The sequence below is a fragment of the Madurella fahalii genome (genome assembly GCF_045866475.1).
Source record: "Madurella fahalii IFM 68171 DNA, scaffold_6, whole genome shotgun sequence".
NCBI classification, from domain to species: domain Eukaryota; kingdom Fungi; phylum Ascomycota; class Sordariomycetes; order Sordariales; genus Madurella; species Madurella fahalii.
The window spans coordinates 1,258,157-2,306,133 of record NW_027263976.1 but is presented as its reverse complement, the minus strand read 5'-3'; the positions used below and the strand labels follow the sequence as shown (position 1 = coordinate 2,306,133).

Below are 1,047,977 nucleotides of genomic sequence, written 5' to 3'. Positions count from 1 at the left end.
ACGGCCATAATTCGTGCTTCCGCAGCCAAGAAGGCTGGAAAATGGAGCGGCATGTCGTCGATCCAGTGTCACACAGCACCGTCCACAGTGGCTGCGACACGGCCAAGGTTCGGAGAAACTAGTATGTAATGTACTCCAATGTCGACGTCGGTTTAGCGGCGCCATGGTCCAAAGTGGAATCGAAACGGGTAATGGGGGGAGGGGGGATATGCTTGGCTTGGTGGCCGGTCTTCCTCGTTTCGGAATGTCACGCTCTCGTTCCGGGTTCTGTCTCGGCTTGATCTCTGCAATATCTCATCTCTTGTCTCATCTCGCTCTGGGTGATGAGATGCGGATCCCCCAGCCCGGGACCGGGGAGATTGTGATGGGTGCCCCGTGACGGGCGTGCGTGTGATCGATGGTCGGTTACATACATACATACATCTGGAGGGGTGCAAGGACCCCGTACAGTACTTGCAACCGCCCCGTGGGGCTAGCGCGCGCTCACTGGGCTGGCCGGTTTTGTCGCCGTCAAATGTCCGAAACAGGCACGGCCAAGTCGAAAACGGGCAGGCAGTGAACTTGGGGTCCGCGATACGATGTAACCCTTTCTCGGTATTTGAAGGACGGCTCTCCACCATCAGCACAAGGAATGTAACACGAGCTCGTCCGGGTGCTACCCAACGAGGAATACCGAGACCTGCCATCGCGGCGGTGAGACCTTGGAAGACCCGAGTCAGACCATGACAAATTGCTCAAAAGATGTCCGAGTACAGGGGGCAGGTGTAGATGACAGCGTGACATCTGAGTCGGGACGGAATGTCACAGATGGCTTCTAGGAAGCTCGGCCGAAATGGTGATCCCAGCTACAGTGACGGCCAGCAGACGCGGGCCGCTCAACACAGAAGACTCAAATTGGGACTGAAGAGGCAGTGGGGCCCAAGGAATCGGCAGCTACACGTTAATATGCTGGCCGACCGAAGTGGACAGATCGGTGGGTGACTGGTGGTGTTGACGCCCCATCTGTGCGCGCCGTTGAATTGGATCTGAGGCACATGAGGTTAGTTGTTTTGCCACTCTGCAATGACGTTACATTATCCGAACCCTCGGGTTTGCCCTGCGTGGGTCAAACGGCCCTCCACAGCCTTACCGAGGCAGCAATTTTTGTCGGTTTGAGTGCTGACAGGTTGCATGAGCTGCATGACCGCATTGCGCAACCCCACGGGATGCTGAAGGGAGGAAATCAATACTGGGGAAAAGCAGAAGAGAAAATAAAACCAGGGCAATTCCAGCGTGGTATGTACGCATGTCGGGGTTGGGCGATGCCTGAATGCAGAGACGGGGGATTGTCATCTTGGGCGTGGGATTGCTAGCGCCCGCCGGGAGAGAGGCAGAGCCTGAGCGTTAACACCCAGGGCGACTTTGATTAGTGACAATGAGGGACGGTTTGCCTTGAAATCCGATATCGTTCAGAAAGACAAAAAGCAGGTGCCGGGCAGGTGCCATGACGGTCAGCCAGGTGAGGGGCAGCAGGGCTGCCCCACTACTGTGTACGTACACAAGCTGATCAAAGTGGGTCCACTGAGACGCCACATCCACGGGCAGGGATAGGCAGCCACGGGCTGAGCCGCCCCGCGTCACTTCCAACATTTCTCGACATCATGAAGATGGAAATGGAGTCGCCTCGCTCACCGAAACGGCGGCGCATCCTCGCCTCGATAAATCCGCCAGAGATAGAGTCTGGCGGTGATGAAGACGCCTCCAGAACACACAAACGCGCCAGCAAGATGTCCCCTGACACATCTGGCCCTCGCAACGAGGAGGATCCTCGAACAACAGAAGGCAACATCCCAACCCAGCCCGAACAACGGGAACAGGCGGACACCGAAACCACAGCTCCCAGGCCAACCAAATTCCGCTTTAAGTCCAAATCGTCCAGGTCGTCATCCCGACGGCACCGCGAAGGCGACGATGACGAAGACGACCATGACCACCGCCGCCACCGCCGCCATCGCCATCACCGGCGCGAAAGATCCCGGGACACAGAGAGAGACGGAGACACCAATGCGCGCAGCGACGCATCAAAACGACGGCGCCGCCACCGCCACCGGTCCCCCTCCCCTTCCCCAACCAACAATACCGCCGGCGGCGGCAACGACCCCTTCTCGGACCCGCCTCTGGACCCGGAAACCGCCTTCCGCGAATCCCTCTTCGACGCCCTCGCCGACGACGAGGGCGCCGCCTACTGGGAATCCGTCTACGGCCAGCCCATCCACGTCTACCCGGCCCCTTCCTCCTCGGGCGGCCCCGGCGGTCCCGGCGGCCATCTGGAGCGCATGAGCGACGAGGAGTACGCCGCGTACGTGCGCCAGAAGATGTGGGAGAAGACGCACGCAGGCCTGCTCGAGGCGCGGGCGCGGCGGGAGGAGGAGCGCGAGGAAGCGCGCAGGCGGCGGGAGGAAGGCGAGAGGATCGCGCGCGAGATGGAGAGGAGTCTGAGGAGGGGCGAGGAGAGGCGGCGGAGGAAGGGGTGGCGGGAGAGGTGGGCGCGCTACGTCGGGCTCTGGGCCGAGTGGGATGCCGCTGCGAAGGTCGGGGCGGCGGCGACGGTCGAGGGCATCCCCTGGCCTGGAGAGGACCGTACGCCCGAGGGAATCAGGGCCTTTTTCGTGCACGGACTGGGGCTGGAGGAGGTGGGCGAGAAGGAGTTTGCGGCGAGGCTGAAGGAAGAGAGGTTCAGGTGGCATCCGGATAAGTTGCAGCAGCGGTTGGGGGGGAAGGTGGATGAGGAGGTTATGAAGCAGGTGACGGGGATTTTTCAGGTGGTGGATGCGTTGTGGAATGATACCCGGAAGAATGGCGGATAAGGGCCTTCTTCCATTTTGGTTTGTTGTGCGCCTGCTGATATGCGATGATGATGCTAGAGTGTTTTTGCCTTCCAAGCGAAGAGACAGGAAAAATAATAACACAGAGGCTCGGGACTCCGCCCGTCTAATAGAAACCCCGTCAAGTAAACGCGGCAACCGAACCTACCCCAGCATGTCAATAGATTCACATGCGTCTCTTGCCTAGTGTGTCTCGGCTCTCAATCCGATTCAGGTCCCTCTCCTCGACCACTTTCGCACCCGAAGCTTGCAGCTACCCGATACCGCAAACTTAGGAGAGAGACCGGACTGAGCATCTGAGGCAGCTCAACAGGTCAACTAGGCAGTCTAAGCCGCAAAGGAAAGTATGTCAAGTTAGGAGAAGCCAAAATAAAAAATAAAAATAACGTCAGCCCATAGCCGCGAAGATGAAGCTAGGGGTTGACCAGCCTAGAGACGAACACACTCCTCCCAACCACCCGTCTGCCAGTTACCCTTGGTAACCACAGATTGACCACTCCCCTGAATCTACCGCGCGGCGGCGCCAGCGGGCTTGATTCCGCTGCTACTTGCGAGACTTGATGATGCCTTCCTCGGCGAATCCGACAGCCCCGTCAATCCGCCGCACTATCTCTGGTTGCCGCCCAGTCCAACTCTCCTCCCTGGCTTTCGGGCCAAGGTCAGACAAAATTTTCTTCATCCTTTCATACTTGCAATCGATGCGTTTGGTCGCTATCCCACCTCACCCTGCTAGCACTCAATTACCTAGTCACTGACTGTATTTGACTGCTCCTCCGACCCAGACATCGTCGGTAACTTCCCAAGCACAAAATACAGTCTCGCTAAAGGGCCAACGAGTGAAACATATCGCGACCCGCTGTTCTTGTCTGTAGGTTCCCCACTTTCACTCTCGTCCCGTTTGTTTTGCACCTCGAGGCTTGATGGGGTATGTCACGCCCAGGGGATCGCTAGGAATTCCGGCCAGGGAATGTCCATGTTATTCCAAGGAACCCCGGGGATGCCGGCTCCATTTCATCCGAGATTTTCCAGGCACGACGGGAGGAGACTGCGGGGCTAATAAGTACAGACGCAGTAGATCTCAGCCATCGGTGGAGCGTCGCTCGTATAAGTGGAAGTGGACCGCCTGGTGGAGCGATGCGATCGTTGACGCCATCACATTCCGGAACCCGTGACGGTGAGAAGCGGAGCGAAGTAGGTAATCTATGGACATATGCCAGGCGGGGGTAGTAAATATGCATTCGTTTCGTTTAGCAAAGAGAAACGTAAGAGAGAAGGACAGAAGCATGCATAAGCACATTTGTGAGCTTCCCAGATGGTCGATGGTGTCGTCATTTGTGTTGATGATAGGAAACTCGGGGCGTCCGTAAAGTGTCACAGTGAGTGGGGAACGAAAGAAAGGCGAAAACGTGTACGAGATGAGGGAACTCAATCCCGTGTCCCATCAATTCGTGTCCTAGTAGGCGACAAATATGGCAGTTACGAGGCCATCCCTTTCGCTTCATTTTTTTTTTCTTTGGAAAGAAAAGTTCAAGTCAACCCAGGCAGCCTTTGCCGTGTGTAATTGTAAAGGAGATCCGTTACACCGCCAGCAGCTTCCAATGCCCACACGAGAGCCATAGGGGTAGTATGAAACCCAACCACACCTCCCTGTGAAGCCCCCTTGCCGTAACACGTCACCCACACCCCACCCCAAACCCCCCTCAAAATGAAGAAAATGCGAAAACCAAATTTACAGAACAAACATCGCCACACCGCCCGCAACCAATGCCGCCATCGCCATCAGCCCCTGTCCAACCCCCAAGGAACCAACCCCACTGTCGCCTCCTCCCTCACCGCCCGCGGCGTCGCTCGCCGCGGACCCGGCACTTTCGGTGGCCGAGCTGACCCCAGACTCGGCCGAGGTCGAGATGGACTCGATGGCGGAGCTGATCGAGGCCGCGTCGGAGCCCGTGGCCGTGCTGAGCGCCGAGCTGAGGCTCTGCACCTGCGAGCCGGCGTCGGACGTGATCGAGGCGATGCTGGACGACGCGGCCGAGTTGATTGACGAGAGGACTGATGATAACGAGGACGAGATGGACGCCGCGGCTGACGTGTCGGTTGTGACTCCTGTTGCTGTGGTCGTGTCCTGGGCCTAATAGGGTGGGGTGTTAGTACTAGGTAGGTAAGGCATGGGGGTCGGGAAAAGAACGTACCGAGACCACGGCGGCGAGGGCGGTGATGATGATCGGGGTGAAACGCATTTTCTGATAGCTTTTCGAATCCGAGGGGGATAGATTACACTTTGGTATCGTTTTGGAAGGGTGTGATAAGAGATGTGTACAGAGGCGGGTGACGAGCGAGCTGTTGCAAAGTGGAAAGGGAAAGGCGAGGTCTCGGTAGTCCGATGAACGCCGGGCAGCCACGAGGTAACCTACTTATAAGTGTCCGGATCGCAGGCATGCGATTATGATGCGTAACACGCATCTAGAACCATCTAAGCCACAGCATAACGAAGCATTTGCTACCATGGTTCCTGCCATAGGGTTTGGCCGGCGGCGGGAGGACACATCAGCCACGACGTGGAATGCGCGCAACCCCGGGAACCGCAGGCGAAGGGGGTGATCCAAGTGAACACTGTCTTGACGCCCGTGTGCTTTACAGGTATGCAAGGGCCACAGCCTGGATTCAAGCCGGTTGGAACTCTCCCAGGTTAGCTTGCTCGTCCCCGCTGTGCGACAAAACTTGTTGAATGCATCAAGGGGTTGGTCCATCTCGCGGCAATGGCATCATCGTGTGGAGTTGTTCGCCCCACAGACCGTCAACCGTACCAGGCGGAACATTTTAGCCTCCGTAGTTCCCGGGCGCGACGTGGCGAGTAATTGCTGCCATCACATCAGAAGTCCAACGGTAAGCAGGCTGGACAGCCCATTTAGGCCTTTCGTGGAGTGACGTTGCCAACTTTTCATCATCCATTTTCTCCACGACCAAGGGTCCGGCCTAGAATCCGCTGGGGAAGCAAACGCGAGAAGCACGGATCTCGGATTGCTTTGCTTCCACTAGCCCACTGCTACTGCAAGGAAGCGTTTGGATATTTAGCCGCTCTATTCCCATCAATCCCCCCTTGCAACATCTGCTGCAGCCACGCTGCTCGGCGGACAGGGATTGCCAACTTTATTTCGACGAACCGAGTTGACCCGAGGTCGGTTTGCTAGTATTCGTCATCCAATGGGGCTTGAGGGCCGCCCAGATGCTGTGGATCTGGTCTCCCTTACATGAAGTCGCCACCAACTCAGTCAACGCATGCCGTGGGCCCGCACTTTGTCGCATGTGTAGAGGTATCCGTCTCAATCGGAAACCGAGCTGCTAGGATTTAACCCGAGGGGACGCGCATCCAAACGTCGTTGTCTCAAATGCCGCCTCCCGTCCGCTCTCGGCCGCGGGGGCTGACGAGTGCCTTTTCGTATTGCTCGGCTCGTGATTGCTGCAGGGCCTTCAGACGTCCCGATAGGGGGAGATACGATTCTTGAGCTCCTCGACTATCTCAGCTGCATATTCCTGGCTGCTCGTCACAAAGTCGTATCTCTTGCTCTCGGTCGATTTGTACACAACAAGCTGGTTTTTGACCATTAGCAAAGTAATTTTGGCTCAAGGATCGGGTAATCTCGCCAACGACGTACCTTGAAATTGGTGGGATGCTTTCGAGACACCTTGCATCCTACTACATTGCTAAAGTGGACTGTAGTCAACTTGCCGTCTCCGTCGGCCATCTTGCCGCCAGACGCAGGCATTATATGGATGTAATCCCCGTCAATGGCGAATAATTTCTCCGACAACAATCGCATTGGTTGCTTCCGCCAGACCGTGTACTTCTTGTAATTGGACCCGACGCCGAGCTCGTCCTGCTTCAGCACTTCTTTGGCCAGCGGGTGAGTCCCCAGGAGCTTTGACCTCTTGGTCTTGGTCCAGCTTGCGTTATCGCTAAAGAGAAGCGGCCTGGGTGATGAGCTGCTGGGCGATCCCGTCATGATGAGGGGACCGTCTGTGGCGAAGCGGCGCCGGTAGAGGTCCAAGTCGGTGATGCTACCGAGTGAAGCAACCGTACGGTCGAGCATTACTACTGTCCCCGAATGTGGCAGCTTCAAGACGTGGTTAGCTTTGTCGAGCTGACGCTTCCGACACGCAATGTCCAAAACCTCGGCCAGCCACGTTTCGGTGCTAACATCAAGCGTGAGCATCTGCCCAGGAGCGATATCGGAGGAATGGATGTGAATGCGCAGCAGCCTCTTCTCTCCGCGCGCGGTAGGTGCGTTTGTCGGCTGAGACTGGGGCATGTCGGCGAACATGGTTGTATTTGCGCGGTATGCCGTGTTCAGCAGCGGATTCTCTCGGGGCTGGGCGGGAACGTGCAGGACAGCTTCTGGGCGTGGGGTGCTCCGGGGCGTCGGATCCTTGTCATCCTCCTCGGCATTTCCTTCTTGTTCAAATTCTGGCGTGGTGCGTTGGTTCTCCTCAAACTCATCTTGCGAAGCCGGCGCCAGGGCAAATATGTCGTAGACCTTAGAATTGGAGCGGGAGCGTCCGGCCTTGTTGTTGGCCGTGGTAAATGAAACCAGTGGCTTCTTGCGTTCGAGAGGTGGAAAATCGTCGTCAAGCTCGCCGTCTTCTTCAACCATGCGCAGCACCCACCAGTTTACATTCAGCTTGTCGTTGGGAAGCGGCGGTTCCAACTTCTCCTCGTTGTAGCGCCATAGGCTGAGGCCAATCAGATCGGCAACTGTCACGACCCTGTCCCCGCCCTCGCCTTGATGAACCGTCCGCCTGATAAGGACCTCGAAGGGCTTCGAGGGGGTTCTGGAAAACGGGGCATAGATCCGCAGCGTGATGGGATTAGGATCGCCCTGTCCGGAGAGCGAAGCGAAGCCGTCGAATGGGAGGGCCGGCTTTGTCTTCTTCGCTTTCAAGGCGGCCGAGAGCAAGCTCTTGGGCTGCATCATGCTCAGTGGCCGGATGGTGCTCATGGGCCGTGGAGGTGGCAGCTCTCCAACAGACATCTGTAGCGGCGGAGGGACGGCCGACCTGCGTATGGTAGATCTCCGTGCGAAATCTCGGGGAGGAGCGCCAGGGGATGCATTCAGAGGATTCTTGACAGCATCTAGGATTGACGCAGAATCGATGCTCTCGATAAAAGCCGAGGACATATCCGAAGCGTCAGAGTCATCTTCCTCCTCCTCCAGAAGCTCGCTCCCCTGGCGCTTGACCCCCTCGATAGGCTCTGTGTTTAGTTTGACGGACAGCTTGGTGGCGCGAGCGGCAGCTGCCCGTGCCGCCTCCCGGTGCTTATGGAAGCCCGACGCATCAAATTCGTTTTCCGACGATACTTCGCTGCTGGTCACGGTGTCGCGTCGTGCTCTCTCCTTTACCGTCTCCAGCGCGGACTGCGATCCCCTTCTGGTCGCCGGACGGGGCGAAGACAGGGTGGTCGTCTGGCGAAGATTGGACGACTGAAGCGGCGAAGACCCCGAGCGGTTCCGCACCGGCATCTTGGCGAATTTGATCTGCTGCGCAGCACGCTGGTCTGGCTCGTCGTCGCTCTCGTCGCTCAAATCACTGCTGTCGTCCTCCTCCATCTGTTCGCGCCGCCGCCGCCGTTTCGTCGCCAAACTGGGACCCACGGCTTCGGGGGCATCTTCTGGGAACAAGTTACCTTCCTCGCCTTCATCTTCGAGGGTAAGCCCGGCGAGCCTGGGCGCCTGAAAATACTCGGAGGCGACGGCGGTGGGAATGGGTGGCGAGTGGGTTCTCTTGATGAGAGCGGGGTCCGGACGCCACCCCGCAGCCTTGAAGGGCGCCGAATTGAGGAGGCTCTCATTCAAAGTGAAGAGACGCTCTCCCACGCCGTCGGCAATGTCGTTGAGATAGCTGGTCCGCAACTGGTACAGGACCAAACTGGAGATGGTCAGCAGTCTGGCATCCACTGGGATCATAGGAGCTCGTACTCTTCAACTTGAATCACCGACATGGTCGCACATACCGCGCATGTATTGCGACGTGTTGCTGTTGAGTATCCGTATCGTGGGCACTTCTACAGCTGGTGGAGAATGTCAAGTTGGTATCCGAATTCGACGCACTCAGAGAATAGAATGAGCGCCTTAGACTGGAAGGGACAAAGGAAGCTGCAGTCGGGTGTCTCGTCCGATGACTGAAGGACGAGGTTACTTAAACGGAAAAGGAATGACAGGAAGTGAGGAGAAAGTAAAGCTAGTGATATCGGGCGATGTTAGCCACGGTGATAAGTTGGGGACCGTTGGAGCCGGGGAAGGGGACCCGTTGAATGGAGTGGGGATGGGACTCGGCCCAGTGAAACGCCAATCCCAAGTCCCGTCGCGGTAACAAAGGACTCAAAGTGGGGACGATTCAAGTACCTATCACACCGAACACAGGACCGCAACCGAAAAGAACGGGGACAGAGAAAATAAATATGTCGGATCCTTAAGACATGCGTTGATGCCGAGCGCGTTAGGAATACGCATAAAGTCAAAACAACGCCACCGACTGGTTTTCTGGCGGCGATTCGAGGGTCGATTGAACAGTCCCTTGGCTCGATCGTGGAGTACATTACAGTTACAGTACGCCATGCTTGGTAACCATATCTTATCAATAAGCGTGCGCCCTGGTTGACCCAGCTGCAGCAGCTCGATTTTCTGGGGCGAATGCGACGGCGGCCGAGCCAAACTCTCCGCCTGCATCCAAGACCTCACGACATCGTCACCAGCCAAATCGCCCACGCAGAACCGCAACAATGGGTTTGGTCGATTATTCTGACTCGGAATCCGAATCCGAAGCCGTCCAGCAGAAGCCGACAGCGCCCGTGACGTCGACCTCAGCGGCGCCAAAGAAGCCTTTCCAGAAGCTGCTCGATCGTGGCAAGATCGTGGTCAACCTTCCTACCGCCAGCGCGGGCTCCGAAACCACTGTCGAAGCTGAACAGCCGCCGGCGAAGCGCGTCAAGACGGCGGGCAGCAGCAGGTTTAGCAACCTCGGCTCGTTTCTGCCGCCACCCAAGAAAAACGCCGCATCAGCCGCAACTGGGGCCGTAAAGAAATCAGGCAGTGCTCCTGCTCCCGGGATACATCTGAGGACGGCTGCCGAGCCGGCATTTATCAGGGGCGGTAACAATGTTGATACCAGTGAGGATGGCGATGGCGACACAAACACCGCGGACGCTTCAGGGCTGGATCTGAACCCGCCAAACTCTAGAGGCCCGTCCATACCTGATGGCCAGAAGCCAGAAGAAGAGGTGAAGCTTGTGGGCAAACCGCTCATGTTTAAGCCCCTTTCCGTTGCGAGGAAAAAGGCGCCGGTGAAGAGCAAGAAAGGCGCCCCCGCCGCAGCAGCCAGCACGACCCCTAGTGCGACGACCGTCCAAAACGGCCCAACGGCAGCGGCTACAGCAGCGGTGCCGCCAAGCATAGAACAAGAACCTCCGAAACGGAAGAAGATCTCTCTCTTTTCTATGGGAGACGACGATGCCTCCCCGTCGGCCGCTCCCACAGCCGCCGCCACAGGGACCTACGAACCTCTATTCACCAACGATCAAACCGGCACTTCCACCGCCGCCGAGTATGAAGAAGACGCCGTTACCTCGGCCTACCCGACTTACCAGCACCCACCCGCGCAACAGCTCCCGCAACAGTCTCCGCAACACCCCCCGCAACAGCATACCCTGACATCCCTAGCCGACTCCCTCGACCTTACCCCGGCCGCGCGCCGCGAGCTCTTTGGCCGCCCCAACGCCCGGGACAATGCGTCAGCGATCATGCCGCCCAACGCAAAGGTCATCAACTTTGACATGGAGCAGGAGTACGCGCGCAACGAGGCGCTGCGGGCGTCGGGCGAGCAGGTGTACAACCCGGTGCGGTCGATCGCGTCGGGCAAGCACAGCCTGCGGCAGGTGGTGAACATGGCGCAGAGCAACCAGAGCGCGCTCGAGGACAGCTTCGCGAGGGCGAAAGGGAGCAAGCGGGACGCCGCTGGGCGGTATGGATGGAAGTGAGCCCACTTTGTTGCTGGGGTGGGAAGGTTGGGTTGCGGGGCGGGGCGGGGCGGTTTTATTTGCCGTTGGAGGGGAGGTGAAGCGGAGGATAGGATGATACCCCGTTACCAGAAAATAATGTACCCGGAACAGCATACTGATTCGGGGACGGTATGGTATGGTACCCTTTGCCTCCGCCTGCGTGGGAGCAAGCAATTATATACAGCGCAGTCGATGGGATATGCAATCCGCAAGTCACTCATTTCCCTCCCGATAAACCAGCCGTCACGCCAGCCTGTCAACCCAGCTCACCCCCTCCCCCCCAATCCCGACTCTCATGGCCCGCTGCCTATGGGTAACTCAGCACATCTCAACCTTGGCAACCCGCCCGATCAACCCGCCAGGCCCGCCCATCAAAAAACCCCACTCGCCTCTCGTAATCGGCGAGATGTCGTCATATCCGTGCGGCGTCATCGGCCCGACCCTTTCCTCCGCCCTCTCCTCTTCTGCTTCTAATGGCTGTCCACCATCACCACCACCGGGAAGCAGTAACCTCCCATCGATGGAGATGCTGTTGTGGCCATTGGGTGACCAGTGGAGGTTGGCAAAGGACTGCGTCTTGATTGCGCTGTTGGGACGCGCTGTTAAGTCCTCTTCTTCTTCCTCCTCCTCCTTCTCCTCTTCAGGACTTTGGGTCGGTTGTTCTTGGGACTGTTGAGGTTGTCGGGGCTTGGTGGTGGTGGTTGTGGTGGTTTTGTCAAAGGTTGTTTGGAGTTTGAGAGCGAGGGTGCGGCCTGGCGGTGGGGCGCGTAGTTTCTGGGCTGTCTGCCCGGCCTCAGCCTGCTGCTGCTGCTGCTGCTGCTGGAAACGGATAGGGGATTTTGGCGGCGGCGGTGGCGGCGGAGGTGATGGTGAGGGAGAAGGGGGGAGGATGACAGTGGTAACTGCGGCTGGGTGGCAGCGCAGAGGGTTGATCGCGCTCATGGAGACGTGGCGGTACCAGGCTTCAATGGCTGCGAGGTCGTCGGATTGCTCTTGCTCATCCGCGTCGAAGTCGGTGGTGGAGAGGAGGATCTCCTTGTCGGTCCACGGGCTGTCGTGGATGGGAGTTTCGGAGCGCGGTTGTGGCGGTTCATGGTATTGTTGCTGCCGGCTGTCTAGAATGGCCATGGCCATCCTCTTTGCAGGTTGCCCAGACCCCAGGTTGCTGCCATCGGGAAGCGGCCAGGTGGGAACAGGGTCAATGTCATTCTCTACGCCGCTTTCGCGCTCGATCCCTCCGTATGCGCGTTCATACATGCGGCAGACGTCAGCCAAGGCGGCCTCGCTAACGGGGTCGAGCCAGCGGTACGCGGTGAGGAGGGTGCTCTTCCGTAGTGTGCGCCGGCAGTTGGCGAGGAATAAGCGGCGTAGTTCGTCGACAGCATCTTCAAGACTGCCGAGGGCCTGGCTGCGCGAGTAGGCTTGTAGAGCTGTGCGGAAAGTGTATAGGTGGTCGAGTGAGAGGAGGGTGAGATGATCTGATGAGAAGAGCGCTTCGTTCTGCGTTGTCGACTTCCACACCAGATCGACAGGCAGGCCGAGAGTAGACGGAGATACGGGTTGGGGGAGCCAGACAGGGCTGTTGCCAGGGGTTAGCATTCGTACACTGAATGTGCCGGCAATCACGGGAGCTTACTCCAGCTTGAACTTCTTCACTGCCTTGTCGAGTGTTTGGGAGAGCGTCTTCTCCTCGCGCGGGCTCAACGGGTGGGCGTAGACGAGCTTGATGCCAAACTGGCTGGCCCCTGATGCTGCGCTGGCGCTGTCTGCTCCTGACATCGAGGACATGACGGAAAATGGCGTGGCTGGCGTTATCGGAGCACTCCCGTATGTTGCCGGGCTGCCTGGCCACCGTCGATGGCTGAAGGTCGAGTCGGAAGTCGATACTGAAGAGGCGGTGGAGGGAGTCGAGACCTCGCTGAAAGCGGGGGATGCAGTGCCACTGCGGTAGTGGTCGAGGTGGACGTGGAGTATCCTTTCTAGTATTTGGCCTTCCCCTGAATTGCTCGGCCGGATGAGTTGTTTTAGAGCGTCTATCCTGGAGGCGACTGAGATGGGTGGTGATGCGGCACTGGATGTGGGAGAAAGGGTGGGCAAGGCAGGCAGCTGGTACGCCTGGCGGACAACGAGCAGAGTGATATGAGCCGCTCTCTTTCCCAACTTTTTAGACGCGTACTCGAGAGCCTCGCTAACTCTGCTGGGAAGGAGGTGGCCGTCGGCAACAGAAGGGCCGGCCTCAAGCGGCGAAGAGATGCGTCGCCTAAGACACGGAGCGGAAGCCATGCTGACGGCTTCGATGGATGGTATCGCCCTGGGGCAGAGAGAAAAAAAAAAAAAAAAAAAGGAATTACTGGTCCCCCCAAGTGATAATAAACCACAGTGATTATCTCAACAACTCGATGCCCCCTTACAACCAACAGGTGTGGCGGAGAAGATGGGACAATCTCGGTTGGCGGCCTTGTGGCTGAAGAACCTAGAACCCCAAACACGATCCTTCAAGAGTGGAAACGAGGGCCAACATGCCGAATTTAAGAGATCTCCTGCACAGCATCTGGCAGTTCGCATCTGAATGGACGTTTCAAGACCCGATCTGGAAAGGCAGCGTGGAATCCAAACAAAGAAACGAAACAGCGGGGATAGAGACGGTAATGAAAAAAGGGTGGGTGGTTGATGCTGCTAGGCCAGAACGGGGTCGAATAAAAAAAGATTGGGCGGCTACGAGCCGTGATGACCAGCAGCAAGAATAAGAGTTTGGGAGATGAAGAGGTGAAACAAACACGACTGATGGGACGAATCTCAGTTGAACCGCGTTTCATGTCGTTGCACACGGCATTGCCCGCTGGGACGGGTCACTCGAATGATTAAATATATTCTGCTTCATCTCTTGTTGGCGTGTACCCGGTGTGAGCAGATGCAGCTCATGCATGTCGGACATGGGGGGGGGTGTTATTGAATGCTGGCCGAAGCGCTCTGCAGCTGCTGTGTGATGTGGTGATGGGCCCGGAAGACGTGTCTGCCGCGCTAGCGAGAGCAACCTGACCTCATCAATGGACGAGGCCAAGACTGCCGGCGCAGCCTTCCATTCCATCCTGGACTCGCTGTACCTCGACATAAGCTGGGGATTTTGCTACGATTACCGTATCAATGTGCCCCAATCGGTAACGAAAGAAAAATAGAGAAGAGTTGAAAGGAATCCATTGATTGAGTTTGATACAATCATGTCTCTCCAAATCCGCCTCGCCAGCAGATCCCGTTGCCGACCTATACGTACCCACCCAACCAAACCATCGGGCTTGGGGCCCCCAAAACGAAACGAGAAAGAAGAAGAAGAATAAGAAACAACAACCTCGGCAAAAGCACGAGCACGCGCACGCACAACTAACGAACGCCCCATCCCGCTCCCTCATACGCCCAGTGGCCGCCGCGTGGTGATGCGGACAAGTGCGAAGGAGCACTACAAGCCAGGGATCTCGGCGGCTAACACGCACCTTTGTGCCGTTTAGGTTAATTACCCCGCAGTTCGCGCAGGCCCCACCGGGGTCCGGCTGGAGGGTCCCATCCCGAAAATAGCGCCAAAGCCAAGCTTTGCCCTGGGCGTCTTGCTTCAACCGGTGCGGATGTCCCGCATCGCCAATCCAACCAATCGCCGGTCCGGGCGTCTAAACTGTCGCTGGCGAGAGGCCAACCACAACGCCAAACAGCCCCGTCGAGATGGATGCCTGTGGTTGACCTATTTTTACCATTGTGGTATCCTGGATCCAGTCCCCATGGAACCCCGGCATTCCATAGCTCATGATTGGCGGTCGAGTGGCAGCGTTTAGTTTGAGACTCAGATTCTCCATTCTCTGGAGTGACACATCAGATATCAGAAAAACACGACACAAAGACTGTGTTTGTAATTACGGTGTGGTTCGTTGCAGGCCAACCCATCACCACCTACGGGATACGTTGCTGCCCACAGATTAGCAACTACCATTCCATTGCTATTTTGCTACCTAGGCTGCCTTGCTAGACTTCAGAGTCCCAAGTGCTGTAGACTCCATACCCGTGGAAAGGAGGAGAAGAAAGGAAATGGCCCATAAGAGAATGAAAAACAAACCAAAGCCAAGAGCAAAAATAAAGCCCGGTCAATCCGACCAGCCGTCCTCGTCACCGCCAGCAGCTGGCCGTCTATGGAGGTCCCCCATGATGCAAATTACTCAATCTAACGACACAGTGACCGATCCGACCCCCCAACCTCCCCAACCCCCCCACCACCCAAAAAGACCCATTCCTCTATCCGTCCAGAACTTCACCCCCGTGTGCAGAGGAGAAGCCTTGCTCCCAGGTGGGAAAGGAAAAAAAAAAAAATGACCAATGACCAATGACCCATGCCTAGTGTCGACCCCATGCCGATCCATGTTTTTTCCCCGAGACGCCGCCCGCTCCCAGGACAATGCTGAATTTGTTGTTTGTGCTATTATTGGTGGCATGCACCTCGAAAAAAACCCTCCACCCAATGACCGGCTCCTTTTTGGCGGTAGTCGTGGTCTCATGGCCTCGTGATGCCCAACGGGCGGAATGGAAAGGTGGTCGTAAGAAGCCGGAACCGTGAGCGATCCGACGCGGTGAACTCGTAATAGTACCCCTTCCGCTTCACTACATGTCTCCCTGCTGTTCGCCCGTCGCAAGCTCTCCAAAGTTGTCCAACTGGCCAGAGCACACCGACGAGTTCTCCCAGTCTGCAAAGCCGTGGTCTGGTATCAGCCAGCCGTGTTGCTGGACGCGATGCTCTCAGAGTCGCTGTAATACATACCAGAGCCGTCCTCCTCCAGCTCGTCAACGACCATGAGTCGGGTCAGTGACTCGAAGACGCCTGTCTCACTGTTAGCCTCACCTTCTCCTAGAGTTTTTGCAAGGCAAAGCGAAAGGCTCACCCTGGCTCAGCTGAACAAAACTCTGTCCCTCGTCATCGTCGTCAAAATACTTGCTGCACTGCTTGATCACCCGCTGCAAGCCGCTGACGAGGCGCTCCGTCACCTCGACGTTCCGGACCACATAATTATCGCGCAAGTACCAGAGACATCTCGTTCCCAGTGCCCTGGCCGTGCTCTTAATCTTCTCAGCCAGTTCCGCTACTTGTTCCGAGTCTTCGCCACCCGGCAGCCGGAAAGCGCGGTGCTGGAAAATCTTTTTTTGCAAGAACACCTCGGCCTCCTCGCATACTGCTGGGTCAAAATATCCCAAAATGCTGGGCGCCCAGTCGGGCACATGGTCGAGCGAGCTCATAACAATCGCATGCGCTGTCTCGCCCGACCGCTCTCGGGGCCCATCGAACGTCTCCCGCAAGAAGTCTAGGAATGCCTTGCCCTCCGAATTCTGGAGCGATACGCACTGCTGCGATACATGCCTAATTAGGTCGTTGATTAGTTGTGCCTGGCTTGCCACGCGGCAGAAGACGGCACCAGCCACGCGGAGGTAGGGCGTGACGTTGTACTGAGTTATTTGCCCGCTAATCCCGTGCCGGAGAGTACGGTAGACCCCGTCCTCGAGTTGCTGACTCTGCGTTATCAGATTTCCGATGACCGAATACGTCGCCGCTGGGTTCTGACCGATGGATATCAGTCGGTCGAAGAAAATGTTCACGGGAGCTGTGCGGCAGAACATGTGGAGGATCTCGGCCTCACTTCTCGTAATCTCAAAAGGCTGGTCCAGGTCAGTTTGGAGCTTCACGCGCTCCCTAGCGTTGGCGGCTCCTTTAATACTTCCCGCCTCGGTGTAGGTCAACCGAATGTTTCCAAGCAAGAAATCCAAGAGCGCAATGATGGTTTCGTACGAAGGAGGCCGGGCTGCCGGCCTTCTCGAGACCATCGCCAGCATCTTCGCAAACTGCGGAGTCAGCATTGGCTCCGAGTTCGCGTCCGCCCACACGATCGAGAGCAGCCATTTGAGGAAGAACGGCTGTGAAAGGAACGCCGCAAGCTCATGGCGTCCCAGTTTGACGAACGACAGCATGAGGTCGAAGACTTCAGGCCACGACCGCAGATTGATTTGGAAATGCTGCCAGAACTGATCAAATAGGCGGATGACGCCTGCAATGACGCATGCCTGGGGGTCGAATTCGTCCACTTCCTCTTCTTCGTCTCCATCCTGAGGTGGCACACCGTACTGCACCGGGACTTGCGCTTTGATGACCTGGAGAAGCCGGATCAGAAGGCTGGCTACCCCTTGGCGAACGTCCGCGTCCGTGTTCCTCTGCACCATCATCCTGAAAGTTTCGGGGTATTGTGTGAAGTAGCCGTACACGGCGAAGCTGCAGCGAACGCATGCCTGACACATGGTTCGGATTCGGTTGAGGAGGTTGCAAAAGTCTGGGACATCTTTCGTCCTCGACGCAACTTGGTCAAGGTGACTCAAGGCCATACTGAGTGCTTGTGTCTCCATGGCGTGGTTGCGAGAGCATCCGTTGGGGTTGAAGCTCTTCAGCTGGAAAAGCGCCAAGCACACGAGCTGAATCTGGGAGGGATCATAGAGGCAATGCCTCCGAAGAATCCAGGTATTTTCCGCCTGGATGTACTCTTGCATCCCAGCAGGTATTTCCACCCGAAGCGGAATCGAGCAACCGGATTTCTGGCTCAGTGCCTGGTTCTTGACAAGAGACGATGACCTCTCGTAGAATAACATGTAAGCGCTGTACTGCTTGTCATATACGGGATTGCTTGGCTGGAAATGGGGCTGGTAATCTGGACCCCCGAAGCACGAGCTTGCCATCAGAGCAGGGTCCCAGGAGTTGACAATATCGTCGTTGAACTCGACCCATGTTTGTGTCTCGTTGGCTGTCGGCCGCTCGCGGACGTAAGAATAGTAGTGCCCCGAGTCCGCCGTTCCAGAATGAACAAGGATGCCAACAAGCTCAAAGATATCTTCTGACTTGTCTTTGGCGGGATTGCTCAAGTGATCAATGGTATAAGGACGCATATCGATCTTGGTAGGGAACGCGAAGTAGTCATTGATCTTGCTCCGGTGTAGGGTCCGCAGGTTGAAGTCGAAGCGCTTCAAGTGAAAGATGAGGTTGTCCGGTATGTCCTTAAGACAAGCCCTGTTCCTGTAGTCAATGGCAAGCACTTGGCATGGAAGCATTGTCAAAACGAACCTCTTGACGGCGTCGACATGCCGGTCACAAGTCGAGCATTTGTACTTGTTATCTGCATTCTGTATTAGGTGACCGAGGCACATGCTCCACTCGGGAACGCAGGCACGCACCTCCTTCCATGATTTCACCGTCGACATAGGCCTGCAGACTCTCTTGCAGCGAGCTCTTCCCCTTGATGTCGCACTGGATAGCTGAGAAAGGCTCGAGCCTCTCAGAAATGTGCTCGCATTCCTGCGAGCGGACTTGTTGGACCAGTTGGCCGCCGTAAAAGGAACGGAACCGATTTTTCTCATCGCTCGTCAAGAATTGCCCTTCCCATCGGTCGAAGAGGAGGTTATAAAACTCGTCTACGTCCATCTGGAGGGCTATATCAATCTGCGTGTCATCGTAGGTCTTGATGCTAGCCACGCACTCTTCGGGGTTGGCGAAACGTCGGATGCTATTCTGCATAAATGCGAACAGCTTCTGGGTCTGGAACAACAAGCCTTGGGCGTGGTCGGGATCCTGGACCGTAGCAGTCAACATGAACTGGCGGAAGTCGACATTCATGAATAGCTGAGCAAAGAGCGAGTTGAAATAGCAAGTATTGGATAGGTTCCGGAGGCCTAGGTAGCCGCAAGGCGCTCTAATTGCCTTCGCTCTCTCGAACTGCTGAGGAAGCTCGTAATCGTAGAAGTCGCCTAGAATTTATCTAGTAAGCAGTGGGGCATGCATCACACATCTCGCGCGGTGGCGCTCACCTTCTGAATTTGGATACACCGGCACCAACCTGTCCAAGTCCTCGAGGAGCCACATGAATTGAGTCGGGTCGTCTTCGACCAAGGAGAAGATGATCTCCAAGAGCAGACCGCGCGTCTCGGGAAACACAATCGGCTCACTGGGCTCAAGTTCCCGCGCCTTGTCATCTGGGTCCGGGAAGAGGTGCTTCCAAAATAACTTTCGAGCAACGCCACTGCACAAGTCAGGCGCTACACACCCTAGCACATATGGAGCAGCCACGAACCTAGGCGGAAGGATTTCCCGGCGTACTGTCCGACTGCTTCCGCATATCAGGGAATGCAAAAGCCGAATCAGGCTACTCGCGACAAAATCGACATTGTCAGGCTTCGTCGGATCCTAGAAAGGCACAGTTAGTTAGAGCCTCTGGCAGTAACACCCGGGATCCCAAACCTACTTCAGAGGTGGTATGGCCAAGAAGCAACTCGAGCCAGTCGTTGGCGAGATCTCGAAGATTGAGGATTCCAGGCTGATCATCTCGCAATGTTTGGAACATCACCAAGCACAAGCTGAGAACTTCTGCCGAGTTGCTCGGGCTAGCGATTGCTGGCCCGACGAGACGAGAAATCAGCGGCCAAAGGAACTCTCGGAATTTGGAGGTTGTCGGGCAAGAATCCGAGCGGCTGTTAGGAAAAGAGTTAGAGAAGAACAATATGAACGGTTAACATCGGCAGGGGGCTGTACCTCTCGCCGTCTTTGACCGGACAGCACTTTTGTTCGATGAGCAGTGCAATACTCTGTCTCACTGCGACTCGCGGCTCCTTGAGCAGAAGATCCCCGAGCAAGCCCGGAACCTCCGGATGGGTGCAAAATGCCGACATGAAGACATCGCTCATGGAGCAGGACTCAAAGATGCTTTGGAGACAGAGCGGTACATGCTTGGTCGCGCTCTCCACTGTGTCCGCGGACAGGGCCACTGACAGGATAGCCAGGAGACGGTCCAACAAGGGCGCATCGAGGAGCTGCGCCGTTGAGGCGGGAAGCTCGGGATCTAAGGGTTCCAGTGTGAGTGAAAATGGAGTGATGTCCAATGACTTGAATAGGATGGCGGTACCTTTGAGCAGAGAAACTAATAACTCCACTAGAGCGGAAGCCAGCTCGATTTGCAACTCGTGGCTTGGGCATTGAGCCGCGACCTGGGGATCCGACACTGCGGGGACGACGAGGGACATGGCTCGAACCAAAGAGGCTGCGCGCTGACTAGGCCACCAGTCCGCCTCATCATCTTGCTTATCGACCACGGAAATAGTCGATGTCCGACGCTGGGAATCGAGATACTCGTGAAGCGCATGCACTGCGTAGAGTGACTTGAACGGCTGGCCCAGTGGGAAAGTTTCCAGGTAGGACAACGATGGGCTGTCAATCGATTCGAGGACACCCTCATCGGCAGGCAGTTTTACCAAAAAGCTGTAAATCTGTGAATGTCAGACAGTCAGCTACACCGATTCCACACCGTGATTAATGGGTCGCTTCCTTACCTCACGAGCCAGTTTCTCCTCCATGGAGAGAAATTCCCACAGCTCTTGAAAACGGCTGAGGATTTCAATCTCCACTGGGGACGCTCCTAGTCGGACCCTTGGAGAGATTGGCGCTTGAGGCTCCCGTTTGACAAGGATGATGCCGTTGTGGATTTTGAGATCCTCCAGAGACCTGCATATCTCTCGTTCGCGTGGGACAAAGGGCCGTCCGCGGTAGTATATCTGATAACTCTCAAAACCGGTGACTTCCCGCAGACTTGCAAGGAGCGATGCTGCCGTGTTGCGCTTCCCGATGTTCAGCGGCATAACCGTTGTCTGCGTGTCGCCGTCGAACGATTGATACTTGAGCTCAGCGGACTCTCCCTCAACGCCCTTTGGAGACTCTAGGATGAGAGATCTCATGTCGGGCGCAGAGAACTCCGGCTTGGCTTGATGCAGCTTGTGGAACTCACTCAAGACTGCCAGGGAGCGGATGAACAAGAGTTCCTGCTCCTGAACTTGTTGATCCGTAGCGACTATCACCATAGAGTCGTCATCGCCGCTGGTGGTGCCGTCAGCAAAGGCCTTTAGCTTTGCCGCCGCCGAAGAGAGCTGCCGGAGGCATCGGCTCACAAGGGCAAGATGTACCTTCCGTGCCCGGTAATGAGGAAACGACTGGATAGATCGGCTCTCAATATAGATGTCCCTAACCAGAGTCTGGATTGCCCGCTGCTCGATAGAACCGTTTGGTGCGGTCAGGATCATCCGCCAGAGCAGCTCGATTCCGGGATGATTTGCGCTATCATCATCGTCGAGGACAATACTTGTCGGATCGTTGACGACGGGCAAAACTCCTTCGCGGACAAAATCAAGAGCGCCCTGACAGAAGAGCTCAGGGTTCAAAGCCGGAAGATACTCAGAAAAGCATGTGGATGTGAAGGAATTTCCGCCCTGGCTCCGCTTCATGATCGTGTTCAGGAGCTGCCACGCAACGTCCCTGTCCTCTTGACACGCCGCTTTCGGGCCCACGAGGAGATCCCAGAGCTTCAAACCAAGAGATTTGGTGATGGATGACGATTCTTGGAATATCAGCGACAAGAGGAGATCCTTGCGTGGCGCGTTTTGGGGCCCGCTGATGACGGCCGGGAACCCGGCTGCCCTCGCCGCTGGGATTGCAGCTTCGAGTTCTCCAACCAGGAGCCTCACCAGGCCATGCTCGGAGGCTAAACCATGCAAATCTCGAGAATTGTAGCGGGTTACCACTTTAAGCACCCAGAGACTCCCTATTGTGGACGGAGATCGCTGCGCGATATCGCTGAGGCAGACTGAATAAATCTTCCACCGGCCCTCCTCGTCAAGCCCGTGGCTCAGGATGCTGTCGAGCTTTTGTATCGCGAACTGCTGAACATCAGGATACGCGACCGGGAACTCCGAGCCAAAGCTCGAGGACTGGCGGATGAGGCGTATGCAAAGGTCAAACGGTGCGGAGTCGGTGAGAAGGCTGTCGCCGTTTTTGGCGAGGAGTTGCTTGAATACCTGGTCGCAGAATTCTCGCATGGTCAACCCAAATACCTCGACAGGCACTGTGTTGAGTTTCTCGCAGAAATACATCAAGGCCTCTTTGGGGAAGAGATTCGTAATGCGGCTAACCATTCGAATCAGTGCGTCCGACACGCGGGGATCCTGGGTCGAGGTGACGGTCTGCCACATAGCGTCTGTGTGCTCTTTAGAGTAAGTGCCCGAGACCACCAGAAACCCGACAATGTTACCACTCTCAAGCGTGATCTCTGGGTGGCACGTCGGACCAAGGATGTAGTTGACCAGTCCTGCTTCAAGGAGGAAGTCCGCAAGGTAGCTCAAGAAGGCGATCGTTGGCTCTTCACCGAGAGACTCGTTGCACTTGCGGTAGACGTTGACGAGATCGGCGCACATGGTCGTCACGGCCATGACTCGGAGTTGCATCTGTCCGGACCTGATGAGCTTGGCAAACTTGGTGAATTTCCAGTGGTAGGCCATAGCCTCGGGCACATGGTGCGGAGCAATGGGCGGGTGCGCTCGGCGATGGTCTTCGATGATATCCGAAGGGACGACGCCGTTGGTGGCCAGACACGTTTGATATATCTCGGTCAGCGAGGAAAGGAGGTTCGTGGCGCTGTCCAGGGAGAGGTGGTTGAGATTCCTATCGACAATGTCCGACACCGTTGCGGACATGGGCTTAAACAAGGCATACCCGCGGATAATGTTTTGCCTGGCAACCTCGGCAATGTGTTGGCTATGACTGTGTGCCCTGCGGAAGCTCTGCTGCACAATGTTTGACGCGAGTACGCATAGGCTCCCAAGATGATCCGTGAGCCTCGGGAATTGGGGTATGAGCTCGCGCTCAATCAAGGCAAGCTGCTTGATGCATGCGAGGGAGCCTCCCTGGACAGTTGTGCAGTTCTGGAAAATCTCTAGAATCTCTGCCACTTCGGCGGCATAGCTCCAATCGTCGTCCCCGTTGTTCGGTTGCGACGAGTGCCAATTCACCTCGTCTCGGCGGACGAGTGCACCGAGTGCCTGAGCATAGGGCGGTGATGCAAGATTTGGGAGATGGCCTTGCTCAGGCAAGGCTGCGTTCCGTAGGGCCCTGAGGTCAAGCTCGACAAAGAATGCAGTCAGCTTGGCAAAGGACCTGTAAAATGTAAAAATCTCTTGCCGGAGATCCCGCAGCCGGGGATAAGGGATCCTGGCGCCAAATAAAGTCAGCCTCTTCACCAGTCTAGGCCGCGCTGCTGGACTCACCTTCGATTGACCATGGAGAGAACCAATTCGGGAACGTGCTGCCATATTTCCCGGTGTGTATAATACGACTCGGCTGCTGCACGAGGCGGAACGGATTTGAGGTAGACTAGATAGTTCTCTATCCAATCGGCAAAGTGACGGGAGACTTGGTCGTCTACGGCATGTCAGCGTGTGAGCTCCCCGACTGAGCATTTGAAGGAAAGGGGGGAGGGGGGGGGGGGGGGAGGAGGGAGCGGCTTACGGGTCGTGAAGTACTGTGTTAACCTAATAACAGTATCCAGATATGTCTCGGTAGCATCGTGAAAAGGGACGGCGGCCGACGGGTCACGGACCCGGGTCCGTCCAGGCCCGTCTAATATGGTGAAAGGGGCATCGACGTCAGCCTCGTCATCGGTAACGACCTCGAGGGGTGGACTGCCGCTATCCGGCGTCGATGACAGGGGCGTGTCCATTGCCACATTTTTCAGCGACATGGCGGCCTCTGATTCCTCCACACTGATCCTGACAGCCTCGGTCGGGGATGAGGCGGGCGGCGTGACACTCTTGACCGAGGGAGACGGAGGCGACGAGACGATGGCCTCGAGGGTTCGCGATGGGGTCCGCAATGGGGTCCGCACATTTATCGTGACGCGGCTGGAGCGCGGTCCTGACGCCGGCTCGGGCTCGATATGCTGTCGTTCAGGCGTGGTGGGGATGGCAGGCTCCGGGTCGATCTTCATGGCGGAGTCGCTCCTCGGCTCCGGGGCTGACTTGGCCGCGACGGGCGAGCTCGGGGAAGAATTGAGCGTCTCGACCGACCGGCTCCGGGAAGCGCTGGCCAGAGACGTGCGACGACGCTTCCTGGCCAAGACGTCGTCGTCGTCGAAAGGATTAGGGCGGGTTGAGCAAGGCTCAGAGGAGACAGCACGTTCTCTCGACGGGTCGGCTATTGAAGCTTGAGCCATCTGGCTTGCGCAAACGGGAAACCTGGGAAGGCTGCGGCTGTAGCTCCGCAGACCGGTGAGCTCCACACGGGGAAGCTCGGCGACAGCTTCTTGATCCCGCAGGCGTTAGCATGTGTTGCCGTGGTTTGCGATGAGCTCGCTGAGGCAAGAGGTGGTGGGAGGTGGGGTGTTTGAGGGTTTGCTTGATTGTGCTGGGGGGGTTTAAGCCACAGGCAACGAAGGGGCCAAAGCTTCGGTGCTGCTTTGCTTGTAGCTGTGGTGGGACGCGCCCACAAAAAGATAACAGATAACGCTGAATGAGTGATGGTGCAACTGGCAAGGAGGGTACACGAAAGAAGCAGTAGCCCGAATTGTAAAACCGGGTTCACAGCGATAACCCTCTGCTCCTCTTCTTCGCGTTTCCTCTTTGCGTTTTTCTTTTCTCTCCGTTGCCCTCTCCGAGTGCCGGGGTATGTGGGGGGGGATGTTTGCAGCTTGGTTGGGGGAAGCACTGATGTAAGTGGGAGAGAGCCTGGTGGTTTGCGGCAGGCTGCGAGCTCCAAAGAGGAAAGGCGTCGGACAGGCAGACAAGCAGACCAGAAGGCGGAGCCCGGAAAACTCCCAGGCGCAAACCAGCGAGGGAAGAATGGTGAGAGCAACGCCATACGTACCTTTGTGAAAAGCCAGAGAGGGGTGGACCAGGAAGGAAATACGGACAACAAAGAATGCCGTTGTATCGGCTCTTAGAAGGTTGCTGTGATGTTCCGCGGCTCTGGAGATCTTCTAGGGCTGAGATCAGTGTCCGAGCTCGCGGGTCCCGTTGTGGCCTTGTGGATAGGAAGGTGACGGCACTGGCGGGAGGACGGGAGAGAAGGTGGAATCGGTCGGAGGGGTGCGGAGGCGAAGAAGGCGGGGCAGGGTGTGGATCTAGAGATTGGGGTTCGGAGAACGGGACACGCCTCTATGGAACCTACTGAACGACGGTCCGAGCCGATCTGCTGCACTGATCAACTAAAAGAGGAGTTGAGGGCGGAGTGTAGGCACTGGCCAAGCATATCACTTGAGACTATCTCGTGACGGTGGCCGTCCCAAGCCGTCCGTTGTTTTAACTAAAAGCCGTCGTGCAATGTGCGCCTCTAACTGAGCTTGAAGTTTTGGGACTAGAGTCCTAGACTGTTTACATGTGCCCATGGTCGAGCATCAAGATCAGCAAAACCCAGAAAGAACTATTGCACATCCGAGGTAGGTATGCTTGCCAGGTGAGATGATACTTAGCCATGGTTGAGGCTACTCTCTGATGGACGTCATGGCTTGGCGCTTCCACGCTAAATTGCCATACAGGATAGATTATTCCCCTTATTCTCGGTGTGTTTGCGGTTCTCTTGATACCTAATGTTGCACATCTGCCTGCTTCAAGACTCGCCAATTGACAAACGAACAAAGAGAGCTTCGGAAATAATTGCACGCTGGGGTGTGGCTATAGTTTGTTTGCTGAATCACGCATAGACTGGGCTTCGGGTAGCAGCCGAACGGCGCGGCCTGGCGTTTGATCCCTGTCAATGCTAACTGCTTTTTTTTTTTTTTTTTTTTTTTTTTTTTTCCCTTTTCATTCTTCAAGACTCAATTCTTCAATATCAAAAACCAGAATACGAGAGAAGAAGCTGCTAAAGAAAGCCAAAAGGTCAGCACGAGAGTTACAAAACAAAGTGATACTGTATCGCCGATAACTTCGCCTTGATGCGCATGCCAGGGCACTTGAGTTACAAACAGACACGGGCTATCAAGTCACTCTAGCTCGGCCCAACACGCTGGAATTTAGAATTGCATATCACGTTGCTCGTTGGGGACAGACCCTGAAAGAATCGGGTGCCAGTTTCCATCGAGTCACAAAACGTGGTAGTTGGCTCTCCGCAGGGAGTTGCTTGGTGCAATGGAGCGCAAGAAGATTGTGCACGTTTTAGACACCCCGTATACCGCAGTGGAATGGTTAGCGCCCTGCGGCATCCCTCTTTGTATTGTGCAGGTTTGGTCAGATGCTGACTTATCGGGGAAAGGCCTCAAGTCAGCCAGGAGGACCAAGATGTCATCCTAGAACTCCTCTGCCGGTATGTAGAAATTGCGTCGACGAGCATCTGTGTACAGCTCCATCTGACGATAACTCTGCTCTGTCACAGGCTTCTAGCTCCTCTTGGAACACATCGACGATCTTTCATCACACCATCCAAGGGGAAGCGGCGAAGGACTCGAAAAAAGGAGAACGCTCCTAGTTCAGAACCACCTGCAGAAGCAACTCCAGCGCCTCCTGCTCCAGAGCTGGCCGCCCATGTCGATGTCGGCCTGTCCAAGATCTCCCGCACCTTACAGCTCATGTCGGCTAAAAAAGACGGAGTTAGCTCGACGCCAGGAGAAGTCGCTACGCAGTACAGCGTCGTTTTTGTCGCCCGCTCTGGCCAGTCTTCAGCCTTTCATTGCCACTTTCCGCAGATGGTAGCCCTTGCTGCACAGTCCCAGTCACCAGAGAAGGCTGTCAGGCTCGTTGGCTTCTCGAAGTCTTGCGAAGAGCGGCTGAGTGCCGCGCTCGGCATCCCCCGGGCTTCCAGCATAGGTCTGCGGGACGATGAGCCGCAGGCCAAGGGACTCATCGATTTTGTACGTGAGCACGTAGCCCCAGTCCAAGTCTCTTGGCTCGAGGAGGCTTGTTCCGCCAGGTTCCTCGAGACGAACATCGATGCCGTACCGACCAAGGTTGGGAGTAAGAAGCCAAGGCTGTCGTGAGCCTGCATCTGGCAGTAGCTATGATAATAATGGCAGAATAGTCGAATAGATTGGCCGATGAATAGTAGGGTAGGTCGCGCAGATGGCTGCACCTGTCTACGCTTTTCTCGACCGAATGTTGTTCATCGTCCACCAAACACACCAAAACGCTGTTCCCTCTGACAATCGGCGACCTCTAAAAGCATCCAGGTTCGTCTGGATGGCGCAGAACATCCCAGCCCCTACTTCAGATGACAGATCAGATCCAATACCGCGCGAATTGCAAACCAGAGTGGAAATTCTATTACGGTCTATATAACTAAACCAGAACCCTCTAAAAGTTTAAAAGGATAATGGGGTATACGATCTATGTATGGATCTGGCCATCATGTTCCCAAACTCCACCTAAACGGCATGTAGGTTCCCCGTCACAACCGTAGCCCACCGTTCCCCACTCTTAAAACCGACTGATCCCCCTCCCAAAGAGCCAAGAAACCATCCAATAGATGGGCACCAGCAGCTTATTCCTCACCGACATGGACTTGGTGAGGTACGCACCCCGCCAAATCACCCACGCCACCCAGCCCCTGAGCGCGTCGGCCTGGCTCTGGTGGATCGCCTTCCAACTGCCCAGATATGTCAGCGTGCCCCAGTTTCGGAACTTGAACTTCTTCTCCGCCACCGCCTTAGCCCCGCCCCTGTTCAGCATCTTGGCGAGGTGTGCCGCCTGCTGGCTGGCCACCTGCGCCGTCTTAGGCAGCGCCGGCTCGTTCTCCATGACGGCGCAGTCCCCGATCACGTAAACGTCTTCCAGGACGCCGGGCTGCTCGTCATCGCGGTTCTGGGTGCGCGCGCGGAGGTGGGCGTCGGTGATGAGCCCGCCCGTGCGGGGGTCGCGGACTAGGTGGCGGGGGGCCACGCCCGACGGGGGATTGGCGCCCGGGGAGGAGAGCTGTTTGGCGGTGAGCTTCGCGGTGAGCGGGTTAGCCATGAGCCCCGTGCTCCAGACGACCATGCCGGCGCCGACTTCCTCGTCGCCATGCTCTTGGATCTTGATCTTGAGCGCGCCGTGCCGCCGGCCAAATTCGCCGTCCGCGAGGCGGAGTCGCTGAAGATGATGCTGAGTCTTGACCGAGATGTTTTGGCGGGCAAAAGTGTCCATGGCGTACTGGGCGAGGGCCTGATCGAACATAGGGAGGACCTTGGGGGCGACGTCGTACACGGTGATGCTGACCAGGGGGATCAGGTCGGGGTACAGTGGGGCCAGGTCCTCGTGGATGAGGTCGTGCAGCTCGGCGGCGAATTCTATGCCGGTGGGCCCGCCGCCGACGATGGCGAAGTGGAGGAGGGAGCGCTTGTCGTCGTCGCTGAGGTGGTCGGACCCGCGCGGGTAGGAGCACTGCTCGAAGAGGGAGAGCACGCGTAGCCGGATGCGCCGCGCGTCGCCGATGTCACGGAGGAAATGGGCGTGCTCGCGCACGCCCTCGATGCCAAAGGTTTGGCTGTAGGCGCCGCAGGCGATAACCAGCTTGTCGTAGTGAATATCAATCAGGTCGCCCTTGGCTCTTTTTGTTACGGTTTGTCCAGTCTGTGACGGCGGAAGGGGAGACGGAGGGACGACGGTCTTGCTTGCTGCCTCCTCGGCCGCGTTCGTCTCGACGCGGATCACCTTGTGGTCAAAGTCAATGTCGTCGGCCCATCCCTGGTAGAAGTCGATGTTCTTCCCCAGACGGCGGATGGGCTCCAGAATGGTTCGGAATTCGAGGGTTCCGACCGAGGTTGACGCCAGCAAGGGGGTGAAGACAAAGTAGGAGCGCGGCGAGATGACAACGCGCTCGTACTTGGCCGGGTCGAGCGTTCTGGCGAAGCCGTAGCCTGCCCAGCCCGAGCCAAGAATCACAACCCGTTCCTTGTGGATTTCATGACCTGACGATGGGGTTAATTACCACGCTTACTGGTCTTGAGAGAGAACGCCCTACTTTTGGCGAGACTAAAGCTGCGACTTGGCACATGCGGTAGGGCGAGTGACTTCGGATTGAGGGAACAACGGGCAAGCAAGTCAAGAGGAATTCTCGGCCGACGTGATAATGAAGCCATGTTACCAAGGGTTGGACCGAAATGGACTTCTTGTCATACTTTTTTCAACAACAAATAACAACTGCCCTCGGAGTCTCTAAAGGCTACAACTACTTGAGCTGAAATTTATCCATAGCAAGCTTGTGCACCTGGCATTCTTCGGTGCATGTGTCATACACAAAACTGATGCTCGGGGTAACCCGGCTGTGTGGTTGATGTCATGGTTGTTCTCACGCCAATGATCCGGAATCGCAAGGGGCGAACTCCCCTAGCAGTTCGACAGCTTAATTCCCGGGAATTCCCGCTGCCATAGTAGGTGATCAGCCCATATGTCCGCTCACAGCTTCCACTGATGGGTACGAAGTTTGTGCACAAAACCTGACCGATGCGGATAAGGCTGATGATGCGTGCAGCCACCCCTTGGCCCACCAAGAGAAATGTCACAGGGCCTCGGGAGCCAAGAACTACAGCCGTGGTTTAGCGCGGGAATGCCGCCGCCAGTTCCCGCCCTTTCAGCAGGCTGACGAAAAGGGCAATCCCTGCCTTCAATTCTGGGGCGATTGGAAGGGTGAATCATTTTCTTCATCACTGATAACTCGAATCTCCGTCGTTGCAGCCTCAGGGCGGGTTACAAAATCTACTCCTGCAGACTGGAACATTACGCCTAGCTCCCTCAGCTCCGTCAGCTCCGTCAGCTCCGTCAGCTCCCCCGCTACGCCCCAGTGATGGTTGTCGATCTCAATCCTTTTGAGATCCGCGAACTGCCCATTCGTGACGGCTCCCAGCAGAGCCTGCAAAGCCGGAACAATGTTGCAATAGATGGACCTCATGACCCTAAGTTCGCGCAGGAAGACGGGCAGTGTCGAGGTAAGTGCGTCCTCTTGACGTCTGAAGTACCCGGGAAAATCGAAGGAGCACTCTTGGACCTGCAGAATCTGCAACACCCGAAAATCGCGCAGGCGGCCGGCGAGATGGAGGCCATGCGGGGGGTCTTGACGTGGTTCCACTATGCCGTCGATGGAAAATGTGAACTCCCTCAATGTCTGGCTCCATGGACGCAACGCGTAGACAGCTTCGCCGAATTCGAGATTATGCCTGCTGCCCCAGCCGCTCGGCGGGGGCAGGCCACTCCGTCGGATGCTGACCTTTGACAATCCCGGTCCCACCGCACCTAGGAGGTGAATCAAGGAGTGGACTGTCAACAGGGTGTCAGTGAGCCTCAATTCGACGAGGTTCTGCAGCGGAGGCGGTTGGGTCAAGGCCGCGCTGGACGACGGGAGACGTTCTTCCCGCGTTTTGCGGCCCAGATCGCCGACGAAATACTGAGAAACCCAAAGGCACCCGTAGCAATGGAGGATCTCGAGATTGGGCGCCAGCCTCAGTGTAGATATGGCTCGATCAAGCACGTATCCGCCTTTCTTGAAACCGCTCAAGGCCACGTTTTTGAGTGACACCAATGAAGAGAGCGAAGGATCCGGCCGAGTGGGAAACGGGCCACCGAACTGGCGGAAGTGGAACCTCTCTAAGTTCGGCATCAGCTGCAGCAGCTGAGAGAATAAGACGTCGTGTTCGACCCCCTCTCTCGCCTCAGCAGGGTCTTCAGGTTTAAGGCCTGCTCGACGCACGCCGCCCTCGATCACGTCGGGGCGTCGTACCGTCGTGGGCACCCCACCGGCGTGACCAACTTCGACTTCGGACACTATTGCCGCGAGATCAGGCCGTTCCGACACGGTTCGGAAAAAGAAATATAGGTCGTGGTTCTGGAAAGTATAAAAGTAATGATATAGGAAGGGCTCTGCCGCCATGTGCAGCACTCTGCACGTCCGGCTGAGGCTAGCCAGGCCAGTTTGCTCGTCACGCTTCCACATTGGCGGCTCGAGTTCGCCGTTGTTCGATTCCAGCTCGAAAGGGCGTATCGAAGTCGCATGCCCGCCCCGGCAGTGCCAGCAGAGATAGCCGCATATTTCGTTCAGGAGCTCCCCGGGGAGAGCGTCCAAGCCAGATCGTGCCATCTCTGAGTATCCAGACACGGACAGTCTTGTGTTCGTGGATGCCTTCTTATCAAAGCTTTCAGCTTCCGGGGTACCGGCCCACAGGTATTTATCGGGTTGATTCAATGATGCATATGACTGTCCGAGTTGCTACCCAAATGACGAACGGCCACTCAGAGCACGGCAACCACCATTCCTTCGCGCCTCACCCGCCGTGTCCCGGTCCACAAAGGGCAGACGCGCCGGAGCCAACAATGAATACGACCGCTCCCAAACGAACCTCGCGAAAGAAGTTCAAATTCGAAGCCGTCAACCAAGCTTTCAGAGCGTCAGCCGTTCCGGTCTTTGACAATGGTGAACCCGGCGAACTGTGTTTGGCTTCGGGACCCAGGATGCTGGGCTACACGTAGTCTCTGACACACAATCCTCATTCCTCTGGCTGGGGTTGGGGAGCCGTGGCCGGTGCAGTGCGTTGTGGCCCGAACGTTGTGGAGTGTTTATGTGTACGTGTAGTTCTGCCCATGCGAATTGATCGGCTGATCGAAGTGGGCTATAAAAAGTGGGCCAATACGTTACCCAGCCGGTCTTGGAGCACATGAGACTACCTTAATCAGATACCACTTGCATCTTCATCGCCAAACATAACTAATAAACCCAACGCACCCAACGCAGCCTCTCGTGCATCCAAGACCTTCCGCTCATAGATGTCACAGTACAGGTACTGCATGTCGTATCCAGGCCTCTAAATTCTCTCTGGCCACGTTTAATAACAGCTCGTTCCGCCTGCCCAAATGACTGATTACAGCCGCGATCCCTACCCTCTTCACAAGAGACTGCAGTTAACATTCAGAGCACTCTTGGGTGGCATTCCGACTGCAACGAAGATGACCCTTCCACCGGAATGGCCCAAGCAGCTTATGCAGCTTGGCCTGACGGCAGACGAGTGGCTGACCGAGATATTTGAAGACCCAGCGAATGGACGACTCGCCCAACAGTTCCGGGTATCTCAAGTGACGCACTACAAGAACACCAAGGCGAAGTCGAAGTGGAAGCACGAGTTTGTCGTAGCGACCCTGCGTAACAACTCGCAGGACAATCGCTCTAACGATGCATGTCTTTACCTCCGTTATGAGCGTTGTTGGGACGACGAGGATCAGGAAAGTGACGATAAGCTACCGTCGAAGCTCGGTAATTCGAGTGCGCTCTCGTCAATCCTCATCAATCAGCCGAAAAATAGGGTTGACAAACTCACCCCCCTGTCTCAGGTTGCCCTTAAGCGGCTAGAGAAGTCTGTCAAGGCTGGGGAGACACTCCGTCTGAGGTCTATGCGTTTTTATCCATCACTATAATTGGCGGCACCCAAACTCTAAACTGATACCCTACATCAGGCAGATGACGTTTGAGGCTATCACCCCAACTGCCTTTGACCTCGCGGCCGTTCTCAAAGCCCATTCACAGCTCTCTACAACATACCGTCTGCACACGACAATGTGCTACTGGTTCGCCGGGTCAACGTACGAAGTACTTGAGCGTCTCTACGGCGGACAAAACGAGAACTTGCAGCACGCGAAGAAGGCCGGCAAACTCGGCCCTATCACAGGATATCCCGGGTACCGCCTGATGCAGGCGAAGGAAGAGGCTGGAGACATGCGCGGTCTGGTCAACTTGGTCAGGAGCTTCGAGCAGGGCGGCGAGGGCAAGAAGCAAAATGAAGTCCCCGATGCCGCGTTGAGGGAGGTGGAGGAGGAGCTGCGACAGATACCCAGGTTCGACCGTCTCTGTCAGTTGAGCAGGGAGTGTAGAGACCAGGTCGTGGCAATTATCGAACAGGTGCGTGTTAATTGTGTGACAATAAGGCATATTACTTAGTCTTTGTGTTAACATCGGTGCAGCGCGAGCGAGAGGAGAGGGACAGGCAGGAAGAGGCGGCAAGGGACAGAGCTGGACGGGTCGCTGCCGAACAACAGCTGGTCACTACCGAACAACGGCTGCTCGCTGCCGAACAACAGCTGGCCAAGGAAAAGGCTGAACGGGTTGATATGTCAAAAAAGCACGCTGAACAGATGGCGGCCAGAGATAGAGAGCTGGATAAGTTAAGAGAGCAGTTGGGGGCACAATTGCCAACGGTGAGCAGCAGTAAGTGAGCGGGGCTATATCTGAACCTACTTACCAAGATGGTTCGGTTGTATTCCTTTAATGCCAAAGCTCTTCCTCTTAGGACCACACCGATTAAAACGTTCACAGCAGCATACAGGCAAGGTCAGTTAACAGGGTCTCGGGTGCCTAGGCACCTAGCTATCTATGATCTTTGGTCAGTTAAGGGAACGACTCAACGAGATGCTTGTGAAGGATGGCACGGCAAATAAATCTAACTCTATTCATAGAGCATCCGGTACCTGTATAATTCAGTCTGTTCTCCTAGAATCAGTCCGTCCACCCCTATACCCAAACAAAGGAAAACAAACTGGTCCATAGGCCATCCTTATATTAGGTCAAGGCACGTCAAAACTTCCTGGGAGATATCATTCGCGGAGTCATCGTTATTAATTAGAGAGATGTCGTTGGAGATGTGGTTGGTAGCCAGGGCGGCGTCGTTGGAATTGTGAGACAAGCCCTGTCTGATCCGGACAGTCGGGGCTCGTGCGGCACAGACCACACCATCTTTCATTACCCACGACGGGATGACTTATGCCACAAAGTTGGTAGTTTCCGATATTCGCAGCTCGTAGGATATTGCTCCGAGGGACAAGAATCGAACAGGTAGGTACCTGCCGCCGGCTTGGATCGTGATTTGCGCGAGTAATAGATCGGCAGGTTCCGAGGACGCTCGTCAACGCCCCCTTTTCCCGGAACTACACTAACTCTCGTTGGTTTGTTTTGCGGAGAGCTGGAGAGCTGAATCACAGTGGAGCGGTGGCTGATTTGGCCGTTGCGATGATTCGTCAGACCGGGGTACCATGGCTTCTTTGGAGCGCGTGAATTGGGAGGCCAGTCCAGATTTCGGAATGAGTCCATATTTTGGCGCGCAATATTTCCCCACAACACACGCTGGTTTTCTCAGCCGTTCATTCTTCCATGTTGCTGAAGGCGGCCTACATACACATACAAATACCAGTCATGGCCATGGCTCTTGCGTCAAGCAAGGCACTCCCCAGGTTTCCTCAGACTTGCTCGTGACAATGAAGGCCACTACCCCAACTCTCCTCCTTGCCGGCAGCGGCCTTACGCTCGCGGCCCCGGGACAATCTTTATACCAGCGGGCCCCGGCCCCGTCCAAGAGATGGGATTATGATGTCTGCCAAAGTGATTGCGCGCTTGCTGGCATCCCGATCCCGGACAAGGACAACTTCCAGCTCCCGCTGGAGCACCTGTGGTCCGAGCAATGCCCTCCCACCTACATCCCAGGCTCGGACGCTACGTCCAGGGTTTGTCTCGAATTCGTCGGCCCCTATGTGTACTTTAAGTTCTCACCCTTCCCCGGCTACACCTACGAGAACGCAGCCGTCGGCTGGACGCTGATGGGCGACATGCGCACGCCCAACTTGTGGAACCCACCTCCCCCGCCGTCGACTGGTACCGTTTTATGCGAGGCCGACGGCGAGGGCCTCGTCTGCAAGCTACCCTTTAGCGATATCCTCAACGTCTCTTCGACGACGGGCATCAAGGACCTGCTGTCCGGCATGTGCCCCAACAGTGATTCTGAGGGCCTGGGTCTCTACCTCCAATTCTCGGGCAACGTCAAGTCTGCGGCGGGGACACTCCTGCCCTTCCGCCAGCAGTACCCGTGTGCATCGCGCGACTCGAACCGCCAGTGCACGGCCTGGAACAACAACTACGACTACATTGAGATCAGCTACCGTTGCACCAAGTGCAACGTCTTGCCGTGCACCACCGCCACCAGTACCAGCTCCCCCACGACAAGTGCCACGGCTTCCCCAGCGCCCTGCGATTTTGGCACGGCATTTGGATACCAGTCGGCCCAAAAGTCATACACGCTCGATACCCAATCCGGCCAGGGCTGCAACCGCTGGGGCTGGTACGAGACCCCGACGCTCGCCGAGCTGCAAGGCGGAATCAGCGGGCCCCTCTACGTCGGCGCCGGAGGCAACGATATCTCCAAGGCGACCAACGTGGGCATCTGGACCGCAAAGGCAAGCACAGCGGGCCAGGTCACCGTCACGTACCTCACCACCCCGCTCTATAGCCTCGCAGAGGTCCACGTCGACCTGGCCTGCCTGCCCATCGACAAGTGCGCGCCGGGATCGTACACCTTTGGCCGGGACGGCCTCGGTGGTGTCTCGACGTTCACGACCCCACAGCTTCAGTACCCGTCCTGTTCGGGCGGCTCCAGAGCAGCCCTCATCATCCATGCCGCCATCAGCCAGACGGGCATTTGCCTCGCGCTGAATGCATAGCTGAGCCCATCGCCGCTCGCAATCTCATGTACTGTACCCTGATGGCGTTTTGAGGAAGGGCGGATGAAGGAGAGACGGTAGACAGAATTGCTGGTAATACTTAATGCGAAACACTTTGATAATGGCGATTGTGGCACCTGGCGCACTTAGACAGTACGTACAGTACACAACAAACGGATGCTGCATACGGTATTGTGGTAGTGTAGTCAGGGCTCCAGGGAATAGTGCATGGGGGACTTCTTCGCAGTGCTTCCACTCTGCTCTAGGGGTTGGTTTTGAAACGGAGCTGGGTGGGGAGCTGACGTCCTGATTGGCTGCTGTCCGGGGCAAGAGCAGGGCGGCTCAGCGGCAGACAAGGGAGGGGCCCGGGCGGGGATCCGGGCGGGGTCTGACGGAGCAGGGCGTGAAGCGGGCAGGGACGGGTCGCTGCAGCGGGGTTACCTTAGCAACCGAGCCAGACCTGCGGGCGAGGGGCCGTTGGCTTGTTTACTTTGCGCAGCCAATCAGGACGGCCGCTGCGCCGTCGCACCGCACCGAAACCACCTGTGAGGGCTCCCTTAAACATCACAAACAAAGATTCCACGGCGCTGCAGCAACAGTTACCGGTCTGTCCTCCTCACCATCACCTCCCATATCGGTGGCTGGCTATAGGTCGCTGCGGTTTCGTGGTCAGCGTTCATTTGATACCCCTCGATTTCATCACAAATCTCACTTGGACTTAGTTGCACGATCCTTTGCGACAAGCCGCCCGTGGGTTTTTTACTCTTTTTGTTTTTTTTTTCTTTTTTGCCTTCTCTGGCGACTGCGTGCACCTGCCATCCCGTTGCCGTCAGTACATTCACTGGTGTGCGCCGCAGCCCAAGTTTCCGCAGTGAGCGGGCATGAAGTCGCTGCAGTCAACACCAGCAATCTGAGAAAAGAAGAAAAAGAAGAAGAGCGACTGAGCATGTCATCGGAGAACCCGGTATGTTGCCGTCGCTCGCAAACCACGCCGCTCTCCCCTTCCCCCCTCTAACTTTGCGCCACAAGGTACAGCCGCTGCGTCTCTCAAAGAGCAACACAATGCCTTCGCCCACAAAGGCGGCGAGCGCAATCCCGCGACCGCTCTCGGAGATCTCTCCTACCGAGAAGCGCCGGAATTCGCCAAGCTGGAATCAAACCACCAAGGTAAGACATGCACATGCTCATTGTTTGTGCCATTATCCCTTGGGCGCCACATGCTGATCGAGACGCAGAAAATGGCGCTTACGGACTCGTCTCCGTTCCAGTCGTCGCCCCTAGAGACGGCCACTTCGCCGCGCCTCTTCTGGCAGAACCGGAGCTTCAACTCGGAGAACAGCTTCAGCGGTCGCTCTGGCTCGCCTTCTCCAACCCGTCGCTCTTCCATTGAGCGCTTGCAAAAGGCGTCTCGCGTCAAGAACAGCAACATCTTGGCTCTGGAGCAGAAGCAGGAATACGACCCCACCCGGATACCGCACATCGAGCGCCCGCTGGCTAAAGTCCAGGGCAACGCGTTCGGCGGTGCCAGCGTGGCTAGCCTCCGCTCCGAGAACCGCGGATTTGGCCACCAGAGGAGCGAAAGCAAGACCAGCATCCCCATCCTGAGCCCTTCCACTTCCAAGACGGCGCTCCCCGCGCCAATGAGTCCGCCGGTGCGGCCCATGACGCCCAGCAAGGACCAAGCCTCACCTTCCAAGTCCTCGCTTTCGTCAAGTCGCTTCAAGAGCAGCTTCGATCCAGAGACCGGAACCTGGTCCGAGACGTCAGGCTCTGAACGCAACCTCCCCGAGGGCAAATCGCTCCACCGACACGCAAAGAGTGTCACCTTTGACGCGGCGCCCCCCCAGGTTAACGAGTACGAGATGGCCACCCCAGACCTCTCGTCCATCGGCAGCAACTCCAGGGAAGGCAGTTACGATTCCGAAGAGGACGAAGATGACGACGACCACTACATGATTCACGACGGCGTCGACATGGACGACAGCTTTGATGCGTCGCTCGAGGACACAGACAAGACGCCCGTGGTTGGCCCGGATGACTGGAGGCACGACGGCCATGAAGAGGACCCGTTTGAGAAGAGCCCGATGCCCGAGGACCTTCCCCCCATTGCGAAGCAACCACATCATCGCAGCGACTCCTCCAACTCGAATGGCGAGAGCAGGCCCCTGCCGCCTCTCCCGGGCGCGGGCCAGCTTGCCAGGAGCAATTCCACCGCCTCCAACGGTCTGTCTGCAACGGCCGAGCGCATGCTGGGAGCGCAGAGAACCCTGCCCTCTCCGCCCCCTGCCTCTTGTACCAAGTCGGAGATCCAGAACATCGGCACCGGCAAGATGTCCCTCGAGGAGCGTCTTAGGCTTATGATGCTTTCTGACGATGGAAAATCTGCCGCTGAGCAGCAGCGTGAGCGCCGCATGAGACGTGCCGGTGCTCGTGAGCGCGGCGACAGCCAGACACCAGAGCGCGAGACTCGCAGCCCAAGCGCTCGGTCTCCCTCCGGATACGAGGAGGAGGACACCGTTGGAGAACTGTCAGGTTTGGAAGAGTATCAGCTTCCCCCTCGCATCTCGCGGGAATCCATACTGCGGCGCGTGAACGGCAACAAGTTGTTTGGCCGCGAGTCTGACTATCACTTCTCGTCGCCTCCCCCCGTCTCGTCTCCCGAGCACGCCTTTCCCTATGATCCCGATGTGCCAATTCCCAGCACCGAGGACTCCATGCTAGACGAGTCTGATGAGGAGGGCAGCGTCATCATCAAGCGTGACGCTGAGGACAAGGACTTTGATGTCTATTCCATCCCCGACATGTACCAGAACTCTGAGACTCTGGATCATGAGGAGTTCGATGACGAGAAGCGCCCATCGGACGATGATTGCGAGAGCCAGTACTCCAACGACAACGACAACGGTGCTAGGAACAACAAGCAGGGTCAAGAGTCGGAGGAGGACCAAATCCCTACCCCACGAGCAACCACCCCCGCCAATGAGCCTCCGCCGGCGGTTCAGGAGTCTATCTCTAGCGCTACACTTGAGCTTTCGGCCGCGAACGAGGAGAGCGAGTTCTCTAAGAGCTTCGATTCGTGCATGCTGGCTAAGCCCGAGGAACCAGAGGTTCCCCCCGAGCCCGAGAAGCCTACCATTGCCGATACGCCGGCTTCGCTCCAGCGACCGCTTACACCCGAGGAGCAGCTCACGAGATCCCTCACAAAGCCCGAGTATGACGGGTCGGGATGGGGCGAGGACGAGTACGACGAGCCAGGGACACCCGAATCTGTCATTCACCGTCCGATGCCGGACAGTGACGACGAGGAAGCCCGGCACTCGCCTGCAATTCCGGAGCAGGTGGCCACCGTCAAGTCTTCATCGGGCTCCAAGCTCAAGACCCGCCCTTCGGCGACCCCCTCAGATCTCGCGGCCATGCGGGAAGCTCGTCGGCACGTCAGCCGTGAGGTTCCGCCCATCCCCGAGCGGCACCACAGCAGGATCTCGCGCGACATGGGCGCCGAGATCAGCCGGGCCAACGGCGAAGACTTCCTCGAGCGCCACCCAAGCTTCAAGAAGCGCAGCCTCACGCTGGATCTGGACCTTGGCCTCAGCCTCGACAAGGACTTTGACCGCGTCATTGAAGCTCAAAAGGTTGAGTTTTACAAGCTTTCTTACAACAACCCACCCTCCAAAACTACCCCCAGCGTCTGCCACAGTAGTGCGGCACCGGCGCGTCAAGAGATGCCCCCTTCAAGCACTACAGGCAACGTTAGTACTGACATGTCTTTACACAAACAGCGCGGCTACCTCATGCGGCAGAACACGAAGCTCGTCGCGGCCAGCGACAAGGACACTGACGACCTCCGCGGCTGCCGGTCGGCGGGCAACTCGCCGGTGAAGGCGACACGTCCGCAGTCGTGGACCGTCGAGCCGTGGAACGGCCAGCCCCGGAAGCGGAGCATCCGCAAGAGGACCCCCGCGGCCGGTCCGGTTCCGCCGCTCCCCGGCCAGGAGAGCAACGCCGCAGCACTGACACAGCTCAGCGAGGAGGACCTCGCGGCCGAGATGGCGACCGAGGAGAGCGGCGAGCGAGGCCGGCTCTTTGTCAAAGTAATGGGAGTCAAGGATCTTGATCTACCGCTCCCGAAGAGTAAGCCTTTCCTTCCCCCCCCGGGGTTCTACCGCCAGAAACCCCAAAAACAGCTTCAGCCACTAACAGATCCTTTCTCTCTCGGCACAGACGAGCGAACCTGGTTCAGCCTCACCCTCGACAACGGCGTGCACTGCGTGACGACGGCGTGGCTCGAGCTCGCGCGCAACGCGCCGATCGGGCAGGAATTCGAGCTGGTGGTGCCCAACGACCTCGAGTTCCAGCTGACGCTCAACGTCAAGCTCGAGAAGCCGGCGGCGCCGGTGCAGACGCCGGCGGCACTGAAGAAGGCGCTCCCGTCGCCGACCAAGGCCAGCAAGCCCAAGACGTCGACCTTCTCGCGCGTCTTCGCCTCGCCCAAGAAGCGCCGCGAGATGGAGCTCCGCCAGAAGCAGCAGCAGGAGGAGGAGGAGCGGCTCGCCGCCGCCCAGCGCGAGGCCCAGGCCCGGCTGCAGATGAAGGCGGCGCAGCCGACGGCGTGGGATCTCCTCTCGCCGCTCGCCGCCGAGGACGGGAGCTTCGCGCGCGCCTACGTCTGCCTCAAGGAGCACGAGGCGCGGTGCTTCGGCCGGCCGTACCAGGTCGAGGTGGCGGCCTTCAACGAGTGGGCGACCGAAGAGGCCGGGTTCGCGTCCAGCGTCAAGAGCAAGAGGGGTGGCGCCGTGCCCGGCGGCGTGGTCCGGAGGGCACCCTACAAGGTGGGCAAGCTGGAGCTGCAGCTGCTCTTTGTGCCGAGGCCCAAGGGCGCTACCGACGAGGACATGCCCAAGAGCATGAACGGGTGTGTGCGGGAGATGAAGGCGGCCGAGGAGAGGCTTGCACGCATGTGGGAAGGCCATTTGAGTCAGCAAGGCGGGGATTGTCCTGTGAGTAGATTTCCTTTTTTTTTTTTTTTTTTTTTTTTTTTTTTTTCACCTACCTCTCTGGCCGGAAAGGAGAAAATGCTAACGTGGAACGAAAATCACTGCAGTACTGGCGTCGCCGCTACTTCAAGCTTGTCGGTACCAAGCTGACGGCCTACCACGAAGCCACGCGCCAGCCGCGCGCCACCATCAACCTCGCCAACGCCAAGCGTCTCATTGACGACCGCCGCGCTCTGATGGAGAAGGAGACGACGGGCAAGAACGGCAAGCGGCGCCGGTCCGCGTTTGCCGAGGACGAGGAGGGCTACATGTTTGTCGAGGAGGGCTTCCGCATCCGGTTCAACAACGGCGAGCTGATTGACTTCTACGCCGACTCCACGGCGGACAAGGAAGGCTGGATGAAGGTGCTCGGCGAGGTCATTGGGCGCGATAGCCTGGGGAGCGAGGGCGTCACGGACGATCTGGTCGGCGTCGGCTCCTCTTCCAGGGGTAAAGGCAAGTGGTGTGAGCTGGTCCTGAAGCGCGAGGAGGCGATCAGGAAGCGCGCCGAGGGGAGGCGGGTGCATTCTAGGACCAAGAGCTCGTACGTGTGAGTGAGTGATCTTGGAGACTCGCTTGCATGATGGCGCTCTTCGGTCGGATGGTTTGGCTTTTTTGTTTGTTGATACGAACGGGATGATGTCAAGATGTCAGGACGTCCGGGACGGGCAAGGTATGGAACTGTCGGAGTTACTGTTGGGCATGGATGATGATGGGAGACGAACGAGGTGATGAGGAGTTGGTGGGGGGTTGGTGATGGATGATGGATGGAAACAGATGGATGGACAGGAATGGGTTGTATGAAAGAAACACGGGTCGGTCGGTCTTGCTCACCTAACTGACCCTTCTTACCCCTTCCGCTTACTTTTTTTTTTTTTTTTTTCTTTCTTCTTAGTTTCTCTTTCTCCCTCGCTCTCTGTCTCTCTGCTAGAGACTCTGGGGCCGGTTGGCTTGGTCCCGCCCCGTTCTTCTTCTCATTTCTCATCTACCTGTCTAGCGCTGCGCACTTTGCTTTGTTTTTAATCTTTATTGTTTTACTGTTCGGGTCCTTGTCTAGTACGGAGTTGACTTGTAAATCGGAATCTTTTTTTTTTCTCTTGGTTCGGCATTTCTTTTCTTGCTGTTCTTTCCATTTCCGCGCCATCATCTCTTATTTATGAGGTGAGTGAGGGGTATGGGAGACAAAACCTCGAGCTGGCTTGATTAATGTGTTGGGTTGGGGTTTGTTTAGACCCGGGGGACGATTCGGACAGCCTTTTTTTTTTTTTCCTGTGGTATCAATTCTTGTAGGGCTTTGGAGTGTATGGAAATGCGCCGACAGCTGCATCTTTGATCGTATTATACGCGTTGACCGGTCTGAGTGAGCGAGTGAGTGACGAATTGTGTAGAATTTGCATTGTGCTCTACCTATATTCAGAGCCACGGATTAAGGAGTACCATCATCGTCATCAACCAACAACTAGCACACAAGATGGCCAGGGGGTGGTCAATGACTTTTGCTACTACCCTTTTGCCACTACCTATACCTCCTGCTGCCGATTCCATTCGACACACTCGGCCAGCTTAACACCACTCCCCCCAAAACAGTCGAGTGCGCTGCCGATGGTCAAATCCACCTTGCCGCCGCTCAACTGCTTCACCTTCTCGAGGTCGTCCAGATTACGCCCCCCGCCCGCGTATGTCACGGGGATGCTGCACCACTGAGCCAGGCGCTCAACAAGCTTCTCGTCGATACCTCCCTGCAGACCCTCGTTGTCGGCGGCGTGGATGAGAAACTCAGAGCAGTAGGGTTCTAATCGTTTAATGGATTCTGTAAGGGTAAAGAGAACGGGGGTTAGGTGGTGCGGGAAGATATGATGAGGGAGCGCATATGAGGGCAGCTGGTTACCTTCGCACACTTCCATGTCGGTTATCGTCTGCCACTTGTCCATAGCCACGAACCACCTACCCTGCTCCCCGCCACTAACACGCCGGCAGCTGATATCAATCACCAACTTGGACTTGTCACCGTCCAGGGCTTGGAGCACGGCGTCGAGACGGGGCTGTGAGAAGGTTCCCGAGGGGAAGAGGAAGGAGGTGATGATGACCTTTTAGGGGAAGGCTGATTAATTCGTGACATGATGCCGGGAGAGTGTGGGCAAGTAGACATGCCTTCTCAGCACCGGCGTCTAGCCACTCTTTTGCATTGGTGTCATTGATTCCACCACCGACTTGCAGCCCGCCGGGCCAAGCAGCCAGCGCCTCCCTTGCCGCCTCCCGGTTCCCGGGGCCGAGCATGATGACATGGGCGCCGGTAAGGGAGTTGTCCTTGTATAGACGGGCGAAATACGCTGGCGGATGCGGAGAGACAAAGTTTGTTTGGAGGGAGGTAGTTTTGCTGTCTAAAGTCCCGCCCACGATCTGCTTGACTTGGCCTGCGTGCAGGTCGATACACGGCCGGAAGCGGGTCATCTTGTGTCTGTACGACTCGCAGTCTTCTGGATGAGGCTTCAATTAAGATGGGTTGACGGGGCACAACTGGGACTGGTCATGAGCAGCTTCGTATCAGCAATAGCAAGCTCCGTATCCAGCTTCAATCGCTTTAACAGTAGAGGATGCTGTGATGTGCGCTTGGCGGGGTAAAGCTACTGTCAAAAAGTAGAGTCACACCTTTTTCCCCACTTTGTATAGGAATTTGTATGAGAAGCATTTAAGGTCAACTTAGAACCAATGCAGCCAGCTTCCACAAGCGGCAAAATAGAAAATGACCCACTAGGCAGAAGATTTAGCTTAAAACACCTCTAAAACTATTTTTCTTTTATAATTGAGAAATGTTGGCTGTTCATTAATGGGGAGTGATGGGGCTGAGTTTTGGCCGTTTTGGGTGTGATTTTGGGAGTGTGACTCTACTTTTTGACAGGGACTGTATTTACTGGCCGCCATCGGTCGCATGGCGGGGCCAAGCTAGGCACAGATAAGATAAGGCGCGACACAATGCCCATTGAGCTCTGGAAATTTTTACCGAAGCTCCCACTACCAACCCAACCTCGTACACAGCAGTCTCATGCCATGCCCAGCCTACTTGGGAAGCGCAAATCGCGGTCCGCCGACGGCGATTCCGGAGCCCTCACCGATGCTCAAGAGCTCCTAAAACGGCACTTTGAGGCGCGGTTCAAGCCGCTCGCCGTCGCCCCCTGTGCCGCTCCGCCGAAGCCCGTCGCTGGTCGTGACGGTCGCGGCAGCGGCGCCAGCGGTGGCAGCCAGCGCGACGACGACAGCGAGCCCGGTACGGACCAATCCGAATCGGAATGGGATGGTGTTTCAGACGGCGGGGACGACGAGGATGGTGATGGTATGGCACAGAAGATTCCATGCTTACTCTGCTCTAGAACTAGGCTGACTTAGTGTAGGCTCGGGAACCCACTCCGTCGAGGTAGTCGACCACTCATCAACTGGGAAAGCGGCCGCCACTTCGACAATGAACAAACGAGAGCTAAAAGCTTACCTCGTGCGTCACTAAATCAACCCTCGGCTACTGTTTTTATCCCCCGAGCCTGCTGACAGAAGGCCCAGTCATCCCGCCCGCCTAGCCATAGCCATACGTCAGCCTCGGCGGCACAGATGGTAATCAACGCCAAAAAGATGCCCTCGAGCGAGGACCAGCCCGAAGACAGCGCCGCTTTTCTAGCCAATGACCTCGCCCTGCAACGACTGATCGCCGAGTCCCACATCCTCTCAGCAGCGGGCGGCAACGCCTCGCACTGGCAATCGCAGCACGCCGCCAGCACCGCCTCCAACACGCGTGCCTTCTCGGCCGGCCGCACGGCGCACAAGACCACCGACATGCGCGTACAAGCATTGGGAGCCAAGGAGAGTATCCTCACTCAGGCAAAGATGCCCATGACGATGCGAAAGGGCATCGTGACCACTGCAGCGTCAAAGGAGGAGAAGAGGAGGAGGGAGGCGAGGGAGAATGGCATCATTCTTGAGCGAGAAGTGAAGAAAGTGAAAACGAAAAAGAAGGGGAGAGGCGACAGGCCGGTTGATTTGCCGGCTGTTGGGAGGATGAGAGGTGCCGAGTTGAGGGTCAGTGCGAGAGAGGCGAGGGCGATTGCTGCCTCTGGGAGAGGAGCGGGTGGAAAGGGGAAGATGAAGAGGAGGAGATGATTGCCCTTCGGACAACCCGGCACAACTTGCAAGCGAGCAAACGGACAGTAGCAGGTGTCAACACTCTACCTTCCATGCCCACTCTTTGGGGAAGTCCATCTTTCCAGACAATGGTGCCGAGAAAGACCATAACCACCCTCCTTTTAAGGGGGGAAAAGACGGGGTGACCGACTCGGTTTCAGCAACGGCGCGGGGGTAGCCCCGTCTCGACCCCAAAGAGCCATATTGCTTCCCAAAAACCGGCAACACAAACTCGGTATCCTGTCCTACCTTCGGGTTCACAAACAAGACCACCTAGGACAGGGATCCTGAAACACAAACAACCCATCCAATGCTGCCCTACTCCACGAGAAAGACATCATCGGGCTGCCAGCTAGTCGACCCGCCCAGCCTGCTGGGTTGGGTCAAGCTCGCTGGGCCTGGGCAAGGCCAAGTGCGACCAGGGGTTACACAACACCCCTTTCGCTCCATTCCCCTTTTTAGGGCTGGATCGAGCGAGGACGGTGGAGGCGTGCATCTTCGTCCTACCATCTGTCCTCACGGGGTGTCTCCAGCTAGTTAGCTAACTCCAGACTGGACACGCAGTTCAAGAAAGTAGCTAGTGCGGCTGATTTTGGAGAGTTACCTGCCGGCCACGCTATACAAACTTCATCTATGCTACAACACCAGGCCACAGGGCGTACATGTATCTCCTGTTCCTATACTTCCATGTGTGCGTGTTTGTCCCTCTGCACGTGTCAACTAGTACTGTATTACCATAGGGTAGGGTCAAAGTGCTGGAGCTTGGTTCGGCCGGCCGGCCAGCCAGGCCCCGCGAGCGGGCCGATCGACCGATCGACCCCCTAATCAACCCAGCAACTTTGGCAACCGCATAGCAACAGTGCCGCGGCCATACGGGATGCTGCTGGATCTTCGGGAGCTAAGTAAATCTTCCGTGTGCAGATCCTGATCAGCCAAGGGCCGCTGGTCAATCAGAGGGCATCGACTCGTCATTTCAACTTCTTCTGGAAGTATACAGCGGCCCCTGAATGCTGTTTGTAGCCCTGTACGTACAGTACACAGACTATTGAGCACTTTTCTGACTGGAGAATCAACTCAGCCAGCTGGCCTCCACGGTGACGGTCTCCAGTGCGTGTACCGGTTAGCCAGATTCTGATGTGTATTCCGTTTGACTGCGCGTTGCCTTGCCACCAACACGTCGGTGGGTTGACGGCCAATGTGCTGGCATGCGAGATAAGTTCTATCTAATGAAATGGTTGTTGCGACCTGGGCATTGAACAAATGTACACGTTGCCGCCCGGAGCAGCGCTTCGTGTGAGGAGCGACATCTTCTCATTGCTGTTAATTTGAAATTCGTACGTAGCAAAACTATCATGCATGCTGAGAGTCTCCGACATGTCGAGTTCTTGTATCCAACTCGGGAAACTTGAAGCCCACCATCTCACCATACATCAAAATGACAAAAAAGCAGATCAACAGAAAAAGAAGGGATATATATACACATCAGGCGTCGCGTTTATGTCTTTCTCCCATCCCGCGTCCTTTACCGCTTTCCACAATCCCCTCGGCGCAGAGACCATAGAACCCGGGAAAAAAAACCTCACTAGAAAAATGCAAAGACAATCCCCGAGCACAGAGCAAAGAAAAGCCTTGGCTTCTTCTTGCGCCCGTCTATACCGTGATGCGTCTTTTAGAAGCGCTGCCTGCCTGCTTGCTTGCTAACTCGCCTGCCAACCTGCCTGCCAAGCAGAAAGGGGCAATTGCAAATGTTGTCGTTCAACAACACAAACCGAGACAGATCCTTACATAAGAACCAAAACAAAACTAAATGAAAATAGAATGCTTCCCCGGCCACGACGCTGTCCAAACAAAACACCCTTTTTGGGGATCGAGGGATAAAAAAGAAAAGAAAAAAGATATAAAATACGAAGCCCCCATCGTCCGAAGTGGATGAGAAAGAAGAGAAAGTAAAACCCAAAGACCACCTGACCTTCCCAAGGTAAATAAACCACAGGTTTGCCCTTACGTAGCTATACACATGATACATTCCGCTGGGTTTCGGTTCCCCCCCGCCAGTCATCAAAAAACAAAGCGACACCTGATGTCCTTTAATGCATACCACCCGCGTTGAGGGCCTGCGGTTGGCTGATCGTCATTGGCATGCTGAGAGTCTGGAGGCTATTGAACGTTTGCGTCGGCGTCATGCCCGCCCCGCTCGTTGACGGCATGCCGTGAATCGTCGAAGTACCACCGTTAACAGCTGAATCGAGTGACCCAGCAATATAACCGTTTTCAGACGTCGGGGACGCGTCCTCCAGCGAGTCCATCTGGTCCTCGCCAGAGTACTGCTCCTCCTCCTCGCCAGAAAGGTTAAAGCTGCCCTCGGCACCATCACCGCGGTCATGGGTACGCTTGTGTCTGCAGGGAGACAACATGTTAGTCTCAATCTCGCACATAGAGCTGGTATATGGTCGGCTTGGACGCATGTGCAGTGCTGCTGTTGTGTTGTGGCTCTTGGCGATCTCTGGAGGCTTGGATGTTTTGTTCGCTTTTTGGGCGATTGACAAAGGAAATGATACATCAAGGAAATGTTGGGGGCATACTGTGCTAGGTTGTCTGATCTGGAGAATGCCTTGCTACAATAAGGGCAGATATAGGGTCTTTCCTGTGTGTGTGTTCTCACGTGTCTGGGACTTTCGGTTAGATATCCGGCAGGAGGATTCCATGTTTGACAAATGAAATGAACTCCAGCCTTACCGCTTCAAGTGCTCGAGTCTCTTGAAGAGACGGCCGCACGTGGGAATGGGGCAGGAGTGAGACTTTTGGGGATACGGGCCAAGCTCCATCACGGTGGCAGAGCGGGCTCTCCGTACCACATGAGGACCGCCCTGCATCAGGGGTCGTTGTTCGCTGAGGGGCCCCAGCTCATCGCCGGTGACTGGTGAAAAGTCCTGTTGCTGGAGAGCCATGGGGTTGAGGGCAGGGCTGCCTTCGACTGTCGAGAGCGGAGTGCCGTGGCGCGACAGCTCGATAATCTCCTTGTGCTGCTGACCGGTGAGCGGCATGCTGGAGTTGCTGTATGTCAACCCTGGTGGCGAGTTGTCCGCCGATTCATCGCCCTCAGCAACGGGGCCTACAGACGCAGATACCGACCTCCGGAGGTCCGAGGGCCGATGAGCTGCCGTCGTCGCCGGCCCCATCGTCACCGTGGTGGCCGACAAAGACGGAGGGATGGATGAGCGCCGCCTTCTCTGCTTATACGTAGGCGATCCTTCGATCACAGCGTAAACCGGGTTGGAGCCGTACGGGCGGGGGTACGATTGGGCGGCCAGGTTGGATGGTGGGAGTTGCATCATGCCGTTAATGCCACCGGCGGGATTGAGATGGTCCGGGATGGCGCTGAAGAGACCCGTCTCTTCGTTGGCGATGTAGGCGGGTTCGCCGGGAATGCCCAGCGCCTGCTGGGGTGGTGTTAACGGCTCAAACGAAATACCCCTCTGGCTATAATCCTCATAATGCGACGAGCTAAATGAGGGCGCAGGTGAGTACTCCAGGCCGTATGCTGGCATCGACGCGTGCCGCTGGTGCGTCTGGGTGAGCGGGACGCCGTTCTGGTTGTACTGCACTCGCGCGTAATCAGGCTCCCGCTTGACTACCGGCTGGGGCATCGCCGAAATCGTGGGCGGCATCGTCGGAGGCATTGCTGGGGCCATTGCCATCGTCCCGTAAGGGACCATGGCGTCCATCCCATCCGATAAAGGGGCCATCGACTGAGGAATCATCTGAGGGGGGGGCATCGAGTCCATTGCCCGCATCACCGGAGAAGTGGCTTGTGGCTGAGAAAAAGTGACCTGCTGCGCGTTGAAGGACGAAGAATTGGCCTGCTGGGCCTTGGTGAGCTGCTCGTAGAGCGACTGCGACGAGTCGTATTCGAACGAGAGAGCGGGCTCGCTGACGGCAACCGTGGTGGCATCCTGACCCATCTTCTCCCTCTTCAGATCCCTCTCGAGAGCGTCTAGAAAGAGCCTATCGTGAGGGACGCTGTACCAGTAGAAGACCTTTTGCTTCTTCTGTGTCCGGATGCAGTTGTTCTTGTAGAGGAAGTCGAGAAAGGGGCTCTTGGGCTCCTCAAGCGACGCGTCCGTCCCCGACTTCAGATTCCTCAGATCCGAAAAGATGCCTTCCTCAAACTTCTTTGAGTTCTTGACCGGGCGGCCAAAAGCCTGGAAACGGAACGAGAGACATCGTACGATGTCGGTGCCGGAAATGTGGAAGAGATTGTTCCATAGGACGCACGAAACGTACTCGCCGGTCGGGAGAAGGAACCGTCGAATATACTGGTCCGGTTGCCAGTCAACTGGCGCCGAAATGAGAAAGTATTTCACTGGAGCCTCGGGGTTAGCCAACCGAATTGTCGCGGCCCGGTCTCTCAGCGCGCCACACTCACAATTATCAACCTGCTGCAGGGCTACCTGGGCATCATGGGGGAGAGCTTGCTGAGCCTCGGTGCTCAGCATGAAAGTCTCTGGTTTCTGTTGCGCCATGGATGTACCTTGGGAGTACATAATGCGCGAAAGCCGCAATTGGCGGTCGAGGCCCGAAGACGCTTCGTCTTCTTGCGGCGCTGGGTCGAGCCTCGAACGGAGAAGATGGCAACCACCGACTATTGCTGATGAGCCGGATCGGACGTGGCGAGGCGAAGTGGAAAGAGGCCGGGTACTGGTCGGCGATGCAACCCAGTTGATGCGACCGTTGGACCAGGGAAATAGGGGAGGAACACAGTAGAAGAAAATTGAGTGTTAGGCGCTGCCTGCTGCGCGAAAAGGTCGTTTTGTTTTAAAGCTTAAGTGTTAATTCCCGAGGCCAGCCCGTGACATAGGAAATCTGCACACTCAATTCAACCTGCTTGCGGTAGTTGGCCCGTCCGTGCGGTTGAGCTGTCGGCGTGCGGGAGCGCCGATGGCGGTTGGTCGTTGGTTGCCGTGGGCTGCCGGGCCTAAGCGGAGGACAACGGCCGAGAAACAATGGGTGAATGGGATTAAAGCTTTTGTTCGAACGAAACGAAACCGATCAAAGGATCCCCAGGTATCGATGTCTATCAAACAGGCACGACGAGCTGGTCGACAGGGTCGCGCGGTGATGGACGGAGGCTGCGACGCGGAATGTCTGAGACGGCTGGCGGGAGCACTGCGGTCGGGTGCTGCAGCGCGACGATTACCTCTTGGGGGGGGTTTGGTTGATGGGATAAGAAGATGAGCGACGCGCCGTTGACAGAGACCTGGCAAACAGATCCAGGGAAGATGAAAGCTGTGAAATGGATCCCTCCTGCGACACTATCCAGAGAGAAGAGGAAAAGAAAATGGGGGAGACGAAAGAAGAGCCTTGGAAGAAGGATCGCAAAGAGGAGTGATCGATGCGAGGGGGGGGGGGGAGAAGAGCGGCGACCATGGGGGTTTAATGACTTTGGCCTGGTCGGGGTCCTGGGAATCGCCCAGCCTGCCCACCCCACCTGGCAAGGAACGGCCCAAAGGGCCAATAACGCTGGCAGCAGCGGCCTCGGTGGGTCTCGCTCAAATTCTCAATGGCACTCCAGAACGGCCAGCACGCAACCCACGCAAGGGCCTCCACACAGCATGGCCTCCTCATCCCATTCGCTGGCAAGGGCACGGTCGGGAGTGGCAGTACTGTGCTGGGACAGCGTAGCACTGGCCTGTTTGTTAGCGCGAGCCTAGTGCCAGGGTCCGGCGCACAACGGAGGTAATCCCAGCTCGAGCGTAAATTCCGCGGTTCAAAAGCATGAGCAGAGGATCGGGGAAATAGTCGACCAAGCAGGCCCTGAAAGTTTGTCCTTCATTGCACGCACTACACCAACTGCCGCTCATCCGTGCAGCCTCACATGGGGTCTAGCGACGACCCTGATGTTCTTTGAAGCCTGGCGCTAGCGATCAACGCAGAGGTGAGTTGTACAGCTATTGTACCGTTTTGGAGTGCTGCTCTGCGGGGGGGATCTCAGCAGCAGGCCAAGCAATGCCCCGACTCGAAAACTCTTCTCGGTTATAGGCTGCCCCTGCTGGAGAACCTGGATCCAATGGCCGACAAAATCGGCAGGGGCAGCGTGATTCTCTAACCGCAGAGCTGCCGCCATTGACCTGTGCATTGCTTGCTTGTTGCTCTCCACGTATCTCTCCCTATTTTCGCACTTGTCTGAACTACCTGATCACGAAATCTGCACTTCAGCACTGAGCCACACGTGGTGTCGGATGGAGGAATGATGCTGGTGGCGTGAGCGCAGCAAATCGCCTTCGAGAGAATATTACATACATAAATGGGCACTGCGGCGGATGGATCCGGGCATCAACCTGGGAGGTTCGGGATGACGAGGAAGCGGCACACAGCTCGTACTGGCTTTCGGGTTCGCAGGTGGCGATGCGGCTCACGACATTCAAACGGCGTATTTTGGGGCGGATTATCTCGGCAAGCAAGTCATGTCTTCGGGGCCGGTGAGCGAAGTCGTCAGTTACTTTTGAAAGACCACTTGGCATCCGCCCGACCCTGAAGGTGTTGTCCTGTGATCACACACATTTGCTCACATTCCGTCGCCCGCCCGGCGGCTCAAATCAACCGTTTATGACGCGTCCTCATGGTCCGGTAGGTGTATGCGCCGGCCGCTTCCTTGGCGGCGATTGGGCATTGGTTCGTCTGTGGCGCTTGCTCTCGTCTTCCCCAAGCCAATTGCTTCTTTGGGTTGAGTTACTGGGTCTCCTCAAAGCCAGATGAGCTTCAGCGCGGGCTGCTGGCATGAAAAGCAATGGCTACTAGCGCTGCGCGATGCTGAAGCGCAAAGTTAAAGAGCCGAGTCGGTCCCTCTGCGGGTCTGAGTCGCTCTCACGGACCCACGAAATTTGCTATTCATAAGCAAGTATTTAGTGTCCCGCTACGATGCTACCAAGAGGGGTTCGTCCATGGCACAGCAATCATTACGCATCCACATTCGCCGGACCAGGTACTGCCGATGTAGCGCTGTATCTGCATGGTGGCCGGCGGTGAGATGGCAAAGGCGGCGAGGGAAATACACCACCTTGCTCGTGTGACCTCAAATCATTTTCGTATTTATGCTGTGGGCATGGCCGATTTAACGTAGTAACAGGTGCCCATCGACTGTAAAATTCAGTGCAATACTGAAGTTCATATGGATCATTTAAGCTGGCAGCCCCGTGGTATCCATTGAATTTTCCCTTGTGAAGCTGCGTGTTGGCCTTATCCGTCAACTCCTCAGTGTTCAACCCCTTCCGTGCTTTGAGGATCACGACAGCGCGATGGCGTGCTTCTCAGCAGCCAAAATCTACATCTCATCTTTTATCTCACGCCCAACAACTCTCCGAGTATGTCTTAGCTCTCGGGTCGATCGCAAACTGGCTTAGGCATGACGAGATCGCTTCGGAGCTAGCATAGAGCGTCAAGAGCCATCGCTGCTTTAGTGTAGTTCAGCAACCAGCGAAGACACGGACAAGCCACACTCACCCGCTCGTATCCTACCTATCATCAGCTGGTTGTCCATGGCCACGTCTGTGCCGCGAACTCACACATCCTCCCACCCCCTTAGTCACTGCAGCGGGGCGGTGCCCAGCCACGGCCTTTTGAATCCCACCTGGTCAATTCTGAAACATGCTTCAGAAATAGCCCCAGCCGGCAGGGCACGGGGGCGAGGGGTTGTTCTCTTCTGTTTTAGCGCTAACGCTAACTCCTTCCGGTCGTTGTCTCCACTTTCCGGTTGCCAAGAGAGGGCTAGGCTCGCAGCTGGGCGATAGAGGACCCCGCTTTTTCGCCAGGTGCGCACCCGGATAATGCTCCGCTTTGCCAGATCCCGTCTTTGGGAGAGCAGCCATCGGATGCTTTGCACCGATGCGCTGCCGTGCCCACGCACAGTCAGCCGCAGCCGCCCAACCGTTCAGCAATGCGCCAACGAGTCCAAATGATCAATGCAGGGTGAGGCGCCAAAGAGGGCAGAGATTTAACGAACCGCGCTGCGTTACGTGGACCGCGGCAGGTTGAGGGTGCCGTAGTTCAGAAAGATCCCAAAGAAGTCGCTTCGGAAGAAACGGTACCTGCTTATCGCGCAATGATCTCAGCGATCGACAATCCTCCCCAGATACCCGTCCCCACAGAATGCGGCGATGCTCCCTTCCTGACCAGGCATCATGTTTGCTGTTGCATCATCTTCCTCCATGCTTTTCGGCGGCACTGACCAAGTCAGGACCAAGGTAGGCAATAGTGTAAGGCAGCAAGGCACCTTCCCTTACCCGGGGGGACCTTGGTATACACGCCATCCCTCCTTTCTCACGGACAACTTGGGACCACGGGTGTATGTTAGGCCGTCGCACATACGCCACCCAGCATATGATCCTCACTAACGCCATCTCCCATGTGAGCCACTCCGGAGAAGGCTGTTGGTTCGCCCTGCAGGTGCTCGTGTACGGGTTACTCGTATACTACTTCGAGTGGATGATGGACCTAGTATCCATGAAAGGCCCGGAATTATCCGCAGACTCGCTGCCGCCGAATGTACGGGTGCGGCGCGCTGTGTAAAAAGTGGGGGGTGTTGGGTAGGTTGGGTAGGTCACAATCACCAACATATTCTGAAACGAGCGGGCGAGCTGTGTCAAAAGCTTCTCTCCCCCATGGCGCAGCTGCCCTGACCGCTTTGGGCAAAAGAGCTCTGGACTGGGGATGAGTCCATATGTGAGGTTGTATTGTGCTGCCCCTGGGAAGCTAACTGGCTGTTGGTGCATTCGGGCATGGAGAGCAACGTGACGGCAAGGGCGGTAGTTAATGGATCATCCAGTTACTCTGGTGTTCTTTTGTTGTCACATATCCCAAGCATTCCCCTTCCCCCCCACCTATATTGGGGGTAGGCATTGCAGGAACTACATGGAGCTCCGCGCAGTACCAAACGGCTTCAATGTTGTTCCATCCCACTGCATGCAAGGCCAGAGGGGCACATCGAGCCCACCAAGACCAGCGAGTTGCAGACCCCTTTCCAATCTCGACAGGTTAGGCATGCGGGTCAGCATGTGCCTTGTCAAGAGCTTGGGTTCTGGTCGACGGGGTGGGAGAAGACGTCTCCAGCCGAGTTACTTCAACTTGTGTTTGCACAATGCGCAGCCGCCGACGCGGTCAGCTACAGCAAAAACAGGCAATGCTATCCCCAACCAGTCCCGCCAATCACCGATAGCCACCTGTGTCTCCTGTTCTGGAACCCAACCTCGTTAAAGTCCCATCACGCAACGCCCGACAAAGAACCGCAAGAAACACTCAGAGTCAGGACAGCGGGTGTTCGGGCCCTGTGCGGAAAGCATATTGACTGGGATAACAAGACCCAGAAGCTGAGCCCAGTTGATTGTGTCGGTCCGAATCATGTCCGTCCTACGTGATGGGGGGCGGCGCTGGCCCGCTGGCTGACATGAACGTTTGTATGTTTTTGTACTGCGCCACGAGCAGAAAGTGAGGTGCGGACCTCTGCGGCCCTCCACCAGTGGGGCCCGGATGGCCGAGCCCAGTGCGATCTTGCTGGCTTCATAGATGAAAAAGAGTGATTTCACATCTTTGGGCGATCTCGAAGCCAAGCTTTTTAGCCCCCGCGCCTTTCCGTTGCGCGGTGCATCCCGTGGTGTCCGCCAGCGCTACGCATATGTACTGTACGGATTGAGATCAGATCTGCTGGCTGGAAATGCTGCGGGTGGGTGATGTCTCTCTCCCCCGCGAATGGGCCGTTCAGAACTCTTCAGGGCTCTGATTGGCGCCCTCGGACGTTTGTGATTGGTGCCTCGCCCAAAGAGCGGGCGTGGGATGACGGTTCGCAGCCAAGAATAGTAGCGAACGGTCGAAGAAAACGGCCGCGGCGAGAGAGCTTACAGAACAACAAATGGCCTGCCCTATCATGTCCACTCAGATCCCGCCGCTGTGCAATCCGAGCAGGATTATCTGGCTGCCAGCGAGCGCTCGGCTCGATATCCGCTGGGGCAGGGCGGCAAGATGCGAACGGGGTCAACATCCCGTCCCAATGCAGGTACGGACTAGAGATCTGCCTCATGCAGGGAGAGATCTGTGTGCGCCAGTGCGATCATGCTGAAAAATCCTGCTCAGGTGATAGGTGCCCTGACGAGAGTTATTCCTCGGCTGCGGAGCAATGTCTAGTTCCGTAGTGTGGGCGGCCACGCTTAGGTGAGGTGGTTGGGAAGGAAAGGCTGGGCCTCTTATCACCTATTGTTAGCAACAAACGGTTACTTTGCGGTCAGCCCATGGAGCACAATCCCGAGCCATGAGCGGCAACAAGCCTCTTACCTTTGCACGCGCATATGTAAAAAGCGTAATCGACGGTGCTTCTAAGATGCGAAAACCGCCTGTCGGCATATTTCCTACCCCCAAAGGCCGTCATCGAGGTCTCATCGCACTGCTGGGCAGCAAAGTGCCAAGGGAGATCCGAAACACAACGTAAGGAGCTTTGGTACGGTCGAATATCGAAACAAATTGAGCGATTGCGCTGTGGGCGCAGACGGTCACGTCGAGGGTGACAACCTCTCCCCGTTCTGGACATGCTGAGCCTGCAGCTTCGATTGGTGTCCCTGGCAGGATGCATATGCCAGGGTGCTCGTCCGTTCAACCCTAACAGAGCAACGGATGGGAAATGTAGCTTGCAATGTAACCGTCTGCAGGAACATCCAGGTTTGTCTTCGCAAAGCACGGGCGATGCTCGGTCACATAAGCCGGCTGGTTCCTCGGGGTTGCCGCAAGTGGGAACGGTTGATTTCCGATTCTGCCGAGATTGTGTCGGCGCAGACTCCGAAACAGGCGCCGCTGTGCTTGATGATGGGGCCTCAGGGGTTAGCGAACCACATGAAACTTGACAAGAATGTTACAGGTTCTTCCAGAAGAATTGCGTAGCGGGAGATAAGTGCCATTTTCCGAACAGCATGCAGCTCAACACGGGGGAAGCACTCGAATTGGGATGACATGATATGCCAGTCGAGCCGACGAGCTAGGGACGGCACCGGTTCCAGGGTCTGAACAGAGCAGAGCAGCCCGGTAAACTCGCGATCGGTTTGGGATAGATTGACGAGCCATCGGCTCACCACACAGCGCAGTAGGCATGCCTCTCGCAGTTTCGTTCCCAAGCTCTACACTGCACAGAGCGGCTCATTCCGACAAGGCATGGACCACGGCTCGGCTGCTAAAGTCAGGCACAAGGAAAGACGCAACTGTGATAACCTCGTGAATGGGAGTTTTGAATTGCCCCACTCATCACTGAGGTGCCTTGCAAGTTCCTGTCGTTGTTTCACAGGGCTGACCTCGTCCAATGGGCCTCCAGGCCCTTGCAGGTTGGTGCCTTGCTGGGGGCGGTCGGATCAACTGGGCGAGCCCAATAACAGCCAGCTGCATTTTCGTCACGCATTCCCTCGCAAGAAGCCTCTTTCAACGTCCCTGCATCACAGACCGGCATCGTTCGCTTTCGGTCCTGCCATGCCACTCCTCATGTCAGCCACCGTGCTCAGCTCGCTTCCCCCCCACTTCCCTCGAGGTCCCGAGGCCCGCGCGCATTGTCTGCGCGGGCCCAAATCATCGGGACCCCGCAGTGGCCTTCGGGCGCGCTCGCCTGAAGCCCGTGCAGACCTTGCCCAATGCTCGCACCGAGAACCACAACACACACCGGGTTGGCTCCTGGTCTCGATTTTGCCTTTGAGTACTGCCTAGCACAGGGGTTCATTCTTCGTGTCCTAGTAGTACAGGACGCACCGACTCAACATGCCCGTCATTGAAAACGGGGTGGCGCAACAATCCGCCCTTGGGTCCGGGATCCTGGCTAATAAGCATGGCAAACGCTCTTTGTGTTCGCCCCTCTCCCCGACTCGGATCAACCTTCAGCCAGGTGTTGTTCTCCCGCGCCTGCCTCGTCGTACATGTTTACCCGACCCCCAGGAGCCGCACCCTTTTCAGCAGCCGCTGGATAAGCGGAGATCGACTATCTGAAACCAGATGGAGCTGGGAGTCATGACGACTCTGCTGCTGCAATGTGGGTGATTAGCACCATCCCTGCTCGCGCTGCATGACCCAGGGGCACGAAGCTCGACCTCGGACGCTCGGACGGAGGAATGACCAGCAGCGTCGATACCAACAACGCCAAGGTCAAGGGTCAGTGGCCTTAGATGACCGTGCGGTCTAGTGTAGCCTCGCCCCATGCTCGACCCCTGAGCGATGCCATGTCCCTAGCTGTCGCCTTCCGACCGGGCCACTCCGGTTCTCGGCAAGGAAGGCATGAATCCCTTGCATCGTCCATGTCTACGACCATGACCATTACGGTGCATTGCACGACTTCGTCAAGCGCGGGCGGTGGCCGGAAGCAAGATTTTTGAGACCGCCCTAGACTTTCACAGATCCGGTGTCGTCGATGTCGTAGGCCATGCCCATAGTGCCCGAAGAAAGGCCACCCGAATGAGATCTGCCTTGCCCTTGTCGTTTGTCCGGCCACGCAGTGTAGTTCGCGGTTCACGGCCGACCTCCAGTCCGTTTTCCATCCTACCGCCCTCTCCACTACTCCCCTATTCTACGTGTGACTTGCGTACTACTAGGCGTGCTACGCATTAGGCTTCTTCAAACAACCAAACACGAGGTGAGAAGCTTGTCGGTACAAAACAGGAAGAGAGAGGAATGGGCTGCCGGCTGAAAGCCATCTCCTCTGGGACCAACCGCCGTGTTTTGGTTACCCCTGAAAGCCTGGGCCCTTGTCAACGTTGTACTCGGCAACCTCTTCGAGAAAGAAAGAATAAGAAAAATTTGAAAAATTGGCAGCATCTATCCATGGCAATCAAAACAGTTGTCGAGGACCTGGCCATTACAGGCCGTTGTATGACAAGGAACGCACCGTGCTCCGACCTGTCGGAAATGTTTCCGCCATGGTGCTGCTGTGCGAAAAGGAGATCACGAACCCGTGGGGTCGATTTGGGGAGGATGGATAGGAACGGAGGTACAGGTGGGAGAAGAAGGTAGATGCCAATGACTGAGAGGTGTCAGGAAGCGAAGAAACGGGTCGCACTGCTGCGCACTACATAGCCCCACGTAGTGTTCCCGCTTGGTAGCTTCTGCCTTTCTGAATCGTGTTATTCGTTCGATTAGAGAGTATCAACCCCGACCAACTTGGAGCGGGAGCGGAGTTTCACAGCAAGATCCCGCACCGCATCACAAATTCTTGTCTGATCATTCCACCACAGCGCCCAAAAGAAGACACACAAAAAAATGCCTAGATCCCCCTGAGCTCCTTCTCCATCAGCTTCAATTCCTCTCTCACTTTGGGACAGTAGTGCTTCCTAAGGATCTCGCCCTCCCAAATCGTAGTTGTAAACGGGTTGCTCCCCTCGACCGTCTCGCTGAGCGGCTTGAACGTCCCGTCACCTTTCCTCTCTTCAGTGTTCCACAGCGCGCTCACCTTTCTCCCGTGCGTGTGCACCACGTCGTACAGCAACCCGAGCACCGCCTGGCAAGATTTCTCGGGCATCTGCAGTGCCACCGACATGAGCTGCTTGGTAAAGGCCGCGAGACGTAACGGGGGCACCGAGCGGATGTTCCAGGGCGGGAGGAGCACGCCGCTGAGGCAACGCATGAGGAGGACGGTGGTCGTCTGGAGATTGATCTTGTTGTTTCTCCGGTTTTCCAGGAAAGAGGTGGGGTCGTTTGGGTCGACGAGATGTAGGGATTTCGCGCCCAGTTCGAGGTCTGGGTTGATGGAGAGACTGAGGAGGCTGCGGTAAAGGTTGGTGATGAAGAAGGAGAGGTCGAGGTGCAAGTCGCTGCGGGCGTTGTGCGCGTCCTGGCCTTCGAGGAGCGCGAACGCCGTGACAGTGCAGAGGAGGGCTTCTCTAGTGGTGTCGCGGACGACCGAGAGGCCGTCCTCGTCTTGGTTGTCGCCGTTTGCATCGTCTACGGCCGCATCTTCGGCACTGTAGCTGTCGCAGATGAGGTCTTTGAGGGCTTCGAGTAGGTCGCCGAAGAAATCCTGGTTGATGAGGTGTGCGTACTTGGCGAGGCCTTCGAGGACGGCTCCCATGAGGTGCGGCGTGCGCTGCTTCAGTATCCGGAAGTAGGTGGCAAACACCATCTTCAGGGTTTCTGACTGCATTCGCTCCCTTTCCTCGTGGCTGACGGTTGCGTCGGCCTGGGCCATTACCTTCTCGGCTGCTTTTTGCTCCTTGAGGAGCTTCCGTTCCCGTTTGGTGCGGAACTCTCTTTTTGCTTTAGGCTTCTTGCCGGACGGCTCATCGCCGGGGCGGTTTACCTTGTCCTGCGAAGCTTTGCCAGAAAATTCGGACAGCAGCCGCAAGTGCAAGAACATGTTCAGAACGCTCTCGTCAATCCGGTACTCGCGCGCCTTCATCATCTTTGTGAGCAAGGAGACTGCTTCCATAGAGGCGTTCCCCTCCTCATCCTCCCTAAACAGCGTCTCCAGAGCTTGCCGGCACTTTGCAAAGTCCGCATCCAGTTTGCGGGTGCTCAGCTTCCTAACCAAGATCCTCAGGAGGTCGCCGCGGAAATTGAAATGCGGCACCGCGTTCACTAGGGTACAAGCGCATGTGAGGGCAATGCTGCAGATTGGCTGCCCGCCTTTGCGAGTCTCTGTAGGCGGTGACGTGGCATGTTTCGCGAGGCTCTTGATGTAGCCGTGATAGCCAGAAACCAGGGCCTGCTCATATGTCCGCAACCGCCTGACTTCCTTCGAGAGCTTCTCCCCAGCAGCCTCTTCCGACGCGGGTCGTATCCGGTAGCCGGGAATAACATCTTTGTAAACTGTCATCTGGGTGACGAGGCAGAGCTTCTGGATGGAGAGAATCGGCGACTCGCCGAGCCGTGCCAACGCCTTGAATGCACCAGGGTGCTCCTCAGGGTCTTCGTTCAGTTGTGTTGCGATCTTGGCCAGCTCTTCCTGAGCCCTCCGAATTTGCTCACGCTCGGGGATCTTTGGCGCCTCTGGCGCAGTGACTTCGGGCTCCTCGTCGAGACGCCCTTCGTCTCCCTCACTCTCAAGCCAATCGGCGTCGCTCGCCACCGATGCGGTATCATCTTGGGCTACCCATGCTCCTCCGGCCGTCTTTATGGGGAGCCTGCCGCCTTCGTTGTTCTTCTTTTTAGCATCCTTCTTCTTGCCTTTCCTGGTTCTCGATTCGTAGTCCTGTTCGAGGTTCCATGTGGCGGCGCTTTTGAAGAAGGCCTTTTGGATCTTGGTGTCATGACCGGCCGATTCGTGCCCATCCTCGCGAGGCGGCGTCACTCTCCGTCGTTTAGAAGGACGGGAAGCCATTGAGGCGTATCTGCAGCAGTCCGGTGGAGTGGTGTGCTTTGGGCTGCTGTCCCTCTCGATCTTGGAATTTTTTTTGGGGAGAGCAGCAGCCCACCAAATGCAGGCTTATCGGACGTCGCTGATTGGTTTAAGCTTCCTTATCGGTCTCCGCCAGCCCAAAAATTTCTGGAGCTGAGAGGGACGTCGGTGGGACAGCCGCCGAGATATGCTGCAGTTTTCCGATTAGAAAGAAAAAAGAAGAAAAAAAAAAAAATTCGTATTTACTTGCGACACACGACTGCCCCTCAACCACCCTGTAGGTTGGTCGGTTTGTGGCCGAACGCACTGGCGCTACATCTTTGGCAGTCTACCTTCGCTGAGATTGTCGTGGACACTATTGCCTGCCACCTGGATCCCGGAAAAGGGCCTGTTAATTTGAATTACGAGGGCCGCATACTCTCCATGTTGACCCGGTGATCTCTGTCGCAAACGAAGCCCACTAAGGCTGTCCGGGGATAACATCCTCCTAGGATGGCGACGTCTCTCTCTGCGCAGTTGGCGCAGATCGCGGCCAACTCTCGGACCAGCTTGAACTCAAAGGCACTCAAGGCCACCCACTCAAAGTCCCTAATCTGGGAGCCTCGAGAAGCCGCCGGCCAAACCTTTCCCGAGATCTACGCGGTATGCTACGAGGGCTTCGAGGAACTCAGCCGTCTCGACCCGCGCTTCGCCCAGTTCGGGACGACGCTCTTCAGCGAGCAGAGTCAGGATGCCGACCGAACGCAATTGACAGCCGACGAGAATGCGGCTCTGGACAAGCGCGTCAACTCGTTCCTCCACCTGGCCGGGAGTCGACTGCGGCTCATGCCTGCTATTAAGACAATAGAATGGCTGATACGGAGATTCCGGTAGGTAATGCGCCTTGGATCCTTGTAACAGCACTGACAAAGTCAAAGGATCCATGAATTCAACACGGCGAGCCTCATCACCACCTTCCTTCCATACCACACCACCCCAGCTTTCGTCACGCTGCTTTCCATCTTGCCCGCAAAGATTCCCCAACAGTACAGGTTCCTAGACCCCTATATCCGGTCTTTGACAGCCCCGCCGCGGGCTGCCATTGTGCAGCAAGCAACAAACCGACCCGAACTGCTCTCGGCCATTTCCCAGTACACACTCGAATCCTGCCGGGCTAAGCAAGAATATCCAGGTCTGGTATCGTTCTGGGGTGGCGTTATGGCTGAGGCGGTCAATGGCATGCTCGACAAGATGCGGTCCGGCAGGAAGAGTATTCAGCTGGAGAACGACCATATCCTCCTTCAGCAGATTGGACCGGTTCTAAGCGAGGCAATGGTCATGAAAGAGGTACCCGGAATTCAGATCGCAAGCTACATGATTGTTGCAATTCTGGCTGCGAAGGGTAGTCTGAACGACGTTGCGCTCTCTGCGTTTATGGAGCAGCTGGTCCACGGCTGGACGGTCGATACCTACCGTCCGGGTCTTGTCTGCCTTAGTATCCTCTCTCAGCATCGGTCTGCGAAACAGGTTTCCGCACGGGTGGCCAAAGCACTCATCAAAGTCCAGAATCTTGTCCCGACTCTGTTGGAGATCAGCCGGGAGCATCGGGTCGATAAGTTGGCAAACGGGCTTGCACTTGCCTTCATGGACAGGCTTTCCAAGAAGGGAGATGTCCGGAGCCTGTCCGCCATCAACGCTCTCCTCTTAGCGAACATTCTGCAGGAGAAACAGGTTAAGGTTGTTTACAAGGCGATGCTTCTAGCAGCACACAAGATCAGCGACGAGATCGACGAAGACGGCCGTATCCGTAAAGAAATTGGCTCGTCCCTCGTCACTTTATCACGGGCCGGGGGAGATGCCGGGGATGCCATCAGAACTGCCATCGAGGAGGTGGACTTTAACATCGAAGAGCTGGAGCTCAAGCTGGGTGCTGCAATCCGTCCAAAATTGGCAATCGAACAAAGTCCGGAGCATGCAGATGAAGAAAAGGCTCCGGAAATTATTGATGGGCGGCCAGACTTGGACTCGTCGTTACAAGAACTGTCCAAACTGGAGCCGTCGTCGTCGTCTTGTCTGTCGCAGGAACCAGGGGCCTTGTTCAACAATCTCTGTACGGTGTTCTTGTCCGCAGCCGCCGGCGAGAGCGATCTGGAGAGATTCGATGCCACCCCGGTCCTAAGCCGTCCTCAAGCATCAAGCAGCTCGTTCTACTTCAGCTTCTATCTACGGATATGGTGCGGGCCATTTCCTACGCTGGCTAAAGTGGCCGCATTGGAACGTGTCAAGTCTCGACTGAAGGAAACCGATTGCGCCGGCAAGGATTTCCAGGCGATCATTCCTTACTGCGCTGTTGCTCTGGGTGACCCGGCAAAGAAAGTCCGCCGTGCCGCAGCAGATCTTGTGGCCGTCTTGGGCTCCCTCCTCAACGTCCCTTCACAACAGCCGCGGCAGCTTTGGGGTTCCAAGGATCTTTATGGCAAGACCGGCGTCGTCAGCCCGCTGGATCGAGACGCCGTCAAATCGTTTGTCCACTCTGTTCTCATCCCTTGTTTGGAGGAGTCTGTCCTTCATGAGGATTACATCGTGGCAGTTCTCGTGAGTGCACTTGAGAGTTCCAAGGGCGCCGCTGGGAAGAATGCGGAAAAGCGGCACCTTTCCCATTCGACAAGACTCTCGATTCTGAAGTTCATCTGCGGTCATGTCACGGAAACGCCGTTGCTGGCCGTCAAGTTACGCTTACTGCGGTCACTCAACCAAATCCGGAGCATCTCAGGCACTTCCAGGACCGATCTTCTGCTACCGCTGCTCCGTTGGTGGGCTAGCCATGGCAGCGCAGAAGCTGCTGAACTTGCTGCACGAGAGTCGCTTGAGGAGAGGCTCGTCGACGAAGCACTCACAGATGTTGTCATCGCAAACAATGCCCCAGGCCTCGAAACGTTCTTTCAGCTAATCAACGATCCGAAGACCGCTCTTAGGCCAACACTCGTGCAGTCCATCTTTAGCCGCATTACCAAGATGTGGCCATTGATGAAGTCGGATACAAAGTTCGCTACAGCCCAGACAATGTTCACCATCACACAGTCTCAACCCTTGCCAGGCCAGAGCTCCGTCATTGTGGAGGCTGTGGACTTCCTGCACAAAGTAGAATTAACGACGGACATCCTGTTGGAGATGATTAACTCACTGCAACACGAGATCAGTCTCGCGACCGAGCCCACAAACAAGCGGAAACGAGCGAGCACGGTAGACCAGGGCCGGATCGTGAATTCGCAGAGCAGCCCGGAGCTGAAGGCGGCGCTAAATAAGACAACATTCGTCTTAGAGCTCGTCCAAGAGTCCAATCCAGCCAACCATCCTGGATTACTCCCAAGCTTGTTTCAAACCCTGTCAGACCTCCACCATCTTAGCATGCTTGTTGGATCTGAGCTGGGCTACCTTCAGAATCTAGTTCTCAGCAGCCTGCTGGCCATGATCCCTGCGTATAAGGACAATAAGGACTTGGTGATCGATGCGTCAGTCGGCCATGGCGACATCTTGTCGGGCTGCATTCAGAAGTCTTCCAGCCCTGCCGTCATCAATTCGGCACTACTCCTCGTGGCCAGCCTGGCTCGGACGGCCCCCGATGTGGTTTTACAAAGCGTTATGCCGATATTCACGTTCATGGGTAGCTCGGTGCTGAAGCAGGCTGATGACTATTCCGCACATGTTGTCAACCAAACTGTCCGAGAGGTCATCCCTCCGCTGATTGACACCTTCCGGAAAAGGGGCCGGAACGTGGTGGCAAGCACAAAAGATCTAATCGCCAGTTTCGTAACCGCCTACGAGCATATACCTTCCAACCGGAAGCTCGATCTCTTCATCTTGTTGGTGGAAAATCTTGGGCCGGAGGATTTCCTGTTTGCGGTGCTTGCCATGTTTGTCGACAGATATGCCGCGACCGACAACATGATCTCGTTCACGACTCAAATGATGAGCTCCTTCTCGGTCGAGGTTCAACTCCAGACTCTCATCAAACTTCTGGATCTGATCAGCGATATCTTCAAGCCCAAGCCGGCTCTTGCGAGCACTCTCCTCGGCAAAGACGTGATTGGGGAGCAAGATGCTCAAAAGACCGCAACAAAACAGCTCAATCTTCTCCCGCACCTGCTTGCGAATAGGCGCCTGAAGCGCGAGATCACCCAGTTGGCCGAGAGGGACGACATGGAGTCCGGCAAGATCCGCGATCTCTACGCTACGCTTCTTGAAAACATCTTGACACTGGCTAGCACGGTTAAGAACAAGAAGCCATTGTACAATCGCTGTGGAGATGTCTTGTCCAATCATCTCAATCTGCTCTCGATTGCCGAGTTCATCAAGAGCGTGGAGGCGCTGCTTGACCGGCCGAACGTCGGACTGCGGCAGAAGGTGTTGCGAGCCCTCGAGCTTCGGGTAGACAGCGAAAGCACCACGGACCCCAAGTCGAGGGAAGCATTGCTTGCTTTCTTGCCCCAGCTGACTGCTGTCATCCGGGAATCGGACGATATGAACTACAAGCTCACCGCGGTAACCTGCGTCGACAAGATCTCAGAGAAGTATGGTAAAAAGGACCTCGATGCCGTCGCCGCGGCAGCCGTCACGATTGCGGGCGATCACTGCCTCGGCCAGTCATCGCAGAGCCTCCGTGTTATGGCTCTGCTCTGCCTAGCCTCGCTTGTGGACGTCCTACAGGACGGCATCGTCCCTGTCCTCCCTGTCGCAATTCCCAAAGCACTAGGCTATCTGGAAGAGAGTCTGGCAGGCGATGTCCAGGACACGGAACTTCACAATGCTGCATATGCTTTTATGGCAGCTTTGGCTCAGCATATCCCTTACATGATCTCGGGCGCTTATCTCAACCGGCTCCTAACTTGCTCAAATGCATCCGCCGCTGCGAAGCTAGACGACGAATCGAGCAGCAACCGGTCTCACTGTCTCCAGTTCCTGGCAAAGCTTGTTGATCCCAAGGCTCTCTACGGTGCTCTGGAACAGAACTGGGCCGTTGCTGCCAAATCTGGTTTCTCCGTGAGTGCTTCTTCGTATCCATGGTTACAATCATGTGCTAACACTGTAGCAGGCTATTACGGAATATCTCCAGGTATTGGGAATGGCTCTCGACAAGCATTCCAAGTCGGTCGTCGCCAAGAATGTGTCTTCGCTCTCGGCAATCTTCCTCAAGGCTATGGACGTGAGGAGGATGGTCGCCTCAGGAGATGCCAGCTCACTTGCTTCTTCTGAAGTGGCCAAGATTGAGGACAAGATCAGTGAAGACGCGCTTAAGATGATCTACAAGCTGAACGACGCGGCCTTCCGCCCTATTTTTTCCAAGCTTATGGAATGGTCATGGAGCGGACTGCCCAAGAACGACACCGCTGGGCGGACTCTGCGGCTTCTCGCCGTGTACGGCTTCCTCGACGTCTTCTTCGACAATCTCAAGTCAATCGTCACGAGCTACGCCTCGTATGTGATCGAGAGCGCGGTCAAGGTGTTGTCGACGACAGACCTGAGTGAGCCCAACAAGAAGCAGCTCTGGAAACGGGTCCTGCGCACCCTCGCCAAGTGCTTCGAGCACGACCAAGATGGCTTCTGGCAGGCACCGGCGCACTTTGGTGCCGCCGCGCCGGTGCTAATTGAGCAATTCGGCCGTGCAGCCACGGCCGTTGACGCAACCGAGGATCTGATTCCTGCCGTGGTGGAGCTGGCCGCCGCGGCTGACTCGCAGGAACATCACAAGGAGCTTAATGGAGCGCTGCTGAAACACCTGCGTTCTGGGCAGGCGGCGGTGCGGTTGGCGGGGGTCAAGTGCCAGCAGGCACTGACGGCGCGGCTGGGAGAGGAGTGGCTGCAGGCGTTGCCCGAAATGCTGCCGTATATCAGTGAGTTGCAGGATGATGACGATGAGATTGTCGAGAGGGAAAATAGGAGGTGGATCGTGGAGATTGAGGAGAAGCTCGGCGAAAGTTTGGACTCGATGTTGCAGTGAGAAACCCTTTATAGGGGCACATGTTTTGTGGTGAGGTGCTGATAGAGGAGAGTGCGGTATACTGCGTGTGTGGGCAAAGATATTTTTATTGTTGTACTATCTAACCTGCACATGACGATTCGCTTGGTCAGAAGCATCCTACCGTTACAGCAAGATTATCGTTATTCCCAGAGACCCACGTTTCAAGCACATGAAGCCTTCTCCAGACTGTAAATGTACAATATTGACTACTTCCCTGGTGGTGAGGGGCGTTGGAATCACGGGTCTAAGCTCCTCTGAGTTCCCCTGGTCTTGATCCGCAACCGCTGGGCTACCATTTGGCGTCGTTGGCGCCTCAGGTCTTCCAGTTCTTGTATCAGGCTGCGGGTGAGTAGAGTAGGGTTCTGGCCGTCATTGGGCCCCCCTGGTGATAATGATATGTATGGTTTAATAAGCAAAGACGTAACGTTGATCTTCGTAACCGGGTACTAACGATTTCCCATAAAGATTTGTATGGGTTCAGGATTTTGACCGTTATAATCAAGGAATCGGTAGATCAGGAAACGGTATGTGCAGATCAGAAGAGCGCGGTGCCTGGGATCATGCAGATATCCAGGGCCTGGGGCAGAAGCTTGCGCCATCATGCGATTTACGCTCCACCTCACTAATTTACAGTGCCATATCGAATCTTACAGCTGGCACCACCGGGCCTAGAATACGGGTTATCAGGTTGTTTGCGAGTCGTGATTTAAGGGTAACCATGGATCTGGTATGGAGAGGGAAAGGATGGGTTAAGAGATTTGATCTTCCATGAATATCATAAATTTTGTCACCCTACGTAAGCATTTACAAGACGCCAGAATATAAGACTCTGCACTAGGTCGTTCAGAACTTGGGTTAGTATGATACTACTTCCATGCTGACTTTTGTTGCGGGAATAAACCTTAACCCTGGTTGTAATCTTTGCATCCGAGTCAATTGTTGTTGCCGTTGCTGGGAGACCAGGGTTGTAGGCTCAGATGCTCGCTAGTGCTACTTTGACTCTCAAAATCAGTGACGGTGTCTACAACGCGCTTTGATTAGATTTATGCACAGTGTTAAATATCGCATCATCCAGAGGATGCACGTGTTCAGAGCCGGCATCGCCGTTTACTCGACTCACGATGCGCAGGATACTGCATTACATGAGTTCTTGGCGGGGTTTCCCCCAGCGAGGAGGTTGTCCACTAACGTGAGCCGCCCCACCAATGACCGCCGTCGGCAGGTCCCGGCCAAGGCTCACCCACCGACTTGCCGAGGCTCTTCAGCAATTTGCGCCTTGGGGAGGTCACCAGCACATGTCGTCTCCGCTTGGAATTGGGACGACCACGCGTGTTGTCCGACGATAAACCTTATCGCAACACCTTTCCCTGGGCGTGATCTTTCCCTTTGGCGTCACAATGGCCGTGCACTAGAATTCGGAGTCACCATAGTTTGATCCCGGTTTCCTGCTTGACGGTCAATACCGTGGATCTGAACGTGAACACTTGAGCCAGCCCGGCAAACACACGCGCTCGGCCTGTCAACCCCACAATGGCATCGAACCGCAATTCGTACCTGGCATCCGATGGCCTCGCACAGTCCCGCGTCTTGACAGCTTCGATCTCGTCGCTGTCATCCTCGATCGCTTCACCGCGCAATTCTTCGTCCTCGCACATATCGAAAACATACCGCCAGGCCTCGACATTGTTCCTCACGCGTCGTTTGCCCGAGGCGCTCTCGACCATCTTCCCTCTAGTTTCACCGGCGTCGTCTGACGATTCGAAAGCCCCCTTCGAGCCCGCACCCGTAGCCAGAGCGTCCCGGTCGTCACGGATCAAGGTCTGGAGTCTCTACCTGACCATCCTGAATGCCATTCTCGAACTCGAACCGGACGAGGGCAAGGATGCGTTTGGGACGCAGGAGTGGCGAGCTCTCTGCCAGAAGGTCCGTGAGGGCGAGGTCTGGGAGGAGGTAGTCCGCAATGGTTACCATGGCGTCGAGGGCGACGTAGATGCAGACGTAGTCATCAACCTGTACGGGCACCGGGCTTCCCTTTGCTTTCTTCTAGACCGTCCAACCCCACTAACCTCTCTGAACCGACAAATAGAGCCACTCTCCTCCTCGCGCACGCCAAAACCCAAACCCTCAACCAGAAACGCCTCGAAAACTACCTCGCCGCCGCCCGCACTCCTAATCTAGACCTGTCAGACCGGTTCCCCACGGACCCCGACGCAACCCCCAAGCGCTACCGCTCCCCGTCCGCCGCCAGCCACCGCCGCGGCGGCGGGGCCGACACGCCGCGCGACCTTAACGCGCGCGTCAAGCTCCTCGAGCTCTACACGCTCCACGTGCTGCCGCGCAACAGCGAGTGGGAGTACGCGCGCGAGTTCGTCAGCGTGAGCCCGGTGCTGGACGACGAGCGGCGCGAGGCGTTTCTGCAGGCGCTGCACGGCCTGCAGGAGGAGCAGCTCGAGGCGGAGCGCCGGGAGGAAGAGGAGCGCCGCCGCCGGGAGGAGGCGATCCGGCGCGACGTTGAGGAGGCGAGGCGGCTGCGGGCCGAGAACGAGGCGAGGGAGAGGAGGAGGTTGGAGGAGGAGAGAGTGAAGAGGGAGGAGGAGGCGGCGGCGGCGGCGGCGGCGGCAGAGAGCGCGAAGAGGGAGAAGGCGAAAGAGAAGGGGGGGAAGGCGGTGGTGACAGAGGGGGATTTTGGGATCGAGGGCGGCCCCACCCCCCCGGTGGGTGGGAAGCCGGGGAAGAGTAAACCGCCCGGAGGTGGCCAGGCTGGTGGTGCCACGGGAGGGAGGCTGCAGGGCACGGGAAGAAGGGGTATGGTTGCTGGCTCTGGTTCCGGCGGTAATGGGAATGCGGTTGCTGCGCCTACACTCATGACCAGAGCGTCGATGGTGTTGGGGAACTTGAGGGCGCTGATGGATGAGATTGCCAGGGCGCTTCAGACGAACCCATACGTGCTGTATCGGACACTAGCATTTATTATTGGATTGCTCCTGCTGCTGGGGCGCGGGCGCAAGAGTGTTCGTGAGAGGGTTGCGAGGGTCCTGGGGCTCAGCTGGGGCAAGGTGAAGGCCACGGCTGGCATGGGCACCAAGGTCAGCTACATATAATTAACAAAATGGAGGATTGAGGTTTAATGTGTTATGGAGAATGACAGGCTCCTTTGTACGATTATACCTGCATTGCGAGCTGGGGGGGGGGGGGGGGGGGAGGTTATTTCTTTTGTTTGATGATTGATGGACGGTCTCCTAGTTGTACTCATATCCCACCACACACAGATAGTTTGAGAAATTACAGTGGTAGATAAACCGCGTGGTAGCTGAGTCTTGATATCCCACTCTAAAAAAACCGACTTTAACTCCCCAACGCCATCGAAACCCATGCTGCCGCCCACGTCCTGGGTATGTAGGTATGCATATCCCCCCAACACCTCCCACCGGTATAACCGATCCGCGACGCTGCCCAAACCCGGGCCACCCCGTCACTAAAACGCCGTCCCCCGATTTGTCTTTTTCTGATAGAATAACTATAGCACACAAAATATGTCAGCCCTGTTCTCTCGAACCTAATATGCCATAAGATAAGGGATACTCACATCCGTCCTCGAACTGCCCAGGTTGATAATCTTGGGACACCCGTCCCGGTCTTTCTCGAGCCTCGTGCACTCGAAGCAGTAGAAGGCGTCCGAGATGCCCTCGCCGCCGCACACCACGCACTTGTTCTGGTAGTTGCCGAAGCTGCACTCGTCGCAGATGCGCACCAGCGTTGTCGGCCGCACGTATGAGTCGCACACGGGGCACTTGCCGTCGCACTTGTCGCAGAGCCGGCCAATGGCAATGCCGGATTGCTTGCGGCACATTACTAGGTCGCTGGGGTTTTGTGTCAGTGAGGGTTGGGGAAGAAAAGGGACGGCGAGATGAGCCCGGGGGGGGGGGGGGGGGGGGGGGGGGGACGTACGGATGGTGGCGGGACATGGTGATGGTTTCTTCTGCTGTTTCCTGCTCTGTTGAGGGGGCTGGTTTCGGGGAAAACGGGATTGGACGGAGAAGAGGGGACGAAGGGAGAACCGCGCTCTTTATGTAAAAAGGCTGGTCTGGCGCGACTATGTTGAGGTGGCGCTTGCTTGCCGTGTTAAATTTGTTGTCGCGAGGTTGAAGATGGAAGATGCGAGAGGCGGATTACACGCGACTGAAAATGCTGGGTACGTCAGCGGAAATCTGGTTTCCCAGCCTCGGCATGTGTGGCGTATTCTGTGTAATTTAGGTATAGATTACGGTAAGTTTCGTTTGCGCAAGTGATAATGCTACGTTCGCGGGACCCACTCCATTCCTGGAGCCTCGAGAACAGCTCCGGATAAGCACTCCATTCAAGATGTTAAGGGCTTTATCCCGTAAGTTATCTTGATAAAAACAAAAGTCGCCTACTCGGGACCTTCCTGGACCCGCTTCAGCTTTTCCATATTACAGGGCCGAAGTTAGCTGCTACACATCATTAAGCACGCTGCGATCCCCACCCCCCGCGCACTAAAAGCACCGAAGCACACCCATCCCCAAATTCACTCCGCGTTCATCGCCCTGCAATCGCGCAATCGCGCCGCAACGGCAACGAGATGGCTGAAGCAGAAGATATCATCACGAACAAGCGGAAGGCCTCGACCGAGCCACCAGAGGACGCAACGTTTATCAAACGCACTAAGGTCGAGGACGGCGACGAGAACAGCGGCGTTGGCAGTGAGCTGAGAGAACCGCACAACGGAATCACGCCAATCAAGGAGCCAGGTGGATCACGCACCGAGAAACCGCCTGCAAGCGCACAAGAAACAGGACCTGAGCCCGACGCTCGGCAATCACCAGAGGCACGGCGTCCGTCCGTCGCGGGCGGCTTTCCCGTCCGCAAAAGCGTCAGTCAGGAGGAGAGGAAGCGAGGACAGCGCTTGTTTGGTGGCTTGCTCACGGCCCTGAGTCGGCCCGCGTCAAGCTCCCAGCAACAAAAGAGGCTCGAGATCGAGCGGCGACAGCAGGAAAAGGCACAGCAACGACGGGCCGAGGACGACAAGCGCAGAGCCGAGAAGCTAGAGAAGGTCAGGAGGGCGCGCCAGATTGAGCAAATCAAGCTGGACGAACAAGCGGTATGTGGTCCAGGCCATCTCCCCGTCGAGCATGTGGCTGACCCAGTGCTGCGCAGATGCAATCCCGACATTCTAGTATGCTGGCAAGGGCGCATAGCCTAGAGACAAGAAGCAAGCCCAGTTTGGTAGGCAGATGTCCACCCTTTCAACCCGAAGCCACAACTGACAGATCCACTAGCGCTACCTCCCCTGGGAACTCACCAAAAACCAAGAGGAAACCATCAAAGACCAAATTTATGCCACCCAGGAAACCATCGAGAGGGAAAGGCGCGAATTTAAAGCGCGGAAGGCGCAGCGGCTGAAGGAGTTGGGTATTACTCCGCCGTCACGATCCCCATCCCCTCCACGACAACAGCGGCGGCCGCCAGAGCCAGAACCGGAACCAGAGCAAGGGCAAGAACAAGAGCCAGATGCACAAGCAGAAGAAGCCCCGGTTGGTGAGCCCAAGCATACGCAGCAAGATACTAACCCCGGTGACGAGGCACGGCCGCCGTCAAAGACACGGAATTACCATGACAAGGACCATGATGAGAATGGGGATGAAATGGTACAGGATGAGGAGGACACAGTGATTTACTAACCTTAACCTGCCTCTTCTGCGGCCACGGTGTTCGTTCCGAGTTGATTGCTTAGGTTGTAAGTATAGAAAGTCTTGTACGCGCCCAGGCTGTGTTCTCAAGTGTATTTAGTGACTCATCGTCCCGGCACTCGGAGGATTTATGTGCGGTGAGAGGTATCCCTGGCCTTGAGGTAAGCCAGCAACATGAAGGGGGTTCGGTACCGGCCGTCTCCAGATCAGGGATGGACGTCAGGTGCGTAAAACGTCCGTCGGGTAAGCGTCCGTCGGGATTGCGCGGCGCGTGCTGCCACCTACTGCAGAGTCGGCGGCGCCGAAGATGCCGAAACGCGCGCAGCAGGTCGCCGTAACCAGAAGGTAGCAGCGATTTCGAGAGACACGGCTATGTTCTGGAGAAGGTAGTTCCACGTGTTATCGTACGGTGGCTGGAGCCGGTCGTCTGCACACGGCGACAGAGAGCTATGCGTGCGCGGTAGAGCGCTTAATAATATAGAGAGAAAGAAAAAGGTTGTTTTCCAAAGCGATACCTTGCGTTGACATGACGCTACGACGCTCCATCGCATCCGACAACAGATGCTCGGATTTGCCCCACCTGGCCGCTCGTACTACTGACTCGACATAGAGAATTATACATCCGAAGCAGTTGGTGTGTCTCTGTCTGGCTCGCATTATTTCCACGGCCTCTGATCAGTAATCGAGACTCTCTTGCCATACCCTCGCAACCGGCAGTTGCGCATACCCCTGCTCTGCCATAGATGTCAAGCTCTGCCTCGGTTGACTTGCAGTTGGAGTAGATGCGGGGCCCATGACGTACAGGGGGGTTGTAGGTACCTCCTAAAGCTCCGGCGGGGAGGGGGGGCGGGGAGCTCGCTTTCTTGGTGTTGCCTATCTCAGGCTTCTCCGCCGTATAAAATCCCTTGAGGCCAACTGCAAATTTGCAGGATTCGGTGGGAGATGTTATCGTGTTTCACCCTTTCCATACCTTCCCCGAGCTACTCACCCGCTCCTCACCTTGCTACTCCAGCCTCTTGTAAGTTAAGACTCGACCCCACGCTCCACCCACTCAACCACTCCCAAACCGCCCACCACCCCGTTATTCCAAAACACACCTCCTAACAAGCCATCCCTCAGGACGAAGTTGCCCACCATGGCCGACAAACTCACTCCCACCGACCCGCGCGTCCAGCACCGGACCTTCACCGTTCCCAACACATCCAAAACCTACCACTACCTCCTCGCCGAGCCCCCCTCGGGCACCGCCCCGGTAGCCACGTGCCTCCTCATCCACGGCTTCCCGGACCTCTCGTTCGGGTGGCGGTGCCAGATCCCGCACCTCGCTGGGGCGCTCTCCCTGCGGGTCATCGCGCCGGACCTGCCCGGCTACGGGGGCAGCTCGGCGCCGGCGGAGCTGTCGGCGTACTCGTTCAAGAGCGTCGTCGACGACCTCGCGAGCCTGGTCCGGCACGTCCTCGGACCGGACGCGGAGGGGGAGGGCGAGAAGATCGTCCTGGGCGGCCACGACTGGGGCGGCGCCGTGGCGTGGCGCTTCGCCCTCTGGCGCCCCGACCTGCTCCGCTGCGTGTTCAGCGTCTGCACCCCCTACTGGCCTCCGAGCCCCGTCTACCTCCCCAAGGAGGAGGTGGTCAAGCGGTTGCCCAACTTTGGGTATCAGTTGCAGTGGGAAGGCCACGAAGTCGAGAGGGCGGCCGCAGGGAAGGAGGGGATTAGGGGTTTTTTGAATATCTGTTATGGGGCGAGGGGAAAGAACGGGGAGGCGCCGCTGTTTGATCCCACGAAAGGGGTGAGGTTGGACTTGGTGGAGCGAGGGATGGTTGGAGAGAGTCCGTTGATGAGCAAGGAGGAGATGGATTTCTATGTGGAGGAGTATGCGAGAAAGGGGATGAAGTGGCCGCTGAACTGGTACAGGACGGACAAGGTCAATTTCGAGGAGGAGGTGGAGTTGGTGAAGGCGGAGAGGTTCAGGATCAAGACGCCCGCGCTGATGGTCACTGCGTCGGCGGATCAAGCGCTGCCCCCCACAATGGCGGCAGCGATGGATGAGTACTGTGATGATTTGGTTACGAGGGAGGTGAATGCCAGCCACTGGGTGCTGTGGGAGAAGCCGGCGGAGGTGAATGCGCATATCTCGGAATTCTTGGAGAGGTTTCTGAAGGAGGGGCCACTCAAGGCTTCGATTTGAGGATAGATACAGAGATTGAGGTGTCATAGGAGGGGGTCGGAGTTCGGACTCGTCTTTGGGTATCATACAATGCCGGGAGTGCTAGAAGCCGTCTTCCACTAGTCCCACCAGCGGTTCTCCCGGAAAATCGGTGCCGGCCCCCGTGTACCAACACATAGTAGTACATGTATCTGTAACACTGTTCCACAATGCTCCATCTTGCATGCTAGACCGTCTCAACCCTAGCTTTCTCAAAACCCCGAAACTTAGTAAATCGACCCGTAGATGCGCCGGGAACAATAACACACCTCCGGCTAACTTCACTTGTCGTTCGCGATGAAGGCGTGATCCACGGGAAGTGTGGTCGTCGCGGTATGATGAAGAGAGACTCATCATCATCTAGCATCACCCTGTCGCCAATAACGGCCACTAGCCTGCTCATATGCTTCATTTACGATCGCCCGTCTAAGTTAGGATTTGGCGACTTGAATGCACCCCTCACTTCAGAGAGCGCTTCTGGCCGTCGACGGTAGGCACGGCGGTTTTTGCCTTGTTTGACTTGCCACATATGGCGCATGCTATTTTCTGTGTCAGCGGCAGGCCAAACGCAGACCACAGGGCTCAAGACGCACCGTCTGATCGATAAGCGCACTGGTTACAATACGTGTGCCCCTGGGAGACCTTGACTTTGCACCGCGTACACGAACTCGCATACTGCGCATAAGGGTTCTTTGCCGCCTTGGAGAGCAGCTTGCTCTGCGGAGATGGTCAGTCGATAAGATATACACGGATGATTATGGGCTATTTATGTCGATACACACCTTTGAGACGCCGGTCTGGCCGATTGTGGCTGACTTCTTCCCGAGCGATGACGATGACGACGCTGGGGAGCCGTAATACATTTCGCTCTTCTTCTTGACGCCGGGGGTGGCGAGCGTCGTCTTGTTGAGCTTCTGGCACTTTGCGCAAACCATGGTCTCTCTCTCTCTCTCTTTCCAGCCGAAAATCACCAAGCCGGTTGCGTATCGCAGTGGCGCACAGGCAGGGCCCAAGTCGATATAATGATGATTGTCGTCGATGAGATGAGAGGCGAGGCGAAGCCTTGTAAGAGGCCACGCCAAGGGGCAAGGTTGCTTATGTCATCCCCGAACCAAGCCTCCCGGCTAACCAGGCAAGATTTCGGCAGCGCTGCTGATTGGCCCAGAAGTCGTCCGAAACAGCACCTGCACCTCTTTCACGCAGCAGCCGACGGGCCTGGGTGACGTCCCCAAACGAGTGCGCTAGTGTCCCAAAATCTATTCCTACAGCGGACCCCTTACTTTTGATTGTCTGCGCCGTTCCATACCCTTAAGCTGAACTCGTCGAACGAGTCTCTGCCGACACGCGCATCACTGCAGACACCATCTCGCGATTTGAGAGAAACGTGCCAGGCCCGACGGCTTGTTGACACGTCCCGACTGGCCCTGACAGCCGAGTCTCGCCCTGCACGGCTAGGGCTGACGACGCCAGAAAAGGAGGCTGTGCTTTGCAGCTAACACGACATCCCAACCCCGTCGGCATTTTCGCCCATCTCGATCCCGCCGATTGCTCGAGAATCTCGCCGTGCTTCGCTCGTTTCCGCACGCCTCGCCGTCGATCAATGCTTTGACGCCCGTCTCCGACCACCGCTCGACCCGATTGCCCTGAGCGGCGCCGCCCTCTGGCATGGCTGGCCGTCCACCTCCCGGAGCCTCCTCGAGCTCCCGGAATGACCTGCTGCTCGATCTAGATAATGAACAACCCGTATACCACTCAGGGCAGCGGTCTGTCCTGACCGACGACGATCTCCTCAACTCGTACGCTTACGACCAAGATGGTGCGCCGTCCCGACCCTCCGTATCATACGACGACTTTGTCGGTTCCGCGCAGCCAAGGCAACCCCCCGGAAGGCCACCTCCGGCCGGCCCTTCGAGCTCCGTGGCGCGGCCCGTGGGTCCCTACGGGTCGGAAATAGATAGGCAGTATAGCCAAACATCAGACCTGGGGAACTTTCAGAGGTATGCTGACGACTTTGACGACTACCCGGACGATGGTGGATCCTACTATCACCAGGACGGCGCCATCGCCGGGGGCGGCCCGTCGTCGGAAGCGCGGGGGAACGCGAGGAAACGAAACAGCGTCCTGAGCCTGGGCGGCGGCTTTTTCGGGAAAGTAAAAAACAGACTGGGAATGGGCCAGGGCTACTCGGAGATGGACCTGCCCCTGACCGAGTCGGGCGCCGGGGGCCGAACAGGCACTGGGGTTGGGGCGCCGCCTCCAAAAGAGAAGAAGTTCGACATGGGAAACTTCAAGTTTGGTTTTGGGCGAGCGAAGCCAGACCCATCGACACTCGGACCCCGCATCATACACCTCAATAACCCCCCCGCAAACAGCGCCAACAAGTACGTGGACAACCATGTGTCCACGGCCAAGTACAACATCGCGACATTCCTTCCCAAGTTCCTCTTCGAACAGTTCTCGAAATTCGCCAACATCTTCTTCTTGTTTACCGCCGGTCTACAGCAGATCCCGGGCCTTTCGCCTACTAACCGATACACCACCATCGGCCCCCTTATCATCGTGCTCATGGTCTCGGCAGGCAAGGAATTGGTCGAGGACTACCGGCGGAAACAGGCCGACAAGGCCCTCAACATGTCCAAGGCCCGAGTATTGCGAGGCTCCTCTTTTACCGAGACCAAATGGATCAACGTCGCTGTGGGGGATATCGTCCGTGTCGAGTCCGAGGAACCGTTCCCCGCTGACCTGGTCCTGTTGGCGAGTTCGGAGCCCGAGGGTCTGTGCTATATTGAGACGGCCAATCTTGACGGAGAGACCAATCTCAAAATCAAGCAGGCGCTGCCGGAAACTTCGTCCATGGTGAGCTCGAGCGAGCTAAGCCGACTGGGGGGTAGACTCCGCTCTGAACAGCCCAACAGCAGCTTGTACACATACGAGGCCACGTTGACCATGCAGGCCGGCGGGGGGGAGAAGGAGCTCCCCCTAAACCCTGAGCAATTGCTGCTCCGGGGCGCCACTCTGCGCAACACCCCCTGGATCCACGGCGTTGTTGTCTTTACTGGCCACGAGACCAAACTGATGCGAAACGCGACTGCGGCGCCCATCAAGCGGACAAGAGTCGAGAAGCAGTTGAACATGCTGGTCTTGGTGCTCGTGGGGATGCTGCTGGTACTGAGCGTCATCTCCACAGTTGGCGACCTGATCATGCGGAGTGTGTCGGGCGATGGCCTCGCGTATCTCAAACTCGAGAGACTCGATGGTGCTTCGGCTGTCGCTCGCATCTTCGTCAAGGACATGGTCACATACTGGGTGCTTTTCTCGTCGCTCGTCCCCATCTCGCTCTTCGTCACGCTCGAGATAGTCAAGTACTGGCACGGAATCCTCATCAACGACGACATGGATATTTATTACGATGTCACCGACACGCCCGCGAACTGCCGGACCTCGAGTTTGGTGGAGGAGTTGGGCATGGTCGAGTACGTCTTCTCGGACAAGACGGGCACCCTGACGTGCAACCAGATGGAGTTCAAGGCATGCTCGATTGCCGGCATCATGTACGCCGAGACAGTCCCCGAAGACCGCGTTCCGACCATCGAGGATGGCATCGAAGTTGGCATCCACGAGTTCAAGCAGCTGCGGGAAAACATCAAGGGCCATGCCACCGCCCAAGCCATAGACCACTTCCTTACTTTGCTTGCGACCTGCCACACAGTGATTCCGGAGCAGGACGAGGACGGACGGATCAAGTACCAGGCCGCTTCCCCTGACGAGGGGGCCCTCGTCGAAGGCGCCGTACAGCTGGGCTACAAGTTTGTGGCGCGCAAGCCGCGCGCCGTCATCATCGAGGCGAATGGGCAGCAGCTCGAGTACGAGCTGTTGGCCGTCTGCGAGTTCAATTCGACCCGGAAGAGGATGTCGACCATTTACCGCTGCCCCGACGGCAAGGTTCGATGCTACTGCAAGGGCGCTGACACGGTTATCCTGGAGCGCCTCAACGAGAGCAACCCGCACGTTGATGTCACCCTCCGTCATCTTGAGGAGTATGCGTCGGAGGGGCTGCGGACACTCTGCTTGGCCATGCGCGAGATTCCGGAGCACGAGTTCCAAGAGTGGTTCCAGGTCTACGAGAAGGCGCAGACGACGGTTGGCGGCACCCGCGCCGAGGAGCTAGACAAGGCTGCCGAGATCATCGAACATGACTTTTACCTTCTCGGAGCCACCGCCATTGAGGACCGGCTGCAGGACGGCGTGCCCGAGACTATCCACACGCTTCAGGAAGCCGGCATCAAGGTCTGGGTCTTGACTGGCGACAGACAAGAGACCGCCATCAATATCGGCATGAGTTGCAAACTTCTCAGCGAGGACATGATGCTCCTGATCGTCAACGAGGAGAGCGCAGCCGCGACGAGGGACAACATCCAGAAGAAACTGGACGCCATCCGGATGCAGGGCGACGCCACTATCGAGACGGAAACGCTAGCGCTTGTCATTGACGGAAAGTCGTTGACTTACGCTCTGGAGAAAGACCTAGAGAAGCTCTTCCTCGATCTCGCCGTCATGTGCAAGGCAGTCATTTGCTGCCGTGTCTCGCCCCTGCAAAAGGCAATGGTGGTCAAGCTGGTCAAGAAGTATCAGAAGGAGTCGATCCTGCTCGCTATCGGTGACGGAGCCAACGACGTCTCGATGATCCAGGCCGCTCACATTGGTATTGGCATCAGTGGTGTGGAGGGTCTCCAGGCTGCACGCAGCGCAGACGTGTCGGTCGCCCAGTTCCGCTTCCTCCGCAAACTGCTGCTCGTCCACGGCGCTTGGAGCTACCACCGGATTGCCAAGACGATTCTATTCTCGTTTTACAAGAACATTACGCTTTATCTCACGCAGTTTTGGGTAGGCATCCCTCACCCCGTCTTGTCATGGTTGTTTGCCCAAGTACTAACCTGCGATAGTACGTCTTCCAAAACGTCTTCTCCGGTGAAGTTATCTACGAGTCCTGGACCCTGTCCTTTTACAACGTCTTTTACACGGTTCTTCCCCCGCTGGTGCTCGGTATCCTCGATCAGTTCGTCTCGGCGCGCCTGCTCGACCGTTACCCGCAGCTCTACAACCTCGGCCAGAAAAACACCTTTTTCAAGATCCGCGTGTTTGCCGCTTGGATCCTCACGGCCGTCTACCACTCCATCATCCTCTACGTAGGCGCCTCCCTCTTCTGGATCCACGACGGCGTGCAGAACAACAGCATCCCCGGCGGGAAATGGCTGTGGGGAACGGCCATGTACGGCGCCGTGCTGTTGACCGTCCTCGGCAAAGCCTCGCTCGTGACCAACAACTGGACAAAGTACCACGTCATCGCCATCCCGGGCTCCATGGCCATCTGGATCGTATTCGTCGCCGTCTACGGCACCGTGGCGCCCAAGCTAGGCTTCTCGACCGAGTACCATGGTTTGATCCCCCGCCTGTTCACGAGTCCCCTGTTCTGGCTGCAGATGCCGACGCTGGCGATCCTGTGCCTGGCGAGGGACTTTGCGTGGAAGTTTAGCAAGCGGCTGTGGAGGCCCGAGGCGTACCACCATGTGCAGGAGATTCAGAAATATAATATTCAAGATTATAGGCCACGGTATGTTTTTCTCTTTTCTATTTCTTCTTTTTTATAGCCTTCTTCCCCCGAGAATCTGTTTTTGCTTGGGAGTCCCTAGGAGCTAATCTTGAGATTAAAAAACAGAATGGAACAATTCCAGAAGGCGATCCGAAAGGTCAGGCAGGTACAGCGCATGCGCAAGCAGCGCGGGTATGCCTTCTCGCAGGCCGATGAGTCACAGACGAGGGTGCTGCAGGCGTATGATACGACGCAGCATCGCGGGAGGTACGGCGAAATGGCGAGTTCGAGGCCGCACTAGTTTTTACTCCGTTCTTTTTGGGCTGTATCATTTTTTGTACTGCGTTTTCTAATGAGTGATTGATTGGTTGGTTGATTTGGGGGGTGTGGTGCGATGGAATGGCATGGGATGGGATGGAAGGGAAGGGAAGGGAATGGGCTGTGCGTGGAGTAGAAGGGAAAGGGGGGTGTTGTGTTGGTCTCTGTTTGGTGGTTGTTGCTACGCGGGCTATCGTTGTCGTATGTTGTTGTGATGTTGCAGAAGTACTTTGGGGCGGTTGGGTAATCCCATCCTCGTTCTTTGACCATGAGCCGTGAGGTGTTCTGGACGTGTTTGGTCTTCGATGGGTAGCAGTGTTTCTGTGGTTTTTGTTGCTGCTGATGTTGTTCTCATTGCTGATACTTGAGTGTTTCGGCTCAGGGGGATTCTTGCTCCGCACATTCAAGGCGTAACATGCCGGCTGACGAGAAAAGATGACGAAGATCTGTCACGAAGCATGAGGCATAGCTACGGCTCTCTTAATTAGATCGCTGTTCTGGCTGTATTTGTATGGAGATGCAACGTGATGGGATGACCTCTGCTTTCTCTATTTCACCGGAAGTCCTGGGTTTGGTCGCCTCAACATTAAAGTGGGACACGCTATGGGGAGTTGTGGCCGCCGTGTATTGACTCTCTGCGATGGCTGAGAAGTTGGTTCAACATGGTTAAAGAGCGGTGTACCCCTTTTTGGTCCTCATGAACTCGGAAATCACACATGGGTTGTCATCATGTGCCCTCGGCAAGCCGGCAAAATATCATTCCCTTGATTCATGGAGTTTCGGCATACACACCGCTCTTCACGTCACATCCGTCCATAGCTTCCCTTTCTGGTTCCCTGTGATACGCCTCCAATACTCCTTTGGGAGTGTATTTGAAGAACGACTTTCAGGGCTATAGTTCGGGGAAAGAACCCTAACCCAGGACGAGGATGATGACGACTTCGGCAGCAACAACGACAACTGGCTGCCGCCACGGGCACGATGCTCAATATAGACCGACACATACAGTCCTGCAAAGCAAGTTCTCTACAGTCCGAGGCAGCCTCTCTCATTTGTTGTCCTACACTGCCGTCCCCCCTTCTGCCGGCCTCCGCCCGCCGATCAATCGCCGATCGGCAGGCGGGTACAGCCGAAGACCGTTTCTAGGATCCCCGTCCTATTCTTCCCAGTTCCTGGACTTTACTTAACCCCCGGCCCGGTCTCCATTCGGATCTTAGTTCACCGATTGACTCCCCTGGTTCCGGCCCCGTATCGGTGAAGAAAGGGAAAAAGAAAGAAAAAAAATAAAATAAAATAAAATAAAATAAAATAAAATAAAATAATAAACACTCTCGGCGAAAACCTGGACCCACCCTTGTCTTTATAGATATTCAATGTGATGAACCAGCTTGGGTTGCATAAAGTAGAAAACTGAAAACATGAATTGCATTTGACGCAATGCATGCAGGCTGCTTCCTTTTCTGCACACCGCACTGTGTCCTACGTGGAAGGTGGACTGTGGAAAGATGGAGATATTGAATGCTCAGAGGTCCCATGGTTGAGCAAACTCTGGATGGTATACCCCTGGTAAAGCATATCCTTTCCTAGTGCATGTCTGGTGCGGTATGTTTACTCGGTTCCAGCGCAAAAGCTTAAGATTTTTGTTGGACCACACTCACGCATGACCACTGCGTCTTTCTAGGCAGCCAGTGATTCCACATCTTTCTAGTACTGTCTCTCGCCCGGAATATCTACAGAGGATTGTAGCCTTTGCCGAGGCCATTCCTTCCGATTTCGACCAGGTTGTTGAGGTGGTTCTCAGGGGCTCAGGGGGTACCCAGCTCCAGCACTAGGATTAGTTACTTGACGGAAAGTTTTGAACAAAATGCCCTGCATACGCATACAAACATGCACAGATACACGGTGCAGCACTCCCCGAGTAAGGGATGACTTTGACTCCCTTTCACCAACTCGACTCGGCCCTCGAATTTTTTCGAACTGCTGCCAATCTCTTTCCACCACCTTCGCCAACCCCCCCCCCCCCCCCCCCCCCAAAAAAAAAAAAAAAAAAAAAAAAAAAAAAACTATCTACCCCTTTCTCCTCCCTGTCACCAAAATACCCCCATACTTCCCAGTCCGGCGAAAGACGCCATTTCCCCATCGTAATAGACTCAGTTCAGCCCCATAGCCTACCCCATATGCCGCCGCATTCCGAATCACTGACTGCCCCGCATGGTGGACCGTAGGCAAGGTCGGTACTTGTTCCGGGGGCCCGTCAGGCCCCGCATCCGGACCAAGTGGTCACTTGAATAATGCCAAGGCTGTTTATGACAACAAAAAAGGCTTAACAGGGAGCGCAGACACATCCACCGTGTCAACAAAATAGGTGATGCACGGACGGATTCGTATCAGGCTCGTGAGCACAGAATCTCAGAGAGGTTTTGCTCACTGAATTGATGTTTTGCAATACTAGGTACACGGAGAAACCCCACTGCCTAAACACCAAATATAATGATCCATGAAAATGGTATCGAAGACGCCGGATTGGCCAATCCCCAGGCTGGTAAATGCTCCAGACGAACCAAATCGATATATACCCCAAAAATAATCCCATGGGCGCCCTTCCGACCCGCCGTAAATGATGTCGAGGGCAAATTCCGTCGTGACCCAAGTAGCCGTCCAGGCGACGCCAAGAAAGACACTAACACTAACCAATGCAGTTTGCTTTTTCCCATCTAATGTCGACAACATGCCATGCCCGCTGCTCTCTTTTTCTTTTCGCGACGAGTAAATGATTAAGACAAAGATTATAGAGAGAGAGAGAGAGAGAGAGAGAGAGAGAGAGAGAGAGAGAAAGAGAGAGAGAGAGAGAAAATAAAAGGCAGGAAATTGATAACAAACGAAAAAGGAAGTGAGGAGAGATGGCGGTGATGCTGCGGTGGAAGGGGGAAACCGGATGTACGGCACACGCACACCTCGGTCGAGTGACCGTCGGGACCCCACCTAGGGCAATGCAAGTGCCCCAAGACGCTTGTTGGTCCGACCTGGGAGAACCCTGGGCCCGATCAGGAAAACCCGAACGAAGGATGGGGTCCTCCCCACGATCTTGGCCGTTGTGTGGGGTAGCACCGACGAGTGCATGGCCTGTCAGCCGGTGCCGATGGTAGCAATAGCTCTGAAGCTATCGCTGTCGCGACCAGTCGCACCAGCAGACACCCCGCGCGAAAGGTTGCATTCGTCTTCTGGGCAGAACCCCCCACATTGAGATAAAGGAGATAGAAGAGTAGTCCCCATAGGATCAAGGGACGCCCGTGCCAGACCCAGCATTCCTCTTGGTCAGCATGGCTGCGGCGCCCATGCGAGTGTCGGGCGCTCCCACGTGTAGGGCACAGACGCTAGCCGCGCCGGACCACTCACATGACATGGTCCCGAAAGGATGGGTGCAGGTTGCGCTCCGTGGCTCCGCCTGTCAGATTACCGTCCCAGCATGGGCGTGACAAGCTCGATGCTCTTGGGTCTCGAGTACGTGGCCGGTCTGCGCGAGGGGAGCGGCCTATCAGAGCTTGTCCCGTAACTGTCGGCGCCGCCGGTGCCGTAATATGCCCCATCATACGTAGACGAAAAGATCGTGGTCGGCCTTGAGTACGAGTTGCCGGGGCTCGTCGCACTCCGTGCAAATGGCCAGATGCTTGAATGGTACGTCCCGACGGGCGACGTGGGACTAGGCGGTCGGATCGACAGCGACTTGAGCGCGGAAACGGCAGATTGCGTGGCTGGAGTAATGGGCGGCGAGATGTGCGTCGAGCTAGGGCGCGAAGGTGACGCGCGGGGAATGATATCTCTGGGTTCGGGCGGGCCCGAGAAGAAGGGATACTGGGTAGCCGAATGGCTGCTGCCATAGCAGCTCGGTGCTGCTGATGCGCCCGCGCTGTTCTGGTCATGCATGCGGCATCTAATTGATACCGTCAGCAAGCAGCTCGCCAAATATCCACAAAGGCCGTCCTGTCTCGTCCAACTCACGTTTCAGAGCAGTACAGGAATTGGTCGTCGGTAGGAACAAATTGCTTCTCACAAATCATGCTATGATCGAAACCAGTCAGTGCCGGGCTTCTCCAAAGTCGCGCAAAGACAAGACATATGCAGGAACGGCAGCTCTGGTACTTCCAAGAGATCGAACAACCCCCTCCTTTCCCCCCTCCCCACCGCGCAACCCAACACTTACAATTCCCTCAGACTCACTTGGGCGCGCAGGGGCCGGGCTGAGCTGGGGTGGCACAAATACGTTTGCATGTCAGGTGACAATGCGGGCTGATGGAAATGGAAGTCTTCTGAGGGGAAAGGACCCCAAAAGACGCAATTGCGAAACGTAAAGACACTAAGAGAAGAGAAAAACAAGGCAACTGAGGAAAACAGTGCTCTGATGACATACCAATACTGTGGGAAGCTCTCCCTTTCCTCATCCCACCAGTGGTCCTCGTCCCATTCCTTCTCCCGATCCCGCGACGTCTTGCCCAGCTTCGGGGCGGTTTGGGGGGTGATCCTTCTCGTCATGGCAGCAGAACGGGATGAGTGTTTCCTGTATGAGAGATCTGAGGCGGTAACGGCCTTGCGCACGTCTGTCAGGGACGTGTTGCCAGACGCATAGCCCGACTTTCGACGGTGGTGCATTGGTGCGGCCAGCCTATGATTGGCCCGACGAGGCCAGGAGACTAGGGGGTGCTGGGATGGGCTGGGATGTGCTGGGGCGCTGCTGGTTGGCTGCTAGCCAAGAGTGGTCCCTTGGGGTTCAGCGTGGGGAGCGACGAAACGCGGGGAACCGAGTTTTAGAACAGCAGAAGAAATTCGAGATGGAGCTTGGGGACCTCGAGACCCGGGACCCAGGAAAGAAGGGGGGCCCCTATTTGAGCTCGCTGGTCGTGCTGTCGTCTAAGAGAAAAGAGGGAGGGAAAAAAAAATTGCAGGCTGACAAGTGCACCAAATCTGCAATGTTGTAGTGCGGTGGCAAATATGTATGCTGCAAGAAGAGATTTTCGTGCCCTATCGGTTGCTGGTGGATTGGTGGTATGCTGGCGCAGTCGATAGTTGGTCTCCCGCCCCAACGTCAGGAGTCCGGGGCACTGGAATGTACGGCTGGATTGGCCTGTGATGGCTGAACCTTCCGGGAAGGTGTCCAGCTAGAGTTTAGTCCGGTTGCCGCAGGGGGTTTTGTTTAGGCCAACGGGCCGATCAGGCGGCTTATGTCTGTGTCTGTCTGTTTCGCGGGGGCCGAGCTGTTGCGACAGCTGGGTAACCCGAGGTGAATCGGGCAATTGACAGCCAGTCCGCTAGTTTCTGGTTTAATTCTTGGGTGACGGTGCACAACCAATGCCTAGGCAGTTTCTCAAAATGCCAATTGGTTTGTGGAAACGAAAGGTGACGATAGATGAGACAAACTGGAGCGTCGATGGCTGTCACCGGCAGGAAGCTGTGTCTCTTTGCGTGATGGAGGGGTTGTGGGGAACTTGAGAGCTCTGGCTGAGACGGAAGAGTGGTCGGCTTGTCGAGCTTCAAGAATGAGATGCCAGTGGGTGCGTTGCCGTTGTTATAAAAGTGTAGCTTGAAAAGAAAAAAAAAAAAAGAAAAGAAAAGAAAAATTCGAGATTCCTAGAGCGAGCTGATAAACCCCCTTCCGCTACCTTAACCAGGACAGGATGACTCCTTTGCAACGTGTAGGCGCTTCGAGCAGGTACCTTGGAGCTGCCGAGAACCGGAGATCGACGGCGATGTGGACTGGCCAATCGTCTTTCACGGAGGGCGGCGGTGGTGGTGAGCACCCACAATTTGCGGTCGCCGGGGTACCCTACCAGAGTTGGCACCCTGGTGCGAGCGACGGCGTGGAAGGCGTGACAAGGGCAATCAAAGACGCCCAGCTACGCTTATCCACCAGCCCGAGCTCTGGTGAAAGGGAAGCAGGGTTGGACCTTGACCTCCCCCGTGCTAGATTGGACATACGGAGAAGCACTGGATAAACTGTAAATAATGATAAAGAAAAAAGTAGAGGAAAAAAAAAAAGAAGAGGGAGGGGGAGGTCAGAGAAATGCGAGCAGAGGGCTTGCAGTTGCTCTTGTAGGTCACGTCGTCCACGTCCAGGTCGATTAGCTAACAGGCCCAGGGTTTCGCAGCATCCCTGGCATCCTGAGAGGGGCGGAGAGGAGAGGGGTCTCAGTGGGATCATCGCCTCGCCGTGTGGGGTGGGCGTCCATGGACCCTGCACAGTGTCGCAGCCCTCAGACGCAGAAGTGCAGGGGTTGTTGGAGGAGAAAGATGGGCGTGATCATGTAAGCCCCGCTGGAGAGCCCGGGCTGACTTCATCTGGGTTAATCCGCTGCGTTGACTGCATCGATTATTTTCCGCCATGAGACGTCCGGTGACAAATTCTGTAGGGAGCATGATGGCATCTGCCGGCGCCCGAGTTAGGCAAAGCAGCAATGTTGTGAGAATGTTGTGATATTTCCCATTTTTCTCTACCACCCCCATTCGTCCCCACAGCCTTCTCTATCCATCCGTGTGCGTGACAATATAAGGTACCTATGCCTACTATGCTGTGTATTGTACAGCACAGCACGCCTGCGAACGACTCCTGGGCTCGGCTCCTTCCTTCCCCATCGGCTTGGAGGGTTCACTGACATGCCTATAGTAGGTAATCGTATCCGCAGAGGTGTCAATATCCGTCACTTGGCAGAAGCAGTACACTGAAAATGCTCGTGTCGATGTTCTGAAATGGAACGCGTAAGGGTTCCCGGCGCACCACAGAGGTGCCCGGGCTTGGGCCAATCAGAAGACCGGGACGAAATTCCTGATTGACATTCTGGGAAGACGTCAAGAGCGGTCCAGCGTCCAGCAAGGTGCTCCCCACCTCCCCAAAAACCAGCCCAGGCACGCACACGCACACACACACACACACAGAAGCTTGGATGTTGGTCATGGGCTCAACGGCGCCACCTTGTCGTTCATCACACCGCGCACGTCCCTGACCAGTAGCAATCGCCCATCCCTCCCCAGGAAACGGTTTGCCAGCACCCAGCCCCCAAGGTTCCGGATGTCGGGCGTCACGCTATGAGGCGCCGGTCACCGCGTGCGCCGGCAATGGGGCCCGAAAGGCGAGCGAGATTTGCAACGACTGCCATCTTTGGTTCCACAAGTTGCGTAGCCTACAGTAGATGAGGCTCCCTGCATAGAAGGCCAGACTGTCATATCAGGAGTTCGTTTCTGAGCGATTCGGCCAGGAACAACCTCTGATTCGACAGGCGTCAAAAAAGGCATCTGCCATCGACGCCGGCAACCACCCTCCCCCTAACCCCCCAATCCTACAAGACCGTTGTGCACGTTGGATGGAACAGTAGAGCATGCGTTCCTCGGCGTGCCCTGCCGGTTACAATTGCGGTTTTACACTACAAAGGACGAAATGCGACCTGTCGTTCAGGGCAAGGAAGTGACAGCGGCGCAGCGGGTCTTGGGCTGTCCTTCGCACGGTGGGGCAGCTTCCAGAGTTGCGGGCCCAATTACTATCAATAACTATCAGTGCTCGCGCCAATCTCATCGCGCTGTTCCTTCACGTTGAGCCGTTCCGTTGCAGAAAAGACCCGACGTCGACCTCAAGCCGGATCCACGATAAGCCCAGCGCACCCGTCTCCGCGTCACGCCGAGCGCGCCGCTGGCAGAGGGATGGCGTTGAGGATTGGGCCGTGGGCGCTAGCCCGCTGCGATCCTTCCCACTGGAAAGTCCCCTGGGTGCGTCATCCGGTCCGCGGCCCAGCAAGGTTGCGATCGTGCATGGCCGGCCTGCCCATGTCGGAAATCGACCTACCTACTTCATGAGGTGGGCATGCAATCTCAGGCCGTCCGAGCCGTTTGGCAAGATCACGCCTGGATTCCAGTCTCCCGTCTGGCGTGGGGGTAGGTAGCTAAGTCAGCAGCCACCAACGGTTCCCCACACTCGGCGCTGACAACGACCCGCCGCCCTACCGAACCATACAACTCTAAAACCTACCTCGCACAGTCCTATCTATGTAGTGTGTATTCCTACCCGTCCTGAAGTGCGATTTTATTTTAAATCTTTTCTTTTATTTGTTTATTATTATTATTATTATTATTATTATTATTTTTGGCAACAGCCTGACTGACTGGCCCCGACTGACCCGAGTCGCTGCGCCGGAAGACGGCATCGTTTGTGCTCGTTTTCTGCGCTTCTCAAAAGCTGCATAGGCGGCAATGCCGGTCCTGCATCCCCCACTCTCGTCGGAGCAGGAAATATGTGCCTGGGTATGCCCCTCTTGCAGTCCGGCAGCTTCTTGCATCTCGGGTGACGATAGGCACATCCGACTCGCGTAAAGCATCTGCAATCTGCCTGCACCTCGAGACAGCCGGGGTGCCGGCGGCAGAAAGCCAAGGAGCGTAGCTCTGCAGGACCACGGCGACCTGCTGCTGCCGCCATCACGCCATTCCCAGGTTGACTGACAGCCCGCCCGCACCTGCGTCACCTTGGGAACACGGGGTACGGTGTACGTTCCTGGGATGTTGCTCCTTCCTCCGGGGGCTGGTCTTTCGGATCGTGGCCTGCGGCAGTGTGGGGGGAGGAGATCGCGCTGCTCGGCCTCCCATCGCTGCAGTTCCTTATCGATCTTGAGATTTGAAGGGTTGCATCTAGGAGCGGATAACAGCGGGTTTTCTAGGAATTTGCAAGGGACTATTGCAGACTCGGTAGGCACGCGCGACTCGGCAACCTTTGGGGGTTGCCAGCAGACCCCCGACTAAGAATCTCGCGCAGCCCCTATACCGGCCTCGACAGCGGGTCTTAAAGCCTATCTCAAATCGGACCGCGGCGCTGCAGGAACATGTACTAGCCTCGGCCTAGGCCCCCATCTGGAAGCTCTTATCAGTGATCGGATATCCGACGAGACGGCTGGGCGGTGGTGAAGTGGTGATGCCACTCGCACAAGCGACAAGCCAGGGCCCCGGTGCTTCGTCGTCTTGAGAGCTTCCTAAGTTTCCCTCGCGGCCCTTCGACGCTTGGCATCGGGACGATAAGTTCCAAGTTTAGCGGCACTCCCAGGTCTGAGATGTTGGGTGGGTAATTACGGGATGCCGGAGACCAGTCAAACTCCGGACCCGCACTTCTCCCCACATCCACCGGCTCCGGGCCGCTCCTCGGCCGATCAACAAACAAATTTGCTGCCTGAGCAAGACAAAGACGGCCAATAAGAGATTCCTTAGCAGAGATAAAGCCTGGCCATCCGCTGCAAGTTCCACATTACGGCCGGTGCCCGTTCCGACGACTTCCTAAGGAGTGTGACCATCTGGAGCCCTCCGGTTTCGCACCATTATTGCTTTGAAGAGCCCTGCTTATCTTGAGATTTGGCACCTGCGGACAGAAAGAGAATTGATCGGTTGGGAAAGCGATTAGGTAGATAAGAGCAGGTTGTCATACGGATGGGAAATCAGGCGCAAACATGCCGACAGACAACGAACCAGTAAACAAGCATATGGCATCGCGGTGAGAAAAATGTGAAAACCACAGAAACAGAACATGCGGCTCCGACAGTTTGGTCCGCCTCGCGCCGATGTGTACACAGATTTGCAAGCCGGACATCCATGTCTCTGGTTCTTCGCCCCGGCCCGATGCGTCTGCTTTGTCTGTGCAGTGCAGTACTGTACGGAATACATACATCGAAGAGATCAGAGGAACGACGAACGCCTCGGAAACCCGATCGGATTTCCGATTCGGCTCGATCTGATCTCATGCGCGAGTGATCTGATGTGGCGCGATCCTTCGCCTCCTCCTTTGCGCGCATGTGTTGCTTATTCTCTCCTGGGGGGTTGCCACCACACCGACAGTCCGGAACTGTAGGCTGTGTTTTGCTTGCCATTCAAATCTCAATCCGGATCAGCGGGCGCGGGAACGCCTAGGTCACGGAGCACGCGGAATCTCGCGAGACACTTGGTTTCAGATGGTGCGATTCACCACCAAACCGACTCCCCGTTTGCTTACTGTGCAATCCGCTTATTAATCGCCAAAAATCAACACAGGAGGCTCGATCAAACTCGGATCCCTTGGGGCTGTAGCATATACAACCCACTCCGAAGACCGGAGATGGAGGCGTACAGCACCCAAAGATAGTTGAAATGTGATCAAAAAATGTGGGTGATTGCTCCTCGACGGGAGGAACTTCGAATGGGGTGGTCAGGTTCAAGCTCAGGTGACCGACACGACATGCAGCTGGGCCTCATCCATCACCCACAATAGGGCTCGACAGCCTTGGGGGCTAACAAATCAGTCCCCCAGGGCTTACCATACAGCTGATGTATCATATTTTTATTCCCACGTCCAGATGACGAGGCAGTCAGTCGTCCAACGCCTACTCACACGACCACCTCCACACACGGTAGGATCGCCACCACTCGCGTTAGATTACAATGGATACGGGACACCGAATCCTGTGTACGACAGGCGAGTAAAATAGAACACTAGTAGTAGAACTAGTGAGCCGTGCTCTAAATCACGCCATACCCCACTGAAAAAAGATGTCTTTGACTGTCCACCAAATCAAGCCATCACACCCTCTCTCTTCCCCAAGAACCAGATTCTATCTTTTTCCGAGTTTCTCCCGCCAAGTCCATGCCCAAGCTCAACCAGAAGCAACAGGTACAATCTAGTGATATATCGAGTTCCCCATGTATCAAATGCCGCAGAACACAAACTGAGTACCATACCGTTCCGTTCCGTCCCGTTCCGTTACGTTGCGCCATACCTCTTTCCACCCCCAACCGAACCAGACCAACCAGACCACACACGTATACGCCAGCAGAAGTTTACCGCAGTCAAGCAAAACATGGGAGAATGACACACCCCCGGAAGACGCCCTCGCTCGATAAAAAGATAAAGATGAAAGAAAAAATAAATAAATAAATAAATAAGAAAGCCCTCACGGGTGATAAAAGGTATTATGCCTCGGCCGCCCATGCGCCGCGTCCCAACCCATCCCCTCCCGCAGCGCGTGATCCGCCCTGCCTCCATCCCTGGGCGGCTCCGTGCTCAGCTCCTGGGGTGGTCCGTCCGCAGCCACGACCACCACCCTCTGCGGCGCTGACTCGATGCCCAGGCCGGGAGAGTACATCATGTCCGGCCCATGCTGCTGCTGGGTAGTAGGAGGAGGAGGAGGAGGAGGAGGAGGAGGAGGAGGAGGAGGAGGAGGAGGAGGAGGAGGAGGAGGAGGAGAAGAATGGTAATACATCCGGCCGTGGCTTTGGCCGAGAAGGCCATGCCCGACGGGGCTCCCGGCAGGGCTCCGGACCGGCGACGGCGAGACCTGCACCCACAGCCTTCCCTCGGCGTCCATCTTGGTCGGCGGTTCGTTGCCGCTACTGCTAGCGGTGGTGGTGGCGCCCGTACCGCCGCCGCCGCCGCCGCCTCCGCCTCCGCTCTCTGTGGTCGGCGTCCCGCTCCCATTCAGCACCGTCGTGCTCCCCCCCGCGTTGGTGGTCGGCGTCGTCACCAGCTCGTACATCACCCCGTCCGGCCCCAGCCAGGATCGTACCCCCGCCGGCGGATGCGGAGGCGGCGCCGGGTCCACGGGGAGTTCCACGGGCCGCCGCGGATGGCGGTAGTAACCGTTTCCGGACGGATGCAAGAAGGGGCTGTGAGGGTGGGGGCTGTCGGGGGAGTACGTCATGGGGCTGTGGGGGTTCCATGAGGCTGCGGTCGGGCTGGTGCCGTCGGGATGAGGCGGGTCTGGTTTCCGGCCACGACGGCGCCGGCGGATGAACCAGACGGTGCCAATTATGCCGGCCATACCTGCGACTGCGCCCCCTACCGCGATGCCGGCGATGGCTCCGGCGCTGACCACGGTTGCTTCCTCTGAGCTGCCTGTTGACGTGGGGATCGATCTCGTAGGGGTGCGCTCGTCGATCCGGGCCTTGCGGGTCATCAAGACGCGAAGGTCGGGGCTGTCAAACCCTTCGTCCGGCGCGGTCTTAGTTGCACCTCCGCCGGCCGACCCGCCGACGACGTCGACTACGGCGTCTGGGAGGGCGTATGTGGTGAGGTTCGTGACAAAGATTTGCCAGGGCGCTTTCTCTGGGTTTTGCTGGCCCAAGTCGAGGTTGTGGACACCGAACTGCTCGGGCACGTCGCACTCGTCGCTGGTGGGGAACGTGCCGCCGATAATAAGCATCTGGGCATTGTCGATCACATTGCAGCTCAAAGAGTGGTGCGGGCGCTCGCCGGTCGTATTGCCTTCGGTTGGAAATATCTTGATGTACTGGAACGATGGTATCGTAAGGATGTACACGTCGTCGAAGCCTGATGTGTCTGGGGGCATGCCCGCGCCGCCGTAGAGGTAACTGTGCCTCGTCAGTACCAGACACTCACACTTCGGCGGTACTTCCCCTCCTCATCCTCGAGCCCGCTTACATGTTGTAGCTCGACTGGTCAGGGGCCCACGTAGCCCCGGCACAAAACCGCCTCCGCATTTGAGGAACCGTCCCTGTGGCGTTCTGGGTGTACCATTTCGAGCTGATAACATCGAACAAGAAGATAGTCTCCATTGGCTGCCCGACCACGGTGCCATTGGAATGAGAATCTTGCACGCCGCCAAAGTATACCAGCATCCCGGCGTCGCCTACCGGAAGAAACACCATGGCTCCTTCTGCCCTGCCAATTGAGTCGGGGCCAGTGTGATTTGCGAAGGAATTCGAGTCCATGCTGTACCGAACCAGCCCGGAGGTCGCAACTGGCGGTCCTGTCCACCCAGGCACCGTGTTGTTCGATTTCCACCCTCCATAGTAGTAACCTTCACCCCTCTCGGATACCGAGACTCCTGCTCCGTATGAAGCGGAGCCAATGCTCTGCGCCGGCGAACCGAAAGACTCCCAGTTCTCGTAGATGGTATCGAAAGACCAGAGAGTGAACTGCGGAGGGGGCGGCTGCTGGTAATACTCGCCGCCGAACAGGTAGAACCGCTTGTTTACGTTATCCGCCCACAACGCTCCTCCGTGAACGCTGGGGATCGTGGCGTTCTTGCTGAGGTTGGCGTAGAGTTGTGGCATGAGGCCAGTAGGATTCGGGACGTCAAGCTCATGGTAGTGAAGGCCGAAGTCTTTAACCGATACACAATTAGTACTTCTGGTATAGGGAGGGCGGATACGGCAACCCCTTCGAGATAGCCAACTCACTGGTATAATTAGTCGGGTATTGTGATAGCGGGTTATAGTTCATGAAGCCGCCGTCGATATACAGTCTCCGGTCAATGACAGCCGTCTGGTGGCCCCACCGCCTGCAAAAGTTCCGGACTGGATCGAGCGAAGCTCGCGATCCTGCGGCGAAGACCAAAAGCATTATCCACAATGATATGCGCAGTGGTAGGAGATGGTTGAGCCGAGAAGAATGTGGCATGCGGCAGAGCCGGCGGGGGTAGACCGACCCACCAGCCGTGCCGGCCCAGGGCGCCGCCGGCGCCGCGTCCAGAGCGGAGAGCGTCATGTTGGCAACCAAACAACGCCAGCCATACTTTTGAGCGTCGGGGAGCGATAGGGCTTCCGGGATCTGGAGTGGACCGGTAGGTTGACGAGACTCTCAAGTTCACAAGGGCGAGAGAAAGAAGTCACCCGGCGGCGTGGGTCAGAAATGTCGACAGCACGACCTGGTCACCGAGTGGGAGCCAGGACTCATGCTGTCATCCAATGAGGTTACACATGGTCCGGCGATCGAGTCGCGGCCTTGAGAGGTTTCCCAGACCCTAGCGAGAAGTGAGTGGCTCAGCAACCATGCAGTTTGCCGATCTGCTCCCGCATCCCCCGTATTTGCGCAAGCTAATTTTTTGAACTCAACCTCGTGGCGGTATCCCTGTGGCGGTGAGTTGGGCATCACTGCGAAGGAAGCCGCCGGTACTGACGTGACAATGACAGCCGTCATGATTGGTCACCAGTAGGCAGACGTGAATTCGGCGCACACGACAATTGCGCTGTAGCGAGAGCTGGATTTCATTGGGTTCCAGCCATATCAACGGTCCGAGATGCTCGGGCGAAGCCAGTGGCCGATAACCATGCTGTGCTCCCCATCATTCGGGCGCGGTCCAATTGACACCAAGGACACCATCTCAGCTCCAACGCAAATCTGCAAGGTTGCGTACCCCTGCAGCCTTCCAGGCGGAGCAGGACAAGATGACCAGAAGCCTGCCTTATTACGACAGAGCCAAGTAGGCTGGGATGAGCGCCGGCATTGTTTTCCGACATGAAAGACAACACAGCGCTGAGAAAGGCCAAGCGACGGCATCCTTATCTACATCTCTGATTGTGTGACAGGTTGAAAGAGCAAAGGCACGCGATGACGATGTGCCGGACATCCAAGCTCCCTTGTTGGCATTGAGCACCTGCCATTTAATTCCATCCATGAGCTGATACTGGCATCCGAAGTCGCCTGGAAGACCCCGACATCAAAGTGATTTTTTAGTAAGTAAAAGTCAGACTACGTGCGAGTTCCATACCGGAGCCGTCCGCCACCGGCACTGGCGACACACCTTGGAGAACAATGTGGGTTTATTTTATGCAAGACCATCACTGCCCCGTCTTCGTCCCAAAAGTGGCGCGCAATTGCGAGAGGCAGACGGTTGAAAGTAGGTTGAGATCGGATGGCGCGGCCGGATGGCGCGTAGGATTCGTCAGCAAACTGATGTCTGGAAAGTGTTGCTACTCGGATTGGCGCCATATCCGGTGCCGAAACCAAGAACCCCCCCCGCTCCCATGTTCAAGCCAAGGCTCATGTAACGATAGAAATGGCCGGTGCGGTAGCGAGAGACACACCGAAAGATGACACTGCGAGGAGATATCCGTTACGCAATCCGCTCCCAATCGAGCTGCTCTAGTTTGACGTTCCATCTCCGCCCTGACAAGCCTACGTCCTCCGCGACCAACATGCATTGGAATCGTGCATTCGAGAGCGTCGTTCCGCCCGGTCCTGGTTTCCTACTCAAGCCTTACCCCAAGGCTGTAGGCTCTAAGGCCTGCCGTTGAGCCGTTTGTTTCCTCTCGAGTTTGTACCGGGTTCATGAGGGCCCGGTTGCGTCTTCAATGCATCGGGTTGCTGGCGGTTAGAGGGGGAGCGTCCGAGGGATGGGAAGTAGAGCCCACGGAGAAGGGACAGATGGTTTCGAGATGTAATATGATATGAATCGGGTGTTGAGCCGTATTGACAAAGCAGTCAAGGTGAGAAGAATGGAAGCTGCTAGGGGGACGGGGATGGATGAGTCGGAGTGGAAGGAAGAACTGCTGCGATTGATGGGGAGAATCCGCCCTTTTTGATCTCTCTGGGCAATGGCTTGCAGGTAAGATAAGCAAGGCAGTATGGCCGATTACTAGATGCTGCTATTGTTATTTTTAAACTTCCTTTTTCTTTTGTTTATCCTGCTCTTCCGTCTTTCCATCCCACTTCTTTTCCCTAATTTTTCCTGTTATGCTCTCGACTAGTGCTGCGTTCTATATAGCAGAGCAACCAGGATTCTTGAGAATAAACGCTGTCTACGACACGAAACAGTCCACGGTTCAGTGCGTAGGGTGGTCAGACAATCTGATGTACAACAGCCACGGCAGCTTGGCAGCCAAGCCGTCAGAAGGATGTCTCCACTATCAGGGCTGAGTGCTCGGCTTAGCACGTGGGGTCCTCGCCTTGTAGCAAAACGGCGATGGGGCGGCACGGAAATGCCACCTTCTGGCGCTGCAGTGCCGGTCCGGCATGGCGACGCCTTAGGTTCAACGCAAATCTAGGCGCTGGCAGGAAGCCGGACTGAGTGCGCGGTTGTTGGAGTGCGCGCACTTTATCGCTTCAGGGTTTTCCGTTCTCCTCTCACGGGCGGGAGATAGGGTTCATCTTTAAAAACCATGAACTAGATCTAGGTCCTCGGAGGTGAGACATGTCCAAACCATGTGTCCCCCGATCGCCACCCGATCTACCTATGTGCAGAGTTACTTCTTGGCGCTCCCGGTCCGATTTTTCTGGATCTGGGCCGGCTTCACATCTCCGAATTGGTAACCCTGAATCCACGCCACTATCAGGTCTTGTGAATCTATCCAGATCGTACTTTTCTTATTATTTATCTCTTGTGTTCTTCTTCTATTTTTGTCTCTGAGTCACGTCCGGCAGGGAACCCGATAGATACGGCTGCTGGTTTAAGCCGTGGGGACAATTTCGGTCTGATCATGCTGCGTTTATGGGCGACTTCAGCACGAGTCTTACGCTCAATTACTCAGGCTGATGGGTATGATGTTGCGATGGGATGACCCATGCCCCGTTGAAGATGGACGCCTCACGGCCAATATGCTCAATTTGGACATATCTCGCCTTTGCTGTGCTCGCTACGACTGGCGGCATACTTCTGAAAGAAGACGCCGTGTGGGCCATGGAGCGTTCCTTACTGTTGGTAGACTCCGCTATACGCCATACGCTATACGCCAGTGTAGTTCCCGAGGTGGAATTAGGTAGTCGGACATGTGGCAGGCACTTGGAGCGGTTGATGCAACCGTTGATTTCTGAGGTGAGGTGATGGCGAAGGAACATGTGGGGATGGAAAGGATTTTCTTGCCTTTGTTTTACGTTACGGCTATCCGCATCGCCCTCCCTCGCCGTTGCTTCTGAAAGTCCGTTCTTCAGCATGGCTGTAGTGCACATGCCAGCCAACGGGCGGGATTAGGGCAATAGTGCCGCCAATCCCGCCGACGGTGGATATAATGTCGGTGTTGGCGGTCGCTTAGCGCCGCCGGCCCCACTTGCTCGGCTGGTTCGGTGGGAATTGTGACGGGCGAACCCGAGGGCCTTCGAACTCCTCGGTTCTTCTAAGGAGGCTCGTAAGGAGTCGAGACAACATCGAAATGCAACGTCAGCGCACAACTAGCCACACGTTTTGGAGAATCTCGAAAGTAGAAGAAACAAAACCTATCACGCGTCATCAATCGCAGACGGCGGGGTTCGTACCTCGGCCTATGACATGAACATCGCTACCTTGCAGGCCGCTAGAGAATCAGGAATGCTCCACCATCCGCATCCTCGATACAGAGCATACAGAGGCTCTTCCGCGCCGTCTCATCTTGTGTTGCCCTTGGTGGAGCCCACGTCTGTCTCAGAACACACGAGGCCGACAGGAACCGTAGTCTGTACGTGGACAACTAACCAACAAGGCGCGGCCGGGAAGCGGCGGGATGATGTCGAATCGACTGCTGAGGTGATCATCCTGAAGCTCGATCGTTTCCGAGCATCTATTCCGGTGTGGTACAGAGCCGCAACCTCCGACCTAGCGGTGTAGTGGCAGTGACCTGGCATGGCATGGCGAACCTCGTCCGGGATGGGATCGATCCAAGATGGAGCAACGGCTGATTACCGTGGGTTCGGTGGAGTCTCGCTCTTGTCATCGGGAAACGGGGCCCGAGGGTTGGTTATTTTTAAATGACGTTGTCAGTCAGGTTTGGGGAGGCATCTGACTTGGTCATATAAACCACTGCCAAACCCCCTTCCTAGTTGTTACCATTTATCAACCATCTACGTGTACCCGAGTTCTCGATAAATCCGTCCCTTCTCTTCACCACGTCATACGTTGTTGTATGGTAGATCTCGTCGTGGAACAGGGTGACGCGGTTACCACCACCCCTTGACCATGGCGAACCCGCAGTCTTCGGCATCCTCCTTCACAGTCAACGAAGCACCCGCCGAACTAGAGTCTCAGCGGCCTCGGAACAAGGTCCCACACTGGTTCCTGGTGCTGAACCCGGCTGGCGTCACCGACGAGGTGCTTAACCACAAGTACGCCGGCCACGGCACATCTGAGTCCCCCTATGTCGTCGACTTCCTCCCGTACGACGCAAGCAACCCGCAGCAGTATCCTCAGTACAAGAAATGGACCATCACGATCCTCCAGGCCATTGCCACCTTGGCCGTGGCCTTTGTGAGCACAGAATACTCCGGCGGCATCTTTGAAATAATCCGTTACTTTCAAGTATCGACGACGGTGGCCACCCTAGGCATCTCGCTCTTCGTTCTTGGGTTCGCCATTGGGCCTCTACTTTGGGCGCCTCTTAGCGGTATGTTTTCCTTTGGATGAGAAGGGGTAGGGGAGGATGACGGCAGGGTTGACATGGTGTGATGTGGTGTGATAGAGTTCTATGGAAGGCAAATTGTCTTCTTCATCACCTACATGGCCCTGACCGCCTTCAACGCCGGTGCTGCCGGTGCCCAGAACATCGAGACCCTCATCATCCTGCGCTTCTTTGCCGGCGCATTCGGAGCCTCGCCGCTGACCAATTCGGGCGGTGTCATTGCCGATATGTTCAATGCGAAGGGTACGCCCCCTCGGTTCGCCTTTGGTGTCTCGCACGGAAATAATACTAAACCTGACTCTTCTCCAGAGCGAGGTATCGCATCCGGCGTTTTCGCCATGGCGCCCTTTCTCGGCCCCTCCATCGGCCCCATCGCAGGTGGCTTTCTCGTATGTCGTCACCCCTACTAGGCAACCCCAACCCCAACCCCGATTCCCAAACCCACAACCACTAACACCCGCTTCCCAGGGCGAAGCCGAAGGCTGGCGCTGGATCGAGGGCCTCATGGCCATCTTCACGGGCGTCATCTGGCTCGCCTGCGCGGTGTATGTCCCGGAGACGTACGCGCCCTTCCTCCTCCTCCGGCGGCGGGCCGCCAAGCTCTCCGAGATGACGGGCAAGGTCTACGTCTCCAAGATGGACGTCGCCACGACCGCGCCGCGGTCCGAGCAGGTCAAGACGACGCTCGTCCGCCCGTGGGCCCTCCTCTTCCGCGAGCCCATCGTGCTCCTCACGTCCATCTACCTCGCCATCGTCTACGGCACGCTCTATCTCCTCTTCGCCGCCTTCCCCATCGTTTTCCAGCTCAACCGCGGGTGGAGCCCCGGCATCGGCGGGCTGGCGTTCGTCGGCGTGGCCGTCGGCATGCTCGCCGCCGTGGGCTACGCCATGTTCGACAACCGCCGCTACACCCGCGTCGCCGAGGCGCACGGCGGCGCCGCGCCGCCCGAGGCCCGCCTGCCGCCCGCCATCATCGGATCCGTCCTCCTCCCCGTCGGGCTGTTCTGGTTCGCGTGGACCAACGGGCCCGAGGTCCACTGGATCGTGCCCATCATCGCGTCGGCCTTCTTCGCGGCCGGCCTTGTCGGCGTGTTCCTGTCGCTGCTGACGTACCTGATCGACAGCTACACCGTGTTCGCGGCGTCGGTGCTGGCCGCCAACTCGGTGCTACGCTCGCTGTTCGGCGCGGCCTTCCCCCTCTTCACCACCTACATGTATCGGGACTTGGGCATCCACTGGGCCAGCTCAGTCCCGGCGTTCCTTGCGCTGGCGTGCACGCCGTTTCCGTTGCTGTTCTACCGGTACGGTGCACCCATCCGGAAGAAGTGCAAGTATGCGGCCGAGGCCGCCGAGGTGTTTGAGCGGATGCATGCGCAGCATCAGGAGAAGGAGGGGAGTGCGCTGCTGCCGGCTGGTGGCGAGAGTCGGGCGGTGTTGAGCGAAGGCGAGGAGACGGTGGTAGGGAATGAAGGGGGGAGGGGGCAGAGGGAAGCGGGAAAGGGGGCGGGATGGGCCTAGTCTGTTATAATCCAGCGTCTAGGGTTTCTTTTTGGGGCATTTTCGGGTAGCGTCAGGTAGATTAGCTGGTTTGGGACTGGTTATTAGATGGATAGACTTGGGGCTAGATACCCTTCTCTTGATCGGATCGGGAGGTAGAGGTGACTCTTTAAATAGAATAGAGGCAAGGTTCAAGGGCAGCTATTGCCTACCCCAGCGCCTAGGCCCTCCGAGAATGCCTAGAAGTTTATCATATGGATGCCTCTATGGGAATACTCTTACCCGCGAGCATATTTTCCCCGGGCAATTCCGGTAAAGGGAACATGTGGAAAGCAGGTACAATCACTGCAGTGTGATACTCGTGATGGCCGCTGAATAAGCAACCCCCCCTGAGATACCAATCGACACCTACCGCACAACAATGCCAAGCCCGCCTGCAGCCTCGCATTCCGCTTTTGGTCATGCGAGAACTGTCGCTTGTCACGGAACTAAGTACATACTGTCAAGACAAGGCGCCGAGCAGTGGCCTCATCGTCCCTTCGCGGCAACGCCGATGTCCGGTAGCACCACGGACAGGACGCGCCCGAGGCGCCGATAACTCCTCCGCCTTTTTCGTCTTTGGGGATTCCTGGATTGTCGCGGCGCTTCTCGTAGTCTGAAAAAATCGGGTGGGACCCATGGGTTTGTCCGCGTCGTTTTCCTGGCCACTTTTGTCTTGGTCTTGTCCAGTGACTCAACTCACTGATACCTTTTTAAGGGATTGGATCTGTCCATTTCAAGGTCGACGGAGCTGTGTGTCAACGTATTTTCCAAAGTTGGAATACCGCACCTCGTCACCGTATTATCTCCATCTTTCGGGCCTGTTGACCAACTGGCCCGTTTCTGTTGGTCAATCTCCTGCTTGGGGTGTAACCGCACCGCAGCTATGGTGGCGCCGCGGCGAGTTACCGCCTTTACAAACACGTTCCTTGTGCACAGTATTGGAGGAGGTGGACCGGTGCTAGAGGTGGTGGGACCTGAAGACGTTCGAAAGAAGCGGCCGCATCGGGTATGTTCATCCTAGGGTGGGATGCCGCAACGGGTTGGCGGGTTCTTGGGCTGGACGATTGGTGCTAACCAGATGGGGTGCTAGAAATCGCGACTGGGATGTATCAGATGTAAGAGACGCAAGGTTAAGGTGAGATGCCCCGGCATGTTCTGCTGTTGTGTAATGTGCGGGTATAGTACAGTACCCTTGAATAGGGGCCAAGGAGGGTACTAACAGCAGCTCCTATAGTGCGACGAAGGCGAGCCGTGTGGGAACTGCGTCAAGCGAAACGAGACATGCATTCGCCGCCAACCACCACGATCCAAACAAGCAGAGGGCAATTCCCAGCCGTCGACACCGTCCCCGCCGAGAGACGTCGCCTGGTGCCCCCTGTCCGAGCCCGAGTGCGGTCCTATCAATCTGCTGCACATGGAACTCTTGCACCACTTTGAGAGATTCACCATTGACACCCTGTCATTCCAGGAGGTGTGGCCCCGCATGCTGCAGCTTGCCTTTCAGGTACGGTCATCGTCGTCCTTGTGCTCCTGTCGAAAGTAGAGCAAGTACATCCAATTGATCCCCACGACTAAAAAACAATGCCCGTCATAGTCCCGGCAGCACACATATCTCATCAATGCTATGCTCTCGCTTGCCGCGGCGCATCTAGACTATCTCGTCCCTGGCAACCCCCGGTACCACCGAGCCAAGGATGCCCTCTTGAGCAAGGCACTCCATGACTACCGTGAGACACTGTCCCATCCCATCACGGCAGACAACTGTGACGCCTTACTTGGCACCGCTACCCTAATCCACTTCCTCATGTGGTGCGACCTCAGCTTCATGGAGGGCCAGGCTTGCGGCCAACACCGACCCCTGGACTTGTCAGGCGACCGCCTCTATTGGCTCTCGACGGGGGTCCGCCAGATCTTCTTCATGGCTTGGCCGCTCTTCCAGACCTCCCAGAGCGTCTTCATGCACGTGCCCTTGCTCCAGCCATGCATGGCGCTAGAAGAGCTGGTGGATGCCCGTGGGCTCAACTGGCAGCGCTTTGCGCGGGGTTTCATGGACCTGTACGACAACCCGCGTTATCGGGGCGCAAGGAACGCCTTTCCCGCTTCCGAGCCGCCCAGTGACACCACGACGGAGGTGTCGCCGAGCCCATGCCCATCATTCCCGTCCACACCGGGAGGGAGCTCGAATAGCATCAGCGGCGGCGGCAGCAGCAGCAGCAGTGAATTCCTGGAGGGCATAATTCCCAGCCTTCCGTCCTCTAGTGCCCTTCCCTTCAAGGTCATGACTCTGTGGCAGAGCTTCAAGGAAGGCGAGGCGTACGTCAAGAGCGCTGGGGCTTGTGACGAGGCGCTCATGCGTGTCGCGTATAAGCGCCTCGCTGCACGCCTTGCTGTTGCGATGGCTTATGTCTCGGACCGCGGTGCCAATAGTTGCCCAGCTTCTAGGGCTGCAAGGGACAAGGCCACAAATTACCGCGAGCCCCCGCTCACGCAGAGCGATATTGTGCGGTATGTGTCGACGTTCCCCATGATGTGTTTTGGGCCGCTGCTGGCGCTTATTTCTAGCGGAGACTCGCGAATTCTGGTTGTGCTATTCCACATCTATCGTGTGGTACGTGTCCTGTTGCCGGGCGAGCAGTATTGGTGGTGTAGGAGGCGCGTTGAGGTCATGGAGGAGGCGATTGGGCGTGAATTGAGTAGTAGAGGTTTGGAGGTGTGCCTAAAAAGGCGAGACGAGGTTGCATAACTGTAGAATATGATAGACATACACCATCAAAGCTCGTCATGGCCTGCAATCTTGATCTTTACTCCCGGAATGCTCGGTATCGAGACCTTACGGGCCGCTGCTCGGGTGGGGCCAAGATCCTCGTACGTGGTGGTGACGCCCGGCGGTGTCCACGGCTTGATGCGGCCCTGGTAGACGTCCATACCCCACTGCTGGACTGCATTGGCGCTGAAAGGCCGTCCTTTTGGATAAGGGTAGATCCGGTCTTTGAAAAGTTGATGCACAGCCCCGGCGGGGAAGACGCCTGGCTCGAGGCCCAACTTGGCCATCAACTCTGGAAACTGAAACGGGTCTACCACGACCGAAGTCAGCGAGTCGTAGTAGTTCCGGGCAAATTTGTATAGCGTCTTTCGAAGCCTCTGTCGGTGGCTTTCGGTCTCGGCGAATAGGTAGACCATTGGGAACCCACGCTGCAACAATTTAGCAAGGATATCGACGGACGTTGGAGAGACTCACGTCAAGGAGCCGCTTCTGATTCAGCACAGTAAGTTCCCCAAGGACTGGTCTCGATGCCTCCATTATCCTGTGTCGTTTGTTAGTCCTGTTTTTTGTCCTTGTATAAACGGAACACCGGCCGAAATGAAACTTACCAAGCATCCAGCTCATGAGCGCCCTTGATCTCCTTCAGCACGGCCGTATCCCCATCAACCAGCTTATAACACACAACCGCCGGCGGTTCCATACCCTGGGTCTCGATCACGCCTGAGTCGATCACTGTCCCAAACGTAAACTCATCACTGTATGCCCGCGCAGCATCAGCGAACATCTCGGCAGCGGCTCGGTCTTCGCCAACGTATGCAATGAAAACCGTCTCATCTGCTGTCTTGAACCTGGCAAGCGCCTCCGCATCTAGTCCCTCCGATACGATTGGGCGGGCCTTCCTCGCGACGAAATGCAGCATCCTACAGAGCAATTATCAGACACGTCAGCACCCCCTCATGGAGCCGTGGGCACATACGCTGCGGCTCTCCTTGGGCCCCGGTACTCTAGAGCAGGTTTGTCCAGCTGCAGGAGGAAGATTGAGGGGAAAGACATGACTTGTTGAACGTCACAGTCGGCCCCAGGCGAGGAGCAGTCGATGCTCAGGAGCTGCTCGTTACTCCCCGGAGCCTCGGCTTCGGCGGCTGCCGATAGCCATTCCGGCTCGAGAGCTGCGCTGGCTGGTCTGGGCGCTGGATGTCAACCGCTGAACTACCCGGGGGTTGGGGAATGGAGTTTACTCACTCATCCGGCTACAAATGCACGGAAACATTATTAGCTGCCATCAACATACAGTATTCGGTTCGAGAGGCTGCTGTTTTACCTTGACGACTGAACGACGATCAGCCTCATTCAATCCACTGTCTTGGGCTAGGTACCTTGGGTAGGCATCTAGGACTCACAAGCCACCAAAACCGGCTCCCCAATCTCCACAACCCGTCTCAATTCATCTCCAGAAACATGATCCCATGCCAAAGCTGCCCGAACACCAAGCAATAGCAGGGCGGTAGTCCGAATCCACGCCATGTCCGCGCAGTCTGACCGGTTTTGGCGTCGATTCAATCGGATATTTCAGCGAATCTTCCGACGCGAGGTCAATCCCAAAATCATCAATCTAATCCCAATGGAAACGGACTCACAAGATGCCGGTCGCGGCGCTCATGTATAAAAAGGTAGGAAGTTTTGCGAGTGGAAACAGGGCGACGTCAAAGATGCTCCGCCAATGGCACCTGTAAACCGACCCGTGTCTTTGGTTGGCTCGCAAAGCTAGCGTCCCGTTTCAGCCCACGATTTCCTTGGAAGTGAAATGCGGTAGCTAGGAGAAAAGACCTTATAATAGCCCGTATATAGTTTGTACCTCGCGAACTACCGCAGTACTGTACACGACTTCTATTCGCGGCCCCTCTAATATGCAGTCCTAAAGCTGTCCCACGCCAGCCAGACTTTGTGATTAGCAACATATTCTCTTCGTCATCCGCTTCCCCTCTTGTCCCCTTAATAGATATGTAATGTAGTGTATGTCTAGCAGCCGAGAGAGTGCTACGTAACAATAGTGCCCGCCTAACTCCATGCCCTTATTCTTTGTAATCCCCAAGCGTATGTACGTACAGCAGGGAGGAACACTCCAAAGCCGCTCCAAATTTTGTGAGGAAAACCAACAACGAGTCCGCCTTTACAAATGCATAGCGTTAAAACGACATGCTGACCCCCAACAGCCTAGAGCAGAGAGAACCCTCCCCCCCCCCATATGCATTGTACCCCGGCCAAACGCCGTAAAAACTATGGTGCGTTGCAGCAAGCCTGTGTTCCCCTCTTTCTTTTTTCTCTTTCCCTCCCAAAACATCAGTAGGAAAACAAAAAGAGAACAGAAACAAACCTGTCACCTCCCGGTACTCTGACGGCTTTTCTTTCCCCTGGTAACCACCATCTCTGGCTCCCCCGCCACCATCGCCGCCTCCTTCTTTTTGGTCATCTTCCTTGACCTCACCGGGGGCGGTTCCATGCTATGCAAATGCCCAATCTCCTCCAGCGCCATCGTGTTCCTCCAATTCATGCATCGATACACCGGCTGCTCTCGTTGTTCCGCCTCGGCCGCCGCCGCCGCGTTTCTGCCCCGGGTACTCATTCGTTTGGTACCTCCTGTGGTGGCAGCAGCGGCAGCCACGACTTCCTGTTCCTCCTCTTCCTTCTCCTCCCCTTCCTTCTCCTTCTCCTTGCCATCCGCCAACCCCAGATACGCCTTCCGATTCTCCATATTCCTCACAATCTTATCCCGATAATTCACCAGCTCCTTCCTCAACTTCAACTCATTCACTCCCCTCGGGTCCAGCCAATCCAACAGCCGATCAACATCCTCCGGCTCTGAGAAATATCCCCACTGACACGCATTGAACACGCTGGTCGCGCCCTCCTCCATCTTCTTCCTCTCGGGCACCGTCATGTCAAACTTGGCCTTGTACTCGTCCTGATACTCGGGCGGCATATCAATGTAGCCTTCCCGTTCCAGCTCGTCGGGCCCTTGCACCCAGATGCACCCGTTGGCGTACCCCGCCGAGGCGGTCGAACTGTCGGGCAGCCCGCCGTAGGGCATGCCGTTGCGCTCGAACCAGTAGTACCTGTTCCAGAAGCGGTCCTTGCCCAGCACGCGCGTGCGCGGGCAGTCGGCCTCGCGGAGGTCGTTGTCGATGACTGCGATTTCGCGCTCGCACTCGGCGATCTCATCCTCCTTCTTTTGGATGTCCTTGAGGACCCGCTGAAACTGTTTGGACTGCTTCGGCACCTTGGCCGCCGCCTCGGCCTTTTCCTTTCTTTCCTGCTCCTTCTCGGCCTTGCGCTTGCGTTCGGCCGCGCGGTCGTTGCCGCGCCGTAGCTTTCTCGCCGGAAGTTCGTCGTCTGTGTCCGGAACCTCGTCCGACGTGTTGGCAGGCAGGTCTTCCACGTCCGACATTTTTACGTCGCCGTTGGTTTTGACCGGCTCCAGAGGCGGGCTCGGGGGTAGGTTGTCGGGCAAGAGGATCTTGCGCTGGTCATTGAGGCCTTTGAGCTCCTCGATTCTATACATACGATGGTTAGCACGGTGCGACGAGGCCAGACGAGATTCCTCATCACCCACAATTGTTTCCTCTTCCTCTGCCACTCAATCTTCTCTTTCCGGTAAGCTGTCATCTGCTCGCTGCAGTCCTCCATGTAGCCGCGGATCGCCTTCGTCTCGGCCGTGAGCATGCAAATAATTTGCAGCGCCTGGACGCGATGATTGATGTCGAGAGCGGCGTATCTCTGGCGCACCGTTTCTTGACTGGGCTCGATGTCGGTTGGAACTAGCTGCTGCAGGAGTTCCTCGCAGCTGGCCTGCAGCCGCTCGTTCTTGGATAGTTGGTGCAGGAGACCAACCATGATCAACTCCCAGCCGCCGTCCTTGAAATCGCGTTTCATAAGATGCTCGATCCAGTCGTAGCCCCGGAGTACTTCCTCGGCGCGGTGTTTCGGGACGTCTTCGGCCTCTTGCATCTCCTTCTCGGCTGCCGCGACCTCTGCCGCGATTCTCTCAGCCTCCAGCTTCGCCATGCTACTCCTGGTGGCGCGCCCCGAGGGTTGCGGCTCCGGTTCGGGCGTGGGCGCAGTGCTTTCTTCCTCTTCCTCCTCCTCGTCGTCTTCGTCGTCCTCGAGTTCCGGTAGCTGAATCTGAACTTTACCACCCTCTGATTCCGAGCTAACTAGGATCTTGAGAACTGCGCAATGTATCTCGTCAAAGAGCTGGACGGGGGTCTCTTGGGAGGCCACCTGCATCGCTTCTACATAGTCGTCGAAAGTGAACGAATCTAGCTTGAAAATCTCACAGTAGACATTTAACGTGTCCCACGTCTCGAGTAGCGGCCCTATTGACTTCATTTGGATCTGGTCGCTCAAAGGAGACTTGGCTTCGGGTGCGACATCTTCGACCGGGGGATCGTTGCACATGTACCTGAGCTGCGGCCGAACTTTCCGCCGCGGCTCCACCTGTAAATCTTCAATGGGATATTTCGGCGGCGGCGGTGGCGGCGGCGGTGGTGGGGAAGGATCGGGCTGCGACAGGATCGGTGGGGGAATCTGGCCGCGGAAGGACATGGGAAACTGGAAGGGGTTTCCGGGGAGCGGCAGATGAACGAATTGACCGGGCTCGTGCCCTCCAAAGGTGCTGTGCTTGCCCTTGACCGAGGCATGCTGCTGAGCCTGCAGCGCCTGTTGCGCCTTGGACTTGTGGCTTTTGGGCGCGGGCTTCAGTTCGGGCAGCCGGACGGGTCCGGTAGGGCTGAAGGGTCCCGTGGCCAGGGCGGCATCGGGCTGCGACAACCTCTTCTGGGCCTGGATCTGCTTCCGCTCGAGGAGCTTATTGTCATAGCGGAGATGAGGGGGTACGCGTGTGTCGATGTGGTACTGTTCGGCAACGTCGTGCTTAACCAGCCACGGGGCTCCATTCCAGGCTTCCCTCGTCACCGTCTTCTTGATGAATGACCGTAGGACCGACTTGGTGAAGACCTTGCGGTCGCGGAAGATGTGCGCGTCGTCCACCACGGCCTCCTCGTCCGGGCGCTCGTCCAAGCTGACAAAGTAGCGGGAGAAGGGTGGTGTGACGGTCCCGTCGGGAAGCACCTTGCTGCCGAAGCGCGTCTTGTCCCGGACCACGCCGTGCAATCTTTCACCGCCCAGAATGTGAACGGTGACGGCTTCGCCGGGGTAGTAGTCGTTTTTGAATTCGTCGTAGATCTGGTCGACGAGGTTGTCGATGCGGGACACGGTCTGGAACTGGACGCGCCGGAGAATGGGCCCCTTGAGCGCTTCGGGGAATGCCTGGTCTACCTCGGCGGCGCCGGCGAGCTGTGGGCAGTGGGTGACCGTCAGCAGCCTGACCACAAGTGGGGAGAGGGCGGTAGGGAAGAAAACAGAAGTCAGGAACGGGCAGCCTCACCTCGCTCTCGAGCGCATCGAAGAAAGTCAGGCCCGAGTGGCCACTGATGGTGCAAATGAAGCGTTTCTAGATCCGCGGTAAGCCGTTGTGACCGAATCACCCGACTTACACAGGGCCGAGCATACCTGCTTGTAAAAGTCCAATCTGCATCCACGCGTCAGTTCCCGTGTCCTCGCCGTTCGGCACAAGCACGGACAGGAGGGGGCAAGGGGAAAAAGGACGAACCTGCTCAAGTAATCCTCGTATGTCACAAACACTTCGCCTGTCTGGGGGATATGCCAGACCTGGGACATGGAGCGTCAGTTGCAGTCAATTGGTGGCCGACTGGCGGGTTAGTCCCTTCTATGAGAGCGCGCACCTCTTGTTGTTCATCTTCAATGTCAGGCACGGGCAGGAACTGCACCGGCTTGCGCTTGAAGAGGACCTGGGGTGTTGGCGTCAATATTGTTGCAGGTAGCTGTGAGGCGTTGGGGGGGAAGCTACGGCGTACCATGCCGGTGGTGGGTTGGAGAGGAGGCGGCCAAGTCTTGAGGAGGAAACCCCCCAAAAAGAGCTGCAAGGCTGATATCGCAGCCTTGTAGCCGGGAATTAAGTCAACAAGCCGAGGGGCCCGGTGCTGCTGTTTAAACGCGATCGTGCGGGCGATTGGGACGCGTTGTGGTGGGTGCCCAGAGACCGAGTGTTGTGGCCGCGGGTCGCGCGGTCTCTGTCTGTGGCAGGTTGGGTGGAGAGAGGAGTAGGAGAGCAATGGCCGGCGTGGTCATGCAAGGCTGATACGCGCGGGATTGGTCCGGCTGGGACCGAGCGGGTGCAAAAGACGGTGCAGAGGGCGTCTCGTCTGTCCGGGGCCTTCGAGGGCGGGTGTCGGGGCGGGCTGCACGCGCAGATGCGAGGTTGAGGAAATGTGAGAGAGTGGTGCAGAAGTGCGAGGAGGAGGAAAAAGTTCAACAAGGGGAGAGGAGGAACGGCAAATGGGGAGGGAGCACGGGCTGATGGCAGGTCCAGCGTGCTGGCGTCCGCCGGACCCGCCAGACAGGGACGGGATCGCTCCAGCTCCGACCCAAAAAGGGCTCCTCCTCGTCCGCACCCCGACCACCCTGGGGAACCTTTGCTGCAGCCAACCCGCCTCTCGATGCACACCTCGCCAACGTTCTTGTACTCGTCGTGCTCGCCTCGACGAGGGCTATCCGCAGACGCCAGAAGCACCGAGATTGGGCCATTTTTCAATTGTTTATGCCCAAGAGAGTGCGGGTCAAATTTATTTTCCAAGGGGTAGGGGTCCGCAGCGCCCCCCCAGACGGGAGGACCCCTTCGAGAATCATGATAGACGGCTACCGGCGCCACGGCCGTTGGGCGTTGCCGATGCGCTGGCCATGGCCCGTAACAGCTCGTGTCTGTTTTCACGAGTTCTCTCCAAAAAACTTCCCATTTGCCGGCAGGAGGCAGCAGCACCCTCATTCCCCACGTTTTGGCCGATGTTGACGTTGGGCATGCACCCCTCGGCGCGTCGCTCAGTCCGGCAAACCACGAACTGCATACAAGTACTGCACTAGCAAATGGGGATCTCACTCGAGTCCATCAACACGCCGAGCTTGGGCAAAGCCCGCCGGCGGATTCGACCCGCATATTCAGTAACGTCTTTCTGCAGCTACATTCTTTGTCACCCGGCAAGATGAAATAGGCTTGTGTAATTGACCGTACAGAATTCCATCTGTGGCACGTCGTCGGAAGAATCCGTGTAAGTCGCGGCTCAAGGGCGGCTGCCAAAGTGCACACTACTGCAGAAGTGTGCACCTTGGTCTTTTCATGGCGGTCTGATGACGTGCGCGGATCCAGCGAGTCAATTGACGCCCTGTGGGACTCGTTTTCTGCAAGTGATTTGCAGTCAGACCGGTTCGTTGACTTGACAAGTTCAAGGAGACCGTTGGCTTCGTTTGTTAGAAACGCCACCTCGCGCAAAAGTGGGTCTCTCAGGTACGAGGCTGAGACGCAACCCGCAGCCTTGCAGATGGATTTCATCCGCGTACTGTACCGTACCGTTGAGACGAAATCCTGATCGGTACTCTCAACTTTCTAGGCCCCTAGGTAGGCTGCATCATGGTCGTGCTCTAGAGGCGTTGACAGAGACTTCCTTTGAGTCCCGCTGACGCTGGAGCCTTTGCCGAGGGTCCTTGAGTCCTGCGACAGCCAACGGATGTTCTCTTACTGACCGGTATTTCTCCGCCCGCCCAACTCTCATGGTTGCTTGTGGACCCACGTTAACGTTATTGGCGAATATAACCAATCAGGTCGCTGCGTCAGGCAAAATCAAGGTACGAGCTGCTGACTCAGCCATTGCTTGCATAGGGCCAGGACCGCATTTTGTTCGCCGCTGCCGTCTTACTCCGGGATTGCGCAATGCCAGACTTTGCCAGAGATTGAAACATTTTGATTGATGGTATAAAAGAAAACAATAAAGCAAAACGCTTTTTCTAAACAGTCCCTCGTCGCTTCCCTAAGATGTAAAATACACAACCATAAAGCCCACCCAACTGCCGACAACCCCTATTGCCGAGTACGAGCTGGTGAACATCAGCGGCAAAAACTCGTAGCTCTTTCCGAACACGATCCCGTGCACCAGCGAACAGTACACAATCAGCGGTATGCTGACGGTAATGTAGAGCGTGCTGAAGCGGTCGAACAGGAAGAATCGCGGCCGGCTTGACGCGGGCGCCAGGCGGTCAAAGACCATGAGGAAGAGGATGAGCCAGAGCACCGTGTAGACAGTCTTGATGGGGAACTCGGCCGGAGTGAACAGCAACGGGAATAGCGACACGTGGCCTGCTATTGCCAGGGGTCGGAATGCGCCCAGATACCGCCGGTCTTTGAGAGCGATGAGGCTGAAGGGGATGATGACTAGGAGGATCGCCTTCTCGTGGACATGCCAGCCAAATAGGAAGGAGGCGTATCCACAGAGCGTCACAGCCCCAACAAAGTTATCCCACCTCGGTTGGCCGTTATCCCACGTCGGCTGGGCGAAGAGCTTCAACAACGGGATTGCCTGGAAGACGAGCGTCAAGGCGAAACATATCCGCGGCGTAATGTCCGGGAGAACCGCGAAAGCCGTGTCGCCGACTAAGCCACGAGTCACGCTCTGTAAGGCTTCCGCTTTTACCGGCAGGCCGATCCGCGGCGCGAGCAGGATCAAGACGCGGTCCACAAATGAGTACATAGCCCAAGCATTTGGTGCCCAGTATGCATGGCAAAGGCCGCGTGAGAAGGGGAAAAGCCGGCTCAAAATCTGAGGTATCTGGCCCCTCAGCGCAAAGGGCCCGAATGCCGTTCCAAGAATCGCGGCAATGCCACCACCCAACTTCATGCAGTTGAGGAACTGGATCCGGAAAATCGACTTCGGAGAAAGGCAATAGGCCCTCAGGAGAAAGACGAAGTAGGCAGGCGCGAGGTAGAGGTATATGTGCTTCATGCACAAAAGGGCGGCAAACACAAGGCCGCTCAGCAATAGCGTTGACTTTTGCCGCGCTAGGACTAGGGACGCGATGAGGATGCCGTACATGCAGCCGTTGTATTGGAAGTGGATGTGGTCAATGATGAGGAGACCCGGGGAGAGCAGGATGGAGATGGCAGCCGCCTGCGCTGCGCGCTTGGTTGTCTCGTGCGACGAATCCACGAACCTATGCCGGTTAGCTGTGTTATGTTCCCTTGGGCCGAGTTGAGACGGGGTCCGCGTACATTTGCAGCGCGTAGACCAACATGAGCTCAGTGACGATGACGGTAAACCTCTGAAAGTATATTGTCTGCCAGCTATCGTACTCGAGATTGTACACTCTGAGCATGGCCGGGTCGACCAGCTTCGCGACCTGCGACATGATCCACTCGAAGTAGGCGAAGAACGGCGGGTAGTCGAGCGTCCATTCCGACGTCTTCTCGTAGTACCACTCCCACAGCGGCAGGCTATGGGTTATCGCTAGCCAGTTGCGATGGACTTCGAAATCGGTTGATTTGCTATCAGGGCGAATGTTAGCACGGGTGGTCAGGCATTGGGCGTGTGCCACAGCCAGGGAGCTCACTAGGCCGGGAAGAGCAGAATCTTCAGCGCAGCGGCCACAATCGCGCATTGCGCGAGCGAAGGGTATACCTCAGCCATGGCGGGATATCAGGGCAGCCATGGGCTGGAGATTGGCCGTTGTTCCCCCAGCGTCACATGGAGAATGTGCGTTTCTCCAATTGACCAAGTGACAGGAAAGCTGTGGGACCTTGAAGCGTAGTGGAGCAAATACGACACCGAATCCAGCCACAGTCGCGGAAGACCCTTACGCCACAGTCATCAAAGCCACATGTCCCCCGCAGCAGTGCGGAGAGACATGCCCCTGTCGCTCCAAGTCCCCTGCTCCAGCTGGAGCAAGAGCTTCCGCCAACCAACAAGCTTCTGACAAGGGGGTCTTACTCGTGTTTGAGGATAGCTGGTCTCTTGGAGGGTGTACCCAAGTATCGAAGATCTTAACGACCGTGTTTCACCTCTTGTGGTCACAGCTCTTCGTGTATACCAGCTTGCAAGCCCGGGACCGCGAACAGCTTTGCGGGCTTTGCCGTTTCTTATTTTATTACTGTCTTATATTTGCTTCTTGGCCCTTTTCCAGGAAAATTAAGCCTTCTGGTGCTTCCAGCGACTTGCTCCACACTCGGCCAACCATACATCTCCGCGCCGGCTGCAAAGTGTCCTCAACGGCACGCGCAGCGAAACTTGGGTTCCAATCTGCCGGAAACTAGAACCGGAACTCCGTCTCTCTCTGGCTACTAATATCTTGCCTCAGTGTGCAAATTTTTGCAGACGGCGTCTTGCCAATTGTCCTTTGGTCTGGCGAGTTGGCAGCAACCTACCCGCCCAAGATGCGCGTGCCGTCGAGCTTCGCTGTGCTCGTTGCTGGCTTGGCCCAGACACAGGCCCAGTATCTCGTCAACGAGCTCAGTTTCGGTTATGGGGATAGGTATGTGTTCATGCCCCGTGCCCGGATCGGACGATGCAGACGCTAATGTGCGCTCAATGTACAGGATAAGTCCCGTGGGGTCGCAGTCAATCCCTAATTTCTCGCTCCAAGGCCGACCCAACATCCCCGAGCTGCTCTCCAACAAGGTCATCCTCACGCCCGTAGCCCCGGGGAACCAGCGCGGCGCTGTGTGGGCCGACAAGCCGCTTCAGCAGCAGTCGTGGATCGCAGATGTCGAGTTCCGCGCCAACGGGCCCGAACGGGCGGGTGGCAACCTGAACATCTGGCTAGTGAGGGATGGCGCCCATGTCATCGGGTCTAACAGCATCTACACGGCTGGGCGGTTTGAAGGCCTTGCGCTGGTGATCGATCAGTTCAGCGGGTCCGGGGGCATGCTCCGCGGCTTCCTCAATGACGGCACCACCGATTTCCAGTCGCACCACAACGTTGACAACCTGGCGTTTGGCCACTGCAGGTTCTCATACCGCAACCTGGGCCGTCCCACCCAGATCAAGCTGCGCCACAACGAGAACAGTTTCCGCGTCGAGGTCGCCGGCCGTCCCTGCTTCCAGAGCGACAAGATCCGCATCCCCAGCGGCTACAACTTCGGCCTGAGCGCCGCCTCTGCCGAAAATCCGGACTCGTTTGAGGTGTTCAAGCTGGTCGTGCTCACTGGGGAGACCAGCCAAGAGTACGCCAACGCGCAGGAGAGCTACGGTGGGCAGCAACAGGATGCTGCGGGTAGCAACAGCAACAGCAACAGCAACAGCAACAGCAACAACAATAACAACAACAATCAGCCGCGGATGTCGTTCGGCCGGTCAGGCCAAGCCACGGTAGACGACCCGTACGACAACGCCATCCCCGACGAAGAAGCCGAGAAGATCACCAGCTCCAAGGCGCAGTTCGCCGACCTGCACAACCGCCTCCAGAGCGTCAACCACCACATGTCGGCCATCTTCCGGTCGATGGCGCAGAACGCGGGCATCGGGGAGCAGCGGCACGCCGAGTCGTCGGCCATGCTGGGCGACATCAAGGCGACGCTGACGCGGCTCGACAAGCTCGACAAGCTCGACAGGCTCGACAGGCTCGACAAGCTCGACGTGATCGAGCGCCGCCTGGGCGACATTGAACGCGAGATGCGCTCGCTGCGCAACGAGCTGTCGGGCAAGCTGCGCGAGTCCGAGAACGCCATCAAGCACCACGTCAGCGACCGGCACGAGACGCTCACCGACCACGTCAAGATACACACCAAAAAGAGCCACACCAAGCTCATCATAGTCATGGTCTGCAGCAATCTGGTGCTGGTGGGCGGCTACATGTATTACAAGCGGAAGAAGACGTCGCCAAAGAAGTATCTGTAGTGTTGCTGACTGAACGGAGTCTGGGTAATTGTCCTGTGTCATTTTACCTTTCTTTTTTTTTTTTTTTTTTCTCTCTTTGGGTTCATGACGGAATGTCGTATAAAGCGGGGGACTTGGCGTTCTTGTATCTGCATGGTTTCGGTTCATAGGTAGTTGAATGGTACAGGAGTAAGCGCAGCCGCGTGGATATTCACTGGTGGATGTGCATTGTTTGCCGGGGCCGGGGACGTAACGGCAACAGGACAAGAATGTTCCATGGCTGGCAGGGCGGCAGTGGACAAAACGTCCAGAGTTACAACCTTTTCTCCCTTTACAGCGCTTCTGCCCGATTGCCCATATCACTCAGAGGGGATTCATTCTGCGTTCCCTACAAATACCCCATCGAATGTAAATCAATTTATATTGCTTCGACCTACTTAGCAGGCACGCATCAACTTAACTACTCGACTCGCGCATTGATAATCTTGAGCATCTCCTCCCCTTTAGGTGCCGTCGTGAGGTTCTCATACCCGCTTTCGGTGACCAAAATGCTGTCCAATACGGTCAGTCATAGGGATTCTCAAGAGGGATTTGGGAGCAAAGGCCTGTCCGTATCGGATGGGATCTCTCTGCCCAGTAGTCCCGGAGGTAGCCACAAAAGAGGAGGATAGGAAACAATCTTGATTTCACGTACTCGTCTTCGATCCGCACGCCGCCCACGTCCCAGTACCTTTCCAGCACCTCCGCATTGATGTACTTGGAGTGCTCTGGGTTCCTGAGGAAGCATGACTCGATGTACGGACGGCAAAAATATCTGTCGGCGAGAGTCAGCACCATCGGCCAAAGGTGACGAGAAAAGAAGAAAAAGAAAAAGAAAAAGAACACGCACATCCCGGGCTCGATAGTGACCACCATCCCCTTCTCCAATCTCTGCCTCTCACTCGCCTCATTCTCCCCCCCAGCTACACAAGCACACGCATAAGCACCGGTACCCACCGCCACTTTCGACAACGTCGCCTCCACCATTGCCTCCTTATACCACGTCGTCACCGTCTGCGGACCGACCCACTCCCTCTTGGCCCGCACGCCTCTTCCTCCAAACCCACCCCCCCACCCCAAACCAAGCGGCAGGCCATTCGCGCACGGCACATCCCCATACGCCGTCAGCAGCCTCGCCCGCCCGCTCACATCGTGCACCTCCAGCCCGACATGATGCCCGAGCCCGTGGGGGAAGAAAGCCGCCACCGTGCCCTGGCGGAAGATCTCGCTGGGCGTTCCGCCACGCAAGATGCCCAGCTTCATCAGCCCGCCGACAGCCAGGATGCAGGCATGCAGGTGCAGCGCATAGAAGGGCACGCCGGGGCGGACACGCGCGATGCACTCGCGCTGCATGCGGTCGACCACGGCGTAGACGGCGGCCGCCTCGGGGGAGAAGCGGCCGGTGATGGGGAACGTGCGCGTGATGTCCGAGGCGTAGCAGTTCCACTCGGTCCCGGCGTCGAGGACGACGAGCTGGCGGCCCGCCAGCGGCTGGTCGTTACCGATGTAGTGCAAGGTGCTGGCCGCGCGGCCCGAGGCGGCAATGACCGGGTACGCCTGGTGCTTGGACCCTTGGGCGAGGCAGAATCCCCGGAAGATGGCGTCAATGTCGCGCTCGTTGGAGAGCTTGTGCAGCCGCATGAGAATAAGTTTGTGCGCGGCGCTCTGTTTGTCAAAGGACAGGGGAAGGGTCAGTAAAGGAAGTGACAGGAGCGTGTGGTGGGGGGGAGGGTAGTTGGACGTACGGAAACGGCGTTTGCCCGCCGGATCATGGCGATTTCGTAGTCCGTCTTGATGACGCGCGCATTCTCGATGGCGGGCCGGAGGCGGGTGCTGTCGATACGATAGACGATAGGGCCCACATAGGATTGAAATTTAGGGGCCTGCTCCGGGTGCAGGACGTAGACCGTGCTGCGTTGTTCGATGGTGACGCTGAGGTACCGCCAGAGGTGGGTGCTATAGCACACGTTATCGACGTCCGTGACGGCTTTCAATTCCTCAATGGTCGGCGTCGAGCCGTACCAGAGGATCGATCTGGCATCGGTGACTGGGATCCACAGGATTAGGCGGTTATGCTTGAGGTCGTAGGTGACTGCACAGCCGGGGACATCGCAGCCGGTCATGTAGAAGAAGCTGCGAGGGTGTGAGATACGTCTTGTTTCCCCAGAGATGGCGTCTCCCCCTGAACATACTGTCTTCGCTGGCGAAACTCGGGCCCCATGTCCGAGTCTTCGTACCGTTTCTCAACCTGGCCAGGTAGGTAGATCAGCCCGGATTGCACCCCCAATTCCTTGGCAACCTTTTTTGCGTGTGTTTTTGCTGTGGCCAAAGTCAGCCGCCGAGCGGACCGAGTGACGATGGGGACGAGATGGATACCTGGATACTTGCCCAGCTTCTCGTGCAGCCAGCCATGAGTGAACTGTTGCTGCTGGACCCTAAGCTTCTCCTCGTCTGCTGCCAGCTGCGAGGGGGCTGCTGGCGGCGCGGGAGCAGGACCAGGACCTTTGGGTTCGATGGCGCTGTACGAGTCAGCCGCGATGAGGAGAGACGCATAAGCAAAGACTGAACCTACAGCGCATCGAACTCGTCGATTTCTATCACGTCGTAGTCCATTGCTCTACCAACCACCCAATGGCGGTGTGCGTGTGACGGGTGACGAACAAGGGGGAAAAGAAGAAGGTGACGACCTTTAATTGACCGGGACTTGCAATGGGACGACTGACTTTTGTTGCAGCCGGGACTGTGTTGTTGTTCAAACCAACCCCGCCCCGTTACGTCGTCTCGGTCAGCGGCGGGATGCTTTATCACAGGCCACCAAGAGCGGCAACTTCGGTCGACGAACAGTGCATTGGGGTTTCGCTAACTAGCGAAGGGCGCATGCACTACTGCAGATTCCACCCGGACCCGGCTCTTTGGCGCAGCTCGGTCGGCGTCGCTTTGTTTGCACCGGGCACCGTTGGAAGGCGAAGCCAATCCAAGAGGGTCAAGGACTCCCCACGATGCTGTTTTAGGAAGGTGGGCACCTTGTAGCGGGAGGCATCACGACTCTCTTAGCTTCTGCACTCGGGTCACTTTTTCGCGCCCTTTGGATTATTAATAATTCCGCCTGCTTCATCAAGGGCGCACGTGGGTTTTGTCTGTAGCTTCACGGCCATGTAGCTGATGATGGATTAATCTGAGAGAGCGAGTCGTTGAGAGCAACATTTCATTGCGTTGTCACTTCGTCCTGCAGACCACACTGCCTGGCCTTTTCTTCTTCTTCTTCTTCTTCTTTTTTTTTTTTTTTTCTTTTTCATTTTTATTATTTCTTCTTCTTTTTCCTGGTGCACAGACATCGGGGGGCTGCTAGCCCCGGCGGTTGGGCATCGCTACTCCCGACACTAACAACAACAGTAACAACAAAGCCGCAGCAAAGTTTGCAAAACCACCCGACTCTTCCGACATTCTGAAGAAGAGACAGGGCACCCTCGGCCCCACCCGGTTCTCGGAGCGCAGTTGCGACGTGGATACGGGGCAAGAGCCGAAGTACGATTCCAATTGCAAGAGTTGTTAATCGACCAAGGAGACGGGAGGCAACGGTTCGTTGAGGTGAGGCACATGGGCAGCCGTCCTTCCTGCGCCGCGCTTCGTCCTCCCGACAAACAGTACACTACACTACGACAGAAGGAAATACAACAGTATGTCAGTGCAGGTTAGTGGTATGTAGCCGCTGGGAAGCTATGCCGGCGTGGTACTTCTTGCTTGATGGCGGAGCTACGAGACATGATCGGCACTACGAAGGAGACCTAGTACAGCAACAAGAAGCTGGAAGCTAGGGTTGCGCTTGGTGGCAGGTGGGCCATGGGAGTTGTGTTGGACCGAGACGAGGGCAATGGAATTGCAATCCCGGCTCGCAACCGGGCTGCAGGACCAAGGCAGCTGTTGCCCGCTGCGGGGGACTTGTAAGGCTTTACGGAGCCTCGGCCTGACTAGTATGATAATGGGATGAAGCCCGCGAGCGGATTGTACCGGGTATGGGTGCCTCAGCTATAGAGCATATATATGGTGTCGTCCCTGCAAGGAGACTATTGTTCCAAGGAGCAGCGTAACAAGCTGGGGAGGATGGACGCCCGTGTCGGTTTTCTAAGAGGGAGGAAGCTATCGAGGAGCCAAGGACCCGGCTCGCACCCGGGCCCGGTCGTAGCGCACCTCGTGGTGTGGTGCTCAGGACTGCCGAAGCCTCCAAACCTGCCCACGAGCTAAAACCGGTACCCACCGGGACCTTAGCTTCGGTCTACAGGCCGAGGATCCCGGAACAAATGGCTGTTAAGGAACGTTTTGGCCTGGCTGATAGATTCGGGTCGCTTGGCGGGATACTACCTAGCTAGACGGCTAGAGCTAGGAGCTAAGGAGGCCCGAAGAAGGGGAACGGGCGGCTAAAGCCAAAGTTGAAGACCAGCAGTTTCCAAGGCCCTACATAATGCCTCCCTTTCCGTTGCAACTAACTGGGCGTTTACTATTGTTGTTTCCTATTACTTGTTGATATAAGTTTCCCCTATGTGTTTAGCGGTAGAGTAACCGGCGCATTCTTTTAGGGTAAAGTGGTGTATGAAGGATAATAATGATAATATTTTTGGTTCTTTCTTAGGGAGCTTTGTGTACTGCGCTCCCTCACATCTAAGCCGACCTCTTTTCCATCCGTCCCCGGACTCCCGTGTTCTATGCCAATATTCGATTGAGCGAGTGTATATTTACATGACATAAGGGTATTGTAAGGTCTCTGTGTGCATGGTCTTCCTTGGGTATCAAAAGCGGCAATTCACTCACTGAATCAATCGCAAATAGCATCCCGTGATCCATGTCTGCTCCTGTCCCCTCCCGTCCTCTCCCTGCGCGCTGTGCTCTCTGAGCCGTCCATCACCAACCCGATCGCCGGCTAAACGAAAGTAACCTCCGGGCTCTGCATCGTAATGAACCATAACCAACCTCCGAGTCCGCGGATCGTACCGAGGCCGGCTGAAATACGGGATTCCCACCCAGGGACATGCCTATCTAACTAAACCCCCTTCCACTGTTCTCCAATTCCGTCTCCCACCCGGGCACGAGGAATCATGCGCAAATGGTAGGCGTGTTTGGTTTCGTTTTTCCGCCAAGCGAACCCAACCATCTCGCGCAGCAGTGTAGCTTCACCGATAGCCCGTGTTGCTCAAAATATCGTCCCAGTCGCTTCCTTGAAAGCTCGCGTCGGCCATCATTCCCTCCATTGTTTCACCCTGTTGGGGGTGCTGGTGCTGGTGTTGGTGTTGGGCCATATGCTGATGATGGTGTTGGTGCCCGTGGTTGCCACGGTGCTCTGGTTGCATGGCGAGCATGTTGGGCGTGTTGTACATCTGCCCTGTCGGATCCAGCCCGTGGTGTTGACCTTGGCCCTGCCCCGGGCCCTGTTGCATCAGATATGACGGGATGGGCTCCAACAGCTGGCCCTCGATACCGTCATACATGTTCGGCATGTAGAACTGCATATCCGGGGACTGGCTCGCTGCCGCCTGCGACGTCTGCCTGCTCGTGTGGTGACTGTCCACCAGCGGCTGATTAGGGTAGGCAAAGGGATCTTCCGAGGGGAACATCATGGCGTCGAGTTTGTACAGGGAGTTAACTGGCCCGCCTGTCGGCTGTCCCTGCTGGTAACCCTGAGCGTGCCCTCCCTGAGTGCTACTAGACTCTGGACTTGTTCCGGCTAGGGACATGTCCATCGGGAGAATATCCTGCAGGTTTGTAAAGGTTTGCCCGGCAAGGCTGCCATGCTGGAACCCAACCGTGTCGAAAGACGAAGTTCTCTGAGGTGGTCCACGTGCTTCTCGCCGGATGAGCCCAGGGCGGACCATTTCGTCCGATCTGCGTTGCGGTACGTTGTCCTGCAAGTTTGGACGGCCGGGTAAAGTTATAGTACCTGCCTTGGCTACCTGGCTTGGGACTGGCGCTGATCGCTTCTTTGTCGGTGTTGGCCGAGCCGTGGTTTTCTTCAAACGCTCCGGCAGCTGGTCGAATAGAGGCTGAACGCCGTTAGCACCCCTGCGAGCAACTCAGCCATGCAGAAGAAACTTGCCTTGAGCGCGGTCGTAATACGGTCGGCCGCCAGGCTCCGTTGGGCAAGATGTGCGATGACCTCCCTACCCGCCTTGGCATCTGCCAGAATCTCAGCAGCTCCTGGCTTATCGGGATTCTCAAGAACGAAGAAAAGGAGCGAGAGGATGGCGAAGAACTCGGTGTACAGGATAAACCAATAGGGTCCGATCAGAACTGCCTGCTTCTGGATCTCAACCCCTATGTGAACAATGTTGCGAGAAACGCTAATTCCTGCGGCCGCGCAATTGTAGTAACGGTCGTCTATTTTCTTGCCAGCCGTTAGCCGCGGCGATATGTAGTGAAGGAACGGCCTGTAGAGCATCATCTGGACGTGTGCGTATCCAAACCTCAGGAGTGTCCGGACGCTGGGAGAGGCGGGTTCATGTTAGTGAGCGGGATAGACGGGCAGACTTGGGGATCAGCGCGTACCGGATGATTTCGATGGGGCCGTCGGGGCTCGGTCGCCAGTGGATTGGAAGCTGCTCATACCACTCCTGGAGCTCTCTCTCGATTTCCTGAATTCGGGAATAGCTAATCATAAATGTCGCATTCTGCTCGTCTGCGTTGATGGGCTCTCCCATCCTCTTGAGTGGATATATGTCTTTTACAACCCTCGCGAGTATCCTCATGAGCTTGTTATGTGCATTGAACGCCTGGAAGAATGATGGCGTTCCCGGGGGCGGCGCACGAATTTCGTCTTTTGTAATATATTCGTCGTCAACCTCGGTCGGCAAGGGCTGGTCGATGTCCTCGTCGTGAAGCAGAAGCGGAAATCCCATGATGGCTGACACGTAGAAATCCATTTGGCGGATGGCATGAAATGTCCGCCGCCTGGTCTCATCCTCAATCGGTGTCATTTTGGCGTGAGATATGTGCCGATGCAAGCCCATACGCAGGCAGGACCGAAGAGCAACCCCGAGGAACGCGTAGCAGCCGCTCATGTCGGACGTCGCCTGCAGAAACAGTATCAGGTATAGAAGGCCTTGCAAGGAGACCATGTCCCGGCATTCCGCAACATCCTGGAGGATCACTCGCGCAGCTGTATAGTATTTGATCCTAGAATAACCGTGAGCGAAGGGGGGACCAGCAGGGATACCCGGTGGGTAGGAGGGCTCACCCTTCGTCCAACGCCGACTTGTAAGTCAGGGGCGGGTCGGATGCATCTTGGGAGACATTGTATACGCAGCCGAGCGCCATGACCGAGTACAGCAGACCCAGAAACCTATGTTCTTCGTTTCCCCATGATTCTTGCGGCGTCGTGTAAAGTTTGTCAACTTTCTCGTAGAAAGAGGGTTGGTGCACGACGCGCATAAGGCATGTAGCACAGTCCAATGAGTAGTAGCATAGCGTCCGGACTTTATCCAAGGGCGGGAGGTCGTAGATATTCGGGACGGCCGAGGCGTCCCACGGCGAGGCGGTATTTGATCTTGGCGAATCGAGGCTGGACAGGCCGGAGGGTAGAGCGGGCCGGGGCAGGAATGGGATGCCGTATTCATTGCCCAGAAGGCCTTTGAAATGCTCCTTCATCCGCTTGATGAACACGGCACCCGATGAGACGCCGTGAAAGTCCCATTCGCCGCCCTCCTTGAGTTCCAGCTGGCCAATGCCCTCAATCATGGACACGATTTGGGCGTCCTGTCCGCCTTGCTGCTCCTTGGTTGCTTCCGTCTTGAGCTCCATTGCCCGCGCCCTCGCCTGCTCCCTGGTGCGGAACTCCTGCTGGACAGCCGGGTCCAGATTGGGGTCGGCAAGGTCCACATCCGGCATAAATTTACGGAGGAGGGTCTCTGCTCGCTGTAGCCTCGCCTCCAGTGCTTCGATGTACTGCGGCGCTGGGTTTCTTCGCCTATTGGACGGCTTGTCGTACGTGCACTCTGCGTACTGGTCAGCGGGACCCTGCTAAGGAGGGGAGGAGAGCGGGTTGGGGTTGGGGTTCAAACGAGGGAGGGGATAGGCTATAGTACCATAGCTGTATACGGAGCAGTGCGTGCATGGTTGCTTCCCATCACACTTAATCTTCTTCCGGCGGCACTCGTCGCAAGCTCTCGTCACTCTACGGCGTTTCTGCTGGGGCATGCTCGGGGCATCGGCCGCATCGTCTTGGGCGCCAGAAGCGTCATCCGACTCGACCTTGCCGGCAGCCTGCGCCGACGATTTGACGCTTTCGGACGGCGAGGCATGGTCCTCGAGGGACAGGTCTGCCGACTCGTCGTCGGACATGTTGAGGGTATTTCCGGAACCAGTGGCCTTCGGGGCAACGGCGGTCGTCCTGGATTGTGGTGGCCGAGAAGGAGGCCGGGCTGGGCGAGTAGGCTTGCCCTCGGCGGCCGGGTCGGTCATATCTAATGGGCCTCCCCGCTTGTGTTGCGCAGGGATTTGGGCGAAGGATAGCGTACCCTCGGTGTGGATCACTTGCCCCGTACTCGATGAAGGTCACGATCGCGTAGGCATGTCTGTAGCGAGGGAGCGGCGCGTTGATGAAGCCCCCCTTTACACACGCCACGTCCCGCGGCAAAGGACCAGCAGTTGTCGGGCAGTGGGAGTAGGTTGGAGTACCACCGGAGCGATCCGGTGAGGGTTCAAAACCCGCGCGGGTGATTCACACATGCCTTCCCAACAAGGGGGAGGGGTGGCCCTAGGGGAGCGAGACTACCTTTCCCCTTGGAGTAGACAGGTTGTCCTGAGCGGCTCCGAAAGCGAGTCGCTCGCGGGACCGGCTCCGCTTCTGGGCGCGCTGGGGGACGCGAGTGGATGAAAGTGGGTATGGAGGCGTCGCAGGGGGGGACACCGCGGGCAACCACTGATGAGCTGCAGATGCAGCGTGTTGACGTTAATAGAAACCTATACACTGGGTGTTGTGTTAGGGGCAGAGGTGTTAGGATCCGGCGCAGACTGTGGACCCCGCTGTCCAGTCCCAAGGGGGAGGAGGGAGGGTGGGGGGGGTTGTTTCCCGGCTTGGAAGACAAGGAAGAGGGAAAGAGAGCCGGAGCCGACTCGGTGCTAGTGTAACACGGACGCAAGAGACGGAGCGGCGCTCTCGAGCCCCGATGGCGTGGAGATGATGATTTTAGCAACAATGTGAACCAGAAGGGGGAAATTCAAAACAAATGAGGTTTTCAGTTCAAGGCCCTCGAGTTACGGATACAGTGCAACTAGGTCAAGCCACGCAGCTTTCCAGTTTGTTCGGCGCAGCTCGAAGCAGGCCGGCAATCACCGCCCTCGTGGTTTGAAAAGGGGGGTTGGAACCTTTGTGGAGCACCGCCTGGGCCTATGTATACCGAACGAAGCTCCCAGAGCAGAGAGCCTTGCGATGGAATCTACACCTCCTCGGAGGTCGCCCCAAGCTCCGCGCCTGTGGGATCCAACCCCACCACTCGGCTACGTGACGCTGGTTTGTGCCAGACCACGGGGGCGGATGGGCTACCTAGTGTAGGTACCAGTACTGTGCGTACATACATACTTTGGGTCCTTGCCCTGGGGACCCCAGCCCGCGGGCCGTTGGTGCGCCTCCATGTCATCAGGGGTGCATACTATTTTTGATGCAATGAGGGTTCGTCGTCAAGAGATGATGGGCGCGTTGCCGATGGAAGCTCCCACAGGGCAAGACGGGATGGCGGGAGAATTCCGTCGGGATCGAAGCGACGCGCTGCAGATGCGGGCATTCTTGAGTGTTGCCTCTACCGCGCACTTTAGTGTACACCACAATACTGTACCATACCTTACACCACACACTACCGCATCCCGGGTCCCTTGGCTCGGGGAGCTTTTTCAGGGACCGACAAACCTACACTGTGCGAGCGCACAGTCCGGCGTCCAGCGTGGCAGAAGGCCAAGGACCCTGTCGGGCGGCGTTCTTCCCGTCTCGGGGTTGGGATGCGAGGAACGGGAATGGCTCGTTCAGCATTCAGTTAAGTAATGACAAGCCCTGGGGACCCGAATCGGGCGGTTGTGGAGGCGGCAGGAGGCCCCCCTGGATACTGTGGAATCCACTGTGCGGTTTATCCCACTAGGCAGAGGAACTTGCCTTTTTCAACAACGGCCCCCTCTCTGCTGCCGAAAGTGCTTTGTTGTGCTTTTTTGCTGGGAAGGAATGGACGGGGGGTGGGAAACAATGGAGGGCACCTACTTCTACCGCGCATCGATGAGCGCGCCCAGCTGCAGGATAGATGAATCATTGGGATATTAGTGGAGCTGCAGTGGCATCCGCCGCCGGCTGTGCGCCCAGGCGATTTGTCCAAGCATTGCATCCGAATGCACACTCCAAGCGCACAGCAGCATGGGAAAAATGGGCATTGGAGATCTTGAAATGGAGAAAGCCACCTGCGCCAGCGACGGCACGCTAGAGGACTTGGCTGACGTCGTCTTGCGCCTCTTGGCATGCGCGACCCCAGCCCCAGCATGGTAAGGGCCCAAAATCAGCTCATGTTTACAGACAGTGTCCGAGAGCAGACTTTTTCGCGGTCTTGGCGAGTGGTATTTTCGAGCTCGGCATTTTGCAGCAGCGGGGTCCTCTCCGTCTGTACGACGTGCCTGGATTCGAACACTGCTTATCCGATTCGCCCTTCCGCGCTGGGGGTTCTAGGGAACGTTGCCTCCCAAGAGCAGCCTGAATATTGGCAGCGCATTGGCAACGGCCTTGGCAAACGCCCGGGTGACCCTAGGCGCCCCCAAGTGAACCCCCGAGACCGATCCGAGCGGGTGGATATGTCGCCGACTGTGTGCTTAGCCAGGGGCTGCTTGTCAGCCTTACCCAGTGTTCGCTGTTCAGAACCGCGGTCAAGAAGCCTTCCCGACATATCCGGTAGTGACCTTCCATGTATCCAATAATACAATGAGCACAGACAATGGAACATCTCAAGCAGGGAACGGGTACCTTGGCTCTGCTCACGTGTCTCGCTGAGCATCGTCATCTTTACGAGAAACACGCTGGGTTGGCGTTGTTTGCTATGCGTGACCAGCGAACCCATTACCTCACAAATTACAGCCCTGTAACTGATCAGAATTCCAGGGTCCAATCCGGTGTTGGGGCAAGAGGGGGAGGGTGGTGACTTACGCCCGTAACAGTAAATGTACATAGGTACTGTACCAAGTAGCATTAGGTAGCCCCACTATTACCCCACCTCGAAGCTTCGCTGCCCGCCTTCGTTCTCGCCATCAGAGCATCTCAGCCTTACCAGAGCTTCGCCAGCAGCAGCAGCCTCGCCAGACTCGCGTCACATACCGGCCGCCGAACCTCCAAAGTCGGAAATATGGCGAACTCCCTATTGTCATTCTTTACTCTGATGGACAACCAAGGAGGAGTGGTCGTCAAGGGTAGGTGGCTGCTGATCCTGTCCACTCCGCCGCAACGTCCAAGCTGTGCACGATGCCTGCAAGGCCCGCGCGAGTCCAGGGCAAGCGACTAATTCGGGACTCGACGTGGTAGATTCGCCTAAATTTGACCTCGACCTTTATATTCAGAACTACAAAGGTGAGCCCCCGGTGGTTGCCCGTCCAGCTTCCGCTCGCATCTGACATCCCGCAGGCCGCACCCGGTTCGACCGCCTATTCCTCATAGGCCGGAGCTCGGTGCCCTTGTGTGTCGATGCTCTCAAAGCGGCTGTCGCCGAAGCCAAGCGGGGACGCGACACCCAGAGGTACAGAGAAGCTGTTGAGTGCTTGAGCATTGCGGCGCCCTCGGAGCCAGAGGCTACCTTCGACCAAGCATGGCTTGAGAACCAAGAGAGCGTCAACCAGATCGAGACAAATCGCTTGTTGACGGAGCTAAAGGGTTACAAGAACAACTTGATCAAGGAGAGCATCCGGGTGAGTTTTTCTTAGGAACTCGGAGTATTGGTCCAGGTCGCTGACCACATGCATACGCTGCAGATGGGCAACGAGGATCTTGGCAAGCACCTCGAGAGCATTGGCGATTTAAACGCGGCCGCCGAGACATACTCAAAGATGAGGCCGGATGCGAGCACAGTCAAGCAATTCATCGATGTAGGGAAACACCTAGTCCGGGTATCTGTCCAACGCCGCGAATGGGGGATGGTCAGTGCCCATCTGAGCAAGATGGGAGGCGCCCAAAGTAGCGAGGACGAAAAAGCAATCCAACCATACATCAAGATCGCGCAGGGCATTGCGCTCCTCGGCCAGGAGAAGTACCTGGATGCGGCGCTCAGCTTCCTGGCGGCCGAGCCTACGGCCCCCAGCTCGACTTACAGCGACCTTGCAAGTTCGAACGATGTTGCCATCTATGGTGGCCTTTTAGCTCTGGCATCCATGGACCGCAAGGAGCTCCAGAGCCAGGTGCTTGACAACTCGAAATTTCGCACGTTCCTGGAACTTGAACCGCATATCAGGCGCGCTGTTGCACAGTTCGTAAGCGGTAGATACTCCGCCTGCATTGCCATCCTCGAGTCCTATCGGCCGGATTACCTGCTTGACATCTACCTCCAGAAGCACATACCGAACATTTACGCCCAGATCCGGAGCAAATGCATCGTCCAGTACCTGATCCCGTTCTCGTGTGTCAGCTTGGACTCCATGAATAAAGCCTTCGGGAGCCCAGAACAACCCATCGAGGACGAGCTGGCCGTGATGATCCAGTCAGGTGCCCTTCAGGCTCGCATCAACACCATTGACAAGGTAAATCTGCCACCACCGACATAAATAACTCAGGCTTGGGTCTTGCACTGCTGCGTCTAGCCGCCGTCGTGTGGCGGCCGTGGCAAATAATTGGCCTATCTTATTTCCATGCACCCTCCTGGAGGTCTCTGTCCGCTTGCTAACCCCGTCTTCAGCATGTCACTACGATAGCTACCGAACCGAGAGCGCAGATGCAACAGTCTGCTCTCAAAACGGCTGAGAATTATGAGAAGCAGGCGCTCGATCGGCTTCGACGGATGGGCCTCGCCGCAGCCGACCTCGAGCTCAGGGGACAGAAAAAGATGGGCGGCCATGGCTTTGCTAGCCAGCCCGAATTCATGGCGGAGGAGACGCTGGGATGAGTTGACGGATGGCACGTTATATGATATTGGTGAACATGGTCTGATTGTCTGCTTATTACTGCATTGCACAAGGTCAAAGGAAAGAGCGGTTAGGAGTACGGGTAAATCAGGCGCTTGCGTCGCTTACAAAAGATTTCATGATAGGAAGGTGATCCTGGTGTCAATCCTCGCTAATGTTCGAAGCCGATTCTATTGAGCGGAGTTCATGTCAACTCGTCAACTCGTCTTTTTATCTGGGTATCGCTAGGTTCGTCTCAAGAGACTGGCTGGTCCCCTCAACCTGCCAATTAAAATCAGCCCATCAACTGCCGGATATCCTCCGGCGGCCAACGGACCTGGGCAAAGGTCAGGCACCTCTTGATGCTTTGCAGGTACTTGCGCGTGACCTCGCTGCCCATGATGTGGCCCCTCTCGCCATCATGAAGCTTCTCCCGCGCGCTGCGCTCGTGGATGCCCACCATAGTGACACCAATCGGCCACGCCGCCTTGCCAATGCTCAGACGTAGATACCCATCGTTGGCATCGACGTACCGCCGCTCCTGGGCGGCCTTGACGATCTCAACAATCGCCTCGAGGATGCTCTCGTCCAGGTCGCCCTGCTCAAACTTGCGGAATAGTGGTCTCATCGTCTCCTTGCTCGACACCATGGCATTGCGGGCTGCCTGGCCCGCAAACGTCCCAGCGTTGTCTTCCCGCGCGAGCGCCGCCTCCCACTCCCGCAGCAGCATGTTGAAGTAGGACGCGAGTTGCCGGTAGAGGTAGCGACGTGCTTTCTTGTCCGAGGCGGGCGGAGGCGTGGCGGGGACTTTCATGTCCTTTTCCTCCACGGGCGCGAGTGTCGTGGCGATTGGCCCGGCGGCCGCGACCGCACCGCCCCGGGCAACCTTCCGGTACCGTCTCAGGCGCGCCGCGTGCTCCTCGCCGAATAGCACCGCCGGTTCCCCGAGGCTTCTCAGTTTCGCCAGCAGCTCCTCCTCGGGAATGTCGTCGGCCCCTTGTACATCCGGCGCTTCCTCGTCCTCGTCCTCCTCGTCTTCGCCCTTGCGCCTGCCTTCCTTGTCTTCCTCCCCGGAAACGAGTTCCGGCAAACCCAGCCTCTTTCTCCGCGCCCGTTCCTCCTCGGCTTCTTTGGCCTCCCGCCGCCGACGGCTCTCTTCCGCTAAGCGCTGACGCTTCTCTTCGCGTAGACGGGCTTCTTGCGCGGCTTCCTCTTCGCGCTTGCGCTTGGCCGCGGCTTTGGCGGCGCGCTGCTCTTCGAGCGCTTTTTGCTCGGCTATGTAAGCCCTTTGGCGGGCTTCTTCGGCTTCGCGGCGGCTGATATACTTTGGTTGGTCCTTAGATGCAGATGGGTCAGGTGTGGTGGTGGTGCCTTTCGCTTTTGCGATTTCCTTGGACATCAGCGACGCGAAGTCCATTTTGTTCTCCAAGCGTCTGCTTCGCTTGCGAGGGATACTGAAACGATCTGTTGGGATTGACCGGTTTGGGCTAGTGCGGATACCTCTGTGATTCGTTATGGTAAGTTGGGTTAGAGGAAAGTTGGATTCGAGGTTGGATGCAACTCCGCTGAAAAAGACCGGGAGGCAGAGCCGCAGGGCGGTGTTGCGGGGGTCGCCTGCGCCCCGACATGCCCCAACACGCCCCCATGAGCCCCCACTACCTAAGCCGCCGATCCTCGTGCGTTCTGGGTATGTATGCTATCTACTTCGAACAACAACAAACCCATTCCATATAAGATACCACAATAATTTAAATTGGCCGTTCTGGCAATACAGAAGGAGAGCCGATTCTTATCCCGACGAGGCCGTGACCCGCTGTGTCAACAACACATCAAGACCATTATCGACGAGTCAACCGGTATCCATCACGATGAGCTTGTCGGAGGTGAGGCGAGACCAGACGGCGCCGTTCCTGGTAAAGCTGTTCTACCGAACCGGTGCATTCCACAGGCTCGTTGCTAGATATCCCCTAGTAACGTACTTGGACTAACGATTCCCTGCAGAGCACATGAGTTTATCAACCCTTCATTTCTACCTCCACACATTGATATATACACCTGGAAGGACACCACGCTCACCGAGCTCTCTCACTACATGCTCGGCCTCTCGCCCCCGATCCTCCCGGAGCCCGCAATTGGCACCCGTCTCTGCTTTCGCCTCATCTACGCCGACGCACACGCCAGCCTCGATCAGCCACGTCAATACGTCGCCAAGGATGTCGGCAGTCTAGTGCTCGGCGCGGGAGGGCCAGGCGCTGGTCCAGATGAGGGCGTCCCCGAGGACAGTGTGGATGATGGTGCTAAGACGCTGGCCGATGCTAGGTTCATGACGGGCGACTACATCAGCTGTGCGATCCTTCCGCCGGACGAACTCACAGGCGATGTGGTGCCGGCGAGTAGTGCGAGGGTCGGTCGCGGTGCTGGCGTCGGCGAGGCTAGGGGGTCTATGGGATCTGCACCGCCGCCGCCGCTGTCGCAACGAAATCGGGATTATGGTGGGCAGTCCAGTGGGTTCCGCGGGCGTGGTTCTAGAGGGGGGAGCCACCGGGGCTATGGCCGGGGGCAATATTATGATCGGGATCAGGCTTTCGAGCGGGGAGATGGCGGTATACCGGATGGAGAATGGCGGAGAGGGGATAGGTTACCAGATCCGCCTCAAGAACCTGGCCGGCGGGGGAGGTAGGTTTCTCAAACCCTCCCGAGCTCTCGGTATTCTCCAAGCTCAAGCGAGAGGCGATATTTCTCTTCCAGTGCCGTAGCCGCTGGAGGAATCACCAAGCCGGGGGCTGTGATATTGGGAGGAATCTCTTCTATACCCGTGACTACGGCTGCGGACGCAATCGTTATCCGGACCTAGACTCAGACATCAGGGCGAGGAGACAGCGGTATACTGGGAGGGGAGTTGTGCGGTAGGAATAACCTGGTGGCTTATGGCAAACTTAGTATAATCTGTTGACTCTGCAGAGGCCACTCCCCCAGTTGTTCCCTTGCATTTGAACATTGTGCCATGCCGAGTCATATGTACAGTCCTCTCCCGGCACAATCCGCACAACCACGTTTCTCAATCTCGTCCCTCAACATTCAACGCTCAGAGATGAGATCGCCCCTCCGCTTCGCCCGGAAATCCCACAGACCCTAAATTTAAGGTGAACCCCAAGTCAGCACCCCACCCAATCATTCCTCACCTTTCCCCCTCCCCCTCCCCTTCCCATACTATGGGAAAAAGAAAGAACTCACGTCTGTCTTGTACCCCAAGTATGCGATAATGCTCGGGATCACAGCCACATACATGAATGTGACTCCCGCCGTCCGCTTGGTCCACCTGAAGTACCTGTACCGGTTGCTGATCATGTCTGGCCGCGCGAGAACGTTAGGAGACTGACGGCATCGGTTGGAGGAGTAGGGATAGCCAAGAGGTAGGACGTACTCCCCAGGCGAATCAAGGCCGGGTCCATGGCCACCTCTGTGTGTTGCGTCGAGACCCAGTTAGCGATTAGGTACATGGCGAGTCAATTCGGACCGGGCCGGGGGTAGGGAGCGCACTGTTATGCGGTAGTCCTGCCATCTTGAATTTTTGAGGGCCGTCGTCGTGTTGGGACTGGTTTTCTCCGGTGGGGGTTGGGGGTCGAGGCTTCGAGATTCCAGGTTCGCCTGTGAGGTGTTGAGCTTCAATTGAGAGGTTGCTGTCGAGCGATTGGTCTTGGCGCCGAGAGGAGTTATGGTGTGGGACGTGCTCGAATCACGTGCAATGAGGAACTAGCTGCCGGTTTGTGAGGTTCGGATGTGGAATCTGGTTGTTCTTTATTTTTATTTCCCATATTTTTTATACCTCGATAGGTACTCAGAAGCTGCAAATTCCATCATTCCCGAGTGCTTAGTACCTTATCTATATCATCTTATGTTTGCTAGCTCTTCTACCAAATTATTTTAGCGACGCTCCGTGTTTAGTCTTGAATAAGAATTCACCATTGAATTGAGCTCGGTCGGTTTTAGCGAATTAAGTTAGGTCCTCTGGAGGGCCAAATCGTAACACTAGACCTCCAAGTGGAGGTGACAGCCGAGGCACATTGCGTCAGCGTTTCCCGTCACCGAGTGTTAGATACTATCTGACCCAGCGAGGTTGAACACTTGAACACATCTTTTATTCCTACACTAACGGTCGATTCGCCTACACTGGCCATGGCAGAGGAAGCAACGGTCAAGCTCCATTGGTGCGGCCTTGGCGTGTCCTGCAATGGTTGAAAACTGCTCACACCATGCTAGGCTCAATGGGTCTCGAGCTCAAAGCATCCTATGGCTGCTCGAGGAGTTCGAGATTCCTTATGAACTCGATATTTACCACCGCCAGAAAACCATGCTAGCCCCGCCAGAGTTCAAGAAACTACACCCTCTCGGGAAGTCGCCTTTGGTCTCGATTACGCCACCTGGTGCGTCGGGACCAATTGTCCTTGCGGAGAGCGGATTCATCGTGCAGTACCTGTGCGACCACTTTCCCAAGGGCAAGGCGCTAGTTCCACAGCGCTGGAAGGACGGCCAGGAGGGCAAGCTGGGTGGCGAGACGGAGGAGTGGATGCGCTATCAATACCTACTGCACTACATTGAGGGCAGTTTCATGTTTACCATGGTGCTGAACTTCATTCTCAGCGGTATGCGGGTCCCCGCAAACACAGTCGTGTGCTGCACACTGATAGGCTGCGGGCAGGCCTCAAAGGACCCAGCGTGCCGTTTTTCGTCCGGCCCATCACCACGCTCATCACAAACCAACTCATTGCCATGGTCGTCTTCCCGAGCATGAAGCGGCATTTTGGGATGATGGAGGACTACCTTGCAACATCGCCCAACGGAGGGAATTACATGTGCGGCCCGAACCTCACGGGCGCCGATATCATGCTGGGATACCCGCTCATTGCGGGCAAAGACGGAGCCTTTGACGCCATGGGCACGTGGGCAAAGGGGTCGTTCAAAGAGACATTCCCAAAGCTTCATGCCTACATCGGGCGGCTGTCGGAAGAAGCCGGGTGGAAGCGATCTGTGATGAAGATTGAGGAGGTGGAAGGCAGCTTCTCGATCCTGCCCACCACCAAGCTCTAGCAAGCACTAGATGCGGCTGGGCAGCCGTTGGCCAAGCACGTTTTCTTGGTTGCAGGATGGAGCCGCATTTTGGTTGACACATGATACCCAACTTGGGCTGATGTATTGGAGGGGCGGGTCTGATACCGAGCAACCGGAGGCGCAGGAGGCCGGGGCGGCCGGGCGAAGCGTGTGGAACCATGAAATCTTGCCGATGCATCGTTTCTGCCCTGCACCTGCTACCAATTGAGCTTGTCAGGTGCCAAGCATCTAGAACGGCTCAATTGCCTCTAGCGCCGTGACGTCAAAACATACATAGCAAATCGAGAGGGAACAGCGCGGAGGCAGCGCCAAAAGGACCAGCACTAATAATGTTAGGCATCAAAAAATGGGAGATGCAGTCAGATAGAGGCCGGGACCCTTCCTCATTGGGGTTGCACCGCCGCAGACGAGCCCGCTTCCATGTCCGGAGCGTCCTGCATACCAACAGGGACCACAAAAGGGAGCCTTGCAGGGCGTCCAATCCTCCGAACATCCCGGTCTCTTACCGAGCTGCTGTCTCCAGCCTCTCAGCTGACTGCGTCGTCCTACGCAGTAAATACCTCCCCATGGGCCCGTCTCATTTCTCACGGAAACCTTCAGCCTCCAGTCTGGGGAACAATTTGGAGGCCGGGCCCTGCTGCGGAAGAGTGAGCAGCAAGGCTAGCATAGGCATCCAAATTTCGAAGCCGCCGACCCTGAACATCCTCGACCCCTGCATGGAACCCTCTAGTTTGTTGTATTAAGGCTTGAATCCTTCGACGTTATGATATATGGTTCAAGGACACTCGGATTGCACCAGTAATTCCTCATGATCGCTTCTTCAGCAACACACTGTTACAACATGGAGGCAACAACCGCCGGTCCCTCCTGCGTCAGCACCTTACCTCCGCTAAGTGTAGCACGAGATGCATCCCTCCCTGCAGAAGCGCGTTCTTCACCTCCCCAGTCGGAGGGATCGGACGATGGCTACGACGTCGATCAAGATGACGCCCAATCATTCATGCAGCCGGCAATAAGCGCATTGGCAACGCTGCTCACATCACCGAGGACCCCGGCTGCTGATAAGGCTGCAGTTCTGGACCGCCAAACCGGGGACGAACTCTTTGAGAGGTTGGAGAACGGCCCGCCTAGCCACGCCTTACCCAATGATGGTGTCATACGTCAAAGACGTCAGACTGAGTCGGCTGCTCCGGAGGCAGCCGCAGCGGGGCATCAGCCTCCCGTGACGCGGTTCCCGACGCCGTGGCAGGCCGGGCCGAAGCAATTTTTGATCACGGAACCGGAGCGGCTCAAGCCAACTGAGGCCGCGGTACCCGAGAGCCGGTCGAGGCACCAGCGCTCTCTTTCGGTCGGTGAGAGTGCTCTAAGGAGGTTGTCAAAGGCCTTGCCGTCTATCTCGATCCCGACCGGCTTCATCCCGAATATTCCTACGCCAAATTTCTTTTCTTCCAGCTCTAACTCGCCTCCGAAAAGCGGGCGGCCGTCCCCGCCTCGGACGCCAGTGACTCCTTCAATCACTAAAACTTCTGCCGGAGAGTCTTTTCCAGACTTCGTGTCTCCACCACATCGAACCCTGAGGCAAACGACTTCAGACGATTCGCTCCTCTACCACACACTCTCCCGCGTTTCTTCTCTAGGGGACGACGAGCGTTTTGCCCATGTCCGAGAGCAAGTGAATGTGCGGATCAAGGCCATCAAGGATAGCTTCGATGGGCCCTCGTTCAAGTTGCCCCAGATGCCGAGTAGGCTTCCCAACAGGCACTCGTTCCCATGGCTCCGTGGACTAACAATGCCAGGTATACTCAACCAGCCTCTGAAGAGACCGGCAGCCGAGCCGAGGTCAGACGCTCATCGGTCGGGTTTGGTGTCGAATGGCCTGCGCGCCCAAGACCCGCTAGACGCGATTCTAGAGTCACTAACCGGAGACATTGTGATCATGGGGGGGTATCGGGGCTCAATCTTGCGATCAGCAAAGGCGCCTCACAGGCGATTATGGGTCCCTGTCAAAGTTCAGTTGGGGGTCCGCAAGGTCAATCTGGAAGTTGGACTGGATCCTGAGGATGAGGAGGACATGGAGAACCACATCATCGCCGACGGAATGCTGAAGAACATCGGCCCGGTCGACGTCTCCAAACGGCTTTTCAAGAAGTTGAGGGAGTGCGAGAACGCTCGAACAGGCAAGCTTAGAGTCCACGACTACGGCTACGACTGGCGGCTGAGCCCCCACCGTCTGTCCCGCAAATTGGTCGAGTTCCTCGAGAAGTTACCGTCGAACCAGCCGGACACGCCCAAGGAGCAGCGCGGCGCCCTGGTCATTGCCCATAGCCTAGGCGGCCTCATCACCCGGCACGCGGTGAACCAGCGCCCCGATCTCTTCTCAGGTGTCTTGTACGCCGGCGTCCCACAGCGGTGCGTCAATGTTCTTGGACCGCTTCGAAACGGCGACGCCGTACTCCTGAACGAAAAGCTCCTCACCGCGCAAGTAAACTTTTCTCTTCGGACGACGTTCGTCTTCCTCCCCGAAGACGGCTTCTGCTTCGTTGACAAGGTCACCAAGGAAGAGTACAAGGTTGATTTCTACAACGTCGACGACTGGATCAAGTACCGCTTCTGCCCGTGCGTCTCGGGGCCGGCTCTCCCCGCCCTCTCGCGCAGCAGCACATTCGGCTCCCTCCTCAGCCTGTCCGACTCGCTCCCGAGCCTGCCCCTCCGCAGCCGGAGCAACGGCCAAACCCACAAGAAGGGCGTCATCGCCGAAGCCACGCATTCCATCACCAAAGACAGAACCCTCGCCCCACAGATGGGCAGCAGCGGCTCCTCATCCGACCCTTCATCGTCCAGGGCAGGCGGCAACAGCTGCGGCACCCCCGACGCCGTCCGCGCCCGCAACATCGCCTACCTCGCGCGCACCCTCGCCGAGACGAAGCGCTTCCGCGCCGAGCTCGCACACAGGCCCAGCCACCAGGAAGCGAACGCCTACCCGCCGCTGGCGGTCATCTATGCCAAGGACATCCCGACCACGTACGCCGCGAGCGTGGCGGGCCGGGAGGGGATCGCGTGTGCGGACGCGTACGACGACCTGCTCTTCCGCAGCGGAGATGGCGTGGTGCTTGCGCGCGAGGCTATGTTGCCTCCCGGGTACGAGCTGGTGAGGGACGGGAGGATCTGCACGGACCGCGGGCATATCACGATGTTGGGGGATTTGAGCGCTGTCGGGAGGGCGCTGGCGGCGCTGGTGAGGGGGAGAGGGAAGGGGATTGGGTTGGGGGTGGATGCTGGTGTGGTTGCTAAAAGGGGCTAGGATGCTGTCAACACGGAGATGGAGGTTGGTGGTTGGGGAGGGGGATTGGGGAAGATGGGCACGGGCTGATGGCTGGGATGGATGTCTGATTGTGTTGCTTTGATACCCTGATGCATGATGAAGCGAAAGAAAAAAAAGAGAGAGAGAAGAAAAAAGAGGTGTAGAATAGACTTTGATTCATTGGTCGAATAATTACCCTCGTATAACTCTTACTATGAGAGCGTTTCTCTCGTAATAATTAGTGCAGTTAAGGGCTGGGACAGTTGGGCTGCCCCCAGCTTCGAGCGGACACTAAGGAACTCTTATTTCATAGTGTTTATGTTATCTAACTCAACCATTTTACTGTCTTCTTTTTCTCGCCTTTTCCCTCCATGTTCTGTGCTTCGTTCCTGATAGACAGTTTCCCTCGTCCGAGAAAAGCTCTCCCAATTCCATCACCTACTTTCTGGAACGGGGAGAAACCACTTCCGAATTATTGTCTACTGATTTCCTCTCCCATGCACATCCAAGTCGCCTATGCAGCGAGGGCGTCTCGAGCGATAGCTATCCCCAAATAGCATCGCGCATCTCCCGTCATTTCGATCGGATCGAAGCGTCAAGCGCGCTCGGCAAACGATTCGCTGGTTTTGACCCCACAGCGGCCTGGATTTTGATTGGCTTTTCATCAGTATCTAAGCGCCCGGCGGGGAGTTACATCGGCGGGGATGCAAAGTGATGGGCGATTTTTAGTGGCCGCTGTCTTCGAGAAACATCACGCTTCTCTCCCGCGTTTTTGGCGCCGCGAATCTGCAATGGCGGACCAATCTGCTTGCTATTTCGGGGTTGCTGGGCAAGAAAATTGAATGCTGGGTGGGTAGTAGAGGCGCGATCTTATGCATACGCACATCTCTTGGTTATTCTGTTCCGCTCCTCGGCGTACGGGATGGACATGGCTTAACCGCCCGGTCCCTTAGCTTAATTGTCACCATCCACGGCATCCCCAACTCGCTGGTGGCAAGAGTGTGTGAGTGGACGAGGTATTAGTATGGCTAGATGTCTCCCTTAAGACATCTTGTTTCAACCTACCGTCTACTCCGGCCAGTGGCTTTCACTGTTGTTTCTCCCACTGCAGGTTTCCCCTCTTCTTTGGGTCCGTTTCTCTTCGGTGTTTTCAAGGCTTGTGGGTTGCACTGCTTCCTCTGTTGATACCCCGTCGCTCTCTCTCTTGTATCCGGTCTTCCCTTGAGCAGTGCTCTTTCATACTACTCCAGTCGTCCACCCACAGAGAAACATAAAGATGCAGAAGAGCGCCCAGTCCCACGGTTCGGCATCCGACTTCGAGGTCGACTCTCAAGACCTCCACCTCCAGTCCAAGATAAGGACGCTCCGCATGGTCGACAGCGCCCGCGTGGGCGCCACGGGATTGGCGCTACTGCTAGGCCTGACCGTCCTTGGCGTCTCAGCCAACACGCTCCGCGTGTACAATGACACCCATGTCGCGTCAGACTTTATGCTGCCCCTCTGGCCGGACGAGTTCAACATCCGCCCGACGGTTGCGCTCGTCGTGGGGAGTTCTATCGTCCTAATCGCGAACATTGTCGCCCTGTGCTTTGACCAGGTGCGGTCTGTAAGTCCCTACCTTGGCCAGCTTCCCGCAGAGACATACAAAGCTAATATACTTCCTACAGCTTCGCACCAAGGCAGCAGCTCATACCTCCACGACGTTCCTCTGCCCCCTTGTCGGCCTGGCTGGTGCACTCATCGCCGTCATCTTCTTCTATGCCGTCAACGCCTCTGACACGGTCGAGACGTTCCTCTCGTGGACATGCCGTTGGAAAGTGATTCCCATGGCGCAGCAGCCGCACTGGGACACACTCTGCGAGCAGAGCCATGCGGGACTGGGTATGGCCATTGCACTGATCCCGGTTGAGGTGATCGCCGTGTGCCTAGCCGCGTTCCAGTTGAAAACGGAGAAGTACATGGATCGGTACTTGGGGGCGAAGAAGAGCCCTGCGCTGTCTTGAGCTGGCATTAGGGCGATGGCTGCTGAAAGGAAAAGCTTAGTTAATATGGGCGGTGCCTGTGGCATCGGCTTGGAAGGCATTATTAGTCTTTTGGTTTGGGTTTGAGCATTTTCGGATGCGCTCCCGGGTTTTCACTTCTAAGGTGCATGATGAACGATGCCGAATAAGGCAGGCTGGTCAACTGTATTATTTTATTGCATGTCATTACCGGATGGTTAAATTCGCGTCCCTTTTGACCCGGTAACCCTAGTCGTCTTTTTACAAAATACCAGGCAGGAACGAGCTTTCTCGCTACACAACATGCATATCCCCGAATACACGAGCCGAAGTTGTCCATATATGTCGTCAACTCCCGAAGCAACCCAACCCCTCCTCTATCGCGCGGCTTCCTGCAACAACGGCCTACCCTAATTTGCACCTCTGAAGGCTAGGTTTCAATACCTTCCACTAGACACCGAGATAATGCCCCTCCATTTTTCTTCTTACCCTTACCCCCTCGAGCAGCTGCTTATCAGGAGTTGCTTACCGGGCACTGTGGCGGTCCCGCGATACCGAGGCGGCTTCTACCCGTATCGCCTACCCTCACGTTGAGATACCACCAAACAACAGCACGCATCTATAACAACTGCAACCTTATCGCGTCAAACCCGTGTCTAATACGAACTGCACCGGCAGTTCAGTTGCGGGTTGCGACAGGTTCCGGCTTGCCAGACAATCGCCGGCAACCGACCATACTGGCGGCCAGCGAGAGTGGGAAACCTCGGGTAGGGAGAATCAGCAATGGCTAGTTCTTTCCCTCCTTTCCAGCTGCCTCTAGGCTACTTACCGTGTGAGGCAATCTGCAGCAATCTGCCGCGTAGGACAGGAATTGAGTTGATAGCTGTGGCGACCCGTCTGTGCATCTCGACTGTCTGACAACTCATCCGGATCCCGTTGACCAACGTGGGTACATTGCGGTCAATGGCTGCAGATAGCTGCGCAAATGGCCTACATCTAATCATCGATGAGGGACTTCAACTGGTTACAGATTTTGAAGAGCACACATGATCTCCAGCAAACCAGATATCTTGATACGGGCGTTCCTTCTTAGCGCCTTTCCTTTTCCATTCCCGGATGCGGCACCTGCTTTGGGTATTCTATTGAGGCACATACAAGGGGAAATTGCTATATTGAAGACAGGATATTACGGACGTCGTTGATGCAGTACCTCCCCGCTCCTGCCGGTTTAGCTTTGTTTGCGAGCGTATTCCGTGATGTCTCTCACTGACTTTGTCTGGCCCAGTCAGGTCACATCATACATCGCTATCCCGTGAAGTGAAACACATGAACCAGATTGTTTGCATATAGTTCGCCTTCCTCACCTCAGTCTGTTTCGCGGGTAGGTCGTCCAACCGGTACACTACATCTCAGTTTATATACGGGATAGCAACGTCGGCATTTTGCTACGCCCGGCCAAAGTCCAAGGGTTTTACACATATTCGGACTTTCCAAAGAATCCAACCCGCAATCAGCCAGTTTCAGCAACCCACCCGGCCCCCCCCCCCCCAGTACACGCGCAGGAGAGGTATTGCCGATTCAAATATGCACTGCCAATCTTCTCGCCGCTGTTGATATATCCTTAGCAGATCAGGCCCTAGTACCCCCTAGCGATTCTCTTGACCGGACAACCGAACCCTGATGGGTCGATTACCCCTTTCGGGCGTGGCCAGTCAGCCGGCAGCGTCAGGTGCAAGCCCCAGCGGGGCTGCCGAGACGAGGGTCTCCTTTGCCGAGCGAAGGGCGCATAGAGGAGGCCGCAAAACGCCATCACGGCTAGTCGAGGGGAACCACCTCATACAGGATATCGACCGGCCGCCTCCCGGCGACGTCATCCACAAGGGAGTCGACAGCACACCGTCCAGATCCAACCTGGCGAGGAAGCGTAGCAACCTTGATTTCTTCGAGAATGCCTTCTCCGTAGACCAGAGTAGCAGCAGCTGGGCGAGGGAGAGGATACAGGGAGACGCGATTGTCACGGCAGAGGTCAAGACCAACGTCATCGTAGGTTCTTAGCCTGGTCTTACACATCTTCTGCTGTCACGCAGCGCAAGGTGGCTAACGTTCGCTTGGGCAATTCCACTCAGATCGGCGACGAATACACCTTCATTACCGAACTCTCGTACCACCTTTCGACGCGGTACCAGCGCCCCGTCTCGTCCATTGTGGTGACGCTGCAGCACGGCGCCTGCATGTTCTTTGCGGGCTCCTTCGAGGCGGCCTACGTCATGTCGGTGTTCGCGCTGCCCTCGCAGCTGCTGCCGACTACGAACAAGAGGAACGCCGCGCTGATTCAGAAGCACATGCAAGAGGCGACTGGTGTGAAGCCGGCGCGGGGCCTCTTGAGGTTCGTGCCTACCAAGGAGGAGCATCTGGCGTGCAACGGAAGGACGATGGCAGGCGAGATTGACGAGTTGGAGAAGAGTTTCTATCGGGAAGATGCTAGTTTTACGGGTGGAGGGGAGGCAGGGAAGGCAGATGATGGGACTGCAATGATGCTGAGGAGCATGAGGTCTATGAAGAAGCCAGGCGTCAAGGTACCGGGTGCTGGCATACTTATGCCTGAGCTGACCCGGAACGGAAGCGCCGACGAAGGCCTACCACCTGTGCCGGGGTCGCCTGTCTTGTCTCCCGAGACAGCAACCACGTCTACCCAGGATGAAGACGTGGCGGAGTCCTCGCCTCAACGGCTGACTGCCCGAAGGAAGAAGAGCTTTGTGGCCAACATTTTCAGCCGGTCCGGCGGGAAGTCGCTGGCGTATCGCTCATCGTTACCGGCGATTTCTGACGAGCGATGAGAGGTGGTCCTGCTTGTTTGTTGACGGTTCGCTCGCTTACCATGAAATGGTGCAGTATAGCTTGCAGTAGTTTTCTCTTCCCATCCTGAACCAGATAGATTATTATTATGATAGTGTGTCTAAGGAGTAAATCTCTCGAGCAGTCCGAACGCAACTGTCGGGAATCCCCACGGAGATATATGGGCGAACGCGGCTCAGGGGTTTTTCAATGCCAAGGCTTGGCCCCTAGCTGCAGTGGGCAACTGTACTTATGTAATCAGCATGCACCCGAGCACCCCGCTTCGGTGAGGCTCACCTGAATTCCCCAGCGTCCATTCCACTGAGGTTCCATGTCTCAGAGACAACATCAAGCACGCTAGCGACCCTTTCTCTCCCCCAACCACCGATGATAACTAGCGACTGGCGGTGATATCCGGCTCCTTGGCCCGCTCCCTCATTCTTCGAGAAGAGACTGGCGCGTTATCGGCTCTCTACTATGGTTTTCAGTCTGGCTCGGACGGGGAGCTCTTTCATCTGCGGGGGTGCACAGGCCCGGCCCTGAACCGACTCGGTACCGGCCTTTATTATTATTGTCTTTCCACAACTCCCGTCGCGCCCGGCAACGGCGAAAGAAAAGAATCAAACCATCGGCCGACATATGGGCTGATAGTTTTATCGCCTGACTTTTCGCGGTGAAGCGAGCTTCTTGGCGTTGGCGGGAGAACGCTGCTGCACATAGCGCGTAAGTTGATCAGTCACCGATCTCGCCCATTTCCCCATCTCATCCTGTTCTAGCCAAAGGCCCTTTCCCGGTGCTGAGGATTTGGTTCCCATTCGCCTGATTCCTCACCGAGTGATCTCAAGCCCCTGTCCTAGTCTTCCAACAGGCTCAAGGGGTTGTCTGACGCCAGCATTTAGGCTTCTCCTGCCTGAGAGAGTCGCTTTCCGGCCGTTAGAGCTGGTGATTGGGGGCGGAGAGAGCCACTGCTGTTTCACAACGATGGAGGTAAGCCTGTTCTTTGCCTTTGGTCGTTTCTATTTACTTTTTATTTTATTTTTAATTTTTCCTCTTTCCTTTTTCTACTTCTTTTTTATTTATTATTTATTTATTTCTTCTTCTTTCTTTTTTCCCCTCTTGCAATCACGTATCATAAGTCTTGGTACCGTAACCCCCCCTTGCAAGCTCGGGTTTTGAGTCTCGCGATATCACGGCGCTGCGGTTGCATCCTAGGGCTACGGTGCACGCCGATCCAGCCCGTTTCCTGGAAGTGCCGCTGCTCGGGTGCGCTATCCAGGCTCTGATGCCTTCCTTGTTCCTGATCCTCTTCCGCTCCCTGTCTGCTCCTGGCGGGAAACGTCGCAGATTGCTTTGGGCACTGTACAGTACCATCGGTGCCAGCCAAGTGTCACGCGAGCCAGCCGCGTACTAGGCAGCGGCGCCCTTTTATTTGCGACACACAAACGGATCGAAAGGAAACGGAATCCCGAAACCGCCTTTTTTTTTTTTTTTTTTTGTGGGCGCGCTTGATCTGATTGAGTCACCCTAGCCTTGCTTGCTTGGTCAGGGCATGCTGAGCCACTTGCAATTCGCTGTACCACCATAAGATCTAGTCTCGCCGTGCCGGTTCCTGTTTTTTATTACATGTGCTTCTCTTTACCGCAACTCCCGTTCCCGACAGCTCCCGGTTTCATTTTTGCCTTTGCGATTAGTCGAGGGAGATAAAACAGGGAACTGCCGGAGGAGGATCACGGACATGGCAACCGCTGAAGTTGGCCGGCCCTCCTGGTGGCGGGCGTGATCAAGCGTTCACGCTTCTCCTCGACGAGCGCCGTTTACACTGCGAGCTCCTCCCTCCAACCTTTTCTCTTGCGCAATTTGCCTTCTATCCAGGCGACCAATGCCCACGAATCATTCCGAGGCTGCAAACGAAGGGCCGCGTCACCCAAGGCTCGCCGCTTCCAGCCCAAGTCCGCCAAAGCGGTCAGAAAGCTGAAGCTGACACCTGGGGCGTGTTGTTACTAAGTTTGGCCGAGGAGCGCTCTTTACAGCACGTTATCTCATCATGGCTTCTGCTTCAACCGAGGACGGCGACACCACTGCTGATACACCCAGCGTGTCTTCACGTCCTCGCCCGATTAGATATATCAGTCCAGCAGCGCTAAATCTTCACCGTGTCTACGAGCAGAACCGACAACGCCTTCAAAAGAAGGATGGCGCCAAGGTGCCCGACCCGATGGCGCCCCAAACCAAGGGGAAGCCGAGGCTCCTGCTGATGGGCCAGAGGAGGTGAGACAGTCTCTGGCGATCCTCGTACCCTGCGAGTATGTTGGCTTACAGACATGGCAGGAGCGGGAAGTCGTCCATATCTAGTGTGGTATTCCACAAACTTCCCCCAAGCGAGACGCTGTTTCTCGAGTCGACAGCACGAATCCAAAAGGACAGTCTCAAGTATGTCTCGACGTGGCTGAGGGAAGGGGGTTGCGTCGTGCTATCTACTGACGCGCGCTCAGCTCCTTCATGGAGTTCCAGGTCTGGGACTTTCCGGGACAGATCGACATCTTTGATAACCCAAACTTTACCTTCGACATGGACGCTATATTTGGCGAGATTGGCGCCCTCATATGGGTCATCGACGCGCAGGACGACTACTTGGAAGCCGTCTGCCGCCTCAACTCGACCATCCTCCACCTCCAACGCAGCTACCCGCACATCAACATCGAAGTCTTCATCCACAAGGTCGACGGGCTGAGCGACGACTACAGGCTAGACATACAGCGGGATGTGACTATACGCATCCAAGACGAGCTCTCGGACCAGGGCATCGAGAACGCGCCCGTCAACTTCCACCTGACCAGCATTTACAACCACAGCATCTTCGAGGCCTTTAGTAAAGTCATCCAGAAGCTGATCCCGCGGCTCGGCCAGCTTGAGGCCATGCTCACCAACTTGTGCCGCACGTGCCGCTTCGAGAAGGCCTACCTGTTCGACGTCAACACCAAGATCTATATTGCTACCGACAGCACCCCGGAGGACATGGCGAGCTACGAGATCTGCTCCGACTACGTCGACGTGATCATCGACTTTACCGAGGTGTACGGCAGCTGGCCGCGGACGCAGCAGTGGCGGGACAGGCTGGAGGGGGAGCCGTGGGCGCAGCCGCTCGAGGACCAGGTGGCGTGCGAGTGGGCCGAGAGCGGCATGGTCCTGGCCGACGCCCGCCGCCCCATCATGCTGCGCGAGGTGGATCGGTTCCTGGCGCTCGTAGCCATCATGAAGGAGGGCAGCTATGAGAAGATGCCGCAGATCAATATGAATGTGGACGTCGTGGTCAAGGGGCTTACGGAGTTCTTTGAGATTACGAAGCCCAAGGAGGTGGTGGGCGGGCGGCTGGGGACATCTGCCGCTGTGGGTGACGGTGGGGTGGTGAGTCCGGGGTTGGTCCGGGGGTAAGCTTTGTGGGGAGGAGGAGGAGGGGGGGGGGGGTGTTGTCTCTGCTTGATTGGGGAGGTAGATAGTAAGGGATGGGTTCGGAAAGGTATGACTAACCAAAGATTACAAAAGTTGGAAGTAGAAGTACTGTCCCTCCAGGGTAGCTATAAGGGCGGCTGCGTGATGGTACGTAGATACTAGATAGTATATGGTGGTATTCTGTCGTGTTGTGGCTGCCATGAAGTAGACCGGTCAAACGTTCAGTCTGGGCAGCGGGTAATCAATCCGTCCTTGATAACCTGTTGCGTGTAACCCTGATGACCTGAGTATTGCGGTATATCTTTGGGGTTTGGAATCGCCATGCAGTAGTTGTTATTCGCATCTTTGTTTGTTGCTGGTAGGGGTGTCAACAGGCATTCAGATAGTATCACCATGGACCGAGGATATTATTTCCGTTCGGCCTTCTCCTGCTGCGTACCGATTGAAAGCTCTGTTCTCAAAACCGGATTGTGGACTACCCAGCCGGCGGGCGGAAAGTTGGTTCTCTGTCACCGTATTACCATCCCCTGACATTTGACGCCCGGCGCTACTGTCACAGTGATACCACGCTGGATTGGGGCCCACCGTGCTGCCCGACCCGGTACTAACATAGCAACATTACATATTCCGGTGGGCTACATGTAGTGCTACCCCCAGCTAGGTTCCATCGTTTCACTAATGCCAGCCAACTGGGTAGTAAAGGTCCAAGCAACGAGAGATAAACAGCCCCCCGTCCTCCTGTTACGTGGTTCCATGTCGGCGGTTCGGGCCTTTCGCCCTTCTTGTTTTCCCGCGCCTGTCTTCTTTTTACGTCAGGATAAAAAGAGCTTTCTGTGTATTGGTGGGATATATCGCCGAGAGGGTATCAGCGGATATAACCACGGGCGCGGAAGGGAAACGCTTTACGGTTGCGCCCTTTCTGACCGCCAAACTGTTCTAGCGCGTGGTATACTATCCGTTCTTTTGTCGCCGAACTGTATCGCGTATCTCGCTGGGTTCAGCATCACTTCGAGATTAGGTACGCTCTAGGTATCTAGCAGAATGGGTGAGCTTTATGACTGCGCCTCGGTGCCTCCCCCCGTGTGCAAAAGCGCATTCTTTGCTCTCTCTGGAGTGGCTTCTTTCCTTTGCTTATACTATTGTACAGTAGACCTCAAGCACAGACTTTCGGTTTACTAATTACTAAACTGCTAACAAGCTCCCTTGTTGCTTCCAACAGATAACGGGGAGGCTTGGGATCACGCAGCGGCTGCATCGTAAGACGGAGCGTGTGTAGACAGGGTGGCGGAAGTTCAGAGCGGGAGTACGCGGACTTTGATTGCCGCCTCGCTCTTATATTTTTTCATAGTGCGATCGGATGCACTTAGCTTAGTGCAAGGATAGATGGGTTGTATCTCTCCGGTCGCGGACTGCATAGCCGTATCGGAATAACCCGAATAAGGACCGGGGTGGATCAACTTCGCTGGGCAGCTGCTAAAATGTCGAGAGTAGTAATGGGTGAGCCGATGCCGGAAATAGCTGGGCCCAGTGTCGACATTCTCACCCATGCTCCCTACGCCGAACCACAGCATCGGAGATTATCCCCTTGCTGGCGACACGATTGTGCGAGGCTGCCACACTGGCTAGACCGAGGACGCGGAACGCCATTTTAAGGGGGACAGCGGGGGGGATATGATGTAGGCGAGCGGCGTTGCGGTTGTGGTTCACAGGGCTGAGAAAAAGCGCCAGCCCGCCCTTCCTTTATCCCTGCAGCAAGAGGGAACCGCAAACGATCGCCATTGTACTACTATTTGTGTGTGTTGGTCGGTACGCAACGGAGGTGCCCGCTCCCTGCGCCCTCCCTACGAAACTCTTCGGGAAAGCCAACGTGCATATATGTGACAAAAAGGACGGGGTAACCAGATGAAGGGGTGTTGGCAGGGGTTCGGCAGGCTATTGATGACAACCTCGTACCAGAACCCATCCCATCCATCGCCGGCACTGCGGGCAATTACCGATCGGCCCTATGCCCCGGCACGGCGCAGCGAACGTAGCGCGCAACTTGACTCCCAAACCAGTCCACTCTCCGGGCTTCCTGCACCCGGTGCCTCGCAGCGGCATGGTGGCCCGTCCGACAGCGCCCCGCAAGAAATTTTCGCCACGCCTCCTTTTCCGGGGAGCTGTGGGCGCCGCCCAACTGCAGATTTACAAGTTGATGATGGTCGACCGCTGCGGGCTGGTCGCTCCCCGGTCCCGCCAGGCGCGTGTCCTCTCCGCCAGGCCTCCGAAGGAGATTGTGGGGGGGGGAAGCACATGACGTGCATATGGTATGGGATGTGTGGCGGGGCGTCTGGCTTTAAGTGGTTTTGGTTGCCCACCGTAGATTGAAGGGGGGGAGGGGATGGATTGTTTCCAGAAACCGGTGGTTGTTGGAAAGTTCCGTTGATGAATGCTGCAGTAAGATGTGGATCAGGGTTAGGGTCCTTTGTCTGCCTTGCCCAACGCTTCACCCGGCAACAGCCGCAGGTTCTACAACAGCACCCCAGCCTCCGGCAACTGTCATCTTCCCGCACAGCCGTAATCCAGCCAATGCCCGAAACCTTCTCTCCCACCAGCCTGCGGGCGCGAGGCTCAGGGAAGAGCAGCCGCAGCCGGGCGTCGGTGTCCAAGGCCTTTTCCCCGGAGTGTCTTCCACGTTCAAGGTAATACAAGAAACGCCTCGGGCAATTCCGAGTTCAAACAGGCAGCGTTCTGGATCCAGCCGCTGTCTAAACACCCCCCCACCCCCCAAAAAACAAAGAACAAACACAGGGTGGAAAAGAATCCGTCCACCATCAGCCCCTACCCACCCCAGCATGCCCGGCCGCTCGGCCGCGCCCTTCCCGTCCCGACGCCCTGGACTGGGATCGGAAGAGCACCCCTAGAATGCCTGAACTGAGGGTTACTTTGACCTGCCGTGCCGCAGAGAAAACACCAGCATCCGAGGAGCGGCACCGTGCTCAACGTGTGCAGCCTTGCTCATAACCTATTGCACCCCCCACACCCCCCCCCCCCCTTTCTCTTTGCACCCTCCCTTTCATTTACCACTCCCTGACTCCCCAGTGTAACCGACCTCGCAAGGATTTGCATGTGAAAGTGATGCAACGGTTTTGCAAATCTGTTGTTTTACAGACGTCCCCAGAAGGGCACCCCAGCCCCAGCACTCCGTCGAGCGTCGTAGACCCTCTCCATCATCCATCACCTTGTAAGCAGGGCAGGGTTGCACCCAAGAAACGTTACATAGAAAGTTCTCAACACCAAAAGGAAATGGAATGTGCTTTTTACCTTGCTTGCCTAGCGGCTAAATCGCCATTGCAACATCGCAAAACAATGCTCATCACATGCGACACAGCACTGCGCTCGTTAAATTTTTTTTTTCTTTCTTGCATTAATTACTAGTGTGTTGTGTGTGTGTGTGTTCCAAGAGTAGAGGGAAAAGCGCTACTGTACCAAAGACTATACTCGACAAACTAACGAAAAAACACCTGCCTGTGTGTTTTGTGTGTTGTAGTTTCCAGCCGCCATCCAGGGCGGAAATCCTTCCTTCCTTCCATCCTTCCATCCTTCCTCCCCCCCTCCCCCCTTCTGATCCCCAGTTCCAGTCCAGCATCCCATGCCAATCAGCCCCAGCGGACACAACTCATCCTTCTAGACACACAAGGAAACAAGAGCGCAGCTCAATTTACCTCCCGGAATAGTAAGAATAAGCCGTGACCTCCAGATCCAACCAGCTTCGTCTTGCCCTGCAGCCGCATCCCTATGTTGTGAGATGCAAACCCGAGAGCAAGCATGCGGTGAGATGAGCCGCGCATCCTCCACCCACACTCAAGCCGACCTGGCCCGTTCCGAACATCCCGAGCTTATTGCCCGGTGTGGAAAACTTGGAAAACCTTGACCTGACTTACGAAAGCAAGCAGCCCCGCGCTTCGAAGCCACAACATATCCCTCGATCCTCAGTCCTGTCTAGCAGGTCGTGTCGAGCCGAGTCGGTATGCAATGTATCGAAGCCGGTGTGCTTATCGTAGCAGTAATCCCGTTCCAAATTTCCGTTCCGAGGTGTAAGTGTACGGACGCCGTACTCCAAGTCCAGGCCTGGCCTGAATGTGAGCGACAGGGAGAGAGAAGTGTAACAACCAGTTGTCTCCGCCTTCTCTCCCCTGGTCGGCCCAGTTTCGCCCTGCCGCGATCCTAACTCCAGAACTTCCCTTTGCTGCGTTGAGCAGTCACCTTGCTCTTGTCGACAACCAGTGTCTGCCTCGGATAAGCAATACCATAGTCCCAGCTATGCTTTGCGGCCCCAAGTGAGGCTAGATGCATGTATCTGAACCGGCCTTTACGTCACCGCAACATGATCAAACATTCCAGGCATCCCGCATCCAACGAGGACCCAGTCCCGGCGATGGAGGCGTGTCGTGTCATGTATCTCTTGATCCCGAATCCACTCAAAATATGCGAGCCGTGTCTATTTCCTTTCCCTTGCCGCCGTCGAGCGGTAGTTCGTCGTCGCCCAACATCAAGCCGAGCAGATGGTGCAAACTCCGCTTCGTCGTCAGAAGGGAAAATAAAGGATGTTGTCGCAAACCCGGAGGGATAGGGGATTAAATCCGTCGTCGTAAAGGCCGTGAACATCATCCATGAGACAAGAGGTATTAGAATAAAGGTGGAAGGGCAAGAAGTGAAGGGGACACGCGTGCTCAAGAGAGACACTCGCTTGGGGGTATATGTTTAAAGCCAACCAGCCTCCTGAGCCTTTTTCCGTCCCACAGGGATCCAGATGAGGTAAAGGGGAAAATAAAATAATCCAAAAAAAAAAAAAAAAAAAAAAAAAATCCAAAACGAGTTCTCTGCTCGGTCTCTGCCGAGGTTTGGGGGGGTTTGCATTGCTGCGTCTCCTCTTAAGCCAAAAAAACAAAAGCCACCTTGTATCCGCCCTCCATGCTGTAAATGCAAATCAATATCTCCGCCCCAGGATCCGGCCATTAGGTGTCGAAATAGAGGGGAAAAAAGAAAGGAAAAACAGAAAAAGGTTGTGACCGAGCTCGCGGCTATAGTAGTGGTATCCCGAAAAAGAAACTCAAATCAAACGCAAACCCAGAAAATTGACGCTCGCTCGCTTAAAAAAAAAAAATAAGTCCCTGAATAAGGAAACCAACCCAGATATATGCATCGAAATGGAGGGTATGCGGATGGTCCGAGAGTCGCTCCAAACCCATGCAGAGTTTAACGGAAACGTTCGAGATGTCTTCCGGGGTGGTATGGGTGGTCGTATAACGTGGATATCCCTACCGCCGTACTTTCGTAAACGACTCCGCGAACTCACAAACTGCCCAGGCTGTGTTGACCAACAGCGCTTCTTAGGATCCCGCGCGCTTTCATAGAGAGGTCGTCACGACTGGGTGAGCTGTTGTTGTCGTTGTTGTCGGTGTTGTTGGTGTTGTTCCGGAGCCTGGTGGTGATTGTCACATCGTCGTCGTATATTCTTGGTACCGGTTGTCCCAGCCGAACGAGTTGTATCCCACACTGACACCGCACTGGGGTGCGAGCACGCTCGGCAGTGGAAGATGTGGGATGGGTGCCGTCACGACCGGCGAGCTGTAGAATAGCCCGGCCGACGAGTAGGGCTGGCTGAATGCGGGCGGCGGAGAGGGCATCTGGACCTCGCTCATGCCGATCGTGGCCCAGATCGACGGGCCCGAATCGGCAGAAGTCGAGGCCACGCCAGGGCTCGACGGCAAGATCTTCCACGACTCGACGGGGGCGGGCATCGAGGACGGTGTGGGTGATTGGGACCACAGCGCAGCGCCGGCCGGCGAGCTGGGCAGGAGCGGCGGTTGGCGGACCACGTCGACAATCCTCGGCGGCGGCGGCAGCAAGGGCTTGAGCAGGCCCATGATGCTGTTCTTGACCTCTTCGCTCTTCCCTCCGAGCAGCTCCCCGGCACCATCCTCCTCGAGTCCCTCGAGCGCCGACACGTGTGTCCGGAAGACAAACTTGTTGATGGCCTGCACAAAATCCTGGTGCAGCTTCTTACACTGCTGCTCCTTCTCGGACCAGTCGTACGTGTTGGCCTTGGCGTTGACGCAGTGGATGTCCTTGTGATACTCGATCAGCGTCTCGATCGTCTCGGGCATCAGCTTGTAGGCGACCTCGTTCCTGAGCACCATGTCGACGTGGACGATGTAGGCCTCGAGGTGGATGAGCTGGTAGTTGAAGATGGCCTCGATCAGCGGGTTCGAGTCTTTCCTCAGCTCCGACTCGGGCGCCTTGGGCAGCATCAGCGTCGCCAGGGTCCAGATGGCGTGGGGAGACGACAGCGTCTCGGTCAGACATCTCTGATGCTGGGGCACGCTGTTGAGCGGGCGCTTGATCTTGTTGATGCGCTTGAGCGTCTGTGTCAGCCAGGGCTCGACCTTGGAGCCCAGCACGACGTTGACCGAGGATGCGCGGGGCGCAAAGGCGGCGGCCGAGGCCGGTAATAGCTGGGGCGGCATTATGGTGGGACTGGCTTGGGGTGGGAGGAAGCGGGTGTGAGCGCTTGGGGACGAAGTGTCGAGGAGCCGGAAGACGAATAGTAAATAAGAAACAAGGTGAGCAAAGGTGATAAAGGTGACTAAAAGGTGACGGAAGCCGGGCGGTCCCACGACAAGGGAATTTTAGCTTGCACACCAGCAACCGCAAATGGGACGAAGAGAAGGGGGGTTGGACGAGGACCGTGAGGAAGAAAGAGGAGGGTGAGAAAGCTCGTATTATCGAGGTGCGGTGGGGTGTTATAGTTGGGACGGCTCGTTGTTCCCGGGCTCGGTACCTCGCTTGGGAGCCAACTTCTTCTGGCATTTGGCCCCGGGAAAGTGCTTATCATTTTTTAGTGGGCATATCCGGCCGGAGACCTACACTAGGAGCAGCCGTCGAGGCAGGAGACAGAGAGGCAGAGGGGGCCTGGGGAGGGGCGTGTGCATGGGACGGAGTGGCCACACGGACGGGAATGGGACCCGCATGCAGTGCCTCAAAAGTGCCTGCACTACTCTATCCTCTGCCCTTCTTGGCCGCGTCCTCGCATTCAGTGGTGCATAGGGTGGCAGATTACCTCGCCTTGCAGCAGCAGCAGTAGCAGCAGCAGCAGCAGGACAAGCACCAGCGCTAGCACCAGCTTCTTCTTGATGACAGAGAGGGTGCTTCGGGTTTCCGCGGCCTGGCGTCGGCGTCCGCGCCTGCGCCTGCGTCTGCATCCGCATCTGTCTGTGTGCGCCTGCCGCTCGTCGGAAGATTTCCTGGGTCAGCCAGACAGTCACTTCACCCTTTTCCCCGGGACAGCCGCCAATCGAAGCCGCGGTACTGTACTTGGTGTTTCGTTTCCGTTCCCCCCCCGCCCTGGTTTTGGCGATCCGCGCTTGGGGGTACGAAAGTACATACGCACTTTCGGCGTAAACCATGTTTCGACACCCCCTCGGCAGCGAAACAACGACGGGAGCCAAGCTCGAGACCGACAAGGAACAGGAAAAAGCGACGGGCAAGGCCAACCCCCCTGGCGCTAGCACGGCAAGTCGTCGCCGACTCCGAGGCAGGCAAAGCCGGTGGGGAGGAGGTTAGCTGGACCTCCGTGGTGGGCTGTGCAGCAATATGCGTCTGCGCAATGCTGGATGACAAAATTCCCCGACCGACATCAGGCGAATGGGCTGGTCGGCTTTGGTCGGCCGCATGCAACCGGAGCTGAAAGCTGCATGTGGTCAGTGCTGCCCGCGCCACAGGGCACCCGTCTCGGAACCATGCGGTACACTACTACTAGTAGTACGTAGTTGTACCCCCTCTGCCAAGACAGGCAGCCAACCCCGCCCTGGAGCACCTGGATTCGCCCCGCCACGCCCTGATCTCTTTATTCTCTAGCACCTCGAGCCTGTCAGGACGGCTGCTGTCGCCGACGAGACGCTTCCGCAACGAATCGCGGCAGCACGCCTTTTCGTGTTCGCTTCCGGCCCGACACAGTCTTATGACGCGTCTGGCGGATGGCAGAGGAAGCGCGTATCACAGCACGGCGCGAAGCGAAGGGCCCGCGCAGCAGCAGCTTGCATGAGCCGTGTGCCGTGAAGTGAGGAGTCATCCTTTGAACCTCCCCACGCAAGAAAAAAACCGCCACCGCCCAGCGTGTTTTATTACTGGTTTATCCAAGGGCCGCAGAGCTCACGAGCAACTCGCTCAAGTCTCGGCTAATCGAGCACGCCCAGTTGAATCATACTGCAGAGTAGAGATACCGTCTTGTTGCTTGAGCGTATTTGAGCAAGTACCTCATACCTTACCCTACCTAAGTACAATACATAACACAGCATGCAGCCCGCACTTTTCCCGTGTCTCTGGGACTTCTGGTCTATTTTCTACTTATTTTCTTTTTCTCTTTTGTGAGTTGTGATAGGGATAGATTGACCCTCACCGCACCCACCTGCGTCGACGTAACCTATTACGTTCTCCGATGGTCCTCCGTGATGCAGCCGGCGCGCGTGCCATGAGCGTGCCCAGAGCAGAGAGCCATGGGGCGCCACAGTCGATATTCCTGACCCCCAACATCATGCAACTTTCTCCAAATTAACTTGCCGCTTGATGGCACGCTCCGCCGGCCCCTTCCTGCAAGAGGCTCTCGCCTCGGACCCAGACACAATCTATCTTGCAGTGGCCCTCAACCATCCCGAGCCATCCATTACTGGACAGAGCCGTTTGAGCACCTGCAAGCTGCCATAAGCGTTCGAGAACACTCGTCCGTCTGTTGGCGCAGGCCAGAGAGAAGGCGTCATTCGCTCTCGAGAGATTGTGTCAAGCCATGAGTTATGACGGCAAGATTACGCCCGTGTCGCAGTTCGCCAGTGGCATCCCCGCAATCCATTAGCTGACTGGATAGTTTGAGCATGAATGCCCCGATGGTCAGAATAGAGATTGACAGCCGCTTCCAGAAACGCGTAGCTGCATGTCGTAAAATTGGGTCGGCCGAGTCCAGTCGCTAAGCTCTATCTGTCTGGCTGCGTCTAAGAGACGCCGGTCGAGAGTACCAACATGAAACAGAACAAGCGCGCTGCCGGGGCGACCCTACTTTCCGTTGGGCCCCCTCGCCCATCCGGGAGACTGACTGGCTGCTCACCTGGTAACCTGACCTCGCTCAGCGCCTGGGTCTTCACAACGGACGTCCCGATCCGGTAAGCCGTGGGGTAAGTGCTCTCGGGGTCAAGAGGCTGGATCTGCAATCGCCGGCTGGTCTCGAAGTGTTTGTCTGGCTCGGGGCCTGCTTCCAGAAAGGAAGGACACCAGGGGGCCACTTTGAACATCCCCAACGGCGCAAAAAAGGAGGGGGAAAAAGAGTCGGCAGCCAACGCCAGCCTCTCATCGATCCCGTGTCATGGATGGGCTATCCGGCCATCCCATGCTAGTGCAGAAGGTGAGCAGAAAGGTGTGTGAATTCGGATCCCTGCTTTCGCGCATCATTGGCTGTCCATCTGACGCCCTCTCGGCCGCCCTCTTGGAGAAAGACCGAGGCCGTGCTTGCTGATTGGTTAGAAAAGCTTGAAACCTGGATAATGTGCGATGCCGCTTCTGGACAGAAATGTCGAGGCCTAGAACGGGCATGTGCCCATTTATTGCCTCTGGATGAGCAAGTCGCTTTTGTGGCTTGCCCTAATACCGGCGATGGTTCCTGTCTAGGTTGTTCAAATATGAACTCCTGTCGGCCTAGCAAAGATACCTTAATGCAGCTGGGGGTATCTGTATAGCTGTGGATCAGAACTCTGATCACGATCTGGAGAAAGGATGACTAGGGGGGAGGATGAAATGCCGGAAATCCTTGCGCTTGCGCCAGCTTTGGTCGAACTTGGCGACAAGCTGGACCCTGACCCCCCCAAGGACCGACAGGATCGGGCCGGATACCGGGCGTGTATGATTTGCCCTTGGATCGACAAGCGTATCACCAGGCTGTGCGGTGTATTCCAGTGTACCTCTACACGGTGCACATTCTGAACCAACCTCATCGGAGATTTCCCCAGACTGCCCCTCTATTGTGCTGAATCTTCGTTTCTTTTGCAGGGCAAGGTGGGCTGTGGCTTGCGCGGCTACCCGTCCGAGAGAAGGCCACCTCCCCCGCCAGAAGCCGTTGCCGGGGCTAGGTCGAAGACCCTGGTCGCTACCGCGGTTCAGGCGAGCCGTCGCCTCACCCGTCAGTTGCCGCTCAGCTCGGGGAAATGTCGATCCCATGACAACCGCCCCCCCGGTCACTTGACCGTCGGGCATCCTACCAGCCAGGGAAGTATTCCCATGTCCCGTGATGCTGAGTCCAATTGCAAGCACCGGAGTGTCAAAAAGCAGGACTGCGACCTCTCTGTTCGACCTCGCTGCTCATTCGAGGATCCGACGCCTCTTTCACAACGCGTTCCCCCGGCTTCCCCGCGCGTGCCGTGTCATCTCCGGTTTGAAACTGCTTGTTCGGGGACTTTGGGCATGGTCCAAGAAGATGCAGCCAGTCAAGTGATCCGCCGGGAGCGTCTTGCCATCATCTCGAAATTGGAGAAGGCCCGTTTTGCGACTCGGCAGCGCTGACTCGGAAGATCCAGCAGACCCCTTTCCCTCTTCCTGCCTCGCAGACACCATTGGGCCACTTTTCCGCTCAGCATTCGGGCACATGAACGTCTTTCTAGCTTCCCACTGCAGGGACTTTGTGGGCGCGCCGCATCATCGATCCGCTCGACGACTGCTTCCTCGTCCAGCTAGACAGGGGAGAAGACGGGGGACCAGTCTTGATGCGGGATCCCTCTCTGCGACGATGCGATGTCGGCTGTCCGGCATCGGGGAAAGGGCAAAAGGCAAGAGTTAGCATTTGGCGAGTCCGCCTTGGCTTGCATTTCCTCCAAAGAGCGGTAACGAGGAAATCGAATCGCGGTGGAACCGAAAATGCAGGTTTTTTTTGCCTCATGATAGACCGAAGACGCGTCGCCACAAAAAGATGATGACTCGATCGTGTCGAGCATTGCAAAGTCGGAAGTGGTCCATGTCTCGGGCGCTACCAATGGAACGGGTCGATTGTTCGGAGCGCATCGCCCCTAGCCTCGACAGGTTGACGTCACAGCCAGGGCTGCACAGCAGGGGAGCGCAACCTGTCATGCGCACACCAGGACCGACACTCGAAGCTGAAACCTGCAGTCTGGCGTACAAGGGGGGGGACAAGACCAAGAGAGACAAGGCACTTGACTTCCTCGATTTCCAACGTCTTTCCGCCTGTCTAGCCGCCTTGTTTTCGGAATGCAACAGAAGATCGAGGGGACTGAGCTGCAAGCCGAGGCGAGGCGGGAGTTGGGGCGGAGGGCGAGCGGGGCGATGATCTCCACTACGGCGGGCGGCCAGCGGATCGGCTGGAGGCAGCCGACTGCCGAGTCAACCCCGGCCCGCCTGGACGTGGCTGCCACGTAGTTGCCGAACGCCACATCAGTTTTGGTGTGGAAGAAAATCAAGACTGGCCTCAAATGTCCAAGAATACCTTACCCAGGGCCCTGGTCTCTGAATTCGAATTTCACTAAATACAATGAGGTGTGTATTGCAACATGCCGGTCTTGCCTCGGTGTCGCCCTCTTCTCTGTTGGGTTTCGGTGAGGCTGGAACCGCGCAAGCCAACAGAGCCCAACAGACTGCACAGACTGTGCATGAATAGGTCTGTGCTTGCCAGCGCCTCTATAGTTAGTTCAACAGATGGGCCCCGGAAGGTGCACCGGCCGGCTGCAGAGACCAAGACCCGCCGATACGGCCCAACGCTCGGGAATTCCGGAGGCACACTTGGGCTCGGCACTCGAGTTCCAGGGGGTGTCAGCATTCAATTGCCCCCCTGGCTAAAAGGGGTTCGAGCCAACACATGATTTTCAGGGGTGACGTCGCTTAAACCGAGGACGGAAATCTGGCCATCTCCAGCAACGAACCATGAATCCGGGCCCTCTCCCCCAACGCCACAAACTCGTTCAGCAGTCCTGTAATCGCCGGGACCCCGGTTTCCGCAACCGCCGCGGCACAAAGCAGGATGCGAGCACACGCCGCAAACACATGCTGGTCCGACGTCCAGCCAAGCGGACCATCCTCCTTCTGCGCAGCAAGCTCAACAAGGTACCTCAGACCCGTCTCGGCCCATTGTCTCAGACGACGAAATGACGGTGCATCACCCCCTGAGTGCTGTAGAGTCTCGTAAGCCCGCCGCCATCTCGTAGTCTCCCTGACCTCGTCGATAAAAAGGTTCTGCTCCTCGGCAGCAAATAGGGAATTGTCGAAGTCCATGGCTCTGCGGATCTGTTCATCGGCAGGGGTCGGGAGGAGAAACGTTTGTGAGTAACGGTATGGCTGCCCTGCCATCCTGCAGACCGCGCGGGACCTGAATTCTTCAGCATCTCCGAAATGGTCTCGTAACCATGCGACGAGGTCGTCAGCTGTAGTTGGAGCGACCGTGTATGTGCCAATGACGCCGGACGCGGCGCTGGCAGCTACCTCTCTGATTTCGTCATCATCATCGATCAGGCTGTCGTAGAGCGCTGAAAGGGCGGGAAGATACTTGGTGTCCCATTTGTGGTTTCTGTGGCCAGTGAAGAAGGACTTGAGCGCTATTACTGCCGAGTACCTGGCGTCGAACGGCTTGTGGGCATACTTAGCGAATACATCTTAGTATAAAACAGTGATTTATTGCTCGACTTACATTATCCACGTCCAAGCATTCACCAAGCATGTCTCCCCAGCTCCTCAACCTCTGTTCCGGATTTGAGATGCTGCCTGAATCGCAGGACACGACCGCGGCCAGGATTGTTCCGCTCGTCTCAACGATCGCGTTTGACAGAGCGGGATTAATATCTCCATTTTGGAGTTCAGTCCATAACCGATGTAGATGTTCCAGGCTTGGCAATTCTGCAACATCACCGTGGTTGAGGACGTCGTCCATTAGAGACCTGAAGTTCAGCAGAGCCTGGGTTCGAATTTCGGGTGCCACTGAAGCGTCGCAAACCTGGAGATACAGGTCGAAGAGTCCTGATCTGGAGCCGGCGTTGTTGGACTGGACCCAAGCTCTAGGAATCGCTTCGAGCATCCTGCTTGCGGTATTAACGTTCACATTTATCGTTCTCAACAAGCGGGCTCGCAGTTCGTTCAGATCCCCGGATGCCGCCGTATCATATACCGACTTCAGAGCAACCTGCGTTTCGAGTAAAGCCGAAGATATAACTCCCTGTCCCACTATGGCCCCGGGCATGCCTGCTTTTTGGACTTGTTCGTGGCAGCCAAGGCTGGTGATTAGATTGAGGATCTCAAGATATGCTGCCTGGAGTTCTGCGCAACGCTCGAAAATCGCTAGTTTCTGAGCAAGCTGCGCCAGGAGCAACTTGACAGATTCCAAATCTTCCGTCGCCCGGTCAGTGATCGCTTGCGGTATAAACTCTCAGATGGTGTTGCTAACACTTACCGGATTTGAGATCAATGCCCAAGTCAGCCTTGCGTTCGATGACGAACCTTGAGGTTAGGAGGGTCCCATGAAGCCGATTCGTGCTGTTGTTGGCTTCAACGAGGAGCCTTCCAATCTCTGTGGCCCAATCCTCCTGTAGCAAGAACGAGCATAGCGTTCTCGCAGCTATCTCTCGGACATGCCAGATGCGGCTGCCAAGGTATCCCTCAATATGCTTCCGCAACTCGTCTCGGTGTTCTTCGGGGGGCCCCGCACGTCGGATGATGTCCAGTGCAGGAAACACTGCCTCTGCTGCGGCAGAATGTGCCATGTTGTCCAAGGTTGCGTCTGCCGACCGCAACAAACCGAGGATGACGCCCGGCAATGTGGGATACTTGTTGTACGAGATACGGACTGAATGACCGTCCCACCCGGATTCGATCGAAGATTTGCTCTCACCCGTACCGAGCAGGGAATCTATCAGGCTTCTCAGGAGAAGAAGGCCACAGTTCCGTATTGCCCACCTAGGATCAATTAGCGATGATTACCATTGCAACTGAGCAGTAGCTGACTAACACTTCGGATTTCAGATTCGTTGCTGCCAAGTGGAGCGTTCTGGCCAAGTACCCTTCAGCCTTTTTGCTCAAGAGCGAGCTCCTGAAAATCTCCCGTAGGGAATTGAGAGCATGAACTTGAGGGAGGTTTGATCCGTCTGTCTCTGCTATGCGGACAGGCTTCCTGCCAATCCCCTCGAGGGTGCCGTATACCTCGTCGAAGGACGGCGAGTTCGCATTTGCCGATAGAACCGCTGCGATAAGAGATGGAATTCCCGCCGATCGACGGGTCGTTGATGCCTGCGTCATGATACAAGCGATGGCTCCCTAGGAATTGTCAATACTGGTGCACTGCGAGTCTACGATCAGCAATCATACCTGATACCATTCACGAAGTAGGTTTTCTGACTTGGCGATGTCTGGAAAGATCGCTCGTAAATTCTGGGTAAGTTGACAGCAGTTTGTGAATGTATATGACACTGTCGAGAATGCGCCACGGTGCCGCAAGTTAGAGAGCTGTTCAAACGTAAGGTAGCCTGTATCCCTGAAGACGTCGAGTGGTGGGAAAGGTACGCCTGGTGCTTTTTTCAACCGCAACGTGCATATTATGAGACGTAAAAGGTTACTTAGGATAGTCAGCAAATGTCTCGACGCTCCCGATCGACTGCCATACCTCGATTCATGCACCGCTCGGAAACTGTAGCTTAGCAAATCTTTGGTGTCCAGTCCCTCAATATCCTCAAGTTCTTCTGGCAGATGGCCTTCCGGTGAGTCATCGCAGAGAACATGTTTAACCGTCAGCCATATTCGCCTGGAACAGACCAAGATTTGGCGCTGTAGCTGCCGGAGAACATCCTGTTGATGTTCAGTGTATGTCTGTTTGGTCAAAACCTGCCAAACATGACTATGAAGTCCCTGTCAGCCTCGGATGTGGAAAGGAACCAAAACACCATGTCCCTCCTCAGCTCGGAACGAACCCACCTAATCGCTGCAAAGTCCGCATGTACAGGGTTTTCGATGGCTGCGTGACCCAAGTCCCGCTCCGCTCTCGAAATCTTGGATTCCAACCGTTTGAGGATCTCTGATAGAAGGAAAATCTGCGGGTCTTGGCCGTTTAGCCAACTGCATAGGAGGCCTTGTGACCGGGCAGCTCCATCACCATGATCGGCTCTCCCGGTTCTATCTGCCAGCTTTGCGGCCCTGGTACAGAATTCTTCAATGTCTGTGAGGAGAGCTGTAGGAGTTGGATTGGAAACTGAGTCGGCCTCCACAGCTTTTAGAGGAAGAATAGTCAGAAGTGCCGATGCAGTGTCCCTGACGTCGTCGAACGGATCCAATAATAGATCGAGGAGAAGCCGAACCCAAGTAGAGTCAGTGTATATTACCTGTGCAATGTCCCCATCGACAGTATCATCTGTGGCGCCCGCATGCTTCCCGACTTTGAGGACCAGGAGTGCGGCCTTCAGTGCGGTGATGTGTCGCTGATACGACGCAGTAGGCAGAAGTTCGCTCTTCAAGAAGTCTGTGTACCATTTCAGAAACGCCTCGTGACGGTCAAGGACGTCCTTTGCCTCAAAATCATCCTTCAACCCAGCTTCCGGGCCCAACTTCTTTTTCCCGGGCAACTGAACCCCATCTCCGCGAGGCTGCTGACTCTGCCGGTTGACGGACGCAGAAACACTCCGTTGGGCAACGGTGATGACATTCTTGGCGCGCCTGATCAAGTTCTTGGTATGCCCCAGTACCTCATTACGGACCTTAGCGTCGTAATCCGAATGAAAAGCCGCGAGGTGTTTCTTCAAGAGACAGAAAGACACCTCAGAGAACGGTTTCGTTGTCGCTTGGGATGATATCAGCAACGAAAAAGCGCTGGACCTGACGGATATCGAAGGGTGCGCAAGTAGCCCGTCCAAAACGGCTTCTTGCAGGGTAACAGTAGTCATTAACTGCTGGGAGATGTCGCCTCCACTGCCTATCAATGTATTCTATTAGTATCCTGTCAGCTCGGAGGTCCGCATGACTTACTAGGTTCCTCCACCAGCCCAAACTTCTTCCCGAGCTCGAGGGTAGCCAACTGCAGCAAAAGGCCCTGGTCGGTCAATTCATGGTCGATGGCTGTCAAAGGCTGGCTTCTGTTGAAAATTTCCAGAAGCCCCAACGATGCATTCCTGTCTTTCTTGAAGATAGGCGCAAGCACATAATTCTTGATGTCTTCTAGGATCTCCGGGTTCATCACCAGCGCTTCTTGAAGCCATTCTCGCCAATGTTCGAAAGTGAAGCCTGCAGAATCCGATTTGCGTAGCCCCAGGAATATGTGAACAAGGCACTTTCCAGCCAAGGGGCAGACATAAGTAAGCTCCATCCATGAGAACAGATGGAATGCGAACGATCTCCATAACGAGAGGCTGGGCAGGTCGGCCACGGACGGTTGCACGTCCCTGTATTTCAAGGAGATATCAGTAAGGTCGATTACCCGCTTGTTTAAGAAGTGGTCAAGACACTGCAAGCCTGACTTCGTTAGTTGCCTTGAGGATTGCCGGGAAACTATAGAGACAAGCGTCTCCAAGATGCTCCCCTTCACTGACCTCCCGCTTTCAGGGCAGGGGTTTGAGGTCGAGGACATCACCAGCACATCCAGAACCAACCGCAAGGCTCGATGGGGATCGTGCTCATACCACTCCAGGTAGAACTGGAACAGCTCCGTCGACAGGGACTCAGTGAAAGCCCATCGTCTCAAGGCGCCGTCGCTCGACTTGGCACATTGTTGGACAAAGCTGCAGAGCTTGACGCAGGCGTGGCCGTTTCCATGATATTGACGCGATTGGGAGGCTTCCAGAATCAGCTTTTGAAAGATTTCTTGGGCTACCCTAATGCGTGTTAGTCGATTTTGAGGTTTGTTGGGAGGTTGAGGGGACTCACAGAGGTCGAGATTCTGCCGATTGACTCATCAACCATCTCGTGATTGTGTTCGCATTCTCGAAAACGTCTGCACCAGCCCTAGACAATAGAGCACCAGTGCTGTCTTGGTCGTCTTGTGTAGCGTCCATGATTGGCAAACACCCAGCCTAATGGAGGGGTAATGTCAGGAGAGGTGTCGAGGGGTTCTGTTTTCCACAGAGGCGAAGGAAGAAGAGATATTGCAATATAAGATTCTAGTCAAAGCAAAATCATCGAAACCGAAGCTCGCTTATCTCTCTGCATGGGATGCGCTGTGCGGAACCGACACTCACTGAGTAACGACGAGGGAGAAATTTTGGGCATGTATGGGGTACGTACTGTACCTCAACGTGCTTCACCTTGAATGAAGGAGATGCACACCTCGGCACACCTTGGGCCAAGTTCGGCTAGCTCGATTTGGGAGTTAATAGTAGTATTCGGACAGAGTGATGGAAAAAAGGAACCCCAAAAGTTAGTCTTAGAGCATCTACATAGCTCCTGCCCCTACGTAGACCTTATAGAAATACTTGAACATTTCATACTAAATGCATCTTGGAAAAGCTCTTGGTAATATTCCTCCTTCTTCCTCTGTTTTAAGATGTCCATGCCAAGCAACCTGAAGCGCCTCCGTCAGTGCGGTTATCGCGCTGCGCACTGACCATCGCCGTTGCCCGTAAATTTTTTTTGACGTCTTATCGATCGCGGACTTGAGCCTGGCCAAGGTCCTCCCGCCAGCGTCGAACAGCATCCGCGAACGAACCGTCGCCGACCCCTCGCACGGCATCCACTTCATTCAGCTCCATCCTTGGTTGAACTACTTATTGGTTTAATTGGTCTTATTTCCTTCAAAATGTCTATCTGGGATGCTTTGACCGGACGCAAATCGTCGTCACCGACCTCGTCGTCCAGCCCGCCTTCTGCGCCGTCCGCCCCTTCGCCAACACCATCACACTACGAGCCGACCCCCTTCGACCCCTCTTCCGCCCAGGGCGTCGATTCCTTCCTCGGCAGCTCTTCCTTCGCCGATCCGACACAACTACATCCCCTCGCCGGTCTGAACAAGGACACGCTAGACTACCTTTCCCTGGAAGACTCGGCACTTTCTGAGCTGCCTGGTTCGCAATCAGTGCTACCCTCTCGCGGTTTCACCGACGATCTCTGCTATGGTACCGGTACTACGTACTTGTTGGGTCTGTCGATAGGCGGCGCATGGGGTTTGCAGGAAGGCTTGAGGAAGTCGGCCGATCAACCTCCGAAGCTGCGGCTGAACTCGGTGCTTAACTCGGTCACGCGGAGAGGCCCGTTCCTTGGGAACTCGGCCGGCGTGGTTGCTATCTGCTACAACTGCATCAATTCGTACATTGGCTATCTCAGGGGGAAGAACGATGCCGCCAACTCAATCGCGGCTGGCGCTCTGAGCGGTATGCTGTTTAAGAGCACAAGGGGCCTTCGGCCGATGATGATTTCTGGGGGCATCGTGGCATCCATCGCCGGAGCCTGGGCGGTAAGCCAGTTCGAACATCTCCGTTTCCAGCACGACGCTTGCTGACATCCACGTAGATTGCTAGGAGGACTTTCTTCCCTATCCCGGAGCCTCATGCCGAAGCTCACGCGACGCTGTGAAACAATAGCTTGCACTGACTATAGTCGCATTGCGATACGACTCATGGCTTCCTCCTGTCATCATACTTTCTCATTTAATCGATAGAGAACAGCACTCTTTTACAAAGCTGTTGTGTGAATGGTCCCTCGAGGACTAACATGTACGAAAACTTGGCTGGGGGTTTGTGGGGCGGGCATGCATAGCGCGCGGTATCTCTCCTCCCATGGAAATTGTATAATAGTAGCTCATGGTCATAGAGCGCCTCGGTTGAGCGCACAAGGCATCCGGAAGGCTTCAATCACCCTGATGGTGCAGCTGTCAAGGTTGCTTGACTGCTCTGGGCTGTGCTGTCTGAAGTGTTGGTGGAAGGAAAGTCAAAGACTGAATTATGATTCCAGCCGCAACATGAGGGGCTCTTGGAGTTACATTCATCGCTTGGGTTGACGCTGGAATAACGGTCACCTACTTGCACACAGCTAAGACACCTCAGCAACCTGATGTCACTTCCTTCCTTTGTATGGCTATTTTATGGTTCCTGTTTTTTGGGTGGTCTTTCGGAACCAGAAAGCCCTTTGCAGTTCATCCTAGGCCCGCACGCGCCTTTACACCTACGCCTTGACATGGCAGTAGCTGCCGCCCTCTACACAAATTCACCTGCTCCCACAGCGCCGCCCCCCAATCCACCTATCTCACACTGCAACCTTTGCACAAATCTCATGCCGAGAATCGACAGATATCGAGCTGAGCCAAAATACCTTCGATGAACCTCCACCGTCAACGATGTTTCTCCGAGTCGTTTAAGGCTGAATGCTGGCTATTTCCCATCCCCGGCACCCTTGTCTCACCTGCCCTTCTCTCGGACGGCCCTTCAAGCGCACAGGTCATGGCAAACTCAGCCCCGGCCCCAATACCAACGTCGAAGAGCGATCCTCGGAAAGGATCACAACTTACCGTCGGGCAAATCAAAGAGGAGTTCGCCTTACAGCGAGTGAAGCGATGGAAGGCGAAGCTGGGACGACTATCCCGCAGCGAGCTGCCAGCAATGATGGGTTCAATGTGCTACAGCTGGGAGACCCGTCGAGGTGGACAGCTCGGATGCATTCTACCCGATCGGGAGGGCGGGCATGCCTTCATCCCCTATGATGACGACAAGAAGGGCCTTCCTGGCGATCTATTGAAGCTCACCTGGAAGCTTGAGTCCTGGGCTGCCAATTCGCTCTCCCGTCCGTTTATGCTCCAAGTTGACAAGTTGCTGGAGGATGAAGTTAGGGATAAGTGTTTGCCCTACCTTAAAAATGCGGACCCCTCGAGGCTCGATTTTCTCGAGAAGGTAGATTTCGTTTTCCTTTCTCTTGAAATAATAATTACTCTAGATACAAGAAGTGGTATGGAAGACTGATCATACATACCCAGGTTCGGATACTTGCCAAATACCGTCTCATGCAAGAGAGTTTTGACGCGCTCCGCTCGAATGATCCACGCAAACTAGCTTTCAGGTTCATTATCTCGGAGGTTACCGAATACGGCCATGTCAACATGAAATGGGACTACATGGATTGGAAGTGCAATGAAGAAGCCATCGCCGGGAGGCTAAACGGCTCCTCGCCTCCTCAACACGACACTGAAGCTCTCCTACCCAGACAGATCCGAGAGCTGAAGCGTATCAACGACCCCGAGGACGGGAAGAGCGAAGCTCGGGCTATGATAAAAGAGTTGGAGTCTCCGAAGGCCGTCGAGAACGAGGCTCTGTGGTCTTACTTTATCTATGACGGCAAGAAGGGCAGTCGACGGATGGAGGACCAGCATTGGACACCGCTGTCACGGGCTAGTGACTTCAGCAAGATGAAGCGCCTAGCCAGAGAGCGAGGCCAATTTCCGGTCTTCATGCGGGTAAGTCCTGCTGATCCTTACCCTAAGATGCCTTCGCACTTTCAATTGCCGTACCATCTCTCGTAGACTGACCGGCGCTCTAGACATGGCATTTACGCTTTTACAATGTCTGCTCCCGGATCCGTCAGTTACAGGAGCGCCAGCTTCAGTACCACAATCAGCTTTACAAGGCCGCCATCAAAGCAGATCCCATCGCCAAGGCGTACTTCGATGAAGTTTGCGATAGTTCTATGCGCTGCTCAGAGCGCAGCTGAGGAGACCGACAGTTGTACATCCAATTGGTCCACAGATCTGATAAGTGTTAATACCAGTACACGCCACCTCTCTTGGTTTTGCATGTTTGGTTTTCTATGCCCCTCTTGATATTGGCAGGGTAACGCTTCGAATTGATTCGCTGCCTACTCCTGAATCATGATAGTATTTGACCAAGCCGGATATACGGCCGTTCTCGTAAACTTGTACATGGGCGACTGATCCTGTCAAAATACGAATACAGAGCGATCTACAAACGGTACATACGTCAATGGAAGAATCGTGTGAATTTCTGCATGAATTTAGGCTCTGCAGTCTTGCTGGGCAGTCATAGACTGGCAGGAAATTGGCTACTTCGCAGCATTCACCAACACAGTTTCAGCGGCGTGTGCACTTGCCTGCCGAACTTCTCTTCGCAACAGGTCAAGGAAATCCACGCTGGGTTATCCAAAACCCGCCAGGCCCTCCTGATCTTCCGTGCCGTTCAACTGGTTAAAGCAGCCGGCTGCCTGTTCTAGCTGCTTCGCTGACAATTTGTTTCCCACCGCAACAACACAACACAACACCAAGCAACTAATACCCGTAGAGCACTCGCCAAGATGTGCCTTCCTTGTTTCGCTTTCTCAAAGGCTCAGTACGAACGCGGCAACCGACAGCGTTTTCGCCAGTACCAATATGTTTGGAACGGCCACGAATGGATTCTCCGCGACACGGTAAGCCGATCTTCTCGATCTTCTCCCAGCTTCTACAATATCCCTAGGATTGGGCCACGATTGGCCTGCAAGTGCGGCCGAGTCTGTGGCTGCCAGACCTTTGATGAGGGACAGCAACTGCATGAAGGAATGCTACGAGCCCAGCTGGTCGGTCAACGTGATTATCAGCTTTGATCAGGTTGGCTATCTCTGGCGTCATGACCCAGTGCATACTGTCCTTGAACCAGAGTGCTCCTTCCTCCCTTTACCGAACAAGGTTTCGTGCCTTTCCTTTTAGTCTTGAATACTTTTGGGCGGTTCCGTTACATCATAACACCCACCATCACTCGCCGTTTGGTTCGCATGCCCGGCAAGAAACAGAAAAGCCCGCTTCCAAAGCCCTACCTTTTCCCACAACAAGGTGCTCGCGTTTACTCATGTTTGAGCGCCTACACTTCGCACATGAAGAGTCAAAGTATGACTCATATTTACATTTGGAATCACCTGCTTCGAAGAAACAGGAACTTGGTCCCAATTACAAGCGCGTAGTTTTCTCAGACGAGACAGCGTGGTGAATAATCCACCCTCGCATCTGGAATCATCCGCCGCAGAGAAACCCGACTCCAATCCCCCAAGGCGCTTCGGGCGACCCTTCCATCGACTTTCCCCCTACCTATTTCTTTTTCCGGGTTTTTATCATCCCCTTCTTACACCTCCCACATCCGTTACCGATTTCCCCCGAGGCACCTCACAGCGACCATAACTCCCCACGATTATACTATCGACTTCAAATCCGTACATCATGGGAGTGGCGCCGAATCCTCCTCGTCCGGCCAAGAAGCCGGTTTCGCCGCCGCCACCTCCTCCACCACCGCCTCCTCCTGCCATTCTACCGGTGGTGAACCCCAATGGCGTTCATTTTCAGCCCCCGGTCCCGCCCACCGATCTGGGCCCGATGATCCACCACTACGTGCCGCGGTTTGACGCTGGAATTGGGGTCCCTCCTACCGGAGTGTGCTACACTATCCAGCAGCCGGCCTCTGTCATGGTTAGTCCTAACCAAACGCTGGGGTTGATGCGACCGAGTGGTCTTGATCTTTATATCCTTTTGCCAGTTTAACATCGGCCGGCTTTTATTGATATGCAGTATTGTGATCGTAAGCTAACTGATTTTCCCAGGCGACCGGAGTACCCGTAGCGATGCCTATGCAGCCCATGCAGCCCATGCAACCTATGCAGCCTATGCAGCCCATGGCGTCTGTTGGCGTGGCTCCAATGACGGCGCCAGTGAATCCTATTGTGGTGCAGCAGCCGGCCGGACAGCCAATGGTCATCCCGGGTGCTGCTGTGCCCCATGGTATTCCAACCACCGGCCCACCACTCATGCTTCAGACTCCTGTTCAAACAGGTAACCTTCCTCCAATGGCTTCGTTGCCCGCCCAGCCGCCGGTGCACGTTGAGCCTGCCATGGGCGTCGGCTTGACGGCCAGCGAGACCATGGCTCAAAACATTCGGATTGCTCAGAATAACCGATGCTATGAGCCACAGGATTTTACGCCCGCTGACCTCGACCCTCACCGGCTGTACTGGTTCCGAGAGCTCAACGGGCACTGGGCAGTCTTTCCTCGTCGCGTGATTGACCGTCTTAAGGCGCGGTGGTATCGCACCAACGAGGGAGTCTTCTATGCTGTCCGCCTTTCCGAGTAAAGCTCTAATCGGACCAAGACACAAATTTCGGTGGGTTCCGAGCCCTTCTCTTGTCGTCTAGTGCACACCGATTGATCAAAGACCTCTAGCAATGATATCGACGACTTCCCGCCGGTTTTATTCACGTTTTCTTCTTTTTGGGCTGCTGCGCCATGGACCTTCTTACCTCTACGTCGTCTTTTCGGGTTATCCAAAGCATATATACCCGGCGTTCACCGAGATTGGGATTGCATCACAAAGCGAAACATCTGACTGGGTCCTTCATAGAGTTAGTTTCGAGGAAGTTGGAGGTTTCTCCGGGCCTTGGTTCGGTTTAGTGATTTGCACAAGGCTCTGCCATGAGATTGATGACGAGGCGACATGGGCAGTAGATAGCAGGGCAGCTTTCAGATATGGGAATTGTTTCTCAATGAGCGGTTGCTGGCGCCCGTTACACACTGGGGATCTCGGAAAAATTGCTGGTGTAAACAAATGCGAACAAATGCATCATCTACACAAAGCAGCAGCTAACAATGGACGTCCCAAACAGACGGATGAGGCTGAGAACAGGGGAGCTTCTGTCACATGCAGACTGACACACCGCTGTCCGGGAAATCGCTTGGCATCCAGGGTGTTGCTTGCCAATTGGACGGCGATGACGAGCATGCCAAGACCACTGAAGCTCGGCAAAGTCGATCTTCATTACCCCACCATCGTCCGGTACTGTACACCTGTCGACTCGAACATCTCTCGAGATGAACCCATGTACACTGCAATCCACCCCGGACCTCTTTAACACGAAGACACCTTCAAATCCACGCCATTCATAAAAATAGCTGGTAGAAATGCTCCTCATCGGCCTGACGGGCTCCATCGCCACGGGCAAATCGACAGTCTCCTCCCTCCTCTCCCAACCCCCTTACTCCCTCCCCGTCATCGACGCCGACCTGCTCGCCCGCAAGGTCGTCGAGCCCGGCACGCCCGGCTACAAGGCCATCGTCTCGTACTTTGGCCCCTCCACCCCGGACCTGCTGGTGGCCCCCGGCCCGGACATGCCCGAGGCCGGGCCGGGCGGGAAGGGCCGCCCGCTGAACCGCCCCGCGCTGGGGCGGCGGGTGTTCGGGAACGACGAGCAGCGGCGAAAGGACCGCGCCGTGCTGAACGGCATCGTGCACCCCGCCGTGCGGAGGGAGATGTTCAAGGCGGTGGTGCGGGGCTACCTGGGCGGCCACAGGGCCGTGGTGCTGGACGTGCCGTTGCTGTTCGAGAGCGGGCTGGACCGCTACTGCGGCGCCGTCATGGTCGTGGCCGTCAGCGACCCCGAGGTGCAGATGGAGCGGCTGCGGAGGCGCGACGAGCATCTGACCAGGGAGGACGCCGAGAATCGCGTCAAGAGCCAGGGCGATGTGAGGGACAAGGCGAGGAGGTGCGAGGCGAGGGGCCTGGGGAGGGGGGTGGTGGTGTGGAATGATCTCGGGATGGAGGAGCTAAGGGGGGAGGTAAGGAAGGCGATGAACGAGCTGGAGAGGTGCAGTCCGAGGTGGTGGAGTTGGTTGCTCTGGGTGTGTCCCCCCGCGGCGGTGGTGTTGGGAGTCTGGAATTACTGGCGAAATTTGAGGATCAATAAGGCTTGGGCGGAACAGGAGTTGAACAGGAGGGCGAAGCTGTGAGGTCCAGTCCGAGTCTGGACGGTGCGAGGTTTCTGGATGTTGCTGGAGCGGTATTTTCTTGATTCTTAATGTGCTGTTGATGGGCCGAGGCGGTTGCCCCTCCTTCTGCCATTTCAGGAGCCCCAAAGCGGCTGGTCGTGTTTTAAATGCCCACAACGGCAAAACAGTCCTCATTTGTTTGGGGCGATTTTGGGCGATTATTCGTTTTTTATCATCCGTTTCTTTTCCCTAGCCGTCGGTGCCGATTTGCCAGTCACGATCTATTCCCGTCACCTAGCGGAAGACATTACGGCGATCCTTTCGGTGTCGAATAGCACAATACCTACCTTATCCAGCAACTCTCGACCCGTTTGATGCTCTCTTGCACACGGAATTGTAAGCATCACGGCCATTGAGTCTTTCTCGTCCAGATTGCTTCTTCATCTCATCAGGTAAGAACACAATGAATACTGCCAGGCCAATTATTGTACGTTAACATCTCAAGTCTCGATGTCCTCCAAAAAAGCCTTCACCATGCCTCCGCATTCTGTGTTTGAATGGGTTATCGGGCAGAACATCCCCAAAAATCGGAAGAATCCATCTACACGGCGCGAATCGATCCGGATCGAGCTTTCTACCGACGATGAGGAAGATACCGACATCGTTACTGTGACATACCCGCGCAGGGTTAAGTCCAAAAAGAAGAAGCCCAAGAGCACGAATGCTAAACCGGAAAGCATTCCGGACAACAAGCGGGTTAGCTTTGAGGAGAAACCTTTGAAATCTGCTATGAAGAAGCCACGAGAGCCTTCCTCGGAGGAGTCGGAGTCTGAGTCGAGCAGTGGCGGGTCTGAGACGGAGAGTGGTGCTGATGCGAGCAGCGAAGATTCTGAAGCCCAGAAAACCAAGAAGAATACAAAGCCAAACAATGGCAGAAAGTCAAAGAACGCGAGCAACAAGACAAGCGGCAATGGTGGTTCCTCTGCCGATAAAAATTCACATCAGAACTGCGCCTGTGTTTGTTGTGTTGCGGGACGGGAGCTATTGGCAAAGGCCGTTGAGGCGATAGCCAAGAACAGCAAGAGCGAGGAAGCTTCATCAGGCGAAGAGGATAAAGAGGGCCAGAAAAAGAAAGACACGGAGGATGACACCGAGAAAGCCGCTGTAAGCGACTCGTCTGCAGTCGATACAGACAAGGAATCTGAGCCAGAGCCATCCAAAAAGAACCAGCAGCAAGGCAAGAACAAGGATAACGGGACGGGCACGGGCAACAACGGCTCTGAGGCGAAGAAGAACGGGGACAAACCTAAGAATGACAACAAGACCAAAGACGGCGATTCTCGACCTAAGAAGCACAGAGAGAAGTCCAAGGACGGGGCCAAAGGAGAAGATGAGAATTCAAAAGAGGGCAAAGCAAAGGTCAATGAGGCGTCGTCTGAGAAGAAGGCTTCTTCCGGTCACCGCCATCCGCATATGATTATGTCGCCCCGCGAACGGCTTCTCCAGATGGAGCACGTGGTTGAGGATCCTAGACAGGACCCTCCTCCCAACTCCTACTTCGACAACGACCGAGGTGTCTGCCGGGTCTATCATGGTCCTTACTGGGGAGCCCCTTATGGCCCCGCTAATTTTCCGGCCAGGCCACAGTATCCAGCTCACAGCTGGGGGCCGACGCATGGCAGCCAGTCAGGTGGACTGCCTCCTCCGCTCTCTCAGCCGTATCCAGCGCCCACCTTTATACCGCCTTATCAGACAGCTCACCTGCAACATCAACCATCCCAGAGGGAGGCAGGCCAGCAAATGACTGGCTACCCACCGTATCCGCCTTGGGCGGGCTTCCCTTCACAATACGCCTCCTACCAGGCACCACACAACCGCCCGCCGGCCCCACTGCTTTCTGGAAGTCTAGCGCCCGCACCGACTTTTGGAATCTCCGGTATGCCGCCCGACTCGAAGGACACGAACCCATTGGCAGGCTTCTCCCTGAGCCCACTCAAAGGCACCGGGAAAGCCCCGACACAGACTGACCCAAAGGGGAAGGAAAAGAACTCTGAAAGTAATCTCTGGGTTGGCTTTCAATCGGCCAAGGGGTCCGGCCGCAAGTGGAACAGCCCGGAACCGAGCGGCTGGGTGAGGCAGGACAGCACCAAGAGCAAGAACAACACCGATCAGAACGGCAGCAACAAGAGTAACAACAGTTGCAGCGATGGTAACGGCCAGGGCGGTAACTCTAACTGTAAAAATGACGGTGGCAATGACTGGAGCAGTGGCCCCAACAACAACGACAACGACAACGACAACGACAACGGCAATAACCCTTCATCCTTCTCCCCAGTCCACTTCGGCCACGTCAAGCCCAGCTCCAGCTCCCGGTCCAGATCCAAGTCGAAAAAGTCCAAGCACGCAACCGTCACTGACGCTTTTGAGCCCGATAAAGACGCCGGAGAAGGGGGGGGCGACCCCGCCCAGCAAAGCCCTTCCCGGCCCGATCCCACGCAGAGCATGCCTGGCAGCTGGCTAGAGGGAGGTGACAACAACAATAACAAAAACGGCGGAAATGGAACTTGGGACAACAACAGCAACAACACAACCAGCAACTGGGGAGACGGAAATAATGGCAATAATAATGACAACGACGGGGCCGGAGAGAACACATGCAATACCAGCAACGGCAACAATGACTGGGGTGATCCCTCTGCTGCTCAGATAACAGCAGAGTGGTAGGCACGCTCTTTGGGACGAGCAGCTGGGCGTGGATGGCGGCGTTTTTTCGGATGAGTTAACTGCCGTCTTTCCTCTTCTTCCATCTTTCTTTCCAGCCTCATCCTTTCTGAAGGGCTTGTCATCTGTTCATGATACCCTAGGGTCAAACGGCCTGCAGGTGTTGGTGGAGGGTTTCTGCTTTTGCTTGGTATTCTTCGGGTAGTGGATGGTTGGGTTTCGCTTATTTGTTTGGGTTTAGGGAAGGGAAGGCGGCGGCGAGTTTTCTTTTTTCTACCCATGTTTTATTCTTTTCTTTCTATTTTGGGGCTCAATAGAGAAGGGATGGCTGAGTTTGTTCTGTTACGAGCAAGAGGGCGGCAGGAAGTGGGGATATATAGCCCGACCTGGGGCGCCTTGTGCTTTCCTTAGTTATTGTAAGATATATTCTCAACAGCATCTCAAGCGGTCATCGAGTGTGCAGGAATGCTCATGATACGCAGCCTAGATTATCTCTCCGTTAGTGAAGCGGTACCTACCGATCTCTTGTCCACGTCACCCCAGGAGATACGTGCAGCAGTGCCGGGATGGGGACAACATTAGTGGATGAACCTAGCTCTCCTCATCAAGCAGAAGATGCCTGATCAATCAAGCCGCCATCACACTCGCTGGTGTAGCTCATAACATCCAAGACAGCACGACAAGTACTCTACGCCTCATACCCATCCCGTTTCACCGGCCCTCTCACAGGGAGACACGGCTCTATCCTAAAGAGACACCCGGTCACTCGCTGGTGTGTCCGGACCCTATGTTAGCACCGGAACAAACCGCAAGCTCGTGACGTTTATACAATGGACTGAGTTGAGTGGCATGTGATTAACTGTAGCAAAAACTAGATCCTCCGATTAACACCAAAAGCTATACTAGCATACACCCAAGCAAGCAACAAGTCCTTTTCTGTAGACCATCCATGCTAGGGGTAAAACAGAGAGTTCGCGAGTGAAGCAGGCCGTGAGAGAAGCGAAGGTTGTCCTGTTTGCCCTCCATAAAAATGCAAAGAGGAGATTGGATCCGGAAGAATAACAACTTTAAAAACCCTGCTGGCAACCAGCCTAACCCTTGCTAGCGATTGACGCTGGAACGCAGTCCCAAGCTTTACTCTTCGTCAGAGTCGTCCTCCTCCTCAGCCTCGGCGAGCCAAGTGAGGAAAGGCTCGGCAGACTTGCGGACCCTCTTGGAGGTCGGCAGATCGACGTACTTCTTGGAAGCCTTGGAGCCCCACTTAGTGACGACCTCCTCGGAGACGAGATCGTGGTGGTAGTAGAGCTGGAGGATCTTGACGATCTTGTCGTACATCTCAGGCTGGTCCTTGCCAAGGTGGCCGATCAGACGCTCAGTGCCGCCGAGAAGAGCCTTCTCGTGACGCTCAGAGGAGACCATCTAGAAGAGGACGAGTCAGCGGTGCGTGTCAATGCCACAAGCGAGAAATTCAAGACGTACCCTCTTCAGCATGCCGGCGCGCTTGCCGATCTGGGCGCAAATGTTCTCGTCAAAAACGGTCTGGACGAGAACCAGAAGTGTGCGGTGCTTGGACTCGATGCCCAGCTCCTTAGCCTTGACGTAGATATCGACGTCGTCAACGTTATCGATGCCACCCTTCTCCTCGGCCTGCTCCTGGATCCAGGTGCCTAGCTGATCGTAGACGGTGTTTCCACCGCCCTCGCCGTCCTCGTCCTCGTCGTCTCCGTTCAGGACCAGCTTCTGCTTGAACTCGTCAGGAAGCTGCTGCTGGCGGGCCTTGACAGCCTCGGCACTCATGTCCACAGCCCACTCGTCGTCCTTGACCTCAACCTTCTTGGTCTCGAGACCCTGAGCCTCAGTCTTGATCTTGCGGGTCAGGGCGTCGTCGTCGCTCTCAATGCCCTTGTCATCGCCATTGGGGGAGGCCTGGTCCGAGATGTCGTCGCCCCCGGAGCCGTTCTCCTTGTCGGCCTTGCCGTTCTGCTTGGCCTTGCGGGCAGCCTTGCGTTCGGCCTTGTCTTTCTTTGTCTTCTTGGGCACATTCTTGAGGATGAAACCGCTCAGCTTGAGGCGCAGGTCGACGTCGGTACGCTGACCGCAAGCTTTGCAGTCGAGCGTAATGTGACCGTCCTTGATGTGGACATCGGTCTCCGGGTTCTTGCACTTCTTGCAGAGAACAAACTTGCCGATGAAGCCGTCCAGGAGATCCTGGAGCTTGCCGGCCTCGTGGGCACCGTTGATGATCCAGCGATCATCCGGAGGATCGATGTTGGTCTGGGCACCAAGCTCGAAGCCAAAGTATTTGATAAGGTAGGAACCGGGACGGGCCAGGGACTGGGCAACGCTGCTCAGGTTGACAACAACGGTCTTGATACCGTTGCCTTTACCCTCAATCTTGGTCTGGAGGCGCTCCATCTTGTAGCGGTAGAAGGGGTCGCTGACATCGCGACGGACGTTGATGTGAGCAGCCATTTTTGCGGTATTGACGGTTGAGAAGTTGAGCGTTGGTTGAGATGGGTGGACGAGAGATGTTGGTTCTTAGCCGAGAAAATCTAGCAGAGCAGACTTTCCGCGCGGAGCACGAGCGGGCTTGTTGCGAAGGACTCTTGGAAGGGCGAGACGAGCCGTGGCGTCAGTAGGAAGCGGGAGGCGGAGTTGACATAGGGTAGACCTGATGGCAGTCGGAGGCATGCATTAACGCTGAAAGACGACGACTCGGAGGTCCTTCAACCGTCAGAACTGATGTTGGGACAACAAGGTTTCCGCGCTATGCGGAACGGATGCAACTCGAGCGGAGAGTGTCGGAAAACGGAGTCCTTGTCGTGCTGATACATAAACAACGCTTTGCTGCGTATCGACCTTGGGTGGCGTATTTTTGCTGTTGGTGAAGACGGGAGTGTTGACGGCTAGAAGGCGGGCTGCAACCACGGCCGACCAGAAGGTGCGGATATTTTTTTGTTCTCTTTTTCTTCTCTTCTTTTTATTTCTCTTGTTCGAGTCTTGCGGAGAGCCTGAGTTGGGTGGTTGAACTGGCGGACGACGGGCTGTCCAGTTGTGGACAAAGCAGTGAAGGGGTGCAGAGATGCGAACGCAGCTGTCAGTGCTGGATAACGCTTTAAAATTCCCAAAAAGGAAGAGATTTGGGGATGGGGGTTTGTTTTTAAGAGTGAGAGATGTGTGGGTGATGGAGAAAGTTTTCTGATGCAGAAAGGAAAAAGGTTTGAGAAATCCGGAGTGAGGCAGTTTTTGGTGGAGAAAGTCGGGGGTCAGGCACAGATCCGCGGGGGGTTAGGCCTGAGGCAACCGCGGTAAACGTGTGGTTCTCGTTGCCTCATCCCTCGCTAAGCCCGGGCGCAAAGCCGGCCTGTTTCCATTACCGGAGTCGGGGGAAGTTTTGCCTCCCTTAGAAGCCCCACGCGCTTTCTGACTCGCCCGCTTGCGCCGTCCTCTTGGCCATTTGTTCCGTTGCTTCCGCCGGTTGCGTGCGGCAAAGCAACCCCAAGGCTTTCTTGGACCTCTCGGTTTGCCTCTCCTTTTGATTTTTGACAAAATGGCTTATATTGCGGGCGGGGTGCAGTCCCAAAACGATGCTACCGCACCACCGTGCCACGTACTAAAAAAGCGAAAAAAGTATTTTCGCGGGCGGATCCTCTCGTCCCAACCGGCGCGTCGAGACCTTTGCAGCCATGTGCCACTGTGGAACGCCCCAACTTGGACCCGAAACACAATGGGCGAACCCCGCCCCGCGCCCGGTTGGATGAGGACGGCTGATGAGGATCGGGCCTGGACCTGTCATCCAGAGCCGGGCAACATGCCCCCCCTGAGGGCTGAGGTGGCTGATGCTTCTTCTCTCTTACCGGGTCATCCCGCTCTGTCTCGGGGCTCCTACTGCCACTACTTGGCCTGCCATTCCGGCTCAGAGTATTTTTGGTTGTATTCGAGAGGTGATTTCTGTCTAGCACAATCTGCTCTTTCAAACAAGGTTTGACTCGGGTTGTTATGCGGCCGGGAAGCGACAGCCGAGTTGTGACACCGGGACATTGCGCCCGCGCCCGCGCCCGCGCCCGCTTGACAGTGGGATGAATGACAAATCGCTTGGGCTGTTTGGATGCAAAACCCGATGCGCCGACCGGCGTAGGGCAGCCGCAGTCTGATGAATAAGATGCCTTCTATTCCCCATTTGCCAAATCGATTGGAACGAAGCGAAGCTTGCATTGCTGGGCCTGCGGGCGCGACGAGATCAGTTGATCCGACATTTGCATGCCGTTGGGCGCCATGGTAGCACCTGGAAACGTGGTAAACTTGGAGTATACGGCCTGGAGCAGCATCTTCATTTCGGCGAGTGCCAGGCTGGCCGCATGTTAGCGAGATTTTCGGGATGTGGACACGGTAACGTACTGCTTGCCAACACAACCTCTGCCACCCGTCGCAAAGGCGAAGAAAAGTCTCTTCCTCTCTGCATCCCCTTTTGGCTCCAGCCATCGACCAGGACGGAATGTATCCGGGTCTGGAAACACGTTCCGGTCAATCCGCCCCGTCGAATAGGCCTGGCAGCTAACTGTGGTCCCTTCAGGAAGAAAGAAGCCGTCGATGGTACGGCCGCCAGAAGGCACATAGCGGGGAAGAGACATCGGTATCGCTGGGAAACACCTGAGGCCTTCCATGACCACGGCATCGAGGTACGGGAGCTTGTCAAAGCTGGCTCGTGGGTTGGCACGGAGCTCCTCCTGCAGCTTCCTCTGGTAGTGGATCGAGGATGGCTGAGAAAGTTCCCACATCAAGAAACAGAGAGCATCGCCAGTCGTATCAATGCCAGCCGCCATGTGATCGAGGCACTCGGCTGCAATGTCCAACTCGTCCAGCTGAAAGTTCGGTCCTCGGAGGCGGGTAAGGAGCGTAAAGGGCGCTGTGTCCGTTTTGGAACTTGTGTCGAGGACAAAGTGGTCGGCCAAGGGTGTTTCCCGTGGCTTGGCAAAGAGGTATAGGATCTTGCCAAACACTTTGTGCATAGTCGGCCAGTAGTATGCCACCAACCGGTCTAGGACGTTATCAGGGCGTCAGTCAAGCGCCACGTGGATGGGTTTCGCTTTGGACTCACTCTGCAGGCTGTCGTCAAACGTCACCTCTCGCATGACCTCCTCATCCTTGCTGCTCAGGAGGGAGTTGGTTCCGTGTGGATGGAATAGATGATGTGTGACGCAGTCAAAGGCGTACGAGTGGAGGCCTGGCTTGCAAGGTTAGTGCAGATGTGGACGCGAGCAGCTGCGCGCCACTCACATATCTGCGGCATCTGGTTAGCGCATCTCAACCGAGTGGCCGAGACGGACTTACATAGAGGTCAAGGCTTCCTCCCACGGACTCGAAACACCTCTTGACAAAATTGGCTGCCCGCCCGGCGATGCCGTCAAGCGACTGCGGCCGGACGATGTTGGTATTCGCGTAGCGGTCTGCGAGGATGCGTTTCCTCTTGGCGTGCTAGCGTCTGATCAGATCGAAGAGCGAAAAAGACTTTACTTCCGATGAGGATCTTACGTCGTCCTTATTCAGAGTGGTAAACATAGTCCTTCTCCCATAAACTCTAAACAGGTCGTAGAAATCAGTCTTATCGTAGCCACTCCCCCCGGAGCAATAAATCTCCTTGACCGCTCCAGCTGAGGCAAAGGCGACCTCGTCTGGCGCGACGCGCACTGCCGGTCCATACTCCAAGTGCAAGCGGTGAATGTATCGGGTTCTCTCTGCTCGGAACTCGTGCCACTTGAGAATTAGTGTTGTGAACTTGGCATACCACGGCCCTGGAATCTCGTTGAGGGGCGAGGAGAGCGATTGCCGCAGGGTGTGGGCGACAATGAGGGCGAGTAAGAGGCTGATGAGTAGCGGAGCGAACATGGTGCCGGCGTGGGGTTGTCTATCTCGCCTTGGTGAGGTTTGGTTGTGAGATGATCTGGCGGTGTCATCGGAGCCACAAAGAGGCTAGAGACGGATTAGAGCGGAGGGGTCCGGGATGCACGGGCCGGCATCCTCTGTGTCATCGGATGACCCCCGGGGCCCACCGACACTTGTATTGTCCGCGGGTGCCGTCCTGTTGACAGAAGAGATGTTCTGATTGACACACTAGCTTCAAGATTGATATCTGTCTCACTGAACGAGTTTACACAATAAGACTGAGGCCCAATTGAACGCCCACCACCCTTGAACAGCCTGCGCACTACTTCTCGGCCTTGTTCCCGCCCACCAATCCCTTCAACCACGACGGCACCCCGAGTTGCAGCTTTGCCTGGGGCGGATATGACTTGCCGTCGACCTCGACCTTTGGCTCGCAGGTACACCACTGGTCCTCGGGAACGTTGGCGAAGACGGAGGGGACATGGCTGCCGCAGCCGCGCCACGTCTTCTTGGCTGTTAAAGTATTAGACGTCCTTCGTTCTCCGGCGGAAAAGGGGCTTGGGGACTTGCAGCAAGTCGGGCAGGTTGTACCGAAGCACATGGTTGACTTTGATTCGAGTGCCTATGCAATGCTGCTGCGGGGAGATAAGGCCGATAAGAAACGGCGACTCTTGGCTTCCGAGCTGGGGAGCTGGGGGGCTGGAGCTGATGCTAGGTGTCGAGCTAACCGGACTAGAAGCGAGACCAGGGGGGAATTAAATAGACAGCTTCAGCTTCATACAGCTAGTAGTTCCTATGCTCATCCCTTGCAATCACGTACTGTAGCACGTAAAGGTCGCCGAGGTGTCGGGAAAGGAGGAACACCCCCACCTTCACAATCGCCGATTGTGGCGCGGCGGGGCGTGGTGGGGCAGACGCTCACCCTTGCTCAGCGGGGACCACCTTCCCGGGCTGTAATTCAGAATCCCGGTAACAGCTTGTAATTACCTACATCAAATCGGTGTTCCCCGAAATCCCAGACAACGAACCATCTCCTGCTCGCGGTCCTCGACCATACCGCGGGGAACCATATCATTCCGCGGTCATCGGGGATAACCCAAGTCATTCCCTCTCAATCTCGGCCAGGAACCCGGCCACCCTTTCTGCAAGCCACTCCTGCGCCGCGGCGTCCTCAACGCGGTGATTCGCCCCGGGGATCAGCCCGCTGAGCCCGCTCACAATCCCGGGCTTGCAGAAGCTCTTCCATCTTTTGACGAGCCCGACGACATCAATCTTCTTCGGCACCCACTCGTCCTTCTCCGACGGCAGGATCAGCACAGGCTGCTCTAGCTTGCCCCAGATGTCGGCCACTTTCTCATCCGGCAGGTCCGAGGAGAAGTAGTCATCATCACCCCTAGCAGTCGCATTTCATTAGCCCCACCCCCTCCTACTATGAAAAGCAAGAAAGAAACACCCAAGAAACAAAATCAAAAAGAAACTCACCCAACCCCAGCCAGAGAACACCACCGATATGCCGTAACCGGACTCCCCCTCCAGCCCGCGGGCATCTCCTCGCGCCTCATCACCTCGGCCCCCTTTCCCTCTTTGACCATCCCCTCCGCGACCGCCAAACACGCCCTGACAGCGCCTTCATCCTCCGCCATCGCGATCGCCTCCCGATCGGACACCGGGCCCTGCAGCACCAGCCCGTCCACCCTGACGACCTCTTCCCCCTCCCCCTCACCCCGCAGATCCGACGCCCCCAGCTTCAGGAACTTGCTCCCGTACTCCAGGCAATCCTGACACCCGGTCGAGTGGCCCATCAGCACCACCCTCCTCCTCCCCAGGCCCTGGCGGAGGTACCGCACCAAGCCGGCGATCTCGCGCGCGTCCTGCGCGAGCGAGGCGTAGCCGAAGGCCGAGAAGGCGCTCGACAGGCGCGCCTCGAAGACCGAGTACGAGCTGGTGCTGGAGGAGAGGTGCTGGGCGAGGGCCCGCACGTAAGGGATCGTGTGCGGACCGTCGCCTAGGCCGCCTATGAAGACGAGGGCGTTTTGAGGAGGGGAGGTCTGTTGGGATGAGGAGGTGGATGGGGAGGTGAATGGGTAAGCGGGGAGGTGTTCGTAGACTTGGACGGCGCTGGCCGGCGGTTGGTGGATGGCTGTGGAGGGGATGGGGAGGTAGGAGTGCACTTGGACGGGGTAAGGGGTGGGGGGGAGCATGGTTTGTTTTGTTTTGTTTTGTTTTGTTTTGTTTTGGCGAAGGAGGGGAGTAATGGCGTAGTAGACAGGATTGGTAGGAGTTTGATACGGTAGGTATGTTATGTGTTGGTCTGGTCTTGGGGGCCTGTGGCAGATGAGAACGATAAACGGACTTGAAGACGAACTAGGTCGTGATTAAGAATGAAGAAGACTTCTTAGGTAATGGTGGGACTGCGGGGTAAGTCGATGTAGTCATTATCGAGGTACTTTACCCACCGGTTTGGCCGTAACTTGCCTCCTGGCGGCAGTACCATGGTATTTTAGTAATATGCGATGTTGGAAGTCGACAAACACGGTTGATGAGTGCAACCCCTGGAACAGGAGTTGGTTTCTTCCCACCTTGGTCAAAGAGTTTCCCAGCGCAAGCACTAGGCGAGGTAACCAAATCCCAAACCAAATTCTAGAGGTAATTTCGCAAGCTGTAATCTTCGGATCGTCTTGAGGAGATTGTGGGACACCTCGGAGTCCGAATCCAACCGTGCGTGCAATGGCGATGCAGTCAATCAGCGTTTCCAAGGGCACAGCTGCTAAACAGCACCTCAGGCTGGGCCCTCTTAATGTCCAGCGCCAGCTGCCACTTGTGAGAGACCCAAGGAGTGTTGGTTGATAGCCATGCCACTGCAATTGCTTCCAGGATACCGTAAAAGTGCGGTATCACGTAGATGCTACGCTCAACGCCTACCTCACATACACTCCCCCCGCTAAGACTCAAGAAAAATAAAAAATACAACCCAACCTCGCCCTCATTTCTATGCTATGCTTCTGTATGTATAAGTAATAATAAAGTAAAAGTAATATATCAAACCGGGCACGCAGCGAGCCTCAATAACCCCCAGGATCCTTCACCGCCACGCACGTCTAAACATCTCCCCACCACATTACATCTATCCCGTAAGTTAGTTATTTATTCATGTACCCAAACCCCTTTTTTTTATCACCCCTTCATCTCCTTCCCTCACCCATCGCCTGCTCCTCAGCCTCAGCCGCCAAGTCCCTCTCAACCATCTCAATCGCCCCCAAACTAGGGTACCTCTTCTGGAAGTCCCTGATATAATCATCCTTCTCCGCCGCCGTCATCTTCAGCAGCGCCGACCCGCCTTGTCCGGGCAAGTCCACCGCCAGTAGAGCCTCTTCTGTCCTACCATCATCGCCGCCGCCGCCCCTGACTTTGGGCAACGAAATCCCCAGACCAGCAGAACCGGCCCCAGTCATATTGTTACTGGGCATGAGCGGCAACGTCTGGGTTTTGGGCGGCGAGCCTGCTCGTCCGCCCTGAGGAAACGAGGGGTTTCCGCCGCTCGTGAGGTTCTTGTTCAAGTGCGTCGGTTTCGGCGGTGCCATGGGCCGCACCGCAGACGACGCAGCGGTCCGCCCCGTGACCGACGGTTCCATGGACGACGCATGTCCCGTCGGCAGGGCCCGCTGCCCGCCACTGCCACCGCCAGTAACCTGCGTAACCCCGGGTTTCTTGGGAACCACCCGCGGCGGCCGGTTGCCGTCACTATTCTGCTGCTGCTGTTGCTGCTGCTTCACCGAATCCGTATAATGCCCATATCCCTGCGCGGTACGCACCACATTCCCCCCCGACGACGACCGACTACTCTCGTCGATCAGGCTCTGTACCTTATTCTGAATCGACACGGCACGCGAGACGCCTCCGATGCTCTTTGGCAGGGCTGTTGTCGCCTGACCCCCGCCACCACCGGTTGCAGAACCCCCACCGGCAAGACGCTGCTTATACTCCGCCTGCGCGGCCGCAACCCTCGCCTCCTCCTGCGCCAGCATGCGTGCCTCTTGCTCGCGGCGCATCTCAGGCGTCATGTTGTCTTCGTCATCTAGCAAGTCACGCACCTGTCCGTCGTCACTCCGCCCATCCATCGCCTCGGAGCCCGCGATGGGCGTGAGCTCGCGCCTTTCGAGATCTTTCAGGGGAGACGGGGTCCGAGGTGCAGGCGGTCCGCTCGAGTTGCTCTCGAAGCGCTTAAACGCGTCGCCGAACTTGCCGGTGAGGATGCCCTTGGCGCCGGCACCGAGGGAGGAAAGGCTGCCGCGCTTCATGTGCTTTGAGCTTCTGTCCTTCTTCTTTGGGTCGGAATCTTCCATGGACCGGAGGAACTCGACGTTGGACTCAATGTTTCGCTCGTCGTCGCTGATCGGAGATGGGGGGCGGCTCCTGTCGAGAGAGTGTCTCGGAGATGGCAAAGCTGGAGAGATGAGCGGCTTCGAGTTCGATTCCTTCTCCTTCTCCCGCAGGAAATCCAGGTTGGATTCCAGGTGCGTGCTGATGGGCCTCGGCTTCGAAGAGACGCGCGATATCGGCCTGGACGCCTCCAGCTGTTCTGGATTCGGCCGTCCGCCTTCTAGAGACGGCCTGGAAGAAGAAGGATAGCGCACGTGTGCTGATGGAGGGAGGCCTTGGAACGAGGGCGTCCTGGACGCGGCCGCTGCCTCGCCAGGCATCAAGGGCGTAGGACCTGTTACGGGCGATCTGGGTACACTAGCTGCCCTGTGGCGCTCCGTAGGCGGGAAACGATAGATTGGATATTGCGGAGGCTGTTCCAGAATCGGGGATGTCATCGTTCCGGTTGACACCATGACGGGCTTGGGAGTCGGCTGGTATGGCAGCTGCGTTGCTTGGGATGAAATGGCTCGTAGCTCGGGGCTGTTCGAGATGATCGCAGATGCACGGCTTATCTCGGGCTGTTTAGGAGGGGCGGATGCAGACTTGAGAGGCGGAGAAACGACAGATGGGTCCGAGGTTGTCGTGGGATACGCATTTGTCCTCTTCAACTCGACGGACTGTCTATGACTCGTTTGAGCCGGAACAGGAGTTGTAGAAGGCTTCACCTGGAAGGCCTCGTCGGCCAACCTTTCGGTAACTCTCTGGGATAGGTCCTTTGGTTGCTGAGAGGAAGTAGATAAGCCGGAATCAAAGTCGAACTTTTGCCCCTTATCGTGCAGGATCGAGAATTGATCGAGTGTCGGAAACCTAGACGACAGCTCATCTCCGCCCTGAGCGGAGGGTTTTGCATCAAGTGCAGCAAAGGGGTCACCGTTGGTCACCTTGCCAGGCGAGGGGCTGGGGCGACCCGGTTGGGGCGATGGCTGGGTGGCGGGCAATCTCCCTCGTCTCATGCGCTCGACATCGGGGATTGCCTGCTGTTGCTGGGCCGTTTGTGGGGAGAAGACGGCGCCAACCGTTGGCGGCGATCTGGCGTCCTGCGGAGGCTGCTCACGCCGAGGGTCTGTTTGCGACTTCCCGGAGTAAATCTATCAATGCATAAGTCATCGGCTGAGGGCAAGCAAGACATCTCTGGCCACTCACATCTTTAACGGGCGGCTCCCGGCCTTGCATTGCGCAGGCCTCCCGGAGCACCTGGTAAATGTTGGGCCTCATCTGAGGGCTTTCGCGCAGCATCCAGCCTGAAGGGTCATCAGCACTCCCAAGGCAACGGCGTAAGAGCGCAGGGGCTTACTTATGAGCCCCTTTAGCCTGTCAGAAAATACAGGGTGACTGGGGAACCTGTAGCTGGCATTCAAGATGGCGAGCTGACCCTGGTCTTCAAAAGGGGTGGTGTAGTAGCATAACTTGTAGAGCAAGACACCGAGGGCCCATATATCGGATTTCTCGTCGATAGGCTGCTTCCTGTACACGTCGATCATCTCGGGGCTCCTGTACTGCATGGTCGTGTGTTTCTGGACATCCTCGTCCATCAGGCGGCACTCGACGACGGTGGTGGGTGCGGGGCGCGGCGGCGCTGCCGAGCCGAAATCGCAGAGCTTGAACTTCCTGGTGGACCCGACCACGGTGATGAGTACGTTCTCAACCTTCAAGTCGCGGTGTAGTAGAGGCGGTCGAAGGTAGTGCATGCAGGCGACGCCCTCGGCAACATCAGCAAAAATGTTGAGGATCTCGGGCTCGGTGAGACGGTGCTGCAGGCGCGTGTTCATGAAATCGATGAGCCCACCGCCGTTGCAGTATTCCATGAGCAGGAAGACCTCGTATCCTCCACCCCGCAGCTCCGAGGCATGCGAGTCAATGTATGTGACGATGGCCTTGTGGCCCTTGAGCCGCTTCATGGTCTCGACTTCGGTGCGCATCCCCCGCAGCGACTCCTTGTCCGGCACTGCCACCCGCTTCAGCACGGCCTGGTCCGTCCCGTTGACCGGCGCCGGCAGTTTGACGAGATAGACGTGTGCGAAGCCACCCTCGGAAAGGTACTTTTGGATCACCACGCGGTGGTTTCCCACCTGAATCTTGGTTCCCGGCGAGAAGGTGCCGGCGGGCGCAACAGGGGCACCCACTGCCGCGGGCGCAGCGTAGGCCGCCCCGTAGTTTGCGGGCCGGGGCGCCGCTGCGTGCGTCGCCTGCCCGTACGAAGCCATCGGCGGTGCTGTCGGGAAAATCTAGGGGCAGCGGCGTTCGGAGCGCGGGTCGATGGGAGCAACGTAGCGACAACTACGGGACGGGGCGATGTCGGTAGGGATGTGGGTAAGGTACTTGGGCGGAGCGGAGACGGAACTTGGTCTCGGGGCTCAGGGCATCGAGGGGAACGTGGTTGTGTGTGAAACTCGTCTATGATAAGTAGCGCATGGCCGTAGTCCTCGCCGCACCGAGCCACAGAGAGCAATTCTGGTTCCGGGAGTCTCGCAGGACGATGACAACCAAGTCAAGGCCAAGAGGCTGAGTTTCGAGGTTGCATGTCCATCTCAGGTACCGAGCAATGCACATGGCCGCACACCCTGCGGGCGTCAGGTGGAACCAGCTGGCACTAGTTGCGTTGCGACTTAGCGTAGGCCTATCGATAAGCCACACGAACGGAAGCCCGGCTAACGCCGACTTTCAGGCACCGAAATGGATTGTGGCTGCCTGCCTGATCAATCCTGTTGACCTGATCGGTTTGGTGCCGCGCCATTTCGATCCACACGTGGTGTATTTTGGAGCATCCGTGTGACACCGAGTCCCAAGGTGATCAAAGAGGGGGGGGGGGGGGGGAGGAAAGGAAAAGAAACGAAAAAGGAAGAAAAAAGAAAAAAAGAAAATTGCGCGTCACGACCTGGGGTTCCGAAGCAGCTTTCGGCTGTGAACATCAGAGATTACAGTAATGTCTAACTGGTATTGTATCCTCATCTACTCCTGTAAGATAGCAAGTAAATGTTGTTATCCTGTCCATGCCATTCTCATCCCGCATGTTATACGGCATCTAAAACAGGGCTCGTCCGATTCGCTTCGGCCAGTCCTTCCACGACTTCTCGAGCACTGCCTTCTCGTCCTCCTCTCCCGGTAAAAGCATCCGCACACCTGTCTTGAGGTCGACTTCATGCGCGGGGACCCACATCCGCCAGTCTCTGGTATAGATCTTCCAGCCCAGATACAAGGCAATGACGATAGGGGCAGCAAGGTACTGCTCAAAGAATACTTCGGCGTCAGGCGTCGCATCACCACTCGGCTGTGGAACGGGTCAGCATCTCCTTTGCTCTTTGGTCAGAATCGAGGCTTACATAGAGGCCACTGTAGAAGGTTGCCAAGAGGCAAAGCACGTTAAGCGCAAAACCAATCCAGCTTCCATAAACACCAAGCACGGGCTTATAGGGTATCTGATCGAGCGAGTACCCCTGCGACTGCCAAACGTACCGGAAGCGAATATGCGTCAGGCAGATGGAACCCCACACAAAGAAGTATGAGAGGCCAGAGATGGCGAGGAGCCAGGTGAAGACCCTGTTGCCGCCAGATGCCAGGCCAATGTAGGCCAGCAGGCCAAACGCCAGCTGGAGCAACACACAGTACAGGGGTCGGCCCTTCTTGTCGATATAAGATAGAAACCTAGGCGCCATCCCCTGCTGTGCGAGAGCCTGCAAGGTACGTGTCGAGCCAAATGTGCACGAATTGGCGACGCTGATGACCGCAATGGTAATGACAGCGTTCATGATGGATGGGAGCACCTGGATCCCAGCATCCTCAATAGCGATGACGAAAGGCGAGGCTTTGGTGTTGGCTCCGGCCGAGTTCAGCAGCCGGTTGTCAGTAGAGGGGAGGATCAAGCCAAGGATGAAGAGGTTGATAATGTAAAAGAAGGCAATACGCCAAAACACCTGCTTCGACGCCGTGGGAATGGCCTTGCGGGGGTTCGCCGACTCGGCGGCCGCGAGACCGACAAGCTCTGTGCCGCCGAAGGAGAAGGCGGCGATGACGAAGACGCCGGCGAATCCGTTGAATCCATTTCGGAAGGCGCCGGGGTCGTGCCAGAATCGAGCGCCAAGGTAGCCCCGGTCACCGACACCACCAGTGTTGATAACAATGCCGAGAATAATGAAGCCCATGCACGCCGCAATCTTGATCATGCTGAGCAGAAATTCGACTGGGGCGCTGTCAGACCAACACGAGTAGAATCCCAGCAACGATGCTTCTCACCTTCACCGTACCCACGGACGCCAAAGATCTGGATGACACACAGAACAACCAGAAACACCGTCACCCACACACCCATGCTGATGTCGGTCCGCCAGTACTCGATGGTGATGGACGCCGCGATGAGTTCGAACGGGAGGATCGTCAGCCATGACAGCGCATAGTCCCAACCCATGGCAAACCCCCTGTTTCTCGCGCGATTAGCAAAGATCATCGCACCCAAAGTGCTGGCGGGACAGAGCTTGCCATGAGGGGTCCAAGAAACGGACGACGTAAGTGTAAAAGGCGCCATTGACGGGGTACAGCACAGCTAGCTCGGCAAGAGCCTGGCAAGTGAATAGCAACATGATGCCGACCACGGTATAGCAGATGATCTGCCGGGGTTAGCCTAGTCGCGACTGGTGTGCTGTCGAGTTATCTGCAACTTACTAGCGATGCTGGCCCGCCTCTTGACAAGGCACCACCGGAACCGACGAATAGACCAGCCCCTATCGCGCCGCCTGTTTCGCCGGAATCTGTCAACCAAATATCCAGCTCGAGAGTGGGATCAAGCATACCGATGGCAATCATTTGCATGTGCCGGTTCCTTAGCTCCTTTTTGAGCCCACCGTTGTTCTCGGAACCATCTTCGATAACCACCACCTCGTCCTGGCCAGCCGAGTTGGAGCCTGACTCGGCATCGGCCTCAGACTTGCCGGCGATTGCGGCCATGGTTGTGTCTTCCTTCTGTAGCGAAAGCCGATGATCGGCTATCGTGCGCTGAGATGGATCTGGACGAGGGCCGAAGAGCAGCACGATGAAAGCGCTGAGAGGGAGAGGTAACAAACAGGGAAAGGATGGCAGGCGACCAGAGCGCCTGGTCAGGAAAGGGCAGCCCCTAATAACAGCCCCACGTTAAGGAGAGAGCCTGCGCATTTTGTGATTTGGTGCGTCAGATGACTGATGTGGTAGGTCAAAGGAACATAGGCCGGTGGTCTCATCTAGGCAAACCCAACCCCATAGGCCATGGGGTAAGTATTGGTCAAGGATAGAGTTCCTTCGGACTGGCCATGAGAAAACAGCAGGGGCTAGAGGGGCCAAGGGCTGACTGCATGGAACCGTGAAACCCTTTGACGTGGTGTCCTCTTCACAGCTGCCCTCTCCGGAAGGAATCGAACAGACTACGCTGCTCTTACTCGCCTAGTGGAACTGCGAGGCGTGGTCCCAAGCCTCGGCAATGCACTGAGGGCTAGGGTATTAGGGACCATCACGAATACCCGACCCCGAAGCTGGAGTTTGACTGTTGACATCCGAGTTGTCAGTTGATTGGGATTGTTTTCCGCCGCATCGGCCTCTGGAGGTCTAGAACGCAGGCACTCGAGCCAAGGCAGTCCGGGCCATGACCGGGAAGCCCGCAGGTGGCGCGGCGCTATCGTTACCGGTGCTTCCCGTAGTCTTGTATTCGGCCCTGCCCGAATCTGCCAAGCTACGTAACCCCGGCTGGATTACACAAAATCCCCGCCGGCGAGGTTCCGAGGTTAGTAAGATGGGGACGGATTAGGAAGGTTGCACAGCGTAAGTCCGAGTATCGCAGATGTCGACGGCGCTGACTGACTGGTCACAGGCACAGGCCGCTGTGGGACCCGGCGAAGTGCCCAAGTAAGATATCTTGTCATATCGACAAATGCGTTGATATGACACTACGCTAGGAACGATACGGGAATTTCATGCGCGCAGGCTTTACGCGCGAATGCCATGTCGATACCAAGAGACGGTTAGGGAGATTGTCCAGATAAGGTTGTGCCAAGATCGGCAGGCGCGTGACGCTAACTGGCAGCCAAGGCACTAAAACGCCTCAAATAGGGGTGGTTCCAGGCCTCGGCAACGACGTGCGCGAAAGGCCCCAGCATCAGCTACTGTCTGAGAGTGCATACAGTACCGTACAAAACGCAGCACCATCTCTAGTAGCTTGACTTCCTAGTTGGTCGGGCCAGAAGAACGAAATAAATACCTTGTATTGTATGCGACCTCAATCTGCCACCTGTCGACTTGTCTGTTGGTGCTCCAAAGCAGCCACTGAGGTCCACGTAAGTTAACCAATCAAGCTATCATCCAAGCGGGGGCCCATGTTCTCTCCTTCTAGAAGGACTCTGCCGATGCAAGGTACCGCTGCGCTGCAACCACTCGATCAGGCCGGCTCGTGGTGCAGAGGACCAAATCAATGCGTCGACACCTCATATCGTTTCCAGGCTTAGGCCAGGCCTAACTAACCTGTGGATCGTGGGACGCAGAGCTAGGAGTGGTGGCAAGGGGGGCGGGTAAGCACATGCGCCAGCTGTGACGGGCATACGCTAATGGCGCCGAAGTCATCCTATCCTACCGTTCTTGCAGGCCCCGCAGCGCTCGAGCCCGTATGCAGCTGCGACCCCTCTGTGACGCATATTTAGGCCTCTCCCCTTCACTTCCCTTTACGACACGTCGCTAACGCAAGAAGCCGAGAAATCTGAGATGATATCCCCTAGACTGCTGGGTTCTCGATCAAGCCTGTTTACGCTCTGGTTTTTGTGTAAGAAACTTGGGCGCATAAGTGCATGTTCTGCTGTCGTGGTTCGCTACCTTCAATCCTAGCCGAGCTACGCGCCAGGCTGGAAATGCTCGGCTACCTAACACCATGCACTCCGCCTTCCTGTTGCCCTTCCAGGTCGCAGGCGTGCAGCATGGTAACATACCGAGACTGTAACAACGGGACTGTCTTTCCTGGTTAGGATACCTCCGCTTCCCCTAGGATCACCAACCCTCCGAGCATACCTTCGCTACGTAGTATTCACACCCCAACCCTGACCCTCCCCATCCCACCCATCCTTGCGAACTCAAACCCCAAGCCTTCCGCCACCGGAACCTCCCTCGCCTCAACTTCAATCATCCCACGCTCATACAAGGCCAACCAAACCGCATCTCCGTTGACCGTCTCCAACGCCTCCCTCAATTCCCCATGCCGCGGCAGCGCATCCGCTACCAACCCTAAGATATCATCAAACATATCATCATCCACCCTCACATACGCCACCACCGCCGTCAGCAACCCCAGCACCGCCTCCCAGACCTGCGACGCCTGGGCAAACCGACCCAACGCAGCCGGCCCTCCCGAAGAAGACGAAAACGGAGCAGAAGAGCTCCGAATAACCATAACCTCTTCATCCCCGTCCCCGCCCCCGACCCCCCCGCCAACACCACCCACCAGCCCGATCCGCGACCGAACAGGGATGAGAATCCCCTTCGCATCCCCACCCCCAGCTCCACCGATCGAAGTACCAACCCCCATCCCCATCCCAATCCTCCGCGGCGCCCTCTTCCCCTTCCCAACAACCTCCTCCGCCTCCCTCTTCACCTTCCCCACCCATCCCCTCATCCCCCCTCCCCCCGGTCCCCCGCCAGCCCACCACTCGGTCTTGAACCTCGCGCCCAGGAAATCCCCCGCGGCCGCGCACAGCCCCGCCAGCGCCCTGCACGCCGCGATCGAGACGTACGGCTCCGGGTCGCGCAGGCGGGCCAGCACGACGGGCCAGACGGCGTGCACGAGCGGGAGGAAGGCGTCCTCGTCCGGCGCGAGGGCCGGGCTGACGGTGGCCACTAGATCCAGGAGGGACTTGCGTAGGGTCGGCGTCGGGGAGGTGAGGTGGTGCTGGGTGAGCGAGAGGATGCGGGTGAGGAGGTGGTAAGTAGGCGTCGGTGGAATGGTCTTCTCGATCTGAGAGGGCTGTTCGTCGGCTGACGGATCGGTGGGGTCGGTGCCGGGGCTCTGGAGGGTGTCGAGGAGGGAGGCGGCTTCGGAGTTTTCTTTAGCGCTGTCCTTGTCTAGAGCCCAGGGTCTCTTGGGGTGGGATGGGTGGGCAGTGGTGGCGAGGGTGTCTTCGTCTTCTCTTGAGCGCTTGGCTCGGTTGAGGTGCTTCTCGAGCGTTTGGAGGATGCCCGGGATCCCCTTGGACTCGGGCTTCCTCTTCCGGTGATCTACCGGTTTGGACTTGCCGTCCTCTAGCAGGAGCATGTCTGACTTGACACCCTGCGTGACGACCTCCGATAGGACCGAGAACAGACTCTCGACAAAGGCGGGATAGCCGTGGTAGGCGTCGAGCGCGGAGAATATGCTTGCGATGGTATCGTCCAGGTAAGGGATCAGCTTTGGTCCGGTTAGACGGATCACCATGGTGAGGACCTTCGTTGATGTGGGGGAGATTTCCGATGTGTCCAGCTGCAACGATATTGAGTTAACCATGTAGTCTGCGTTGTCGACGATCAGCTCTGAGACGCTTTCGTAGCCGCAAGACGCCGCAAGAATGTTCAACGTAGTGATGGCGTGCCTGCGGAGTTGTGGGACTTGCGAGCCGAGGAACGTTGTGACGGGGTAGAGCACGTCAATGAGTTCTGGCCGGAAATCGAGCTTCAGCCGTGAGGCTGCAAAGGCTGCCACCTCGAGTGCGATAGCCTCCAACTGCCAGTCGTTCTCCATGGAGTCAGCGTGGGCGGCGAGTACTGATGCGGAAAAGTCGTAGAGTTCCTGGAATGCCTGATCCTGTGACTTGGATTCCCCAAGCGACGAGAGATCAAACAAGTCGTCCAGGTCCGAGGACTGTGCGTAGGATGATTTCAGAAGTTCGAATGCGAGCCAAAATGAAGCAATCCGGTCCACACCTTCCGAGTCCCGGATATGGCCTAGCATCAGGTTCGCGAGCTCTACCTGCTGAGCTGATGTGCCTATACGGGATATTAAAGTCTTGACTTCGTTCCTCGTCATTTTCTGGCCTTCTGAATCGAGAAGAACAGGATAATAAGTTGCCAGTTCCATTCCCGGCTTGGCCAGGCTACTGCCCATCGACATGTCTTCACCTATGAGCTCCCCCGTGATCTTGGGCGGTTTGGAGGCTTTGATGAGCGTAATGATGCTGTCTCGAAGTGAACTTCCTAGAGCGTTATCGAAATTTGACTGGTTCATGTGTAAAGCTGCGGCTAACTTGCTTCCCCTCAGGATACTTCTAATCGCCAACTGCCTGATCCGTTCATCGTTTGATTGCATGACTCGTGGAAGACTGGTGATCCAGTTGTGCAATCCTGTCTTGATGCTCTCCTTGATTTCTGGATAGATGTCCGCAAGGTCATGCAGACCGGTCTGGAGATGTGAGCTGGTGACATCTCCGTCTTCTAGCATCATCGCGCTTTCGACTAGAATTGGTTGGCAATTGGCAAGCGACGCATGACATTCATCGAGCAGGCCGATGCAGAGCCGGTGAATAGCAGACTGGATGTCTTCAGATTCGTGGGCACGCAACTTAAGGACTGCTGACAGGGCGATCTTAATCTGAGCGGCGGTCGCTTTCAACCAGGCGGGCGTCAGCTCTCTCGGAGCGTCGGAATCGCTTGATTCGCTTGCCGGTTCTCCTCTGGATCCGCTCGAGTCCTCCAATTTCTTCAGAATTCCCCTGACTTTGAGGTCCCCGAGCACGGTTATAAGAACCAGCCTCAGGACTTCTAAGCAGCCCAAAAGCACTCTTCTCTGGGTTTGGTTGGCGAGAGGCGGGGACAGCACCTTCGTGAGCGCTGATACCGTGCCAGGCAAGAACTGAGCAAGCACGGTGTTGTCCTTGACGGTGGTAAACACTGCCTGTAAACATTGCACAGCCTCGATCTGAATAGAAGAGACCACATTCTCGGTAACTCCATCCAGCATGACGGTGATGCTGTGACCGAGGGCTGGTATTGCCGACGCTGCAAGGTGGGAAGGCTGGGCTATGCGAATTAGAGCGGCAAGTGTGCGGAAGCCTTCAATCACCGTCTCTTCGGGCAGGTCTTGTCTATTTGGCTGACCAGGGACGCCGCCGATGGTAAAAGAGAGAAAGACCAAGAGTTGTTGGAAGAGCTGCGGCGAGGCTTTTGCCTTCCAGCCATGCTGGATTAGCTCTCTCAGCAAGCGGACGACGGCCTCGATCACCCGCACGGAATACCGATCCCGATCGCGAAGGAGATGCGATAGGGGGAAGAAGACATAGTCGGCCAGCTTGTCATCCAAGATGGAGCCATCATTGTTTGCTTGGGTGGTCCAGAGACTAATGAGAGAGTCCAAGAGCCTGAGAACTTGTTTTGCGTCGACTTGTTGGTCTTTCGTACGGAGAGCGAGCTGACTGAGAGGGACGCAGACCTGTTTCAGCTACATCCATAGATTGCTGAGTTAGTGATGGTGAATGGAGAAAGTAGCTGGGGCGGCGACCAACCTGCTGAAAGAACTCAGTCCGCTGCGCTGAAGGAACAACGGTGGTCATGGTGCCAATGAAAGCATCATAAGTTGTGAATGTTATGAAGTTAAAGACGCTGAATCTCGATGACTTTCGCCTCAACGTTAAAAATCATCGAGATTTCGTTTGTTGCTGAATCCAAGGCTGGCTGGTAACCTACCCGGGGAGAGTTGAGGCCTCAGCGAGGCCTGAGTTTAGCGGCCTATATGTTGCCCTATCCGGTTAGCGTATGCTGTTGCGGAATTCTACGTCTAGTTATAAGGCGCCAGCTGAGAAAGTTCTTGCAGTGATGAGAGGAAAAGGCCGTCCCATTTATATGTGCGGATAATCAGGAAAATAGCTCTTTAAGCGGTATCACCAGCGCCAAGATCATTTATCGAGCCGGTGTGTGATGATGTTGCCCAGGGTCCATAGCTATTCGTCCTACTAAATTGACAAAGTTTTAAGCGTTTTAGGTAAGCGGCTACAGCCATGGATTTTAGTGCCCCCTTGCGCTGCCAGGCAAGTTCAACTTCGCATCATCAACCCCGACCGATATCAAACACTCTCCTACTCGTCACATCGCAATACAAAATGCCGCCCGCAAAAAAGAGAAAGACTGTGCCATCCAAGGAGGCGCAGGAGAAGCAACTCGACAAGGAGACGCCAGACTCAGCCGAGCTCGAGCAGCCAGCCGCCGAAAAGACCACAGCCGACGACACCAATGAAGCATCACCGCCACCAGTTACATCCGAAGCATCGTCGTCTTCTGCCACGCCCGCAGCGCAAAATTCCGCAGCGTCCTCTGCCGCTGCCGCGGCTCAAGAACGCCTAGCTCGCTTTCGCGCCCTCCAAGCCCGCGCCAAAACCTCGTCCGACCAGAACCTCAAAGAGGCCACCAAGGAATCTCAGCGTCTCGCAACCGACCCGAGCCAGCTCACCGCGCTCAACCGCAAACACGCGATAGCCTCGCACAAGCTTCTCAAAGCCGACATTGAGGACGCGGGCGGCGACTTTGAACGCAAGCGGGCGTGGGACTGGACGGTGGAGGAAAGCGAGCGGTGGGACAAGCGGATGCGCAAGAAGGAGGCGCACCGCGACGACACGGCCTTTAAGGACTACGCGCGAGAGAGCGAAAAGGCGTACAAGCGCCAGCTGCGCAACATGGGCGGCCCCGACCTGGAGCGGTACACGCGCGAGAAGATGGCCGCCATCGAGAAGGCGGCTGCGGCGGGGACGCTCGACATTGTCGAGACCGAAGACGGCGAGATGATCGCGGTGGACAAGGATGGTACCTTCTTCAGCACCGCCGACTCGACCGCTTTTGCGCAGCACAAGCCGGACAAGGCCGCTGTGGACAGGTTGGTCGCCGACCTGCGCAAGTCCGAGGAGGCTTCGCTCAAGAGGAGGAGGGAGCGGATGGCACGGAACGGCGACGACGGAGGGGACGTCACGTATATCAACGAGAAGAACAAGCAGTTCAACCAGAAGCTGGCGCGGTTCTACAACAAGTATACCGCTGAGATCCGGGAGAGCTTCGAGCGGGGCACCATGATTTAAGCGGGACGGGTGCTATGACCCCATCTTCATCATCATAGTCATCAGCGGGCGGAGTCTCGGTTGGGTATTTGCTATTGCACATTCTACTGTTAAAATACAGGGGGGTGGCGCTGTCAGTAATACATTGGTACATCACACACACATACGCACACATCAGAGCATGGTCTTCCTCCAACCCCTGTTGGCCAGCTCCTCCAACTGCGGCACCTCCACGGGGCCCTTCACCCTCTCATCGGCCAGCGCTTCCACCACGGCGTCAGCCACTTGATCCGCCTTCAGAGGTTTCGCAGCCGCCGAGCCAAGGAAATCTTTGAACACTCCTCCCGTCAGCCCGTTGAAGACCGACCCCGCCGTAGCCATCGCAGCCATTGGAATGGTAAGCGTCCTCGAGCTGTCGTACATGAACGGCGCGCGGAAGAAGACGCCCCTCATCGCGGGGAACTCCCTCGCGACGACTGCCTCGGCCTCGCGCTTGGTGGTGATGTACCGGCTCGGCAGCACCGGCGCCCCGCCGGCCGCCGAGATGTACCCAAATGCCTTGACCTTCTCGTTCGCCGCCTCCGTGGCGAGCAGGATGGCGCTGTCCCGGTTCATCATTTCGTAGGTGAGCTGGCTGCTCGACTTGGGCGGCTCGATGGGCTCCTTCTCACTGCCCTCGCGGGTGCGCTCCAGCGGGTTGGGCGAGTGGGCGCCCTTGGCCGGGTTGAAGGCCTTGGCGAGGCCCGAGAAGGGCGATTCCCGGCCCGAGATGACGCCCTTGTAGTCGGCCTCGAGGAGGATGCCCAAGCTGTGCACGACGCAATCTGCACCTTTGAGGAGGGAGACCCATTGGGCTGGGCGGAAGATATCGCCGCGCTCCCAGGCGACTTTGTGAGACCATGACGGTGGGGACGCGGACGAGGTCACGCTGGACCAGTGCGGTTCGCCGGAGCGGCTGTTTTGGGAGTGGGGGAGTGGAGGTTAGCCGTTGCATAAGGAGAATGAGAACATGAGGTCAGATCATACCTCACCGATGTGACGTCCCAATTCCTGGCCACCGCGGCCCTGCATATCCTGGACCCCAAGAAGCCATTCCCTCCGAACACAATGATCCTCTTGGTTGCCGACATTGTGAGAATTTATGGCCTCACTAGAGCATCGGAGCCGATGTGCTGAGCTTGATATGTTAAGACTGCTCAAGCAGTGGATAATTTGGAGGGATTCTTAATGGAATGACCAATTCGCTAAAAGATTTCGTCCAGAGATGGCGAGTGCATGGCCCCGTATGATATCACTGTCTTGACCCCGAAACCCCCGAAGCTGGTAGCTTCAAGTAGAAATCGACTGTTGCATCTGATTCTTCCCGGGCTGCAATCACAGGCATCGGGCCATTACAGGGATTGCACAGACCTGCTTAGCGGATTCCCCGACGCCACGGCGAGCCTGCCGGCCGAAAAACTTGCCCCGCAATCAAGGCTGAATCTGCCAGTGAACCTCGCTAGCTACCTTAAACTTTTCTGACCGCGAACGCGACCATCGAATCCGCGTCGTCTCTTAGCCCGGCCCGGCCCGACCTTCTGTCCAGCAGCACCCCTCACAACCTCTCATCATGGCGCCGCCAACCGGCAAGCGCGTCAAAGGCGTGCAAATATTCCGCCCTTTCGTCTACGGCACCACGGCCCGTCCGTTCGACGAAAAGACCAACCCCAAACCGCCAGGCGTCCCCGACGACCACACCCACTCCTGGACAGTCTTCGTCAAGGGCATCGACGACGTCGACATCACCTACTGGCTACGGCGCGTACAGTTTAAACTCCACGAATCCATCCCGAATCACGTACGGAGTACGTTGTAGCAGCTCTCTTTCCCACCCTCCATCTCTCAACAAAAAAAAAAAAAAAAAAAAAAAAAAAAATTCCACTAACCACAGCCATGGCATAGTGATCGAAGGCGAAAAAGGCAAACCCTTCCTCCTGCACGAGACGGGATGGGGCGAGTTCGAAATCGCCATCAAGCTGTACTACGTGCCCGAGTCGTCGGAGAAGCCGCAAACGTTGTACCACCACCTGCGCCTGCACCCCTACGGCCGCACCGAGGAGGAAAAGGAAACCATGCGCCTCAACGGCGGGCAGGTGATATCGTGGGCGTACGAGGAGCAGATCTTCAACGAGCCGTACGAGCCCTTCTACGAGATCCTCACCTCGGGCGCCATGCCCGCCTCCTCCCAGCCCGCCAGGGCGGCATCGTCCTCGGCCGGGTCCAAATCCGCGGCCGGGGGAGGCGGCGGCGGCAAGGCCAAGGAAAAGGACCAGAACAAGATGGCCGCGCGGTCCGAGGGCGGCGTGCTGGAGCGCAGCGCCATGATCCCGCTCGCGAACCGTCCCGGTCAGCCCTTCAGCAAGGAGACGGAGCAGGTTGAGATCAAGAAGTTGAAGGAGGCGCTGGTGAAGGTGGAGGAGCTGACCAAGAAGACGAGGGAAGATATGGAGAGGAAGGAGGCGCGGTTGAAGGAGTTGAAAGCGGATGGGGCGAAGGGGTGAATTTTTAATTTTTTTAAGGGGGGGGAAGGGGTATGGTTGCGGGTTGGTGGGCGTCATGGAGTTTTGAATGGTGATAAATGGCGGCGTATATATGTATTTGGCGATACCAGTGCGGCCGGTATGAGAAGAGGGCGTTAAGGAGTCATGGGGCGAACAATTGGGTGGAAAGAAAATCAGTTCGGCGGCATCGGTGCTCAGGGTCGATTTGCATTACATCATAGGCTGGGCGTTTCTGTCCTGGATACTGTTTACAATGCGATCCACGCCGAGATTGGACGGAAGGAGGCAATACATTAGTGATAAAACGCTCACTAACCAAGCCTCTCTGCATATATGAAATAGACGTAGCAGACTGCGAGAACAGAGAGTTTTCACTTTGTCAATAAGGGTACTGACATGAGAGGTGACTATCGCTACGGGAATGAGCACCGCTAGCCTCGGATAGTGCACTTGGTATGCCTTCCGACCAGTGCCAGTGCAACTCTAACGGTCTCTTACGACCCCTGGCGGCAGGAACACAAGCACAGCAAGGATGGGAGTTCTACTGTCTTGATTGATTTCTAGAGATGGGAGTTTTCTCCTAGAAGTTCCCGTCCATAGACCCGCTAATCCAGCAGGGACTTCCGTCGCCTAAATACCTTCCTCAACAGTGTCGCACACTTATCCCACAATTGCCGTACGCTCGATCGAGAGACAAAGGGAATTATACAGCTTGTAAAAGTTGTCAAAACAACAGACGGGTATCCTCCGACCATACAATATCCCACTCTCCAAGCGGGAACCTAACCTAACCTTCCTCCCGTCTAGAACCGGATATCTCGACCGCTGCGCACCTTTAACCATTATTCCCTTTTTTTTTGAGCGCCCAAACTCCACACACCCCGAGCAACCATTTAGACATTAAGATCTGTCAAGGTCTTGCTCGAACGCCCAAAAAAACAAAGGGCAAAGCAATGCCATCCCGTATAAAATCAGACTGAAAATATGACAAAAGAAATATCACGTCACCGAGCCAAACTTCAGCATTATCTCGGCTCGTACGCCGGAGGAGGCGTATCGTCCCGGTCGTCCCAGAAAGACGGGTTCCGGTTCTTCTCGTCGTACACGCGCCGAGCAATCTCACCCGCCATCTTCATTATCCAGGCCTGCTCCAGAATGACAGACGACGTATCTGACATTGGTCTCGACCCCTTCCACTCGGTCTTGGTGTCCGCCGGCATGGGTTCTCGCGGGACTGACGGTCCGGCGACTTGGGCCTGCTTCTCCGACAATTGTTGGGAGGCAACAGCTGCATCGCTGACCTGGATCGAGGGGAGCTGTGCGTCGGGTGTCTCCGAAGCCTCGTGCCGGAAGGAAGGCCTCCGGGGCTGCTGGGGCAGCTCTGACGGCCGGCCGAACCGCACCTTTCCTTGGTTCGAGGCCGATGGCATGCCCGGTTCCTCCTCTGGCATCTCAAGGATCGGGTGCGGCATGACCGGCTCTGACATGGGGGCGGCGATCGAGGCCGTCTCCGAGGTCTCGTCTGCTGGCTCGCTGTCCACTTCGGTTCCTGCCTTGCGACGCAAGTTGACCACACGCGTCTTTTTCTTCCGCCCGGCTTTGCTGTGTCGGCCCGAGCCTAGTGAAAGACCGGCGGTGGCGGAATTGAGGCTAACCATCGATGGTCTTGACGGAAGCGAGCCATGGACCTGGCTGCCACTATCGGAGAAAGTGTAGGTGTGGGCGCTTCCCATGTAGGACGATGACCGGGCAAGGTTCGGCGTTGTTAACGGAGGAGTATTTGCCCCGTCCATCTTGTCAGACGGCCCGGCCCACGCCCTGAACATGACGTCCCGGACGGCTGGAGTAAATAATGATGATGTGACCTGGGAGCTGGTCAGGCTGGACAGTCGAAGTAAGTTCTTCTGCGAGAACAGCGATTGCGTTTCTAGCCCGCCATCAAGGGATAATTCCGAGATGGCGGCAGGATCAAGAAGACGCCCGTTGGCATCGACAGCATCCAGGGGCGGCGTTGCCAACGGGTTCACGGCGTGTTCGTCGACCTCTTTGGACTTGTCGTCCTCCTTTGCGACCTGATCCGGGCACCAGAGTTGGAGGGATAGCCGATGGATGATAGAGGGCAGTTCATCCATCATCAGGTCACGCAACTTGCCCTCAATCGTCCGCTGAAGGTAGTCACGCACAAACTGGATCGAGTCAAAGGTCGAAGAGACCTTGAGAGACTCGAGGGGATCATCCCGGAATACTATGGTGAGCCCCTTTTGCTTTGAGAAGACCACAATAATGAAGGCTTTGAGCTTGATCTCAGCTAACGTGATCTGAAGGGGGATTGTGAGGCCCGAGGCTGCCGCCAAGGGCTGCGGAGATGTGAAGCTTGGCTTGGCAGAGAGGTATGTGTTCAGGGGATTTGCCTGTGGTGTTGATATATTAGCCATGTTATAACATTCAAATCGAGGCTAGCGCGGGTAGCAACGCGGGAGCGAACGCGCACCCCTGCACAATAATTCGCGATAATTTGCGAATCCATGCGCCAAGAGTCCGGTCGGCTTTCCAGGTTTTCTTTGTTTCCAGAAAAAGCGGTATGGGGGAAGGGAAATCAGCTGAGGCGTTGAGCACGCCGTGCGCGATGCTGAAGACTTTCAGAATGCACCGAGAGAAGCTTTGCCAGCTATGCTGGGCCCATACCGATAGGGAATAGCAGCAAGGTAGGTTTCGAACCCCATATGCACGGCACTTGCCATGGTCTAGCTCCCCCATAGATATCCTAGCTTGAGGGAGCAGAACGACAGTAACAAAAAAAAAAAAAAAAAAAAAAAAAAAAAGTGCCCATGACAAACGCAGCACAAGGGCATATCAGATGCGCTCCACCTGGTGGGCTCCCTGGTTCGTCTGCTCTCCGGAGTGGCGTCGATAGAACTGGAGCTTAAGAAAACCATGGCATACCTGTACTCTCGTTTTGAGCGTCAAGAACGCATCCCCAGAATAGCACATCTTGAAGATGCCGCGGAAGCGGTCCTCAGCTAGGTCGCCGATCTCCAGAATCTCCAAGTCCGGCGGCACAGAGCCGAGGTTGAACTCCGTGACAAAGATGTCATCGACAATGATGGGCGGTTTCGGTGACTTGTTCAGAGCCGTCGTCAGGAGATCTCGCGCGCGCTCGTAGAAGCCGGCGTCAGCCGTAAGCGGCGACCAGTTGAAGTTGAAGGCCATGTTGAATTGGCGCGCTGGTTAGAGATTCATCGCAGTCAGAGGGGGTGGACCGGTAAAGCCCGACTCGCGAGGGGGGGCGGTATTTTTAGGTGCAGCGGTGACGATCGAGGGAATATGCGGCGGTGAGGGTCGATGTAGCGTGCAGCGGTGAAGACTTCGAGAGGTAATATGCGTCTGTCGCAAACTCGGGCGGCGCGGATGCGATGTGTGGCAATCGATGGTGCGAGAACCTCGTCGCGATGGGAATTGGAAAGCAAGGTCGGTACTTTTCCGTGGAGGCGCGGAAGAGATGACGCTATCTGATGAGGTTTGCTGGGGAATGGTAAATCTTTCTTTCCGGGCAGGTGAATGGAAATTTTTGGCCCTAGCACCGGGCGGGCTTGTGGCTTGCGGGCCCTTCTGACGCTTGACATCCGCTAGCTGTTCCCGGCAATGGGCCGACCAGGGAATCGCGTGCCTCTCCGTTCGACCCAAACATTGGAACTGTTACCGTTATCCCTGCGCTTTCCCTGTCCGAGTAGGATCGCCGCCACAAACGCATGAAATTCATTTTCCCCCATGGCAAACACCCGTTCGAACCGCGAATGACCAGGGCAGAAAGTGAAGGGTCCGCGTAGTGTAACCAAGCGAGTTCACGCGCGACAGGCGACACCACACACCCACTACCCCCGGCTTTTGGGGGGGGGGGGGGGGGGGGGGAACCAGGGCAAGGCACTCTTTGCCGTCCCCTCGGTCCCAGCAGGAGGAGTGTGGGGTCGAGGTGACGAACTACCCGAGACCCGCGTTCCCGAGGCCCACCCGAGAAACCGTCACACGACCCGAACTGGACGACTGGAGGCCCGGAACGAATCCACACGGCCGGCATATCCAGGCCTCGGCCTTGCATGTGCTTGTACGTCGAGCCCGACCCCTTTGTCCGGGCTGTGGAAGAAATAATAAATTTTATCATTCTTACGACGTCCTACAGAGAATGGCACTGATGCATGAGCTTCACTGTTCGATTCTGACGATCCAAATAGGCATCGAGAGTGACCCATACTGCTCAACGGTGAGTCCGATGCCAATCAAAACTTCCACGGACCCCGAAGCGACGCCAACATGAAGGCGGACAGACCCACAATCACGAATTCAACACAAGTACTCAATCGCTGGGCATGCACCCCGCCAGAAATGACAAGCATCACACACGCAGCGATAAGTGCCCAATCAAGGAACGGACCAATCCGGTGTACATGGCATTCGATACTCGCTTCTAGCTCACTCGCGAGTCACGGATACGGTACCTTTTTTATCACCGATAATTTTGACGACCGGAAAAGATGCCTACCGCCTCATTGCCAAGAATCTCGGAGCTCTCCCTATCAGGGACCAACAACTATGAGTTCAAGTTCGTAGGCGAAGGCGCGGCGAACGTTGTCTTTAAGGTTATCGAACAATCCGATGGTGGAAACCGGAACAGAAACTTTCAAGGCGCGTTATATGCCCTCCTTTTTCCGCCAGCCATTCTTGTAAACAACGGTCTAACACACTCTACAGGAAACCTCCTCCGCGTGCCCAAAGCAGGCACCAAGGCACACGGCTATGTCGAACTCCAAGAGTATTGGGAGACGGTCGTGGCGCCCCTGTTCAGTCCAGAAGACCTGGTGCAGCAGATACTTGTCAAGCTTGGAGATGAAGCTATCATATCACGGCTGAACGAGGCTCTCGGAAAGGAAGAAGACAACCGCAGGCCTGACTTCAGGGGCAGCAGGATAGCGCTGGCCGAGCATGCCATGCTAGTAGAGGATATGCGTCCGAGTATGCCACCATCTCTGCATATCGACAGTACTCTATTCACTCACATCTCATCACCGCCAGACCATCCCGACGACCTCTGTCTCGAATTCAAGCCCAAATGGCTCGCCCAATCCCCCAACGCGCCCGCTTCGGCAACCCGCTGCCGGAACTGCGCGCGCAAAGCCCACCAGCGCCACACCAAGCACGGGAAAGCGGACAAGCTCACCATCCTCTGCCCGCTAAGCTTCCTCACCAGCACTGCCCGCCCCTCTTCGCTGCCAGCCATCCTCGACCATCTCTCCGCCCCCAACCCCCCTCTCACGCCACGAGCCCCAACCCCTGAGCAACGAGCCCGCCTCGCACACTGGGTACAGACCAACACCCTCCTCCCGCGCATCCGCGCGGTCCAGCTCGCCAACGACCGTGGCGGCCCACTTGCTGCCAACGCGCACGACCTACAGTTCCAGCTGGCCATGACGCTGCGCGATTGCACCTGCTTTGTACGGATCCCGGCCGACCCTTCGGCGCCGGTCGAGGCCAAGCTGGCGGACCTGGACAAGAAGAACTGGGAGGCCAAGCTGGGGTACTGGCAAACGATTGAGCGGTGCTTGATCGAAGATGGATATTACGAGGAGAGGGAGCAGCCGCGGCAGGAGACTGACTGTCAGCTCGGGGCGCTCAAGGATGGGATTAGAATAGGAGATGGGGTAGAATGACGGAAGGGATGAAAGGATAGCCACGGTATAGATATCTTAAGCATGCTCTGTCTCTCTCTATATATAAATATATGCCGTTGATTCGATGCGATGTAACCTTCAGAGAAGCCAACATCTACGCTGTATCGTGCAAGGAAATGCAACAGGACCCTTAACGCCGTACCCAATAGACCCCAAAAGGCGATATCCAACAGTATCCAGCGTCCTTCAAATCCCGGCTGCCGTAAAGCTCAACACACTCCCCACCGCCAACCCAGCAACAAGGCACAGCCCCATAAACCCACCCGCCGCCTCCCTCTCACCATCCGCGACCCACTCCCCAGCCGCCATCATGGCACTCGACCCAAGCCACCCATTCGTCAGCCCGAACGGGAACTGCACCACCAGCAAATAAAACACGTCACTCGGCACTACGGCGCCGTCCCCATGGAGATTACACAGCAAGTACATGGGCAGGAACAGCAGCCGGGCGACGCTGATCGCGAACAGCGCCTTGGGCCGATGGCGCAGCGAGAACGGCAGCATGGTCGAGACGCGCCCGGCCAGATCCCCGAGGTTCCAGAAGAAGAAGCCCAGCGGGATGAAGGCGCCGGGGGCGAACAGGCGGCCGGACTCGCGCTCGTCATGCACCGAGAGGATCTTGGCCGTGAAGACGGGGAAGAACATGGCGATGACGAAGCAGAGGAACACCGAGGCCGACACCCAGCGCAGCTTGCGGAACAGCGCCGGCATGCTGACGAACCGCCGCCCGGAGCGCTCCGTCCCGTCGCCCCCGAGCGACGTGACGGATCGGGACAGGTCCGCTCCCGGACCCGACGAGGACGACGATAGCAGGCGGTGGCGGTGGTGGTTGTGCCGCCTCACCAGGGGGACGAAGCCCGCGACGGTGATAGCCGAGATTAGCACTGCCGTGAGGAAATAGACAAAGGCGGCGGTGCTGGTTTCGGTTGTTGGCGGCTCGTCTCCTGTTGGTGTTGTTGCCGATGCGTCCTCGCTTGGCTGGTCAGGGCCATTCGGGGAGGAGGAAGAGAAGGCGAGAAAGGAGACCATCTGCGTCAGTGGCGGCAGGATGCCGGCAACCCCCTGCCCGGCCATGATGGCCTGCGTGTATTCGGTGCGGCCGAACGAGGCGGCATAGGCGAGCGCGCCGTTCTGAATCATCCCGGATGCCCAGGCTGTCAGGCCGACCATGAGGAGGAGGAACGCGAGGTACGTGGCCGCCGAGATATCAAGGAAGTGGGAAGTCGAGATTGTTAGCAGCGCGAAGGTGGCTGCATTAACGAGAAGGCCTGTGTAGATGCGGAAGGGGTAGTTCGCCGAGGATTGCATGTTGGTTAGGGTCAGCATCGTGAGCAGGTTTGCGATTGTTGATACAGCGAGGATGGCGGATTGCGAGTTAGCGAGCAGAAAGGGGTCGGATTGGACGCGGGTCTGGAAGTAAGGTGCCGCGGCGAGAAACATGTTCCTGTGGTAGACAGATTTAGCTTGGGAAAGGACTCAGGGAGAACGCCAGGAAAGACTTACCATGCCCACAACATCGCGACGCCGATCAAGGCAAAGATGGAGTATTCTATCCATGAGAACGGCGCTCCGTCTTCGTATATCGATCCCTCGAGAGTCCCCGAGTCGTCGTCCGTCAGCGGCTCATACTCGTCCGAGCTAGCCTTGACCGGCGCAAAGAGCGATTTGATGCGTTCCATCGTGGCCAAATCCGCCCGCTTTTTAGCGTCGATATGACTCGAGAGGTGACGAGGGATTTGATCCCGCCGGGTTATCGGATTGGCGTCTTGTCGTTCTGGAGGCCGTCGTTGCCGGGAGGGCAGAGGTCTGCGACCTCAGGATGGGATGGGCGATGGGCACACCGCCGAGACTGTCAAGAAGTAACAACTATATCGACGATCTTCGCGGCATTGCCTGGCGGATCTAGCAGTGCAAGGGAACCCGAGCTAAAGTCGGAGACTCATCATGTGGGAGGGAAAGACGTGGAGTTGTGCTGCTGAAGTGGTCACACGGCAAGCGAGTTGCCGACGCGGCTGCAGGCTGATGAAAGTGATAAGCGAACCGATAACGGTGAGCCAACGATAAGCAACCGCCAAGGGTCCTCGACAGCGTCATGGAGGTCTTGGCGCAGCAGCCCGCACGCGCACAGACCAGTTGGCGTTCAGATGACAGCCTTCGCCGCGTTTGCCTTCCGCCCCTGGGTCTCAAGCAATGAAACACTATCTTTAAGAGAAGCTCTCACAGTAATTGTGCAGCCCGATTTATTCCATGCCAAGTATGTGCTCTTCGATCAAGTGGGAGCTTACACCCCATCTCAATCTTCCCCGATCATCTGGCACGTCTCTTCTAGACAACATAATGTTAAATTATCGAAGTCAGACAAACAAACACCATAAAATGCCCTTCATTACTTTCATCTGTATCTCCACCATCTACCCCTCCACAGCTCATCGGCATAAGGGGAGCAATGCCAACCCGGCCCATCATGCGGCCATCCACGTGATGTCCGCCTCCTGCGATGCAACTATGTCGTGCAGTGTTTATAAAGCGAGGAGATGAAACAAAAAATAATCTTCTCTGGGATTGGGAAACAAAATGAATGCCAGTGAAGGCCACACAAGAAGCTTAACTACAAGACAAAGCCAGTAGGTAGGTATATCCCGAGTGCGCCCTGCTATCTATCCGGCGACCAACCCACTTCCTCCCCAAGTCAGTCATCGACGTCGTTGTTGCCTCAATTATCATTAACATAATACCTGCCCCAATCTATGTTCCCCCAAAACCAACTTACTCGTTCTGCTCCTCCTGCTCGTCCAGTGGGAAGCGATCGGTAAACTGCGCATCAAACCCATTAGCATCACCCTCAGAATCCTAAAGCAGCAACCCAAAACTCACCCTAAACTGGGCCAACCCCTTCTCAAACTCGGCCACAAACTCCTCCACCCCCTTATTCTGCGCATAAACACCGGCCCTGCTCTCCGGCACACCAGCCGCCTTGAGCGCCGCATCCCCCTTCCCGAGCGCCCCGACCGGCTTACCCCACCGATACCCATCAAGGAGCACCTGTCCCGGCCTGCCCGTAGGGAACAGCGACGAAGCGGCCGCCGCCGCGGCCAGTTTGCCATCAAACAGCCCCTCAGCGCCCTCGGCCACCACAATCCCATCAAACGCCGTCGCGTCCGCAGCCGAGTACGTCTGGTCGACGCCCTCCCCAAGCGTCTCCCCCACAACCGTCACCACAAGCCCATCCCTCGCCAACCTCTCCTTCAGCTCCTTCGCCTGCGCAATCGACGTCTCGCTCTTGACGCTTGCCAACACGCCCACCCGCAGCGTCTTGATCGTGGGGAGCGGAGTGCCAAAGACAGACACCCCTGTCGTGATATTATCGTGGTAGTACGCATCGTCCGGCTGCGGCGCCTCCATCCCAAGGGCGGCAGCCACACGCCTGGCGACATCATGGCTGACGCGGTTGAGCTGCACGAGCACGTTCTGCTTGACCTCGGCCGACTTGACGTTGCTGGTCTCGAAGCGGATCGCGTTGATGACGAACTGCTGCTCCTCCGGGGTGAGTGAGTTGTAAAAGAGCCGCGGCTGGGACCAGTGATCGTCGAACGTGGGCGACATGGCCCGGACGAGGTTGCCGTTGGCGATGCGGCCGGGGGCGGTGAAGAAGCCGCGGCCCGAGGTCTGGTTGGCTTGCAAGGGAAAGCCCTTATTGAGGGTGTTGGGGGAGTCTTTGCGGGGCTTGTTAGTGGGGATTGGTGTTGCTTTACAGAGCGAGAGCGCATAGGGTATGGGGGACTTACAATGATACTTGTTGGTGTGGATAAAGTTCTGGCCGGCGCCGTCCCGGTTGTTGTTGTGGATCGGGATCCTCGGCATGTTGATGGGGAGCTGCTCAAAGTTGGGGCCGCCGTGGCGGTTAAGCTGCGTGTCGAGGTACGAGAAGAGCCGACCCTGCAACAGAGGGTCTTCGCTGAAGTCGATACCACGCACGACGTGACCGGGCTGGAACATGGCCTGCTCCGTCTCAGCAAAGTAGTTGGTCGGGTTGCGGTCAAGCTTCAGCACGCCCAGCTTCGTGAGAGGAACGAACTCCTCAGGAATGAACTTGGTGGGATCGAGCAAATCGAAGCCAAATGCCAACGCCTTGTCCTCGTCGACGACCTGGACAGCGAGCTCCCATTCGGGTCCGTTGCCGGATTCGATAGCATCCCACAGATCCTGGCGGTGGAAGTCGGGGTTCTTGCCAGCGAGCACCTGCGCCTCCTCCCAAACCAAGCTGGCCTTGCCTTGTAGCGACCTGAAGTGCCACTTGATGAGCTTGGACGAGCCGTCCTCCTTAACGAACCGGAAGGTATTGACACCAAAGCCGTCCTGGCCATAGTCAGCAAAATTTCTGCGTCTGGGGGGAGCACGGCATGCTACTCACCATATGGCGGAAACTGCGAGGGATGCCGTGGCCAGCCATGGCCCAGAAAAGGGTGTTCATGGTGCTCGGCTGTGAACTGAAAAAGTCCCACGCGGAGTCATGGGCAGAGGCTGCTTGAGGGATCTCATTGTCCGGCCTCGGCTTCACAGCGTGGATGAGGTCAGGGAAGTGGATGGCATCCTGGATAAAGAAGACAGGGATGTTGTTGCCAACGATGTCTATCTGGGTTAGTCCTCCTGAGTAATAACGGATCGTAAGTCAATATGCATACCGAAGTTGCCCTCATCAGTGTAGCTGAGCGATTGTTAGCGTGATACGGCACGGCACAAGAGCAGACTAAAAGACTTACAACCGAGTGGCAAAGCCGTGGACATCTCGGACGGTGTCCGCGCTACCCCTGGATCCAGCAACAGTAGAAAAGCGCAGAAAAATCGGAGTCTTCTTCCCCTCAGCAGCCAGGAAGGACGCCGCCGTCAGGTTGCTCCAATCGGCGTAGCTGGTGAAGGTGCCATGGGCTCCGGCACCTCGAGCATGGACAGCCCTTTCGGGGACCTTTAGAAGAATACTATGTCAACCTGGAGGCTACTGCAATGTCCTGGACAAGACGACGACTTACCCGTTCATGGTCGAAATGCTGGATCTTCTGGCGGAAGATAAAGTCCTCGAGCAGCGTCGAGCCCCTGAGGCCGGCCTTCAAGCTGACCTGATCCCCGATTGGGCCGCCGACATCCGACGTCATGTATCCGGTGCTGTCGTCGACCTTGTGCTTATCGAGGAAATGCTCCGACTGCTGGCTATCATCGCGCTTGTAGAGCGCAGCAGGGTCGGCATAGGGACATGCGGCCTGGGCCAAGCCAAACAGGCTGCCGCATGCGAGCAGGGCTGTTGTGATGCTGAGCATCGTTGCTTGTGTCTTGGTGCTACCCCAAACAAATCTACAACGTCTAAGAGACGAAAACAGCTAGGGTCACACAGCAGGCGAGGCTGCGACTTGAGTATACTGAGATAGACTCGCCGTAAGCCTGTAGATTTCCGAGGCCATGGGAACGCCGGCCGGGGGCGTTCTTATAGACGGCAGACGCGGCCCCTTCGAGCATGTGGCGATCGACACGTTTCCTCCACCAGTTGCGAAGCTTCCACGGCAGTGCAACCGTGACTCGGGAAGCTTCTATGGGCAGACCTAAGGGGATATCCGTTGCAGGAATGCCACACTCGAGCTACAACCCACCAACCCAGCGCCACCACATGACGAACTACCGTTCGATGGTTCCTTCTGAATGGGTCCGCGGCCGTGGCCCCTGCCAGTGCTAGGGTCAAGTCTGTGCCTCCTCGCCAGCATTCGCGACCGCGTCTTGATGACCACCGAGGCGGATATCAAATCTCTCGGACCCACAGAAAGTGCGTGCGCGACGGCCCGGATACGCCACGCGAACGTTGGAGATGGAACCAGTTGGACCACTAAGGTATTCATCCATGGCTCGCCTGCGTGGGAGCGATCACATCATTGCATACGGCAGGGGTAAACCTACTACAGTACTGTACGTGCAAGTGTACTAAGAGCAAAGTTCTGCAAAAGCGTGCTGGCTCCACCGATGCAATCCCGGTCGTCCGGACGCCCATTCCTCAATGGCCAAGATCAGCAATGAAGTCTGTAGACTCATTCATCGGCGTTCCCTCGGCTCTGTATCATTATGGTTGCCCCATCTGCGAACCCGCGCCGCGCATCGGCCGACGCCGCGCAGCTGCGGTGTGATTCCATATCGCCCCCATTATCCACGACGCCGGGGAGCCGCCGCCTTCTTGGTCGCACAGCAGGCGACAACAACTTAGCTATTCAGGGATCCCCTTGGCTCACCCTCCCCCCAATTACCAATACTCAGCCCGTGTCCTGGGGTCTGGGCTCGGAGTCCCTCGGGGAGCCTTATGTGGACCGGAGAAGACGATTGGAACTTGGGCAGCTCTTGCGAAGAAGAGCGAGCATCAACCAGGGACATCTGCTTGAGGCGGGGCCAGTCGGGCCGCACTAAGGCAGATTTGAAGGTACGTCAGTGTCTCCATCCGGAGCTCCAGGGCCGGCCGTTTGCAGTGGGGGATGGAGCACGGCAGTCGAGTGATTGCGGCGCCAGAAAATAGACTAAGCGGAGCCCGCACGAAGGCCAATCATCATCGACTACATGTGGCCGTGCGGCCCAAGTTCGTGAATAGATACGGCGAGTCTTTTGTTTGAGGTGAAATGGAGTCGCATTCGGGAAACGGCTTGGGATAGCATTGTGCGGGGGTTGCGTATAGATGCAACGTCTTTCTTGCGCCCCTTAATTAACTTGATAGCGCGGGTCTCCGTCCCGGGTGTCGATGCCGGGGGTGTTGACTGCCGCCGGCGGCCTAGCAAGGTTGCACCGCATCGAAGTTGGAGGTTCAAAAGCCGACATGGAACCAGGTACGAGGTGCAAAGGCTGCAGCAGATCCCTTGGCTGGTCTTGGGGAAGATCCAACAACTGGAGGGGTTGCTCATTTTTTGCGGACCACGTCGGGCTCCGGTCTGGTGGACTTAAAGAGGCTGTTGGTATTGGCTCGGCGCGGCTTCTCTGGAAGTTCGATGTCAACAAGCTCTGCTCAGGAAGGTGACCAGTCTCCGCCAGTCTCCGAGGTGCCATCTACGTATATAGCGGAAGGTACCTTCAAAACCGGAAGCTTCGAATCAGATGTCGGATATGACTAACAACTTCGGTTCGAAGAGGAAATGATCACCTAGCTACTGGGAGATGTACCTTTCCTCCGCGTTGGCGCTTTGACGGTTTGATGCAATGCGGGATCGGCCGGCCCTTAGTGTTACAATCGAAGGGCGAGGATTCCAAAGCTGCCGTCGTCACGGGAGCCCATCCCAAATCCCACCTCTGAGAAGTTGATCCTTCCTATAGGAAGATGTCAGGCGGTTCCCACAGCTTTGTGGGATGTAAGTTGCACATACTACTAAAGGCTGCTCGGCTGTTTGGGGGAGCTCGACTCCCCCGTTATTCCCGCCGCTGTTCTACACCATGTAGTCCGATGGCATCGCCGAAACCACCGAGATGCAGCAAACGTAGCAGATCAAAGTTGACCAACGGGAGCTCAGCTAAGAGGTCTGGATTCTTGGACTGGAATCAACATCGGATAAGTTGGAGAAATTGCCAAGTCGCCGTGAGACTGATGTTTCTAGATATTTTCGTCTCACCATTCGTAATAGAGCAATAGAAGTCGTTTGGACGTGAGCTTACGAGTGCGCCTGCTACCATTGGAACAACAGCCTGTCTTGGCAATGCAAGATTAACAACAAATTGCGCATTCCCAGCCGTGTGGTCGGACAAGAGTCCGGACAAGTCTTGGTGGTTGTTGTGGCGGCAGTACGGCAAGGATTGAAGTTGATTCCACTGCACGGGCGATCACGATCTCGTCCAGCGGTTGTGCTGCACAGGCTAAGCTGCTTTCCGGCAAGACGCCCGGCTTGGCTTCCCCATACGCCGAGGCGGCACGTCCGATTCCGAAAAAAAAAAAAAAATGTTTGCCGTCTGCCCCAGCTCATTCCTACCGGCGACCGACACCGAGCTGCCGAGCTTGTTGCCGACTTAGCTCCGACGTCCGATGCCTCTGGAAGATTTGGGAAGACTTTGATATGGATATATATATATTCCCTACAACGCGCCTCTTGCGATGGCTTCTCAGACAGTGTGAGTGGGGATAGGCCTCAAAAATTACAGTGACAGAAAAGACTATAACGGCGTATTGGGCTGACCTTATCCACGCCTACTCACTGACAGCCTACCGTTGTCTCAATGATAATCTAACAGTATCGCATTCAGTGCACCTATGCAGCATGCACATGCGTCGTGGTAGTATCTAGACAATACCGGCACCTTCGCCTTCGGAGGGGTTCCGAGCCAATAAGACGGCGCTGTGTGTGACAAGAGACGGTCGCACTGCTTTCGCGCCGGCGTGACAATGAATCAGAGACTGGCCAAACCGAATTAGCAACTCGCCCATATCCTCCTTCCTATCCAGTGTTGATCGTTCTATAATTATGTCTGTAGTGTATATTTCACAGATGCGGGTATCTTATGCTGCATGCTCCGGAAATTCGCACGCCACCCGAACCAAAGGAAACAACATCCCATGCTCGCGGCTCAACCCCCCAATCTCAGCCCTCAAACCGCCGACATGCTCGATCTCACCTGATCTGACCTGACCCCAGCTCAGCTCATCTTCCCCGGTCTCCGCACCATCCTCCTGCTCCTCCTCCGCGGCGACCTTCTCAGACGCGAACCCTCCTCTTCTCCCGCTACCCCGAGATCGGCATCCTCATCCTGCCCCCTATCCACGCCGCCCTTCTCCGGCTCCCCGGCCTCCTCGCCACTCGCACCACTCCCATGCCCTCCCTCCCCCTCTCGCTCCAACCCCCCCAACCGACTTCCCCCCTCCATCCAACTGCTCCCGTCCATATCCACCAGCTGCCCTTCCCCAACCCACCCCGCCTCGACCGCGAACCTCACCACTTCCCCGGCGCAGGGGAACGACAACACCCGCCTCGGCGCCGCCGGATCCAGGTGCATCCTCAGCTCCGCAGTCTCCTTCTTAAATCGCGCCAGCTCCTTCGCGTCCCCTCGGAAATGGCGCACGAGGTAGTTGTACAGGTAGGCTAGCCACAGGACGTTGGTGTAGGGGTGGTGCTCCCGCCAGGAGATGGGCGTCCCTGAGGAAGAGGAGGATTGGCAAGGCGGGTACGGGACGGTGTGGTGTTTGGGGTCGAGGAGCAAGGGGACGCGGTCGGCGTTGATGAGGAAGGAGCGCATGGCGCGGTAGGTGTTGGTTTGGAGGGGCGCGTGGGTCGATGTGAAGAGGCTGAGGTCCTTTTCGAGGTCGTAAGCTACTATTGCCGGCGGCGCGTTGCTGGTTTGCGAGGCGGGGTCCGTGGCGCGGGAGAGGCCGTAGTCGAGGATGGTGATGTCGAGCCCGGAGAAGCCGAACCGGAGGGGGCTGGGTGAAGGTGAGGATGGCTTGGTAGTTGGGGGCCGGACACGGCGGATGCAGAGGTTGCCTTCGTGGAGGTCGCGGTGCTGGGTTTAGCAGTTAGTAAAATAGGAGTTGGGTTTCGCGGCCGGGAGGGGGGCTCACCTCGAATTCTATCAAATCTTCCGCCCGCGCCAAAGCAAGGGCAGTGTGCAGGAAAATATCCCACACCTGGCTGATTGAGGTTAACTCGAAATCCTCCAGCGCGGTGCCGGCGTCGCCCAGCTCAACGACCAAGAAGCGCGTCTCGTCGAGGTACCGGCTCGGCGAGGGATAGAACTGAAGCCGACCCGGGTCCTTGCGCTTCATCCGGCGGTGGAATGCCTGGTGCGTCTCGAGCAGCGCCTTCGGCGCCTTGCCCTTGACTACGTACCGCTCCTTATAGACGACAAAACCAGGGATGTCGGCGAGCCACTCTGAGATGCGTAGTTCGCCTAACATGTCCTCTTCTGAGTGCGGCTCCTCGTCTACCAACCCCGACCGCTCCTGCGCTTTGGTTTGTGGCTTGATGGGCGATTCGAGGCGGACAGTCTTGATGATAGAGGTGCCGTGCTCGTTGGTGATGCGGTAAACTTCGGCGTAGGATGCTTCAGCGATTTTTTCTATGCGGTCGCCAGGGAGACACACGTCGGCCCAGGTGAGGGTTCGGAGGCCATCAAAGGAGGTGTCTTCATCTTGAAAAGATTGCTCGTCTTGACGATCTCGTTCCCCCTGCTGATCTTTCAACTGCTCGTGGAGAGTGATCTCACTCTCGTTTGTCACCGGTCCTACAACGGGAGACGGCGAGCTTTCTGTTATTTGGATCTCGACTTCCTCGACTATGGTAGCTGTGTCTTTGAGTGCGACCGATGCCAGCTGTCCGACTATCTCGGTCACCTCATCGACTAACACTGCCGCCGACTCCTGGTCCGGGTTGGGGTCTGGCCCGCAGTCTCTTTTGATGGGACTTCTGGGCAACTCTGCAAAGAGCAATTCGGCCCTCGTTTTCCGGGCGGGTTTGCCATATTTGCGAACCGTAGTCATTCGTGGCATTTCGCATTCGAATTATTTGAAACCCAGCTTATAATGGAAACAACACAATCCCAACGTGAGCCGCTTGGTTCACTGCTCGGAGTTCAATGTGAGGCTTGCCTTCTAATTCGTCCAGCCGTGCTCGGTCGGTTGTCAGGGGCAACCGTGTAAAGGTCGAACTTTCCAAGGGTTAGTGGCATAGCCCGTTCCACATCACTAAGTTCATCGACATCCTCAGGAAAATATCGGAAATAATGAGTTCTTTGTATGTCAAATGATATTGCTGACATACAACCTCCGCAGCATTGTTGACCTGTGTCTGCAGGTGTTTCAGCCACCCATCGCCGCTATGTTGAAATGATGATAAATCAGCTATGTACTGGGCAGTACATATATTACCTCAGCCTTTATTTCTACGTGCTTTGATCTTTTTTATATCCCCCTCCCATTTTCATGTATTACTGAAATTTGGACCTTTACTTTGGTCGTTCATTTACAATGGGTTTGTTAAGATGAGAATCGATAAAAGCTTTTGGTTTCTATTGGGTAATATCTAGACGGCCCCGATGCGACTCGAATGGTGGGCCCCCTGCAAGAAGCACGGACACGGTGCACCGCAATAAAATTGACCTGGTCTTCGGCAACCCCAGACACGGAGCACGAACAGCTCGCAGGTCACACGACGACAACATGGCAAACGTCCTCAACAATCTCTTTGGGGGGAGCAAGTCGGAGAGTCCGGATCCCGTTCAGGGGGACTCTGGTAAGCGCCTTCACGATTTCTAATGCCACTATCCAAGACACCATGGCTGCTTGCTGGCTCTAGAAGCTGTCGAGCTACTCTCAACCTGATCGCCATTGCGAGATGCGCCATCTGTGGCGTCTGCCCATTGGCATCGCGGACTCTCTCGAGATATGCCTAGCCATTCCAGCGACTGACTTCCGACCGTCACAGACTTTGCCGACTTCTCACAGAGCGCCGACCCGTCTCCGATCCCCATCCCGCCGGAATCCAACACGCTCGGGGGCGCGCAGCCCGAGCAAACGATTCGTCCCTATACAAAGTGGTACCGCGTACACGAGCGCCACACCTTGTCTGAATTCAAGGCCGAGGGAATCATTCTGTCCGTCATTGCCGTCGCCTTGATCTTCCACCTCGTCGGCGCCCGGTTGAATCGTTCCAAGGCCAAAAAGTGGATCCGCGCTCACACCGCGCCGCTGGCCTCGGAATTCGCTGTTGTTGGCTTCGCCGGCGTGCCCGCCGCGGTTGCCGACAAGAAAGGCGACGAGCTCGTGCAGGCCCTGGCCGATTCAAATGCTCGGCAGGGCGATAGCCTCCTCAAGGAGAAGAGCTTGTTCGAGTTCGCCACCTACGCGACGGGCCGAGCCAATGTTGCTTTCCTCGACGTGAAGCTTACGCTTCTGAAGCGCTTCAACCCGCTAACCGCCCTCTTCGAGTCTGCCTTCGGCTTCTTCTTCGAGAGCTTTCCCGCGCCCCAGGATGTCGTCGAGGCCACGCTGTACCCCTTTGACGGCAAGGAGGCACTCACGGTTCCCGGTCTGCCTGGCGCCGCCGAGTTGCGCAACAAGGACAGCAAGAGCGCCTTCGACAGTTTCGTATGGGCCATTGTCCACAAGGAGCGCATGAAGCAAGTCCGCGACGACCGCTACGATGTCTCGCTTACTTTCACCAAGGACCACGCCAAGCTCCCCAGCTGGTTGACCGTTATGAGCGAGAACGCCGAGATTACCGATGCTCTGCTCACTCCCGAGTTGGCCAAGGCTGCCGAGGCGGCCGGGGATCTTTTCGAATACCTCATCATCTCCGACCAGCCTATTGAAAAGCCCAAGACGTAAGCCTAATTTAGACGGGTCATTCAGATAAATCTCGGATGCTAACAAAGCAAACAAAACAGCATTGACGAGACCACCCCGCGCAAGCGCATCTTCCTCAAGTACCGCATCCCGTCCAACAACGATTACACGTCTCTGCTGCCCATCTTCAAGTACTTCCTGCGCATTACGGACCACCTCACGCAGGTGGGCCACTTCCGCCAGGCCGTGGTTCGCAAGGTGAAGACAACGCGCGAGGAAATCGTCAAGCAGCTCCAAAAGGCCGACGAGACGAGCAAGGCCGAGGAACGCGCGCTGGAACGCGAGCGGGCAAAGAAGGCCAAGCGCGACCAGGAGCTGAATGCGCTAGACGCCAAGGGCCAGAAGAAGTATCTCGAGAAGGAGAGGGAGAAGGAGATGAGGAAGAACGTCAAGAAACAGACTGCCAGGGGGTAGGGCGATATAAAGCTTTGGATTGGAGGATGCGACTGCCTGATTAGGTTTGGGAGGCTCGGTTGACGGGTGGTAATTTGTATACTACACTGTGGCGTGTAATGGAAAAGCGTTATGAGGCAACCTTTTTTATTTAAACCCTTTTTTTTTTTTTTTTTCGCAGGTAACTGGCAGCCCTTTTTTCCTTGTCATCAAGTCTGGTTTTGTCCAAATGAGCGCAACGGCAACGCCGATGACGAGAGGTTGGCAGTGAGAATCCTACGGGAGTAATAATGAAAATACCAACGACGGCAAGAATGACTATAGAGTTATAGTCCTACAAGCCAGTTGTCCAAAGACGGAATATGGAAGCTTTTGATAAACCCATCACTGTCCGAGGTAGGTGGCTGGGCATATGATCTTACAAAAACCTCGGTCAAAAACGGCCAGAACCACTACTGCCCCTGCTCGTCCTTGGCCAGGATATCCTCGACCCGCTTGATCTTCTGTTGTGCTGTTTGCGCCTTGTCGGTCCTATTCGAGGTTGTTGTGTCAGCCTGCCCTTCCTCCCCGCCTCGTTGATCCGACGTCTGATTGACCAAGGGAGGCCAATCCGACAGGAAACTCACCGACTACCAACGCGCATCGACGTCTGGATTCTGACGGCGCCTGTCCGGTGGACCATCGAGTGGGCCTGTCCGACGACTTTCATAACCTCGTCCCAGCTGCCTTCTATATTGGGGGGAGTTAGTGAGAAGCCAACTCAGACCGACAGCCAGAAGTCCCGGGGGGGGAGGTACTGACCAACTGTTGTCCCAGCCGAATGCAGGGTAAAGGGCAGCCCGCTGGCCTTGAGCACCTTCTGTACCTCAGCGACCTCCTTTGCAACTGAGACATTGCCGGTTCCGATCTAGCAGTGGACGGTGTAAGTCAGAAATGCACAAGAAGAAGGTTTACAGAGTCAAATTGTAAGGATGTGATGCTGGCCGTGCGAGCTATACACCCTCCACGGAAAGAGACATCGATGTGTCCAGATCCAGGTAGCTAGGCGCTTCAAGGGAGCAAACTTACAGGAACGAGGCAGAAGTCGACATAACACTGAGCCGGTGTTTCAATGCTGGAATAGTCGACAGAGCTCATTTTGTCACGATGTGCGGTAAATGACAGATATCTGCCTGCTGAGGAATTGGGGAATGTATGACGGGCCTTGCGTGCAAACGTCGGGGTGGAATAATAGAATCGGTGGAGAGACCGTTTTTGGGATGATAGTTGGAAGAGGGTTCTTGGAGGAGACATTTTCTCGGTAAGTGTCGTCGAGAAAACGGAGGGGTAATCTTGCAAGTTCCTACGTAAGGCTTCGTATAAGTGACGTCCCACTTACGGCGTTGCTAGCCAGCACTCAGTGAGAGGAACAGCGTATAAATACTCTTACAGATCTCCCACCTATTTTTTCCTGGGTAATTTCACTATAGCAGTACGTAAGTATTACGAGAGAACAATTGCCCTAGACGAGGCGTTAACAACTGCATAATAACGTGGCTCGAGCATTGAGACGTCCTCTTGGCGGAGAGCGCTCACCGTCTCTGTTAGTGGCAATAGCATGTCCTCGAAGACGAGACGTATTTTATCGGGAAGCGCAAGCGCAAAGTCATTCGTCTCGAAACCAAATCATACCCGGGACGCAAATGGCACCGCACCGAAAGGCCAGACAAGCAGGCCGTCTTGGCATCTCTCGTAGCATTGACACGCTCGCCAGAGAAAGGCAAAAGATACATCCCAAACTTCCAAGGAACACCAAGAGAAGACGGAAATAAATCCCAATCTTCGGCTTGAGAAGTCATATTCCATATCCCACTCTTGCGCCATCCCCCCTCCAGAGTCGTGAAACGCTAAATGCAGCAGAACCTCCGTCCATCTTCACCGCGAGACGCACTCAGCACCAAACACAGCCGCACTCCCAACGCCCAGCCCTCCTAGAGCCGTCAAACCCCAGACGAGCGCAGCCGATTCCCAGTCAAAGTCATCATCCGGAACGACATCGCCCAGCTCCGCTTCTGCCTTCACTTCCCGCGTCGGTTCGTACGTCTCATCCTCGATAACCTCCTCCTTCTCCAGTTCCGGCTCCGGCTCCGGCTCCGGCTCCGGCTTGACCTTGCGCGGACGACCTCGGCGCCTCGGTGGCGGCTGCGCATTCTCAATAGGCCCATCAGAGCTACTAATGCTTGACACGCTCATCTTTTTAGGCCGGCCGCGACGCCGCAGGGTCATCCCGAGCGGGGGTACCGACTTCGGTGATTCCTCGCGGACAGAGGGCTCGGGCTCGGATTTCATAGTCGCTTCGCCCGGGCCTTTAACAAACGACACCGTATCTGGCGCGGCGCGGCGAATCGGCAATGCCGATTGGAGCATCTTGCTCACGTCGACCGCACGGATAGCAGCCCACAAGCCCAAGCTTAGGGCGCACAAGAGAACGTCCTTGCCGGCGGCGGCAACTACGGGATGGTCGGCCATGGAGCCTAGGACTCTCTCGACCGCTGTTGCGCTCCGCTCCCATTGTGACCTCTTCTCCGTGTCAAAAGGTATCTTGATGCTGTGCCGGTGCTTGTAAGACCCAGGGAGGTTGTAAAACAAGCCTGATGTAGTGGTCTTGAGGTGGAGCAGAACGCTTGCGACGGAGATCACGTTGAAGAGCTTGGTGATGCCGCGGTAAGCATTGTGCGGGTCGGAATGGACTGTGCCCCAGGAATTTGGGGCAACGGCCGGTAGTATCAACGGTGCAAGTGTTAGCACCTTGTTTACGGCAACCGCCGTTGGAAACCACGCTGTCCCTGCCGTAAAGGGGAGCCAGGCGATAGCCACGTAATTCAGGACTAATGGGGTGAGGAGCAGGGAAAGTTTCGGAAACCAGTTATTCGGCTTACGTGGGATCAACAAATCCAGAAATTGGGGCGAGCTGCCGATTTCAGTGCGTGGCCTCTAGGGGATTGGGACGGGGCGGCATACCTTGGCTTAGCAACCAGATTTGGCGATGGTGTTAAGAGCAGGGCAACATAAAATAGGTTCTGGGCAAAAGAAAGGCTGGTGAGATGGGGAAGGAGAGCGTATGCCCAGAGGTGCGGGATCCTCCGTCGACGTCCCTCAATGGCCAGTAGCGTGGTCCATGATGCCGTTGCAAGATCCAACTGCTGGCCCCACCACAGCCTCCGAGACTTCTCAGCGATTATCTCCAGGGCATCAAGATAGATTGGCGTGTCACTCAGCCAGCGCCTAATGTGTAAATCAGACGCATTCGTGCCGTTCGCACTCGTGGCGTGGCTCTCGGATAGCCTGGTCTCGCATTAGGGATATCCCAATCACATCAAGGCGCGAAGGATGGGGACGTACCAGTCTGGGACTTCGATGCCTCTCTCAGAAGCCCATACCTTATACGAGAGAGTGAGATGGGCCCAGGCTGATGTGATAGCAAACACCAGGCCAAGCGCTGCGAGACTGCCGAAGGTGGTCGTGAGCTTTGACCGCTGCGCGATACGGTGCCGGGTATCATGAGCCGGGCCTAGGGCTTTCTGTGATCGGTAAAGGCTCACTCCGACGGTGTAAGAGAGGTAAGCCGCTGCAGTGCCGTGTGATGCTGCCAAGAGCAGAGGAAGATACCTGAAGGATCGCGTGGTCAGTTCCCACCTCCTTGGGGCCTCTGCGAATCAACAGACGTGCTGCATACCCTGGTTCTTTTTCAACTGCGACAGGCGCCATATTGTTTGGTCATGCGAATAGTTTCATACAGGAAAATTTCTGACAGATTCAGGTAGCCATGTGAAAAGCTCAAATAACTCGGAGTCCCGGATGCTATGGAGGGAGTCGCGTCCTGATTCCCGTGGAATAATATGCCCCTGCTATGACGACAACAGTAAGTGCTCTTATCTTATCCGGACACTGGGCTGCCCCACCTGCCCACTACAGGGCTGAGCACGACAAGGGGTGCGTCACCCCAGAACGGATTACGTTACGCAATACAATGGGTACCTCTGTTTATGTCTGTAACTGAGGGGAACCCACATTGAATTCTCTCCGGCCAAATGTTATGTTCTTCCAAATCCAATCGACTCCGGCCCCTAACGTGGGATCATCCAGGAGAGATTCTTAAACTTTGCCGCTGAAACGCATCTTTCATTGTTACAACCCCGATTCCATGCAGTTGTCTATATGAGGTGGCACTGGAATCAAGGATCTGACGACGTTGCGCTGCTACAATTTCGTGTGCTCACGTATCCACTCATCCTCAACCAGCTCCCTTGCTGAGCTGCGCTTCTCCGGCTCCCACTGCAACATCTTGCGCATTAGGCGCAGAAAGCGCTCTTTTTGCTCCCCCTCTAAGCTTGTCTCTCTTTCCTCCAAGGGAATCTGGGCCGGCAGGGGAATTCCTCCGGAAAACGTTCCTGAATAGTTGTGCTGTAAGCGGTGATGCTGGGTGTCAAACAATCCCGCTTTGAACTCACCGCCATCCGAAAAGAACTTGTGGCTGAGATTGCCCCGAGCAAGAAGATCTTGTGGCGGCGGACCAAGCAGTGCTATCATCTCGGCCAGGTGCGCCCTGCTCCGGTAGGCCTGATGTTCTGGATCCTGGCCGGTAAATAGGTGCCCGCCCTCGAGAACGTCCCAAATCTTTGATTTGAGTTAGTGTGCAACTTGTGTGGAAGTTTAACGAACGCTGCTTACCATGCAACCTGCGTTCCAAATGTCAATCGCGTGCGTCCACGGGACTTCTAGAATGACCTCGGGTGCCCGGTAGATGTTGGGTTGAACATCTTCGGTGTGCTCCCTATCTCCGAGAACGGCAGAGCCAAGGTCGCAGAGAACAGGGGCACCCCATTCCTTAGGCATTCGGACCTCGCGGGACATATAGATTGTTCTCCCGTCTACCTCCTTTCGGGGACAGGGATTTCGTAGCTCCTGCTGTTCAAAATCGCTAAATACTGTGTCATCGTGAATGCCAAACATGATGTTGTCAGCCTTGATATCTAATGTGCCCGTCAGTAGTGAGCAAACGACCCATATAGCTCGTATAATCACCAGTATGTATAATGTTGCACTCCGTGTGCAAGAAGTCTAAAGCTAAGAAGAGGCGCTTGAGAATAAAAGCCAGGACTGGGACTGGCAATCTCCTCACCGGATTCCGGTGGAGAAATGTCAGCACGCTTTCCCACAAGGGCCGATGGACAAGGCACCGATGGCTCCCAATAGGGCCATCAACATCAAAAGAATCGAGCAGCGATCTGACCGCATTGCAGCCGGGGTGGTTCTTGTAACCCTTGTGGATGAGTTTGTAGGTGTTGATCTCATCGTCCAGCTGTTCGCCCATAGATTCTGCGTTGATAAAGAGCTTGAGGGCCACATGACGACGGTGATTATATTGATCGAGATTTAGTAGAGCTTGATAAGCGGCCCGAGGTATTGATAGGCAACATCGTACTAGAGGCCATGAGGATCTCACCTTAAGTCACGCGCAAGCTAAACGGTCGAGCTGGCGCCAAATCCAAGCTTGCCGACGATCTGGTAGCGGTCGTGAAGAATCTCCCCTATGCGAGCAGGATAATACCGTGATGCAACATAGTCCGGAAAAGTCTCTTCCTCGAGCTTTTGGTTCGGGGGTATCTTTGGGAAGTTTGGATTGGAGAAATCGAGTGGCTTCCACACGCATCCAAGTCTGGACAGCCGGCGAAATAGCGATGGCATCGTCTAGTCTGGCCCATGATAGCCTAACCGCAAACAAAGGTTCAAGGATTAGGGCGCAAATACACCAAGGACGCTGGAATCGGTCCGCGGCTGATGCGGTGTACTCTCAAGCTGCTGAGGACCGTTTGAACGGGCGCGCCGGGTCTCGTGCACTCTCTGGGCGGGCCCACATACACCCAGCCAATCAGAGGATAGATGCTAGCCGAAACAAATCAAGCACTAATTGGATGCCAGTTACAAAATCACTACCTACCTATCGACTGCACAAGTTTGAAGTCACATATTGCCGTAGCGGGGCAGACAGCATCTTAGACCCTAATGTCGAGTTGGATGCATTGGTGTCCACCTAGCAGCGCTTGAAGTCCGTTGTGGATTAATTTTTGGTGTGGGTGGTGAGGCAACCGAGCAACCGCGGCCTGCTTCGCCTCCATTTCCGTTCGCAGCCACCACAGTCCAATGAGTGAAACATCCAGTCTGGAACAACTGCCGTAGCTGCAGGCCTCAGTGCCTCAAACTGTATCTTCGTCACGATGGGGCACCTATCGGTTCATAATAAATACCTGATATTGCTTGCCGCTGCAACCGCGCTCATTGAACGAGTTACAACGGGTGTAACTCGTAGAATTATATATTGTGCGATGAGTCCATGTTGTAGATAGTCACTGTGCACAACACCTCGAATATTCACTCGCTTATTTCATCCGATGGTTACTGGAACTATCTTGCAGTATACTATCGGATAATACCTTCCGCGCCCCATTTTCTGAGTAATGAACAGCGGCATTTCTAAACTCGGAAGGCAGCAACTCTTTGTTATACCCGAGCCATTTTGTTAACCGTCGACTGGCTGTGCTGAAAGCTCTAGACATAGTTCATCTGCTAACAACGGACTAGAAAGTCGGTGAGATTGAATCCATCGAGATTTTGTAAGCCACTGAATCTCTCGTTGTTGTGTTTCGCATGCTCACGTGTCCGCATCCAGGCACCGCAACGATGGCTCCAGCCCTGTCCATCAATCTTGCTTCAACCCCGATGACAAGGAGCTCGTCATTAGCGCCCGGATTACACCAGCTGATGGGAGCAAGCCAAAAACGCACCACATTTATGTCAATGGCACCGGTACAATCAAGAAAGGTGACAAACGAGAGTACTCTACCTCAGCGCGGTCATTGCCGGGGAATGTGTGGGGCCTCGGTGGTCCTAGCGTGGACCTGGATAACGATCACGGCACTTCGGTGGTGAAATAACACGCGAAAGATGGTGGAAACCCTATATACCTATTCTTCCTAGAAAAAAAATTGGGTTGATAAAAAGTTAGTCAAATCAAATGAAACACTTAGGCAATCATTTCGACCCCGGTTTGTTGCGACAACATAAGATCAAGGAAATTTCCGTGATATTACTACTGAAGTGTCTTTCAATGACATGGGAAGCAAGCTATGTGATTACATAATATTGTGCAGTATGGTTACTCGTTATGTACAAGGATTAGCTTTGAAACCAACCCTAGGCAGCGCTAAATTAGCGGCGGCCCGCCGTCGCGGAGCCCGGACGGAACTTTCGATCATCGCCAGACGGGCACAACCCGGATCCGGTCTTTGCGCTCGGCAGCAGCCCGCCAACAGCCGACGACTTGCATATTGCAAATCCCAGGATTTACTCAAGGTACAGACAACATGTACCACCTTGCCAAGGGCCTCTACCGGCTGGCGACGAGCAAGGAAGGTAAGCGCATCAACCTTCCCCCCCTCCACCTACCAATTGATTGTCCTAATAAGAACAACAACCATAACAGAGTACTCCGTCCTCCTGCTCGGCCTCGACAACGCCGGCAAGACCACATTCCACGAACAAGTAAAATCCATCTTCCTCCCAGACAATCCCTCCCCGAAGCTCAAAACAGTCCCCACCGTCGGACAGAACGTCTCCACCATCGTCCTGCCCGACATGTACCTCAAGATCTGGGACGTCGGCGGCCAGCTGTCGCTCCGCAAGCTCTGGCAGAGCTACTACGCCTCGTGCCACGCCATCGTCTTCATCATCGACAGCACCGACATCGGCGACGGCAGCCTCGAGCACGACAGCACCGGCCGCCTGGAGGAGTGCCGCCTCGTGCTGGAGGACGTGCTGCAGAACTCCGAGGCCGAAGGGGTGCCGCTGCTGATCCTGGCCAACAAGCAGGACCGGGAGGACTGCGTCGAGGTGGTGCGCATCAAGGAGGGGCTGGTGAAGCGGGTCTTTGAGGGGGAGAAGTCGGGCGGGATCAGGGATTCGCGGGTGCTGCCTGTCTCGGCGCTGACGGGGACCGGCGTGCAGGAGGCGGTGGATTGGGTCCGGTCGAGGGTCAAATGGAATAAGGAGAGCCGGCCGCCCGTCATGAGGTGAAGCGGGCCGAGGATTAGGCCGTGGTTCCTGCCTGGGAGTGACGACAGGTTTGATTCAACATGGGCGGGGGTCGGATCCGAGAGGACAGACGGCTGGGGAGGTCACCTCCAGGGCCCCTGTGTCCGGGCCTGAAGCTGCGAGGTCGAGCCGGTGGCAATACGGCCTCTGCCCATTGGTTTTGATACGTACATCGTGAGAGTGGACGTGAGTAGGGGTCAGATTTGGATTATCATGACCCGAGAGTCGACGGCTGGAAAGATTACCGGGGCCAGGCAGACTGTCCTCGGAAAGATTGCGCGGTCCGGGATTCAGCTTGAGAGGCCAACTCTCTCAGCCTCCTACACGGTTGGATGACGGTCGCGGCGCTCATGGCAAGGCGTGTTAGATTGGGGTATATGGTGGACCAGGATACCCAGAGGATACCGCATCCCCAAGGTTGATCCTGTGAAAAGGCCTCTTGATGCGCCATGCCACTTGTCTACTGAAACGCAAAGCATAGAATAGATACCCATCCTTATTTTGCCCCATCAACTGTCATGGTAGCATCTTACATGGCTCTCGCAGACGCCCAATCCAAAAGGGCCCTATCTTCATCCAATCCGGCCTGCTCTCTCTGCACTCACACCTATTTCAGCCTCTAGTCTATGGGGGCTGCGAATAATTGTTCATCCAAGTCCAGTGTAATCTCATCAGGCGTTCATACCTTGGGCTGCACTCCCACTGCATGCTCTACGGTATCCTTCCGGGGACAAGCTCCCCTGACTTCTGAGGCCCGTAGATAGGTTGCCCGTGAACGCCGCTCCAGCTCCCAAACCAAATCTTTGTCAACGGCTCAGCCGGCCGTGGGTATCTCGTATTGACACTGATCCTAGCCCGCGCCTTGTTTTGTTCAAACCCTCATCTATCATTCTCGGCCTTCAACTCGGCCATCAACCCCCCTTTATCCCTCCGCTTGAAATCCTCCGACAATTTCCTATCCACCAACGCCGAAAACTCCTTGGCCTTTGTCAGCGCCACACTGGTGCACTGCAGTAGCGCGACCGCCTCGACCGGCGTACCCCCCAACTTCGCAATCTGACAGATCTCCCCATGCCGATTCAAACTGACCGTACAGCTGCCCACCCGCACCTGCTCCTCAATCCAGGTAGCATCCAGCAGCGCGATCTCCCCTTCCTCCCCGAAGAAGCTCCACGTCACGCAGAACGGCGAGTGCAGCCAGCTGAGCGGCACGGGCTCCCGCTCCGCGGGCGTGTACACGGTCAGCACGCCGCCCTCCATGCTCGTGTCCGGCTTGCGGAAGTGGCGCAGGCTCGCGACGACGGCGAGGCACGACGCGTCGATCAGGTTGCCGTCGTGCGAGAGCACGTGCACGTCGACACGGACGGACCAGCATTTCTGCCCGGCCACGAGGCAGAGCGATTCCGTGTCGAGGGCGCCCGAGCGGCGGACCGTCTTCTCAAGCAGGCGCGACAGGAGGACTTCGGTCTCGGTGGGCCGGTTGACTTCGAAGGCGGGCGAGGTCATGGGGCTGAGCTCGGTCGCGATGGTGAAGATGCCGTCGAGGGGCCGGTCCGCGTAGGGGACGGTTACTTCGGCGGAGGCTTTGGCGAGGACTCTGAGAGGCGCGTTAGTAAGGGGTTGATTCGGGCTGAGCAAACAATTCTTTGAAGGGTGTACCTCGTCTTGCCTAGCGTCACATTGGCGACTCCATATTGGTCCCCGAAGGAGAGCTCTATGGGCCGGTATTGATCAAACTGGCGGCCGTCGAGCCGGAGATCTTCTTGTAATGCTTGTAAGACAAATTGCTTCTCATTGAGAGAAGGCTCAGCTTCTCGCGGCATCTTGGGTTAGTATTTGTGCTTTGACAACAGGGAGGTTGCTTGGAATTGAAGATGGTCTATTTGTCTAGAGCTGTAGAGGGGCAGCTTTCTGCCACCCTAGACCGCCAAATTTTAGTGGATTCTGCCGCTTGTATCATGGGCGGTCAGGGCGTAACGTAACTAAACCGACAACCTGCCATTGCTCGTGCACCCTTGCGACTCGTTCCACCAAACCGGTGACGCCTCTCACATTTGACCTGCTTACACCCTTTATTTGAGCGAAGCAGTAAACCGAATTGATCCCGCAAGATGACTACAGCCCACAGGCCTACATTCGACCCGGTAAGCACGGCGCGACTGCGGTACAGAATGCTCTTCTTCACCTCGCTAACACCACTCCCAGGCTCGCGGGAAAGAAGCACTTCGCGGACCAGCCTACCATCAGCGCCTCCTCCCAGCGTACACACAGCTCAAGTTCAGGTATGCGGCGGCGCCATCATTAACCTCTTATGAGTTACTAACCTCCGCAGACAACCCGGCCAAGGCGGCGAAGCCGATCGCTCAACCCGCGATCTGCGTGCTGAGCTCGAAGCCGCCGAGGCGGCGCACTACGCCAAGCTCAAGGGCGCGCCCGTCCCCGGCGCCTCCTCTTCGGATAACAACAATGGCGCGGAATCGTCAGCCGCGCCTAAGCGACCGCTAGCGCTAGCATCCCGCTCTGACGATGACGATGGGGGACAGGGAGGGGAAGAGGAGGATCCGGAAGCCAAACGAAGACGAATCCTAGAAGAATCGCGAGACATAGACGCCGACGACAGCGATGAGGCAGAAGACGACGACAATGATAGTAGCGACGACGACAGCGACGACGAGGAGGCCGAACTGCAGCGGGAGCTGGAGCGGGTTAGGCGCGAGCGGGCCGAGAAGAGGGAGCGGGAGGAACGCGAAAAGCAGGCGGCCGAGCAGGAGGCGCGCGAGCGCGACATTGCGCTCGGCAACCCGCTGCTAAATAAACCTGATTTTACTATGAAGCGGCGGTGGGATGATGACGTGGTGTTCAAGAACCAGGCCAGGGGGACTGAGGAGAAGGGGAAGAGGAAAGAGTTTATCAATGTGGGTAATTTCCATCCAAGGGCTTTGACCATGACGCTAATTATGATGTAGGATCTACTTCGTTCCGATTTCCACAAGAGGTTCATGAACAAGTATGTCCGTTGAAAGGTGCAGCGAGCGGCAAAGATACCCTGGAGCATTTTGGTTTGCGGCTGGCATGTATTACTGTATACGGATCACAAGCGACAGAGCTTAGACCGGACATATCTGCACCGGCAATTACTTAGACGCTTTAGCCACCAGAGTTCCTGTGCCAGGCTGAGAAGTGCGAACAGCCAACTTCCATACCCTGACCGGTTATGCCCTGTTTAGTAGTTCCTATCGGGTCGAAACTATCATAACATGTGAAGAGAAAGAAACGCAAAAAATGGGGAAAAAAGAAGAAAGCGTTGGAGCACCTCTCTGTATGGCACAGACTAGCCACCACCGACTTGTTTAAGCGTTGTAGCAATTCCTAGTACCCCATGTACCGATTTCTCACACCTAGATAGAGATCGCTATGTCGAATGGGTACCGCCGCATGGAGCAGCTGTCCCCATTAAACCTGGAACATCGATCCCCCCTTAACTAGCTCACACACCAGGCCACCTAACCCCTTTCCACCATCCACCCTCATTACCAACTTCACCCCCAAACATCAGACCTCATCTCCCCTTCTTCCCCTCGTCCAACCCCCCAGCAGCAGCTGCTGCTGCCGCAAATGCCCCCTGGATTGCCCTTGCGCTCTGATAAAGCAGCACTATCCTAATGTCAGCCCCGCCATACGCATAGCCTTTCAAAACCCCGAGACAGCTGGAACAAGAAAAAGAGGACTCACCCCCAGGCACAACCGCCCACGGCGCGTTCATGCCCGCATAGTACCCCCAATAATACTGCCACTCGGGCCGGCTGTACGACAGGCCGCGCATGTGCTCCGCGAAGCCGCACGTCCCGTAGTAGAGGGCAACGCCGTACAGGTGGCCGACGCAGACGACGGTCTGGAGGAGGTGGCGGGCGCCATGCTGGCTGCTGCGGCGGCGGCTGTGGTGTTCTGATGCGGATGTGGCGATGAGCAGGGCGGTGAGGAAGGAGAGGGGGCCCCAGATTAACTTTATTTGTGGAGGTGGTTAGTTAATGATTCTGCTTGGAGGAGGGGGCAAGGGGGGCAGGTACGGTTGTAAGCATCTCGATGCAGAGCATGAATGGGTCCGAGGTGAGATAGCGCGAGTCAGAGAGGGAGTATTCCTTCCACGCTTGGGAGAAGATGGATTGGGATGCGGGGATGGAGGCGTGATGGAGGACGAAGTAGCCTGGTGTTTTTTGTCTGTTAGGGAGGAAATTGGATCCGAGTAAAGGAGGCAGCTATATGATGTACCTTCAAAGAAGCAGTGAAGGAACCCGCCTGGTAATGAGTTAGCGTGCCGTATTAGCTGCCGCGATGAAGCGGGATGGGAGAGGGAGAAATAGAGGAGCAACTTACATAGCGTGAACCAGCCAATAGTCAGCTGCTCTGCCCTCTTCAGACCCGGGCTATACCATTTTGCCAGCGAGACACAGGCGAGAGTGAAGACACCGACGATACCGCCAAACGCTCCGATGATGACCGGGATAGGGGTGCTGTTGGGTGCATATCCCGGGATGACGGAGTCCTGGGGGTAGTAAGGGTGGCCCTGTGTGTAGGTCATGGTGTTTCCGGCCATGGTAGTCTTGTCCTGGACGAGGGAGGCTTATGGCCACTTACGGACGTGGAAGATGGCAATGTCGACAAATATTGCTGATGGGGAAGGGAAGTGTGCTTGATGGGGAACAATGCAGGGAAACGAGATAAATTAGCTTGGTGCACAGGTCATAACGCCAGTAATGTCGTTGCCATATCAGTTAATCCGCCGGGGGTCACAAAGGTCCGATTGTGCACTCGGTTGACCTGCCGCATGAGTGGTGTTGTGGCACTCAAAATCCTAGTGGAGTTGGTGATCTTCGTGTCGCGTCCAATCCCTGCCACCCCTGGACGCTAAACGGGTACGGTTCCCGGAACCGGACGATCAGATGGATGTAATTATGCTTAAACCGCAAGTTTATGCGGCCCCTCACGTTTCGGTCAAGGGATGCTTGATTGGACGACAGAAGCCATGTGTTTACAGGGGACGAAAACACCTGATTCCGCCTCCAGATATATACTCCAACATAAATCAATCGTCAAACCCTCCCCATTCATCCTCCTCTCCCCCATTTCCATCGTCCACCGCTTCCCTCTCCCTGCGCCGCTTCAACCTAGGCATCCCATCGCCATCCCTAATAATCCTCCCCTCCTCATCCCTCTCAAACGGCCCATCTCCGTCGTCATCACCATCCTCCCCGTCCCCAAACCTCAACTCCACAACATCCCCGCCTTCACTCTCATCACTTCCCCCCTCCATCAGAGCCCTTAAATCCACCGCTTTCCTCCCGGTACTCTTCAAAATCGGGATGCCGTCCTCATCCCTAATAATCCTCCCCGTAACCTCGTCCCTGACAAACGGGCCTCCATCATCCTCCTCCTCTCCTTCCCCTCGATCCCGAACAAAACACGCCACGAAGAACCCCATCACCCCCCTCCCATCGCCCATCTGCGCCCGGATACACCCTTCCGCGACCTCATCCCCACCCCCAGCAGCAGCAGCAGTAGCAGTAGCAGCAGCGTCCCCGCGGACGGGCCACTCGCGCATGCCGCGGACCTGCTCGGCGCGCCGCAGCACGCGCCACCCGCGCTGCCGCGCCACGTCCGAGGCGAGCGCGGCGAGGACGACGTGTTCGTTCTCGACGCTGTGCACGGAGCAGGTGGAGTAGGTGACTTTCTTGGCGGCGGGGAAGGCGAGGGCGTGGAGGAGGATGGAGAGCTGGAACGTGGCGAGGGCGGAGAGGCGGGCTTGGAGGGCTACTTCATCTTCTTCTTCATCTGCTCTTTCTTCTTCCTCGTCTTCTTCTTTTTTTCCTTTGGTGGTAGGGTTGGTTTGGGTGGCGGGGCCGGGGCCGGGACGTTTTCGTTTGCGGGATTTGCTGGTGGTGCTGCTGGCGTTGGTAGCGGTACCAGCAGCAACAGCAGCAGTGGTGGTGTTATGAGGATGGTCGGGAATGTGGAACTCGGGCGTGTCGTCCCGCCCGACGATGCCGCTGCCCGAACAGCTCGGGTCGAGGAGCAGGGCGCCGACGTTGCGGAACTCGGGGGCGTGCGGGTCGGTTTTGAGAAAGTCGTAGCCCGGGTAGAGGACCGTGACGCTGTCGGACCCGGCCGTCCTGACCATCTTGTCAAGCGTCTTTGCGCGCTGCTTATCCTTCTCAAAGGCGAAGATCTTCTGGCCTCGCGCAAACCCCCGCTCGTGCAGGATCGCGGCTAGGTGAGTTGTCTTGTTCCCCGGTGCGCTGCACGCATCAATGATGTCGCCGTCTTCCGGCCGCGGGTCTAGAAGGTAGGCTGGGAAACAGGAAGCCTTGTCCTGGAGGATGATGGCGCCGGACTTGTAAGCGTCGGTCTTGGAAAAGTCGATCCCCGGGGGAGCGGCGATGAGATTGGGGACGTGCCCGTCGAGGCAGATCGCTCTTTTCCCCGTCGAGGCGGAAGCCATGACATCTGCGACGGTTGGGACAACCTCAAAGCCTTTAAAAGTTGTGTCAAGCTGCTCGTCGATGGTGCTCTTGATGGCGTTTACCCTGATCCAGCGCGGATGAGCAGGGCCCAGCTGGGCGTCCACCATGGCCTTGAGCGCGTCGAGAGTAGGACATTTTCTTCGCAGTCTGGCCCTGGTGAATTCGGATTGGAGTCTTGCTTTGTGCTTCTCGACCGAGGCACGCAGGCCGTGAGAAGCGGGCAGCGCTATGCCGCCCTTGGCGAGCAGCAGGTCGTGTGTGAGCAGGAGTGAGAGGGCAGGCGTGAGCTGGTCATGTCAGTCCCGTACGAGTGAAATTACAGAAGAGAAGTACATCCGGATACCTTTCGCTCGTTCTGCAGCAACTGGGCGTTCTCAACCACCTCTTTCAGCACGGCGCTCCACTTGCTCGCTTCAAACGCCAGGGCATAGACTTGCGCCGGGGGCGATTTAAGATCCTTGCTGCCAAATATTCTAGACTTGAGGCTGCCGCCGTGGGTTGATGGGCCCGTGACTATGGCTGCTGCTTCATGGTAAAGGGACATTTCGATAAGTCGCGGGGGAACAAGGCGTGAGGGTTGAAGATTGCTTGTGAAATGGAACCACTTCCGTCAAACGCCTGGTCAAGTCTTAACTTTCCTTCAGTACATTACGCTTTGCAGACAGATCCAGCTATCGCACTCGCTCCATGGAACAACTTCCACCCAAATTCGCTGACGAGAATGACTTGTCCAAGTCAAATTCGGAGGCGTGAGCAGCCGGCTGTTGTCTTGGGGAAAATTTGGTCAACATGAGACAGGGTTAGGGTCAACTCGCTTAACACATCAATACAGCACTTTGACTCTTGATGGTCCAGAAAGCAAATGGTATCCGGCTATATCCAAAGCAACGCATTTCAGGCTCCCAAATCACTCCGCCGCCTAAACCAGGCTGCGAAGCTCCAGGGGGTAGCAGCTGTCCGCCGCCCCAAGAATCGAAATAAGGATATATACATGTATGAATCGAAGATGGACAATTGCTCTGAATCCGGTGCTTTTTGCCCGCCAACTTATGACGCGCAAATTAACCAGATTCCGTCCAAATTTTGTTTCTTGAAGTTTCGTGTCGTCATAACTCCCAGGCCTTCCCGGCAACGAATGAATCCAGCGCCTCCCTTTTTCCCCCCTTGTCCTGCTGTGGGTATGATGGATGTTATGGACGAAAGGGTCCCATGAATGCCCTAGACCAAACCCCTCTAAACGTGTTGCCCCCGGGTTACCCCCAAATTGTTGCAAATACAGAAGCTCCAACTGCTACGAGCTGGAGCGAGAATGTGTACCAAAGAAAAAGAAATGCCGCTAGAGCGGCCAGGCCTGCGGAGCTTCTATCTCCGATGATGGCGCGAAGGCATCCGCGCGTGGTGCAGGTAATGGTGGTGCGCGTGTCGCTTGGTAGCGCCGGGCACGGCGCCGCCCTTCGTATAGAGTGTGAGGGCCCAGTCGCCGCCGCACGTCTCGCTGGCCTCGCCCTTGCAGGCCATGCTGCACTTGGACTCGTCCAGTTCCTCTGCCGCCGAGAGGTTGTTGCCGCAGAAGCACTCGCCACCGTACTCGGTGCCGGCAATGCTAAAACCCTCCGAGGCGCAGTAGTTGACGCAGGCCGTGTTGCTGACGGCGCCGATCTTGGGCAGGATCTTGCCGCTGAGAACGCGGTTGCTCGAGTCCTTGTAGCATCCGACATACTTGAAGTCGGAAATGTCTGCAGCCGTGTTGCTCGCTTGCCCGGTAGGCGCAGCGCAGTTCGAACATGCGTACACCGTCGCCGTTGCCCACACGGTAACTGTCTCGTAGACCGTCTTCGTCTTGCCGGGGCGGTGGGTGGACTGTGGAGGATTGGGCGGTCTAGTCGTAGCCTCTGCAACAGAGGATGAAGAGGACGAGCTAGAGCTTGGAACAGGCACAGTAACAAGTGTTGTCGGCGGGGGCGGGGGCGGGGGAGGTGGAGGAGCCGCAGAGGACGATGACTCCTTGATAGCGGGAGGCTGGGTCGACGAGGGTGCCGGGTTTTCGTTCCCGGTCTGCGACACAGGTGGGGGCGGAGGGGGAGGAGGGGGAGGAGGAGCAACATTTCCACCGCCATGACCCCAACCGGCAAGACGGTTATTTCCAGGCAAGTCCTTCAACTTGCCATCGATCTGCTCGTTGATGGGGCATTCGATTTTGCAAGACTCGCTTTCATCAGTGACTCCGAGCTTCAGACCAGGGCAGCTGTGAATGCCGGCGTGGCCGGCGTCGCACGTGTCGATGATATGCTGGAGCTCATCCTCGTCCCAGCCCGAGATGAAGTCGGCGTGGGCCGAGAAGCCGGTGGTGTCACCGTTCGAGAAGACAAACGGGCTTGCCTTCCCGATCAGCTTCTCGAAGCGCGGCCGCAGCGAGTGCGTGTCCCAGTAGGTCTCGAAGAACATGTGCGGCACATGGATCCAGCCAGGGGGGCAGTTGAGCTTGCCACCAGCAGCGGGAGTGGGAAACCGCATGTTATTCTGGTAGTTGGTCAGGCCGGCCGAAGGGTCATAGCACGACGGCATGTGGACATCGACGCGCATGGGCGAGGCGTAGGCATCACAGTCCTGGAAAGGGAAACCAATCCCAGAGCCCTCGTTGTGTGGGTCCGGAATGCCCGCCATGGAGCCATCCGAGCCCAGTGGCCAGCTCTTGATTCCGAACTCGGTACGGGGGCACGTAATCTGGACGGGCTGCACAGGTCCCTTGGAGGGGTCCAACTGCAGGGCGCCCGAGGTCGCCGGGGCCGTCCTCAGCTGGGCATTTCCGCTCACAATCTGCAGACCAACAGGGAAGGCCTTGATCTCGTCATCCGTGGCATCGAAGCTGGGTATTGTCAGCTGATCTTGTTCACCAACGGCGGAGGCGACACGGGACTCACAAGTAGTAGACGTTCGAGTAGTAAAACTTGACCGGCTCCAGGAGGCCCGTGTCGGGATCCTGGAAATAGAGAGCCGGGAACCAGTAGGAGCTTAGGTCAGCCCTGAGCTTGGCCGTAGTGCAGCGAGATTGCCGTAGCGACTCGCCGGTGGCGTTGAAGCCGAAGTTGCTTGCTCCCATGACGGTATGGACGTGGCCAGACGGGCCGCCGGGCGAGACGATGGGATCGGCACGGCAAGTCGTCAAAGGGCCCCCCCCATTGTGCTGCAACACGGCGAAAGTACGCCTGTCTTTCGCGGCAGCGACCGAGGCGACCAAGGTCGCCAGGACGACGGCGGGGAGCATTGTTTCGGTTGTCCTCGGTTGTTTCGATTCAGGTAATCGTACGTGCTCGAGTATCGCGTGGGTACAGAAGCGGGTAAGTATATATGTCGGGGTCGCGGTCCTCAAGAGACCCTGGCGTCGAGAAAATGTCGCTGGGACTGTAGAAGAGATATCTGGGGTGCCAAAACACCAGTTGCCACCAGAAGAACGGGGATAAATGTTGCTCGCAACAGTTGGTTGGCTGCTTGGTCTGCTTGCTTTTCCGGAGACGGAAGTGAAGTTGAGGCTACACAGCTCGTGTGAATGGAAAGGAAGGTGGTGCGAAGCAGGCTCAGCAGCTTGAATGGGAAAAGGAATGTGAAGCAAAAGCCCAAAAGCGCAAGCGCGCAAGCAGAAAAGGAGGGACTGGCAGGAGGTGCCGCGAAAGAAAACAACGAGACCCAACGAAGCTGAGGAGAGGGCGTGAGAAGGCGGAGACGGAATGGGAGGGGAGGCCGGATGGAAGGTGACCTGGTTTATACATAGCGAACGTGGAGCCTACCCTAACACCTAGACCACGGTTTATCGTACTATACTACTGTACAAGGGTGACAGCTCCGCTCATCTGCATGGACAGGTTGGTAGGGCTTGGCAGGCACAACTGCCTGGCCGGGAGTGATGAGGTGGGAATTTGTGGATGTGGTCGGGCTCTTCACACGGCCCAGACCTTTGGGCACTTCGCACCACCCACCACGCAACCCCGGTGTGCCGAGCAAAGGTGGTCATTTTCTGGGCTCCCCGATAAGAAGTTGTCCATACGTGTTCGGCAATTTGCAGCTGGTAATTGCTGGCACTACCTAATAAATGGTGGCCGTAAGGAACGAGAGGGAAGAGTGCCGGGAGATTCGGAAGCAGAGAGAGAGAGACAAGAATGGATGTACGTGGTGAGGGGGGGTCGAGAAACTTACTGGCAGCCTACCGGCAGCTGGCAGAAAACAAGAATTCTCGGCAGGGGAAAAAGTAATCCTTTACGCTGTGTACCTGCATCTTGCAGATGCTTGCGACGGATCTATTGGACGACTAGCTCGTTCTGGGTCGGTACTGCGCAGGCCTGCGTTGGCACGGGATGACAAGGGGAAAAAACGCTCATTGTCGCCACACCCCTTTTGGCTATTTTCTCGTTACCGCGTCTCTATGCCATCCAATAGGATCCCGCCGAAAGTGACTGTGGTTTTGTTAAAATAAAGGGTCTGTTTTGCGAAACAGAAACGGCCGCCGACTGACAACGGACGAACACCGTTCGCACAACCAGGCCCATCCGTTTGCCGCAGCAGCGGGACTGGAATGCCTTACCGAAACGGCATCCGCACTCAATACTACACTACGTAGTGTTCTTGAATCATGACCGATGGGTGTTTCCACTCATGTTCTCGTTCGGAAAGGCCTCGATCATTGATCTTCGATCCCATGTCTGTCTTTGGAGGATCTGCATCCTTGTTGCACCCGCCCAACGGCCCGAGGAGGTGGCTCGACTTCTGAATCCTCTGGAAATTTTCTGTGGGGCTGCCCGAGGGCAAGTCCCAGATCAGAACACGGCAACATCTATTCGTACTTGGCAGACTCAACTCTCGCAGAACCCTTGCGGCGCTTGCACTGAAGCTAGATCTGTTTACGTAGCTAGGTAACCACATGAACAGGCCTAGTTTCTTACATCGTACACTCCGCATGTTCCATTGAGAGAGGCTGGAATGTCCCGTGCGAAGACACACGATCGGGGGATCTGAACGCCAAGCCGGTCCGCGGTTCAGCTCATTGGCGAATCGGGTTCGGCGGACGAGAGAAGACCACCAGCAGAAGGCTTTCTGGTGAAACGTGCCAAGTGAGTTCAAATGAGCGCCCCCGGGAAGGATCAAGCCACGCCTGAATTTTCACCTGAGGGCCGAGCGGACATCCAGGAATGGAATCGCATGCGAAAGCATGTTGCTTGCCGAGACAAGGCGATCCGGGATTTGGGTGCATGTTTGTTTGGTTTCATCACTCTGATTTTCGGTTCGTTGCCGCCCTCGCATGGTCGGGTTTGATTGCCATTCATCTGGGCCCATGTGCTTTCCCTGAACGCTGGGTCGTCACATTCCCAACACGCGCGCGGCACTGCTCAGCAGGAGACCGGCAGCTGAGATGGATGCAGCCGTCCCTCACTAGACTTCGCCAGGTGGGGGATACCTGTGCGACCAGATCCCCAGCCTTGAGCACATTCCGTAAGGCACAGCCGCCACCAATCGTCGAAATCTGCTGTGGGGAGCAAAATAACACTAAAAACCCGCTGCCTCCTTTGGCCCCATCCGCGCCGTCGTCGAAGAAGCTCTATTAGAGGCACAGACCAAACGCAAACGGTGATAACTTGCCACGTTACGGCGCCGCGCTGGTATGGCGTGTTACCTCACAATTTCGCGGTTTCGAGAATCACAAAAAGAGGCACGGGCGGCGTCTCGTTCCTATCAAGGGACCCTCATCTCACCTCAGTGGGCATTCAGTTGGAACCAAATAAGAAGAAACATCGCAGTCAGCGGCCGGCAGTGATGGCCTCTTTCCTGATGCAACCACTATTAGTTAGGTAGGCTTGCTGCGGTGTATGTGGGCTCAATAGTGCAGCTGACGTGGCCTCGCTCCATGGGCCCCCGGGGCTGTTGCTGTTGTCAGCCCGCCCATAGTTCCTACGCTTGCCCATCGGAAATTCCGTTCCATCGTTCCAATAGAAACCCCAAGCTGCCCCCGTGCCTCTGCATCGCTAAGTGGTTTGATCGTGAGCACAACATGGTCTTGCAGGACGGCCAGAGGAGGATGAACTACGCCCGAGGACCCAGCTCAAAACCAACCAAACAACGAACGCATTCGGGGTCTCTCTGACTCGACTGACCTCCGTGAGATTCCTATCATCCTCAACCATTCAAGAGACATTGTATTCCATTCCAGGAGACTCAGCTCCGACGCCATCACGTGCGCTATCCGAGGAGGGAGAGCTGCGCGCTTGAGGCTGAAGGAAAAAGGTCAGATAAGAATGCGATGCAATCAAGGGACCACTTCTGGAGAATCACTTGATGAAGTAACATCCGTCTCGAGCCTCTTCTCCCCGTCATATTGCCGTATGTTGGCCGCGGGCTCGTAATCACCCCAACCCCATAGTTGATCAGGGCAAATTAATCTCCCTTGCCTTGAACACAAAGTCAGTCAGGTAGGTAAGTTCCTGAACGCCATGGAATGCGACCTCCGCTGGCCCAACCAACCAAAACCAAAACCCAAAAAAAAAAAAAAAAAAAAAAAAACCGGCTGACTTACACCCGTACCATGCATGGCCTAACTCCTTTGTACACTCTCCAAGAACCCACCCCACCACTTCACTCCAAAACCAACCATCTCCCCGCCACCGCCCTCGCCCCCTCCACGTCCCCCAACAAGTAACACATACTCCTGATGTTATACGCCGCCTCCACCGTCAGGTCCTCGTCCCCCATAACACCCCCCTTCAAGCCGTCGCTACCAGTCCCCTCCGCCTCGTCCAGGACCTTCTTGTAATACTCCACCGCCAGGTTCCCCAGCCCGATCAGCGAGTACGCCCGGGCGACGTTGAAGTGCGCCTCCTGCCTCTGGGCGGGGCTGTCGGGCGACGCGGCCAGGCGGTCGCGGTAGTAGCGGAACAGGAACGCGAACCCCTGCGTCAGGAGGTACTGCCGGTTGGTGGCCTGGCGCTTGAGCGCGTAGTGGATGTAGGCGAGCGCCGTGCTGAGATTGATGAGGCAGTTGGACGGGTCGAGCGAGGCGGCGCGGGCAAAGTACGACAGGGCGTAGGTGTAGCTGGTCGTGGTGAAGAGGATGTGGCCGTAGATGGTGAGGAGGCAGACGTCGAGGGCTATGGCGTCGTCGTCCTCCTCCTCGGCGGCGGCGGCGGCGGCGGCCCCTTTTGCGTTCTGATTTGTACTGCCGCCTCCGCCTTCGGCTTTCTTCATGACAATATTGTCCATCGTCTTGATCTGCCGGAGGATGAACTTCTGGGCGGGCCCAGAGGTGTACCACGACACGGGCGTCTGACAGACGCGACACATGGCCGAGAACATGCGGTACGAGTCTGTTCCCGGCATGTAGTCGCGCATGAAGTAGCGCGCGATGGCCACGCACGTCTCTTCGTCGCCTGCGTAGACGGCACACGAGGCCCACGCGACGTGGATGAGGAAGGTTGCTTCGGTCGACGTCCACACGACCGAGTCTCGGGCGGCATGACAGACGATGTAGGCTTCCCGGTGCTGGCCCGAACGGACAAGGGCGAAGGCGTAGTTGAGGAAGATGTCGAGCCACGTGTCAAATGGGATGCCGCGATGTTCGGAGGGGAATTTGATGGGGAGCCGTAGGGTTTGTTCCTGGCCCTCGACTGGTGCGAGGTCTGGCCTAGTTGTTAGCATGTGGGTTTCCATGTCAGTAAGAGAGACAAGGAGAGAGGACATACTCTGCCGCAACCGCTCTTCCATTGCCGCAAGCTTCATATTCCGCGCTGGCACAGCGGCCTGACCTCCTTGCACATTGGCAGCATACCCCAGAAATTTTATATACTTCTCCCACGGGTAGAACTGTTTGTAAGATCGGAAGTCGTCCACGAGGTCCTTTGCCGCCCTCATCCAGCTCGTTTTGGCCTGTTCGTCTCCGTCCACGGCGCGTCCCTCGAGTTCCTTCATCAGCTGGAAGTTCTTAGCCGCCTCGGCCGTCATCTCCAGATCCTGTTGTCTTCTCTTCTCCGCATTGATCAGCCGGCGGGGCACATATTTCGACTTCTTATTGGGGTCCCTGGGTTTGCGGGGTTTCTTCTCCCTCGGTTTCCGAGGCCCGTACGGACCGCGCCGTCTTCGAGTCCCAGGCGCCGTTCCGTCACCTCGTCTCGCCTCCAGATTCATGGCTTCCCGTACGAGAAGGAAGGCTTCCTCTCGCCCTTCCTGTTCCGCTTCACCCTCGTACATGTTCGCCAGCTGCACACGAGCCTCGATGTGGTCTTCATCCTCCTCGATTGCGGCAATAAAACACTCCTCGGCGGCCGCTTTCTCGCCAAACGCCATATGATAGCGGCCTTGGCAGACGAGAAAATCGGCATCCAACACGACATCTCCGGTCGTGGTTGCAATGTGTCTGTAGAGCTCTAGATAACGGATCGCCTCGTCAGCCCTATCGCGATCCAAGAGCGCGACGGCGATGTCCTTGAGACAATCCGGAAAATCCATAAAGCCCTCGGCTCTCGCTGGGTCCAGCAGCTGCAAATGTAGATTCGCCTCATACTCGAGGCCGACCTTGCTTCGGTAAACGTAAAGCTTCGCTCGCAGATCGACCGGGAGGCCCTGGCCGTAGCTGTCTTGAGGGAACCGTGCCGGTTCAAAATCAGGCACAGCGACTCGTCTGTCGTCGTGTATGTCCCACTCCCTGTCATCATCCGTCCATTGATCCCAATAGGACTCGGCTCTCCGGCCAAGCAGCCAGCGTGATATCTCCTTGAGCTGCTGCGCGCCCTCTTGCCACTTCTCCTGTATAGTAAAAAACTCTAGATAAATGCGAAGATCCGACCACTCAAACCTGCCCTCCTCGGCATCGAACGTCCCATTCGCCTGCAAGTAATCAACAAGCCGCCGGTACGCGCCCCTGGCCACGTCTGCGCTCTTCCGCGGGTCCTTGACGTCGAGCGCGACATCCGCAATGTTCCGCACCGTCCGGATGTTCCACGGCCGGTAGTTCAGCGCCTTCTGGTACTCGGCCAGCGCCTTGCTCGCGTTGCCCTGCAGCATGATCACGTCGGCCCTGCCGGTGCGCGCCACGATGTTGGACCTGTCCGTCTCGAGCGCCTGCGTGTAGCATGCGTAGGCGCGCCGCAGCACCTCGTCCTTCTCCGGCCCGTCCTCCAGGTCCTCGAGACACTCGAGCGCGTACTCGGCCGTGCTGATCCACTGCTGCACGTCCCTGGGTGTCAGGTGGGCGGCCGAGATGCGGCACCAGATGGCCTGCTCCCGGTTGCCGAGCGTTTCGTGCACCGTCGACAGCAGCGTCCAGGCGTGAAAGACCTCGCTGTTGATGCGGATGATCTCGCTGAGCTGGGCGATGGTCCGGTCGTAGTCGTTCTGCTGGAAGGCTTCGTTGGCCAGCGACATGCGGAACTGTATGTCGGGCGGGAGCTTTGCCGCTTTTCGCGGGCCCATAACCCTCCTTGGCTTCTTCCGGCCACCTAGGCCTGCTTTGCCCGCTAGCTTGCGAGGCGGCGGAGGTTGATAGGGTATGCCGGATGCTTCGGCTCGCTGCCGGGCCACGAAGGCTTCTTGTAGCAGGTCGAACCGTTCGACCTCTGCCCGCAGCTCGAGGGCGTCCGAGTCGGCTGAGATGTCGCTTACAACATCGTCCTCCTGGTCGTCATCCATCTGAGTATCCTGCTGCTCCAGAGTCGGCTGCTGGTATAGGTTCGGATCCACCATCGCCATAGGGAAGTTGTCCGCCGTGTACGCCGCAGGCGCGGCTGGCTGATCGATATTCATCCTGTCTATCTTGTGATGCTCTCGTGGTGGGTATAGCTCAAAAGTTACAGTGGATCAATGATCTAGAAACCGTTGACTGAATGCATGGGGTCCAACCACTCTCAATCTTTTAACTCGAACCTGTGCCGGTCTTGAAAGCTAATAATGAAAGTTTGACACCGTCTAAACGTTCCGGCCGGCTTTCACTGCCGCCCAAACCCAGACTTCTGTCGCCCAGTTTTATCAATCATGAGTGGAATACCGAGGCCATCCGTCAATCGCTTTGAGCCGGGAAGTTTGATAAGAAGAAGTGGTCGTGACGTCTTGGAGGTGACGCTGCAATGGGGTTGAACTGTGAAATCGGGTGCTGAATTCTAAGTTGTAAAGGGATAAAGTGTAACCAGACTGTGCCCACGGCCGACCCTCCCCTGGTGGTCCGTGCTAATCCACATTGCGCGCACGTTGTCGGCTTGGGAATGAGTTTGCTGTAAATAGAAAGCGTTGGATAGCGTGCTGTCCATTGTTTACTATTGTATGATCATTGTTGTACGATGGAGACCGTAGACCCCTTCCGATGGTGGTGCTTGGTTGTTTCTGCTCTTGGTCATTGTTTGTCCTTTCATTTGCTTGCATAGCCGAGTTACATGGCTTTGGGCGAACAATCTCCGCAAGCGACGAACTCCTCGAGATCCTCAGCGCAGCGGAACATCCGAGATGGTAGGTACGCTGACACTCGTCGGAGAGGAACTTGGTCATGAAGTATTTCATTGCCGGTAGCGGTACTAACCACGCTTAACCAACGCCTCCCCTCCAGCACCCCCCCCCATTCGTGGACCATCGTCCAAACTTAAACCATTGTACACATACACAAACGAATCGAACTTGCGGAACAGGAAACTCGGGCTAAACGCTCGCTCAAAAGGTTTGCTGAAGAGAGATCACCATTATCCACATGCCTTCCCCAAATCCCCAGCTCGGCTAACGTAAGGATGATGGATTAGCCACCCAGTCCTAAATATGCCCCCTATGGGCCCTCTAAAATATTGCTTCCCGCTCTTCACCATTTTTTCCCTGCTTCCGCTAAAGTTGGGCAGCGAGCTACTAGCCCAGCTTTCCCTCGTTACGGGCCTCTGTCGCGATGCGTCAGTCGTCAATCTCTCCGATGGTGAGCTCAGAAAAACTTACCCTTGACCTGCTCGAAGACCTTGAGCATCTTGCGTCTAGCACCCAGCGCGTTGACGCCACGCTCCTCGAGCTGCTTGTCGTCCAGCTCGATGAGTTCTGTCCACTTCATATCCTTGAGGTTGTCCGTGTACTTGTGCAGGCGCAGGCTCCGCAGCCAGCTCGGGATGTCCTGCAGCAGAGACGGGTCCGTCGGATCCTCAGGCGGCTTTGAGGTGCCTCTCCGTCCACGCGGAGACCGGCCACGGACCATGTCTGAGTGGTCCGAATGGTAGCCCTCCTGGCCTACCAAACTGAATTGAGCCAAATTTACTGGAGCCAGTCCATTGTTCATAAGTGAAGGTGCCCCATCGTAGGCGCTCAGGAAGCCGTTATTCTGCGGAGACGTGAAGGCAAGGGCGGGGCCGTAGTTCTGCACCGCGATGCCCGGTGAGTTGGGACGCGACCGATGGGCCGCAAAGCTCAAGTTCTGCGGCTGCTGGAGAGACATCATCTGCTCGCGGGTGAGCGAGACGCCGTGCTCGCTGACCATGATCGCCCCAGGGATATTTGGCATACCCGGAGTCAACGGGTTCTGGCCCTGGCCGCCGGGCGCGTCGTTGGAGCGGGCACGGCGGTACTTGCGAACATCGTCCAGCGCAAACCGGTTGTTGACGGTGGAGAGAGCCGCCAGCTTCATCGCCGTGGCATTGGCCACCATGTCGGCATTGTTCCCTTGCGTCTGGTTGAAAGTTGGCACCATCGGCGTGTTGACCATCGAGGCCCAGTTGCCGCTCGCCGCGTAGGGTGACAGGAGAGGGAGGTCGTTTAGTTGTTGTTCCCCGGCCGTCAGTGTCGTAGATTGGATATTCGAGTTGCTCGAGATCTGGGGCCGGGGGGACCGCAAAGCTCCGGTTGACGGAGGCGGCTGCACGAACTGGCCCATGGGCGTCTGGCCAGAAGAAGACTTGGGCCGCGAGGCATCGTTGGGTCCCCAGGGCGAGGCCGGATTCTGTCCGTTGGGGTCATCCTTGGGAGCAGAAATCGTCGGGGCCACCAGAGAGTTCCGGTTATCCACCAAGCTATTTCGAGTCGAGGTGGGGGGGTTGCCCGTCTGTTGCGTAAACTTGGCCTTCTCGGTCGCAATGGCCGCGGCGGCGTCGGGGAACATGGCGTTGATTGTCGAGGAGTCCAGGCCGGACTGGCGCTTCACGTTCGGACTCGGGCGGGCCAGCGAGTTCCGGGCTGAATCCACATTCAGTTTGTTCATGGCGTCGCTCAGGCGATTCGACATGGGGTCTGCATCACGTTCGTGTTAGACAACGCAAGGATACCCTGCGAGGAGGGGAAAACGAACCCTTATCGAAGTTTGCAGGCGACAGCACGCCCGACATGGGGTGATTCTTCCCCATCTGCTGCAGAACCTGGATAAAGAAACGGATCTGGACCTGCGTGGTCTGCTGGAGCAGAGCGTAGAGAGCTGCGGTCCGCTCGGCCTCACTCAGGACCCGGAACCACTGCTCAATAGCGCTGAGCTCGTCCTTGAAGTCCTGGTCGAGGGTAGCAGCAGCCATTTCCTCCAGGGTCGTTTCGTACTGGTCAATGTCGGCGATCCACTGCTGGGCAAGCTTGTCCTGAGGGTCCATGTCGGCGTTGCCCTGGCCCTGGCTCGCCTGCACCTGACCGTAGAAGTCGGAGGACGGCCGGATCCGGCTCGCGGCCGCCTGTCCAGTCAAGGCGGCCATGTCTGCCGAGGCGCGCAGACCGTGCGTGGTTGCGCCGACGGCGCGCGACGACGGAGGCCGCAAAGACGAGATGTTGGTGGCCTCGGGCGTGCTGTTGCGATTGCTCATGATGTTGGACATGTTGAGCATGCCCGTCACAGAACCGAGATTCGAAATGTCGAGCCGTTCGAGTGGCTCAAGCCGGACCTATAAAATGGAGGGGTGGGAAAAGAATCAAAGCGCTGTCTCTAAAAATTGCTCGGTACCCAGTGCCAGGGAAAGATGAAACAGGGCTCGCGGCTGTTTGGCTGTTAGCTGGCGTCGGAATAGTGGGTGGCCCACAGCAGAGAGTTTTGTGATCTTCAGGATCCCGATTCATGCCATAGCGAGATATGCGTTCCAAGACGTACCAAAGGCAGATATCGCATGCGTGTGCGGATATTACTTGAGGATATTAGACTGGCTCTCGGGGGACTTTCGAAGTCGCTGCGGAAGAGGATACGAAAAGGTGCGAATGACTTTCGAAGACTCCTGCAGTAACCCGCTGGCCTCAAAGGAGGATCGAAAATTTCGCGAGAAAGAAGAGTCGCTATAGGGCACGAGGTTCTGTCGCAGGAGCATCCCGGTTAGCAAGGGCGAAGGAACCACGGTTGAACATATGTGGAGGCGGCTCGCGAAGCGACCTTCGATGCAAGTAGATGAGCAAAGATGCTGAAAGAAATAAATGCTCCAGATACAGTCGCGGGGAGAAGCCCTCGAAGATCGGATCAAAGAGGAACACAAAGACGGTTGGTTTCGCGATCACCCTTCTCCAGATCCAGTCGTGGCCCCTTTACCAGTCGCGACGGGGAAATATCAGTCGGTCACGAGGGGAGGGGAGGGGGGGCGGTTGTAAGTCGACATACCCATTAAAGCAGCGCCAGACTATCCAGAAATCCAAGCGAGACGAAGAGCAAATGCTGGCTCCGGCCTGAACCAGCGGAGTCGACGGTTCGCGGTGAAAGGGACAAAAAAAAAAAAAGGAGGGAGAGTCGAAGGACTCGAGGGACCTGAATGCGTCCAACGGAAGGAACGGAAGGCGGAAGCGAAAGCGGGACCGGATCTGAGCGCCCAGCTGAGGCTGGAGCCTGGACAATCATCGACCGGCTTAGCACTCAGGAGTGCCCCCACCCATGGATGTTTCGCTTTTCCTTCTACAGCCGCCGGCCCCGCCTCGGCGTAACCACACAATGGAAGCCGCAAAGACCGCAAGACCCATACTATTGATTGCTTTGGCAGGCCTGAGCTTGTGTGGGTGTAACGGAAGTCATAATTCAAAGCCGGTTTTCGAGCTGCCAGAGCATCTACGATCACCGGTGTCTTCCCTTATTTGCTGCGCTTCATTGGAGGCTCGTCCGCGGATCCAAAGAGCCTGGACCGTCAGCCCTGCCAGTGTAGGCGCTTAGCGTTAGCAAACCCCCTGACTGTTGGGGGAATAGGGACTGTCGAGCTCCCCAAATCCCCCGCCCAACTGCGGCGGGGCAGCACACACCTGTCAGCACTACACAATAGGCCACCCAATTATACGTGATGCTCCCAGCACTACTTGAGCCTCACAGCAGTCAAATATAAGATGGATGGCACATAAAACAAACAAGATAAGACCGATGTGATATGTAGATTACCGTAACTACCAAGCATATAGCGGACCGAGAGTTCTGCCAAGCTGACGCAGAAGCTCACCGAGGGCCGTTCACTCACCGCGGCACGGAAAGGGCCCAAACCAGTCTGACATCAAGGCATCCCATCAGATTGGATAGCGAATGATTGGGCCACGGGCAAGCAGCGCTGGAGCGCGCTGCTGACCACGAACGCTGGAAACGGGTACTCAGCCCCGTTAGGTGGACCAACACTGTAGATCGCAAAGTTGGCGGATGATCAGATTAAGTATGTTGCCTTGCTTTCATGCACCAAAGTCCTTCGGAGACAAAGAGCAGAGGTGTTTGGTAATAGCGAGGCTACTCCTTCTTGGCACGAAATAATCCTTCAGCAAAAGAGCACGGGAAGAGAAGCTCAAAGCTGTACACACTAATGCCGTTTGTGGTTCGATGCTGTCGCTCCGGGAACGACAGCCGAGTCCGAGGGGAAGGGGGACAAGGAGGGAATCCAAAGTCGTCGGTCGCTCGCAACACGTCTTTTTCGGCACAAAACACACACGCACATACACACCTTAGGTTGTTCCTGGGTCAACGCCGCGCTCGAGAGGGAGGGGATACAGCTCGGCAGTTCCGCCTCGCGCACGAGGCCAATGCATTCCGCTGGTTGATGAATGACGCCCTAGATAACACCTCGAAAAGCCGGCCCAGAAGCGGTGCGTATACCGTCACCGCAGAAACCCTTCGTAAAGGTCATGTCCGAAGATGGTCCTCTCCGTAACCGCACGCACGCGTAAATAGGAAAAATGTTCAAGCAGTCTCCCTCTTGCCCTCCCGGAACTCCTTCTGTGAAGCTGGGTTAGCAAAATCGATCGCGGCCGAGATCGAGCGGGCTGTTGAGGCGTACCAGAGCCTTGGCGGTGCCGTGGAGCGCATGCCTGTGGTTTCTCCGGAACTTGGGGTCGGTACCCTTCAGCGACGGGTACCTCTGGGTCTTGGGCTTCTTGATGCTGTAGTAGTCCCCGCGTTAGTTGTCCCATGTCGTTGCAGTTTTCATTGTCGATTATTCGCCGTACCCGTTCCGGTGCGCCTTGCGCGACTGGTTGTGCTGAGACGAGTTCTTAGACTCTGCAGAAATTGTCAGTATTTTGGCAGGAGAAAATTTCGGGTGAGCGACAATCACATACTGGCCATTGTTGTTGATTTCGACTCCGAATGAAGACGATTGCTGAGTCTGAGAAGCTGGGGTGCAAGGTTTCAAGAATGTAGCTCACGCACAAAAAGGTGGGAAAGAAAATTGACTGCCCTAATTTGGTGGATGTGGCTAGTGTGTGGCTGACGGGGCTTGGTAAAGGTTCAGATACGACGTAATCATAGTAAATTACAGTTATAGTATAAGTACACGAACAATTTCTCCAGGTCAAATAAGAGGTGCTGAGAACTCTCTTTTTCTCTCTCTCCCTTTACCGGTGCAGTCGTACAATGATTTCATTACAAGTATCTGCAAAATGAGACTCTATATGCGCTATCCATTACAAAATATCGCCCAAGAACCTGTCACCGATGCAGACCGAAGACCATGGTTACCCTTATACAGCGAGGTGTATTCCGAGTCTATCAAGCGATACAGCATGGATGTTAGGCCTTATTTCATAGTCGCCGGCACTGCCAGCTTTGCAGCAGCAGCCAGGCCGGCAGTCCTCCTGAGCTGCCGCGACCGCATGGCCTGGATATATCGGACGAAGAGGACAAAGAGGAGTTCGACGCTGCGATAACCGAGTCAGTTCCAATCCTCGATCGATATTCTGCTCTCGTTGGCAAGACGCACCGCTCCTTGGTCATCATCAGGATACCCTGGACCAGTAGGCCCTTCAGAATCTGCGGGCCGATGCCCTTGAACAAACTCAGGGCGCCTTCATTCTCAATGATAAACTGCATGACCTCGACAAAGGTCTTGAACGGCTTCCCTTGGCGTGCCGGTGGCGGCTTGGACTGCAGGCCGACCTTGGCAACGATCAAGGGTTGTGTGACGATGGTGGCTAGCACCTTGGACATGGCGCCGAGGGCTAACGAACGATGTTAACCTCCTGTGGCAGTAACCGCGTACGGACAAGCTTACCAAATGCCTCCCAGGGCGAGAGGTTCTTCTTCCCGGGGAAGAAAACGTCCTTCAACCGCTCATACGCGCCATACGTGATGGACGGGTTGATAACCAGGACCAGGCTCGCCTTCAATCCTCTCCAGAGCCCAGAGATCCCATCTTCGCCCTCGATAACCTCGCGGGCAGTGTCAATGATACCCTTCCTGTCCTCCTTGCTCTGCGTTTGTTGCCTGGTTGTGATGACGGCGACCGGGATTGTGAAGAGCTGTGCGAGAGCACCGGCGACAGCACCGAGAGACAGCTCGACAACAGTGGACGGCTGGGCCGCCGACTTGCCGTACTTGAGGTAAAGGGTGCGGACAACCGAGTACCAGTAGAAATAGGCAAAGTTTGTCGAGGCGACACCAATCAAGGAGCCGCTCATGCCGGCATACAGTCCGGCAATGCCCTCAGCAGAAGCAATCTTGCTAATGGCGTCCCATGTCGACTTGTAGTGAACCTCGTCTGGAGAGCCGTCCGTCTCCTTGGCGTCGCTCTGCTTTACTTGAACTTGAAGCTTTGTCTTGACGCTGGGCGGAGACACAGGGTCAGCAGGCGGACGCGACAGGGCTAAATGAGCATCACGTACAGATCCAGAGGGTACACAAGCGCATTGGCGAAGACTGCGCCCGCGGCGCCGGCCGACGCTCGACCCCACGGCCCAATTGGGGCTGGCTTTGACTGCGCGGCCATCGCTATCTCCTCTGCTCCTCGGTGCCCGCGGCTCTTGCGGAGCGCTCGAAGATCTATCGTTGTGGTCGGCGATCGGAAGCAAGGTGTTGGAGACCGGAAATCGGAGCCAAGAGCCGGCTAAAAACCCCCACTGAGGACGGCAGTTGCTTCGCCGACGTCGTAAGACTATGGGCGGCCACAGGGAGGAACTCTACCGTAAAAACTGGAAGGCTTCACACAAATACATAGGATCGAAGAAGAACAATGGCGATAGCGACGGCGGCGCCGGAGGACCCATCTCTGTAATAAGAACGCCGAGGCGCTGCCGGCAGTTCTGTGGGTCGCAAACCGTTCCAGCGTGTTGCGCCCGTGATATCGATAACCGGATAACCTCGGCTGCGGCGCTCACGGTGCTCGGAGAGCGCTTGGGGCATTGCTGGGGGCTTCCATTGCCCCGCATCGCAGCCCGCTGCGATTCAGGTCACGTCACTGAATGAATCGATTCTGCGAGACATCAACGAGCCAAAGACTCCACGCCAAATACTCGGAACAAGCCGGTCCCTGAACCGTGGACCCCGGTGCAAGCGGCCAAGACGCTCGTTCTCGGTCACTTATTGGTGTCGGGAAGTGGACTCGAGAACGGAGGCCGAATAAATCGACTGTGTCCTCGGATACTGTTGACCCTAAAGAGAATAGAGAATAGAGAAAAAAGAGACATAGGAAGAGAAAGAGATCAAAAAAAAAAAAAAAAAAAAAAAAAAAAAAAAGACTTATTAGATCTAATAGGAAAGTAGCAAAGATCCGTAGAGCGAAGTTTAATATTAGGCATTCAAATACGATTACACTATCAGTAGACACGGTTGATATATCTGGATTGTGAGATCATGTTGGCGTTGGGGATCCGGCTGGGGTCGCATTCGAGATGTATCTTTGAAATATGTAACTCGCGCCTAGCTGCATTCTGGTAATGCTCCTCCCATCGAATCCATCCCAGCTTCGTCTGTTACAGCCACCTCTACCCCACTGCCTAGGCACAACTTCCGGACGAGGAAGAATTGGGTATGAGTGATAATTGACGAGTCTTGGCGATCGTTCGTTTATCTCTCCAGTGATCGCGTCTCACAACGCTCAGTTATCGTCTATTCAGGTTACACCACTTCAGCACGCGTTTCTCTCTCTCTCTCTCTCTTTTTCTTTGTTTCTTTCCGTTTTTTTTTCTTTCCCTTCTCGTGTTTTTGCTTGGCTGCGTCTGCAGAGCCCGCTTGCAGTGCAAGCTTGAGGACAGAGCTCCCATCCGACGGGGAGAGGCTCCCGCTCCCACCGTCGATGGAAGCCCAAGGCCTTGTGAGCCATGACCGCGTCCATGACTCGCTCCCGGCTCGGCCAATGACGTCTGACTGCATCGCCAGGAATATGAGCGCCGTCTGGAGAAGGCCCAGGGAGACGAAGCGCTAAAGTATGCTATCTCGGCCGCCGAACTGTACATGAAGGCAGCCGCGAAAGCCAAGACTCCCGCAGAGCGCTCTCGCCTCAACCGCAAGTTCACCGAGCTCATCGGCCTCGGGGAGCGTCTCAAGGCGAACGCCAAAGCTGCTGCTGCCGCCTCCCGACCACCCGTTCCCGAATCGACCCGCATCCTCACTACATCCGAGAAGACCATTCTCCTCAAGGCTTCTCGTCTGCACGGCAATGTCTTCCCACCCTGGGACTCTGCCCCAGGCCCAGACCACTTTTCGGATACTGCTGTGACTGGAGACTCTTACATGTGCGTGTAGGTCATTGTGCGGACAACTCCCATTGCGTGTTGCTAACACCATGTCCCATTCCCAAGCGACCCCTCGCCCTTCTCCCTCTCCGCCGAGCAGCAGGCCATCTTCGCCGGTTGGAAACGGCCGAGCGAGTTGGTCCCAAGGGCCAAGGACGGAGATGCCGAACGAGGTCGGGAGCAGTTCATGGCCGCCACGGCGGAGCCAGACTTAGCTCAAGACCTGGCAACCGATTGCTCTGTCGTAGCCAGTCTATGCGCTGCATCTCGCCACCTTGGTCCCACAAAAGGCTCGGTGAGCAGGTCGTGTCAACCCCATCGCCCCAGGATAATGTGTTGATAGATGTGTCGTGGTAGCTCCTTGCGTCGCTCATGTACCCCTTTGACCACGACGCCATGATACCCAAGGTTTCCAAGAACGGCAAGTATGTCTTTCGCATGTATTTCAACGGCAGTTGGCGCAAAGTCACCATCGATGACCGTCTGCCCGCGTCCTCGACCGACCGCACGCTTTATGTTGTTGACCGGCGCAACCCCAAGCTCATCTGGCCAGCCCTGGTCGAGAAAGCCTACTTGAAAATACGCGGCGGCTACGATTTCCCCGGAAGCAACTCGGGTACGGACCTGCACGCTTTGACCGGTTGGATACCTGAGCAGATTTTTCTTCAAAGGTGAGCGGAAGCCCAGACTTTCGTGGATGGTACGCTGACCGTGGCCTTCCAGCGATGATATCGAGCTAGATGAGATTTGGAGCAGGATCAACAAAGCTTATGACGAAGGCAACGCGATACTCACCTTGGGAACGGGCAATATGTTGCCCGAGGAGGAAAGGGCGCTAGGCTTGGTCAAGGAGCATGACTACGCCGTACTTGATCTGAAAAGGGACGAGAGCTACCGGTTACTCCTGATCAAGAACCCCTGGATTGACAGTCTGGTGTGGACCGGTGTCGGGTCTTCTGCGACGCTCAAAGCGCACACGGTAGGATCGACATCGGACAATGCCTCAAACCAGTTTTGGATGGCCTTTGAGGACGTCATCCAGCACTTCGACTCTCTGTACGTCAACTGGAACCCTGCGCTCTTCACCCATCGCCAAGACCACCACTTCAAGTGGGAGATGCCGGACAAGACCGAAGAGCTTGTCTACACGCACAACCCGCAATACAGTGTCTTATCTCCATCCAGCGGCCCCATTTGGGTTTTGCTCAGTCGCCACTGGCAAGACGGCGAGCTCGACATCCTCCGCGAACGCAAAGCCGAAAAGGACCGCGGCGACGCGTCCCTCGCCAACGTCTCCAAACAACTCGGCTTCATGGCCCTTGCCCTCTTCGCGACCTCCCCGCCGGGCACTCGCGTCCCGCTCCCCGACGACCACCGCCGCCTGCACCAAGGTCCCTACGTCGACAGCCCCAACACCGTTCTCCGCTACAACCCCACCCCGAATGTCCCGCAAACGCTCGTCGTCGCCCAAGGCGAACTCCCCTTCCAGTCGTACTCCTTCACCCTCTCCTTCTTCTCCTCATCCCCCCTCACCATCTCCCCCGCCCCCGAACCGCTCCCGTACAACACCACTCTCTCCGGCTCCTGGACCCGCCGCTCTGCAGGCGGCAGCGCCGCCCACCCCACCTACCTCGCCAACCCGCAGTGGTCGCTCACAGCCGCCTCGCCGACCCCGCTCTCCCTCGTCCTCAGCACCGACGCCCGCGACCTCCCCATCCACATCGCCCTCCTCTTCTCCCCTGGCGGCTGCCGCATCACCTCGGTGCAAGGGAGGGACATAGTGGCATCGAGCGCCGAGTACCAGCGCGGCTGCACCGCCGTCTCGGTCGCTTCCCTCGACGGTGGCGGCGGCGGCGGCACGTACACTATCGTAGCGAGCACCTTCGAGCCCAACCAGCTGGGCAACTTTGCCCTGCGCGTCTCCTCCGCCGTGCCCGTCACCGTCCGGCCCGTGGCCCCCGACGCCGCCGGCCGGCTGCGCACCCCCGTGCCCGGCCCACCCGCCGTGTTTGCCGCGGGGCAGGCGCGCCTGCGCGCCCGCGTCACCCTCGCCCGCCTCACCAGGCTCGGCGCCTTGACTAGCGCTACGAGCCCGACGGGGTTGGCGGTGCGGGTGGCGCTGGAGCTGGGCACGGGCCCGCACCGGAGCGTGCTGGCTCTGTCGCGTGACGGCGAGTTCGCCGACGCGTCGATGGGGCTGCGGACCGACGAGGTGGATGTCGAGCCTGAGGTGGCCAGGAGCCGGGGGGGACTGTGGCTTGTGCTGGAGCAGATCTCAGGGGTGGTTGGCGGGAGTATGGGCGGGCGGAGAGGCGATGGGAGTTCTTCTGGTGTGCAGGTCGAGGTGCTGAGCGATGCTGAGGTGCATGTGGGGGGCTGGGAGGGGGCCGACGAGGACTAAGGTTGCTGGGATTGATCTCTACGCTAACGCCCGGCTGGGAGAGTGAAAGATGCAAAGTGTGAGATACGGTTCGTCGACGGGTATATATACTTTATATATAGTTTATACGTGATGCCTTAAAATCTGCAAGGTCAAGTGGGGAGAGCAGAAGATCCACGAGCAGTGTCGCAGTCCATGCCGCCGAGGTCGCTAATACCGTTCACACGGAGTTGCGGTTCGGTGTGGCAAGGCAGCTGAGGCAAAACAGTATAGCAAAGATGCCGCCCTTTACGGCCCGTAGGCTTTACAGCCCGTAGGCCTCATGCACACCCAACTCGGCCTTGACTACGCAAGCAAGACGGTCCCGGTCCGGCACAGCGCAAGGTACAGCAACACGAACAAAGCTCGCCGTAACAGAAGGGTCATTATACGGAGATATCAGCCAGTGGCGAGGAAAAAAAAAAAAAAAAAAAAAAAAAAAACTAATGTATTCCCCGAACCCCAGACACTGGCGCCGCAAATGGGAATTCTATCGGTTCCTCAGTGATAAAGCTTAGCTCGTTCCACTGCCAGGCCATTTGAGTGCTCAGATATCAGGCCAGCAACGGCCCAATGAACCCTCAGCTAACAGCCATCTTTCCAAACTGATGGCCTCTCACTTTTTTTTTTTTTTTTTTTTTTTTTTCCTTGTCTGTTTTTCTTTTCGGACCGCTCGTCGGTCGAGCTATGGATATGATATTCCTTTCAGCGTCCGAGACAGATGATTGCTGTCATATCCCACGCCGATAGCATGATCGTCACGTAGAATGTCATCTCCCACTTTTCCTAGCTTCGCATCTCGTAATCAACGAGGCTGAGGCTCGGAGATGATAAAATGATACGTTGGTGCCGTTGACCCCAGATGCCTCCCTTTCAATCCTAGTTCCGATGAAATCCGTTCTTGATCCTCTTTCCTTCCCATTGTCTTACCTCCTCAAAGCAACGAAAATAGACAAACAAAAGGTGGTATATCGACCGCGCGAAGAAATGTAAAACGCCTTGGACGCCGCCGGAAGCCGCGCACTGTGCCAACACATCAACACGGGCCAGTGGTAACACGCACAGCATAAAAAGAGGCCTAAGCAGGAGACATATCCCCCACGTTGAACCTTTGGACCCTTCCAATCCCGTCCCGAAGCCGTAAGTAGCTCCGACTCCCTAATAAACGCCTCGAGAAAACATCAAGGAAACGGGGAATAAACCTAGCGCGCCAAGAGAAATAAGACTGATGGCCGTCACTCGGACCAGCAAAATGGGGTGGGTGCTGAAGCCATTATGGCTCGGGTTCCGATGTGGGATCTCTGCCTACGTACAGTCCGTCAAGCGGGGAGAAAGGGCCAACGTAGCAAGCGGCCGTCATGGTGAATATGACGGCTAGTTGTATCAAAGTATGTGCAAAGAAGGTGGGAAAAAATAAAAAGAGAATGGCACAGGGTCAAGGGTAGCTGCCGATCAGCTTGGCCCACCCCTCCGCCTCCGACCGCGATTAGGTCCGTCGGGCCTTTGCGCTAGGACGCCGCGCAATAGGGGGTCGTCCTTGTCCTTGTCCATGTGGTGCACTCGGACGTGCCTGGCGTATGGTTAGCCCGGGTTGGTTCGGCCACAGCAATAGATGATACCTGAATTTACCTTTGGAGGTTGTCTGGTCGGGGATACTTGTGCTCCCTATCGGGGCAGAACGGGCAGACATATCCCGGAGAATCGTGGACGAGACCGTGCCGGATCATTTCGTTCTTTCGCTTGAAACCTTTGCCGCCCTCGCTTCGGGGGCATCCTGGGACTGGGCAGTAGTGCGGCCGCGCGGAGGAGTGGACATTCGCGTGCGAGTTGAGGAGGTACTGTGTCTGGAAGGGCGGGGCATTGCAGCCAGGGACCTTGCACGTATACGCCCCAGTGTGAGTAATCCCTTCGATGCTCATCCGCTCAGTGATCGAAGCCGCCGAAGCGGGAATCGATTGATCGGAGCCTGACAGCTCTGTAGGGCTCCTGACGTAGTCGGGCGGCCTATGCATGCCATTTGGCGTGGTGTAAAAGACCAACCCGGGACTTGCTAGCGGGAGACTTGGAGAATGAGGGTCCCGATACCCCTCAGCCGGGAGCATAGGAGGCGAAGCGTGATGGCCATGCAAGGACGATAGGCGAGGCACGGCAGCGGGTGAAGAGCCGGCGAAGCTGGGGTGTCGTAATCTCTCGTTTTCTGCAGCGTGATTATTGCCAAGTTGAGATATATCTCCAAGCTGGGCTCTGATGGATGGGAGCGTTTGCCCGTTGGTGTCGAATTTGAGCGAGTGCAGCTGGATCGGCGGCAAGCCCTCGCCATGGCTACTCGGGGGCACGTTGGCAGTGGGCGATTTGGTGTCCATGTTGAGGGAGAGCGGGGCAGCGCCGGGCTCACGCGGCGAGTAGATGCTGCCGGGGCTATATGGGGAGGGCATCGCAACTGCAACCATTCGTTCTTCTTTTGCGGGTTCCGGCCGTCTTGTCGTTAGCACCATAGAAGGCGCCGGGGGGCCCGCATGCGTTTTCCCTCCCACCACGTCATTGTCGGTGACGGGCGGAGTCGGTCCCGCATCCGGCTGGTCTGTGACCGCTGCCAATGCACCAGCCGCCAGAGACTTCAAGTCGAATGCGCCCATGTCTTCCCGATCCGCTGAGCCCCGGGACATCCTCCGGGATCCTGGCGCGTCTTTGCCGGTCCCGCTCGGTCCGTCGCGGTCCGTTCCCTCGTCAAGAAAATGCTTGGCGTCAGTTCTAGGGTCGTCGTCGTCAAGGCCGTCGTTTTGCTCAGGGTCGCTGCTCTCATACAAGGGCTCGATATCGGCGTAGGCCGCAGTGTCGCGCCTGTGTCCGTCCAGGTGTCCGATCAGGATGGCATCGCCCTGGCTGTGCTTCGCCTTGCGCCGACGATTAGAGCTCTTGTTACCGGGACTAGGAGGAGGACTGACTGGTGAGAGCGAGGGCGCCGGGCTGGGCGATGGCCGCAGGATTGGACGACGTGGCTCCAGAAGCGGGCTATTCTTGGGTAGCGCCTCATCAGGATCGTACAGGTCGCTAGCCGGGACTTGGTCGAGGTTCAGAGCAGCTGCCGTACTCATAATTTCGAGGTCTGCTCAGTGCTCTTGACTCATGTGCCGTCGTGCATCAGCTCGCCATTGATGGCCGGATCGCCCAGGGAAACTCCGAAGCCAATCCCGCACTTTCGCTCCCTTCGTTCTGGGCTCGCGTCCCTGCTTGCGTGGAAGCCCTGGGTGACGATGCGTCGCTTGACCTCCCCTCTCCGTTATTGTTTCCCCTGTTCCTTCCTTTCTCCTCCTCCGCGATCCTTCGCGGGGTGCCCGTCCTCAGTTTGCTGGCGGGTCAGGACAAAGGGCGTCGGTGCGCAGCTGCTCCCATCCGCAGGCTGATAGAAGGGAGCGGAAGGCGGGGAGTAGGCGTATAAGAGCCGCAAACGCAGCCAAGGATGGGAGGGAAACCCAGCGGGGAGCAGCCCGGCAGGGAAAGCTGCTCAAAGGGCTTGGTAAAAGAGTGTGTTGCGCAGGCGCTGGAAGAAAGAAGACGCGGAAACGACCCCGTGACCGATTGATTGAGCGGGGGGACTGTAAATTGCAAACTTGTCGGGATAGTGAGGGGGGTGGCTGGGTTCCCTGTCGCAAGAATGCGGCTCAAGGCCGCAACGGCTGTACGGGCTCGGCAACCAGGCAATAGGAAAAGCGGCCGGGATGTTCGTCCCTCGAGCAGGTCAGGGAACGTCGCGAGATCCAATGCCCCAACCGGGTCGGCGAGCGAGGCAGAAACACCGACGTTGCTCGACTCGGATCGTCGGGCAAATTGTTCTGACAGTTGAGGAGCTGCGGCTCATGGAAGCTTGCCGCGGCCGGGGGGCGGTTAGGCTTGGAGGGTCGTTTTAAGCCGCAGGGGTGGGCAGAGAGCCACCAGAGCGCGTGCAAGCAGCGCAAGGGCCGGGGAAAGGTGAAAGAGTGCGTCTGCGCGGGACGCCTGACGGCTAAGAGTGGAGGAGCGGGGGGCCCGGCCGAGCTGAGGAGTCGGTGGCTGCGACAGTAGCAAACGAGCCCGATTTCCCGACCAAGCACTGAAATATAAGGCAAAACGTAGAAAAGGACCAGCCCAAGGATCCAGATTCCAGGCCCCAAGACGAAGGTCGGTGTTGGCGTGAGACAAAGTATAAAAAAATTAAAAATAAAAAAAAAAAGATTCTGTTTGGTTTCCCTAATGCCTCTATGGCTTGTGCGGGACCCGAGCCTAAGACTGGCCGGTGTGTTACCTTAGGAATGAGGCGTCCAAATGCGACGAAGATTTTGTTGTGATCTGCCCGAGCGAACGGGTGCGGCTCTTTTTGCAGCAGCCGGCGACTGTCCGGGCAGGCACCGTCACGCAGATCTGTGGATTCCTGGTTTCGACTTCGCAAAACAGACTACGGATTCGTCTCTGCCCGAAGGGGTGCAGTAACGCCGATTCAGAAAGGTGGTTTTGCAACGCTACTGTGTCGAAATGTCCGCGGCCCACGATATGCATCAGGAGGAGTCAGGACGGACCAGAAGCGAAAAGGCATGAGAATGGCGGGACCTGAGAAGGGGAATGCGCAGGTGCTGTGGGTGGGCCGTGCGATCCAGGAGTCGGAGCTTGCGCTCTGGAGCTCTGTGGGAGTGTGGGAACCCCTTGCTGCTTGGGGTTGCCGTCATCGGGAAAAGAGTGGTTTGCGGATAACTTATGCGTTTCCCCCATTGCCTTCCCTGCCCGCAACCAGCAAAAATCCCTTCCTTCAGACGGAACCTGCCTGCTACCTAGTTTGGCCTCACGCAGCCTGGAAGTTACCAGAACATTGTCCCCCGGAAGTTGGAGTGGTTGCGGCTGATTCCACGATCCAGCGCTGCCATCTCTCAGTGTCGTCATCCGCGGTGCAGAGATTGGGCTGGCAGGCAGGGTGTTTTCGAGAGTCCAGCAAGGGGGGGTCGAGGTAATGACCGGTGAGGCGACAGGCCCGCCAGGTTCCAGAGGCTCGGGGGTGGCCCCTTGGTCACCCACAAGCGGGGACCCCATCCGAGCGAAGAGCGGAGAACAGATTGCGGTGCGTGAGTGGGTGGGGATCCAGGCCAAGCTTATCCAAGGCACCCCTGGGCTTCCGCCAATTTTTCTCAAATCCCTCTTGTGCCCAACTGGATGTGCAGCTCACCGGCTCACGTTGTTGAGCACTCGAGCATCCGACATCTGATGGAACCCGGAAGTATCAACTGCCCAATACCTATCTACCAAGTGCATCCTTCTGCATAGTGCGTGCCGTCAGGACCGGCTTCGCCATTCTACACTAGGCCATGCCAGCCGATCCCGTCATCTCATGCCCTGCCCAACCGCTCCTGGACGGGCCAAGACCACCTGCTCACAGCCCAACACTCCCCCATCGACGCATCAGGGTCGGGCTGTTGATGCCCCCCTCCCTTCTTCCCTGGGCATGATTATCGGGAGGAGCCATGCCGGCGTTTTTTCGTCGGTATCAGCCGTCGCTGATCTGGAGAAAAATCCAAGAAGAGACGTTCCATTCCGTCTGGCGGTGCCGGCGTGACTTGTATCCCCGCATGAGGTTTTGCTGGTAGAGGTCGGGGGAACGCGGAGCTTGGGACAATTCAGGAACGCTGAGAAGCACGGCAGATAGCCGAGCCGATGAGCATCCTCAAATCCGTACGTCTTTCACTGTCGTTGAGAAGTCAATACCCGATTCCTACACTAGCGTACATTCGTTTTCACAGTCCTAGCCCGGCCTGGCAGGAACCTAGTTCCGGTGGGGCTGTCTTACTGAAGACTCTGATACTGTTCGCTGATTGGGACACGGCAGAGACTCAGCCTCATCGCTGTGCGCCAATAGTGCTACGGGTCAGCCCGTAATCCCGCAGCGGCCTCCCTGTTACGGGGGAGGATTCCTTCTGAAATTCTGGAAACGTCGTATCGATCTTGCTATCCCACCAGGGACACTTCATCTCTCCAAGTCTCTCTGCCTTTTTCAAGATGTAGCAGCGAAGACGAGACGGTCGTGGCGTGAAGTCGGCTCATGCAGGTCACACCGTCAACCAAAGCTAATCCTCCCGCCTGCAGGGGCGGCACGTAGGGGTTTTGCGGAGATCAATCAAGAGCATGGATGCATTGCGATTAGCGACGAGCCCAGGCGAAAACCGGCTAGCCAGAAGTCCCCTGTCCAGGCCAGAGGCCTCTCGCAGCTTGGTAGAGTGCAGTACAGCGTATTTTTGTCCCGCTCGACTGACTTTGTCCTCCACCAAAAAGTTCAGATGCGAGATGGGTGCCAAACCGACCGCCACTGTCCCTCCGCCCCTCGTTACTACATAGCAAAATCGCGGATGGGGGAATCGATGTCATCGGCATCGATGGGTGACGCCTGAGCGCGCGGCGGTGAGATTCACCCGCCCGCTCCTGCATCGAGCCATGCCCACAGAACCCCGCCAAAAGCAAGGTGTGTCACCTGCTATACTCGACGAGGACGGCAATCGTTGGTTGGGCCACGGGCCAGCACGTGTACTCTCCCCAGAGGGCGTCATGCACCAAATCGAACAAATCGATTTCGAGTTTAGCCGGTTCCCGACACCAAGTTCCTCAACCGCCAGATGAGAAAGTTGCGTGTGAATGCGACCTTGGGTGAGCCTCACCCGAGCACGGTGGGGATCTTCGAGGGCAACATCGCCCGTCCCCAGCGACGCAAACTCTTGGCACTCACTCTCAATTTTGGAGCCGTCCATCGACGTCACTCATCGCCGCGGAGGGAAACAGGGATGAAAGAAAAGACGACTCGACCGTGGTGATTCCAGATGCAACCGCATACTTCGTTGTTGCGCTGTTTCCTCTTCGCCTGCGCAGGGTGCAGTAGGAGCACAACCAGTCCCTCTGAGAGCCCCGCAGTTACCTGTGCTCGGCGTTTCCTAGTTTGGATCGCTTTGCTTCGAGGCACCGAACATGAACAGAAGGAGAAGGAGCATTCTCCTTGAGGTGCATTCGAAGCGCGACGGGAGCGCAGGTCGGTTGTGCTCTGAACTACCGGTGATTCACTTCTTCCATCGTTTGGTGATCTCCGCTACAAGAGGGGCACCAGGTGACACCATTCAAGTCGCACCGCTCCCGGGACCTGCCCATTGTGAATGCCGTGGAAGCTGCTTAGTACCGGGGATACCGTTTTCGGGTTCATTATCTCCATGGAGCTTCTCCGTGGAGCTTTCCCGTGGTCGCCGTTTCGTCGCCCCGGAGATCGGCATCATCCACTTAGTTCCAGAGTTCAGATCTGGTAGCCAAATATTCCTATGACCAGTACCTTGACGCCGGTGAGTGTCAGAGCATCGTCCGGACAACTAAAACAACGACAACCACAACAACGGGTATAATTCTTGACACTCATCACGGTTTCATTCCCTCTGCGGCCTATTTGATGCAAGGTTTGGCTTCCAACAAAGTGTGCCTTCGGTGCACGTGTCGTACTGCTATCGAGGACTTCCTTGGGCTCGAGTGCCCGACGCCGTGGACAGTTAAGCTCACTGCTGTGGCGATAGATAATGTGTCTGGTGTTTTGGGCCGGAAGACTAGGAATTTGCATGGATACAGCAGGTGGTGTTGTTGGCATAATGACAGTTACCCCTGGATTGAGAGCGCTTGACACTCTATCTGCCTCAGCTTACACCTTACTACCAGCTGTCTATCTGCCGACCATCGCTAAAGGAAGCGTAGCAGTAAAGATCCTATCCTCTTTTGACACGTAAAGAGTGCTGTATAATGGAGAATATTACTGCTGGGTATTCTCTCTCGATTGCAAATAGCTCATGAACTTGTCTGTTATTGCCCCAAAGCCAACCCCGCAGGCTCCTCCTCTTGCTGATTCCCCATATTTCTGCCGTCCAACCCCCACAAGAAACGAAGGAACTAAGCTTCATGACAGCCGAGGCGGGCGGAACTCGTAGGAGAGGAGAAAGGAGAAGCAAATCAAGAGGGGACTAGCGTCGGGATGGCAAACCTTCGGATCTCGGTATACCGCGGCGTGGCCTTCCCAGCTCCATTCGGCTCGGCAGCTCGGTCGGGGACCGGCGCAGCGTCGCGTGGCGGGGGCGGGGTGCGCGTCTTAGTGTATCTACATTACGGAGCTCTCGCTCGGCTCAAAAAGCAAATCGCTACTAGAGTCGCCCCGAGCTAGATGTGATGAGTGAGATCACGCCACGAGCATCCACCTGCTTAATCACCCTTGAACATCTCCAAAACACATTCAGTCCAGGTACAACATCGGCCTTGAGTACAGACCAACCTATTCCGTTCAAACAAAATGTCCGACCTACCAGCAACAATGAAAGCCGTTGTCTTCCACGGGCCCAAGAAGGTCTCGGTCGAGGACCGGCCAGTCCCAAAATGCAAGTACTTCTCTACCAACAATTTACCTACTTTACCGAAAATCTGCCATGAAAATGTTTTACTCACCAGGTAGATGAGAATTACAGTGCAGCATCCCAAGGACATCATCGTCAAGGTCCAGGCCACAGCGCTATGCGGCTCGTATGTGTTACATACTCACAACAGGCAACGAAGTGCTAGATATTAAACTGAACATGTTGACGCCAGGGAACTTCACGTCTTCCGCGGCCACCAGCCCTCCGGCACAGGCTTCATCATGGGCCACGAGTTCGTCGGCACGGTTGTCGAGGCCGGCAGTGAAGTCAAGAATATCAAGCCGGGCGACAAGGTCGTAGCACCTTTTACCGTCTCATGGTGAGTTCCCCAGAGAACAAGCTTTAACCCGTGTCATGATTCCCTCTCCACCTTGATCCCTTTCTTAGTACCTATTCTAAACCCTGCTCTTCTTGCTACCTCTCCAGCTTGGAATGCTTCTACTGTACGCACGGCAACTCCGCTCGCTGTGCGCACTGCCTGCTTTTCGGCTGCACCGCCCTTGACGGCGGCCAGGCCGAGTACGTGCGCGTCCCCCACGCCGACGGCACCGTCGTGAGGGCGCCCGCAAAGATCAGCGACAGTGCCCTGATCCTCATGGCCGACATCTTTCCGACAGGCTTCTTTGGCGCTAAGAACGCGTTTAGCCTGTTGCAGCCGCAGCAGCCGTCTGAGGCGACCGTAGTTGTGGTTGGCTGTGGGCCCGTCGGACTTTGCGCCATCGTTTCGGCATTGGAATACCAGCCGAGGCATCTCTTCGCTGTGGACAGCGTGCCGTCCAGGCTGGAGTTGGCGAGACAGTTGGGCGCGGAGCCGTTGAATTTCTTGGACGGAAAGGAGGCCATGTTGAAGAGGGTGAAGGAGGTGACTGAGGGGAGGGGGGCAGACGCGGTTATCGAAGTGGTGGGTTTGAGCCCGGCGCTGAGGACGGCCTTTGACCTCTTGCGGCCGTTTGGGGTTATCAGCAGTATTGGCGTGCACAATACCGAAGTACCACTTCCATGGAAACATCCTCGCCGCGATCCAGGCTAACAGGTCTCCAGATCCCCTGGAATGGAGCCGAGGCATACGGGTAAATTTCCCCTCCTGTAACGCATACTCAGCCACTCGCTAACTGGGAACAGAAAGAACCTGAGGATTCAGATGGGCCGCTGCCCTGTTCGGTCCATCTTCAACGAGGCTTTGCCGGTGTTGGCGAAAAATCAGGACAAGTTCAGGTAGGTTTGCCGGTTGGAGCCGATGGGCAAGTGTCAATACTGACTGGTGGTAGCTTCATGTTCGACAAGATCATGCCGCTCTCGGATGCGGTTGAGGGCTACGATCTGTTTGACAACATGAAGGTGCAGAAGGTCATTTTCAAGCCGTGAAGGTCCATTTGAGCACAGCCCAAAATTGGAGCCTAGAAGACACCCATCGTCCTTGGTGACGGCTAGCTGAGAAGTGTCTCTGAGCGAGTTTGGACTGGCAGTAATGAATAAGCACGGCTCAGTTCTGCCTGGGCTTCACAAGCCCGTCATGCATCCAGTAATAAGTGACAGTCGAGTCGTCCTGTACTGCTGCAAGAAGGATCCGCTTTCCCCGCTTAGGACCTCGCCATAGCTTCCATTGGGAGTCCGTGTCGTCCGCTTCCAATGAGTCCTGGTCCGCAGCGCCTGGCGGGATGGCCTCGATGGCGTCAAACACAGCAGCGAATTGTTTAGGAGACCACTTTTCGGAAAGATGCAGCGGTAACACCCACTCGACCTCGGGCTCCTGCGGGATGCGCTTCTTGAGTTCCTTCTCAGCCTTGATGATCTCAATCTGCTCGTCTGGATGCACGTAGAGGCGCTTCGGTGGGAGCCCGGAGAGGAGCTGCCTGGGGAGGTTCGACTGAGTGTGCTCCTGGACTCTTGTCCAGTCGTGCTGATTTTTCAGGTTGTTCAGCACGATCTTGGTGAGGGATGCGAGGTGCGGATCCGAAGCCATTTTGGTTGAATTGTTGATTCAAGTCGGTCTGTCACTGGCACTTTCCGCGTGTTTTGTGGTTGAGAAAAGTGCACATGGCTGCTCGCTTATGTAACACAGATGACAGGATCGGCCGCTAGGTAGTTAGGAGCGGAACGGAGAGCGGAGCCGGAGTGACGAGAAGTAGAGCGGACCATTCCACCGTGGCTACCACTGGAAAGCCTCCACTACGTAGACGTTAGGACAGCAACATTCAGCATGAGCCATGACCTCAGAGCCGGGCGGCGTAACTCGTCGGAACTTCCTTTGTAGTGGAATCTATGAATTCCAATTTCAGCAAAAACTTCAAATGCGTTGTGACATCACGAGCTCTCAATTTGCACGGCCTTGGAAGGAGCAGATCCCGTTTTGTTTCCAGCACGCCCCGTTGCCAAGCGTCCAATGGCTGAGCAGTTCTGCCACGCAAGCGGCGTCCAGGGGCCTAGGCCCGACTGTCAAGACCCCAGTGGAGAGGCGCTTGAGGGCCGCTCCTTTCCCCAGCAACGCTTGGTGCCTGCAACTCACCCACGCAACAGAACACAACGACGAAGAGGGTCTGGGGTTTACATAAGAGCAGGACAAGGAGTGGAAGTTTGGGCTGGATTGGCTATAATATACAGACTAAACGTGAATTTTGAATGGAATGTTGCTTTGTTAAAAATTCGGTGACGTCTTGGAGGTATGTTTTAGATACTAATGAGCTAGCGGGAAGGCGATAGGCTAGCAGCTTTACAGGGGTTCGCATACGCGTATCTCTTCTTCGGCATAGTCCGAGCTTAGACAAATGTGACGACACACCCGCGCCTCTTGGTCGTGGCCAAGGACCTGTTGGGCCCTGCACTTCAAGATATATTTGGCTTCTGTTTCAGTTCCTTGACCCGCCGTCATTGTTCTTCCTTACCTTATCAAAGCTCAAGTGCTCTACTGATTATTCTTCATAATACGGAATTCCGAGTGCACGTGACGCAATCATTGCTCCGCGCCACTGCAGCCAGCATCACCACCGAACGAGTCGAGTTTTGAACCACCACTTACGCTGATATGATTGACGACACTTCCAACGACCATATTCCGCACCATGGGCGAAATCGAGGCGGTTCGAATGTCTCGTCGACGGTACGGAAGCTGTCACAAGAATTCGAGGACTCGCGGCCGCCAGAAGGGTTCATGGCTGTGACCGGCGAGATCGCTTCGACAATAACCGCCGAGTGTGCAGGGAAAGGATTGGCGCCTGAGACAGAAACAGATGAAGACCGGACGCAGACAGCAGAGCCTACGCGAGAGCGAGCGTCGAGCTTCGAAAAGGCACGGCAATCAGATATGGGGGCCACGCCTGTGACATCCTCTGACGACGCTGCTCTTACCGTACAAGCCTTCAATGATCGCCGAGGACCGGAGGACACCGAGCCGTTCGAGAACGGCTACCACTTTCCCCCAAAATACCCCTGGCAGGAGGCGACACGGCATGGACTCCTCGCCTTCTGGAAGTTCTTCATAACGCCAATGGGGTTCTTTTGGACCATCTACGGTCTGAATGTCGTCGCCTGGGGCGGCATGATCTTCTTACTCCTTTGTAACGCGGCGCCGGCCATGTGCGCTCCGACTTGCGACCACATCGACTCCCCGCGCCTGCTATGGATCGAGTGGGACGCTCAGATCTTGACGGGTCTCTTCTGCGTCACTGCCTTCGGCTTCGTGCCCTGGAGGTTCCGGGATCTGTACCTCCTCCTCAAGTACCGAGTTCTGAAGAACCACGATGGTCTCCGGCGGCTGGCTGGAATCCATAGTAGCTGGTTCCGGCTACCAGGCTCGCAGGAGCTAGCCTTGGACGTTGGGCCGGGCAACATCCCGGACGATATCCCCAAGGCCTTTGTACCCATTCCGGAGAAGAACATAGCCAACCCCCCTTTGACCGGTAGGCGAGCGCCGGCGACGGCGGTGTGGAAGATGGACTTTATGATCTGGTGCATGGTCTGGAACACCCTTGCTCAGGTCGGCCTCTGCGGCATCATGTGGGGGATGAACAGATATAACCGGCCGAGTTGGGCAACAGGCTTGCTGGTAGCCGTCGCCTGCATCATCGCGGTGGTCGGCGGATTGGTAATATTCCTGGAGGGCAGGAAAGTCAAGAGCATCGAAGGCGTACCGCTCACTGAGCGGGATCTCGAGAGGCTGGCACGCGATAAGGAGTTGGGCATCCCACACTACAACAACTTTGGGGATAAGAAACCGAAAAAGAAGGACCGGGATCCCGAGCGCGGGGAAAAGTAGAGGATAATAAGGTCTATGGTGCGAGCAGCCAATGGATGATTGTGCAAAGAAATAATCGGAATAAGGTCTTTTGGTGTCACGGCTGGTTTTATAGATTCCGAGTACACGATACCCATTCTGATGGCGTTGGAAGCAAAGAAGAGGGTTAGGGTTAATTAAGAAATATTCGTAATGCGCCTTCACAAAGCCATCGATCTTGTGCCAATCCCAGTTAGGCATTCACAACTCATATTGCCCTTTGTTCCCGATGCCGAGGTGCAATCTGTCCGATGCTGTAGCCGTGCTGTAGTTATTGGCTGCAAATGTTGCAAGGCACGATGCAGCAGCCAGCAACGCTGCAGCGAAAGATCCACTTGGGCCATGGCCTTTGTTGGTCACAGGGCACCGGCTGGCTGCCAGGCCTGTGCTACGGCGTGTTCCGAGAAGCCACAGCCTATCAGTAGGCAGGGCTTCAGGTCAAGTGGGCCTAGGGCCCTGGGTTTGGTGATCGTCTCAGCGTCACTGTTGGGGTCCCGCGTTACCCGGCCCGCCAGCCTTCCACAAAGGCAGCCAGACAACAAGGTGCTTCTCCCTCTCGGCATTTATTAAGGGACCGCAGTCCGCCTGGGCCGCTCCCACCGCGAGATATCTACATTCAAGAGTTTTGAGCCCGTCTGCCCATCAGCGAGCTCTGGTTTCAATCCCGCGATCCGGTGCCTTTATCCAGGCGCCTTCCCCTCCCTCTTCCCTTTTGAGCCGCTCCCGCCCATCTACCTCCGAACGCCGGGCTCGCATCGTCGCAATGGCGTCGCCAATCATCCCCGTGCGGGCCATCATCCCGTTCCTGGTGGCCATGATGCTCTTCACGGGCGTCTGCAACACGCTCTTGACAAAGTATCAGGTACTCAATCTAACCCCCCAGCCTCACGAGCTCCTCCCGGCGTCCCATCAGCTAACCTCCCTTTTGTCCCACGGATAGGACAACCAATGTGTCCGGAACTGTTCGGACCCCGACCCAAAGGAACGCAAGCATTTCACCCAGCCCGTCATCCAGACGCTCCAAATGTTCGTCGGTGAGATGGGCTGCTGGCTAGTCGTCGGGCTCATGGCGCTCTACAAGCGCTTCTTCGGTTCGCGATCGACCTCTTACCAGCCGGTCCGCACCGCCGCCCCCGACGACGACGACGACGACGTCAACAACCCGCGCGGGGCGGCGGACAACGCCTCGATCCGCTCCACCACGCCCCTCTCGCCCAGCAGCACCCCGCCGCCCTGCCTCAACAAGGACCACGACCACCCCTCGGTCCTGGCCGGGTGGCGCGTGTGCCTGCTCGCCCTGCCCGCCATCTGCGACATCCTGGGCACGACGCTGATGAACGCGGGCCTGCTGCTCGTGGCGGCGTCCATCTACCAGATGACGCGCGGCGCCCTGGTGCTCTTTGTCGGGCTGTTCAGCGTCATCTTTCTGCGGCGGCACCTGTACCTCTTCCAGTGGCTCTCGCTGGTCGGGGTGGTGGTGGGCGTGGGCATCGTGGGCCTGGCCGGGGCGATCTCGCCCGACAAGAAACCCGGCGCCGGCGGCGAGGGGGAAGATGACGGCAAGATTGCCGCGGACGCGGTCAGCGTGATCATCGGCGTCTTGATGATTGCCGGCGCGCAGGTCTTCACGGCGACGCAGTTTGTGCTGGAGGAGTGGATCCTGGAGAGGTCGGCTATCGAGCCGATCCGCGTTGTCGGGTGGGAGGGCATCTTTGGGTTCAGCGTGACGTTGCTGGGGATGATCGTGCTGCATCTCGCGATTGGGACCACGGATGCTGGGAGATACGGGCCGTTTGATATGGTGGAGGGGTGGCGGCAATTTTGGGAGCACCAGGCGGTGTTCGTGTCGAGCATCTTGATCATGATCAGTATTGGGTAAGTTTACCGTCTGCGATCCTGGGAGAGGGGGGTGAGAATACGTGCTAACGCAAAGCTTTCCAGCGGCTTCAACTTCTTTGGCCTGTCGGTCACGCGCAGCGTCAGCGCCACGTCGCGCTCCACGATCGATACCTGCCGTACCCTCTTCATCTGGATCGTCTCGCTCGGCCTGGGCTGGGAGACGTTCAAGTGGCTGCAGGTGCTCGGCTTTGCCCTGCTCGTTTACTTCACCTTCCTGTTCAACGGCATCGTCCAGCCGCCGCTCAAGTTCCTCCGCGTCAAGGAAGTCCAGGAATTGCTCCCCGAGGAGCCGATCGAGCATAACTAGGCACCCTCGGGGCATTCTGTACATACCTTTACCGTATGCTCGGTGGTGGATGGTCGTGGAGTTGATAACTTGTCATGTTCTATCATCAGACTGACGGCGTTCTTTTGGGTCAGGAGCATGGACTTTGGGGGTTATGTCGGAGTTAAGTCTATCAGAAGGTCATTTGCAAATTTCTCACCGAACTAGAGAGCATAAACATGTGTGGACTCACGGCGTAGATGGCGCAGGGTTCAAATCAATACGGTGTCCGATTTGTGTAGTTGTTGGTGAAGTGATTCATGCCTATCTGTCTTGGGTGTCGGGTTCTGGGGGCCCCTATCCTCCTATCTCATCTTATCCTATCCCCATCCGTACAAGAATGCCAAACCCTCCTGTCCCATCCCATCCCTTATCAATATCGGGAAAGAAAAATCAACCGTCACGCCCAAAAAACACCAGACTCCGAGCCGCTCTTCACAGTGCTAATCCCCATCCCCCGCATCCATGTTCCCTTGCTCCCGCCCCATGCATGTATGTTTAAAAAAGAAAAACGAGAGAGAGAAAATCAACGACCCCAAAGTTCTTGTTGTGCGTGCGTCCCTCCAAACCCCTACCCCACTCTCTCTCTCCTTCCTCTATCCAGAGTGAACACCCTCCCAACTCCAACCGAACCCCATTTCAACTCAACTCAAAGCCCCCAAACCACAAGCTAACTGACGGTGCAAAGCAGCTCGGCCTCGAGGATGAACTTGCCCTCCTTGTACTTCTCGCTCGTCTCGTACGCCTTGTCGTACTTCCAGCCCACCACGTCGTGGCACATGCGGCAGGTGATGTCGCGGACGACGTGGCGGCCCGTCGTCATGTTGCGCTCCGAGGCATCGCCCGTCTCGATGTTGACGACGCTGTTGAAGAGGTAGGCTTTGCCGTGCTGGCCGCGGAAGTTCTGCGCGTGGCGGCGGGGAAGAAGGGGTTTCCCCGTAAGTTAGGACGCTGAAAGAGAGAGATAGGTAGGTTTTGGGGGGGAAGAGGGGGAGGGGGGGAGGTTACTCGGCTGATGATGTCCTCGTGGTTGGCGAGGTGGGTTTTGCACTTTTTGCAACCGTAGATGCGGTTGCTGTTGAGGTAGGTGTTGTAGGCGAGGCCCATTGTGGATTGTGGTTGTTGTTACCGGTTTCGGATGGGACGGAGGGGGGGTTGCTACGTTGACAAAGTTCCCCGCGAGTTTTGGCGTCGTCTTGAGGATCTGAAAAGGTTTCGTGCCTGGTTTCCCGGGGCCGGGTGAGGGGATCAGAATATATCAGTGCCCACGGACAGTTGCTGTTTGTGTTGCGGGTGTTGTCTGTTTGTCTGAACTGCTGTGAGTCTTTGTGTCCTGCAGACACTGTGCGGGTGGATTGACAGTCGGATGTTGGAGGCTGTCCGGCGGGGCACGGTTGAGGCGACGGAGCTCTATATACTTTCGGTTTAACGCCGAAAGCCAGGTGGGACGGTCTGGGCAGGACAGCTTAGCAGCCAGGTGCGAAGGTCCCCGGCGTGGCAGGCCGCAGCAAGAGGAACAATGGACAGTCAGAGAAGGCGGACGCAGAAGAGGAGACACAAGGGACGCAGGCTGTGCCGCAAAGGGTGGCTGCCGGCACCTTATCAGCGCAGCTTGGCAACACTAGATGTCGTGTTACTGACACACTAGGAGGGAAGGATGCGATTGAATCCAGAACAAGAGACAGCTGGGCAATCTGTTGTAGAGCAGAGCGAGATGGCAGGTGGAGAGTTGAGGTTGTGAATCGATACCAGCTGGGACAACGTCAGGCCGATGGAAGGCGGGCCTGACCTTAAGTGGCCGTGGACCCCTGTACGATAGCGGGGGTTTCCTGAGGTGCTCCGCATGCTCACCACCACCGATTTGAGTTCTCACAGGCAAACCTCCGATGGCTGCGAAGTAGGAGAAGTATGTCTCCTCGGTCGCAGGTGTCGGCACATAAGTCAGTAGCAGCCTCCGAGGTGCGGCGGGTTTGACGCTACCCGCAGGTAGCCTTTGAGTTATGGGGCCTGCACTGCATCGCAATGACAAGAGAACCTTGCGGAACATTGACGCGCTCTGCAGGGGTGCAGAGTGGGGTGCATCACCCGTCCATCACATAACATCATTCAGCGCTGTTAGCGAAGTAGAGCCTTTGGAACAGCATCGGCAAGCCTGTGTGCACGAAGACAACCTACAGGTACTTTGACAGGTGTTGATGCTGCAAGAATATATTTACCGATCCACGCTCGCTAGATACGCGGGAAAGCAACCATGTACAATGAAGAATATTTGTCCCTCTAGAAGCCCTGCCTGACTCAACTGCCGCCGTCGACAATCGTCCCACAGATAGGAAACATGCATGTGTCTTGGGGAAAGATCCGCCCTCTCTCAAACCAACCGCTTGATGATGAACCCACAACGCCGGCCCCATTTTTGATCTACCATGAGAATGCCTCCTCGACGAAGTCGACAGCCCCCTGGTACTGCCTGTTCCGCACCGCCCTCCGCACCTCGTCGCTGAGCGCGCCGGGCCCGCACACCGAGACGGCCAGAGTCCCAACCTGGTTCTCCATCTCCATGCCCAGCAGCGTGTCGATGTTGGGCCGGCCGGGGAACATCTGCACCGTGGAGCTGGGGCTGTGGATCTCCTTGGTCGAGCGAGGCCGGCTGACAAAGAGCATGATGCGCAGCACCTCGCGCCGCTTCTCCATGGCCAGGATCTCGGACATCCAGGGCCGGATCCACTCCAAGTGCTCCGGGGTCTGGATGATCCACACCATGATGACTTTGCGCGTGGCCACCGTGCCGTTGCTATATCCCGCCACCAGGTCCCGCACGTGCGGTACCGCCTGGGTGACGCCCACGCCTCCCGCGAAGAGCATGACGGTTCCGTACGAGTGCAGCCTGATGGATCCCCTGTACGGGCCCTCGACCAGGCATCTCGTTACCATCTTGCCGTCCGGTTGGGCCGCCGCTCTGCTATACAGGGCGTTGGTGAAGCCCGTCCGGCCGCGGACGATGAAAGATACCGTGGTCTTCTTCATGCCGAGAACGTCGTGGCGGTCCATCGGGAGCTTATCTTTCTCGGGCTGGTCCGACTCATCGCTCCACGCAACCGTGAAAGGGTGTGATTGCCAGAAGCCGATAGTCGGCATGTAGAGATACGCGTGCTGGCCTGCCTTGAATTTCCACGGCCGTGCCATCGTCACCGTCACGCGGCAGGCGCCTCCGGGCAGGGCCTCGACCAGCGTCTTTGTGCCGCCGGCGCCCAGGTTGCGGTAGCCGAGCCGGAGGAGCCGGGCGCCGCGGTCGAACACCCATAGGGCGACAACCACATAGACGTACTTGAGCTGCGGGAGTTTCTTGAGGTCGAGGTGGTACCAGAGACCTAGGATGGACACAACCGCCAGGGCAATGTGGGCGAGTTTAAAGGTCTCGTAGTAGGCGTGCCTGAACAAGCTCGCCGCTTGGATGCCAATGGCTACCATGGCCGCAGTCGACTGCAGTCGGTTTAGTCGGGTCAGTCACTCAGAGTAGTAAACGGGGGGAAGACATACGATAAACCCCCACATCATGTATTGCACTCGGAAGACGGTGCTGAAAGCTCCGTCCCAGCCCTTTGTCGAAGCGTTGCTGACGAGGAAGGCCAAGGTGTGGGCAAGGCTCTCCAGGATAACGATACGGCCCAGCCAACGGTGAAGGAGGTTAAAAGTGTCAAACGACATTCCAAGTAGGTGGATGAGAGGGTTGTTCCTGCCTGCCATCAGAAACAGAGGTATCATGTTGACGACGGCAAGGTAGCCCGTCCGGTTCCGAACGAGCCCGGCAACGTCACGCAGCGGTCCGGAGAAGTCGATGGTCATGACGCAGAAGGCAACATTGGTTGCCAAGTAGCCGAGGAGGAAGACGAGCTGCAGCCGCGTAGGCAGTGTACCGACGTTGACGGCCGAGCTGAGCTGGAACTCGCGGTTGTGCCGCTTGCTGAGGATGGGGGCGTAGATGATGTTCCTCTTAAACCACGAGTAGTTCTCAGACGGCTTGGCGAAGTACCGCTGCGTGTCGTTTTGTAGGCACGTCACAGTCCGGACATACCTGACCAGGAGTGTCGTGAACCTCCAAGCGGCCAGAGCAATCGAGAGGGCGCCCAGAACGATGAGCAGATAGTGTGAAAGCATCTCGTTCACAACCGCCGGGTCCACGCTGGCAGTAGCACCTCCCCGCCCCTGACCACCGTCATTCCCATTCCCTTGCCCGCCCGCCGCTGCTGCGGCCGTAGTTGACGACGCCGGTCCAGCCATAATGTCTCCCGAGTCGTTCAAATCGCGATTCCTAACAATACCTTCGCGCCGCCGAGGGTTACCCTTCCCTGGCGAGTGTCGAGGTCGTTCGTTCTTTTTAGTATTGATTGGTTGTCAGAGCCCAGTTGCCACGTTTTTTATGCCGTGACCGCTATCGAAGGGTCAAATCGTCGCTGTTCAGTCCAAATGAGAGAGTCGCAACGGCTCCCAATGCTCGCCGAATCCTGCAGCGGAAGCTGGGACACCGTTGTGTGATGTGTGAGTCGCAGCGGAGTTGGTGATGGGTGTTTGTTTTGGTTTGTTTTTTGAAAACTTCCGTGTAAATGAAGGAAGGAATGGTGGTGTTGTGCTTTCGCGCTGCTACCTTCTTCACCTGGCCATGTCGCTCTCCCCGATTTTTGTAAAAGAATGTTGTCGGTCGGTCGGTTGGTCCTTGGGTTAAGGAGGCCTACAAGAAGAGAAGATGTAGGAAAGCGAACCAAAGCGACCAGCGGTAGAGAAAGTCGATGCGTGGCCGAGCGAAGAACTGGTCGGCTGCAAAATGAGAGAGCGACACTCTCAATAGAAAGGAAGGGAGCGTGCAAGAATCTGGGCAACACCCCATTCAAGAGAACAAGCCGGCCTGCCGTGGTTCGGTGGACACGGAGGAAGATCTGACCCAGGATCAGGGCCAGTGGCACGTTGTACAGATGAAGGACCAATTCGGCCGACCCCTCTTACCCCCCCCCCCCCCTTTGGAACTCTCACATGGAGAGTGCCCAGCCCGCGGTAATTTCGTTACGAGCGGGGTTCTGAGCCGTACCGTCAGCCTTGGATCCCAGCCATTTTCCGGTCCCATTCCTGTATTGCTCGGCGCAAGCGAGAAATTCGCGTTACTACAGTACGTACACTGCCTGACAGATCCCTGTTTCTGTCACTGCAACCCTCCTTCTCTTTTTGCTCTCGAAGCCAGACGCGTATGTTGGATGTGTCTTATTACTGCCAACCATTCTTACGCATGGTGAACACTCGATCTTGTGGGTGGCTAGGAGAATCCCGCCGCTGTTTTCTAGCATCTGCCATCTGGCATGCCGAGTACGTATGCTGTTCCAGAAATGGGATGGGCATCGCGGCCGTCATGCGATGCCCAGGCCGTGCCGAAATTCCAGGCGAGGAGCCCCCTTGTCTGTTGTGGCAGTGGATCGTCCTCGATCGTTGGCGGATTGCGCACATCGCTCAACACCATCAACATGCCCAAAACCCCGGTGCGATGTCCCCGGCGTGCCAATCGGACGGCGCCGTGTCGTTCCTGCATTGGCCCGTCTCCACATGGCCACGGCGAATGGCGTGTCCCCAACGGCCCTGTCGTGGACCGTGGGGCACGAGAATAGCGAGAACCCATTGGGTGACGAATGAAACAATGCATGGCCCCATTGGGCCGAACTTCATTGGGATTCAGGGGCCTCTTTCACGTTGAGATCCGTGCACCTTCATCCTTGCATGGACTCCCGCCTCCTCTCCGCCACCCAAACCCTCTCAATGCAGCCATTCCAGCAGATTGATCAGGAATTTTGCTCGGTTGGCCGTCGGAGGTGCTCCCCAACCAAGGCAGGTCGCCCCGATGCCACCCCCCGTGACACCTGAGTGGCCTGTTCTCAAGTTCTCGAGAGCAGCGCCACGCCACGTCGCGCCACTGCTCACGGTTGCCGGCTCTGAGCATTAGTGATAGCGTCTGCTTCCGCACATGGAATCCCGCGGGAATGCTTTGGGAGCGGTATCGCCTGAGAGGACGCCTGACGGTATGGTTTACATCCTGAAAATAAATACGTTTGGCGATGCCCCTTTCACGCATTGCCGCCATTGAAAAGCCTCCAAATCTAGCATAATTCACATCCTCCTCTGTCATCCGACTTGCAGCCACCCGCCGCGCCGCAGTTCCAGGCCGCCGTAACTCCTTTAGGACTCTGTGTGAGGTGGCCGGTAGAGCGGGCCCGGTAAAGGTTGCCGCGTTTTCCACCACACAATCATTGCCGCACGGCAGGGTCAATGCCACCTCCACACTACCTGGGCGGCGCCGGGCCGAGGGGCGGCTGCCGCTAAAGTGTGACTCTAGAAACCTGTATTGCTCGATAGGTGTTTCTGCGTCAAGACTGAGGCGCAGAAGAGCCAAAAGACCTCCGGCGGCAGCTAGGACATCATGGGAAACCCCCTTCACTCTCCACTATTGGACTTCGGCATAGCGGAACCAAGCCGAGATCGACGACAGCACTCGATTGCCGGGTTTTCGTCGAAAGGCGTTTGGTGTTTCAGCGATCACAGATGACGAATAAAACCGGGAGAACAAGGGGAAGATGATGGAGAAAGAAAGAAAGCGTGACGGGTGACGACAGTGGCCTATTTTGAAACAGCAGCCACGGGGCAAGTGATTTCACGCTCACCTATCGAAAACGCCGTCTCCGAATCCACAGGGCGGAGATTCGAATGCACGTCTCAGGGCTTCGTCACCGCTTTCCTGTCCCGTCGACGGATGAAGGCTGGAAATAGTTGCATCCATCTGGAGCGTCGGACGACTGTCAGAAGAAAGAGGGAAAGGGGAAAAAAGAAAGAAAGAACCTCTGTATCATGCCGGATAGGATGCAATACGGACGGGACCGACCGACCGAATACCCACCGAAAGGAGCTCAAACCCAGACACACCACATGGTCAAACAGAAACGAGATTTGCATCCCGCGCCGTGAGAAACACCAACAGCATAATTACAGGCCCATTTTGGAGCATTGAAGGATCCGGGGAACAAGTGCCTGTCCTGTACAAACCCGGCGCTGCGGTCCGTCGCCAGTTCCAAACGTCCCGCAATCTTGGCTCAGAGCACGCATAGATCGCCAACGTGGCCACCCGTGTAGCACATCACTGAGCGCAATTCTCGAGTGATGACCAAAGCAAGTCGAGCCGAGATACGCCTAAATCAGATAAGGCAGGCAGACCTAGCATGTTTCAGATTCCGTTGCATCATGCCCTACGCGATTAAGTGGTATCGGCAAAAGCCCCACGACATCGCCATCACAGATAAATCAAATCGGGACCATTCTGCTGCGAAGGCGTATTGTATCACATCCTTTCAACGCTCGGTTATCTCTTCGTCCCACATAGTATCCATCCCACACAACCAACTTGTCCATATCATTGGTATCCCTGCACATTACCCATACAACAAAACACAGCAATCGTACCCAATCCATCCAAACTCCTAGAGAATGCTCAGCTCGTCATCACTTCCCTTCCCATCCGTGTGAAACTTCGCTCCGGCGGTCTTCTCACTCTGAAGAGGCTGGAGATACACCAACGACGCCCTAGCCAACCTCTTCTTGGAACTCGTAGCCGCAACAGGACGGAAGCGTGCCGGCTTTTTGCGGCAGAGCCAGGTTTCTTTATCTACTTCCTTGTCATTACTCTTGCTGTCGTCGTTGCCGTTGTGGTAGTCAAAAGCAAGCTCGTCGCCTGTGCGGGTTATCGTGATCGGCCGTGACAGGCGGCGCGGTTTGAGTGTTAAGAAGCCGCCCCGGAGTGGGAGTCTGTCGCCGCTGCTGCTGTCCCGCCGTTGCCTCTTTTCAATAGTCGTGTTTTGCTGTTGGTCCTGTGATATGGGGTCTGTGTCTGACTCTGACTCTGGCTCTGACTCTGGCTCTGACTCTGGCTCTGACTCTGGCTCCGGGGAAGACACTACGGTATTGGGGGATGATGGTACGCTGTTGATAGAGCAAGACAGCGTGGTGTCATGTGTTTCAGAAACAAGACTGGTACTGTCCGCGTCTTCGCTTGCGTCATCCGCACCCGTTAAAGATTCATGATCGGCCTCAGTTGTTTCTGTTCCTGGAGCTGGAGATGGAGATGGTGATGCGCCTGGGTCGGTGTCCTCATCCTCAGTGGCCGTGTCGCTGTCGTCGTCCGGAGGATATGCCGTCCTTTTTGCCTCCCTCAACCGTCGCGGCGGGAGGTCGGTCGCAGGGGTGGCTGCGACCCACTCGCTGATTCCGTCATCCCAGCGGATGCCGGAGAACGTCGAAGGCTTCTTCATGCTGCCGCCGCCCGACTTTTCAGGCGTCCTGCACATTGTGACTTGTCTGGCCTGGAGGGTTTCGGCAAAGGCGAGGTCTCGCAGATCGCCGGTGTGCTCTGCCAGACGGAACGCTCCGTCCACGCGCATGTTGCTTAGGGCGCCGCCTGGAAGGCGCAGCGTCTCCAGCTTGTCACAGAACTGTGACAGGTAGATGTTGGGTGCCAGGCCTGTCCCGCGACTGCAGTAGTGCGCAATCGCACTCATGAGGGCTGTCGTGGCGTCGTACTGGAGCATCAGGTTGTGATCGTCCCTGCAGTTCTGGACGCCCTTCCACGAGGCTTCGATGACTGCCGCGGCGGAATCGGTGCCGAGAGACATGAAGGAGCAGAGAGCTAAGAGGTAGGTGCCGAGCTTTCGGCCTCCTTTCTTTCTGCCCTTCAGCTTCAAGGAACAGGTTTTGACCACATACTCGATCCTTCTCCTGAGGCACGCTGCTCTGTTTGCTGATGAGTCCCCTGCGCCATGGCTTGACCCCTCCTCGCTGAGGAGAACCACGGACCCGAGGGCCGCGACGGCTCCGACTAGGGTATTCTGCGGTGTTCCCCGGAGCCGGGTTTGGGGGACACCTCGGGGCCGTCTGGGTGTTGCAAGGTCGCAAAGATGCTCAAGTGTTGTGACGACGAAGTCGGCGGTATCCTGGCAAGGCTTCATCTCGGTGAGCAGGCGGACCTTTGACGGCCACAGGGCGATGAAACTCTTGGTCAAGATCCAATCGGCAGGCAGCAATCCCTCGGCAAGTAAGTCGGCGAGTATCCCCGGTAGCAAGGAGCTCCCAGTTGCGTCGCAGCTCCTGAGTGTCCGGAGCGGTCGAAGTGCAGGGGTTGTGAAGAGGTCGTCATCAGCTGACTGAGGTTTTGGGTACTGCCGGACCACGAAGGCATTGATAAGGCCCATGAATTCTGTAGGCGGCATGTATTCGAGGCATAACCTTATCAGCAAACCTGTAATTGGGTCTTCTAACAATCCCTCCGCAGCGGCATCTTGAATAATTTGCACAGCATGAGCGCGCAGCACCAAGCAGAGATGTCGCCATCCATCCACGGCCCCTAGAGACTCCAGCTCGGAGTATACCTCGAACGATACACCAGCGCCTTGGGCGGTGGACTTTGCTCCGTTTTCCTGAGCATCTTTCTTCTCCCACTCCTCAAGCGCAGCTATGTAGGCTGGAATCTTGCGGAGACACATGGCAAGCAGTGACTTGGAGCCGGCCGCGTGGTTCTTCCGCGGAGAGGCAACTCTTAGCAGAGAATCGAACGCTTTGACGACAGATTCATAGAGGCTGTATCTCTCGGCATCTATCGTGGGCCGGAGACCAGCCAGCTCTGCTTCAAACGCGCACCGAGAAGACTTGCAGCAGCTCACCGGGTGCTGACACCGGCCGTTGAACTGACTCGCATCTTCTCGGTACGACGCATCCGGAGCCTGGCTTGGAGATGAAGGCTGGTGGTTCCTAACGCGGCGAAGGAGGGGGGTGGGCAGCGCGAGATCCTGAGGGGGCTTGTTGTCTGGCTGGCGGCGCTGCCTCTGCGCATTCCGTTGGGGAGTAGAGAAATTCTCGGTCAATGATACCCTACGAGATGCTTTCCGAGAATACTTGCGGCATGGCTTCTTGTCGTCGTAGTCCGAGTCATCAGCGGGATAGCTTCGCTTGCCCAATACGGTCCTTCGCGGCCTCGCAGCCTGGCCGGGCGTTGTTGAACTGGCAGGGTTGTGGACCAAGGCTCTCCGCTCCTTGTCTTTCCTAAGGGCGGCAATGTGCGCGAGTAGCGGCCGGAGGAGCCGGTGACATCGTGTCGCCGTCCACGGTTGCGTCGATTCTGAAGATGCGGCGCTTAGTTTCTGATGATTGCGATGTTTTGGCGATGCAAAAGAATGGGTATCCATCAGCTGTCCAATACAGAAGCAAAAAGATGCACAACGGGCTAAGCAGATCTATGTGGCGCGCTGATATTCGGCGTCGACGATGATGCGATGCATGCTGTATGTGTATTTGTGTATTTTGCGTGCATTCCAGCGTCGCTGCGTGTTTTGATTCGTCGTCGGGCGAGGTGTGTTTACTCGATTCCCACCTTGGGCACTAGCGCCTCTTGTGGGATCCCAGTTCCCTGGGTCTTGCCTCAGTGCCACCGAATCCCGACTCGTGCCGAGCCTCGCGTGGGGTCTTGACTCAGGCCCGGGTTCTTTCCGCCCGTTAGACCGGCTTCGAACCTGCACCTGCATCATAGGTCGGTTCCCGGTAATAAAAAAAAAAAAAAAAAAAAAAAAATGCTGGACGAGTTGTAGCGCGAAAAAATTCATGACCCAAATGTCCTGAACAACACATCGTCCTGCCACTCTGCCCACTGTCGTTTCCTTCAATCAGGTGTTTCGGCAGCATATTGGATCTTCGTATACCCAATTGGGCCCTTTTTACTCTCTGTTTCTCTAGATTTGACTCTCTCTTCTCTACAGCATCCTTTTTGCTTCGAGTGCAATCTCTGCCGAATTCGTTGGCTTTCGACCTTGTAGTACTTGTTTAATCTACACTACCGCCTAGACCTACCTTCAGAATGGCTGATGTACCGTCGAACAACGCCGCCACACCGACCAGTACGTCCCACGTTCTCTTGGCTTAAACACGCGCAGCCGCCCGGTGTTCTCGGCTAACTTAGCTCTTCTTGCTAGACGACCCGGCACCCGAAACTCCTGTCGCCCAGGATACGCCTACCGAGAACCCGGCGGCGACACAGCAGTCAGAAGACGATGCTGAGCAGCTCGAAGGTGTGTGCGTTGGGACAATGCCCATGTCGCCTGCACAGCTTGTGGACCGTTCCTGACCGCTACCCAGATGCACCCTTCGCCGTGACCATCGTTCTCCCCAACGACTCCAAGACGCTGGAACTTCCGGTACGTTTTGCGAGGTAGACACGTGGAAGGCGAGTTCTAAGGCAAAACAGGTGTCGCCGTTGGAGCAGATCCACGAAATCCGACAGTCAATCATTGAGCACCCCATTGCAGTACAGTACTCGTGCTTTCACCTCGAACACAACGGTCAACGCATCAATGACTTCGTCCAAGTCTCGGACGTTGAGGGCCTCGCAGCCGGCTCCAAGCTGCATGTTGTGGAAGACCCCTACACGGAAAAGGAGGCCAGGATCCACTTCATTCGGATCCGGGAGCTGATCGGGGCTGCGGGAGATCGCACCGACACCACCCAGGGCATCCTCGCCGGTGTTTCTGTCCACGACGATGTCGTGGCCGCAGCCGCTGAGGAGGCCGAGAAGGAGGTCCAGCCTTATGATTTCAGTGCGCCGGCGGATCTGTCCGTCCTACTCCCCAAAGACACTGCCCCAGCGCCGAAGACGGTGAAGCTGATCACACTTTCGCCCTGGAACCCTCCCCCGGCTTCCTGGAGGCAAAAAGGCCACCTACTCTACTTGGCCGTCACGACCAATGAGGGCGAGCAGTACAACGTCACGGCGCATGTCGGAGGCTTCTTCGTCAACCAGTCCAGCAAAGACAAGTTCAACCCCTCTCCCCGGACCGATGCCAAGGGCGTCTCGGCTCATTCCCTGTTCACCCTTCTGGAGAAGATCTCGCCATCATTTGCCAAAAGCTTCGCCGACTTCCAGCAGTTTGCCAGCACCAAGGACCCTCTGGCGACGTTCCAGATCGGAAATACCGTCCCCTCGGCTCCTTGGCTGGTGCCATCGTCTTCATCGCCCCAGGTTGCCCACATCTCTGACGCGACAAGGTCCCAGGAGACGTTCTTGCTGGGTGGTGCTGAGAACACGGATTCGCTAAGAGACTGGAACGAAGAGTTCCAGTCGGCGAAGGAGCTCCCCAAGGACACCATCCAAGACCGTGTTTTTCGGGAACGGTTACTTGCCAAGCTCTACGCTGACTACAACGATGCCGCCGCACGCGGTGCGGTGCTAGTTGCCCGCGGTGAGGTTGCGCCGCTCAACCCCACCGAGGGCAGGGATGCTCAGATTTTTGTGTACAACAACGTCTTCTTCTCGTTTGGCGCTGACGGTGTCGGTACCTTCACGAGTGAGGGCGGCGACGAAGCTGCCCGTGTTGCCACAGGCAAGGACGTTTATGGCGTTAAGCTTGTGAACCAGCTTGACATTGATGGTCTGTACACTCCAGGCACGGTTGTCGTCGACTACCTTGGCAAGCGTATCGTTGGCCAGAGTATCGTTCCTGGCATCTTTAAGCAGCCCGAGCCTGGTGAGAACCAGATCCACTACGGTGCTGTGGATGGCAAGGACGTAGTTGCCGCCGACCAGAGTTTCGCTCCCGTGTTTGAGAAGCTGGCCCAGGCTCTCAGGGTCAAAAAGCACGCCGTATGGGACAAGGAGAACAAACGATTTGACCTCGAAGCAAGTGTCGAAATGAAGGGGCTCCTTGGGACCGACGGGCGCAAGTATGTGCTGGATCTGTACCGCATCACCCCCTTGGATATCGCCTGGATGGAGGAGAGCGGCCCTGAAGGGTTTGAGTACCCACACCGTATGACGGTGCTGCGTCCTGAACTCGTCGAGGCTCTGCAGAAACAGAAGGCTCGTGATTATGTCAGCGCAGAGTTGCTCAAGCGCAATGCCTTGAAGAAGCAGGTTGATGCGGGTGAGGAGAACAAGGAAGAGAAGCCCGAGGGGGGGAAATCCGAGGAGAAGACGGAGCAGGAGAAGAGCGAGGAAGACAAGACGGAGACCGCCGAGCAGGCCGAGGCTGCCGAGGAGAAGGAAAAGGAGAAGACAGGCAAGGACGATCGGATCGACATGTCCGACTTCAAGTTCGCGCTGAACCCCGATGTCTTCAGCGGCCAGACTCCCCAGACGGACGAGGAGAAGGAGGAGATGGCCAAGGACGAGCAAGAGGTTCGGGATGCCTGCACCTACCTTCGGGAGACCGTCATTCCTCTCCTCCTGCGGGATCTTAATGAGTCGGACATCAGCTTTCCCATGGATGGGCGGTCTCTTACCGCTCTATTGCACCGCCGTGGTATCAACCTACGGTACCTTGGAAAGCTAGCCTCCTTGAGCGATAACACCCGCCTGGAGTGCTTCCGTGAGGTCTGCGTCCGCGAGATGATTGCGAGATCGTTCAAGCACGTCGCCGCCAAATACCTGAAGACGCTGCCTCTGCCCCTGACGTCCTCGTGTCTTTCCCACCTTTTCAACTGCCTTCTAGGCACCGGACTGAACCCCAAACCAGTGGCTGAGGTCGATGAATCCTACAGGAAACTCTTCAGCGATGCGGACCTCGCCTTTGAGCAAGTCACGCCAGAGAGTCTGAGGGAAGAGGTTGAGGGCGAAGCTGCTCGCAGGTTCAGGTTCACCCTGCAAGATGGCTGGTGGGAGCAGGCCAGGCACCTGCAGCTGCTCCGCGAGATCGCCTTGAAGCTGGGTCTCCAGATCCAGTCCAAGAACTTCCTCTTCGCTCAGCCGTCGGAGTCCGAGTCTGCCCAGACCAACGGGCAGACCGTGGCGCCCGCGCCCGCGCCGGCTGAGTCTGCTAGCAAGAAGAAGAACAAGAAGAAGTCTCGTGATGGATCGCCAGCTAGCATCCCGTCGCCTGTCACGGCGCCGCATACATTCAGTCCTGACGACTTTGTCAATGTCGTGCCGCTCATCAAAGACTCTTGCCCGCGCAGCGCGCTGGCCGAGGAAGCGCTCGAAGCTGGGCGTCTCTCCATCTATCAGAACCAGCGGAAGCTCGGTGAGGATCTCCTTCTCGAGTCACTGTCACTGCATGAGCAGATCTACGGCCTTGTTCATCCTGAGGTCGCCCAAATGTACCACACACTATCGCAGCTGTACTTCCAGCTGGATCAGAAGGACGCTGCCGTGGAGCTCGCTAGGAAGGCTGCGATTGTTGCCGAGCGCACAGTGGGTCTCGACTCGGCAGAGACGGTGTTGAACTACCTCAACCTCAGTCTCTTCCTCCACCAGCGCGGCGACAGCAAGCACGCGCTGGGCTACGCCAAGCATGCCCTGAATGTGTGGAAGGTCATCTACGGGCCTGACCACCCGGACACCATCACCACCATCAACAACTATGCGGTGATGCTGCAGAGCATCAAGGCGTACCACGAGTCACGCCGCTGGTTCGAGGAGTCCCTGCGCGTCTGCGAGAAGGTGTTTGGAAGGCAGTCGATCAACTCTGCCACATTGCTCTTCCAGCTAGCGCAGGCTCTCGCCCTTGATCAGGACTCCAAGGCAGCCGTTGACCGCATGCGCGAGAGTTACAACATCTTCCGCACCGCCCTGGGCCCCGACGACAAGAACACCAAGGAGGCGGAGCACTGGCTCGAGCAGCTGACACACAATGCCGTGTCAATCGCCAAGCAGGCCAAGGAGGTCCAGGCACGCCGGGCGCGCGCCGGGTACCGCTTCGCCTCGCGCAACATTAGCGTCGGCGCGTCGGCGACTAGCTCGGCGTCGACGGAGCTACCGGGCAAGCCGGCGCCGCCGCCCTCGATGGATAGCCGCAGCATTGATGAGCTGATTCGGTATATCGAGGGCACTGACAAGAAGAAGCCGGGCAGTAGCAGCAACAAGAAGCGCGCTGGTCGCGGCAATCCGAAGAGGCGGGGCGGGGCGGCTGTGACGAGTGCATGATTGGTTCGCGGCCAGTGAGCCTGAACCTGCACATGATGTTGTATGAATGCAGGAGATACTTGAAACGCTACTCATTGACTGGCTTGGTTTTGCGGGTATTTCTGGTGGTCTCTTCTCTTAGACATGATGACGATCTTGAGAAAAGGGGGGAGGGAAAATGTTCAGGTGGTTGCATGATGTACAACATTATTCCTACACGTGTGCCTACTACTACTACTACTACTACTACAACCGGTACGGCTACCACTCCCTAACTGTCGTATTGTAGATATAAGTAAGGGTTGGGGGTTGGACATAAAAAAACCACTGGAGAGCAGGAAGCACTGGAATGGATGAGGGCGGGGGGTTAGGGGAGAAGGTATATCCATCTTGGTCTTGCTTGTTGGCGCGGCTTGTATCATCGTTATTTGCGGGTGGAAAAACGGGGAGAGCATGCCTTTGGGAGTGACAGGGTACGCTTTACGGTTTAATGAAAACAAATCTTCACTCTTCTGCAAGAGAAAGTTGGTATTCGTGTGCTGCTTCTTTTTGCAGCTGGCTGGTCTCAGTGGTGAGGGTGGCCTGCCTCGGGATGACATTCGGGGGTGAGTAAACAAGCTGGATTTGGGCGATGAGGAATTTGTTCGGGAGCGGAGAAACAGTATCAAGCTGGTGTTACACCGTCGTTGGTTTCTGCTAGCACGGGTTGATCGGGCTGTTGGTTGTATTGCGGTGGTTGGTGATTTAGCAAACCCCTGTACATGGCGGTGTTGCAATGGCATGCGAACACACTACCCTTAGGGCGCCTGGGACGGGGGCTACTGTTCTTTCCTGTACTGCATAGAACATTCTAGTGCTGCGAATTCAGGCATATAGTTCCAAAACTACAGGCTACATCAGGCAGATGACTCGCATGTCTGAAACAAAAATACGGTGGTTGTCAGATGTCATTGTTGATTCGGGGGGTGGCGGAGGGCTGGCTTGGTGTTGGCCACTTCGAGGGGTAATTCGAGGCTGGGGAAGCAAACGGGATGCTTTCGAATTGGGTCGGTGGTAGAAACCGTCCAAACCGAAAACCAAACAAAGCAAGGATGAGCTGGTGGTTGCCAGAACTGAGCGAGCTAAGGTACTCGGCTAAAAAAGAAAAAGAGGAAAAAGGAGAGGAAGAAAAGGGAAAAAAATTCTGGGCTCTGCGTGGGGATCTCTTGGAGGTGGCTGGTTGCTTCTCAAGTTCAGTTGTCTCGGTGCGTTTGATGACGAACAAAGTGCACACACGGTGCACGTGCAGCCCCACATTTCCCCACCAAATCTGGGCAGGAGGGCATCTGATTGGGTGTTACTCCCTGTGCCTGCCTCGCGCGCCTTTGAGTCCCGAACGCGAAAAACCTGGGAGCGTTCGTGTGGTCAATTAAACAAATCACTGCTCCCACGTCTCCAAATCGCACCGATTGTCTCGCCCTCGCTTCGGACTCGGCCAAGTAAGGGATCCCCATTGTCATTGCAGCACCGCCCCGATCGAGCCTCATCATCATCAACAACCCACACCATTGCGTAGTCTGGCAGTTGCGCACGCGGTAATCAACCTTGTCGCATCTAAGTGGCAGCTTAGCTGCGGCACCTGCATTCCGACCGGGCAAGCCAACGTCGGCCTCGGCCGCCAAACGCTGCTCAACCCGTCCGCTACCCCTCCTCCCGATCGTTCACCTGATGATCTAGCAGCGCATCCCACGACACCCCGAGATGCCTACGCCGCAAAAGCGCGCGCAACGCGCTCGTCGAGAGCTGCGCAGCGATGCCATTGCTGAATCCTCGTCCCCCTCGCGCCCGTCAAAGCGCAGAAAGAAGGTAAGGGCTCGCGCCCTGCACCCCTCAGTCGCGCAAACCCTTCCCCTCCCCAAGCCTGCGATAAAGTCCTAGCAGCCTCTTATCCCGGAACCGTGCACTTTGCGGCCGACGCACAAAAAGTCTTGGTGTCGCTGACAGCATTTTGTTCGGATAGAATGGCGATGCGACCGCCGAGGCAGTCGACACCTCGGAGCCCATTGACGAGGGCGATTCGTCGCACGTGGCCGACCAGTCCGTGGTGGACGACGACGACCTTGTCACGCGCGTGACGCAGCACCTGCTCGCGCCGTCAATACCGGTGCAGGCCAGCAGGGACCATGCGAACAGCATCCACGAGTACAACAAGGAGGGGGTCAAGGCCTACGCAAAGATCGCCGCCCTCGATTGGACCTACTTCATCACCAAGCTCAGTGTCAATATTGGCCGGTCATCCGAGCCCGCTCAATCCCGAGGCAGCCAGCCTCCGGACGACGATGCCGTGCACATTGACCTGGGCCCTAGCAAGCTCATCTCACGCCTGCACGCCGTCATCTACTTCAATCGCGACCAAGAGAAGTGGTGGTTGCTCGTCAAGGGACGAAACTCGCTCAAGGTAGACGGTACCTTGTGGAAAGCTGGCCAGGCCGGTCCCCTGCGGAGTGGCGAAGTCATAGAAATCGGAGGCGTCGAGATGATGTTTGCCCTCCCTACCGAGCTTAGCCCACTCCAGATTGCCCAGCCGTACCTTGAGCGGGCCGGCATCAAGTCGGAGTCATCCTCGGCCCCCTCGCGGCCGACGCGCCATCCGCTTCCATCGGGAGATGGTGCGCTTTCAAGCTCTCCAAGTAAATCCTCGCGCAACCAAGGCGCGCAGAAGCCCTTGGCCCCGGCTCCGCCCGACTACAAACGCCCGGGCACCCCGCCGTCAGTTCGCGGCCGGGCCAGTACCGTCACTAAAACGCCGCTTATTGAGCAGGCTGCAGGTCCCTTGTTGATGAGCAACAGCGATGTGGATCTGAGTCTGGACGAGAACCGCCACATCAAGCCCCAGTTTAGCTATGCCCAGATGATCACGCAGGCGATCCTGAACACACCGGAACAAAAGCTCAACCTATCCGGCATCTATCATTATATCCAGGCACGGTATGCGTACTATAGGCACCAACCCGTTACCGGTTGGCAGGTAGGCTTTTTCTCTTTCTTTTCTTTACCTCCCCTCCCCCACCCTCCCCCCCCCTTTTTTTTTTCTTTTTCCTCTCTTTCTTTCCGATGTAGTCCTTTTTGTTACACAATACTAACCCCTTTCAGAACTCTATCCGGCACAACCTATCCCTGAACAAAGCGTTTGAGAAGATTGCGCGTTCCACGGATGAGCCCGGAAAGGGCATGAAATGGCAGCTCGTCCCTGAATCCCGCGAGGAGATGATTCGCTCGGCCTGGCGAGGGGGTCGCGGAGGTCACCGTGGCTCCTCCAACCCGTCTTCGCCAAACCAGCTGAGCTACATCACGTCGGGACCAAAGGATATGGCTGCAAGAGACCCCTTATCGGCACGCAAGCGGAAGGTGTCGCCCTCTGGTTCGCCCCAACCCCGTTCGACACTCCGAGACTCGCACTTGACGCCCGTACGAGCAACGCGCAAGCCCCTCCCTGACGAAGCCGGAACGGGCGCGGACGGCAGCCCCCTCCCTCGCCTGCGGAAGCCTAACGCGTCGAGCACGCTGGGACTCGTGGAGGCCGCACCCCCTTCACCGACTCTGACGTCGTCGTACCTGCAAGACGATGGTGCCTCGTTTGTCACGCCGGCACCGCACCGGGTGCATCCCAAGCTTGCGCCCCCGAGCACGGCCCAGCGACCTAGCCAGCACATGCCGACCAGCTCACCGGCGCCGTTCTGGAAGTACGCCGACTATGGCAGCACGCCGCTGAAGCCTGCTCACGCCTCGTTCGACCTCAGCCCGTCTAAGGCAATGGGCGGTCTCCCGGCTCCGAGCAGCAGTCCACCGCCAGCCCCGCGGAGGAGCAAGTCACCGGTTCAGAGCCCCACGCGGGCCAGCAGCCGTCCCCCGGTGGATGACCCTCCCAGCCCGGCGGTGGTTGAGGAAGATGGCGGGTTTGATCTGACCAAGTACGTATCATCCTCGCTTTTCTCAGTCGTGACTTGAGGAGGTGCAGCCAACTAATACTCTGGGCAATAGGGGTTTCCAGAGCATCGGCAGTTATCACGCGCCCGTCGGGCATGGCAAGCAGGTACAGCCTGCGGCTAACGGAGACCTGGCCGCCAGTGGCAGCGCCTAGGATGCGCTGCTGGATGCGGTGCACTTTGAGCTACCTGACTGGCTGACTGGCCCTTGGACGCCGACGGCTTAGTGACGCAGTACGTAGTGTATATACTTTTCGGAGCGTCTCTCTCATTTGGCGGCGGAATGATCCGTGTGCCTTTCCTGTGACGCATCGCTTCTCTCATCATCAGTCATGATTCGTCTTTTCACTGTATTTGGCGTTTTCTCTCCCCCTTTCCCTTCTGGTCTGTTTGTCCGGAAACGGGCAACGGGCCGTTTGGTCGGCCGGTTGGTTTGTCAACACCGAGCTGGGTGGGTTGGGGAGGTCAGGGGGTCAGGTGGTCAGTCGGTCTATCATCAGTCATCTTCGCTCTCTGTTGGCAGGACCATCGAGGTTTGCTTTTCTCGTTGGTGGTGGTGATGGTGGTGGGGTGTGGGGGTGCAGTGTGCTTTACAAGGGTCATGACGGACGAACGAGTTTAATGTGATCATGGGAGACATTATATGAGTATACGTATCACTATTCCTGGTTCATTACCACCCATGGCCGCCGGCGGATGGTTTTGCCTCCTGCCTAATAGGTTGGTTGTGTGTGTCTCCTTTTTTTGGCGAAGTTATGTGTCTCCTGTTACCTAGTGGAGGGGTAGCATTTCTCATAGTACCATATTCGTGTCCGTATGAGGCAGTGGTGTTGGGTTACATGCGTGGTACCGAGCAGATTTAAATTGACAGAAAGGCTTTTTTCACTCGGGTTGGAATGTTGTCTCTTGTTGGTGGTTTCCTGCAGTGCTCATACGACTGCCTCGGAAGCCCCACATGGTGAGACGGTGAGATATGGTGGATCCCACCAACTGAAGGGAACAGAGGACAAGGAAGGAAAGGAAGCGGACTGAGAAATCATGATTAGAATAGCAATATTGGCAGTCTATACCTAGACAAAATCCATCTAGGTGCCGCACCGTTGGTGGAGACATAGAGAGAGCGGTTCGACGTGGGCCATGGGTATGGCAAAGACGCTCCCTACGGCCCGAAGCGATGCGCCCCCCTTTGCCATCATGCAAGACAGAGGTTCCATTGTGACTCTCTCGTCGCAACCCCCCCCCCCCCCCCCCCCCCGCTGATGCGCGTCCATTGTGTCTGGTGTGGTTAAACAAGATCCTCTTTGGGGTGTTATTTCGTTTGGAGGTGGCCAACAACCCCCACGCCCACGCTCGGTAAGACGTCATGAGCAAACAGCGGCCATCGTTACCTCGTGCGGCCGGGTTGTATCTGCGGGTTGTATCTGCGGCGAATTATGGTGTGGTGGGAGGGGAGGGCGGCGTGTATTCCCTTTTTGTTCTTTCGTTCTTCGCTTTCCACCTTTGGGTTATGCAACAGAATCCTTTTCGGGCTGACGTGAGCGGGTTCTAGTTCTCTTCAATTGTGTCTCGGGCCGAAAGAGGGCGGTCGTCGTCTCGGGCCATTGGCTGCCGTAGCAAAACGCACGCAATTCACCGAATGACACGTCTGCATCCTTACTCTCCTCGTGCCAAATTCACCAACGCTGGGGCCGTAGAGTTGTAAACAGATCTGTTTCTTTCCTCTATCCGTTGCGAACTACCACACACACCCGTGCCGGAAAAGGCCCTGGCAGACGGGATACTCGAGAAGGCACTTTTTCCATTTTTAGCTAGAATCTCTGGCATTGGAGTGTTTGTTGGCATGACGGTGTGGCCCGTAACCATCGGTTCTGTCACAGCGGATGCCGCGGGAATACCATAGCGAGCTCCTCTGCGGTTGAGCTCTCTACTCGACTGTGCGGGGCCGACGAGGGCGATCTTTGGGCTGACCGTGCCGATATGTTTCAGACCAGCTAAGGAGGTCGCCAGTTCGCCGTGCTTGTTCCCCGAGTAGAAGACGCAGTTGAAGACCCAACCGCAGATCCTAGGGTTTCCTTATGGGTGGGTGAATGCATGCCTAGCTGAGAGACTTCCTTCGAAGGCAGGTGCTGACCTTTCTGTTTCTAACTCGCCATCGTCTTTCATCCTCCGTTCAGTCGCCCATGCATTGGACCAATCTGCTGTCTGTTCAACGAGATCCGGGCCGTTTCCTTGTGGAACAACTAGTTTAGTTTATCGGAATTTTGGAATTTTTTTGGGGGGGGTTTTATTTTTTTATTTTTTTTTTAAAAAAAAAAAAAAAAAAAGAAAGAAAGAAAAAGAAAGAAAGAGAAAAAAAAGAAGGAAAAGAAAGAAAAGAAAAGAAAAAGAAGGAAAAAAGAAGGAAAAAGGAAAGAAATGAACAGATAAGAACAGATAAGGATTTTTTATTTATTTTTATTTTTCTTACTCTTCATCCTCGCTATCGACGTTTGCCGACCGTTTGACCCGGGCCAGGAACATGCTCTCAACCCTCGTCAAGGACGGGACCCGGCGCTCTGGGTCGGCTCGGGCATGCACTCATCCGGGTAATATCAACGACAACTACAACCACAACTACAACAATACTACTACTACTACGACGACGACAACGCCATCTTAGGGGTCAATATATGGCGGGAACTCAGGGAATTTTGGAGGGTTAAATATGGCCTCTGCGAGTCGCGATGGCCTGCATCCGACGGGCCGCCACTCGCTGGCTTTAACGGCCAAAAGGCCTCTAAGCTTCACCACTCATACATCGGTCGGCAGGAATCGCCGAGGTCTGGGGCTCAATGCGGATGGGCGTGTGACTGGACCTTATTGGGTGCCATCTCGCCGCCAGTCTGAGCGGCTCTAACCGGTCTCGTTTGGCCCGCCAGTCGGTGAAGCGGAACGAGGACGCTGGCAATGGGATTGTTTGGTCTCCCTTGGCATGCCCAATTCGCAAAGAGCGGGATGATCAAACTTGACCCTGACGTTGCGGCGTTGCCGTCCGTTGTCCACACCCGGTAAAAGTATTCAACAAGGCAAGCCCACTCCGTCCACCCGGCATGCAGTATCTAACGACGCGCAGCCGGTTGCCACCGACCCAGGCCTTGTACTGTACCCACTCTCTTTCCTCGACCACCAACATCAAGAGCCCGCGTGAAGATGCAACTGGCCCTGTAGGAGTGGAGTCGTCCGGGAACTGTTCGTGGCACCACAGCATCTCGCCGGCTTGGGGTCAATTCACGAGCTCTGCTCTGCCGTGCCGCACACATCCGTCCCTGTACAACCTGAAGATGGGCAAGGATGCCTTGACATATGCATCACGTAGCTTGGGTGCTTGACATCTGCAGCAGACATCTCCCACACCGATTGTAGCTAGTCAATGGCCTGCTCCGTGCTCACTTCACACCGGGTTGCGAGTGCATTTGCGGGATAGCTGCGGATCGGGGGGGGGGGGGGGGGTTGGGTTGAAAACGCTAGCCGGCCAGCGCAAGTCCTACCCGCTCGACGCGGCTTCCGGGTACGGGGGTTGTCATCTGGTTAACATCGGCACGCCGTTGCACCCTTTGTTTGGAAGGAAGGAACTGGACGGCTTCCTAGTATAAAGAGAGCTCCTCAGATAAGACCGCTTACACCTACTGAATCGTGCAAGCGAGCCCTTCACCGATGATGCCCCCGTAACATCTCAGCTCCTCAAAGATGAAACAGTTTCTCTCAACTTCCAAGTCCGCCTACCGGAGCCGTGCCAACAAGACCGAGATCGACATCTCGGGCACGAGTTTGGACCTGACCCACCCACAAACTCCCCTGGACGACCTCCCAGTCTTGGCCAGAGCCAAAGGTCACTACTGGTACCCTGCAGATGGCCCCAGGATTCTCGATGCCTGTGGCGGCGCCGGTGTGGCCTGTCTCGGGCATGGCCGCCGGGACATTATCAAAGCGGCGACTGCCCAGATGAAGGATTATTCGTACGCCTCTTACGCACACTTCAAGACAGCCCCGGTCCAGGAACTCTCCGACTGGCTCATCAGGAGCACGAGAGGAAAGATGCAGAAAGTCTACATTATGTGCTCAGGTGAGAAGGGAGAGCAAGAGAGCCAGCCAGCCCACAGCCCACCTCCTTCCTTCCTCCACTGATCACACAAAACCCGCCCCCCCCCCCCTGCCACTCCACACACACACATGCCTGTCTGCCTGCCTGCCTGCCTGCCTGCCTGCCTGCCTAACCCACCCCAAACCAGGTTCCGAAGCAATCGAGGCCGCCATCAAGCTCACCATCGAGTACTTCCTCTGGCTAGGCCAGCCGGGCCGTACAAACTTTATCGCGCGGCACGAGTCGTACCACGGCACGACGCTGGGCTCGCTGTCGGCGTCGGGCCACGCGGCGCGGCGCGGACCCTTCGGGCCGATCCTGGCGACGGCGCACTTCCACCACGTGCCCGCGTGCAACCCGTACCGGCAGCGGCTCGCGGCCGGCGAAGGCGAAGGCGACGGCGAAGGCGAGTCGGACGCGGCCTTTGTTGCACGCAAGGCGGCCGAGCTCGAGGCCGAGTTCCAGCGCCTCGGCCCCGCGACGGTGGCCGCTGTCGTCCTCGAGCCCGTCGTCGGTGCTGCCCTCGGCTGCGCCCCCGCAGTCCCCGGCTACCTCGCCGCGGTCCAGGCCGTCTGCGCGCGCCACGGGGCCCTGCTGGTCTTGGACGAGATCATGTGCGGCATGGGCCGGACGGGGACGCTTCACGCGTGGCAAGGGGAAACGGCGGCGGAGGAGGAAGATTCTGGCGATGGCATGGTTGTTGTTCCGGACCTCCAGACAGTCGCCAAGGGGTTCGCGGGCGGCTACCAGCCCGCTTCGGCGCTGCTGGTGGGCGGGAAGGTGGCGGGTCTGATGGAGCGCGAGGGCAAGACGTTTACGCACGGCCATACGTACCAGAACCATCCCGTCGTGGCGGCGACAGCGCTGAAGGTGCAGAGGGTCATAGAAAAGGAGGGGCTGTTGGGCAACGTGAGGGTCCAGGGACGGTTGTTGGAGAGGCTGTTGAGGGAGCGACTTGGGGGGCATCCCAATGTGGGAGATATCAGGGGGAAGGGGCTGTTCTGGGGGGTCGAGTTTGTCAAGGATATAGAGACGAAGGAGCCGTTTGAGCCAAACCTGCAGGTTGCCCAGCGAGTGCAGAGGACGGCGATGAGGGATTTCCGGGTACTGGTGTATCATGGTCAGGGGTGTGCTGGCGGCGGGCGAGGGGATCATATCATGATTATGCCGGCGTACAACATCACAGGCAAGCTGGTCGCCAAAATTGTGGAGAGAGTTGCGTGTGCTGTAGAGGAGGTATTTCGAGAACTCCAATAGCGGGCGATGAAAAGCTCGGCGAGGATAGCCTCCTTTTTTTAAGGTGGACTGGGGACCAGTGGAAGTAGGACTTATACGACAATGTGGGAGTGACAGAGACAGCCATTCATACCCCATAGGACATGGAGAAAGATGAAGCACGGATACAATAAAGGTTAGCCAAAGAACGATCTCTTTCATCCAAACTAGTGCAATCAGTGCCTTTCCCATCCCGCGAACGCCTTGCGCCTGGGAGACCAAAGGAAAAAAAGGTCAAATCAAACACAATAACTCAAACACTACGGCAACCCACTCCACTCAGCCAAAGCCTTTAGGCCCTCTTTAAAATCCGGCACCTCGTCGGCACTAGCAGCAGGCTTCGCCCACCTGACGAAGCCATTGGCGTCGACAGCAAAGGCGCCGCCAATTTGCCACCGGCTGCCGCTCTCTTCTTCCCGCGACCTAACAATTGGGGATTTCATCAGTCCATCATCCTTTTTTTCTCGAAGCGCTAGAGGACGGCGGGAAATGAAAGAGGGGACTTGCCATATTCCCTCGTCCCTCGCCAGCCGAAAGGCAGACCACACGGTCCACGGATTCACGGCGTACCATGTCGAACTGGTCCCTAACCCCCACGCGGCGAAGAGGTCGCGCTCGGGGTCGACGAGCACGTGCACTTCCCACTCGCCGCCTACCTGGACAACCCTGGACGACGATTGGGGCCATGTCAGCTGGTCTCATCCCATAGTCGGTCTTTGTCATACTAGTTACTCGGCGTGAGGGTAGTTTCGGGGGGGGGGGGGGGGGATCTTTCAGACGGCGAACGACAAGAGGGCTCTCTTGGGCCGCTGTATACCGGGATGGCTGTCACTAAGGGGAATCGATTGATCGATTTACGTACCACTTGTCTGTGTCGGGCCGAGAGGACTGGGACACGGCAATGCAGTCGATTTCAGGGTGGCGTGTGGAGAGGGAGGTGAGGATCTTGAACGTCTTTTCTGCGACTGTGGTGCGAGGATATTCGCATGGTTTTGTAAGTGAGTGGATCTAATGCGCCAAGCTGGGAGGACGAGAGACGACGGGCTCACAAGGACAACCGCAGTGCCGGAGAAACACGACCAGCGCTGGTTTGGCCCGAGGAAACTGTATATCATCCCCTAACGGCGGTGCGCGGTCGCCGGGTTGCGGGATTGGCGCCACTTGCTTCGCTGGGGGTGGTGGCGCCTGCAACTGGGAGGAGGCCATTGGCTGGGAGCCTGGTTGGATATGGACGTCAACTGAGAGAAGATATTCGGATTCGCTGACGTGAACTTGCCGGTTGGATCAGGCAGAAAAGCAAATATCAGTATTCCGGATTTCTATTGCAGTCAGGATGGGTTGTAAGCAAAGCTCTAGTGTAGGCTGAAGGCGACCGTCAGGTGCTCGCTATAGGTTGGCGCTTGATGTCATGCCTCCTTGAGCCTGGGCGCTCCTCCCCTCGCGTAATTGATAAGGCGTGTAAGTGGCCCGCCTGCCGCTTTGAGCCCTACTGAATACACAAGATCAAGCTTGAAACCGGGGAGCGTTCACCTTTTCGCAGTTCTGTAATCACATTGCAAGTCTGAAAGTCGCCCAAGCGCTTCGACGCAAACGTCGTATCAATAAACATTGGAGTATTCGGTTTTGGACGATTGCTCTCCCGTAGCACCAGTCAACCGGGTATCTATCTTGTTATGTCACCTAGCCCTATATATCCCAGATAAATCGCCACCCGAACCCCTTCAGAAAGACAGTAAAGCCCTATGTACTCAATGTACCCAATATACCTAATTTACCTAATTTACAGCCCCATTACCCATGTATTCATGAAACAGCAACATATTCAAGCGACACATCCCAGTCGGCATCCAATCCTCCCAACTTCCTAAACATCATTACCCAACTCGGCCCATCGTCCTTATCCGGCCCAATGATCGACTCGTGCACGCGGAACCGCTCAGGCACGTCAAATGGCGCATCGCTGCTGCGCGAGACGGTCGCCGTCGGGCTCATCTGGCCGAAGATGTTCAGCCCCAGGCCTAGCCCGCGAGCTAGTCCCCCAAGGTCCACGCCACCCTGTTGCTGCTGGTGATAATGGTGGAGGTTGCCCAACGTCTCTATCCCCATGTCCATCTCCATCTCAAGGCCGCCCATTCCCAATGCATCATGAAGAGGTGGTGATCCCCCGTCCGACCTTACAGACGGCGAGCCTAGCGATGCTTGTCGCGAATGAGCTCGCGAGTGTGGCTGGGAATGCGGATGAGATGGCGGGAGAGGCAACGACATGTTAAACGGGGAACCATCCATGGGCGTCGGTGGCTCAAGCGCGATGCCTGGTGGCGGTTGAGACGAGGAGACGCGGCCCCACAGCTGGGGCGGCTGCTGCTCTGCAGAGGTCACGGCCACGGTAATGGTCCCGCCAACATAAGGGCCCGTCGACGACGCAGGAGCACCGAGGTCGTCTAATGAGGATGCCGTCGATGGTGCCACGCTGAACGAGTGCGCTGTGGATGACACCTCGACCGAATCGAAGAAGAGGGTCGGGTCGATGGGCATGTGGCTGGAGAGGGCGCCGCCCAGATTGTCAGTACTTGCGGCGTCCACGCTGCCCGTGGTAACCGAGGAAGCGGAACAGGAAGATGTCACCGGCGGATATTGGCTGCCATCGAAGCTCCTACCTAATGAGTGCCGGTCGTTCACAGCTATTGCTGGCTGTCCCGGGTCGGCTCGGAGGAAGCTATTTGGGAAAGGAAGATCCGAGAGACCCGAACCCCAAGCATCCCCAGAGCCGAGAGAGTAAGGGAATGGCTCTGGTAGCTCGGGTGGCGAGGCAGACCGTGATTGAGGCCGGCTCTCCGTGGGTGGAGGACGCAGGTGCTTCTCTTCAACCCGCATCGTCCTTTCCGCGATGGCAGCCATGACGTTGGCCCGCCACAGGTTCTCCCGTCGCGCCGGGTTGCGCCGTAGGAGGTTCAATGCTGCTCGTCGGATCACCGGGTGCCTGCACTTGGCGGCGACGAAGTAGAGCGGGGCGATAATGTGCATCTCGAAGCTAAACATGGCCGAGAGGCGCCTAGTGTCGGCTGATAGCGCAGAGCCTCCTGGTTTGCCGGGATTGAGCTGTTCCCGACTCGCTGGAGCGGCCGCGAGTGTGTCCATGAACTCGGTGGCGAGTGGGATGATGGCGGAGAAGGTGTCAACATAATCGTCAAAGACGGTCTCGTGCTGGTTGAGCGCGGTTGAGACCCAGATGAAGGTTGTGTGCACGTGAATCTGTATCAGGGCGATGGAGCCTGGTGGCGACTCGCGGGCCTTTGCCGATCGGTAGAGGGAGAAGGCGACGTTGAACTTGGCGAGTTTCCTCAGCAGGTAGTCTTGCTCGTTCTCAAACACCCGCAAGTCGTCGGGAGGGATCTCGCCGATCTTGGCTGTGTGCGACTTCTTGGCGAACCGGAGGCACTCGTCCATAAAGTCGTAGAGCGCGTAGCGGACCTCATCGATCGTCTCGAACAGCATGGGCACCTCGGTCAGGGTCTTGAGCGGCGCCGGGATTGCCACGGGGTCGGCGCCAAACATCAACGAAGTCAAGCTCAGCCGCGTGTACATGGGGACGAGGTGTTGCTTGATGAGATCAATCTCGGGGTTCCGTGCCGACGCCTTGCGGCCCAGCTGGCTGAGGATCTGCCGGCCTTGGTCAAGGTGAATGAGAGAATCCCTGTCCTTGCTCTGCATGAGCTCGATGCACACGAAGAGCACACACGTCAGAAGGGGGACCAAGGGCCTGGCGTCGACGGTGCGCATCTGATTTAGGAGACATGCGATGGCTTGGTTGTACTGGTAGAGGGCGAACGAGCTCCGGCCTTCGATATCCACGTAGGTTGTCATCATGGCGGCCTGCACCATGGCTTCGTGGAGGCTGCTGACAGCGAGCACGGCGTGCCGTACGGCCGGCTCCGACTGGCATATCTGGAGCACCAGCACACGCCAGAAGGCGCCGTCGAGGTCTCCAGACAGGCAGGGTGCCGTGACGTGCTGGAAGAAGTGGAAGGCCCGCCTTTCGTCCGATGACGCCCACTCGTAGAGCAGTGTCAAGGGCGCTTGAGGCGCTCCTGCACCGTGGCCGACAGGCGCTCCGGACCGGCGCCGTCGTTGTGCCATGGTCTTAGCGTCCAGGTATCCATCACAACTGCGGCCCGTCTTGGTGCAGCGCATACAGAACGGTTTTGCTTCATCGCACTTGACCTTGCGGATCCTGTCCGACACCCCAAGAGAGTCCGAGGTTAGCGGCGGGGTCAAGGTGACGTTTGCTACCGAGCCTCCAACCAGCACAGCCCGCGGCGGTTCAGAGCCGTTCGCGGGGAGAGCCGCTGCCGGAGAGAGGTAGCGGAAGAAATGCCAATTGGCAACAAAGAGAGCCGGTACTTACTTGCATGTTATGCAGCCTGTCCTGACCTTCTTTGACCCTTTCCTCCCAGAGTGGGGGGGTCGACTAGTTGATATGGGCGAGACCGAGCCGGGCCCCATATTTGCGGTGTTTCTTTTCCGGGCCTGCTGCTGTGTTGTGTTGCTCCGCTCCGCTTCCACACCCTCGGTCGGATCCTCTTTTTTCTTCTCTCTCTCTCGCTCTTCCCTTTTTTTTTTTCGCTTTCGTCTCTTCCGAGCGGGTCCGGAGTGAGGGGTCTGTCGCAGGGCTACGTTCAAATCCGAGGAAGGGAGTTCGCGTGGGACGGCGAGGTGCGGTCAGCTTTTCCTATATATGATATAAGCATTGCCCTAGGCCCCCTTTCAGACGACCACTGCCCTGAAATTGAGTCGTGGCACTGGGCGCGAATCATTCGTTAGAATGGGATCAAGGATCTCACCATGCTCACCCGCTCCGCCAGCCCTGGGTCCTTCCCCAGGGAAGCGTCTACGCCCCGGGAAACGCGGGACTGCCAAGCAGTTGCCTAACAGGTACCTTTACAGCGGGAAGGCGCCGCACAGGGACATAGGATCCATGCCGTGGCAAGCTCGGTCCCACGGAGGCAAGGGTTGGATGCTTTAACGCCGCGACCCACCCGGGAGTAAACAATTCTGTGCCGCCCTGGGTAGTACAAGCGCAACTCCTAAGCTTATCTGCAGTTTTTCCTAGTCTCTTCTGGCCCCATCACAAGTTGCGTGCCGACCCCGCAACAGCGGTCGTGAGAACGCTTACTGGTCCCGCCCCTCGCATCTCCCACGTGAAGGGCAGGGGGCTCGCGGGAGAGACGAGATGACGGAACGACCGATACGGCTTGGACACGGCTTGGACAACGTTTGGTCTTGATCAAATTGGTTGGTTCTAAATGCAGCCAAATAGGACCCGTAGTTTGGCCACATTTCGGCGATCGGAGCTACGACTGCCCAAAAGCAGTTGTTGCTGCTCCCGATCCTTCCCGCCAAGATGTTTCTTGTTTGTGTTCTGCGTCACCCTCTTTCCACTCACCCCCCGGCATGAGAACTTTCTCAGTCCTTCTCAGCCCTGTGAACGGGAGAACTGCACCTGCCTGTGGGGCATGAACCCACTAGAGGTCTGGGGAAGGCGGGACAGGGGGTCTGCCGTTGCAAAGAGGATTGGCAATCAAAACACCGGAAGTAGTGTACAGGCTTCACCCCATTCTAGGCACCTGCTTAAACACGCCATTGAAACTGCAGGGGATTCGGATGTGCGGTGAAGAGGAAAACGGTAACGGAGGTCTGCGCCCTGTTTCCGTGCATGGCTTGCAAAATACCTTATCCTGCAAAGCCGATCTCATCGCTGTATCGACTGCGGCTTCTACATACACACTGGGCCATGTTGGGTGCCAGGTACATGTACTGTCTAGAACCTGGACTCTTGGATCTAGACCTTCTTCGTTCAGGCCGGAAGCTTAGATCCTTTGCCGGGGTCACTCGGTCCCGACAGTCCCGCCCCCAAGTCGAGTAGCCCTGAGCTGGCTCATTGGGCACCCTACGACAATAAAAACCCAGGGAACCGGGACACAACCGTGAATCGTCGGCACCCATTCACCTTCACGCGGGCGTCACAACTTAGAACATTAGTGTCTCTCTGGCCTCGAGAGGACTTGCTGATGCCTAAGCCCCTGGACGGCCATGCCTGCTCCTGCACACCCATAAGTCGTCGTCAGCCACATTTGCGCAGTTCGTGCAGGCTGCATGGCAGCCAAGAACGAAGCTCGTAACCAATCACGATAGAGACTGCCGCGGCGCTTGACCCACAGGTTTCCTGGCACACTCCGCCGCCCTTCCGTTCAAGACACGGAATCACGGGGGATTTGTAATCGGGGATAGCAAACGTCTCATGTCCGATACCTTGATCAGGGACCAAGTCAACGTGGCCTTGCATTGACTAACTTATCAGTCAGCAGCTGTCCCACGACCTGTCGGTTTGTTGACTTTATCGATGCTGCAACCACGCCTTGCCCTGAATCACCCCACAGAATCCGCGGACTCGACAAGCTTTTGAACTCGAGAAATGTCCCTCGCCTCCAACAGAGATTCTTTGGAGAAGCATACTTGTTGAGTCAACCTAGGGCAGGGTTTGGGCTTAGATGCCATGTTCCTAAGCACTAATACGCACATTCCCACTGAATTGGCAGTGTGCCACTCTGCGGTAGAGCATTGCCCGATTCAACGTTGCGTTGAGAGGGGGTTAACTCAATGTGATTGGCCAGCTCGGACTCAGCAATCGGCCTCGAATTGAGTTCCCAGGAAACTGACCACCCACAACAATTTTAGTCTAGAAGCCCCACCCGTGTTAATATGCTCTTTCTCTCGCGTGGCATTACCTCACCAAAGAATTCAAGACGTTGTCCTCCCTTGCGCTTTGGTGACGCTGTCCGCCGGGCAAGCCGAGAGAAGCGCCGCTGGTGTAACGTGGACGGGAAAGACAATGGCTGATCAGCAAATGTAGCCGGCGCCCTGTGCTGCACATACCAGGTACGAAATGCCGTTCCATAACCAGATCTTTGCTAACTGACATCATCCAGACCGTACCGGGGTCTGTCGCTCTCTCGCCAATGGGCCGGGAGCGGGAAGTTGTCTTGGAGAGTCTGTTAACCCCTTAGCAGTACCAAAGGGGTTATTCGTTCTGTATCAAATAAACAGGCGCTCTATTTCCAGAGATCACCATGGAGTTGCGTCGCACTAAGTATAGAGCCTAGCAACCCAGGAGGTCAGCAAGCGCCCCTAGTTCTGCAAGCCGTCCAAGGATGGCTGGGTGACTGGGCGTCATTTCTGGGCGAGATGATGATGGCCAATCCTCCTGCGCAATGATGGGTTCTCTCTGTCCTCGGGCCCCTTTTTTCTGACCGTCCCTGCAGCTATTCCCATCCCAAGGTGTCCGTTTAAAGCTCGTTAGCCCAGCCTTGCGGAGAAGAAAGCATGGAAATAACCGGAATTAAGTTGCCAGGCTTTTTGCGCCGGACTAGACCCTACCTAAAAGGTTTCAGTGGGAGTCGTGCAGCCGCTATCCTGTTGGGAGCCTAGCCTTGGTGCAGAATCAACCAGTGAGGGATGTTTAGTAGTGCCGTTCTTTCCGTCTGCCAGGTACGTTCCAAGTCCAGGGCCGTGGAACCAGGCACAATGGGTGTTACGCCGACCCAGAGGACCGGAGGCAAGAGTTATAGTGTATCTTGGGACCGCAAGTGGGTGTGGCTAGCCCCGAAAGATGTGTTGCCTACGGCTCAAAATATATCGGAGGTACATGCGGAGCATCCTTCCCTTCATAAGGCAACCAACAGTGAGCCCGATGTGCTACAGGGTCCGAGGCTGGTCTCCCGGACCCGTGGCTTGGCGGGGGCGAGAGATTTCTGCCATGCACATATAACAATGAGGCTCACTTCGGGCCACAGACGACCTCCCAGCTGATTGGGCCCAGCCGAGGCGACACGCCAAAGCTGACTGTAGACCGTGCCCCGAACCATCATGTTGTATCCAGAAACGCCGGACGACGACGGCCTCGAGCCCGGATCTCCTGCTAATATCCCCAACAAATTATGTACCTCGCTGTCATAGTCGGCTTGTGCAGCAACCTGCAAGCTGTTAAGTCGCCAGGCCCACCGCATCCACACCTTGTGTGTTGTAGCCAGTGTTGACAAGAGAGTTTGTTCGGAGGGGATATGCCACTGCTTCCAGCGCTCGACTCTGAAACTCGAGAAGAGATGTTTTGTTCAGATACTCGGTCATTGAGGTAGGCTACTTGCTCTGAAGCTTCTTTATATAACGCCCTGGCACCAATCTCCCAGTTGTCAAAGGCTTAGACCGGCCTATACATTGACCAAGAAGCCAAGGCAAAGAGCCAATGATTGCGTGGGAAGCTGGCATGATGGAAATCATCCTTAGCCAACCGTGGCCCGCGTTAGGCGTATAGACTTGCTGATGGTGCGTGGATAGAGTCTTGTCTACGATTCAGTCAACCTCACCTCCTAGATCCGGATCCGTTGTGTCTTGCGAGAATCTACGGGTTCAAATTTCTAGACCAGAACTTGGTACGGGAATGGTCAAAAACCGCTCTGACACCACGATTGATGAGAACTCGGCGTCGCCAAGTCCGCCTTGGTTAAGGCAAAGCAACTGGCGCTAGAACAGCTTCTGACCGCCAGCTTTCAACTCTGTCGTGTTCGAAACACACCCCACTGAGCGATGAGTGGCTACAGCAACTACGGCGCCACAACCAACGGGCAAGAAGTGGCAAGAACCGAGCAATCATAAGCCTGGAAGCCACTCCTCGATTATCGTTTCCAATGCTGCCGAATCGAGATACAGTTTTTCCAACTCTGATTGTTTGCATTCCCGCTTGTGTCAGCACTTTCCAAGTTGGTGGAATGCGTTGGAAGGTTCCACTGGCAATCGGGAAGAGTCAACAGCTTTGGGCCGATCTAGCGTGCCTGAGCGTGCACGGACTTTGCCGCCCAAGCTCCGCAGTCGTCATCCGAGTGGCCGCCTGGAGTCTTAGTTCGCCGCCTGGAGCCCTGCCAAAGACCAACAAGCCATCAAGAAAGGCTGCCACGCTCAAGGCTTTCTTTCCTGCATCACAAAACCCTCCCCCGAATTCAATCTCCCTTCATCAAACTCCTTTGCATCGTCTCGTTCGAGGGTATCGTTTCATCGACACCGCAACTCTCGTCGGCGCTGCGCAACCGTCCTCGACATCACCCCGCAATTTCCGCAGCTTTCTCCCACCAGACAGACAACATGGCGCCCGAGCCGAATCCCGATCACCATGACCACAAGAAGAAGGTTAACTTGATGTACGGTGCCATATTCGATGCCTCCCTAAGTCTTAGAACCGCGGCGGCAAGCTAACTGCGAGCACAGGGATGCGTCCGGAGCAGAGCGCAAGGACGAAGACGACACGGCAACTGCCATCCTCAAGAAGAAGAAAAAGCCTAACCAGTTGATGTACGTGAGGCCTGCCGTCATGGTCCTTGGCCGACCCGCTGACAAGATGCAGGGTCACTGATGCAGTCAATGATGACAACTCGATTATCGCCCTCTCGAACAACACGATGGAGGCGCTCCAGCTCTTCCGTGGCGACACGGTACTGGTTCGCGGCAAGAAGAGGAAGGACACCGTGCTGATCGTCCTTGCCGACGACGACCTGGATGACGGCAGCGCCCGCATCAACCGGGTCGTCCGTCACAACCTGCGTGTCAAGCACGGCGACATCATCACCATCCACCCTTGCCCCGATATCAAATATGTGAGTACCGAGCCGTTGCCGCGGCTTTGGACCAGAGCGCTGACAGTATACTAGGCCAAGCGGATCGCCGTTCTGCCGATCGCGGACACAGTTGAGGGCCTGACCGGGTCGCTTTTCGATGTCTTTCTCGCTCCCTACTTCCGGGAGGCGTATCGGCCCGTCAGGCAGGGCGATCTCTTCATAGTGCGTGGGGGTATGAGGCAAGTTGAGTTCAAGGTCGTCGAGGTCGACCCCCCCGAATACGGCATCGTCGCTCAGGATACGGTTATCCATTGCGAGGGGGAGCCTATTCAGCGCGACGAGGAGGAAAACAACCTGAATGAGGTTGGCTACGACGATATTGGCGGCTGCCGTAAGCAGATGGCTCAGATCCGGGAGATGGTTGAGCTGCCGCTCCGGCACCCCCAGCTTTTCAAGTCGATCGGTATCAAGCCTCCTCGTGGCGTTCTTCTCTACGGACCTCCCGGCACCGGCAAGACGCTCATGGCCCGCGCCGTGGCCAACGAGACGGGCGCTTTCTTCTTCCTCATCAACGGGCCCGAGATCATGTCCAAGATGGCCGGCGAGTCCGAATCCAACTTGAGAAAAGCTTTTGAGGAAGCCGAGAAGAACTCCCCCGCTATTATCTTCATCGACGAAATCGACTCGATCGCTCCGAAGCGTGAGAAGACAAACGGCGAGGTCGAGCGCCGTGTCGTGTCTCAGCTGCTGACCTTGATGGACGGCATGAAGGCGCGGTCCAATGTTGTCGTCATGGCAGCAACTAACCGGCCCAACTCGATCGACCCTGCTCTGCGCCGCTTCGGCCGCTTCGATCGCGAGGTTGACATTGGTATCCCCGACCCTACCGGCCGCCTGGAGATCTTGCAGATCCACACCAAGAACATGAAGCTGGCAGATGACGTCGACCTTGAGCAGATCGCCGCCGAGACCCATGGCTATGTCGGCTCTGATGTTGCTGCCCTTTGCTCCGAGGCCGCCATGCAGCAGATCCGTGAGAAGATGGATCTCATCGACTTGGACGAGGATACTATTGACGCCGAGGTTCTCGATTCGCTTGGCGTGACAATGGAGAACTTCCGCTTCGCCCTTGGTGTGTCTAACCCTTCGGCTCTCCGCGAGGTCGCTGTTGTCGAAGTTCCCAACGTCCGCTGGGAGGACATTGGCGGTCTGGAGAATGTCAAGCAGGAGCTCAAGGAGAGCGTCCAATACCCTGTCGACCACCCCGAGAAGTTCCTCAAGTTCGGTCTGTCGCCGTCCCGTGGTGTCCTGTTCTATGGCCCACCTGGTACGGGTAAGACGATGTTGGCCAAGGCTGTTGCCAACGAGTGCGCTGCCAATTTCATCTCGGTGAAGGGCCCCGAACTACTTTCTATGTGGTTCGGTGAGTCAGAGAGCAACATCCGTGACATCTTCGACAAGGCACGTGCCGCTGCTCCCTGCGTCGTTTTCCTTGATGAGCTAGATTCCATTGCCAAGGCTCGTGGCGGTTCAGTCGGCGATGCAGGCGGTGCCTCCGACCGTGTCGTCAACCAGCTCCTGACTGGTAAGCGTATAATGAAGAACATGCCGCTGTCACGCATATACTGACAAATACTGCGCAGAAATGGACGGTATGACTTCGAAGAAGAATGTCTTCGTCATCGGCGCTACCAACCGACCGGAGCAGCTTGATCCTGCTCTGTGCCGCCCGGGCCGTCTTGACTCGCTCATCTATGTGCCTCTGCCCGACGAGCCTGGCCGTCTAAGCATTCTCAAGGCTCAACTGCGGAAGACGCCGGTTGCCGATGATGTTGACCTTCAGTACATCGCGTCGAAGACCCACGGCTTCTCTGGTGCCGATCTTGGCTTCATCACCCAGCGTGCTGTCAAGCTGGCTATCAAGGAGTCGATTGCGGCTGAGATCCAGCGGACTAAGGACCGTGAGGCCGCTGGCGAGGACGTCGAGATGGAGGATGATGAGGACCCCGTGCCTGAGCTTACCAAGCGCCACTTTGAGGAGGCAATGCAGATGGCTCGGCGCTCAGTTACCGACGTCGAGATTCGCCGCTACGAGGCGTTTGCCCAGCAAATGAAGAATGCCGGTCCTGGCGCCTACTTCAAGTTCCCCGAGGGCGGTGTTGATAGCGGCGGCAACTCTGGCGGTGCTGGCAACTCGTTTGGCGATGCCGGCAACGACGATGGCCTCTACGATTAAGTGGCGGGATTCCTGGTTCCTGGGCAGACATAGCCATGAGTCTCCGGGTCTCGTGTATTCTAGTTTTCCTTAATCATGATCTCTCTCGTCGTCTGCACGCCCGGCGGATAGTCCGGTGGAGAACAAAAAGCTGGTGGCAACTTGCTCAGCCAATGACTACTTTCAATTCTCTCATTTGGTAGATTGACTGCTGGATCGGGGAGGCGGAGTCGGGTAGAGGCTGGCATTGGAAACAATGCCGAATGGGTTCAGGTCGTTGGTGGCCTGCCAGCGAGAGAACCAATACATAGACTAAGCAGACGTTTTGCTTACCATGTTCTCGGCGATGTGACTCGACAAATGATGCGGTGGCCCCTTCGAGGGACTGACTCGGCTTGATCCGTACCACGGCGGCAACTGTAGAGCAAAATTGGAGCCGCAAGGCCTATCGTAGGGCCCGCAATACTAGGACCGAGGCAGAGTCAAGAGCCAGCACAGTTTCTACCCATTTGGTCGGAAGAAGAGTATGTAGTATTATCGCACGTGGCCCCCGTGACGCGCTAGAAGAAAAATCTATCTTGTACATGCAAGTGAATAGAAGGCGTATTTTTCATTATTGAGCAGTCATCGTCATACGTCGTCGTCGTCGGCAACCCGTTTTCCCCCCCACCATCCTTCTCGACGCAAAATCGCAGGCGGGCCATCGGCAGCGGCATCGGCGGGCAAGAGACAACCTGTTCGTTGCCTGTCTAGGCAGCCCAATTTTATTTTTTATTTTCTTCTTTTTGTTTTCCCCTTTCGTTCCGCCAGCTGCTAGTCGTATTGCCTCCCTGTATCGGTGAATGATATGTCGTGTGTCAAGTGCATGTGCCATGCCCATGCCACATTTTCCTGCTCGGTTGCCACGCCCTCTCCCTTTCCTTCCAATGCCGAGTTCGGGTAGCCACAGCGGCCGTTGTATATAAATATGCGTGTGTGTATATATATTTATGTGTGTGTGTGTGTGTGTGTGTGCGTGTTTGATGTGTGTCATTTGTGCAAGATGAACGCAGGCTCAGCCAATTGACCAGTCCCGCCAACCAGCGAGCCGGCAGTTAGGGGCTACCAGCAGCTAACACCCCTTGTGTCCCTTTCCCCATGCCATGTCCGCTGCTCATGTCGTCCCGCTGTCGTCGAGTTCGCACACTGTATCCAGACATTCCCTTGTCACTTTGAGCGCTTCGTCGACTACAGACTCTGGGACGGCCAGGCTTGGTCTGCCGGTGGCGGCGGGGGCGGCGGAGGTGCCATTGTTGGTTGTTCCGTTCGTCCCCTCTGCCTTCTTGCCGTTTACTCCTCCGCCGCCTTCCTCTGCAGAGCCGGTGCCGTTTACAGCCTTGGCCGTACTTGGTGATAGCGCAGTGTCTTGTCGCACGTCTTCGATCACGCGGCGGAGGAGGGCCGGGAAGGTGGTTACTTCGCCTGAGCGGAGGAGGGAAAGCGCATGGGTCTGGATGGTTGTAGGCCAGTTGGAGGGGTCGGAGTGGAGGGAGTGGAGGAGGTGGTCTTGGATTCTGTGCAGGAGGGGGAAGGAGGCAAGGTCAGCTCAGTTTGCGCTTGATGCACCGCGTTGCTGGTGCAAGAATTACGGAAGGCTTACTTCGTAACGTGGCCGTCCTTTATTAAGAGTGTGTTGATTTGTGATCTGAGGTCTGGATCGAGTGTGGCGGCCGTGTAGTTGGCGGCCGACGAGGGCACCTTGACAGGTGTTGATGGGTTCTGGCTCGCCATGACGGGTGCTGGGTAGGAAACCCGGAGGACGATGTAGCGGACAGGTCGATGGCCTCTCTCGGACTCGTCGCTTTTGCCGCCAATACTTTTGCAACCACTTGCTTCGGGATGCGCGACGCGCGGAATCAATTCAATGGCAGCGGAGCAAGCTGAGCTTCGGTACTCTGCGATTGCTCGGCTAGGCGCTGTGCGGCGCGGAGGCAGGCGATGCTGAGCTTTTCGAGGTTGCACCTGCTGAACAAGCGCACGAAGACTGGAGCCGTCGGAGATACCAGACCCGGTCAGAATGCAATGCGTTTTGCCGAAAGGAGCGAAGGTGATCGAGCCGGCGTTGGGATGCTGCGCAAGGCTGAAGGTTGTTGGAGCAAGGCTGATGGAATTGGTGAAGCCCAAGGATTAACACCATAACGTTATGTGGTCTAAGCGCTGTATTACTTGGCCGCACGTGAGACCAGGGGTCAATAGGAACCCCCGTCCAGCGACGTCGCCAAGACATTATCTCTGGCGGTCGTTGCTCTTAGCGACCGCCGTTGCTTCCGTTCTATTTGTCGCCCCTTATTCTTCCCCCTATTCTTGGGTGAAATCCAACAGATCAGTAGGAAATCCACACACAGTGAAACCCAACCTGGAACGGCGCTGCCTCGGTTTCCCAGCCCAGACAAGTACACCATGCCTGGATTTCCCGTCTCTGGTGTCGCTCTGACTATCTTGTGTTGTGCAGATGTGAAAATGACCAGATTTAAGTCTCTATCACGCAACCATCAAAGTTTAGTCAGTAAGCCGGTTCACATGAACGCCGAACATCCATCGGCACAGACGAGTATAGCACCGCGCAAGCTCATACCTGCATCAGCGGCACTTGGCTTGTTAGCCCACCGGAGCACAGATGGCATCAACCTACTGTTTCTGGGACTAAGCTCTCAACTAGGCGGGCTAGGCTCCTATTTAAATGCGATCCGCAGCGATGGCGACATTGAAAACCCACCGTGCTACTTCTGGCTCGAGAAAATCGGTTTCTAGCTCACGGCGCGTTAGCACGCAGGCCCGTGTGTTCTAGGGGTATAAAACAAGCTACTTGCCCCGTCCTAGCCTCCCCCTTTTTTCCTTTCGATTGTCCCTAATTCATCCCTGCAGATCGTCTCTCTGGATCAGACAAACCAGACACACACTCTTTTCATCGGCCACGTCTATTTGCCATAAGAAAAAGATCGATCTCTCCTCTCTTACTCCTGCAAAATCATCTGGACCAGAGCCCGAGACACATTCCGTCTCTTTCATCGACAACACGCTCGTCTTCAAACACTTCAAAGAGCGTCTCCTCCCTTCCCCAGACAGCTGTTGCGGACGGGAGGGAAAAGATGCATTTCAACCATTTTGTTGTCAGCCTCGCGGCTCTGACCGCACCTTTCGGCGTCGCGGCCGCTCCTCCATTCACACTCCCCAAAAACGGCACGGATGTCAAGATCGCCCTCCCCGATGGGGACCACAAAATCTCTGTCGACCTCGGCCCCGGCCCAGCCATCCTCAAGAACACCACCGGGTTCGGCGAAGGCACGGACAACCTTGATCCAGTTGTCAGCATTACTCCTGGCGAGCCCCATGGCCGTATCCTCGGCAGAGACGGTGACCAGGATCGCAACGAGACCAAGGGGGACGATAACAAAAGTATCTTGGTGGCGTTTGCAGGCGGTGTCGCCGGCGGTGCGGCAGATGGCGCAGGTGGCGGTGTGGCCGGTGCTGGTGCTGGCATTCTCTTTGGCCTCGCCAAACCTAAGATGAGGGAAGGCAAGGGGAGCAAGGTCGGCAAAGGCGGTAGAGGCGGAAAGGGCAGAAAGGGCGGCAAAGCAAAGAAGGCATCTTAGCAATCATGAACTTGGCGGCATATTGTGTTGATGAGCCGGTGATGTGATGATAACGGTCCTTCCTATCTCGAGCCGTGTGAGAATCTCGAGAAGGCCGAAGAGGGAGGACACAGGCACGCGCGCATACAGACACACAGACACACACGCGCGCGCGCGCACACGCACTGACTTGCACACGGGAACACGGACAAGGCAAGCACATACACATGTATACACACCCATGTCCTCACACATGTTTTCACATGTGCACACACGACGAAAGTGGAGAAGAAGGGAGGGAAGGCGGGGGGGCGGGGTTGTCACAATGATAGGCCTAATCAGCAAGAAAGGAAAAGGGTGGATAGACGGCGTTGATAGAAAGGGGGTTTGGGGTACTGTACTTTACACTGGGCATGGCTGACTTGGATGCGTCAGGCAGTAATTGGAGTGTTGTTCGGGCCAGACTGACTGCAACTGCCTTGGTGTTGAATGCTTCGTGAAGTGATCTCGCCCGTTCAATTACCGTGTGTATTACCGGTGACTGAACTTCGAATCACTTACTTACGCATCTACTCTGCCTTTGTAGCATAATCGTGTTTACTTGGTACTATTTCAATCAGCCGCATGAGCCTTCCTGTCGACGCATCTGTTTGTGACATCGGAGTTGGAACAGTACATCGATGTCGCATGTACCTAGGATTACGCATGGAAGAGGTGGCGAGATTATCGTGGGTTTAGGCAGCTTTTGAAGGCGGACGGTTACAAAATCACGTACGTGTCTGCTTGTAACTGTTGGTGAGAAAGAAATTGAGCGCGGCAAGCTAGCTCCCCGGTGTATGTTGGCTGTTGGGCCTTCGGCCATCAAAGCATCAGCGCCCATTATCTGGGGGCGGGAGGGGTCAAACGCCACCGCCAACGGGCAACGGTGCGAGCCACGTTGGGTTCGGACAGCAGACGAGAGAAGCCGGAGAAGGCGCGGATAAACACTCCATAGTTACGAATTTTGCCCAGGTTACCGCGACTTCCTTCGGCGTTGTGCCGGTTCCCCTTCCAGAGATTGAGGTGAGCATGGAATGGCACCCAAACACAAAACACAAAACCTTCGCCACCGAAAGAAAGTTGGGGAAGCATTCCGACCCAATCCCGGGTTAGCGAACACGTGAAAACGTGGGTGAACAGCCATCACGACAAGCGGAAGCACGACATGGGGCATGGGACACGGCTAGACAAGGTCTAGCCACGACGGCCGCAAGGTCAGATCTTCGAGAGCCCTGGAAGACGCAAGATCCGGCAGCTGAGAAAAAAAATCGGTCTGCCTAGCCCCGTCCCCCTTCCCTCCATTCAGAGACCCAAGACCCGTTGCCGTGATCCCGATGTGTGGTCCCACATCTGCAAGATCCAACACAGCAGGCCTAGCGCAGGCGCCACCGTGCCGGTAGGGGGGGAACGGGTTTGTCACTCAGCCTCAATGGTTGGATGGCAGTATACTGCAGCAGAGGAGGGGGTGAGTCTAGACAGGTAGGTTTTCTCGTACCGGTGTTTCAGGAGGGCCCGTACCGGTCGATCTTGGTGGTGTACTCGTACTGTAGCTGTGCCCAATACATCAGCATGCATGTCCAAAATACGTGCATACGCATGCCTTCAGCCCAGATCAGACGAGGGGCCGCACCTCTCGTCTCCCCTCCCCCTCCCCCTCCCCTCCCTGTCCTGGTCCCTTTCCCCATCCCCTTCCCCCCTCCTGTATGTGACGCAACAGCGAGCTACCCTAGCCAGGGCGCTTGCTGCAGGTGTGCCTTCGGATCATAAGCGATCGGACATGCGGGACGATGTGCGGGTACAGACCGCGATTAGCGACGGGGAGTGGGACACCCAGGCTTGTGGGATGGGTCGAGATTGACTCCCATGCCAAGCTAAGGTAGACATGCCTATACATTTGGCTGGCTGACAGACGTTGCAAACAAGGCCTCCCGTCCAAAAAGGGCCTGGGCCCACGGTTGTTCTGTCCCGAGCCAGCCTTGGGGGATGGGCTCCCAAGCGCCTGGGATTCGTCATCTCTGCGTAGGCCATCTAAAGCAATGTGACAGTGCCGAACAATGGAAAACGAGAGACGAGAGACGAGATGCGAGCGAGGCGCCATCGGGCGCACCTCCTGCAGTTCTGTATAGTGCCGTCGTGCAGTGGCCGCCAGTGGCAGCAGCATGCACCTGCCGTCAAGCTCTGGCTGCATCTGCAGCGGGCCCGATTCGGAAGTTGAAGAGCCCCAATGCGGAATGATTCCTCCTCGTATCTTGGAAACAAGGTCTCGCTATTCGAACAACTTGGACCCGTCCGGACACCTGCTGCACGCCATCTTCCATCCAAAGTCGGGCGCTTGGGATGGACGGCACGCATGCCATCCAGAAAAAGGGGGGAGGGGAAGAAGGACCCGCCGGTCACCTTGATGCCAAGACTGTTACGCAGTAGGAATGAGGCTCTGCCGATCTTATGCTGCTCGGCCTGTTTTCTTACCCGAATCCATCTGCTGTGTGACCCATCAGAAGTGTAGCAATGTCGTTCTTGGGGTTTTGGCGGCTGTGTTGAGAGGCTGCCCAAAACACAAAAAGATACTTGTTGCCTGTCGACCAGAGGGAAATTGGCTTGTTTCTGCAGATGGTTCAGCATTGAGAGCATCACAGGGAGAAGAAGAGTTGCATCATACCGCTAAAATTGCTTCTGGACGGCACTGACCAGTCCATTAAACACGTCAAGAATACCATATGCGAACGGCCAATCCTTTGCGTACGCTCACCGCTGTCCTGCTTCGTGGTTCCTCGCTCACGACAACGACCACCTCAACGCCGAAGATAACTGCCTAGAAGAGCCTGCAGCGGATATGGATCATGTAGCATTCCTTGCGAGGGTTTGATGGCAAATTTAACCTTGGATCTTGGTAGGGCGGGTCTACAGCAGTTAAGATGGCGTTAACCACAGCTGGGGCCGGGCTCACTGTCGGCTTCTCATAGTTTTGCCGGGTCCCGTGGTCCAATTTCTTTCATCAGCTCCTCAACCATGGTGTGAGAGCAAGGGGCGCCCATAATTACTCATTCATCCATATGCTCCGTTAAGGGCTCCTTTGAAGTCACTCCCTGATGGCTGAGTGAACCAGGGGTTATTATAGCACGCCTGATAGCCGCCATGGAGGGCATTGTGCTCGTAACTACTGCTATTGTTCCCGGTAACAGAGTATTCACAGTCGTCAACCGGCGAGGTTCTCTATTCGTGCTTCTAAGACGAGGGGAACAATGGCGCAGTAGAGCTGAATAGAGCCGGCATTGTCCGGATTAGACCCCACCTTCACCGGCATTCCGGTGTGGGTCTCGGGCCACCCGGCCGGGGCCGTGATCGCACCCGTAGTCACTCGGGGGAAGACATATCATCGGCGCCGGACCTTCTCGGAGCCAGACCTACCTTCCCGAAAATTCACATTTCTTCTCCGGAGGTACCCGGAAAACAACGTTTTTCTTTACGAGTTTGTGCATCACCGCTACCAGCAGCAACGATAACAACAACGCCGCGAGCACCACCACCTCGTCATCACCTTCTTTTTGTTTATGCCAAACTTCAACCAACTATGCCTCACTCTGTGAGAAGTGAAGACGAGGACGACATCGTCCACACGTCGCGTCTTACGTCGCCGGCCGCTCCGGCTTCGGCTCCAACTCAGGCCGCATCAACCAACGGCGTAGGCACTACCACCGCTAGCAACAACAACAATTACCCCGCCTCCGCCCCCTCTGTTGCAGCTGCGCCCGCCCAGTCGCCGCCGACAACGATAACGTTCGCCCGGGTCGCCATCCCGGCAGGCGGGAGAAACGGAGGCGGCGTGAGCCTCCTCAGCGCCCTCTTGGCGACGCCTATCGCCCCGGCCCCCCAGCATAGCGTCAATGGCCGGCCTGGTACCCCGGTTGACCTTGTCCCTTTCTCGGCGCCCTCTCCAGCCCCCGCCGCTGAAGGTAAAGTACCAACCCACCGTGTGCTCGGCTCGATCAGGCCGAGAGACATGTAGTTAGCTAACCACCCCCTTCCTCTACCCTTTTCCAGACCAACGCCGCGTCAGCCCGTCAGCGTTGTCGGCTCCCGTCGCCATCCCCAACGCCTGGCGCCGCGACTTCTTGCGCGGCGTGCCGAGACCTGTCGTAAGTACTTCCTTACCCACCTCTGGTTTCCCGTTTGTAGTGGCCCGTGATGCTAACACAACGGCCAATTTACAAGGGCGTCCCCCCTCGCGACGCCGAGGAGAGGCAGCGACAGCGTGACCAATCAGTCGCCTTCACCGCGGTACGGGCATGCCCGAGTTTTTTGCTTCGCATCTCCGGCTTTGGTTGGTTGTACTTGCTAACCGATGATTGGGGAGAGGGAAAAAACAGGAGGAAATCGCCGCTGAATTTGAGGCACTCCATCGTGCCCACCAAGATCGTCTCTCGCATGAGAGAGAGTAGAGAGAAAGGAACAGCAAAGGGACAGAGGGTTGGGGTTGGGGTTGGGGGTGAAGTGGTCATGATTCCCCTTTGAAATTTTTTTTTTTCTCTTTTTGTCTTTTTGCTTAATTTTCTTAGGCGGACGTAGAGGATGGGTAAAACAGGGCCTTATGATTGAATGCTTGGCTGGGAAGGGGGGTTGCTTCGCTTTTATTAGAATATGGCATAGAGACTGGGAGGATGGCTCCGAGGAGGGCAGCCAGGAAAGGAACTTTGTGTACTTCCCCTTTTTGACGGGGCGGCAGACGGCGCCCAATGAGACGGTTCAGGGACCGAGGGTGCGCTTTGAAAATTGAAATGCCCTTGTCCCCCAGTGATATTCGGCGTGTACCCTCCGAGATTGGTTTCGCGACTCGAAACCAGCTCGGCACATTAGAGGAAACCGGTAGTGGACGAGATTGAAGACCGACGGGGATTCTCGAAGACAAAGCAATTCCAAGAAAATCTGGGCGGGTACGGGACGCGGTACTGACGAGTAGCGCGCGCTCGTAAGGACTGGAACCATGCCCGCACAATGCGGGGGATCGTCGAGGTCGGCTTCGAGGGCGGGTTTCTACCCCAGGTATCGTGGAGAAATGCTCATGCGGCGGCATGACATGCGTGCTGCGCATGCTGTGGCGGCACCCCAGGCCTGCCTCGAAGTCTCAGCCGAGCCGAGTAAAACCAATAGCGTGATGTGAATTATCGCGCGCAACATGGCCGTTCCTTGTCTATTGTTTGGCCGACTTGGTCTGTCTTTCTCACCGGCCGTCGGTCTCTCGTCTCTCACCCTCGTTTTTCCCATCGAGCACCGTCACCCGCCACGCCGACACTTTTCGGATCCCCAAGATGAAGGGGGTCAAACCCCCCAAAATTTGGTCAGGGGTGTCTTTTGCAGCCATGGACATGATGCAATGCGGGCTCGCTGACGGCTGACGGCACATGCCCGTTTGGTGCCGACGGCGAACTACGGGACGCCGTCGTCGGGTGCGGCACAGTTCTGATCTGGGCACGGCTCGTCGGCGCAAATGACCGGGGGAACGTAACCGTGCCCAAGGCCTGGGCTTGGGTAGCGAATCGGGAAAGGCGGCAGAAGCCGGGGAAAGGACATCTCGGCGTCCTTGTGTCTGCGACTTTGCGACTTTTGCGACTCGGCGACTCTGCTGTTCTGCTCCCATGACTCCAACACGGGGACGGACGGGACGTGCTCAGGATGCTGTGCAGCAGTGGCGCACGTTGTCGGGTTGGACATGTACGACAAGGCTGCTCGACCACAACCATTGGACTTAAGATGGCGGCGGCACATGGGATCGTGCAACAGCTGCCGAAGAGGACATCGCGGCCTCTCCCCTCCCCCATGGTGTCCCCAACAGCCGGGCCTGGCCCGCATATTTCCACTTCGATCGGCGACGGCACTAGAGACCGAGGAGGGCTGCTCGGGGGGATACCCTGTGACTCCACTCCTTTGACCGGTCAACTTGGCTCTGCATTATCGTGCATTATCGTCGTGTCGGTGAGGCTCCGAGTCTGGGGCACCGGCGATGAGTTGTCGTGGCATTGCATCCCGACACCCGGGCTTTGGAGTTCGCCTAAGGAAAAAAAAAAAAAAAAAGGAACAGCAAGGGAGAGCCAGAGAGGTGGGGCACGGTTTGCCGATGACGCGAAAAAGTTCGCAGAGGGCAGCGCAAAGCTCCGAAGTCCCGCCAAGCAGAGATCGGCTCCCCGGGGTCGACGGATGAGGCACGACGCTGGCCGCAAAGAGGAAGAAATTCGGACGAGTCCATCCTATCCCTGCCCGGCTGCCGAATCTGGCTGCATGACGACCATGGAATCTTCGACTGCTACACTCCGGTTTATCCATCTCCGGCGCCGGAGACGTACCATGCAATCAGGACATGTTGAAGATTAAATTGCTCAGGGACCGCTACTACAAAGGGTTTTGCAATGCAATTGTCCCTATCCGACGCTGGGCTGCTACAGGACCTCGATTACGCACTCCCTTGGCTTGGGCACAGAGAGTGTGTGAAGCCCTCCGTCCCCAAGCCATCTCCCAACCGACGCGAGGAAACCCAATTCTGCTCCCGACAAAAGAGACGGGCTCCGATGCCCGAGGACAGTTGTCAGACGTCTCTTCGAGCGTCACATCTCATTTTGCGCCCCGCGCGCAGATAATAATTACCAATGCCGGAGGGGTTCCGGGCGCTTCTCTCGGACAGCTGCTCGCGGCTCACAGTCTCACACCCTGACCACGGTGCATTGTGCAGCGTGCACGCCCCCGTCCATCCACTTCGCTGCGCGTCGTCGTCGTCCTGCAGCTTGCGCATGGTCGACGCCTACCAGTGCGGGTAATCTTTCCGCTCCACTCACAGAGCTGCTAGGCCAGCCCTGCTTTCGACTCCGTGTTTTGATGCTGGCCATCCGTTAAGTTACGGTCTGCTGCGCCATCCGGCGCCCTGCGTTGGTCATGGTGGAGATGGAACCCGAAAACTTCGGCGGGACCTCTCCCTCCCTCTCTCTATCCAAGGCAACTGTCGGTAGGCGCTGGCGTAGCAAATCGCATCCGGCTATTGCCAGCTGCCAGCTACCGTGGACCGCACCTAGCCTGACTATCTGACATTACACTAGCGCAGCAAAAGCCCCCCCTCCCCGGCCACTTCCGCAACTCCATCCAATGTCCATAGCCGGGAAGCCTCGAGACCCCGGACCGGCGAGGCACCAAAGAAATGTTGTGGATCATTGTATGCGTGCGCCATGCATGCAGCCAGCTGCAATCACTCCTCGACGGCGCAAGGCGGTGAGGAGACACAGGCCCAAAGGAATGGCCCGGGGCTTGTTAGTGTAGCGGAGCCCGTTTTAGTATCTGGTGCTGTCTGTGTCAAGGGCCTGCAGAACCATGTCGACTCGACCGACATCCGATTCATCAAGCATCTGCACTTTCCATGGAACTGCTGCGTCTGTTGCCCACTTTCCAGCCTGGCGAGCCGCAGCCCGTCATGCCGGGTACTCCGTACGTGCCCGCAGACGATCTTACAGATGAGCATGCGGCCGGGTCAGGAGGCAGAGAAAGGCCTTCTCGAACCCCATCCCCATCCGACCGGATCGCCTTTCCCGCTGCCGGTTTCCCTTTGGGAAATTCCAGGCCGCAAATCCGCCCGTGCGAGCCCAACATCAGACGGGTAGCACTCTCTGTCAGTCTACGTCTCACGACCCTCGCCCGGGTTCCAGCCCGTCTTCGGTACCTCGCCCGCCACAAGGCATCAGGCGGTGATCCACAGGTTCCCGCGTCCTAGCGGTCCCAGCGCTGCCGGGGCCTCCCATGGTTGGGGCAAGGCCTGTTCGGTCTCAAGAATTCTCCGCAGTTGGATGTGTGTAGCGGCCCAAAAGGTATGATGCCGCAGCGGCAAGGAGATGGGAGGGGGAGGAGGGGAAAATGAAGACGAAAAAGGGACTAGGCCAATCTACGCGGCATATGCATCTACCGTCTCTGAAAATGTCATTCCAGAAACAGAGTACGGCTGGGTCGCGGGCTTGTGCGACATCAAGCCAAGCCGCCTGTGACTTGACTTTAAAAAGGGAAAGTGGGCAGCCGCGGGCCTGGGCCAACAATCCCAGAAAGAGGCCCGCGACTGGCCGTTGCATTGGCTGGCTGGGAACCTTGCTTCAGTGCTGGGGGGGGGGGGGATGGGGAGGGGGGGGGGGGCCCTGCCGGCCCCACCCCCCCACCAATGCTAGCGCCCGGGGGCTGCTCTAGCGAAGGGCTGCCATACTAGTAACACTAAACCAATCCTACCTTGCCTTACCGACCTCACCTTTCCCGCGTCCCATGGGGAGGGACAGGACGACTTAATGTACAGACGTCTTTTCAACTAATACCTCGGACGCCCCGCTGTTGACCGACTGGAGCTTGACCTTCCCCAGAAATCAACAAGCTTTGTCCCACACGCTCGTTATACTTTTCAGTTGTCCTCGGCGGCTCGAGGTTCGAGGTTCGAGGTCTGGTTGTCGTGCCTCTACTTTCCGCTTGTTCGATCGGTTTGGATCGGCCCTCTTCGGTGAAGGCAGGTCACACCTCCAGCCGAAGCCCTGGAAAGTGGCAGCGACAGCAACAACGACAGCAACAACCGGGAAGCGGGCGACCTTGTAGATCTTGGAAGCTTGCAAGGTCAGTTTCTCGAAAGTCATTCCGCCGTCTTGGGCCATCCCGACCCGCTCTGGAGTGGCAAAAAAGCCACACCAACCTCGTCAGCTGCCGCATCCATCCTCCCCACCATCGCCTACTCCAGCCCCGTTGACCGAGCCCATTCGCCATTGACATTCGACATGCTGACTTGCCAGAACCATTTTGCCAGCGCCTTCCATTTGCCGCCACAGTCCGTAAAGGCCATGAGCTGCCGGCATTGCGTCGTCGTCCCATTGTAACAAGCCCCGTATGTCCCACAATTGCTCTACTATACCCGCTTATCATTACTGTTACCACTATCGCTACCGCTACCACTACTGTCACCACCACCATTGCTAGCACCTCAACCATCACCGCGCCTCGGGAGGCAACCAGCATGCAGGGCCGCCTGCAGCAGTCGTTCACCGTTTCCTCCTCCTCCTCCTCTTCCTCGCCGTTCTCATACTCCTCGCTAGCATCTTCCCGCCTCTAACACACCGCTCTAACCTCGCCAGGCCCCAGCATGGATACGCCACTCGAAGACGGCCCGGCGCCCCCGCTTGCGCGGTCGGTTCTGCGAACCGCGCAGCTCCTCTACCCGGTCGTGCTGCTCCTGGCCTTCATCGTGTCGGCTGGTGTCCATAGCATCGTTTCGTCGAGGACCGAGGAAGAGCTGGTCGTCCCCACAGTCAAGGGCCCCGGCGGCAAGCCGCTGCCTATTACCAAGAGGAAACGAGAGCAGGGAGCGGCACAGACGGAGGACGCCGGCGGCGCCGGTTACGCAAAGAAGGCCTTTCAGTGCGTGACAGCCGCCGTCATACTGTCGTTCGTTGCCAATGGCGCCGCAATCGCGGCTCGTATCCTGCAATCTGTCAGGATGTCCGGGCTCGAACACGCATGGTGGTGTGGTGAGGAGCGAGTTGTGAGTGTTGCCCCGCTGCGGCCGGCCCGGCGCTTGCCGATTTTCGCTAGGAGCGTCCTACTGATGAACGCCCTAAGGTCTACGTTGCCGGTTCCGTGTTCTTCTACATCTACGTCCTCATTACGCTCTACGAAGAGTCTCAGATCCCGACCGTTGTCCACCAGATCGTCTGGATTCTCGGCCTGGTGGGCGAAGTCATCATTCTTGTCGCCTTCTTCGGCACCATAGCTGGGGGGACCGACATCGCAGATGGCGGGACGGTGGTGGCTGCGAAGCCGGCGAACAGCTTCGACTCTTGGAACGCCCTCGATCTCGGCATTGCAAGCACCCGTGTCTGCCTCTTCGCATTGCTCGTGTGCCTATATGCGCTCGTCGCTCTCGGGAGGAGCCGGGAAGAGCGGCGGCTCAGGGATGAGGAGGCTCAGCGGTCGGACGCGGACGAGTCGAGCCCGTTGCTCAACGGTAACGGGGAATATCACAGCCACGCCAACGGCCATGCGAGGCGAGGCACACACTACGGTGGTACACACGGGAGCGCGGCCGGCCCCGGGGCCCCGGGCTGTCAGCAGCGGGACGAGGAGGCGGCTTTCTACAGGCCAGAGAAGCTCCCGCACAAGACGTGGTACGAATACTGCCGCGGATACTCGGTCTTCTTCCCATACCTCTGGCCCAGCGACTCTCTCAAGCTCCAGGGCGTGGTTCTGTTGTGCTTCATCCTCGTTCTCCTGCAGCGTGCCGTCAATGTCATGGTGCCCGCCCAGATGGAAATCGTGACGAACACGCTTGACCCGAGGACGGATACCGACGACACACCCTGGGTTCAGCTGGGGCTCCTGATCTTGTATAAGCTGCTGCAAGGACCCTCTGGCTTGCTGGGATCCCTCCGGTCTATCCTCTGGATTCCCGTGTCGCAACACACCTACCGCGCTTTGACAACGGCCGCCTTCGAGCACGTGCACTCACTCTCGCTGGATTTCCATCTGGGCAAGCGCACAGGCGAGGTGCTCTCGGCGCTCAATAAAGGCGCTTCCATCAACCAGTTTCTAGAGCAGGTCACGTTCCAGGTGGTGCCGATGCTTGTGGACCTCATGGTTGCCATCATTTTCTTCTACATCAACTTCGGGCCCTTGTACTCTCTCTACGCCTCGGTCATCACTTTCTACTACCTCTACCTGACCATCCGCATGGCTGCCACTAGAGCCGACCAGCGGCGCGACATGGTCAACGCCGACCGCGAGGAGGAAGCCGTCAAGAACGATTCAATCACGTCGTACGAGACGGTCAAGTACTTCAATGCCGAGAAGTACGAGTTTGATCGCTACCGCAACGCTATCAAGAACTTCCAGGTTGCCGAGGCCAAGGTCACATGGGGCATCAACAACATGAACGCGTGCCAGTCGGTCGTGTTTATGTGCGGCATGCTTGTCGCATTACTGACATGCGGGTACCAGGTGTCGCAGGGACAGAGGACTATTGGCCAGTTCGTTTCGCTCGTCACATACTTGGGCCAGCTGCAGGGGCCGCTCAACTTCTTCGGCACCTTCTACCGGACGGTACAGTCGGCCATGATCTCTGGCGAGAGGCTGCTCGAGCTCTTCAAGATTCGCCCCACCGTCGTGGACAGATCAGGCGTGCCCCCCTTGGCGGAATGCAGCGGCCACATCAAGTGGAACAAGGTCGGCTTCGCCTACGACCAGCGTAGGCCGGCACTGCACGATCTGTCGTTTGAGTGCAAGCCTGGCACCACGACAGCCTTTGTGGGAGAGTCGGGTGGAGGCAAGTCGACCGTGTTCCGACTCATGTTCCGATATTACAACTGCCACACCGGGAGCATCGAGGTCGACGGCAAGGACGTGAAGGACCTGACGATTGACTCGGTGCGCCGCTTTATCGGCGTCGTGCCGCAGGATACCATCCTGTTCAACGAGACGCTGATGTACAACCTCAAGTACGCCAATCCGAACGCGAGCGACGAGGACGTGTTTGACGCGTGCCGTGCGGCCGCCATCCACGACCGCATCATGAGCTTCCCCGACGGCTACCTCACAAAAGTAGGCGAACGAGGTCTGCGGCTGAGTGGTGGCGAGAAGCAGCGCGTGGCGATTGCGCGCACCATCCTAAAGAACCCAAAGATCATCATGCTGGATGAGGCGACGTCAGCACTGGACGGAGAGACCGAGCAAAAGATCCAGTCGAAGCTGATTAGTGGCAACTTTGGGCAGGGTCGGACCCTGTTGATCATCGCGTAAGTTTCTTTTTTTTACCATTCCGCTGCCGCTTGGCCCGGTGGGTCCGTCCTGGTAGCTAATTCTCTACTCCCTAGACACCGTTTGTCCACAATCACACATGCCGACCAGATCATCGTGCTGCACGCCGGCACCATGGTGGAGAAGGGCACCCACCAGGAGCTTCTCGCCCTCAACGGCCGCTATGCCGCCATGTGGGAGAAGCACTGCCGCGCGGAACGTGCTGCTGAGCAAGCACGCGATGCGACACGGAAGGCCAAGAAGCTTCTGAGTCAAGCGAACATCTCTCGCCGGGACGAGATATCGGATGGGTACAGCAGCATGGTGTCGTCCGCCATCCTGCCTAGCGGCGTGGCCACTCCCCGACCTAAGGCCGACGGGCACGACACGGCGTCTATATCGTCGGATGCGAGCAATACCGCCTCTGAAGGGACCCTCCAAGACGACGGATCCGATAACCGCCACGAAGACATCTCCGGGGATGAGAAGCCGGACGACGCGCGCCGGCCGCTGCTCTACTCGTTTCCCTCGCAATCATCTGCCGGTCGTTCGACAGATGCGTCTAGATCACCTTGAGCTCGATCAAAGCCAGCCGAGTCTGAATAAACTAATACCACACACATTCGACGCAGCGAATATGACATTGGAGACTGGATGATGAGACTATCCAGGCCCAATAGGACAACCACGGCCCGTTGCCACCGCCCCTTCAGACTCTCTCGATACCATAATTTTCCGTCAACCACCCAGCGAGGCGACGAACGTGCCTCCACTTTAATGCCGCCCATACCGCAATACAGCCGAACCACAACGGCGACGGAATAGACGCATGCTTGAAGTTCATTACGAGACGAGACGAGTCGAATCGGATCGGATCAAGAGTTTTTACGAGCCCAAGAGCCGTAGTAATCAATCAACAAATACCCCGAAGAAATAACCTTTTCCTTGTTTATATACACGGCCTTTTTTCTGTTTTCTTTCCCCTTGTTTTTCTTTCATTTCTTTTTCTTCTCTTCGTTCCCGATTTCGCCTTCTCTTCCTTTTCCAGGCCATGAATTGTTGCTTTGCATTCCGCTTTTGCTTTTTTATCATTTTGGTTTGCCTCGTTGCAAATTAATGAAGAGATGAATGACCATGATTCCCAAGCATGGGGCGGCGTTTTCCTTCCTGTTTTGCCTTTTTCCTTATTCCTGAGGATGGAGACGGAGGGGCCAAGGCGAAAGGAGAGGGAGGTGGGTCCTGGGGGGGTTGGAAGGGGAAGAGAAGGGGGGAAGGGGGGAGGGGTTACGCATGTGGATGGGGATCGGGATGGGGTGCTAATGGTACTCTGCGCTTACTAGGTGCTAAAGGAGCACGGGGCTGGATTGGGTTTGCGATTCCGTTTGGGTTGGATGGGTGGGTGGTTGGGAAGGTCCCAAGCGTGGGCGGGGATTAAAGAAAGAGAAAGCATTTCGCAAACGTATCTTCTTGATGTGTGTTTTCCGTGTTTTGTGTGTGTGTGTGTCTGAATGTTGCTTGTGCGTGAGCCGGTCTGTGTGTGGGTTTGATTTTGTTTCGTTGGAGCGGGACGTCGGTGGGAAGTGAAACGGAGTACGATCTATGATCGAGATGATCAAGGGATGGACGATGGGGTGGGCAAGGTAGTTTCTTATCATTCTTGTGAGTTTTGTTTCTTCCTCTGCGCTCTTCGTTTTCTGCTTCACTCTCGGGATCTCTGGGAGGAATCTTGGGAAATGGCGGCAACGCGGGCTAGGGTCTAGGGTCTAGAGTTTGGGGTTGGGTGGGTAAAGAAGGAAAGAGGGCGGGCCAAAGAGGCGTGCTGGGTCGCGTGGATATGCAATGGAAAACGCGGCCGTAGGGTAATGTTTGAGTTTGGGTTGTTGAAGGATGGGGTGGATGAGGGCATGTGTGTTTGTGTTTCATGTTTGTGCTTTTTTGTCTTGGTCTTGATCAAGGAGACACGGGAATTGCAGGCCCTACCTTACTAAGTCCTACTTACCTGCTCACCTGCCTGTCTTATTAGTGGACAAGGACAGATCAATGGGTCGAGCCTGGGGCGAGGGAGAGGAGAGCGGCCTGTCGTCCGTGCCTACGTGTCTATTCTAGGATCATCACCAAGCATCGTGTGTCTTGTATGTCGGCTGCGTGTTTGCCGTGGTGTTATGAGCTGGGATTACCGTGAAATAAGTCATTGATGAAGGCAACATGACGGACTTGTACATTGGTCCCTCCTGTTCGACCGGAGGAGTAGTGAGCGTTGACTGGTAACAGGATACTCTATTAATTCTGTGTGCACTGCACATTTAGTCCTTGTATTAAAAGTTTACTATGCAAGTATTGTCCGATCAAAGTCGAGCGTTGTAACAAACTTTGTGCTTACATATCTCATCCGTCAGATAAGCGGCGGCCAATGGGCTTCGTGAAACAGGGGTTTTTCGGGTACAGTGCCCCAACCCCTTTCCTGCTCCTGTGTTTATGGAATTGCTGAAGATGCTTGCGAGGGTGTTTTGCCTGCTTCGGCTCATTGCTCTGCCTCCTCCCCCTCTTTCCTTCCGAATCTAGATGTCGTGTGATCATGAATTTTGTGTCATTGGTCCAGATCTCATTCACCATCCTTAGTTGTGTTCCGGCCAGCCCCGGTAGAGACCAGTTTGCTAAGCGGAAACCACTTCCCATGTCTGATGCCCCTCCGCTGTTCCGACATCTTTCCCCAATATTCCTAGCTCAAACCAAAAGTGAGCGTGCGGCTCTCGTAACTCACAGCGGATGGCCCTGCCTTGATGATGGCGTCTGAAGCAAGTATGGAAATGCAGAGGAACCGGAGGGTTTGCCCTGAAATAAAACGCCCCGACACCTGCCCATGGTTGCTCCCCGGCCTGCTCGCTGAATTTGTATGCAGGAAATGCCAAATACAATAAAAAAAGCGAGAGATTTGCATCCGCTCATATGCCTCCATATCCGTCCCCGCAGGTCGCTGTCTCGTCTAGATGCAACATATTATACTGGCAAGCTCCCGTATACATCAATACACACTCGCTTTAGCGACTGCTCGTGTTAGCCGCACCATTGGCAGCAGCAGCTTTGCCATTCGCAGCAGCAGCTACCTCGTCTTCAACCTCGGACTCCTCGGCATCGCTCCGGTCGTCCTTGGCCACATTGTGCACGACGAAGCGGTAGGCAATCCGGATGATGAAGAAGAGCCAAAAGAGGTTGAGCGCCTGCAGGGAGCTGAGCAGGGCCAGGGTGATGACGAACGACAGAGTGCACTTGTACTGTTGCGTCTCCCAGTCGAGCTCGTAGGGTCCCACCGTCTTGAACTCGGTGAAGAGGCTGAAGAGGATGCGCATGTTGAGGTAGTGTCGCAGGTAGATCCACACGCACATGAAGGTGAAGTAGTAGGGGCCTGTGAGCGGGTGATCGAGGTAGTTGAGAGTCTTAGACGTCTGAGTTAGGGGAAAGGGTTAGTTTCGCGTTTTTTTTTTTTTTTTTTTTCTTTTTTTTTTTTCTTTCCTTTTTTTTTGGTTAAAGGAGAGAAGGGAGACGTACAGCGAGGAAGAAATCGCTAATGTCATGGGTGATGTAGACCGCCAGTCCCATGTAAGTGAAGTGGAAGCGGTAACTCAGGCCGATGAGCGCCAGACTCACGATGTGGTGGCCGACCAGCTCCTTGAAGTCCTTGCGCGGCTTCTCCATGCCAAGCAGCAGCACAATGGCCTGCTGGGCCCAGTATGCAGCCTGGAAGAGATAGTAGAACTTGAAGAGGGCGTCGTGCGTCTTGTGGGGAAAGTTCTCGTACATGCCACGCGTGTTGAAGTACCACACGGGGGTGCGGCTCATGACATACACGCCCGTGGGGCCCAGGATGCCGAAATAGAGGGCCGTGTACATCTGCTCCATGTAGCGGGCTTGCTTGCCGCGCGACTTGAGCCCCGCCCAGCGGGCCATGGGCCGTAGGATCTCCTGCATGATGAACTCGCGCGTAAAGGACAGCACGACGGTATAGAACGATACGAAGGCGATGTCCCACAAGCCCTTGCCGTACTGGGGCAGCTCATCGGGGCTTGACACGGGAAGCTTGTACGAGAGGAAGATGAACGGGTGGATCGGGTTGCTCTCGGTCGGGTTCAGGGCATACAGCGACAGGAATATGGACAGGATGACCAGCGGCAGCACCCATGTATGCTTCACGACGATGGTCTTTGCGCGCCGTAGGGCCGAGCGGGCTTTGCGCCGCTTCGAGAATCGCTTCGAGAGGGTCCCCGGCGCTGCTTGCTCCTAGTGCAATCAGCACCTTATCATGAATATCTTCTGGAAAAGGCGAGCATACCTTCGCAGTGCCGTTAAGGTGGGCGATGCTGGTGGCTAGGGCGGGCGCACCCGTGTCACCGACGCGCAACTCGGCCCCTAGCACGCTGGATTTCCTGCGCCGGCGGGCCGTGTTCACATCTCCCGCAGAGTGTAATTGACGGTCCGCTGCCGTGGCTAGCGGCGGAAACGGTTCAGTGCCGCCTGGCATGGCTTCTCTTTCCCCTTTTTGTCTCGTCAAGTTCTGTTGCTCCTGGGGGCGCAGAGGTTTTGCTCTTCCAGGCCGGATTCGAAGGTGCGAGGTCGCACAAGTTTTTGTGTCAAAATCAGGAGACCAAGACAGTAGTAACACCCGAATCCGAGCAATGCGCCGTCGCCGTGTTCAACCGTCTCCCCCCGTCGACAATGAGTCGTTGCCGCACACAGAAATGCCGGGGCAAAAAAGATGAAGACCGGCATCCTGAAGAAGAAAGCAAACTCGAACCGGGACCGTGCCATCGGGATTTCAGAAAATCGACTTTCTCGGCGCGCTCGCGCTCTTCTCGTTGGACAACCCCTGGTTCGGCCGCCAAGCTGCGCCCAGCGCTCGCCAGGGGCCCCAGAATGCCGATGACCCACGTTCAGCCCCTGAAGGCCCTCGACAGTTTTTAAACTACGCCAGCATGCAGCGCTCGGCAGTTCCCGGCCCCCCTTGTTACACCGCCTGTCACACTGCCGGAGGCCCAGTTAATTATCACTTCCAGACCGTTATCAATAGTCGGTGCTCCCCATCGACCCAATGCTGCAATCATGGGCGAGCAAGGATATCCACCACAGACAACTAGACAACACCCCTTAGCTTAGCCGGGGAATTCATTGCCACGTGAAATTTGGAACAGTAAGTGCTCTCTAGAAGAAAATGACGCATCCAAAACCAGAAACTCCCGTCGTAGAGTATCCTTTCGTCCCAGACACTAGCTAAGTCAAGTAGATATGGTATCCATTCCCGCTTCAAAATCCGCTCAACCAATTCCCAAGTACTCGTTTTGTTAGCCTGCCTAGCCCCTGAACCCCTCTCAAAAACACTATCAGGTGAAAAAAGATGCCAAAGAGAAAATACTCGCTCCCGCACACGCCTGTAAATGCTCATCGGATAACGCGAATGCCAAAATAAACGATCAGGGCGTCGCAGCCCCAGCACCATTGCCAGACGGTTGTTGTTGCTGGTTGTTATAGTTGAGACTGCGGCGCCCTGTCTTCACTCCCTCCCGCTGTCCACAACGGCGGCTGTGTGACGATCGGACGGGGATGCGGCCGCACCATCCCGGTTCCCACCACCACGGTTTGTGCGTATCCAGTTGCCACCGTCATCTGCCGCGTTGAGGCCTGCGCTGTCGCGAGTGCGTCGTCATCGTCACCCACGCGACTTTCGCCAGGCGGCTGTTGTAGCAAAGTCCTTGACGTGTTACTATTTCGCCGGCCATGGGAGTAGGCGGATGCAAACGCCGTAGCAGCCCGTTGAGCTTCCAATTGTTCCTCCTCTTCCAATAGCTGAGCAAGCGCGGCACCTCTACGCGGCGGCGCGGGGATGACCGTGATTGGCAGGCTATCCGTGTCAGGCGTCGGCCGGAACTTCTCACGCAAACGTTCAGCTTGTGTGACGGCGAATTCCTCGAAACGACCGCGGAAGTCCCATTTACTACCGCCACCGCTGGTGGTAGTACTGCTGCTGCTGCTGCTGCTGCCGTTGCTGTGCTTTTCCCGTGATTTGTTTTCCTCGGCTGGCGAGATGGCGTGCTCCTCGTCCGGAGGGCATGTGCGGGTGAAAGGTATTATCTGCGCTAAAACGCGCCACCGGTTGGGTGATGACGGTGTCGTGTCCTGGCTCTGAGGAGCCGGGGCGACTTCAGTAACCTGGGAAACGGCGTCTCCGCCTTCGCTCGGGCTACTATCCTCGCTAGAGCGGCTTAGTGCTATGCTGTCACTCCGGGTCAATGCGACAGTATTGTGCGCGGGAGGTGGCGTGGTGCGAGACGTCGTCTCGGTGAGGGGGTGGTATCTGACTGCGTATATAGTGCTTGCCGCACTAGCTGTATCTGTCCGGCTTATTGGCGTGACTGCCGGTGGTGGCCTAGCCGGCCATAACGGCGGCTGTAGAAATCGTATCCTGTCGTGGTTGGATGGCTGGGTGTTTGCAGGGTCTGTGGGTTTTGCTGCCCTCCTGCGCCTAGGCTTGGACCGCGAGTTGTATCTGTCCCTAATCGATGAGACCGAGTGCCATCTACTGCCCTGGCTCGTGTTTGGGCTATCGTTTTGTTTGGTTTCGATGCTCATGTCTTTGTCTCCATCGCCGCTACCTTTCCTCCTCCTCCTGAGGTGAGCGACCGAAGAGGTCATCTCCAGCATTTCGTCTCCATCGAACACTTCCCTGCCCAGAATCCCATCCCGTTTCTCCTCCCGTTCCAACGCCTCGATTCTCTCAACCCACTCCCAGACAATGACGCTCGCTGCAGCCGCCCCTACCCATCGTACATACTCTCCCCATCCGGTAAATTCCGGCTTAGAGATATCCAGGATAAAAAAGACAACAGGTATGAGAATAGAGAGCAGCGACAGGGTCGCAACCAAACACATATTTCTCATCTGCGGGTGCCAAAACGCATACCGCTTCTTCATGAGGGAGTAATAGATTACCCAAGCGGCGTACAGGACGTTGAGGCTAAGCGCGAACAGGTAGCTAAGGGCGGGAACAGCGTCTTGAAAGGAGCCAGGCCGTGATGCACCGGTTTCCGCCGTGTACTGAAAGCTGTTGAGGGACTGGAAGATGATGTCCAGGGTGATCAGAGCGAAGGCCGTCCATTTGATGATGACCTTCTCCCGCTGGCGCGGGAAGAGGCGAATGAGGGTTTGGGCTTGGGCAAGCCAGAGGAACGTGTTGGATATGATGCGGATGATCTTGAGTTCGTTGCCGCCCAGAACCTCCATCTGTAACCTCTTTGCATTCTGGATGCCGAACGAGTACTGCTCCTCGGCGGCTTGGAACGTGGCGGCGCTCGCAATGGTTAGAGAAATGGCAACCGTTAGAGCTGCGACTTTTTGTAGCCACGGCCGTCCGCCGATGCTAGGCCCCGATCCTTGGTCTGTGAAGCCCTTTCGGCCGAGAACGACGACCCCGCCGTCGAGGAAAGACCGCGGTGTGACGAAAAGCATGATGACCAACGTATATGCCACGACTGTGGTTGCAGCGAGGGCGTAGCATTGCGGGAACGTCGATGCGTAAAATGGGTCGCGGAAATCCGAGTACGTCCATCCGCCATCGTCGGTCGGCATTGATCCCTCGACTGAGTTGTCGATTGAGACCGACCCTCCGCCGCCGTTCGCGATGATTGCCGGGGGCGTGATAGGAGTGCAAACGGGCTTGAAGCCAGCCGCGGCAGTGAGGGTAACAATCTCACCGCCAGGCATCGAGAGAATGCCGCCTACCGGAAGGTTTAGGCCGCCGCAGCTACGACCTTTGACGGCGAGCAGCGGCGTGCTGGTCGGCTCGGCCGCCGTGGCCGTCACGCCAGCGAAGAGCTGCCGTGCCTCCATGACTGGCTGGTGTTGAGGGCGGCCTTCCGCCTTCTTTCTAGTTATTGCGCAATCGCCATGGAAATCGCATTCGCCGCATTTGCCGCAACCGGATGCTTCGCGGTGTGGCGTGTCGTCGAGTAGAGCCCGGGGCCCTGGAAACCAAGCAATTGGCGATTCGCTGGACCTTGGCCTCCGAAGTGAGCCGTCTCAATACCGTACTTGCGATCCCGTGTCGTCACCGCGAGCCAAGGAGTCTGGAGTCGCCTTGTCGCGGAAGCCAAGGGATACCGTCGCGATGTTTTGCGTGGGGTGTTCGCAGAGGCTGGGCGCCGAGAAATCTTCGTGGTCGAGAAACGGCTCGAGACACTGTCCCTGGGTCTGCCGAGGACGTCTCTGTGGATCCAAAACGTGGGAAGGTGCGTGCTTTCTTCTGCTTGGTGCCCAAAAATATTGAACAGTTCCTCTACGCTGACTCTTTTTTTTTTTTCTGGGACTTTTTTTTCTTTTGCTGGACCAAAACGTCTCGAAACTGTCTGGATTTTTGGATTCGACGGATCAATGGCCGGGGGAGCCAGGTTACCCGTCCAGAAAAGCCCCCCCCCCCCAAAATCCCCCGGGGGAGATGAGGATGGTTCTCGAAGCGGAGTACAGTATCGCTATATCGCCAACACTGTCCGAACCACTGTCGAGTCCGACACACTCCTTACTTAGCGGACTGCATGCTCCGGAGGCCTGAACTGATCTCCGTCAGTCCCCGCTGACATCAATAATTCAAACAAATTGTCCCAGGACAGCACCTCCCATGTAACGCACGACTTAAGCACCCGTAGTAAAGCGTGGCAGGTTTCTAGACACGAATGCCGGTCCACAGAGCAGCGAAAAGCCAACCAAGCTCGCGCTTTTTCTCACCCGATAAATGGCGGTTGTGGACATTTTAATTAGCACTTTATCATTCAACGGCTATCCACGCGGGGAAGAATCAAGCAGCCACGGCGTAAAGCCCGCATGCTGTTTGCCATTCGACGTCTCCAAAGCTTTCCTATTTCGGATCTCGCACTGTGGCCTAATTGACTCCGACGGCACACAACATAGTAGCGCGGGGATTCAGACCCACACCCCCATGACCGACTACGACTGAGGCGCAGTTCGCGGGTCGCGATTGGTGAGGGAAAAGACCAGCAAAGCTCGGGATGAGAGAAACCTTGAGGAGAGCGAGCCAGCTGCTATTCCATCCTGCTCTGTAGTTATTAGTTAATATCTTGTATGTACGCAGCATCCCTTGCCTATCCCCCACGGGCGGCAGGAAACAAGCTTTGCCGACCGACACGGGAAGACTTGGCCATGCTATGTACTGATAGATGCTCTTTGGTCACAGAAACATGGCATTTGCTCAAAGTGTTAGCTCTCGACCCTGCGACAAGTCGATTCCGGTTTAATAACACTAAGGCCATTACCATATTGGCCAGCTTCCGCCAGATTGCCTCAAGCCTAGCTCACTCATGCGAAGTTGTCAACAATTGGAACGGCGCTTCGGGCGATTCACTCGAGCATCGGCGCGTGAAGTGGGGAGAAGCGCCACGTAGTGCCTACCATCTTTTGCGGTTGGCGGTATCGTCAGCAGCAGCTCTGAGTGCGGTGGCAGCCCCCGTCAGGAAGTCAGCGCTGGAGGCGACAGTCGGGCATGTCTTATTTCCGCCCTCGCTCGATCACCCGCATCGTTACACCTTCGGTTACTAGAGTACCCGAAAGCGTTTCGGCATATCTGGAGTAGATCATTTCCGCTCGGCCTGTTGCCCTTGGTCACCACGAAGTGGTAGCGGCTCAGGCTTCGAGAGGGTAAGCCCAATCTAACGCAGTTTGCGCAATCCCACCGCACATCCCCCATGCTCCCGTTCAATCTTTGCCATCTTGATGTTTAGTGCCGGAACCTGCACTGGTAGTCGGCTGGGGGTGGCCCAAGGATGATAGGGGCAGGATGAGGGCGGGCCGCGGATACGTCTCCGCGATGCCGTGAGATTGGGATGACGAAATTCAGCTCTTCGTTTTCGAGCCGTTTTTACGCCGAGTACATCATGATCCAAGGTGTGAGGCATTTGAGGGATCAAGTAACCCTGGCCAAGCTGCGCATCACGACATAGAAGCTTGGCGAAGGCTTATCTTGGGGTGCAGAGCAGGCTTGGCGAGGACCAGCCCGTTGGTGAGTCCTCCAGGCTCCATCCGCCCAGAGCCTTGGGAGGCTTGAAGCCAAACCGCTCGGCCGGGAACGGTCGACAAAACACTGTGACCTTCCTCTTCAGGCACTTTTACCAGCTAGACTGAAATCGTGGCCTCTCTCTGCTTCAGTTGGTAGTCATAGAAGGGTTGTTGATTAAGGACCGACCTAGCTACGATAGCAGACGGCGTCCCGCTCAAGCACGCACAAAAACAAAAATAAACCCCAACACCGAAATACGGTATCACGAGACACCACAATATTACGTACATCGCTCAACATGCTGACTAGTTTGCAAGTGGCATGAGCAGAAAGTTGAACTTTGGGCCGGAACGCCGGGTTCAATAACCGGTGTGAACCTCTGCATTCGCCATGCGTGTTGTCATAAGCTTTCTCCACTGCGACATCAGATGAACCTCGGGGCCAAAAATGATGGTGCATTTCCCTTGACGGTTGCCGGTGCGAGTAGCCCATCTCCAAACGACTGCACGCTCATTGATGCTCACTGTAGAGGGTTGGTTGGGCATGCTCCGCGCCGCTTATTGGTGTGAAGCAATACGTATTATGCGCTTCCTTATAATATTCTACACGTCTCCAAGCGCAGCTTGGAACTATCATCAGCACCGTTTAGTTAGCGGTGTTTTGCTGCGCATTCCTCAAGGTACTGTAAGAAGTACCTACTGCCAAACATCTCTCGGGCATGTCCGGGTCTTGCGGATACTCGTGTGGATACTCGCGCCGATCCAACCGTCGAGCACGTGATGCCCAACGCAAACTTCTACCCAGCTGTGTAAGTAATATCTAATTAGGAAGCGAACCGGTGGGCATTCGTTGTTTCCATTATAAAATACCACAGCTGAACCGGCTTATCGGATAAGTTGAGGCGGCACCCTATAAGAAAATAAGACATTCCCACCACCTCCAGGCTCGAAAACATATGAGAGATTACTTCACAGCATCAGACTGGCAGCCTGGGAGGTGTGTGTGTACAGCCCAATGTTGGGCTGGCATTAGATCCCGCAATGATTGTAATATCTCCCAATCATAGTCCATTGTCACGAGGAAGATGCTTCGCTGTGAGACCGCACCAGAAAATCGGGATGTCATGGTCACACTCTGCCTGTTTGATCCGCTGGTTGTGAGCAGGTTCCTGGTTCAGCTGCAGACGGCGTAGCAGCCCAGTCTCACTCGTTCAGATCCCATTCGCTGCAACGCATGCCATTCGGGACTGGTGACAGGGCAATATTGGGCCGCCATGCTTCCTTGTGAAGCAATTTTCTCAACAATGCGAGCAGCGGCACGTTTGAGCGAGTCGGCAGAGCGATTGAACGCGGGGCATCGATCGGGATTAGCGCTCCAAAGTCCCGCCGCCTCCCTGCCCATTATTTTTTTTTTCTGATTGATTGGAGGATTGGGGGGCCCCTCAGGCTGGATCGATTTGCCTGCGAGTCCCCGCCAAAAGTTTGGCACCCCTGAAAGCCCAGTGTTTCAGGTCGACGGCCTCGTTTTTTCTTCGACTTCCCTTTTGAGATAGGGCAAGAAAACCACCCCGTTCCCACTTCTCGATTATCTCGAGGTGCATGGGCCACAATCCATTCATCGGCACGCGCAAACCTGTCATACCCTTGGGCGCCTCAGTTCTTCTTCGCTTCACCATCTCTTATCCTGCTTCGTCGAGCGAAGCGGATCCTGCGCTGTACATTAAGTTTGGGTGAACCTTCATTTCCGTTTCCAGCAACAACACCTACCTACTTGTAACAACAAAGCAGCAACTGGAAGCGTTACGAAGAGGTGGCATCAACATAGTTCAGACACGTGCTGAGATCGCCGATCCATCCTTGCAACTCCCTGACCTCGTCGTCATGACACAGGCCGCTGCCTAAGGAAGACCGAGTAAGGAATCACATGCGGCCCCGCGACCAACAGGTCAACAAAGCTATAGTGTATAGTCCCGGGCGATTGATGCGTGCCCGGCAGCGGGAGGTGTGAAGACGGCCGTCGGTTGCTACGCCACGTCCTCCGTCGCGATAATAAGAGATATTCCAGGATCCTTGGACACCCTGGCACCGTACCAACGCCAAGCAATATTTAAAATCCCAGCCAAAACTGGGGTGCCTCGCCAGCCTCTGGGGCCTGCCAGCCGCAGCTGGGAACCTTCAGGGGGTTCCCGTCATATCTCGAGAGACGCATTCTGCGTTCTGCATTCTGTGTTTCTTTCAACATCTGGGGTTTGGCGTGCATAATCCAGGCGCAACAAAGCACAGTAATATCGGCCATTCTGGGATCACCGCGCGGCGTTTCATGCATGAGCCATCATGACCAGGCCAGAGATTATTCGCGCTGGTATGTGCTGAGTCCCCTTCACCTCGCCTGCCCCCATTGATGCGCGGCGCTGTGGCCCGGCTCATTGTGGCTTGGGAGGTCCACGCCGCAGGGCGCCTCTCGGGTTTCTGCCTCAGCCTCTGCGCCCCCCGTTCTGGAAAGTTGTTTCGGACTGTTTCTCTGACTTTGCACTCTATCCAGACACCATTGACCTGCAAGCCCACGACAAGCCGTCCGCCCAGAGACACCATAGGCCGGCCGCTGACGGATCGCTCGCTCCACACCAGGCCGAGACGCTTCGCGAGGCCGCAGCAGAAGCCGCCGAGGAAAATCTCCGGAGCCCGCGTGTCCCGTGGAACGCCGACCCGGACGACCCCCACCAGCACGTCCTCACCACCCAATCGGCCATCGGGGGACCGCAGACCGGCGGCGCGAACAATATGGCAGTCGGCGCCCAACAAGATGCCCTGGCAATCGCCCAGAACGGTGGCCTCTCGGGTCACGAGGCCGACGACGGTGACCTGGATGGCGACGCTGAGGTGGACATGGACGATGACCTGATGGACAAGATCTCAAGCTCGCCTTCAATCGAAGACGGTGGGTCAACCCCCGCTCTCCCCAGTCTTTCTTTAAGCAGGTCCGCCCCCTCTTCTCAATCGACAACATCGCGGGAGCGATGGGCTTCGTCAAGTATTAGCGACCCGAGGTCGTCCTCACCATACCTCGAGAGTCCTGATCACCTGCCGCTAAGAACAGGGGGTCGAAAGAAACCCGTATCCGCAACTAGACAGTCTTGTTCCTTTTCTATCTCGAGTCGCCATCATCATGCTTCTGGTGAGTTTGAAGCGGAGGATAGAGTCGAAGAGCAGACGTCGACCGGAAACTACGATGTGTCGGATAATACCGAATGTGGAGGCAGTGGGCTTGAGACGGGGAAGGGCTGTTTCGCCCGTGGACTGGAAGACACGAACGAATTTGACGTAACAATGCGAGAGAGGTCGACACGGACTCTGTTAACACCGCTGGAACCTGGAGAAGAAGACGGCATTGATGCGATACAGGGAATCCTGGATGACGACGAATTGACCGTACCGTATGAGTCTGCTGAAGATGATGATGGCGACTTCTCCCAATCCCTTGATTCTAGATTTATCGACTCCGGGTGGGGTGGCGAGTGCTTACAAGAAACAGAGGACATCGATTTCGAGTTCGTCTATGCCCTCCACACTTTCGTCGCCACCGTTGAGGGGCAGGCCAATGCGACCAAGGGGGATACAATGGTTCTTTTGGATGACAGCAACAGCTACTGGTGGCTAGTGCGTGTTGTCAAAGACAGTAGTATTGGTTGGTCTCCCAAGGACTGTCGCGTCTGGTCGACGCTGACATTGACCGTCTTCACCATCAGGCTACCTACCCGCGGAACATATCGAGACGCCAACCGAACGATTGGCTAGGCTGAACAAACATCGGAATGTCGACGTAAGCTAAGACGAGAACGCACGTACCGGAGTTCCACTGACACGGTGCAGCTCTCTGCATCAATGCTCGGGGACCAGGCCGAAAAGACTCGGAATCCCATCAAGTCCGCCATGAAGAGGAGGAAGACCAAGACCGTCCAGTTTGCGGCTCCTACGTATGTCGATTATTCCGACATCGACTACTCGACGGAGGAGGAAGATGTAGAGGCGGAGTATCTCGCCCAGCAGCAAAAGCAGCAGGCTCAGCAATCTACAGGCGACATGGAGATCGAAGACGAGTCAGCCAGGGTTGAGCCACTGAAGCCGAGATCGCAGGCCAAGGTCGAGGTGAAGAAACAGGAAGCCGGCGGTGATAGTGACGCATTGGCGACCAACAAGGCGGTGTCCCGATCTTCTGAGGATTCAGCCGACGCGAAATCGTCAGACGGGCCAAAGAAGAGAAGCGACGGCACCGTTCGAGACTCATTCTTCAAGGACGATACCGTCGAGACTAAGAAGATCACGCTAACTCCGAACCTGCTACGTGATGATGATGGGCCACGGGCTTCGAGCGACTCAAAGGAAGTAAAACAGCGACCCAGCTTGGACAAACTCGACAAGGATAACATCCTTGGAAAGGATGATAAGAAAAAGAAGAAGGAGAAGGAGAAAGATAAAAAGTCGGGCGGGATCCGCAGCTTCTTCTCCCGGAAGGACAAGAAGTCGAAAGGAGACGAGGACGACGATCCCCTGGGCAAGCGGTCGATGGAGTCGGATGCACTGGAGAAAGAGGCGGAAGATGAGGACCTACAACCATCGCCAGAAAAGGCGGCGGTCCCTCAAAGGCATCCGAGCAAGTTGCAGAAGCAGCAGCCCCGGACTGAACCATCACCGACCAGGAAACCCAACAGCACCAGGGAGAATGCGGTGGACGTCAGAGCGTTCTTGTCCGAGGGGAAGGTGAACAACGTTGCAAATGTTCCCCCAGCTTCAATGCGGATAGTGGACGCAAGTCCCAAGGCGTCTCCGGAATCAAGTCCCAGGATCCATGATCCGTCTCCGGCAGTCTCTAAGAGTACTCCATCAAAGACAGCGAAAGCAGAACCCCGGCCTCAGCAAGCCGTGCAAACGACATCCCGTGTAGGGCTTGACGATTTCGACTCGGACGAGGACATCACGCCTCAACCGACACAGCAGGGATTGGTTGGCGAGGAACCCAAGCGGCAGCAAGCGCAGCCTGTGCAGCCTGTAGCAACAGAGAGCGAGCAGGATCCCTCCGTAGCCGCGCAAACAGCTGCGAGGAGCGGGCCTACAGTTGCGTCACCGCCCCAGCAGTCTGCCGAGAGATTGTCGGAATCGCCCGTGCAGGTGTCGCCTGTCAGCGGCAGCAACCCGCCCCCATTGATGGTCGACACCTCGAGCCAGGAGGAGGACAGGCTCTCGCAACGATCCACGCCGTCGCCCGAGTTTATCGAGCACGAGGACGCAGACACGTCTGGCAACAAGGACTCGATGACGTCGGCGACGACGGCGAGGTCTTCGTGGGACGACGCGAGTCTGCGCGCCTTCTTTGACTCGGGATCTGATATTCGGGACCTACTTGTCGTAGTCTATGACAAGAATAATGTGGATTCTGACCCCTCTGACCACCCGGTTGCGAACTCCTTGTTTAGGGAGCAGAATGCCAAGTTGGCAGAGATTACGACGGTATGTACAGAGACGCATTCTGTGGAGATTTGAAGGGTTGTTGCTGACAAGCTGGTGATCTAGCGGCTTGACGACATGCTTGGCGACTGGTTAGCCCGCAAGCAAAGACTCAGGGGCGCCGTCTGAAGGCTTAGGTGATTGTTTAGCGCCCTCCAGAAGGTGATGCCATGGTGCGCTAGGCGGGTGGTGCCCTCACTCTTGCATTCTCTTGGGTGGCCTCTTGCTCATAGGCACACTTACTTACCCAACGTACGACTTGACGCACGCCTTTTCTCTCCTATCTCTTCTTCTTTTCTTATATCCATTTTTTGGGGGGGGAGTTGCCTTTTGTGGTAGTTGGGAAGATCTGCTGGTTCACGGCATCCATTGCGGCGCATGGGGGTGGCAAGTGGAAAGGGTTCAAGGGCGGAACACTGGTAGACGGGAGAATCGATTCGATTGAGGAGATGGGTTTCATACCTACGAGCAATGTAGGCGGGCTGGCCATGCTACCCTCGTTATTCTCTTGTTTCACATTTTCTTTTCTTTTCTCTCTCTCTTTTTTTTTCTTTTCCTCCTCTTCTTCTTCTTTTTTTTTTCTTTTTTTTCTCCTTCTTCTCTGCTGTGTTGATATTATTGCCTACTACGATGTCATGATACCCTAACAAAACAGGCGGGCACTTGGTGCCAGTCATCTTTATACCTGCTTTTTCGGTTCTTGAAGGTTAGCTACCTCACTTGAAAGGAGATCTGTGAGTTCTGAAATGTGTGTCTGGGGGAAATTCTCTCTTATATGGTTTAACCCTATGTTTTCGACGTCTCCCTTACCACCAGTGCTATATCCTGCCCAGGTCCTCATTAACAGCATGGGGCGGGAGTGCCAGATGCCAGTCTTGATACGCGGGCTTGAGAGTGACATTTACGTCCACGCCGGTGAGCAAAGATGGTACGCTGGCAACCTTAGGTGGCCGGCATAAAGAAGTGACCAACATCACCCCCCCTTCATCGCTAAAGCAAGTCATGGAGGGCGTCTCATGTTAACTGAAAATGAGGACTCCACTTCTCCGGGGCGGCCGGAAAACCCTCTCCAATGCTTAGTCACGTGTACTGTGCATGAACCAGGAAAGCCTTCATGTGCTATCTAACACTAACAAGATCATCTCGCCGAAAGGATGCTGCTTGCGTTGCGCGAAACATATGCACATGGGGCGGGAATCTCGGGGAATCTCCATGTCCGCCTTATGTGTGTATCGAGGAATATTACTGGCTGCCTTGATGATAGGCGCACCGAGGCAGGACGGATTGGCCTGCCTTGCGGACCGGACCGAGGTATGGGCAGCAGGGGTGGCCTCCCTTAGCTCGCACTCAAAAGGAGACGGTTTTATCACGATCCCGAGACGCCGAGTCTTCACCTCTTAACCCGCGTTGTTTTGGCTCGAGCAACGTTGCGCCATAATAATCTCTTGCTCCGTGTCAAAGAATCTTTTTTTTTTTGGTGTATCCGCAAGACAGCATGGGTTCCCTTCTTGATCTTAGCTCGACCAACTGGTCATACTACACGGTAAACAGTCCACCTGCAACAGCCACACTAGAAAAGCATACTGAGGGACGCACCGGGATAGGTCCCCGGCGCCTTCCTCATGGTCTTGGTTCCGCATACCTACGCCTTCGTGCTCGCCGGCAAGAACTATGATATTAACAAGTAAGCTCCTCTCTCCGCCCCTTACCAATCCCCAATGGGGTGGATTGAACGACGCAAATACTCACTAAACGCTCCTCTACCCCCTCGAAACAAAACAGCCCGCGCAATACCGAACAGAACTGCGCAAAAGACACCACCATGGACAAAATCGTAATCCACCGCCCCTTTCCCTTTGGTGCCCTCTCGCCCCCCCCCCCAACCCCCACCCCTCCCAAATCACCGTCCAGACCATCTAGAGTATCTAACCAAGGAGAAAATAACCAACCCCCTTTTTCCCCAACACGCAGACCTTCCGCCGCCTCTCCCGCGCAAAGGCCGCCACGGCCAACGGCTTCGAGACGCTGGGCTTGTACGCGGCGGCCGTGGTGGCGGCCAACACGGCCGGCGGCGGCGTGCCCACGGCCACGCTGAACAAGCTGACGCTGGGCTACCTCGCGTCGCGCGGCCTCTACAACCTCGTCTACGTCGCCCTGCAGGACAACGCGCGCGTCGCGCCCCTCCGCTCCGTCGCGTGGATGAGCGGCATCGCCATCATCACGTCGCTGTTTGTCCTGGCGGCGAGGGCGGCGAATTAAAGGTACATACGTACGTATGCACAGTACGTATGTATTTCTGTACAGTACAGGTGTATTGCATGGATGGATGGGTGGATGGATGGATGCGGACGGTTGGGGTGGGGCTTCAGGTGGGATGTGGTATTGCACGAGGGTTTATAGGGATTGGGAGGGGATGGCAGCACTGTTGCTTCTTAACGTCACGGTATTCTATCCGTTGCTTGATGGTGTGAAATCTGCGTTGCTGTCGTGGGTTGTGTCTTTGCCCTCGTCCAGTAAGCCAGCCAGTGTTGATGTCTCACTGCACGATTTACAACCGGCAGGTTGCTACCGGTCACTTGATATGAAGAAGATTGCGTTGTAATCCCTCTCGCTGGGATATGCTGTATGTACAGATGGCCCGGTTACTCCAACCCCCGTTAGTTCCGCCAATATAATGACTATTTAGTATTACGCTGGAGAGGTATTAGTTTGCGACTTGCACCGCACACTCGGGTCTCAGAAACTCACCGGGACCGCCAATCTGCGTGGTGATGGTGCCATCCTCAATGTAGACACCCGAGAAGTAAAAGTCCTCGTTGGTATCGGGGTAGCCAGACCGCGGAAGCTCGAGGACGCCCAGATGCCAGTCGGCGCCGTTGGACGAGGTAGACACCGAAACCGGGGCGACCACCTGCTTCAGGGGCTCGCCGCCCTCCGAGTGCCAGAAGCCCACCCTGTTGGCGCCAAAGTCCTAAACGGCAAGTCAGTCGACTCTTCCCAATGCACAGACTAACAGTAGCCACAACTGGCCGCTTACAATCTCGTAGGCAATGTTGTGCCACACATCCGGCTTCCACTCCGTCTTCCAGTGGCTGCGTTGATTCGTCATCCACTGCAGGTTCGGGTTGCTCGTGCCTTGCTCCCCGCTGATCCAGCCATACTTCATCTCGGTGAAGTGGCTCTCAAAGAAGCAGATCTGGTGCTCACGGTTCACGCTCGGGGCGTTGGTGTCCTTGCGCATCATGCTGAAGTGGTAGTAGACCTTGCCCCGGTTGATGGCCGCCGTGGTCTGGGGAATCAGCTCGATCCGGCGCATGTTCTGCCCGTTCCAGTACGCCGTGCTGTCCAGGGTGAACTTGGCTCCCTGCTTGGACACGGTGTCGTTGGGGTTCTTGTAGTCCGGCGAGAGATTGATGTATTTCTGGACCGATCCAGATCCGTGGATGTAGTACTGGTACGGCCCGACTTGGTTGCTCCATGACCATTTCGTGAGGTCGTTCGCGCTCGAGAAGTCGTTAAGCCTCCCATCCCAGAGGACGGCACCGTCAACCGATGCGGCCAGTGCCGCAAGAATTGCCGCTGCCTTCATCGTGTAGGAAGAGTTGTCGCTGACGAACAGGGGGGGGAGGGAAGTATGTACAAGAATGAAAGGCTCAGATACTTGTATCGTACATGGGACAGAGGACGTGCGAGACTCGGTTACCAGGCTGAGGGCTTTATACAAGCCGCGTCCGCATTCTTACCATTTGTCTAGGGTCGCCTCCGAGTCGGCCGGTCAATCCACAACATTTGATAACCCGCTGCACAGTAATTAGCAGGACCATCTAACAAAGGCATTGCGGTCCGCCACCGCACGGTATGTCAATCCAATCTGCGGATGTCAGCCTCCGGGATCTCATAAGGCGAGGGGCAGATTGATTAATGGCGACACGATTCCCAGAGTTTAGCCTGTAACATGGTCCAGCCCGTGCCTGTCAACGACCCCACAGCGGCGTCTATGGAGATGAAGACGGACGAACCAAATATCTGAGATATTCCACCTATCCAGCGGTTATAGGGACCAGTATGGGCAGAGACGCACCTGTTGCTCGAGGTTGTAAATGAAGAGAACGGAAACTCCCGCCGACACCAGATGGTGCAGAAACGAGGCTAAAGGACAGAACTAACCGATGAAGTTTCTCTCACGCGGTTGGCATGGCCTGACTCGAAGTTTGAGGGCTGTGCCCGCCCGATAGATTGTATGTCTGACGTACTAAGGACGTCTTCCTTCTGCATCTCGAGATGTTCGGAAGGTGGTGGAGGGCAACGACCGGGGATTCCTCAGCACAGCGTACGGAACTACTCGAGTTCTATGGTGCCTGTATATAATGATATTGTATGAATCGTATCCCCTTTCAATCCCCGATGTACTCTTGCGTGCCTTGTCTATCTGACCTGCCTTGGTCACCTCTCGTGCACTGCCATGGTTGTCTCTTGTTAGCAACACATCAACTCTCAGCACCAACAACGGCACAAGCACCGCCCAACTCAGTAAGCCAGCCAACGAAATAACAAATAACGCAAACGCATACAGGATCGAAATATCTGCATCCAAGGAGTGACGAAAAGAGCAGAACCCTCTCTGAAACCAGACCATCCATCAAAACTCCCTATAGGACCGGTTACCCTAAATCCAATGCAGTATAGTACTGTAACGAGGAAAAAAGTCAACTGCGCTACGCTATGGGCTTTAAAAAGCCGTGTCGGAAAGCGTGTCGCACCTCGGTATCCAAACAAAGAATGTATCCACAACCCTCAAAGTCCAGGAACAAGACCCATGTATCCTACGCCGTTCCAGCTCCGAGAATCCCATATTCGACATGCAATCCCTGCGTCCTCGGGCAGTACCCTCCTTTAAAACAAAACCACACCATGATACGATAACCCATTTCAGACAGGCCCCAGCTCCTGGGTCAGGCTCAATACTCCGCCCCTCCAAAGCTCTTGTTCCTAACCAGCGCGGCCCTCTCCAGGCTCGCTCTGGGTAGCTGCTCATGCGATCTCGACCGGTTGCTATGCGACGTGCTCGGCCGCGTACTCACGCTCGCCTCGCCGTCCTCAGCCGCGCCCAGTACGCCTCCCCGCTCCGCTAGCAAACCGCTCGCAGGCTCGTCCCGGATCCGATAGATGAAAAATGCCGAGATGAGCACCGTGATGCCACCCAGCGCCAACACAATCGCAATCGAATGATCCCCGGGGACCCCTCTCGGCTTCTGGAAGATCTTGAAAATGATGCTGCTCGAGACGGTGGCGATGATCTGCGGAGCGGCAATCGCCATGTTGTGGATGCCCAGAATGACGCCCGCCTGGTCGGAACCCTCCTCTCCCTCGACCTCAAGGTCCCTATCTCGGCGGTTCTCATCCGACGAATAGCCGTCTAACGAAGTCACGGCCCGGCTCGGGGAGAGGGCCCGTTCTGCGGCGAACCTCGCGCGGCGAATCTCATCGCGCTGAGAGATCTCGGCGCTGATGATGGCCCAGGGCGCCCAAAGTGTCAGGGCCCACGTGATGCCGACTAGACCGATGAGGGCCGTGGCGGCGGCGACGGTCCGCACAAAGACGGTGCAGAGCATGCAGATGGTGAACAGGATCTGGCCAAGCATCCACGCGCGTCGGAGAGTGAAGCCCGGAATGACCAGATAGTCGAGCCAGGACTTTTGGTCCTCGTCGTAGTCTTTGAGGACGGCGGGGCCTTCGCCTGGCGCATCGGCCGTAATGGCGGGCTGGGAGTCATAGACCGGCTCGATGAAGAAGGGCAAGAAGACGTTGGTGATTAGGCCGACAATGGCGAAGATAAGGAGGGCAAACGTTCCCTCTCGGGTGGCTCGTTCGTAGAGCCTGTCGAGTTGCTCGGGGGTCATGTTGGGGTTCTTTTCGACGAAGGGCTCAATGTAGATCTCGGCGATGTACTCGGATGTGTAGAAGAGCAAGGGGAAGAAGCCAATCCAGCCGCAGAACTGCACCTGGCAGACCTTCTTGGTCTGGGGCGGAAGTCGTTTGATGGAGGTGAAAATCTTCTTGAAAAAAGCAAGCACACCGGGTTTGTCTTCGGCCGGGGGCCCTTCAAGCCGGGGATCCCTCTCGCGAATGAAGAGGCAACTCATGGTGATGGTGACGGCGAGTGCGATGCTCGCGATGGCGCAGAGATCTTTGAACTGGGTGTCACCTAGGAACCACACCATTTTAGGAAGATTCATATAGCCGGCCAGATATCCCACGATGTTTCCAATACCGACAAAGCGGCTAGCCATGGCATTTGCCGTCTCTTTATTGACGAGTTAGCCAGGGGTTGGTCGCCATTTCTGGAAGGGTGTCTAACCTTGCTGGTGAGTGGGCGCGCAGTCCACAATAAAGGCACGGATTGCTGCTTGCACTGCAGCGGTTTGTTAGCACCGAGCCTATCCCTAGCAAGCACTGCTGAATTGAAGGCCTACCAGTGTTGATGGCAAAGTCGAGAACATAGACCCAAGTCACGGCCACGGCAATGATCGAGTATTTGACAAAGTTGGACTCGGGATCTGCTCCGAGCGCTCGGAGAAAGCCCCCAACCATCTCCTTGGTCCACGCAAGAAACATCAGGGAGATGATTGTCGCAACAGCACCCCCAATCATGAAGGGCTTGCGCTTTCCCCAGCTTATGCGGCAGTTGTCGCTCAACATGCCAATATAAGGCTGCACCAGGGTCCCCGACAGCGGGCCGGCGATCCACACCAACGCCATCAGGGACTTGCTGATCCCCAGAGAGAGCAGGTAGGGCGAGCCATTGGACATCTCGACCGACCATGCAATCTGCAGGCCGCCAATACTTATGGTCAGGAGGATGAGATACCAGACGCTCTTTGTCGCCTGATGCTCGTCGACGTTCCCGGCCTTGGGTTGGCCGTCGATCAAGCCATCGTCTTCACCAGAGCTCGGGGAGAGCAGAGGCGAATGCTCGTTGAGCGGGTCCTCGTGTTGCTGCCCTCCATGACCGTCCGACTCGTCTATGTTTCCGTTTTTCGCTTGTTCCTCGCCCTTTCGCAATGTGTTGGGAGGCGGCACTTGTTCGTTCACTGCGGGGCGGGCCCGTTCCGGAAGTCCTGCTAACGACGACGTCATGCGGAGCAGAACAGGCAGCACGAGCTGTGGTTTGTTGCTCTCCGCGTCCTACAACACCAGATCGATGACGCTTCCACGGCTTCGCTTCTTTTGGACTACGCGGTTGCCGGGCGGTCGTCTTCGCTTCGGGACGGATGGTCTTTAGGGAAGCTAGGCGGCAACCAGAGGTTGGTGGTGGCGCAGACTCGGCAACGAGGGTCGGCGGCTTTCGTGAGAGCTGAAAGGATGAGGGTGTCCCTGCACTAATAAAATATCGTCGGTAGTTCTAATATTCGTATTTGTAGGTTCGACTTGAAGCCTCAGCCGGTCAAGTAAAAGAATGCCACGAGACCGTCGTCATTCGGTTCGCGTGATTGCAGATGCAGGTTGAAAGCCTTGGGGTCCCCAGGTGATCAGCCACTAAGAGCAAGGCTGGGAATAAAGCAGCGGGTGGAGCCGACTTTGGTTGGTGCCCAGCATCAGCCCTGAAAAGGGATAGTAGGGGGACAGGTCTGGAACAGATATGCACGACCCCCAAACCGGTATCCTTGGGTCCCCCCTTCCATTCCTGAAACTCGGTGTTTGCCGCTTAGTCTGTTGGCCTCAGCCTGGGCCGAATGAGGCTTGAGCGAGGCCTAGAGTCGTTTGCGTCTAGACTTAGGATGTGAATAGAAGAGCCTTTCGTTTGGGAAGACATGCACCACAATAATTTTGGTTCTAGGGGGTCAGACCCCAGAGTGGCTCGGGCGCAGCGAGAGGCCAGAAGTAACCACGCCCAGAGAGGAACACTTTTCTACTTCTGTTAGGAAAGGCGTAATCATAGCAAAATAGAAAGCGTGAAGCTGCCACTCCCACGCAGGCTGCGTCTCATTGCAACCCACCGGCCAACCAACAGCAATGCCCACCTAGTGGCCAAATCGATGGTGATGGAAGCCGCATCCTCCACCAATGGGCACTCCGACTGAGTCAAAGGAGCCTACGATCGAGCTGCTCAGCGGGCCTATCCCCTACCGTTTGGCTGTCCAGAACGACCGGAACATAATTCATGAGGCGGAACACTTTGAGTCGACTGCGGCGTTCGAGGGCCAGCTCTGGGAAGAGAGAGACACAATTGCAGCTCTCACCAAACACCACTGAGGTCTCGGTCGCCGAGACGTCCACATCGTCGCTCCCACTTGTCGGTGGATTCGAGGCAGCTAATTTCGTAGTGGTTGGCTGCGCCTAGGTAGGGCCCGGTGACCATTTCGCAAATTGAAAGGAATGCTTTCCGGCTGACACACCTTCTTGTAGAGCTGGATCAGAGGATATACGATGTCTTATATAGCTGATGCTAACCTGTAGGCCGGCCTCGCGGGATGAGAACAAGGCGCAGCAACAGCTAAGCGCAACAGCCCTACTTATGCAGGGCTGATAGACAACTGATAGCTTCGGGCATCACAAAGCGAGAGAATTCGTTAAAACGGAGAAGGCTGAAGGAACCCCAGCTTACCCATGCTTTTTGGTGCTCCGCATGGCCTGCGCCGTCGGTTGAAGAAGCCAACCCGCTTGGCTCGGGCCCAGTGCGGCTCGCACGATTGGCTCGACTCCCGGCAGCGGGCCCCCGAATGGGGATAGCTGGCGACTTTCTCCATCTTTCAAAGCCCGCGAGAATCCGACGCTGATGCGCCCCATCAAGTCCAGGTTTTAGCTTTGTTCTTCTTACGTACAAATTTGATGTGCTTTTGAGTCTTCCCTGTTGCCCGTTGCAAACGAAATCCCGTTTTCATTTTCGAATCCCGGCGGTCGCAGCTGTCTCGGTCGTGGACGCGCCGGGCCAAGCCCGCTACCTGCCTGCTACCTCTCCACCATGCTCGCGCAGACCATCGCCAGCTCCCTCATGGGGCTTGCCAGTACGCCTCTGGTCCCTCTCCGATTCCGACCTGGCACTTTTGGCCATATGTATCGCGGACGCTGACGAGATGCCGCAGAGAGAGAGGAAGAAGACCCCGCCGGTAGGGAGCCGTTCTCGGTCCGAGTTGAACAAGCACGAGCTAACTCGCTGCTGCCCCAGCCGCGGACCCTCCAAAGCAGGAGCAAAACGCATCATGGGCCATCTTCATCCTGATCATGCTGCTCATGGTGGCATTCTGCACTAGCTATACAATGCAGCAGAGGAAGATCACGGCAATTCACGAGACGGTAGTCTCCATCTTTGGCGGTGCGATAGTGCCTCTCGCTGTGACTGTCCCGCCGTCTGTCTCTAGCTGACCAAGATGGCCCGTTCCAGGCATGACTGTCGGTCTGATTCTGCGTGCTTCGGGATTCGATTCGATTCGTGACCTCGTCAACTTCAACTACCAGTACTTCTTCAATCTCCTGCTGCCGCCCATCATCCTGTCATCCGGCTACGAGCTTCACCAAGCAAACTTCTTCCGGAACATCGGCACGATATTGACCTTCGCCTTTGCGGGGACGTTCATCTCGGCCGTCGTCATTGGTGTGCTCCTGTGGCTTTATACTGCCATCTCACTGGAAGGGCTGGACGTGACTTGGATAGACGCCATCTCGGTTGGTGCAACCCTGTCGGCTACGGATCCCGTCACCATTCTAGCCATCTTCAACTCGTACAAAGTTGATCCCAAGCTCTATACCATCATCTTCGGCGAATCCATCCTCAATGATGCCGTTGCCATTGTCATTTTCGAATCGGCCCAGAGCGCCGGCAGCAAGGGCGGAGGAATCGGCATCGGGAGCCTTCTTCACGGCATCTGGTACTTCTTGTCCGAGTTCTTCGGCAGTTTAGCCATCGGTGCTATAGTTGGGGTCATGACCGCGCTTGGGTTGAAATACACCTACGTCAGAAGGTACCCTGGCATCGAAAGCTGCCTGGTCGTCCTGGTCGCCTACGCACCCTACTTTTTCGCTCAAGCTATTGGCATGTCTGGTACGTGCCTCGGGAGTGACGCAGCGCCCAGATGAGATACTTACGAGCACACAGGCATCGTCGCGCTGCTATTCTGCGGTATCACGCTGAAGCATTACGCCTACTTCAACATGTCGCGCCGGACCCAACTGACCACCAAATATCTCTTCCAAGTCCTCGCACACTTGTCCGAGAATTTTATCTTTATCTATCTCGGTTTGGCTCTTTTCACCGAGGACCACTTAGTGTATCAGCCGCTCCTGATCATCGTCACGGTGCTCGCCGTGTGCGCGGCAAGATATCTGGCCGTCTTCCCCCTCTCTAAAGCAATCAACTGGTTCATCCGCTACCGGGCACGCCGCCGGGGCACCGAAGTTGCCGATGAGCTGCCCTACAGTTACCAAGCAATGCTCTTCTGGGCGGGCCTACGTGGTGCGGTCGGCGTCGCTCTATCAGCGCTCTTCACGGCTAAGGAGAGCCAAGCACTCCAGGCGACGGTCTTGGTTGTTGTTGTATTGACGGTTATCATCTTTGGCGGCACTACGGCGCGCATGCTTGAGATTCTCGGCATCCGAACCGGCGTGACGGAGGAGGTTGACTCGGACGACGAATTTGACATTGAGGCCATCGGCGGCGGTCTGTACAAGCGCTCGGATACCGCCATCGGGTACAATCCCCGTAGTGCTCGCCGTGGGTCGGTTCTACCCCTGGGAACGGTCAACACGAGCGGAAACAGACGGGCTGGCAGCGGAGACAGGAACGGCTGGGCGTCGGGGCATAGGTCGCCTAATCCGCTCCCTCGCCAGGGAAGCCGGAGCCGGAGGAACCCGAGGGGCGGGGAAGAATTTGAGGGGCCCGAGCTGCTCGGCGCGTCAGGGAGCAACACCGACTCGGAGGTCGGGAGTGATATTGATATCTCGGATCTGCCGCCTCCGGCTCCTAGGTCGAGGTCAAGTCCGATGCCAGAGGAGATGGGCCGCCAGGACGGCCCGAGCAGGCAGAACACGTCTTCGGGGGAGGGAAGCAGCCACCTGCAGCAGCCGCTCACGGCCACCGCTGCTATCCGGCAGCTATTTAGTTCGGAGGACCCGAGCGCCTTGTTCAGGCAGTTGGATGAAGATTTCATTAAGCCCAAGCTGCTGCTGGATGGGGGCAACGGGCGGGGCGGGGGTTCCGGCTCTCATTAGGGCGGTTTTGTTTCTGCTTAAATCTTAGACACGGCTTCCTTTGCTAGCCTTCTACACAGTAGTGCGCATGGGCATTACCTCTTGCTTCTGGGGTCACTGGTGGGTGGGGCATTAGTGGGCGTTCCGGTACTAGGTAGAAGCCAAGGCATTTACGGTCTTGCCTGGCCGATGATGTATGATAGGACTAGCTGGCCTATGGTTTATTCCATCATTGTGTTTATTTGTATTGGGTGTGGGACATCACGGTACTGTACCATTCGAACCGGTGCTCTAGGCCTGCATCGGAAGCCCTGTATAATACGGCATGATTGAATGCCCAGGCCTTCAATGAGACAGCGTACAAGGACCGTATGAGAAGATAGGGGTGGTAATAGACGTCACGTTCGAGGGAGGTTATCTGAGTTCTGACGAGGAGAGCAATGAGTGCTTTGGCGAGAGATGTTGGTGATAGAATACTTCTACCGAGTCTATGTTAGATGGTTTGAGATGTTCTCTTGTTGTAGTGGAGGGCCAGTGGACAAATCCCAAGTGTCGAGGGATACCAGCAGTCAAGTTGCAACGGAAACGAAGCGAAGGATGCTACCCCCTCCCCCCTCCCCCACCCCCCTGGGGGTGGTACGAACTTAGCAAGAGCGAGAACGATGCTCGAGGTTGGGATCGCACAACCGAATCACCCTCAATCTTCTTAAGCTCCCTAACGAACCGGGTGCCCTTCTTCGTAATCCTTGAACTCCACTGTCAGCGACTCCATCTTTTCGGTGACCTTCCCGCGCCCTTCGAGACCCTTATCGATTTGGAGGTCACCCAGCGGTCCCCTAACCGTCCTAACACGGTGAATAAAGTGTCTGATTTGACGCGCGTATTGAACGTGGAGCTTAGGGGTTCGGCCTTCGGGCTGCTGCCCATCTATGGGTAGTCATGGTTATGTTCTCGTCCTGTGAAGATGGAATGAGAGTGGGGGTGACGAGGGGCGGGAGAAGGGGAATTTACAAGGTATGATGTACCGGGAGGATTCTCAGGGTGAAAATGTACCTGGACCCCGGACCTCAGCATCTTCGGTTTGCAAAAGCAATCGTCGAGGAGTCTTCGTTGTTAGGCTAGGCCCTATCCTTAACGAGTCACGAACGCAACATCAACGGTTAATCATCTCCACTTCAACAAGGTTCGCCACAGTACTCTTCTATTCGCTACGCAATAAGTAAAGAGGGTATAAGTGCTGGTAGCAAAAGAGACACGCGCCCGCTCCGTCGCTGCCAGACCATCACCAACGCAAGCAACCTGGCTATGAGAAATGAGAAACGAGTGAAGAACAGGACGAGCCGCCAAGCGGCCGCCAGAAATAAAATCCCCTCATTAAATATACCTAAAATAGGACGCGACATCTGTTACCCATGAGCACCAGGCTCTTTGGGCTCAGTTATGCCGTGCCAGGAGAAAACGCCGCTTTAGATGCAGTCCCCACGCTTTCGCTAGTGAGTCAGCAAGTCAGTCGGCCCCTACTCCCTACTACCCGCATGTGGCCTCGTTGGCTCAGCCCGTTCTCCCCAGCGTGGACCCCGCCAAAGCCTCCTCCACCCCCCTCGGTTTCTCCTCATCATCCATCATCATCCCGAAACTCTGCTCCCCAGGCGGGTTATGTATCCCCGGAATGCCCGGGTTTCCCCCGGGCAGCACCGGCGGCACAGGCGGTGGCATCTGGCCTTCGGTCCCGTTCTCCCTCGCCATCTCCCTCTGCTGCGCCCGCTTGATCCTTCCCGTCTGCTGATCCACCCACGACGTGACGCTCCTAAACCTCGCCGGCAAGTCCTCGCTCGTCTCCGTGTACACCGTTTCTCTCCTGCTCTGCACGCCTTGTTTCTGTGTCTGGCTCTGGGCCTGGGACATCCAAGAGAAGCGGGCGGCGTACTGACCGCGGCCGGTAATAGTAGCGGCGATCGGGGGAGGAGCAGAGATGGGCGATTCGGCGACAATGATGTCGTCGTCCCCGAAACCCGACGACAGCGAAGACACCTCGCTTGTTGCCTTGCTAGGCTGGCGATATACGCCTGCTGGGTTGTACGGAGCAGCAGCCGGAAATTGCTGCGCCATCAGAGACGGGTTGTAGTACATAGTAGGTCCTGTTGTCGTGCCTGTTTGCAAGGTGTTGATGGGGTAATCGCCCGCTATTGTTGAGCCAAACTGCGCCGTATTTGTGGAGCTGAAGGACTCCTGCGGTTGATGAGAGTAGAGGGGATTGTTGGCCATGCTGGTGATGTGTAACACGTTTGCTGGATTGTAGTACACGCCAGTGGGATAGAATTGTGGTTGGTATACGCTGTTTGAACGCAACGGATGTGGAGGTTGCGGAAGCACAGCTTCTGAAGGGATCGGTAATGGCGCTTCTTGTTGCTGGGGTTGTTGCATCGCCTGTCCCTTCTCATGCACCTGCTCCGGCACCTGCTCCTGCTCCTGCTGAGACCGAAGCTGAGGCTGAGGTTGTTCACGAGTCTTCTCTGCTCCATAGAAGCCCTCCACCGATGTAGCGCTGGCGGTACGCGCCTTCTCGCGGTAGCTTGGTGCAGGAGATCCGGCAACAGTTGCGCCGTCCAGGCTCTGCCAGCTCCGTTTTCGCATGAAAGGGATTCTTGAGGCGAAGCGTTTCGGAAGCGAGCTTAGAAAGCCGCCGCTGCGGCGGTCGTCCTCCTTCTTCGACTTCTTCATGGTCCGGACGACCATCCAAATGATAAAGCACAGCAGAATGAAGGCGCCTGGCAGTATTGTTAGCTTCACAACCCAAGAGATCGATAAATGGCAGAGGCCTACCTATTGAACCAACCGAGATCAGTATCCGCTCGGCAGTTGGATCCATGCTTTCCTGTGTCGCCTCAAGACGGTTGCTATCATCGTTCCTGATGCTACCGCCAGCGGCATCATTCCGCCCGTTCTCTCTGCCGTTCTCAAATAGCCCGGGAGTCGGTGTCGGGTTTGGAATTGGTGTTGAAGTAGGCTCTAGCGAAACTGTGGGCTCAGCGTTCGCCGACGTTTCTGAAAGTTGAATACCCTCCCCAGCCCCTGACAGGTTAGATGGGCCGTTTGTCATCAAAGGAATGAAGGCGGTGACGGTCGGGTTTTCCTGTGATCGGTTGTCAAAAATTGAAGCCATTATAAGGTTGACGCACTTACCTCAGTTGCCGAAGTTGGGGATAGGGCAGGCTGCGGAGGAACCACGCCTGGAGTGGAGGTGCTGGATGGGTCGATGGTTTCTGAGGTAGGATCTTCCGGAGATAGGACAAGGTCCGGCGAAGTCGTGGTTTCCGGCGGCGGTGGTGGGAGTGAGGACGGAAGTGGTTGGGTAGAGGTACTAGGTGCTGGCGTTGCGCTATCACCATCTCTGCCGTTCCCATCCCCGTCCCTCCCGCCGCCGTCATCTACCCTCCCATTTCCATTCCCGCCGCCGCCTCCGCGTCCACCCCCGCCATTACCTCCTTGATTTCCGCCGCGGCCACCTCCGCCGTTAAAGCCTTGGTTGCCGCCGCGGTTACCTCCGCCGTTAGAGCCTTGGTTGCCTCCACGGTCACCTCCGCCGCCGAATCCTCGGTTGCCGCCGCGATCACCCCCGCCGTTGCCACCACGGCGGCCACCATCGTCATCGTCGTCCTCGCCGTCGTTGTTGCCGTTATTCGGCCGCCTCCCGCCTCCAAAGCCGTTCCCAAATCTTCTTCCGCCACCACGGCCGCCGTTGTCGCCGTCGTCATTATCGTCATTGTCATCGTTGTTATTTCCGTTCCCGAAACGTGACCGGCCTCCTCTATCGTCTCCATTGTCACCTCCCCTATCCCCTCCTCTGTCGCCTCCTCTGTCGCCTCCCCTGGATCCTCCCCGGGATCCACCCCTATCTCCACCTCTGTCGCCCTGCCCATCCTGGCGGGTGAGAATGTTGTTTCTGCGAAATGGCTGCGGACCCGCACTCGTCCGTCTTGCTACACCGACTCTTCCCTGATCACTTAGAGGCGCCATTTCTTTCCCATTCGGCATCCTACGTCCAGCGGCGAAGCGGCCAGCGTTGATGGGGTCAGGCCGCCCAGCCAGGTGATGTCTCGAACGTCATGGAGCCTATTCTGTAGATCTCCGTAGGAGAGCCGTCGAGAGGTCGGTATCTTGCAATCAAGATGTACGATGTTGCGACTCTGGAAAAGACTTGGGGTATTACGGGAAAATGGGATCGAGGAAAAAAAAAAAAGAAATATACAATACAAATGTTTAGAAAAGAAAGTAATGGGAAGCCGGCCCTAGGGTGCAAAAAGGGAAAAAGAAAGGAAGAATGCAGTGAGAGAAGAGCAGCACAAAGTCGAGGCCGTGGGGCGCTGGCCGAGCTGTCGTGTGGGTTGCATGACGGACCGGGACCCGAGCTCTCGGCAAGGTGCATCAGGGATGAAGATGAGTGACGGGGTTCTGGGCGGATGGCACCTCCACCGAAACAGGGATCGAGGGCGAGGGCATGGGTGTGTGAATTTTGCCAGCATCTCCCATGGCCGGGTCCCAAGCACTGAAGACGGCTCAGGGATCTTGGTTCCAGTATCGAGCGCCGCTTGCGGAGGACCATGGCGTCCGAACCTAGGGGCCGGATTCGGAAATAGGCTCGAGGACGTCTGACGCCCACACGCCAGCGCTGCTACCTTCGCGCAGCCATGCTGTGGTAGGCATTGGGCTCGGCGAAGGTACACATGGTTCGGTGACTCGCCCCGTGCAACCCTACGAAGCATTGATACGTAGGGGATTTCTCCGGGGGCGGGGGACTTGGACTGGCAAGCTTCCGGCCGGCACGCACTGACTGATGCCAAGCATTGCGAGAAAGCGGCAGCCGAGCTGCGAGAACGAGGGACAGGAGGACAGGGGGGGTTCAGCGTCTCAGCCATGGACAAAGGTGTTTCAGCCGACAAGACACGAGGCGGAGAGGGGCAAGCGGGCGCACGCTGCTGCAATCGCTTCGGATGGTCCAGATAGGCTAGGCAACAAGACGGCGCATTCGGGAAGGCTTGAAGCCGCTGTTCTCTGTGTCGACGGGATGTTGTCCTGTTGCCCCGCCTAGCTACGAAGGAGACGCTAGCAGCATCGACCTTGGGGGTTTCTGGGCTGTCGACGCGAGCAGATGGATATCGATGCCGAATCAACCGGGCTTGATGTCAATGAGGCCGCATATCCGTCGTTCAGTCGGGGTCGCGTTGGTACGTCCTGTTCAAAAATTATGCCCGGGCATCAAACACGACGGCATTGAGAAGATCAGTCGCGTAGAATTATCCAGAGCACCAATCCCGGGAGAGTGAGTTGGAAACCGAACACGGGCTACTCAATGGGGAGAAACAAATCGCAGAGAGCACTGCCAGGACAGGCTGCTCCGATATCCCGTGCGAACCCGGGCCATAGACGACAAACTTTGCTGAAAGACAGCACGCTACTAGTGATGTCGTGATGCCGTGGGGCGTGATGCGGGACGCGTCCCGTAGCACGTAACCCCGTCCGCAGAGGGGAAGAGAGAACTGGCAGGGGTAATCACCCGATCGCACATGAGGGCGAGCTAGGCCCTGCATCGTCTGTTAGGTCAGATGCGGGGTGACATTGCCGCATTTTCATGCGGGACTGATCTCTGGCAGATCGTTCATGCGGGATGGGGACGACATGCGGGCCGGCGGCGCATCAGGCACAAAGGTTGTCTGTGTCAGAGATCAAACCACCGACGCTTGCCCAGCATTCTTAGGGGTTGAGAAGGCGCCCGACAGCTTCCATTTCTTTTGGCCGGTGGCCCGAGCATCCAAGAGAAAGGCCAAGGCACCCGCTGCAGCCATCCAGGGAAGGGAGGTGCTTCAAAATACCTTTGACTACCGGCCTACTGGACAGCGCCGAGGGGCCTACTTCCGGTGTGACTAGACTGCCAAGTAAGTCTGATGATGGATGTGTAGGCAAGCCAGGGCGATTGTAAAATTGACCAATTGGGACACGGAATTTTTGTAGCCTTTGTTAGATTTTCCTTTTCTTCATTTTCCGTGTCGCTGCGAGGTGCCAAGAGAGGGGGCCGATCGGCCTCAGAGCTTCGGACCACGGCGGATTCGGCCCGGGACGGCGGCCGTGGCAGTGCCGCGCTGCCGGGGAATATCGGCCGATGTATATAGTCGGGCTACCACAAGCGGATCGACTCGGCCAGCAAAGAGCTAAAGAGATATTCCCCACACGCCCAATGGCTTTAAAGGTTGGTTGGCATGTGATTGCCGAGTTATCTACTACATGCACCATAACCCCTGGAGGATAGGACACCACCACCGCGGCGCTCATCCAAGGTTAAGCATATTTGAACGCAATGTCCCCCGGCCCGAGAATTTGCATTCGCGAAAAGCCGGAACAAAGGGTCGCAGTCGGAGACTCTCGGAGCCTGCTGGGCAGCTTTGGTTGAAGTGAAGAAGGCGGAGATGGTAGGTGAGACACATGTGGTAGTGATTCATCAATGGCTGTGGGTTGCGGGCAGCCTTTCTTACGAGCTGCTGTTTCTCCCGGGACGGTATGAGGTGGCGGGGAGCACAAGGAAAACGACCAAGTATCCACCGTCCGTTAACAGTCCCTGAAACATGGGGACTTTCATTCCTCTTTCCCCCTCACGTGGGATGCATTGTCAAGATTGCGGCCGAAAATGACTCTTTTGCCAGTCTGATCCTTCAAAAAGTTTCAACCCTCGCCAAAATTGAAGTCCAGAATGTTGTCGTCATCATGGACTACCCTGCAAGTTGACTTGGCAGTGTGTAGGGTGGGCCCTTACTACCGGCGTTGCCGATAGCTGAGTGGCTAACAGACCAAGACTAAGAAATCGGCCGAATAGGATAAAGGCGCAAACAAGGGATAAAAAAAAAAAAAAAAAAAAGGGACAGGGCCTGGGTAGCTTATCTTAGTCACGATATCAAAGGCTGTGATTCTCATCCCTCACAAAAGCCTCGACACTTCTCTGCTGACCATCTGTACATTCGTTTATTCACATCATTTTCTTTTCTTGCGTAGCCTCCCTCACCCGCCCCCTCTCTCTAGGAGCCTTCGACTGTACATTTTTCCCGTGCCGCTCTCGCCAATTGGGCAATGGCGTCTTCATCGCGAGCTCTGAGCAAGCTCGGCGTGCCCCAAACAGGAGCTTCATTGCTGCAGCCCTCTCAGACAGCGCCCAGGTTATTCCTCCAGTCATCGCGCAGGACAGTTGGCGCCAGGCCCGTCTTTGGTAGCACACAAGGACCTGTTGCGAGGCAGTTTCGGCGCAGCTATGCCGACAGCGTCGCCCCGGCCCCGCCACCGAGGAAGCCGCGGTTCCGGAAGCTTAGGTGGGCTTGGCGGCTGGGATATCTGTCGGCCATTGCTGGCGTTGCATACATTGGTTACGGCGTCTACCAGGACAGGCACCCGGAGCCGCAGGTGGAGCCTGACCCGACCAAGAAGACGCTCGTCATCCTAGGTAAGCTCGCGGTTGTCGCGGTTGTCCCGGTTGTCGCACCCGTCCCCGTTGGCCTTGTCTGACCCGTTACAACCAGGAACCGGTTGGGGCTCTGTCTCCCTGCTCAAGCGCCTCGATACCGAGAACTACAATGTCATCGTCATCTCACCGCGAAATTACTTCTTATTCACGCCTCTCCTTCCGTCATGCACAACCGGCACCATCGAGCACCGTTCCATCATGGAGCCTGTGCGGACAATCCTCCGTCAGAAGAAGGCGAGCGTGAGGTTCTACGAAGCCGAGGCTAGCTCTATTGACCCCGAGCGCAAGGTGGTGCGCATCTTTGACAACTCGGAAATCCGGGGTGACACCACCGAAACCGAGGTGCCCTACGACATGCTGGTGATCGGCGTGGGTGCTGAGAACGCGACGTTCGGTATCCCTGGCGTCCGCGAGCACTCGTGCTTCCTCAAAGAGATTGGCGACGCACAAAAGATCCGCAAGAGGATCATGGACTGCGTCGAGACGGCCGCCTTCAAAGACCAACCGCCTGAGGAGATTGACCGTCTCATGCACATGGTTGTGGTTGGCGGTGGCCCTACGGGCGTCGAGTTCGCCGGCGAACTGCAAGATTTCTTTGAGGAGGACATCAAGAAACTGGTTCCCGATATTAGCGACCGCTTCCGCGTGACGCTTATCGAGGCGCTTCCCAACGTCCTACCCAGCTTCTCCAAGCAGCTGATCGAGTACACGGAAAGCACCTTCAAGGAGGAGAAGATCAACATCCACACCAAGACCATGGTTAAAAAGGTTACGGACAAGACGGTCGAGGCCGAGGTGACGGGCCCCGACGGCAAAAAGGAGACGATCGTCTTCCCTTACGGCCTTCTCGTCTGGGCTACTGGCAATGCCGTACGCCCCGTCGTCAAGGACCTCATGGCGCGCATTCCCGCGCAAAAGAACTCGCGCCGCGGTCTGGCCGTGAACGAGTACCTCGTTGTGCAGGGCACACGGGACATTTGGGCCGTAGGCGACTGCGCCGTCGCGGGATATGCGCCGACCGCCCAGGTGGCCAGCCAAGAAGGCAATTTCCTCGCTCGCCTTCTCAACAACATGGCCAAGACGGAGGCGCTCGAGGAGAAGATCAACCAGCTTAGCTCGTCATTGAACCTGCAGCCCGGCAACTCGGCCGAGATCTCGCGAGAGATTGCCGAGTACGAGCGGCAGCTGCGGCGCATCAAAGATGTCAAGCCATTCCAATACAGTCATCAGGGCAGTCTGGCTTACATCGGCAGCGAGAAGGCTGTGGCCGACGTGACGTGGTTCAACGGCAACGTGGCGGCTGCCGGCACCCTGACCTTCTTCTTCTGGAGGAGCGCCTACATCAGCATGTGTTTCAGCACGCGCAACCGTCTACTGGTTATCAATGACTGGCTCAAATCCAAGGTCTTTGGCCGCGACCTATCACGAGAGTAGATTGGTTTCCTTTCCTTCTAAACACACCTATGACTGTGGACGCAATCAACATTCGAGCGGGCAGCCCAGACCTTTTTTTTATCTCCTTCGTTTTCTTTGATACTGTTGCCGCGGATAATGTTGGAGTCTTGGGGCCTAAATTAATAGACAAACGAGCTAGACTGGTGTTTTTGGGATAGACGGGAGGCGATGATTATGGCTAGTTTCCTTTTGTGTATGTTGGCTGTGTCCCAAGGGGGTTTCAGGATCACCAAACAATACTCACTTTTTGGCGCTTCAACATTTTTCCTGAGCAAGATTCTGGCCAATGCCTTGTATTTTCCCGCAAGGTCATAGGTACCATGCGTCCGAATACGATGATGTTGTTGAACTGTACGTCCTTGCGTGCGCGTATTCGCAGTTGAACGTTGAATCACACCATATCCAGGGTTAGGGCTTAATATTCTAGTATTCGAGGAACATCCACCTGCGGACAGTGAACTCATTGCTCCCTCATCAGTTCCGGGCAACATACTGTCCTCATCAACAAATCCATTCGAGATGCATGAAATTATTACAGTCCAGTTCGGGCAACAGAGCAACTATCTTGCCACGCATTTCTGGAACACTCAGGTAATCCGTCTCAGTTTTGACATCAATCATCATCATCTTCTCATATTCACACACTAAACGACACAAGGAATCCTACTTTACCTACTCCGAAGACCAAACAGAGTCGCCCATTGACCATGACGTCCATTTCCGCCCCGGCCTCGCCCCCGACGGCACCGAGACTTTTATGCCCCGGACCGTCATCTACGACCTAAAAGGTGCTTTTGGCTCTCTCCGCAAGATCAACGCCCTTTACGAGGTCAACGATGAGTCGACCCCGCCACAAGCACTCTGGTAAAAACCCCCTTCCCCTCCACCCCCTTTTTATATTTCCCTTTTCTTTTCCCTATTGAACAACCGAACTCATCCACCGATCCATAACTAACCAGGAAAAAAAAAAAAAAAAAGGAACGGCCAAACCCAGATCCACCGCTCCCCGCCGATCCCGGTATCCCCCTACCAGCAATCCCTCGACGCCGGCACGCCGCCGGAGCCGCTGCATCCGGGCGCGGTGCGCTTCTTCTCGGACTTCTCGCGCGTCTTCTACCACCCGCGTTCCGTGGTCCAGCTGAACGAGCACGAGGTGGGGGTGGGCGCCGCCGCCGCCGCGTCCGGGGCCCCCTTTGAGCGCCACGCCGCCGGCGAGGACCTCTTCGCCGCCCTCGACCGCGAGCATGACCTCCTCGACCGCGACCTGCGCCCCTTCGCCGAGGAGGCCGACCACATGCAGGGCCTGCAGGTCTTTGCCGGGTTCGACGACGCCTGGGGCGGGTTCGCCGCGCGCTACGTGGAGCGGGTGCGCGACGAGTACGGCAAGGTTGGGGTTTGGGTGTGGGGCTTGGAAAGGGGTTGGAAGGGAGGGGGTTTGGGGAGGGTGAGTGCTTTTCTTAATTTTCATTCCCCCCCTTTTTTTCTTCCCTTTTTTGTTCTTTTTTTTTCTTTTTTTCCCCTCCTGTGCTTGTTTTGTTCGGTGACGGAAGAGTGAGGGTAGGGATAGGGAAAGTTCGCTAACGCGGGCCATGGTTGGTGCTGGGGAATACAGGAAAAGCGGTTGCTACGGCTGGCCAACAAGGCGAGAGCCCTCACCGAGGTGTATAAGCAGGCGTCGATTGTCGTGCCGTTGGCGTTGCCTGAGAAGCTGCCGGCGAGGATGGCACGAGTGCTGGATGCGGGATCACAGTGGCATGTCTCGGCGCTGTTATCCTCGGCGGTTGAGACCGTGATGCTACCGTCGAGGATGAGGGATCCTGCCAAGAGAGAGACGCTGTCGGGTATGGCTGAGGTGTTGAATACGATGGGAAAGCAGAGCGTAGCAGGACTCCAGATGAGTGTTAACCAGCCCGGCTCTGAATCTGAGGAGAGGAGGGATGGGAGGGTGAGGTTGTTGTCTGAGGAAGAGCTCTCCGAGGGCGTGCAGCTTGATATGAGGTTTACGCCGTCGGATCGGCTCGAGCCTTATTCTCGGTCCAACGGGTTTCACAAGCCACGGGTCTTTAGCCAGATCATCTCGTCACGAGGCTATGACGATGATAGTGGGGGCGTAGAAGTGGACGAGGAAGGGCGCCGGCGCCGGCGGAGTGCGTACGAGCCGGTAACACAAAGGTCGGTGACTGTTATCAGAACTTACACTGGGCCACAGGCTGACCTAGATATAGATATAATACGACCCTCAAGTTCCCTCTTCTGGACAGCTTCCCCGCCGACATCCTCCGGAGCGACGAGGATTCACCACCTCCAGACGCCATCAACATCACCAGCAGCCTGTCAACCGACTCGTCTGTGTCTAGCAAACTAAAGCTTCTCAGGTCGACTGTGATTCGGTCGATCGGCCTGGAGGACCGTGAGACGCTTGGAAATGACCTCATGGAGATGGCGGATGAGTATCATGAGGGGTGGTCAAGCGGGAGCGATGATGGCGAGGATGATTAAATTCTTGATGAATGGGAAGAGACTGCGTTCGGGCACTCTGCCTCTAAAGGGTGATTTGGTACGGAAAACAAAAAGAAGCGCCCCGGCCGCCCATGCTACTCCCCCATGAGCCACGGGCATCGATCAATATGTGGCGGGAGTTGTTTGCCAACCTCTTCTCTACTGATGGTTGGGGAGTCCAGAACTGAGTATTAGCCGTATGTTCTTAGAGCAGGGGACCCTGAAGATGTGCCATACTGCTTCTAATCCTTTTTGCAGAGCTCCTTTGTGACAGCGGTCGCCGTAACCCAGACGACGCCTTCCAGGCATGCTCATAAGTTTTCACTGACGCCATATCGACACGCGAAGGTGAGATGCGAGTTTGGCGAGGCAACGTGTGCCTCTAAACCCTAGCGTCTATTAGTCTAACAAGATCTAAATAGTTACACAAGCCCATACACATTCCTTGCGCGCAACCCAGTCGATCTCCTCCGTTTCCCCTCAATCTCCTTCACCATTAGTCGAAGCCAGCCGTCGCTGTGTAACTTCCACCCGCCTCTAACCAACCGCAGCAGCAGCCGCATTGTTGGCGGCCGCCGTCGTCTGCGGCGGCTTACCCTGGACTTGACGCTTCGCCGGCGGCTGGTGTTGCTTAGCATTGGGGTCCTCCGAGGCCATTCGTTTCACGCCCTTCTTGACAGGCGGCTGGGGCCGCTGTTCGCCGGGCTCAAACACATCGTCAGGCAGCGCCGTATTCTTGAGATTCTGGATGGACAGGAACATCAGGTCGGCGTCGTAGATTTCATTGGACATGCACATGGTCTTCCAGTCGTTGACCTCGCGCGAAAGGTCGAGTGACTTGGCCTTTTCGGCCAGCTGCAGCCCAATGTAGTGGTTAGTCGTGTATATCTCGATCTCGCTCTCCTTTTGTTCGGGGATGTCTTCCGGCTTGGTCTTGACGTCGTTGTTCGTTTCGCCCTTGGCCATCGGTATAGATGTGCCTTCAGTCTTCTCCTGCTGTATCGGCACGCCGTTCTCGGCCTTCACATCCGTCTTGACCTCCGTCCTGGTTTCCGTCTTGAGCTTCTCGTCTTCTTCAGCGGGTGGCTTGTACAGGTAAGCAAGGCTGCCGGCTGATACCACCTCCTCGACCTGTGTGTCGTTCTTGCACCGGTGCATTCTATCGTAGCCCTTGTTGAATGGTCTCGCCAAGGCGATGGATGGGTGCATCTCGAGTCTGTTGACAAGCACACGCACCCTCGACTCAATAAAGCCTGACCAGGCGTTTTGCGCCTTCTTGGTCCTGCTCGACGAGATAACTGTGAGGTAGTACCTGAATCCTGACGTGAAGAAGGTGTGCTTTGTGAAGAGATCTTTCCACGGCCGCCTACCCACCATGATCTCATCTGTTATCTGCACGCCTTTCTCCAGTTCTTGCTGTATGACTACCATGGACGATCTACCAATATTGTGCGTCGCGCACATGGACGGATATGCCGGCGTGATGATAGGCATCTTGTGGTTCCTATCGCTAGCGTAGAGCTGTTCTGTGGTGAGACATCAGCGTAGGCGGGGACTGGGGCGTAACCCACCTTGGGATTCCAGACTGGGACTCGCGTAACCGGACAGCCGTACTCGATGTCCTTGAGAAGAACCGGAAGGGGCCATGGCCACTTGAACATGATGTTGAAGAACTTGTTGACGATGACGGCGCTCGTTGCTTTGGGATAGAGCTGGCAGACTCGGGCAACGAGCATGGCCCAGGCGACTCCTCCAGGATAACCCATGATGTTGGCGTAGATCGCCTTCCGCTGCGCCCAGAGCTTGATGGCTCGGAGGGCCAGCTTGAACGTGGCAGGCTCGGGAACGAGGTTCAGAATCTCATCCGTCACTCTCGTTCCGTTCAGCGACCGTACCTCGTTCTCGCTCAAGCCACGGAGCAGGTTGTTGTCGGCCAAGCTCCAGCTCTTTTCTGCCGGCAGCTGTTTGAGTGTTTGAATGGAGCAAAAGATAAGGTCGATGCTGATCCCCGAGAACTCAAACTTGATGATGGGCACGAAGGCTTCGGGCACCGGAGTCAGGTCGGTGATGGCGCCGGGCGGGGCCATCTCGACGAGGACCTCGGGAAAGATTCTGAAATACTGCTCAACCGTGACATATTTCGGTGCGACGACGAGTGTATCCATATCCGAGCCGGGACCGTAAACTCCAAGGCGGTAACTGCCATACGTAAACACCCTTCCGATGGCATCGCGAATCAGAATCGTGTTCTTGGGCTCCTTCTCCCGTGCGGCCCTCTTGACGAATTCATTTGTGATTTTCTCGAGCTCCTTGATCACCTTCTTCCTCTCCTCGGTCTCGGCTGGGCTTTCGAATGTGCCTTGGGCTCGCAACTCCTTGTGGAGCGCGTCGTGCATTCGTTTCTCAGCTTCGGTCGGGAGGGCCGTCGATATGGGCGGTGTCACGCCGTAGATCCGCTCAGACATAATGGTAAAAGGGGGATTAAATGGGGGATCGATGCCAAATATTGTGCTCGTTTGCCGCGGCGATGGCTGCGACAACAAGGCTGAAGAAATGGTCGGTGGTCGCTCTTGCGATTAGGGTAGGTGACGGGGGGAAGTGAGTGTTGGCGGGGTTCGAAAGGTAAATGGAAGGAATGAAAAGGAAATGGAAAGAGTTGATCTGGCTGGAAATTTCAAGTCATAGTATGCTGTGGGAGAATGTTAGGGTGCAAGAGATGGTGCGTCGAAAGGGTTCTCTCGACCGCGCGAGAAATCGATTGCAAACAGATCAAAGAGAGTTCGTTGAAGCCGCCGTTTTGGCGTGTAGGGAATTTGGGGGATGCACAGACCCACAACGCTTATTGGTGGGCTTGTTGCAGTGAATGTACCATTCTTGTATCGGACCCTTGCTTGAGCTTTTGGTAGTTGCACAAGAACCGTTAGTAGGAATGTTAGCGTGCCTGCTGTGGGCCTCATTACACTGTTCATGGATCAACACTCTCTGCTGTCCTGTCCCAAACCTCGCTTCTACCTTTTCCCTCCTTATTTCCCCTTTCTGTACTTTGTTCCCTTCATAGCCTCTGGCTTAGATCGGGCATTACATGCACGCCGTGCTTGATCTGAAGACGTCTAAATTGAGATTGAGAGCCATCCGTCGTCTAACGTTGGCGTAAGAGACTAGGGACCCTAGCGCCGTCTTCGCGAGCGGTGGGAGTTCACTACTCGGATGTGGTACACTGGGTTGTACGCGGGAAATGCATCGTTCCATAGCGCATCCAGTCCAGATTGTCGATGGGCCCAGTCTATAATGGATGCAATTGGTATCCAAGCTCTTAGGGCACAGCTGGGCCTAATCCGAGATCAAGCGACGATTGCATATTGCAGGCACACCGACGTCGTGACAGCAAGATTCTTCTTGATCAAAACATCACACGTGCCTCCATATCTGAATCTAACTACATGCCAATAGAATGGCCTTCGCAGCGCCAGCGGCCGCCTATGCAGTCGAATGAGGACCCAGGCATTGATTCGTTGCCACCCACATGGTACCATCGTCCGGAGGCGATAACGAAGAATGGACATATCAAGTCTGACTATTAGCGACCACCGTATTTCCCATCGAGTTAAACAAGGCTTGGTGTGCTCTGGTAAAGAGCTAACTAAACGGTGTAGTAAGACGAGTTCGACATGACCCCACGCCACTAGCACTCAGGGAGGGGGACATAGCATTACGCGGGGCACCAAACTTTGATTTTGAACCCAAGACCCAAGGGCCCCTGTCCGAACTCCGAAGAGCACACAAGGGTCCGGACCCACCCCCACTACGGGAACTTCAGTGTGTCAGCCTTGTGCGGGAACCATCCGGGATTGGCATAAGAGTTCAGCTTGCCGAGTCTCACTCTTGTGTCCTTGGTATTGAGGCTTCAATGGGGACAAACGATGAAGAAGACACTGCTGCTCTGTTTTATACACGGCTTCAAGGTGAGTCTGTTGTCGCATCCCCTTCGGTATTTCCCTCAGGACAGCTCTAAACGGAACTAGGGGGATGAGGATACCTTTGGCCACAACTATGCCTTCACCGAGCACCTTCGCGAGCGCATTGCGGGCAGTCTGCCCAAGGTGAACGTCCAGGCAATAATATACCCCAAGTACGAGACGCGCGGCGACCTAGGCGACTGTGTGTCGCGATTCAGCGACTGGTACGATGATCTCAGCCGCCGCTCCCGCCATAACCCATTGCACCAGCTAATACAACAGTGGAAACCACAGGCTCTTAAACAAAGTCATAGACCTCGAAGTAGCAGCCGGCACGCCGTCCCCGACAGTCGACCCGTCGGTCCGCGTGATCCTCGTGGGGCACTCGATGGGCGGCATCGTCGCCGCCGAGACGGCCATCGGGCTTGCCTCTGACCACCCCGTCCACAACTCGGTCGACGAAGACAGCCCCACCAAGTCCACCACCGACCCGCTCCCGCCCCCCAATGCGCTCATGTTCCCGTACATCCAAGGCGTGCTCGCCTTCGACACCCCCTTCCTCGGCATCTCCCCCGGCGTTGTCGCCCACGGCGCCGAGAGCCACTACGTCGCGGCGTCGACCGCGATCGCGCAGCTGAGCGGTCTCACGAGCCTCTGGGGCAGCGCCAAAGCCGCCGAGGCGAACGCCGCGGAGAGGCAGAAGCCCGTAGGCGCGTTGCCGCCCGCTGGGGGCAAAGGTGCCAACGATAAGGACAAGGGCGCAACAAAGAGCGGCGGCGGCGGCGGCGGCTGGGGCAGATGGGGCACCATCGCAGCGGCTGCCGGGGCTGTCGGCGCACTGGCTGCGGGCGGGGCTGCGGCATACTACAACCGGGAGCAGATTACCCAGGGTTGGGGCTGGGCGACGTCGCACTTGGAATTTGTTGGGTGTCTCGCGCGCAAGGAGGAGCTGAAGCGGCGGGTGGCGTACATGGTGCGGTTGAACAAGGAGCTGGGCGTCGGCTTTGGGAATCTATACACGCGGTTGGGGCAGTCGGCGGGATCCAAGCAGGTGAGCATGGTTGGTACGGTGCTTGGAAAAGACCGGACGTTTTGCGTTATACCGCAGCGGGACCAGGCGGGGGATTGGCGGGCAGCGGTGAACGACAAGGCGAAGGACGAGACGGGCGCGCATATGTGTGAGTGCTGTTACTGCTAATTTGGCTAGTGGCGTGATGCTGACGGCTTCCAGCTATGTTTGAGCCCAAGGAGAACCCGGGCTACGAGAAGCTGACGAACGACGCGAAGGATATGGTGACGGGATGGTTGCGAAACGACTGGTATGAGACAAGTTCGGCTGATGCAATCCGTTCATGAGGGAAACGACCTTTTGCTGGATATTTATGCACCAATGCCCTGCCTTCGAGGCCTGTTCTCTATTCTGGTCCACCGTCTCAATAATAAACGCGTAGAGGTAGAATGCCTGGGACAGTCCTGCGGCTTCCAGAGAATGAATACATCGTATGACTGAATTCCGCTCTGTGCATAACAGCCTTCTATCGCCTCTTCTTCTCCGCGGTGTTGCTGAGGCCAAGGTACTTCCTCCGCTGCTTCAGCATGTGGGAGTAGAGAATGACGGAGCCTGTACCGGAAATGTCAGTCGAAGCGGCTCAAGAGCCCATTCCAGGGGCAGGACTCCACTCACCCGGGATGTACGACAACAATACTGCGGTCAGTGCATAGGGGTACCACGGAGCGACACTCGCCGCGGGGCCAAAGAGCGCCTGCAGCGTCATGGCCACCTCGCTGCTGATTCCAACAGGATATAGGACCAGGAAGGCGCTATACCGCAGCCAGTGCAGCCAGCTGGGGACACCCTCCACCTGCTTTAGCGCAAAGTACGAATACCGGATCACCTCGGTCATGCTCCAGGCGCCCAGCATCGACGAGTAAAACGTGCTGGCGTTCAACTGCGGGAAGGGATAGCAGATGGCCCACATGAGGAAGAGCCGGCTGGCGACTTGCATGGCGGTGGTGAACACCGGGGCGGGAACAACGCCTAACAAAACGCGTTGTTAGCCGTTGGGGGACGACACGAGGTAAGGAGATGCTGAAGCGAAAGGGCACTCTACCACTGAGGGAATGCAGGATCTCCATGACAGCGCAGGTCTGTGTGATGCGCGCGAAATTGTCCACCACGAGTGGCACGAAGGGCGCGCCCTTCCAACCTAGCACCACGACCACTCTACCGAGAACGGCAGCCCAAGCAACGGCCGAGACGGCATTGTAGAGGATGAGGTAGGCGTTTTTGGGCCCAAAACGGTAAGACTGAGCCATTGTGTCTACCTCTCTGTGTTGGGAGGCTGTTTGGCGCGCCATTGGAGCTCGGTGGTGTAAACCAGCGCGACGGTTATGGAACAGACCCGGGAGACCAAAAAAATCGTTTGCTTCGGGAGTTTTTTCTACTTTTTACGTATTTTTTTTTTTTTGTTGAGATGGTCGCCCGGCCCAGCGTCTCGGGTATCTTCCCGCACTTGCAGGGGTTGTCCCGGCCCGCTAACGCAACATGAGTCCAGGCCTGTTGAGGGGTGGATTCGGTTCACTCAAGCCAGCCAGCCGCCGTACAACAATTTTCTTTTTTAGGGCGACATCACTCGCGCCGGATGGCATATCTACAACTGGAATGCGACCAGTCCTTATAATTCAAAAAGCACTCGCCCTTCGGATTCGCAGGCAACGGCCCCGCTGGGCTATCATTTTACTTGCTGCGACGGAGACTCCATGACCCGATGACCGCCTTCTAAATCTCCAAGCGGCTGCCTGGAAGCTCTGGCCAGTACTTTGGGCATTAACTACTATGTATACTGCTATTCCAGGAATATCATTCTCGCCAGCCATGACTCATCATGGATCCCTCAATTCCGTAAGTAAACACGCTCCCTTCCCTGCCTGTCCTGCTGGCAACCTATGCAAGTGGGTATACAAACTGTTCCAGCCAGTGTGGTGTGCTGTGGGTGTACAATAGAAGCTCCAAACCAAGCACAGCTTGATGAAATCTTATGCGTGAGACACCGGCTACTTCTTAGTGACGGCCCGCCAAAGGTCGCCAAACCCCTTTCCACCAAACAAATACTCATCCGAGTGTCTCCCGCAATAGCTGTGGGCGTTGACCTTCTTGGGTGACTTGACTCTTTTCATCGATGTCATGTCGGCACTGCTGTCCGACCCCGACGAGACCTTACGTTCCCACAGCAGCGGTGCCGCGGTAGAAGTAGAGGTCGGCGAGGCATAGTAGTATCCATCAGATAGGAAATTCTGAGATGCCTGGGGAATCTCACCCGGTCAGCCCTGAACAGAGAAGAGAGAAGAGAAGAGTGTAAGAATCGAGCATACCATGCTATCTGCCGACCTGGGCGTGCCCGACACGGGGCTGGCGATAGCCCTCACGGGGCCAATCCTGAGCGGCGGCGGAGCAGACGCACGAGAGGACGACATCGGCAGAAATTAAGGTGATACAGGCCTAATCAGACAGGTCCCGCCGATCTGGATCAAGCGAAATCGATCGATCGAACTTGTTCCGGCAGGATCGAGAGCGGAAATGTAGGATGGTTGGTCAAGATGGTTTGCACTGCCACCACCAAGTATGAACCGAGACCCAAAGGTGCAGATATGTGTGCCTGGTGCGTGATGGGGGGGTGATATAAGTCCGAAGGACGGAAGGGAAAGAGGGGGAGAAGAGTGGCACAAGGTCCTACAATTGAGGCAATCAGAGAACGAGGACATCAGGCAGCGAGAAACAGATATACCAACCGTAAGTCCTGCATGTGGCATAACCGGCCACCATCAAAAAAGAGTCATGAGCTCACCACTGGATGGATGCCTTCCCCCTCTAGCATTGGAGCCTCTGTCGGCCACCCACACCTCGAGCAAACTACCATCCTATACCCGTCTCAATACGACCACGTGTACGTAGTAGATCATATCCCGCGGTCTTCACAAAGTCCTTGGGAACGCCTCTCCACTCAAAGTCCACTTGATAAGCGAAGTCGCTGCGGGCGTGAGCCAACGGTAGGACTAGGGCCGAAACTCTAGAACCTTATAGGGCTGCAGGGGTGGCCAGCTGATTAGTTGGGATACGGAATGCGGACCAAGATATGCGGGGAAAAGTGGTTCGCAACGAGGCAACCGCAGCGATCCGAGAATGACTCTTCACCGCATTACCATATTGGGCTCAGGAAGGATCGCAGGTGGAGCCTACAAAGTCTTGAACTCGTCGTCTCCGAGGGATCGTATAATTTGCTCATCTCGTGTCGCGACGGGTGTGGGGACATCCTTGCCTCTTCCCACAAGATGATATACCGCACAACTCGGAGAATATATGTGTCCTCAGAGATGCTCTTTTCGTGCGGCATTCAGTCTATCTAATCCTTGCCTAGCCGTACGGCGGGACTCTCGCGCACAAAGTTGAGGTCGACCTGGTGGCCAAGCAGCTCGCGAATATTCGAAATGTGATATTTGATCATGGTCGGCCTCTCCAAGCCCAAACCAAAACCAAACACGACTAGGTCTTTGGGGAGACCCATTGCCTGGATGCACCGTTAGTGGATCGGTTCGTCTTCGAGGCTTTCAGATTGTGGAGAGGCCAACATACCTCCAGCATCTCGGGCCTAAAGATGCCCGAGTTACCAATTTCGATGAGCTTGTTGAGACCCTTGTGGTAGGAGAAGATCTCCATACTCGGCTCTGTGTAGGGGTTGTAACTGCGATTCCCCATCAGCCACTGACTGGCCTAACTTCTTCGGGGTGACTCACGCGGGCTTGAAGACCAAATCGGTGACATTCATCCTTGCAAAGAACGTCTTCATGAATTCCATCAGACCTCCCAGCGTCAAGCCATAGTCGGCAATGACACCTTCAATCTGGTGGAATTCGCAAAGGTGAGTTGCATCTACCGTCTCGTTTCTGCTAGGATGTGAGCGACATAACACCTTGACGGAGTGGAGGAGTGTGGCATACCGGAAGACCCTGTCAATGGAGAAGTACCGAGCTGGCGGGACACGTCCATTCTGGCGCTTTCCAGCTAGCTTATGTAGCATGGCCGCCGAGACAGAAGTCGTGTGTGTCCGCAGGACAAGTCTTTGTACGATCCGGTCAGTATTGCTAGCCGCATAGAACCTTGGCGACGTACCTTAGGGACTCATCCTCCGACCAGGGATATCTATAACCGATCGACCCATACTTCCCACTTTCGTGGACCTGCTTCACGTTGCGGAAGTATTCTTCATAATCGTGCTTATCGTCCGCAGACACCGGACCAGGTCTGTTGGCCTTTGGCGGATCTGAGACGTAGAAGGTATCTTGGAGATCACGAGCAGGGTGTTGCTTCGCGTTGTCAGCTTGAGCAAGCAGAGGCAACGGGACCTAGAGCAGCATACCTGGGGGACGAAGAGAGTATCGAAATTCTGATTACATTTCAAGTTAAATATCTTGGCCATGGGCGGCTCCAGGACTGTAGAGCACCTACCCAGAATCCGGACTCGACAAACTGGTTCGTAGGCATTTCTCTGAAGCCCATTTCAAGGAAGATTTGCCTGTGCAGGGCTCAGAGGTCAGTGAATTGTACAGCCGGGTCTTGGGTACCCAATGCGAAACACCACCGGCCTGAGGGATACACTTGCCTGAACTCGTGTCGCACCTTATTCAACGGATGGAGGGCACCAGGATGCTGGTCGGCACCCTTGGCGTCAAAGTTATACGGCTCTGCGGCGGTGTAAGCTCTTCTGCAAACCTGACATGGAGCTAGCCGACCAGAAAATCTGTGTCTGGACGGGTTACGCTCTCGAAAACTTTATCGAACACGAATTCCAGTGGTTACTCACTGAAGGTTGCTGTCTTCCAAGAGCCAGATGCCAGCATCTCGGCCGTGAGATCCGTCTCTTCCTTGGTTATCTCAAGCGCGAACTTGGGACCCTTGTTTATCCTGAACGAAAGCACCTTTTGTATCTTCAGCAGCTTTCGCTTCTTCAAGTCGGCAATGATCTTGGGGTCGTGCGTCCGCTTCTCTTGGATCACCCGGAGTTGTTCCCGGGTAACGTCGTTGATCGAATCAACCTTCGCAAATGTTAATGTTTAGGCATTGCGACGTAGAAAAGAGCGACAGCTTACCAGCGCAACAAGCTTATTGCCGTCCTTCTTGATCCACTTCTCCTTGAAGGCCTTGCCCTGCCCAACCTTCGTTACCGTTTTGTCACCGATTTCGCTCTCTAGGTCTTGGATCGAAAGGCCATCCAGCGCCTTGCGTACGGCCTCAAAGACACGGGCTTCATGACTGCCATGACTGACGATGACCTCGGCTTCGGGTTCCAGGAAGGCCTCATCGCGCTCAATCTGCTCGTACGTGACCATGGACCGGGATGCAAGCCGGTCGAGGGCAGCTTTGATCGATTCGAACGGGACCTGTGCAAAGGCATCGGTTGACAAAATTGGGTCTGCCTTGGACAATGCTTGGAGGATCTCAGAGGTAAGATCCCCCGCCGGAATACTGGCTCCCGGAGCCATGCTGTTTGTGTTTCTACGGTCGGTCGCGATTTGTCGTCGAGGCAGTTGACTCACAAGTCAACAGGACTGCGGGGCACTTATCCGCAAACCCAAAGACCCACTTTCTGTTACAATAATTTTAGGCGGGGTCAAGATGACTCGGTAGGCACATAGCCCCTGAAAAGAGAACTTTATCGCATTGTCGAGGAAGTGCCACTTTGAATGCCGCCTGCGAGATCACTGATCTAGGATAGGGGCTGAACGAAACATTGAGTTTGTGGGACCTACCTATCTGTTCCCTCTTTCTAATATCTAAGTTTCGCTATTGTATTGCGAAGTAGCGAGTTTGGCCCTGCAAGTAGTAATTCCTAATACAAAAAATCGAGACCACTCTGTTCTTGACCTGTGAGAGATATGTTCAAGCCTGGTCCAAACCTCGATGCGAATAGGTTCGAACTGTCACCATGTTGACCCTCAGTCTTTGGACCCTTGTCCCATATTCCCGCAAAAGCCAAGACTGACAGACGGGTACTTTACCCGCTGGCCCTCAATCTCGGGTTCGGGCTAGGACCAAAACCGCCATTTCCGACCACCAGATCCCAGATGGTCATCTCCCCAGGTAATAGGGAAGTGTCCAGGAGTTCCAAGTAAGGTTGACGCCCTGACCAGTAAAAAGGTGGAAATCGGCGCGGGTTTGCCATGGAGGTACCAGTAATCAGACATGGCCGTGGCAGGAACATTGTGAACACTCACTAGGAATCTCATAGCCACGCCGCGTGTATTATCTACTGAACGTTTTCGAAGAAATATACCCCTAGGGAAAAAGAGTATCGCGGCGGGGGAGAAAATTAAAGCGGGAAGAAAGAAATGGGAAAAGGAGAGGTGCCTACGGCCGCAACGTCCTAGCTCGTGGTAGAGCTCTAGGCGGCTACCAAGATGAACCAGAGGAGTGGGATTTCGGTACACCCACGGTCCCCCGTGCGTAACTGCAGCCCGAATGTGACGAGGGCCTAACAGCCCGTTTGGAATCCTACAAACTAGAAGCTCGGGATTATAGACTGAATGGGTGGGATACAAACGTATCCCTCGTCGCATTTGGAGAACTTTGAATATTCCGTAGTTATTGTGTCAACCGGTCGGGCTTTCTGACGGGACTCGGCGGTTCTTCAGTACGCAAACGCATTGCTACGGAGTTCCGTTACCTTTCCTCTCTCGATACTAGCCAACAGAAGCAACCCATAGAGCCATGGGTAATGCGACAAAGCTGCTGACGATGGGTACAACACTGACGCTTCTCAAACGGTCTCAGTGCTCGTCGAAAGTTAACACCGGCGACATGGGGCCTGGTGTTCGCTATATTAAAACCTTTAAGTCACATAAATACACACTAAACGCTGCTCCCGCCCTTTCTGATGCAACCTGCGCCTTCAATAATATGTCGTCCATGAGCCAAGGAGGTGTGTTCCCGCCCAAACGCCTAGAGCAGGCCACCCTGCATAAATACCCAAGCGTGGCCAGCATGATATGAGAGGGATCTTTGTGCTTTGACAGAAGCCCCCCGCTATGCGCCCTAAACTTTTGGCGCACCTTCTAATCCTGTGACACGGTTTGCTTTATATGTTGTCAGAGTCTTGCTACAACAGCTCGTTTGAAGGGTACTGAGGCGCAAGCTTACCGCCAGCCAGTCCATTCCCTCCGAGATTCCCGAGCCCTCTACCGCACTGCATGCCATGATGCTCCAGTTCCGGTCTCTGAGTTCACCGAGCCGTAGGGCCTGTGAAATGTCGGCAGCCCCTTTCGCCCCCGGCTGGTCTTGCTTGTTCGCAAATACAAGAAGAGCGGCATCCTTCAGTTCCTCCTCGTTCAGCATCGCCGACAACTCATCAGCTGCTGTCTGCAGCCGTTCAATATCGGTCGAGTCGACGACGAAGATGACAGCCGCTGTGTTGGCATAGTAACATCTCCAATACGGCCGGATGCTGGTCTGTCCACCGAGATCCCACACGTTGAAGTTGAGGTTTTTGTACGTTACGGACTCGACATTGAACCCGATGGTAGGTATCGTTGTTACTACTTCGCCGATCTGCATCTCGAGTGAGATTTGCAATGTCTCGTAGTAGGGATAAGAAAAGTCGCACCTTAAGTCTGTATAGAAGTGTCGTCTTGCCAGCATTGTCCTGTGGAGCGCAATCTGATCAACACACGTCCGAGGTAGAGGGGTTAACTGGGAGGCGAACCAAGCCCAGAATTAGGATCCGGATTTCCTTCTTTGTCCAAATAAAACCGGACAGCCATGACATAGTTTGACCCATCTTATCTTTCCGGCACCTGGAGGACCCGGCGCGTTGTCGCGGTTAACGTTGGTAAGGCGACGAGGGTAACAGAAAGTCGCGAACCGGGGCGATCCACCGGCTAGGGAGGAAGCAGAATAGAAATCCGGCAGCAACCAAAAGTTGCCGAGAGGACAGATTAACAAGACGGCCAGGACGTAGACACCTAAAATCCTGTTTCACCAAAATATGATCCACAAGCCCCTCGCTTGGTTCAGTATCTGGCAAATTTTTTTCCTTGCCGTGGTTCATGCACCTTTTGTTCCGTTCATCGAAAGAGGCCGCCCCGGTTCTCAAGCTTCGCGAATGCTGGTCGTGGAAACAGGTGCACGGTCGTTGCTGGGTCGGATGCTCGGTGTTCGATTGGCGGGCGCTGGCCAGCATCTGCACGGGCCATCACGCCAGAAGCCTGTTTGAAAGGAAGCCACTTTTGCTTGGGGATCACGTGATTCAGCCACATTCTGATTTCCGGCCCTAGCGAGCGCATTTTCTGAAGCCCACACCCCAATATTCCAATCCCAACCCACCTTGACGAACCATCACGACATCGACACCGACTCGGTACTCGCGACAACACCGTCAAAATGCCGGTACGTGCGACCACCTTTCCGAAAAGAATGAAGCGACTTAAAAATAGAGCTTCAATTTTCGAGGATAGCATGCTAAACCCTCCATGAACCCCGAAGAGGGGTATCGAGGGTCGGTTTGATAGCATCGAGAGGCTAACATTGCGATTTTCCCAACAGAGCCACAAGACTTTCCGTGTCAAGCAAAAGCTGGCTAAGGCCCAGAAGCAGAACCGGCCCATTCCCCAATGGATTCGGCTCCGCACCGGCAACACCATTAGGTACGATTGTCCAACAACGCTATCATGAGTTGGAGGGCCGGGCGGCGGATGATACCGCCCTCCCAGCTCTGAAGGACGGACTGGCGGATTAGCAAATCGGACAAGAAAGGACTAACACGGGCACCACAAATAGGTACAACGCCAAGCGGAGACATTGGCGCAAGACGCGCCTCGGCCTCTAAATGCCCTCCCTCTTCCTTCCTCATTCGGCCCCAAGAGCAAACTTGGTTTTCCCACGGCTACTACCCGCTGCCGCTGCCACTGTCGCGGCCTTTGCTGTTACGACTGGCTACGCGACCCATCAAACGATCAATCAACCCACCAACCGATGGTCTTCCTACTCGGCGTTCGGGTTGTGACGATAAGGCAATTCCAACAGCTGTGCTGCTTGGGCGCCGGTGACAATGACGAGATCGAGGGAAAGGGTGACAGATGGAAGAAGCTAGGGCTAGGGTACAGAAGGGATGTGTAGGAAGCATTAAGGAGATGCTCCTGCAAGCAAGCATGCAGCCGGATCAAACGTTTGCGCGGGGTTGGGCTTCTTTTTGTGCTTGGCTGGGGAAACTTATTTCGCTCTGGACTTTATTTCACGGAGTATGCTATGGCATTTCAGGGTCGGGGGAAAACGGAATGAGAGAAGGCATTTGATGCTCTGAACATGACAAAAGCTTTGATGATGTGCAGGTTGTTGTTACTGCTCAATATTTCCATGATGATAAGCGCGTGAGCTGGAAAGTGCGAATGGCACGGGGCCGAGGGGGACTCATCCAGGAAGCTTGACCACCTACCGGCTGCCTCGCAGCCTTGGGATTGCGACATGCCGACATCTGGATGACGCCATTCCGGATGTAATTACAGGGGCGCCAAACGCCGTTTGCCTGTCGGCTTGGGCGTCTTTATCGCTTGAATGTGTGACCACCCCGAGCTGTTGACATTAGACTTCGCGAGGGAGTCTCGGTGGAATGATAGGTGGTGTGCGATTAACCGTGAGTTGTTGTACCGGCTTGATCGAGTAACTCGCGTAGCCCGATTTTCATGACTCGGCCGGAAACTTCTCCCCCGAGACTTGCTTAAAGACGCACATGGTCTTACCAAATACAGGGAACGTGTGGAATAATTCTAACGGTTGTGTGGGCAACTATCTGTATTTAGGACATACAAACGTCGCGTCATAGTTGACCATTCCCCTCCTGTTCTCTAAGCCACCGGACTGTCCATGAACGAATTTTAGGCGGTAGGACCTAGCGGCATCTGCGTGACCAAAAGAAATGCAAACCACATTGATGAAAACCGAAACGCCGTTGAGATGTTCGCGAACACCCGGTCTAAGGGTTTGATCATAATTCTACTAGACTCCGCTGGACGGGAACACCGTGATGTAGTGCGGAGACCGGGTGTCCGAAGCGAAAGCAGAAATAAGCCGTGATTTTAACGATCCTCGGCCCATTCGTTTTCGCGCCGAATCTGTTCTTCCTCCTCTGGCGTGAAATCGTTGGTGATGTTGAACGTTTTCCGAATCTCCTCCGGCGATTTGCCCTTGATCATATTGGCAACTGTCTTACAGCCGACATCCAGAAGCGCCTTGATATCGAGATAGTTTGCAGCCTGCCCGGTGGTTAGCACATGCCAAGATGGGCGGGTGTTCTCGAAATCGACCCACCAAGATGATCTCGAACAACATCTCCTGGTCCACCTGCATGAACTTCTGGTCCCACTCATCGATGTCGGTGGTCTTCTTGCGGTTATCGTTGTCATCATCGGCTGATTGCGCCGCGTCATTGCGATGATGTTCGCACCACTCGACTACCTTGCGCAGCACGGGGTCGTTAACGTTGGGGATCGGAATCGGAGCGCTAGCGACATCGTCACCCAAATCCTCGAGCAGGTTCTTGATGAGCATTGACCGCTCGGCGACCACGCGATCTGTCATACAGTTAGGCGATGCTGAGTGTAGGAGGGTCACGGTCTAGAAACATACCGACTTCGATGTTGGTGTTTTCGTTGCTCGTCAGGGTGACCCGCTGCGTGCTCTTATCGGCAGACATCGTTGCTGTTATGATTACCCGGATGAATCAAAGAGTCGGGTGATCGATTTGTGGATTGGAAGCGGAATAATCGACGAGTACACTGGGTTCTGGTTAGACTGCTACGGTTGCCCTGCGATGTTTGATGACCGAGGGATTGGAGTGCCGCGGGCAAGAAGACGGTTGGGGGGTTAGGTTTTATAGCCCACCTTCAAAATGCGGTTGCTGATGAGTCTGCGAGTTTGAAGTCGGAAAGAAAGTTTGGAAGCGTGCCTGTGAGTCTTGCTCCGGGCGAGCACTTGGAGGGGACTTGAGGTGGCGGCGGCGCCTGGTGCCTGCCACAAGTGGAGAGGTTTAGCGTGCACAGACCACTTGTATGCTTTGCACCTTGCTGCGTTGGTTTCAACCGTGGGCCGTTGGCTGCTGATGCCTGCAAGTTGCCTTGAGCTAAATAACTGAGGACGCCGGAAGAGCCTGTCCTCAGCCGTCAGTCTCAGCCCTGCTGAGATTGTCAAATCCAAGACTGGAACGCCAGTCAACTGCGCGACGACGCTCGATGGCAGCAAAACTCCTGATGACTCCCGCGCTGTGCGAGTTTCACGACCTTGGAGAACTACTTGAAATTTGAAATCGGGGAGCGCCCAGAATCTTGTGGTTCTGCTTCTAGAATTGACGAGGAACCTACATCCTCCAAAGCAGCTAAATTGAGGGCCTCATGCTAGGGAAATGTGTCATGACAACATTCTGCTTTCGATGGATTGCTGCGATCACATTCCGACTGCTCACGGCCATGGCGCTTTTCTTGCGGACGGATCCGTAAGCTCCAAACCCATCTAGGTTGCTTGTTGTTCCTTCTTGTGGTACATGTAATTCAGAACCTTGAACCCAGCGCAAACATTATATAAGCTGCGGGGTGCCCGCCATTTTGGGAACGGCCCCTGAAAGGCACCAATGCAGCCTTGCAAGGACACTGGATCCTTGTCGCCAGCAAGGGAGTCACGGAACTAACACGTCGTCACTGGCTATCGCGGGCTCTTCCAGCACTCCCGAGATTTGCGCCGGGCCATTTCCCTCCCCCTCGTCCCATCCTTCTTTTTCGGTGCTGTCACACTTTTTCTTTTTCCTGATCATGATATCGCTTCCTCGACGGTTTGGACCATTTTCACACTCTTCTAGCTCCCGGTGATGCACTCAACGCGGCCAAGCGACCGAGCTGCGCCTCTTGTGAATTAGACCGGATGCTTCGGGTTTGCAACAGCAGTGTTTTTGCTGCCGGGCGCAAACGTTTGAATTAATATGTGGCGGAGAATGTACCTCTTTCTACTTCTGGTTCGGTTGTGGTTTGCTCTATCGCCGAGCTACCTTCACCCGGATGAGAACTTTCAGGGTCCGGAGGTTATTGCTGGTATGTAGTACGGCTTTCCGTTCGAAGTAGGGGGACAAGTGCGGCGCGTTCGCTAGTTCGGCCTGGAAACCACCAGCCCTCCGAGTTCCGCGCCGTCTTGACCAATATTCAGGGCAGCTAGACGGCCTTGATGGTTACGACTGCAACTTTCTGGGTAGTGGATGCTGACCCCGGCGCGACACAGGGCAAATCTTTAGCTACCCCGTCCGACGAACCTGGGAATTCACGAGCGACCACCCGATCCGAAGCGTGTTTCCGCTATGGCCTGTCTATGGGCTGCCGATGCTCCTGCTACGATGGCTGTGGATAGGCAATGGGAATGATGGCGAGATACCACCGATCGCGGTTTTCTGGGCGCTCCGGGTGCTCATGTTCATCGTTGGCTTCGTGTTGGAATACTGGGCCATCTTTGAGCTTATCAAGTTGCAACGGGAACGGCACACTGCTGTCCTCCTCGTTGCGTCTTCATACGTCACTTGGACATATCAAACACACACCTTTTCAAATTCGATCGAGACGCTGGTTGTCGCGTGGAGTTTGGTGCTCATCAAGCGCATCGTGGAAAGTCCGGTAGGCGCATCGCATGAGGAGCTGTGTACGGAGAGAAGATGTGCTGATCGAGAGGATATAGCAGCGAGATTCCGTTCTTGCCTCAACGGTTCTTGGGATTGTTGCCGTCTTCGGGGTCTTCAACAGAATCACATTCCCGGCATTCTTGCTCATACCTGGGCTTCCACTCTTGCGTTATTATTGGAAGAAGTAAGGCAACCTCAGACGTCATGGTGAGGTGGATGGCACTAACAAAACACTAGGCCCCTGTCCCTCATCGCGATTCTAATAGCTGGGTTCACCACAACGGCCATAGCGATTGCGCTTGATACGGCGTTTTACGCTCCCCACTCGATCTCTTGGACCGACCTTATCCGCCGCCCTGTTCTTACACCCATCAACAATCTCTTATACAACATCTCGCCGGCCAACTTGGCAAAACACGGCCTGCACCCTTGGTATCAACACGTGCTGATTAACCTGCCGCAGCTGCTTGGCCCAGCAGCGTTGCTCCTCTTCACGCGGCCAAAGTTTTCTCTGCGGCTCTGCTCTGCGATCTCGGGAATTGTGGTGCTTTCCTTGTCTCAACATCAAGAGGCACGGTTCCTGCTCCCAACTGTCCCGCTCATCTTATCCTCCGTCCGTCTTCCGAAGAACGAGAAGGCGTTACGGGTGTGGGTGGGATCGTGGATTGTATTCAACCTTCTTTTTGGGATTCTCATGGGCATCTATCACCAAGGGGGGATTATCCCAGCTCAGGTGTTTATGAGCAAGCAGCCGGATGCCACCCAGGCGATCTGGTGGAAAACATATATGCCACCAATTTGGCTGCTCAATGGGAAGAATGAAGTGCTGCGCACGCAGGACGTCATGGGAATGAAGGGGGAGAAGCTCCTCGCCGAGCTGGACAAGCTCGCGACTTGCGACACTCCGGCGGACCGGAGAAGCATGGAGTATCTCAAAGAGAAGAACGGCACATACTTGGTGGCGCCACTGTCGGCCACATGGCTGGATCCCTATCTCCCGAACAAGGGGCTGGAAGGATTGAGATTTCGCGAGGTTTGGCGCTATCAACAGCACCTGAACCTGGATGACATGGATTTTGCGGATGATGGCGTTTGGAATACCCTATCTAGAGTTATTGGGAGGCGAGGTCTTGCTATTTGGAGAGTAACGAAAAGCTGTCCTGGTATCAAGGGTAGATAATAGGACGGAGGCGGAAATATGAGCAGTTTCACATTCCATGTGTGTGGTGAGCTGGTACCGGATACTACAATGCAATACCCTGCGCTGATAAACACCGTGGAATGTATGAATACGGGGGGTGCTCGGAGTTGCTACATCTAACCACCGTTCAGGCCGCTGACTCGACTAGCCTGCTGCCGCATTTCTTTATATACCATAGGGCCTAATGGGAAGTCGAACCCGTTGGCTGGCGCGTTGCATTGCTCGCGATCCTCGAGCACCCTGATGGCTGCAGCTTGGCCGCAGGGATGATGAGTTGCAGCTGTCCACCCGAGCTCGGCGCCCCACCTTTTCTAGAAATTTGGGGTTGGGATCGGGAACGTCGCAATCCTCTGGAGCACCGTCCGTTGACAACACTCCAAAGCACAATATTCGCAGCGCACAGAACAGCTAAACATGGGCGGGCTCAATCTCGAGGTGTTCAAGGTATGTTCCCTGTCTTCCAGGGCAGCCTCTTCGGGGACGCCTATCTTAATCAACTCGGCCCTCAGTTCGGCATGTACGTCATGTTCCCCATCGGGATCATGTTCTACTTCGGCACGAACCTCGACAGCCGATTCTCGGTCCCCAATTTCTGGCCCAAGCCCGAGCAGGCCAACAAGGTGCCGTTAGAACGCGACGAGATTCATGCGGAGCTGGAGAGGTTAAGAGCGAGGCGGTTGTACAATCGGGAGAGAAGACTCGCTGCCGAGGCGAGTGCTGCTGCTCAGAACCAAGGATCACAAGAGGAGTAGCATTTCCGCTTCGCGGGAATCGAACTCGAGTCGACCATGAGGGAAGATGGTGGCTGGATGGCTGGATGACTGGAGTGCATATGAACGGGAAATGATTTAGACGGCAGCCAGCGGAGCCGCGGGATTGGACACAGGCGTTTACGGAAACCTTCGGTCGAACCGCTCCATCTCTGGAAGCACCGGATCCGCCACCGGAGCGGCATGTTTTGCTATTGTACAGAGAAAAGATAAACACAACGACCAAATCTACAAGGTCGATCTATACCCGTCTACGTCTATACGTCCAAATTATCCTTTATCTTTTCCCATTCCTCGTCACTCATGGAACCCCTCGTTACATTCGAGTAGACGGCTTGAACATCCGGATACTCGCTTAGCGCCTCGAGCAGCTCAGTGAACTTGACGAGCTCTGGGGATGAATCTAGCTTTGATTTTGTGTCCTCATTAGCGGTCCACAAGATATCAGAGCTGTGGATCTTGAGGTTGAACTTGGACCCGATAGCCTCGCACACTTGCGCCGTCCCCGTCGGCTGGGTCCAAATGACAATGTTTCCTTCTTCGTCGTTCCCAAGGTCCTCTGCGCCGGCCTCTATTGCGTCGTCCATAATCTGATCCACATCCAGCCCGCCCCCGCCCTTCTCAAACACCACGCGGCCGACGCGGGAAAAGAAGAACTTTGACGAGCCTGATGTTCCCTTGGCCTTCGTGACCATGTGCTTCAGATCCTGCAGCACCCGCAGCTTGCTCTCTGTCTCAACGTCGACAATGAGCGCGATGGAAGGCGGTATCATCGCCTCAAATGTCAGACTCTCAAGAGCCGCGCCCGTGGAGGACCGGCCCTGCCCTCGCGCGATAGCTGCCTCGATTCTGTCCTTCGGGACGCCCCCCTTCTTCGCCGCTGTTATGGCGGCTGCCAACTGGGGGTTGAAATTGGGGTCGGGGCCGAAGACTTTTTAGGGCGTAAGCCTTGAGGAGCATGACGATGGTGTGAAGACGGAGGAGGGCGGTGACGCACGCTTTGAACAGAAGGCGATGTTCTTTGTGAATATGGTCCGAGCGACGTTCTTCTTGGCGTCATTGGCTGCCTTGTCGTGGCGGATTTTGCTCCATTTATTATGGCCAGATTGGAGGACGGGGCTGGAGCTGAAGCCTCGGCGACATTGCGCGCAAAACGAGGTCTTCGCGGGACCGGTTAAAGGGGAGAGAGTGCGCGCGAGGGATGCCATTGAATCGAATAGATATTGTCAAGATAGATACCTTAAGTACTGGGCCGCGAAGCCTTGCCGTGACTGCAGAACAATGGATGGCATTCTATAGGAAATACCTATCCCGCCGTGGGATGCCCGCCTTCAAGGGACTTAAGTGTTGGTTGAAATTCGTGTGTTAGTGTCCGACCTTGGTTTTCTCACTGTCGCGACATCCACCAATCATAACCTAGCGCACGGACCCGTATTTAGTCCCCCAATCCTGGTACCGGCTGCTGGATCGCGAGGTCAACTGTTCAAGTTGAATACTTTTGACTTTGGACCGCGGGGATCCGATTTGTTGGGCTGTCGCCTGGCCTTGTCCTGTCTATCTTGTCTGTTTCGATTTGGCCGTCTTTTACCCTCACCTTGTTTTGAAGGGTAGGTGGATGTAGACACACAACCAGCTCCTGGACCTTAGCTACGCGTAGAACTTCTCCCTTCGTGCAATTACAAGTCTTCCTAGCCCAGTCCAAGGTCGGCACCGTGACACCTGATAAGACGACACGGCGAGATGGCCGGCCTATATACCCTCTCATCTACCCTACCTTCTCGTTCTGCTGGTAGTCGGATGCCTGGATCCTGGTTTCTACACTAGATTCCTTTGATCTGCTAGGCGCACACCCCGTTTGGTATGGTACTGTACTGTACTGTACTTGTTGGGGGTGCCGGAGCCTGCTGGGAATGGTGGTCCTCGCCAGCCAAAAACGGCAGTTTGGACACCAACACACGTACTATTTGCGAAGCTTTGCGCGCCCGGCAAACAGTTTTAGCACCAAAACTAAGATCGCTGCGCTGCCTGCCGGGACAGAAGCAATAGGTTAGTGGGATGGAGCTCGATCCCCGGGGCCCCTCATTCTCTCGCCATTGGCTGAAACATTTAGGGTCCACCACATCGGTACTACGTATTGTGTGAGGTAGCGACGCCCCTGATACTTACCAAGGTCGGTTTCCTCCCAGGCCCTCTCTCTCTCTCTCTCTCTTTTTCACCTTGCCTTCAGCGAGAACAACAAACCTGCCCAAGGCCTGGAGCACTCTTATGATAGCTTCGTGATGGCCTCAGTAGTGGGCACAGACGAGCCGAGCACCCTTAACGACGACGCACCCCGCACTTCGGCCGCTGCCGCTGCCAGCTCCAATCCCGAGTTCGACCTCAGCAAGCTCCAGGGCTTACCCACAGAACAGCAGGAGTTGTTCCTCCTGAACTTTGTCTCGGTGCTCCGCAAGCATGTCCTCGAACTTCCGCCAGACGATTGCACTGCACAGCAGGTCTACCTCAAAAAAGAGATTTTCAAGATCATCAATCTCTCCTCTCCGTCGCCAACGAGAATCATCCGCAACACGCTGGGAACATGTCTGGCCCACATATTCGGGAAAGGGGATCGGAAACTGCTGTTCGAGACGGTAAATGAGCTGGCGGGGATCGTCTCTGGCGGAAAGTTAAAGAGCGAGAGCGAGGTCCGGACAAGGCACGCCGCGGTCACTTGCTTGGGCGACATATACGCCGCCGCAGGCGACAGCGCAATAAATCTCCATCAACTCGCCTGCGCCGCCCTGCTGAAGCTTTTGAAGTCGTCCTCGAGCAACGCCGGGCTGCGCGCCGCCGTTTTCACTTCCCTGGGGAAGATCGCAAAGATGCTGGGAGGCAGCTTGGACGAGAGCATCGCGAGGGATATCTGGAAGCAGGGCCGGAGCTATGCCACCGGCGACAAGGGCTCGCTGGTTATCATTGCTGCGTGCCGCTGCTTGCGCTCGCTCGTGCAATACACACCGTATTTCCAAACCTCGAGCGATTTCGATAGTCTACGGTCATCCATGTTTAAGACCTTTGACTCGTCCTCATCGCCCGTGCGTTCCGCGGCCGCTGATTGTTTTGCCGAAGCTCTCGTCAGAGGCTATTCCGAGTCTGCCGCCGGTGAAGCGCCCTTGGTGCTGCTCAAGAGGTCCAAATCTAAGGCGGTAAAGCGGCAGTCTACCCAACCCAGCGCTCTGCAGGACGAGGACGACCTTCCGCCTCGGCCAGAAAGTCCCGCGCCGACTAAGAAATCTCAAGTCTTGGCTCTGTCTCTGGCTGACACGCTCAAGACCTTGACAACACAGTATGTCCGCATGTCGACCACGAATAGGTCCAGAGCCGCAATCGCTGTCTGCGTCGGCAGCATGCTCCGCAAGTTGGGGGAGAAGACTGTGGAGACCAATTATATTCGGATCGTGGAAAGCCTGACCGTGGAGATCCTGGGGCATAGTAATATCTCCAACAATCGCTACCGCTCCTTGATATCGCGACGAATGGTGGAGATCATTGTGCAGGATATCATTGGAAGAAAGATCTTAGGTGAATCAGGCCAGACCAGCGCGGCCAAGGCCCTCGTCAACGACATCCTGAAGAACTACCCGCAAGCTCTCAAGGAGACACCGGAGCCTACCAAGCATACCTTGATCGTTTCGCTTAGCGCCCTCGCCTCCCTGATCACGACTCTAGGCTCAGCGGCCAACAGTTTCGCCGATGCATGCCGCGACGGCCTCTTGCAGGTGCTGCAACACCCGAGCTATACCGTCCAGGTGTACGCGTCCTCATGTTTAAAGACATTCCTGCTGGCTTGTCCCCAACAGCTCCTACCCTGTCTATCGGTATGCATGAACAGCCTCAGTAGAGAGCTGGGGCTGCTTGGCACCGGGCGAAGCTCACCTCGCAGATGTATCGGCTTTGCGCATGGCCTCGCTGCCGGCCTCAGCGCAAGCCCGCAGCGGCCGCTCTATGGCTCGGTCGACATCAATAGCCGAGTGCTTACCATGTCCACGAACCTGCTCAAATCGAGCGGCAGCTCAGAATTGCGGGTGGCAAGCACCCAGATCCAAGTCGCCTGGACCTTGATCGGAGGGCTAATGTCACTGGGACCCAACTTTGTCAAGATCCATCTGTCACAGCTCCTTCTTCTCTGGAAGAACGCCTTGCCGAAGGTCTTGTCAAAGGACAGCTCCATCCACAGGAACTATTTGAATGCATCTTTCCTGACTCATGTCCGGGAGTGCGCGCTCGGATCCATCCTAGCCTTCCTCGAGTTCAACAGCCGCCTCCTCACAGTTGACGTGTCCAAGCGGATTGCTACGATGCTGCAGAGCACAACGGCGTTCCTCAAGACGCTGCCCTCGAAGAAGACAGCGGAGGATATTAACGAGAGATTGACGCCGTCGCTGCAGCTTCAGGACTTGGAGATCATGGTGCAGCGGAGAGTGCTTCAATGCTACACCAAGCTCGTGAACATCAGCCCGGCTGGCGGCACCGAGGCTCTCCTACAGTCCAATCTTCTCACTCTGGCCATCTCGCTATTTGCGGATCCGGATAATTACACCCCTAGCTCGCTTAGTGCCTCCATTGCAAACTCGGCTGGGACGTTTGAGACGATCTGGGAAATCGGTGACAACTCTGGCTTTGGTATTACGGGCCTTGTACGAGGCTTCAACGTCCGGCCACTCCCAGGACAACATGAGAGTTCCATCGACCGCACCCCCTCGGGCCGAGAGGGGCCGGAAGAGGACATTGACAAGCTCCTCCTCTCACCCATCTGTGGCACGCTCGAACATGATGCGTCTCTTCTCTATATTGGTAGCGCCGATGGCCCTAGCCTTCCTGACCCCGCGGCGACCGAGGTTGTCAATATGGCGATCCAGCTCTTTGCCTTCGTCTTTCCGCTCACACCACCCAAGGTCCAAGAGAGCGTGCTGGAACAGATAACAACGTTTGTTGCGGCGGGGTCACTGCAACGAGACCCCGGTCGGAAGGCCGCTATCAATGTGAATGTCGGCGTCGCTCTTCTTTCCATCCTCCGAGTAGCAGTCAAGGAGACGAAATCACCTCCGGGCGATGTGACTAATCCGGCCGTGGAGAAGCTCATACAGGAGCTGCTCAGAGACTTCGTGCTCGATCGGGACCAGTATCTCCGCAGCGTTGCCTATGAGGCTGTCGCTCGGCTTTGCAGCACTTGCGGCAACGCTTTTACCAATCAAGAGATCAAGTACCTTGTGGATACGATTGTCGTCAACCGAGAGCCCAGCGCGAGAGCAGGTTGTGCGATGGCTCTGGGTAGCATTCAGGCGAAGATCGGAAGCATGGCCGCTGGGTATCACCTGAAGACAATTCTCAACATCCTTTTGTCTCTATGCAATGATCCGCATCCCACCGTCCACTACTGGGCGTTGGAGGCGGTCGCGCGGGTTTCGGATGCTTCCGGGCTCGGGTTTGCCAATTATGTCTCTGCCACGCTGGGAATGCTCGCCAACCTCTACGTCTCTGAGACGCACAACCCAGAAGTGGCCTTGCCTGCCACAATGAACCTCGAGGTCGAGTGTTCAACATCCGCGGCGATTGCGCACTGCGTGGACTCGCTCATCAACGTCCTCGGTCCCGATCTTCAGGACTCCACCAAGTCAAGGGAATTGATTTTTACCCTTGTCGGGTATTTCCAGCACGAAGAGGACCTTGAAGTGCAACGAGCAAGTCTCGCCTGTTTGGAACACCTCTCGTTGTACGCTCCGGGCCACATAAACTTTGCCGAGTACGTAAAGACATTGCAGCGCTATCTGGGCTCAGAGCACACCGTCCTCCGGGATGTTGCTGTTGACGGTCTACATAACCTCATGAAGAGGAACCCGTATGATGTGATTGAAGCTGCAGACGAGGGTTTCGAGGACCAATTATGGCTGGTGCTCGACTCGGATCCTAGCCATGACGGGATGCGCAACACGATTAGGAACTGGATGCGGCACACCTGTCTTGCGAACACGGCTGCGTGGCTCTCCCGCTTTCAGCACGTGCTCAAGATGACGAGGCCCAAGGCGGCAATCAGGGGGAACGCTACGACCAAGAAGGCGAATACTGGCCTCGACCTGCAAGATGAAGAAGTGGCCGGTTTTGCTGCTGCATCGGGGGTGACCAAGGATGAAAAGGACACCCCAAGCGGTTCAGATGTTGAGCCTCTGAGGTGGCAGGTTAGCACTTTCGCGATGGACTGCCTGAACGACATTTTCATCATTGTTACCAAGGATGTCGCTACGAACGGCGAGTCTCAGGCTCAGACCGCGCTCCAGAGCAAGATTGCGGATGTCGTGCGGATGGCGTTTTCGGCATCCACGTCCGGTGTCGTCGAGCAAAGGATATGGGGCTTGAAGATCATCGGAGCTGTCCTGAAAATGTTTGGGAAGACGCCAGACCCTGATTTTGAGGAGGCAATGCTGCTCGAGCAGTACCAGGCCCAGATCAGCTCCGCTTTGACACCGGCCTTTGCAGCCGACTCTTCCCCCGAGCTAGCCGCAGAGGCTGTAAACGTTTGCGCGAGCTTCATCTCCACGGGGATCGTCACGGATGTCGACAGGATGGGCAGAATCCTCAAGACTTTGGTAAGCTCGCTGGAAAACTTCGCGACTGAAGACGAGAATGCTGGCATCGGCGATCTGAAGGGACTGAGCTCGAACGCCCGGGTCATGGTTAAAATGTCTGTTTTTGGCGCGTGGGCTGAGCTGCAAGTTGCGAGCACCGAGCAGAAATATCTACTCGACGTCCTCAAGCCGCACATTGGTACACTGACTCCGTTATGGCTCGAGTCTCTTCGCGAGTTCGCGCGACTGCGCTTCGAGCCGGACATTTCCATGACCCTAGGGCCGCCGTCTCTCTCTGGAAGCTTAGATACTGTTTATGCGGCTCTGAACAGGGAGACGCAGCTAACGTTTTACCAAGACTCGTGGCTGAAGCTGGTTGATGCTATTGCTAGTCTCATTGGGCAGGACAGCGAGTTCGTCTTTGACGCGCTCGATGGGAAGGAAGTGTCTGGGCCCAATACCAATGGTGGCTCCAAGGGGGCCGATATCAACTACCGAGACGAGCCAGTGGCCTTCTTTTTTGTCCTTTTCGGCATTGCGTTCGAGGCGCTCGCCACTAAGCCCGGACAAAGCGAGTCTCTTGCGACTCAGGAACAGACACTCGCGATCCTGAGCGCACTGAAGAAGATCTTACACCCTAGTGTGTCTGGCCAAGCGATTTATCGAGAGGCCATCTTCTCCGAGACCATGGACCTTCTTGACCGCCTTGTCCTCACGGAAGGGCTTGATGTTCAGGGGGTGATTGTCGAAATTGCCAGAGCCCTATGCGTAGCTCATCCAGCTGCAAGAAAACAGGAGGAAGCCGACACTGGCGAGCTGTCTGAAGACATTGAGCAACTCTTCGAGCTGACACGCATCATCGTGCTGGTCCTCTCGGGCCTGCTGCCGAATCTTAGCGAGGCCCCTCAACCAATCCGTCATCAGATGACAGAGGAAGCGGTCCTTCTCATCAAAACAGCGCTAAACGCTCTGGTGGACGCTGCGGAGGTGTTCCCCGCTATCATCAAGACGGACCTACACGCTTGCATCATCCACATCTTCGCCACTATCCTCGCGACTCCGTCATGCCAGGAGATCATCGTGCCCCAGTCCCTGCCGACCCTGAAGAGATTCATCACGAGCATGTCCAACTCGAGGAGGGCTTCTGACGAGGGCGGCTCTCCTACGGACATCCAGCTATTGGGTTGTCTCCGGCGGTTCCTGTCCATCTACCTCCACGCGCAGAAGCGGGAGGCCACCACGTCACTCGCATGCGTCAAGAACTGCCTGTTGGCGCTCACAATTTTGTTCACGGGCGGGAAGAATCACCTGCCGGTCAGCGAGCCGCTTGTGGAGAGGTTCCTCGAGGAGGTGCTCGATTGTCTGACGGATCGCATGGTATGTTTTACGTCCCCTCTCCTACCCCACACCGCCCAGTATACCATCACGACTAACCATGGTCAATTCATCATCAAAACCAGACCGCCAAAATAGCAGCCAACTGCATCCGCTCCCTCCTCCTCCAAGCCAGCCCAACCCTCGCTGACCAGACCATCGCGCGCCACCTGCTCCCGCGGCTCATCACCTTCGTGACCAACACGGACCCGGAAGACCCGGAAAACGCCCGGTCGCTTGTCGCCCACGCGCTATGCCAGTACGTAGCGACCCTGTCCAAGGACCACGCGCCCATCGCAATGGCACTCGTCCTACCCACGCTGCTGTCCCGCGCCGTCAGCGAAGGGCGCGAGGTCTACCGCGAGACGAGCGCGCGGCTGCTGGAGCTCGCATCGGCGGACCAGACGGCGTTCAGGAGCGTTGTGGCGAACATGAGCGAGGGCCAGAGGGGTTTCATGGAGGAGGTGATCAAGTCGGGAAGGCAAGGAGACGGGAGGCAAGAGAGGGGTGGCGGAGAACCGAGCCAGCCGAGTATTGCGCTCAAGATGGATTTCGGCGGGTGATGGGAGACGAGTTTCTGAGGGGTTCTTCCCGCCCGCTTTGTCGTTTCTAATTTGGGGGATTTGGTATAGAGTTTCGAGGTGATATACCCCATACAAACCTGCCAAGCAACCACCTGCGCTTCATATACGCACTCGATGGCAGGCTAAATTATTGAATACGTAGCTAAAGGCACAAGCAGCGACACTGGGTATGTACAGGAAATTCAGTTGGCTGCGAGAATCTCCACCGCCTCGGAGGGAGCCGCGTTGTCATGTCTCCCGTTGTGCTTCTTTGCCTGTTCCTCCTCCTTTGCCCGCCGCTCGGCATCCTTTTGCCGCTGGTGGCTTATGTAAGTGGCGTAACGCAGAGTGCCGAGAGTCAGGACCGCCATGAAGATGATGCCCAGGACCGACCTCCTAATGAGCACCCAGCGCAGCCCTTCAATGTCGGACTTTGCGTCGCTGTTGAGCGTGACGCTGATTTTGTAGTTGATTTGTTGTATCTGTGTTTTTCCAACGCCTCGAATCAGTAACATAGCCGGGGTAGAGGGTTTAAAAAAAAAAAAAAAAAAAAAAAGGGGGGGGGGGGGGGGGGGGGGGGAGGGAGCAGAAGAAGAAAAAAAAGAAAGAAAAGAAAAGAAAAGAAAGAAAGAATAGAAAACGGGGAAGAGGAAGAGAGGGGAAGGAACATACCCTGCTCTCCACAGCCTTCTGCTCCTCCCTGACGGCCATCCGCCTGTCGTTGAACATGCCCCTGACGCTGTCGTTGAGCGTTAGCAGCTCCTGGTTCAGGCGCTGCGTGAGGATGTCGACCTCGTGCTGTAGCAGGGTGCGCTGCTGACGGAGCTGCTCGTCGGCCACGCGCCGGTTGTTGCGCACCTCGGCGCTCAGCTCGCTGCACGCCGCGCGGAAGAGGTACGTCTCGTTCTCGACGTCGGCCTTGGAGACGAGCCCGGACTGGGCCACGTCCAGGTTGGACGCGAGGATGGTGCGGATCGCCTTCATCAACATGATGGCCTGCGGGAGCGTGTACCCGCCCGCGGTGAGCTGCTTGACGAGCGTGTACGAGTCGAAGTGGTGGACGTAGGGCGCCGGGGTGAGGTGCGGGGGCTTCTGGCTGGTTGTGGTATTTGTGGCGGCGATGGTCCCGCTGGTGGCGGCGTTGGCGCTGGGGTTTATGGATTGGCCGGCGGAAGAGGGCGGCGCTGAGGAGAAGGAGGAGTCGGGCGGAGGGGTCCTGTGTAGAATCTCGTCCATTGGGCTGCCCTTTTTAGCTTGGGTGATGGGATCGATGTCTTGCGGAGGAGGCAGCTCGATCGTCGCTGGAAGGTTGGGTGGTAGCGGCGGAGAGCTGTTGTATTGACTTATCCCATCATTGGGCGCTGTCCTTGCCGCGGCTCCCGCCGCGCTCTTCGTCGCTTCTTGTCCTTCTGCCCCTTGTGCCCCTTCTGTCCCTTCTTTGCTCCTTCCGTCGGTTCTGACACTCTCCTGGGCTGGCTTGGGCAGTGGCTCGGTCGCGCCGTGTGGGTGGAGCGGTTCTATGCCCTTCCCGGCCCGTTTGGCAAAGGCGGCCTGTCTGCCTGCCGAGGACGTCTTGAACGGGGCAGCATGCTGGGCGCAGGGGGGCGACGATGATGAGAGTGGTTGCGGCGGCTTGGGACGGGAATTGCGCGCGACGACTTGTGACGCTGCCGGTTCACTCCAGCGGCCTCCGGTTCGGAAGAGGTGCGGATACAGGAAGGTCAGGCGGCTAGTTGCCATGACGGGCAACGGGAGAGAGACAAGTGGTTGATGCTTGTTAGCTCACATGCCGTGAGCGTAGCGGTAATGTACCCGAGCCAAGCGCGCGATATTTCGGCCGCGGAAAATAGGGATGGGTTCCAGATGGACGGGTCCGACCCGGCGTCGCGGATTCAACCGAGAGTTGGCGCTGCTAAGCAACTGGCTAACGTTAAACGTTGGTTAGTGCGCACACATGTGGCTGTCGGGATTGGCGCAAAGCTCTGCTTGGAGCATGGTTATATGCATATGAAGAGGTTCGAGTGCGTGTCTTGACATCCAGTCAAGATCGCATCTACCTGGGAACCCAATTCGCCCGGAGCCGGTTGGACGAACGGTAAAACACCCCCAAGCCAGCCAGCTCGAGTTAACTCTATGATTGCATGTGTAAATCATACATGTACAGAGGTATAACCTCTCTGAGTCCGCTTCGCAACCTGCGGCTAATTACATGAAAATGGTGCCATCCGCAGCACGGGCCCAATGAGCGGCGGGCTCCGTGGCACACCGATGCGGCAATGACGATCGTTGGCGGCCGACCCTTGTCAAAGCCAGTGAAGCTCTGACCTCCAAAACGGTCCTGAGGTAGGATGCACTGGGCCCTTGTCGGTCGATTGCAGGTGGTCGCGGATGATGGGTTCTACGCTTGCCGTGTCGCCGCAAAGCCTTCCAATAATAGCATATCTCTATTCATCTTCCCGACTGCAATTCCTCCTTCACCACAACGACTCAGAGCGGCGCACACTCCCACCTGATCGATTTAGGTTTTTAGACGCGCACCTATCCTCCAAGTCCCTGCTCTGCTTCGTGCCGACGAGTCTCACTTAACCCAATCCTCACCTGACACGAAGTTTGTCTTGCCAGTTGTTTCTTTGAGAGACAAAGCCAGCTGGCATTTGCCATCAGGCCTGGGAAACGCAACTGTTTCCCCTAAGGGAACCGCTTCCGTCGTACATTATTTGCATACACATACCTGCATCAGGTAGGTACCTGGCCTTCCCCCTTCAGCGCCCATGTCGGCCCTCGTATCTCTCCCTGTTTTCAAACTATCCCAGCCCGTTCGCCGCCTTCGGGCGCCCAGCTCCCCATGGGTCTTAAGACATTACCGCATTTGGAACTTTCCGTTCCCTTTCCCGCCATCCTATTCGTCATCATGGTCATGATAGTTCATAGCTCACTCTCTTGGGGCGACGCCCTTCATCCAGCACTCGTCGCTGCAGCCGCTTCGGCGGCGTGGTATCTGCTTCGCATGGCCTCTTCCAAGTATGGTCCGTCTACCCTAGGGGACCCGGCGCGCACAACAGGATGGTTGTCTAACTACGAGACAGATGCTAAAGCTACAGATCCTCCGCTTCTTGAGAGGAGCTCTAGCGTAAAATCGTACACCACATCGCGCGCCACCTACCCTAAACTTCGCGTCTTCTACAGGAAGCACCAGCACGCCGATTGTCTTCCGCTGTCACCCGCTCCGATCCCGCTGTTGGTCTTTGTCCACGGCCTCGGTGGCTCTGTGGCACAATTCAACGCGCTTCTCACGAGCCTCACTCCGATTGCTTCCTGTCTGGCAGTCGATCTCCCGGGATGCGGCGTCTCCGAGTTTGAGCCCCGCGAGTGGGATGCCTACTCAACGGATGCCCTGGTCGAGCTGCTCGAGACGGTCATTGAGGACCACCGCGATGCGAAAGCAGGTCAGGGGGTGGTTCTAATCGGCCATAGCATGGGTGCTTCCCTTGCCGCCCTGCTGGCAAACCCTAGGGTACCACCCAAAACCGAGCTCAGCAAGCACGTTCTCGGCCTGGTGGCCATATGTCCCACGGCAGGGGAACTCAAAGAAGATAAGGTATCGCTGTTCCGGAAATTGCTCTATATTCCGGAGTTCCTCTTCAATCTGTGGCGAGCCTGGGACAGACGGGGCGGGCCCGACAGTCCCAGCGTACGCCGGTTTCTCGGGCCGGACGCCGACGCCGAGTCGAAGCGTCTGCAGCATATGTACAACTGTCAGAGCCGGACTCCTGTCTGGCGGCGTATGGCGTGGGGCGCACTGCCCGAGTACCGGGACGGTATGCCTCATGGCGGTATGCCGACGATAGACGTGTGGTCCGGGCTGCATCTTCCAGTGTACCTGGTGGGTGGCGAATGCGACACGGTCCTTCCTCCCGAGGAAGTCGACAAGATCATCTCATCACTAGCCGAGAACAGTATCGGGTCCAACTCTAAGGGAAACGGGGCTGCGGCACCTGTCGACTCGGCCGCGGCAGCAAATGGCGATGCATCCGGGATCCCGCCGCTGCCTCTGCACCCGAGGAAACTGGTTATGGGCATCAAACTGCCTAAGCCAGCCGGGCACGGCCTGCTGTTCACTCCACCCACGGCGCCGATCCTCGCAGGACTAATCTCGGACTTCCTTTCTTCTCACGTCACGGGTCGCCTCTCCCTCGGCTGGCAGCTGCAGTACCTCTGCCGGGACGGGAAGTGGGACGTCAAGAACCTTGAGAAGTGGCAGAATGTGGCTCCCGTCTCGGAACCCATCGGCGGCGTGTTTCGCGCCATCAAGACGCTTCGGGAGGTAGACGAGACGCACTGCCCCAAGGTATTCGTGCAGAGGTGGGGGGGCGTCATCAAGGACGTCATTGATATTTCGCACGACAACCCCGTCTACAACCCCCAGGGTCTCGAGGAGGGCGGCATTCATTACCACAAGTTCCCGACCCTCTCCAAGGTGCCGCCTGAGGATGCTGAGATTAGAGGGTTTATCGATCTGGTGGATAAGATCCGCGATGTTCAGAAGCAGCAAGCAGAGGCCAAGGGTTGGGACGACGGCTATGTGGTCGGCGTCCACTGCCATTACGGGTTCAACCGCACTGGGTTCCTCATCGCGTGTTACTTGGTGGAGCGGTGCGGTTTTACTGCCAAACAGGCCATTGAAGAGTTTGCGCAAGCGAGGCCTCACGGGATCAAACATGAGCATTTCAAGGACCGACTGCATGTTCGATACTCGGGCGTCAAGAGTGGGACGTGAAAGCATTCGAGTTCGGACACCTCTTTTCACAGTATTCTTTTCTCGATATTGGTTGTCTAGCCTACCATAGAGGTTTAGGAGCTTTGGCGGTTGCATTGATTTGTACGGCTCAAGGGGAATAGAGGGATAGCCGCAAGAAGCGGTTTGTTATACCATTGCTGCTGACTTAATGTCTCATTCAGCTATTATTTTTTTTCTTTTCTTTTGCCTTTCGCGCATCATATGCATTTATTGGCATAGATAGTCGTGAGCGTCATATCCAGAAGCACTCACAACTTCCCCAGGCTAGCCAACCACGCAGCTCCCGAATCCGCCCAGACATCGTAGCTTTCCACACGTAACTCATCATCAAATCCGAGCACGTAGGTGAAAACCTCATCCCAGCTCTGGCCGGTGCGAGCCCAAGTGAACCTCGCCTCGCCCCTCACCGAAACCTTCCGGGCTTCGGCGTCGACTATGTAGTCGCCAAAGCGCATGTTCTCATACGACAGACAGTCGGCGATTATGGAGAGGTACTGCGTCAGCCCGTCGGCGCCGCGGAACGTGCGCCCCAAGAAGGGCGCCAGCTGCGCGAGGCCATGCTCGCGGACGAGGATCTTGGAAGTATCTGCGGTGAAGTGCGTGAGGATTTCAGAGGGGGAGGCGCCCGAGGCGAAGGCGTTACAGAAGGATGTTGCCGAGGCGAGAAGGGAGGCGCGTGTCGCTTGGGACATGGTTATTGCTACGCTGCTGTGAATTTATCGGCCTTGAAGACTGAAATCTCGCGTGTAATGAACTGGCGGTACGCTGCGAGTGTGCATCATGCGGGCGGCCTTGAGCCTGTCCCGGTATGTAACCCCACAGCGGAAAGCCCCTGTCCGAGAAACGTCATGCAGGTGACGCATTCGGATAGACAGGTAGACGCATGGGACTGCACGACGAGCTTGGCTGCGCGCAGTGGGCCGTTCTCATATACGGGAAGCCTCCGTATGGCGCTTCTTCGGTTGGCAAGACGATATTCCGATGCCAAAAGACGAGCTAGACCAGCACCATTGCCTTCATTATACCCAAGCTTGTAGCGCACCGGTCGACACGGTCCTGCGCAGGGCTCGGCGAAACGAGCACTGGAGCAGCTCGAGATGGCGACTAACCCATTGGACGGGATATACTATGAGTCGTTCCCGAGGATGGAGACGGAGGATCTGAGATACCTTAATGAGAGCGGTGATGACGAGCCAGCTAAGATGTTGATAATGACGGTGACCCGGTTGGCAGGCAGGCGGCAACCGACTGTCAAGAGTTGCATGTGACAACTGATAAACAAGCACCTGATCCAACCAGGAGGTACACTATAGTACAGTACAGTACAGCTAACGATTGCAGACACTTACGTAGAACCTAAAGTACCCAAAGTCGGAAGCCCCGGACAGGTTTTGGCTGGCCGGACGGGAATGGGTGGGGCTTGGCGGAGCCTGGTGGGTTCTGGTGGGGTCTGGTGATACTGGAGCCTTATCGATTCGTTAATGATCTGCCGAGCCACCCCGGCTCCAGAAGGCATCGGTTTCAAGCGGTTCTCCAACTTAAACCGAACGTCGTCTCAACAATCCCCATTCTGGTCGTGCAGCCGGTTTCTGCATCCTCTCTGCCTGCCGACAACCTAAGCTTCGGGCTAGAGAACGGCCGCGTTCTCCAATACCGATCAGCGCGATGGTGAGATAACTCAATAACCCGGCGCTCTATATCTTATCTGGGCCGCATTTGCTGACATACTAACCCGTTCTTAGTCACCCGGATCAGAGCGGACACCGCTCCTCGCCTCGTCACCACGCACCTATGAAGATTCGACTCGTCGCGCCGAAGAAGAAGAAGATGCAGCGCTACACGGCACCCGCATCCCAGCCTTGCACGGCGGCTCGTCACCCGCGCGTGTCGGTCTTCGCGAGGTAATCCTCTTCACCTGGGCGCTGCTCGCCACAGCCGGTGTGATCGTCCTCGCCGTGGTCCTCCAACACCGGAATACAACCACCACCTCACCGGGCACCCCCGTGCCAGGCGCCCCGGCTACCGGAGACCCCTACCTCACCTCCGCCAAACCCAACAGCAACAACAACAACAATAACAACAACAACAACAACAAGAACGAGAACAACAAAAAACGCAACCTCATCTTCATGGTCTCGGACGGTATGGGCCCAGCCTCGCTATCCCTTACCCGGTCCTTCCGGCAGTTCGCCTCGTCGCTGCCTATGTCGGACACGCTGACGCTGGACCGGCACTTCTGGGGCACGTCGCGCACGCGGTCGTCCAACAGCCTGGTGACGGACTCGGCGGCGGGCGCCACGGCCTTCTCGTGCGGGCGCAAGAGCTACAACGGCGCCATCGGCATGGTGCCCGGGTATAAGCCGTGCGGGACGGTGCTGGAGGCGGCCAAGCTGGCCGGGTACATGACGGGCCTCGTGGTGACGACGGACGTGACGGACGCCACGCCGGCGTGCTTCGCCGCCCACGTCGAGTACCGGATGCAGATGGACGAGATTGCGCTGCAGGAGGTGGGGGAGGGCCCGCTCGGCCGGAGGATGGTGGATCTGATCATGGGCGGGGGGCGGTGTCATTTCTTGGGGAACGGGGCTGAAGGGAGTTGTAGGGGGGATGGCGTCGATGTGGTGGGGCTGGCGGAGGAGAAGTATGGGTGGAGGTACGTGGGGGATAGGAATGGGTTCGATGAGTTGCAGATGGGGAAGAATGTGACCCTGCCGTTGTTGGGGTTGTTTGCCCCCGGGGATGTGCCGTTTGAGATTGATCGAAGGAATATGGCGGGGGTGTACCCTAGTTTGAGCGAGATGGCCGAGACGGCATTGACGGCGTTAGAGGAGGCTACGAAGGGGAGTGACAAGGGGTTCTTTTTGATGATTGAAGGGAGCAGGATTGATCATGCTGGGCACGTGAACGACCCGGCGGCGCAGGTGAGGGAAGTGTTGGAGTACGATAAGACGTTTAAGCTTGTGCTGGACTTCTTGGACAAGTCCGAGACCGAGGGTGTGTTGGTCGCGACGAGCGACCATGAAACGGGCGGTCTGGCCACAGCATGGCGTAAGTCAATCTCCTCCCCGCCCAGAAACGGGATGCTAACCCCCGTCCAGAAGCACCTGACGAACTCCCCGTCTACAACTGGTACCCCTCCGTCCTGGCCAAAGCCAACGCCTCAGCCGAGCACCTCGCCCTACTCCTCCGCGAGCACATCTTCTCTTCGCCCACCGAATCGAAGGAGTCTCTGACCGAGTGGATTAACGCGGAGCTTGTTACCTCCCGCCTGGGTATCAACGACGCCCTCGAGATCGAGCTCAACGCGCTCGCATCCAACCCGGGCGCCGCTATCGCAATTTTCTCGAAGATGATCAGCATGCGGGCGCGCATCGGGTGGAGCACCCGCGGCCATAGCGCCGTCGACGTCAATGTCTACAGCTCTGGTGGCCCTGCGGCGAACAAGATTAGGGGTAATGTCGAGAACACGGATATTGGTGCTTTCCTGAGTGAGTATCTGGCCGTGGATGTCGAGGAGGTCACGAAGGAGTTGGAGAAGAAGATGAAGGGCAGGCCGAAACCGAAGGTTGAGGTTGAGAGTCAAACGACGGATGAGGAGACGGAGGAGACGGGCGGCCATCCTCTGGAGTGGCTAAGGCAGGCTGAACTGAGCTGAGGACTCTAGACGGCTTTCAATTCCATGCGGTACGTGGACTGGCGTTGAGGTAATAGCGCATCACTATGGTCTCTATGTGGGTTTACTCGGTTGTTACATGGATGGATTGCATCGGGAAGCGGATAAGTTTAGATCTTTTCTTGAATAGTGCTCATATCTGTCACCTTTGTTGTCCTTTTCTAGAACTCAGAGCAAAGCCCAGGGGTACTCGTGGGCTAATACTAGCAACCGTGCAGTACGCATATTGGCTGGTTGATTCCCAAGAAAGATGTCTTATCTCAAGTACGCACACATATTTACCCTGCTTAGGGAATCAATCCACACAAGCCGAGTCCACCATAGATCCATGGCTCGAAGATATGAAGGATGATCAGGATACTACCAACCAATACGCAAAAGCCGGCGTTGAAGGGCTCAAATCGCTGAACTTTACACACCCGCCCGGCAAAGCATAATGTAGAACTTGCATGATACGAATGTAGTTAACAGAAAAGCAAGGAGGTTATTACCAAAAGACCGGCCGCTCCGGTGACTGAGATACTTACAGGATAGCAGGACACTATCGGCACCCCAACTCCGTGCACAGCCGCGCTAGGCTTCGACGTGGCCGGATTCATTCTTTAATACTAATCACGGCTTTCCCGACTAGTCAACACTCCACCACAGCCATCACCACTGCCGGCGCTTATGCTACCTGCCCACGGCCTCTTGATCGCGAACGCAGTGCTGCACCTCTTGACAGCGAGTCCCTCCATTTTCTACCGGCGTTGTCTCTAGGCTAACCACATCTCAGCAGACCAACCTTTCAACGCGAAGGGAGAAAACTCATCGAGGACCTTCGCCGACTCCCGATGTTCTTCCCCCACCCAGTCAATCCTCCCCCAATAATACCCTACCGTCACGCCGTTCTGCTGGGCGAGCTAGACGTTCTCCACGAGCTCGGGTAATCCCGTCGGGCGTCACAGCCGGCAAAGCACAGATTCGTACGCTAATAAATGTGCGCGACCCCGCTGGCCGTGCTGCGGGTGGGGGCGGAGCGGCGACACGGCGGAGTGCGGTGGGTAAGAATAGGGCGAGCCGGTGGCAGATGGGAGAGGAGTCTGACCCAAGTGTGGCATGTAATGGCTCGTAGGAGCTCAGATATGGGCGTGAGGTGTTGGCGTACACATGGGAGGAAGGTGGCTGCGTGGCCATTGGCGAGCTTGGTGCTTTGTCTGGTGCTGTGGTGCGACGTCATTGCTCCGGGGCCCGGTTTGCCGATGCCGGTGGAGGGTGCAACAAGATGCCATGTATATGCTGCTGGGTTGGTTGCAGCAACCTCGGTGACTGGACATTTCGAGCAAGGGATGGCCCCAGTGAGGGGGGGCGGGGAAGCTTTCCTGCACTACCGGAAGGGAGTCCTTACCTCTCGAGTAGCAGCAAAAAGTCTACTTTGGGGTTGGTTGACCCTTCTTCCTTGGAGATCATAATCTCCATTGCAATGCTCTTGGTTGGTGGACGCGGCACAACCTCATCAATGCGGTCGACCGCCGTCGGTGCGGATAAGTGATGGAACTGCTGGGGTCGGACAAATACGAGGATAAACTTGGAGAAGGCGGCTACCGTTCGGCTACGGGCCGGCGAGTTCCAGTTGCTGAGGTAAGTGACCCGGACACGGCCAGAGTGAAGGGAGACAGAAAACACGATGCGCTTTGTCTCGTTGAGAACCGGCGACGGCATCACCTTTCGCGCTTCCATGGTTTCTCAACTCCAAGAGGAAACATGGGGCAAGGCCAGTTCCCAGCTGACACATTACCCAACACATACCCCGGTTTTTGGAATCCAGCCCTGGCAAGCTCGAAAGAAGATTGCCAACTGCGGACCAGTTGGCATAGACTTGGTGCGGCGCCGGCTGGGACAGTCCCGGTTTCCGCGTATTTCAGAGTGAGCAGACACCGGGACCGGTAGCGGGACTATTCGCCCTCGTTAACTTCAAGGAGAACCTGGTGCCATGCTACCAAGAAACCGCCCGGCGACCTGATGAATCAAACTTAAGCTTTATGCCCTGTCCAGGCTCTGCTGGTAGGAAATCGAAGCCGCCAGCGGCAGCAGAATCCGGCTCATGTCGGCTCCGCCGCCAAATTCAACGGGAAAGTCGGCCCGATGATCTGGATACCGGCGTCCTGCATGGAAAGCACACCGGCGAATTAGGGTGACTGTAGGGGACCGGGTCCTTCTTGGAGGCGGGGTGTCCAACAAGTGATATCCAAAACTCGCACCCACCCCTGGTCTGCCGCTAGACCTGGCCGGCGAAGGCCTCAATGCATTTGTGCACGACATTTGTAACAGCGAATCAGAATAGGGGAACGATCGACAGGGCGTTCGTGTCCATCACGGTTGCTGCCAACTCAAGCGCGGTTGGCATTGCTATGAGCGCTTTACAAAAACCCCGCCGCCAGACTGTTTGCTGACTCGCTGACCCTCGCCCGGAGACGGACTCTGCGCTGCAGCTTGCCCTCCTGTTTTCTCCTCATCGTCGAACGTCAGGTTCGCCATCTCGTGCGCTGGGTTGGTCTGTCCGCCCCCGGGTATATATCCTTTCTTGCTTGCCCTCTGTGTCCCCGTCTTCCGGCAGGACGAAAGTTCGTGTCGCTCTTGGGTTGCCATCGCCCTCAACCTAAACACCCGGTCAGCGTGTAAGTCCTGGCCAGGAAAAAAGGAGGTGGATTGTTCACCAACGACTCAGCTCATAGCCGCAATCCATGATACAGAGAGAGTAGAAGGCAATAAAATGAACAAATGTTGCGAACAGACTGAGGCTAGCGAACGATGGAGGCTGCGGGATAGCAGAAGTTATGTGATGACCATTCGACGTGTTGCATTGCTATGCTTTCCTTGCCTAAATATCTCCAACCGGCATTTTCGAAACCCAGCGGGCATCACGGCCGGTGGCTGGCACCTCTCATCAGGGAACAGCTGCACGGGAGCATAGCCAAACATGCACGGCCTCTGCAGAAAGTGTTTGGATGGGTGGACGGGCTGCCCATAGTGGGAAACGGCCATGCCATCTTGGTCCATACTAGTAGCAAGGCTCCTGTCTCCGGGCTTCAATTATGCTTCCACCCGATAGTCTCCACCACTCGGAAGACCCGCCGAGAGCTGAACGGTGCTCCTTGTGGACGACTATGAGCTGGGGATTGATGTTTCCCTCCCCGTTTTTGTGCGGTGAACGCGTGGAAATGTCGCTGATGGCGAGAGCGGGCGACCCACAGGATCGTGGGTTATAAACACCTCTGTACCTTCGGCAAGCTCCCCACTCATCAGTACATCAGCTTGAACATGGCGAATGGCAACCATGTGCGGGTTTACGCAGGTAAGCAGCCCGGCCCGGCCGTGATTCACAGCTAATGTTAGCAGCGCGAACATTCATGCGGCCACTGCCGTTGGATCGTATCGAACTGGTGTCAGGTCTATGTCAGGACACACAAGAGATGCCCGGTTGATGTGAAGTATTTTGAACAAAAGTAAGTACCTAGACATATGTCTATTAACTCGGGTAGATTCATCCTAACAGCAAACAGGCCGGATGAGGCTTGTGGAGAATGCCGGGAAAAGGCCCCATGCCCTTGGACGGGGCAGTGCCCCTGGGAGCATATGATCAGGAGGCCGAGCGAGAAGTCGACAGACTGAGGTGTCACCTTGTCCGAGGCCCCTGCACAGCAGCCGCGGCTACATCAGGCGCATCCTGTACGCTGTTGATTTGGATTTGACTTGATTGCTCCGGTTGGGGGCTCCGCCCGCGGCGGGAAACAGGTTAAACATTGCTTGCTAGTTGACTGTTGTGTGCGAGTTACTGCAATATACGCGTACAGCACGGTAATCCTTGAGCACGAACCGAGACACTGCAAGTCGCACCGGGTGCAGCGTGAAACTCCAATCAGGCGGGGATCCATACGCCGTGACCCCTCACTCCGGGATCTCCAAGTGACGTCTCTTTACCAGGGTGTCCTGCTGTTGCGCGCGAAGCGTCCGGAAGTGGGACAGAGACATGCATGAGCCCGGGGTGTTGCTGCTAAGCTGAACCCGCGCCATACACTCTAATACTCGTACTGGACTGTTACGAAGTGCGCTAACACAAGGACTTTTCCGTCCCGAGAGACAGCCTTAAAGCCCTGCCCCTCATCAGAGCTTCATTAACAACCTTGAGCTGCCCCGCCATTGAAATGAGCTGCGAGAGGATTCCGTCCGGTAAACCACGCAACACCTCAGACGTCTATCGAACTCGCAATACAATCAACGATTCCAAACACGATGGATCCGAAGGAGGTCACGGGTTGGACCGACGACGAGATTTTGAGTGAGGTGAGAGACGCAATTGGCAAAGGTCTGGTGGGTATTCCCTCGACACGCGGCACATCAAGTACCTTACCTCAGGTATGTTAACTTCTCTAGACCCAGGAAGAAAAGTTGAAGCTCGAGTTCCGAATAGATGCAGAGGTGAAAGACCACATCGCAGTGGTTATCGACTTCGACGGATCTGATAGCATGGTTATTGTAGATGGAAAATGGCTTGCAACAGGAAATGACCCAGCGCACCACGGCAGTCGTTTGTATTTGACTAAGGACGCTTCCATCTTGGGGATAGGGGAGTCACCTGTTCGCTTTATCCATCAGGGCTGAGGGCTGAGACAGAAGTCACGTAAGTAGGGAGGTCACTATCACCTCATAACAATCTCTCCAAATCTATTTAGCTAGATTAGGCCACTTTCCCTCCTTATCCGTGCTCCGATGATATATCACTAATACCCAGTCGCCAAGTTATCTGTATTTCCCACCTCAAATGCTCGAGAATGCCATCGCACAATATTGTGGAGGGTATGTTTTCTCCCACCCCCAAAACTCTCTCTCTCTCTCTCTCTTATTTTTTAATATATTAATTTTATTTTATTTTATTATATTTTTATTTTTACCTCCTTATTCCGCCCTACTCGTCGAGGCGAAAGCGCCTCGTAGCAGCAGGCTGGGCGATAACAGCGGAGCAGCTGCTCACCAACCAAGGCTGCATGGCGTCGCATTGACGTTACGATCATCGAATAACGGCTTGGCTGCAGTAGGAGAGAGCCTTGGCACAGCTTCGAGAAGGGCTAGGGCCAAAGGAAATGGGTTGTCGTCGTAGAAGAAGACGTTCGTGCCGGTCTCGGTTGCCGCCAACCCCAGTGTGGTTGAGTTCCTGTTAAATCCCGGCAACCCCTGCCCGCCACGGTTGAGTCCCCTGTCAATCCCCGTAACCCCAGCGTAGTTAAGTTCTTGTTCATCAAAGTAACCTTAGTGCAGTTGAATCCCTGTTAATCCCGGCAACCCCAGCGCGGTTGAGTCCTTGTTAATCAAGGTAACCTCTGCGTGGTGTCCACGTCCTCCGGTTACAGTAACAAGAATCACAACTTTGATGCCTACTACATGCAGACAGCCCCCATTGACCCTATCACCCCGAGTTGTCGGGTTCCTACCCAGCGCCTGCAGATTGACGAAGCGGCCCTCGCCCTATTAGGATCCTTAGGGCAGAATGTAGCCGACGCAGGTGCTGACAGAGATGGTTCCATCTCCAAAAGCAAATAATTAGGCCACGTGGATAATGAAGGCAGTCAGGGCCCCCATGAACAGACGGGAACACATAGTCTTGCCAGCGGGCTGATAGATTACTCGATCCTCAATAGCTGCGCTCCCCTTACCGTCGATCAACTCGCCGTGTTTGCTGCCGGACGTAGTAGAACCCGCCAACTCGGAACTCAAGGGCAAGCAACCACAAATCATGGACGACGAGGCCTCGAATCATGGATGCGCTTTCGGCATCTGATCTAGGACGCCACATCGGTGGGAATTGCATGGCATTGAATGGTCCAGAACATGAGACTTGGACCATTCGGGGAAGCTGCAAGCGGAGACGTGTCTCTCTGGGTCTGATCATGCATTACACTAAGTTCCTTTGATTGACACTCTTCCATTCGTTTGCTCAAATGGTCCGAGTTGCACCTAAAGGGCTGAGCCACCCCAGGCTTCAGAAGATACCTTACTTACCTCGGCTAAGGCGGCCAATTGGGCAGGTCAGGGAAAGCTTCCTACGCGACATTGGATGAGACCTACGTTGGGAGACCTACGTTGGTTAGAGGCTGAGACGGAAATGGAATAGTGGTGAAGATCAAGGTATAAAGATCTCGTCTTTGACTTCCTCAGAGGTGATGAGGCACACGAGCTCCCAATCCGTCCAACATGGCTGAACTATCGCAGCCAATCGTCCATGAATTCAACGAGTTTCCGCGTTCAGCAATGCCGGACCTCGATAGGAGCAGCCGCGGCTGGTTTGATGCTTTCATGTAAGTCGCCCATGGCGCATCCCGCAGCACAGTTCGCCTCCTTACCTTGACCACATGGGTAGGACCAAACAATTAGAGCATCAACAAACGTCCGCCAATCCATTTGAGACGCACATCTTGTTGTGTCTCTGTGGTCTCGAGCAAGCCCTGCGCGGTCGTCAAGGGCATTATGAACCTATCCAGATCCCTGTCGGGGGGGGGACTTGAGAAATGACTGGTACACGGCTTTGCGCGAGGTGAGAGGTCCGGCATCGGCGTTGCTCAGATTCTCAGCTTTGATCTCATTTGAGATCCTCGTTGGGGATATGACCGTAGAGCTGCCGGATCCTCCATGCGGCTATCTTCAAAACTTCATTTTGTCTCATTAAAGACCCAACTGGTGGCGGAGACGGTTCCTGTCAGTATGTCACTTAATTGGCAAATTGGCTATGCCATTCTCTGTGTTGCGGGTGTTCAACCGACCTTTATTCATCTTGTCTTCAAGAAGAATCCCCCATGGTCTATTTGGTGGCCACTGATCAGAAGTACTTGAGGGGCATGATGCCCAAGCAGCGAAGCCATGAAGATATGTGGCGTGAATGCTATGAGCGTCTGATATGTGGGTTGAGAGAGGTCCGGGATAAGGACGAGGTCTCTTGTTGCTTCATGCATCCTACCCAAACTTCCTCTGCCTGTTAGCGGAGAGGAACCCTAGCATTCACAACGCAAAGCTCATTCATGTTGCTAGAGAGGTTAATTGACAGAGACTAGACACAGGGACGGGTTGGTCGCATTCCGCTGCCTTCCTCGGGCGTCGAGGTATTCTCAGGGCAACCCCCACGCACTATAATTTCCAGCTGGCGGTTTCGCGTCTGGCGGGCACGCGATGCTCCTGCCTTCGTAGATCACCTTGAAGGAAGGCCAGAAGAAATCAGATCCATCCCCGGCATGGTCATTATCCACTGACTTTGGACGCGTTTATTCTACCATTGCTGGATGACATATGTTGTGACATGATCGGTCGGCGTCGGTTGCGCCCGGGAATTTTAAGACTCGATTCTGTTGGTCAAGATTGACGGAGCCATGCGAGCTCCGCCATGTCCGCCGATTTTCCAGCTTACTACGTCAATACATCAAATATGCCTTAATACACCAGCGTCCTCTTTTAAGACGGGCGATGTGTTGGTACGTTACTATCAACATATCCCGCACGGTCACAGAATCAGTCAGAGAAATCAGACTCATGCAGCTCATCCGGATCCTGCCGGTAGTTGATCTCGAACCGGCCTTTGAAACACGCCGATAATGTGCTCGCCACCATGGCTTCCTCCTCGTCCGAGAACCTGAATTCAGCGTTCTGGTTCGCTATGTAGACTTGCAGTCCCTCATGCCGTCCCGCAGGGTCTTGACCAATCTCATCCAGGAAGCGCAGCAGCGCGCCAGCCGAAATGTTCGAGGGGTTAAAGATGTTGAGTGAGTTGAGCCTCGACAGGCGCGACAGTGGAATGAGAAACTCGTCGTCAATCGAGTCCCCGTTTAGAACAATTTCTTCTAGCGTGGGCACGGCTGTGCTGATATTATCAAGGTCTTCAACTGTAAACAGCTCGTTGGTGTCAAGGTCACGCAATTGGTGGCAGTAGCAGACGGCGTCGGCAAAGAGTAGGTGGCGCTGATCGCTGTCCTCGAGGAGGTCATCGTCGAGAATCTTGACGAGTAAATGTCGGAGCTGGCTTTGGCGAGTCAACGACGAGTAGAACTCATTGTCGACGTCGACCGCTTCGAGGCTGAGCGTTGTCAGGCGGATAGAGGGCTCTTTAAGAACATGGGCGAGGATCGTGGTCGAACTCGGGACGTGCATGAACTCTAGTGCTCTCAGGGAGCTGCATTTCTGCAGCCACTGAATCACTTCTCCGAATACGCCCTTGCACTCGGTCGCCCACGGATAAAGCTGAGCGCTCGACGCAGCCTCCAGTGTCAGCGACTCCAACGCGAGGCAGTCACCGAGTTCATTGAGCGACTGGAGCCCGGGCCGTTCTAGGCTGAAAAGGCCAAGGGTTTTCAAGGACCGAGAGTGTTCACGCAAGGCCTTGAACGTTTCTGCCCCAATCTCGTTCACGCTGAGGACTGTGAATGATTCTGCAACAGAGCCGGAGTCAGCAAAAGCCCGGGGTTGGCCGTTAAACCCACGGGTGGCCACGCACCAAGTGTGTTGGGTTCGAGACATTTGAAGAAGCCGGCCAGCTCTTCGTCGGCATCGGTGCCCTTACAATAGTAGCACTCCCTAAGCGCTAGAGGTCAGTCCAGGGATCGGACGGAGCCTACACCAGGGTTAGGGTCGACTTACACCTCCCGGAAAGCAGGGCAGTTTGCCCGGATGGCGCGAGCTACATCGCTAGTGAGCACGGAACCATCTCGGACGACAAGCGAAGTTAGACGAGAAAGGCTCGAGACCCAGTTGGGAAGATTGGCGGTCGGGAGATAGAAGCCCTCGAGGCTTGTCAATCCTACCCGCTTGTCCTGTTTGTCGGCGTCGGACCGGATCCGCTCGGTCACCAGGTTGGCAACCTCTATGACGATGGCGTCGAGGTTGAGAGCGCGGCCCCTGCGGCGGATCTGGAGCTTCTGGAGCGGCGGGCTGAAGAACTGGGCTTTCAGGCCGGCGTTATCGCGGGCGAGATCCTCCAGATGCGAGTGCAGGTTGCCGAGCTTCAGGGCCTTGATCCAGCAGCAGTACGGGTAAAGAGTCTCCCCGAGGCTCGACGCGATGATGGACCGCCAAAGACATACCGATGTCTCAATGTCGAGGATGTGGGCGTTGATGGCGGGCGACTGATCATGGATGCTGTAGAGCAACGGCAATGCCACTGTCGCCATGCCCCGGCTCAAACGAGCACAGAGAAAGAGGCTGCCAAAGTCGCGGCGGTCCGTCAATTGCTGCGCAACAAGCCACCATATCTCCTGGGGGAAGGTTGGCCTGGCGAAACCATCCACCTTTGGGGAGCGTGGTGATGGCATGACAGCGCCGAGGATGGGAGCTGCTTTGTGGTGTCCGGGGGCTATAGGAAAGCCGCTAACTCGATTCAACGACACAAGGCAGCTTCCGGGTCCTGGGGACGCGCCTGCGAAATGGTGCTGAAATTGGTCGTAGGATGAGGAACTAGTGATACTGGCAATAATTGTACGAGCGTAGGATTGCAAAACCCAAGATCTGAGTCTAGTTGCTAATGCGCGTGTTATTGGTTGTCGCGTTTGTGATCGTCGACTTCTGGGGTTTCTCAGTGACAACTGGACGTGAAAGCCGCGTCTTAGCGGCAGGTTCAGGTTCGCGTTTCGAGTCTGCCCAGTTCCCGTCCACTGTCATTGGGTAGCTTCGGCACGAGCCAGCCGCACATCATCAGCCCTACAAGAACCCGCAGCACCGTTCCAACACTGCGGTATGTACTGTACTGTACTGTACTGCATATATTGTATTACGGTACGATGGTACTGTACATACGTACAGTATTCGGTACTGCGAGGAATTCCGGGCCGCGCCTCCCATCTCATCTACCTTACCTTAGTTGCGATCTTCCAATCAACACGCTTCTTGGCCACCCTTTTTTTATTTACTGTGTTGGAGTAAAGGAAAGAATACTCCGATATGGTAGTTCTGAACTTCACACTAAGTGAAGAGGGCGTCGCGGTGCTCCATGATGCCCTCGCCTGCATGTTCAAGTTCAGCGATGATGTTTGTTTGGAGGCGAGAAACGACAAGGTCCCAGCAACTGCCTCCTACCTCTCTCGCTGCGGCTCCTTGTTTCCATGTTCCTGACCGTCATCCAGTTGACCCTGACCACGCTCAATATCTCAAAGTCAGCATATGTCTGCTTTTCCTTCGCCGCCAACAGGTTCTTCTCACGTTATAACTTTGAGGGAACTCCCCACCATCGAGACCGCTTCTTCTGCCAGCTCTACATCCGAGTCTGTTTCCGCTCCTTCTTGAGGGGGATACATGCGCTCTAACGTGCCCTGCAGTCCCTTCTTACAATATTCAGAGCCCGTCAAAGCGGCGGGGACCAGTCGCGCGAGAGAGACGCGTCGATCGAGCGCTGCGACGTAGCAATTGATGACGGTCTCGGCAAGCAAAGTCGTCTCGTTGCCAGGATTTCTTTTAGAAACGGTACGTATTTCGCCGCGTATGATGCGTGTTGGCTGCTCACGGGACCTAGGCATCACGGCCTCGCACTCGCTACCGTACGAGGTCAAAAACCCGACTCACGCCAAATTCAACAAGGACGAAGCAGGAAACCGCTGGGCCATCTCGTCCAGGACGCTGCGGCAGCTTATGGACCACTTCGGCCCGGGGATAGAGCTTCTAGACATCAACACCGATGACGAGGCTCGTGTCGTAAACTTTACGTGCTTTACAGAGAAGGTGCAAAAACGTGGTGCAGTGAGCAACGAAGGTCCTTAACACGTCCACCCGGTGTTGGGGGGTTAGCGCTAACAGATACGCAGCCGTACTCAAGAAGCCTCTCCACACTAATATTGCGGTCGAGATGGACGAGTTTGACCATGTTGGGGTACAGGACAAACTGCACATAATCATTAGCGTCAAGGACTTCCGTGCGATTCTCCAGCATGCCCAGATGACCAGCGGGGAGTTGTCAACCAGCTATTCGAACCCCGGACGTCCGATGAAGCTCTCATACGGCACGGATGGCGTCTTGTGCGAATTCATTCTCATGACAGTCGGCGAGAAAGATGCCATGACTCAGAAACACAAGAACACCCGGCCGAATGTAGCCAAGGCAGCGAGGCCAGAGCTCGATTCGGTATCCCACCGAGGCAGCTCCGTTGCAAATGATAACCAACAGGCCCCACCCCAACCAGCATCAAAACCTCCTCAGCAGAAAACCCCGGTCCGGCCGCGTCAGACGGTCTTCGAGATCCGGCCACAGCCGATGCCGCCACCAGCCACGGATCGGTCAGAGTCGCTGTTCGTCAACCAAGCTGATGACGACGAGCAATGGGAGCCGGTCGACGCGAACGAGGACGAGGAGGAAGAGGATAATGCGAGGCTGGAATGGAACGCAACTAATGAGCCGGTATTGTTATCCTTGTCCTGTCCGAATCTGAGCACCTCGCTAATTAGGACTGTAGAACCCGTCGGCGCTACGCATTGGCAGCTACCTCTCCAGACCGGCTGAGGCTCAAGATGGGCGCCCGGATCGCCTCGTTTCCGGGCTTGAGCCAACCCAGCGCCTCTCCGAGGTAGGCCTCATGCCCCTCTCTTCGTGGCTATTGTCGTTGCTGACCGACGTAGGTCCGCCGGTTCGGCCTGTTCTCTCCGTGAGCTCCAAGCTCGGCTAGGCTAGCAGATGCAGTATTGCGCTACGCCGTGCAGGCTGGGGTATTCTCTTACATCGCGCGCCGCTCGGGACGGCGTCACGGGTTTACCTAGGTCATCTTTTCAATGACAACCCAGCTCGTTGCGCAACCGGCACCGACCATTGTGATCTCCGCCCCACGCTCAGTTGGGAGTGCTTTACTTGAGGCGATCCGATTCCGCTGCCCTTTTTCCGGGTGACTCTCGTGGATCGGACCGCAGTTTCCGTGCTCTCCCCAGCCCCACGCCATGACATCGCCATCCTCAGTCAAGACAAGCGCGTGCTCACTGCCAACGGCAATACTGCTAACACGCCCGAGGTCCTCGCGCGCCAGCTGCCCATGATCGTTTCTCCCCCAGCTGAGCAATGCCCCATCCTTTTTCAGCACAAACACGCTGCCCCAGCCCGCACCAACATCCTTCCACCCGACCACACTTCCCGGGGCCTGTGACCGAACCCCCCACTTATCCGACCCCAGCACGACCATCTCCCCCGTCTCGGGCGCGCCAAAGAGACACGTAAACTCTCGCCCACAGACGGCCCTGACGGCCTTAAAGCCCACCCCTTCAATCCGCCGTGGCGAGTACACGGCGGCGCTCGCCGGCTCCCCGAGCTGACCCTTTCGCCCGCTACCCCAGCCCCAAGCTTCGCCGTTGCTGAGCACTGCGACGACGTGACCCATGCACGACGCTAGCTCTGCTACCTGCGTCCCCGGGGGCGGGAAATCCGGGATCTGAGTCGGCTCGGGAGCGCGGAGCGTGCCAGATCCGAGCCCAAGTTCGCCCTTGTCACCGGCGCCAAAGGAGTAGACTCGGGTGCTTACACCGGTCTCCCCGCGACTGGCTGTCAGCGTAGCGACAATGGTGCTGGCGGTCCATGTTGCCGCGGCCAGCTGGATCTTGGCTCCTGAGGGAAGCGGGCTCAGGTCCACGGGGCGGAACTCGGGGGTCGGAGTAGCCGGATCGGAGACGTCGTGCGGGAGGCGGGCAAGTCGGCCGCACGCGCCGGCCGTGGCGTCTCCGGCCCAGAGGAGCTCGCCGGATGAGAGGAGCAGGAGGGTGTGGTTGCCCCCTGCGACGATGCGTCTGAGACGGGGCTCTGTTGTGTTGGTGAGGGAAGTGGGGAGGATGACGGTCTGCGGGACGGACACGTCGTCCTTATGGCCTATGCCGAGTTGTCCGGAGCCGTTGGAGCCGAGGGCTTGCAGGAGAAACATGGCTGGGTTTCTTTTCCCAGGTACCTCGGGAGAGAGGGGATGAGGGGGGAATGAATGAAAGAGCGGTTGTGAATCCCCAAAGTCGGGAAACCGGAGATGATTGGTTACAAGGGACAGGAAGGCGCCCCACATGTACAGTGCATACTGTGCTGCACTGTGAACGGAGCCTTGGGTCGGACCCCACCAGCTTGGGTAGGCTTAAAATCCGACCTCGAAAAAAATAAGATCTAAAATTTTCTTCCACCTTTGCAACCTCGCTCGTTCCCGACATCCAACGCATCCTTCAACTTGGCAAGGTCGAGGGAAAGCCACTCGTGTGACGATGTGAGCTTGGCAACGAGGCATCTACTAGAAATCAGCAGCAGTCTTGTCGGTTCTTGCTAGTCAAGTGACAATGGCGTCGACGACGGGAGTTCCGAGCTCGGAAGACTTCGTGATCGGCCTAATCGGCATGGGCGACATGGGCAAGATGTATGCCCGGAGGTTGAGCAATGCTGGATGGAGGTAATTTTGGCCGTGTCTCTTTGCCTCTTTTTCCCGGCACTCTCGACCTGTCAACTAGGCACGCGACCCAGCTGGTCAGACTGTCGTTACCGGCCGATGATGCTAGCAGTGCCGACCCAGAACTTCTTCTCGACCTGGTAAGTCATTCTTCCTGTTTTCCACTCGCAACCCAAACCCCTCGCATGATGACTTGAGCGCATTTGGCTAGAGTATCGTTCGTGGCAGAGTTGGTCAGCCTTTCTGGCCCCAGCTTAACTGCCGCCGGCTTTCCATGATGAAAATTCTCAGCTACCTTATCATCCTTTGTCTGAAACAATCAAATCTCAATCACCAGAAAAGTCGGTTTTACTCATCTCTGGACGTCCCGCTGACTTGGACTTTACAGATCCCATGACTTGAGTGTGACGTAGATGCTAACCGGCGGTACCGTCCAGGATCATGGCCTGCGACAGAGAGGAAAAGTATGAGGAGCTGGCCCAGGAGTTTGGCAATTATGTACGGTCGTGCATCTAACCTGATATCTCCGCTGCGGACCAGTGCTGAGATGCTGCCTATAGCCCAATATACAAATTCTGCGCAACGGTCACCTCGTGTCTCGCGCCAGCAGTTACATCATCTACAGCGTTGAAGCGGCCGCCATTGGTCGCGTCGTCGCTCAATATGGTCCCTGTGTGTTTGTTCCGTCTCAAGTTCGAAGTTTTGTCCCATGGTCCCCTGAACAAATATCTTACCAACTTCCGCGCACTCTCTAGCGACCCGTCTCGGTGCCATTGTGGGAGGCCAAACATCGTGTAAAGATCCCGAGATCAAGGCCTTTGAGGAGCACCTCCCCAGCGACGTCGACATCGTCTCGTGCCACTCGCTCCACGGGCCCACCGTTGACCCGCGCGGCCAACCGCTCGTCCTCATCAAGCACCGCGCCTCGGACGAGTCGTTCACGAAAGTCGAAAAGGTCCTCCGCTGCCTCGGCTCCAAGCACGTCTACCTCACAGCCAAAGACCACGACCGCATCACGGCCGACACGCAGGCCGTCACCCACGCCGCCTTCCTGAGCATGGGCAAAGCCTGGCACGCGACGAAGCAGTTCCCGTGGGAAGGGGCCCGGTACGTCGGCGGCATCGAGAACGTCAAGATCAACCTCATGCTGCGCATCTACGCGCAGAAGTGGCACGTCTACGCCGGCCTGGCCATCCTCAACCCCGAGGCGCACAAGCAGATCAACCAGTTTGCAAAGTCGACTACAGAGCTGTTCTACCTCATGCTCGAGGGCCGCAGGGACGAGCTGCGCGAGAGGGTGTACGCCGCCAAGGAAAAGGTGTTTGGGGCCGAGGAGAGCCCCAAGTGGGCCGAGAAGCCCCTGCTCAGGGGCGACCTGCTGGACCGGTTCAGTCTCGGCAACAGGGGCAACAACAACACCAACAACGACGATGACGACGACGACGACGACGACGATGACAACGATGATGATGGGAATGCAGGGGATGCTGCTCCTCCTAATGCTCCCCCGCCGCTGCCGAATAACCACCTCAGCCTGCTGGCCATGGTCGACTGCTGGAGCGCGCTGGGGATCGTGCCGTACGACCACATGATCTGCTCGACGCCGCTGTTCAGGCTGTGGCTGGGGGTCACGGAGCACCTGTTCAGGACGCCCGGGCTGCTGGATGAGTGCCTGAGGGTCGGCATCGAGGATAATACCTTCCGGAGGGACGACCTGCAGTTCACGATTGCGGCCTGCGGGTGGGCCGAGTGCGTGGCGCTGCGGCAGTTTGAGACGTGGCGGGAGAGGTTCGCCGTGACGCAAAGGTTCTTCGAGCCTAGGTTCCAGGGCGCGACCGAGATCGGGCAGGCCATGATCAAGGCTGTGCTGGAGAGCTCGAGTGACTGATGTGACTTTAGGCTGGCAGAGCAGGTCGGTTTGTTGGGCGCATTCCGATGTGTGAACAAAGGATGGGGATCGTATGACACGGTCAATGAGCGGCTCAGAGATCAGTGGCTACGAGCTGAGAAGTGAATCTGCAAAGCCATTTTGCCTGGGATTATTTCTAGCGCTACTATTTGCTCGCTCCCACATCCAACCAACACCGAGTTACTTCTTCCTTAACCTAAAACCAGTATGAGACAAGACCGCCTACGCGGTGATCGAACCGACAACACGAGGAGTTTTACAGTCTACGCCCCGTTGTGTTCTTCCGCACTCAGGAAGGAATAGTATCGTCTCGCCCATGCGGGAATGGCTCGTAAAACTTCCTCCAAAACGGCCTTGTCCCTGTCCATTTCCTTCAAGGTACCGAGCTTCCCGTCATCAGCCAAGTCCCGCCCGTCCACCTTGTCAAGAAGCTTCTTCACCCTATCATAACTAGGAGGATGGAACTGGCGGTATTCCATTTTCAGCTGGTGGCGGATGGTGTTTGCTTTGGCCACTGTTTGGGCCAGTAGCACGGCCTGCACGCGACTGGCGGATTTGCCGAGAGTAAGACCATGACGGACAGCACAATATTCCTGTGACGTCTCGGTGGAGCCCGCTAGCCCTGCAGCTGGTGCCCTGGACTGCCCGGGGACGGCGGCGTGGGCGAGAAGAACGCGCCTTTTCGTTTCGGCCGAGACGCTCGCCTTGTCCAGAACCAAAGCTCGTTTGCGCACCTCTTGAGATGTAGCTTTCCCTTCTTTCCGGTAATCGATTAAACTTTGACCGGCCTTTGTCCGCTGCGCAATAATGTCTTCCAACAGCTTGAGCACGCCGCATACCCTTCCGCGGAACGTGGCGAAGGGCTCGGGTTGGATGTGCCTTGGCAAGGTACAGTTGCAGCGCTCTTCCCACAACGAGCCATTTCCGGAGGGCTTGTGGGGGCACGAAGCCAGGCTATCCTTATTACCGGAACTGACGGAAGCCCACATCTTCCAGAACGGTAGCCATGGGTCTTTGTACCGACTGGCCGGATCGGCTCTGATGCGTTCCGCAAGCGAAAGGGCCGAGTCATGCTGGGTGGGCAAGTTCTTTGTCATGAGCTGGAGAAACTCATCGTTGGCGGCGTGTATATTGGTTAAATCCACACTAGAAGCGAGGCTATCAAGGTTAAAGCGCCATGTTTTATCCGCGTGGCCGAGAATCTCGACCACGACCGAGAGGTGTTGGACTGCGGCGCCAGACGGGGAGGAATCCAGGAGCGACCGAACGGGAGACGCTGCGAGTTCGCCAGCATAGCTAACAGCCTTGCTGGGCTCCAGGGGTTGGCGGAGACTACTAAGCTGAGATGACGGGGCAAACGTGGGAGTCGCGTGGTTGTCCACTGCCGCACAACCGCCGAGGGCACGACTCCAGCCCCACCACTTCCCGAAGAACGCGATGCCGCTGAGCAACGAACTAACGACACGGTAGGTTCCGGTAATCGGGGCCGCCGCGTATCCCCAGCCAAAGTACGTGACGGCTGCTGCGAGTACGAAACACATACCGCCCACCAGGACGCCCGACAACAAAGGTGTTAACCCATAGGTAACAAGCAAACCAACCATCCGGCCATAGACCTTCACTGTACAGCTCAGAGCACGCATAGGCCAGCTCGTCATAGTGCGTAGCGCTGCCATGGATGCTGGTTCGGGACCGGTTCCGTTGTATGTTGCCGTGTTAGTGGTAGTAGCGGACGAGACGGTGGTGGTGCTGTTGTTGGTGCTGGTGGTCGTGCGATTGTTGGATGAGTCGACAACGTTGTAGGTTATGCGATTCTTGTTCTGGATAGTGCGCTGGTCGTAGATGGCAATGGGCTGCAGCAGCGGCACGCGGAGCGTAGGGGTCTCCGCACCGGGTATGGCCCTTGGAGCAGACGTTAGAATCGGATCCAGGCAGGATGAGGGGAAAGGACGAGTAAATAGTATGATAGCAACTTGGCACCGCGAGCCGTGAAGACATTGCGATGGTACATACAAGGCATTCTGTAGCTGCAGACAGGACGACTTTGTCATCTGAGCGCCGCCTACCACGTCCGAACATGGTGACCCCTCCGGGCGGGCCGCTCCCGGAGAGCCAACGGAGGATTGGCGGTTCGGAGTCGCATGCTGAGAGGGCGACTCTTCGCAACCGTCTTTCCGCGCTGTTGTCGGCCAAAGGGGGCTGGACTGGTCCATGGCCAAGTTGGGTAGAATTCTGGCTGCCAGGGAGTTCTGATTTGCCGCGGTGTCTAGAGAAGGCGTGAAGGCGGTGACACAGTGACAGGCTGAAGGGAAGACGCGGCGCTGCAGGTAAGAGGAAATAACGGGTGAGAGATCCAGAAGAGAGAGAGAGAGAAAGAGAGAGAGAGAGGCCGGCATGAAAGGTTGAAAGGACTTACCGGCAGTGCTTAATACTCAGGCGGCGTTTGCCCTCCGGCAGCAAAAAAGGGTGGGATTGCCTGGCGTCACCAGTGCTCTTTGTTCCCGATCCACCACAGTGCCGTGACAGAACCGGCCTCAACCGGTCCATCACTTCCAGGTCGTCCCAGGTCGTCACCGTGTCGTATGTAAAGGAGCTGGCAGAAGCCATCTGCTGCTTCATCGCCTAATTTCCCCTTCTCCAAATCATAACCAGAGCCCGTTCCTGGACCTGACGCTCCCGTCTCCCTACCTTGAGCCGTCCTTGCGCCTTCTTCTACCGACCGAGTCAGTAATTGATCTGTCGCTCCATCCGCCTCTCCTCTATCACTATTTCCCGCCCGTCGTCGTCGTCGTCTCTCGCCAACCTAGCCATGGCTGCAAACATTATCATGATGCTTGCCGGCGGTGTCATTGGCCTTGGCGGCGTGCTTCTGACCTCCTTCGGCCAACTTGCGAAGTTGGACGCCGCTCCGTCCGTTGGCAATCCGGCTGCCACCACCATGACGGACCCAGGCCCAACCGCTACCTACCATGCTCCTTATGACCAGAAAGACCCACTGTTATCCGTTTGCATAACTGCCCAAACCATCCGACTGGCCAGCAGGACCGCGACTATGCCTTTGGACTTGTTGGCGGTGCTGAATTTGACGCCAGAGCAACTAGGCCGTCCGGAGGACTCAGCATACCCCGGCAGGCCAAGGTACCGCGAGGTGCGCCACATCATTACCGATGCTTGGGAAAGCGTCGTTGATGGTGCGAGACAGAGCGGCTCCGATCAGTTCGGTGGTGAAGTGTGGGTGGATGCCGCCACGCTGGCCGCGGACGCTCTGCTTGACGACCGTTCCCGACAAGCTTACCTTACAGAGATTGTGCCCTCGCTGGAACAAGAGCACAAGAAAACGCATGGTAAACGCAGCGAGTATTGGGACAATGCCGGAAACCCGAGCAACGACGAAGTGCGCGCCCGTGTCTTTACGAAATATTGCCGCGAGATCTGGGCCAGCCTTGGCGCATGAATGAGTTGACTGGCGCTGGCTTGTATGCTTACCCGGCGCTCTTTGAGAAGAAATAGGCTTGCACTTTCTATTTGGGGGGGGGGAAGGGGTTGCGGAGATTTGGTTTGTTGTTTATTAGATGTTTCCGCGAGAACGGACAATTCGCTCGTGTAATGCATGACTTTCCGTTACGGGCCTGCCGTTATTTCTTGCCTCTTTATTCCGTGCTCTCAGAGTGTTAGGAGAAGAATGAGTCTCCATACCCTCCCCTAATCCCCGGCACAGGTGAGGCACGAGCGCTCCTGGATCAGCTAGGGACGCCATTGGAATTCAGCCCGTCGGGATGGGCGACGACGATCATGCTCGCTCCCATCTGCAGCGTGTGATATGGAAACGGGGTGGAAACACGATATTTCCGTGATTGGTTCGCATTGCGATGGCAAACGCACAAGGCTGCTTAGCGCGCTTTGTTGATGGCGGCCCCCTTTTCCCCCTTCTTTGTCCGCCCGGATGTCCATACCAAACACTATCCCGTCACCTCGCAGACTCTCCCTCTGCCCTCCTGTCTTTTTCCTCGCGCATGAGATCAGTTCACGCACGACGGCCATAATGCCATCCTACCTCAACTCCAAGCCTCCGGGCAGTCCGCAGCCCAGACCATCCAGCTCCAAGCTCCGCGCGGCGCACGCTGACAACTGCACGTCCGAGACAACTGAGAACGGTACCGTGACTCTACTCTCCTAGAACTTAGTAGTCAATACTGCAGTGCACATCATCTAACCGCTTATCTGAAGCATCCTCTCGACCCCCTGCCGGTGAGCGCCCCATATACTAGCAGCACGCTCTGATATCAACCTATTCTGACCCAGTGTTTCAAAAGGACGTTCCGCTGGCTCTTGCTGCGCTCGGGCTCACCATGCCGAACCCGACCATATTGACGTGTGGCGTGGAGTACTGGCACTGCTCCTCTCGTTGGTCGCTGGGATTTGGGTGGGACACCTCGTCTTGAGCAGCGAGGCCAACGTGGACGTTCCGGCCGACGAGACATGTGCTCCCTTCCAGCCTGTCCTCCGTCATGTCGCAGTGCCGCTCGACGCGCCTGACAGAATTATCAACATGACACGCCGCGTGGTGTCAGCAGTCAGCCACTTCCCATCGTATACCCTGAGCAATGAGACCAGCATCGACGAGGTCTATGACCGTATCATGAAGGATATGAAATTCCTGGTTCAAGCCATGATGTCGGAGCGGGCCAACTCTACGCTAGATTACGAATCGTTGGCGAAGGCGCGTCAACAAGGCCGTATCTTTGGCGACAGTCCGGCCGAGCATATGATACGTCTGTCATCTGAGGCTCACAATTATCTATTAACGACTGTAGAGCTATACTACTTAGTCCTGCACTCAGCCGTAAAGGGATGGCTATTCCAAGCCCACCTTGACATGTACGCCGTCACGTCCAACCTCGGCCACTTCATAGGCTTTCCCAACCCGTACAACAGTCACAGTTTGTTCTTTGCGCCGCCCGCCGGCGCGCTGCCACCCGCTACTGGAATAGAGCCGGAACTCGCATCCCGAACTCTCAGCGACAACATCGGCGAGATGTGTTGGCCATACCTGGACGCTTCCGATATGGACCTTTCAATCTCGCTAACAGTCCCCCGCGTCGACCCGCTGGCCTTCCTGCTCCTCTCTCATCTGCTGCTCCCCACGGCGATGGGATTATACATTCCCGAGATAGACCTAACCGTCCATTCGCCCTTCTTAGCGCTCGAGCGCGGGTTGGCGCAGGTCGACGATGGGCGGTTGAAAATAGACTTACGCAACCAGATTTGCGCGCAACGCAACAAGCTCGAGCCGGAGAACATGACGCACATCGCCACGCTCCACAGGGAGTTCCTGCCCGCCGAAAAACCTATAGTTGCGCTCTTGCGCCATCTTCTGGCCGGCGATGACGTTATTCGCGAGGTGCTGGAGGTGGCGGCGACGCCCATGGCACCCGCGAACTCGTCCGCTCCGTACCAACCCAAGCTGTCGTTGGAGGACGAGTACCACTGGGATCGCTGGCCCGGCATCCGCATTAAGAATCGGCCTGACCGGCCAGACGAGGAAGGCCTGGAGCTCTGCCGCACCGCCTCACGCCTCGCCGACGTCCACACTGCCATGCTGGACCGGCACGCCGGGTCGCTGCTCCAGGTCATCCGTCTATTGCACTCCCTTCGCAGCGAACAACAGGCGGTCAAAGACAGCCTAGCCGGCCTGCGGCAGGGTCGGGGATGGGTACAGGCACATCTTCGCTCCCACTTTCTGCCCAAGCAGCCCGGACAAGGCGTCGATGTGGATATGGTGGCACTGAATGCTACCGTTTTCCACAGGCGGCTGAAAGACATAATAGACCTCCGCGACACCTTCGGCGCCGCGACCGACGAGGTTGGGGATGCGAGACGGTGGCTGGAGGCCACGCGCGAACGGCAGGTTCAGGCCGCCAAAGACTATGCGGCGAAACTCTGGGAGCGTGACCGCCCTCGCCGCGAGGCCAGAGAGAGGGAACTGGCCAAGGAGTACGAAGAGCTCGCCAAGAAGCGCGCAAAGTCTGCCAACTCGTCGGACCCGTGGAGTAACGTGGATATCGAAAAGCTCAAGGTCTTGATGTTCAATGCGACCCGTTTCCAGAAAATCGATGAGCTCCTGTGGGGTTCTGCTAAGCGCGTCAATGACAGAAAGGAGGGCGATCAGGACGAGGAAGGCCAGGAAGAAGGTAGTTGACATTGCTGAGGACGACCATAGTAGCTGTCGCTCTCGAGTTTATTCACCTAAGTTTTGTGCAGGTCGATATCCCTGCTGCAGCGTCGCGGTACTGTACTGTACATACAAACGGCAATGGAGGTTGGCAAACAGCCAGCCCAATTTTGTTACTGAATTCGTCCTTCTCGAACAGAGAGTCCAAGGCAAGGCATAACAGTCTTGCCCATAATCCAGAAAAGTCCCACCACCACGAACTCTTCCCTCATCCGAGACAACAGACTTGACACGGTTGCCGGACACCCTGGCAACCGGCGTGGCTCACGATGTGATGACGGCTTCACCATTCTTCCTGCCCGCGGACAGCCCATGATTTCTTTTTCCCTCCCTCGTCGTTTTTTAACGCCGAAGACCAAGCTTGCAGAAAACACATAGCTATCAGATATCACCTCTCCGCTTTCCCCTAATCTAATTTCAACCCCGGCGCTCCTCGCGTGTCTCATCCCTTGCAGAAAGCCAAAGCTGAACAGAGAAGGGGTGCGTGGGACGGGTGGCTGCCGTGTCTCTCATTACGCCAGGCTCGCCTCAGATCACTTCAGTCACATCAGATATGTTACACCGAGCAAAAATAAAAAGGACGGGGAAAAAAAACAAAACCTTCCATCAAAACGCGTTCCTTGGCTAAATAGCAGCGGGTATCACCAAGCAAATCTGGCCATGACTTCAAGAAGCGGGCCGACCCCTCTCTCAATCATAAAAGAGTTTATTCTAAGACACGTTGTGTGGCTTTGGCTCCTCATTTTCCTGGATCAATCCGCGCTGATCTAGCTGCGTCCTCAGAGCAAAAGTCCCAAACCACAAACCAATAGCAACAGTACAGAAACCCACAAGTCACAACCCCCTTTTTTATGCGTCGCAAGTCTACCAAGTGTCGTTTCCATGCTCAGAGGCCTTTTCTTTTCTCTAGTACCACGGATGCTTCTTTTCCTTTCCTTTTCTTTCCCCCTCCCTTCCATTTTTGCACGCCAAAAGCCTTCAGGGGGAGAAGAAAAATACACAACACTGCTGGTGAATCAATTCTTGATCTGAGCCATCCTCTTCGACATGCTATTGGAAATTGTTAGCTTCTTTCCCTTCCCTTTCTTATCCTTTCCCTAAACGACAAGGATGGACGAGAGAGGGAAAAAGAAAATAACTTACAAGTCATAAAACGCAAATTGGCTCGGCGAGCTGCCGAATTCGTACACGAACCGGCTAGCCAGGTAGCTGCCAAAGATGGCCCGCAGGTACGAGTCAGGCACCCGGTGGATGATGGTATCGAGCCCAATCTTCTCAATCAGGAGGTTCGGCAGGGCGTCGGCCAGCACCGATCGGCGGACCGTCTCGTTCTGCCACAAATCCGAGTGCTGCAGCTGCTCGTCCAGGTCTGTGATGGCCTGCGACAGTCTGTCCGAGAGGATCGACCGCGGCGTTCCCGTCTGCTCGTGCTCGCGCCAGATGGCCTCGAACTCGAGGCGCGCGTTCTCCCGGATCTTGTCCTGCACCGCCTTGACGTACGCCTTGTAGAACTCGGGCGCGTTCCCGCGCGCGTCGTGGCACATGTGCTTCACGAACGACTCATCGTCGAAGCTGAGCGAGGCCAGGACCTCGAGCGAGGAGCTCGTCACACCGCCCTTGTTGACGCTAGCGTCCTTGTACACGATACAGCCCGCCTCCTCGAGCCTCAGTTTGGCATCTTGGGTGAGGAAGAGGTTGGCACCTTCCACGATGTAAGGGATAGTGGCCTTGCCCTTCTTGATAAGCTTGTTCACCGAGACCAAGTCGATTGACTCGGGCCGGCCGCCACAGGGCACGAAGATGTCCGTGAGGCCCGAGTCCCGGAGGTGGTACGTGTTCCGGAACGCAGTGCCATTGCTGACAAACTCCCCGCTGGGCAGGGTGATGTTCATGTCCTCGCACAGCACCCGGTAGCCGTCCTTGGACAGCTTGGACATGTCAAAGTGCACGATCATCTGGCGCTTCTTGGCAAGACGGCGCAGCTCCTCCTTGTCGATTCCGTGAGGGTCAACAAGGACGCCAGAACCGTCGACAATGGCCGTGTACTTCTCGTTGCTGAGAAGGATCTCATTGCTGCCGAGGTCCCCGTCTGGACCGCCAGTCTGCATCTTCCTGACTGTCGAGGGGTCCAGGTTGAGCTTGCGGTAGACGCCCTTGACATACTCGCGCACCGACAGAGTGGTCATCCCGTACGTGTCGTGCGGGATACCCCCGAGCTTCGGCGACTTGCCCGTGAAGAACGACTTCCACCAAGGGGCGCCACGGTTGCGAGCGTGCATCGTCGCCCAATCGACGAGGTCGGCAGTGTTCTCGTCGGGGCCCATGAAGAGAATCTCCTCCTTGCCGTAGAGGTCGACCACGGGGTTCTTGATGCCCGGCGTCTCAGCCTTGAGCAGCAGATCCAAGATGCTGTCAATGTACTTCTCAAACGCCTCGCGCGCCTTGTCCTGTTGCTTGGGGTCAAGTAAGATGACGCCCTTGGAGCCGCCTTCTGGGATATCCTTGTTCTTGCGCTGCTGAGTGCTCGCGAGGCCGTAGTTCTCATCAAACAGGTTGCGAGCGTTGATCGAGTAAGCCTCCTTGCTGCGGGACTTGACAATCCGGATGCCGCCACGCGAAATGTCCTTGAAACGCAGGTGAAAGCCGCGGGATTCCGACGTGATGACGAGAAACATACCGTAGAGGCGCTTCGGGTATTCGATCTCGGGGAGGAAGGACGGATCAAGACGGAAGCTCAGAGCCACCTTTGTCGGGGTAAAGTAGTTGGTCTTGAGGACGGCGTTGTTGAACACTCGGAAGGCAGTCATGACCATCTCCTCGTGCTCGTTGGAGACGTCCCTAGTAATCTTGTCCTTGAGCCCCGCATCCGAAAGAACCTCGGTGGCCGGGGTCGGGGCAATGCAGTGGCGGTCGACCTCACCGCCGACTTTGTAATGAATATTGGCAAACGACGCATACAGAGCACGAACGAGCCCCGGGTGTGACGTAATGATCTCGAGGATATAATCGGGAGTGAAGGTCTCAGTGCGTAGACGCTTCTTCATCCTCGACAGGATCTCCGCATGGTCGTTATTTTTGGGGTCGAGTGCTGCCACAAGCGATGCATACTCGGACCCGAGGCGGTTGAGGAAGTGCTGCACAAAGACCCACACACAGTGGGCGTAGATGGTCTCTTGCAAACTCAGGTCGCCAGACGCGAACATATTGTGCAGCTTAGTCTGTGGAATGCAATACAAGAGGGAAACCTCCTTGGTGATCTGGTGGATCGACTCCTCGATGGGGGGATACTTGGACTCGAGGTTGGGGGCGGGCCGCAGGTAGCTGCTGATGATGGTGATGCCATTCGAGAACTGCTCGACGTACTTCCGGGAGCTCGTGATGCCATAGTAGTGGTAGAGGTCACTCAGGGCACTGAACATTCCTCTGGCCGTCCTGGAACGGAACGCAACGACTAGTCTCTTCTCCCGGGAGCCTTCGATATCAAAGACCTCGATGACTGGGCCAGTCCTACTGACTGCGGTCGCAATGATGTCCTGGTAGATCTGCTTCGTGTTCTTGGTCGCCTTGGCAAGGAACATGCGATCGCTGATGACTTCGAGCCGCGTCTCCTGGGGGTCGGCATTGGCGTCCACAAACTGACACTGGTAGACGAAATAGCAGCGCAGCGTCGCCTTGGAATCCGAGTTGCCGAGGACACCTGGGGACCGGAACGTCTCAACACGGAAGCGTTTTGACGTGTCATTGCCATCCAGATACTTGGATTCGAGGCGATGCTCGTAGCGCGGCCCGTCAACGGCACTCTTACCGGGTTCGCTCGTATCGATGTAGATGGCGTGGTCGGAAGCTTCCATGTCCAGTCGCATCTCTTCCCGCTTGTCCTCGCGCGAGAAGGCTGCAACCTTGGCGGCATAGAGGGAGGTGATGTGATTAGCAACAACCTCTGGGTTCTCGACCTGGAAGTAGACATCGTCGATACCAAGGTCATTGTAGAACCACTCGATCTGGGCGTCTACGAGAACCTCGGGGATCCATCCGCATTTTGTGATGTACGCCTTGACTATTGGTGCGCTTAGTAAACCAACTGGATAATACCGCAGATGCATGTCAGGATTGGCTTACCTAGCTTCATCTGTTCCTTCTTGCCCTTGAACTCTGGGGCAACATAGCCGACCGTCGCCGACCGCAGGACCCTGTGTCCATTGCCATTTGTCTTGGCCATCAAAGGGTAGCTGACATGTGTCGGCTGAGGCGAGGGATGCCTCCCGGGCTCGTCCGCTTTGATGTTGTCGACTAGCCGGTTGGCGACGCTACTTGCTGCAGGGGAATCCATCATGGTCTCGTCCGACGACGTAAACAGATCTATGTATTCGGGGAAGCTAGACATGGCCAAGTCAGTGTCGATAGTCAAGCTAGACATCCGCCGCCCTCCGCGAGCAGGGCTAGCGAGCGATGGTTGTACGGCTATGCCTGCCATAGCGGCGGAGATGACGGGAGGTATCTAGGGGTAACAGGAGGGTGGTGTGCTTGCTAGGTATAACGTGAACCAGGGAGTAGATAAGAGGGAAGGGGAAAAAGGAAACGGGGAAGGACTCGCTGGTCTGAGGCGAGCGAGCATCAGCTTTGTAGGGAGTGCGAGTCGGTGTAAGCGCGTGCGAGCAGTTGGCCGCTGCCACGACCCTGATCACTGATAGCAGCGAGAGGATCTGACGCTGGGAAGGACAAGGGCACCAGCACCGGCCTGGCCCCGTATCGGGTCGATCGCCCGGCACATCCGGCCTCGGGTTATTGGGGGAGGCCACGGGCTGCGTGGCACGGGCACGCGAGGAATGGGGAGTGACACGGCAACATGGCATCGACACTCGTCATCCACGGCTGCCAATTGGGCAACAGCACCTCAGACAGAGCGAGCGGTGGATGTTTCCGGGAGCGTGGGAGTGTGGCCTCTAGAGAGCGTCCGAACACTGGATGCGAGCACGCTCACCGCCCCTGAAACCCTCACTCGCCGCCGAGTCCTCCACTCCCGGTCTTGAGATAAGACGGCCCTCTTCTCAGAGAACAACCACCCCAACCACCCACCCACCCCGCTCCTCTTTTCCCTCCCGGGTTTCTGAAATGTGCAGTGTGCGATATGCAGGTCCACAAGATCAAATGCAAAGCTAAACGTACTTGTTGCCAACCTGGTATGGTGATTGTCGGCCCTAGCAAACTTTCTCGGTTGGGCCGCCGAGAATTGGTTGCCCGTGTAAGTTGTTGTCGTTGATACACGCCTCGGCAACTGTTATTGCAGGGCAGTCAGCTTCGCTAGTTTCGGACGGAAAGGGAAATGCATGGTTGGTGGGGCACTGGAAAGCAATCCTGGCCCAAGCAGGATGTAACACAATAGGGCGTGGACAGCGTCTCGTTTACCTTGTTGGTTTTGTCTTGATCAGACGAAGGCGGGTTCAAGAGAGAACAAAGCACCGTAAAGTGTGTCCCGGATCGAAAGCGAAGCGACCGGAACTAGCAAATTCCAGATTTTTGCTGCCGCTGTTTTCGTCCGAGGGGCCAAAACCAAAGAGAGACCAAATCCCCACTGTGTCAGCCACAGTTAGCTTGCCGGTTCAGGAAGGCATCACATGATAGGGCTAGAAGGTACGTTGAGATAAGACAAAAGGGCAATGTCGCCGATAAAAAGGAAAACATAAATGGGCTGTTCGAGAACGGGCCAATCGGTCATGCGCTTGCACCGGAACACGCCTGGTTTGCTCGACCAAATGTCAAAACTCTACTCTCCGCGATGGCGCAGAAGGCGGTTGCAGTAAACCCTGTCAGTGCGGAGATGGTACACCTCACACGGTGTGCACCGCGGTTGCAACTGGCCGATAAGCCCCAGGAGTCCCGCCTCACCGTAGGAAGGCCGACAATGGGCTTAAGGGGGGGCAGCTGTTGGGAGCCACGTAGGAAGCAAAACAGGGTGTACAGGGTGTGCAGGTTGGGTATGTACCTTTCTGTTGTAATGGGAATGCCGCAGCACGAGATAAGGTCGGCGGCGTTGTTTGGCTGCAGAAGACTGATAACTGTGTCTGAAAATAGGCACAGGCAGAGGTAGGGTCCCCGGTGTCAGTTTGACGGGCCTTTGATGGTGTAGAGTTAATCAGTGCCACCGGTGCTGGGCAGGATCTGAGATGGGGCTTCGCAAAAGAGATAAGACACGAGCAAAACACGTAGGTCTTTGGCAGCGACAGGCGCGGGAGCGCCACCCTTTTATAACCCAGAAATCAGTCATTCCCATTTGCATCTCGGGCCATGTACAGGATGGTCCTCAAGACTTGATCCCAGGATTGGCACTGTACTCGTTGTCTCCGCAGGACTGGCAATACCCAAAGGGAAGTAGTTGCCTGCAGAAACAGGCGCGGTGATGACATTGTGCGGCGCTCTGACTAACAAAATTGCCGCTACTAAACTAAATCGGGCAACTAAACGTCTCTTGTGATTGGGTCACCTGGCCGGTACCTGAAGGCTCAACAGAAGGGTACCTGAGATTCCTCACTGCCACCAGTTGCCCCTGGAGCGGCTATTCGAGGTTCTGGGGTAAGAAACCTGAGCGGAGCACCAGGTGGGCCTTTGGATCGCACGGGAGCACCCTGAGCTAAGGTACAGGACTCGTTTGATCAAATGAGTGCTTTGATTTTTAATTTTTATGTTTTAATTTTTTTTTAAAAAAAATTTTTTTTCCCGTGCTTGTAGACCGAAGCAGTTGTACGAGTGCGCTGTACCGAGCATAAGGTTCCTCAACTGGATTATCCGCGGGACCTGCTCCATTTCCGGCCCCGATGGTTGTCTCAGTATCTTTCACGTCTCACTCAATCATTCACCTCAGCTGATGAATTTATTCTCCGTCAAAGCCCGACCCATTATTCCACAAGGCACTCGAGCCTGATGCTCTTCTCCAGGAACAGGCGGGACGAGGTGCACGTTCTGGAGAGACCTTGATTGATTGATTGGGATTTTCCCCCACCTCTTTTCCACCGAGGGGCACCTCCTGGCCAGCAAGGGATGGTGTAAGTCCCACGATAGCGTGGCCGACGCGGCACAATCTTGAGTACAAGAGCATGTCACTCAATGGACCAGCCAAAGTCCTTGACTCTGTGGAACGCATTCTCGTGTCGGCTCCGCATCCGTAGCTCAGGATCAATTGCCTATCTCGATAGGGAAGAACAGGGGTTCACCATGACTTCGTCGCGCTGTGCGACCCATCCAGGCCTCTTACCGCCTCTTCATCTTACGGGAAGGATGGTCAGATCACCAATTAGATGCCGGCGGCGGCATCATGTATGTCCGGGTTGTTAGAGACGTCCGGGTTCAAGAGAGACTTCTTGTTGAGATGTAGTGGTCGTTCCGGACCTTGTCCCCTGGCAAAGGGGTCTCTGCGCGAGATGGTCCCGTGATGGCCGGGAATACGTAACGGCTAGGGGCCCTTGGACGCCATCAGCGCCCAGCACTTGGCTCCGCTGCTCCGCTGTGGCTGATCAGGCGGCTGACCGGGTGCCCCGCCTTTTCCAGTCCCCCCGGAATCCCCAAAAGCCGGCTGTGCGTCCCCCATCAAGTAAAATGGGGGTAATGGAAACCCTATTTTGCTGCATGGAATGCCCACCGCCAGCTCCTGACGTTGCAGGCGGCCCGGTTGCCTCACCAATCCAGTAAGCCGTCTCCCCGGGGGTTGCGGGAGCGATGGAATGGCCTCGTACGTCACTAAAAAAGTCTGTCAAAGCCTTTTCCAATTGACCGCTTGGGTCGTGGTGCGACACAATTCCGGAGTGTCTTGCGCATTCCCAGGCCCGGGCGGTAGATCCAGTGGCTCCCCCGATGGAACGGGCTAAGCGCGGAGAAAAGCTCTGTTGTCCTCGTGCCGGTAGCCAGATTCGATGCACTGGGTTGAGACGGGCTTTTCATGGTCACGGGGTTCGCTTTCTGATAATTGTGAGATTGAGCGCCCAACGGGTCTCTGCAAGTCTTCATCCCTACCAAGCGCCAGGCCCTTCTAGGCCCTCTGTGATTTCTTTGAGCTTAGGGCAGCTGAGGACCTGGGGAAGCCAGGCCACAATGGGGTAAGATACAGCCAGCCGGGTACTGCAAAACGAAAACAAACAAAACCCATTTACCTACTTCCCAAACCTGCCGTGCTCGGCGGCCTAGCTCGTAGGAGTCGGGCGGCAATGCTTTTACTGTAGATCTGCTGATGATTGCTGGGCGACATCCCCAACTCCTTCGCCATCTCCCGTGACCCTGCCTGGGCCTTCGAGTTGTTCGATATTGTTGAAAAGCAAGCCAGGGGCTGCAATTCAATGGCAGCACCTCGACATCCCGCAAAAATGAGCACCAGGAAGGTTAAAAAAAAAAAAAAAAAAAAAAAAGGCCCCGGCGCCAGAAGAACGATAGAGATCCGGAGAGGAGCAGCAGGCCCAGTATCGAAGTCAGGTGCGGGCCAGAGGTCCCCAGATCAGGAGGGGCAAATCGCGGAAGAGGATTCCTTGACAGTTCGTACCATTGATTGCAAATGCAGGCACCATGGAAGTTTCCAAGGCAGGCCGCGTTGGGCAGCCGCAGATGCCGCTCAAGGCGAAACGAGTGTTTTTGTCTGTCTAGTCCACTCCGCATGCGACGACTGCAGGACGATATCGGGCAACGCGTACTTTGGCTTGCTCCATTGCCCTTGTCGACGGTTTTGCTCCGAGTCGGACAAAAACCATCACAGTATTTATTGCCTAAAATAGCTCACCAAGGTTCAAGGAAGCGAGACCTAGGCACCATGTAGTGTAAATGTAGGTCCGGCCAGCGCGGATGGCCCACCTGGGCCCGGGTGGCGCCGACTATGGCCTTCGTTCGCTGATCCGAGAAGCCGGGTCCCCAGATCCGAGGGCACGCAGGATTGACATGTGTAGCAACTTCACGCCCATCCTTTCCTCTGAGAAGAAATAGAAGAAGGCGCCGGAACTTTCCATTGCTTGGCATTGCCGTTCGAAAACGGGCCCGCAGTGGGCTCTCCCGCTGATTGCCGCTCCCGCCCCACCTAGCGGCACAAAACATGAGGAGCAGGCGCAAAGCCGATGGTGGGGTGATGCTGCAACTCATCGAGACATTTCGGCGAATATTCTCGACGCCCTCAGGAGTCTCTGAGAAGTTTGTTTCGGGAAATTGTTGGACGACACTGTCTACACACATACAGTACCGAAGCAATTGGAAACCACAAACAGCCACAGGCGCAAAAGCGCCGCCCTCATTTTCCTCCCCTACCCCCACCCCCCTTGACTGCCCCTCCAACGGCAACCTCCGCAAGGATGAGCTCTGCTTCAGTCGTCGCCGATGCGAGGCAGCGAGCTCGGGAACTGGACCGGGAAGATCCGCTCGCGTTTACCCGCTGCGAGTTCAACATCCCAACTCGGTCCCAGATCGCCAGTACCCGCTTGGTCGACTCAGGTGTGACGGCTCCCTCTACCCGGGGTCTTTATTAGTCCAACGACAGGGGCTAACCGTGTCATGGCATCGCCATCTCAGCCTCGGCAGCATCTGAAGCTGATGAGGCAGCCGCAAGGAAGTGTGTCTACCTCTGCGGGAATTCTCTGGGCTTACAGCCTAAGAGGACCAGTACCCGTCTGAACCAATACCTGTCGACATGGGCCACACAGGGTGTACAGGGGCACTTTAAGCTCCTCGATGGGTCACCCCTCCCGACATGGCTTGATGCCGATGCGCGGGCAGCCCAGCTCATCGCCCCGATCGTGGGCGCCTCCGAGTCCGAGGTTGCCGTCATGCAGACGCTGACGGCTAACCTCCACCTCCTGATGTCCGCATTTTACCGTCCAGACATCAGCGGAAGGCACAAGATCATCCTAGAGAGCAAGGCGTTTCCCAGCGACCATGTGAGCCTAGCCTAGCCCCCTTTCTCCCTATACATCCAGACGGACAACCCGCTAACGCAACTCCTGGCTACCTCCAGTTCGCCGTGGAAACCCAGCTCCGCCACCACGGCCTCGATCCGTCCACCTCCATGGTTATCATCCAGTCCCAGACGTCCAAAGATAATGTCCTCTCCACATCCGAGATCCTCTCAGCCATCTCAGCCCACGCCGGCTCCACCGCCCTGCTCCTCCTGCCGGGAATCCAGTACTACACCGGTCAATTACTCGACATAGCCTCCATCACCGCCTTCGCCCACAGGTACGGCATCTTTGTCGTCTGGGACCTGGCGCACGCGGTCGGCAACGTCCCCTTGTCCCTGCACGAGTGGGGCGTCGACGCCGCTGCCTGGTGCAGTTACAAGTACCTCAACGGCGGGCCCGGCTGCATCGGCGGCATGTTTGTCCACGAGCGGAACAGCGCCGTGACACGGCTGATCACGGACGAGCGGCCCGAGGAAGGGTACACGAACCGCCTGGCAGGGTGGTGGGGCAACGACAAGGGCACGCGCTTCGGCATGGCCAACCGGTTCCACCCCGTCAGGGGCGCCGCCGGCTTCCAGCTGAGCAACCCGAGCATCCTGGACATCACCAGCCTGAGCGCGTCGCTCGAGGTGTTTGAGCTGGCGGGCGGGATGGCCAGATTGCGGGAGAAGTCGAGGGGCTTGACCGGGTTTTTGGAGGGGCTGTTGGTCAAGGATTACGAGGAGGGAGGGGCCTTTGGGGAGGAGGAGAGGAGGCTGTTCCGGGTGATCACGCCGCGCGATCCCGACCAGAGGGGGGCGCAGCTGAGCTTGTTGCTGGAGGACGGGCTGCTGGAGACGGTCATGAAGGAGTTGGAGAGGAGGGGGGTGATTGTGGATGAGAGGAAGCCCAATGTCATCAGGGTCGCGCCCGCGCCGCTGTATAATACGTTTGAGGACTGCGTCGAGTTTGTCGAGGCGTTCAAGGAGGCGCTGGCCGCAGGGCTGAAGATCAAGTGCAGGATTGGAGAGTAGATATTCGCAAGACTGGATGAAGTCAGCCAGATGCACATGGGCTTGGTGCGTTGCCGTGTGCTCTATGTTGCAAAGTTAAGTGATGCTCGCACCTGTGATGTAGATGCAGCCATATTTGTTTACTTTACCCCTATTTTATTTCCGCTGGGGTTGTCGTCATTTTCATTGGCTGGGTTTATTTGCTCTTGGCCTCACAACAGAGAAGAGCCAACTTGTGTCAGATTCGAAGGCATTACGAGGCATGCATCCTGTGCTACTAGCGGATAATTTGTCTTCCCAATATACGCCAGTAAATACCAGCGTCTCATCTACCCATCCCGCTGCCGACGTCTGTCGTGATATTGATTTCAATCGTAAAGTTACGTAGCATAAGTAGTTTTCTGACCAACAATACACCAAGGCAGGGGGTGAGAGGCTCAAAGTCTACGGCACCTTCGCCAATGTATGCGTCAGAATTTGCCGCGGGCAGGAAGGGGCAATATTCGTGGTCGCTCCCAAGCGTACGGCTAACGACGTTTACTGGGTTGGAAGGTAGCCAAGACTTTAAGCTCAAGGCTTATCCTAGAGCGGGCGCTTGTCTAGGAAATCGATTAGCAGATATCTCATTGTGTAGCACGGTTTGCGGAGCTAGAAATTCCGAAGCCGTGCTAGTTAGGACCTTGTAGCCGCTCTAATTAACGTGAAGGACAAAGGGGGAGAGATTTTTGATGTGTCGTATGAGACAAAAGTAACCGGCGCCTTTAGCAGCGAAGCACCTAGAAAGACCGGGAGGCAGCGGAGTGCAGCTGTGATAACCTCGACTTGTTTCAGTGGAGATAGTTCCAATTTACTAACGTCTAAAATAGTTAACCTCCGGATGGTCACAGTTGACGGTAGAACAGGAGCCCTATGAACAGGGGAATAAGCGGGTCCAAAGTGAGGTCGGATACGATAGAGGTGATGATAAGTGGTCAGGCTCCGCAAGGGGGGGTTGCTCTCTGTAACTCGTATATAGTGATGGGAATGACTCTCTACTTGCACTCCTGAGCGGTGGCAATGGACTGTTCCATTCTTGCAGAGCAGCTCGCTCCGGCTGCAACAAGTGCCTTGAATCGAAGCGACGAGACAACTCCTGGGTTGTCCTCTGCTAAATACAGGAATAGTGGCCCAACTAAAGACCGCCGGGCAGGAATGTTTCACAGCAGTCGCTGGGCGGCGACTCAAGAGATCATCTGCTATGCTCGGGCCTTGGACATGTCCCGTTTGTGCTGACTGGTATACGCAACTACCTGTAGCACTCCTGGATCTCGATTCCATCGTGTCCGGCCCCCTCAATACAGGGAATCCGGTGATCTGTTGAGTGGATAGGGGCGGGGCAGCTTCAGCTTTGACATGTAGGCCGTGTTTGGACTGCACAATAGCTGCTCTGGATCTGAAATGTCTATAGGGCTTCCGATGATGCTAGCCTTAAAATTTCCCGGCTACTGGCCGGCATCTCTAGCCACCTGAAATCAAGTCCGGGACAGCCTCAACAGATGTACAGTGACTCAGGGCAGTAAAGACATGATAACTCTCAACCGGATTGTGCAAATACGGGAGTGAAACAGACCGGAACCGCAACCACAGTGCGCGAAGATGCAGGGCCGCGCTCCTAATGACGAGCCCCGGCAGGAGCAGCGCGGGAATCCCGTCCACACAGACTAAAAACGCGCCAGAGCCCATTAGTGATTCTAACAATTCCTATTAAGAGGGCCCGCATTAGTCGAGCGTCTCGTTGTAACGCGAAAGATACAAACCGCACATCAGAGGTTGGCGTTACATATGACCACAATCCGGCCGTCGAATACGGGATTCCTTCACTTGCACGACACCAAGAACAGGACAACGTCATCATGCTCCCCGTCAGTGTCTGCATCAGCTGTGCCTATCAGAAGATCATCGATAACAACGAGATCCCTGCCAGAATCAGCGTTGCATCACCAAGTTTAAGATGGCGTTGTCGGTACTAAACGACATCTAATTCAAGTAGCGAGCCCATCCTTGGTGCGGGATGGCCGTACGCAGTTGGTTAGGCGTAGCAATGAATGTGCGGTACGGGGTTGGTGACATTGTGGGTTGTGGATGGGGTATGGAAAGGCCCTTCCTCCCGTGGCGAAAACCAAAGGAGAGCGGGACCGTTCCTAATTATCCCGCTACCTCCCTGGTCACCATACGTGAGACGGAAACGCCAGCGTTCAAATCTCCCCAGGGCTGTTTCTACAATCACCTCCCACCTCACCCCACCGCTAGAATAGAGATACATCGACGTCGCCCGTCGATATACAATTTGCCACCACGGCAGGCTCTCACTAACTGAGGGACAAGTAGAGCCCCAAACATCGTCGTTCCTCAGCAGCCCCCTAACGCAACTCTTTTGGGACTTCTCCGGGAGCCAGGGAGGTTGAAGAGATCAATACTTTATGCATTAACCACCATGGGCTAGTCCCAGAACAGCAGGGACTGCTGCGGGTGAGCCGGCCACATCATTGACGCCCGGCAAACGCCCTCAAGCCCACTTGGGGTAAACATCCCTAGGGGTCAATAACGGGCGAGACAGGCATCAAAACTGCTGATAAGTTGGAGGACGGCGTGTGACGCTGGAGGGGAACAACGATTTGCGGTACCGAAATGTGTCTTCTTTACCCGGCAGCAAACAAGAAAAAGAGACAACACCAAGTGAGCACATAATGGGCAACACCCTTCCTGTATTCCCTCGCCATGGCACAACACGGCGCATGGCTACCATAACATATCGCCGACGGAAACGAAGAGCACTCCCCTCCCTGCTCCATTCCCCATCCCAGGCAGGCCAAGTATTCATAAGCAGAGTAATCCCGGTGCCACCCCCCATGTGATTCGTCGATTCGTACCAGCCCAGCGCAGCTAATGAGAGAAAGGGGTAAGATAGGTGCCGGTAAAACGCCCAAGAGGAGAAAGGAACCCCATAAGCAGTCAATCAGCCGCTGCCCTTTGTTCGTGACGAAGCAAGCTGCGTTGTATTCACTAGCTCGGGTGGGTGCTAGGCAATCGCAGACAAATAGCAGACCTTTCCCTAAGACCGCCTGAGATGCTCCAAAACAGAAAGAATTGCCCCATGATTGCCCGCATTTTAGACCTCCGTCGTGACCTTCGCCTTCGGGTTGGTGACCTTGACGCCTAATTGCTTCGCCCTCGTGATGATGTCGATCCGCTTCCTCGACGAGACGTTGTGAGCGATCCTGTAGAGTTATATGTCAGCCCCTCAGCGCCCAACTTATCCACCCAAGTAGACTTTTTTTTTTTTTTTTTTTTTTTTTTTTGTTTTTGGGGGCATGTGTTCGGAGCGAGATGCAACGTACTCGGCGGCGTAGGTCTTGTTGTGCATGAGGAGCAGCTCGACATCCTTGACGTTGCTGACGCGGAAGGCCTTGTGGCCAGAGGGCATCATGTGGCGGGTCTTCTTGTTGGAGCCATAACCGATCTAGAACATGACAAAGCCGCAATCGGAATGTTAGCCGTTGTTCCTTGTTGCCGCGTTGTGTGTTCCCGGTAAAGGAATCCCCCATTCCACCACTGGCCTTCAATCCCTTCCCCCCCCGCCCCCGGGCTAGCACCCCGAGGAAGACCTAGGAAGAGCAGCCACGTACCGAGGGCATAGCAAGATTGCCCTTGAATCGTCTCCGGACCCGGTTATCGATACCCTTGGGCTTGCGCCATGCCGCATCCACGCACTTGAAGCGGTCGCTCTGATGGCGCATAAAGCGCTTCGTACCTGCAAAACATGCTCGTCAACATCCATATCCTGACGAGAAAATCGCCGCTAGCTTCGAACGTGGTGTCCCGGCTGGAGTGGCGAGGACGTTTGGGTAGATTGTCTGGCAATCGGTAGTGTCTTTAGGATTCGAGGGACGTACGCTTCTTCACGATCGGGATGTGCTTCTTAGCGGCAACCATCTGTTCGGCAGGTTAGAACAAACTGGATCACGTAATTGAGCCGAGCACAGCGGGATCGCGAGACTTACCTTGGCGGTCTTGTTGTCGGGTGATGGTCGAACTTTTGGCGGGCGTCACGATCGGGACCTACCTTGGGAAAAAAATCCAGAAATTGATTGAGCTGGTGGGCTTAGGGTTGTGTGAAATTGTTAAGGCTGGCTGGTCAGTGCGCCAATTTGGCCTGGCTCAGATTTCAGAAGACGGCTACTGGGCTTGGCAAACAAGGGTCTAGAGGAATGTGGGTCTAATCGTTATCGATAACGGAGTTATCGCGTTGCCCGAGTACAGCACCCCTCTTCCGCTGGGCGCTTGTACCAAGGGGACATCGTCCTTGAGACGGAGCATCAAGCCGGGGTCATTATGTCATGCCATAGTCTATGCGGGAGTATCTGCCCCAATATACAAGTGATCCGGCCTCCAGTACTGCGGATCGCATCGTCCATCTATCCTGGGGGAGTGCCATCCCCGACCATGCCGCCTTCCCAAGAGAACTGCGGCCATCAAAGCGAGGGCATCACCGTCCATGAGCGACGAGGCGCCTGGTTATCCAACCGGACATGGCCTTGTCAACGCCTCAGTGGATAATTAAATGGGAAAACCACGCTCCAGTAGGTTGAGTAGCTAGCCTCGACCCTAGTATCGAAGCGGGAAACCCGGAGCCGCGACTATCTCTAGTCGGCTTGTAAAAAAAAAAAAAAAAAAAAAAAAAAGGCAGAACGAGAAAAGTGTCCTTCATCCGCTGTGATCCGTCCGCTGATGACGCCCCATCTAGTGGCCAATTTTCTTATAGCCTTTGACCGGCACCTAGTCTTACTGCGTGGCGCATTGTGGGCCACCCTCGTCATCATCTTCATCCTCCCACTCACCGCCGTATCGTGGATCACCTTGGTGAGCACCCATCTGCACGGTATGTTAGCAGTGCTCATACTTGATGTGTTAACCAAGTTGTAGGACGCACCTTCTCGATATCTGCATCTTCCTCAAACTCGACATCGTCGACAACATCCGCCTTTATTGGTGGTGCAGGAGGGGGGAGAAGCTTCTGCAGAGCCTCGTAGTCGCTGTCCTTCTCCAGCCAGCCATTCTCTGGGAAGTCAATCTTGACAATCAAGTAGAGATCGCCCTTCATTTCGCCTCTTTTGAAAGGCATACCCTCTCCTGGAACCTTGAGCGCATCATTGGGCCGGAGAACCTTGCCGCGGGGGTGGTCTATGTGGATACCTCTGCCGTCAAGGTGCTTCAGGACTACTCGCGAGAAACCAGACAGGGCTTCAGCTAGGGTGACGTGCAGGTCGGCCGAGAGGTCGTGTCCGATGCGGGTGAAATGTTCGTGCGGCTCCTCGACCAGGTGGAAGATGAGGTCGCCCGGGGTCCGGTCTGGCAGCTGATCCGCCTCGCCTTCGAGCACGATCCGCTCGCCCTGCATGGAGCCGCGAGGGATGTAGAGCTCCAGCGCCTTGGTCTCCTTGACCGTCCGCTTTCCTTTGCACTTCTTGCAGCGGTCTTTCTCCTTGTAGTGCGTACCGGATCCTTGGCAGTGGTCGCACGGTATGACCTCCTTGGTGACGAGGCCGGGGCCGATCTGTCGGAATGCTTCCTGGCGCCCGATCCCGCGGCACCGTTCGCACTTTTCGGGCTTGACCTTGTCTTTTGCGCCGGTGCCCTTGCACTGACCGCATATGACCTGCTTCTCGGCGGCGAACTTGACTGTTTTGCCTTTGTAGAGCTCCTCAAGCGTCACTTTGTAGGGCTGCTCCTCGTCGGGGCCACGTCTTGGGCCCCGCGGACCGCCGGGACCGCCGCCCGGCATGCCGCCCATGCTGAAGCCAAACATCTGCGAGAGGATGTCGTTCAGATCGGGTCCGGCTCCTGGCCCGCCTCTCGACGAGTCGAAGGCGGCCATGCCATGGGTGTCGTAGAGGTGGCGCTTCTCCTCATCGCGGAGAATCTCGTACGCTTGCGTGACCGCCTTGAACTTGGCTTCGGACTCGACCCGTCTCTCTTCGGGGACTTTGTCGGGGTGGTGTTGCAGCGCCAACTGCCCAGCCGTCAGCACTTGATCAGACGAACCACCCAAGGCAGTCAAACTCACCTTCCTGTAAGCCTTCCTAATCTCGTTGGGGCTGGCTGACTTATCCACGCCAAGAAGCGCTGCATGCCCGAGAGGCCAAGGTTAGCATGGGGGCATCCTGTAGGGCGACGGGGACAGAGTGCGCGACGTGGGCGAGGAGGCGCAGCATACCGTAGAGGTCAACGTCGTCACCAGCGCTGGTGCTGGGTCCGCCGTCCATGTTGGCTACTTAATGTGGTTTTCGGGCTCTCGAATGCCCAAGCAATCCGCTACTGCGATCCTGCCAGAAAAGAAGTACGTTCTAAAACTTGGGCAAGAGACGACTTGCAAGTGGCTGAGACTTGGATGGCAGAGAGCCTTGGGGTTCGGGTGGTTGGAGTGGAAAATTCAGCACATCGATGGTGCTGCCCCACGTCCAGAAAGCACTACCACGGACGAAGGAGCTTTCTATAGAACTCTCAAAAGCCACCGGATGGTCGGCTGTTTGCAGTTACATAGACTTGAAGCGAGGAACAAGGAGCCCTTTCCTGCTGAAAACACCCAAAGAACTGCAGAGTCAAAGTCTCGATCTCACCTGGCGCCAAATCCAATGTTATGCCATGGTGGGTAACAGACATGCAGTAGGGTCTCGGCGGTGACGCCGGGGCAGCTGTAACTATCATGTATAGCGATGTAATTACGATGGTGGAGCAACAGCGCCCCGCACCCCTGTCAATCGATGGGATTCCCGAGACGGGACCCAGCTAACGGAGCAAGGCAGGTACCGTATGTACTGTGCTGTACACACTGGATGTACACTACCTTGGTACGGCACCTCGACCCGCTGAGACCGTTCCATCTTCACGACAAACCGGTCGGCGCCTGGGGAAGCTGCGCGTCACCATGAGAGGCATCGTCCTCCTGAGGAGGCCGCTGTGTTCAGGATGCGCCCAGCGGGGGCTTCTGTCCATCTCACAGCAGCGCTTACAGAGGTTCTCATTCGGCTCAAATCTTGCTGCTCAAGCAGCGGTGCAGCAGGCTCGACGCGAGAAGTTCGATCTGCCTGACACGCCATGTCGCGCCCGCTTTGCGCCCTCGCCCACCGGGTATTTGCATTTAGGGTCTCTGCGGACAGCCTTGTTCAACTACCTCTTAGCGAAAGCAACCGGTGGCCAGTTTGTGTTGCGCATCGAAGACACTGACCAGGTGAGGTCTTTGTCCTTGGCAGTAGAACTCCATTCCAACGTGTATGTCGCTCATTCTTTGCAACTGTAGAGCCGCTTGGTTCCCGACGCAGAACGGAGGCTGTATGAAGACCTTCGGTGGGCCGGGCTGTCGTGGGACGAAGGTGAGTTCTTGAATGTGTGTCCCGTCGACCTGGCCCATACCCGTGCTCACCTCTTCTGGCAGGTCCGGACATCCAGGGGCCATACGGACCATACCGACAGGTAAAACACTTGTTTTCGTTTACGACGCAGTCGAGAGCGCCGCAGCTGATTGTCTCAGTCCGAAAGGCTTCCGCTTTACAGCGAGCATGCCGACAAGCTTGTGCGTGAGGGCAAGGCCTACAGATGCTTTTGCTCGCCCGAAGCTCTAGAGCAACACAAGAGAGTGGCCCACGAGCATGGAGGATCTACCCAATATCCCGGCACATGCCGCGTCATTTCTGCGGAGGAGTCTGATGACCGTGCCGCCAAAGGGGACAAGTTCGCTATTCGGTTCAAAAGTGCCGAGGAGCCCGTCATGATCCACGACATCGTCTACCACCGGTACCGGAAGAAAGACCCCGAAGACGACTATATCATCATGAAACGTGACGGTTTCCCTACTTACCACTTTGCCAACGTCGTCGATGACCGCCACATGAAGATCACCCATGTGATCCGGGGAGCGGTAAGACGAGCAATTTACATGGGCGGACTGGACTGACTCTCTGGCCCGTCTATTGCGCAGGAGTGGCTCATATCGACACCGAAACATGTCGAACTGTACAACGCCTTCGGGTGGGCACCCCCCAAGTTTGCCCACCTCGGCCTGCTTGTAGATGAGCAGAAGCAGAAGCTAAGCAAACGGCATGCTGGCGCCAACATGTCCTGGTACAAAGACGGGTACATTCTCCCGGAAGCCCTTCTTAACTTTGCCGTTTTGCTGGGCTGGCGCGGGAAACAAAAACTAGGCATCCTGGGCCTGCAAGACATGGTCAACAATGTAAGCGGCTCGTCGCAACGGCTATGTAAGAGTCCATGGCTGACATCAAAACGTCCTAGTTCTCCATGCAGTTCACCAGAGGCGACATAGTCGTGTCCATGGCCAAGCTGCCCCACCTCCAGGACCAGCACCTCAAACGCCTCTGGCAGAACCCAACACCAACAAACACGGCCCTCTTCGAGAGCCACGTCCTAAAACCCTTTAGAGCGGCCATCCGAGAGGTCGACTCAGCCAGGGCAAGCGGCGCAGAGACCGCGCCTGGTGATATCCCTGTCGCATCCCTCGGCAAGCCCCTCCCGACGGCCCAGATCCTAGAAGAGCGCTTCCGAAGCGATCTCGGGGACGGCCTGCTGAGCGCCAAGGGAAGCAGCCTGATGCCGGACCCCACGGCACGGTTCAGTGCTGCTGTCTCCCATCTCAGGCATTTCATCTGGGAGATACCGCGCGGCGCGCTTAAAGCCTCTCTCCTGGAGATACAGCCGGATACGCTAACGCTGCGCGACAAGCCGGCGCAGCTGAGCGACGTCATGTCGCATTTCGTGGAGCAATTCAGCGCCGTCGCGGAGGGGAGCTGGACTCGAGACACGCTGCACCGACTATTGCGCGATATGGAGAAGCAGGGCCCACAGGGCATGTACACGCTGTTGCGACGGGCACTGCTTGCGGCGGGGCATGGAATGCCAATCGCCCGGGCGATGGAGATACTGGGCAGAGAAGAGACGTTGCGGCGCCTGGAGGCGGCGAGGCTTGCGGCAGAGGAGATTTCTGCTTCGCAGGCTGATGGAACATCAGCTGCCTAAGCCTAGTAGGACTGTCGATCAATCTCCTGCTGGAGAGTTGTATAAACTACCTTATAGAGTAGACGGGAATGTCTTGTAGGACTAGGATGGACTAAACGGAATCATGTACAATACCTTAACCACTCGCCCCTGTGGTCTTTTCCGCAGCGCCTCCTTCGCCGTCTAATAAACACCAAGAATCACCTAATCTCATGCCCCATGCGTTCCAGAAATAACAAAGCCTTGGCTTTATGGGTGAAACTCTTTTCATCCCCACAGACAAACTCCTTAAACCCGTATCTCATCTACGCCTTCCCACTACTAAATATCTCCCGCTTCACCTCAGCCGCCATAAGCCCCGCCCGCTCCTTGGCCGCAACCTGACTGACATCCCGCACAATCTTTTCGATGGCCAGATCTGCCGGGCTTTTCCCAATACCGGCGCCAGCACCAGCACCGGCACCGGAAACAGCACCGGCACCACCACCACCGGCACCACCACCACCACTACCTCCTCCTCCTCCTCCTCCGCCTCCACCTCCCGTGCCGGTCCCAAGCAACCCTCCGAACCCGGCGGGCCCGCCCCTTCCGCCGGCGCGAGACACGCCCGCCGCGGCCTCTTGGATCCGGTGGCCCAGATCGCTCATCTGGCTGCTCGCGTAGTCGCGGTTGGTCAGCAGCGGGTTCTGCGCGAGCGTCGACACCCAGTACTTGTTCCACAGCAGCTCGAGCAGCCTGCTGTCGAGGGTGCTCCGGAAGTGCTCGACCTCGAGGGCGTAGTACTTTGCGGCGTGGGCGCCAAAGTCGGCGGCCTTGGCGAGCGGGACGGATTGTTGCTGCTGGTGGTGGTGGTGGTGGTGTTGGTGATGGATGGAGGAAAAGGGAGACGACGAGGAAGAAGAGGCCGCCGGCTGGTTGGTGGTGGTGGCGAGCGGTGGCGGCGGCGGCGGCGGCGGCGTGTAACCGTCGGGGAAGGTGCGGAAGGCGCCGATCTCGACCTTGTTGGCCGACACGGTCCGGTCCGGGTCGATGACGATGGCCACCATGGGTCCCTGTAGCTGCTGGAGCTTCTGCGTCGCTACGTCGATGCCCGACAGCCAGCACCCGTAGCCCGGGTGCGAGTGGTACCAGCCGATGACGTTCTCCTGGCGCGACTCGTCGCGGCAGAGGGCCAGGTACTCGACCAAGTACTCGTCGGCTTCGCCCTGCGCGTTGACGCGGGTCTCGGTGCCTTCGACGGGGAGGCGGAAGGCGTCGGTGACCACGAGGGCGGTGCCGTCGACGTACCCCTGCATGATCCCCATCACTTCGAGCGAGCCGCCCGAGCGGGCATGCATGACCATCTTGATGAGGGCGACGGCGCTGACGCGGACGGTTCTGAAGTAGTGCGGGTCAGAGACCCAGGGCCGTTTGGCCGAGATTTCGCTTTGTGATGAGGGTATGTAGTTGTAGAGCGAGTCGCGCTGGCGGTCGACCAGCTTGTCGGTTAGTGGGAGCTCTGGGCATGGGAGTTTCTTGGTTAGCTACCGACTGGCACCCACGAGAAGTAATGTTTCGCATATAAGAGAAGAAAAGCTAATTACCCATCTTGAGATGTGTTCCCGCGACGGCTGTCGAGAGCTTGTGCAAAACGGGAGGGCTGTGAGTTGTGAAGGTGGGAACGGAAGCTGCAGGCTGCCTAGAAGTTGAGGATGGAGGGGTCAGCGGTCTGGCCGGAGAGTTGCGATAAGATAAGAAACGCTGCCGTCAAGGTGCCAAACCATCCTCCCCTAAGGTCCCGACAGCCGCTGACAGTTCAGTGCTTTTGCGTACATCGCGAATGGAGAAGACTTACTACATATCGAGGCATATATTGCTTTGCTAGATACAATATAGATATGTGCTACTCGAACTCCTTTAGGTAGAAACCGGTCCAATGCTCCAGAACAATGCAGCCAGTCACTATTGCCTCCCTCCACCTCTACCTTCCTGCCTTCCGGCTTCCGTCTTCCTTCTAGGACCAGTAATATGTAAAACGTGAATAAGAGAGAGGGAGAAAAAAAAAAAAAAAGAAGAAAAAAAAGACAAGAAAAAGAAAAAAAGATAACAAAAACATGCAACACCCTCCTCACCCTGTCCTCATCCTCGGGCCCCGACTAAGCTTCCGTACGAGCCCATTCCCGCCGCCCGGTTCCTCTTCACCATTTGCACCATCCTCCACGCCATCACCATCACCACCGCCACCACCACTACCCGTGTGCACTATCGTCCCTTCTCGGTCCTTCAATCGGTGAGCCAAAGCGTGGATCTTGTCGCGCAACACACCAGTCCTCCTACGCTCGGGACTAGGTTGGTCCGCCACCAGCCCGTTATTAGGCGTCCCACTTGAAGAAGAAGCAGTGGAGACAATTCCACTGCTGCTTCCGGGCCGGGGCGTCCCACCGTTCCCTTGAGCGTGTCCGCCCCCACCCCCGAACGGTCTAGACCAGCCGCTCGATGCCGGTCGCAAGAGGTTGAAGCCGCTTCTGTGGCCATGGGCTGGGCTCTCAGGCGGCGCCGTGAATGCCGGCGATGGCGGCGCCATGAGGAACGACGGGACTGTCGGGCCCGTTTGTTGTTGTTGCTGTTGCTGCGTGTTGATTGTCAAGTTGCTGGACCGCTGCGAGCGGGAGGAGGCGATGCTAGAGCTCCTGCTCGTTGACGGGCCCTGGATGGATGTCTGCGAACGCCTGATGGACTGCGGTGGCGAGCGAGAGAAGTCGTAGATCGACGACGAGTCATCGCCGCTGTTGTCTCTCGACTCAACCGCTGTTGGTGTGGCTAGCAGCACCGAGCTCGTGGCCAGCTCCCGTAGCTTCGACTGCTGCGCAATGTTTGGCCTGTGCTTAGAGAACTTGTTTCCGATGATGGCGCCCGTGTGACTGATCAGCGCCTTGATGACTCTGCTCTTCAGAGCGAGCGCAAGGTCCAGGTTGGACCACGTTTTGTTGCGGTACTCAATCGTGGGGAGTCGGAAGACGAAATCATGCACGTCTTCAAAGTTGCGGTCGCCCTTGCCCTTGTAGCTCAGGCACAGCACGACTGAGGGCATCTTTATATACGCAAACGTCATGTAATTGGATGCGCGGTCGATCATCTTGGATAAGTCGTCGGATTGCTTCTTCTTTTCGCCGTCGTTCGACCTGTGTCGCAGGATGAAGCGGGATCCCTTCCTGGGCTCTCCGTTGACGGAAACCGTATCCTTGGACGAGAAGCCTGATGGCGTCCTGATTGCGCCGGGGCGCGGAGTGCTCACGCGCAGAGAATCATGCGACCGCTTTTTGCCCACGGCCTTGAATCCCGAACCAGAGCGGAAGAGACGGAACGAGGTGCCTTCGCCCGAATGAATACTGAGCGCCTTTTGATCTTTGATAGACGCTTCGTCGGGGTCAGAGGTTAGGGTTGGGCGCAGGCGGAGCTCGAGAGACCCAGCACGTGTCGTGTATGGCCCGTCATCCTGGTCGGCATCGGCAGTCACAAGACGCGGTACCGACTCAGCCAGCGACTCGCTGTCGGCCTCATCTTCCTCGTCCCCCACAGAAGACTGCTTTACCATGAATGGCGAGCTGTTCTTGCCGCCGCTGGATGACTTGTCGCCGTCCGTGTCGGGGAATATGTACTCGAAAAGCTTCTTCCCAATCTCGCGCTCCAGCTGGATCTTCAGCGGGAACAGGTTTACCTCGAAGTGGTCCATGACTGGAATGCCGGCGATGGCCTCAAGCATGTTCCAGTACACTCGGATCATTGGCTGGGAGCCTGTGTCAAACCCACCACTGTTGCCCTCGACATAGGGCGCCACCATTGCGGGATAGATGGCATCCGGAAGCAGGTTCAGGCCGAGAATCCTGCCGACTTGGATCAGATTGAGATGCGAACCGTCTGAGTTGTCGGTCCGATCGTATTCCACGTCCTTGAGCTGCAGTTCGACGAGGGGTTCGTTGTTGTCCCGGATGAGCTGCCAGACGATCTCCTTCGCCATGATGCTCCACTTCATGAGGGTGCTGCTCGTCGTGTTGTCAAACTTCCGCTGAGACGAGGTGATGGCCTTCATCATGAAGAACAGCTCGTCCTCGCACGCTGCCAGGTCACGCTCCAGCACCAGCCGGTCTTTCCATCCCTTCTTGTCCAGCTGCCTGGAGTGCGTCTGGAAGTGCGTCTTGATCTCTTCCAGCTGCCGGACCCGCTCCTGGAGCTTGATAACCATTTCCGGAGCGCCACGCAAGTCGCTGAAGTCGGAGGCGAGCATGATTTTTTCCAGCCGCTCGTTCCGTGTCTTCTCCAAGGGTTCACTGTACATGAGGAGGTCGACCACGATGACGTAGATGGCGTAATACTGGGATGAGTTGCACAACGCATGAGCCTGCGGGAACTCGACCCAGAGATTGTCTGTTCTGCTCTCGGTGTTGTCTTGCACGGCTTCGTCGGTGCCCTCGTTGGTATTGACCTCGTCGTTGTACTTCAGCCGAAGCGTGTTGAACTTGTCGTAGCGAAGCATGGCCGAGGTTTTCTGCACGACTCGCTTGAACCCAAAGGGGTCCGCCTGGAAGTCAAACATAACCTCCATCGGAACCCATGGTGGCCACGCCGAACCCGGCGGCGTGCCGTACGTATTGCCCGAGTACATGGACACCAGCTGTGTCGAAAACCACTTTTGATGCGTAACGAAAAACTGCGTGCTGTCCATGTTGACGAGGAAGCGTCGCTGAACAAGGCCGCTGACGTTATCAGACATCCTGCTCTTGTCAAGGACATCAACCACCTTGAGCTCCATGCCCTTAGATGTCGTGAGGACCACGTGCTTCTTGTTCTTGTCGCTCTGTAGCTGGATCTGCGGCGCGATGAGGCGGACGTGGTAACTGTTCTGGGTCGTGAACTCATCCGCGATACCGCTCGACAGGTCAGCGATGGATGGATGTGCCGCTCCATCCTCAGCGCCGTCTGCCCCCATGAACTTTTTGCCATCCTGTAGTATTCTGCGGATCTTGTCCTCAATGTCCTTCTGGGCGTCGCTGTCTGTTCCATTCGCATCTGGAGTGCTGCCAGTTGCAGAGGGGGTTGCAGGGTTACCGCCCTTGGCCGTCTTTGACTTGGTCTGTTCCTCCACGAGATCCAGGATGAACTTCACAGCTGGGCGCGAAAGGTAATACACGAAACCCCGCCGCTGGCCGACTTGATGGATGTAGCGGAGGATGATGTTCCGCAGCGTGTTGTTCCATTTCAGTTGCAGGTTATGGACAACGAATCGGTTCTTGAAGTCGCTCGCAAACTCGGCAGCAGCCGGGGTCGACATGCTCCCTTGTAGATTTGGGGGGATTCCATGATCTACCTCGGAACTTGGGGACCCTTGGCCCTGGCTGGAAGTGGGAGACGGCGGTGTCATCTCCTCCAGCATTCCTTCTAAGAATGTCCTCCTCCCAGCAAGAACGACAGTGTGCCGGTTCAGGACCTCAAGCTCGGCCCTGAAGTCTGTCTCGCCAGGATCGCCTCGGATGAGCCGAAGCTCAATCTCTCCTAGGTTCCGCTTATGCGTCTCCACCTGCTCGTCAAGCTGCTCCAGCCGCCGACGGATCAGTTGACTTTGTACTCTCCTTGGGTCGTCGTCCTCGCTCATGACGCAGAAGTGGGTCGGTTCCTTGCCGAAGGGACTGGTCCGATCTGGATCGCCGTCAATGATGCCACCGATGTCTGTCTGGCGGAAGTAGGTAATGCGGGGGGCGAATGCAAGCGGCAGGATCTTGGTGTCAGGATTTGGTTCGGTCGGGAGGATCCAATCAAGCTCGACAAAGTCGTCCATGTCAATCCATGTCAAGTCATTGTCGGGGATCGTGAAGCGGGAGAGGTCGGTGCCATCGCCCTCCTGGTCCGTAATGAAGGTTGAGAGCGAATGCCTCATGACCGCGTCAGCTGTTGTGGCCCGGATGCTAGCCGAAACAGCTCGTATATCGGCCGAGATCAGATCCAGCTGTCCGGCGTGGATCTTCATGCCGCTCGTTCTGGTCTGGGTCTTGCGGCCACGGTCTCTGGTGTTGAACTCCTCTCGCCTCTGATGTAAATCCAGTATCCAGCTGTCAAACCGGACCTTGATGCCGGTTGCCGAGACAGCGTTCTCGGAATAGTCCTCGGCATCTTTGTGTTTGTAGATGTGACTGAGGAACAGTGGCGCCAGCAAAACATTGTATTTAATGGTAGCGAGGTGTCTGCCAAACTTCTTGCTATTCTTTTCCCGTCCAGGCCAGAGCGAGCCTTGCCGGATTGGTAGAGAGAGCGGCCCCGAGAATAGAGACCACCAAGCGAAGAAATGGGTGAAGAGACGAGGGGTGAGGTGGACGGTATTGTAGCTCCGTGACGGCTCAGAAATCGGCCCGGTCCACTCTCGATCAACCGGTGCGCGGACGGCCACGGATAGATGGATATGCTGGCTGCGGAAACCGCGGAAAGCGTCGTAGGGGAGACCGCCCTGAGTCTTGGCATACTGCGGTGACTTGAGCACAACGTCGTAGTGCGGTATAAAATCGAAACTCCTGTTGCCTTGCTCGATCGCCCGCTCAAAGACAAGTCCGGCCAGCCATTGCACCTTGCCCGAGAGTTTCATGACAACCTTCTTGAAGGCCGCGCCAGCCCTTCGGCTGCTGTCGCTCGCGATGCTCTCATCCTCGCCGTGTTGCCGGCGGCTCTCGCGGACTTGGTGGCTGTAGTCGGGCACCGCCAGGACGTACTCGCCGCTGTCGACCGTCATGAAGCGCTTGGGATCATCGTCGGTGTGTATGTTCCATCTTACATCGTTTCGCCAGCACATGAGGAACCCGGCGCCGTTACCCGTGACTTGATACGGGTCTCTACTACCCTTCAGCGCAAGGTGGACGTCACCGTCGCCACGCCATGCCACCCGGACGCGCGAGTGGAAATTGAGTCGAATCTTATCCCAGAACCCGACCTTCTCGGAGGGATCAAGCTGCGGTTTCGTCATTGACTCGATCGCCATCATCATGTCCTGGATGGCAGGCTGGTAGGACGGGCCCCATGTGATGCGGGTCGGGTTCGCAGTGTGAATGTCAATGGTCATATCCGAAAAAGTCTTGACAGGCCCGATGGTCCTCCGCACGTCCACCGCGAAGCTTCCCTCGTTGGGTGCTGTCGGGTCCAAGCCCCGGGGCGGCACGATCTGGACTCTAATCCTTCGAGTGGACTCCGGACCCCGATATTCTTCGGCGATCACAAAGTCTGTTGACATGGAAAGGGCGGGTAGGCGGACAGACTGGGCGGATTTGGTAGCCGGCACATGCAAGAATGGGAGCGGGTAATCGCGGAGTGATATCCGTGCCTCTCCCATGCTGATCTGTACGTTCATGGGAATGAGAAGAGCGTACTGCATGTTCCTTGGCATGCCCTTCCCAACCTTGTGCAGGAAGTCTGGGAGCTCTCTCATGGGAAACGACGGCTTATCGATCGCGATATGGAGATCATTGATGAGTGCCGACATGAGCGCCGGCCGTTGTGGCACCTCCAAGATCTTCTCGCTGTCCTCCAAATCATCAGGAATCTCATTGACGCCCCAAAACTGAGCATGCACATCCTTCATCCCGTTTCTGGCCAGCATATACTGGCGATCGATACGCTGCTTCCAGCTCTTGGCGTTGTGCAAGTCCAAGTTGTGTCTTGCCTCGGTAATCGAGATGCGTGCGTTACCGCTGAACCCTTGGCTGCTACCTTCTGGGTCATACCTTGGTGCTCGATCGCGGAAACGTCCTTCGCTGGCCGCTCCCCGTTGCCCGTCGATGCTACGACTTCTAGCATGCGAGACTCCTGGTGTGGGGGGTTCACCCTGCGGAGCGGCGGATCGCGTCCGCAACTTGGACGACCCTTTTCTTGAATCTTCCTCGTGGATCTTCTTGACCTTAAGACGGAAGGCTTCCTCGCGCGCCTGGCGCTGCATCATTTCGACCAGGCCGGCCCGGTAGATGACGCCGAGCTTCCATTCAAATGCGCCGTCTTCCAGCTCGAAGAGCAGCGCCTTTGCTCGAAGCGAGACTTTCGGAACGTTCTTGGGAGCCTCGGGGCCTTTGTCGAGAATGTACTCGTCTGTCCCAGTCTTGAATCTGTGGTGGAGCTGTATGACAGACTTGAAAGTGTTGACAATGTTGTCTGTAATCTTGTAAATAACCATCTCATGGGGCACGGCCAAGCGAATAGTTTCCGAGACAACGTCGAACAATCGCTCTTCATGGAGCCCTCCGCCGGTGACCTTGCGCCGTGACTCTCGGTAGTCTACCCGAGCGTTCTTGATGCTGACCACCCTGGCCCAAACTCTGCGCATCCTGGGAGCTTCCGCATACAGCCGGATTAGCTTGGCGTGTGCGTACGGGGCCCCCCATCGGTGGCGCCCTGCTTCCATGCTGTAAACTTGGAGCATCAATGGGGGATCCGAGGGCAGGTCGGCCTTGACTTGGACGAGGGCCGCCTTGAAGTCGACACAGACAAGCTCGGGTGTGGCCCTCCAGGAATCAATGTCATCCAGCGAGAAATTGGGGGCACTGCCGCTTAGTGGCGATAGGTGGCCAACAACGTGTCTCTGTGGTGACATGGGTGGCGTCCTGGGCTCAGCGACTTCTTTGTTAGTGCTGATAAATGCTTTCCGCAGTGTTGAGACGGCTACCCCTACGGCGTAATGCCGGTAGAGAGAATAGTGGACGAGGAGCGTTCTGATGTGAGAGTTGATGTGGAACACCGGACCTTGGTTGTCGCTCAAGGCTGAGAGGGCAAGCTCGAACTTGGGCATGTTCAGGAACGGCTCGAACTCCCATTTTTCTGCCGACTCAACCATGAACACTTCAAATCCCCGGACATGCACGGATATGCGACGGCCATCGCCATCATGGTGATATTTCCTTCTCGGCGACATTGGAACCGCCCTCAGCAACTCAGATTCGGGCGACATCATGCCGCGACTGCTGGCTCTGCGCCGGGACGGCCGTCGCTGCAGCCCGTCCAGTCTCTGGGCTCGGTATTCAGCCGACCACGAGTCCAGCTGAATGGCGACACCTCTCGAGTCTTCGGATATCTCCTTGTCCACACCCGCCACTTCAATGCTGCAGTCTGAGCACTGCAGCTGGAAGTGCAGTAGCCAAGCGGGCATAGCGCGCAGAAAGTTGGAGTGTCGGGGAGTCTTTGACTCAGCGCGCTTATCTGGCTGGACATTGAGCCGTAACTGCCGCACGATTTGACGCAAGCCGTCAAGAATCTCTTCCCTGACCATCTTGAGCGTAAAGGTCTCGAGATTCCCTGTCGCGGCTACATGCACGTCGGGCGATGCATTGAGCTGCACCCTCAGGTCGAATGTCTCCGTCTCGAGCAGGTCGAACCGGTTCCCGGCAGATGTCTGGTAATACAGGTTATGTGTCTGAACCCTCATAATAGCGGCCAGAGAATAATGGAGCTCCTCGACAGTCGAGTGGAATGATTCCATGTCGAGGGATACGGATGATATGGAGGATATGATCAAGTCAAACTCATCGGGGTCTGCGGCTTTTTGCACCGGTGGAAGCGCTATCCTCACCACAGGCTCCTGCATCGAGAATTTGATGTTTGCTTTGGGGAGGAGCCGTGAGATGAGCATGTGCCGCTGCTGTTGCTGCGTCTTTGGTGGCTTGGATTTCCTTCGCAGCATCGCCAACAGGAGCGGAAGATGGCGAGGGTCAAGGTCGAGAGACGGGGAGGTCACAACCGAGTTCGCAAAGAGTATGTTTGCATTCCGCTGCTCGGCGGTCCCCTCATCGGCCAGCTCGACCGTCTTGGAGGGCAGTGTGGTTCGCGCAGTCGTGGTGGCCATCGGAATGTACATGATGCGCTCGGGTTTCCCGTGCCCATCGTCCAGGCCGATGGAGATGGACAGCGCAGCCATCAAGGCCTCATGGGCAATATCCTTCGAGGGGAAGTACATTCGGTGTGCGGGGGATTTCGGATCCAGTCGATGGAGGTCAATGCCCACTTCCTTCATGGACGCCGTCAGAAGCATCGGGGAGCCCGCAGGCCTGACCGTGTCAATCTTTTTGGTGAGCCCAATGAAGCTGACGGCGAACTGGACTTCTTTGATGCCCCTAAGAACGGAGCTCACAAGCTCTTTCGAGTCGGACACGGTCTGCATCAGTTCTTGGTTGGTGCTCCCCGGGACGTCGAGCTCCTGAATCACCTGGTCGACGATCACGTCGACGGGTTCAGAATGGGCAAAGTGGTGGTCGGTCTCGGCCCGAATCTTCTTGTACAGGGCGGTGCTGTGGTGGATATCGTCATAGGGGATATGGACGCGGCCCAGCTTGAGGGCGACAGCGGCGTCGCGGAGGCCGTCGAGAGCCTCGTAAAGATAGCCGTGAATATTCAGAGTGGCGCTATCCAGAACCTCCAGCGAATCCCTACCTTCAGCCGTGAACAGCACACTTCGGAGGGTCACGATCCATTCCGCCTGCTGTTTCTGGCCCTTTCTCTCTGCCCTTCCCTGCAGGAAGAAGCGCGCATGGTCAACCATCTTCCTCCGAGTGTCGACTGCGATGGTGAAACTGCCCATCTGCACGTTCCCCACACCCTCGATGCTGACGGTCGAATTGGTCGCGACGACGTCGACCATGCGGAGCCAGTTAACCCTCCGGTGGAGGCGCTTGATCCGTTCCTTGACTCTTGTCAACCTCTTCCACGTCTTGCTCCGCCCATCGTAGTCGGTATCCCGTCGGATAGGCCTCGGGGTTCTCGGTTTTTTTGGAGTCTCTGGTCGTGTCGACGCAGCATCTCGATCGGCAGTGTCCGAGTCGGATTCCTCATCATCAGAAGCAGCCCCGCTTGCCTTGCTCCCCTCCAACTCCCGAACGTTGACGGTAACAGCAAGCTCGCTCACAACAATACTTAGCCAGGTAGGCTGGGCGAAGGTCGGGCGGTGGACGTTGAGGCCCAGGCCGCGTATCTCGATTCGGATGCCATCGCGCGGGGTGTAGGCGAGCCGTCGGAGGGAGAAGTAGCCAATGCGCTGGATCGAGATACCGGTAATTATGCGAACGACGGCGAATAGGACGAATGACGACAGATAGAGGAGGACCACAATTCCGAATATGAAGGTGGGATTAAGGAGGGCCATTTCGATGGAGCACCAGCGACAGGTACCGGCGCCCGGCGCCCATCAGTCGCAATGCCAGATATACAAAGTCAAGTCGCCGAGGTTGACCGGGCAGGGCGCGACAGCCAGACACAATCGGCCCGGTCTGTTGCTGGGTTCACTGGGAGGACATGCTGGAAAATAAGATGTCGTGCTCAGGTCCGATTGTCCAGGTCAAGTACCACTTAGTTCGGACGCCGTATTGTTGGTGCTCTCAGCAGGCGCTCTCCAACGTGCGGCGCATGGGGGTGGGCCGCCGCAAACCGCCACGAAAGGTCGCTCTTTAAGAGGCTAAAAAGATAATTATAACCTGGGAACTAGAGTTTCAGGCGTCACGCCGCGGTTAGGCGGAGGGAAGGGAAGGGGGGGAAAATTAAGGTAAGGTGGGCAAGCTGTCAGCAAGCCGTGGCAGGGGAATTTGATGAATCACGGATCCAATTCCAGGACAGGGTGGGATGAAATGGAGCCTCCTTTGATAACACCACCGATCCCAGAGCGCTCTCTTGCTTGGTCTGGGCGCATTTCTGGCAGGTCGGCCCTTGGCAGGGAGATTTATTGCCGCAAACCACCGCCCTTGCCCGGCCTGGGGGACAGCGACTAGGCTGCTTTGGGCAAAGATCAAAGAGGGAGATCGACGAAGCCAACCGCCGCCGTGGACTCGTGGTTCCCAAGCCCCTGGGAGAGGGTCAGGGTTTCTTTTTTACTCTATTGTCCATTATCTTCCGTTAGGTTGCATCAAACGCCCAAGTCTCGGGCTTTCACAACAACGTGTCCTGGCTGTCCAACGACAAAATTCCAAGCATAACCAGCTAGCCGAGTTTTTGTAGCTGATAGAACAATATGCGTTAAAGTAAGGTACCCATCCTCGCTCTCGCGTGGCTGCGGGGCCCTCCACGAGTTCTCGGCACCCCGGAGTCGTCATGCCAGCGGCTAATGGGAATGACCCATCACATACCGCGTGGAGCGCACTACATGGTTGGTACAGTACCATAGGGAAGCCATAAATATGTACAGGGCAAGTAAGACGCAACACCCAAATTCTTTACGGCGTATCATCTCTAGGCTTAGAGGCCACCGCATCCCGGCCATTCGGCGGCATCAAAACGAGACCGCTTGAGGGCGCCGCCATGCCTCTTCATTGGGAAGCAGGACTCTCGGGAACAAAAAAAGAAAAAAAAAAAAAAAAAAAAACGCAATCGTCGCCCCGGAAACTTCGGAAACCATCCGGTCGCCAAAGGAGATTGCATACCCACCGCCCATATGTGGAATATTTATGTAAGCGCAACCTCGTTCAACCCAACGAGTGTAGCACCTGATGATACAATTAATTCAAATACATGGAGTACAGACTGTGTTGCAACTTTGCTGCACGTTCAGCTTCAGGCCGGGCTTTTCCCCTTCACCCGCCCAACCCCCCCCCCCTCCCCTCCCCTTCCTTCCCCGGATTAGTCTCTGCTTGGGGATGCGGGATCCCTCCTTTCAGCTCCAACGGCCCCCTTCTTGATCTGCTTCTCCGCTTCGCGAAGTTCTTTGATGTGGTCATCTATCATGGCAATGTCCACTTCGACCCGGAGCAGCCGTTCCTCGAGTATCTTCTCATAGTCTGGGTCTGACAGACGAGTAAACGGGCTCCATCTCGCCCAGAACCCCTTGCTGGGGGTCGGCGGAGCCTTCGCTGCCTTTGCTGCCCTCCAGTTGGCAATTGCTTGGCCTCCCGCTCCAAACAACGAGAACATCAAAGCTCCTGGGAGCACGTTTCTTGGCCCCCCTAAAAACAACATCAGCTCGTACTCCTAGTCAGGTACTCGGTGTGTTGGTACGCACGTAGCAAGCCGCCAAACGTTCCAGCAACACCGCCAGCCACCGTGCTTGCCTTGACTTTGTCTGTCGGGGCAGCGACTTCTTCTCCGCCAAAATGGTTGAGAGCAACCTGCCGAGCCCCTGGGAACTTGGTCAGGATGTTTCACGTAGAAAGCTGACCCTCAGCGGGGAGCTCACCATAGTAGCTGGTAGCCAGTGTGAACCACTGCCCTCCTGTGATGACTGAGAAAAATACAGTCGGCGCGGACCGGACGATGCCTGCTGCGGCACCAGCGAATAAACCACATGCGCCTAGCATATGTCAGAAGTCAGGACGAAACACGGTGAGTGGTAATTCGGGGCCATACCGGCAACGGCACCAACTTTGAGGGAAGGGATGACGATTTCTATCAATTCGGGCGGGAGTGGCTGTTGTTGCCTTGACGGCGCAGGTGTCGTCGTCCTTGGCTCTGGGGTTGCGGGGACTGCAGTGCGGCTCCGAGCATTCCCATCCTCTGTATCGTGGAGAACTATTCGCTTCATGGTCGCGAATCAGGCCGTCACGGAACCCGCAAGAATAAAGTCTGAGTTTGATTTCAAGAGAGAAACGTCAGGCAGTTGGTAGCTCCAGAATATTAATCAAAACATCGATAGGACCGTGGAGGATTTAATCAGGGGATACAAGCCGGGAAAGACTGCGCTGGCTCAGAGCCACACCAGCAAGTTAAGCACAGAATGCAGAGCACCGGTTCCCCTACAATCCGCTTAACCCTTTTTGCATTAGCGTAGCATGTGGACCACCAGCGCACTGGGCTGCCAGACAGAGGGGAAAAAAAAAAAAATAAAAAAAAAAAAAAAAACAAAAAAAAAGTCAACCCTCATTCCTCAAATCGACCGCAGCTGATTTTTCGCTTCCGCCCGCAACCCCAAACCACGTTATAAAACCACCACCCACTCGGTCGTGAACAGCACGTATTCGCACTCCCCCTCCCCCTCCCCATCTGTCTCCGCTTGCATCGCATCCGGGGCTGCAGATAGATTCTTCATCAGGCCAAGAGACTCTCCTCCATCTCAATCATTGTCGGAGACTTGCATCCCCGGCAAACGACCTTCTTACTGCGCGCTCCGGTGGTACATCGCAGCGCGTGGGCACAAAACCCGCAGTCATGGGTGAGCAGCGCCGGAACAACCCCGCCGCAAAGCAGAGGCCGCGGGGCCTTCATTCTCTACTTCATTGATTGCTTACCCAGTTATTTAGCTCCCAAGAAGAAGCAGGAAGTCCAAAAGCTTTCTCTAGGCGATTTTCTGAACGATACTTGTGAGTATCCCCCTCCATGCCAAGGCGGTCTCCGTCAGTCGGTGCCGCAGGCCTCTGGGCTTGCCCCTTTGCCTCAATCGCAGACTGACCGGACAATGCAGCGTTTGGTGGCGGCGGCGGCGCCTCGTGGGCGGATGAGGTCGAGGACACATATGGTAAGTAACGGCATCCCTTGAAAAATCCTCTTGTTTTTGTGCTGATTTTGCCAGCTTCCGGTATGCAACGTTGCAGCAGCGAATTGATGAGCCGAGAGACAACTGACAGTTGCTAGGCACCCAACCGCTCCCCCCCTCCGAGCGTCGCGGCCCATCGACCTCGTACGGCGGAAACACTTCGTATGGCGGAGGCGATAGGGGTATGTCGCGCGCCCCCCCACAACGATTTGCAGAATTCGTAATTAATCCTGGTCCCTCAAGGCTACCACTCCCTCCGCGACAACCTTCCGCAGAAGCTGCCCGACAAGCCACCTTTCACCGCTCATCTCGGAAATCTGTCGTATGATGCCACTGTCGAGAGCGTTACCGAATTTTTCGAGGGCTGCGACGTCGTGAGTGTGCGAATCATTGAAGACCGCGAGCAGAATCGCCCCAAGGGCTTCGCATATGCCGAGTTTGCCGACCTCGAAGGCCTCAAGACCGCTCTCACACGCGATGGAGTGTTGTTTGAGGGTCGGAACATCCGTATCAAGGTTGCGGATCCACGTATGTCTCCATCTTACCCGTGGATTTCGTCCCGTGGACTCACACTTTTTTCCTCTTTGCAGCGAGGGGTGGGTTTGAGCGAACCGATGCCCTCCGTGACCTAGATTGGTCTCAGCGGAAGGGTCCTTTGGCTGATCTCCCCGGCCGTGGTGGCGAAAGGCGCGGCCCCGACTTCGGTGAACGTCGCGGTCCCCGTGACTTTGGATCCAGCGACGATGGCAAGGTCCGTGATTTCGGCAACTGGGAGAGACGTGGCCCCCTGTCTCCTCTGTCCCCGCCTGAACGCCCCGAGTCCCGGGAGGGTTCTCGTCCCCGCACCAACGAGGGCCGGTCCGAGTCGTTCCGTGGTACTCGGAGAGCCTCGCCCGCCGCCTGGGGCCCGGGTGAAGGCCGCCAGGAGGGTTCCCGCCCGCCGCGCCGTGAGTTCGCCGAGCGCCCAGAGCGTGCCCCCACTGCCGCCGAGAAGGATTTCAATTGGCGTAACAACATGCGCCCGGATTCGGCCAAGTCGTCTGGTCAGTCTCACGAGGGTACAGAGGCACCCCCTTCGCCGGCTGGCCCGGCTGCAGCTCAGCCTGCCGGAAGGCCGAAACTGAACCTTATCAAGCGGACCGTCTCGGAAGCGACTGATGCCACTCCTACTGCTGTCAGCGCTACCGATTCCAAGGCCAGCCCGTTCGGTGCTGCACGGCCCATCGACACAGCCGCACGTGAGCGTGAGATTGAAGAGAGGCGTCAGAGAGAGAAAAAGGAAGCCGAGGAGAAGGCAAAGGAGGAGAAACGTGCTCGGGAAGCCGCCGCCAAAGAAGCCGCCGAGAAAGCTGCCGCTGAGGAGGTAGCCAAAGCCAATGACGTGGCGAATGCCCCTGCGGATGAGGTGAAGGCGGCGGCAGCCGAGGAGGGTGCTGTTAACAGCCCGTCGGGCGAGCAGAAGATTCCCATCCGGCCTCGTGAGGCTCGGGAGAGTGCCGCGGTGCCTAAATCGCGGGCAACTGAAAGCGGCAACTGGAGACAGGCATCGGGTGAGCAGCGTGCCCCCTCCCGTGGCGGGCATGCCCCAAGCGGTCCCCGTCGCGGCGGGCCCCCTCGTGGTCCTCGCAGCGATGCCGGACGGCCGCCCCGGTCCAACGGAAACAGCGCTGCCCCGCAGCAGCCTCAGTCTCCCAGCGTCGAGCAGAGCCCCTCCACGCCAACTGTCGACGAAGACGGCTGGACCATGGTCCCTAACAAGAGCCGCCGTGGACAAGGCAACCGCCCAATCGCGCCTTGAACATACAATGCGGCCCTCTGACGCCGCGCTCGCCGCTTGGTCCACTTCGGTCTGGTTGGGCCCCGGCGAACGCTCTAGCGCTGTGGCGTGAATGGGTACCAGCATTCTCCGCTGCCCTTCGTCACCTGCGCACGCTCCACCGTCACCCATCTACTCGCTCCTTGACTTGGATAGCCTGGCGTCAGCGCTATCGACATCACACACATCCCTCCTACTTCGTCTCGTTGGAGCGAGACGAAAATATACTGGGTTTGCTTTTCCTCGCCCGCACTACTCAACTCCCGGGTTGACGGATCCCCCGCTCATTCCCTCCTTGCTCCTACCTGGCTGGCTACATTAGCCGACACGACTCTAGCGAACCGACCATCACTCCAGCTTTACCAAAAAGTATGCATCTCGCGATTCTTGGTCATGATGTCTTTATGCACAGGGATGCGGCACGGTTTCTCGATGGATTCTTTTCTTTTTTTTATTGTTGTTGTTATTTCCATTTAGAATGAGGGTGCCCCCTGCCCACATGAGGCGGCGGCCAAATGAAACGATGTGGATGCGGGATGCGGGTTTCTCGGTCGTCATGGCAGGTGTCTTCAGCTTTGGTATGGGCACAATCTCGACTCTTCTGGACGGGGGAAAATATCCTAATAGATCTGGGCGCAAGGTATTGGAGGCGGGTTCCCTTTCACACCTTTCGGGATCCTGCCTGTCCTTGGGGTTCTTCTTTTTTGATCATCTCATGCAGTCTGCCTACCAGCTTTATGCCTTATATGGCCGAACTGCCGGGACTGCCCTTCACACATGGGTGTGGCCTGGGGTGCATATCAAACCGGTGTGAAAAGCTGGGTGAACCGTAGGCGGGCAGGCAAGCCCGAATGGCGATCTCTGCTCAGTTTAGACGAGGGATAGCAAAGATGAAAAAGTCAATAGGACACGCATAGTTTCAGAGACGGCGATGCTTGTGAAGGTTAGGCTGTTACAGTGAAAGACTCACTATGATGTGTTAGATGATGGCTGAACCTCGGGTTTGTCTCTTTCATATCTGCCTCCATGGCTCCTTGTATACGCGGTACTCAGATCCAACCACTACGCCCGCTCTTCTCCGTCCCAATAACCCAGCGCGGGAAGGGGTTCCCTACAGCATCACGACAAAGGGAGCCAGCCACCTGCATGGAGACGGCTCATCTCTTCAGCGTCTTTTGCTTCTGCGCGTCCGTCGCCACATTCCGCCCCTCCACCAGCAGGCCCTTGCGCTTCCTGACCCCGTCCATGTAGCGCTTGGCCACGTTCTCGCGGTCGCCGTACTCGCCCAGGTCCTCGAGGTCGTCCTCGGTGAAGGGCACCCAGAAGGGGTCCTCGTCGAGGATCTCGAAGCCCGTGAAGATGAGCTGGGGCTGCGCCGCGCCCGAGGTGCGCTTGCGCATGTCGTCGGCGAAGCCGAAGGATTCGGCGACGGGCAAGAGCGCCTGGATCGTGAAGAAGGGCGTGCCCTCGTTCATAGCCTCCGACTGGACGCGCCCGCGCCGCCGGGTGAGGACGTCGTAGACCCGGCCGAGGACTTCGGCTGGTGAAGAGGGAAGAAGGGGGACGGGGGTTAGTCTGAAATCGAAGGGAGGAGAAGAAAACGGACAAGGGGACAAGAGGAGGCTGGCTTACTGGATGCTTGGATCTCGCAAGAGTACATTGCTAGCATGAGCCGTGGGGACCAGTCCAGGAAGGCCTTGTGGATAGACTGCTGGACTGTCTTGATCACTTCGCCCGTTAGGCGGCCGAGGCGGTCGCGCGCCGAGGCCGCTGATTCGTCTTCATCGGTCGGCGAGGCCACCGAGACGTCCTCGATGAAGACTGCTATACCCTGCACCGGCTCGTGGCAGAGCGGGCCGTGCTGTGTGGCGAGCTGGAAGCCGTAAGTGACTTTGTCGCTGAAGTGGCGGGGGTCGAGGGACTCTGAGAGTGAGGGGCGATTGTCTAGGTTCTTATTGTTGCTATCGGAGCTGAAGGCCTTAGGGAAGAATTGCTCCTTAGTAGCGTCGATAAGGAGGTTGGGACCTGTTCGCCGGGGTCCAAAGGAGATGATCCGGTCAACGATGCCCTTCCAGGTGTCGAGACGATCCTTTCCGCTGTCGAACTGGGATTGGAGCTCTTTGCCCAACTCTTCGGGGGAAAGGGCTTTGCGAGCCTTTGAAAGTTCGTCGTCGGCTTCGGAGGCTCCGGCGGATTCGTCCTGGGCAGCGCCGTTCTCTGCTGCTCGTTCTGGAGACGTCGCTTCACCCTCTTCCTCGGCAGCTTTGCGGTCCGAATCCAACCGCTTGACACCGCCCGCATTCTTGACGAGGAAATCTGTGACATCAGAGGGGAGGGGCCTCACTCGCAGTGTGACTGTCACTTGCTTAGAGCTTGTCACGCCAACCACCACACCGCGACCGAGCTCTTTGTTGACGGGTGGACGCATCTCTTCGGCCCGGACAATGGTTTCCCGGTATGGTACGATAGGCGCGCCAGCTTGGATTTCGCAGCCTGCGAATCGCTCCCGGAGATCTGTCAGGCACCGTTCGAGATGCAGTTCGCCGGCAGTCAACAAGACGTGCTCGCCGCTGGAAAATTGTTCATACTCGGCACAGGGATCACTCTGTACAAGCAGGTGAAGGCCTTTGATCATTTTATCGAGGTCATACGGGTTGACGGGCTCTAATGCCACGCGGACGATGGGCCGGCCGTGGAGGTTTGCAACGCCAGCTAGGTTAACGGATCCTTCGAGTTGGCTGCAGAGCGTCCCAGACTTTAGGATGCCGCTGCCTTCAAGCCCCCGGATGCCAAAAACGACACCAGCAGGGACCGAGTCAAGAGGCTCGAGGTTGCGGCCCATGAACATGTAGAGCGCGGTGACCTTGGTCTTTTTGGGCACTGGTTCAGTAAGGGGATGGGCGGGGGAGAACTTAGGCGGCAGGACGTAGATTTCGTCACCGACCGACAAAGTTCCAGAGTAGATTCGAGCGAAGCCAACAAGGTGCTCGGGCTCGACTTCCTTCTCGACTTCCCCTTGTACCTCCTGCTCAAGGGAAGCGCCCGAGAACGCTGTGGCGAGGGCATCCATATCGCTGCCTTCGCCCATGTTGCCTTGCGCGCGAGCCGCCTCGGCACGCTTCTGCCTGGCTAGCTCTCGCGCCTCCTCACCACTCATGGGGCCCCGTCGCTTGTTTTCGGGCAACTCGCTCTCTTTGACGGATACCATTTTGCTCACATAGGCGACTACGGGATCTGATGAGCCCTTTTTGAATGAGACCACGGCGTCCTTGACTCGCGCGTCGATGTGCTCTCCTCCCGGGACCTCTTGCAAGAGGAGCGGAAAGCGTTCGGCCTGTGCTGCCCTCGGTGATGGAAGCGACTCCACAACGGAAACCAGCAAAGCGACCGAGAGCGGTAGCCAAGAGGAAAAGACGGTTGTGAGGAGAAGCCTAGGATCCCGCGAGCGGAGGACATGAAGAGGGACGGTGAGATTCAGAGACTTGATGATTTTCTCAAGGAGAGCGGCATCCCCCTTTCCGTTGTCTCCACCAATGGTAGCTTGGTAGACGGCCCATATCTGTTCAAGCACTAGCTGGACGAATATGGGTTTCAGTGGCCTCCCCTTCAAATGCTTCGGCCCTAGGACCTTTCTGGTCTTGGGGTCCAGATAGAAGTTCCCCCACAAGACCTTTTCCAGAATGCTCCGTTTGATGCCGAGTTTTTTCTCGTAGAGGCCGGCAAACTGCCTTACCGTGAAAGCCCAACCATCGATGGCGCTGCCAAAGATGACATTGTTCTTTTCAGGGGCGAAGTATAGCTCCTCATCATCTCTCTCATGGAACTGAAGATCCCCAGGGTCAGCTTGTTGATCAACAAGCTTGGCCTCTTTGGCCACCGAAGCAGCGACTCGCTCCTCCATCTTCTCGCGCCAGTTGAGGTCTTCCTCCATCCGTTCGCCCTGGAAAAAGCTCCCGAGGACCGCATTGACTTGCTCTAAGAGCTTGCTTAGGTGAATATATGCCTCGCCGGGTGTCATTTTGAGCTCGGTGACGAGCCGGTCTATCTTGTTGATGACCAGGAGCGGCTTCAACTTCTCAATCCACGTTTGTCTTAGGACCGTGACCGTCTGGCTGCACACTCCCTCCACGGCGTCGACCAGGACAACGGCTCCATCGCAGAGACGGGACGCTGTCGACACCTCGCTGCTGAAGTCGATGTGGCCGGGTGAGTCTATGAGGTTGACGAGGTATTCTTTTGGTTCAGGGGCCGCGTCAGGATTCTGCCTCCGCAGCATCGAGAAATAGAGAGAGATGGCTGACGACTCCATGGTGATGCCCCTAAGTTGTTCGTCCGGCCGGGAATCCAGGTACCGGATCTTGCCTGCCAGCTTTGGCGAGATGATGCCGTTTGTGGCGAGAAGCGCATCTGTAAGCGATGTTTTGCCATGGTCCTAGGAACGGACGTGAGCTGTGGTTCAGATTAACTATGTTTCGGGTGCCGGACTTTCATACCACATGTGCTAGGATGCAAATCTGTGGAATGCGGTCAGCGCCACTTCTTCAGAGAAAGAGCAGTAAAAGATGGACTTGCATTTCGCACATCATCGGCGCTTTGCTGGAGCTTTGCCAGCTTCTCGGGGCTGACAACAGGCATCTCGCTGGTGCTCACCACGAGCCTAGGAAAATGCGGTGGTAACTGGGCCGCTAGCTACTCCTGAATGTGCGGTTTGTGTTAGGGGTCATCTACTACGTTTGGAGAATACAGTGTAGAAACCGCGGGGGGGAGTCGAAGTCTGACTAACACCTCAATGGCTGCCCAGACGAGGAGGGAAAGTGGGATGTCTGGTGGGGCAAGGAGCCGACGCCGGGTTGATATACCGGATACAACAATTTCAAGCTCTGGATCATAATGATTCAGGATGATGCCGCGACCGGCTGAAGACTAGCTTTAGCGTCATGCGGCCTGAGCAAGTCCCTGAGGCGTGAGTGCGCGAGGGTAACACTGGGGCTTAGTGAAGCGCATACTCTACCGGGTTTCGGTGCGTTTCGTCATTGTCCTCCATTAGATGCTCAGGTACCTTTCGTATGTAATAACCAAGGTATCGTTAGCTATCGAGTTTGCTGGTACACACCAAACCCTAGCGACCAGCAAAAATTCACGCTTTGCGCCCCTCAAACACAAAAATCGAGCCCCACCGAGCAAAGCATTTCCGGGTCTTTGCGACGGTCACGACACTACCCACCGCTGCCCGTCAAAGAAAGTCTGCAAGACTCCCGACCCCGCAATCGCTGACGCTAAAAGTGCCTCGAGCGATCAACAACATGAGCACTTTCCAGAACGGCATGGCGCCCGTCCGCGCCATCGAGGACGACAGCGATGTCGAGGAAGAGGCCCTCGTCGCCGACTACAGGGAGCAGGTGCAATACGAGGGTGGTATGGACGAGGTCGACCAGGCTGCCCTCGCCCAGCAGACCGACGACATCCAAGCCAAGCTGGCCCAGGCTGCCCAACCGCTGGACTTCCAGGCGACGCTCGAGACCAAGTTCCAAAGTTACGACAATTATTGCGGTCTCTTCCACTTCATCCTTAACTCGGAGAGCGGCCCTGTAGACCTCGAACCGCCGTCGGTCAGTTCCCCCACCCCGCCGTCGCTTTGCCTGGATCACTTTTGCTGACTCCCTTTTGGTGCGGTAGTACTACTGGGCTTGGGACGTCATTGACGAGTTCATCTACCAATTCAACACATTCTCGTCATACAGAGCAAGGATCGCACGCCAGGGCAGCAATGAGGAGGAGGCCCAGGTCTTGCGCGAGAACCCAAACACATGGGGCTGTTACAGCGTGCTCAACGTGCTCTACTCCCTGATCCAAAAGTCCCAGATCACGGAGCAGTTGGCGGCCATGAGGAGGAACGAGGACCCCATGGCCGTGGCCGGCCCGTACGGTTCCAGGAACCTGTATCGCATGTTGGGATACTTCTCCATCATCGGCCTTCTCCGAGTCCACTGCCTTCTCGGAGACTTTAGCCTCGCGCTCAAGACGCTCGACGACATCGAGCTCAACAAGAAGGCCATGTTCGCCCGCGTCATGGCTGCGCACTTCACAACCTACTACTATGTAGGCTTCTCGTACATGATGATGCGCCGCTACGCCGACGCCATCCGCATGTTCAGCCACATCTTGGTCTACGTATCGCGGACCAAGAACTTCCAGAAGAACACGCAGTACGACTCCATCTCCAAGAAGAACGACCAGATGCTCGCCCTGATCGCCATCTGCGTCGCCTTCCAACCGACCCGGCTGGACGACACCATCCACACCGCCCTGCGCGAGAAGTATGGCGAGCAGCTCCTGAAGCTGCAGCGCGGTGGGCCCGAGTCGCTCCCCATCTTTGAAGAGCTCTTCAAGCTCGCCTGCCCCAAGTTCATCTCGCCTGTGCCGCCAGACTTCGAGCACCCCGAGGCCAACATCGACCCTATCGACCACCACCTGTCCATCTTCATGGAGGAAGTCAAGACGAACATGTGGAGCCCGACTGTCAAGTCGTACCTGCGGCTGTACACCACCATGGATCTCAAGAAGCTGGCTGGCTTCCTCGACGTCAAGCCCGAGGAGCTGCGCTCGTGGCTGCTTGTCAACAAGCAGCGGACCAAGCAGTTGCGCTGGACCGATAACGGGTTGCTGGAGGGCGATTTGGTCAACATCAGCGACCTTGACTATGCGATGCAGGGCGTAAGTAACTCCCGGCGCCTTGGGGAATACCGCAACAGGACTGACTCTTCCATTCAGGACCTGATTCACATTTCGGAGGCGAAGATGGGCCGCAAGCTCGTTGACTGGTATCTGCGCAATCTCTCTCGCACATACGCATGAACAGACCGAGCTTGCGACGAATGGACGGTATGGGTGCTGGCAACAAGGTAGAAGGGGAGAATCTACTCGCGCCTTGCCCTGGCCGTCTTAGTCATTGTGTAATCGTGGGTTTGGGGTCTGAGGGCTACGCAGGTCTTTGTCAGCAGCATTGCATATCAGGCGTCGGATGGGACATACGGAGGGATTCAGGAGCGGCCGCGGGCAAGGCTGGCAGGCAAAACAAGTATCGACGGCAGATACTTTAAAAAAGACGGGTCTTCTGATCTTAGACGTTATCCTGCCCTGGACGAATGGTTCGGTGGAACCAAGCCGCATCGAGCAAGCATACGCAAGATGTGAACGAAGGGGGTGGCGGTGATTGCAAAAAGGAGCACAGTCAAATCCCAGAAGAATAAGGAATCAAGATGCTTAATTTGAATTTGTCACAGGTGCTCAGTGAAGTCCTCGGGGTCTATCTCTGCCAAAGAGTCGTGCAGGCAACCCCGGGGCTCCGCGGAAGGGGACGGAGGTCCTGTTTTTACGAACGCTGCCATAAGCACATACCTCATGCATGTAGCCTACCTACCTCTACACTACTTTTACATACTTCACTCTCAATGCCGACCGCCAGACTATGCCAAGATGAACCGGGCAGGGTGCTGAAAGACCTCGCGGCCTCGGTAGCTTCCCTGGCGCGGATGCGGCCATCCCCAAGAGTGAGGCCTCCAGCGGCGTTGTGGATGCCCCAAGAGAGCTCCATCCCGCCACCGCACGCAAGCGTCTCGGGGAAGGGTTATGCATGCGACTCGACAGGGGGACCACACGATCCCGGTCAGATGCTGCAGCAGTAGAAAGTGCGGCTTGCACAAATCCCTGCATTCCAACCCACGCAGCTCTCTCGGGAATCGTCGGTCCTTTCGGGCCATCTATCCCCCCTGCAAGCTACAAGACGAGGTCCTTCTGGGACCGTGATTCGGGTTCGGCGAGGCTGCATATGCATGCCAAGCATGTTGCCCTGCGAGAGTGGGGGCATCAATGAGATCAGTGAGGTCCTTTTAGAGTACAGCAGATTGAAGATCAGCCCTTCTCGCCCGAACATCGTCCCAAAGTGCGACCCTCAAAAGGTTGAAGTCTGGTCAGACCTCCAATTGCCCGGTTTCTGGGCCGTTCATCGACCATTACCTGTTCTGGCCTGTGACGGATGATATACCGGGCGGGGCTGGTTGCCCAAGGCGCAACGACTGACTGGCATGAGAGCGATACCTTGGGTCCTTGTTGACATTATAAGGTTTGGTTCGACCAAACTTGCCCCGCTTTGCCCTTGCCACTACCGCAAGGGAGAATACCTAGAAAAGAAAATAAAACGCCAAGAAGAGGAAAACGATTGTTACGTATATGACAGAATCCATGGTCATACCGTTGGGATTGTCATGTCGAGAACTCTCGTACGTGTGTATCATAGGGGGGGCAGTGATCTGACAATATCCGGGTCGGCCGGTTCCTTTGTCCAGAGTCTCTTGGCGACTTAGTCGATCATGCCTAGTTATTCACAACCAAGTGCAGATGTGCTGGCTTGGGGGCAGGAAATACAGTCACTGACGATGAGATGGGACAGACCAAGCTTTCTTCTGTGCCCAGACGATAGGGCCTTGGCAGCCCACTGAACTTGCCAAGTGGTGACCGCCTTTAGCGACTTTTGCTCCCATCCTCCCTCCCCCCCCTATTGTGTGTCCAACTATACACTTGCAAATTATCACTTAGAATGGAAGAATCGAGGGGCACGCACCGATCCCGGCCCCCGTTTCCTGTCGCGGATTGCTCTGCACCAGTGTAAGGTTCCCCGGATCCTGCGCCGCCTATAACGTCCATCTCTTGCACCGGCAGCTGACCCCGCCCTGCTGGATGAGGCGCTGCCCGGTGTCTTGGTCAGTCTTGGTGCCCGTCGCCAAGGTGCTAACTGGTGGGGTTGCCGTCAGCTGGAAACCAGCGCACAGGTCCCCAAGGAAACTGCCAGAATCTCTCCATACCTGGGTGCGGCGGTTCAGCTAAGGGGAGAAAAAGTCAAAAGACTTATTTGCAACTCTAACTGGGTTATATATCGGGATGCCGGCTCAGACACATAGATGTCTCTGACAACCGGAATCCGCCCCAGTGAGCGGCGGCCGCTATTGGGACTGCCTAATGGACGTTGCGCCACAATGCGATCATCGCTTTTGGCCTGCCCCGCTTCTCCCACCCAGAGGCTGAGCGGGGTGGGAAATGCCCTCAAAGCGGTTAGGCACATGGCGGAATACGGCGCATGTGTCAGATCCAGATTCTTCCAGGACGCAAGGCTCAGGAGCGCACTAAAATAACGGCCTGACCATTGCCGCACCCGCGGTCCCGTTGGGCCCTAAGAGTGACATCCCTCCACTTGCCAAGACAGAAGAGGAAAAAAAAACTGCAGGAGGATGACACCTGCGGAGCTCGAGCCGTGATGATATCTAACCACTGAGGTTCCAGCCAAGCTTCGGCTTATTATTTACAGCTACCGCCCTTCTGACTCTAGTCCAGTCCTTGGTTGCTTTGCGAACGTGTGTCCTGTCCGACAGTTGTTCCCGCTAGCTGGCTCTTTTTACTTTTTCTTTTTCTTTTTTTTTATTTATGATTAAGGTCTGCGTGACAATAATCAAGCTTTGACGGGAAGCGCGTTCCTAGCCGTTGTCACCGGCCCCGCCAGAAGATACTTCCTGCGGTCAACACTCAGCTCCCTCCCTTAGGTAACTAAGCTTTCCCTCCGTTTGCACACCACGGCTCTCCATTCCGCAATCCCACGGCCGCGCAAAGAGTCGCAATCTCCCTGGGGTATTCAGCATCCAAAGTACCGTTCCTTGACCGGCCCAAGATTTTACGAGCATCAGATCTTTTACACCAACAATCACCTTGCCCTGCAGACGCCGGCCAGCATCTGTCTGTCTGGTGCCGCAGCGCAGCAGTCACCGAGCGTTGCGCAACGCTCCCGCGTACCTCAATGCAAGTTGTCGCAGGATAGCCTCTGCTGGCCTCGTTGTGAGGCCGTACGAGCACTGGCATAGATTTCAGCAACGGCTATCCAAACGAGTCTCCGGCGTACGATGGCCGAGACCAAAGCTGAAGATGTGGCCCGACTAACTTCCTCGCCGCCTGTGGCCAAGAGCCCCGACTCTGATGTGTCACCTCGCACCCAAGTGCCCTTGGTCACTGCCGACTATTTCTCGGCCAAGTCTGACGCGCGTCGAGAGACAAAGGCATTCCCAGCCTTGGTTTCGAAATATATCAACGGCCAGAGGCTGAATGGGAGATCCCCTCCCTCAATGGCCGCGTCGACGGATGCTAGCACCACCACGCTGGCGTCGATATCGGAAGAATGCCCGGTGGACAGTTCGCGGCATTCGTCGAACGACAATAGCGAGCGCCCCTCTGCCGCGTCCAGAAAGTCCTCGACAGCTTCTGTCACGTTCCGGCCGCCACGTAACCCTTCGTTACCCCAGGGTAATCCACGAAAGACAGATAACCGACGTCTTCGAGAGTCGTCGCCGTCTCCTGTGAGGTGAGTGCTGGCCTTACGTGTTTAGCCGTTTTCCCTTCTCGGCGCGGCGCAGAATGGCCCTTTCCAACCGAGGCTCGCGCACCTGTGCTGTAACCCGGCCTAGTGGTGCTTCCTATTCCCGGATGCCTGCATATCCCTCCGACAAGAAGCTTCGCATACCTTCTCGATGTTCGCGTTGGGTCGCCTCCTCGTGACGACGCCCATGGGCTACGGAGCAAGTGCACAAGCCGCGGTGGGTTGTTACTCGGAAATGTCGCAGGCGCTCGGGATTCTACGCGAACCCCCTTCTCCCAGAATCGTTTAGGCTTGGTGCCGGTTCCAGAAGCCGGATAGGAACTGTTGCCGCCCACCCGATAAGCAGCTGATTGTTGATTTCCCCCACCACCTGGACTTGCACCCCACCCAGCGAGCAGAGGCTCCGAGAAACAGTCGAGTGGGTGGTGAGACGAGAACAAGCACCGGCTGCCAGCCGTGCGAGGCCGGCTAATGAAGCGCCTCGGGACTTCACCTGCCATCATCACCGTCGAGAGAACAGGCACTCCCTGGCTTCCGCCAGTCCGGTGCTCGCCGATGGCTAAACTCCAAATCTCGACCCCGCCACCCCACCAGACTGGATCGCTGGATCTGGCTCGACAGATGTCATATCTCCAACCCAAATCCCGTTAGCAGGACGGCTTGCAGAGGGTCCATCCTATGCTCGCTTCTGCACAACAACTCCTTACAGCACCCAGGACTTTGTGGCTGTGCCTCCCGAGTCGAGATCCCCGGCGGCCGATGCACATGCAGCACGCATCACGTTTTCCCCGCGTCATATTCCCCATCCCATCACCCAGCGCCGCTCGCCGGCTATCCACTTGCGATCAGATCTACAAAATTCCCGCAAAAGGGTCGCGTGCTCTCCATCCGTTGCATCCCCTGTTTCTTGAATCCCTGCACCTCCCTTGCCTTCTAGTCGTCATTATTCTTTGTTCCATTGGTCATCTGTTGGAAATCTATCTGCTGCATACTCGAGAGACCAAAGATTGGTAGCCATGACCACGCTAACACAGAGTCCCGTTCCGGCCCCCAGGTTCCAACAGCATGTCGGCTTTGATAACCTCCCCGTCGGCGAGGCTACCAAAAACAATCCCTCATCGTTTACACTGCAAGCCAGGCACCGGGGTTACCAGCCGTCGCGGAGGTCCCGCACCTTTATGATTGGGGTGGACGAGCATGCCTATTCCGATTATGCGCTGGTCTGGCTGCTGAATAACATGGTGGACGATGGCGATGAGGTGATCTGCGTGAGAGTTGTCGAGAGCCCCTTCCGCCCTGGAGAAAAGAACTACCAGGAGGAGGCAAAGAGGCTCCTCCAAACAATCCAGGCCAAGAATGAGCTAAACAAGGCCATCAGCATTGTTCTCGAGTACTCGGTCGGGAAGCTGCACGACACCTTCCAGCAATTAGTAGGTTCCCCAGTGTGACTTGGGACAGCGTTGGCTCTATGGGTGGCTGACGTTAAGTGTCTCATGGGGTGACAGCTCGGGATTTACAACCCCTCGATGCTCGTGGTTGGCACCAAAGGACGATCGCTGGGAGGCATTCAAGGACTGGTGAACACGCGGAACTCGTTCTCCAAATACTGTCTCCAGTACAGCCCCATTCCGGTCGTGGTGGTTCGGCCGGACGACAAGCGGCAGAAGAAGAAGGAGAAGCGCTCGCACGACCCGTCGCGACAGAGCTACGCAACCATGCTCGCATACAATGACGGCAAACACGAGGCTGACAGCGAGGCCAGCAGCGTGTACGAGTTTGAGAGGAGCATATCAGCGGATGAGGAAGCGCACCGCGTGGCAGCAGCGATTGGGCTCCCTGCGAGATTCGATCCCACCATCAAACCGTACAAAACTCGTAGCCCGCAGCCTCGCCAGGCGTCGCCATCAGCGGCCCAATCCCCTCCGCCAGGGACGACTTCTACCTCGCCGCCCTCGACGACGCTCCCCACTGAAAGTGGTGACGAGGACAGCGGCGACGACGAAGACGAATTCGAGATTGAAGCCATCTCGGGCAGCCAGGTCGTACCAGGAAAAGCAAAACAGACGGGGCTTGACGAGCAGAAGGAGCGGCTTCACGCCATGGAAGTAGGTGAAGCTGCCGCTTTGCTAAAATCGGGCAAGTCGGGTAGCCTTGAAGATGATGACGATGACGACGACGGGTCATCCCAAGAGAGGGCGGCAGACGAGGGGTCCAAGCCATAGCATGCATTTTGTTCCATTGCCTAGACGTCGGATGCTTCAGAGCATGCTTTCCCCCGGTCCGTTCGCTAGGACCGGGAGTAACACGGGAAATGCGCCCGAGGAGCTGCAGGCATGATGATACGGAATGCGGCGAGAGCATAGCAACGGTCTAGCATTTTTCGAGATGCATATAGAAACGCGCGTGAGGCGGACGGCGAAGCAGGAGCAGAGGAGCAAAGGAGCAAAGGAAGAGGGTATTTTGTGTGTAACAATTTTTCCTTGTACAGTCTTGGGTCGGCGGCACTCTCCAGCGATGTGTTTATGTAGACAATAATGCTGCTCAGTTATCTTTTACAAACTTCTGGGTGTGTTGTAGACTCCCATGCGTGATGGACAGCAGCATTGCGGGATGCAGATGCCATATTTTAGGGACTCCGGGCTGGATCGGATTCTTTTCGGTCTACATTCCACAAGGGCCACAGCCTAACGCAGAAGGCTGGTGTGGTCTTTGTTCTCAATGGTTTCGTGTGTTTGATGCCCTGGGGGGTTGCGGCGGTTGTGGGCGAATTTGTGGTTATGGTTCCCTATTCGCCTTCGGGGACTTGCATACCCATCTTGAGCATACACTTCTCCTCCTGCTTCTAGTTTGGATCTTGAAGCTCGCCATTCTCGCCTAATGTGTTTGAATGTAAGTGTTCAAGGTAGAAACTGATACTATTTTAAGAGATGTAGCAGCTGGGAATAGACTCTATTCGAATCTGTACTCGTGTAACCTGCATGGGTACCGCTAAGCACCGCTCTGTTATTCAGCTATTTCTTGGGTTTTCCCGCAGACGCTGCTCGCAGGGGTCTTCTCTCAACGAAGGTTGGTTACAACGGGCTGTGCTATTTGAAATTCCTGCCAAACGTAAGAGCCTGCAATGCAGCTAGGTAGTCCTTGTAGCCTGACGAGCGTGTGGCAACCCGAGCGCTGCTAGGTAATAACGTTCCAGGGCCACGAGCGCAGGGTAGGTGCTGTAGAAAAACTCCTTTTCTGTTGATATAGAACCAATGTGGCTAACGAGCGCTTTGATTAGGTGCTTGGAACCAGCAATCGCCAGCATCTCAAGTTGTTAGTATCCTGATGTTACCATCCTGTAGCCAAGGTACTCGTCCTGTACAGTACCACAATTATGTACAGTACCGTACGCATGCAAGGCCCAGGAACAGTGCCGCCGGGGAATGCAGCCTGTTTTGATAGATGGAGGGGCGGGGCGGCAGTTAGGTGGGGTCGTGGTGGCCTGGGCTTCCAGATCCGGGTCCCTTGGCTGAATTAGTGCCATGTGCGCAACGTCGAAGTTGTTCCTAAAACCGAACAAATATTTAAGAATGGAAGCGACCAGGACGTGATGCAGACCGGACCCCCAGCGCGACCATGACAACAAACTTTCCACTACTTCCAACTATGCGCACTTATAGTTGAAGCTGTACAAGCTTACCAGAGACGTATAATGCCGCCGCAACCGCCGTCGTCCGAACGCAAAGAACACGAAGCGATAGCAGGCCACCGGACCTCGAACCCACCTCTCACACACAACAACAACAACAACGACACCGGTAACGCCAACTCTGACATAACATGCTTCCGTCAGACGACGGCGACTCCGCCGCATGCGGCGCCGGCCCCGACGGCAGCACCGCCTGCTCCGCTCCCAGCTCATCAACCCCGACGCTCCTCCTCTCCCTGACCCCGGTCGTGCTCACCTTCCTCCTCGTCTCCTCCGTCTCCCTCACCCGCCTCTTCCCCATCCTCGCCAACCTCCCCACTACCACTACCACCAGTAACAGCAGCAACACTGCTCTACCGCACCCCAGCGTCCCTATTGACGACGGAGAAGAGCACTTCCTCCCGCCGTCGGCGCCGCCCAGCCTGGTGCAGGCGCACGCCGGCCGCGCGGCGCGCTCGCCGCGGCGCCGCCTCGCCGCGCTGGCGTTCGCGGCCACGCTCGGGCTGGCGGCCGTGCTGGCCGAGCTGATCCTGGCCGAGATCCTCGAGGTGGACGACCCGCGCGCGCGCGCGCTGGCGCTGCGGGCGACGGTGCCGACGCTGGTGGTGCTGCTGGTGGGCGTGGTGCCGTTCCTCGAGGCCCACAGCGTGCTGGCCGCGCGCGGCTGGCGGTTCGGCCGGGACGGCAAGGGCAGGCTGCACTCGCGGGCCGCGTGGGCCGTGTTGGGGGCCGTGTTCGCCGCGTGGCTGGTGGCGTTCTGGGTCCTGGGGAAGGTGGTGGCGCCCGGGGCCGGGTATGGGTTTGGTATGATGGGGGGGGTTGGCGCGGAGGAGGGCTTGTGGAGACTGGCGGGCAAGGCGACCGGTAGGGTGTTGCCTGGGGAAGAAGGGGCCGTTGTGGATAATACCGCCATGACGATCGGGAGGATCGGGTTGGGGGCCCCTGGGGTGTTCGCGGGGGACGGGGTTGGGGATGGGGGTTTGTCGAGAGCCTGTTTGGAGAGGATAGGGGTGATTGGGATTTCGTTGATGGCGTTATTGTCGGGTTTTGCGAGCGTGTCGAGCCCGTGGCATACGTTTGTGGATAATCGGGCGTATCGGAAACGGCCAATCACGGATGCGGATATCGTGAGGAAGCAGGCTGGGCTGGATGCGACGAGTGAGTTGTTGCTAACGAAGCGGCACCGGCTGAGGTCGCTGCAGAGAAAGGCGCAAGCCGTCGCGGAAGGGATAGGGGGTGGGACCCCTCACGGGGTTGCTGCAGGGCCGTCCGGTGGGCTGGTGGGCAAGGTCCTTGGGTCTATCAAGACGTTCGCTGGCAGCGGTGAGGCTGCCGAGATCAAAGCACTGCAAGTCGAAATATCTGGCCTCGAGACGATGGAGTCCAACCTGGCGGCATCTTTGTCCCACCTCAAGTCGCAGAAAGCGGCCCACGCTAGGGATGGCACCACGCTCGGCCGTCTGCTAGCCGTCCCACGCTACGCCTTTGCCGTATACTGTGTGTACCGCATCCTAGCCACCACGCTTACTACCCTCCGACGGGTGTACTACCCGTCAGCCTCCTTCTCGTCCTCGGACCCCATCAACCGCTTCCTCGGCCTGCTTGCCAAACACTGGGACCCCAAGCTGGACCAGCTCGCTTGGGCGCGCCAGATCTCGTTCCTGCTGTCCGGCGTCATCCTGGCGGCGAGCGCAAACTCGGTCCTGCAGACCTTCCGGCTGTTTGCAAAGTGGGCTCCCGGCTTGCTCCACCAAGCCCAAGCGAATCTAGCTCTCTTGATCGGGCAGGTAACGGCCACGTACGTGATTAGCGCCGGGCTGCTGCTGAGGAGCAACTTGCCGCGGGAAGTCAGCCGGTCGGTCGGGGACGCCCTCGAGAGCGCGCTGGAGCCCGGGTTTGTGGACCGCTGGTTCGAGGGATGGTTCTTGCTTGCAAGCATCGGCACAGCAGCGGGTATTTGGGTGGGCAGGAAGGTCGGCGGTGGGTTTGGAGGTGGCTGGGATGAGTGGGACGAACTTGGTGGTGAGGAGTTAGGGCAGAAACGGTCTTAATTTTGGGAGATATCCACTATTGTTGTACCCGTAGTTGGGCTGTGCTCAAACCATATGTAATCAATGAGCGATTCGATTTCGGGTTCTGATATGGACGGGCAATGTCTGGCGAGTGATTCCCAGAGGAATTTACGACAAGAGGCTGGAATTGCGCCAACTCCTTCTAACGGCGTCCCGAACATATTTACTAGCCAGTGGTTAAGAAAAACAGCCCAACTTAGCAAGCGAGTCCGGGCCATAGACTAAAACAGTCGAGGAGCGGCTAGGAAGATGTCAGGCGGCGGCAGAGGCAAGTGCTCTCCGTGTGTGTTGACCGAGCTAGACTAGGATATCCGCGCGCTTATAGGACTGTCTGTGGAACCGCTCAACGCTCGAGGACTGTGAGAAAAGTCAAAGCCAGGTACTTATAAGGCCCGCTCAAATTTCCATGCTTCGTCCTCCGAACCAGACACCAAATGCCATATCGCTGTTTCACCGAAGATGTCAATACATTAGCGTTGACCAACTTTCTGCAACACATACATCGCACGCCACACACCGGACAGACTGTCGTCTCTTCTCCACGGCGGAGCGATAGGATCCTGCAACCTATGGACATCGATGTGGGCCTGGTACACGTCACGGGTGCTAGCCAAGTCATCGTCGCGACCAACGCAGCGATGTCGACAGGCCTTACCTGGTCAGTTTGGCAACACCTCCAACAGCTTAACCCCATACTGGAAAGTAACTGCATCCTACAACAGGCCTATTTAAATGTGATGAATGTGAGCCATATGCGACCACAAGAGGCAGACGGGAATTGCTAGGGTTAGGGTCTACAATGCGCCGCATCGTTGTTCGGTTCGAGCCTCTTACTCTGCAAGTCTTCAGCTTCAGACCTGCAGCGGGCCACAGCCAGCTCTGGGAAAGGGGAGTCCGGGGGTGACTGTGGGGCTGTGGTTGGACGGCCCAATCAAGTGCGCGTCAGGGGTTCCCGGGGGTCTCCCTTCAAACGTAAGCCTTTGTTTCGTTTCGAACTGGAGATGGCTGTTGTCCAATCCAATCTGCCCGCCTGCCTCCCGGCACCATCAGGGGCAGGAGGGAGCGTGCAACGCTCAGGCCATCTTTGCTGTCTTTCTGCCCATCGCCGGGTGTCATTGAAACGCGGAGACTGCAGTCTGGAAACATTTGGTGACAGTTGGCTGCGCAAAGATGACATTTGACTGGCTCGGTACCAGCCCCGTCTTCCTTTACATCCCGATCGAGCGCTCGAAGCGAGTGGTTCGAGCCTCCTTCGCTCCCGAGTCGGCGCTGTCCATGGATCGTGGACGCACCGGTGCCTCTCGAATAAACAGTATATGGGGGGAGAGCCGCCCGTTGATCGGCTTACTGCCTCCGGGTCCGTGCCTCAACCTCAAGACCCTTTCTTTCCCGTTTGTCGTTTCTGTTATTGGGGGAGATTCAACCACCTGAGGCTGTGCCTCGTTCTCTTCTTGTGCTTTCAAAGGCGGAATCTGTTTGTTATTTGCGTGGTCGATCGGCCGCTTCTTCCCGACCACTCACCATCACCGCCGCCGTTTTCCGCCACCGAATGAGCGATCAGCATTGCAAGGTCAAGCTGTCGGTTGCCTCGTTCTTAATCTTCGAGTCTCGGGCAGAGCCCAAGTTTTAAAAAGACGCAGCGTGTCACAAGGGCAAACCCGCCCCTCCTCCCCCCCTCCCCTATCGCTGCATTACGCTTGGATCACGGCATGAGCGAGTCCGCCGGAGCACAATAACCCCTCTTTCCCCGCCGATGCCATTGGGAAGCGACGCATATCCAAGCAACGCCGGCTGCTTCTACCCGCATTGATTGAGACAAACTCTTGGCTCTCGCGTCCAAGGCGCCCGACCGATCGGATCTCCCGCCATCGCGGTCTTCTGACGCAAATCGTGTTTCGGGTCACCGCACGGCCTGAGTAGCGAAGTTGTCCCGGCTGCCGACTTCTGCCGCCGTCCCGTCTTCGCCCTGATCCCTTCTGTGCGAACACCAGGGAAGAGGGGACGAGAACTTACAATCGATCGACTGCGGAACCCGGAAAGGAGAGGTTGAGCGTCTCCGGTTGGGAATATCCCAACGTCCGACGGTGGTCCAGCGCTTTTTCATCCGACGGCTCCCAGATTGGTGGGGTTGTCAACAACATGGGGCAATCCCAGACATGGTTTTCCTCGCAGGGGATTGCGCTGCTTTTCGTGATGGCCTCGACGGCGTCAGCCATTTCACTCTCCAACTTTGAGACTATCGTTCCGAACACGGTTCCGATCAGCTGCATCTTGGTCTACAACAATGACATCCCCGGGTGCACCATCAACGACTTTGTGCAGGGGAGTACGTGTTCTGCCGCGTGCATCAGGGGCCTCGCCGATGTCCAACGAAATGTTCGGGCGGTGTGCAACGACGTCGACGCGCCGCTGACGACAGTGTTGGGCCAAGTTCTGGCGGGCAATTTGAGGGAATTGCTCTGCCCGGGCGCATCTTCGGATGTGCCAGTCTCAAGCTCAAGTAGGACTTCGGCGAGAGAAACCACAAGGACGCGAACCTCAAGTAGGCCAGCGCTCATTTTTACTACAGTTCGCTCGACAACAGTCTCGACCTCGACCACGGCGACCCCGACAGAGGACCCCGTCGTCTCGACGACGACTGGTCGTCCTGATTCGCTCCTCCCGTCGCCTGGCCAGTCGTCGACATCGACGAGCACAGAGTCGAGCTTAGCGCCGAGCGCGTCGCCCGAGCGGAGACCAAGCTTTGGCGAATCTGGCGGCGGAAGTCCTTTTGACATTCTGACCTTCAGTGATTCAAGGCGACTTACTCCTCACTGGGTGGAAGCGGCGCTTGTTGGCTTGGCGTTGGGTTTGATACTCGCACGGTAGCCACCTTAATCGTGGGGGAGGTGTGGGGAGGTGAAGCAGCCGGTTGCTGCATTGAAGGACTAATGTCTGTAATGGACGACGCCGGGCTTCATTCGAGCATCCTTGGGGTGTTTGACGGCGGCATGCTATGACGGGATACTTTGGTGGGGTTTATGAACTAATCGCCTGCTTTGCATGGGAACGAAGGCTGGCCGGGGAAGAAGCTGTACAATTATCACGAGGGATGGCCATCCGGGGGAGGTGCGCGTCTAACTCGGAATTGCGATCTCGCATTGCCGAAGGTTTATGTAATTACAATGATACCACCTGAATTCAATTCACGATTAACTAGGAGCGTCCTCTTCGGACTGCAGAGAGGGCCGCGACGTGCTGTAACCCACATTACAATGCCTATCATGCATCTGCACCGGCGGTACCTACGGGCTCAACTAATGATATGTGGCATAACCGCATTTGAAATAGATCAGCAACGTTCTATATTGTTAACTCTTTTTCTTCTTCTGTTCACTGTTAGGGTTGGATTTCATCATAACATGAGACGCTCTTTTCATGAAACTCACAACTGGGACTAGCAAACCAAGATACAATTCGCAAAGCTAGAGACAGTAGCTCGTATGTAAAATACTGCGTGAAAGATGTACACGAAAAGTCATCAGAAAACCCCCGTTCCCCCCTTAGACAAAGACGGAACATCATCATTCAGTTCAAGCCCCCCCCTTCAAAACGCATCGTCTTCGAAAAAGCCATTCAAACATCGTCCCAGATAATCCCCGTCCCCCCACTACGCATTCAAGCCGTCGAAGCCCACAGATCCCTCATCTGGATCACCCCGGGGATGCTCGCCAGCAAGCCGACCGTCATGTCGCTGACCAGGCCCTTCTCGCTGCCCCAGTGCAGCGTCAGCGGCGCCCACGCGAGCTGCCGCACCGTCTTCTTGGTCCACTCGGCGCGCTGGGAAGCCGACTGCGCCGCGGCCGCCGGCCCGAACCGCTCCGCCGCCAGCCGGCCCAGCTCGATCCCCACGTACCCGGCCCAGAGCCGCGCGCTCCACCTGTACGCCTTGCCCTGCTGCGCCGGCGTCAACGACAGGATGCCCCGCTGCGAGAGGTAGGCCGCGTTCTCGAGCGACTGGAAGGTGACGCAGAGGGCGAGGCGGGTGAACTCGATGGCCGTTTCGGCGAGGGTCGGGCGGGTGCTGCTGGGCGCGGCGAGGGCGTCCTTTTCCGAGGTGGATGTGGATGGTGGTGGTGGTGGTTGGCGGAGGAAGGTGCGGCGGAGCAGGCCGCGCGCCCAAAAGTACATGCCCAGCAGCGCCCACAGGCGCATGATCATGCGCGCCTCGCTGAGGAGGGAGGAGAGCGAGGACAGGCGCTTGGAGAGCAGCAGGGCGAGGGCGGCGGCTGAGGGGAGGGTCGTCTTACCCGCTGCTGCGGCGGCGGCGGGCGAGGTCACCGGGGCGGAGAAGACGAGGGTTGTGCCGCGCGGGAGGGCGGCCACGAGGGCGATCCACTCGCGCGCGGACCGGCGCAGGGCGGATTGCGAGAGCGACGAGAGGACCGCGGCGCTGAGCTTGGAGCTGTAGCACAGGAAGAGCATCACCGTGTCGATGCCCGAAGGGGTGGACAGGCATTTGTCGAGCCGGGTGAGGAACGAGTCGGCATTGGAGGGGATCGCGGCGAGGAGGGCGCCGAGCGGCAGCGGCTTCCGCTTCGGGGTGGAAGAAGGCGGCGTCGACGAGGGGATCGGCTCGCCCGAGGGCAGGTCGGCGATGGGGACCGCGACGGGTGCCTCGGGCTCGGAGCCGGCCATGGCTGCTGCTGAGTCGGCCATTTTTACTCTTCTTCCTTCCTCTTGGTAGGGCTGATTCTCTTGCGATGCTGAGAGTCGAAGCGACGTTCAAAAGCTATTCTGAGTGGATTGAGGGCGGGTTTTAGCGGTGCGGAGGCCGGGGCAGGGCGGGGCAAGGACTGGGGCAAGCTCGAGCTGTCGCAGGATCGAGACTGAAGGGATCTGGAATTCAACACCCGAGTGGAACGATCATGGCTGAAAAAGGGGTTTTACACTACGCTACCGTCGTAGCAAGGCATGAATTCTCGTCGATTGAAGTCTGAGCCGAGCGGCGGTGTCTTCCCCACACGGCGCCAGGTCCCTGGACCCGATCCGGGATCCGCAGCTTGGCATGCCAAGGAAGCTCGGCTCCTCTGAGCCTCGGTCCGCGGGGCGGCAGTTCCAGGGCCACAGTTGCCTGCCATCACCACCTAGCACTTACCTACCTTAGTTGCACTCTGCTGCGGCAAGTTGTTCTGCGTTTCCGGCCGCATGCAAACAAGACAATTTCATTCAATGCCTATTCTCCACATTTTGGCTTGCCATCATCGTCGGTTCGCTTGCATTCTATGAATCCAGGATCGCGAAGTGGTTGCTTCTCACCCCGAGACGGTAAATCTTAACTCAACATTTTCCCAACCCTTCCTGCGCTTAATCTTGATTCTCGGTTCTTCGCCCTTATCCCACCCCAACCGCCTCATGCTCGTACCCGGACGAGCCCCTTGAATCACGGGCGGTAGCTTGGCGCCCTCGATGTCAAATGCCAGCGCAAGCGCGCCGACCATGGCGCTAATCTCGGTCACAGCGAACATGCGGCCCGGACACAGATGCTTTCCGCCGCCGAAAGGTATCAGAGCTCCGCGCCGTTTCTTCTCCACGTCTGGCGGCGTCTCAACGAATCTCTCGGGGTTAAACGCCTCGGCATCATCACCCCAGATGTCCCCGTTCAGCTGTGGCACTCCGCTATACCACTGTACGTTGGTGCCCTTCTTCAGGAGGTACTCGCGCCCGTCCACGTCACGCAGCACCGTATCCTCCATCACTTGGCGGTTGCCCCCGACATCGTTGTACCGCCGCTGAATCTCCTGGAAGCACGCGTTCATGAATGTCTTCTTCTCGAACTTGGGTGCATCGATGGTGGCGCTGCCCCCTGTGACGGTAGTCACCTCAAGCACCTCGGACCGCAGACGCTCCACGTAGTCGGGTCGGGAGAAGATATTCAAAAAGAGCCAAACGAGCGACGGTATCGTGTTCGTCACCGACACCCAGGGGATGTCGAACTCGGTCGCCGCCATGTCCACGTCGCTGACACCCATTTTTCGCTTGACTGCCGCGCGGTCCTTGACAAAGGCTGACACGTCGGAGCCCTGATCAAGACCAGCCACATAAAAGTCCCTCAAAGCCTTCTGCAAGAGCGAACGAGCGGCGAGGGCTTTCCGGGCCAGCAGCTTCGGGGCAATTCCCAGTGCCAAGATAGCAACTTTCTTGTCGTATTCCCTATACCAGCAACGTCAACTAACAGCCAGATCACCACACCCACCCGCTGAGACGTACCAGATGTGACGATGCACCTCGGGGGTCATGGGGTTCTTCTCCCCATAGATGGCCGCCATGACCGCCTGGGACATGACGTCCCGCAGCCAGCCCAAGCCGTTGGTGATGTCTTCTGACCGAATGCTATTCAAATCAACAGCAATCCTCTTGAGTCCCGCGCCGGCCAACTCGCGCAGCGGTTCTCCCATCAAAGACCCATGGATCGGCTCTGTCGCGGTAGGGATATAGGCAGGGTCCTTGAGCTTCGCCTTCTCCACCTCGCTCATGCCCACAGCGTTGGGCGAAACCAGCTGAATGAAGGGGTAAAACGATAGCGCCTTGCTGCGCATCGCCGCTGAGATCAGGGCAGGGGAATTGATGACATAGATCTTGCCGGTGAGCACGGGCAGTGTGCAGATGGGCATGCGATACTCCCTGCTGGCCGCCTATTAATACCGACACCCCGTAAAGGCCTGTAATCCTGTGTGCTCACTAAAGCCGCGCATAGTAACCGCCGGCATCTCTCGCGATCGAGATGGCATGTCCGAGAAACGGAATCTTGGGGCGCAGCACCGGCGGCTCGCGAGGGTCAACGGTCGGGTACAGCAGCTGTCTGACCAAGATAAGAACCGCAGGTAGCACGGCAACAACCAAGACCACCGTGTAAGGTGATAGCTCAATGAGCTGGCTTGAATATTGAAACACCCCCATGATGCTTGCCTGATTCACAGGCGCAAATGCTGATGAAGGAAGAGAGACGAGTGACAGCCGAGCACATTTCTACTTCCCCAGGTAGCAAGGGAACTGTCAAACAGCGCGCTCTAATTGGCGCGACAGCCATGACAACGTTGATTCGCGACCGCCAAAACCGCCACAATTTAACATTAGTTACCACAGCACCAGCGACGAATCGGAGCCTGCACCCTGCACATTGTAAATGGTTTGCACCAAGCATGTCCTCGTCTATCTATTGGTCTATGGGGTATCACTAAGTATGCTCCTCTAACAACCAAAAACACCGAGCGAACAAATGAACTCCTCCTTCCCTTTTCGACGCCCCCAAACCAATCCGTTTCTGTTCCACAACTTCTCATGGGATACATAGCCACCACAACGCAACCATCATGAGCAACCGCCCCTCCCCATCCCCCCGTAAAAAATATGTAAAAGGAGAGAAAGAAAAAAAAAAAAAAAAGGGTGAATCCATCACATCACGCCCTCTTCTTCCCCTCCGGTAAGGGAACCACCACCGCCCCCCCAACACTCTCCCACACACTCTGGCTCACCCTGGCCGGGATCTTCCTCCCCCTCAGCCGCTGGTCAATCAGCCACATGCCCACCACAAACTCGTCACGCGCCAGCGCCTTCTGGGCCCGGCCGCTCCGAGAGCCATAGCCATGAGCGTAGACCAGATCCCACACCTCAGCCAGCTCGTCCGCCGGCAGCCGACTCCGCGCCCAGATATCCCTGACCACGACATTCACCACCATCTCCGCCTCGGGGCCGTCCCACGCCCGGCCGAGGTCATTCTCCGCCCCAGCCCCCGGCCCCACCGCCGCAAGATCACGGTTATTTGCATTACCATTATTATCGTTATGATTACCACCATCATTAGCATACCGCACCGCGAAACCGGGCTTCATAAACAGGCCCTTGTTGCTCGCCCACACCGCCTCGTACCGCCGCCGCTCCCGCGGCGTCACCTCGTCGCGCCACCGGCGCCGCGACCCTTCGTGGTGCGCGTGCCGGCGCTGCCCGCCCATCACCGTGGTCTTGACCCTGGCCCGCCGCCCGTCGTGCGCCGCGCGCCGCCGCCGCCGCGCGTCTTCTTCGTCGTCGTCCGAGAGGGACGAGGGCGGCGCCCGGAGGGTTTGGCGGAGCTTGCCTCCTGTGTGCTGTTTTTGCTGCTGCTGCTGTTGTCGCCGGTTGGGCGATCTGCTGCCCCCCGTGAGTTGGGAGTGGAGGCTTTCGGCTGTGCGTTGGGGTTGGAGGGGGCTGAGGGAGCCGTGGTTGTGATTTTGGCCGTGGCGGCGCGGGGCCGGGACAGGAGGAGGCCCATGGGAGGCGGAGGCTGTTGTTGTCATTAGGCGGGCTGAAGCGAGGTTGCTTGCTACGATGGCGTTGGTGAGGGAGTCGAGGGGGAGGTTGGGGGTAGATGCGCGTGATGTGGCGGGCCTTTGCGGCGGGGCCGCGGAAACGACTCGTTGCGCTGCTCGAGGCGTCGGTTGGTCCGGTTCCCTAGCTGGCGACATTCGCCGCGGTGACTGAACGGACGAGGCAGAGACAAAGGTGTCGTCAGAAGAGATAGAGCTCTGGGATAACCGACGTGCTGTCGGCGCTCGCGCATGGCGGTTGCCGAGTGCGTTGACTTGGCCGTGTTCCGGCTCTGTTGGAGTGATCTTGATTGTCGGATCTACCATCTCGATGGTACTCGACGCTCTCACTGGCGGAGTGGGAGGCTCTAATCGTGGTGTTCTGACAAGTCTCATAGGTTTGGGGGAAACAAGTATTGGAGAAACCGCAGCGCGGGATGGCTCGGGGGTCGATGGGCGCCTGTCCGCCCTCGACCGTTGTGTCCTCGTCGCCGCCTGTTGGCGGTCCGGCTCCTCAACCCGGTTTGCCGGCCGTAAGACCGTCTCCGGGCCGCTATTCCCATCATTGTAGTCTCGCCCGTGCGTGTTCCCTTTCTGGCCAGCTGTCTGTGCTGCAGTGTTCAGATTCCCGGGCGCCTTCGGCTTCGACTTCGGCTTCGGCTTTGGCTTTGGCTTTTGCTTAGGTTTCAGCGCCACTTTCTGCCCTTGTTCTTCATCCCCCGTCTTCGGCTTCCCGTCCACGACCGGAGTCCTCGACCTGATTGAAGCGGCCCTCCTCTTAACTGGGTCCACATCCTCATCCTTCTTCCTCTCAAACAACGATACGAGCGACGTAGTTGGCCGGATAGACGCCGTGTCCGGGACATCGGCCTCCGCCGCAGCTCTCCCCAGCCCCAGGGATGAACTTGTCGCGACACTCATAGCGCCCACACTCTGCCTCCTACTCACTCCGCCGTTCGAGTTCGGCTGTGCGTTCGGGTTGCGAATAGGCGAGGCGGACCGGCTTGCAGCCAGTGTTGCCGCAATGAAGGACGCCGATGCCTGCTTGCCAGCGCCGTTGCCACCAGAGGGAGCTCCGCCAGTACTAGCATGTAGATATTGTGACAGCCTCTGCGGATCGAGACCTCGCTCTTGCTCCCCGTCCCCGATCCCGATCCCGATAGCGTGTGCGCTCCCACCGGCACCGGCGCCTCCACTCCCGCCTGTAACATGCCGACTTACGGTCCCCGGTCCCGGCCCTAGCCCCGGCCCTGCCCCTGCCACTGACTCCGACCGCGACCGCGATCGCGACGCAGACACCGATGCCGCCTGCGTAGCGGCAAGCAGCGCGCCATTGCTGGCCTCTCTTCCTGTTGCTGTCCCTATCCTTGGCCCTGCCGGCCCGGCCACCTTTGATGCAGTCTGATTTTGGTTGCGATTCTGACCCGTCCCATTTAGAGCAGCGGCAGCCCGGTTATTGTGGTTGTGGTTGTGGTTGTTGCTGCTGCTGTTGCTTCCGACGCCGGCGGGTTTTTGCCTGTTAAAGGCGTGCGTTGCTCCTTGCAGCGCTGCAGCGGCTGACGACAGCGCAGCTATGCTATTGACATTGCTAGACGATGACGAAGCGGTTACACCGCGGCTCGGGCTGTGGTTGCTGTTCCGGACCGGTGACGCTGGGAATTGCATAGCCCAAGCGATCGATTTGCGTCGTAGTACGTTGTGATTGTGTCTGCGACTTCGATCTCGGAGTGGCTAGGTTGGTAGATTCGTCGTCGGGATACGGTTCCACGGGCTCGGGTAAGACCTGTGGCTGCGCGGCGATGCAGGATGGAAGAGCACGGCAAGCTGTAGCTCTACCTCTCGATTGATGTCATGGGTTGGTGTGTCGAAGTTCGAATGGTAGAGGGGAGCAGATTGGACGCAGAGTGAGGTAGCGTGATTGCTCGAATTGTTCATCAATATTGCTGGAACGAATCCAAATACAGTATGCCAGGCGACAACCAAAACAGTGGCTGCTTCACCTGGAGACGCAGCCAAGATACAAGGGTTGTAACGCTACAGCACTCGCCGAGCTTACAAGCCCAGGGTGGGGATGCAGCCTAGCCGCAGCAATTGCGGGGCATGCATGACCCCGGGAGCGATCTCCAGAACATCGCAGTCACTGCTCAACGCCGGTCCTGGTCCACAGAGGTCAAGTAGAGCTACGGGATAAGAGGTCGTTTCCTATAGTCGAAAAGACGCTTTGTACAAAACGAGAGGGCGTGTCGGCTATAATGCAAATGGACGGCTGGAGAAGGGGAGGCATCCTCTGCTTGTATCTAGCTGTACCAAAAAATAGCGAATCATTCGCTGAATCTACGGATCTTAGAGAACGCGTCGATCTACCATTTCTACATCTAGTCAATGCTATCATGTTCCGATTGTGTATTGTCCTTCCGGCCCCCTCTTCTGAATCCAGCTTTGGGCTAGGCGGAAAGGGTTAACTCCATACCCTCTATTCCGTCACCAGGCATAGACCCCGAACCCACCTCGCCAGAAACTGAAATACCGAGATGTCCCATGCATAAGCGTCCATGTCGGCCCCCATGTACAAATCACCCAGACCAACCTAGAAACCCTTCCCAGCTCACCTGTACGCCAAGGCTAATGCCCTCTACCAAAACGCAGAAGAACACCATTTACCAACACCCGACACCGGCAACCTAAAATATCCTACAGCTTCGACCTCACAGCCTCCAACCGATACTTGACATCCTTCAGCGCCTTGGTAACCGGCTTCCAATCATCAAACTGCTTCACCAGCTCGGCCGTCTCGGAGGACAGCTCCGTCTTGACGAAGTCCTCCTCCAGTAGGCCCCGCATAATCCAGGGCAAGTGGTACGGGTTGGGGTTCGACAGGCCTAGGTGTTTATGCACTTCGCAGGGGACATTGCCGCTAACGTCAGTAGTCTCGAGAGCGTGCGTTACCGCCAGGCTGGTGGGGGAGCCGTTAGTGAGAGGAACGAAGAGGGAGGGGTGAGGGGTGAGGGGAGAGGTGAACATACTCGTAGACTTGCTCGTCGTCGTAGAGTCGGGAGTGTCCCTCACCCGAGTACAGGCTTCCCGCGAGCGGAGTGGACAGTTCGCGGATCAATCCGTGGTCCGAGACGCCTAGGTTACGAAGCTTTAAGGCGAAGCCGACTAGGTGGGCAATGCTGCTATCTGTTAGTAGGCGGGCGGCTTAACCAAAAAAAAAAAAAAAAAAAAAAAAAGTACGTAGAGAGTTGAGCACTCACAAATCAGGAGCATGAATTCGGCCGTCGATGAAGACGGCGCGGAAGATGTATGGATGATGAGCTGGAGCATAAATAGCAGACTAATCAAGATGTTAACCTTCCTTAGCTTGACTTGCACGGAAAATACCACAAACCTCCAACGGGACGAGTTGGTCATCAATACTGCCAACATAAGTGATCCGTGCCCCATAGCTCAGGACCGCTTTCACGGAGGCTTCGAGTCTTTTCGATACCTCGCTTTGCGGGTCGGAAAACTCCCAGAGTTCAGCGGCTGATCCCATGAGGATGCCCATGCTAGACCGGTAGTCCGGAAAAGGGCCCAGTGAGACGCCAGCTAACCGCATGTATTGTCAGCAGCTTGCCTCCACAGAGATGTCAGCACTGACTTACCCATAGCGCACACGCCCACCCTCGCCGAGGTCACAATCCCTAGTTCGATGAGCTTCGCAAGCAGCATGATGCTGACGGGAACACCCTGCGAGTGGCACCCGATGAGAATCAAATCCGCATTGCGGATTTGGTCAATCCAATTCAGCAACAGCTTCCAGAGGTTCTCGACGCGGTCGCCGATCCGGCCCTCCCCTTCCAAGGCGATCTTCTCAATATCGCAGTCTCCGCATCCATGAGCATCAGCCCACCTCCGGATCGCTTCGGCACAGTGGTTGGCGAACTTGATCGATGTGCCCGTTGGCTGGCCGATCATTGGTCGCAAGTAGTTTGCCGGGAAGAGACCATGTACGCCGATTGCTATGGCCTTTTTGATCTTGGGGGGTTCCTTTCTTAAGTAGACATGTTTCGCGGATGACTGCCGAGTCCTAAGCAACAGCTGGGTAATCTGCTGAATGATTGACGGATTCTCCTTGAGCCTATAGGTGCCGTCGAAAGAAGGGAGCAGCAGGTTCGGTGACAGCGCCTTCGTCGTGGCTGGCGTCTTGGGAGCTGCCGACTTGGTCGCCGCCTCAACCTTCGGCGTGCTAGGTCGGACAGGCGTCGCATCTTCGGTATCCATTGATTGCGGGCGGACAGGTTTTCTCTTTTTAGACGAAGATTCCCGGGAAGGCGTAGGGGTCGTAGCGGCCTTGCCCTGGTCGTCCTTCTGTCCGGCCTTCAATGGAGGCTCTTTGACCGGAGTCCCTTTGAATTCCATCGCATTTGCTCTCTTGGGATTAGCTTCGGAGCTCTCGCCCATAACTGCAAGCTGACCTTGCTCCCCTTGCTGTGCCTGTTTCTTGCCCGATCCCGACCTCGTATCGCGGGACCAGAACGCCCAAGTAGAGCCCGCTTTAGGCGGAGGTGCCGGCGGCTCAAGAGCCGTCTCTTTCGCTGGCGCATCTTGCACTCCTACATCTTCGGGCTCCTTTACTTGTGATTTCAGTGGTTCGGGGGCGGTCGCCTCCGGCGTGGGCTCGGACACGGGCGGCGGTTCTGTCGACACGGACACACTCTTGCTAGGCCAATACCAGAACCAGTAACTCCCAGATGCTGGCGCTGTTTTGCCCTGCGTTTCAGACTCATGGGCGTTCTCAGCAGCTTCTAGATTCTGATGTTCTCGCCCCTCCGCTTTATCGCCTGGCTCCGAAGCTTGAGTCTCCGGTGAAGTCACTTCGGCAGACTCAGGAGCAACTGCTTCCTGGGAAATAGGTTCTGAAACGGGGTCTGGTTGTGGTGCGGCTGGCTCGGTATAGGTAGGCCGACTAAGCCATCCAAACCAGCCAGAGGCGGGTCTCTGAGCCGTCTGCTCAACGGGCATCTGGTTCTCTGGGGACGGTTCTGCAGGCTGTTGTGGGGACGCCTCAGTGCCTTGCTCCTGCTCCTGCTCATCGCTTGTAATTTTCGTATCGGTGTTCTTCGGCTTTGCCTTGTTCTCGGGGTCCTCGGCGGTTTCGAGAACAGGGGCGACTGGATTGGGACTTCGGTCGTCGGGGCTGACAGCATCCTCACGACTCTTTGACAGAGCGGGTTCGGATGGCGATGGCTCGTTGATGCTCATACTGTCGGGAGCCTTCTTCGATTCGAATCGGCTAAAATCGGCTGTAGTCTTGGGCTTTGACGTGCCCCCTAGGATGGTCTCTCGCGCAACCTGCGTGGAAGCAGATGATTTGGGGACTCGAGGCCAAGATCCATACCAACTCCTGGTCTTGTGAACCTAATAACTAGTTAGCACTGGGGCCACGCCGTGACATCGCAGGTAGGGTGAGTGGGAGTGCGCGCGAATCGATGGCATACCTGCTTCGAGCCTTGAGAGGATGTCGGAGTGCTGTCACCACAGCCGTTCGGTTTCTTGGTTCGCGACGTGCTTCGATCGGCGGCCGGCGTGACCTTGAATGCGGCAGAGGTAGTTTTATCCTCTGCAACCGAAGATCGAGACTGCGACGGTGTGGATGAGGATTGCGATGGCACCGCGGCCGTAAGAGTCGCAGCGGTCTCCTCGGCACAAGGATTTGGTTTTACCCGTTTTCGAGAACCCATGGCGCAGGTTCTCAGGCGCACAGGGAATGACAACTGCCTTCAAAATGCCAAGATCTGGTGTGAAAGATCAGGGAACTCAAAGCATGCTGTGTCCTGTCGTTGCCTTGCCGTGTGTTGTTGGTCTGCGTGGCGGCAGCCACCCCAGTAATCCGTTGGAGTTGGCTCGACTTTGTTGGGGTCCCGAGGCGGTACGTCATCCTGTGATTGGGTTGTATCAGGAACCGCACTGCACCCGGACACACAGCATCACTACAGTTCTTAAGCGGGACTTGAAGCTTCTTGGAACTTGATCAATTACTGCGGAATAAACACAGAGTTCGGGGAGCATTCCCGTTCAATAACAGCCGGGGAAAGGCGGCAAATACAAACAACTGAATCGCGACTCGCTTGTCTATAGTACCTCCAATTGCGTCGGCACGAGCAACACAGTGGAGATCGCCGCTGCAGTCAGGTGGCTGCCCCTGGAAGCCGATGAACGTGGAGCTCGGGCGAGACTTGGCAGAACTGGCATACCCCACCCCTCGTTCACCGCCTTCCTTATCGCTATCGTGCCTGCCGACCCACCAGAAATTTTTGTGGTGGGCAGCTCCATTGCATATTTTCCGGATGCATTTCGGCGGGCATTGCGCGGGCAAAAAGCATCTTCAGCGGATTGCTCCCCAATTGCGGCAAGGCAAACACCCGTACCGCCACTATGGGTTCCCTGAAGCGCAAGGACGGCCCTGATGGCGCCTCTGCCTCCAAGACAGCGCGTCCCGCGACGGAAGCGAGACCCTCGAAACGGGCGAAACCGAGCACCTCGACAAAGGACGACGGGAAGAAGGGCGCAAAGCAACCAAAGTCGCCCGCCCCAAAGCAGGCTTCTGCGCTGGTCACACAACTAAAAGAGGAGGAACCGCTGTTTCCTCGAGGTGGCGGGAGCGTCTTGACTCCTCTCGAGCAGAAACAGATCCAGATCCAGGCGAAGAAGGATGTATTGTTCGAGGAGGCTTCGAGTAAAAAAGGGGATAAGGGGGACAAGGGCGCCAAGAAGAAGAGACGCAAATCTCGGGCTGATGAGACAACTGTGAAGCCGATCAAGGACGAGGATTCGGTCAAGGTCGAAAGTTTGAACTTCAAGGTAGGGGGTCCAGTTCGCCGGCGTCAGAGGCTCGGCTTGCTAACTGGTCGCAGAGGCTTGTGAAGGGCTCACTGGTCCTCGGAACTGTCTGCGCCATCGGTCCTCTCGACCTTACCATTGCGCTACCGAACAATCTCATTGGTCATGTGTCCATCACTGCCATATCCGAGTCTTTAACACAGCGGCTGCAGGCGAGCGCTGAGAAGGACGACGACGCTGAGGATTCCGGGGATGAGAGCGCCGACGACGTTGATCTTCCGAGCCTATTCCGTATCGGCCAGTATGTGCGCGCATATGTCGTCTCGACAATGGACGACTCCACCCCCAGGAAGACTAAACGCCACATCGAGCTCTCTCTATATCCTGCGCATGCCAACTCGGCAATGTCAGAGCAGGATGTTGTCGAGCATTGCACACTTATGGCCTCCGTCGCCAGCGTCGAGGACCATGGTTTTGTCATGGATATTAGCATACCCGATTCCAAGCTCAAGGGGTTTTTGCCGCGCAAGCAGCTTGATAAGAGCATCCCGGAAGATGCTATGCAGCCCGGATCAGTCCTGCTCTGCGCCGTGACGGGTAGGGCCGCAAATGGCAAGGTTGTCCAGCTTTCTACACTCTCGGACCGTCTCGGTAGCGCGAAAAACCACCCGTCCGAGGCTACCACCATCGATTCGTTCCTCCCGGGTACCGCAGCCGATGTTTTAATATCCGAGGTCTCCCAACACGGCATTATCGGCAAGGTAATGGGCCATTTGGATGTAACCGCAGACCTTATTCAATCCGGTGCCGGTCCCGACGGTGTTGATCTCGAGGGCACGTATAAAGTGGGCTCGCGCCTCAAGGCGAGGATCATATGCACGTTTCCAACCGCTAAAACACCCAAGCTGGGTATTTCCGTGCTACCGCATGTGCTTTCCATGCAGCCAAAGACAGCTGCCAAGGACGGCCAGGAAATTTTGCCGACTCTGATTCTTGCGCACTCGGCAATTGTGGACAAGTGCACGGTACAGAAGGTCGAGCCCGAGATTGGGCTTTATGTCGATGTTGGCGTTGAGGGTGTTACGGGATTCGTCCACATTTCCAGGGTCAAGGACGGCAAAGTCGATAGCCTGTTCGAGAACAGCGGTCCGTACAAGGTCGGATCCGTCCACCCTGGCCGCGTGGTCGGGTACAACCCCTTCGATGGCATGTTCCTCCTCTCCTTTGAGAAGAGTGTTCTGGAGCAACCATTCCTACGGATTGAGGACATCCCTGTGGGAGCGGTGGTGCCTGGCGAGGTTGAGAAGCTTGTCGTCAACCAGGACGGCCTCGGCGGTCTCATTGTCAAGGTGGCCGACGGCATCTCTGGTCTTGTTCCCGAGATGCATCTTGCCGATGTTCACTTGCAGCACCCCGAGAAGAAATTCAGGGAAGGGATGAAAGTGAAGGCCCGAGTCTTGTCCACTAACCCAGCAATGCATCAACTACGTCTGACGCTGAAAAAGACGCTTGTTAACTCTGAGGCACCCCCCATCAAGTCATACGATGAGTTGGCGGTCGGGTTGCAGGCGCCGGGTACTATTGTCAGCGTGTTGCAACATGGGGCCATCGTCCAGTTTTACGGCCAGTTGCGCGGTTTCCTGCCTGTCTCCGAGATGAGTGAGGCCTATATACACGATCCCAAGGAGCATTTCCGAGTGGGGCAGACAGTCAGCGTATACGTTATAAGCTTTGATCCGGACGCCAGCAGGCTCATCGTATCCTGCAAAGATCCTTCTGCCTTTGGGCTGGAGAAGCAGCTCGCTTTGAAGAAGCTCCAAATTGGCGACCTGGTCTCCGCAAAGGTCACCCAGAAGACTGAGGACGATATATTCGTCGAGCTCGTCGACGGCTCGCTGAAGGCGATCCTCCCTGTTGGTCATCTCACGGACAAGTCGGTCAGCAAAACGCAATCGGCGCTCAAGAAGATCCACGTCAACCAAACGCTCTCGGAATTGGTTGTCCTCGAGAAGAATGAAAGTCGGCGGTCCATCACACTTTCTCATAAGCCAAGCCTCGTCCATGCAAGCAAGAAAGGGAAGCTTCTCTCCGTCGTTGACAATGCTCAGGTGGGGGCAGAAGTGCCTGGCTTCGTTCGAAATATCACCGCCACAGCTGTCTTCGTGCAGTTTGCAGGGAAATTAACAGCCCTCCTTCCCAAGTCGATGATGCCCCGCGATATGCAAGACAAGCCCAACTTTGGAATGCACAAGTCTCAGTCTATCACTGTTCAGATCACCCACATCGACAAAGACCTCGGCCGTCTGGTCGTGGCCATACCCTCAGCCGCAGATGAGCATGCCAAGAAGACCACCAAGCCGGCCGAAAAAGCTGTGAACTCCGTGGACGATTCGGTTGGCTCGATCGATGATCTCAGCGTTGGCAAGCTGACCAAGGCTAGAGTGAAATCTGCCAAGGAGACCCAGCTCAATGTCGAAATTGCCGACAATATCCAGGGCCGGATTGATGTATCGCAGCTCTTTGACAACTGGGAGGACATTCCCGACCCGAGGAGGCCCCTAAAGAAATTCAAGCCCAACGACGTGCTACAGGTTCGCGTTCTGGGTATCCACGATGCTCGTAACCACCGTTTCCTGCCCATCACACATCGGTCTAGCCACTCCGTCCTGGAATTATCAGCAAAGCCGAGCGATCTCAAGGAAAGCATACTCCCCGAGCCACTATCGCTGGAGAAGGTCGAAGTCGGGTCTACCCATGTAGCCTTCGTCAACAATGTTGCGCCCAATCACCTGTGGGCCAACCTGTCTCCCAATGTGCGTGGCAGAATCAGTGCCATGGAGGCGTCGGATGACTTGTCGAAGCTGGCAAACCTGGAAAAGAGCTTCCCTGTAGGATGCGCGCTTCAGGTGCGGGTTCTGGCCGTGGACGCAGAGAAGAAGCGAGTTGATCTCTCGGCCCGGACTCCTGGCACCGCTAGCCAACTCACCTGGGAGAAGCTTGAACAGGGCATGGTTTTGCCCGCCAAAGTCACCAAGGTCAATGACCGGCAAGTCATTGCTAAGCTCAGCGACTTTGTAGCGGGCCCTGTGCACATGGCAGATCTCGCTGATGACTACGACGAAGCGAACCCTCTCAACCACTCAAAAAATGAGATTGTGCGGGTAGCTATCGTTGAGATTGACAAGAGCAACAAGAGACTAAGATTGTCCATGCGGCCATCGAGAGTCCTCAACTCATCCTTGCCTGTAAAAGACAAGGAGATCACGAAGAACACCCAACTCAAAGTAGGCGACATCGTCCGTGGCTTCGTCAAGAACGTCTCGGATAAGGGTCTTTTCGTCTCGCTTGGTGGGGATGTTGTAGCCCTAGTCCAGATCAAAAACCTATCCGACTCCTATCTGAAAGACTGGAAAGAGCACTTCCAAGTCGATCAGGTCGTGAAAGGTCGAATCATTTCTTTGGCTGATGGACGTATCGGGATGAGTTTAAAACCTTCGGTCGTGGAGAAGGATTTCGTCCCTCTAACGACAATCGCGGACCTGAAGGAAGGCCAGACAATCACCGGCAGAGTTCGCAAGGTAGAAGAGTTTGGCGTCTTCATTGACATTGACGGATCCACAAACCTCTCTGGTCTGTGCCACCGCAGCGAGATGGCGGATAGGGCAGTCAAGGATGCGAAGACGCTCTACAACGAAGGCGATCGTGTCAAAGCTCGTGTCCTGAAGGTGGATCTTGAGAAGAAGCGTATCAACCTTGGGCTGAAACCCTCCTACTTTAAGGACGGCGATGAGGACGATATGGACGTTGATAGTGAGGATGAGGATACCGGAGCGGCTTTGGATGATGCAGACAGCGATCTCGACGAGGTGATGAATGATGCTGGTGGTGGGGTTCTCATCACTGCCTCTGATGACGAGGAGGATGAGGATGATGAGGACGAGGACAGGGATGATGCTAGCAGCGATGTCGAGATGATAGAAGCCCAAGAAGAAGGGTTGACGGGTCTGGACGCTGGTGGGTTTGACTGGACTGCCACCGCTCTGGACGCCGACGACAATGCGAACAGCGGCCTTGCTAGCGGTCCAAGCAAGAAGGCCAAGAAGCAACGGGAGCCACAAGTGCTTGTCGACAAGACAGCGGAACTCGACATCAACGGACCCCAAACATCCAGCGATTACGAGCGGCTCCTCCTCGGACAGCCGAATTCATCGGAGCTTTGGATCGCTTACATGGCCTCCCAGATGCAAGTCAATGACTTAGGTAGCGCAAGGCTGGTGGCAGAGCGGGCAATCAAAACCATTAACATCAAGGAAGAGACGGAGAAGCTGAACGTCTGGATTGCGTACCTCAATCTCGAAGTCGCATATGGAACGGACGAGACCGTCGAGGAGGTCTTTAAGCGGGCTTGCACATACAATGACGAGCAGGAGGTTCACGAGCGCCTGGCAAGCATCTACATCCAATCTGGCAAGCACAAGGCAAGTTTACGCCCGCCCTTCCCTTTCAAAAAAAAAAAAAAAAAAAAAAAAAAACATGACATTTGCTAAGACATCGTCAAACAGGAAGCCGACGACCTCTTTGAGAAGATCCTCAAGAAGTTTGGATCCAAGTCGCCCGACGTCTGGATCAACTACGCCCACTTCCTCCACGCGACCGCCAACCAGCCGGACCGCGCCCGCGCCCTCCTCAAGCGCGCCACGCAGGTCCTCGGCAGCAGCTCGGAGCAGTCGTATACCTACCTCTCGCTCATGCCCAAGTTTGCCGCGCTCGAGTTCCGCTCCCCCAACGGCGACCGCGAGCAAGGGCGCACCCTCTTTGAGAGTCTGCTCGCCACCTACCCCAAGAAGTTCGACCTGTGGAACCAGCTGCTCGACCTCGAGACGTCGCCGGGCAACCGCGGGGCGGACGCCGCCATCATCCGTGACCTGTTTGAGCGGGGGAGTAAGGTGAAGGGGCTGAAGCCGAGACAAGCTAAGGCGTGGTTCCGGCGGTGGGCAAAATGGGAGGAGGAAAATGGCGACGCCAAGAGCAGGGAGAAGGTCTCGGCCAAGGCGCAGGAGTGGGCGAGGATGGCTGGAGAGAGGAAGAGTGCCGCTGCGGTTGCGGCTGCGGCTGCTGCCGATGGGGAAGAAGGAGGAGATGAAGAGTAGAAAAAGGCGTTTTGGATTCGGGAGAGGGCATGGCCGGCTTCTACCGCTGTGCCTGGTATATTATTCAAGAAACTTCACTTGTTTGTCCTGTACAATCTTGATATCCCCTGGTCGATCGGAGACGCGCCGTATGACTGTATGCATCTTCTCGAAATTGTTCCATTGACCCTTTCATATATCTATACGCTCAAGCGCCCGTCAAATGGGCCAAGCCGCGGCATCTCGTCTCCCACACCTAACCCACCGCAGCAGATCGCATCGCATCACAATCACGACATCGCGGCTCAGCCTAACACAAGTGCAGCTTGCGCATGAGATCGAGATCCAGGGACCTGGAACCACACCCTCCCATTTCCCGGCTCCCGTTTTCGCCACCTCAGCCCAGCGTAGACATAACGTAACCCACGTGAGATAGATTAAATTTTAATCCGCTGATTCTGGCGCTGGGTTTTCTAGGTTGTTGTGACACAAGCTAGGGTAGGCAATGCACATCATTATCCAAGGCGCGGATTACATCGTACGAGGCATTGTATCTTGAGGGTGTGTAGTGAAATTGGAGAATGGATATAATAAAGCAAGTAAATTCTTGTCCAACGCAATTCCTTGTGTTGAGTATCTTGAGTATATCTCATGTATTGTATCTTGATGTTGTGTGGTGAAATTGGAGAATAGACATAATAAAATCAGTAGATTCTTGTCCAACGCAATCCCTTGCGTTGGGTATCTTGAGTATATCTCATTAAACATCGAATGTAGAATATGATGTTTTAGAACGTCTCGCACTGAGGAGTTGGAGCCAAGATTACTTGTAAGACATCCATTTCTGGGGACGTGCCAACAAGACACTCCATAGAGAGATACTGATATTATATGTATGCCATATTCGAAGCGATATCGTCTAGGCCATCCGAGGCATATATCTATGTTTGTAATATGCTGTTGTATGCAACGAAGAAGAAGGGTGAGCTGGCCCAGTCGATCCAACCCTCTGGCCAGTAACCAAAATTCCCCCGCTCACCCGTCGAAACACCATGTGCCAACTCCTCGAAACTAAAACCGCCGCGGCGTTCGATTCATGGTGAACGAGGTAGCCCCCAATGGTGTGCTGATGATGTAGTGTAGCGGTGGTGGGAACGCTGCCAACACTCTCATCCTTTGAGCCCGAGAAGAGTAAGAGAAACCAACCTATACTCCTCACCAAATGCAATGCGGCCCAAGATGAATCCCGCTCTCCTGCCCTGCAGGGTTCCGACTCCGGAGACATACATACAAAACCGAACCGTGAAAAACAACTCAACCCCCCGCGTGTTTAAAAAAACAGTACATGGAATTGCCCGCCGGAACCGAATCTCGAAAAGGAAGGATGGAGAAAACCGTTGAGTGGGTAATGCTGTGGCCGAAGTGTCCAAATCCGTCGCTATGCATGCGGGAATAAAAAGAAATCCGAGTACCCCAGAAACCAAATCGCTGGATCGTTGAGTTGCTGAGCGAAATAAAATATCTCCGTGGCCAAGCCGGCCGAATTTGAGGGTTGACCACTTATCGCTTATGGAACCCCACGCATCCCGCGCGGGAGTTCTGACCACCCAGTTCCGTTTTTTCCGTCATCCTCACGAGCGGGCCACAGGCTCCCAGGCCGAGGCAGAGAGACGAGGTCCTTTTGGGCGAAAATATCGGCTGTCCTGACACATGGGGGACGCCATCGCAAATGGGATGGTGGTCGCATAGCAAAGATCCACAACCCCCCCCTCTAGCCTATTGCCCTTCCTGATTCAGCGCTCCCTCAGGGTGCTCTTGGCGCTCTGTGTGTGGGCTCGCCAAGTCGCGCCGGCGGGTTTCGATGACGATGTTTGGCGGGTCAAGGATTCGTTGGGCTGCCTGCATTCGCGACGTCCAGTCAATGAGGTAGCTGTCATCGTGCCATGACATGCGATTGCCCAGCGAGCTAGCTGGTACGGGCGTGCGGGGAAATGGCTTCAAAATCGTGATTCGGCGCCGACAGAAGATTCCAGTGACTCTCCCGCCTCCGCGGGTTTAACCCGGGTGCACAAGCTGTGTTAGAAGAACCGTCGGCTCAAGACGTGACGGAGACCCATCGAGCAGGCACCCCGTCGGGTCCAATCTCGTATGGTTTCGTGCTAGGTTTCCTCGGGGGGAGTGCCCAACGAGCCCGACCCGGCCGTTGATCGCTAAGCTTGCCGCGCCTGCGCATCGCCATCTCCATGACGGCAATACGGATGAAATCGGGATTCTCGCGCATCTCGCGCTGTCGTGGCCCGGGCATGGGGTAATCCGATACGGCTGGTTTGGCCTGCGACGTCTGCGAGGATTGCTCCTGCGGCGTCGAGGAGGGTCCCGCCGAAGGATACGGGGAACGAGTCGAGGCAGGAGGCACACTCCGGGCACGGTGAACCTTGTATGTCTGCATCTGGATAGAGGCAGTAAATGTTCGCAGAACCGGGCCGGATGCGACAGCCGGGGGTTTCTCGAGGCGAGAGGTTGTGGTAGGGTTGAGATAGCGCCGCAAGGCAGCCGTAGGTTCCTCTTCCAGTGGAGGCGGTCGGCGCTCATCTGTATATGGAACCTGCGGGTCGATGGTCAAAATGGATCTGGTGAGGAAGTCCTCGGGCGGAATCGAGGAAAAGTTCAGATTCGAGAAAGACCGAGCCGCCTGGCGCAGGGCCCGTAGCGAAGCAGTCAAATTCGATTTGAAGGCCGATTTCAGCGGTTGGAAAGGCAATAGCGAAGCCTTCTTATCCGGGAGCTCTGATTTCTCAAAGACTCGGAAATCCAACTCCTCGACGCCAACTTCGGAAGTGGAGAGTGGATGGCACTCGCATTCACCGGGCGGCGACGAAACGGGTTCCAAGGACCTGCGGGTGGGTTGGGCTTTCCGCCTCCTCACCGGAGTGTGAGGCGATTCGAGCGAGGAAAGCGTCTCTGTAGTGAAGGAGCTGCTCAGCGACGGCATGGACTCCAGCGAGACTGTCCGCGTCGACACAACCGACCCAAGGCCGCTGTCGCAAACGGACACGTCATCGCACTCGAGGTCCTCAGGCGCGGCCAACAGAATATCCATCGGGCCCTTACTCAGGGTCAGACTAAGTTGTTTCTCGGATTCCTGAGCCCTCTCAATAATCGACTCGACCGTCATCCTCCTTTCTTTCGTGTTCCGCAGGCTCCGGGTGGCCTTCGGTGGGGGTATGCTAGTAATGGCCAACAACGCGGCCATAGAAGGAGGAATCGCATCGGGAGAATGCACGTCTCTCGGACGGCGCGACACGGAATGCTGCCTGCGGTCGCCATGGTGGCGATGGGGTTTCTGCGGGTGCGCCGTGTCCCGAGACTTGGGCCGGATCGGAATCTGCACCGGAGTAGACAGTGTAGTCGGTCGTACGGGGCCCGTCGTGGTCGAGGGTGGACTCGGAGCCAGTGACTCGGCACCAGCATCTTTTCGCTTCATAGCCGGCATGCTGATACCGCTGCTGTTGCTGCTGCTGCTGCTGTTGTTGTTGTTGCTGTTGACGCTATTTCTCGTACCGACAGCAGAATGGTGGTCATGTCCTTTCGGGAGCGTAGACGGCGAGGGAGAGGATGCAGACGAGGACGAGGCTGGCTGGGTATAAGACTTGCGCGGAGGAAAGTGTTGCGGCTTCGAGGGTCCCTGGCCGTGTCGAGAAACGAGATAGGATCGTGCGGATATCATCTTGTCCCCAGCTGGCTCCCTGGGGTTTAAATGACGGCCCGACGGGACAAGAACGGCAGGTGAGGTAGGCGACGAGCCTGTGTAATCCAGCTGTTCGGTATGCAGATCCGCTGCAGGGCGGGTCGATGCCGGCAAGCCCGGGATTCAGGCCTGTCTGCCACCACAGCACTCGGACCAGGGCAGCCTGCCACCGACACCGGGGGCCTGTTGTTTTGTCGCAGGGGAACGCCTCGCGTGCCGTGTGCGGCAGGCGAATCCAGTACGTAAAACCCTGGGCGGTATGGAAGGGGCTTGGCCGAAAAAGGGTCCACCGTTGGACCCTTCGCTCCTGCCAAAACCCGCTGACGGAAGCTTGTGCTCCAGCGTCGCCCTTTGATGGAAGCTGTTCGATCAAGTGCTATATGGAAGAAACGGCGGTCGATATGGGACGAATGGGGGTTGGTAGGTCTGAAATATCGGGTTACTTGGCCCAATCACTTGTCCCTCCCAGCACGCTCGGGCAAGATGCCCGATTTATCGCCACAGATATAGTGAGATCAACGTGTCGGGCTTGGAAGGCGGCAACAGACCACAGTTAGTGGGATGCGCATCTCCGCATGAGTCTGGGGGACCCCAAGGTTTACTGCGATGACTGCCGGGAACGCACGACATGGGCTTGTCTTCAACAGAAGACTAGCAGTGCGCAGCCAGGGGAGCAAATAAGGTCATGACAGGTTTCGGACCAGTGATAAACGACCCCGTGCCAGCTTTCCTTGTGGTTATCTGAGCACCAAAGGTTGGAGGATGCCTGATAAGAATCTGTTGGGATTATCTTTGCTTGCATCCCTATTTGCACGGTATGACATAGCAGCCACATCCAGGGCTGCAGGATTGTGCAGCAGGCACATGCCCAAACCCAAGAGATGGTGTGGATCGATTGCACCCACGCGGCTGGGCGATAAGGGATGTCCGGCACTTTTATTTGGCTGGAGTTCTGGTGTCACTGCATGTCGCTGCCGTTTGGGAAACACGAGATAACAGATTTCGGAAGAACGTGGCTGGAGAATGAGATTCCTCTCTTCGCCCAGAACTTGGGTCCGGGCAGATATTCCTTATCGGCCTCGGCACACTGCACACCGGTACCAAAGGCCTCAGCGAGACCGACATTTGTAGATAAGCGATCCTCAACTACACTTCGAGTCAAGCATCCCGGCAGAACGAACCGTGGCCTCGCCAAAACCACACCGCCTACTCTACATGTAGTGTGCTAACAGCAGATCGCCAACACGTCGGCCAAGACCCGGATATGCCTGCCGAGAGGGGCGCACACATGACCATCTTATTGGGATGGTAGTCATCCGCCTGTTTGTTCCTCTTCCCGAAGGAATGTCGTTCACAAGCTACTTTTAGAGGTCTCGAGACGAACTGTACCCAGCCACTGTAGGCCGACGCAAAGTTCATCAACCCCGGAAGCAACGAAGAAACCCCACGACAAACAGGGGTACCGCGCGGAATTGGAAACCTTCTCGAAGCGCGAGCAAAACCCTGGATCTCCACACATCCACCGTGGTAAATCGCGGTTGGAGCGAGGTTTCCACAGCAGTTGGACCGGCAAGGCGAGAACTTCTCTCGACTTTGCCTCCTTTGACGCCCGATCCAGACCTAGGAGCGACGAGGTAGCGAGTATCTAACTTTGTTGATGCAGCACAGACTGTCTTGGACGTATGCTGTCAACTAGGCATGCATTCGCCTAACCGATAGTATTCGACGGTTATTAATCCAAGCTATGTAGGAGAGAGGACGCTCCCGCCGATAGAGACCCGCCATCCTCGGGCAGAAACGACTGCCATCGCATTGCGGGGTGCATCTCATCAGCCAACTACCGACAACAAGCTGGGAGCCACAGTAATCCTCAAGAGGCGTTCTCAACATTTATCCACAATTTCTGGTGATGGGCTCACTAATGAACACAGTGTCTTCTCAATAATCGAAACTGAACATGCCTACCGCGCAGCATGTTACGTGCACAATTCGCCGAGGCTTAAAGTACGCTTTGTTCCACACTCCATAACGTGCAATGATCTGGCCGTCCGTTCCCGGTTCATTCCCATCTCCCTTTGACGTCTGAGTTGTGTATCATGAGTGCCAGTCCACCTGGGATTCTCGGCCAGCCAGCCCCACCGAAAGGAAAAGGTTCAATGGGAATAGGCAATTTTGACGCCAGAAAACGTCTCACAACCTTCCTTGCATGGGTAGGTTCGGTGGGACGCTCCACTCGGCTTCGGGTATGGCAGTCCTCGCCGGTGTTTCTGTCCTGCCCGAAGCCCTTCAGGGTCCACCCAGCCGTGGCACACTGCTGAGGAAAGATAAAAGAAAAGGAAAAGAAGAAGGGGAAAGAAAAGGAAAAGAAGAAGGGGAAAGAAAAGAAAAGAAAGGAAAGAAGAACAAGATACCTTCCAACGCCGGGGCTTGGCTGCATCGGCGCAGGTCGTGGGATTGATTTGATCGCCCCAGCGAGACCAAAACCGAGGCCGGTAAATTACAGACCCTCAATACCTTCGTACTAGGTAACATTCTTCAGGGCTTTCTCTTAGCGGAAATCGCACTCCAAAGTGTAATAATCATTACCGATTACGCTAGCATACAATACCGTGACTAAATCTTTCTCCAAGTTCTCCCCTCTTATTTCCGCCCATCATCGTCGACGGACCTTTCGCATACAAGCAACCTCCCATGGGATTAACCAACGCAGCAGAGCCCGCGACACAAGGCTAAATGCATGCGCAGTTTGCCCCCAAGGAAAAAAGAGGGATGCAAAAACACCGCCGTGGCAATCCTAAAGGTCCTACTCCGGCTTTACATACGTCTCCCTGATTCTCTACCCGGACGGATGCCACCGGGGCGGGTGTTTCATCGACAACAGCCTGCCAATCTCCAACCTGCAGCCCACGGAATTTTCTGAAGGCCCAAAGTAATCACGCCCCGCTATGCTGGGATATTCAAGCCTCTGGGCATATTCACGAGAGAGATTTGGACTATTCGCGGTACTGTCACTGTGTGCCGCGTTCTAGGAAAAGATGGGTGGTATATCGTCATCTCATCGTACATCGTGGGTATGTATATACACAGAAATGACAGACCGATCAACATGTGGTATTTTGCAAGTGCCGTGTTTTCACCATCCCCTAGTCCCCCAAGACAAACACCGTTTGCACCGGTCGCCAACCCATATCCCCGAAATAAAAACAAAGGAGAACGTAAAGCAGGGGAATGTTTACGCCAGATCGATGACATGCCGCAATACTCATGATAATTTATAATGAATAAACGAAAAGAAAAGAAAAAAAAAAATTGTGACTTTGAGTCATGTTTAAAAGGGCCGCCCGCTGCCCTCCCATCCCTTCGTAGTCGGAGTTGTCCCCTTGGGCGTGACGACGCCAAACCTCCGATCGCCGTATCTCGAGATCCTGTCTTCGTTGTAGTTCCTGTCATCTCTGCCTTCAAAATCCTGGTCGGGGTATATGCTCTCGCTGTAGTATCTCTCAGGCGGGAACCTCCTCGCGCCGCCGCCGCTCGTACTCGGACGAGGAGGCGCGATCATGGTGGCCCCAATGGTAATTGTCTCCATCGAGGGCCGCGGTCGCGCTGAAGGCGTCTTGGGCGTCCTCGGCCGGCTGTCGCCCGTGTAGGTGCCCACGCCGGACACGGCAATCTCCTTGACGATGCCGTCAATCTCCCGCTGGATGTCGCTCACGCGCATGATGCCATTGCTGGTCATGGTCTCCTCCTCGCTGGTGCGCGGCGACTGGCTGCGTAGCTCGGCCACGTCCGTCTTGATGCGGATGATGGGCTTGATCTTGCTCCCGCCACGGGAGCCCCCGCTGCGCAGCACGCTCCGCATGCTCCGGCTGCCCTTCCTGCCACCACGGCTGCCGCCCCGGCCGAACTTGCCCCCTACGCCGCTACCGACGATAATGGAGCTGTCCCAGCCGATGGACTTCTGGCCCACCTCGACGTCGGCATCGGCGGGCACGACGCGGCTCGGTGCCACTGAGCTGCGCGCGAACCAGCCGCCACGTTCCCGCGAGCGGAAGATGGGCCTGAGTGCTGGGGCAGAGGCCGTAATGAGGGCTAGGTTGGTCTCGATGGCCGATGTGATGAAGCCGACGTTGTTGGCCGAGTTGGCAAAGACTGCGACGCCAAAAAGGCCTTGGACTAGGAGGACTAGGCGAATGACTGATGTTATGGTTACCCTGTATGAGAGGTTAGTCGATGAACCCCAAAGTCGAAGGGACCCTTGTAAGAGATGACACGTACAGGAAGCCAAGGAGGAAGACGAATAGCAGCGCAATCTTCGTGCGCTTGGGTATCTTGAGGGAAGAGAAAACCCAGAGCGGCAGTCCCAAGATGAACAAGTCAGTGATGATGTTGAAGACGGCCGTGGATATGTAGAGAACGCGGCGGTCGACGCAGCGGCCGCCACGGATGGTGAGGTCCCAGTTGAAGGCAATGGGCAAGCATTGCAGGGTGATGGCGAAGAAGACGGCAACCATCTGAGAGATGTTGGCGACGTTGAGCCAGAGCAGGAACCGGCGAACCCAGTCCTTCTGGCCGAACAACCGAGATAAGAAGATTAGGACTGACGACTTGACGAGCGCCAGTATCGGGTTGTACAGAATCTGTACGGCGTAGGACCATATGAGGCCTTGAGTCGGGTCGTGTGGCGGGATCTGGTCCGGAGGGATGCCGACAAAGTTTGTCTTGATAACTATTACCAGTTAGGTCTCTGCCGACAGCCATCAGAACGTGTGGATATCAGGCGTACAGAAGAAGCTCATGATAGTCTCTGCTATGGACATGAGCATCGCTATGCAGACAAGCCAGTCGTCCAGGGCGAACTGGCTAGCTGTCACTCTGCCTGCCACTCGGACAGAGACTACGAGGAGCGCCAGTGAAGGGAAAAAGAAGTTGACAAAGAGCGCAAAGACCTGGAGCCCGGACGCCGGAGAGGCCGGCAGGGCTAGCAGCGAGGTGGCGTCCATGACGCGACACAATGATAGTGCTATCTCATTACAAACGACTGTATGTGCGATGTGGGAATAAGCTCCATCAGGAGACGAAGAGTGAGACGGCCAAGTAAATCGCAGAACAATGGATAAAAGAAGGGCTGAAAGTAAGATACCAAGAGCTGGTGGGAATATGCATCAAGATATAGGAGACGGTCAACGCCAGATTCGAGACAAAGACGGGATCCTGTTCACCACATGGAGACATATCATGATATGCTTCCGGGCAACGCCGTCCCGTGTCTGCCTCTTCTGAGCGACCTCTAGCGTCGGTCGAGGCCGGAGTGGACCGTTGAGTGGGAGATGCATGTCGATCTGTGAGTCGTCTCGTCTCGCCTCTTGGTGCGACTGGCATGCAGAGGTCCGGCCGGGTAAATCCGCCTCGTGTGTCAAAGATGGCTCCGCAAGAGATCTCGCCGAGGGCAGGTGAGCTGGAGCCGGACGGCGGACGGCGGACGGCATAGTACAGAAACGGCGGGCCAACTACACCCGTTTGTTTCGAGTCCAGTGGCAATTGGACTGACATTGCTGCTTCCGCCGTACGAAGTATGGGATACGGACATGCCATCGAGGCAGCCTCCCCGATAGTGACTCTTTCAACCAACTGTTACCTGCTTAGCAGGTCTCTTGTTTTCCACCACGAGGCGCTGTTGCCAGCCAAAACGGAAACATTTTGATAGTGGCTGAGTCCTTCAATGTGAGGGTGGTTGACCTACGTGTGAACTTGCTGTCCCTCGGATACGGCGAGGCCATTGCCTTGGCTGCCACACCAGCGGCCCGGTTAAATGTAACCAAGACCGGATGCCGCCAGCTGCTAACTACTCCACAGCATGTAGAGACGAAAGAGGATGATGGTAACGGGGGGAGGGACGAGAGATTCCAGAGGGCTTCCAGATCACCGGCAGGGTGTTCGTCATGGCCCATGATGGTAAACGGTGTTGCGATAGCGGGTGATCAAACAAGTCATCAAAGTGCAGTTGACGATTCCCAGCAGGGACCGGGCTGTCATGCGAAGAGCCGACGAGCTTGCCATCATGATCTGTTGGGCAAGTGGAAATCTGGGGAACGGTGGGGAATGCTACGACAAGGTTACGTCCACCCGCTCGAGTGCCGGATCCTGAATGATGATAGGACGGACGAGCCTTTGAACGAGCTTTGACCTTCGATGGAGATGAAGTTCTGCGATGTGTTTGGTCTAAAACTCGTCAAAGAGATGCGGCTCGATAGCCGAGACAGGACATCGAGGGACTGACCAACCAGCAGCCCAGCTCCGTCTGATGGATCTTGAACCGGCAATGGCTGGCGGTGGCCTGGGGAAGACCACGATTGGCTCGTGCCTGGCCATACAAAATGTCCTTCCCCTAAGAGTCTCTTTTCTGCCTATAAGGCTGTTGAAAGGCTCAAACAAGGGTCCACACCACGTTGGTGTCGAGTTCAGGGGGCAACGGTGACGCACAGACAGCATGGCGTTGTGACCCCTGTCTGGGACCGGAAACTTGTCGATCTACCAAGCGTTGGACAGTCCTTCCATTGCTGAAAAGAGGCGAAAAATGAGCCTGAAGTCATTGTAAAATGCTACAATCCCGAATTGAATGAGATCCGGCGCCAGGGTAGATAAATAACGCTCTTGTTGGAGGGTTTTGCTAGTCGAGGCGAGGGGATACCACGCGGACTGACAGTTCGCCTTGACGTGCTACCGCAATGGTTACAATGAAAGATGGCTTGGCAGGTGGGATGGGACAAGCACGGCGACGCCGACAAGGGACAAGGGTAGGCGACGGAGAGTTACGTCGACCCCGGAGAAAAGCTTAATTCCCTTTCTCACATGCTGCTTCCCCAGACCATCAACACCGTCTGTGCGGTTGATGCCGCTGGCGTCCCAAAGACGTTGTCGCTCTGGACGATACCGGCCGAATGTATCGAACAATTTAGCCACCTTCTATGATCCCAAGCCTGCGATGGCGATGGTACGGCTCCAGCAGAAACACTCTCTGATGCGCCAACGCATTGCGTCCAGAAGGCTTCCATTGCGACGGCGCTCCGCGTTCATCCGAAGTGTCTGCAACGATTCGCAATGATTGTCGAGTTGGGCCGTAAGCGAGTTCGAGTCCCTGTTCGGCATACCCACAGGGATATCCGGATGGTGGGCTCTCCGGGCTCCCGGCCGACGACCGCCGTCCATCGTGGTCGTGGCAGGGGTTGCACGGGGCGCCGGCACTTGGTCACATCAATCGCGGAGTGCGGGGTCCGGGTCGACTGGCTGCTCATCGTCGCCTTGTGATGTTGATATCCCGGACGCAGGAATGCCAGCCAGAAATTTCCTGGAAACACGACATGCTACACGGCAGTCACCGTGATTGCGTGTTTGTCGACTTCATCTACCCGGGACCAAGCGCGCCGTCGTTGCCGAGGGGAGGCGCTTCCAGGTTCGTATGTCGAGCGGTCTCCTCCGTTGTAACCCAGGGAGGTGCTTGATGCATGGTGCCGACAAGCAGTTCTCGTCAAAACAAGGCCGTCCCGGTGTTTGCCTTGAGCGAGGTTCTTCAGGTTCGACAGAATCAGGGGGCACATACCTTGAGCTAGCTGCACCATTCCGATCTTAGTATGGCAACCCGAGCCTTGGAAGCAGGCAAAGGTCCAGTGATATGCTAGTCCGTTATGGTACCGTATGTCGCCCGCGAATCAAGGCGTTATCCTTTGATGCAGGCGGGAGGCTGAGCCAGAACCCGTGTGGAAACTCCCCAGACTCAGAATCCTGTTTTCTCTGGCCGAAGCAGTTCTGGGCCAGGGCAAGCGCCGGAATGCGGGGTTCGAAGTGCGATCGCAATGGAACCGATCTGGGCGGGGTCCCCTGAAGCTCCACCAAGCCAAACATGTGGGCCGAGCGACAAATTAGGCAGTTTCGTTGCCCTGGAAACGGCGGGAGGCGCGGACCTGGGTTGGCACATCTCGAAAGACAATCCCTCGAAACAAACTGAAGTTGACGCCGTCCCGCGCTTTGTCACCCCGTTCGAGACCTTTCGTTCCCATCTTATCCATTTTTTTTTTCTTATTCTCCACGAGCCGATCAGCCTCCACAAACCTCGCGGCTCTGCTCGCCAGTTCTTGATGCGATTCGGTCTTTACGGCGACATTTTTGTGTTTTATGTCATGCACTGCCACCATTCCCGACTGGTGTGCTGACAGAGGCCTGTAAACAACAAATCGCTAGCTGCAGAGCCCAGCTGCACGTCATTGCGCTCGATGAGACGCCCCGCAGCAGCTAACTAACCTCTGCCTGCTCCTTTGACAAACACATCACATCACATCCCTATCCCTATCCCTTCGCAACACCTGCGCCGGCTTGTGCTCCCGCAACTTCGTGGACCGCGCCTACAAGATGGATACCAGCTATCTAGCCCAGCAGGTCAACACAATAATTGGCCAGCTGCACGGCTTGTTTGACGAAATCGGAGTGTCCAACCATGATCGCGACGCGCGCGAGGAGGAGGTACGGCCCAAATTCTTTACCACAGCGCAAGATCTGTTGCGCAGTTTTGCTGACGACGCCAATGGCAGCTCTTTGCGGCTCTGTCCGAAGCATTACACAACCAAGTCCGTCTCGTGACGGCTGAGAAAAACGAGATAGTTGAGGAAGCGCAGAGAATGATCACCACAATCAGGCAGATGGAAGCCTCGCTCGATGACAATAAGAACCGCCGCGACTACCCGGCAGCCGCGGACGACGACTTGAAAATTACTTATCCGCTCACGAGGTGTCTTCAGGTGCTCAAGGAAAAGCACATCCAGATCAACCGCCTCCACAGGGAACGGTTCGAGCAGGTCAAGAGTATGTCCCCGCGCGTCCTTTGTTCATGCAGCGTGACCAGAGACTAATCGGATATAGAACTGGTCCAAGCACTCGAGTCTTACTCGCTCCATCTCGAGCCAACCTTTGTTAAATTGGCTCTGCCTCCGACAGGGCCAAACCAATCTATTCCGCCCACCTTTGATCTATCACCTAGCTACGTTGATAAGCTGGATGCCGAGTTTACGCGCGTGTATGAAGAGTACACTCGCCGCGTGGCAACAGTGAAGTCGCTAGCCGAGAACATCATCCAGCTATGGGCAGAACTCGGGACCCCGCAAGCGCAGACGGACGGCGCAATTGTAAAGTACTATCGCGACGCACCCGAACAGCTCGGCCTTCACGAAGAAGATATCGCTCGGCTCCGCTCTAAGAGAGATAAGCTCTCGGACGAGAAGAAGAACCGCGAGCGGCGTTTGAAAGACTTGAAGAACGCGGTTGAGGCGCTCTGGGAGAAGCTGGCTGTTGAGGAGCAGGAGCGTAAGGCGTTTCTTAACAGCAACCGCGGCTGCGGTATCCGGCAGATCAACGAGTTCGAAGACGAGCTGGCGCGGCTGAACGAGCTCAAGCGGCAGAACCTGCATCTATTCGTCGAGGATGCCCGCTTCAAGCTCCAGGAGCTCTGGGACGCTCTGTATCTCTCGGAAGATGAGATGCTTGAGTTTACACCAGCCTTCTCGGATGTCTACAGCGATGCGCTGCTTGAGGCGCACGAGCGCGAAATCGCCCGGCTAGAAGTGCTGAAGGAACAACGCGCCCCAACTCTGGCACTTGTTGAGAAGCACCGAACCCTGGTGCATGAACGGGATGAGCTGGCGGCGTCCAGCCAGGATGCTTCACGGCTGATGATGCGAGGCCAGAAGGGCGAAAAACGGGATCCAGGCAAGCTCCTGCGTGAAGAGAAGATGAGAAAGCGGATCGCCAAAGAACTTCCCAAGGTCACAGCCGAGTTGCGCAAGGCCCTGGAGAAATGGGAGGATGAGTACGGCCGGCCTTTCCTGGTGCACGGAGAGCGATATCTCGATTTTATCGAGGTGGATGAACCGAAGCCAGCACCGGGCGGCCGGTCAAAAACGCCAGCTCCAACGCCTACAACCGCCAATACTTCAACAACTTCTCTGAACCGGGCCCGCAGCGTCGGAAGCCTGAAGTCTGGGCCCAGGGCCACAACCAAGACACCTACAGCCGCGAGTTTGGCGAAGTCAACACAGACGGCTCGACCGACAACAGCAAATAACAAAGGAAGTCCGACTCGAATTCCTGCACGCGCGCCACTCTCGAACCTCAAGCACGGCAACAATTCTCCCGAGCGCCCTCGTGCAGACTCGAGAGTAGAGTCACGGCCAAACTCGAGACTGGAAACTGGCAGCGTGCGCCAGGTCATGAGGGCCCCGCCACCAAAGATGAGGGATCTCATGCCGCCGCCCGAATTGGAGACGCCAGTAAACCACTATCGGTCCACCGGCCTCAGTTCCAGCATTGTCAGGCACGTCGAACCCGAGGATGTCTATGATGACCACAGGTACTCCTCACAGGAGAACAGCAGACCGCTCTCCCGAGAATATCCTCCGGCACGATCGTACCCTCAGGCGCCGCCCGCCGTGCGGCAAATCTCCAACACGTCGACGGTGGTCTCCGGATCTGAGAATTGGGAGACATACGACGACAACTCGGAGCCCGAGGTGGATGCTTCCGACACGTACTACGCCAAGGTGCGCGCCGCGCGGACAGGCCAGCGCATCACGCCCGAAGCGAGCTACGGACGGCCGCTTGCCGCCCAGATGAAGCGGCAGCGGGGATTCCCGCCGGCTCATGCGGGCCATGTCATGGTGGACCACGAAGGCAACCGGATCGTATCCGGGAACGAGTGGACTGACGAGGACCCGTACTGACGATGGCGCGGCTTGTGCTTGGCTGGCTTAGTCCGGCATATCCCTTTACTTTTCCGGGCGCATGGTGTTCATGACGAAGTATGAATCACGGCGCTACGACATGTCTTGCTTGCATGAGAAGCCATATGTGTTGATGTAGGCCTGGTGTTGGTTGTTGGGGGCTTGGGTGTCCTGGCGAGGCGTTGGTTCAGATTCGCAAGTCTTGTTTTATATCAGCTCATTTTCCCTTTCTTTTTTTTTTTTTTCTTTTTCTCCGTTGGGCGTTTTATGATGGCCCTTCTTTCGACGGCTACGAGGCACTGACCTTTTTTTTGTTGTTGTTCTCCTTCTCCTTTTTTCCCTTCTAATCGCGGATTTCTTTTCCTGGCCGGCGCGGGCCGAATATGCAGCCCCGGTCTTGAGTGGCTTGCTTGTTTCTTTGAGTAGTATCTTTGTATGTATCTCTGGTCGGGGTAACGCAAGTAAGCGGGGAATGCCCGTCTCGTGGCGGGGAAAAAAAGGGGTCCGCCCGGTTTGTGGAGTTGAGTTTCCTCTCGGGGTTGAGGACATTTACAAACGGCTGGCGTTTACGGATTGGGGTTTTATCTTGGCCGCTGTTGATCAGGCTGGAGAGCTCCGTTTCTGTTGTTCGTCTGCGGAGAGCCTGGTGCTCGGTCGTCTATACCATGCGGTTGAAGTTCTTCTGTCTTTAGCTTCGGGAATGTGTAGCAAGAATCGAGGCGCTGTCTGCAAAACAGATTCCTTCAGAAAAGAGAACTGTATCGATGTTCTCTTCTAAGTACAGAATGCATTTGCAAAGCCGGCCGGGTTAGAGTCCAAGTCTTTATCAACAGAGGCAGATAGGTCAGGATCCTGTATGGATCACGGTATGGTGAGATGCCTCCTACTGGCTAAAGGGGCGGTCTCGTTCCAACTTCGGATGCTACTATTACAGATCTCGAAGCTCGGATCTACTCTAGGTATACATTCACATTCCTCCTCATCTTACAACAAAACTGCACCCATGTCCACCTTTCTAGGTATACACCATTTATCTCCTCCCCAATTTCCACTGATAGATCAGATCTTGTATCTGAGCCCAGGGCATCTGCTGCGTCTTCATCCCCTGGGCCGTGGCTTCCTGCAGCACCACGGTCGGCGCGCCGCTCCCCCTGCCTTTGTTCTCCACCATCCCGCCGACAACCATTCGGGCCACCCGCCTGAGGTCCTGCACGGTGAGGTTGTTGATCCGCCTCGTCATCTCGCGCACGGGGATCTTGCGGCCGTGGACCTGGACCTGGCGGCCCAGGTCCTCAAGCTCGACCATGCGGCTCTCGAGGTTCATCAGCAGGCTGCTGCGGAGCTGGTTCTTGGCGCGAGCGACCTCGATGGGGTTCAGCGCGGCGTGCCCACCCTCGTGCGTGAGGGCCTGTAGCTCGCGGCACATGACCTGCAGCATGTGGGCGGTTCGGCCGGGGAAGCACGAAGCGGCGATGCCGAAGAGGCCTGAGTCGGTGTACGAGTGGTTGAAGGCGACGCATGACTCGACCCAGCCGTGCTGGTTCAGCACGTTCGTGTAGAGCCGAGAGTACATGCCCTTGCCTGGCCCGCCGGCCGAGAAGGAGCCGCCGCCGCCGAGGAGCGTTTGGAGAGTCGCAAGAGCATAGATGTCGTCTGAAGAGATGGGTAGGCCCTCGAAGGCAAGTTGGATGTGGGTGAAGGTCGGGAGGTTGGGGTTGAGCGGGGGCGGCTGTGGTGGGAGAGAGAGGAAGCCGCCTGTGTAGTGGGCTGGTCGGTTGAGGTCTTCAGCTGAGATGGGCTCGATGGTAGAAGGGGTAGGGGAGGGGGAGTTATGAGATTCGGAGGCGGAGAAGCGTTTGAGGAACGGGATCTTAGAGAGGAGCTTAGAGGGTGGATCGGAAGGCGAGGGGGACGAAGTGGACGAGGAGGACGCGAGACTCGACGCATCGCTGGGTTCTGACTCGAGCGAATCAAGAGAAGACTCCGATCCTGTCCTCGACAGCGCGGGTTCTGGCGACTTCATATCCCCAAAATGCTTCTCAGCAAGCCTGACTGCCTCGTCGTGCGGCACACCGGCAAATGCTACCACCATCCTCTCGGGCCTGTAGAACGCGTCTCTGTACGCCTGGATGACTTGCTTGTTGATGGATCCTAACCTGTCCTCCGGGCAGAGTAGCGGGTTTCCAAGGGTGTTATCCTTGAACGCAGCTGTGTGCACGAGCTCGGGTAGAATCAGCTCAGGCTTGGACCATATCTCCCTGACTTCGTACTCGGCCGTAACGAGCTGCTGCTCTATCTCCTGGTCGGTGAGCTTGGGGTCACGAATGGTCTCGGCCAACAGCTCGACGGTGGTGGGGATGGCAGCATTGAAGGTGGCCGCCTGGTACATCATGGACTCCCTCGACGAGGCGCACTGGATGTTGCCACCCAGCTTCTCGACCGTCTCGAGCATTTCGTCGGCCGATCGTGACCCGGTCGACTTGAAGGCCAACCGGTCCATGATATGGCTCGCGCCACGTAGCGAACCGTTCTCGTACCGCGACCCGGCATCGATGTAGACGCCAACGCCGGAGAAGGCGTCCGGCAGATCCTCCGAGGCCACGCGAATGCCATTGGGCAGGGTGGTAATCTTGTCGCGCTCCGTAGGCTCCTGAGATGCCAGTTAGCTAGTGCATCCCCAGACGAGCATCATCCGCGCGAGGGGCTTGCCTTTGGCGCCTGGCGGACGCGGATGCCCGTGCTAAGTGTCCTCGTCGCTAATGACGGTCGATTCGCTCCCAGGGGCCTCCATGGCAGACCTGTCGTCGGGCTTATTAACCGGGCTGGCCGGCAAGATCTAAACATGGCTGCGGTGCGAGTTGTCCAGGATACCGCAAGCCGGGTGGTTGCTGAATGCTGCCGCTGAAATTCTCGAGTAGCACTGATTAAACGGAACTGAGCAGACAAATCCGCGATCCGCTCGCAATCCGAGCTTATCGATAAGAAAGCAGGCATGCCTTGGCGCAGCGAGAGCGAACATCTTACGTAAGGCACGCACAGTGTGCCTAACTTGTCCAACTTGTCCGGGACAGCAAGGCAGACGGAAGCGGACGTGACCGCCTGGCGGGGCCCCAAATCTTGGTAGGGGAGATCTTGTCCTGCTGTGACACTTACGTTGGGCATGTGTCAGGACCAAAGGCGGCCTGCCGACTCGAGCAGCTGACGACACCAAACTGCTCTTCGAAGGACAGCGTCACAAGCATGTCACAGATGGTACACGCAAGTTATGGCGTAGAGGAGCAGCCCTACGGCCTGTGCTGATATCCGGTGGGTATTTTGTCCACGCGCCGGGATCCAACCATCTCGGGATCATTGCCTGCGCTGGCTGAGCCGCTCGTTTTGGGGGCGGCCGCACCGAACACCACGACCAAAAGGCACCAGAAGAAACAACCTGAGCCCGACAATCGGTACAGTACCGTGCTAATTCCCGCTCTCAAGTCCGGCCCACTTTGCGACATCTGATCCGGGAGCATCGTCCCAAATTGTTCGGCGAGATTCAAGGACTGCAAAGCTATTTGCCGCTTAACTACGGCTGAGGCGATCCAGATTCAAAAGACCTCTTGGCATCGCCTTGCCCTGTCTGACCTCCCCCCTACCCAAAAGAAACAAGGAGGTGAATTTTTAGGGGGGGTGGCATTTCGTTTCTCACCACCAGCGCGGGCGAATCAGAGACGGTTTGATCCTCCGACAGCGCCTCTGACATTTCCATCGACAACTCCGGGGTCCTAGGACTCGTGCTCTGGTGCCCAGCGCCATCGTCAATGTTTACGCAACCTGCGGCCTCGCCCACACCTCTGGGGCCTGGAAACCTCTCGGTCGCGTCCGTTTCCGCGTCGCCCGTGCCGCCGCCTTCGAGGAGCAGCCGCCTGCGAGGCCTGAGTTATCTTCGCAACTATACCCAAACCCACCTGCTATCCCGCGAGCACAGCTCTTCCTCCAACTCGACACCACAGCTCTCGTCGTCGTCGCCATCGCAGTCCGCAATCGCAGGCCCGGTTACAGACTCCTCGGCCCGCACCAACCGTCTGTCACAACTTGTACCCGCGTTTGCCCACCCACTCGGACTACCGCCCCCGCCCTCGCCTTCGGTAGTGAGGAGCCATACGGCGCCCACGGCGGGAATAACTCCCGGGGGACGACCGAACGAATCGCTAGCGGTTCCCCCCTTCGTCGCTACTAGCCTAGAGACTGCAGGGCCGTACCCGCTGTCCGACGACATGACAAGAGCACGTTCTGCAACAACCGGCGATGCCCTTGGCAGGCAAGAGGGAGGCAGCAACATGGACATATTACCCTCGATCCGTTTTAGCACCTTCTTTGACCCCCGCGCCACTCGGCCATCGCTCAAGTTCAACCCCATCTCGCGCACCCTCCCGACCGGGACGGAGGTGATTCGCGTGGGCAGGTATTCGGAAAGAGACAACCAGCCGAACGTTCCGTCCAATGTCCCCTCGGCAGCGCCTGTGGGCTTCAAGAGCAAGGTTGTCAGTCGACGGCACTGTGAGTTCTGGTACGAGAACGGCAAGTGGTATATCAAAGACGTCAAGAGCAGCTCCGGCACCTTTCTCAACCACATCCGCCTAAGCCCTCCAGGCACCGAGTCGAAGCCGTACCCGGTGAATGATGGCGATATTGTGCAGCTGGGCATCGACTTCAAAGGGGGCGAGGAAATGATCTTTCGGTGTGTCAAGATGAGACTCGAGTTGAACCGTGGTTGGCAGAGCAAGCTAAACACCTTCAAGTATGCTGTCCCCGGTAGCCTTTCCCGGAGCTCCCTACGCACGCTAACATCCCGCCAGCATGACCACACACAAGAGGCTAAGAAACATGACCGCCGGCTCGGCCAACAACGCTGCGGGTCAGTCGTACTCGCAGGACTGCTCGATATGCCTCAACAGCATTGCGGTAAGCATCCATCCGGGTCGCCCACAACCATCCAGGTGTGCTAAACGCCCCGCAGCCCTGCCAGTGCTTGTTCGTTGCCCCTTGCTCGCACACATGGCACTACAAGTGCATCCGGTCCCTCCTCGCCTCCCCATCATACCCAATCTTCATCTGCCCCAACTGCCGCGCCGCCGCGGATCTCGAGGCAGAGGTCGAAGACCCGGAAGAGTGGGAGCAGCTCGACTCGGACGAGGGCGGCGCGCAGCAAGAAGGCGCGCTCCTACAAGCCCCGTCTTCCAACCATGCGGACGCTCCGCCCCGCAAATCGCGAGAATCCGTGCGCAACGCAAACCATATGGTGCTGTCATCACCGCAACAATCACCTCCGCAGCAACAAATCGAGGTCCCGGAGGTGACCATGCTCCTCGACTCCCCGCCACAGCTCCCGCTCCCCGCCTCGGCCCAGATCGACATCTCCGCCTCCAGCTCGGCGGGCGTCCTCCTTCCTGGCCCGGCTGTGGCCTTGCCGTCACCCTCACCGCTATCACATCACACGCCGTCAAACCCTGTGCCCATCCCCGCCGCCGCTGTCGCCCAGCAACGGATCTTGTCCTCTGGCGGCATCGGAGGAGGAGACGGACGTCGTGAAGGTACGAGGACTCCGTCACCCACAGGTGCGCCGGTCGTGATGAATGGCCACGAGGGGCCTATCACGCCTAGGAACGACGCCGGTCCGTGGGTGTTTGATGGGAGTGGGGTGCGGTTGAGGGCCGACGGGAGTGTGAATGCGAACGGAAACGGCACGCCGGTTGGGACGGCGAATAGTTTGGAAGCGGCCGTTACCCAGCAGCAACAGGGAGTTGGTCGGCCGAGGGAGGATGGTGTCTCGTAGGAGGAGACGGCATATGCCTCGTTGCTGGCAGCCGCTGCGCTGCGCGGCTCCGGGTTCGGGATCGCGGAGTTGCTGAGGAAGGGTTTGAGGATCTCGGGGGACGAAGAGGAGGGGATATAGTGCGGCAAGGTTGAGAAAGGAGGTTCTCCTTGGTATTTTTGGCAGTCATTGCGTTGCGTTGCGGCTGCGGCTGCTGATTTGTCTTGTCTTCTTTTGTCCTTGACGAGTCATAGTACCACAACACTGGCACAGAGGGGGCCCGGCATTACATAGCACACACACACACACACACACACACGCCCACACCACACACACAGAACACATATGCACATCTGATGGAGTTGGAGGTTGGTTGAAGGGTGGTTGGTGGGCACGGATCGGCACACCCTCAGAAGGCTATATAGGAGGGAAGGGTAGGCAGGCATTGTCGCTTTGTTTTTTTTCTGCACTAATTTGTTCTGACCTTTTTTGGATTGTCCTTGATTTTGCGTCTGTTGCAAAGAAGAGAAAGTTCGCGTGCCTGCCTTCGTCTATTGCGTTTCCCAGTCTTTGGGCCGGTCGCGTTCCGTCCGGTTTGTTTGTTTTCCTACCAGAACATCCTGCAACCGAACATGCCGTAGTATCATTGCATACATGCCAACGGCACAGCGACCATATACCATACATACAGCAGAGCACGGAAGTATACTTTATATACTGATAGGTAGTGTAGCACCCCGTTGGTAGACGTTGGGAAGGAAAGGGTGGGAAGCAAGTCATGAACGGATAGATATCTTATGGATGGATGCTGGGCCGGGCCGATGGAACGAGGCAGCTCCAATGTATGCATCGAGGAAGCAGGATTGATGTTGATAGCGGATGATGGGTTGATAGCTAGACTGCTGGATGGGGCGGGAGAATTTGGAGTTCTTGTACTGCGTAGTTGTGCTTTTACTCCTTAGTTGAATAGTATCCTGTCCGGTTCTGCACTTCCTGTGTGTCTATCTACAGTTTCCGGTGCTTGTCCCAGGTATAGTTAAGGAAGTTGGTGTTTGGTTCTACGGTGATCATCCGCAAAACCCTGTTGGATTTTGGCGATGTACCTCGAGGTTGGGAGATGAGCTATGCCATAGGGAGGTAGTCGATGGTAGAGTAGTGGATCATGAAAGTATTGACATTGAAACCGTCGAGAGAACGTCGCATGCTAGTTCATGCCTCTTGGTCACTATGGCATCATCATTTCTTAAACACCGCCAACCCAAGCCTCTCAATCTCCTTTCCCTCAGCCGTTCCCCTGCCTACAGCTTCTAGCAGCCTGCTCCAGGCCTCAGCATCCTTGATCTTCACAGCCTCCTCAGCGGCTTTGACACGCATCCCGCACTTCTCATACATGGTAATTGCCTGGCCGGGTTCCAGCCCTGTGCACTTGGAGATGAAGATCGCCGCCAGACGAGGGTTGCCCGCCTGCAGCACTTGGTTGTAGAAAGGCTGCGTCAGGGTGCGTTAGTTGGCATCGCGAGACACGAGAGAGCGGCAGAGGTCTCAGGGGGCCGTACCTCCCAACCGATGGGGATCTTCCGTTGTCGTGATATCTCTTCAATCTCATTCCAGTCTCGCTTCGCTACGAGAGCTTGTAGTCTGGGTCCATCCCAGTTAGTACACTCCTCTCTAGCGCTCTTGGGTAATACGCAAACTCACCGGATCCACCAGGCAACTTTTTCAGGAACCTTGAATTCGCTTTGTATCTTCTTGGCTCTACCATGATATCCGAGGCGGATTAGCTTAAACATGGTTTGGTTCACTGAGAGCCCCGTAAAGCTGTCTGTTAGGTCGCGGTCGAACGCCTCCTGCATCCGCAGCAGCGTAGTCGCTTCCTTCAACGCACTCAGCTCAAACGCGTGCTCTCTGGTGTTATCCGAGAGTAACTTAGCCGCAAGCGAGAGTTTGTCGCTCGCCGTCCTGCTCTCAGGCTGGCGTAAGGCCTCTCTGACAAATACAGCGGCTCCGTCCTGTCGGCGGTCATCTTGGTAGTACAAGTCCTTGAGGAGTGTAGTATCTTCATGTCCATCGCCATCGCCTTTGCGTGCTGACGCCTCCACTAGAGCGGTAGCTATCGGCCTGCTGTTGATGACGCGGAAGAAGGCAGCCAGGGGCAGTTTGCGCTTGAGCTGGTGCAGGACAAAGTACACCAAGTCAGTATCGCCGCTCTCGATGGCCTTGTCTAGCGCAAGCTCGTCTTCCTCCATGCTGAGCAGTAGCGGCACCTGCCGACCAGCGCGTGGCTCATGGTTCAGAAGCTCGGTGGCCAGGCGGCCCCTCCCTTCATCATAGGCGGCACGTGCAATTGCCTCGAAGGAAATGCCTGGTTTCCCTGAGAGCTTGTCGACAATCTTTCGACAGATAGTATCATCATCCTCAGAACCCAGCCTAACTTTGGCAGAGGCCCAGTGCACATAGATCTTATCAGTTGGCAAGCGAAGATAACCGGCAATTCGGAGGGCGAGGAGGTATTCGTGACGGTTGAGGAGACGGGCGATAAGCCCGGAAGGCGAGAGACGTTGGTACTGTTCGTAGGATAAAGGCAGGCCTATCTCAAAGAAGCGGACGGCGTTGAGAACGCGAAGCGTCTCGCACATATCCACGAATTCATCGCTGTTATAGATATCGAGGACGGACTTGCCGAAGGAAGCGGCCTTCAGGAGCTGTTTCTGCCAGTGTACGTTGAACTCCTGGCCCGCAGCATTCACGCACGCGTCCACGGCCTCAACGAGGTGGGGCCTGATTAGTTGGATATTGTCGTCGGCTTTTGGCGACTGCATTTCAAGCTGTTCCACCGCGTCCAGGAGGATAGATGCCGGGGAATTGGCACCGAGCCGGAACACCTCTTCTGTGACATCGGGGACCTTTTGCAGAAAGTCGCATGTGTCGTTGGCTATGATCCTGACTCCGTCATAGTCTGATGGTTGGTTAGAGGAGGACAGTGTCGGGTAGAGGATGTAGACTTACCGGGAACGAGATGTACCCTGCCACTGTCGTAGAAGAAGGTGGCTAACGAACCGCTCGGGCCGACGAGATGAACCTCGTCTTCCCAGGCAATGACCACGGCATCATTGCCACACCATTCAAAATACTTGGGTGCGATCTTAGATTTGGAGTCGTGCTCGCTCAACCGGCTCTGGAAATCGCTGGTGATGACGTGGGCCTTTCCCGTCGCTGTGTAGAGCGCGCAAAACCTCCCGTTTGGCGACACAGCAATATGAGTGAAGGGGCCGATATCGAGGAAGCGATCCTCGCACTCGGTGGCATCAGACATGTAGATTGTCTGACCGATACTCAGGAGCACCTCAACTGACCGCGAGAGCGTGTATGCAGGGGGGATAATGTTCCACGAATGGACCTGCCCCTCTGGGGGTGAGGCCAGGAGCTTGGGACGGGGCTCATCGTAGGATGAGACGGAGACAAGGGCATTGTTGCTCAGGAGCGCGACGAGACCGTGGGAATAAAACTTGCACGACTTTACACCAGCCTCGTCGGAGCCATTGCCCAGGGAGAACTGGGTGAATTCTCCCTGCAAGTCATAGTAGCATCTCACGGTGCCATCTGCCGTGACGACGAGGAGTTTCTCGTCCTCGGACCAGCCAAGTCCTTTGATGGAACCCTGGTCCCAGTTGATGCGGCGGATGAGCTTGCCTGCGCAGCTGTAAATGTCGATGCTCGGCTTGGAGGCTCTTGTCGGTTGGTATGCGACCAGCTTGTCCTCATCGCGGTACAGGGCTGCGTTTGTGTTAGAGTGGGCGCGTCGTGGTCAGGACGCGGCAGGCATCCGTCTACTCACCAATAGCGCCTCCGTAGGGAGCACCAGCGACGAGATAGTTATCAAGGTCCAAGTCCTGGTCAAAAACCTGGGTGTAGAGCTGGGTCTTGCGGTAAAAGCGCTCACCAAGCTGTTCCCAGCCTGCTGTTGGATGAGCGACGTCCATTGTTTGTCATCTCCCCATGCTTAGTTGTGCAGAAGGGGCTCTTCCATCGGGCGCGAGTGTAGTTGGAGGATATTTTGTTGAACAAAGACGCTGAAGCTTGGGGCTAGGCAGCCCAAAGCCAGAGGGAGCAGGCAGCTGAGTCGGGATTCACACTGTATACATACCAACAAGCTATGGCCAAGGTAACCCCGGGCTGACCCTTGTCACCAAACGGCGGGGTTATGCATCATTCACGTCCAAACGCCGTGCATCCATCTCCCTCTGCTTGTTTCTGGGCCTCTGATTTCAGCCTTCCGTCTTTCCGGCAATACCGGGCTGCTCGGCAGGAGGCAAGGCACCATGGCAGACTGGAGGCAAGAGTATCTCGCCGGCATCAGGGACGCCGAGAAACAAAACCCTGTTAATCGCGAGATTATCGCAGCATGTCAGTTGGCAGCCCCGCCATGGTCGAGTCCCTGACGACACAACAGTCAACGACGGAGAGTCTCGAAGCTGACCAAAGGTCCCACAACCTGCCAGACTCGCAACTCCTCGACCGCGTCTCCGCCCTCGAAGCCGAAAAAGCGGCACTTCAAGCCCGATCCGAAACCGCCGGGACTCCTTCGACCCTCCCGTCTAAGGGCTCGCCAGCGCCCAAGACCACGTCCCCCGCTCCGTCCGCCCCGCCCGCGGAAGACACCCCAGCAATAGCCCGCCTACGACTCGAGCTCGCCGAGGCTCTCCGCGCAAAAGGGCAATTTCAGCACCGCCTCCAAGCAGCCGAGGAAGAGCTCACCCGCCTCCGCACCAAGGCAGCCGCCGACTCCAAAGCCTTGCGCGGCCTCACCTCAGATAAGCGCACTCTCACAATCAAGCTACGCGATCGTGAGGAAGAGCTCCGGGTCAAGAATAAGCTGGTGGCGGATGTACAGGACGAGCTCGCCGTGCTCAACATGCAGCTCGATATGGTGGAGAAGCGGCGGGCCGAGCAGGAAGCCGAGAACAAGCAGCTTGTCGAGCGTTTCATGAGGCGGGTTGGGCAAGAGGCCGAGGCCATGAACTTGGCAAACGAACCGCTATTCAGCAAGAAGAGGTGAAGACCTCACCCGCGGGAAGGTGTTGGAAACGAGCGGCAAATGTCATCATGATCATGATCTCTTCGGTCAAAGCTCAGGCGCCAGACTACCGTTGTGTTGAAGATTCGACTTTGGCTATCTGAACAAGGTATGTTAGAATACATTGGCCCGCTCGCTCCTCCAATACTCTTGTCATCGTTATCTCCCAAATCATACAACAGAAATCACTATACAGGCCACCAATGTCTTTGCAGACCGTGCTCTGCAGTCCGATATTCCGACCTCATACTCTCCCGAAATATCCCACCCTGAACCACCAAAATATCCCCACTAATCTATGCAATAGGAAAGATCACTTCCTCGTCGAGATGCAAAACATCCCCGGCGCCCCGGTCCAGCTGACATAACCCCCGGGGTATGTTAAGTGTTCAACTTCCAAAATGGACGAAGCAACATCGTTCTCGGCAATTTTGTTGTCGTGAACAAACGTCTTGAGCGACACTATCTTACATCCAATCTTGAGGTCCAAGAAGATGTTGACGAGATGGTCGTTGAGCTGCGACGTAAATGCCTGGTTATTGACTAGCACCACGTCGGCTCTTTTGAGCGCCGCGAGCGTCTTCTCGCTCTTACGGAAATCGCCCCGCTCGAGATAGACCTTGCCAGGCGCGATACCCCAGAGACGGCAACGCGCCATAAACTCCTTCTTTTGCGCCTCGGCGAGGTTGCACGCATTCTCCATCATCTCGCAACCCCAGCTCTCGCAACCTCTTTCCAGCGCCGCCTGAAGCGTCACATTACCCACACCCGAGCCGAGGTCGACGAATACCATGTCCGAGGTCAACTTTGTCCGCTCGAAGATATCGGAGATGAAGGGGTGGAGCAGCTCGCCGTAGACGTTGTCGCTGCCGTTCTCGTACTTGGCAAGAAGCTCGACTTTGGGCGCCACAGTTCGGTCGTATACCTGGTCCAGAATGAATTCGACAAGCTCCCGGGGCACGCCCCGCATACCATCAAGGTTCTTAGCAAGGATGCCCTTCTTCTGAAGTGCTAAGAGCTCCTCGTTGTATTCCGCCAGTGCCGCCTTAAAGCCCTTCCCATCATTCGTGTTCTTGCTCTTCTCCAGGCGGCGGTAGATACCCGAGTTCTGATCTAGGAACGGCTGCGCTTCGTCGTCGGTCAGATATGTCGAGGCAACGTGTTTAACCACCTTCATAATATCCACGGCGCCGTCGATCTTGTCTTTGCCCCATACAAGCTCGTACCTGGAAACGGTTAGCTCACTCTCTCCCACTTCCCAGGACAGAAGAAAAAAAGGGAATAATAAAGAAGAAGGAAAAAAAAGAAAAGAAAAGAAAAGAAAAGAAAAGAATATCTCTCACTTCTCCAAGTAATTAGACCCAGGATACCGCAGCCTCACCCCAACCTCGTCCCTTCCCAGCCTCATGACAGGTTGACACCTATCCGCCAGCGACGCGACATCTACCGAGTGCACAATCGCTAGCTTCTCATCCGCACCGTCTCCACCATCTCCGCCTCCACCTCCAGTCCATAACCGCGCGTGCCGCAGCCGCCGCGCAGGATCCTCCACCGCCTCGGTGTGCGCCCGTTTCCGCCGCTTGTGCGGGTCCAACCGGTCCCGCCAGTCGTCGTCGTCATCCGACCCGGGCTCCGACTCGCTGAAGCTTGGACTGGCCGGAGACCGGCTGCTGCTGATGAGCCGGGCGGCGCGTTTCCGGCCGTGGTTGGTTTCCGGGGAGGTAGACGCCTGCAACCGCTTGGATCGCGAGGAGGGGAATGAGGTCGGGTTGGGCGAGGCGCGCGGAGTGCCGCGCGCGCTGCTGGCGGCTGTGGTGGTCGCTACCGAGGATGCGCGCCCATTGCTGGTGGTAGTGGTAGTGGTAGTGGCGGTGGTGATTGCCTTCTTTTTCAGCTGCGGGGTCGCGGTCACGGCCGGTGCGACGGCTTGCTTGACTTTGCGGACTTCGGCTTTGACCTTGAATTTGGATTTTTGGTTGAATATGCTCATCTTGAAGGACTTGGTTGGTGGTACTGAGTAGCGATGGGTTGGAGGTGCTGAGGTTAGGCGGGCGGGTGAGGCTAGGTCGGGTAGGCTGCCTGCGGGTCGGATGCGCAGCTGACCGGGGGCGACGCGTGATGGCGCGGTCTTCAGGGGTAATACGGGGTCATGTAGTACCGTTTCCTTGCTTGTGGTGATCACAAAGAGAGTGTAAGGGTGCACTCGGCCACTGGTGAGAGAATGACGGAGAAGCGGGTATAGCAGGGGTGGCGTGTACGAATATATGCAGTGAGAGCGAGGCTGTGGTGGTGAGACACGAGGCGTCGTGGAGGAAGATTGAGCGCAGGTCCATTGGGACTGGGGTAAGGCGGAACTTTCTTTTCCCCGCTGAGTGGATGCAGGGCGCCTTGACAGCTGCCGTCACGTTGCGCGGCCGCGACAGCGGTCCTTCAGGGTGGCGCGATCCAGAATCTTCCCGAAGTCATGTGACCTCCTACCAGATTCTGGGGCCGAAGGCGCGATTCCCTTTACAGTTAGAAACGGTCAAAGTCCAGCTCGACTCTGACTCTGATATTAAAGTATTGTATTTGCAAATACAGGTGATCTTTCCCATGGAGTTCTCTTATGGAGTAGCCAGGCAGTTGTCCTCCCGAATGTTTCATTTCCTCGAAACCAATAACTACACGGTTCAAGCACCCGACACGGCCCCATTCGCCGATTCCCATCAAGTCGGGTCCATTCTAAGTAAACTTTTTGCAATAAACTATTGCATAAGGTACCAACGGAACGTATCTTTGCGCGCCATGCCTGCAACACGAACTCCATCCCAATCGCCCACCCAACCGCATATACAAAAGGATGAACTCCAGGTTGCCGCCCGTCTGGTCACCTTTTGTGCCACGACAGCGAGGTGAGCAGTGGCGAGTGGCTGGCTTAATTAGTGGGTCCTTGAGTTCAATCTACCTATACACCCATTATACGGTGGTCCCACCCTTTGACGTCATGATTCGCGACCTTCCTTATCGTCTTCCTGCTGCTTCCAATGCGGCAATCAATCCATCTCATTTGTACTTGAAACATTATGTGTCGAGAAATCCTCGGTCATTTGGATAGTATTTGGTCTACTCTATACAGATGCGTGTTTCTGCGAGGAGGGAATGAAGCTGGCCAGATCCACGGCAGTTGCTTCTGGCAAGGACAAGGGTCAGGAGACACGAGCCACAGCTGGATACCTGCATGGCTGGTAGCTTTCCGACGAGATGAACCGTCCCCAAGGTGCTCCATATCCTTTGATCCAATTGTATCTGCATTTGGTGGAGAGCATGGGCCTTTGGTGCCGAGAACTGGTTCAGATCGCGAGTTGACGCAAGCCACCGAATCACGCCGGCAGCACAAAAGCAAGCTTTGTCTGGGACGAGAACGGCTAACCCACAACTGGAGATGTGACGCATGCATTGCTTTTCTTGGCTCCTCGTTCTGGATCATCACAGCTCTGATAACAGCCTGCTGCAAAGGAGCTGCGTTGTGCGGAACACAAGAACGGAAACTGTGGTGACCTCGTCCAATGTCGGGGCTTTCCTCTCTTAACATTTCAGGAAATCGTTCGGCCCTCGCTCCATTCTATGACGCACTCCATCATTTCACAGCTTGTGCTCTCACGTCACTTGTCCCTCTTGCCTCTTCGCACACCCAACCAGGCAGTCCAGCCTCTGCCTGCTATAAACGGGTTCCCCTCTTGGACCCCATGGCTGGCACCCCAAACCACTTACATCCTCGTAACCTACCGGCCTTTGTCCACTTTTTACAAGAACTGGCAGTCGCAATCTCTGATACCCAACATTGTTTTTCCCTTTTAATACTCTGCCCCATCGAGTGATACCCCTTACCCTTTCCACATACCAAATCCGCATCACCTCTCAAGATGAATTCGTCGGGGAGCCCCAACGTCAACAAGCCTTCCGATACCAAGCAGAAGGAAGCGGACGTGAATCGCAAGCTCCAGATCTACGGCATAATTAATGCATTCAAGAATGGCAAAGTCCCTTCGGTGTGTGCCAATGCCCGCATTGCATTATCGGAGCTGACGTGCTGACGAGAGATGTATAGAATGACCAGATAGATGTCGCCCTGAACAGCTTCCTCGAATCTAAGGCACTCTCGAGCCCATCTGAGAAGCTCTCGAGCGAAGGAAAAGCGCTCGTGGCTGACGTCAGGGAAGTCGTGAAGCATGCCAAGTACCTACTGCTCTCCAAGAACGAAGGCAACCTGCTCCAGGATTTTATTTGGCAGACTGAGCAGTGGGACGCGAAGTCTGTCGCTCCCCCAGATGCCCCTGTCAACAAGGAGACGGCGCGCCAACACGGCAATCAGGCCCTTGAGGGTTTGCGCACTCTCGGAACTTTGATCATTACCAACGGCCAGTTCCGGAAACTCCGTACGTTCCATTCCGTTGCGATTTGTAGGCTGCAAACAGTATTGACCATGAATAGTCAAGGATGCCACGACTTTGCTCCGCGATATGGCCGGCGATGCCGCAGCCAATGCCGCCTCTCGTGTTAGGCCATCTCAGGAGGACCTCGACCAGATCGATGCTCCTGCTACAGACAACACTTGGCATGATAAACCCAACATGTCCAAAGACAGCATGAAGGGCAAGTTCAACGAACTATACAAGGGCAATCCAAAGGAAGATTTGAAGGCAGCAGGCGCTGAAGGCACGTCCGGAGCCCACCCTGCCGGCTCCTCGGACCCCCGAGATCTGGCAACCACCGCAGCACAGGACCGTCAGACGGGCGCTTCTTCAGGAGTTGATGCTGTCGGGGGCGCAGTGACAGCTGCGGACTCGCTGAAGCGGAAGGTTGACGACAACGTTGACCAAGAGACCAAGGACAAGGCCAAGGCCAAAAATGACGAGTATCGGGAGCGTGTGAGGAAGTATTTCTCTCGCAAGGTGCCACAGGAGCGTCGGGACCAGACGGTTTGGCGCCTCAAGGTATGTTCGCCCCCCCCCCCCCCCCCCCCCCCGGGGGGATTCGCAGCAGACGGTATCTAATATTTCTCCAAGAAAATGATTCTCGAATGCCAGCAGCATCCCGACTACCAGCGTGCGATCCAGACCCTTCTGGATCTTGCCGAGGAGTATGGCGATCACGCAAACAGGACGGCAAGAGGAGGTACAGGCACTGTCAAGGATGCTCGGTCTGGTCTGATCCAGGCCGAAACCGATCTCAAGGTTGGTTAGACTTGCTGGATCAGAATGAAACTGCCGCTAACTGTCTGTGCTAGACTCTGATCGAGAGATTTGCGAATGGTACCTCAACCGACGACTTGTGGGACTCGGTCAAGACCATCTACGACGATGCCGACCGCGATCCTCAGCTCCGGAACTGGTTCAAGTCCCTCAACAACTACATCCGCCGATGCCTTCAGGAGCAGGGCTACATCCTGGACGACGATTCAAATGCCCAATGGCACCGCCTGTATGACGAGGGCAATTACCTTCTGCGCAACAAGTACCGCGGCCATACCGACCATATCGTGGATGAGATCAAGTTCTTGGCCGATCAATTCGATCAAGACCCGCAGAACAAAGCTTTTGCTGCCTCGCTGACCAAGCTCTTCACTGACCTTGGCAATGACGAGAACGGGAAGCCGACTTTCAAGCCGCATCTGGTCAAAGATCTAACGGACGTCATCCTCCCAGCCGTGTTCGAGAAGGTCGCCTACGTCCCAGTGCCGCGCATCGAGTTCACAGATTCCCAGTTCGACGTGGTCATTGAAAACCTTGTACTTGAGAGCGACAACTTCATGCCAAACGTGCTCGAGATTGCTAGCGAGAACTACAAGCGCTTTGGGCGGAAGAAGGTTGCCAACAAGAGCCACTACTCGGTTGACGTCAAAGTGGCAGGTATCCAGATGGACTTGCGCGACGTCAGCTACTACATCAAGCGCAAACAGGGCTTCCCCTCGATCACCGACAAGGGAGTAGCAAACCTTTTGTTGGCTGGCGACGGCTTCACTTTCCGGATGAAGTTGACTTCGCCAGACCAGAAGGACCAGCAGTCCTTCTTCAAGGTCGACAAGGTTGATGTTTCGGTCAAGAACCTGAATATCAAGCTTGTCAAATCTAACCACAAGCTGCTGTTTGGTGTCTTCAAACCTCTCATGCTCAAGGCGCTACGCCCCGGGTTGCAAAAGGCCCTGGAGAAGGCAATCAAGGATCAGGCTAGACGGGTGGATGCCCTCATGTTCCAGATCAAACAGGAGGCTGACAGGGCGCGTGAGCAAGCTCGCGAAGATCCGGAGCAAGTGCCAAACCTGTACAACCGCTACATGACTGCGGTCCAGAAGCGGGTTCTCCAAGGCAAGCAGAAGGCTGAGGAGGTTGCGGCAGACAAGAAGGTCAACTATGCCATGACCAAGGAGGACAGCATATTCCCCAACATCCACCTTCCGGGCGGCATCAGCTCCAAGGCCACTGAGTACAAGGAGTTGGCGCGCAAGGGTGACAAGTGGGAGAGTCCCGTCTTCTCCATCGGAAGCGCCGGGAAGAGTAGTGACATCCCCGCCACTCCCCGGATCACACGCAAGCCGCACGCAGCTAGCAACGGCCGCGCGGCCGACAGAAATGCCCATGCAGCCGACGGAAACGCCGCCTATGGAAGCTTCGGCGCGCCTGGCGCTAATGGCATCCAGGCAAACGGAAACAGGCTCAACGGAAGTAACAAAGCCAACCCCCCTGTTATCGCTCAGACAGGGGCGTTCGCGGCTTAGGGAGAGTGCGAAGTGTGATTGCACTTGGCAGAACGGGAGATCAACAAATCCTAACCGGTGATGGAGAGAAGAAAAAGAGCGAGATCCGTGGATATGGGAGTTCTATACCCAATTCAAAGCAAATGACCGGGCGTTTAGGGGGATTATCAGGCTCATCAGATTGTATTAATCAAGGGAACGACGGGAGCAGACACAGCGCGTGGCTCTGTGTGTCCGTATTAGCTCACTCCCTACTCACTACTCTTTTCCTTTTGTCACGTACAAACGTTGCGCTTAACATTTCAATCACTCTAACTAATCACATTTGGAATTCAAGTTTAAGTTACAAGTTGTTGAATGAGAAGTGAGATATAGAGGAAGCTGATCTCTTTATGACGTCAAAAGTGCGGGTTAGGGTTGAATGTGTCTTTGCTGCCTGGAGGTTAATTGCAGGCAGCGGCCTGCGCTTGTTCACGAGAGATCCAGCAACACCATTATATAAGCTCTTATCGGCGACATGATTTGGCGTGTATCCACGACCACCTCCAAAGTCGTGGCAGCAATCGTCCAAATCACACCGCCTACCTTCACTACCATTTACCAATCTATCAACCGTGTCTGCCCAGAATGAGCGCAAGAAACAAGCGGCAAAAGTCCCCAGACGTGGACGCGTTAGAGGAAGATGAGAAGCAATACGGCGCGGGGCCCCTCAGTCTAGAGGAGCTCAACGAACAGTATATCTTCCCTTCCAGCTCCTTCTCTCTAATCGTGCACTTTGCTAACCACACACCCCCAACTAACCAAAAGCTTCCCCAACCGCCCACACAACCACTCTAGAACCCTCCGCTTCTCGGAGCTCTACAAGGCCCTCTTCAACCCCCTCATAGAATGCAAACCCAGCACTGCTGGGGCCACCGCTGCCGCGCGTAGTGGTTCCGCCAGACGATGGGGCCGTGGCGGCGGCGGCGGGTCCTCAAAGCTCTCGTACCACGAACAGCGCCGCCACATCATCGAGCGCTTCATGTCGCGCTGGCGGGCCGAGGTCGGAAACGACTTCTACCCGGCCATGCGCCTCATCCTGCCCGACAAGGACCGCGACCGCGGGGTGTACGGGCTGAAGGAGAACACCATTGGCAAGCTGCTTGTCAAGGTGATGAAGATCGATCGGAACTCGGAGGACGGCTACGCGCTGATGCACTGGAAGCTGCCTGGCCACGGGGGCAGGGGCGGCGGGGGCCCGCTCGGCGGGGGGAGCACGGCGGGCGACTTCGCGGGCAGGTGTTACGAGATTGTAGGCAAGAGGCAGATGCGGAGCGAGCCGGGGGAGTTTACCATCGGGGACGTGAATGTCATGCTGGATCGGCTGGCCGGGGCGAGTGGCGAGGCGGAGCAGCTGCCCATCTTTGAGGAGTTTTATCAGGGCATGTGTGCCGAGGAGATGATGTGGCTGGTGAGGATCATTCTCAAGGAGATGAAGGTTGGCGCGACGGAGAGGACGTTCCTGGGGCTGTGGCATCCCGATGCCGAGGCGCTGTTTAGTGTCTCGAGTAGCTTGAGGAGGGTGTGCTGGGAACTGCACGACCCTGAGTTTCGGCTCGAGCAGCAGGAGACGGGAGTCACCCTGATGTCGTGTTTCCAGCCGCAGCTCGCGCAGTTTCAGATGACGACGACCTTCGCGAAACTGGTGGCAAATTTGGGGGTGACGGAGGAGGAGCAGGAGTTTTGGATTGAGGAGAAGCTGGATGGGGAGAGGATGCAGATGCATATGCTGGAGGACGATGCGGTGCTTGGGGGCTACCGGTTTGCGTTCTGGTCAAGAAAGGCGAAGGATTATACGTATCTGTATGGGAGCGGGCTCGAGGATGACCAGTCGGCGCTGACAAGGCATCTCAAGAATGCGTTCGACAGCGGCGTCCGCAATTTGATCCTCGACGGGGAGATGATTACGTGGGACCCGGAGGTTGACAAAATTGTGCCCTTTGGTACGCTCAAGACGGCCGCTTTGGACCAGCAGAAGAACCCTTTTCATACAGGTCCGCGACCGTTGTACCGAGTCTTCGATATCCTCCTCCTCAACGACAAATCCCTGACGGAATATACCCTCGCCGACCGCCACCGCGCCCTCGAGCGTGCCGTCAAAGGAGAGCCCCGCCGGCTGGAGATCCATCCCTATCACGCAGCTACCTCGGCCGATGAGATTGAACCACTCTTACGCAAGGTCGTCGCCGAAGCATCCGAGGGTCTCGTCCTCAAGAATCCCAGCTCGCGGTACCAGCTGAACAGCCGTAACAACGACTGGATCAAGGTCAAACCCGAGTACATGTCTGAATTTGGGGAGTCGCTGGACTGCGTCGTCATAGGCGGCTACTTTGGCTCTGGCCGCCGCGGTGGTATGCTTTCCAGTTTCCTGTGTGGGCTCCGGGTAAGCGAGAACTTTGTCAAATCCGGCGCTGCCGCTAGCAGGGAAAAGTGTCTCAGTTTTTGCAAGGTTGGTGGTGGGTTCAAGGCAGAGGACTATGGCGAGATACGGCACCACACGGAGGGGAAATGGAAGGACTGGGACTCTACAAATCCTCCCTCTGAGTTCGTCGAGCTTGGCGGCGGCGAGCGGTTCCAATACGAGAAGCCCGACGTGTGGATCCGCCCGAGCGAATCGATCGTCATCTCCGTCAAGGCGTCCTCGATCGCGCCGTCGGATCAGTTTGCCCTGGGCTGGACCCTGCGGTTCCCGCGGTTCCGGAAGCTGCGTCTCGACAAGGCATGGGACGCAGGCATGGACGTGGACGAGTTCGAGGCGCTCCGCACAAAGGTGAAGCAGGAGGAGAAGGATCGCAAGGCGATGGAGATGGAGAACCGCAAGCGGAAACCGGCGAAGCGGCAGAAGAGGGAGCTCGTCATTGCGGGCACCGATCCGGACGCGACTCCTGCCGAGTTTGCGGTTTTCAAGAAGAAGCGGAGCGATCTGTTCCAGGGTTTGGATTTCTGTGTGCTGTCCGAGGTGCTCAAGCCTAAGAAGATGTCTAAGCCCGATCTCGAGAGACTGCTCAAGCAGAATGGCGGCCGCATTCACCAGACGGTGGACAAGGGGTCGGGCATGATCATCTTGGCGGATAAGAACGTCGTCAAGGTGGCCAGCTTGAAGAAGGCAGGGGACGCTGACATTGTGCGTCCAAAGTGGGTGTTTGACTGTCTGGAACAGAGCGGCGGAGAGGGCTATCTAATCCCGTTTGAGCAAGCCCATTTGTTTCATGCAACCAAGGAGATGATGAGAGTCGCGGAGGAGAGCACGGATCAATATGGGGATAGTTATGCGCGGGATGTCGGGGTTGAGGAGCTGAGAGAGATCCTGGATGGGATGGATATGCCCGACGGTTGGGGGCAGTTTGACGCGGACATGTTCCTTGACCAACTGGAGGAACACGGCCACGGTCTTGATGGGCTCAAGAGCTTCATGTTTAGGAGGTGCCGGGTGCACTTCGCTCTTGCGGAAGCGGCGCCTGAGATAACGGCCCTCAAGCTGGGCTACTATATCCGGTTTGGGAACGGAGAGGTAACCGGAGATGCCGAGGACAGCAGGATTACGCATGTGGTTGTCGTTGGTGGTCGCGAAGACACAGCCACTTCTGAACGGGTGGTGGCGGCAGACGTGAGGTTCAAAGTCAGCTCTAGGAGGTCGGTGCCGAGGATCGTCACGACCAAGTGGGTTGAGGATTGCTGGAGGGAGGGTACACTATTGGACGAAGAGGCGTATGCGCCGAGTTAATGGTTTTCGGCTTGTATTTAGATATGTATGAATGTAATGATACCCTTAGGCGTTGAGTCTTTTATGCATGTGGTAAATGAAATCGTTTCGATGGCCCGAGTCAAAAGGAATCTCCCAAGTCGTCAAATCATTTGAACTGTCCAGATCACAACACAGCATCACATGCCCCAGAAATGAATTCCGTTTTCCGAGCATTGCCTATCATTCATACCTACCAAGCATACTATCTACTTCCCGATAGTCAGGAAAAGCCTGTCTCCAACATCCCCAAGACCGGGCTTCAGCATCCCACGATCCGTCAGCTCATCGTCGAGCCCGGCTAACCAAATCTCGACCCCCTCAGGCCACTCGGCTGCGGCCGCCTTGACGCCAGGCAAGGCACCCAATACGGCCAGCACGACGATGCGTTCCGCGCCCCACTCGCGCAGCGTCTGGATGGCGGCCGCGCAGGTCCCGCCCGTAGCAATGACGGGATCGAGGACGATGGCCAGGCTGGAGGCGTTGGAACCACCTGACCCAGAACCGGCGACGTGGTTCGGTAGGTTGTTGTAATACTCTACCGGGCTGAGGGTGGTGGGTTCGCGGAATAGGCCGAGGTGGTGGACGGGCACGGGAGAGGGAAGGAGGGTTTGGATTGCTGGATTTTGGGCAGGTGGGTCAGCGGGGATGTACGATCTTGAGAGTCTTGCCCAGAGCAGGAGAAATGTGCTTGTTTGCGGTACCTACCTTCAACCATGCCCAGGCCGGAGCGGAGGATGGGCACGAGGGAGATGGTGCATGGCTGGATTTCGGAGGTTTGGTACTCGTAGCCGAGGGGTGTTTTGTCCTACGAAGCAGAGAGGTTGGGCGTTAATGGTGGTTCTAGTGCGGATGGCGGAGGGAGGAGCAGACGAACCGTTGGGCCGGGAGTGGAGGTGAGAGTCTTTCCCAGTGCCTCGCAGCCCACGATCAGCGCAATGTCGTGTATCAGTGTCTTCACATCCTTAGACGGGGTACTTTGTGACCGCAGCTGGCTCAGCTTCGCGAGGAGGCATGGGTGATGCGAGACGAAGACGTTGGAAGGCAAGTTCGACATCTTGACGACTTAACCGGGACTTGGAATGCGATGGGACCGATCTAAGGGACAGAAAGCGAAGCTTGCTTGCCAACGAGTCTGGCCTAAGATATGCGATGAAAACGGACTGGCAGTCAGGCACGGTTGCCCCGGCCTCTTATACGTCGATCTATCTGTACGTAAACCACCTCCTGCAGAGGGTCGTGCAGGAGCTTGATTCGCTGACAGGGAGAGGGTGTGTTTGTGTTTGTACTGTACCATAAGCTGGATAGATTCATGTCATTCCCGCTGTCTGAGACAGCGGGCAGCCAGCGAATCGGGTGCTCGTCCTCACCAGGCGAGCTATCCGAGAACACGGCCATCCAGGCCATCGCCAAGTCCCGGCGGTGTCTGCCATGGAAGTCTGGGAGGCCCAACGGAAGTGCTCCCCTGGTATGCGAGCCAAACCCGGAGTGGCCGTACCTGCCGCGTGACATATGGACCGGTGTGCGGATGCGGGGCATTGGAGCTAAGATATCGAGACCCCACTGGACGATAAGATAAGCGAACAAAGCGCAAGGGCGACAAGGGCCTGGTTCAATGGATCCACCGAATGTACCCAGGTACCTCTATCGTCACCGTCAAATCCACATCGACTTCAAGTTTCCGAGTTCAACGAACTCCAGAGACGGAATGAGAATCCTGGGACTAGACAGCAACCGGGCAATGTTATGCTTCAACAATCCGCCGTGCACTCCTTGATGTCAGGATGAGCCCAGTGGATAGTGCTCGAACCGAGTCGGCTGAGAATAAACCCGCCAGGCGATCTCGAATCGCGCGATGGCGCGGTCCACCTGCGATGAAGCAAAGCCAGTTACTAAAGAAGATGATCCCGAGATGTCAGCTAGGGCCAGGGAGCACAATGCGCCCGAATCATCCCGCGCCTTCGGCGATCCTCTAACACCCCCGAGCGGGCCAGATAACAGTCCGCAGCGGCATGTCTCGACGTTTCCTTTTCAGAGTCCGCGGCAGCATTCCTGTGCCCGCCGGAAATCGTCTGCTTCTTATGCGGGCTATGATGTTCCAGACATTTACTCCAATCTGGATGAGACGATAGACATCTCTCCGGTGCAGAACCCCGACGAGCAGCCAGCCCGCTATTTTCGGACTCTTGAGCAAGTCAGGACTCAGGAACAGGAGTATTCTCGGGAGCGGAGGCTTCAGAGGCAGCTCCCCGCGCAGAGTCAGCCGGAGCGGGAGAAGCCAGAAGGGGCCAAGTTTGATGTCTCCCGGCTGCTGACACAGCTATACACCGTCTCATACCTGATCCTGTTTTCCATCCTGGGTACACTCGCCAGGCTGGGGTTGCAGGCGCTGACCACATACCCGGGTACACCCATAATCTTCTCCTCCATCTGGCCAAACTTCGCCGGCAGTCTAATCATGGGCTTCCTCTCAGAGGATCGCATGCTCTTCTGCGAGCAGCAGCACCCATCTCCAGAGCAAAACAGAAAGCGGACGGACGAGGAAATCGGCGGCAGTCGATCCGACGACTCGTCCGCGGCAAACAACCCCGCCGCCGCCGCCACCGTCGTCGTCAAGAAAACCATCCCCATCTACATCGGCCTCGCAACCGGCTTCTGCGGCTCCCTCACCTCCTTCTCCGCCTTCATCCGCGATATGTTCCTTGCCCTCTCCAACGACCTCCCCACTACCACCACCACCACCACCACCAGCACCAGCGAACCGGCCATCGGATCCCGAAACGGCGGCTACTCCTTCCTCGCCCTCGTCTCGGTCCCGCTAACCACGCTCTCCCTCTCCCTCGCAGCCCTCTTCCTAGGGGCCCACTTCGCCATCGCCCTGCAGCCCATCATCCCCGCCCTCTCGCCCCGCCTCACCCGCTCTATCCTGGACCGCGCCGCCGTCCTTCTCGGATGGGGCTGCTGGCTCGGCGCCGTGGTCATGTCCGTCTGGCCGCCCGACCGGGACCCGGGACCGAGTGCCTGGCGCGGCGCGGCGACGTTTGCGCTGGTGTTTGCGCCGCTTGGGTGCCTGCTTCGGTTTTTCGTCTCGCTGAAGCTCAACGGGAGGGCGGCGGGGTTTCCCCTGGGGACGTTTGTGGTCAACGTTCTCGGGACGGCGGTGCTGGCGATGGCGTGGGATCTGAGCCATTCGCCGGCCGGCCCGGCTGGTCGGGGCGGCTTGGTGGCGTGCCAGGTGCTGAAGGGCGGGATACAGGATGGGTTCTGTGGCTGCTTGACGACTGTGTCAACGTGGGTTGCCGAGATGGCGGCGCTGCAGAGAAAACATGCGTACGTCTATGGCGGGGCGAGCGTGCTGGCTGGGCTTGCGGTGGCCGTCGCGATTATGGGGGGTCTGAGGTGGAGTGCGAGTTTTGAGGTGGGCATTTGTGACTAGGGCGTATGGTAGCATTTGCGGGATGAGGGCTTGTTTGGATATGCATCAGCGCTCGGCGTCTCAAAACTGGATGTAGGCAGGTATGAACTCCTTATTAGGGTATCGTCCGGGCCATACCCAAACGCTTTACACAATCTCAATGCCCTTTCTATCTTATTCCCTTCAGAACCAGGCAATACGAACCAAACTCAAGGCGCTATCAAACCAGAGGTTAAACGTCCAGTTCCTCTTCATCCATCCTCCCACCATCCGTTCGTACTCCTTCCATCTATCTCTCACTACTCTCTCGGGGCATATGAACCGTTCTCTCATCTTATCCGGTCATCTAATAAAGTTCCGAGCCCAAGGATCCGATATCCATCATTCCCCAATTCGTTCGAATTATTCCCGCAATTCTCTCCCCGCTTCCATCCGAAGCATTTCCACCACCGCATGGTCGCGGTAAGGGTTGAACGGAATGGCAACCACCAGTGACGACCCGAGGGCGTTCTCTCCGACCTGCAGAACTGGCCGCCTACGGGACATCAACCACTCGTGAGGGTGCCGAGGTAAAGGGGTCGGGTCAATGAACGCGGTCTCCATCCGGATGGACCTGCGTAGGACCGTTTTCCATGTGCCATTATAGCGCTCAGATGAGTCGTATGACGAGTCCGAGGGAGAGGTGGTGGGGGACGAGATGTAATCTCTCGTTTCGAATAGGGATTCTGGCGTAGGCGCAGGGTTGTTAGGCGGTTCGCCAGGCTCGGGTTCGGGAGAAGGATTAGCTATTTGCCGGACAACTATGCCAGTAGTAGTGGCTGGTTCAGACTCAACTTCCGGACGACGCGGCGGCGGGCTTTGGCTGGGGCGGGTCTCTTCTGGAGGGTCGGAAGGGCTCTTGCCGGTACCACTTAGCTGCGCGCTTGGATGCCGTTTGATCAATGGCCTGTCATCGGAGTTCGAGTCATTGCCCGGTACCGAGGGGCCCGAATGACTGGCTGCCTGCCTCTTGCGGTTATGAAGACGTCTGATAAATGACTCGTCATCCGCGTCATTGCCTGATACCGAGGGATCTGGGTGACTGGCTGCTTGTTTCTTGGGCCTAGGAAAACAACGCCTGATCAAAGGCTCGTCCTCCGAATCCACATCCTTGCTAGCCCGGATGGCTCCAGCTGGAGTTGGTGATTTCTTCTTCGAGGGACCTGGGTAACTAGCTGCCTGCTTCTTGGGCCCAGGAACACCACGCTTGATCAAAGGCTCGTCCTCCGAGTCCACATCCTTGCTAGCCTGGATAGCTTCAGCTGGGGTTGACGGTTTCTTCTTCGAGCGCCATGGTTTCGGCGCGCGGCTGATGCCGGTGATGCCGGCGACGTAGGGTTTCTGCGCCTCACAAACACCCGGTATTTCTCTCTCCATCTCTTCCCAGTTCACACTAATAACGCCCCATGGCTCGATATATGACTGCCGGGGGATGTACAGGGGTAATCTCAGAAGCTTGTGCCAAAGCAACTTCTCCTCGTGGCGACCCGTAACTGCCAAGCAAAGGATGTTTTTCTCGTAGTCGAAAATTGAGTCGATGGTCCAAGTGCCAGGTCCTTCAAGGACGCGGAGTGCTCCAGTTTTCGGGGTCAGATAAAACAGGTCGTAATAAGTTTTGATGGTCGCTTTCCCCACGGGCTGGCCAGCAATGTCGACGGCTCGTTCATGTCCAGAGTCGCCGGGCGGAACGGATAGAACCGGGAAGTTTACGTTGCACAAGAGCTGGAGCTCTGCCCGCACTCCCTCTTCTACTTCAAGCACGAATCTGTTGGGGCCATTCTATCCCTGGCGTCAGCTACTACGTAGTATGCTAATGGTAAGGTCGACACGACACAACATTGCGAGACTTACCTTGGCAAAAATCAGATGGGTGTCATCTTCCCAATCGTCGTCCCCCAGTTTGCACTGAACGAAAATACCGCCGCCATTGTCGAAATAGTCGTGCACTCTGGTGAACGGCTTCTCCTCGTCTGGGAATCGTTTCCGCGAGCGGAGTTCCATGACGATTGACCAGAAAGACAGAGCCAAGCAACTGAAGTACTACTAGTAGTATGGATGACCGAGAGCTTCGTTTGCTGGAGGCAAGGCTGGGAAGAGGAGCAAATTACAGAGGGAAGAAGAATCCCGGAAATCAATAAATAAAGTAAGTATTCTTGCGCGCGGATGAAAACGAGAGACAACTAGTGCGAGTTGCAGGTATGCGCCAAAAACACTCGCAGAAGGTATAAGCGGCTCCTGCAGCAGGGCGAGGCCTGTGTCTTGTTTCCGCAGCCAGTTGTTTTGGTTACCCTGCTTGAACGTACCGAACCTGAAAGCTGATATAAAAAAATTCCTACCAGTAGGTGGAGGCAGTGGGAGAAGAAAGGCCGCCGGGGAGGGGTGTTGTTTAATTACACACCAGCTGCCCTTGCGCTGCAATTCGAATAATAATTACCTTACTCAGGTATCTGGGATCTTATGGAACGTGTAATTATATAAATCTGATCTTTAGTTTCATACAACAACATGTACTACATGTAATGACAGCAATTGCATGGCTAGGTGGCAATAGTACCGGACAACAGCAGGCAACTCGAGTCCCTGTAAAGAACTACTTCACCTATTACAGAAGAACTCAGGCTCACAAAGAGGAAAGAAAATCCTAAGCGTCTTCCACTCCCGTCTACAGTAAGGCACTACTAGTAAAGTAGTCGTAATGTTTACAGGCATGGTAGATAGGGCTCTCTTCAACACACCCTTACCTTCTATATATCACTTAGCGATTAACATCGCTTTGAAGTAAGCTTCCAATGACGAGTTCTGCGGTATCGGACAGTGCCTGTATCAATGAGCACGGTCAGAAGGAGAAGCTTCATTTTGCACACACGAGCCCTCCGCCAAAGCCTCCCAAAGAGCGTTTAATTGTTACAGCCTCGGACTGCTAACTCGGCCATGTTCAAGCTCCACTCCGACCGTAGACGGTTGAGGTGGGGTGACGGGACCAGCACAGGCGTCGTAAATCAGATACATAGCTTTGAAACGAACAGACTTGGCGAAACAGACTTTGTGCGTAGATCCTCTCAACCTTACTTTAATACTGACGTCAGGTCGAGCAAATCAGCCAACCTGTCTCGTAGGTAGAAGAGAGCCATGCCCCCAATTGAATGGACCGCAATCCCGACTTTCCATCACACCACAACTTCCAATCTCGAGCACTGCGTCTTGCCAGAATACAAAGATTACCCTCTACAGCTCAGACCTTACTATATTTTTCATAACTGGTCTCCCCAAAATATCTCCCTTTCAGGCTTTCTTCCTACGTCTATATCTATCCACTCGCCATAATTACCGGCCACTATACAACGCACAACGCAGGCGGAAACACGACCCAAATTGTTTTCAACACAGTTACCTGGGGCTCGTTTGGCATGGATTCGCCGAACAAGAGTCCACCTTGTCCTCTGTGCGGTTCGCCAACCGGTAGCGCGGACGCCGGCACTCGGGACTCAGAGACACTCGCAGCCATGACCGAAACCCTGAAGGACATGCACGAGACTTTACAGCGCCTCGCCGCCGATACCAGCACTCCCAGCACTCCCAGAACTCCCAGCGACGCATATCTTAGCAGAGTCTCCGCTGATCGGAAGAGCATTTGTGGCGACCGTGAGCGCAGCACCAAGGTGGGGCGGCCGATTTTAGTCGCTTGCGATTATAGAACACACCTTTCGATATTGTGGTCACGACGGGTCCGACCAGAGCGGTTCGAACACGCTACCTTGATGAAAACAGCTCCAAACCCGCATTTCCTCGAGGCAATGCGCAAGATGCAAGATGGCATCAGGTGGGGAGGAATGCGAGACGCGGATGAATTGCTTGACTCGAACCCCGTGTGGCCGTCAACCCAGCGTCGCGTCTTCCAAGCTGTTGTGGCGATACTCTACGACCAGGAGTGCATGGGAGGTGATTCACTCGAGGAGAAACAGCAAGTGATGCCGGTGGCAGACATCGAAGCCCCCGAGATTCCGCGGGGCTCAATCAAGGCAGCCGCCCCATTCGTCCTAGAGCTCATGCTCCATGTGGATTATGGTTTCCCCGCATACCCATTAAGAGCAGCACAGGAGTTCCCCGGCCGCGCGTTTCTGGAGAAAGACTGGCCCTACTTCAACACATTCTGCAGCTTTCTCGTTGCAACAGCCCGCCGTTGGAAGCAAGGGGCCCTCCCTGATTCCAAAGCTTGGAAGCTGATAGGGAAGGAGATCAAATTTGGCCTCGACGTCGAGGATGCGGCTATTCTTCTGCACCAGTACGATAGCCACCGCGCACAGGTCGACCACAAAGAACACCATCACGGATGGACAGGGTATACTGGCGTGCTTCAACAACTTGTTGCCGATGTTCCTACTCGAGGAACTGAACGTCTGCTGCGCAAGTTATCGCTGGATGTGCATGTACTCATTCCGAAGTATGTCAAAGATCGGGAAACGCGGGACGCGATGATTTCCATGGCCAGGAATCTCGCCCGGCAATATGGGCTAATGATTGATTTTCCTCGTCGTAAACGGATCTCTGAGTTCGGAATAGCAAAGTTAATGTGGGTTGAGCTTTATTTCCAATAAGTAGAAGAGAAATATACTGAAACAAATGAGTTCGCTCTTTGCTTTTGCCCAGCTGACTTGCATTTGCGATCGGAATTTAAGAAAGTGACGCAGTAGCACACCAAATCAGCTCAGTTTGTGTGAAAACTTACGAGATTGACTTATTGCTCAGATTAAAGAAGTCGATTCCCGCTATCTTCTTTCCCTTCATTGACATGTTCCTCTGTCACGCGCACAGGAGCTCACCAGAGGGCGTGGGAAGTGCATGGAAAGGTTAAAGTCTCTGTAGATCTATCTACTGCAGTAGGAGACTGAAGGACTGGCTTCAATACAAAGGAAAATGGTCTAGGCGAGCTCACGTGATGAGTTGCTGAGCTCGGCGGTGAGAGCCGAGCTTCACAAGTGCGATTTCCAGCGCGACATCCTCTCTATATAGGATATATAATATGTGCCTACTCTGCGTATTCTACCTGCCAAACTCACCTTGGGTGAGATCCTAGCTCGGCCGGGAACTTGCCTTAACGGATTAGTTACTTACATTTTTACCTTTGTGTGACAAGAGTTGCTCATGCCTATTAGATACACGCATGCCAAGGGCAATTAACTCATGATCGAACCCGGAAAGTCAGGGGTACCTAGGTTGACCACGAGAGAGCAAAGTCCGTCTGAGCAACCTGTAATTAGTCATTTGAAATGGAGCATAATGGATAGTGCTACGTCAACGTAGAGTCCTACGTTGAAAAAGTACTTTCTTTTCTTTATCAATTATTCAATTTACCACACACGTACCAGCAAAGTGGAACCTGAAATCGCAAGCATTGGTGTTTTTTTTTTTTTTTTTTTTTTTTTTTTGGCGTTGCCCGCCCTGTGAGATATTTGCCTTGACTTAGGGGCACCTTCTTGCGCATCATTTCCTTACGAGTATCGTCGAAGCTAGAGCTCCGAAAGGTTGGGTTCCTCGGTTTCACCAGATGCGAAATGGGCTATGGCAAAGATAATATTAATTAGCGAGTAGGGCTACACGATCGTTACGCCAAGCGTCTACCTGCAGTTTCCATAAAGGTTCTGACCTGAATATGTATGTACAGTACGTCTTTTATGAGAACCGTTTTTGGATGGTGAAGAATCCGGAACCTGTAGATTTGCCCAGGGTCCACAATACCGATACCAGCCTGGCTCCTACACTCAATAGTTTTTGCGTCGAAGAATGACATGCTTAGATCTGGTCTTGGAGTGCTTGCTAGCGGTTGACTTCAGGAGTGAGATAACTGCTTAAGTTTCCACCTTGATACCGCCACCCCGCTGCAGGTGACGGGCAACCGGTTCCGTCTTAAGCGAGTTGACGCCCTACCACACCGAGGAGCTCGAGCGCTCGTCGCGTGCAGACCGTTGGTAGGCTGCTGGAGGTTGACAGGCCTGAACATAACCATCCGGGACAGGGAGGGGCCTGACGCCATAGGGCTAGCAGTGCAGAATCCAATGTAGAAACGGTGACCAAGTCGACTGCAGGAACCGGGCTGCCAGGTTAATCCAGTACATGAAGATTTTGTCACCGCCGTGATACACCATGACGCGCTTGCAGCGACGCATGTGGCACAAAAAACCACGAGTACCACTTCCCATGTCTTGACACGGCTCCTGAGGAACGTGGTTCACCGACGGGAATCTGGTCTATGGGGCGAAGCACCGCTGTTCTTAGCGCTGTTTTGGCTGAGCCTGTTGATTCAGACCCACACGTCCACAACGCCTAACTTTCCTCATGAGGACGTTAAAGTCGTCACTGCCTTGCAACTGAACCCGTCAGGCAAGATGAAATCCTTCATTCCTTCCTTCCGAGTGAGAGACGGATGGGGAGGAGGGAACGGGTTGGGAATGAGTAAAGCAGAGCCACCAGCCCAGTTTCTCCCTCTCTCATCTTCTCTTTTTCCTCAGCAACGAGGAAAGATGCCTGCGTGTAAGTGCCTCACTCTCCCTCGCCCCAAACTACCCATGGCCTCTTGGGCCCGACGATTTCTAGCATCCCGACATCAACCGATTTATCTCTGCTCTGAAGAATCTTCCTGTTCATTTTCTTCTCTTTCCCTCTTCCCCCTCTCGTTTCCTTCTTGCCTCTCCACCATCTTTCCTTTCTTTCTTTCCTTCAGAAACTAACTAACACTGCCATAGTCTCTATTGCAACCCTCACGCTCGGCGACGGCTTGGCCGTCGCCGATAAGTTAAAGCCCATCTTCTGGTGGGTGTGGAAGCTTTTGGTTTTGGTGGGGGCGGCCGGGGTGGCGGCGGTGCGGCGGCGGGTGAGGTGGCGGCTGCGGCCAGAAGCCTTCCCCTGCTGGTTGGCCTGGCTTGGGGGGTTTTTGGGCTGGGTTGCGGGGGGTGCCCGGACGGCCGTGGGCTGGCTGTCCCGTAGGGCGAGCAGGCTGGGCTCGCTAGTGTGGAGGGGTTTGGGCCGGGCGGCCTGGACGGTGTGTGGGCACACCGAGCTGGACGAGGTGCGGGAGCACCTCGCCAGAGGTGCAATCGCCGTTGGCGATTTGTACCTGCCGCCAGGCCCGAACTGGGCGGGTGCGGTTGCCGGGTGAGCCTGGGGGTGGGCGGAGCCGGCAGAGCCGGCGGAGTCGGCTGCTGCTCTCTTTGCCGTTTAAAATATGTTTTATTTTCCTTGTTTTTCCTTTATTTTTCGTTTGTTTTTCGTTTGTTTTTCGTTTGTTTTTCGTTTGCTTTTCGTTTGCTTTTCGTTTGCTTTTCGTTTGCTTTTCGTTTGCTTTTCGTTTGCTTTTCGTTTGTTTTTCTTTTTTGTTTCCTTTTTGTTTCCTTTTTGTTTCCCTTTTGTTTTCTGTTTGTTTTCTGTTTGTTTCCTGTTTCCTGTTTGTTTCTTCTGTTTCTTTCCTTTTCTCGTACAGTATCCTTATCCCATCCGAAGCTCCTCACGTCACCATCGTGGATGGGTGTTCCTTATCGGGGTTGGTCGCCGATAAGCCAAGAAGGAGCAATCACTTGGACTACTGGGTACACTTCAGAGGTATGTACGACTCAGTTCGTGCGCAAGTGTCTCCGGCTAACGCGGGCACCATTAGAATCCACGCAACGGCGTCCTCGTCAACTTCACCTCCGCATTCTTCCATCTTCATCAGCTCATCTCGGAGGAGGAAAGACAAAATGAGATACCACCGGTTCAACTGAGTCCTCCGTTCGTCCCTCACAGCATTCCCTCCGCTTCCACGTTCCTTGCATTTCCACCGACCAGGGCCTGCAGGATATCGGAACACACAATTCGATAACGGAAGGGATACCGCAACACACAGCTTATCGTACCGCATTTGAGTCCGAGCGAAAGACTGATCCTCATCTCCTGGCGCACCATCGTGTTAGAATCATGAGCGACCATCCGTCATCACCCATCTCTACGTCCGCGTCATACTCCAGAACTGCCTCGAATCAGCAATGACACGAAACAACGTTTTCCAGCAAGCCAGCAAAGCATCCATCAGCATCAACATCTTTTGTTCTTTGCGAAGTAAAACTGGAGAAGGGAGCCACCGCCGCAATCCTGTATATAGTAACAGAGCATAGATCCGGCCGCCGCGTGATGGATGTATCTAGTCAAGACCCATACCGTAGCTGAAACTCGTCACTTGTAGTTAATACAGGATAAGATGCATTTGACGCCACCTGGACTTGGTCGCGATGTATGTTTCTGTGCTCTATGTACCCTTCGCTGCCGCTTCGGTTGCCACGAAGTCAAAAACCAAATCGGGAAGTGGCTCCGTGCATTCGGTTCAACAAATGCTACCAGGCTTCAACCCAAAACCCCCGCGCCATTTCGATAATGGAAGTTCTTTCGGATGTGCATGTACGTCAAAGGAACAAGAACTCAAGCCTCCAGTCGGAAATGGAGTAGTCTTGCCTGCCAAGAGGGGCTGCCGTTGTTTTTCTCAGACTCCTACGGTTCCCTGTGGCGTCCACTCATGGCGATGCATGCCCCAGCCGGATGGGCCCTGATCGTGCACGGGCCAACCCCTCTGACAGAAAACATCTCCCGCACTACGCAGCCAATCGCAAGTGGGTTGCCTCGGTAAATCTGAGAAACTTAAACAGAACCAACCCCCTCCTCCCCCCCTTTTTTTCCTTTTTTTTCCTCGCAAGACTTCTCCATAACCCCGTGTTCCCCCTCACAATATTTCACGATTTCACGCCTAATTAATACATATCTGCAGTGCGGGCTGGGATGGAGTTCACGTATCCGCCTCCGGAAGATGGCCAAATCCGCGTTCTGCACCTGGATAACTGATGATGACCGCTCAGGCAGTCTCCATTGCATGCTGGAGAATGTATACCTTCACTCCGTTCCCCCATACGAGGCCATCTCCTACCGGTGGGAAGAAATCGGTACGGTCGATGTCGCGACGTTCAATCAACATAAACGGCCAAATCTTCCACGGCCACAACAGGCACCCCATCACAAAACCGCTGTTCAACGTGCTGCGTGATATCCGATTAGCCACACCGACTTCGAAGATGATAATTGTCTGGGCGGACGGCATCTGTATTAACCAGCGCGCCATTGCCGAGAGGAACGTGCAGGTGCAGCTCACGGATCCAATATACAGCAAAGCACAGCGAGTGATTACGTACATCGGCGAAACCGATAGTAATACCTGGTCTGCCATCGCACTTGCTGAGAAGATGGTGGAACTGGGCAGGACCTCGGAGCCCGTTGTGGGTCAGGCCCGCAGAGAGAGGGACGAACAACAGTGTGACGGTGTGACCTCCTCAGCATTGGACATACCTCCTCGCTCGACCGTCATCTGCATCCGCTAGTTGAATTGTTGCAGTCCATGTTGGATACCCCTTGGAGCCGGTGATTCTGAGTCGTCCAGGAGACTGTGCTCAACCACAATATGCTCATGATGTGTAGTCCCACGAAATGCCTGGACGAAACTCCATGACCTCGGCCTCTTGATCTCGGAAAGGAAATTGGCCAACGTCCTACGACTTGGCACTTTGTGTTGTCCTGACTTTTGACAGTGGCATAAATTCTTCGTGGTAAATGATCCGAAGGATGGCTTGGTTCCAGGAACGGTTCAAATCCAAGCGTCTTGCAATTATCGACCTTATGCACCTGACGAACATGATGCTCTGCTTCGACCCACGAGACCAGGTCTACGCATTGTACGGTGTATTTCGCGCCATAGACGTGTCCCTCTCAGGATTTGACTTGAAAGTCGGCGATGACGAGACGGTTGCCTAGGTATATATCGATGCAGCTCGGTTCTTCTTGGCACTATCCGGCGGTCTTGGTGGGTTTGCGACGATCTCATCCGAGCCAGAGGAGCCCGGTCTACCGTCTTGGGCGCCAGACTGGAAACTAGCAGTGAAAGCAGACTTCATCCGCCGTAGTTGCGAGCAAGCATCCTACCATGCTTCTGAACGCACGAAGCCCTCTGTCCGAATTGACAACACGGCAGACCGGATCACTCTTTTGGGAATTCTAGCTGACCGGATCTCCTACTGAAATGGTACAGAAACACACATCTACACCCACATACCCACCAAAAACAAGGGGGAGGGCAAAGACAGCCAAATGCCAGACAGACAAGATAGACAAGACAGGCCAGGCGACACCACCACAAATCAGGTCCTTGGAGCCTAAACAAGGTCAAAACACCATGTGCAGATAGAGCTCCCTCTGATCAGAGGGAGATCGCTTTGCACGCAAAGAAAGCTCGTCAATCGAGCTTGCGACGAGTGTGAAGAGAGTCCTGAATTGATTGATCTGTCTAAGGAGCAATGGCCAGTACGGCTCTACTTATGGTGCGAAAGAAAAAATGGGCCCACAGCAAGTTCCAGCCCCCGGGGCACCATCCTAGCAACTGTGTGCCTCTGATCAGAGGGACCCTGCCATCTGGGGACTGTTTTCCCCAACTCACTACGTCAGTGAAGACGTCCTTACATCAACACTCAATCCCACCAAGGACAACCGGTGTGCCTCGTGGTTGGAGGAGCATTTGGAGATGGCCCGAGAGTCCGATAAATACAACGACATTGACGCAATCGATGTCTTCTAGAGAACCCTTACTGCCGACGCCTTTGCGGTGCACCCTCCCGGTCCTGACGGGGGTTCGGCAGCGGCTCTTGGTCAGCTGCTCTTTGTTATGAACCATGTCGATATGAGCGTCCACGGCAGAAAGAAGCGAGTTGTAATACTGGGCGTTGAAGAGCGAGATAGTCAGTATAATGCGTAGATGTCGTACTTCCACGGCGGACAGCGGAGCGGGTGTTCTGCGTGACTAAACAAGGCTACTGTGGGCTTGTGTCGCCTCGACCTCGTGTTGGCGACTATGTTGCCATAGTTCGAGGAGGAAGGGTGCTTCTGGTACTGCGTTGAGCGCCTGACCCTTTAGAACCTTCCAGACTTCTCGGAGAAGTCTATGTACACTGGCTGATAAGCGGTGAGACTGTAGAGGGAGAGTCATTCAAGCCGCCGTATAAAGAAACGCCTCTTGTTCTCGCATGAACCCTGGGCTCAGTGCACTTACGATGGCAGTATAAGTGACATATACGTCTTGTTGAAGTTTGATATTCAACCATTTTGGCAGCAGGCTCAGTTTGATACGTCTATAGATGACACCCGTACGGATCACGGCCGCCGGTCGGAATGAAACTTCAAGACGGCCGAGTAAGAACCCGAGCGATATGAAGCAAGCAAATTTGCCCACCCTGTCATCGGTGGTTTCTGAGGGGGAAAAAAAAAAAAAAAAAAAAAGAAAAGAAAAGAAAAGAAAAGAAAAGAAAAGAAAAGAAAAGAAAAGAAAAGAAAGAAGCATTAATTTAACTACAGGTTCTCCACACATGATAGAAGCTATCGAGAGTCTCTTCCTACAGTCGCATGTACGGCTATGCCTATGTCAGCGAGTGTATTTTGAGAATTGGTAAGTGCCTTCAAACTTGTATGGCATTTTAGGTAGTTTTATACAATAGAATCTCCAATATTTTGCAGGTTTTGTGGCTCGCCGCCCGCCGCAATGTCAATGCGTAGAGTTGTGCGTTGAAACACTCGCCCCTCAGAAATCTGAAATCCGAAGTTTAGCCGGTCTTACCTGCTCCGACTCAAGCCATGTTCTGGTCCATGACTCACCCCCACCTTTCACGCCTTATCCAGGGACCTGAAGTCTGCAAGTGCGGACAAACGAAGAACCCCTCAACCCTCTATCACAACCAGCACACACGTTTTACAGCCAATATGGGCGCACCGAGGAAACCGACAGTTCCCTTGCCCGGCAAGGAGAACATCTTGATCACTAGCGCTTTACCCTACGTAAACAACGTACCACACCTAGGCAACATCATCGGCAGTGTTCTGGTAATTCAATTTCACCCCTCGCCTCACCCCTGCTCGCTCGTCTCCAGGGGTCTCACATACCGGCAATTGCTAACAAGGTTGCCTGTAGTCCGCAGACGTGTTCGCTCGGTTTTGCCGGGCAAGGGATTTGCCAACAATATACGTCTGCGGCTCCGACGAGTACGGCACCGCAACCGAGACAAAGGCTCTTTCGGAGGGGGTGGACCCTGCCACATTGTGCGCCAAGTATCACGCGATCCACAAGAGCATATACGACTGGTTCAGGATCGACTTTGACGTCTTTGGTCGCACTCCCACTCCCGAGCACACCGACATCGTGCAGGGCATCTTTGTTCGCCTCTGGAAGAACGGCTTCATCGAGCAGCGCGAGACAACGCAGGCCTACTGCCCCACCCACTCATCCTTCTTGGCCGACCGCTACGTCGAGGGCGAGTGCAGCATCTGCCACGACCTTGGTGCTCGCGGCGACCAGGTACGGAATCTCTCGGCCATTTTTTCAGCCGTCGCTCGGGCTCGCCGACCACTAACATGTTGCTAGTGCGACGCATGTGGCAACCTGCTCGACCCGCTTGAGCCGGACAGGGATGCGTCCGGAAACCAAGAGACCAAGGCGACCGGGTGGCTCATTAACCCCCGCTGCAAGCTTGACGGTACAACCCCGGAGAGGCGCCAGACCAAGCATCTCTATCTCCGTCTAGATGCCCTACAAGACGAAATCAAGGCTTGGCTTGCCTCGGCCGAGAAGGGCTGGAGCGCGAACTGCGTCTCTATCACGCACTCGTGGCTAGACCAGGGTCTAAAGCCCCGTGGCATCACTCGAGATCTCAAATGGGGCGTGCCAAGTACGTTGATATCTTCCGCCTGGACCCGTGGTAAACGGCATCCGATTGATTAATCCATGTTTTACGTAGTTCCCACCGGGCTCGACGGTCTGTCCGACGAAGATTATGCAAACAAGGTTTTCTACGTCTGGTTTGATGCTTGCAGTATGCCTTCCCGCGTCTCTCCTTTCCACCGGACCAGAGCAATGCTGACTTATCAAGTCGGATACCCTTCAATTACTAAAACGTACACCGATGCCGGCAACTCTGACGGCTCAAACTGGGAAAAGTGGTGGAAGAACCCAGAGGATGTGTCTCTCTATCAGTTCATGGGCAAAGATAACGTTCCGTACGTATTTCTCTCGCGACCTCTGAGACCTATGCCAGTTCTAACAGCTGCCAACGCAGATTCCATACTATCATCTGGCCGGCCTCACAGATCGGCTCGAGAGAGAACTGGACTAAGGTCAAGCTCGTGTCGACGACAGAATACCTGAACTATGAGGGAGGCAAGTTCAGTAAATCCAAGGGCGTCGGCGTGTTCGGCAACAACGCTCGGGATACCGGAATCGACGCAGATATCTGGAGATATTACCTGCTGTCGAGACGTCCTGAGACCAGCGACTCGGAATTCAAATGGGAGTGAGTCTGGCTAGACCAAAATTCGTTGCCCCAATCTCAGATGAGCTGACTTTTCCGAAGGGAGTTCATCGATGCCAACAATAACGATTTGCTCAAGAACCTCGGCAATCTGTGCCAGCGCGTCATCAAGTTCTGCCAGGTCAAGATGGAAGGCGTGGTTCCCGAGCACGATATCTCGAAATTCCCTGGCCTCCAGCAACACAAGGAGGAGGTGAACAAGCTTCTGCAGGAGTACAATGCAAACGTCAAGGCTACTAAGCTGAGATCCGGGCTGGCCACAGTTCTCAGGTATGCATTCGCTGTTCGGGTAGGGCGTCTTCATTTTGTACTGACGGATAAAAATAGCATCTCGGCGCTGGGCAATAAGCTCCTACAAGATAACAAGCTCAGCAACCAACTCCTGGCTGAAGACCTCGCCCGTTGCCGTGCTGTCGTCGGCATTGGGCTCAATCACGTCCATCTTCTGGCCAACATTCTCTCGCCGTACATGCCCGAGAAAGCCCAGTCCATCCTCAGGCAACTTGGGTTCAAGGGACCGAGTAAGGAGGACCAAGAGATCCCGGTGTGCATCCCGGATACCTGGCAGGCTGATGCGCTCAAACCGGGCCACGCTATCGGTACGCCCGAGCTCCTGTTTGCGACTATCCCGGCAGCAAAGGCGGACGAATGGCGAGATGCGTTCGGTGGCGAGGAGCTTCGGAAACAAAAAGCACTAGATGCGGAGAAGGCGGCGGCAAAGAAGCTGGCGAGAGAGAGGGAAAAGGAAAAGAAGCGGCTCAAGAAGGCAGCCCAGGCGGCTGAGGCCACGCAAGCCACTGAAGCCGCTCCGGGAACTACGACGTTACCCGTTCGCCCTGCACCGGAGTCTGAAGAGTCTGCTGCGAAGGCTTGAGGGAAGGACTGGGCATATTAGACAGTACTAGTAGATTCCTTTTGTGGCCGCGAGCCATTTGATTTGAAAGACTTGTCTCGGTATCCTGCCCCGCACTTGAGTTTATGTAGGTATGTTCGGTACTACTGTGATACGTCTTTCCAGAACCGTAGACTGTGTATGGAAGGAAGAGCGCCGCTGCGCCGTTGGTGCTAAACTTGACCTGGTCGCCCGAATGTCAATTTCAGTTTGCACTTCGTGAGCCACAACCGCCATGGCAAACTATAGCAGCAGTCTCGCAAAATCCAAGCCTTCTAAGGTAGAAAGCCGACGTTTTGCCGCCTAGGCGCTTATCGCTCACTTACCTTCATATTTCGCGCTTCGCTCGAGTCACTGGCTAGAAGTTGCAAGACCAGCTCCTCGGGAACTCGGTCTATGCATCACAATGCCACCCGCAACCTTTGCCATTCCACTCCCACAGTCCCCGCGCTCCGACATTCTGGAATGGCGATTCCCCAAACCGTACCACAACCTCGTCCTTACAGGCCGGTCTCGCGCGGCATGGCACACGTCATTCGTCATCCCGCAGCTCAACCTGCTCCTCGACGCCGGGCTGTGCGTCAACAACCTCCGGCCCAAACACATCTTTCTAACGCACGGCCATAGCGATCACGCCCTGCTAGCCCCGGCATTTGTGACAACGACCGACCCGCCGGACATCTTTTGCCCCGCCGAGATGAAGGAGGCGTTTGACAACTTTGTGAATGCAAAAACCATTTTGAACAAGACGGGGGGGCTGTGGCCCCCTTCCGCGTCCGCTTCGCCGTTTCCGGGGGGCGAAGACGAGGGCGAAGACGAAGGCGAAGGCGAAGGTGAAGACGGAGACGAAGAAAAGGACCAAGAAGAAGGAGCCGAGGAGGAGGAGGGAATCCCGGCCATGCTGCGGACGCACGTGACCCACCCCCTCCGGGACGGCGACACGGTAGCCCTGCGGCGCCTGCCGCCCTCGCAGGGCTGGACGGCGACGGCGTTCCGCTGCGACCACACGGTCCCCTGCCTGGGTTACCTCTTCAGCGCCGTCACGCACAGGCTGCGGCCCGAGTACCGGTCGCTAGCCGGGCCGGCGCTGCGCGCGCTGCGCCAGGAGCAGGGCGTGCAGATCACCAGCCCCGTGGCGACGCCCGTGTTCGCCTTCCTGGGCGACACGACCGCCGCCACGCTGGCGGGGGCCCCCGAGTGGCTGGCCCGCGAGGACGCCGCGGTGCGAGTGGTCATCACCGAGTGTAGCTTCCTGAGGGAGGAACACCGCGCGCAGGCGGACAAGACCAAGCATACCATCTGGGCCGACCTGGAGAAGGTGGTGAGGAGGTGGCCGCAGACGGTGTTTGTGCTGACGCATTTTAGCTTGAGGTACTCGGACGAGGAGGTTAGGCGGTTCTTTGAAGAGATGGGGGACGGGGCGCCGGGGAATGTGGTTGTTTGGGTGGACGGAGGGGGGAGGATGGGGGGTGTGTGATGTGATATGGCCCTGAACGCCCCCCACTCCTCCTTTGGTCTTTTCGAGTAACATCGTTGAAATTTAACCATGGGTACAAAGAAAGGGGAATTACCAAAGATAAACAGCAAAGGACACAAAGTCAAAAAAACATACAACACCAGGGATTCGCTGGTCGTCACCGACCCAACTACTAGTCTAGCCGTCGCTGGTTTGTCTAGGGGAGAGCGGACGGGATCCCGAATTCTCCAGCGCGTATGGTCGTATGTGCTGGGCTGGACGGAGAAATGGAGTTATAAAATGGCGAGCGGAGGCGCTGCGGATATTGCCGATTGCTGTCTTGACAAGGAAGCTGTTACAGAAGAAGGTCCAGTAAGTAGGGTGCCGAATCAAACGTCGACAAACAGGTCTATGCTGCAACACAGCAGCTACTATGCACTAGTTATTCGGTAAAGTACTTTACACAGCGGATGCGAAGGTAAAACAAAATTAACATTTCGACACAGGCCTACCCGAGGGTCGACCAGGCGGGTAACATGCCAATCCTCATCGACGAAGATGTTGCTCTGGTTGAGGTCGGTGGGGATAGGTACGAATGGCTCCCCGCAGCGCTCGTAGGAGGTGAATCTAGAAAGCAGCGCTCGCATCTTTGTCAAGGCAGCTAGCTAATCCTCCCGGTCCCGCTGATGGTGGATCGAATGAAGCTTTGCGGGATGTCGGTGGTGATGTTTTGGTTTTCGAGTTGGTGGAGATCAATGGCAATCGGGCGGCTAGTAGTAAGCGCTACAGGCTAGTGCGTACAAACGAGCTGCGGAAATATCCAGGAACTAAGCACCAATCACCATAACCCATAATAAGAAACAAGGACAGGTTCTAACTATGTTATTGTTCCAATAGGGGCCGGGCACACAACTTCCACACACATGAGGGACTTCCAGATTCCGTCCTTTAATATTATAGTAACTAAGTAGAGAAAGAAATAGAAGAAACTTTGGATTTACTTCCCTCTTTTGTAAACAAAAATTCTGCTTTAGGTAAGATGGTTCTGTAAAGGAAGTATTCAGCTATGATTAGATACTATTACGACCGAAATCCTATGTATTTACTATCGTTATATGTAATATATGTTGTTATACAAAAGCTTACGATTAGATTTGGATAAGTATACATATTCTAGTATCCTAGATAATATTTATTCGTATTGCAACGCAAGGGTGCTGGTGTGTAAACAACATGGCTCCCCCACGGCCTTTCTTCTCCCACTGCAGGAAACGTTCCTCGGGGCGTTTTTCCGACGTGTCGGTTTCCGACAATCGATCACGCCATTGCGCACATCCACCATTCTCTCCCCGGCAGCAGAGTGCATCAAAAACATCCTTCGAGGCATGGAGCATGTCAATATGCAGGGTGTTTAGGCCGACGGATCAACGGATCTAGACCGTCTCATACGCCTCGGCTTGTGGCTTGATGGCACCATGGGTGTCTCGTAACACCTGCATTGATAGGGTTACTGGTTGATTTAAACAAGAATTCATAATAACATTTGCCTTGTTTTGTTTCCGTTGCTATTCCCACTTAGGCCACAGTGATGCACAATCGACGATGGGTAGGCATTAATCACCGAGGGATCTGCGTAGTAGAGTACTGCATAGGAACAGGACCGAACCCGATGCTAATTACCACGACCACAGATAGCGATAATTAACACTGAGGCCGAGAAGCCAACGATTAGACAATCAATAGCACCAAATATATCCTAGGCAATTTAGCTTCGTCGCTTCTGCCCTGTACCGTTCGATAATTGTCTTAGTCCCATCCCATCTCCGAATCCGTTCGTTTCATATACCGTATCTCCCATTCCGCCCTTTTCGTCCTCTCTAAGTAGGGTAAATAACTCGCTCTTGCCAGCCTATCCGTCCCGATCCTATGGAATGCAAAGCCAATTAAGTAACCGCAAAGGAGCAGCAGCTCGCTCAACGCCGTGCTTGATGTGATAGAGAAAAAAAAAAAAAAAAAAAAATTTGCACCGCCCAAAATGCAATATGCGCTGCTCATGCCTCACCGTGAGGGGTGAAACCCAAGAAAATCTAGAATGCCCTCCATTTGCACCGACCCCCCCCCCCCCCCCCCCCATTTTTTTTTTTTTTTTTTTTTTTTTTTTTTTTTTTCAACAGACTTCACGCCTACTCCTCGTCCTCCTCATTCGCAACCCCCTGATACCTCATCTCCAGCACCCACCTCTCGTCAAAGTCCACGCCCTTCCTCATCTTAGTCCCGGCCTTCTTCCACACCGCCTGGCCCAGCCCCATATCCGCGACGTAGAGCTTCCACTCCGAGACAGCATCATCCGGCATGGCTGTCTCCCCTGCCAAGATGGTATCGGCATCGTCGTTATCCGCCGCGATCATGGCCTCGAGCAGGCCACGTTTCGGCGCCCCAATGGCCACCACATACCGCGGCCTGACGTACAGCCGGTTGCCGTCGATGACGTTGACTTTGCCCGACGTGGGATCAATGCCCGTCGGCACGTCGACGGCCAGCGCAAAGGCCTCGTGGCGGTTTGCCCATTCGACGAGCTCGTACACCGTCGCTTGATCGCCGTTGCGAAGCTCCTCAAACGAGATGGCCAGGCCGAGCAGCGCGTCAATTATCAGCATGACGGGCGCCGGGTTGGTCAGGCTGCTGAGCGACGTGCGCGGCGTGTCGATGGTCAGCATCGGGATGCTGATCTTGCGCAGGTGCTCAAAGAAGTCGCTCTTGGTAAAGACGCGTCCGCCAAGGTTCTTGTACAGCCGGACCTGCTGCCTCACCTCCTCGAGCAGGTCCCGTTCGCCGCGCTCGAGGCCGACGACACAGACCAGCACGTTGATGCCCTTGTTGCGCAGATGGCGAGCAGCGGCAACAGACCTGCTGCCAGACTTGTTGTTGCCCGCCAGGACCACCACCGTCTGCGGCGGCGGGTTGCCCGTGGCTGGGTCGACACTGCCGGCGTGGCGCACCTTGATGGCTGGGTCAGACAGGGCAGTCAAGGCCACCTCGGCGATGCCGCGGCCTGCGTTCTCCGTCATCATCTCCTCGGTCAGACCAATCTCGTTGTGCGCAATGTTCTCGAGGTTGAACATCTGCAGCGGCGAGACGGTCTCGATTCGCCGGTTCGAGGGCAGCAGATAGAGACCCTGCGGAGCGGCTGGTGTCGGGAGCTGCTTCCTCTTGCTGTCAGCGGTCGCAGCACGCGACGAGAGCCGGCTACTTGGTCGGCTGCCCTTAAGAGACTGATTGCGGTAGTGGCTTACACCAGAGTTCACCCTGCTCGGGCCAGACCCGGTCCTGGCCGCCTCGCTGGCTTTGCGCGATTGAGAGCGCCGGCCTCCTGCAGCCTTGTTGTCTCCGCGGCGCGAGCCCTGCCGGCTGCCCATGCCCGTGTCTCTGCCGCCCACTCGCTCGCCGCTGTGGGTAACGCCGTCGTCGGCTTCACTATTCCAGAAGTCGTTGGGCGTCTCTTTGGAGGCTGGCCTGTCCTTGGGTTGCTTGAGGATGGTGGTAGGCATGTCGAGCACGTTCTCTGAGTAGTGTAGATTCTTACCGCCGGCCGTGCCAGCCTTCGGACGGGGCTGCCGGTTGTGGGATACCAGGCGGTCCGCTTCATCGATCTGGTCGTCCTTCCTCATCTGCTCAAACAAATTGCGCTTGTCAAATTTGGCTAGGCTCCCCTCGAAGTCGAAGTCGCCCATCTCCTGGACGTCGGTAACGTCCTCGGAGGCCCACCCGTTGTCGAGCGCTTGCCGGCCCTTGGCGCCATTCCGTTTGAGCGAGTTGAAGGGCTGGAAGGATGCCGTGCTCTGAAGAATGGGCGTCTGCCGCCACCCTTTTCCTTTACCAGCGGTTTTCGTTGCGGGCGCCGGGGACGCCTCGAAATCCTCCTGTGAAGTCCTCGCATTCCCAGACTTCCGCTGCCGTCGTTTCTTCTTCTGGCCTGTCACCTCGCCGTATTCGAGAACCGCCCCCGCAGCATCCTTGTCGTCTGCCGACTCAACAGGGTTGCCGTCGCCCTCAACCGCCAACCCCTGCAGAGCTGCGGTCACAACAACCGTGGGGGTGACTTCCCGAGATGTGCTCGCGACCTGCGCCGAAGGAACGATGGCCGGTTCCGGGTTCCGCTTCTCAGCTGTAGCCGGCATGCGGTGCGTCTCTGGTGCGCGAGCCGATGGTGTAAGCCCGGGCTGCTTTCCCACCGCCACGATGGCGGGGTCCACAAACGCTGGCTGAAGGGCCGGCTGAGGAACGTGGGGAACCGCCTGAGGGACGTTTGCTTGAGGCACAGCGAGCGTGCTCGGTGAAGGGGCGCTGTGGACTTCGGAAAGGTCGGCGATGTCTTTAGAGGAGACGGTGATCCGGGGCCGCCATTCGTTGGTGTTGAGCATCCAGACTGTTCACAGACCGCCAGTCAGCCGAGCGAGACGCCGCGGTATCGGGACGTGGCACTAACCATTACTGAGAGTCAATCCAGCGCCAGCCTCTACAGCGCTCACAGTTCCCTTGAGGCGTGTGGGCGGGTCGCCGTACAGCGTGACCAGCATTTGCACGCCGATGAATTCCGCTGCCATGGTGACGGCGGGTCCGAGATGCGGTGGGGAAACCAGAAGCTGCTTCGTCTCGGGGGTTGGGTATGTCGATACGGCGAACTGGCAAAAAGCTGTACCGGGTGCAGCTTGTGTCCAGGTTCGGCCAAGGGGGTGGGGGTTGAGGTGCGGGATTGCGGTGGTGGTTGTGGTTGTTGTTGCTGTTCGCTCTCGAACGAAACGAGCGTCGCAACTTGCGCTTGCCAACCTTTTTGCTTATCGATACGCTGCGGCGCCGGGACAGCGAGCCTCGACGCTGCCAAGAAGTGATGCACGCAGCCCTTTGCACATCAAAATGCGGGGCCAACACAATGACGGTGCAGGGCCAATGTACTGTATTGTACCCCCCGTACTCTATGTATGTACCGTCATCCAGGTAGGACGGTGGGTAGCCTGTGCCCAGCTCAGTCAGTTGCCATGCATCGGCTGTTGCAGTAAAATACGCGAATCGCTCGCAAGACCGCAATCAAAACCCCGTTGTAGTCCATGTGGCAGAAATGTTCGGGAATTGGGTTCATCCCATTGCCCCGCCGGTATTATACTACGTAGTAGGTGTGCGGGGGTTTTTGCGTGGTATTGATTGCTCTATTTTGTGTTTCTAGGAGTAGAACCTCACAAAAATATACAGTGCTCCAGCACTTTCAGGTTGTCCCAGATATAAACTGCCATAACACGGCTCCCGGTTTTCCCGGTAATCTTCTCACATACTCAACACCTCGGGCCACGAAAGCCATCTTATGACTGCCCGCATTATACTCAAAGGATACACCCCAAAGGATTTGCCTCTTGTCCCCGTGGCGCCAACTGCCTGTAACTCCGTATTGTGCAGACTTGTATCTCCTACGGCCTCGCTACCCGTCAACCAAACGCCGCCATGGCCTCTTCTTCGTCGTCGTCAAACTCATTCCCTTGCTGGCCCCCAGATGCACCCGACGGCGCCGCCTGCTTCACCGTGTAGTTCGTAATCGACCCGGCCGCCTTCTTCTTGACCGCCGACTCAGCGCTGTAGAGCTTGTTGTAGAAGTCGACCACGCGCGGATGCGCCATGACCCTGTCTTTTTGGAAGCGCAGCACCTGGAGACCCTGCTGTGTCGTGGCGCGGCTGAGCGCGACGTAGGCTTGCCCCTTCTCAAACACCTTGCCGAGATCGACCTTGACACGCTCCAGCGTCTGTCCTTGGGCCTTGTGGATCGACAGGGCCCACGCCAAGATCAACGGAAGCTGCTTCCGGGACGCCTGCTCCTCGCCCGTTGGGAGTTCCACTTTCCAGGCTTCAGGGACGCAGAGGATGATCCGTTGCGAGCCATCGACGGCGTGGAAGCGCACCAGTGGATACGCTTTGTTGTCGCCTTTCGAGCCTTCGGAGAGGGCATTGCTGAAAGCACGCATCCTCTTCTTGGTCTCCGAATCCACCTCAGAGCTGTTGCTCGCGCCTGTGATCTCAAACGTCGATTCGCTCATAAAGTCAATCACGGTTCCCAGCGAGCCGTTGACGAGCGTCTCGTCCATATTCTTGATCAACATGACCTGTGCGCCCTTCTTCAGCTCGATAACTGGGGGCGCCATCATGTTTGCAAGGAGTTTGTCGCGGATCCTTACGTCCCCAGTGTCTATGGCCTCGTAGCGGTACGATTTGCCACTCAGTGCGTTGAGACGCTTCTGGTTCGACGTCTCAACTTCGTTTCTTGTTGGGAACCTTGTATAGGAGGTCAGTCTTGTGTGTCTACGACGCGGAGACATGGTGACCTACAGTTCAGTTACCTCGAGCCCGTCGTCAAACTCCAGCGGTCTGCTTAGAGACTGGAAGTTTCGGACCGTCTTCTCGCTGATTCTCCCCAGACGCATCTCGTTGAGCATCCCCGCGAATTCTGTAGGACAGTGAGCATACAATCCCATATCCCTCCAGCTGGTACGCATTATCCGACTTACCAGGATCCCTCTGTCGAAACACTTCGGTCAATCCAATGGTATGGTCGATCGACATGCTCCACGTCGCCGCGTCGAACGCGAACTTCGACTCTCTTTGCTTACTGCCATCCGGCACGGGGGGAAGCTGGAAGAAGTCGCCCGTGATGACCAGCTGGATGCCACCCCACGGCCGCCCGTTGTTCCGGATAATCCTGCCGATCTGGGACAGCTTGTCGAAGAGCTCGCCATCCACCATGGAGACCTCGTCGATGATGAGAGTCTTAGTTTTGAGCCACCGGTTCTTTGCCTTGGGATTGCGCCGAATCTTCTTGACCAGGGCATTGGCGTCTTCCTTGCCGAGGCCAATGCCTGCGAAGCTGTGTAATGTCATGCCGCCAATGTTGCAGGCAGCCAGGCCCGTGGAAGCCGTGACTGCCACCCGCTCCGGGTCCCTGACATATTTTTTCTTGAGGTCCTGGATGATGGCTCGCATCAACACGGACTTCCCTGTGCCGGCGGGGCCAGTGAAGAAGACACTTTGGCCTTTCTCGACAACTAGGTGCTTAACATGACGCTGCTCGTTACTTAGCGTGATAGCCGATGCTTTCGTCGAGTGGGACTTGACGGCTTCGCGCATGTCCTCCGCCGAGGCTTCCGCTTTGCCGGACTCCCTGAGTTGGGTCTTCAGCTGTTTCTTTTGTGCCTTGACCGCGCTCGCAGTAGTATTCCACAGCATGGGAGCCTTGGTCTTGGGTGCCGGCGTCGCCACGGAAGCCTCGTAAAGTTCTTCGGCGTCCCCGTCCTTGATTATCGGTGGTCGGGCCCAATGCTTGGGAAGCTCTCGCTTTGATTTCTTCGTCACGGCGGGCTCCTGCTGCTCGTTATCGTCCGGAGAGTCACGCTTGGCGGGCTTCTGCGGAGGATACACCGTCGGGCGTTGTGGAGGGTAGTGGTGTGAAGGTGATGACTGTGACCAAGAGAGCGCGCTTGTGCTAGTCGCCGGAGGGGGTGCTCCATTTTCCTGGGCAGAAAGCGATGGCTGAGGACGGGGAAGCGTGGGCAGAGCCGTGGCGGCCTGGAAGTCCAAGTCGAGATCCTCATCGTCATCGATGTCGCTCTCATAAATTTCACACGCCGGTGGTGGTGGATTGCTTGTCCGCAATGTGTGTGGCGGAGAGGGAGTATCGTGCAGGAGACTGATCACTTCGGGCTCTTCCCTAAACGAGTTTGACTTGTTGCAGAGAGAAGCTAGCGCCTTGCCGTTGACGCTGCTGTTGTTTGGCCTGGTAACATTGAGAGGTCGGTTTTGAAGAGGCTCTCCTGTTGCCGCTGCTCCCAATGGACCGCTAGAACCCGGCTGCGGGCGGGGCTTGAACATGTTGGCGAGACTCTGTGTGGGTTTTTTCGACGCGGAGCTTGGGCTGCTGGAAGGGAAAAGCTGCTTCGCGAGGGAATCTTTGGCGGTAGGCGGTCGGGCCAGCTGATTTGCGGCAGCGACCCTTTTGGCCTCGACTTCTCGTTTCAACATTGTGCGTGGAGGAAGAAGGGGGGGGCTGAATCCAACGGCATGCACATTAGCACGGCCTACACGGCACGCGAAGTTCCTATCGAGGGGAAGGACTGCTCGACGGAGGACAAGACTGGAGAGCCCAGTCATACAGAGTCGGCGCCACCGGGGGCGAGCTGTTGACCTGTCGCGGGGTGAGGGCGGCTGGATTGCTTGGAAGGCAACGAAAACAAGACAGCCGTCGCGTCGTTCACAAGAAAAATCGCGTCTGAGCTCCAATTGACGCGAGGAGCACGTGCGGGCTGATAACGAACTAAGTGGCTAGGCTTGGCAATCCTGCGCCACGGCCCTAACCCTGGAACTTGAACGGCAAAAGCATTGTTTCCTTATTTGAACTATAGCTTCCGCAAAGTTCAATGGCATACAGAAGAAATTATTCGCGTAGGCTCGACTTGGGAGGCTAATCCGGGACGGGGGAGGGGTTCGGACGAATGTGATCAAGGGAAAAGTTGTCATGTAGGGGAAACCTCGACCAGCCGGAGTGCATCCATTCATAATTAATCCTAGTCAGCAGATACATCACTACTAATAATTATTCAAAAATGGAGCCAAGGTTAAGCAAGGGCACACATGAGAAGTGCAATGGAGAGTCCGAAAGTATCCCCATTGTCAGCCGCCCACAGAGACTTCACACAATCATGAGAACGTGCCGAGGATCATGGCGAATTTACGAGCTTGGAGTCCGTATGACACGGATATGGTTGGTGACCGGAGGCAACCGCTTGGGATTAATAGCAAGTCCTCTCGAGACCCCACAGAACGGACGAAAATATTGGTCGAATCCACGTGTGTATAATGCGACCGAGGCAGAACATAAGGGCGCCCGCGGGAAGTGGGGTCGTATAGCCCTGCTCGGGGTGGTCAAAGAGCAGCATGTAGGCTCACGGGAGCATAGATACTGGTATGCAAGCCTAAGGTAACCCAGTTGGTCTCGCCTCTGCCCCGAGCTACGTGCAGAACGCTTGTGATGAGTGCATTAACATCAGACGCGTGAGAACTGGTGCGTTCACGAGGGAGACAGAGCGCACTGCCCGACCTAGATAGACGCCAAATAACGCGCAAACGTTGTCCCTTGGGCAAACGACAGTGTTCTGGGTACCAGTTGCTTGAGGTAATCACACACCCGTTGAATATTTCCAGAAACTCAATGGTTTCATAGATGAACGGAGGCCATGTCTCGTCTGTGATGTTTGGTGAAGAGATTTTGAAGCTCCGAGTTAGCATCATCAATTCGGTGAATTTCGATCTTTTTCTGCAACCTAAGTAGGTGCGCAATATATACACCGCCAGGAATTGTCGAGTGCTGTATTTGTCGCTTTCCATTGAGAGCTTGAAGCCCTCACTCCCTGCCGGCGTCTTCAGATCGTTCCTGAGCCCCTCTCAAACTTCGTTGATCGTCCGATTAACAGTGTCATCAGGAGGCCTTTTCAGTATACTGTTCAACATTCGGGTCAGAGTCCTTAGGCTAAATGTGCGGACTGATGGTGCTGATTATAGGTACCTAGTACGGATCTTGTGGGTGACGCCGTTGGCGCCTCCAACGGATAGAACGCGTCTGTACTGTACCAGGGGCTTCCTTATCAATGTCCGGATAGCTCCCCCATTTGGTGATACTGTTGAAACACCAGGGTTCCAGAACACGGCCTTTATTGTTGACGTTCTGCATGTAGTACAGTACGAGTGAGCCGAACGGGGTAGATTTAGATAAATCTGCCTTCCTCATCCCCAACTACTCGAAAATATCGAACAATCCAGAATTGGTTAGTATGAACGCTGTTACATGGCAAGAGTCTAATGGAGAAAATCGTACCTGGTTATAACTTTGTTCTCCGGGAATCGCATCGCACCCACGACATAGTAATCGTGTAGGCCGGGAGGGTTGCTTGTGCCTCGGGATGTGGAGTTGTATGTGAAAGAGGCCACCAACTCTATCCTTACTCTCGGCAAGTTCAAAGATGTCGCGGGAAGCTTTGAACCCCTGTTTCTTGAGATCCTCAGTTTTGTTGGGGTAGTCCAAGGTCAAAGTAGTGAACAGCCCCGCGGCACCTGCCCAAACGATAGCGACTTTTGCATCAGTGATTTAGCTGCTAATTAGAGAAACCATCGGTCCGACGGTCCATTATCAACACTTGCGGATAGGGCTCCCTCTAAAGCTCTAATAGGGTGAGATTGGTCTACGCAAGAGAAGTTTTTAGACTGAGCTTGTAGCAAGTATAGAAAAAAGGAATCGAATCGTATATCCTCTAGTAGTGTCTAAAGAGGAATGGCCCGGTTGGCCCTACTACTTGTGGCGCAAATAAAATGGATCGCTAGCGGCTTCCAACTTCCGGAGCATCATCTCACCAAGTGTCGCCTCTGATCAGAGGAACCAGGTTCGTGCTGGCTGTTACGTGGTGGAGGCCAGCACTGCCCTGCAGTGTCTGGGCCCGCACCCCGTCAGGGATGACGGCCCAGGGGTCACCACTGACGTCTATAAAGACTCCATAGACTTGTCCCCAGGAGGACGTTTACTCAATCAACTTTCATATCTTACTTTGTCATAGATCATGCCAGTGTTCATGAAGTGCCTACGTCAGCGTCAAGGCTGACGCCCTTGAGGTCACCAGCTACGGGACCACGACGGAATCCCCGTAATACTGGCAGTCCTCCCCAATCCACTAGCAGGGGGAAAGCCATAAAGAAAAGCTATCTAGCGGTATTAATATTACATATCCTGTTGAAAACTTGACTACCTTCTGTTTAGCTGTGACGTAGGAGCTTTGACCAACTTTGATTTCACTTGATTACCTGGAGCTTATCGAACTGGAGCTCCAAAAGTAGGCCCACAGAAACACTCAGCGGGCAGCAAACCGAAACCCCAGGTTGGTTGAGCCAAAATTATTCAACTGCAGTGGCCCACATCCACCTCCACCGGCGGCCGCCGCCAGACCTTATCCTACTGTAACGTTCACGCTGCGCCGCGCTACAATGACCGACAGATCGCATCTCTTTTCCCTCCCCCGCCGTCGGTATCTGACAATCACGGAAGAGGTATTGTCTGACGATGAGATTGTCGATCTACCGCCACCGCCAACCAACTCCGTCCCCGGCCAGCCCCAGGGTTTCCGTATAAGCCTTCCTCCACGCCGCCATCAGAACCCACCTCCCGTCTCTGGTTTCAACCCGCCCCCGAGCTCCGGCCACTGCAACCTCGCACCGGCTGTCCGCGAGATGCTGCCCCCAGGCATCCGTCGGGATCCCACCCCGGATGGTTCTGGTGAAGGTTCGCATGAGCTCTCCGACATACGTTTTTGGCTTTGGACGCGCCTCGTGTCCGCCACCGGCTCAGCTATTGACGGCAGCAGCCATGTCTTCCGGTTACGCCTCAAGCCCAACCTAACCGCGCGGCTGCTCGGCGTTGTTGTTAACCTTCTCCCTCGAGCAGCCCAGTCGTGGGTGAAGATACGGTGGCCGGAATGGTTTCTTCCGCGAACCGTTATCTTGAAGAAGAGGAAAGAAGGTTGGGATGAAGAATTTGAGAATGAGAAGCGTATGTACGCGGGACTGCGGGAGCTGCAAGGTACTGTCATTCCTATATGCTACGGCCTCGTCGTCTGTGGTAAGCAACCAGTTCCTGCTCTGGTGCCCTCGGACATTGGGGGATACGAACTCTGCCAACCCCAGGCAGGCGCTATACCGGAGGACCAGCTGGCCAAGTTGTTACGTGATGCATTTGAAGCTCTCGCACGTTGTGGTGTCGGTCACGGTGATTTGAAATTGGATAATTTACACCTTACTCGGAATAACGGCCTTAGGGCCATGGTGGTGGACTTGGAGAGCGTCGAAGACGTTAACCCGGCAAACTCAGCCTTCTTCGTCGACTCTAATATCGACCATGTCTTACGAATCTACCGGAATCATCAGGAGTGTCTCATAGATGATGGCTTCCTACCTACGCAGCAAGTAAATTACATAGACTAAGTACGTAGTGCTCCTTCTATTGTGGCTTCGCGTATCGTTTATTTCGTATCGTTTATTTCGGGATTCCAACTGCTGAATTAAGTGAATGCAACAGCACATTCGTATTCGACACGAGTCCTTGGATAGTGTGACTTCCCGGTACGTCCCCTCCAGGTCATGTGTTACTCCGCATATACTAGGTTAGCCGATTCCGGAACGCGAGTGTGTGCCTGAGGTGCTCAGGTTGTCCGCAATAATGCCCAACTACGAAGTCCGGGTAGCAATCGTCTATTCCCATCATCTTGTCGCCCGGGTGCGATGTTAATCGATATCTTTCAAAATCGCTACAAATTCCAAGATTGAAGTTCCGCCCATCATTTTCCTCATTTGGAGACATGGCCGCCACCGTCAAGGGCCTCCTCTCCCAGCATTCTACCAACTATGTCAAGTCAACCGAGTACAAGACTTGGACAGACAAGGCGTAGTCAACATAATACCCCCTGACCGAGAGTGTTACAATACACTCTTGTGCCATGCCTGAGGATTGCTCAAGTATCATAGCCGACTTTGAGACTCCTTTGTTGCCCGATTATGATGACGATCCCGTGCGGTGGGTACAGCCAGCTTTCCCCCCTAACAAACGTTCGTGGAGACTCGAAACAGAGGAGGATTGTACCGACTGGTTCAAGGTCGAGGTTTCAAACATTGTCCTTGCGGCATGGACAGACTATCCGGCTATTTTTCAGGTATCGCAGGTGAAAGCCTTCTCAGATTCATCACGTAGCGAATCAGTCGATGTATTTTATACCTTCACCTATCTGAATTGTAAGGTCCCGATTGTCATCGGCGAGTGGAAGAGGAACCTCATACGGCCCCGGGAGTGGATGGAGTCCACACTGAGCAATGCGCAGCAAAAGCTCGCCAAGGAGTTGCGGGGGTAATGGCTGGCTTCCGAACCTCGAGGACGTACGTGTTCTGACGGCTGTCGCAGGTATGTCGACAAGTATCAATGCCTCCAGATATTCTGTTTTGATGGCGAATGGCTTCTGATGCTTCAGTTCCGTGCCAAATCCCAGAGATGATCAGGGATCCCAACTGCGAAATCGACTGCTGGCTCATCCCTCGGATGAACGGCGACAACAGCGTAACTTTCCGGTACGCCCTCTATCGTTTTCTTGCTCAGGGTTTCAGGAGGTGCCAAAGCTACTGGCCCACTGGGATGCCGACCCGGGTGGGCGGGCTCCTCCCCGAGCCTAACCGCGAATTTTTCTCGGGCAATGCCAATCTGGAAATTTAAAGGCGTATCTCACGGTCAGCACCCCGGTGGATTCCAGCGGGCAATAAATATCGAATATGGTGCCTTCTACTGGACCCACAGCGACCAGTCACTTCTACCCGTGGAAGTACTGTGGGATAATTATCCAGGCATTCTGGCATAGCGTGCAACATGTCGCGGCCGGGGCTGCTGGCGCAGGTCAAGACCATGAAGACCGGGAGGTTAAAAATATCTATAATGATTAAGTTTCAGCGAGAAAACTGTGTTTGCGTCTCTAGCAGCTAACGTAGCTAACTTAACGTCGCCTATATCCGTGAATCCGTGATCTAAGCTTTTACGGGAGTAGATCGCCACGATTTAATGCGGAGTACAGGTGAACCTACCGTTGAGCGCGATGATTCGGAGCGCGACAACGAAATCGCAGTACCTGTTGTGTTCGCTGAGCGAATGGTTACTCGGTGCTGTCATTTCTCTGACGTGGCTGCTTTCCCAGACTTATCCCCAACGGCTTCAAATAACAAGTTGCGAGATATAAGGTACAGCCTACTATACAGCGACAACTTCATGGAAGACTTCCAAAACGCTTATAGCACTGGCTGTGAAATATCCAAGGAAAAGGTAGATGGTTTTATAAAGGGAGTGGATGTGGTTCAGGATGTTAGTAGAGGTGTGCCGTTAATCAGGAGGTATTCCAGGCCCGACAATACCATTATCGCAGAGTCTAAATTGGTGTCTAAGTCTGAGATAGAGGCAGCGGTGTCGCCCATCTTGGTAATGCCGCCGGAAGACGTATCTAGGATAGAGCGAGAAGGGAGACAGCGAAGAACCGAACTAGAATAGATCGTATAGTCTAGATAGCATGTTATGTACCATTTGTGGAATGTTGGTGATTTGCACGCCTGGATCAAGCTCCGAGAGTGGAAGATAGGGGTTATGAGAGGAGCGACGCCAAAGTGACCCAGCCCAAAGTGGCCCTTTGCTATGGTGTTGGCTTTGAGATTTTTATTTACTGCCGACCAATGGGTGTCTTGGACGTACGCGTATGCTGTGATGGAGGCCCCGCGTTAGCTAGGAAGAAGTCGAAGCTGCAATTTTGAGAGGGACGGCTTCTATTTCCTCGATATTGTATCCGCCGCCCACGCATCCGGGACACGCCTCAGCTAGGATTAGCCTCCCAATACAAGCGGCGACGAAATGATCAATCGCGGTTGTGTGCCATGGCCTTCAGCGACTAGACCAAGCAGCGCGTCAGCATGTCCCGGTCCGACTGGGCTAGGCTGTTCCCTACGAGTGTGTCTATGGACTTGGTCGAATTATTCATGCTTGTCAATATTTAGTTATCTAATTATCACTAGTACCTCCGCTCTACGAATATCTCTTGCACATATCCGAGTCTCAATCCCGTCTTTTATCTCCGTCTTCGCTTGCCTGTAACCCAACCGACAAAACTCAGGCACCTTCCAGTCATAGTCAATAAGCCTTGCCGCATTGCGCACTGTGCACTCAGGTAGGATACAGAATTACTTGAAATTCAAGGCTAGCGACAACGATATAAGATCTCTCACATTCTGCAGACCGGATGCTGGCTCCAAACATAGAGGGGCAGGTACAGCAGGCTACTACACGCCATTGCCGAGGGAACTACGCTTCGGGGGAGAATCCTCAAGCCCGTTATCCCTACGATTACTCTTCTTCTTAGATATCTTAGCAAGTTGCTTGTTTTCGACTGGCGCAGCGCGGTCAAAGTCGATGAGCATGACACGACGGCGCTTATTGTTCCAGAGTACCTACCTAAGGTTAGCTCCGTACTCTTCGAGGTGTTTGACATCATTGTTGAAGATGGCCCGCGAGATCTTCGATCCTAGGCCTTTGATCGTACTCTCCACAAAGCATAGCCGCCTCCCGCCGTAGAACCTCCCGATCACTCCAAAATGTTGCTTCTGCAAGAGCTTCTTAAAGTAGTCCCAAGGACGATGCCACTTAGGGTAGTACTTGCACTCCTTTGCGAACCCCATCGAAGACATGGACGTGTCGACGAGCCTGAGCTTCGTATATAGGTGGAACTGGCAGTTGTACAGATATTCAGCGTGGCCTTCTGGGTTTCGCGTATTAACTGCTTTGCTCGTGAGATTGCTTCCTCCTTTTCGCGTTTGAACTGCTCCGCTTTGCGCCTCACCTGCTCCAGCTCCCGCCGGAGCCGGGCAATTCCTTGAAGATGTTCCGATATCGCAGTTGTTGTATGGTGGGTGTGATTGTCGGTTGGTCTCCGTTATTTTGGTTTCGAGACCGGGGGGTTCACGGTCGCCTTAGGATGGTGATACTGCGAAAGGACTTGGGCGAACATCCTCTGAAATGATCTGGCTGTCGGGCCCTTGTGTCCTGCCCCTGCTCTTTCCTCTGGCTGGGTGGCGGGCCGGGAGCGAACGAATATGGCGAGTGCAAGTCGTTGTAGTCCCAGCGTTGGTGCTTAGACCTGCTGGGCGTGAAGTACAGTTGCCCCTAACCACCTACTCATCAGTATTCACCTGCTCCTCTATGTTCTCTTTGACTATACGTTCCTTGTAGCGTCCATGCTTATATACAGCTTTATCGGTCAACGCAAGGTATTTCGTTGGAAAGAATTCTCCAGCTTGGGTAATTATTGCTTAAGTGCAAAGATTGACTCCTAAGACTTAAAGAAATAGATGTGGCGGCTAAATTGAGGCGATGTTGATCCCATATTCAGGGGCTGTGATATAGAAATACAAATTACCTCTCGAACGTTGAGGTGGGAAGGCTAGATACTGGCGAGCTCGGTGCGACGGATATCACAGGTTTCAAAGCAGCTTCAATAAATCATCAATTTTTGCGTTTCAATCAGTTGTCCACTAGTCACCCCACTTCACACGCAGAGCTATTCGCAGATAACCCTGACTGAGGGGCTAACTCAGAGATAGTGGGAGAATAAAACCGTCCACCTCATCAGATTTCTCAGAGTGACCTCAGCTAACATCTAGAGAATCTTACTCACCGGACCAGATGCAGTCTCATTCCAATCAATCCACGCAGCCTACCTAGTCTTGACGCCGTGTGAAAACCACCTTGGTGCTATGCTTCGGCAGCATCGTCGACCGCCAAGTCAACCACCGCGAGTCATCTTTGTTCAGCAGCTCACAGCGGTAATTCATTATGATCTGGCCCAAAATAACCTTCATCACGGCAGTGGCATAGAATCTCCCGGGACTATAAGCGTTGCAGGAATTAACACAGACCCGGGAAAGAAGAGTCAAGGGGGGTTCTTCAAGCTTACCAAGCCATACGACCCGTTCCCCAGACATGGTAGTACGTATTGTCGCAATCCGTCAGTTTGGACGGCTTGGGCTGCGGCGTCTTGAAATTGCCACCAGCAGCCTTCACGACCTCCGGATCCGCGAACCGGAAACCATTGAACTGGAGAGGCTCCGGGTAGAATTCCGGATTGTGCATTATGGCTTTGACAGGGGTACAGGCCCAGTCACCAACGTTGAGCTTAGTACCATCTGAGAGCGTGAAAGGTCGCAGGGCTGAGCGGCGGGTGCTCTCTGTTGTGGAGATCCGTAAGCCAATATCCACCTATAAACGGGAAGCTGGATTGCTACGGGACTGGCGAGCATGGGAAATCCAGGTCCTACTCACGAGCTTCGACCGGAGTGATACGGGCAGACTCCTTGATGAAACTGTCCAGCAGCGGAAGCCCGAGCCCGGTCTTCTCGAAGTCGGCATAATCGGCGAGAAGTTCCTGGCGTAGGGGTTCCACATATTCCGGGTGCAGGCAGAGATCATGGATGGCGAACGTGATGGTCTGGGGCTTGGTGTTAGAAGCGTCGACGCGCCAGTGCGCAATATACAAAGTACGACTCACAGTGGAAAGGGCGTGCACAGAACCGAACCAGATCGCCATCAGCTCGTGGACGATTCGCATGGGCGTCCAGGGCTTCGCTCGAGGAGAAGTCTCCATGATCCATTGAATGCAGTCGGCCTTGATAGCAAGTCAGAAAATCCGGTTATCCTACATCCCGGTTGAAAGAGGGGGCCCCAAAAAACATACATGATACGGGACCTTTTGGCCCAGGTTCCTCATGTCCCTTTCCAAACATCTCTGTTCGGCCACGGGAAGAAGAGTGTTATAGACGACAACTTGAGACTTGAGGCGCCGCCCAATCACTCGGCCGATGATTCTAGAAGACATTAATCAGTTGCTCTGTTGCCCACAGACTTATGGATTGGAGGGTGACTCACGGTGCCATGAACTTTGGGAGCAGGCGTACAATTTCGGCGCAGATCAACGTCTCTTCGATGTACGAGAGTGCCGACTCCATAAAAACTTCATCTTTAGCTATGTTATAGTGAGCCTAGATTCTGGTATGGGTCCCGAGTGTGGAAAGGGTGAAATGAGCTCTCCATACCTAGTTCCTTGCCGAAGAACGAGACTGCATTCGACAAGACCACGAGCTTCACAATCATAGTATACACTGGACTCTGTGTGACTCCTGCAGACAATACATCAGTGGTCTGTCCGAACTCGGCACCCAATGTTGTCTCACCGTTGACCTTAGGATGGGACTCGTGAAGCTCCTCAAACCTCGCCCGAATGATGGCACTCAGATCCGGGAGAATGGCGGGGAGGTTGTTGGTCAACATGGTCCGAAGAGCCTTCACGAAGCCCACACCCTCTGTTCCTCGGCGATCAAACCAGTTGAAGGCATGCATGGTGTACATTGGTTGGAGCATCTGCTTGGCCGCGGCCTGAAGGGAGAGGACGGTGTCGGGCGCAGAGTCAAGTTCTTTGATGTACTTCGGAGAAGCAACAAAGACGTAACGGCCATCAGGGGCTAGGACTTGATAAGGCTCGCCGTTGGACTACAAGGTTTTAGCTTATGCATATAAGTTGCCAACACAATTCTAAGCTGTCATGCCAGCTTGCCTTCTCGAAGCCATCCTGGATGATGGTGATGCCGTTGATGAGATATGCCCATGCCCGAAGGCGACTCGCGACCAGTCTTGGGATACTGTTCAAGCCGAAGCCCAATTGCACCTGTATTTCGTCAGGCTCAACGAGTTTTTCCACTGCCGTGGATAGGTAATGCTGCACTTACCAGCAGCTTGTTCCCAGACATGTAAGCTTGGAGGCAAAGTAGTGCAAGCGCGCCGGCAATCACAACAGTAGCCATCGGGCTAACTTGGAGTGAAGACGCAGTCAACCAGGTCAGCTGGGGACCCAGGGCCTCAGTCGTGGCCGTCTTGTTCATGGTGCTCATGTTGGTAAGAACGTATGAAGCGGTTGGCAATCGGTAGTAACTTTGAAGATTATGGAGAAGGGGTGAAAGGTGGAGCAGGGAGAGGAGAGGGATGTTTCATACTACCTAGCGTTCCTAATGTAGACGCCTTGGGGCCGCAGTTCTACAGCCCTTGTATTCAACAGCATGGTACTAGTACTTACATAGGATACCCTCCTACCAAATGAATGGACTCACCGCTTGCCACATTACTGCCGCGGCAGAATCAACCATTTAGGCACCATTCTCTGCAGGTCCCCAGATTCCGACTCTGTTCAAGAATCTGGTCCTCGCTTTGTGACTTCATTGCACGTTTACACCAAAGCTTTCTACCATAAGTAAGGTATACTCGCAAATTCATCTCAATGCTTTACAGTAGCTAAACAAAATCCGTCGCTGGCTTGGGACGCCGCGGCGGACGGTTAACAATAGCGTCAACAAAGCGTTCTAGCGTAGCTTTGATCCCCTACAGGCCCCCCACGTTGTCCTCGACAAGCATGTGTCCGATGCTCCTAAGACCGGCCGTCGTTCCAAGCTGAACGACAATAACGGCACAATCCTCCGGGAAAGGGCGGAATAACTAGTCGGCATCATTGACAGATGACTTACACTTATAAATCTGTTGCAGTTTTACCCGTTGTTTACATATCTGATCTTACTTGGTCACAACGGAAGGTTGATTCTGTTGGTCTCAGCAGTGAAGGCGGTGAGTGAATTATTCGCTCTCTTCACTCCCACCACCCAGCATCAACTAATGGAGTATTGTTTACCGAGTGGCTGATCAGTGATGCCCCTTGTCCCTTTGTTCCCATTGCTGTGTGAACGATGGGTAGCAATCCTGTGCCGTCAATATACTTGTGTTTGCGCCGCGTAGCAGGAGGTCATGAACTGCAACATGCTCGGGTTTTAGACTTGATTCGATCAAATACCCTACCGAGCTGAGTTCGGTTACACTGCTTCTCCTTTTCTTTTACGTTGGACCCACCGTGCTAAGCTGACGGAGTCGCTATCACAGCCGTTCCAGGCGGTTGTCACCAGCACCGCCGCTTGTCCCGCCGCCCACTATCCCCTGCACGGCAGGTCGCTGCGGCCCAATAAATGGAGAACCCCAGAAAATCACAACAAGGTTTTAGACCCCAACTCCGGCCCGCACCTGCATGAGTAAGAGCCGAGAAGGGGGATCCCGAGCCAGCAAGGGCCCGGCAAATGTTGTACCCAAACTTCACACTTCCGTATCACGGACCATATGTACATAGGTGGCGTGTGAGATGCTGTTTCCTGTCCCTCGTTTCCTAAGTGGCGAAGGGATGAGGGTTGTATGCTGCCACATCGACGATTCGGTGACTGGATTGACCAAGCCTCAGCTCTCTCAGGGATCTCGTGAACGGGAGATTCAAGGGTGAACCAACGACATTGAATCATGGGAGTGCTATGCCAGGATCGGGTATTGCTGCGTACATCAGCTTACCAACTGAAGGTGGACGTGAATTCAGTTGTACACGAGAAACCGGAGCGCTGGGGATAGCGGTTGAACCGGTACAGTCCTGGTCCCTACCCTTCTGGCACGGGTGTATATGCCTCATCTCTGCATATTTTCAAACCGGCAGATTTGTGCTCGTCGAGAATGAGGCACCCCGCATCTACTAGCCAGGTCCGAGTCGGAATGAATGCGAAGGCAGCACCTCGCGTGCGATCCAATCCTTCGGATAGCTTACACGGCAGGGCTGCAGGCCGTGCCGGTTGGTTACCTCACCTACTATGTCATTCGATGCGCTTCGCTAGACAGCAGATGCCAAGCTCGCATGCTCTACATGCCGCCAACGGGTTGCTGACCACCAACATGGACCCGTCAGCTAGGCAAAAGATCCATGCACGAATAATAACTATTCTTGCTCTCTCAGATAAGCACACACATTAAGCGCCGGCCGTGCGTGCATATGCCATTTGGCATGCGAGACGTTGGTCCTCCGTGCTACCCAACTCTGTACACACGGCATCTAGGGCGATGTACTACCAATATGTGTTGCGCTCATAGCAAAGAGGCTAGCCGTCACCAGGGTTTCCTCATTCTGGTCACGAATCACAACCAGGGCCCCCAGATTCGCTTGCCCGGCCCGCCGGGGGGAAAAAAGAAAGTAGCTCTACATCATTTGGGGTCCGAAAGCGCGGTCTCGACCAGACGAGAGCCGGGTCCGAGGGCATCTCCCAACAGCAGAGCTTAGAGGGAAAGTCCCTGCATTTGAACCTTTCCTCTACATCCAACACCCTTGGCCATCCTTGGCCATTGCTTTGTTTTTTTTTTCTTTTTTTTCTCTTTTTTCTCTTTTTTTCTTTTTCTTTTTCCCCTTTTTTTCCTGAGGATCACTGGATCAGCAGATTCGTTACAAACGTTTCCTAGTACTAGTATCGCTGCCAGTGATGGCCGACACCGACGAGAAAATCACGTCTGAAAAGCCACCTGCCGTGACGGCAGGCACAACATCAACAAGCACAATTGTGACTGTGTCCGGCGGCCCGCCCCCGGCGGAGGATGGGGCTCCTCGCAAGAAGAGCCGAAAGCCCGCACGCTTCTGGATGGTCATCGTGGCGCTAAGCCTCCTAGCGTTCATCTCGTCCCTGGACGCTATGATCATTGGAACTGCGCTGCCGACCATCACCGCCGAGGTCGGCGGCTCCTCCGTCTACGTGTGGATCGCCAACTGTTTTGTTTTTGCCGCGTCCGCGGTGCAGCCCCTTGTCGGGCAACTGGCTGACATACTGGGCCGGAAGACGCCGAGTGTCGGCTGTGTTGTGCTCTTCACTGTCGGCAGCGGTATCGCTGGCGGTGCCACCAATCCCGCCATGCTCATCGCCGGCCGGACGATCCAGGGTATCGGCGCCGGTGGCATTTACGTCCTCATCGACATCATTGTCTGTGACTTGGTGCCGCTCCGCGACCGGGGCCAATGGCTAAGCATCATCAACGCCTGGGCGGGTGTCGCAGCAGCGCTGGGCCCGGTGCTTGGCGGTGCCCTCGGCCAGCACAACTGGCGATGGATTTTCTACCTAAAGTGAGTGCAACTTTTGCTCAAGCTACCTACCTACCTAGGCCGCGGCCTCCCGTCCCTTCTCTTCGAGAGCATCTCCCCGCTGCATGATTAAACTTGGAGAGGTTCTCGAGATTCCGCAGCTGGTCACTAACATGATACTACGTATCCTACGCACGGCAGCATTCCCATCTGCGGTATCGCGCTCCTCACCATCGTGCTGTTCATGCACGTCAACCGCGGCGACCCGGCATCTCGCATCTCTTCGCTGGACTATGTCGGCAACCTCATCTTCATCCCAAGCATTATTTCCCTGCTCATCGGGCTGGTGACGGGCGGCGTCGTGCACCCGTGGTCGTCGTTCCGCGTCATCCTGCCCATCGTCCTCGGCGCCGCCGGCTGGATATCCTTCCACTTCCACCAACACTTTCTCGCTGGCAACCCTAGCGTGCCCTCCCGGCTCTTCGCTAACCGCACGTCGGCCGGCGCGTACCTCCTGACCTTCTTGTCCTCCGTGCTGCTGCAGACTGCTGGGTTCTTCCTGCCGGTCTACTTCCAGGCCGTTATCGGCACCACCGTCATGGATTCGGGCCTGTACTTCCTGCCGTTCGCCATCGGCACTCTGTTCTTCGCCGCCGTGGGAGGCATCGCCATGAGCCGTCTCGGCGTCTACCGGCCCATCCACGTTGCCGCCTTCTTTCTGAGTGCTGTTGGCTTCGGCCTGTTCACACTGCTCCGGTCCGACACGCCCAAGGTCGCGTGGGCTTGGTACCAGCTAATCATGGTCATGGGGCTGGGTCCGTCAATATCAACCATCCTCCCGGCGGTTCTCGTTGGCCTCCCACAATCCGATGTCGCGGCTGCCACGGCCGTGTTTTCCTTTATCAAGACCTTCGGCTTCGTCTGGGGCGTGTCAATACCGTCCATCATCTTCAACGGCGTGTTCGACGACAACCTGTCCCTCGTCTCGGCTGCAGACCTGCGGAGCCAGCTGGCCAACGGTGGGGCCTACGCATTCGCCAGTCAAGCCCACGCCATTGCGCCCACCGTAGATCCTACCGTGTGGAGACAAATCCTTCAAGTCTACGTCACCAGTCTGAATGCTGTGTGGTGGTGGGGGCTTGCCCTCAGCATCTTAGGCACATTTTCGGTGGCGATTGAGGACCACTTGGACATGGCGACCGAGTTGGAGACTGAATACGGTCTCCAAGAAGGCGGGAAGGGAGAAAAGAAGAAGAAGAATGATACGCCCGCGGCAGTAGAGGCTGGGTCGACAAGCATATAGAGGAGTTTGGCCGTGATCCGTTCACCCCGGGCCTCCATCTCTAATACCTGTAGTACTATTGTGCCAGGGCTCTTTGATTTATTTTTTATTTCATTAAAAAAAATTTTTTTTTTTTTTTTGGAAATTATTTTTCTTCTTCTTTAGCAAACTTACTTGCCTACGCAGTTGGGCAATTTCGTTGTTGGCAATTTAGTTGCATGCCCAATTCATGTTCAGTGATTAGTAGAACGTCGCGATAAGTCAGCGTACCCACATCTCAGACACCCCACATCTCGGACAGTCTGTCAGACACACTGCAATTTCAACCTACCTAATTCAATTTACGACAATACAGTCAATTATAGGCCAAATTACACTATAATTTAACCACTTCTTCGTCAATTACTTACAATAGCCTATTCTGGGTAAGATATTTAGGATACTCTTGGTTACCTTAAGATAGCTGGTCTTTACATAAGACCCAGTCCCACTTCGGAATTCTATACTTGTAACAGAGTACGCTCAGTAAACCACTCTGCCAATACACCAAAAGGTCCGCCAGTTCAATTACTTCGTAATTGAACGCTGCGCACCACTTGCTTATATCACGCCTGTGATACTAAAAGCCCAGATTGAGAATATCCGGCCGGTCAAGAGAAAGAAGGTTGAAGTGGAGCCAAATTCTGGGTTCGCTTCAATTAGCTAACTACGCCAAGCCTAAATTAAGGCTGGCTGTATTGAAGATAGGCTAGATGAAGAGAGTAGGTCAAAAAGTAGTGGTGGTGGTGGTAGTTCAGTGGTTTCCTGTATATTAGTCCGGGCAAAAAGAAGGTAGTTGATAGAGTGTGGTTTTGGTTTTGGATATGGTCTGACCGACTGTCCGAGATGTGGGGTGTCCGAGATGTGGGTACGCTGACTTACAGCAAAATATTACTTGTAGTAGTAGAAACCGGCTCGCCGTTAAAAGGAACCTCGGAATATTTGGACTATGTAAGGTACCTATTTGTAGGCTATATGACCCACTCTGCGACACGGTTTGTCCCTGCGTTGGTTGCACACTCAATTCGGCTGCATAAGATACCTTACCTTGCCTATCGAGCTGGATTTTTATCGTTGCTTGAGCCTGGTGCTTTGCGGGTCTTGCAAATCCCGCCCTCAATTCGTTCCCACGACCTGCCTTTTCCGCACGCGCACCCTGCCCTCATTGTACGGCACCTTCAGCCAAACCATATTGGTCAACTCGGGCCACTTACCCAGGCACTCAACATCATAGTTCAGTACCATATGCGCCACAAATATCTTCATCTCGTTCAGAGCGAAGAAGCGCCCCGGACACGCGTGCTTGCCGAAGCCGAAGCCGAGGAATTTATCATCCAGTGTAACCGAGGACTTGGCCTTGGCTCCGTCGGGGGTCTTTTGTTCCTCACCCAAGTTGTCCTCGCCGGGGTTGAAGGCCGCGAGGATGCTGCGCGCCGGCCCCGGTTGTACGAACCGAAAGGGGTTGAAGCGGTTGGGATCGGGGTAGATAGCGGCGTCGTGGTGGATGGGGTCGATCGGGGTGGCGATCACCGTGCCGCAGGGGACGTGGAACTTTCCGTCGGGGCTGTCCATGGAGATGCCGTGGGGGTCGACGACCTGAGAAAAGAATGGTCAGCGCTGATCTGACCCGGCACTTCCAAGGAGCACTCACAGTCCGGGGAAGAGCAATGGATGCAAACGGCGTCAACCTCATCGACTCCCGGATTGTAGCGTCTACAAGCTTGAGTTTCTGGACCGCGTCACGGGACCAAACACCCCCGGCCTCCTTCAGGACGGCTGAGCATTCCTCCCGCAATGCCTCGACAAGAGCCTCGCGTTGATCGAAGTTGTAGATGTCAGGGATGAGGTTCTGCACCGTGAAACTGGTCGAGTGCAGGGAGATGTCGTTTACGTAGAGTAAACGACGGACGACTCGCACGGGGTCAAGCTGGGCCGGATCCTTAGTCGCATAGCTTTCTTCGATGATCCACTGCAAGCCATCTCTCTGTACGTGTCACATCCAGGTGTCAGTGCGCCTGCCGCCGGTACTAACGCTGGAGACTGGTAGTTGAACCGGAAAGTCGGGGCGGACGTTTTTACTTACAGGGGCTGTCCAGCAGAAGCTGGGATCCTCTCTCGCTCTCGCCGTATTGGCGAGCCTCTCCTTGACGAATGGCATGCACAGCCTCTTGGTGCGATGAAACATCCACTCACAAGCCCAGCCGATGATTTTTCCTGTGATCGGCTTGAAGAGGTGTGGTGTTCCGCTGATCATGAGAGCGCCGAGAAACGTAATCATCCCATGGTCTCGGAGACTCTTCAGAAACACGTCGTCTTGGCCTACAGTTCCACGTCGTTAGTCGAAGCAACAAGAAGAGCCACAGGCCAAGCGACTTACACAAAGGGGCACCACAGAATGCAGCATTGGACGCCCCCGCGATCAAGTTCAGGCAGGAATCCCAAATCCGGAACTCCCTCCACTCATCGTCGTTCCCCCAACATCGTTCAAAAGCTGACTCCAGCTCTGCAGCAATGACCGGTGTGAGGACATCCAGGTTCCGTGTCATTTGGTTGCGGATGACATTGATTTGGAATGGGTGTGTAACAATATTCCGGTCCGAGATGGTGTACTTAGACTGGATGGTGTCGTTCGAAGTGTACCACATATCAAGGACACTATCGGGAAGTCCGTAAACCTTCTTTATCTGCTTTGGCGGGACCAGGACCACCGGGCCGCGCTCGACGCAGGGAATGATGAACGGGGAGTTGGCTTTACCGTACTGCCGTATTGCCATATCAGGGGAGCTCGGTCAGTTCGAAGGCGGCCAGAGTGAATAGTGGAAGAATATATCTTACCTTTGCATATCCTTCGAAGCTCCAGTTCTTAGACAGGCTGAATGAGCGCAGTGTCGCCAGCTCCCAGGAGAACCATTGTTTCCGAGTCCCAACGGTGGGCTTCCCGGTCTTCCAGTCTGGCGATGTGGTAACAAATCGTCTCGCCAGCATGTAAACCGTGACGACGACTGGCAGCGCCACAAGGGCTTGAAGCTCGACCAAGGTAAGCGTGTTCTTCATCTTTGATACCAGTGTGATTTGCGGTGACCCAGCTGGAGAGTGAGAACCACAGAGTTCAAGATGACCATCGAAGTCGGGGGCCACCAGAGACCCGGAAATTGCCCACGATACGGCCATTGCCCCGAGAGTGGCGTTCTTTGCGAGCGTTAGCGAGCCCCCGATGGTCCCCGATAGTCGTACCGTTGATACCAAAGTCTTGTGGACTTTTTGAGGGGGAGGGGGTGGGTGTCCTTAGAGCCGTACCACATAATGCTACCCTACCATGGTCAGCGTGCTGCGGCGATGCGGTGCGGCCAAGCGGCACCTTCTGACGATGGCATTCGTACCTGGCCCGATGTGCCAGCTATGTGGACCGAAGGATTGGGACGGGACAATGCGAGGCACGCCATTGTTGATTCACAGGAGGAGACTGAGACGTCCTCGACCAGCCACCTTGTTGCGAGGAGTAGCACTATTTGCCAAGATCATGCCAGGGTCCCACGACGCTCCAACATTTTCGGAATAGGAAAGGTTTCAAAGCCAATTCTTACGAGAGAGCGTCCTTAAAGGGATTAAGGAAGCTTCGCAATTCCTACTACTAATCGCAGGAGGTAACTAAGGTATGGTACAAATACACGGCACAGGCGCTTTAGCACACGATTAATATTAATGAGCCAACGCCGTTAAATTCCAGATTCTAGATTCTTAAAACCACCATGCTACTACTTACTACTTATACACGAGCCGTTCCGTTTGCGTACCCGGAATGTTGAGTTTGTAAACTGTCGAGAGGCAGCGCACTAACATTCGCCCACTTCCCCATAGAATGCTGGTCCTCGAGCTTGTAGTACTCGTTGATATTTTCAGTGCTGCTCCCCTCCTTCTGCCGCGAGCCCTGGGACCGCTTTGTAGACTTCTTGCTGGGCCCACGGTTGCTGGTGCGGTTCGAAGTAGAGAGCAGAGACGTGAGGCGCGTGTACCAACCGGACTCCGCGATGAAACCGGCCCAGAAGGCCTTCACGGCGGGGACGCAACCGGCAGCGATGACGATGGCGGTCTCGAGAAGACTGCAAGGAAAGTGGTGTTAGTTTCCATAATCGCATTTCTAATATGGTGGGGACGAGGTGGGCTAAGTTCATGTAGGTAGGTAGGTAGTCGCCGGACTGAGACTTACGTTAGCACCATTGCGAGCTCGATGTCCGTGGGCTTGCCCGACGCGGCATCAAATTTGTATTTCATGGAGATGGCGGAGCCGACAACAGCGCTGAAGGGAGAAACAGGTGTTAGTGTTAAATAAGAAGTGATAATGAAAATAAGACCGAGCCTGAAGGAGCCATGAGAGCCTCCGGAATGGTATCGTAGCTGTGACTTACATGATACCGATCAAAAACACAACCGCCAGACCGATTTTCTTATCCAACGAGAGTTGCAGCTGGAGGATGAACGGGATCGGCAGAATAAAGATGATGACATCGGCCGCAAGTCCAAGCGGGGCAATGACATAACCCGCCAAAGAACTGGCATCGGTGCATCGCGATACGTAGCTCAAGAAGACGGTCATGTCGTCGTCGAGCGAGGGCGGCTTGCAGATGACGGCGTTGTAGATGTCAGCCGCAATGATGCCAAAACCCAGGACGACGATGGTGATGATGGATACTACGCGGATGCAGCGGTAGATCCCGAATATGCGTATCAGGAGCACAAGCACTGGGAGTTTCGCCGTCCACGTGGAGAGGCCGGAGAGGAAGATTTGAGTTTCGGCATACTGTTTGTTGTGAACATGTTAGCTTGTTGTACTTCTTAAGGTGGAGGGGGCAAAACGAAAGCTTTGCTTACCACGGCCATCCGACGGATTGCTGGCCTTGGGTCCAACTCGGACGCGAAACCTCTGATTTGCACTGGCGTTTATGAGTTCTATTAGTCCTCGCTGCGCTCAGGTCCGAGAGTACCTAGCAAGAAGAAGGCGGGAAGGGGCTGACGAACACTGATCCAACTCATAGAAGAGTCCAAAACTCGCAGCCAGGAAAAGAACCGCAATGACAGAGAGGTCTAAAACACGATTAGCTGCGCCCGTGCGAGGGCCTCAACCCAGGGAGCCGGGTCTTACAGTCATCGGGCTGGAGCTTCCTGGTCTGGTGAAAGTTGGCCGCGAGACGGACCGTGACGATTCCGGCCGTGAAAACGGATAAGGTTATCCCGGCGGCCAGGAAGCCGCCGGCAGTCATACTAGAAGAAGCTGTAGTACTCATGGTGAAGCTGAAGGGAAGAGTCGTGATCGCTGATCGGCAACTGTTTACGCGAGGCTACACGCCGAATATGTCACTCTAGACGTGAGTCTCGGATGAGGTCGAGTGCATGCAGCAAGGCAAGAATTTTAAGCTTCGACTTCTGATGATAAGAGTCGGCGAGAGCACGCTTGAACTCAACGTTCGATGAAACCAAAAGGTCCAGCTGTGCCTCCCTGACGGCGTTGAGCGGCGAGAGTCAAAACACTCCTGGACTCGGATGGGGGGTGGAGGGGGGAGGAAGCGGGATGGCCAGAATAGGAGGAACGGAATGGGACATCATATCGTGACTGACTGAACTGACTGACTGGCGAGCCCCCCTCTACGAAGCTGGCTGAGGTGTAGCCACCCGTCTTTTCCTCTCTGTCAGCTTGGAGTCTACGCCGCCCTCTCACACCTCGATAAACTTCATCGCCGCGGGGAATATGCCTCAATTCCTCGGACCCGTCTGCTCGTTATCTTAGTTAAGCGCCTCGGCTACAGCGGTCTAGCCACGGCGCAGCTCGTCGTGCCTTTTTCCTACATCTGCAGTTTGCCTGTTTGCCTCCAGGCCGTGCCCAGAAAGTGAAGTGTCAGCGATGGGCGAGCCAATGAACAAGGTGGTCGAGGCTTGGAAGCATGTTGGGACCGTGTGTGAATGCAGGCCCCACCACGTACTGTCCCGCCTCTGGGTCTGGGTGCTAACATGTCACCCTTGTTGGTCGGGAAAAATCGGTACTGGTCTGCATGACATGGCGGAGAACTAGCCAGTAGATCAGAGGTAGTATTGCATCGCATGGCATCGCATCGCATCCCACCGCATCGCATCCCATCCCATTGCTTAGTTCCAATCATCAACCGGTTGCTTGGAGCGCATGTAGGATGATGTAGCACAACATACTATTGAGCCGGCTGCGTTGTCCTTTGGGGGCCTCACCAAGTGAAAAGTTCCACACTATTGGATTGGCTTCGGTGACTAAAGGGTTTGGCGTAAGAGCTACTCGTTCCAGCCCCCCGCGTTGCCGCTTACCAACGACTCAGGGTGACATGCATTGGCGTCGCCGCACCCTAGAGCCCCGTGTTAATATTGAGCGCTCCTCGTGCGAATCACCATCAGAGCCATCAACCATCTCATTCGCCTTCCCTGAGAGCACCATGGTGTCGGCCAATAGCATGATCCAAGCCTTGCGGGCGTCTATCCCCGCCGGCAACCTCTATGTGAGAGGTAGCGCAGGGTATGAAACGGTGAATAACGGGTACCTGTCCGGCTTGGAGAGCGACCTCAAGCCTCTGCTCATCTTCCAGCCCGCCAGCGTCGCAGAGGTCGTCACCTTCGTAAAAGTCATCAAGCCCTTTGCCGAGCATATCCCCTTCGCCATCCGTGGCGCTGGGCAGCAACCTCTCCCCGGTTGCGCCAATATTGACGATGGCATTACCTTGGACCTGGCCCTGCTCAACAGCATCACCCTCACGAACAACAATTCCGTTGTCCAGCTCGGAGCCGGCGTGCGCTGGGGCGCAGTCTATGAAACGCTGGATCCCCTGGGTCTCAGCGTGACCGGCAGCCGAAGCGCAGCAGGTGGTGTCGGAGGGTTGGCACTGGCAGGTTCGTCCGTCACTGTGCCAGTCTTGACACGCCCCTCAGAATCCTCTCTAACTAGGCCTCTGCAGGCGGTCTGTCTTTCTTCTCCAGCAGCCAAGGCTTCATCTGCGACAACGTCGTCAACTTCCAAGTCGTTCTCAGCTCCGGCAAGGTCGTCAACGCCAACGCCAACGAGAATGCCGACCTCTGGGTCGCCCTCCGCGGCGGCGGTAACAACCTCGGTATCATCACGCGCTTCGACTTCCGGACCTTCGAGCAAGGACTACTGTGGGGCGGTAACGTCTTCTACTTTGGAGACAGCTTCCCTGGCCAGATCGAGGCTCTGGTCACCGAGCTTACCAAGCCCAATGCGACGGACTTGACGCACTTGATGATCAGCATCGGCTACTCGGCCGCCATGGCCGCTGCGTTCGGTGTCCCCATCATGTGCTTGAACCAGCCGTACTACACTGAGGCTGTCGAGAACCCCCCCATCCTTGAGCCCTTTACGAATATAACCCCGCAGGTCGACGCACTCAACTCTATGGCGTTGAAGTCTGTCGCGGCCGCGGCGTCGGAGCAAACCTCAGCCGGCCAGTCCCAAGTCAGGTACGAGCACATTCGCGTATCCCGGGAGCTCATCGTTGGCTCGGTCTAATCAACCCTGTCTCTCTCTCTACCTAGGGCTGCATACATCAACATGGCAGTCAAGGCCGACGTAGCCACCCTGCAGGCCATCAGCGAAATCTACAAGGCCGCCCTTCCGCCCGTCTATGGCGTCGCCGGTGCCACGTTCTCACTCACCTTGCAGCCCTTCCCCGTCTCGCTTCTGGCCAAGTCGGATGCCGCCGGAGGCAACGTGTTAGGCCTGCACGCCGCGGACGGCCCCATCGTCTCGGTTCTGCTTCTCTCGTACTGGACAGACAGGGCCGACGACGCTGCCGTGATCTCCTTCATGGAGAGCGCACTGGCGGAGATGCGGGCGGACGCGACGGCCAAAGGCACGATTATTCCGTACATCTACATGAACTACGCCTTTACTGGGCAGGATGTGATCAACTCGTACGGGCCTGCAAACAAGGCGAAGTTGCAGGCGGCGAGCAAGAAGTACGATCCCATCGGACTGTTCCAGAAGGGAGTCCCGGGCGGGTTCAAGCTGTTCGACTAGACTGGCAAAAACCAAACCGGGAAGCGGGAGAGGGGAGATGCGACGCGGATGTTTACGCGCATAGAGAATTCTTCCGTGATTAACGACCCGTAATGATCTTGGATGTTTCTCGTAGATCTCTCCGTATAGATGAACATGAATCGTTTGCCTTCGAAGCCTATCAGCTTAATGGACTGGTTAAGCTCAGGGATACTGACATTGCAACCCCCTTCCATAATACAGGCAGGCAACGAGTACAGGATGTTCAAAATAATCACCTGAGCACCTTAGCTAAGGTAAGTAGCACTGGACTCATGGTAACCTAGATGTCGGGTGGATTTCAGGCGGGGTAGAACCTGGCCTTCAGCACCTTTACAAAGATTAAGGGTGACTTTGGAAATCCGCATAATTCATTAGTAGTTTATTTATGACGGCGAGTGAGTGTTCTGGAATCGAATTGATTGCTACTGCTAGCCAAGTGATCATAAACAGGGACAGCTCGCTCAAGTCAATGATTGAGCAGCTCACATCTCTCAAGTTCCCCACGACCGACTACACCCGCAAGGAAATCCCTATCACGCTGACGAACATCGCTCTCGACCTCTACCAACCCTCGGAATGGAGGGGATCAAGATGTTGCATTGTAGTGTCTCGCTGTGCATCTGGCTGGTGTATTATTTGGTGCTTCAAAGGTATAGTTGAAAATGATTGATAATCCAACATTTGAATCCGGAACCCGTGTAGCCGGTGATTGGTAGCCTGGCGTTGAAACAGAGACTGGTAAAGCTGCAAGCGGTGGCGACAGTCTCGAAGCAAAGTAACCGAGGCACACATTGAGGTATCATGTTCAGACGATCCGAGATTCCCCACGTTACCATGGGAGGTCCGGCAGGTTGAGCCCTATCCTCCGACAGCGCGTAGTTTTGTCAGCCTGCCGATGTACAGTACATAGCAGTGGAGGATGGGGGCCAAGGCGCGAGCATAGGTAAAACCGCCTTGCCTCTCGATGAGATCAGGGATGTGTTGAAGGACCCCGAGGGCCGATGACCACGCGCCAAACAACTTACCTAAGGTATTAACCTACTATAATTACTCGCTAATAAACATGGCTACCGTCAAGGCATCCAAGTGCCGGTTCAGTGAGACACACGAATCATGCTCACTGCACTGGACTTGGCCAAAATCTGACTCATCTCCCATGCGCGATCAGTAACAATCCCTGTCTCTGCATGTGAAAACCGCGCAGCGTAGATGTAAGGCCCGGGGCCCGCTTATTAAGGTTGCAATACCACTGCAGGGCTTGATGAGATAGATCTCCGATCAACTATACTATGGAACACAAGTACCCCGCGGCAAGTTAGGGTACACGTACCTTTGTGGGTCGCTTTGCCGCACGGAGCAGTAATATCAGGCATCCTTCGAACCATTCCGCTAGACCAGTGTAGCGCCGCGAGCCTGCAGAGAGGTTGGGTGGTGGGGTGGAGAGTTCGGCTGCCCAGTCTTGTAAATGGGAATCCGTGGCAGGTTCTGTACAGATACAACCACAGACGCATCTTGGTGCAGTCCATCACCAATACCCGTGCTACTTCAATGCTCCGCAATAATTGCGAGACGAGCCCGAGGCGGTGGCGCCGCTTTCCACTCCGGGCCCGGGGAGCTGCATGTGTGCGGAGACGAGATACTACGTAGTAACTGTAAGGCCAAGATTCAATATTCTAAATAATATGAAAGGTGATGATGTTCTCTTACCGTTATCCCGTGACCCGTGCCTAAGCGCCGCTCCATCGTTCTCTACCTGTCGCTTTGTACCATCCATTTACGAGTCCTATTGAGGTAATTGGGTATCTCCGAAGCTTCGATCAAGAAAAATGTTTCCCATCTTGCTTCTGTTAGCCAGGCTGGGCTGCGTCGTGCATGCAGCGTCATCGCCCTACCAATACGCATCCGTTATCGACAACTACGAGGGAGAGTATGGCGAAGTGGTCCAGAGGGACGTGTGCGTCATCGGAGGAGGGGCCAGTGGTGTGCATGCTGCCGTCTCACTGCTGGACCTGAACAAGACGGTGGTGGTGGTTGAACGCAAGGACCGCCTTGGAGGTAATACCCTCACCTACATAGACCCAGGCACGAACATTCCCATCGACGTTGGCGTCGTCGTATTCCAGCCGCTCCCTGCTGTCCTGCGCTTCTTCGACAAATTCAACGTGTCACTGGTCAACACTTCTACTGTGACGCTCAACGTGCCAGGACAACCTGCCAACCTCTCGGTTCCGGCCCCCCTGTACCAGACAATCCCCTCATTCACCGACTTGCGGGACGGATCTGAAACTACCATCGGGCAGGATGGTGTCGCCATCGGGGAGGCCCTGGCTGGGTTGGCGGCCGTCATTGCCAAATATGCCTACATCTTGGATGGTTTCCAGGCTCTTCCCGATCCGGTGCCGGAGGACCTCATCATGCCTTTTGGGGACTTTATGACCAAGTACAACCTCACGGCCGCAATCCCCATCGTCTTCAGAATTGCCCAGGGCTTAGGAAGCCTACTGCAGCTGTCGACCCTGTACGTAATCAAGTACTTTAACCTCGGCGACGTTGTCGCCCTCAGCGAAGGGTACCTCACGCAAGCTCAGGGGAACAACTCATTGCTGTACACCCGGGCCACGGAGTACCTAGGAGCTCAAAATATCCTGTTCGAGTCCACCGTCATCTCCGCCAACCGCCAAAACGCAGCGTCAGGCCGTCCTGAGCTCCTCGTCTCCACGCCCGGTGGTGTCAGGTTGCTCTCCTGCGGCCAGATCGTCCTGACCATCCCGCCCACTCTTGCAAACCTCGATGGATGGGACCTGACCGCCGAGGAGCACGCCGTCTTCTCCCAGTTCAATGGCGCCACAGGCTACTGGACGGGCCTGGTCAAGGGCGTGGGGCTGAACCAAACAGTAGCCTACCGGAACGCGGCATCCGGCACGCCCTTCCACCTCCCGGTGCTGCCAGCGCTGTACGATGTGGCCGCGGTGGGTGTGGTCGACGACGTGTGGTGGATCAAGGTCGGCGCCGACACGTCCACCCTGCCCGACGCGCAGATCCAGGCCTATGCCATCCGGGAGGTGCAGACGCTGCAGGCGGCTCAGAACGTGCCTGTCACGGAGCCCGAGTGGCTGATTTTTGACTCGCACTCGCCGTTCATGATGCAGGCCAAGCCTGAGGCAATCAGGGCGGGCTTCTACAAGAAGTTGGTCGCGCTGCAGGGCGGTCTGGGAGGGACCATGTTCTACAGCGGAGCGGCGTTCCATACACATTATAGTGGGTATCTGTGGCGGTATAACGAGGATGTATTAATTCCCAAGATGATGGGGCGAAGCTGCCGATAATGATTGAATACTTGGGTTAGTAGCAGGCACACATACCTACCTAGTGAGAATGAACATTCGTTCTATAGCGAGCTTAGCTCAATGTAGCAAGTTTAGTATCAGAGAAGAAGAAGTGGAATTATCTGAAAATGACCTTGGCATAATTCCTACTAATTAGTATCCCTCTTGGTAAGCAAACATCGATGATCGGGGATACGCCCTTTGTGACCTGCTCTTCCGGGTCCTGGGGGCTGCAACGTCGCGTAGTCACGCGCAGCCGAGTGATGGCTGGAACAGTCGTTTTGTGAGTATCACGAAGTGAGGATTTTGTGGGACGACCCAAAAAATAGGTACTCACCGCTCCCGCTCAACAGCGACGGGGCCGCGGTCCAATCGACCGGCCGTCGCCGGAACAATCGATGATCGACGCAACTACCTGAGGGTAGTTACAAAGACAACAACCGATCGCGAGAGGGGCTACGTGGCCTGCAAACGAGTTTGTTTGCGAACAAGGAGGATACTAAATACAAGAACCAATCCGGCCTCTCCGACAATGTGAAGGAAGGACAGGACACCCTCGGCCCAGCCCGGGTCTGGGAACTTGCAGCGCGGTGTGTCCCCGGTAGTTACGAGGATACGGAGCGAAAGCTACGATACGACTAACGCTTGCGAAGAGTCGTTAGGCCGACCGCGGAGCGTTGGCGGAGTTGCGGCCCCGGCTCGCACCGCGGGCCCGGGTTACTGTACGATCGTTGTGCTGTCACCTCTCTCGTTGAAGTTTGGGTCCCAGTTGCTTTTCCATACACTAACAAACCCAATTGTGGAACATGTGATCAGTTTTTGCCGGGATCTGTTTGCAACCTGGCGCTGGTCCCCCACATCGGCTGGATTCTGTATCCTTGGCGCACAAAGTGTTGTACAAAGAGTGAGGTGGTGCCGAGACAATCCACGGTTTTCCCCCTAACATCCGCTTGTGCTCCGCGGGGCCGTGTCGTTGAGTGTAGCATCGATACGGCATAATCAGTTTATGGGCATTCTGCTGAGCTGCAGCCCGAATGGTCGAGACCATCCTCGGCTCATTGTGCAGAATAGCTTGTTTTTCTGGGTGGAGAGAGCTAAGTCTAGCTAAGCATTGGGATGCACCAAAGCATTCGCTGGGCAATGTCTCGGCGCGTCTTGGCAGCAGCTGAGCTTCCGACAACACACAGGCCATTGCTTGACCATCTTGGACCGTCTATGTTGATGTGTCCGCCTCATGAGGCCAACCGTGGTCGGACTGTCCGGAGTGTAACCAAAAGACAAATCCCCTTTCCCCGAAAGCCGCGGGCGCACCCACCGAATGAAGGCGGGAGCTGAACAGGCTCAAAAAGCTCCGCCATGCGCCAAGCGTGAGACATCGAGTCAATGACAGCATACCTTGGGAAGACTGCTTCCAACGCCGTTGCTGATCGTACCGCAGAGCATCCGGCCTGAGCGGAAAGGGCTGGCGCGAATCGAGCGGATACAGAGCTGGAGAAGAAGTACGACCGTGTGTAAGCTGGTGGTTGCACATCGCGACGCTTTGGAAGGCTTCCAAATAGTTAAATAGGTTAAGGGTTACGAGTCGGAACGAGAAGCAGGCCCGGGTGGCTTGAGCGCTAAGTTATCGTTAGCTTCTTTCATAGCAGACCATTCGACCCACCATGACCGCATCGCCGCCACTTGCTTGCTGCCAAGTCCGTGCGGCAAGGCGGGAACAGTGGGAGGAAAAAGAACGGAGGCAGCTTCACGGGCTGTACTCCGGGCTCTTGCTTATAAGATTGTTCCTGGATACCGCTTCTCCCCGACAATGGCGGTCCTGTTCGTATCATTGTCGTTCCCACACAGTTCCGGAGACCGCTCGGGAAGTTCGCGTCGCTCTCCCCCCTCTTGTTGGTCGTCGCTGCAGGCGACTCCCGGTCCTCCGCCTGTTGTTTTCCCGCCCATTCCCGTCCTTTGGCCAAAATTTTGGACTGCAGGTTCTCTCCGGTTCACTTGGTACAGTACCAAACCTTGCCCAGGTCCGAGGCCGGGGCACGACTGAAAAAGCTTTTTCCACCTGCCTTGCTGGCCCAATCGGACTGGAACCCGAGATCAGGCCTGTGCCGGGTCTGCGCGCAGTTTTTTTTTTTTTTTTTTTTTTTTTTTGCTGACACACGACTGCACCGGCGCGTAGGCGCGCTTCCTTTATGTATCGATTTCTGTCCCGTGTCCAGATCCGATCCAGGGGACAAACAACGAGAGCGACACTGGGCAACGGGCGTTTGGTCGGTGAGGATTGAGTGTTTCCCCTCTCTGGTGACGTCGTCATACATCTCCAGAATTCCTGGCTGAGAGCACCAATCACGACCCGACCCCGAGCCACTCGCCTAGACAGGGCGCATTGCCGGCTCCGCCAGCCGGCAACCTCCCCCCCCCCCCCCCTCCGGTACCCTCCCCGCCTCCCCAAACGATAAGCCATGGCTTGGGATCATCTCTCCATCACCTCACCACACCTGGTCTACATCATCTTGGGAGGGTTCACCTCCCTGTTCATGCTATGCTCGTCCGTCATCAAGGAGCGCATGTACATTGGCGAGGCCACTGTAGCCACACTCTGCGGTGTGATATTCGGGCCCCATGCCGCCAACCTCATCAACCCGGAAGAATGGGGCAGCGTCGACATTGTCACCATTGAGTTCTCGCGCCTCGTCCTGGTCGTGCAGTGCTTCGCCGTCGGAGTTGAACTGCCCAAGTATTACATGGAAAAGCACTGGAAATCCGTCGCCTTCCTGCTCGTCCCCGTCATGACGTTCGGCTGGCTGATCACAAGCCTGTTTATCTGGTGGATGGTCGAGCCCCTGAACTGGCTCGAGAGCCTGGTGGTGGCCGCCTGCGTCACGGCTACAGACCCAGTCCTCGCCTCGTCGGTCGTCGGCAAGGGCAAGTTTGCCAAGCGGGTGCCGAAGCATCTGCGCGACCTGCTCTCGGCAGAGTCGGGCTGCAACGACGGCATGGCGTTCCCCTTTATCTACCTGTCGCTGTATCTCATCCTGGACAGGCAGAATGCCAGGGACGTCTCGTTCCACTGGATCGTATACACGGTGCTGTACGAGTGCGTCTTCGGTGCCGTCTTTGGCTTCATAATCGGCTACCTCGCCCGACACGGCATCAAGTACGCCGAGGAGCACGACCTGATCGATCGCGAGAGCTTCCTGGTCTTCTACTTCGTCCTAGCCCTCTTCTGTGCCGGATCCGGCAGCATCCTTGCCGTGGACGATCTCTTGGTGGGATTCGCTGCCGGCGTCGGCTTCTCCAACGATGGCTGGTTTACGCAGAAGACCGAGGAGTCTCACGTCTCCAACGTGATTGACCTGCTGCTCAACCTAGCGTACTTTGTCTATTTTGGTACCATTATCCCGTGGGAGGCCTTCAACGACCACCGTCTGGGTCTGTACGCCTGGAGATTGGTCGTTCTCGCCATCTTCGTCATCCTCTTCCGCCGGATCCCCATCATGATGGCTCTGAAGCCCTTCATCCCCGACGTAAAAACCTGGCGCGAGGCCCTCTTTGCTGGTCATTTCGGCCCCATTGGTGTCGGTGCCATTTTCGTTGCCATGCTGGCGCGGGCCGAGTTGGAAACCGGACACCCGGTTCCCGCAGCGGAGCTTCCGCCCGAGGGTTCCGAGAACTACACGCTGATCGTGCTAGTCTGGCCTATTGTAGCCTTCATGGTTGTCGCTTCAATCCTTGTCCACGGCTCTTCGATTGCCGTGTTCACGCTGGGTAAACATATCAACACTCTTACCATCACCATGTCCTACACGCAGGCCACTGAGGATGGGCCGAGTTGGATGAACCGTCTGCCACGCATTTCGTCGCAATCGCGCTCTCAAGCCAGGGCAATGTCTGACACGGAAGCCGAGGAGCTCAAGATGCCCGAGTTTCCCCCCGGGACTCTGCCGCCTGTCGGCATCCCTGGACATTTCCTGCGGCGCGTGAAGGACGACGACAATACCCGACAGGGAAGTCGAAGTTCATCATTGGCGGCTCGACGACGGAAGAAGAAGTGGGATGACGGCATTGGCCCTGGAGGGCCCATCAGCCAATCGGCCATCTTCCCCCAACGCCGTAGCCAGACCGGCCCGCTGTCGCCCACACAGCCGCCGAGTAGCACTGACCAGCCAGGGACGAACCTAGAACCCGATCAGTCCTCGTCCGAGGAGGCCTCCGCGAAATCTGCCTCCGCCGAGTCGCCCGCAACTCCAGCCCGAGAGGTTACGGAGACTACGGGCCCTATCGAGGTTTACGACGAGGGCGATCATATCATCGTCGAAAACCGAGACGGCGATGTGCTGGCAGTCGTCCCGTCCAACAGCGGGAGCCTTTCTGAACAAACCAAGGATCTTGCATCGAAGCTCAAATCGGAAGCTGGGCCCTCTGGCTGGAACTACGACGCTCTGAAGAGGAGGGTCATGGATTGGTGCGAAGGGGAAATGGCAAAGAGAAAGGGCAAGGACAAGTCGCAGAGGAAGGGTGAGCCGGCCCGGGCCTACCAATTCGGCAATACGGTATGTCTTTGCCCGTCCCGATTCTCTGTTGCCCGGAGCCGAACTAACGCAGTGCGCAGATCATTGTGGAAAACGAAGACGGTGATGTCGTCAAGAAGTATGACTTACCGGCGCGGAAGAGTGAACCTGATCCTGTGAGCCAAGGTTTGAAGTACATGGGAATGGGTTTATTTTCCAGGGCTGCCGACAAGCCAGGCGCAGCTGCCGGGCCATCGACGGAGGGCCAGGGCGGCGAGTCCGCGGGACCCAAACCAAGGAAGAAGAGCGCCGCGGGCGAACAAGAGGAGGAAGACGATAAGCATATCCGCTTCACCATTGGCGGCGTCGGAAAGCGGATGACCAAGGAGGATTTCATCATGGAAATGCAGAAGTTGGACAAGACGACTAGGCGCGACATCATTGACAAGTCCAGCGCCTCGCAAACCGTCAAGACGCTCGCGAAGCAGGATCCGCAACCACAGCCGAGCCGGCCCTTGGCCCAGACAACGATCAGCCGGAAGGATCATGCCCTCGTTGTTGGTTCGAGCCAGGGCCAACCAGCTACACAAGCAGGTGAGGCAGGTGAGGCAGGCGGGGCGTCGTCGTCGTCGTCGTCCTCTAGGCCGCCTTCTCGAAGACAGTCAACAGCGTTAGAGACGGGGGTGGAGGCGGAGACGGAGGCGGAGGCGGAAGGAGAGGCAGGAGCGGGGGCGGGGGTAGAGATGGAGACAGAAGTGGAGCGCAGACGTAGACTGGCGGTTCTGAAGGGTGTCGGCAAATCCAGCGAAGAAGTGGGCGAGGCGGGCGAGACGGCCGCCGAACGCCGCCGAAGGGAGGCTGCGCTCGGCATGGCCTCACCCGCCTCAGAAGAGGATAGCGATGATGACGACACGCCTAGAGTGCCGCCATCCAAGCGGGCCATTCGATTTGCGGACGCGCCCGATAGGGAGAGGAGATAACTTTGATTAACAAGCAGGTTGTTTGGCTAGCGGGAGTTCAGAGTTGGGGTAATTCTGGTCGTTTCGGGAGCAGTGTAATGGAGGAGGTCATGTGTCGTAATGCATTCATAGCGGAGGACGGGGCGGCGTCAGATAGATGTGCTATCATGAGGCATACCGTAGAGCGACCACGACAACGTCTTATTAATCGCTGATTCTCTTCATGCTCCATCCTGCGTCGCTTGTGGCGGGTTGCAAATGGTCAAACCGCGACAGTGGGAGAAGGGGGTTGACGCAGGACCATAACACGCCATTGGCCCGCTTGAATCTCGGGGGCCCACACCTGCATTAAACCCAACATAGCTTAGCGGCTTTGCAAAGCCGTCATGGCTCCTTATCCGAGAAAAAAGACGTGAACGGCGCAAAGCCGTTCTGGCGAAACCTGAAATCCTCGATCCATCACTCTAATCATCCACGAGCATCGCAACAGCAGATCCAGCAATCGTTCTCTGCCGAAAAAGACGAATCCTGCATAAATCAATCACCTCCATCGTCACACACACACACACATACACATACACACACAGACACATCCGCCAAAATGGTGCAACTCGTGGAAGTAGAAGACGAGCATTTCCAGCAGCCGCAGCCTGGCCCTGAGGAGGAGGACGATGACTTTACTGATACTGGTGCGTCACAACTCCATATCCGCCGTCCAATTCTCGATTCACATCCCTTCCACACCCCCCTCTGCCCTCCTCCCTCCCTGCTCCTCCTCCCCTTGCCATTCCGAAAGAGAGAAGGAATCCGACTGACCGTTTTGTTTTACTGCTCAACCAGACTCGGAGATCTCGACCGACTCCAACTACGACCCGACCGAGGACTCGCTCGCCGAGCGGCTCCAGGCGCTCGTCGACATGGTGCCGGCGTCGGCGCGCGGCTGGATCAGCCACAAGTGCGAGCGCACCACGTCGGCCGTCAAGTCGGCCCTCTTCTTCGCCGGCCGCGCCGCCTGGACCGTCTCGGTCAGCGCCCTCCTCGTAGGCGTCCCTTTTGCCCTCGCCTGGGGCGAGGAGCAGAGCATCCAGGCCATGGAGCAGGAGCAGCGCATGCGCGAGCTAGGCAGCGAGATGCTGACCGCTGGCGAAGGCGGCCTGACCAGCGAGCAGATTGCTGGCGCGATTGGCGGCGCCAAGGCCGAGGCGAGGCCTGCGCTTTGAGTTTTGAGTGAGCGCTGGTTCAGAGGGAGGACGGTGAGAAGGGGTGAGGGGTGAGAGAGAGAGAGAGAGAGAGAGAGAGAGAGAGAGAGAGAGAGAGAGAGAGAGAGAGAGAGAGAGAGAGAGAGAGAGAGAAGTGTGGTGATGGCTGGTCGTCGTGAATCATTCCCCGGTTCTCGATATGGATAGAGATAGTGGGTTTGACCAGCCACCCGTTACATCACAGGACGGATCGTGTGTGGGCGGATGGCCGTCAGGACGAGCGGTGGAGCGGTCTCATCATCTCATGGTATCATCGAGCTTCCCAAACCATACACTGACTTACCGGCATCTGACATACAGAGCCAACCAACGGATCGGAAAGAAGGGGCGCTCCCGCCACTCAACGCCACACACCGTCACACACACACTCTCTCACTCACTCACTCACTCTCTGTCCCATGTATACTATCAATCATTGGACCTCGTGCACAGCTAGCTCTTCTTCTAAAGGGCGATAGGGTCATCGAGACACCCTCCACATGTCGTAATACTCACATTTCGCATGGGTTGTCATTATAGAAGCTCAAACGGCGGGTGGGACCCAAGGAAAAATTTTCTGTTTTAGTCATGTATCATGCCACAGTTATCATCTCAGCTTCGTGCCTTAACTTTTTGCTTTGCCACACGTGCTCTGCCTACTTACGGATTTGTGTACGAACTTTGGCCGAAACGTAGAGAATAATGAAGTAAACAAGGCGCGGCTTCTTGGCAGCTGGATTTCCTATAGAGCCCCCCGAGGACTCTGACAGCTAAGCGGCAGAAAGTCGAGAAATTTTATGTATGTACAATGAAATTTATTGTCACCTTTCAAGGACGCTATTTTGTACATGTAGAAGCTAGCTATCTAGATTGGCCGGGCCCCCGCCCAACCCACTTGCGTGCCAGCTTTGCACACAAGCCCTACCACTTGTCTCCCTTCTCATCCCTCCCATCTCATCTCTACCACCAACACATAGTAGAGCACTTCCTCCTCCCCTCACTGGGCCCCAAGGCCGAGAATAATTCCAGACAAAGTAATGAAAAATGCTGAGAAGCCGTCACAGCGAGATGATGGTATCATGGAGCACAGAAAAATGAACGGGGTGTTAAACGAAGATGCAAAGTTTTGCGTGGCCCCCCGACCAGGATCGGGGAGAGAGAAGGAATCATGCCAAGATCTAGTAACGAAAGGATGATAAGGTGTCGTGAATAAGGGAATATGTGTCCGTAAGGTAAGTTAAGTGTGTAGGTAGTAGTAAAAAAGGGATCCTAAACCCCCGAAAAGGAAATGGAATGGTCGCCAGACCACGCAACGATGCCATAGCTCGCCGATTAAATATTTGAGGGTCCGTAGCCGGGCCCGTAGAAGACAATATGATTAGTGTCCGAAGTCGCTATGAGTCTGGTGGGCTTCCTCGAGGACTGCAGTGCTTCGTCAGCATTTCACTCATTCTAGCTAGGTCAAGCATGGCGACAGCAACTTACTATGCAGAATGCTCATTTGTCCGGCCCTGTCCTCGCAGGCGATCTGCAATCCGCTGCCACCCACAAAGTCCAGGACGACACTGTTCGGCAGCTCCTGCAGCTCAACATCGGGAGCATAAGGAGCCTTAAAGTCGCTCATATGGTAGCGCTTGACAAGGCCCGCCTGTTGTCTGTCCTTGCCCGGAGCAACGGTGGGCATCATGGCCGTGCCCTGGACGGCACTGAGGATCAAAAACCCTTGGCTGTCAAGGCAGATGCTCCGGCGCTTCCACAAGAGGTTGTCCGGGAACTGAACATTGACGTCGCCCATAAATGCAACGATGCTGGGTGGGGACTGCGCTGCGTTGCTGCTCGACGCAGCCTCAACCTCAGCAGCATCTTCCTCGGCCACCGTGGGCGGGCTTGACGGTGCGGTGTTCTTTCTGCTGACTGTGAGCGTATTCGAGAGGCGCCGCATAAACCGGGAAGCGCGGCCGCCCTTGTCCTGGTTAGGACTGGAGGGGCCAGATTTCTTGCCAATGCTCCTTACTTCGCCCTCTGATTCGGTGCCTGCATCCGCCGTACGCGCAGGCGACAGCACTGTAGCACCGTTGGCGGAAAGGACAGGGCTGGCTTGCTCTATCGACGAACGGCGACTGCTGATGCTTAGGCGTCGGGTCAAGGAGATAGTCTGATGCACCGAAGGCGGACGAGACGGGGACCGCGACGGGGTAGGGATCGCAGGAGATGCGAGGTTCGTTGGCGCCGGGGACAGTGATAGGCCGAGATTGTCCGTAGACGGTGACTTCGCGCCCATGAGAGAGCCCCCACGGTCCTTGATGAAGTCCTTGACAACAGAGAGAGATGACCGTCGCCGAGGGCGAGGCCCCTCGACACCGTGCTTAGCCTCGTCGGCCGCCGCTTCTTTGTCCGGACCCTGTGATTGTGACCGGCTCTCCTTTGATAGCCGTCGCTCTAACAGAGACTGTTTCGCCTGAGAGGCAAACTCCTGCTCAGCAAGACGCACCGAAAGAGCACTGGAAGGCCTCACAGGACTCTGCGAGATGGTACGACACTGAAGATCCACCACTAACGGCGACTGCTTGAGATCGAGAGGTCCATAGTCCGCCGAGTCCCCCTTGGGTTCTGGAGCTTTTGGAAATGGGTGGTTGGGGTCCCGAACGATGCGCGCCTTCACTTGAATAGATTCAGGCCTGCCTCGAGGAGGCATGCCCCCTTCGAACATGGAAAGGCGGTTCACCAAGGACCCGGACCTGTCGCGTCTCGCGGACCGGGTGGTCTCGGGAGAAGATTCCATAGACTCTGGTGGAGTAGGAGTCGGTCCCCTGGTTAGTGAGCTGGCCCTGTCGACCACCGATGGCGATCTGGATGGCTCCCGGGTGCTGGCCTTGCGAACGGCGAAGAAAGTCGATGAAGGACGTTCCTTCGGTGTGGCTGCTTCCCCAGGGCCAGGGCTGCCCGAGAGCTTCTCCAATGCCTTGATGCGCTGCGAGATGCTCGAGCCCAACTTGGCGCTCTTGGGCCTCAGGTCGGCCGCTGCCTGCTGCTGGGAGAGCCTATTCAAGTAAGCAGCACCGGACGAGACCGATCTGGCTGCGCCCGCCTGCGCTTCGCCGGTGGCCAAGAGAGAGCTGCGGACTGGATTAGATACAGCTCTTGCAAAGCCCGGTCTCTCCAATCCACCGGGAGGTTTCTTCGAAGCCGGGTCAGTAGGGAAAAGCGGGTTGATGGGCGACTTTGACACGGTTATTGGCGTCGCCTGTTGCACGGTTGCCGACTGCAGCTCGTCCATAAGGCCGTCGTTTTCCAGAATGCTGATAACCGACCGTCGTTTGTCTTGTTCGGGAGCATCAAGGTTCGTTCGGATGGGCTCAGGGATCTTTCGATGCGACATTTTGGGTTCTGCAGCACCGTCCTCGACACCCTCGCCGGCACGGGGACCGTTATCCTTCTCGGGGACAGGCGGGGCTGCTTCTGTAATAGACCACGAATCCACGTCTGTGGTATGGGCGGTGATGGGTGGAATCACTTGGTCGGCAGTAGCTGCGGGAGACTTCGCCTCCTGGGTCGAGAACTTCGAAAGAGGAATCCGGACCTGGGGCGAAGATGGGGCTTCCCGTTCAGCGGGATTAGTAGTCTCTGCCTCCGACGTATCGACTACCACAGCTGGCGTTGCATCGCTTGCGTCTTCCTCTGGACTTGGTAACGATTGAGGAATAGCACCGTCCGGCGGACGCTGCTGGGCTGCGGACTCCTTGGGTTCCGTACAACACTGGTCCTCTGCCATACCCGCCTCATGTGCTGCTAAAGCAACGGTCTCCTTTGGTTGTCCATTATCCGCCCCGGATCCGGTGCCGTCGACGGATTCTTCGGACTGCAGGATCCCGGTTTGCACCGTTGATGCCGGTTGCGTGTCGTCGTCAATTGCCTCTTTTACGCTTGGGTCGTCATCCTTGGCGAGAACAGTCTCATCGGTCGACTCAGATAACGATGAGGCCTGCGTAGACTCACCAATATCCGAAGCGGCTAGAGGTGACGCAGGATGAGAATCTGTGTGTGTGTCAACCGACGCGTGGTCTGTACCGGTTTCCGCCTCGACTCCGGAGCCGGCCTTGAGGTTTGCGGGGCGGTCGCCATGTTGGCCATTGATCTCAAGAGGCGCGTCCTCCACTGGCGGCTCAATCTCGTCCGGGAGGCCTGAGGTGCAGGGCTCGGACGGGATCCGGATAGCGGGCAAATCAAGTGTTGGCTGCAGACTCATCATTTTCTTTTTCTCCCTCAGCTTCATGGCTTTCAGAAGACGCGCTTTTTCGGGGGTCATGATGTTTGGCTTGCTGGGGGGTGGGGCCATGGCAGGCATGTTGATCTTGAGCGGAGACGTCGTGGCGACCGGGGGCGGGACCCCACTGCTTGTGTGCGGTCGGGCGAGTTCGTTGTCCGACTGCTTCGAGTCAGGTCCGGATGCTGGCTGCAGGAATGGATCTTCTGCCTCCTCTTTCACTGGGGATTCCGCTCCTTCTTCATCCTGTTCCTGAGAACGGCCCTTTTTTGAGCCCTTGGACAGCGACTTTAGCCCGGCAGGCACCGTCGAAACAGGTCGGTGAGCAGCGCCGCCAGCAGAAGACCGCGGACGTCCACCAATATCTGCCGAAGGCCTTGGGCCAAGTTTCACCCGTGGTTTTGCATACTGGTACGAAGAGGTCAGATGCAGGTCGTACCGCGCTGACTGTGTTGACAGGCGCCCGGGAGCATCATCAAACGACTTTGCCGGCGACGAAGGTCTAGGAACGCCGGTGAAAGTGGGCGGGTCTAATTGGTTAGCAAACCGGGAGGCTTCAGGCGAGTTGGCGAGGTCCGCGTTCAACTTTACGGGACGCTCAGAGGTTGGTGGCGCGCCCGAGTCCAGTCGCTCTTCTTCCTTGACAATCGACTGGCGTTTCCTCTCCCGCTCTTCCTCTTCCTCTTCCTCGGCAATTTCCATCAACCGTCTCCGACGCAACGAGCTCGTCGACGACGACGTCGAGCCGGATGCCGCGTGCAGCGAACAAGCAGCTGAGAGCTTCGTGTCCTTGAGTTCCTTTGAATCAGTGATCTCAAAGGTCGTGTCGTGAGGTGAGAATCGGTCGCAAACGGCATTGAAGTGGACAGTCACCCGTGCTGTGCGCATTTTGGATGAGCATCCCTACCATCGAAAAACCAACAGGACTCGAGGAGCGAGCGGGACGGTAAAACTAACCTTGGATCAATCTGGAGCAGCCCTCGGGCAGGTACTTGATGATAACATTCCGACGTCTATACCTAAGGAACCCATAGAGCGGCGATTTCTCCTCGTACTGCGCGATGTTGTTGCGTATCTCGACGATGCCACCATTGCCGCGGCCTAGCAGCTCGACCTCGTCGCGGCTAGCGTACTTGAGCAGGAACCTGTAGGACCAAACGGTCAGCACCGGATGCTGGGTTGCGCCCGTGGCAATCCAATCGCGTGACGACCACCAAAGGCGACGGAAAGCGACAGCTCGGGGACATACCACCCTCCTGGCTCCGCGACAGCGGTCTCGTGTGCCTCCTTGACCTGCGGGTCGTCCAAGCCATTCAACGACATCTCCGATTACCGCCTTCCAGCCAGCCCGGCCTATCTATCGGCGACCGCAGGTTAAGACGGATGATTTGTGGATAGATGGTTTGGCGCGGCGGAAGGCTGCCGATACCGGTTCAGGGACAGTAGGCGAGGCTGAACCCAGAGGCTACATGGAGCAATTGGCCGGTCGAGGAGCTTGGGAGCGGCCCGGTCGAGGCGCGCAAGAACATGGAACAGGATTCGCACGAGGGGTTGCAGCAGATCTCTCAGGCTGGTATCAAAGGTCGGGCCACGGGCCAGGCGCACTTCAGAACGGTAGAGCTCCGGGCTTGTCCGTGGTTAAACGTTGTCCAAGAATGGCACAACCAAAACCTAAACGCAGAATAAACAGACAAACGAGAGCAAACTTGATGAAGGTGAAACGAATGGAACAAGGAGCGTAAGCAGGTCGGGTCGGATTCGGTAGCGTTGGCGTTGGCGGATGGGAGGCACAGCAAAAGGCCGTACCGTCTTGTCCTCAAGATGCACCTGCTCGCCAACAAACGAAAGGGGAACCGAACGGTCGGAAAATAACCATGGGGCCGAGTTAATGAGGGGATGGATGCATCCGAAAGGAGGTGGAAGATACCCGCTAATAATTACCAGTTCGCGCTTCTCCCAAGTGAGATATTTTATGTGACTGCTATTGGCCGGAGGGGAGAAGCCATGGCTTGGAGCAAGGGTCCCTGAGGGAGTGGGGTGGTGCTGCAGTGCAGTGGGAGGTGACCAGGAACACGGAGGAAACTCAGCAAAAGGCGATGTGCCTCGCGGTTTCGGTTTGGATTCTGGAGTCTGAGCTGTTGCCACGATGCTGGCGCTCCGAGACCGATCGAACATCAGTTTTGAATTTTTCTGGTGCCAGACTCACAGCAGGCTCTTTTCACTTCATCCTGGCCATTCTCGGAGTTTGAGCTTCTCCACCTCCTCTCGATCTCCAATCTCTCTTCATGGAGTTTCTTACAGGAACGGGGCAAGATTGATCGGGGGGGTCTAGCTGCTTTAGGAACGTACTGTACAGTACCAGATTCCATCCCGCCTCTGAACATCCCACCTCTTTCTACCTGAGCAAACGGGATGCCGATGCTCCCGCCAGAACCAGGCCCATTCTTTTGCCCGCCCGATCACCATGTCGTACAACCGCAGAGATATACCTCGTTCGACTGGTCCAATCGAACCTGTCCGACACCCACCTGCGGTGGACCGACACGAGGATGCAGGGAGATCCCAAATGCGAATCACTGCGCTAGCTCCCCGGTGAAACGTGCCACAACTGTGCTCTCTGCAAACCCATGTTATTGGTCCCGGGGAAGCAGCTTCCACTCTCCACACTGCAAGGCTCCTCGAGACGGGTGAAACGTGTTGATGGCCGACGTCACCACCAACCCCGACGCTTTGACACGCGATGGCCGTGCATTTCCATTCCGAGTCTCTGTGTCCGCACTTCGGCATTCCAGAAAGTAACCCTCCGACTCGCACGGTCAGTCCCCAAGCCCCCCACCAGCCGGTAGGAAAGACACAGGCCGCGGACCTCCGGTTGAGCTGCGTGAAATGGCCGTCATCAGCTCAGGCTGCCATGCCATGACAACTTACACGTTCAATCCAACTCTCAAGCAAAACCAGAGATTCAAACCAACTCTTAATCACATTGCACGTCCAAGCACCGCACGTGTCTTAATGCGTGTTTGTCTTGTCATACTGATTGCGAAACAGACAGATAGTTCAGTGAGAAGCGTTGCCTCTCTTCAACGTCGAGCTTGGTTGAAACACCGTAAATGCATACGCAACCATCATCGCTCTTCCGTTGGACCTCATATGTCCTTCAGAAACCTCCCCCCCCACTCCCCAACCAACTCTATCGTGACGCATCCACTTCTTCACCACTTCCCTACAGTAACCTGCTACCCATCCAGGCTTCGTGTCCTTCCAACACTGCACCACGTAAACCACCACGCTCAAATCCGCGGTGAGAAAAAAAAAAAAAAAAAAAAAAGCCAGAAGATATTACCACGCAAAGCAAGCAAGCGGCTTGCTGGCGGACTCCGCAGAAATGGTGGGTCCGTGGGGTTTTGGTGAGGAAGATGATGGCTGCTATGGAAGGTTTTGTGGGGAAGATAGAGTCCGGAGAGAGAGGAGCATACAGGAGACGGTGGGAATGATGATTGATATGTCGGCTAGTTGGAGTTCACAGTTCATTTGACATAGGGGGGACTCCCTCACTACCTCAAGTACCATACCTAGGCTAAGAGTCAAACAATGGAATAACTTTGGTTCAGACCAGTTCGCTAACGCTGTATTGCCCATCAGACATCTGGTCCGTTTGGCCCCTGTCGGAAAGACGGAATATGGTCATGCATACGCTGTAAACTTACAAATACCTAGTCAAGCAAGCAAGAAATCATGGCAGAACCGTCCCCATCTACGTGCTCCATGGTCCGTCCGATAACAATACCCGTACAGTTCCGGAGGAGGCTCCTCGACCCGAGGCCATGTCCGTGTTCTTCAACCTCCACATGCCCACCGCAACCGTGATACTCCTCGTTGCCAGCTCGAGATGCCTCAGTCTTAGGAAAGACACGCACTTAAAATGATCGCGAGCACTGATGTCGGCTGCATCATACCCTTCGACTCCCACGACTGAATTTACCGCTGCAGCAAGCTGACCCAAACCAAGAGCCCACCACCAAACCCGCCCTAGGAACTCTTCCGAGGTGAATCCTTACTTTGCATCTTTTGGCGGATCCTCGGACTCGTCCAGACTCACCTCGGGCGAGTCATCGATCGAGCTCGGCTCCTCCTCTACGACCCCCTGAATCAGCGTTGGGGTAAAGCCAGTATCTCCATCCTCTTGCGGCGCGAGGTCATGACCCTGGCCGCTGTTGCTAGCAGAAATTCCCACCGCAGGAGTGCCGCCCTCGGCGATCTTGGCAATCGTCGCGCCCACGATTTTCTCAGTCTCGCTGACCTTTCCGGAGATGGCGGCTGCATCACCCTCGACGCCAATGGCGCTGTCTTTGTTGTTTTGGTGCTCTAAGAGACCCTGCTTGTCGAGGCGGATAATCATACAAGACAGGTTGTCGGTACTAAAGCGGGAGAGAGCATGGTCGACGAGCAATTTGGCCGCCGCCACGGGATCCTGTATGTTACGAACAAGGTCCACGGCGTCCTGGTCAGAGCAAACGTCCCAGAGCTAGCACAACCGGTCAGCCATACTCTGCTCTCAGCAACCCGGCCACCTTGTACTTACCCCATCGCAAGCGATAATGATGAACTCATCCAAGTCGGGCTGAATGACGGTCTCAGTGGTATAGGGATGACCAGTTACGAGGTCTTTCATGTATGTGTCACCAAGAGCCCGGGTGACGGCAAGCACGCCGTTAACACGATTGTTGAGTATCAGACCGCCAGCGTTCGCGATCCGCTTGCCCTCGTTCTCATCACTGCCTTTGTGGTCGTATGACAGGCGCAAAGCCTCCCCCCGGCGGCAGAGGATGATCCGGGCATCTCCAACATTAGCCGTATACAGGACACGCTGCCTCGTCGCCGTGCTTTTTAGCCTCGCGTGAGCAGCTTCCGGAGGCCCCAACGACGAATTCTCGCCCAGCTTCCCCTCATCCGACTTGGAAGCCTCCTCCGCTGCCTTGGCAAGAGCGGGCGCGATGGCCTGGGATCCAGTCGCCGACAGGCTGCTTGGAACCCTGTCCTCCCAGCGGAGCACGGCGATGGCAGCCGTGCAGCCACTATTTTTCAGGGGTAACTTCTCCAGCTGCGCATCGACGGCGGTAAAAGTCTGGTCGAGTAATTCGGGTATGGGAGAGTTTGGGTTTTTTCTGATCATCTCCTCGAGTATTATGTGTAGCTTCTTCCCGCACCAATCCGCGGCAAAGGTGCCTGCATGTCCGTCAAAGATGGCGAAATACCCGTTATCGGTCTCAATCATGTCCTGGCCCTGGGCTCCGCCTCCTCCGTCGTCGGCCGATTTTGTCTGCTTCTGACTCCCACCCTCCGCCCCAAGCGCAGGGGCCGGGGTGTGCAAGAAGTTGTAGAGGAAGGCGTGGGTGTCCTCCATGGTGCGCCTGCACTTCTTGTTCCGGTCCTCCCATACGCCGACTCGGAAGGTTGATCGGGGGCCGGGGAGCGACTCGCCAGCGGCATTGTTGTGCTGGCCTTGGGGTACGGCAAGAGCCTGGTCCTGCTTGCCGAGCTTTTGCAGGGGAGTCTGGTTAGACGACTTTGAGTCAGCACCCAGATCGCTGTTGGCACGGCCGCCGACTTGAGTGAAGAGGGTGTTTTTTGCTTGGGCTATCAGGCTGCTGGCTCGACCGCTCACCCCGCTGCTCCGTCGCTTCTTCTGCTCTGCGGAACTGCCCGCACTTGGCGGGCTGCCATTGCCGCTCCGTTTCTCGCCGCTCCCGGCCTGGTCGGTAGTCTTGGCCGGCGATGGAGAACTGCGGCCGGCCGTGCCAGCGTCCTCGTCGGGGGACGGCGACTTGCTGCCAGCTTTGTCCTTCTGACCGCTTCCTGAATCGGACACGGAGCCAGTTTCGGGTTTGGAGCTCGCCGAGCTTGAACTGCCACCGAACATCCTATTCAGCAGACCTCCTTGGGAGGAGAGACTGCGTCGCTTGTTGCCTGCCAGGTTGGTTGGGTGACGAAATGAAGAGGGAAAAGAGGAGGACGAGAGGATCGAGGAGCTTGTACAAGGCAATCGCGGAAAGAGTGAGTTTGACAAGCAGCGGCGCGGGAAGTGGGATTGTTAGAAAGCCCAGGCCCGACCAAAGACTAACTTTCCGGTCGCACGGTCCACGTCGCTGAGGGTGGTTGTGACGGCAAAGAAGTGAGGATAAAGCGCAATACGCTTCCTTTAAAGGAAATTGACACCGGGATATTCTGGTTCCAATGGCCAACACAACTGTATCGTTGCTGGTGGGTTGGTGCCTGTTTTAAGCTGAGGGGTCTTGTGATGCACGGGGATGATGTAATACCCCGAGTTGCAACACACAAAAATCGTGCGCACAATGCGGTTGAATGGGAACGAGCAGTCAGAGTGCGATGACGGCAAAGGACCAAGGTCGTGTCCAGAGCAAAAACAGTAAAGTAGGTTAGATAGAGCTGCTCGCAGCCTGACGGCACCGCGATCCCCAACGAGCGAGCTAAGTAGGGGCCTAGGCCTGAGTTGCGGCGTGTGGTGCGGCTTGCTCCAGGAGGGCGGGAGGGCGGCAGGGCACCTCAGTGGGGCGCTATGGACAACTCCGCTGGGTGCAAAAGCACCCGACCCCACGCTGGGCACCTCACAGGGCAGGGCAGTCACAACCAAGACGGGAATTCAATGAGACCGGACAGCACAGGTGGGGTTTTATTAAGCGTGCATGTCCCAGGGTCCTCCAAAACGGAGATCCATTAGGTTCGCGATCCAGCCACATCTCCAGAGTGCTCTGAAACAGTAAATCTTGGATCGGTCGGTAAGAGTGGAATTTTCTCACGGGCTCGCGAGAGACAGTAAATCAACCCGTCAACCAACGAAGGCGTAGTACGCTGCAGGTTTAGCGCCCTTAAACGAGGCGCAACAACTCGTCAACGCAGCGGACCAACTTCCTCTGCAAGTCGACGCAAGTTCTAAAAGCTGACTGGCCAGCAACGGCCCGCAAGGGTGTGCCGGCGCTTCAGGCTTTGCAACCCAGGTGCGACTCTAGAACTGGACGGGCAAATGGTCCCGGCCCAGACAACGCCGCGATGCCCATTCTGCTAGCCCTCACCGGTAGCCATCCTCGCCCACCATGCTCTCATGATCTTCCTTACACGGAATATCTTTGGCCGCTAGGAACCAATTTGAAACCCAAGAGACCCTGTTACGCCTTGAACGCCCATCAGGCTTGTTCCCTGGTGTCCTTCCACTCTTCCCAACCAACTATCACCGGTGACCATCGATGCAGGTAGGGACAATTATACATCCGTCCCAAGACCGAAGGTGGGGTTTAAGATTCGCGTTTTGATTCAAGTTAAGATGCGCCTCTGCACAGCCAGTTGTCGTTGGCGCGTGTCCCCGAGTCGTCGGAACAGACCCAGAAGCACCATGATATAAAACTCCCTTGCAACACCAGGATCACAACAACAAACGATGCCGTACGCGTGCAATCATTATGACAGATGCTCCCTGTTTAAATCGAGGGTATTCCGTTTATCGCCTGAGGCTGTCAAGCCGTGCCTGGAGGTCGTCGTCGCCGGGGTCTCCCCCGCCTCCTCCGCCAACTGCTTGAGCGACTTTGGTCTCGGGGACAGTATTCGACTGTAAACCCGAAGGCGTTTCACCGAGCTAAGAACATGAAAATAAGCAGACGGCTTGGCAGGGAAACTGGGCGTTATGCCTACCGCTTGGTTTAAGTCGACTCCAATCTCTTCCAGGACCTGCTCTACTACCTCGTCTCCCTCCTCCTCGACTCCAATGTCCATGGCATCGTCGACCGCATCGTCCATCATCTCCTGTCGCTCCCCCATAATATCGTTTTCGCGCTCGAACTCCATGGCAATGCGTTGGAGTGAGGGAAGGTCCATTGTGCGGTTCATGCTCCCCAGCGCCATTGTTGCGCCCTTCATCGCCTGCATCATTTGCTCGTTTGTGCGGTATGTCTGGCACCAGAAGCCCTGTCAGAGAGCGAACGCTGGGATTTGGCTAGCTTGGGCGTACCGACCTGGAGACGAAGAGAGATCTTCTGCAGTTGACTTTTCATCCCGTAAAACTTCTCGATGTATCTAGTTGCCGGCCGTCAGGTGAGGTCAAGGAAGCTAGGTGAGGAGCACTACATACCTTCTAGTGCGAACCAGATCCTTGGCTTGGATCTTGCAAGCCCCCATTTGACCCTTCTGCGCACTCTGTCGGATTTGCGTTACGAGCGTCTTCTCCTGTTTCTCGAGCTTAACCCGTTGCTGATCCAGCTCTCTGATAGCCTTGTCGAGCAGTCGTTGGTTCTTGCGCAGACGCTCAGCTGGCGTCATGCGCTTGCCGAAAGCCCATTCCACAATCTAGGAACTGTCAGCCTCGGCCTTCTGAGTGCGATCGTGCAATGGGAAAAGCCGACATTCATGTTGACAGTCGGTAATGCAGTGAAGTCGCCGGAGTCGAACGTCTCTCCAAAGCGAGAGTACAAGGGCAATCAGAAGAGAATTAAACGGATGTTGTTTCGGAGGTTGACAGGCCAGCCGCACTGGAGTGCTTCGTCAGAGTGTTAAGGCAGAGCTGCCTTGTCAGACACGGCGGCGTTGGACAAGCCACACGAGTGACCGAATACAGTAGCCACAGTAGACTAAGCAGACGGCGCAAGTGGATGAGGTCATTTGCGGGGATTCAGGACGCGCGCTGTAAACGGAAAATGTGAGCTTGATAAAAAGACAGTATCTAACCGGTCCTGGATGCCGGACTCAACGTCAACGGCGTCAACCAAGCTAAACATCACGACCAGCGACTAAGAGGTTTTGCATGGAAATTATATCTCTCGCCCTAGCTTCCTGCGTGATAAATTTCTTCTCTTTTGTTCTCTTCGTTTTTCCCCTTCCCAAAAATACTGGGCGGACACAGTCAATTTACTGACTTAAATCCCGTCTTGACATAGGCCCCACTTGGCGTTCTACGGTGTCGGCTGCACGTGCTCCGAGTGGCTCGAGGGTCTAACCTAATTACTAGAGGTAAATTCTATTCATGGTTCATCATGCAAAGAAAAACAGCTCGGATCCCGCCATGAGTTGCAATTAGGAATCACTGATACATGCACCCGGATCACCAAAAATGAGTCAGGAGTATTTCTCGCCCAAGGGCAAGAGCGTGCCGCGGTACGACGACGAGGACGCCGAAGCCGAGAGCGCATCAAGTTCAAGCCACCCAGGACCGTCCGTGGCCCCGGTGGCGTCGGATTCGCCCGCCTATTCGTATATGACTGTCGGCACCGGCTCATCGCAACATGCGGCACGTTTGCAGGCCATGCTCGAACGAGATTCTGGCTACGGCGGCAGCATTGCTAGTGACGAAGTAAGCTCATCCATGTCCGGGCCCAGCGCTGGAGTGGTTTGGGATCCTGCCATCCATGAAGACAGGCCAATACGTCCACAGGCGTCCTCGTCGAACCACGTCGCTCCCGACCACCGCTCGCAGGCAGGAACTGTCCATCAGCTCTGGTACAACCAACACCGCGCCACCCTGGGCCGTGCCATTAGCGCCGTCGTAGAGCTGTTAAAAGAGCTCCAGGAGAAGAACACCGTATGGCCGGCCCACTACCCCTCGGTCCAGCGTGCTGCGCTCGACGCACCCTCACGGCCGGCTTCGAGGCCCGGACTCCACCAATCATATTCGGTCGCCGGCGACCTCGCAAACGCGCCGTCCTTCTCCGCCCCGGCCCCGCAGCTGCGACGAGCTATGACCTCCCTCGAAGATGCCGAAGCAGAATCTAGCAGATCCGCTGAGAGCAGGACGGCTCCCGAGCCACGGCTCGTCACGCCCCAGATTGCCCAAGAGTTTTCGGTGCTGAAGCTTGACCTGAAGCTAGGCGCGTTACACCAGGCCGAGCTTGTGCACTCATTGGAGAAGGGGTCCGTTGCTGCGCTGCTGGATGGGAAGATACAGTCGAGCATCAAGCACCTGCAATCACTCCGGGAGCGCATCGAGGACACGTCCAGCAAGGTTCTAGTGACGGGAGACTTGAACGCGGGCAAGTCCACCTTCTGCAACGCATTGTTACGACGGAAGATCCTCCCAGAGGACCAACAGCCCTGCACGAGCATCTTCTGCGAGGTCCTCGACGCGCGCGAGAACTGCGGCATCGAAGAAGTTCATGCCGTTCACAAGGACGCAATCTACGACCGGCACGATGAATCCACCTACGACGTCTACTCGCTCCAAGAGCTAGAAAATATTGTCGTGGACAACACCTTGTATATGCAGTGCAAAGTCTACGTCAGGGACGTACGCACCATTGACGAATCTTTGCTCAACAATGGCGTGGTGGATATCGCCCTCATCGACGCCCCCGGGCTTAACATGGACACCACCAAAACAACGGCCATCTTTGCGCGGCAGGAGGAGATTGACGTTGTCGTCTTTGTCGTCTCCGCCAGTAACCACTTTACCCAGACCTCGACCGAGTTCATTCGAGCTGCCGCCGCCGAGAAAGCCTATCTGTTCATCGTCGTCAACGGCTATGACAACATTAAAGACAAAGGGAGATGCCAGAAACTGATCCTCAATCAGATCAGGACCCTCAGTCCCGCTACGTACAAGGAAGCCGCTGAGCTGGTGCATTTTGTATCAAGCGCAGCCATTCCCGTGGCACCCGCCCCGCCCGGTGGCCCCGGTGGCGGCGGCTCTGGCAGTGCAAGTGGTGGCGGGTTCGACGACGACCCGGGAGATGACGACCCAAAAGGAAAAGGCAAGAAGAAGGAGATGGTGCGGGACTTCTCTAATCTCGAGCAATCTTTGCGCCGATTTGTCCTCGAGAAGCGCGCGCGCTCCAAACTGGCTCCGGCCAAGACGTACCTCATGAACATCCTGAACGACGTAAACGTGCTGGCTACCGTCAACGCAGATGTTGCGCAGTCAGAGTTCGATAGGGTGGACAAGGAACTGCGGGAGATTGAGCCGCAGCTCGAATCTAGCAAGAGGGCGAGGTCCGAGATCAGCGAAAAGATCGACCAGACGATCGAAGAAACCTGCAAAGACGTCTACGATTATTCACGCTCGACCATCAACTCGGCAATCGCTCATGTCGGCGACAATAATCTTGGCATTCCGTATCCCGGTTTGTTCAGCGCGTTCCAGTATGCGGATGATCTCAAGGAGGCGATGCTCTCGCAGATCGCAGCATCAGTGGTAAAATGCGAGGAATACGCCCGCAACACAACGGTCAGCGGTGTCAACATGATCAAGCAACTCGGGATCCTTCATCTGGGGAATGAGTACGAAAATCTTAACTTCAAACCCGATGTCATGTTTCAGACCAAGAAGCATACATTGGCTCGTCATGTTCATGTTACCACGGAGTTCTGGGACTTTGTCGACTGGCCCACGCTCCTTCAGAGGGAAGAGAAGGCTGGCATGGCTCTAACAGTGGCTGGCGTCGTCGGTACGGGAGTGGTTAGCAGTTATGGCCAGATGAACATCGCACTCCGCGCTGCACAGCTTCTAGGGAGCGACAACTTGCGTCCGCTTATCGTCCCCGGTGTGATCGCAGCAGGTAAGCCGTCTTCCGTCCTGATTAGTCTTCTCCACGTGTAGTGTGCTAACTGACTCTCAAAGCGGTGGCCATGGCCTTTTATATTCTCAACCAAATCCCTCACTCACTCCCTCATCGCCTCAGCAGCAAAATCGCAAGCCAACTAGAGGCCATCGATTATGTCCACTCCAACAGCACACGCATCTCCAGCACGGTGCGCAAGGTCCTACAAATCCCGTCCAACTCGTTGCGAGGTGGTCTCCAACGCTCCGTGGAGCAGCTCGGCACCCGCCGCGATGAGACGGTCAAAGTGCGCAAGGAGAGCCACGATGCTCTCAGGTACTTCACCAACCTCGTTCAGAAAAGCGCCCACCAACGCCATCAAATCGAAACAGTGGATCTCGACGCACATCCGCCTGGAGCACATCACTAAAGGGGCCGGGGGCTTCTGTAAGATACTGCTGCTTCTTGATCGGCGTTTCGGGGGTTGTTAAAAGGTAAACGCGCCGGATGGCCGGGTGGATCAATTTCGAGGTAGCGTGCTGAGGTTATGACATGTACTGGGGGCATGAAATATTAGTGTGATTTCCCATAGCTCTACTCAACGAGACTCCGCTCGTTTCTGTTTCCTAAACTAGAACGCCTCGCGGTTATGTGGATAGATAGCAATGAAACTCTATGATATATGAGTTGATAGCCACGTTTGATAACAATGTGATTCACAACACCATAACAATGATGATAAATAAGGCTACGAGAAATGAAAAGACTAGCTTGCTGTTTAGGCCACAAGGTAGGCGTGATAACCATTATGGGAAGATGAGTACTTAATCCAAAAATCATTCTAGAGAAACAAACAGGTTAGCCAATTCAGAGGTCCAGGAATTAGGAACCCGGGCAGCGGTCCTTCCACCTCCGAATAAGAAACCGACAAACACTCGCCCGGGAACGAAGAATCGAGAGATATAGCGGTTCGGGGGATCACAGGTCATGGGATGGTCATAGCATACGGCAACGAAAGGAATGGGTTGAACAGAACGTTCGCTCAATATCGGCCTGGTTCACTGGGTAGTTGCAGGTTTTCCCCCCTACGCCATCCACAAGATACTCCTAAGCCTCTGCTTCTCCTGTTCCCCCCCAAAGATTACTTCGACCCCTTTCCTGACGAGCGTGCAGATCTGGGCTCGACTCAGCCTAAAGTGCTGCGCAACGAGAGCGTATTCGTTGGAAAGTGGGCTGCCAAAGATACCCACGTCATCTGTCTGTATTGTGTCTTCAGTTAGAAAGATTCTCTTCCGCTGGTTTGATCTTTTTGGCCTAGTAACTCACACTCAAGACAACAACGGTCTCACCAACCTGCCACCACTCCCCAAAATGGCTGCGCCCTCATGATCTACGTCAGCAACTCGTACCTCCTCGCACCATAAGGAGTTCTATCGACGGAAGAAAGAAGAAATAAAAATGAAGAAAAAAAGCGGCGGGACATACTGGCCCTCAAACCCACCGACGACCATCCCGGCATGCACGTTACAACTCAAACACAACTCCAACCCCATGCCGCCCCGCTCGAGAATTCGTTTCTTCACCTGGTCACTCACACAAATGACATGACCCAGCCGGTCGGGATGCCAAGACAACAACATGTCCAGCTCCTCGTCACTGCCCGAGCATCGGGCCTCGGCAAAGTGAAGCGTCATGCCCAAACCCGGGACACGTCTCGCTTCCTCAAAGACGGGGCTTAGCGCCGCTATGCCGTCGGTCGAGGCCGGGTCTCCGCAGAGGTCGATCCCGACGACGCCGTTTCCGAGAAAGTGTTTCGCCAGATAGAGGACTTCGCGGGCTTGCTCGGGGGTGTTGCGGCGGTCGATCTTTCGAGCCACTCTCAGTACGGGTTGCTTTGCTACTGCCATTGCGGCAAAGAGCCAGCCAGCCAACCACGAGGTTCACATCTGGGGACATACCGATAAGATCAGTTTCGTCCGTAGCCCGGATTCCGGCTCGTTGCGCTCAAACTCGGCAATCGTGTCGAGTATCACCTTCACATAGCCCTCCTTGGTCAGGCCGGCAGCGGGCATCGCGCGAGGTGTGGTGCGCAGCTCGAGGTAGACGACGCCGTCGGCGGCAAAGTCGCGGAGGACAGAGAGAGTCGTGTAGCGTAGCGCGGCGACATCGTTGACGAGGTGGTAGATGTAGGAGGAGAAAAGGGGGAAGAACCTGGTTTAAATATCGTCATGTAGGTTTTCATCGTTTTCCAATAGAAGCGTGGACGTAAGGATGGCTTCTGTATCCGTGTCAGACTCACGCACGTCTTCAGGTCATAGTCATGTTTTCCCAGGGGCATCATGACCAGTGGGTCCTGGAGGTCGGTCTTGCCCGCTTGCTTCTTGGTGAACCAAACTTCGTAGAGGCATTGTCGGCTGATGCTGCCGCTGAGGTGGGCATGGAGCTGTATTGTTCGGGACGGGGTGTGTCAGTCGAGAGGCGATGCCGAGAACGAACAACTTGCTGCTGTCTTTTTACACCAAAGTGGGTAAAGGTAAGGTTGTACCTCGATCTTGGGAAGTGCTTTGAAGTCAAGGACCGCGGTCTCGGCATGGGCCATTTTGAGGAATTGAATATAAGGTAGATTACGCTACTGGTGGCCAGGCCCCAATCTGATCGAGTCTATCACAGCCGATGCAAATAGTGTAGATTGGCTACGCTCCGCCCGGCTCCGTAGGCGGGGATGTCGGGTGCTGCCGAAACGGATGCGCCTCTTCAGGAGGCCCACCATTTCAATGCCGATCTGTTGAATGCTTTCACCCAACGCCGTACCCCCGACGTGCATTACTTTAAAAACGGAGACCTACTCCAAATGGGCTGGTATACCGCGAAATATATGTAGAGGCTGGCGGCGAAGACGAGATCGAGGAAGTAGGGAACTCGAGGCACTATAAACCCGTCCCTGTTCAGGTTTGCGTACAGCCATTCTTCCCCAACAAGACGGAGTAGTTGTCCCATGTTGCTGGCAGCTCTGTCAACCCAAGCACACTGACATCATCGTGCGCTGTGCAGTATAAAGTCGGGTGCTGTGAAGTGTAGACCATACCGACCGGACCGGACGGTGAATTAGCTTGGCTCGCCGTTTCACTGCCGAGCGGCCGTCCTCCATTCGCTTCCAGGAACAACGGAGTTGCAAATTTGACCGGCAGAGCTGGCCGGTTTTGGGACCAGGCAACGCATTGGTGAGTTGCTCCAGAACCAAACGGAGCCATTTCCTTTCCATCCAAAGGGCTCAGGAACATTACCCAAGGGATCGTCGGGTCCGCGTGCATGGACGACGATGATCTGCAGCTACGGAAGCATTCTGTAATTGATGTCAAAAAAGTCTTCCATTGTTTAATAACTTTGGTGTCCGCAGCAAAGTCCCGAGATCCCGCCGTTTTGGAGCTGCCTCTTCAGCTTCTTGGCATTTCATGGTTCGTGCACCAACTAATGTCCGGCTGCAGGAGGCGCGCCTTGGCCCGCTGGTCATTGCTCCCTTGAGTCCACCTCCTTGTCGCTTCGTACGATCCCGCAGCGCAGCTCTCTCAGGGCACCTCCACCAGGAGCCCACCCGCCTCCGTGCAGCAGTGGAAAGTCGCCGTCGATTTTAGGTACGGGAAGAGGCGGCTGGCCGGAGAGAAGCTGCAGAACGAGTTCGCCCGGCTGCAATTCGCCGTGCCCAGCACCATACCGGCCCAACGGTTTTGCTGACCCCGACCGCACAAAGCTGACATAGCACATCCCGCTTTGGCCCGGCCGCCTGCCTTCTTCTCCTGCAGCTTGCTGCAACCTTGAATCGGTCCCCAGTCGTTTAACCCCCCAACCCATTCCCAAAGTAGGTAGCGCAGGGTCAGAATCGCATCTCTGCCCCGGGCTGCCGTCTCCCAGCCGGGCTGCTCAACCGTCGCGTTCGCTGCACACCAAATCTTTTCTCCTTTCTTACCGCCTCCCTTCACCTCTTCCCCCCGTGCTTCCTCTTGGAGAACCTTACCGTGGGACACACGGGAACCAGTCGCGTTTTCTTTCCTTCTATTTTTGTTTTTCTTGTTCGAGAAGAAACTCCCATTTCGCGAGCCCTCGGCCACCTTGGGTCCGCCCTTCGAACGGAACCCTGGTCGCTCGCCTCCTCCCCCTCTCCACTCCGCCCTCCGACAGTCATTTCGTTCCAGCGCCCGTCCCGGTCGGCCCAGCTGTTTTAGTGGTCGACGCCCACACCCCTGGAGCTTGCATTCTTCCAAACAGCATTCAACCACACCCAAACCTCCAACCAAGCACACTCTTGCGCTCAATCCGGTCGACCATCTCCATCACCGCCCCAAAAAATACACGCGCCCACTTGCCAATTCGGTTTCGATTTGACCAAGCGCATTTAGCACAGATGGATCCAGGCCGGCCGAGTGATGTGTCGCCAGAGGCGATGCAGGCACGCATCCAGCAGGCACGTCGCGAGGCTGAGACGCTCAAGGATAGGATCAAGAGGAAGAAGGAGGAGCTTGCTGACACAACGCGTGAGTCGTTCTCGTCATGATTGATATGATTATCGCAATTGCCGGCTTACACGCCTTGGTTCTCAATCAGTCCGCGCCGTCGCCGCCCAGGCCCACGAGCCGATCCCCAAGAACCAGCTGATGAGGACAAAGAGGACATTGAAGGGCCATCTCGCCAAGATTTATGCCATGCATTGGTCGACCGACCGGAGGCACCTCGTTTCTGCATCACAAGACGGCAAGCTGATCATCTGGGATGCATACACAACAAACAAAGTCCACGCCATTCCCCTCCGGTCGTCGTGGGTCATGACTTGCGCCTACGCCCCGAGCGGTAATTATGTAGCTTGCGGCGGTCTCGACAACATCTGCTCCATCTATAACCTCAACCAGAACCGCGACGGGCCGACGCGAGTCGCCCGCGAACTTTCGGGCCACGCCGGCTATCTGTCATGCTGCCGCTTTATCAACGACCGCAGTATTCTCACTTCATCCGGCGATATGACGTGCATGAAGTGGGATATCGAGACGGGGACCAAGGTCGTAGAGTTTGCCGACCATCTCGGCGACGTCATGAGCATCAGCTTGAACCCCACAAACCAGAACACATTCATATCTGGTGCTTGCGACGCTTTTGCCAAGCTGTGGGATATCCGTGCTGGCAAGGCTGTGCAGACTTTTGCCGGCCACGAGTCCGACATTAACGCCATCCAGTTCTTCCCCGACGGCCACTCGTTCGTAACAGGATCTGACGATGCTACCTGCCGGCTTTTCGATATCCGCGCTGACCGGGAGTTGAACTTCTACGGCGTAAGAACCGTCACGATGCCACTGTTGTCTTCCTCGAGCTAACGCAGCAACTTCTAGTCGGAATCTATTCTCTGCGGCATCACATCGGTCGCTACATCCGTATCTGGGCGGCTGCTGTTCGCCGGCTACGATGACTTCGAGTGCAAGGTGGGTTGGACCATGGTCTTGTCTCTTTATGTATGTCACGAAGACGAGCACTAACTGCTGGTCAAAGGTGTGGGATGTCACTCGGGGCGAGAAGGTCGGCTCACTTGTTGGCCACGAGAACCGTGTCAGCTGCCTCGGCGTTTCAAACGACGGTATAAGTTTGTGCACGGGTTCTTGGGATGCTTTCGTAAGGGCCACTGCCCTCTCCCATCCTATCTTCCAGCGTTCAGATTTTTACTAACAACCGAATAGCTCAAGGTCTGGGCCTACTAGGCCTTCTCCTGATGCTGATACGATTGCCCTCTGGATACCCGACCCCATCTCGCCGCCTAAAAAAGACTACCAAGTGTCATTTCCTTGTTCCTAATTCACCTGTTGGCGCGCCCGCTTAATCTCCAGTCCGGCGTGTTCAGGACGAAGTCACGACATCCTCTTTTCCCCAGACCGCCTTAGTCTTTGCCTGGTGTGAGCCACTTAATCTTCGACTCCAACCAGCTTGCGAGAGCCAAACCCCCCGCGGCCCACGGCGGCCTTTCCGTCTACCTCTATTTTTTTTTCACATTAACTCGCTTCTCTGCACCATAGTTTCCGGCGGCTTTTGTTTGTATTGGTGGCGACTGTATTACACTCTCATCTTTTCCCCTTCTCTTCCCCCTTGCTCCGTGGCCGTGGAGGGGGTTTGCTCAGCCATCAACAACCAGTGTCAAATCACACCGGTGGTGCTCGACTTCGGCTCTGTGGCTTGGCTTGGTATGGCTTGGCTGGTTGGCTGGGAAACAGAGAAATATTGCATTGATGCTTTCGGGGTGTCTTGTCTGGAATTTTTTTTTTTTTTTTTTTTTTTTTTCCTGTGTTGTTTTGGGGGATTGGGTCAGGAGATATCAGGATCGCAAATCACAATCTTACCTACCTACCTACCTCTGCCAGTTTTTCCGCAGCGCAGTGTTCGAAAAGGAGTCAGCGGAGACACGGGGTAACTGCGTCAACGATATATCCAGCTTGGGATTTCCGGAAACGCCAATCGATGCGAGCCGCTCTTGTCCCCGCGATCTACCGACCCGACGTACAGCCGTCATCGTCTCATACACCCTTGGCTTATACATACCTCTTTGCCCACCTCCCTTTTCGCTATTTCCAGGCCACATTGTGTTGATATACGGGAGACCCGTGGCTTTTCTTTTCTGGACATAGTCCCCGCCATCGCTCTTGATGTAATGGAAGGAAGCTCCAGTTATGGCGATTCAGGTGTATGCGTAAGTCGATTGTGTCGTTTCCGTTGCTTGCCGCGGGAGGCTTGAAAAACGAGTGGGAGCCGGGAAGATTGGGGGTTTGGGTTGCGGTTTTCCTTTCTTTTCTCTGCTCTTTTCTTTTTTCCTCGGAATCAGGAAGCTCGCGTTTTCATTAGTTTCTTTTTCTGTCTCTTCCCCCTCTTTTCTCCAGCTGTGGATGGGCGCCCAAAAATGGAAGGATTTCGTTGTTTACCCACCCCTTGGTGGTACGGCGTGGTGAGAGCCCGGGTAACAAGATAGGTAGGGAGTGAGGAGGAGAAAAAAAACTTTCACAATTTTTTTTTTTTTTTTTCAACCAGGTGGTGGTGATGATGATGAATGCCGGGAGAAGGGGAAACCTATACACAGACAATGGGGTGACGAGGACGTGCTGCTAGTAGTTGTTCGCGTTTCCTTCCCTTTCCTTTCCTCTCTGTTTTTTTAGTCTCTGGCGCGGCGCTGTGATACTGCGCGTCTTACCTGCCGTCTCCATTTTCATTTTCAATTTCATTTTTCTCTCTTTTCTTTTTCTTTTCTTACCTTTTCCCTCCCACGGCCGGAGTCACCCAGACCTTGCCAGCCTCGACTGTATTATAATAGCACTGAATGTCTCTTGTTCTGTCTGACATGACCGTTGTGCATTGCGCACTGCGTCTTTTTCGACGTGGAGCAGTTGAGTGATGTTGTGGTTATATGCCCGTGTTGCGTTGGAGTTTGTGCAGAAAGGAGGTGAGAAAGTTGCTTGCGTGAGCGGACTCCCTGCAACTTGGACGGTTTCGGTTGGGTTGTTGTCCTCATGATATGGAGCGCGTCCCCGGGACAGGGAGAAGGCTGGCTTGTGTACGGTGCCATAGTTACGAGTAGTGTACGAGAACGGGTTTGGCGCAAGTACAAGCAGATGAGAGCACCTGCATACCCGCTACGGAAAACAGGATGTGGGGTGGGGGACGGCCTGAGGACTCACATGAGAATATCAGAGCCAAGAAGGGCAGCGCCCGTCCACACCTATCCAACGGGACGGAGGTAATTGTTTGTTTTGCATCTCGTTAAAATGGGTATAATTCTCAAGCTTTGTACACTTGGGTCGACGGAGAATGTTGTATGCTGCTTCTGCTGACGTTCGTGTACATACCAAGCCCACGATAGGACTCAACTGTTTTGCATCTGATAGCTGAAGGCGGGCCATCGCGTATGCTTGATTAGAGATTGGTGAACAGAGTTTGCGAGGTGGGAGCAAAAGGGAAGGTGATGTGGACCATTTATAAAATGATAAAGGCGAACTTCCAAACACTCTCCCTGCTGGTACCGGGAGACGACCTTTGGTTGGTCGTTGGTAGGAACGCCGCGATGGAGGAAATAGCGCCAATGGTGGGAGTCATTGGACCATTGGCTTTATCTCTGGCGCCTGCTGAGGCGTCGCCGACGGGGGTTACCCAAGAGAGAGGAGCGATTGCCTGACGGTGAGGCCGGTTTCAGCGGGCGAGGGAGTCGTCAATCCGGAGTTGCCGGCAGAGTTCCAATGAGAATCCACCTTGATGCAACATCAAGGACGAACGCACAAGCTCCAAAGACGGGGGTGTTTGATTTGGGATTCTTCAGTTGCTTCTACCCAGCGCGTCCCCGTGGCCCGTGCAAGAGCGCTATCCATCCGCAAGCCCGGAGGAACTCGAAAGATCCATCGAGGTGGCATGACTTGCCCGAACCATCGACATACGCCCCGCGGGGCTGGCGCCATGAATGCGGCTGGGAGCGCCGAGGCATGCGTCAATCGAAGGCTTCTGGAAGCGCGGGAGAGAAAAATTTCCCAGGGGGAAGCATAACGGACGACCCACACTCCCCGCCTGTCAGGGTAGGTCTCGGCTAACAAGTGCTTCTTGGCGGGCCAGGGGACGATGAAACAAGGCATGAAACGCGTATCCTTGATGATCTGCCAGGAACAGAAAACCTGTCTTTTTATTTTTGCCGGCTTTTCCTGCCCGCTTTCGCTTTCTACTGCGTGCATGCTGTAGGTCTTGCCATGTCCCTCAGCTGCACTATGACCGCGGCCCAAAATGGCGAAGGAAAATGAATGAGCTTCAAAGGATGTGCCCCCAGGATGTGTGGATTGTTCCGGTCTTACGTTCAGCTGATGTTGGGGCGAAGGAGCATCCGCGTACGGGACTGCCCTATGAGGTCAGCTTCCAGGATAACGGATCCCAGGCCATTGAGGATTCCTTTGAGGACCAGTCCAACCCACTGCATAATCGTAGGTGCCACATCTCCGGGATGATTGTGTTGCTTCGCCGCTGCAGGACATCCAACCGATACAAGCATGTACTCAAATACTTTCAGATACATTGTTGAGTCCCGGGTATTTGCAACGCATTGTCCTTGGGACCCGTTCTAGCCTGCTCCGGCTCGGGTCGGTGGCGCTTTGTATTGTTTGGTTGCGAACCATTGTGATGCTGCGAGCACGCGCACATGTACAATATGGATACAAAGAGTACACACGCCTTTACTAATATGTGATCCTCGGCGATTGATCATGTTGGGATGGGTGACAGAAGAACCGAACAAGTGGGTTGTTCCCTGCTGATGGGCGGGGACCGGGCATTATTATCAGCGCGTCCCTCGGCGCCTCTTGTGCCCCTCCAAGCCCCTCACACGCCACCTGCGGCCGCGGCGCGCATCCACCAAACTCGTCGATTGCGACTTGGCTTCTCGGATGGCGCACCTTAACTTAGGTGTGAAGCCGTCTTCTTCGATGACCAGCACACCCTTTCGCAAATGGTCCTTGAGCCTTTGCCCAGATGCCACCCCCCCGTCCCGCTTCGCATTATTGCGCCTGTTAATCCCTGTCGACCACGCGACCTCATTCTGGGCATGCAGCCCGCCTCCTCCCCTTACCATCTCAGGCTCTCCGTTTGCCGATCCCACTTCAAGCTTCCGCCTCCCTTCCCCAACCGTCTTCTCTTCCAGCGTGTCAGAGACTGAACTCCCCCTCTCTGCTACGCACGTGGCATCATCCGTCCTCTCAGTTTCTGTTTGCACTCTTCAGACACACCGCTTCCACCAATCAGACCAGCTCCCGGTCACCACCTATGGGGTCGTCGCCTCATTCCGCCATCGCATTGTCTGAAACTCTCTGACGCATTTTCAAGGGGCTCAAGTGCTCTTCGGGGCCCGGCTGTTCTGCGCTGTCTGCACTCCCACGAGTGCTACCCCCCAAGGCCTGGGCTCGACTATCCGATACCTTGGTTCCCACGGCTGTCCATATCCCGCAACAGTCAACTTACCCCTGGCAGTCAGAGTCAGGCGCTCAGTCGCGCGATCGCCCCCGTCGGGCCAAGCCAGCGCACGCCGCTTTCCAGTTTCAATTACCTACTGGTCATAGCAGAGGCGACATTCTATATCCGGAACCCCACACGATCGGACCTTGTCTACCGGGCTTGCCGTGCCCAGCAGCATCCGCCCTACCTGTCATCCATCCCACCCTGCTCGCCCCTCCCCGCCCTTGTCTCGAAACAAGGCAACTGTTATTAAATCAGCCCTGCCCACCCACGAGAGGTCCCTGCTCCGCTCCCATCACCATGTCGAATCCTACGCCGGCCCAGGAGGAGTTTGCTGCCTTTCTGGATAAAAACAACCGCTCAGACTTTGAAGGGATACACCCCGAGGACCGTGACGCTGCAGCCAGAGAGGCCGAGGAACGAAGCGAGGACGAGGAAGACGAATACCTTACGCGCCAGATCGACGCTGCTATGCGAATGCCCACCATGGACGGCCAAGCACAGATCAGACTCCCTCCGGCATCGTTTGACTCGGGCCGCTCCACGGGTGTGAAAGGCGTCATTGCCGACGCCAGGTCGTATGAGATGGCCCGGCGCACAAAATGGAAGGAGAGAGTGCGCGCCGCTCGCCGCAGTGTATTTGGTCCCGACGAAACCAGGCAGGACCGGAGCAGCGAGCCGGACAGCGACGGAAGCGGTGCCGAGGATCCTGATGAGGAAGCTTTCCTGCGACGTTGGCGGGAGAGCCGGAAGCGCGAGCTCGAAGAGGAGAGCAGGAAGCCCGTACGGAACCGGAGGACGAGCCCGAGCATCAGGCTGTACGGCCGCTTCGACCAAGTGGACGCGCTCGGCTATCTCGACGCAATAGAGAAGGTCGGGAGGGATACGGTCGTTGTTGTCTTCGTTTACGATCACGAGGTTAGACCGTCCTCTCAACTGCTTTGATATGCGCCTCGGACTGACCAGCAAAACCAGTGCGACGTCTCGGCAGCAATTGAGTCTGCTCTTGCTCCCCTTGTTGGCCTATACCCCGCGGTGCACTTCGTCAAGGTGCATTACGAAGACATCGAGTTCGACAATGCCGGCGTCCCGGCCATTCTCGCATATCGTAACCAGGGCGATCTATTTGCCAATCTAACCGGCATCCTGGAGATGATCCCAGACGACGAGGATTTTGACACCGACTCGCTCAAGAAACTCTTTGCGAAACATTCCATCTTGTAATCCGAGGCTCTCTGTGCACTTATAGATTATGATCGTCTTCGCCACGTTCGAAGCCATGAAAGCCGATGGATGTTTTATTTGTTTTTCTGGAGGCTCTAAAGGATTGCATGGGCAGGGAAATGCCCATTTTCATATGAACGGTCCGGAAGAGGGATGCGACACGTGTTGAGATACCACGAGTTCAAGATTTTTTATAGGAGTTTCGTAGTTGGGTTGACAACAGGATGGGATGTTCTTTTTCTTTTCTTTCTTTACTTTTCTTATTTTTGTGTATTCACATTGTAATGCTAAGGGCAGGAGTGAATCTTCTCCCTTCCTTGTTATAGGCCGGCGTTAGAGAAATTGTATCAGTTGGTTTAGTTTCGAGCCCGGTGCTTGAGGGTCCGTCGTCGCGTGCAAACCTGCTGGCGCCAGTATAGATGTGCGTACATAAGTCCACGTACAATACCTGCAAGGTTAGATGTCAAGCCGAAGCCGAGGATGGAGTCAACACCCGACTCGAACACAAAATACCTTCCTTCCCTTGCCTCGCAAAGCAAGAGTTCCGTGAAATGGCTCTGGAAACTATACGCGATGAGTGAGCATCAGGATAAGACTTCTCGTCTCAATTTGCATGCCAGTGAGCTTTCTGTTCTTGATTGTTCTTGATCCGGATCTTGATTCACATTCGTTAAGACGCTTTGCGCTTTGTGGGTGAGGTGCTCTGGGAGTGGGGCGTTCCAAGTCATCACTCTTCCCTAAAATAGCTGGGAGCGGCAGTCCGACAGTGGGCCCGATGCCTCTTGCACCCGGAACCCCACCATCGACTAACACTTTGGTGAGAGACACCCTGCTTCCTACGATAGCAGCAGCGGTCCCCCAAAAGTGCAGCCCTGAACACAAAGAACGTTGGGTCAGGCTGCCCGATGGACCGCGCAATGTGTGACTTCATTGCTTACCTGAGTTATGCGGCCTGAAGCACAGCAGATCATCCTCGCCCATCGCATCCCCACCCCACTCTCAACGTCTCCCATCCTCATCCTCACTGCCCTGCCGTTGCAAACTTGGGTGCTGCGCTGCAGGCCATTTTTCCCTCCCTGTTCCTTCTCGTTCTGGGCGCATGCCAGCGAATTCCGGCTAGCTGTGCTGCCGCTTTGATTTGACTTCCTTGTTGGCAAAGCTTCCGAGGCTCGCTCACAAGCTGACACGACTTGCGCTTCCAGCCCGCCTTCCCCACCCCCGCCATTGTAAGGCAGCTTTTGGCACAGGCAGAAACCCAAAGCAGCGATCGCAACCGCTTGGGCTCGACCAACGTCTGAAAGTTTAGACCAAAAGCCACTAGGGGATCTGTGTTAGTTTTCCCGTTCTGATAAATCCTCCAAGTGAAATCACTTCACTTTTCTCACTTTCCTGCCCTTCCTTCCCGGTCACATTCCGAGCGGCCTCGCTTTCCTCAGAACCCCTCCCTCTCTGCCTACACCAACACCCCGACTCCGCTTCCAACTGCTTCGGCCATCTCGATCCTTCCGTGCTCCGGGTGGAAGAAGATCGAGTATGATGTCGCATGCTCAGGGCTGACAGGTTTCTCATCGTCATGGAACGGCAGACTCGCGAGTATCCACACACACAACCTCCCGCAGACAACGCCCCAGGTGACTCCGATCTTCCGCCGTCGGGAGAGCAGCTCTCTGCCTCCCTCCCAATCCTTCGGTTTCCCAAGCCCCAAGGCAGCCAACACCTTGCCAACTGGGTCTCTAATAGCTTCCCCGGCATCATGGAGCCGTCGCCTATCATGTCGGACTCGAGCTCTCTGGCCGATTCCGCGTATGAAATTATCAACGGCACTGACAGCGAGAGCCAGGACGGCCGCCTCACAGAGTCAACCGGCTCTCTTTCGGCTCCCCGGCCCGATGACGTTCACAGCCTAGACGGGTCCGAGGCTCCCTACGACAGCGATTCGGACGAGGAATCCGACCATTCTTCCCATGCGTCTTCCATCAGATACGCCGACCAAGCCCTGCAGAACCCCTCGACACAGCTCCCAACAAGCAGCCTCGAGTATGGGTCCAACACCGAAGGGTCCGGTGTTGTCGTCCGCTCGATCGAGTTCGAAGAAGGGGACGGCGACGAGCCGGTTCTCCTGGAGAAAATATCGGTCAAACATGCCATCCGTGAGTTTAGCGAAGAGGAGTCAACTGCAATGGCACGAAATCTAGGTCTGCCGGACGCTCCAAAGCGTCTGGTGGCGACAATCCGCCAAACAATGTCCCAGACCTACCTTTCTACCCGGGAGCCGTTACGGCTTCTCTACGTGGGTCGCCCCGACGCACAGAGGAGCATTGTGCTCAAGATCTGCAATGCAATCTGGGCATCACCAAAGATCGGTACCAAGGACCAAGACTGCTTTAGCCGTCACCGTGAGGGAGTATACAATATCGTGCCGATATCTTCGTTTGGCCCTGCTCCCGAACTTGACCTCATGCAGGCGTCTCATTATCAGATCAAGGTGGAGCACTGCACTTCAGCCGAGGAGGTCATCTATGAAGGTGGTTCGTTCCCGGGTGACACCGTGTATTCCATCACCATCGAGCACGACAGAGCTTACACATCGCTCTTCTCCCCGAGTGGCTCCGTCGTCCAGCCGAGGTGGGATCTGCCGCACATCGCGATCTTCTACTGTGCCGAGAAAGATGACACTGAAGCCGAGCGGACGAGGAACGCCGCGTGGGCCTTCATGAACCGTCACGGTGTGCCGTCCATCTTCATCACAGAACAGCAGGACTTCCGCAAGAAACCTGCCGGCCGCTGGGCGGATTGCATTGATGAACACACGGTTCACCTCTGCCTGGAGTCCCGCGACCCGGAGAGGCCAATGGCTCCCCAACGCTTCCCCATTGACTACACATCCTTTGCGGATATCGACGCCCGGCAGATGAACCGCAATCTAGCATATTTGACCGGCTTGTCTGAACCCGGGGAGCCGGTTGTGAAGATGGAGACACCGTCGGCCAAAGAAACGCAGCGACCAGAACTGCTGGCGACCTTCGGTAGGGCGAAACAGGCGTGGACGACATTTGTCGAGCCGCACGTCCCGAAGCGGTGGCTGGTCCTCGCTTTTGCTCTGCCTATCCTCATGTCGTTTGCCATCTCATTCTTCGCTACCGTCTTCCCGAAATCGTCACGGCAGGAAGGTGGCCCCCAAACTCTCAGCCAACCAAACAGCATCTGTGTCTCGCCGCTGTCTCGCTCCACAGCAGGCTTGACAACAACCAGCCAAGTCCCACCAGTGGCTACATCTACAACAACGGTCGTGATTAACGTCACTTCCACCAGGACCGTCCAGGTTAGTCAAGCAAAGCCGTCAACTAGTACTTTGGCTTCTGCGTTGTCCTTCGCTGGACTCCTCTCTGACAGGCCATCGGCTGCCGCTGTCAACTCCGAAATCAAGAGGCCAGTCTGCGCACCGAAGAAGACGACGTGTTCTGTACACATCCACAGCCCAACTGAGTTGTTGATCGCGATCCCCGGTCGAAATAAAGCCGTGTGGCTCGCGCATGGCGCCATCAGTGTCGATGTGCACCGCGGCGACGAGCTTCTGAGAACAAAGATGTCCTCGGTGGACGAAGGGGTGCTTGTGGAGCTACCACTGAAAGATGCGTACGGTGTTCTCAACGTCTCGGTGGTCACGACCCGCCGGCCAAAGATAAACGAGACATTTGAGGTCGATTTTGGCAAGACCGCAATTGCCGACGTCTTTGAGACAGGTCTTCATATGCTTGAAGACGCCATCAAAAGGCTGTCTGCCGGTGTCGACGAAGCATCACACCTCATCGAGGGCAAATACGTGCCTGCCTTTGACCGGGCCTTGGAGGCTGTCCGAAGCCGGACGGTTGATAACGTGAATCGAGCTACGAACAACGCCAGAGAGCACATCGTTCGCCATCTCGAGTCGGCCGAGAAGCTCCGGAAGACAGTGGATCTTGCAATTCTTCAGGCACAGATCACATCTAGACTGTGGTGGCTCAGGATGCAAGGAAGGATGGACGAGTACGCCGAGTATCAACGCAAGGCGTCTCAATTTCTTAAGATGAAGCACGACGAACTGGTTAGAGGCCAGAAACCCCAGGAGAAGAAAAGTTCACGGTTTCTCTTCGGCATGCAACATGGATCCGGCTGGTCATGCAAGTGGGGCTGTGGGAGGACCAGCAAGGAAGCAAAGGACGCCAGCCAACAGGACGGTGCTCGGGATAGTCGGGATAGTCGGGATAGCCGGTGGAAGAAGCTGATACTGGGAGGGGAGTAACTCTCGCTTTTTGTCATGGCAAGCATTTTTCTTTGTTTTGTTTTTGATGGGTTGGACCGGCGGTCGGTAAATGGGACGGGTGGAGGGCGCAAATACCTGCCTATCATGCCCCGGGATCGAGGGCCGGAGGGACTCTGAACCGGAGTTGTTCTTTGGGGGGTGTTCTTGCTTTACTAAATTCAGTATCATTACATGGGTTATCGATTATCTTTCTACCTTGACTCGTTCCTGAGTCTCTCCTCTGAGCCGCGCCGTCGTCCTGTAAACGTTTTTCGCCTTCACCCCGTGGCCCCAGGGCACCAGATCCGCGAAGGAAAGCGAGCCATTGTGTGGTTTTCTGAGATGTAGAAGTGGATGCTGGTAGTGATCGGAAATAGAGTGGAATGTTCTTGATCCTAGGATACAGGCGATTGTGACCTCTTTTTCGCGATGCTGGTCTGCGGTTGAGCATCCCCGATTGATGAATAAGGCAATGGGACCGACCTCGACGTGTATTGAAAGCTCTCTGAGTCATGTGTAACATCAGCCTGCGGGGTAGCCAACTGCCCGGATTCAGCCCAATATGCAGAATCCGGTGTCTCTGCGACCCAATCAGCACTTTTGCAGGGAGCAAGGCCAGGCCCGCTCATGCCAAATTTCTCTTGGGCCTGTGCATACCGTTCGACTTTGTTGATTTTTTGGGTAAGTGAGGGGCAGCCATTTTTTGGATTTCCCACCCGCCACCACCACCTGCTTGTTGCCGACCACCTGCCTTATCCACCTCTTCTGATAACGTCAGACATCCCAATACTTGCAAAACACGACGGCAGGGTGCATCGCGTATTGTGAAAGCGTCCCTTGGCTGCAACGGAATTCGCAACGTCTGGTATGTTTTATTTTCGAATCTTGGTTTGATTTCCAAGCCCCGCTGGAGAAATAATACCCCGCCTCATTTTGCGTGATGGGCGCGCGGGCGCCCACTGCCTATCGCGGGGGAGGGGCAGACGCGCTCAACTTGGCCATGGACAACTTGCGCTGATACCTTTCGCCTTTCGCTCAACTGCTTTAGTATTCTGACAGCTCTCGCCCCCCAAAAAGCCCCGAGATTTAGCCATCAACATGTCCGCCGAAAACGACAACAAGCCGCTCGAGGAGGTGAAGCCCGAGGAGACGAAGGAGGTATGTCTAGCACCGTCGGCGCATCAACGGCTGGTGGAAATATGGGAGATGAGTGGGGGATCCGTGCTACATACAGGTTTTCTTGTTCTTTGGAGTGCGCCTTGACTAACCCATGTTTGTTTCCCTCGCAGACTCCTGCTCCGGCTGCGGCCGAAGAGGCTAAGCCCGTGACATCCTCATCCGTGTTCTCCATGTTCGGCGGTGGCGCCAGGAAGGAAAAGAAGGAGGAGGATGAGGACCGCGGCGATAACTCTGGCAGCGCTAAGGCCCAGCGCGAGGCCGCCGCCGCCGCCGCCGCCGCTGCGAAGAAGGAGGGCGACGAGGTTCGTCTTAAACGCCCCACCGTAGGTTATCACTGATGAGGATGCTAATGCGTGTCGTGGGAACAGGAGGATCAGGCCCCCGAATCCGAAGATGTCCACTTCGAGCCCGTCATCCACCTGACTGAGAAGGTTGAAACCAAAACCAACGAGGAGTTGGAGGAGCAGGTCTTCAAGATGCGTGCCAAGCTCTTCAAGTACGTTTCGGATACTCGCGAGTGGAAGGAACGTGGTACCGGCGATGTGCGCCTTCTCAAGCACCGCGAGACCGGCAAGACTCGGCTGGTCATGCGTCGCGACAAGACGCTCAAGGTTTGCGCTAACCACTATGGTATGTGCAACTCCGTATCCGCGGTGAGAGTGGTAATGTTTTAGAGGCTTACTCGCAATAGTCACTCCCGAGATGAAGCTCTCTCCCAATGTCGGGTCGGACAGGAGCTGGGTCTGGAACGCTGCCGCCGACGTAAGCGAGGGCGAGCCCGAAGCTGTCACTCTAGCTATTCGCTTTGCCAACTCGGACAACGCCAACCAGTTCAAGGATGCTTTCATCAAGGCTCAGCAGGAGAACGAACCTCTGTTTGCCAAGGCCGAAGCGGAGGCTGCCGCAGAGAAGAAGGAGGAGGCCGCATAAAGTTGGAGGCCTGTGACGGTTTAGGGAAACAACGAGTTTACGACTATGCACCCACCCTCCAAATGCCACGACACATACCGTCTCCTCGAGGGGAGGTACGAAGGATCATGAGGATCACAGATGCACAGCACACGACCCCCGCTAGCAGAGCCAGCCACTTAGCCATACCGGGAAAAGGCATTCTTTGCCTGGAAAGAAAGGCCAGCGTTGATAGCTGTAGATAGACTCAATAGCATTACTTAGTCCCCTTGTGTTAACGACCCGTGTATGAATTCATGTCTTTGAGCCCCTCTCATGCAAGGAACCTGTTGAAGGAAACCAAACGCGGTGAGTTCGACTAAAAAGGAGGGGATGCACAGACCGGCGATGGCACCCAGCTTCATTCCTAATTCCAAGCGTCAATTTCCTCCCATCCTGCCGCTGCCTAGCTTTCGTTGCCGAGACAGCTTTACAGAAAATCTGGGCTTTCTGAGCGGCTCGCATCTATCAATTTAAATTTGCGCACGGACATCTTTCAACGCCACAGAACAGCACCGCCACACAGCAACACCACCATTAACCAGCACCGCCACAATAATGTCGCTACCTGCCCTTCGCAGCCACACTGGGGCGCTTCTAGGTAAGTGCGTTTGACTGCCGTGGTCGGGGTCGCGCAACTGGGCTGCTCGGTTGTACGAACGCGACCAACCCGCCACCGTGAATATCCTCAGACCAAAGCCTATCGCCCATCGCCCATCGCCCGATCACCCAAACGCCGCTGTTGGAAGCCTCGATCGCGACTCATATCCATCCACCCCAGCTTCGCGTATAAATCAATTGTTTTGTTTCCCTAGGAAGTCTTGACGTGGCCGAGCTTCCCCCCTCGGTGGCTGCGGCTCGCTCGAACTCCCTTCCCTTGCTGCCCCACAAGCGCATACACATCTTTGGGCACATTATCTTTTACCGCAACGCCACGGATCGCATATATCACAGTATCAGCCTCGTATTTGAAGCTTTTTGGGAACTGACATTTGTGGGAATCTTGTCTTGACGACATATAGCCGAGCGGCGCCCCCAGGAGCAAATCGTTGTCTCGGGCGCGCAATCCAACGCCAATCGAACCGGTGCTGCTAGCTCGACGAAGAAGAAAGGGACCGCCAAGATGATTGTTGAGGTAAGTGCGACTTGGACCCGTCGTACCGCTCCTGTGAGATGGAAGGACAGGGCATGGCTAACCTCGGCGGGGCAACACAGCGCAAGATTAAGGTTGTCACGGAGCAGCATAATATGTAAATGGCCTCTGGGTTGCGTGGGTATGGAGACGGTAGACTGACTGTACCTGACAGTCCGAAGCCCGCCGTGAATGAGGGTTTCCCCATGAAGGAGTGGACCGTCGAGATCTACATTCTCGATCAGGATGGGAAGGAGAAGCCGGCGAAATGCTTCACCAAGGTGGTCTATCACCTTCACCCCTCGTTTGCGAACCCGGTCCAGAGTATGCGCCCCCTTCGCAGCCATGATCATGAGGACGCAGTCCGGATGCTGATTCTGGCAGCTTTCATGGAACCCCCCTTCGCGTGCACCAACGAGGGATGGGGCGAGTTCGAGATGACGATTGACCTGTTCACGACCGAGAAGGGCGGAAAACAGACCATCGTCCACGACCTCAACTTCGCCGCGCCGCAGTACGAGCAGATTCACACTGTCTCCTTCAAGAATCCGTCGCAGGCGCTCCAACAGGTGCTACGCGAGACGGGCCCTCTGCCGTCGGACGAGGAGCGCAAGCTCAAAAAGGCCGATGGCGGCAAGAAGAAGAAGACGTTTGACGTTGAGAAGATGGCAGATGGCCTGGTCAAGCTCGCCGAGGACGATCTTCTGCAGGTCATCCAGATGATCCACGACCACAAGGACGACAGCACCTACATTCAGAATAACATCGATGCGGGTGAGTTCTCAGTCGATCTTTACACGCTGCCGGATCCGCTCCTGAAAATGCTCTGGGATTTCCTGGTAAGTTTATTCCCTTTTGGACAGACATAGATGGAGCATTTGCTGAGCGTAACCCGCCGCTCAGGTCAAGTCTGGGGTCATCACTGCCTGAGACACACCGGCCTGGTTGGTATCTGCATTCAACGGCGTCTGGCGTCTGGGAAGACCAAAAAGGTGGGGTTGGATGGTCCGCCACCGTGAGGCAACGGTTGGCAGTCCTCGGTGGTTTGATACTCGGACTCGGCACATACGACCGGGGATCTTGTGGAGGGTCGCGGGCTATCTCTTTTTTCTCGGGAGTCATTCCGCTAGGTTTATGTGAGGAGACTCGGCTCCTAAATCACGATAGATGGGTGGTCTTGCACTTCTAAATCGGTCGGCATAATAACGGAGGCCGCTTCTGATTTCCCTCTACGCTGCGTTGATCTTTGACACTTGGTGTTTAATTCTTTTCACTCTTTTCTTTTTTTTTCTTTTTCCTCCCATTCAAGGTGGGCTTCTCGGTCTCATTGCGGCGTGGCGATTGGGTTGCGATGGTGGGCATAGGGGGCGGTGGGGGGGGGGGGGGGGAGGGGGGAGAGCAGGATTGATTGCTGGAAAGGTTTGCGGCATTGACACCTGTTGCTGATGCTTACTTTGCTCGCTCAACCTAACCTACTCCTAGTTAACGGGAAATTCCCCGAGTTTACATCCCGTGCTAACATGAACAAAATTAGCGCCAGCGAGGTCACGTCCTCGAGCCTTCTAGAGCAGCATGCACGTGAATCCCCCGAATGACACGATGGTTCCTGCGTTGTGGGAGTAGGTAGGATAGGCCGATCGGTTGCATGCAGCGGTAGATCGTCGATCGAGGTGCGTCGGGAGTGGTGTCACTGAGCTGAAGGCATGCGCCGTCACCGCCACAGATTGCACGGATGACACCACAGCCCCTCCAGCTCACAAGACCAGATCCAACACATTTCCAAATCCTCACCTTGAATCACACCGCCATAAGGTTCTATGTAGGGAAGGGCCTGTTGCCGAGTTCGTCGTCACCGAGCAAGGTGAAGGAATGGGGCCCGGCAACCCGCGTGACCAACGTCAACGTGACTTACAGAGGCAGCGCAGGAAGACCCCATGGGCCACGTAACTTGCGTTTCCGCGGTTTGCCATTCGCCAGTTCGCGGCCCCACTGCACATCATTGACATGGCTGGGAGTAGGCTCGAGAAAAGGCAACAGCCGGATACGATTCCGAATGTAGAATTATACGATCGGGGGAGGCCAGGTGTAAATTGGACTCGGGACCCTTCCCGTCATGCTACCTCTGGATGGTTGCACACATCTGCGTGTCAGGCGGGGTGCAAGAAATGTCTTATCGTCTACGGGTAGCAGAGTTGGTCCCTGGGCGTTGGGACGCTGCCGGGCTGCCGGGCTGCAATTGGACTCGAGGAACGCCATCATCCCATCTCATTCGCCAAGCGCCTTGCAGGGCGGCTGGTTGGTGGCTTCTTGCGTGCAGCTTCAATAACTCGACGAGAGACAGCAGACCGACACCGGCGAGGGGAGAAAAGACAAACCCACCTTTGCCGCTGCCCGCCACAATTCCATTCTTCTTCTTCCTCGTGAGCACATCCCCGGTTGCGACGAGTGCGGAGCGCTTCCACACCTTCCACCTTTGAACTTTCGAAAGGCACTAAGAACACAGAGGTGAGGAAAGGCAATTGAATTCCCCACCGACGGGTCCCTGTTCGAGGAGCTGGAGCTGTCGCTTCAACCGGGGTTGATGTCTGGGCCTGCACGCCCGATAGGCCTGCCGTTGCCCCTCGTGGGTCTGCTTCCGCAGCATCCCCCGCCCCGCAGCAGTAGCGAGAAGGCTCCAAGCAGCGGATCCCGGGATTTATCCCAGCAGGCCAGGCCCCTCAACTAACCCCAAAAGCTCGCCCCATTCCCTATTTCCTGCGTCTTCACCCATCGTAAACCGCTTCAAGCCGATCGCTACGGCCCCAACGCTCGGGAACTCTGGTACCGGGGACCGCTCAAACAAAGGGGGGGGAGAATCCCGAAAGTGACATCTTATAGGCCTTCGGCCGTACGAACTGCCCGTCATGGCGCAATTTGGCGCCCCGTCGCTGCAGATCTCCGTGTCGCCCATATCCCCCGTCGCCGCTTCGTCGACGTCCTCCGGAGGGGGACCCGCTCCTCCCCCTCAACCCTCCGGGAGGGGGGGTGGAGCCGGACCCGGAGCATCCGCCGCCACGCCGTCACCGGTCGTTCATCAAGTGCAGCCGCCACAGCACAAGCGCGTCTACCAGGCCTGCATACCTTGCCGCCGTCGCAAAGTCCGCTGCGACCTGGGCTCCGTCGACGACCCCCACGACCCTCCGTGCGTGCGCTGCCGTCGTGAGAGCAAGGAATGTTACTTCAGCGCCACGCGCCGCAAGCGCAAGATCGACGACGGCTCGCTCGATGGCGACGCCGACCACGACGACTACATCCTCCGAAATGGCCGCAAGCAGATGCGCGGGACCGACTCGCCAGCGGCTAGCACCCTTGACCGCCGGTTGTATAGCGACGTGCCCCTTACGCCCGGCGGCAGTCAGGGCCGGCCACAACCCCTCAGGCGACCGGGCGATGGACCAAAGAGTGCTCGCAGCAACAGTACCGGCGAGTTTGGAATTGGCGAGCCCAATACGCCGCTCGAGAACTTTGAGGCGCGCGCCGTCATGCGGAGGGAGGTGTACGGACCTCAAGATGCGCTGGATCTGCTATACAAGGCGGCCACCGAAGAGTTAGTACACGTTTACCCGCGCTGCTCGTCTGTCTGGACAAGCATGAAGTGCTGACATTGTGGGATTTGGAAAAGCACATCATCGCACAAGCAGGACGAGAACCCGGCTCCGGTCAGGAGCAACTCACAGCGCAGCTCCCACCACACCCGCCAGGATACTGAATCACACCGGCCATCCACTACCATTGCACCGGGGAGATATAATAGCCGCCATACCTCGCGGCAAGAAGGTCCGAATATGGAGCAGGCGATTGATCCCGAGCTGACAAAACGGGATCCGTCCGCAGAGCCCGGCTACAACGATGCGCTCAAGGCATGGGGAAGATTCCGTTTCGTGCGCGCGGGTTGGTTCACAGCAGCCGAGGCAATTGACTATATAGACTAGTATGGCCGCCACAGTGCTTCCGTCTGGGCTTCTGGCCGAAGCTGACGTATCACAGTTATTACAAATACCTATCCCCCCTTACTCCTATCTCACCGCCGACGTTCCAGAACCCAGCATCCCACCTGACACTGTTGACGGAGGAGCCGATCCTCACGGTGACGCTCTTGACGATAGCATCCCGGTACCGCCGCCTAACGGGCACCGGGGGCCACTGCCGTTCACACGCTATCCACGAGCAGCTGTGGACCTACCTCAGGGGCATGATCGAGCGGGTGGTGTGGGGCCAGGAAGCGTTTGGAGGCGGCTTCTGCGGCTCGGGAGCCGACGATATAGACTCGAGCACTGCTCCTTGGCGTGGCCTGCGAAGGGGCAGCTTGAGAACGCTCGGGACGATCGAGTCCCTGATGATCCTGACCGAGTGGCACCCGCGGGCGCTCCATTTCCCGCCAAACGAGGCTACCGACGAGCTGATGCTGCCGTCGTACGAGTCTCAGCTGGATGATACCGAGGGGAACCAGAAGCGGGCAGCCGGATTTGGCGGCAGGAGGATTGAGAGCTGGCTGGAACCAGCCTGGCGGAGCGATCGCATGTGCTGGATGTTGTTGAGCACGGGCATGGGGCTTGCATATGAGCTCGGTGTTTTCGACGATATCGACGAGCTGCTCGCGACCGGCGCCATCACGCGGCCCGAATACGAAGAAGAATCGTACCGACTGAGGGCCAGCCGCATCAAAAGACTACTGCTGATCTATCTCAGCCAGCTCGCTGGCCGACTCGGGTGGACGAATATGGTACCGGAAAAGCTCCGCAAGTCGGATCCCGCAATCTCGAAAAGACGGCGCCACTCCGTCGACGGGACCACGCCAGGGACGAACCCGTCGTCGTTGTCGAACACGTTCAACTACATACCCGACCTAGAGCTGGACGATCAAATCATCCACTGTTGGGCGGGAATCAGTAATGCCATGCAGGTGGGCAACGAGAGGCTGTTCAGGTCCCGAAAACACACGACCGAGATTATCCAGAGCGGGAAATACATCGAGCTTCTCAAGGACTTCCAGCCCATGCTGAAAGAGTGGTGGAACCAGTTCGAGCGCTTCCGGATGCCTCCCTACATCCGACACGTCCTGACCATTGAGTACGAGTACGTCCGGATATACATCAACTCGCTGTCGCTGCAAGCCGTCGTCGAGCGGTGCACCAGCAACGCCGGGGGAGGGTCGGGGACGGGCGGGAGCGTGTCAGGTCATTCCGGGCCGCAGCTGTCTCCGCAGACACAGAACTACTACGGCATGTTACCGCTAGGGCGGCTGGGCGGCTTCGGCGCCGAGGACCAAGAGTACGTCAGGGAGGTTGTTAATGGCAGCCGGAACCTGCTTCGAACCGTTGTCGAAGGCCTGCTGCCGGGGGATTACCTCAAGCACGCGCCGGTCCGGACCTACTTCCGCATCATCAGCGGCGCCATGTTTCTTCTCAAGACATTCGCGCTCGGTGCTCCGAAGTCGGACGTCGAGATGAGTATCGGCCTCATGGATCGGACCGTAGACGCGCTTAGGAACTGCGTGGTGGATGACGTCCATCTGGGGATCCGCTTTGCCGACATGCTGGAAACCCTCACCAGCCGGCTTAGGAACCGGTTTATCCATGCGCCACCACCGCCCGTGTCTACGGGAGACGGCAGGTCGCCAGGAGCGACGCACGGCGATGGTGCCAACGGCAGTGCTGCTAACGGCCACGGGCTACAGTCGCACGCCGGCCATGCCCACGATATGTGGTCCCGTTCGAGGGACGGGCCCGGTCCGGGTAAGTTTACCTTTTTGATTACGCTGCGTTTCTCTCCCCCCCTTCCGTTCCTAACCTAGCTTTTACTTCCTAGAACGCTCCACCACCCCAGCCAACATCTCGGCCACCCCTTGGGACCTCACGACAGGCACCTTCCCCTACCCTTCTGGGTCCGCGTCCATGTTTGGCCCGTCCACACCAGCCGGGACGGCAGGTATCGAAAGTAATGGCAACAGCGGGTTGGCGGACAGCAGTGGGGTCATGTTTGACAACTCGGACTGGGCAAACCCTGCCAACGAGATGTGGTACCTCCCCCCCGGTGCTGCCTTGTTCTCGAACCTTGACAACACGTCTGTATCGATGACGGCCGAGGGCGTGAATGTAGGTGGGATGGATCTGCTCGAGTACATGGCGATGGACCCCATGGATCCGCATGGGTTTGGGATGGATGGGAATGGGTTTTGAAAAGGAGATAATGCGATATGGTCTGACTGGAAATGAGATGGAGTTTGCGTCCAGCATGCTATTTGTTTGTCTTTTTTTTTTTTTTTTTTTTTTTTTTTTTCCCGATTTCTTGCCGATGGAGCACGCACAAAAAGCGGGAAAGCGATTTTGTTTGGCTGCGGTGGTTTCTGTCCTTTCTTTTTTCTTCTGGGTGCTCCAATGTATTTTATGTCAAATGGGCCTCTGGGCAGGGATTCTCCAACGGAAAAATGAAACGGAAAGGTATGGCGTGGCAGGGTAGGAACACCACCTCTTTATCACCTTTAACGCTATGTTTTTGCAACGACACCTCCGTACACGGCCCTTTTTCTTTTTCTTTTCTTTTCTTTCTTTCTTTCTTTCTTTCTTTCTTTCTTTCTTTCTTTCTTTCTTTTTTTTCTTTTTTTTTTTTTCTTTTGGAGGGGAAAAAGGGGAATTAGCTGAGATTTCATGTGTCTTAGCCGGCGAGGTACATATTTATTGGCCGGCTATATTGCAATGGGAACTTGATGGTAACTGGGACAGGTCTGAAATTATGATTAGGGCTCATCGGGACCGCTAAGTTTACGGGAGCCTTGCAAGGAATGAGAGAAGAAAAAAGAAAAAAAGAAAGAAAGAAAAGGAGCATAACGTGACAAAGAATTCCGGTATATGTCTAGTTATCACATGTTCGCTAAGAGCCGCAGAGAGGTAGTGCTCTCCAAGGACAGTGAAAAAGGGAGGAATGGCAGTGAAATGGTGCTAGATGATTTTATTAGAAAGGTTAAGAGAGGTACCATGGCTTCTTTCGGAATCCGGATTTGGGGTTTAAGCCGAAACCACAACGAGGATAAGAATAACTTGCAGTAGGCAACGGGCGACTTTTACCTCTATTAGATATCTAGTTCCGACAGGGCACGATACACCGCCTCTACTTTGCGCCCAAGTACATCTAGTTAGGCAATCTGCCATCGGCCTTCCTCGCCCACTCTCTGAACCAATCCAGCGCTTCGGGGTTCGCGACGCTGGCATTCGTCTTGACCTGCATTCCGGAGAGGATCTGCTTGACGGCAACTTCGATCCTATGAGCAAGTTAGTCAACCTGGTGCCACAAAAAGGGAAGAGGACTACTCGAGCAAGACATGCTGCGTGTCGTTCGACGTACTTCTTCCCGTTGCCCGTCTTGGGAACACCCCCTCTACCCTCCTCAATCACCCCTGGCACGTGCCGGGGACTCAGCTCCCGCCTAATCACCTCGGCGATCCTCTTCCTCAGCGCTTCATCAAACACCTTGCCCTCGGCCATGACCACAAACAGGCAAACCGTCTCATCCCGATCCGACTCGCGCCTCCGGCCGACGCAGACCGCGTCCGCCACCTCGGTGGCGAAGAACTTGGCTAGGACGTTGTAGATCTCGGCGCTTCCGAACCGCACGCCTGCGGGCTTCAGCACGCCGTCGCTCCGCCCCAGCATCACCAGCCCGCCCGTGGCCGGGTCCATCCGCACAAAGTCGCCGTGGTGCCACAGGCCGGGGAACCGTTCAAAGTAGGCGGCGCGGTACTTGTCCTGGCCGCCCGGGCCGAAGAAGGTGAGCGGCTGGCAGGGGAAAGGCTTGGTACAAACCAAATCGCCGGGAGCGTCGGGGGGCGACACGAGCTGCGGGTCTTCGGGGTCCGAGGCAGAGTCCACGACGGCGATGGCCATGCCGAGCCCCGCGCATTGCACCTCGCCTGCGCGGACGGGAAGGAGCGGGCAGGGCGCGCCGAAGAGGGAGATGATGTCGGTGCCGCCCGTGATGGAGGCGAGGTTAATCTTCTTGGGGAAGGCCTCGTAGACGAACGAGAAGGTGGAGGGGGGTAAGGGGGATGCAGTGGAGTAGATTGCTTCGAGGGCGGACAGATCTAGAGTGGGGTCGATAACGGGCCGGACGTCGTTTGCTTCGAGAGCGGTGAGATAGGCGGCCGAGGTGCCGAAGTGGGTGACGCGCAGGGATGAGAGGAGGCGTGGGAGGGAGGAGTAGCCGTGCGGCTTGAAGGGGGAGCCGGCGTACAGGACTAGAGAGGCTCCACAAGCGAGGGCAGATACGCTCCAGTGGTGCATCATCCAAGAGGTGGTGGTGTAATAGAGCATACGAGAAGAGGAGTTCAGAGAGCAGTGCAAGAAGTGTTCCTTCTTGTGCTGGAGGAGGGTGCCGGCCGCGGTGTGGACGATCGCTTTCGGGAGGCCGGTGGTGCCGCTTGAGTAGAGAACATAGAGGGGGTGAGAGGGCTGGAGCTGGGCGAAGACAAGGGCCGAGTTTGGCGATCTTGGACAGGTTAGAAGATGGAGACTAAGATGAGCGCACCAAATGGGGTACTTGCCCACACAAAAACGACTCGTACTCGTCCGCCCGAACGCCCTTAGCCCGAATCTCATCCAAGCCTGTCTCGATGTTCTTGAGGCCCCTGATGACGACAACTTGCTCGAGGCCGTGCTGCTTTAGCTCCTCAACAACCTCTAACGTCTTCGCCTTGCTGGACCACTCCTTGCCGTTATACAACGTTGCATTATCGGCAAAGAGCACCTGAGGCCTGATCTGAACCAGGCGGTCGAGTACAGCGCTGACGCCGTTATCCGGGCTGATGCCCGTCCAGATAGCACCAACGGTGGCGGCGCTCAGAAGCGCAACGAGAGCTTGCACATGATTGGCAACAAAACCGGCCACGACACTGTTCTCCTTGACACCGGAGGCTCGCAGCGCGTTGCTGCAGCGGCGGACTTGTTCCCGGAGCTCGGCCCAGGTCGTTTCGGTGAGGTGGCTCTCGTCTTCGGTTGCCGTGATGACAGCCGTGGCCGATTCATCGATCCCGGCATCGGCCGGGAAGAGGAGATTCTCTGCAAAGTTGAGGCGGGCACCAGCGAAGAAGTCGGGTCTGGGGAACATGGGCGCCGCGGGTGGCAGAACCTGGGGAAATGGTTTAGGTGGGCTCGGAAGACAGCGTCAGGGGAATAGGGGTGAGAGGCTCCAGGGGCCGCGCTGCCCCGCAGAAGCGGTGCGCTCTCCCTCACTCAGCTTGAGCCAAACACCCTTAAGCAGTGACGCACCTGATTAAACGGCGCCGAAGCTTTGATACCAGTAAAATGCCAGACCTCGGCCCAGAAGTCGCTAACATTCTCGACCGACCACTTGTAGAGCCCCGGGTAGTCCTTGGGACTCAAATTGTATTTGGAGTTCACATGCTGGAGGAACTTCCACATCTGAGTTGCCTGGGGGTTTTCATGTCTCCAGAGCTCGGCGGCCGCCATCTTGCCCAGCGTGGTGCGGAAAGGAATGGATGGGGAGATAAGGGAGAAGACCGAGGGAGAGACGGAGAGAGAAAACCAGAATGAGCAACCCGCGCCGTGCACTGAGGTCTCCCGAAGATGGCAACAGTTCCGACGATCGGAACGCACCTACACAGGTTCGGACCGGGCTTCAGTCTTGTGAAACAAACTGGAGGAGCAACTGCCCGAGGTTGCTGCCGAGCCAGCGAAATTCCAGTCCCGAGTTCCGATGGGGTCGACCCGCTGCCTTGGGCCTCGAGTCCGGCCCAAAGCCGACACTTGCCACAAAGCGGCGGCATCCCTTCCACCACACCAGCCCACACTGACATGCAGGTACCGGACTGGCCCGACTGGTCTGAACCCACTGTGTGCATCCCTTCCACATTTGGTGCGGACATGAGATACCTCACCTTACCCATCCATGCTGGCCTCGAGCTTGTGAGTTAGGTCCACGGCAGGGCAAGCGTGCGGAAGGGACACAGAGCCTTCGTGCCAAAGACCAAAAAATAAAAATAAAAATAAAAATTTATATATATATAGATAAAGAAAAAGGGAGGCTGCAAGAATATACCGAGAGGTGGAACAGGATGCCTTGGCCTATGGTTCTTCCTTTCCACGGTCGATCACGACCAAACGACACACCCTCGTGCAAACCCGTCGCCAATTTGACCGTTGCATTTCCCGGCCCGGGCGCCGCTCTCTATATCGACCCCGAGAGGACGCAACCGCTTATTATAAAGTATAATGCGAATGCGACGCTCCTTTGGCCATCGAAACGAGCCGCGGGGACTGCCGTGGCCCCCGGGATTTAAGCTAACGTTAGGTCCAACGCTGCAATGCAGCCTGCTGCGGCTTAACAATCAATTGCCGGCCATGCAAGTGTCTCATCGTCGGGCATAGGGACTTGATATTTGCTATCATACCATTCCAGAGTCTTCGTACCAGACTCTTGGCTGGAAAGCCGGCCCAAGACCTCAAGTTTGCTTCCTCCAGACTCAAGTCTCATTTCCCCACAGGATTCACTCCCCGATTGGTGCCCCTGACTCGGTACTTGCAAGCTTAACGCGGTTAGCACCAACAGAGGCAAATGTTCCAAGTCTGCAGTTTGTTTCTCCACTTATTCGCATGCGGCCTGAGTCTTGAGTAAGGTAGCCAAAGACAGCTGGAAGGCTAACGCTACCCTTCTGCCGTCGGACGAGAAAGACGCCCCAGATAAGTTGCCAATTCTGAATCGCGTAACTTTATCGGATACCCCGGGCCTGGCGATATGTAGTACGAGTACGTTAGCAGAGGCGGGAGCCGGACAGTTCGGCACGGGAAGGGTCCGACAATAGCAGGGGTCGTCGTCAGCGATCCAACGAGCGAAGGCGCAGGGCTGGGACCAAATTGCGCAGTGGCTACACCGCCCCACTCCGTTCAATCCGCCGTTCGACAATTTCCTGGTCCCTTGCACCCAGTTCTGTTTTCACTGGTCGTCTACCCAGAACCCTCTTTATGGCCACTTCGCCCTGGACATCTCGCCGAACTCTGTCTCCCATGCTTGCTTCTTAAACCCTCAAGACGAGCCCCTTCCCCGCGGAGCCGTGCAGAACCCGAGGCGAGGGCTAACCCGGACCCCGAGGTCTCTCTGAAGACCATCGATAGCTGTGTGCCCGGCAGACGCCCGTCTAATCGGCCCCTTTGCAGCGTGCTCTTGCACGTCAACCATCAGCTACCTTTTTCGGCGACTTCCGGGTATCTTCGAGTCTTAGACGATACGAGTCTCTGCGTGTCCTTCTAAGTTGAGTAGTGTAGGTTGCCGACTTTCCCGTGGTTGCAGCAACCCAGAGCTCCCTCGTTTTGGTGGTCGCGAGCAGCAATTGCATGATAGCGGAGCTAGGAAAAGGGGGTTGCCGCTTCCCACCACGACCTTCTGCCGCTCCGCCGTCAACTCGCTGCGTCGCGAATCTGACACCGCCTCGCCCCAACTCCCAGACCCCGACTCGTTCCGAGCCAGCCTTCAAGCATTTCACTAACAGCCTGTCTCTCTACAGCGTCCATTGGCGCGCTCAATCTAGAAGAGCCGTTGCTATTGGCGCCGAGACACCCGTCAGTAGCTCTGCACGGCAGCGCACGCGCTCGTAGCGATGCCCCGAAAGCTCTCAAATCCATTCGCTTCGTCCGGCATGACGCAACCTGAGAAGGCAGGCGAGCGGCGGCCTTCCCAGTCCAAGGGTAACCGTCTTGCCGGCTTCTTCTCGTCAAAGCCCAAGGAACAACCGCCGGCGACCCAGCAGGGCGTGCCACCGCAGATTACGACCTCGGCCATGTCCCTGCCGACCATCTCACTCTCTGCCGGCGAGCTCGATAGCGACGAGCCCCCGACAACGCTCTTCCAGCCCCCCTCGGCCGACGAGGCAAAGAGGCAGCAGCGTGTCGAAGCCCAGTTCGGGCCGCTGATTAGCCCAAGCCACCGATATGTCAGCGCCCATCAGGGCAAACCACTAGAGACGCCCATCGAGGATGAGCCGCCCTACTACTTTGTCCTCACCACCTACCTCAGCTACCTGATTCTGATCTTCTTCGGCCACGCGAGGGATTTCTTCGGCAAGCGCTTCGGCAACAAGAAGCATTATCAGACGCTCAAAGCCTCCAACGGATATGCCCCGCTCAACGACGACTTTGACAACTTCTACGTCAGACGGCTAAAGATGCGTCTCGACGACTGCTTCGCCAGACCCACGACGGGTGTTCCTGGCCGCTACATCACGCTCATTGACCGCAAGTCGGACGACTTCAACCGCTCCTACAAGTTCACGGGCACCTACACGCAGACGCTGAACGTGAGCTCGTACAACTACCTGGGTTTTGCTCAGTCAGAGGGCCCTTGCGCCGACGCCGTCGAGGAGTGCGTGCGCAAGTACGGCATCAGCACTTGCAGCCCCCGCGCCGATGCGGGCACGACCGATCTGGCCCTCGAGGTTGAGCGCGAGGTGGCCAAGTTTGTCGGCAAGCCTGCGGCCATGGTGTTCTCGATGGGTTTCGTGACGAACGCTGGCTCGTTCCCCGCTCTCGTGTCAAAGGGCTGCCTCATTCTCTCGGACGAGCTCAACCACGCGTCGATCCGCATTGGCGCCCGTCTTTCGGGGGCCGTCATCCGGTCGTTTAAGCACAACAACATGGACGACTTGGAGAAGAAGCTGCGCGAGGCCATCGCTCAGGGGCAACCACGCACCCATAGGCCCTGGAAGAAGATCTTGGTAGCTGTCGAAGGCCTCTACTCTATGGAGGGTACCATGGTCGACCTTCCCGGCGTCCTGGCGCTCAAGAAGAAGTACAAGTTCTTCCTGTACGTGGATGAAGCCCACAGCATCGGCGCGCTGGGCCCCAACGGGCGCGGTGTTTGCGACTACTTTGGCGTAGACACGGCCGAGGTAGACATCCTCATGGGGACTTTGACCAAGTCGTTTGGCGCCAACGGCGGCTACGTTGCGGCCGAGAAGCACATCATCGACGGGCTCAGAATGACCAACGCGGCTACGCTCCTCGGTGAATCCCCTGCCCCGTCGGTCTTGATGCAAATTCTGGCGTCGCTGAAGATCATCGCCGGAGAGCTCGTGCCTGGACAGGGCGAGGACCGCCTGCAACGCATCGCCTTCAACTCGCGGTACCTCCGTCTCGGTCTCAAGCGTCTTGGGTACATTGTCTACGGCCACGACGACTCTCCGATTATCCCCATCATGCTGTACCACCCCGGAAAGATGGCGGCCTTTAGCCACGAGATGCTCAAGCGCAAGATCTCGGTCGTGGTTGTCGGCTACCCCGCCACGCCTCTCATCAGCTCACGCGCCCGCTTCTGCGTCTCCGCTGCCCACAATAAGGACGACATGGACCGTCTCCTGGCTGCCTGCGACGAGGTGGGTGATATTCTGCAGCTCAAGTTCTCCACTGGTGCCGCCGGCGGGCAGGAGCCGCTACCCGCGGGCGTTACCCCCGAGATGGAGAAGGAGTGGCGCAAGGCCAACGGTCTGGAAGGTGTCGTCAAGCCGCCCAGGTGGAAGCTAGAAGATATCATTGCCCGCGGCGTGGAGGACGCCAAGGAACAACTGAGGTGAATGCCCATAATCTCGCACTTGTCATCATGGAGGAGTTGGTGGCGTGTACATATTAGACCGGGGAACCGGGGGGGGGGCAGTGTTTATCTCGTTCTCTACATGATATGCATCCTCTGTTATAATGCAGCCAAAGGGTCTCGCTGTTATTGGCATAGCAATACGGCTGGGATTGGTCGATGTCGATGGTAATGTCTAAGATGTTGAAGGTTTTTTTTTGGGAGGGAGATGGGGGTGTTAATGATGGGGGGCTTCGGAAGCAATGACACGGCGGATTCTTGAAACCCTGTTCACCCCTGGCTGCCTCTACAATGACTCGCGCTTGGCGTATTAGCAACGTAATGGGTAGCATGAGGAGTTGCAGTTGAGGGCGGAGTTGGGAGAAGGGGCGCAGTGGGAACAGCAGGTTTTCGGTTGCGGTCAAAGGCTTTGAATATCAGAAAGCATATATATGGATAATAGATGACGTCTATCGTATCGGCGTATCTCTGCATCTCTAATGTTTAAACGACCTCATTTAAATGAAATGAAACTCGCACCCGCCAAGTCACGTGGATTCGCGTTCTACTCGTCGCGACAGTTGGCTTGCATCGTTCTTTCGCCAACCATCTGGCAACCTATTGGCGGGGCCAACGTGGTGTCGCCACCCGGTGAAATCGCAGCCTGGTCTTTCCGCCTCTTTTGTTTCTCGCAAGTTCCTTTCGGCCACGACCTTTCTCGAGATTTTGCTCCTCTTATTTGGTTGCGTTGGTGGCAGCTGCCGGGCTTGCTATTCTTCTCCGGGGTAAGCGGTGCCTTGCGTTGTTGGAATCTTGCGGTGTCACTATTTCTTTTTGTCGTGATTGGGGTCCCCTTTGTTGAGACATCCTATCCGCAATCATCTGCAACAGATCCGGCTGCCAGCATGACAGGGGTCGTTGTGAAGAGGGGGCTGTGACCGGATCGCGCCGCTGTCATCCACATCTCGACTTGAAATAGATGCTAAATTTGTTTCGTTTAGCGAGAGTAGACGCCTTTCCTTACTTCTCTCTTTTGACTCAAGGACGAGATGGCGAAATCCGACAGAGCAAGACAACAAACGCTAGAAGCTACGCTTGGTAAACCTCAAATCTCTTTTGAATCCACTAGTGGCATGCACTGATGCAATTCTCTAGGCCGGTCGCGGGTGAGGCCCGTCATCAAGACGCCCAAACCAAAGACAATACATGGGTCCGGGGAGGACGCTAATTCCTCTAGCTCGCCAGTCAGGCATGCGGCTGCCGTGGAAAGCTCACCGAAGGTCCCGCCCTCCTCATTCATGGCGTCATCTCAGATAGGTGGAAGCGCAACGAAGCGGAGGGTTTTGTTGGAGGATTCCTCTTCGGAAGTGTCCTCTCGAGACGAGGAACCAGTTCTTCCTGTTCGGGATACAAAGCGTGGCAAGAAGCGCCAACTGTCAGACTCGTCATGGTCGGGCAAGAGTTCCACTACCACCATGGACCAGAACAACGGCAACGAGGAGGAGGATGATGACGATAAACCTCTGGTCACCCCGAAATCCGGCAACCGCCTTAGCCGCAAGAGAGCCATCGTTTCGGACGACGATGATGACGACGATCAGCAGCCCCGATATTCCTCCCCTGTGAAGCGGCGGCGGCTTGTTCGGAGGAACGCTCCTTCCAGCCCCTTCACTACGGAGAATGACGAGGACGGGGAGCCGTCGTCAATGAGAACCCGGCGAACTAGACGGAAGCCGCTCACAGCGAAAGAAAAGGCGCGAGAGCTGCTTCGCCGGAAGCGTGCCGGTGAAGCTATTGAGGAGAATGAAGAGCCTTCGCTATCCGAAGAGGAGGCGCCGATGAAGGCGGTCTACGATACAGACTCCGATAACCCGGCGCTGGATGAGTTTGAGGATGACGAAGAGGGGGTCCTCGAGTTTAAGGAAGAAGTGCAGAAGGACAAGAAGGGGAAGAAGAAGAAAAAGAAGCGGACGGCAACAGGCGATGACGGTGACAGCGACTCAGATGAGAGCATGGACGACTTCCTCGTGGACGACAGCGATGAGCCCCTCGGCATCCCAGCCGAGGTCTACATGGACATACCGCTCCAGTTTACGTCGCACTCACACAAGCCGCTCAAGCATCATTTCCGAGACGTTGTGGAGTGGCTTGTGCAGTTCAAGGTGAACCCCGGATTCTCAGAAAAGGGCCACGAGCTGTATCGAATGGCTTGGCGGAAGTTGGACGATGAAGTCCGAGGACTTGCCCAGTCCAAGTTTGAATCGTCAGCGTGGAAACCAGACTTTACCAAGGCGCTCCGGGCACGACCTTATTTCACCAATCAAGAGTTGGTGAAGGGCAATCCGGACAACTATCAGACTTGTGGTGCCTGCGGGAGGAGTAACCACCCTGCTACGTGAGTCGCGCATATTCCCCCCAAAGCAGGTGACAGTACTAAACCGTAGATTCCAGATGGGTCATCAGTTTTTCTGGCACTCCTTACTACAAGGACTCGACCAAGGACACCTTTCTCGAGCCTGTTGAGGGTGACAGCGATTCTGACTCCAACTCCGGGTCATGCGACGAAGACGAAGACGGCAATGAAATTCCTAAGGAGACCAAAAAATGGTTCATCGGCGTCGTCTGCAATAGCAATGCCGAGACTGCGCACAACCTCATGCACTGGAAACACGCGCTCCTGGACTGGGTGGACACCCGCCTACATGAGGACGGGTACATGTCGCCGGGCAAGCTGGCAGAGCGAGAACGCATGAGGCCAAAGCAGAAGTACAAGCTCGTCGACGAGATCTTGAAGCGCTGGGTCGACGATGGTATCGTGAAGGCGTTGTATCAGGATTTCAAGGGGACCATTGAGCAAGCCAGGAATAAGTCGACAACGGGGAGATACCACAGGTAGCCCGACAGGTTGTGGAAGGGCGCCCAAAGGGAATTTCATGGTGGCTTTCGCGATGTCTTATCCATTGTTTGCCTGTCATCTGTTAATCTACTGCTCTGGGTTCCTACATTGGCGGGCTTCCGCCCTAACACGTTGACAGAGTAAAAAGCGACCAGCAAGTATGTCTCAACTCAGCATCCTTAATAGAATGCTTAGCCCGCCAGCTACCTCAGGGCCAAAGAGGTCATAAACCAAGCCAACATCTCAAGCTGCTCCAAGTTCATCTACAGAATTTGCACCGCGGTTCTCGGCCTCCTGTAGATCTCAAACTATAACAGGGGGTTTGTCGATTTCGCTTCGGCCTCATCCGGTCCTCGCGCTCTTCACAACAATAGGGGATATATACATGCAACCTCCTTGAGAAAATGCTGAAAGCAGCAGACTTAAACCATCAATACATGTGCATGCTCTGGCTAGAATCAGAGTGACCATAACAATACTGTTCAAATAAAAGTAGGTAAAATATAAAAGATATTCTTAGAAAAAAGACCAAAAGCCCCCGAAACCAGATGTGGGAAGCACCGGTCTATATAAACAAGACAAGCAACAAAGTACCAACCACCTAACCAACCCTGTTTCTCCTCGCCCCGCTACCTCAGCGAAACAGATCCCCCCTTTTGTTTTGTTATCTCCCCTGCCTCTCACTTTCCCCACGTCGATCCCACGCATCCATGCATTCAATCAATCGCCCCAACTCCAACAAACCCAACCCTCTTTTCTTTCCCTCGCCCCCCCATCACAAGAAGGCGAACCGTCAACGGTACACCTAACCAATGCTTCGAACCAACCCCGTTTTCCCTTTCTCCCGCTAATTCCACTCCGCACTCGCCACCACCAAGTATATTACCCTCGCGGAAACGGACCGCTCATACCCTCAGTTCTCAAGACATATACACACCTCCACCTACACACATGCGCGCGAGCAGGCACACAGACACTCGCACACTCGCACACTCACACACTCACACACACGCACTCACACACAGGCGGGCAAATACCCACTTCTCTCTGTATCTGTCTCTCTCACGTCCCCACAGCCAGCAATCCCATCCAGAAAGAAGGCGCCCCGCAACGCTATGCAAAACCCCACATCTCGCACTTCCCAAGAACCGAACCAAAGTAGAAAAAAAAAAATTAAAGAAAAAAAGGGGAAACTCCTCACTCAAAGAGTATCCCCCCCCTGTGCGAGCGGTTCCATACATCCAACCACCCCCCCTCCATCCGTCTCATATATCACCACCCTAACCCCCAACCCACTCAACATCTTATATGATGCCACCGGGCGGATCATATCCCATGGCGGTACCTCTCGCGGTGGTAGCGGGCCCTCCGAGCCCGGCACTCCCCGGCGCGTCGCCCGAGAGGTCGACCTGGGCATTGTTCGTCTTCCTGAGCATAAACATGGGCTTCTTCCCTTCCTTGTCCAGCTGCTTAAACAGGATCAACGGCTTCTCGTCCAAGCCCAGACAGCGCTCCTGGTCGCCGTAGACAATGTACAGCGCGTACTGGTCCCAGGGCGCGTTGATCTGGTACTTTTTCAGCGCCGCTGGGAGCACCTTGTAGCAGGGGTCCTCCATGCTGACGCGGAACGACTTGAAGATCTCGACCGACCCGGGCGTCTCGGGCGCGGGCGTCTGCATCCTGCGCGGGGCGGGCGCCTTGGGCTGCTGGAGCGGGTAGTGGTCTTCGCTGGCAAACGTCGAGCGCGAGGATGGCGTCGGTTGGCCGGAGCGGTATGACTGCGCTCCGAGGGTGGTGCCCGTCAGGGCGGTGGGCGGGGACGTGGGAGAAGGCATGTTTGGAGACGGGTAGGACGGCGATGCGGAGCTTCCGGCGGTCCCATTCATTGCCGCCAGGTGCGACGACGACAGGACCGCCCTGTCGGCGGCGCTTTGGGGATCGAGGGCCTGCTCGGATATTGAGCGGTCATGGCTCGTTTGTAGGTGTGTGGGTGATGTGGCCTTGGGAGTTGATCCAATCATGATCTTCCTGGCTGAGAATTGACGCTTCAGGCCCGCGCTGGACTGACCTGCCGTTGATGGCGTGGGTGCCGGAGGCGATATACTATTCTCATAAGCCTGGTCACTGCCGAGGTTGGGTAGAGGTTGCTGGGCGTCTTTGGCGAGCCGTAGCGCTGGAAGCATGTCTTCTCGCAGCCTCCTAAAGTCCTCAGTCATCCTGCGCAGATCTTGCTCGAGCAATGCCATCCGCTCGTCTCGGAGACGCAGCTGCTCCACAAGATGCTTGATGTCCTTTAATGTGGCGTTCGATGACTGCGCTTCAGTCTCGGCAGCTAAAAATTCTCCATGTTAACAACTAGGGTATGCCTGGGCCATTTCCTGACCGAGGAATAAGACGTACTCAGCGGCATATAATGGTCACTCTCAATGGGGACGTCCTGGGCCTTCTTGACATCGTAGACCGACTTCAGGATGGTCAACCGGTGGCCGACGCTGTTAATCCCCATCGCTTTGAGGTCATCGTGTTGTAGGGCGACGAGGGCCTCGCCAACAATGTCGTTTTCTGGGACATCTGTCAACATCGCGGGCCGTAGGGGGCCGGCTAGACTGCTGCACGCGTACCTATGAACCTGTCTGCATATTGCTGCACGCCTATAGTAGCAATGAAATCGGCGCATTCTTCAGCAGTCCATTCAGATATGATGGTCTCGGGCAACCTGTCGGCGCTCGAGCGGTAGCCGTACGTGGTGGGGGTGTGCTCGGCCGACGGGGAGTCGGAGTCAATGGGCGAGGTCTCGACGTCGGTAGCTATCGGAGAGCTTCCATGGATGTCTCTCTCGTACTCGTCGTCGGCATCCGACTCCGCATAGGCGGTGCCTGAGTCGAAGTTCATGGCTGCGGTAGGTGGTTGGCCCTCACAGCCTGGGCTACGGCGAGGGCCAGGGTATCAAATGCGCCTTTGCCCCTGGGGACGGTTGGCGAGCGAGACGGGAACCGGCGGGGTGTTCCTGCCTGGGCGCCGACAAACTCGGAAGAATATCTCGCGGGGCAGTGGGGGCGGCGGCGGCGGCCTCGACGAGGTGCGGCGGTTCGGGATCTGCTCTATCGAAGCTGCCGAGGCGGCGGCAGCAGCGCTCTTGCGATGGGCGCCGAACGAGCGCTATCGGACCCTCGACCGACTGAAAAAGGGCGCTTGCGGATGCGCTAGGGCGCTAGGCAGCTATAGGGCTCTCGTTCGGGGGGGGTTTCGCAGGCCGGCGACAGGAAAGCGAACCTGGCGGGATTGGTAGGTCGTCGATGCGGGCGGAGGTTGATTGCGGATTCAGGTGCTGCCATAGCCGCTCGCTTGGCCGCTTCGAAAGTGGTGCCGCCCCGAAATGGTCCTAGCGCCCAATTTGCCCTCTCGCTTTGCCAGCCCCTGTCGGACTGGCCCCACTCTGTGTTGTGGCCTTGCTTTCTACCTCCCGGTGCTCCCATTCCCGGTCCAGGCCAGGGGTTTCCTTTTCTCAAGCCGCAGGTGACAAAAAGTGACACTGACCACTACTAAGGGCCAACCAGCAAAACCCCACCTTGGCTCTCTCTTCCTTTTCCTTTTTTATCCCCCAACTGGCCCAACTGATCGGACAAGGTCAGCAGCCTCTCGCAGGAGCCGTGACGATCAGCAACGGGACAAGTCCTTCGCATTCTCTTCCCTCGACCCCGATCCCATGTGTGACCCAGATCCGTGGCCCATGAGGCTTCAGGCAAAGATGCTTCGTTCTAACAATGCTGCAATTGGGCCGCCTCGCAGCATGCTCTCGGAATCCATTCATGGGACGACGTGCTCTTGATAGGAACCCTGAGCCCCAACCAGGCATCGGCTCGTCAGGTCCCGCCCCAATATTGCAACGCCGGCTCGCACCGCCTGCCAGCCTTGCGCAGCGAGAACCGCCACAGTTGGTCTTGGGTCTTCGATGCGCATCTCGACAACAAGGCTCGAAGCGTTTTTGTTTGTGTATTTCGCCCGTCAGATCTAAGCTTCACTGCCAATCTGATTGCAGGCTTTACGCTCATTATCCCCGACCTTCTCCTGACTCTTCGACCAGTCTTCTGCGTGCCCCTTCCCAACCCCACTAGCCCCAGCCCGTGTTACCTTACCTGCCGAGATCCAATTGCATGCCCGACACCTTTCGTCTACTGCTTCCCTTGACGCTTCTCGAACGGCGGTTCGCCACAGATCCCGCCAGGGCCGCGTGTCCCCATGCAGCCCCGGCCAAGCCCTGGAGCACAGCCAAGTTGAAACCGCCGGTTCCTGGGCCATCCAGAATAGCCCGCGAATCTCCCCGCGTTTCACCTTCTCGCCGGCCCGGTATCTCTCCCGCACACCAAGCGTGGGCGGCCATCCTCCCGTCTTGGATATGACGATTGTCAGAATCGGGTTTCGTGGGCACTGCGTATTAATGGAGAGGGTCTCTTCGGACTGTCAGAAGCGTTTTTGCTATATCGAAGGTAATATAGAAATCTCTCTTTTGATTTTTATTTGTCTCTCTCTCTCTATCTGGTTGTTTTCCTTCTCAACTTACTCCGTGCTCCCTTTTTAAAGTATCCTCGGTAGAACTTGAGGTTAGGCTCTGGATGTAGAACAAGTAGGGTACAGTTCTATGAGACTCTCGATTAATGGTGGGAGATCCTTGAGCGCGATATTAACGATGCTACCTTGGGCCTCCACTGAAACAGGAGCGCATGGAGAGAAGAAAAAAGCCTGGCTCAAGTACAAGGTCTAATCGTGGAGTAAAGATGCCCAACCACTGTATCGGCGAAACGGGATTCGAAAACTCCCAACTTCGCACGGACGGGATCAAGAATTGGAGCTAGGATTCTCATCCACCTGGGACTCCGCTCAACGTCTATATCGTAAGTAAGAGACGTCTAGCAGATCATGTCCCGCTGCAGCGGCTCATGAAGTCGTAACCCGGGACACACAACAATATATATGAGATGATGATATCATGCTGCCGCTTGAAGTACAATAATCTAACACAGCGAAACTGAACCAGCCAAGCGCCCTATCCTCATATTTGAAACGACGAGATAGACAACGCTTTCTGTCCTACAAGGGCCCCGATACACAAAATGGCCACCCCCTTCACCAATGCGAGCTCCTCTTCTTCTGCACCCGCCTCCTCCGTTCCTCCTCCTCCCTCGTTCTCCCTGGCCGCTGTTGCTGCTGCTGCTGCACCCGACTCTGCAACTGTTGCAACTGCCCCGTGGCACCTTTCCATACGACATTTAGGGTATTGAAATGAAACGGACCCTGTTGTTGTTGTTGTTGTTGCTGCTGTTGCTGCTGCTGAGGCCGTCCCCCAGACGGTCGTGAATACGGCCCCGCGCTGACCGGCCTAGGCGGCAGCGCCGGCGCTGCGGACCCCCCGAAGCTGAGCCCTTGTTGCGGATGGAGATGTGGAGGAAGCGTGGGAGGGGGCACAGCGCCGGCGGCGGCAGTGTTGTTCTGCACACGGGGTGGCAAGGGCGGCCGATCAGATGGGAGCTCCTGCCCTTCAACGCCATACTTTTTGCGGAGGCGCTCGGTTTCTTTGGCGACTTCGGCCTCACGGCGGCGTCGTTCTTTTTCTTCGTCTTGAATCATCTTTTGGATGCGCTTCTGTTCGGCTAGCTCCGCCTTTCGACGTTCCCGCTCCTCGCGCTCGACAAGGGCTTGCAGACGGCGGGTTTCGGCTTCGATTTCGGGGCTCGAGGCGGGGCCTGGGGCCGCGTTGTTTGTTGTTGCTGTAGTCGGGGGATGCCGGACGGCAGGCGTTGAGGTGGTGGTGGCGGCGGCGATGTTTGTTGCTATCGCTCCGGACATGGCGTTTGCTTCTGTTCCCGTGAAGTCGACGGCGCTGCCAGTGGGGCGAGAGTTCTTCCTCTTGTTCCCGTTGGCTACCGGTCCTCCGCCTTGGACGTTAAAGACGTCGGGCTTGGGCGACAGGTATAGGTCCTTGATCACCTCAGAGCCCAGCAGCAAGACCAGCTCGAGTCCCTTACGGTCTTCAAGCTCGACGCGGTGTAGGTTCGGTTGGTAAACGGTCATGATACTCTCACGGGCCGCCTTGAACATCGCGATAGTGATGTCGGGTTCCTTGTTTTTGCGCGCGCCTAGCCTCGTCCCTGACATGTAGCATGTCATGTCCTTGCTCAACCGGCCGTCCTTCTTCCACCGGAACATGATTCGCGGGATGAGGTCGGCTGCAGCCGGCGACGCATTCTGCTGCTCGCGGTCTAGCTTGCTGCTCGTGGGGGTCCGGAATGTTTGGACGGGCAGGTCAAACTCCCAGCTGTCATTCTTGTTCCACGTCCCGGGTACCATCTTGACTGCCACCGTCTGGTCGGGGTTGTATAATTGGATGGCGAAAGTGTCTGGCACGATCGCCGCCGCCGGAGCGGGGCCCGCACCTGATTGCGCTTGCGCTCTGATCTCGGCCGCAGAGAGGGTCGGTTGCGTCCATTCGGGCTCAACCATCACCTCTCCATACACTACATCTGGGTTGTAGGGGTCGCACAGCGCAAGTGCATATTTGTTGCGCGACTCTGGCAGTGCGGGGTCTGCCCGCCGTAGCAGATACTCGGCGGACGGGTCGGAGCCATTTTGCGTGAAGTAGAGAATGCTCGAGAGCGAGTTGTCGGAGGACGGCTTGAGCCGGAAGGTGGGGAGGTTCTCGTCGAGCATTCTGCTCGAGACTGACCCGCCCGAGACTACCTAGGCACCGTATTGCAAGACGCAACGCTCGGAACTTCTAGCCAGAACCTTGACGAGCTAGGCGCGTATAGTTGGCTAGTGTTGGGAGTACTATTCATGCGCAATGAGCTGGATTGTCTCGTATACGTGACAAGTGAAGATGGAAAGCAAAGGAAAGAAGTAGTTTCCTGCTTATCCGGGACTGCAGATGCAGCAGCTGACGACGTTTCGTGGGTCAGGCGCCGCTATAATAACACGCTCTTTGGGTGGGCACGAGGCTGAGCTCAGCAGGCACATGAAGGATGCGAGCACTAGGAAGCGCCATACTCGCAATGTTTGCCGTGTCGCAGGCCCTGAATCCTTGAGTTGACCCCGCCATTGTTGGACAGGCACAGAAAGCCCGGCTGCAGCGAAACGTCACCGTCTCGGGCATCGGCTCAGCCACAGCGAAGCGGGCCCCTTGCTGGCCCGCTTCGGGAGGCAGTGTGGCCTGTAAGATGTAAGGAAAGGTACCGTACACAGGTATGTACACGAGTAATAGTAAACAAACCGACGAAAGCCCGGGTCTTACTTGCTCTCACTTTAGCTTGCTGACAAGTTAACCTATTAGTCGGTAAGTCGACAGCACCCAGCAATTCCGCGTGTTCCATATTCCATATCATTTCCCCCCTCTTTTCGCTCCCGATTATTCTGGTTTGCTCATGCCGCAGTATGCGATATATCAGTCCCTTTGCGCAATACTTGCCGATGGTCTGGCGGTTGAACTTGTTTCGAGAATTGGTGTTGAAGGCGTAATGGAGGATTTCATCATTATGAAGCAAGTCTTTTGCTTGCTCACATAACTTTGGGAGCTTTAGATTCAATCTCCGAACTCTAAATTTGTCCTCCCCTCGACCTCAGAAGTCGGGTAGGGAACATGAGCCAACAAGTCCGTAAAGAGATATTTCTGCAAAGAGTATGTGCTTTGGTCAAACATCAAGCCGACCTTCACCATGGTCAGGACGGAGCCCCACTCGGTTCGCCTTTTACTTTGGTGGTCTGTGCACCCCTCCCGCTCATCTTGCCCCTCCACGTGATCACACAGAAATTCGAAAACCTATTGTGGCACAAATTTGCTAGCGACTTTTCCACGATCTCGGACCTCAACCGAATCTAGGACAACGAGTGCCGGTCTGCACCAAGTTGCCCAACATGTCTCTAGTGTCGGGAGAAAAGGTACGTTAATATTCTGGATCTTCAATCGTTATAATTCGCTGCTGCCTGCGACTTCCTGTGGCTCGCGACCATCCTGAGTTTCGCGGGCATTCCGATGTGGGAACCGTCAGAGTACTTTGACAGATCGATCGTCACACCCCGATTGCATTGCGAAACGCATGCGAGCCGCTAGGAATGGCAGACCAAAGATACCGACATCGACTGGAGTGCATGGCGGAGCCGGAAGAGCGGCACAATACAGTCTCAACTGGGATTGCGTTGCACCTGGGGCGATGGATCACGAACGATATGTATGGGTCGGCGATGGCAAAACCCACAAGATGCCAATGGTATTTCTGTCTCGGAGACGCCAAACTAGCTATCGCACGTCTCAGGCTGGTCGTTCGGTTGCGGCCGTTGTCCGATACTTGCAATTCGGGAAGGATGGGAACCACTACAGGAAGCAGGCAGCAGGCGACAGATACATCATGTTGATTGCTGTGGCAATTCGCGGAACGCTAACGGTATACGCAGAGCAACTTCAACCACATTCTGCGTCTGCTCAACACCAACGTTGACGGCAAGCAGAAGGTCGTTTACTCCTTGACGTGAGTTCCCTTCGCCAAATCAGATTACTGAGACGATCCTTGTTGACTCGTTTATTTTTTTATTATTTTTAGCAAGATCAAGGGTGTTGGCCGTCGCTACTGTATGTTCCCGCAAGCCACGAATTCGGGACGATCCCCGGACAAAGAGCTTCCTCCTGCGCTACTCCAAGCGCATTCAAATACACCGTACTAACTGAGTGGGAATAGCCAACCTCGTCTGCAAGAAGGCCGATGTCGACCTGAATAAGCGCGCTGGTGAGCTCACCTCGGAGGAGCTCGAGCGTCTGGTCACCATCATCCAGAACCCGACCGCCTACAAGATTCCCACCGTACGTTATACCCGGTTGAGCAAATGCGTCAGAACTATGAGCTGACAGGTCTTGAACAGTGGTTCCTCAACCGTCAGCGCGACATTGTCGATGGCAAGGACTCGCAGATCCTCGCCAACGGTGTCGACTCCAAGCTCCGTGACGACCTCGAGCGCCTGAAGAAGATTCGGGCGCACCGTGGTCTCCGTCACTATTGGGGCCTCCGTGTGCGTGGCCAGCACACCAAGACGACTGGTCGTCGCGGCCGGACGGTCGGTGTGTCCAAGAAGAAGGGTGGCTAAGTATTTTCTTTCGGCGGCGTGCGGGATTCTTTGGCATTGCTGTGCTTGGCTTTTTGGCGGTGTTATCCCAAGGCTAAAGGGTGGTCGTGGACGGCTCGGGTTGATTTTTTTTACCTTGCGAAGATCTCTGCAATTCGTTAGGGAGCTCGCGGGATGCCTAAAGGGAACCACCATGATTCACAGCATGACAATACAGGCGCGGATATGAAAAAGTAATGACATGGGCCCTCCGGAACTCGTCGATGACTAGTGATGCATTACCCAAACTGGTCAAAATGCCTAAAGTAGTTTCTTTTTGAATTCCAAACGCCTGATGATGTCTATGGCGGAAGTTGCAAAGGAAATGGGTATCGGGGGGTTAGTGTGAAGTCGCCGTTTGGTCGTTTTAATCCTCATGAGTGACAGCCATATCCAGTACCTCTACCCTCCCCTGACCTTTCGTCTCGCCGCCTATGAAGTCCGACAGCCCCTTGAACGCGCCAGGTTCTACAAAGCCGACAATCTCCCACTCCGAGCCCATGACGTCTTGATTCTCGACCTGCTCGATAAAGCTCAGGAGCTTGTCCTTGACCGTCCCGGGCACCTTTTGCTCCCCTTCCTCCTCCCCGCCCTTGCCGCCGGCAGCAGGCTGCCCCTTGGGCACCTTGACGGCCTGCTTGAGCACGCTCGTCGGGCAGGTGATGCGGAGCCGCATGCGTGCTCTGGCAACGGGAATCGGCTGGCGGGCAATGAGCGCCCGCATGGCGTCAAGGGCTTGCGACTTGGCGCTCTTGGTCGTGGTCACGCCCGTCCAGGTGTGTTCCTTGGCCGTTGTGGTCGTTGCCATCGTTGAAGATGGAGGCTGAGGTTTGCTCTCGCCTGCCTCGCCCGTTGCCGGGGTGGCTGTGTTAGGGGTGTTGGCGTTGCTGCTGCCCTTGTCCCTGTCCTTGTCTTGCTGCTGGTTGTGGTGGGCCTGCGAGCTGAGCATGTCGAGAGCCTTCTCGATCATGCCCGGCGTGTAGACGCGCTTGGTGCGGGGGTCGACGAGCTTGCTGGCCACGATCGAGATGATCTCGTTGTGGACGCGCTCGAGTTGGGCGCTACGCTCCTTCTCGCCGACCTGGAGCTCGCCCTTTTTCAGGATCTCAAGGATGATGTCGTCGATCGAGGCGTCTTTGCCAAAGGCCTTGGCGAGCTCGGCGGACGGCGCCGTCTGGCCCTTGGAGACGTTGAGGAAGACAGAGGGAATCTGGAGGACATTGTCGAGGTCCGTCTCGATGCCCGAGCGCCATTCGAGGACTTTGTTCTTGTAACAGGCAATTTCGAAGCGCTTCTTGCCCTTTTTTAAGCGCACCAGCGAGACGTTGGTGAGTTTGATTTGGTTGGAGGGCTGTTGGATCACCATGATGGCAGCGATGAGGGGAGGGAAAGCCTGGAGGGGCTACGGTGCGATTTCGGTTCAGGACGTTGTTAGTGAGACGACAAAGGTTATAATCTCCAGGTGCGGGGGCTTCGAGAGTGGTATATTTTACTCGATACAGAGGATCCAGGGATTGTGCTTGTTTTATGTCGCGATGTCTTATGCAAGTCTTGGGAGGAGACTTGTGATTTTATTCCCTTTTCTCAAACTACCCCGCCAATACGCACCGTCATCGAGAGCGCGGTCACACTGTGGAGATGCTGCTCCTTCCCGGATGAGTCAAAGCAAGGACCCGCCTCACCTGGCCTGCGGGAATCTGCTGGCACCGCTCAAATGGGATAGGACGACGTAATGCTACGTCCCTGTCCTGAGTCTCGGTTCCTCAACAAGGCGGTTGTTGGGACCCGGCCCAGGATCATGACAATACCGGGTCGCTAACTCTTCCGTGCGCTACAAATATACCTCTTTGTTGCAACGAAAACCGTCCAAATGCAGTTAAGAGTCCGGAACCTGCACAGCGATAGCTGGTCGATGACGAAGCTGAGGATGCAAGGCACACAGCGGGCCGGGTGGCTGGTGCGCTGTCTTGACTGCCATTGGCTAGGACTGCGATAAGAGTACGAGAAATAGAATGGTGCTGACTGTTTTTTAGGGGGAGGCGGCAGTCTTTTCTGTAGCTTCTCCGCTTTGCGCCGTACCCGTGACCTGTCCTGCAAGGTACCCAGACGACCAATGCCTGCCTTGTTTAGCCCTGCGACCGCTTTCCCAAGCCCGGCAAGAGCTCGCTCGCTGCCGCTGTTTCATTCCTCTTCCCTCCGAGCTTTCATCTCCTCCATCCTCTCTTCTTCCCATCCGCACCATCATCCATTCGCCATTCATAGGCCCCCTTGCTCTTCTTTCCATCGTCTATCTTCGCGAGGACCATTGTCATCCAGCCGAGACGTGCAATGAGGATCGCCGCCTCGACCGTGCTGCTCGGGGCTGCTTCGGCAGCCTCGTTCCAGCAGCAGGCTCAGCATGTGCTCTCGGACGGCTTCGGCAAGGTCCAAGAAGCCATGAAGCCGTTTGCCGACGCATTCGCCGAGTCGGCAGCTCGCCCTATTGAGAGCTTCGAGGAGACCTTTGGAGGCATGAGCGCTGAGGCCAAGGCGCTCTGGGATGAGATCAAGCTTCTTGTCCCCGATAGCGCCTTTGAGAAGCCTACTTGGTTCAGCAAGCCCAAGCCGCATCGCCGCCGCAGCGACTGGGACCACGTCGTTAAGGGTGCCGATGTGCAGAAGTTGTGGGTGCAGGATACCGACGGCGAGAGCCATCGCGAGGTTGGCGGCCGCCTCGAGGACTTCAACCTCCGCGTCAAGTCGGTCGACCCGTCCAAGCTCGGTGTCGACTCGGTCAAGCAATACAGCGGCTATCTGGACGATGAGGCCAATGACAAGCACCTGTTCTATTGTAAGTTCGGATCGCTGCCCTGGGAACTGGGGAGGTGCTGACTGAAACCTCTAGGGTTCTTCGAGTCCCGGAATGACCCCAAGAACGACCCCGTCGTCTTGTGGCTCAACGGCGGCCCGGGCTGCTCGTCCTTGACTGGTCTCTTCCTCGAGCTCGGTCCTTCATCGATTGACAAGAAGCTCAAGGTCGTCAACAATGAGTTCAGCTGGAACAACAATGCCTCAGTCATCTTCCTCGACCAACCCGTCAATGTTGGGTACTCGTACTCCGGATCTTCCGTGAGCAACACCATTGCCGCCGGCAAGGATGTCTACGCTCTCCTGACTCTATTCTTCCACCAATTCCCCGAGTACGCGAAGCAAGACTTCCACATCGCGGGCGAGTCGTACGCTGGCCATTACATTCCCGTCTTCGCCTCGGAGATTTTGTCGCATAAGAACCGGAACATCAATCTCAAGTCGGTTCTCATCGGCAATGGCTTGACCGACGGTCTCACCCAGTACGAGTACTACCGTCCCATGGCTTGCGGCGAGGGCGGTTATCCCGCTGTCCTCGGCGAGTCTGAATGCCGGAGCATGGACAACGCCCTGCCGCGCTGCCAGTCCCTGATTAGAAACTGCTATGAGAGCGGCAGCGTGTGGAGCTGTGTCCCTGCTTCCATATACTGCAACAACGCTATGATTGGCCCGTACCAACGGACCGGCCAGAATGTTTACGACATTCGGGGCAAGTGCGAAGATAGCAGCAACCTCTGCTACAGCGCCCTTGGCTGGATCAGCGACTACCTGAACCAGCAGTCGGTCATGGATGCGCTTGGTGTGGAAGTCTCGAGCTACGAGAGCTGCAACTTTGACATCAACCGCAACTTCCTCTTCCAGGGCGACTGGATGCAACCCTTCCACCGCCTGGTGCCCAAGATTCTCGAGGAAATCCCCGTCCTCATCTATGCCGGCGATGCCGACTACATCTGCAACTGGCTCGGCAACCAGGCCTGGACTGAGGCTCTCGAGTGGCCCGGCCAGAAGGACTTCAACAAAGCTTCGGTCAAGGATTTGAAGCTTACCGGTGCTGATAAGGAGTACGGCAAGGTCAAGGCATCGGGTAACTTCACCTTTATGCGTGTCTACCAGGCTGGCCACATGGTTCCCATGGATCAGCCCGAGAATTCGCTCGACTTTTTGAACCGGTGGTTGGGTGGTGAGTGGTTCTCCCAGTAAATAGCGATGGGGAAGCCGTCTTTGCGTACATTGATATGGTAGTATGGTACATCGAGTATTGTTGTTGGGTGCCTTTGGTTGAGTGGTCGGTAGATTGGCTTTCTTGACAGAGTGGAAACTTGGAACATCTCATAAGCAACAGAACATGGAGTACTCGAGGTTCTCATTAGCCGCATCGCGCGTTGTCCTTGGAATAATAAATCTTGGTTCAAACAAATGATATGATATGTATGTGCTCGTGACATGACTACATTCTCATCAACCCGATAGCATTTTTCCCGAGACCGTGGTGCTAGAGTTAACCCCAGTGGTCCGATCACGATTCCACTTGTCGAGATATGTTTACAAGGTTACCGGTCTGTTGAACGAGAGTATCTCTGGCTGCACAAATTTGTCCTGCTTGATAGTCAGCTTATAGAACGCTCTATCTTACAGCCTAGATGTTAGCTCTGGCCTCAAAAGACATCCCTCTCGTACGAAAGCCGGTAAACACTGTAGTTCATACCACCAGGGCAGCCGAGTCCCCGGAGACGCTGTGGTGGACTCAGCAGAGTTTGTAAGCTTGTAACTTTTTACGACCTTTCCATGGTACCATCCACATATACACAGCCCACTCCGTCCGTCCCCTTGCTTCCTCCTACAGCACTGGTCTGAGGTAGTCATTGTGCTACTGGTATCTCCTTCGCTCCTCCTTTCCCCTCGCCATCCTTTCACTCATAAACCATCAAGCTAAAATATGGACATTTGAACAAATACCAAAAAGAAATAGGGAACTAAAAGCAAAGAAAAGGAACAACCACAGGTGATAGAAAAACGCCAGATAAACCCCGCCACCACTGGCCATCCCGACCGCCGCCTTGGTCCAAGAGAACAACTGCCTCAAGATAACCACCTTCTTCCTGCTTTCCATCACCGCTCTCCCCGCCGATTTTTTAGCACTTTCAGCGCTAGTACAAACCGCCCGCCCGGCTTTTTGGTGTGGTTGCCCTACATACCAAAATGGCAAACCATGGAACAAAGGGAAATGAGGAGGAAGGAGGAAGAGAGAGAGAGATATAATACGTTTGGGGCGGAAACGGTGAAGATGAAGTGAAGAATAGGAAGCGGGTCGATCCCCTATAAGCAAGGCTCCCAGGTTCCATTATCGTACACAGCGTTGCGTAAGGTATGCCGGTAATGTGCACACACACAAAAAAAAAAAAAAAAAAAAAAAAAACCGTGACGTCGAATATCTTAGCTTCGTATAGTGATTTCGCGGTCGATGTGTGACGCGGGATAGGGCCCGTCCGTTCAATCACTCGTTGACCGTTCCCATGCTACGACACATGCACATGTCGGAGAGCAGCTTCAAGCCGATATACCCTCAACGGGGCTCGGTCGAAGCGAACCTTTAACCCCTTCCGAACATGGGCCATCTGCTCTGAGGTGCTCGGCTCCGCTGGCGGGTTCAATTCTTATAAGTTCTGACCCTGCCTGCTTCTCCACCCCATCGTCCTTGGCTCGAAATTGGGTGGGATGTCTGGCTGGCGGTTTGGCATAAACCCAGCGTCCCATTTACCCCGCTGTATCGGTGGCTTGCATCGGCGGACTTGAGCTCTTGTGCTTCCTGAAGAGTGATTGGAGGCCGTTGATCCTGAATCGGCTCGGCTTCTTTTTCAGCTGCCTGCACCCGGAATCCTCTGGCGCCAGGCCCTTCACTGCCCCGTTGATATGGCCGTTTCTTAGGGGCTCTTCGTTCATGGGATAGCTGTCGGGTTTGAAATCCGCATGGCTCTTTGCCGACTCGGCCGTCGTTGTCGACTCGGGCGCCGCCACACTCGTCACTGGGATGCTATCGGGGCGGTCAAACGAGTCTTTACTCACAATGCTGGTTCCTTGCGTGCTAGGCGACAACGGCATCTTACCCGTCGTCGCGCTGGTCGCCTGCGAAGCCCAGTCCGTAGTGTAGGGGGCCGAGCTCCCTTCGGTGGTCTCGCTAGACCTTTGGTTGGTAGGGAGATGAGGATGGTAGCCGTCCATGTTGTACGGGTCGCTGCGGCCAAAGTCGGCCACTGCTTCAAAACTGGTTATTATCCCGTCCACGGCCCGCCGTCCATCAGGCGGTCGCCCGGGACATTGAGATGGCCTGTAGTACGTCTCGGTATGCTCAACAACAGCGGTGCTTGCGGAGAACCGAGGTTCAAGAACCCTAGGCACAGCCTCCGTAGTTGCCTTTGCAGGACATGCCTCGCTTGGCAGTTTCGGCGATGTTGTGAACGCTACCATCTTGGGAGACAGATCCGTATCACTGTCTCGCTGTGTCGGTCGGCCGAGCAATCTCCTTTCCTGCTCATCCACAAGACATCTGTCGAACAAGCTCTCGTTCAAGTGGAGCTCGTCCACGCAGTACTGCATCGCGGGCAGGATCTCGGCGACGCCTTGGAATAGCGGGATGGCAAATACATTCATAAACTTCAGTTGCGCAGTGGCCAGCGATATGATATCTTTTTTCGGTTCCGACATGAGTGACGTGGGGATAGCCAATTCGCTCTCCATGGTCGCCTGTCGGGAAAATTCGTCGGCGAGAACGTGCATCCACCGGAAGGCTGTATCATGTTGTCGGCTCTGATGAGAGTGCGAATGAGAATGGCGTCCCATAGAGCAGATCGTGGGCTATGTGCACTTACTACATTGCTGATATCTGCGCATTTGATGAGCAGAGCGCACGTTAATGCCTTTTGCTCGTTTCTAACGCTTTCGCTCCACCCCTCGGCGCTGTTATTGTTTGCGCGTAGTCGGCCCTGAAGATCGCCCAGCTTCTTCATGTAGTCGAAGTGCAGGCCCATATCCGTTGCAAGAATGGAACTAATCATTAGATTGCGCATCTTGCTGTCGGAGAAGGCCGACGGCCAGTACCTCCGGAGGATCTGAGAGTAGGCGGCGCAATGGAAGGATTCTAGAACTGAACGGTCGTTGTACAGCTGCGCGAGTGGCGCATTCAGCGTTACCAAGAACCCGTTGTTGACCCCTGGATGCCCGACATCATGGCCAATAGCCGTAATAAGAAGCGTCAACGCTTCAAACGGCTGAAGCAGCTGGGCGATCGGCGATTTTGGAGGCGTCTCGGAAGGTAAACGATTGGTAGAAGGGTAAGGGGGCAATGACCCAATGCGAACGAGGAAGTGGAAGGTTGCCTGCAGAACGTCAACCACGTGGCGGAAGTTGTGATATGGGACAAAGGCGTTGTAGGCAGCCCGGCAAGCGAGAAGAAAGCTGTGCAGCTGGTCTGAGGGAGGCGGTCAGCACACTGTGCAGAATTCAATCGCAGCAGCATGATTAATAAGAGCGGCCTGACCGCCACGTACCTGTTGGTATCCGCCATGGTTCCAGCTCTGGCATAGACAATGCGTGCTTGAACATGACGGCGGCCGCTACAACAAGTTCGTCGTCGGTGAAGTGGTGGGCACAAAAGTGCCACCGGCCGACTGCCAACGAAACTTCGGCCTGCCTCTCAACCGGAACCGACAACTTGATGCTCCCTAGCCCATCTTCATCCTCGTTTTCGATGAGGCATATCCAATTCATGAGTTTGGACACCATCGCTTCCCGCAGATAGGAGAAGGGTTTCTCCTCGCTTATTCCGACCCATGAACGCTTTCGGCCTCGACGGATCTCCAGGAGGGCCTTTTGCTCGCGTGTGGCGTCTCGATGGGCGCGGTAGACATGTACCTCAAGGTTAGTTATGCACTTGGCATTCATGGGGCTCGACATAACATCCGTGGCGCCGAGATCGAGACACTTCTTCACCATCATCTTGTTAGCCGCCCTGTGGTCCTTGGACGAATTCACACGCGGGCTTGCGAGGGGAGTCTCTTCGCTGACCGCGCCTGAGGCTTGGACATCTTCCGACCGGCTACCATTCGGGAAAGCAATCATCGGAATCGTAACGGCTAGTTTTGACGCATTACGGACATAAGACTCCGAGATTATCTTCTGCAGCAACGTCAACCCGTATAGTTCCTCTTCGTGGTTCTCGTCATCGTGGGCGGCGGGTAACGGAAGAGGCGAGGGGGAACTTGAGCGGGACGGTTCGGATATCAGATCCTCGTAAGGGGTATCCAGAAGGAAAAGTGTCGGTTTGAGGGTCGCCATCGAAGATTCCTGAAGATCGAGCCATTGGGTCAGACATGCGCCTCCGGTGCTGCATAAATGGACTATTTCCCCGACCATCAGTATACTCGATCAGCGTCACTGCGACCAAAGATGTGTAAGTGTACCTTCGCCAAAGACATTCAAGAGAAGTTTGACATTCTCTGCAACGTGCGCCGACTCCCCCTCGACAGCATCCCCATCGCTAGTCTGCCCGGCGGCTCTGACGTGCCGGTCCCGTGACACGGACCGGTCAACATAGATGACATTGCACTCGACATTCTCCATGGTGGCCCTGACAAGCGACCAGTCTTGCGACTAGGTACGCTTCCGCCACAGCGTTAAGGATGCGAACGGCCAGACAGGGTCCGGACACGGGCACCTGCACTCTGCAAACGTCTCCAAATGGCGAACGGGGGCCAGTCCAAAGAACAGACGGCGGGTCGGCTCCGATCGCGTTCGGCGAGGAATCGGTATGTGGCGCCCTCTTTCTCTGCGATGAATGCGCGTGGGGGGAAGGGTCGGTGGCGGCAAGGGAAAGGCCCGAGGGCGACGCGACGATAGGGGCAGAATCCGGCCAGCCACGGGTGAGCACGAGAAGAAACTGATATCGGGAATCGCGTGACGTTTCTTTGAGGCCTCTGGCCTAGGACGGATGAGGCCCCGCGATCGTCGATTGAAATCCTTTCGCGGCCGAGAGGCTGACGTTGAGCAACTGGCAGAAGGTGGATGACGTTGTATGGCCTATGCGATTCGGAATTAGACATGCCGCGCATCGAACTGGCCGAATCTGCGTGCGCGTTGAGAAAAGCGGAGGGGAGGGTGGAATTGCGCGGAAACCAGAGCGCCGGGTCGGTGCGCCGAAAAGATTTGGGAGAGAAGGGAGAGGCCCGGGCCCAGCACTCGGCGCGACTGACGGCGATCTGGGCCGCGTGGGTCAAAGTCGGCGTGTGTGGGTTTGGGCTAAGGAGCAGGAGCGGGTGGAGAAGAGGCGTGGAGAGGAGGCGTGGAGGCGTGGAGGCGTGGAGGCGTGGAGTGACGGAGGGAGGGAGTGACGGAGGGAGGGAGGGAGGGAGGGACGAAGGGAGGGACACAGCATCATGGAAACAAGAGCGAAACTTACCCTAAATTGTCAATTGTTTTGTTTAGTCTCAAGAGCGGCCGCCAGTGGGCACTAGTGTAGACAGACAGGCGGGTGGAAAGGTTGAAGACACGAGAGAGCGGCGGCGGCGGAGGCGGAGGCGGCAGCGGCAGTCGATATCAGAGAACGGCAATGACAAAGGGCCAAGGCAGAAGATGCACACTCTCGCCCGCTCTCGGCGCCGGCGAACCCATGGGGCGAATTACGCTGGGGGAGGTAGGTGGGAAGCTGGGTGTGGATCAATTGCGATGGGAATAAAGGCTTTTTCGCGATTGGGCTGGTTTCTGATGAACGGGTCGATGATAGGCAAGGACCTCCCCAAGGGAGTTGGACGAAATGGAAGGGTGGGAACAGGGAAGGGGGGGGGCCCATTTCGTCGGGGGACGGGCGGAAGTGTGGATGCATTGGATGCATACCCCCTCCCTCCTCGTTGGCGGGAGCCAGTAAGAGCGCCTTGTTAGAGTGGATGATGCTGCGCGAACGGGTAAGGTGCAATCTCAGGGATAGCCGGCGCGACCGCTCAGTGGTCCGTCGAAGACCCCCTGGCCTTCTGGCTGTCTTCTCGAAGAGCCGTCGAACAACGCTACTGCAAACCAAAACCCTCGACTCGCCCGTGCCCAGGGCATGCTGCAGCCCCCGTCGCGCAACAAAAAAGCAACCTGGAAGAATCTCTGTGCCTGCGACATGCAGCGCACACGCCCTGTGCCAGATGCCAGAAATTCAATAAAAGATCCACTACAGTTGCAGCGGAGCCAGAGCTGCAAAGCACGCCTGTGGCCCGGGCCTCTCCACCGCGAGGCTGCTGGTACGGTCGAGATCGTAAAATATATATGTGTATATATATGTATATATATATATATATATATATATTCTTCAGGAAAAAAAAATAATAAAATAAATAATAAAATAGAGGAAAAAGGCGCTCTCGCCCGGCTATTGCGCGGCGGCAGAACCCGGCGCGAAGAGACACTGGAGGGTGGACCTGGCGTAGCTGTTCGGGTCATATGGATTCCGCCCCCTGCAGAGGGGCCTCCTTCGGCCCCAGCCACTCAGTACGGAATAGAAAAACCCCATCGCGGTTCGACAAGCGACGCAGGGCCGGCCGCGACAGTGCTCCGAGGCCTGAGAAATCGCAGGCGCAGGTGGCACGGACACGTAGTAACCGAGTTCCTGTCGGCGCGAGCGCCAGGACGGGCATGAGCATCAAACGATCCAAGCTGCAACGTGCGCAACGGCAGAGTGGTGATCATCGCCGGCGCTGGCCACCAGGTACGCGCAGCGAAAGATGCTGAATTGTGTATAATTAGCATGCCACACGACGAGCCATTTCCAGATCGCCGTTTCAGCAGCCCTCTCCGGCTCGGAGCAATGCACTCACGGGCAGCAACCCGCCGAGCTAAGCTTCTCCAAAAGGCAGACAAGCAAGTAACGGCTCCATCGGGCGGACCAAGGCGGGACCAGAACCGCCTCCCGACCTTCCAAAAGCGATCAAGTCGCGGGCCAAGCCAGTCCCCACGGGCGTGCTCCTCCGGGCTTGGCCAACCCCACGGACCCTGGCCCTACGGCGCCCCCTTCTCGAAGCAGCACAAAGCATCGCAGAACGTTTTCCGGCAGTGGTTGCCAAGGGCCGGGACGAGTCGCACGAGGTCGCTTGGGACGGTCCCGTCCTTGAATAAAGCGTCCCCGTCGTTTCCCCCGCGTTGGTTGCAAGATGGGAGGCGCCTCGTCGGCTCGCTCCCCACGACTTCCCCACGACCAAGTCAGTCCTCTGCTAGTCAGGTGTCAGCCCAGTTGCGCGCCGAACATTGCATCATGCCCAACGCCAATGCCTGGGTTCGCGCCCCTCCATCTTTTAGCCGTGCCGCTTCCTGGCCCTACCTTGCCCTACCTTGCCCTACCTTGCCCTACCTTGCCCTACCTTACCCTACCTTTGCCCCTCCCCCTTCTCGCCAATGATGTTGGCGTGCGCTACGCAAAACTGGCTCGAAGCTCAGCTCGACCCGCCGGCGGCTTAATCTACTTCTGACCTATCACAAAATTGTCGGGGGCTCAATGTAAGCCAGGGGCACAGTTCGACGACGAAGAAGCGAATGAACCCGCTCCCGGGCCTGCCGTACCCTGTGGGGTTGACAGGTGTGTCTGTACCACAGTACAGTACAATACAATAATGTACATACGCGGGCGCCGATCAGCCTTGGGCCTCACGGCGGCATCCCCCGCTGCGATTATAAATCCTTACAGACGCCGGACCGGGTGCTGTTCCTGCGACGTATTACGGGCCGAGTCCAATGTCTCCCGGCCACCCCGTATGCCGTGTTGTCCCGTCGTCGCCCAGCTGCCAGCCGTTCCGAACGGTTTACGTCTTTTTTTTTTTGTTCTCTTCCTTTCCGCACGCAAAAACGGCGTCCAAAAACTGGCCCGGAAATTGATTGTGTGCACACACATACACACATACATAACCTCAGGCACGTAGCACCCGCCCGCTCAGACCTCGAATCCAACCCACATTTGGGTTGGCATGCAGCTGCCGTACTCTCGTAGCTTGAGACATGCATTCTGTCGGTCGTGTTCGGTCTTCACCTGTGAATGCCGTGCTGCCCGCCTGCAAAATGCTGTCAGGGCCACGTGTCGCGAGCAACTGAATCAGTGTCCGTGTGCATTTCGAGTGGTGTGGAGATCCGGTACGGGAGACCCCACCGAGATCGGGTGGAAGATCTGACTCAACGCCGCATATCCGCCGTATCGTCGTAGCATCGTCTTGGTGAATTTTTCTTCCCCTTTTGTTTTTGTTTTGTTTTGTTTTTATTTCTCTCTCTCTCCCACCCCACCCCCCTTTTTTTTTTTTTAAAAAAAAAAAAAAAAAAAAAAAAAAGAAAGAAAGAAAGAAAGAAAGAAAGAAACCATTAACAAGCGTGACAATCCAGAAATGCCACCTTCGCAACGCTGGGAAGGGAAAAAAAAAAAAAAAAAAAAAAAAAAAAAACCAAAGAAAGAATGAAAAGAAAAGAAAAAGGTCCGTGATAGTTGTGCCACCATGCCCGATCGACAGGGCTGAAACAGCCTCTTTTGCGGAGGATAACGTGATAGAAGAAGCATGGGAACCCCCAGTGAGTTATTTATAACGCTATTCTGTTTGGAAATGGAGATCTTCAACATCCCCGGTCATGTAAGCCGTGACGCATCCGCACCGACCTTTTAGCTTTACAAGAGAGACTCTTCCCCCATGATGCAGTGCTTGGTAACAGATTCTGTCCACATCCATCAGAACCAGCACCTACATAAATACATCTCTGTGTAAGGTAGCTTCGATGATCACCCAGCACCGAAACACACAGGCGAGCAGAAACAGCAACAGAAACAGACCCAAAACCAAAACCTTTGTACGCCATCTATGTAACCACTTTTTTTAACCTACCGCCATACCCTGCCCTGTCGAGACTTGACATGCTGAAGGTGTGCGGGGGGAATGTGTGTAGGAGAATGTAATACAATGCACCGCTCGCTCAATGAACCATCGTCATCTCTGCAACCACCACCACGAGCTTAACCGGCAACTCTACATCGTTTACTCTCTTGCCCCTCTCCCCGGCCCATCACCCCCGCTCTAACAGTATCTACAAAGCCACTGACATGACATAACCTGACCTGACCTGGCCCGCAACCGGGTAGACGGGCTGACTCATTGTCCAGCAAGTCTAGCCCTTCCCACCAAAAGAGAAAGGAACCAAATCCCACGCACTCATGCAAGGTAACGAAGGTAGGCAGGTGGGGTAAAGAAGGAAGGTAAGTAAGGCATGCGGCCGGTACTCAAGAAACCAAACCGCACCCGTCTAGCATAGCGTGGCCTAGCCAAACGAGCCCATTCCGCCTCGTGCGTTCATCCCGCCTTGCCTGCCGCCTTCCCTGCCACCTTCCCTGCCACCTTCCCTGCCACCTCTGTTCTATGTATTCCCAATCACCATCCCTCTGTCAAGAGGTGAAAAGGGGAAAAGGAGAAGAAAGTAAAACTGCTCGAGGCCCTAGCGCCGCGCCGACTTGGTATCCCTACTTATCAACCAACGGAGCTGGTGTTAGGGCGCCTCGCGCATCGGTTCAGGCAGCTTGATGTGCTCCCAGTCTGGCTCGGCAGGAGAAGTAGTACTCTAAGTCTGTGGCTTCCCTGTCACCGCCGGCGGCGGCACCAACGACTGCTCGTCTACATCGCCAACGTGAATCTCAGCGACCTTGTCGCTAGCTTGGTCGTCTCCAAGGCTGGCGGCAGGGACCGTATGGATCTTGCCCCACGTCTCCTCGGTAATCTGGCCCATGAAGTCTTGCGCCTCGGCCGACGGGGTGGGCGGGACATCGTATTCGGGGAACTGCGACGTCGGTTCGAGGGGCTCAACGTACCCCGAGCCAGGCTCGGCCGGTAGCAGCGACTCCATGTCGGCATGCGCCTCAAAGGCGTCGTCGCCGTTGATGGACGACCCGTCGTTCTGCGCCACGTCGCTGGCGATGTCGCCGTCCGCATCGGACCCCGCCTTGCTGTTGAGATTGTTAAAGCTCCAGCTGCTTGGGCCAATCACCGACGTCATGCCAGCCATGCCGCTGTCATAATCGGTGAGACCGATCCCCTCGTCCTCGTCATCACCTTCGATGCTGTTGCGCAGGGTTTCGTGGGCGCTCCAAGGCAAAGGAGCGCCCATGTCGCCGTCATCGTCGGCCTCCCCGACGTTGACGATGCTCGCCTGGTATGAGGGTAGCTCGGTGTCTGTGATACTAGCCAAACCACGACTTCCTTGAGGGAGAACTAGACCTGCTCCGGTCAAAGCGCTCGGCGATCCACGACGGGAGGAGCCTTGGCCGAGACGCTGACCTTCCCCCGATTCCAGCATATCTTCATCGGTGGCGTCAATTTGGTTGTTGTAACGGTCGAAGATCTCTTGGAATTTCGGTCCACCCAACGGGGCCTCGGAACGGCGTCGGTAGAATAGAAGATACGCGGCGGATGTCACAACCTTGGCGGTAGTACTTTGCTTCACAACGGTAGCATCTTGCGGGGTGTTAGCGGTTCCGGAACCTGACAAAGTCGCGGAAGTGGCACGCGCAAACTTACCATTATACTCGTACCACTCGCCGTCTATGAAGTTTTTGGCAAATGCAGTGTAATGGCCGCCACCTAGGCCGCCCCAATGGTCGTCAACGGCGATCAGATCGTAGATCTCTTGCTTCCCGTCTTCCTTGTCAATGACGCGCTGCGTCAGATCCAACCCCTCGACAGGGAAATCGACGAGGATGTCTAACTTGTCCCGGCGCCAGCCACTAGAGCTGAACCGTTTCAGATGGACCACCAAGATATCCGGTGTCTTCCAGAGGTCGAACTTCTTGCTGGCCCGGCGATGCTCTTTGCAACGAGGGCAGTACCAGGTATCCTGTTCGGAAAGGATCTCCTCCTTCTCGAATTCGTCCAAGCAGTCGTCCAGCGAGATACCGTGCTTCTTACGCATTTGCCGTTGCTTCTTCTTGGCTTCGAGGGCGGGATCCTCCAGAGTCACGAGGTTCTTGTATGTTTTCATGCCCCGCATCCCATTATCCGACGGCGTCCCGCCAAAGACAAAGTCAAAGGCCTCCTCGCTCCACTCGACCATCAGGCCCTCGCCGAGACCGACCAAGGCACCGCTTGGAAGGGCATTGTCGGTATCGACTGGCTCTATGGACTGGCTCCGGCGGACAGCTCGCTGTTGCTTCTCGAACCGTTTCTTGCCCTTTTTACTGTAAGTCCTATAGGACTTCATCTTCTTGTTTTTTCCCCGGGCGCTTACTTGGCTGTGGAAACCTGCCCCGTTCAGCCGGGATTGTGAATTCTGAAGCACACAAGCACACAGTGTCAGTCGTCTGCAAGCCCCAGAGATTTCTTGCTGCGAGTTGCTACCACTAACCTTGGATTTGGGGAAATCCGAATCCTCGTCGCTGGACTCGTCAGCCATGCGAGTGACTGCAGACGTCGGCAATCGCGCCGATTCCTCGCTACCACTTTCGTCAGAGCCATCCAGCGGCCCAGGACTCCGCATCTCAGTGTCCGAAGCGGCCGGCTTCGGTAACCTAGTGCTCAACCTTGGCAAGAGGCCGTCTTCCGAGGTGGATTGCCACCCAGTAGGGATGATCGCGTCCGACTCCTCGAAGTAGCTTAGGTCAAAAAGATTCTGCAAATCTGGGGCCAGAAATTCCAAAGGACTGATCCACTTGGGACGCGTTTGTCTGAACCGCCTCAACAGCGGTGATGATCTTTGAATTATGGTTAGCGCCATGGAGCGAGTCTTGGGTTTTACCGGGGTGCTCACCCTTCAGGTGACGCAGAAGCGGTAGGTTTCTGGGCATCGGCTGCGTCGTGCATCGTTACGTCAACGATATCCTCCTCGCCCTCGACTGATTTGGCAACGATCTTAGAATCGCCTGCGGAATCCACATCCGACGCAGTGTTGATGATCTCAGGGTCCGTAGTCTCCGACCCATCGCCATCTTCGGCCGCAGAAAGCTGAGGCAGCGTCGTGAACGTAGCCACCTTCTCTAGAATCTTGCGATAGATAACCTCCATGTTACGAGCCTCCTCGGGCGTTAAGACGATAAAGTGCGGCGGAGGTACAATCTCCGAGTTCTTGCGCCCATATCGCTTCCGACCGGATGGATCCATCCGATGAAGAACGGGGACAAGCATGCGCTCTGTCATGGAATCCTCCATGGGGGGAGACGGCGCCTCGTCGTCATCATCAGCGGCCAGCGACATGTATCTCGGCTTTTTGACCTTCTTGGACCCGTGGGTATTGGTGGGTGCGGCTTCAAGCTCGTGCACCACAGGGACGTCGCTAGACTGAATCTCTTCTGAGACTGTCCCCATGTCATCATATATCTTAAATAACTTGCCTTGAAACTCTTCAGCCGCAAAGAGACGCTCAATGGGCACTCCAACTCGCACAGAGATGTACTGCTTCATGGTCTTGATGCTGCTGTTCTTGTCGATATCGACCACGATTTCGACAGGGGCTGCATTCAAAGGGAAGAACTTGACGGCCCGGGACCATACGTTGGCTACCGGAAGTGGGAGCGTGAGGTTGTTGAATGGGTCAAATGTAATGCTGACCTTGTCACAGACGGGACACACGAGCGTCGACTTGTACATGCCGGTGAAGAGATCGGCGATGACCGAGTCGTCCCGCTTTTTGGTGATGTCCCAGACTTTTCCGGCCATCTCCCGGATCGCTGCCGGGTTGTTGATCATGTCGTCGGTGGAGTCGGGTTTCTCGATGTACGGCTTCTTCTTGATGCGGTTCAGGTCCTCTTGAAGGCCGTCGAGCAGGAAGCCAACGAACTCCTGAGAGTCCTGCTGCCCGTATCCGGAAAACGCGGGAGCGTACCGCCCGATGACGCTCTTGAAATGCCGTGGCGCCACCGAGTTCGGCGCCGGATCCTTGTATATCTCTTCCAGGAGGCGCCCATACGCCTTGGCAACTTCGCCATTGTGAGAAAGCGGGTTGTCCGGGTTGATCTCCTTTTGGGCTTCGTGCGTCAAAAAGTACTTTGTGAGCTCTTCGACGCTCCTCACGCACTGCAGTGCTGAGTTCATATAGCAGGTGTTGCCCAAATTCTGCAGCCCGACACAGCCGATTGTACGTCCGGGCTTTTGTTGCGCGCGACCACGGGTCTGAGGGCCCAGCGGCGCTGGGCTGCTGCGCCCACTTGCATTTCCGCGGGTCAGGGCGCCAAGACTGCTGGAGCTGCCCCTAGTTGCGATAGCTTTGTCCTTGATGCTACTGCCCCTGTAGGTAGAGACGTACGAGTCGCGATCGACCTGCTCATCGAGAACAAGGGTTTGATCGACGGCGAGGCCTACCAGCGACAAGCTCTTTCTCCCATTGTAGTTGGGGTTGGTAGTTGTGTCGTCTGCTTCAACCAGGCCACGCTCAACGTCCTTTTCGAGTTTCAAGAACGTCTCTACATCGACAAGCATCTCAGGCCAGGCTCCGGGGGACGCGGGCGGGCGACCAAGGATATCAGGGGCACGGCCCGGCGAATCTGGAGGGGTCTTCATCCCGGAGGGCTCGGACGAGTTCTCCGTGGCAGGGATGGTTTGAAGAAGTCTCCAGACGCGGACTTTTCGGTCCGCTGACACGCCGGCGAGCGTCTTCACCTGTTTCAGGAAGTTGTGGTAACCAAAGGAGGTGCTCTGGACGACCACAGGAGGCGCTGGCTTCTTCAACTTGAGCTCCTGCTCCACTGGAATGGGGCTTGTTGCAGACCATAGGCGGTGGATCGTGAAGACGGGGGGGTGGAACTCGAACTGGATGGTTGGGAGGCTCACAGGATCAGGCGCTGTGTTGTGAGCGAGTCGGACGATGGGCGATTGTCCAGGAGCCAAGCCATACCATGACATGAGGAGATCCCAGGCGTCCTTGGGGAACAGCTCAAAGTTCTCCGTGTCCATGCCCGGCTTTAACTTGACGCAGAGTGCCCCGTTGGAGTCTGTGAATATGGCTTGGATGATATCCGAGTTGTCAACCGGACCTAGCAACCCTTCCGAGGGTTCCTTGCTGGCATGCTTCGCATCAGATCCGAAAGCCTGTGCCCGACCGAGCCATTGACGAGACACGAGATAGGCCTCCTCGCCTTCTTTCGCAGGGGTCTCGGCAAAGGCCTTGACGAGTGTCTCGATAGTCTTGATTTGTTGGTCGAGCGGGGGAACGTCTGCCGGAACGATCAGCACAGGGGGTTCGCTAGGATGATGTGAAGGGGGAAAATATTACCGGTCCGCAAGGGCAATTCAGCCTTCATATTCTCATCAGAGGCCGCGGCCCCTGGCTTGCCATCTTGTTGCCTCGACGCTTGATCCAGCTCATTTCTTTGCGAGTCTGGGGCGGTGATCATATCCACGTCCTCCCTCGCGTCCGCACTCTCCTTCTCTATTTCCATGCTGGATGCTCGGCGCTTTAACGGAGAGGAGGATCGCTGGGGGGTATCGGCAGAGCCGCCCATCAGAGCGCGTCGGGCCGAGTGGAGGACTGGAGACTGGTTCCCTGCGGGCCCGTCCTCTGACGGCTGCAGGGTCGGGCTGGAGTCGACCAAATCGGCGCTCCGGTCGTAGTCGATAGACAAGTCGGCCGAAGCCGCACAGGGGGAGCTCGCGGCGGAAGACGGGGAGTCAGCGAAGGAACTGCTGTGTGTCTGCAGGCGGGGCGGGACGCCGGAGCGGGGGAGCGAGTCGGCACGAGCGAAGGTGGGCGTGCTAAGGCCAGATGTCGAGGCTGCCGAAAAGGAGAAGGAGGGATCGGCGTCTTCTTCAGTTGAGGGCAGCACCAAGTCGTCGGGCTTGCTGTGCTCCCTGGTCACCTGGCGGGTAATCCTCCGTTTCTTTTGGGAAGACGTGGTGAAGGCGAGCTGCCTGTGCAGCTCTAGGGATGCCGGCTCGGAGAGTGTCGAGTTGCGCAGAAGGCGGTCGAGGAACGAGGCCGAGCGCTGTGAGAGGACGGGCGCAAACGGACCAGTTGTGACAGCAATGACGGACAGCACGATGATGCGAAGGGCCGAATTCTCGGGTGCATCAGCGGCCAACAGGCAGGCAGTCTGTCTCGTGTCTAGGATCAGCGGCGGGCGGCGAAGCGAAGCGACGGCTGGCGCTGGCGCATTTCCTTGCAGTCTGATGTTAATTTTCGCACTGACGCGAGTGGCTGTCTCGAGACGTCCTTAGAATAGGTGAACCCGGCTCAGACAGCAAGCCTGTGCAACCTGGGCATGCGACTGTGTTGTTGCACCGAGTCACTTCTTCAGGAGATTGGGAGAAAGGAAAGTCGGCGGTATTAGCAAAGTAACAACCCTCCAAGTTTTTCTGCCTGCTTCCGAGTGGGATCGGGTGGGGAACCACAGCACCTTCCCTCAGCAAAGGCGGTGTTGGCAACAATGCCCTTTCTAAGAGCCTCAGCTTCAGCCCTGAGGGAGAGGATGTCTTTTATTCCTCTGGAAGCCCAGCAAGACGTGGAAGTGTAATCCGCGCCAGCCTCGGATCTTTGGGCACGGCGAGTGGCAAAGAGCGTTGTTTCGTTCACTTGGCTCAGTCTCGGGTCGGGTCTTAACTATTCGCACGGTGGATGTTTTCAGTTGTCGGTTGCGGAGATGGGGGAAAGTTGGGCTTGGAGGAAGCTGATAGAAGCGTGAAACTCGCCTGTCGGCCCGCCCAGCTACGCGCCACTTATTCATGCACAAACACAACCGCCCCGAATCCCCTAACGTTCCATTACTGTGCACATGTACTGTGTCTTGTCGACACCACAGAAGATACAGTGTCCGGCCTATTCAAGCAGCAATCTTTACTCTGGGAAAAAAATTATTTTTTTTGAACAATAGGCATTTCCTACAACCATCATAAATCCCGTAACATAGATAAGAGATTTTCTATTTTATTTTTTGAGTTCTTTTAGAGAACGCCTCTTGGGACTAGAAGCAACATCCTACTCCGCATACCTTGCCGTAGCCTAAGCTTAGCCAAGAGCATTAGGAGCGAAGGGAAGAAAGGGGAGGGGGCAAAAGTAAGATAAAATAAAATAAAATAAATTCAAAATATAGTATAATAGTATATGATTTAGAAAAGAAATAAAGGAGCCGTCGGTTCCATATTCTTCTTCAACGTCTATGTAAACTACAATAATTACTGGCGAGAAATAGCGGCGTGTGTGACGTCCCTTCCGGTCTAGCAAGACACTCTCTTTTGCTATTAGAGCCAGCGACGTAGCTGCGTTTATGTGTGTCCTGTAACCTTGTTGACGTAATAGTCCATTGTCCTCGCTGCCCAAGTATGCAACGGCCCTGTTGAGCCGGGACTCAAGAAAGCTGCAATAGGCGCGGCTAAATATTCCGATGGACTTGGATATACTGTGAAAGCCGAGATCTCTATGTCACTCCATAAGGTAATCCGTATCCAATCAATCTTATCTACCTTTACATCAATCTGCAGCAGGCACTGAATGCAGGTTTGTAACACAACGCAAAATGCTGTATTGTCTATCTAATATGACAATGGTCGATGTCCATGACCATATGTCGTCCATGCGTACGACATGCTCGGTCACACCCACGGTCCTGGGTGTCAAAACAATGCCCATTTCGCATCTATCGTATTGATCAATTAGTATCTCCGCCGAGGTGCCACTCCATCCATGGCTCCCCTGGTCTTGAAGTCTTTAGATCCCTCTATCCAGTCTCCTTTTCTATACGCCGATTCCCCCTCGTTCCTCTCATCCCAGCCCTCAATGCTCAAAGCTTTGCTTCCAAATCCTCGTATTCGCTTAAGTCCCTTACCGGGGCGGCGCCCTTGCTAGCAGCTAGACCTGACCTGAAGAGCCTAACATCCTGGATGATGACGGGAGTCGTTCCGTTTGCAGAGGGCGGCTCCGCGTCCTTGACTACTTCGTTCCTGGGCCCGTGCTCTGTATGAATCTTCCTCCACGCTTCGGCTGCGGCATCAATCTTGCCCTCCGACACTTTCAAGTCGTGAAGGAGATAATCCCGAAGATCCGCCACCTCCTTCTCCACGTCATGGCCCGCCCCGCTGAGTCGGGTCTGTAGGTCCGTTGCCGCCTGGGCAGCGTCGGTCGCGTCCAGCCCCAGCGTCTTGATCAGTTCTGATATTTGCTTCGTCGACACGTCGCTCTTGGATTGGGCCTCCAGGTAGACAGCAATCTTGGCCCGAGACGGCGAGCACGGGTGGATGTAGTGGTTGAAAAATTCAACCATGTCCTCCTTGGTTAGTGGCTTGATGTATGCCGCGTCCTGCTGGGCTGGATGAATGAAATGTGTTATCAGTATAAAGTGAGTGATTAGCTAATGCAGAGCATGGGCTTACCGTTATCAAAGGCATAGTACTCATTGTGGATATGGCTCCAATGTCTGTTGCTTTCCTGTTCCATGTACTTTAGACGTTCGAGACGCTTGTCGATGATGCTGCGTTTGTTGCTCTCGAACTCGGTCTCGCTCATTTCCTCGAGCGTCTTCGCCACGGTCTTGAGAAACTCGTCGATCCGAGTTTCGAGATACGGTGCCGTCTTCTCGCTTTGGATGACAAAATAAAAGCCGTACTGCGTGATGCTCGTCCATGCACCCGAGTAGACGATGTAGCCGAGCTGCTCCTTGGTACGGAGTTGATTGAAGGAGGGTTCGTGGACGATCTGGTCCAGGAGCAGCGTCTTTGCCCTCACGGTGTAATCTCCTCTGTCTCCTACGTGGAGGAAGTACTGGATGCAGTGGTTGACATTGGCCGGATCTTTAAGCGTTTTCTTCCAGATATAGTTGGACCCAGGCGGGAAGATCAACCCGCGACGGACCCGCCATTGCTGGCAAGGAAGCACTCGCGGTTTCAGCGTAGTCTCAACCATGTCCGTCAGCTTGAGAGCATCCTCCTTGTAGAGGTTCCCATGGACGAAAATCTCCATGTGCATCTGAGCGAGCAGCTCCTTCTGAAGAGCTCGCACTGAATCCGCTGTAACGTGAGGCAGCTCGGCCTCGAGCTCCTCGACCACATACCCGGCGTCGATTGTCAACCACGACATGTAGTCCCCAATCTGCGTCCAAGGTGGGGAGAGTTCCCAGTTCCGATATCCTCTGCTGATGCGTTCCTTGATGATGGCAAACCGGTCGTCGCGAATCTCGAGATCGCGCGTGGTGATGAGTACGTGTTGCAAGAGAACTGCCAACTTGTCGTTGTAGCCCGACACCTCAATGTACAGACCTCGGGAGTCGAGCGACACGTTGTATTCCAAGCCAGCCAACTCGGCGTCGTATGAGTATTCCTCGAGCGCATCCTTTACCAGGTCCGTAAAGAGCCGTGACTTGACCCGGCTGGCTGCCGTCGCGGTTACGACTGGGGTCCTGCAGCTGACGATGACGGTTGCCTTTGGAACCCAGAAGGTGTCGTCCTTTTTGTACCAGGTCCGGACGAGCGAGTCGTTGCGGATAATACGAGGCGCCGGTGCCGGCTCTTTGACGTCCTTCTTCTCGACCTCCAACTTGGTGGGAACGAATTGATTCTTGTGCGGAAGATGAAGCTTGGCGGTCCGGTCCCTAGGGGCGCTCGCTGCGGCCTTCTTGATCTCGTCCATGAACTCGGCTGGGATCGTTTGGCGCGTGTACTCGGTCCCGTACCACTTCTCTTTCTGCTCCCACATTCCGGGGAAGTTTCGCGAGACGATAGTCATGCGGAAATTGTCGGGCCGCAAGTAATCAAGAGCCTCCTTGATCAGCTTGGGATCGAACTTACGCAGGAGGCTGTAACCGCTCAGTAGGTACTCGCGTGGGAGCGGCTTCTGCATGAACGAGCTGAGCTTGCTTGTGAAGCGGTAGGACTGCGTCTTCTCCCTAAACTTGAAATTGACATCGGCCAGACCTTTTTGCTCGTCGAATATCCATTCCAGCGGCTCTGTCTCCCGCAGGAGTGCAATGTATTCAAAAAAGACCTTGACGACCTCCTTGTAATTCTTGAGTCCCTGGTACGCAGTGTGAGTTGCTTCTGTACTGTCCAACTGCTAGGAGGGATTTTCGTACCTCCTCTGTTAACGTGATTTGACATTCAAAAATATCCGGAGTGCCGGGGCTGACAGGCCATGCTCCGGCATAAAGGCCGTTAGCCCAGCCCTTCGACTTGATATATGCCATGATGCTCCCTGGGCCTTCATGACCTATGAGATGACTGATATATCGACTAGGCTGCGACTCGTAGAGGTGATCCTGTTCCATGAACGGAAAGATGAGGCTCAGCTCCCTCGTATCCATCACCGGCTTTGCAAATATCTGGATTCCAAGCTGATCTTTGGTAAACGGGACCACGTCTTCCCACTTATTAGGCGCTAGGTTCTGGTTCCTGACCGACGAGAACTGTTCAACGACCCAGGACTGCAAAACATCCAAGGACTCCCTCCCGAGGACGCAGAGCTTCATACGGTTGGCCGAGTAGTGCTTCTCGTAGAACTCAATGAACTTGTCGCGGACATTGATCCCCTTGGCCTCGGGGACCGTCTTGAGCGTCGCAAGGTTACCAGTGGAGAAATGGCAAAACGGATGTTTGGGATTCGACAACGACTTCTTGAGCTGGTGCAAACGCCACTGGTCGCTTTGTAGGTTCTTTTTGTTTTCGGAATCTACTGCGCGGAGCTCGCGATCCAGGGTGCTTTCAAGGAACAGCGGCTCAATGAAGAACTGGGCGAAACGGTCTAGCGCTCCCAGCAGTGGCGACGGATTCGTGGCGGAGGGTTCCTCCCCGTTGCTCGGCTTAGCAGACACTTCAAAATGGTAGTTTGTGGATGTTGCTGCGGTGTAAGCGTTGGTCAGACCAGAGTGGGCCGAGATGTATTGATGATAGGCATTCTCAGCAGGGTACTTTTTGTTGCCCATGAAGAGGAGCTGTGACCGCCGGTTAGTGCTGCAGCCGGTATCGGGCGTGGGATGGCCCGTCCCATGTACGGAATGCACCTACATGCTCAACCGCGTGAGCCATTCCCGGCATGTCATCTTCATCACTGAAGCTCCCGACGTTGACATCCATGGCAGCACTGGCCTTGTCTGTCTTGGGATCGTGAACCAAAAGGGCCTCGAGCTGGTTGTGCAGGCGGATGACCCTATAGGACCGGTCATCGAGAGACGGGGTCTCTAGCCGGTCCGTGATAACATCGACCTTGCGGGGTGGGCTGTCCCCGGGACGCGCGCCATCCGAGGGTCGCGTATCTGGGCGCGGACTTGCCATAACGGTGCGCCGACGTCAATCCGATGGCAGCAAGGAATATGTGGCTGGTCAGATGTCCGGCCAGGAATAATGTCTTCCACAAAAGACTGCTCAGATAAAAAAGAAGGGAAAAAGAAAGACCAAAAAAGAGAAGGAAAAAAAAAAAAAAAAAAAAAAAAAAAAAAAACAAACAAGGCGAGTCGGCCACAGTACGAGGGGCGGTGGGGCTGGGGAAGCCGCCGAGGAGATAGGTTGGGGGAGAGGTGATGACGGTGTGGTCTGCAGAAGCCTACCTGAGTTAGCAGATGTATTGTCTGTGCGACTGTGTGGGGAACCCTACAGTGCCAGGGAAGGTTACCGACGACTTGAGTGCCGGGAAACAGCTTGGAACAAGTGCGCCGGCGGGACGGGGATGGCCAGCTGTCCGTCGTAGGCTCCGGGCTGCTCAGAATGGCGGAGCACCGAGATATCGCGCGTGGTGCGGAAAGCTGGGATTCAACCAAAAAGGGGATATGCAGGGCCTTAAGTACCGAGAAAATGAATGGCTGCCGAGTGGACGAGGAGCAGCGAAAATGCGTTCATAGATGCCACAGTAGCTTCGATCTGATAGCTCAGTACCAGGAGACCCTGGCAAGGAGCGGCTACCTTTATATGCGCGCAGGCTGACGCAGTGGTGAGAACCCGGCTGGCCCAAATGGAGGATCACTGTGTGCTCTGTCCCGGGGACCCGCAGCCGGAAGGGCGCCTCGAGAAATGACCGGAGCGGAGAGGCAACAAGCCGCTCGGCACAATGATTTTTCAACTGAGTATCAGCATCCACGGGATTGCGAGGAGAGCTTTCTCGAAAGGAACAAGGGTTCGGGCATGAAATTATCAGATTGGGACTATAACGTATAAACCAGGGGGGAGGGGGGTACAGGGAGAAGCGGGGGGTAAGCAGAGACAATAAATGGCCCCCAGACTCCCGGTTACCTCGTGGTTGGGCACTTGATGTGCTGTCTGCTGAACTCGATCGACTCATTCGCTTGACAGCTTGGTACTGTGATAATATAACGAGGAAGACCCATAAAGAAGAGCACCGGGGGTGTGTCGTTGCAATGCCGAACTCAACCAAGCGCCGCTCACCACAAGGTGCGACTTGTGGTAGGTGGCACCCCTGTACATATGCCGTCTGTATGTACTTGTACAAGTACCCCAGTGGCTGTCGGGGAGGTATCAGATCGTATACTGGTCTACACAGAAAAGCTCGTGATAGCAGGATGCCAACAACCTTAGGTACGTGTGGGCAAGGAACTAGCGCGTGGGCGGGCAGGTAGCAATCGGATATCTATCGAGGCCCAACAACCAACATCACCAACGCGGGGACTGTGCAAGTAAACAGCAAACCAACACGGGACAAGAAAACGGTGGTAACCATCATGGGATGTCTCGCGCAGGGGGAAGAGAGAGGGAGGGGGGAGGATGGAAAAAAATAAAATAAAAAATAAAATAAAAAAATAAATAAAAATAAAAGATAGCAATCAAGGAGATGATCCGGCGTTCAAGGGGTAGAACCGGAGAAAGAAGGCTGCTGCGCTCAGTCAAGCTCCTGGTACTGTATCTAGGTACCTTGGCATGGGGAAGATGAAAGAGGCAAGAAGTGCGGGAGGAGATTAAGATGGGAACAAAGGGATATGTCGGTCGCGCATGAGGTAGGCCGCTCGGCGCTAGAAGAAACAAATGAACGTGGGATAAGAGAGATGAAAGGATCCGGCGCGCTTCCCTTGCTGGCCGAGTCGATATCACGACGCGGGCAGCAAGCGCACATCGTTGGCCAAGGTAAGAGGCCGGCCGGCGGGTCCGGCTTCAAAACCGATCTGCCCACTAAGATAAGGGGCAGGGTATCCTGAATATCCTACGGACGACGTGAGACTTGTTGCCTGTTGCCTGGTTCAGAGCTCCCCTAATATTTGAGACGTCACAAAGTGGCTTGCGACCTTGCCGCTTGATGGATGAGCTTTCGGTCTATTTTTCATACGACTTGTGCTCCGCTGGAGAAAGGTGCGCGTGTTGATCGTGCATGGGCTGTGGGTCTGACAGGGCCTGGAGCGCTGGAGCAACAGAGGGCGCTGTGCTTAGTGCACACCTTCTCCTACCGACGTAATGTACAGAGTACAAACCATGATTACCCTGTGGCAGGGCATACCAGCGGCTTGGGGACGTCGTGGGTGTGTACCCGACCGGTGTCGTCAGATTGGCGCATCCGCTTCACAGTGTGCGTCTTCCCATTGTGCACAAAGTCACAATCATTCACATCCATGACCCATGTAAACCCCCCCTTCCCCCCCACAGAGGGGACATGTCATGACTGGGCAAATCCACCCTGGCTATCTTGGACCCATGCCATGGCTTGCTAGCCACGAGGGATGGCGTGGGAAAGCCCATGTTCATGGTGCGACCCCCGCCGTCATCCTCGAGTCCCTTTGGGTCATCCATCCTGGATCTAGTCCCCAGGAATACACCCTGGAGAAATGCATACAGAGTACATACAACACAACACCCCTTTACCGTATATCCCTTCAACAGGCGTCACCTTAACGTCTGTGGGGACGTTGACCCGCCGGCTGCACAACGTCATGGATGAAATCGAATGCGAGAATCAGCCGAGACACAACCGTGGAAGCATTGACACGCCTGTCATATCCATGCCAGTGTACAGTACCCCAAAAATATCAGGCCCAGGAGGTTAAAAGAGGTCAGGTTTATATTGTTGCGGCCAAACGGCCAGATTGGGGAAATCGGGCAGAAAGAGCTCGCAGTCCTCAGCCGGCGTGTCTGCCCAATGTCCATCCAAGAAACTCGTGCTTCCAGACGGAATCTATACTAGATGTCTGTCGGATCGCCGAAACGGGCTGCATCTCGATGGCCGTCCGCGCCAGGAGGTGCGGCAACATCTTCCGCTGGCTCCTATCCGTATCTGATGAGCAAAGCCAACCCCCATCAATACCAGAACCGGCCAGGTGTTCCAGATTGAACGGCTTTGGTGAGAAGAGGCCATTCCTAGACAAACGCATGCAGGGCATACCCGTCCGGCTCGGCTGCTATGCTCTGTCATCGACTAGCTAGAGCCACGCTACCGGAGGGGTTGCATCCCAGTGCAGGGGAGGCAATCGGACAAGGTGGGATTACGGTCTGGGCCGCGGCGCAACCCCAGATCTCTGTGTCCTGCTGAAGGCCATGCAGTACGCGAAGGGTGCTGAGGTAGGCACATGCATCCGGCTAACGACGGCATCAGGCCCGCGGCCCCTTCCAGGTAACCCCGGATGTCGCCCTTCGAAACAGCTTGACCGCCAGAGGCCCGCCAGTGCCGGAGTTACCTTCCCGTGCCTGATTCACCGGCTCATAATGGCCCTGTGGGAAAAAGCTCGCGTCTATTCCCGTTCCCGCATATTATCATTCGGATCTAACCAGGGAGCAGTCGAACCTCCTAGGGCTGTTTGGCGGGGTTGAGAACGGACAGGATTGTCCCTGTTCCCGGCACCCCACCGCCATGACACGGACCGTTGAACCTGTGAAACTGGGGGCCCGCACAGAGATCTTGCATATCAAAGAAAGGGGGCTTTTTGTCGTGGCACTCTACCATCTGACGTCGTGTCTAGTGGGGGTGAGGAAAAGCCCTGGTGCACATGACGCTGCCGTCCCTGCGACCCGTTATGGCGTCCACGGTGCCCGGAAGCGTTTGCTGCACTGGATTATTTAGAACCTGCCGCGATGCGACGCGATGTGCGAGCCGAACCAAATCCGGCTCGAAGCTGGTTCGTGCCGGATGATGTCCTTCTATTCCCGCCCTTCCATCGGCTGCTTGGTGAACCTTGGCTTGGGGAACAGACGGGCGGGATTAGCGGCTCGCCCTGCAGCAGACCCTGTTCGGGGATATGCGGCCGGCCGCAGCCAAGTCACGTACACCGTATTGCCGACCCCAAGGACGTCGGTTTATGCACGTCGACATCTGGGGAGTCCGATCTGAATCTGCGATCTACAGAGAGCTCGTCCACTGTCAGCAAGACCATGGACATGGCGACCGCGACGCAACAATGCCCCTTGTTGACAGGCGCCCCGCACCACCGCCTGAATGGGCCACCCACCGACTCGCCAGGGGGGAGGCATGGTACGCATTCGCATACACACGACACCCACTTAAACCCTTATCTAGAAAGATCGCCCGGGTGCTGAGGCGCCGTCGGTCATGGCCGAGGTGCAGGCAAGAGTCGATCCGGCCCGATGCAGAAAATTATTGTCCCCCAGGTGCGCAAAATCTCCATCTGGGAAGGTTTGTTGCCATGACGTCCCAAACCCCTCCCAACCCCCTTCTCCCGGCGCGCGCGCGCCCTCGATAGCGACACGGTGGTGGTGTCCGAACAGGCCGAAAGCGTCGAGCATGGGGTCCCGAAAGGGACAGTGCACTGTCCCGCGGACCACCATGTTGGAATCCCCAGACAAGTTCAGCCAGGTTCACAGATTTTACCCGGGTCAAAGGGGCGGCACGGCCGGTTAGGCCGCTCGAGCGGAGTTGAGTTCCAGTAATCGTCACTCGCGCGGCTCGATGTCTTTGGGCGGCGGCAAAAGGAGCGACCTGCATGCAGCCGTTTCTGCCTGGCTCTGATATAAAATTCAAACATTTCCTCCCTGTTCTAACCCCCCTCAACCATATCGACGTAGCCACTGGGTTTCGCGGCCACCGAAACTGGTAGGCGTCGCTTATGGGCAGAGACAAGACGGATACATCCTTCTTTCCGGCTTGTCATCAGGAGTCGGGCTTTTGGACCTTCGGGGAAACGGGTCTTTGGCCCCTTGAGCCGCCCTTATGCATCCTCGCCACACTTCCTCCGCAATGCTGCTACCCGCACTTTGATTTTGTTCCATGCCTGCTGCTATCCAGGGCGGCCTGCGCCGCCGGCACGAGACGGGGATCAGGCCACGCCATATTTGCGCCTCCCCAGCAACACGCGGATAAGGCGGGATCTAGCTAGTCTCGGGTTGTCACTGCGGAAACACACATGCCTCTGAAAAGGTTCCATCCCGTCTTCTGCCGTAAAAGGCTTTGATAGTTTCTCTCCAAGGTATAGTTTTGGCTCACTAACTCGGAGTCATCGGGCATCCTTTGCAAATGATCGGGCCTGTGGGCTTTGGCATCTGACGCCATTTAAACGATACCGAGTCGTATGCTCGCGGAAACCGGCGCTGTCACGCGCCATCAAGTACGGCAATCGAACGGAGAAATCAGCCGGCGGGACGATCAGTGGAGAGATCACCAGAAACGAGTAAGAAAACCAATGCCGGCATAGCGAGCATGACGGGAGCATCCCGTCTTCAGCGCTTCTTGTTGGGACAATCGGCAACTTTGTGGCCGGGTTTTCCGCAACCGTGGCAAGTGAGGGTCGAGGAGGGTCGTTGAAAAGCCTGCGAGCCTGCCGAAGATATCGATGTCAGTTGGTTCAACTTGATATCTTTCTTCCGCCGCTTGCCGGCCAGCTGCTGCGCTCTCTTCTGTTCTTCCCCCTTCCTGCCCGACGCGCTCGATCTCGTCCGCTCGTGTTCCGAGTTGCCTACGGCATTTCGACGACCCCGGTCTGGTTCGCCTCGAGCCGGAACTGGAGGGCTTTCGTCTTCAGAGTCCTCCTCGGAGCCAGAGCTAGAGCCGGAACCACCGTCGTTACTATCCCGCGACTCTTTCTTCTGAGCCTGTGAATCCGCACTCTGTCAGTAAATACTTGAGTGGCACATCTCGCCGAGAATTCACATGCCTTCGAGCTTTTCATGTTGAACCGGCGGAACTGAGTTTGTGCGGACGAACCGCCCATATCGAACGGATCGTCGCTCCCGCCTGACGTGCCTGTGTAGTCAATTTGGGCAAAACCAACTTGAACAACATTCAGGAGCGGACGGGCGCTAATTTTGGGCAAAGAGGACACGCCCTCCAGCACCCAATGCGAGTCCCCCAGTTCAGCCGCCCGTTTCTCGATGGCCGCCTGCCGTTTCTTCTCTTCATCTTCCAGCGCAGCCTGAATTGCCTTCTGGTCATAGAGCGGTGCCGCTGCCGAGCCGGCTGCCGATGATGCGTGGGAAGTTTTTTGGCGTTTGGCTGACCCATCGTCGCTTCTGGGTGTGGTGGGAGAGCTGGCTTCTGAAGCTCCCGCTGCGGCCGCGGCGGCCGCACCCCTCTGCATGAACTTCATCGTCATGAGACGAGAAGACATGGTTTTTGGCGTTGACTGCTTCGTCATGGCTGGTAATCCCGCTGGTGTCGGCGCCATGCTGTCCCAACTGCCTAGGTTTGGCTGTTACAAATGATGTACGAAAGCGTGGCGAATTCCTTGGTCTCCCAAGCCGCTGTTAATAAACTGCCGGTACCAAGTTACCCTCCTCATAAATAACGAAGCGGAACGGAGCAAGGCCTTTTTGGTCGACTTTGTTGACTCCTCCAGATCTGAAAGCCACGCGGGTTCACCCAAAAGAAAAGGCAAAAACGCAAGCCAAGACCAGACGGCCGAAGCTACATGCACAGACCACCTCCATTTGCCCTTTCTGGCAGTCAGCCGCAGTAAGAGGACGTGCCTCTCCAAATCAGCCGATAATCAGCCGGCCGCCTCTCGTAGCCAGCTGCCCAGAGCTTCAGCCAAGCAGAGCGACTTCAATTCACGCTTGCCCCCCGGCTCCGGTCCTGGGCAACACTTCGCAACCCACAACCCCCACACCGATACAGCACAATGTACGCCTCGAGACTGCGGGCAGCGGCCCAAGGGCTGCCGCGGCACCTCTCGAAGCGGTCGTTCGCCGTCACAGCCCGTCAATTGGAGGCTCCTTCGAGCTCGACCTCAGCAACTACCCCCACGACCGCCAGCACCCAGACCACTCCACAAGTGACTGAGGGTCAGGTCCCCACGACCGTTTCCCAGGCGCCGAACCGTGCAGAGGTCTGGTCGCGCAGCCAGCAGCCTCGGTCAACGGCCATGACGGGGCCGAGGTTCGAGCAGACAGATTTCGAGCTGCAGGTGGGTTTGTGTTATCTTTTACGAGGGGTTAATAGAGAGGGAGATGAGGGGAGGGAGGACCAAGTACGAAGGGAAGCTGATTCGCACTACTAGCCCCGGCCATATGCCGCCATTGAGCTCATCCACAAGCAGCCCGTGCGGTGGACACACTCCCGGATCGTGGCCTGCGACGGGGGCGGCGGGCCGGCGGGACACCCCAAGATCTACATCAACACGGACAAGCCAGAGATTGCGACATGCGGCTACTGCGGGTTGCCGTTTGTAGGTTTCTTTTCCCTGTTTCAGACGTCGTTGTGGGAGACGTGGAAAGGAAACCTAAGTGGGTTGAAGGTTGGCTGACGTCGAGGAACTCTAGGCGAACGAACATCATAGGAAACATCTCGAGTCTTTGCCGGAGACTTCGTACCCGCTTTCGGGCTAAAGATAGGTGGAATTTATGGGCCTTTCACCACGCGAGGAACAGGTCCATGGAAAAATCGAACGGTGCCGTGGGGTGTGTACATATGTAACTTGGCCAATATATGTTGATTGTCTCGTGTTCATCATAGGAAACGGAAAGTAAAATCCTGCCGATACCTACGGCTTTAGTTCAGCAAGCCTTGGGCCCATTCTGCGGCTCGGCTGCTCCGTAGCGCGTTCCAAAAGGATGCATTTGGGGGATGTTATTATCAGAATCAGAATTACAACCGTGCTGATGTTTTCTATCCTTTATATCCATTCTTCATCACTTTGTCTGTCCGTGTCAGAGAATGAATTCCGGGGACAAACCAGGTTAAACTGCACTTAGTCCGGTTGGCCTCTCTTCTCCGGGTTACATGCTTGCGTTCAAGATGACAACCAAGCCAAAGATTATTCTCTGCAATCGAGCGTATCATGGTGTGTATGGAAAAATCATTCATTTCAGGGGCAACGAATAAGTAGCCTCCATTAAGAAACGAATCCGGGTGGACAACACGCTAAGAAGCCAAATACTGTGCCGCCAACCATGCTAGGCTTGCAGCGGCAAGGCCGTTAGAACTCTACCCTCCGTATGTTTAAGCCTTAGCCAAGGCGAACGTCACGGGAAGTCCCCAGGTGCGGAGTTTCAGCAAATCGAGGTTGCCAAGGACAAGCTTCGCCGCTCCCAACATAATCATCATCGTGATAGCGGTGCATCTGTACCAACCAAAAGTCACTCATTCCCAAGACCATGTTGAGTGGCAACTGCCCGAGTCTACGTTGTGCTCCTTTATATGGTTGGGGTTAAGACAATAAATCGATAGTGCTAACTGCCACCGTACTCACTTATCCCAGAAGAACGTCCTCTTGCATGCGAGGTTGCGGGAATAGGCGCGGTGGCATTCGGACGGCTCGACTTTTCGAGAAGCTTGACAAAGAGCCCCCTAGAGGCCATGTGGGAGTATGACGGAGGATGCAATCTGACTCAGAGCACTATGAGAGTCTATACAAGCATGTTGATCAGCTTTCATATGCCCATTTGTTATACCGAATAACGGGTCTATGTAATTTCACTAGACTTTCCCAACCCACTTTAGCAGCGCTTATCATAGTATTGATGCAGGGCGCGAAATTGAACAGCAAACAGTACTCGGCCGTGATGCTTCCACGTCGGACCATGATTGACGCTGCCACCGGATTCTTACGGCATCTTACCGCAGTATGGCTTCATAGGTTGGGAGATATCCGTCCCTAGCTTTGTCTTCTCTCTCTTCGTCGGGGGAGCTGTTGGTGTTGCATACGCCACGGGATCATCAGCATTGGGTGCGCATGGTAGACCGCGAATGCGCCGCGCAACGTTTTTGGTGAAGACGAAGTTTCAACTTGAAGTCCATGAAGGAAAAGCTGTTGTTGTGGCTCAGAGACTGCAAGACCGACATTGTGATTATCACTTTCGCCATGGACTCAACTCTTGAACCTCACGGATGTCGAGTGAGGCGGAATCTGGTTCCAACGCTGCTATCGGCTCTCGGCGGAAACTGTAGTATTAAGATACCCGAAATGATGCCAGTGATGAAACGGGCATCAGACTCCAGTATGATGTCTCGGGCTATGTGACCCGAAGCCGCTGAGGAGCAGCCTCCGCCCTTGGTGAAACCCCATCACCTGCAACCCTGCTCAGAGTAGATGGAACGACTAGCTTTGCCGAAACCCTGGTTGCCAAACCTTCTTGAAACAAGAGGTTGAGTTAGCGGTATCGCACATTCCGTAGTTTCTCTCACAAAGTCTAGCAGCACCCTTCGAAGACAATATTCCAGACGACACAGAATTCTTAGCTGACCAACTGCCCATGGGACTTTTGGTTGTCAGGTGGAGATGTTTCTCTACCCCCGAACGATATCGTAGCAATGACAGGTGCCGAACGACACCGATCAGACCATTGGATACGAGAGAACGCAAGGGGAGGAAATGGACGGGCACAAACATGGTGCTACCCATTCTGCGTATCGGTAGGGTAAAGGAGAAATCATCTGGGTTGGCCGCGGCAATCTTGGAAACGGCCCCCTTTCGGAAATCCTGATATTCGACCCCCACCGAGGTCAATTCAGGGACAGCCAAGGAAGGGAACGGGCCATCGGGACCCTGGTGGTGACCAAAGTTGCAACCGAGGTCAGCTCCCGATGAAGACCCTCCTGGGCGAATGCGACCTGGCGATCGTATCGTCAGCCCTTCATGCAGGGGGATTAAATTTCGCCCCAAACTCTGTAAAATCCTGTTTTCTGTCTTATACAGGGCGGGAGGCTAAGAAGCTGGCAGACACTGGTTGCATTTCTCTATGGATGGGAGTTGATTCTCGCAGGGCTGATGGACCTCTCCCTGGGGGTCCATTGTTTGTTTGTTTCGGGGCCAGCGAGCACCCACTCCCGGCCGTTAACGTTATGGTGCTGCTATTATTAGACCCGCCGACACAAAGGCTTAAGATCATTTGAGAGGGATCGGGTGCAAGACTAGATGGGGAAGGATCAGCGGGGGCCGTTGCCTAAAGCTTTGGCCCGATTCAAGTTTGATCGTATTAGAAAGCGGACGAACGCCATGCATCACCCTCTTAGCAGCGCGTTATATTACCTCGCGCAATCCAGCCTTTAGGAGTGCGGGCGTGGGCGGCAGGATCCAGTATCCATTAGGGCTAGACAGGTGGGTATAAACCATGATAAGACCTGAGTGGACAAAGGCTGTGGACGCACTGGAACCGGCCCCGTCAGCGGGGTAAGTAAAAAGAGACCAAGTATTGTACTGGACAATGCACAAATAAGGCCTTGGAGTGAACGGCAATAGAATCATAAAATACTACCCGATAGTAGATGGCCTTTTTTCTCAGCTCAGCCCACTCCAGATAATCGTTGTCTCAACAACATAACGGTATCTTATGCCAGAAAAACGAGTTCCGGCTCGCCAAAGTGTTGGCGGTAATTAGCTTGCGCCAGTCAAACGTTGGCCTGGGGCGGGCTGGAGAATCACAGGGGAGCAATTTGTCTTCAAAACCGGCAGGTGGGAGACGAGCTGCATACGCCTACATACAAGATCAATTTGTCGAGACCTAAACCTGAAAACGCCCAATGTACTGCAGGCTCTGGTAACTTGTTTTTTCGCCAACCAGTTTCTATGTCCCCCTGACAGCAAGCATCTTCATCGGCAGAAAGAGCGCTCACTGGCGAAGTACTGTACTGTACATACACCTGACCTAGAGGGAAGTGTGTTCGTAGGGTGGCGACGCTCCTTTATTCGTCTGTCCCGCAACAGCCAGTCTGCATTGGCGAGCTGCCGTGTTGAGCCTTTTCTTCCCTTGACGCCTCGAGAATCGAGTTAAGGGGTACTGTACCGCCTACGGTGAAGATTCACGGTGGAACCCCGGTCTCGAACATACCGTGATGAGGTAGCAAGAACAGAGGATGAAGAGGCACAAATGTAAATACTTGGTGCCCCAAGCCCGCAGCGAAGAGAGAGCCCTGCGGGCATTACACCTCGCTCCGTGGTACGCTCTGCTCAGGTACATACTGCTCCTTAAGGTACATAAGTTACCTACCTAGGTAAGATCCGGATGTGACTGTGGAGAGAGCACAGCCCCGACAGATGCGATTATCGGCCCCGCTCCAGGACCCCTGCCTGGCCGTTCTCAAGCCCACTACAGTACGCCTGCAGCCGGCGCCCAGATGAGGGGCAATCCAACAAACAGGCCAGCAACAACTCGGTGGACTTGCATCCTCCGATGCGATTTCGTCTCATCTCTCCTCTACTCGTTTGTTCCTGTTCCAGTCGCTAAAGCCCAGTGCGCGCACGCTGTGGCGAGTCTGCTTTTTGCAAATTGGAATTGTGATGATCCGTTGACCCTTGCGCGCAGCTCTCGTGGCCCTTTGGTTGCATGCTCCCTGCTCGCGAGAGGATCTCCGTTCGGTTTGCTTGGCCATCTCTGGGTCGTGATTGACGTGCGGCTTTGCGCCCTTGCGCGGCTTTAAGGTTTGCACGTTCGGTCTTCCCACTTGGCCTCCCTGCACCGCACCGCACGTTCTGCCGCGCCTCGCAACTGAGAGGCCGCTGTCAGCACAGGACCCTCAAACGCCCAAGGCCTCACGCGCTCACCGTCGCGGCAGCGACCGTCTTCGACCGCTAGCAGCTCAAGCGCACATATCTAATGATACCGGCGCAATAATGCCTTCCAGGATCGCACCTTGGGCTGGCAAGAACAACCGCTCTCAACACAACCTTGTTGGGTCGACAGCTGCCGAAGACATTGCTACGGTGCCCGTATCAGCCGCTGCAAATCCCCCAAGCGCAAGCGCCGGCGCTGCAAACCCCTCCTCAGCCTCGCCCAACCCGGCCTTCAGCTCCAGTGAATCCTTCCAGCCCGACACCAGCGGCGGCCGGAGTAATCACCCTCAACCCCCTCCACAGCAGCCACCACATCCGGTCAATATCTACGCCGGCCCTGCTGGTAATCCCAATCTCGCCAACATTCAGCAGCAGCTGCAGCACCCGAACAGTGTCGCCGGCGTATTTGATTCTCGCCAGAGAGACCCCGAGTTTGGTGACCAGGTGACGCGCTCGCAATCGCAGTCCCACCGCTACAACACGCAGGCCGCCCCCATCTCAACCCAACAACTCCCCCCTCAGCAGCAGCAGCAGCAGCAGCAGCAACAACAACAACAACAGCAACAACAGCAACAACAACAACAACAACAGCAACAACAGCAACAACAGCAGCAACAGCAGCAACAACAACAACAACATCATCATCATCAACAGCAACAACAGCAACCGCACCAGCAGCAAACGCAGCAAACGCCACTAGGTTCTGCCTCAGTCGAGGATCTCTCGGTCGCTGGCTCTCAGAGCATCTCGTCGCCCATTCTTGGCACCCCGCAGCAGCCCATCTTCAACCAGCAACAGCCATCTCAACAACTGCCGCCCCAGAAGACCAAGCAGTCCACTCGGAAGCTGATTAAAAACATTCTGCGGGGCCAAGACCATCCATCTCACGCGCAGCAGAATTCTTACAGCAGCGCTCAAAGCCCAGCCCGTAGAAACTCTAAGCGCCAGAGCCTTCCTCCGCCGGCCCCACCAAGCCTCCGCACCGGCCCCTCGCAGCTCTCGCAGGTCTCGCTCGACCAGCAACAGCTCGAGTGGCAGAACCACCCGGGCCCAACCCAGCCGTCCCCTTTGCAAGGTGTAGGAGGATTCCGCGAGTCGCACATAATTGACGGATCTGACCCAGAGTTGCGCCTGCAGAACCCCCACGACATTCAGCATCCCACTATCCGGCCGGTCCCTCCTTCGGACGGAGACACGCCGCCATACTCGGCCGAGGAGATTGGATACCGCCAACACCGAGGCCACGTCCAAGCACACAGCCAGGTCCTGCCCGGGCTCCAGCACCAGCAGTACGGCCAGGCCGTGTTTGAGCCCTCTCCCCATCAGCAGCTGCCACCCCAGCAGCAGCAGCAGCAGCAGCAGCCGCCGCCCCAACAATATCAATTTTCAATCCCACAGCAGGCGCAGTATCCAGGCGGCAACCCCCCTAACTTCTCGGGTCACCTCGCCAACCCGCAGCAGAAAAACCCCGAGACCGTGTCCCAGCTGTCGCATGAATCGCCCGTCACCGACTCGGACCAGCGTTCTGCCACTAATATCCAAACACAGACAACGCAGACCTCACCCGCCATAAGCTACCCACTCCAGACACAAGATCTTCCTGGGCGTTCGAACCCACCAGCCGCTGCACAACCTCAGACCCCGCAGCAGCAAAGCATGGCCCCACCATCCGGCGGGCAGCCCCCGGCGCGGAGATCGCAGGACGCGGAGAAGGGGATGCGCGACCAAGCCCAGCCGCAGCCTGGGCCGCCGCCCAACTACCGGCAGAGCCAGGCGTCAAACATGAATCCCCTGCCGCAACCGCCGAGCGCTGGGGGTCAGCACCCTAATTTCCGCCAGAGCAACGTGCCAGACAGGCAGCAGTTTGACGGCCAAGGGGAAATCCCAGGGCGCAACAGCCCCCAACCACCTCCCCCCGACCGCGCTGCAGAGGACCCTGATAAGGCATTCAAGGATCTTTGTACGGCCGACTCTAGCTCCCTTGTCTGATTTGCGGGGGACTCGACTAACTCGGTGCGGTTGTAGTGACTAAATACAAGAACGTCAAGCGGCTCTACTTCGACGGCAAGAAGGAGATTGAGCAATTGAGCAGTCAGGTAGAGCAGCTCCAAAACGCCATTGCCAATCAGCGCATGTCGCAGAGCCGGACCTCGCTCGACGATAACGAATACACGACGCGCTTCAACCGCCTCAACGGCGCCATTAACAACCTAGCCTTCAATATCCGAAAGGACTGGACTGCGCTACCGCAGTGGCTTGTGCCATTTGTGAGCGCCGACGCTCTTAAGACGGGCAAGCAGGAGATGACGGCGGTCGGCCGTGCCGTCATCACGCGCTGGATCGTAGACGAGATATTCAACCGCTGCTTCCACCCCGGCCTCGATCCCGAGCTTAGCAGGCAGTTGAAGATCATTGAGCATAACATTAGGCACTTTAGCTATACTATGAACAGCCAGGAAGAGTTTGACGCGCTGACGAGCAAGGTAGTGGGCTGGCGCATGGCGACGCTCGAGGGCCTCCAGGATGTCCTTCGGAGCGGGGAGAGTGTGAATCACAAGACCGACTTTACCAGGCGCGCGACGAGCAACCTTACGGCGTGGCTCTTCCAGCATCTGACGGACCCGCCGCCGGCGGGCGTCGACGGGAGCGCCAGCATGATTGTCGAGCTGGCGGTGGGCATTGCGAGTAACCTGCCACTAGAGAGCCGCGACGTGGCCATCATCTATCCCGTGCCGGAACAGCCGATCCAGCCGGACCTGATGGAGGTGGAGAAGACGGGCCTCCCCGCGTTGGACACGCGGGCCTCGGAGGCGAGCGAGGAGGGTGCCGGAGAGGACGGCGCTGGTGGGAAAGATGGGACCAAGGACGCCAAGGACCGACGCGGCGACAAGTCGAGAGCGGGTATGTTGAGCGTACTGGGCGGAGGCGGCAGCGCTCCTGGCAGCAGAAAGGGCAGCATAGCTGACGGCGGTTCACAAGTAGCTCCCCCACCGCCCAAGGACTCGGGCAAGGTTCGCTTTGCAGGATTCGTTGCCGTTGAGGTCAGGGGCCGGCAGGTTTTGGTGAAGGCGCCGGTGTGGACGTTGGGTTGATTGCGGGCCCCGGAGTTTGCTGAAGCATTTACGGTTCTTTTCGTATACTAATTGGTGCACCCGTGCGCGCGAGGATGACGATAAGAGTAAGCAGCGAAGCGGACAGAAGGGCTGAGGGGAGGGGAGGCATGATTTTGTGATGGGCTGAAGACCAAAATAGGAGACACTGTGTACTGATGGAGACGGGTCGAAATTGATAGGGAAGACAGGAGGGCGTATCTAACGTGGGGTGGCATGGTTTGAACGAGCCCCAGAATTTCCCTCGCTTTTGCTGATGATTTGGAAGACATCCCCTTCTGGGGAAGGGGAACCGGATTTGCTTTCTTGTGTCTATATATATACCCTGGTTCTGCTGTGATGATAATAACGGTAGCTGAAGGATGTGTGCCCTGCTGCAACGCAGTATTTTATGGTGGAGGGGGGTATCCTGTGGAATCTTCACCGCCTTCCTCTTCGAGATCAAGGCCCCTAGATGCCCCTCTATTCCGGAGTTTGATAAATCAACTTTAACTTAGGATAAAATGACTATACCCAACAACCATTTGTACAACAAGACCAAATAAATGTAATATGATAGAATCATAGAGAATAGGGTTGAAATGGGTTAGGGGAAAAGGAAGAAAAAGTCAGGATAACATAAGAAATTTCTTATAAATCATGGTTATTAGTGAAGCGGAGTCGGAGATCGTTATAGTTAGATGTAGTCAAACTAGTAAGAGACACGGTTGATTAACTCAACTTCGCTCCAATTTGGACTATGAGGTGCGCTTGGCCCCGCCATGCGACGCAGAACCCAAGCACCCGAACTACTTGACTCTTGTTTTCGCAACTACAATACATATCTAACCTACCTACCGAACATTCCCAACTCCTCAACCTCAAACCACAATTCTCCCCGGAATTCCCTAAAAATAAATAAATAAAAGGAATGGCGGACACGGAAACAACCCCAACTCATCTGGCTCCCTCCAGGTTGGGAACAAAAGAATAGTACGCCCCTCTCCCCCTTTCCTGTCTCCCCGGCGACTTTTACCCTCCCAACCCCAGTTAAATGTTTTACCCCGCCACCGACCGCCACTAACCCCCTCCCCTCCGCCATGGTTTTGTTGGTGCTGCAACAGCTGGGACAACCTCTACACAGCCGAGCTCTCCAACCACGCCGACAACCCGGCCGACGAAGGCACCGTGTGGTTCGACGACGCGGACGCCGAGAACAAGATTGTCGAGTTCCTCGACGAGCACGCGTCGGCGTCGTTCGCGCTGGACCGGGAAACCGCGAGCGTGCTGGACCTGGGCTGCGGGAACGGCAGCTTGCTGTTTGCGCTGCGCGAGGGAGGGGGCTGGAGGGGGAGGTTGCTCGGGGTCGACTACAGCGAGCGGAGCGTGCAGCTGGCCAGGCAGGTCGGGGCCGCACGGGGGATGGAGGAGGTCGAGTTCAAGGTGTGGGACGTGCTGGGCGGGGAGATGGGTGATGTTGCTGTGGGGACGTCATCGTCAGGGCCGGCGGCAACAACAACGGCGGAAGATAGGAGTCAGGACGCTGCGGAAACAACAACAAGAACAGCAGCAGCAGCAGCAGCAGCAGCAGCAGCAGCAGCAGCAGCAGCAGCAGCAGCAGCAGCAGCAGCAGAAGCGGAAGCAGCAGCGGGATGGGATCTCGTCCTCGACAAGGGAACCTTTGACGCGGTTAGCCTTAGCGGGGACCGCGACGCCCGGGGCAGGCGGATCTGCGAGGGGTATGCGGAACGCGTGCTACAGCTTCTGAGGACGGGGGGTATATTCCTCGTGACGAGCTGCAACTGGACCGAGATGGAATTGCGCGAGTGGTTTGAGGGCAATACCTCCAGAACGCAGGGGACGGGGCCAAGGCTGCGGATCGCCGGGAGGATAGAGTATCCCAGCTTTAGCTTTGGGGGTGTCAAGGGGCAAACGATCAGCACCCTGTGCTTTGAAAAGGTCGTTGCCTAGGGTGTCCTCAATCAAGGCAGCAGGAGAAAGCGAACGAGAGATATCCAAGGGCAAGCGAATGGGTAGATGAGACGTTAATTTATGGTATAAAACGATGTCTGTTCTGCTCTCCCCGTTTCAGTCCTTTTCTACTTGTCGCGTAGGCCAAGGCAAACCCTTTGCTTTCCGACAAACGCGATCCATCCACCCAGATCCGGGGCGCGACTCTATTCCGACATACATATTCATGTCCGAGATGCTGTGTCTCGGACTGTCTCCGGAATAACACTCTTCTCTGGGAGTCTTTTTGAGACCCAAATCACCGTCAATGGACTCGGTCTCGCCTGACGCGATATTGTAATACCCGACGGGGGGCGGAGAGACGAGGGAGAACGGTGAATGAGCATTGGTCCATCAAACAATTCCTTCTATGGTGAGGTATTCATGGGTTCTCCACTGCCTGCAATCGCACCCGTGGCCGCAGCCGCAGCCGTGGTAGCAAAATACCGCACATCCACATCATCGTCCTTCTGGAGCTTCTCTAGACTGGGCATAATCCGCTCGTCGATCAGCTGCTGCCCCTTAGGAGAGGCCGTGAACGGAGCCTTGGCCTGTTCCAGTGTGTAGATGGTGCCTTGGTCTGGCAGTCGGCGCAGCACCCCAATCAGAACCGAGTATGTCTTTGCAACATTGAACCGGATGTTGGGGATATCATCACTCGTTAGCTTCTCCAGCATGGGGAGAATCGACTTGGCGATGACGTCCATGGTTACGACGCCGGCAAGTGTCTATTATCCTGTCAGCTACTTCCGACCGCCAGTGTTGGGAAAGGTATCTCTTACCGAAATGGCGAAGCACGTCGTCATCCTGTATAGATAGTTCGGATGGCCACCCATAGCCATAACCTTGGGGATGATGGCTTCGCTCGCCCACTCGACACCAAAGACCTCGGTAAGCTTCTTGAGGTTGTGAGTCGCCGCCTCACGGATTGAGAAGACTGTGTCGCCGAGCCAGCCCATGCACAGCTGGCTGAGCTTCTCGTCGAAGAATTGGACACCTAGCTGGCTGGCAAGGAGCGGCATATGTCCGATGATTGCCAACCGCACCCGCCATTGCTTGTCCTCGGCGAGCTGCACAATGGCGGGGAGAAGGGATTGCGCCAGAAGGTCGATGCCAATAACTTGGTTTACCAGTTCCAGCTTCGAAATAATGTGAAGGCGCACCTCGGGGAATTCGTCCGTCAGCATCTGGAGGAACATGGGCAACAAGTGGTCAATTGTCCTGGTAGACGGTCAATACAACGGCGCCATCGCGCAGCATCTTGGAGCTAGGTGCATACTCTTGCTTGCCCAGGATCGGAGCCAGGCCGCTGATTTGTGTTCCGAGAGCAGCGCGGACGTGTTGGGAGCTGTCCGACACCAGGTTCTCGACGGTAACCATGATGTCGTTCAGAAGGGTATTGCGATCAACCAGAGCGCAAAAGCCGGGGATCTGGCCGGCAATAGCCGTCCGCACCTCGGCCTCGCCGTCCTTGAGCAGTTTTACGAAGGCTGGAACCAGATCCCTGGCAACAACCTCCTCATCCACCGCCTTGGCAATCTACACAGCCAGTTAATCTGGGGCTCGACACGAGCAGTGGGGTACACCGACCTTCTCGAACCGGTCGGCAATCATGTACCGGACCCGCCAGCTCTTGTCCTCTATCAAGCTCCGCAGCGAGGTCAGGAGGACCCCGTGGCTCGACTGCTGCTCCTTGGGAACGACTTCTGCGATGGAAATGAGGACCTCGACAGTGAGCAGGCGGACGCTATCTTGGTCGTCCTGGACGAGGTGTTGGAACATGGGTATCATCTCTTCGACCACAATCGCGGCGGGCATCTCCTTCACAAACTTGGCAAGGTTGGTGGCGGCCTGGCGGCGCACCATGGGCGTGTCGTCGTGGACGAGCTGGCCGAACTGCTGCCGGAGCTGTTCTTGGACGGGCGGCGAGACCTTGGAGTAGGGCGCCGTGTACAGGCCGCACCCCGACACCTTGGACGTGAACCAGTCGGCCTTGGAGAGGCGGATTGTGAGGGGGATGAAGTACTCTTCGACTTGTTGAGACGAGAGCTCGCCGCAGATCTTGTTCAGCGACTCGACAGCCTGTCCCGAGAATGTATCAGCCGACGCGCCTTGCGCCTACGAGGGGTGGGCAACCTCGCGCGATATACCTTGTCCCGAACGACGGGCTCCTCTATAGCCGCGAGGTTCTCGAGCGGGGAGAGCAAGACATGACCCCACTGGGGACCGCCGACGTAGTCGATGAAGGAGCCGAGTTCCTCGCTAAGGGCAACGAGCACCTCATCCTCGTCCTCGACGGACTCTGTGACGGGGGCAGTCAGATTAGCGACGTGCAAACCGAGTGATATCGTGTGGGCGGGGCGGGGCGGGGCGGGCCTGACCATCAAGGAAGGGGATCAGCTCCTCGCGGGTGCGCTCGGCGCCCAAGGCGAGGGCAATAGTCGAAAGCCGGTGGATGGCATTGAGACGGAGCAGGACGTCGTCGTGCTGTCCAGCAGGTTAGTATGGGGGGGGCCCCCTCGAGAAGTCGCGGGTGGGAGGGGTGTGGGCTTGTCACCGCCCATACCTTCAATTCGTCGATTAGTACGGCGATGGGGTAGAGCTCGTCGTTAGCGTTAGTCGCGTCAGCCATGGTGGGCGGCTGTGGGAACGAGGACGCAGTTGTCGTAGGAGACCGACGGCTTCCAAGTTTTGTTGTTGGTGCGAGTCTGCAGAAAATCGGCGGCTGATTTTTTGGGCAGGCGCTGGGCAGGCAGGCGGCTGGGATCGCGTGCGGGCGGGACGTGATGCAACGGGAAAAAGGTGGGAGGTGCCGACCGGAGCGACCTGCTGTGGACGAATAACGCTGTGAGCAGCCCCGAGACGCAGGTCTTTTGCTTTTCTCGGCGCTTTGGCGTCACGGGAGGCCGCGAATGATCCCTTCAACGCAGATTCGTAGCAAGCGCGCCGGCGACTGTGGCACACGCAGCAAAATGGGGGCAGGAATCGAGACGTCCAGCGTGGAATCTGGAAGGATTTGCTGAGCGCGGATACGGATTGCGGGTTGGGAATGCAAGGTGCGCGAGGTCGAGGTAAGCTCCCGTTACCTAGCCAGTACCGGTGTTCAGCTCAGTGCCCAGCGCTGGGTTAGGCCAGGTACATGGCCTAACAAAATCCAGGCGTGGTACAGTAGGTGGGTGGTCGGTGCGCCGTGCACGAGCCCACAGCGGGCTCCACTTGGGCCAGCCCGCCTGCTGGGCGGGGGAGGGGTAAGTTATCAGCTGGGATAGAACGCTCCGAGGGTTACTCAGGTTGCATCCAGATGTTCCATAATGTATGTGCTGTATGTGCCTGTCCCATCTCACCGAGACATCTGTCCGTTAGCAGTCTGCACCTTGGATCGACCGTGGCTGCCCGTTTCAACGCGGATAGGGTTGGGCAGAGGCTGAAACTAGGCATCCTCTCTATTGAGGTTCAGTTTTGTGTGATTACTCTTTCGAGAAAGCCAGTCCATGTCTGCCGCTACGTTCATTTCCCGTCGAGGATATCTACACAAACGCCATGCTGGCCAAACATGCAGCCTGCTTAGTTCATGCTCTTCATCTCCTGTCCCACCGCGCCCTCATCTGAGAACCCATTGTCCAAGTCCCCAGTACGACTATCGAGATCTACGACATGGGCACCAGCGCGGTTTCTACCGGTGCTGGGGCTGCCAACACCACCAAATACTCCTTTGCCAATGGCCAACCCAGACAACTTGTCTTGCAATGTCCCGAGCGGCCCCGGCATCCCGCCCGTGCTCGTACTGCGGTTAAACGACGGTGAAGTCCTCGGCTCGGGGGTAAGAGCCGCATGGGCACTCTCGATGCCCGTGAGCACTGATTTGCTCGACGTCAAGCCGGGAGGTTGGGGGCTGCGAGATGGGCTGCTCGAAGTCAACGACGCAGCCTCGGACTGGCTGCCAGTGCTATCTCCCCCGGCAACTGTCGGCTCGGAGAGCCCTGACGAGGCTTGGTAGGCTGCAACACGCTCTGCTGTCGCGAGCGAGGCGTTGATACCGCCGTTCATCTCGTCGTCGGTGCGGTTGAAGACCTGGTGCCACCACCGTACCTCACCAAGACGTGGGAAGACGAGGCGCTCCCGGCCCTTCATATGGTCGTCAATGGTGGGTTCGTACTGGTCATTTGTGAACTCCTGGCGGCGGCTCAAAAAGTAAGCCCAGACGCTGCGCGTGCGCTCACGCAGTTTTGCCTCGTGGCGCTGCCGCTCATTGTTGAACAAAAAGGTGCCGTACTGGCACGAGTACACGTGATAGAGCAGTCGGCGGAGAAATCGCTCGTTGAACTCGAAGCGCGTCGGGTGCTGTCGTAGAAGTTGGTATGTCGCATCGAGGAACTGGTGGAAGACTGGTGAGACGTCCTTGGGCCTTGTTGCCTGGTCTTCGGCGACGGGGGCAGTTGCTTGTTTGGCCTCGTCGGCAACTGATGCCTCGTCGGCGTCCGCCAAAGTGTCCTTCTCGGTGCCCACGTTCTTATTCCAGAACCGCTTTGCACTCGCCAGCGCGTTCTCGAGGGCGTCTCCTCGACCGTCATTGTCACCAGGCCGGACCGTCGAGCCGGCCAGGGCGTCGCTATCCACCGTAAACCAACTCTCATGGCTCATGTGGCCTGACCGCAGTTGGAACATGTGCCCAAAAGAGAGCCAGTCCTTCTCGACGAGTACAATAAATCCATCAATGGTACGATAATACGGGTCCAACATGAGCTGAGCCAACGCGCTGAGCTGGCTGGTGCGGTCCCAGCCATCTGAGCAGTGTATGAGGACATGAGAGTGCTGGATGCCGACTTGCCGCGCGATGATGGCCGAGCCGTCAAGGATACCGCTTATGTGCTTCAGCCACTTGCTCTTGGCCAGAAGCTCTCGGTTCGGCGGGAAAGGGGAAACATCGGCATCCTTGATGGCGCTGACGACCTTGTCCAATGAGTCCCTCATGACGTGGATATTATCTATATTGAGAAAAATCTTCTTGGCGAATCTGTAATAGTCCATGTTCTCCGAGCCCATCCCTATTGCCTGCATGGCATAAGAGTTGATGGCGGGCCGGGCGTCGACGATCAGGTTGTGTTGCTGGGCGCCGTATATTAGTCTCTTCCCCGTCTTCTCGTCATACAGCGCATTGGGGCTGGCAATGAGTTCGTCCTCCATCCGCTCCGTCTCTGACAAGGACGGGTCGGCATCCGCGCCGTCGACGCTCAGGTCTAGCTGGCTCGAAGACGGGCTCTGATCCGGATTCGTAGATGAAGGGGCGTCCAGGGAGTCTGTCGAGGCAGAGAAGCAGGCGCTGACGAGACGTTCATCCTGGATGCTGCGCTTCATCCTAAGCCCTACGAACGGCTGCGAACTCCGCGTGATTGTGCAATTGTTGACAGGGTGAAGATAGGTAAGGGTGGGTATCCGGGCGCGCGAGCGAAAGTTGCCGGCATACTTCAGCGTGTTATCCGAGATCTTGGACGGCACAACCAGAAGCGCCGGATACGTCGGGGAGAAGGAATAGTCCTTGTTGAGGGTGGAAATTCTCCAACCCAAGTCTGTGGCTTTCTCGCTGATACCCTGGCGCCGGAACTCGGCCCTGGCGTCGTACAAATCCCAGCCATTGATCTTGAACTCCGGGGAGCCAGGCGGCGGGGAATAGTTGAAGGCTAGGAGCTTGTCCGGGGATCCCAATCTACATGTCCTGCTGCGTATAAACTCGAAAGCGTCCCGAGCCTCCTTGTCGTCGGTGAAGTTGAAGCTAACATACGTGAAGTCCCTAAAGCGAATTCGTATTGACGAGGGGACACCGCTCGAGGGAGGCGTCGGCCGCAGAGTGCACTGGCAAATGACGTGGAAGGCAAACCAGACCTGCTTGACTTGCTTCTTCAACTGCGGGTCGGCGGCCGTCTTGGATTCTGGGGGGAAACGGAAGACGAGATGATAGTCACTCAGCGCGACATCGCCGAGCTCGGGCTTCCCACCTCGCAAGGCATGCACGTTATGGTACACCTGGTGCCTAGTTTAGTAGGGGCAAAGAGGATCGTGGCGAGCGTTATGCTGTTGGAAACCTACATGCTTGTGCTGCGGGGCCGACATGGTGAAAGTACCTATCGCGATAGCGGCCCAAGCAGCGAGCAAATCAGTCGACGAACGTCTTTAACAGCGAGACTTGACGACGTGCGGGGCAGTCTCAGGGTTCATTTGGGGACAGAGGGCGCAGACAGCGTTGCGGCCCGGCATCGTCAGCACATGATGAGGCAGCCTGTTGCTTGCTGGACGTTCTTTCACCGTGTACCGCGCAGGACGCTGGGGAAACGGAAGCAATCACAAGACCTTTCTGCAAGACTTGCGGCTTGCCCTTGCCCCGTGGCAGCGAGTGGGCAGGCACATTGGCGCTTGACGTCGATACTGCCCCACCTAGAAGCACGGCCCAAGCTGACAGAACGATGGGGGTACGCAGCCGCACAGGCACTTTGAGAGGTGCTGGAGACACCCCCCAGAGCGCGGCCAAAGTGCCAGACGGAGCGCACACCCCCCCCCCCCCAAAAAACCTACTAGACTCTTCTGATTGGCGGCGCCAAACCCTACTCCACATCGCACCCAGAAAGGCAAAAGACAGCCCACCAACCCAAAAAGCAGTTGTGTGCAGGTCGAATTTCCCCCCATCTGAAAAAAGTCGGGCGAACACCGCGAAAGGCATTCTCTTAACCTCTGCAACAATTGAAGCCCTGAGGAGACTCATAGCCAAACCGCAACCATGGCTGTTCCCGGCACTCAGATGTAAGTCGAACAAAAACCGCTTTCCGACGTGGTGGGCGCCGGCCAGTATTTATTCTGCGACGTTGAGGGAGCATCCGGACGGTGCTGGTGGATGCGGAAACCGGAGGGTGACGCCGTGGTCATCGTAGAGATCGATGCTGACATTCTGTTCACACTTGCAGCTCTAAGCGTAGAAAGTTCGTCGCCGACGGCGTCTTCTATGCCGAACTGAACGAGTTCTTCCAGCGCGAGCTGGCCGAGGAGGGCTACTCTGGCGTCGAAGTCCGCGTTACCCCGACCGTCACCGACATCATCATCCGCGCCACCCACACCCAGGAGGTCCTCGGCGAGCAGGGCCGCCGTATTCGCGAGCTCACCAGCCTCATCCAGAAGCGCTTCAAGTTCCCCGAGAACTCGGTCTCCCTCTATGCCGCCAAGGTCCAGAACCGCGGTCTCTCGGCCGTCGCCCAGTGCGAGTCGCTCCGCTACAAGCTCCTCAACGGTCTTGCGGTCCGCCGTGCCTGCTATGGTGTCCTCCGGTTCATCATGGAGAGCGGTGCCAAGGGTTGCGAGGTCGTTGTTTCCGGCAAGCTGCGCGCCGCCCGCGCCAAGAGCATGAAGTTCACCGACGGTTTTATGATCCACTCTGGCCAGCCGGCCAAGGACTTCATCGACAGCGCCACGCGGCACGTCCTGCTTCGCCAGGGTGTCCTCGGTATCAAGGTCAAGATCATGCGCGGTAGCGACCCGGAGGGCAAGGCCGGCCCCCAGAAGTCGCTCCCCGACGCCGTCACCATCATCGACCCCAAGGAAGAGACCCCTGTTGTCCAGCCCATGAGCCAGGACTACGGCGCTAAGGCCGCTGCTGCTCAGGCTGCCGCTGAGGCGGCGCGTCAGGAGGAGCAGGCCGGAGAGGAGGAGCCCGCCCCCGCTGAGCAATAGGGTACGCTTGACGGTGGTGTTGTGGCTGTCTCCTCCCCGGAGCCTGAGGGCGCTTCCCAGTTCGACTGGTAATGCCCGAAGACGGAGGCTCTGACGGGGAGGTATTTCTTGGAGCGCGCCACACGCTCTACAGTATGGTTGCGGATGGATGGGTCACTCGGCGTCAACTTTGAGCATATTGCATTGAGTCTGCGAAACGGGAAAAGGGACGGAACGTTGCTTTGGAAGGTGGATTTGTAACTATCCAGGCAAAACCCATGGACAGGGCACTGAACGTCAGACGATCCTAAACTCGCTGGTGGGGTAATAGACCTCTGAGCAAAGTAATTGGCCGCGTGCTGGTGGTGATTTTACCTTGTGGCTCGCAGAGAAAGGATACTTGGGCATAACCATACCCGAAAGCCGCCATTCCGTTTGCTGAAGCCATCTTGCTTCGAGAGGCAATCTAGTAGGAATAACATTCCATCCAGATTACTAGGCAATGTCCAACTTGCTACCTGACGAGCAAGCCAATATGCAACCGCTTTCTTACTCTATTCGCCAAACGGTCAACCAACCGTTGAGGTCCCTAGATGTGGGCTCAACTGCCAATATCGTACAGACAGACCAAGGCCAAAACGGCCCTTAACTGTGGTTATGATTTTCCCCCTTCCAGCAGAGAAAAAAAAAAAAAAAAAAAAAAAAAAAAATTCAGCATGGGATGGATAGAATGGTAAGTTTCAAACAGTAGAAAATTCAACTGTCAAACCCTTCAATTGGTCCCCCCCTCCTCTTCCCAAGATGGTTTCAAAAACGCCCCCTCCCCTAATGCTGGAAGTCCGCTGCCAGCCAGTGCGCGCACAACGTTTAGACAAAATGTCATGACTGAAATGAATTTTGACCGCTGAGAAAAATGAACCAGGAAATAAATAAATAAATAAATAAATCAGCCCTCCCTCCCCGCTCGCCGGCTCTGTCCGGCTTTCGCATCTCCGCACCCTTATCCCACCACGCCGGTGTCCTTTTTGGTTTCATAACATCCCATCCCGTCCGGTCCATCCACCCATCCACCCATCCACCCGCCCACCGTCCAAGAACTCCCAAGAACTCCCATGGTTTAAACCGACAGAAACAAGGAATAGAAAAGAGACAAAGAAAAGAGGAAATGGATAGGTAGTTATACATGGTTGCCAGAAGTAAGCTTCTCTCCACCTGTCTTTCTGTCATCGATGCCCGTCCGATTGGCATGTTCTTCATGTCGGATTTAGTTGTTGCCTGTTCCGAGCCTATGCCTGCTGGGTCGGTTGGCCGGCTGGTTGGTCATTGCTGGATTATGAACCTGGCCCTGGTCACCCAAAGCTGACGCGTCCTTGGCTTGTTTTCATTTGAATCCAATCCGTAGACAACAGGCGAACAATGCCTGGTGCGCACAAATCTCGCCATCCCTCCGTCCCATGTGCTTGAACCCATTAGATGCCATGCGAAGAATGCCGGGATATACAGAAGTGTTTGGCGTCCTCGAGACCGGGGGTTCCCCTGTTGAGCCAACGTAAACTAGAGGAAGCAACTGGAGACCAAAGTAAAAATAAGCACGAGTTATGCATGCATCCGACGCCCTTTAAGACGATGCAAGAAAGGAGAGATAAGAAAATCCGTGGTAGGCGAGTTATCACCTATCCCCAGATTTCCTGTTCTGCAGCTCTATTGACTCGTTGGCGTTCTTGACGCTGAGGTGAGTCCCGCCGTTGGGGCGGTGACTGTTGCCGTTGCCATTACCGTTGCCGTTGCCGTTGCCGTTGCCGTTGCCGTTGCCGTTGCCGTTGCCATTGCCATTGCCATGCGGGAAGCTCGGGATCATGGGCGACCGCGGGTCGTCCTCTTCGTCGGTGTCCTCGGCGAGGTCCGTCAGCCCAAATCCGGCGGCCTCCTCCTCGTCGTACGCTCGGATTAGCCCCTCACGATCTCCCGCGCGGTTGCTACCAATGCTCATGCGGCGCGACTGCGACCGCCGAGCCTCCATGCTCATGCGCGTCTGGATGCTCGAGATCATGTCGGTGCCTGTCGCGTCACCGCCGTTGCGCCGGGCTAGCATACTCGTACCGTTAGGGTCGCTGCGGCTAAGATTGAGCAGGTAGACTCCCGTGAAGGTGACTAGGAAGCCGCAGATCAAGGAGAGCGTGTTGACGGCTTCGGTGGTGTTGAAGCCCTTGAAGAGAATAAACGAAGCGCAAAGCGTTGCTGTGGTGAAGGTAACGTAGTAGAGGGGATTCACACTATCAAACCTGTTAGCATGACTGGGCATCGGGGAAGATCAGAGCTGAGGCCCTACATGTTGGTGGGAAACTGGCTAAGCGCCTTGTTGAAGTAGTTCATCTGGGTCAAGATGCAGACCGCGGTGATGATCATGAACACATATGTTGAAGGGTGAGTGAATTGGTTGTGGCCCGCAAATGTCAGCTTCAGGGCAATGCCAAATGCCTTGACAGCCATGACCGAGACGGACCCAACGGTAGAGCAGATGCTCAGGTAGACGAGGGGGTTCTTCTTGCCGTAGACGGGCCCGACCTTGTAGATCATGATACCTGCAAAAATGCAGACGGCGAGAGAGTAGGACAGGAACCCTTGGGCACAGTTAGTAACCACCAATACGTAAAAGGGGAGGCTGGTAGCCGGGGACGTGCCTGGCTGGATCGCATAGTCGAGAATCTGATCGATGGTCTCGATCTCTTCGTCAGGGGGCGCATGCAACACAATGATAACGGCCCCGATTAGACAGATGGCGCTTCCAAGCTTGCCCAATGTTCCCAGCTCTTCGTGGAGGAAGTAGGAGCCCAGCACGGCTCCTATCAAGACCGATAGCGCGCCGAGAGGGGTGACGAGAATGGCCGGCGCAAATGCGTAGGCCGCAAAGTTGAAGATCTCTCCAAGGACCACTGTAAACCGCCGTCAGCGCGCTCGTCTTCGCCCGTAACCGATGCTGGGTTGTTCGTACAGCAGATGATGCCTGCCCACCACAGGGGGCTTCGCATGTACACGAACCCGTCGCCCTCGAAACCATGGCGTTCCTCTGCCTGCATTAACCCCTAAGTCAGGAGATAACCTGGTCAGCGCAATCTGTTCTTTTCCATTCCGCGCGCATCCGTAGTCGGCTGCGTGGCGCTGGGTGGTCGGTTGGGGTTCGGCGTACTTTCTTGGTGATTACGAAGCTCGTACCTATTACGCACAGCGGTCAGCTCCCGGATCCCGCACACCCATCCCATTAAGGAAGTAGAGTGCATACCAATCGCCAAACTCGAGGACATGGCCAGCGCCAGACCGATATACCTGCCAACGTGACCGGAAATGTTAGCAATTGCTGCGCGCTCTCTGAGGCCTATGCTATGCGAAATAGGGTCGTTGCATGGAGGGGGTCGCACTTGTCTTCCAACATTGTGTCGATAGCAAACGTAAATCCAGTATCAAAGCGAGCGCGACGGCAGCGAGTGCGCTACCTAATCGTAGTGTTGTGATTCTTTGCAAAGCGAGAGACGGAGGCCGGGAGGGGTAGGCCGCTCGCGCCGGGCGAGCCTCGAGAAGGAAAATCGAAAGATTCAGCAAAGTCGTCGCCGACGAGGCATCCGTGCCGGCCACAGTGGGGTTTCCGGTGGTGGTGTTGTGGTGGTGGCGGGCTGGGTTGCTCGGTCGTCAGAAGAGGACAGAAATCGGCTCGAACGTTGTCTGGCCGTTGCGATGCGCAACAACGCTCGGGGCAATCCTTGCGTTCGGCCTAGCTAGTGCGCTGACGGATCGAGATCGAGATCAGTTGTCCACAAAACTAACACCCTTTGCCTATTCTATGCAACAACGCCGAAAGCGGTCGGCGAGTAGTTCTTTTGTGCGCTGGTTGTGAGGTTCAAGTTTCATTCAAGGCCCCTGCTGGGTACTGGTGGTGCGAGGCAAGTCTGGGGAATGGCCGGCGTTTCAAGAACCACGAGCGACCCCTGTCGGAGATATGGGGCCCCTGGCCGAGCCCGTGCAAGCCCTGGTTCAGCGGGCCAAGGACAAAGTGATCCCAAAAAGGAAGCCACTTGCACAAACTGGCACGCGCCTAATCGTCAGCCCGCCACGCAAAACCAAGATCGTTTGTTCCGGGCTTTGGACATCTGCCAAAACGACGGGGAATTTGCGCTTTTCTCCCCAGGCCGCAGGATTAGTAGTCGCAAAGTGTGGCAGCCGTGACCCAAACTGGAGTTGAAAGGATTTTGTGTCTCCTCCACATCTCATTCAGGAGCGCCGTCAAGCCTTTTCCTTTCATCTCAACTTTGGAATTGTTCGTCAGCGCACAGTGGGTCTCATTGCGCACACTTCTGCCCCGACTCGAACATCCGCTGCTGGGGCCACAACGAGCCGCAGCCCGCGTCAGTTCGACCCACTCTCGATGAGCTTGGCGGGTAAAATAGCGTCTACACTACACGAATACTAACGGCTGGCCTGCGAAGCTTGTGGCTCTATATGGTATGTATCTGATTCGGCAACCTTCAAACTCTGTGAGAAGATACCCAGAATACATGTAGTACAATCCCTATGTCAAAACATGGGATGATGCTGGCCTATCGTTGGCAGCTGCCGTCCCCTGAGGCATGCAGATCCGGAGGTTTGTTTCCCCCCCAAGTAGTCTCGAAACTCTCGGCTGATTTACCCTCACATGCTGATGCCAAGCCCACCCAACACGCCAAGACAACCCCAGAATTGTGGCGGAGCAGAAGCTTGGTGGGGCTGATCTTACGGCTCCCCTGCGACCGTATCCGGCTGAGCCTTAACAAGCCTCAACAGTTTGCCCATGTTTGGGTCCTTCGAGTGGGATCTTGTGTGACTCGAGATCCTGCGCAATCCAGGGATCCTTACGACGTGCATGCATTTGGAGTTGTTATGGCACCTAGCCACATGGTTGAGGGAGGAACCACCTTGGCTACTCAACAAACTACTCGAGCAGACATCAAGACAACAAGGCAGCACGATACTCAAACATGTTCGGCAGCCCTAAGCCGCTCGCCCTTCAGAACCAGGGGGATAGGTATCTATCGACATAAAAAGGTAAAAGGGAAAAAAGAAAAAAGAAACGGAATAAAAAGAAAGAATGCCACCGCCTAAGGATGGCCCGACCAAGAAGCGAAAAGGAACCGATCCGTGGTTCCAGCGGTGCGCCTAACGACCCTCATGGTTGTCCCAATCTGCAACCACCGCCTTCGATGGTGGAAATACCAGCAGAGAGAGACCGAGACCGGGCTGGATCCTATATCTAGATAACTATTTCCCGAATCCATGATCCGCCCTGGATTTCCGAGACTCCCGAGCTCCTCAAAATGATTCTCCGGTCCCAAAGGTGCCTTTTCAAAGCCAACAAACATCAAAATTCCCACCCATAATCCTACATGTGAAACGCCAGGTGTGATGCTGTGTTGTAGTTTGTTGTAATCCTATTTTGGCCGAAAAGTCTCAAACCCTCAACGCTGAACGACGGTTGTTGTGTTGCAGCATAATGAGCTTCAAGTCCGGCCGGAGAGTGCGGTACGGAGATATCGCGGCCGAATGCGAGATCCGGCAGAGCGTTTTCACTCATCCCTAAGGATGTCGTATTAAAACCTACCTGTTAAATCCATGGGCTTTCCGATGGGCCATGCAGAATCGTCACCTGTAAGTCGATAAGGGGAGGCTGAAAAGAAATTCGAAGGGGCTTCGGGGACAACGATTCGCGGTTGAACTACAACCGTGTCCCCGCATCAAATGGGGGAAAGGTCAGAACCTGTGAAGAGCCTGCCGCTCAAGTCCGACGACGCTTGTGGTCTTTGTGATCGTCAGCCCATGCGCAATCTCTTGGGCGGAGGGCTACCCAGCATACCGGTCTCATCGGTCAGACTCTCTGCTTCGTCAGTCCTGCTTCGTTTACCAGCGAGGCTCGTCGGAGTCAGAGTGATCTCCCTCCGTTCCTCGTACTCGACGCCGTCGTCTGCACTCCCCGGCTGCTGTTCGTACTCATCCCCATCATTTTCCCAGTCGATCTCGTCATTCTCACCCCCAGGAGCCGTCAGAGGTTGCTGAGCGCTACCGTTTTCTAGCGCGTGCAAGTCGTCCGCGGCATTGTACTCCTCATAGTCGATCTCGTCGCCGTCAAAGGTGGCGCTGGTTTGGATCGATGCCGTTTCTGTGGCTGCAGCAATCTGAGCCCCGTTATCCTTGGCTGAAGAATCGCTGGCATCATCGCGGATAAGCGACTCATGGGTGCCATCGATGCCTTCCGTATCATCGGTCGTATTCTCCACGGCGTTGTAGGCAATCGCATATTCTTCATATTCATCTCCTTCTCCCTCTCGTGTCGCTGCTACGTCGGGGGCATCATCGAACGCGAGCACAAGGTCGTGATCTTGTTGAGCAAGCATGTTAGCATCGGGGCTAGGCAGGAAGACAGTTTTGGCGTTGTCACGTTCCGCGATCTTGCCAACACACGGAAATTCGATCGGGCCGGTGCAGTGCATGTTGAAGTTCACCCCGGAGCCCAAGGGCCCAGCGCATGGCGCCTTAAGTTTCAGCGATGGGGACACAGTAGTGAGTCCTCCATGGGTGGTGCTTTGGCTGGCCAAGGTTGAGCGGGGAGATGGCCCATATTCGTCATCCGAATAGTCGATCTCCCAAAACTCAACTTCGAGTTCAGGTGTGGGGATCCCAGCATGTGTACCAAGCACTTGTGGTGTGCATGCTGGTTCGTGTCCTGCACCGGACGCCGACATGGTAGGTGCACCATCGTCGAACCTGTCGATGATATCTTCGCTCTCATCATGAACGAGCAGGACAGAGGCAGGTAGTTTGCGGTAGGGAGAAATATGATATGCTGGGGAAATGGAAAAAGGATATTTACCATTTGAGGCTTCATGATCATACCGACCATCCGCGGGCGTCGAAACCCTGTCAGCGGTTCCGAGTTCTGCAGTCTCACCCGACTCACCGCCGGCTTGATGTACAGTCTGTGGCTCATCGGACGTCTCAAGTGGAAGCTCAGCGTGTTCCGAGGCCGCTGGCTCATCGTCCTCTACTTGTTCAGCCCAGTCTTGCTCCCCATCTGCAGCTTCCCCCGGATGTTCATCGAAATGTGATTGGGCATCAGGGTAGTCCGGTTCCAAGTTCTCCTGGTCACTAGCGATGTCTTCTGGGCTACTCGAGTATTGCGATCTGCCGGCGTCGACTTGGAAGTTGTACTCGAGCTCCCTCGGTACATCACCGCGGCCGGGAGTTGTTTCGAATTCAGACTCATTCTTTCCCTCAACGAATTGTATCGCGGCAGAGTCTTGACGTGCGGTATCAAATGTATCGTGATCATTGGTGGATGACTCGTCCGAGCGCCCGTCCTCGGATAATTCATGTAGCACCTGCCCATTATCTGGGAGGTTAGCTTGTAGCTGCTCGTCGTGCAACTCGGATGCTTCAAGATCTCCTGAGTGATTGGAATGGCCATCGCCACACTCGGCGTCTGCCAGGAGTTCCAGGAAATGTTCCTCACTGTCTCGTTGTACAACGAGTTGAATGACGGGGTCCGGTGAGATACTTGAGTCCTTGGCTGCCAGTGCAGCATGACAATCGAGGATCTCACGGAAGCTGCGAGCTAGGAATTTCCCATTAGACCGCTCACCGAACTCAAGATCGAGAGGGTCAAAGCGGATCACCAGCTCATCCGTCGGCGCTATCTCGCTCGAGATGACGGCACGGAGAGAAGCGAAAAACTGCGACAGCGGACGATCCAATTCCCTGACATCTGACAGGAAGTAAGATTCCGGATCGTCATCAGAGGTTCCGAATAGAGCGTAGCATGCTTCGTTGTAGAGTACTTCTACGTCGGGAACCTGGGCGAGGGAATCCGCCAAATCTTGGACCGCTTTGTCAATATCACTCGCAGCCGGGTAAGGTTCGTCGTGATGATCGACGTCATACTGCTCGTGATCCATCTCGTCGAAGTCTTTAGCGGCCAGGTCGTCGCCGGCGGCGGGATCGACCGACCTGTCCTCATCATCATCCACCAAATCATCCCGCAGATCCGTGCTCTCACCAAGCTCCTCGATGTCGGGGTTATGGCGCAAGGCCGTATCCTTCCCGTGCGCTGACACCTCACTGCTGCCGTCCTCGGCCACTCGAACAGACTCCCAATGCTCATCTGACGAGGCATTCGACAGCCCAGTATTGGTTTCGGCGGGCTCTGGAGGTCGTAAGTCGACATTGACGTCCGTGGCTACGGCATCCTCATCCTCATATCCAATCTCATCTTGGTATTCCACTTCAGCCTCAAGCTCGGCCTCGGTATGTTTGTCGGAATCTTCGGTAACCTCGTTGTGCACTTGTTCCTGACTCGCACTCTTAACTTGTTCCTCTTCATCTTCATATCCGATCTCAGGCGCAGGGTTTAATTCGGCAGACTGGTTAACGACTGGCTCACCGGAGCCTTCCTCAACCTCATCATATGTCCCGTCGAGGCGGAAGTCGAATCCATCGGTCTCGGCATCGGCGTCGGGATCAAAATCGAGCTGGAAGTCCGGCTCCAGCTGGCCAAGAGAGCCAGGTTCCACCGAAAGCCCAGCTTGCTCCATCGTTAGCGCTGTCGTATCGGTAGGCAGTAAGCGCGACGACAGAATCGGCGCAAGAAAAGTGTTGAGTTGTCCGTAACGGTTCGCTTTGTTACCAAATGTCCATTTGCTGACCAGGGAGTGTTGGGTCGGTCCTGTAAAGTGTCGTCCGGAAGTCCAGAGGTCACGTAAGGGCAAAGGAAGGCGCGTTGATGTTCGACGATATTTGGAGGTGGTGGGCGAAATTAAAGGACTCGGCGGTAACGGGGCGGGAATTGATGGCGCCCAAAATGATACGGTCGGTGGCGCTGGACGCGTCCGGGTCTGATCCGAATGTCTCTGGAGGCGTGCTCAAATGAGAAAATGAGTATTACGTAGAGATACCTGTGCAGACACCAGTCCGGCGAAGGTTGATCGGCGTTGAAAGAAGGTAGTTGAAAATGGAGAGCTCAGTGATAAACTTGGGAGATGTGATAGTGGATTACCGGGAAGGAAGTCTCCGAGGCACAGACCATTTCCTTCACGATGGGGGGCAGAGGTCGTTGTGGTCTGTGCGTTGTAGAGACCAGGTCACCTGACCTCTGATAGATGTTCCACCTTTGTACATGGTAGTGTAGAAAGCCCCACAGTGCCTGCCGTCAAGATGAAGGCCCTTGTGTATGTCGGGTCCTCCCAAGATCTGACCAAGTCTAATGAGCGAACCCGTCTTCTCACCTTACTTTGTATACACAATACGAGGATTTATGAAGTGCACTGTAGAGTCACATCTAACATTCTAGAGATCGAGAATTACGTAAGGCATTGCCCGGAGACTCACCCGCACATGCGCACAGGCCAGAGACACGACTAACCCACATACCAGGCAGAATAATTAGAAGGGCAGCTCTCCTCTCACGTTTCGGTGTCTCATCCATTTGTGTATGATAAACTCCAGCCTGTCATCCATTCACCGTAAGCATAGAAGCTCCAGCAATATTCTTTCTACTCTTCCGCATCGAGACCAGAAGACAACTGTTCGAGCAGATCCATCCCGAATCCAACTAGCTTGAGGAACTGGAAGCACGGTCTCCCACTCACTTAGAATTCCTGACGGGACCTGCGCATTTGAATCCCCGTTGAGTTGTTCCCGTCCTTGTCTTCGCTCTACGCCTCGTCCAACCCGTCCCTGCCGGTTTGGAATTGATCATGCCTCTCTTTGGCAAGCAACCCTCAGGCCTGGATCCGCTACTCCACCGACCACGGCCCGGAGCCTGGCAGCAGTTTCTTGACCGGCCGTGCATTTTCCTCGCGCGCATGCTCTACACTCGGCAGCCCGTTATTCCTGCGCAACCGCTTGCAGATCCTGTCTCGGTCGTCTGTATCTCGGACACACACAACTTCCAGCTCGCTCTTCCCGACGGCGATATCCTTGTCCATGCTGGCGACCTCACGCAATCGGGGTCTTTAAAAGAATTACAGGCTATGGTAGACTGGTTACGCTTACAGCCGCACTCTATCAAGATCGTTATCGCCGGAAACCACGATACACTTCTGGACTCGAGCTATGTTACCGCTGGGAAAGCATCGTCCGAGTCGAAACGGGACCTGGATTGGGGGGACCTCATCTACTTAGAAAATTCCGGGACCACGATTACCTGCCCCAATGGTCGCCGGTTACGCGTCTATGGCAGCCTTCGCTCGCCTCGTCATGGTAACTGGGCCTTCCAGTATTTTCGAAGCGATGATGTTGGATAGGAGCGGTACCAGCAGGGGTCGACCTGTTAATAACACATTGTCCGCCGCGTGGGCATCTCGACCTGCAGAGATTGGGTTGCGTACACCTGTTACAAGCACTCTGGCACGCCCGTCCGAGGTTGCATGTCTTTGGACATGTCCACGAGGGCGCCGGGATTGAGTGGCTGCAGTTTGATGGGCTGCAGGACGCATATGACCGCACTGTAGTTGCTGGTGGCGGGGTCTGGAACCTTGCACTGACGACATAGGAGTTTCTGAAATCACTTGTCCGTCCTGCCAGAGAGGCTAAATGTCTGCTTGTCAATCCGTCCATCGTTGGCGGCCTTCGAGACGATGAGCGTAGGCGACCAATCAGGGTGGTTATATAGCGTGCCATGGGCAGGAGAGCAGTTGGATTGAGGGAGATCCAAGAGACGTGATAAACCATGTTTTATCAGCCTCTTTTGACATTAACTACACTCATGCGTGTTTCCCTCTATAGAAACTACGTGAGGTTCCTGCGCAACAATATTCAACGCCAAGAACCGTTGACTCCTGCTCGTCTCTCCAGGTTCCGTGTTGAATGCATCTGGTACGGCCAAGGTCTGCTCCAGCGCCGGCACCTTGGTACCAGTCCAGTTCCGTCTCTAGTACAATAGCCCGGGAGCTCAGTTCCTCCTCAGCTACCGCATCAATGATAATGGCAAGACCGCCCCACGGCAAGCCACTCTCGATCAGGACGTTAAACGTCATCGCTAAGTAGGATGGCAAGACAGCAAAGGATAGCGCATCGCTCCTGGTCCCGGTCCCCCGGGTCAGGGGTTGCCGAAATCGTTTACGATGGATGGTTGAAAATTCTCGATTTCAGATCGTAAGCCGGCGGTGTAGCCGATTACTAGGTACTCATACATCCGATACAAGGATGCCGTGGGTGTGCGCCCTCTGCAGAGTGCTAGCTACGAAGCACCATAGAGATAGGCCGGATTTCTGTGGCATATCAAGCTCTGTTGTCGAAATGAGCCACCACTCGGAAAACAAATGGAGCAAACTTCCCTTGCCAATACGAAATAGATGTATCCAAAGTCAGAAGGGCAATTCTAGATACTTTAGTCTAGTCACTCACGCACAGCCACATCCCTCCGGTCAAAGGGGGGGTTTGACCAGTGGGGTGCTAGTGGAGGTCGTTGTGAACCGGGGGTTGTAGACTGTTTGTCACCTGACAATTCCCTTTGGAACGAATGGTTTTACGCCGGTGATTCTAATTACTTCGTAGCTGGTTGTGTACATAGGGGGTCGTAGCGAAAATGCCCAAGCGCCCAAGCTGTGGATCTGAGAACCTGAGAAGTATGCTATGGAACTGTCATGTGATTTGCACGAGCCAGGCCAGCCACATGCGGCCTGGCGGTCTGTGTGCCATATACTAGCCCGCATCTAGTTTAGCGCCGGCCATCTCATAAATATTCCCTCTGTGGAAGTTAGCTTAACATATCCTGCTGTAATCTACACAGGATTCTGTTAGTCACATCTCTCTGTGCCCCCCAGCCCGGCAGCCCCTCGCAGGCACACTGTTGGAAAGCCAGATTGACCACAGTGCAGTAAGTCCAATTACGGCAACCTTTGAGGACGCTGAGAGCTCCTTTTCTGACTACGCACAACAACAACAACAACAACAACAACACCACCACATCTTATTGCTGTAGTCAAGATGGTATGTGCGCGATGCCTGCGCATACGCGGAAAACACTAACAGAACTATCAGGTTGTCCTCGCTGCGTCTATCTGCACACGGGGCGGCAAGGCCGTCCTCGCCCGAGCATTCCACGACATCAAGCGGTCGCGCATCGAAGCTCTCCTAGCATCCTTCCCGAAGGCGGCGAGTTCTGGCACCCAGCACACGACGGTCGAGCAGGACAATGTCCGATTCGTATACCAGCCCTTGGACGAGCTGTATATGGTGCTCATCACCAACAAGCAGTCCAACATCCTCCAGGACATCGACTCGCTCCACTTGTTCGCCCAGGTCGTTACCAGCACGTGCAAGAGCCTTGACGAGCGCGAGATTCTCAGGAATGCCTTTGAGCTCATTAGCGCCTTCGACGAGCTAGTGACGCTCGGCTATCGGGAGAATCTGACTATCAGCCAGATCAAGACTTTCTTAGAGATGGAGAGTCACGAGGAGCGCATTCAGGAGATTATTGCTCGGGTAAGGATCGGGTGCCTTCTGGCCGATACCAATTGCTGACGTAGGCACAGAACAAAGAGCTGGAGGCCACCGAGGAGCGCAAGAGGAAGGCCAAGCAATTGGAGATGCAGCGCAAGGAGTCGGGCAGAAGTGGCCGCGGCGCTGGCATGTCCCGGCCGCCCGTATACCCAACCTACACCCCCCCTGTGCGGCCAGCTGTCACCGAAACCTACGATACATACGAGGCGGAGAAGAACAAGTCCAAGTATGCCCTTATCCTGGCTCATTTCCTCAGCTGTCACAAGCTGACCAGCGCAGGTTTACTGCACCCAAGGGCAAGGGCATGCAGCTGGGTAAGAAATCCAAGACGACAGATATGTTCGAGCGCGTAAAGGGGGAGCTCGGCCCCGTCGATGATACGCCCCTTGTGCCTATCGCTACACCGTCTGCCGCTGAGCCGGCTGCTGCCCCGCGGGTGTCGTCCTCATTAGACCGGGATGCGATCCATGTCACTGTCAACGAAGCTATCACGGCCAAGATCTCCAGAGAAGGCGCGGTGAACTCGTTCTCGATCAGCGGCGACCTGACACTGCGCGTCTCAGACCCCTCGCTCACTAAGCTCAAGCTTAATCTCAACGCTACTCCCTCACACGGCGCGCAATTCCGGACGCACCCCAACGTGGACAAGAACGCGTTCAACAGCTCAAAGACCATCCAGATGGCCAACACGGCGCGGGGCTTCCCAGTGAACAATGCCGTCGGGGTACTCCGGTGGCGGGCAACTCCCAAGGCGGACAATTCCAGCGTGCTGCCTATTACCTTCACTGTTTGGGTCAACAAGGGCTCTGACGGGAACTGCACGCTCACGATCGAGTATGAGCTTTCCGGCGGTGACCCCCTGAAGGACGTCAGCGTGGTCGTGCCGTTTACAAGCGCCGAGCCGTCCATCTCTAGCTTCGACGCCGTCTACGAGGTATCTGGCGACAGCCTGGAATGGTCGATAGGCACGGTGAGCGAAGAGAACCCTAGCGGCGCGTTTGAGTTCGAAGCGCAGACGGACGACGAGAACGAGTTCTTCCCGATGCAGGTGCGATTCTCAAAGACGTCGCCGTTTGTGGATGTTGATGTAAGTTTCTACCTGCCTTTGGACGACACGAGACAGACAGCTGATACGCCTATAGGTCCAGTCGGTGGAGCTGCTTGAGATGAATGAGGAGGTTGCATTCTCCAAGGAGATCAAGTCTGTTGCCGAGTCTTACATAATCGAGTAGATTGGGAAAGAGATGCTTGTCAAAAGATGGTCAATGTTGTGTCTTAAAAGTGTGGTGTATCTTGGTGTGTGGCGTGGCTACCTAGAGATAACACTGGGATTGGTTTGCTCCTTCAATGGTGCCAGAGGACTTCTGTCTAATGCCTCTTGTCCAAGTGCCATGTAAGCCCTGAAGTCTAGGGCCATGAGCATGTATGGAACGTCAACAAATTGCATGTTTGCTGCTATCGGCTAATGGATGTTTAGGCCGTACATAGCAAAAAACAGATCGGGCAGCGCACAGTGCGAAAGAGTATCTGAGCCACTCGATCGATTCCAGTCGCAACTTTCATCCACACCTGAAAATCCCAGGCAGGAACAAACCTTTGACAAGCTGAGCGACGACAACCAAACAGAAGAAGCAGATTCATGAGTCGATTCCCTCCACATCTCTTACTTTGATCACTTCCGTGTTCAGACTCATGCATCGGAACTTGAACCCAACTTCCATTCCCAGCAACACCCACCTCCGCAAACACACCCAAACATGGCCACAGATATTCCCAGACTCCGACTCTTTAGCACAAGCACCCTCTCCACGCCCGTCACGGGCGGCCACCTCGCCTGCAACTCGGCCATCGACCTAACCGCGACGGTCGGCGAGGGCAATACCACGCTGCACGTGTGGCGCGCCAATGACCAATTGGTGTCGAAGCATGCTGAGCGGGGAAAGAAGGTGGAGGGGATCCGGTGGAAAGAAGATGGTACGTATATCCGTTCCCTCCACTGTACTCTTCTTTTTTCTCTCCCTCTCTCTTTGTTACTCTTAACCGATAGATATGGAGTGTTGGAATGAGGTCGCTAATGTGGGGAACAGGACAGTTCCTCGCGGCCGGGTGGAGCGACGGGGTGGTTAGGTTAATGGGGCTCGAGAGCAGCAAGGCGGTGCATCACATCCGAGTTTACGATAGCGGCGCGTCTGCACCTGGGGCCCCAAAGGTTGGGTTCATTTCTTGGTCGAGGAATGTCACTGGCGAGAGTAAGAGGAGGAGGAAAGGTGGGCCGAGGAGGCCTGAGCGGGGGGTTCTGTTGGATGGGGACAGCATGGGGGATGTGGCTCTCGATTTACCGCATGAATTGACGTTCTTGGAGGTTGAGACGGCGTTGCCGAAGCTGAGTCCGTTGCCTGTTTCTGGCGGGTCGGGGTAAGTAATTCGTGGAGGGTGGACGTTGGGGGATTGCGTGAGCTGATCCCCGATGAGTTTAGGGACGACATGTTTCTATTCTCGACAACGGCATCGCTCGAGTTTGTCTTTCGACCGTGCAAGGCCGAGGACGCCGACGACGTGCATGTTATGATTGTTGGGACGGCGGACGGCGGCATCCATCTTAGTATTTACGACTCTTTTGTTATCGGCACGTTTAAGTATTCGCCGCAGACGGTGAAGGCTGAGCAAGGCTCTGGTGTCTTCCAACTGTGTGGGCACGGCTCACATCCCGAGATATCTACGCACATGCTTCTGCTTCGTCCCGAAGGGGGTGAAAGGGCTTCGATATACCTCGTACCCATGGACCTGACATTTCTACATCAATCGCCCGTCAATCTATCGCTGCTGGCGTCCAAGACAACGATGCTGCAGAATCTGCTACGTTATTTGAAGCAAACACAGTCGCATATGATTGGAGAGTGGAAGTCAACAAGGGAACTACCGGGGAGATTCCTGCTCGGGGTTCAGGACGACCTAAAGAAAATGCCCAACGGGGAGTTAACAATAGTTCAAGCGCTTTGCCATACCGTTGCGACCGGTCATATCTTTCCTCCTGTGAAGGAGTGGCTTGTGGATAGTCTCGCTGAACGGGTAAGTAGTCCCTGCCCCCGGACGTACGAATTCAGGTTAACAGTTTGCCAGGGACATAAACGCTGGGAAAAGGCTGTGGTATCAGGGCTTGTAAATCTTCGCGGCTTGGTCCATGAGAATTTCATACCGGCCCTAGAGAGGTGCGGCGTCATTCTCAGTCGGCTACTCGGAATTGCCCGCTTTCACGGCTCCGAAGACGGCATCGGGTTCAATGAGGCACAGATCAACAAGCTCGTGGATATCACCTCGTCCTTGCTAATGGTTGCCCACAAGATCTTGCTAATCGTCATGGACGAGCTGGAGCAATTCGCTGTATTCTCCGCTTGGCTGCGGTTGGAGATCGATAAGCAAGCCTCGTCATCACTCAGCGAGGAGCTGACTGAGAAAGAGGCGACCATGGACAATCTCAAGGTACTGTCGTATATCCAAAACTACTTGATCAGCAGCCCTCTAGCGCTGTACTTTGGCGACGTCGGTAAGGGGGACTATGCCAAAAACCAGGCGCTTATCGAACAGGCACCATCCCTTTTGGATGTTCTTGACAGGGAACTGCACAAACAGGAAGCGGGTCAACCTTACATGAAAGAACTTCCTCAGGTTAACTTCCTGCTGAATTACTTGGCATCTAAGGCCAAGATTGTTTTCAAGGGCATCGCGGAGGCAGAGGAGCAGGGTGTACGGTTCGGTCAAGCGGCCGAATTGTCGATTGGACAGAAGATTTGGAAGCACGACATCCGGGTGAACCGACCGAAGAAGAACGTGAGCCGCCATTACCGTTCTTGGACAGGGAGTCGCTGATTAACAACTCGAACACAGGATGACTCCGCTGTGGTATTCACAGCGTTAGTACCGGAAGATGACAAAACTAAGAGTATATCTACTTCACCCACAGGAGTTGCGGGCCAAAGTTGACGGGTTGCGCTTAGTATACCTTATTCGCGCCGACATTCCGGTCAGCGACGGCGTTAGTGGGGCAGCCTCGACGAGAACCTGCGGATTCGGGCTACCGGACGACACAACCATCGTCGATTTCAAGTACCTGGACGATAAGTCCCTGCTGCTACTGTGCAACCGAAGAGGTATGCTACGAACCACGTGGGAAACCGGCAGTCACGCTAATGACGGTCCAGAGGAACCAAAATCGGCTCTCCTGCACATCGCGTATCAATCAGCTAATGTCCCATACGGGGGGTATACAGAGGGACAATGTCCTCCTGTGATGGAACTCGACGGCATAGGGAATGATGGGGTCAGCGCATGGTTTGCATTCTCTACCACGTCTAGCTTCTCGCCAGTCCTCATGGAAGTCCAGAGGGCGAGCAACCTGAGGGGCGAGATCCCTGCTAGGATCTGTCTCTTGGGCCGTGACAGGATGATGTATAAGGTCTATGCACTCCCCGAAGAGTTGACATCGGACAGGCCGATTACGGGGAGAAGGAACTAATAGTCGGATGCGTACTATAACGTGACAGGGGCCCAAGCAGTTGCAGCCGGGTTGTCAGAGTAATGATGCGTCTGAATGGCGCAACTGCTATCAGAGATTCGGTATAGAGGAATGGAGCCTGGCCGAAGTATTCTTGTCTGATTTCGGAGCTCGGAATTGTCCGTTCTTCACTTCGGTACCCCTGAGTTGGCGTTGGTCCATTGGAGACGTCGTGCCGCACTGTGCACCTTTCCAAGAATAGCACTCGAGGCGCTCCAAGATCCGCTAATCTTTCCGCGTTTAAGCCGCATAATTAGTGACCCGACACCCGGAAAATCAAGTGCCGTTAGCGCTCCTGTAGCGCCCAAGGGCAAAGCGAATCTTCCGACCGAAACCAAAACGTCATTGCATCTGACTGTTTGAGACAGTTGCTCCCACGCTTACGAGCGTAGCAGTGCCAGCAACCCGCCTGATGATTTTACCCGACGATGAGCAAAGTTGATTAGCTCTGACAAATACATACGGCCGCCTGGCGGTTGTGATATGTACCTACACAGCTTCTAGCCTTTCCAGCCTTCTAGCACTCACTGCCGTGTAGTCCAAGGTCGGCAAGCCGACTGCCCCAACTCTTTCGTACCGAGCCCAGCGACTGCAACATGAACGAGCCGACGATTCCGCCGGCGGCAATGGTGGCTGGTCTGCGATCGGTAACCGCCACGCCGGCAACGGCAGCATCCGGTTCCGCCCCTGGCCCGCCAACATCTCAAGCTCCTCAACCCTCCCGATCCTGGACCGCCGGCCCAGCCATCCCGGTCGCCCTCAACGAAGCAGCCCTCGACTCGCCCGCCTTCCGCGCCACCTCGGTCCACTTCTCGGAACAGCTCGACGCAATCGAGCGCTGGCTCGACAGCTACGCGCGGAGCACCTCCAAGGTCGCCCACGATGTCCTGGCTCTCGAGGACACGATCAACAACTACCTATCCAAGATCTCGCCCCCGCCCACCATGGCGTCCCCCACCGATTCGCCCGTCCTCGACGCGGATTACACGCTGCCGGCCCTTCGACGGGCCGGCGACGGCGCGCGGGAGTGGTGGGGCGGCATCCTGGGCGCAGTGCGCCGGCTCGAGCCGGTCAGCGTCGAGCCGATAAGGACCTTCATCCAAAACGAGCTGAGGGCGTTCCGGGAGGTGAGGAGGGCGCTGGACGTGACGCAAAAGGCGTTCGACGGCACCCTGGCGCGCTACGTCGGGCAGAGCAAGACCAAGGAGCCGAGCTCGCTGCGCGAGGATGCGTTCGCCGTCTTTGAGACGAGGAAGGCGTATCTCAAGGCGGCGCTGGACTACTGCCAGATGGCGCCGCAGGTCAGGGCGGGCCTGGACAAGCTGCTCGTGAGGGCCTGCGCAGACGTGTACAGGGAGATAAGGAGGGCGATGGAGGCCGGCTCCGTGAATACCTGGGGGGAGGAGCTGGAGAGAATCAGGGGTTGGGCAAGGGAGATGGAGATGTCGGAGGCCGTGTTTCGGCGGGAGCTGCAGGTTGCGAGGAGGGAGATTGGCGAGGGCACGCTCGCTGCGTACAAGCCGTCACGCGAGCTGGAAGATTACAGCATTTCGACTGTGCCGTATCTTGGTTCGAAGGGCCCGATGAGCATGCAGCGCAAAGACCAGGTCGCGGTGATCTCGGAGAAGCAGGGCTGGCTTTTCCTGCGATTGCTCGCGGGAAAACCGGTTAGGACGACTTGGATACGCCGGTGGTACTACTGTCGTGACGGCATCTTTGGGTGGTTGGTCCAGGGCCCTCAGGGCGTGCTACAGGGTGACGAGATTGGCGTGCTTTTGTGCAGCGCGCGACCGGCTGTGCAGGAGGAGCGCCGCTTCTGCTTCGAGATCAAGACCAAGACGCAGACAATCATGTTGCAAGCCGAGACGCAGACACAGCTGATTGAGTGGCTCGAGGTGTTCGAGGTGGCCAAGAAGAAGGCGATCGAGGCCAGCATGGGGCGGGACCAGAGCGCCCCCGTTGGAGGCGCGGACCCTGCATTTTCTATCACTCCTCCGTCGATCCCCGAGTTCTCAGCCAAGAACCTGGACAATCTCGACGAGACAGGCGGTGCCGACCGGCAGGGAACCTTACCTATTCCCGGCCAGGACGGCGGTCTCGCACCGCGTACAAGCTTCGAAACCCCTCGGCGCGCGATCACCACTCACCTTGGACGAGAGGACGGCGAAACCGGACGGGAGCATGCTACGCGCATCATGCAGAAGCTGGATCTTCATCGTAAGGCGGCCTTTACAAGCTCGAGCGAGACCTCTACCGTAGGAGCAATTGGACCAGGTTTGACCTCAAGCACGACGACATCTCCCCAAGTAGGCCAGGCCCCTCCTCTCCGCCTGCCTAACCCCTTGCTCGACCAACAACCAGGAAGCCTGGCACCCCTAGCCTTGGCAAAGCCTCCCATCGTGACAAATCTTAGCAAAACTGCTGTCCTGGCAAGCGCTAACGCCGGGGTTGTCCGCACGCTACCGAGTGCCGTTCTAGCCAACTACTGGGGCAGCAGTACCTACGCGTCCATGTACTGCCCCACTCCTACAACGCCTCCGACGCCCAAACCAGATCCGACCGGCCCTTTCGTGGCTACCGCCATGCCGCGGACCTCTACGGTGGAGAAGATGGCCGTCCCATCCAATCTGCACAGGAAGACGGTGAGCGTTGACGCAAGGATCGCAGACATCAGAGGACAGGAGAAGGCACCGTCCGAGACGTTTCCGCTGAACTACCCGTCTGAGCTCAGGGCCCAGTACGCGCAATTCCGGTTGATCTTCCCAACGGCACCCGTCGATGACAAACCCGTGCTGGTCTTTAATGCCGCGTGGTCGGGTTCATCAAGCCAGGGCAACGAAGTCCAGGGTATGGCAGGGAACGGGCGCGTGTTTGTCACGCCTGACCGCATGTACTTTTACGGCCATCAGCTGGGCTTGATCGTGGCGTACGCCATCAGCCTTGACAGCATCGCTGAGCTAACAGCGGCTCCGGGCCGGGACTGCGACTTCATCTTCCTTCATCTGAACCAAGACACGCAGGACAATGCGTTTTCCCGGATCACCATCAAGGTGTTCTTGGAGGATTTCTCGCTCCTGCAATCTCGCCTCAACTTGCTAGTTGACGACCTTCAGGCCGCCGAGCCGATGGAATTGTCAGAGATCATTGCGGCGCTGAGCAACCTGGACAAGACACAGGACGACAAGCGGAGCCCAAGTGTGGAGAGCTGGGAGGAGGTATCGTCCAACACGCCAATCGACGACGGCACACCGTTTGGCAGGCCTGTGTCGAGGAGGGTGCAAGATCTGAACAGCAGGTACGGATCGTCTCGGGGGCTGACGAAGCCGTTACAGAAGATTCAGCTGCCCACGCGCCCTGTGGTGTATGAGCCCCCGGACATGGGCAAGCGCGTGGCCGAGAGGCACTTTGAGATTAGCGCCAAATCGTGCTTCCACGTCCTGTTCGGCGACAAGAGCTTCATCTTCCCCAAGCTCTACTTTGAGCGGCGGGCCAAGGAGATCGAGCAGGGCCCCTGGGAACTGCAGGACCACGGGCGGATGCGGCGGCAGTTCCGGTTCAAGGTGGACTATGTCGACATGTTAGGCCGTACGAAACCCGGCGACGTGATCGATACGCAGACCATCGACATGTTCAGCGACCACATCACGTACGTGGTCACGCACATCAAGACGCCGTGGCACCTCCCGCACTCGCAGGCGTTCAAGCTCGTCTTCAAGGTGGTCATCACGCACGTCTCCAAATCCAAGTGCAAGCTGGCCATCTACACCAAGGCCGACTGGTCCAAGACGCCGGCGTTTGCCAAAAACATGGTGCAGCGGCAGGCGCTCGACGACGCGGCTAACGACGCCGAGGAGCTGGCCGAGGTGGCGACGGACCAGGTGCGCCGGCTGGGCTCGCACAGCCGCACCAAGCGCGCGATACAGGTGTACGGCAACGTCGGGCAGCAGAACCAGGTCGTCGTCTTTTCGCCCGACACGGCGGCCGACGGCCGAGGGAAGGCGGCGACGGCAACGATCCGGCCGCGCACGCTGACAGACATGATGCTCGAGACGGGCCGGTCGTTTATGGAGAGCGCCATCACCTCGGTCATGATGTGGGCGTTTGCCGCCGTGAAGCGGATATTCAAGATTTTCACGGCCAACAGGGTGATCCTGGTGCTGCTGGCGATCAGCGCGGCGTATAACCTGCTCGTCATCTCGCAGGCGAGCTCGACGTGGTGGCTGGAGCGGAAATCGGCAAAGTACATGAACCGCCTCGGCGTCGGGCCGAACCTGGTCATGAGCAAGGCCATTTACCTGGCTGATCTGGAGGAGGCGGCGGGCGGGAGCGCCGCTGTCGATTTCCGGCCGGCGAATAGCCAATGGTGAGTTCTTCCTGTCCCCTACATGCCACTCCTAACGTGCGTTATCATTGACTTTTACCCAACCACAGTTACAACACGTTTCAGTCGCTCGTCAACACCACTAGCCTCGACGCGCCGCCGCACGACGCAGGGGCGGGTTTCTCGTCGGCCGCCAGCCGGGCGACGGCGAGGCGGCTCCGCCGTACGAGGCAGCGCCTTGGCGGGTACCGGCACGACTTGCTCGTGGCCATGCGTGTCGTCAACGGCATCGAGCTGGAAATGATGCAGTCCGAGTGGGAGAACTGGCTGGCGGACGAAACGTACCGGTGCGAGCAGGTCAGGGGGATCCTGTCACGCGGGGACGGCGGGGGGGAAGAGAGCAGAGGGTGGGATGAGGCTGGGGTACAGAAAGTGCTGGCTGGTGGTGCGGGCAAGGGCGGGGATGATGGGGAGAAGCGTAGGGAGGCGCTAAAGAAGTGGCATGCCGAGTACTGTGGGAGCTGCGAGGCCGATCGGAAGGCGCTTGTGGAGAGGAGGGGCCTGTCGCCCTCTGCATTTGTGATGTGACGATGGGCGAGAAGGGTCTTGATAATACTACTTAGCACTTTGTAATTGGTCAGCTGCATAGCGGGACTAGAGGTTCTCATTTGTATCGATAGAGTACGAGTCTGCATTGAGCCGGGACGGCGTAGCAAAGGATTGTAGGTGACTGGAAGTCAGGTGTGCCTTTTTGATCTACAATGTTGCACGAACCGCGTATGTTCGGTTCACTGCGTACTAGTACTGTACTTCTGCATAGAAACGGCTGCCAAATACTTAATTTACTGCGCAGCAGTTGATGAAGCTTTCTTAGTCAGCTGGCATTCGTATCTGACCAAGGGATGTGTTTACCCAGGAGATTTGGTTTTGAATTCCCCAGCGGCGATGTGGAACTTGAATTTCGTAACCGAGACTTGGTGAACGGAGCGATCCGTTAGGGGATGGTAGGCTAAACCGGATGAGGGAGAAGCCGTTAGGAGTGGGTGCAGGGGGGGTGGGGAGGGGCTCCAGCCCAACCTCAGCCCTGCATTGCGGAGTGACGTCTAGATTCCGACTACATAACATTCCACCGGAATGGGAAGTGAATGTGATCTCGATGATGGAATCACGTTTTCTCGCCGGGAGAGAAGGGAGATTGCTCTCCGATTTATTTGTTTGTTTTCTTATTTACCTTTGCAGCATTGCGTAGTTCGAGATGTACTCCGTGTCGCCTTCTGTTGACGTCTCCGTCCTCAGCTTCAACCCCCAGCTTTTTTTCTTTGGAAGCTGCAGGATCTCGGCCTCCGCCCAGCCACTGGACAGCCGACAGCCAAACAATGAGAAGATCCACCAGATCCACGCGCTCTGCTGACGGACAAACAAGCTGGTGTTGCACGTCCTGTCCCGAAACAGCAGATGGGCGTCGTCAGTGATTGAGGCGCAGCTCCCGTGTCTGCCGAGCCAGGGGCCTCGACCCGCCGGGACTCCTAGTCTGAGACGGCTTTCATGCCTCGTGTCGCATGCCGGGGAAGACGCTCTGCGAATTGCCTTAGCTGATCCCAGCCACATGGGGCAACCGCGCGGATGTGTCTCCCTTATGCCGGGCTATGCGGCTGTGGAGTCCGCCAGCCTTATTGTTTTAACTTTCGTTAGTCTTCTTTTTTCCCGTGTTCCTCGTTGACGTTAATAAGTGCCAACGATTCCGGCCTTGGACAAGTCTCGCGCCATCTGCTCTTCTGCAGACAAATTACACGTAGATGTTCTGACCACACTGCATCATGGTCCGATTATCACCGCTCCGGGCCCTCGCGGCCCTCTGGACACTGCCACCGGTTGTCCTCGCCAGTCCACAAGCGGTAACTTCTGCCCAGCTGCCCTCGAGCACATCGGCTGCCACAATAGCATGCAACAACTCACCAGCGCTATGTTCCCGCGCGTACAACAACGTCACACACATGGGCGCACACAACAGCGCCTTCGTCCGCGACGAGAGCACCGGCAATAGTCTCGCAGGCAATCAGTTCTTCAACGCCACCGTCGCCCTCTCCTCGGGCATCCGCCTCCTCCAAGCCCAGGTCCACCTCTCCAACGGGACCCTTCAGCTCTGTCACACCCTCTGCGAGCTCCTCGACGCCGGTTCCCTCGAGTCCTGGCTCTCCCGGATCAAATTCTGGCTCGATGCCCACCCCAACGAAGTCGTCACCCTCCTCCTCGTCAACGCCGATAACCAACCCGTCTCCTCCTTCGGCGCCGCCTTCGAGGGCTCTGGTATCTCCACCTACGGCTTCGTCCCCTCGGGCAACGGCTGGCCCACCCTTCAGGAGATGATCACGTCGGGCAGGCGCTTGGTTACCTTCATCGCCTCGGTCGACGCCAACCCGCAGTATCCTTACCTTCTCTCCGAGTTTACCCACGTCTTCGAGACCCCCTTCGACGTCACCTCCCTGTCAGGCTTCACGTGCACCCTGGACCGCCCCTCGTCGGCGGGTTCGGCGGCGGCAGCCATCGCGGCGGGGATGCTGCCGCTCGTCAACCACTTTGCGTACACCAGCATCACGGCCGACATCATGGTGCCGAACGCGGGGGACATCGACATCACCAACAGCCCGTCAACGTCCCAGACCGGGGCGCTGGGCCTGCACGTCCAGACCTGCCAGTCCGAGTGGGGGGTGAGGCCCGTGTTTGTGCTGGTGGATTTCTACGACCGGGGCCCGGCCGTTGAGACGGCCGACCGCGTGAACGGGATTGTTGCCGCTGGGAGGGACACGTCTGGCGAGAACCAGGTGGTGTCGTCGTCATCGGCCGCGGCTGGAATGAGGTCAAAATTAAGGTTGATGGATGGGCCCGAGGGGTTGAGGGCCGTAGCGCTGGTGGTGTTTTTGGGGGTTGGTTTGGTTGTTCTATGAGGGCGTTGAATTATGAGGGATCTTGAGCATGGTATGGCGTTCTGGGACATGGTTCTTTTTTGGGGGTATTGGGTTCTACAAAATATTTTTAAAAGAAGGGTAGAACATTATGATCAATAGGACTCCTCTAATAAGAAAAAAAAAAAAAAAAGGATCACCCGACTACCTACGGAAACTAGATGCTCTCATGCCGTGAAACGGAGGCGAGACGTGTTGCAACAGATAAATTACGAAAGCCCCCACCGAAGAAGAGAAGGTCCCGTACTCAAAAAACATTGCAGGAAACACAGGTTTCCTGGCTCTCGTCTTATACGCTCCAACCCGGGAGGTTTGGTAGCGCATCCTGGCTCAAGGACAGCCGCGGGGGCGGGATGGCTGAACGAATCAGGCAGAAGACGGCATGACATAGGGAACTCGTGAGAGGCCCCGACAACCACACCATAGATAACTGCACTGCGTGCTGCAATGGCGATTGTGGAACATTCCCCATTCTCCCAGTGTCCAGCACATTGTGTGTGCTCGTACGAGCAAAGCAGTGCTCGTCCACCTCCTTGTCAGCCAAAGTTGTCGAGATAGACAAACTCTTTGCATCATCCGCCCCGCACGCAGATTGCTTGGCAGTTAGTTGCAGACATCGTGAGGTTAGGAGAGCATCGTTAACAGGGCTTGTTTCAGGGAGAAGAATGAGGAAAATTTTGGCGCGAAAGAGGACAAATTTTGGACCACCTGGCAGGCAGCTGCGTCTTGGTGTTCCGAAGAGAAGTCAAAGGGTTAGGGTTATGCTCCATCTCGGCCCCTTATTGACTCTGGGCGATGGTTAGATTGAAGTATCCGAGTCTAGTCCTTAGCTTTGTTGCGTATCTTTCGAGATGCAAGATTAGACCGGAAATCTATTATCTCTACGTTTCCTTATATGTTGAGCTTCTTTCGGATCTCCCTGTCACCCATCACACCCTTAAGCGTCCATACGCCTCGTAGGGAAGCTCATAATTCTCCTCACAAGAAGTTCAATCCCACCGCTGGTGCGCGGCCTGGTGTGGTCGTGTACGGCCCCGCAGGCGTTGGCCAAGTGTAACAGTTGAGAGAAACTGGGCCTAAAGCAGAGTATTTCCTGCCGTGCAAGACAAAAGCTAAACGCCAATGATCTAGCTGTTATGCCCCTTCGACAATGCCATCACTCATCAATCAGCCTCCGGGGGAAGCAAAGTTGCCTGTTATAAGTATATCATGTCATCCCGCGACGCTACGACCTCCAGTGTTAGTAGTGATCCAGACCAGAAGCTCCCACTTGTAGCCTCAGAGGAAGGGTGGTTCTTACGGCCTGTCCCAATCCATTTCACGGGGACGCCTGTATATTCTTCAACGAATTTGACGTATGCCTGTGCTTGCCGCGGTAGGTCCTCCTATATAGCATTAGTAAGGGCAGACACATTTCCAGAGGGGGCCAATGATTAGCGTACGAATTTCTTCACCGCTGTTGTCGCCGTTTGCCAACCCTCAAACTCCTTGTAGACAACCTCGCACGTCTCGAGGAATCCAAGATCCGCAGGGAAGTATTCAAGCTCATGGCCCAACTGGGGGTCCTTATAGGCAACGGCGACCTTGATGGTCGGGAAGGTGTCGAGGACGTCGAGTTCTACACAATTTGTCAGTTCCTACTCCCACCATCCCACTTTCAATGAAACATACTCGTCAGGTTCCAGGCGGTATAGTAATTCACCGACGCCGAGTACTTCAGGACCACGAGGTCGAGCCATCCACACCTGCGTTTCCTGCCGGTGGAGACGCCCCATTCACGGCCGATCTGCTGCAGTTTCTGGCCGGCCTCACCAACATCCTCAGTCTTGAAGATACCTTCTCCTACCCTGGTCTGTTTTACCGTTAGTGACGGTTAACCATGGATTATGGAATCAGCAGAAACAGAGACGTACAGTGTAGGCCTTGGCAACACTAGCAATGAATCAGTAAACACGCCAAAGAAAATCACGAGCAAGAGAACTAACCCAATAATCTCCCTAGAAGCAAAGATTATTAGCCTATGTTCTCGATGCGTGTGCATGTCTCCGTAACCCACTTAATTTTCCTGGGGTTGACTGCCAGTCCGGTGATGACACCACCAAGCCCAGTGTTGCTGCTAGTGACGAACGGATATGTGCCTAGGGCGATGACTGTTAGCGATATCTCTGGGTGTCCCCATGGGGCGTGGGAATATCCCACCGTAATCAATATCCAGCATTAGCGCGTTTGCGCCCTCGATCAGGATGTTGACGCCCCTCGCTTGGGCCGTCTGCATGAAGTTAACAGCATCGACGACAAACTCGGGCAGCTTCTGGCGGTATTCGCGAAAGCGCGCAATCTCCTCCTCAACATCATACTCCAGCAAGTCACCGAACCGCTTCTTGTAGCCAGCCGCCAACTTGCGCAGCTTCGCCTCGAATTGCTCCTGGTCGAAGATCTCGTGGACCCGTATCCCGTTCCGGGCCGCCTTGTTGGAGTACGAGGGGCCGATACCGCGGCCCGTGGTCCCAATCTTGTTGCCCGCGAGTTCCTTCTCTTCCAGGCCGTCGACACGGGCGTGCAGTTCGAGGTTCACCTGGGCGCGGTCGCTGACGAGGAGTTTCTCGCGGGCGTGATTCAGTCCCTTCTCCTCAAGGGCCGCAAGTTCCTTAAAGAAAGCCTGGACATTAAAGACAACACCCGAGCCGATCAAGTTGATGCAATTCGGATTGACCAGGCCCGAGGGCAGGAGATGGAAGCTGGCGAGGAGTCAACGGCTGGTTCAGGGGTTTCGAAAAGGAGATTGGGAGTATCGTACTCATAGGAAACGCCATTAGCACTGCAGATGTAGTCAATTAGCCTCACACTCACGCCGTGATGCCCGTACATGTGAACTCACACGACGGAGTGACCCGCATTATGCCCACCGGCGGCGCGGGCGCAAACCTGGGCCTTTTGGCAGAGAATATCGCTGAGCTTTCCCTTGCCCTCATCCCCTGACCACAAAGATCTCGAGTTAGCAGCCGGTTCAGAGATCTTCCCACCGCAAGCGTTGCACCTACCCCATTGGGAGCCCAGAATAATGGTCACCATGTTCAAAGGAGGCCAAGAATGGCAAGGAGCAGTCCAATTCGCAATCCGGTCGAGCCAGCGGAGAAATTTCTGCTGTGGACGTTTAAAGCTGCTGAACAGTGATGCGCGGGGCTGGTGGGGCACCCCTGCTTTGAGTCACCCAGCGCTGCGTTGCTGCTGCTGTGACGTGAGATGCGGGGCATCGGCAGGCCCGTAAATCCCGCTGCAGGGCGTGGCTCCGAGACCGGTTCCGGCCCTTTAGAATAGCAACTAATGCCTCTCTGTAACCGGCGGAGGACGTTCAGAAATACTCAATACATGCATTTGCTGTGGGGTGGTTTGTCAAGATCGTGGTGCTTCTCGAAATCAGCCGTCAATTATCTCACCAACACCGGGCGCTTCAATGCCCATAAAAACCACCGGTATGCTTGTGTTGCACGTAGGCGGTGGTCCGCCATCGCTTCAGCCTTGAGACCGGTCCCCCGGATTACCTATTCCTTGGCACCAAATTAGCTGTCACATCATCCAATCTTGTGAAACCCATTTGATCATCAATCCACCGTGGGCTTCATCGACCGCTCTGCGAGTTCCTTACTTTCCGGCCCAGACGGACCCGGACCTCGCCGGCTCCCTAGAACATGCGAGCAATCAAGCTGGACTACTCAAGTCGAGGAAGTACGGAAAACTGACGTGGAGAGCCCCGGACTGCAGACCCCACAAGGCTGAGAGAAGACGCCTGAATCCGAGGGACTTATGATGCATGTACATCAGCATATCTTGATGACCTTGGAGTTGTGTTCGGGCGTATGCATCGCGTTGCTCGTCATCTTATTGGCCCATCGGAGTGTAGTATCCTGTCCTCGCCTGGAGGGAGAAGCGCCCGTTGGAAAGACACGACCAACATGGCGGTGATTGCAGACCCAGCGGTTCCTCTCTAGGTTCCTTCATGGAGGGCGGTGACAACTCCAGTTGGAATCTTGGGAGTCTCGGGTCTCTGAACAGCACGGAACCACCCGCCCGCAACACGACAGGCATATGGAACTCGGTCCATCCCTCTTACTTTTGCACACTAAGCCAGCGAAGCGCGCGGCTTTGTATTTCCGTATATAAGTCTACATCAGGGGAACTGATCGCCGTGATATAGCTATCAGGCCCTGCAGTACTTTCTCCGACAAATCCTTGACCAGCCAAGGGAAACGGTTTTTCTAGATTAGGATTACAGTGCACTTTACAGAATCGAACGGAGGGCTCTATTTGCGCCCGCTATATGACACACCAAATCGAAACAAGTGAGTTCAATATTGCGGAATACTTTATAGTCCCGTCGAAGGCCACAAGCGGCATTCGAAGATTCAGCACTCTCATATACATCTCCTTTCCGTATTTCCCTGTTACATACGGCCATAGGCGGTAGAAAATTCGGGATCCCGTCCGCTCTCCCTTAGACAAGCTACCGACCGCCGAACTAGTAGTTGGGTCGGTGACGACCAGCGAATTCTCGGTGTTGTATGTGTATTTTAGCTTTTTATCCCATCCCCTCACTCCTTGTTGAGTGATTCCCCTTGATAACCAGAGGGGTGGGCTAAATCCAGCCAGCGATTGCTAAGAAGTCTCGGCTTGGTAGCTGATTCCTGCGATGGACCCAGTTTTGTTTTGCACCTTAAGTACATCTCAGCCATTCGTCTTTGGACAGGGCATTGTATTCTACGCCTTTTCTACACCTGTTGCTCGCCTTCTGATCAGGGGTGGCTCTGTCTACACATGTTGTTTTGGGCCGATCTGGGCTGTAGGAACCTACTTTTGTGGCTGCCCAGCTTTGTCTGTCCGGTTGTTTGTTGTTTATGCTCTTCCCCTTGTTTTGATATGTATGCGTGTGTAGATATGTATTCCTACACCTTATCCGCACACCTTGCCATAGCAAGTTGATGTGCTGATGCCGCACCCTCACTGTTGGAAAAGGACATAAAATCCAACGAATTGTCCCAGCTTTGCAGTGATAGAACTTGAGAAAATGGGCACGGGCCACCACCTACCGTTTTGCGACTGAAACCCGGGGTCTGAGCCAATCAGCACACGCCTTGACCAGGGCAACTTGCTCCCCGGACCTCGACACACAACAATCGACAGTTATCATCCCCCTTTATTAGACTGACGGCATGACTCACCACGAAGAGGTAAAAGCGATTCTCGGATGAAACAGCCGACCTGTGCCAGAACCAGAGCAGAGCAGTTGAGTTATCGCAAACCAGACCCTCTGCTTGCGATTTAGGGTCGGGTCGGCCTCATTCGGCATCTCCGGAGCGTCGGTCGGTTGAGGCTTGGGCGCTGATGGAGATGGAGACGGACGCCAGGCGGAAATTGTTCGGCGCGAGTGCTGGGTGAAAGCCCACTTGGGTTGACACCGAGTTCCATCGACGACCGGATCCTGCTGATATTGAAGGCTATTAATAACCGAAAGAAACATATAGGGCACAGTACCAGTGTTTCCCATCCAGAAACATCAGCGAATGTGACGGAGCGTGATCTGTACATGCTGCGCTACGTAGGTAGGCTGCGGACTGCGGGGGTTTGACGAGGTTGAGCCTTGGAGGAAGGTTATGCCAAGACGGCCGCGATGGCTGCAAGCAAGTCCCGGGGAAGCGGGAGGCTGCGGTGCCATCATGCGGCCTTTGGGGGCTGTTGGGGAGGAGTGGGGAGCGCTCTGTTTTTTTGTTGAATGAAATTGACGAATAAGAAGTGGCCGTCATGTCCAACCTCGGCAGACAAAACCGCCATGCTGGAGCATATCCCCGGATCGCTGAACGGATTGTCATGGATTTCGTGAATTTCCCTTTGGGCAAGGAGCATGTGATAGCCCCAGAAAGGTGTTGAAATCTCTGGTCATCACATTCCAAGGGGTTGCTGCTTGGGTCGGTTTTCGCCTTGAGGGCGGTAACTCCGCTACCCGCCAAGGGCTTTGACAAGCAAGAGCCATGGTTGGTTCTATCGCGGCGAAAAAAAGGTACTCGATCTTGCCATCTCAAATCCAGTTTCGCCTCGTTGGGGAAGACGACGTCGACGATATTTCCACGATGGTGCCAACATGGCATGGTAACCAATTGGGACATATCTTCTTGCAGGTTTTGTACTAAACAGATCGCGCGATTTCCGGTGGTTCTGTGGGATCCCTTGACATTGATGTTTTTGCGTGCCACTTGTGAGTCCTTCGTGCCTGTTCGTCCGTCGCAATGCTGTTCGTAGCGCTTCAAGACCCACGATGCGCAATCCGATTGATTGCTTTCGTCCGGAGGGCTAGGCCTTGCCGATGCTGGGTGGTAGCCAGGGATGCCGAGGGAAACAAATGCGTTCCAAGTGAATAAGTATCAGGTAAACATCCGAGACCCCGCTGCTTATACGTATATCTGCGAGATTCCGAGCCACTCCCATTCGTTTGCCTTCTCTACCTCTCCGTCCTTCTCATTTGTTTCTTTGCCATTCTGTGTGCCGAATACAGGACTTTACGGAGACATCCATCGTCCTGTTCGCCGTGTCTGTTCTCCCCATTGCGGTTTGGGCGGCACCCTGCCCGCTCTCAGGACCCCTGCTCAGTGTTACGTGCAGATTGGCGGGAAGCTGTGAGAAAAAAGCGTTGGGAACTTTTTAAACAGAACGATTGCCCATCCACCACGCCATCATCTCCTGGAAAACTCTCTCGATAACCCCCCAATTGCGTTGATCAGGCCAGGACGACGACGATTGACGCAAAAATGGCCTTCGAATCGGTTACAGTGTCGCTACCTTCCTCATCTCTCTTCCGTTTCCCACCCAATTCCGGCTCGGGATTCATACCCCCGCCTCCCGCCGGCAGCACATCCTTCGCACCCCCGGTTGACATCCCAGACCACATCTACCATGCCTTCCTCGATCCCAAGGTTCCCATCACCATCGCCGCCGTCTACGCCGTGACCGCCAAGGCCCTTAATGTCTACAACAAGTCTACGGGCAAGAAGCCCTGGGCCATTAGCAAGACGCTCGCTTTCCGGTGGTTTGTCATTGCTCACAATGTCTTCCTGGCCGTCTACTCTGCATGGACATGGTGGGGGATGCTGGGAGCTCTGCGGCGCACCATGGTCAACCCTCTGGGGCCCCACGGCATTGCTGGTTTCCTCGACTCGGCGTGCCAGGTGAACGGACCGGGCGGCCTGGGCAACGCCGTCTTCTTCAACGAAGCGACCAACTCGTGGCAGTCGTACTCGCCCGAGCCGGCGCTGGCCCAAGACGGCACTCCGAGCCGGTTCGCTGCTGGGCGCATCTGGAACGAGGGTCTCGCCTTCTACGGATGGCTGTTCTACCTCAGCAAGTTCTATGAAGTCTTCGACACGCTCATCATCCTCGCCAAGGGCAAGCTCAGCTCAACCCTCCAGACGTATCACCACGCCGGAGCTATGATGTGCATGTGGGCCGGCATGCGCTACATGTCGGTCCCCATCTGGATCTTTGTCTTTTTCAACTCGTTCATCCACGCTATCATGGTGAGTTTTCCCCTTGTCGACGCGTGTTTTGACTTGCAAAACGGATGGAGCAGAGGAACTGACTTGATGTGCGATAGTACACATACTACACCGTAACAGCCTTCAACATCCGCGTGCCCATGATCATCAAGCGCACCTTGACGTCGATGCAAATCACGCAGTTCCTCGTCGGTGCCTCGTGCGCCATGGTGCATTCCTTCATCAGCTACACCATCCCCGTCATCTCTGCCTCCGAGACTGGCGCTCCTGCTACCGCCTCTGCCGCAGCCAACGGCTCCGTAGTTGCCGTAGCCGCTGGCGTCCTCAACAGTGTTAAGGGCACGTATGCACGCCAGACCATGTCCTGCATCACCTCGAGCGGCCCGACGTTCGCTATCTGGCTCAACGTTCTCTATCTCGCCCCGCTTACCTACCTCTTCGTTTCCTTCTTCATCGAGAGTTATACCCGCCGCAGCAACGCTGCCAGCAAGCAGACCGGGAAGAGGGGCGCCAACGGTACCGCGGCCCGTCGCCTGAGCAACGTCCAGATGGCTGAGAAGGCCGGCTGGGAGGCAGCCAAGAATGTTGAACGCGAGGTCTACGGCGAGAGCAATGAAGAGGCGATTGCTGGCGAAACTAAGAAGGCCAGCGGCCGGGTGTTGCGGAGCAGGCGTTGAATGAATTGACGCACAGAGCACGCCTCACAATCAACACGGCTTAACCCATGCCGGCATGGTGGGCTACATTTACAGCAACCGAACAAAAGATCAGACTCATTTCCGATCGCGCGAGCGACTTTTGACATAGCGGGGTGGAAAACCGGGGCCCATCTAGTTGGGTGGGAGCGAGAGGCACATCAACGAGGGTCAGATACGGAGGGATAGGTGTCTGATTCTCTGCATTCATGAAGCGTGATGAGTTCATGAACAGGCAGGGGCCATGGTAGAGACACGTGCGGCACGCCCAGCGGCGATCTTTTGCGAATCTGCGGTGGAAAGGGGGAACCGCACGGAAGTGGGCATTCATATCTGATGGAACCGGTTGGGGTTGAGGATCTGGAGTTAGATAAAGCGGATCATGTGGTGAGCATTTCAGCGGTCATTTTTGCATTGTACATAAACCTACTCTATCGAAGGGTAATTAGCGGTACTGGGTTGGGAAAATTCAAAAGGTCAAGATCATTATCGGGCCAGTGTAACAAAGATTTAACATACAACTTTATGCATCGCGATAATTGGGTAAGATTCCCAACAACGAGGGAACAAGGGGGACTCGAGCTGCGCAAGTTCATTAGCACGTGCTCGCGCCTTCATGGCATGACGTCAAGAGACCCAACTCATGGGGTAATACGAGAAGCAGTTGATTGGAAGCCATCGGTTCAGATGGATGATTTGCATAGGCTATGATATCCAAACCTCCACATACGATGATTGAGCCTTCATATCTGTTACCACTATCCGTATCGGAAACCCCCAACCTCACCCATGAGCTCTGCGCATGAGCAACGCGGGCTACTGTACCGCTTACCCGGTTCTAGTCACTTGGTCATCACGGACGGAAATTAACCGACTCGTTTTCCACCGATCACACTCATGATTATTACCCTACTTATGATGTTATGGCGCCCAAACATCCCTGACAGAGTGGACATACCGCGGATCAACTATCCTCCCTCCAACACCTTGATCATCTCCTTCGTCCATCATCCGCCGTCATCCACGCTGTACCGCTCCCTCATCTCCGCTAGGAGTCTCACGGAGTAAAACAAGGGAAAACGAAGGTGCAATATCAGCTAGAACCCCAGGACAATGAACCCGGAACGCCTCGGCAAGAAACGCCTTGCTCCCAACGCAACAACCACAGGTTGCGGCAGATGCAACACCCTAAAAGCAAGCAAAACAACGCAGAAAAACAAAAAGGAATCTGAGATGGGGAAGAAACTCAACCAGGCGGTACGTGTAGATCTCCCAAACGAGAAAAGAGATTTGCCGTAGGAAAATGCACCGCCACCGTTGCCACTTCCGTCTCCACGACACGGGGTATATCCGTCTCTCCCTCCTCTCCCTCCTCTGGTATCTCAATAGGAAAAAAGTAGGTGGAAATGGAGAGAAAAAAGAAAAAGAAAAAGAAAAGAAAATAAGGAAAACCCTGCCAGATATATGCCGTCCTTCTGAGAAAGTGGAAAAAGAGGGGGATCTAACCAGGTATTATCATCTCCAGTGACGGCTCCCTTCTAGCCGCCCAAGTCTAATGTCTGTATTTTTCTAAATCGCGCCCCTCCGAAAAATCTCTTTCTCTCCCCGTCCGTCTAAATGGTGTAAAGTATCGCCGGTATTTTTCCGTCACGTTGTCGGCGTTCACGCTGTTACCGGTGCTCGCGGGGTTTTAGGCGCAGTCGTGGAAACGCGTCATTAAAGAACTATCGAGAACCCGTTTCCCCGACCAGGAATGGAAAAGGGGGACGCTCAAACCGAGGATGGGGAGTTGCGTGTTTGCCACCGGATCGGTGGCGGTGGCGGAGCTTAGAAAGTGCTCCAATTCCAGTCCCTCGGGACGCTGTGGGCTGCATCGGGCGTGTGCAGGGGCACGCCGAGGCCGGCGACAGTGGGAGAGGCTGCGACGGGGCTGGCAGGAGTGTCGAGGCGGCTAGCATCGGACGAGCCTTCGCTCGAAGACTGGCTGTTTGCCCTGCTGCGCCATTCTTTGAATTGCGAGTAGCAGTGGCCGCAGGCACGGCTGGGCACGCCCCGGGGGTTGTAGTTTGCGTCCTGGTCGAGGGGGATCTCGAAGGCGCTGTGCATGTCGCAGAAGATGTTGCCGCATTTGCGGCAGTGGTGGCGGCGGGTGAAGTAGCTGAAGTATCTCTTGCATGTCGCGTGATCGCACACAGAGGACTCCTGGTCGGGCTGTGGTCACGGTAATGTTAGCATCAGGAATACCAAGTTGCCTGCGTGCGGCACTGCGCTATCAACCCCGGAGACGCGTGGCATACCTTCCAGTGCTTGCGAGTGGGCGCCCCAGTAGGCTTGGGGAACAGGTCGAGATTCCAGCTGCCGTCCACGGACTTGGTGCTGTCGCCCGTTGACCTCCTGCTCAACCGACCGAATGCGCTCAGCCCGCTCAGCCCGCTGAGGCCGCCGAGGCTCATGAAGCTGTTGTTGTGCCGCAAGCTCTCATCGCTGGTCTCGTCCTCGATTTCGGGCTTCGGTCGGGCCGGCGGCGCCTTGGATGGAAACTCGGTGGGCCGCAGGACGGCGGGGACGTACAAGGGTCGAATCTGGCGCGTGATGTAGTTCTTGGGCGAGGTCGGCGAGACATTTCCGGACGTGCTGGGCGGCGACACCTGGGAATGGTACTGTGTAGACGGATGGTAGCCGGTCGGGATGGGAGTCGGCTGAAACGAAGGCTGGTGTTGATGACGATACGGTTGATGTTGACGATGGTGCTGATGCGGATAGAAAGACTGTTGCTGTTGCTGGCCCGGGATCCGGGGCATTATAAAGTCTGTCGCCATGGCGAAATTGCTGTTGCGGGTGCCCAATGCAGGTTGACGACGCAACAATGCGGTGCGGTGCGGGTAAGGCGGGCAGTGGGGGTCGGGGCACCCGCGTCGAGATATTTAAAGCAGCCTGTTCTTCCTCGCACCTTCTGGGGCCACCAAAAAAATGTAAGCTGGGGCTTCTTCTTCTCAGCACGCTGTGCCCTGGTGTGACGACGGTTGCCGGTGGTGAAACGCGAGGAACCGAGAAGTTGTCCTGAGAAGGCCAGCAAACGGGGAAGTGAACTCGGTAACCCGGCAAGTGACGAGGGACCGAGTCACGACGTGGAGTCTGCGCGAACCGGCAAAGCTCCTAATGTACGCACGAGCTGATGTACTACGTATCTCTTGCTAGAGATGAGAATCCAATCGGCATCGAGAGACAAAAGATTGGATGGGCGCGGTTGGTTTGAAATAGCTAAGAGACAGCACTGTTGAACATTTAAGACAGCGGCAGAGAGCGTTATCTTTTCTTATTACAAGTGGGCCAACCATGTCGAATGGGATACCGGGCGGACAGCGAATCGCCCAGGAGGGGAGCAAAGGGACAGAGAGGGCCTGTTAATTCTGGATCCGAAAAGTAGCGGTGGACCCAAACTCGAGGAAGGCTTGTCCGCTCGAGCAACCCTGGTCCCTGCCGATGTCGTGAATGGCAACTGCTCTTCTGCCTTTCTCCGCTCCGGCCTTGTGTTCGTTCGTTGCCCGCCTTTCCGCAACTTCAGGATCTGCCTGCGACAAAGATTACTACTGGGTAATTTGCTACTGGAGCTTTGGGGCCGCTGTCCCAAAAGGCCACGGCTGCGCACAGCATAATTAGTTGCTTCACCATGGCGTGGCATTGGCAGCAACGGAAGGACGACTCGAAGGACTCAAGGTTTACTCCGTGCTCAGAAGCAAGTGGAACACTGTGTCGTCGCCATCCACCACGGCTGCATGAACCCTGCAACCCTCAGGCCGAGACCTCGCTGCGCTTCACCTCAAGTTCAAATGTCTGATGAGTGGTAGCTGATGACTCTACTCAGCACTCCCTCCGCTTCTACTCAGCATTCGTGCTAGGGATGTAGCTATCTCAAAGCAATCTCAAAGCCGGTTACAACAATGGCTTGAATTCGAAGCATTTGTTTCTCTCGAGATTCGTGTGTTCTGGCGCAATGACAAAAGTGCGACGGAGATCGGTGGAACTCCTGCGTAAGAGCATTTCGGGCAGCGGCTTGGCAATTTGCACCCCACTTCTTCAGCAACAGGATTCTTGTAGATTCATAAACCGCAGCAGATGCAAGTATCGGGTCACGCGGGGGTGGACCTTGGTTTGCTGGAATTGATCGAGTGGGGTCCAGCCCCGGCAGGGCCCGGCCTGAGACAGCCCCCGGCGGCGGGCAAGCTTTTGACCGACACCGCCTTACCACGGCCAGCGCTACGCTCCGCCTTGCGCAATCACGGGGCCTTGGATTAAGCCAACGACATCACAATCTCCAGGTTACCGATTTTTCGACGATTTCGCACATCGTATCTTCCCTCAGGCGGCTCCATCAAGTCGCTTCATTCTTTCCGAGTCTCGGCAACAGACAACCATCTGACGATCCAAAGAAAACGACCCGAGCACGAACCGAGTCGGTATCTGCACACGTCCGAAGCGCCCCACATCCCCGAGCACCGCCGAGGTCTATCACTGACGCCGACGCACCCTCCTCCCGTCCGCTGTTGGTGAGCGCTCCACTCGCCATCGCATACCTGGGCCGTAGTACCCGGGACATCTCGCATATTTTCGTTGGATCGCCAACCCTACCGACAACATGAAGCTCTACTACGTCGGCGTACGTCTATCGTATCCCCGCCTTTAGGGGCCGTCTAACAGCACCTTAGGTCCTGGACAACACGAAGAAGCCCGCAGTGCAACTATGCGCGGCGCACGAGCTCAGCGATTTCTCCCGGTTCACGAGAGCCGAGTATGGGAACTTCATGACCATGATCAGCAAGACTGTGGCGGAGCGGACCACTCCCGGTCAGAGACAGAGCGTCGAGGAGCAGGGTGCGTTCCATATCACATAACCCTTCAACGATACATCTCACTCACTCAGGGGCTAGATTATGTTGTCCACTGCTATGCGCGCTCTGAAGGCGTCGCTGGTGTTGTCATCACCAAGGACTACCCCCACATCGCGGCTCACAGCGTTCTTTCCAAGCTCATGGACCAGTTCTTGTCCGAGGTCCCGCTTGCCACCATTAAAGGCGCCAGCAAGGATGGCGACATCTCGTTTCCCGCTCTACAAGATTACCTAAACAATTACCAAGACGCGAATCAGGCCAACAGTATTGCGCGAATCCAGCAGGAGCTGGACGAGACCAAGATTGTCCTCCATAAGGCTATCGACAGCGTATGTGCCAGTTTCTAATCATTTGATACCGTAACATCTCTCAACCTGCTAACCCGTGCCAGGTCTTGCAACGTGGTGAGAAGCTAGACGACCTCGTTGCCAAGAGCTCCGATCTGAGCGCGCAGAGCAAGATGTTCTACAAATCTGCAAAGAAGCAGAACTCATGCTGCCTGGTCATGTAAACTGCATTTCATACCAGTTACAGCGAATAGGCAGCACCCAGCGTTCTATTGAAGCATGGATTGTGGAGGGACCCAAACACGGCATCACCCGGCCTCCGCGGCTCAGCCCGAGCAAATACTTACCGGTTTCGATCGATGAACAGGCCCGTTTCGACCCCAGTAGTGGTCAAGAGAACCCCGTCTATCACAGCTCCCGGCGTAACTGTGAGTAGATGATGGGCTAGCGCTCTATCCCGACGTGCTCTCCTGGTGTGACTGGCAGCTCCTGATGTTCCTCGATGCGGCACGGGGCATCCTGTCTAGTCGGGTCTGACATCGTGAGCCTCATGAATATGCTGAATTGGGAACTTGGAAGTAGTCAGCGAGCGCGAAGCGAACTCGTGGGAGCTGGGGAGCTCTTGGGGCGGGGTGTCTGATTTGTTAAGAGTTCGCTGTAGTTCTTGTGGCCACGGCATATTGACTCTCTATTTCAAGTCCAATCCCTATACACTGCCAAGTGTTGTATTGGCAGGAACACTTCCGCTGAGTGGATGAACCATGCATCCCGATGTCTTACTGCTGTTTATCAGATGATAGAGGGGTTGAATGATAATAAGTCCGACAAAATGAAGCAACCTTGTAGCCACTCTGTTATTCGATATGCAAAACACGGGAGTATTAAATTATATGGTATATGCAACTACCATTGCACAGTTCGCGGCTCACGGTGTATCCCTGCACAGGTCAAAGTACCCTGCAACACCGTTACACTGCAACTTCGCGATGACATGCCGCGAGAGCCGCCCAGTCCAAGATTTCAGTCACGGATGTGCAGTTCTTCCCATTATCCCCCCCGCATGTCGGTTGTGAATCATCATCATTATGATGCTGATCATATCTTGGGAGATGCCCGTATCCAAGCGTACACTACAGTAAATACGCTTACTTGGTTGGTGGCGAGTGTTGGCACGCTAACGTAAAGCAAAAGACGTGAGGGATCCCCGATCCCATTATCTCGATCGCCACATGTTTAGTCATGTGAGCCAACTTCTCCCCCAGACGAAGCAAGGTAAGATAGGGGAGAGGACGTGTAATCCCTGAGCGGTCTGGCGAGCGGGTATAGTATTCGCCTCCTCGACCGTCCATTTTCATGGGCTGTCACAGATGCAACATTGCACTTTCGGCTCTCGCTGGCTCGTACCGCCCGCTCGCTCGCTCGTCCTTACGACTCTCGAAATTCAATCGCCCGCGGAACGGATGTGGGATGGTGGAACAGGTCAAGACGGCAAAGGGGCGGCTTCTTTTGGTGCTTTTCCCTTGGCCACCGATGCCTGCCAAGACGTAACGCTGCAGGTGTTGGGTCCCACCCGGATGTCGCGTTTTGGAATGGTAAGGGAACAATTGTCCGGGGTATTATTGGTCGACAGAAAGAAAAGGTTATCGTTGGGCAGTGATTGGTGGAGTGGTCGTTTGAAAGGACGGATGGGGAATGGCGGGGTGCGGCTCGCTGAAGGTTGAAGGGGGGGTCGGTTCCTTGACCGATATTCGGAAGGGGTTCTTTGAGGAACGGATCATCTCAGCTTTGGGTCCGCAACGCGACCTCTCGAACGAGAGCCCAGGCACCTTGCGGTGGTTTTTCTTTTATTTCGCTTTTTTTCATTTAAGCGATGGAGCTAATCGCGGAAAGCAAAGGCTCAAGTCTTACATAAGACTGTGCGCTTGTCATCGGCGCTGCCTACCCCTGAATTCTTGTTACGTCATGGCAACAGCGGCGGCCCAGTTCGGGTCAGGGGTCTCATCACCGTGCGGAAGGTGGTCTCGGTAGGCGGCTCTGCCGACGTCGGTAGCGTTCGATCAGTTGCGAAGACGTAGCAAGGGGCAACAGTACTTACGAGATTGGCCGGAAGCTATGTGAACTTGCCATAAGGTTAGATCACCGAGAAGACAAAATCTAACTCTAGGAACCCAATGTGTTTGTTCCGTTGAAGACGTGGATCGCCAGCTCGCAGGGCTGTTGGTTGTCGGAGTTTATTCTATGTAACGAGGCAATCGGCAGGCCATCCTCCGCGAGATAGCAACAAGCACATCTGCGTAATCAACCTCTTAGATAGAAAATACAGCTTCGTGCCGATACTCTTGTCCGGCTTCATCTAGCTTTCTCTCCTTCAACCCACGTCCCGCTCTTGCCACCCTCTTTCAGCACGACTCTCAACCCCTCAATAACCATTCCCTTATCGACGGCCTTACACATATCGTACACTGTCAGGGCAGCCACCGACGCGGCCGTCAAGGCTTCCATCTCGACGCCCGTCTTGCCGTCGCACGAGACCGTCGTGGTGATGTCTATCCCGTTGCTCTCTTGCACGGGAACAAGGTCAACCTCAGCGTGTGTCAGGGCGATGGGGTGGCACAGTGGTATGAGCCCTGGTGTGCGTTTCGCCGCCATTATGCCGGCTATCCGCGCCACACCGAGGACGTCGCCCTTCTTGATCTGATTCTCGCGGACGAGGCTGAGGGCTGTTTGGGTTGAGAAGCGCACGGTACACTTTGCCTTGGCCACGCGTTTTGTCGGGGCCTTTTCTGCGATGGAGACCATGTGCGCAGTACCCGATGCGGAAACGTGCGTTAATTTTGGACTACCATCCTCGTCTTGGTTGTCGTGGTTTCGCTGAAACGTGTTTGAGAAGAGTCGCCGTTGGTGCGTGCTGGCATGGCAGGGTGTCACGATGCTAGGCAGAGGTAATGGGAGCCTAGTATTGGGCAGAGAGCAGGTCGGCGAGAGCCCGACACGCTGCCACCGCAAGTAAGTCTGGTGGAGATGTTGAAAGGTTGTTGGCGGATCTATACTTACTACTTAGCTAACCAGCCCATATCCCCATTCAGGCCCCCCAAGAATGTAGACCGAACATGATATGCCCCACGTAGATGCAACCAGCCCCAAACCTGGTCCCGAATGCAAAAAAAGAAAAGGAACGAGAGACTATCACCCACCAATTAATATCATCGGCCGGTTCTTCATGTGCTCCAGCTCGCCGATGCCTGCATGTTTCGCCTTCTTTCGTTTGACGGCCATGCCGATCACGCTGAGAAGCTCATCCGAGTTGGGCACCAAGAGGGGACGACAGCTAGGTGGAAGACGCTCCGTCTCCCCGACGGCCGCCTGCCGCAGTGACCTCAATGCCGCATCGTCGATGGGTTCGCCCCCATTTACCTTGCGCAGGATGTCACGCAGGGAGACCTCGGCGTTGCCGAAAAGACACACCTTCAGATTCCCGTCACTAGTGACGCGGAGCCTGTTGCATGTCCCGCAGAAATTGTGAGTCATGCTCGTGACAAATCCAATCTTGCCGACAAAGCCGGGCACTTGAAATGTCTTGCTCGTATCATTCTTGTGGTCTCGGCCCCTCTGGAGGTCTGGATACCGGGAGCGGATCACGTCGAGCATCTCCTGGTAGCTGAACATCTTGCCCTCGCTCCACTTGTTGCCGTCAAAGGGCATGTATTCGATGAAGCGCACTTCAACATCCTTGTCCTTCGTCAGTTCCACGAAAGGGAGGATCTCTCGGTCATTGAGGCCACGCATGACAACGCAGTTGATCTTGAACCTGATGCCCGCCCCCGCGCGTTTCAGCTCAAAGATGCGGTCGATGCTCTTCTGAACCGCGCTGAACCCTGCACGCCGCGTCATCAGCTGGAACTGCCACGGGTCCAGGGTGTCAAGCGAGAGGTTGACACCAGTCAGTCCAGCCTCGACCATGGCGTCGAGCTTCCGGTGCAGCGAGAGCCCATTGGTCGTCAGGCAGAGCTCCCGTAGGCCATGTGCCCGCAGCGATCCGATTTGGCGCATCAGGGGGACGATGTCCCGCCTCACCGTCGGCTCGCCTCCGGTAAGTCGGATCTTGGTCACGCCCTGCGAGACGAAGAGGGACGAGAGCAGAACGATCTCGGGAGTGGTCAGGAGCTCCCGCGGCGGCGAGAGGGGGACGCCCTCCTCGGGCATGCAGTACAGACAGCGGAGGTTGCACCGCTCTGTGACTGAGATGCGCAGGTAGTCGTGTTGGCGGTGGAAGGTGTCAGTCAGAAAGTCCGAGAATGGCCTGGCCTCACGGAGGCGGTCCTTGCGCGAGCTGAGGGGCGGGGTCGTAGGGCTAGACCCTTGGCCGTCGTGCTCTGGAACCGGCGGCGGAGGCTGAAGATCGGTCTGCCTGGTGCTGGGCTGCACAGGCGCAAAAGGCGCGGATGCTGTTGCCGCCGAGACGACACGTCTTGCCTGCAACGAGACAGGCGGGCTTGTTTGTGCTACCTGCAGCCTCCCGGGCCAAAGGCACCGGGCAACACAGCGCGCAGTTGTTGCCATGGTGGGCTCAACCGTCCTGACAGATTTCGTGAAGTTGCTCAGCGTGGCGGGGCATGGCGCGGGAATTATGCTCTGTGGCCAGTCTGGTCCGCGGAGACCGATGACATCACAATCGACGGCAAACAAGAGGAGATTCGGAGAAGTATGAATCGAACGCCACAATCCATAGGGAATGAAGGGAGCGCGGATTTCCGGACCCGTCCCGGGTCTACGGCGTTGCGAGCCCAGATTTGGCTCCAGTTGACGTGACTCAGCGAGGCATCGACCAAAAAGACAAGACAGTGCGCGTGGCAGGTCTCCGCGGATGGGGAAGCCGATCCCGACTCGGCTGCGCTCGGAGGTCGGAGAACTCGAGGCCCAAGCTCGTGGCGGTTCCCGACCAATCGGGAAGGTGTCGCCTTGGCAAGAGCTTTTGATCTGCATGTTTGCTACGCACTGACCGCAGTGGGCGTCTCGACATTTGCATGCAGGAAGCAAGAGAGACCTACACCAACGGCAAGCAGCCTTGAGTCCAACGCTCTTCCTCGCAAATCAATTTCTGATAGGCAGCAGCAGCGGCAAACAAGCTTGAAGATCGGAGATGCAGTTTTCAAGGGCTGTGAAATGTGAGACAGAATAAGAACCTCTCTGCCAACTATCTGTTGCTTGCATTACCGCTAACCCTCATTCACAGCCTCGGTGCACTCCCTGCCCAGTCCAGATGGCAAGCACATCGCGACAGCCTTCTCGGGCGTTGTCAACGTTCGACCCGTGCGTCGGCTCGACGCAGTCAACGTGATCAAACTGCCCCCGGACTTCACTGGTCCCGTGCTGAACTTGCAGTGGTCGCCATCTTCCCGCCTCCTGCTCGTCGCCGATGCGGAGCGGGTTCGAGTTGTGTCTGCCCTGGACAACAGCTTCCACGCCACGATCCAGAACCACGCCGGGCCCGGAACGAAGCCGGCCTACGTTGGCTTCGGTGCCTCGGACACCGAGATTTGTGTCGTTTCCTCATTTGGTCTCAAGTTTGCTATTTTCGATCTCGCATCGTCAACCGCCGCCGAAATTGGCAGCCCCAAGCTCTTCTCCCCCTCATCTGCATGTAGATGCTTCTCTTTCCGGCCCGAAACACGTCATCTCGCCCTTCTGACAAGGGCAGCGGGTAAGGACATGGTGAGCATACACGGCTTCCCGGCAAGAGAGCTGCAGAGGTCGTGGGTGCCCGACACGATCGATGCCCAGGGGCTGGTCTGGAGCCCTGACGGACGATGGCTGGTTGTATGGGATTCGGCTGCCCAGGGCCACAAGGTTGTCTTCTACACCTCGGACGGCCACGTCTTCAAGACCTGGTCCGGCCCCGCCAACCCGCCTCTTGAAGATAAAGATTACGCCCTTGGGGCGGGTGTCAAGTCGATCCAGTTCTCTTCAGACGCCCGCTACCTCGCCATTGGCGATTCCAGCAGGTCGGTCTGCATTCTCAGCATGGCGTCCGTCACAGAGACCATGCGGCTCCGGCATCCGAAAACCCTAGCCCCTAAAGAGACCCTCCAGGTGGGTGTCAAAGACGGTGCATGTTTGTCGAGCCACCTCTTCCCTCGGCTGACTCGTCTGCATAGGTCTGGCAGGAACAGATTGGCGTCTCACAAACAGGACCTACCATGCACACCTTCCTGCGGGCTGCGCAGGCCATTTCTCCTGCGCCACGTCTGCGGGATAATTCGGAACCAGTGACAGGTTGCGCGTCGATCTCCTTCGATCCGTCTTCGGCCCTTGTCGCTACGCGACTGGACGATTCCCCCGGGACGGTATGGGTCTGGGACGTTCAGGCTGCAGAGCTCCGGGCGGTGCTCCTATTTCATGGGAATGTGACAAGTCTCTCATGGCATCTCCAGGTGCCCGAAACCTTACTTGTCAAATGCGAAGGGGACCAATACAATGGCCTGGTCTTCGTGTGGGATCCCCTCTCGGAAGGGCCGCGAACTGTCGATTTTGGCCGACACATGCCCGGTGCTAAGGCTGGGAGCCGGTCGCGTGCCGTGTGGCTTGGGCTTGACTCTTCTAGTCCCTCTTCCATTTTCTTTTCCGATACCCACAGTTACGTGCTTGCCTGTTTAGGCGAAGCAGACCAATTCCCGCCTCCGTGGGGCAGTTCATGGAACGCTGAGACGAGCTTCTCGACAGGCGCACGAGAAGAATCCCCTCTCGAGCTCGTCCCGGCATCGGGGACCAAACCTGGGGTTCCAAACATGGAAGAAGATGATGACTACAGCGAGCTAGAGGATACTTTTGTGCACAAGCGGTAATCCACATCACATCCTGGGAATGGTTGTAGTCTACCCAAGACAAAGCCCAGTGTCTTCGAGGACTGTCCCAGCTCGGCCACCTCGACCCGAGGGTCTGGATACGCTATTGACAGGCCAAGGAGGAGCGTGGTCTAACCTCAAGTAGACATCGCGGGGGGGGGGAATCGGCCGGAAACCCCGCATGTGGCTGAAATGATCCGATGCTTTCACTTTTCTTATTCCAAGAGAAAGACCGCAAAGTCACCGCCAGATGGTCTTTGGATTTTCTACGCGGACCAGGATTAGCCGACTAACCACTCTGAGCAAGAACTCCAGCAGAAGAGTCAGGTATCGGTTTATTGATAACAGACAGGCGCAGTCCGGTAGACAACTAAACTCTTTGGAGGGGTTTGAAGCAACGCGGATTTACTTTGGTATTTCATCGACAGGAATTTGGGCGTTACCGAGAGACACCGACTATCCCGCACCCCAGCCAGCAAAATAAATTAGCAGCCCTCCACTTCGCCTGGCACGGACGCAAACATTTACCCAACCACCGCAAACATCACAAACTGCGTCACGGCATGAGCTGAGCCGAAAACCCGCAGCAGCCTCGTAGCGGTGAGCTGTAGGCCTCATCTGCGGGATCTCGTCCTGTTTCTCTTCCTCGAAAGAGTCTCATGGAAGTACGTACCTGGCTAAGAGGCCTAGGTAGATAGATACCCAGCTGCATGGTGGCGTCCAGAACATGTGGGACGCCACACCACAGTTTACTTGGCTTGTGCTGCTCTGCTCTGCGCGGGACTGTGACCTGGAATCCCTGCCTCTGCCCCCGTCAGTCTATCACATCCGGCACATCGCCAACTGCATAGGACTATTTGAGCCGCTCCGTCAAAGCCTGTCGTGGTCCGTAAACCTGGTCCTGGCTGCTGGTGCCTTAGCCACCAGGTTGATTAGCGATCCGGGAAGGGGGATCAAGGCTTAACGTCCCTCGAATTCGTTGCACATACAATTGGTATCCCGTGGGGCGACTCTCCTCGGGTACAGGTCCACTTCGTTTCGGCCCGCAAGCTTCCATGACCACTTGACCCGTGTTTAGATGTTACCGATGTGTTTGATGGATCACTGGGCCCTCGTGCCGTTCGATGCCTATCGGACCCGGTACGAGATGTCATTGCACAACTTGAGCGGCGACCACACAAGCGTGACTGGCCGGCGCTGCCCAATCTGGCTATGTGCATCTCAAAACTCAACAGCTCGGCATATCAGATGTGACAGGATTGCCGGTCCCGGAAGATCCCCTGAAGGCATGCAACACATATATCCTCCAGATGATGGAGGCTTGCTCAGGGAAGTCAGCTGCCAGACACGGGCAGCGGGTCCCACAAGGGGTATGGCATCCTCTTCTAACAAGGGTTCAAGAATGAAAGCTCAAGGTAGGCATACTCCCCGCCTGCTTTCTGTTCTGCACGCGCGCTTATATCGCTTCTAGACAGCCCTGTGTCTGGAGACGATGTTTATTTGAAGGTTTAGTAACAGATACCCTACGACTCGGTGCGACGTGTGGCCGTGTTCGCTCCGGTTTCTCCCTGGTGCTAGTCACTGGCAACATCCTTAGTTCGCATCGCAGCCGCGAGAGAATGTCCAGTTCGGGCGCCAGACACTGCAACACAGCTTGTTCAGCAGATATAACAGGCCGGTTTTCATGGCCCCTGGTTTGACAGGATCTCGTCAGCACGTGTATTCGATTCCGTGTGAGGCTCGATAACATCTCCAAGACGGCGTATAGAGGTGTAAATCACTCACCAAATCCATCACTATCGGAGCCCGACTGCTGCGACATCATCTGTTTTGTGCTGCTCAGCACAGTCAGGTTATCACATTGCTTCAAGTCTATCACGATGCCGGGCGGCTCTATATTAAGACGCAACCAGCAGTACAGTCGAAGCTTGGTCACTGTGACTGTTGGTCCTGGAAGTGAAACCGGGTTGTACTACATCTTGATAGCCAATGTACGTGAAGCATTTTCTCTCAGCCCATCATATGTCGGTTTGACTGACGGACATGTACAGCTCTCCCATAACACTACATGGAAGGAATTGAGGGCGTTTGCTGCGCAGGCATGCGATGTCGACCATGCCGAAGTCTATACTCCCACGTCTGGCTTCGTCCGGGTGAAGGGCTTGGCCAACTTTGAGAAAGCATTTAGTGAGTGTAGACCTTCGCCCAGCCTTATCGACTCCAGGCCGCGGCTCGCTCTTACACTTCGCAATAGAGCACCTCAATGGCAACACCCTCGAGTACCGGTCGCTTCAGGCGGACGCTAGGAACAAAACACAGAGTACTGTGGTCAAGCTCCCCGCCACCGATTACCATGCCATGCGAATCCTGCGAGGCGACATAGGAAGGGTATTTAGCGAACCCGACTCCGGCATTGTCCAAACCGAATCACTTCCCCAAATCGCAACCGGAGGAATGAGTAGCCCATGCTCAGGATACCACCGAGTCACCCGCCCAGACTTCAGCACGAGCCTGCAGACTAGGATACAATGGAACTACGCTGTTTCTTCCCCGTACCTCTTGGCTGAGAGATATCAGACAGCGATCGCCCCTACATCTGTGGCATATCACGCAGAAGCTGATCTTGCACGTGGTCTTTCGCAGCTAACTATAGGCTGGCACCTTTCGATCCCACAATCCATGGAATATCCTGCAGCCACCGGTCTAACCACCAGCACGGCTCAATATCCGTACGGGATGTCAGTGTCATGTTACCCCTCAGGAGCAAGCTACGGCGTCACTAGACAAGGCTACATCGGATACACTGACGCCCAGTCGCCTGACACAATCACCACCAGCCGAGCCTACAACCCGGGATACGCCGACGCCTTGTCTTCTGCGCCTCAGCCAGACCAAGCCATCCGTTACGGCAGCGGGCGAGCCAGCGTGGTACTGATTGAGCAGCGCAAGATCATCATCATCAACCTCGAGCGGGACGGCCTCTCCGAAGCTAGCGTCGTGGGTCACATCGTCGAGTATGCCGGCATTGGACAAATGGGGTCAGGCGGCCAGATCGAGCGGGTCGACTTGCCCATCAACAAGGACGGCAGGGCACGGGGCATCGCACTTGTCACGTTTAGCACGACCGAGCTGGCCAAGGTCGCCATTGCGGCGCTTGACGGCCGCGAGGTGGGCGGCAGGACGTTGGCGGTGAGGATGGCAGAGGGCGTGTCCGGCGGTGGGTTCAGTAGTCGCCCCGGGAGGAGGCTGGCCAGGCCAGCTGCTAGCGGGCGGGACGTTGCTGGGGCTAAGGCCGGTCAGAGGAAGGCGCAGCCGCGATCGTCGGTTCATGCTGCTGGGTCGAAGTCGGGGTTGGTGATGATGCCGGCCGCTTCTGGTCGGGGTGCTGCAACAGCTTCAGCTTCGTCTTCGGCTTCGGCCTCACCGCCTGTGGAAAGCAGCAGTCTGAAGAGCAAGGAGGAACCGCCCGTCATTGCAGACGGGAGTGGAGGGCGGTGGAAGAAGGAGAACCCGCCGGTTGTGGTAGATGGGAGCGGCATGCGGGATCAAGGAGCGCAACGTCGGCGGTCGACGAATTCATGAACGTTATTCCGCCGGCGTTCCTATCAAGTCTCGACAAGAAGTTGGCTAGTAAGTCTTTGACTAGATTTCCTCCAATTCTGCGATTTCGTGGTTAGCTGGTGGGATCGCGGGTGGCAGATACGTCGTTGAAAGACGAGTGTTCTTAGGTAGCCGAAGCAACAAAATACCAATCTTTTCTCGGATTGTAGAGAGCGTCTCAATATGCTGTGGTTTACTTGTCCTACTTATAGAGCCCAACTCCGATATCTACTGAGGTTGTAATAAAGAAAAGAAGGAGGGGAAATGGAAAGCGGAGAAGAAACGAGGGAAGGAGACAAAGAGAAGGAAAGGAAGCGAGAAAAAAGCCAAACGGAAAAGAAGATAAATAAAGATCAAAGAGAGATTCTATATTACCTACCGTATAGCACGACACTCCTAGTGGTCCGGAGAGGCGTTATCACTGGAATGATCACCAAGTTAGTCTCGAGAAGCCTCGGTAAACTCTTCGATTAAAAAATCAGTTGAAGGTTCGCTTATTGAATGCAGGTCTTAAGAGTTTTGTACGCGCTCATCTACCTGTGGTATGGCCTCCCTCGGCTAGGAATCCCTTCCGCCGGCGACGGTCCCCTCTGAGAATGAGAGGGAAGGAAAAGGGAACAGGACTTATGGGCGATACCCCAATTGCAGAGAACACCAGGGCCCATGTTGTTTGAAATTTGCCTTATTCTGTGAAACAAATATCACAACCCCGAGCGACTGGGACAGTCGGTACGGCTGAGCGTGGAACATGTTGTCCGGCCAATTTCCTGTAGAGTGGTATCTATACATATAAGCTCCTTGCCTTGGTTGTTGGGCCCGGGTTGTATGGGTTGGAGGGAAGTATCTTCCTCTGCTTCCAGTAGATCGGAAAAATTTTTTTTAAAAAAAAAAAAATTAACAAAATTTTCGGGGTTTCCTAACCTTGTGAAGTTTTTTCGTTCGTTCTTCTTGCAATCGCGGTCTTCTGTGCCGCCTAACCCAGCCCAACTTTTCGGTATGCACCCGATCTATTCGATTCTTTCTTTCTTTCTTTCTTTCTTTCTTTCTTTCTTTCTTTCTTTCTTTCTTTCTTTCTTTCTTTCTTTCTTTCTTTTTTTTTTTTTTTTTTTTTTTTTTTTTTTTTTTTTTTAGTAGTAGAAGTAGGAGTTGCATTTCCCCTCTTCCCTCTTCGCTGTTCTCTCTTTTGTTCTGTCCTCTGAAACTAGGAGCGAGAAGGAGCGGTTACCGCGCGCTTCGGCCGCCGCGACAGTTCTCTTGCGATGCTGACACGAATTTTTCGCTGATGGTGAACACATTCGCGCTCCTAGGCACGCCTCTCGCCGAATATGTATCTGTCGGCTGTGGCACCTTGTCTCCTACATCACCTGCTTCTGACATTTCAACCTAGTTTTTCATCACTTCTCTTCCCAGCTTCGGCGGGTGTTGACAATTGAGAGAGATTGATAACTGCGGAAGCTATCTTGAGAGCGGTCATGGTATTCTTTATATACCCGTGCTTCCTTAGTTTTATTACCATTCCCACAGAGATTGTGGCGATACTACTTCCTATATTGACTGGCAATTGTTCACGAGTGCCGGCTGCGCCTGGGGCTTCCACGAGTCATGTCATGATACTTAGCTCTGGTCCCAGGGGTAGATGTAATCACCAGCTATTGACACTCATTCTTTCAAAAGGATCGCTGCCATTATTATGAGGACATAAAATGACTGGGATTAAGATTATAGGAGCAATGTCTACAATTGTAAGTTTGGTTATGTACCTTGACGGTTACAGGGGGGGTTGGTATATCGTTTCTTCAATTTTCTGCGTTTTGCCGATTAAGGAGGGAGCGAACCCTGACCCAGATACTGACCTGTTGGTCAGCTGATCAACGCAAAAGGAAGTCGGGCGTGTAGCTCATTTGGTAGAGCGCTCGCTTAGCATACCCCTTGGTGTATGCGAGAGGTACTGGGTTCGATTCCCAGCTCGTCCACATTTTTGACCTTTGCCTTGTCCTTCTTCTCTCCTTTTCTATACGGGTTAATGTCCTTGCAGGCTAGATGGTTAGATGCTGACAGGATGGAGTGAGACGAGATTGAAGAGCTTCTTTCTGTCCATCTTGTTCCCTTAGTTCCTTTTCCGTTTGCATAGGTCTCGTTACTTAGCCCCTTAGCCTCGCTCTAGCAGACCAACTGGTGGAAACGTCTGAGAAGAATAGAGTGCTAAATGGGTGGATGAACTTGCCAACGTATGTATAATGTTTGGTAGCCTCCGTTTGTATTGCACATACCTGCCTCGTTGGGAAATACACAGATATACAGAAAATGCTAATGGCTGGTTGCAGTATAAACACAAGATTCCACTTCCCTCTATGCTTCACACCTTCACCTCCCCCTTCTCCACCCCCTTCAATACGCCCTCCTTCCCCAGCTTCGCCACCAGCATGGTATTCTGAGTCTGCAGCTCGCCCACCCTCTCCTTGAGCATCTCGACCTGCTTCAGCGCCAAGTCCCGCTCGGCCCGTGTCCGCTCTAGCTCCATTTGTACGTTGGCTCGCTCCTCCCGCTCGGCTGCCTTTCGCCGCCTTTCCTCGGCTTTCCGCTCCTCGGCCGCCCGCTTCTCTTCTAACCGCTTGAGTTCACGCTGGTATTTCTCTTCTTGCTTGGCTATCTCACGCTCGTGCTTTTCTCGCAACTTGGCGAGTGCATGATCGTCCTTCTCCTTGTCTTTGACCGTCTCGTCATCGGTGGCAGTGCCATGATTCTTATTGCCATTCTTAGCCTGGCGACGGGCCTGGGCACGCTCGAGCTTCTCCTGGGCTTTGTTCATGCGTTGTTGGAGCTTGCGGAGTTCTTTCTCGTGCATGTTGTGCGCGCGTGCAATGGACGTTGGTTCGCGGGAGAGACTGCGGGGAGTACTTTCGGACAAGGTTGAATGGATCGACTGGGTCGATGCAGCGTCTATGGCTGAGCCGTCCTTGAGGCTAGTGCTGACGAGAGAGGCCTCGGGGGTACCCTCGTCAGCCGACTCGAAGCTGGCTTCGGAGGAGGTGTCGCTTTCGTCACTGCTAGCGTCCGAGTCGCTTGCTACGTACGCGGGGGCGAATGCGGCTACCCTACTGGCGACCGCCGAGCTCGCTGCTCCGAGAGCGCTAGTGAGCATGCCGTATAGTCCGCTGGAGGGCGGTTGTCCCTCATGGTGGGTCGGCCCGCCATCCGGAAGTTGATCTTCGGCCGAAGTATTCGCTGGGAGTTGCCCTGGCTGCTCCGTTCCGGGAGATTCTCCTGTCGGCTTCGTCTCTACCTTGTCTATTTCCTCCGTGCTTGGGGCGGTAAGATCTTCCATGGTCTGAGAAGAGAGCCACTTTAGAAACCGCCCCGCGTCGTTCACGATTCCGCCGGGTGTGCCCTTTTCAACCATAAACCGAGGTACACTACCGCCTGGATCACTTCGCGTCACCATCAGCCATTCGACGGCCATCTCCACATCTCCATCTCCATCCCCAGCGGACCTGGTCGGCGACCGGGAAAACGACGTCTTGGTATCCGGTTCGCCTTCCGACTCGGCCTCATCCCCTAACGCCCTTTTCGCAGCCCGCAAGACGGCCTCCTTGCTCGTGCGATCACCTGCCACATCCACAAGCTTCTCCACATCATCCCTACTCAAATCAATCGACGACCTCGTCCTCCTAAGCGGTTTCTCCGTTGGCACTTCGCGTATGACTTCGACTGATTCATACTGTCCGCGAATAAACCCTGCCCTGGGCGGGCAGTCGGGGTGGCTGCAGGGCCTCGATACCAGGATAAACTGCCTTGGCTGGCGGGGTTTCCCAGGTTTCTCCTCCGCCGGCCGCGGCATCATAAGCAGCGTAACAAAATCTCGTGGCGTCGTCGGTCCGGGGAACCTTGCCGAAACTTGGTATACTGTACCACCCCATGTAAGCCATTTTCCAACCGTAGAACAGGAACAGCATTTTGGGGGTTAGCGACTTACCCTCTAAGATCCCCTCCGGTGTCTCAACCCTTTCCACCCTCCGCTCGGCTCCGATTCCCCTGATATTCCCCGTCCCGGCCTCCTTCCCCTTACACCTAGCCAACGTTTCTTGCATCTCCCTCCTCAGCGCAGCCTCCCTGGACAGAACCGAAGATAGCCGTTAGCCATGTGTCCTTCCCCTCTCTGGATATCCCCCAGACAAACTTCCACAAGGAGGGGATGAGAATGAACGAACTTACCACTTCTCAAACCTCAATTCAACGCCCTTGTGCAAGCTCCTCCTGGCAAACCACGCCCCCTTCCCGTCCTTGGCAGCCAGCTTGTACATGGCGATCCCATGCGGATTGTCCTTTGGTGAGATCTTGATGTCTTTCCAGTCGCGGCGAAGCTTCTGCAACGTCTCTGACCGCTCCTTTTTTTCCTGCCCGTCATTCTGCTTTGTTGGCGGCGGGGAGGTGGTGAAGTTGACAGATGAATCGGTGTGGGAGCGCGCCCGGCCTACGGCGGTGGCAGCGCTGCTGGTGGTCGGGGTGGGTATAGAGTCGATTAGGAGCTGTGAGTTGGCCAGGGTCGTCGTGACGAGGTTGGTAAGGGAGGATGGCTCGTCGACGTGAGGGGCGATGTCAGCTGGCCAGGAGAGGGCGGAGAGCGATTTGAACGGTTCGTAGTGGGACATTTTGGGCGGGATGGCGCCGGGCTGATTGTGTTGGTGGAGAAAGATGGAGAGACAAGAAGAAGAAGCAGCGGTCGGATGTGGAATTCAAATGCGAGGTCCGTCTCACCGACTTGTTTCACAAGAGTCGGTTTTGTTTGCTTCCTGCGGTCTCGATCCTGAACGGCGCAGTGGAGAGAGAGGGAGCCAGGGGCGCACAGTACGCGTCATCCGGCTACTGGTGGATAAGTCGTTGGCTTCGGCGAACGGGAACGACGACAATAATTGCGTCTATCGATCTTGACCGGAACGTCGCCTACGGTTGGTGCCTGAGCGGCCGAGACAATCTTGGGGGTAGTTCGAGAAGTAGCGCTGAGAGATTCTGTTGTCAATGCGAGGAACCTAGAGACTGTTCTACAAAACCGGTCGTTGGGACGACCACCAACCCAGTGCGCTGGTTTTAGTTCTTAGCACGCCAGCTATCAATGCGACCCAGCCGCCCTTATTTAATGCAACACCCCTTCGCATCAGGTCTCGGCGTACTTCATCGTGCTGAGCTTGCGTATTACCTCTTTTGCTCGTGGTGCTTGTTTTGCTTGTTTTGCTTGTTTTGCTTGTTGACGTCATGCATCAGGGGCCTCCCGTAGCCTAACGTCACTTGCAGTGGGGCTGAAGCCGGTCCCTTGGGAACTTGTGAGTGGATAATCCCATCGCTCACTCTCGTGTTACTTGGAGACACTCCAGAACTACCTGTATGCTACAAACTCCAGCAATTTATGCTGCTACTTGGACCCTCTCCACTACAGATACAACTTTGTACAAGATTCCCAAACCAGCGGCCTTGGCCTTACCCCGGCCCGTTTTCCCTGCCCTAACGCCCCATTCCTATCCCTACCCGTCATCTAGCGCCTCGCATTGCTGAACCGATATCCTAATTGTAGTTCCAACCGCCAATTCAAGGGGGCCACTCGCTGTTGTGCTGCCCCGGTCTAAAGCCCCGTTCCCTTACTGCATCGTTTTCAAGAAGCCGTCCAGATCGAAACTCTCCTCATACTGCGTGTTATCCCACAGCTCACCCAGCCCCTCAAGCCAGGCCGCCTTCTTGCCGGGTTGCCGGACGTCACCCGTCTCTATGTCCACCATGTCTTCCTCTCTCCCCTCCAGGCTTTCTTTGGGCTTGTCCGAGATGAGGCTCGGTCCCGAATCGCCCAGATTGAACAGGTCCAGGATCTGGTCCGTGTCCATGGTGGCCAGCCCAGCGTTCTGCTGGTTCACCACCGTACTCGCCACGTCAATCTTGAACCGTTGCAGGCTGAGAATCTTCTCCTCGAGCGTGCCCCGTGTGATCAGCCGGTACACGTTGACCACTTTCTTCTGCCCAATGCGGTGAGCACGGTCCATGGCCTGCAAGTCCTTCTGCGGGTTCCAGTCGTGCTCGACAAAGATGACCGTGTCGGCGCCCGTAAGGTTCAGACCGAGACCGCCCACGCTCGTCGTGAGCAGCAACACGTCATACGAGGGGTCGCTGTTGAACTTGTTGACAATGTCTTGGCGCCGGTTGGCCTCGACTGAGCCGTCGAGGCGGAGGTATTGCACCGACGGAAGCATGCTCTTCAGCACTGTGTTCTGCACCATGTCAAGCATCTCCTTCATCTGGCAGAAGATCAGGGCACGGTGCGGTTTGATGGGCGTGTACAGCGGGTCCGACGACTCCTGGCCTTCGACGCCGATGCCGCAGTCGACAAGAAGATCTCTGAGCGCCGTGAGCTTGGGCGCATGCGCTGGATCCTCCAGGCTCGTGTTCTGCTTAGCAAGGAACCTCTGTGTGTCTTCGTATGCTCTGTGGCCCGGCTTCATGACCAACGCAGGCGAGTTGCAGAGCTTGCGCATGTACTGTAGCGCCTGGAAGATGTGTTGCTTGGCTTCCTTATCGTCTCGTCCGGCCTCTTCTGTGATCTTCTTGGCTTCCCTCTTGGTGAAATCCTCAAAGAGCTTGATCTGCAGGTCGCTGAGGTCGCAATAGTAATTCTGCAGAATCTTTGGCGGTAGGTCGTTGAGCACTTCCTCCTTGAGCCGCCGCAGTAGGAATGGTAGCACCTGCTTGTGCAACGCTTCGATGGCCAGCGCGCCGGCTTCTTGCTCTTTCGAAGAAGCCTTGCTGTACCGACTATTCGCAATCGGTTTCGCGAAACGGTCGAGGAACACCTTTTCCGCCCCCAAGAAGCCCGGCATCAGAAAGTCAAAGAGAGACCAGAGTTCGAGCACGTTGTTCTGGATCGGCGTGCCCGTCAAGATGAGTCGGTGGTTGCTGATGAGTCGCTTGACAGCCATCGTTATCTTCGCCTTTGGATTTTTTATCAAGTGGCCTTCGTCGAGGACGACGTAGTTCCAGTTATACTTGTCAACGACATCAATGTCGTTTCGGCAGACGTCATACGACGTGACTACGATATCGGTCTTATCCAACACATCCTTCATGGCCTTGCGGTCTGCTGGAGGGCCAACGTACGCCGTGACGCTCAGGAAGGGAGCGTACGTCTTAATCTCCTGCTGCCAGTGTCCGGAAAGGGTGGGCGGGCAGACAATCAAAGACGGGAGTCTCCTAACATCCGGGGCTCCTGTCTTCGCAAATTCTTCCGCGCGCTGGTGATGATCGCTTGCAACGATGCAAATCGTCTGGAGAGTTTTGCCGAGACCCATATCGTCGCAAAGAATGCCGTGTAGGTGATACTTGTTGAGGAAGTTGAGCCAGTTGACGCCCTCTTGTTGGTACGAGCGGAGTTCTGCCTTGATCGCAACTGGGATCTGGAAAGGCTCCACCTTCTTCGGATCCAGCAGCTGAGCGATGAATGTTCTCTCCCGGTCCCGGCCCCTTAAGAGCTCTTCGGAAAGCCCTGGGGGATCGGGAATACCAGCCTCGAGCGGAACCAGCTTGACCAGGGTCGCGAAAGATGTCGTGGCGATTAGTCTGATCTCGTTGTCCGAATCGCTCATTCTGCCTAGCACCGGCACGATGAGGAAGATGACATAGGGAAGGATGGCATCGCCCATGACGGCAATGAGATGGTAGATGACCTCGATGGCGCCCTGGCGGAAGCTCAGGTCTAGAGGGTTGTTGATTGATGGCAAGACCTTCTCTACCAAGGCAGTCATGCCCTCGACGGTAATGATGCTGCATATCGTCGCCATGCATTTAGCTGCCATGTAGCGGAACACGGACAGATCGGAGCGCAGAGCCTTGATCACCAACGGCACCTGCCGCATGATGAAGGGATGGAGGGCCGTGTGCAGTGTCGGGGTCATGGTTCGGATCACCGACATAGCATCGACGATTTCCTGGCCAAAGGTATTCGCCGGATCCTTGGCTTCCAACGGGAGATCGCCCGAGAACGCCCTCACCAGAGGTTCCTCCATGAACGCCTGCAGACTCGGGACGCGAGTCAGGAGATCAGCACCAAAAGTCTGCGATAGGATCTCGAGAGCTTCTTTGGCTCCGCGACGGGTGATGCGGGCTGCCCTGGCTTCCCGTGCGAATTTGACAGCATCCGGATGGTCGACTCGGTCCTCTTCCTTCTGCATTGAGAGGATGACGGTGGTTTTGTGGGCGTGGATAGGGAACTCGGGGGTCTCTGCGACTTCGACGCACGAGAACTTGACTAGGTTCGCGACCACCTTATCGGCTGGACCCCGGCGACCGGAGTCCGTGAAGAGCTGTACAAGACGTGCAATTGTGGCAGCCGAACGGCTTTGCAGCTCTTGGTTCTCTTCCGTCTTGATGCTGTCCATGATAGCCTTGATGAGAGGGCTCGGCTTTTTGGGAAGGACCTTCATTGCCACCAAGGCGCAAGCAGCCGCAGCTCGGATACGCGCATCCCGGGCCTCCTTGGCCGACTTTGCTTCCTCGATCACAGAGACTGCGGCATCACGGGCCTCATTGAGCTGCGGTAGAGCAATTAATCTCTGACCAGGCGCCATGACCTTCTTGAGCCTCTCAAAGTCGTCGCCTACGACCTTCTCTGCGTTTGCGACCGAAAATGCTCCGGGCCCTGCTTCCGGCTCGCCTTGGACGACAACCGCAAGGGTGGGTAGTTTGCTGGAAGATACCTTGCCGTGGTCGCGGAAGAGGTTGACGAGCTGCTGCGATTGCGAACGTACCCGGTGCACGTAGCTCACCAAGTCCCGATAATGAGACGGGCGGTCCTGATCAATGATCCGCTGCAACGGCTCGACAAATCGAGCGGCTATATCACTTGTGACACAGTTCTTTGCGTACTCGTCGATAACCATGGCGGCAGTAAGTTGGGTAGAAGCGTACGGGGACGTGAGACCCTGCAGGATACTGCTGTCATACGAGCCCAGGGCTGACGGCGGGAGCAGGGACATGATGAGACCCATAGCCTTGGCGGCCGAGACGCGTGAGCGGACCAGCACGTCCATGCCGACCAGGTCCACGTCACCTTGCATCATGTGGCCGTCAACGTCGTGAGTCTGGGCGGTGGGGGGCACATCGTCCACCTTCGTTGACTTCCTCCGACGCTTGGTAGCCCTCTCTGCTCCCTCAGGCGGTGATGATCGCCTGTTGCTAACAGGAGTAACACCAGGGAGGGAGTACGTCCCCCCGGACGGCTTCTGGAAAAGGCTCCCATTCATGGGGATGGGATGCCGCGAAACACCGATGGGATGCAGTGTCAGCTGCATGAGGGCATCCACGTGTGCCTCAAACTCGTCGGCGAGGATGGCGGGAGTCTTGGCTAGATTGCGCACAAGCGCTGTCCATAGCTGTATGGACATGGCGAGCGTTTCTTGGTCCCTCTCGACCAGGATGTTCTGGAAGATGAGGCGCAGGATCCTCCCGCTGAGCCACCCTTGAGAGGTGTCGCTCCCGAGATTTGCAAAAGTCATCAAAGCCTTCAATACAGCAAGCCGTACCGAAGTGATGGTATGCCGAAGGAAGGGGTAGAGTCTGGGAACAAGGAGCGTGAAAGATCTCTCCTCGTCTTGAGACGCCGAGATTTTCATGGCTTCCAGGACTTCAGGGAAGCTGCAGAGCGTGGCCAGCAAGTCCATGATCTTGCCGGTCGAGGCACTCAGATCATCGCCGAGGTTGGAAAGACTCTCCCAGACGATGTTGATCAGGCTATCGAGGGCCTCCGGGCGCTTCATGACGAACTCCTTAGCCATTGGGATTAATGTAGCTGCGCTGACCGAGCGGACGTCGTCGTCGATGTCGCCCAGGCCTTTCATGACGGAGCGGATGACGCCGTCGATCATGTCCCCATCTTGGAGTAAGAGGTCCTTTCGCACTGCGACGACATACCTCAAGCCTACCATGCCTCCATGGCATATGGCCCACTTGTGCTGCTCTAGCTCCAGATCTTCCTGCATCACCATCCGATAGAGCAGTCGGTAGATGGCATAGACAGACTGTGGGGGGACGTGTCGGAGGACTGATCCGAGCGTCTGGCCAACGGTCTCCCTGATAGGAGCTACGGACGTGTCGGAACTGTAGTCGGTGAACTTGTCGAGCATAAGCACGCAGCAGAGCCGACAGGCAAGGTCATCCAGCCATTGTCGATTAAGGTCGTCATTCTCCTTGCGCGATTTGGCTCTCCGCCGTCCGGCACCTGCACCCTGGACTCGCACGACTTCCCGCAGACCCATGGCCGCGCCGTGGCGCGTCTCCCACTGGGGGTCGAACAAATCGACCTTGAGGAATTCGCAGAGCCGCTCGTATGGCCATTCGGTGCCTTCCATGCTATCGTCGGCCTCGATCTCGGACTTGATGGGAAGGATGGGGCCTTTGAACTCTGACACGACCTTGGTGTCTTCGTCCACGTCGGCCGGCCTGTCGAGGCTAAAGTAATCGGACATCTTGCCATTTTTCTTAGAGTCGGCATCGACCATCGGAGTATCGTCGGCGAACCCCTCGGAGCCTGCGGTCGTGGACCGGCGAATGGACAGGTCTCCAAACCCGCTCTTGCCTTGGGCTGCCTTTTGAGCCTCTCGCTTCCGCTTCCGCTTCAACACGTTGAGCTGGCGCGTGCTAAGTTTAGTCTCGTCCATATTTTGGCTCTGGCTGTCGTTATCTTGCCGTCCGAAACCATTCGCGCTAGTCGACTCCTGCGGCGTCCCAGGGCTGAAGGCATGGTCGCTGACGATGGGCATCTCCTCGTCTTCGAACACCCGGCCAAGAAGCCCGAGCCTGCCGTTCAGCGTCTTTTTCAGATGGGCCAGCCGCTTCTGTGGGTCCAAGGCAGCGAGCGTGTAGTCCACGGCGCCACCGCGGAGCAGTTGGCGCCCATATTTGAGGATGGCCGTGATGTCAAGGGTGTCAAGGTGAAAGTATTCTTCCTGATCGAAGAATGAGTCCCTCTGCTCTTCCTTCTTGACAAAGCCATTTTCGCTGGCGGGTTCGGGTGGGTCGGATTCTTCATCCGAGTTGGGGTCGTAAGGCGCTGCATTCTCAACGATTTTCCCTATCGCCTTGGCAGCAGTGCTTCTGGTTTCCCAGTCTTTGTGGCGGAGATAGGGAACAACCCTGGAAAGAAGGTTAAAAAGCTCTTCGGGATGCTGTTTCTGCCAGTCCGCGAGCTGGTTGACGGCAGTATCCCGTATTAGTCGGGTGCTGCCCGTTTCGAGAATCCTATCGGGAAGTGTTAGCGGCAACGCACAAAGAGGCAGCACAGATATTTGTGTTGCCGCGCTTGTCCCGAGGCGGAAGACGACATATTGTCTGTGCAGCTACGCGCAAGGGTCGACTCACGTAACGAGCCGATCAAGCCTAGCATCATCTGGTTAGCGCGACAATCACCCAAGCCAGAAACCGCCAAGAGTCAAACTCACCGAGACGCCATTCTTGTTTCATGTCAACGATTTCCGTCGGATTAAAAAGCACCTCGTACCATGGCACTGCATCTTGGTTAGCCGTTGCCCGCGGCTTTGTCTTAATGATCCTCTCGAACAACGGCGGCGACATGGAGAAAGCGAGGTCTGCGACGGCGGCCGCTGCCTAGCAGGCGATCGCCCAGAACACGGCATGTGCCGCGGTTGCACAGCAACATCGCGTAGCAACAGCCTTCCCCAAGTAATCAAGATGGAAGGCCAACAAATGCAAGTAAAATGAGAATCACCTGAACTGGCAGGGAAATGGGCACATGCGCCCAGCTGGCGGACAGCTGGCAACTCGATGAAGTGTAACAACGCACCTGTACCTTTTGCCGAACGGTAGCGCGAAATAACAGCTGAAGGATAGCTCTGATGAAGCGTTGCAATGGTTACCTGTCCATACGCTGTGGGAGGGCTCAGCTCGATGTCAAATGAAAACAGGATGCAAAGAGGAGCTGTGAGGAATGAAATAACCTCGATTTTAGATAATGGGGAGCGACTATCTACCTTTTTCCCGTGAACCACTCTTAGAAGGTGAGAGCGGGCAGGTGGGCTAGACCAATGCAAGGTGTGGCGGCAGGGTGGAAGGTCAGGTTGAGCGACCTGCCACAGGTGTGGCCAGTGGGTGTGAGGCGGGGGTGGTGGATTTGGCGAGGCGGAGTGTGCGCGCAGGGCGAGCAGCAAGCGTGGGAAGGTCGGGTGGAGGGCGGGCGCCTGTCTATAAAGAAACATTGGTTTAAATTTATAGACAAGCGACCTTGCCGTTCCCAACGATCCTGCCCCCCGGCCCTCCATTTTAGCGCCATTCCTAGACCCCTGTCCATGCGCCGCCCCAAGTCCCGTGCCCCGTTCCCCGACCCAAAATTCATTGCACCCATCAACGAACAAAAAGAACATGGCAAGCGCATCCATCAATCAGCACCCATCCACTCAGGCTTTGAAATCCGAAGGGCGGACGGCCAATCCGTTGTTCCCTTCTTTATACGCCACCGTAATGGGTGGTACGCTATGCGGTTCCGGTACTTTATAGTGTGCCACATCCACAAGACGGGCCCAAAGCGGGAACGTGTCCACCTCGTCTGCCTGAGAGCGAGGCTCTCGGATCTACCCAAGAGCTTCAGGCTGCATCGTCGCAGAGATGGTTTGGTTGGAACACAGCGCAGGCACAAGACATTCGTGCCGTCCCGCCGTACCGTGTTGCGCAGCATAAACAAGGTCCGCCGCCGCCCTTCTCAGGGCGACCTGCCAGAGTGTGGCCAGACAACGGGACGGGGGACGTAATCATCGGCAGCAGCCTCCTGCACATGTTCTTTTTCCGTATGCCCAAGGCTACCTGATAAGTGCATAAATTACCAAACCTGGGCTGCCGGGTGCCACACCTTATCTGCCATGGAAACACAGATCTGCCATGCAACTAAAATTCGTCCAAGACGGGTTGCTCCTCGTCCAGATGCTAGCTGAGCTGATGGTCAAAAACACTTCATCGAGTTTCGGGGGAAACTTGCAAAACTGCGGACAGCAGGAGTAAAGCGCTGTTGATGACAGCACCATAGAGAAACCGTCTTGGCAGTCACAGTATCCGAACCGCAAGGCAGTTGACTAATAATTCGGGAGCTGGGCGTTTGTCCCATCCCAAGCCCAAGGGCTGCAAATGAAATCCGGGCTCCCGAAGCCGCGCATTACGCTATACTGGCACTTCATCAGGTAGGGGAGCCCTGGCCATGACAGAAGACCGGCAAAGTATATAGGTGGAGGTGCGACAGAGATTACAAGACACAGATGTGGTCGTCAGAAGATGGGTGCATAAGCCGCGACGTGATCATCTTGGAACAAACCCCGTTGGGCTCGGCCCCGGTGTTCCCCAATTCCGGAAAATCGCATGCAAGGGGGAAATAGGCCAAACCGTGATTTGCACCTTGCACCGGAAAACCTAAAGGCAAGACGAAGGACCACGTGCTGTGCTGACTAAGACTGGCCAACGAGGCCCGAGCTTTTGCTCTAGCGTTTGGTGGAAGCTTGCGACGGGCGCGACAAGACGCGTGAGGAAAAGTCCCCCTCCATCCATCCACGCCAACCCGCGCGGGCTCGCTCCTCCCCAGAGACCTCGACATGGTGATGCCCGCAAGAAAAACCACAACAACAACGACGACGACGACAACAACAACAACAACAACAACAACAACAACAGCAACGACAACAACAACAACAGTCACAAACACCTTTCAACATTTGTCTTTGTATTGATGCTCGTAAATATTCCCCCTGACTGGCCGCACTATTTGTCTGTTGTTTTTGACTCTGCCGTCGAGTCGGCAGCACGGGAGCAAATATGCATATCAAGCAGATCATCATTCAGGGCTTCAAAAGGTGCGCTAAGAACTCTGGATAAGCCTGGCTCCATTCGTTGTTATTGCCTCTAGGTGTGCTCTGATTACACGTGCTGACAATTGCCCTCAGCTACAAGGAACAGACCGTGATAGAACCCTTCTCCCCCGGCACCAATGTCATCGTCGGGCGCAATGGCTCGGGCAAGAGTAACTTCTTTGCTGCAATTCGGTTTGTCTTGAGCGATGCCTACACAAACATGAGCCGCGAAGAGCGGCAGGCGCTCCTGCACGAAGGCTCCGGTTCGGCAGTCATGTCCGCATATGTCGAGATCATCTTCGACAACTCGGATAAGCGGTTCAGCGAACCGGGCGATGAGGTTGTGATCCGCCGGACGATTGGCCTCAAGAAAGATGAATATTCAGTCGATAAGAAAGTTCAGACTCGGGCTGATGTCCTCAAAATCCTCGAGACGGCCGGGTTTGCGAAGGAGAACCCCTTCTACATTGTCCCCCAGGGGCGCGTTGCCGCCATTACCAACATGAAGGAGTCGGAGAGGCTCAATCTCTTGAAGGAGATTGCGGGAACCAATACGTACGATGATCGCCGGATACAGTCGCTCAAGATCATGGCCGAGACGAATAGCAAGCGCGAGAAGATCGATGAGACCCTGGCATACATCAAAGAGCGCCTGAGTGAGTTGGAAGAGGAGAAGGATGAGCTTCGGGACTTCCAGGACAAAGACCGGGAGCGGAGGTGCCTCGAATACGCCCACTGGCACCGACTGCAAGCTACCAACGCCGAGACCTTAGAGCAACTGGAGGAAGCGAGGCAAGGAGGAGCCGGCGCTTCGACGAAGGACCGCGTGCAGCTTCAAAAGACGGAGAAGGAAATGGCCACCTTGGATCAGAAGTCCCACGAGTTGAAGCAGACTCTTGATCTGCTTGCCATGGAGCGGCGCCAGCTAGACGAAGATCGTAAAGATGCGGCTCGAGCTCGAGCAAAGGCCGAACTGAAAGCAAAGAACCTCGATGAGAACCGGCACGCCCGGGAGCAAGACCAGAACAAGCAGGAGATTGAACTAAGGGAAGTCAGAGGGAAGATCCAGGCTGCCGAGTCGGACATTGCAAAAATCAAGCCCGAGTATGAGAAGTGGAAGAACCAAGAGGACGAGATCAGGATGCAGCGAGACTTGGCCGCCGCCGGGCGAAGCCGTCTACTAACGAAGCAGACCCGGAGTACCCAATTTAAGACAAAGGCTGAACGTGATTCCTTCCTCAAACAGGAGATTGACGACGCCACGACGTCGCTGGGTGTGCAGAAAGCCAACGCCATGGATGCGAAGGAACAAGTGAAGTCGGTCGAGGCTTCCATCACCCAGTTAGAACAGTCTATCCACGACATCCGCCAACAGATCGAGGGCTACGGCGGAAACCGAGGCACTCTCGCCGAAAAGTTGACCAAGGCTCAGGAAGCTCGGGAGCAACTGCACGAAGAGCGTAAGAGGCTTCGGCGCGAGGAAGACAAGCTCAACTCGTTGCTCGCGAACACGCGGGCTGAGAGGGATCATGCAGAGTCAATCCTCGCTCAATCCATGGATTCAGCAACTGCCAAGGGACTCGCTTCCATCAGGCGGCTGAAGCGGGAGAAGGACGTCCCTGGCGCCTACGGCACTCTGGCGGAGCTGATGAGAGTGCCGATGGAGGCGTACAGGTTGCCGGTCGAGCAGGTAGCGGGCAACAGCCTCTTTCATTATGTCGTTGATAACGACAAAACGGCAACGATGCTCTCAGATCATCTCTACAAGACCTACGGTGGACGGCTCACTTTTATGCCTCTGGAGCAACTGCGGCCCAGGCAAGTTAAGATGCCCAGGGCATCAGACGCCCAGCCTCTCATCAGCAAGATTGAGTACGAACCGGAGTATGAGAAGGCATTCCAACAAGTTTTCGGCCGTACCATTGTCTGCCCAAACCTTTCCATCGCTTCACAGTACGCTCGAACTCACGGCCTAGATGCTATCACGCCAGAAGGTGACACAACAAACAAGAGGGGCGCAATGACTGGGGGGTACGTTGATGCACGGAGGTCACGACTAGATGCGGTGCAGAAGGTCAGGACACTGCGCAATCTATATGAGCAACAGCTGGCAGACATCGACAAGATTCGGAAAGAAATCGACATTACCGACCAGAAAGTCACGAGCGCCAGCGGCGAGGAGCACAAGCTCGAGCAGCAAATGCGCCAGTTCGACCTCGGCTTCGAACCGCTGAAGACTGAGCTCCGGAGCAAGAACGCGCAGCTGGAGCGCGAGCGGACTCATCTGGAGTCGGCCCTAGACCGACAAGCTCAGGTAGAAAAGAACCTCAAGGAGCTAGACGACTCCATCTCAACCTATCAGGCTGAGCTCTCCCAAGAATTTAAGAAGGCGCTCTCAGCGAGCGAGGAGCGTCAACTAGAGGAGTTTGACAGAGAGTTCCGTCGCTTGCAGGGTGAGCTGAAGGAAGTCAGCAAGCGACGCCTCGAGCTCGAAGGACGTAAGAGGCTTCTCGAGACTGAGCTGAATAGTCACCTTCGGCCGCAGTTGGATCAGCTGAGAAGCCAGGCTTTCGAGAACTCTACGGCAGGCGGCAGCGAGAGCTACAAGGACGCCCAGAGAGAACTCAAGAAAGCACAGAGGGCCATGACCGAAGTAGAGCAGCAACTGCAAGAGAACGAACGGAAGACAGAAAAAGCGAGCGGCGAACTCGCGAAAGTTGAGGCCGAAAGGGCCCAGAAAGAGCAGGAGATGCAGGAGTTGCAGAAGCAGATGAGCCAGCACCAAAAGAGGATGGAGAAGAACATCCAGACAAGAGCCCGGCTCGTCAGCCAGGCTGCCGAGTACGCAAAGAACATCCGGGATCTCGGCATCTTGCCCGAGGAGGCGTTTGGGAAGTACGAGAAGATGAAATCGGAGCAGGTGAGTTGACGTGACCTCGGCAGTTTCCGTCCAAGGCTTGCTAACAGCAGCAGATCGAGTCAAGGCTAAGGAAGGTCAACGAGGCGCTCAAGAAGTACAAGCATGTGAACAAGAAGGCCTTTGACCAGTACAATAGCTTCACGACGCAGCGCGAGCAGCTGCTGAAGCGGCGGAAGGAGCTCGACACGTCACAGGCATCGATCGAAGCATTGATTGAGCATCTCGACCAGGAGAAGGACGAGGCAATCGAGCGAACATTCAAGCAAGTGTCGCGGGAGTTTGCCACCATTTTTGAGAAGCTAGTCCCGGCGGGCCACGGGCGTCTTGTGATCCAGCGCAAGGCCGACCGCGGCAAGAACCGCAACGCCGACGAGTCGGACGAGGAGCAGACAACTGGTGTCGAGAGCTACACGGGTGTGGGCATCAGCGTGTCGTTCAACTCCAAGGTCATGGACGAGCAGCAAAAGATCCAGCAGCTCAGCGGTGGTCAGAAGAGTAAGCGTCTATCTCTAGTTTATCACTCAGCCATTTCCCTCAGCTAACATCTCATAGGCTTGTGCGCCCTGTGCCTCATCTTTGCTCTCCAGGCGGCTGAATCGAGTCCCTTTGTCATCTTTGACGAGGTCGACGCCAATCTGGACGCGCAGTACCGGACGGCTGTGGCCAGCCTGCTCGACACTATCTCCAAGGAGCAGCATACGCAGTTCATTTGCACCACCTTCCGGCCCGAGATTGTCCATGTCGCCGACAAGTGTTACGGCGTGACGTTCCACAACAAGACCAGCACGATTGACTGCGTGCCGACTGAAGAGGCGCTGAATTTCGTTGAGGGACAGAAGAAGTAATGAGTACCGATGGACCCTGGTATCTCCTTGTACGCGGGTTTATCGGCGTTGGTTGGGGGCCTGTCAACGGCGTTGGTCATGATATCATGGAGGGCTCTTGAGTTACGTATGCAATGGGGCCTGTTGCACTAGCAGCAAGCTTTATTTCAATAAGCGGCGGCAGGTTGCTTGTGTGCGAGCGGTTCGATTGTATGGCTATGCTTTGGCCCTTGTTTAGCAAGTCAGGTGCTGCAGTTGAATAGATTCCACTACGAAGCTGTGTTGGGACCATTGGAATGAACCCTGCGACCTTGCATCCAGGAACTATTCGCAGAGTGTTTGAGCCGGTGTTTATTACAAATTCCGAGCAAGGCAGATCGGCAGTTGAGGTGCAACTGCGGGGAGAGCGGCTTCCGTTATCCTCTCCAAACGCTCCAGCTGTCTTCGGATGCATTCTAATATACCTACGTAGCGTAGACGAGGCAGGTGAGATGGTACGATTTTTCTTTTTTTTTTTTGTAACATCGCCAGTAAACGAAAGAATCCGTCTAGTCCACGATCGGTCTGCTCACCTACGACTCCCACTCAAGCATCATTGAAGTCCATCGCTTGATATCCGCCTCATCCTCACCGTATCTACCTACCATAGCTACTTCCACCAGAACAACTCTTGCCCCCCTCCCCCCCTCAAAACAAACATCCCAAAAGAAAAATGCTCGGCAAAATCGCCCTCGAAGAAGCGTGGGCAACCCTCGAGTCCCTCGCCTCCTCTGGCCTCGTCACGTCCCTCGCGCCAAAGGGCGTCATCGGGCCGGACCTGGTCGCGGGCCTCCTCGACGTGCATGGCACCCGGCTGCGGCAGATGGACGACAACGGCGTCGACATGATGGTCCTGTCCCTGTCGTCCCCCGGCGCGCAGGGCGTGGCCGACCCGGCTGCCGCCGCGGCGCTGGCCCGGTCGGCGAACGACAGGCTTGCCGAGGAGATCTCCCGGGACCCCAAGCGGTTTGCGGGGCTGGTCAGCGTGAGTATGCATGACGCTACGGAGGCGGCGCGGGAGCTGAGGCGGTGCGTCGAGGGGAAGGAGGGGTTTGTGGGTGTCATGGTGAATGATTATCAGAGCGTTGAGAGGGGACAGGGGACGGGGACGGGGACGGGGAAGGACAAGGGGGCGGGCGGGATGAAGTTCTATGATGTAGGGGAGGAGTATGATGAATTCTGGAGGGCGGCCGAGGAGTTGGAGATGCCCGTGTACCTGCATCCGAGGGAAGCGACCCAAGAGGTGTTTGAGCTGATGTGGAAGGACCGGCCTTGGTTGGCGTACTCGGCGCTAGGGTACGCGCACAGAGTCGGGATGCATGTGCTGGGGATCGTGACGTCGGGCGCGCTGGATCGGTTCCCGGGGTTGAAGCTTGTGATTGGGCATATGGGGGAGCATATGTGAGTTTCTGCTGTTATGGTTTCTATTCTTTTCCAATTTTCCTTCCCTCTTTTAGCACTGGCTGACTATCCATCTTCTTAGTCCCTACGACCTCTATCGCATCGACCACAAGCTCAACCGGGCACGATTCCCGAATATGCCCATGGCAAAGGACAAGCTGGTCAGGGACTACTTTGGCTCGCAGCTGTTCATCACCACGTCTGGCCACTTCTCAACGCCGGCACTGCTCTGTGCCATGCAGGAGATTGGATCCGAGTCGATCATGTTCTCGATCGACTATCCCTTCGAGAGCATCCCGAATGGCTGTGTGTGGTTTGATGAACACGTCCAGATCAGCAATCGGGACCTGGTAGACATTGGCCGGAACAATGCTTTGAGGGTATTCAAACGTCTGAAAGAAGGACCACACGAGCTCGACGAGAAAGGGCCCCGTGAGTGTGGTGTGGGCGGTCTTGGACTCGGAAAGGGAACTGAAGGAGAGGTAGAGTATGGCCTGTACAATAGGAGCTGGGATCAGAGGCTGCAAAGACGCTGAAACAGAATGGGGTGCGAAGGTACTGTATCATTCTGGCGCGCCCCACATGTGCTTCTAGAAGCTACCCCGCCGTTGTTGATCGACCTTTCACGGACAATCGCCTAGCAGCGACGTCTGACACTTGGACTACTTTACGCTAGGTATTTGCGCTTGCTTTGCTTTGCATACTTGGTTTGCTCTTATCATTGTCCACAACCGAACCATCCCCGTATCTCAGGTCGCTAGCCGTGGGTTAGACACAATGCCGGTCGATTATAGCAAATGGGTATGTGTGCTTAGTCGAGCTGCCCTGTAACCGTGCCTTGGACGCCAAGACTAACCTCGGCTTCGCCGTCCAGGACGCGCTGGAGCTGAGCGATGATTCCGACATTGAGGTGCATCCCAATGTCGATAAGCGCTCGTTTATCCGAGCCAAGCAGCACCAGATCCATCTCGAGCGGCAACAACGCAAGAACCAGATCGAGACGCTCAAGTACGAGCGCATTATCAATGACGCCCTGATCAAGCGCATCTCGGCCTTGCTTGCCTCGCTCAAGTCCCATGCCTCTGATGCGCAGACCAGGAATCCCGGTGAGGTTGCCTTCCAAGCCGTCATGGAGTCGGCGGTGTCGCTGGACCCCAAGGACGACCAGCCTCCCCCGCGGCCGGCCGGAGTCCACAACGCCGAGGAGCCGCTGCCCACTTACACCAAGATGATGGCGACGCTCCTCGACCAAGTGAACAAGGCGCTTGACGAGAAGAAGATTGAGCAGGACAAGAGATACGACGGAATGGTTGCCGAGATCGAGGACCACCTCAAGAAGGTCACTGACCTGCAGGGAGAACTGCTAAAGAAGCTCGCCGAACTCGAGAAAGAAGAGTCCCGCAAGATTACTAGCGAGAGCATCCACACGGGCTTCGATAGCTCGCATGTCAACAAGTCAAAGCCGTCGTCATCCGGCTCAGGGGCCAAGGAGTCCACCGTCGAGCTACTCAATCCAAACTTTTCCGCCGCTTCCTCATCGCCTGCATCCGCTTCCGAGGCTGCCAATGGTCATGATGACGAAGAAATCGTTGCCTCGCCGCTCGCGAAACAGTTCGCCCAAATCAAATCGAGCGAATACCGCGACTTGCTTGCCTTCCTCTCCCAACACCCTGAAATCTTGAGCGAAAAGGAGACCGACGGTCTCCTAGCCCTCGCATTCGACGCCCAACTGGAGAACCGGCCCGACTACGCACGCAACTGCGTACACCAAGCCACCATCCTGCAGTATTGCCGTGCCCTGGGCCGCGATGGTGTCGCCCTCTTCTTCAAGCGCATCACTACCCCTGGCCACCAGGCGCAAGACATCTTTTTCAAAGACGTACAGGACACATACATGAAGATCAAGACACGGGCAAAAGAAATAGCTCAACAGCGAGCAAAGGACGCAGCCGAGGGTAAGGCGGAAGGGGTAGAGCAGATTCAGCTGCACGCTGTCGAGCCGGGAACCGTGATCAACATCAAGATTCCGCCGGAGAACAGTGACGACCCCGCGGAGAAGGCAGGGAGAGAGATTTTTGAGAGCTTCAAACCAGAGATGAAAAGAGCGTTAGAGACCGGGAGTTTGGACGAGGTCAATAAAGTGCTCGGGGAGATGAAGGTGGATGAGGCAGAAGATTTGGTCGGGAAACTGGGCGAGGTGAGCATCTCCTTTTCGAATCCTCTCTTGCGTCACGGAAACTAATGACTTCTTTAGGCCGGTATTTTGAGCGTCGAGGAAGAAATTATCGATGCTACCACCGAGGAAGGCAAGAACAAACTGAAGAAACTTGAAGATGAGGCCAAGTACGCGGACGACCCGGAGTGATGGTTAAAGGCCGAGTGATTGCGTGTAAAATGTCAAATATGAGTATTTCGATTCACCTGGGTTCCTCCCTCCGCTTCGATGATGCTGAGTAAGGGTGAATTTGCTCCATTCTAGGAATCTGATAACCGTACTCACCAATACAACCCTCAATCTCGCACGTCACCGAGACTGCAACGCCAACCTCAATCGTTTCACTTCATAACCTTGCCCTCGCGCCTTCCACCGGCCATCGGACGAAGTAATGAAATACGAGCACAACTTATTCCAACTTTGCAACGTTCACCTCCTATCTCAGCAACTTCATTCCCCGTCCCCCGTTCTCACACATCCCACAGACGATAACCTGCTACTAACAGCTCACGGTCTCGAAGTTGCAGAGCACAGAGTCTACCAACACCCACCTGCTTCTCAGAGCATCAACACTCCATCCACGGTCTCGCCCAAACTTCCTCCCATCTATAAATCCTCTACACTTTGTTTCACACCTTCTACCAACCACGTCTACATCTCGATCTTTTCACTTCATCTCCCTACCAGTTATTCTCCGGGATGGAGTGACTAGTGAGCAATTTACACTCATGGGTACGGTCTTTGGCTTTCTGAATGACCTGCCACTCGCAAAACCTATCGTCGGCGAGTTGAGCGTAAGCCCGTCTTCAGCTGGTCTGTCTACTTGCCAACCGGACCATAACCGGTCATTGCCTGGAGAAAATCCAATGGAAGCAGGTTTATCTCTTGTTCAAAGTTGGAACTTTGCCGGCATCGCAGGGGATGCACCGTCTTCAGAGTCGGCTACCTTAGGAGCTACCCAATACTTGTCACAGCCAAATGCAGTCGTTGCTCCATCTGCGGCACTACAGAACCTCATCACGGAACCTCCTGGCTTAGGGATGGCGGAGGGTGGCTTCGCCGAATCAAAGGCGGCTGCTCAAGCTTCAACCCATACCCGTCAGTTACACGCATTCTTTGATCCAAGAAGGGCCGGCTACTGACCATTTCTTTACACCACAGTGGAGACACTGCCATTATCAGGTGGTCGGGATAGTATCCCCGCCATAGACAACGACACAGATGACGAGCAAGACGACATCCTGGTAGCAATACGCAGATGCAAGAAGGGCGCCAGGCCCGCTGGGCTATCAGTTACGCAGACTACTGCACCTCCTGACGGAACTGTGGAGGCGAAAGCGGCGACACATCCTGTCAGCTGCGATCCACGGGCAGTTACGATAAGAAGCGCCTTCCTTTCAGCATATAACTACAAGGGGAACACACGACGGGACCCGGCGACCGATGACTCAATCATTGGTGGTTCTCAAGTAGGAGCACCGGAAAACTCCAAAGCCACGCCAAGCAACTCGCAAAAGCGACCACTGTCGGTAGTCATAGACCGAGATGTGTGTCTAAACTGGCCAGCTACAACCCTCCGCCCTAAAAGGAAAAGAAGGAGACTTGAGGAAAAAGGGCGTGAAAAAGCGCGGAGGAGTGAGAGCGCTATCCCTTACGCTTACGATGGCGTTCGAAACGGTAAGCTCCAGTCATCTTCGCAAAAATCACAGATCAGGCATCTTCTTGGCCAGAAATACAGGAAGGAGACTCGCTCGTCAACCACAAGCAAGCACGAAGAGTCTCCCCTCAGCAAACATCATTCTGAAGGACAAAGAGCCCGAGAGCACAGTGAAAAGCCCACCCAGGTTTCACAGCCAAACCGCGATCAGAGATGCGACCAAGCCGGTTTAGCAGAGCTTTTCCGGGAGATGGCCGCTAAGGTCCCGGAAAAGAAAACGACCAGGATTGTGTCAAATCTCCCGGGCAGCAACAGACAGCGGGAAACCAACGGTCACCGCATCTTTAATCCAAAGCCCCAAGCAACGACATCGGCGCAGCAACTAGGAGTTCGACCCGCCCCAGCTCTGGTACCGTCGCCAGCCACTCACCAACTGAACCTCAACCAGTCCCGCAACATATTCCAGCCTTCCCATAATGTCACACGCAGCAACAATATCAATCAAGGAAACCAAACCACCACCATCTCCTCAACGACTCCGCATCTTTGCGGCCCTGGGCCCGGTCCCGGCTCATCGCGCCTACAGCAACTACAGCCACTATCAGCACGGCAACCGCACTCCACCTCCCGGCCCACGCCGCAGTCGCAGCCGCAGCCACAGCCGCAGCCCCAAACTGAATCCAACCCCCCGGAGACCCTCCCCGCCCTCGAAGCCTTCGGGCCAGATCGAACAGTCTTCCAGTGGGTCGTCTACCGCACCAAGCGCTTCGCTCCCCCCTCTCCCCCTTTCCCCACCGCCCCCACCCGACTCCGGGACCACGAACCGCCCATCCGCTGTTCCGAACATCTCTCCCTCCACGACGCCAACGCCCAGGCCTCTGCGCGCGTCGAGAGGCTTCAGAAGGGGGTCGTCAAAAAGGCCTGGGCCATGGTCGCCTCCCCGTCCGACAGGAAGCTGCTGTACGAAGGGGAAGTGGAGTTCGCGGGCGGGGATGTGCAGTTCTTTTGGGTCGCGGAGGAGACGAGGGATTTGGAGCGGGTTGTTATGGGGATGGCGGCGGGGAGGGGGAGGAAGAAGGCGGTGAGGGTGGACGTGGGAGCGGCGAAGGTTTATAGGAGGCGGAGGTGGGATGTTTGGTCGTCGGTAGTCTTTGCTAAGGAGGAGGGTAAGGATGGAGGAGGAGGGAGGGCGTTGAGTTTGGTTTTCGAGTGCGGGGGCGAGGATGAGAGGGTGAGGAGAGAGAAGGAGAGAATTGTGGAGGTCGCTGATGGACAGATTAGAGATGGGGGTGTGGAGGAAGAGAACAGTGACGAAAAGGGGGAGAAACGGAACGAAAAAGAGGGGGAGGAAGAGAACGAAAAAGAGAGAGAGGAAGAAAAAGAGAGGGAGGAAGAAGAGGAGAGAGAGGAAGAAGAAGAAGAAGAAGAAGAAGAAGAGGAGGAGGAGGAGGACAACAACCTACCACAAACCCAGCGGGAGTCAAGCATTACAAGCACTTCCACCGTCGCCCTTCCTTACTACAGCACTCCTCTCGACCTTTTAGAGACCGCCACAAAACTGCATGGGACGTACACGACCGTCCACATGGCTAACCAGGCGGCCTTGTCCGTTTTCCTGGAACTGGCGAAACCAAAGAACCACAGGATCGAAGACAACCACCATTACACATACGAAGTCAAACCTGGCATGATTGATAGTTTTGAAGAGGCCAAACTTGATGAGGGTGGCTCCTGTGTACCTGTAGAAATTGAATGGAAGCCGCCGTTTGGGAAGAGATATCGGTGGGGTTTCCTGAAGTTGGTAGTGGAAGTTGTGGAGAGCGAACTTACAGGGCCTCTGAATATTGGGGACATGGTGGCCGAGGATAGTGGTAATGATCATGAGGCGGAGGGGGCGAGGGTGGATTTGGCGGATGAGCCTTCTAGTACTCGCGGAACTGAAGCGAATATGAAGCCGGCAGGGGCCCTTCCTAGCCCAATAGAGGATTCGGAGGAAGAGATCAGTGAGGAGGAGTGAGAGGAAAGAAGAAATCGACTGGTATAAGGGAAAGAGACCGGTGACGTTCGGTTGAAGAAAGCCGTTTACAGGACAGACAATCGAGCTGTTCGAAGATCGCATTGGAACTAGCACCAGGAGACGGAGGACATAACTACTGGTAGTTAAAATCAAATCATCGGCGAGTCTCCACCACCCTGCGAAGGCTAATCGAGGTCATATATGAGACAATGTCCGTATATGGAGTTGTGAAGAAGAACTAAGCGATGCTGGTTGACTAGTTGTCAGAATACAATTGAATGAGTTACGGAAAGACGTGTTCATCCGAAGTAGTAACAGCAAGACAGAAATACAACTCCGACGCCATCTTTATACAAAACCATCGTTGGCGGGGCAGAATTGAGGGCACCAAGCCGAGAGGCCCTGAGACTGCTTTTGCAGAAACGGCAAGGCGAACCTCCCTCTATTGCTCTCCTTGTATATGTGTCTGTATGCAAGCCGGGTCTCGTCGTTGACGCGGGGTCTTCCTTACCACGTGCTCTACGGTCGATCAATGGAGGATGGCTCGCAGATGTTGTGCGAGCCAAGGGACGTTTGAACGTCGCAGTGCGCTCAACGTCCTTGGCCGCCTGCAGCACACATGATTTCCTTGCAACCACAGCCCTGGACAGCCACTAAAACATGCAGCGCCCCAGAACCCCGCATTTTCTCACAGCAGCGACCCGCAGTGGTGGGGCCAACTGATGGGGAAACGGCTCGGTACAGGGAAGTACCGCCCAGACGTCATCAATCAACCAGACGCAAAGAAAAAGGGCCAATCTACTGCTTTCCGCAACCAATTGCACCCGACAGGCTTCCATTAAAATTCTGCTCCGGCGCACTCGATTGGCAGCAGCGAGACGAGATACGTTGCTAACGTGCCCTTCATTGGCAGTGCCGTAGCCTGCGGAAGCCGTCAGTCATTGTTTATGCTGTTGTCGAGCTTGAGACAGCCGCTGAGACCTCTGTTTCAGTCCGACCGTGATCAGTGATTGGTGCGAGACCACCATGGCGAGCAGCACGGTAACGGAGAATACTCCCCTCATTCCTGCCTCTGGTCCGCCGTCCCCGGAATCCGCCCGACCGTCGAGGCCTCCGCGAAATGTCACGTTTAATCCGAACCCGGTGACCAAGACGATCGAGCCCGACGCTGCCTACCGGCCGTCGCGAACATCACACCACCAGCACTCGACGTCCCCCCTAAGCCCCTCCGCAATTAGCACTGGCGGCCTAGGAGGCGGGCCTCCCATGCTGTCGGCCCTAAATAGCAAACTCCGCCGACGTAACAGCCATGGCGGCGCTCCGCCCGGAAGTTCGAACCTCGCAGGTACCAGCCTCCCGCTGGTCGCTTCCGCCGGCGGGCTGCCCAAGATTGGTCCCCAGCGCAGCACCAAGAACGCGCAGAAACTCAAACTTCTACCGAACCCGGAGCTGGAGACCGGCGACGTCGACGAGGAGAGCGGTCGTGACGTCTACTCACAGTACACTCGCATCAAGGACCCGACGGCTCGCCGTGATGCCGCCCGTCTCGGCAAGGCAGACCGTGACAAGTTACCGCGAGTCACGGCTTACTGCACCGCCAACCGATACCAGATGGACGGGCTATTACGATTCCTGAAGGGAAGGGGGAAAGGGCGGGGTGCGAACCCCAAGTTGATCGACGAGTGCATCTACACCCCGTACAGCTACAGCTCTAAGTATGTGGGCAGTGCACGGCAGGAGAGGCTCATGGAAGTCCATTCGAACCCAGAAAGACGGCACTCGACAGGGAACGTCCCGAGTAGTATCGGAGACCACCTCCGACATGAAGAGGATCTGATAAACCTCCAGTCTGAGGGGAGTACTGCCGCGCTGAGCAACGGAATGTCCGGACGCCAGCAAAGTGCCGACGACATCCTCAGCGAGCAGCTCATAACGGAGCAAGACACACTAGCCGGCAACGACACGGCCGATTTCGACACCGAGGTGCACACGCCAGAAGTCTTCCTCTTTGATTACGGCGTTGTTGTAATATGGGGCATGTCGGCGGGCCAGGAGCAACGCTTCCTGAAAGAAATTGCAAAGTTTGAAGTGGAGAAACTCGGGCCCGACGATGTCGAGACGGAAAAGTTCAACTTTTATTACACTCGCGAGTATCAGGCACGGATATACAACGACTTCATCACGCTCCGCGACAAGAACAACTACATGACCAAGCTGGCCATCTCGCACGCGCTGGCCCAGAGCGTCAAGGTTCGCCTTTCTCCTTTCCCTTTTCTCCCTCACAAAGCGCAACTAATAAACTCATTGCGCCATGCTAGACCTCCCTCTTCGAAGAACTCATAGCCTCCACAATCGACACATGCAAAGACATCCCCGCACAGCTCGCCCTAACAGGCAAGATTGCTCTCTCTCGCTCACAGATCAACATGCAGATCGGCGAGCTCTTCATCCTGCGCATCAGCATCCACCTAAACGGCTCCGTGCTGGACACGCCCGAGCTGTTCTGGGTCGAACCCCAGCTCGAGCCCGTCTATCAGGCCGTGCGGAGCTATCTCGAGATGGACCAACGCGCCGGGTTGCTGACGGAGAGGATGGAAGTGATTGCCGACTTGTTGGCTGTGCTCAAGGACCAGTTGAGCCACGGCCATGGAGAGAAGTTGGAGTGGATTGGTGAGTTGTGTTCTCTCTCTCTCTCTCTCTCTCTCTCTCTCTCTCCCCCCCCCCCCCCCCCCCCCCCCCCCCCCCACCCCGAGTGTACTTCTCTCAGTACGTCATCGCGCAATGAGGGATTAGTTGCTGACAAATGCCGTGGCGCAAAACAGTGATTATCCTCATCGCGGCCGAGATCGTGGTTGCATTGGTGAATATCGTTGTTGACTTGATGGTTGGTGTTGATTAAACCGAGGAGACAGTACCCGACGTCTGTCTGACAACTGGCGTTTACACGGAGCATTGTCATCGTTCTTGCATCCTCTGGCGTTTCGGCTTCCCCTCTGGTCTAATGTTATGGGAGGATGTTCTGTTCTGGCGTCTTGGCTCGGGAAAATACTATTGCCTACCTGTCGTGCCCAACGGTGCTGCACAGCATGGGAAGGGAGACAGAGATTGGTTCTAGTTGTACAATACCCGATCTGTATGTATATCCTTAGAAGGTCCATCGCCACCAATATTTGGGTCGGATATAAACATACCAGTTGACGTTCCGAGGATGCGACACGCGCATGTACTAGTTAGACCGACTTCCTAAGCGCCTGAGTGACGATCAAGCAGTGCTGCTACCTGACTGGATCCAATGCCGTATATGATATTAACTGTGATCAACAGAAGATCCAGCTGCAGAAAACGAAGTGCATTTGCCCACGCCGAGTCCCGTATCCCGATCCGTGACGAGTCCAGAATAACAATACAATGAGCCCCAACAAAATCTCCATCTGCCCAACTGCACAGGAAATAAAGACGAGTGCCTAAAGTACGGCCCTCGCTCGTGCAGAATAGCGTGTTACCAATTCCGAAGAAACATTAAAAACACCCCGACCCCCACCCTAGGAAATCTCAAGTTTGGCCGTTAATGATTCAGCGTGCGTTATTCCTCCGGCCGCTCACCCTGAGTTTCTTGATCCGTGTCGTAATTCGTCATCTCGACGTCTTCCTGCGGACGGGGCGTCTGTTCCTCTCCTCCGGCACTCGCGGCCGGCCTTTCCGTCTCTGTCGCCTCAGCGTTGCCGTTGCTGTCCGCCTTGGCGTCGTCGTCCCCGCTCTTTGCCTTTTCGTCAAAGGCCGCCTTCTCCTTCTCGTACTCGGCCGTTTGCTGGTCCGCGCGGACCTGGTACTCGTCGCGCCGGCTGTCCGTGAGATCCTTCCAGCCGCGCGAGAGCTCCTCCTCCACGTTGGCGTCGCCGCCCTTACTCTTCTCCTTCAGCGACTCCCGGTTGTCGTCGCAGTACAGGTCGAAGGCGGTCCCCGGCTTCTTGGGCGCCTCGTGCACGCCGTTGGTCTTGCCCGCGCCATCCGGCTGCTGCGCGGCAGAGAAGGCGTCCGAGCTCGGGGAGTGCGCCTGTACGTTTTGGTTTATGAAGGTCGAGCCGGGGGCGGCGAGGGAAGACGAGGCCTCGAGGCTCGTGAGGGCCGACGGCTTGCGGTGGCCGCGCTTGATCCGCAGCGGCTTCTCCTTGGGCTGTGGCGGCGGGGTGGCGTTAGCCCTTGTCGGCGTTGCGAGGGCATAGTCGTCCAGCTGGTAACTTACTGTCGGCGGCGGGCTAGGGCTGCCGTCAGAATCCTCCACGTTAGTGCTCGTCCGCTTGGCCAGCTGCTCGAGCAAGAATGCCCTCTCCAGCCGCATCTTCTCCACCTGGCGCTTGAGGCGGCCGAGGCGCAGCCTGGCGGCGTCGTTTGCTTCCTCGACCTCGTTTGTCCGCTGCTTGAGCTGGATGCACTTTCGGCGGTAAGCTTCCTCCACCGACGGGGGGAGGGCAGGAGGGGTGGACGTGGCTGATGGGGAGACGACATGTCAGCGTCGGGTCGAGTATCCGCGGGATGTGAATTGATCATCCAAAAACGCCACGGCCCGTCCCATCAATGGGCGCCTGTCACGTTGGTTGAGGGAGGAAATGTTTCAAACGTACCTGGTGCCATGTCGACGACGGGTAGAAAAACTGTATGTGTGGTGCCAAAGAAGGTTGCGTTGGGTTTGAAGTTGTGGCGATTTGGAACGGCGCGTTAAGAATATTTTTGACTTGGATAAATGTAGCGTGAAGTGTTTGGGTTGCAATTGAAGAGGGCGTCGAATGGTATCAAGCTACCTGATTGTACTGTACATAGTACTCAAAGGTCACGAAGGAGCCGGGTCTCTTTGCGCGCGACGAGGCTGACATCGGGGGGGGCCCACTTCAGCAAGACGGTGGTGGAGTCCGGGGTGCTTGGGGTGGGTTCCCCCCCATTGGGCGTGGCTGCTGCGGGGCCAAGGCTGCCGTTTTGTTGACTTGGGCTTGCTTCTATCAACTTTTTTTACGGCCCTCCAAAGTGGGACACAAGCGGGAAGCTCGAGAGTTGACGGTTTACCTCCTGAGAAAGCCGCACTTTCAACCAGGCAACCCACGAGAGCCACCAGACCTCGAGGACCGCTATCATGTCTTTGAACATCCCCAACGCGCCGAATGCCGGCTTATTTAAGCAGGGCTACAATAAGTGAGTTGCCGTTTTCTGCCCGTCTGTCCCTACCCCGCCATGCCCGTGTTTGCATCACAAGCCTCCGTCACTCAGTGCTGACCAGCTACCCCTTCGCCCGCCCACAGCTACGACTCTGAAGATGGAGCCATACTCCGAAACATTGATGCGTGCCGCGCCATCTCGTCAACGGTCCAGACATCGCTAGGTCCGTACGGCCGCAACAAGATCGTCATCAACCACCTGCAGAAGATGATCCTCACCTCTGACGCCGCCACCATCCTGCGTGAGCTCGACGTGGTCCACCCGGCGGCCAAGCTTCTTGTCATGGCCAGCCAGCAGCAGGAGGCCGAGATGGGCGACGCCACTAATCTTGTCATCGTGCTCGCCGGCGAGCTGCTCAAGAAAGCCGAGGATCTATTACGCATGGGCCTGAAGACATCCGATATCGTGACCGGCTACGAGCGAGCTCAAAAGATTGCCCTCGACACGCTGGAGGAGCTCGAGATCGACAAGGTGGAGAATTTGCGGTCGCAGGAGGAGCTGAGCAAGGCCATTCGGACCGTCATTGCCAGCAAGCAGAACGGCAACGAGGAATTCCTGGCCAACCTCGTCTCCGAGGCTGTGCTCTCAGTACTTCCCAAGAACCCAGTCAACTTCAACGTTGACAACATCCGCGTCGTCAAGATCATGGGTGGGAGCCTAGAACAGAGCCGCGTTGTCAAGGGCATGGTGTTCGCCAAGGAGCCTGATGGATCAGTCAAGAAGGCCAAGAAAGCCAAGGTCGGCGTCTTCACTTGCCCCATCGACATCAGTCAGACCGAGACGAAGGGTACTGTGTTATTACACAACGCAAAGGAGATGCTGGATTTCACAAAGGGCGAAGAGACGCAGCTTGAGGCCGCTATCAAGGAGCTTCATGACGTCGGTTTGCGCGTTGTCGTGGCGGGTTCGACCGTGGGCGAGCTGGCCATGCACTATCTCAACCGCTATGGAATCCTCGTCATCAAGATTCTCAGCAAGTTTGAGCTGAGGCGGGTGTGCAGAGTCGTTGGCGCAACGCCTCTTGCCCGTCTCGGCGCGCCCATGCCGGACGAGATGGGTAACATCGACGTGGTTGAGACGCTGGAGATTGGCGGCGACCGGGTGACCGTCTTCAGACAGGAGGATGAGGCGACGAGAACCGCGACGCTCGTCCTCCGTGGAGCCACGCAGAACCACCTCGATGACATTGAGCGGGCCGTCGACGACGGCGTCAACGTCATCAAGGCCATCACCAAGGACGCCCGTCTTGTCCCCGGCGCAGGCGCGACAGAGATCGAGCTCGTCGAAAGGATACAGGCCGTCGGAGATAAGACACAGGGCCTGGCGCAGTACTCAATCAAGAAGTACGGTGAGGCATTCGAGGTGGTGCCCAGGACCCTGGCCGAAAGCGCCGGTCTGGATGCCACCGAGGTTCTTAGCCGGCTGTATGCCGCCCATCAGAAAGAGGACGGCTGGTCCACAGGCGTTGATATCGAGGTGCGTATTTTTACGACCCGTGACATGACTTTCGCTAACTGTCTACGCAGAATCAGGACCATACGGGCACTCTAGACGCCGAGGAACAGGGCATTATGGACCTTCTAGTGACGAAGCAATGGGCTATCAAGCTTGCTACCGAGGCTGCGCGGACGGTGCTGTCGGTAGACCAGATTATTGTTGCCCGACAAGCTGGAGGCCCTAAGCCCCCTGGGCCTAACGCGGTAGGTTTACGATGCCCCTTGTAATCACGATGCAAGTCTCTAACTTGTTCTTGGCAGAACTGGGATGAGGACTGAAGTTAAGCGGTTGAACGGAGGGGTGTGCGGGTCTTGTGATGGCAGGTTCGCAGCTTTACGCTGCAAGAAGACACATTGTCAGTGCCTGGTATCCTAGGTTTGCGACGTCTATACGAACGCTATGTATCTGAATTGATGCGAACCATCACGCCCCAAGCTCTGGGCTTTTGTGTGGCCCGTTTTCTCTTACGAAACCACTTACCCTCAGGCCTCCCCGTCTCTTCATTTGGCAACCGATACTCTTCTCAGCATAGGCCCGTTTTCATCTGAGCAGTTAGTGCCGGCGTCAGTGCCAGTGTCATCTAGACAGCATCTAAAGGTCCGTCCCTCTCTCTTTGTCTCTCACTCTCTTTCAGCTCTATCTTTCCCCAGGCCCATCCGCTCTGCCCGTGCCCGCGTCGATCTCCTCCTCTGCCCCTCTCTGATGTGTGTGAACACGTTAGGTAACTATTGCCGTGCGCGGCAGGGCGATCACATCACACATCATTGCGCGTCCGAGAGTGCATGCGAAGCAGTTGCCTAAGTACACAGGGGTCCTGTAGGAATATGTAGGTATCAAGCCACCGCCGTCGGGGAGACGGGCAACGCCGATGCCTTCACGCCCTTGCGTAACAAAAAGTGCCGCACCACTGGGGACTTGGCCAAGCATGTGTCAGTTGCAGGCGCATGATGTGCCTGTATGGCCCGGACCGGCATACATGGTTTGTTTGTTGAGTCGCACGCCGTGGAGCACGGGACGATAAGCCAAGCTCCTATCTCGGGCTAGTTTACGCTGTTGTTGCTGCTGCTGACTTGCCTGTTGACTAACTAGGTGCTGCGCACGGGCTGCGGGCAACATGGAGATGGGTCGCATGGATTCGTCATGGTATATTTCTGTCCTGTTTTGTTCGTTTATACTGACCGGGAGGGACGGGCCACTGGGAAGGGAGGGAGAGGCGTCGACAGTTTTCAGTAGTGCAAGAGGTGGTCTCTAGGGGTTTGTGAAGTCTATGTCGACGTGGATTTCTACAGCGTAGGGGACGTTTTGAGAATGGCTGATACTTGTGGCGGACAGTGGGTTTGTTTCACCTATTCTGGATTAGCTACCTAGATCAAATGTATCACCCGATAATACAACCGTGTTCAACAATTTGAACAATCTTAGGTCTCGCTTATGAAAGTATAGTAACCATTCTCTTTCTACGTGTTCTTTTCTTTTCTTCCTTTTTCGGGGGGTTTTTTTTATTTCCTTTTTCTTTTTCTTTTTTTTCCCCTCTATGCTCCTCGTTTTCCCTCGCTCCTTCCTTTTCCACCCTTCTTTTTCCACCCTTCTTTCTTTTCCGCATCTCGTCCACCCCCACCGCGCTTCCTTATTTATTTTCTCTTATGCCGGGAGGAGTGTGGTAAAACATGGTCATAACTATCCGGGGGACACGGTCGATTTGTCCCGCTCATCCAATCTCAGTCAAGTTACAGCCTCCCTCTCGCCGGAGCGCCGAGGAATCGAGATCTCCACACAAGCGGTGAAGACGTGGAGATGAGGTTGCCCCTCTTCGAGACCGCAACCAAGGGGCCACGACGCCGGCAGTCTTTCTCTGTCTGGCAGGTCCAGCGCTAAGTCATGCGCGACACACAGACACACTCACAAGGTAAGAGTAACCCATTTGAGCTTAGAGCCCACCGATCGCGATGCCCGGCATTCGCTCATCAGCCCGTGCTTGCAGAAGCGTGGCGTGCCGAGCAGCTGCGTGCCCGAAAGAGGTTACGATAGGCCATGATAGTATCGGGGCGGCGTCGTTGCTCGCAAGCATGGCTCCCACACGGGAAAGCGGGTGTGGTGATTGGGCAGTCAGAACGTGCCAAAGCGCCACCATGCTGTGCCGTCATATCTTGGAAACGGCCGCGGGCATCGCGGGGCCGAAAACAGGCCGCACCTGGTGTGTCGAAGATTTGGTTTGGGTTCGACGCAGAAGCGAGCGGTTCGTCCACTGGTCTGGGAAACCCGACACAGATTGGGCTTCTATGTCCTGCTATTCCATCCCTCAGGTAGATAATCACTCGTCATCAGTCGGTTAGCCGACTGCTGTGCTTCGGCAGTGCAATTGACCCAAGCGAGGGACTCGGAAAGGGCCCGTCGTTGCCAAACGGTTGGCTCTGGGGGGATATCGGCGGGCTGAAAATCGGGCGGTTCGGCAGAGGCCCGCGGCCATGGCCGTTGCAACCATTCTAACCGATTGAACCCCTGCCCCCGGCCACTGAAGGGTCCCTGAAGCACTACGATAGTGGTAATGCAACCTTTGAATGCGATATGCACTGAGCCCCATCACGGACGGAACCTCGTCGATGATCGCGATGATGCTCTCCTCGACACGAGCCCCAAAAGGCATACAGAGCGCGACCTAAGCTCGTATTACAGAAGCACAACCCAGGAATGGAACTCTAGAGCGGCAAAACACAGTTCTGATAATGGGAACACGTTTGATGGTTTGAACAAAACACAGTGAAACGGAAATGCGGGGCCGGGATGTCTATTGGCGCCAAGCGGTTGTGTTCCTTCAGGTCTGTTCCTGGGATCGCTGGGACCCTGCCCTGAGGTCTGCGCACGGACCAGACTGCACTCTGATTAGCAGCGTTACAACGGGCTTCCTCCGCAGCTGCACTGCGACTTGGACTCCCCCATCATGGTGCCATTCGTCCCTCCCCGCCGCCGGGTCTTATCCAGCCATGCATCTCGTTGGTGGCATTCGCCCAAGTGAGAGGGACGCGCTCGAACCCAGGCCGGTTCATGAGGCCCGCTTTGATGAATTGAACCGAGAAAATGACGCCTGAGCGGTGACAGTCTCCTCTGCCTAGTTCCGATCGTGGGTTGGCGCGTCGGCAACAAGACGGAAGATCTGAGAGGCCAACTTCAGCCTGGCAGCTGTTGCTCGTGAATGTGGTGATCCGGATTGAGCCGCAGAGAACCAAAGCGACGGGCAACGCTGATCGTCAATAGCCGTGAAAACTCGGAGCTTCATGCTTGCGGCAGTCGGGCCACCCGTCTGATCGACGGCTTAACCGGCAGACCCTGCGACCACGGCGATCTCGCCGTTTTCTGTGGCTCATTTTGTTCTACCGGCTCGACGTTGCTTGTCTGTTACCGAGGACAAAGAGCTGTTACTGCCTCTACTGTATAGATGTATCGTGGAGGATGGAGCATGTGTGGAGAGAGACAAGTATTGGGCTGCAACGGGGTCATCAAACAGACCCGCCAGCTCGGTGCCAGCGAGTGACCTCTTTCCCACAGCTCCGTTTTGCCTCTTTTCTTTTGTCGTCTGGGAAGACCCAAGATCCACCGCGCTGGAAACGGGGCCCTTGAGTTTCTGATCCGTGTCTTTGATGATAGTTGCCCCCCACGAAAAGAAAGCACCCCGCCTGCACCATGGCGGCGAGTTGACAGCGAGTGGGCGGCGAGTGGGCGGCGAGGTGACGGTGAGGCTTGCCAGCATTCAACAATTCCAGAGTCGGCCGGTCAAACGGTTCCCCAAAAGAGCGAAGGGCCCACGGACACAGAAGCAAGAGCTGGCAGACGCCAAACAAAGGCGTTGTCAGAGTTTCCAATGTGGCTGTCCCACCAACGCTCGGTTGCAGAGGATGCTTGCTTCTTGGTTGCGCAAGAACCTAAGGACGACTTCCGATTCGGCTTCCAGAGGGACGGGTGAGACAGGATTGCCCACGCTACGGAAAAGCCTGGGTGGCGCCATCCTTCACAATCCTTGTTCTGGAAGGACTTATGCGTGGGGTGACTTAGTGTAGGACCTGGATCCTCGCTGCCGCAGAACTTCTGGGTTTAATGGAATCAAGATTCGGCATCCCGGTTAGTATCTCTGATCATGACATCGTAGTCTACTCGCGGTAAATAAGACAGTCACCTCGGCAGACTGGGAATCTCCAGATCCGCCTGGTCAGCAGCGGAACCATTGCTGCGCCGTTGTGGGCTTCTCGGTCCAATTTCGCCGAGGCTTCTAAGCATGCCTTTGTGCGACGACTGACTCCAAAGCGGAGCTATCGAAGCCGGCGACAGTAATGAATTTAATCATTGCCCCTTTTTTTTTAATGCATTCAACTCTCAGCCAAGGCGCAAGGGTTCAAAGAGGAGTCACCACCGCATCTCCCTTGTCTCTTGTCGATGCTTTCGCAGGGCTTTGCTTGGCTCTCTCTCAAACCGGAGTTTCGCGTGGCAACATCATGACGGATGGATTGGTGCCGCCTGTTCGCGGGCCCTGCGTCGCTTAACCCATCAAGATCATGACTTCGCCGGGATAAGAGCTTCTGTGTACACTTATTGGTGCTGCGCACGGACATGGCAGCGGCCGAGCTTTTGGAGGCCGATTTCAACCATAAGCTTCTAGAAACCCTGGTGCGGACCCTTGAACGTGACAGCGACGACGACGATGAGCTGCCGTCGCAAAACGCGCCGGCACATCAAGCATTGGAAACCCACTGTTGCCGGAAAAAGGGGGTGTGTAAAAAGAGCGTAGCACACCTCAAACATCTAGGGGTTGGAACCGGTCTCTCAGTGTTATCGACGATGAAGGGTGTCAGCTACCAAGATGCAGGAGCAGGGGCCGGTCCACCACACATCCATTCTGCGCTGAGAAATTCGTAACTAAAGTTTGGAGTCCCGCAGCCTGTCTACAACATCAATCGCACAGGTTCCCGAATTGCGGCGAGTTGGCCGAAAGCTCACCTCGGCGAGTGCACTCTCGAGGTCAAAAGTAACAGGTCGCGCTAGTCTGGTTCAAGAAGGTTCTCTGAGTTCTTCCCACTCTTGGCGCCGATGAAATCTTCCGAATGAGCATACGGTTGTATCAGACACCCAGCGAATTCCAGCGATGGAATGATAGCATGTTAGCAGACAGGGGAAGCGGGACAGGACCCACTGAAATCCCACCGCCACGTGCTGGAAACGCCCCAAGCTTGCCGGCTTCTCCTAGCTTCTGAATCATCACGAGGACGGGAGTTAGGGCTTTTGACCTTGACAAAGAGGATTAAAGGCGTCGATACTCCCAGGTATTCGTACCGTAATGTGGCTCTTGGGTAAAGACAGACCCTGGATGCCCTGTCCAGACAAAGATGAAGACGCATTCCCCTTCGCCGACCAGTTTATTGTTCCTGCAAGAATCCTGCCCATGTGCCGTGGCTGTCATGGAGGCACAGACGCCCCGGATCATCATGCCATCCATGGCCGTCGGTGGTGAAGCAACCGGAAGCCAATCAATGGCCCGGCTGCCAGTCTGCTCGTCATCGGCCGCTGAGTGGTATGTGCCAGCGCGGCATGACCCGTTCGTCGATGGTAGTGAAGGTACAACAAGGGTTGCATGAGCACACCCTTCTGTGAAGTCAGGGCCACAGCGCCACGTCTGGGCTTCTGTTGCTCTCCCGCCCGGAACCGTTGTAGAAACGGAGGTGGTGGAAGCACCGTTTTCAGTACTTGTCAGCGCCAGCCCGCTAGCCCCTGAATTGAGTGCAACGGGACCGAAGAAAAAAACAATTGCGACCCAAAATCAACCATGATTGCCAAACCCTTGCAATCCTTGGACGGATATGTTAATTGCTCTGGATGTTGTGCGATGATTTGACCCAGCAAACTCCACTACGGAAGCAACAGGAGCAGGGAGCAGGGAGCAGGGACAGGGCTGACACCTCGCACCCCTTTCTAGCGTGCTACCTTGCATCTCCAACCCCGACCAGCTGCTGGGCCCAGGAATTGGGCGCTCCACAGGCACTTCAGGTTCCCTTCCCCTCGCATGGCTTGTTTCTTGGGGTCCTTTCCCAACTCTCCGTTGCGTGATGCACTGCAGCAGAGACGAGGCCCGGGACGGAAGGGAGCTTCTGCCTTGCACACCTCTGATTCCACTGGATCCCGTCTTAATAAAGATCTCCCATGGCCCCATTTTTGGCCCTCTGATCGTTTGCACCGGGCCCTTTTCCAAAAGGCCAACACAGACGAACGACTGCCGCCGACCCGACGTAGGACTCTGCAGCAGCCTGCGAGGCGCTTGACCAAGCAACAGCACCGCTTCGCCGCGCGCAGGAGCCGGCCCCGAGCATTGCGGCATCACGCAGGAACGAGCAGGAACCAGCGGCTGCAACCCCCGATATTCCGCGATTGACCAATTGGCACGTCAGCAGATTCTACCAAGGTCTGCTGCATTCTTAACCACAACGAAAGAAGTCCGAGACGTTCATTTCGGTCGAATTGCGGTTGTCGCTTCGCGGAGCTGTGGGACCAGACCGTGAAGTGCTGAGGCAATCACGGCCGCAACGAATAGGAGACAGGTTGGCGCCAATTGGCTCTGATCCAACCATCACGAGTGGACGTTTTGGAGGGTCATCGAATAACGCACCGACACCCAACCCCAACCCCTCCAAGCCAGGCTCGACTCGGCCGACTAAAGATCGTCCGGGGGTAAAAAGTTTCGAGCACACCAAGTTTACATACGCTTCGGGTTCTTTTTCTGCCTGCTTCACCCAGCGCAGCCATGCCCCGCCTCTCTCCCTTGGATCTACGCCCGCATTGTTGATACGACGCCTGAAACACGGCCCCCTCCACGGTTGGCCCAAAGACTGTTGCTGCACCTCCCAGCCGGGACGGACTGACGAGGGAACGAGGGTAGCGACTTTTTAATAGTCTGTGACGGTTGCAAGCCAGCCGGCAGCAGATCCCCCAGAAACGCCATAACGAATTAGTCCTAGCATAAGCGCACCTGTGCGCCTGCTTGCGCAGCCCTGGGAACCCCCAGAAAGAACATCTAATCTATCCTCGGCGCAAAACATCCCCACATGTTCAGCAGATCGCATAGATCGCACAGCAAGACTCAGGGTTTCGCCAACGATCAGCACCGCAAGACGCGCGACGTTCATCGGACGGTCTTGACCGAGCTAGGCCTGCGCGGTTCCGATTCGTCGAGCGCTCGGTCTGGCGGAGGCAGCGCCTGGAGAACAGACTTCGACCGGCCGAGCTATAATTACGCTAGCAGTACCGCTTCTGCGAGATCCTACGGAGCACCGTCATACCCGGAGAAGAGTAGGTCCAGTCCCTCTTACCTGCCTCGGTCCGCTTGACAGTATCCCGGTGGTGAGCGGGCCTGGTCTTGGCTGCACCGTATATTGCAGCGGCCGCGTGTGCGCCCGTTGCGCCCAAGACAACCCGCAAGGACCAGCGGCTAACGTGTTGCTCCGACGCCCAGGTCTCTCGATTGCCTCGGGGACCCTCCGCGCACCATCCCATCGCTCCTCGGCTTCCGTCAGCTCAAACAGATCGCGCGAGAGTAGCTCGAGATCGGCTGCGGCCCAAGGCATCATGAATTCTGACAGGAGCCGGTCGCGCCGGGAGCGCACCTTTGTTGGGAGCGAGTGCGCCGTCTGCGAGGAGCCACTGGAGCACACGCTCCGTGGCGAGAGGATATTGCAGTTCTCTTGCTCACATGTGTCTCACGAAGCCTGCTTCTACGAATTCATTCGCGAGTTTGAGTCGCAATACTGCCCGACATGCAACGCGCCATTGCACCTAGATACAAGTCGCGGGGGGAATGTGCTGGATATCGGTAAGGATACCCAGAGTGAAGGAGCAGCTGGATGGCGCTGACAACTGGGGAACTAGAGAAAATCAGCAACATGGTGCGCGCGGTATCAGTCAATGATTCACGGTCACAAGGGACCCCTACTCCAACACCGCACCACTGGGAAGAGCAGCCGGGGCGGCCACACAGCCGGGGCTCGGGTGCCCGACCGGGCGCCGCCGGGTCTGGCAGCGCCGCCCCCAGGGGTAGTCAGCGTGACAGCCGTGACAGCCGCGATCCCCCGTCTTCAGATCACCGGTACAACTCGCAAAGGCATGTGAGGAGTGACAGCGAGGCTACGGGCGTCGCATCCTCGGGGGGCTACCCCGAGACGACGCAGAGCGGGCCCCCCCGGCGGCACGATTACGACGTCCAGGCCATGGAGACGTCCCTGGCAAGTCCTCGGGCCGTGACACGGAATCCGATACCCGCACCCACTGTCACGGTGCGCTCCGAGTTCCCTACCATTAATAGATCGCGGGAGCAGCAGACGCTCACCTGCCTGGTTACGGTTGAGGTGCCCGACAATAAGTGGCGGCCGGACCCCGAGGACCTGCAGACCGCGCCGCCACCTTTGGCACCGCCGAGGACGGAAGAGACGTTCGCCCGGGCCCCGTCTCCCGCACGGAGTGCGGCGCCCCGCTTTTACCCCTACGAGTCGCCTGAGGTGTTAGCAGAGATGACCGAGAATCTACGCAACCGGGTCGACAACTGGCACGGTTTGGACTTTAGCCGGTAAGTGAGCGTAGGCACAGACGTGCCGCACTTTTCCACTGCCCAAGAACCCGGTTCGGTAGTGGATATGGGCAATTATAGGTTCTGACGAGATGCTAGGTTCGGCAAACTCCGCCTCTACGGCACGCTCCGCGTGGGCAAGGACAAGGTGTCATGGCAGGAGCTGGAATGCTTCCTGTTTGCCGAGATGCTCATTTGCGTCAAGGAGAAGAAGAACGCCCAGCCGGCTCAGGGGCAGTGGGACGACGATTCTGTTCCGCGTAAAACCACTCGGTGCACGCTCAAAGGGTCAATTCTCATCAAGAAGCACCTCAACGAAGTGTCGGAAACGGGAAATATCGACGAAAATGTCCTGACGCTCAGCCTATCGGTAGCCGAGTTGCCGCAGTTCCATCTCCGCTTCGAAAACCGAAACCAACTCAAGCTGTGGCAACAGGCCCTTCTAGATCTCAATGCCGTCGAGACCTCGCCCGTGCGCAGCCCCGACTACGACCGGGGTGAATTCTCGGAGACGGACGAGGAGGAATGGCAGCGGACATCAGGATCCGGCCGGCCACAACGGGTGTCGTCGCTAGCGTCCTCTTGGGGTGGCGCGAAGTCGGCTACGACAGCGCCGACCGAGTACACCAACTTTGCGCGCAGCCCGTTGTTACCGTCCGTACATGTGCCGGTCGATGTGGTAGTTGTGGTCCCGATTTCGGCGTCCATGCAGGGCGTCAAGATCAACTTGGTTCGCGATGCGCTCCGTTTCATGGTGCACACTCTCGGCGAGCGCGATCGCATGGGCCTGGTGACCTTTGGTTCTTCTGGTGGTGGCGTCCCGATCGTCGGCATGACAACGAAGGCATGGCCCGGTTGGAGCAATGTCCTAAACTCGATCAAGCCCGTGGGCCAGAAGAGCCTCAGGGCCGACGTTGTCGAAGGCGCTAACGTGGCCATGGACCTGCTTATGGGCCGCAAATATAACAACCCCATTGCAACAATCATGCTAATCAGCGATGCCTCGACCGTCGATGCCGATAGTGTCGACTTTGTGGTGTCGCGAGCTGAAGCGGCCAAGTATGGCGATCCAATCACCGGCACCTTTACCAAAGTTATCAAGACTGACAAGCTAGCAGGATCACCGTCCACTCTTTCGGCCTGGGCATGACCCACAAGCCAGATACCATGATCGAGCTATCGACGAGGACAAAGGCCTCATACACATACGTCAAGGACTGGATGATGCTCCGGGAGTGCCTGGCTGGATGTCTCGGCTCCATGCAAACGCTATCACACCAGAACGTCAAGCTCAAGCTCAAGCTGCCCGAAGGATCGCCAGCCAAGTTCCACAAGATTAGCGGCGCGCTGCAGATCACCAAACGTGCGACTGGCCGCGACGCCGAGGCCTCTCTCGGAGACCTCCGTTTCGGCGATAAACGAGACGTTCTTGTGCAACTCGTCATTATGCCGGACAATGCGTCTCAAGAGCAGCTCCCGCAGGACGCCTGGGACAACATTGTGTCGGGATTGGAGGCCCTAGGCGGCCCAGTAGACCAGGATGAACAGAGGGCGGTTTCCGTCGAGGAAGTGCCGCTGATCCAGGCAGAGCTGATCTGGGGCGACATCCTCCGGGACGGCACATCACAGTACACTCGGCCAAGCCTCTTAGCCATCACCATGCTACCGGCATCCTCCAACTCGAAGAAGCCGTGGGGCAACGCGCCGCCTATTCCCCCGCACCCACACATTGTGCAGCGGCGGATGGAGCTACTGACTTCGGACATGCTGACCCGTGCTCTAACGCTCGTTAGCAGAGGTCAGCACGATCGTGCTCACACCCTCCTAAACGAGACGCGATCTATTCTCAAGGGTCTCGGCAAGGGCGGCCTGCCTCCCGTACCGCCCGTCCCCGGCAAGTCTCAGCCGTCGACCCCCCACCCTACCAATGACGGGTCGCCGATCATGGCCGGGACGCCCGACCGGAAAAACACACCGTCGCCAACAGGACTGAACCCGCCGTCGGCCTCGGGCTTCCCGCCGCAGTTATTGCCGCGCACTAGGTCCAACGACGGCCTCGGCCTCGGCGGCATGGGCACAGCGGCGGGTATTGACCCCAACACCGTGGCAGCCCTGGATGCCGAGCTTGAGTCGAGTCTCGAGTGGATCAACCATCCCGCCGTGTTTGGACGCGACAGCCGGAAGGCGGTGCTCCAGGCCATTGGCGTCATCAGCTCGCAGCGGGCGTTTACGTTCCGCACGCCCATCGAGAGTCTCTGGGCGGGGCGGGTGAGCGGCGTCAAGAAACTGACGGAGAAGAGCCGGGAATGGAGGGAAGAAGGGGGCGGCGAGGGCGGGATCATGGAGGAGGCGTGAAGCGTTTTCTGAATGTTTCCGTTTCGCCTGGCCTTTTCTTCCCGCGTTTTTCCGCTGACGGGACGCCCGGTTTCCGGCTTACGCAGGACGGCTGGGGGGGATCCTTTTCCCCCGTTATGTGAGACCTTCCTCTTACGTGCCTCGTGCTGGGTCTTGGGCCGGTTGCGCGCCGCACAAGCGCAGCCGCGTGGCAGCCGCTTCATACACCAGGCGCGGCAATTGAATTATGCTGAGGGAACCGGACTTGGTGATACCCCTTACATTTCATTTCCGTCCCGGTACCTTACGTTTCTATATCCTGCTCGTTACTGTTGCCGAGTTTTTTTCGTCGGCATCTAGCTCGGAGGGAACACGAAACGAATCTCTCTCCCGCAGCTGGTGGTTTTTGCTGCTGCTACCGCGGAGGATCCCCCGTATCATACTACGCGACCTACTTCTATCTACATCCTTAACATCATCATTTTCTGCCCATCATCTTTTACACCATCCCATCGCCATCAAAGCGACGGATATATTTAGGGGAATTTTTCTTTTACTTTTTTGGTTGTTATTAGGTTGGCTTGGCTGGCACCCTCTGTTGCGCTGCTGCTGGAAAGATACCATTCTGCCCTTTTTGGTTAGGTTTTGCTTCTGTTTTCGCTCACCGTTGCCGGACTTATTTTACCCCCCTTGTTAACAACTAGTTGGACGTACACGGCTCGACCTTACCTCTTTGTGTGGGTCGTATTTTTTCTTCTTACACTTCTTCTCTTCGTCGTTTGTTGGCACACCCCCTCTTCCCCCCACCAATTTTTTTTTTTCATGGTTCCGTGTTTTTCTTCCGCTGGGCCCGCTGCGTATGTCACCGGGTTGGAGGGCGATTAGGAGGGGAGGGAGTTGTCGATGAGGTCGATAATGAGGGTTGGGTAGGGGGTGGCGGGTGGTATGTGGTGGCTCTGTATTTGAGGGAGTGACGGGTGTATCTGGAAGGCGGCCGGATGGTAACCAAAAAACCCTACCTTGCTTTCGGCAATGCAATGAATTCCTGTGGTTTCTGATTTGATCGCGGCTTATGGACTTTGATCCTTAGCCTAGGCGCGGGTGCTGTCTCAGAAGAGCGGAAAGAGGTGATGTTCAACACGGCTTCCTGTCTCATTCGCGGAAGGCAAGAGGTCGACTCTGACTGGATTTCTTTCTGTGGCGTGCGATGCGGTGATGTGACCGACGTTTATACGATGTGATGGCATATATATCATGTTACTTCTCCGCCTTCACTATTTCTTTAACTGAAACCTGTATATAGCCACTAAAATCGGCAGCAGAAACTACTTAAGTGCCTACGTTTACCTGCACAGAGGCACCTCATATCTAGGCAGCATTTACTGTGAGACAGACCGTGACCGGGGCAAGAGAGAACTGGCGGAACGGGCCGCAGAGGGTCCCTCACCTAACCTTGGAGACAGCCGACTGGCCGAAGGGCGGATCGGTTGCGTTGTCGCGCGGATCGCCGTGACCTAGATAGATCGTGCAGTTTAGACGCGGTGTCTTGTTCCAATGCAGATGCTATGCGCCGCCGGAGTAAGCCCTGCAAAGACGATACTGGAGGCAATCCCGCCGTCGGCGATCATAACCCGATCAACGAATGCGTGCAGCTTCCGCAACCCGGAAACCCACCGAGTTGGGCCGAGAGAGCCGGGATGTCGACACTTGAGAGAAAATGGTTGGGCCGCGGGCGGCAGCGCGAACGGGGTCATGGGCCCCGAAAGCCAACGCTAGCGGATTTATCAGATGTTTTTGATAATCTGCGGCCAATAGCAGCGGCAGCCACTGCAAGGTCGCGCAGGGTTCGACTGCCTGGTGACTTGGGCGGGTCGCCGAACTGCCACGACCCTCTTGGGATTTCCAGTTTTCGAATGCCTGAGAGAGGGGCACAAGACAAAGTTGGGCAACTGCCCGCCCGGGACGATGGGGTAGGGCGCCTCGGTCCATTCCTTCTGTGTCGTGGGGACCGGCTCTTCGGAGGGCAGCTAAAGTGCTAAACAGAGCGAGGGCATAATCCCACTGGATGAATGGCATCTGAAACCTGCAGTCGCCCTGTTTAAGAGAGCGTGGGGGGACACAGTCAGGAGGTAGGGGGCTCAGCTGAGTGGTGAGTCAAATAACGCTCAGGCAGGCAAAATTAACTATCGGTCTTTTCCCTCTCATCGGAAACTATCGTTTGGGTTATTGGCTCCTGCTCATTCCACCCCAGCGGCGTCAGCCTTTCCGGTCAGCCGACAAAACCCAGAGCTAAAGCGGCCGCCTGTGACGCCAACGACGGACCTAGTCAACAACCGCGTCGCGGTAGATCGATGAGAGAGTCAATAAAAGACTCGCTCTCCAACGAGGTGCTTCACACGCGCCGGATAGCCACGAATGCTTCGTTAAGCGCGGGGCCAACGACTCCCGCTATACATCTCTCTAAGACGGCGGGACCATGGCCCACCGCGGCCATGATGACGCCCGGGCGCCGCTCATCTCTCGCGTGGATGAAGCCTCCGAGTACGGCGCGGTAACGGACATCATCTCAATCACCCCCGAAAGCGATAGCGACGACGGATCCGATGTTCAAGACGGCGTCCGGCGTATCGAAGCCGTTTCCCGCACCTGGTCGAAATGGGGCCTGATGGTTGCCTACATGAGGTTCGTAGACTCTGTAACGGGAATCGACCATGATTTAGGTACGACGCTAACTAAATGTCGCAGCATCTTTCTCATGGCTTTCACCGTCTCGCTCGAAGGGCAGGTCACCTACTCTCTGGCGGCCTTCGCCGTCAGCTCGTTCAACAACCACTCCTTACTATCCACCGTCTATGTCATCCAAGGCGTGGTTAATGGTCCGTAGCGAATCCGAACATTCCGCGCACCCCAGCTGACCCCGGGCAGCCGTCATCAAACCGCCCATGGCCAAGATCGCGGACGTGTTTGGGCGCCTCGAAGCCTTCTCCATCTCCGTTCTCCTGTGCATCCTAGGGTACATACAGATGGCCGCCTCACAGAATGTCCAGACATACGCGTCGGCGCAGATATTCTACTCGGCCGGCTCGACAGGCCTCCAGATCCTGCAGCAGGTTTTCATCGCCGACACGAGCAGCTTCCTCAACCGCGCTCTCTTCTCCAGCTTACCCGACAGCCCCTTCCTCGTGACGGTCTGGATCGGCCCTGCTATCGCTGCTTTTTTCTTGGCTAACTCGACCTGGCGCGTGGGCTACGCAATCTGGGCTTTCATTCTCCCCGTCGCCTTCTTCCCGTTAGCCTTGAGCTTATTCCTAAACGGCCGGAAGGCCGAGCGGATGGGCTTGCTCAACAAGAAGCGACATGGCGACCGCAGCAAGGATGACGAGCGCCCCCGTGCGACAGCAAAACGACTCTTCGACGAACTCGACGTGGTCGGCACGATTCTCCTCTCGGCCGGCCTTGCCCTGATCCTCATCCCCCTAACCCTCGTCTCCCGCTCACCCTCTGGCTGGCACGACCCCAAAATCCTCGCCATGATCCTCATCGGTGCCGTCCTCCTCATCCTCTTCCCCCTGTGGGAATCCCGCCCGCACCTTGCCCCGCACCCTTTGCTCCCGCTCCAGCTCCTCAAATCCCGCACCTTCTGCGCCGGCTGTTCTCTGGGTTTCTTTTACTTCGCCGTCTTCTACATCGCCGTCCAGCCCTATTTCTACTCGTACCTCCTCGTCGCCCTCAATCTCCCGGTCTCTCGCGCGGGGCCGATCACGCAGACCTTCTCCTTCGCCTCCACCATCGCGGCCCTGCTAGCTTCCCTCATCATCCGCCGCCTCAAGGCGCCCCGCCCGCGGCCCTTCATCATCGCCGGCGCCGTCCTCTATGTCCTTGCCATCCTCATCCTCCTTCACACGCGCACCCGGGCCGCCTCGGTCACTTCCTTGTTCGCCGCGCAGACGGCGTTGGGCGCCGGCGCCGGGCTGATGCACGTCGCCACGCAGCTGGTCGTGCAAGCGGCCGCCAGCGTGGAGGGCCCACGCCACCACGGCCATGCCCACGGACACGCCCACGCGCAGCAGTATGTCGGCGTCGCCACCGCTTCGTTCATGACCATGGTGCAGGTCGGCGGCGCGGTCGGGTCCGCCGTGTCGGGCGCTGTGTGGGGCAGGCTGGTGCCCTCTAAGCTGCGGGAATACCTCCCCGAGAGTGTCAAGGGCGAGGCTGAGAAGATATATGCCAGCGTGGTGGTCGCGTGCAGCTACCCGTGGGGCAGCCCCGCGCGGGAGGCGATTGCGCGGTCGTATCAGGAGACGATTACGGTGCTGTTGTGGGTTGCACTTGTGGCGTGCGTGCCGGTGCTGGGGTTGGCGATGATGGTAGGGGACTATAGGCTTGATGGGCTTGAGGTTAGGAAGGTGGAGGATGTGGATGATGATAGGAGGCCGTCTTCGGGGAGAAAGTGGTGGTCGAAGTGGAGGTGTCAGGCTAAAGGAGGGACTACATCAGTTGTGGTGACGAGTGTGCAGGATTAGATGGACAGGGGTTAATAGACCATAGAGAGCGTGATGCGCTGTTTGCATGATACCCTGGATAGGCTGGTTTGCATTCATAGTATATATATATATCTCGTACATTCCATAGAACGTAAGTAGGTTGGACTCGCAGCCCATAGCCATTTCCCGGAATTTAGAGTGCCTAACTCTGCCCTCTCGACACCATTTACGGCTCCAAACGCTTCGTCTCGAAATGGAATCCGGCACGATCCAGCCGGTCGATGAATGGCTGACCGAGACAAGCGGGGGTATACACGCCCCCATCGAGCTTGACGTCCTCCTGCAACAGCGTAGCAGCAGCTTCGGCGAGGAGAATGCCCGTTACTGTTCCCCCAGTCAGCCTCCAAACCTGTCCAACTCTCAAGAGACGCCAAAAGACGCCAAAAAAGGAAGAACGAGAACCGAAAATAAAGAAATACAGAAACTTACGGTAATAAAAACTGCCCCTAAACCAAGCCCTACAAAAAGCCTTCTCTCCCTTGTCGTCGTCCGCCCTCCCGACGCCGCGGTACTCACTCTCGTCCCCCTTGGCCGTCTCCGGATCCGGGCCTTCCCCCGCCGGATGCCCCCACGTCTCCAGCACCACCCGCCTCAGCCACAGCGGCATCACCATCACAAGGCCCAGCAGCGCGATGCCGACGTGCAGGCCGACCCCGGTCAGCCAGTTCCGCGGCTTCATGTACTCGCGGAACGAGAAGCGCGGGCCGTACGCCTGCTCCCGCCTCGGCGGCGGGAGGGTGGCCAGCAGGCCCCAGGTGCGCTGCACGATGGCCGCGTCGGTGGACCCGGCGAGCGAGGTGGTCAGGAGGCCCAGGGACGGGACCGTCACCAGCCCCGTCAGGCGGGTCAGCAGGGAGGGCTTGGGAGGCCGGGATTGCGGGGAAGGCGGGTTGGGGAGCGGGGAGAGCGCGTAGGGCTTGTAGGCGGCGCGCACGTCGGACAGGGAGAAGTTGTCCAGCAGGGTGAAGAAGGTTGTGAAGGTGCCTCCCGAGGGGGCGGATCTGGGGATCGGGGGGACTCGTTGGTTAGCAATAATGGGATGTGTGGGTTGGAGGGAGAAGAGGGAGCGGGGAAGGGGAAAAACGGACTTGAACTTGTGGATTGACACGGTCACGTCCCGGGTGTGGGCGGAAAACTCGGAGCGGATGAAGGATGCTAGCGACCAGGTGACGAGGTCCGCCGGCGCCGATTCGATGCCGATTTGCGGGAACATGGCGGCGCCACTGGCTTTGGCTGCGGCCTCGTACTTTTTGAGCATCTTGGCCACGAAAGGCACCTCGCCGGTGACATCGAGATAGTGTGTGCCATTCTCGGCGCAGGCCTTGAAGGCGTGCTCACCTAGCTTGCCGTAGGGCCCCACGGTGGTGATGAGGATGAAGGTCTTCTTGGCGAGGCTCGCGAGATCGCTGTCGTCCAGGCTGCAGATCTCGATCCCGGGCTGCACGCGATCTGCGTTCAGTTTCTTGCACTCGGCCACTACACCCTCCAGCTTTGCCTGCGAGCGGCCAGCCACTGCCCACTTCAGGTCGGTAGGCAGATGAGTGGTGATGTATTGAGCGGTGTATTTCCCAGTGTAGCCTGGCGTTCAATCAGCCTTGTTTTGAGTGGCGAAAGCTGACTAGTCAGTCGCTCACCTGTGGCACCAAACACTACCAAGTCGTATTGACGGCCATGTTGCTTGGGTGGCATGGTGGCTTGAGCCTCCAAAGGTGAGCCGTATGTGTTCGTTGACGGCTTTAACGCTATTCTCGGTTCAGGGCGCAGCTGGCAGTGATAGCAAATGGAGTCACACACTTGTACGATCTAGAGGACACAGCTGGTAATGGGGGAGTCGGGAAAGTAGAAATATCTCGTGTAGAAGATCATGAAGATTCAGATGTCAAATATTCCAATTTTAGTTTTTGAAGCACAGGAAGAATGGCGGCAATCGCCGTCATGGAGACCCGCTGTGCCTAATCAACTGCATCATCAAGGATCGAATGACATGCTGATGACCACGGAATCGACAAAGATGCAAAGACATGGTCCTGCGGTCTTGCTTTCGACTTGGGCCAGAACAGGAAGGCATCGCCGAAACTGGCGGGAGGTGGACCAATGTGTGTGATCTTTGCACCGGTGATGCGTCCGAAACTTTGTTAGAGCCCGCCAGTAGCGAGCGGCTCCCGGCAGGCAATGGAAATGGACGGGAGCTGCTGTCCAGGGCAGAACCCGACCCCGGGCGAAAACCCCACAAAGTCGTTGGGGTGATGCCCCGCCCCGCTTTTCTGGCAATTCCTCGGGAAAACGGTTCTGCCACATCCCGCTTCCCTTTGCAGGGCCCCTGCCGCACACCAGAAAATTGCGCTGCACATTTATCAAAATCGTCGTCGCCCGCCAAACGCCCAGCGATTCGTCTTTGGAGATCACGTCCAGCACCTAAGAACCAGACAAGATGTCCAAGCGCACGAAGAAGGTCGGCATCTCCGGCAAGGTAAGTAAACGAAAGAAATGCCAAGTTTTCCCCCTAAAGTACGTTTGGACGGTCGGTTGACGCTTGAAAATAGTACGGCACAAGGTACGAAGACCACATTTTCTAGAATTTGAATCCCCACCGCACGACTCGACGGCAACACGGCGCCAATTCTCGATCCGATGGTCCAGACAGTTTTGGCCGTTGCGCAAACTGTCAGACATGGCCGTTGCGGGCAATTCCCCAAGTGGAGGATTTGGCATGACCTAAGAGGCAGCGCTGTGCAAGACGGCAACATTGCAATGGGATCTGTCGGCTGGAGACTGCCGGGATGGGAGAGGCAAGAGCTGTCAAGGGGATTTCTGCCTTGCCGGTCTGCGGGGCTGCTCTTGTGATAGAGCTCTGTGCCTCACCCCTCTCCCGCTCAAGGCTTCGCAGTTGACTGGAATCGCTGTCGATTGGGATGACTCGTCGAGTGGTTACGCGCTATGGAGAACTGGGCTTGGTGCTGACTACAAACTCAGATACGGTGCTTCGCTCCGTAAGCTGGTCAAGAGTAAGTCGAACCTAGCTCACGCGGGTGTCAACAGTACTGACTATTTCGCAGAGCAGGAAGTTTCCCAGCACGCCAGGTACACTTGCAGTACGTATCTCACATCTAGCAACAATCGTTTACGGAACTTGTGCATCAATCCGATCAGAACCGGTTTTACTGACATCTGACTTCGCATAGCATTCTGCGGCAAGGGTGAGTGAGAATGCTCGTACGTCTCCAGTGCCTTAGCTAACCTAATGGTAGACTCTGTGCGGCGTACGGCTGTTGGTATCTGGGTATGTGCCTCATATCGGCTGATATCGAACTCCCGTTCTTCCAGTGCTCGGGAGTGGTTCAACATCGCTGGGCTTGACTGACTCGATTCTGACAGTCCTGCAAGTCTTGCAAGAAGACCATGGCTGGTGGTGCTTACACGGTCGCGTGAGTCAACCTCTAGGCGGTTCCCCACACCAGCTGCGGGCGAGTCTAACTGTTAATCTAGGACCCCTGCTGCTGCCGCTATGCGGTCAACTCTCCGGAGACTTCGCGAGATCACCGAGGTTTAGAGGGGAGGGGATGTGCATGTTTTGGCTTTCGGGTTTGGTGTCATGGAAAAGGACAACGGAGGCTCTGCAATACACTTTCAGCCGTGGGTTACGGCGGGTCGATCAATGAGAATTCTTTGAGCAACAACGAGTCCACGGTCTCGTGTCACGATGTCACATACATGATATGGACGGGAAGCAAACCGGCTGTTCGCTTCCTGATTACGGCGATGGTCTGAGAGCGGCCATCGCGCTCGCCGGATATTTTAGAGCTCGCCGGTTATCTAATGGCCATGACATGTTTGATTGGTCACACCTCCGGTCGCCCATTGATGCGCTTTCGGTGAGTCGGTCGATGACGACGAAGCGCCGTCCCCACCTGGAGCACCTTCTTTTGCTGTGCCACGCCACGTCACGGCACAATTGCCCCATGGCTATTCACAGCCCACTAGGTTAGTCGTCTCTTCATTGCTGGGTTCAGATGTGTGTTTGCTACACCTGTGACATTCAGCAGATTCCGCTGCGAGCCGGTTTCGCTGTGCCCAGGGAACGCAGCCGATGCTTGACGGAGACTTGCTTCGAGTGGCGTATATCGGGTAGCCGTCGAGTCCATGCCACAGAATTGACGATGCCGACGTTCACAGCCTCACAGCTGCGACTACGCAGCATGTTAACAATATACGTGAGCCGTGAGAAACCAGTGCGGATGACGGAATCAGATGGCCAGTGGCCGCTTGGCAAGCGGGAACTGTCTCAAAGCTTCCGCCTGTCCACCCCTGATCTGGATGAAGTGAGGGGCATAATTGAATTCCCGGACAAGGGCACCTAATTATGGGAAGTTGGAAATGCCCGTTACGCTAATGGGTAATTAAATCCTACACCCCAGTCTACAGACAGCAGTTCAGTAGGGAGAGTCCAGTCGACTGTAAGCTTAACTAAGGTTAACGTAGGTACCTAATGTTGCTGGGCTTAGTTACAAGCTGGCCGGGCGGTACGGAGTAATGTGCCGGTTGGCTGACGATGCATTGAGAGAGCCAACCGCGGGCCTCCGGGAAAGCTTAGTCACCTGGGCAGGCAGATGGATCTGGCACGTGCGAATTATCGGTGGCTGTTATTTATTAACCTTTGATGGGGCACGATGAGAATCAACTCAATTATCTTGCAATTCGATGACAGAGACATCATTCTACCCTGACGACTCGATTTGTTCTGTCCGTGCTGCCCAGTTGGCTCTGTCCTGCCACATCCCACCCCACCTTCTCCCCAGTCAGCTGCCCTCGGAATTGCTTCCCAAGGCTCTTTGGGGGCGTTAAGACCAGTGTAACCCTGGGCCAATCGTGGGAGCGTTGATTGGCTGGCTGTCGACGCAAAAAGGGCACCTCTCTGGCTGGCTTCTTTCTTCCTTTCTCTCAACTTTTTCCCCCAGAGCGCCGAGCGGTCCACTTCCCGCCGTCTTGCAGTGTCCCTCGCGCACACAGCCCCCAGCCACCGCCCACCTTAGCGCTCTGACCTGCTGTCTCGCCTACCCAAACCCACTGCAGCCGACTTACATACAGGCGTAACACACCCAGGCAGCGCCCTCGACCGTCAGAACAACACCGGGGCGCGCAACAAACACAATCTACCCTGGAACGGCCGATTCGTGAACTCAAACTCAAATTCTCGACATAACTTACATGCGTCCTCGGCGTCGGAATCTGCTTGGAAATCGGATTTTGGCTCAGCCCGCAATCCGCCATGGCTGACCAGTGCATTATCTGTCTGGAGCCCCTGGACGTCGAAACCAACACAACCCCGCTGGGCCCTGCAGTGCAGGAGCTCGTCGAAGAACTCAAGAGTCAGCACAAACGCCTCGCCATTGAAGACCCGGATGCACTTGCCGAAATAAACCAAAAGCACGCGTCGGCACCCATCGATCACGACCACATAGCCACAATACATGTTTGCGGCCACACGCTGCATGACGGTTGTCTGCGGGAATGGAGCGACAAGGCAAACAGCTGTCCCATTTGCCGCCAGACCTTCCACCTTGTTACAGTTTACGAAAAAGTGGGAGGTGAGTTTTGCCACCCTAACCACCCGGGCCCTTTTCACCGGGTTTGAGCTAACGCGGTCGCTTCTTGCAGGCAAGTACTTGTTGACCCGCCGAGTCGAGGACAAGAAGCAGGTACCCGAGTTTGACCCGCGGGCATTGGCCGATGAGACTGCTCAAGAGCCAGAGCTGCCGCTCAACCCTTGTCCCGTGTGCAACTCGGCCGACCACGAAGAGGTCCTTCTCCTTTGCGATGGATGCGATTCTGCATACCACACGTACTGCATCGGGCTCGACAGCGTCCCGGCTGGACCTTGGTTCTGCATGGAGTGTGTCCACGCCTTTGGCCCGGAGTTGTCACTCCAACCCGATAACGCGGACGGCCAAGATGGCGTCCTGCGTCAGCGGTACTACTTCCCGCGCACGCAGGCCAGCATCCGGCGTGCCATGCAACGGGATCGATCGGACGAGTGGCACGGCGCCTGGGGCAGAATTACGGGCCGAGTCTGGGATGCACTCGAACTGGACCTCGATTACCAGGACGACGAGGACTCGGCCGTCTTTGAGGGCCTGCGCCGGTCGCGGCAGTTACGCGAGCGGGAACGACTGGAGCACGAGCGATGGCAGCAACGTCTAAACATAGCTAGCCGCATGGGTGCACGGGACGTATTTGTGAACAGCATACCCAGAGTCGTGGTTCTCCCCGAGATTGAGCCTGCGCAGTCGTCAGAGGAACAGCTTGCCTGGGGCGCTTTGGAAAAGGCGAGGGGTGAGGAGGACCGCAAGCGAAGGGCGCCATCGCCCGACCCACAGGAGGAACCACACCACGAGCCCGAACGGAAGTTGAAGCGACCGCGAACCAGACGGTTGCCGACCCAACCTTGCGAGGCGTCGTCTGCCATTAGGGATCCGGGCCCATCAGATCGTCAAGACCAGGAACGTTCGCCACCGAGGCCGAGGCCGTCAAGACCAGCCGAGGAGGCACCTTCCTTCCTGTCCTCGCTGCTCAAGGAGGTGGAGAATAGCACGCCGTCCGACGAGGAGCGCCTTAGAAATATCTACGTCCCTCTCGCCAATAACGAAATCTCACCCGTCACATCGCCGTCGCCCAGCCACGGGTCGACCACGCCTCTGAGCTCACACATCGAGCCAAGATACCTTCGGATAAATATACCATATTCGCCAACGAGAGGATCGTCGCCCACTTCAACAAAGCACTCCAGATCATCATCACCAAACCGGCAGGCGGAAAAGGGGGATCTCTCTTCCCCAGAGAACAGCGACTCGGAAGCCCGGGGTCGCAGCCGTCACCATCACCATCACCATCGTCATCACGGTGCATTGGAACTCCGTCAGCCGCAGCCTCGGCGGACCCCGCATGCGGTGTTGCAGAGGTCACAGCACACATCTCCTGCACGAAGCCCGTTGTCGTACGAGATGAAGCAAAGCATCAACAAGATCGTGCGGACCGCGCTGACGCCCCATTGGCGCTCGAGCCAGTTAACAGCGGAGCAATACGAAACCATCAACCGCGACATTTCCCGGAAGATTTACGAAGAAGTCAAGGACCCAGCGACGGTCAGTGAAGATACGAAGCAGGGTTGGGAAAGGATCGCATCGCAGGAGGTTGCGCGCGCGGTCGCGTCTCTGAAAGCTTGAGCTTAGAGCCGCGACCGGTACATTTTGTACAATACTTTGACCAAGGGTAAACAGCACCGCGGCACGATGATGAATGAGTATGGAATGACCGGCATGATGGACCCGACGATGGGCGAGTTTCTTTTCCTTCCCTCGGGAGTAGTTAACTACCACATAGCGGGGCGCTTCAACGACCCGGACAACCGACTGGATCTGTTCAGGCAGGGCGGGCAATCGAGATCTGAATATGGTTAGGGTACTTCCCCCGGTGGGACATGATCTGGATGGAATGGATGGGATTGTGGTAATAAGGGGGATGGTGTTCTGTATTTTGTCTTGTCGCATCCCAACAACTGGCGCACCGTCCAAGGCAAGGATGGGGATTGAACGTTTGAATCTTAGCTTTATATCTTTATTAGCGGGAACTGTATGCATGTGGACAGGCGCAGGTGGTGTCTTGTGGGGTTTGGCGTTAGAGGGACGAGGCGCTCGCCAAGTTTCCATGAGATTGAGTGTACATACTACGTATATTGTACAATACTGGGCACAATCCTCGAATGGGGCGGTGGAGGGTGCCTGGGGGAAGCATTGCATTGTTGAGAATTCAAGTGTCGAATCAACGAAGGATTGGATGTGTTGTTAGCTGACTCGTGCTTGATGCTGTGCCAGCACCGTCCGCTATGGAACGAGCCAGGCTTGGAAAAATACCTTAGTCCACGAGATTCATCATGATACTCCGCACGCAGCGTGGGGGATCAAGTGTCGCAGTCTAGAAGGCGGTCACACAATGTACAGGGGACACGTATTGAGAGAGAACTGTCAACTATCACGAAGTTGGATACGGGACTCGGTATAAAACGTGCTTCATAAGGCCGTCATCTCTGTCGATCCTGGAACTTGCTTCCACCGCTCACCAACGCAGCGTCTATTCGAATACTACAATCACACCAGCCGGGTACTGTAGTGCAGACACGTACGTGCATCTTGCAACTATCGCAACGGTAACGGCAGCCCAGGGCACACTTGGATACGAGGGGAATCACGGCGCCTCCGTAACATGTCAGACCAGCAACCGGGAGACCAGCACAAGTTCAACTCGTACTACTGCGCCTGCATCCACTGCTGCTGCCATAACCGTGTCGCGTCCCCGTTCAATGAGATCTGCGGGAAGTGTAAGCTGAAATGCTATCCGCCTCCGCAACCTCGGCCTCGGCCCTCGGCGACGGGGATGCTGGTGCCGTCGGAGTGGGAGTGGGAGTGGGGCCTGGAGAAGGAGAACGGGAAAAAGAAGGAAGAGGAGGAGGAGGAGAAGCGGGAGGGAGGGACGGGCGCGGGTTCGGAAATACGTTTGGAAACGGGTTTTTGGTCGAGCTTGGGCTTGGACGTCCCGTTACCCACGGCCGCCCACTTCCGCCCCGAGGGACCCAAATCGGTCGAGAGGTCGGTGCTTCGGTCTGGTATTCGGTATAAGTGTCTGTGCAAGATGTGCGGTTGCAAGGAGCTGTTCAGGTACAAGGCGGCGTATTGTTGGAAGTGTAGTATTGAGTGTGTTGAGGGGGAGGATAAAGGGAAAGGGAAGGATGGTGAGGAGGGGAGGGAGGGCAACAAGGGTGGGAACGGGGGCGGGAGCGGGCTTGTGCCCGAGATGTCTGGGGCTCTGTAGAGTGAGTTAAGGAACGTTGACGGTAAGAGGTATTGGCTGGCTGGCTGGCCAAGGTATCGATGAAGGAAAGGTACGTTGGGTTTGCCATTGCTGGCGTAGATCCGACAGGTAGTTTGTCTACGAAATGGATAAACAACGTTCACGTTCCCATGTGCCAAACCGGAGCCGGAAACCAGAAACACCCGTGAAAAGTAAGTCTCATCTAGAGGCCCAGTCCACAAGGTTTCACAGACCATGTAGCGTGAGAAAATCTCGGATAAGACAAGCACAATCAGCACGAGCACATTGGCCTGATCTGGCCTGGGCTATGGGGAGTCACTACTGATCCTGTTCACTGGAGCATATGAGACTCCTGTAGACTTTTGACGATATTGCGAGTATGATGTGAAGACGCCGACGCAATCAACCAGCCAAGTTCGAAATATGCGCCTCCTTCTATCGTGCAATGTGAGCAGCAACTATCTAACAGCAACCCGGTAGAAAATAAGCCTCTCGGCGCAGGCACCGCTAGCGAATCAGCTGCTATGTTCCCTCTGGGCACCGGTAAATGATCAGGACGTTTTGGAGGTGAAACAGGTCTTGATGATAAGGATTGGTGCCGTGAAGAGAAGAAGAGGAGGGAAGCAGAAAGTTTTCGAGGCTCACTTCCAAGAAATAGGGACCGAGTCCAGATTGGCCTGTGCGTTTCCACCAGAAGCTATCCGTTTATGGAAGGCGGTGAAGTCTAACTATGGGACGAGCAGAAAAGTGGATCCTGCTTCCGACATCGAAAAAGTTCACGGGTTTTGGCGTGCCGCGAGTTGACGAGCGGAGCGTCCGTGTCAGGATTCAGCTTTACAGCCCCGACTGCGTTGGGCGTGCGAGGAAGCTGTCACATTAACATGATGTCGGCGCCGGGCAGAGGGTCGGCTCTGCTAAGGAGTAAGTGGCTCTAGTGTTCGAGGAGGTGCTCAATTGCAGAATGGAAAGCTGACTTTTGTTCTCTGTCAGGCTCCCAAAGGGTCTGCTCCCAGTGCGCTCGAGCAACGGCGAGAACGACGGCGAGCCAGGCTTCTCGGATTCTGCCATTGAGCGCCCGCCGCTACTATGCCGCCGAGGCATCGACTCCCTCTACTCCCGAACCTTCACGACAGACACCACCACCGCCCCCTCCACCGGTAACAACCACCCCCAAGCCGACAGTCATCAACGCCGACCCCACCCGCTACCGCATCAAATCCGGCCTCATTCTGACGCGCCCGCCGCTCCTCACACGCGAGCAGACGCCCTTTGAGTCGGCCTTCTACCTCTACCAGAAGCGGCTCAACGAGCGGCTCGCCGCGCCGTTCCGCCCGCGCTTCTACTTCAAGAAGGACACGGCCGCCGACCTGGATTGGCGCATCAAGCTGCGCGAACGCCACGGCGTGCCCGCCAAGGACATTGGCCGGTACAACCCCAAGGGCCGCCAGGCGTGGAACGACGAGGTGCTAGTCGGCAGCACGACGCCGGATCCGGCCAACATCGTCGAGCGCCTGCTGGCCGACGCCGAGGTGCGCATCAGCGAGGACGGCGAGCCGATCCCGCCCGAGGACCGCGTGCCCATCGAGAGGCCCCAGCCGAGACGCACCGAGGCGGACGAGAAGAACGATGTGCGTAGGTTGGACCGGGCGTTGGACAGGACCCTGTATTTGATCGTGAGGAGGAAGGTGGAGGAAGTTGAGGGGGATGGCATGTGGGAGTTCCCGGCTGGGTACGTGCTTACGGAGGAGACGCTGCACGAGGTATGCTGCTTTTGCTCATTTCTTCTCCCCCGGAGGCGTAGGCCACATTTATGTAGATCTTTTAAGCGCGTTGCTAACTTCTCTCGTCTCAGACCGCTGCCCGCGTCCTTGCCGAGTCGGCTGGGATTAACATGAACACCTGGATCGTCGGTCGTGTGCCCGTCGCCCACCGCGTCATCAAGCCTGTCTTTGCCGAGGACGGCACGACACTACGGCAGCGGGGCGAAAAGACCTTCTTTCTCAAGGGCCGCATCATGGCGGGCCAGGCGGACCTCTCCGGCAACAAGCACGGTCTGACCGACTTCATGTGGCTGACCCACGAGGAGCTCAAGGAGACGCTCCCCGAGGATTACTATCTCAGCGTGCAGGGCATGATGGGCGACAGGTAGAGACGGGGACACCATGTAGAGTCTTTGGTGTGCGACCGGGCGACGCAAACGAGGCGCTATCGCGCTCTGTTTATGTTGTATTATAATCTAGAAATGTATGCTATGTATAGAGAACGTCTCTTTGCATCTGCTCCTGGAATAAGGTGTTACGTGCTCTCCAAAATCTATGAGGTAAATTTGCCAGGCCTGTTGTAGACTGTTGTTAACTGGATCCCCGTCCCCTGGGCGTTAGGGGGATGATGAAGGCGAGTTGTTCGCTGGCCTGCCAATTCACAGGCTTACTGTGACTACGAGTCTATAATAAGTCATTGTCGGCGGGGTCATATTGACCGAAAAGAAATTCACGATACAAGCGTTCACTGTATTCACAACGCTATTACGAAAGCCGCTTCGCGGCCTCCCAGCTATTAAACCTTTCCGCTCCTCCTCCTGTGCCAGGTCCATCACCCCAGCTCTGCCGAGTCGCAGTATACTGTCACACCTCCCCCAAAGCTCACTATCCCGTGGCGGAACTGGCTCTGCGACATCAGGTCTCAATTCTTCCGTTGCCCTCGGCATTCTCAAGAAAAAAACTCAATTTCGGAAAAAGCTCGTCTCTCAATTGCTGCGTTCTACGGACCATCTGGGGCTGCCCGACACTACTTATCTCGCCTCGTTCAGTCCCCTTGCTTTCCAACGCACTCGCGCGGTCCGCGCAAACGCGAGTCCTTTCGTGCCGTGTCTTACACCACAGTGGCAAACACGGCTGCAGTCATCTAGCTGTCGAAGCCGCCGTTGTTGGCGCCGCCTCGGATGTTAAACCCCGGTTCTGGAGCGATACGTATAGCGCTTTAGTCAACCGACTTGAAAACCTGTTCCAGGTTTCCGCGGCTTCCCAACCCCAACTGGGCTGCCATGTACTTTGTGTCGACAATTCTAAGCAAGATCTTCTTGATTTCCTTGCGGGAAGATGCGGCGTCAGGTGAAAGTCTTGAGGGAAGCTCTCGTAGACAAAGCAGCGGTCGACGAGCTGGTTGTAGCCAATGATAAATTGCCGGTGCTTCTTGATTCTCTCTTTGTAAGTTTTGTAGTTCCATTTTTATTTTCACAGTCTTTGCTTCTCTGTCGACCTTGATTTTGGATAAATTTCACGTCCTGCAGCTATTTGGTTGCTGGTGTCGTTAAAGGAATCCCTCCTTCACACCTTCACACATCAGGTGCCGGAAGTCCCTCAGCGGCAACTGTGAGGTTCTGGCCCGGTCTCAGACATAACTTTCGAGTCACTGGCGCCTGGCAGCGGTCCAGGTAAGGCACGCCTTGTGAAAAGGCATCGTGAAATTTAATTTTTTATTTTTTATTTTTTTATTTTTTTTTTATTTTTTTTATTTTTTTTTTTTCCCTCTCAGGAACAGAGGGCTCGGGTATGAGAGGACAACTTTCCGATCAATAAGCTTCACCAAACCCGTGGGACGTGAATGTCTACGAACTGTATACTTTTGTTCGCTGTCGTAAGAGAGGTAAACCCGCCCGACTCGCAGACTAGGAAGTGGAAGATGGTTGCGCGGGATAACTTGCCGCTTCTTCCATACCAAGCGGCTTATAAGTATTACTATTGTGACTAACGGAACGGAGAAGTGTTCTACCCACAATTGGATCAGGCCTAAGCGTCAATCTAAGTTAGAACAACATCGAAAGTCAGACGATGCAATAACAAACGGACAGGCAGAGGAGCAAGCAACAGCCAATCGAGCCAGGGCATCACCAACATCTATGTCTGGACGCGAAACAGATTACAGATAGCTTGTCCAATTTTTAAAAGCCTTTGTCTGTGTTTGGTCATAGTGCCTCGAATGGAGGATTATGGGAATGGCAGGGCTCAAGGCAGGGAAGGGGCAAGGGGTTAAGAATGGGCCGTCGGGACGGACCAATGAGAGGCTGCCTGATACCCAAACAGGAAGGCATTCAAAACTTAATGGCAGGCAGATTCCTTAATTGCCCTAACAAAACATTTACGCCGTTTTCCCCACATAAACTCCAAGCCGAACATTCGAGTGGCTGGAACTCTAGCATCATCCGCGTCTTAATCGTCCTTAGTAGGACAACTCCGTCCATCCGGCATCATCCAACTAAGTCTTGAGGTGAGCCCTCGAGGTGTTGCATCGCACACACCGACTCCGTGGTGGGAACAACTCGGCGATCATGAGGGTGCTTCAACAGCTTTCCAATTAAGGTAGATTAGGACTCAGGCTCGCAACCCTACAAACGAACGCCAGACACCATTTTCCAATAACACGGCAACGAAGATGAACAATTTCTTCTGTCCCACCGAGCGCCTCCCCCCCCCCCCCCCCCCCCCCCCCCTTTGGACCAAAAATAAAATGTGTGTGTAATGAGCTAAATAATGAATATAGATACAAAATATCTTTTCCGAAGCAAACCCTGCGTTGACTTGGCATTATGACGCTCCGAAATATAAAAGAAATGAAAAAATAAAGAACGAAAGGGGGAAAAAAGCGAATAAGAAAAATAAAATAAAACAATCGTTGCTCATCACATCATTCAGTCGTAATCATTCAGCCGTGATACCGCGTCCTATAATAACTCGTTCTTTCCCCCAGCCCAGGCCGCGGAGCAAACGGACGTGACGGCCCAGCCGCCGTGACGCCCACGTCAAGATCAATCCCGAGGCTCCTCCCCCGCAGGTAGTCCTCCTCCTCCTCCCTGGCCCACCTCTCGCCGTACTCCTCCTCCTCCTCTTCCTCCTCCTCCCGCGTCCTCCGCCTCGGCCGTCCTACCCCATACTCCCTCTCCACGCGCGGCACAGAGGTATACCGCCCGCTCCCCCGCCAGCCACGCTCCTCGTAGCACGACTCGTCATCGTCGTCGTCGTCGTCGGCCTCAGGGCCGAGATCAAACCTCAGCCCGCCCCCATCGACGCCGTCCACGTGCGGCCGCTCGTACCGGTAACGGCGGTTGGACGGGCGCTCTGTTTCTGTGCCCGTATCCTCTCGGTCCCAGTCCCGGTCCCGGTCGTGGGGGTCGGCTCCCCTTCCGATCCGCAATCCGCTCCGCAGCGGGGTCCGTTCCCGCCCGGTTGCGGACGGGTAGCGCGGACGGGGCCGCGATGGTAGTGGCGGTAGTGGCGACGGCTCGCGCCTAGTAGGAGTAGTTGTTGTTGTTGCTGCGGCGGCGGCGGCGGCGGCGGCGGTGGCGGTGGCGTTGGCGGTTGCTGCTATCCATGCGCTCGCCATGCGCTCCACCATGTGGGTGGCTTCCTCGCGGCCTTTGGTGTAGGCGTTGTTGGTCATCTGTTGGACTGTGTCATATGGCAGAGTCGTGGCGGCGGGGTTGGCTGTAGGGAAGAAAGCCCCTGGTGCCGAGGGGTTCCTGCCGAGGGGCCGGGGGTGGGAGATGGAGTGCCGACGTCGGTGCAGGCGAGGCCGTGGCTTGGGTTGGCCGTGGACGCCCTGGTCTGGGGAGAAGTTGGGCGGGATGCCGTAATGGACGGGGCTTTCCATGAAGTGGGCACCGCCCCCGCCCTGAGGCTTTCTAGGTGGGAGGCGCACGAAGGACGCCTCGGGCCCGGAAAAGCACGAATCGCTCGTGGGTGATGTGATGGACGTATTGTCCCCGGTAGAGAACATCTCGGAGACGACCGACGACTCTGTGCTTGGGGGCCCGCGGTAGTGAGCGGGCGGACATGGCTGCCCTTGCGGCAAGTGCTCGTGCTCCTTGACGGTGGCAGGGCGTTTGGTGGTCGGCTGGACGGTGGTCTTTTTGGGTTGGGCTTGGGCCCTTTTGCTGTGACCATCATCCGCCGGGCTGCGGGCCCTTGCTGGGGCTGCCGGAGACGCGGGGGTTTTGTTGTTGGTGGGTGCAGGCTGATGGGGATGGTTTCCGTCATCAGGCCGGCTGGCCTGATGAACTTGCGCCTGATTCATCCTTCGGATCTCGGCCTCCCGCTGGGCCGCCGCCGCACGCTGGGCATCCCGATAATGCAAGATGGCGAAGGGGTCGGCATCGGGCCTGGGGGACCGCTTGTAGTACGCCGTGATGCTGACACGCTCCGTAGAATACTGCTTCTTCGACTCCCTAGCCTTTGAAGCAGGCCGTCTCAAAGATGGTCTTCCATCGCCAAAGTAGATATGGAACCCCCTGTGATGCTTGGAACTCCGTCGATCTCTCTCCTTTTCTCTTTCCCGGCCCCTTCCTCTCTCCCGGTCCCGGTCCCTCTCCTTATATCTGTCTGTAACCTTGGGCGTCACCTGAAAGTCCAGCTGGACCAGGGTTGTTTGGAAGGAGGGTTCGTCCAATCCTTGGAGCTCCAGCAAGACAATCTCGATCTGCCGCTGTTCGTCGTCGCTCAGACACGATTTTTTCTTAGCCACTGGGATCGTGTCCCGGTTGAGCTCACGGATTGTCCTGGCTGCTTCTTGCTTGGAGATGCCCGGAACCGTAATTTTCTCCACCCTCTTCCAGGACGGCTTTAGCGGCTCGCCATCGCTGCTGTATCTGCCGCCGTCTTCAGCCTTTGTGAAGCGGTACACATAATACTCGGAGAGCATCTCGCGGGCTTCTTCAGTTGTTAAAGGCTGCGCCTCACGGAGGTCAAAGATCTTGACGAAGGGGTTATAATGCTGTGCGTAAGGGACCGCATATTGCGGTTGTTGTAGGTAGGTTTGTGGCGGTGGCGGTGCTGCCCTCGCTGCAGGCCTGGGCTGGTATTGTTGCCCACCGGGCCGCTGGGGATTGACGGTGCTGGTTCGCGGTGCCGACTGGGGGTCCCGGTTACCGTTGGGATGGCTTGCATAGTCCGCCATCTCGGTGGCTTATCAAAAGGGGCGGTGGGATGAGTTCTAGTGCCAAGTTCGGGACTTGTATGCACCTCGTGGACGAGGTGGACGCGGGTTTTCTTCTGCCCCGTTGGAAAGGAGAGCAGGAGGCGGAGTGAGACTGGCACTTTTACAGGGATCTAGGTGGTAGGCGTGGAGATGTGCTCGGGGGTGGGCGGAATATATATGGGTCGTGGGGTCCGCGAGCTGCTGCGAGACGGTAGCGCCGAGCGGCCTGGGTAGTCCAGGGACGGCGCGGGGGAGAATCGGGGCGCAGCAGGGACGATCCGGGGAAGCCTTCGGATCGAGAAATGCGGAGCATCTAACCACCACAGAGGCTGGGCAACTTCGCGGTGTTTTATAAAGTCGCCCGTTTCCGCTGGTCAAACGACCACACCGCACCTCGGTTACGCATGCTGACCTCAGGAGAGGACCTCGGGAGATGCGTATCCCTCCGTTACAAGCCAGACTAGGCGTAGAATGCGTCACTGATCGGTGCAAGGGGTGGTACGAGCGATCTTCTAGACTCGAGATGCAGATAGAGGGGGATTGCAATATAGCTGCAAGCCACCGCAAGGCAACAAAATAGACACATGCGTGTCGCGGATTGGCAAGCGTCCTGCATGCTTCGTCTACCGCGGCAGAATTGATAATATGTGCGGCCCCTGTGGGTTTCGCAGACATGCTCGTGCCATGTAAGCCAGCGGCTTCCCTGCGGTACACGCTACAATCGGGATCGGGGGATCCAGAGATTCGGGTTTCTGTGGCTGGTTGCCTCAGCTAAGACAACGCGGGACGCGCGAGCTGCGGCGATGACGATCCCGGGCGGCTGCAAGAAAGCCCACGGAAACAACAAGCCCAGGCGGACCAGCAGGCCGATACAGGTTGCCTTGTGTGGCGGCTCTGCCTGGCCGGGCAACGGTGAGGCAAAAAAGGTCCATCCTAGTCTTAGGTTGCGTGTTATGCAACCAGCCGGAACCAGACATTCATGGGGTGATGACTTTGGTGAGAGCGAAGGCGATAGCCCAGGCCTCTTATTCGCTGTTGGGACGATATACCACTGTCCGTGTGAGCGACGCTGCAAGCTGTCGGTTCCAGATGGCTGAATGGATCATCGAAAGGTGCATCTCTTGGGAGGCTAATTATGCCGCACCGCGTCGCTCTCTTCGTCCGCGGCCCGGATTCTTTGAGTTTGATATCACGGGGGCGGTGTACGAGACAGTATCTACCTGATGTTCCAGCAGCTTCGCTGAGGGTATGTCCGTCCCACTTCCATTGCCGGCTTTGTCGTTTGCTCAAGACACACTCTTGACCACCACTGGAAGCTCTGCTAAGGTCTGCTCTGCAGGGTCTGATCAGCAGCCTCATTATTATTCCCAAGATCGCAGAGCACTGCCCGGGTTCTTGGACCGAGGGGGCCGAGCCACACCTTACATTCCTTTTGTTGTCTTCCCACACCTCGACGCTGTACCTCGTACGCCATCTCACGATGCGGCTTCACTCTGTCGTCTCGGTTTCCCAATCGCCACTTTCCCCGCTCGATCCTTGGTTTTGCACCGGTGAGTCTGCCAGTGGTAGCATCATATGCGGGACTTGCATATGTGCGACATAATACTCCGGCAGAATCGCCCGAGCCTTGTCACTCCTCAATGGCCCATTGCCCGTTGCCCATTGCCCGGCTGCACTGCGACCACTCCCCCTCATGTTTGCGCGTTGCATCCTCTTTTCAAGGTGCGCGGACCAGGCTCGGTTAAGAAAGAAGCAACACAGCTCTTAAGCGAAGAAGCACGCGGCGAGGCTGCGAGATAGGGAAGCGGGAACAAGAGTCCATCCAGAATAACTCTGTCGTATTTGTCATATGCAAGGCTGTAGACAAGATGCTGATAAAGCAGCTAGCGCAGTTTCGATCGCCGGCTGCATGGCGCCACGGGCATTTTCTGACAAACCGCGAGGCAGTTTCCTTCCCAGCCTACTGCTCGTAGGTTGCCTTCTCTGCTGGTACATACCTACTACTAACCTACAGTAGAGGCTTGCGGTGGTAGGTTGCCTCGAGAAACTCGGCGAGATTCCCTGTTGCTCGCAGCAGCAGCTCCGATCCTAACGAGTGCGGATTGCCAGCCGCGGTCGCTACGGCGTTGAAATCGGGGAGACCCTTTTTTTCCCCTGTTCGACAGACAGTGAAATAGAATTTGAGACGGTCATCTCGATGCCGGGAATATACGCCGGTAGAGCGAGAGCCTGCAGCTACCGGGAGGCAACCCGCCTCGTCCAACAAGGAGTCTAAGACTGCCTCGTGAGTAATACTTACGGAATACTTTTGTTTCGAGTTATTAGTAGCAAAGCACTCTGGCTTCCCGTGTGGCCTCCTCGATGTCAGCTCGGGGGAACGCGCTCAAGGAAGCAAAAAGCCCGCCATCCACGGCTAGTGGCGATAGACTGTGCAGCGGAAAGACCGGCAGACGCTGCAGCAATATAGAGCTGCCGATTGCGGCTTCAGTTGCGATAACCGATGACAAGCGGTCTGCACTTAGGCATAACAAAGTTATATTGCCTAGTGTTGATTGGTACCAGGCCTACTTGTCTTGCGGTGCCATCACAAGCTCTAAGCGTGATGGGCGACGGCAAATCTCACGGATATCTTGTCCAACATATCACAACATCCAGCACTACAGTACAACGGGACACTATCCTACCGTGTCAAGACCCCGGCTCAGGGGTCCGCTCAATATACTCGAGTTACTCTGTGTCATCGATTGCCCGACATGCAACGTGGTTTCGCCAGGACGTCTAGCGCATGGTGCTGTGAGATTCGGATGATGTTTCTGCCTCGAGGGAGCTGAAGAATGCTCAAAGGACTCGAGTTCTGGAATCATCTGGGCCCCAACCAACCCCCCTTCTGCTGGCGGAAGGACAAGCACAACGTGGCCACCGCATATGCCTCACCGCCCAACCATTGACACCACTCTCCACATCCAATGACATGCTCATTCATGAGCCATGTCCCCTTACCCCTACGTCATGGTAACCAATTGAAGCTGTTGCACCTCCAGATGGGCCATATTTCCCTCGTTTTTTCAGCTGTATGTCTGGTGCATTGATATTATTAAATGGTGGCATATGCTTCGTAATCATACTAGCATAGTCGTGTGATACCTCAATCCAACGCATGGTTTTAGCTCTCGCACGTCGAGTTTTTCTTTGTTCTTTTTGGGAACAAATGCTCGCCCTACCATATGGAATGGGATTTCTCGATACTCACATATATCGCGTTTTCAGCCCCGGTGGGTCGTCGTACATGCAACCGCGGAGCGGCGGAGCATCCGAGTCTCCCGGCGTGTCACGGCCGGCGGAGCCGATGCCGCTGTAGGAACACAAAGCAACAAGGGGGTTGCGATACTGCGTCTCAGGATAACCGTTCTATAACTTGTAGCAGAACCGTGCCGTACTCCTCATCCCTAACCGGTCTAATCCCGGAAACCGACATTCTGTTGTTAAAAATGCATATAGTATAGGTACTCCATCTCAGTCCTCGCCACAATCGGCGTCATTGCCGTCCGCTTCACTTCCATTACCTACATCCTCATACTCATCATCACAATCATCATCAACGCCGTCCTTCTCATCATCGTCAACATCACACCCGGTCTCATCTCTCTCACTTTCATCCTCTCCTCCCGCATCTTCAGCAGGACTCGTGGGCATCACAGGAATGCCCGATGCCTGGTGGGAGCCCAGAGCATCCTCCATGTGAATGGAAATCGGCGTGCAGGTCGGATCGACTGGCTTGTCGTTGTAGACCCACGCAACGCCGTGGTAGGGAATGGGCAGACGGCGGTCCTTGTAGTACACGAGATTGCACGCGTGCCAACTTCCCTTCGGCTTGGCTATCAGCTCGCCGGGCTGGCTCGCAACGTAGAGCGTATCATTGTCCCACCCGATTGGGATATACTCCATGTTGGGCGACGGAGCCTTCTAGACAACAAGCTTGTTAGGTGACTGCCTGCTGACGGACGGAGAGGGAGGGGTGAGGGGGAACAGGAGACGATGCCCCTGCGTGAAAGATGCGGGAAGCCTGGTACGAACGAAACTCACAACAAATCTGGGCACTGCCAGGTTGTATCCGGGGGGCTGCTCGAAAGCCATGGTCTGCCAAAACCGGCTGGCATAAATGGCGTCGGGAAGCTTTGGCCAGTGCCTGAGAAGGCCCGTCTGGGATGCGACTCCGTCGGCGACGGTGAAGTCGAAGAAGAAGGCCGACTCCTCCTTGCATGGCCTCGATAGGCGAAAGTGGAGGCCCACAATCGCCGAGTCCACGACGAGCGGGGTGAGATACTGGCCGTCTACCGTGCCGTTGTTAGGAGCGTTGACTCGGAGGAAGAATGGGCCCGTTTGCTTGTGAGTCGACCCCGCCAGGACGGCATTGTAGTATGTGTAGACGGCCAACAGGTTCGAGAGGAGCATTAATTTCATGTTGACTGCGTGCCAAGGAGGCAATGGAATGAAAAGGGCGTGATAATATGTAATGGTGTACTTGCCAATACGGTGGAGAATACCAATAGCAAACGAGACGGTGATGATAGCAACCTCTGAAAATTATCAAATGGGTGTGTTGGTCGAATATCCGCGTGCTGTGATGCTGGGAAGGTTCTTACTGGCGAGAGGAGTTGGCAGATTCAAGTTCCGGGTGGGAACTTGCTCGTGATTCTGATGTCGGGTTCCTTCTTCATATGCAACTGGTAATTACATCCAGACACCATGGAAGGTGCGGGCTGTCATTGAGGAGAGGAACTGCCAAGAGCAAAGCAGAGGACGCTCAAGAGCGCTTCGAAAGAAGAAAGCACCAAGGGGAACTTGAACCGTGCCGCTTGAGGGTCTTCGAATGTCACAACACCCCTCTGCACTTTCCAACATCAACAGGTGCAGCAGTCGTAGGTGAGCGAACCCTCGAAACCCAGCCCCTGGCGCGTAAGGTACCTCCCTAAGCTGCCCTGGGCTAGTAAGGTAGGGAACGTAGCACGCCGCGGTATCATTCAAGATGTTCCTTCTTCTTTGAAGCGAATGAAATCCTATCACCGAGATCGCCGCCGCCAGTTCCATCCGTCGCCATCTTGGCCGAGGTGCGAAGGCAACAGTTGCCGTCTTGACCGAGCTATTGTACGCATAGAAGTCAAGGGAACTTGAAGTGAGGTACCTGCCTATGCGTGAATCGCATGCAACACCCCTCCCCCCCTGGGGCCCCACTACCACACTTTCATAGCCCCCGAGCGAAACCTATCTCTGACAGACTGCCGCAGACGCATCTCATGCGACCTTTAAACCTTTGCGGCCGTTTTTCCTCTCGCGCACAAAATACCACGTATCCGTTATACGAATATCATCGGTGCCGGCGCGCTGAAGAACCGCAGTGTGCAACTTCCAACCATGCCCTTCCATGGTCTCGAGCAGACGCAGCAGCAAGATCCTGGTCTTGTTGCTCGCCTCGCCGCGCGACAGCCACGGCCGCCCCTTGAGTTTGAACTCAAACGAGTCATGGCTCCAATCGCCTTTGTCAAACCAGTCGCCGCCCTCCAAGGTCCGCTTGATGCTCGTGATCAAGACCCCCAGGTAATCGTGGTCGGGATCGACGCCGAACAGCTTGACGTCCGGCGCGTCGTAGATGACCCGCAACCTGTCACTCCGCATTGGCGCGAGGGCGAGCCACTCCATCGGAGACGGCGGCACGGGGGGAGGAGAAAGCTGCCGGAAGATGAGCGTATCCTTGGCCGTGTAGCGGCGGCTGCACATCAAAGGCGTGACGAGCTCCCAGGCGTGGTCGTGCAGGAAGGCGAAGAGGTTGCGTAGCAGCCGGATGCCGCCCACGGCTTGCTCCCCGCCGACCTGGCCAAACGGTTTGCCTTTGACCTTGAACTCGTAGGCTTCGCCGCTGGGACCGCTGGATTCCAGACCTGGCGGCCACGAGGCGACGATCACGGGTTGCAGGCTGAGGCTGATGTCTTCAGGGAAATTTATTAGGCGGATCATGTCCCTCTTGTGGAAGGAGACGGTTGCGTAGGTGGTGGGCGGCGAGGGCGATGAGACCGAGGTGATGGTCTCTGACATGTTTGCTTTGGGTTTGTCGGTAGTTGGCAGTGAAAGGTCGCGGGCGGATTCTCGGGAAGGGATTGGAGGATCGGGTCCAAGTCGCCAGCGAGGTTGAGAAAGCTGGCAGCACTGCACGACTTTATACAGATGGTGGTCCGTTGCTCAACGGGAGTGTCAGACGAGGCAGATCTCGTCCCCGGCTCTCGCCACCATGATCGCCGGGAAAAGAACATCTCGTTGTCGACAAGGCTGCTAGGGAGCCTTCTGGTATGGCAATGAGCCGCTAGAGGAAGGGTGCGGGCGGCGACAGGATTGGCTTGACCTACAAGGATATTTTGGTTGTGGCTTGTCGCGGGCTTTGCGGTTGGTGCATGCCCCGTATTTCGTATCTGCCAGCATTGGGCAACAGAAACATCATTGCGGAATATGCTGCTTGGCATGGACGGGACATGAACTACGATCTTGCTCCTGGTTGAGCCATCCTGCCAGTCAAAAGACATCGGATGAAAGATGGAAGCTTATCTGGAGATTGGAATTGAGACGGGAGCTGCTAGGGCTGAGGTGGGGACTCTATGCCAAGCCCGCCGCCCCAGAAAAGCGGAGCTGAAGTGTCGGACAGGTTCAAGCCCAATTGCCCCACTGAAGACAATGTTGTACTGTACAGTAGTTGGCAGGGGGGCCCAAGCTCGCTTCCGTGGCAACCGGTTTGTTAGGGTTGGCAAACGACCACCTGTGAGCAGGCTGAGCATCAAGGTCTTCCATGGTTCTTTTTGGAAGATTGCTACGCCATGATGGTGTTGGAGGAAGAAGACGAAACTGTCCCGATTCACTCCCTTTTATTTTTTTTTCTCCCCAGACAGACAGACACCTCGCCGCGGCGCCATCAATGCGCACGACATCGTAGCACGGCGTGCACCAATAACCGCTGCGCTGGGTTGCCCCGCCATTCCTTCCTTCCACCGCCAGATCAGCAGTTCCAATTGTCGACGCAGCCCACACGTGCAATCCGATCTCAACATTCCAGGAACCTCGCCTGAATCCGCTATTCCTTACATAGTATTTTCATAATTACGGCCTACCGTTCCGGATTGTATCATCGGCCCGATCTGGGCTCTAAGCGGCGCCGCGCATTGCCGCAATGGCGTCCGGGGACTCCCTCTCCCCGCCGGGGACGAGTTCGTACTCGTCCGACACGTTGACAGTCGGCGATGGGACATGGGACTTTACCAAGAACACATTCCTCCTGCCCAACCTTGTAGGGCTGAATTTCGAGACAATGAGGTACAACGGTATGTGCCATCTCCCTACGGCTCCCCATGGCAGGACGCACAACTAAACTAGCTCTCGAGCACAACAGGCATGGGTAACCGCTTCTCGACCTTTACGCAATACCATTCGCTTATACTCGGTCACGGCGTGCTCGCCGCGATCACATTCCTCTTCGTCGTGCCCCTCGCTGTGCTACTCGCGAGGTACTACACCCGCCAGCCAGGGAGCGCCCTCCGTTATCATGCCTACCTGCAGATCCTCGCCGTTGGCCTCAGCACCGTCGTCTTCATCCTCGGCTTCTTCGCCGTCGGTCCGCCCCGCAACTTGACGAACCCGCACCATGGAATCGGCGTCGCCATCTACGTTCTGATTTTACTTCAGGCATTAGGGGGCCGCCTCGTCAGGAAGCTTGCAGGCCGCCACTCGTTTCGGCTGCATATCCACCGTTGGTTTGGTCGAGCCATCGCGGTTCTTGGCATTGTGCAGGTTCCTCTCGGCCTCACCCTGTATGGCTCACCCAGGCACCTCTTCATTCTCTACGCTGTCTGGATGGGCTTTCTTTTGCTGTTGTACTTTATTCTTGACTACCGTGATTACGGCCGTCGGGAATGGGTCAGGGATGGGGTCAGGGATGGAGTTAGCCACAGCGGTGTCGAGAGCAGCAGGGTGACCGAGCCAAAGTCGGGCCGCGGATTTGGGTGGTTGGGTCCGCTCGCTGCCGGTGCCGGTGCCTTGGCATTACTCCGGGGTCGCAAGAAGAACCGAGACGCGGAACGGGGCATGAGTCGCACCCCGAGCCCCACGGACCGGTCCCACTATGGACGGCAACCTACCGTTATCTCATCGCGTCGCGCATCCGACAGCTACTATGATGAGAAACCAAGAGACCGCCGGCGTGCTAGCGAAGGAGGAGCAGGAGGCGGAGGAGGCGGTTTCATGAACAAGCTTTTTGCAGCCGGAGCCGGCTTGGGTGCTGGCGCCCTGGTCTCCAAGATAATGAACCGCGGTGACAGGCGTCATGACGATGAGTACTCAGCAGTTGCAACGGACACGCCGAGCCGTGTGCGCAGGTACGGGCCGAGGAGCGAGTTCACCGAAAGCGAATACACCGAACCGACTGAGGATACCCGGAGACCACCCCATGATTATGAGTCGTCTATACTCCCAGCACCTCGCCCGGGCGCTGCCGGGGGTAGGCCGCCGGCCAGACCCATGACTCCGCGGCGCTCACATGCTGGGACCTCCAGGCTGGACAGTACCATCCTGTCAGATTACTCTTCGTACATCAGCCCTTCTAGGAGGGCGTCTGAACGACGGAGGAGTGGGGGCGCTGGGAGGGGTTTCCTTGCCAGAATCGGGCTGGGGTTCCTGGCCAAGATGGGCAAGGACCAGAGAGACAGGAGGGAGGAGGAACGGCTGCGGGATGAGGAAGATAGGCGGAGGGAGGAGGAAGAAGACCGCCTGGCAGGCAATCGGACCTCACGATACACTGGCGATGGCTACCCCAGTCCATCGCGACGTGACTCGAGACGGCGCCCTCACCGCCCACAACCACCTCCATCTGGCGTCACGATGACAACCACTTCGATATTGTCGGATGAGTCCTCGATTGAGCCTCGCGGCAGCACGCCCTATGATCCTGCGCCGCCGGGTGGCCGCAATCCACCCCCTCCTATCCCAGTTCCAGGTGCGCCCCCGGTGCCCGTCCAGACCGGACGCGCTTCAGCGCAGCATTCGCGGCAGGACGTGACGGATCCCGTCTCGATGCCGCCCATGCCGACTGACCCCCATGGCATCCTCCGCCACGATTCGGATAACGACGGCTACAACTCACCGAGCGAGCAGCGACGGAAGCGAGAAGGCGAAGCCGCCGCGGCAGCCGCGGCCGCGACCGCCAGCGCACTCGCCGCGCAGGAGGAAGAGGAGCGTCGTCGGAGGGGCGAACGGGCGCGAGACGCGGCGTCCTCAACCGCGCCCGTCAGCGTGCGGGTGAGGGTGCACGACGACCCGGACCGCAACATCACGCTGCGCATGCTGACCGACGAAGAGGCGCGCCGCGAACAGCAGCGGCGGAGGCGCGGGGATTCGGTGAGCAGCGTGTCCGGGGGCGAGACAACGCCCACGGGACGGCGATACCGGAGGGCGGCGGCGGCGGCAACGGCAACGGCGGCCGAGCAGCAGACTGAGACGGAGAATGAGACGGTTGCGCCACTGTCGCCGCCGAACCCGGCGTTTGCGGCGGGTACGAGGAGGCGGGATTCGGCGTACTACTCGGGCCAGCCTGGGCCGTCGGGAGCCGTGCCTGCGGCGGGCGCAACCGTGTCGAGCCTCGGAAGCCCGGCGGGGATTGCAAGCCCCGGCGGCAGCCACGCGACGTTTACGAGCGGGCCGCTTACGGATCCGGCGGCGGATCGGAGAAGGAGGAGGAGGTTGGAGCGGAGAGAAGGGAGTACTAGGCAGCCTACGACGGTGGATTTCTCGTGATTTTTTCCCCTGGGCATTTTGTTTTGCGTGGCGTTTCGGATAAACGGGGGGAGGACATTTTCACCTATTGCTGGATTGACACGAGGACATGAGTGCAGAGATGATAAAAATGTCTGGCCACATTTTTGTGTACATGCATTTTTTATTGGCCTCTGCAGAGGGGATGTGTGGTATGATGCGATGCGACGAATGGAAGAAGAGCTCTCTGCTCAGTGGCTGAAGTTGAGATTGTCATGATAGTTTCTAATACCCACTGATCGTCGAAACCCCGCGACCGCGCAAATCTCTCCCGAGTCTTGGTTCTTATAGGGGCCGTGCGGTCCTGCAAGCGCAGCGCAGGGGAAACTGGCGTAGAGCTCTTCCTGCAGCTGTGCCCCGCGTTTTCTGTTGCACCCCCGCCGCCACTTACCGGGCCTTGGCTTGGCCTGTCGCGCCGCAACTTCAAGTTCTAGGAGCGTGACGCGACAACCACCCCGTCCCTTGTCAATATTGACTTTGCCGCAACAACCCCCGACCCGTTTCACACGCACTCCGGCATCCTTAATTTGTATCAAGTCGGCATGTCAACACGGCGGGATCGTCCTCCTAGTACTGCCCACCAGCAGCGAAACCAACCTCCTCGGGACAACCAAGATCAAGACGACGTGGAAATGCACCAAGCAGACACGGAACCCCCCACCACCACCGCCACCACCTCGACCGCAGCATCACAACCACAACCACCAGCACAACCCGAACGTCCCACAGACGCGGATGCAGAGATGGATCAGCCACCAGAAGAAAGAGACGATAGAGAAGAAGAAGAAGGTGGAGGAGGAGGAGGAGAACAGCAACAACAACATATCACCGGCCCGCCCGACGCGGGCCCCGCGACTATAAGCATAACCCCCGGCCCCCGCGCGACCCGGCTGCAGCAGCTCTTCGAGTCGGTCGTGCGGCGCACGCTCGACAAGATCGACGCTGATAACTTTGGCGCCTGCTTCCCGACCATCCGGGCGAAGGCGCCGGGGACGCTCGAGTTTGTGCAGCGGCAGATGGTGGAGAGGTTAGGGGGTCTGTGGAATGTAGGTTTTTATTCTCTTGTCTTCGTTTCTTTCTTTCTTTTTTTTTTTTCTCGCCTTTGTTCTTTTTTTTTTTTTTTTTTTTTTTTTTTTTCATTTCTTTTCTCTCTTTACTTCTCGTTATTTTTTTTCTTTTATTTTTTTATAAAAGGGGGAGAGGGGGGAAAGGAGGTCGAAGCAGGATGTGCGACTTACAGGGTAGTAAGGCTTCAGGCTAGTAAGGGAAGTAGGAGAGATTCTAAAAGGAGAGTGGAGAAGAGCTGGGTGGGAAGGAGGGCAGTGAAAATTGGAACCAGAGCAAGCACAGAGGCCAAGTCATGCTGACTATACCCTCGTATAAAGAAAGAATTTGAAACGATCCTGGCCAACCGGCAGGTCGTCGCCCGGCTGAACGAGCTGGAGGAGCTAGTCGCCGATGCCGCGAGGCGGCGGAGGGAGGCGGGGGATACACGAGAGGTGCCCGTCGCGTAAGTTCTACACCGAATTGCCATGGTGCGTCCCTCGCGCCGACTAACGATCTTAGCCCGCACACACTCCCCGCAGAAACGATCCTCAACGCCCACCTCCGACCGCACCTCACATCGCAGCAGTCGCAGCTCAATGCGAAGCTGCAAAACATGCAGGCAGCGAACGTGCGTCTCTTCGAGGAGATCCAGGCCCAGCGGGCTGAGATGGAGGCGCTGCTGAGGGGCGTGGAGAAGGTGCTCTCGGACATGGACGGGGCGAACGGTTTGTTGGGGGAGGTGATGGAGGAGCTGGCGGAGGAGACAAGGGCGGCTGAGGGAGAGGTTGAGAGGGCGAGAGCTGGGATGGACGTGAGGTGATGTGGTGCCCGCTCATGACGGGGCCAAGGTATTGGCGTTACGGGCGTATTTGAAGACATGCGGCCGCAAGGGACGGCGTTTGGCGTAACAGGGACCGTGCACAACAAAGGGGCGCAACGAGACCAAATCCAAGCCGGGTACTCAATTACCATTTGCATCTTCACATATACAAAGCTATGTCATATATATATACTGCTCGCTCTGGCCATAACAAAGGTCGTGCGAGCTCCTGAATCCGAGGTTCCGTTTGCGCTCCGGTAAAGAAAACGTGGTATTTGGTAATGCTGCCAGCCCGCCCGCCACTTCCACCCACATCCCTCTCGACTTAGATGCCATGCCAAAGGCGCAATGCAAACAAAAAAGAAATGAGTTAGCCAGTTGTGTCTTCCAGTTGCCGGCCGTTCCCGATAACGCCGCCCTACTGATGGGTATAAGAAAAGAAATTCAAGTATAATCCGGCGCTGGTCGCTCTCTTGCGAATCCAGAATGCAACGCGATAATGCTGAACAACAATCCCAGAACGTTCATCGGCCCTTATATAAGCCTGTTCTCCGGCATAATGACCTGCCACGGGCCCACGACGTCCACCTCGCCGTATGCTGGCGGAAGCACCCGGACCATCCGCCCCGTCTTCCAGTCCACATACCACCGAATACCTCTCGCAACCACGTAGTTGCTTTTGCGTGGGCTCTTGAACAGCAGCACGGCGTAGCAGAGCCGGGCATACAGTTGGTCGTGCGTCGTTGTCCAATGGTGCTGCGGTGCCCACTTGCCCGTGTCGGGGTCGATATTCTCGTTGGGATATGACGTTGTCGATAGTCTCCCCACGATGGGATGGTCGGTGCGCGGGCCATAGCCGGGGTTTCCTTCTTCCTCCCCCGCATAGCCACCGCCGGGATCCGGCGGTTCGTCGTCATCATCGTCTTCATCGTCTTCATCGTCTTGTGAATTCCGTCTCCGCTGCTCGGTTAACCTAGAGAAGCCAATGCTGTCTTCGGGTTGCGGTCGTTGCCCTCGTAGCCATCGTATCCTCTGGACGCGCGGTATGCTGTAGTCTCTGGGAAATTCGCGCTCGTCGAGCGGTGCGGACACATTGATGGCAGCGGATATCCCGTCCAACCAAGTGACAAACGTCCCCAGCTCGACGCACGATAACAGGAACTGGTCCGTTTCTACCCTCATGCGGATGACGTACCGCCGCCTAGTCTGGTCAGCTTTCAGTCTTCAGATTTCCAGGGGGTTCTTGGCCCCTTTCGCTCTGCATGGTTGAGACGCACTTTCTGTAGTCAGCGGCAATTCCCGCATCCGCATGCAGCAGACTGTAGCTCCTCTCGAGCGTCGACTTCTTCACCCATGGCGGCTTATCTGGCGAGATGTCGGGCCCATCGTGTTTTGTCGACCACCACCCCCTCTCCTTCTTGACCGAGTAGATGTTCAGGACGGTGCCGCGCAGCTCGACGTACACCATCCTCCAGTCGCGGTACTCGGCGCGCTTCGTCGTCTCCTCGATTTCCATCTTGCGCATGAAGACACCCTCCAGGTGGATGTCGCACGAATACTGCGGCAGTACGTCGCTGGGAGCGCTTCTAGACGATGCCTCCCCAGCAGCAGCGAGTGCCCTCCTCTGCGCCGCCCTCACCGAAGACTCGTAGCTTGGCGGCTGGGCGGGCCGCGACGTCATGAGTTCCCGATAGAACATGTCCTCTTCCATCGACATGCGGCGCGGGCGCCCCGGCGGCGCATCGTTGCCGACGCTGTGCTGGGAGAAGGCATCGCTGGGCCTCGGCTCCATGGGATGGATGCCTTCTCTTGGTCAGGAGTTGAGGCTGCTGCTGCGCCTACGGCCGCGGCGGCGTCGTTGGCGACAGCGACCAGGCCGGTTCCGTCTCCCCTCCCCCTCCCCCACTCCTTCTAAGTGTATTGCTGTTGCTGTGGTCGTGAGTCGTGATATCACCCGTCCTTGGTGTGTTTTCCTCCAGCATGACATGCCCGGCCTCGGCGCACCTTCCAGTAGAATCCTCCTCCCCCGCCCACGACGCTCGGCAAGAGGGAACGGAGGGATACCACCTGGCTTTGCGAGGTGGCTTCCACGCCACAAGAAAGGCCCGAGACAAAACCGGCGCCTGACGGTGATTTCCGTCCCTTCAGCTCTCACCTCACCATGCGAGCCAAGTCCGCAAAAGGCAAAGCAGCGGCAGAGATTGCCAAGGCGGCAGAGCTTATCATATAAAAAATACCAAGGTCGCTGGGAGCAGGGGAAATGGCTGTAAAAGGGGGAAACGTCTCTGCAAAGAGGTCAAGGGCTGGAATGTGTAGTGCGTGCGCTGTGTTATGCAGAAGCCACACAAACAGCTCCCGAGCACCCTGGGGTTCGGGTTCGGGTTCCAGGGCCGACGGCCGCAAGAGGGAATGCAAAAAGCGTAACAAGAGGTGTTATGTAACGAGCGGAACGCGACGAGCTGACGCTATGAATAGAGCGGAAAGTGGGCAGGCAACGCGGCGGCGTAGTCTGCAAGGTACCCAGACTGGCTGACTGTCCCGAGGGGGGAAAGAAGGCGACGACGATGAAGAAGGGGACGGCGTGAGTGGAAAGCGGCAGTGGTGCCAATTATGAATGACTCCTTGGCGACAGTTGAGGGGCTGAAAGCCACTCTGGGGTCCCCAGCCCGTCAGCGCTGGGCTTGAAAGGCACCCAGATCCCTGGAGCGCCCGTGCCAACTGCCAAGGTGCTGTTTTCGCTTGGATACCTCCCCGTACCTACTACGGAGTGTGTGAATGCGAAGTACAGTACTACTTGTGTATGCATCTCCCCACGGCGCCCGTTAATTTACAGCCAGGTTAGCGCAGCCTAGGCGCCCTGGTGCCCTGCTGGTGCCCTGCCTAGCACGGAACACGGAGCACGGAACACGGCGCAACCTGTCGGCAACGGCGGGACCGCTTTCGTCGGCGGCAGTTCGTCTCTCTTTTTACCCGACTGGATGTTGCACCGCCAGCCAGCAATTGCGAGCCCTTCTCGCCCATAAAGATTTCATTTCGAACGGCGCCTCTCGGCTGCGGGCCCTCCTGTATGGCATATATTGCGAGCAACCATGTGGCTCGATCCTCTTCTGGGACCCACCGCGCCTCATCAGAGTGTGTCTGATACTTCCCAAAACGATCTGCCCTTCCCTCCCATCGACTGGGTTCTCCCGTCCCAACCGGGCCCCCACCCTGTCGGCCGATGGGCGCGCTGGGGTCGTGGCGGCCAATGAGGGGGCGCATCAGCGGCCTCGCAGTCCTTCCGCGCGTGCTGGGCTAGGCTGTTCCAGGTAGGTGGTTGAGGCGAACCTCTTGGGGGGTTTGGCTGTGCCGGTGTTCGCCAACGATAATAATTAGCGGACAGTACAATACCCTACACACAAGCACCGTATCATTGTAGTACAGTACACGAGCGACCGTCGCAAGCGGCTCCAAAATAAAAGTCACCCATCGCTCCCCCCCTCCCCCCACCCCCCCCCGTTCTCAAATCCCGACTGTGTCATCTGTGCCAAACATTCGCGCCGCCGTCGGGCTGGGACCTGTGCCGCAACCCAGCAACTCTTATTGTCCTACCCGTGCCTTTTTCTAGAAGGCAGGTAAAATGTTACAGTGTTGGGTCTTGCCGCACGGCGGCAGAAACCACGAGAGAGAACGAGCCGGCTCAGCGAGCTGAACTGGGCAGGTAACTTGGGATGGGATCGCAGCTGAAGGCAAACCCGCAGGTCCAATGGAACGACGTGCTCGGACGGGACGTCTGGCTTCCGCATCTCTCTTTTTTTTCTGATTTTCCGATCCAACCATTCCTTCGACTTTCCATTTCTTCCCTTCTCGGCACCGGCGCCGTCATCTCCCTCGAGGCTGAACGGTTGGTGGGGACCCAAGTGGGCCAGACCATCGTTTTTCCGTCATAGTGCCATGTTCGGTTCGGGAAGGTGGGAGCAGACTCGCCAGGTCGACGCGATCATCGGCGCGCCCGGGATGAATCTCACGCTTGCCTTTTCCTTCTGTGAGCCGAGTGCCAACTGGCTGAAGCGTTTTTGAAAGTGGGTGATCGTCGCCAGACAAGGAAGGCGACGAGGCCCAGCCAGTGCGCCGCTCGCATGAATTTTCTTATAATTCCCATTCTTTGCATTATAGGGCACCGGTGGAGAGGTGCTGCTGGGGCTTGTGGAATCCGACCAACAAAACACAGAACCGTCCGGGAGAGAGACGATGGCTCGCGGACTCAGCATTTTGTCTGACAATCCATAGCCATAGAGCTCGACAGTTAATCCAAACCCACCGTTATATCCGAGGTAGCCATTCCGCCAGCCCAGTCCGAGGCCGGGACAAGTTGCGCTCCGAGCATCTCGAGCTTACGACACTAGTCGTGCTATCCGCTCCCAGCCTCCGGTGGCGTCATGAAGAGCCGGGGCCGGAGTTTCGACGTACACTGCGTCGGCTCGGGCCCATGGACAACCGGCGATCGCCCACCTCTCCTTGGTGGCGCCGCCGGGAACCAATAATCGAATCTGCCACGTGAGAAGCATTATCGAACACAAGTGGTTCAACACACAGTACATAGTGACCACCACAAGTGATGGGGTTCGCTTCCAAGCGTCGAAGCATGGCTGGGCATTCTGGGCATTCTGGGGCAGCATCTGATACGGTGGAGCGCAAGGGTTGAGGCCGGGAAGTTGGCGATCGCGCGGGGCCAACCAGGGAGACGACCACTGATGTGACGGCCACGATGCGCCTCATCAGGCCCCGTCCTATGTAGCCACTTGCCGGTCACAGAAACAATCATCAGGGCAGTACGCTAATCGTGTAGGTCGTCACATGTCTTCCCCCCCGGGGTACGCATAACATCCGTGCCCAACCGGCAGTGTCCCGATTCATCCCCGGGTGAGCCGACGAACGATGCTCTCAGAGCACACAGTGACCACTGACCATCCCAGTCCAAGTGGACGATCCACCCTGAAACAAATAACTCGCTCCACCATCCCCCCATCGTGCCTTCTCTTCTTGGAAGTTAAGAACGTCCCGAGGTCCACGTACCCGAGACACAAAGATAGACGTTATCAAAGGTAGCTAAGATGGGTGCGGTGACCTGTACTGTATACAAAGAAAAGAGAATTCTTTCTTTTTTACAACGTGATACCCAGCGTTGGAGTGTACCAATATCGTCACGGTGTTATCCTGACACCCAACCTCTCGCGAGAGACGATAGGCAAGACGGCCGGAAGAGATCTCTTCTCTAGACTACCCATCTACCCGATAAGCGCCTTCCATCTGCGTGAGTGGGCGCGTGCGTGCGTGCTCAAGTTGTCTTATGTGTCTGCGGTACGACCTGCTGAGCCATGGTTGCGGGCACCGAAGGGATTCTCAAACAGGCAGGCAGGCAGGCAGGCAGGCAGATAGGGAGGGACGTAAGAATAACCAGTCCGTCATCAGTCACCTGGACCGCCAGCAGACGATGCCTGGTTGCGTGATATCAAAATGTATATACCATTACACATCATGTCTAACCGTAGCGAGTGCTATCTGTCTGACTGTCTGTATGACTGGTTTTGCCCGTCTGTCCGTCCAACAAATCTGTTCGTGCCACGTCCCCGTATTGTACAGCCAAAGTGCAGGGAGGCTTTTGTGTAGGGTTACCCCCATCCAGTGACCGGTGGGATCAAGCATACCTCATTTCCCGCTTCCCGTTCGTCGTGAGCCGTGGTGTACTTCTCTCCCTCCGCTTCATGGGTTGATGTACAGGCTACCGAACCCCCGCCCCCCGAATCCCGTCTTTATAAAGATAATGACAGAAAAGAGCAACGGCTTTTGGGGGTTTGGGAGAGGGTCGAGGTAGCTGCGTTGAAACAAGCAAGTACATGAAAGACTCTCGCATCCAGCAGCAAAACAATCGCACAACCATGCCCATTTCGTGGACAGCATCTCCTCTCATCATTGAAAACAGAAAAACATCCATAGTTCTTGGCCAGTTTTTCCTTTCCTAACTCATCATACCCCCGTTACTCCGTGATGCACTCGTGAATGCCCTTCCACCGCTCAAACCTCCCAGCCGTGATGTCAAGATGAATAATTTGAAATGTCTGGAAGGCAGTCCCACTCACCACGGTAGCCGGCTCGGCCCCTTTGCGTGCGGTGTAGAGCGACAGTTCAGACCTTACCACTTGGCTGCCAACTAGGCAGTACCGGCCTGAGCAGCCCCCCGTCCGCGGGGGGCCCCGCCACGTCCCCTAGATTGGCCGGTAAAACCACCGCGGCCACCTTGGCTACCCGAACGGCTAGGCTCATACCCACCGCGGCTGCTGCGTCCGCCGGCGCCCCCCCGCGACGCGTTGTAGTTGGTACCCCCGTATGCGTTGGCCTTTGGCCGGCGCTGTTCCACCAGGATGTTCTCGCCGTTCACGGTGTGCGGGTTGGCGGCAACAGCGGCGTTGTATCCAGCCTGGGTCTTGAATTCGACGAACGCACAGTTCTGAGGGGGTTAGCGAGGCAACCTGGGATTTGCGTCTTGGATCTCATACCTTTTGACGGTTGATGTCGAAATAGGCCAGCTCGCCAAAGGCTGAGAGCGTGGCCTTTAGTTCATCATCCTTCACCTTGTCCGTGACGTACTTGATGTAGGCCATGGTGCCCTCCTTCTCGGGCGGCGCCGCCGACGCGGCTTGCGCACGACTCTGCCGCTTGGTTTCGGCGGTCTGCCACTCACTGCCTTGGTCCTTCGTGGGGGCGGCAGCCGGGGCGGCAGCAGTGGCGTTTTCGGGCTGCTGTGCGGGAGGTGCAGCTTGCTGGGTAGCCGCAGGGACAGGGGCACGTGGCTGAGCGGCAGCGGGGGGGGTGGCGGCCTTGGGAATGGGGACGACCGGCCGGGGTGCACCGGCAGCTGCGGCCACCCGACTTGCCCAAGACATTGGCTTCGGGGGCTCCTTAGGCTTCTCGGGCTGAACCGGAGGGGGGGTCGCAACACGGGCGGTGGTTTGAGTGACGGCGGGAGTGGGGTTAGGGTCCTTGGGTTCCTCAGGCTTCTTGACCTCTTCCTGGGCAATCTCTTCGACCGTCTTCTCTACATCACGCTGCGTCTGCGTCTGCGGCTGCGGCTGCGGCTGCGGCTGCTCCTGCTCCGGCTCCGTAGCTGCCGGTTCCTCAACCTCAGTAGCGGGCTCGGCGGCAGGCTCAGCTTCAACGGGGGCGGCGGAGGCGGCGGAGGCGGCAGGGGGCTCGACAGCAACCTCCTCCAGCTTCTGCGTAACGGCGACGCTATCCAACTCGGCAGACTCCTTCTCAGAGACGGCTTCCTCAACAGCAAGAACCTCGGGCTTGGCTTCAGTCTCCACCACGGCGGAAGATTCGACAGGGGCGGCGGGCTCGGCAGCACCCTCGACCGCCTCTTCCTGATCTTCGTCGATGTACCTCAGGATATCGTTGAGGACAAAATAGCCGGAGGGTTGTTCCGCGAGCACGAATGTCTGGACAAACTTCTTGGGTTCGTCACCCTTGTTCGCGATCTCGCCAATCACTTGGATGACGATGTTTTTTTCAGAGCCTTGAGAGTCGACATTGGAGATGCGGACTTTGCAGTCCTGGAAATCCATCTCCTTGATGCGCTCTTGGATGGCCTTAGGGGGGGGGGGGAAGTCAGTACAGACAGTTGCAGGTATATCGGGAGATGCCACGACTAACCTGTCTACCAACGGAAACAGGGACAATCTCAGCCTCGGGACCAGACACGAACTGGGACTTCTTGCTGTAGAATAGCTATCCAGGCGGTCAGTTCTATTCAATTACGGGCAATTTCTTCTGTGTGCCGGACTCACATGCAGCCTCTCAGGCGACTTGCTCAGAGTTGTGTAGTACTGCTCGACGAAGTACCAGCCGACCTCGTCCTTGGGGAGATTGCTCGTCGAGGTGTCCGCATTGGCCGGGGCCTCTGATGTCTGGGCCGGGGCGGCATACTCGAGGTGATTAACATTACCGTTTGTCGCCATGATCGCCTAAAGTTGTGGTGGTGGAGGAGATGGCGGTTGTTCGAGGAGCTGTTGCCAAAACTCGGCGCGCGTGGAGAGGGTGCGTCGCCGAGACGGAACGGGCAGAGGAAGGGTATTTTATGGGGCTAGGAAGACAAAAGCAAGTTCAGTACCAACTCAGCGAGCCGCAGTTTTCTATGGACTAGGAGAAGCGTACGGTTCCGAGGCGTTGGTGCTGAGTTAGGGTAGAAAAGCACCGCGCACAGTCTGGAACGAGCGGGCCAGATCACGGTCGACGGAGGGCGCAAGACGCACAGCCGGCAAGCTGGGGGGAATGGGTAACAGTTCGGGGGAAAGAGATGATCGCTTGAAAGACGACGTTATAACTTGCGTCGTCGATTTCCGCGTACGGGGTGGAGGGGAAGGAACAGCTAGTTGTTGGGTGGCTTCCTTGGAGTCGCGAGAGTCGCCCACTGAGCAGAAAATTGATTTGGGTAAAGTTTCGGGCCGGCCCACAGCACCCCACGGAACTTGCCTTGGGCAAACCCCGGAGGTGGCCCGGGCTTCGGTTAACCTTTGGGCGCTTGCCACACTGCCACGGCAGCCAATTGTTCTCCCGTTTCGCGGAGCACAGATAGTCGCAGACGATGACTTCATTTGTTGCCTCAAGACCCAGACAGCAGCGTGCGATTGTTGCCTGTTACATAGATAACTACGTAATCCGGTGTTTCAATGCGGGCACTGGAAAGCCGTCGTCGGTTTACAGCTTTATTATTACTACAGCTTGGCACACATGGAAAGGCAGCAGACTACTTGGCTACCACGCGCACCGCGCATTGGGCCGGCCTTTTTGAGCTCCGACCCTGTCCCTGACGGACGCTCTGAGCATCGGCATTGCTGCGCATCCGGCGCGAGGGTACAGTACAGCACAAACCCGGGAGTCGAATCCACGGGCTGCAAGCCGTCGTGCAGGCTCCGTTAGTGGCATGTTCCCGTGCCGTCGGGGCATCGGCCGGGACTCGGCGATCGGCAGGCGATTGAGAGGTGTGGGCTTGATGACCGCAACGAGTTACGGATACTCGCCTCGATTTCGGATCCATGCATACGGAGCTGAAGACCGCTGATGAAGGATCCCACCCCACCTGTTGCAGTACCCGAGAGACCAAGCTTCTGCTTCGTCCAGCACAGTCCTGTCAACGGGACTCATTTTTGGACGTTCAAGGCGAGTTTATCTGGAAAAGCTTACGGCGGCGGTAGGGTGACCGACCGTCGATTGCTCATTCATCGCCAACATCGTCGCTCGAGTGTTGCCGCCCTCCTCATCCCGGGCCAGCGTTGCGTTTCAGTCGCCAAGTCAATCTTCGTCTGATGTCTCCAGGTCTGGAAATTGAGGAAAAACGCGCAGGGCTCTCCTTGGACTCGTCCCAAACTCTTTTGTAAGGTCAAACCTAATAGCAATAGCCCGTCGAAGCGAAGTTGGACCGATTGAAGTACACGCTCTAGAGGACCAGGTAGAACGGTATTTGTACACATACCTCCGTACATATCTGTTTTTGGCTCGGCCGATTAGTGGGAACAAGGAGCCCAAGCGCCTCGGCACCCCCTGGACGGGAGATCACCACGTCCCACCTGCCACTGGGTATCCCGAATCCCCTCTGTTCCCACATAGCGCCATGTCTGAGAAGGAGCCCGGCGAGCTGGCTCGAACGCTAAGCGATAACCGGGATCTCCCGCTGGTCTCCCCGGTTTTGGTAGATGTGGCAGAGGCAATGCAGAGTCCCGTTGGCATTGACTTTTTGGGTTGACAGCTTTGTGTGTCTATGTTCGAGGGTCTTAACCAAGCATGCTCCATCTTAACTCGGTTCCCTTCCCACTCCCAAATTAAAGGGCGGCGCAAGACACGGTCGAGGTAGGCTAGCCGTCCTCACTGCCAGGTTTGACTAGCACCTGGACAAGCTGCAACTGCCCGTACCCGGTATGCCGGGCGAGCGCCAATTGGCTGCTTTCGATCATGGCGTTGTCAAGGGGCGGGCTATCGGGGGCCTGCTGCATCGCTTCGACGGCTGGACGTGTCAGTTGGGTTCATCGGAGAGATCTGTGTCTCCTAAGTATGTGCTGGATGTACCACCATGGGATGCGGTGACAGAGTTCTCACTTGGCATGGGGGCCCCTGGGGCCATAGGTCTTCTGGGTCTGGGCTGGAGCCTTCGCAGAGCCAGGCTATCGACATATCCCTACGTTCACTAGGGCCGACATTGTACATATTCCGCCTAGTTGTGCTGCCTTAACACTGGACATCTTGGAGGAGGGGGCTTATCTAAAATCTCCTTTTCTCCCTTGTTCAAGTTGTATTTTATTACTTCCCGCCCCTTCGAAAACAGGGGGTCAGAGTGCCCCATGTTAAGAACTGGGCTGCTGATCGACGCCAAGGATTCTCGAGGATCGCAGAGCACCGACCATCACCGGCCCCCAACATCTCCCAAGGTTACATTCATCTCTCGAGCAAAACAGAACGAGCACGAATTGGCGGGGTAGGCGATTCGGAAATCCAACGGCGCCAGGGCGCGATGCCGTGAAGATGCCGGACTATTTTTGATTCCCGTGTGGGGGGGAGCACGCGATGACCCGGATCTAGGATTTGACAAAACCCTATTTCCCGGGCTGTTCTGGTGGCTCTGGCCGGGGGATTCCCTGGCCCATCATTTCCTCATCACATTATATCATATCACGGCCGCCGCTGATCGTGGGTCCCTGCTGCTCTTTGTCTCAATGCGGATGCAATTCGGGCTCCCGGCCCTGCTGCAATACCGAAGGCGGCATTTTACAAATTACCTGAATTCCCAGTTCTCCTTCGCAGCAGTTTGGTATTGATAGTTGGCAGTCAGCGTAGTCCGGACTTCTGGGACCCGGAACTTGTCCCGAACCCAGCCGGACGACTTCCCGCCAGCTGAGCTTCCGGTTTCAGCAACCGGGTCGAACGCCTCCGCCTTTTTGGATCCTCACTCACTGGCTGGCTAACGCCGGTTGATGCTACGTTATCGTTCCACAGCGCTGCATAACATACCCGCTCCGTCCCAGAAGCGAATGCGACTTGCCGAATACGCAGGAATGGGCTGGCGCCATTCGCTGCCATCTCTAATCCGTCGGCGATTTGGTTTCCTTGCTTGGTCAACGACTCAACCACCCCATCTTCTGTCTGAAGCATCACAGCCAACGAAGAGTACCCACGCGGGCGGGGTGTGATAGACGAGCTGAATACCCGTTCTGGCTTCAATTTACGTCCCCCGGCAGGTCGAAAACCCAACCATGGTGTATTGCGGCAAAGCATCACAAGGCTGCCAGAGCTGTCGGGCAAGACGGATCAAGGTAAGCTTTTGCCCAGAATGTCGGTTGCCGCCGCATCCCACGTGGCTTGGATCTCCGAGCCCCGTCCCGTGTCTATAAGTTGATGAGTTTGGCAATCCGTGTCCGAGGAAACAAATGCGCTGACGTCGGCTAGTGCGACAAAGTCCGCCCGCAATGCACGCAATGCATACGAGTTGGCAAGTCCTGTCCCGGGTACCGAGACCAGCTGTCGTTGATGTTCCGGGATGAGAGCACCAAAGTTATTCAGAAGGCGCATGCTCAATGGGGAGTGACGGAAGCGTCCGAGTTGGGAGAGCCATCTAGTTCTTCGCCCCCGGCAACCTCGCCTTCCGCGATTAGGGGTCGATCCTCAGTCTCTGGAGCAGCCACATCCCGGTCACAATATATAACGAGAGCTGGCCCGAAAAGTCCGCTTGGTGGACCGCCTGGACGGAGTTTGCCCAGGGAACTAAGTCCTACCACCGTCGACAAGGCGATTCAGTTCTACCTTGACCACTACGTCATAGGGCTGCCGGACGAGCCCAAAGCCGGCCAGGAGCTCCAGACGCAAAGATGGGTGCATGCAGATGCAACCCGCGACATCATGGCGGCCGTGGGGTTGGCAGGTTTGTCGAACATCACTGGCGACAAACAAATGAACACGTTGGCGAGGCAGCACTACGGGTCTGCTCTGCAGAACATATCGTCTTCCATCCGGGACGTCGCGCGCCTCGATCTAGAAATCGTCCTTCGCTCCGTAGTGATGATGGCCATGTTTGAGGTGAGTCCTCTAGCCGCGCGACGGCGCGCAGGCGGTTTGACTAATGTCTGGCTAGATCGTTCGTGGCAGAGATGAACCCGTCAGCACCGCCCGAACTCACATCATGGGCGGCGCTGCAATACTAAGCAGTTACCTTCCGCTATATGAGTCACCGGCTGAGGGACTCCGCGGTCTCCTGCAGCTGTGCTTTTCTATGGCGGCCTCCATCCAGGGCTCCCTACTGTATACCTCCCCGGAGCCAAATGTAATAATCCCCACCCAGGCAGGCTCCCACACGGGCGAGGGGACAATACCTGCGACCTTCTTCGACTGGGTCTCAATGAGTGCCAAAATGGTATCAGCCACGGACAAGCCATCGGCTGAGCTCATCGGCATCATCATACGGCTCGTTCAGCTGTCAGCCCTCGTCCGCAGCCATCCGCTCGTCGATGGGTGTCAAAAGACAGCCGACGTGATCCGCGACGCGCTGGAGCTCGAGAGAGAACTCGATGCTTGGGAGCAGCGGCAGGAAGGCATCTGGAGTGCCAGGGAGGAACATATCGGCGGCGACTTCTTCCCTCCCGAGGCCGTCTTCCAAGGTTGCTACCACGTGTACACGGATATGTACGTAGCTCGGGTATGGACCCACCTCCGCTGGAGCCGCATCATGGTCAACCAGATGCTCATTGAGAGTGTCGAGATGTTCCCCGTCAGCAGCTTGCCGCTGATCTCGAGGCCCCAACAGCAGCTCGCCCAGGATCACATCACACGCCTGGCGCGGGACACACTCGTCTCCGTTCCGTCTCACTACAGGCACCCTTACATTCAGCCGGTTCATTGCGATTACCTGGACAAGACCAAAGGCGGCGCCGGGATGGGGGCTGCCGGCATCCCCACCTTGTTATTCGAACTCAAAGTCGCAAGCTGCGCGCCGGGCATCCCGCACCATTACCGGACGTGGGCTCTGCGCACCATCGAGACCGTCTGGAGGACCACTGGCATGTACCAAGCGAAGGTATTGGCGGACATCGTTCGGAAGATGGTGGAGTATGGCTCGCCAAGGCAGCAGTCGCCGGCGAGCGCTTCAGACAGAAGCTGAATCGAGATTACGGCTGGGCCGAGGAACGTCATAAGTCATAGGACCAGTGACAGATCGTCGACGCGGCGTCGTATGCCCAAGTGCACAATGCACCATGGTTTACTTCCGCCAGCTAGCCGGCAAGGGAAACGGGTCGCATGCCAAGGAAAAGGGGCGAACGGTGGAGCCATCGTTGCTAACGGCTGCACGATTGGAGCATGATGGGCCTCAAAAAAGGTCTCTATGCTTTTGTGTGATATTATTATATTATATCTGCCTTGGGTGTGGTTGTATGCGAAGATACCTTCAGTGGGGAGTGGTTCATGGAGTTTTGGTTGTTTAACGGGTCATGATTAATATTATCCAAGTTTTACAGTCAGTCGGCCAGCGCGCCACTCTGCACAATCGCAAAGCCATGTTTTGATCACCATCTATCCCACTTGCTGTATACGTCTGGTATACGTCGAGCAAAACAACACGCCAGTCTAATCACCTTTACGCTTAACACCCTTCATAAAAGGGCCCGGCCGCATCCAACCCACACCAACTCCTTCCCTCCCGCCGACAAGAATACCACCGCTATGCTTAGTTTTGATTGATGTTGCTACCGTCCACACGGCTCGTGTACTTCTTCGCCTCGATGGACTCATCAGGCCGCCACGTCTCGGCCAAGGCAAACGAGGGGTCCGGCTCGGGGAACCCACCTAGCGACTTTCTGACCTTGAGGATCTCGTCCCTCAGCCGCCGCGCGACCTCTATCCTGATCTCCTGCGCCTCCCTGCCATACTTCAACTCCTCCGTCGCCAGCTCGCCGGGGAGCTGCGGTTGGGACGACCGTAGTTGGGACAGCGCCAGTGACGTCCCCTTTTCCTCCTTCTTCCAGGCCGCCCACGACGAGGAGGGCATCAACGATCCCAGACCCCAACCTCCCTTTTTCTGTTGCCGCTGCTCCTCCCCCACGCCGCCGCCACCACCCCCCCTAGTGCCACCGCTGCTGATTCTCTCCTGCTCCAGCCGAACCAAGCCCTCCCACCGCCTGCGCAGATCCCCAAACGTCGCCTCGTAGTCCAGCACCTCGCCGAACCCGACGCGCACCTTCTTGCCGATCCGCGGCAGGAACCGCGGGAACGCCCGGTCCTCGGGCATGACGCGCTGCGTGCCGTCGATGAACATGGGCAGCACGTCCGGGGCCGGGTCCGACTCGAGGATCAGCCGCGCCACGCCCCACTTGAAGTAGCGCAGGTCGGTCGACGCGTGCTGGTGCACCATGCCCTCGGGGAAGACGTGGACCCACGAGTGGCGGCGGTGCTGGGCGTGGGTCAGCGGCGAGGGGATGACGTCGGTGCCGGTTGTGGTGTACCAGGCCGGCGACTGCGGCGTGGGCGGAGAGGGCGAAGGCGGTGTGGAGAGGAGGCGGATGGCCTGGGCGACGCAGGGCTGGAACGGCCCGCCGAAGGGGGAGTGTTTGAGGCGGTGGCAGGGGAGGACCTGGCCATAGTTGAAGAAGCTCGAGAAGAGTCTTGCGGGGGGGGATGGGTTAGTCAGAGTGGCGGGTGTGAGGGACAGGGGGGGTTATAGAACATACTTGTTTGAGAAGCAAATGTCGTGAGCGCCGAGGGTCCAGCGGAGGTTGGAGGGGTCGAAGGCGTACTTGAGAGGGAGGAGGCCCCAGACTACCGGGTCATCAAGCCTGTATATGAGGGCATGAGTTGGGTGGTCGGGGTGGTTGATGAGGCGACATGTAGCTTGCTGGGACACTCACACACTGATGTGATTGGAGACTACGACCAGGTCAGCGCGAGTCGAAAATGAGCTCTGTTTGAACCAAGATAGGTAGGTCCGCACCAGTCAGGAGTCCACGTTGGCGCCTTGCGGGATCTCGGCGGCTCTCAAGCAACTCGAGGAACCTGGAGAGGCCCGTCACTTCGACCTTGTTGAATCCGTACAGGAAGCATTTTGATATGACGCCCGTCATGCCCATGATAATGGCCGATTTCACGCGCCATGAGAGGCTCGGTCTCTGGGGCGCTGGCGCTGGCGGCGACATTGGAATCGGCCGATATTAGGCCTAATGATACTGGACTCTAAGGGTCTGGAGACGTGTCGTGAAGGGAACGGAAGGCAGAGGTTTCAGCGGATGGAAAAGACTGGATTGGAGGATGTCATGCGCTACATTGTCCCGTTGCCAGCAGTTTTTGGTTGTTATACCAGGCCCTCGTCCTCATTGCCCAGGAGCAATTGAACGGACCAAAGGCGCGAGATTTCTAAAAGGAATAGGAATGCCCGACGCCTTGGACAGATTTGCCGCAGGTTCCACCACTCAACAAATGTAGTCGGAGATGGGTCATTCGAAAAAATAAAGTCGCGGGCCGCCGAGACGCGACCCGCTGCAAGGTTTTAGCATGTGTCCCACGGGTGTGACAGGGGTTGCCCCCCAGGCGCAGCTCGGACCACGCTTGCTGGCGCGAGGGAGCGAGTGCAGCGGGGAGCTCAGCTCTGCAGCTAAGTTCACTGTATTACGGTGCCTTAGAACCTACAATAGTGATCAACATTTGCAAACCCCAACTCTGCCTCAACACATCTACCCACGTCCGACATGGCACACAGTAAGTTTCCCCGCCGCGATGATAACCAAGATCTTGTCTGACTTCACAGGCAAAAGAAACACCAGCAGGCCCATCTTCACCTCGCACGAGCGGGCCATGGCCCGCGCGGCCTGGGGCTCCTCGTCAGCGCGCCTCTCCCGGGACTCGTTCCTGCCCTTCGCCTCATGCTGGTTATGCTACGAGCCAGCCATAGATCCGGTTGCCTGCGTTCATGGCGACATTTTTTGTCGCGAGTGCGCCCTCAGCAACATCCTTGCCCAGAAGAAGGAGATCAAGCGCGCCGAAAAAGCCCGCGAGCAGGAAGAGCGCGAAGCACAGGAGGACAAGGCCCGTCGGGACGCCGAGGCTCAGGAGCGTGCCATTCGTGAGTTTGAGCTTACGCAGGCCGGACTCAGTATAAAGAGGAGCGAGAGTGCAATCAGTGCTGGAGGAGGAGAGCGGACGGAGCCACCTGGGCGAGATCTGGGAGTCGGTCAAGGCGGGCTGGAGAATAGTGCCAAGCGCGGCGAGAAACGCAAGTTCTCGCTTGATCCGGACGAAGTTGCCCGGATCGCCGCAGAGGAACGGGCAAAGGCGAGGAAAGCCATTGACGACGAAAAGGTAGGTTAGAGCATTATCGATCCGCAACCCTGAACGTACCCCGGGTTGACAGCATTGTGCAGGCATCAAAACCAACACTGCCGTCATTCTGGTCGCCGTCGGTAACACCATCTTCAAACACAAACAATGTCCTACACGAGGTGAAAAGGAAGGTCAAGGCACAGCCAACATGTCCGGCGTCATCAGACGAGAAGCCGCACTACTACTCACTGCACACGCTAGTCACCGTCAACTTTACAGAAGAGACGGACTCGGAAACGAAGAAAACGCAAAGAGTATGCCCAGCCTGTAAAAAGGGCTTGTCAAACTCGTCCAAGGCGACCCTGGCGAAGCCCTGCGGCCACGTCCTCTGCAAGAACTGCGTGGATCAATTCATGAAACCGGCTGACTCGGGTTCCATCCGCTGCTATGTTTGCGAAGCTGACCTCACAGAGAAGAAAGAGTCTCCCAAGAAGGAGGGCAAAGCAGAAAAAGACAAGATCCGTCCCGGACTGGTGGAGCTGCGACGTGAAGGCACCGGTTTCTCAGCCGGCGGCAACAGCCAAGTCAAGAAGGACACAGTGACATTCCGATGCTGAGGTTCGATTGAACAGGCACTGTGGATGATGCCAATTGAGCATCAACTCTGGATTCGAACAGGCCATTACAAGCCTCAAGTTTTTCTTCTCCGCAAGGCTTTCTCTAACTGCCGCTCGACAGACCCGCCACCATCTTCTGTCCACGTTCAAATGCGCCCGTTACATTACGGACCCCGCGGCAGACCTCGTTAGTCCCCAGTGACGAGGCTCGAAGGTACCGCTTGCGCATCTCATCTCGAGCACCGCGCACCCTCCCAGACAGTCTTGACTTAAGCTGGGGATACCTCTTTAGCGCGGCCAAGATGGCAAAATAGAGCTGCAAAATAAACCGATGGATGACATCCTTGGACAACATGGTTGTGCCGTGAGTGAAGAAACCCTTCAGAAGCTCTCCGCCAATGCCATCGTATAGCGCCCTGACACCCTCGGCCCTCGCTATCCTCACCACGGTCGCGAAAATGGTATCTTTCACGATGCTGCTACGGCTGTCCTTTCCTGTCTCCTCGGCCTCCCCTTTCCCGTCCTCTGGCGCTGCCGACACCTGGACCCTCGCCTTGGCGATCTGAAACGGATATGTCACGGACATGGCAACAACTTTACTCAGCGCCGCTAGGATGAACGTCGTGCTCGCGCCGGGCTCGTCCCATCTCTCCCGCGGCACCAATGCGCGCTTGAAGATCTGCTGTAGGAAAAAGGTTAGGCTGGGGTTGAGCGTTAGCACCAGGCTCGCCGAGTATCCCGCCCACAAGCCAAGCAGGCCGCGCTCCCTTCTGATCTCGGAGATGATTTGGCCGCATGTCAGGTCTCGCTGCGAGGCGCCTCCTTGGTTTAACTCGGAGCTCGCATCAAGTAAGCTAGCCGTTTGTCTTCGCGTCACGACATTGCTTATAGGCGTCGTGAAGAGCTTGGCGCATGCCCCTGCTGCGGCGCCAATGGCGAGCTCCTCAGCGGCCAAGAGATGAGGCGCGCTGGTGCCGTTGCGGACTACCAGCCTTCGCGCGCGGAACCACTTTTTGATCCTGTCAGCCTCTCGTCCATCACCACTCGTGGAAGGCAAACTCACCGAATAGAACAAAAAGAACAAGAAGGAATCAGCAGCTGACTTGCCCAGGTCTGCCCCCAGCCCGGCAAAGAATGCAGTGATACCGCCCTCTTTGGCATATATGCTTGCGAAGGCGTCCAGGATGCCGCGGTAGCCGTCCGCAGCCCCGATGCTCCCGTCTGCGCGCAGCTGCCGCTGGACCTTGAGCCGTGTATTGACTAGATCTAAGGGGTAGGTTGCCAGCGTCGAGACGACGGTGCCGCCCGCGCCAGAGGCTGCGTGCCCTATCGAAGGGAGGAGTTTGGATGCGCGGGGCATTTTCTGAGGGATGGTGAGGAGTGCCCGGCAAGTAAGGCGATGTTGAATTGGATTCCAGTTCTACTTCTAGGCAAACATGCAGCCATGCCACTTGTATGATCTCTACATTATTTCCTGCTCGTGAGAGCCGAGGTGGGTGTGTACTAGCAGGGGTGCCAACGACGTCATCTCGACGGAGTGCCCTGGTCCGGATCCCGGCCGAGCCATGCCGTGTCAATCCAACCCACTGCCCAGACCCGACCTGTGAACCGGGATACACACTTTACAAAGAGCAGGTAAATGTGCCTTAAGGTGAGGAATGCTGCGTATATGCATGTAATCACTCGGGAAATTTCGCATAACCCTTTGTTATTCTTTTCTTAACCCTCCCCTCCCGGATGGCATGATCTAGGGACTGCTAAGCGACACTCTACCAACTGAGCCACACGGCCCAGTACGATGAGAAGCGAGAAGCAGAGGCTGTGGAATACCATCGGCAGGGACGGTGGAGAAGACGGGCACAAACCATCTTATCAATACCCAGCGTATGTACAAGGGTAGGGTATGGTAGGGTAGGGTAGAGTAGGTATCCACAGCAAAACCAGGCAGGGAAGACGGAAAGTGGCGGAAGGGAAGTGAGTGGGCTAGCGGGAGAAACGAAGAAGAAACTTCCACATAGATTGGGTTAGGGGTATATATAAAATGTGATAATACAAATCCACCGCCCGCATTTCGGTATGACAGAAGAACAATGAAATACGGAGAAACAATATCCAATGCCTGCTATCCCCCTCCAATCCAAACGAACGCCGCCGCCCTTCCATGGTTCCTGCCCCGTCCCAATAAAGACATGGATGGAAAAAAAAAAGGGGGAAAGAAAAAGAAAGGTCCATGACGCCACCCGGTTGTATGCACACATGTCCGATCTACCCTGCACACGGCTCCGCGTCTTACGCCCGACCCGTCACAGACGGTCGTCGCGGCGGTGGCCCCGAGAGACTGAAACTTGAAGAGCGGCGCGAGAAGTCGCCGCCGCCGCCAACCACAGCCGTGTCGGGCTCGCCCGGTGCATCCTCATAATCGTACAGGCCCGGATGGCCATCCGGCAGCCTCTGGGCACCGTAGCCAACCACTTTGAAGATATTGACCCGGCCGCCGTTGGTGGCGGTCTGCAGCTGCTCGTGGAGCCGCGCGAGCTGATATTGGCGCTTGATGGGCGCAAACACGGGCTGCGGCACCACGGGCTGCGGGTTCCAGGTGGCTAGCGCGCTCATCACGGCGGCCGTCTCCTCGTCGCTGTCGACCGCCCCGGCATTGGCATCGTCCTCGTCCTCCAGGGGCGCGTTGGCGTCGATGGCCGCCTTTTGCTGCTTGGCCTGGTTCTTCTTCTGGTACGCCATCAGGAGCATGTCGTACGGCAGCGACCGGCCCGGCACGGCGCGCTTCGCGCTCATGCTGTGGCTCTTGCACGTCAGCGACCGGGCGCAGGGCTGGCCGTTGGGCAGCAGCACGCCGCACTGCCGCTCGACGTCGACGGGGCCCTTGGGCTTGGCCACCTTGGGCTTGGGCTCGTCCTTCTTCTTCTTGGCTTTGCCCTTGTCGAGCTCGCCGTCGGCCTTGCGCTTCTTGCCCGCCACGTCCGTCTTCTTGCCCGCCGCCTTCTTGGCCGTCTTGCCCGGGATGCCGCCCTTTTGCTCGTCGTCGTCGTCGCTGTCGCCGTCACCACCGCGCCCCGCGCCGTCCTCGTCCGCCTTGCGCGCCTCCTCCTCCCGCGCGGCCTCCTTTAACCGCTCGCGCGCCTCGCGCGCCTCCTTCTTGCGCTGTGCTTTTTCCTTTTTGATCTTCAGGCAGTTGGCGATGTGGTCCTTGGCGGCGGTCCGCGTGACGCCCTTCTTACAATGCTTGCATTGCTGCAGGTCGGGAGGGTCCTCGACGGGGCGGCCGCTACCAAATGTCTCGCGGCTCGAGTCGTCTAGCTGGTTGATAACGGGGCTGGGGGAGGCGGCGGTGATCGCGCCATCTTTGGATTTCTTCTTGTCGTCTTGCGAAGAGTTAGACTAACTGTAGCGCTCCGCACAAAGGAGGAGCATGTGGAAGGACAGGGCGGACGAACCATCAATGACATTAGCTTCCTTCCAATTGCCGGGCTTAGCCTGCTTTGGGAGCGGTCTCTTGAGCTTGACTTTGCCCCACGATTGCGGCTTCGAGGGAGTGACCGAGTTCTTGGCCGAGGCAACCTTGATGGTGGCCTCCTCATCTGCTAAATCGTAGAGAACATAGGTTAGCTTTCGCCGAGCGTTGGACGGAGCGCAGCTCGGAGGGGCCAGCAGAACCTTTGCGCGATTCCATCGCGGTCGGGGTGAATCGACAGTTGTGTTATCAAGGTCCCGGTGAACAGAAATCCGTAAGAGGCACGGTTGCGGGCGACAGACAAGTATTGCCCGCCTCCGGTGACTCTTTGTTCTTTGTGTCTCGATGGCTTGAGGTTAAAACGGCAGCAATGGCGCCAGGCGACCGCGACGAGGCTTGGAGTTAGAGTTATCGATAAGCAGGTTTCGGGGCGTTCAATGGTCCCCACAAATCTGCCAAGCCCGGAAAGAGAGAGAGAGCGTTACGGGTTCACAAGCCACACTGACAACCACCTGATCACCCGATGCCGCTTGACTTTACCTGTGGCTGACGCCCTAGGTATTTCTGGAAAATATCGATCTCAGCCATTACCACTAGCAGCGAATCGCGGCTTTAATACTGTCTAACTTCCGATCTCGCTTAGAGAAATGCCATCCTCACTCCATACCGCTGTTCTGCCCTTCAATTTCTCGCTCGGTTGGTAGGAAAGGAAAAGAGTCCAAACCTCGTCAAGTACTGCTCCTAGGACGAGTTACCAGAGATGCCGATACCTATACGCGGCCTACTTTCTCACCAGGACCCCCACTAAACATGCCATATCACCTATTACCCGCGCTATTGAACCCAAAAGATCATTCCGTACACATGCTCATTGACCAGTTTACGCCCAACTGAGAGCCAATGCGTATCTAGCCCGGGCAGAGAATCGGTCCAAGGAAAAGGCTAGGAGACTGTCGTCCAAGGTTCCCCTTTGGGTGCGCTGCAACAACTAGACCTGCACAAGGAAGCGGCCGCGTAGCTGTGCATCTTCGCTCACGACGCCGCGGTTCGATGGGTTAAGGATGATTCACTGATCTCCAATTCGGATACAACCAGTTGGTATCTTGAAGCCGGCTCATCGGTTTGGCATTCAGATACAGCTGGTCAAAAGGTTGATGATTCATTGGTTGCGCGGTCGACTGTATGTAATATTTGGGCATCCATCGCTCGGCTGTTGCCACGAAGGGCAGTTGTCGCTAAGTTGTACTGGGAGTTCCGCTGACTGCAGAGCCGGATACAGGGGCCAAACCACCCCACCAGCCACGCTCGACTGCTGCTTCCAGAGGCTGTTGGTATGGGGAAGTTGACCGCCCGACGCCGGAATCATCATCGACCGCCCCATCTAGTAGCCGCCATAGTTTCCTTGACTCGGGACCGTCTGCTGATAACCACCATGGGGATGCATCATCGGCTGCTGTGCTTGGTGGTGCTGGGGGTGCTGTTTTTGTACCCCGACCAGATCGTGAAACCATTGATGAGTCAATGCGTCGGCAGCAGTGATGCGGAGCTCTGGCCGCACCTGCAGCATGCGCTGGAGCAGGTCGATACCCAGGGGGTCGATCTGGGGCAGGATGGTGTTGAGCGGCTGCGTCGCGTACATCTGCCAAGTCGTCTTGTACTCGGGAAACTGCGAAAGCCCTGGCCAAGTCCTCTCAGTCGGCGTCCCCATGATGCGGAAGATGCGAATGATCTGGTCCTCGTTCGTCGTCCCTGGGAACAGCGGTCTCCCGGAGAACATCTCGGCCATGATGCAGCCGGCCGACCAGATGTCGATGCTCGTGTTATAAGTTCTGCTACCGAGCAAAACGTCGGGTGCGCGGTACCAGAGCGTCACGACTTCATTCGAGAAGGTGTTGACGGGAATGCCGAAAGCACGGGCAAGGCCGAAATCCCCCAACTTGAGCTGGCCCTTGCTGTTGATCAACAGGTTCTGCGGCTTCAGATCCCGGTGTAGGACCCGATTCTTGTGGCAGAAATCAATCCCCTTCAGCAGCTGGTACATGAAGGACTTGATGACCATTGGCTTCAGCGCTCCTCTATCGCCATGCGTGTCCATGTATTTTTTCAGGTCACCATCCATGTACTCGAAGACGAGCATCAGCTTGTTCTCGGTGTGGATAACATCGTGGAGCGCGACAATGTTCTCGTGCTTCAGCTCCTTCATCAGCGAAATCTCGCGGATGGCCGTGCTAGGGGTGCCTTCCTCCGAGTCTAGGTGGATCTCCTTGAGAGCGACAAGGTCGCCCGTCTGGCGGTTGCGGCCCTTGAAAACCTAGATAAGCCGTTAGTAAAGGCGTGTGATAATGGCTAGAACGCCGACGTGACCATGACTCACTGTAGCGTAGGTGCCCTCGCCAAGCTTCTCCAGCTGCTGGAACGAGTTAGGATGCCTCTTACCATCCATGGTTTCGGTGCGGCGCTGAGAGCTCGAACGTTCAATCTGGCGACCAGGGCTGGCTTGTATGAGAAAATGGGCAATCGGCGGGGGTTGTGGGAGCGACGTGTGGCGGGGATCGAACAGGACGCTGCCGATAGTTATAATCTTGCCAAAGGCGCCGGGCTGCGTCTCGAGGGGCGTTGCCCGCTGAGGTGCGTGAGAAGCCGTATTTAGAAAGCAGAGATGCCCGATGCGTCTCTGCGACAAGACGAGCGCTAGCCCAACCCGATATGTGGTATGAAGTAGGTTTGAGGGAGGGTTCAAGCACGGAATCGGTGGCGTGCGTACCCCGCAGACCGTCGATCGTTTCTGGGCAAGTGCAGAAGAGTGGTGAAGGGAAAGAGAATGTCAAATCGGAGACTGCACGGCTCTGAAAAGACAAGTTGTTTCCGGTCAAGAGATGGATGTTTCCGAAGCCAACCGAAACACCTACGTCGGGTCGCTCTGGACAGACCGGGCGAGGCCGTTGCGGCGGGTATTGAGTGGAACGAACCAACTCCGCACAGCAGCAGTCTTTCAGGTCTGACATTTCAGCCCTTTCAGGTACCCCGCCACCCCACCAACCCGCTCAGATCTTGGTTCTCCATTATTTTGTACTATTTGTAGTGCGGGGCCTTTTTGCAGGGCCAGGCCGAGTTTCGAGATGTTGCTTGCCGCCCGCTGCGTATTATACAGTAGAGCATCAGGACAATTCGAATCATGTTCGGGTCTATTTTTGTTTGGCGGCACACTACGTTCATTAGTTGGTTTCTGCCAACTGCCAACCCTGGTTTCCCGCTATTCTACACGTCCTTGATCCTTCGCCTCACCATTTCAACTCTCCTGGCTTAACTCGAGTCAAGCAGGAATGTTCCCCTAAGAAGCCACTCTTGGTAGCTACAAGCCGAGTGCCGTTCTCCTCGACGATGCAATGCGCACGAGCACGCAACAAGCATTGGGTTGCTGCAGAGTACAGTTCTCTCACAAGCAAACCAGGTGAAACTGCCCTTGGCGCGTCGAGTTGCCCAATATGCCCCATCTCGCCGGACCGTGTTGCGACTGAGCGGTCTGCGTATCACTGCGGTTCTGCCTTTTGCACGTCCATCCATTCCATCGTAAACGCCGTAACAATCCTTGCCCAGTCTCTCACGGTAGGGATATCCAAATGGTCCCCATCGTCCTCCATTGTATGCCAGACATTGGGGAATGGCGACGGGATGAGATGCAACACAGGCGCGCCCCTCGCCATAAATGGTACATGGTCGTCACCCACATACCCTTTGCTAAATTCCGTCGCCATCTTGCCACTCTCTGGCAGGAACGGCTTGCTCGGCTTGGATTCCAGCAGGCCCATATTGCGTAGCCTCCCCTCGAGCGCCGCCATCCTCTTGTACGCCCAATGCGTGCTCTGGAAGTACGACGGAATCTTGGGGTCCTGGGCGCCAAGCAGATCAAGCAGCACAAACAGGCTGATCTGCCGCATCGGGTTCTTGAAGGTGGACATGGCTGGGTAAGGCGTTTCCTCCCACTCTTTGGCAAGTGCCCTACAAGGTTTGTCGTTACTCATCAGCGATCCATCCCCAAATGTAACCAACCGTGGCCCATATCAAGACTCACCTCGCTCCATACAGCGAATCCGTATCCGTCCAGCTCACAAACGCCTCCTCCCCATCCGTCAACAATATCTGCACCCCGACATCCTCCACCTTGCCCTCGCCCTCCGCCCACAGCCGCGCCAGCGCCTTCTCCACCTCCCTCGCCACAAACATCAGCACGGCGCACGGCGCCGCGCTGTCGGTCGCGCCCACGAACCCTTCCGGCTCGATCTTGCTGTCGTAGTGCGCGACCAGCGTCAGGAACGCGGCGGTGCCGGGCCGCTTCCTCGTCCACGGCGGCTCGCGCCGGAGGATGAGGTTCTGGAAGGGGATCTGCCTGTCGCCCGTGGCGGGCGTCGTCCCGGTCGAGTTCTGCCAGAGGATCTGCCACTCGGGCAGCCAGCGGCGGAAGAAGGCGACAAAGTGCTCCTGCGCCGCCACCTGGCCCGGCGTGCCCGGGACGCGCGGGATCAGGAGGGGCGCGAGGAGCTCGCCGCTGTGGGGCTCAAAGTCGTCTGCGTCTGGTGACGGGAGGGCGCGGAGGCTGTCGTCGGAAAGCGGGGTGTAGGCGTTTGCGAAGGGGGAGAGGGCGAGGAGGAGCGAGAGGAGGGCGGAGAGGAGGCGCATTTTCGGAAATCTTTGGAGGATGAAGTTGGCTGGTTCCTTCGTTCGTTCGTAGGCAAGGCAAGGCAAGGCAAGGCAAGACAAGACAAGGCGCGCGGCGCGCGGCGCTCGAAGACGGGCTACGTACGGTACCTACTACCTAGCTCGTTGCGGCTATCGATGTCATGCTCTATCGAGTATCGCGGCGGACGAAGCAGGGTTGGATGCGAGATTTCTGAGCATTTGAACTGTCTTGCGACGAACCGTATATTGAGGGATTCGTGCCCTTGGACGCAAAATGCCTAGAAGCCTTAGCAGTTAACTCGAAGGATCGGGGTGATCATTTTCATTGTCGGAGCACAAGCCGCTCGATGGCACTGCGCGAACCGCTCTTTGACACGGTCGCAGGTTGCACTGATTGGTCAGCTCTGGGCGCTGGGATGCCATCGCCGGGCCGTTTGGGCCGTCAAGGTGCCGCTGCCGATCGGCGGTTCGACATGCCGGAGCGGCGCTGCCCATGCCTGTAGAGCGGCGAACCGTGAACGAAAGAGCGGAGGCAAGCATTGCCCACAATTGTGGCATCAGTTACACGTCGCATGGCCGGATGCTTCGTTCTCGATCAGTAGCATCTTCGATTGTCGTTAACGTAACCCCTGCTGCGCGCAGCAAGCAAATGCTCTGCGTATGCATCCTCAGACCCGACGCCACCAACCCCTGTATCCGCCCGTTGCCAGCCTGTCGATGGTATCACGATGCGACTATAGCTATAATACAGATAAACAATGCAATAGCGTTGTTCCCCAGCCAGACCCGCCCGTCCCCAACATTCCCCAGGACCTCCTGTATGATGTTGCCAGAGTAAAATGCACGATGAATGGGTCAACCACTCCGCACCATGCAGCCACGCCGGTTCCCCAAGCCGTAATTGTAGCTCATGTCCATGCACATGCCGTCTATTCCTCCTCACCCCTCTCAGCTGCCCTCCGCCGCTCCATTGCCTCCTCCAGCGCCAGCCTCTGCGTGAAGCTGCGTGGCGTCCCTACCAGGTTCGTAGCCAAGCTAGTCGCCCTGTAACTGCCCAAGTCCGCCTGATCGACACCGGTACGGCCATCGATGCTGCCGACGAAAAAATGCACGTCCTTCATGTTGGCGATCTCATCGTACAATTCTGGGTCATTGATGGGGTTGATGCTCATGGATCGACCCCGGTACGACCCAATGCTGTGTCCGAACAGCGCTGCCGAGGGCGAGACGGCCGGCAACTTGCTTGTTCCCCTTTCTCGCTCCTCTTCGTTAGCCTTGCCAAGGCTCCTCAGGCGCCGCTGGGAAATCAACTCGTCCTCGTCATCTTCAGTTTCGGGGAGGTACTTCTGCGGTTTGCACTGTGACCGAGACAATGGTTGCCCTCCTTCTTCAAAGTCGAAGAGGGGGTCCTCTTCGTCTACATCATCTTGGTTGGCAGACCCGCGTGTAGTAGCTACACTTGGGGCAGCTGAAGTGACTTGAGAATGAGGCCGCGCGAAAGGGCGCTGCGCACCCGGGGACGGCGTCTTCTTCGCCGGTCTAATTGAGAGAAAGTCGTCTTCGGAGGTGTTTTCGTCTTCGTCATACTTGCCTATTTCCTCGATCGGCGAGCCAAGCCCGTTTGCAGGAACCTCATCCTCTTCCATGTCGGTTGGCCGAATAGTTGCCTGCGAGTCGACCTTTATCGGGCACGGATTCCCAGTATCCTCGACTCGCTTTCCGCCTCTCATAATGGCGGGTTCTCCGGGATCCGGGTTGACGACTGTCCAGATTGTTCCCTCTTCCAACGGGCTCCGGGTGAGCGCCTGCAGTGCTTGCGTAGACGACACCTTCCTCGGCCTGGGCGACGAGTCTTCTTCATCGTCGATATTGAGCAGCGACGTCCCAACGTATGCTGGTGACTCATCCTCGATGGCGACGGCTGACGTGTCAGCCTTGGGCTGAGACTCCGCCCCACCGACCGGGGCTGGGATGCTGGTGGGTGCCTGGGGCGAAGATGAAGATGGAAACACCTCCTCGCCCTCAAACTCGAAACGAACCCGGCGCGGGCTGCCTTTAGTCGAGCCGGAGGACCGCCGCAACGCGCTCCTCCGCAATTTCGACTCACTACCCGAAGACTCAACTGATGACGTAGACCGGTCCGTCAGCCGTCGATTTGGCGCCGGCCTGAGTTCGGGGGCAGCAGGAACGGGTTGTCTGGACTCCTCGACCTTTTTCACATTGTCAAAGGACAACGGGAACGATGGCTTCCCAGCCGCCGACGCTTGAGATGCTTCAGACAAGCGGCGGGAGCTAGGGTTGCCCTCGAGAAGCGGCAAGTAGGTTGGCGTGAACAGGCCATGGAACTCTTTCTCTCTCGCGTGCGCACTCCGCGGGCTTTCCTTGGGGATACCGGAAGTATGGCGAAGAATAGGCGGGGGGGACTTGCAACCGTCCCAGGCATTCCGATCTATTGCGGGCGAGTCGGGTGCGTCGCCGACCCTGGGACACAGAGCCGGATACCTGGACATTGACTGAGCGATGACTCGCGATACCTCGCTGGAGATGTGATCCGGATAATTCTTCAAGCACTCTTCCATGTGTCTGTGGAACTCGGCCAGCATATCGCGCTGGTATGCGGCGACCTTGCCGTCGAGGTCGGCGAGCTTGTTGTGTAGCTCGGTCACCAGCCTCGCGGCGTCGTCCATTGTTGCGAGCGATGCCGGAGCCCGGAACCCGGCGAATCTTAGTGATGCGCGTGACCTGATTGATTTGTGATTGGCAGGCTGCAAATCATGATCCCGGCATTAATTGCTGTCAGGAACCGCGTGACTGGTGGCCGCCGCCAGGCTGCTGAGCTCGCAGGGGCACGGGAGTCGGGGGGGAGGGAAGTTGGAAATGGTTGGAGTTTTGTGGAAGAAACAGGTAAATTTTTGCTGTTGAGGCAACTGCATCAGAAAACGTCAACGATGAGCCTCCACTGTGCCTACAAGGTTTGAACGGTTCCAGAACGTGCAAGTACCGACCAGGCCTAGATTCTGTGTTCCAGCCTTTGCAGAATAGGGCCCGGCTGGGGAGGGTGTGTGGCTGGCCAACCGGAGAGTCGCTTATTCGCGGGCGAGGGACATGGTGGGTCACTGTGCCGGCGTGCTGGAAAACGGATGCCATCCATTGGCGATCCCACACCCGAGAGCGCTTGTGCACCCGTCTGCACGCAATCAATTTCGACGGGGTCGGTGTATGAGGGCCCTCCACCGGTCAAGTCAACTGCAGACTACGGAATTGGCTCTGTGTACGTAATTGGCAGCTCACGACGACGATACACAGCGGGCACTCCAATTGATGCCGGCTTATACGGTGTCCTGGCCAACCACATCCGGTCACGAAAACCATGATCGCATTTGTAGCCATGAGAAGGCGCAAGTCGCGGGAAAGTACGGCAACCATGGATGCGACTATAGTACCTTGATTGAGCATGCCACAGGCTTGTCAGTGGCCCCTCGCCAACACCAGAGCATGTGAGCTCATCCTTTGGCTAAAGACCTGACCGGTCAGCTCTATTGCTCACTGAGCTGGCTCAATATGGACGGTCTGCCCTGCATTTCGCTGCCACAGCGTCCGAGTCCTCTGGTTGTCTCATTTGTCAAAACCCCATATCAACCAATACCTCTTGGGGCAGAGAGCGATCTGCATGGACCAGAACGCCCTCCAACAGGCATTCGCCGTCTGCCGAATCATGAGATGCAGATGTTTGATAGACTAATCAGTCGCACTTGGACCAAGTGCGACTTTCTTAAACCAATCAAGTTGAAGCAAGTCGGGAGCAACATCAGCAATACTATGAGACATGGTTATGGAATCTTAGCAGCTCAATTCCGGAGCGAAGTCCGGTAACCGCATCACATCCGCAAAAGGGTCTATCAACCCCGTTGTGGAGCTTTGCGATCTCCCTTCTCATCGTTGCGATGTCCCTGTTGATAATCTGCTCGGCTAGCAAGGTGTTGTGTTCTCTGGTAAAATGATCGATGGTACGAGCAGTTCTCCTCGCAATTGTCATTTCGAGTTTGGTGAGCATGTTGTCGATGGTATTCTTTGTTTTAGGTGTAATGTCCTGGAACAGCTCGACCGGGACGTCCTCGGTCGTGGCAACTTGAAGCAGTTCATCTTCACACCTTTGAAACATCCAGGGCCTACCAAGGGGTTAGCCTCGGTACTGAAAGATGGCTGCTGCCTATGCCTACCAGATAGTCGAGTACAGAAACGGTACGTAGGCTCCATTGTGGAGGATACAGCTGGGCAGAATGTCCCGCGCGTCCCTTTTTTCGCCGAGTGTGCCAGCTCCTTCTGACTTCGGATGTCACGAATACGAGTTTGGTAGCTCCGTGCCTGGCTTTCAGTAAATTCAAAGGCAGGATGTTCTTGATTCAGAACGCGACGCCATTCGTCCAGAAAATGGTGAAATAGCGGCGTCAATGCTGCGTACGAGATTGCCCGTCCAGGAGCACCGGAATCCAGTAAAAAGCTGTACTCCCAGACCTCAACAGCATGTTCCCTTAAAGGCTGCACCAGGTCTGCGTCAACGTTAACCCCTGGAGGGCTTTCGACAAATACCACTAACAATCTACCTTGATTGGAATTAACAAGACCTTTGGTTGAGGCCATGAACTCGCCTCTGTAGGATTGTCAACTCCGAATTAGGCAGTTACCGCATAGTTTGCCAACATACCTTCTAGAACATACCGCCCGGTAGGTGGCATAGTTCAGGCCACCTTGGTTATTTGGCGCCCTCCAGGCGGTAACGACGGGATTAAGGGAACTGCATCAGCTAAAATTCTACTTTGGCTGCAAAATTGAGCCTTTGGAAACCTGCATCCTTATCGATGTCCAACATCGTTCAAAAACTTTCGAATCTCCCGACCACATTCCCGGTTGCTGAGAAGGCCCTTTTTTCTTCCGGATATGAACGCGGAATATCGCTATGTGCTGCATACCGATGTCAGTATAATGATGGGATCCCGAAGAAATTCTACCGAGTCTAGTTTCCGCAGACGATCTTCAGGTCTAAAAGTTCGTCAACAGCGACAGCTTGGAGATAGAGCCCCCGAAAGAAACTACAAAATTCATGGAGATGTCTCCTGCTAGCTGCCTGCTGCGCCGGTTGGACTGTGCTCTACGCATGGCGTCTCAAGGCTGGTATCTCGGCATAGTCCAGATTTAAAAACCCTCGCGTAACTTAACCTCATGGCTACAAAGATTGCCAGACAGGATTTCGTATGCCATGTTGGAAACGCAGAAAATTAGGAGTTGTTTTTGCGATGTCACTATAGTCCCGTTTGGCGTAAGCTGGGTCAAAGCCTCCGTCTTGTTCAGCAACGGTATCTTGGTCTTAACCTGAAATTGCATCAATTGACAGCTGCTATCATGGGTAACGATAGAAACTGATAGTTTAAGACCCTCCACTGCACGAACTGGTTATGGATGGCGGGCCGCAAAAAGCCGTTCCGATATTTATGCAGGCATGCTTGATCATCGATTCGATCCGGTCTTTCCCAGCCCGGCCCGGCCAGGCATGCCTTGGTACCTCGTGCCAGCTTCCTAGCATTTTTAGCCCTATTGAGTGATATGATATATTGTAGTTGCTCAGTCGGCGAGAAGGGAGCGTGATTCGAGGATATCCAACTTCACGAGAATTTGACTACCTAGGCCAGTGGCCAGTATTCTAGTCTGCCGACATCTTGTTCTGTGCCGCCCCTGTTTCGCGTCGAGATGGTGTCTTCTTTAGCTCCTCTAATAACTTCTTGGACTTAGGTGTAGAAATGTCCCCTATTGTATTAAGAACGTCGTAAACAAGACCGTCCTGAAGAATCTCGTCGGCAGTCAAGGGTTTTGTCTGCGCTCCTTCGTGTTTAAGGCTGGGTGTACAAAATGAATTTTAGCGAAGGTAATGCCGGTTTCTGCCTCATTTTCAGATAATCGACGTTCAGTTGACCCTCCGCATCTCAGGTCTCGGGAGAGAACGTTTTGTTCATCGATCCAATCGGTGGTGCTGATGAAATGTACCTCACCGCGGTACTTTCCGTATTCATGCGGTACACGCCTACGTGCAGCTCGTAACAAGGCGCTTTTATCGAGGACTGCGTTGATTACAGAGCCCTTTCCAGCTCTTGTGTTGCTAGCAACTCTTCCGAGTGGGCGGGGGTAGCTGGCCTGAAATTGAAGATTGTTGATTGACGCATTCCATTGGGAAATTCGGTAGTATCTACAACCTCCGTACTGACCTGCTTTGGGATTTCAAGGCCGGCCTACCCCGCTGAAGCGCGGCGAAGTTCACCAAAGTCGCTGGAGTTATCCATGGTGCGCCTAGATATATTAGCTACAGGGAGCTGGTTCTTTTCCAGCTTGATGGAATATCGCGTGTGCATTTGCGTTGTACAGCGCCGAGGCACACTTGCCTCCCTTTAAGCCAATTCCATTCTCCGGCTCTCGAGGTGACCGCCCCTTCAAGCAGGCATCGGTCCGTTTTGATGACACTCGGGAATGAGGGTAACTTACCTGGTAAAACGCAACCAATTGTTATTCAGAGCTACAATGAAATGACGTGCCGCTGCCCGGGGAAAGTACGCAATGCTCTGCCCCCCAGGCTCAACGGAGAGTGGCGCGTGTAAAGTCAGAGAGCGGTACAAGGCGCCAAGAAGTAAGCCAGAGGATGGCTTTAGCCGCCGATCGAGTTGACAGAAGGAGAAGTGTGAAGATGGCGGGAGAATAGGTGGCAATTTTAAATCTCTTCCATTAGTAAAGGAAAAAAAAATAAAAAAAAAAAAAAAAAAAGGTCAACCGTCTCGTTTGAATTTAACGACTGGGTTTGAACTTGAAACGAAAAGAGGGGTCAGAAAATCTAGCATGAATTCCTATGGAGATATATTTGCTTATAGAAACCGAATGGTTTGATTGAGAGTTGCTGTAATGCCATACCTTCAAGGGCAGAAGGGTGGTGAAGGATGAAGCAAGGGTTGAGTTTTTACTTTATATGGTTATGAAGCAAACGAAGAGCCTAGTTTCTTCTAGAGAGGAGAAACCAGCAAGTTTATGGGGATCTTCCATAAGTTCAAAATATGTACCTTTTGAGAACGACTTGCTTATCCATTTCAGACGACTCATACCCTTCTCTGGGTGAGGTTTCGTATTATGCGTCTGCAACCGCCGTTATCCGTATTGAGGGCAGCGGGAATGGTTCGTTCCTTCCAGTTAGTCAATGTTCGAATGCTAGGGCTTACAAATAAACTAAAGGACACTTCAGGTTGTGAAGGAAGATACAACCTTTGTCTAGTGTCATTGGTAAATGTATCATCGCCGATATGCAGAAGGTGCAACGTTGGAACGTGGGTGGAGTTGCGGCTCAAGCCGCCCTGCCAAGACGTCCAGCACTGATCCATCTGACCGCCTTCTCGTTGGTCTCGAATTCTGCCCGTCACCCCTCAAAGCCCGGGACTTGATTTGAGTCAACAATCCGAATTCTCAGTCCATCAAATCAACAGGACAGATCATAGCTCCCGCAAATCGAGTTCTACTGAGCGACCGGGCATCGCGCGCACCTCTACGCCATACCTTCGGCAAAGATCAGCAATACGATAATACAACAATATAGTACGAGACATGTCGACCATCACACCCACGGCTCTGCAGAGCTCGCAGCCGCCCATCATCCCCCTGCCCTTCAATGCCAACCAGCCCGAGACGATCCGACTGTATCCGCTATCCAATTACACCTTTGGCGTTAAGGAAACACAGCCGGAGGAGGACCCAAGCGTGCTGGCGCGGCTGAAGCGGCTGGAGGAGCATTATCAGGCGCACGGCATGCGCCGAACCTGCGAGGGCATCCTCGTCTGCCACGAGCACAACCACCCGCACATCCTCATGCTGCAGATCGCCAACGCCTTCTTCAAGCTGCCCGGCGACTACTTGCGTCCCGAGGACGAGGAGATTGAGGGTTTCAAGGCGCGCCTGGATGAGCGGCTCGCACCCGTCGGCAGCCTTGGCGAGGGGGAGAAGGCGGGTGACTGGCAGGTGGGTGACTGCCTTGCACAGTGGTGGAGGCCCAATTTCGAGACTTTCATGTACCCCTTCGTACCGGCCCACATCACGCGTCCGAAGGAGTGCAAAAAGCTCTACTTCATTCAGCTGCCAAAGTCGAGTATGTCTGCGTTCCCATGTACATGAGATTATACCGTGCTGATTATGGCTGCGCAGAGGTGCTGAGCGTCCCGAAGAACATGAAGCTTCTCGCGGTCCCGCTCTTTGAGCTCTACGATAACACGGCTAGATATGGCCCCCAGCTATCAGCTATCCCTCACCTCCTGAGTCGCTACAACTTTGAGTTCGTCGACGAAAACGGCGAAGTGGTGGCCCTTACCCCAAGTGCCGCGCCAAGCAATGGAGAAGCCCCCAAGACCAAGGTCTTGGCTGGCGGCGACGATGTTGACATGAAGACGGAGAACGGAACATCGACGCATTAAACAGAGGATGCGGTTGGTCATGGGTATATTAATTTAGCAGGTGCCTGGCGTCTGGAGTTTGGTATCGTGAACCCGTAGGGTAGACTGCCAGCTGCTAAGAGGAGTATGCGTTGCTTATGTCCGCATCTCAAACGGGTTAATTCGGGTTCGATCATGCTCGAGGTTTCCCAGCTAATCGAGCTCATGCCTTTTCACCTTGAATGGTTGCCACTATCCTGCGCGGGTGCTTGGCCGCTCGAAACTCGAGGTACCAAATGCCCTGCCACGTCCCAGTGCACTTAAGATGCCGTCAGTCATGCTTCCTCCATCGACTCTTCTCAAGTGTTATTTCCACTCACTAGTTTGCCATCCTTGATGGGGATTGTTACGCTCGCCCCGATCAAGGCAGATTTCACATGCGCCGGGAGGTCATCGGGCCCTGTTCATCGTACGTGTTAGCCTTGTCCGATTGACCCTGGCGTCACGGGCAAGTAGAGAGGCTAACGCGGCACGTACCTTCGGCATCATGCCGATACAACGCTTCCCCATTCGGCCCCGCCTCGGGCACGATTCTGTCCAAGGTATCACTCATGTCTGCTCTGACGTCCTATCCCCTTCACAGTCAGCCTTACCCGCTGTTTCCTCCCCCCTCTTCCTTGCAATCCCAAAAACCCAAGAGAAGAAAAAAAGGGGGAGAGAGGGGGGAGATCATACCGGATCACAATTTTCGTTCAGGCTCAACGCACAGCTAGTATGTTGGATAAACAGGTTGAGCAACCCCACTTTGTAAGAGCCAATCTCGGGCACCTCTTTGAGGACCGTGTCGGTGATGAGATAGGAGCCGCGGGCGCGGGCGGGGAGGGTGAATTGTTTCTGGGTCCATATTGTTAAGCTTTGTGACGATGAGGACGAGGATGGCGAGGGTTTGTCGGCGGGCATGAGGAAGGTAAATAGGTGGAGGGGAAGTGTCCAGACGAGGTGGAACAGATTTGGAAAGAGGGCTAGCAGTAGGAGGAGGGAGATTAGCAGGGTTGTTGTGGTGGTGATGGCGGTTGGGTTCGTGGTTGTGGTCGCGGTTCTGGCTGTGTCGCGAGGCATGATTAAAACGGACGGAGGGGTGAAGGATGGAGGGGTTAAAACGTCATGTTCTCGGGGTGGGGATGTACTGTCAGGGACCTGGACGTTCATTGGTGGATTGGTCTGTCAAGGTACTGCGTCTCATTGCGGGTAGATTGCGCGGGAGCTATGCAAGTAATCATACTTAGGATCACGGTAGTAGTGCGTTTGGCTGGGTCGGAAATATGTACAAAGTCGTCTATGCTAGGCAATTGGGCAAAACAGAGAGTGACGATGATTGATGGTTGCGTCGTAGCAGCAGGGATGTGCCTATGCAGATTGTATGAGTCGGGTGCGTCGGTGTGAGAGCGGCCCTGCAGTCGCTCCGAGCTCCGATGCCCTTGAAGCGATGGGTTGCTTCTCCGATTGAACATCCGGCGCCATAATGCGAGCAAAAAAAGTTCAATTTCCATCTTACAAATACAGGGGATGCGAGGCATACGGAGGTCCAGTACAGCAAGGTTGTCACAATCCGCGTTGCTCAGCAAAGAGGTCGGTGCACTGACCAGGCCTCAAACTGTGGGGTTAGCTCCGAGTTCCGGTGGGGTTTCCCCGAATTTTGGGCGCGGTTGGCGATCTAAAGGTACTTGAGTTCGATGCCGAGCTGCAGCGTTTTTCCTGTCATCAGATCCCAGTCCGCAAGTCAACCGCTAAGAATTACGTTGTGCCCCACTTGACTGCAGAGCTGCATGCAGCTGAGATCCTCCCTTGTCTGTACTGGAACCATCCGCCTGCTGACAATTGCACGCCGCGTTGGTGACCAGCGGTCGACGTCCTCGCGTCTTTGCGTCTCCTGTCCTCGGCGTTTGCCACCGTTGCGGAGAGCCCTGACTAACTGCAAATCATTTCGGTATATAAGACAGTCAGCGCACCAGCCTGTAAGGCACGTTCCGGCCCGACGATCGGGCTTACCGCACGTCATACCCTGTTCGTATCTCCGTGTCGTCCTCGGCTTGAGCCCCACAGCAAAGAAAGATCTGGAGCTCCAAGATCCGCCTCCCGCAACCATTTCGAACTCTCGAGTCCCTCTTCGCCTACTCGTGTACTGCAATCCGTCTGCTATGACGCTTCCGCACCTTACCTCAACCTTATGATATCTGTGCCAATGGGGGCCGCCGACTTCAGCGACGGTCTGGTAGGCGCGCAGCAGCAGAAGGTTCTCTTCGGGACCGGTTCCTTCACGGGCTACCGTCCCGTCGTAGCCGAGCTTGGGAGCGGTTATCTCAACGCCACGCGCGTCTTCAAGCAACCGTTTTGCGGAAACGAAGAGGGCTGGGGCCCGCTGAGCCCGTTCCGATATGATTTTACACCTTGCTTTATCGACGTGTGGGTGGCCTCGGTGGCAGCGTTTGGCATTGTAGGAGGCGCCATTGCCGTATGGTGGCTGTTGAAGAAGCGGCAACCGAGCCCGGTGCCGAAAGATTGGCATTTTTGGACGAAACAGGTGGGTTGTTCGTCTTGCTGATGCACATGGTTGATGCCTGAGTGCTGACGCCAGAGATCAGATTCTTCTCGGCCTCATCATCGCCAATGTCGCGGTACAACTAGCCTTTCAGATTATTTACTACCAAGATATCTGGTACGGCGACTTTAGGGTCTACACTACGGTGGCCGCTATCCTCTCGCTCTTCGTTATTTTCGCTATCCAATGGCTTGAGCATTCGCGTCTGCGCAACGCCAACGGTGTCGTCCTGTTCTACTGGCTGTTTCTCTTGATCGCGCTTGCCGTCAAGCTCCGGTCTCTCATCTCGCAGCAGATCTATGCTAAGAGTCTGCCATACTTTGTCACATACTGCGTCGGTTTTAGCCTCGCCGCGGCCGAGTTCTTCTTTGAGTGGCTGTGGCCAAAGAAAGCCTCGGCATACGAGGTGCTGGTCGAGGAGGAGGAATGCCCGGTAGAATACGCCACCGTCTTCTCTCTTCTCACCTTTTCCTGGATGACCCCGCTTATGAAGTATGGCTACTCCACCTTCATTACCGAGGAGGATCTCTGGGGTCTGTCGAGGAAGGATACGACGAAGGCCACGGGCGAAGCGTTCGAGAGGACCTGGCAGCACGAGCTAGAGAACCGCAAGCATCCCTCCCTCTGGCGCGCCCTCCTCGGTGCATATGGCGGTCCATACATGCTTGCTGCCATATTCAAGATTGGTAACGATGTGTCGCAGTTCATCCAGCCACAGCTCCTAAGATTCCTTATCACTTTCGTTGATTCGTACAGGGAGGGGCAGGACCCGCAGCCGGTGATCAAGGGCGCCGCCATCGCACTCGCCATGTTTGCTATCGCCGCGTTCCAGACTACCATGATTCATCAATACTTCCAGCTGGCCTTTATCACGGGCATGCGAATAAAGAGCGGACTGACTTCTTCTATCTACAAGAAGGCATTGAAGCTCTCGAATGAGGGCCGATCCTCCAAGACGACCGGAGATATTGTGAATTACATGGCGGTAGATGCTCAGCGGCTCCAAGACCTCACCCAGTTTGCCCAGCAGATCTGGTCTGCGCCCTTCCAGATCATCATCTGCATGGTGTCGCTCTACCAATTGGTTGGGTGGTCAATGTTGGCAGGCATCGGTGTCATGATCATCATGATCCCAATCAACGGCATGATTGCGCGGTTCATGAAGAACCTGCAAAAACAACAGATGAAGAACAAGGATGCAAGAAGCCGTCTGATTGCCGAGATCGTCAACAATATGAAGAGCATAAAGCTATATGCCTGGGGTGCGGCCTTCATGAACAAGCTCAATTACATCAGAAATGACCTGGAGCTGAAGAATCTGCGCAAGATCGGCGCTGGCCAGGCCGTTGCCAACTTTACCTGGTCAACCACACCGTTCCTCGTGTCCTGCTCGACATTCGCCGTGTTTGTTCTTACAGGCGACCAGCCTCTGTCAACTGATATCGTCTTTCCCGCTCTAGGTATGATCCTTCCCCGCGAGGGATGCGGCTTCCCCGCTAACGTTTGCCTTTCACAGCATTGTTCAATCTTCTCACCTTCCCGCTGGCGGTTCTCCCCATGGTCATCACTTCGATGATTGAGGCCAGCGTTGCCGTTGGCCGTTTGACTTCATATCTGACAGCCGAGGAGATCCAGTCCGATGCGGTTGAGGTGAAGCCGCCTGCTCAGAGCATCGGCGAGGAAACAGTCGTTATCCGCGATGCCACGTTCTCCTGGAACCGTCACGAGAACAAGACCGTTCTGAACGACATCAACTTCAGGGCGACGAAGGGCGATCTGTCCTGCATCGTCGGCCGTGTCGGAGCAGGAAAGAGTTCTTTTCTGCAGAGCATACTCGGTGACTTGTGGAAGGTCAAGGGCAAGGTCGAGGTCCACGGAACAATCGCCTATGTCAGCCAATCGCCTTGGATTATGAACGCTACCGTCCGGGAAAACATCGTCTTCGGCTACCGCTACGACTCGAATTTCTACGAGAAGACGGTGAAGGCATGCGCTCTCCTAGACGACTTTGCGCAGCTCCCTGACGGCGACGAGACCGTCGTAGGAGAGCGCGGTATCTCGCTCAGTGGCGGCCAAAAGGCTCGGGTTGCGCTGGCAAGAGCCGTGTATGCGAGAGCGGATGTCTATCTGATGGACGACTGCTTGTCTGCTGTCGATTCACACGTCGGCCGCCACATTATTGATAACGTCCTCGGACCCAGGGGTTTACTTGCCTCAAAGACCAGAATCCTGGCTACCAATTCGATTCCCGTACTTGTCGAGTCGGACTACATCTGCCTTCTTAGAGACGGCGAGATTGCAGAGAAAGGAACATATCGGCAGCTCATGGCGATGAGGGGCTTGGTTTCTGATCTGATCAAGACAGCTGGGCAAAATGATTCGGGCCAGAATTCCCTGATTGGAACACCTAGTGGCAGTGACAGCGAGACATCTACCGTCATCGAGGCCCCGAACAACAGCCAAGAAAAGGAGGAGTTGGAAGAAGCTCAAGAAGGGCTAGGCACGCTTCAAGCCATCAGACCGGGACCTGGGAGCTCCTCTCAGGCGCCCAAGCCACGGTCCGGGAGCATGGCTACGCTGAGGCGGGCCAGTGCCGCCAGCTTCAGGGGTCCCAGGGGGAAGCTCCATGACGAGGAGAACTCTAGCAGGACTAAACAAGCGAAAGAGCACTCTGAACAGGGCAAGGTGAAGTGGTCAGGTATGTGACTCTACGTGATGGACTTTGTTCGCTGTGCTAAGGCGGGTGCAGTCTACGCCGAATACGCCAAAACGAACAATCTCTTCGCGGTCGCTGTCTACCTGGTTTCCCTTATCGCTGCACAGACGGCGCAGATTGGTGAGTTGGTCTCTCCCTCGCCTTTAATATTGGCCCCCGTGCACAATCTCGCTGACTCGACACAGCCGGAGGTGTCTGGCTCAAGAGCTGGGCCGAACGGAACACGAAGACCGGAGCAAACCCTGAGATCGGCAAATACATTGGCATCTACTTCGTATTCGGTATCGGCGCTGCTCTCCTAACGGTGGTGCAAACTCTGATTCTGTGGATTTTCTGTTCCATCGAGGTAGGCGTGAATCAAGAATGCAGACCAAATGTGACGCTCACCATTGGTTCGCATAGGCGTCGAGAAAGTTACACGAGAGAATGGCCACGGCCATCTTCAGGTCACCAATGTCCTTCTTTGACGTTACGCCAGCCGGCCGCATCCTGAACAGATTCTCGAGGTGCGTTTCTCGATCTTTCCCATCCACATTCCCGCCCCTTCCTCGTCGTTTCACCGAGGTAGGACGAGCATACTGCCATGCGAAGGAACTTGTGACGGGCCAAGTGGCTCCAACGGTGCGGGAACTATCAGCGCTGTCCGACGCTGCGCGGATGTCACGTCACATACACCCCGTCCAAGGTTGAGCAGCCTGGGCAAGTTCGGACATGCACAGTATGCTGACTATCCTCATATACGTATAGTGACATTTACCGTGTTGACGAAGTGCTTGCTCGGACGTTCAACATGCTGTTCAACAATCTAGCCAAATCCGGCTTCACGCTCGTGGTTGTCTCCATCACTGTGCCCGCCTTCGTCGCCTTGATCATCCCTTTGAGCTCGATGTACATCTGGATTCAGCGGTACTACCTGCGGACATCACGGGAACTGAAGAGACTGGACAGTGTGAGCCGCAGTCCAATCTACGCCCACTTCCAAGAGTCGCTGGGGGGCATCTCTACCATTCGTGCGTACCGCCAGCAGGACAGGTTTGAGCTCGAGAATGAGTGGCGGGTGGATGGTAACCTTCGGGCCTACTTCCCCTCCATCAGCGCCAACCGATGGCTGGCCGTGAGACTCGAGTTCATTGGCGCTGTAGTCATCCTGGGTGCGGCTGGGTTTTCCGTCATCTCCGTCGCCAACCACAGCGGACTGAGCCCGGGCTGGGTTGGCCTGGCCATGTCTTATGCGCTGCAGATTACCACGTCGCTCAACTGGATTGTCCGCCAGACGGTGGAAGTCGAGACAAACATTGTGTCTGTAGAGCGCGTCCTCGAGTACGCCCGGCTGCCAAGCGAGGCGCCCGAGATTATTCATCGCAGCAGGCCGCCTGTGAGCTGGCCGTCGCGTGGCGAGGTCGAGTTCAGCAATTACAGCGCGCGTTACCGCGAAGGTCTGGACCTTGTGCTCAAGAACATCAACCTGGATATTAAGTCGCACGAGAAGATCGGTGTCGTGGGGCGCACAGGAGCTGGGAAGTCCTCGTTGACCTTGGCACTGTTTAGGATTATCGAACCAGACACTGGCATGATCAGCCTTGACGGCCTCAACACCTCCACCATTGGCTTGTTAGATCTTCGGCGGCGTCTGGCCATTATTCCGCAGGATGCCGCGCTCTTCGAAGGAACGATTCGGGACAACCTCGATCCGGGACACGTCCATGATGACACGGAGCTCTGGAGCGTTCTCGGTACGTTTTCGGCGTTACACCAAACGACAAAGCTCCCTGTTTCGCTCTTCCCCCCCCCCTTTCCCCCCTCCACCACAGTGCTCACATGTCCTCGCCTTCTTGCCGGCTACACAAGACTAATCTGCCTGCTGCACAGAACACGCTCGGCTAAAAGACCATGTCGCTGCCATGGAAGGCGGCCTGGAGGCCAAGATTCACGAAGGAGGTAAGCTGTGCATATTCCACGTGGTATTCCATCTTGTCTGCCCCCTTCCCCGCGCTTTCTATCGGCTTTTGCATGTGTCTGTCCATCTGCCCGCTCTTCGGCATGTTTGGCGGCGTGATGCGGCTAGCTGCATTGTCGCGCAGCACGTTCGACAGACGCTTTCACTTGATACGAAGCGGACGGACTACATGCTCCAGGTCCAGCTCCAGTCGCCCACCGTGGCTCCGAGCTGCCAATGCGGGTAGGTCGGTGGATGTGCCATTCTGGCCGCCATCCCTCCACACAGGCAACGGCGAGGGAGGGCCGTTGACAGATGGAGGCGGACCGAGGCGCCGTCGTCTGTCATCCCCCGCTTGCCCGTCTGGCGTATCATTGCATCTCGAGCTTTATTTCTGTCGTGTATGGGGGGTTCCATACACCGCTCGGTCTACTGCTTGATCTCCGACGCTGTGCATCTCGTGTCGGGGATCACCAGGCGAGCCGGACTCCGAAGGGCAACTGTCCCGCCATCCGTCGGTGGCTCTTCTATCCTCCCCCCCCTCCCCCCCCCCCCCCCCCCACACAAAGTGCTATATTTGCCAATTTCACCCACCCCCCACCATCCGTGCCCATGGTTACGGTTCCCTGCAGCGCCAAGCGGTTTAGCGGCAGGCAACCCCAACCACCTGGGCCACTGGCCAGCCCAGTCACTTCTCAATTTCCAGCGAGGCGCAGGATCGAGATGGTTCCCTGTGATCCCACCCTCTCCTCATCCCCTACGTCCGCAGACTACACCGGTAGCGCGCCGCTACACGCCGAAGCTCCGTGTACGCTGCACCGCAGTGATACCAGCACTAGGCATGCCAAGGCGTCACACCACAACGCCATCTCAACCAACAACACTCCCCCGGAACGGCAGCCAATCGCTTCCCACTGTACTAACCGAAATGTCCCAGGTTCAAACCTATCTCAGGGCCAGCGGCAGCTAGTGTCGCTCGCGCGCGCTATGCTCACGCCGTCGAACATTTTGGTCCTGGACGAGGCCACCGCGGCGGTCGACGTGCAGACGGACGCCATGCTCCAGGCTACGCTGCGTGGTCCGCTGTTTGCCAATAAGACCATCATCACGGTCGCGCACCGGATCAACACCATCATGGACAGCGACCGGGTCGTGGTGCTGGACAGAGGTGAGGTGGTCGAGTTTGACACGCCCAAGGAGCTGCTGAAGAAGCGGGGCGTGTTCTGGGGACTTGTGAAGGAGGCTGGGCTGGAGACGTGGGAGTTGGAAGGGGGAGCCGCAGGAGGGGAGGGGAGTGAGTGAGTAACTGAGTGAGTAGGTGTGGGTGAAGGAATGGAAGCAAAAGCATCATGGATTAAGGAGGAGGTGGCGTAACGAGTTGGACAGGACCAGCGGCTGAGAGAAAAGGGGGGGGGGGATATAGGGTCTCAAAATCATAGTAAAAAAGAAAAAAGGTTCCAAAATAGCTAGAGAGTGAATCATTCGTCTTTTAAATTTTCTTTCCCCCCCCCCCCCCCCCCCCCCCCTTTTATTGAGGAATTCGGAAGTACATCTGCAAAACAAGGATGGTTTGGCGGCTGGCGTAGCCGGGTTTGGCGCATAATGATGTACAGTACATTGGTCGAAGAACGCAAACTCAAATGCACGGGGATGAAAACGTATCTACGTGAAATAACGAAGCAGTTTTGCCTTGGCTCAACTTCATTGCTGGCTGGTCAGGGGCAGGGGGAGGGTTGCAATTATCCTCCGCACATCCATCAAGGTGTCCTGCTTCCCTGGATCATTTTGTTAACCTCACCGCTCCCCCCTGCCGTTGTTGATATTATTATTGTTGTTGTTGTTCCTTTCGCCCCGCTCTCCAGGTTGGGGCTTACGGGCAATACGTCGGCTGGAGGGTATCAGCAGAAAGTCAAAGGCAAGTAGTGGTGGAGGATAACCAATAGCGAATAGCTGGGCCGAGCGGCGGTCCAGAATCAGGCCAGGCGTGAGCAACCTCGTGACTGACCCGTCCTGCCGTGTATCCCCATCGTTCACACATGCCAGCTTTCGGAATGACGGCTATGAGAGAGTCTGGGGGGTGGGTATGGGATGTATGGATGTACCATGTATGTACATGCAGGATTCTGGCGTACACTAAGCGAACCCCGATCGCTGGCCGCTGAGCCCAACAGGCGGAAGGGGAAAAGGGGGAACGGGAACGGGAAAGGCAAAAAGAAAGGGCCGGGGTTGGGTGGGTGTGTTGCCATGAGCTTGGACGCTGACACCTGAGATGGTGTGTAATTACACCAGATGGTTGTTGGTGTGTAGGTCGCTTTCCTTTCCCACCCTTCTTTTCGGCGCTCGTTTGGCGGTACTCCGTTTCCCTTGTCGGTTAGAATGAGGGGGTCCTTACTCGAGCGAGGGAAGGGATTGCCGCGGTGATGCCTGAGATGGCGTATGTGGGCGTGCGGCTCAGAGAGGATTTCCGGGACAGGGGCTGGGGAAACACAAGAACATTGCAGGAGAGGACCGGGATGGAACGTAATGGGCTTTGCTTGATGGGCGAGTTTACGGGACTGGGGTCTCTGATTTCCTACTACACCGAGGAGAACGCTTTTACAACGCCCGTAGTCGGCGTTGGTAATCCTGTCAATAGAGTCCAGCGTGTCCTACCATCGTAGAGCGACTGTACCCAAGTGGTGCGGGGGGTCTGGATGGCCTGTGCTACCATGTTGATATGGCAAGGATGTTGGTGCTGATCTGACGCTGACGGTTCCGTGGGCTTTGTTGACGATATCTCCGAGCAATCAGCTCACTTTCTTGTTCCACTGTCCCTGGCTCTTTGTGTAACCCACTCTGGGTACTCTTTCCTTCGGCCATCATTTCCTGTGCGATATACCCCACCACCGCAGCTTACCAGAAACAGGGCGGAGGTTCCAACGCGAAGCTGTGCGACGTGGATTGATATTATTGCCGTATTTACACGGCATGCGCTGCTGACTGCATCGCAAGGGTGGGCCTGGGTTCGGCTTCGGGATTCAGACCCATAGAGAGATATGCAGGAGCAAAGGAGGAAGCAACAGCATAAGGGCGGAGAGGAGCGGAAAGAGACCTGGAGGTCTCGAATTCTGCGGTACTGTACTCTACATCCATTCACAGCCGTTTTTGGAAGAGCACGCGAGGGATCATTGGGCCGGGCAGAGCAAGGCCAATGTCAGCTTCAAGATGACGCCTGAGGTCCCTGCCGGCCATAATGGTGACCACGATGACGGGCCGGCTGATAACAGAGAGTGATTATCTTCTCCGAACCGCCGAGATGACCGCCGCGCCATTCGAACTACGCTAGAGGGCGCCGGCATGGAACCGAATTGCTCGGACTTGGACATGCTGGGTGCCAACCCGTCGCGGCGCGAGAGGGAAAGATCCGACGGACCACAACTATCCTCACCAAGGGGTGGAAGCAGCTGGCCTGCTGACGCCATGTTGGTTCTGCCCAGCATAAGTGCTGCGAGGCGTGTCGAGCAGCGGCACAGCGCTGGCACCAAGATAAAGCCGAAATGATAAGAGATGACGGGGTGGTGACATCGCCGGTTGGAGAGGAAAACTGTATGGGTTCCCCAGGATGCATGGGTAAGCTAGGCAATTTAACACACCATAACTCTCGCAGATGGTAATTGGGATGTGAGCCTGGGCTCCCGAGAAGCGATATACCGGTTAGAACCGCAGTATTGCTGAGCGTGGCGTGCTGTAAATCGGTTTTTGCCGCGCATGACGGACCATCCTACGAAGCAGCTCTCCCGGAAGAATGAAACAAAAGCTTCGGAGGTTGCGGCGTGGTGCTCGGCATCAGAGACCCAGGTGGCTAAGTGTAGATACGGTAGTTTGCTCTCTGGTGTTGAGGTGCTCAGCCAGGGGCAGGGGTCCTCTGGTCCACGTCCCGTCGAGCTGGTAAACGCCCACCTGAGTCAACCGGGAGCCGGTCGGTCGACGGGCTGGAGAGGGAGGCTGGGAAGAGCTCCTGCCTGTGGTGCATGCACGGCCGGTCAGAAGAGGCTAGGACGGACGTTCGAGGTGGCCAAAAGGAATCTGCTGTGTAACGCCAACCTTCAGGCGGAATGACAACGTACACGACCAGGATACCAATCAATCCCGGTCGCAGGCTTGTCAAAATCCGGGGGCGGGACGCTGTACACTAATATCTCTTCGGCACCTCAATAGCTAGGACGTTGAGCGCGGCGGACCGCTCGTCAAGGATGGTCTGTTGCCGAACACCTTGCGACCAAGAAGCAGACCCTTATCCCTGGATCGTCAGAGAGCAGTGTGGCTTGCCCGCTTGCCGAGACGAAACGCATTACACGTACCCACTGTGATTATACACTAGGCCCAGCCCAGGACGGGCGTGGGGACAGGGGTGGAAGCCGACCGAAAGTGAAGCGGGGCACAACCGTGGGATTTTTATCTTGCACGCACTGGTTGCGCAGCGCGATGATCGTAATGATGGCAATGATCGCAAGTGCCATGCTGCGAGATACCGCAGTTCGGTTCGAGAGATGCTGCAAGACCTCGAGTGCATCGTCTTGCCAAAATTCAATGTGGACATCGGCTCTCTCTCTACCGTAGGCTTGGCGCAGTGCGGGCAGGCAAGGGCCGGCCCGACAACCTGGTACCGTCATCGGGACAAGCTGTGAGAAGTGAGAGACCTGGGCGACGGGGGCGACGGGGGCGACGCCGAAGCAGGCCAAACGCTCGCCCCGCGGTCGCAGATCCTGGCCGGACTCTAGATTATTTTGGGCGATGCCCGCCAGGTACGCAACGTCGCTCTATGCACCTCGGCGCAGGTTCCCCTCCTGGGCCCAGGGTAGGACCCTGTCACAATTTTCGAGATTCTATTAGTCGCCGTCGAATCAGTTGTTGAAATGCGAAGGAAACCGCGGCGATGGGAGGCCGACAAGCCCAGAACTGGAGCCTAGAATGCCTCAGTTGCGGCAAGAGGGAGCTAGCTCGGTACGGGCCAGTACAGTACAAACCCAGTAAGTTACTGGGATCTCCGTAAATGGAAGGGACCAAACGAAAAAAAAAAGAAAAAAGACGGACCCTTTATCGCGCCTTCAACCCCGTCTCTGACCGGCAACTCCATGGCCCGGGCCTGGGCAGGCCAAATCTGGCGTTTCTGCCCGAGACACCACTTCGGCCATGTTTTCTGGCAAGTTCCATGGCTCAAGTAAGCTCCCCAACCCCATTGGCAGCTCTCTAAATGATTGCTTCTTCGGACGGCACCTGAGACCAGCGGTTGTGCATGCCCGCAGTCGCACACTATACGTACAGCAGACAGCGGATTCGTGTCAATAGGTTCAAATTATTTGTTACTACCTGGATGTGCGATATTGGGCAACTCGTGAGATTGCTAAGGGCAGCAATACGCCTGCTCGGATCAGGCTCGCAATTCCATACTAACCTCTCCGGGTACTGTACCTGGGTGAGCTTCACCAATTTCGGCTGGGCTGTCATTTCCTGTCCGCGGTCCCAAGTGCATCGCATAGGAGCCCAACAGGCCGGCAAAAGCCCTGTTGGCTCCAAAAGATGCTCGAACCATATATCCGTTTGTGGCCCGACATTGGATTTCCCTTTCGATCTGGCTGCTTCCCCGTTTGCTTTGTACGCTGCAACATGGCAGCAATCGGGGAAGAGCCGCGCGTCTGCTTCTGCAGCAAGGGGTGATCAATAGCCCCAGTCTCCGGAGCGGGGCGGGTGTGCAGGTTTGGTGACCAGGGAGGGAATTGGGCAATACTGTGTAGGCCAGATGTGATGTAAGGCCCGGACAGGGCATGCCCGATGGCTGGAGGGATCGCCGACTACTACTTGTCTGTCTGTCTGGGCCATGTTGGACTGAGCAGCCGACTCCCTCCACCCCCTCCTCGAACGAACACGACCTCGGATAGGAGGAATATTCCGTACACGATGCGGTCGGGATAACCATCTGATTACAGCAAACTAACTAGGTTGACACTGGAGTGCGGAAAGAAGAAAGTTTGAATGGGTTGCTTTTATGCTTGTCTCAATTTTCTCGTCTGGGGCCCCCCGTTCTGCCTTCCCACAGCAAGCATTCCAGGGCGGGCGGGGGCGCGGGCTGGGTTGTTTGAATGTATGCCAGAGCACATTGGGTAAAGTCTATCTGTGTTTCCACCAAAACGGAAACGAGCAACAGGGTCTGCGGGGATCTGCCAATGCTTGCTACCAAGACAGCCTGAATCTAGATCTCCGATTCTGCCCCCAGCAGGCACGATTGCCCCAGGTACTGTATGTACATGCAGTCCGGCGGCACTCAAGAACTTTCCTGGCACATCACAGCGCCCACGCCACCGAAGAACAAGCAGCAAACACGACATGTTCCGTTGGCCACGGGCTCGCTATGAGACACTGCTCCTGCCTGGCCACTTCGCCATAAAACGGCATTGCCGGAATCATCATGGTATCGGCTTCCAAGAGTTGTGCGAACCGGGCCCTCGTACTATGCAGTGCCCTGCTCCCTCGGGGCTCCTGGCAGCGCGTCGTCGACTGGCAAATCAAGAGCGAGAGCAATATCTACGCACGTAGCTACTCGATGCTACAGTTCTATGATTGAAACGCACGAATGGCGGTCAGTGGACACCACACGAGGGTTAGGCAATAATAACTGCCTTGATCAACATGATTTAACCCGAGTTGTGAGCAGGCGAGGGACCAAGTTTAATCAAAGAGGTTCCCCCAGAGGCGCAAGATGCGCACAAAAAGTGGAGTCCGTTGCACCAAGCCATCCATTCCAGAGCTCGAGTTTGGCCTTGGACAAGGATCCCATTCCGCGTTATGCAGGCTGTGATTTTTGTATTAGTATTCTGATGATGGTGGTTTCTTTTGTTCGTAATTGTCGCGCCAAAAGTGCAGAATCTCGCCGAGGGGAGATGCGGAACCTGCAAGTCGTTCGCCAATGGGTGGACGCCTCTTCGTCTCCCCAGTGCTATTCGCCCATCTCGGGAACGTCAGTGTAGCATTCGTGCTGAGCAGCTTGAGCGCCGTCGTCTGCGCACTCTTGTTCGCCCAGGATCACGTCGACGCCTCGCCTACCTATGTAGTTCCCTAGCTCGCTTCCGCGGGTGGAGACAGCTGGGAGACAGGGCGGATCAAAAGAGGCGCTTGACGAGACGGCGTCGCCCAGCCGCCGATGGTCCACCATGCTTTTGCAACACATTGCATGGAAAGTAAGGTACTAAAGTACCCAGGCTATATGTGTACAACCAGGGCAGCGCAGGCAGACTTAGTGCCGGCTCTGTCACCAAGAACGGAATGCGTCGTAGTGGTGTGCCGTGGCATTGCACCGGGCGCTGTGATGCTGCGTTCACTTCGCTGGCAACCCTGTCCGTTACCTTTACTGAGACACGCCAAACGGTCGCTTGAGCACCCAAATACAAATCCCTACTTGCGGCTGCCATATCATCACAGTGCGATTTAACCAGCTAGTGGGTTTGTCGACCAGCAGGGGGGAAGGAGGCACCCATGGGTGGCGCTCTCCTTCTGTGTATCCCCCAACGCTTCAGCGTTGCGCAGATTGGACAACCTTTTCGGCCTTGCGCTGCCTCGAGATCCGGATGCCCATGTTTCCACTCCTGCCTTGCCTTCTCTGAAGCGTAACCCAATCACCTGGAAATCTGTATATGTTGGTTCGGTCTCGTCGTTCAGCTGCCCAGCTTTTCTCCCGCCATGGGACTCAACCTTGCTCTCTTCTCGCCCTCACCACACCATTCCCAAATCCACACAGAAGACTGCTGCTGCTGCTGCTGCCGCCCGCTATCTCTGATCACGGACAGCCTGATCGGCGTACCCAGTCGACTCTAACACCACCTCCACGGCCAGGGCAGGCCGCTGTCCCCGCCCGCCTAGGATCTCTTTCCTCAACCAGCCGAACACCTGCCATCTCCTGGCCTCGGCACTCCCATTCCATCTCGGTGGGATCCTTGCGCCCAAGGACCCTTGCCATTGAGCCAGCGGCCTGGAAGGGTCCCGGTACTTTGGCTCCTTCAAAGGTAGGGGGCGCCCTCCACCAGACCGTCGGCACCAACGCACACGTCCTCCTCCCACCTGCCAAGTCAGAAGACAGCTGTGGAGATTATGCCAAAGATAGCCCGCCGTAGACTGGTCAGTGCTCCGCCCCCGAGGGCCTTATGGCCAAACAGAGGCAACTGACGGCAACGATCTTTCCTCTCAGGTCCATTCCAAATCTGCTATCTGTATAAGTGTTTCGGGACCGTGATCACGCTGCCTCCGCCCTCGCAAGAAGCCGCCAAAATTTCTGCTGTCCTCCAAGCTGTGCGCCCCCGAAATCCGTCAGCCGTTCCCCGGGATTTTGGGAACCGTGCGGGCTGTGTGGCCTTGACTACACCCGCCCAAGCTTGGCTTTCGTCCTTGTATGGTCGTCAGGCGACGCTTGGTGGTCAGCCTTTGATAAACACCCTTCAATCTCCAAGGCCAACCCCACGCGAACCCCCCTCCCCCCCCCCCCCCCCCCCCCGGTGGTCCCAGCTACCTAGATCCACCAACCCGACTTAGTTTCCGCAACTTACCGCAACCGGGACTTATATCTGCACCTCACCCAGCCGCGCCTACCCCAGTCAGCATCTGGGGGCACACGCACCTGCGTTCTTCCCTCGACGAGGTACTCCCGCTCGCCTTAGACGCCGGCACTTGTTGAACTTGCGAGCCTGCGGTCAGCCAAAGTCATGGTCAACATTTTGGGTGCTACTGGTCACCGCTCCTCGTACTCGGGGCAGCAGTGGGATGGATACAGGCCTGCCACGGAGCAGGTTCCGGATGACGGCAGCCTTCTGGTGGCGGAACCCGCAAGAGATTCTCCTCCCTCAGTAGGCAACACCACCCTGGTCTGGCCGTCTGGTCTTCTTTGACGTTTCCGATAACTAACCGTGACCCAGACTGTTGCGAGGGCATTACGTGAACAGTGTCATATCGACTACGAGAATTTTTTCCTCGCTGTGTCCCTGAAGAACGGCCAGGTTGTCTACTTCTCGGGCCCCCAACCCCTCGCAGAGGACGAGATTCGCAGCATGTTTCGGAGGGATAAGTTTCTCCAGTATCAGCGTGAGACAGTCCCAAATAAGCCTCGAGGGCCCGCCAAATCTCCATTGGACGTAGCCACTGACTCTAATCTAGGGGACAACAGCTACCACATGGAGACGCCTCAATCAGGTCATTATGCCGACAACCGGTCAAACCGGGGGACAGCCCACTTCGAGAACCGCTCGTCAGCGACCTCGAGACGCAGGAGACGGCAGGGAGGCAGTGCGTTGAGGCGGGAACTGGATGACGACGTACCCCCCGTTGTCACTCCGCCAAAGCGGCCCCTCAGAATCGGAGACTCGAAAGCAGTGTGGGACTTTTACGACCACCGCTTCAGGTGCATCCAGCAGACGACTTGTAAACATATTGGAAAAGCATTTGTCAAGGCGATAGCGCCGAGGAAGCAGGCCACCCACCCTTACACCAAGGGCGATGCCACGGCCCCAGGTTGGTGGCCGAAGCCTTGGGGCCCGGGTGAGAAGGACAAGGTCCGCCATGTCGAACCAGATCACCAATTGAAGCCAGGTAGGTGCCCGGTCCTTAGGACATTCACTAGGGTCCTGCTAACTAAGGAACAGAGCGCGTCCATCTGCTAGTCCACATCCTGAAGTTGGTCGTCGAGCCTCACGAGAAGCAACATCCAGACATCCAGAAAGTGGACGTCAACGTGGCTAAACTGGAGTGTATCACGATGGAACAGCTCTCGACATGGTTTGCGGACAGAAACACAAACAACGCGCGGAAAAAACCAATCCTGCAGGAGATCTTCAAGGTCGCTAAGATGGAAGAGAAGTACAAGAGGAACGAAATAGGTAGGTTGGCTGCTCCCTGTCCACTTTTTTGCACTCTCTGGCATGGGCTAACCAACTCCCGCAGATGCCAACACCCAAGTCTATGTCATGGCTGATGACATGGTGCAAGACTACTCTCCATCTGACGTGGAAGACGACGACTGCGGCGCCGGCGCCGGCGCCGGCGACGGCTTCACCTCCCGCTTGAAGGACGAGAGGGAGCGGCCTGGTTCCGCTTCCGACGCTTCCTCCCGCGTATCACCCGTTAATTCTACGATCCCACATCCTATGCTGCCGTCACCAAGCAACGGTCACGGCCTGAACCCCAATGTTCATACCGCATCTTTCATAAGCCCCTTGTCAATCCGCGATAACCAGTACAGCCCGGCCGCTATCATGTCGGCAGAACAGTATACATACGCCGAAGGTGGGAATATGACTGCTGGCGGGCAAGCACCATTACAAGCCCATACGGCCGCGTTGCAAATGCAAGACATACTTTCCAGCCCGCACGAGAACGGCCGCCGGTCATCCCTCCTCAGCACACCCCTTAGCACGCCCTCCGAGTTCACCAGTCTTTCCCCCCCGGCAATGTACCCAACCAACATCGGTTGGCAATCACAGCAGCATCAGAGTTCATCAACCGCCTCGGGAACCTCACCGCTGTACGCTGTGGGTACTCAGGCAGCGCACCACCACCAAGTGTCTCTGCCTCTTCCCCCTCTACAGCAGCAGGAGCAACAGTATGGCAGCTCAGGCTTTGACGGATTGTCCCACCACCATCACGACCTGTTTCGAAGCAGCGGAGTGCCACAGAATCCGGCGGTTGTGCAGGGCGGCGGGCACCAAGGGTACGGGGGTTATTATTCACAACACCAACAGCATGGTGGACAGCTTCTACCCAGTGTGAACGGGGGGATCAAGGCCGAACCCGCACTTGGCTCAACTCGAACGGACGACAGCAGGGATGTTGATATGGCATACTGATCAGACCGATAAAACAGACGCGTTGCTCGTGGGTGAGGAAACCGCGTTTCTTTCCCGTTCTCTCTTTTGATCTTGTTCTTTTCTACTTTTTGGCCTTTTCTTGTTTGTCAGTGAGTTCTTCGTCGCCTGATCATCGCGTCTGGGACGGCAAAGTAGCCTTGCTCAAAGCAACCAGGGGGGGAAGGCAAAGACAAAAGTAATATACCCATGGGCCTTGTTCTTTCACCACAAGCGGTGGTTCCGTTTGAGACTGGGAGCGATTAGAGATTTGGGGTTGGCGGGCGACTGATTCCGGTTGGCTAGTTGATATTGTTGGGGTTTCCGTCTGCGTTTCTGTTGCTTTGTATTGCTCCCTCTGTCTCACCTGTTTTTGATGCTCTTCCATCTTTCTGCTGGTGTGTCTCTCGGACGGATCGTCGTGGAACGCAGCCATCGCTGTCGGCCCTGTCAGTATCTTTCCACTACTTTCTCTACTTTCATACACGCAGGCCTCTTGTGTTGCCATGTCAGGTGAATGGCTTTTGGAAAGAAGATTAATGATGGGAGATTGACAAACCTAAGCAAGTCGATCGTTTCCTTTAGATTCTGGTGTCTCGGCCTGTTCGCTATCTCGAATCACGCAGTTATGAGTCTGGTTTTCTTTTCCCCGCCACTTGAACCATCGTGCGCCTTTCTCATTTCATCCTTCTGCCCAACATTACCATTACCCAAAACGATCATTCAAACACACTTTATTCTGTCTGGGAGTGGTTCTCCCAAAATTGATATCCGAATTTCCCATTGCGCATATACGCACGGATCTAACAACGTTAAAACACACACACACACATATTTGCAGTCGGTCAGGCAACAGTGGGACTGCATTATCTACTCTTGAGAGTCTAGGTATTACCCGGGGATTTGAACAAGTTTGATTGCTACAACATAGTTCAGGGAGGCCTACCCAAGGGAAAAATGAGGTGGCGAAAGTGGACCTGTATCTTTTCTCCCCTTCTATTCTGTGGTGGCCTCTAGTAGTAGTAACTAGAACACTTTAACGTAGCTTAGCTTAGTTTAGCTTTGAATCAGTGAGCGTTACGTAGTTCTATTAGTGCGTTGTGGTATGGAAATGTTGATTTATTTGTCGCAGCTGACTTACCAAAGAAATGAGAAAAATACAAAAAAAAAGGGGGGGGCGCGGGCTTGGCGGATTACCTGAAGTGTATCCCCACTGGCCGTTTCTGGGTGCTAGGTACAGCCATTGTGGCCTTAGCTCCCGCCACGGTTACGTACATGCTCAGATAGTGTACGTGGGTGTACGTGGGTAAAGGAGAACGATGCAGGCGGGGCTGAGGTGTGTTTGTCACGGAGATAGTCTGCTGACCATAGGTCAGTTCTGCCTGCAGAAGTGTTTCGAGGGTAACAGAAAATCGTGTTTGCCTGTACTCAGTTTCGGGGTTGACTTCTCTTTTGGGATTTGTGGGGAGGGAGAAGGGGGGGGGAGGCCGAGGGGGGTTGAAGGTGGTGTCAAGCAAAGATTCGCTCTCGCTTTTGCTGTCCACCGTTTCTCTCACCCGCGTCTTGTGTGCTAGTAGCACGGCCCAAAGGTGCCACAACCGGGCAGCAGCCAGAGGTTTTTCGGGCCGAAGATAGAGTGCCCTTCACACTGGTGAGTTTGTACCTGGCCAGCCCCTTTCGGGCCCGAGCTATGTCCCCTAGTAGACGGTCGGCTGCTGTGGGAGCGGAGGGAGAACCGACACGTAGATATCGGCAAGTATGCCCTTTTCGGCGTTTGCTGTCGTTTCTACTGTAAGTTGCTAAGCTCCATTTGCAGGTGGCGCACACACGCCGAGCTTTGGGAACCCAGAGAGGGAAATGTTTCGAGGTGTGCTGTAGGGGACTGCTAATGGATCATACATATGTCGTGTAAGCCGGGCTCGTCACGGCGGTCTCGGCCCCAAGCCCCACATACTCGTTAACTGTATCTCTTCGCATCTCAGGGTCGGAGCAAAAATAATGCCAGAGCAAACTTCCCATTTAATCAATCTGTACTAGCAGTTTCTTGCGTTTATATACTTCCTGAAAATGTCCCTAGTGTAGCAAGTATAAAAGTGAGTGAGTGAGTGAGTGGGTGGGTGAGTGAGTGTGTGTATGTGTGTGTGTGTGTGTGTGTGTTGGTCTGCTAGCAACTGTCAACTGAATCCCGCGTCTCTTTCAATGTACTAGTTCGGTTCAGCCTTGCAAACCAGAATGCAATGCATGTCTCTTGCATATGTTACAGACGCTCATAAACCAGGCAATCGCGGAAAGCGCCGAGTTCAACTGGGATCTCATCACATTTGCCTTTACTGTACCCACCGACATCCTCGCCGCCTCGCCGCCCTACCGCCACTATCACCTTCTATCAAGCCATTCAGGCGACTGACCCCGGCTATCGCACGTCCAACAGCCGTGCTACCGGACGCTGGCTTCCGAGAACAAGGAGAAAATGGAACCGGCACGAGCTGAACCGGCTCTCTGTTGCCACGACTCCAATTCTCAGGGCCGATTACGTCTTTGGAAATGGTCCGGAAAGAGGCCCGACGTAAACGCAAGGAGAAAGCTGGAGAGGAAATTCGGAACCCGGTCGCCAACAAGGTCCAGGGCGAGCTCCGTGCCGCGACATGGCTCCGATTCATCGGGCACACCGGCCTGCATGACCTGATCGGTCCAAACTTTGCCGACCTCGAGACGATCGTGGCTGAGTACCTACCTGTCGACTTCCTAGCAGTCCCCGCCTACCCCGAGTTGGTCTCATTGTCGCCATGGCCGACGGCGCCGGCGCCCATTCGTTCCAAGTCAGCGATATGCACCAGTCGTCATACCCTATCATCTTGGGCGACGGCTTCCAGTTCGATTTCCGTCAGTATCCGACACTGGGCATCGTTGGCGCCTTATCTCGCTACGGCAGCCATAAGGCGGAGCTGCTTGTGCGGACCCTACATTTGGTTGCATCAGACTATCTTGTGGTCAGAAGGTATTGTCGGTGGCCGCAAACTGGCTGCCGCTATCGCTGCCAGGGACACCGGCACACGGCCCGAGCCCGACAGCGACGGCCTTGAACTCGCCTGGGCTCTCCCTGCCACTGATCGAATTACGCTATATCACCTTGTTAGTGCGGCTACCGGATACCGCTGTGGTCGCAACAGAAATGGGTAGCTTGTATATGCCATCCGCCGAAGACGAGTACGGGCTTATCTGGCATGCTCGCTGCTGAACTGTTCGAACATTCGCAGGATATATCTTGCGTGACTTTTGAAGCATTTCAGACACGGCCGGCGCCTCTACATCCGATATGGAGGCGGTTCATCTGTGTCATGCTCCTTACCTAGATACAGCAACCAGACAACTGGCCGGAGATGGAGTGCGGCGAGGGAACCGCCACTAGGGTTTGCCTAGCCCGCACGCTTTTCCACACGGCGAGCGCACTCCTGGATGCCGAAAAGGGCCATTTCCGGAGGCTATGTCGGATACCATGTTCCCGACAACATTGGGAAGACACCGTGCCTTTGACAGTGGACTACCTTGGCTTTGGACAAAGTACAGTGATGTGTAATCGTCCCCGTCACTTAGAGACGCTCCAGACGCTCGGTGCCTCTTCTTTCTTTCTTTTTGCTTTCCTTTTGAGACGAGCTTCCTGAGAAAGAGTTCTCAAACGGCAGGAGATCGTTTCTTGCCCAACACCGGACACAAACGAAATGCATCCTGGGTGGACGTAGCGTCCTTGACCCGCACATTGCGAGCGCATCGTTGGAGAGGCCACAAAGCGTTACCGGAAGCTTGCACGACGCTTACGATGCTGCGTGCAGCGCCGCGGGCTCTTCGGAGGACACGTACACAGCCAGGACAGCCAAGGAATCGAACCGGAACACCGCAACGTCATTGACGATGTGCTAGTCTGGAGGGCTATCCTCATTGCGGGTTTGTTCTGGACTGCTTCGGATAGCAGTGGCGTCTTGATATCCGGCCTATGGGAGCACGTCGTTCCTGTCATTTAGAAAGCACTCGATGCGCAAAGGGGGCAAACTGTGATCCACCACTCCGTCACATGCCCTCTAGGGAGGTCTGTAGTGGAATATTTGGCGGAAGAGGTTGGGGTGAGTAAAACATGAGTGCGGCGGACCAGCTGAACGAATCCGTACCAGTAGATCCCCTAGCCGGGAAGCAGGGGGTTCGTCGTCACGATGTTTGCCCACCTTTGACATCCGTCACTTGCACCGGAATGGAAGGGTAACACGACATCTAAGGCCGGTCTCGCCCTGGACATCATGCAGAGCGTGGATCTTTGAAAGACCGGACGCTAGAGAACCAACACGCGCCAGACTCGCATTCTGCCACGGCAGCATGTGAAGCAAGCAGATGTATGTCTTGGACCCGGGGGCAGCGGGGTGTTGAGGTCCGGTCGGGTGACGGGGAAAGGCGGGCTTCTTCTGGCTGGCTAGCTCGAGGAGGGGGAAATCGTAGGGGGCGCAAGACAGGGGTGTAGGGGTGCTGGTGTTTGCATGAGATGTCGGTAGATTGGGGGGCTAAGGCTTGCTTTGCATATACACTGTGCCAAGGGGGGTTCTGTATCCCCGGACGTTGGTACTGGAGGTATCCAAGTTGTATCTCCAAGACGGTGAGGCAGGGGAGTCCTGGTCAAGACAGCGTGATCGATCGACTGCATATCTAGCCATGCAGTACGACGAGGCACCTCTTCAAACGTGGCTGATCGGGTTCCATCTGTCCCACTACTCGCTGCTGCTTAATTGTTACATCGCCGCTTTCCCCGACCAGCACCGCCGAGTCCTGGATACGATGGTAACTCGACCAGTTGGTGGGCCTCAACACCGGTGAAACGGCGAGAATCTCGGTGATTGGACGCCAGCTTTGTTGGCTTATTGTTGCGAGCCAGCCCTGGCCGCGAAGATCGCGAGCTATTGAGGCCATCACCGTCGCACGAGCGCCTAGAGCTTGATCCCTGATCGAGGTACCCTCGAATCTAGAAAACGGCGATGATATCTAGATGGGCATGATCTGTGTAGCCAGGGAGCTCGTAACTAGAGGCCAACGTCACGAAACGGGCAACTGAATCGTCAGGTCATGTCGGGTAGATATCAGGTTTCCGATACGGCCGAGATCCTTCACTTCGGCGCACGTGTTTCCAGATCGTGACCAGGCTCTACCAAGCTCGCCACTGCAACCTGCAACCAGAGAGAGGCGACGTCGACGCAGTAACGGTTGGGTTGAGGGACAGCTTCGGCTTTCGCCTTCCCGCCCAGAGGAAAGCGCCGTGGATGGTTTGACTATGTCGCCATAGCCTGGGAATTCGACAACCACAGAGGCAAGTCGCTTGCTCGTACGGCGCACAAGGGGCTTGATGTCAGGCGTGGAGTTGGACCAGATGAAGTGCTGGGAGCATCATCGGGGCGAACATCGGGCGTGTGCTTCGAAGCTATTTTGGAAGGGTCCTCGGGTCTTTCGAGACGCATCCGGCCGTAAACTAGTTAAGGCTGGACAAGCCGAGCTCTGCCGGCGGTACGCAGCAGACGGCTCTCGTGATGCTGGCGAATACCTCGCTCAATCACGCCTTCAATCCCCGTCGCTCGACTGATGGTTGTGCTCGTCCGGCTCATCCTCGCTCCACTCCCCTCTCCGCACTTCCTCGGCCTGATTTTCAACCCCATCATCGCCCCAGTCCCGCTCCGCATCATTATCTTCTTCCTCTTCTTCCTCTTCTTCCTCTTCTTCCTCTTCTTCCTTCTTATTCTCATCCCCATCCCCATTCTCATCCTCATCCTCATCCTCACTACTACTCCCCTCCGCGCCTCCACCCGTCTTCCTCTTCCTCTTCCTCTTCCCCCCCACACTCCCTTTCCCACCCTGAAAGAAAACCCCAGCTAACGCCTCCTCCGCCTCCCCCTTGCGCACAAACACATAACTCCTGGCCGCCCTCTCCTCCCCCTTCCACGCGGCCCTGGCGATCTCGCCCTTGCGGTTCCTGACCACGCCGAGGGTGCGGGCGTGGGCGTAGCCCGGGTAGGCGGCGGGCACGAAGCGGAAGCTGGTGGCGACCTCGAGCCCGGCGTGGCGGGCCAGGTCCCGGATGTTCCACAGCGTGTAGGGCTCGCCCTCGAAGAGGGTGACGACGACGGAGGCGCCGCGCTCGGGGGAGAGGGCGAGCTGCGCGCGCCCGAAGAAGTCGACCAGCAGCTCCTGGTTGTGCCGCACCTGCCGGTTCACGTCGGTCGACTTGCCCCCGACGTGCGGGAAGTTGAAGATGATGCGCTTCATGGTGCCTCGAGAGGGTTTTGTGCTGCTGCCGCCGCTGCCGCTGCCGCTGCCGATGAAGGGTGTTAATTTGCGGGCGTCAACGCCGTAGACGAGGCGGTTGTTCCTACGGGGCTGCTGCTGTTGCTGCTGCTGTTGTCGTTGTTGTCGTGGATCGTGTAGTGGAGATTCGATCACGGAGATGTTGGCCGAGACGTGCGGGTATTTGGACGAGAGCTCGGCAAAGTCTTTTTCGAGGACGGTGGCGGTCACGTTGGTGCAGTGGTGGTGGGTTATGAGAGAGGCGGCAAAGGAGAGGTCGGCTTCGCCAATGAGGAGGATCGGCTCGGAGGGGTGGAAGGGGATGGTGGGGTTTTGCTGACGCTGCTGTGGTTGTTGTTGTTGTTGTTGCTGCTGCGATGGCTTCTTCTTGTTGTCAATGTCACTGGCACCGCTACTCAGCCTTTGCTTCTTAGCTGCCGGCCCATTGTTTGCTCCGGGCTTGTTGGACTTGGACCCAGCGGCGGTCTTTTTCTGCTGCTTGACTGCTTTGGCGGCATGATGTAGCAGGCCACGCCGTTTAGCCATGGGCAAATAAGTAATAGAACCCTAATATATCTCTTGTAATTAAGGTTGACGACGGCCAAAAAGACGAAGAAAAAAAATTGGGCCCGGGCAGTGACGTCGGAGGAGGGACTCGGCAACAGGCAGTGGCGGCGGGTTCGACGGCGGCGGATGGCCGCGTTCGTCCGGACGGCCGGAAACTCTTACCGCCCAAAAAATTAGTTCCCGCATCGCTCGGTTCCAACCGTCGGGCATGTGGGGTCACGAAGCACGCGCAAGTGGGGGCGTGTCGCACTGGCCAGGTGGACTTGTCAAGGTAGCGCCAAGCCGGCTCCGGAAGCACTGTGGATTGCCTGTTTGAGCTCCGCACCGAGCCTGAAGATGAATTGTCATGAATTTGGTACCAGAGAGATGCCCAGATTCCCGGGGTTCCGGACTTGTACCCTCCTAGCTTCTCCTCTCCCGTCTCTTGGTTTCACTCTTCCTCTTATGGTCCTTCCTTTTGCCGCTTTGTGCTTTGTGCCTTAATGTCTTCTCGAGTCGTCGCCAGGTTACGACGTTCAACGATCGGCCCCACAGTGCGCGATCCCAGCGACCCCAGATCACAGCAAAGGTAATCCGTCTGCGCACTCGTTGCAGCCGAGATGCGAGCGAGGCGCCGAGAACATGGTGCGCCAGTCAGCCTGGGATGCAAGATGCCCCCAGCTGTAGCAGTGGAGGCTAGAGCGCTAGTGGAGATCCCCAATGAGCGATCAAAGATCTGGAGCCGGCATAGAATTGTTCATGGCAAACAGCCCCAAAGTCCCACCCAAGTGTAGGTATTCGGCACCCTGACAATAATGTCCATGTATGCATCACAGGAGGGCTTCGGGACCCCAGGCAGCCAATCGAGAGACGCATGAAAGGGGACCACAGGGCTCCGCCATGCCTCATCAGCCAGAAAGCACTGACACTGTGCTGACTTGGCCTCTCCTTCGCACAAACACGGCTCGGGCACGCGCCGCGGCATTCCCGGAGAAGGGATCAATGGGACGGCGAAGCAGCTATTTCTTTAGATGAGAGGAGCATGAGCCCAAAACAATTGGTTCGATGCCGTCATGGCTGTCTTATCCGACGAGGTTTGCGCTCCGAAACGTAGCCAAAAGTCAGAATGAGGACGGCGGCTTAGTAACTTTTGGCTGTTCCTGTTTTGGAAAGAGTCTGGGCGCTCTGATTGGTCGGGGACTCGGTTAAGCCTCAGTGGAACCAAGGCTGGTGCTGCACGGTTTGAGCGTGCCGGGGTGGGCAATTGGGGTCCAGTTGGCCTTGCCGGCCTTGAGTGCCCTGGTTGTGGAAAAGCAGCAGCATCAGGCCCGAGCCGTCTATTGTTGTCAGTCCATCACCTCACAATAGGTGCGCGCTGGGGCATGCTAGCGGCTGTCCAACTCGCCTGGCAGCTGTCTATTGTTCTGTGTCTCTTGCATCATTTCTTTTGCGGGTGACGAGAGGATATCGCCGTCGCCTTGCCTCTCGCTCTTCTTCATTCGCGCTGCATGCAGTCTGCGAATCCGCCAGAGCCTGCCGAATCCCCGTCGTCTCTTTCACATCTGAACCTTCCCCCTCCCCCCCTTCTTACCGCCCACCACGGCCCTCTACCCGGTGTGTACAATCCGGGTCCCTTCGCTTCGGTCTCGCCGGACAGTGCATCGTTTTGATTGCAGCCTGTCCCCCTTCTGCTCCTGGCCGTTTGGGCTGGGCTGCTGCTCTGCATCTCGGCGGCCGGGGGTTTTTTGCTAGTCTTGGTCGTGTGCTAAGCACCGTCCGCTTCCCGATTTTCACCATCACCCGCCCTCCCTCTCAACACCCGCTTTCACATCCCGCCCCGACCTGCATGTGCCTCGGTGGATCAGGGTCATGAAAATTGCCAGCAGCCCTCTGCAAGTAGAGCCTGCACATGCCACTTACACCGTCCTTGACTCTAGCAGCGCTCTGCCGCCGTCGCTCGCCGTCAACGGCACCGCCAAGGTCGGCCTCAGCCACAACAGCAGCAGCAAAATGAGCCAACAACAAAATTCCCAGGCGGTCGATGTCCCCGACGTCGACGACGCCATGTCGGAGGACGTACTGCTCGCCCAGCGGGCCAGCCCCGTGCGAGCCACTACCACTACGAGCAGCAGAGGCCGAGGACGGGGCCGCTGGTCCAGGACCAAGCCCAAGGTTGCCAAAGTTGCCAAACCAGCACAGCCAAAGGCCGCTGCCGGCCGTGGACGCCGCCAAAAAGTCTACGACTCGGCCAAGGCTCAGGCTGCCCACGAGCGTGTCCAGGAACTCAAGCAGGCTTTCGCCGCCGTGGTCAAGTCGGTTAAGCCGGCAGTCCAGGAGATTGCCGACCGCTCCATCAACGAGCTGCTCGAGGACCCAACCGCCTATGAGAAGGTGCCCGAGTATGCCACTGCCCAGAAGTTCCTTCGCGAGCGCCGCGACGACGCCATCAAGCAGTGCGACACACGTCTCCGGACCGGCCTCGACATGGCTGAGCATGTGTACCGCGCCGAGTTCGAGTTGGTGAGCCGGTCCTACACGGTGAGTCCAAAACGAGTTGCTCTCGTCACATGACGACGCTGCCGCCCTTTGGAGAGGCTCGCAGCTAACAAACTTTCAACAGCAATGGATTGCCGAGATGTGTGAGGACAGGTACGGCCAGCTTCTCCAACAAATCGCTATTCTCGAGTATCTCTACGACAGCAACCTGCCCGTTGATGTAAGTTCAAATCCTCTTGCTCTCACCCCGGGCCCGACTGACTCTCTCAAAGCTGGTGGCGCTGCGCGGCGAGGGCTATCTCTTCAAAGAGATATCGCAAGAAGAGGCGGACTGTCAGGGCGTCTTTTACCAGACAAGCAACGGCATCGAGGTCCCCTTCCCCGGCGACAGCGTCTCCAGATTGATGACCAAGCCGCAGACGCTTCCTCTAGAGGCGTCCAAGCGCAAGGCCGATGGCCAGCCCGGAGGTCAGCCGGCTGCCAAGATCGCAGCGACCGCCAAAGACGAAGAAGCTGTGCCCCAGATGGCCCGCCACACAGCTGGTCTGCTCGGCGCCGTCGAGGCTCTCGAGGACAGCGGCGTCAATACCCCAGACTCGGCTTCCAACGCGCCCTCCCCGCCGACGGAGCCTGTTGACGATCCCGTCGCCGAGCCCGCGGATCAGCCTCGCAGTAGTGGCGAGCCAAGCCCTACCGACGGCCCCGAACTCCCTCTTCCCCGCGGTGCGTCGGCTCCTGACGAGTACGGCGTCCGCCTCATATTCAGGCGGGCTACTCGCATGGACGTCCCCAATAACCGCATCATGGTGCCCAACATCTTCGAGTGGGACGAGCTAGACATCGGCTTCCGCGATTCGACCAACTGTGCCTTGAAAGGCGCCACCAAGCAACGTCGGGGCAAGTACCTGGGCAAGCCCGGCTCAAACTACATGTTCATTGACCGCAGAGTCGGCATATGGGACTCGACCCTGGCCGCCGGCGAATTGGATGAGGAGCTGGTGAAGAAGCACAATCTCCACCCTAACCTCGGAATCTTCCTGCCCAATTCCGTCAACGAGGAAGAGCCACCAAAACCCTTGGTTAGCGGTTGGAAACCTGTCGTCCTCGTCCCTCCCAACGGCGACCCGATTCATGCCTCGCGCACCATAGAAGCCGCCCGGATAGATCGGGAGACCGAGAAGGTCGAGGAGAGGATGCACGTCGCCCAGCTCATGCGGCAGTTTTGTGAACAGGAGGGCATCTCAGAAGAGGACGTTGCCCCAAGCCCGGCCCTGCTGGAGAAAAACCGGTCAAGCAAGCTGGCCGCCTGGGGCATAGACCCTACTCAGGTCGTCCGGTCCGAGCCGACACCCCCCCCGCCCGAGCCTGCCCAAGAAGAAGACGTTGCCGGTTTCGCCCAGTCTGTTGAGGACATCCTCCGTGCGGCGGACGCCGCTGAAGCGGAAGAGGAGTCGGCCCGCTTGGCAGCGGCGAAGCGTTCCCAGCCCTCCCGGCCCTACGACGCGATCCGAGATGTATTTACCGACAGCCCGCCGACGCGGCAGCCGTCTCCGCCCGTTGTACAAGATTCCCGTGTCCCGGTTCCTGAGGCGGCCGACACGACTGGTCTTTCCTTTTTAGCAGACGCAGCACTAGATCGCATAAGCATACGACCCGTCGAGACGAATCCCCCGGCTGACCCGCTACTCTACAGCCAGCCGCCAAACGGCATGGTGGTCGGCGACTACAGCCAGCCCGAGTATCACCGGCCAGCCGAATATCCTCCGCCGGAGCCGGCCCATTTCATCCGGCAGAACGAGGCCCCGTTGCCCAGCGAGCCTGTACGAGCCAACGACTTCCTCCGGACGGCCTTGAACCCGCAGTCACCCACTTATCCTCCTCCCCATCCTCCTCCTCCTCCTCCTCCTCCTCCTCCTCCTCCTCCTCCTCCTCCTCCTCCTCCTCCTCCTCCTCCTCCTCCTCCTCCTCCTCCTCCTCCTCCTCCTCCTCCTCCTCCGCCTCCGCCTCCTCCCCATCCTCCTGTTCTTGCTCCGGCACCTGCGCCTGCGCCTGCTCCTGCTGGACCGCCGTTGCAGGAGTACCAAAACGTTGCCATTGCGCCAGCGCCAGCACCTCTGGCACCCGCCCAGCCGCCGCAATCTATGAGCAGCCGAACCCCGTTCTCCAATGCGGGAGTAGCCAAAGCCCTTCCTGCCTTGCGACCGATGCGGAATCTGCTGAACGACCCTCTCCCCGAGCCGCAAGGAAGTCAGGCCCTGCAGCACAACATGCTGGTCTCGAATAGCGGCGCCTATTATCCTCCCGCTCCCAGCCGCCCCTACCATAACGGATATTCCATGCAAGAGCCAATGCAACACATGCAACCAGTCATGCCGCAGCAGCCTCTCGGGAATCCTCTTCAAGCCCCTCCGCTCGCTGGCCCACCGTTGGCATCGGCACCTACGCGGCAAATGAGCCCCTACTCGGTCTCGCCTCCGCCATACCACCAGACCATTGCCCCGCCGCTAGCACCGGCGCCAGTTACGGCTCCACCACCCATCCTCTCACAGGGAGCACAGCCATCCCTTGCGCCAGCAGCGGTCCCATCTCCGCGGTCTCGACCAGGCAGTTCCTCTGCCTCGTCGACGACCAACCCGCCACCAGCGGCCAAGTATCGCAAGCTCGAACCGGCGCCCACCCCGCCCCACCGGCTCTCATATTCGGCCAACGGACAGGAACTGCGCACCGTGCCGTTCGACTACCGTGAGGGCATCAAAGATTACACCGCCGTGGAAGCCCCTCCTCGGCACGGCCCCACTCAGATTCGCGGTTGGACGCACAACAACCTTAGGAAGACGAGACCTACCTCCTCCAAAGGTGACGCCAATATCAACATCAGCTCCGAGAAACCCTCGTAGAACGAAGGCGTTGCCGATGCCAGCAATAGGAATGTAAGCGAGCGCGTCCAAGAACGTGTGAGAAAGAATGAAGGGCATCAGGTTAAGAAGGTAAAGGGGCCCGTTTCTGATCCTGTTTCTGGCGCTGCTGCGGGGAGTGCGAGTGTACAGGAAGTGAAAGCTGCTGAGACGGCCAAGAAGGGCGGGTCTGGTGCAATGGAGAGGAGTGCCGGCGACGATGTCGATGGCATTCCTCTTAGAAAGAAACTGGGAGAGAAAAGCGGAGAAGAGGCTGGTGGAGCAGGAGATCTCACACCTTGAGAAAACCGATCCTGAATGGAGGGGAAAAAGAAACGAGAATGAATCTGCAGCCACACGCCCGTTGGTGCCTGCACCCAAGGCATCTCTTGCTGAGGTCAAACCGCCACCTTCATCAACAAACAACTATTACTGTCGGTATCCGTCGCGCTCCACGCACTAGGAGTCTGTACAACCTACGGGGTCGTCGGAGGATCCCAAACATGTACCCGGGTGCGGCTGGAAACTGGCGACATGAAAGAGAAACGAACAGAGGCATGACACGTTTATATCTTGGACACTCGTTTAGGATGTATGGTCATCCCGGACGAGAAGGGGAAAGTGGACGGTAAGTTCATGAATGGGGGCATGGGAAAGGGGAATGGGAAAAGTAACATAGAATATGGACATGGAGATGGCCGATTGGTCGGCTACCTAGGGTTCACTACACACTGCAACGATGTATTTCGGCCAGCGGTTGCCGAGGACGGGGAATCATCTCCGGGAACTACTACTGCATGGGTTGGTTGGTTGGTCGGTTGGCCAGCATGGTTCATGCGGATAATTCCCACGTACATATATGTCCACTGCTTATTGAGAAACGAATCTATTTTCTTCGTCAACGCTGCGGTAGTCTGCTGTGTGCTCCGCGTATGTGAATATGTGGAAACCAGAGGATTGGAACCGGGCCTCTAGTACCCTCTCAGTTTTTAAGTCCGACATACCAGCCCATTACCACCATTACAACCTCCAAAGAAGAAGTGAAGGGGAATGGAAAACAGGAATGCCACTGGGATTTTAAGGTAGTGGTAGGGGAAGAGAGCATAGACAGAGCTCAAGTCGGGCATCTAAGACGAGTGCCTCGTTTGCAAAATGGTATCAATCGAGGGGGAGGGATGCTTTTGTCTGCAGGATTTATCTCTCTAGCAAGAACCATTGGTCAAATTGCCTTCCTACACATCTGGATAGTCCACAAAGCCTCATTCCGTGTTTAACGTAAAAATCACCGTCGAGCCAGTGTCGAAGAGTTTTATCCACATCCGCATATTGCTTGCCAGTGGCACCTCTTTGATATCCATCCGTCTATCAGCAGGGACGCCACGATTTTCCCTGCATTCTGTCATCCCTAGATTTCGCACGAGCCCGCTCGGCCCGGTCTATTACTCCACCGGCATCCCAACGGCCACAGAAGGCGGTTGTGAAAGCCACATCTTGAAAACGGAGAAGAAACTTCCAACTCCCACCGATGCCAAACTTCCCCACCAACCCCCTAACCTTCCGCCACCCGTTAGGTTAGGTAGGCCGACCGATTGAGAAGAGAGGGAGAGAGGGAGAGAAAAAGAGAGAGAGATGTATCCCTTTACACCATCATCCCAGCACCGGCCAAAGGAGGCACCATCGCCTCGCCCACCACGCCATCGCCACCTACCACGCCCGCATCCACCGCGCCGGCAATGGCAAAGCCCCCGGGCCCGTTGGAGAGCGGCAGCAGCCCCCGGCCCAACTCCCCCTCGGGATGCAGCGCATAGACGCTCCCCTCCATGAGCCCGCCGTCGAACACGACAAAGTTCTGCACGGGCTGCTGGCTCTGGCCCAGGACGTTGATGACGTCCTGGGCGAGCTGGCCGCCGAGAGCGGCGGCCACGGGGGCGATCTCGGCGCCGACGTTCTGCAGGAAGGACCGGAGGACCTCGCTGCGGAGGGTCTCGACGGGGAGGCCGAGGGCCTTGTGCTGCTCGCCGCAGAGGCGGGTGAAGGCGGCGAGGTCGGCGTGGTTGGCCGGGTTGGGGGGCAGGTTGAGCGGGGAGACGGAGGCGGTGAACTCCCAGAGGGCGCGGAGGCACGAGAGCAGCGGCGTGACCACCTTGCGCCGGCGGGCGGAGCGCAGGATGTCGGGCGGCAGCTGCGAGGCCCCCGACGCCAGGAGCCAGGTCGAGTAGAGTTCGCGCTTGGTGATGAGCTCCGTGTTCCGCTCGTCGCCCGGCTTGGGCGACACGGACAGCACCGCGCGCGTCTTGGTCTCCGGCCCTAACGCGGTCGGCATGTTGGACCTGGCGCGCTCGATGACAAAGTCGTGCTCGATGAGGTCCGCGAAGAGGAAGCCGTACATGCCGTGGCACCCGGCGGCGTAGAACGGGCGGTTGTTGAGCCGCGTGGCCGTGTTGATGAAGTTGAGCGTGACCGAGTCGAGGTCGGTGGCGATGATGATGTCGAAGGGGGCGTAGAACGAGGGCGGCTTGAGGCGGATGTCGACCGTGTCGACGTTGACACGCACGCGCGGGTTGAGGCGCTGGATGGCGGCGCTGGCGGCCGCGGCGCGGTTCGTGCCGAGGGGTGTTTCGTCCGGCGAGAGGAAAAATTGGGCGCCAAAGTCGGCTTCCGTGACGGGTTCCGGGTCGAGGATGGTGAGGGAGCCGATGCCGGCCAGGACGAGGTTCTTGGCGATCTCGTTGGCGAGGGCCTTCATGGTGATGAGCAAGATGTTGGCGTTGCGGATCTTCTCCTGGGCTTTCATCCCCCACAGGCGGATCTGCCGGTCGTAGAGGGCAATCTCATCTGGCACGCGGGGTTAGTGACGGACGGTTACTGCTGACAATGACGGGGGGCTACTTACCGGCGCTGATGCTGCTGGGCGGCGCCGGGGCCGAGCCGTTGAGGTTGGTTTCCATGACGGGGACAGTGACCGGCTGAGGGGTTGGCAGTTGAGGCCGCTCCTCCATCTTCGAGACAGGGCCCGAGGCGAGATAATCCCAAAGAAGTCGCAAACGGGTAGCAGTCGGAGAGGGGTAAATTTATGGCTGGAAGAAGAAGAGACGGCTTGAAACCGAGAGCGCTCTCCGGCTCCGGCTCCGGCGGTTTGTCGTTGTTTGCTTTGGCAAACGGAAGAAGGTATCTCGACTCTCGACCGGCGAATGGTGGCTCTGTCGCGTAGGTGCAGCTCGAGCACTTAGAACAACCCTTGGCCTTCCGGAACCAGGGGACGGTCGTATTTACCTGGCGGTGGAAAGCGCACACGATATGTTGTTTTGCCTCGCCAGCTGCCTCAGAAACAGGCAAACGAGGCTCCCTCGGACCCTCCCGAGTCTGACAGTTCCCGGATGCAGTTTGGTGATGTTGCAGCGGTGCAATCCTCGGTTCTGCGCAAACTAACAAGCTGGTTGGGTGTGTTCCTGGAATCCTGGCCTGTGGAGATGCAGCCCGGCGCGCCGTGTCGGGACGGCGCTTGGCGTGACGCGTGTTTAAGGAGTACGTGCACGCAGCGGTGAGATACAACATGCAATGAAGTATCTAGTTAACAATTAATCGAACATCCGCACACCCTAACAAGGCCCCCCCCCCCCCCCCCGAGAGCACTGAGTAACTAAACGGACCCTGCTGGGGCTCCCTCGCCCCAAGCCCCAACTTCAACGCAGCACACTCAGCTTGCGCTCGATTCGCCCTCGACTTCGGTCGGCGCTTCTCCACCAAAGCTTTCTCGCCGTATACCTTTCCAACATTTCCGTACTACGGCGGAAACCGTTTTAATCTTCTTGCCCGCTGTTTCGCAAGTGCTTGGCCCCTTCGGACTGCGGCGTGGTCGCTTCATGGTGAGTCGTCCCCTGTCTGCGATACGCTCGCTGGGCCCTACCCCCCTTGAGCTCGGCCTACCTAGACACTACGGCTGCCTTGCTGCCGTGCGTCATGCTATCCGAGCTCTTCGTTTCTGGTGTTCCGAAAATGTTCGCTTGGTTGCGTTCGATTCTAACTAATATCGTTCCAGTCCGACAATCGTTCCCCGAGCCCTCGATTCGGTCTCGCAGCTTTCCAAGCCGCCGAAGGTGCTATCAGGGCCATCGATCGCCTACTCCATGACTGGTCCACTGAGAATCCCTACGAGAGGTTGTACAGAACATACAGAGCCGTAGAGGTCTTATACCACGACTTTGACCGCCCGCGCCGTCTTGCTACCCTTGGCGATCCCGAGAGCAGCATGGCCTCTGATTCGGACCGAGATCTGAGACGAAGGTTCAATCGGGATCCGCATCCAACAAACGACGCCGGCAACTCGGTGATCTCGCCAAATCCCCCGTCCCTCCCGCCTCTCCGATCGCACGGTGCGAGGGTGCGGTCGGCTGTGGCTTCGTCTGCGGGGTCGGCGTTCCGCTCTAGCCGTTATCGTCCCGGCGACCGCCCCATGGAGAGGCACCGCTCCAGCTTTCGTATCCCCACCACTTTCGACGAGCTAGACCGAAACCCGGAGGATCCCAACTCGCAACTCCGAGCCTTGCTGGATTCCACCAATAGTGTGCTCAACCCCCGCCGCATGCCCTCGGTCCTGCCGCAATCTAGCGACATGGCCGAAGAGAACCGTCGTATCAAGCGCCGGAAGCTGGACTCGGATAGGATCGTCTCGAGTTTCCCGGGCTTCCGCTACGGCAGGTACGGCCAGGTCGAGCCGGGCCAGCTGACCATGGAGATTGTGAGCTGTGATGGGGGCCTCTTTTTGGACGAGGAAACACACCCTCCCGAGAACATCCTCAAGAACGATTCGTCAGTGTATTGCACCAAGGGGAACCGCTGCAACATCATTTTGAAGCACCAGGGAGGGACCGTGTTTAGCCTGAAGGAGCTGATCATCAAGGCCCCTGGATCAGACTATTCATGCCCGTACGTTTTACCACCTGGCTGATCTCCATGATTATCTGCTAACTGCCACCGACAGGGTCCGTGAAGGGATGGTGTTTGTGACAATGGAGTCAGACGCGCTGCTCACACGCACAGCGCAATATCAGATTCAGCACCTGCCTCGCAGCCAGCGGCGCGGCGCCACCGTGATCTTCCACCACGAGGAAGACGGAAATTCCGCCACCCGAATCCAGTCGCGGCCGCTCCGAGGATATCCGTATGGTGCGGAAGATGATGACGAAGACGACGACGACGACGACGATGAGGACGACGACGACGATGATGATGACGACGACGACGACAACTACCGGACAGCCCAGATCCCTCCCGAATTCACCGTCTCGCCGCCCCCTTTCAACATCACTACCGAGTGCAGCGACGATCAGAGCGATACAGACAACGACCAGCGGCGGCGGTCTTCTCGCAGACGGACTCCGAATAGGATCGGCGCCCTACCGTTCGAGAACGGGAGTAGCGATGAAGATGCCGACGAAAGTTCGTGGGGCCGACAAACCATAAGCCGGGATTTCTATCCCTACGACGACCTTGCGAGTCGAGCCTACCGCGTGTCACAACGGCGTGGCGGCATCAGCGGCGGTGACCAAGGCGGCGGTAGTAGGGGCGTAGCCGCCGGCGGTGGCGGCATGACGCTGGAAGAAGCGCGGGAGGCGTCGCAGATTGCGACACAGGAGGCAGTGCGAGCCGTCGGCGGCGAGCTCATGGCACCACTGGCGCACTTCTTCATCGAGAAGGACAAGAACAAGTGCACGATTCGGTTCGACCCGCCCGTGAGCGGGCGGTTCATCCTCCTTAAGATGTGGAGTCCGTATTACGACCAGCAGGACAGGCACAGGAACATTGATATTCAGGCCGTCATTGCAAAAGGGTTTGCGGGGCCGCGGTATTTCCCTGCTGTTGAGCTGGCTTAAGAGCCGGTGCAACGGATCCGAATCTGGGTCTGGATGGGGGAACCAGCCTTCCCAGACGACCTACTTTGGAGTGCTTCTCCTTGGCTGGGGTTCGACGACGGTATAGGAATCAATGGGATCAATCACCATCAACATGCATTGAGTCCATGCAGGACGCTGGACCTTGGAGTACGGCTGAGTTTTTGCCCTACCCGGGAATGGAGTTGGTGGGAAACGGTTGAGCCTCGGTGCATTCCTGTGTCGTGGTCACAACGGGTTGGTGTTTTTGGTTGGATTGGTCTCGCATGGTCCGGGTTACAGCACATGGGATTCGAATTTTGTGAGATAATTCCTCTGAGGCGTTTAGTGTTGTCTGGTGTTAGACGGGTGCATCCGACAGTGAGGCTCGCCAAGTACGGCGCTTGGGTGGACCAGGTCACAAAGTGCTATGTACGTACATAGGTACCCGACGAGAGATGCTCAAACTGCCCACCAATGACGAGCATATGATGCTCCATGTCCAACTGTGTCGATCGCAAGCATCCGAGTGGCTGAATGTGCCCTCGCCGGAACCATGCATCACCTGAATAGGCATTCTTCACGGTAGATATGGATGTGTGCCGGATGAATCATGATGATTCGGTCAATTTAGAAGCGCCAGTTGGAGCTTGAGTCACCGTTCTGGGGCGAAGCTGCAGGATACTTTGCCTTGCTTGGCTAGCTGAGTCACCGGTGCAGAAAAGCCGGCGGCATAGTTTTCTAAGAAAGAAAAAAAAAAAAAAAAAAAAAAAAAAAAAAAAAGGATTTTCTGAGACGGCAGGCAATTGTCGAGATAACTTATTCTTGTGAGATAGGTGTAGAAGAAACAGTAATAATTGAGACATTGTGAATGGCTTTGAGTTAGAATCGGAATCGTTGGAACCTAGAGCATTGGTGGGGAGACTTTAAGGTTTTATTCATGGTAAGTGAGTTAAACTTTCTAGATTCGCAGCATGGGTTTACTTGCAGGCAAAGTAGTGGGTGCTATGTAACGTAAAGGAACGCGGCCAGAATGATCTGGCTGCCGGGGCGCCGTCCTGAGCTGGACCAGAACGCCAGGTAAACTTAGATGCATACCTAGAGGACCCCACCCGGGTTTTACTGCATATAAGTCTCCGCCCGCCGTTTTCTCTTTCCCACATCGTCATCCAAAACAAACGAGCCGAAAAGCAAACAAGCTAAACTGCGCGACATACCTCGGTCGTCGTTTCTCCTCTCATTATTTCGAGTACACGCTTAAGCGACGAGCATCAGAGATTCCCGCAGCATGGCTGTTCGAGCGCAATTTGAAAACTCCAACGAGTAAGCACACTGCCCCGCCCCACCGCCTGGGTCGACCCCGCGGCAGCAACCATCGGATAGAAAGCAGACATCGATGTTTGGGCTACGACTAACAGTACAACCTCCACAGGGTTGGCGTGTTTTCGACATTAACAAACTCATACGCCCTGGTGGCGATCGGCGCGAGCGAGAACTTTTACAGCGTGTTCGAAGCCGAGCTCCAGGATGTCATTCCCATCTGCAGGACAACGATTGCGGGCACGAGGATCATCGGGCGGTTAACTGCTGGGTATGTTGATTTTCCCCCTCCCAGTATATGGACCACCAAAGTCGCAAAGAGATACTAATCCGCGTGCGCCCCATCCCGATCAGAAACCGCAAGGGCCTCCTCGTGCCGACAAGCACAACCGATCAAGAACTGCAGCATCTACGGAACAGCTTACCGGACGAGATCAGGATCCAGCGCATTGAGGAGCGGCTGTCGGCGCTGGGCAACGTGATCGTCACCAACGACCACACGGCGCTAGTACACCCAGACCTGGAGCGCGAGACGGAGGAGATCATTGCCGACGTGCTGGGCGTTGAGGTATTCCGGCAGACCGTGGCTGACAACGTGTTGGTGGGGAGCTACATGGCGCTCAGCAACCGGGGCGGCCTGGTGCACCCCAAGACGAGCATCCAGGACCAGGACGAGCTGAGCAGCTTGCTACAGGTACCCCTCGTCGCAGGGAGCGTGAACCGCGGCAGCAACGTCATCGGCGGCGGCATGGTGGTTAACGACTGGATGGCCGTCACCGGCCTGGACACCACGGCAACCGAGCTCAGCGTGATGGAGAGCGTGTTCCGTCTTGGTGAAGGTGCAGCGCCGGGTGCGATTAATACTAGTATGAAGGAGACGATGGTCGAGTCGTTCTATTGAGCGGGCGGGCTTGGTGTGGTGATGGCTGGCAAAGGAACAGGGGATTTGGTTAAGAGACCAGCCAAACGCTCTGCGCGTCTTACATACAAGTCAAACGTGACAAGGGCGGGCTGCAGGTCAGAACCACCGGTTGAAACCCCTGATGGCAGCGCGGTCAAAGAGGATGTCTCGACTGCCTGGGTGGGGGCCATTGGTAGCATATCTAATAGATACACCGTCCCCACCGAACGCTATTTACGTCGTCGTGTGTTTTTGAGTCTCATCGCAAGCATCTAAAAGCCACCCGATGCTATAACCCAGGTTAGGGTTATGGGGGACCATAGCTAGCTATAACTGGGCAGAGCTCTCTTTGCGTGCTCACGGTCAAACTTCAGCATAATATCCCGGGAAAGCGATCTCAAACTCACATTCTCGGTGAATGTAAACCCAATGTATCACAACACGGAATCTTCATATCCAGCCGCACACTACACGCAAGAGTATCTACTACCTCAGCTAGTGTAAACACTTTTGGAGTCGGTCTCTTCTTGTAACCGCAATAGCCCAGGACATCGGGATGGAACCGACACCTCACCTTCGCCATCAACCATAAGAAGACAGCAGCCGAACTCCTTCCATATTGGGAGCTGCAAGGCCAAGGAGGAAATTTGGCTTTGTGCACGCCAAACGGGCGCCTTTGTTAGCATGGGTGCACGCATGAATGCCAGACACTCCACCGTTCTGGGTGTTTATCCCGCTATAGGACGCAAACCAACCAGTTGAAGACGCTGTTATCCTTGATCACCATTGTTATGCCTCACAGGTATTGTATCTGCACCAGTCATGAATAGACGCATTGCTGAGGTTCCTGGATTAACGTTTGTCCACCCTCTGCCTCAGCGAAGTTAAGCATTGTATATATCCTCGTCAACCACACGCTGTCCCTCTTGCTCGACTTCTTCATTGAGTTGAACTAAGTGCCAGAAACTCTGCGTGTCCCAAACCCTGTTCACGCCATCCAGGCAGTGATTTCCGTTGTGCGTCCAATAGAACGCCCCACAACTATTATCCATCACCGTGGCATACCCCGGTGGGTGATACCCAGAATCTCGGCCGTCGGTATTCCAGACTAGACGGCCGGAATAGAACTGGCGGAACGAAGGGCGTAAGCCGCCGAGGCACACCTCATAGGAGCGCAAACCCTGGCATTTTCGAAAACCCTGGACAAGGAGCCGATAGAGGCAATACCGAAGGGTGCAGCCTCCTTCATTCTCCCGCGGAATGACCCAGCAATCAACCTCGCACTTCGCGTCTTTGATCTTGCTCTTGTAGTCGGCACGGAACTGGAGCATGAGAAGGGTCGAACCGTCGAAGCAGAAGATCTGGGGGCACTCGTACTTATCGGCATATCTGATAGACCGTTAAACTTGCCTCCCAATGGAAATGCTATTCGTTACCCCCTTAATTCTTGACCGAGTCTCTGCTGCGTGACAGATTTGAGGGTTCCCATTTGCCACTCCCTGGCATTGATCGTGTTCCGCTTCCACTCGCCCGCCGCAACCGGAAGCCGCATGGTGTTGTTCTCCTGGGTTACAGAGTACAGGACATCAACTGTCTCGTCCACTCTCACCTCGGCCAATGCCGGTGCTTCGGCGATCTGAAGAAGGTTGGGATATTTTGCCCAGGCGGATATGACGATGTTGGAGATCTCATGATGGAACCAGTTCCCGGCGTCGGCGTCCGATGCAAGCCGCCAGCTTCGGCGATTAGGCGGATATGCTAGCTCACTTAATCGAAGCTCGTCGTCATACTGTAAAGGTTGAAACGAGTCAAACTTGGCAGTGACGCAGCCACTAACCAGGACGCAGGTCTGGACAAGTAGGTTGGTAATAGTTGGGTACCTGTCCTGCCATTTCTTGCGGGAATCTGTATAGTATCCAGTGTCTTGCACGGGATTACTTGGGTGTTCATCGAGCAAGGACCCTATGGTAGTACTCATTGCTGTAAGCGCTTCCTGTGCGAGGGGGCGCGGGCCTGTTCTCACGGGACGCTAGACATGGATGATAAATTTCCCTACAAGGTTCATAGCCCTCTTGGCACTTTGGTATGCATTTAAGCTTACGAATTATCTAGTTCCGACTTGGTTACAGCAATGTTTCCGGAACGGCCACCTACATCGATCCAGAGGGCCGCCACAACCACATTCTCCGTGTGCACATCAACCGCACTGGCTTAGATACCGCCATTCGCTGGGTCACCGGCTGGCTTCCTTCATTAGCTCAGCGGTGGATTCGAGCCTTTCTTCCCAGCCCATTCCTTCCTCCAACCGTCATAGTCAAGAAGCTGAAGCCGAGCTGGGACGCCGAATTCGACAATGAAAAGACCATATATCAGAAGTTCGAACCCCTCCAGGGACACGCCATCCCGGTCTTCTATGGGGAAGGCGCCTGTGATGGGTCGCGTGCTCTCATTTTATCTGATGTCGGCAGCGTATCTCTCTATGCAGAGCATGTCCGGGACCTCAGCCAGTCGAGGATCAAGGAGCTGTTGAAGCCAGCTCTAAAGGCGGTTCTCGCGCTTGGTGTTGAACCGGCAGATCAGAATCCCAGAAACTATCATCTTGTCGGGGATGCGGGTATTTGTTCTAGATTTCGAGGACACCGCTGAGGTCAACGTAACGGATATAGACGAGCTAGCTGACGCTGTCGCCGATGGCATCGCTCACTGGACAACCTTCTACCATAAAAACAACAGCCATGATCGGACCGAGGGTGCTGCGGCGCAAAATGGGAGAGTGATGCGTTAAAGATGCATCGGCGTAGGATTACCCATTTTGGAAAGTGGTTCGTTACAGTAGAGACACGGAAGCTCCTTTGCCGAGCGTGTAATGGCTGCGACAGTTTGTGAATTTAGGTCAAGCTAGACATAAGCGGAAGCTCTAGGTTGAGTTTGTCCACTTGTTGAGGACACTGTCCATAGGAAGGAACCCGGAGTCCCTGTAGTGTAAGTTGTGGGTGAGTAAAGAGGTCTCTCGATGTCCTCAGTCTGGGCGTTGCTCAACCTGGGGCCAAACACAGCCGCTGACCGCTGTATTGAGTAGTTTAAGAGAGCTTAAAGATGGTAGTACCGTAAGAAGGAAGTCGGATTGTTGTATATAACCCTAGCACTAAATTTCCTTAACCAACACGGCCGAGACCTTCACCTGCCGTCTTATGTCTCTAACAACTTACGGTTCTCCCGGGCCATCCCGGAATGCGTTCTAGCAGGTGCTGTGCTTCCCCCTCGTTCAAACCGTCTTTTTCAGACTTCTGTCAACGGTCAGGCGCACAGAGGCAGCTAGGACGGTGGCCGCCATAGCCATCGACGCAGCATAAAATATAGCTGGACGGTAAGCAGCAATACCACTTGACTCCCCACCATATGCGCTGAGAATGTAGCCCGCGATCGGAGCGCCCTGCATGGTTTGATGAGAACGTAATTCTGCTGATTCAACCCTGTGAGGCATGACTTACCAGGAGATAGCCTCCCAACCAGCCACTTACAATCATGCCCATCGCAACGGAAACCCGCGCCGAGCCAAAGACATTGCCAACAACGGTCGGCATCGTCGAGAAGAACCCTCCGTTTGCGATGCCGTTGACAACGACAAATGCAATAAGTGGCCCAATAGAGCTAGATAACGGCCATATAATGAAAAGACTCAGCGCGCTGAGCAGTTGAGTCAGGAATAATGTGCTCAGGGTCCCCAGTTTATCACAGGCAAAGCCACAAGAAAGACGGCCAATGGTAGAGCAGAAGTTGAAGGCGGCGACCAGACCGGCACCAGCACTGGATGGAAGGCCCAAGGAATTGGTATAGAGTGGCAGGAAGAAGACGGGGACGAACAGCGGGAACGTCCCAATGAGGCCAATGAGGAAGACGAGGACAAAACGGGTGTCTCTGAAGAGATGCCTAGAACGGGGTCGTTAGTGCAGACCATCAGGGGATCAGAGGGATGATTGAATCTGCTAACATACCACTCAACAAACCTAGTTGTCCGGATTGGAATCCGCTCTTTGATCAGGTAGGCCGTCGGCAAGCCAGTCCCCAAAACCATGAAGCCAAAGATTCGGAATGTCCACGCGATGCCGACGCTTTGGAGCAGCGCATCGAGGATGAAGCTCATCACAGTCCCACCCACACCGCCTCCAGCGTAGACGATGCCGTTGGCGATTCCACGCTTGGCTTTAAAGTACTGCGCCGGGATGACAGACACAACCTGGGTTAAAGTGTCAGCACGTACTTCGGATGCAATGCACCGTGCCACGCCTTACCATGAAACAGAGACTTGTGCCAATGCCGCAGACCAGACCCCAGGTGATGAACAACCCCGGAATGCTATCCACGGCGAAACTGCTCAGGATACTTCCAAGGCCCAGAAGAAAGATTCCAAGAAGCCCACTCAGCCTGGCGCCAACAAGCTGGACCACGCTGGCGTTGGGAATCGCGAGAACGGCGATGCATGCCGGACTCAAGGATCCCACAAATGCCAACGTGGAAGATGCATAGCCTTTTTGGACCAAGGCAGCTTGCATGACACCCCAGGTGTAGGCCGCTCCCACAAACCACCATGTCTGGACGGCACCTGCCAGGACCACTACCCAGCCATAACCTCCGTCGGGAACCTGCGTGTCGGCAATGAGCGATGCGTGCAAGACAACATCGCGCTCGATTGCAGAAGGTTCACCGAGGTCAAAAGACTCAGGCGCGGACTGCTGTGCTCGTGTCACAGTCTGTGTCTGCGCCATTTGTCGGCCAGGGAGGGTGGGAGCGAGATAAACTCAAATGGTTGATTACAAGTTGATCAGCTTATAGACATTGACTGGTTTTTTCTTCCTACTCGATGCTGGCCACAGGGTTGAAAATCGTCGGCGAAGGAGCAACAGAAGACGGCAATTGCGGTGTCACATTCGCGCAAAACGGTTACTCCCGGGCTCGTCATCCGCTCATCGGCCAATACAACACATTGAATGGCAGGGGTCTTACAACACAAATTGAAGGGAACAACTCGCCCTGCGCTCTCATTTAACTGCGCTCTGCCCACCCGGCCAAGGAGGTCTCCAGTAGAGACCGAGGCCGGTATCATGTGTGGTAAATATATCGATTGATTTCAAATACGGCATGCGTTTTGATTCAATGTGAGCCATGGGCCATGGCACTGCAGGACGCAAGAGGGGAGCAGAAAAAAAAGCTCAAGACAGAGCGTTTTATCAAAGAAAGGAAGCAGTTGCCTCCTGGGTTCAGGAAGAGAAAGAAAATGAGCGTTATATATACACACAAAGGAGGTCACTGTCCTGAGGCTCAGCTAATGCTTGCGCATGCTCAGGCGCCAGAACTTCTTGCAGCAGGAACAAAACTAATCGATAATGCCATGATGGGCCCTTTGGTTTGAGGGTTATCAAGATCACTGGCAATGGACGGGAAGAACGACATGAATACTTCATGATCTGTACCCAGATTCCCGGGTTTATCAAACGTACCATAGCCTAATAGTTCAATAGCAGAGTAGCGTCTCAGACCGCTTCGTCCAGGTCTATCAAAGATATTTATCTTCACGAGAGGAGGGCTGTCGGGTGGCGTATTGGCCGCATATGCTGGCTGTGATGGGGTTCTGGACCTGGTACTCATCCTACGAGGTGGTGAAGTTGTGTCTCACCCCGGGGTGTATAGTAAAAAGTGACTTTGATGTTTCGTAAATACCGCGATGTGGAATGCCTCTACAGAAGACGCTCGGGCTGCGGAGCAAAGTGCTCGCCGCCTAACCTTGTGATCAGAGACGCAATTAATCCGTCCGGATGGACCCGAAGGCACGAAGAGGATGATACGGTTGAAATAATGAAACCTGCCGCTGGAGGTGGGTTGCTCCTTATCGCCCGGAGTCTGCACCGAGCAAAGCACCCAAAGAGCCCAACTTCTGCTAAGAGTTGAACGTAGAGTGATGGTTTCGTACCTGTACCCAAGCCGCAAGAAGAGACTAAAGGAGCTAGCAGCGAACCTGGCCACGTGATCGAGTCGTCACTTCGCACGTCGCCGTTCATAGCCAATCGAGCCAGCTTATCAGTGGCATCTTCACCAGGTCATACTCATACTGGGACGCGGCCTGTTTGCGAGCAGATGGACATCACCAATGAGATCTATTGGTTATCGGCCTATCGCACGAGACGGGAGAGCTGCCGGTCGTCGCCATCGACGAGAAAGCGCAACAACTTTGATGTCATTTTGGCCGCCTCTGCAATCGGTAAGAAAGCGGGCTGGGAGTCCCACACTTACAGGCGGCAGGGGCGAGCCATCACTCGCTGGGGGACGGATTTAGCGCACATTCGCACCAATCGACTCGGTGCGTCTGTTGTTTTGCCCACGTATACGTCCTGGATTGGTTCAGGACCGCAACCCGGGAGAACAGATAAAAAGCGATGAATGGCGTCCTCTACGCAGGACCCAAGTCGAGAGCCTGCAGGTCGTCCGTCAACCGCAACGGTGTAGCTGCCAGTGGGACCTAGGCTGCCTTGGCAAGGGTGGGGCGCGCCGCGTAACGCCAACTGAAGCCCCTTGTAAACCGGGCCGAACTTGGACAGCTCCTTGCCGTTCTTGTCAACAGAGCTCGGTAACTTTCCCCCCTCCCCCTTGGCCAGCTTCTCTTGTTTTTTGAGTTTCCGTGTTCAACAAAACACAGTCAGATAAACAGACGCATGGATCTGGACACCGTTGCTCACGTCCAATTCCTCTGCTAATCCGCACTTACGAATACCTGTCTTGCCATTCTGCTTTGGAGGGAAACAGGCCTCTTGTCGGACCTGAATGCGCATGGTCTTCACCCCGCCCGTCATCCACGACCTTGGGAACGCAGAGGTCCACTCATCGGCTTGCTGGCGTCTGCTTCTTGCATTCCGACCTCTTACGTGTCTTAGGCTCAACTTAGGCCGCCGCGTCTTTAACGAAACGCCTGGATTATGAGCTGACACTAAATTGCTGTTGGAGGATTTCAGGGTTGGCGCAGAGAACGGCCAAGGCCAACGTGGGGGAACGGGGTACCCGTCATCGAGACTTCAGGTTCAGCTGTCAAGTTGTCACCGCGCAGATACGGAGTACAGTACAAGCCCAAGCTCCAGCAGCTAGCCCCGCCGAACGAGACGAGCGCAGGCCGACGGCATCCGAAGTTGGGTCTTGCGAATTACCAGGAATGTCCAAGGAGGGTCCGAAACATTAATTCATCATGCTAAGCGACAACCCTGCTGTTTCCTCCCCGCAGTCGGGGTTTTGCCCTCCAACCCAGGCCGTGCCCGCTCCTCTGCGAACATCATCAGCCCAGGTGGCAATCCCGGATTATGGATACGTTTCCCCCCGCCAGCAGCTCGAGAGGCGCGCGGTAACACCGGGTTCACCATTCCAGCCAAGCCAAAAGCCGCAGCAGCAGCAACGACAACAACAACAACAACAACAACAACACCAGCATGGCCTGAACGCACCACGCCCGTCGCTCTCACCGTTATCAGAATACCATAGTGGCTTTACAGATGAGGACCTCGGCCCGCCTTGTCCCTCTCCCTCTCCCTCTCCCTCTCCCTATACCATAGCCAACCATCGCAGGCAGCACTCGTTTCCTAACCTGCTGCCGTTGGCCTTGGGAAGCCGAACTCCCTCACCCACGAGGAAGACACACCAGCGGTACGCTTCAGACCAGATGCCATTCACCGGCGACGGAAAGAGCAACGGAAAGGCGTGGGCGTCGGATAGCCCGCGCGGCGGTGGAGGACTAGTGAGCTGGCTGAGCGGTTCAGCCGGCGCGAACGGGACCTCCAAGGACACAACGACACCAGACACAACGCCCACCCAGCTCCGGCGAAGCACAGCCTCCTCCGACGTAGCAACTCTCCCCAAAAACACCGCGACCGCCGCCTCCCGCTTCATGTCGGCCATCTCCTCCCGCTTTAACCCGGCCGCTACGACTAACACAAGCGTCGTTGACGGCGACGACGTGGACGACGAGCTATGCAACCTCAACCTCGAGGCCGCCCTCTTCCCACACGGCGCCCCCATCTCAGACCGGGACCCGTTCTCCCCGGCGGCGTTCAAGAACCTGCACATGAACGCTCTCGGCCTGCTCAACAAGCTGCAGACCGCCTACAGAGAACGCGTCACCGCCCTCCGCGAAATGCAGGCGGAGCGCTCGGCGCAGCGGGACGAGCTTGAGGAGGCCGAGACACGCGCGCAGCACCTCAAGATGCAGCTCGAGGGCATGTCGCGCAAGGCGCACGAGAACGAGCGCGCGATGCGGTCGCTCATGGAAGAGCTGGCGGCGGAGAGGCGGGCTCGGGAGGAGGAGAGGAGGCTTGCCGCGGCCGACAAGGCGTTGCTATCGCCTCTTGAAGGGGCCGAGGGCGCGTCGATGGTGTCGGAGGATCTGGGGGTCGACGAGGACCGTCGGCGGCGGCGCTGGACGAGAAGGACGAGCCACAGGACGAGTTGGAAGAGTTCGGGCGGGGAGGGTGACGAGTATGATAGCGACGAGAACGAGAGCGCCGAAAGCGAGAGCGTGTTTTCGAGGTGTCGAAGCCCCGCGTTGGCGTCCCCTTTGCCGCCACCGCCGCTGCCGCCGCAGACTGCTGCTCACACCGCGCCGTCATCGTCCGATGGGGCGTCTCCTACCATGGCTGTGGTGATTGACGGGCCTGGAACGGCGACGCCTCACGTGAAGAGTGTCAATGCGACGCCCAAGCAAAAGTCTGGTCAGCAGATGAGCGCGTTCCAGAAGATTATCAAGGGGTTCTCGGGCGACTCCGGGGAGGGGTATGGGGCGGATGGATGTGCCAACTGCAAGGGGCAGGACGCGAGCGTCGCGTGGGACACGGTTAGCCTGCTGAAGGATGAGAATAAGCATCTAAAGACGCGGGTTGGGGAGCTTGAGGTTGCTGTTGAAGGCGCCTTGGATTTGGTCAATGGTATCGGGTTGTGAATTTGTTTGTCCGAGTTTCACCCCGCGGGGTTCAAGGAGTTGCTGGCGTTTGGCGGGAGATTGTAATATATGCCGGAGCTACATTTAGACTGGTTGGACCATTTTGCATTGTGTTTGGCAGGGTTTTGCAGGGATGGGATCTGTTGGCGTGGACTACTTTCTGCTCATGGAGGATCCCGCGATGGAACTCTCGGGTCTTGCGAAATTGAAGATGGTTTTGTTGAGATATTTCTGAGCAGTGAAGAGGGAATGGCGAGCGAGAAGCGGTACGACCGCGAGTCAAGAGCTAGTCAGTAGCAGCCGCATCATAGCGCATGCAAAAGCGGAACCCAAACTCCCAGCGCAGGTGCAGATAATGGGTTCTTTTAGACGTGCGAGGTGGCATCCCCGTGCCTTTCATCCTCGTCCGTGGCTGGCCTCAAGCATCACCAGCCTGCTTCCTCTGCCGCGGAATTGGGGGACTACACCAACAGCAGCCCCCGTAAACGGCAGATTGAATAAAAAAAGTACAATGGAATTCCCTCCGCGGGCATGAGACATGCACCAGCGGTTTCTACTACTCGATCTCCCGGGATCCGGATCGGCCCCATCCATATATGTCCGCGCTCGATCCCATGCCCTTCCTGTCTATCCCTGTCCTATTTACAACCCAACTCACCCTCTCCGTCCCCTCACCGTTTCACCCTCCTTGCTTATCTCAAAGCCCACCCGCTCAGTGGTGGGCAACGCCGTGCCTGCCCGTGTGGTGCGGGTCCTCCGGCATGAAATAGTGCTCGTACACGCAGTAGGCCGCAAACGCCACCGTCGCGATGCCGAAGCCGGGCAGCGTGTTCCTGAACCGGTTCCACCGGGTGAATCGACCTGTGTAGCGCCAAGCCTCGCTATAAAGCTCTCGTGTTAGACTCTTAGCTATTTGGTTGTGGTTGGGGTTGGGGAACTGGTGGGGGGAGAGGGCGACGGAGAGGGTGACGCACTTCCTCTCCCAAGGGTCGTAGCGCGGGGTCCCGGTAGCGGCGAGGAACTTGCGCATGTCGAAGCCCGTGATGTTGGGCTTCTCGCCGTTGTAGGATCGTAATACTCTGGGTTGGAGGAGCGGGGAGGGTTAGCCATGGGCGAATTGGTTTCAATTGGGTCTCGGCGGGTGTGGGAGGGCTAGCGGGAGCAAGCTGTACCTGGAGGGCTGCATTGTGGGCGCTGGCAATTGCACGTCGGCTCGGGCGGTGCTCAGCGGGTTCGGGAGCTCAATGGGAGAGGTCGCATCACCGAGTTACTGAGTTGGTGTGTGCAGTTGATGGTTGGTGGTTGATGAGCTGCTCGTACCAGTGCATGCCCATGCCAAGCCGCTTAGTCAAAGAAAACTGTGGCCCGTGCGAGCGCGACCGGCGTCTGGCATCCCCAACCGTGCTGTTGCAAAGCACGAACGGACCTGCTGCTTCGTCCCTCCCCAGCCCTGGCGAATCCGAACACAAGTGCTTCTCTCGCGGCCTTTCGATTCTCTGATCAACGCAGAAATACCACCGAATACCTCAATCACCCGGAATTTTTTAGAGCGCGACCGCGTGCACATTTAGGGATCGCCAAAAACCAAGACTTGGACGCCCAGTCCCGCGACTTGCGCAGCTGTCGCCGCCTGAAATCAATTCCCCCCCCCCCCCTTCCCCCGGACGTGGGACGGGAATGGTGCATTCAACGCCCGGCTTGGACACGGCTCTCAGGATACCGCCTTTACGATAGGCTAGAAATAGAGGCAGAGGAAACCAGCGAGGCCGTCGAGGCCGCCACTACGCGATGCCACTTCCCCCCAATAGGTTCCCCAGCGGGCCTAGCACCCTATCGCCTTACCACCAGCAGTTCCCCGCCCATGCCCAGCACTCTACGAGCCATCCGCCTCCCTTAGGCGGCACCACGGCATACCTCAACGCCCAGGTCGGCCAGGTGAATCCCTTCTCGGCGAACACCAACTTATTAGGCCTTGCTGGTGGCCTCAACGCCGCCACTGGCTTCAATGTCGGCGCCGACTCTGGGCTCGCGAGCCACGCCGCGCGCATGGGCTTTGCGCACGCCGGCAACCTCCAGCAACAACAGCAGCAGTCCCAACAACAGGCCCTCCAACAGCAACAACAGCCGCAGCACGTCCAGCATGCCCAACCGATGCAGCACGTACAACATGCGCAGCAGCAGTCCCATGGCTTGGCGGAGCACGCGACCCGGGTGGTGCAGAGCAAGGGACGGATAAGAGAAGTCTGGAAGCACAACCTACACGAGGAGATGGCGAACCTGCGCGACCTTGTTGACAGGTATCCGTACATTGCTATGGTGCGGTCAATTTCTCCCCGCCCCCCCCCCCCCCCCCAATCGGGGCCGAACTGGAGGGCAGCAGCAGGCTAATATCCCCCTGACAGGACACCGAGTTTCCAGGCGTCGTGTCGAGGCCAATGGGAGGCTTCCGAGGGAAGAGCGACTACCATTACCAATGTCTCCGGACAAACGTCGACATGTTAAAAGTTATACAGATCGGCATCGCTCTCTTCAACGAGGACGGCGAGCAGCCCCCGGCCCGTCCAAGCTCGACCGATTCGGCAGACCTACGGAGGACAGGCAGCCAGGCGCCACTGCCCTATGCCTGGCAATTCAACTTCAAGTTCTCGCTCAAGGACGACATGTACAATCAGACGTCGATCGAGTCGCTCCAACAGGCGGGCATCGACTTTGCGCTCCTGGAGCGGGACGGCATCGACCCGCACGAATTCGCATCCCTCCTGATCCCGTCAGGCTTGGTGTGCTTCGACGACGTCCGCTGGATCAGCTTCCACGGCGGCTACGATTTTGGCTACCTCACGAAGCTCCTCGTGTGCCGGAACCTACCGTGCGACGAAGTCGAGTTCGACCAGATCATGAAGCTGTACTTCCCCTCAACCTACGACGTCAAACACCTCATGAAGCATGCCATCAAGCTCCACAACAGCGGCATGCTCACGCCCAGCGACCCGAGCTCGACCGAGATACTGCAGAAGTTCGAGCAAAAATCCGGGCTGGAGCACATCGCCGAGACGCTGAAACTCAAGCGCGTGGGGAGCGCCCACCAGGCGGGGTCCGACAGCCTACTGACGGGCCGCGTCTTCTTCGAACTGCGCAAGCGCATCTTCAACGGCGAGATCTCGGACGACCACCTCGGAAAGGTCTGGGGTCTTGGCATCCCCGACTTCTCGCTCGTCGGCATCACCATTGGCTCTGGTAACCACGGGACCGGCGCCAGCGGCAACGGAGGCGGGCAGGCGGAGAATACATCGCCCGGTCACGGCCAGGGCCAGAACGGCAATGGCAACGGCAACGGCAACGGTAACGGTAACGGTAACGGCGCCGCATCTGGTCAGAATGGCACACCTAGCACCCCCAACACCGGCAGCGTCGGCCTGGTTAGCACGCCTGCTGCGTCGTCGCATAATACCAATGGTATGGGCGCCGGCGGTGGAAGTGGGGGCAGCGGTGGTAGTGCCATGGGCCCGATGACACCCGGTGGGGGAGGTGGTGTGTTTGGCCAGTTTGCGTTTGGGGGGAACGCGCGGTAGATAGAGCGGGAGGCGTGCGTGTATCTTTGGCAGGAACAAGGGATATAAGGACGGGGGGCGGTCTATAAGATGGATGGACGGATGGAAGGTGGGACAACGGGAACCGGGTGATTAAAGGAAAGGGGTGAATTGGAGAAGGGGGGTTTGGTCTGTCCTCCTTTATTATTATTATTATTTTGTTTCCCAAGTCTCTGTTTTCCGGGTTTTGCGTCTTCCAATTTCTGTTTTGAGAAACGGTCCTGATTACCATGGCATGGAGGCTTGCGTGTGCCGGGGGCACTACGGATACCCCAGAATACATGACGCGTCTGTCTCTATTCAGCCCTCCGTCATCACCGGCGTCGCTACCCCGTTACCGATGCGAATCGTACGTTTACAACTGATGGGCGATTGCGCGGGGGGTGGGTGGTCATGGTTGTGGTGTTCTGGGACATCGGGAACGAGCACTCGGATCGGAAAGTGATTAGGTACCTGTTTGGGATGACGGATCAGGAATTTTTCAATACCCCCTTTCTTCCTTCTCGTCACACTTGGCCCCCGTTGGCTCTCCCCGTCTGTCTTTTCTTTGCTCCCTTCCGTCGTTAGCGCTGTCCGTTGACTCCTTCTGCCGGGCGTCATTCGTTTCTCGGTCTGTAGTTGTAGGAATAGTATTATTAGTGGTAGCGACGGTATCAAATGAAAAGCGAGTGTCTTTCCTGGGGGTTTCGAGGTCCTGAGAGCATTGGGTTAATAAGATGGCAATGCCACGTTGTTCCTACCTAGCACCCGTGAGGCACATGCACACAATGCACAACGCAAATTTGGTTCCCGAGGAATCCCATAGTTACGATAGCAACATATTCCGCTCCTGTTGTCCTCTTCCCGGATATGTCATTATATGCCGATGGCCGCCCAACCTGGTTTGTGGCAACTAGAAGAAAGGAAGAGAGGGGGGAAAAGGAAAACATCAATTTGCGCCGACGTATTGCCCATGACCGTATCCTATCCTCCCACCAATGCTCCCCCTTCGCCAATTTCCCGTATCGTATATACGCATCGGCCATGATACCTACCCACCAGAAACGCCAGTCCCATGCTTCGGAGTAATGCACACTCATCCCTTCTCATCCCTCGTGGTAGCAGCCACTAACTGGCGCGACCTACCTCTGTCCATCTACGTGACATACACCTTCCTCATCTCATCACCCAAGTACACCTCCCCGGTGACCAGGTCCTTGACGTGGCTGGAGTCCAGGCCGGACTTGGCGGCGTACTCTTCCAGACGGGCCTTGCCGTAGACGCGGCCGTTGGGCAGGAGCATGAGGTCATGCTCGAGCAGGCGGCTCTTGCCGTGGTGGGCGTAGCGCACGTGGCGGGCCAGGGCGTTGAGCTCGGTCGAGCAGATGGGGCAGACCCGCGTCGTCAAGCTGGCTGTGCCGTGTCGAGGGTGCAGATGCGATGATGATGATTTTGTGCTCCCGTTTTGGTCGGGGTTCTGGTCTTGGCTCTCACCCCGGCTCTGGCTCTGGCTCTGGCTCTGGCTCTGGCCCTGGCCCTGGCCCTGGCCCTGGCCTTGTTGTGTCTGGCCTTGTTGGGTCTGGGCGCTGTGACACGCCGGGGTCTTGAGGGCCGAGAGGCCTGACGAGAGGGCAATGTGCAGGAGGGGAATCATGGGGAGGCCCAGGAGCTTGAGGTGCTCTTCGACAAACGTGTCGGCGAGCCTCTGCCAGCGCGAGGCGCTGTAGAGCGAGGCGTATGGTTCGAGCTTGGTGTCGGGGCGGTAGGCGAGCAGACCGGCCATGTTGCTCACCTCGGTGGGGTAGGTGTCGTTGAAGGGCGTGATGTACTTCTTTGCGTGATTGATGGCTTCGAGCATTCTGGGCTGGGAGCCGGTGCGCATCATTTCGATGTATTGTTGGCAGCGTAGCATGAATTCCAGGCTCGACTGCGAATACAGGAGATCAGCGTAGCCGTCCAGAGACACAAGGAGAATTATGGCGAAGCTTTACCTGCATGCGGCGGAGCTCCTTTTTGTTCTCATTGCACCATGCCAAGGCCTCCTGAACACTCCCACCCTCGAGCGACTTGCGGATCTTGCTCACCACTACAAACGTGTCAATGTCGACCAGGTCGTGCATCCCTTTCTCGTCCGCTAATGCTATGGCCGATGTGTTGTAGCCATGCCGAAGCATATAATCGACCAAAATGCGGTCGAGGCGCTGCCGGGACCAGGCCTCATACTTGACATCGTCGACCGTGTTCACGTCGGCGAGCTCGTGTAGGTGCGCTACGCGCGCATCGATCTGGCGATAGAGGCGGTTCTCCTCCTCGGCATAGGTGGCCAGCTTGCGCTTCAAGCCGCGCATCTTGCCCAGCATCTGATCCAAATTCCTGACGACATCTTGGGGCGACGTCTTGCCGTTGAGCGAGCCGTTGGCTGTCTCTTTGAGCAGGTTCTTGACGAAAGTAGACTCCTTCTCGAAGGGGAGGTGTGCAGACCGAAAGTTTTTGCGGAGGAGTTCGTACGGGAGGCGGAGGCAGGGTTGGTCCTAAGAAGAGGCCGAATTGTGAGCAGAGCCGCAGGGAAGAAGGATGACGATGGCCCGGAGTTGATGACCTCCACGTACAAGAAGAAGGTGATTGTCGTGGTTGATTTTCGATGCTTCGTCCGCCATTATAACAGCTTTATTCCCGGTCTCCCCCGCGAGAATTTAGCAGGTTGGGATTGATCAGCGGTGATAGCGTGGTTGTGTTGGACTTAGTTCGGGCGCGGGAATGCAATCAGTTGTTTGAAGGTCGGACTCGGTGGGAGTTTGATGCCGGTTCGAGGCCGATTGGCCCCTCACCTCGTGTCAAACAGCGCCGCGGAAGCCATCCGATTCGCTGAAAAGGAAGTTTAACTAGACAGTAGTGTACAATGGGTGCGTTTATATTACACACTGTGCTCCGCAATTGCCACCGTTCAGAAGGGAGACCGATTGAGACGCTAGACAGTCTTGTTCTTGTCTTGCCCGTTTGACTCGAACGCATCCCCTTGGATTTTAGGTCAAGCAACCCCAAATACGGAAAACAAGGTGGGGTGGGCTCGTGACGTCTCTAGCAGCACCGACTACACCCAGCCGGCCAAATCATGTGCCCAGCCTGTCTCACTGGCTGGCTCAGGAGGTCGTGTTGTGACGAGGGGATGACATCTGGGCCGGTCCCTGGGCTCTGTATGCATGTTCAGGACGTGGCTGTGGAAACGCTGAGATGGTGTGCAGGAGGGCGGCGGCAAGCGCATGTGCCGCGGGATGGGCCAACCTGGCGGGGTTCAGGAGGCCATCGAGGTATTACTGATAAATGTGCGAGACAGTCGTGGTCGTACGACGGGTGGCCGAGGCTGTTGTCCCACCCTACGCCCAATACTACAAGGCAAACGAACAAGTATTTCCAAGTTGCAGTTATTAGCAGGTATCGGTCGAGAAGCAGCGCTCTCGAGAAAAGCGTTCGGCCCCCGCGGGGAGGTGTAGCAGACGAATCAGCGGGCTCAGGCAGGCTGTGGTGCTGATCTCTTGCGCATGCACGCCGAGAAGGTTGTTTCGGCAAAGGTGTTGGTCCGTGCGTCCGTACCGAACCGCGATTTAGATCGCCCACCTCCAGCCTCAGCTCACATGATCTTCCCTCTCTCGCACCTCGTCCACCGAGAACATCGAGAATTATCGCAAACCCGGCAACAAAGTTGATGGTTTTAAGCCAGGTATGTTTGAATTCCTAGAGACCCTCCATTTTCAAAGCGATCGATGCGCGACGGCTTTTGCATCGATTTTCCCTGTGTCCGTGGGTCCTGGCTGACCTTCCGCAGCACTCGTCACGTTTTCGGGCACGTTCTTCACATGACCTCGACTTAAACCTGGCAGCCCAGACCACAGAGGTAAGGAATCCCATTGTCAAAGGCCCCGTTCTCGCTCAAGAAAACGAGCCAAAAACACCCCGCTGCACGCACTGCGACCGCTGCGACATGCATTTGTCGCGTCGCTGAGATGCCCGGGATGGCGCCGTATGCGGCAGTCGTAATCTCCGGTCGCCCAGCGGGCGCTCAAGTGAGAGAATGCGCTGGAAAGTCAACCGTCGCTGCACGGCTCTCGCTGCGGGAGAATGGCAGGTGTCGTCGATATTGAAGATTTGCCCGATGCTCTTGGAAATCCGATCCGCGAAGTCGCCTCCAGAGAGAGAGGCCTTCAGGAACGATTTTCAGGGATCGCGCGATACGCGCCATTCGTCAGAAGCGACTGGTCGCGGCGCTCAGGAAACCAGCCTGCAGTGCTCTCAATTCACATCACGGAACTACCATGTTCTCACGGATTGTGTTCACGATTAAGTCTAGCGCAGTGATTTTCATACGCAAACTAACCGAAATCTACACTTCTCGATGGTTCCGTTCAGCTGGGGTAATTAAACGGTCCGACTGACAGACTCGATGATAGGATTGACAACCCCGCAACTCGCGATGGCTGCATCGGTCGGTGTCCCGCACCCCGAACTTCCTGAGGCCGCAACCACGCCTGGCCAGAAGCGGAAGCGCGCGAGCGAGTCTGCGTCGCCCGACTCGCGGCGCAATAAGCGTGGCGCTCCTGCCGCAGCCATGACCGTCCCCGACGCGGAGGCCGAGGCTTTTCTTGAAAACACTGTTAGCATCGCACAGGCCGCTCATGACCAGGTCAATGTGGACGACTTCAGCGCGCTTGCGCAGGCGACGGCCGCCGACCACGGCGATGCCACTGATGCTACCAATGCTTCCAACACGGCGGCTGCCGCCTTGAACATGTACCCATCGCTTCATGTTCCTCAGTCCACAGAGGAGGCGTTCGCCAACCAGGCTACGCCCGAGACCCACCACGAAGAGGGTGCTTTCAACGGCCATTCTACCAACCAGTCAGACAACCTGCCCATGGTATCGCCGGCTCCTTTGCCCCAGTCGGCAAACGGCGTGCAGCAGGAGCAGCGCTACAACACGGCCCCCAACCCGAAGCCCGCAGTCGGCTCTGAGGAGTGGCACAAGATGCGCAAGGATAATCACAAAGAAGGTAGGTTATATAAGTCTTGGGTTTCATTCACCATCTCTTCCGTGACTGGCTCTGACACAGCCCTCTAGTGGAGCGTCGCCGCCGTGAAACAATCAACGAAGGCATCAATGAGCTGGCCAAGATTGTCCCGGGCTGTGAGAAGAACAAGGGCTCAATTCTTCAGCGGGCCGTGGCCTTCATCACGCAGCTCAAGGAAAACGAGACGCAGAACATCGAGAAGTGGACTCTGGAGAAGCTTCTCACCGAGCAAGCCATTGCCGAGCTCAGCCAGTCGAATGACAAGCTGAAACAGGAGTGTGAGCGGCTCTACCGCGAGCTGGACACGTGGAAGCAAATTGCCCAAAACGCGGGCTTGCAGCTGCCGCAACAGAAGGAGGACCAAGGTGCCAACAGCTAGGTACTCTCGGGTGCCCTTGCTCCTCTGATGCCAGGCGCTGATTCCCTTCAGCCGGGTCCTCATATGTTCGCTAAGCTCGAGGCGGCGCTCTGCAACCTTGACATTGTGGGCCACGAAAACGCGCTGGTGTCCCATCAGCTCGAGCTGCTGCGTTACAATTTCTCCCTGAACCCTTCTTATTGGCAAGATGTCGCACCATTTCCCCGGCTACAGGCGCGGCTGGGCAAACTTTGGGCTTCTTGTTGAGTAGGGTCGACGGAACTTGCTTGGGCAACCCCCAAGGGTATATCCGGGGTGACGATTTTCTCCCCCATTTCTTTGATATGTATGGATAGGACGCTTCCTCTTGGCCCTGCCCCAGACTTGGCATTTCGACTGCTTGATGCGGCCGGCGTATTCGGTATAGTTTCAGGCCCGACCTGGCCTCTACACGTCAGTTGCCTAGCTACCCTATTTTTCGTTTCTTTCCCTTTTTTATTTTTATTTTTATTAGTTCTTGAGCGGCTTTTCTCGCGGTCCTCTAGGGGAACCTTCAGCGGGAGGGCATGGACGGGTCGTATACGGGATGGCGTTGGAGGGATTTGGCCGCGGTTGTCATAGCCGCTTTCTTCTGTAGCCGACATTCAATGTATCGCGGGAAGGGATGGGGATTGACGTATGAACCGGGGTCTGGTCTGGGGTCTTAGCGATCTTGTGCAGTGTTTGTACTTCATCCAGGTCAGCATGACGGTAGTGGAATGAGATTTGATGCCAATGCAAGCAGTGCAGTCGCTCGGCGTTTATCTCACCGTGTTGACTTGTGTATCGATCGGGTTTTCTTCTCTGTGCTATCCCGTACTGCCGTGTGCCGTGCCGGCGGCATCCTTCGGCGTTTGTTGGAGGTCCTAGAGGATTATATATCTGCGTGGCGGATCTGCAGGCCGTCATCTGCTCACCCTAGTATCAGGTATCAGCCCACGAGTCTGTCCGGAAATGACAGTACCTGATGCTTCTTTTTCTGCGGGGCGGGGTGGTACTGGAGGACCGAAGGCTGGGTTGTGGAGCTGTGGAGTGGTCTGATGAACAGCGCTTCTGCCGAGATAAACCATCCGAATCCGCTGAGAGTATGGATCGGATTCAGTTCCGCCGCACAAATGTTTTCCACTAGCCTAAGTAATGGCTTTGTTTGTTTCACTTTCCTTTTATCATGTTCTTTATTCGGCGGGATGTAATGAGATACCCTCAGACTCGCCTACGGGAACATAGTCGATTTATCCGACTTTCAGTGATTCCGGTTGCGGGCCGGCCGCTGACACCGCTACACCCGCCCCGTCTCGGATGCCAAGCTGGGCGTTGCTGAGAAGACCACGCCTAGAAGGCTAGAACACCCTCTGACCCTGGGCGGGGTGCAGCTGACGTCCGCAGCCCCCCCCGACTGGGTGGACGCCGGCAAACCCCAGATATCTGAGATCCGCGGTCGGGCCCGATCTCGCTTCTCGCTCGCAAGGGAAGAACAAACTAACAAACATGAGCGAGATGAGGTAAAGGTCTCGATGGCGGTGTAGTCAAAGTGTTTCGATGACGCTGCGACAGCGGTGATCATGCCCTGCACTCCATTGGGGAGATGGGGATTGCTCGTCGCCACTTGTGTTTTCCTTTCATTTTTGTTGGACGAATGCCGCTGGAACCGGGGACTGACGTAACTCGAGGGGGAGCTATCCGCATCAACAACCAGCACAGCTAGCGATTGTCAATGCAGCTTCCCCGCATCCGATGAGAGCCCAGCCATGCCAGTTGAAGTCTGGATCCCTTAGTGTACCCCGGACAGCACCGCCCTTGTCCCAATGGATCGAACTCTTATAAGCCGGCGATATCCTTCAGGGAGCACCAGGTGGCGCTGACTTCATCCCGCGCCCTGCAGACCTCACAGCACTTTTGTATTGACGGCCACACAACACGCCGTGGGGGATTGGCCTTGATTGGGTGAACAGTGCACACATTGCACACATTACCCAGCTCAATTGATTGCCTCACATCCCAAGCGTTGGACAGAGGGCCTTGATATAAAACAAGACGGCATAATGTCGGTGTCCAGAGCGCTCCGGAGCAGCAACGCCCTCCTGCGCGCTGTGCAGGCCTCGTCGTCTGCTTCCAGAATTGCCCGGCCTGTTGCCACGCCCCGCGAGTGCCGTCGCCGGTTCACTGCCTCCGCCCGAACCATGTCGTCCTTCTATGCCTGGGAGCCCGAGGGGCCGTCCGTCAAGACCGAGATCCCCGGGCCCAAGGCCAAGGCTGCCATCGCCGAGCTCAACGAGGTGTTTGACACGCGGAGCTTGAACATGCTCACCGACTACGCCAAGAGCTCTGGCAACTACATCGCCGATGCGGACGGCAACATGCTGCTCGACGTGTAAGTCAGGCTGAAGGGAGATGAACATGAGGCGCAGCGAAACTTACCCTCTCCAGTTACGCCCAGATTGCCTCCATTCCGATCGGGTACAACAACCCGGCCCTACACAAGGCCGCCCGCAGCGACGAGATGATCAACAGCCTAATCAACCGTCCGGCCCTAGGCAACTTTCCCCCGACGGACTGGGCCGAGGTCCTGAAGAGCGGGATCCTCAAGGTCGCCCCGAAGGGCCTCAACCAAGTCTTCACGGCCATGGCCGGCTCCGACGCCAACGAGACAGCCTACAAGGCCGCCTTCATGTGGCGCCGCCAGAAGGATCGCGGCGGCGCGAATGTGGAATTCACCGCCGAAGAAATGGCGTCGGCAATGGACAACAAGTCCCCGGGGGCGTCCCAGCTCTCCATCCTCAGCTTCAAGACGGGCTTCCACGGCCGTCTCTTCGGCAGCCTCTCCACCACTCGCTCCAAGCCCATCCATAAGGTCGACATCCCCGCCTTCGACTGGCCCCAAGCCACCTTCCCGCAGCTGAAATACCCCCTCGAGGAGCACGCGGCGGAGAACGCATCCGCCGAGAAAGCCGCGCTCGACGAGGTGGAGCACCTCATCCTCAACTACCGCGTGCCGCCCTGCGCCGTCGTCGTCGAGCCCATCCAGTCCGAGGGCGGCGACAACCACGCGTCGCCAGCCTTCTTCCGCGGCCTGCGCGAGGTGACGCGCAAGCACGGCGTGCTCCTCATCGTCGACGAGGTCCAGACGGGCGTGGGCGCCACGGGCCGCTTCTGGGCCCACGAGCACTGGGACCTGCCCCACCCGCCCGACATGGTGACGTTCAGCAAGAAGGCCCAGACGGCCGGCTACTACTTTGGGAACCCGGAGCTGCGGCCCAACAAGCCCTACCGGCAGTTCAACACGTGGATGGGCGACCCCGCCAGGGCGCTGCTGTTCAGGGCCATCATCCAGGAGATGGAGAGGCTGGGCCTGGTGGAGAATACGAGGCGGGTTGGGGACTACTTGTTTGGGAGGCTGGAAGCGCTGGCGAAGAAGTACCCGGGCCAGTTTGAGAATCTGAGAGGCAAGGGGATGGGCACCTTTATCGCCTTTGACAACCCGCGCCGCGACGAGTTCTTGAGCAGGGCCAAGAAGTTTGGGGTAAACATTGGTGGGAGCGGGCAGAACGCCGTGCGGCTGAGGCCGATGCTGATCTTCCAGGAGAAGCACGCCGACATCCTGCTCGAGGCGTTGGAGAAGGTTGCCACTTCATGGTGAGGTAGCCTAGCCGGGGTTGGGAAAGGGGTGTAGGGAAAAAAAAAAAAAAAAAATTCCGCTGCTCTTGCCTGGTGGCCGGAGTCGATGGTGTCCTGCTTGGGCTATGGCTTAGATTGATCGACAATAGTTGGGACTGGCTTGATCAATGATGCTGGCTGCTAAGGAATGATGATGCCTGCGCACAACTTTCTGACGTCTAGAGGTGTCGGCCCTTCACAGGGCACAGCAGCAAGTCATTTTCCAAGCCTCAACTTCTTAAGAGGCTTGGGGCCGTTGGCGGCTTTTCTCAGCCATTCGGAGCTATGTACCCATTCCTACACTAAACTCTCCAATGTGCCTTTCGTCTTCTTCCTATCGCATCTAAAATCAGCGGTTCGGCGATCGCGATCACTGGGCATCACACTATTCAACTCGCCCAAGTCCACCGCGCCGCAGGCCCGGTTCGCTGTAACCTAACTCAGCCCCACGCGCGGTTATGTGCCAACTGAGACATCCCAGACCTGCCTTCCACGGTAGGCAGGTTGACAAGCCCCCTACATGCGCTCCAACCCTTCTACCTCTTCCTGCGAACCCCATGACGACCAACAAGGCCCGCGAACGGTACGGCACAGCTCTACCACACAAAGAGCGCCCGCCCACCTTCTCCTCGTACCACGGGTATCTACCCATCCACGCACGACTTTCCCTTTCCGCATTCCTCTTCCCTTGCCTGTTTTGCCAGGGTGGGAAGAAGAAAAACAAAGACAAAACAAAAAGAATATTACCTAGTATTATGTATATATGCCCATACTCCTGCCTCATGACGATGACGACCCCATGACCGTGTCCCAAGTCCTAAGCGCCAAAGTCCCACCCACCCCATGCAGAAAATACTACTAAAAAGGTTTTGAAGCCAGACGAAACCCTCCGTAAAAGTAATGCCACTAACTACCATGCAGAATGCCCCGAACGAAAAATAAAGGTATATGTACATACATGCGGTGGGAAACAGCAGGGCCGCCACACCACCACCACTGCCGCCGTCGCCACCGCCGCTAACGGACATGCCGCCACCTACCCGCCTTGGGTTTTAAACAAGGAAAGAAGAAAACGGAGGCATCTTCCTCCCGCACCTCCAGTTTCCATCGAAGAAAGAAAGGAAGAAAAAAAAGAGAAAAAAAAAAAAAAAAAAAGGATGATATTCGATGTGGTGTATCATGCGACCGGCCCCAATTAACCCCTGGCCTAACGTCGCTGCAAAACGAATCATGTAAATATATCTCCTAGTGGCTCATCACAGCTTGTTTCGTTTTCCCCTGATCAAGCGGCTTATCGACGTCCATCTGATCTGCAGCGCCATGCACCCCGGCGGACCCGTTCACCATCACGGCCCGCCCATTCTGCTGCTGATGCTTCTCGTCCTCCTGGGCCTGCGCTTCATCATCCAATCGCTGGGCCTCCTCGTTCTCGCGCATCAGCGCCTCCTCCTGCTCACGCCTCGTTCGTTCCTCCTCTGTCGCAGGTGGGGTATCCATCGGTGGGGGTGGCGGGGTCGGTGGGCTGGGGATATCGACAGGTTGTCCGTCCTCCTTGATGCGCTTTACCGAGGGTGTTTCGGAGGGCGTCTGCGTCTCCTCGGGCGATTCAGCCTCGTCGTCGCGTTTACGCTTCCGTCCCGAGGGGCTATTTGGAGAACTGTCTTCCTCCTCCCCATCGCCTTCCACGTCTGACACCCCCACGTTCTCTTTCTCTGGGCCTGCGGCAGGAGTCGCGACTTCACCAGGTCGCGAGGCCCCTTCGCCTACCCTGGCTGCGCTCTGGGCTTTCTTCTTCTTCTCCTGTTCCGTATACTTGACCAGTGCGCGCTCGAAAAAGTTTTGCACGAAAGCCTTGACCTTTTTCGCCTGCTTAGGTGAGATGGATGTGGGGTCGTCGACCCGATTGTTTTTATAATCAGAGGCTACCAGTTTCTTGCTGACGTCGCGGGCAAATTTCTTCAAGTCTTCCTTGGGGAGCTTGCGGTGAAACTTGTCCATTACGTGTTTGACATGAGGATAAAGCTGGGGCCCCAGTTAGTACGCCACACTATGCAAAAGTTGGTCGCAGTGGGCAGGAGGAACTCACCGTGTTCTCGTAAATCTTCATTTGTTTCTCGACAGGCAGGGACCGCCACTTCTCCCTCTTGGGGTCGGCCGCCGGAGTGCTGGACCGTTGCGGCGTGTGGCCTGCTGAATGTCTCGGCGTCGGCTCCTTGGTCAGGCTGTCGATGATGTCCTGTACAGTCTTCTGGTCCTGCTGCGCCTTTGCAGAGGCCTTGGGAGTCTCGATGGCGGGGGCGGTGGGGCGCGGCCATTGTGTCTTGCCGTGTACGTCGTAAAAGTAATAGCGGCCGGTCTTGTCGGTGGCGACGTACCATCCGGCCGGCAGGTTGGTGGGCAGTTTTCGCGGCCTTTGGCCGGTATAGAAATTGGCGTTCCGTTGCGGAATGTTGCTGCGCGGCCCTGTCGGAATTACCAGGTTGGCGAAGGGGTCGACGGGCTTGGCGGGCTCTTCGCGGTTGTTGCGGCGCTCCTCCTCGAAGGAATTAGCGGTGGTAGGCGCTGTGGGGTCGTGTTTCTTGCGCGGGATGCGGTAGGCCGTCTCTAATTTGCTCCATTCTTCCAGCAGTCGCTTCGCTGCAGCGGCCACCTCTTCGTGCTCCGACAATGTCAGCGGCTGCACCGCTGCTTCGATGTTGGAGTCGGAGATTTTGTTCTTGGTGATTCGCGGCAGCTTGTAGAGAATGTCGAGGATTTGCGAGACGACGTTGGTGTCTTCCTTGAACGTGTTGAGCGTGCTCTTCAAGATCTGATACCCGTGCATCTTCACCACCCTATGGCGGAGATGGTCGTCCTCGGTGGCCTGAAGGCGCGACAGCAGCTTGACGGCAATCCACTTCTCCTTGCACTGCATGAGCGAGGCCATGACCTTGTTGACGCCATCCTCGTCGAGGACACGGGGCTGGATGCTGCTGACATATTCCTCGTCGTCCTCGTGGGCCTTCTTTCTGCGGGGCTTCTTGGCGACGGCCGTGTCCCAGCTGTCGCCGTCATCGATGCCGAGTGCCTCAATCGTCGCAAGTGGCAGCTTGGTCGCGCGCTCCGTCTGCGTCTTGCCGCCGATGAAGCCGACGCAGTTCGGCTCGCCACAATAGCACGGCTGCGGATCGGCGCCATAACGGTCGACGTTGTAATTAAACACCAGCTCCTCGCCTGCCCGGATTCGGCGGGCGGCAAAAATGCCCATGCGCAGTTTCTCGCCAACCACCCACTTGTCCACGTAACAGTTGGGATTGCACGAGTGGTTGCAGAACCTGCCCAGATTGCCCCTCTTGGTCGCGTCGACAAACTCGCTCTTGGTCAGCGACATGAAGTAAAAGTGCTTGATGCCCTCCTTGTCGTATTTGAGCATACGGCTGCGGAACGTGGGCTCGTTGATGACCTCGCCGATATACTCAAAAATAAAGTCGTTGGGCTGCAGGTCCGAATTTGCCCGCAGGCCGAAACCCTTCTTCTCCGTCTTGATGACCGAGACGTTGGCATACTGCTTTCGCTGGAATCTCTGGTTCTGGCAGCCATCCCCGCAATTGCAGTCGCCATCTACGCACTCGATTTTCGTCGCCCTGTTGATGCAGTCGGAATCCTCACCACAGGCGTGATTCTGATCGTCGCCTGCGAAGGGGCAAAAAAAAAAAAAAGTCAGTGTGTCAGGGGGCGGCACCTCATCAGCCGGGGCCGTGGGGAATGTCACTTACGCCAGTCTTCAGCACAGTCGCAATCCAGCGCGTCGTGATCCGACGACCCCATATTCCTGGAGCCGTAGAGGCAATCATTGATTACCTGGAAGGTACTGCAGGCATCGCGAGTGACATCTGGGAGGTGGTCAAATAACGGTGGTGGGCTCCTAGACATCTTCTGGGACGGCTTGCGCGAGAGCTTCGGTACCGTTCCACTGTCGGGAGTCGAGGTGCCATCACCAGCGTACTTTGCATCGTCTGGCGACATGCTGGAGGCTCGCGAGTTGAGCTTGGAGGCGCCCGGCGTGGTCGATCCCGCCGTATCCTCTCTCCTCAGTCTGACCCCGTTGAATTTCAGCCGTTCCTCGGGCCTCGCGCCCGACACCACGCCTGGAGCACGGTCACCTTCCTCCATCGCGACCACAAGGTTGTGCGCCGAGCGCAGACGGGGCAGGGCTCGCGGGCAGATAGCTAGGGTTGAAATGAGAGGGCAGATGAAAATCCGGCGAGTAAAGAAGGTTCCAAATCGGCAAGGTCGCTGGTGTGGGCCGCGGAGCACATGTGGGAAGTGCGTTGTTGCTAGTAAAATGTGGGAGGAAGCCGGAGAGTGTTTGGGGGAGGGAAAGAAGATGGAGAGGGAGAAGCTATTCTGCGTCGGCGCCCATCACATGGCAACTCAAATTCAACTGGAGAATCCAGGAGAAGGTGAAAAATCGACGCTTCTTTTTTGCATCCCAACCTAGGCCCTCTGGTGTCGCTCGATGTCCATGGCAGTGCGACCTGGCATCCCACGGCTCCGTTGCCAATTGAGGTCGCAGAGACGCAAAATATGGGTTTAGCACCGTCCCAATGTCGCCAAGTCCCCAGACAATCGAACCGCGACGCTGATCCATGAAGCGAGGGACCCGCCACGGTTGGTCTCCACCGGCCTTACTTTGTTCCGGATCCGCGTCCCGCCCGGCGTCTGGTCCTGTCCCGTCCAGTGCCCCACCATGAGGGGCACGGATGTCGTCTCGATGGCGCGCCACCCCGGTCTCCGACCGAGTCAACGTCCCCACGCTGCTTGTTGCTTTGTTACCACAGGAAACTGCCCAAGTGCTGATAAATGCACCCCTTCCCGCTCAAACCCCCTCCATCCATAGCGCTCGTAACCGTAAAGTATCAGTCTATGGCATCGCCTTTGGGTGGATTGATTTTGGATGAAAGATTGTCATCCCAGTGCTGTAGGTCTCGATCTGATGTACGATGAAGTCCATCCGCTTGAGAAATAAACGGCTCTCGCGGGAAACCGCACGCTTCTCACTGTAGCTCCTCTCTCATCCACTTGCCTAGCGCCGAGCACCGAATCGTGTGGTAGCAGGGGCTACATCTATGCAACGTTCGAAACGGCACTTCCGCAACCATAGACCCAGAGCCTACTATCGGCGCTCGGGATGGGGTGACAGCGAGCGATCAGGCGGCGTGGGCAGTTCTAAGGCATTGGGGTAAAGGTGTCCATGAGATAGTGTAGCGTTTCCGCTCAGAGCTCGCGCGGCCCCGACTTGCCCTCCTTCCCGTCCCATTCTTAGCAGCACCTGGTTGTCGGCTCATCAGCGTCTTGTGAAGGCCCTTGCAGGCGGACCGGAACGATGTGCATACATTGATGGGCATGCAACCAGGGACGACATCTGGCACCACAAAACGCAGCACGGCATGACGGCCCAGCCGAAGACAGCCCTTTTATATAGGTTGTAACCTGTTGGAACTTGGAAAAGTTCGCAGCACCCTGGTGCCGGTGCCAGCTCATCGTGCAGGAGGTGGAGCGATGCCCAAGGCAAAAAAACATTTAAAGCCCCGGAAGAACTCCTCGAGGCCGTTGATCTCGCCGTCCAAAAAAAGGCAATGTCTCCTTCTCCGGCGCCATGGAGAGCATCTTGAATCCTCCCATCGATATCGACCCGCAGACCGAAGCGATGCGGCTCTTCGACATCGGTTCGCTCCTTGGGGCCTGTGTGATGGCCGACTGGCCCTGAGAACGATGCCATTGGTGAGCGCTGCTCACTCATGCAGCCAATGGCCGCCAGAATGGGCCATTCCTACCTCACGCTGGTGGGTACCCGTCCGACCGCGCAAGGCCAATTGGGCTGAGTCTTTGAAAAAAGCATCTACTTCACTCTATGGGGACATGGCAGAAAAAAATAAAATAAAAAGGAGTCCATCGAGACGCGAGTCGGCTGCTCTCGGAAAATCCAGGTGGTGCTGTCGAGATTGGGCACAAAAGAAGTCGTCGGGCCGAAAATCTGGGGTCCAGTCCAGCAATGCCTTCCCCAGACGCCCGCGCCCTATCATGGAGGGGAGGAGCATTGGGGGGTCACATGTGCAGCTGCACGTCGCTTTGAGGTGCAGATGGCCGCTCTGTTCATCAATCAAAGCCCGCGGCCGACCTGCATTCAGCAAGTTGCGAGGCACTGACGCCCTCCTATCGCTGCAGGCCGCAGGAGCTGGCAGTGGCTGATGCGCCGTTGGAGCACCGAACTGGATGTACAGTGCCTCTCCAAACCCGGAAGGAGCAGTCTTGCCTAAGCTCTGGTGGCCAGCAGCAATGAGGAGACGCGAGTCGCGGTCGATTATCGCGGTTCCTCGTTTGCCATGCCGGTCTCCCGGTTGAAGCCGGGAAGACGTGAGCTCCGGAGCTGTGCGACCGGCCGGCTCTTCTGGCCACCCTTGCTCCTGGGCAGAACCCGTTGCCAGCAGTCATCAACCAGAGTGTCCACACCACCTGAACAGTCACTTGATCCGGCTGCAGCTGCAAGCTTTGTGGCACACCCAAAGGGAAAGGGAAAAATTCCAGTTGCGCAGATGCGCGACACACGCTGCGCATCCCAGGACATTGCATCTCTGGGCAGCTGATCATGCCATATCTGGGTGCCGTGGCGGGAGGATAGCGCGCGACACACGGAACGGAAAGCAAGAGAAAGGAACTGTGGAGCTGCTCACTGATATTCCCCCCGGAAAGACCAAGTTTATCAGACGGGCCGGGCCCCAGGCTTGGGGACAGACCGGGGGGTCGCACTGCTGCGGTGGGACACTGGTCGCTTGTTGCAAGGTTCAGGCCGCTCGGCTTGTAGCTCTTCGCAGCAAAAGACGCGCGCTTCTGACGGCTCGCGTGTCTTTGCCGCCTCCCCCCCCCCCCCCCCCCCCAAATCCGCCCACCTGTCCACCACTCGAATTCGCGGCCCGTGAGCGTCCTGAAGTTGGTCCGATGTTTTCTCTTCTCTCGGCGGCACTCGTGCGCTGACCGTCTTGCCTCGGGCGGACCTCGACACTCGTTTAATTCCTGGAGCCGTCCTTTTTACCTTCTGTCTGTCCGCCGGTGCAGGGCGCGCGCACACGCTGTAACCACCAAACCGGCGCCAGGCCTCCTCCCCTCATAAATACCCTGCCTTGCCCGACCTTCGCCACTGCTGCTGCGACCAGCCTATTCTGATCACGAGCGATTCCTACCTTCTCGAGTGATCTGTCATATTCGCGCCTCGTCAAATGACTGACCGCCGCCGGCCTATGGCACATTTCTTCCCTTCTTCGTCTTCGCTTCGACGGCATCGGGAAGCCGGGATTTAGTCATGGAGTCGTCTTTCACCGACGTCGAAAAGGTACGTTGCTGCACCGTCTCTCCCCGCCGCCCCCCACAGGGGCCCCTTTTCCGCACTGGACGTAGCCCAACCGTAACTGCTGCACAGCGCTTTATTCTCGGCGAGATGGTCAAAACTAGCCACATGGACGTGGGCGTTCTGGTAGACTTTATCAAGTCGCATGATGTTCAACCAGACTGGCTGTCGATGCAGCTTCCGGGAGGTAGGTTTCGCCCGTCCAGCGATGCTCGAGACTCCAGGCCGAGTCCGGTCCTCTAACCCGCCATTTGCAGGACGCAATATGAATCAGTGTCTCCACGCGGCAGAGATCATGTTCAACATGCCGATGCCTCCGCCTGTCATTTCCCCCCTGAAGCGCAAGTCGTTAGGCGACCTTCCCGACCACTTCTCCAAGAGACAAGCTGTCGCATCTCCCGGCGACGCGTCGCCTCGGGGGCTCTCGCTCGGGGCTCTTCAGCCCGCTGTCGGAGCGCACCCGGTCAACATCCAGCCGCGACCTAATGGCTACGGCTCCGCTCCTTTGGCTCCTAGTCCCTCCGTCTCAGCTGCACCGTATAATCCAGCGCCGACCCGTAGGCGCGGGCGTCCGCCAAAGTCAGTCCAGAATACCTGGCAGGTGTCAACTTACCCGCCCATCTCTCCCGCCCCGATAGCGCCTTCGCCCGCGCCGGCGATTGCTCCTCAACCGCACAGTCCCGGTCTACGAGCCGCCCCGGCATACCAGGCTGCGCCGCAAATGCCATCAGACCCAAAACCGAAGAAGAAGCCGCTGCTTGAGATACTGCCCCGACCCGCCCAGGGAACGCCAGGCTTGGAACCGGCTGCAAGGTCACCGATACCAGGCGGAGAATATCAGGATAGGCGGGAAGAGACAACTCGTCGGGAGTATTACCAGGCACAGGCCGCAGAGCCAACGGCGCGAGAACCCCCAATGTCGTCACATCTCCAGAATCAGATTCTGCCTCGGCCGCGGAGCCCGCATCCACACCCATCCTCGAGGGAACCGATAGCGCGTCCGGCTTTAACAGACCCGGCGCATTTCAGGGAAACACCGCCAGCAACTCCGCTGGAGCCGGTGAAAAACGAGGGCCATACGACAACGGCGGCGGCGGCTAATTAAACCGTAATTCGACTTAATAATGTCTCGACTCTGCTCTTGTCGGTGTTCGGAGACGGCGTTATACCTCATTTCCTCGTTTCCACATTCAAGCTGCCTCTACCCGGGTATTACAGGACGGAAGGTTTTCGTTTCTTCCATTCCATTTGGCAGACTGCCAATCCAGCGCTTGGGACAGACGGCAGGCGGCAGGCGGCAGACGGCAAACAGGGACGATATGATGGAGATGCCTTCTCGACTTTCATTCTCGGATTTCTTTCTTTAAAAACTTGAACGGCGCCTTGGGCTCGGCTGGCATGCATCTTGGCACGACAGCACGACAGCAAACGAAACGACGTACGACATGTTGCAGCAGCGAACAAAAACGAAACGGCCTTACTGAGTTGAAAAACAAAACCCAACGATCGATTCCCTACCTCCTCTACTTTATGCTGTACGACAACGACATTTCGTATGTCTTTGACGAAGTACGAGAATAGACGGGCACGAGCATGCTTTGGTCCTGATCTGAGACGAGTCGACGTGCCTCCTTTCGTTCCTTTTTATCTTCCGATGGTTTTTATGGTTTGTTGATGTGTTGATGGATTTGTACTGGACCAAACTGGTTATCATGGCTTTCTTTTCCTCAATGTTTCTTTTTCCTTTTTTTTTTCTTCCCTCCCTTTTAGTCCTCAGAACTTTCCACTGGCTCTCCGTTTACGTGTATGATGACGGGCGTTGGTTTTTCCACCCGGGACATGATCGGTGAGGGACGAGCACCCCTTCGGATCAGATCATTCGGAGGGTATATGTGAGAGTCTCGTCAACGGTGTGGCGAATAATGTATGATACGTGTACAAGGTAAGAGCTGCGGGGGAGGTTGTCTAGGCGAATGGGATCAGAAAGAGCGGGAGCTTATGACTGGGATGATTTTAATCGTAATTTGTTTTTTTTTTTTTTTTTTTTATTGGTAAAAGCTCGAGGTGGGATTTGAGATCGGGGTGATGAATGGAATTCGATGGAGCTGCCCTGACGAATGCTTAAGGTCCGCTGGCCCAGTTGTTTGACCGGTTCGCGCTCGGATTATAACCCCCTATACCCCGATGCGGAACATCGCATTGCACAGGGATATAAGGCGCAATCCGCGGCCTCAATCAAGAAGACATCAGCTGGCGGTAACGTATTGTGGGTTGTGGGTGACATGACAAGGGACCAGCCATAGTCAGGAGTCAGTCAACACCAATGCATCACCGCAGAGCCTCAACCTAGTTGTTTGACCAATGAGGCCGAGACGGGCACCATGGAATATCTGAGTTATGCATGCGCCAATCAAATGGGGGTTTGTGTCGTGCCAATTGTTGAGTCGATCTCGGTGGCCAACCGTTCAGAGTGGCGGCTGACTGGTCGGGTTTATACAACGGATCGACCCATGGATCCTACTACCCAACCATGTTGGATGGTACGATATGCTGCCAATGGAAATCAAAGGCCGAAATATTCTTTTATCCTTATTGACGTTGTCCTTGGTCTCAGAGGCCGATGCATCCGTATCAGTCTGAGGTCTTTGCACCCATTTTCAGGTTGCACGGAGTTACAGAAATGCATTGACGCAACAAATGTATTTGGGTATACCTTGGAAATGTAAGGAGAGCATGCGGCAAGGGGCAGCTACCTCATCAGTGTGCGAATTGAGGTCTCTGAGAAGGAGCTCACGGAGAAGAAGGCCCTGAAGCAATGCAGGGCGTCCGTGGGAGCACCGGGCCGAACGACGAGACCAATTTCCCTCATCCGGCGCGGTTTGCAAAGTTAGGCTGGCAGTTGTTCCTCCTGTCTTCGCCCTTGTGCCCTGGTAGCGTCGTATGGAGGGTCAAATTCTTTCGTGTCGAAAGTTTTGTCACGGAGAATGTCAAGGCCACCATTCCCGGCTGGGAGAGATATATGGAGATCAGTCCTCCTGCGTATGGCTACATGTGCCTCGCGAACTGATTAAGTATCTCGGATCTGAAGACTAATTAAACAAAACAGTCCCCTCTCTCCTTCGCATAATCGCAACGCCCTAAGATGCCCAGCCGAAAATACGGGATCTCGGTCATTGCTACCTGGTACTTCATCCCCGACCCTTCAGGAATGACTCGGAGTCCCCGATTGCTTTCCATGTGAAGGAGCCAGCGATCCTGTAACTCACCACGTGCCTTCTGAACCTGGTGGGTCGAGCAGCTACCTTAATATCGGCGACCGCGGGTTTGCTCTTGTTGCTGGAGAGACAGCCCCCTGAAACCAGTAACATTTTGCACGGACTCTGCTGGTGCGTTCCAACTCGACAACGCAGTTGATGAGAGGAATTCGTTTCACAACGGCGCTTGCATAGCAGCAACCTGTCGAGTTGTTGAAACAAGCCGTGGCCAGAACGGCAGGCCGAGTCCCGAAAGACCGGAAGCGGGTGGCTAAGACACGTCTTGGGATGATCTGTTGGAAGTGCCAAGCAAACAGGTACCGGATTTCGTTTCATCACGACCCCTAGCTCAACACCCGCCGGGGCTGCGTTGATACTACTGTGGCTCGACTGCAAAAAAATTATGTGGTGTAAATCATCCGGGAGCATCCAAGAAAGAAGTTACGGCATAATCTTGGAAAGGGTCTAGAAGACGGGAATCACCGACGGTTGCTGCTCCAACCTTGTGAGCATCGGGACACAAGTTCCACCCAATGTCCGGTTGCTTGGACGCCAGCATCTGAGTGTGGAGTTTGGCCGCCGAGAAAACTAGGTCAAACGGACCCTACTGTAAGGACTGCCGGCAAGGAGAAGAATCGTGAGCAGGGCATCTGCTGTTGACGATGACAGATACCTAGGGGGGTTGGCCCTTCTGGCACCAGATGATTCCGAAGATGACCGGATGCTGAATAATTGCGGGAATCGAACGCCCTACCGTAGTAGCTTCTGATCAACGAAATCGGAGTCCAAGAGGCCTGGAAGTCATGTCGGAAGTACAGGAAACCTGCCGGCGCACCTAAGGTCAGCAGCTGACGACAAGGAGTATGCCTGTCGGACAGCTGCAAGTCGGGAAATGAACGGAGGTTCCTCCCGTGTTGGCTGGATTTGGATGGTTGATGCATGTCAGACGGAAGAAAAAAAGTGGGAAAAAAAAAAAAAAAAATGCTGTCCGTGTGGAAGCACACCGCAACTGGCGGACTCTGGAACCCGTTCGGAAACGAAATTGGGTTCGCACTCGGGAGCCCGGAAAAGGATCGGAGCACGGTAGGGATTGGCGAATCAGAACCTGTGCGCGGCTGAGCTGAGCCAGCGGCTCGTAAGGCGCAACCGAATGATGATTCGCGCTCGTACACTATAGGAGTTCTGCTGTTGCACATACGTTATTGCGACTGCCTCTGAATACAGCGCCTATCGCCCCCGATTGAAACCTGCAGCAAACAAAGGTATTCGGATTGTGCGACTACACCTAGTGTAAAACTACTTTGCGCGTTTGTCCTGGACTTCGCGCGCCAGGGATGGGGGGCCTATTCTTGGATCTGGTGGATCACCTTTAACAAAAGCAGCCTGAAAGTGTCAGGGCTGCCATGCATCGGCATCTCAGCTTTGGCAATCCTCCAACCGTTTGGTACCTGCGTCAAGCAGGCCGATTTTGCATGCGACTCGTGCTGCCCCATAGCAACCCTGGACACAGTAAGCTTCAGATTCATCCAACGCAGCAACCGCACTGTGAATGGTGAGAGGCTCTCTCTCTCTCTCTCTCTCTCTGTCTCTCCTCCCCCCCCCCCCCCCCAAAACGCCGACTAAACGACAGTTTTCCGTAGTCACTGTAGAGTTGCCTCGGAATTACCATAAGGCACTGTATGACCTTTTCTTTCTCCGCCTCACATCAGCCCATGTCGTGCCCAGGAGGTCTTCCCCACACATGATCTTGGCATAGCTTAGCGGCCGTTCAGTTTAGCCCCTTGGCATCTTATCGATGAGGCCTTCTGGAAGCAACAGCCAGATGCCCCGTGCGTCCTAGCCACTGCTTACCCGGCGAGTTGGCCAACTCCCTGTTTTTGGCGCTGCCCATGTGGCAGAGGACGAAGGCATGCTTGTGTGCCACGTAGAGTAGCTGGAGAAGGCTCATCACATACCTTGTGGCTCCCGCACTCCTAAAACTGGACAGTCGGTTTGCACCGGAGCCCAGAATACACGACTCCCGATATTGCATACATCGTTGTCTGTGCTGCGGTCGCGCTCTACACACGTACTTTGTCTGGTACGTGAGGTAGTATTAAGACACGGCAGCCGAGGCAGCCGACGTAGCTGACAGAGTGCGGCAGATGAGCGAGGTGTTGGGAGAGAGGAGGCGTTGGGTATACGACAAGCGTTGCCAGCTTGCCTACTGTGATACACACCGTTTTTTCCTGCTACAAGTGGAGTGCCGTGTGAGTTCCGATTTGGGCTGCCTTGAGGGACTCTGTCAAGATGGTTGGTTAGGTTCTCGTGCCTCTCGCCTCTGGATCAAAACCCCCCTCCCGAAGGTAAGCCAGGCCCACCAATAACGTCGCCGAGTTTTACCAGCGGAGTTTCCAACGTCTTCTTCCAGCACCACAGTTTGTAACCAGAAAGAGCCCCGTCATCTACGTAGTGTATGTGTACACTAGATCGTTGAAGCTGACTGGAATGGAAGTTTTCTCACTCTCAAACAATGAATCTCGAGCTGCAACACAAGAGCTGCAGTGCGCGTTGGAAACATCACTGTCGCGACAGCGAAATGATGCACCGAGACGCTAACATTGGAAGATCGCGCTCACCCACGCGATGGATCGGCCCCAGATCTTGTTTCGTTTCCTGTCCTGTCTGCCCTGCCGACCGACAATCTTGGCGGCCACAGCCTCGGAGAACCCTTGACTCTCTCTCAAGTCGGGGCCTGAGCGGGACACGATCACGCAAGCCGACAAGGGTAGACCCCTGCTATGGCAGCGGCTCCCATCCCAGCCTACCAAGCCCCACCCCCTCCCACATCCCATTGCCCAGCAAGGCACGGCATCCCATCATGCAGGTCGGACAACAAAAGACTCGGGCCTCCACGCGGTCCCGACGCGTCTTCCTTGCGTGTGTACAATTGCTACATTTAGCCGACGAGCCCGCCCCCAGCGATGGACGAATTCCCAGCTTCGTTTTGGGAATTTTGTCTTTCTTTCCCGTCTCTGTGAGGTCGTTCGCTCACCAACCCAGGCTACATCTCGTTCTTTTCTGCCTCTGCCCTGACCAGAAGCAGCCAGCCTCACAATTAACCCCCGTCCCGGGGATCTTGCTGACCGGGCTTACTTGGCCTGTTGACTAGGCCCTGGCCCCGTTTTAAACTTTCTTTTTCTTTTTTTTTTTTTTTTATCCCACGCCCAAGTCGTCATCATCGTCCTACACGGGATTCGCTACGGCTTCCCGCCAATCGTTTCTGCACCACAAGCCGGGTTTTGTCTAGCCTTATTTTGTGGAGTCTCCCCTACAAGATAGCCAAGCTGGAATGTGGTTGTCTTGGTGTCACTACCCCATTGAACAATCGCATGAAGACGGCTGGTAAACTCCAACCCGCTTATATCGGCACCGCTTCCCGGGGATAGCAGGTGACTCGGGATCTTCCTTCTCACCTTCGATCCCACCACTGAGCCCGCCGCGGCTCTTACGCTCCGTTGATTCACCTACGCCATATTCGAATTGACGTTCTGTTTCACCACGTCACGACCCTTTGGAGCCGCGTAGTCGGACAAACGTTCTCTGAAGGACGGGCGGAGAGCAAGCGAGCTGGCACTTGCATCTTGGCCATAACGTCCCACGGCCTTTTGCAGACGGGAGTTGTTGTGCTGGAACGACTCGGTCTTTTCCCGGCTGTGGGTGGCGCGAAGCTCGGGATCACCGCGTGCAGAGCCCTGCTTGCTCATCTTCACCTACAACACCAACAGCAACCGATCAAGACCTTTACTTTACGACCAATATCCGACAGGGCCTGTGTCTTCCTCCATATTGGCGCCCCTGGTTCTGGTAACCACCGGGATATGGCGATCCCCCGCGCGCTCCCGGTGTCGTTGGGGGCGGTTGCGGTGTTCCCGACGACAGCAACTCTGGTGATTCATATCATCCTTGCCCGACACCCGGTAAATCAGTCATCCATGATAAGGACTACTGCGATCGTTGCTGCGACCCTTGAGACAATCGTCCTTGTTTTCATATTCGCTCTCGCAGTCTCCCACCTTGGGCGATGGGCTCCGATCGCGCGTCTCACGAAACTCCAAGGCCTCTGGTTTGCTGGAGGCTTGCTCTTATGTACTGCCGCCGCCGCCGTATCGGTGTCTAGCCTTATCAGCCTCAGCAGAGTCGCCAGTCGCCATGAGAACTCGACTGTATTAGGCGCGAGAGTGATGGATCTCTTGGTGGGATCCGCCGTCGCCCTGGGACTCGCATTCGCGTCACAGCTTGTTTTCTTGGTTTTCCATTTTGTCGTCGGGCGGATGCGGGGTTCTGAGACGTCGACGTCGAGCCACGCCGACGAACGCCGCAGCCGGTCACCTCCGCCCGTCAAATCCATCGCTTACCACGAGACCAGCCCCATCTCGACCAAGGGCCGCGGCAGCATATCCTTCGATTGGCGGACCCCTCCTGGATCAAGTAGTGGACGGTCAGCAACCGAGACCATGAGTTCGATACGGTCTTCGCTCTCGCAGGTCGTGCGGCCCATCTCGTCCAAAACACGTTTGCTATCGGGCAGCCAGCGGTCCTCCCGCCGGCCTGCCTCCCTAGATCTACCGGCTTATCACGATCGACGATCGCGCTCAACAGATGACGGATTCGATTCCTGGGACACATCAGCTGTGGATCCACAAAACCGACAGACAGTTTTGGAATCATCATCGCCGCCGCTTGGCCGCTTCTTAGAGACCATTCCCGCTAGCCCCACGACAAGCAGAAGCCCCAGCCCGGGAACGCCACTAGACATTCTCGAGCCGCCGCGGGCAAGACGGAGAAGCCGGAGTTACAGCCCAGTCTCGACCCGGACGATCCAAGCGCAGCGGGCCGCGTTCACGCAGCACCTGTCCCAGAGCGAAGCCCATATTCACCCTCTTTTCCGGTCAGACTCGCCTACGCCGCCCCCGCTTGCGACACCAGGGACCGTAGTCATAGCGGCACCTAATGCAGGCCAGGTCATTTCTGACAGGCAGAGCATCCGGAGCATCAAGAGCGTCCGCCGTATGCGAAGCGGGAGCCTCCCCGCCGTCCCGAGCCCTCTCAGTCGGCAGGGCTCGTGCGACTCATTCCATCGGAGAGCGGAAAGCAGCTCCCCGGAGATCCGAGAGGAGGATGAGGCGTGGGCTCCTGGGGTGGACACGGAACGGAAAATGACGCCCCCGATTCCCGAATGGATTCTCAGCGCCGGTTCTCGTACCAGTCTGACGACCTACAACAGTCGGAGGCTCCGCGGCCCCGACGGTAGCGGGGAATGATCTATTGTTGAGCGGTAGTTATGACCATGATCGCCCGGGCTAAGGGGGTGATAGGACTGCAACGACATGCCTTGCACTAGTTCGCTTCGGAATCCTTGAGTGCGATATGGGCTTTATGCACGGTCAGCCGCAGAGTACAATTCTGTTTCATTTGTTTTGATTTCTTCTGGGTGATTTGGTGGTTGAGGTGTCCAGGCTATGACGGGAAGATACCAATTCATGATACCTTAGCGCGGCGTTGTGTTTGTTGGCCAGGGAGGCCGAAGGGAATGAACGGGGGACCGCTTGGCCTCATGATGGTTATTGGGCTGGGTAAAAAGTGGAATGAATATAGACTTCTTGGAACCTACTTGACCAAATATCGGTCCGCGCTGATCAGATCCTTCAAATCCTTTAAATCCTTCCCTTTCTCACTTTGATTTATCCAAATGCGGCCTTAAGGGAAGAATGAATCGTTTGCCTATGTCGTTGCATCGGAGGGTATGAAATTGACAAATACTAACGCAGATTTTCGTTGATCGTCATTATCTTGGGCAAGACAGCGGCTTAGCTCCAACCTTGTTAGGCGTAGTGGAAGGGTTTCCGTAGTCAACGCTTCCACCTTCAGTTCCGCCAAATGCTTCAAATCCTTCTCCTTTCCGCCTTGATTTTATCCAAATACAACTTCGAGAGAAGAACGAATCGTTTGTCTATACTGTTATATTGGAGGGTATGAGATTGGCATATCGTAACATATATTTTCATTGATCGTCATTATTTTGGGCAAGAGAGCAGCGTAGCTCCCAAGCTTGTTAAGCAAAGCGAAACGATTTCCATAGTTAACGCGTCGACTTTTAGTATCTCGTCATATATAATAAAGTAGTAGAGTCTGGAGAGTATAGCCGGTCCTAATCACTAGGTAGGACGGGGTGGGTATGTCTAGGTAGAGGAATACCTACCCAATCGAACAGATATATAAAGTATAAGTCTGCTAAACCCTCGTAGCGGAATTGTTTCTCTTCTCTATAGCACTCTCTTCACGTTGCAGGCGAAAGCTCAGACGATTTCAACAAACTTTTATCGTCAACAGACGCAAATCCCACCATGGGCGCCACCAAAGGTTTCAATGTAAACGTTTTGTGCCAGTTCGGCCTCGTGGTCGTGGGCGGCATGTCTGCCTCGGTGATGGTTGGCAACCAAATGTACTACTGTACCTAGATTGAGCGGGGCAGGGCAGGTACTGTAGAGACCGAACCCACCTTGTACTTCCACGTCAAATACGGTACTGCCCGATATTAGCAAAGCGCTCAGCGCTGTCGGCAAGATGAACGTGTCACTGGTTCATCAAGCCAGCACTGGGGACTTCTGACCGGGTAAGGGCGTAAGGCTGGCGCGGAAGCAAAAGTGGGGCTGCCCCCATCAGGCGGCAGTCTGCACGCGCAGCTCCCCCCCCCCCCCCCCCCCAATTCTCCGCTTCACCTCAAGGTGGGGTTCTGCCATTCAACAACCTTAAGGTGCTAGTCGCAACACTGCTGCTCTTCTTCCCTTTTGCCCTTTTGCCACAGAAACCGCACACACCGCAACACGTACAAAGTTCTGGCACGGCAATCGGTAACTCCTCAGCGCCAGTTCCTCGCCGACGACCCCACCAACAGATTTCACCAAACCCAACCATCGCCGGCATCAAATCGCCAAAATGAAGATCACTTTCAAGGTGCGTCTCGCGCTGCGGCAAGGACCGCTTGCCAGCTCTCGCCCAAGGTCCTGCGAGACCGGACATCCTTCCCCGGTTACCCCATCCATCGCATTTTACCCGCCGGTTACGCGATACTGATTATCATTATTCCCATCCAGGACCTCAAGCAGCAGAGGTTCACGCTCGACGTCGAGCCGACCGATCTTGTAGGTTTTGCCCCCTCTCCGTGTTTTGATCCCCCATCGTCCCCTCCCCGCCGCGATAAGCCTGGTGCTACCGTCGCACACCCAGCAGTAGCTGGCTGGTTAGAGGCAGCTATCCCGCCCCTACTATCCTCTCTTCCTGCCCCCGCTGAGCTCAAAGCTGACCCTGTTAGGTCTCCGCTGTCAAGCAGAGGATTTCCGATGAGCGGGGTTGGGACCCCAAGCAGCAGAAGCTAATCTACTCCGGTACGGCCGCACGGTAATGTCGTCTCCTTCGTTGGCCACTCGACTTACCGCGTGTTCGCTACAGGAAAGGTACTCAAGGACGATGATCCGATCGAGTCATACAAGATTGAGGAGAAGGGGTTCGTAGTCTGCGTAGTGCAGAAGGTAGGTACACATGGATTCTCGTGTGGTGGAGGTGCACAGTCGAGCAAAGCTAATAGCGTAACTCTAGCCGAAGCCTACCCCGGCCGCCGAGTCGTCCACCTCCGCGCCGCCTGCTACCCCGGCCCAGCCGTCGACCTCAACCGCAGCTGCCCTGGCCGAACTCCCGGCTGCGCCGGTCGCCCCAGCGCAGACTTCCAGTTCCGTCGCGGCGACCCCTGCTACTCCCACCCCCAACCGGGCCGCCACCGCAGCCGCCGATGGAAACTTCAGCGATCCTAATGCTTTGGCTGTGGGTGCGCAGCGGGCGGAGGCTATTGCGAACATGGAGGCAATGGGCTTTGAGCGGTCGCAGATTGATGCAGCCATGCGTGCGGCCTTCTTCAACCCCGAGCGGGCTGTAGAGTATCTTCTGACTGTATGTTGTCTCAGGGTTGCACCATGATCTTTCGTGAAGTTGCGGGGGCTGACAGGAGTCAAGGGCATCCCTGAGAACATTCAACAGCAACAACAACAGCAGCAACAACAACAAGCTCCGGCGGCTCGCCAGGCTGCTCCAGCAGCAGCAGCAGCAGCGAGTGTTGGCGATGAGGGGAATGTCAACCTTTTCGATCTCGCTGCACAGCAAGGTCACGGTGGCGCACGTGCTGCTGGCACTCCTGGCGCTGCTGCCGTTGCTGGCGGTGCTGGCGCGGACACGGGTGCTAGAGCAGCGGCAGCAGCAGCTCTCGGGGCAGGTTCACAAGGCTTCGGGAATCTGGAATGGCTCCGCCACAACGCCCAGTTCCAGCAGCTGCGTCAGGTGGTGCAACAACAACCGCAGATGCTTGAGCCCATTCTGCAGCAGCTCGGTGCCGGCAACCCTCAACTGGCCCAGTTGATTGCACAACACCCAGATCAGTTCCTTCATCTGCTCAGCGAGACGGGAGAAGACGATGATGCGCTCCTTCCCCCTGGGGCTCAACAGATCTCTGTGACCGAAGAGGAGCGGGACGCGATCGAGCGGCTTGTCCGCCTTGGCTTTACACAAGACCAGGCGATTCAAGCCTACTTTGCGTGCGACAAGAATGAGGAATTGGCCGCGAACTTCCTGTTCGATCAGCCAAGCGAGGATGATGAGCCGCGTGGGAACTGATCACGGCTTCTCGATCTCGGAATTTCTGTTTCGGCTGTGCTATTCCTAGGATCCGCGATTTCTCAATCTGCCAGATGCGTGCATTCTCATTTGGGCTAGATGTCCGCGCCAGGGGGGGGGGGGGGGGGGCCGGGGCAGTCTTGACATGTTTACAGTGACTATTGGAGAGAAACTTGGGGATGGAAGAATAAGGGGAGTTGTTGTTGAGGACGTTTACCAAATCCTGATGGTCTTTGGAACCGGCTCAAACCCCTTGTAGGCGTCTGACGGGAGTTGGTAGATTGACGGATGGGCTCGCCATTACCCCTTCCCCGTGGCGGTTCTAATATCGCGGGAATGGAGCCGGCCGGGAATTGGCCAGGATGGAGCACCGACGTTGAATGGATGAGAAAAGTGGATGTTTTGCCCCTGCATTCTAGGTATTACATGAAATTGGGGGGGTGGGGGAGAAGGGGTATCCCTCGCGACAAATCGAGAATCGGTCCATGGCTTTTTGACAACACTACGAGCTTCCTCATAAACAATTGATTTGCAGTTCGTTTTTGATCCCTTTTTTCTCTTTTTTTTTTTTTTTTCTTTGGCCCGCCGGACACTGTTTCATGAAAACTAGGATCACCTACGGAGGGCAGTAAAAATAACATTAAGAAAACGTCTCTTTCTTTTCCTCTTCTCCGCTGCCTCCTAGCAGACTCTATTCCGTCATTTAGGCGCCACGAGACACCACGAGTCATTGTTATGATAATGGAAGGAGGGTATCTATCAAGAATATCCATCGACCAGGAAACACCCGAGACCCCGTTGACCCCCCCCCCTCCCCTCCCCTTTTTTTTTTTTTTTTTTTTTTTTGCCATTTCCTGACCAATGCCAACTACGCCACATCTGCCCCGCCCTCGGGGCCCGTTCCAAGGACCAAGAAGATAATCACACCTCGGGGATATCATGATCCCTCAATCGACCACGTCCCTCTCCTTCCTGGACCTCCTCCCCCTCTTCGGCCCGCCCCGCTCCTTGGCAAGCGAGACCTCGAGCTGCTTCATGGCGTCCTCCTTCTTCCTCCTGGCGTCCTCGGCCTTCTCGTCGTCGATGGCCCTCTGGCGCGCCTCAAACTCCTCCTCGGCCCTTTTCTGCTCGGCGTAGATGGCCTCGGCCGTCTCGTACTCCTGGCCCGTCTGGGCCTTGTACTCGTCGACCGTCAGCATGCCGACCGTCTTCTGGCCGACGAGGGCGGCGTTGATGCGCTGGGGGTTGACGCGCTCCTCGCGGTTGAACTTGAGCTTGATGTGCTTGCGCGTCTTGCCCTTGAACATGCGGCCGATCGTGTCAAAGTCGGTGCCGAAGGCGGCGAGCGCCTGGTAGAACTTCTCCGTCTCCTCGTCGGTCCACTGCTGGGGTTTGAGGTTGCGGCGGAGGTAGGTGGACGAGGTGATGTGGTAGGTGAAGTCGTTTTCTTCCACCTCTTGCATGGTGGCGGCTGCTTCGCGGGCGCGCGCGTGGCGGTCGACGATCAGGGACGTGGGGTCGAGCACGATTTCGCCGTTGATGAGTTGGTAGCGCTCGCCGAGGGTCGGGCCGGCGCGGGCGGGCGGGGAGTCCGGATTAGTACCGTTATCGGCGGCGGCAGCGGCAGCGGCGGGAGTTGAGGTAGGGTTAGACGAGGAAGAAGCAGCGCCAGTAGAAACCTGTGCTTCTTCACCGTTGGCAGCGTCGTCGGGGTTCTCGCCGATTTGCTGCTGCCGCCTCTTCTCGTTGTACCGCAGTCGCTTGGCTCTTTCCCGCTCCATAAGCTCGTCGTGCATGCTGAATTTCTTGCCGATGTGCATATCTTTGACTAGGTCGGCCATTTTCACCTGGGTGATATCGATCTGGACATTCTCCGCGTCTTCGGGTGTAGCTTCGCGCTGGGGTCTTGAAGGCTTCCTGCTACGCCGTGCGGCGCTTCCTTCACCATCTTCACCCGTCTCTCCACTCTCTGTTGCGCGTGAGCTGCGCTTCTGGCTGCGCGGTGCCCTCGCAACCGCTCGTCTCGGCTCATTGCCCTCTTCGCCCGGCAGCGGAGCGGCTACCCTCCTCGGTCGTTTCGTCGTGGGAGCAGCGCTGCTTTGCCCGCTAGAATCCCCGCCGGCCTCCGTATCTGACTTGCGTTTCCGGCCCCTTGGTGGTTTAGTCGTTCGAGAAGGCCCGGAACTAGACTCGACGGTGGCGACGGCAGGGGCTGCCGGCTCGGGCTGCGTGCTCGGGGCATCCGCAGGAGGTGGGATCGGTACTTGGACGGGTTGGTCTTTGGGAGCGGCTGATTGTGTATTGCGGGCTACCGAGACAGTTTGGGAGGGAGCGGTGCCGGGGGTAGGTGCTGCAGAGACTGGCCCCGTAGAAGGTGCACTGCCTGTGGAAGCAGTAGCAGCAACTGAAGCCGGAACGGCCGCCGAGGGCTCTTTTCGAGATGTACTCTTGCCAATGACCGGGGTCTCAGGTGGCAAAGGCTCTTCCACGATTGATGCACCCCGCGATGACAAATTCTCGGCTTGGGAGGTGTCTGCCGTTCCCTTGTCGGGTGCTGTGAGAGGCGATGTCGGCGTCAAGTCTTTGTCTCCTCCTCCTGTGGCAATTGTTTGAGAAAGCGACCTTGTAGCCTTTGCTGTGCGGGCTTGTGGCGGTGGCTCCACCACAGCTCTGTCTACCAGTTGGTGTGATTGCAAAGCCGCGCTCGCATCTCCTGACGCGGTATTGCTCGACACAGGGGTGCTGACATCCAGAGGGGCGCTGGGTGTCTGGTGCGGGGCAGGGTGTGACAGTGAGGGTTCCTCTGAAGGGCTTGCAGACGAGATCGGGGCTAAAGCTGGAGTCTTAGACGGCAACTCCTCGGTAGAGGGGCGCGGAGTGCTCTGGGACCCGGGTTTGGGTCCGGGGCCGGGGCGGCGACCGCCGACCTTGGGTTTAAATGCGATGCTCTTCTTGAGCATGGCGTCGACTCAATGCCCCGCAGCAGGCACTCTTCGCTACCGAGGCGCACGCGAGCAGTCGCGCATTGCCCAGGACCGGGTGTGCTGGGGCCGTATGCGTGGGGTCCCGAGTCCTCGAATGGCTAGATGGGACCTCTCGGGAAGCCAACGCGATCGGAGTTCGGCGAGGAGTGCGTTGCTGGAGCTGGTCAAGGACGGGTTTTGAGTTTCCAAAAGGGCAGCCAAGGCGCCGTTGGAGGCCCCGGCCAAGGCGAGATGCGCTGACAAGCGGGAGCCGGAGGCAGCACAGGGCAATTGGAGCGGGTCTTCTGGCCAGAAACGGCTAGCGCCATCTTGGAATGCCTCAGCAATTCGAAAATGAGCCTTCCTTGGTCAACTCGTAACTCGAGGCCCATTCTTTCTCTCCGTCCCTTCCATTCCCAAATCCCGACACTCCTTTTCCAAACCACCACCACCACCTCCTCCACCACCCTTCTTCATTTCTCGGGCGGGCGTTACTGGGCTGAGGGCAATAGACTACCATTTCCTCGCGTTCCCTCTCTCCGTCTCGCTTCTTTATACCTACCCTGTCCCTCTTCGCACCGTCGCCACTCTTTTTCTGATGCCGATTGCCACACCTCGTTCCGCGCTGCCCCGTCCTGCCACCTTCGCCAAGATGGAGGACAGGAAGAGACCCGCGTCTGGCGCGGTCGACGACTGCGCTCCGCCGAGCAAGCGGCAGGCTGTCAACGGCAACAACAAGGCCAAAGACGACTCTGGCGACATGAAAGAAGAGGCCTGGATTGAGGTGAGTGTCACACGACAGTCCCCGCGTTGTCGTCATCCCGCGATCCCTCAAGACTTGGGCTCGAGTCGAGCGTGTGCCGCCGTCGCGCCGATGCCGGGCCCGCCGCGGCTCAAAAGCCGGCATCAAACGCGATGATTCTTGCAGGGTTCCCTCGCCTTGACCGTCGCTAATGCGCGGCTTGCTGGCAACAGCACGCCCGGCTCCTCCCAGGCCTCATGTTTTCAATGCCTTCCTGATGCCCACAATCACCCCCGCTGCCTCTTCGCCACGATGTATACAAACGCCCTCAACACGGGTCGTAAAGAGATGGTTGGCTGACATGCTTGGTGCGCGCAGGAATATCAAAAGGGTGCTATATACCGGCAGATGCTCGAATACAAGCGGGAAAAGATCAACCTAGAAAACCGCGTGCAGGAACTCGAGAAAAGCTCGACAGATCACGACGACCACATACGGATAGTCGACGCGTGGGTCCTCCAGGTATGTCGGATGCCTACCGTCTCCACGGAACCCCGCTAACAACGCCAAGCTACTGCAAGAAATCGAGCTGCTCGCCGAAGGCACGGTATCATCACACAGCTCTGCAGACTTAGCGCCGGGATCTGCTCTCTCGTTCAAGGATAGCAAGGACTTCCAGCGGCACCTCGGCGACAAAGCAAAAACGTTCAAGTCAAAGACTGACGCTCTCCTCAAGCGACTGGCTGACGCGCGGGGTGAGGTCAAACCCGAAGTGGCGCAACTGGAGTCTCAAGTAAAGTCTCTTCTTGCGCAGCACAAGGAATTGATCGTCAAGGTCGACAGACTCGAGGCACAAAATGCGTCACTTTCGGAGCAGTATGACAAGGCCACGCTCAAGGTAATAAAGGCCGAGCGCAAGTTGGACCGCGCCCGGAGCGCCCAAGTACAGAAACTTGAACAGCAAGCGCTAGCTAGTGCTACAGCGCCGCCGCCGCCGAATGACGAAAACGGCGCCGGCCCCAGCGTGGCAAACGGAGACAGCGATGCGCTTAGAATGCAGTACCAAGAGGCGATGGCTGTCGTGGCTAAGCAAAAGCAACAGCTTGAAGCAGTGCTCTCCGAGAACAAGGCCCTGACAGAGGAAAACTCCACCTTCAAGATCAAAAAGGAGGCCATCTCGGACGAGGAGTATGCACGAACCGAAGTCTTCAAACAGTTCAAGGCCCAGAACGAGGATCTCATCAAGCGCATCAACCATCTCGAGGCGACAAACAAGCAGCTTCGCGAGGAGGCCGAGAAGCTACGTGCCGAAAGGACCGAGTGGAAATCCAAGTTGGAGGCCGAGGCGCAAACCGTCACACTTGAACTGGAGGACCAAATTCAGCAAAAGGACCAGGATCTCACTCGCATTCGCTCCGCCCGGGACGAGCTGCTGGCTGAGGTGGCCATGCGGAAGGCCAGCCAGGAGCAGGAGAAGACAGCTCTGTCACAGATGAAGGAGCTGGTCGAAGCCAAAGTGGACCGCATCGCCGAACTCGAGTCGGAGCTCGAACGGCTACGACCAGGTGAAGACACGCCCATGTCGGATCCCCGCCCGGACCTCGAAACCCTTTCTGTCGATGAACTGCGGCAGAAATACATGAAGCTGGAGAAGGACTTCGAAGCCATTAATAAGGAACTTCCGCTCCTAGAGAAATCGTACAAGAAGTCTATGGGGCTGGCTCACAAGAAAGTTATGGATTTCCATGCCCTGGAGGAACGAGTAGCCACTCTCACTGCCGAGAAGAGCAAGGCCGACCAAAAGTATTTTGCCGCGCGGAAGGACATGGACATCCGAACAGCAGAGATCCGGACGCTGCGGGCGCAGAACGGGAAGAGCTCCGAGATCATTTCGCAGCTCAAGGATGTCGAGGCCCAGAACCGGGCCCTGATCGGCAGCCTCGAGAAACAGATTGCGGCCCTGAAACACGACATTTCCACGGCCGTTACCGAGAAAAAGAAGCTGGAACAGCTGAGCACCGAAGCGACAAGGAGAGCAGACTCGTGCAAATCACAGATCTCGAGTCTCACAGACCTCGTGAAAGCTAAGGACGCAGCCGTCGCAGCCATGAAGGAGCAACTCGTGAATCTCGAGGCGGAACTGGAGAAATCCAAAGTAGATATCAAAGAGTTGAAACAGGACTGCAACAAGTGGAAGCTCAAATGCCAGAGCAACTCGACAGAAGAAGAGGAGGCGCTTAGGGTGAGTGCAGCGTTTTGCAGTCGAAGACTTGATCGTGTGCTAACCGTGTCCCAGAATCTGGTTATATGCTCAGTATGCCGGAGCAACTTCAAGAACACGATATTGAAAGGATGCGGCCACGTCTTCTGCAACAGCTGCGTAGATGATCGGCTAGCGAACCGGATGCGGAAGTGTCCAAGCTGCAACAAGGCTTTCGACCGCTCCGACGCTATGGCTGCCCACCTCTAGGTGAAGGTTGACAGCGTAGCTCAGCTTGAGCTGGACGAAGGCCAGAGCAAGCAACTCCGGACACGAGAGGCGCGCGAGCACGCCCAGACGTGGACCGAAACGATACGGAGCCGCCGTTTCCAATTCAACGCAACCTGACGGTGCGGTATGAGACGGAACGGCGACTCGAGAGTTGGGATTCATGGCCAGACGACGTGTGTATGACGGTTCGAGCTGTTGGATCTCTTATTTACATGTAATTCTACTGATTGACGAGTTCCTTGCCGCGTGGCATGTTGCGAGCGGAGATGGAGCAAATATCGGGGGGATTTTGCGCTCTATATTTATTATCTTTATGGGAGAAGATGGGGGGCCGGCAAGGATAGAGCGGCGTCGGGAGCAGGAGACGCTACCGCAAGGGGGACGCTGTACAAACTCAGGGCTTGATTTGATTGATTCCCCAGGTTTACTTTTTCCGGGCCTCAGCGGCGGCTGGTTGACCCATACCCCGTGCTTTCGTACCGCGCGCTAGAACTTGAGCCGCCAGGGCTCGACGACCTTCCCCATGAGCCGGACCCGGAGCCCCAGCTGTCCCCGGCTCTGTCTCCCCAGAGCCCGCCTCCCCGTCCGTAGTTGTAATCGGTATTCCGAGCCCCGCGCTGTCCACGATTCCCAGCCATGTACCCCGCCGCGGCGCCGCTGGCAAGTCCAGACCAGAACCCGGGCCTCCATCCTGCCGTTTCCTCTGCCGGTTTAGTTCCGGGATACGGCGGCGGCGGATCATCCCAGCGCCCTGGCCCGCCACCGCCTCCGCCTCCGCCTCCGCCAGGCCACCAACCCCCCCCACCTCCTCCCCATCCATTCCCTCCCCTCCTTCGCGGCGCCCGTGGCCGCCTGTTCTCCCCGGCCCTGACGCACGCGCTCCAAACAATCCATGCCAGCACGGCAAAGAACAACACCCCGAACAGCACCCCGCTCCAATCCGTCCCTTCTTCTCCCCCGCCTAAGCCTCCTCCTTTCTTGGTGTTCTTCGCCAGGTGGGGAAAGCGCCTCTCGCCCTCCTCGGTCAGGGCGAGCGTGTACTCGACGCCGCAGCTGCCCTTGAGCACGTAGGCGTCGTCGGGCGAGCTGTACCCCTCGCAGATGACCTCGGTGCGCTCGAGGCGGAGGGTGGGGGCAGGGCGGCCGAGCAGGCCCACTCGATGTCCTGGGCCGTGTACGAGGCGCCCTGGTTGACGCAGCGCATCGTGGCGATCTGCGCGTGCGGCAGCCGGCACAGCGCCGCCGTCGGCTTCCGGTTCGCGCACCGCAGCTGCGGGATCGCCGCCACCCGCCGCGACGTCGTCTTGTGCGGGTACGTGAGCGTCAGGGATTTGACCTGCGTGCGCGCCCCTTCCCTGGTTAGTCCATCATAGATTGGTTAAAAGGGGGGGAGGAGAAGGGGGGGGAGAGGGGGGGGTTTGCGTACCTCCGAGAGAAGCACGGCGTCTTTGGGTCGGCCGCCAGCACCGACCGTCACCGCCGGCGAGAGCGCGACGAGGGTGAGCAGGGAGAGGAGGAAGGAGGTCGGTGGTGGATGGTGCATCTTGTCGGCTCTCGTCTCTCGTCTCTCGTTCTTCTTCTATTAGGTTGGTAGACGGGGATGCACTAGAAGTGCAGCAGCAGCAGCACCAGCACCAGCACCAGCAGCAGCAGTTGTTGTTGTTATTGCTGTTGTTGTTGTAGATGATGGTGGTGGTGGTGGTATCGCGCTCGAGATTTGAGCGTCTGAAGCTCTCTCCCAGTAATCAACAGCAATCGCGAGGGATGTGATAGGTAGGCGTGGCCAAAGAACCTTATCAAAAAGAACAAACAGCTCAGGCCCCAAGCTTCGCCGGCGCAAGGCTGCAAACTTCAAAGAGGACAGATGTCAACTTCTGCCTCCCAGGTTCATCCCTCCCGCTTCTTTCCTCGACAAGGCTTGGGGATGTGTGCAGCAAGCAAACGGTGTTGGTCGTTTGTTTGAAGATGGTGTGAAGCAGGTGGGGTGGGAAGCTTCGCGTCTCGAAAAGCTTACGACCAATGTCGTTGCTGTGGTGGCAAACAGACCTCGGCTCCCTGGATTTTGGCCACGTCAGTCAATCAATTGACAAACCGGGAAATGCGCCCGACACTTTCGACTGGTTCTCACGCCGCCGTCCTCTTGTCTCTAAACACTGACAACAGAGTACGTTTCAGCGTTTGAGGACTGTGCTTCTGCGACAAATTGCTTCCGGAAACCTGAAGTGGGCATTGGCGTCCTATTTTTTATGTGTCGATTACCGACATTGTGGTATTGCAACATTGAGCAAACGTGAACAGAAAGGGGATTAAATTCTATGGTGATATGTACTGGACCATTCCAAATCATATATGCTACAAGAGTGGCGTGGCCAGGCTCGTGGTGTAGATAATCCAAAACGCCTGGCTCCATCCATGGTATGTACTCCTTGTTCTTGCCCCCCCGTCTAAACCTCTAACCACAACCCCGTTTTTTAACTTCACCTATGCTTCTCAAGACTTTGTAGATTGACTAGTTCGGCATACCGCCCGTTCTTCTTCATCAACTCGGCATGCGTGCCCTGCTCCACGATGCGACCTTGGTCAAACACGTAGATGATGTCGGCCTTCTGGATCGTGCTCAGCCGGTGGGCCACGGCGATGGTTGTCCGCCCCTTGGCGGCCTTGTCTAGCGCCGCTTGCACGACGTGCTCGCTCTCCGAGTCCAGCGCGCTGGTGGCCTCGTCGAGCAGCAGGATCTTGGGGTCGCGGACCAGAGCCCGAGCAATCGCGATACGTTGCTTCTGGCCGCCGCTGAGCAGCGCGCCCTTGGACCCGACGACCGTGTTGAAACCGTCGGGGAGAGAGAGAATGAAATCGTAGATATTGGCCTCTTGGCATGCAAACTTGATCTGCTCGTCCGACACCTCGCGCGACACGCCGAGCATAATGTTCTCCCGGATCGTGCCCTGGTACAGTGTGGGCTCTTGCGACACCAACGCGATGTAGCTGCGATACTCGTTGATATTGAGGCTGCTGATTTCCTTGCCGTCGACAAAGATGCCACCGGCTAGCGGGTCGTAGAAGCGTTCTAGGAGCGCAATCGTCGTTGACTTTCCGCACCCGGAAGCGCCCACAAGCGCAACATACTGGCCCGGGGAGATCGTCAGGTTCAGGCCGCGGAGGACGGGCTGCTCCGGTCGCGTCGGGTAGCGGAAGTGGACGTCCCGGAACTCGATGGTGCCGTCAATCGCCTCAACCTTGTCGCCGTCCTTAGACCAAGTGTCAATGCTCGGCTTGCGTTCGAAGAGCGTCTTGAGATCGCGCGACGCCTCGGCCGCCTTGCCCATGTCCGGGGCGAAGCTGAAGACGGTACCAGCAGACTGGGCGCCGAAGATGACGGACGAGAAGACAACGAAGAACTGGAACATGTCGTACTCGCGGCTGCCAATCAAAGTGCCACCATACCAGAAGCCGAGGGCAAAGGCGAGGAACATGAAAGACTGAGAGGCCGCGTATAAGAGGCTGGACTTGAGGACCGAGATGAGGCTCGCCCGCTGTTGGACGGCGAGCGATTCCCTGTATTGCCGCAGCACATCGTCCTCCCGAGTCAGCGCCGCGACGGTGCGCATCGCCGTGATTGCTTCCGAGGCGTAGCTGGCAGAGCCGGCATAGGCGCGTTTCGCCCGCCGCTGATAGTGTGCCAGCATCCAGAAGCGGAAGAAACCGCAGCCGATGACGATGGGCATTGTGGCAATGCACACAAGCGCCAACTTCCACCCGATAGCGAGGGCGACGGTGCATGCAGCAACCAGCGTGGTGCACACCATGATCAAGGTGCCTAGCGTGGAGCCGCTGAGACCGGCAACGTGCGTCGTCTCGGTGCTCAGGAACGACGTGAGGGCGCCGGCCGAGTTCTCGTCGAGATCGAAGAACTCCACATCCTGCCGGAGCATGGACCGGAACGACATGTCGCGGACCCTGTGGATCAGACGCTCGCTGCACTTGGCGAAAAGGACGCCCTGGATGGTGAAAGCAATGAACATGACGAGACCCAGCATGAGAAACATGAGACACCAGAACGAGGCCTCAGACTGAATGGTAGCTCTCGTCTCGGGGGTGACCGGCACGGAACTGGCACGCTTCGGTTAGCTCACTCGCCGTCTTCACGACCTGTCAGGGTATCCACATACAGAACGCTAATGAGTTTGGCAAAGAACACGGCTTGGGTTGGGTTTCCGCCACCGCAGATGGCAGAGAAGAAGAAACCGACCAGCATGAGCTTCCACTCTTGCTTGTTGAAGCTGGCAATCACCTTGATCAGCGCCCAGAGGCTGTATTTGACCTGCGGCTGCGTCTTGCGTCCGGCCAAAGCCATCGAGCTGGCACTCCTTTCCGACTGGCTGCGCTGGAGCTTGGCACGGATGTCATCGTCTGGATCTTCGGGCGCACTTCCGCTTGCGCCTTGGTCGTTGCGCGTCGACGCCTTGCGGATGAGGGCCCGCTCTTCCTCCTTGTCCATGGCTTCCTCCTCCTCGGCCGTCATCTCGTTGACCGCCGCAATGGCCTGAGCGGTTACGAGGTTGTAGTACGCGCCCCGTTTCTCGAGGAGCTCATCGTGGGTCCCCTGCTCGACGATCCGGCCCTCAGACATAACGACGATGTTGTGGGCGTCCCTGATGGTCGACAGCCGGTGCGCGATCGTGATGGTAGTTCTGCCTTCGGACGCAACCTCCAGCGCGGCCTGCACCACGCCTTCCGACTTCGTATCCAGCGCACTAGTGGCCTCGTCCAGGAGAAGGATCTTGGGGTCCGAAACGACAGCCCGGGCGATGGCAATGCGCTGCTTCTGGCCGCCACTGAGCAGGAAGCCGCGCTCGCCTACGTTTGTCTGGTACCCCTCGGGGAGGGCCGTGATGAAGTCGTGCGCGTTGGCCTTCTTGGCGGCTTCGTGGATCAGTTCCTCCTGCCTCTCGGGGCTCTCGTTCTCCCATTTCGTCCCAATCAGGCCGTGGCGGATATTCTCGTAGATGGTCGTGCTGAAGAGAGTGGGCTCCTGCGACACGAGCGAGATCTGCTGCCGCAGCCAGCGGAGGTTGAGAGTCGAGATGTCCACGTCGTCCAGATACACGGTCCCCTCTATGGGCGTGTAGAACCTTTCCACCAAGCCAATGATTGTCGACTTGCCGCTTCCCGAGGCGCCGACCAGGGCCGTGGTCTTGCCGGCAGGGATCGTGAGCGAGACATCGTCCATGACGACGACCTCGGGGCGTGAGGGATAGACGTGCTTGATGCGTTCCAGACGGATGGTCCCGGCCACGTTCTCGAGCTTGGCGCCTTCCTGGCTTGACGGGTCGATCGGAGACTTACGGTCGATGGTGCTGTAGATCTTGGCCGCCGCGCCGAGCGCCGTCGTGAAGGCCTGCATGTTTGGCGCAACGTTCCCCAGGTTGAAGGCGCCGATCATGACACTCATCATGACGATCAAGACCCTGCTCAACGTCACCTCCCCGTCAACGAGGAAGCGCGAACCCATCCAGAAGGCGAGGCCATAGTTGAGGTAGAGGATGCACATCATGCCGGCAACCATGACGCCGAGGGTGCCCTTGAGCTTGAAGCCAAAGGACTCGGCGCGGGTCAGGTGGGTGTCGTACTGCTTCGCCAGGCGGTCCTGGGTGCCGAAGGCGACGGCGTTGCGGACGCTGCTAATCACCTCCTCGGCGACCGAGCCGCCCTCGGCGTAGGCGGCGATGTTCTGCCTCGAGTACTTGACGATGAAGGTGGAGCCCGTGCCCATGCAGAGCAGTAGGGCCACGACGGTGCTGATCAGGATGAGCGTCAACTTCCAGAAGGTGACGAAGCCGATGATGAAGGCGGCGACGAAGGTGGCGACGGCGGCGAGCGTCAGGCTGACCTTTTCCGAGATGCCCTCCTGGATAAGGTTGGTGTCGGCCGTGATGCGCGTCGTGACCTCGCCGGCGCCTATCTTGTCGAAAAAGCCAATGTTCTGCTTCATGCAGCTCTCGAGGTAGTGCTCGCGAATCTTGGCGCTGATGTGCTCGCCCGTGTAGATGAACCCCACCGTGGCAACGTAGGACGTGACAAACTCGCCAATGGCCAGGTAGACAAAGTAGAGCACCAGGCTCGACAGCTCGCCGACGAACTCGTCGTAGGTCATGGTGCTGCCGGGCGTGAAGTAGTTCTGGAAGGTGCCCTGGAGGTTGCCAAACACGACCGTCATCAGGGGCAGGGCGGCGCCCGAGGCGATGGCGCAGATGGCGGCCACGATGATGATGAGGATGTCGTTGCGCGACGAGTAGCGGTACAGCGTGGCCATGCCGACCTTGACATCGGGCGTGTAGACCTGGTCCTTGAGGATCTTGGCCTCGCGCTCCGGGAGGTGGGCGAAGGGGTCGGTCTCGGCGTCATCCTTGGGCACGGCAATCTTGCTGTCGGCCTTGGTGAGGTCCAGCGCGCTCCCTCCTCCCGGCGACTCCTTGTTGTTGGGGGTTCCCGAGGCGGAGGCTTCGGTGCCGTGGCTGGAGGCGCGGCCGGAAGCAGCCACCCCCGGTGCAGCCACCGGCGCCTTTTCGTTCATATCGGCGCCCATGACGACAGGGGAAGTGGCAGCGGTGGTTTTTTTTGGGGGGCAGGGGGAGGGAGGGGGGCCGACTCGAACCCGAGGAGTGGAAAATCAGTCGGACACCGCGCAGACGGCTTATTTACTGCGTAGAGCCGCGCAATTGAGCTGAAGAGCACGCAGCAGCCGAGGTTGCAAGAGCTCGGCGCGGCCCCTAACTAATTGCAGTCCCAACCGAGCGCCTAGCTCGAATCTAGCGCACAATGAAGCATCAGGCAATGCTCGGACGGGATGATTGAAGTAGCTACGAGCAGGCTGTGGCGACAACGAGCACGGGAACAAGGAGAATATGAAGAAGGCAACGTGAAGTCTCCGAGGCAGTGGGAACGGCGCTTGGCAGTTGAATAAGACCTTTGAGGCAGGCCATTCTCCCTCGGACTTTGCTCACCAATTCGATTCCAGGCCCTCGCCCATGCTCGTAATCAAATATCAATGACTCCGAAAACAGAAAGGCCCATGCATGCAGCGCGGGTTGGGAGGGCAAGGATGACGCCGGTCCAGCCGAGTTCCCCAGCGCGGGGAGTCATCGGCGTCCGTAGCTTGCCACCTTGCCGACGCGGAAGGGGGAGACCAAAGTTCCCATCGAGCCCATCCAGCACAAAGAACCCGCCGCACCAGTCTTCAGCACCCCTGGACACGGCGGGTCCAAGCTCCACCCCGCAAATTTGCGCCCGGTTGAGCTTGTACTGTACTACGTACACAGTAGCGAAGCACCTACCACCCGCCACGAATCCCGACGGGAAACGAATTTGCCCGGCTTCTTGGGGGGGATATGTCCGAAGCGCAGAACGACCATCCGCGGAATTAACGGCGTAAACACTCCGTGTCTAAGGAGAATGATGCCGTATGACGCATTTGCTGTCAGCGTCTGAAAAGAAGGATTTGCGGCATGGGGGTGCGACTGAACGTGTTCATCAAGACTGCACCTCTGGCTCCGCCCTGTTTCGAACGACTCGGGATTCCGGGGTCTAACAAACACCGAGCGCCGAGCTTACTTGTTCGCACAACTTTGGCACAGGCCAATCCCAAGCGCGGATAAATCCGCAGGGGGCGTACAGCACAAGGGGAACGGCACAAGAAGACCCGTGCGTCTCGAGATGATGGTAAAAGCTTGTGGACCGGCAATGAGAGAGACCCTTGACACTTGGCATTTTGTGTCCCTGCAGGTTCCAGGCTCGTTGCTGCGCGCTGCGCGCATGTTACACGGATGAGGATGCGGCTCTCGATCGCGAAATTATTAATCCTAGGCCCACGGGGGCATCGGCACCTTGGCCACGCCGCTGACGTTGGCTGATATGTGCCCGAGTGCGATGAACTGCAGATCCGGAGACATCCAGAGCCGCACCGCTTCTTCAGCCCTATGGTAGGCTTCTAGCCGATTCCGACACTTGACTCATCCGAGACAGTGCGATGTCTGCTAGTTCTCACACCGCATCCATCAACATCGGTGGATTGGGCCAATCCCGTGTAACCGACTAACAGACTAACAGCCAGGAGCAAAGACGCCGAGTACAACCCCAACCCTGCTCATGCATAATTGCTCGCTCAGTCCGGTGCTAGACGAAACATGTAATCAGAAAATCATTTCTGAGCAGTAGAAGATATCATTGTTTTCCCACGTCCTGTTCGTTCTTCTCCGCTTTTTTGCATGGCCGATCTCTAGCTATTAGCGGGCAAGAAACTCATCTTAAAGTTATCGGGCGGCGAAGTAACATGGAGGCCTATCTGGGCGGGGTCCACTAGTCCCCGCCCAATTCACCCAATCAATGTTGGAGGCGGGCGACACCGCCCAAAAATTCCCGTGGCAGAAAAAAATAACCCAAAGTCAAGATCCAACGAGAGACTGGTCTTGGTTTGTCGAAAGAGTACCACGGCTTGGAGAAACAGCGGAAAGCGTCTCGATTCCAGACCTAAGCCTTCCCGATACAAACCACCAAAGCCCAGCCCCAGCCCAGTCCGAAACAATAACCAGCCCAGCCCAAAATGCCCAAGTCAAAACGAGCCAAGGTCTACCACCTCACCCAGGTGACCAAGAAGACTCGCGAGCAAAAAGACAAGCTGTTTGCCAACATACGCGAGTGCATCACGCAGTACCAGCACTGCTTCGTCTTTAGCGTTGACAACATGCGCAACAACTACCTCAAGGACGTGCGCCACGAACTGAACGATTGCCGGTGAGCAGCAATCTTTCCCCGGTCCCATGCCTCCCCACCCCCCCCCCCCCCCTCTTCCGCCGCCATTCCACCTTCTCTATAACAACTACTTAGCATAGAACAATAAAAATAACACCAACAGAATCTTCTTCGGCAAAACCAAACTCACCGCCCGCGCCCTGGGCACGACGCCAGCCGACGCGCAGGCGGACGGGCTGGACCGCCTGACGGCGTACCTGTCGGGCTCGGTGGGGCTGCTCTTCACGAACCGGGACCCGGCGGCCATCACGTCGTACTTCTCGGCGCTCAGCCACGTCGACTTTGCGCGGGCAGGCGCCGTCGCGAGCCGCACCGTGACGGTGCCGCCGGGCGTGGTGTACTCGACGGGCGGCGAGGTGCCCGCCGAGCACGACGTGCCCGTGGCGCACACGCTCGAGCCCGAGCTCCGCCGGTTGGGCATGCCGACGCGCATGGTCAGGGGCAAGGTCTGCCTGGGCAGCGACGGCGGCGGCGGCGGGGACGGCGGGGAAGGCCAAGGGTATACCATCTGCAGGGCCGGGGATGTGCTCGACTCGCGGCAGACGCGGCTGCTCAAGCTGTTCAGCGTGTGCATGAGCGAGTTCCGCGTGACGCTGGTGGCGTACTGGAGCGCGGCGACGGGCGAGGTGACCGAGTTGGAAGGGGCCAAGGAGAGGAAGAAGGCGAAAGGTGATGGTACGGCTAATAAGGAGGACGCGGGGGATAGGATGGAGGAAGATGACGGCGACGAAGATGACGAGTGAGGGACCGGTCATGCACTCCAACTGCTGTCTTGGTCGGCTCGGTTCGGTTTGATTCGTCGTTGTGTGGGTGTGTGCATATTTGGGAAAGTTATCTGCATGATACCATAGCTTTTATCTGGGCTGGGTTACTAGTTATGGGTTTTTACCGGCGTCTGGTGTTACAGAATCAAGGGGGGACAAGAAAATGGGACTGCAGAAACAAATAGACTACGTCTTTTGCTCACTTAGCCGAGTCTACAAGTCTACCAATTTGAGTCGTCGACAATTGGGTGGGCACTCATCTGCTGCTTCTCCTATTGTTCTGTAAGGTCGGGGTACCGGCAATCTTTCATACAAGTTGAGCCGTCGGGCAATGGCAACGGCCGACAGCCTTCTTGAGTTTCCCAGGCCAGATATATATAGGAAGCAATACAGTCCCTTACCTGGCCTTACCTTCTCTGAGTTTCCATTTTGCATAAACGCTATTACCTATAACCGCTCTCTCCCTCTCCCTCTCTCTTCACACTTGCTCCGTTTTTATACGTCAGGGAATAATAAGTACAGTACAATGAAGAAGGTTTACCTTCCCGCGAGCGCTCCCATTTGAAAGCATATTCGTGATGGAAAGACCAATGAATGTGGGACGACTTGTTGGCTGGCTTCAAGTGGTGGCGAGTACCCATGGGGCGTGGAATGCGTCGGGGCTAACCAGATGCGCAGTTTGGTGGGCCTAACCTGCTTGACCTGGTGTGGGTGCAGAGGTTACCTTGGCCGAATCATGGATCTTGCCCGGCATTTCCCGCTGACTGTTGGGTGACTGGAGTATTGGTGCCTGATGGTGGGTTGTCTTGTGGACGACAGATGTCGGCTTACCCTCATTGTCGAGACGATTCAGGAAGACGAGAATAATGACAGTGAAGAAACTGATACCTACCACAAGACGCCGCCGGGTAGTCTTGTTAGTAGCGTCGCAGCTTTCTGGGATCTTCGTATCCGCCTTCGTAGCCGCGTTTCCGAGAATCGTCGTTGTCTCGGGGCCGGTCGTAATCTCGGCCGCCATGGCTGCTGCCGTGGTACCCACCATTCTCGCCGCGCGGTCGAATGGGCTCCATGTTGCTGCCAGACTGCCGGGGATTGCGGTCGCGATAGCCTCCGCCAGATCTGTCATCATATGAGCGTGAGCCGCCATCGCGGCCATACCCACCGCCGCCTCCGGGGCCGTCCCGCCGGCTGTCACGGCCGCCATAGCCACCGCCGGGGCCGCTGGGTGCATTAGGGGGCCCGGAAGAATAACCACCGTTGGGGCCGCCGAAACCGCGATCACCTCCGCGGCTGCTATATCCGCCGCCGCCGCCGCCGGGGCCACCACCAGAGCGGAATCCACGATCACCGCCGTAGCCACCGCCGCCGCCGCCCCTAAATCCACGATCACGACCTCTGAATCCGCCACCAAAGCCACCCCGGAACCCACCGCCGAACCCGCTGGGGCCCATGGGCCTGTTCAGCGTAGCCTTGGTGTATCCGCGACCGCCAAGGCCACCGCCCAGACGGCGCGGCTTCCAACCCTTGACCGTCCTGCCCCTTTCGACATCAACCTTGATGCGGCGGTCCTTGATGCGGATGTTGTCACAACCGTCCAAAGCAGCTAGTTGCGCACGCGCCAGATGCGCATTTGTCAGTCACGCCTTACCATCGAAGATACTACCTTTTGAGGTATGATTGCGGGAGGGAAAGGTAGGAGAGGGAAGGAGAAAAAAAAAAAAAAAAAAAAAAAAAAAAAAAAAAAAAGGGGGAGGGGGAAGATTGCAGGACTGGCAAGCTTGAGAGCCATGGGTATCCGAGGGTTGGCATCGGCGGGCGGTAAGGTGACAGTATCAGATTGGCAGCATTACCTCTCATGTCTTTCTCGCGCTCAAACACTACAAAGCCGTAGCCGCGGTGCGGTTTCTGTTTCTTGTTGCCTTTCTCGTGGGCATGGGTATCACGGACAATGCGAATCTAGCCAAGTGTCAGCGTCATATATGAGTGGAGCGCATGCGAAAACGTACGCGTTCAATCGGGCCAAAGCGACCAAACTCGCGCTCGAGATCCTTCTCGTCGGCACTATAGTCAAGGCGCGCCACAATCAGCGTCTTGAAGGCATCGCCGCGGATGTTGGGATCCTCGTGCGGGTTAACTAACAAGGGAAGTTAGCAAGTTGACAACAAGCGCGACGGACAGCGCCATAGGCCGTTTACATTTCTTTGGCCCTTCTACGGCCATCTTCTCCATCTCGGCCTGCTTCTCGCGCTTCTTGCGGTCGCGTGCCTCGAGCCAGCTTTCCGTCGGGTGATATTCGTATTCGCGTTCATACTCTGCCATTGCGGGCAGGTACTCTGCAAGACCGGAGACGGCAGCCGTCTTGCGCTGCTCGGGCGCATGATCGGATGGGGGCACCCAGCGCAACGGCGGCCTAGGCGCGAAGAGCGCGAGGAGATTGGGCGGTAGCCTGTCGGTCATCGCGGATGCTGTTTCTGGTTGTGCTTCTGTCTCTGGAAACGCGACTGACCGTTCACCAAAGACGCTCAGAGGTAGTGGTTCAGGTCCGGTTGCTGTTGTTTACCGGTTCACAGCAGCACCCGTGATGAAGACGGGTCGGGTCTGACGGTTGCAAGGACAAGCAATTCGGAAATGGAAGGCTCGCGGTTCTGAAGCAAGCCTGCCTTGTCATTTCTGCTGCTGTGCACCCACCGTGCACGGCCCAAAGAGACCAATCCGAGGTCACTGGGTCCACTTATTTTTTGCGCGCCTGACTTCGGGCCGTGGACAGTTTTCGACCGAAATCCCACTCGCGATCCAGATCATGCTTCTGGGCCGACGACGACGACGACGATGACGATAAAAGCATTACAACATATTTCCACCGGCCGTGTAAGAAGCATAGCATCTCACATACGGTCATTGGGGTCAGAAAACTAATCGTGCGCCAGAATGGCGTTGGCGCCTTCATCCTGCAGTGCAAGAAGATGGACTTGCACTACTGCGACTGGGCAGGCAGTTCCAGGGGCATGAAGTATGTCACGTTCCTCTATTACCCCTTTCCGTATAAGGATTCTGTTGCTCACCATATCCCAGTGGCTTCATTAAGTCCCTCCTTCCCAAGTTCGCTGCCGCCCACCCCCAGATCGAGTTCGTCGTCTCTCCCCGACCATCTAAGCACCCCGTAATCGTCGGCCATTACATCAACGGCCGCGAGAAGGCCATCTGCGTGCGAAACATGGAGCCCTACGAGATCCTCAAGAAGGTTGAGCTGCTTAGGGACGCCAGCGGCGAGCCACTGAAGAGGACGACAAAGCCGGTGTCGAGTATCAACGAATCTGTCAGGGGCATCTGGTCCCCGTATCACGGCAACGGAATGCAGGTGTAAAGGCCGGGTGCTGTGGTATGGACTGTATGAGTATGAATATATCACATGGCAAAAGCGCGTTCAGGTTCGGACGGCTTTGTACAATATAAAAATAATGCATAGATCCCAACCCTGCGAGTGTCCCGGTTTGGAGTCACGGTGCATTATATGCGCTGGAGAGGGACGACAGGTGATTGAGCTTAGCATCGATTGAGCTTTTATCTATTAGAGAAATTCTGTTTGTCCCTATATCCTCGCAAATGTGTTTCCATTTCCGCTTTTTCGGTAATCCTAGATCCCGCGGTGAGCTCGGGAGTCTTGACTCTCGACGACTAAGCTCACTGGTTGGAGTTGATGATGTCGACAACTGCCCGGAGCATGTCAGCTTCTACAATGTATAGCCCCGGACAGACGGGAGGACTCACACTCGGGCTTCAGGCTGGCACCGCCAACCAGGAAACCATCAATATCCTTCTCCTTGGCCAGGTCCTTGCAATTCTTGCCGTTGACGCTGCCGCCGTACAGGATGCGCGTCTCGTCAGCGACCGTCTGGCTGACCTTCTCCTTGAGCCACTTGCGGATGGCTTCGTGCACCTCCTGGGCCTGCTGCACCGTGGCTACCTTGCCGGTGCCAATAGCCCAGATGGGCTCGTAGGCAATAACAATCTTCTTCCAGTCGTCGCCCGTGACCTTGGCGGCCAGGGCGGCCAGCTGCTTCTCGATGACGGCAATGGTGTTGCCGGCCTCGCGCTCCTGCAGCGACTCGCCGCAGCACCAGATCACGCTGACGCCGCCATCGATGGCGAACTTGGTCTTAGAAGCTACCACCTCGTCCGTCTCGCCCAGCAAGGTGCGCCGCTCCGAGTGGCCCAGGATGGTCCAGTGGATGTTGCTGTCCTTGAGCTGCGACACGCTGATCTCGCCTGTGAAGGCGCCATTGGGCTTGTCGTAAACGTTCTGTGCCGACACCTCGACGCCGGCCTTGGTGAGCTGATCCCGGGCGAGCTGGAGGTAGAGGGCCGGCGGGGCGATCACGACCTCTGCAACGCAAGGGTTAACTGTGCTACCAGCCATCCAAGACGTAGAATCCGTCAACATACCAACATTGGGGTCCAATTGTGCCTCGTTCAGATTCTTGACGATGCTCTTGATGGACTCCTTGGTCCCGTTCCTGGTCAGGCCGTGGTGGTCTGATTAGCTCCCAGAGCTTCGCCGCGGGGTTTTGCAGCACATGGCGGGGTAGGCCAAAACACGCCCCACGTACATCTTGAAGTTGCCGCCGACGAAGAACTTGCGAGCCATGTTGGGCGGTGTTGAGTATGACGAGACGGTGATGTGCTGGAAACTGCAATGCCCGGATGTGCAGGGGAGGTCGAGTGGTGAAGGGGAGAATGTGCGCTCTCAACAGAGATGACGGTCTTTGCGAAGGTGGGATTGGAAGCTTGCGGGACTAAAAAAGTGGTCCACATGGACGCAAGCCTGGAACCCAATAACTTGGCACACTCCGGCCCCAGTATGGCCATTCCGTTGGAGCGTCTGCAAGACAACTCCTGGGGCCGGCCATTGTCATTGCCACGGTATCCAAGCGACGATTAACATGCCCAGACATCGAGCTCGTTCGCGTCAAATGGGTATCTGTTGACATATTCTCCTTTCCGAGTCCCTGGGCGGCCTACCGTCTAAAATCCTCACCATCAAAACTAAAGAGCCAACATTCATTGAAATGCCCGTAGCCCGTAGCCCGGCATGGTTATACAGCAAATGTAATCGGACTTTCTTGCCAAGCATAGGGTGCGGCTCGATCGCCGGGTGCTCCGGCTCAGTCCGGCTATTAAGGCTCCACAAGGAGCCGGACACGTCCGGTTCACCGGACTCCTAGCTTCTTTTTGCCAAGCCGTCCTTCCATCGTCGTCCCTCCAACCGTTGCGGCCGCTCAGCGCTTCTTGACAAAAAATCCGCCTCTTGGTTGGGCTACACGGTCCCTTCGCAGGAGCGTCTCCTTCAAGCTGCGAGACTGCTGCTTCACCTTGGGCGCCAGCTTTGTGTTGCCGTTGCTCGCCATGACACGAAGCACTGTCGATCCCATCCGCTGATCGCGCGGAATCTTGGGTTCGCGGAGTAGACTCTGCTCCGCCCCGCCCAACTTCCTTCGCTTGTGCTTTCCGCCGACAGCCGAGTTGGGCTGCTGAAGAGCGTCGTCCTCATCATCTGACTCCAAAAGCTCAAGAGGGAGGAGCTTCACCACCTCCCTTTTCCTCTTCTCCGGATGCTCTGGCGTGGTCTCCTGATCGCTAGGGCTCGCATCATCAACCTCGTCTTCTGATTCAGCCGGTCTCTGAGCGCGCTTTCTCTCCTCAGCCTGCTGCTTGAAGAAAGCGTCACGTTCCTGTCGCTTCCGCTTTACTGCGGCAGCTTGCCTGCTTCGTATTAGCAACTTGACTGGTACCATCGTGATGAGAATACGAGTGCGGCTTACTGCTCTGCCGCTTTCGCAGCAGCTTCCGCGGCTTTCAGAGTCTGGGCTTCGGCAGCACGCGTCGAGACGGCTTCCGGCGGTGCATCGTCGTCCGACTCCTCTTCCACCTCATCATCCCTCTCAGGCTCGATCTTCGTCTTGGTTTGGCACGCGATGCTGCTTTCCAGGGGGTTGGCCGAGGGGTCTTCTTTGGGTGTGACAAACTCGTCGTGTTCGCTGTCATCAAACGTAATGCGCTGCCTCTTTTCCATGGGGGTTTTGAAGACGTCCTCGTCATTGCCCTCCTGACTGCCTGCGGCCGACACAGAAGCATCGGTCTCCCTCCGCCGCAGCTCTGATGATGTGGGTAACGGAATCTCAATGCTGACGTGTCTGTGCTTAGCAGACCCCGTGTCCTTGACCCTTACAGCCAACTTTGCATTGGACGGGGAGTGGTTGCTATCCTCCTCGGGCTCTTCCTCCACTGTGTCGGTTTGGTACCTTATACCAGCGGCTCTCAATAATGGTTGGTCATCGATGACTGGGCTGGCGGGGGCGTCCTCGGGCACGTCATTGACTTCATCCTCAGCCTGGTGCATCTCTGGTTCCGAGTCGGATGACAGTTCTATGACATCGGCTGCTCGCTCCATCTTCTGAGGCGATTTCTGGGCCGACCTCCTCGGAGCCATGTTCCCAGATTTTCACGGAAGCAGTCGTAACTCTCCAAACGTCCTATCCTCGGTATAGATATTCCTCGAAGTCGTGTGTGATTTCTGGGTTCTTTTTTTTTTTTTTTTTTTCTTTTTCCTTTTCCTTTTTCTGAATCTGCAAGTTTCCTGAGCAGAGCATAAAAGTGATGCTGCAATCGTTATCTCCCAAACTTTTTTCTTTGCAGAGGCCTGTCGTGATTGGTCACATCTTGCCTTGCAATGCCCCACAATTTAATTAGTGAGCCCCCCCCCTGCTGGTGTTAAGTTAGTGGTCCTAGTGACATCGCTTCCAATTCCCATCCATGTCCTTGAATCTCATGCTATTTCGAGTCCCTACACTAAACTCACGTCAACGGTGTGGTTCTTCTCAGATATCTAGACTGCTCATGATGGAATAGTCCGACAGATCAATTCCGGCCACTCATGTTCTCACCCCGGCTCTCGGTGCCATCAAGGCGCGTTTCCCGACTTGCCTCTCGCAGCCATGCCCGGACTCAGAACTTCCAACCATTGCTCCGTCAACAGCTTCAGCTTCGCCCGTATGCAATGCTTGGCCCCTCGCTATCGATGCGCAGGCGAAATCGGCCGACTCAAGACAGCCTGATTTTCAAGCAGCAAGACCTGCCATCCCTCGACTTCTGGCAAGGTTATGTGTCCCGAACGCAACCGAAAGGTCTAACTGCAGAGGTTCTCCTCGGTGCGGCAACGCGCTACTGTGAAGTGGCCACCAATGGTAGCTCGGCATGGCAAGGAAAGCTTGAAAAGGGTATGTACTGCCCTAGCAGCTCTTCCGACGTGAAGACTAAACCCTACCGTAGAGTACAATATTGATGCCTACACCCTCCATTACACTGCCGTGGCGCTAGCTCCTCTTGCCGGACGGATTAGCATGCATATGTTGCTGACGGCCTCGAACCTGGGGTATGCGCCCTCCACGTTGTCTCTTATGAGGCTAGTCGTAGAGGGCCCTAAATACGGTACAACGACATCATCGACTCTTCTTCGCGACGTCCAAGCACGTTTCAAGCGGCTTCTCCAGACTAGCGGTGACCCCGACGCGCTGACTGTGCAGGGCCTTGCTTTCCTACGGCAGGGTGACGACGCTGCTGCGTTGAGGTATTTTGACCGGGCCGTTGCAGCAGGCAGCAAAGGTAACATCCAGACTGCCACGGACGACCCACAGAGTGACATGGGCGATATGGCGTCGACCCGCAAGTCGAGATGGTGGTACGAAAGTATCTGCCAAGAGAAGCGGGGCCTTATATTGCTCAGGCAAGGCCGTCGAGAGGAGGCTGCTGCTGCCTTCAGGATCGCCGCCCTTGAACTGGGCCTACGCGAGGGGTATCTCGAGCTCGGCAAGCTCCTACCCCAGGGCACGCCGGAGCGAGAGACGTACCTCCTGATGGCTGCCCAAGCCGGCAACTTCGAAGCCTGCCAATGCCTTGCGCTTGATGCAGCCGACAAGGCCACAGAACCAGGACTACCCCAGGCCGAGCGCGAGGATGCCGCGAACATGGCTTACGAGTGGGCCTGGCTGGAGCCGGACGCCGACAAGCGAGGAAAGCTGGTGTCACTTATCGTCGACAAACTGAAGGACGTCGTCAAGGCCCGAAGCATTTCGTGACTTGCCCGCGGAGATTTGGCCCTCCTGTCTCGGTGATGACAGAGTGGCTGCTTTTCCCACAATACCCAACAGCCAACCACCTGCGCGAGGATCGTTGCGGCTGCCGCCTCCGGTCTGAATCTCGTACGAGAGAAGTTGGGCAAGCACTTTGTAATAAACTGAGGCCCCTCTCGGGCACGCCTTTCAAGCACTTGCCCTTTCTTCTGCTGGAGACATCGCACTGTATCCCCTGCGGGATATTTGTATGTACATTTTGACCCCCATGGCCATGACCCTCGGATTAGCGTGTCGCAACTGGGTACCATTCAGCCACAGAGCACGCCACTGAGCAGACAAAATGACCAAGATCGACACGCGTCTATTTTGGCCTTTCCGACCATACGATTGGGCAGTTCACGAGCCCCGAGCGGTGACCGGAGAATAGAGTGCCGAGGGAAGGCAGTCCTGTTTATACACACCCGCATTGGGCTTACCATGCACTTATAAACCGGAGGAGGTCCACTGCGTCCCGCCGCGGTTGCACATGTTTACAGGTGACGGGACAGCGCGCAGGAAGAAGACGTGCACTAGGCATAATCAAGATCACGGCGCCCGACCTTCGATCCACTCTCCAAACAAGGACAGAATTCAGGCATTTTCCCCTTGCGCTTCATCCGGCCATGTCTAGGGCCGTAGCGTGCAAGCTAACTAGCTGACTGATATATGTCTCCGGATCGACAAGCCCGTTATTTCCGATCCTCAAATCGCCTCGTGTTTCCCCTACCCGATTTCATTTTCTTTGCATATACCATGCCCTCATCAGACAGTACTCCCTAGAACAGAGAAGGGTATAATAGTATTAACAAGACTTTCCGTACCGTTCCGTTCCGTTTTGTTCATTGCTCGCTCGCTCGCTCAAAGCCAGAAAATACGGAAGAAAAAAAAAAAGAAAAGAAAAGAAAAGAAAATGTGCAATCCCGAAACCAAGATAGCTCCCCGTTTCTCTGGAAGAAAACCCAACCTGACTGGCATGAAAAGCTGCCCGTGTATCCCGTGACCCACAACACCTAGCAGACCCTTTCCTCGTAACATGTCCCGTATATCCCGTAATCCAAAAAGCTCTCTGCCACAGAACGCCGAGTCGCAAACCCCAGAATTTTAAAAGGGGGTTAAGGCAACCAAACCAATACGTAAACAAAACTAAGGTAAGTGCGGTAGAGCGCAGTCAACCACTCCTCCGCAGCCTCTTCCTTGCCCTCTTCATCTCACCCTCCTCCTCCTCCTCCTCCAAGCCATCGTCGTCATCGTCGTCCTCGCCGCCACCACCGCCGCCGCCATTCCCACTGCCCTTCCCCTTCTGCCCCGCGCTCCCTTCCCTCTTCTCATTCCCCTTCTTGATACTAATCAAGCACCCCTGCTCCTTCAACCGCTTCGTCAGCAAGGTACTCGCCTTCATGCCAGGGAAGTCCTTGGCGTTGTACACCTGGAAGACCTCGCTCATGGCGGTGGCGACGATGGCGGAGCGCTCGCCCATGTGCATGCGGGCGGGGTCCAGGACGACGAGGGCAAACTTGAGCCGGAAGACGCCCGGCGTGCGGCAGCTCAGGTCGGGGAAGCAGAAGAAGCAGCCTTCCTCGCCGTTCTCGTCCTGGCCCACAAAGGGCGACGCCACCAGCGTGCCCATCAGCCGGCGCTGCTGCCGAAAGTCCTCGGGCATGCTCGACATGTCGCGCACGCCCTTCTCATCCCAGATGGAGCAGTGCACCACCGAGAACTGGTGCCGCAGCCGGCGCGCATGGTCGTCGGCCGACAGGGACGCGTCGTGGATCGTCAGCTGCACGATCGGCGGCGGGTCGATGACGCGCCGGTCGCGCTCGCCGAAGCCGCAGGACCGGGCGGCGAAGGGCTGCTGGCGGACCGTGATGCGGTAGCTCGAGGCTGGGGGCTGGGATGGTTGTTGTTGTTGTGGTTTCTGGGAGTGGGCTCGGTGAGGGGGGAGCGTCTGTTGTTGTTGTTGTTCATGTTGTTGCAGTAGTTGTTGTTTGGGGTTGGCGAGGGAGGAGGGAGAAGGGGAGTTGGTGGTAGTGTTAGGCGTGTTGTTTTCGGAGCTCAGGAGGTTGGAGATGCTCATGGATTTGGCCTCTTGCCGGGGGGAGGCGCTGGGTTGCGTGCTTGGTGGGCTTCTAGGGAGCTGGGGTTGTTGCTGGTGGGGGAGAGGGCGACCGTTCGGTATTACGGGCGAGGAATAGGAGGCGGTCGGAGGAGGTCCCTTGGCTAATACCGGCGGGAGAGCGCTGTCGTGCTGGTGGAACGAGTTCCCCCGTAGCCGTGGAGACGCTTGGTGGAGATAGGGGCGTGACATTTGACCCTGACCGCGGTGGTCGTGTGAGCTGCTCATCTGCCTCAGACGCATTTCATGGGCGATTTCGTCAGATGACCTGTCGCTGGCGGTTGACGACAGCGCCGGGGAGCGCCGGATGTCTACCGCTCGCCTCGATATGTGGTGAGCGTCGCTGTTCGGGCCAGGGAGTTGGGGTGGGGTCTGGCCGACGGGCGAAGGGGTTGCATAGTCCGAGTAGTAACCCGGTTTCCCGCCTGGGTACGGAGCGTCGCGACCGGTGGGAAGCGCAGAAGGCTGGCTCGATGCTGCTACTGTCGAGATCATTGTCGCCATGGGCGGTAACCGCGGCAGCTGCGCGGACTGGGACGGTTGTTGGAGCTGTTGTTCCTGAGTGTAATGCCCATGCCGCGGGGCATATGGGTCATGATAACTGTGAGGCCGAGCCATACCGTCCAGCAAGGGATGACGGCCAAACTCGTGAGGAGCAAAGTCGACGGCCGCAGACATTGGGGTAGTCGTCCACGGGCAGTCCCAAGAACAAATGACGAATCAGACTTGAGTTTTACAGACTTCGTCAGCCCTCTCTCGTCCCGGAACCAGAAGGTGACGGGCAGGGCTTACAAGACGAGAAGCCGTTTGCTGCTGGCATCCAGCGGTCACAGACACGAATCCAGCAGCCGGGTTCTGGGTCGGAATGCGAAACAGTGTCTCACTAGGAGATACCGGACGGTATAGATTCGCGGCATACACTGGCCAGAACGCAGCCTTGTAAACCCGGATCCTGGACGGCGGCTCGAGGTCGGTGGGACTCAGTTTGCTCGTTTTACGAGGAAGAACGGGCGATCTCGTGCGGTTGCAGGACGCCCCGATGGATTTCGGGGCGAGTATTAGTGGGCCAGCACTGTAGGCAGCCGACAGCTCACGCGGGTGTCGAGGTTGTGGTCAGCTCTGGTGAGCGCTCTGCAGAGGATAGAGAGGCGCACAAAGGCGTCGTGATACGTCGTCGTTGCAGTACTCGGTCAGCGGTATAAGCGATGGCCAGTGGCTAGGAAGCACAGGTGGGGAGACAAGCGGCCGCGGGCTCGAGCGGGATAGAACCGGTGGTCTGGTCTCGCTTCTTGTTACTCGTACTCTATCTCGAGAGGGCCTGCAGGGTCGTCCGCTTTGCTTTTATCATCTGCCCGAAGCTGCCAAGGCTCGGCTCTTGATGGATGGGTCTGGGGAAACGGTCCCCGGCAAAGACTTAAAGGCCGGGGGGTAGCAGTCGGTCGGGGGATATGTCAGAGCAATATGGCAAAGCCGGGCTGGTGGGCCATTGTGCGAGATTGGGCGAGACGACAGCAATATCAACAGAGCGTATCAGTATCCTTCCCCCCGCCAGAGCCGACGAGCCTGCCCGGCCACTTAAGTACTCGGATGCCCTGAGTGGACGGAACGAAAGATTCTGCAGATTGCCCGGCAGGGGTGGCAAGGGCTGATCGCGACAATCCGCCAGGCGGGTCAACGGGTCAAAAGTCAGGGCCAAGGTTCGGGGCCGGGGCAGGCAAAAAGTGCCGTGGGCTCCTCCCCCCAGCCTGGCGTATCCTACGTTTGCAATTGGGCATGGAAGCAGACGAAGGCCCATGAAGTGGGTGTTTGGAAGACGGCTTGGAAGCCATGGAAGGCTCAGTAAGGACAGGGGGGGAAATGCGTACCGGGGGGCGGGCCAACGTCCGCTTGGGGAGGTTTGAGAGATGTCGCCCGCATCGAGCCTATCCGTCCCGCCGTGTATCCAAGCTGCGGCGGTCCATACGAAGGGTACACGGGCAGTCTGAGCCAGTACTTTGTACGTCAGGAACCAGCAAGGGCGGCTGGGTCCCTCTCCGAGCGTTGACCCCCGGCCAACCGACCCAGCCTGTGCCGGAGAAGGGAAAGCAGGGGTCGTACTCCCCAGGCACAACCAGATTCAAAAATCAACGACCTACGGCGCACCGTGCCAATTGGAGGGCAGAGCAGAGCACATCGGTCAGCGCCAGCAAGCCACACAAGCCCTCCTCGCACGGCGGAACTGCCGTGGGCGGGGACTCGCTTGAGTTGCTGTGTGGGCGGCGCGCTTGCACTCACTGGCGCGCGCCACCATCGCCCAGTTGGGCGAGGCATGCATGAAGCTTTGCAGTCGGGTAGTCTGCTGGGGCGAGGATGGGCGCTCCGGGAAAACGTTAGTTGGGGGTGGGAGCCGCCCGGGCCGAGACAGGATCAAGAGAGAGCGACAGAAGCTAGCTATGCCAGCCATGCCAGCCATGCCATCCACTTTGGTTGCTGGCGGCGGGCCCGAGACCGGCTGAAGTCGAGTTCCAGCGGCCAGTTCCTGCTCAGCAGTCCAAAGTGAAACCGAGTCGCTGGACCCGGGTGCAGGAGCGCGCGCGGGACGGATGGCTCGTCGGCCAGGCATCGGCCAGGCATCGAGTCTCGCCATCACCCGACTCTTCTCAAACACATCCGGATTTTTCCCCCCGAGGCATGGCCTTCTCGAGCATGAGCCGGAACATCCCGTGGCAGCAGGACAGACAGAGGCAGCATGCAGAAGATCCGGGAGTTTGCTGGACGCGTCCAATCCCTCGCGCCAAGCAGGCATTACGGCGGAGGCAACACTTCCACGGCCATATCCTGCCTGACTTGGGTAGGTGGTGAGGTAACCCGGCTGTGCTACCTGGTAGGTTCCATTGGGCGATGTTGCTCCGTTGAGAAGAACCGACACGAGGCAGACGAAGGAAGGAAAAGCAACATGGCCAAAGCGGGTACCCCATGTCCCGGTTACGGCAGTCGCAAGCGTACCCGCTACAAGTGCAGAGTATTACTATGTACTGTACTGCCCGTACGTACAGTACAGTAGAGTACAGTATTGTGCATACAGTGCCCAACCTATCCTTCCCTGCCTTACACATGCCTTACCTCCCTTTTCCCTGCGGAGTATTGTAAAGTACCTCTGAAGTAGGATTGGCACTGGGTGACCACCCTACCACAGTTGTGGGGCAGCAACCGCACACTGACGGGACGGCAAGGTGGAGCCCTCCGCTCCCCGGCCTCGATTGCTGAATCCGACACAACAGGGCATGACGGTGCTAGTGCTAGTGCCGTGTCCGACACCCCCAGAAACCTACCGTAGGGTACTGTACGAACAAACAACCCCAACAAAAGTTGTCACCCGGTGCCAGCAGTAGATTTGAGATTGCTGCGGCGCCGTAGTCTGGGCTGCCGCCTGCCGCCTGCCGCCTGCCGCCTGCCGCCCCTCCACCTCGGCGAGAGGACAGAGGCTCGCCCGTGAAAATAGCCGTGCCGCCCCTCTCCGACTCCTTGCGACACTCCCTCCTTCTCCACAGGATCCGGGAACTCCCAGGCCCTGGGGTCGCTTTCTCGGTTCCGCCAATATTGCCTTGTTAAGCTGTATTAACACGCCAGCGCCTCCCCGTACGGGGATAGATTGGCCAGCACCTGTGTCACGCGAACCATCTGCCGGCTTTATTCTGCAGATGAAGATGATGGCAAGATGCGCACTTCGGTCCAAGCAACGCGAGGAGAAACAAAGTTCCCAAGGACCCGGGCGTTCGAGTACCTCTGCTGGGATAGGACGCTTGGAAAAAGAAACAAGACAAGCAAGCCAGTACACTATGCGGGCCAGTCGCAGCGTTGTGATTTGCCCGCAGCCTTGACAAGCCACACCGGCGCCATCGCGTGGTAAAGCGGTCAATTTCATGACGACCCCTCTCCGATCCTCATCTTGCAGCGCCTCACGTAGATTTCGCAAGGGCCCAGGCAAACTTTTGCAGGGGCGCACTTTTTTCTCTTATTTTTCTCGAAACAGCCATTTGGCGTGGCATAGCCTTTTTTTTTTTTTTTTTTTTTTTTTTTTAAATAAAAAAAATTAATGTTATTCTTATTCCGATATGTGTTATCCTGCATGCTTCTTCTGCATGCTGGCCTCTCTCACCCTTCTACCGGGCTTACTTCCCAACACAGGCATCCGCGTCTGAGGCGTTGCTAGCTCTCCCAACCGCTACTGGCAGCGTGCTTTGCGTGCGCTCCTTCAGTCGGGCTCGGGCCAGTGGGGTCATAGAGACCGCTCTCTCGTCCATCATGGTTCGCACATAGCCCGGAGGCTCCGACCAAGCAACCCAAGCCAGATGGATCTGCACGCCTCTTCCATGGTAGGGTAGCACACACGAGCTTGTCCTCCCAATTCTACGAGCTAGATGGTGTCCCAGCAGAGACATGTCCGCGTCACGGCGTCTCACTTGTCAAAGGCTGCAGCGCCATGGGCCGCAGGCAAATGACAGAAAAAAAAAATCTGCCTTTTGCGGTACGCTACACTAGGCGACGAAGGCAAAGCAGTCGACTCGCTCGATGGCCCAGCGATCCGCACAACGATGTCGAGGATTCGCAGACGAGACAGTGTCGCAGCGCCAATGAGGCCTTGGTGGGAGAGCTTGCAAGGGTCCAAGTCTTGACACGGCTGGGGCAGGGTTCGTCAGCACCCGTGGTTGGATGGATGCGACCCTGATTCCCGGTTTCCCTCTGAGCCCCACGTTTGGGGACGTGGACCGCGCGGCCGGGGGGTGGAAGGGTTGAATGCCGCTTAAACTCTGTGGCTAATCAGCGGCCTTGACGACCGATGCAGCCACGGGAACTTGCCGGGCAGAGATCGTCAGCGAGCGAACACCCAAGACCGAACCCTAACGGCACATCCATCAACGACTCGGTGACTACCCAGCACAACGGCGGATTACGACGTCGGTAGTCATCATGGGCTGCAAAGCCACGGATGCCCTATATTCCGTACGGTATTATGCTGTTGTCGCCCTCGGCACATCCAGCCGCTCAGGCCCGCAGGGCTGTACTGCTGCTCGTCGGCCCAAAATGCGGAGATGAAACAAACCAGCCATCCGCAAAACCTCACAGAACGGTAAAGGAAGCCCTCCCTGTGACCCAAGGCGCGGCGCCATGGATGCACTTGCTGCACCACACATGCGTGCGGAGCGTGGCAGCAGACCTAAAAGTGTACAGTACTATGCTATATCGGTTCGGGACATTTAATCCAGCCACGATTTCGCTCCTCGTGCGCCTCGGAGATTCGGTTTGTGCTGCGCCGCTCTTAGTAGTGATACGTTTGTCAGCCCGGTAAGCGGGAGTGCGTGGATATGCAGACTCGGTGCCGAAGCTTGGGTTTGAGCGAACGCCGCCCCCGTATCCTGGAGACGAGAGCTGACGGAGGAGGAATGGAGGGCAGTACGCAGCAGAGCGGAAAGGGACCGAGCAAGCGGCCGTTGCATTTTCTTTGCATTGGCATTTTCTACCAACGCGAGGCGGCTATCCTTCCTTTCGGGGAAGGGATCAATTGTGGGGGCCTCATCGTCCCGTCCCAGTGGGCACTCGGCAAGCGGCGCGAATTCGACCTTCCCCGTTCTTGTCACGGGAAAGCGCCGGGCTTGCCCCCACCGCGCCGTGGTGCTCCATTGAAGGAACACTGTGCGCGCTGTCAGCCTGTCACCTGGGCCAAGAACACCCACGGTTCCATCATAACATTATAGCGGCCGGGAACTCACAAATAATACTACATGTTATTGCCGTGAGGTAGAGCGTCAAAGCTTAGCGAACAGCGGGTCAGCGACCCCCGTTTCCCGTAGTCCGGTTCCCCGCCGTTTCCCTTTTCGGGCGGCTACCTTAGCAGTAGGTGGCGGGCCCGGAGAGCAGTGCACACGGAACAACCACCGGCCCGCTCTTTCAATATTTCTGTTTCGAAACGACGGGAGGACCTACACGTACCTAATGGAACGGAGCATTACGTCCAGTCCCGTCCCAGCAGCTGTTGTCGTTGTGCATCGAGGCCCACTGGGCGCTGCCCTGGCTTGGCTCTGAGTGGCGAGACCACGCTCTCTTCGACTTTGTCAACCAATACAATTTGCGGGATCAATGTTGGCACGAACCTTCTCACACTTGACATCTCCTCCCTCTTATCTCTCTCTCCCTCTCTCCGTCTCTCTCTCTGTCTCTCTCTCTGTCTCTCTCTCTGTCTCTCTCGCTGCGCCAAATCCTCTGCATTCGCTACGATCCACGCGGGAGAGAAAATAAGCAAAAACAAGCGAATGAATCCGTGCTGCATACCCCGCGACACTTTAATTAGCAATCTGGCTCAGACATGCCAAAACGTTGCATCGCTGGCTGAGGTATGCATCTGGGGTCGCGAGTATCGCCAAGGCAGGCGGCAAAGCCTGGGCTTGCCCTGAGGGACGACCAGGCGGAGCCAGTCGGAGAGCCTGGAGGCTCATAGCGGCTGCTCTGACTGGACACGGCACGGAAATGGCCCTCTTTGGCGTTGCAACACGCTCATCAATCATCTCATAAGCAGCCACCGCGCAGGCCCATTCCGCAGGCGCCCGCAGGCCGCCATCTACTGTCGAGGCACAAACTATACGCCGAAAAATAGGCCGTCGTTTTATCACGACTTCTTGCATCGGTCCCGAGGCCGCGTGCTCTAGGGCGCAGAGGCCGCAGCATCGCCGCGGTCAGGCTAGCAGGCAGGAGACGACGGCGCACAAGCATTGTCGAGATGCCGTCCCTGCTGCCATTATCAGCAAGGCTCCCCGTGTCACCTTCCTTGCCTTACCGCCTCGAGAATGAGCGTCCAGTTTCTGCAGCCATGGGCGATTCACCTAGCCCGGTTCGCCCGCTACGAACCAGCCCAGAAGCGGGACTGCCCATCGATGGTAGACCGGGTAAGTTAAGCCGACCACCACTCGTTGCTCCGCCGTCGGTCTTTCTTCCGTGTGTCAGGAAGTTTCTTTCCAAGCACACTAGGTGCCACAAGTCAAGCCACGGGCGAGGTGGGCTTCGGAAACAAAACCAAAGATGAGCCACATTAAGGAGAATTATCCGAATGGTGGAACCAGGCTGGCGCGAGAGTGTCCAAGGACCCGGACTGGTCTGCCCAATACCTTTCTCTTGTGGCTGGTTTCGGCTAAAGGGGATGCAGCGCACGAGACCGGCTATTGGCGCTCCACAAGTCAGCCCAGCAACACCAAACGGTCTGTCATGGACAGGTGGCTGAATGCCGACCAGTTGTCCGTCGACCGACTTCTCAACGCATTGACTCGTTGATTGCGCAGCCAAGTGAGTCAAACACCCGCGCCATCCGCGAACCAGCGCGCTTGGGTCCCACATCTCCCACGTACGCGTCAAATGCAATACCACCTCGATGAATGCTGCGAACCGCGATCGAGAAGTCGCCGTGCTTCGGCTTCTGGGGAGGAAGAGTTTCGGTCGCTCTGCCCGGCTATGACGGGTTAGAAGTACCCGCCTACTCCACACCTCCGGTGGCCACCTTTGCTGCCGCGTAAGAGTGGTCATATCCGTCCCAGCTGGAGACGGCCGGTAGTTGGACCAGGAAAGCTTTCTTAGGAGGAACTTCCCCGGATGAGGCCGTCGACCGGCACGAGTACCAGACCACCACGGTCCATTGTGTGACATTTCATTACCTTCGTTTTGACACATCGTGGGCTACCACGTTCAGCAGATGCTCCCCGTTACGAAGCCGCCTCGACCAAATATCATCAGCCGTTGGGTTACAAATTCCCAAAAGGCATGTCGAGCACATCGTTGCTTGACTTTGTTTCCGTGCTGCAGAAAAGCGTCCCGCAGCACATCACGAAGCCGGTCTCATATGTCGGTGCCCTGCTAGAAAAAGCCGGGGAATGTGGGTTACCATTCACCACCGCCCCCCTCTTGGCCTCGGTCTTCCCTATCCGGCCGGCTGCCAAGTAGTCCCAGAGGCCCGTTCTCGAGGACTGGAGTTCCGGGGTGGGCAAACAAGAGCCGAGATGTTGCGCCGCAGGGTGCGACTTTCCCGCATGCAAGCGCGATATGAAACTGCGGCTAATCTTCCCCAAACCCCGGCCTCCAAGAGAGCGGTGTCCCCCGCCTTGCCCACCAATATCCAGTCACGGATAATTAATCTGAGGTTGCTTCTCGAAAATCTTCGAGTGAAGATCACGGAAGCACACTGTCAGCTTTCCACGACACGGCATGCAATCGCTGATTGTCCATCTGTCGAAAATCTTCCGGTTCAAGCAACGGAGCATGGTCCTCCCATCCCGTCTTTTCGTCCCATCTCATTGAGAACAGACGAGAGCGCATTGCGATCTGTCGATCTCGACTTCAGCTGGAATTGATCCCGAAGCTTCTGGATCACCGCGCAGTGAAGCCGTGCCACACATGGTGCGTTGACCACCGGCATCTCCAGATCCCAGCTCAACCACATCAAGGTTTTGGTCGTGAGCGCGGATTCTAAGACGGCCGGGATGACAGATCGGAGGAGCATGGGCCCCTCCGATAGACGAGAGTCAAAATCCGGGTAAATCTGCCGTGTCCAGATTCGTTCGTCCCCTTCATATACGCTTGCCATTCTTGGCTGACACAGGATTCCTTTTCGGCTTCATATCGGGACTGCTAGGCCGGAACCAGTCAGAGGCCGAGGACCACACGGCTGCATCGTCATAGGTGGTGTGTAATATGAGGTCCTCCAGGTTCCTGGAAAGAGTGAGCGCTCTTTACACCCGCCGCGGGCCAAATGTTGCGGGAAATTGTTCCAGGCGAGTTGCCACACCACAATTATCGCCTTTCGGCTTCGCAACCGGGAACAGATTTGGTTACCCCCTTTTTCCCCGGGCCTCTCCTGGAGTTTATTCACGAAGGGTCCTTTCCGGTCTGGAGAAGGATGTGATCTGCAACGTTACCTGTTCCCGCATACTAGCGAAACCCTCTTTTGCAGCGTCGCCGGCTCTCGTGAACCGAGCCTTTTTTTCACGCCCGCCCCCTCCCGCCGCCTCCCCGCTACCCCGTGACCGGACCCGGGTGGGATACCGCCGTGACCCTTCAATGTAGGTTAATTAAACCCGCTCAACGGGTTCCTCTTAACTGCCGCTCATGGTTCTGTTTGCCGGGGCAAGGTCTAACTAGCGCAGCCACGGACAGCAGCCTGATATGCTGGTGGTTTGCCTATTGGGCGAGCCTTTGGTTTGCTTGCATTAGCTCAGGAAAAGGTGCAATACGTATACGGGCTTTCCAGAGGAGATGATCAGCCGGGTGAGGAGAACTTCCGGTCTTGGTCTTCTCTTCGGGACACTGTGACGACGGACGTTCTCCTTCGGTTCCAGTTCCAGGAAGTCGGCAAGCAAAGCATGCCGTCAGGCCAACTCATCCTGCAGCTCGCCGACTACTTGTTTCCATCCCGAGGGTTAAGAAGAAGAAGAAGTGCAGTTATTTTTCGGGCCACCTGACTCGCAGAGAACTTGTTTGTTGCTGGACGGCGTCACCGGGAAAAGCGATTCGCGGTTTGAGATGTTGGAAAAGGCTCAATTCCAACCGTGTCATTGATGTCTCATATGGGTTTGCTAATCGGAATCTTGTTCAGACCCGCTAGACAGTTTGAGGCTTTTTTTCCCCCTCCAACATGGGCTTGCTCTCCAGCACGGTCAGGATTGGTGTTGTGGAACAGTGATCTGATCACGGATCTGTCCACCCTATCTCGGTGAATGGTATGTTTTGACATGGCAGCCATCCTGTGGCTGCAAAAGACGAAAAAGAGCTTGACCGGCTGGTTGGAATAGATGAATGGCCATCTTATTACGGACAGGCGCAGCGGGGTTTGCATGACTGCTGCCTCCTACGGAGGGCAGTCAGCGAATTGAATGTGCCATGCAGCGATAATACGGCTGTGGTATTATGAGGTTGAATTTCGCCACGATCATGCCAAAACGGGTTGCTCTTGCAGGTGTGGGCTCAACATGGAGGCTCAAGCGCTTTCCAGGATAGGTGTTGTCGTAAGCCGGGTGGTGGCCTTCGCCACGAGTTGGCTCCGCTTCCTCCTGATCAACCCCTTTTCCTCTTCTCTCGTCACCTCCAGATGGGGTCGGATGGTAGGTCGGTTGCTTTTGTGTCGCCTGCGTGCTACGGCATAGCGTGTGAGTCCGTGTCGGCCCCCCCTCCCCGAGGCATGGCGGGGTGTGTGCTTCTGGAGGATAGAAACGGTTTGTCTGGAGGACTCATTGCTTGCTGTGGTAAGACATAGAGAAAGGCGAGTGAGAGGACGATTTGGATGGTGTTGCTTCTATTTTAACAGTCTTTGCCCGAGCAGTGTGGGATAGTGACCGGCTCGGGGCTTGCTGAGAATTCTTGCATCCGGAGTTGATCGTGATTCTTGATCCCCGAAACTTATACCGTTGCAAAACGATACCAAAAGCTGCTTACTGGCTCTCCGGGCTTCGTGTGAACGTGTTTGGCGATATCTCACTGTTATAGCCGCGTAAACGGCATCCCTTTCACCTTTCCAGATGACCCTTACCCCCCTAGTGCCAGGAATCACCGCCACTTTGCCGCCTTGTCCTTGGTCCCGTTGGCAAATGCAGAAACGCTCTGCAACGGGGGACGGAGCTCCGATCCACCCTAGCTCTATCAACAACTCAAATCAGCGTCTCTGGAGTGTCCTGGGCCGGCAGTTGGTTCTATCTCCGGCAGGGTTGTTGGAGGGAATATGCAGCTACGGCATCTATGGCGATGTTTGACTAGTACTGAGACTCTATATTTTCACGAGCGGTTCCGTTTACTGCGCGCCACACTGTCAGCGTGCGGTGAGAGTTAAGTATTTTTGATATTTGGAAAGCTGAATAACGGATATGAAGAAAGGCAGGCCTTTACCAACGCTATTAATACCCTGCGTTGACGTGGAACTATGAGACTGCTGTTTTGTTATATTGCCGTCCGCCACTCTGAGCTGGGCGGCGTGGTTAGAGTATAGGACCACTTAGTTCAACACTTGGAATGACTGGTGCCTTTCACTCGCTCTGTTGTAATAATTACTTATCCATCTCGCTGGTGAGTCGAATAAGCCTCTTATTGTTGCTGATAATTGCTAGTCCGAAGTCTCTCGTGATCTTAGCTAGGAAAGTGTAGCTCGTTGAGATGACCTCTGTTCTAGTGTCACTAATCTCGAGCTGCTGGCGGGGCTCGTCGCCTTCTCTTCCGGCCTGAAGACTACGAAATGGAACTGAGCGATACGCGACCGGGATCAGGTCTATGACGGCGGAAGCGCACCATCAGACTTTACCATATTTACCGCCCGTCTCGAGTCAGACCCGTTGCTGAATCCTGACGCGTTGTTCGTGTTCAACGGTAGGTTAGAGGGCGGCACGATATTCGTTAGACGTTTGCCCACTGACTCTAGTAAAGATCCTCTAGGTGGTATCATCATCATACGCCAGCCCCGCAACGCGTCGCACTTCATCTCCACGAGACTACGGCTACTAGTATTCCGGTTTTGACGGGGAAGCGTTGGGGCTTGCCATATAAGCAGCGTCGTCTACGTCCTGTGTGTAGTGAGATCGGAAAGGTGAGCTCACTCTGCAATCGTAAAACGGGCAAAGAAACATGTCATCTCCAAGGGGCCCACTAGTGGAGGCTGACCACCTTGTGACTTCGGATTCGTAGGGCCAGTCGCGCGCTTTCATTACCGTGATGAGATTGACCGTCTTCGAAGTACCCTTCTCCTTGTACACTTTCTCGTCTGCTGATACGCAATAACAGCCTGGGTCGTATCGACGGCAAGGCATTGATTTGAGCAATCCAATGACAGTGGCGTTGTCGGACGGAGAGGGGCTCAATTATATTTTAAGGGAAAAGCTGTTCGGACGGTAGTCGCAACGACGTGGTTGAAGATGATTAGAGGGCTATATCTTGGATGACTGAGGATACTAGGGTCGATAATCGCTCAAGGTCGGAAATAGATGTTTCTTTCAGCACGGTTGCCTTTCTGCTGTGGGATAGAGGTAGTTCAGGCGGTCCTGATATATGTCTAAAGATACTTTTCGCAGTAGGCAGTATGCTACTCTGGCGAGTCGCCTTGTAGATACGCCAGCTGAGTTAGACGTGAAGTTTGCCGTGGAGACTGCGCTCATCTTGGTGAAAAAAATGCCATATCGCGACATACATCGTGGAAACTAGGAGATGTCCTGTTGAAGAAGAGTAGGACGCGTCTGGGCCTTGGTGCAGTGGCAGCAGTTTATACTAGCAGTGGTAGTGGCCTTCTTGTCAGATACGCCACCGCGGCGATCTCGACTCGAGCCTTGATTGCCCGCTCTGGGTCTTTCTCAGGCATGCCCACTTCTTGGAATATTGTGAAGGATTAAATTCGCTACTCCCCATTGGGACTCGCCAGTGGCCGCGGAAACGATATATGATCACTGTCGGCGGTGATGCCAGTAACAGTGAGGCATCTCCTCAGCTCAGCTCGCAGCGGCTTTCCAACGACCGGACATTGCATCTTTGCGCTTCTCCTATTGATCTTGAAGTACCATGCGTATGAAAATAGTCGTGTACAGGGCCCGAGGAAGTATCCAAGATAGTCATGAGCTGTCTACGGGGAATCTAGGGCGATTATCAAAGGGTTGGAAAGATCCTGTGACGGATGCCGAATTGGAGCAGTTAATACAACGGTCAGAGACAAAAGAATGTAGAAGGCGGGACCTGATATTCTCGTTGCGGCGAAATGGAAATAACTGTGGTATGGCGAACTAACGCCCCCCCTAAAAGTAAACAAGCCCCTGAAACCCTTGAAGCCACAACTCGCTTACGCTCACAACCCATAAAGACAAAACCTTGACTATGCCTTAGCACCTTCTGCAACACATATGACAGTTGCCACTACAGTTGATAAATTACTAAGAGTTACGTAAGAGAACAAATTCCTGGATCGCTACCAAGGAGAGGTAGAAGCGCAACCCAGAACAACGCGAGACCTCCAGGTTTGTGAGGTTTCGCCACGCCACTTGGAATATTTAGAGGGATACTGATGCTATCCTACACGTACAGTCTATTCTGGAAGGAAAAGGCTAGAGACAAAACGAACTAGTATTTTTAGGTTGCCGGATGGCTTGACAGCCGGGACTGAGTCTTGCAGGGCAATCACATGTTTGTCGCCGTCGAGGCTTACGAGCTTGCTATGGGAATAACTTGCTTATTAAACCGGGCTTCTCATGAATCCTCTCCGGTAAATCTCGCATAAGACTAGTTAGCATTTGTTTGAATCGGGCTGCCGAGTAAACCAAACCAAGTATACTTCAATAACTGGGCCTTGGGCTACCAAGCCGAGACAATGCGACAATAGTTCCACGCGTATGCAACACCGGCAACAGCTTAGGACCATCTACCATCAACATTACGTGCATTCTCCTTTACTACTACCGGGATCAACTAGCCAGTTACCCTTATAGTAAGTGACCAGGCCAGAAATGTCCATATGTACACAAGAAGCATACATTCCAAACACATTCAAACAAGACATGCCCGAAGAACCGAAACCCACATTTACCCTGACCGTTAGCCGCCGCTCCAATGCCGATCCCATCCCGATGTCCCCCGTTGCGCTATCCATCCAGAATCCCTTAGACCGCCCCACCCAAAAATCAAGTTCCTGAACTCCTTTCCGATGGCTAAAACCAAGAAGCCAAAAGAAACATCCGCTCTAAATGCCTCCACGGATCGCCAAGATCGGTGGTTAAAGAAGGGTAGAGTAAATAAACCACCACGCGCCCAGCCAGGTCGCCCTTTTATCTTGGCCGTGTCCATTCCGCAACCTCTCAGTAGAATTGAAAGAGCCTTCCATAAGATGCGAACAGTTCTGATCCGGTTTGATATAACGGGGTGTTGATATAGTGTTCGTTGTTACGTGTACCGAGGTTGGGAAGTGGGTGGTGATGTTGCTGCTCCCATCCTCGCAGATAAGAATGCATGTTGTTGTTGTTGTTGTTGTTGTTGTTGTTGTCGTTATTATAGTATGTTGTGGCGCGGAGGGGGGAGAAGGTGGGCATATCATGACTTAGCTCGAGTTCCGAGCGTCAGGATCGGGAAAAAAAAGAAAAAAAAAAAAGTGGCCGACAGTATCAAAAGTTGTCGACCGAGAATAAACCAAAAACCCAGACGCCATGCTGTTCCTACTGAGACTTATCCAAAAACATCATTTCCTCATGTAGCGGACATTTCCCGGCTGGGCTTATACAAGCCACAACATCGCCGCCAGCAACGGGATCAACACCGAGACCCATGTTGACGACTGCGGTAGTCGCCTAGGAGCATCTGACGGCACGGTCACACTGGCAAGCGACTCGTTCACAAAGTCGGGCCCGCAAATGGTATTCACCTGCTCCGCAGCCGTCTCATACGTATTCGCGATCAGCTGCCTCCTGTCCGCGGTAGCGGCCTGGTAGAGAGCCATGGTCTGCTGCAGGCAGTAGTCGCAGGACGGCATCGTCGTGCCGGGCAGCGTCTTGTTGAGTGGTAGGGAGTAGATGTGGGCCGCGCTGGGGTTGGACTGGTTGGTGACGGCGTTGGCATAGCAGTAGGCCGACGTCTCCGGGTCGCGGAGACACCCCACCGTGTAGATGGGCGCGTACGCCGTCATGGCGTTGTACGCACCGACAACCGCGGCGTGGCCGTGTTCGTAATCAGTGCCACAGTTCTCGGGGGCCGTGAGGTTTCTGGCAAGCGACTGCATGTATTCGTTGCAGAATGTTGCATTGGCTCTGCAGGTGGCGTCCAGCGTGCGTGTTATGCTCACGAGTGATTTTTTAGCCTCAAAGAAGGACTTCGACTTCTGTCTCGGGGGTCAGTCACCGGCGTTATCACAAGTTTTGTTCACACTTACTTCGAAGAGCATTGAGAGAGGATAGCACTGCTCGAAGGTCGGATCTAGGCGGAAATTGTTGATGAAGACCGGACAGGATGGGGTCATGAACTCGGATGACATGCTGTCGAGGATTTTGGGCAGCGGGCTTTCAGTGACACTCGTGGTAGTGCTCGTGCTTGATGGTGTTGGGTTCCCTAGGGCGATAGAGAAAGTCGTGGTTACTGAGGCACTCGGTGAGATGGTGGTCGACTCGCCCGACTCGTCCGACTCGTCCGACTCTTGGCGCTTTTGCGCCCGCCGCCGTTGAACGTCGTCTTCTGATAGCATAACCCAACCCCTGCCTTCCCGGTACGGTGTTCTATGGTCAATTATCAGGGTCTCCATGGGCGGAGCGGCGTCCAGGGCGGCAGCCAGCGTGTGCGAAACGAAAACGACGAAGACAGCAAGCACCACGGTCCATGATGTCCACAATCGCCGCGGTGCTGGTGGTGAGTGGCGGGCCGGGAGTGACACCGCTGCGGTGGCCATCATGTCGCGGCTGCAAGAGAAGGGCATGTGAGCCGGTGCAACATCACTCTGTGCAACAGGCCGGGTCTAGCGGGTGACTGTTTCTTCCGATCGCCCGGGTCAGACAGACAGATCGGCGTCCGGCGGGGGCGGAACTTTTCACGCTTGTTCAAACTCGTTGCAGGCGGTCAAGAAGTCGCTGTCGTTGACGGGTGTGTCCCAACAACGGAGCCTTTCTCCAACGCACACGCAACGGTTGATCGTATTATATGGCTCGTCTCGGTGGGCAATCGCCGGGCCCAACACGCAGCCAGCCACGTCCTCCAAGGACCCAGGCAATGAGCAATGACGGTGTCTTTTTGCAATTGATACGGCCCCGGCCCTGCTCGTCGGCTTAGCGAATATGGGCGTTCCGGGTAAATATAGGCACTGCCGTGTGCTCCGCGGCCGACACCAATGGGACGAGGCACGAGGCCGGGGCAAATTTGGGTGGTAATGCCGCCGCCCAGTTGGGAAGGAGGCACACTGGCTCGCTGACGCGCTCGCCGCGAGGTGGTGTGCTTCGCTGTCTCGATCCTTGGCCGTGACCGTCAGTGAGGTATGTCTAGGGATATGTCTGTTTTTCGGCCACGATAGACGAATTGCTGAGGCTCCGGCGAAAAGCGTGACGACGTTGGAAGACGAGGTCTTGATGCACGGCGGAGCCTTTCGAATAATAAAATAGGAAAGGGACGCGGCACAGCGGGCGAGAACACTGCTTCCATCATCTTCCCGGGGGCGGGCTGCTGGGGGTCCCTTGATAGCGCCGGCAGGGTGTACATAGGAGGAGACCGGGTTGGTGCCGCCGTCTCGTCTCACTAGGGCCAATTGAGGCGTGCCGGCCGGCTCGAGCCACAGGGACCGGTGGGGTGGGGGGATGGGGAGACGATGGATGCGTCGTTGCGCCAAATGCGCTACAAGGTGCATGGGCTGAGCCGGCAATAAGGACCAGCTGGGACAAGCCTCTACATAGTATTGAGCAGCCTTCCCCCTTTGGCAGCACACCATGCGCCCCCAACAGCTTGGCGAGCAGAGGAGAAGGCGCAGAGGGGTTGCCTTGCAGCGGCGACAGAGTAGGCAGAGATGCGAATTGCAAAAATATAGATACTGTGCTTCTATACATTTATTAATCCCTTCGGGGCTAATATCCAGACCGGTTGGAGTTGGGGGTTTGATAAGACGGGAGAACAAGCTGTTGGGCTTCCTGCGCAGTGACGCATCCCCAGGTTCATCAACCGACCGAGAGGCGGCGTGGCGTTCTTTGGGGCGCCTACCGCATATGGAAAGCCTGCATCCCCGTCCCTTGCGCCAACGTTGGCGCCACAGCCCAACGTCAGGACAGGATCACGCTATGCAAGGCCGAAGGGATTTTGTTTTGCCTGCCGTGTACGTATGTACATACGTAGCTACCTAAGGTAATCTGGACTCGACCTTGTATGGGGATCGGCTTGAGATGAATTTTGAACATTTGGATGGCGGGCCGGACGCTGTTCCATGGCCAACCGGCGCGGGCAATGCAGGTACAAATTGAACAGACGGGCCATCTGCCAGGCCAAGGAAAGAAAAAGAAACGGAAAGGTTTGCAAACCCGGGGGAGGAGGTTTGGCTTGGGGGTGCGATTACGTGTGGTGTACGAAGCACATAGTTCGGAGGTAGTGTAGCTTTAACAATCTCCGCCTAAGCGAAATTTCCTCGATCGCGATCGGGTTCTGGATTCTGGTTCGAGTCTGGTAAAATTGCATGGGAATTGCTGCTGAATTCCGGATTGATCCCAAAAACAGCCGTCGAGGACGAATCCCGTATTTCCGGAATCGTTTACGCGGTAAACTCCCAAGTAACTAGTTGAACACAAGACTTCAGTTAAAAGGCACCCTCTCGGCGAGCAGCAGCTGCGTTTTGCTGTGCAGTTTGGTTCTGTCAGCGCCGTCTCCCACGTGGGGAGTAAAGCTCTGGAAGCTGCCGGATCGGCAACGGACAGCCGTGGGTGCCGGAAGATGGAAGACGGGAGTGGGCCAACCAGAACCCCACGATGTCACCCTCAAATTTATTGGAACCCACTATGGGGGCTCAGTGGGGCCATCGCGCAACCTTTGGCAGGGCTCTAAATTGGACCCGCCCGCAGCTGTCTGGGCGAGTGTGACGTTGAGATCGGTCTGGACTTGCCTTATGGGTCCGACGGACGGTTCCCGTCTTCCGCATCGCGTCCGTGTCTTGGCGCCGTCAGCGGCCGGCGAACTCATTCTGTGGTATTTGCTGAGGTGTCTACGCAGTATGTGATGCAATGACGATGCGGGCACGAGAGAGACGAGGGGAATGCAGCTTGCCGTGATCTGAGCCGGGGGAACTCCAATGAGCTCCCTGACGGCGGGAGGCTGAGACGGCCACCACATTGACAAGTTGCACAGCATGTTTTACCGACGCGACGGGTGGTTTGACAGCAGGTGCGGGAATGGGCGTTGATGTCTGGAGAGGATCAGCTCGAGTGACACAGTGCTTTGTTAACCCGCCAGGCACCAGTTCTTCGGCCCCACGGCTACCAACTTGAACCGCTCCGCAATGATTCCAAACGCAGGCTGGAGGTGAGCAGCGCGGCCCTCATCTCCGCGCATACCGACCGAATCAGACAGCCAGCTTACATGTTAATAAATCTCCTCAGCTCCCCTTCCACTCTGCCAATATAACAGTAATCAGCCGCTATTTGACGGCATCTGAAAGCAGAAGAGGAAATCCTCAGCCTCGGCGCAGTCCCCGCTGCTGACAGGATGCATACCACCTTCCTCTCCTGCGACGCCACCTGGGTGTGTCATTTTACCTCTCTGATCCTGGATGCCATCCGTCTGGCTCAACGTCGTCTATCCGTGTATGTCGAGGTCCAATCAAGGCAACAGAAGAAGCAGGTGCATTACGATACGGCGCCAGGTGTAGGAAATCGTAAACGCCTCCAACATGGCTGACGGCACGCCGAGAGTAAACGTAGGTACCTTTTGCAGACAGTAATGCGGCACAACACTGCCCCCCCTTTTACCAATCCAAAGCTACCAATCTCCAAAGAGCCGCTATACCTGCAGAAGAGAAAATGTCTCCCGGACTGGACCTGGAATTGCCCGAGCACCTTCTCCTGCCCCGAAAATCACCCCTTATTCATCCGGCCCGCTCCAACAAAAATCCCCAATCCTATCAATATTCCAATCCAGCCCGTCAGCTACGGCCGCGTTCTCGTGCACGGCGCCTAAGCCTATCAGCGCCTGGCCTTTGACTTCCGGCAGTGGGGCCGCGAACGCCAAGGCTTCAGCTGACAGAAGCGTCTCGTGGAGGCCGGCGCTGGTAGCAGAGGTCCTGCTGCGGGCGTCAGAAACATCTATGGACCTGGGGATTGTCGTGGATACCAGCGTGCTGGTAGGTGCTACTGTTCCCGGACCGCTGGGTATTAATGGAGCGGCGATTGACATGCCTCCTTGTTGTTGTTGTTGCTGCTGCTGTTGTTGGAGGCGGAGGGGGACTAGCCATTCCTGGGGACGAGATATGTCGGTGCTGTAAGGACTGAGCAGATTTTGATCTAGGAGCAACGGATCGATCTGCGAGTCGGGTAACGTCCATCGCAGCGGGTTGATGGGCGCTTGGAAGTTAGAGAGCTGTCCCAGGTCGAGGGGGCCGGGGTTGACAGCATTGTCAGCTGCTTTTTCGTTATCCGCCGCCACCGGCCCCTGCCTGTCGAGGGTAGAGTGACTGGTCCTCTGACTAGGTCGTTTGCCGGCAGGTGAAGTGCTCGCTTGACGCTTTTCCCGGGACTGATGCTTGCGAGAACGCTGCTGATTAGGCGCCGCGGAAGTGGAGGCAGTTGCGGCTCTCCGGGAGGGAGGCGGCGCTGTAGATACCACTGCCAAGGGTAAGTAACTGCGTGTTAACGAGGAGGCCACAGGCAGTGTGCTGCAAGGGACGGGATATGCTAGCGTTTGTCCACTCACTCGTGCTTAGATCCGGGATCTCCTTGCCAGAATTGAGAATGGCAACAATAATTTCATAGTTTCTTCTGACCGTGCCGTGATCACTATTCTCGCTTCTTTTGGACTTGCCTTTAGCGGGCTTTAGATTCTGTCGCCAGTTTCGCCACTGGTCTTGCTGTGTCTGGGACATCCTGATAGCGCTCGACTCATCTGCCTCGGCTGCCGATTCTCTGGGCTGACAGACATGCGCTTTCTTGTCTCGATCAAGAGACTCGTGAGTTGAGCCCGGGAAAGGCTTCTTGCAGTCGATGCATTGCGTGTCCCAGGCATGATATCGCCAGAGATGTTCGCTTCACAACAGTTAACAATTGTTAGGGGAGGGGGGGAGGGGGGAGAAGCGGGAGAAGCGGGGGTGGGGGTTGTTGCAATGAATAGGTATTGAGATATTCTGTCTCGTACTTGAGCTTCGATAGGCCTTGATAGAGTGAGTCTCCAAAACAGAGAGGACAAGCGAGCCAGAACTTGGGCTGCTCAGGCTTTCTGCGTGATTTGCTGCCGGCGTTGCCTGGTTTCGCCGGAGTTGCGTTGCCTTTCTTGCGCCGGGAACCGTTGGTGGGTTCTCGGGTCGGGAGCGCCCCAGGTTCATCCGCGTGGGTGGTCATTGGTCGTCCCCGATGAGACTCTGCGACCCCCACCCTGGTGGTTCCAATCCGCAGGACTTGTTGCAACGGTTTTCTGCTAGTTTATTGATTCCAGTCTTGCGATGATATTCCGGATCCGCTGCCTCGAACGCTGCGTATGGTACTCTTCAACGAGCCACCAGATTAGGTCTCGGGGTGTTGCCTCGGAACCGTGGGGGTGTTTATCACCAATTCGGTAGTCTGGGCGGTTTGCTGTGATGCTCAAGTGCCACACAGCCCTCTGGATGAGCCCAAAGACGGTCGAGTCGTTCTCCGGGTCGTCGGCACAGAAGCGCAGGATGGGGTACGGTCTCTCACCGGATCCAGGCTGTATAGTTGTGTTAGCAGGCTACCCCGGGATGACCCTGACGTCCATGTCGTCAACAATATTACTGGTTTCTAGAAGCCATCACGCACCTCGTTAAGTATCTTCGTGACGGACGACATGGGATCGGGTAACAAGACGGGGCGGCTAACACAGCGCCGAAATTCGGCGTGTCGAAAGCAAAAACCCTGGAACGTTTGTTCAAGCCTTCCAGGTTATGCTGAAGCTTAGTGCAAAGAGAAGACATGTCTGCACGTCGGTCGGCGACCGACTGACCGTCTTATCTCTGAGATGCTGTGATAAAATCATCGCTGCGACAAAAAGTTGAAAGAGTTGAAAGCACTGCGGGTGCTCTGTGACTGGCCAAGAAACCCAGCCCTCAAGCACAACGCCACACCATCATCCCCGGCTGATTCGCTGTAGCTTAGGTATGGGCGGGCTACAACACAAGCTTGATGACAAGGTAAAATAGTGCTCCTACAGCACATGGCTAGAATGAAGCGAACCAAAACGTCGCAGCGATACAATGGCCCGCTTCCCATATTACGCAATGGTTGCCTTGTCTGCTCCAAGGAGGCACTTTTCGCTATTCGCAGAGATACACCCCGACCCATCATTGCTCGCATTCATTTCAAGGCATCCACTCCAGAGCTCCTAAGGAATGACCCAAACAGGAAACTCGACTGATACGACAGCCCCGGCACCTGACCATGAGGTCCAGCATCAAAGAGCCCGCGTCGCCTTGAAGCGCGGCGACCGTTTCCTGCTGCTCGAATCTCACAATGATGCCACTCAGAGCGGAGATCAAGTCATGGGCCAGATCCGTCGTGACTACGACTTTGCCGTGGCCCAAAAAAGATCCCGGTGCCTCCCGTGTTCTCTGTTCCGGAAGCCGGCCGTATATGTCGGGACTATATCTACGGTAAGCCTTTCTACTGAAGAAGTGAATGAATAAAGAAGAAGAAATAAAAAAAAAAAAAGTTGGGGGGAGGGAGTTCAGCATTTAACAATAATTTCCACCGAGAAAGCTAATTAACCACCCAACCAAGGTCCGTTTCTCCGATCACAACAACAGCTCACCTGTATCGGACGAACCCCGCGAGCACGAAGTCGCCTTCTCCAACCTCTCCTACTCAGCCGCCCTCACCGCGGCCTTTTCTCGCCCGGACATTCTCCGCGGCACGGGCCCCTTTGCAGCGCAGTACCCAGACACCATCGCAGGGGCCGCATTGCCCATGACGAACGCGGTGGTGATTGTGTCCAAGATCAACAAGCCGGCCGTGTCCTATCTGGCGGCGCTGACTCTGCTGCTCGCCATCGCGGCGGGCTTGGTACTTGGCTTCAGCACGTCGAGCGTCCAAAACGGTATCGGTTGCTTCATTGGGATCAGCACCATTTTCTCGGTGCTCATTGGGATCTTGCACTGGGTGACGAAGTGACGGTAGGTGGAGGACGGGGCTGTCGGGTCGGGTCATAGATGCTATGTAGTCTACTTGTACCTATCAGATGGGTCCGGCTCGGGCCGCATTCCAGCTGGCCGGGCCTAGGGATTCGCGGATACGCCAAACCCGAAAAAGTGGACCACCGGCGCCGAAATCAGTGGACTCTGCGGCCGGGTTGCTGTCGCCATGTCGAACAACATTCTCTCGTATCTAGATCCTTTTACTCACATAATATCCCAGTAACCCATTTGCGGAACATCGCTGGGACTCTCGCATTCATGGCTTGGGTCCGTGTAATGGAGGCGTAAATATAGCGCTGTCCATTCAAAGTCATTCAATGCCCATGACGGCCCGGCTTGACTCTGACAACGCTTGTGATTGTATACATGTGTTGTTTCTTCTAATGCGGACATCGCGTCCTTCTATCCATCGATTTACCGTACCGATCGATTAAGTTCCCTCTTGAATACTCGCAACACGAAGCGGGCCCTTCACCATCTGTAAAACCGCCTCGGGATCTTCCGCCTACGCCAAGTAGATATAAAACCCACCCTCCCGCTCGAGATAATCCTTCTCGATCAGCCTGTTGGCAGAACCCGTTAGCATCCATCTTCGACTGTTGAACTCAGAGTGGCAATAAAAGGACAACCCACTTCTCGATATTCGCCTTGATGTCCGCCGGGTCCACCGCGCCTCGGCTCCTGGTCTGGTTAATTACCTCGGCCACAAGTTGCACATGCACCATCTTCTTCCTGCTCTTCATGATGCGCACAATTGCCGCTTGCGTCTCGAACTGCCGGTCCGCCGCGACCCTGGCGTGCGTCTCGCGGTTCTCCTCCTTCGTCTCCTTGAGCTGGATCTGGTTGATCTTGACGCGGTATTTGGGGTCGGTAAACGCCTTGTTGACGGTGAATGTGTCGGTCGGCGAGACATCACGGCCCTTGGGGTGCTTGGTCAACACGCGGGCCTTGCCACACGCTAGGGACTGCAGCGTGCGGTCGAGCTCGCCGCCCTGGAGGCCCGTGGCTTGCGAGATTTGTTCGTATGAGAGAACCCCGCTGGTGCTGGTCTTTTTGCTGCCGTCGTCCTCGACGTCGTTGAAAAGCATTAGCACCGCCGCCTGTGGCGCGCTAACGAGGAGTTCCTTGGGCCCGCGGTTGAACTGAGCTTTGATCACGCAGTGCGCCATGTTGTGCTTCCACGTCAACCGCCGGCCAGTGTGCTTGTTCTTGTAGTACTTGTCAAAGATTGTGATTTGCTCCAGCACTTCCTTGGGAAGCAGCACGCGCACGTCAGGGAATGTTGGCCACGCTGCCGCCGAGAGGATGCTGACGCTCAGATCGACGCCGCCTTTGTTCCGCCCGGTGCCCGTCAGCCATTCCTTGTACGACGTCATCTCGTCCTTGGCCAGCTCCTGGTCCTTGAACATTTGCTCTAAGTTGTGCGTGAAGCTTGAACCGCACTCGCTCTTCAGCTTCGCGAGCATACTCCGCTCGGCGTCCTGACTTGCGCTGCGGCCCAGGAGCAATCGCCGTGCCAGGTCCTTCTTGTAGAATGCTTCAAAGACGTCCTTGCCTTCGATGAATCTGAACAACTCGAGGCCGTAGTCCAGCTGCCGGTCCAGCTCGGCGTCCTCGTCGCCCGTGCTCGCCACGCCGCTCATCTCAGCGTCCGCCCTGTCCTTGCTATCCGACAACAGCGATTTGGGTAACGTCTTCAGGCCTCCTCGGAGAAGCATGTCAATGTACTTTGCGATCATCTCGCCGACCTTGGACGTGCCTGTGTTCCACGACGAGGAGCTCTTCTTGTCGTTGATGAAATGCCCAAATGACTCTCTTAAGCCGTAGACAAAGACTTCGTCTTTGGCAAACGCATCTCGTATCATGATGTCCAGCGACCGCCGCAGCTCCAGAAGGCGGATGACCATGTCATCCCCCCTCTCGGTATCGCTAACGATGGCGGCACCCGTATCACGTATGTACCGCTCCCAAGGCCCCTTTAGGCGCTTCTGCAGCCCGGAGAGTTTCAGCAGCTCGTAGAGCGCCTTCACAGACTCCACGTCGCCCGCCTCCAGCAGCCTCCCTACGCTGCCGCTGTCGAGCAGCTTGTCCGAGTACTGCTCAATCAGAACGTGGTGCGCATCCTCTAGCAGCTGCCTCTTGGTGGTGCTCTCAAAGTTGTACCCATCGCACCTGTCGCTCTCCTTCTGCAGCAACGTCCCAACCGCGTCAATGTACCCCTTCAGGCCATACACAGCGCTCATCTCGGCGGCAAACCCCTCAAGGTACCGATGGGACTTGACCAGAAACATGGGCTCAAAGGACTTGCCGTAGACGCCGCACAACCGCAGCATCGCGACCGCCTCCTTCAACAGCCCCTCATCTTGCCTCTCATCCCCGCGCCGCACATAATCCACCATCCGACAAACCGCCTCCAGCACCCTCAACCCTTGCGGCGCACCGTTCGGGTCCCTCCTCGATCCAAACACCGCCTTCCTAAACAGCTCGATCCCCATCTCGTTAATCCCCTGCTTCCCACCCCCTCCGCCACCTTGCAGCAGCAGGTACGCCCGATCCAAATAACTGTACAACCCCCTCACCACAAACAGCACATCGCCCCACCTCTTCCACCGCTCCACCACCCCGCGCAGCAACGCGTCCCCGGCACTCTCACCTAGCCCTTCGTCAGAAGAACCACCGCCATCCCCTCCACCACCACCACCACCACCACTGCTAGAAGCAGTAGCAGTAGCAGTAGCAGCAGCATACCTAGCCCACAGCCCCCCAAGCATATCCCCGCCCTGGACCCCGTCGTCGTTCAACCACGCCTCGCACCGCGCCCGCAGCCGCTCCGTCAGCTCCGCCGCCTCGCCCTTGCGGCAGATGTCCTCGACCCCGCGGTACAGGCGTTCCATGGGCTGCGGGGTGGGCCGGCCGGCGAAGATGGCGGACAGCGCGGCGTCCAGGTCGGCGCGCACGCCCGCGTAGTAGTTGTCTACCGCGGTAGAGGCGGCGGCGGACGCAGAGGAGGTGCTGAGGGTGGGGGACTTGGGAGTCGTCGGGGCGCGGAGGTTCTTGACGACGAGCTTGCGGGAGCCGACGTGGGGTTGGAGGAGGGTCGCCGAGCGGGAGGCGAAGTGGGACGGGCCCGGGGAGGCGTGTTTGAGGTGGGCGTGGTGATGCTGGGCGGGCGGAGTGACCTGTCCGGTGAGGTCTATCACCTCGGGACGCTTGCCCTGGACTTTGGCCGACATTGTTGTGGTGGTGGTCGTGGAGGTGGCGGGCGGGGCGTAGTGGTCTGAGCGGGGCCGCTTGAGATCCGGGCGGGCAGGTCGAGGCCCGTTCGACGGGTCCGGGTTCGCGTCCGGGTTCGAGTCGACGCGCTGCCTACGTCTCGGAACCGACGTCGGGGAGGAGGCGGACGGAAAGGTCGTCGGGTTTGGAGGAGGCATGGACGGCCGCGCAGGAAGGCGCTGCGGGACGGAGCCTCTTGTCGCGGACGAGATTGATTGTCGAGATTGAGAGAATCTAGTTGATGGGGGGTTGAATCAGGAGGACCGGATAATCCGCCTCTTACTTTTTTATTTTGTTTGCTTGTCTGTGATCGGGCTTTCGGCTACCGGCCTAGCTGCGGAAGAGCGTTGCTGTACGTGTGCGTTACTGTTGAATGCAGATGACGGAGTTAGGCGGACGTAGGTCGCACTGTGCGGTTCGGTTATCGATAACTGTAAGTGGGACTGCGGGGAACTGAAAGTGCTGTCTCGGACTCGGAAGCTCCCCACGCCAATGGCTTTCCTTACCGGTTACCTACATCGAGGGCTCCTTAGACTGACTCATGTCTCTTGCAAAGACGAGTTTGTTGGCTTTGCATCTTACCTAGATATGTAATATTGTGCGTCGATATCCGCTCATGCCCCGCCATATCAGTTACATATACGTAGCGGTTCATGTGGTATGGATCAGGTTTCTCGCGTATAATTTTATTGGTGTACGTAGTAGAGTCGGTTGGCTTCCGGAATTCCCTTTCCGAACCACCCAGCCTTGTCTGTTTATTAGCGTGCGGCTTTAAGACCGGGGTAGCCAACAGAATCGCTATCTCAATGACGCACCCCCCAAATTTTATACGTATGAGAAAAGGCGGTTAGGTAAAACCAGTTGCTCGTTATACACTATTTCCTAATTTCTTGTTCCAGAATTGCTTCTTCGGCTCAGAAAGCCGCTATTCCCCGAATCTGGGAATAGGTTCCCTGTCCAATGGACCGGCTAACAAACATGCCAGCATTGGGGGGGATTGTATCGTACCGGGGGAAACGACGAGTGGAGCTCCAGCGAGAATCTATTCTCCACTAATTACACACTAATTACCTTTGCCGAGTCTTCATTTTGCAATTGGCATCGGACAAGGATGGACCGTATGTACACAAGCAGGCCGACCATAATGAGGCGCCAAATGTGTATCACGACTTGATAATAGCTCTAGCTAGCACAGGTCTTTGGCAAAGATGGAAACTGCGGTGGATTCGGGATGTGTCGTCTCGATAGGGCCACCGAGGGTTAGGGTGTGAGCAGGGTTGGCCCCTGCTCCGCGATGTCAAGATTTTTAGCGGCTTGCAGGAGCCCCGCAATGGTGCATCATGGCGAGATCGAATGATCCGCCGGCTCCACTGAAAGAACGCTCGAAGCCTTCCGGAATTGCAAGCAGTGAGGCATTGGATGCCCACGACCCGAAGTGGCGCTTGAATTTTTACATCTTAATCTCCCTCCCCGTCTCGACCACTATCAAAGCGTCGCCATTCTGTCCGATTGTTCGGCTGCCCGGCAGGGCAGTCTTTATTCGTCCTGAGAATTAGCGCCTCCCTCCTCCCGGCTCGATGGTCCTGCCCTGACCGGTGGTTATCACTATATTGGACGTCTCATACCATTCTTTTGCCCTTCTTTTCTCCCTACCCAACCTTCAAGGCGTTCAAGTCACCAACCACCACCAAGGCCCCGTCAAACGATGGCACCTCCTACCGAGCCGTTGAACCTCGATGTCGAGGCCATCTCTGGCATCTGCGGGTACGTCAACCGCTACCGTTCCCCCCCGTCCTAGAGAACTCCCAATCAGCCGGCAATGTGCTGACAAGTAGGGCCAACAGCTCGATATCAGTAGCTTGCTGGGTGGTCGTCTTCTCGCCGCAAATCATCGAGAACTTCCGCCGCAGCAGCGCCGAGGGCTTGTCGATCCAATTCCTCGTCGTCTGGTTGCTGGGCGATGTCTTCAACATCCTAGGCGCCGTGCTGCAGGGCGTGCTGCCCACCATGATCATCCTAGCCATTTACTACACCATCGCCGACGTGGTTCTGTTGGCGCAATGCTTCTATTACCGCGGTTTCACCCTGCGTGACGACGTTCCCCCGCCGCAACCGCCGAAACCTCAGCGCAACGGAGACACCAGTGGGAGCGTTTCTGTGGTGAATGGGCATCTGGGCGAGCCGAATGAGCGGACTGGCTTGCTTAGTGCTGCTTCTGCAGGTGCTGTTCCGGAGCGGTCACCCTACCTGTGCTACGGCGCCGATGACCACGAGCGAAGAGGGTCGTGGTCCCACCTCTCGCCTGCTGTTCCGTTTGTGAGCGAAGAGCCCGAGCCGTCCCCTCCGCGAGCGCCACCTACTCGGCTGCAGGCCTTTGCCTTCAATAGCTTAGCCATCCTGATGGTTTGCGCAGCGGGCGTTGCCGGGTGGTGGCTGAGCCGGCGTTACGGGCACCGGGACGGTGACGGAGACAGGCCAGAAGATAATCAGGATGACCCGCTGAGCTTCAACCTTCTGGGCCAGATATTTGGGTGGCTCTGTGCCGTGCTCTATCTTGGGTCGCGGTTGCCGCAATTGCTCCTGAACTGGCGGCGCAAGTCGACAGAAGGGGTCTCGGTTCTATTTTTCCTGTTTGCTTGTCTCGGCAACCTGACGTATGTGCTATCTATCCTGGCGTACGACCCAAAGTGCGAAGGGGAGGAAGGGTGTCAGCCTGGAGAAGCTGCCAAGGTCTTCTGGCAGTACATACTTGTCAACCTCTCGTGGCTAGCTGGCAGCGCGGGTACGCTGCTATTAGACCTGAGTATCTTCGTACAGTTCTTCTTGTATAGCAAAAGCGAAGGGGATGGGAGTAGCGACGAGGAGAGCACAGAAGAGGAGGAGAGTATTGAAGGAGACACATGGGACGACAGGCCGGTTTTGGAAAGGAATAATACGGAATTTTAGACGGTTATGGCGGCATGGTTCCGGGGAAATGGCGTTGAAAAAGTACATTGGGTGTAGTTTGTATCACTTGAACGTGTTTTGACTATCCATATAACCGCATGTGGTTGACACCAAAAGATAGTTAAAAAATTGGGATAATATTGTAGGTTCTAATTGCCTCCGGTGACACGTCCGGCGTCCGAGTGTTCCCGGTCCGACTTTCTGAATGAAATCAAGCAAATTATGACCATGACAGCGCCCCTTATCCCTTTCACAGCCACCCCAGCCTTCTCCAGACGTAACTTCCGCCTCCCACGAGAGCAGAAGCTCCCGTAAATGCGATCAACCCACCGTAGCCGCTCCCATAACCTCCAAAAGCCTGTCCCTGCCACGGCAAACCCTTGACCAGCGCCTCACTGAGCGGTCCGGAAACTACGTTCCCCACACCGCGGCCCATGGCCAAGAAGGCAAACACCATGCTCGGGTCGGCTCGCTTACCGTGCTCGTTCCCGTCCGCCGCAGCGCCCATCTTCGTTATGTCCGTCATGATCCCCGGCCAGGCAGAAGTATAGGAGCCGGCAAACAGCCCATACACCACGCAGAACAGATATAGCACCGGCAAGTTGACGGACAAGCCCCACAGCAGGAAGGTTCCCAGCGTAGCCCCCACCGTCGACACCAGGAAGCACTTTGTCACCTCCAGCCGATCGATCAGCGAGCCCATGGCGACGCACCCGAACACGCTCGCCACATTGATCAGCATCATGGTGACGACCGAGGGGAACGGGCTCGCGCCGAGCACCGCGCGCGCATACGAGGGCAGGTAGATCCCCGGCAGGAAGAACCCCACCGACTCGGCAATGTTGAACGCCTGGTACAGCATGAACCGCCGGGACACGACGAACCGCAGCGTCAGCGGCTTGGAGCGGGAGACCTGGGCCACGGGGAGGCGGGGCTTGACAAAGTACGACAGCGGGGCAGTCAGGGCGAAAACGGCGCAGGCGAAGATGCGGAGGGTCGTCTGGTAGCCCTGGGAGGAGAGGAGGTACTCGAGGAGCAGGGGGAGGACGACGCCGGCGAGGCCCGTGGCCGACCACATGATGCCGAAGGCGAGGCCTCGCTTGGCAACGAACCACTCCTCGAGGTAGATGATGCAGGACGAGTAGGCGATGGAGCCGCCAACGGCGTAGAAGATACCCTGCGTGACGATGAGGTGCGTTACGGTGGTGGAGAAGGAGGAGAGCGCGAGCGCGAGGCACATGATGAGCAGACCGACGATGGTCGAGTAGCGGGCGGGTTTTGGGAAACGCCTGTGGAAGTACATGACCAGCGGCGTGTCGAGGTACATGATGCCCTGGGGTTTGTCAGATTAGCTGTGGTTTGAGTGAGGACTTGCGCGTCGGAAAGGAATACCAGGGCGCAGGTTCCGACGACGGGGATGTTGCTCGCTCCGATGAATGGCTCATGAGTGCTATAGTAACTCTGAAAGACGCCAAAACAGTACCCGAAGCCTACGTTAGGTTAGGATTGTCCGTTTCCTGTGCTCTATCCAAGGTCTCATCACGCACCCCAAACGAGCGCCTCGATCATGAAGCATGCAGCGAGAAATAACCAGGCGTCCTTGCCGCCATCAACCGGGGGCAGACTGGGCATCTCGTGCTCCATCCCGCCGATGCCATCTTCGACTCGGCTTTCCGGAGTAGTCGCTCGAGGGGAGTCGTCGGAGCTTTGGAGCTCAATGGCCGTTGCGGCTCCTATGTCAGATTTCATTGAAGGCTGTAAATGATGGCAAATTTGACAGCAAGCACAAGGACACTCATTCTCCCTTTAATAAGTCGGTCTTGGAGCTCACGGTGAGAGCGGAATCAGCATTATAAGCCTCCTCCCCGATGCTATCAAAGACCACACTGCAGCCTCGATCCTCCGGCCCCGCACTGCGCCCTTCCTATGACCCGTCGCGATTTCGGATGGCAGTCGAATTGCCCAATGAGAGAACGTAGCGTCCGCATCTACCGCCATCGCGGAAGGTGATGAGCGCGGCGACACCTCCGTAACTCGGACATGATGGACGGATCGAGAACCTGTCGACACCAGAACTCGGGCTAGCGCAGCTAGTCTAGCCGGCGAGCCTCGAACGGAAAGGCGGCCGGTTTGAATGCCGTGAGTGCTTGGCGGGTTCGGTCCTCCCACCTTTCTTTTGCATATAGGGTCGAATGCGGCCTATAGGTCCATGCGGAAATCGCCCAGGCGCCAAAGCTGTAGCTGAGAACCTGAGACTAGGCTTGGCAAGAAAACCGGTTTTGCGGTACCAATTCATTTGCGGCCACCAGACCGCGATAGCAATTCAAAATTGTGGCTCCCTCATCATTGCGCCAATAACCCCGGGATCTACCTGCTTTATATGTAGACAAAGTTGCCCATAGGAACTCCGCCGAACACAGTGTATAGGGTGCTGCATTCTGCAATGGCATCAAAGACAACCGGTCGTGTGGTATCCTCGTAACGGTATCACAAAGCCGCTGGTGACATCAGGCCCTTCAACAAGGCACAATGTCGGGGGTTTGTACTGTACTATGGTAGAGCGCCTCCTTGCAGAGCTTCTACAGCCTTGTCCACGCCACCCCCTTCTTGACGACTCACCGGATAAAGTCAGGATGAGACAACGTCGCCCGCAGCTGGAAAATATATTTTCAAGAGACGCCTAGCACACGGAAATCCCAAGTCACACAGGGTGCATGGCATCCAATGGAAAGTGTTGTTAGTATTGTTGTTTGAGGCTGAGGGCAGCATTGTTGCAGCAGTGCACCTACCTTAATTAGCATGACGATAAAAAAAGGGTATTTAATCTAATAATTACCCTAGGCACTACTCAACTACTCCATCGCAGCAATCCCCCTTCGCTTCTCCAACGCAACTCTTGTATACACTGGTTCATACCGCAGCAATATGGGCAGCCTAATACACTATGTTATTCAAAAGTATCTCTGGCGTGACTACGGCCGGCCGGCTCTTACGACTTGGCAGCTGACACTCTCCGACAACGAAGCTATCGCTTTCCTGGCGTTCATTGCTATACTGCTTAGCTATGCGCAAACTCGAGTATGGAGCCTTGCGCGCGATGGAGTGCGAGCATTAACACGGCCAATCCAACTTCCAAACGACAACGAGCCCGGCTCTCTCACTACGCTTACCCACGGGGAAGCTATAACTGGCCTCATGAGTGGCGCTACGCCAAATAGAAGCTACAGTGTTCGGAACAATACTATGACCAGTATTTCGCCCTTTTTCGGTGTGGCAGCAATTCTCAATATCGTGGTCTTTATCTCGCTTCAGGCAGTACTACCATGGATCCTGACCAGCGGCCTCGAAACATCCATCGTACAGTCCAGGGCCTGGGAGGGATGCGACCCGATCCCCGACCAATATACCCGCAATATCCAGCTATGGTCTTCACCGGTATGGGCTGGCAAGCTAGCGAGTTATATTACTGCTGAACAATATCGGAAATGCTGGTTCAATACAACAAGTATTTCTGAGAGTTGCGGCCGAGTAACCGGCATTTTATATGATCGTCCGGAGGTACATGTAACTACAAACGTTACCTGTCCCTTCTCTAAGGCAGCCTGCCATCCCGATGCACAGCCCTTGCAGCTAGAATACAAAAATATCACCCTGAGAAATCGGTCTCAACATCAAATCCGACCTACGCTTTAGCCACCGCCTCATATGTTCACCTTTGAATATTGACCGTTTTATAACTACGTCTGATGGAACAACATGGCTACAGTTTGCTACCTATGACCAAGAAGCTTATAGTCCGCGACAACGTCTCACTTATCGGAACGGACAGCATCCAGCATCCGTATCAGATTGGACGTTGTGGGCTAAGTTTTTGGATCGCAGCTTGGAATTTTGGAGACTTAATAAGACATCGGATATTCATCCAGATCTCTCGACTACAGATGGAGAGGTTCTTATTATCGTCTACCAACAGGGGCTAGGGCTTTCCCATCGACCTATCGATGATTTAACGTACTCAGCCCATCGTCAAACAAGCCTAGACACCTTTTTAACCGATTTCGAGTATACTGCCATGGCCTGTCTCGACCAACACCGTATCTGCGTTTTCGAATCTCCCGAAGGCTGCACGCCATATATGTCTATAATAGAGCTAAAATCTCTTTGGGACCAGATCCCTTCTCGGAACAAGGCGTGGGCCAGTATGGGAGAGAGCAAATAAATCGCAAAGGTTTGCGAGCTCTTGTTCAGTGGTGCCCTCGGGTTTATCGGCCTTTCGTTGGGTCTCAAGGCGAGGCAGCTATGGGACCACGCGAGTGGGACCCTCCTCCTCAGTGGACATCGAGAGTAAAAGAGTGGTTTGAGACATCCTTGTTAATGTTTCGGCAAGACCTTCTGCTACGAGTGAGTCGCAGAGATCCGGAATGGCAACTCAAACTCTGTGGGCATGTTCTATTGCTTGATGGCGACTATACAAACATCAACTTCGCTGGTTTTATCAGTACCTTGATCGTAGTTACTACCCTTAGCGCCATCAGTTACCGTTCTAGGATAAGGAGGGCCTTAGAAGGTCTTCGCAAGTTAATTTGGCGAATAGTCTCAGCTGTTACCACTACTCTCACCCGTTATCTTCATATCAAAATGGTAATGGAATATCTTAGCGGGATACTTTTACGGACCTTGCAGGTAGTACTGGTGTTGTTTTGGAGTCGGCGGAGGGGCGGTAGCCTTGGAGCAGATATTGGTAGAGTAGAGGATGGTAGACGATCGAGACTCGCTGAAAACGGTGCTCGCCTGGTGGACTTGAATTATGAGTTGTATTAAGGAGCTAAGTACTAACGTACTATAGATAACTTGCTAGTTATTCTTGTTAATTTATTGATAACGTATTCCACATACGAAGGTGTCATACGGACGAATGTACGAATAAACCGCACCTTTGCTACAAAACCATCCAATGATTCCACTAAAACAGCTCAAAACAATTGAAACTACTTAGAATCGTCTTCCCCAGACGTCTCCGCGACTACCTAACACGTATGTACGTTGTGGCCGGGCTTGCCGCAGTTGCTATAACGTTGTACATATGTCTTAGTCCTCAGCCTCCGATGTGAGGATCGAGGATCCAAGGGTAGTAGGACCAGAGTGTCTGGGTACGAGAAGTGCACGCGCAACAAAGGAGCAGAGCGCACGTTAGGGGTTGAATTGTGGTCTCATTGAACTCTGCCTTCTCCCTAAGCCCTGTCTCCTGCTCTCCATTTTATCCTTCAGGTTATGTGCTTTGGCCTCCTTCCCCGTCCGCCGCCCCCGTCTCCCTCTCTGCTTGTGCGCTCCTTTTACGCTCATTTGACGCAATACTCGCGCTGTTCTGACTTAGCGCTGCTGTTGTTGCTTTGTCGGAGCCCCGCCTGTGCTGCGGGTTCGGGGCTTTGGCCTGTCCCGACACCGTCCCCACCCGGCCGGTCCTCACATCCGACCACTTCTGGCCTGCGTTTCCTCCCTAATCTGTATATCTATATCCCTCTGACCTTGCAAATCCTGTATATCCTGTATAGTAAGCGATCTTCTATCCTGTAACCGTTGTTTTTTTGGCCCTCTGGCGCTTACTTAGTACCTTATTTACTGCCCGAAGGTCCTAGATCTCCGTCGCCGGCGCCGTTTATAGTCGTTATAGAGCCGGCTACGGCCGGGGAACGCGAACGGGATCTCGTCCAGCAAAAACATCGGGCGGGTAATGAGCCGAATCTGCTGAGTCAGCAATTGCAGTCGTGCAGCTTCGGCGGGTTCCTGGTTCCCGGGAAATGGGGAAATGCTGTAGGACACACACCCCAGACCCTGCAACAAAGGGTAACGCGGAGAACCGAGGTAACACTTTGTGGGCCCCTTGTTATCCTGGGTCTTAGGATAACAGCAACCGAGGAGGTAAGGGACAACCATCATGGTACTCATATCAAAGGCGCCATAACTACCAGCTATCCGCTGTACTTCTTGCTGCGAGTGAATTGCCTGCACACTGTAAACAGTTGGGAGCAGGATTGTCGTTGCGCTCTGACAAATCAACACCATGATCTCACCCTCGGTCCTCAGCCTCGAATATCGGGGCCGAGTCGCCATCATCACCATTGACAACGACAAGAAGCTCAATGCGCTCAATCAGCAGCAGTATTACGACCTCGCCCAGAAAATGCGCGAGATCGCTGCCCGCGACGACGTCTACATTACGCTAATCATCGGCAAAGGCCGCTACTTCTCCGCGTAAGCAAAGCCACCAACCACCACTATCACCACCACCATTACAGCCCTCTTTACTCACAGACAATACGCTGACGCAAACACACACGACCCCAGCGGAGCGGACGTGTCCGTCTTGCGCCACTCCCTCGCGGCCCTCGCGGAGCAAGAGACCTCGCCGCACCGCTTCTGGCTGCAATCCTTCGTCGCCTTCAACCTCAACGTCGCCCAGGCCTTCTACACGCACCCCAAGATCCTCGTCGTCGGCCTCAACGGGCCCGTTGTCGGCCTCTCGGCCGCGCTCGCCTCCTTCGCCGACTTCATCTACGCCGTCCCCGGCACCTTCCTCCTCACGCCCTTCAGCTCGCTGGGCCTCGTGGCCGAGGGCTGCGCCTCACGCGCCCTGGTGCAGCGCCTCGGCATGGCCAGGGCCAACGAGGCGTTGATCATGAGCAAGCGCATCACGAGCGACGAGTTGCTGGCCGCGGGGTTCGTGAACAAGGTGTTTTCCGAGTGCGGGAAGGGCGAGGACGAGAAGTTCAGGGGTCTGGTCCTGAAGGAGATCGACGAGCGGCTGGGGGAGCATCTGGTCGGTGATAGTTTGCTGGGCATCAAGGCGCTGATTCGGCGACCTGAGAAGGACGTGCTGGACGTGCAGAACGTGGCAGAGGTGTTTGCCGGGCTGGATCGGTTTGTGAGCGGCGTGCCGCAGGGCGAGTTTTTGAAGATCGCGACGGGAAAGAAGAGACATAAGCTCTGAATTGGGATACATTTGTATTAGATTCCGTCTTGTATTATGTTGGTAGCATAGCCTGCAGGCGGATAGATGTTGGGTATCATGTCAACAGACCAAAGAGCAGCCCCGTCTTCTTGACATAATCTTGAGACGCCTTGGTCAACCTCTCCCGGGCCGCAGCATTCTCCAAACCTGTTTTCTGATACACAGCGTTCTCCAACTCGTTGAGCGTGTCCTCTTCTGACCCAGGCTGAGATCCGAGAAACGACCGGAGGTAGTGTATATCCAGGAGCCACTGCACGAGTAAGTCTCGCCTCCGTTCCGAGTCGATGCTCTCCTTGACCGGTTCCTCTTGTTCGGCCTCATCCCCACCGGCGTCGTTGTTTTCGGCCCCTGACTCCTCTTCCACTTCAGAATCTCTAGCCAACTTGCCGAGTGCTTCAAGCCACACTCCCGAGAGCTGCTTGCTCAAATGCCTCTTCAACACCGTAACGGCTGCGGGACTCCATAGATCCCCACCCGCATCGTCCATAGTGGCCGACAGGTTTCTCAAGAATCTGAACGCTTCCGGAGACGGCGACCCTGGTAGCGCTGGTTGTCCCTCCCATAGACTCCTCCCGACAACCGTCTTGCGCGCAAGGGCCACGGTCGCAAACTCATCCAGCGGCGAGACGACTACTGCGGCCGCCACCGCCTTATGGAGTGAGGGCACCGCAGCTATTCCAAACGCCCTGACTGCTTCCACATCCGGCAGTCTCGCCCGTATGTCCCTGAGCAGCCGCAGGAAGTACATTGCCACCGCTCCATTGTTCGGACCTCCTTGTTGCGTCTCCCACAGCTCCATGAGATGTTCGTCAAGTCGCTTGAAGGCCTTAACTAGCAAGCGGTTTAGATGCTCGCTCAGTGCCAGCGGGTCGTCCTTGGCAAGCAATTTTTGGCGCTCCTCGATCGTCTTTTCGTCCTCGATCTCGTCGATATCATTGTCCCACCTCTGCCGCTTCAGCTGGTCCACAACCTGTCCCACGTCATCCACAACATGAAACCACGACTTGTAACTTGTCACGGCCTTGGATACGACATCGTTCCTGCCGTACAGCCGCGCGACAACATCCTGCGTGAACTGGGCTGCGCCGTTGGAGAGATCCGTGTCGAACGAGCCCACGTCCCAGAGGCTCTGGTGCCGGTCGGTGATGCCCTCGCGCCAGGCCTCAAGAGCGGCCGAGACTTCGGAGCCGAGTAGGCGTAGCTTGATCACCTTGGCTTCAAGGACCCGCAACATGTGCTTGTTGAAAGCGTCGCGGAGCTGGTTTAGGATAACGGAAGGGTCGAAACCGCGCGCCTTGCCGCCCTCGGCAATCCACAGCTTCAAGACGCTCGTGCGTAGCTCGACGATGGCCTTGAACTCAGTCATGCCTTCCAGGGTCTTATCCAGCCCCTGAAGCAGGACCTCGCTTCCCTTCTTGGCCCAGTTCGTAAGCATCTCCCGGGCCTGGTTTCCATCCAAATCGTCATGCCGAATGAACGGCGTATAAAACTGGATTTCATCCCCACACCACCTCTTGTAGACATCCAACCTCAGCCCTTCCATCTCCTTCAAAGACGCGTTCTCAAGCAGACGCTCCTCCTTCAGCGTAGACAACGTATCCATCAACTTGTACGGAACGAGCGTCTGCACGTCCTGTAGCGTCTTGGTATATAACCCCAGCGCCTTTAGCACATCCCGTGGATTTCGCACCACTCTCTCGTCCTCGTCCTCCTCCAACGCCATCGTAATCGCCTCGCCCCTGACACTCAAGAAGTGCCTCAGCACATCTCTCGCTCCGGAGCTCGTAGCCAGACTGTACGCGCTCAGCGCCTTAAGCACATCCCCCTGCTTCATGGCCTTGTCGCTCCCGCTCCTCAACACAGCATCCACACTCCTCGTCAGCCTTGCCCTGTGCACCGTCTCCAAGCTCTTCTTCACCTCCTCCAACCCCACCCCTACCCCCGCGCCTTTCTTCAACCCCTCCCCACCCGCAGAACTCTTGACGAGCAATCTCCCGAGAACATGCAACCTCGCCGCGAGCACTAATCTATCCCCCTTCCCGATACTCTCCTTCTCCCTGAGCACCTTCCCCAGCCCCAGCTCCACCGCCTCCAACAGCCTCCCCCTCGCCGCATCCCCCACCCCACCCGTTCCATCATAGCGCTGACTACCCCCGGCACCGCCCTCATTCTCCCTCACGAACTCCCTCAGCCCGCTGACCTTGGCACCGACCACCCCGCGGCCGCACCGGCCGCCCATGCCGCCCAGCACGGCCCGCACCACGTCCATGTCGTCGCGCATCGAGACGATGGTGTCGGCGGTGCCCAGCAGCTCGCGGTACGAACCGCCGACCTGGGTGCGCAGGCGCGCCGACACGTCGTCGATCTGGCTGTGGAGCGCGGCGTGGATCGCCCGCAACTGCGGGAGGGTGTACTGGGCGGAGGCGAAGAGCTGGGTGGACGAGGTGAGGGCCGGCGAGCGCAGGTCGATGTTTGCGGGGAGGGCCGTCATTTTTTCGGCGGAGGGTGGGGAGGGAATCCGTTTCGTGGTCTTGCTGGGTCGGACTATGTTGGACGAGCCATTGATGATGGGCGTGGTGTGCGCGGCCGTTGCGGTATGCGCGCGCTGTTGCGTAGCAGTGTTGCTATGGCGAGTTGTTGAACTTGGTAATGGGAGAGAAACGTCAAAGTTGTTGCTGTGGGAGCTTCTGGGAAGCTAAACAGCTAGGTAGGCCGCGGCCTGAGCGTTTAACCCTAACCCTAGGTAGTACAGTAGAGGATAGTGGCAGCAGGGAGACACAGGAAGGCCAGTTACAATCTCAGATTCGTTGTTAGAATCGACGAAGTCATCCCATACACCAATATTTTATGAGCATAAACCCGCTCGATAAGTTGCCATCATCCGTAGGCAACGGTGAGCAAATGTATATACGACTCAATTGCGTGCAACCAGTGCTCTCAATGTCCCGAATATTACCACGTCGGTAAGCAAACCGACATCTACGGGCACAACGCAGGATGTAACGAAGCGACATTGGAACCGACGCTTCCTCAAACGCGAACCTATTCATGGTCATCACAAGATGCCAAATTCACATAGCCTGCTCAACATCGGGTCGCTCGGTCGGTCGTCACCGCAATACGCAGCACGCAACGAGTCTATAATCTGCATGAAATGTCGAGACCACCCCACCGTCACGGACCTTGAGAGTCGCCGCCCGCGGCTAGTAAAGAGGGAAGAGGTGATCAGTCTTTGCTTTAGGAGGCCGGGAACGGAGGAAGACCCATGGAGTAAGAAAAACCCTCAGCGAGCCACGAAGCACATCGTGGAGCCACCTGATCAACAAGAACAAGAAGTTCAAGCTCTTCACATGACGGTGTAGAGTTGGGTCTCTTGCCCTTGCCGATGAGGAGAGAAAAGGGAAAGGAAGAAGGAAGCAGGGCGAGGAAGAAATTTTATAGGGCCTAGGGCGGGGTGGAGTGGGTCAGGTACCCGGACCAATCGAGGTTAGCGCGCTTTTTGAGATCTGTGTTCAAGGCTTCCTGCAAGTATGTACCACCGATAATTCGTTCGAGCTTAGACTTCGTTTAGAATCAGTGGAAACCCATTTACCATTTCTAAAAGTTCACAGACACTACCTATTTAGCGTACCGGTATTTCGCAATGGCAGACGCTGCGAACTGCCCGTGGAACAAGATTGGTTCGACGCTATTCGAGCTGTCATCGATTGTTCTACATTTAAGGAACGGGTTAATAGGCTTTATAAATATCTCTACGGTAATTACTAAATACTCTATTTTCTATCTATAAATTCCATGCCATGCTGAAACCGCACGCTCTTCCTCCTCCTACTGCTTTACGCCTACATCCTCGACGGTATCCACCAACCCTCCACCACGGCCGTTATCAAGCGGTTCGCAATGGCCGTCTGCGGCGGAAGGCGTAGCGCCCCTTCTACATACCCCTCAGGAGCCGCCTCACCCAGATTACTTGTCCCCTTCGCCAGCGCTTCTTTAACCTCTTCAAGCGGGAACCACTTGGCGCTCTCCAACTCAGCGTCATGTCCAAGATAGATATTCTCTCCGTCTCCTGGCAGCGCCTGGCCAATTGCGCCAATCATCAGACTCGCTGGGAACGGCCACGGCTGTGAGCTGTGCAGGGTAACCCGGCCCACACGGACGCCACTCTCCTCCCACACCTCCCTTCGCACCGCCTCTTCGATAGACTCGCCCGGTTCTTGGAACCCAGCCAGGGTACTAAACCAGTACTTGGGCCACCGACGCTGCCTGCCGAGGAGGACCTTGGTCCCGTCCGCATTAACAATCGCCATGATCACAGTCGGATCGGTCCTCGGAAAGCTGTGATTCGAAACAGTCCCCCTCGTGGCGCACGGCTTGCGGTCCCTAACCTGCCCACCAGCCTTATCCGTCGGAGGGCACACCCTCTTGGTGCCCGCGTGCACGGACAGCGTAGGCTGGCCGCACTGCGCGCAGAACGGCGTCCTCGCGTTCCAATCGATCAGGGCGCGTGCGTGGCCATACATAGCCGCTAGAGCCCCGCGTTCGTCAGCAACCGCACCCAACCTCCTCCTCCTCCTCGTCGTCGTCGAACAGAGAAGCCTCACCTTGGCCAGCGTGCAGCCCCATATGCCTCGGCCCGCCCTCATAAAACACCCACCCCCTCTCTTTCATCTTCTCCAGCAGCTCCTCGACCAGCTCCTTCACCCCCTCCCGCGGAGTGGCGTCGACAGCGAAGTACGGATCGCCCTCGAACTCCCGGTACTTGAATGCCTCCTCCCGCTCCCCGTCCCTGTCCCCATCTCCCTCGCGTGCCAACTCTCCCCTTTCGTCTACCCCAAGCAGCACCACCACGACGTGCGCCTCCTCCGAGTTGTACTCGCGCACCATCTCCTCCTCGCTCCTCGCGAACGGATCCGCGCCCGTCAGGGGGGCCACGTCGGCGTAGCGCGCGAAAGCGAGGCGGGCCGGGTCGTCGGCGCGCACCAGCGGGGCGAGGTTATTCAGGAGCAGGAAGCGGGCGCGGGGGTGGGAGAAGGCGCGCCGCAGAAACTCTTGGTCGTCGCGGAGGAAGGAGACGCGGTTGAGCGGGCTGCCGGAGAAGTAGTTTGCGATTTCGGGGCCGAACTTTTTGGAGAGGAGGGAGTCCTCTGTCGGGAGGACCGGGAGATCCGGGACCGGCATTTTTGAGAAGGTGGGTGGGTTAGGCAAGGGAGTTGTGCGTGTTCGTGTATGTGTGTGTATGTGGGAGAGAAAGAGAAAGACTGCTGAGGAGTTGAGGAGGTAGAACAAGTGCACAAAAAGGTGCCCTAAGGTAATGGATGCCAAGGGAATCGGGGCGGCGTCATTAAATAGCGGCGGTCCAGGTTTGACGGAATTTCAGCGCCGGTTGGCGGGGGCGGGGCTGATCCCCAGGGGGCGGCCGCGACAACCACCGGGAGCCGGAGCTACGCTGATGAGTAATTCCCGGTCTTCGTTTTCCCGCTTACCAATGCCGAACCGGCCGGATTTAAGAAAATACGGCTGGCCAAAATGACATAGCCATAAGGAAACACATGCCCGCACACCAGCAAGAGACGCAATGCATAGGGCAAAACATGATTTCATTATTCCGTGTTATCGTGCTTTACCCTACGAATGGGCTTGTGACTTTTACCCCAAACCGTTCCAGCACTCCACTTAGTAGAGCCGCTTGGGAGGAGACATGGTAGCCTTGATGGTCAAGCTGCCAACGTTCTGCCAGCCCTTCTTGAGCAAGGAGACCAGGTAGTTGATGGCCAACATGATGTTGGCGACCAGCTGCTCCTGGGTCATACCGACGTTGCCGACGGCGACACCCATGCACAGGACCTTCTTGAGCTGGAACTTGACGGTCGACTTGACCTCGTTGATCTTGCCGGTAAGATCATCCGCGTGGGACACGGGAGTAGGGAATTTGCCGGCTGCAGACGTAAGTTAGCGCTGTGGCCGGCTACTGTGATACTTGGCGGGATTCCGGGACCAAAAAAAGAAAAAAAAAAAAAAGGAGAAACCATACCCTTGGACAGACCGGGACCCAGCAGACGGGGAATCTGCTTGATGAGGGTGTCGGAGGCGACAAACGCATCGTACTTGCGGGCGAGCTTCTTGATGAGCTTCTTGTTCTTGTTGAGCTTCTTGAGGTCATCGGCGCTCATGGCATCGACACCGCCGTGCTTGGCACGGTCGATATCGTGCTGGTCACCGAGAATGCAGATGCTCATGTTCGGGCGGGGGACGGTGGGCAGCTTGACAGTGCCAGAGAAACCTGGTATTCTGGTCAGTCCTCGGCCGGGTTCCTTTCAATTTCCGTCTCGGTCGACATACGCTTGTCACGCTGGGGGTCATAGTTCTTCAGGCCGATCTGGAGCCTTTTGTGGCCGTCAGCTATTGTCCTCTCGAATGGCCGTTTCATTCTCATGGAAATCCTTACTCCACGGTCTCCAGGAAGTTGCGCTTCTTCGTCTCGTTGCTGTACTCGAGGAGCTCAGCGACATTCTGACGCACACCGGCTGCAAACAAGTTAGGTCGAGAGCGGCGCAAGGGCGATTGGCGAGCGTACCGACGGAGATCTTGGACATTTTGACCGTCTTCCAGTAGAATTTCTTCTATAGGTGAGGTTTATTGCGTCGTTGACGAGAAAGCTGGGGTTCGAAGTCGAGGAAACGAATTTGTGGGTTCCTGGCCGAGTTTTTGTGTGCAGACTGCGGGGCTCGGACCGTCAAATCTTGGCGAAGGGTTTGGTTGTAGCGTGGGAGCGGCGCAGCTTGCGCCAACTGTTAACAGCTGAACAGCAACCCTTGGTTGCCGGAGTGGGCCCTAGCGCGGACTTGAGTTTCACGGGATGCAGACGGCTCGCAGGACGAAACAGGCACCGACAGAGACGGAAACAATCTGGGACCCATGACTGTGCACAATAACATCGGTGCCTCGCAGCTGGCGCGCTAACCTGTAGGCAGGGTGATATCCGGCGGTGCTGAGGTTGATCGCAGATCTGCCTAACATGATCTCCCTCGTAGGACACTCATAGTACAAACTGTTTCGCAAGAAGCGGGGTGCTGGCCACAGTAGCTACCATCATCACACTCTCTCCTTCCCTTCGAGCGGAGGCGTATAACAGTCTCCTGCTCCTCGTGCCCGTATCTGTAGCTTCGAGAACCATGAGCAGTGAATAGCGTAACCGTCTACCGTACCGGGCCATGTCCTGCCGACAGTGCAAAAGAGTGGAGACGGAGGAGAACATATGTAGTCTGCACCAACATCAGCCTCCCTTTCGGTCCGATGCTGAACTACACAAACAGCGCCTGTGTTGGTGTCTGGACAGGATCCAGGAATCAGGCGGCCAGGAGGATGAATCTTTTTTGGGAGCTTCATGCTGAGGTAAAGTAAAGTAAGTTACAAGTAGCGTCTCAGCGGGAATTCTGCGCAGATGATCTGCGCCAAAAGACCCACCTGGAAACCGAAGTTTGTGGAGCACAGTAACTTGTTAAGGCGGGGCGGTTTAGAGCCGCCTCCCCAATGTCTTGTTATCGTCCGCATTCAAAGCCTCAGGCTGATCGAAGGCGCGCCGTCAAGAGCGGGGCCCAAGTTCCAGCGTTTTCTTTTGGTTTACAGCTGGGGCACTCGTTACAATGCCTCGGATGGAAGCGTCAGCAGCATCGCTTTAGCATTCAACCCACGCCAAAGCCCGACATGACACTGGCCTGCATGAGCATCCAAACCAGCCCAACTTAAATTCCAGCCGGAGAGTCTGAGCTTGCTGAGATAAGGTGCAGTCACATGCAGCTGACATGTTTTCCAGTCAAGCTGCCAGAGCATGTGGTCCAGTCTAGCGACTTAGCCCGTGATATTTTGGCTGCGTCCTGTTCTCAGCATGACACACCACTGCCCCGAGCCCTCCCGAGTGCGCCAGACAAACCGCCATGGAAGCGACAACGCAGTCACCAAATCCTGCATCTCATAAAGGGCTTCTCAGAGATGAAACGATTGCCCTTCGACGTTTATTTGGATACTGCGATAATATCACAGCACCCTTGGTACCAGACTTCCTTGGCATCAGACTTCCAAAGACAAAATTAAGGGATGTGAGATTCCTTAGTATCGATATCGACTCATTGCAGCAAAAGGAACAAGTTATTCAGCAATTCCATATTGGCATATCCCTTCTCGACACTCGGAATTTGCAAGCCTCCATCCTTGGCTCGCCAAATGCGAAACCGGAGGCTCGAATGATAGAGTCGCATCATTTTGTCGTCGGATGTGCCAAATTTTCTCGGAGAAAGTCCAATAAGTTCTTATTTGGTCCATTCGAAACTCTTTCTCTCGCCGATCTTAGGGTAAGACTGGAAGCGATGATTTTACACCGCGATATTATTCTTGTCTGCTACGGGGCGGATCGGGAGCTCACGGTACTCCGACAAGTCGACATTGATCTTCACCCTCGTTAAATCATCGATACCGTCAAAGCTGCACAATATCCACTCCAGCTATCTTATAGATATAGTCTGGAAAATTTACTTACCGAGCTCAATATTCCATTTTGCAACCTCCACACCGCCGGGAATGACGCTCATTTGGTCCTCCGGGCTCTTCTGATGATCATTGTCCGAGACGCGGAACTCCAGTTGGACATCCCTGCACTCCCACATTGGTTGCCGACACTTAGAGGAATCGCTCATGCTCCATGGCTAACTACTGCAAAGTCGGAGGACCTTGTGCGCGCTACCGAGCCAAACGCCCCTCTCAAGCCAGCCCGGTGTCAATACCCTCGACAGAAGGCCATGTCGGAAAGGAAGGACCCAGAAGCCGGGACAGACCACCTAACTACGCTCACGGCTTGTGGTGAAATGGTGCAGAAACGAAAGACCGGTAACCATATCGCAGGAGATGAAGAGGAGGTAATGGGAGCAAGGAACTAAGAGAGAGGTAGAGTTTAATGATACCACCATTCTACCCCTAACGGGAACCTTACTTCCTCGCAGCATGTACACTGCTTCGTACGGTACCCAGACAATCTGGCCGTTCTACCCTCTAGGTCCTTGATGCTCACAGGCCAAAGCCTTGTTAATCCTTCGACGCCCGTCTAAACCCCCGGTGCATCCGGCACCTCGTCTCTCCTCTATAGCTGCCGCGGCCGCGATGCTCTCCCGGCGGCAGCTCTATAGCTGTACTCGAACCTCGGACGGTATTATTGACGTAACTCGTTGTTATATGCCATTCTCGAGTACCAGGGGAATGAACAGCTGCTTATATGCGATAATAGAGGGTCAGAAAAATCGAAAGGCCGGACACCAGCACAACGAATTTCAGCGCGAGAGATGATCTGCCCATAATGTATCAATGATACTGTACATACCAGCAAAAGAGCTGCGTGCTCCGAAACGATGCAGCATGCGGCGGTAAATGGAGCGCAGGCCCAAGTCCGAACCTTCTCCTGGCCGAGAACGGCTTGTTGTGGGCCGTTGCATCCGAGAATCTCGATCGATGCTAACGACCGGCGTCGCCTTTCCGCGCACCCCTCTGTGTTATCTCCGGCGGGAAACTATTGCCGACAAGAGGTGTAAAAGGAATATTGCTCAATATCTCGATGACAGTGCAATACAGGGTGCAGCCGACTTGCGCGTAGGTTTAAGCCCCCCTGGCTCTGACCAACATGCATGTGTTTAATCGGATTCACATATCCCGGAAGTGGCCGGTTTCAGATTGTCCGTGGCACACTGCACAGGGCGCTGTACCGTACGACGACATCTCATGCAGCGCAGGGAGAATGGCCATCATCTGGTATCAGCGAGACGCCACGGTTAGCAAAGGGAATTATGGAAACCGGTGAGATGGAGTAACGTCTAATCTGCTCATGCACGACCTTGTAGGCATTAATGCTGAGTCACGCCGGAGAATTGCGATGTCGTTGCACCCTCAACCCCTTCCTCTCACTGCCACACAAATACAACCTGGACTCTACCACAACTACTATCGGCAGGGCTGCGCAGCTACCCGGTTTCGTTTCACGCCACGGCGCCGGGTCTGTGAGCTTTCGGCAGATCGGCTCGGCATTGAAACCCCGTGCAAATCCAAGTTCTTAGACTAAGAGGGAAACAGAGTCATCTCGTAGCGGTCTGTGCGCTAGTAATACTACGGCTTCCTGCGAAGATGATATTTCTCACAGTCGTGGCCGCCGGCTCAGACCTTTCCACTACCAAGCAGCGCGCCAGGGTTCTGACAGGAAGGAAGTCTCAGTATGTTTGAGCGCTACTCGTCTGATCTGGGATCATGTTCATTGAGGCCTCTTGGTCTCGCTGGTAGGCTAGAAGCTCTTGAATACATCTGCTGCAGTGTCCCTGAGAGCCGGACACGATGCCGCTGCCAGACCTTTGCAAACTGCGAGCCGGAAGATTTTCCATCTCGTCTTATAGAGGTGTCCCACGCAAAAGCTCTCCTAGGCCACCATGCAATTCGCGGCCCAGACGATAGCATCATGGCCACAGCCGAACTACGTCAACCCGGAAGTTCACAGCCCTGTTAGTGTTATCGTCGAACTGTTCCTTCTCTGCGTGGTGACGATCCTCTTATCAATCCGGCTCTATACACGCTGCCGTATATCCAGAGGATTTGGGAGGGACGACGTCTTGATCTTCATGGCATATGTCGGTCTCCACCGAGATGCCAAACTTCCTAGAGAACCGAGACTAACGTGTGATAGCTTCCGGCCGTTGCGTTTGTGATCATAGAGGTAGTTGCCTATTACAAACTTGACAGAGACAAACATATCTGGGACGTCCGGCCGGAACTCGCAGCACCGAGCTTGCAAGTCGGGTATGCCGCCCTGGTAACAGCCCTGAATCGTGCGGCTGTTTGCTGACAAACTTCGCAGTCTCGCCGAGCAGATCTTGTTCGCCATAGCCACCTGTTGTACCAAGCTCTCCGTCCTGGCTCTTATCTACCGGATCACTTCCGTTGCGTCCGGTTGGCCGAAGAATCTCACCATCATTGTGGCTGTTGTGGTGGCACTGGACGCGTTTGCATTCATACTTGTCTCCATCTTTCAGTGCACGCAAGTTCATCCGGCGTATCCAGGACAATGTGATAGGGTTACGAGTAGCTAACAGCAAACCGGATCACAGGCCGATTTCCGATATATGGACCATATCCATTACACCACAACGCTGCATAGACCACGGGGTCCATCTATTAGTGGCCAGCATCATCAACACAGTCCAAGACTTTGTGATCGTCCTTGTGCCCATCAAAACGGTGATTGGTCTCGACCTACCGGTAACACAACGCGCGACTGTTCTCCTCTTGTTTGCGGGAGGCCTCCTGGTCTGCATCGCTGGCGCCGTCAGAACCCATTTCACCTGGCTCATGGTGTCCAGTCCGGATGGGGACATCAACTGGCACTCGTATGACATGATGTTGGCGAGCTCGATTGAGCTGCTACTCGGAATAGTATGTCCGCCGTCACATCCCGATCCCGCAGGCCGTTACTAATAGTATCGTACTAAGTAGACGTGCGCCTCGGCTCCAGCAACCAAACCTTTCTTTACCCTGTACGCCACTCGCCTCCCTCAGCTAGTAGTCCAGACCACCCGGAAGCTCAACACCGTGCGGCGCAAGGGGAAACGTAGTGCATCGAAAACGACATTGGTTTCGATCTACATCATCCACGACATCGACATCCAACCCGCTTTCCCCAAGGCGCTTGGGGTGGATATGTCCAGGGAAAGCGGTCTTACCACAGCGCCAGACCTGAACAAGCCGCTTCCGGAAGTTCCCAAGGTGACACTGGACCTCAGAATTGGAAGGTCTCTTACGTGGAATGATATGGGGAGTCCCCGATCCCCGTCCAGTGTGTTGTTCTGAGAGCACACTCGATCATTGACCGTTCCGAGGAAGTAGCTTGGTGACTGCGAGGTACATTTGAGGGTTATATGTGTGTCGGCTGCGTGTGATGCTAGAATATCAGTAATAAGACTCGCGGTCGAACGTGGAATTCCTTGGTTATGCGAGCAGCACGGGAAGCGGGCAGAAAGGGTTCGGTGGGGTATATTGCCTCAAAGGATGGCGTCTTTTCGTACAAGAAAAACCACCTATAGATTGAAAATGGAGGGTCTCCGCCATCTGTAGTGCCGATATTCTTGACGTATGTGCCGGGCGCTCATCTATTCCAGAGTCAGGGCAAAGCAATAGTTGACACGTTGTTCGAAAGCGATAGTTGACACGTATTGCCCTCTTCAGTGACAGGTAAGTGTGTTGCAGGACTATAAATTGGTCGATGGCCCGCTAAGTAGTAATGGAAAAGAATGCATTTGTAGACTGTCGAGCACGGAAACCATGACAAAACAACGCGATATACCGCCCTCAAGTCTGCTCTACCCGTGCGCCTGACCCCAAACTCTAACCCTCATCACATACCATTATTACTACCATAGGTTGCTTTGGCAGCACCAATGGCGTTCATTGCTTCCAACATATCCTTTCACGGCTGCTTAGGACTCCTTTCAAGCCATGTTGGTGGAGTGCGGTCTCGGCCGATAACGGCGATATTAACGAGTGTTGGCTTTGCTGGTTTGTGGTGTTCCTACTCAGGAATCCTCTTCAAGCCATGTTGGTGGGAGGGCGGCTGATAACGGCGATATTAACGGGTATTGGCTTTGCTAGTTTGTGGTGTTCCTAGAACGCCGCCGGATCCATCGCTGTTCGGGACTGAGAGGGCGGCTGGTAACGGCGATATTAACGGTATTGGCTTTGCCAGTTGTGGAGGGCGGTCTCGGCTGATAATGGTGATATTAACGGGTATTGGCTTTGCTAGTTTGTGGTGTTCCCAGAACCCCGCCGGATTGCTGTTCAGGATTGGGAGGGCGGCTAGTAACGGCGGTATTAACGGGTGCTGGCTTTGCTAGTTTGTGGTGTTCCTAGAACGCCGCCGGTAACAGTAAGCGGAGTGTCCACCAGGAGCAAATGAATAGGAGCGGTAGGGGGTCGGTTCTGCGAATCCCGAGACGTAGGAATCTAAGATTTGCGGAGGACTGGGACTTGAACTTACCCGGGTCTAGGGGGAAAGGAGGACGAGGCGGGGCTGGTTGAGTTGGCGTTGATTTGTGGTGGAGGGATAGTTGAGCGTTTTGTGCCGCGCGGGCCATGATGAAATGAAGGATGCTTTAACAGCTTTGCGGAGACTGGAAAGCGGTTGTAGAACAGCAAGGTTCGGGTCTGAGGAAAATCTTAGTTGATGCAAGAAACTCTGTGCTTGACAGACCAAAGTTTGGATTGTCAACCTCTGTCTTTCTGTCTTCCGCAGCTTGTTTCTCCTTTATATACAGATCCCGCGATCCTGTTCTACAATGCCCAAGCCCCATAGTTCTATGACAAAAGCAGACCATCGATGATACGGCCGTTTAACCGCCAAAACTGGATGGCCGGATCACACTGCCACAGACGACAGATGGAGGCCCAACTGTGAAACGGAACCGGACAAGTCCAATGCTGGGCGTATCACAGCCCAAGATTGAAGGCGCATCGAAAGAGGGAGATGAAGAGCGCACGGGAGCGGCTGCGGACCGGGCATCGACTAACCTGGTGTCGAAAACGGCATCACAAAGACGCAGGAGCAGCTGGAAGCGGGATCAAGACACGTCGGGGGTGGGACTCGTGAATTACCGGCCTCCTACGTACGGCGGAATACATCCGATGGCTGTGGCATGTCACGATTGACAATCGACGACAGCCGAGTCTCAACGTATACAGGTACACATGGACAACCACTGTGGTCTTTGTGGCGTCAAGGCATCTCCGGACCCTGCGAGACCAAGTGGTACCCGAGTTTCTCGTCGCTGGGATATGCAATGATTCCGAGGCTAACTTCTCACCCGCACTTGCAGCTTATCTGCCAAGTCTGCCACTGGGCACCCCCGGATCTGCGGTGACTAGCGAGTTTTGATGTCTCTGCACCATGAGTGGGCAGACCAAACTACCACTAGTACGACAGGGCGGCCTGCGTAAGCTCGAGGATGGTTTGACGGCAACTCGGTTACTGGAGGACGGTCAGGTTCCGCCTCATTGAACGGGTATCCTCCAGGCCGTTGCTCCTCATGTCCTGTCCTCTTGCCCGGAAGGCAAGGTCGGAAGCTGCCGAACACCAACATCGCCTCCTTGATATCGGCCCCATACTGCGTCATCTCAGGCATTGACACTGATACTCGTGGGACACAATCACATTGTTGTACCGAGGAAGCCGTGGATAGTCCGCCTCCTCGGCTCAATCAGTGGGTGCTGCCCTGAGCCGAGGAAGCCGTCTGCCGACCTGCAATGCATCTCTGTTTCCCATTCATGAGGGATGTCGGAAGCCCCCGCCCGCCAGCATCCGTCGCCATAAGAGGCTACGGGTTCTGGTCCCGAAGGAGAATAATGACGAGGCAAATCCAGTATTCTCTGGCACGCAAATATGACCGATGGCGAGTGGGGGGAATCAAAACCGGTTGATTAATCGTGCGCGAAAGTGTATGAATGAAGAAAGGAAAAAAAGGAAGAGACAGCGAGCAGATCTGAAGTCGGTAAATCCTGCAGGGGCAGGCGAGGTCGGCTCCATATCGGGCCGACGCTGTCGTCGAGGTCGCACAGACCACCTCAGGATTGGAACGCGAACCTGCTCCAGGCGGGCGCAACTCTTTCTCTCTCCCTCTTCAACAACAAATTTCTTTCATGGTTGCAAGTTCGTCAACTGCCCGGCTCTACTATGACGCTCGCCACAATCCTCCACACAACTTACCTACCACTGCATATCAGTTCTCTTGGCCATGACAGCAGCTAGGTTAACCGACCCCTAATGTACAGTACTGTATGTAGTCTAGACAACGGGTGCCGGGATTGGCCGAACAAGTGCCCTCTCCACTTTTTCTTCCATTGATAAAAGAAAAACCTGAACCGGCTCTTCAATTTCCCTCCCGATCTGCCAAAAATGTTTTTGACTGCGAAACCCAGTCAAGCGCTGTTCTCAATCACCCTCAACCAGCGCACGCTCAGTTGCACCGGGGTATTCTTAATCGATGATCGATGCGGCAGGAATCCATCCGAGCATCGATTCGTCGTGATACCTCTCTCTGCTGGGCTGCGCCGGGTGATCCCATCCCTCGCTGGCGCCGGGGGGGAACATTGATCAAGCGAAACCACAACTTGCCTGCCTCTGTGCTCTTTCCATGCGCAATAGGTTAACTTTGTAATATCGTTCGCAGTGGAAGAAAGATCCAAAGGCCTAGACAGCCAGTCCCATCCACCCCGCTGCTGAGTACTCGTGTGCGGTAGCGGGACTAAAAAGGACAGACATTTCTGTGTAATCTCTATGCTACGTTCATTATCACCCGTCATGTCATGGTAACCAACATACGTCATGTCCCCCGAAGGTATTTTCCCATGAAGATTACATGTTGTCCTTCGCCTCCCGGATTGACCAACCGTGACTCCAAAATGCCGGAAACCCAGAAACATACATGCCTCAAGTCTTCCTATCCAGAATGTACCTCTCGTCGGTAAACGAGAGCAAGAACTTGGCGACCAGCCGTCCGGTATAGTTGTAGCCTACGTTCCGAGGATACGGGTGGTCCTCGGTGTTTGGCAGGATCGGATCAGCCGTCAAGAAGTCCAGCTCGGCCCCTATTATTCATGATCAATTAGCCCTTTTGCCCTCCCCTTGACTGGTCCAATACAGAAAGAGGGAGACTTACAGTCCTCATCCACAAACCGCCTCAACTTGCGCACCATATCTTCGGCGTCACGGTCCAGCTCCGCCTGCTCAAAGCAAGTGTCATCGAGCAGCGGATTGAAGCTCCGGGCGGCCGCGTCGCGCGAGTGCGTCTGGTAGATCTGGTGAAACTGAAACGCGAACTGCTTGAACGGCATGTTCTCGATCTCGCCGTTGATCTTGAGCACGAAGCTGCGCTTCCACTTGGGCGGGTAGTAGCGCTGCAGGTTGATCTCGTTCTCCGAGATGACGAACGTGTCGGCGGCCGTCTCGATCGACTCCATGATCAGGCACAGCACCAGGAACGACGCCAGACACGGCGCCCACTCGCTCCGCAGCTTGGGCTTGAGCGACTTGCTGAAGTTCTCAAACAGCTTCTGCACCTCCTGGCACAGCATCTCGTCCAGCACCGCCTTGATCTGCCGGTTCAGCACCCGCGACGTGACGAACGGCACCCCCTGCGGTACCAAGCCCGTGGGTGCCAGGTCGGTGACGCACCGCTCCGTCAGGCACAGGTGCCTCGTCATGACATAGTGCATGGTGTATATCGTCAGCGCCCGCTTGACCATGGCCACATCGCACCGGTTCGCATAGTCGTGCACGATCCGCAGCAGCTTTCTCGGCAGCAGGGTATGCTGCGGCGCCTGCGTGACTAGCTCGGCGTAGTCGGGCTCGGCCGCGATGGCCTGGACGTACTCCCGCATCCGCTTGCGCATCTCGTTTCGCTGCCCCTCCCACCCGTCCGGGCGCACCTCCAGGCCGATCGGCGCCGCCCCGTGCGCCTGCAGGTCCATGTTATTCACCCCGACCCGGAGATGCCAGTGCTGCAGCGCCTCGACCGACCTCGCCGTGAAGAACTTGACCCCGGGCACCACCAGCCTCGCCGCGAGGCCGTACCCGGAGTACATCTCGACGGCCCACTCCTGATCCATGAAGCACTCGACCGTGTCCCCGACGAACCGCCCCACCGCCTCCTTCCTCAAATGACCCCTGATAAACTCCGGGAAGAGGATCCCCGTGAAGTCGGAGAACTGCCAGCACACCACCTGGGGCACCTGCTGCGCCAGCCGCACGCAGCTGCGGCAGGGGCGCTCCTTGTCGCAGCGCACCTTGCGCGCGTGGCACGAGAAGCAGGCGCCCATGCGGCGGACCTGGAGCGCTGACTGCTTAGTGTCGGTCGCAAGCGGCCCCTTGCGGCCGCGCTGCGACGGGCGGAGGGCCTCGAAGCATTCAAACGGGTTGGGCTTGTGCGAGTGCGCCGAGATGCTGGACGGTGTGACGATGAGGAACTTGCTCTGCGTGGCCGTCGGGGAAGGATCTGACGAGGAAGAGGTTGTAGGCGATGCCGAGGCGGGGGATTTGCGCTTTTGGACCCGGTTGGAGGTGTTGGCTTTGCGGATCTGGATGGGCGGGGTTGTTGTCGGTTTGGTGGTTGATGATGATGATGCTGTTGTTGGGGCTGGCGGTTTGCTGTACTCTGGCGGGCTGCTGGCGGGTTCCCGCTTGACTTGTTGGGCAGGAGAACGCGGGCTGGGGGCGCTTGCAGGCGGGCTGACCGAGGCGGAATGCAACGACGGGGAGTACCGATGGGATGCTGGCGGGGAGGGCGTGATGAGATTTGGGTCTTCCATCACGACCACGGAGGCCATGCCGGTATCGCTGACAACCGGGGCGTCATTGCCGGCGCTGTTGACTCTGAGGCTGCTCAAGGGGCCCCATGGCGGCACGTCGACACCCCCTTGAAAGAGCTGCGGGTTCTCAAAGTCGAAGGCCGCCGCCACGGGTTGCTGTTGTCCTCCAATGCCGGCATTGAACAGGCCTGCCAAGTCCCCTGGGAAGAGAGCGTCAATTGACAACCTTTTGAACCGGTGGTAGATCTGCGGATATTAATTGCTTACCGTGATACGTCGGCCCGAGCAGCTCTCCCGTCAAGTCCCGCGCCAGACTCTGCGCGAACAAAGTCCAGTTCCCATCTGTCGCCGTATGAGAATACCTGTCACCACTAACACTCTCCTCCTGAGGATGCCGCTCGGGAAACGATTGCCCCGATCCCAAATCGCTGTCGACCAGGCCTGGCGACAGGGCGGCCGGTGACAGCTCGGGCTGTTCGGGGTGCTGTCCGCCGCCCGCTCCATGTCCGATGACGGCCCACGAGCTACCCAGGCTGTGGGCGCTCGGGCTGGAGATAAAGCCTACCGAGGCGGGGCCTGACCCATTGCCGGTGCCAGTGCCGATGCTGCTCCCCCCGGCCGCCGCGTTGTTGATTACCGTCCAGAACGCTTCATCGTCCAACTCCTCGCCGGTCGGCTCGGTTGCTGCAGGTGCCGCGGGAAAGTCAAAGTCGTAGGGCGAGACGGGCGAGGCACCGAGGGATGCGGATGCAACTGATGCCATGGCTGGCTGGTATATCACGGTACTGTGTATGTACCGCCGGTTCGTGCTGTGTCGTGTTGCGTCGTCTTGTGTTGTGTTGTACTGTGTTTGCCTTCCCCTCTATCGTGTCTGGGGCCCCGTGTCCTTTTTGTTAGTTTCTCTTCGCCGCCTGCATACCGCCGTCTCAGCTTCAGCTGCGCTCTCGGTCAAATAGTATCTGGTCAGAGATACGTAGCGCGGAAATGTGGGTTTGTCCGTCTCTGACGGTGCCCGTGCCGCAGCAGCGGGGGCAGCAGGGGCGCAAGACAAAACCTATTCACAACGGCTGGAGAAAACGAAAAGAAAGGGAGACCAAGCGGGTTCACGCGAAAAGCAAACAACATGACAATCACAGAAGAGCAAGGCTTCCCGGCGTCGCGGGGACAAGGTCCTTATTTGAGACTTGCCCGGCCACCTCAACACGGCAGATGCTCAGCCTCGAGGGGCTAAACTTGATGGAGCGACCGAATGGGGGGAGGGGGATGTGCCATGGGGTTGGGCAGGGGACTCTCAGTGGCTTGGCTTGGCCTTTTGCGTGCTCACTTGGCACCGACGCCGTTGCGCTAAGCCCGATTTGATTACCGAACTTCAAAGATGCGTGTTCAGGTGTCTATTGTGCACACCGAGCAGTCGTGGTTTTGAAGTCTTGCGACCTCGAATAGATGATGCCTGTGTTTAACCGGTTGAGTCTCTGCCCAATTAGTGTTTTGGTTTGCTGTCATGGGTTGCAGACCTGCTGTTGTGGACTCGACTCTGTCAGGTCGTGACATGTGAGACTCGCGATTTTACCTTGCAAGCGACTCGGACGACGAGGCTTTGTGCACATTCGGGTTGATGAACCGCGGGGTTAGTTTTGCAGCAACAATTCCATCCATGTCATACGAGCAGCCTTACAAAATGCGGTAGCAACAATAGCAGCGACAACAAAACGGTAGAGGACAACAGTACAACGAGAATAGAATTCTTCAAAGACATTAAATCAATTCCCAGCGCAGTAGATAGAGAACCCGGCGTTTGCACACCAAATCGTTCTGATATAAATCTGGACAAGCAAAGCAACAGACCCTGCCAACCCCATAAAACACACAAGCACAGAACTCAGCCAAAACAGCCTCCCAGCACTCGGTTGATTTGCATCAGATAGCCTCGTAAAACTCCCATTGCGAAAATGCCAAACAAAGTCAACCACTCAGGCAATAGGAAAGGATATCGAACTTGCAAAGCAACCTAAACGACAGAGCACGAACCATAGGGACGTGCAGCCGCCGACCACCAAAGCAGACAGAACAGACCGACCGGCAACGCAAGAAAAAAGAAAAAAGAAAAGAAAACAAAGAGCCACCCAGGTATTAGCGAGACATGAGAAATCCAGTACTTCCCGGCCGGCTCAATAGCCAGAGCCAAAAAGGGAACCGACATCCCATTCTTCCCCCTCCCGCGAGAACTGGAAAAGAGAGCCAAAAAAAAAGAAAAAAAGGATAATTCGTACAAGACCTATCCATAAGAGTGTCCATAGTTTTCTTCGTCCAGAATTTATCAGCATCCCATCGACCACGTTTCCAGTCCACCCAGCGGGTTCATATTCGTTCAAGTGTGTCATCCCATTCGGAAAACCTTCCCTGGGCAAGAGCGGGAGAGGGAGAAAAAAAAAATTCCTAGTGTAAAAGCGTAGCGTGGTATCGTCATTCCCAGGTCCCGGACGGGAAGGTACGCGGGCAGATAGTAGATGGAACGTTTAAAAGTGTGTCGTCTTGATCGGTCCTGGACAAGACGACTGAAAAAGCATCCAAAACGGGCAGAAAGGAAATAAACGTTGTGTGGTTGGTGTTTCCTCCCAACCCAGCCGTGGACACGGCCAAAATATGAACCCCCCTATGGCATGGAGGAAGGCTTTCCATTTGTTTGTTTTTAACGGAACCTCGCCGCGGCCGCGGCTGCGGCAGCCGAAGCTGCGGCCCTCTCCTGGATCTGCTGCTCCGTTGAAACGTATAGTCTATCCAAGTAATCCTTTTTAACGACACATTGTTAGCTTCCCATCAGAGAGAGTAAGAATAGGTGCTAGTGCGGTTACCTACCATGGCCTGCGCGTCTTTGAGGATCTTGGCAACCTGTATCCCCGCCGAGATCAGCTGCAAGATATTCCTGTCATCTTTGAGCGGGCGAGAGCCCTGCTTCGCTGCGTGGCGCATCTCGAGCGAGTTCTCGAGGATGGTGACAAACTGCTTGATCTGGCCATTGTACAGCACGCGGGCGGGGATGCGGCGCTTGGTGGCCAGCCTCTTGAGCAGGAAGACCCACTCTGTCCACTCGCGGTCCCGCGGCCGCTCGACGGGCCGCATATCCTGCGTCAGGGGGATTGGGAACTGGTACTTTGCCACAAAGTCATACGCGCACTGCGACAGCCGGTCGTTGACCTGCGTCAGGACACTATCCTGCTCTTGGACCAAGAGATGGGTCGGCAGGTGGGGCAGCTCCCGCTCCTGCATGGCAATGTACTCGGGCGGTGGTCGCTTCAAGAACTGATGAGGCCCGTCGAACTCGTCGCGGTTCGACGGCCGCCTCTGCGAGCGGGGCTTTCCGCTCATCTTGGGCTTGCTGTTCTGCGGCGGCGGGGGGCCGCCGGCCGCATTCTCCAAAGAGTAATCCGAGAGATTGGGCGAGGCAACAAGATCATCCATGGAATCCGACGGCGAGTATCTCCCCTGGTACTGGCCCTGGTATGCCCCCTGGTACGGTCCCTGGTGGCTCCCCTGGTGATTCCCCTGATGGTTCCCCTGATAGCTTGACTGATGGTCCCAGCTCCATGAACCAATATCTCTGTGGGGAGGCATCTGGCCGGACGGCGGCGGGCTTGCGTACGGCCCTTGTGTCAGTCGGGGATTGCATGCCGTGGGAGAAGGAAATGCGGGCTCAACGGCGGCGGCTCGCCCTAGGTGGGCAGCGCCTCCTGCTGACAAGCTGGCTGGTAGGTTATTTGTGGATGCAGCGCCGTGCGTGTAGGTCAAGCTTGATCGACCTCTCGGGTTATTTTCGTTGTTCCTCAAGGAGAAGGGTCTCGGTTGGCTGTTCATCTTACCTCTGCGGCAGAGACGGGGTGCTGCCCGTCTCGAACCTGGCATTATAAAAGGAATTATTGTAGATTGGGCTTTTGGGATAGCCGTCAGCTGCCATGCTCTCCTCGCCCTCTGGATGGTTTCGAGATTTTTCTCCCACCTGCGCGAAGAAAGCCACCGCTCGTTGGCCATGACGGGGGGCGTACGGTACGCGAAGTCGGCCATGCTTCCTCTTTTTCTCTCACACACAGAGTCTTGCCCTCTCTCTCTCTCTCTCGCTCTCCCTCTGTCTTTTGCGGCTCTTCTTTTTTTTGCCTTGCCGGGAGGGGGTGGGGTGGGGGTTATCCAAATGGTCTTTTGGGTGGGCGAGCCTGATCACTGCAATTATTTCTTCCTTGGGAATGGCCGAGAGAGGAAAGAAAAAAGCACGAAACGTCAGAACAGTAAAAAGAGATGGTTCCACGGGTTCGCCAGAGGGATTCAGCCAGCGTCAATCCAAAGGGCAACCGAGAGGAAGGAAAAAAAAACCTGCGACCGGGATTTCCTTGGATATTGGCCACCAAAATTCTTAAAAGTCAGGGATCCACGGAGCGGCGGGAGCGTCACTGGGATCTGTCCTCTGGGGCGGTGGCAGCGACGTGGAATCCGAGGGAACGGTCGGTTAGACTGTGACAACGGAGTCCACCGAGCTTAAAACTGTAGTGTGCCTGTCTGGTGGGCAAAGCAACGTGGCTCTCTTTTAACGTTGAATGTGCTGTGTGTCTGGGCAGGACAGGGAAGCGGAGGCTGGAGACAGGTCCCACGATGGAGACCATATATGCCCCCTCGCTCGGGGTTGGGTGGCAAGGTTGACACTGTCACGGCTGCAGCAGGCAGCGCAGAGGAGCAAGTGTCCGACACCAGATAGGGCGGTACGGCAAGCAGTGGGCGTCGAAGCTAACACGCAGCGCAGCCTGCGTCGGTCTGCCAAAAACAACAACCGGGGAACTGGAGAAAAAGGGAGAGAGGCGGGAGTGGGCGTTCCTGCCCCCGCGAAGTCTCGCATACAATGACAGCTTCGTGACCTGCTTGGCAAGAGGCAAGAGGGTGGAGAAACCGGGAACAGAAGTTGGGCGATGACCGGCGGGTGCAAGCGATGATCACCAAGGGGGAGAGAGGTGACGGAAGATCAAATGCAGTGCGCGTCCAATGAATAGCGGAAAGGCCGGGATCCGCTGGTCCGCCGCAGACTCCCAATCGAGCCTGGCGATGCGGGCGTCACACTGGGGTTGCCGGCAAACACCACGATGGGCGGCGGTACGGTAGGGTACCGTTGGGCGCCGATGGAACTTCGGCGAGGTTGCGCTGTCGCCCAATGCCCAGCCGCGATTGGTGCCAGAACAACACGTTGCTTGGGGGACAATGGCGGTGTCGGCACGATGTGATTTGGAGAAGTCGGGAAATGTTGGGCAGGGACGCGCTTCGCTGGCGAGCCCAACCGTCCCGCCGTCCTCTCAGTGCTGTCTTGATGCCACGCATGATGCGCCCGATGGCCTTCCGACCGCGCCCGGCCCCTGCCGGCTCTGGCCTGCCGCTTGTTGACACGCGTGCACTTTGTTGCGTCGCTGAACAGACCGTCTCCTTAAAGAGCAGGACGTGGCCAAGATCCACAGCCTAATTGCCATACCTGGCGCATTCTCAGTGCGCATTCGGCATGGCGGTCTGCGAGGTGCCGAAGACGGTGTGCCTGGATGCCGAGAATGGGAACAATTGATAAAGACGCGAGCCGCAGCAGCAAAATCTCTCTCTCTTCCACGTGCTTCCTCCCAAGGTTTTGCACTTTAACCGATCGCCGATTTCCTTTGAGCTTGGACGCGGGCCGGAGCTCCGCGTCTCTCGGCGCCCCGCTAAGCTACAAAGACCCAAGCTCCCGCAGCCATCCCACATCCCGAAGCTTTTGGTTCTGGTTTTCCGCTCCGTTCAACGCCAAGGAAGGATGAATTTCAGGCTTCTTCCCAAAACTCCCCAGGCTTCAGGTCGTTGCCGGTGCTGGCAGCCCCCAACCCGCGGCATGTTCTCCCAAGCCTGTCTTTTCTGGGATTTCGCCCCAACCGACAAGAGTGAAGACGCTCATCGCCTGCCTAAGCGCGAGCCAAGATGGGCAAGATGAAGCACTCGAGAGCCTGGTAAGGTAAACGATATCAACGCAGTGCTAGGCTGTAGCCGGATCACACCATTTCCAAGCCCCTTCAGCTTCACTCCCGCACCCTAGCCTTAGCGCAGCCAGATGGGAGATCCAAGGGCTGTAAACGTTTGGGACCAAGCCTTGGTTTGGTATTAGCGACGTCCCGATTGTGGTGGTGTCGGACCGCCATTTTCCCGCCATGATGTCAGCCTTCGTCGCCCTGTCGGCCTGCTCAGTCGACGGTGAAAGCCCACACACTGGACTCCTTCACACCACCACCCATCGGATCCTGAACAGTTGCCGCTAGCCGGCGAGTGATCGCGCGTATGATTGATCGAGTTTCCCCCGCCCTGCCAGCTGCCGCACAGCCTTGGTATCGCCTTACCCAACTCGATCCGGACACTAGACATGCTTACCAAGCCCAGCCAAGTCTCCTCCCAAGGGCTGAACATGTGCGAGCCCTGCAGGGTTGTATGCAGGCGCGCGCTGAACGCTCCTGTCCCGCAATTCCGAAATGCTCGCCTAGTCGAGGTGTTAAGGCAATATCTGGCGGGCCACTTTTCTGTGGGTTATTTTTGCCTGTAAGTGCGTTTCAGCCGATTATCGTCCAACGAACATTTGGTCAGTTGCTGACGGCCAAACTACAGCGCTCAGCACCAGGCGGCCTCTATTAATAACGGGAGGCCGTTTGCAGATGTTAGACTCGACATGTGAATCCAGTCCTGATACCGTGTGGGATATATCCTGTTTTCGGTGGACACTCCCGTTTGAAGCCATGATGGGCACGGGGAGCAGCACTTCCCTAACCCCAAGGCTGTCCAGACGTTGGGAGCGAGGTCTTACCGCCAATGACGTAACGCGAGGCCGCTGCCGGGTTGATCTCCGCCCGGCTCCACGCTGGCAACAGCATGCCGGGATAGAGCGGAAAACATGTACAGAGACCCAGGCCCGCGGCCTAAGTGCCTCACGACTGAAGAGCAACGATGAGTGTGTCGACCTAACATACCACTGCCCAGTCACCATGGTTCGTTCATTGGAGCATGCTTGAGCAGGCCGATGCCCTAGGGTGGTGGTCGGCGTCGCCTGTCCCCTAGCACAGAATTCCTTGTGAGCGTAATATGCAGACCCCTGAGACTGTGTACTGTCAGAGCCATTCGAGTTGACAACTTCTAGGATCCTTCTGTGTTGGCGTTATCTCGGCCTGGCGAGAACTCTGTAAATTTAGCTGCACCCTCGTCTCGTAAACCGTAAGCCTTCGTCATGGCCGTCGAGGATTGCCTGTCGTATTTTCTCGAGGTTACTGAGCCTCCCAGGGTAACAGGACCCTTGACACCGAGCGGGAGCGGTGGTCTGGTTCAAGTCTTGTCTCAATGGTTTGCTCTAGGTAAGTTCAATCAACCCTTAATATGTCTAGTACACTGGGGTGACACAGGCTTGTCTTTTGCAGTCGATCCGAACCAGTCAGCACTGTCTTAAGTCACCATTGGATGTCGAGCCTTGTCCAACATCGAAGCTTTGTTGCCGGCCAATCTGTTAGCGTCAACATGGCCGGTTGATTGTTGGAGACCATCATGACGGGTTTGTGAAGAAACACGAGCGTGCTTGCTCCGAGAGAGGGGCTCGCGACACCAGAAGTCTCATCCCGGTCAGCCACGTCGTCGACGACGGACCTACGTGAACCGGCTCGCTTATCAAGTTCAAGCCCGACAGCCACAGTCCGCCGAGTCATCTCCGTGACGCGTCATGGTCATCTCCATGTTATCCACCTGCCCGGCAGTGCGGCTCTTAACATATCCCACAACCACTCAGCAAGCCTGCTAGCGAGATCTCCTGGATTGGGGTAGACAATGATGTGGCGATCGGCTGTCTCCGACATGATCCAGTTGGCAAACTCGATGATGTGTCTCCGGCTGGGACAACAAACCAGGTCTCAAAGATGCTGTGAGAGACGACAGTGACATGGGACCAGGCGGCTCTTGAGGCTCGTGGGATGTTGGACCCCAGGCTCTACTGATAGGAGTCTTGTCTCAGCCAAGGATTCGTGCTGAGGGTTTGCGGCGGCAATCGCGGGTGACCCCCCTTTCCCCGGCATACGTTATCCCGAGCAAGTCAGGGCCAGACCGCAGTCAAAGTAACCTTTGGTTGCAGCGAACAAACGATCGAAGACACGACAGCAATCAGGGCGTGCCACACAAGCAGCAGCTCCTCGTCGACGTTGACGAACAGACCCGCCTCTTGTGCTCCCGTGGCACTGAGTCATACAAGGTTCCAAGCGAACATCATCTCGGCGTGCAGCGAGGATGAGGCTGCTGCATGCTCAACACGGGAATTCGAACCCGGGGACAACGGGGCTCTCTAGAGATGGTGAGTTGTCGTCGAGGCTGGCAAGCCGAGCATCCCTGATCGACAGGACGGACGGCATCATTCACCACTCCATCGGCTCGTGACCATACCAGCTCATCCCAGGACTCGAGCTTCGAGCCATCCCCCGTCGAGCCGACTTTGCCGCGATGGGCGGTCAAAGGTGGCACTGCCTGCCGCGGCCGTTTCTGATGCTTTGAGCAAGCCGGGCAAAATATGACGATGGTCACCAGGCATCTCGCGCCTCAGTGGACGGACATTGACCATTCAAACGGCGAGATGGGTGACGGCGCGTCCACACTGGCTGAAGCATGCTTCCACATGCATGGCTAGTGACCCACCCGTCGAACAACTCGCGGGCGGGCATATTGCGAAACGATTGGCTTTGGTTAGACAAAAGCAAACTCCCCGCTTCTGCGCTCTCAGGCTTACTGCTCTGAGCAACTGGTCGAGGGGTCGAGGGGTTGCGGGGTCGACTCAGGGTCCCACGGGGTCGCGTATCTCGGAACCCATCTTTGCACAAGGCTCGTGTGCTCCATCTCGGCCACAGCTCTCGGGTCCAAGGAAGCAGCAGCAGCAACAGCAAGCATGCAGCGGAACACGCGGGCTCCATCGCTTTCTGCAATTGCAAGCTGGCACCTCGTGCTGTCCTTCCCACGCGGTTGATGAAAATTCATGGGACAATTCCTGCGCAACAGGCGGGTCGGAGGAGTGGGCTAGTCCGACTGCAGTGATGCGTTGGCATTTTGTCTGCTGCAGTCGGCCCCTGCAAATGTTGCAGACTCGGCGATGTCGCAGGGCATGATAGGTCGGAATAGCTTCCTCAGCCCCGCCAAGGCCCCCCATCTGTCGACAGAAACAGGAAAGCAGGAGCAGCCAACTCCAGCCAGCAGCGGTGTACGACGCAGCCATGCACTGAGCGACAAATGAAAGACGCAGGAGCGCGGTGCCAGCTCAGCGCAGACCGAATGTGACAGGCCGTCAACACGCAGGCCAGGGTCGCGGCGAGTAGCAGCAAGAGCGCAGATTGGCGAGCGAGATGCAGAGAAGTGCAGAATAGTGCAGGAAAGTGCAGGGAGAAGCGGCAAGCGGACATTGTGATGGGCAGGCGCCCAGAGACGAAGCGACTCAAGCGAGACGAAGCGGGGTCCGCAATGTTCGCGCGAGTCCCTTTCGTTGGAAGGATTAAAACCCGAAGACCCCTTCTCTACCCAACAGCTGCTCTCTCCTTTCCTAAATTTTCCAACCAGAGAGCCCAACGACCCGCACCCGTTTGTGCCCAACACGCGCCATCCTCCCATTCACCGCTCGTCGTCTTCTGCCTTTGCTTTCACTGCTCACACCCCCTGTTCCGCCCAGCCGCCTCAGGTTCATATACACCTCCAGCCCACCCCGCCACTCCGCTCCATCTTGTCTTGCTCCTGCCCCCTTCCCCCAGGCCAGGAACTTGATCAATCATCGCGACCCAAGGATTTGTTTTTCTGTTGTACGGCGTCAGCCCTGCAGCACGACATCAGCCAACCCCAAAAGGATTTCTGCCACAAGGAGTGACCCACGGGAGCCCCCGTCGTGGTCTTTCGCGCCCCGGAATCAGAGCAATTATCTGCTCTTGCATGCCGCCAGGAATGACTACCATGGTTATGACCAGGACTGAGACCATGCCCGGCTACAATCACATTGAGCTGGATGAGGCTCACACACCGTCGAGGTATTTTGCGTCTGCTTTCATATGTGTTTTCCTGGGGGGTCCATTGTGCTTTTGCCGTTTTGCTTTTTTTCGCGTCTTGTTGCGAGCGAGATCATGTTTTCCTATTCGTCGAGAGAACACGCCCCCGGCCCCTCAGTGAGGAGAGCCCCGGGACGGACTGGCAACGAGAAACTGGATTCCGAGGACAGCCTTTTGCGGACTTTTTTTTATATATCAAGGACCATTGATACCACTGGATACCTGGGATTGCCGGAATTTTTCTGCCGTGGATTGCCGTGGAGATCACCCTAAGCGCGGACCCGACTCGTCCGAGTCGGCGGATCAGAACAACCAACGAGCCTCTGGCTCTGGTTGCTTCAAACGTCAGAGTTTTGCTCTAAAGAGCTCTGGTAAGTATCGCCCAAATCATTGCCGGACTGGACCGTCATTCTGCAGATTCGTCAACCTTGAGCATTGCCGAGGAATCCGCCAGGTACATTTGCTCCAAAATATGGTTCACTTCAACTTTCCACTGGACTCGCACTGGGAATTTACCGGCTCAGGATGTTTCGACATTTACATTTGTACTCGCATTTCCATGTGGAAGTTGCTGGTGGACAAGATCTCGACCCAAATGGACTCTTCGCATGGAACATCCGACTGGACCGAATCACTGGACGAGTTATTGTTTTTTTCCTCTCCTTTGCTCCACCATAGGACCACTTAGCCAAGTTAATGGATTGACATCCGACATGGCCTTGATTACCTATGAGGATCGCATTCGACGCCGAAATTGCCTGGGCCAACCGCAGCATCGACAACAGCTTGCTTTCTGTCTTGTGGAAATTCGAAGATGAGAGAATCAGACCGGATATGTCCGAGTGTGACGCCCCATGGATCCCTTGCTCTCTTTTTCGCCCGGATTCTTGAGCACTTTAACAAGGACGGAATGCCGATGGTGATACCCGGATTTACACCTGGCTCCAGGCCAGTCCGTGTGTGCCCTAGGTCCTGGATCGCGTTGTGCCACGCTGTCATCCCCATGGAACTCAGTTGGTCTGTGATCACCCTCCGTGACTTGTAGAGAGTCTTCCCAACTAACATGTGCCCCACTACAGGAACAAAGTTGTGCCATCTGATGCCTCTTTCTTTTCCGTCAAAGTTCTTCTACAGTTATATACTGGACAGTGGTTGAACAGGACACTAACCTTCACCCCAGCGACAGCTACAGCTTTGCTCAGCCCAATATGCTTTCCTCCAATTCTGGGATCTTTTCTTTTTGTCAAACAGGACCAGCGGACCTGCCCGGTTCGTCCTGGGATGCGACAGTTGAAGGATCACAGAACTTCCCTGAGTTTGCAGATGCCGCGGACTACTACACCGGAGAAGCCGAGGATTATGTTCTTCCGTTTGGCCAAAACACCCCTAAGCCAGATGATGATTTCCAGGCCAGATGGACACCTGCAGCCGCAGTCGAGAACAAGGCTCTGAAGGCAGAGCCCATGCGCAGAGGGACTTCGCGCAGCTCTACTGGGAGCCACAAGCACAGGAGCACCAAGACCTCTGCAGCGTCAGCCAAGAAGAGCCGGTCAAGAGTCCAATCGATTCTCTCGCAGGCTTCTTCGCAAATGTCAAAGCTTGACATGACAGGTAACGCCCCTTCATCATACCATGATGGCGCCGTGGCAGCCGGCCGCATCATGGATGTGCAGCAATATCTCGCTCAGGACCTGGATACCCTGTCTGTGTCTTCGCACGTGAATGGCCCCGCCTTCTACACCGGAATGATGGGATTCCCGGACGGTCTGCCCTACTCGGGAGACATGGGCGCTGCTGTGGCCCAGCACGTGAACCCCCAGATCTTCGATGCCGGTCTGATCGGCGCCTCGCCACACTCTTGGGGTTCGCTGAGCCCGGCTGATTCCCGTCTGTCTTCTCCTGGGATCCACGACGGATCAGACGATGTCTGGTCCGCGGGGCCGTCTGCGTCTTCGCCCGGAGATAGCCAAAACTCGAACTCGCCGGCTCTGCCAGGCCAGTCACCCAGGTATGTTGCGATTGATGACTCCGCTGTCCCCCGCGGCATTGTCTTAACACGATGGGTCATGTCAGGATGAACCGGAAGTTGGATGCTTCTCAGTATGTTACCTCGGAGGACCTTCACGGGAACTTCGCCGTCGGAGAGGATGCCTTTGCCCTTCCCCACCCTGCCTACGTCGCTTCTCGCCGTCTTAGCGGCGAAGGTGAGTCCGCGCGGGATCACTATCTCTACAAGAATGCTTTCCCCCAAGCGGACGGGTTGTTCCACTGCCCATGGGAGGGCCAGTCTGGCTGCAACCACAAGCCAGAGAAGCTCAAGTGCAACTACGAGTAAGGATCTTCTCTGCATTTCTTCTGTTTTGCCGACTAACCACGGTGCCTACTACAGCAAGTTCGTGGACTCCCACCTTAAGCCCTACCGCTGCAAGGTTGAGGGTTGCCAGAATGCCCGGTTCTCTTCCACTGCCTGTCTCCTCCGGCATGAGCGTGAGGCCCACGCGATGCATGGCCATGGCGAGAAGCCCTACCTGTGCACCTACGAAGGCTGTGAGCGCTCTGTTGCTGGCCATGGTTTCCCGCGGCAATGGAACCTGCGGGACCACATGAGGCGGGTGCACAATGACAACGGCACCGCCACCCAGCCCGCCTCCCCTCCGGCGTCGGCCGCTACCGCGACGTCCAGGGGCCGGAAGAGGAAGAACGAAGTCCAGGACAAGCAGCCCGGTCAGGAGAAGCCTACCTCTCGGAAGTCGGCGAACAAGAGTACCGAGTCGGCAGCCGCCGCTCCCAAGCAGGCCGAGGTCTCCAACTCCGAGCTTGACCAGTGGTACGAGCACCAAAAGGCGCTCCAAACCTTTGTGCAGGGATGCATCCAGCCGGATGACCCCCAGAGCCTCCAGTACATCAAGGACGCCCAGGATCACCTTACTGCCATGGGGAAAATCTCGCACGAGCTGGTCATGACCAACAAGGCCGAGGTTCTCCAGGGATCTTACCGCCGATCTTGGAGAGGTTGAATCATTCGGTGAGTTGACAATTACCCACTCGAGACATGAGCTTGGCTAACCTGCCTTTGCTATCATAGCCACGGATCTTGTTTGCCTTCTGGATATGCCTCTGGATAGGACGTGAAAAACCCTGCAAGTGCAGGATATTTTGAGTCGCCCAGCCGTCCATAAGGCGGCAATGGAGAGTAGGACTTTCAAGTCCATCCCGCTCGCCACAATCGCCGTGCCGAGGCGCGCCCGCCCGGCAGACGACGTGGACTCAACAGCCAACCCATGGCACGAACCTTGGCTCGGAAATTGCCCCGGTTTCGTGCTCATGGATTGTAACCTCGAGGATGCTACAGACCTGTGATTTGTCAACAAATCGCCGTATGTGCTTCTCACTACCAGGCCAGATTGACGACGAGGCTGTCAATTCGACAACTCGACAATCCAAGGGGGGGACATACAAGAGGGGGGAAAGGGGGTGGGGGGAGAAAAAAAAAAAGAAAAAAAAAAAAAAAAGAGAAGAAACCATAACACGGGGTCTTGTGAAAGGAACAGCCTCGTACTCTATCAGAGGCAATTGGGAGGAAGGTTTTACGGTTTATGATTTATGACTGATGACCATTTATGTTTGGAGTGTTGGTCTCTGGGTTTTCTTTTCGTTTCTTTCCTCTGGATGGGATGTAGTTAGAACAAGTGTGGCAACATGGGACTTTTTGTTTTGGGGATGCTGGGCTTGTGGCGTTTGGATCATAAAAGATGATGTATGCCTCGAGGCAACAGAGTAACAGAATACTTGGGTTGGAAACTGGCTGGATGGGATTGCATTTGTTTTGGTTTACTGGCGGGGGGCCAGTTGGCGAAGAGCATTACACCAGGACGGATCAGATTCAGATTTCCTTTGTCAGCCACATCATATAGAAATTCGATGGCAGGATATAAGCAGTCTCTGTTCTTTTTAAATACCCTTCACCAACTGATGTAGTAAAAAGAACGACTAGAATCGAAAAGAAGGACGGGAAATAGAAATGGAAAAAGAGAGACGTCCATTAACCCCATGGGTTTCCCCTGCTGTTTCCAACCTAATGGCAGCCGTGCATATTGCCCCTTTCCTCCCCCTTCGCTGCCTCTCACCCTCTCTTCCCGCACCCATATTTCACTAATGTGCATAACATATATTACCTTGCGTGCTGTACTAATTTGGTATCAGCGAGGCAGCAAGTCCTGACCGTCGAGCAGGATCCCGTTCTCGACGGCGGCCCGGTGCCCGCGCGCCACCATGCCGTAGGCCGGGAGGTACCGGTCAAGGTAAGGGAGCACTTGGGCCGCGCCGGGCTCGGCGCGCCAGTCGCGCATGAGATCGCAGATTATGGCGAAGAGCGAGGTAACGGATACGCCTGCGTTGAGGAGGGCTGCGTTGGTTATGTCACGAATCTGTTGGGGTGTTTATATATATGCATTAGTTTGCTGGTCTATGTGGTGGGGTGGGGGGAGGCGAGGGTGGTGGTCGGGGGGGTTTCCCGAGTCGATACGAAGGAAGAGAGGGGTGAGGGTAGGATGGTCAAGGGTGTAGAAGGTGGTTGGTGGGGCGATGGGGGAGAGAACGACAGGTGTGACGTAACGGAGAATGATTAGGGGCAGAAACATTACCTCTTTGGTGGTTGTCCCGCTTGCTTCCAGGTTGGCCCAGACGGAGTAACCCTCGGCTCTGAGGGAGCGGGCGAGGAAGGCGGTGCCTTTGGAGCGGACCCGGTTAGCGGCGCGCCAATACTCTCAAAAGGTAAGGAATAAAACTGGGACACATACAAACATCGGTAACTATACCGGCTATGATGATTTGTGATTTGTTGGCGGCTCTGATAGCGTCGCGGAATTCAGCATTGTCCCAGGCGTCGACTTCGCCCTGGCGCTTGATCAGAGGTGCGTTAGGGTACATGTCGAGGATCTCCTGGGGGAGCGGGCCGTTGGGGCCTGCGAAGGGGTCGGCGTGTGTTGCTAGTAAGGAGCAGATTGGAAGGAAGAGACAGACCAGTCTCGGCCGAGGTGGTCATAACGACGGGAATGTCAAAGACCGTGCCGATGGCGGAATATGCGAGAATGCTCTGCTTGAAGAGGGTGGCGTCTAGGAATTGATAACGGGTTAGTGACTGAGGTATTTACAAAATCCACGTCGGGAAAACCTCTCGCTGCGTACCCCAGTCACGGGCAAGGTTGTAGAGACCCTCTTGGAGGTCGACAATCACTAGCATCTGGCGAAGTTAGCAAGAGCTACTCGCTGGTAGAGCATTGGCAGTCTTACCGAGTCATTCTTGTTGAGTCTCTCCCACGGGAAACCTAAGATGTCAGTAATGGGCTATAGGAGTGGGCGTCTGTGGTTCTCACTGTCGGCAATGGCAGTTCCGGCCATGAAGGCTGCGGACAACAGGGCGGCGGCACCAAACTTCATGTTATGTTATAACGTCTGAGAGAGGAGGATTGCTGTACTCAGTTATCTGGTCTGATGAACTTGCTGTGTGCTCGAAGCAATGGCTCGATCCGGAGGACCAGCACCCGCAGAGATTAGTTATATACAGATTTCCTCCGACTCCAACCGGCTAACCGGCATCTCTTTTCCCCTTCTTATCTTCTAGCATAGCATCTTCAAGAGAGCGTTGTTCAGCATTCCCTAAGCGCTTCATCAGCAGCAGCGGGGTCGAGCTTGGAGTTAGCCTGCAGGTGATGTAGCACTCTGCGTGTGGTTGTTGCAGTCCAGCGAGGCGAGCTCTGGCAACCCCGTCACCGTACTTCCCTCTTCGATGGGTGTAGATAGTTCTGTGTGGTGTTGTTGCTTGGATTCGCTGCGAGATGTTACTAAGCCAGCCTGCCGCGGCGGGAATACCAAGCAGTGTGTCAGCGGGACCAAGGCATTTGCTCAGCAATTGTCAATGGCCAATGGCCAATTACTACCAGCGATTGCCGTGCTGATTCAGCACCCATCTTGGCAGATGGCGCGTGCGCAGCTCCCTGGAGGAGCCCAGTACAGTACAACCTGATACCTGCGCCGTCCAGTACCGAACATACCTACTATGGTAAGTAGCAATTTTAGGCGACTGATCGCGCCCGGCCATTTGGAGGATCCGGGGCCAAGCAGTCTCCCATGCCCGTGCTATACCGATTTGATTGATTGATGCAAAAATTAAGACTGCGCTCCACGTCAGCGCACAATAATAACCATAAACCCCGATCGGACTTGGCAGCCCGAATCCTTTAGCCATTCCCCCCAGTGGTCTAGACCTACCATGCTGAAACTCCATCATGGGTTTGCCGCGGTGGAACATCGTCGGATGAGTGGGGCATGTAGGGCCCCAACATCATGGGGTTCCAAGCAAAGAGCAGGGCTGCCTGGAGCCTCGCTCCCATCCTTTCGTGCTTTTTTTATTTTGCGGCGCTGATCGCAGCCAAGGCTGTGGCGGGAATATTACTGCTTCGCAGACTCTGCGACGTGTACGGCGGCCCTCTGAAACCATCACGGCGCGTTCTTCCTGCAGGCGGGGGCTTTGACGGCTCCTCCTGTCAATCATGCCCAGATTCTGGACCCCTCCTCTCGAGTCCCGCTATCGAATTGCCATTCGACCAGCCGGTACAGCAGTAACAGCAACCTTGCGCAGTGCCTCATCAGTGGCTGGGCAGCCGACATCCCTGCCCGCCACCTGTTTGCAAATTGCCCAGCCTCTGCCGCATCATGAACCCGCAGCCGCCCAAGTCTGAGCGCTATCCATCCCCTCCGAGGTCCGATCTTTGAACTAGATAAGCCAGGTTCGGCCCCCGAGTCGTGACGAGGATCCTTATTTAGCCCACCTCCTGTCAGACGTGCGGCACGCGGCGCCTTGTGTTCTCACGACGTTAGAATCCTCTTTGTTTTGCTCATCCAGGGGTGGTCGGCGCGTATTGGCGGTCGTTTTCAGTAAAGAGATAAGGAGGATGTTCCCCTCCTAGGTGGTTTCCATAATCGCTACCCTACCCTTTCTGTGAAGCTCCTTATCCATCATTCCTGGTCGCGCTGGTTCGCCACTCCGCCCTTACCACTAGCAGCCGCCATGAGAACACTACTAGAGCTTTGCCTCTTCGCCGGTGCGGCCCTCGGCCACGGCAGCTTAGGCCATACCGCGCTGTGTAGCGGCCATGGCCCTTCTCTCATGGTGTCCGGCAGCGATCCGGTCTGCAACGCCGCCGTGGGAATTCTGCCGAACATCACGGATAAACCCTCAGCTGCACAAAGCCGGCAATGTCAAGGCGAGCATTGCGCCAGTTCGAGACGGCATGCTTGGACACACACGTCGCCATGTTTCCAGCTTTTGTCTTCGAACCAAGAATACTGTGTCTTCACCGACACAAACTTCGCCGACGGGAGGGGTATTTCCCTGATCATGGGAGCCCGCCGAGCTAACTACCTCGCCACGAGCCCGGCCTTTGTCGAACCCGAACTCAACAGAGGCGTCAACCAGGACCTCAACCGGACCATTCCAGCCAAGTACAAGGTGCAGGAGATCCCCGGCAAGGGCATGGGCGTCGTAGCCACCGAGCACATCCGGCGTGGCGACCTCATCATAGCCAACACGCTCTCGCTCCTGATCGACCTCGAAGCATATTCACTACCCAAGGACGAGTACCTCCAGCTAGAAGCGGCGGCAGTTGACCACCTGCCCAGCGCGCACCGCGCCGCGCTCCTCGCCCTCTCTACGCATGACGAAGCCAACCTCCCGCACGCCGAGCACATCGACAAGCTGATCGACACCAACTCGTTCAACATTTACCCCGACGACGGCGACGAAGAAGGCTCCGATACCATGTTTGGTGTCTTCCCAGAAATCTCGCGCATGAACCACGATTGTCGGCCTAACGCAGACTACCGCTTCGACCGCGACACGCTGGCGCAGTACGTCACGGCGCTGCGCGACATTTTCCCGGGCGAGGAGATCACCCTAACCTACATCGACCCGGAAATGAAGCGCGCGGCGCGCATGAAGAAGCTGCACAATAACTGGGGGTTCAAGTGCACTTGCCCGCTGTGCACGCTCGACAAGCACCGCGCCGACGCCTCGGACGCGCGCATCGCGCAGATCGGGTGGCTGTGGGACGAGACTCGGGAGGAGAGGGGGAGTCCAGAGATGGCCGAGTTGATCATCAGCCTGTATGAGCAGGAGAAGCTGTGGGGGAAGATCCCGGCCGCGTACTACTTTGCGGCCACCGAGTACAATGGCGCTGGAGATCCCTGGACGGCCATGAAGTACGCGCACTTGGCGATCGAGGTGGGAATCCCCTCGCTGGGGGTGAACTCGCACCATGTGAAAGATATGGCGAAACTGGCAGCGGACCCGTGGAAGCATTGGAGTTGGATGGCCTCGGTCAAGGAAGCCCAGGGGATGGAGCGCCGGCGCCGGGATAAGCAGGAGAATGACAGTGGCAATTAAGGATTGAGCTCCGTACATGCCGTCCTTGTATGAGTTGAGACATACTGGCGTTGGTGTTATGGGCGTTTTTGGGTACGGGCACGTTCGGGTACCGACACATCTGAAATCTACAGCGGCGATGTAGACATTTCGTTTATCCTTTGTATTTAGAGCGCGGAGTTCTGCAAGGGGGGACCAATACGAGCTGATGTCATTGATCACACGGATATGCGCTAGACGGGGTGCTACAAGGTGTTACAGGGCATTGTTTCCTCTCAGAACCGTCCCTCTTGAAAGAGCGTAGCAAAGCCAGGATTTAGGAGTTTTGATTCCGTTTGTATTCCTTACCCGGCACCTGTCTTTGTTTAGTTCCGTGCCAGGCAGCTTTAGCACTTACAGCGGAGAGAGCTCCTGGTCGCAAAGTGGAGTGCGGGGTATGTCTTGTACTGTCCAGTGCTGCTTGCCTGCGGGCTGATGTCAACTGCCCAGAAACAAGCTTCCTGATAATTAGCCCACCTACCAAGCCTTACTTACCTTGGTACAATAACCTACCTTACCTTTGCTCCATTCATCTCCTCTTTACTGACTGCGTAGCCCCTGCGTCGAAAATCCCAACCCGACCACCGCTCGCCATGGCCGCCGACCTTTCCAAGACCGACCCGGCCAAGGCGATCGAGGCACTCCGCGAAGCTCGCCCCCCCGCGACGGACCGATTTACTTACCTAACTATCGTTGAAGCGAACCTCTGTCCCGAGGTGCTCCCAACGCTCAACGAGATCCTCCAGGATGCGGAACTCACCCAAGAGATAGGATGGGACTTGGTATATAATCTCGTCAGCCTACCCGGCTCTGAGGCTTGCCTCGAGACCATCGCGCGGCTGGGCAACCCACGGGAGGTGATCCTCAAGGTGCTCGAGACCCTCGAGCTTCTGAACCGTGACGATGAAGATGAGGGCCACGGTGAAGAAAAAGAGGTCGAAGGGGAGGATCAGACGCCCGAACCGACCGCTTCGTTGACGGCCAAGTTCATCACCCTCCTTGGCATGCTCGCCATCCTCCACAAGCGTATCAAGACGAAGTACCCGAGCCGCTTCCTCGCACAGACGCTACAGACCGTCTACAGCAGTTACCGGCCCAACCAAGAGATGACAGCTTCAGTCATCAACTTGGTCCACAGTCTCTCTGGCAGGCGGCGGCCGCCACTGCCAACGCGTAAATCGAGCGTGAACGTGGCCAACCCAGACCAGGACGGGGACGCGACCAAGAATGCTCCCGACCCCGAGGCAGACAAGGATGATAGGGAAGACCCGACCGAGAGCGAGCTGCAAGAGAAGCTTCTGCTCAGCTTTGCGACGTGCATTCTGGAGGCGTACGCCAACGGGAACGACATGGCGTGGGCAGCGAGGCTACTAGAGTATTACAACCCCGACAGGATCGTGCCGGGGCGGAGGACATTGATGGCAGCCTTTAGGGAGGAGAAGGAGCTTCTTGCGAGGGATGCGATCGTCGGGAAGCTCGTGGTACGTCACCCCGTGTTCTGTCTGTCCTCTCAGATCAAACGCTAACTCACACAGGCCCTCATCCACGACCTCGGCCTCGACTCGTGCACCAAAACGTTTATCCAACAACTCGGTGACGGCCCCATGCACTCTGACCCTCTCACAGAACCAAACGAGCTCGATAGCCCGGACAAAATCGCCCTGTCTACCGGTGGTTGCGCCTGCCTGGTCGCCTACTGGATCTTCTCGTCAACCGTATTCGACGCTGACCACCCTCGCCCCGAAATGCACATCTTCCCGGAACACTTCGCAGCCCTCGACAAATTCCTCCAAGACGACGCTCACGCCCAGATCCAGAAATCCCTCGGCACTATCGAAGCCCTCGTCACTATCGGTCTCTGGCTCGAGTCCAACAAGCTCCTCGCGTCCGACCCAAACTCGTCGCTCACAAACCCTACCACCTCACCCGAGGACCCCACCTCTGACTTCATGCGCTACATCCACCTCACCACCCTTATAGCCCTCTACCACCCCCAGATACAGGTCCGCAACGCAGCCAGCACCCTCGCGGGCCTGGTCCTGCATTCGGACCCGTCCGAAGATGACCGCCTGCGGATCCTGTACGACCTCCTCGAGAATTGCATGTTTGCCTCGCTCAAGGCGAGGGCGATCGTCTGGTTACGCGAGGAGATTCTTGCTGCTGCTGCTGCCACCGCCGCCGCCGTCAGCGAACCCAACCCAAAACAGCAGCAAAGCCTCTTCACCACCCCGCAACCGTTGGAGACGCTGCAATACGTCGTCTTCCCCAGCCTGGCCTTCTTACTCGACGGGACGACGACGGACCAGGTAGAGTATCTGGCGCAGAATGCGACGTTTTTGATGCAGGCGGTGAATTTTGGGTTGTTTTTGTGGGGCGGAAGCAGCAGCAGTACCAATGGTAGTAATGGTAGTTCCGAGGATGGGGGTGCCGGTGGGAAATGGGCGGCGGTGATACCGGCGAATCTGGAGGCGACGGTGAGGGAGAGGTGGTTCGAACCACTTGGGGAGGTGGTGGAGAGAGTGGAGCGGGAAGCGAGGAAGGAGGGGGAGGAGGCTGCTGAGCTGGGGCCGTTGCAGGGCGAGTTGGGGGTGTTGAGGGAGAGGTTGGGCCGGTTGGGAGGGTGTGAGGGGTTCCAGGTTAAGGGGTAAGGAGCAAGGGTTAGCTGATTGCTAGCTAACTACATAAGGGAAAGAGAAGGGGGGTGCGGGGGTGCGGGGGTGCGGGTTTGCGATTATCTGTCTGTGGTTGTGGTTTGTGGTTGCGGAAGATGGGGGGTCGGGAACGGGAATGGGAAGGGGCTTTATCAACGGTGGTTCAGCGTGGATGGCCAGGGAGGATGGAATAGGTTTACTCATGGGTAACAGATGTGGTTACTAAGGCCCTGAAGCTGGTGTATACGGACTGGGAATAGGATGATAACCGAATGAAGGGGACGTAAGCTCTATTGATGCTGTAGGATGGCCACCTAACGTTGCCCTGGAAGTAGATCCCCGTAGTAGTACCCACTAGAACACGGTGGTAGCATCCCGTCCAGATAACCCCACGGTAGCGCGGGACCTCCAAAGCCCACATGGTGTTAGCAACCAAGCCAACTCTAAATCCTTGTATTGAAGCTACTTACTTAGTGGACGCCATTGATAGTTGCTTGGCAAGGGCCTTTTTCTTCACCAACGTCATCTCCAAATTCGGTTTCCGGACACCTAAGATTGCAGGGACGCTTGCCAAGTTATGTTTTCAGTTCTCAATAGCCCTCGGAACCTTCGCGAGACGACCGTCAATGTCCGCATCTTCGGCAAAGCTGAACAGCATCACCTGCCGCGAACGACACCATATCACTACCCTGTTTCCTGAGCCCAACTGCTTCGATCACCGGGCCTGACGAACTCTGCTTCGACATATCGCAGCTTGACTCCAGGATATAGAGAATTCGCTACTTTGCGCACTTGTTGATTAGCCACAGAGGGAACGAGGGGCTTCTCTCCTATCAGCTCTCCATCAAATACGCTCGCGTCCTCGTTGTCGGCTTGCATCTAGAAAACAAGAACACCTTTAGCGAGCCGCCTCCGCAAGGGCACAGAGAAGTCTTTGAAATACTCGAGTGGTTTCGGCACACCAAGCACGTGTCGTCCATCATCGAGCTTAAGGCCCCTGACAGGCTCGTCAATCCACATAATGAGTTGGCAATAGCAAAGCAGATCGAGAAATTTGACGTCGAGATCCTGGACTGGAGATTCCTAAACCTCTCCAGGTCCGTCTTCTCGAAGGAGATGCAATTCAAAAATCGCGGTATCCACTTGTACTCGAGCAGTAAACGGGTTGCAATTAGCCATTGGCTGAGCAAGGACGACGGGGAGGGCCTGAGATCTTCTCTGAACGTACGTTGCCCATACATTTCTGCCTTCTTCCGGGCCCAAAGCACTCACCGTATCATCCTCGTTTTTCAGTATTACCTTGCTGATGATAGGTGAGCATTATAGCTGTCTTAGGTGCACATCCATGCCGTCCAAGGCCTGATGACGGACAAGGACTGCAGACGGACCTGCAGGGATATTAGCAAAGGGCTCAAGAAGTTGAAGGGGGGTTGGCCCAAGAGGAGTGGGGAGTTATGTAATGAACTGGTCGCGGTTGTGAACTCGCAGCCGTGGAATCCGACGCACGCGAGCTCGGTGGACTGGGAAGAAATGTGCGGGAACCAGCTCCTTTTTCGCTTGCTCATCCTGCCCGGCGAGCCAACACGAGTCAGTAGCTCCCGGAATCCGGGTTTCTGACCGAACTACCAGAGCCCAAAGGGCATCCTCCAAGCTAACTCGCTTCATCTCAAGCTACCGCGCTTACGCCAGCAGCGTCTTGCAGAACAGGACAACAAGACATTCCGTCCGATAGGAGTAGCCATTCTCGACAACAGTATCCTGAGCACGCTACCCGTATCGAACGAAACTCCGGTGAGGGTCATGGCAGGGGAAAGGGAACACAGAGACGATACTTTTCCAGCGCTTACAAGTCGGATATGTGGGCCGGTCGATAGATGTGCCCTGAACGAAGCGCTATCGGAAGCGAAAGCCGTACCTTTTTCAGGGCTGCTGCATCGCGGTACAGTGCAGTACTTGCGCGAAGTCCCCGAGGCATTTTTAGTCTCGTCAGCGCTGGTGATTTACTTGCCATGTACCTTACATAGTAGGGTGTTTAATAAGCTTTCCCCGAGGTACTGTACACTACAGTACGGTACAGTACCTGGGTCTCCAGGGCTCCCCCAATTTTTTTGGAGTTTAGTTCGCTTCCATAGGCGCCTTGGCGCTATTGGCCAAGCCGGTCAAGCCGCCAGGGGTAGCAGTGATGATGTCATGGCCCGAATCGCGCCCAACCGCACTGCAGCCGGGCAAGAGGGAACGTACGTGTACGAGGCGTTGATAACCTGGAACCAGGGACAAGCGGAAGCTGATGATACCTAAGCTCTGCCTCGGCACTGCAGTAGGTCTGCAGCACGCTCACCAAGGGAACTCGGACAATTAGTTACTGTAGCGGCAGTTGACCAGCCCCCGACTCGGCACTACGTCAGGGAGACGACTGCCGAGCCGGGGCCCTTCCTCAGAACATTCTTTTAAGCAAAACTGGGAAGCTGCTCGCTTCATCACCACAACCAGAGATGCCGTATATATCACTGCATGATCTGCGGAACTCATGATTTTAGTTCGCTGTGGTAATTGAACATCACCGCTACCACCTCCACCATCACCACCGCCGTCACCAGCACCGTCACCAAACCCTGCAGTTCAGACCCTAATTGGCCACTACTCTCTCATTAACTCTCCAAGTGGAGACGACAAGGGCGAAATGTCGGGCCACCAGACCAGTGCCGGTCCCGACTACGATCCGGTGCGTGTCGAGAGCCTTGCGTCGCCCCAAAGAGACGGACATCCCGTCAGCCTCGTCCGCGACGTCGCCGGCAACATCGCCTACCCTTCCTTCGTGCCGCCCGAGACGCAGTCACCTACTAGCACGTCGACGCAGGACCGTCAACCCTCACCGCCACCATCCAAAGCGGAACAGCAACAGCAGAGTACAGAGCCAGCCTCCCCCAGGAGCCCAGCACGACCACTCGGGAAACAATGGGCGACAGAGCTACCACAGGGCCAAGCGAGCAAGAGCGCCGCACCGCCCACCATGCGACGAGCAGACACCAGCGCGTCCGCGGCAATGCGGGTAGTCGGGGACGACTACACGTCCAGCAGCGACTCCTCCTCTACCTCCTCCTCCTCTGACGAAGAAGACGGACATGCTCAAAAGCCACGCAAGAAGAGGAAGGAGAAGAAGGGGAAGAAGAAGGCCGACGACAAGGACGACCCTTACCGGCGCTTCCGCCTCTCGCACCCCCACTACCGCACAAAAGGCCACGTCTCCAAGCGCGACGGCCGCCTGACCATCTCGCTCCGCGACACCAGCAACACGGGCTACCTCGCCAAAGCGCTAGGCACGGCAGCGCGCAAGATGGTGCCCAAGGCCCCTCCCCACTCTCCCTCCCCCGCCACCGCCAAAGCCGAAACCCCCTCGCACCCACCCACAACAGCAGAACCAACCGAGGGGCCCCAACACCCCTACCCCCGCCTCAACATCGTGATCATGGTGATCGGCTCACGGGGCGACGCTCAGCCCTTCCTCAAGATCGGCAAGCTGCTCCGGGACCGGTACCACCACCGGGTGCGGATCGCGACGCACCCGGCGTTCCGGCGGTTCGTGGAGGAGGACTCGCCGGGGGTCGAGTTCTTCTCGGTGGGCGGGGACCCGTCGGAGCTCATGTCGTTCATGGTCAAGAACCCGGGCATGATCCCGACGCTGTCGAGCGTCAAGGCGGGCGACATCTCGCGGCGCAGGGCGGCGATGGCCGAGATGTTCCAGGGCTTCTGGCGCGCGTGCATCAACGCCACCGACGACGAGCGCGACACCCGCAACGTCAAGATGATGGGCCGAAAGGACCCCTTCGTGGCCGACGCCATCATCGCGAACCCCCCGAGCTTTGCCCACATCCACTGCGCCGAGGCGCTCGGCATCCCGGTGCACCTCATGTTTACTTTCCCGTATACCCCGACCCAGGCATTCCCGCATCCGCTGGCGAGCATCAAGAAGTCGAATGTTGACCCCGGGTACACGAATTTCATCTCGTACCCGCTGGTCGAGATGATGGTGTGGCAGGGCTTAGGCGACCTGGTGAATGATTTCCGCGTCAAGACGCTGGGGTTGGATCCCGTCTCGACGCTGTGGGCGCCCGGGGCGACGTACCGGCTCCACGTGCCGTTTACGTACCTCTGGAGCCCCGGGCTGGTGCCCAAGCCGCCGGACTGGGGGGACGAGGTAGACGTGGCCGGGTTTGTGTTTCTCGACTTGGCGTCGTCGTTTGACCCGCCCGACCCCCTGATCGAGTTCTTGGAGGGCGGGGACGAGCCGCCCATCTACATTGGCTTTGGCTCCATCGTTGTCGACGACGCGGACCGCTTCACCCAGATGATCTTCGAGGCGGTCAAGCTGGCGGGAGTGCGGGCGCTGGTGTCCAAAGGATGGGGCGGCTTGGGCGGCGACAGCCTTGACGTGCCCGACGATGTGTTCTTACTCGATAACACCCCGCACGACTGGCTGTTTCCAAAAGTCCGGGCGTGTGTGATACACGGCGGAGCGGGCACGACCGCGATTGCGCTCAAGTGCGGCAAGCCGACCATGATCGTGCCTTTCTTTGGGGACCAGCATTTCTGGGGCTCCATGGTGGCCAATACCGGTGCTGGACCGCAGCCCGTGCCGTATAAACGCCTGACGGCGGAGAAGCTGGCTGAGGGGATCCGGTATTGTATCACCAAGGAGGCGAGGGAGGCAGCGGAAAGGATCGCGCGGAATATCGAGATAGAAGGGGACGGGGCGGAAAACGCGTGCAAGGCGTTTCACAAAGGTCTGGTATTGAAGGGAAACCGGTCGATGAGGTGTTCGATTTTTCCCGACAAAGTGGCCGTGTGGCAGATGAAAAAGACGGGCTTGAGGCTGAGCGTGCTTGCGGCAGAGCTGCTGGTGGAAAGGGGGCTGGTATCGTGGAAGAAGCTGCGGTTGTTGAGGCACAACGAGTGGAATGACTTTGAGGGGCCGGGGGAGCCAGTGACGGGCGTGGCTGGGTCACTGATGACCTCGATAGGGGATGTGTTTAAGGGGGTCGGAGGGGTACCGTATCGGGTTGTGAAGGGGAGGAAGAAGAGGAGAGAGAAAAGGCGGAAAAGGAAGGCCGGACGAGACGGCACTGGCTCAGGGGCAACAGATAAACAAGAACCTGGGGATTCGCGGCCTGACGATTCTGCCCAACCTTCGGCCAACGGCCAGAATGGCGTCCCTCATGTCGAGACGTCAACAACCAACGCCATCCGCCGCCGCGGAACTGCCTCGACGACGGCCACAAATCCAGCCGAAGACGTCGTTCGCCAAGTCGGCCGCGGTGCCTACAAGTCTGCCGCAGCACTCGCTCGCACTCCGGTTGACTTTTCTCTCGCACTTGCCCAGGGCTTTCATAACGCACCTCGCCTCTACGGTGACGACACAGTACGTCGTCCGACGCGCGTGACTGGTATGAAGTCGGGCCTGCGGGCTGCTGGCCACGAGTTCGTGTACGGTATTTACGACGGGTGGACAGGCGTCGTGCGCCTCCCTATCCGCGGCGCTCGTGACGGCGGGGTGCGTGGGTTCGTGTCAGGAGTGGGCATGGGATTGACGGGGTTTGTGCTAAAGGATATTGCCGCAATCATAGGGCCCGTGGGATATACCCTAAAAGGGCTTGTGAAGCAGGCTGAGAGGGGACGGCAGCCAGTAAAGTACATCAGGAAAGCGAGATTTGTTCAGGGGGAAAGGGAGGTCACTGTTCTGGCTCCGGCTGAGAAGAGCGAGAGGGAGCGCGAAGTCATTTCTGGCTGGAGACTGATGAGACAGCTGTGGGAGGAGATGAAACGAGAGGAGAGGAAGAAGCGCAAGAGCCTGAGGGCAAGGCTCGGTAGTGGGAAGAGAAGATTGAGGAGAAGCAAGGAGTGGAACACCGCGTTTGAAAGCGTACAGGTTGCACAGAAAGTGCTGGATGCGTTGAAGAGGGGGGAAGGGCTTGAAAGTGTCCTTGGGAAAGACATGGACGAAGTGGACGAGTTGCGTCCTCTGTCGGTGGGAGAGAAGACCAGCGCGGACGACGACGACAAACGGACGGCCGAGCCTCGCTCCGTAAATAATATTCCGGTCGACGATGACCGGGCAAATACGGAGTCGGACACGGGTGAGACGGAGGAAGAGAACCCGTTCTCGACGGCCACTCCGGCCATCGCGGAGAACAAGGCCGAGAACAAACAGACAAAGGCAGCGCTTGACGGTCAGGCGTTTGCTTGAGGTGCACGTATGTACAGCGCCTGTGCATCCAATCGATGTTCTACTATGTCCAGCGCCCCCTGGAGCCGCCAACGTGCGTACCCCGGTTTCCGATTGCTGTGCCTCGAGAAAAATAAAAACCATCAGGGGGGCCACATGGCGCGCTGTGTGCCTGCGGCGTGACACAGCAGGATACTGGCCGCGGCCGCGGCCGAACGTTTTCATGATCCTGTGGGCTTTTGCAGCGGAGTTTAGCGATCTGCTTTGTTTAGAATATAATTCTAGCGTTCCTGCGGTAGGAAGAAGACCGAGATACCCCGTTATTGTCGAGTCGGTACTCTGTACTCAGGCATGTTCAGGATGCACCCATAAACGAACTTGGCCGGGGAACAGTTTGATATGGGGAGATGCGATGCGATGCGCTGCTCCGCAACGTGGTTGGACGATCGGTAGTGAAACAATTTCGCCGCGTTGCCGCACCTGCCGGATGCAGGCACAAGAGTCGAACGGGTGGGACGCTGACGGATTCCTGGGGGCGGGTGGCCAGCAACACGAGATGGCTTCTTCAGCTGGGGATTTGCCAGGCGAACGGGCAGGGCGAGACGCAGTGCGACCCCAATACCCTCGTTCCCAGGCACCACAACACCAGGAAGCGTGCAGCTACGGCGCAGTGCACGCTTTGCAAAGGCGCGTTGAGCGTCGCCACGTCGACTCGGAATCATGTCGGAGACGTGCTGCAACGCCAACACGGCCGCGCCGTCAGCATGAAGGTCGATAGTGACGTGATTAAAGATGCTGGCCGATCCGTGCCGTTTCTGACGACTGCTTGGCTGCTTGAGGTGACCCATGGATCGGATGAGTGAAGGGTTCCCTCCCCACTGAGGATTCAAGGTTTATTCAGAGGAATCATCTCGTTGCTAACGGGTGGCTGGGTTGTTGAGTTCTCACGAGCTCGAAGTTGAGAAGCATTCGTCCCAATGAAAAACGATGCCTCGATCCACTACTAAATTACTGTATGTACTGTACAGTACCTTATACAGTTAAGATGTTGGGATTGTGGGTCTGTAGGGCAGAGGGAGTGGGTCTGGGCGAGCTTCACCTGCCCTAACACAGTAAACGCCCAGTAAAATCGGGCCTGGGGCAAGGGAAGCCCGCGAATTGGACGGCTTAGATACCTATACTACCGAGCGCACGAAAATAACGGGCTGAACTCTGCTTGCGGGACTCGAGCTCTTGATTTGGTTTGTTTTTTGTTTTTGTTTTTGTTTTTTCCCACCTCTCAAGCAATCAATCCCTCTTTTCGGTTTCGACAGCAGCAGCAGCAGAGAGGCAGCCATCGACGCCGCCCACGTCGAGGAAGCCATCAGCACTAGCGATGCGGATTACGCTCAGTGGGGCAACAGGTTGGTCAGCAAACGAGGGATCGGCTTCAGCGGGTAATCCATCGGGGGCCAGACGCGAGGCAGCGGCCGCAAGAGCATGGCACCCGCGTCTCAGGGGAAGAGTTGGGGCCGGAAATTGGCCATTCCGCTGGGTGGCAGGCGAACCGGAAGCGCTAGGCGGTCCCCCAATGCGACCGGGACGTAAAGATACCCAGTCCGGCGATCGGGGTTCCTGTTGAAAAGCTTAGCTCATGAACCGAGGCCGTACCTACAGTACCAGGTCGCCGAGCCCTGGAGAGTGAGAGAGAGGCCTGTAGAGTCTGAATAATCATTAACCACGTTGTTGCGCGTCTTTCTCATCTGACCTTCCTCCAGCTCAACTTCACGATCTGCCCAACTGCCACTGCCCGCTACGAGACGGCCATGTCCACGACAATAAGCCAATCGAGACCACTGGAATAGCAACAAAGTTAATACAACAAAACCACGAGATCCCAGAGGCAATTTATATCTCCCAATAAAATGGCCTCACGGCCCCTCCAGCCGGACATCCATGGAACCGACATCGAGCTCGTCCCCACCCGCCGCCCCTTCCAGGAGCACGAGACGAACCCGGGGCTGGAGGTGGTCGGGCACTCGACCCTCGAACTCGCCAGCTACCAGTTGCCTCATGCCCATCAATTCGCAACTCCCTCTCCATTCACCGGCCTGTCCCCGGCTTCCACCGCCCTCCCCAAGTCATGGGAGAAGCTCCACAGCGAATCCAATAACACGACGCGGCCAACCACCCCGTACACCCTCCCGACCACCACTCCAGAGTACAGCGAGATTGACTTTTCAAGCCCGTTTGACAGACGGCCTTTAGTGGATCCGCCGGGGGAAGCGGACGGGAGAAAGAGGGCGAGGATATGTGGAGTGCGGAGGCAGTTGTTCTGGGTGCTGCTGGCTGTTGGGGTGTTTCTAGTGGTCGCCGCTATTGCGACGGGAGTGGGTGTTGGGTTAGGGTTAGCGGGGCGCTCGGACGGGGACAGGTGAGTTTTTTTTTTTTTTTTTTTTTTTTTTTTTGTTTTTGTTTTTGATTTACTTTACGCCGGCTGGGGTGGTGATATGGTGATGGTTTGGACGTTCCAATAGGGGAGCTGAGGTGGGCTGGTTTATCTGTCCTCGGGCGGTCCAGAGACAGGAGCCCCCTGACTACTCCTAGTAGTGCCATCCCACACACACACGGAACCTACTTACCCTCACCAACACCACCCCTTCTTCACCCTCCCCTAAACCCTCCCCTTCCTCCTTTCCCTCCTCTTCCCCTTCCCATCAAACCCATACTAACCACCGGCACCAGCGACCCGGCATCCGCATCGAACCGCACCCTCCCCCTCCCACTAATCACCTCCCCCCTCCCCTCCGCCTCCGACGCCGTCCAGATAGCCTGCCCCGCCAACAACCTCACCCTCTACACCCCGCAGCAAACCAACCCGGCGCGCAAGTACCTCCTGCTGTGCGGGCGCGACTACAACTCGAACCGGGGGTCGGTGGACATGTACAACCTCCCCGCAGCCACCATGGCCGAGTGCATCGACCTGTGCGCCGCGCAGGAGGGCTGCAGGGGCGCCGGCTGGGGCCGCGGGATCTGCTGGCTCAAGAGCGAATTGGCCGTGTGGCATGAGGCGCCGGCGTGGTATTTTGTCGTCGAGGATGTGGCGGAGAACGGCGGTGGTGGGTAACAGTTGACTTTCTTGACTCGTTTGTTTTTCTTTTCTTTTTTTCTTTTTCTTTTCTTTTTTGCTGAGGTGAAGGGAGGGGCTGGGATGATAGGGAGGTTTATACCCTTTTCTTTTTGGTTCTTTTGTTCCTTTCTTTTGTCGGGATTAAATGAGTTGGGCGGCGGGGTTATAAACCGGGGTTGTTCTCTCTAGTTGGGCAGGAGAAAAGTTCTGGACGGATGAATGGGCTGGCTGGCTGGCTGGCTGGCCGAGTAGGGGTTGACGGAACGATATTACTCCTGGTTGGCGTTGTTGGTTGGCATGTCGGCTTGCCAGAAGAACCTGGTGGTCTTGGGAAACTGGTAAACGGGTCTATTCCCGATATCGAAAGGCGGTTGGTGCGGGCTATGATCTGGACACCACTATATTCTGCTGTATATATCACTAAACAAAACTACCGTAATACCGCTGTTGCGAGTAATTAAGACGTCAAGTTTACCTATATCTCGCTTCCGTATTTTTTCAGACGTTTCATCTGAGCTCTAAAACCTGCAGCGGCCGATGTGTGATTCCATTAACGCGGCATCATCAGTCTACCCTACGGTAACCAGAGCATCTATCCCAAGTACCAAGACTGATCCACCCCATCACCTCGTGTAATAATCCAGCCCCAACCCCAGCCCCTCGCACTGCTCCAACTCCCTAAACCCCCCGTCCCTCGACCTCGGCCAATCCAACCCTCTCAGCACCAGCCTCCCCTTCCTGCTCGGCACCCACCGCCCGGCCCTCTCCACCTGCTCCAGCGTACCGGTATACCCCCTGGCCCGCAAATATCCCTTATCGGGATTCGGATCCCCGGTCCTCATAAACGCCACGAACGAGTCCAGCACAAACTGCTCAAACGGCAGATCCCCCTCGTCCCTCGTCGGCAGGCCCTGGCGCGCGAGGTTCCCAAACACGTAGTACAGCTCCCCCGAGTGGCACCTCAGGTACGGTTTGGACGGGTCGCCGTGCGGGTGGGACGCCGTGCGGGGGGGCTCGCACACGTCGGTCTTGGGCCACCCGGTTGTCTGGTAGGTGCGGTCGAACTCGTAGTAGTAGACCGACTCGAACCGGCCGCTGGCGAGCCCCGCGTGGGCGGTCGCCTGGTCGACGCACCGGAAGATGCCGTCGGTCGCGAGCCGCGCAGTAGCATTGTACAGATCGAGAGTCTGGTTGCCCGTGCTGGCCACGACGGGGAAGAGGCCAGCCGGCGGGGCGGAGAAGCCCTGCGAGGCCAGGTATTCAGTCTGGTTGGTTGTTTTGGGGAAGGTGATAAAGGGTCCGCCGTCGTCGCGGGTGATGCCCATCATGATGCGAATGGGTAGGCGGGGCCCGGCCAGGGGGAGCTCCGGGGAGGTCAGGTAGGTGCCGTCCACGACGAGGTAGCGGGCACCACCGAGTTCCGTAAGCGTGTGGGCTGGGACGGCTCGGAGACAGTCGACTTGGGAGGGGGCGTCGGCGCAGTCGGTCGCGTTGAGGATGGTGTTGGCAGCAACCGAGACTTGCTCATCGATTGTGTAGTAACGGGAGTATGTGGTGCCGTAGTTGATGCCGCCCAGATTGCTGAGCAGAATGGCGCCAGAGAATTTGCCAGCAGCCTTTGGCGAAGCGATCAGGGCCCTGACTGAAGCGGCCCCCGCCGACTGACCGAACACTGTGATGCGATCTGGGTCACCGCCAAAGTTGCGAATGTGCGCGCGGACCCATTCCAAGGCCGTGACCTGATCGGCGAGGCCAAAGTTGCCGTTGGTGACGCCGTCATTGAGGGCCAGGAAACCAAGAGTCGACAAGCGGTAGTTGATGGCCACCACTACCATGTCACCCCTAGACGCCATGTTGCCCCCATCAAAAGTTGCGTCGTTTGCAGTGCCGCCGGTGAAGGCCCCTCCGTGGATCCAAAAGGCAACAGGTCGTAGATCTTTCTCCTTTGGCCTGCGATTCGGATTCGGGAGGTGAGGTGTCCACACGTTGAGGAACAGGCAATCCTCGCTTCCGGTGTCAGACCCCTGAGCACACTGCGAGCCGTACGACAGCGCTGAAGCGGTTTCGCCTGAGCCCCTAAATAGAGTAGGGTACGTAAACCTCTGCGGCTGTGGCGCGTAGCGGATCCCCAAGAACCGGAACGACAGATGGTCACGGAACCTGACATGTCGTTAGCCAAACCCTCTCCCCGGCGCTTTTTAACATCCATAACCTACCCTGTGAGAGCCTGGTTGTTGACATCTAGAGTAATCCGCCACTTAGGGCTCGTATCCTGAGAGCTCTCAGTTGATAACGGTGCCGTATTAGTGCACAAGCCCGGCAACCGCTCGTGCAGGCGCGGCTTGTCCTGGCTGTAACCACCGGTGATATCGACCGCACCGGAACTAGTAGAGTCCGAGGAAGAGACCCAGAATTTTGACGAGGCATTGGCCAACCCCTCGTACCTCAGGTAGTCCAAAAAAGGCGGATTCTTCGTATGCCCTTTGTGTCCTGGAGGTCTAGAAGGCACAGGCCGCCACATTTGTTCCCCCAGCTTAGCACAGGCGCCATGGGACGCATCTCGGTATGAACGAGGCTCCGTGATGATCACAGCATGGTTTGCCCCAGGACTGTCTTGGCCTGCGGAACGTCAGGATCTTCCAAATATTACATCGGCCGGGCTGTAGCGTACCCCGGAGATCGTTGCTGGTCAAGATCGTCAGACTTGTATCTAGGCGCTTGAGTGATTCCCCGACAACAACACTGGCGAGAGCGGCCAGCACCACTCCGACAAGACGCATTTTGATATAATCTGAAATGCTGTGTAAAGAGGTGACCAAGAGGAGAGGGCCGAAGAATCGCAGTGACCACCTGACTAAGTGAACCTATTTTAATATGAAGGTTCCATACCTGCGGGCCCGATGGAAATGTAGTCAGTTACCATCGCTCCTGGCGTACTACACGGCAACCCCTCAACATATTTTTGGCTACGGCTGGGAAAGCGTCCCGATTTCTACTGCCATGATCCGTCCCGAAATGAGGTGCAGGGTGGTCTTCCTGTGGTGTCGAAGATTATCCACGGCTCGAGCCGCCGGATCCAAGAATTCTGGTCGCGGCACCATTGAAGCTGAAGGTCGACCCGTGAGTCGGGTTTAGCGGAGCGGTTAAGGTTGAAGCTTCTTCGGCCGGGAGCCCATCCTGGATATTATTAGTGTGAGTGACATCGGGCGTGCGGCTTGAATAGCCTAAATGGAGGAATCCGCCCTCCGCAATGGAGCCTTGAGTCCATTGGGGACTAATCGAGGGGTAAGACGAGGACTTAACTGGCAAGGGCAGTGATGTCTTTAGTCGCTCCTTTAACACCGAGTACATGGCCCGCAGCTTCCTCCATCCGAGACGGAGCCGTCTCGGTAGGGCCGGCCCGAGGCTCAGATCCGGACATCTCCCAACGGCTTGACCACGTCCTCATGGAGAACCATAGAAAGCCGGGCCGCCACTGCGTCGTTCGTCTCGTCATCCCCCTCGGACAAGCCCAGGTCTTTCCCTCCTGCTATGCACTTTCGAGCAGCGTCTTCATACACAGCACCCATGCTGGCCCCGACGTCGGCGATCTGCTCCTCGGTCAGGAGGCTCTGACGCACCCTCAATGCAATCGACGGCCGGCCCCTGGCGGCATTCATGTCGATATTGAGAACCTTCTCGACCGTAGTCCAGTGTGCGATCTCGACCAAGAGTACGCCTAGGCTGTAGATATCGAAACTCTTCTTGAAGCGTTCACGTTCGCTTAGCTTTGTGGACTGCGCATGCGGGTGTCTGTAGAGATTGTACTCCACGTCATCGGGGACGTCCGTCACTTCGTCGGCTCTAGCAGGCCTGGAGAAGTCAAACCCCGACAAATACGGCTTTGCGTAGTCGACGTGGCCGCTGGTCGTTCGGAAGAATATAACGTTGTGGCTGCGCAGCCCCTTGTGTAGCCAGTTCACTGCGTGTAAATACAGTAGGCAGTTGCTGATGGCATGTGCGAGCTTGATCCTGTCTGTGACACGGGGTTTGCGGGAACTCTCTAGCAGCTCACGGAGTGATGTGGGCGGCAGCGACGTGTGGAGGCCGTCGTCAAGCGGTCTCTCAAAGACCAGCCCCAGACGCATGTTCAGGATGTCTTCGTCCTCGTCTTCTACGCCGTCCGAGCTCGCCTTGTCGAAGAAGCCTAGACAGTGGGGTGTCCTGAACGCTTGGGGTTTCGGAGTGTGGTTCAAGAGCGCTGCTAGTTTCCGCACTCTGTCAACGATTACGTCTTTGGGCGGTGACAAGTCTCCTGGCCGTTGACGCTCGTATTCTTTCCACTCCACCCAGACCTTTTTGCGCGTGCCATCACCGAGACGGAGCGTAGCTTCGCACCTCGGCAGGTCAGACTCTTCAGCTGCCGGGTCGAGCTCTATCATGGACCGGTCAAATGCAAGATGCTTCCGTTCATTTGGCCTGCCCAGCTCCAGACACATTACCGTAGCCTCATCCCAGGGCGTCTTCTTGCTCGACTCGATCGACTCGTTGAACGCCTTGAATTTGGCCAGCTGAGACAGCAGCTGGAGGCTGTCGGCATTGGCGCGCTTCTGAGCCACCGAGATTTGTGATGCCGGGAGAGGAGAGCTGGCTTCGAGCTTGATATTTAGGGCCATGACAAGCCGGGAGAGGTCTGTGATCTTGTGGTGCAGCTGAAGGACGCCGCGGTTTGTGTCCTGGACCGTGTGGTGGATCTCGACTTGCATCCGGGCGTCGAGGATGTTCGTCATGCTGTCATTGAGAGTCGAGAACCTCGAGAGCAGGAGCTCGAAGGCGGCCTTGTCAAACGACACCCATTTCAGGCGCTGCACTGCTTCCTGTGACGTGTCTCTCAGACTCTTCATGGCCCTTTTGATGAAGTCACGCCGCCTCTGCGGCAAGGGGAAGTTGGCGTCGGCAGCATCCTTCTCGGGCTTCTGTAGTACCTGGTCCTCGTCGGGGGTGGCTTGGAGGTGCTTGTTCCGCTCCTGGTGTTCCCTGAACTCCTTGAACAAGCACTCCACCTGGACTAGCAGGTCCAGGACCGTCTGGCGATGCAACACAAACGTGTTGGACTCGAGGATCCTCTGCCGGTTCTTGGCGTCGAGGTCGAGCAGGCCAGATGTTTCACTCCAGGCGAAGAGCCGTTGCTGCTCCATGCGAAGACGCAGGTTGAGATAGCGGCAATCCTCGGGGAAGTTCTGTGCCGTGATGAGCAGCTGTATACCCTGGATGCAGCCCGTATAGACCTGCAGACCAATCGACGCCACGCCGATTGCGAGCCCGGCCACCGATACGGGATCCATCGCAATGTGACGATGTCTCGTTCCAAATCAGGATAGTCGCTGGGGGGAGGGGGGTGGCGAAGGGGGCCTGTCAGCCACCGAGACAGGACGGGATTAGTAGAGACGACAACGGCTGTCGGTTGTGTGTTACACCGATTACAGTACCGCTGGCGTTCCAACCGTTGGTGGTGGTCAAAAGTTGGGAGGTGTTACGGTCTCTCGGCTTGCCGTGGGGTCCAAAATTGGATGTCGATCCATTTTCTCGCAACAACCCCTCCCGGTCAGAATCCAACTTTCATGTGCAACACGGCAAAATGATACGTCCTTGTCGATCATCCGGTTCCCCACTTCCTGAGTTAATGTTAATTGGACGATGCGCCGTGCGAAAGTCCATGGCCTCGCCAATCTGCATCCCAGGTACGCATCCACCGACAATGGTTGTTTCCAGTGTTGGCGTCTTCAGACCGCCTCCTCGAGTCCTCGCTTCGCTTCGCTTCCCGGTGATAGCTGCGCACGGCAAGACACGTGTGACTCGAGTCCTTTCGTATGTTGCACAAGGATACCGACAAGTGCGGGAACCAATCATTACGAGCCGGGGCTAGAGAGCGGGTTTTGGTTCCTTGTACCGCAGCAAAGTCCTCATGGTCTGGGTGTCTGTAACGGACCTTTAGCGCTGCATTCAAGCACAAGCACAAGGTGTCATAAAATAGTCGGACCACTGAGTGTGCCATCGCTCCATTCGTATTGGTTAGCATCGGGTAATCCCATCTCGTCCAATTCTCTTGGGAGTTTTTGATTTATACATGTATAATTATAAGTATATGTATATGTAATTATCTTTGCCCTTGCTCGTTAAGAGTCGTTACACGCATACTCCACATGTCCCTCCCAGCAACCAGACCATTGAGCTGCCGTTGCTAAGTTACTACTGCATTTACTTCCAACCTGTTCATCTACCAAGATTTTTGAGTAATAACCGATACGTCACGGTAGTATTCGCTCACGTCACTCTCACTCTTCAGTCACCGGGTTGCGGATTTTCATTTAATGATTTATATTTTTCAGAAGAATGCAAGCGGCCGCATCGAACATAATATCCCAAAGCCCCAAGCAGATGAATAATGCCTTCGAACTTGTGTTTGTCCGCCGTCATCCCACGTCCACGGCTCGTCAAATAACGAGTCGCCAAAGGCCACCTTATCCATGCGCGCACTTTCCCACGTATGAAGCATGAGTCCTCGAGGGCATGTAAATAGGCAACTCATAACTTACCAGTTGCTGTTAGATGGCGAATGCCACTAACAAGTGCAATAAGCTCCGCCGTTGACTTCCACACAGCAAGGGACGTAGTTCATGCCGCAAGAAGCGGAAAACTGCCATTGGCCGACTGCGTTGCAAACCCAGAGATTGGAGTTGTAGCCACTTCCGGAGCTCTGGTTTTCGCACTGGTACGTTCCAGGGGTGCAGGCCATAGCGGAGCGAGCTGCAAGGAACAGCATCACCACGGTGGCGACGGTAGTCGATGAGAGTGAGAGATACATGATGTTGTCTGGCAATGATGTAGGTAGTAAATGATTGGGCAGGAGGGATGAATATGAATGCGATACGAATGGAGAGGCTTGGGGACAGGCTTGCAAAGTGAGGAAATTGCTGGTCCTTTATAGGTCTCACTAGTAGGAACATCCCCAGTAGAGGATTTTGAATGTCACATCACACGTGTCGTGATACCTGTCACGGTCAACACCAATGCATTCAGAAACTTAAAATAGACTGTGTTGGACATGGAACAGATCTTCAAGAAAATAGCCTTCGGTATTACATGCGGCTTTGGTGTATATTGATGCTGTCTGCTCTAGGAGCACTGAGGTTGCGAGACGCAATCCGACAGCAAGGAGTATCCGGGAATTTGGCCGAGTGTAAGCCCACCGCAGCTATCCTCCCGGATCATCCGTATGTAAAAGCCTTGTGTAGAGGTGTGATAAATATACCCAAGTTATTTAGTCTTGCTAGTGCGATAACACCAAGTTGGTGGTTCTTACTAGCCTCATAGCCTTGGCTGACCGCGTGAGAGTAGGAGCTGTAGCCTGTAGGGTTGTCCTGTGTTTGGTATCGTGACACTAGTCGTTTGGTTTTCGGAGAGTGAGCACGGACGTACTAGATTTTGTCCCCATTCTGGCGCGGTTGAGGCAGCCAGATCCATGGCATTCTTTAAGGGGCCGATTTCGATTCTGGTTTTGGCCTGGGACAACTAGATTCGCGGGTTGAACCGCGTTTGATATCTTTCCTGACCTCCTAAATTAGGTAGCCTCGTTCCTCTGGTTGACTAGAGGCAGGATAGTACAGCACCCAGAGATGGAGAGGAAGAGGAGGCACGAGAATTCGTTATCACAAAGGTTACGGGACGCAATCGGCCCCTGACTGGTGCTTCACTGCATCGGTCATTAGTCACTGAGATGTAGGGCAAGAATGGAATATCACCGTTCTGGGACTGCAGGTGGCCTACCGCGAGGCCGAACACGTCGCATCAACATACTACTTAACTAGGTACTTTTAGCTCGGACCTCCGCTAATCGGAACCCTAACCCCTTTGGTGTCAACAACACCAGCACCCCGACCTTCGAGATGCAGCGGACGGATTAACCTCATTGTCTAGGCGGGCCTCCGTTCCTATATCCATGTATTATGTCTGGCAGAATAAGGTAAGAGCATACAAGTACCTAGGTAAAACCACGCACCCGCGAAGTACAATTCAAAACTACTACTATATAGCCTTTTTTCAATCAAACTTACCAGTAGGCACTAACCTGACATTCGGGTACCTAGGTACTTGCTCGGGTGCTCTAAGAGGTCCGTCCGTAGGTTCCGATGAACCCGTTACCGCCTATCTCTAGTTACACGGCGTTTTTGCGCTTCCTGCGCCACATATCGTAGCATTGGTGGTGATGGATGCTTGAGCGCCAATTATCAACGTCGGCCGGGATCAGATGCGGTGAAATTAGACTCGGAGCGCGGAAGACAGGTTATCTTTACCCCGCACGCAGTGGCTTCGGTTGCCACACGGATGGCCTGACGAACGTTGAGGAACCTGGAATCAAACTGAGCCGTTGGACGGCGCTAACCGTGTACAGGTGGTTCTGGCCTTTCGAGGGAATGCCGCGATTGGTGATGCGAGAGGAGCAATCTCGAAATGTTCTCCCTTTCAACGTTCCGGTCTCCACTTTCACACAAATCGATTTGTTTGCGTCTCGTTTCCGCATTCTTACTGGATATTTCGCTGCCGCCCTCCCACACTCCTTATCGTTTGCCTGGAACCGTTTTGCTATCCAGGTCATCGAATCCTCGACCGCAGACGGCTCTGGGCGACGTGCGTGGTCGACCACAAGATTGGGCTCCGCGTGCGCCAGCGTTGCATTTCTCCTGTTTCGAGCTGCAAGGGGCTCACCACGGCACCAATCACAGCCATCCAGCGGGAAAGTTTCAGCTGGGGCAGGTTGTTCTCGATGTGTGTACGCAGCGTGCCCGGCCCAGCCATTATCAATCACCATATGCACGGGCCTGCGCAATCAGAAGGGGAGAGAGTCCAAGGGACATCGAACATATCCAGTCTCCTGTGGCCCGCGGCTGGCCTCGCCACTTCCCGCTCCGCTATTCTTTTGCGGTCCCTAGCCCGACAGCCTCATTTTGACGTTCAGCGGACTCTCTTCAAACTGTATCCGGCACCCCACGCCTCGACGCTCCGATCCCGACTGAAGTACGAAAATGAGGTGAAGGTGGATCCCAAGGCGCATCTGCTGCTGGCTGGGCGAAAAAGCACTGGGCTTCAGAAAACCGTTTTTTTGCTCCACCATCCTAGAAACCGGCCTGGTCAGGAGAGTGGTGATATAGAGCCGCTGCAGCGATCCAGGGTGGGATCTGCGTGTTTCAAAGGCATTTAAAATACTCGAGGAAGCTCGCAAGGTTAGCTTTAGCACCCCCGGGGGCTCCCGTCCGTCCGACGATTCCGGATCCCTGCGCTCATTAGGCCGGGGACGCGTCGCCATGTGTTTGCGGGAGGGAAGGGCGCGCAGAGTTTGAAGCGAAGGTGGAGAGCAAAAGCGATGCCTGACCTTACCTAACTGACAATTGCCACGCAGCCGGTTACATTTTCCATCCCGCCGTTCAATTTTCAGAAGCTAAACTTCGGCAACTTGTCCCCCCCTTAAGCCCGGGCTCCATTTCTCTCCATCCTGGTGAGGGATCATTCCTCTCAGTGGATCGCCAGGTGGCCCGTTTCCGAGGTTGAGACCCAGGACACGCTGGGGAACAGGGCAGGTGACTTTCCCAGCTGTTTGGTGGGAGCAATTGGGCCTTGCTAGGCTCGCCCCCCGGTCTCCCGATTCGCCGTCCATCCACTTCAATCCCTCCCTCAATCGCGCGATCCTGCTCCGGCATCTGCGTCCTCCCGCAACTCCTGTCGCGTCGCATCTGCCCTTAATACGCAGACTTAAATCTGAAAATCGTCTGATCTGGTTGCCGACCATGGAGACATACTCGCCGGAAGCCCCACACCTGTCAGCCGTTTCCAGTAACGGTCCGCCTTCGGCGTCCAGCGACAGCCCGGGGACGGCGACCTCGTTCTCCAAGCCTCTTTTTTCGGCGACCACTGATGCCCACCACGCCCAGCCGGCCGCACCGCCCTCAGTCCCCGCCGCATGTCTCGCCTGTGTGAGTGACGACTACTGCTCTTACTTTAGTTCTAATTGGCTTTATTTTATTTATTTATTTTTTATCTTTTTTTTTTTTTTTCCGTCTCTTTTCTTTCTTTTTCTTTAGTTACTATCTTTGGGTATGCTTTGCTAATTAATCCGTTCCTCATGCAATAATAGCGCGGCAAGCATCTCAAGTGCGATGGAAACACCCCTTGTTCCCGTTGCACTGGTTCCAACACCCAGTGTCTGTATGTCCCCTCTCGTCGTGGCTACAAGGGCCCCCGAAGGAACCCGGCCGCGAATCCGAATAAGCGTCATGCATCTTCATCCCCGCCGTACTCAGACCCGACGGAGGGCGGCTGCCCCATGTTGATGGGAGCAACTCCCGTGTCTATCACTACGCCCGCTGTCCCCGGCTTCAGCCCGACCATTGTCCTCCCGGACCAGTCCCCCGTCCCTTACGCAACCCCATCTCCCTTGACGAACATCGCCCTGTTCAGAAACCCCTTCGCGCCAACTATGGACGCCAACACCATGGCCCTGACGACGGGCCCGACTGTGTCTCAGCAGGTCCAACCGCCGGTGCCTACGCTGGCGGAGCGTTGCTTCGATGCCTTCTACCACTTCTTCCACGCCAGCCACCCGTTCGTCCTGCCCAAGCAGTTCCTGCTGCGCCTGCTGAAAGAGGGCACGGCCCCGAACCTCAACGTCGTCATGGCGGCCATGAGGTACATCGGCTCGCTCTACGTGGATGCGGGCCCCGCCCGCGCGACGTACCTCGACGAGGCCATCCGGCAGTGCTACCTGCCCAGCACCGAGAAGGACGGCTTCCTCATCCAGGCTCTCTTGCTCATCATTCTCGGCCTGGATGGGAGCTATGAGCATGCCAGGTCCCGCGAGCTGCTGGCGGATATCGAGCGCTTTGCCGTCGAAATTGATCTCAACAAGCGCGAGTTCGCGAGGATGCACGGCCGCGGCAACCCAGTGCTCGAGGAGAGCTGGCGCCGGACGTGGTGGGACCTCTATGTTGTCGATGGTATGATCTCGGGTGTCCACCGGATAACCAAGTTCTTGCTCTATGAGATCGAGGCCGATGTGGGCTTGCCATGTGAGGAGCAGGAGTATCTGGCAGGGGTAAGGACGTTTTTGGGGTCCACCTCCAGCTCGTGCTAACTTTTTGCTCTAGACCATCCCCACCCCGATGTATCTGGAAGACTTTGACGACCAACTCTTCTCGGGCGAAGACCGGGAGTTCTCATCGTTCACCTACCGCATCGCCGCAATCAGGAACATGGGGCGGTTCATGCGGATGCCCAACGTCACGTTCCCCGGCGACGAAGTCGTCACCCGGGCCGAGGCACTCCTTACCAACTGGAGGATCCACCTACCGGACAGCAAGAGGGACGACCTGAACAAGAACTGCCAGCTGGACGAGATGATGTTCCAAGCGCACTTTATCACGCATGCGTAAGTAGGCCCTCAGGAACCTCTCATCCCAAAGTTTTTTTTTTTTTTTAAAAAAAAAAAATTAGAAAGAAAGAAAGAAAAAAGACCATTCCACTAACAAGAAGCAAAAAAAAGATGCACTATCCTCCTTCACCAACCCCTCTCGCAACTCGACACCTCCCCCGTCCAAGCGGTCAACTCGTGCGCCCCACACCGCCCGGTTCCGGCGGGCGACAACTTCAACGCGCACACGCGGCACACCATCACGGCGGCTTGCGAGATCTCCAAGATGATCACGCAAGCGGTGCCGATCCTGCACCACACGCACTTCTTCACGTGCGTCATCACGCTCAGCTCCATCGTGCACCTGTCCAAGTGGGCGGGCTACTTCATCGACGACGAGGACGACCTGCGGCAGCAGATCCGCCTCAACATCGGCGCGCTCAACAAGCTGAGCAAGGTCTGGAAGTCGGCGAGCAACGCGTGGGCCCAGGTCAAGGGCGTCGCGCAGGAGATTTACCGCGAGAAGAAGGCGCACCAGATCTCCCCGGCCTTCTGGGTGGGGCTCACGCAGGAGCAGATGATCAGCAGCATCAACGCCGACGAGGGCATCATGAGCGAGTTCAACAATGCCGGCTTGCTCGGGGCCGGGGCGGTTTCGCAGCCTTGATGCCCAGTGGGATGGCTGTGGGAAGAGGCTTCGTTCGGTCCGTCAGTCAGTCAGTCAGTCTGTCTGCCTGCCTGCCTGCCTGCCTGTCTGGTTGGTTGATTGGTTGGTGTTGGGAATGGATTTTGGGATATGGCAAAACTGAAAAGGAGTCGGGTATAGGTTTCTCACTTTTCGTGATGGTTTATTTTATTTATTTATCTTTATTTTTCTATCAGTGTTGGGAAGTTGGATAGGGGGGATTTGCGAATGCCCAGTGTTTGCACGCGTTGAGAGCTATTCTTTTTGGTAATTGGTCTGTTTTTCCCGTTTTCTCAACTCTCATACCTGGGACTTGCTATCGCAGGACATTA

At 56.2% G+C, this 1,047,977-nt stretch overlaps 311 protein-coding genes and 3 non-coding genes across 314 annotated transcripts; 157 read left to right on the top strand and 157 right to left on the bottom strand.

The window, feature by feature from the left end:
• Window positions 1–1,646: 1,646 nt before the first annotated feature.
• On the top strand, window positions 1,647–2,846 carry MFIFM68171_10718 (NF-kappa-B inhibitor-like protein 1; the record flags this gene model as incomplete). The annotated part of the gene is made up of 1 exon (XM_071066137.1): window positions 1,647–2,846. One exon carries the CDS (start codon window positions 1,647–1,649, stop codon window positions 2,844–2,846), a length of 1,200 nt encoding a protein of 399 aa, XP_070922238.1.
• Window positions 2,847–4,593: 1,747 nt separating this feature from the next.
• MFIFM68171_10717 (uncharacterized protein) lies at window positions 4,594–5,104 on the bottom strand (the record flags this gene model as incomplete). Its single annotated transcript, XM_071066136.1, has 2 exons — window positions 4,594–4,995; window positions 5,057–5,104. The coding sequence occupies 2 exons, from the start codon at window positions 5,102–5,104 to the stop codon at window positions 4,594–4,596; spliced, it is 450 nt and encodes a 149-aa protein (XP_070922237.1).
• A 1,231-nt stretch (window positions 5,105–6,335) lies between these two features.
• Window positions 6,336–8,862, bottom strand: AVO1 (Component of a membrane-bound complex containing the Tor2p kinase; the record flags this gene model as incomplete). The annotated part of the gene is made up of 3 exons (XM_071066135.1): window positions 6,336–6,455; window positions 6,521–8,789; window positions 8,840–8,862. The coding sequence occupies 3 exons, from the start codon at window positions 8,860–8,862 to the stop codon at window positions 6,336–6,338; spliced, it is 2,412 nt and encodes an 803-aa protein (XP_070922236.1).
• A 780-nt stretch (window positions 8,863–9,642) lies between these two features.
• CDC23 (Anaphase-promoting complex subunit 23) lies at window positions 9,643–10,896 on the top strand (the record flags this gene model as incomplete). The annotated part of the gene is made up of 1 exon (XM_071066134.1): window positions 9,643–10,896. The coding sequence occupies one exon, from the start codon at window positions 9,643–9,645 to the stop codon at window positions 10,894–10,896; it is 1,254 nt and encodes a 417-aa protein (XP_070922235.1).
• A 339-nt stretch (window positions 10,897–11,235) lies between these two features.
• Window positions 11,236–13,200, bottom strand: MFIFM68171_10714 (VHS domain-containing protein; the record flags this gene model as incomplete). The annotated part of the gene is made up of 2 exons (XM_071066133.1): window positions 11,236–12,496; window positions 12,554–13,200. The coding sequence occupies 2 exons, from the start codon at window positions 13,198–13,200 to the stop codon at window positions 11,236–11,238; spliced, it is 1,908 nt and encodes a 635-aa protein (XP_070922234.1).
• A 2,355-nt stretch (window positions 13,201–15,555) lies between these two features.
• On the bottom strand, window positions 15,556–24,008 carry MFIFM68171_10713 (USP domain-containing protein; the record flags this gene model as incomplete). The annotated part of the gene is made up of 13 exons (XM_071066132.1): window positions 15,556–15,638; window positions 15,713–15,772; window positions 15,834–17,995; window positions 18,050–18,101; window positions 18,160–18,729; window positions 18,790–19,001; window positions 19,053–19,165; window positions 19,224–19,449; window positions 19,511–19,817; window positions 19,881–20,241; window positions 20,305–23,008; window positions 23,065–23,218; window positions 23,306–24,008. 13 exons carry the CDS (start codon window positions 24,006–24,008, stop codon window positions 15,556–15,558), a joined length of 7,707 nt encoding a protein of 2,568 aa, XP_070922233.1.
• Window positions 24,009–25,917: 1,909 nt separating this feature from the next.
• Window positions 25,918–26,762, top strand: POP3 (RNase P and RNase MRP subunit; the record flags this gene model as incomplete). The annotated part of the gene is made up of 3 exons (XM_071066131.1): window positions 25,918–25,973; window positions 26,042–26,092; window positions 26,162–26,762. 3 exons carry the CDS (start codon window positions 25,918–25,920, stop codon window positions 26,760–26,762), a joined length of 708 nt encoding a protein of 235 aa, XP_070922232.1.
• Window positions 26,763–27,198: 436 nt separating this feature from the next.
• On the bottom strand, window positions 27,199–28,838 carry MFIFM68171_10710 (External mitochondrial NADH-ubiquinone oxidoreductase 1; the record flags this gene model as incomplete). Its single annotated transcript, XM_071066129.1, has 2 exons — window positions 27,199–28,667; window positions 28,721–28,838. The coding sequence occupies 2 exons, from the start codon at window positions 28,836–28,838 to the stop codon at window positions 27,199–27,201; spliced, it is 1,587 nt and encodes a 528-aa protein (XP_070922230.1).
• Window positions 27,781–28,167, top strand: MFIFM68171_10711 (uncharacterized protein; the record flags this gene model as incomplete). Its single annotated transcript, XM_071066130.1, has 1 exon — window positions 27,781–28,167. The coding sequence occupies one exon, from the start codon at window positions 27,781–27,783 to the stop codon at window positions 28,165–28,167; it is 387 nt and encodes a 128-aa protein (XP_070922231.1).
• Window positions 28,839–29,362: 524 nt separating the features above from the next.
• Window positions 29,363–30,829, bottom strand: MFIFM68171_10709 (uncharacterized protein; the record flags this gene model as incomplete). Its single annotated transcript, XM_071066128.1, has 1 exon — window positions 29,363–30,829. One exon carries the CDS (start codon window positions 30,827–30,829, stop codon window positions 29,363–29,365), a length of 1,467 nt encoding a protein of 488 aa, XP_070922229.1.
• An 863-nt stretch (window positions 30,830–31,692) lies between these two features.
• On the top strand, window positions 31,693–32,952 carry MFIFM68171_10708 (uncharacterized protein; the record flags this gene model as incomplete). The annotated part of the gene is made up of 3 exons (XM_071066127.1): window positions 31,693–32,129; window positions 32,197–32,638; window positions 32,701–32,952. 3 exons carry the CDS (start codon window positions 31,693–31,695, stop codon window positions 32,950–32,952), a joined length of 1,131 nt encoding a protein of 376 aa, XP_070922228.1.
• A 1,035-nt stretch (window positions 32,953–33,987) lies between these two features.
• Window positions 33,988–35,223, top strand: MFIFM68171_10707 (uncharacterized protein; the record flags this gene model as incomplete). The annotated part of the gene is made up of 1 exon (XM_071066126.1): window positions 33,988–35,223. The coding sequence occupies one exon, from the start codon at window positions 33,988–33,990 to the stop codon at window positions 35,221–35,223; it is 1,236 nt and encodes a 411-aa protein (XP_070922227.1).
• Window positions 35,224–36,285: 1,062 nt separating this feature from the next.
• On the top strand, window positions 36,286–40,810 carry BUD4 (Bud site selection protein bud4; the record flags this gene model as incomplete). The annotated part of the gene is made up of 5 exons (XM_071066125.1): window positions 36,286–36,390; window positions 36,459–38,855; window positions 39,003–39,354; window positions 39,445–40,220; window positions 40,325–40,810. 5 exons carry the CDS (start codon window positions 36,286–36,288, stop codon window positions 40,808–40,810), a joined length of 4,116 nt encoding a protein of 1,371 aa, XP_070922226.1.
• A 966-nt stretch (window positions 40,811–41,776) lies between these two features.
• HIS6 (Enzyme that catalyzes the fourth step in the histidine pathway) lies at window positions 41,777–42,707 on the bottom strand (the record flags this gene model as incomplete). The annotated part of the gene is made up of 3 exons (XM_071066124.1): window positions 41,777–42,066; window positions 42,145–42,343; window positions 42,408–42,707. 3 exons carry the CDS (start codon window positions 42,705–42,707, stop codon window positions 41,777–41,779), a joined length of 789 nt encoding a protein of 262 aa, XP_070922225.1.
• A 597-nt stretch (window positions 42,708–43,304) lies between these two features.
• Window positions 43,305–44,402, top strand: FAF1 (pre-rRNA processing and 40S ribosomal subunit assembly; the record flags this gene model as incomplete). The annotated part of the gene is made up of 3 exons (XM_071066123.1): window positions 43,305–43,587; window positions 43,646–43,743; window positions 43,803–44,402. The coding sequence occupies 3 exons, from the start codon at window positions 43,305–43,307 to the stop codon at window positions 44,400–44,402; spliced, it is 981 nt and encodes a 326-aa protein (XP_070922224.1).
• A 2,108-nt stretch (window positions 44,403–46,510) lies between these two features.
• MST12 (Transcription factor mst12) lies at window positions 46,511–48,967 on the bottom strand (the record flags this gene model as incomplete). Its single annotated transcript, XM_071066122.1, has 4 exons — window positions 46,511–46,820; window positions 47,006–47,089; window positions 47,160–48,786; window positions 48,850–48,967. The coding sequence occupies 4 exons, from the start codon at window positions 48,965–48,967 to the stop codon at window positions 46,511–46,513; spliced, it is 2,139 nt and encodes a 712-aa protein (XP_070922223.1).
• An 8,726-nt stretch (window positions 48,968–57,693) lies between these two features.
• Window positions 57,694–59,745, bottom strand: MFIFM68171_10702 (uncharacterized protein; the record flags this gene model as incomplete). The annotated part of the gene is made up of 1 exon (XM_071066121.1): window positions 57,694–59,745. The coding sequence occupies one exon, from the start codon at window positions 59,743–59,745 to the stop codon at window positions 57,694–57,696; it is 2,052 nt and encodes a 683-aa protein (XP_070922222.1).
• A 510-nt stretch (window positions 59,746–60,255) lies between these two features.
• Window positions 60,256–65,740, top strand: UTP10 (snoRNA-binding rRNA-processing protein utp10; the record flags this gene model as incomplete). The annotated part of the gene is made up of 3 exons (XM_071066120.1): window positions 60,256–60,632; window positions 60,681–64,782; window positions 64,835–65,740. The coding sequence occupies 3 exons, from the start codon at window positions 60,256–60,258 to the stop codon at window positions 65,738–65,740; spliced, it is 5,385 nt and encodes a 1,794-aa protein (XP_070922221.1).
• A 1,551-nt stretch (window positions 65,741–67,291) lies between these two features.
• Window positions 67,292–68,862, top strand: MFIFM68171_10700 (uncharacterized protein; the record flags this gene model as incomplete). The annotated part of the gene is made up of 2 exons (XM_071066119.1): window positions 67,292–67,773; window positions 67,848–68,862. The coding sequence occupies 2 exons, from the start codon at window positions 67,292–67,294 to the stop codon at window positions 68,860–68,862; spliced, it is 1,497 nt and encodes a 498-aa protein (XP_070922220.1).
• A 374-nt stretch (window positions 68,863–69,236) lies between these two features.
• Window positions 69,237–69,726, bottom strand: ini1 (Pre-mRNA-splicing factor ini1; the record flags this gene model as incomplete). The annotated part of the gene is made up of 3 exons (XM_071066118.1): window positions 69,237–69,278; window positions 69,348–69,621; window positions 69,710–69,726. 3 exons carry the CDS (start codon window positions 69,724–69,726, stop codon window positions 69,237–69,239), a joined length of 333 nt encoding a protein of 110 aa, XP_070922219.1.
• A 635-nt stretch (window positions 69,727–70,361) lies between these two features.
• On the top strand, window positions 70,362–71,460 carry MFIFM68171_10698 (uncharacterized protein; the record flags this gene model as incomplete). The annotated part of the gene is made up of 3 exons (XM_071066117.1): window positions 70,362–70,880; window positions 70,937–71,005; window positions 71,059–71,460. The coding sequence occupies 3 exons, from the start codon at window positions 70,362–70,364 to the stop codon at window positions 71,458–71,460; spliced, it is 990 nt and encodes a 329-aa protein (XP_070922218.1).
• Window positions 71,461–72,604: 1,144 nt separating this feature from the next.
• MFIFM68171_10697 (uncharacterized protein) lies at window positions 72,605–73,657 on the top strand (the record flags this gene model as incomplete). The annotated part of the gene is made up of 1 exon (XM_071066116.1): window positions 72,605–73,657. One exon carries the CDS (start codon window positions 72,605–72,607, stop codon window positions 73,655–73,657), a length of 1,053 nt encoding a protein of 350 aa, XP_070922217.1.
• Window positions 73,658–74,134: 477 nt separating this feature from the next.
• Window positions 74,135–74,610, bottom strand: MFIFM68171_10696 (uncharacterized protein; the record flags this gene model as incomplete). The annotated part of the gene is made up of 3 exons (XM_071066115.1): window positions 74,135–74,214; window positions 74,269–74,392; window positions 74,458–74,610. 3 exons carry the CDS (start codon window positions 74,608–74,610, stop codon window positions 74,135–74,137), a joined length of 357 nt encoding a protein of 118 aa, XP_070922216.1.
• A 730-nt stretch (window positions 74,611–75,340) lies between these two features.
• Window positions 75,341–79,566, top strand: DRS2 (aminophospholipid translocase; the record flags this gene model as incomplete). Its single annotated transcript, XM_071066114.1, has 3 exons — window positions 75,341–78,559; window positions 78,619–79,286; window positions 79,392–79,566. 3 exons carry the CDS (start codon window positions 75,341–75,343, stop codon window positions 79,564–79,566), a joined length of 4,062 nt encoding a protein of 1,353 aa, XP_070922215.1.
• A 3,470-nt stretch (window positions 79,567–83,036) lies between these two features.
• Window positions 83,037–84,230, bottom strand: MFIFM68171_10694 (uncharacterized protein; the record flags this gene model as incomplete). The annotated part of the gene is made up of 3 exons (XM_071066113.1): window positions 83,037–83,514; window positions 83,583–83,642; window positions 83,992–84,230. The coding sequence occupies 3 exons, from the start codon at window positions 84,228–84,230 to the stop codon at window positions 83,037–83,039; spliced, it is 777 nt and encodes a 258-aa protein (XP_070922214.1).
• A 6,293-nt stretch (window positions 84,231–90,523) lies between these two features.
• MFIFM68171_10693 (uncharacterized protein) lies at window positions 90,524–93,078 on the bottom strand (the record flags this gene model as incomplete). Its single annotated transcript, XM_071066112.1, has 3 exons — window positions 90,524–91,940; window positions 92,011–92,695; window positions 92,772–93,078. The coding sequence occupies 3 exons, from the start codon at window positions 93,076–93,078 to the stop codon at window positions 90,524–90,526; spliced, it is 2,409 nt and encodes an 802-aa protein (XP_070922213.1).
• Window positions 93,079–97,237: 4,159 nt separating this feature from the next.
• MFS2_2 (MFS siderochrome iron transporter 1) lies at window positions 97,238–99,194 on the top strand (the record flags this gene model as incomplete). Its single annotated transcript, XM_071066111.1, has 4 exons — window positions 97,238–97,661; window positions 97,737–97,919; window positions 97,986–98,065; window positions 98,145–99,194. The coding sequence occupies 4 exons, from the start codon at window positions 97,238–97,240 to the stop codon at window positions 99,192–99,194; spliced, it is 1,737 nt and encodes a 578-aa protein (XP_070922212.1).
• Window positions 99,195–100,098: 904 nt separating this feature from the next.
• MFIFM68171_10691 (uncharacterized protein) lies at window positions 100,099–101,958 on the top strand (the record flags this gene model as incomplete). Its single annotated transcript, XM_071066110.1, has 4 exons — window positions 100,099–100,221; window positions 100,306–100,350; window positions 100,450–100,719; window positions 100,819–101,958. The coding sequence occupies 4 exons, from the start codon at window positions 100,099–100,101 to the stop codon at window positions 101,956–101,958; spliced, it is 1,578 nt and encodes a 525-aa protein (XP_070922211.1).
• Window positions 101,959–101,984: 26 nt separating this feature from the next.
• MFIFM68171_10690 (uncharacterized protein) lies at window positions 101,985–103,225 on the bottom strand (the record flags this gene model as incomplete). The annotated part of the gene is made up of 5 exons (XM_071066109.1): window positions 101,985–102,407; window positions 102,454–102,520; window positions 102,588–102,899; window positions 102,956–103,157; window positions 103,222–103,225. The coding sequence occupies 5 exons, from the start codon at window positions 103,223–103,225 to the stop codon at window positions 101,985–101,987; spliced, it is 1,008 nt and encodes a 335-aa protein (XP_070922210.1).
• A 1,131-nt stretch (window positions 103,226–104,356) lies between these two features.
• Window positions 104,357–107,915, bottom strand: MFIFM68171_10688 (uncharacterized protein; the record flags this gene model as incomplete). Its single annotated transcript, XM_071066107.1, has 6 exons — window positions 104,357–105,530; window positions 105,590–107,331; window positions 107,423–107,488; window positions 107,548–107,566; window positions 107,648–107,706; window positions 107,781–107,915. The coding sequence occupies 6 exons, from the start codon at window positions 107,913–107,915 to the stop codon at window positions 104,357–104,359; spliced, it is 3,195 nt and encodes a 1,064-aa protein (XP_070922208.1).
• Window positions 106,615–107,068, top strand: MFIFM68171_10689 (uncharacterized protein; the record flags this gene model as incomplete). The annotated part of the gene is made up of 2 exons (XM_071066108.1): window positions 106,615–106,868; window positions 106,918–107,068. 2 exons carry the CDS (start codon window positions 106,615–106,617, stop codon window positions 107,066–107,068), a joined length of 405 nt encoding a protein of 134 aa, XP_070922209.1.
• Window positions 107,916–109,916: 2,001 nt separating the features above from the next.
• On the bottom strand, window positions 109,917–111,566 carry ALG8 (glycosyl transferase; the record flags this gene model as incomplete). The annotated part of the gene is made up of 3 exons (XM_071066106.1): window positions 109,917–111,093; window positions 111,152–111,424; window positions 111,490–111,566. The coding sequence occupies 3 exons, from the start codon at window positions 111,564–111,566 to the stop codon at window positions 109,917–109,919; spliced, it is 1,527 nt and encodes a 508-aa protein (XP_070922207.1).
• A 743-nt stretch (window positions 111,567–112,309) lies between these two features.
• Window positions 112,310–113,771, top strand: MFIFM68171_10686 (uncharacterized protein; the record flags this gene model as incomplete). Its single annotated transcript, XM_071066105.1, has 2 exons — window positions 112,310–112,407; window positions 112,472–113,771. 2 exons carry the CDS (start codon window positions 112,310–112,312, stop codon window positions 113,769–113,771), a joined length of 1,398 nt encoding a protein of 465 aa, XP_070922206.1.
• Window positions 113,772–114,210: 439 nt separating this feature from the next.
• On the bottom strand, window positions 114,211–116,402 carry MFIFM68171_10685 (uncharacterized protein; the record flags this gene model as incomplete). The annotated part of the gene is made up of 7 exons (XM_071066104.1): window positions 114,211–114,301; window positions 114,445–114,564; window positions 114,640–115,454; window positions 115,535–115,922; window positions 115,982–116,108; window positions 116,166–116,308; window positions 116,362–116,402. 7 exons carry the CDS (start codon window positions 116,400–116,402, stop codon window positions 114,211–114,213), a joined length of 1,725 nt encoding a protein of 574 aa, XP_070922205.1.
• A 2,552-nt stretch (window positions 116,403–118,954) lies between these two features.
• On the bottom strand, window positions 118,955–122,234 carry GIN1 (Gypsy retrotransposon integrase-like protein 1; the record flags this gene model as incomplete). The annotated part of the gene is made up of 5 exons (XM_071066103.1): window positions 118,955–119,821; window positions 119,875–120,259; window positions 120,324–120,950; window positions 121,012–121,768; window positions 121,859–122,234. The coding sequence occupies 5 exons, from the start codon at window positions 122,232–122,234 to the stop codon at window positions 118,955–118,957; spliced, it is 3,012 nt and encodes a 1,003-aa protein (XP_070922204.1).
• A 2,909-nt stretch (window positions 122,235–125,143) lies between these two features.
• Window positions 125,144–126,886, top strand: MFIFM68171_10683 (uncharacterized protein; the record flags this gene model as incomplete). The annotated part of the gene is made up of 5 exons (XM_071066102.1): window positions 125,144–125,207; window positions 125,320–125,364; window positions 125,419–125,699; window positions 125,763–126,524; window positions 126,680–126,886. 5 exons carry the CDS (start codon window positions 125,144–125,146, stop codon window positions 126,884–126,886), a joined length of 1,359 nt encoding a protein of 452 aa, XP_070922203.1.
• A 293-nt stretch (window positions 126,887–127,179) lies between these two features.
• On the bottom strand, window positions 127,180–128,301 carry MFIFM68171_10682 (uncharacterized protein; the record flags this gene model as incomplete). Its single annotated transcript, XM_071066101.1, has 1 exon — window positions 127,180–128,301. The coding sequence occupies one exon, from the start codon at window positions 128,299–128,301 to the stop codon at window positions 127,180–127,182; it is 1,122 nt and encodes a 373-aa protein (XP_070922202.1).
• A 451-nt stretch (window positions 128,302–128,752) lies between these two features.
• On the top strand, window positions 128,753–129,564 carry MFIFM68171_10681 (uncharacterized protein; the record flags this gene model as incomplete). Its single annotated transcript, XM_071066100.1, has 2 exons — window positions 128,753–128,832; window positions 128,886–129,564. The coding sequence occupies 2 exons, from the start codon at window positions 128,753–128,755 to the stop codon at window positions 129,562–129,564; spliced, it is 759 nt and encodes a 252-aa protein (XP_070922201.1).
• Window positions 129,565–129,962: 398 nt separating this feature from the next.
• MFIFM68171_10680 (uncharacterized protein) lies at window positions 129,963–130,446 on the bottom strand (the record flags this gene model as incomplete). Its single annotated transcript, XM_071066099.1, has 4 exons — window positions 129,963–130,016; window positions 130,119–130,234; window positions 130,309–130,344; window positions 130,425–130,446. 4 exons carry the CDS (start codon window positions 130,444–130,446, stop codon window positions 129,963–129,965), a joined length of 228 nt encoding a protein of 75 aa, XP_070922200.1.
• Window positions 130,447–131,060: 614 nt separating this feature from the next.
• GTT1_1 (bifunctional glutathione transferase/peroxidase) lies at window positions 131,061–131,972 on the top strand (the record flags this gene model as incomplete). Its single annotated transcript, XM_071066098.1, has 3 exons — window positions 131,061–131,092; window positions 131,145–131,527; window positions 131,584–131,972. 3 exons carry the CDS (start codon window positions 131,061–131,063, stop codon window positions 131,970–131,972), a joined length of 804 nt encoding a protein of 267 aa, XP_070922199.1.
• An 862-nt stretch (window positions 131,973–132,834) lies between these two features.
• Window positions 132,835–135,294, top strand: MFIFM68171_10678 (uncharacterized protein; the record flags this gene model as incomplete). Its single annotated transcript, XM_071066097.1, has 2 exons — window positions 132,835–133,735; window positions 133,790–135,294. The coding sequence occupies 2 exons, from the start codon at window positions 132,835–132,837 to the stop codon at window positions 135,292–135,294; spliced, it is 2,406 nt and encodes an 801-aa protein (XP_070922198.1).
• A 1,276-nt stretch (window positions 135,295–136,570) lies between these two features.
• Window positions 136,571–137,297, top strand: MFIFM68171_10677 (uncharacterized protein; the record flags this gene model as incomplete). The annotated part of the gene is made up of 2 exons (XM_071066096.1): window positions 136,571–136,900; window positions 136,962–137,297. 2 exons carry the CDS (start codon window positions 136,571–136,573, stop codon window positions 137,295–137,297), a joined length of 666 nt encoding a protein of 221 aa, XP_070922197.1.
• Window positions 137,298–138,974: 1,677 nt separating this feature from the next.
• On the top strand, window positions 138,975–140,131 carry MFIFM68171_10676 (uncharacterized protein; the record flags this gene model as incomplete). Its single annotated transcript, XM_071066095.1, has 2 exons — window positions 138,975–139,337; window positions 139,421–140,131. The coding sequence occupies 2 exons, from the start codon at window positions 138,975–138,977 to the stop codon at window positions 140,129–140,131; spliced, it is 1,074 nt and encodes a 357-aa protein (XP_070922196.1).
• A 2,042-nt stretch (window positions 140,132–142,173) lies between these two features.
• GTR2 (GTP-binding protein gtr2) lies at window positions 142,174–143,561 on the top strand (the record flags this gene model as incomplete). Its single annotated transcript, XM_071066094.1, has 3 exons — window positions 142,174–142,397; window positions 142,458–142,559; window positions 142,622–143,561. The coding sequence occupies 3 exons, from the start codon at window positions 142,174–142,176 to the stop codon at window positions 143,559–143,561; spliced, it is 1,266 nt and encodes a 421-aa protein (XP_070922195.1).
• Window positions 143,562–149,056: 5,495 nt separating this feature from the next.
• MFIFM68171_10674 (uncharacterized protein) lies at window positions 149,057–150,088 on the bottom strand (the record flags this gene model as incomplete). Its single annotated transcript, XM_071066093.1, has 1 exon — window positions 149,057–150,088. One exon carries the CDS (start codon window positions 150,086–150,088, stop codon window positions 149,057–149,059), a length of 1,032 nt encoding a protein of 343 aa, XP_070922194.1.
• A 5,401-nt stretch (window positions 150,089–155,489) lies between these two features.
• MFIFM68171_10673 (uncharacterized protein) lies at window positions 155,490–160,627 on the bottom strand (the record flags this gene model as incomplete). Its single annotated transcript, XM_071066092.1, has 9 exons — window positions 155,490–156,230; window positions 156,292–156,983; window positions 157,048–157,550; window positions 157,603–157,907; window positions 157,959–158,205; window positions 158,254–158,484; window positions 158,562–159,552; window positions 159,606–160,447; window positions 160,500–160,627. 9 exons carry the CDS (start codon window positions 160,625–160,627, stop codon window positions 155,490–155,492), a joined length of 4,680 nt encoding a protein of 1,559 aa, XP_070922193.1.
• A 740-nt stretch (window positions 160,628–161,367) lies between these two features.
• On the top strand, window positions 161,368–162,140 carry TIM23 (Mitochondrial import inner membrane translocase subunit tim23; the record flags this gene model as incomplete). Its single annotated transcript, XM_071066091.1, has 2 exons — window positions 161,368–162,021; window positions 162,078–162,140. The coding sequence occupies 2 exons, from the start codon at window positions 161,368–161,370 to the stop codon at window positions 162,138–162,140; spliced, it is 717 nt and encodes a 238-aa protein (XP_070922192.1).
• Window positions 162,141–163,162: 1,022 nt separating this feature from the next.
• Window positions 163,163–164,264, top strand: MFIFM68171_10671 (uncharacterized protein; the record flags this gene model as incomplete). Its single annotated transcript, XM_071066090.1, has 3 exons — window positions 163,163–163,450; window positions 163,534–164,010; window positions 164,094–164,264. The coding sequence occupies 3 exons, from the start codon at window positions 163,163–163,165 to the stop codon at window positions 164,262–164,264; spliced, it is 936 nt and encodes a 311-aa protein (XP_070922191.1).
• Window positions 164,265–165,756: 1,492 nt separating this feature from the next.
• MFIFM68171_10670 (uncharacterized protein) lies at window positions 165,757–166,661 on the top strand (the record flags this gene model as incomplete). Its single annotated transcript, XM_071066089.1, has 2 exons — window positions 165,757–166,002; window positions 166,134–166,661. The coding sequence occupies 2 exons, from the start codon at window positions 165,757–165,759 to the stop codon at window positions 166,659–166,661; spliced, it is 774 nt and encodes a 257-aa protein (XP_070922190.1).
• Window positions 166,662–167,485: 824 nt separating this feature from the next.
• Window positions 167,486–168,310, top strand: CAB5 (Dephospho-CoA kinase cab5; the record flags this gene model as incomplete). The annotated part of the gene is made up of 1 exon (XM_071066088.1): window positions 167,486–168,310. One exon carries the CDS (start codon window positions 167,486–167,488, stop codon window positions 168,308–168,310), a length of 825 nt encoding a protein of 274 aa, XP_070922189.1.
• A 513-nt stretch (window positions 168,311–168,823) lies between these two features.
• On the top strand, window positions 168,824–171,013 carry MFIFM68171_10668 (uncharacterized protein; the record flags this gene model as incomplete). Its single annotated transcript, XM_071066087.1, has 1 exon — window positions 168,824–171,013. One exon carries the CDS (start codon window positions 168,824–168,826, stop codon window positions 171,011–171,013), a length of 2,190 nt encoding a protein of 729 aa, XP_070922188.1.
• Window positions 171,014–172,144: 1,131 nt separating this feature from the next.
• Window positions 172,145–173,482, bottom strand: TIF5 (eukaryotic translation initiation factor 5; the record flags this gene model as incomplete). Its single annotated transcript, XM_071066086.1, has 2 exons — window positions 172,145–172,429; window positions 172,490–173,482. The coding sequence occupies 2 exons, from the start codon at window positions 173,480–173,482 to the stop codon at window positions 172,145–172,147; spliced, it is 1,278 nt and encodes a 425-aa protein (XP_070922187.1).
• Window positions 173,483–175,179: 1,697 nt separating this feature from the next.
• Window positions 175,180–176,896, bottom strand: MFIFM68171_10666 (uncharacterized protein; the record flags this gene model as incomplete). The annotated part of the gene is made up of 6 exons (XM_071066085.1): window positions 175,180–175,360; window positions 175,409–176,048; window positions 176,109–176,234; window positions 176,288–176,291; window positions 176,342–176,485; window positions 176,543–176,896. The coding sequence occupies 6 exons, from the start codon at window positions 176,894–176,896 to the stop codon at window positions 175,180–175,182; spliced, it is 1,449 nt and encodes a 482-aa protein (XP_070922186.1).
• Window positions 176,897–177,215: 319 nt separating this feature from the next.
• On the bottom strand, window positions 177,216–177,494 carry MFIFM68171_10665 (uncharacterized protein; the record flags this gene model as incomplete). The annotated part of the gene is made up of 2 exons (XM_071066084.1): window positions 177,216–177,406; window positions 177,464–177,494. The coding sequence occupies 2 exons, from the start codon at window positions 177,492–177,494 to the stop codon at window positions 177,216–177,218; spliced, it is 222 nt and encodes a 73-aa protein (XP_070922185.1).
• A 500-nt stretch (window positions 177,495–177,994) lies between these two features.
• Window positions 177,995–179,094, bottom strand: MFIFM68171_10664 (uncharacterized protein; the record flags this gene model as incomplete). Its single annotated transcript, XM_071066083.1, has 2 exons — window positions 177,995–178,286; window positions 178,376–179,094. The coding sequence occupies 2 exons, from the start codon at window positions 179,092–179,094 to the stop codon at window positions 177,995–177,997; spliced, it is 1,011 nt and encodes a 336-aa protein (XP_070922184.1).
• Window positions 179,095–180,075: 981 nt separating this feature from the next.
• AKL1 (Ark- serine/threonine protein kinase) lies at window positions 180,076–183,519 on the bottom strand (the record flags this gene model as incomplete). Its single annotated transcript, XM_071066082.1, has 3 exons — window positions 180,076–182,403; window positions 182,459–182,556; window positions 182,610–183,519. 3 exons carry the CDS (start codon window positions 183,517–183,519, stop codon window positions 180,076–180,078), a joined length of 3,336 nt encoding a protein of 1,111 aa, XP_070922183.1.
• Window positions 183,520–184,337: 818 nt separating this feature from the next.
• Window positions 184,338–186,253, bottom strand: MFIFM68171_10662 (uncharacterized protein; the record flags this gene model as incomplete). The annotated part of the gene is made up of 6 exons (XM_071066081.1): window positions 184,338–184,583; window positions 184,636–185,492; window positions 185,546–185,727; window positions 185,789–185,916; window positions 185,972–186,042; window positions 186,100–186,253. 6 exons carry the CDS (start codon window positions 186,251–186,253, stop codon window positions 184,338–184,340), a joined length of 1,638 nt encoding a protein of 545 aa, XP_070922182.1.
• A 2,092-nt stretch (window positions 186,254–188,345) lies between these two features.
• MFIFM68171_10661 (uncharacterized protein) lies at window positions 188,346–191,832 on the bottom strand (the record flags this gene model as incomplete). The annotated part of the gene is made up of 2 exons (XM_071066080.1): window positions 188,346–191,720; window positions 191,785–191,832. 2 exons carry the CDS (start codon window positions 191,830–191,832, stop codon window positions 188,346–188,348), a joined length of 3,423 nt encoding a protein of 1,140 aa, XP_070922181.1.
• Window positions 191,833–192,378: 546 nt separating this feature from the next.
• syf2 (Pre-mRNA-splicing factor SYF2) lies at window positions 192,379–193,344 on the top strand (the record flags this gene model as incomplete). The annotated part of the gene is made up of 1 exon (XM_071066079.1): window positions 192,379–193,344. One exon carries the CDS (start codon window positions 192,379–192,381, stop codon window positions 193,342–193,344), a length of 966 nt encoding a protein of 321 aa, XP_070922180.1.
• Window positions 193,345–193,497: 153 nt separating this feature from the next.
• On the bottom strand, window positions 193,498–194,453 carry MFIFM68171_10659 (uncharacterized protein; the record flags this gene model as incomplete). The annotated part of the gene is made up of 2 exons (XM_071066078.1): window positions 193,498–194,278; window positions 194,350–194,453. The coding sequence occupies 2 exons, from the start codon at window positions 194,451–194,453 to the stop codon at window positions 193,498–193,500; spliced, it is 885 nt and encodes a 294-aa protein (XP_070922179.1).
• Window positions 194,454–194,932: 479 nt separating this feature from the next.
• On the top strand, window positions 194,933–195,863 carry YAF9 (NuA4 histone H4 acetyltransferase complex and the SWR1 complex subunit; the record flags this gene model as incomplete). The annotated part of the gene is made up of 2 exons (XM_071066077.1): window positions 194,933–195,167; window positions 195,265–195,863. The coding sequence occupies 2 exons, from the start codon at window positions 194,933–194,935 to the stop codon at window positions 195,861–195,863; spliced, it is 834 nt and encodes a 277-aa protein (XP_070922178.1).
• A 1,025-nt stretch (window positions 195,864–196,888) lies between these two features.
• On the bottom strand, window positions 196,889–199,073 carry MDM34 (ERMES complex subunit; the record flags this gene model as incomplete). Its single annotated transcript, XM_071066076.1, has 2 exons — window positions 196,889–198,274; window positions 198,807–199,073. The coding sequence occupies 2 exons, from the start codon at window positions 199,071–199,073 to the stop codon at window positions 196,889–196,891; spliced, it is 1,653 nt and encodes a 550-aa protein (XP_070922177.1).
• Window positions 199,074–200,392: 1,319 nt separating this feature from the next.
• On the top strand, window positions 200,393–201,565 carry IPK1 (Inositol-pentakisphosphate 2-kinase; the record flags this gene model as incomplete). The annotated part of the gene is made up of 3 exons (XM_071066075.1): window positions 200,393–200,543; window positions 200,610–200,870; window positions 200,931–201,565. The coding sequence occupies 3 exons, from the start codon at window positions 200,393–200,395 to the stop codon at window positions 201,563–201,565; spliced, it is 1,047 nt and encodes a 348-aa protein (XP_070922176.1).
• A 207-nt stretch (window positions 201,566–201,772) lies between these two features.
• Window positions 201,773–203,265, bottom strand: MFIFM68171_10655 (uncharacterized protein; the record flags this gene model as incomplete). Its single annotated transcript, XM_071066074.1, has 2 exons — window positions 201,773–203,030; window positions 203,090–203,265. 2 exons carry the CDS (start codon window positions 203,263–203,265, stop codon window positions 201,773–201,775), a joined length of 1,434 nt encoding a protein of 477 aa, XP_070922175.1.
• A 1,087-nt stretch (window positions 203,266–204,352) lies between these two features.
• Window positions 204,353–206,898, bottom strand: CAT3 (catalase; the record flags this gene model as incomplete). The annotated part of the gene is made up of 7 exons (XM_071066073.1): window positions 204,353–204,400; window positions 204,461–205,299; window positions 205,372–205,942; window positions 205,998–206,215; window positions 206,269–206,291; window positions 206,347–206,549; window positions 206,614–206,898. The coding sequence occupies 7 exons, from the start codon at window positions 206,896–206,898 to the stop codon at window positions 204,353–204,355; spliced, it is 2,187 nt and encodes a 728-aa protein (XP_070922174.1).
• Window positions 206,899–210,223: 3,325 nt separating this feature from the next.
• On the bottom strand, window positions 210,224–212,069 carry MFIFM68171_10653 (uncharacterized protein; the record flags this gene model as incomplete). Its single annotated transcript, XM_071066072.1, has 2 exons — window positions 210,224–211,084; window positions 211,143–212,069. 2 exons carry the CDS (start codon window positions 212,067–212,069, stop codon window positions 210,224–210,226), a joined length of 1,788 nt encoding a protein of 595 aa, XP_070922173.1.
• A 669-nt stretch (window positions 212,070–212,738) lies between these two features.
• On the top strand, window positions 212,739–214,337 carry MFIFM68171_10652 (uncharacterized protein; the record flags this gene model as incomplete). Its single annotated transcript, XM_071066071.1, has 3 exons — window positions 212,739–212,811; window positions 213,004–213,901; window positions 213,965–214,337. The coding sequence occupies 3 exons, from the start codon at window positions 212,739–212,741 to the stop codon at window positions 214,335–214,337; spliced, it is 1,344 nt and encodes a 447-aa protein (XP_070922172.1).
• A 431-nt stretch (window positions 214,338–214,768) lies between these two features.
• On the bottom strand, window positions 214,769–215,453 carry ECM15 (UPF0045 protein M15; the record flags this gene model as incomplete). The annotated part of the gene is made up of 4 exons (XM_071066070.1): window positions 214,769–214,847; window positions 214,943–215,045; window positions 215,118–215,223; window positions 215,385–215,453. The coding sequence occupies 4 exons, from the start codon at window positions 215,451–215,453 to the stop codon at window positions 214,769–214,771; spliced, it is 357 nt and encodes a 118-aa protein (XP_070922171.1).
• Window positions 215,454–216,230: 777 nt separating this feature from the next.
• Window positions 216,231–218,063, bottom strand: MFIFM68171_10650 (uncharacterized protein; the record flags this gene model as incomplete). The annotated part of the gene is made up of 4 exons (XM_071066069.1): window positions 216,231–217,266; window positions 217,317–217,640; window positions 217,698–217,964; window positions 218,032–218,063. The coding sequence occupies 4 exons, from the start codon at window positions 218,061–218,063 to the stop codon at window positions 216,231–216,233; spliced, it is 1,659 nt and encodes a 552-aa protein (XP_070922170.1).
• Window positions 218,064–218,555: 492 nt separating this feature from the next.
• Window positions 218,556–219,669, bottom strand: MFIFM68171_10649 (uncharacterized protein; the record flags this gene model as incomplete). Its single annotated transcript, XM_071066068.1, has 4 exons — window positions 218,556–218,746; window positions 218,807–218,972; window positions 219,027–219,328; window positions 219,381–219,669. 4 exons carry the CDS (start codon window positions 219,667–219,669, stop codon window positions 218,556–218,558), a joined length of 948 nt encoding a protein of 315 aa, XP_070922169.1.
• Window positions 219,670–219,818: 149 nt separating this feature from the next.
• MFIFM68171_10648 (uncharacterized protein) lies at window positions 219,819–220,043 on the bottom strand (the record flags this gene model as incomplete). The annotated part of the gene is made up of 1 exon (XM_071066067.1): window positions 219,819–220,043. One exon carries the CDS (start codon window positions 220,041–220,043, stop codon window positions 219,819–219,821), a length of 225 nt encoding a protein of 74 aa, XP_070922168.1.
• Window positions 220,044–220,573: 530 nt separating this feature from the next.
• Window positions 220,574–221,290, top strand: MFIFM68171_10647 (uncharacterized protein; the record flags this gene model as incomplete). Its single annotated transcript, XM_071066066.1, has 3 exons — window positions 220,574–220,654; window positions 220,938–220,969; window positions 221,026–221,290. The coding sequence occupies 3 exons, from the start codon at window positions 220,574–220,576 to the stop codon at window positions 221,288–221,290; spliced, it is 378 nt and encodes a 125-aa protein (XP_070922167.1).
• Window positions 221,291–221,719: 429 nt separating this feature from the next.
• Window positions 221,720–222,428, top strand: ARL3 (ADP-ribosylation factor protein 3; the record flags this gene model as incomplete). The annotated part of the gene is made up of 2 exons (XM_071066065.1): window positions 221,720–221,768; window positions 221,839–222,428. 2 exons carry the CDS (start codon window positions 221,720–221,722, stop codon window positions 222,426–222,428), a joined length of 639 nt encoding a protein of 212 aa, XP_070922166.1.
• An 897-nt stretch (window positions 222,429–223,325) lies between these two features.
• On the bottom strand, window positions 223,326–224,269 carry RRP45 (3'-5'-exoribonuclease; the record flags this gene model as incomplete). The annotated part of the gene is made up of 2 exons (XM_071066064.1): window positions 223,326–224,043; window positions 224,106–224,269. 2 exons carry the CDS (start codon window positions 224,267–224,269, stop codon window positions 223,326–223,328), a joined length of 882 nt encoding a protein of 293 aa, XP_070922165.1.
• A 288-nt stretch (window positions 224,270–224,557) lies between these two features.
• CWC15 (complexed with cef1p) lies at window positions 224,558–225,466 on the top strand (the record flags this gene model as incomplete). Its single annotated transcript, XM_071066063.1, has 4 exons — window positions 224,558–224,590; window positions 224,652–224,728; window positions 224,779–225,361; window positions 225,413–225,466. 4 exons carry the CDS (start codon window positions 224,558–224,560, stop codon window positions 225,464–225,466), a joined length of 747 nt encoding a protein of 248 aa, XP_070922164.1.
• Window positions 225,467–226,005: 539 nt separating this feature from the next.
• On the bottom strand, window positions 226,006–227,040 carry MFIFM68171_10643 (uncharacterized protein; the record flags this gene model as incomplete). The annotated part of the gene is made up of 5 exons (XM_071066062.1): window positions 226,006–226,100; window positions 226,179–226,449; window positions 226,514–226,650; window positions 226,716–226,742; window positions 226,821–227,040. 5 exons carry the CDS (start codon window positions 227,038–227,040, stop codon window positions 226,006–226,008), a joined length of 750 nt encoding a protein of 249 aa, XP_070922163.1.
• Window positions 227,041–227,529: 489 nt separating this feature from the next.
• On the bottom strand, window positions 227,530–229,508 carry MFIFM68171_10642 (uncharacterized protein; the record flags this gene model as incomplete). The annotated part of the gene is made up of 2 exons (XM_071066061.1): window positions 227,530–229,251; window positions 229,308–229,508. The coding sequence occupies 2 exons, from the start codon at window positions 229,506–229,508 to the stop codon at window positions 227,530–227,532; spliced, it is 1,923 nt and encodes a 640-aa protein (XP_070922162.1).
• Window positions 229,509–230,326: 818 nt separating this feature from the next.
• MFIFM68171_10641 (uncharacterized protein) lies at window positions 230,327–232,229 on the bottom strand (the record flags this gene model as incomplete). The annotated part of the gene is made up of 2 exons (XM_071066060.1): window positions 230,327–231,830; window positions 231,886–232,229. 2 exons carry the CDS (start codon window positions 232,227–232,229, stop codon window positions 230,327–230,329), a joined length of 1,848 nt encoding a protein of 615 aa, XP_070922161.1.
• A 3,353-nt stretch (window positions 232,230–235,582) lies between these two features.
• On the bottom strand, window positions 235,583–238,741 carry TFC4 (transcription factor TFIIIC subunit tfc4; the record flags this gene model as incomplete). The annotated part of the gene is made up of 2 exons (XM_071066059.1): window positions 235,583–236,622; window positions 236,686–238,741. 2 exons carry the CDS (start codon window positions 238,739–238,741, stop codon window positions 235,583–235,585), a joined length of 3,096 nt encoding a protein of 1,031 aa, XP_070922160.1.
• A 1,080-nt stretch (window positions 238,742–239,821) lies between these two features.
• VTS1 (Flap-structured DNA-binding and RNA-binding protein) lies at window positions 239,822–241,755 on the bottom strand (the record flags this gene model as incomplete). The annotated part of the gene is made up of 3 exons (XM_071066058.1): window positions 239,822–239,850; window positions 239,906–241,180; window positions 241,239–241,755. 3 exons carry the CDS (start codon window positions 241,753–241,755, stop codon window positions 239,822–239,824), a joined length of 1,821 nt encoding a protein of 606 aa, XP_070922159.1.
• Window positions 241,756–244,884: 3,129 nt separating this feature from the next.
• Window positions 244,885–246,072, bottom strand: ANT1 (ADP/ATP carrier protein; the record flags this gene model as incomplete). The annotated part of the gene is made up of 4 exons (XM_071066057.1): window positions 244,885–245,005; window positions 245,068–245,305; window positions 245,359–245,909; window positions 245,969–246,072. The coding sequence occupies 4 exons, from the start codon at window positions 246,070–246,072 to the stop codon at window positions 244,885–244,887; spliced, it is 1,014 nt and encodes a 337-aa protein (XP_070922158.1).
• A 1,305-nt stretch (window positions 246,073–247,377) lies between these two features.
• RIM13 (cysteine protease) lies at window positions 247,378–250,217 on the top strand (the record flags this gene model as incomplete). Its single annotated transcript, XM_071066056.1, has 5 exons — window positions 247,378–247,395; window positions 247,461–247,816; window positions 247,883–248,111; window positions 248,174–248,487; window positions 248,540–250,217. 5 exons carry the CDS (start codon window positions 247,378–247,380, stop codon window positions 250,215–250,217), a joined length of 2,595 nt encoding a protein of 864 aa, XP_070922157.1.
• A 1,470-nt stretch (window positions 250,218–251,687) lies between these two features.
• MFIFM68171_10636 (uncharacterized protein) lies at window positions 251,688–253,330 on the bottom strand (the record flags this gene model as incomplete). The annotated part of the gene is made up of 2 exons (XM_071066055.1): window positions 251,688–251,805; window positions 251,865–253,330. 2 exons carry the CDS (start codon window positions 253,328–253,330, stop codon window positions 251,688–251,690), a joined length of 1,584 nt encoding a protein of 527 aa, XP_070922156.1.
• Window positions 253,331–258,558: 5,228 nt separating this feature from the next.
• MFIFM68171_10635 (uncharacterized protein) lies at window positions 258,559–260,044 on the top strand (the record flags this gene model as incomplete). The annotated part of the gene is made up of 7 exons (XM_071066054.1): window positions 258,559–258,643; window positions 258,731–258,785; window positions 258,852–258,998; window positions 259,106–259,667; window positions 259,721–259,749; window positions 259,802–259,894; window positions 259,948–260,044. The coding sequence occupies 7 exons, from the start codon at window positions 258,559–258,561 to the stop codon at window positions 260,042–260,044; spliced, it is 1,068 nt and encodes a 355-aa protein (XP_070922155.1).
• A 118-nt stretch (window positions 260,045–260,162) lies between these two features.
• TSP1 (putative tRNA-splicing endonuclease subunit tsp-1) lies at window positions 260,163–260,642 on the bottom strand (the record flags this gene model as incomplete). The annotated part of the gene is made up of 1 exon (XM_071066053.1): window positions 260,163–260,642. The coding sequence occupies one exon, from the start codon at window positions 260,640–260,642 to the stop codon at window positions 260,163–260,165; it is 480 nt and encodes a 159-aa protein (XP_070922154.1).
• Window positions 260,643–261,701: 1,059 nt separating this feature from the next.
• Window positions 261,702–262,931, top strand: MFIFM68171_10633 (uncharacterized protein; the record flags this gene model as incomplete). The annotated part of the gene is made up of 1 exon (XM_071066052.1): window positions 261,702–262,931. One exon carries the CDS (start codon window positions 261,702–261,704, stop codon window positions 262,929–262,931), a length of 1,230 nt encoding a protein of 409 aa, XP_070922153.1.
• A 781-nt stretch (window positions 262,932–263,712) lies between these two features.
• MFIFM68171_10632 (uncharacterized protein) lies at window positions 263,713–265,155 on the top strand (the record flags this gene model as incomplete). Its single annotated transcript, XM_071066051.1, has 3 exons — window positions 263,713–263,811; window positions 263,890–264,824; window positions 264,891–265,155. 3 exons carry the CDS (start codon window positions 263,713–263,715, stop codon window positions 265,153–265,155), a joined length of 1,299 nt encoding a protein of 432 aa, XP_070922152.1.
• A 688-nt stretch (window positions 265,156–265,843) lies between these two features.
• MFIFM68171_10631 (uncharacterized protein) lies at window positions 265,844–266,280 on the bottom strand (the record flags this gene model as incomplete). Its single annotated transcript, XM_071066050.1, has 2 exons — window positions 265,844–266,077; window positions 266,182–266,280. The coding sequence occupies 2 exons, from the start codon at window positions 266,278–266,280 to the stop codon at window positions 265,844–265,846; spliced, it is 333 nt and encodes a 110-aa protein (XP_070922151.1).
• Window positions 266,281–267,591: 1,311 nt separating this feature from the next.
• Window positions 267,592–269,451, bottom strand: MFIFM68171_10630 (uncharacterized protein; the record flags this gene model as incomplete). The annotated part of the gene is made up of 2 exons (XM_071066049.1): window positions 267,592–268,653; window positions 268,711–269,451. 2 exons carry the CDS (start codon window positions 269,449–269,451, stop codon window positions 267,592–267,594), a joined length of 1,803 nt encoding a protein of 600 aa, XP_070922150.1.
• A 3,227-nt stretch (window positions 269,452–272,678) lies between these two features.
• MFIFM68171_10629 (uncharacterized protein) lies at window positions 272,679–275,925 on the bottom strand (the record flags this gene model as incomplete). The annotated part of the gene is made up of 2 exons (XM_071066048.1): window positions 272,679–275,365; window positions 275,892–275,925. The coding sequence occupies 2 exons, from the start codon at window positions 275,923–275,925 to the stop codon at window positions 272,679–272,681; spliced, it is 2,721 nt and encodes a 906-aa protein (XP_070922149.1).
• A 172-nt stretch (window positions 275,926–276,097) lies between these two features.
• CLU1 (Intracellular distribution of mitochondria) lies at window positions 276,098–280,153 on the top strand (the record flags this gene model as incomplete). Its single annotated transcript, XM_071066047.1, has 4 exons — window positions 276,098–276,137; window positions 276,213–276,308; window positions 276,376–276,434; window positions 276,485–280,153. 4 exons carry the CDS (start codon window positions 276,098–276,100, stop codon window positions 280,151–280,153), a joined length of 3,864 nt encoding a protein of 1,287 aa, XP_070922148.1.
• Window positions 280,154–281,872: 1,719 nt separating this feature from the next.
• FKH2 (transcription factor) lies at window positions 281,873–284,252 on the top strand (the record flags this gene model as incomplete). Its single annotated transcript, XM_071066046.1, has 4 exons — window positions 281,873–281,977; window positions 282,132–283,139; window positions 283,265–284,082; window positions 284,153–284,252. The coding sequence occupies 4 exons, from the start codon at window positions 281,873–281,875 to the stop codon at window positions 284,250–284,252; spliced, it is 2,031 nt and encodes a 676-aa protein (XP_070922147.1).
• A 3,571-nt stretch (window positions 284,253–287,823) lies between these two features.
• On the top strand, window positions 287,824–289,474 carry MFIFM68171_10626 (uncharacterized protein; the record flags this gene model as incomplete). The annotated part of the gene is made up of 2 exons (XM_071066045.1): window positions 287,824–288,199; window positions 288,366–289,474. 2 exons carry the CDS (start codon window positions 287,824–287,826, stop codon window positions 289,472–289,474), a joined length of 1,485 nt encoding a protein of 494 aa, XP_070922146.1.
• Window positions 289,475–289,752: 278 nt separating this feature from the next.
• On the bottom strand, window positions 289,753–290,698 carry MFIFM68171_10625 (uncharacterized protein; the record flags this gene model as incomplete). Its single annotated transcript, XM_071066044.1, has 4 exons — window positions 289,753–289,915; window positions 290,000–290,158; window positions 290,355–290,457; window positions 290,542–290,698. 4 exons carry the CDS (start codon window positions 290,696–290,698, stop codon window positions 289,753–289,755), a joined length of 582 nt encoding a protein of 193 aa, XP_070922145.1.
• Window positions 290,699–291,295: 597 nt separating this feature from the next.
• MFIFM68171_10624 (uncharacterized protein) lies at window positions 291,296–293,995 on the bottom strand (the record flags this gene model as incomplete). The annotated part of the gene is made up of 2 exons (XM_071066043.1): window positions 291,296–293,723; window positions 293,898–293,995. The coding sequence occupies 2 exons, from the start codon at window positions 293,993–293,995 to the stop codon at window positions 291,296–291,298; spliced, it is 2,526 nt and encodes an 841-aa protein (XP_070922144.1).
• Window positions 293,996–298,684: 4,689 nt separating this feature from the next.
• Window positions 298,685–301,390, top strand: CDC48 (AAA ATPase cdc48; the record flags this gene model as incomplete). The annotated part of the gene is made up of 5 exons (XM_071066042.1): window positions 298,685–298,740; window positions 298,808–298,891; window positions 298,944–299,193; window positions 299,248–300,739; window positions 300,798–301,390. The coding sequence occupies 5 exons, from the start codon at window positions 298,685–298,687 to the stop codon at window positions 301,388–301,390; spliced, it is 2,475 nt and encodes an 824-aa protein (XP_070922143.1).
• Window positions 301,391–302,522: 1,132 nt separating this feature from the next.
• Window positions 302,523–303,139, bottom strand: MFIFM68171_10622 (uncharacterized protein; the record flags this gene model as incomplete). The annotated part of the gene is made up of 2 exons (XM_071066041.1): window positions 302,523–302,922; window positions 303,009–303,139. The coding sequence occupies 2 exons, from the start codon at window positions 303,137–303,139 to the stop codon at window positions 302,523–302,525; spliced, it is 531 nt and encodes a 176-aa protein (XP_070922142.1).
• Window positions 303,140–304,497: 1,358 nt separating this feature from the next.
• Window positions 304,498–305,001, top strand: MFIFM68171_10621 (uncharacterized protein; the record flags this gene model as incomplete). The annotated part of the gene is made up of 1 exon (XM_071066040.1): window positions 304,498–305,001. One exon carries the CDS (start codon window positions 304,498–304,500, stop codon window positions 304,999–305,001), a length of 504 nt encoding a protein of 167 aa, XP_070922141.1.
• Window positions 305,002–308,590: 3,589 nt separating this feature from the next.
• Window positions 308,591–309,458, top strand: MFIFM68171_10620 (uncharacterized protein; the record flags this gene model as incomplete). The annotated part of the gene is made up of 4 exons (XM_071066039.1): window positions 308,591–308,972; window positions 309,061–309,155; window positions 309,232–309,297; window positions 309,387–309,458. 4 exons carry the CDS (start codon window positions 308,591–308,593, stop codon window positions 309,456–309,458), a joined length of 615 nt encoding a protein of 204 aa, XP_070922140.1.
• Window positions 309,459–314,158: 4,700 nt separating this feature from the next.
• On the top strand, window positions 314,159–317,379 carry hmt1 (ATP-binding cassette-type vacuolar membrane transporter Hmt1; the record flags this gene model as incomplete). Its single annotated transcript, XM_071066038.1, has 3 exons — window positions 314,159–314,557; window positions 314,635–316,802; window positions 316,881–317,379. The coding sequence occupies 3 exons, from the start codon at window positions 314,159–314,161 to the stop codon at window positions 317,377–317,379; spliced, it is 3,066 nt and encodes a 1,021-aa protein (XP_070922139.1).
• Window positions 317,380–319,841: 2,462 nt separating this feature from the next.
• On the bottom strand, window positions 319,842–321,319 carry LAG1_2 (sphingosine N-acyltransferase lag1; the record flags this gene model as incomplete). Its single annotated transcript, XM_071066037.1, has 3 exons — window positions 319,842–320,246; window positions 320,350–321,078; window positions 321,131–321,319. 3 exons carry the CDS (start codon window positions 321,317–321,319, stop codon window positions 319,842–319,844), a joined length of 1,323 nt encoding a protein of 440 aa, XP_070922138.1.
• Window positions 321,320–322,265: 946 nt separating this feature from the next.
• On the bottom strand, window positions 322,266–324,678 carry RIM21 (pH-response regulator protein palH/rim21; the record flags this gene model as incomplete). The annotated part of the gene is made up of 2 exons (XM_071066036.1): window positions 322,266–322,358; window positions 322,408–324,678. 2 exons carry the CDS (start codon window positions 324,676–324,678, stop codon window positions 322,266–322,268), a joined length of 2,364 nt encoding a protein of 787 aa, XP_070922137.1.
• Window positions 324,679–329,187: 4,509 nt separating this feature from the next.
• Window positions 329,188–332,484, top strand: BUD14 (protein phosphatase regulator; the record flags this gene model as incomplete). The annotated part of the gene is made up of 5 exons (XM_071066035.1): window positions 329,188–329,215; window positions 329,396–330,538; window positions 330,600–330,673; window positions 330,724–332,358; window positions 332,422–332,484. 5 exons carry the CDS (start codon window positions 329,188–329,190, stop codon window positions 332,482–332,484), a joined length of 2,943 nt encoding a protein of 980 aa, XP_070922136.1.
• A 1,366-nt stretch (window positions 332,485–333,850) lies between these two features.
• On the top strand, window positions 333,851–334,614 carry MFIFM68171_10615 (uncharacterized protein; the record flags this gene model as incomplete). The annotated part of the gene is made up of 4 exons (XM_071066034.1): window positions 333,851–333,898; window positions 333,960–334,039; window positions 334,138–334,189; window positions 334,327–334,614. The coding sequence occupies 4 exons, from the start codon at window positions 333,851–333,853 to the stop codon at window positions 334,612–334,614; spliced, it is 468 nt and encodes a 155-aa protein (XP_070922135.1).
• A 445-nt stretch (window positions 334,615–335,059) lies between these two features.
• On the bottom strand, window positions 335,060–335,944 carry MFIFM68171_10614 (uncharacterized protein; the record flags this gene model as incomplete). Its single annotated transcript, XM_071066033.1, has 2 exons — window positions 335,060–335,326; window positions 335,393–335,944. The coding sequence occupies 2 exons, from the start codon at window positions 335,942–335,944 to the stop codon at window positions 335,060–335,062; spliced, it is 819 nt and encodes a 272-aa protein (XP_070922134.1).
• A 1,369-nt stretch (window positions 335,945–337,313) lies between these two features.
• Window positions 337,314–339,492, bottom strand: MFIFM68171_10613 (uncharacterized protein; the record flags this gene model as incomplete). The annotated part of the gene is made up of 3 exons (XM_071066032.1): window positions 337,314–338,659; window positions 338,714–338,767; window positions 338,829–339,492. The coding sequence occupies 3 exons, from the start codon at window positions 339,490–339,492 to the stop codon at window positions 337,314–337,316; spliced, it is 2,064 nt and encodes a 687-aa protein (XP_070922133.1).
• A 1,825-nt stretch (window positions 339,493–341,317) lies between these two features.
• NHX1 (monovalent cation:H+ antiporter, CPA1 (nhx1)) lies at window positions 341,318–343,560 on the top strand (the record flags this gene model as incomplete). Its single annotated transcript, XM_071066031.1, has 5 exons — window positions 341,318–341,360; window positions 341,439–341,462; window positions 341,522–341,668; window positions 341,738–342,394; window positions 342,449–343,560. 5 exons carry the CDS (start codon window positions 341,318–341,320, stop codon window positions 343,558–343,560), a joined length of 1,983 nt encoding a protein of 660 aa, XP_070922132.1.
• A 1,530-nt stretch (window positions 343,561–345,090) lies between these two features.
• Window positions 345,091–347,556, bottom strand: MFIFM68171_10611 (uncharacterized protein; the record flags this gene model as incomplete). Its single annotated transcript, XM_071066030.1, has 3 exons — window positions 345,091–346,307; window positions 346,363–346,672; window positions 346,723–347,556. 3 exons carry the CDS (start codon window positions 347,554–347,556, stop codon window positions 345,091–345,093), a joined length of 2,361 nt encoding a protein of 786 aa, XP_070922131.1.
• A 3,099-nt stretch (window positions 347,557–350,655) lies between these two features.
• On the top strand, window positions 350,656–352,477 carry NDE1_2 (NADH:ubiquinone oxidoreductase; the record flags this gene model as incomplete). Its single annotated transcript, XM_071066029.1, has 2 exons — window positions 350,656–351,022; window positions 351,099–352,477. The coding sequence occupies 2 exons, from the start codon at window positions 350,656–350,658 to the stop codon at window positions 352,475–352,477; spliced, it is 1,746 nt and encodes a 581-aa protein (XP_070922130.1).
• Window positions 352,478–353,017: 540 nt separating this feature from the next.
• DML1 (mtDNA inheritance, partitioning of the mitochondrial organelle) lies at window positions 353,018–354,997 on the top strand (the record flags this gene model as incomplete). Its single annotated transcript, XM_071066028.1, has 5 exons — window positions 353,018–353,089; window positions 353,157–353,362; window positions 353,477–353,942; window positions 354,111–354,670; window positions 354,724–354,997. 5 exons carry the CDS (start codon window positions 353,018–353,020, stop codon window positions 354,995–354,997), a joined length of 1,578 nt encoding a protein of 525 aa, XP_070922129.1.
• Window positions 354,998–355,534: 537 nt separating this feature from the next.
• Window positions 355,535–357,462, bottom strand: PAP1 (polynucleotide adenylyltransferase; the record flags this gene model as incomplete). Its single annotated transcript, XM_071066027.1, has 2 exons — window positions 355,535–356,518; window positions 356,569–357,462. The coding sequence occupies 2 exons, from the start codon at window positions 357,460–357,462 to the stop codon at window positions 355,535–355,537; spliced, it is 1,878 nt and encodes a 625-aa protein (XP_070922128.1).
• A 1,455-nt stretch (window positions 357,463–358,917) lies between these two features.
• Window positions 358,918–360,309, top strand: MFIFM68171_10607 (uncharacterized protein; the record flags this gene model as incomplete). Its single annotated transcript, XM_071066026.1, has 4 exons — window positions 358,918–358,959; window positions 359,020–359,177; window positions 359,248–360,131; window positions 360,185–360,309. The coding sequence occupies 4 exons, from the start codon at window positions 358,918–358,920 to the stop codon at window positions 360,307–360,309; spliced, it is 1,209 nt and encodes a 402-aa protein (XP_070922127.1).
• A 179-nt stretch (window positions 360,310–360,488) lies between these two features.
• Window positions 360,489–361,269, bottom strand: MFIFM68171_10606 (uncharacterized protein; the record flags this gene model as incomplete). Its single annotated transcript, XM_071066025.1, has 3 exons — window positions 360,489–360,574; window positions 360,638–360,991; window positions 361,065–361,269. 3 exons carry the CDS (start codon window positions 361,267–361,269, stop codon window positions 360,489–360,491), a joined length of 645 nt encoding a protein of 214 aa, XP_070922126.1.
• Window positions 361,270–362,007: 738 nt separating this feature from the next.
• On the bottom strand, window positions 362,008–362,427 carry MFIFM68171_10605 (uncharacterized protein; the record flags this gene model as incomplete). Its single annotated transcript, XM_071066024.1, has 2 exons — window positions 362,008–362,256; window positions 362,326–362,427. 2 exons carry the CDS (start codon window positions 362,425–362,427, stop codon window positions 362,008–362,010), a joined length of 351 nt encoding a protein of 116 aa, XP_070922125.1.
• A 926-nt stretch (window positions 362,428–363,353) lies between these two features.
• On the bottom strand, window positions 363,354–365,490 carry FRS2 (Phenylalanyl-tRNA synthetase, beta subunit, cytoplasmic; the record flags this gene model as incomplete). Its single annotated transcript, XM_071066023.1, has 10 exons — window positions 363,354–363,518; window positions 363,584–363,692; window positions 363,745–363,894; window positions 363,949–364,068; window positions 364,121–364,314; window positions 364,368–364,394; window positions 364,457–364,523; window positions 364,611–364,692; window positions 364,812–365,043; window positions 365,098–365,490. 10 exons carry the CDS (start codon window positions 365,488–365,490, stop codon window positions 363,354–363,356), a joined length of 1,539 nt encoding a protein of 512 aa, XP_070922124.1.
• A 1,569-nt stretch (window positions 365,491–367,059) lies between these two features.
• On the bottom strand, window positions 367,060–367,781 carry ARL1 (Arf GTPase arl1; the record flags this gene model as incomplete). Its single annotated transcript, XM_071066022.1, has 4 exons — window positions 367,060–367,080; window positions 367,145–367,552; window positions 367,608–367,646; window positions 367,707–367,781. The coding sequence occupies 4 exons, from the start codon at window positions 367,779–367,781 to the stop codon at window positions 367,060–367,062; spliced, it is 543 nt and encodes a 180-aa protein (XP_070922123.1).
• A 2,293-nt stretch (window positions 367,782–370,074) lies between these two features.
• On the bottom strand, window positions 370,075–370,691 carry SCON3 (E3 ubiquitin ligase complex SCF subunit scon-3; the record flags this gene model as incomplete). Its single annotated transcript, XM_071066021.1, has 3 exons — window positions 370,075–370,251; window positions 370,307–370,569; window positions 370,625–370,691. The coding sequence occupies 3 exons, from the start codon at window positions 370,689–370,691 to the stop codon at window positions 370,075–370,077; spliced, it is 507 nt and encodes a 168-aa protein (XP_070922122.1).
• Window positions 370,692–371,966: 1,275 nt separating this feature from the next.
• On the top strand, window positions 371,967–373,830 carry SMP3 (alpha 1,2 mannosyltransferase; the record flags this gene model as incomplete). The annotated part of the gene is made up of 4 exons (XM_071066020.1): window positions 371,967–372,075; window positions 372,260–372,645; window positions 372,707–372,834; window positions 372,888–373,830. 4 exons carry the CDS (start codon window positions 371,967–371,969, stop codon window positions 373,828–373,830), a joined length of 1,566 nt encoding a protein of 521 aa, XP_070922121.1.
• A 435-nt stretch (window positions 373,831–374,265) lies between these two features.
• Window positions 374,266–374,603, top strand: MFIFM68171_10600 (uncharacterized protein; the record flags this gene model as incomplete). Its single annotated transcript, XM_071066019.1, has 2 exons — window positions 374,266–374,295; window positions 374,361–374,603. 2 exons carry the CDS (start codon window positions 374,266–374,268, stop codon window positions 374,601–374,603), a joined length of 273 nt encoding a protein of 90 aa, XP_070922120.1.
• A 275-nt stretch (window positions 374,604–374,878) lies between these two features.
• MFIFM68171_10599 (uncharacterized protein) lies at window positions 374,879–375,829 on the bottom strand (the record flags this gene model as incomplete). The annotated part of the gene is made up of 2 exons (XM_071066018.1): window positions 374,879–375,552; window positions 375,619–375,829. 2 exons carry the CDS (start codon window positions 375,827–375,829, stop codon window positions 374,879–374,881), a joined length of 885 nt encoding a protein of 294 aa, XP_070922119.1.
• Window positions 375,830–376,900: 1,071 nt separating this feature from the next.
• Window positions 376,901–383,160, top strand: MFIFM68171_10598 (uncharacterized protein; the record flags this gene model as incomplete). Its single annotated transcript, XM_071066017.1, has 2 exons — window positions 376,901–382,600; window positions 382,684–383,160. The coding sequence occupies 2 exons, from the start codon at window positions 376,901–376,903 to the stop codon at window positions 383,158–383,160; spliced, it is 6,177 nt and encodes a 2,058-aa protein (XP_070922118.1).
• A 203-nt stretch (window positions 383,161–383,363) lies between these two features.
• On the bottom strand, window positions 383,364–384,900 carry MFIFM68171_10597 (uncharacterized protein; the record flags this gene model as incomplete). The annotated part of the gene is made up of 2 exons (XM_071066016.1): window positions 383,364–383,642; window positions 383,833–384,900. 2 exons carry the CDS (start codon window positions 384,898–384,900, stop codon window positions 383,364–383,366), a joined length of 1,347 nt encoding a protein of 448 aa, XP_070922117.1.
• Window positions 384,901–386,071: 1,171 nt separating this feature from the next.
• Window positions 386,072–387,937, top strand: MFIFM68171_10596 (uncharacterized protein; the record flags this gene model as incomplete). The annotated part of the gene is made up of 2 exons (XM_071066015.1): window positions 386,072–386,186; window positions 386,247–387,937. The coding sequence occupies 2 exons, from the start codon at window positions 386,072–386,074 to the stop codon at window positions 387,935–387,937; spliced, it is 1,806 nt and encodes a 601-aa protein (XP_070922116.1).
• Window positions 387,938–388,206: 269 nt separating this feature from the next.
• On the bottom strand, window positions 388,207–388,650 carry MFIFM68171_10595 (uncharacterized protein; the record flags this gene model as incomplete). The annotated part of the gene is made up of 1 exon (XM_071066014.1): window positions 388,207–388,650. The coding sequence occupies one exon, from the start codon at window positions 388,648–388,650 to the stop codon at window positions 388,207–388,209; it is 444 nt and encodes a 147-aa protein (XP_070922115.1).
• A 973-nt stretch (window positions 388,651–389,623) lies between these two features.
• Window positions 389,624–391,613, top strand: PHO8 (vacuolar alkaline phosphatase; the record flags this gene model as incomplete). The annotated part of the gene is made up of 3 exons (XM_071066013.1): window positions 389,624–389,626; window positions 389,701–391,006; window positions 391,057–391,613. 3 exons carry the CDS (start codon window positions 389,624–389,626, stop codon window positions 391,611–391,613), a joined length of 1,866 nt encoding a protein of 621 aa, XP_070922114.1.
• A 1,401-nt stretch (window positions 391,614–393,014) lies between these two features.
• On the bottom strand, window positions 393,015–393,350 carry MFIFM68171_10593 (uncharacterized protein; the record flags this gene model as incomplete). Its single annotated transcript, XM_071066012.1, has 1 exon — window positions 393,015–393,350. One exon carries the CDS (start codon window positions 393,348–393,350, stop codon window positions 393,015–393,017), a length of 336 nt encoding a protein of 111 aa, XP_070922113.1.
• A 2,553-nt stretch (window positions 393,351–395,903) lies between these two features.
• Window positions 395,904–396,272, top strand: MFIFM68171_10592 (uncharacterized protein; the record flags this gene model as incomplete). The annotated part of the gene is made up of 2 exons (XM_071066011.1): window positions 395,904–395,981; window positions 396,045–396,272. 2 exons carry the CDS (start codon window positions 395,904–395,906, stop codon window positions 396,270–396,272), a joined length of 306 nt encoding a protein of 101 aa, XP_070922112.1.
• A 2,892-nt stretch (window positions 396,273–399,164) lies between these two features.
• MFIFM68171_10591 (uncharacterized protein) lies at window positions 399,165–400,957 on the bottom strand (the record flags this gene model as incomplete). Its single annotated transcript, XM_071066010.1, has 3 exons — window positions 399,165–400,078; window positions 400,144–400,223; window positions 400,287–400,957. 3 exons carry the CDS (start codon window positions 400,955–400,957, stop codon window positions 399,165–399,167), a joined length of 1,665 nt encoding a protein of 554 aa, XP_070922111.1.
• A 625-nt stretch (window positions 400,958–401,582) lies between these two features.
• Window positions 401,583–403,277, top strand: MFIFM68171_10590 (uncharacterized protein; the record flags this gene model as incomplete). Its single annotated transcript, XM_071066009.1, has 7 exons — window positions 401,583–401,696; window positions 401,765–401,902; window positions 401,957–402,101; window positions 402,151–402,387; window positions 402,440–403,029; window positions 403,085–403,195; window positions 403,248–403,277. The coding sequence occupies 7 exons, from the start codon at window positions 401,583–401,585 to the stop codon at window positions 403,275–403,277; spliced, it is 1,365 nt and encodes a 454-aa protein (XP_070922110.1).
• A 104-nt stretch (window positions 403,278–403,381) lies between these two features.
• On the bottom strand, window positions 403,382–404,527 carry ATS1 (alpha tubulin suppressor; the record flags this gene model as incomplete). The annotated part of the gene is made up of 1 exon (XM_071066008.1): window positions 403,382–404,527. The coding sequence occupies one exon, from the start codon at window positions 404,525–404,527 to the stop codon at window positions 403,382–403,384; it is 1,146 nt and encodes a 381-aa protein (XP_070922109.1).
• A 394-nt stretch (window positions 404,528–404,921) lies between these two features.
• Window positions 404,922–406,916, top strand: TYR1 (prephenate dehydrogenase (NADP(+)); the record flags this gene model as incomplete). Its single annotated transcript, XM_071066007.1, has 4 exons — window positions 404,922–405,031; window positions 405,466–405,526; window positions 405,589–405,700; window positions 405,784–406,916. 4 exons carry the CDS (start codon window positions 404,922–404,924, stop codon window positions 406,914–406,916), a joined length of 1,416 nt encoding a protein of 471 aa, XP_070922108.1.
• Window positions 406,917–407,200: 284 nt separating this feature from the next.
• MFIFM68171_10587 (uncharacterized protein) lies at window positions 407,201–409,150 on the bottom strand (the record flags this gene model as incomplete). Its single annotated transcript, XM_071066006.1, has 2 exons — window positions 407,201–408,839; window positions 408,951–409,150. The coding sequence occupies 2 exons, from the start codon at window positions 409,148–409,150 to the stop codon at window positions 407,201–407,203; spliced, it is 1,839 nt and encodes a 612-aa protein (XP_070922107.1).
• Window positions 409,151–409,746: 596 nt separating this feature from the next.
• MFIFM68171_10586 (uncharacterized protein) lies at window positions 409,747–410,391 on the top strand (the record flags this gene model as incomplete). Its single annotated transcript, XM_071066005.1, has 1 exon — window positions 409,747–410,391. One exon carries the CDS (start codon window positions 409,747–409,749, stop codon window positions 410,389–410,391), a length of 645 nt encoding a protein of 214 aa, XP_070922106.1.
• Window positions 410,392–410,979: 588 nt separating this feature from the next.
• MFIFM68171_10585 (uncharacterized protein) lies at window positions 410,980–413,136 on the top strand (the record flags this gene model as incomplete). The annotated part of the gene is made up of 2 exons (XM_071066004.1): window positions 410,980–411,091; window positions 411,251–413,136. The coding sequence occupies 2 exons, from the start codon at window positions 410,980–410,982 to the stop codon at window positions 413,134–413,136; spliced, it is 1,998 nt and encodes a 665-aa protein (XP_070922105.1).
• Window positions 413,137–414,185: 1,049 nt separating this feature from the next.
• Window positions 414,186–417,643, bottom strand: GDH2 (NAD-dependent glutamate dehydrogenase; the record flags this gene model as incomplete). Its single annotated transcript, XM_071066003.1, has 3 exons — window positions 414,186–414,219; window positions 414,313–417,226; window positions 417,289–417,643. The coding sequence occupies 3 exons, from the start codon at window positions 417,641–417,643 to the stop codon at window positions 414,186–414,188; spliced, it is 3,303 nt and encodes a 1,100-aa protein (XP_070922104.1).
• Window positions 417,644–422,486: 4,843 nt separating this feature from the next.
• BNA5_1 (Kynureninase (L-kynurenine hydrolase)) lies at window positions 422,487–424,102 on the top strand (the record flags this gene model as incomplete). The annotated part of the gene is made up of 3 exons (XM_071066002.1): window positions 422,487–422,625; window positions 422,704–423,068; window positions 423,146–424,102. 3 exons carry the CDS (start codon window positions 422,487–422,489, stop codon window positions 424,100–424,102), a joined length of 1,461 nt encoding a protein of 486 aa, XP_070922103.1.
• A 3,127-nt stretch (window positions 424,103–427,229) lies between these two features.
• RPL32 (60S ribosomal protein eL32) lies at window positions 427,230–428,053 on the bottom strand (the record flags this gene model as incomplete). The annotated part of the gene is made up of 4 exons (XM_071066001.1): window positions 427,230–427,338; window positions 427,459–427,580; window positions 427,747–427,871; window positions 428,014–428,053. The coding sequence occupies 4 exons, from the start codon at window positions 428,051–428,053 to the stop codon at window positions 427,230–427,232; spliced, it is 396 nt and encodes a 131-aa protein (XP_070922102.1).
• Window positions 428,054–428,902: 849 nt separating this feature from the next.
• XDJ1 (DnaJ-like protein xdj1) lies at window positions 428,903–430,383 on the bottom strand (the record flags this gene model as incomplete). Its single annotated transcript, XM_071066000.1, has 4 exons — window positions 428,903–428,992; window positions 429,051–430,130; window positions 430,185–430,243; window positions 430,335–430,383. The coding sequence occupies 4 exons, from the start codon at window positions 430,381–430,383 to the stop codon at window positions 428,903–428,905; spliced, it is 1,278 nt and encodes a 425-aa protein (XP_070922101.1).
• A 662-nt stretch (window positions 430,384–431,045) lies between these two features.
• On the top strand, window positions 431,046–433,150 carry MSE1 (Glutamate--tRNA ligase mitochondrial; the record flags this gene model as incomplete). The annotated part of the gene is made up of 6 exons (XM_071065999.1): window positions 431,046–431,348; window positions 431,418–431,490; window positions 431,553–431,590; window positions 431,649–432,035; window positions 432,096–432,350; window positions 432,410–433,150. The coding sequence occupies 6 exons, from the start codon at window positions 431,046–431,048 to the stop codon at window positions 433,148–433,150; spliced, it is 1,797 nt and encodes a 598-aa protein (XP_070922100.1).
• Window positions 433,151–433,434: 284 nt separating this feature from the next.
• On the bottom strand, window positions 433,435–444,266 carry FMP27 (Protein SABRE; the record flags this gene model as incomplete). The annotated part of the gene is made up of 2 exons (XM_071065998.1): window positions 433,435–434,627; window positions 435,434–444,266. The coding sequence occupies 2 exons, from the start codon at window positions 444,264–444,266 to the stop codon at window positions 433,435–433,437; spliced, it is 10,026 nt and encodes a 3,341-aa protein (XP_070922099.1).
• Window positions 444,267–445,729: 1,463 nt separating this feature from the next.
• MFIFM68171_10578 (uncharacterized protein) lies at window positions 445,730–446,627 on the bottom strand (the record flags this gene model as incomplete). The annotated part of the gene is made up of 4 exons (XM_071065997.1): window positions 445,730–446,052; window positions 446,109–446,225; window positions 446,283–446,396; window positions 446,453–446,627. 4 exons carry the CDS (start codon window positions 446,625–446,627, stop codon window positions 445,730–445,732), a joined length of 729 nt encoding a protein of 242 aa, XP_070922098.1.
• A 623-nt stretch (window positions 446,628–447,250) lies between these two features.
• Window positions 447,251–449,373, top strand: TIF3 (Eukaryotic translation initiation factor 4B; the record flags this gene model as incomplete). The annotated part of the gene is made up of 6 exons (XM_071065996.1): window positions 447,251–447,254; window positions 447,343–447,402; window positions 447,504–447,557; window positions 447,674–447,757; window positions 447,819–448,103; window positions 448,166–449,373. The coding sequence occupies 6 exons, from the start codon at window positions 447,251–447,253 to the stop codon at window positions 449,371–449,373; spliced, it is 1,695 nt and encodes a 564-aa protein (XP_070922097.1).
• A 1,175-nt stretch (window positions 449,374–450,548) lies between these two features.
• Window positions 450,549–454,026, bottom strand: RIA1 (Cytoplasmic GTPase/eEF2-like protein (ribosomal bioproteinsis); the record flags this gene model as incomplete). Its single annotated transcript, XM_071065995.1, has 4 exons — window positions 450,549–450,931; window positions 451,024–453,823; window positions 453,885–453,905; window positions 453,964–454,026. The coding sequence occupies 4 exons, from the start codon at window positions 454,024–454,026 to the stop codon at window positions 450,549–450,551; spliced, it is 3,267 nt and encodes a 1,088-aa protein (XP_070922096.1).
• Window positions 454,027–454,694: 668 nt separating this feature from the next.
• MFIFM68171_10575 (uncharacterized protein) lies at window positions 454,695–456,246 on the top strand (the record flags this gene model as incomplete). Its single annotated transcript, XM_071065994.1, has 3 exons — window positions 454,695–455,000; window positions 455,068–456,105; window positions 456,163–456,246. The coding sequence occupies 3 exons, from the start codon at window positions 454,695–454,697 to the stop codon at window positions 456,244–456,246; spliced, it is 1,428 nt and encodes a 475-aa protein (XP_070922095.1).
• Window positions 456,247–459,338: 3,092 nt separating this feature from the next.
• MFIFM68171_10574 (uncharacterized protein) lies at window positions 459,339–462,030 on the top strand (the record flags this gene model as incomplete). Its single annotated transcript, XM_071065993.1, has 3 exons — window positions 459,339–459,793; window positions 460,863–461,238; window positions 461,314–462,030. The coding sequence occupies 3 exons, from the start codon at window positions 459,339–459,341 to the stop codon at window positions 462,028–462,030; spliced, it is 1,548 nt and encodes a 515-aa protein (XP_070922094.1).
• Window positions 462,031–463,627: 1,597 nt separating this feature from the next.
• MFIFM68171_10573 (uncharacterized protein) lies at window positions 463,628–465,547 on the top strand (the record flags this gene model as incomplete). Its single annotated transcript, XM_071065992.1, has 1 exon — window positions 463,628–465,547. The coding sequence occupies one exon, from the start codon at window positions 463,628–463,630 to the stop codon at window positions 465,545–465,547; it is 1,920 nt and encodes a 639-aa protein (XP_070922093.1).
• A 2,160-nt stretch (window positions 465,548–467,707) lies between these two features.
• On the top strand, window positions 467,708–468,436 carry MFIFM68171_10572 (uncharacterized protein; the record flags this gene model as incomplete). The annotated part of the gene is made up of 2 exons (XM_071065991.1): window positions 467,708–468,068; window positions 468,138–468,436. 2 exons carry the CDS (start codon window positions 467,708–467,710, stop codon window positions 468,434–468,436), a joined length of 660 nt encoding a protein of 219 aa, XP_070922092.1.
• A 789-nt stretch (window positions 468,437–469,225) lies between these two features.
• MFIFM68171_10571 (uncharacterized protein) lies at window positions 469,226–470,266 on the bottom strand (the record flags this gene model as incomplete). The annotated part of the gene is made up of 1 exon (XM_071065990.1): window positions 469,226–470,266. One exon carries the CDS (start codon window positions 470,264–470,266, stop codon window positions 469,226–469,228), a length of 1,041 nt encoding a protein of 346 aa, XP_070922091.1.
• A 596-nt stretch (window positions 470,267–470,862) lies between these two features.
• MFIFM68171_10570 (uncharacterized protein) lies at window positions 470,863–472,507 on the bottom strand (the record flags this gene model as incomplete). Its single annotated transcript, XM_071065989.1, has 3 exons — window positions 470,863–471,760; window positions 471,818–472,234; window positions 472,290–472,507. The coding sequence occupies 3 exons, from the start codon at window positions 472,505–472,507 to the stop codon at window positions 470,863–470,865; spliced, it is 1,533 nt and encodes a 510-aa protein (XP_070922090.1).
• Window positions 472,508–473,007: 500 nt separating this feature from the next.
• On the bottom strand, window positions 473,008–474,810 carry IRS4 (Increased rDNA silencing protein; the record flags this gene model as incomplete). Its single annotated transcript, XM_071065988.1, has 1 exon — window positions 473,008–474,810. One exon carries the CDS (start codon window positions 474,808–474,810, stop codon window positions 473,008–473,010), a length of 1,803 nt encoding a protein of 600 aa, XP_070922089.1.
• Window positions 474,811–476,580: 1,770 nt separating this feature from the next.
• Window positions 476,581–479,612, bottom strand: MFIFM68171_10568 (uncharacterized protein; the record flags this gene model as incomplete). The annotated part of the gene is made up of 6 exons (XM_071065987.1): window positions 476,581–476,842; window positions 476,913–477,062; window positions 477,144–477,223; window positions 477,278–477,477; window positions 477,534–479,289; window positions 479,370–479,612. 6 exons carry the CDS (start codon window positions 479,610–479,612, stop codon window positions 476,581–476,583), a joined length of 2,691 nt encoding a protein of 896 aa, XP_070922088.1.
• Window positions 479,613–480,306: 694 nt separating this feature from the next.
• Window positions 480,307–485,861, top strand: RRP5 (rRNA bioproteinsis protein rrp5; the record flags this gene model as incomplete). The annotated part of the gene is made up of 3 exons (XM_071065986.1): window positions 480,307–480,732; window positions 480,786–485,189; window positions 485,274–485,861. 3 exons carry the CDS (start codon window positions 480,307–480,309, stop codon window positions 485,859–485,861), a joined length of 5,418 nt encoding a protein of 1,805 aa, XP_070922087.1.
• A 2,074-nt stretch (window positions 485,862–487,935) lies between these two features.
• On the bottom strand, window positions 487,936–489,567 carry MFIFM68171_10566 (uncharacterized protein; the record flags this gene model as incomplete). The annotated part of the gene is made up of 1 exon (XM_071065985.1): window positions 487,936–489,567. The coding sequence occupies one exon, from the start codon at window positions 489,565–489,567 to the stop codon at window positions 487,936–487,938; it is 1,632 nt and encodes a 543-aa protein (XP_070922086.1).
• A 3,349-nt stretch (window positions 489,568–492,916) lies between these two features.
• MFIFM68171_10565 (uncharacterized protein) lies at window positions 492,917–494,588 on the bottom strand (the record flags this gene model as incomplete). Its single annotated transcript, XM_071065984.1, has 3 exons — window positions 492,917–493,799; window positions 493,864–494,314; window positions 494,372–494,588. 3 exons carry the CDS (start codon window positions 494,586–494,588, stop codon window positions 492,917–492,919), a joined length of 1,551 nt encoding a protein of 516 aa, XP_070922085.1.
• A 3,403-nt stretch (window positions 494,589–497,991) lies between these two features.
• Window positions 497,992–500,351, top strand: ASE1 (Microtubule bundling protein; the record flags this gene model as incomplete). Its single annotated transcript, XM_071065983.1, has 3 exons — window positions 497,992–498,102; window positions 498,171–498,441; window positions 498,499–500,351. The coding sequence occupies 3 exons, from the start codon at window positions 497,992–497,994 to the stop codon at window positions 500,349–500,351; spliced, it is 2,235 nt and encodes a 744-aa protein (XP_070922084.1).
• Window positions 500,352–501,381: 1,030 nt separating this feature from the next.
• Window positions 501,382–503,195, bottom strand: MAS2 (Mitochondrial-processing peptidase subunit alpha; the record flags this gene model as incomplete). Its single annotated transcript, XM_071065982.1, has 2 exons — window positions 501,382–503,001; window positions 503,061–503,195. 2 exons carry the CDS (start codon window positions 503,193–503,195, stop codon window positions 501,382–501,384), a joined length of 1,755 nt encoding a protein of 584 aa, XP_070922083.1.
• A 956-nt stretch (window positions 503,196–504,151) lies between these two features.
• Window positions 504,152–506,166, top strand: MFIFM68171_10562 (uncharacterized protein; the record flags this gene model as incomplete). Its single annotated transcript, XM_071065981.1, has 3 exons — window positions 504,152–505,131; window positions 505,190–505,295; window positions 505,351–506,166. The coding sequence occupies 3 exons, from the start codon at window positions 504,152–504,154 to the stop codon at window positions 506,164–506,166; spliced, it is 1,902 nt and encodes a 633-aa protein (XP_070922082.1).
• A 1,215-nt stretch (window positions 506,167–507,381) lies between these two features.
• vps16 (Vacuolar protein sorting-associated protein 16) lies at window positions 507,382–510,125 on the bottom strand (the record flags this gene model as incomplete). Its single annotated transcript, XM_071065980.1, has 5 exons — window positions 507,382–507,633; window positions 507,702–507,783; window positions 507,844–509,101; window positions 509,152–509,919; window positions 509,981–510,125. The coding sequence occupies 5 exons, from the start codon at window positions 510,123–510,125 to the stop codon at window positions 507,382–507,384; spliced, it is 2,505 nt and encodes an 834-aa protein (XP_070922081.1).
• Window positions 510,126–510,464: 339 nt separating this feature from the next.
• ATG16 (autophagy protein 16, interacts with Atg12p-Atg5p) lies at window positions 510,465–511,201 on the top strand (the record flags this gene model as incomplete). The annotated part of the gene is made up of 2 exons (XM_071065979.1): window positions 510,465–510,549; window positions 510,645–511,201. The coding sequence occupies 2 exons, from the start codon at window positions 510,465–510,467 to the stop codon at window positions 511,199–511,201; spliced, it is 642 nt and encodes a 213-aa protein (XP_070922080.1).
• A 331-nt stretch (window positions 511,202–511,532) lies between these two features.
• DOT1 (Nucleosomal histone H3-Lys79 methylase) lies at window positions 511,533–513,209 on the bottom strand (the record flags this gene model as incomplete). The annotated part of the gene is made up of 2 exons (XM_071065978.1): window positions 511,533–512,445; window positions 512,563–513,209. The coding sequence occupies 2 exons, from the start codon at window positions 513,207–513,209 to the stop codon at window positions 511,533–511,535; spliced, it is 1,560 nt and encodes a 519-aa protein (XP_070922079.1).
• A 1,912-nt stretch (window positions 513,210–515,121) lies between these two features.
• Window positions 515,122–517,973, top strand: MFIFM68171_10558 (uncharacterized protein; the record flags this gene model as incomplete). Its single annotated transcript, XM_071065977.1, has 5 exons — window positions 515,122–515,247; window positions 515,307–515,634; window positions 515,690–516,192; window positions 516,265–516,432; window positions 516,486–517,973. The coding sequence occupies 5 exons, from the start codon at window positions 515,122–515,124 to the stop codon at window positions 517,971–517,973; spliced, it is 2,613 nt and encodes an 870-aa protein (XP_070922078.1).
• Window positions 517,974–518,579: 606 nt separating this feature from the next.
• Window positions 518,580–521,715, top strand: LIG4 (DNA ligase (ATP); the record flags this gene model as incomplete). Its single annotated transcript, XM_071065976.1, has 2 exons — window positions 518,580–518,686; window positions 518,760–521,715. 2 exons carry the CDS (start codon window positions 518,580–518,582, stop codon window positions 521,713–521,715), a joined length of 3,063 nt encoding a protein of 1,020 aa, XP_070922077.1.
• A 227-nt stretch (window positions 521,716–521,942) lies between these two features.
• On the bottom strand, window positions 521,943–522,790 carry MFIFM68171_10556 (uncharacterized protein; the record flags this gene model as incomplete). Its single annotated transcript, XM_071065975.1, has 3 exons — window positions 521,943–522,352; window positions 522,442–522,541; window positions 522,611–522,790. The coding sequence occupies 3 exons, from the start codon at window positions 522,788–522,790 to the stop codon at window positions 521,943–521,945; spliced, it is 690 nt and encodes a 229-aa protein (XP_070922076.1).
• A 798-nt stretch (window positions 522,791–523,588) lies between these two features.
• On the top strand, window positions 523,589–525,169 carry MFIFM68171_10555 (uncharacterized protein; the record flags this gene model as incomplete). Its single annotated transcript, XM_071065974.1, has 1 exon — window positions 523,589–525,169. One exon carries the CDS (start codon window positions 523,589–523,591, stop codon window positions 525,167–525,169), a length of 1,581 nt encoding a protein of 526 aa, XP_070922075.1.
• A 381-nt stretch (window positions 525,170–525,550) lies between these two features.
• Window positions 525,551–527,188, bottom strand: MFIFM68171_10554 (uncharacterized protein; the record flags this gene model as incomplete). The annotated part of the gene is made up of 2 exons (XM_071065973.1): window positions 525,551–526,966; window positions 527,039–527,188. 2 exons carry the CDS (start codon window positions 527,186–527,188, stop codon window positions 525,551–525,553), a joined length of 1,566 nt encoding a protein of 521 aa, XP_070922074.1.
• Window positions 527,189–528,690: 1,502 nt separating this feature from the next.
• Window positions 528,691–529,782, top strand: MFIFM68171_10553 (uncharacterized protein; the record flags this gene model as incomplete). The annotated part of the gene is made up of 1 exon (XM_071065972.1): window positions 528,691–529,782. One exon carries the CDS (start codon window positions 528,691–528,693, stop codon window positions 529,780–529,782), a length of 1,092 nt encoding a protein of 363 aa, XP_070922073.1.
• A 4,204-nt stretch (window positions 529,783–533,986) lies between these two features.
• MFIFM68171_10552 (uncharacterized protein) lies at window positions 533,987–534,579 on the top strand (the record flags this gene model as incomplete). Its single annotated transcript, XM_071065971.1, has 2 exons — window positions 533,987–533,997; window positions 534,210–534,579. The coding sequence occupies 2 exons, from the start codon at window positions 533,987–533,989 to the stop codon at window positions 534,577–534,579; spliced, it is 381 nt and encodes a 126-aa protein (XP_070922072.1).
• A 2,422-nt stretch (window positions 534,580–537,001) lies between these two features.
• MFIFM68171_10551 (uncharacterized protein) lies at window positions 537,002–539,476 on the top strand (the record flags this gene model as incomplete). The annotated part of the gene is made up of 8 exons (XM_071065970.1): window positions 537,002–537,121; window positions 537,210–537,593; window positions 537,660–537,963; window positions 538,033–538,107; window positions 538,165–538,291; window positions 538,351–538,584; window positions 538,645–538,872; window positions 538,930–539,476. 8 exons carry the CDS (start codon window positions 537,002–537,004, stop codon window positions 539,474–539,476), a joined length of 2,019 nt encoding a protein of 672 aa, XP_070922071.1.
• A 424-nt stretch (window positions 539,477–539,900) lies between these two features.
• Window positions 539,901–540,971, top strand: MFIFM68171_10550 (uncharacterized protein; the record flags this gene model as incomplete). Its single annotated transcript, XM_071065969.1, has 1 exon — window positions 539,901–540,971. One exon carries the CDS (start codon window positions 539,901–539,903, stop codon window positions 540,969–540,971), a length of 1,071 nt encoding a protein of 356 aa, XP_070922070.1.
• Window positions 540,972–541,101: 130 nt separating this feature from the next.
• On the bottom strand, window positions 541,102–541,217 carry MP_IFM68171_r75. The gene has a single exon (XR_011606022.1). It is a non-coding gene; the product is annotated as a 5S ribosomal RNA (ribosomal RNA).
• A 1,916-nt stretch (window positions 541,218–543,133) lies between these two features.
• Window positions 543,134–545,554, bottom strand: EDC3 (enhancer of mRNA decapping; the record flags this gene model as incomplete). Its single annotated transcript, XM_071065968.1, has 2 exons — window positions 543,134–545,376; window positions 545,437–545,554. 2 exons carry the CDS (start codon window positions 545,552–545,554, stop codon window positions 543,134–543,136), a joined length of 2,361 nt encoding a protein of 786 aa, XP_070922069.1.
• An 873-nt stretch (window positions 545,555–546,427) lies between these two features.
• Window positions 546,428–549,005, bottom strand: PIF1 (DNA helicase; the record flags this gene model as incomplete). The annotated part of the gene is made up of 3 exons (XM_071065967.1): window positions 546,428–547,265; window positions 547,320–547,437; window positions 547,499–549,005. The coding sequence occupies 3 exons, from the start codon at window positions 549,003–549,005 to the stop codon at window positions 546,428–546,430; spliced, it is 2,463 nt and encodes an 820-aa protein (XP_070922068.1).
• A 3,006-nt stretch (window positions 549,006–552,011) lies between these two features.
• On the top strand, window positions 552,012–553,004 carry MFIFM68171_10547 (uncharacterized protein; the record flags this gene model as incomplete). Its single annotated transcript, XM_071065966.1, has 1 exon — window positions 552,012–553,004. The coding sequence occupies one exon, from the start codon at window positions 552,012–552,014 to the stop codon at window positions 553,002–553,004; it is 993 nt and encodes a 330-aa protein (XP_070922067.1).
• Window positions 553,005–553,378: 374 nt separating this feature from the next.
• MFIFM68171_10546 (uncharacterized protein) lies at window positions 553,379–554,065 on the top strand (the record flags this gene model as incomplete). The annotated part of the gene is made up of 3 exons (XM_071065965.1): window positions 553,379–553,464; window positions 553,537–553,920; window positions 553,975–554,065. 3 exons carry the CDS (start codon window positions 553,379–553,381, stop codon window positions 554,063–554,065), a joined length of 561 nt encoding a protein of 186 aa, XP_070922066.1.
• A 3,247-nt stretch (window positions 554,066–557,312) lies between these two features.
• On the bottom strand, window positions 557,313–559,535 carry MFIFM68171_10545 (uncharacterized protein; the record flags this gene model as incomplete). The annotated part of the gene is made up of 10 exons (XM_071065964.1): window positions 557,313–557,481; window positions 557,549–557,819; window positions 557,914–558,079; window positions 558,140–558,256; window positions 558,326–558,455; window positions 558,517–558,613; window positions 558,684–558,767; window positions 558,822–559,137; window positions 559,202–559,312; window positions 559,374–559,535. The coding sequence occupies 10 exons, from the start codon at window positions 559,533–559,535 to the stop codon at window positions 557,313–557,315; spliced, it is 1,623 nt and encodes a 540-aa protein (XP_070922065.1).
• Window positions 559,536–561,971: 2,436 nt separating this feature from the next.
• On the top strand, window positions 561,972–563,864 carry MFIFM68171_10544 (uncharacterized protein; the record flags this gene model as incomplete). The annotated part of the gene is made up of 2 exons (XM_071065963.1): window positions 561,972–562,603; window positions 562,763–563,864. 2 exons carry the CDS (start codon window positions 561,972–561,974, stop codon window positions 563,862–563,864), a joined length of 1,734 nt encoding a protein of 577 aa, XP_070922064.1.
• Window positions 563,865–564,998: 1,134 nt separating this feature from the next.
• MFIFM68171_10543 (uncharacterized protein) lies at window positions 564,999–566,936 on the bottom strand (the record flags this gene model as incomplete). Its single annotated transcript, XM_071065962.1, has 5 exons — window positions 564,999–565,478; window positions 565,534–565,866; window positions 565,966–566,201; window positions 566,260–566,641; window positions 566,718–566,936. 5 exons carry the CDS (start codon window positions 566,934–566,936, stop codon window positions 564,999–565,001), a joined length of 1,650 nt encoding a protein of 549 aa, XP_070922063.1.
• Window positions 566,937–567,648: 712 nt separating this feature from the next.
• On the bottom strand, window positions 567,649–569,164 carry MFIFM68171_10542 (uncharacterized protein; the record flags this gene model as incomplete). The annotated part of the gene is made up of 6 exons (XM_071065961.1): window positions 567,649–567,982; window positions 568,090–568,179; window positions 568,289–568,680; window positions 568,752–568,813; window positions 568,899–568,964; window positions 569,023–569,164. 6 exons carry the CDS (start codon window positions 569,162–569,164, stop codon window positions 567,649–567,651), a joined length of 1,086 nt encoding a protein of 361 aa, XP_070922062.1.
• A 1,170-nt stretch (window positions 569,165–570,334) lies between these two features.
• On the top strand, window positions 570,335–571,929 carry MFIFM68171_10541 (uncharacterized protein; the record flags this gene model as incomplete). Its single annotated transcript, XM_071065960.1, has 3 exons — window positions 570,335–570,785; window positions 570,851–571,370; window positions 571,446–571,929. 3 exons carry the CDS (start codon window positions 570,335–570,337, stop codon window positions 571,927–571,929), a joined length of 1,455 nt encoding a protein of 484 aa, XP_070922061.1.
• A 1,847-nt stretch (window positions 571,930–573,776) lies between these two features.
• Window positions 573,777–575,276, top strand: MFIFM68171_10540 (uncharacterized protein; the record flags this gene model as incomplete). Its single annotated transcript, XM_071065959.1, has 1 exon — window positions 573,777–575,276. The coding sequence occupies one exon, from the start codon at window positions 573,777–573,779 to the stop codon at window positions 575,274–575,276; it is 1,500 nt and encodes a 499-aa protein (XP_070922060.1).
• Window positions 575,277–577,732: 2,456 nt separating this feature from the next.
• Window positions 577,733–580,761, top strand: CNH1 (Na+/H+ antiporter; the record flags this gene model as incomplete). The annotated part of the gene is made up of 2 exons (XM_071065958.1): window positions 577,733–579,823; window positions 579,883–580,761. 2 exons carry the CDS (start codon window positions 577,733–577,735, stop codon window positions 580,759–580,761), a joined length of 2,970 nt encoding a protein of 989 aa, XP_070922059.1.
• Window positions 580,762–581,341: 580 nt separating this feature from the next.
• Window positions 581,342–581,960, top strand: MFIFM68171_10538 (uncharacterized protein; the record flags this gene model as incomplete). The annotated part of the gene is made up of 2 exons (XM_071065957.1): window positions 581,342–581,429; window positions 581,581–581,960. The coding sequence occupies 2 exons, from the start codon at window positions 581,342–581,344 to the stop codon at window positions 581,958–581,960; spliced, it is 468 nt and encodes a 155-aa protein (XP_070922058.1).
• A 1,396-nt stretch (window positions 581,961–583,356) lies between these two features.
• Window positions 583,357–587,565, bottom strand: MFIFM68171_10537 (uncharacterized protein; the record flags this gene model as incomplete). The annotated part of the gene is made up of 4 exons (XM_071065956.1): window positions 583,357–583,400; window positions 583,464–587,120; window positions 587,200–587,387; window positions 587,492–587,565. The coding sequence occupies 4 exons, from the start codon at window positions 587,563–587,565 to the stop codon at window positions 583,357–583,359; spliced, it is 3,963 nt and encodes a 1,320-aa protein (XP_070922057.1).
• Window positions 587,566–590,296: 2,731 nt separating this feature from the next.
• MgPP2CL-1 (mgpp2cl-1, protein phosphatase 2C-like protein 1) lies at window positions 590,297–592,162 on the bottom strand (the record flags this gene model as incomplete). Its single annotated transcript, XM_071065955.1, has 2 exons — window positions 590,297–590,767; window positions 590,825–592,162. 2 exons carry the CDS (start codon window positions 592,160–592,162, stop codon window positions 590,297–590,299), a joined length of 1,809 nt encoding a protein of 602 aa, XP_070922056.1.
• A 1,593-nt stretch (window positions 592,163–593,755) lies between these two features.
• DID4 (ESCRT-III subunit protein did4) lies at window positions 593,756–594,659 on the bottom strand (the record flags this gene model as incomplete). Its single annotated transcript, XM_071065954.1, has 5 exons — window positions 593,756–593,890; window positions 593,947–594,204; window positions 594,267–594,327; window positions 594,383–594,597; window positions 594,654–594,659. The coding sequence occupies 5 exons, from the start codon at window positions 594,657–594,659 to the stop codon at window positions 593,756–593,758; spliced, it is 675 nt and encodes a 224-aa protein (XP_070922055.1).
• Window positions 594,660–595,357: 698 nt separating this feature from the next.
• FZO1 (mitofusin) lies at window positions 595,358–598,206 on the top strand (the record flags this gene model as incomplete). The annotated part of the gene is made up of 2 exons (XM_071065953.1): window positions 595,358–597,794; window positions 597,857–598,206. 2 exons carry the CDS (start codon window positions 595,358–595,360, stop codon window positions 598,204–598,206), a joined length of 2,787 nt encoding a protein of 928 aa, XP_070922054.1.
• A 655-nt stretch (window positions 598,207–598,861) lies between these two features.
• Window positions 598,862–600,375, bottom strand: MFIFM68171_10533 (uncharacterized protein; the record flags this gene model as incomplete). The annotated part of the gene is made up of 6 exons (XM_071065952.1): window positions 598,862–599,035; window positions 599,103–599,151; window positions 599,262–599,641; window positions 599,735–599,987; window positions 600,080–600,219; window positions 600,322–600,375. The coding sequence occupies 6 exons, from the start codon at window positions 600,373–600,375 to the stop codon at window positions 598,862–598,864; spliced, it is 1,050 nt and encodes a 349-aa protein (XP_070922053.1).
• A 1,800-nt stretch (window positions 600,376–602,175) lies between these two features.
• STE4 (G protein subunit beta) lies at window positions 602,176–603,514 on the top strand (the record flags this gene model as incomplete). The annotated part of the gene is made up of 5 exons (XM_071065951.1): window positions 602,176–602,305; window positions 602,376–603,094; window positions 603,152–603,241; window positions 603,309–603,428; window positions 603,494–603,514. 5 exons carry the CDS (start codon window positions 602,176–602,178, stop codon window positions 603,512–603,514), a joined length of 1,080 nt encoding a protein of 359 aa, XP_070922052.1.
• Window positions 603,515–608,078: 4,564 nt separating this feature from the next.
• Window positions 608,079–609,002, top strand: MFIFM68171_10531 (uncharacterized protein; the record flags this gene model as incomplete). The annotated part of the gene is made up of 2 exons (XM_071065950.1): window positions 608,079–608,696; window positions 608,754–609,002. 2 exons carry the CDS (start codon window positions 608,079–608,081, stop codon window positions 609,000–609,002), a joined length of 867 nt encoding a protein of 288 aa, XP_070922051.1.
• Window positions 609,003–610,575: 1,573 nt separating this feature from the next.
• Window positions 610,576–613,284, top strand: MFIFM68171_10530 (uncharacterized protein; the record flags this gene model as incomplete). Its single annotated transcript, XM_071065949.1, has 1 exon — window positions 610,576–613,284. The coding sequence occupies one exon, from the start codon at window positions 610,576–610,578 to the stop codon at window positions 613,282–613,284; it is 2,709 nt and encodes a 902-aa protein (XP_070922050.1).
• A 1,098-nt stretch (window positions 613,285–614,382) lies between these two features.
• On the top strand, window positions 614,383–615,393 carry sbp1 (Ran GTPase binding protein Sbp1; the record flags this gene model as incomplete). Its single annotated transcript, XM_071065948.1, has 4 exons — window positions 614,383–614,442; window positions 614,574–614,765; window positions 614,832–615,093; window positions 615,155–615,393. The coding sequence occupies 4 exons, from the start codon at window positions 614,383–614,385 to the stop codon at window positions 615,391–615,393; spliced, it is 753 nt and encodes a 250-aa protein (XP_070922049.1).
• A 576-nt stretch (window positions 615,394–615,969) lies between these two features.
• tfg3 (transcription factor TFIIF complex subunit Tfg3) lies at window positions 615,970–617,473 on the top strand (the record flags this gene model as incomplete). The annotated part of the gene is made up of 6 exons (XM_071065947.1): window positions 615,970–616,012; window positions 616,434–616,546; window positions 616,627–616,661; window positions 616,719–616,867; window positions 616,928–617,382; window positions 617,447–617,473. 6 exons carry the CDS (start codon window positions 615,970–615,972, stop codon window positions 617,471–617,473), a joined length of 822 nt encoding a protein of 273 aa, XP_070922048.1.
• A 1,973-nt stretch (window positions 617,474–619,446) lies between these two features.
• ARO80 (zinc finger transcriptional activator) lies at window positions 619,447–622,761 on the top strand (the record flags this gene model as incomplete). The annotated part of the gene is made up of 4 exons (XM_071065946.1): window positions 619,447–620,129; window positions 620,205–620,513; window positions 620,570–622,317; window positions 622,391–622,761. 4 exons carry the CDS (start codon window positions 619,447–619,449, stop codon window positions 622,759–622,761), a joined length of 3,111 nt encoding a protein of 1,036 aa, XP_070922047.1.
• Window positions 622,762–623,710: 949 nt separating this feature from the next.
• MFIFM68171_10526 (uncharacterized protein) lies at window positions 623,711–626,043 on the bottom strand (the record flags this gene model as incomplete). Its single annotated transcript, XM_071065945.1, has 4 exons — window positions 623,711–623,840; window positions 623,924–625,063; window positions 625,119–625,702; window positions 625,843–626,043. The coding sequence occupies 4 exons, from the start codon at window positions 626,041–626,043 to the stop codon at window positions 623,711–623,713; spliced, it is 2,055 nt and encodes a 684-aa protein (XP_070922046.1).
• Window positions 626,044–628,187: 2,144 nt separating this feature from the next.
• Window positions 628,188–630,155, top strand: LCB2 (serine palmitoyltransferase component; the record flags this gene model as incomplete). Its single annotated transcript, XM_071065944.1, has 1 exon — window positions 628,188–630,155. One exon carries the CDS (start codon window positions 628,188–628,190, stop codon window positions 630,153–630,155), a length of 1,968 nt encoding a protein of 655 aa, XP_070922045.1.
• Window positions 630,156–631,200: 1,045 nt separating this feature from the next.
• On the top strand, window positions 631,201–633,047 carry MFIFM68171_10524 (uncharacterized protein; the record flags this gene model as incomplete). The annotated part of the gene is made up of 3 exons (XM_071065943.1): window positions 631,201–631,249; window positions 631,307–632,546; window positions 632,603–633,047. 3 exons carry the CDS (start codon window positions 631,201–631,203, stop codon window positions 633,045–633,047), a joined length of 1,734 nt encoding a protein of 577 aa, XP_070922044.1.
• A 1,304-nt stretch (window positions 633,048–634,351) lies between these two features.
• Window positions 634,352–635,939, bottom strand: MTS50 (Mitogen-activated protein kinase adapter protein MST50; the record flags this gene model as incomplete). The annotated part of the gene is made up of 3 exons (XM_071065942.1): window positions 634,352–635,379; window positions 635,448–635,609; window positions 635,669–635,939. 3 exons carry the CDS (start codon window positions 635,937–635,939, stop codon window positions 634,352–634,354), a joined length of 1,461 nt encoding a protein of 486 aa, XP_070922043.1.
• Window positions 635,940–638,171: 2,232 nt separating this feature from the next.
• On the bottom strand, window positions 638,172–639,752 carry MFIFM68171_10522 (uncharacterized protein; the record flags this gene model as incomplete). The annotated part of the gene is made up of 1 exon (XM_071065941.1): window positions 638,172–639,752. The coding sequence occupies one exon, from the start codon at window positions 639,750–639,752 to the stop codon at window positions 638,172–638,174; it is 1,581 nt and encodes a 526-aa protein (XP_070922042.1).
• A 1,200-nt stretch (window positions 639,753–640,952) lies between these two features.
• On the top strand, window positions 640,953–642,173 carry RPS18 (40S ribosomal protein uS13; the record flags this gene model as incomplete). Its single annotated transcript, XM_071065940.1, has 5 exons — window positions 640,953–640,976; window positions 641,490–641,563; window positions 641,636–641,664; window positions 641,771–641,892; window positions 641,952–642,173. The coding sequence occupies 5 exons, from the start codon at window positions 640,953–640,955 to the stop codon at window positions 642,171–642,173; spliced, it is 471 nt and encodes a 156-aa protein (XP_070922041.1).
• Window positions 642,174–642,558: 385 nt separating this feature from the next.
• On the bottom strand, window positions 642,559–643,557 carry MFIFM68171_10520 (uncharacterized protein; the record flags this gene model as incomplete). The annotated part of the gene is made up of 1 exon (XM_071065939.1): window positions 642,559–643,557. The coding sequence occupies one exon, from the start codon at window positions 643,555–643,557 to the stop codon at window positions 642,559–642,561; it is 999 nt and encodes a 332-aa protein (XP_070922040.1).
• A 962-nt stretch (window positions 643,558–644,519) lies between these two features.
• MFIFM68171_10519 (uncharacterized protein) lies at window positions 644,520–646,238 on the top strand (the record flags this gene model as incomplete). Its single annotated transcript, XM_071065938.1, has 2 exons — window positions 644,520–645,021; window positions 645,076–646,238. The coding sequence occupies 2 exons, from the start codon at window positions 644,520–644,522 to the stop codon at window positions 646,236–646,238; spliced, it is 1,665 nt and encodes a 554-aa protein (XP_070922039.1).
• A 1,554-nt stretch (window positions 646,239–647,792) lies between these two features.
• Window positions 647,793–650,654, bottom strand: PDE2 (3',5'-cyclic-nucleotide phosphodiesterase; the record flags this gene model as incomplete). Its single annotated transcript, XM_071065937.1, has 4 exons — window positions 647,793–648,842; window positions 648,905–649,503; window positions 649,583–650,431; window positions 650,495–650,654. 4 exons carry the CDS (start codon window positions 650,652–650,654, stop codon window positions 647,793–647,795), a joined length of 2,658 nt encoding a protein of 885 aa, XP_070922038.1.
• A 4,995-nt stretch (window positions 650,655–655,649) lies between these two features.
• On the bottom strand, window positions 655,650–660,513 carry MFIFM68171_10517 (uncharacterized protein; the record flags this gene model as incomplete). Its single annotated transcript, XM_071065936.1, has 6 exons — window positions 655,650–656,284; window positions 656,363–656,539; window positions 656,603–657,350; window positions 657,426–657,771; window positions 657,828–660,225; window positions 660,285–660,513. 6 exons carry the CDS (start codon window positions 660,511–660,513, stop codon window positions 655,650–655,652), a joined length of 4,533 nt encoding a protein of 1,510 aa, XP_070922037.1.
• A 2,271-nt stretch (window positions 660,514–662,784) lies between these two features.
• STE23 (metalloprotease) lies at window positions 662,785–666,262 on the bottom strand (the record flags this gene model as incomplete). Its single annotated transcript, XM_071065935.1, has 4 exons — window positions 662,785–663,308; window positions 663,374–665,009; window positions 665,068–665,922; window positions 665,996–666,262. The coding sequence occupies 4 exons, from the start codon at window positions 666,260–666,262 to the stop codon at window positions 662,785–662,787; spliced, it is 3,282 nt and encodes a 1,093-aa protein (XP_070922036.1).
• A 5,328-nt stretch (window positions 666,263–671,590) lies between these two features.
• Window positions 671,591–672,534, bottom strand: MFIFM68171_10515 (uncharacterized protein; the record flags this gene model as incomplete). The annotated part of the gene is made up of 2 exons (XM_071065934.1): window positions 671,591–671,962; window positions 672,025–672,534. 2 exons carry the CDS (start codon window positions 672,532–672,534, stop codon window positions 671,591–671,593), a joined length of 882 nt encoding a protein of 293 aa, XP_070922035.1.
• Window positions 672,535–672,987: 453 nt separating this feature from the next.
• On the top strand, window positions 672,988–673,693 carry MFIFM68171_10514 (uncharacterized protein; the record flags this gene model as incomplete). Its single annotated transcript, XM_071065933.1, has 3 exons — window positions 672,988–673,272; window positions 673,366–673,533; window positions 673,628–673,693. 3 exons carry the CDS (start codon window positions 672,988–672,990, stop codon window positions 673,691–673,693), a joined length of 519 nt encoding a protein of 172 aa, XP_070922034.1.
• Window positions 673,694–677,916: 4,223 nt separating this feature from the next.
• MFIFM68171_10513 (uncharacterized protein) lies at window positions 677,917–680,948 on the top strand (the record flags this gene model as incomplete). Its single annotated transcript, XM_071065932.1, has 2 exons — window positions 677,917–679,816; window positions 679,882–680,948. 2 exons carry the CDS (start codon window positions 677,917–677,919, stop codon window positions 680,946–680,948), a joined length of 2,967 nt encoding a protein of 988 aa, XP_070922033.1.
• A 928-nt stretch (window positions 680,949–681,876) lies between these two features.
• EFM4_2 (Protein-lysine N-methyltransferase efm4) lies at window positions 681,877–682,916 on the top strand (the record flags this gene model as incomplete). The annotated part of the gene is made up of 2 exons (XM_071065931.1): window positions 681,877–681,938; window positions 682,070–682,916. The coding sequence occupies 2 exons, from the start codon at window positions 681,877–681,879 to the stop codon at window positions 682,914–682,916; spliced, it is 909 nt and encodes a 302-aa protein (XP_070922032.1).
• A 407-nt stretch (window positions 682,917–683,323) lies between these two features.
• Window positions 683,324–685,587, bottom strand: TPD3 (protein phosphatase 2A structural subunit; the record flags this gene model as incomplete). Its single annotated transcript, XM_071065930.1, has 7 exons — window positions 683,324–683,683; window positions 683,738–684,176; window positions 684,235–684,494; window positions 684,546–685,037; window positions 685,106–685,257; window positions 685,337–685,442; window positions 685,522–685,587. The coding sequence occupies 7 exons, from the start codon at window positions 685,585–685,587 to the stop codon at window positions 683,324–683,326; spliced, it is 1,875 nt and encodes a 624-aa protein (XP_070922031.1).
• A 932-nt stretch (window positions 685,588–686,519) lies between these two features.
• YMR1 (phosphatidylinositol-3-phosphatase ymr1) lies at window positions 686,520–689,063 on the bottom strand (the record flags this gene model as incomplete). The annotated part of the gene is made up of 2 exons (XM_071065929.1): window positions 686,520–688,976; window positions 689,040–689,063. The coding sequence occupies 2 exons, from the start codon at window positions 689,061–689,063 to the stop codon at window positions 686,520–686,522; spliced, it is 2,481 nt and encodes an 826-aa protein (XP_070922030.1).
• Window positions 689,064–689,724: 661 nt separating this feature from the next.
• Window positions 689,725–690,668, top strand: RPS3 (40S ribosomal protein uS3; the record flags this gene model as incomplete). The annotated part of the gene is made up of 2 exons (XM_071065928.1): window positions 689,725–689,747; window positions 689,909–690,668. The coding sequence occupies 2 exons, from the start codon at window positions 689,725–689,727 to the stop codon at window positions 690,666–690,668; spliced, it is 783 nt and encodes a 260-aa protein (XP_070922029.1).
• A 1,648-nt stretch (window positions 690,669–692,316) lies between these two features.
• MFIFM68171_10508 (uncharacterized protein) lies at window positions 692,317–694,077 on the bottom strand (the record flags this gene model as incomplete). The annotated part of the gene is made up of 7 exons (XM_071065927.1): window positions 692,317–692,920; window positions 692,977–693,268; window positions 693,329–693,580; window positions 693,640–693,730; window positions 693,835–693,860; window positions 693,928–693,971; window positions 694,064–694,077. The coding sequence occupies 7 exons, from the start codon at window positions 694,075–694,077 to the stop codon at window positions 692,317–692,319; spliced, it is 1,323 nt and encodes a 440-aa protein (XP_070922028.1).
• Window positions 694,078–696,481: 2,404 nt separating this feature from the next.
• Window positions 696,482–699,256, bottom strand: MFIFM68171_10507 (uncharacterized protein; the record flags this gene model as incomplete). The annotated part of the gene is made up of 1 exon (XM_071065926.1): window positions 696,482–699,256. The coding sequence occupies one exon, from the start codon at window positions 699,254–699,256 to the stop codon at window positions 696,482–696,484; it is 2,775 nt and encodes a 924-aa protein (XP_070922027.1).
• Window positions 699,257–700,417: 1,161 nt separating this feature from the next.
• Window positions 700,418–701,334, top strand: MFIFM68171_10506 (uncharacterized protein; the record flags this gene model as incomplete). Its single annotated transcript, XM_071065925.1, has 2 exons — window positions 700,418–700,957; window positions 701,215–701,334. 2 exons carry the CDS (start codon window positions 700,418–700,420, stop codon window positions 701,332–701,334), a joined length of 660 nt encoding a protein of 219 aa, XP_070922026.1.
• Window positions 701,335–702,650: 1,316 nt separating this feature from the next.
• Window positions 702,651–704,398, top strand: RET2 (coatomer subunit delta; the record flags this gene model as incomplete). The annotated part of the gene is made up of 5 exons (XM_071065924.1): window positions 702,651–702,653; window positions 702,705–703,148; window positions 703,193–703,392; window positions 703,446–704,253; window positions 704,309–704,398. 5 exons carry the CDS (start codon window positions 702,651–702,653, stop codon window positions 704,396–704,398), a joined length of 1,545 nt encoding a protein of 514 aa, XP_070922025.1.
• A 525-nt stretch (window positions 704,399–704,923) lies between these two features.
• On the top strand, window positions 704,924–707,679 carry MFIFM68171_10504 (uncharacterized protein; the record flags this gene model as incomplete). The annotated part of the gene is made up of 7 exons (XM_071065923.1): window positions 704,924–705,140; window positions 705,254–705,581; window positions 705,644–706,235; window positions 706,287–706,994; window positions 707,052–707,106; window positions 707,162–707,314; window positions 707,366–707,679. The coding sequence occupies 7 exons, from the start codon at window positions 704,924–704,926 to the stop codon at window positions 707,677–707,679; spliced, it is 2,367 nt and encodes a 788-aa protein (XP_070922024.1).
• Window positions 707,680–708,314: 635 nt separating this feature from the next.
• Window positions 708,315–712,627, top strand: SIP3 (SNF1-interacting protein; the record flags this gene model as incomplete). The annotated part of the gene is made up of 2 exons (XM_071065922.1): window positions 708,315–712,081; window positions 712,150–712,627. 2 exons carry the CDS (start codon window positions 708,315–708,317, stop codon window positions 712,625–712,627), a joined length of 4,245 nt encoding a protein of 1,414 aa, XP_070922023.1.
• Window positions 712,628–713,856: 1,229 nt separating this feature from the next.
• MFIFM68171_10502 (uncharacterized protein) lies at window positions 713,857–714,984 on the top strand (the record flags this gene model as incomplete). Its single annotated transcript, XM_071065921.1, has 1 exon — window positions 713,857–714,984. The coding sequence occupies one exon, from the start codon at window positions 713,857–713,859 to the stop codon at window positions 714,982–714,984; it is 1,128 nt and encodes a 375-aa protein (XP_070922022.1).
• Window positions 714,985–716,198: 1,214 nt separating this feature from the next.
• Window positions 716,199–718,074, bottom strand: ADE12 (Adenylosuccinate synthase; the record flags this gene model as incomplete). The annotated part of the gene is made up of 11 exons (XM_071065920.1): window positions 716,199–716,227; window positions 716,303–716,387; window positions 716,445–716,620; window positions 716,674–716,854; window positions 716,916–716,934; window positions 716,988–716,999; window positions 717,059–717,140; window positions 717,202–717,740; window positions 717,800–717,820; window positions 717,881–717,977; window positions 718,044–718,074. 11 exons carry the CDS (start codon window positions 718,072–718,074, stop codon window positions 716,199–716,201), a joined length of 1,272 nt encoding a protein of 423 aa, XP_070922021.1.
• A 1,374-nt stretch (window positions 718,075–719,448) lies between these two features.
• On the bottom strand, window positions 719,449–719,563 carry MP_IFM68171_r74. Its single transcript, XR_011606021.1, has one exon. It is a non-coding gene; the product is annotated as a 5S ribosomal RNA (ribosomal RNA).
• Window positions 719,564–721,799: 2,236 nt separating this feature from the next.
• On the top strand, window positions 721,800–723,220 carry MFIFM68171_10500 (uncharacterized protein; the record flags this gene model as incomplete). The annotated part of the gene is made up of 2 exons (XM_071065919.1): window positions 721,800–722,564; window positions 722,642–723,220. The coding sequence occupies 2 exons, from the start codon at window positions 721,800–721,802 to the stop codon at window positions 723,218–723,220; spliced, it is 1,344 nt and encodes a 447-aa protein (XP_070922020.1).
• A 1,845-nt stretch (window positions 723,221–725,065) lies between these two features.
• Window positions 725,066–726,057, bottom strand: PIB2 (Zn finger protein; the record flags this gene model as incomplete). Its single annotated transcript, XM_071065918.1, has 2 exons — window positions 725,066–725,449; window positions 725,536–726,057. 2 exons carry the CDS (start codon window positions 726,055–726,057, stop codon window positions 725,066–725,068), a joined length of 906 nt encoding a protein of 301 aa, XP_070922019.1.
• A 1,817-nt stretch (window positions 726,058–727,874) lies between these two features.
• On the top strand, window positions 727,875–728,638 carry YKT6 (palmitoyltransferase; the record flags this gene model as incomplete). Its single annotated transcript, XM_071065917.1, has 4 exons — window positions 727,875–727,895; window positions 727,945–728,110; window positions 728,167–728,456; window positions 728,519–728,638. The coding sequence occupies 4 exons, from the start codon at window positions 727,875–727,877 to the stop codon at window positions 728,636–728,638; spliced, it is 597 nt and encodes a 198-aa protein (XP_070922018.1).
• Window positions 728,639–730,763: 2,125 nt separating this feature from the next.
• MFIFM68171_10497 (uncharacterized protein) lies at window positions 730,764–731,213 on the bottom strand (the record flags this gene model as incomplete). Its single annotated transcript, XM_071065916.1, has 1 exon — window positions 730,764–731,213. The coding sequence occupies one exon, from the start codon at window positions 731,211–731,213 to the stop codon at window positions 730,764–730,766; it is 450 nt and encodes a 149-aa protein (XP_070922017.1).
• Window positions 731,214–731,600: 387 nt separating this feature from the next.
• MFIFM68171_10496 (uncharacterized protein) lies at window positions 731,601–732,974 on the bottom strand (the record flags this gene model as incomplete). The annotated part of the gene is made up of 1 exon (XM_071065915.1): window positions 731,601–732,974. The coding sequence occupies one exon, from the start codon at window positions 732,972–732,974 to the stop codon at window positions 731,601–731,603; it is 1,374 nt and encodes a 457-aa protein (XP_070922016.1).
• Window positions 732,975–733,554: 580 nt separating this feature from the next.
• MFIFM68171_10495 (uncharacterized protein) lies at window positions 733,555–735,256 on the top strand (the record flags this gene model as incomplete). Its single annotated transcript, XM_071065914.1, has 3 exons — window positions 733,555–733,579; window positions 733,648–734,504; window positions 734,570–735,256. The coding sequence occupies 3 exons, from the start codon at window positions 733,555–733,557 to the stop codon at window positions 735,254–735,256; spliced, it is 1,569 nt and encodes a 522-aa protein (XP_070922015.1).
• Window positions 735,257–737,136: 1,880 nt separating this feature from the next.
• Window positions 737,137–738,838, top strand: MFIFM68171_10494 (uncharacterized protein; the record flags this gene model as incomplete). The annotated part of the gene is made up of 3 exons (XM_071065913.1): window positions 737,137–737,247; window positions 737,308–737,443; window positions 737,511–738,838. 3 exons carry the CDS (start codon window positions 737,137–737,139, stop codon window positions 738,836–738,838), a joined length of 1,575 nt encoding a protein of 524 aa, XP_070922014.1.
• Window positions 738,839–740,742: 1,904 nt separating this feature from the next.
• Window positions 740,743–740,829, top strand: MFIFM68171_t175. The gene is given in 2 exon segments: window positions 740,743–740,779; window positions 740,794–740,829. It is a non-coding gene; the product is annotated as a tRNA-Ala (tRNA).
• Window positions 740,830–741,212: 383 nt separating this feature from the next.
• MFIFM68171_10493 (uncharacterized protein) lies at window positions 741,213–743,505 on the bottom strand (the record flags this gene model as incomplete). The annotated part of the gene is made up of 3 exons (XM_071065912.1): window positions 741,213–742,759; window positions 742,830–742,966; window positions 743,069–743,505. 3 exons carry the CDS (start codon window positions 743,503–743,505, stop codon window positions 741,213–741,215), a joined length of 2,121 nt encoding a protein of 706 aa, XP_070922013.1.
• Window positions 743,506–744,486: 981 nt separating this feature from the next.
• On the bottom strand, window positions 744,487–750,335 carry MOT1 (TATA-binding protein-associated factor mot1; the record flags this gene model as incomplete). The annotated part of the gene is made up of 3 exons (XM_071065911.1): window positions 744,487–750,124; window positions 750,245–750,262; window positions 750,325–750,335. The coding sequence occupies 3 exons, from the start codon at window positions 750,333–750,335 to the stop codon at window positions 744,487–744,489; spliced, it is 5,667 nt and encodes a 1,888-aa protein (XP_070922012.1).
• A 2,360-nt stretch (window positions 750,336–752,695) lies between these two features.
• SMC3 (Structural maintenance of chromosomes protein 3) lies at window positions 752,696–756,495 on the top strand (the record flags this gene model as incomplete). The annotated part of the gene is made up of 4 exons (XM_071065910.1): window positions 752,696–752,733; window positions 752,824–755,650; window positions 755,701–756,145; window positions 756,203–756,495. The coding sequence occupies 4 exons, from the start codon at window positions 752,696–752,698 to the stop codon at window positions 756,493–756,495; spliced, it is 3,603 nt and encodes a 1,200-aa protein (XP_070922011.1).
• Window positions 756,496–757,186: 691 nt separating this feature from the next.
• MFIFM68171_10490 (uncharacterized protein) lies at window positions 757,187–758,450 on the top strand (the record flags this gene model as incomplete). Its single annotated transcript, XM_071065909.1, has 2 exons — window positions 757,187–757,914; window positions 757,997–758,450. 2 exons carry the CDS (start codon window positions 757,187–757,189, stop codon window positions 758,448–758,450), a joined length of 1,182 nt encoding a protein of 393 aa, XP_070922010.1.
• A 241-nt stretch (window positions 758,451–758,691) lies between these two features.
• CDC37 (hsp90 co-chaperone Cdc37) lies at window positions 758,692–760,279 on the top strand (the record flags this gene model as incomplete). The annotated part of the gene is made up of 3 exons (XM_071065908.1): window positions 758,692–758,715; window positions 758,789–760,111; window positions 760,169–760,279. 3 exons carry the CDS (start codon window positions 758,692–758,694, stop codon window positions 760,277–760,279), a joined length of 1,458 nt encoding a protein of 485 aa, XP_070922009.1.
• A 1,757-nt stretch (window positions 760,280–762,036) lies between these two features.
• On the top strand, window positions 762,037–763,803 carry MFIFM68171_10488 (uncharacterized protein; the record flags this gene model as incomplete). The annotated part of the gene is made up of 1 exon (XM_071065907.1): window positions 762,037–763,803. One exon carries the CDS (start codon window positions 762,037–762,039, stop codon window positions 763,801–763,803), a length of 1,767 nt encoding a protein of 588 aa, XP_070922008.1.
• A 1,026-nt stretch (window positions 763,804–764,829) lies between these two features.
• RMD1 (sporulation protein rmd1) lies at window positions 764,830–766,702 on the top strand (the record flags this gene model as incomplete). The annotated part of the gene is made up of 3 exons (XM_071065906.1): window positions 764,830–766,053; window positions 766,122–766,473; window positions 766,626–766,702. The coding sequence occupies 3 exons, from the start codon at window positions 764,830–764,832 to the stop codon at window positions 766,700–766,702; spliced, it is 1,653 nt and encodes a 550-aa protein (XP_070922007.1).
• Window positions 766,703–767,386: 684 nt separating this feature from the next.
• On the bottom strand, window positions 767,387–768,435 carry MFIFM68171_10486 (uncharacterized protein; the record flags this gene model as incomplete). The annotated part of the gene is made up of 3 exons (XM_071065905.1): window positions 767,387–767,977; window positions 768,047–768,291; window positions 768,426–768,435. The coding sequence occupies 3 exons, from the start codon at window positions 768,433–768,435 to the stop codon at window positions 767,387–767,389; spliced, it is 846 nt and encodes a 281-aa protein (XP_070922006.1).
• A 493-nt stretch (window positions 768,436–768,928) lies between these two features.
• CCT8 (T-complex protein 1 subunit theta) lies at window positions 768,929–770,786 on the top strand (the record flags this gene model as incomplete). Its single annotated transcript, XM_071065904.1, has 4 exons — window positions 768,929–768,987; window positions 769,095–770,487; window positions 770,538–770,711; window positions 770,769–770,786. The coding sequence occupies 4 exons, from the start codon at window positions 768,929–768,931 to the stop codon at window positions 770,784–770,786; spliced, it is 1,644 nt and encodes a 547-aa protein (XP_070922005.1).
• A 6,804-nt stretch (window positions 770,787–777,590) lies between these two features.
• MFIFM68171_10484 (uncharacterized protein) lies at window positions 777,591–781,459 on the top strand (the record flags this gene model as incomplete). Its single annotated transcript, XM_071065903.1, has 5 exons — window positions 777,591–777,834; window positions 777,998–778,354; window positions 778,411–779,104; window positions 779,204–780,163; window positions 780,223–781,459. 5 exons carry the CDS (start codon window positions 777,591–777,593, stop codon window positions 781,457–781,459), a joined length of 3,492 nt encoding a protein of 1,163 aa, XP_070922004.1.
• Window positions 781,460–783,914: 2,455 nt separating this feature from the next.
• Window positions 783,915–785,961, top strand: MFIFM68171_10483 (uncharacterized protein; the record flags this gene model as incomplete). The annotated part of the gene is made up of 3 exons (XM_071065902.1): window positions 783,915–784,120; window positions 784,184–784,314; window positions 784,364–785,961. 3 exons carry the CDS (start codon window positions 783,915–783,917, stop codon window positions 785,959–785,961), a joined length of 1,935 nt encoding a protein of 644 aa, XP_070922003.1.
• Window positions 785,962–786,148: 187 nt separating this feature from the next.
• Window positions 786,149–787,671, bottom strand: MFIFM68171_10482 (uncharacterized protein; the record flags this gene model as incomplete). Its single annotated transcript, XM_071065901.1, has 4 exons — window positions 786,149–786,306; window positions 786,412–786,983; window positions 787,071–787,560; window positions 787,617–787,671. The coding sequence occupies 4 exons, from the start codon at window positions 787,669–787,671 to the stop codon at window positions 786,149–786,151; spliced, it is 1,275 nt and encodes a 424-aa protein (XP_070922002.1).
• A 742-nt stretch (window positions 787,672–788,413) lies between these two features.
• RPL43 (60S ribosomal protein eL43) lies at window positions 788,414–789,532 on the top strand (the record flags this gene model as incomplete). Its single annotated transcript, XM_071065900.1, has 8 exons — window positions 788,414–788,452; window positions 788,526–788,536; window positions 788,956–788,987; window positions 789,039–789,074; window positions 789,165–789,179; window positions 789,231–789,262; window positions 789,358–789,407; window positions 789,469–789,532. The coding sequence occupies 8 exons, from the start codon at window positions 788,414–788,416 to the stop codon at window positions 789,530–789,532; spliced, it is 279 nt and encodes a 92-aa protein (XP_070922001.1).
• Window positions 789,533–791,248: 1,716 nt separating this feature from the next.
• Window positions 791,249–793,202, top strand: MFIFM68171_10480 (uncharacterized protein; the record flags this gene model as incomplete). Its single annotated transcript, XM_071065899.1, has 2 exons — window positions 791,249–791,567; window positions 791,638–793,202. 2 exons carry the CDS (start codon window positions 791,249–791,251, stop codon window positions 793,200–793,202), a joined length of 1,884 nt encoding a protein of 627 aa, XP_070922000.1.
• Window positions 793,203–794,238: 1,036 nt separating this feature from the next.
• Window positions 794,239–794,844, top strand: MFIFM68171_10479 (uncharacterized protein; the record flags this gene model as incomplete). The annotated part of the gene is made up of 1 exon (XM_071065898.1): window positions 794,239–794,844. The coding sequence occupies one exon, from the start codon at window positions 794,239–794,241 to the stop codon at window positions 794,842–794,844; it is 606 nt and encodes a 201-aa protein (XP_070921999.1).
• An 881-nt stretch (window positions 794,845–795,725) lies between these two features.
• On the top strand, window positions 795,726–796,993 carry MRPL17 (mitochondrial 54S ribosomal protein mL46; the record flags this gene model as incomplete). The annotated part of the gene is made up of 3 exons (XM_071065897.1): window positions 795,726–795,765; window positions 795,835–796,604; window positions 796,697–796,993. 3 exons carry the CDS (start codon window positions 795,726–795,728, stop codon window positions 796,991–796,993), a joined length of 1,107 nt encoding a protein of 368 aa, XP_070921998.1.
• Window positions 796,994–799,545: 2,552 nt separating this feature from the next.
• On the bottom strand, window positions 799,546–801,792 carry MFIFM68171_10477 (uncharacterized protein; the record flags this gene model as incomplete). The annotated part of the gene is made up of 1 exon (XM_071065896.1): window positions 799,546–801,792. The coding sequence occupies one exon, from the start codon at window positions 801,790–801,792 to the stop codon at window positions 799,546–799,548; it is 2,247 nt and encodes a 748-aa protein (XP_070921997.1).
• A 3,534-nt stretch (window positions 801,793–805,326) lies between these two features.
• Window positions 805,327–806,274, bottom strand: MFIFM68171_10476 (uncharacterized protein; the record flags this gene model as incomplete). Its single annotated transcript, XM_071065895.1, has 2 exons — window positions 805,327–805,776; window positions 805,897–806,274. The coding sequence occupies 2 exons, from the start codon at window positions 806,272–806,274 to the stop codon at window positions 805,327–805,329; spliced, it is 828 nt and encodes a 275-aa protein (XP_070921996.1).
• An 831-nt stretch (window positions 806,275–807,105) lies between these two features.
• On the bottom strand, window positions 807,106–807,903 carry MFIFM68171_10475 (uncharacterized protein; the record flags this gene model as incomplete). The annotated part of the gene is made up of 1 exon (XM_071065894.1): window positions 807,106–807,903. One exon carries the CDS (start codon window positions 807,901–807,903, stop codon window positions 807,106–807,108), a length of 798 nt encoding a protein of 265 aa, XP_070921995.1.
• Window positions 807,904–809,023: 1,120 nt separating this feature from the next.
• MFIFM68171_10474 (uncharacterized protein) lies at window positions 809,024–811,638 on the top strand (the record flags this gene model as incomplete). The annotated part of the gene is made up of 2 exons (XM_071065893.1): window positions 809,024–809,174; window positions 809,243–811,638. 2 exons carry the CDS (start codon window positions 809,024–809,026, stop codon window positions 811,636–811,638), a joined length of 2,547 nt encoding a protein of 848 aa, XP_070921994.1.
• Window positions 811,639–812,288: 650 nt separating this feature from the next.
• MFIFM68171_10473 (uncharacterized protein) lies at window positions 812,289–813,523 on the top strand (the record flags this gene model as incomplete). Its single annotated transcript, XM_071065892.1, has 3 exons — window positions 812,289–812,702; window positions 813,042–813,166; window positions 813,223–813,523. 3 exons carry the CDS (start codon window positions 812,289–812,291, stop codon window positions 813,521–813,523), a joined length of 840 nt encoding a protein of 279 aa, XP_070921993.1.
• A 534-nt stretch (window positions 813,524–814,057) lies between these two features.
• On the bottom strand, window positions 814,058–815,315 carry MFIFM68171_10472 (uncharacterized protein; the record flags this gene model as incomplete). The annotated part of the gene is made up of 2 exons (XM_071065891.1): window positions 814,058–814,724; window positions 814,801–815,315. 2 exons carry the CDS (start codon window positions 815,313–815,315, stop codon window positions 814,058–814,060), a joined length of 1,182 nt encoding a protein of 393 aa, XP_070921992.1.
• A 4,398-nt stretch (window positions 815,316–819,713) lies between these two features.
• Window positions 819,714–821,520, bottom strand: MFIFM68171_10471 (uncharacterized protein; the record flags this gene model as incomplete). The annotated part of the gene is made up of 4 exons (XM_071065890.1): window positions 819,714–820,010; window positions 820,060–821,151; window positions 821,216–821,290; window positions 821,350–821,520. 4 exons carry the CDS (start codon window positions 821,518–821,520, stop codon window positions 819,714–819,716), a joined length of 1,635 nt encoding a protein of 544 aa, XP_070921991.1.
• Window positions 821,521–824,805: 3,285 nt separating this feature from the next.
• On the top strand, window positions 824,806–826,703 carry MFIFM68171_10470 (uncharacterized protein; the record flags this gene model as incomplete). The annotated part of the gene is made up of 3 exons (XM_071065889.1): window positions 824,806–824,865; window positions 824,999–825,625; window positions 825,681–826,703. The coding sequence occupies 3 exons, from the start codon at window positions 824,806–824,808 to the stop codon at window positions 826,701–826,703; spliced, it is 1,710 nt and encodes a 569-aa protein (XP_070921990.1).
• Window positions 826,704–827,267: 564 nt separating this feature from the next.
• On the bottom strand, window positions 827,268–828,729 carry TAZ1 (Lyso-phosphatidylcholine acyltransferase; the record flags this gene model as incomplete). Its single annotated transcript, XM_071065888.1, has 4 exons — window positions 827,268–828,201; window positions 828,268–828,372; window positions 828,445–828,463; window positions 828,528–828,729. The coding sequence occupies 4 exons, from the start codon at window positions 828,727–828,729 to the stop codon at window positions 827,268–827,270; spliced, it is 1,260 nt and encodes a 419-aa protein (XP_070921989.1).
• A 577-nt stretch (window positions 828,730–829,306) lies between these two features.
• MFIFM68171_10468 (uncharacterized protein) lies at window positions 829,307–830,466 on the top strand (the record flags this gene model as incomplete). Its single annotated transcript, XM_071065887.1, has 2 exons — window positions 829,307–829,888; window positions 829,951–830,466. 2 exons carry the CDS (start codon window positions 829,307–829,309, stop codon window positions 830,464–830,466), a joined length of 1,098 nt encoding a protein of 365 aa, XP_070921988.1.
• Window positions 830,467–830,569: 103 nt separating this feature from the next.
• MFIFM68171_10467 (uncharacterized protein) lies at window positions 830,570–831,826 on the bottom strand (the record flags this gene model as incomplete). The annotated part of the gene is made up of 2 exons (XM_071065886.1): window positions 830,570–831,475; window positions 831,530–831,826. The coding sequence occupies 2 exons, from the start codon at window positions 831,824–831,826 to the stop codon at window positions 830,570–830,572; spliced, it is 1,203 nt and encodes a 400-aa protein (XP_070921987.1).
• Window positions 831,827–832,755: 929 nt separating this feature from the next.
• Window positions 832,756–834,154, bottom strand: sgf73 (SAGA complex subunit Sgf73; the record flags this gene model as incomplete). Its single annotated transcript, XM_071065885.1, has 3 exons — window positions 832,756–833,846; window positions 833,919–834,065; window positions 834,139–834,154. The coding sequence occupies 3 exons, from the start codon at window positions 834,152–834,154 to the stop codon at window positions 832,756–832,758; spliced, it is 1,254 nt and encodes a 417-aa protein (XP_070921986.1).
• Window positions 834,155–835,316: 1,162 nt separating this feature from the next.
• PHO85 (negative regulator of the PHO system) lies at window positions 835,317–836,378 on the bottom strand (the record flags this gene model as incomplete). The annotated part of the gene is made up of 2 exons (XM_071065884.1): window positions 835,317–836,246; window positions 836,310–836,378. The coding sequence occupies 2 exons, from the start codon at window positions 836,376–836,378 to the stop codon at window positions 835,317–835,319; spliced, it is 999 nt and encodes a 332-aa protein (XP_070921985.1).
• Window positions 836,379–837,465: 1,087 nt separating this feature from the next.
• MFIFM68171_10464 (uncharacterized protein) lies at window positions 837,466–838,612 on the bottom strand (the record flags this gene model as incomplete). Its single annotated transcript, XM_071065883.1, has 2 exons — window positions 837,466–837,934; window positions 838,008–838,612. The coding sequence occupies 2 exons, from the start codon at window positions 838,610–838,612 to the stop codon at window positions 837,466–837,468; spliced, it is 1,074 nt and encodes a 357-aa protein (XP_070921984.1).
• A 929-nt stretch (window positions 838,613–839,541) lies between these two features.
• Window positions 839,542–841,299, bottom strand: MFIFM68171_10463 (uncharacterized protein; the record flags this gene model as incomplete). The annotated part of the gene is made up of 1 exon (XM_071065882.1): window positions 839,542–841,299. The coding sequence occupies one exon, from the start codon at window positions 841,297–841,299 to the stop codon at window positions 839,542–839,544; it is 1,758 nt and encodes a 585-aa protein (XP_070921983.1).
• Window positions 841,300–846,244: 4,945 nt separating this feature from the next.
• Window positions 846,245–847,104, top strand: MFIFM68171_10462 (uncharacterized protein; the record flags this gene model as incomplete). The annotated part of the gene is made up of 2 exons (XM_071065881.1): window positions 846,245–846,782; window positions 846,839–847,104. The coding sequence occupies 2 exons, from the start codon at window positions 846,245–846,247 to the stop codon at window positions 847,102–847,104; spliced, it is 804 nt and encodes a 267-aa protein (XP_070921982.1).
• A 181-nt stretch (window positions 847,105–847,285) lies between these two features.
• Window positions 847,286–848,181, bottom strand: MFIFM68171_10461 (uncharacterized protein; the record flags this gene model as incomplete). Its single annotated transcript, XM_071065880.1, has 4 exons — window positions 847,286–847,381; window positions 847,443–847,522; window positions 847,600–847,690; window positions 847,798–848,181. 4 exons carry the CDS (start codon window positions 848,179–848,181, stop codon window positions 847,286–847,288), a joined length of 651 nt encoding a protein of 216 aa, XP_070921981.1.
• A 1,123-nt stretch (window positions 848,182–849,304) lies between these two features.
• Window positions 849,305–855,615, top strand: YCF1 (ATP-binding cassette glutathione S-conjugate transporter ycf1; the record flags this gene model as incomplete). Its single annotated transcript, XM_071065879.1, has 9 exons — window positions 849,305–849,643; window positions 849,705–851,121; window positions 851,178–852,359; window positions 852,411–852,497; window positions 852,563–852,723; window positions 852,780–852,883; window positions 853,125–854,110; window positions 854,247–854,315; window positions 855,251–855,615. The coding sequence occupies 9 exons, from the start codon at window positions 849,305–849,307 to the stop codon at window positions 855,613–855,615; spliced, it is 4,710 nt and encodes a 1,569-aa protein (XP_070921980.1).
• A 7,427-nt stretch (window positions 855,616–863,042) lies between these two features.
• On the top strand, window positions 863,043–865,175 carry MFIFM68171_10459 (uncharacterized protein; the record flags this gene model as incomplete). Its single annotated transcript, XM_071065878.1, has 5 exons — window positions 863,043–863,183; window positions 863,253–863,418; window positions 863,473–863,922; window positions 863,976–864,209; window positions 864,274–865,175. The coding sequence occupies 5 exons, from the start codon at window positions 863,043–863,045 to the stop codon at window positions 865,173–865,175; spliced, it is 1,893 nt and encodes a 630-aa protein (XP_070921979.1).
• Window positions 865,176–867,716: 2,541 nt separating this feature from the next.
• On the top strand, window positions 867,717–869,191 carry MFIFM68171_10458 (uncharacterized protein; the record flags this gene model as incomplete). The annotated part of the gene is made up of 2 exons (XM_071065877.1): window positions 867,717–868,304; window positions 869,003–869,191. 2 exons carry the CDS (start codon window positions 867,717–867,719, stop codon window positions 869,189–869,191), a joined length of 777 nt encoding a protein of 258 aa, XP_070921978.1.
• Window positions 869,192–870,764: 1,573 nt separating this feature from the next.
• MFIFM68171_10457 (uncharacterized protein) lies at window positions 870,765–872,030 on the bottom strand (the record flags this gene model as incomplete). Its single annotated transcript, XM_071065876.1, has 1 exon — window positions 870,765–872,030. The coding sequence occupies one exon, from the start codon at window positions 872,028–872,030 to the stop codon at window positions 870,765–870,767; it is 1,266 nt and encodes a 421-aa protein (XP_070921977.1).
• Window positions 872,031–873,899: 1,869 nt separating this feature from the next.
• On the top strand, window positions 873,900–877,423 carry MFIFM68171_10456 (uncharacterized protein; the record flags this gene model as incomplete). Its single annotated transcript, XM_071065875.1, has 3 exons — window positions 873,900–874,568; window positions 874,651–874,746; window positions 874,799–877,423. The coding sequence occupies 3 exons, from the start codon at window positions 873,900–873,902 to the stop codon at window positions 877,421–877,423; spliced, it is 3,390 nt and encodes a 1,129-aa protein (XP_070921976.1).
• Window positions 877,424–879,059: 1,636 nt separating this feature from the next.
• AOS1 (E1 ubiquitin-activating protein aos1) lies at window positions 879,060–880,419 on the bottom strand (the record flags this gene model as incomplete). Its single annotated transcript, XM_071065874.1, has 2 exons — window positions 879,060–880,255; window positions 880,314–880,419. The coding sequence occupies 2 exons, from the start codon at window positions 880,417–880,419 to the stop codon at window positions 879,060–879,062; spliced, it is 1,302 nt and encodes a 433-aa protein (XP_070921975.1).
• A 1,250-nt stretch (window positions 880,420–881,669) lies between these two features.
• MFIFM68171_10454 (uncharacterized protein) lies at window positions 881,670–883,293 on the top strand (the record flags this gene model as incomplete). Its single annotated transcript, XM_071065873.1, has 2 exons — window positions 881,670–882,346; window positions 882,402–883,293. The coding sequence occupies 2 exons, from the start codon at window positions 881,670–881,672 to the stop codon at window positions 883,291–883,293; spliced, it is 1,569 nt and encodes a 522-aa protein (XP_070921974.1).
• Window positions 883,294–884,578: 1,285 nt separating this feature from the next.
• TIF6 (Eukaryotic translation initiation factor 6) lies at window positions 884,579–885,511 on the top strand (the record flags this gene model as incomplete). The annotated part of the gene is made up of 3 exons (XM_071065872.1): window positions 884,579–884,613; window positions 884,723–884,881; window positions 884,965–885,511. The coding sequence occupies 3 exons, from the start codon at window positions 884,579–884,581 to the stop codon at window positions 885,509–885,511; spliced, it is 741 nt and encodes a 246-aa protein (XP_070921973.1).
• An 884-nt stretch (window positions 885,512–886,395) lies between these two features.
• On the bottom strand, window positions 886,396–887,489 carry MFIFM68171_10452 (uncharacterized protein; the record flags this gene model as incomplete). The annotated part of the gene is made up of 2 exons (XM_071065871.1): window positions 886,396–886,900; window positions 886,948–887,489. The coding sequence occupies 2 exons, from the start codon at window positions 887,487–887,489 to the stop codon at window positions 886,396–886,398; spliced, it is 1,047 nt and encodes a 348-aa protein (XP_070921972.1).
• Window positions 887,490–888,776: 1,287 nt separating this feature from the next.
• Window positions 888,777–890,277, bottom strand: MFIFM68171_10451 (uncharacterized protein; the record flags this gene model as incomplete). Its single annotated transcript, XM_071065870.1, has 4 exons — window positions 888,777–888,944; window positions 889,003–889,441; window positions 889,507–889,748; window positions 889,804–890,277. The coding sequence occupies 4 exons, from the start codon at window positions 890,275–890,277 to the stop codon at window positions 888,777–888,779; spliced, it is 1,323 nt and encodes a 440-aa protein (XP_070921971.1).
• Window positions 890,278–892,742: 2,465 nt separating this feature from the next.
• Window positions 892,743–894,482, top strand: MFIFM68171_10450 (uncharacterized protein; the record flags this gene model as incomplete). The annotated part of the gene is made up of 1 exon (XM_071065869.1): window positions 892,743–894,482. The coding sequence occupies one exon, from the start codon at window positions 892,743–892,745 to the stop codon at window positions 894,480–894,482; it is 1,740 nt and encodes a 579-aa protein (XP_070921970.1).
• A 712-nt stretch (window positions 894,483–895,194) lies between these two features.
• Window positions 895,195–895,668, bottom strand: MFIFM68171_10449 (uncharacterized protein; the record flags this gene model as incomplete). Its single annotated transcript, XM_071065868.1, has 3 exons — window positions 895,195–895,363; window positions 895,457–895,561; window positions 895,655–895,668. 3 exons carry the CDS (start codon window positions 895,666–895,668, stop codon window positions 895,195–895,197), a joined length of 288 nt encoding a protein of 95 aa, XP_070921969.1.
• Window positions 895,669–896,270: 602 nt separating this feature from the next.
• Window positions 896,271–898,051, top strand: POP2 (CCR4-NOT core DEDD RNase subunit; the record flags this gene model as incomplete). Its single annotated transcript, XM_071065867.1, has 2 exons — window positions 896,271–896,798; window positions 896,885–898,051. 2 exons carry the CDS (start codon window positions 896,271–896,273, stop codon window positions 898,049–898,051), a joined length of 1,695 nt encoding a protein of 564 aa, XP_070921968.1.
• A 1,153-nt stretch (window positions 898,052–899,204) lies between these two features.
• Window positions 899,205–900,705, bottom strand: FYV10 (GID complex subunit containing RING finger motif; the record flags this gene model as incomplete). The annotated part of the gene is made up of 3 exons (XM_071065866.1): window positions 899,205–899,975; window positions 900,040–900,579; window positions 900,658–900,705. 3 exons carry the CDS (start codon window positions 900,703–900,705, stop codon window positions 899,205–899,207), a joined length of 1,359 nt encoding a protein of 452 aa, XP_070921967.1.
• A 1,811-nt stretch (window positions 900,706–902,516) lies between these two features.
• On the top strand, window positions 902,517–903,490 carry CBF1 (basic helix-loop-helix protein; the record flags this gene model as incomplete). Its single annotated transcript, XM_071065865.1, has 2 exons — window positions 902,517–903,093; window positions 903,162–903,490. The coding sequence occupies 2 exons, from the start codon at window positions 902,517–902,519 to the stop codon at window positions 903,488–903,490; spliced, it is 906 nt and encodes a 301-aa protein (XP_070921966.1).
• A 2,060-nt stretch (window positions 903,491–905,550) lies between these two features.
• UGA1 (4-aminobutyrate transaminase) lies at window positions 905,551–907,145 on the top strand (the record flags this gene model as incomplete). Its single annotated transcript, XM_071065864.1, has 2 exons — window positions 905,551–905,879; window positions 905,936–907,145. The coding sequence occupies 2 exons, from the start codon at window positions 905,551–905,553 to the stop codon at window positions 907,143–907,145; spliced, it is 1,539 nt and encodes a 512-aa protein (XP_070921965.1).
• A 1,262-nt stretch (window positions 907,146–908,407) lies between these two features.
• Window positions 908,408–911,314, bottom strand: SET2 (histone methyltransferase set2; the record flags this gene model as incomplete). Its single annotated transcript, XM_071065863.1, has 3 exons — window positions 908,408–909,184; window positions 909,249–910,834; window positions 910,918–911,314. The coding sequence occupies 3 exons, from the start codon at window positions 911,312–911,314 to the stop codon at window positions 908,408–908,410; spliced, it is 2,760 nt and encodes a 919-aa protein (XP_070921964.1).
• A 3,187-nt stretch (window positions 911,315–914,501) lies between these two features.
• Window positions 914,502–915,651, top strand: MFIFM68171_10443 (uncharacterized protein; the record flags this gene model as incomplete). Its single annotated transcript, XM_071065862.1, has 3 exons — window positions 914,502–914,531; window positions 914,619–914,733; window positions 914,804–915,651. The coding sequence occupies 3 exons, from the start codon at window positions 914,502–914,504 to the stop codon at window positions 915,649–915,651; spliced, it is 993 nt and encodes a 330-aa protein (XP_070921963.1).
• Window positions 915,652–921,660: 6,009 nt separating this feature from the next.
• MFIFM68171_10442 (uncharacterized protein) lies at window positions 921,661–923,103 on the top strand (the record flags this gene model as incomplete). The annotated part of the gene is made up of 1 exon (XM_071065861.1): window positions 921,661–923,103. One exon carries the CDS (start codon window positions 921,661–921,663, stop codon window positions 923,101–923,103), a length of 1,443 nt encoding a protein of 480 aa, XP_070921962.1.
• A 1,675-nt stretch (window positions 923,104–924,778) lies between these two features.
• Window positions 924,779–926,503, top strand: RAD23 (UV excision repair protein rad23; the record flags this gene model as incomplete). Its single annotated transcript, XM_071065860.1, has 7 exons — window positions 924,779–924,796; window positions 924,937–924,984; window positions 925,155–925,227; window positions 925,292–925,371; window positions 925,439–925,786; window positions 925,850–926,051; window positions 926,106–926,503. 7 exons carry the CDS (start codon window positions 924,779–924,781, stop codon window positions 926,501–926,503), a joined length of 1,167 nt encoding a protein of 388 aa, XP_070921961.1.
• A 947-nt stretch (window positions 926,504–927,450) lies between these two features.
• Window positions 927,451–929,463, bottom strand: MFIFM68171_10440 (uncharacterized protein; the record flags this gene model as incomplete). The annotated part of the gene is made up of 1 exon (XM_071065859.1): window positions 927,451–929,463. One exon carries the CDS (start codon window positions 929,461–929,463, stop codon window positions 927,451–927,453), a length of 2,013 nt encoding a protein of 670 aa, XP_070921960.1.
• A 601-nt stretch (window positions 929,464–930,064) lies between these two features.
• On the top strand, window positions 930,065–932,678 carry BRE1 (E3 ubiquitin-protein ligase bre1; the record flags this gene model as incomplete). Its single annotated transcript, XM_071065858.1, has 4 exons — window positions 930,065–930,250; window positions 930,587–930,730; window positions 930,780–932,450; window positions 932,505–932,678. 4 exons carry the CDS (start codon window positions 930,065–930,067, stop codon window positions 932,676–932,678), a joined length of 2,175 nt encoding a protein of 724 aa, XP_070921959.1.
• Window positions 932,679–933,139: 461 nt separating this feature from the next.
• MFIFM68171_10438 (uncharacterized protein) lies at window positions 933,140–934,242 on the bottom strand (the record flags this gene model as incomplete). The annotated part of the gene is made up of 3 exons (XM_071065857.1): window positions 933,140–933,785; window positions 933,857–934,035; window positions 934,126–934,242. 3 exons carry the CDS (start codon window positions 934,240–934,242, stop codon window positions 933,140–933,142), a joined length of 942 nt encoding a protein of 313 aa, XP_070921958.1.
• Window positions 934,243–935,176: 934 nt separating this feature from the next.
• Window positions 935,177–939,285, bottom strand: MDR1 (GTPase-activating protein; the record flags this gene model as incomplete). The annotated part of the gene is made up of 2 exons (XM_071065856.1): window positions 935,177–936,809; window positions 936,869–939,285. 2 exons carry the CDS (start codon window positions 939,283–939,285, stop codon window positions 935,177–935,179), a joined length of 4,050 nt encoding a protein of 1,349 aa, XP_070921957.1.
• A 2,013-nt stretch (window positions 939,286–941,298) lies between these two features.
• Window positions 941,299–942,250, top strand: MRT4 (mRNA turnover and ribosome assembly protein; the record flags this gene model as incomplete). The annotated part of the gene is made up of 2 exons (XM_071065855.1): window positions 941,299–941,489; window positions 941,611–942,250. 2 exons carry the CDS (start codon window positions 941,299–941,301, stop codon window positions 942,248–942,250), a joined length of 831 nt encoding a protein of 276 aa, XP_070921956.1.
• Window positions 942,251–943,188: 938 nt separating this feature from the next.
• Window positions 943,189–944,728, bottom strand: MFIFM68171_10435 (uncharacterized protein; the record flags this gene model as incomplete). Its single annotated transcript, XM_071065854.1, has 4 exons — window positions 943,189–943,874; window positions 944,122–944,227; window positions 944,278–944,405; window positions 944,467–944,728. 4 exons carry the CDS (start codon window positions 944,726–944,728, stop codon window positions 943,189–943,191), a joined length of 1,182 nt encoding a protein of 393 aa, XP_070921955.1.
• A 372-nt stretch (window positions 944,729–945,100) lies between these two features.
• MRPL51 (mitochondrial 54S ribosomal protein mL43) lies at window positions 945,101–945,635 on the top strand (the record flags this gene model as incomplete). The annotated part of the gene is made up of 3 exons (XM_071065853.1): window positions 945,101–945,139; window positions 945,199–945,281; window positions 945,344–945,635. The coding sequence occupies 3 exons, from the start codon at window positions 945,101–945,103 to the stop codon at window positions 945,633–945,635; spliced, it is 414 nt and encodes a 137-aa protein (XP_070921954.1).
• A 317-nt stretch (window positions 945,636–945,952) lies between these two features.
• TPI1 (triosephosphate isomerase) lies at window positions 945,953–946,916 on the bottom strand (the record flags this gene model as incomplete). Its single annotated transcript, XM_071065852.1, has 4 exons — window positions 945,953–945,981; window positions 946,040–946,654; window positions 946,715–946,785; window positions 946,879–946,916. The coding sequence occupies 4 exons, from the start codon at window positions 946,914–946,916 to the stop codon at window positions 945,953–945,955; spliced, it is 753 nt and encodes a 250-aa protein (XP_070921953.1).
• A 631-nt stretch (window positions 946,917–947,547) lies between these two features.
• On the bottom strand, window positions 947,548–948,758 carry MFIFM68171_10432 (uncharacterized protein; the record flags this gene model as incomplete). The annotated part of the gene is made up of 2 exons (XM_071065851.1): window positions 947,548–948,031; window positions 948,091–948,758. The coding sequence occupies 2 exons, from the start codon at window positions 948,756–948,758 to the stop codon at window positions 947,548–947,550; spliced, it is 1,152 nt and encodes a 383-aa protein (XP_070921952.1).
• Window positions 948,759–949,202: 444 nt separating this feature from the next.
• On the top strand, window positions 949,203–950,403 carry MFIFM68171_10431 (uncharacterized protein; the record flags this gene model as incomplete). Its single annotated transcript, XM_071065850.1, has 2 exons — window positions 949,203–949,545; window positions 949,598–950,403. 2 exons carry the CDS (start codon window positions 949,203–949,205, stop codon window positions 950,401–950,403), a joined length of 1,149 nt encoding a protein of 382 aa, XP_070921951.1.
• A 1,204-nt stretch (window positions 950,404–951,607) lies between these two features.
• Window positions 951,608–953,230, bottom strand: MFIFM68171_10430 (uncharacterized protein; the record flags this gene model as incomplete). Its single annotated transcript, XM_071065849.1, has 1 exon — window positions 951,608–953,230. The coding sequence occupies one exon, from the start codon at window positions 953,228–953,230 to the stop codon at window positions 951,608–951,610; it is 1,623 nt and encodes a 540-aa protein (XP_070921950.1).
• A 13,567-nt stretch (window positions 953,231–966,797) lies between these two features.
• Window positions 966,798–967,958, bottom strand: MFIFM68171_10429 (uncharacterized protein; the record flags this gene model as incomplete). The annotated part of the gene is made up of 2 exons (XM_071065848.1): window positions 966,798–967,397; window positions 967,449–967,958. The coding sequence occupies 2 exons, from the start codon at window positions 967,956–967,958 to the stop codon at window positions 966,798–966,800; spliced, it is 1,110 nt and encodes a 369-aa protein (XP_070921949.1).
• Window positions 967,959–971,113: 3,155 nt separating this feature from the next.
• Window positions 971,114–972,110, bottom strand: MFIFM68171_10428 (uncharacterized protein; the record flags this gene model as incomplete). The annotated part of the gene is made up of 2 exons (XM_071065847.1): window positions 971,114–971,853; window positions 971,942–972,110. 2 exons carry the CDS (start codon window positions 972,108–972,110, stop codon window positions 971,114–971,116), a joined length of 909 nt encoding a protein of 302 aa, XP_070921948.1.
• Window positions 972,111–973,586: 1,476 nt separating this feature from the next.
• Window positions 973,587–974,364, top strand: MFIFM68171_10427 (uncharacterized protein; the record flags this gene model as incomplete). Its single annotated transcript, XM_071065846.1, has 2 exons — window positions 973,587–973,847; window positions 973,954–974,364. The coding sequence occupies 2 exons, from the start codon at window positions 973,587–973,589 to the stop codon at window positions 974,362–974,364; spliced, it is 672 nt and encodes a 223-aa protein (XP_070921947.1).
• A 528-nt stretch (window positions 974,365–974,892) lies between these two features.
• Window positions 974,893–977,818, bottom strand: MFIFM68171_10426 (uncharacterized protein; the record flags this gene model as incomplete). Its single annotated transcript, XM_071065845.1, has 2 exons — window positions 974,893–974,950; window positions 975,021–977,818. 2 exons carry the CDS (start codon window positions 977,816–977,818, stop codon window positions 974,893–974,895), a joined length of 2,856 nt encoding a protein of 951 aa, XP_070921946.1.
• A 1,547-nt stretch (window positions 977,819–979,365) lies between these two features.
• Window positions 979,366–980,606, top strand: RTC2 (Putative vacuolar membrane transporter for cationic amino acids; the record flags this gene model as incomplete). Its single annotated transcript, XM_071065844.1, has 2 exons — window positions 979,366–979,424; window positions 979,505–980,606. The coding sequence occupies 2 exons, from the start codon at window positions 979,366–979,368 to the stop codon at window positions 980,604–980,606; spliced, it is 1,161 nt and encodes a 386-aa protein (XP_070921945.1).
• Window positions 980,607–980,856: 250 nt separating this feature from the next.
• On the bottom strand, window positions 980,857–982,355 carry MFIFM68171_10424 (uncharacterized protein; the record flags this gene model as incomplete). Its single annotated transcript, XM_071065843.1, has 3 exons — window positions 980,857–981,939; window positions 981,999–982,096; window positions 982,154–982,355. 3 exons carry the CDS (start codon window positions 982,353–982,355, stop codon window positions 980,857–980,859), a joined length of 1,383 nt encoding a protein of 460 aa, XP_070921944.1.
• Window positions 982,356–986,667: 4,312 nt separating this feature from the next.
• On the top strand, window positions 986,668–987,594 carry ECI1 (dodecenoyl-CoA isomerase; the record flags this gene model as incomplete). Its single annotated transcript, XM_071065842.1, has 2 exons — window positions 986,668–986,858; window positions 986,952–987,594. The coding sequence occupies 2 exons, from the start codon at window positions 986,668–986,670 to the stop codon at window positions 987,592–987,594; spliced, it is 834 nt and encodes a 277-aa protein (XP_070921943.1).
• Window positions 987,595–987,670: 76 nt separating this feature from the next.
• Window positions 987,671–990,106, bottom strand: MFIFM68171_10422 (uncharacterized protein; the record flags this gene model as incomplete). Its single annotated transcript, XM_071065841.1, has 1 exon — window positions 987,671–990,106. One exon carries the CDS (start codon window positions 990,104–990,106, stop codon window positions 987,671–987,673), a length of 2,436 nt encoding a protein of 811 aa, XP_070921942.1.
• Window positions 990,107–991,457: 1,351 nt separating this feature from the next.
• On the bottom strand, window positions 991,458–992,796 carry NPY1 (NADH pyrophosphatase; the record flags this gene model as incomplete). The annotated part of the gene is made up of 2 exons (XM_071065840.1): window positions 991,458–992,143; window positions 992,220–992,796. 2 exons carry the CDS (start codon window positions 992,794–992,796, stop codon window positions 991,458–991,460), a joined length of 1,263 nt encoding a protein of 420 aa, XP_070921941.1.
• Window positions 992,797–993,291: 495 nt separating this feature from the next.
• RPL10A (60S ribosomal protein uL1) lies at window positions 993,292–994,211 on the bottom strand (the record flags this gene model as incomplete). Its single annotated transcript, XM_071065839.1, has 5 exons — window positions 993,292–993,554; window positions 993,650–993,898; window positions 993,958–994,001; window positions 994,064–994,142; window positions 994,193–994,211. 5 exons carry the CDS (start codon window positions 994,209–994,211, stop codon window positions 993,292–993,294), a joined length of 654 nt encoding a protein of 217 aa, XP_070921940.1.
• Window positions 994,212–998,075: 3,864 nt separating this feature from the next.
• MFIFM68171_10419 (uncharacterized protein) lies at window positions 998,076–999,489 on the top strand (the record flags this gene model as incomplete). The annotated part of the gene is made up of 5 exons (XM_071065838.1): window positions 998,076–998,273; window positions 998,330–998,442; window positions 998,501–998,680; window positions 998,751–999,075; window positions 999,136–999,489. The coding sequence occupies 5 exons, from the start codon at window positions 998,076–998,078 to the stop codon at window positions 999,487–999,489; spliced, it is 1,170 nt and encodes a 389-aa protein (XP_070921939.1).
• A 3,628-nt stretch (window positions 999,490–1,003,117) lies between these two features.
• MFIFM68171_10418 (uncharacterized protein) lies at window positions 1,003,118–1,005,757 on the bottom strand (the record flags this gene model as incomplete). The annotated part of the gene is made up of 3 exons (XM_071065837.1): window positions 1,003,118–1,003,275; window positions 1,003,347–1,005,194; window positions 1,005,262–1,005,757. The coding sequence occupies 3 exons, from the start codon at window positions 1,005,755–1,005,757 to the stop codon at window positions 1,003,118–1,003,120; spliced, it is 2,502 nt and encodes an 833-aa protein (XP_070921938.1).
• A 1,926-nt stretch (window positions 1,005,758–1,007,683) lies between these two features.
• MFIFM68171_10417 (uncharacterized protein) lies at window positions 1,007,684–1,009,053 on the bottom strand (the record flags this gene model as incomplete). Its single annotated transcript, XM_071065836.1, has 4 exons — window positions 1,007,684–1,007,782; window positions 1,007,851–1,008,781; window positions 1,008,852–1,008,920; window positions 1,008,989–1,009,053. 4 exons carry the CDS (start codon window positions 1,009,051–1,009,053, stop codon window positions 1,007,684–1,007,686), a joined length of 1,164 nt encoding a protein of 387 aa, XP_070921937.1.
• Window positions 1,009,054–1,016,287: 7,234 nt separating this feature from the next.
• On the top strand, window positions 1,016,288–1,018,096 carry MFIFM68171_10416 (uncharacterized protein; the record flags this gene model as incomplete). Its single annotated transcript, XM_071065835.1, has 3 exons — window positions 1,016,288–1,017,087; window positions 1,017,153–1,017,410; window positions 1,017,469–1,018,096. 3 exons carry the CDS (start codon window positions 1,016,288–1,016,290, stop codon window positions 1,018,094–1,018,096), a joined length of 1,686 nt encoding a protein of 561 aa, XP_070921936.1.
• A 1,182-nt stretch (window positions 1,018,097–1,019,278) lies between these two features.
• On the bottom strand, window positions 1,019,279–1,020,518 carry MFIFM68171_10415 (uncharacterized protein; the record flags this gene model as incomplete). Its single annotated transcript, XM_071065834.1, has 7 exons — window positions 1,019,279–1,019,506; window positions 1,019,723–1,019,808; window positions 1,019,879–1,020,043; window positions 1,020,102–1,020,194; window positions 1,020,267–1,020,321; window positions 1,020,372–1,020,406; window positions 1,020,455–1,020,518. The coding sequence occupies 7 exons, from the start codon at window positions 1,020,516–1,020,518 to the stop codon at window positions 1,019,279–1,019,281; spliced, it is 726 nt and encodes a 241-aa protein (XP_070921935.1).
• A 1,630-nt stretch (window positions 1,020,519–1,022,148) lies between these two features.
• On the top strand, window positions 1,022,149–1,023,522 carry MFIFM68171_10414 (uncharacterized protein; the record flags this gene model as incomplete). Its single annotated transcript, XM_071065833.1, has 1 exon — window positions 1,022,149–1,023,522. The coding sequence occupies one exon, from the start codon at window positions 1,022,149–1,022,151 to the stop codon at window positions 1,023,520–1,023,522; it is 1,374 nt and encodes a 457-aa protein (XP_070921934.1).
• Window positions 1,023,523–1,024,133: 611 nt separating this feature from the next.
• YBP1 (YAP1-binding protein 1) lies at window positions 1,024,134–1,026,188 on the top strand (the record flags this gene model as incomplete). Its single annotated transcript, XM_071065832.1, has 2 exons — window positions 1,024,134–1,025,021; window positions 1,025,076–1,026,188. The coding sequence occupies 2 exons, from the start codon at window positions 1,024,134–1,024,136 to the stop codon at window positions 1,026,186–1,026,188; spliced, it is 2,001 nt and encodes a 666-aa protein (XP_070921933.1).
• A 2,683-nt stretch (window positions 1,026,189–1,028,871) lies between these two features.
• Window positions 1,028,872–1,032,432, top strand: MFIFM68171_10412 (uncharacterized protein; the record flags this gene model as incomplete). Its single annotated transcript, XM_071065831.1, has 1 exon — window positions 1,028,872–1,032,432. The coding sequence occupies one exon, from the start codon at window positions 1,028,872–1,028,874 to the stop codon at window positions 1,032,430–1,032,432; it is 3,561 nt and encodes a 1,186-aa protein (XP_070921932.1).
• Window positions 1,032,433–1,034,315: 1,883 nt separating this feature from the next.
• Window positions 1,034,316–1,035,517, top strand: MFIFM68171_10411 (uncharacterized protein; the record flags this gene model as incomplete). Its single annotated transcript, XM_071065830.1, has 2 exons — window positions 1,034,316–1,034,824; window positions 1,035,136–1,035,517. The coding sequence occupies 2 exons, from the start codon at window positions 1,034,316–1,034,318 to the stop codon at window positions 1,035,515–1,035,517; spliced, it is 891 nt and encodes a 296-aa protein (XP_070921931.1).
• Window positions 1,035,518–1,036,143: 626 nt separating this feature from the next.
• MFIFM68171_10410 (uncharacterized protein) lies at window positions 1,036,144–1,038,300 on the bottom strand (the record flags this gene model as incomplete). The annotated part of the gene is made up of 3 exons (XM_071065829.1): window positions 1,036,144–1,037,680; window positions 1,037,737–1,038,139; window positions 1,038,192–1,038,300. 3 exons carry the CDS (start codon window positions 1,038,298–1,038,300, stop codon window positions 1,036,144–1,036,146), a joined length of 2,049 nt encoding a protein of 682 aa, XP_070921930.1.
• A 627-nt stretch (window positions 1,038,301–1,038,927) lies between these two features.
• MFIFM68171_10409 (uncharacterized protein) lies at window positions 1,038,928–1,040,844 on the bottom strand (the record flags this gene model as incomplete). The annotated part of the gene is made up of 1 exon (XM_071065828.1): window positions 1,038,928–1,040,844. The coding sequence occupies one exon, from the start codon at window positions 1,040,842–1,040,844 to the stop codon at window positions 1,038,928–1,038,930; it is 1,917 nt and encodes a 638-aa protein (XP_070921929.1).
• Window positions 1,040,845–1,045,341: 4,497 nt separating this feature from the next.
• Window positions 1,045,342–1,047,627, top strand: MFIFM68171_10408 (uncharacterized protein; the record flags this gene model as incomplete). Its single annotated transcript, XM_071065827.1, has 4 exons — window positions 1,045,342–1,045,527; window positions 1,045,689–1,046,645; window positions 1,046,698–1,046,978; window positions 1,047,093–1,047,627. 4 exons carry the CDS (start codon window positions 1,045,342–1,045,344, stop codon window positions 1,047,625–1,047,627), a joined length of 1,959 nt encoding a protein of 652 aa, XP_070921928.1.
• Window positions 1,047,628–1,047,977: the final 350 nt, after the last annotated feature.